Consider the following 1,153,433-nt stretch of genomic DNA (forward strand, 5'->3'; position numbering starts at 1 on the left):
GTGGGAGGGAATGAGGAGGATGGTGGTAGCAGTGACAAGAAAAATTCCTCAGAATTAGATCAGTGATTAACTTCCTTAATCAGCCAGCCTCCTCCACTTCCCTTTCTTCTGACCACAGCAATTCAAAAACCACTAATGCGTTTAGATGTCCCAGTAATGCACGCTAAATTTTATATCCTGTATTCCTCCACCCATTGCTTCCTTGCTTCCATCAAAGCATTCACATATAGGTGCAAGCCACCTGCGTTTGGTGATCATTCTCTCTGCATAGAATCCGTATCTGCACTTAACTGCCTCAATGCTCTGCATTTGAATTTCTGTGACAGTTCGCGATCAATCCACAATTTAACCAGCAAGTACAAAATCATTTAAGATCGTCAGCTGCAGTTATTGCTCAGAACCCTAAGTTAGATTATAAGATAAAAACTGTTTCTACTGCTAATTTAAAAAGTAATTTTGCACCTACTTTGTAGATGGTAGGAGCAATTCACTTTATAGTTTCTTTGCCTCAGTGATGGACATTAATAGCAAAGGCGTAACTCCTGCAGCAAAATCTTACATTTTTAATTTATTTAATAGTCATAGTCATACTTTATTGATCCCGGGGGAAACTGGTTTTTGTTACAGTTGCACCATAAATAATAAATAGTAATAAAACCATAAATTGTTAAATAGTAATATGTAAATTATGCCAGGAAATAAGACGAGGACCGGCCTATTGGCTCAGGGTGTCTGACCCTCCAAGGGAGGAGTTGTAAAGTTTGATGGCCACAGGCAGGAATGACTTCCTATGACGCTCTGTGCTGTATCTCGGTGGAATGAGTCCCTGGCTGAATGTACTCCTGTGCCCAACCAGTACGTTATGTAGTGGATGGGAGACATTGTCCAAGATGGCATGCAATTTGGACAGCATCATCTTTTCAGACACCACCGTCAGAGAGTCCAGTTCCATCCCCACAACATCACTGGCCTTACGAATGAGTTTGTTGATTCTGTTGGTGTCTGCTGCCCTCCATGGTCTCCAGCCCCCAGCTGGTTTAGAAACATAGAAAATAGGTGCAGAAGTAGGCCATTCGGCCCTTTGAGCCTGCACCGCCATTTATTATGATCATGGCTGATCATCCAACTCAGAACACCGCCCCAGCCTTCCCTCCATTCCCCCTGATCCCCGTAGCCACAAGGGCCATATCTAACTCCCTCTTAAATATAGCCAATGAACTGGCCTCAACTGTTTCCTGTGGCAGAGAATTCCACAGATTCACCACTCTCTGTGTGAAGAAGTTTTTCCTAATCTCGGTGCTAAAAGGCTTCCCCTTTATCCTCAAACTGTGACCCCTTGTTCTGGACTTGCCCAACCTCGGGAACAATCTTCCTGCATCTAGCCTGTCCAATCCCTTTAGGATTTTATACGTTTCAATCAGATCCCCCCTCAATCTTCTAAATTCCAACGAGTACAAGCCCAGTTCATCCAGTCTTTCTTCATATGAAAGTCCTGCCATCCCAGGAATCAATCTGGTGAACCTTCTTTGTACTCCCTCTATGGCAAGGATGTCTTTCCTCAGATTAGGGGACCAAAACTGCACACAATACTCCAGGTATGGTCTCACCAAAGCCTTATACAACTGCAGTAGTACCTCCCTGCTCCTGTACTCGAATCCTCTCGCTATAAATGCCAGCATACCATTCGCCTTTTTCACCGCCTGCTGTACCTGCATGCCCACTTTCAATGACTGGTGTATAATGACACCCAGGTCTCGTTGCACCTCCCCTTTTCCTAATCGGCCAACATTCAGATAACAATCTGTTTTCCTATTTTTGCCACCAAAGTGGATAACTTCACATTTATCCACATTAAATTGCATCTGCCATGAATTTGCCCACTCACCCAACCTATCCAAGTCACTCTGCATCCTCTTAGCATCCTCCTCACAGCTAACACTGCCACCCAGCTTCGTGTCATCCGCAAACTTGGAGATGCTGCATTTAATTCCCTCATCCAAGTCATTAATATATATTGTAAACAACTGGGGTCCCAGCACTGAGCCTTGCGGTACCCCACTAGTCACCGCCTGCCATTCTGAAAAGGTCCCGTTTATTCCCACTCTTTGCTTCCTGTCTGCTAACCAATTCTCCATCCGTATCAATACCTTACCCCCAATACCATGTGCTTTAAGTTTGCACACTAATCTCCTGTGTGGGACCTTGTCAAAAGCCTTTTGAAAATCCAAATATACCACATCCACTGGTTCCCCCCTATCCACTCTACTAGTTACATCCTCAAAAAATTCTATGAGATTCGTCAGACATGATTTTCCTTTCACAAATCCATGCTGACTTTGTCCGATGATTTCACCGCTTTCCAAATGTGCTGTTATCACACCTTTGATAACTGACTCTAGCAGTTTCCCCACCACCGACGTTAGGCTAACTGGTCTATAATTCCCCGGTTTCTCTCTCCCTCCTTTTTTAAAAAGTGGAGTTACATTAGCCACCCTCCAATGCTCAGGAACTAGTCCAGAATCTAACGAGTTTTGAAAAATTATCACTAATGCATCCACTATTTCTTGGGCTACTTCCTTAAGCACTCTAGGATGCAGACCATCTGGCCCTGGGGATTTATCTGCCTTCAATCCCTTCAATTTACCTAACACCACTTCCCTACTAACATGTATTTCGCTCAGTTCCTCCATCTCACTGGACCCTCTGTCCCCTACTATTTCTGGAAGATTATTTATGTCCTCCTTAGTGAAGACAGAACCAAAGTAATTATTCAATTGGTTTGCCATGTTTGGGCACCATTTGCAAGGGGGAGGCCCATGGGTTGTCGGACCGCCGTACAATCCCCAATTCCTCCATCCTCTTGAACTCCTCCTTCGCCAAGCAAAGCTTGTCCGGGGGGAGCCTTCGTGCGCGGGCATGGAGGGGTGGTCCCTGGATCGGAATGTGGTGCTGTACTCCGTGTCTGGGCATGGCTGCCGTGAACTGCGGTGCCAGAACCGATGGAAAGTCCGCCAGGATTCTGGTGAATTCATTGTCAGACAGCGTGATGGAGTCCAGGTGTGGGGCTGGCAACTTGGTTTCACCCAGGGAGAATGTGTGGAAAGTCTTGGCATGGACCAGTCTTTTCCCTTGCAAGTCGACCAGCAGGCTGTGAGCTGGCAAGAAGTCGGCCCCAGGAGTGGTTGGGCCATGGCGGCCAGCGTGAAGTCCCACGTGAACCAACTGGCGCTGAACTGTAGCTGCACTGTGCGGGTGCCGTAGGTCCGAATCGTGCTGCTGTTTGCGGCCCTCAGGGTGGGTCCCGTCGCCCTGTTGCGGGTGTCATACCCCATCGGGGGTAAGACGCTGATCTCTGCTCCAGTGTCGACCAAGAAGCGGCGTCCTGACTGTTTGTCCCAGACGTACAAGAGGCTGGCCCTGGCATTTCCTGGGAACTTGCAGGGCGGGCGACAATGGCGGGCTTCTGTGCCCCACCGCTGGTGGTAGAAACACCACTGTTCATTGGCCTCCTCACTCCTGCCTCTGGGTTGTGTGCGCTCTGTTGCCGGGCCTGATCTGGCCTGCTGTTGGGTGCGTGGCTTGGTAATCTGTCCGATGGATGCCCCGCTCTCCCTCTTGGCTTTCCACAGCACATCTGCCCGGGCCACCACCTTCCAGGGGTCACTGAAATCTGCATCAGCCAGCAGCAGATGTATGTCCTCGGGCAGTTGTTCTCGGAACACCTGCTCAAACATGAGGCAGGGTTTGTGTCCTTCAGCCAGGGCCAGCATCTCGTTCATCAATGCTGATGGCGGCCTGTCTCCCAGACCGTCCAGGTGCAGCAAGCGGGCACCTCGCTCACGCCGTGAGAGGCCAAAGGTCCCTAAGAGCAGCGCTTTGAATGCTACATATTTGCCTTCTTCAGGGGGTGACTGTATGAAATCCCCAACCCGTGTGGCTGTCTCCTGGTCAAGGGAGCTCACCACGTAATAGTAATGTGTGGAATCCGAAGATATCTGCCAAATCTGGAACCGGGCTTCTGCTTGGTCAAACCACACGCGTGGTAACAGCGTCCAGAAAGTTGGCAGTTTTAGCGAAACTGCGTGAACAGATGAAGAGTCGATCATCTCTGGTCCAAATCCCGTTTGGACCATCAGGATCACCAATGTAACGATGTGCTACACACAGAGCTAGAAATAACGACACGCAGTCTGTAAGTCGCAGTAGAGACTCATTTATTCAAACTTCACGGCACTGACTTTTAAGCAGCCCTTCTAGCCCTCTCTGGGTGGAAATGACTTCAGGGGTGCATTACCAAAGTCTCTCCCTGTGCGTGGGCTATTTTGTGAGCCGGTTCGCTTGTGTAGAAAGTGGGTTGCCACAAACCCATGAATTTCATTCATTTTCTACTTTTTTTTAAACTTGACCATATTTCTTTCCCTTTACCAAAGAAAATAACCCACTGCACTTTTATTTTACTCAAACGCCTATTTCTCTCTTTCAGGAAAAAGAAAAAATCTATGTTGTTTTTTTTAACTTCAATATCTCACTGTGTGTCAGCAGGTAGGTTGGATTTTGTTGTGTGAAGGTGAAGCTGCAGTGACAGGTCTCTGGCACTGAGCCTGGCTCTGTAGCTCAGAAGGGAATGGAGGAGAAGAGGTGTTCAGTCATGATAGGGGACACCATAATTAGAGGAGCACAAAGCAGATTCTGTGGATGTGAAAAAGACACCCGGATGGTATGTTGCTTCCCAGATGTTAGAGATGTCTCCGAGTTGGTCCACAGCATTCTGAAAGGGGAGGGTGAACAGCTAGATGTCGTGGTGCATATTGGTACAAATAGCATAGGTAGGAAAAGGGAGAATGTCTTGAAAAGAAAATATAGGGAGTTAGGCAGAAAGCTGAAAAGGAGAACCTCCAGCATTATAATCCCTGGATTTCTGCCTGTGCCACACACCTGTGAGTATAAGAATAGGATGATTTGGCAGATAAAGGAGTGGTTGAATAATTGGTGCAGGGGACAGGGTTTTAAATTTCTGGATCATTGGGATCTCTTCTGAGGAAGATATGGTGCATACAAAAGGGTGGGTGACACCTAAACCTGAGGGGAACCAATATCCCTGCAAGCAGGTTTCTAGAGCAACTGCGGAGGATTTAAACTAATTTGGTAGAGGGATGGGAACCAAAGTGATGGAGCTGACGATGGGGCAGTTGGTGCACAGGTAGATGCAATGTGTAGTGAGACTATGAGGAAGGACAGCAAATGATAGGGCAAAATTGCAGTCAGTGGAATGCATTAAAGTGAAACAAGGGGCCAAAATCAACAGGGTGATGAATAGAGGACTGAAAGTATTATATTTGAATGCACACAGGATACAGAATAAGATAGATGATCTTGTGCACAGTTAGAGATTGGCAGGTATAATGCTCTGCACATCTCCAAGTTGTGGTTGAAAGATGATCATACTTGGGAGCTTAACATCCAAGGATACATATTGAGTTGAAAGGACAAGGTAGGCAGTGGAGGTGGGGTGGCTCTGTTGGTAAAAATGAAATCAATACCTTAGAAAGAGGTGACATCGGATTAGATGATATAGAATCCTTGTGGGTAGAATGAAATAACGCAAGGGTAAAAAGCCTCTGAACAGTCGCCAGGATGTGGGCTGCAAATTACAATGGGAGATAGAAAAGGCATGTAAAAAGGGCAATGTTGCAATAATCATGAGGGATTTCAATATACAGGTAGATTGAGAAAAACCAGTTTGTGCTGAATCCCAAGAGAGGGAATTAGTAGAAAGCCTGCGAGATGTTTTTTTTTCAATAGCAGCTTGTGGTTGATCTCACTGGGGGAATGGAAATTCTGGAATGGGTATTAAGTAATCCCCCAGATTTGATTAGGGGGCTTAAGGTAATGGAACCCTTAGGAGACAGCAATCATAATATGATAGAATTCATCCTGCAGTTTGGGAAAGAGAAGCTAAAATCAGATGTTTCAGAATTACGGCGGAGTAAAGGTAATTACACAGGCATGAGAGAGGAGCTGGCCGAAGTTGATTGGAAGGGGACACTAGAAGGGATGGCGAGGGAAATTCGGAAAGCACAGGAAAAATACATCTCAAAGATGAAGAAGAAGGTAAAGGGAGATTGAGACAACCGTGACTGACAGGAGAAGTCAAAGACAGCATAAAAGCAAAAGGGAGGTCAAATAATATAGCAAAACTTAGTAATGATCTTTCAAGAATCAGTAGATTCGGGTATGGTTCTTGAGGACTGGAAACTTACACATATCAGTCCACTCTTTCAGAAGAGATTGAGGCAGAAGGAAGGAAGTTATAGGACAGTTAGGATGAATTCAGTGGTCGGAAGGATGTTGGAGTCTATTATTAAGGATGAGGTTTCAGTGTACCTGGAGGCATATGATAAAATAGTCCAACATCAGTATGTTTTCCTAAAAGGGAAATCTTGCCTGACAAATCTGTTGGAGTTCTTTGAGGAAATAACAATTAGGGTAGACAAAGGAGAGTCGATGGATGTTGTTTATTTGGATTTTCAGAAGGTTTTTGATAAGGTGCCATACATGAGGCTGCTTAACAAGATAAGAGCCCATGGTTTTACAGGAGAGGTAGTAGCATAGATAGAAGATTGACTGACTAGCAGGAGGCAAAGAGTGCGAATAAAGAGGACCTTATCTGGTTGGCTGATGATGACTAGCGGTGTGTCGCAGAGGTCAGTGTTGGCACTGTTTCTTTTCATGTTGTATGTCAATGATTTGGATGAAGGAATTGATGGCTTTATGGCCAATTTTTCAGGCAATACAAAGATAGGCAGAGAGACTGGTGGTGTTGAGGAGGCAGGGTATCCGCAGAAGGACTAAGGCAGACTGGAAAATGAGCAGAGAAGTGGCAGATGAAATGTAATGTAGGGACTTTGGTAGGAGGAATAATGGCATGGACTATTTTCTAAATGGGGAGAAAATTCTAAATTCTGAGGTGCAGAGGGAAATTGGGAGTCCCTTGGGCAGGATTTTATAAAAGTTAACTTGCAGGTTGAGTTGGTGGTAGGGAAAGCAAATTCAATGTCATCGTTCATTTTGAGAGAACTAGAATATAAAAGCAAGGATGTGATATTGAGGCTTTATAAGGCATTGGTCAGATCGCACTTGGAGTATAGTAAACTGTTTTGGCCCCTTGTCCAAGAAAAGATGTGCTGGAATTGGAAAGTGTCCTGAAGAGATTCATGAGAATAATCCCAGGAATGAAAGGGTTAACATATGAGGAATGTTTGATTGCCCTGGGCCTGTATACTCACTGGAATTTAGAAGAATGAGGGAGGTCTCATTGCATCCTTTCAAATGTTGAAATGTCTTGATAAAGTGAATGTAGAGAGGATGTTTCCCATAGTGGGGAATCTAGGACCCAAGGGTTTAGCTGCAGAATTGAGGGATATCCATTTAGAACAGAGATGGGGAAAATAATTCTTTAGCCAATGAGTGGTGAACCTGTGGAATTCATTGCCACAGACAGTTGTGCGAGCCAAGTCATTGGGTATATTTAAGGCCAAGGTTGATAGGTTCTTGATTAATCAGGGTGTCAAAGGTTACAGGGAGAAGACAGGAGAATGGGATTGAGAGGGATAATGAATCAGACATGATGGAATGGCGGGGCAGACTTGTTAGACCAGATGGCCTAATTCTTCTTCGATTTCTATGTCTTGTGGTCTAAAAAGTTGAGGATATGATATAAATGTCTTTGTTTTCCAAGGTGTGCTATGGAGAGGTAATATTTTTGGTGGAACCAGCATGAAGATATGAAAGTGGTAAGCCACAATTTGCTTTGATTTCTTTCAAGCTGGGTCCTGAAATCTTACCTCTGCCCACTTCTACAGATGAAGGTGAATGTTATGCATCCAGTACGCCGCCTTCCTTCAGCATCCGCTGTTCTACACCAGGATCGTCCATTAAACACATCTGGGTGTCAGTCTCCTTAGAAATGCAGTTCTATTAAATGCTGCTACTAAGAATGAGAAAAGGATTTAGAGGGACGGGGAGCAAGCACAGGTAAATGGGACTGGCTGAAGTAGCCAGCTTTGGTCAGCATGGATAGGTTGAGTCAAAGGGCCTGTTTCCTTGCTATATACTGTAACTCTGAAATGGTGATATAGGATTAAAGAACTGGGACAACACCACAGATCTACTGCTTTTTTTCCTCAGTCTTGTTTATTTTTTGTTAATTTCTCTTTGAATTTAATTTTTTAAATTTAATTAACTGCAGTTTAATCTGTGTTCTTAACAATTTTTTTTTCATTTTTAGTTGCAATTTGGTTGTTCCAATGTAACTGTTTTTAAAATCTCTCATTGTCAGCACGGACTGTCAAAGGTTATCCAGGTAGTGCTGGGGATGGATTGGGGTGGAGGCCTGATCACCACTTGCAGTCCATTCCACTCTGCTCTGTTGGGAGCCCGCCAGCAACTAAAGGTCAGTGAAGCTGTGAGTCTAGGGTGGGAGGGAATGAGGAGGATGGTGGTAGCAGTGACAAGAAAAATTCCTCAGAATTAGATCAGTGATTAACTTCCTTAATCAGCCAGCCTCCTCCACTTCCCTTTCTTCTGACCACAGCAATTCAAAAACCACTAATGCGTTTAGATGTCCCAGTAATGCACGCTGAATTTTATATCCTGTATTCTTCCACCCATTGCTTCCTTGCTTCCATCAAAGCATTCACATATAGGTGCAAGCCACCTGCGTTTAGTGATCATTCTCTCTGCGTAGAATCTGTATCTGCACTTAACTGCCTTAATGCTCTGCATTTGGGCTCCCATATTTCCCCTTCTATAAACCTAACTCATCTAAATCTTTGCTGGCTGAAGCCTAACGCAGAGTAAGCTTCACTTACACCTGGCTAGCCATCATCTAACAATTCTCACACCATGAATATTCCAGCTGAAACTGTTTCTGCCATCCATTCATCCAGACCATTCCAGAGCATACAACATTTTATGTAGGAGGAAAGGCTGCCAAGTTTCTCTTTGGACCTTGCCCACAAAAATAACTGTACTTCAGACTAATATGTTGTATGTTAAGTATTTGGAGACATTTCTGAAGGATATGATATAATGCTCTATAAATGCATGTTTCCTCAGCCAGCATCATGGTAGTGGTTCCAAACTGGCCTTGGTTTAGGAAGTGGAAATTAGTCAAAATTCAACAATTAGCAGTGTCTCCTACTCAAAAATGTGCACTTGCAAAAGTCACAATGTTTTGTCTAGACTAAGCCGATCAGGTGATCAAATCCAAGAAAATGGATTATTATTTAGTATGTTTTATTAAGTAGGAGTTTAGGATGATGGTGCCGAACACCAACTCCTTTGCTTGCATTCTTCGGAAACAGCTCTATTTCTATCTTTAATATCTCTTATTTTCCTGTTCAGGGTTCTTTTGAAGATCTTGACCTGGAGTTACATGTTGACTTTGGTTCTTTGCAGGAATGGGACCCACTCTCAGGGCCTAACAACTGGCCACTTTTTGATATAGCAAACACACGGCCTGAAAGACTAGCGCGCCTTCAAGGTGCAGGATTTTCATGGCTCTGGAGGCAGGTGGATTCGAGGTCGGTGCTGCCGCAGAAAGTTGGTGTGAAGTGGGAGTACAAGGAAGATCAAAAGCAGTGATCTGGCTGCTGGCTGTGTGCCCAGAGACCCGAGATCTTTGGGCACAGAGCTCGGAAAAAGCGACGCAATAGACTTTTAACAACATAAATCGGCGAGTTGTTTTTGTTATGTCTCCCATCTTGCTGTGAAACAGAGACACCACTTTTTCCCTTATTAGGGAGAGAGAGCCTGTGGTATGTTGAATTACTGGGTGAACGAGTAGTCTTTGGGGTACTGCAAGTCTGTGTCTTTATTGGTGCTTTGCTGCACACTTCAGTGCTCGGTGGAGGGTGCAGATGCTTTTTTTGCTGTTGGGAGAGAGGGTTGTCGCTTTGCTATTGCTTATGCGTGGGAGGGGGAGCTGGTGGGGGCTTTGGGGTTCTAACATTTAACTGTCATTCATTCTTGGGGGCACTCCTCTGTTTTTGTGGATGTTTGCGAAGATAAAGAATTTCACGGTGTATATTGCATATATTTTTCTGACATTAAATGTACCTATTGAAACCTATTAAAATGCACAAGGATGCTTTATGGTTTATTAATTGGTTTATTATTATTGTTGCATGTACCAAGGTGCCATTAAAAGCTTTGCTTTTGCATGATGTATCAATACATATCATTTCATCAACGCACACAAAATGCTGGAGGAACTCACTCTTTTCCATAGATGCTGCCTGGCCTGCTGAGTTCCTCCAGCATTTTGTGTCTGTTGCTCGGATTTCCAGCATCTGCAGATATTTCTTGTTTGAGATTATCTTATCACATCAGCACATTGAAGTAATACAAAGGAAAGACAATAACATAATGCAGAATTTAATGTTACAGTTACAGAGAAAGTACAGTGCAGGCAAAAGTTAAGGTGCAAGGCCATGAAGAGGTAGATTATGAAGTCAGGTGCAAGAGCTTCATTCAATAGTCTTATAACACTGGGAAAAAAGCAGTCCTTGAGCCTGGTGCTGCATGCTTTTAAGCTTTTGTATCTTCTATCCTAAGGGAAGGGGGAGAGGAGAGAATGCCCAGGGTGGGCAGGGTCTTTGATTACACTAAATACTTTACCAAGGCAGCAAGAATTATTGCTGACCTGCATAAGGAGCTACCCTGAAATAAGGAAAGGAAGTTAGAGAGGGGGAGAGAGTTAAAGAAGGAAGGCGGAGTTTAGGCTGGGGTAGCTAAGGATATGGGCACCAGTGGTGGAGTGGTTGAATCCAGGACTGTTCACAAGACCACAACCAAGAGAGGGCAAATAACTTGCAGGAAAGAAAAGAGATAGGGAAGGACAAAGTCATTGAGATATTTGAAAAAAAAAGAACTAAGAATGTTAAATTAAAGTATTGTTTGACTGAGAGTTTGTAAGACGAATGTGTTGGATGACTCTGACTTGGTAGGTTTATGGCGTTGATGAGTGGCAAAGTCTAGAATGATCACATCTCAAGTTCAAGGAGTCGAATGGAGTGGAGGTAGTCTAGAATGCAAGGGGTGAAGTTCATAAGGAACAATATTCACAATTTTAATGTGAGTACTGTTTACTAATTTCACCCTCTTGTGCACACACCACTCACTTCACTCCACCACTGCTGACTTGCTTGACCTTCCCCAGATCCTTCCATCTTTTCTATCTCGCCTTTTTGAATTTATGGTATTCCTTAAAATTTGCCTCGATTCAAATATTGGCAATTCTTCCCAATATCTGCTTCCTTCATAGCTTCCAAATTTTCTATGAAGCATTTTTTTTACATATCTATGAAGCATCTGGGATGTCTCTCAAGATTAAAATTTCCTCATAAATTAAAGCTAATGCTTTCAAATACAAAGTGTCGACATCAAATAAGTCACTTTGTTCCTTGTAAAGAGTGTGTGCAAACATCCAATACTACTTCCAGGGAATTCGTTCGTTCAGGGGTAGACTAGAGATGGAGGGTAAATACTGGCCTTGCTGCAGATATATTTTGTCTGTGAATGGACAACAACCAGTTTGTGGTCAACTCATAGAAGACTCAAGGCACTGATATGAACGTCAGTCTTCCATTAGCTCTGATAAAGCCATTCGAAGTGTAACCCTCTCACCAAGACTCGTATACAAACTCGGCTCATTAGCTAACTCCTCTTACAGCCACATGGCTCAATGGTGATGCCACCTTTCATAAAAATATACTTCTAGTGTCAGTATGATTTGGGTTTCAAACAAACAGGAATGTTGTGATGTTCCAATTAAAGGAACCTCAAATTGAGCGAATACTGCATAAATACTGCCCATGCATAATTGTCGGTTGGTAAGAAATAAAAAAGCATACACCACATAAAATTATAAAGGAAGTGTATTTACCAGTTTCAGCTTTATCAAACAGTTAATAAGAAAAAGAAAAGAAAATGGCCCATTACAGTTAAAAAATTCCAGTGTGCACATGACTGTTGGAGCCCATACTGGAGTATTTGGGGATGTGTCTCCTACTCATGCACCGGACCCCGTGTCTGTGGGAAAGCACCCGCCACATTCCAAACTTCCCTCAAAGTCCATCTCAAACAAACTGCCTCCCTCTCAGGAGTATTGGCCCTTCCTCCTTGGAGCCATTCATCTGCACAAAGCACCTTTTGCAACGGGACTCTCCTTCCAATGGCATTCTGTGGCATTTTCCCTTGTGCAGCTCCCGCCAAAATAAGACCGCAAAAACCAGACCCTTGTCCATCACATATCTCTTTCTGCCCACTTTCTCTAGAACCTTCTCCCAATCTCACCACCCTGATTGGCTGACACAACATTCCTAAATTGAATAACGTGGCTTTTTTATCTTTAGCCAAAACCGAAATATTCTACCAGCAGGACACACTGCTTTTGCAGAAAACTGCTAAATGAAATACCTACAGCATAGCAGCAGAAATCTTAACCAGGGCATTACAAAAGGATGATTAGTTGAATCATTAAAACTTTCTCTTGCATGGTTAATTAACTCACAACAAATTTGTATTTAAGTTTACTATCACTGCTGCTGCCTTTCACAAAGATGAAAGGAAGTAAATGCCTGACAACCAAGAGAAACTGCCGATGCTTGAATGTAGAACCTCAAACAGGATCATGTAAAACCTCGGTATCTGTGGAGGCAAAAAGGTAAAATTCAACTTCTTAGTCCTGCATCCGTCTTTTTGTTCCAGGTGCCTTATAGATCAGCAGTATTAACTCTGATGAAGGCTTGTGGATCTGAAACATTAACTTTTTAAAAGTTGTTCTAACCACTATGCTACCATTGGGCTGTATGGTAGTATATTGGTTAGCACAACACTTTGCAGTGTCAGTTATAAGATCAGAGTTTGCTCCATATCACTGTCTGTAAGGAGTTTAGTCTCCCGACGACTGCAAGTTTTCTTGGGTGATCTGGTCTCCTCCCACGTTCCAAACATGTACAGTTAGGGATAGTGAGTTCTGGGCATGCTATGTTCGTGACACACGCAAGCTGCCCAGCGCAATCCTCCTTGATTTGACTTGATCTCTCACTGTATAGTTCAGTGTACATGTGACAAATAAAGCTAATCTTTTTTAAATCTGAACTCTGTTTCTCTTTCCACAGATGCTGCCTGGTCTGCCTAATGTTTCCAGCATTTTTTGTTTTTATTTCAGATTTCCATCATTGCAGATTTTTTTTTTTGATTGTCACTGGATGTCTTTCTTCCTGGTCCATCTGCTGCCTTCTCCAGATTTGTCAGGTTGAACCTATTGTTTTTCTTTTAATTATGGAGCCCACCCTAAAGCACGAAGCAGAAACCGCAGCTGTAAAATGCAACATGTGCTCAGTGAGGTGGGCAAGGGGGAAAATTATGTCCAAAATATTGGTGTTGGTTTATTATTATCACGTGCACAACGAAAGGCTTGCCTTAAAACTGGTTATTCAGATCAAATCACTATACACATTACTTTGTACTAGAATAAGGAAAACAATAACAATGCAGAATAAACTGTAAATGGTACCAAAAAAGTGCAGTGCAACTAAACAACAAAGTGGAAGATCATAACAAGGTAGATTGCGAGGCCTTAGAGAAGCTCTAGCCAAAACGATATCCAGGTCGCCATTAACTTCAACTTCCAGTCAAATCAGACACATAATGTGATACCTTGTAGAATTTAGGCTTGTCAAGCCTCCCACCCAAAAGTCCTTCAGCATAAGACTTAAGTGATAGCAGGGCTTGTCAGCTCATTCGACTAATTTTCTGGAATTTGCTGCCACAAACGTTGATTTTGTTTCATAGTTGTTCTCAAACCATTGAGCCATACTGCAGTGGTATTTAATTTCAGACTTCTGTTCCACTGAGGTCACTGTAAGCAAATTCTGGAAGCAGAGTAAAAAGCCCAGTTTCCATAACTTGTGCATCCAGCACAAACACCAAGCATGAATCTATAGGTCAGGCAAATGAATTCCAGATAAAAATGAAGTTAAAGCGAAAGAAGACATTTAGAGAGGAACTTAGAAAGTCACTACAGAAAAGGATAAGGTTCTGCTGAGAGCAAATGGGACTAGAATCAATGGTCAAAAACACGATGGCTGATAGGCCAGTTTCAGAGCTGTACAACACTACAAGTCTCTCAAACAATCTGATAGCTGTGCTACCAATGAAAGTAAAGTCCACTTTTTGCTAAATTTCTTTTAAGAGCAAATAAACTATTTTTACTGCCATAATATAATGCCTTCTTTAAAAAATTCTGAAGAACACCCTTCAAATATATCACAGGTGTGGTTTGGCTCACAATGGCCTAGATAGTGTAAGGTCTGGAATGAATTGGTCCAGTTCAGCTGGCCTAAGAGGAGGGTCAACAAATTTGGCTTTCAGTGATGTGCAGCTGGAGAGGATAAATTCAATTGGCCACTGTTCCTGTTTCTGGCTGGTTGTCATTGTCTAGACTCTCACATGAAGAATGATCACTTGAACTAGTTATGGGTGGGCTGCAATTGCCCGTGGCATTGCATCCCAGGAGGAGCCAACACTTCAGGAAAGTGAGGTAGACTGAATTAAGCAGCTTGAATGTTCCTGCTGTTTAATATCAGTTCTAACATGAAATGAGCCTAAACTAGAGAAAAGGTGCAAGTTATGATTGGTTAACTCAGTAGTTTTTATCTCTAGCTCTTTTGGAGAATTAACCTACAACATTCTGTAAATCTTTCCACACTGTCACTTTTCTATTAGCATTATATCTGTGCTCTGGCAGGGTAAACTGCATTGCCTGTTGTGTTCTGATGTCGTGCAGTCGCAGAGTACACTGCAGAGATCTGGCAAGACTTTTAAAGGTATATTCTAGCCTGCAGACTGGCCCAGACACCTGAAATCTATCTTGGCTTGCCAAAAATCTACATGATCACACCCCATATGGGTTGCTATGGCTCATTTGAACTTGGATTTATTACTGGTGTCGCAAACTGGAACCATTCCCATCTGGAGAAATGGAGTGTAGGCTGCAGTAATGTCACCAAAACATTGTAAAAACTTTTGTCTATATAAGCTAAAGAGCAAAACAAAACTCGACTTAATTCACAGGCATAGACGGCTGAGAAAAACATGTCTGCATTGTCTGACATAAAATAACACTGAATAATTTCAAAGTTGTGTCATGCTGCTCACAGACATATGGCACAAATGCCAAATTCTTTCTTTTTACATTTGAACACGAGTGTTCAATACTGATGGACTGAGTCCATCATAGGTTTACAGAACCAAGGCTGCTGCAACAAGTTATGATACAAGATCTAACGAAAGGGTAAAGCAGGTTTAAAAGAGTGAATTGCTTGCACCCCATCTTATTTACCAAATGACCCACCCCCGCCCTGTGTTAACTAGCAATGCCTTAACTAGGATAGCAGTTGTGAAAGATCTCTTAAGGAAAAAAAATGTCCACAGCAGCCTTCTCACTTTTTCACAGTATCATCATTGGATTATAGCAGACAAATTGGAGAATTCCAGAGAAATTAAACCCCCACTACTCCCTAATTTCCTTGTTTTATAAATCCCAGACCAGTTCCGACGGGTAGGCTTGCCTGAACGACTGGATGTTGAGTGTGAACAGAGAAATTGTTGTCCCCAAGATTCTCCAGAAAGAATTAAAACGCTCAGTAGAATCAGCCATGAAACGTGATGAGATACTAGCGCCTCTCAATCCCTCTGCTCCAACAAAAAGTGAGTTTTGTTGAAGGGAGATCAATTTATGTTACTGCAGAGCAAAAGGTAACACAAAGCAAAAGAAAACAACCTCTGTACTTAAAATCCGCTTTAACTGAGAAGTGTGTTTAATATTGGAGATACCACACAAAATAGCTCAATTTTCCCACTACAAAGAAATCAAAAACATGCCATCATTTCACCATCCTTCGTTTCTACCATACCAATGTTAATTTATTCTAAAACTTCCCAACATTTTTATATATGAAGTATATTGTAATAGAAAGCATGAGGAATCAGAAAGGGGAAAGTTAATAGCAATATACAAGAAGAGAGTTCTAATGAAAGGTATTCAACCAGAAGCTGTAACTCTGTTTCTCTTTCACTTATGTACCCAACTTGCTAATTTTTTCAGAATTTTATAATTTTATTAGTTATTTTACAGACTTGGACTACTCACTCATTGCTAAGAAAATCCCTGAATATCTGTATAGGAACCTTTGGACTTGGCTCAGTTTAATTGCTCTCTTGCCTTTCGGAGCTTTTGCAGCAATTTAAAGGCGAATCCTAAGTTGCAATGTCTTGAGCATTATATGCTTTCCCAAATGCAATCCATAACACAAGAAAATCTGCAGAAACTGGAAGTTCAAGCAACACACGCAAAATGCTGGTGGAACGCAGGAGGCCAGGCAGCATCTAGAGGAAGAGGTACAGTCGACGTTTCGGGCCGAGACCCTTCATCAGGACTAACGGAAAATAGAGGTAGTAAGAGATTTGAAAGTGGGGGGGGGGAGGGATGAAGCCTGGAAAGTTAATTGGCAAAAGGAATACACGGCTGGAGAAGGGGGAGTATCATGGGATGGAAGGCCTTGGAAGAAAGAAAGGGGGGGAAGCACCAGAGGAAGATGGAGAACAGGGAAGGAGTTATTGTGAGAGGGAAAGAGAGAGAGAGAGAATAAATAAATAAATACATACATACATATAAAAGTGGATAAGTCTCTGGGTCCTGACAGGATATTCCCTATGACCTTGAGGGAAGTTAGTGTGGAAATAGCAGGGGCTCTGACAGAAATATTTCAAATGTCATTAGAAACAGGGATGGTGCCAGAGGATTGGCATATTGCTCATGTTGTTCCATTGTTTAAAAAGGGTTCTAAGAGTAAGCCTAGCAATTATCGGCCCGTGAGTTTGATGTCAGTGCTGGGTAAATTGAGGGAAAGTATTCTTAGAGATGGTATATATAATTATTTGGATAGACAGGGTCTGATTAGGAACAATCAACATGGATTTGTGCATGGAAGGTCATGTTTGACAAATCTTATTGAATTTTTTAAAGAGGTTACTAGGAAAGTTGACGGGGTTAAGGGGGTGGATGCTGTCCATATGGACTTCAGTAAGGCCTTTGACAAGGTTCCACACAGAAGGTTAGTTAGGAAGGTTCAATCGTTAGGTATTAATATTGAAGTAGTAAAATGGATTCAGCAGTGGCTGGTTGGGAGACACCAGAGAGTAGTGGTGGATAACTGCTTGTCAGATTGGAGGCTGGTGTCTAGTAGTGTGCCTCAAGGATCTGTACTGGGTGCAATGTTGTTTGTCATATATATTAATGATCTGGATGATGGGGTGGTAAATTGGATTAATAAGTATGCAGATGATACTAAGATAGGTGGAGTTGTGGATAATGAAGTAGGTTTTCAAAGCTTGCAGAGAGATTTAGGCCAGTTAGAAGAGTGGGCTGAAAGATGGCAGATGGAGTTTAGTGCTGATAAATGTGAGGTGCTACATTTTGGTAGGACTAATCAAAATAGGACATACACGGTAAATGGTAGGACATTGAAGAATGCAGTAGAACAGAGGGATCTAGGAATAATGGTGCATAGTTCCCTGAAGGTAGAATCTCATGTGGATAGGGTGGTGAAGAAAGCTTTTGGTATGCTGGCCTTTATAAATCAGAGCATTGAGTATATGAGTTGGGATGTAATGTTGAAATTGTACAAGGCATTGGTGAGGCCAAATTTGGAGTATTGTGTATAGTTCTGGTCACCGAATTATAGAAAAGTGGTCAACAAAATGGAGAGAGTAGAGAGAAGATTTACTCCAATGTTACCTAGGTTTCATCTCCTAAGTTACAGAGAAAGGTTGAACAAGTTGGGTCCTTATTCTTTGGAGCGTAGAAGGTTGAGGGGGGACTCAATAGAGGTATTTAAAATTATGAGGGGCATAGATAGAGTTGACACAGATAGGCTTTTTCCATTGAGTGTGGGGGAGATTCAAACAAGAGGACATGAGTTGAGAGTTAAAGGGCAAAAGTTTAGGGGTAACATGAGGAGGAACTTCTTTACTCAGAGAGTGGTAGCTGTGTGGAACGAGCTTCCAGCAGACGTGGTGGAGATAGGTTCGATGTCATTTAAAGTTAAATTGGATAGCTATATGGACAGGAAAGAAATGGAGGGTTATTGGCTGAGTGCAGGTCGGAGGGACTAGATGAGAGTAAGAGTGCGCCATGGACTAGAAGGGCCGAGATGGCCTGTTTCCGTGCTGTAATTGTAATATGGTTACATGGTTATATAATAAATTAGGGATGGGGTAAGAAGGGGAGGGGGGGCATTCACAGAATTTAGAGAAATCGATGTTCATGCTATCAGGTTGGAGGCTACACAGATGGAATATAAGGTGCTGTTCCTCCAAACTGAGTGAGGATTCATCGCGACAGTAGAGGAGACTGTGGATAGACATATCAGAATGGGAATGGGACTTGGAATTAAAATGTGTGGCCACTGTGAGATCCTGCTTTCTCTGGCAGACAGAGCGTAGGTGTTCAGCAAAGCGGTCTCCCAAACTGCGTTGGGTCTCACCAATACGTAGAAGGCCACATCGGGAGCACCGGACGCAGTATATCACCCCAGCAGACTCACAGGTGAAGTGTCGCCTCACCTGGAAGGACTGTCTGGGGCCCTGAATAGTGGTGAGGGTGGAAGTGTAAGGGCATGTGTAGCACTTGTTCCGCTTACAAGAATAAGTGCCAGGAGGGGGATCGGTGGGAAGGGATGGGGGGGACAAATGGACAAAGGAGTCGCGTAGGGAGCGATCCCTTTGGAAAGCAGAAAGTAGGGGGGGAGGGAAAAATGTGCTTGGTGGTGGGAGTTACAGAGAATTATATGTTGGACCCGGAAGCTGGTGGGGTGTTAGTGAGGACAAGAGGAACCCTATCCCTAGTGGGGTGGCAGGAGGATGGGGTGAGAGCAGATGTGCATGAAATGGGAGAGATGCAGTTGAGGGCAGAGTTGATGGTGGAGGAAGGGAAGCCCCTTTCTTTAAAAAAGGAAGACATCTCCTTTGTCCTGGAATGAAAAGCCTCATTCTGAGAGCAGATGCGGTGGAGAAGAAGGAATTGAGAAAAGGGGTTGGCATTTTTACAAGTAACAGGATGGGAAGAGGAATAGTCCAGGTAGTTGTGAGAGTCCGTGGGCTTCATTAAGTAACCATAGACTCTTTGTTACATAAAGATTGTTGACATTTTTGATAACCCGAGAAAACAAAGTTTAGATTTTGCAATAGTGCCAAGAATCATGGATGGTTTGAAGGGAGGAAATACAGAGAAACTAAAAGGCCAAAAATTGAATATGACTGGTCAAAGAACTGGAGGTAAAATAAGGGCAAGCCTTTTAAGCAGTGAGTATTTAGGGTGTGAATATCTAGCTTGATAAGGTACAGTTTCAAATGCCACTTCAAATGGAGCTTGGACAACTGGTTGAAGGAAATAAAAGATGGAGGGATGTGTGGAAAGAGGAGTTCAATAAGACCAATTGCATTGTACAGCTTCTACACTCTATTATCTACAACTCCATTCAGTTGATATAATTGATTTTTTTAAAGCAAGTTAGTCAGGTGAGTGTTTTCTTCTTTCTTAGATTTATGAGTATAGTGGGCTAAAGGATCTTAAAACAAATGTATGCTGACTCTCGTGTACCCAACTATACTCTTCTTGTTTGCCAGCATTTGGCCCAAAGCCTTCAAAACCCTTACAATTTGACTACTCACTGGATACTTCTTGAATGTTATGAGAAACTTTGCCTCCAATTCCCACTCGCAGATGGCACGTTTTAGCGCAATATGGCTGCAAATTGGTGCCAGCTGGGGGAAAAAAAAGTCTGTCCCGAGCCTTGTGGCCCATCAGACCGGTGCTTATGCCAGCTTCTGTGGCATGAAACAACTGAGAATACGAGACTACCTCCTCCCCGCGCCCCCCCCGGATAGGACGCCAGTCTATCGCGAGGTTAACCCCCAGCATTTGCCGGTACCCATTTTCAGCTGGGTGGGCTGGAGCAGTGTGTGGTTAAGTGCCTTGCTCAAAGACACAACACGCTGCCTTGGTCGAGACTTGAACCCACGACCTTCAGATCGTGAGCCCAATGCCCTAACCACTTGGCCACGCGCCAGCTGGGGAAGTAGGGGGATAACTCATGTCTCCGAGCAGCTATCTCCCTTTTTTTGCAATGTAAGTGGGATAATTTGAAAAGAGTTTAGATTTCTTTCATTCATTTGCTACTTGCCTCCTCCAAGCTTGCTGGCAAATGACTATGGACTATAAATTCTAAGAAGTCAAATTTCTAAAATGCAAAACTTCTAAATGTACATTTTAATGGTTTGCTGTAGTTCAGTGCCAGACATGTCCAGACGGTGAGCCAAACATGCTCCATAATTTGTTCTCATTTCCATTAGATTACTTCAACATTCAGCAATCACTGACAAATAACCTGCCCCTTGCTAAAATAATTGGGCTGTATTATCCAAGTTTTCACCAGAAGTTAGTGTTAAAATGGGAGGCCTGAATCAGTGACCTCGCAGCCACCTGTTCACTAGTGAAGGTGATTCCCTGCTGCCTCCTTGGAAACAGGTGATTCCTCGTCCTTGCATCAGCTGACAACCAGCAACCTAGGCTAAACACTGAGCACAACTGAACCACCAAATGGAAGGAGGTCTCGGACTGAGAGGAATCACAGGCAAGAGAGGAATTTCTGGCTTCATTTGGGATTTTCAGGGAAGGAGTAATAGGGGTGTAAGTTGAACTGTACTTCAAACAATAACTGTCATATCTTGAAAGATTAAGTTGTAAAACAAAAAGAAAGAAATCAGGTGTTGATGCATCCTTCTGACTTTCATAACACAGTCTCTTCCCAGGGCACAGAAAATACTAATTTTATGCTGGCTGTGATATGGAGGTAAAATAAGATTACAAAGATCTTCAGTGTGTACTTGGTTGTAGCATCCAAAAGTTTGGTAGTTTGAAGAATTTCTTTCACTCTCAATACAAGAAAATGGGTGCAGAATATTAAAGGTTGAGGATCTTGGTCCACTTGAAGCTCTGGCCACTTCAAACTCATCTTTGTTCTGTAATAAGTTAGACCTCAATCAGTTAATAAAGAAAATTAGACAGGGAGTATCCTATGCCATGAGGATAGTTTGCACAGGTTCTTTTTAAGGTGGTGATGGAATTTTAAAATTTGATTAAGTATTTCTGTTCTCCATTTCAATGTGCCATATTCTAGAATAATAAAAATTATCACATGGACTCAACGTGATATGAGGAATATCCCAGTATCTGCATTCCTCATAAGGAGAAGTATATTCTGTTTACAATGGAGTGGAGAGAACGGGTAGCAAGAAGATTGCAGATGGGCAGCTATTTCAGAAATAAGGTTGTGAGACTTGGTCGGGCAGATAATCAAGGAGAAGTGCAGGGGCAAGCCACCTGCCATAACTGAGGAGATGGTGGAGAAGATAGTGGAAAATTGGAGGCTGGAGGTCTGGTCTCTGTGGGAGAGGACAGTCAGTAGGAGGGAAGAGCTCCACGGACATGTAGAAGCATCTACAATTGGAGAGATCTATTTAGTTACAAACTAGTTGCAGAAGTGAAAGAACTTCTTCAATCTAATAAAAGTCAACTAAGTTGCACTTCCCAGAGTACAAGCTGGTGTCTGTGAATGAATTGATGGTCGAGAGGGGACCAGCCTTTTTCTCCAGGACTCTCCAAACTCTCTCCACTTAAGAACAATCACCTTTCACACGATATAGAGACATAGTTCACCATAATTTTCTATGTTGCCAATCAACAACTAACCCCCTACCCTACTCCCTATATAATTGCATGGGCAGTTTCTACTCTAACTCCAACTACAAGTTTGCAAATTATATAATCAAAGTGGGTCATATCTCAAATGATGATGAGTTGGAGTACAGGAAGGCGATAGTGTGTTTAGTTACATGGTGTCATTGTCACAATACACACCCAACTGTACTCAGTCATCAGCTCTACTTAGATTATCGTCCAGCATCTAGTTTAGTATTCTGTACCCGTCTCCGTCTCGCACGGTGTCTTGATTCCAGCCTTGGATACTCCAGCACTCAGGTCTAACCATCTTTGCCTAGGTCTCTCGTCACAATCATGACAACACCTTTCCCTCAATGTCAGCAAAACAAAAGAGCTGGTCATTGCCTTCAGGAAAGTGGGAAGTGTGCATGCTCCTGTCCATATCAATGGCGAAATGGTGAGTTTTAAGTTCCAAAGAATGAACATCACCAGTAGACCATCCTGGTCCAGCCACGTAGACAGTATAGCCACGGTTCACTAACTCCTCTACTTCTCAAAAGATAATTGGCATGTCCCAGTCTACCATTACCAATTTTTACTGATGTACCACAGAAAGCATTCTAAAGCAACACACACAAAATGCTGGAGGAAATCAGCAGGTAAGGCTGCATCTAGCAGGGAGGAGAAGATGGCAGCACGACGCAGCGTGCTCGGCTGCTCCGAAATGATATTGTATTTGTTAAATAGGGGCCGTGCACAATCCTGATTTGATGGAGACGGATGTGAGAAGCACGGAGGAACATCTGGAGAAACTTCTGAAATGCCTGCTTCGCTGCCGCTGCTACTGTGCGGTCGAGAATCTCCGGAGGGGAAGGTCCCAAACCCTCGGCTTTGCCTATTGCCGGGCCAGGGTTGAAGCTCTCGGCAGAGATGGTGCTCAGTGCTCGGTGTCGGAGGGCTGGTTGGAGGCTCGAAGTTTTCGGACGGACCCAGAGTTGGACTGTGGTTGGGGTGCTTCCAGGATGCTGCATCGGTAAGTTTGCAGTGCTGGAAGCTCATGGCAGGGAGAGTTTCTCCCTTCAGCTGTCTGCGTAAGATGATGGGACTTTCGAGAGACTTTGAGACTTTTTTTTACCGTGCCCATGGTCTGTTCTTCATCAAATTATGGCATTGCTTTGCACTGTTGTAACTATATGTTATAATTATGTGGTTTTTGTCAGTTTCTTTTAGTCTTGGTTTGTCTTGTGTTTCTGTGATACCATTCTGGAGGAACAAATTGTATCATTTCTTAATGCATGCATTACTAAATAACAATAAAAGAGGACTGCGTGTCCTCATAATCTAATGTAATCTAATCTACCGAAATGAGTAAACAGTCAACATTTTGGCCCATGGCCCTTCGTCAGGACTGGAAAGGAAGGGGAGAAGTCAGATTAAGAAGGTGGGGGGAGGACGGGAGGAAGAAATTCAAGGTGGTAGGTGATGGGTGAAACTGGGAGAGGGTGAGGGGCTGAAGTAAACAGCTGGGAAGCTGTTTGGAGAAAGAGATAAAGGGCTGAAACTGGGGAATCTGGTAGGAGAAAAAAGAAGACCATGGAAGAAAGGAATAGGAGAGAACAGGAGACCATGGAAGATCTCTAGATGCATAATAGTTTGGTATGGCAACTGCTTTCAATGTGACTGCAAGAAACTACAGAAACTATGGTTTCCAAGTACAATAAGATGGACTCTTGATCTCACAGTCTACCTTCTTATGATCTTGTACTTTATTGCTTACCTGCTCTGTACTTTCTCTGCAGCTGTTACACTTTATTCTGTATTGTTATTCTTTTTATCTTGTTCTTCCTCAATGCATTGTATTATAATTTGGTCTGTATGAACAGCATGCAAGGCAAACTTTTCACTGTATCTTGATATACGTGACAATTAAAAATAAATTCCAATTCCAACAATACCGAAGGGATTAAATGCACTTCTGCTGTCCCGTGGGGACACTGGGTTATTTTCTTCTTCTCCTTGTTCTTCCTCTGTTAGACAAATTGCACGATAGTGCCCACAGATTTGGTAGCATTGTACACAGAATTATATTTTCAGTGTATTCTATAATTTTGAAGGAGGCAAAAAAAAAATCTGAATTCCTCATCTATTTTTTGCTGTCATTTAATATTGTTCAGTTTCCAAGACCCTAATCGGTTAAATTAAATCATGTCTTGTTTGACCGTGGTGTATTTTTATTCCCACATTACTAAGTAATAAAAAGAATTCAGATGTCAGGCATTGTTTGTGAACCAAATAAAAGCTGGAGTGGGTAAATTAATGCTGGCATCATCAGAATGCTGGATTTGGCTGGGATTGTCAAGCTCCATTGAGAATTTGACGGGGTGCAGGAACTCTGCTACTCTCTGTTGGCAAACAGCAGCTAGGACAACACAACCTATACAGTCCAAATTCTCATCCTTTCCAAATATATAAACTTCACACAGATTTCGTTTGTTCACATTTGAGTATATTACAAGCATTTTCTTGAGTCATTAGTCACCTAACTCAATTTTGCAGTCTGGTAGCAGTAAGAAAATTCAAAAGGAGCATTTATGGTAATGAAGGTTTACACCTGGGAAATGAGCTTTTATTGTATTCAGTGGGAATAGCAACAGAACAGTATTAATATAGAACTAGTGTAATTAATGTTAAAAGTCAGTTTCAACAGAACATTTCGGGCGTATCATTTTAGCTGATTCTGGCTCTCTGGCAGACTTTCAAACCCTAGTCAAACCACCATAAGATCGGCAATTCAAACTTTCTTCTTTTACAGACAGCAGTGGAGAAGGAAGGTTTCTACAGTTGAAAACTGTCAGCGATATTTACATAAAGTGTCACTTTCGATTATATAGCCTTGGTAATGAATTTTACTTCAAAAGACAGCTGGCCTAATAGTAGGACAAAGAAAGCCAACCAAAACGGAGCAAAATGCTTGGATTAACTAGGAGAAACTCTTTTTTTACTATAAAACATACATTATGAAGAAACCATATTTCTGCAGAATTGCTTTCATTTTAAAAGGTGGTAAACATTGTCATCTATAATATTGAGAGGCTTGGGTGTGGTTGGAAATGCATATCAGGTCTCTCCTCAGCATCATCCCTGAATTAGTAAGGAAAAGCAGGAGCCAAGGACACTGAAAAGCATAGAAGGCCAATTAGCTGGAAGAGGTAAAAGCTTTGGGTGTACACCTTCCTAAGAACTACTTTGAAACTATACTGAACGCTATCTCTTATTCTCAAACCATTGATTGTTTTTTCAATGCTTTCTATATATATATAGACTTCTGAATATATATTGCTTTTCTCCTTAATAAAGAAATGAAACAAGGTTAAATTGCCTATCCCTTTCTCCCCATCCAATCCCCCCACCAAAAAAAACAAAGTTCTTGAACCATAAACTAAAAAAAAATTACCATCTATCTGAGAGCTAGAGATTTCCTCCATGTTGTTCTCTTAATACAGACTTTTGTGTTCCTAACCTTGTTTTTTGAAATTGTGCTGTGTTCTGCATTAAACAGAAACTGTCAAAGCAGCTGCAGATGGTGTTTGGTAATTTTTTTGGCAGAAAGCTGGTAATATAGTATTACTGAAATATGGTAGGCCTTTGTTACCTTCTGCTGTTAGTGTGAGGTTTATTGAATATATTTGTTTTGGAAGAGCTATGGGAAATCACCAGAGCCCTAGAACTGCAGAAGAAATAACCCAGTATATTTAAAATAACTGGCATTCTATTACATTAAACACATGGGATATAATTCATAATCCCTTAGGATTCTAAACTATTTTCACTGCCGCTTCTGCAACATAGCTTTCCTTTAACCTCCGCAAACAAATTTCTGTAAGCAGAATCCAGCCTCTGCAGATCAACCTATGTTCCACACTGTAAAGTAATGAATGCAGGGGAATTCAATTAAACTAACATTGCAGGAAGAAGTTCCACCACACTGATGGTTCCAAAAAAAATTGATACAACAAAATCCGCCACAAGATCATATTAATCCACTAACTGCATAATTAGTGGCAATAAGAAGTCAGAGACTTAATAATACCTTGGAGATAGGAATGGAGTGTGGGCAAGAGTGAAGCAAAGAGTTTGCGAAGTTGCAGCTATGGTAACTGTAGCTGACCTTCATTTGGAATTAGACCTCCGCAGAAATAACATCCACTTGAATGTCCCGGTGTCTCAGATGTTATCCAGCTTCATTTTCCATGGACGTGACAGTACCCTTGCTTTGTGCAGAGTTGAGAAGTGTTACAATATTGAACACGGCCGGATTGCTTTGCCTCTCTTCCAAAGCTGGCAGTGTCCAGCAAGACTGCCACCAGTTGTGACCACCACAAGGAGGAGAACCTCAGGTGCATAAGCGTTTGCTCGTGTAGCCCCCCGGCCAACCTCAGGGTCGCTCGGCTTGCTGTCATCTAGGGAAACAGCCCTCAGCCCCGCCAAACTGGGTAATTAGTTTGTGTGGATGCTGTGTGATGTACCCCACCCCGCCCAGATAACAGACAATACACCAGATGCAATTAAATGATTTACAGTTTATAGATATTACTGGAACTATATAATTAATAGAGAATAAAATATAAAAGGAAAATAAAAGGCACCACACTTATCAAAGTTCAATCTCTTCATGCTCAAACAGTTGGAGCTCAGGACCCTTCTTCTTCACCCTGCGACCCCTCAGACCACCTCGACCGGCCACCTGGGACCAACAACAGTGGTCGACTGGATGCTCCACATGACTCCGTCTCCGCCTCCTCTCCTTGCCGAATGCCCTCCTCGGGGTCCAACCCCGTTAGCGGACTCACAGCACCTGGTCCATCCTCTGTCTCTCTCTCCCACCTTCTGCCCCAAAACTCCGCGCATACAGTATCTTCAAATACACCAAAAACATAACAACTATCCCAATTGGTTCGTAACATATTCTTATCACACTCCCAACCCAAAACAAGCTGCTAGCGCCAAAACTTTTGCAGCATTTAACATAACAAAGAAGCATTCCCAAGTAGAACATAACAAAGAAGCCATTTCAATAAGCCTACACAGTAACATAAGAGACGAAACCTCCTTACACTCGGAATTTCTTTCTTTTGTGGATAGGGGAAATGAGGTTTCCAATATGTTGTAATTCACCCCTAATCTGCTGTTCTGCAGAACCAGAAAGTGGTTGTGCTTTTGTTCCTCGAAGAGAGGCTGGCAGAATAGGCTTGACTCTGAAGGATGTCTGCATATCTCACCCATTGTCATACCCTTATCTTCAATAGTTGGCACATCCCATCCCAGGAAGGGCAATCAGGAAAAAGCCGGAGTCTACAGCCATGAACAGGTGAGAGCTTTGAGGAAACTGCACAGGTGCCTACCATCTCCATATCATCTACATGTCTTTGGGGAGGAGGGCTTGAGAGCTGGTACTGAATGACATAAGTTTTATAATATTTTTTAGTTCATCTGATCTAGATTAGTTCTGCATCATATCTGGTAAAGCTTGTGTGATATAAGTGCCAAAGTTAGGAAGAGAAAGACTAGATAGATTGTTGCAGAATATAAGACCAATCATTCAAGAACTCACTCTGTTGTTTTGGTTATTGGAGCTCATTAAATATTTGGTTAATTCAACCATTTCTGTTTACCCCATTAGTTGAAGGCAATTTGAGTATGTTACTTGTGGATGGGCAGGTTGAGCCAAGATCATGAAAACTCATGAACTAAGCCGACTGATATGAAAATGCCTCTGAGGAGGAATGGGGTCTGAAAGAGGATGTGAGCTTTATTATTATCTTTCAGTAGTTCTAATCAAGATTCATAAAGTTTTCATTCGATTTAAACTTAGTTTTAAATTTAGTACCAGCGTCAAATCAGTTGTTCTTGTCTACAATTGTAAGCAAACTGGCAAATGGTTTTGAAAGCACAGAACCAGTTCAGCACAACTTCCTCTCATTTGTGCCCACATCCCCACATATTGGTCTCACTTTCAAACTGGTGTCAACAGTATAATTCACACAGTTGTCCGCTTAGCTCCAACCACAATGTTATCAGTTTTAGAATCTTCTACCACTGTCTGATCCTGGAGTTGATTTGCTTCGTTTAGCTCCCTAGATTTGGCTGCCATTAGGCATAGTTACAGTAGTCACTGAAAGCTTCAGAGAAATTTCTGCCAAAAATGGTTGACTTTCATATTTTCAACTGACATAAAGCATATATGGTACTTTGTGGTCCTTTTGTTATGAGTGTCCATCAGTGCCATGTTGGCCGTTGGATACCTTTGCTCAAAGGAGGGGCTTGTGACAATGTTATTTGCTGTTTTTTAGAGAGGACTGAAGATGAGCAATGGTGATCGTGACCACAATGGAGTGAGAAATACGGAGACAACTCAAAAGATGGTGGCAATGATAGAGAGAGGTACATCAACAATGATAATGATGATAGAGAAAGGTACAAACTCCCAGCCTCCTTCCCTACTGTGCAGTGCTTCCTCTGCAGCCTACTCTACCAAATCAGGGGTTCTGGGACCTCCTCTTGAATAGGTTGGGACTTTATTCTTAGAAGCACAGGTGTATGAGGGGAGATCTTATACGGGTATATAAACTTATGAGGGATATAGAAAGGGTGAATGCTTGCAGGCTTTTTTTCCCTCGGGTTGGGTGAGAATTCAACTGGAAGTAACACACATAAAAGTTGCTGGTGAACGCAGCAGGCCAGGCAGCATCTCTACGAAGAGGTGCAGTCGACGTTTCAGGCCGAGACCCTTCGTCAGGACTAACTGAAGGAAGAGTGAGTAAGGGATATGAAAGTTGGATGGGGAGGGGGAGATCTAAAATGATAGGAGAAGACAGGAGGGGGAGGGATGGAGCCAAGAGCTGGACAGGTGATAGGCAAAAGGGATACTAGAGGATCATGGGACAGGAGGTCCGGGAAGAAAGACAAGGAGGCGGGGGGGGGGACCCAGAGGATGGGCAAGGGGTATATTAAGAGGGACGGAGGGAGAAAAAGGAGAGTGAGAGAAAGACTGTGTGTATAAAAATAAGTAACAGATGGGGTACGAGGGGGAGGTGGGGCATTAGCAGAAGTTAGAGAAGTCGATGTTCATGCCATCAGGTTGGAGGCTACCCAGACGGAATATAAGGTGTTGTTCCTCCAACCTGAGTGTGGCTTCATCTTTACAGTAGAGGAGGCCGTGGATAGACATGTCAGAATGGGAATGGGATGTGGAATTAAAATGTGTGGCCACTGGGAGATCCTGCTTTCTCCGGCGGACAGAGCGTAGGTGTTCAGCAAAGCGGTCTCCCAGTCTGCGTCGGGTCTCGCCAATATATAAAAGGCCACATCGGGAGCACCGGACACAGTATATCACCCCAGCCGACTCACAGGTGAAGTGTTGCCTCATCTTAGTGTTGCCTCAACTGGAAGTCATGGGTTTAGGGTAAAAGAGGAAATACTTAAGGAGAATCTGAGGAGGAACTTCTTTACTCGAAGGTGTAGGATGAGCTGCCCGGAGAAGTGATAGATGAGGGTTCAATTGTAAAATTTAAAAATAGTTTGGTTAGTTACATGGATAGGAGAAGTATGAAGGGCTACAGTGCAGATTCAGATAGATGGGACTAGGCAGAAGACCAGGCTGGCGTGGACTAGATCTGCCAAAATGCCTACTTCTGTGCCTTAATGTTCCGCAAGTATTTCATACTTTGCCCGTTACACTTGTTTAAAGACTTCATCCCAGTCCTCTGTCTATGGCCCAGCAGGGCAATTTCTATCAATAGCCATTAAAATAAGTTTCAGGGGGATAGGGAGCTGGAGGGGGGATGAGAGAGAAAGAGAGAGAGAGAGAGAGAGAGAGAGAGAGAGAGAGAGAAAGAGAGAGAGAAAGAGAAAGAGAGAGACAGAGAGAGAGAGATGTTATGTTCAGCATGGAAACAGGACCTTTGGCCCAACAAGTTCGTGCCAATATTAAGAAGCAATGTGCACTTATTTCTTTTTAAATTTCCCCCACATTCTCAACATGTACCCCAGACTATAGCACTCATCTACATATTGGGGACAATTTACAGTGGCCACTTATCCTGTCATCCCTAGGTTTTTGGAATATGGGAGGAAACCCCTGCAGTGTGAGGGAGAATCTGCAAGCTGTACTCTGACATCTGCCATGTCTTTGGCACTGTGAGGCAGCAGTCTGAACAGTTATGCTGCCAAATAGATCTCAGGATGGGAAATTGATGAAATGGGGAAAGTCAATCATGAAGAAAGGGTGGCTCACAGGTATTCCATGAACATAAATTAATCTGACATCTTCAAAAGGGAGCTGGAAGGAGAGGTGAGGAAGGAAAGGTTTGGTGATACATGAGACATTCAGAGAAATCTGAGTGACTGTTGGGTTCTTGCAGAGGACAGAAAGAAATAGGCCAGCTGGATCCTTCCCTGCAGTAATAAGTCGAGGATCCTGTGGTAAGCATGATTATACCAGTGTCACAAGATTTTTCTTCTAAACTTGTCTTTTCAATTTACTCAACAGTCTTCAGCTGATAGTAAGAAAAGTGTCAAGGGGGGTGGGTGTGTATTTGTTACATCCTGAATTTCTTTAACTTATTCAAGTTGCAGGACAAGGACATGGTTAGCATGACCAGCATTCAAAGATTATCCCCTAATTGTCCTCGAGAAGGAAATGGTGAGCCTGTTTTTGAACAAGTGGTCATCTGCAAACTGAATAACAAATCCAGGTTTGTTCTTCTTTTAGCAGTTATGTACAACTAAATAGCTCTCTGTGTCATTTCAGAAGGCCCGTAAGAGGCAACTATTATGGATGGGGTTTGTAGTCACACAGACCAGACGGGACTACCAGATTAAGTGTTGTTACTTTGTGATAATTTGGCAGCTTTTATGACTGAGATTTTTTTTCCATAATTCAATTACAACTACCATGGTGGTACTTTATTTGAACTTGCTTTCCCTAAATCTTGGGCCCAGGCCTCTGGATTACTAATCTAGTAACATAACTACTAGAATAACAGTTGGCATTTAAAGCTATATCTATATTTTTCTTTTCCCTCAGCAAAAATGGCTATGTACCATTTCTTTTCACTGTGAAAATCTCTCTCTTAAAAATATGTTTCATCTTTTACCTGCTAATAGTTTCTTAAATCAGTCATAAAGTACCTTTCCTTGTTCCCCTATTAGCTATCAATGGAAGGTGTGGAATTTAAATTTAAAAAACACGTTTTTTTCAGTAGAATGGGTTCAAATCCAAGGTAGAAACATTAGTTTGACATGGGATTTGCTATGTACTAATCTAGTAACATAACTACTAGAATAACAGTTGGTATTTAAAGCTATATCTATATTTTTCTTTTCCCTCAGCAAAAATGGCTATGTACCATTTCTTTTCACTGTGAAAATCTCTCTCTTAAAAATGTTTCATCTTTTACCTGCTAATGGTTTCTTAAATCAGTCATAAAGTACCTTTCCTTGTTCCTCTATTAGCTATCAATGGAAGGTGTGGAATTTAAATTAAAAAAACACGTTTTTTTCAGAAGAATGGGTTCAAATCCAAGGTAGAAACATTAGTTTGACATGGGATTTGCTATGTACACAAAATCCTTGATCTTCAAGAACAGAAACAGGGAATGTGTGAAAGCAAATAATTCTGTCAGTCAGAATTCTATTTACTGAATGACCCTGTACCCAATGAAGCTCACAATGCAGCAATCCCCTGAGATACACATTAATAGAGTTGTTAACTTTTGCCCCTTGCCTTCCTAATTGGAAACAGGACAACTATGATATACATTCAGAAACTTGTGAAATATGTATGCAACATTTTCCCATGCATTTCAGTAGATAACAGGGAAAAGAAAGGTGCTGAATCCTTAAGAACTAAATTAACATTCAGAAAATTTTGTAAATAATTCACTCAATGGTGTTCTTTAGTTACTTGTTTTGGCTTTGCAATCTGGCAGTGTTTTAATTTTAGAGAAGATATTTGTGCTTTTTTAACATCTAGTCTGTCACAAGCCTTGAGTTTTTGGGAAATCGGCCACAAATTTAATGCAAGATTCCAAAATTTGGAAGCAACAGTGCATGGAATTGTATCACTTTTTAATGTTTTAGTGTCTTAAAAGAAGAAATCTATAGGACATGATACTTAGCAACTGAAGGAATGTCGCAAGGGGTCAGGTAAGCTCCTTGCATTGTCTTTAACTCACAAGCTGCCTGGATGGATGATGTGTACACCAATGAAAAACTCTCTATACTTTTGGAAACTCATTTGAGAACTGAGAACAATGAGGTACTTTAGTGTGTGTTGTTGACAGTCCCATAAATAATGGTTGCTGTTACCCATAAGAGGTCACGATTACCTGTGAAGGGGCGGGGCAATGTTTATATGTTAGAAATCTTCTGAGTTGCAGTAAGAGCTTTGTGTGCCAAAGGTTTCTCTGCAAAAGAAAAAAACTGATTTCTTTCTATTCTTACATGATAATTAGTTAACTGAAATGAGAGGGAATTCAGAAATAAAGCTGACAATTTTTTAAATACTCTTATAAATTAATAAAGCAACAGCAGAGGACAGTCCTTTTCATTGAGAAAGTCTGCTTTCCTACCCCAGAAAATGAATTGCCAGGAATCACTGGATAAAGAACCTCGTAATTCCACCATTTCTCTAGCAGTCTGTCAGTTAAGAAGACAATTTTTCCCATTATTAATAAAGAAAAAACTCTAGCTCATCTGTATCATCTTTACACTTTGTAAATCACAACTCTGATAATGAAAACATCAGTAATTCTATTTAAAAGGAGATATTTGCAATATGTTTTCTCCCTGCTTCCAGAACTTATTGATTAGAATGGTTTTTAGTTTATCATTATTGCCGATAATGATAAATTTTAGAAGCTAAATATACATTCAGCAAAGGAAATACATTATTTGACCTGTTACTGAACTACCTCAGCTGGAGCAGTCTGAGTGGTGGGACAGCGTTTGTGACATAGTTTACAATTGTCCCCAGTACAGGATTGCAGGAAATTTCAACCTGACATTTCATTGATAAATCTTTGCCGAATAAACCTAATAAGCATTGAAGTGTGAAAAGGATCGGAGTTGTTTTTTTCTGAGAAAACTTTAGCTTGCTGATACTTTGAGGCACTGGGTACCAGATTATGACCACAGTTTTCAGTTTAGTTCATGAAAACTGTGGGTTTCATGAACTGAAGAATTAAAATTGAGGAAAATGGAAAATATGTTAGTCATTTATCACTATTTCCTGCTATCATTTTTCTTACTCTTATTCTCTCCTTTTCTTTAGTCGATTTGTCGGTATGCCAAATAATTTTTCTTCTCATATTTTTCTGCAGCAAGTACCAGCATCAAGTATTGTTTCATCAACAAGTTCATCATGAAGGAACTTGCAGCCACTATGGAAATGTACATCAGTTACTGCAAAATCAAATATAAATGGAACTAACTCTATCCATTTTATGGAAATGTACATCAGTTACTGCAAAATCAAATATAAATGGAACTAACTCTATCCATTTTAATCTCTGTCAAAGGAAAAATGGAAGTAATGTGTTTGGAAGTAATATAGAGGGACACGGCTGCAGATTGGAGAGCCTCTTTCTTAGGTTTCTCTGCAAAGTGGTATGTTCCCTGGAGTGATTACTGGAGCTAATAACTTTCTTCAGAACTTAAGAAAAACATATTTTACAGAGAAATTTGCAGTGCCTAACTTTTTCTTCAGATCCATAGTTCTTTGATCCCACTGAAGCACTTGGCTCCTGTGTGGCATGGCACTTGTTTTTTTAAAGGTCCTCACAGTTCTGAACGTGCCATACTGTTTCACCCTGTGTGAAGCCTTCAGTTATGTCTTCCTGTTTCAGACCACATGATAGATGATTGTGCTTCTCCTATCTGTAATGGTGGTAGTGAAACCCCTTTTCCCTCTGACTAAGAAAAATAGATGAAGCTGCCAGGACAAATAACTGAAGAACAGAAAAAACATTAATGGTTCACAATAATTGTGGTGTTTATACATTCCCATGAAGTCCAGACATCAGTTCTGCAGCCCAGGATATCTGGGATGTGTAGCATTCTTTTTAAATGACACAGGCTCTACAACAACAGTGTGGCAGACAGTGAGCAATGGAATGCAATTTTCCAGAGATATGTTGAATTGTATTTTAGTTCCTGTACTCCAAAGAAGACCTGGAATGTCGGTCTCAGAAGTATTGATGCAGACACCTGTCTTTTCACCTCTGCTTCCTCCCAAGAGCAGCTACTTATGATATTGAAAACTATATACATCTCAGCTATTATTGTACCGATCCCTGTGATTGTGGAGCTTCCACTATTCCACACCAAAATATTTCACAGAAAGTGCTAATTTTAATGTAAATAATTCCTACAAACATTGCCAGATATACTCAAAGATTGCATTTTCTATTTTTTAAATACAAAAATTTAACCCTTAAAGCATTATTAACTGCAGGGTAACATGTTCTTTCTTAGAATCTCAGACATGCAGAACTGGAGAATCCCAGAGATACTTCGATGCCACACTGATGTCTAGGGTAACTTTATGATTGGAATAAGCTGGATCATAATAATACAAACAAATAGTTAACATATAACTTTTAATAACTCCTTGCTAGTTATATGCAAACAACAAATGGGCAGCACAATAGCATAGAGGTTTGGGTAACACTATTACATGCCAGTGACCCAGGTTCACTGCTGCTGTCTGCATGGAGGTTGTATATTCTCCCTGAGACCATTTGGGTTTCCTCCTGGTGCTCTGGTTTCCTCCCACAGTCCAAAAACATATCGATTAGTGTCATGGTCCGGATCGGGGTCCCTTTAAATTTTCTTTGTTTTTGTTATGATCTGGACCGTTGACTCCCTGTTTCCCTTTGGTTCCCTGTTTTCCCGTGTCCCTCGGCCTTGGTGATTGAAGGCAATTTACTCCCGGCTGAACCGGTAGTTTATAGTCTCTGGCTTTCAGCCGTTCGGCGCGAGAGCGTCTACAAAGTCACTGAAGGTACGGCATGCCAATGTCATCTGGCCGGAGCCAGCCTAGTCTCTGCCCGAAGCGAGTGCTGGTAATTCGCCTTTCCTCACCAGAGCACTCCTGTCAAGTTACCTCGCCAAAGCGAACCTGCAAAGTTTCCTCACTGAGGTGGGTCCGTCAGTTAACCCACCGGAGGGAATCAAGAACCGCTGTCTACTGTTCCCGGGCCGAGTCGAGAGCTCGCCACTACTCAGAGGCTCCAAGTCAAGTCCTGGTTCCGGGGGCATTCAAGTACCAAGTCAAGTCCTGGCCCTGGCGGCATCCAAGTTCCGAGACAAGTCCTGGCCCTGGCGGCATCCAAGTTCCGAGTCAAGTCCTGGCCCTGGCGGCATCCAAGTTCCGAGACAAGTCCTGGCCCTGGCGGCATCCAAGTTCCGAGTCAAGTCCTGGCCCTGGCGGCATCCAAGTTCCGAGACAAGTCCTGGCCCTGGCGGCATCCAAGTTCCGAGTCAAGTCCTGGCCCTGGCGGCATCCAAGTTCCGAGTCAAGTCCTGGCCCTGGCGGCATCCAAGTTCCGAGACAAGTCCTGGCCCTGGCGGCATCCAAGTTCCAAGTCAAGTCCTGGCCCTGGCAGCATCCAAGTTCCGAGACAAGTCCTGGCCCTGGCGGTCTGTGATTCCTGTCCTACCCCCCTGTCTGAATCCCTTCTCTGCCCCTCTCACCTCTAGCCCTCATCTGCAGCCCTCACCTGCACGTCGGTCTAGTTCTATCGCCGGAGCTAGATAGGTACTGTCTGGTGTTCTTTCGTGTTTGTCTTGGCTTGTCCTCGCCTCCGTGGGGTAAGTCAGGCCGTCTTGCTGTTGCCCCATGGCGGGTCATGTCTTGTCTTGTCTTGTCCTCGCCTCCGTAGGGTAAGTCAGGCCGTCTTGCCGTTGCCCCGCAGGGGGTCATGAGTCCCGGCCCAATGTCCTGTACCCAAGGAGGGGTCCCGGCTCTCTGTTCTGTGTGTCAGTCCTGGCCCTATGTCCTGTACCAATGGAGGGGTCTCAACTCTGTGTTCTGTGTACGTGTCCATGGTTCCATGTACCTGCTCTCTCGAGACCAAGGCTCTGTTTTTCTATGTTCCTCCTCTCCCTAGCCCATATCATCTCCTTGCCTGGTTCTGGGGTCCGAGCCCGAGGCAAGACCCAGGTGCTGGGTCCTTGCCCAGTCCCTGGCTCGGAGTCCATACCGTAGCCTCTTCATGTCGCCTCTAGTTCTGGGATCCTATTCCAAGTCCAAGGTCAGACCCCTAGCCCCAGCCTAGTCGTAGTCCTGAGTCCTTGTCCAGTTCGCTATTCCTGCTTCTGCTTTGCTCTCCTGGTATCAAACAATAAACTCAATTTACTCAACCTCACAAGATGTGTCTTGCATTTGGGTCCACCCTTGCTCCCAATGCCCCACCATTGTGACAGGTTAGTAGGTTATTTGGTCACGTGGTTGTAATTGGCTGGTGCAGGCTCATTGGGCTGGCAGGGCCTGATACTGTGCTGTATCTCTAAGTAAAAAGTTAAAATAAATAAAAAACAAAACTCTGCAGATTGGGATGCTTCCACGAGAGCAAAGATCTTGCTCTTGAACACTATACACTGACTTCTGTCATTGTTCAACGGTTAATAGTTATATTGTAAGGAGCTTAAATCCAGTGGTCTCCACAGTTGATGTATGATATGTGGAAGAGCAACCTGTCCACCAAAGATTCAACATTGTTCGATGTCATTTCCAGTACATAAGTGTAAAGGAGACCGAAATAATTGTTAGTCCTAATCCGATGCAGCACATAAAGGATCACAACAAGATAAAGAGCACAATAATTTTTAGAAAACACTAAATATAAATACATAAGATAGCTGATAAACTTAGATTGATTGTTATGTCCATAGAGTGATGCTAGGCACAGGAGTGTCTGTTATGATAAAGTAGTGGTGACGGGGGATGTGGAGGAGTGGGTTAATGGATGGAGGTGTTGATCAGCCTTGCCGCTCGGGAAATGTAACTGTTTTTGAGTCTGGTGGTCCCGCCATTGAGGCTACGTAGCTTCCTCCCTGATTGGAGTGGAACAAACAGTCCATGAGCAGGGTAGGTCTTTAACATCCTTCGTGATGTTACTGGCCTTCCAGAACACTTCTGTAAAGACAAGTTTGAATTATGGCGAGGAGAAAGATTTTTTTTCATTTTAGATGTTAAAACTAGTGATGCTGCAAACATGAAAATAAAGAATACACTGGGAACCTCCTGTTATATGTACCTGCCTCCCCCAGCACAACCTCAATCCTAATTTTACCAGGTTAAATATTCAGTTAGCTAGTGTCAATAATGCATATCACTTAGGCTTCCATTTTAATCAAATGTTTATTTAAAAAACTGTGACAGCTCTTTCCAGATCTATTACCTCCCACCCAGAAGAGCAAGGACACTGAAGCGTTGCCAGCAGCAGATTTTCCACCAAGTCGCACATTATTCTGACATGGAATTATTTTGGCCAGTCCTTCATAAAGGCTGAGTCAAAATATGGTCAAAATGTTTTAAAACTCTTAGCAAGCAGTACTGTGACAATCTGTTTCTCACAAGAACTATAGCAGTTCATGTCAGTAGGTTGGTGCACCTTCAGCAGGCTGATTACTTTGTCCAATGATTCCTGCCCTTACCAACGACGCACATCAATTTAGCGAATAAAATTAATTTACATCAAATTTTAAGCCAAACAGACTAAAAACAAGACAGGAAAAAAGCAAGAGGTGTTATAAGTTCTCAGCAGGACATGAAACATCTTTTACAACCTGAAACTTTAACTCTGTTTTTTCTCTCAGCAGATACTGCCTAAAATGTTGAGTACTGTATTTTCCACACTTTCTGTTTATACTTCAGTTATGCCTTTTTTTTTGGAACAACAACAGGGTTCATTTTGACCCTGAGTATAAATTATTAAATGCTAAACTGTCAGTCCATTTTAGATTAAATTAAAGACTTGAAAAAATGTTAAGCAGGCTGGCTAATTTACCATCACATGCTTTACATTCAAAGTAAAATTATTGCCATGTTGGAACAAGATTTCTAAAACTACCAAAGCAAACTAGCTGAATGTATAAGTCAACAGTTAACAATGGCCAAAATGAATGAGATTTTTTTTCCTTTAATGTCCAGGTTTAAAACCATACCATACTAATACATTGAACTCTGGTGATTATAATGCTCCTTATCTGAAGTGAATTTTGTGTGTTTTCACATACCACCAAGTTTATCACTAATTAAGAATCACTTGGAGGCCACACAGTGGCTGTTCTGGGAAATGAAAAATTTATCATCCTTACGCAAGTTAGCACAGCTAGTCTAAGGAGGGGATGGCAAGATTTTGTTAGGAAGGTCTCTACTGTACTTCGAGGCTTCATCTTCATTTGGAAGTGCCTGATTATATTCATCAGTGCAGCTATTAAAGTCCCTTACTTTGATGAATATAAATACTTAATTACAAAGGTAGAACAAAATAACATATAAAAAGCTTGAGATTTTCGGATTCTGGATAAGTAACAATCTATGAATTCTTTGACAGGTTTATTTGTAATGCACTGATTAATACAGAAGACTTCAAAGTATGGAAAATCTTTGAACTAGTGAGAAACTGACAACAGTGCACCAATGAACCCAGCAAATATTTCTGGATGATTTAAAAAATTATTTTCAGTTATTTAAATCACAGTGAGTTGCACCTATTAAATGTGGTTCATTTTTTAATGACAGATTCAACTTCCACTGTACTGATAAACCCACATTAGGTAATCAGCAAAATGTTTATAAGTCTAAGGGATTAATTGCTTTGGTTCATAGGCAACATTAATTTTGTAATTTTGTAAATGAACTTGAGTAACAAATCATGCAATAAAATTAATTCCGAAAACTAGCACTGTTTTGAGTGTCATTTTCATTATATTTTTTAATTGTATTTAACTCACCCTCTTTTTGTACAAAATGGACAGGTTGCACCTGAACTTGAGGAGGACCAACATTCTCACGGGTAGGTGTACTCTGCACAAGGACTCCCAAGTCCTTTGTATTTCAGATTTTTGGATTTTGAGGTTGAGACAGTGGTGAGGAAGGCAAATGCAATGTTAGCATTCATTTCGAGAGGTCTAGAATACAACAGCAGGGATGTGATGCTGAGGTTTTGTAAAGCACTGGTGAGGCCTCACCTTGAGTATTGTGAACAGTTTTGGGCTCTTAATCTGAGAAAAGATGTGCTAGCATTGGAAAGGGTTAAAAGGTGATTCACAAGGATGATTCCGGGAATGAAAGGGTTATCATATGAGGAACGTTTGATGGCTTTGGGCCTCTACTCGTTGGAATTTAGAAGGATGAGGGGGGGGATCTCTTTGAAACTTTTCAAATGTTGGAAGGCATAGATAGAGTAGATGTGGAAAGGATGTTTCCCATGGTAGGGGAGCCAAGACAAGAGGGCACAGCCTCAGGATAGAGGGGTGTCCATTTAAGTCAGAGATGTGGTGACATTTCTTTAGCCAGAGGGTGGTGAATTTGTGGAATTTGATACCAGGCAACTGTGGAGGACAGGTTGTTGGGTGTATTTAAGTTGGAAGTTGATAGATTCTTGATTGGCCATGGCATCAAAGGTTATGGGGAGAAGGCCAAGGAGTGGGGCTGAGGATGGAAAATAAAAGATCAGCCATGATTGAATAGTGAAGCAGTCTTGATGGGCCAAATGGCCTAATTATGCTCCTATGCCTTAAGGTCTTTTTTGCATTATTACTAAAGAAAGTGCTTAATTATGAATAGTCAGAAGTTTCAATACTTTACTGTTACAAATCAGCATACTTTTTCACTAACTCTATACCATTTCCTGGAAATGCTACTTTAAGCTAATTCCTTCCACAGGATACTTGACCCACGACGGACCATAACATTGTTGCCTCTATTTGCCTCCTCATAGACTTTCCTAATTTTACACAGTCCTCTCCTCGTTCTCTCACATATGTTTCACCGACTGAATAAAAACAAAAGACCACTTCATCAGTAGCTGAAAGTTTACCCTGGCATGGAGTACAGGGGATAAAACAGATTACAGGTCGTCCCCTGCTTATGAATGGCTAAGTTATGTACACCAGGTACATATACCCAAGTGTTTGACGAGGCTGCAGGATGGATTGCCAGCTGCTGCTGTTTGACAATTCGATTCACTATCGCACTTCCAAATTACGCACCGTTTGCGAAACCTTGTCGTAGCCAGAGGAAGACCTGTAGTAAGATTAGATATAAATTAGAGAAGCGATGGACATGAAACTGGGTGGTGCCAATGAACTTGTGGACTTTGAAGAATAAAGAGGGGTTTAAAAATGTGACAGTAGTTGGAAAGACCAATGAATTCATGGTTGATATTTAACCTTAAGACTGGCATTCAAAACTAATTCGCTGATTAAAACCTGAGTGTCTCACAAAGATTCTTGCATGCCATTTGGTCTTTCCTAAATCTCTGGCTAAAAATACAGTTGCAGATCCAGGTTTTCTGGAATGGACTGACTGCATAACTATGTTTGAGGAGCTGAAGAATGAGACTAGGTAATGAGAGAGGTCAGAGAAGAATGGCCGGGCTAGTTCAAGCTGACAGGAAGGTGGCAGTAACTCAAATAAACATGTGTTACAACAGTGGTGTGCAGAAGAGCATCTCTGAACACCCAACATGTCGAACCTTGAAGCGGAAGGGCTATAGCAGTAGATGACCAAATCAGACAGGAAACTCTGGCTAAAAATATAGTTGCAAATCCAGGTTTTCTGAAATCCACTGACTGCACAATTATGTGCAAGGAGCTGAACAATGAAACTTAGTGATTGCTGTAGAAAAAGGCAGCAGCCAACATAGACTTGATGGGCTGAACACATACCTTCAGTGTCATAACAATCTATACAAATCTTTTAAGGTCTTTTCAAATTTAATTGAACAAAACTAACACAATATAACACCTTTTTAAAAATAAAGCTTTCTGTTTCAACTTTAATGTGGAACAAGCTGTAATGGGCCACCAGTACTCACTATTACCCAATTCCCTCTGACTCAGACAAATTAACTGACGAAAAATTGGAAACAATATCATTCATCCTTCATACCAGAGTTATTTTATTTTGCCAAAGTTCAAACTGAAGGTTGCACATTGAATTTAGGATGTGCCGTACTTACTTTCAAGCCAATCAATATTAATTTAAATTGTGTTAATTTCTACCATAAAAAAACAGAAATTTAATCATTTGCCCTGATTGGGAAAAAAAACAGTATGTGTTCAGGTTAATCCGAGGCCAAAGTTTAGAAATTAGCGTAGTTTAAGTACTCCTTATCTGAAATTCCAAAATATGAAAACATCTGAATTTTTTGAGTGCTGATATGATGCCAATAATGGAAAATTATGCTAGGCACTGGGAAGATTCCTAGGTAATGCACAGGCCTCTGTACACCACAGACAGTTCTGAGAAACAGCCACATATATATATATATATATATATAATGAACAGGAATTAATGAAAAACGGAAAAGCACCACATAAGGTGAAAAATGAAGATCTCGATGGGTATTGAAAGAGTGGATTCGTCAGCATCATAGTGAACATATGCTGCTTAACAGTATGCTGATAATGATAAAGATCTAGCATGACGAACTGAAAATTGTAGGTGAGGCCCTCTATCGGTCAGGGTTGACCAGGGTGTTGTGTCCCAGCTGTCCACATGATACACATGCCAGTTCGCAGGCCAGGGCACCGCGCCATGCTGTTGCCCATACAGCAGGCTCCTCCTCTCCATACAGCTGATGAATCCAAAAGAACGGCAAGACAGATACAGTTTGGCACCCGCAGCATCAGGGGAGTTTCCAGTCAATGTTGAACTCAATGTAGGACTATCCTAGGGACTCCAGCTCCAGAATTTTCCTCAGGGTTTACTCCCAAAGCCTTCCTCATGAGCGGATATAACCACAAGGCAGCAGAGGTTTGAAATCAGAGTTTTCCTTCTCCTAGTTGAGTTGCCAACCACAGTTAATGAACCCCATCTGCCCAAAGTGACTGGTTTTAAGGTACCACTATCTCATCTTTGCCCCTTCTCCTGTCAGTGGAAATGGTACTGCTGGGTTTAGTAGCTAAGTCACGAATGAAGGCCAGGAGCTGGACTTGGTTGGGAGAGGCTATTGAGACACATGCCATTGAGAGTATTTAATAGGTAATGGGAGGTTATCCAGACTAACGCCCCCGGCTATGACAAACTTAAGGAACTGAAAATTGAAGGCATTTGTAAATATTCAGCAGGCTGGTTGCAAAAATTTAAGAAAAGGCACGGCATTAAATTTTCAAAAATTTGTGGTGACTACGCATCTGCTGATCACAAAGTAGCAGAGAAATTCATTGATGAGCTTTCCAAGATCATCACTGATAAAAATTTAACAGACTGAACAGCTACATCAGTACATACAGTATATGTGATGAACAAGTATAAGACAAAGACTGCTCACCAGTTGTGCATAAATCCAGCGTCAGAAATATTGGTGATCACAAACAACTCATTATATATTTCAAAAATCCAAAAGAAAATGAAATCCAAAACACTTCCAGCCTCAAGCATTTTGGATGAGGGGTACTCATCCTGTATTACATTTATCAGAGGAATCCTCGTACAATTTTTGTAATTCACTTTCCAGATTTTTTAAAGAATACTGCTGAATCTTTAAATGTAACCTACATAGTTGTGCTGCATAACAGAGATACAATGAAAATGTGAAATGAAACTGGAATAATCTTAAAAAAAGAAGTGTGATTAAAGACTGAATAGGTAGTAACGTGCCTTTCAAGATTAAAAACAGAATTTGTCTAGAAAAGAGACAATAGCACCATTAAAATTCCCTTCTGTCAAGCAAGTTCAGAATTTCAGGTATGCAATCTGAATTTTTTTCTCCTATTGTGTGAAGCAGTTTCACAGAGTATCAGGTCAGTTGAGAAGGCACTCCTCCAAGAGATCATTAGAATTGCCAGGGTGCCATCCTGGGGGAAATGTTAGTGGTTCCAAGGAAGATGAATCTTCATTCTTTCGTTCTCCAACTTCTATCTTACCATTCCCTGTTAAGCAACCAGGCCAAGGTGCGGTCACTTGAGCCTTTTAGGAGCAAACTATTCAAAGTCATTCTCCAAGACTACCTACAATTTTAACCACAGTGGACAGCCTTACACTTGTCATGCTACGATCATTGCGATCTCATTGGGCCATAGGTAAGATGACTCGGACAGAAAGGAGCAAAGGGAAGATCGTTATCAAGTGGCTTCACAAGGCTGATTTTTTTTTGTATTTGTTTTTTTGTAGCAGCTTTTATACTTGTAGAATCATTGAGTCATAAAGAGATACAGCATAGAAACAGGCCCTTCAAGTCCATGTCAACCTTTAGCTATTCGTTTATACTATTTCTACATTAATCCCTTGGAGAAATTTTGGAGAGATATCCTTTTAATTTTATCCCATATCCTTAATTGCCATTTAGAACCCAACCCTTTGATTGCTCTTTTTGGCATTTTGGGTGAAGTTGGCATGCGTTTGAGTCTGACTAAACGGTGAACATTGTCTTTTCCCTTTTGGCTAGATGTTTAGTTTTTCTTAGGTGGAGAGATGTTGCCCCACCCACTCATGCTCAGTGGCTTAGAGACATTATGTCCTGCTTAGACCTTGAAAAGAATCATTATTCACTTCTTAATTCGGACATAAAGTTCCATAAGGTGTGGGGACCTTTTCTTGATTATTTTCATAACTCCTCTTTAGATTAAAGGTTTATCTTCCTTTTTCTTTCGGTGATTTAGTCCCTTACATCCAGCTTTCTTTTCTGGTTAACTTTTATGGTTTATTTTATGATGTGAAATATATTATAGTTTAGGTAGTAGGCAATACACTTTTTATATATTCACAGCTCTGAGGTGACAAAAGCTCTGATTTAACATTTTTTATATCATAATGGTTGGCTTGGAGTGCGCAATGGGAGGGTGGGGTAATTACTAACTTTATATGATTTTATTTTGGGTGCTTTTTCTTCACTGTTATCAATTGTACATCAGACACGTTGGTTTTGCACTGTATAAGTCTCTTTTTTGTTGGTGTTTTTTTTTGTTCTGTAGAAACTCATAAAAGAAATTTTAAAATAATCCCTTTATTGGATATTTCACACATTTCCATTAACTCCCTCCAGATGCAACCCTCACCTCTCCATGTACACAGTCAGGACAATTTACAGTGGGCAATTCATCTACCAGCCTGCATGTCTTTGAGATGTGAGAATAAATTAGAACAACCTGCAGAAACCACACACAGTCACTGGAGAACGTGCAAACTCCATGTAGACAGCACCCGAGTTCAGGATTGAACACTGGTGTCTGGCACTGTGAGACAGTGATTCTAGTAGCCGTGACACTATGCTGCCCCTCCAGATGTGTGTGTCAGAAACTATAGCAAACCTTCCAGGTCCAGATTGAAGCCCATCCACCTCTCACTCCATCATTAGCCTTATAACTGAGTCATGGTTTGTGCTGAAACCCACTGAGATGAGAGGCTGGGTGCACTTTGTATCTGGCCCCTCAGCTAAATGCTAGCCACAGTAGCTGCATCTAGTGCATTTCCATTTTGGTTAATGAATACCATGGCAACCGGTAACAGAAAGAAATATCATGAAAAAGATCATGAGTGAGGAATTCAATGTGATTGCTAACATCATTGATAAGTTCACCAGAAATGGACCAGGGGGAAGGTTCAAATTCCCTTCTCCTCCTTCTCCTTCCTGCCAGTTGTCCCACAGCTTTGTGCCTTACCATGGCAAAGTTTTACAGTCTACAGCAGAAGACCAAAGATCTTGACATATGAATTGCTGAATATTGCAGAGCTACCCTGGACTGTCCCAAGCAGCAGGGGCAAGAGGCTAGTACCCACTTACTACACTGACCCTGAATGCTACCTAGGATTTGATACACATGGGTGTGGCTACTTCATTTACTTAAGAGCTGCAAAAGAAATTGAACATTGTACAATGATCAAATTCAATCTTAAAATGGAAGTATTGATGAAGCAGGTATGGCTCCAACCACTGGATTGTTTACCTCCTCATCACTATTTTAAATGTTTTATTCTGAAACCATGCCCCTAGATGTAGGTTGCCCATTAGGGAAAAATAACCTCCCTATATCTATCCTATCGTGTCCTGTCAGAATCTTTATTATATATTTGGGGTGTCCTACTGCAATCTCCTTTAATCCAAGACTGATCTTCCAGTTAAAAGACAAATTGGAGTTATGTCAAACTATGACATCACAAATTGTGATCAAAAGAGTATTCCTGCTGTGATTAGCCCATTATATCTGATGAATATAGGTCTTGGATTATACAATTCACCCTTCTTCATTCTCACTTGGCATAATATTAAAGCTGCATTTGAAAAAAACTGAAGAAGATTGAGTATTGAGAGCTCTAGTTTTGGCATGTTAATTCCTTTAAAAATATCTTTCTCCATGCCAAACACCTTTTGACAATTTTCCAGTGAAATGATCTTGGAGAACCTTCCCACCCAAACAAGTTGCATAACAATAATTATTATGGTTTCCTGCAATGACCCATTGTGAACCTTATCTGTTTGCCAAATATGTGCTCATTGGGTTGAAAATAATCAGGGCAAGAGTGTGTGCCTACCGATCACCCTGAGAACCAACAATACCTCACAGGCAGGAAGATATTCGGGAAGGTGGAAGGTCACGCAGGAGTGCAGTACTGCAAGAATATTTTGCTGTCAGTCACTTCCTGTGCTTTGAAGCTGCAAGTTCTGAGCATATAAGGGTATATTTTGTGAAACTTATTTAGAGTTTGAGGAGAACACTACATAATGAAATCATAGATTCCCCTCTGGGGATTTCACTGTCCCTGTGCCTTTGAACAAGTGGATGAACAGGATGTAGAGTATGAAACTAATGTACATAGGAACTTCTTTCTGCAGGTGGTTGTGGACCCCAGCCCACTGGAAGTAATTAAAGAGGAAGCAGGTAAATCTTTGAAAGATTGGGGGATAGAGGACAATCTGCAATGTGTATAGAAAAGGAATTCAAGCGTGGGACAGAATTCGCTGTAATTATGTTGAATAGCAGGACAGGCTTGAGTGACCAAGTGGTCCACTTCCACTCCTACTGTCTTTTGATCTGTGTCCCTATGAGTTAGTAAGCAAATGAATAGTAAGTGAGATGTTAGCAACAAGTCTAGTGTTAATATTTCTATTTGTGGCTTGCAGCTTCATCAAACACTTAGATTTAACCACTATTCCAATGGTTTGTCCTGGTAGTTTTATATTATCTCCTTCAGTTTGGAAATCACTGTATTATCTAACTTTTCCTCATCCATTCAAATTCCTTACGTTTCAGAACAAATTCAAATTTATTGCAGTGCAGTTACAGTATACTTCACTAGGAGTTTGGGGAGACTTGGTATATCACCAAAGACTAACAAATTTCCACAGATGAACCATGGAGAACATTCTGACTGGTTGCATCTCTGTCTGGTATGGAGGCTTCCAATGTAAAGGATTGAAAAAAGCTGCAAAGGGCTACAAATTCAGCCAGCTCCATCATGGGCAATGGGCTTCCCATCATAGAGGACATCTTCAAAAGGCAATGCCTCAAGAAGGCAATATCCATCATTAAAGACTCTCGCAATCCAAGACATGTCCTCTTCTCATTACTACCAGCAAGGAGGAGGTTCTTGAGCCTGAAGGCACACACAGTGTTTTAGTAACGGCATCTTCCTCTCCACCATCAGACAGGGCACCATGGTAGCATAGCGGTCAGTGCAATCACTTTACAATTCCAGCAATCAGAAGATCGGGGTTCAATTCCCTCAGCTCTCTGTAAGGAGTTTATACGTTCTCCCTGTGACCGCGTGAGGGGCTTCGGTTTCCTCCCACATTCCAAATATGTATAGATTAGGGTTACAGAGTTGTGGGCATACTCTGTTGTCACTGGAAGCGTGAGAATGCTTGCAAGCTGCTGCAGCACGATCCTCAGATGATGTTGGTCGTTCATGCAAAACGACACATATCCTGTGTGTTCCAATGTACATGTGACAAATAAAGCTAAACTTTAAAGATCTGTAAGATTTCTGGACAGTCTATGAACACGTTTTGCATTATTTATTTTTTATTATTGTAACCCATAATACTGTTACGGTATTGCACTGTACTGCTAGTACAAAACAACAAATTTCACAACATACTGTATATCAGTAATAATAAATTTTATTCAGCACATTCTGTCATTGCAATCTCATCCCTCAGCACTCTTGCATTATCAGACTTTGATTATTCAAATCACTTGGCGTGAATCAGCCTGCAGCAACAACCAGGAGAATTATTGAGGAATGCTGTTTGTTCCAGCAGGGGGCTATCTTACAAAAGACTTCCATGAAGCAAGAGCTATTTAATATTTAGTATATGAAGGAAAGCATTGACCAAAGGATTTAATAAGTACTTATGCAAACATTAACCAATTTCCCCCGGGATCAATAAAGTATGACTATGACTATGACTCTGACTATTTTACACTTGAGCGCAGGAACCAGGTGCATGTGTTGAAGTCATTTTGTATATACACCCTAAAAATTAAACTGCAAAAATGTATTTTTTTCTGCTACAATTAAGCAAATTTCTATTAAATTAAAATATAAATAATAATTGTGGACTTACAGCATCAAAAAATATGCTAATTATTTCTACCATATTGCTGTGCATTATATTGTGTGATGTTTGACAGCGTATCAGGTTAATTGAGAAAATCATTAGAATTGCAAGGGTGCCATCCTTGGGGAAATGTCAGATGGATCTTCATTCCATTTTCCCACTTCCTATCAACCTACCTGGCCAAGACACTTCAGATTCCAAAGCTAATTTCTTTTCATTAACTTCCTTCTGTTTTGTTTAATTTTTAGTAGCACATAACTCTTCCTTCAGAATTAATATTGAGAAAGAATGAAGGTGAGAATATTTCCTTTCTATCTGTATTTAAGCTGGAAATTACGTTTTTTTTGTTCAGCGGAGATGGGGTGGGGCTTTGAGTATTGCTTTGTGGCAGGAGGACTACGAAGAAGTAACAAGATTGCGAGGGCTTTTCACTTACTGAGACATAAGAGCCATGCTTTGACTATCAATATCATCTCTATTTCTATTGTATCTGTGGCAATAAAGAGTGCACAAACAAAAGCAGTCTAGTTCCTCTGTAAAGATGGCTCCAATTGGTTTATTGCTTGATAAACCTGTGTGAACGTTGTCGTATTTGTATGACAGCTAATGTCCTGGTTGCTGGATGTCTTTCTCCTTATAGTTCAGGTAAAGAAGTCTTATTTTGGTGAACTTTCCCAACCGTCCGATCCCAGGAACATCTCCATTTGTCTTTAATGAGGATTAGGTTGCTTGTCATCTTTCTCTGGGTATAGTGTTTTCCATGCCTCATTTTTGTTAATCTGGCCAATTTCCCAGAACAATTAGTGATTCACTTAGACTCTTTCAAAGGGAAATGTTACACAAACATTTCAAAGTGAACTTCCAGTGATCTATTGGTACTGGAAATACATCAATGTTCGTCACTGTCTAGCAGGGATATTGATCTTGCATAGAATCAAGAAGCTGACGCTAATTGGGCATTGCAGTTAATGTTGCTTTCCATTTCAAAGGGTATAAGCCCAACAAAGTCTGAATGTAAGAAAACATTTACCCCGGTATCCAGTAACATTGTTGAAACCAGCCCAAGACCCCTTTTGATCAACAGTAAAGTTCAAGGAACTTCGATGATGGATTCAACCTGATGACCTTGTGATTATGAAATTCATTGCTTTACTGTTACTGGACGGCATCCAAGTTAACTTTTTATAAAGTAGTTTAAGAAATCACAAAAGAAAGTGGTACTGATGAGAGAGTGGCAATAAATCAGATTTACTGTATAATTCTCTTTAGTTGCTGCCAAAGCCCCTTTAATACTTTGCGCAGTTCCCATTTAGTCATCTATTTGTTAATGCACTTCCAAACTTGTCACTGATTGTATCCACAATCCTCAAGTGGATATTCAATGGACGTCATGTAACTGACTGCTCAGTTCTGAAGATCAGTGCTCAGTATGTTGCTGCCAAAATCACTGGCTGTTGTTGTTCGAAGTGTGCCAGTGCCTAGAGGGCTTGAACAAGGTGAGTCACAGCTCTCAAGTATAAATGGCTATTTAATGATTCCTTGACCAATTATGGAAAATCTGAGTTCAGCTTTGATTTATCACAAAAATTTTCCCATAGGCATGAAGGAAAAAAGACCATCTCTTTAATCTATAGCGCATGCTCAGTGGTAGAATGCAGCGTGGGAATATGCAAGCTCCTTTCATGGCAGCAAATGGTTGGCTGACTAGAACTGAATTACATGAAGCATTGAAACATCCTGGATGTTATAACTTAACTAAAGTAATTCCTATATAAAAACAAACATTTCCAGCATCTGCACACTCATGGTGTTGTTCAGATATGGCTGAGAGTATGTGTACCAACCACCCATTAGTGTCTGTGTGTCTGGATAGTAAACTCCTTAAAAAGTTTTCGCAACCTAGATGCACTTTTTATAGTGATCCAATTTTTTCATATTCACTATTACAGCTGTTTGCTTTTAATTCCACAGGTTATCTAGTTGTGTGATTTGAAATCATATCATCAGATTCTCTGTCCAGGCTTTAGATTGCAAGAACATGACTTAACAACGTTGTTTTTACAGGTTTGCTAATGATAGTAAACTAGCCAGCTGTTACATGATAGTATTTTCATATGTTTTGAATTATAGAGTTGAGCAGGTCCCATTGTTTTTTGCTTGTGATGTTTCAGTTTGCTGTTTAGTTTAACATCAACCTCCTCTCCAGAGTGAAATCACTAGTTTCTTTTTGTAAATGCCACTCTTTACTACAAAATAAATCAGAAATAGGAAGCGGAAAAGAGAAGGGAACGGTAGGTTAAATGATGAGAGGACCGGCTAACCAAATATTTGGATAGGTCTCCTATTTTTTCATACCATTCCAAAACTCTCCATTCGTCTGAGTTACAAAATTCTTAATGACCAGCTCTCTGGGGTTGATAATTCCAAAGATTCACAAATATCTGAGAAAAATAAAATTCCTTTCCTTCTCACTTAAGTAGCTGACTCCTTAATATGAGTCTCTGTCCTTAACTTTGGACTCCCCTATTAGGACAAACATCTGTCCTATTAAATCCTCATTGAGAATTTCATGCTTCAATCTCCACCTTTTCACTAGTCTGTAACATCATAATTACTTAAATGAAAATAAAAAGTTTGCTATGCAACAGGCTTGAAAAATGTTCTGCATTCATAGGCAGATCATTGGTTAAGAATTAAAAGCTCGTAATTCATTGTCCCACTCAGGTTAAAAGATTTCAGATAATAACTTTATTGTCGTGTATACATTGAAACATCAAAACATAAGTGAAATGTACCGTTTGCATCAGATGTGCTGGGAGCAGCTCGTCAGTGTCGCCATGCTCCCAGTGCCAACACAGAATGCCCAAAACTTATTAACCCATACCCAAATCGGATCACCTGGAAGAAACCCAGTTGGTCATGGGGAGAATGCATAAACTCCTTATGGGAAAGTAAGAACTGAACCCTCATTTTACTGCTGGCGATCCAAAGTATTACACGAACCATTATACTATCGTGCTATTAAAGTTGCTGATTTAAAGTACTGCTAAACTTTGACACCAGTTTTCCGTAGGACCTTATAAAGATTTAACTGTGCACTCCTATTAAACTCAGTAAGCCTATGACCAGTAGTTCTGCCTTAGTATACAAGTCATGCAAGTGAAGCATGTTATACTGTGAGAAAATATTGACCTCAAACCTCGGTGATGCAAGGTTTAATTCATGCCAGAGATCAGGTACAGATTGGAGTCACCTTTGGGGATGGATTGTTTTTATTCCCGTAAAACAGATTAAGCTGAATGCTTTGCAGTGCTAGTCTGATGACCCTGATACAAAAAGGGCAGAATCTTCTGGCTGACTAGGAGTCTGCATAACCAAGCGGTTGTGTAAGAAACTTCTGGCTGTGTCGCAAACTCCAGAGTGATTGGAATGAAAGACGTTTAGATGTCTAAAATAGTAAAAATAGTTCAGAAAAAATGCTGAGAAAATTTTGATTCACTGCCTAATTTGTGTTTCTTCTAAGTAAGTTAAATCCTGCAACTCATTGGGATATTGGAACTCTGAGAGCAACCACAAACATTTTGCATCCAATTTAGAAACATAATACACTTGTTGAAGAAGACAAAGTTGTTCATTGCTATGGGTTTCTTCCCAAAATTACTGACATAATTGTGGTTCTTTATAGCTTATTATACAATAGAAATAGTGCATTTCACATCTCTCAGCATGTAACAATTCACTTGTTATAGCGATCCTGCAGATAATATTTCAAATAAATGAGTCAAATGTAATTTAACAAATTTAACGAAGACAATGTACATGAAAATCAACTGGAAACATCTGTAAAGGTCTGAATAAAAATGGCATATAATTATATAAAGAGTTTCCATATGGCAAATACATAGGATTAAAGCAAAATTCTCAAGAAATATGACAAAAATAAACATTTAGCTTTATTTGAATGGTAAATTCACAGCAAGATAAAGACAAGGAAATTACATTTAAACTAATTGAATCCAGACGACCATATGACACAGGAGTAGAATCAGGCCATTCTGCCCGACAAAACTTCTCTGCCAATTGATCATGGCTGATACCTTATCCCTCCCAACTCTATTTTCCTGCCTTCTCAACATAACCTTTGACGTCCTTACAAATCAAGAACATATCAACCTCTGCTTTAAATATACCCAATGACTTGGCCATCACAGCCATCTGTGGCCATGATTTCCAGTTTCACCATCCTCTGGCTAAAGAAATTCCTTGTCCTCTGTCTCAAAGGGAAGTCATTCAATTCTGAGGCTATGTCTTTTGGTCCCAGACTCTCCCACTAGTAGAAACATCCTCTCCACATGTCGGCCTTTCAATATTTCATACGTTTCGATGATATCCCCCTTTATGCTTCTTAACTCCAGTAAGTATAGGCCTACAGCCATTAAATGGTATTCATGGGTTAACCCTTTCATTACTGGGATCATTCTCATAAACCTCCTCTGAACACTTTCCAACGGCAGCACAACCTTTCTTAGATATGGGTCCAAAACTGCTCACAGTACACCAGTCGTGGTTTGGCCACTGCCTTATAAAGCCACAGCATTACATCCTTGCTTTTATGTTCTAGTCCTCTCAAAATGAATGCCAACAGTGGATTTGCCTCTTTACTATCAACTCAACCTGCATGTTAATCCTTAGGGAATCCTGCACTAGGACTCCAAGTCTCTGATTTCTGAATTAAATCCCTGTTAAGAAAAGAGGCTATGCTGTTATTTCTTCTACCAAAGAGCATAAACATACATTTCCATATACTGTATTCCATCTGCACCTACTTTGCACAGTCTCCTAACTTGTCCAAGTCCTTCTGCAGACTCTTTGCTTCCTCAACACTACCAGTCTCTCCACCTGTCATTATATCATTCAAAACCTAGCCACAGGGCCATCAATTTCCTCATCCAGATAATTAACATACAATGCTAAAAGTAGCTGATCCAACGCCAACTCACACAGGTTGCGATTAGTCACCGGCAGCCAAAATGAAAAGGCTCCGTTTATCAGACCGGACAAAGGGTCTCGGCCCGAAACGTCAAGTGTACTTCTTCCTATAGATGCTGCCTGGCCTGCTGCGTTCCACCAGCAGTTTGTGTGTGAGGCTCCATTTATTCCCACATTTTGTCTTCTGCCAGTCAACCAATCTACTTTAAATTCTGTTTATAATGTCTATTTTACAATGATTGAGAAATAGAGTCATAGAATCAAAGCAAACTAAAGCACAGAAACAGGCCTCATGGCCTATTCAGTCTGCATTGAACTGTTTAAGCTGCCTAGTCCCATCAACCTGCACCCAGACAATAGCCCTCCATACCCCTCCTACCCATGTACCTATCCAAACTTCTCCCGAATGTTGAAGTTGAAATCTCATCCACCACTTGTGCTGGCAGCTGGATCCGCACTCTCACCACCCTCAGTGAAGAACTTTCCCTTCATGTTCCCCTTAAACATTTCACCTTTCACCCTTAACCCATGACCGCTAGCTGTAGTCTCATCCACCCTCAGAGGAAAAAGCCTGCTTGAACTTACCCTACCTCTACCCCTCATAATTTTGCATACCTCTATCAAATTGCCCCTCAATTTTCTATGTACGTTCTTAAAAAATAAAGTTTCAACCAATTCAATCTTTTCTCAGAACTCATGGCTTCCAGTCCCAGCAACATCCTTGTAAATTTTCTCTCTATTGTTTCAATTTACAAACGTTTGTATTTACATCTTTCCTGTTGGTAGTTGACCGAAACTGCACACAATGCTCCAAATTAAGGCTGATTTATACTTGTGCGTCAAATTGACTTCTTGTGTGCACCTCTCCCAAAATGTAACTATGCGTCACGACAATGCAGACGACAACAACTGTGATTGGTCCGCTTGGTAGCATCGCATTTCCTCCTACGCTGCAATAGCTTCCCATTGGGCAACTGAAGGGCAGGGAAGGAACTCTGGCTGCAATGCTTTCCATAAAGCTTTACAGACCTCCGAAATTATGGAGGACACATTTTGCTTTTACGAGAAGAGACGTTCGCTTTAAACTTGTTTACCCCAAGAAAGACTACCATGACCATGAAGCCTTGCACGGGCAGGTGTGTGCGCATGTGCGACGTGCCCGAATTGCAGAGCGACACAGATACACCAACGCACAAGTGTAAATGCTCACAATATGCATACGCCACTTGCGTAGGTCACCGCGTCCATTTGAGGCAGAAGTATAAATCAGCCTTTAGAATTCACCACAGTCTTATACAACTTCAACATAACATCACAACTCTTCTACTCTTGTACACCTCACGTGCTCTTGATCTTTTCAAAGATTTCAAGTTCCCTGGTCCTCATAACCTCATTTTTACTATGGATGGTGTCCAGTCCCTATACATCTCCATCCTCTACCAGGAGGGGGTCAAACCTAAACTTTTTTTCTGGACACCAGACCTAACCAGTTCCCCTCCACCACCACTCTCCTCTGCCTAGCAGAACTTGTTCTCATTCTCAATAATTTTTCCTTTAGCTCCTCCCACTTACTTCAAACAAAAGGCGTAGCCATGGCACTCGCATGGGCCCCAGCTATGCCTGCCTGTTCGTAGGCTACATGGAACAGTCTGTGTTCCAAGCCTAGGCCGGTGACTGTTCTGCACTTTTCCTATGCTACATCAATGACTACATTGGTGCTGCTTCCTGCACCCATGCTGAACTTGTTGACTTCGTCCACCTTGCCTCCAACTTCCACTCTCCTCTCAAGTTCACCTGGTCCATTTCCAACACCTCCCTTCCCTTTCTCGATCTCACTGTTTCAATCTCCAGAAACAGCTTATCCACCAGTGTTTATAACAAACCCACAGGCTCTCACGGCTACCTAAACTACACTTCGTCCCACCCTACTACTTGTAAAAACGCCATCCCCCTTTATCAATTCCTCTGTCTCTGGATGAGGCTTTTCATTCTAGAATGAAGGAAATGTCCTCCTTTTTCAAATAAAAGGACTTTCCTTCCTCCACCATCAACACGGCCCTCAACTATATCTATTCCATTTCACTCACATCTGCTCTTACCCCATACCACGGATAGGGTTCCTCTTGTCCTCACCTACCATCCCACCAGCCTCCACGTCCAGCATATAATTCTCCGAAACTTCCGCCACCTCCAACGGAATCCCACCATTGCACTTCTTGCAGGTGAAATAATCAGGGACACTGGAGCTCTCCCTGCCTTCCCAGATCCTGCAAGAGGAGCATTCAACTATCCTGCCCAGCTTCCCTACTGCTCTATCCAAAGCCTCTCCTCGCTGAGGCCCCAAAATCCCTACTCTAACACAGTGCACTCCAAGAACGGCCACTTCGCTTGGGCCTGCCTTTTTAAAACATTTACCCTTGCTTATGAATCCTGATCTCTGATTCACTGCTTTTCAAAAGTTGAAGCTCCCCCCAACGCGCTGCACTTTAATGCTCACTTGCCGACCTGAGTGAGTTTAATGCTCACTTCTCTCTCTCCCGAGCTCTGATTCACTGCAGTTCAAACGCCGAAGCTCCCACAAAGTGCTGCTTTTTATTGCTCACTCACCAACCTTAGTGAGTTACCCCTCTCTCCCGAACTCTGATTCGCTGCTGTTGAATTAAAATTAAAATAAACTTTAGCAGTGTGGATGTCACTGTTATGTGTACATTGAAAGAGAGAGTGATCACGGACAGACTGAAGGTCTAGGTCTGTGAGTCTGCAAGTCCACTGGAGACTTGAAGATTGGAGGCTCAGTGTGTGTGAGCGGGTGGGTGAGAGGGAGGAAAGGGGCTTGTTTTGCTGTTGTTGTGTTATTCTGCTGATATTGTGGGTATGCTATGTTTGCACAAAATGTGTAGCAACACTTGCACGTTGCCCCCAGCACATCATTAGATTATGCTGGCAACAGGAAAATGCTGGAGGAACTCAGCAGGCTGGGCAGCATCTATGGAAAAAAATGAACAGTGACGTTTCGGGCTGAGACCCTTATGTTGGTTGTTAATGCAAATAATGCATTTCACGGTATGCTTCGATATATTGGTATTTGTGATAAATCAATGAATCTGAATCTGAAATACTGTTATACGCTGACAATTGACATCAGAACAGTCTACCATAGGTTTTCATCTGAATGCCAACAGAAACGGCTTGGATTCTTAATGTCTTTCAATATTTTCATCGGAAATCTTATTTCAAAAGCCATAAATTAAAACAAAGAGAAATGAAAACGTATTGTTGGTACAAGCTGATTGAGAAACACCAATTTTACTTCATCTAATGCCAGTGAGTGGCTATGTCTAGAAATCCAAGGAGGAGAAACTGAAGAGCAGACACGATTGGTTGAATAGCCTCCTTTTAAATTTCTCTGATTTCCCACCTTTTCAGGTTTAGTCACATAACTAAAATCCTCGAACCTGGAATCATTTTAGAAAATTCCTTCTGCACCCTCTGTGAGCCAACTTTATATCTGAACTAAAATCCCAGTTTCCAATACTCCAAGTGTGAATGAGCCAATGAGTTAGATCAATTCATCATGACTGTCCTACTCTCATGCTCAATGCAGTCTGTTCTGCTTATGCAAGCAGGCCTGTGTATGCTAAAAATAGAAAATGATGGAAATACTCAGCAGGTCAGATGTTTATCTCTGTTTCCGGTCAGAGATGCTTCATCGTAACTGTTCTGGTGAAGGGTTTTCAACCTGAGTTCCCAGGAAGGATCTTTAACCTGACACGTCAGCTATGTTTCACTTCCCACAGGTATGGGTCTGATGTGCTGAGTATCTCCAGCATTTTCTGTTTTTGTTAATATTTTTCCAGCATATGTATTTTTTTGTGTTTTATTTTCATTAGCCTGTGTCTGTTCCTATTTAGTAACTGTATAGTAAGCTCAATTTAAGAACCAGTAAATTATGCCCTTAATATCAATATCCACATCACATGAACAAAGTTTAAAAAAAGAATAACAATCCAGTAAACAGCATGTCATTGTAAATTCAGATTAATAAATAAAATTAACATTTGTTTAAAAAGCTACTACCACTATTTATTCTGACTATGAGACAACTCATGAGCAGAGTGAAGACCAGATTACTAGTGATCTTCTAAGCTAGAGCTGGAAGCATATGCAACACCACATAATTTGTCACCAATTATAACAATGACTAGTGGCAAAATACATCTCCTGTTTGAGAGATACACATTAGCTTTACGTTGCATAAGCCAGCTTTAAGTTGTGCCGATCGTAATCATGAGAAAGTCTGCAGAGGTTGGAAATCCAAAGCAACACACACACACACACACACACACACACACACACACACACACAAAATGCTGGAGGAGCTCAGCAAGTCGGGCAGCATCTATGGAAATGAATAAACAGTTGGTATTTCGAGGTAACTCTGACCTCTGAAGAGCAGAACTCTTCAGGACCACCCAGTTATAATAATTGCCCCCCCCCCCCGTTGAACCCAGCAGCCCAGGAGCATCAAAGTTAGCGAAAATCAGAACAAAGATGTCAATGCTAGAAATGTAAAATATAAACGGAAAATGCTGGAAATGCTTAGCATGTTGCAGCTTCTGTGGGGAGAACTATTTCAGGTCAAAAATCTTTCATCAGAAATGGGAAAGTGAGAAAGTAAGCTATGTTTTGAGTCACATAGAAGTTTGTGGAGGGGGTTGGGAATTGATAAGGGAAACCAAGTGCAGCATTTGCCATTTGAAATCCTCCAACCCCGACTAACAAAGCAAAGCAAAACCATGAAGTAATCTCCATTGTGGCAACTCATACTTTAACTCATACTTCTCATTTGAAGTGTCTAGTAACTGATGTAAATAGAATAAACTGTACATATATATATATATAAATAAATCTTGCAGATCTAGACCATCCGCACGTCATGAACACCGGCTCCAGTGTGATTGTTGCCTACCCAACTTCCTGCTGCAATCCGGTCTGAGCATTAGGCTATCAGTTTCAATTTCACTCCACATGTTACGACAACGTCAGGGTCATAATTCCACTTCTCTTCTTGCATCAGCTTTGGCTCAGTAGTAGAGCTCTTACCCCTAAGCCATTAAACTGTAGGTCCAAATCCTGCTCCAGGGATTTGAATACGCATTCATATGTTGTGGGAATCCTGAAAACCTAGAAGTGCTCTCTTCATGAGAGCAAAGAATCATTTCCAATTGAAGTTAGAGACGGAATCGGATACACATCAACTCTGGCAGGGTTTGCAGGCCATTACGTCCTGCAAAGCAAAACCTAACATCATGTCTGGCTGTGATACTTCGCTCCCAGATGAGCTCAACAGCTTTTATGCAGACTTTGAAATGGAGAATAAACCACACCTGTGCGAATCCCTGCAGCATCTGGTGACTGTGTGATCTCTATCCTGGGAGTCGACGTCAGAACCCTTGCAAGGCATCAGGCACTGACGGTGTTTGTGATAGGGGACTGAAAACCTGTGCCAACCAACTGGCGGGGGTGTTCAAGGGCATCTCTAATCTCTCACTGCCACAGTCAGGGGTTCCCTCCAGCTTCAGAAGGCCAGCAATCATACCAGTGCCCCAGAAGAGGATGGTGAGTTACCTCAACAGCTAATGGCCAGTTGCGCCAGTTGTAATCCAGGATAGATTCTCAGAGACGATGACATCCAGGAAGTTGAATCTGTTCAGCCTTTCCACTGCTGATCCCTCAATAAGGACTGGTATGTATTCCCTCGACATCACCCTCTTGAAGTCCACGATCAATTCCTTGGTCTTACTGGCGTTGAGTGCAAGGTTGTTGTTGCAATCCCACTCAACTAGCTGATCTATCTTGCTCCTGTACACCCCACTGGCACCATCTGAAATTCTGCCAAGAATAGGTTTCAAAGGTACATTTAATGTCAGAGAAATGTATACAATATACATCCTGAAATGCTTTTTCTTTGCAACCATCCATGGAAACAGAGGAGTGCCACAAAGAATGAACGACAGTTAAATGCGAGAACCCCAAAGTCCCTCCAGCTCCCCTCCCTCCCGCATGTAAGCAGCAGCAAGCAACAACCCCCCTCCCCCGCCCACTGGCAAAAGAAAAGAATCGGCACCCGTCACTGAGCACTCAAGCGCGAGCAAAGCAACAATAAAGACACAGACTTGCAGTTATCCCAAAGACTACATTGTTCACCCGGTATTCAACATACTTGCGTCATCCAGAAATTTATAGATGTATTTTGAACTGTGCCTATCCATGCAGTCATGGATGTAGGGAGTGTGGAGCAATGGGCTAAGCACACATCCCTGAGGTCTGCCAGTGTGATTGTCAACAAGGAGGAGATGTTATTTCCAATCTGCACTGATTTCTGGTGAAGGAGTCAAGAACCCAGTTGCAGAGGGAGGGACAGAAGCCCAGGGTTTGGAACCTGTAGATTAGGACTGAGCATTGAACACTGAGCTAAAATCAATGCACAGCATCCTGACATAGGCGTTGCTATTTTCCAGGTGATCCGAGGCGGAGTGGAGAGCCAGTGAGATTGCATCCGCTGTAGACCTATTGTCTATTGAAATTGTAGCGGGTCCAGGTCAATGCTTAGGCAGGAGTTGATTCTGGCCATGACCAACTTCTCAAAGTACTTCATCACTGTGGAAAGGCTGAACAGATCCAACTTCCTGGATGTCATCATCTCTGAGAATCTATCCTGGTTTACAGAGAAGGTATGACAGTGGCTATATGTCATTTGGAGTTTGAAGACCCTTGGTATGTCACTAGAGACTCACAAATTTCTACAGACGTACCGTGGAAAGCATTCTAACTGGTTTACATTACTGTCTGTTATGTAGAGGCCATTACACAGGATCAGAAAATGCTGCAGGAAGTTGTAAACTTAGCCAGCTCCATCGTGGGCGATAGCCTCTGCAGCATCGAGGACACCTTGAAAAGACAATGCCTCAAAAAGGCGGCATACATCATAATGGACTCCCATCACCGAGCACATGTTCTCTTCTAAGTTTTGCCATCAAGGGAGAGGTACGGCAGCCTGAAGACATACACTTAAAGTTTCAGGAACAGCTCCTTTCCCTCCTCCAACAAATTTCTGAATGGACAATCAACCCATGAACACTACCTCACTTTGTTTTGCTTTCTTTTTGTGCTACTCATTTTATTTATTTTTTATATATACTTCTTATCGTAATTTATAGTTGTTTTGTTATAAGGTATTGCAATGTACTACTCCTGCAAAACAACAAATTTCACGTCATATGCTGGTGATATTAAAACTGATTCTATCTTCAGGATGAGGTGTTAAACTAAGGTCCATATTAGCTCTCTCAGGCATATATAAAATATTCAACGTGATTATTCCAAAATCAAATGGGGAACCATTTTCAGGTAACCTGGAAAATCTTTATTCCTTAACCAACAGAATAATCAACAGATGATTTAATCATGATCTCTTTACTATTTGTGGGAGTTTACTGTGCTTATACACTAAGTGGCCACTTTATTAGGTACTCCCCCCCCCCCGTATCTAATAAAGTGGCCACTGGGTGTACTTTCTTGATCTTCTGCTGCTGTAGCTGATCCACTTCAAAGTTCAACGTGTTGTGCATTCTGAGATGCCCTTCTGCACACCACTGTTGTGATGCATGGCTATTTGAGTTACTGTCAACTTCCTGTCAGCTTGAACCATTCTGTCCATTCTCCTCTGACCTTTCTTATTAACAAGCCATTTTCACACACGGAACTGCCATTTGCTGGATGATTTTTTTTTTGTTTTTCACACCATTCTTTGTAAACTCTAGAGACTGTTCTGTGGGAAAATCCCAGGGGATCAGCAGATTCTGAGAAACTCAGACCAGCTCAACTGACACCAGCAATCATTCCACGGTCAAAGTCACTTTGATCACATTTCTTCCCTATTTTGATGTTTGGTCTGAACCTCTAGACCATGTCCGCATGCTTTTAAGCATTGATTTGCTGCCTCATGATTGGCTGATTGGATACTTGTATTAATAAGCAGGTGTAAAGGTGTATCTAATAAATTGGTCACTAAGTGTATTATTTGCTATGTCCCCTGCATTACAACAGTGACGACACTGCAAAATTACTTGGGGTCGGAGTCCACAGGATACTCAAAGCTGCTACGCAGGTTGACTCTGTGGTTAAAAAGGCATACAGTGCATTGGCCTTCATCAACCATGGGATTGAGTTTAAGAGCCAAGAGGTAATGTTGCAGCTATATAGAACCTTGGTCAGACCCCAGTTGGAGTACTGTGCTCAATTCTGGTCGCCTCACTACGGGAAGGATGTGGAAACCATAGAAAGGGTGCAGAGGAGGTTTCCAAGGATATTGCCTGGACTGGGGGGGCATCCCTTATGAGAGAAGGGATGCCCAATCTCTTAGGTCGCTAGTTCGAGCCTCAGCTGTGGCAGCGTGTTTGTGCCCTTGAGCAAGGCACTTAATCGCTCATTGCTCCAGTCTGTGCGAGGAGTGGCACCCCACATAGACTTCCAATATGCGCCTTGTAAGGCAAAAAATGCCCAATGCAGGCCTCTCATAGTCTGAGTCGACGTTCCCTCCCTCCCTCCCTTATGAGAGTAGGTTCAGTGAACTTGGCCTTTTCTCCTTGGAGCGATGGAGGATGAGAGGTGACCTGATAGAGATGTACAAGATAATGAGAGGCATTGATTGTGTGGATAATCAGAGGCTTTTTCCCAGGGCTGAAATGGCTAGCACGAGAGGGGGTAGTTTTAAGGTGCTTGGAAGTAGGTATAGAGGAGATGTCAGGGGTAAGTTTTTTACGCGGAGAGTGCTGAGTGCGTGGAATGGGCTGCAGGCAACGGTGGTGGAGGCGGAAACGATAAGGTCCTTTAAGAGACTCCTGGATAGGTACATGGAGCTTAGTAAAGTAGAGGGTTATGGGTAAGCCTAGGTATTTCTAAGGTAGGGACATGTTCGGCATAGCTTTGTGGGTCGAAGGGCCTGTATTGTGCTGTAGCTTTTCTATGTTTCTAATATGCTTTAGGGTTATCTGAGATTATAAATGCAAGCCTTTTTTTCCTGTCATAACACTGTCTTGCTAAAAATTGGTTGCTGCTTTGGTCCATATTCTGGTTGCTAAGTTAGAGAGACTCAAACACAGAAAATGAAATTGTGATACAGAAGTTAAGTGCAGATCAGGCGGTGCCTAAGCTTCATTCTCTCTGGTATCTTTCATAATTGTTCTGTATAACAACTTGTCTGCCTTATCAGTCTCAGGAACCTGTTTGTTATTGCCAAATGTAGAAAATTGAATAAAATAACAGTAATTTGGGTTACTCATTTTTAATTTGAAGGGAAAGGGTTCAAGAAGGAAGTGAACTGTGAAAAGTGAAAGTCCATAGGAATCCAGACATAGGGCATCAATCCAAAAATCATAGAATGTTTACTTCACAGACAGTCCATTCAACCCATTGTATCTGTGCTAGCAATAAAGAGCTACCAGTCTAATTCCTCCTTTCAGCCTTTGGTCCTTAGTGTTGTAAGCCATGGATCTTATATATCCAAGTTATTGTTTAAACATGATGTAGGTTTCTGTCTCAATCATTCTTTCAGTCAGTGATTCAAGTCCTTTTCACTTTTCAGTAAATAAAGTTTTCCTTATCTTTTTTCTAATTCTTCTATCAATTAACTTAAATTTCTTCTGCCAAGGGAAACAGGGATTTAATATTCATTTTGCCTAGGCCTGTCTTAATTTCTTAGTTTCTCCTCAGGCATTTTTGTTTCAGCACAACTAATCCTTCATCAGAACTGCAATTTTCCAGTCCTGGCAATATTCTGGCAAATCTCCTCAGAATTCCTTTTGGTCCAGTCGCGTCTCTGCCTGACAGACCAGAACCATCTGCACTTAGTGGTCGCTTTATTAGGTACACCTATACACCTGCTTATTAATGCAAATATTTATCCTGCAATCATGTGGCAGCAGCTCAAGGCATAAAAAAAATGCAAACTTAGTCAAGAGGTTCAGTTGTTGTTCAGACCAAACATCAGAATGGGGAAGAAATGTGATGTCATGACCTCAATCGTGGAATGACAGTTGGTGCCAGACAGGATAGTTTGGGTACAGGACATACCTAATGAAATGTCCATGGAGTGTATTATGTTCATCTGAGTGATTAAGTCTGTTACCAAAATCAAGCAAGTACTAGAATCACATTTTTTCCAACTGAGTAATGAGTTAGTGCCACATAGATTAGTAAAATAAGGAGATGTTTGATAGATGGCAACAGCGAGAGCCCAGGAAAGCTTGTAAAAATATCCAGAGACGAGGAAATTTTTCTAAGGGTTGTCACTTTGCACAGTGGAACTTGCTGATATCAAGTTAGATGCCTTGAGGATCACATTGAGCAACACACTTGCACAGAACATCAGTGACCTCATGGTCAATATACATCATTGAGCACTTCTGGTTAGGATGGCGCCTGTGTATAACACTCATTCGGTCGCTGTCTCCTGGATAAATCATTAAACCATGTATTTCACTTCTTTTGTTGTGCCTCTTACGTTTGTTTTTCATCGCGGATGTGATTCTGGAACTGTTGGAGCCTGTGATTTGCTGTTTGGAGATTGTTTGGGTGTTCCAGCACTCTGTAGTCTCAGAGGGGATTCTGAGAGGCAGAGGTAGCATGCGAGAAGCTCATGGTGGGCAGGCTACCAACTGATGTTCGACTCTATTTCGCCGATTAAATCTTCCATTGTTTGCCGATTGAAGCAACAAGGGAGATCGACATATTGAGGCAAATGCAGAAGATTGGAGATTGTTTGGGTTCTTCAGTGCTCTGCAGTCGCCGAAAGGATATCCATGAGACAGAGACAGAGCGCGGGAACCTCCTGTTGAGAAGGCTGCGGGACGGGGCGCGGGTCATTGGTTGACTCCATTTCACCGATTAAAGCGACGAGGGAGATTGAAGCATCAGGGCGAGTGCAGAGAGCGAGTACCGGCTGCCTGTCTTTTGATCGCTGCAGATTGCTCTGCTACGCTACTGGAGAGGGGAGAGCCTGCCGCTGGGCCCAGAGAGTGTTCCCCAGGTTTTATACATTTTGGACATGGACTTTGACTATAAACTTTTTTTTTCAATCTTAAATGTTTTTATATTTGGTGTTTTTCACTTGATCTTTCTTGTTTTTTGTGCGGAGCCGGGGATTTGGGGGTCGATGTGTCTGTTCTGTTTTTGTTTGTTTTTTTGTGTGGGAGGAGGGATTTGAGGGTCGATGAGCCTGTTCCACTTTGGTTATTTTTTCTTTGTGTGGGGAAGGGGGATTTTTGGGGGTTGATGATTGTGTTGCCTTTTTTTTCTTTCTTGTTTTCATGTCTACCCGGAGAAGAATTCCAAGTTGTATACTTTGGTAATAAATGAACCTTTGAACCTAATTGTTGCAGCAGGTACTTCCATCTACAAGGTGGATTTAATGTAGCAATACATACCACGGGTCAACGCACACAAAATGCTGGAGGAACTCAGCAGGCCAGACAGCATCTATGGAAAAGAGCAAACAGTCAACGTTTTAGCCGAGACCTTCATCAGGATGTGTCGGCCCGAAACATTGACTGTTTACTCTTTTCCAAAGATTCTGCCTGGCCTGCTGAGTTCCTCCAGCGTTTTGTGTGTGTTCCTTGGATTTCCAGATTCTGCAGATTTTCTCATGTTTGTGACATACAAAGAGTATTTACAGGACAAAATATCTCAAACTTGGAAAGGAAGTAGCCAGACTAAGAAGGTGAGGGAAGGAAACACCGTACAAGCTGGCAGATGATAGGTGAGATCAGGTAGGGGGAATGGGGGTGAAGTAAGAAGTGGGAGAGGATTGATTTTATTTTGATTTCTGCCCCCTTCCTTTCCAGTCCTGATTATAGGTCTCAGCTTAAACACTGATTATTTATTCCCCTCCACTGATGCTGCCTGACTTGCTGAGTTCCACCAGCACTTTGTGGATGTTGTTCAAGACTTCCAGTACCTGCAGAAGCTTTCATTTTTAAGTATGGTAATTGACTTTATTTTTAGTGTTTGTAGTATAGCTTTAATTACTCAAAATTGTTTAAAATGATTTGAGGGATTTCTTTTTAAGAAGAAATCTGACAACATTCATTTATAGATTACTTATTTCATTTTAATGGATTTTTAAATGCTTCTGAATATCAAACACACTTGGTTTTGGTTGGGCTCCAAAACAAATGACGAATTAGCTGTTTGTTGCAAACTGTACCTAAATGTCCTTCAATTCATTGATCAATCAATTATCTATTGTTGTCCCTTGTGGCCTGCAAATTGAGTTTCGTAATAAAAGAAAATTCATTAAAAAAGCTCTGGTTGCTGGAAATCTGAAACAAAAACAGAAAATGCTAGAAATTGGTAACGCGTTCAAAATGCTGGAGGAACTCAGCAGGTCACAGGTCAGGCAGCATCTATGGAAAGGAATAAATCATCGACATTTCAGCCAAGACCTTTCATCAGGACTGGAAAGGAAGAAACCAGAATAAAAAGACAGGAGGAGGGGAGGAAGTACAAGCTAGGAGGTGATAGGTGAAGGCTGGTGAGGGGGAAGCCTCTCTCAATGCCAGAAGTGAACAGCAGGTCAGACAGCATCTATGACAGAAGAAATAGTTAACACTTCAGGCCTGGGACCTTTGATCGATAGTATTAAAAGCATAGAACATGGAACATAGAAAATAGAACAGTACAACACAGAACAAACCTTTCAGCCCACAATGTTGTGCCAACATTTTAACCCACTTTACGAACAAACTAACCTTTCCTTCCTACGTAGCCTTCTATTTTCTATCATCTGTGTATCCAACTGAAGAATTTCTTAAATCTCCTTAACGTATCTGCCTCTACCACCAAACCTGGCAGGGTGTTCCAAGCACCTACCTCTTTCTAAGTAAAGAACTTAACTCTGACATCTCCCCTATACTTTTCTCCCATCACATCAAAATCAATCCCCCTCATGTTAGCCACTTCCAACCTGGGGTAAACTCTCTGGTAATCCACTTGATCTGTGCATCATCATCTTGTACACCTCTATCAAGTTGCCTCTCATCCTTCTTCGATTCAAAGAGAAAAGCCCCATCTCATGCAACCTTTTCATGTAAGACATGCTCTCTAATCCAGGCAGCATCCTGGTAAATCTCCTCTGCACCACCTCTAAAGCTTGCACATCTTTCCTGTAATGAGGTAACCAGAACTCAATACAATATTCCAAGTAAACACAGAAATTCCAAACAAGAGAGAATTTGCTGATGCTGGAATTCCAAGCAACACACACAAAACGCTGGAGGAACTCAGCAGGACAGGCAGCATCTATGGAAAAAAGTACAGTCGACGTTTCAGGCCAAGACCCTCCAAATTCTGACAGAAGATCCCAGACCTGAAGCATTGTTTCTCAGTCTGATTTGCCTAATCAGTTTGCAGCAGTTTATTAATTTTGTTTCAAATTGAATTTCACCTCCAGTGTCTCTCTAGAAAGGGGCAATATTTCTATTATCTTATCACTTCACTGAATGTCTTCAGATGAAGTGTTCTCGGCAGGTGATACACTTTATCTCCATAAGTATGAAATATTCAGCATGTGTTCTCTCTCCAACGACAGTGGTTCTGAAATGAGAATGAAACAAAAGCAGAAAATAGTGAGAGACCTCAGCAATGTAAGCAGCATCGGTGGAAAGAGAAGCAGTCAACACTTCAGGTCTGTGACTTCTCATCAGGACAGGGAAAGAGAGAGTTACACATAGTTCTTCAGTAAGAGGTGGGGGAAGATTGCGAATGCCTTGGAGAGTGACCAAATAATTAATATCAGTGAATAGTCACCCTGCTATTCTTTGAAACAGAGCCCTGGGAACCAACCCAGCCAACACAGCTCAAATCATTTAGCTATTTTAGTAAGATCAAGGGTTGTAGCTGGAGTAGTTAAAATATAATAAAGGATAGATAAGGTGTTAAGGAGTTGTAATAAGGCAGACTGAACTTGTTGACGTTTTGTGAATGCTGCCATTTAGGACACCTTTATCACGTAAAGGCCAGGGCTCATTTCTGTAAACAGATTCAGTTTTGGCAGTTAATAAAGTTAACAATTCTGCCTTATGTCAAATCTTTAGTCATGGGGAATGAGGAAAGATACGACAAGAATCCATGAGCTTCTCCCTTTCACAGCATCGAAAGAGATCTTGGCATGGAGGCAAGTGAAACCATTTGTGACTCTGACCATGCTTGTAGTGCCTGGGTTCTCTGCTGTACTTAGAGATGTGGTGCTGAACAAATTCACACAGACTGCTAAAGGCACTTCTGATTATTTCAATAGCTCCTCAGGGACTGACTTTGGAAGCCTTTGCAAAGAATTTAACAGATCAGACAACACTACTCGGAAGAGTACTTGCAGAGGCAGCACCCTTAAAGTGACAGTGCCTTTGCAACTGAACCAAAATAATGGTGAATAATCTGCCTTACCTTTCATAACAAATCTACAGCTGCTGGCACCATCCTTATCCAACATCTTTCTCTCTTGCCTGGGTTGCCGGTTGCATTCCCAACAACAATGGAGCTCAGTACTTGCCATTTAAAATGAAGAGTCACTCTAACACCAATCATCAACCCTCCTCATTTTATTTTTGTTTGCTATACATATCAGTCACTCTGTTTTGAGCACAAGCCAAGCAGGTATTTACAAAGTTTTAAGAATTCAGCTGTTGATCAATAAAGCAACATTTGTAATACATATAATATGCAAATTCACAGTGTCAAATATGAAAGAAAAATGACAAATTTCAACCAGTGCATTATCTGAAATCAGCATCATTAACTTCATGTGTTCATTAACTTCACAGAAGCAGAATATATGTCAAGGAGACCCCCCCCCCCCACACCCACCAAACTCCGTTCCAGTCCAAACATTAGCTCCTCCTACATGGAGGACATCTATCGGCACTTTCAGGATAGTGTTTGTTCCGAATGCTTTCCTGGAAGATGACAGTATTTGTCCAACCAGATGGGGGCATCTGATCACCATTACATCAGGCTTCAGACAGTGCATTATGTCATCATCAAAAGAAAGCTTCAACACTGATAAAACGAAAGATTGGTGATTTGTCACAGAAGATGTATGCCAAAATCATGAGTCAACAAGGAAAGCATTATTACTGTAGGAAAAGGTAATTTCTGCTGTACCATATTCTTACAGCAGAAAATTAGTATGATGGCATATTACTTAAACCATCAGTGTTTTTACTTCATTATTGTTGTATCAAACTTTAGTAGCCTATATTGACAATTAAGTTGTAGAAATCACTTGAGTACTGCTTCAAAAGGGAAGAGAGGGAATTGAGAACAACTCACCTCACTTAACAGTTCAAAGCGGCACAATAGATTTCTGAAGATTTTCATAAACAATTTCTGGAGAAGGGATGAGGTCCAATATTTGTCTGCTGGATTTAGCCAGGATCCTTCAAGAAAATATTTCATCTTTTCATAATTTCAAAGAGATGGTAACTCAGAGGAGAATTCAAACATTTAACTTGTTTCATAGTCTGTTCAATCTTCAACAGCTCAGGTGTTCCCTTGTATATTAGAATGTGCTGTAACTCCTCCCATTGAGCAAGTTTCTTTTTTAAACCTACGATGCCTGGAATTCAAATACCAACTTGCAATGTAGGAAAGCTCAAATAAAGATGATTTTCCATTTGTCTTTGCATTCATCAATCAAGGAACTTTACTGTTCAAGTAACAAGAAGGCCACAAGTGGAAAGATTTTGTTCGCATATAGGTGATGATAGAAACATAGGCCATGCAATAATGACTGATGAATTACAAACAGCCCATATTTGCTGATGCCCTTCAGAAATGGGGAAATGACTGACTGTTATTAAATTGAACATCTTACTTTAGCTTATAGGAAAGCAAAATTTACAAACAGCATCAGGCACAGAATATTGCTTCTACATGGCTTTTCTTGTATTCGGAAATAAATCCCACAATTCTCAGTTAATTCGAGGTAACTTGATTTCTTCTGCTAGTGTTTGCTTCTGTTTTCTAGCTTTAAAATTAATCCTGGCTTAATGAATTGAAGAACAACTAGAAAGAAATTCACAAAACAAATAGTTTAATTTAAACAGATGAAACTTCACAAATACACTGTTCGCAAAGATGCATTGTTTTGTTCAGCAGACTTTATCAACAGTATGACTGAATGATCAGTTAACAGTGGAAACAAGAGACAAGATATAATTACGAGTGATTAGTTAAGAAGCATTCATCTTCCATCAGCTAAAATGCTAATCTGGAAAGGACGGTTAAAAGCAGGACACTTTAGAGCCTCTATCAATTTAAGCCAAAAAAATTCTTTTGAAGTTGTATTGCAGATCAAGAGGAAGCCAATTTACACACAGGATTCATCGTAAACATCCCTGAGCCCAGCATCCATCAGTTTCAAACTTAGAGACATCAAAACATCTTCTGACTAAATCTCCTCTGCAATGATCTTCTGGTTGAATTTTTAACTCACATTAAGTTGCACTCAACCATTATTACTTGCAATCCTCTGATACAGAACTGAGAACATAGAACAGTACAACACAGTACAGGCCCTATGACCCACAATGTCACGACTTTTTAAATCTACTCCAAGATCAATCCATCCCATCCCTCCCACATAGTCCTCCACTTGTCTTTCATCTGATTTTTTTTTTAACTAGGAGTCTCTCAAATGTCCTTAACGATCCTGCCTCTACCGCCACACCCGGCAGTTTGTTCCATGCATTTACCACTCTCTGTGCAAGACCTCTACCTCTGATATACTCCCATACTTCCCTCCAATCACCTAAAAAAGTGCATCTTCTCATATTAGCCATTGCCACTTTGGGAAAAAGGTGTTGGGTATCCACTCTATCTGTACCTCTTATTATCTCATACACCTCTAACAAGTCTCCTCTTATCCTTGTTCACTTCAAAGAGAAAAGCCATAGCTCATTCAACCTTCCCTCATAAGACATGCTCTCAATTCCAGGCAGCATCCAGGCAAATTTCATCTGCATTCTCTCTAATGTTTCTCTATCCTTCCTATAATGAGGTGACCAGAACTAAACAGAGTACTCCATGTGGTCTAACCAGAGTTTTATAGAGCCGCCACATTATCTCATGTCTCTTGAACTCAATCCCCTGATTAAGGAAGTCCAGAACACCATAAGCACCCTCTCAACTTGTGAGGCAACTTTGTGCAATTCATGAACTTGGAATCCAAGATCCCTCTGTTCCTCCACATGGCTAAGAATCCTGCCATTAACCTTGTACTCTGCCTTCAAGTTCAGCTTTCCAAAGTGTATCATTTCACACTTTTCCAGATTGAAAACCACCCGCCACCTTCAGCCCAGCTCTGCATCCTGCCCATATGCCATTGAATCCTATGACAACTTTCTACACTGTACACTACTCCATCATTTGTAAACTTATTAACTGACTCTTCCACTTCCTTATCTAAGTCATTTATAAAAATCACAAACAGCAGCAGTCCTGGAGCAGATCCTTGCAGAACATGACTTGTCATGGACCTCCAGGCAGAATAAGCTCCATCTACTACCACCCTCAGCTTTCTGTCAGCAAGCCAATTGCAAATTTGCAGAGCCAGGTTTTGCTGGATTCCATGCCTCCTGACTTTCTGAAAGAGCTTACTATGGGGAACCTTGTCAAATGCCTTAATAAAATCCATATACACCACGTCCACTGCTATACTTTCATCAATTCACTTTGCCACATCCTTAATGAATTCTATCAGGTTTGTGAGGCATGACCTGCCCCTCACAAAGACATGCTGATGATTCCTAATTAGATATGCTTCTCCAAATGCTCATAAATGCAGTCTCTAAGAATTCTCTCCTATAGTTTATCCAGCACTGCTGTAGGACTCGAATTCCCAGGATTATCCCTATCTATACCTTTCTTGAGCATACTGTGTGTCCAATATAAATTCCCATTACTGTGTTCAAACTCTGTTCCTTTCCCTTGGAATGGAGCTTCCTGCAACCCTTCAAAATCTCTGTATCTAACTACTTCTTCATCCATGCTACCATTGTGCTAACATTGGCAATGGACTTTATAGTATTTTGATCTTAATGTTTAACTTCTCCTTCTCTTACTCATCTTTTGGTATTTATCCATTTATTCACTTTATTTATGTATACATTCATAAATGTATGAATGGAACTTATTCTTCTTCAAGTATACCTGAGGCAAATGATTGTAATTATTGGAATCAATTCTGAGGAACAGTATAAACGTTTATTTAATCAAGGATGGTCATCATGAATTTGTAAGGAAAGATCATGTTTAAATGATTGAAATTTTTGAGGAATGAACAAGAAACATTAATGATGGTAGTGTGTTGATGAAGTCAGTATAAGTTATACCAATCACAAACAAGAGAAAATCTGCAGATGCTGGAAATCCAAGCAGTACACACAAAATTCTGGAGAAACTCAGCAGGCCAGGCAGCATCCATGGAAAAGAATACAGTTGACGTTTCGGGCTGAGACCCTTCAGCAGGACTCTCTGTACTCTTTTCCATAGATGAGTTCTTCCAGCAGTTTGTGTGTGTTGCAAAGGTTATACCAAACCTTTTAATAGGATTCTACATTGCATGCTGGTCAAAAAGGTAAAGCCTCATGGGATTCAAGGAATTGGCAAACTGGGACCAAAATTAACTCACTAGCAACAAAGAACGTGAAATTATTGACAGACTATACAGTGGTGCTCCACAGGATTCATTGTTCAGTCCGATGATTTATGTAAAATACATTCATGGTGAAGATTTAAATGGAAGGTGAATTTCTAGATGATACAAGAGTTTTCCTGGTGGTTGACAGTAAGGAGCAGAGGTGTAGAAGGTCTGGTCAGATGGGCCAAAATGTAAAAAATGAAAATCATTCTATCTGATGTATTGTATTTGGAAAAATTCAAAAGGGAACACACCATACAAGGGAGGATACCATGAAGAAACAGAGGGGCCTTGGGGTTCATGCCCGAAGATCACTGAAGGTAGCAGAAGCAGCAATGAAATTAGTATAATGGAATATGGAATGACTTTCATTTATAAGGCCAGAATACAAGCACAGACAGATCATACTGGAACAGTGCATAACTGTGAGACCACAGCTTGAGTACCGCACAGAATTTTTGTCATGACGTTCTGGGAAAAATATGATTAAACAGAAGATTTTGCCAACTCTGGAAAATTATCACAATGATAAAGTATTGGACTGACTTGGGTTTTCCTTGGAACAGAGGAGGCTGACAGGAGATTTAATTGAGATGATATGATTCTGAGTAGCAGAGATAAAGAAATCGGAAAAACCTGTTTCCTTTAGCAGAGGGGTCAAAAAACAAGGAGCACGGATTGAATGTAATAGGTTGAAGGATTAGAGGGGAGATGAGGAGGAGATTTTCACTCAGAAGAGAGTAAGAGGCAAAACTACTCAACACACTGAAGCAGTACTCTGACATGTACTTGAAGAAATTGGACCTGCAAAGCTATGGCCTTTCTGTTAGATGATGGATAACTGATTCTTGACTGGCACAAGTACAATGGACCAAATGGCCTCTTCCTGAATTGAATATTTGTGATTCTAATAAACATATAAGCGTAGCTAGAACCAGAAGATATATTGCAAACTTCTGCATTGTTCCTGCTTTATATTTACGGCAATATTATACATTTGGCTGTGTCCAATGATTTCCCTCCTATTTCAGTTCTGAGAATGCCAGTACATCTCTGATATCTAATCCTGGATATGTTTATTATTCATTGGTTACCACTAAATGACAACTTTCACAAATAATTTCCTTTGCTATTCCACCTTCGTCATCCAAATTTGTATTTGAATATGCAAGTAAAATCACTGAAGACTGCAGTTGCTGGAAAGTGAAGCAATAAACAAACTGTTGGGGGAATGCTGTTTCTTTTGGCTGTATTCGCTGACTTTCATGTTCGGTCGTTGACAATTTAACTTGAACTTTGAACCTTGAGGGACTCAGAGGGTCAAGATGCGGTCCTGTTACTGGTTCTTGATCCTTAATATTGGCCATGCATTGGCCTCCACAGCTGAAATTTAACCTGCTAAGTTCTTCCAGTGGTTGGTCTTTTGCTTCTGATTCCAACACCTGCAATTGTCTCATGTCTCTTATTCCAACACCTGCAATTGTCTCCATTCCACAACTCTACTTTGAATTCTCTTCAAAGTGTGCCCATTTTGAAGAAGTTCTCCTCTTCTCTTCAATGAGAAGAGTTGCTCTTCTCTTCTGAGTTCTGTGAGCCATTCCCTATGCATCCTCAGTGCCCAAATTGGAGTGTTAACCTGAAATGTTGACTGTCCCTTCAACTCCACAGATTTTGTTTGACTTTGCATTCTCCTAGCAGGTTTGCTTTTAGCTTTGAGTATGCCAAATCTTCCTACCAGTAAATGCAGTTAATACTGAAAATATTGGTGCTTTTTAAATCAGTGTTGGGATATGGAAGTCATTTTATAACACTCTTTGAGAGGGTGGCAGTGATCATTCTCTTGAATTACTGAAATCAATGCTCACGTAATGCTATTGTGTGTGGGATGTTTCAGGTTTTCGACCCAGAGATGATGAAACAAATCTAACTGCATCCCAGTGTCTGATCTGCAGGAGTTGGTGCTCCCATTCATCCATGTTCACTTACACTTTCCTGCAACAATCAGGTTTGACTCAAAGGCATAAAATTCAAGAGTTATCCTTGTCTTTAGACAAATCTTCTGCCCATATCCAAATTGCTAGATTTATTTTCTCTCATCTGTGAATACTTGCTAGTTATTGCTCTTCACTGCTGAAGTCACAAACTCTTATAGCACTCTTGTAGCCATCTCCATCCCCTTAAGTGCATAGAATATAGAACAGTATGGCTCTGTACAGGTCCTTCAGCTCATGAAGTTGTGCCTACCTTTTAGACTCCAAGATCATTTTAACACATTCCTCCCGCATAATCTATTTTTCTTTCATCCATGTTTCTACCTAAGATTCTCTTAAATGTCCCTAATGTATCTGCTTCCACCACCTCCCCTGGCAGAGCACCCCATGCACCTACTACTCTCTGTGTAAAAAACCTACCTCTGACATGCTACCAATTCTTTCCTCCAATCACCTTAAAATTATTCCCACTCATATTAGCCATTACCTGCCCTGCGAAAAGGGTGTTGGCTGTCCATTCTATCAATGTTTCTTATCATCTTATACAACTCTATCAAGTCACCTTTCATCCCCCTATGCTTGATAAAGAGAAGGTCTAGCTCACATAACCTTTCATCATAAGACATGCTCTCTAAACCAGGCAACAACCTGGTAAATCTCCTCTGCACCCTCTCTAAAGCTTCCACATTTTTGCTCCAATGAGGTGACTAGAACTGAACACAACATTCAGGTGGTTTATAGAACTGCAACATTTCCTTGTGGCTCTTGAACTCAATCCCTGACTAATGAAGGCCAACACACCGTACGTATTCTTAACCATCCCATCAACTTGCAGGGATAGATATAGGTGAATTCCCAGATCCTTCTGTTCCTGCATACTGCTGAGAATCTTGCCATTTATCCTGTATTCCGCCTTCAAGTTTGACCTACCAAAGCGTATCACTTCACACTTTTCCAAATTGAACTCCATCTGACACTTCTCAGACTTGCTCTGCATCCTATCAATGTCCTGTTGTAACTCATGACAACTTTCTACACTATCGATAACACCACCAATCTTCGTGTCGTCTACAAAATTACTAACCGATGCCTCCACTTTCTCATCTAAGTAATTTATAAAAATTGCAAAGAACAGAGGTCCCAGAACAGATCCCTGCAGAACATCATTCATCACTGACTGCCAGGCAGAACGCAATCCATCTTTTACCACCCTCTGCCTTCTGTGGGCAAGCCAACTCTGAATTCATGCGACCAAGTTTCCCTGACTTTCTGAATGAGCCTACCATGGGGAACCTTATCAAATGACTTACCAAAATCAATATACGTTACATCCACAGCTGTATCTTTATCAATTTGTTTTGTCACTTGCTCAAATAATCCACTTGGGCTTGTAACACACATGCTGCCTCTCACAAAGCCATGCTGATTAACCCTAATCAGATTATGCTTGTAAATGCTTATAAATTCTGTTTCCAAAAATCCTCTCCAATAGTTTGCACACCACTAACATAAGGCTCATTAGTCTATAATTCCAAGAATTATCCATATTACTCACCTTTCTTGAACAAAGGAATAACATTTGCCAACCTCCACTCTTCTGCGACTGCTCCTGTGGCCAAAAGCATAGCAATTCTTTCCCTCACTCCCCATAGTAACCTGAGGTCTATCTATTCTAATGTTTTACAAACATTCCAGCACTTTAATCATCCATCAAAGTCATTAATCAAAGTATTAATCATTCAGAAGGCATGGCTCATACTAGCAAAAGCACATTTAGAAGAATCCTTAAAAATCAACAATCTTGGGCTACAATTACAACTACTTAAACATCAGTGTTCATTACTGCGGATCAGAAAATCTGAAAGAACGCTATGTATTTCTGTTAATTCAGTGTGGGTCAGATAGTCTCTGTGGAAAGAGTAAAACATAGTCAACAGCTTAGGTCGAGGACTCATCAGAACAGTGGGTGTTTTAGGCAAATGGCTTTTACGTGTGGAAAGAGAAGAGGGAGTAGGAAATAAGGATCAGAGGGTGAGCTGGGTGATAGGATGGAGGAATTGAGCGAAAATGTGACAAGAAAAGGTGAGTGCACAGCAAAATACCAGAGGTAGAGAAAAGAACATCATGTCATTCTCTCCGACTCTATGCCGAATCCCCTAACAGTTCTTGCGTACACATCCTCCCTTCGGTCTGACTCTGCCAAAGGGCATCACCGTCGGCACAGACAGCCCAGATCAGCCAGCATTAAGCCAATGACCTTTCTGTGGAGAAGCATCTGTAGCACACTGGAATTGTTCAGACAATGCATAATTTGAGTTCAGCCTCTGACTTCCCACTCTTTTGTATGCTTCTGGCATCCTAGTTCTTTCCTTCTGGAAACAGGCCCAAATTAAAATTGATCATCATACAGTTTTGTCTGGATTTCAGAAAAGGGTTACATGCTGTTAGATCACATTGTAGTAAACTAAGACAGAATTATGTGGGCTTAGTTTTAATTATCTCATGTAACCTGAGAAAGTTGTTCCCTAGTGTTTGACAAGTAGACAAGCTTGTGGCAGGGAGAAAAATAATAGTTATATACTCTTCAGTAAGGAATTTGAAATAAGATATGCAGTGTAAGTGATAACATTTAATTTATCTCATTAAGGACATTAATATGATGTTTCTCTTGGTTGCCAGTTGCCAGAAAAGTAAAACAGACAAATTATTTTGCTCACTTCAGTTCTGGCTGCTCCTGATTTTCTCTCCATTCTAAAACATGGGAGTTTCCTACTGTTAACAGCAGGGTCTGACTCAGTTGATGAACGGTCAGTTATTGTAGTGGAGATGGTCAGTTATTGATGACAGTTATTCATCAATGACTTTGTTACACAACATTGTAGCAGTTGCCAGCTTTCTTTTCATGTAGGCCTTTGGTTAATTCAAGAGGACCTAAAATAATATTCTGTTGTCTCCCATCTGTGTGCTTTGAGACACTGGCTCTACTACAACAGGCTCCCACGTGAGGGACCAGGTTTTCCCACCTCCTGGACATAAATACAGGAGAAGGGGGAATTAGAGGAGGTAATATGGAGTTGAGGAAGAGTAAATAGACATATTTTTTCCTTCAGCTGCTGTAGCTCTGAGAAAACAACTTATCCAAGACAACTTTGCATGAAGAAGTCCTCCCATTTCAAGTCCAAGAATAAATGCCAAACATAAAAACCTATTAAGTGAATGTTGTTTGGGATTTACTCATTAAAAACCAGAAGTGTCACTGTGGATCTATAAACTAACTCTCAGGTCCATCCTGTATTCTCGTCCCAGACCATATTCTCCATTGTATTCCCAACAGCCTCCTTCTGTAGTCTGGCTCAACTAAACCAGAGTAATATCCTCTGGCCAGCTAGCAACTGTTGTATCCTCTTGTGAAAACATCTGTAGTTTGAACAGCACAATGTAAACATTTTTTACCTCTGGGAGCAAAGGAGATTCCTGACCTAAAGTAGCGTGCTCTGCGTTTTGCAACTCAAAAGAACATTCTTTTGTCCATACTCTCACTCTCTAACTGCTCAAATTCTCTCATTGACCTTGTGAACAATGTAACCACATGGTCAACCAGATTTTCTCCTGTCAGGGACATCCCTCCTTTCCCATCCTCCCCACACCTTGCTCAATTCATTTGCCTCTTTCAACCTGGAGCATTAGCTCTGTTTCTCGTCTAACAAATGTGGCCCAAGCAGCTTGAGTATTTACAGTATTTACTGATTTTACTTCAGCTTAGGCAGCCCTACTAGCTGTTACGATCATCAAGGGCTGACTAGTTTACTGCAAGGCAAGTTAAGCATTGAGTTGTACTGATTTTGGGGGTGGGACTTGGGTGCTTCCTGCATCAAGCATCGAGACCTTTTTGAAATACTATTGTGACTTACAGGATTTGAATTGCTTTGGAGTCTGATGAAGGCCTGATACACTCGCCTAACTCAGGCATGTGATACATCCCTAGTGTAGGCTGGCTGCATGCTCAACACCCATCATACTGGTCATTTAGAGACCCATTTCTATTTCTGTAAAATGAGTGCAACAGCAGCAAGTGGCTAGGCCAATGGGTCTTACTGTGCCCCCGTCACTATAGCAAATTATTTTACAATGTTTTTTTTTCCAGACATTAGAATGCCACACACTAAGCCACGTGAACTGTTGTGCGATGGAGTGATTTATTGTGTCATGGTAACAAAGAAAGTGATCATTGTAGTTTGGGACATTTCTTATCCACAGATCTTATTTTCTGCAGAATGAAGGGGTGATAATAATATCACAGCTCTCCCTGGTGCTTTCTGGAAAGTTATGAACTTTGGCAATGTGCGGCTGTGTTGTGCTTTTATAATCTTTACTTTAATGATTTTGAACATACTCAAATGACACATTAGCTTTCTTATTAAACTTTCTGTCACAAAAACAGCTTAATTCACATTTTAATTCCGCAGACTAAAAGAAGGTAAAGTGAGTGTAGAATGACTTTGAAACTGCTGGAGGTAGTTTGAATTTCTAGCACTGCAGCGAAGTTGATCTTCAAAATCAAACTTGCCTGGGGCATGTAATGGAACCTATTATTTTCCAATCTGACTCATCTATGCTGTCAGGCATGACTGTGAGATTGCATTTATCAATGAACTTTAAATATCTTAACTTTAGAAACAAGTTTGCACAAAATTCAGCAATATAAAAATTGACCTTGAAACTGTCTTCGTGAATATTGAGCACTTTGTATTTACAATAAAGTGAATAAAAGTACTCATTTATGATACTGTAACCACAATTGGTTCTAATCTATTTTATTTGGACCTAAACCAAACTTCAGCTTTAAAACTCTTTTCCTTTGACACAAGCAAAATCTGCATTCAGTGCAAGACGCAATACACTTCATTGTGGTGGATGTGGATGCAACTGTGCTATAAGTGTCACATCACAGCATTACAGTTCAGAACGCGTGACACAATTATGCCTCATTGGCATAAGTACCAACAAGTCTGCAGGAAGACTATTTACCAATTATTGACAGCCAAGAAGCTACCTAATGTAGCAGAGAGGTTGTTAGAATGCTTCCACGTGTATCTGTAAAGTATGCGTATATATTTTTTAAAAATTAGGTTGTAGATTGAATTCATCTTTACTTAGTCAATTTTCAATTTGTAATGTTTTGTTGTTCGATTCAATCGTTCACATGATTTGCTTTGTCCTTTCTCTTGCGCATCCAGTGTTGGTCTTTTATTTTTATTTTTATTCCTTTTTTCTTTAATGGGGTTCTTTTGGATTTCTTGCCTAGTGGCTACCTGTGATCAAGCAAGTCTCAAGATTGTATCATTTATACATTCTCTGATAATAACTGTACTTGAACCTTGAATCTTCTATTCAGGTTTGAACCGCCGAACTGTGTCTTGAAATAATTATTCATTTCTTGATGACTGATTTAGTAGAGTTAGAGGAACATTACGGACTGAAGGGCCTGTACTGTTTTGGTATGTTCTACATTCTATGCTAAAGCTCCATTTCTTCAGACACTTTCCACTGTTTGGTGCAGTTTTTGAAAGCACTTTGATTGTGAAAAAATAATACTGGAATCATCACTTAACTACAAGTGCTGCTATTCACAAATGGCTATCACACAGAGAGAAAAGGTTTATCGTAGGTTACTGGACATCAAAGTACTTACTCTGATCATAGTTGTGCAATTGAGTGTTATGATCTGCTCGTGTTCACATGTGAACTTCCATCTGGGAGCTTAGAGCAAAAGTTTGGAGCTGGAGGCATGGCTCAAGGATTCAAACTAAATCATTTCATTCAGGTTAGCCTGGGTAGTACTGGGTTGGCAACAGGAGACTAGGAATAATGAGACAGGAACCCCACAACACCAGCAAGAGAATTTAAATCCCATTAATTAATTAATCTGAGACAAAATGTATTTGTAACACAGAACTACTAGATTGTCATTAAAACCCATCTAATTCACTGATGTCATTTAGGAAAGGGAATCTGTCACCTTCACTCAAATAGGCCTGCACATGACACCAGACCTGGAGCAACAGGTTCACTCTTAAATGTTCTAGAATCACGGAAGCAGACTCTTCTGCCCATTGAGTCCACACTAACAACAAATGTGCATTTTTACACAAATCCTATCCTAACCCACATTCTCATCGGTGTCGGCGCTGGCCATGATACTGATGTAATTTATCCCATCTACCTGCACATTTTCTGTATCCTTCTGTTCCCTGCCTGCTCATGAGAAACAGGCAGGGGTGGTAGAACATGAGTGAGGGGCTGGATTGTCCTTCTATCTTTCTACCTGCAAAATTATTATTTCAATTTAATTTGAAAAAATAATTGCAGTGATAGAACAATCTGTTAATCAACGTTCAAGTTTAAGTTTAAGTTTATTGTCATTCAACCGTACGCATGAATACAGCTAAATGAAACTTGTTCCTCTGGGGCCAAAGTGTAAAATACAGTACATATGGTCACACAGAGAATCAGAATCAGGTTTATTATCACCAGCATGTGACATGAAATTTGTTAACTTAGCAGCAGCAGTTCAATACAACACATAATCTAGCAGTGAGGGAGAAAAGAAGAATAATAATAATTAATAAAAAATAAAATAAAACATAATTAATAAACATGTAAATCGATTATGTGTATTGAATAGATTTTTAAAAATGTGCAAAAACAGAAATACTGTATATTAAAAAAAGTCAGGTAATGTCCAAAGCTTCAATGTCCATTTAGGAATCGGATGGCAGAGGGGAAGAAGCTGTTCCTGAATTGCTGAGTGTGTGCTTTCAGGCTTCTGTACCTCCTACCTGATGGTAACAGTGAGAAAAGGGCAGGCCTGGGTGCTGGGGGTCCTTAATAATGGACGCTGCCTTTCTGAAACGCTGGTCCCTGAAAATGTCCTGGGTACTTTGTAGGTTAGTACCCAAGATGGAGCTGACTAGATTCACAGCTTTCTGCAGCTTCCTTCGGTCCTGTGCAGTAGCCCCTCCATAGCAGACAGTGACGCAGCCTGTCAAAATGCTCTCCACGGTACAACTATAGAAGTTTTTGAGTGTATTTGTTGACATGCCAAATCTCTTCAAACTCATAATAAAGTATAGCCGCTGTCTTGCCTTCTTTATAACTACATCTATATGTATCCTCAGAGATCTTGACACCCAGGAACTTGAAGCTGCTCACTCTCTCCACTTCTGATCCCTCTTTGAGGATTGGTATCTGTTCCTTCGTCTTACCCTTCCTTAAGTCCACAATCAGCTCTTTCGTCTTCCTGGCATTGAGTGCCAGGTTGTTGCTGCAGCACCATTCCACTAGTTGGCATATCTCACTCATGTACGCCCTCTCGTCACCACCTGAGATTCTACCAACAATGGTAGTATCGTCAGCAAATTTATAGATGGTATTTGAGCTATGCCTAGCCACACAGTCATGCGTATTAAGAGAGTAGAGCAGTGGACTAAGCACACACCCCTGAGGTGCGCCAGTGTTGATCATCAGCGAGGAGGATATGTTATCACCAATCCGCACAGACTGTGGTCTTCCGGTTAGGAAGTCGAGGATCTGATTGCAGAGGGAGGTACAGAGGCCCAGGTTCTGCAACTTCTCAGTCAGGATCACAAAATAATCTGCAGATGCTGGGGTCAAAGCAACACTCACAACACGCTGGAGGAACTCACCAGGTCAAGCAGCATCCGTGGAAAAGATCGGTCGACGTTTCAGGCCAGAACCCTTCGTCAGGACTGAAGAGGGAAGGGGCAGAGGCCCTATAAAGAAGGTGGGGGGAGGGTGGGAAGGAGAAGGCTGGTAAGTTCCAGGTGAAAAACCAGTAAGGGGAAAGATAAATGGGTGGGGGAGGGGAAGCAGGGAGGTGATAGGCAGGAAAGGTGAAGAAGGAATAGTGGAAAACACAATGGGTAGTAGAAGGAGGCGGAACCATGAGGGAGGTGATAGGCAGCTAGGGGAGGGGGCAGAGTGACATAGGGATAGAGGAAGAGAGGGGGAGGGAATTACCGTAAGTTGGAGAATTCTATGTTCATACCAAGGAGCTGGAGACTACCTAGACGGTATATGATGTGTTGCTTCTCCAACCTGAGTTTAGCCTCATCATGGCAGTATCGACATATCTGAATGGGAGTGGGAAGCAGAGTTGAAGTGGGTGGCTACCGGGAGATCCTGTCTGTTGTGGTGGACGGAGTGGAGGCGCTCGACGAAGCGGTCCCCCAATCTGCATCGGGTTTCACTGATGTAGAGGAGGCCGCATCCGGTGCTCGAATCCGACCAGCCCCCCTGCACACTTTCCATCCGTGCTGGATTACGAGCTGGTGATCTCTTTGGAAACTGACCCGGCAGAAGGCAATGGCAAACCACTGCTGTAACTTGCGTCGTATGCATCAGAGAGGTGTAGAGGGAGAATGCCCGCTAACTGGAGAAACTCCGGATGTGACGTACCTTTCCTTTTATCTGTGCACGTTCCTTTGTTTCTCAAGCTGAGTCAAATATGTTTTGATTCCAATTCTACACTAGCGTAAAATTAAAATCAAAACTTCTATCATTGTAGACTTTCCTTTCTTTATCACCTATTTAAATTTGTTTTTATATTCTTGCTCATTCCTTTTCTATTTCAAGCTATATATACCTCTATTATCTGTCTCTTTATTTAAAGGAAGAATTCTGAAATGTTTGCAGCATTTTTTTCCTTTGGTGTATATTTATGTATTCTGTATCTTTGTCACATTTTATTCAAAATTTCTATGGCTTAATTGATGACAAATGAAATGTTGGGATGGGGGAGTTCTGAAAATCACTCCAAAGAATAGATTTGGATTCTACTCATAACATTATTTCTCATATGAAAATACCTCTTTCTTTTTTTCCCTGAATGTCATATCATTTTCTTGGGAATATTTACTGACATGATTTTTGGACTTGGCAGCTCTCACTATGTTGGATCCTTGGCTTAATTCATGCTTTAATCAGTCTGGGACATCCCTTTTTTGTTAATCCTTTGAGAACTATTACAAAGTGATGCATTCTTGAGTATATTACCATCAAATGGGACTGATTTCCTTATTTGGGGTTAAGATGGGTATAAAGGGTTTGGTGTGTGTGTCTATACTGACCAGATGATTGACTGTAAGAATGAGCTCTGTTATTGCTAAAAGCAAGCAGCCATCTTCGTGGATCATATGATAGATCAGATTTACTGCTCTTCAATAAAGTTCACCAGCTGTGCTAAAATAAACACGCCCAAGGGATTAAGATATACCTCAAAATTGTCATAAGAATTTTATGTCCTGAACATGATTTTCTGTTCTCAGAGCAGAGAATGGATCTCTGCCTACAATTTCTCCAGAGACTTCCTTTAAAAATTTCTATTACCACAATCAATTTTTGAGCAGTAGGGGTGAGCATTCATTTTAATGGGGTCAAAAGAAGGAAACTGGTTTGAAATTCTGAATCTGCTTTTTAATTCACTCAGTAAATATAAATGTTGCTGACAAGGCCAGCAATACTGTACTTAACAAAACGCAATGGCTAAAAGTCAAACACCCCACCTTGTTGACCCTGAAATCACTCATTGGCTTGACGTGGTACAGATTAGATTAGATTCAACTTTATTGTCATTGTGCCGAGTACAGATACAAAGCCAATGAAATACATTTAGCATCTGACCAGAAATGCAAAGAATAGTGTTATTTACAAAATAACTGCGAATAAAAAAAGTGCTACAGCACACAAATATAAAAGTACTGAGACAGTACAATACGGATGCAATACTGCTTAGCGCTGTGATGAGAGGTTCAGCAGTGTCACAGCCTCAGGGAAGAAGCTCTTCCTGTGCCTGCTGGTGCGGGAGCGGAGGCTCCTGTAGCACCTACCGGATGGGAGGAGAGTAAAAAGTCCATGGTTAGGGTGAGACGCATCCCTGATAACGCTTTTCGCCTTTATGGTAGATGTTCTCAATGGTGGGCATTTGGGTGCCGATAATCCGCTGGGCAGTTTTCGCCACACGCTGGAGTGCTTTGCGGTCCGATACGGGACAATTGCCATACCACACTGAGATGCAGTTACTGCATCTCAGAGATGCAGATTTTAAAGAAAATCCTGTTTCATGTAAGTCCAGTAACTTCACAATGCCAGTTCTGCATCTTAGGTACAGTTAATTATCTGAACAAGTCTTCTCTACTGCCTCTGTAGGATTTGAACTCATGTCTCTTGAACACTGGACAAAGCTTTTGAATGTCTAATTTTCTTTCTGCAAAAATGTTGTTTGTGGCATTATATATTTATGTTTTTTCAGATTTCCTGCATCTCAGAATATGGGCTTGCTAACTTGCAACTATATCCTTCTGTTGATTTCTCAATTTAATGATACCAGAAAATACAGGGAACAGAGTGATACATATAACATGCTGGCAGAAGATATTTAGTTCAATTTGGCATCATGCTTGGCACATCATGTTCCTGTGCTGTACTGTTCTATGTTCTATGCAAGGCATTTCACTGTGCTTGTTTCAGTGTGTGAAATGGCTGATGTTTGGAACCAACAAATATTCTGGTTGAGGGTCTCTTGACATTCGGCCATGCAGAGCAGCTGAGCAGCTTTGTGCAAAGGGGAGACAGAAGAGATACTGCAGATGCTGGAAATTTTGAGTAACACTCACAAAATGCTGGAATCTGCTGATCAGGCAACATCTGTGGAGGGAAATAAACAGTCATTGATTCGCACTGAGACTCCGCATCAGATCTTGGCCTGCTGAGTCCCTCCAGCATTGTCATGTTCAAGTTCAATTATCATTCAACCATACATGAATGAAAGGCATCCATTAGTCTTGTGAGACCATGAATCTTCACTCTCCAGGGCGCAAGCCTGGGCAAGGTTTTGTGGAAGGCAGGCAGTTGCCCATGCTGCAAGTCTCCCCTCTCCATGACATCGATGTTGTCCAAGTGAAGGGCAAAGGCCGATACAGCTTGGCACTGGTGTCGTTGCAGAGCAATGTGTAATTAAGTGCCTTGCTCAAGGACACAACACGCTGCCTCGGCTGGGGCTCGAACTCACGACCTTCAGGTTGCTAGTCGAATGCCTTAACCACTTGAATGTAGACAGACCAAACAGCATTCCAAGGTGCAAAACATATTACTAACAGCACAGAGCACACTGCACATAACACATATATAGTACATTCAATTTCAAAAAAAAACATACAGTCACAAAGACAAAAAAGTCATCTCACCCAAGTTCCTGAGTGGCATGACTGGAGATTGATTGTAAGTTGTCCTGGTCCAGCTGTATCTTTCACCGAGCGAACACTGGAGGCAGCACCAACAGGAGTTTCCAGCCCCTAACCCGGTACGAACTCCAGCATGCTTGCAGAGGCCCCTGCTCTCTCCCACGCCACCTCTGAACCTCCTCCCCTGGGTGGCTGCAGCAGCAGGAGGTTCTAGTCCTTGCCACAACCAAAGTAACGCAGCTCCCCTGCTGTCAATATCCCCAATGAACTAGTTAACTGGACTTGTAGTATTCTACTGTACATTGCCAGTGTCCAACAGGGTCTTACAATCACAGAAAAAAACATCCAAGACAATCATTTGCACTATGCACTGTCCAACAATACACAAGTTCAGGCAACAACACAAAAACGGTGCACAATAAGTCCAGTTCCATCACAATCAGCAACTCGTTCATGGGATAGTCCTGCAGTATTTGATATTCTTATTGTCCAGCAGTGAGTTGTAAAAGAGACCTACAAGTTGACCAAGTACACTTTTGGTTGGACCTGGAGTGGATGCTGCATCTGAGCTCTCTGGCATGTTCCCTTTTGTTTGTACAAAGATCTTTCCTTTCAGTTCTTGTACCTAATGTGATGTAGTCTTGAATGATAGACAAATCCATACCTCTGCATGAGGCAACTGGATAAAAGCAGCATGATCAGGGAAATAAAGTTGTCATCATACCACCCTGCTGTATGTGTGCAATATTTAGATCGCTAATGGAACATCAGGAAACTCAAGTTCTTCCTGTCTAGGTCATCTCATAGTCCTGAAACATGGAATCTTCAGAGGAACAATAAAAACAGATATCAAGGTTTTGGTCCTTTAATGCAAATGCTAAATTTAAACTATTAGAGCTAATAAAGTTCATTTTCATTGTTTCACTAAAGTGAATTCGGCCTTAAAACAACTTAAAATATTGTGGCATCTTAATATGGGAATGTGACAATTACACCAGGAATACAGTGGCTATAATAAGTATTCACACCCTCCCCCCACCTTGGAAGTTTTCATGTTGTATTGCTTTACAACAATGAATCACAGTGGATTTAATTTGGCTTTCTTGACACTGATCAATAGAAAAAGACTCTTCTGTGACAACATGAAAACAGATCTCTACAAAGGGATCTAAATTAATTACAAATATAAAACACAAAGTAATTAATTGCATAAGTATTCAACTCCTTTAATATGACACACCAAATCATCACCGGTGCAGCCAATTGGTTTTAGAAGTTACATAATTAGTTAAATGGAGATCCCCTGTGTACAGTCAATGTTTTTCAATTGATTGTCGTAAAAATTGTAACTATATGTTATAATTATGTGGTTTTGTTAGTTTTCCAGTCTTGGTCTGTCCTGTGTTTTTGTGATATCACACCTGAGGAATATTGTATCATTTCTTAATGCATGCATTACTAAATGACAATAAAAGAGGACTACGTGTCCTCATAATCTATATTTTAAAAAATGCACCTGCATCTGGAAGGGCCATCTGCTGTTTCAGCTTCACTAGTTGAAATGGAATAATTACCCTTACAGTTGCAGAGGATGAAGTTGTTGTTAACATACTGGGTTAACTTGAGGGGGCAGAGTAATGATCACCCTATTAAAAGTGTGTTGGAAGACTGTTGAGAACATCAGAAGAAAAGTGTTTTTAGATTTGGGTGGCTGGGTTCTCATCAAACTAGGGATATGGGTTTGCTGGATTATGTAATTTGTCCCACTGTAACTTTCTTGGTAACCCCGTCGTGGTTTTTTCTCCCATGGCTTTAGTTGATTTTTGGTTGCATTATTTCTTTTTCCTTTGCTTTTTACATTCAAAACTCTCAGCCACTCATAGATGAAAATCATACTTTTCTTGGTGAAACATGCCCAAAAGGAGTGGAAAGTAAGGCGGGTTTGGTTGGATAAGAAGTGCAGAGTATACACTGCCACTTTGGTGAGGAAGAATGGATGCTTTGCTGTTAGTGCTCTCTACAGCTAAGCAACCATGACTGCATAGGTTTTCTCCAGGTGCTGTGATATCCTCCCACATTCCAAAAAGTTGTACAGGTTAGTAGGTTAGTCACGTGGATGTAATTTGGCAGCACAGGCTCGTTGGACAGAAGGGCCTGCATCTCTATATATAATATATATATATATATATAGAGAGAGAGAGAGAGAGAGAGAGAGAGATAATAATAATAATATAGAGATATATATAATAACAAATTTTCTCCAGTATTTTCTTTTCTGACCTTAAATTCAGAAGGCAATATTAAAACTTGCATGAATACAATTGTCTAAACATCTCTTTTAAGCACTTCCACCTTATCCCTGTTAGCTCATTTCTTTCCATTACTCCTTTAAATTATACCCATGTGGTTTCCCCCTTTTGGTCTCTTGCAACAGCCTAAGAAAAACATAAATTAAAAAATGCTATGGCTATGGTTACATTATACCAATGTAAAATCTTCATATGATATCACTGCATTCATATGATAAACCCTTTATCATGCATCCCAACAATATGCTTGCCTTTTATGTTTTAGAGAGCTTTGTACTGACTGTTTTAGTGATTTAACTAAAACTACAAAATCGTGTTATCATTCCGATATCCCAAGTATTTTCACATTAACACACAATCTGTATTTGGCCAACAATATTTAGATCTGATAAGTTTACATTTCTTAGTGTTAAACTGCGTCCGCCATTTCTCTGCCAAATGTCAGAACTTGTCAAATTTCTTGGTATTTGCGAACATTGTCATCTGCGATTTTTTTTTGCCAATGTGACATTATCTGAAAGTTTGGACTCTTTGAACACAATGCCTTCTTTGAACAATTCATATCTTTGGCTGGGTTATGGTAATATCTAGTGACATGCAGCCAGCTTAATTTCAGGCTAAAGCTCCTTGGTTCCATCCAGTCCTGCACCTCCTCCACCTCATCATTCTAGAAAGTAGTATGCTTGAATTAGGACTTGGAAATTGCAGGACCTCTTCCTGAAGCATTCTTCCTGTGGACACTAGAGAGTGAGGGGCCAGAATAGGGGTGAGAAGATGATGGTTAGTAGGGAGCCCTGTAGTAGAATGAGGGATCAAAATGCCTCAGTCAACTCTTATTCTCAAAACCAGTTTGAAAACAAACCAGAAACAGAAAACCCCAAGACTGGTGCAGAAAAAAAATTGCTCTTAGCTGCAGTTAATGCAGGAGAAGTGCTTGTGCTCTTCCAGTACACCAGCTTCAAGCTTCTGCCCCCTTCAGCTGATCCTGGTAACAGTTGGAAATATAATCCACTTTCTAGCATTCACTGTACAGCAGCTCCACAGCCCCTTGTGATATAACATATGCCAATGAGTTCACTCAGAAGCCACAACAGAACGATCACAGAAAGGCTAAGGCGTGCAAGGAAAATCAAGGGCTTTAAGTTTAAGCAGTGAAACAGCTGTCACCTGACAATGCCCTAGTTATACATGGCATCATGTCAAAAATGACCAGGAATTCTGGGGGTTTCACTTAACTCATTGCTTTAAAATAGTGTTAAGTAAATACTTCATATAATTTGGTTCTGTATTGGCTTGAGAAGAGAAGTTACTATGCAATGTAAAAGGATAGGTAGGATAATGCCACATAGGTCTGGTAGTTCTCTGATTGTAGTCCCAAACCAACGCCCCCAGAAGATTCAAATGGCAAGTCACGAAATTGAACTCGTATAAACACGATCTCGTTTGCCACTACAATAATGGAAAATAGTAGTAGTTACAAAGATGAGATTGTGTTTATAGTATTGTCTCCATGACACTTTTCTTGCCATGAACAGCCTAATGAATAGTTATAATTACAGAATTTCAGCTTCACCCATACCTGAAGTTGAAAGATAAGGCACTTGTTTCATGTCTTTTGATGCCTACTGTATTCAGTGAACCAAACTATATAACAAATTGTGGATTCAGTAGTGCCGATTCAACCCAAACTGCATTCATTTCTAAAATAGCTATGAATTCCAACTAAATCATTAGGATGTTTCTGTATGATCAACATCCATTTGACTAAGAATTCTATTAATGAACCCCAATATGTAAAATAATCACAGCTGATCAAAGTGTAATTTTAATCACTGCCATAAAATAGGGTGAGAAGAGTTCCAATTTCACAAAATATACCTGTTGACTTCAGTCAGTATTATTGTTTATTATTAATTTTTTCATACTTGCATTTAGTTGGGACTGAGGTATGAGGCCCATAAAGAGATCAGCCTTCTTAACTTTCAGTCTGTGCATATTCATGCATTTAAAATGCTTCAGGAGGAAAGCTTATCTCTACTCTTTCTAGAATCTTCCTGATTTTAAATACCGCTATATGATACCTTCTCAGTCCCATTCTGTTCTAATGACAATGACCTCAGCTTCTTCTGTCAATTGTAGCTAAAATCGTTCTGGAATTATTCTGGTAAATCCCTTTAGAATTATGTCTAAGGCTTCATATCTCACCTAAATATGGAGCTTAAGACTGGATATTGTTTATTATTTGTGCTGATTAAACAAAAAGCCTCCTCAAGAAAGAAGATAGTAATATACATCAGGTACATTTTGAAAAAGCTGGGTGGATTAGGCAGGCATTGATTATTTATCTTAAAGCAGAACTACCTGAGTTTTCTTGGTTGCAGAATCACAGTGAAACAGCACAGAAACAGGCCTTAAGACCAACTCATCGACACTGACCAAAGTGCCCATCTAAGCTAATCACACTTGTCCATTTTGGGTGAATATTCCTCTAAACCCCTCCTATCCAATGTACTTATCCTAAATTCTTTTAAATGTTGTTATTTTAAAATGATGTAACATGACTCCTGATTCCTGTATTCAATGATAAAAGCACCAATGCAAAATGTTGCCTTTACTCTGAGTTTTTACTTTCAGGGAGTTGTGTGCTTGTATTCATTTGTCTCAGTCCTACAGCAATCTCCAGGACCCTACCATTTAATGCGCATTTCCTGACCTGGTTTAACCTACTAACCACTTTGCACTTTAAAATTTTGAATTCTATCTGCCTTTCTTTGCCCCACTTTCCATGCTTATCTAAATCCTGTTGTAACCTTAGATATGGAAAATTTTGCATTGTATGGAAGTAGGATAGAATTTCCTGGATTCCATCCAAAGTGATACTTATTGCCTGCCCCCTGGTCCATATCATAAACACAAAATAATCTGCAGATGCTGGGGTCAAAGCAACTATCCCTATGTCACTCTGCCCCCTCCCCCAGCTGCCTATCACCTCCCTCATGGTTCCGCCTCCTTCTACTACCCATTGTGTTTTCCCCTATTCTTTCTTCACCTTTCCTGCCTATCACCTCCCTGCCTCCCCTCCCCCACCCCTTTATCTTTCACCTTACTGGTTTTTCACCTGGAACCTACCAGCCTTCTCCTTCCTACCCTCCCCCCACCTTCTTTATAGGGCCTCTGACCCTTCCCTCTTCAGTCCTGACGAAGGGTTCCAGCCCGAAACTTCGACCGATCTTTTCCACAGATGCTGCCCAACCTGCTGAGTTCCTCCAGCATGTTGTGAGTGTAGCTCTGGTCCATATGATGTCTTCTTCCCAGTGGTTGAAGATTTCTGTGAAGGTTTCTTGTCTAGAGTACACAAATTTGGCAGCTCATGATTTAACCCGGCTTTGACATTCTCCATTGTTGAGCAGCCTCAATCTAGCTCTCACCTAGGTCGGGGAGAATATGCTTAAAGTACCTTTTTCTGGATTGCCAAAAATCTGAGCGGAGACCTGATAGCACTTTATGAGATTATGAGAAGCCTAGACAGAGTACATCACTGGTATCGCGTTCCGAGGTTTGAAATGTCTAGTAATAGAGGGCAAACACAGGGAAATCTGCAGATGCTGGAATTTCAAGCAACACACATAAAAGTTGCTGGTGAACACCAGGCAGCATCTCTAGGAAGAGGTACAGTCCACGTTTCGGGCCGAGACCCTTCGTCAGGACTCAATAATGGCAATAGAGGGCATGCATTTTAGATATGGGAAGTAAGTTCAAAGGAGGGAGTGGTAGTGAGGGCAAATCTGATAGGGGCATTTAAGATGTTCTTAGGTACACAGTTATGCAGAGAATGGAGCGATACGGCCATTGTGTAAGCAGAAGAGATTAATTCCATTAGCCATTTATTTACTAGTTTATTTTCTTCAGGACAATATAATGGGCTGAAAGACCTGATCCTTGTTCTATTTTCCTCCTTTACCACTTTTATATGAATTTCACTGGAAATAAAATTAAAGGTATTGTTGGTTGTTTTAAATGTGGCTGTGATTGTGCTCATTGGAACCATTCTCTGTTGGTTCTGTTCTCTACTGGGGCCCAGAACATGATTGCCAAAAAGCTCTTGCAATCAAACTGAAGTGCCAAGAAGCTGATTCATCTTGGTTTTCTTCTCAGATTCTCACAGCAAAAGCAGTTCGCCTTCAACCTATTCAATCTGTTCCATGTAATATTGGAGTGAAACTTGGTGAGCACTGGATTGAGTAGACAGATTAGATGCTGTGACATGAGACGGTGTCCAAGCTGTAGAACTGATGACATCTGCTCTGGAGCTAGCCTTGCCTTGTGTCACACTGTTCCAATGAACTAACAACTGTGGCATGTACCTAACACATTGGAGAGTTGCTGAGGTGTGTCATGTCAACAAAATGCTGGGCAATCCCAACCTGGCTAATTGCCAGCAAATTGGTCTGCTCCCAATTATCAATGAAAAGACTAAAGATGTTGTCAACAGAGCATTCAAGTAGCACTTATTCATCAATAATTTGCTCATCAGTGCCCAAGTTTAATTTTCTCCAGTGGCTGCATTATGCCCTATATACAAAATACACTGCAGTTACTTACCTAAGCTACTCCAACAGCACCTCTCAAATGTATGATCTTTACAACCAAGAGAAATAGTAGTCCTTCTTGTTCCACTCGAAGCTGCACACCCCTTTGATTTGGAAATATTCACCATTCCTTCATCATTTCTGTGTCTAACTTGGAACTGCCCATCAGCAATGCTGCAGGAATATCTTCACTAGAAGACTATTGGGGGTCAAGAAAGTAGCTCATTGCCATCTTCTCAAGAGCAATAATGGATGGGCAATAAATGCTAGGCTTGCCAATGAGACCACGGTCCGGAATGTTGAATAAAAGGCAGCAAAAGCAGCTATCCATACTATGGGGGGAGAAAACCTTGGGTGTCAGTATTTGTAGAGAATTTTTTTGGATATAAATATGGGTGTAAACCAGAATCTTTTACTATAATTTGGTGTTTCAATATTTTAACTGGCTACTTACAAAACCTTAGACGTGAGCTTTTCCCTTGATAGCATCAAGTACTTTTGGAAAAGAAGTAAGGATAAAACATTGAAATTTCTTCCAAGTCAGTGGCTTTAATGATCTATATAATCACAATTGGATGTTCTATGCTTCGACTGAGTTTAGGCTTGATTGTTAACTGCATTCCCAAAAGACTAATGCATGAAACATCCAGCTCTACTGGTCTGTGTGGATTTCTAAGCCCTGGGATTCAAACTAGTATCAATTCAAATTATGAGAATAATTTAAATAATGCACAATTTCAAAGGTTTTTTCAAATCTACAAACTGTAGTTTAACACTGGATTAGAAAAGTTCAGTAGCAAAATAGACACTGGGGAGCAATTTGAAATAAATTATAAACATTGACTTGGCTATCTGCCTGTGCAATTGTCTAAAGTTACGATGTAGGGAAATATTTTCATGACCACATTATCAGAGTGTAAAAGGAATCTTTTTCAAAAGAGTTATCATGGAAGAAAGATTTGAGCTTAGATTGCAGTTTGTCACTATTTTTAAGAATTTGATAAAACATAATTTAATGAGGTTTATTCCAGATTTCCCATCCAACCATGAAAATTACTATCTACAAAGAAAATGCATTGAGAGACATAAGCAAGAAATGGGCAATACTGTGAGAAAATACAAGAAGGAAAAGGAAGGAAGGAACTTTTCTAGAAACTGAATAACATAATACTTTTCTCAGCATTTTGTGATTGAAAATAATTTTTTTTCTAGAGTAAGTTTCATCATTGTGCCTTGATACAACTTCATAGATACAAAGGACAGCATCCACTAAGAACTCAACATGAGAATCTGTGAGCATTATTTTGAAAACAACTATCATTTAGCACTCTTGAGGCAATCGAGTCTTCCCAATGCAACACTAGGCTGGGGCCTTGATCTTAATTTGCATGGACAACCACTTCCTGTCTACCACCCAATCCCACAACCACTCCTCAATCACTATCCTGTGGTATACTCCCAATACCATAATTTGCCAATGCCCGTTGTTCTATATCCTGCATGCTCCCTTTGTACCAGATCTTTCAGTCACTCAATGTCCCCACTGTTGGTGACAGTCTGCAAATTCACCCAATACACCTCATTCTCAGTGTGACTTTTTTCTCTCACCATTGATGTAACTATTGCTCATAAATTACATTTCCCTCCCCCGCCCAACTAAATAGTCCAACAAAAGCCCACAAAGCTTTCAAAAGGGCTTTAATGCCAACCCTCTATCAGAATTGGAGACTCAGAGCAGACAAATGTGAACACATTTTTGACATTAAAATATGCAATGCCAATTAGGTTATATTCAAGGACCTTTGGGCGCATGAGAAAATTTAAGCTCTGGTATTTGCATAATACATTTCATGAGCTCTGAAACATCCTAAAGTGCTCCACAGCCATTGAAGTATTTTAAAGTATGGTCTTTGATATCAATATATTTAAGGGGCCATGATTCCCAGATGATTTATTTTCAATCACTTCAATTCAGGCATAAATATTGGCCACCGTTGAACCATCACTCTTTCTTTAAAAAAGTGCATTAGATTATTTTTGTTCCTCTTTGGAGAGCTAATGGAATTTTGATTTCACATCTAATTCAATGAACTGTATCAGCCAAATGTCATGTATCCAAGCATCTGGAGTGGAGTTTAAGTTCCTGACCTTTTGGCTGAAAAGGTGAGAATACTCCCACTGAGCCAAGACCAATATACAGTTAGCCTTCATTAATTCCATATTCAATAGACTCACTGACTGCGAGTGCTCTGACAAAATACAGCTATGTTTCTCCCAGTTTATTATTACATTTAACAGGAGCAGCTCTGAATTCATAATCAGATTCTGGATTACTTTTCGTCCTTGGTGATATGCCTATATTGCAATGTTCCTTATTTTATCAGAAGAAATAGCCATTTTTCATTCATTAGGTCACTATAGAAGCAGCCTTGGTCTACTTGCTGAGTTAAAACATAATATAAGTAAAGAGTGAATATATAAATAGGCAAAACTGTCATTTATCTTCATTTCACTCAGTCAATACCATGGCAATAGTACTGGGGCCAAAAGATTAGTCGTCGTGACTATCCCTCGAGGTCGAGGATGATGGTCTTCATTCTGAAGAAGTGGCCCACAGAGCGAAGACACCTGTGCGTGTATTTGTTTAACGTGTACTTGATGTTGCACTCCAAGAAGGACACATACTTCACAAATCAACCAACTGATTCCAATGGCATGGAAACCACGACAATTGGAGCTGATGGATTTGTTGCAGCCTTCATCCGCCTTCACAGCCGTTGAGTTCAAAGTAACTTCGTCCGTCTGTTCCATCATTGATTGTTCTTTGTCAGGGACCTCACCCTCGACCTTACCGCCATGGGTGACCCTCCCAGGAGCATAGCTCCAGATGGCATTGCTCTTGGGATCACAGGGCCACACAAGCTTCTCCACCACGACAAGGTGACAATCCACGGCGAAGTTAAAAAAAGATTAGTACCAGCCTGAAGAACAAACTATGTGGAATTCTTTGCCATAGGCAGCTGTGGAGGCCAGGTCTTTGCGTATATTTAAAGCCAAGGTTGATAGATTATTGATTGGTCAGTGCATGAAGGGATATGGGGGAGAAGGCAGGGGATTGGGGCTGAGAGGAAAATCCGGTCAGCCATGATGAAATGGCAAAGCAGACTCAATAGGCCAAATGGCCTAATTTTGCTCCTATATCTTGTGGTCTTTTGGGTTATTTATATGAAACTGAAGAATGAATTTTAAGACTTCCAAATTGTAGTCTTAAATGCAGTATAAGGGCAGGGTGTTTCCCTGCTCTTATACTCACTGGAATAAGGGCTTCCCCAGAAATCCAGTGGCCACTGCTTTTATAGGCCTATAGGCATGTTTCAGCCAGTTTCTGAGCCATTCCGGTAATGGGACCAAAGTTCAAAATAAATTTATTATCGAAGTACATACAGCATATGTCACTATATACAACCCAAGATTCATTTTCTGGTGGGCGCACACAGTAAATCCAAGCAACATAATAGAATCATAGAAAGAGCACACTCACAGGACAAACAAACAACCAATGTGCAAAAGACAACAAACAATGCAAACACAAATGAGAAAAAAGAAGAAATAGTAAGAAATAAATATTGAGAACATGAAATGAAGAGTCCTTGAAAGTGAATCCGTAGGCTGTGGGAACATTTCACTGATGGGTCGAGTGTAGTTCAGTAACGTTAGCCCCTCCAGTTCAAGAGCCTGATCGCTGATGAGGTGATAACTGTTTCTGAACCTGGTGGGGTGGATCCTGAGGCTCCTGTACCACCTTCCTGATGGCACCAGCGAGAATAGAACATAGCCTGGGTGGTGGAGGTCTTTGATGATGGGTGCTGCTTTCCTGCGATAGTGCTCCATGTAGATTTGCTCACAGAGGGGAGAGGAGATGGACTGGGCCGTATCCACTACTTCTGTAGTTTGTACTTTTTGTTGTAAATTGTGAACGGTCACATTGCACCATTCTCTCTGCCAATAGAAATTAGGACATATTGTTCTGAAATGCACGTGACTTTATATGTTGAATGAGCTGCCAGAGGAAGTGATTGAGGAGGCACAATAACAACTTTTAAAAGACAGCTGGACAGGTTCATAGATTGGAAAGGTTTCATAGTTTGTAGGTCAAACACTGGCAAATGGAAGTAGCTTGGATGGGACATGTCAGACTGCATGGATAAGTTGGGCTGAAGGATTTGTTTCCATGCTGCATAACTCTATGATCATTGACATACAGTGCAGCCATTAATAGATGTACCTCCTTAGGCAATGAAAGTTTCCTATGCTGAGTAGCTTCCACAGGAAGGAATGAAAAATACTACTTTCACAAAATCCAGAGCTAACTTTTCTGTTCCTTGGAGATCATTATATCTATGAAACTTAAAAAATTTCTCACCAAGACAGCTGGCTGAACAATGGCATGGTGACCCTTCCAAGCTTGAGTGCTCAAATATAATCAAGCCCTTTGTAATTGGAGGTGTTCTTCTATCAGCCCTGATGTCATTGACAGCTGTTGTACAGGTCAATAGAACTAACAGCAAGTTGTTTTGCTTGTGTTATTACATGTCATACTTCGCTAACGTAATGCAAAGGTGCTGAGCACAGATATCAAGTACATGTAGCACATGACCTCTCAGCTTTGAGGAGGACATACCTGGAACAGCTGGAGAAGTCCCTTAGTCCCTTTCCTCTGAGTGGAATCGCTAAATTCCATCAAAAGGGTAAGGGAAGATGACTGGGTCTTTATTTTAATTAATATTAGTACTATAATAAATTTGAGTAAAATTAATGCATTTTTAAATGTATACATGACTAATGATTTTATTTATTGATTTTTAAAATTAAAACATATTTAAACATTTTTCAACTATTTAAATGTCCCATATCATCAGGTATATTTATAATTACTGGAAATGGCTCTCTGAATATGTGAGCTGCCCAAAGGCTACAAAGCAGTCTGTGGCCTTTCATTTTAGGTTGCTGCAGTCTAATTGTTGCTGCACTCTGATCAATGTGGAGGAGGCTATCAATGCATTGGGAACTATGTGACAACAAAAGGCTTTTGACAAATGTCACTGGAAACCACCACTGTCTTTTGAAACTCTTCTTGGTACCTCTGAGGTGAATGCAAGGCAAGAGCTGGGTCAACTGCAGTCCATGTCATTAGTTACATAACTTTATTGCACATTAATCATTTCTCAGATTGGCAGCTTCATTGTTTCAGGGTGCAAATAAAACAATCACATTATGAGGCAGGTTCGATATTGTCATTTAAAGTAGAATTGGATAGCTATATGGACAGGAAAGGAATGGAAGGTCATGGGCTAAGCGCAGGTCGGTGGGACTAGGTGAGAGTAAGGGACTAGAAGGGCCGAGATGGCCTGTTACCGTGCTGTAATTGTTATATGGTTATATGGTTTTGTGGAGGGGAACACTATTGTGAGGTTGGTGACAATGAGTTTCATTTTGCACCTGGCTTCATGTTGCCTTGACCTTCGAACAATTAATACTGATGTCTGACAGAAAGAAGAAAAAGCTCATTTCATTGTCATCCATCACTGGTATGGAAAAGTTTTTGAATTCCTAATTCTTCTGGCAACACTGAATTCAGCAACACAATCTTTGTTCAAGTTAATAGAATGGACCATATTTTCCAGCCTATCTCTACTTCCATTCGGATCTAAAGAATAACTTTCACATGCCTATGAAAGTGCAAGTGCTTCATAAATTATATCTCATGCTGAAAGGCTATGATTGTTACCATTAATACAATCCAATATGATGGGTGGAAAGTTTTGTTTGGAAAATCCTTGTTGTTACGGACAAAAGAAACTGCAAAAGGCTTTTCTCTGACTCTTAGAAGGGTGTCCTTCTGTACTTACTTCCTGTCCAGTTTTTACGGCCTGTTGTGATTCATTCCCCAGTGATGGTGCTGTCCCCAGAGCGTCAGCCTCTGAGAAGTATTCTGTTACAGCAATAAGGAATGCCCACTAATGTGCATATTTGAAGGATGCCTTGGGGTGCTTGTTTCTGGAATAGCAGGAATTGGGATTTGAATTTGGTTGTACCTTTCCTCACCATTCCAACGTCAAGAAGTAATTATTAACTAGAGTCACGCATTTACACTCTTACAGGTTCTGGGAATGTTGGCAAGAAATAAGTGCATGTTGCAATTATAGGTGTTACATGTCCCCAGTTTCATTTTCCTGGGAGTCCATAGTTTTGTTTCTGTGAGCGTTACCTTATGACCTATGCTGACGGTATGAAAGAAGTGTGGATGGCGCTGAGAAGGAGTCGAAGGAAAGAGAGAGAGAGAGAGTGAAGACTGCAGACTTCGAGCTATCCGGGAACAGCTCACGATCGAGAAGGGTAAAGTCTAATGCTTACCCATACCCAAAGGATTGGGTTAATTAGCAGCACACTGCGTATTGCAGAGACGTGTCTGAACTTCGTATGATCCATGGGTGTGGATTTCGTGAGAGTCACTTTGTGAAATCCCTCTTCATGGACTTTGGAACAGTACTCCTCAGCTGGGATCTTTGGTTCTTCTGTTTCTTCGTTCGCTAGCCGTGGAATCTTTGGAATTCCTCGTGATCACCTCGTCGCTGCACTGTGAATCCACAAGTCTCTCCTCTCACCTGTTTCGTAAATTACTGGGACTCTCTGAATTGCCACTTTAAGACTGTGCTTGAGTAAGATTTGTTAAGAACAGGTTCTAAGTTTGACTGCAAGGGAGCTATAGACGTACAACACTGTTAACTTCTGTTTAAGAAAATAGTTTATTTAATTTTCTATATTTTTGAGTAGATGTAAATAAATATAGTGGTTTTAATATTAAAACCCGACTCAATTTGTCATCTCTTGCTGCTGGTATGTTATGAAATCGTAACATAGGAAAGGGGCTTCTGGAAGCTTATTTCAGGGTCAGAACATCTTTCAAGAGGGTAAACCCTATTGAGGGATCAGGTTCCAATGGTGTACTGGCAGGGCACTGAAAACCTGTCTCAAACAACTGGCTGGAGTGTTCACGGTCATCTTCAACGTCTCGCTGCTACAGTTATAGGTACCCACCTGCTTTAAAAGGGCATCAATCATACCAGTGCCCAAAAAGAGCAACATGAGCTACTTTAATGGCTATTATCCTGAAGTACTCACATCTACTGTGAGGAAGAGCTTTGAGAGGTTAATCGTGGCTAGAATTAACTGCTGTGTAAGCGAGAACATGGACCTGTTGCAATTTGCCCACCAGCAGAACAGGTATGTAGTGGATACAATTTCACTGCTTCTCCATCCAGCCTTGGACCACGTGGATAACAGCAATACCAACAACAGGCTGCTTATTAATTACATTTCTGCATTCAACACCATCATCCCCTCAGTATTGATTAATGAGCTCTAAAACCTGGGCCTCTGTACCTCCCTCGTCAATTGTATCCTTGACTTTCTCACCAGGAGACCGCAGTCAATGCAAATCAGAAATAACGTCTCCTCTTTGCTGACAATCAACATCGGCACTCCACAGGAATGCATGCTGAGCCCTCTGCTCTGCTCCCTCTACACTCATGACTGTGTGGTTAGCTCAAATGGCACCTATAAATTCACTGATGACACAACTGTTGTTAGTAGAATCTCGGATGCAGACAAAGAGGTGTGCAGGAGTTAGAGGGATTGACTGGTTTAAAGAAATCTTGCCTGAGGATCATTGCCACATATGATACTTCACTGTTTACTGCTGCATTGTAGAAGGCATAGAAAGCTCAAATAGTGATTATAATGTGAGGAATCCTCTGCTTTTTATAACTGTAATCTTTGATTTTACATGTGGAAATGGAATTTTGCTCCATTGCAGGACTGTCATAATATAAGCATTCATCTATGACATTCAGACTCTGACCGACTCCCAGCAACTTCCTGCTGTAGGTGCCATCTCTTTATAGACATTTTTCTTTTGATGTTGTTCTCATTTCTTAATTGCTGATGGACTTTTGTTCAATAGATCTTATGAATAACAGTGTTCTGGTTCTAAAATATGGTTACCAGGCAACCTAATAACTTACTAACTCAGGAACATAAGTAAAGTTCACCAACATCATATTCATATGATTTACAGCTGCACAAAATCCTTTTTTTAAGATATTGCACAGATAAATTTCTAGACCACCCATTTGAATTGTACACCCAGAGGCCACTTTATTGAGTACACCTTATTTGTTACACCTGCTTGTTAATGCAAATATCTAATTTGCCAATCATGTGGCAGCAACTCAATGCATAAGAGCATGCAGATATGATGAAGAGGTTGGGTTGTTGTTCGGAGTGAACATCAGAATGGGGAAGAAATGTGGTCTAAGCGAGTTTGACCATGGAATGATTGCTGGTGCCAAACACTATAGTTTGAATATCTCAGACGCTACTGATCTCCTGGGATTTTCATGCACAATAGTCTCTAGAGTTTACAGAGAATGGTGTGACAAACAAAAACAAAGAAAAAAATTGAGTGGCAGTTCTGTGGGCAAAAATACCCTGTTGATGAATGAGACCAGACTGGGTCAAGCCAACAAGTAGGTGGCAGTAACTCAAGTAACCATGCATAACAGCAGTGGTGTGCAGAAGAGCAGCTCTGAATGCACAACATGTCCAACCTTGAAGTGGATGGCTACTCAGTGTTACATAATGTGGGTATTCAAAAGCCCTTAGTATTTCGTTGTTCTTCCCCATATATATTTCAAGCCTACCATTAATCAAAATTATGCAATGTCCTTTCTCTCAGACATCTTAAAAGCTGCTTAAAACATTCCACAGAATTCTTTCAAAACAGTAATTACTGAGAAATTTGTGGAATAATTATTCACTGTCCCAAAGGAGGAGAGATGCCAGACAAGCATTTGCAGTAAATTCCTGAATGTTATAATAATTTTTTTGGAAGATGGGACGTAGTAACAAGCGAAGTGAAAAGGGCAGCTAAAGTTCATTAAAGGTGGCATTGCATTAATTTTATTAAAGTATTGAGGTAGTGTTCATGGCTTCAGTGTCCATTTAGAATCTGATGGCAGAGGGGAAGAAGCTGTTCTTGAATTACTGAGTGTGTGCCTTCAGGATCCTCTACCTCCTCCCTGATGGTAACAATAAGAAGAGGACATGTCCAGGGTGGTGGGGGTCCTTAATGATGGACGCCGCCTTCCTGAGGCACCTTTTCTTGAAGATATTACTATTGAGGCTATTATCCATGATAGTGCTGATTAATATCACAGCTTTCTGCAAATTACTCCAAATCTCTGCAATAGTCCCATACCAAACGGTGATGCAGCCAGTCATATATACTCTCCATGGTACATCTGTTTTAGTTTTTAAGTGTTTTAGGTGGCAGAGAAAATTTCCTCTAATTCTGAATGAAATATAGCCACTGCCTTGCCTTCTTTATCGTTGAATCAATACGTTGTGATCAAATTAGGTGCTCAGAGAAATTAACACCCAGAACTTGAAATGGCTTATTCTCTCCACTTCTGATCCCTCTATGAGGATTGCTTTGTGTTCCCTCGTCTTATCCTTCCTGGTCCACAATCAGCTCTTTGGTCTTACTGATGTTGAGTGCAAGGTTGTTGCTGTAACACCACTCAACCAGCTGGTATATCTCACTCCTGTACACCCTCTCGTCACCATATGAGACTCTGCCAACAATGGTTGTATCATCAGCAATTTACAAATAGTTTTGAGCTATGCCTAGCCACACAGTCATGGGGTCCAGATCCTTGCTCAGACAGGAGTTGATTCTAGCCATGAACAGCCTCTCAAGATATTTCATCACCAATGATGTGAGTGCTATTGGGCAACAGTCATTATGGGAGCTCACACTGCTCTTCTTGGGCATTGGTATAATTGTTGCCCTTTTGTAGCAAGTGGGTACTTCCAACCGTAGCAATGAGAGATTGAAAATGTCTTTGAATACCCCTTCCAGACGGTTAGCACAAGTTTTCAAAGCCTTACCAGGTACTCCATCAGGGCCTTCTGCCTTGCGAGGGTTCACCCTCCTGAAGGACAGCCTGATGTCAGCCTCTGAAACAGAGGTCACAGGGTCACAGGATGCTATATGGATCCCTGTAGCTGTAGTTTTATTCTCCCTTTCAAAGCAAGCATAGAAGGTGTTTAACTCATCTGGTAGTGAGGCATCACTGCCATTCATGATGTTGGGTTGTGCTTTGTAGGAAGTAATGGCCTGCAAACTCTGCCAGAGTTAACCTGCATCCTACGTCACCTTCAACCTCACTCAGAATTGCTTCTTGGCTCCACAAGTCATACCTGGATTTCTTGTACAGACCTGGGTTGCCGGACTTAGATGTCACAGATCTAGCCCTCAGCAGATTATGAACCTCCTGGTTCATCCATGGCTTTTGATTTGGGTAGGTACAGTATGTTCTCATCGGCACACACTCATCTACACAAGTTTTAATGAAGGCAGTGACAACTGCAGTGTATTCAGTCAGATTCGAAGATGAATCCCTCAATACAGTCCAGTCCATTGATTCAAAGCAGTCCTGTAAGTGCTCCTGTGCCTCGCTTGTCCATACCTTCTTGGTCCTCACTGCTGGTGTTGCAGTCTTTGGTCTCTGCCTATACTCAAGGAGTAAAAGTACAGCCAGGTGATCAGACTTTCTATAGTGTGGGCATGGAATAGCATGGCAGGCACTCTCAATCTTAGTGTGACAGTGGTCCAGTGTATTGTTTCCTCTAGTACTACAAGTGATATGTTGATAATAATTATTTAGTGACTTTTTCAAGCTGGTCTGATTAAAATTTCCCAAACTGATGGGAAGGGCATAAGGATGTGCTGTTTCGTACCTTCTAATCAGCTTGTAATTAGTATTGAAATGATTTTAAAAATTATTATTAATATATCTTTGTTAATTTAATCTTACTGATTGTTTCATTTCAGAATCAGGTTTAATATCATGAAATTTATAAATATAAATATATATAAAATAAGTAGTGTAAAAATAGTGAGTTAGTGCTCATAAGTTGATTCATTGCCCATTGGTGGAGGGGAAGAAGGTGTTCCTAAAATATTCCTAATTTAATATCTTTTATTTTGGCTGACAATTTCTGCTTCAGGTGTTGCAGTGTTTATGTCTCCTTGAACTGACTAGTTAAGGAAAATGGTGGTCAAGGAGTTCAGTTACCAAAGAACCAGAATTATGGACCATTAATAATGTTAAATCCCACTATGGCAATTTATTTCAAGCAAACATATAAAGCAGATTGCTTCTGTTAAAATAGTGTCAGTAACAATATTCATGAACTAACGATTATTGTTAAAACCAACTTGATTTACCATTGCACTTCAGAGAGTAACTGGCACCCATGCATAAATAAGCCTCAAGTCACCCCAATTCTCCTTGGTTCGCAGAGTAATTGAAGATGAGCAATAAATTTTGGCATTAAAACTCCCCACATCCCATAACTGAATACACGGAAAAACATATAAGTAATTAGCTCTCCTCACGCAAATGCTAAGGTAAACATTTTATAAAGAGCATCATGCTGTTTGGGTCTTTAACTTGCAACTCATAAAGCCCATGCTAGTAGAAAACATTGCAGAAAAGTACAATGCTTTTTGCTTACCGATGCAGTAAGTTGTCATTAATGATAAATCTCTGCATAAAACATACACTTTCAGGAAGTTTTTTAAAATTTTGTTTTCAAGTTAAAGACTTTAATGTTATTTTATTCTTCCTGTTTTATTCAGGTATAATATGGGGACAGGAATGAATCATAAGGCTCTAAGCTGCTGAAAAATCAAACGTTTTTGTTTCTCGAAGTGCTGAAACTTAACTTTATTCAATTTTTATCTCCTTCATACATATCTTCAAGCAGCTATTAGTGTTTAAAACATGATGATTTCAACAATGCAATTTAAATAATGTGACTACAGCCTTAACAATTTTTGGGACCTGGATATAGCTCTTTAGAGGATAAATTGGTTGTACTTTTTTTTAAGAAATGCAAGATTGTAATATGTATATCTTTAAATCTTTTGAGTGAAACTTAGAAAATTAAATAGTTGCCAGGAAAGGTGATGAGTAAGTAACCTTTAAGCCAAAATAGAAATTTTGTAACATGTTTTAATTTACTTTTGTTAAACAATGTCAAAATAAAGGACATACAGAAGAAATTTGTATGAACGTTTTATATACTTGCAATGGTCCAAAAATGCCACAACCTTCATTTCTCAAATGTTATGACATATCTTGTCTTATTTATGGTCATGCTTTTATTCCAGATCTGTCACACAGATAACATCTGAGGGTCAATTGGAAGAAACTCATGGACTTCATCATGAGAGCTTCCACTGCTGGCATTTCCTGTCCCATTTATGCAGAGTTGAAGCTATTACAGAAACACCAGCCCAAGGGAAAAAAAAGACACGCCAGTTCACAATGTGTAAATATCTTAGGTAGAGTGCCTCCCAAGAGTGTAATGTCAGACTTTAGACGGAGGAAACAGAACATATTCTTATCACACATGTCCACTGACATTTATGCCTGGGGACAGCGATAAAAGGATTGTTTGGCTGTCTATGAGTGGAAGGTTTTCTTGTGTCTGTGCTGGGGAAAAAGTAAGTGGCAGAAATCTCTGAAAGCTATTCACATTCAGCATTTGATGAATGAAGTGCTGGAAACAGAAATTAATGTGAACGGAAGAATTCAGCCACATAAACTAAAAACTGTCCCTGATAGTTTTAGCCATTTTGCTCTCCAATGTTTAGGTGTTTCAACATTTTCTGAAAAGGTATCAATGTAATTTAATATAATAATAAATTAAATGCACACACTAGTGAAATTTAATACTTACATATACTAAGCATACCTAAGATGTGATATTAACAGTTAATATAGCAAACATGGGTCACGTGATAGCATACTAGTTAGCACAACACTTTACAATACAGGCCACCTGAGTCCCTCTGGTGCATGTAAGGAGATTGTACATTCTCTGGGTGAATTCTATTCAGTGCCATCCATTTTACCTACCACAAGAGATTTCCGTGATCATTTTGATAGCAGTATACATTTCACGTCAGGCCAATGTCAATCAGATTTTAGATGAACTGAGCAATGGGACCAACATGCACGGAACAGTGCACCCTAACACCTTCAGCATCGTTTTGGGAGAATTTAACCAGGCCAGTCTAAAAAAACACACTAAACAATTACCATCAACAGATCATCGGCAGTACCAGAGGAAACAACACACTGGACCACTTTTACACCAACATCAAGAACGCCTGCCATGCTATTCCACACCGTCACTTTGGGAAGTCTGATCACCTGGCTGTACTTCTACTTCCTGAGTATAGGCAGAGACTGAAGACTGCAGCACCAGCAATGAGGACCAAGAAGGTTTGGACAAGGGAAGCACAGGAGCGCCTACAGGACTGCTTTGAATCGGTGGTCTGGAATGTATTCAGGGATTCATCTTTGAATTTGCATGACTATGCTGCAGTTGTTACCAATTTCATTAAAACCTGTGTGGATAGGTGCGTGCCTACAAAGCCTTGCCAAACCAAAAGCCGTGGATGAACCAGGAGGTCGTTGTCTGCTGAAGGCTAGATCTGTGGCATTCAAGTCTGGCAACCCAGTCCTGTACTGAAAACCAGGTATGACTTGCAGAGGGCTATTTCAAGGGCAAAGAGACAACTTCGCATGAGGTTGGAGGTGACATTGGATGCATGACAACTCTGGCAGGGTTTGCAAGACATTATTGCCTACAAAGCGAAACCCAATAGTATGAATGGCAACGATGCTTCACTACCAGATGAACTCAATGCCTTCTATGACCACTTTGAAAGGGAGAACATAACCGCAGCTGTGAAGATCCCTGCTGCACCCAGTGACCCTGTGATCTCTGTCTCAGAGGCCAATGTTAGGTTGTCTTTAAAGAGGGAGAACCTTTGCAAGGCAGAAGGCCTTGACAGAGTACCTGATAAGGCTCTGAAAACTTGTGCCAACCAATGGGCAGGAGTATTCAAGGACATTACCAACCTCTCACTGCTATGGGCAGAAGTTCTACTTGTTTCAAAAAGGCAACAATTATACCAGTGCCTAAGAAGAATAATGTGAGCTGCCTTAATGACTATCACTCAGTAGCACTCACATCTACAGTGATGAAATGCTTTGAGAGGTTGGTCATGACTACACTGAACTCCTGCCTCAGCAAGCACCTGGACTCACTGCAATTTGCCTTTTGCCACAATAGGTCAATGGCAGATGCAATCTCGATGGCTCTGCACACGGCCTTAGATCACCTGGACAGTACAAACACCCTTGTCAGGATGCTGTTCATTGACTATAGCTCAGCATTTAACACCATCATTCCCACAATCCTGATTGATAAGTTACACAATCTGGGCCTCTGTATCTCCCTCTGCAATTGGATCCTCGACTTCCTAACTGGTAGACCACAATCTGTGTGGATTGGTGATAACATATCCTCCTTGCTGATGATCAACACTGGTGCACCTCAAGGGTGTGTGCTTAGCCCACTGCTCTACTCTCTATATACACATGACTGTGTGGCTAGGCATAGCTCAAATACCATCTATAAATTTGCTGCTGATACAGCCATTTTTGGTAGAACCTCAGATGGAGATGAGAGGGTGTACAGGAGTGAGATATACCAACTAGTGCTGCGGTCCCCAACCACCGGGCCGCAAAGCATGTGCTACTGGGCCGTGAGAAAACGACATGGGTCAGCTGCATCTTTCCTCATTTCCTGTCATGCACTGTTGAACTTGAACATAGGGTTGCCAACTGTCCCGTATTTGCCAGGACATCCCATATATTAGGCTAAATTGGTTGGTCCTGTTTTTCCCCCACTAAGGTAGAGTGTTCCTATGAAACCTTTCGTGCTGAAATGGCGTGAAGCGAAGAAGCAATTACCATTAATTTATATGGGAAAAATTTTTGAGTGTTCCCAGACCCAAAAAATAACCTAACAAATCATACCATATAATGCATAAAACCTAAAATAAATAACACTGACATATAGTAAAATCAGGAATGATATGATAAATACACAGCCTATATAAAGTAGAAATAATGTATGTAAATTATAGCCGGGAAATGAAGGCAAAACCGATTTGAGGTGAAAAAAATCGGCACGTATGTGCATGCGCACGTCATGCATGTGTAAACAGGTGCCCGCACAAGGCTTCATGGTCATGGTAGTCTTTCCTGGGGTAAAGTGTCCCGGGATTTGACTGCGACTTTTGTCCCTTATTTGGGGGTGAGAAATTTGGCAACCCTAACTGTAAAAGACATGTTGAGGTGAGCTTAACCCTACTTGAACACCCCCCCCCCCCACCCCTGGTCCGCCAGTCCGCAAGAATATTGTCAATATTAAACCGGTCCACGGTGCAAAAAAGGTTGGGGACCCCTGAACTAGTGGAGTGGTGTCACAGCAACAACCTGGCACTCAATGTCAGTAAGACAAAAGACCTAATTGTGGACTTCAGGAGGAGTAAGACATAGGAACACATACCAATTCTCATAGAGGGATCAGAAGTGGAGAGAGTGAGAGGCTTCAAGTTCCTGGGTGTCAAGTTCTCTGAGGATCTAACCTGGTGCCAACATATTGATGTAGTTATAAAGAAGGCAAGACAACATGAATACTTTATTAGGAGTTTGAAGAGATTTGGCATGTCAACAAAAGTTGAGGGAGAAGAAGATGGTGGCGGAACACAGCTCGGAGCAGCCACTGCAGTGGTGATGTCTGTTATTTGTCAAGTAGGGCGCCGTGCACAATCCTGATTTGATAGAGACAGATGTGAGAGCATGGAGGAACATCTGGTGAAATTTCGGAAATGCCTGCTTCGCTGCTGCTGCTACTGTGTGGTCCAGAATCTCCAGAGGAGAAGGCCCCGAGTCCTCAGCTTTGCTTGTTGTTCGGCGGCCGAGGCGGGGTCGAAGCGCTTGGCAGAGGATGGCGCTCGGAGAGGCCGTGTCGGAGGGGCTGGTTGGAGGCTCGAAGTTTTCAGACGGACTCAGAGTCTGCTGCGGTCGGGTGCTTCCAATGGTGCTGCATCGGCGAGTTGGCAGCGCTTGGAGGTTCATGGCAGGGAGAGTTTCTCCCTTCTGCTGCCTGCGTGAGATGATGAGCCTATCGGGAATTTGAGACTTTTTTTTACCATTCCCATGGTCTGCTCTTTATCAAGTTATGGTATTGCTTTGCACTGTTGTAACTATATGTTATAATTATGTGGTTTTGTCAGTTTTAGTCTTGGTTTGTCCTGTGTTTCTCTTGTGATATCATTCTGGAGGAACGTTGTATCATTTTTTTAATGCATGCATTTCTAAATGACAATAAACGAGGACTGAGTGTCCTCATAATCTAAAAAAAAACAACACTCAAAAACTTCTATAGTTGTACCGTGGAGAGCATTCTGACAGGCTGCATCACTGTCTGGTATGGAGGGGCTACTGCACAGGACCGAAAGAAGCTGCAGAAGGTTGTAAATCTAGTCAGCTCCATCTTGGGTACTAGCCTACAAAGTACCCAGGACATCTTTAGGGAGCGGTGTCTCAGAAAGGCAGCGTCCATCATTAAGGACTCCCAGCACCCAGGGCATGCCCTTTTCTCATTTTTACCATCAGGTAAGAGGTATAGAAGCCTGAAACCACACACTCAGCGATTCAGGAACAGCTTCTTCATCTCTGCCATCTAAATGCTAAATGGACATTGAACCCCTGAACACTACCTCACTTTTTTAATATTATTTCCGTTTTTGCACAATTTTTAATCTATTCAATATACATATACTGTAGTTGATTTACTTTTATTTATTTTATTTTTCTTCTATATTATGTACTGTATTGAACTGCTGCTGCTTAGTTAACAAATTTCACTACACATGTCAGTGATAGTAAACCTGATTGTGACTCTGCTCCGGTTTCCTCCCTCAGTGCAAAGATGTACAGGTTGGAAGGTTAATTGGTTACGGTAAATTGTCCAATAATTGTCCCATAATTAGGCTCAGATTAAATCGGGGGTTGCAGGGAAATGTGGCTTGAAATATGATTCCAACAATACTTGTTGACAACACAGCAAAACAGAGGCCCAAGAATGAAACGTGCGTTCCAGGCCCTCTTCATTAAACTTCAGATGAGGTGAAGAGGCCAATCATGTCTTGACACAACCTGTTGACTACTCCTAATCAATTTTGTACAGTGCCTAATTCTGGGAAGTGATGATCATAGGCGAGCACATGGGCAGGCAGGCAGTTTGTGTCTGGGGCCGAGATACTCTCCTGTTTCCTCTACTTCACAAAAAGGAGAAACATTTGACAAATAGAACCAGGCAGCTATTTAGTCAGATGCATAAATGCATCACACTATTTACAGATCATGCTCAATAATTTTCAGCTGCCGTATTCAGGAATCAGGCTTTGAATTGTGTGCAAGAAGAAAAAGTCTAATCCAGGCCTCTGAGCTCTCCTGTTGGGCATTGCTGCTCCGCTTTTTCTTCTGTAAAATTCTCCTGAATGCAATAATGCTGAATTACAGCTGCGTCCTGCTGTGAGCAGTTCCGTACCAGAGTCAGCAGTTTCCACATTTAAGATACACTCCAGAGGCTGGAGTACGAAGTTCTCAACTGACACTTTTTGGTGTGGTTTCAGATCAGATATGAGGCGCTGTTTGTGTTCCCAGGTGAGAGGTCACAACTCTGACATTATTGTAACAAAGAACAGGGAAACAGAGTCCTTTTCCCCAGAACAGATTGGCAGGTCTTATCACATTGCCATGTTTGCATGTAGAAAATATTTGTGATACTTCCAGCATTCCAGAGAATTTCAACATTCAAGTACATTTATTATCAAAGAATGTATATATTATACAACTCGATTTGTTTGCTCAAAGGTAGCCACAAAGCAAGAAACCCCAAAGAACTCAATTTTAAAAAGTTACAGTAATAAAAACATAAGACCAAGACTTGATCCGCAAGAGACGGGAAAAAAAATACAAGTCATCAAACAACTGAAGTGAACAACAGAATTCCAAACCAATTCCAAAACCTGGAACAGGCTGGAGTAGGTTCAAAGCCTTGCTTTTAAATTCATCACATTAGCAGCAAAATATTCAACTCAACCTGAGGCTGTGAAAAATGCTACATTAATCCATATCCTTATCAACTTCTAGGATCCTGTTTAAAAACCAACAGAGCCTGTAGGTGGTGCCTGGGGCATTCTCAATTTGACAACTTCTATTGTATGCAGTGTGGCATCTTCTGTATCAGTGAAACCTGACATAGATTGGGTGACTGCTTCTTCACACACTTTCTCTCTGTCCACTACAAAAGGCGGAATTTTACAGTGGCCATCCATTTCAATTCGACTTTCAATTCCCATTCCGACATGTCAGTTTATAGTCTCCTCTACTTCAAGGAGGAGGCCTCGCTCAGATTGGAGGAGCAACCTGATGGCACGAACATCGATTTCTCTAACTTCTGGTGATTTCTCTCCCCTCTCTCTACTCTTTTTCCGCCCTGGTTCCCCTTCCACCCCTTCTCCTCATTTGCCCAAAACTTTTCTTTGGTGGCCCTCCTTCTTCCCTTCCTTTCATTGTCCTCTTCTACCAGATTCCTTCCTCTTCAGCCCTTTACCTTTTCCACCAATCCCCTTCCAGCTTCTTACCTCATCACATATCCCCAACCTCCCACCTTCCTCCTCACCTGGCCTCACCTATTACCTATCGGCTCGTACTTCCTCACCCCTCTCCACTCCACCTTCTTATTTTGGTTTCTTCCCCCCTCCTTTCCAGTACTGGTGGAGGGTCTTGGCCAGAAATATTGACTATTTATTCCCTCCATAGATGCTGTCTGATTGGCTCTGTTCCTCCAGCATTTTGTGTGTGTTTCTCAGCTGCTTCTAGTTTATTTAATACATGTTGCATGTTCCAGTCCTCATGAAGAAGCATGTTGTATTCAACCAAATAAAAATTAAGAGGTGCTAGGGGCCTCCAAATAAGCATGTTTCATGCAGCGTTGTCACAAAAACTGTCTAAGAAAAACAATAAGATGGCTTGAGTCACAAAAATAGATTGAGGTGCTTTTATTTACAAAAATAGTGGGAAAACAAAAACTTGGACATCCACATCAAAACAAGAAAAAAACTGAAAAAAATACAATATATATACAGTTTGCAACTATCACCTGTCTGGTTAACAGCCACCCTCAGACTAAACACCCCCCCCCCGCCAAGCCTCGGTAACTCGAGGCTTATAACTGCTAAGCCCCTCCCCCTAGACCAACCAAAAGCTAATTAACTCAATTATCTTCCATTTCACACAATCTGAAACTCTACTGCCAGTTCTCACAATAAACACATATACCTCATTATAGGATTCACCATTTCTAAATTAAATAACTTAAATAAACCCCAAAACGTTACCACAATATGAGTAATTAGGTAACATAACCCTTGACCCAATTAAAGATGGTATCCTCCACCATCAGCACACCTGTGCAGGTTGCTGCTGCCTTTATATAAGACAGCTCAATGCAGCAGCTCTGCTTCAGACCCAGTGACTGTTACTGCTGGGGATGAGTGTTTTATTGAGCGTGTCATGTGCTGTCCGTAATTAGTGACGGGCCTTCGTCACAAGCATGCTATTCCACTTTCCTTAAGTGGCCATTGGTAACTAAGTCTGCCTCAACAGCAGACCAGACAGATTGTATACTTGCTGCACCAGGCTTCTACCGGGAATTGTGGAGGGTATGGGGTCTGGCCTCATCAGGGCCGGGCACTCCTGCACCGTTAGGGGAACGGCACTCTGGCTGCTGGGGGTACTGGTCCCAATCCTAGTATGGTGGGTGCCGGGGAGCACAGGGTACTGGAGGGGTTCTGGCAGAATCGCCACCTGATGTGCGCGTGGATCCAGGCCTTGGGAGACCACGCGGGAGAGGGTCCCGCGTGACGTGAGCTGTCTCACGGGGTTTCCCACCGTGCCATTCCGCGACACTCCGAAGTGCTTCTTGTGCAGGCTACCCCTGCATACTTTCCACTTTCTTGCCTTTGTCTGCCAATTGGACACGCTTTGGTGGTCCGTGTTACCATCTGGTAGCAGAGGAGGTCCCCAGTGGGAGTCTCTTTACGCAGGGGTGTTTGCCCTTTACATTGGGGACCTGGGGTGAAAGGTGTTGTATCAAGCAGTCCCATATAACGGATTCCTGAGCAGATTCATTGACTCCTTGTCCAACTGTCCATTCTGCGGGCGGGAGGAGCCACTGTACCACGCGCACATGGAGTGCGAGAGGTTGCAGCCACTCTTTGAGTTTCTCAGGGGGCTGCTGCGAGGTTCTGGCTGCACTTTAGTCCCACGCTCCTCTACGGACACCCCGTTTGGCAGGGGGCGGGGCGTGAGGAGGATCTCCGGCTGGGCTTGGTCCTGGGCCTGGCCAAGATGGCCATTCACGGGCCTAGGTGGAGGGTGCGGCCCGGGCCGTCTGCCTGCCCCTTTTCCGAGGATATGTCCATACCTGGCTGTCCTTGGAGAGGGAGCACACGGTCGCAGTGGGCACAATGGGGGATCTCCATGAGCAGTGGTCCCCCCCATGGTATAGGCTATTTTATAGATGGTAGTAACCGTATTGTAATTTGAGTGTAGCTACTATCTTGCAAATATTGATTATCTTCTATCTATGCATTGTAAATAAACTTTTACAGTTTTGATAGATTAAAAAAAAGCTTAGAGTGGAATATGACTCCGGCTAGATCTCAGCCCATTTCTAGGAACTAGTCATTTGCTGAGCATTACAAATGGAACTTCCATTACTTCCCCAGACTCGGGTACATTACTCCCCATTTCCTTGGGGAGGGACAGTACTGTAGCGGCTTCACAGTGCCAGCTGTAAAATCAGGGTTCAATACCCGCCAATGCCTGGGAGGAGTTTACGCATTTGCCCCATGACTGCTGGGTTCCTCCAGCTACTGCAGTTCCCTCACACATTTCAAAGACTTACGAGTTGAGGTTAGTAAGTTGTGGGCATGCTACGTTGGCGCTGGAAGCATAGTGACCCTTGTGGGCTGCTCCCTTGCCCCCCAGCGCATCTCAGACTATGTCGGGTGTTGATACAAACAACACATTCTACTGAATGTTTCAACGTTCTAATACACATGTGACAAAATAAGTTTTTCTTTGACCTTTACTGGGAGAGTCCCCGCATTTCTCTAGGAATTCTATCCAGCGTGGTGTAGTATGCAGAATTCTCAACAAGCTCAGAGCCAATCTGAGAACAAAAGTCTTTTGAAAAGACAATCCTTTCCCAAGCAAGGCTCATATTCTGGATCAACTCACTCAATAAATGAGCATTCACATTTCTCTTGGCAAACTGCAGGTGGAAGGAAAAAATGTTTTGCTTGTCAGCCAGGGCTTTCTAGACTTCCTCCTCTAATCTCAGAACACTGTAGCCTCAGTTTTCCAGCCAGTATCAAGATAAATGATATTGATGAGCCCTTCCAGGTAATTCCATTGCATCTCTAGTATTTTTACACAAGAGGGGATTTGTTGACGGCTCTTCTCCAGCCCTTTACCTTTTCCACCTATCATCTCACAGCTTCTCACTTCATTCCCCCCTTGCCCAGTGACCTGGCTTGACCTATCACCTTCTAACTGTGCTCCTTCCGCTCCCCACCCTGTTACTTTGACTTCTCCTCTTCCTTTCCAGTCCTGATGAAGGGTCTCATCCCGAAACAGTGACTGTCTATTCATCTCCGTAGATGCTGCCTGACCTGCTGAGTTCAGCCAACATTTTATGTGTGTTGCTCCTGATTTACAGCATCTGCAGAATCCCTTGCCTTTATGGTGTGTTGATATCCTTCTCTGCATTGGTGGAAATGAAACCTTCTCGACAAAACATAAATTAAGATGTATTTTTTGCTCTACAACTGCTTTCTGCAAATTTCTTTGGCATTTTTTTTTCCTCAGATGTCTTCCTGGGGAGAAAACATTTGATGCAGCTGAATTCTGAAAGCCCGTTACCAGAAGCACGGGTGGGACGAGGGTTATAGGAGTCCGAAGCAGACTCTTGCATTTCTTCTTGTGCCAGGTCCTACAATAATTTTGCAAGTGATATTACTGGGCTGCTTGTTCCCACTGCTTACCCACTACATGATGGTATTTGGGTTTGGGGTTTATAAATTTAAGAACAAGGGGCGAAGCAAAGATTGACGGTAAATGGCCTGTTGCAGTGTTGCTCAGGCTCACTATGGCTGACCTGACAACGGTCACATCACTGAACACTCTGTAAAATTATACAGCACAAAAACAAGCCCATCGGTCTACCACATCCATGGAAACTATTTTGCCTATCTATACCAATCCCATTTTCTACTGTTAGGTTTACCCCCTAAACATAGGGATTGTATCTGCCTCCATCTCCTCCTTAGGCTGCTCCCTGTGTGAAAATCTATCCTCACAAATCCTGTTTAAAACTCCACAATATAACATCAAAAGATATAAGCATTCTGCAGGTTGCTCGGGATTGGAAAATGGACGTGGACTTGGAAAAGAAGCTTGTGTTTCCCCCAGACATTGCGGCTACAACACTCCGGCCAGACATGGTCCTGTGGTCCACAACAGCCAAGCTGGCATATGCTGTGGAATTAACAGTACCATGGGAAGGTGGTGTCGAAGAAGCTTATGAGAGGAAAAAGACCAAGTACTCTGAACTGGCAACTGAAGCTGCCCAGAATGGCTGGAAGACCAAGATTTTCCCTGTAGAAGTGGGATGCAGGGGATTCGTTGCTACATCTATGACCAGTCTATTAAAGAAGATGGAGGTGAGGGGTCACTCCCTCCAACAAGCAATCAAGTTCTTGTCAAACGCAGCAGAAGAAAGCAGCAATTGGATTTGGATTAAAAGGAAAGACAACAACTGGGCTGCAAGATGAAGACAGGAGGGTATGGAACTGAGAAGGTGTATCTGGGATGCCAGGTAGCACCGTTGAGCCCTCTAGAGACATCGTGGGCTTATCAATGAAACGTCAAAGAAGGAGGGTGCCCAGCTGATGACCCCGATGATGTACCTACCCTCCCTCCTTGTCACCACTCCAAACCCACTGCCAACATCAAGAGTGCCGACTTACCACAGGGATTGAAACATCAAGTCCTAGTAGCTTTACTGCCTCTCAACTTGAATGTGACCACTTACAGTATATGTACGACTTGGTTGTATACATAGGTTGTGACCTTGTGTTTTTGACACCGTTCCCTTGGGAAAAAGGACTCTGGCTATCTGTGGCTCTCCTTTTATATACTGTATCTCTGTTGGGCCACCCCTCAGCCACCTTTGATGGGAAACAAGCCCAACCTATTCAAACTCTTCCATAACCTAAAGTGCTGTAGTCCAGGCAACATCCTAGTGAATGTCCTCTGAACACCCTCCAGTGAACTCCTTGGATTAATTACTGATCCAAGTTAGGGCAGACAGCTTTGTTGCCTTCGACACGCTGTACCATTGATCTTTCTGCCCCATATAAGATCAAACAAGAGTCTATTTTGTAGATTGGAGCCAAAAATCTTAAATGAAGGGAACAGAAATTCAATTGTGAAATGCATATCTATAATTTACAAAGTGATTAGAAATTTAAAAACCATGATTCAAACATGTACAACACACAATGGAAATTGAATCTTATCTCTCTGTTCATGTGTTGAGCTGATATGTGAAAATTGCCGGACAAACGTGAAATAATTGTCCAGACTGCACTATGAAAAAATGGAGATCCAGATGTAACTAACTGATAGCAGGGCTCACTTCGAGTCTTGGGAAAAGAGATGGATAGAAAATTAAATAGTTTCATCATTGCTACTGTTTAGATTTATTTCATCACGTTTTGGTTTTTCTGAGGAATGGTCATTGATTGCCTGAATAAATTACTTTAGTTTGTGCCCTATTTTCCATAGTTGCATTAGATCTGGGTGATCGATTGTTGAAGTAAGATAAAAGGAGCAGGGAAAATAGGATTTTCAAGATTGCTTGCTGTCATTTTTCAGTACACAATTGTAAAGGAGAACAAAATGATTGTTACTCGGGATCCAATGCAGTATATAAAAACAGTAAGCATTAAAAACATAATAAATATAAAGCAATCCTATAAAACACAATGTACAAGTAACTGTTGAATGTGACCACATACAGTATATGTAAACATGAGGAAATCTGCAGATGCTGGAATTTCAAGCAACACACATAAAAGTTGCTGGTGAATGCAGCAGGCCAGGCAGCATCTCTAGGAAGTGGTACAGTCGACGTTTCAGGCCGAGACCCTTCGTCAGGACTAACTGAAAGAAGAGCTAGTAAGAGATTTGAAAGTGGGAGGGGGAGGGGGAGATCTGAAATGATAGGAGAAGACAGGAAGGGGAGGGATGGAGCCAAGAGCTGGACAGTTGATTGGCAAAAGGGATATGAGAGGATCATGGGACAGGAGGCCCAGGGAGAAAGAAAGGCGGAGGGGGGGAAAAGCCCAGAGGATGGGCAAGGCGTATAGTCAGAGGGACAGAGGGGGAAAAAGGAGAGAGAGAAAAAGAATGTGTGTATATAAATAAATAATGGATGGGGTATAAGGGGGTGGTGGGGCATTAGCGGAAGTTTGAGAAGTCAATGCTCATGCCATCAGGTTGGAGGCTACCCAGACGGAATATAAGGTGTTGTTCTTTCTCTGTAGGCCTCCTGTCCCATGATCCTTTCATATCCCTTTTGCCAATCAACTGTCCAGCTCTTGGCTCCATCTCCTATCATTTTGGATCTCCCCCTCCCCCTTCCACTTTCAAATCTCTTACTAACTCTTCTTTCAGTTAGTCCTGACGAAGGGTCTCAGCCCGAAACGTCGACTGTACCTCTTCCTAGAGATGCTGCCTGGCCTGCTGTGTTCAGCAGCAACTTTTACAGTATATGTAAGATCCTTCATGATATTAGCCTTTTCCCAGCTAGCAATATCATGATGGTATTATGTTTATTTATTATATTATAAAGGAGGGCGTTTCCTGGTTATATAGATACTACTTCCATAGGCACATCTCGGTACATATTAAACTATTAAACCTTTATTCCAGGCTAGGTCATGCAAACCTGTTGAACAGGATATTGTAACATTTAATGCTCAAGGTATGCAAAATGTGATACTTAATACGTAGAAAGAGCAGAACAAATTGAAAATCTGTTTTGAATGTTAGTCATTTTGATTCCAGTCTTAAACGTTTCAAGTATAACACCAAAGCTTCTTGTCATGAATGACATTCATAAGAAATCAGCAATTCTGAAAATACATTGACTTGAAATGTTAAATTGCACATGGTCTACAGATTTGATAATCACAGTTGATGTAATGATAGTTAACATAAAAGTTTAATGTCAATGAGGGAGAAACGATTAGGATTGACTTGAGATATTACAAATCTGTCAACATTTTTCCTGCAGAGCCATGATTTCATTCATCAGTACAGCTTCACAACACAGTGTGTGTGACTTGGTGCAATTCAAAACAGATGCCGGCTATTCAACAGTAAAGCTAAAGCTTCTCAGGGAAAGATTTCAGTCAGACAGAAAACTGTGGTTAGATCCACAGATCCACCAAGCCACAGACAGCAACTCTACTTAGCGCTTTGAATTTAAAAACGCAAACACGAGGAAATCTGCTGATGCTGGAAATTCAAGCAACACACACAAAATGCTGGCGGAACGTAGTCGGCCAGGCAGCATCTATAGGAAGAGGTACAGTTGACGCTTTGGGCCGAGACCCTTTGTCAGGACTAACTGAAAGAAGAGATTGTAAGAGATTTGAGAGTGGGAGGGGAAGGGGGAGAACCAAAAGGATAGGAGAAGACAGGAGGGGGAGGGATGGAGCTAAGAGCTGGAAAGTTGATTGGCGAAAGGGATACAAGGCTGGAGAAGGGAGAGGATCATGGGACGGGAGGCCTGGGGGAAAGAAAGGGGAAGGCGAGTATCAGAGGAAGATATAGTGAGAGGGGCAGAGGGAGAAAAAAGAGAGAGAAAAAAAGGGGGAAAATAATAATAAATGGATAAATAAGGGATGGTGTAAGAACACCTACGCTCTGTCCGCCAGAGCAAGCATGATCTCCCAGCGGCCACATATTTTAATTGCACGTCCCATTCCCATTCTGGTATGTCCATCCATGGCCTCCTCTACTGTCAAGATGAAGCCACACTCAGGTCGGAGGAACAACATCTTATATTCCGTCTGGGTAGCATCCAACCTGATGGCATGAACATTGACTTCTCTAATTTCTGTTAGGCCCCTCCTCCCCTTCTTACTCCTCCCTTATTTATTTATTTATCATTTTTCCCCCTTTCTCTCTTTTCTCCCAAGTACCAAGCAGAAAAGGCAGAAGGTTACTTAGGGATGATTACACAAGAATGCTGAAGAACAAGTTATATTAATTGACTAACCAGCCTCTGGCAATGTGACAAAGATATATGATTTGTTGAAACTCAGACTTGAGTTTTCTAGTTTTTTTGTCAAACATGACAGACTGATAGAATTCTAAGTTACATTGATATGTAGTGGGCTGCCTCCATAGCCTCAACCTCTTCCCTTAGGTCACTGACATTGGCAGGCCTGTACATTCAGCAGATGATATCACATCAGCCTTGAGTCCATAGATGATCACTGTGGTCATGGTCCCAAAGACATCAAGAAAGAATAATTCTTGCGTTGGCTGTGGAAAAATAAGTGCGTTGAAGAGGGGCTGACAAAAGACTGAGTGGTTGGCCCTTTAGATTATAAGTGCTTAGTATAAGCACTCTGAACATGGTCTTTGGATCAAACATCTTGCCTGTATCGTTACAGCATCAAGGCAACGCCAGTAAAACCAATGACTGAAAAATCGAGCAACTTGAATCAATCAACACACATGAAAAAACTGATATTTGAAAGGTTGTATTTAAATACATGGGCAGAAAATGAGAAAAGATGGAGAAAATTGCTCTATGCAATGTCTTAATTAAAAATCAAGTACTGCATGCTGGATAAATCACATCCATTTTGGGAAATCCAGATGTACCTTAGTTTCAAAGTTTCTTCAGAACTACCAGGACTTTTTGACTCCGAATAACCTGGACAAGAAACAGAGCAAATAGTTCAAAGTTCAAAGTAAATTTATTATCAAAGTACATATACATCTCCAGATACAACCTTGAGATTTGTTTTCTTGTGGGCATACTCAGAAAATTGAAAAAAAAAACAGTAGAATCCATGAAAGGCTGTAACCAACACGATGGACAACAACCAAGGTGCAAAAGACAACAAGCTATAAATACAAATTAAAAGGGAAATATTATATATTCATTTATTTTAAGTTTTATTGAGATACAGCACAGAATAGGTCCTTCAAGTCACACTGCCCAGCAATCCCCAGGTTTTGAACTGAGCCTAATCATGGCACAATTTTCAATCACCAATTAACCTACCAACCAGTACATCTTTGGACTGTGGGAGGAAATCTGAGCACCCGAAGGAAACCCACGCAGTCATGAGGAGAACATACAAACTCCTTATAGGCAGTGGTGGGAATATCGAGGACATGAATTGAAGAGGCCTTGAAAGCCAGTCCCTAGGTTGTGGGAACAGTTCAATGGTGAAGCGAGTGAAGTTATCCCTCTGGTCCAAGAGCCTGATTGGCTGAGGGGTAAATACTGTTCCAGAATCTGGTGGTTTGGGTCCAGAGGCTCCAGTACCTTTTTCCCGATGGCAGCAGTGAGAAAGAAGCATAGCCTGGGTGGTAAGGGTCCTTGATGGATGCTACTTTTCTGTGACACTGCTCTGTGTAAATATGCTCAATCATGGGGAGGGCTTTACCCGTAACGGACTGGGCCATATCCAATACTTTTTATAGGATTTTCTGTTCAAGGGTGTTAGTGTTTCCATACCAGTCCATGATGCAACCAGTTACGCAACCAGAGTACTGTAAGGGATCATTCTGGAGTTATGAAAATATGTATACCGTAACTACGGATTAACTACAATGAGAACCAGTCTTCAGGCAATAAAACCTGTTTTTAATTTAACTTTCAACTAATACTTTGTAGCTAGTGAAACCAATGTGTTGGACATTCAATTTCTGTCCCACTGAAACTCCATTGGGGAAGACCAAAAAAGGAATTTTTCTGCTATTAGCACATTGTTGAGGTACATCCTGCCACTTAATGCACATTTCAGGACAGGTCTTTTTTGCTACCTGACCTTCTGGTTAGTTGCATATATTCATGGTTCGTCTCTCAACACTGTAACAAAAATGAAAGGGATATATTTTGGGTGCCTGATGTTTGCACACAGAAGCTTTTGGAACAGACTCCAATATTGAATATTCCAAGGGTTCTACTAGAACAGAGCATAACATCGAAGCAGGCTCTTTGGGCAATAATGTCAGTACTGGCAATTGTGAGTTTACACCTAAGCTTGAGGGCAGATTTGCTAAAGCTTTTGGGAAGGTTTCAAACTGCTTAGGCAGGGAAACGGAAAGCAGAATGATTAGTCAGAGGATGTTTGTTGGTATATAGCTAGATGCAGCATGTAGAAAGACTGTGAGGAAGGATAGACAGTAGATAAAGGTAAAGGTGCCATCTGTGGGATGGGTTAAAGTGTGTTTATTTTAATGCAAGGTCCATCAGGTACAAGTGCGCTGAACTTAGAGCGTGGGTCAGTACCTGCAACATGACGTTGTGGCCATTGCCGACACTCGGCTGTCACCAGGACAGGAATGGCTGCTGGATGTTTCCAGGTTTAGATGTTTCAAAAGGGACAGGGAGGGAAGCAAAAGAGGTGGGGCAGTGGCATTATTAATCAGGGATATTATCACAGCTGCAAAAAGGGATTGTCTACTGCATCAGTGTGAATGGAAGTCAGAAAGAGAAAGGGAGCATCACTCTGTTGGGAGTATTCTATGGGACCATCCGCCCCCTCCACCCACCGCCATCACCACCACCGAATAGCAACAGGCAATGAGGAACAGATGGAATGGCAAATTTTGAAAGGTGCAAAAATAATAGGGTTGTTGTCATGGGTGACTTTCATTTCTCTAATATTTATTTGCATCTCCTTAGTGCAAAAATTTTAGATTGGGTGGAATTTGTTAAGTATGTCCAGGAAAGATTCCTGACACATACAAAGACAGGCTGACTAGAGGAGAGGTCAAACTAGATCTGGTTCTAGGCAATGAACCAGGTCAGGTGACAGATCTCTTTTTGGGTGAGCATTTCAGAGGCAGTGACCATAACTCCATGACCTTTATCACAGCCTTGGGGAGAGATAGGAGCAGACATTATGGGAAAGTATTTAATTGGGGGCCGTGAAGTTATATTACTAGGAAGGAACTTGGGAGCGTAAATTGGAAATGGGTGTACTTGGGGAAATGCACAACTGAAATGTGGAAGTTGTTTAGGAAGCATTTGCAGGATGTTCTGGATAGATTTCTCCAATTGAGGCAGGGAAAAGATGGCAGGCTGAAGGAACCATGGCTGACAAAGAGATGTGGAACATCTAGTCAAAAAGAAGAAAGAAGTATACTTATGGTTTAGGAAGCAAGGATCAGACATGTGTCTCGAGAGTCACAAGGCAGCCAGGAAGGTTTAGGAGAGATAGAAGGGAGCATGAGAAGCCCTTGGTGAGGAAGATTAAGGAAAACCCCCGAGGCATTCTAGACATATATGAAGAACTAACGTGAGGGTAGGAGCGATTGGAGATAGAAGAAGAAATGTGCGTGGAGTCAGAGGAAATATTGAAGATTCTTACTGAATACTTAGCTTCAGCATTCACCAGTGAGAGGGAACTTGATGTTTGTGAGGACTGCGCAGAACAGGCTGATATGCTGGAACATGTCGATATTAAGAAAGTGGCTGTGCTGAAAGTTTTAAAAAACTAGGATAGGTAAGTCCCTGGACCAGAAGGAATATACCCCAAATTAATACAGGCAATGAAGGAAGAGATTGCTGCGCCTTTAGTGATTATCTTTGCATCCTCTCTGGCCACAGGAGCAGTACCAGGTAATTGGAGGGTAGCTAATGTTATTCCTTTATTCAAGAAAGGGAGTAGAGTTAATCTTGGGAATTATAGACCAGTGAGCCTTACTTCAGTGGTGGACAAACTATTAAAGAAAATCCTTATTGACTGGAGAAGCATAGTTTGATTGTGGATTGTCAGACTGGCTTTGAGGAGGGCAGTTCACACCACACGAGCCTTGATTCAATTCCTTAAGGATATGGCAAAGCAAATTGACGAAGGTGGAGTGTGGATGTGGTATATATGGATTTTAGTAAAGTGTTAAGGTTCCCCATGATAGGCTCATTCAGAAATTCAGGACGCATTGAGTTCAGAGAAAACTGGTTGTGTGGATACAGAGCTGTCTTTCCTATAGTAGGTCGAGGAGGTTGTAGAGGGAGCATATTCTGCCTGCAGATTGGTGACAAGCGGTGTTCTGCAGGGTTCCGTTCTGAGACCGGTCCTCTTCGTGACTTTTATAAATTACTTGGATAAGGAAGTGAAAGAGTGGGTTAGTATGTTTGCAGATGACATGAAGGGTGCGGAGTTGTGGATGGCGTACAAGGTTGTTGCAGGTTTCAACAGGATGCAACCTGAGCGGAAAAGCGGCAGATGGAGTACAACCTGGAAAAGTGTAACCTGATTCACTTTGGAAAGTTGAATTTGAAGGCAGAATACAGGTGAAACAGCAGGATTTTTAGCAGTGTGGAGGAATAGAGGGATCTTGGGGTCCATGTCCATGGACTTCTCACAGTTGTCACTGCTATGTTTAGTAACTCCATAACGTAAAATTAATTGAAAGAAAAACACGAGAGCCCTGGAGAACATGTAACCATATAACCATATAACAATTACAGCACAGAAACAGGCCATCTCGGCCCTTCTAGTCTGTGCTGAACTCTTACCCTATCCTAGTCCCACCGACCTGCACTTAGCCCATAACCCTCCATTCCTTTCCTGTCCATATATCTATCCAATTTAACTCTAAACAACAACATAGAACCTGCCTCAACCACTTCTGCTGGAAGCTCATTCCACACAGCTACCACTCTCTGAGTAAAGAAGTTCCCCCTTATGTTACCCCTAAACTTTTGTCCTCTAATTCTCAACCAATGCCCTCTTGTTTCCATCTTCCCCACTCTCAATGGAAAAAGTCTAACCACATCAACTCCATCAATCCCCCTCATAATTTTAAACACCTCTATCAAGTCTCCCCTCAACCTTCTACACTCCAACGAATAAAGACCTAACTTGTTCAACCTTTCTCTGTAACTTGGGAGATGAAATCCAGGCAACATTTTAGTAAACCTCCTCTGTACTCTCTCAATTTTATTGACATCTTTCCTATAATTCGGTGACCAGAACTGTACACAATACTCCAGATTTGCTCTTACCAATGCCTTATAAAAATTCAACATTACATCCCAACTCCTATACTCAATGCTCTGATTAATAAAGGCCAGCAAACCAAAAGCTTTCTTCACCACCCTATCCACATGAGATTCCATCTTCAGGGAACTATGCACCATTATTCTTAGATCCCTCTGTTCTAAAGCATTCTTTAATTGTACGTGTAGTGAGGTGTGCCAAAATGATGTGGTGGCATAATTATGTACTGTACACCATTCACGTATTTTCACATATAACCCATTAATGAATTATATAAACAACAAAGAATGCTCAATCAAACAAGATGTGGAAATATTAAATACATAACAGTCAAATGGGTTGACCAGATTGCCTGACATATCTGTTAGGATTCTTTGAAGAAATAGCATGCAGGATAGACAAAGGAGAATCTGTTGATGTTGTGTACTTGGATTTTCAGAAGGCCTTTGACAAGGTGCCAGACATGAGGCTGCTTAACAATATACAAGCCCACAGTATTACAGAAAAGATTCTGGCATGGATAAAGCAGTGGCTGATTGGCAGGAGGCAAAGAGTGAGAATAAACAGGATCCTTTTCTGGTTGGCTGCTGGTGACTAGTGGTGTTCCACAGGGATCTGTGTTGGGACTGATACTTTTTACATTATACGCCAATGATTTGGATGATGGAATTTATGGCTTTGTTGCAAAGTTTGCAGACGGTATGATGATAGGTGGAGGGGCAGATAGTTTTAAGGAAGTACAGAGGCTACAGAAGGACTTAGATTAAAAGAATGGGCAAAGAAGTGGCAGATGTAATACAGTGTTGGGAAGTGTATGGTCATGAACTTTGGTCGAAGAAATAAAAGTGTTGACTACTTTCTAATGGAAAGAAAATACAAAAATATGAGGTGCAAAGTGATTTGAGAGTCTTTGGGCAGGATTCCCTAAAGGTTAATTTGCAAGTTACGTCTGTGGTGAGGAAAGCAAATGTGATGTTAGCATTCATTTCAAGAGGACTAGGATATAAAAGCAAGGATGTAATGTTGAGACTTTATAAGGCACCTTTATACTTCCCAGTTACAACTTCCGTGTGGCTCAGTTTTAGTCAGTCGCAACAGCAACTTTCACAGGAAAGATTGCTTCTTGGAATGAAGACCCATGAATATTGGGGTGTCATGGGATTCAGTGCTGGGACCTTTGTAAGTCATTATTTATATAAATTATTTGGATGTGAATGCACAAGGTTTGAACAGCAAGTTTGATGAGAAGATGATATGAAATTAGGATGTGTTGTTGATAGTGAAGAAGGCTGTCATAGGTTACAGGGGGAGCTTGATCAGGTAAGGAAGTGGGCTGAGGAGTGGCAAATGGATTTCACTACAGATAAGCCTCAGGTGATACATTTTGAAAAGTCAATATAGAGTAGAACATATATTATGAATGAGGGCGGTAAGAAACACTGTAGAACAGATCAATTTGTACATCTCTATTATCTCTCATCCTTCTTTGCTCCAAGGAAAAAGAGACCTCAGTCACACACTTGCTATAAAACATGCTTTCTAATCCAGGCAGCAACCTAGTTAATCTTGTCTGCAGCCTTTCTAAACCTTTCACATCCTTCCTATAATGAGGCAACCAGAACTGGACATAATATTCCAAGTATGCTCTAATCAGGGTTTTATATCCCCCAACTAATAAAGGCCAACTTAACCACTTTCTTAACCGCCCTATCAACTTATGCGGGAGCTTTGACATGGAACCCAAGATTCCTCTGTTCCTCCGTACTGCCAAGAATCCTGCCATGAACTTTGTACTCTATTATCAACGCTGAACTTCCACTGGTAGTGTACAGTTAGCATAATGCTTTACAGCACCAGCTGTAAGATCAGGGTTCAATTCCCGCCATTGTTGGTAAACAGTTTGCACATTCTTCCCATGACCGTGTGGGCTTCCTCCTTGTGCTTCTCCCACATTCCAAACAAGACATACAGGTTCAGGTTAGTGAAATGTGAGCATGATATGTTGGTGCTGTAAATATGGCGACATTGCAGACTGGCCCCAGCACATCCTCAGACTGTGTTGGTGACTGTGACTACGCTGATTAGATATTTTTCATTCATGACTCATTTCACTGTATGTTTTGATTTTCCAAGGTACACGTGACAAATAAAGCTAACCTTTTATCTACACACTGAGGGGCAATCTTTCAAAGGTTTCAAAGGTACACTTAATGTCAGAGACATGTATACAATATGAATGGTAGGACAATATGAGTGGTAGGGATTTCTTATAGAAATCCCCAAAATTATGAGAGGCATAGATAAAGTAACAGTCTTTTCCACAGGGTAGGGGAGCTCAAAATGGGGATGCATAGATTTAGGGTGAGAGTTGAAAGATTTAAAAAGAAACACAAGGGGCAACTTCTTCACACAGAGGGTGATGAGTAGGTTGAATAAGACTCTAGAGGAAACAGTTGGGGCAAGTACAATAGCACTTGCATAGATACATGGAGGGAAGGACCTGGAGTGATATGGGCCAAACACAGGAAATTGGGACTAGCTAATGGGCCAAAGGGCCAGTATCCAAGCTATGTTGCATTATGACTCTATCTGGGAATCAGGAGTTCCAGATGAATTTCAGAAACTTATTTTACCTTAACATACACTCAGTGACCACATTAATTAGATAACAAAGTGGCCGCTGAGTGTATATTCATGCTGCTTCTGCTGCTGTAGCCTATCCACTCCAAAGTTCGATATGTTGTGCATTCGCAGACGTGCTTCTGAGCACCACTGTTGTAATGTGTGTTTATTTGAGTCACTGTTGCCTTTCTGTCAGTTCGAAGTAGTCTGGCCATTCTCCTCTGACCTCTCTCATTAACAAGGCATTTTTGCCCACAGAACTGCCACTCACTGGATGTTTTCTGTTTTTCTCACCACTCTCTATAAACTCCAGAGCAGCCTTTCTCAACCTTTTTGCCCTGGAGGAAACCATGAAATAATTTGCGGGTCTCAGGGAACCCCTGCATCAAAAAATATTGTATCTACAGCTCACGGTACATTAGCAAGATTAGTAAGTTGTAGATATAATAATCAAAAAATAATTGTCAATGCTCTTCTGAGTAGAGTAGAGAATAAATTTTTTGCCAACCTCTCTTGGAAAAAAGAACAGGTAGTTAAGCTGAGCTTACTTTCTTGAAATTATTCCCTTTCTTTCACTTTCATAAATTTTAAAAACTCAGAAGGCAAAACAAAATAAAATTCTGTTAAATAACTGGCTTAAGCCAAAGTGGGACTTAACTTTTCTAAAGGTAAGCTCGGTAGATTTAATGTAAATAAAGGTTGTAAGTTGATTTTAATTAATGCTATTTACAACATTAAAAATTATGACAATGTTGAATAGTAAAGTTACAAAAAACCATAAGCCAAGCAACGCAGTCCCTCCAAAAGAGATATGAAGACAAAACATTAAATATATTTTAGCCTTTGCTTGCCCACTTATTTGGGTTCCACAGACAGCCTGATGCAACCTCACTCAAAGGCGGTTATCAGGGTGAGCGTGACATTAGGTTCGTTTTGCCCTCGTTGTCCAGGGACTTGTGCATCATGTCCTATCCGAACCACTCCATATTGGATCCTCAAATGAAGCTGAAGAGTGTTCAGGTGATTTCTAAGCTGGAAGAGCAGGAGATTGGCCACACTGTGTCAGGTACAGCAGCCCTGAGATCACCTCACTCCTGATGACCAGGTTCTTCTCAGTTATCAAGAGGGAGCACTCTTCCCACAGTCCCAATTCCTGTCTTACCTTCCCAATTCAGCCAATTCTCATTACATGTCTCGGACTCTCCGAACCAGATCCCCAGCACCTTCAGTTAATCAGACCTGATGGTAACAAGGACACTGCCTGTTGCCTTGCTTTTTGTGAGATTAACGCTAGACTCTGATGCCAACTCAAACTGGTTGCTCAATCTGCGAACCGATCTCAGATTTGAGTTAACAGTAAGGGATCATGGTGCAATTATATCAGCAATAACTTATCAAGTGAATTCTGAGTTGCTGCTTCACTTACCAATTATATTTGCTAATCAAGATGACTCACCCTCTGTACACTTTGGCTCTCTCTTCGGCAAATACCACACAATGCTTCAAACTGAAGGTGCGATTCAGATATCATCATTATCATTATGTGCCGTGTTGCATGTTGTGGGCAATCGTGGTCTTCCAGCTGTCATGAGCATGATGGTTCTTGGCAAATTCTTCTACAGATGTCGTTTGCCATTGCTTTCATCTGGGCAGTGCCTTTATAAGACAGGCGACCCCAGCCACTATTGAACCCCTTCGGTGATTGCCTGTCTGGCATCAATGGTCACAAAACCAAGACTTGTGATACACACCAGCTGCTCACCTAATCATTCACCTGCTCCCATGGCTTCACATGACCCTGATTTTTGGGGGGAGGGGGCTAAGCTGGTGCTACACTTTGACCACGGGGGACCTGCAGGTTAGCGGAGGGAAGAAGCACTGTACACCTCCTTTGGTAGAGACGCATCTCCACCCCACCACCCATAATTGAGATAAGGAATCTTTAAAACAAATATGCTTCTTAAGGAACTATACACAATATTCATTCTCAATGCATAAAGCAACGATGTTTTCTTTCCAAATTGCATCATACAGTGTATCTTATGTACAAGATAATTCAGTGTGACAGCCAGAATATAGACTTTATTTCACAGGCAAAGGCATCTAGTAATTCATCGGTTCTTTGGGATCTATAGGGGTTACTGGGCTTTGACTAATGTGAAATAAAGTTTGCATCTCCCTTGTCACAGTGAATTATCTTTGCTTCTCCTTTGGCTTTGTTAAAAATATAAGTCCTCAATCTTGACACGATAAACTAACCTTTAATTGGAATTGTTAAAAAAACTTTATTTTTTCTAACTGGCTTGCTTTAAAATGTTATAAAAGTTGCAACACCGATCTGGTGGAATTGGATGCTTGATATGGTTTAGCACTTCTGAAATTCAAGTCATCAGTTGCACAAAGTATACTTATGCACACGTCATGTATCTGCGAACAACGTAGTGACTCAGAGCATTCATTTTATAAAAGTAAACTGACAGCTGTGTTGGTTTTAATTTACTGGGAACAATTACAGTCACACCTCAGATCAAAAAAGGAGTGGCAGCAATTCAATGTAATTAGAGCCACCTGCTAGAGATGAGAGGACTTGAGCTAAACCATTTCCTACTAATTCCCCTGTAAAATATACTACATCCCAGTTATACATTTAAGGAATTGTCTTCATTGATCACACTTTTCACTATTTCATCCAAGTACCAGAACTTGCTTGTAAAAGAAAATTGAAAATAATTTAACTTATATCATTTTCGTTTAAAATAATAAAGGCCAAGAAACCATTGTATCTCTCAGATTATGGCCAATAATTCTTTTAGTGCAGAAAATGTTGCTTGATTTTGTAGGGTTAGAGTATTGGTAGCTCTTTAGTTTGAGTCAGGTGGGGGTATTTCCGGCCATAATATCCCTCTGTTATCAGAAGTTTCCAGTGCCAGCACAGTTGTGGTGAGTTATTTCTCAAAAAATTGGAGATCCTATCAAGATTTTGAGTGAGAGGAGACAATCTGTGTACTTTTTTAATTGCAAGCTATTTTCTTTTTAAAGCCAGACGTCAGAGGGCTGATCAGAAAACCATGGCTTTGAGGAATCAAGTATCATGAGGTTAGGACCTCAGGGATTTGGACATCAGAGAGATAGACGTAATCAGTGGTTAGTCAGAGATCAGGAGGTCAGGGGTGAAATAGGCAGTTGGGAAATTTGGTACCATCCCTGTTCCACAATGAATATTGAAAACATTAGTGCCAGCAGTGACCATTAGTGGTTGCCCCAAGGATAACATAGACAAATGTTTCCAGCAATACTGTCCAAAGAGAAATATCTGGATGAATTTCCAGAGTGAGACAACGTTATCTTTATTTACTTTACTTTATCACTTTATTGTCACCAAACATTTAATACTAGAGCGTACAATCATCACAGCGAAATTTGATTCTGCGCTTTGCACTCCCTGGAGTACAAGTCGATAGTAAGTATAATAAAAATTTAAATTATAAATCATAAATAGAAAATAGAAAAGGGAAAGTAAAGTAGTGCAAAAAAACCGAGAGGCAGAACAGGATATTTGGAGGGTATGGCCCAGATCTGGGTCAGGATCCGTTCAGCAGTCTTATCACAGTTGGAAAGAAGCTGTTCCCAAATCTGGCCATACAAGTCTTCAAGCTCCTGAGCCTTCTCCTGGAGGGAAGAGGGACGAAAAGTCTGTTGGCTGGGTGGGTCGTGTCCCTGATCATCCTGGCAGCACTGCTCCGACAGCGTGTGGTGTAAAGTGAGTCCAAGGACAGAAGATTGGTTTGTGTGATGTGCTGGGCTGTGTTCACAATCTTCTGCAGCTTCTTCCAGTCTTGGACAGGACAACTTCCATAGCAGGTTGTGATGCACCCTAGAAGAATGCTTTCTACGGTGCATCTATAAAAACTAGTGAGGGTTTTAGGGGACAGGCCAAATTTCTTTAGCTTTTTGAGGAAGTAAAGGCGCTGGTAGGCCTTCTTGGGAATGGACTCTGCTTGGTTGGACCACGTCAGGTCACTTATGATATTGACCCTGAGGAACTTAAAGCTTCTGACCTGTTCCACCTGCGCACCACCGATGTAGATGGGGTCATGCAGTCTGCTACTCCTTCTGAAGTCAACAACCAATTCCTTCGTCTTGCTGACGTTGAGAGATAGGTTATTGTCTTCGCACCATGCCATCAGGTTCTTAATTTCCTCTCTGAACTCAAACTCATCATTCCCCAAGATACGGCCTACAATTGTGGTGTCATCAGTAAACTTATATATTGAGTTCGATGGAAACTTGGCTACACAATCATGGGTGTACAGTGAGTACAGCAGGGGGCTGAGTACACAGCCCTGTGGGGCACCGGTGCTCAAAACAGCAGAGCTTGTCCCCTATTTTTACAGCCTGGGTCCTGTCTGTGAAGAAGTTGAAGATCCAGCTGCAGATCTGAGTGCTAAGGCCCAGGTTCCAGAGCTTAGGAATCAGTTTATATGGAATGATGATATAAAGGCAGAGCTGTAGTCAATGCAAAGGAGCCTTACATATGCATCTTTATTCTCCAGGTGTTCTAAGGAGGAATGCAGGGCCAGAGAGATGGCATCTGCCGTTGACCTGTTGCTCTGGTAGGCGAATTGTGAAGTGTCGAGGTTGACTTGTAAGCTGTAGTTGATGTGTGCCATAACCAATCGCTCGGAGCACTTCATAGCGATTGATGTCACAGCCACAGGTCCATAGTCATTCAGGCATACCACCTTGCTCTTCTTCGGCACCGGGATTATCGTTGCCTTGTTAAAACACGAGGGGATCTTAGACTGAAACAGGGAGCAGTTGAAGATGTCAGCAACCACTCCTGCTAGCTCGCTTGCACAGGCCCAGAGAACCCATACTGGGACGCCATCTAGACCCGTCGCCTTCCTTGGATTTATCTTCAGGAAGGCCCTTCTAACGTCCTCCTCGGTGATGATGAATCTCGATGCCACCAGGTCCGGTTCATCCTATCTGGAAATTTTCCTTAGTCTCTCAGTCAAGTCAAAGTGTATTTTCAAATTTCTTGACTATTACATCAAATGACTTGGTCATTAAGTCAAACTTTGTATGGTACCCACAATGTAAGTGATGTGGTAGTACTGAGCAAAATAACAAGCACTCAACACAAATTACTCTTTAATACTTTCATGTGGGTTCTGTGAGTAGCTATAATAAATCCCATGCAAGTTCAAGGCTAAATTCACATACCCTGCTAATCCAAAATTTTCTAAGATATTTCCATGTTTGGATCCATGCTCAATTGAATGATTTGCTCATTTTAAAAATAGCTTCTCCAGTCAGTCCTTTATCAATGGCCTATTTGTTCCAGACCATTAACGGAATGACACATATGCAGTACCATTCCACCACATCCCCAGCCCCAGCTTAACTGCTCCCAGTGCCTCACTGACCTTTCCCCTATTCCTTTTCCCAGTCTTAACTCAAGGAAGTAGGATGTGCTTTATTTATGCAAATAACTGCCCTGCTCCATTACAGATCACAGATGTCTACTGCAAAATGTTATAAAATCAGCCATGCATATTTACTAGATGTGGTTTATTTATTTATTTAGAGACACAGAGCAGAACAGCCCTTCTGGCTCAACAGGCTACACCATCCAGCAACCCACTTATTTAACACTAGCCTAATCACACGATAATTTGCAATGACCAATTAAGTTACTAACCCATACGCCTTTGGACTGTGGGAGGAAAATGGAGCACCTGGAGGAATTCCATGTGGTCACAGGGAGATTGAACAAACTCCTTACGGATGGCATCAGAATTGAACTCTGAGCTCCAACGTCCTGAGCTGTAATAGCATCGCGCTAACCACTATGCTACAGAATGGAATACTGGATACCCATGATATACTAAAATTATTTATATTCTCCATATCTAAATATTTCCAGCTTAAATTTCATCAGCAGTGAATATGAAATTCCAATCTACTTAAACCTCTTTTCCTTCAGTGGGTTCTTTTGATTATTGAGCTTACAATAGACAATAGACAATAGGTGCAGGAGTTAGCCATTTGGCCCTTCGAGCCAGCACCGCATTCACTGTGATCATGGCTGATCATCCACATTCAGTATCCAGCTCCTGCCTTATCCCTATAACCTTTGATTCTGCTATCTTTAAGAGCTCTATCCATCTCTTTCTTGAAAGCATCCAGAGACTTGGCCTCCACAGACTTCTGGGGCAGAGCATTTCATATATCCACCACTCTCTGGGTGAAAAAGTTTTTCCTCAACTCCGTTCTAAATGGCCTACCCCTTATTCTTAAACTGTGGCCTCTGGTTCTGGACTCACCCATCAGCGGGAACATGCTTCCTGCCTCCAGCGTGTCCAATCCCTTAATAATCTTATATGTTTCAATAAGATCCCCTCTAAGCCTTCTAAATTCCAGAGTATACAAGCCCAGTTGCTCCAATCTTTCGACATATGACAGTTCCGCCATCCCGGGAATTAACCTTGTGAACCTACTCTGCACTCCCTCAATAGCAAGAATGTCCTTCCTCAAATTTGGAGACCAAAACTGCACACAGTACTCCAGGTGTGGTCTCACCAGGGCCCTGTACAGCTGCAGAAGGACCTCTTTGCTCTTACACTCATTTCCCCTTCTCATGAAGGCCAGCATGCCATTAGCTTTCTTCACTGCCTGCTGTGCTTGCATGCTTGCTTTCAGTGACTGATGTACAAGAACACCTAGATCTCGTTGTGCTTCCCCTTTTCCTAACTTGACTCCATTTAGATAATAATCTGCCTTCCCGTTCTTACCACCAAAGTGGATAACCTCATATTTATCCACATTAAACTGCATCTGCCATGCATCTGCCCACTCACCCAGCCTGTCCAAGTCACCCTGCATTCTCATAACATCCTCCTCACATTTCACACTGCCACCCAGGCAAATTTGCAAATTTGCTAATGTTACTTTTAATTCCCTCATCTAAATCATTAATATATATTGTAAACAGCTGCGGTTCCAGCACTGAACCCTGTGGTACCCCACTGGTCACCACCTGCCATTCCGAAAGGGACCCGTTAGTCGCTACTCGTTGTTTTCTGTCAGCCAGCCAATTTTCAATCCATGTCAGTACTCTGCCCCCAATACTATGTGCCCTAATTTTGCCCATGAATCTCCTATGTGGGACTTTATCAAAAGCTTTCTGAAAGTCCAGGTACACTACATCCACTGGCTCTCCCTTGTCCATTTTCATAGTTACATCCTCAAAAAATTCCAGAAGATTAGTCAAGCATGATTTCCCCTTCGTAAGTCCATGTTGACTCGGACCAATCCTGTTACTGCTATCCAGATGTGTCGTAATTTTATCTTTTATAATAGACTCCAGCATCTTTCCCACCACGGACGTCAGGTTAACTGGTCTATAATTCCCTGTTTTCTTTCTTCCTCCCTTTTTGAAGAGAGGGACAACATTAGCCACCCTCCAATCCACAGGAACTGATCCTGAATCTATAGAACACTGGAAAATGATTACCAATGCGTCCACGATTTCTAAAGCCACCTCCTTAAATACCCTGGGATGCAGACCATCAGGTCCCGGAGACTTTTCAGCTTTCAGACCCAACAGCCTATCCAACACCATTTCTTGCCTAATATAAATTTCCTTCAATTCATCCATTACACTAGGTCCTTTGGCCACTATTACATCTGGGAGATTGTTTGTGTCTTCCCTAGTGAAGACAGATCCATTGCATACACTAACTTATAAATTACTTTCCAGTAAAAATTGAATAAAATCAAAAATAGTAAGCTGCTGCTAAAGACACTGTATTTCAAAGGTATATTTTGTATGCAACATACTGTATATTTACGCCAGTCACCTGCATGGACCTCAGTTGTATCATTTCAATCTCACTTTCAGGCTGAGTGCCAAGAATTTTGAACAGGAAATGATTTACTTAAAATAAAACAATAATTTATTCATCTTTTAAAAAATCTTTTGCTTCATTAGGTAGATGTAATGCTGAGAGAGACAACTTAATCTTTGAAGATCTTTATTTTCACAGCATGTGTCTAAAACACAAAATCATTTAGTCATGTCATGAACTCCATCTAGGCATTTTACTGGTTGAAAAAAGTTCTTTTACAATTGCAATTCATCTCAATGTGGTTTATAGTCAAAACAAGTTCACTGGTTGCAACCTTAAAAAAATACCAGAACATCAGATCTACAATGAGTTGCAAAGTTGGACATAAAACTGGCTAGATCATATGTGACAGAGGGTAGTGGTGGAGGCACATTTTTCTGACTGGAGATCAGGAAGAATTAGCACTGCTGTTGTGGTATATATAAATTATTTGGATGTAAATGTAGCTGGCTTTATTAGTAAGACTAAAGATGATGTGGAGGTGTGGACAGCGAGGAAGTTTGTTAGTGGTTATAGCTGAATACAGCCCAGTTGAAAATATGGGTGGAGAAATGGCAGATGGAGGCTAGTCCAGACAACTGTGAGGAGATACATTTAGAGAGGTCTTGTGCAAGAGAAAAATACACAATAATTGGCAGGGCTCTGAGGAGCATTGATGTGGAGAGTTTTTTTTTAGGAAACAACTTCCTGAAAGCTGCAACACAAATGGACAATGGGTAAAGAAACCTTGCCTTCATCATCTAGGGCATTGAATATAAAGGTTGTCAGCTCATATTCCAGTTGTGTAAAACTTTGGTTAGGCTGCACTTGGAATTATTGAGTCCATTTCTGGTGCTACACCATAGGAAGGATGTGAAGGCTTTGGAGAGAGTGCAGAAAAGGTTCATCAGAATATTGCTGGATTATAATATATTAACTTTAAGGAAAGGATGAACAAACTTGGATTATTGTCTCTGAGGCATCATTGACTGAGAAGCAAGCTGATTGAAGTATATAAAATAATTAAGCACGGAGAGGGTAGACAGAGTCTTTCTCTCAGGTTGGAAATATCATAGAATAGTGAGCATTGGTTTAAGGGGAGAAGGGCAAGTTTGAAAAGAAATGTGTAAGAAAAGATTTTTAGATGGAATGTGGTAGGTGTCTGGGACATACTGCCAGGGATTTAGTAGAATCAGGTAGGCAATTACCGTAATGTTTAAGAGGCATTTAGACAGGTATATGGAAAGGCAGGGAGTAGAGAGATATGGACTATGTGCAAGAAGATAGGATTAGTTAGTTTAGCATCAGGCTCAGTGCAGACATAGTGGGATGATGGACCTGTTTCTGAGCTGTATTCTGTATGTTCTACGTCACAGATCAAAGCTAAGCCCATGAGTAACAAAAAGACAACATGAATTACATTAAACAGCTGCCTAAGAGAAATGATTTCAACTTTGGGCTACCTGCAACCTAGAATAATTCTTGGTATGCCATAACATTTGTAATGTCCATTGATCTGAAGTTTCAGTAAATGTTTAGAACCAGTTTAAGCCAACCTGTCCCTGTTAAAGGACAAGTACATTGTGTTGACAAGTTTCTATAATTGAAGCTGACATTGTAGGCTTTCATAAGTAAAATGGCAGAGGTGTCGTAAGTTTAAGGGAAAGCGCAACACCTCCTTTATTGATGACCAAACTCAGAACACAAAGCACAGTAAAAACTTCACATCATTACATCATCAGGTCAGAACAGCTCCTTAAAGTGAACCCCAACTCAATGTTGGTGCTTGTGAATTATGCCCATGTTTCCACTGATTACATTACCCAACACAGGCCCCCTCCTCCAAGAATTCACCAAAAGCAGTATTGTGAGACCATCTGGAGCTCAGATGAGCTGCCTGACTCGGGTCCTATATTCCATGGGTGGGGTGACAGTAGGTGCTTCCAGCTCAGCCAGAGCTGTGTTGACAAGCTCTTGGTCACGTTATGATGCCAGAGGCCTGGTAGCAGAATCCTCCATATCTTGGTGGGCTGGTAAGGCGATCTACCAAAATACGTTCAGGTCTACCTTTCTTATCTACAATAGAAGTCTTACCTCTCTATTCAAAAAATGAGGTACAGGTTATCATAAGAGGGCCTGAGGGGAGCATGGTGAGCAGTCGAAAACAAACAAAATGGGATGTAGATCAACAGGAAACCACGAGTGCTGTGTGCCATATGGGAGTTAGGAATAGGTGAAAAGGAATTGAATTTACTGAGGAGAGCAGAACACTGTAGAGGCCGACCAGGTGGTTGTGGTGCAGGAATAAAATCACCTGCCGCTCGTAATGGTCGCCCATATACCAACTCAGCTGCAAACAACTGCAGCTACTCTTTGTGCCATTCTGAGCCCCAGCAGGACCCACGGGAGATGATCATGTAAACATTCATCAGCCAGGAAAGCCCCTACAGCAGCCTTTTAGGAGCGATGAAGCCACATGCAGAGGCCATCGGACTGCAGTTGATACACCGTGGTGGGATGTAGCCTAACTCCAAGGTTCTGGGCCATCACAGCCCAGAGGACTGATGTAAATTGGGGACCGCGGTCAGATGAACTATTGGATGGGATGCCAAAGTGAGCAACCCAGGTGCCGATGAATGCCTGAGCCATGGCTGTGGCCATTGTTGATGCTAGTGGGACAACCTCTGGCCACCTGGTATGGGTCACCATAGTAAGGAGGTGCATGAAACCACGGAAAGGGATAAGAGGACCATCCAGGTCAAACCATTACTCAGGGATCTCAAAAGGTGCCAATGGTGCCCGAACATGACAGCTAATTTTCACCTGCTGGCTTTCAACACAGGCCTGCACTTCAATCACTAAGTCGTTTCTAAGGCCGTACAACACAAACTTTAGCACAACCAGTTTCCGAGAGGCTTTCTGGCATGGATGTGCGAGGCCATGAATGGAGTTAAAAACAGTATGCCTGCAGTTTGCAGGCACTATGAGAAGAGAGCGACCGGTTGAGACATTGCACAGGAGAGAAACCCCAGCTTCCCTGAACTTAATGTCAGCCAGCTGCAGGCCTCGGTAAGCCTGGACCCTTGGATCAGCAGCTTGGTCGGCAATAACCATCTTTAAGAGGCATTTAGACAGGCACTTAAATATGCAAGGTATGGAAGAATACAGACTGCATGGGGATTAGTGTAAGTGGGCAAAAAGAGTCAAACACAAAGTACTTAGATAAAGCCTCTTTAGAAATTTAGAACAAGTGGGATCTCCTAGTGCCCACCCATTTTAATTCCACTTCCCATTCCCATTCTGATATGTCCATCCATGGCTTCCTCCGCTATCAGGATAAGGCCACACTTAGGTTGGAGGAACAACACCTTATATTCCATTTGGGTAGCCTCCAACTTGATGGCATGAACATGTAAATTGGGATTCTCAAACTTCCAGTAATGCCTCCCCCTGCCCCACCTTCACCCTTTCCAATTCCCTTGTCCCTCTCTCATTGTATCTCCTTGCCCACCCATCACCTCCCGCTGGTGCTACTCCCCACCCCCGCCCCACTTCTTTCTTCCATGGCCTTCTGCCTCTTTCACCAATCAACTTCCTAGCTCTTTGCTTCATCCTTCCCCCTCCAAGTTTCACCTATTTCCTGCCATTTTTCCATCCCCTCCCCCCACCTTTCAAATCTACTCCTCAGCTTTTTTTCTCTAGTCCTGCCGAAGGTTTTCGGCCCGAAACTTTGACTGTACTTTTTCCCATAGATGCTGCCTGGCCTGCTGAGTTCCTCCAGCATTTTGTGTGTGTTGCTTGGATTTCCAGCATCGGTAGGCTTTCTCTTGTTTTGAAATTTATTGTTCGCTTGTGTGATTAAGATCAATGAACGTTCAAATGCTACATCCTACTAAATGAATCATTAACCCTGTCACCAGTTATTGCTCAATGCATGATACCCACTTTCTCTTCTTCCAACAACATCGATCCAACAGTACTGACACAGAACAGAACAAAACACCTTGTACATTCAGATGGCTGCAAGGCTAACACTCCCATATCACATATCACATACTCTACCAGCTATTCAGTCACAACAGCCACATTATTCAGATATATTGCACAACACCCACCCACTTCCTTCTCACTTGCTGCAGAGATACACATATCAAATCACGTCAAGTTTATTGTCAAGATAGTATATCTCACCACATTTGTCAAGCTATTGACAGCTACGGTGGGATACAGTGTCACGTACCCCGTGACGGGTTAAAGAACCAGCAGAAATGGAAAACACTTTGGAGTCCAGTATTGCTATTAACTAATGGTATTGATTAGTAACTATGCAATACAGTAATATGAAATCAGATATATAAAACAGGTTAGCAATGATTATATATAAGTAAGTGTGGAAATATATATGAAAACCAAGCTTCTTCAAGTCTAGAGGTAAATAGATAGTCTTACGATGATGCGTAAAGTTCAGTTCAGTTTGTGGTATTGAGTTGAGTAGTGATGGAGAGAGAGAGGGAGAGATTTGAGTCTTCCGGTGAGCTGATGCCATCGATCTTCCAGTTGTCCTCCGAAATCTTTTAGAAGTCACCGACTGTGACCACAACAAAGGAGACCATTCTTCTGTGGTGGAATTGTCAATCTAGGTGAGGGTTGGACACATGAATAACTCCCCACCGGTCACAACCTTTTCACACTGCGAGTGCCACTGATCTTTCAAAACCCACCTTTTCTGTGGGCACAATAAAGCTCATTCAGTGTCCAAAACTATGTGTCTCCAGGTCTAACAGCTGATCTATTTATCTCACCGTGCTGAATACTAGCTGCCCATCAAGCAGCTCCTCCCTTCTCTCTCTGTAAGAACTTGGAAGCTGCTAGTGTTCTTGTAGAAAGTATAAACAAACTGTGAGCAGTCTTTGCCTCTCTCTCTTTTTAACAAGGTGTCTGATGTTGAACAACTCTCTCTCTCTCTCTTTTCAAAAGCACAGTTCATCGGGGTAATTCAGGACCCTGTCACAACAGGTACAGTGAAAATTTTGCATGCAGCATCATCAGACGCACATAGATTCAGAAAACACACAGATCACACCGTGACAGAAATTATATAAACAGTGAAGAACAACGATTGCAAAGCAAGATACTAGTACAAACAATAAAACAGCCAGAGGCAAACTTGAATACAGTATAAGTGATGATCCCTGGTGTTCTGTTGCCAAGGTAGGATTAGGGTTGTGCAGGATAGTTTAGCAACCTAATGGATGTAACAAAGTAACTGTTTCTAAACATCGTAGTGTGGGACTTCAGGGTTTTGTACCTTCTGCCCAATGGTAATAATGAAAAAAGGGTATGACCTGGATGGTGGAGATATTTGACGATGAATGCTACTTTCTTCAGGCAGTATCTCAACTAGATGCATTCAATGATGGGAGAGCTGTGTCCATGATGGATTGAGCTGTGTCTGCTGGTCCCGTAACAGGTCCATCTGAGATGTAAAGGACCAGGAATTGAAGCTGGTAACTCTCTCCTCTGATCCACTGATGAGAACTGGCAAAAGTTCTTCTACATTCTACATTCCTTTTTCTTCAGAGAATGATTAGTTCCTTGGTTTGGCTGACATTGCAGCTCTGCTCAACCATATGTTCTATCTCACTCCTGTATACTTACTCATCCCAACTATGAGTTGACCAACAACAAAGTGAGGGAAATTCCCAAGGGCTTCTACAGACAGATTCAGAGCAAAATGAACATTACAGTGGTCCTCCATGCAGAGATCCAAAAGAGATGGGGGAGATCTTAAGTGGATGTTTTGCATCTGTATTTACTTGAGAGACAGACAAGTGAGGCAAAACAGCAGGGAGGTCATGGACTGTATACAGAGGAGGAAGTGTTTGCTGTCTTGAGGCAAAATGAGAAATCCCCAGGGTCTGTCAAGGTGTTCCCCTGGACCCTCTGGGAGGTTAGTTTAGAAATTGGAGGGGCCCTAGCTGAGATATTTTAAATGCCCTTAGCACCAGGTAAGGTGCAGGAGGATTAGAGTATAGCTAATGTTGCTCTGTTGTTTTAAAAAGGTTCTAAGAATAAACTGGGAAATTATAGGCTGGTGAGCCTAATATCTGTAGTGGGCAAGTTATTGGAAGATATTCTAAGGGACAGAGAGACAGGGACTAATTAGGGATAGTGAACATGGCTTTGTGCATGGTAGTTCATGTCTGACCAACGTTATAGAACTTTTCAAGGAAGTTACCAGGGAAGTTCATGAAGGTAAGGCAGTGCATGTTGCCGATATGGACTTCAGGCATTTGACAAGGTCCTGCATGGGAGGTAGGTCTAGACTGCTCAGTTGCTTGGCATTCACGATGAGGTAGTAAATTGGATTAGACATTGGCTTCGCGGGACTAGCCAGAGAATGAAAGTAGATGGTTAGTCTGCCTGAAAGCCTGTGACTAGTGGTGTGCAGCAGGGATCTGTGCTGGGTCTATTGTTGTTTGCCATGTATATCAGCGATCTGGATGATAATGTAGTAAACTAAATCAGCAAATTTGCGGATGACACCAAGATTGAGGACCCAGTGGACAGTGAGGAAGGCTATCAAAGCTTGCAGCGGGATCTAAACCAGCTGGAAAAATGGGTTGAAAAGTGGCAGATGGAATTTAATGCAGAAAAGTGGGAGGTGTTCCTCTTTGGGAGGACAAACTGGGGTCGGACTTGCACAGTGGGCACTAGGGCACTGAGGATTGTGGTAGAACAGAGGGATCTGGGAACACAGATCCATAATTCATTGGAAGTGGTGTCACAGGTAGATAAAGAGAGCTTTTGGCAGACTGGCTTTCATAAATCAAAGTACTGTGGGCAGGAATTGGGATATTATGTTGAAGTTGTATAAGACATTAGTGAGGCCCAGTATGGAGTATTGCGTGCAGTTCTAGTCACCTCTTACAGGAAAGATATCAGTAAGATGGAAAGTGTGCAGAGAAAGTTTATAAGGATGTTGCTGGGACTTGTGGACCTGAGTTATAGGGAGTGATTGAATAGGCCAGGACTTTACACCTATGACTGTGTGGCTAAGCACAGCTCCAATGCTGTATTCAAGTTTGCTGATGACACCAATGTTGTGTCCTGACCGAATGGTGCCACAGCAACAACTTCTTATTCAATATCAGTGAGGCCAAGGAGCTGATTATTGACTTCAGGAGGGGAAAACCAGAGGTCCACGAGCCAGTCCTTACTGGATGATCAGAGGTGGAGAGGGTTAGCAGCTTTAAATTCCTGGGTGTTAATATTTTAGAGGACCTGTTCAGGACCCAGCACGTAAGTGTGATTGCAAAGAAAGCACGACAGTGCCTGTACTTCCTCAGAAGTAGGAAATTTGATATGACAACTAAAATTTTGACAGTGGAGAGAATACTTACTGGCTGCCTAGTGTAGAAACACCAATGGCTTTGAACAGAAAATCCAACAAAAGGTAGTGCATAAGGCCTAGTATATTCTCCCAACCATTGAGCATATCTACATGAAATATTGTCGTAGGAAAGCAGCATCCATCATCAGAGATCCCCACCACCCAGGTCATGCTCTCTTCTCACTGCTACTATCAGGTAGAAGGCAAAAGAGCTTCTAGACTCGCACCACCAATTTCAAGAACAGTTACTACCTCTTAACCATCAGGCTCTTGAATAAAAGGGGATAACTATGCTCACTTCTCTCACCATTGAAATGTTCCTGCAAGCAATGATCTCACTTTAAGAACTTTTTATCTCACGTTCTTGTTATTTAATGCTATTTATCTGTATTTGTATTTGCATAGTTTGTTGTCTTCTACACTCTAGTTGATTTTTCATTGAACCTGTTATAGTTACTATTCTATAGATATGCTGAGTATGCCACAACAAGAAAATGAATTTCAGGGCTGTACATGGTGACGTGTATGTACTTTGATAACAGACTTTACTTTGACCTTTGAGCTTTATTCCCTAGAGCTCAAGAGAATGAGAGGAAATTTGGTAGAGGTATAAAAACTTATGGAGTACAGATAAGGTAAATGTGAGCAGGCTTTTGCCATTGAGTTTGGGTAAGACTAGAACTAGAGGTTATAGATTGGGAGTGAAAGGTGAAACCTTTAAAGTGAACATGAGGGGGATCTTCACTCAGTGGACGGTGAGAATGTGCTACATGTTGCCAGTGGAGATGGCGAATGCAGGTTCAATTTCAACATTTAGGAGAAATTTGGATAGGTACATAGAAGAGCATGGAGGGCTATGGTCCAAGTGCAGGTTAATGGGACTAGGCAGGGTAATAGTGCAGCACAAACTAGATGGGCTGAAGGGGCTGTTTCTGTGCTGTAGTATTCTATGACTCTATAACAATGGTGTCTTCAGTACAGTAGTGTTTACCACATAGTATAGACAGTAGAGCAGGGGATTAAGCATGTGTCTTGGGGTGCACCCATGCTGATGGTCATTGAGGTGATATGTTGTTACTGATCTATACTGATTATAGCCTGCTCATGAGGAAGTTTAAGGATCCAGTTGCAAAGGTAGGTACAGAGGCCCAAAGTTTAGAGCTTAGTGATGAATTTTGTGGGGGGGGGGGGGGGATGATTGTACTGAAGACCGAAGTGTAGTTGATGAACAGCAGCCTGATGTATGAACTACTGTGGTTCAGATGATCCTGGAGAGAGGACAGCCGCTAAAACAGCATCTGCTGCTAACCTTTTGTGATATTAGGTAAGTTGAAAGGGATACAGGTCACTTGTGAGGTGAGAGTTGATCTGTGCCATAACCAGCCTCACAAAGCACCTCACTTTGGTGCAGGAACGGCTACTGAAAGGTAGTCATTGAGGTAAGGCTTCCTCCTTAATGAGAACATCAGCATGAATCTCCTCTTTTGTGAAAAAAGCTGCAAAGCAGCCATTCAGAATTTATCCATCTCCTTCACCATCACACCTAGATTACTCTTTTGGTTCCTTGCTGGTCCTAGTTATCCCCCTATATATTATGTTCTTATGAAAGACCTTAAGATTTTCATTTACTCTACTGTTAGTGTTTTCTCTTGTCCTCAATTTGATTTCCTAATCCCCATTTAAATTTCACTCCTACACTCTTCTATGCGCACTACAATAATTAGTTTGCTGTGTTTAACTTAATGTTCCCCTTTGTATAAGCTCATGAACCAGAGAGAAAGTTACTTTATGTATTGAAGTAAAAGTCTGTCAGATGGGTACTTGATTTTTTAAAATATTCTGTCAGAAGTTGGAATTGCAAAATAGTGAAATAATTTATGCAAAGATGATGTCCATTTGCACCCTGTACTTAATTTTTTAATTGTAGTATTCAAGAGCTACTAAATACAACATCTGTCTGCTTAGAAGGCATTCTCAAAAATCCAGGCATGACTCCTCTAATGTTGGTGGGTTAAGTGCACATCTTCCATAAAGCATGAACTTCAGTTCATTGAAAAATACCCCAATTTGTATCAAGCCTTTTTCACTGTGCGGATTGCAATAGATTCAAGTGAATAATATACCAATTTAAAACTCATCAGCCTTGCTCTCAAATTTTTGAATATTCTCATAGCTCTCTATCTCCACAACTTGATCCATTTTTTAAATACTCCAAGAGTTCACTGCTTCTCTGTTATGACCCCTTCCACTGGAAGCAGTACATTTTTCTCTTTCGACTCTAGATTAGAAACACATCACTTACACTTTGGTCTCCCTACCTTCATCATCTCATTACTACAACTTTTACAGCTATTACTATTACTACTATTACTACTACTATTACGACTACAACAACTACTACTACTTTACTAAAACCTACATCTTTGCACAAGAGCTTAAACTCACATGTTCTAATATTTCCTTAAGAAGTTTAGTGTTGTTTCAGCCAGAAACGTTGACCGTACTTTTTTCTACAGACGTTGCCTGGCCTGCTGAGTTCCTCCGGTGTTTTGTGTCTGTTGCTTAGTGTCAAATTTGTCTTATTTGCTTCTGTGAAACATTTGGAACGTTTTATTATGTTAATAGTGCTATATAACCTCAATGTTTTGAGGTTGAGCATTAGCACTTTCACATGAACAGGATATTCAACAATACTGTTTAATTAACAATATCTCTTGCAAGTAATGTTGACTTAAAAGCACCAAGACCATAAAAAAAATCATTGTATGCAGATGCCTTTGGATTAGTGTAACTCATAACACCACACATACAGAGAAATCATATCCAAATCTTGGGAGTTAGAGAAGCAAAACATCTGGAGGGTTGAATTTGCCCAACTGTAATGTGCATATCTTCTACAGCAAAGCTTCCTTTATAGCCTCACATGTTGTTCCTGAGTACGTTCAGGTTCATTTAGCCTTTAATAAATCTTCAAATATTTGGCTGCATGTTGAACTCCTCCTTGAAATATACACAGCACTGTAGTCTTTATTCTGTGTTACTACAAATGCAGATAATGTTATGTAAAGATAGATAACTCAAAGTCAGGTTGATAGTTATTGCTACAAGTTTCAAATTATAACATAAGTGAAATTGGATTTAATTGTATGTTTTTCAGATCTTGTAATTTTTTTCTCATTTGAATTGTACCAAGGTCATCCGAACTGGAGAGAAATGCTGGCTAATGGCTTGTTGAAATACAGTTACAGACAGGCTAGAACATAAGCAAATGCTGCAAGAAGTTGCACGGGAGAATAAGAAAAGAGTGGAGAAAAGGAGACTGGCACAGGGAGAGGTCTATTTCTTAGTATATTTTGCCACCAAAGTATTTATAAATGTCAGTCTGCTTAGGAAAAATCCACAAAGGCTGTAGTATTCCCAAAAGGTTCAAGACATTTTCCTCTACTGCACAGTTATGAGCTATTTATTTATTTTGCATTCTGTTCTTTATCAAGTAAATTCTTACATAAGATTCCTACAATATAATTCGCCCTAGTTTTAAAATCTACCTGTAAGCCTGCACTGAGGCAAGTTAACCCAAAATGCTAGACATTCACAACTGTATTTGTTTATTTCTCTGCATTAAATGTTCTGCTTCAATGCTTCTGATCTAGAGAAAGAAACCAAGAAAAAGTACACTAATCTATTAATATTTAACACACTGGTAAATCTCAAGGGAAGCAACAGTTTTGAATGTCTCTAGTCTTGACTGAAAAACATCCAGCTGTTACTTGAAAATAAAGTGAAGCATTTTTGCTACAATCAAGGTGCCAAGGCTCTCTGAATTCAAGTCTTTACAGAGACTTTTGCAAGACAGTCCTGAAAGGGCCCAGAAATCTTGAGGTGCAGAATTTTCTTACGATGGGGAGGAGCTGGTTAGGGTCACAAGTTAATATGGATGACGTTTAAGGTCCTACTGTAAACTTCAAAGCCAAATAAACAGCTCCAAGTCTCCTCTGCATTATTAGGCATACTTCTTTGAACACTACAGGAAATGATCAGCATGGGGCATCTCTGGAAATGAATAAATAGTTGTTCTTTCCATAGATGCTGCCAGACTTGTTACATTCCTTCAGCATCTTGTATGTATTACTCTGGATTTCCAGCATCTACAGAATCTCTTGTGTTTATGATCAGCAGGGTAAACTTCCAGAACAAGCTTTCCCCACAATGGGCAATATCTGCCTAGGGTGTCCTCCAGCCCAACTAGCAGCAAGGAACGCAAACACGAGGAAATCTGCAGATGCTGGAATTTCAAGCAACACACATAAAAATTGCTGGTGAACGCAGCAGGCCAGGCAGCATCTATAGGAGGAGGTACAGTCGAAGTTTCGGGCCGAGTCCTGACGAAGGGGCTCAGCTCGAAACGCCGACTGTACCTCTTCTTATAGATGCTGCCTGGCCTGCTGCGTTCACCAGCAATTTTTATGTGTGCAGCAGCAAGGATTAAAGTTTGTGACAGCTGTGCTTCAATCAGAATGCACAATTTGCCAACTGTTGTAACCACCACTCCACAACTGGCAATATTTTTCTAGGCAAGTGGCACTTTCGTTGCTTATTTCAAATGTGTCACTATTTATCAAAACCTGCAAGTGTAAGAAAGTATCTCACTACCACTCTCTCACCAGAATATTTGGAAGTCCTGGAGTAGATAATTCAATCTAAGAACAAAGATTCTTTATTAAACAAAAGCTGTCTGCTTCAAGGAACACTTCCTGCCTGTGGCTTTCTCAGTTCCACACCAAAGAATATCACAACGATATAGAGCACGTATATTTCTTAAAGTGGTAGCAATCGTTATTTCAATTTCCACATAAGTGCCTTCCTGTCTTTAGTAGTAAAAAGTGTTATTCAGTTTGCTAGAGGTCATAGTTTTATTATCACCATTGGAAGGCATTTTGTTTTGTTCATTTGTTTTAAAAGAATCATGGTCCAGCAGTACGCATCCCACTCTGGTCACAACATCAATGATGTTATGTGAAAACTGATGTACCTTTAATGATAATGCTCACTATGGGCTGGAATTAAAACCAGAATCACGTTTATTATCACTGACATATGTCACGAATTTGTTGTTTTGTGGCAACAGTACAATGCAAGACATTTAAAGTTACTATAATTTATCATAAAAGGATACAATAAATAAATACAACAAAAGAGGAAGTGTTCATGAACCATTTAGACATTCAATGGTGGAGGGGAAGAACTACCACTACTACTACGTCAACTCAGGCCTAGGGGACCGGCGTCGGGCACGATGACGGACTCTCCACTTCTCCCTCTCTCTCATCAGTGTGTTCAGTTCATCTACATTAGCCGCACTGCTGTCTTCTAGAAGCGTGTTGACCATAGTCTTGGGAGGGCGCCCAGGGTTCATCCTCCCGTGCTTGGGCTCTAAATTGTATCAGATTCCAGGATCTGCAGCTCTTTGATGTCTCCAATTATTACCTATTTCTGACTCCACCATCCCCTTCCTTCACCTGGTTCCATTTTCCCATCAACCACTTCCTCACTACCTGGTTCTACCTGTCACCTACCAGCTCCTGTTTTACTTTTGCCCCTCACCTCGTTCTACTAGCTATCTTCTTTCTGCATTCTTAGGCCTGATTCAGGGTCTCAAACTAAAATGTTGATTATCCTTCTGCCTCCACAGATACTATTTGACCTGCTGACGTTCTCTTACAGGTTGTTCTTGCAAGGTGGCACTCATGTGATGTTGAGTCCTCTACACTTCACATCCTTACTTTGACTGTTATGTACCTTAGTTAATAGCGTCTTATAGACTTCCGTCTACTGCGCCAGTGGAAAGTTCACAAGTTGCTTTGTCTCACTAGGTCCTTACTCCTTATTTCTCATACAAGGAATTCCAGTCTCATTATCCTGTCAGTTTGGGTATCACCGTAACATTATCGCACTTTGTTGGAATCCACAATACACTGTAGTTGCAATTTTTTCTATTTTCCATCCTTCCTTGCTATCTTGATCTGCAACATCCTTTCAGAAATACCTAATTGTACTTTTGCAGCAAAATGCAAGATTCTTTGTCACAGAGATATGGCACGTGTCATTTTGGTCCCCATTTTGCATTCAGTGACCTGTTGCTACTAGTGAAATTAACTTTATTGGACCAACCACTAACCTTGATTTTCCACATTTGTTTTAATAGTACTAATGTATATACAAGCTATGAAATGCCCTTACTTACCAAACTAGAACAGGATACGGGAATTCTGATGTAAGAGCAAGTTCAAATTTTCTTCAAACTTAACTTGTGTGAAAAGTCCTTAACAAAGGTTCACAATTTCTTTGTCTTTTTTTTACACACTAGACGTGTCTCTTATTGTATGCTTTGTCAAGTTTGTTTGCTTGTTTTACCTTCTTGATCAGTAAACCTTCTAATTGCTCTTCAATTCCAATGTTTACTGAACCAAATTTCCTGTGAGGCCTTACTTGTACTTGTCATCCCCTACCTCATCTGGTTCCATTTATCACCAACCAGTCCCTGTCTAACAAATCTCTCTCGCTTCTTTATGCTAACCATCTTCTCTTTGTACTGTTTTTCTAATGCAGGGTCTCAAGCCAAAACAATGACCATTCCTTTGCTTTCAAAGATTCTGTTGACCTGCTGAGCTCCTCCAGCAATCTGTTTTTTTGATCAAATATCAGAAGTTCTTTTTCAGTGACAGTCTCGCTCAATGCCTTCTTTCATTTCACGAACTCCTTTTATGAGGTCATTTTTCCAATAGTGCAAAGACAAGATTTCCTGGAATTTGGCTTTTGCTACTTATCACTGTGTTTATGCAATGCATCTTTATGGTAGCATTCCCTCTCCTTCCAGGCACTTACTATTCTACATTGGCCCATTTATTTCTTCAGGTTTGTGCCCTCTTTTTCCATTCCACTGTGCAAATGATTCAAGACAACAATGAGATCTATCTCTTAGTTTCATCTTTATCTGTATATTCAAATGTTGAGGTCACATTGAGTATGTTAACACTTAGTGATTTAATCCAGTACTGACCCAATAATGTTGGTTTTTAGGTATGATCTTCCACAATTATCGAAAATTTGATTTCCCTGTTCTTTTGACCAACATTGTACTCCAACACTCATAATACTCTCACATATTTTCTGGAGAATATGGACAAGGAAACCTCATTCTTGGTTTTACAGGATAACACCCTGCACGTAGAAAAGTCCTGTCTCAACAGTCAGTTGCTATTGCAGGGTCAGTTTTCATTACAACTGCTCTGAAAGTGTAGTTTAAAATTTATTATTGTCTTCATTTTGGCAGCATAGTAACATAGCAGTTAGCGTAACGCTTTACTGCACCAGCAACCCAGCTTCATTTCCCGCTGATCTCCATAGTTTGTACCTTCCTCCCGTGACCATGTGGGTTGCTTCAGGGTGCTCTGGTTTCCTTTCACATTCCAAAGATATGCAGGTTTGGGTTAGTAAGTTGTGGGCAAGCTATATTGGTGCCGGACGCATGGTGACACATATGGGCTGCTCCCAGCACACATTCGGAGTGTATGGGTCATTGATGCGAACAACACATTTCACTGTATGTTTGAAGTTTTGATGTACATGTAACAAATTAAAGCTAATTTTAAAAAAAACTTTATACTAGTGGCATAAATACCACTTAACGTGTAGCCCTCGATTTTGTAATTTATCTCTGGTATTTACAGTACTTCTCCAATGTCTTTGGTATGCATAACTCTTATTTCTTTTAGAAAGATATGGGTCACAGTTCTCAATGTCTGCCATACATTCAGTTTACCTTCAGTAATCTTTGCAGAGTTTTCTATTCTATTGCAAATAGAGCAGCGGGCTATAGTAAATGTGGCGTCCTTAGCATTGACAGCAAAGGACCCCCTGCTTTTATTTCAATCAGTCTCCTGTAGTTAGCTTATTTCCTGGCAAAAATGACTTGAACCTACATTTCCTAATGAAGAAGACACAGCTGACACTGCCATTAATTTCTTCAGTGCATAATCATACCTTGAGCTGGCTGAAACTATTCCACTTTACATTGCCATCATAGTTGCAATGACAATCCTACTTGTCTTTTCAAAAGTGAGTATTAATCAAGGACTCTCCCACCCCCACCAATGACCCCTTCTCCCATCTTCAACCCTCCTCTTCTTCATGGACACCTCGCTCTGGTCTTCTGCCTGCTCTGGATCTCTTTATTGCTAACTGCCAATGGGACATCAACCGTCTCGACTTCACCACACCTTGTTCCCATTCCAACCTCACTCCTTCTGAACGCTCTGCTCTCCACTTCCTCCGCACTAATCCTAACCTTACTATAAAACCTGCCGATAAAGGAGGTGCTGTTGTAATCTGGTGTACCGACCGCTACTTTGCTGAGGCATAGCGACAACTCGCGGATACCTCCTCTTATTTACCCCCCGATCATGACCCCACTAAGGAGCACCAGGCCATTGTCTCCCACACCATCACTAAATTTATCAGCTCAGGGGACTTCCCATCCACTGCTACCAACCTTATAGCTCCCACAACCTGTACTTCCCGTTTCTACCTCCTACCCAAGATCCACAAACCTGCCTGTCCAGGTTGACCCATTGTCTCAGCTTGCTCCTGCCCCACTGAACTCATTTCTGCATACCTCAACACTGTTTTATCCCTCCTTGTCCAATCCCTTCCCACCTATGTTCGTGATACTTCTCACGCTCTGAATTTTTTCAATGACTTTAAGTTCCCTGGTCCCCACCGCTTTATTTTCATCAGGATGTCCAGTCCCTATATACCTCCATCCCCCACCAGGAAGGTCTCAAAGCTCTCTGCTTCTTTTTGGATTCCAGACCTAACCAGTTCCCCTCTATCACCACTCTCCTCCGTCTAGCGGAATTAGTCCTTACACTTAATAATTTCTCCTTTGGCTCCTCCCACTTCCTCCAAACTAAAGGTGTAGCCATGGGCACCCGTATGGGTCCCAGCTATGCCTGTCTTTTTGTTGGCTTTGTGGAACAATCCATGTTCCAAACCTATACTGGTATCTGTCCCCCACTCTTCCTTCGCTACATCGATGACTGCATTGGCGCTGCTTCCTACATGCACGCTGAGCTCGTTGACTTCATTAACTTTGCCTCCAACTTTCACCCTGCCCTTAAGTTTACCTGGTCCATTTCCGACACCTCCCTCCCCTTACTTGATCTTTCTGTCTCTATCTCTGGAGACAGCTTATCTACCGATGTCTACTATAAACCTACGGACTCTCACAGCTACCTGGACTATTCCTCTTCCCACCCTGTCTCTTGCAAAAATGCATCCCCTTCTCGCAATTCCTTCATCTCCGCCGCATCTGCTCTCAGGATGAGGCTTTTCATTCCAGGACGAAGGAGATGTCTTCCTTTTTTAAAGAAAGGGGCTTCCCTTCCTCCACCATCAACTCTGCTCTCAAATGCATCTCTCCCAATTTATGCACATCTGCTCTCACCCCATCCTCCCACCACTAGGAATAGGGTTCCCCTTATCCTCACCTACCACCTCACCAGCGTCCGGGTCCAACATATAATTCTCCGTAACTTCAGCCACCTCCAAAGGGATCCCACCACCAAGCACATCTTTCCCTCCCCACCTCCTTTTGCTTTCCGCAGGTATTGCTCCCTACGTGACTCCCTTGTCCATTCATCACCCCCATCCCTTCCCACCGATCTCCCTCCCAGCACTTATCCTTGTAAGCAGAACAAGTGCTACACATGCCCTTACACTTCTTCCGTCACCACCATTCAGGGCCCCAGACAGTCCTTCCAAGTGAGGCGACACTTCACCTGTGAGTCAACTAGGGTGATATACTGTGTCTGGTGCTCACGATGTGGCCTTCTATATATTGGTGAGACCCGACGCAGGCTGGGAGACCGTTTCGCTGAACACCTACGCTCTGTCCGACAGAGAAAGCAGAATCTCCCAGTGGCCACACATTTTAATTCCATGTCCCATTCCCATTCTGATATGTCTATCCACGGCCTCCTCTACTGTCAAGATGAAGCCACACTCAGGTTGGAGGAACACCTTATACTCCACCTGGGTAGCCTCCAACCTGATGGCATGAACCTTGACTTCTCTAACTTCCGTTAATGCCCCACCTCCCCTTCGTACCCCATCTCTTATTTATTTATTTCTCCCGTTTTTTTTCCTCTCTTTTTTCTCCCTCTGTCCCTCTCACTATAACTCCTTGCCCATCCTCTGGGCTTCCCCCCCTCTTTATTTCTCCCTAGGCCTCCCGTCCCATGATCCTCTCATATCCCTTTTGCCAATCAACTTTTCAGCTCTTAGGTCCATCCCTCCCCCTCTTGTCTTCTCCTATCATTTCGGATCTCCCCCTCCCCCTCCCACTTTCAAATCTCTTACTAGCTCTTCTTTCAGTTAGTCCTGACGAAGGGTCTCAGTCTGATACGTCGACTGTACCTCTTCCTATAGACGCTGCCTGGCCTGCTGCATTCACCAACATTTTTTGTGCTTTTTGCATTAATCAATTTGCCCTGTTTATCAGCCAGTCCATAAACTAATGATCCTTTTACGCTTGAATTAGGAGTATTGCAAAATTCCAATGTTTTATTAAATCTCTCAGATGTGGAATATAATCACCAATCTGGTATCAGATTACATGAATTGAACGAAGCTTTCAAGTACTTCTGACATGCTGGGTTGAAGTGTTGCTTTATTTTTTCCATCAGTTTGCCAGATAAGACACCAACTCCATGGTGCATGGTGTCAACATATTACCACAAGTCATAGTAAACTTATTCCCACAAACTATATGGTCTTCTTTTGCTCATGGATTACTGTATTTTGCCCTTCAGAATTTTCACCTGTAATTTCAATGCCATTGAGACACAAGATCTTCTTCAGATGCTGGAAATCTTGAGCAACACTCACAAAATTCTGGTAGAACTCAACAGGTCAGGCAGCATCTATAGAAAAGATCAAGCAGTCAATGTTTCAAGCTGAGACCCTTCTTCAGGACTGAGAAGGAAGATGCTAAAATGAAAAGGTCGGGGGAGTGGAAAGAGGAGAACTGAAACTTGATAGGCAAAGCCAGGTGGGTGGGAAAGGTTAAAGGCTGGGGAAGAATCTGATAAGAGGAAACAGAGGAGGAGGCGACCCAGGTGGAAATAATATGCAGGTGAGAAGTAAAAGGTCAGAGTGGGGAATAGAGGAAGGGTGAGGGTGAAATTTGTTTACCGGAAGGAGAAATCAATATTCATGACATCAGATTGGAGGTTACAGGATATAAGGTGTTGCTCCTCCACCCTAAGGGTGGCCTCATCTTGGAATAAGAGGAGATACCATGGATGGGCATTGGAACAGGAATGGGGATGTGAAGAGTTTCCCTTGTCCTTATCTACCACACCACCAGCCTCCGGATCCAGCACATTATCCTCTGCAACTTCCACCACCTTCAACAGGACCCCACCACTAAGCACATCTTTCCCTCTCCACCCCTCTCCGCTTTCCACAGGGATCATTCCCTCTGCGACTCTCTGGTCCACATGTCCCTCCCCACGGATCTCCCACCCGGCACTTATCCTTGTAAGCGTAAGTGCTACACCTGTCCATTAACCTCCTCTCTTGCCACCATTCAGGGCCCCAAACAGTCCTTCCAGATGAGGCAACACTTCACTTGCGAGTCTGTTGGGGTCATGTATTGCATTCGGTGCTCCCAGTGCAGCCTCCTCTACATTGGTGAAACCTGACGCAGACTGGGGGACCGCTTTGTTGAGTACCTCCGCTCCGTCCGTCACAACAGACAGGATCTCCCGGTTGCCACCCACTTTAGCTCTGTTTCACATTCCCATTCGGTTATGTCCATACATGGCCTCCTCTACTGCCATGATGAGGCTACACTCAAGTTGGAGAAGCAAAACCTCATATACTGTCTGGGTAGTCTCCAGCCCCTTGGTATTAACGTTGAATTCTCCAACTTCTGGTAATTCCCTCCCCCTCCCTTCCCCCATCCCAGTTTCACTCTGCCCCCTCCCCCAGCTACCTATCACCTCCCTCATGGTTCTGCCTCCTTCTACTACCCATTGTGTTTCCCCCTTTTTCTTCTTCACCATTCCTGCCTATCACCTCCCTGCTTCCCCTCCCCCACCTTTACCTTCCCCCTTACTGGTTTTTCACCTGGAACCTACCAGCCTTCTCCTTGCCACCCTCCCCCCACCTTCTTTATAGGGCCTCTGCCCCTTCCCTCTTCAGTCCCGACGAAGGGTTCCGGCCCAAAACGTTGATTGATCGTTTCCACGGATGCTGCCTGACCTACTGAGTTCCTCCAGCGTGTTGTGAGTGTTGGGAAGTTCTAAAATTAGTTAAATTAGTTAATCCCAAAGCATTTTAGTCCATAGACTCCAACCAGCCACAGGTGCAGTCCTGATGTTGCTGCATTCACAATGGCATCAATGTCAGGTGTGCATTTTTTTTCCAAAATATATGGAGGCCCTGTAAAATTTCCAAATTTTTCATTTTTCAAGGAACAAAAATGCCTTCTTTGAAGATGCAACACACATAAAAGTTGCTGGTGAACGCAGCAGGCCAGGCAGCATCTATAGGAAGAGGTACAGTCGACATTTCGGGCTGAGACCCTTCGTCAGGACTAACTGAAAGAAGAGCTAGCAAGAGATTTGGAAGTGGGACGGGGGAGGGGGAGATCCAAAATGATAGGAGAAGATAGGAGGGGGAGGGATGGAGCCAAAAGCTGGACAGTTGATTGTCACCAAGTTCGCCAGCAACTTTTATGTGTGTTGCTTGAAATTCCAGCATCTGCAGATTTCCTCGTGTTTGCGTTCTTTGAAGATTAATCTATTGGACAAGATCTGAAATTTCTACTTACTCCTGAAATGTCAACTCTGTTTCTCTTTCCACAAATGCTACCTGATCTGCGAAATACTTACAGGATTTTCTGTCTTCATTTCAGTTTTCCGGCAGTTCTGTTTTGATTGACATTCGAGTGCAAGGGGCGCAGTAGAAACACCTCGGTTCCTCTTGATGTCGCTGCAGCTGGAGGACCAGGACTGGCTGCGCAGGCGGTCGGTTGCTAGGGGCGCGGCTGAGTTCAGCCCGTTGCCACCGGGCCGCTTCCTTCACTACGCGGAAGTGCAACTCGTATTATTTCAGAGAGCGAGGGGGAGAGAGAGAGGAAGAAGAGACAGGAATCTGCAGTCAGTGGCAGGTAGTGTTGGGTACACGTTGGCAGCGATGGATGGTCTGAAGTGTGCAGCAGCAGGGAGTGGTGACGATGCGGTAGCATCACCTGGAAGTGCCAATGGAGGGACGAAAGTGGCGATCATCACCGGCATCACTGGGCAGGTACCGAATCAGCACATGCCTGCATCCTACCTAGAATAAACTGCATTGGCGCCAATGCAGTATTTGCATAAAAATCTTATTAAGATCAATTTTAAAAAGTCCCTACTGTGAATTTTGTTTTCATTTGGTCTCTGATCGGAACCTATTTGAAGTATCATGTTTTCTCAGCACTGATAATTAATTTGATTTAAAAAATAATCAGGACATTTGAGGTGATTCTACTCGCCACTCATTGCCCCTCTGTCCAATTAGACAAGTAAACTTTGTGAATAAAACTTAAAGTTTTAGGCCATCTACTTACGGGACAGTCGTTTTATTTCTGTTGTGAAAACGGTCAAAAAGCCGTTTGTAATCTGTATGCATAAAAATCTGAATTGGACAAGTTTATTTCTCTCCACCCCACTTCTTTGGGATGATGTGTGGTGATGGCTCAGTGTTGATATTTTATGTTACACAACAAGTCGACCTGATCTGATATGTGAGTATATTATTATGAACATCGTGTCTCATGTGTTTAACTAACTTTAAAACAATATGAGTCAGGAATTAAGTATGTAAATTGGGCTGTGTGATAAGTAGACCACAGCATTGTCTTTTCTTAATCCAGTTAGCATCTACATGAGCTACAAATTTACATTAATGTGGTGATATTGTTAAAATTTGATCTCTTGTTAGTTTTTGGAGTTCTACATTTATATTTGGCTCAATTAATGTGTTCAAAGGGCAATATGAATTGCAATGTGGTATGTTATTTGCATTTGTAGACTAATACATTTTTCTAATAATATTCTTACATTGGACACATTCATTTTGTCTAGTAGTTTTCATTCACACTTCCAACTATCATTGAAAGCACAAATGCAACATAGAAAGTTGTTTGATTGTGATATTTCTAACTACTCATTAAATTTTCAATAATTATCATACTTCCTTGACTTGCATTATGCAGAGAACAATAGCTCATCATGGTGAATGAAAAATACCAGGTAATGTTGGTGGCCAGTAATGCAGCTGCCTCACAACTTCAGGGATATCTGTTCAATCCTGATCTCCAGTGCTGTCAGTGATGTTTACATGTTCTCCTGGTGTCTGCATGGATTTCCTCCCACATTCCATAGAGGTACTGGTTAAGAGGTTAATTGCCACAACAAATTGTCTTTAGTAAAGGTGGATGGAGAATTTGGAGAAAGAGGTACAGTCGACGTTTCAGGCCGAGACCCTTCATCAGTTAGGGTCTCGGCCTGAGACGTCGATTGTACCTCTTCCTAGAGATGCTGCTTGGCCTGCTGCGTTCACCAGCAACTTTGATGTGTGTTGCTTGAATTTCCAGCATCTGCAGAATTCCTCATGTTGGAGAATTTGGGACAAATTAATGGAAATATGGGGAAATAAAATTGGGATTATCAGAGCGTTGGTGCATGATTATTGGTGTAGAGATTGGGCTAAAGGGCACATTTCTCTGCTACACATCGCCTACAAACTGGACCCCCTACAATTCACCTACCGCCACAACCGATTGACAGATGACGCAATAGCCACTGCTCTACATACCGTCCTTACACATCTGGAGAAGAGGGATGCTTATGTGAAAATGCTGTTCTTGAACTACAGTGCAGCATTCAATACGTCATTCCATCCAGGCTCAAAAGAAAGCTCAGAGACCTCGGCCTTGACTCTGCCTTGTGCATCTAGATCCTGGACTTCCTGACAGATCAGTGGCAGGTGGTAAGCGTGGGCTCCCTCACCTCCACCCCTTTGACTCTCAACACAGGAGCCCCTCAGGGCTGTGTACTAAGTCCCCTCCTATGACTGTGTCGCCACCCACTGCTCTAATCTGCTAATTACATTTGCCAATGACACTACATTGATTGGCCTAATCTCAAACAATAGCGAGGTGGCCTACAGGGAAGAAGTCATCTCTCTGACACAGCGGTGTCAAGAAAACAATCTCTCCCTCAGTGTCACAATAACAAAGGAATTGGCTGTGGATTACAGGGGGAATGGAGACAGGCTAACCCCTATTGACATCAATGGATCTGGGGTTGTGAGGGTAAACAGCCCCAGGACCTCACGTGGTCTGTACACATCAGCTGTGTGGTGAAAAAGGCACAACAGCGCCTCTTTCACCTGACGGTTGAGGACGTTTGCTATGGGCCCCCAAGCCCTGAGAACTTTCTACAAGGGCACAATTGGGAGCATCCTGACTGGCTGCATCACTGCCTGGTATGGGAACTGTACCTCCCTTAATCGCAGGATTCTGTAGAGAGTGGTGTGGACAGTCCAGCGCATCTGTAGTTGTGAACTTCCCATCATTCAGGACATTTACAAAGACAGGTGTGGGGAAAAAAAGGGCCCGAAAGATCACTGGGGACCTGAGTCACCCCAACCACATTCTATTCCACCTGCTACCATCCAGGAAACTGTTCCACAGCATGGAAGTCAGGACCAACAGATTCCAAAACAGCTTCTTCCACCAGACCATCAGACTGATTAACTCACGTTGATTTAAGTGTATTTCTATGTTACATTGACCATTCGATTTATTATAAATTACTATGATTGCACATTTTGACGGAGATGTAACGTAAAGCTTTTTACTCCTTGTGTGTGAAGGATGTAAGAAATGAAGTTAATTCAATTCAGTTCTGTAATTGTACAGATTTCTACTCAATCCCTGAGGATTATTTTCAATTCAATATATCTATAACTTTATACTGATATATATTATCAGTGTTCAAAGATGTCCTGCCTCGTCCCTGTGCCGAAGATGCCGCGCCCCAGTGGCCTCAATGACTACAAACTGGTGGCATTGACCTCCCACATCATGAAGACCCTGGAGAGACTTGTTCTGGAGCTGCTCCGGCCTATGGTCAGGCCACACTTTGATCCCCTCCAGTTCACCACCAGCTCCGACTAGGAATTGAGGATGCCATTGGCTACCTGCTGAACTGTGTCTACGCCCACCTGGACAAGCCAGCGAGCACTGTGAGGGTCATGTTTTTTGACTTCTCCAGTGCGTTCAACAACATCCGCCCTGCTCTGCTGGGGGAGAAGCTGACAGCGATGCAGGTGGATGCTTCCCTGGTATCATGGATTCTTGATTACCTGACTGGCAGACCACAGTACATGTGCTTGCAACACTGTGTGTCCGACAGAGTGATCAGCAGCACTGGGGCTCCACAGGGGACTGTCTTGTCTCCCTTTCTCTTCACCATTTACACCTCGGACTTCAACTACTGCACAGAATCTTGTCATCTTCAGAAGTTTTCTGATGACTCTGCCATAGTTGGATGCATCAGCAAGGGAGATGAGGCTGAGTACAGGGCTACAGTAGGAAACTTTGTCACATGGTGTGAGCAGAATTATCTGCAGCTTAATGTGAAAAAGACTAAGGAGCTGGTGGTAGACCTGAGGAGAGCTAAGCTACCAGTGACCCCTGTTTCCATCCAGGGGGTCAATGTGGACATGGTGGAGGATTACAAATACCTGGGGATACGAATTGACAATAAACTGGACTGGTCAAAGAACACTGAGGCTGTCTACAAGAAGGGTCAGAGCCGTCTCTATTTCCTGAGGAGACTGAGGTCCTTTAACATCTGCAGGACAATGCTGAGGATGTTTTATGAGTCTGTGGTGGCCAGTGCTATAATGTTTGTTGTTGTGTGCGGGGGCAGCAGGCTGAGGGTGGCAGACACGAACAGAGTCAACAAACTAATTTGTAAGGCCAGTGATGTTGTGGGAATGGAACTGGACTCTCTGACGGTGGTGTCTGAAAAGAGGATGCTGTCCAAGTTGCATACCATCTTGGTCAATGTCTCCCATCCACTACATAATGTACTGGGTGGGCACAGGAGTACATTCAGCCAGAGACTCATTCCTCCGAGATGCAGCACAGAGCGTCATAGGAAGTCATTCCTGCCTGTGGCCATCAAACTTTACAACTCCTCCCTTGGAGGGTCAGACACCCTGAGCCAATAGGCGGGTCCTGGACTTATTTCCTGGCATAATTTACATATTACTATTTAACTATTTATGGTTTTATTGCTATTTATTTTTTATGGTGCAACTGTAACGAAAACCAGTTCCCCCCGGGATCAATAAAGTATGACTATGACTATTAAATAAATAAAAAATGTAAGATTTTGCTGCAGGAGTTACATCTTTGCTATTAATGTCCATCACTGAGACAAAGAAACTATAAAGTGAATTGCTCCTACCATCTACAAAGTAGGTGCAAAATTACTTTTTAAATTAGCAGTAGAAACAGTTTTTATCTTATAATCTAACATAGGGATCTGAGCAATAACTGCAGCTGACGATCTTAAATGATTTTGTACTTGCTGGTTAAATTGTGGATTGATCGCGAACTGTCACACAAATTCAAATGCAATTACTTGAAGTTGGTAATAGAATGAAAATAGTTTTCAAAAATTATGATGGCAGCAGCGAGAAGAGAGCATGTCCAGGACGGTGGGAGTCTGATGACGGATGTTATTTTCTCATGACAGCATTTCATGTAGATGTGACCAATGGTTGGGAGGATTTTACCCGTGATCGACAGTGCCATATCCACTACTTTTTGTAGAATTTTCCACTCCAGCACATTGATGTTCTCATACTAGGCTCTGATGCAGCCAGTCAATATACAGGTGGCCCCCGTTTTCCGAACGCTCGCTTTATGACACCTCGCTGTTACGAAAGACCTACATTAGTTACCTGTTTTCACTAACGGAAGGTGTTTTCACTGTTACGAAAAAAGGCAGCGCGCGGCCGAACAGCCAAGCTCCTCCGCCGGAACTGCATTCTAGCCGCCATAGCTTAAACGCGTGCTTTATCTTGATTTATTTTGAGCATCCGTTAGCAAGATGACTTCTAAGGTATCGGAAAAGCCTAAAAGAGCTCGTAAGGGTGTTACATTTAGTGTAAAACTAGACATAATTAAGCGTTTCGATCATGGTGAATGAAGTAAGGATATTGTCCCCACGTTGAACTTGCCTGCGTCCACCATTCGCACTACTTATACGTAGAGCGAAAGAATTTTGAAAGCTGCCGATGTTACTGTTGGTTCTGCTCGTAGCAAAGTGGTCTCTCTTAGTTGGCATCCAATAATGGATAAAATGGAAAGTCTATTGCTTGAGTGGATTGATGGGTGTACAAAGTGTGGTGTTCTGTTAAGTTTTCTTATACTTAAGGAGAAATCAGTCTGTCTTTTTAATAAGCTGAAACAGAAAGCACTGGACCATGGTGATGAAAGTGTTGCGAGAATGGAATTTAAAGGTAGTCATGGGTGGTTTGATCGGTTTCTGAGGCGAGGGCGGCTTCATAGTTTAACGTTTACTGGAGGGAGTGCTTCGGCTGATACTGAAGCTGCCGAAAAGTTCCCAGCAGAACTGAAGAAAATAATTACGGAACGTGGTTATTCGTATAAGCAAGTGTTTAACTGTGATGAAACTGCAATTTATTGGAGTTGTCCGGATTCCGATCAGTGAAACTACACTGTACATACATTATTTCTACTTTATATAGGCTGTGTATTTTTACGTGTTATTTCGTATGATTTGACAGCTTCATAGCTTAAAGCTTACTGGAGAGAGTGTTTCTGCCGAGAGCGCTTCCGCTAAGAGTGCTGCCGTGAGATTTTCACTGTGTTAGACAGCGCTGCAGAAAAGTATTTCTACTTTATATAGGCTGTGTATTTATCATATCATTTCTGCTTTTACTATACGTTACTGTTATTTTAGGTTTTATATGTTATTTGGCATGATTTTATAGGCTTTTTTTGGGTATGGGAACGCTCAAAAATTTTTCCCATATTAATAAATGGTAATTGCTTATTCACTTTACGACATTCCGGCTTACGAACCGTTTCATAGGAACACTCTACCTTCGGATAGCGGGGGAAACCTGTACTCTTAACTACATATCTATAAAAGTTTGTCAACGTTTTAAATGTCATGTCGAATTTCTGCAAACTCTTAAGGATGAAGAGCTGCTGCTGTGTTTCCTTCATAATTGCACTTGCTTGCTGGTCAGGACAGGGTCCTCTGAAATAATAACACCTAGAAACGTAAGGTTGCTAACCCTCTCCACCTTTGATTTTCCAAGGAGGACTAACTCATGGACCTCGGGTTTCCTTCTTATGAAATCTATAATCAGTCCCTTAGTCTTGCTGACATTGAGTGAGAAATTGTTATGACACCACTCAGCCAGATTTTCATTCTCACTCCTGTATACTGATTCATCATCATCTTTGATCCGGCCTACAATAGTGGAGTCATCAAAAAATCTTGAATATGGCATTGGAGTGTGCATAGCCACACAGTCATAAGTGTAAAGTAAGTGGAGCAGAGGGCTAAGCACACTTGTGTTGCACATGTGCTGATGGAGATCGTGGAGGAGGTGTTGTTACTAATCCGATCTGACTGTGATCCACAAGTGAGGAAATTGAGGATCTAATTGCCCATGGAGATATTGAGGCTGAGGTCTTGGAACTTATTGATTTGTTTTGAGGGGATGATGGTATTGAGTGCTGAGCTGTAGTCAATAAAGAGCATCTTGATGTCTGCATCTTTGCTGTCTAGATGTCCAGGGTTGAGTGAAGAGTCATTGAGATGGTATCTGCTGTGGACTTGTAGCTCCTGTAGATAAATTGGGACAGATCTAAGTCGCTTCTCAGGCAGAAGTTAATCTTTTTCTTCTCCAACCGATCAAAGTGCTTAATCACTGTGGATGTCGTCGTTGAAGCAGGTCACCACGCTCTTCACAGGCACCGGTATAATTGAAGCCTGCTTGAAGTAGGTGGGTACCACACACTGCTGAAGCATGAGGTTGAAGATCTCAGTGAACACATCAGTCAGTTGATCAGCAAGTGTCTACAGTATGTGGCCAGTTGCTGAGGGAGTTCCGGAGGCCCAAGTTTTGGAACTTGTTGAACTCGGGCCCCAAGATCCCTCTGAACATCAACACAGTTAAGGATTGTGCTATTAACAGTGTACTGTCTTTTGACATTGGATCTTCCAAGGTGTAGCACTTCACATTTGGCCAGATAAAATTCTATCTACCATATCCTGCCCATATCTGCAACTGATCCATTAGACACTGTACCCTTTGCTGCCTTCTACACTTTCTACAGCATCATTCATCTTGGTACCATCTGCATACTTTCTAACCCATCATCAATGTTTTTATCCACATCTTTTAAATATATTAGAAACAGTAGATGTCCTGGTACAGAACACCACTCATCACAGACCTCCAGCCAAGTTACAAAATACACATGGACTGAGATGTTAACTGTCCTGTGCTATCACCAGTGGGATCATCAGTTGATCTGCCACCTGTCTTCAGGAGTTTCAGCCCGCTTATGATCAAGACTCCCTCGAGGTGGTGGGCCAGCAGTGCTAAAGCACCAGCTCCCACTGGTGAGCTTAAAAACTTGGCATCTGCCTCTATCAGAGTTGTTGGTCACTTCCATCCAACAGATAGTCTACTCTTCAGGTGTCTATGCAAGTACTGAAGGGTTTGCCGGATACGTATACACTGTCTGACTATCTGCCCCTCTGGACATACTTGGTCCACACCCATGCTGATCCTTTCTCTGCTGCCTCAGCTACAGCCCTGCTGGTTGACTTGATCTCTCTTCTAGTGAAGCCAAGGTCACGCAGCCACTTCTGGAGAGTGAACGCAATAAACCCACGGCAGCCTACTTCAAATGGATAGCATGAGACCTTCCACCCTCTGTCTCTGCACACTGATCTTAATTCTGCATACTTGGTTAACTTGCGCTCATGGGCTTCATCGGTGTTGTCTTCCCAGGGGACTGTGAGTTCACCAATAACCACTTCTCTACTGGTGTCAGACCATACGATTATATCTGGACGCAATGTTGTGAAAGCTATTTGCTCCGGGAAACTGCCTTTCCCGTCCAGGTCAGCCTTGACACACCAATCATTGGCTGAAGAAAGTATGCTTGATCGTGAGCTTATGCTGTACACCCTTGACTTGGAGCCTTCTTTCACAAATGATATGCGATTTTCTATGCAGCATGGGGCATGAGTTAAGTTGTGCTGCAGTACTCTCTGCTCAACCGCTTCTGTTACAACTTTGAGAACGTTGTTATGTCTCCAAGTGTACATGCCGCTGGAAAGATTGACTCTGCATGCACTCAAGGTATGTTGAAGTGTTCCCTTCTCGCCACAAGCAGTACACCTGTCTGTCTTACCTTCATACCAGGTGCTGAGGTTGGCAGGTATTGGGAGCAGATCGTACGCTGCTCTGCATAGAAAAGAAATGCGGAGCGGTTCCATCTGCCACAGAACATTCCAAGATAGGTGCCGTTGTTCAACACTTTCCCACCGTGTCTAAGCCCCTTGTTTGGCCAGGCCAGCTGTTTTAGCTAACCTCTTCTCCTCTTCTACCTCTCGTATTTCTTGTGTTACAAGCTCACGGCGCTCGTTACCTGTAGAAGATGACCTCCACTTGTGGGTTGTCTATCCAAGTCCCTGGCGGCCTAGCTGGATAGCCTCAACCGTCTCCTTGTGCTTCAATCTAGACTCTGCCTCATCAACTGCTACACGGGCTGACCACTTCCTGCCTGATCTCACATCCGGCTGGGTGTTCTTGATGACAGGATCTTTTGAGTCTTGAAGCATCAAGAATGATCTTACCTTGGCTACCTTGACCTCCTCAACAATGGATTGCACTGGGATGGTGAGCTTTGTCTGGCTACTGTGGATTGCAACATTGGTGAGGCTGCTCGGTACTCCAAGCCACTTCTTCACATACTTGTTGATCTTCCGTTCCACTGCCTCAACATGGGACATTGCCACTTCATAGACAGTTAATGGCCACATTATCTGTGGCATCAGTCTGTACTGCAAGCACCACAACTTCAACTTGCCAGGCAAGCCACACTTGTCAACAGACATCAGACCTCCGCTGATCTGTTATCCTGTCTCTTGAACCCTCTTGGTGTCTCTCAGCTACTCTGTGTACCATCGCCCGAGGCTCTTAACTGGTTGGTCCTGAATGGATGGAATCTCCTCTCCACAAAGGGTGAAATGAAAGTCAACCAGCTTTCCTCTCCTAAGAACAAGGCTCCTTGACTTCTTGGTCTTGAACTTCATTCTTCCCCAATCCATTAGCTCCTCGAGTCTAGATAGTACATTTTCCACTGCCTCCGTGCTGGGACCCAAAAGGGTAAGATCATCCATGAACACTCGTATTGGTGGTAACTCCTCTCCGCCATAAAGTGCGACACCTGGTCCCACTGATTCTGCAGCCCTCACAATAACCTCCATGGCTAACACAAAAAGGATGGGTGAAATTGCACATCCCATTGGGATTCCAACATTCAAGCTCTGCCACCTAGTTGTAAACTGCTGAGTGGAAAACCTCATCCGGAAATCATTGTAGTACTGCATAACAAAGTTCCTCACCTTAGCAGGAATCCATAGGAATTCCATCGCAAACTCAATCAGGACATGGGGAACAGAACCATATGCATTTGCCAGGTCAAGCCAAACTACAGCCAGATTTCTTCTCAACCTTTTTGACTCCTGGATGGTATGCCATATCATACTAGAATGTTCAAGGCATCCTGGGAAGTCTGGTATTCCTGCCTTCTACACAGATCTATTTACTAATCCATTCTCAATCACAAATGAAGATATTCTTTCTGCCAGAATGCCAAACATAATCTTCCCCTCTACATTCAGGAGTGAAATTGGTCGGAACTGATTCAATGTAGAAGAATTCTCTTCCTTTGGGATGTATACCCCTTCAGCCTTAATCCATGACAAAGGAACAACACCTTGTCTCCACACCACCTTTAACAATCTCCACAAGTATTTCCTCAGCTGTTCACACTTCTTGAATACCTTATACGGCACTCCATTAGGTCCTGGCACTGAACCTGACCTTGCCTCTCTGATGAACCGTTCGACTTCTGCCAGTTTGGGTTCTGACAGATCGAACTTCACTCCTGGCTTGGTACGCTTCACAAGCCCTGAAATGTCAAGCAAAGGAGCCTCCTGCTGTTCGCTAGAGTAAGTGTTTGCTAGGTGATCCTCAAGTTCTTGTTGAGAGATGTTAAGCTGCCTGCTCTTACTTTGTTCAAACAGTTTCTTTGTGAACTCGTGAAGGTCCTCAAAGAATGACTTTCTTGCCTTCTCTCTCTTCTTTCTCTTTTTACGTTGTGACTCTGCACGACGGAGTGATGCTAACTTTATTCGAAAATGCTCTCAGAGATCAGCAAGCCCTGGCTTGTCACCCTCACTTGCTACCTTCCACCTCTGTCTCAACAACCTAAGCTCTCTCCTCAACCTGCTAATCTCCTTCTGGCGCCTGCTTGGTTGCTGTGTAGGCTTTGTTTTCTTCAACTCAACCAAACCAAACCTGTACTTTCCAACATCGTAAATCATATCGCCCATCACTTCCAACTTTCTCTTTGATGTTCCCCTGAGAGTGTTCTCCAACATCATACTGATATCCTCATCAAATACACGCCAAGCCTTCTCATTTGCCATTTCTGGCCACTTGACCTTCCTCTTCTTCTCTACCTCCTCACCACCGCCATCATGCGAAGAATCTACCTGGGTACTGTGGTCTGAAACCTGACCTGGCTTATCTCTCGTCTGACCTGGAGTATGATGACGCTCTCCAGAGCGAATTGCTGTGGCTTGTGAATCAGTGGTTGAAAAGACCACATCATCTGTGCTTGGTGAAGAAATCTCATCTTCATCCACTGGAATGGAATAGCACTTCAACTTTGCTTGGTGGACTCGTAAACCTTTAATGCTGGAAAACGCTCTCCCACACCAACACACTGGACACTCAGAGCCTCTTATCCTAGCTCTTGGTCGTAGTCGTTCCCTGTAATTAATTGTATCCGTCCGATTGGGTCCATCATTCTCCCTCCCTCTCGGAGGACCCCGAGGGTGTGTTTCTCCCTGTAAACTAGAAACTTCAAGAGGTGGGTGCTCTTCTGAGCTGGTGCCCGGACTGCCAATCCTGACGGCCCAGGTGCCAGTCTTTCCTGGCTGTCCGCTCTCCCTCCACGCTGTCACCGGACTATTCCTGGTTGCCAACCAGACTATTCCTGGTAGTCACTGGTGTCCAGAACAAAAGAGTTACAAAATACACATGGACTGAGATGTTAACTGTCCTGTGCTATCACCAGTGGGATCATCAGTTGATCTGCCACCTGTCTTCAGGAGTTTCGACCCGCTTATGATCAAGACTCCCTCGAAGTGGTGGGCCAGCAGTGCTAAAGCACCACCTCCCACTGGTGAGCTTAAAAACTTGGCAATAAATCCTCTTGAATACTAGTTTCTGTCTTCTATGGGCAAGCTAATTCTGCATCTAAATGGCTAACTTACCATTGAACCCATACATCTTAATCTTGTGGATAAACCTCCCATAAGAGACGTTGTCTCTATGGGTTTTAGTAAGGCGTTTAACAACATCTGCAGCTCTACCTTCATCACTCATGTTTCTCACTTCCTTGAAAAACTCATCAAATTAGTAAGACATGTTAGTTAGCATGACATGTCCTGAACACAGCCATGCTGACTGTCTCTAAGAAGGCTATGATTTTCCAGTTGCTTATGAATTCTACCTCTAAGAATCCTCTTCAGTTACTTCCCTAGTATTGATGTGAGACTTATCAGTCTATAGTTTCCAGGATTATCTGTGTTTCCCTTCTTGAATAATGGAACAACATTGATTACTCGCCAATTCTCCAAAACCTTGACTGTGGTTAGAGAGGCCGCAAAGATACTGAGGAACACCCCGGCATTTCATCTCCTGCCTCCCTCAATAACTTGGGGGTATATCCCATCAGGTCTTGTCTTCATGTTATTAAAGAGACCCAACACTACCTTCTTAATCTTGAAATGTCCTAGTAAACTAGCACACACCATATTGATCTCCCTATTGTCGGATAGGGGTGTACAATTATTTTTTTACCTTGTAGTTTAACTTTCTTATGCTTGCTTGTATTTTTATATAATCACCTATATACATGTAATTGTTCAGTAAATTTTCCAGTAAATATGGTACAGTTGCCGCTGTATTTTTCTAGAAACTTCTAAAAAGAAATTAATCAATATGCTTCAAGTCCTTGGCCTCAATACTTCCTTGTGCAATTGGATCCTCGATTTCCTCACTTGCAGACTCCAGTCAGTTGAAATTGGCAACAGCATCTCCTCCACAATGTCCATGAGCACAGGTGGCCCACAAGCTGTGTGCTTAGCCCCCTGCTCTACTCACTTTATACTTAATGTCTGTGAGGACTGCTACAGTTTGCTTGAGTGTTGTTGGAGCTGCATGTACTTAGACAATTCCATCATGCCTTTAAGGTTCAAGATTTTTTATTGTCATTTCCAGTACACAAGTGTTTTAAAATCTTAATTGAGATACAGCGTGGAGTATGCTCTTCCAGCCCTTTGAGCCGCATTGCCCAGCGACTCTCTATTTAACCCTGGCCTAATCATGGGACAATTTATAATGACCAATTAATTGACCAACCTGTATATGTTTACACTGTGGCAAGGAACTGGAAGAAACCCAAGCGGTTACGAGGAGAATGTAAAAACACCTTACAGCAGCGGTCGGAATAGGACATGGATCACTACAATAATTGTGACTGGTTGAGGTAAAGAACACAATAATTAAGAAAAGCACAACACATGTAAATGCATAAGGTAGCTTTTACATTGATTGTATATACATAAAGTGATGCTAGATACAGCAAGTTACTGTCAAATCTGATAAAGTAGTGGTTGTGTGGGGTGTTGTAGGGTGGGTTAGTGGGTGGAGGTGTTGGTTAACCTTACTACTTGGAGAAAGTAACTGTTATTGAGTTTGGTGGTCCTGGAATGGATGCTACATAGCCTCTTCCTCGATGGGAGTGAGGCAAATAGTCCATGAACAGGGTGGGTGGTATCATTCATGATGTTACTGGCCTTTTTCCGGTACCTTATTGTAGATATGACCTTGATGGTGGGAAGGTTGGTGCTAGTGATAGGTTGCACTTTGATAATTGGAAGCCATAATATTTATGTCCCTAGTCAATAGAGGCTTAGGAGAATGTTTATAATGTTGTTGTTCAAAGTCCAAAGTAAATTTATTATCAAATTACATATATGTCACCATTTACAACCCTGAGATTCATTTCCTTTAAGGCATACTCAATAAATTCATAATAGAATGAAAACCACAATAGAATCAATTAAATGCCAACTTTGGCATTCAACCAGTGTGTAAAAGACAACAGACTTGGAAATACAGAAAGAAAGAAATCATAATAAATATCAAGAACATGAGATGAAGAGTCCTTGCTTAGGTTGTGGGAACATTTCAATGAGGGGACAAGTGAAGTTGTCGACTTTGGTTCAAGAGCCTGATGACACTTCCTGAACCTAGTGGTGTGAGTTCTGAAGCTCCTGTACCACCTTCCTGATGGCAGCAGTGAGAAGTGAGCATAAGCTGGGTGGTAGGGGGTTCCTTAGGATGGATACTGCTTTCCTGCGACAACACTTCGTGTAGGTGTGCTCAATGGCGGAGATGGCTACCCATGATAGACTGGGCTGAATCCACTACATTTTGTAGGATTTTCCATCCAAGGGTATTGGTGTTTCCAGTCCAAGCTGTGATGCAGCCAGTCAATATACTGTCCACCACACATATATAAAAGTTGGTTAAAGTTTTAGATGTCATGCGGAATCTTTGCAAACTCCTAAAGAAGTATGATTTCTTTATAATTGCACTTGTGCGCTGGGCCCAGGACAGTTCCCCTGAAATGATAACAGCAAGGAATTTAACATTGCTGACCCCTCACCACCTCTGAACCCCTTTTGAGGACAGGCTCATGGACCTCTGGTTTTCTCTTCCTGAAGTCAATAATCAGCTTCTTGGTCTTGTTGACATTGAGTAAGAGGTTGTTGCTGAGGCACCATTTTCAGTCTCCCTCCTATATGCTAATACCTTTCATTTGGCGTGCGACAGTAGTATCAGCAAACTTAAATATGGTATTGGAGCTGTTCTTAGTCACACAGTTATAAGTATAAAGCAAATAGACCGGAGGGCTAGGCACACAGCCCTGTGGTGCACCTGTTCGTCTAGGGATCGTGGAGGAGGTGTTGTTGCCAATCCAAACTGACTGTGGTCTGCAAGTGAGGAAATCGTCTCACTTGAAAGTGAGAAAAGTAAAAGTGCAGGGATTAGTCTCTCATGCTGCTAATAGTCAATGCCTGTCATTTTTATGGCACCAAAAAAATTGCAATTAATCAGCCCATTTCTAATATTACCTATGTCTTGCTACATGCAGCATAGGTTGGTTCACTGTTGGATTGATAATGGAGTTGAATATGGTGCAATTATCTTTATCACTACTGGCCTTATGAAAGTAAGGTCATTCTTGAAACAGCTGAAGACCTGCAACAGTTCAGGCAATTTGTGACTTGTCAGTTTAGCTGATATGTGACATTTTGCAATCCCTTTGCACATCCACAGCAATCATGGTAGCATGCTGATGGTATGTTACAGAATTCTGTGCTTCTATTCAGCTCATCATATACTGCAATGGGAGTTCAAGTTGCAACAGCAGGTACTTCAGGATGACTGTGTTCACAAGCGGAATTACTGGCACCATATCTACACTTATAGTACACATAAAGTACACTTATTATCAATGTATATATACTATACTGCACCAAAGAGGACAAAGACAACTGCGTTGGTCCAAAGAGCGCTATATGAGGTCATTCTTACCCTTGGCCATTAGGCTCTATAATGAGTCAGGAAGTGCTGACCTCCTGCTGTTAGACTGCGGTAATTTATTTTTTATTTTTTCTTCCTTCTAATATTTGTATATCTGTGCACTTGTAATGCTACTGTGACACTGTAATTTCCTTTGGGATCAATAAAGTATCTATCTGTCTATGTTCATGGCCTTATAGGTAACCAAAAGATAAACAAACCCAATAGAACCCATTCAAAAACACTGTCAAAGACTTAATGTGCAAAAATAAACAAATTGTACAAACAATAGAAAATAAGCAGATAACATGCGGTAGTAAAGTTCATGAAAGTGAGTTCACAGCCATGCAGCTGGTCAACACTGCAGCTGGTCCAGGCACCCATCAGTTGCAAGCCACAGCCTCAGTTCACAGCACAGAGACAGTAACAGTAACAGTAACTCTCACCGAGCACCGAGCTGAACACCGGCCTGTCTCTCATTCCAGTCCCGACATCCTGACCTTTCTCAATCTGGCCCAGAGCTTAAATGGGCCAAACCTCAGGCTGTTCTTCACTTCCAGACCCGGTGCTGCCACTTCAATATGCTCTCTGGCCCGGGCACCACAGTCCTAATGGCCCATACTTGACCTTTCCAATATGGGCTGGCGATTAAATTGGTCAAGTATCGGCTAGTTCCTTGCTCTGGAGTCCGGGCCCCGCCACCTTCGACTCCGCCACACCTTGGATCTGCTGCTTTGAATTGGCTCCAAGCCAGCTCCAGCAATGACCAAACATTGGCTTGTTCTTTGCTCTTGCGCCCAGGCCCCGCTGCTCGCTTCAGCCCGTACGCGCCACCCTGCAACTGTCCTGCACCTTTGAGACTTCAGTTTATACCGCAAGGATGCTAGGTCGCGTAGTTGGTTCAAAAGTTCAGCTCTGAAAGGCTATTGATTACAGTGATCTTTCTCTATGGTTAATACAGTGGTTAGTAGTTTTGTTTCCTGCCAGCAAGGCTTTGTGTGCTCATCAGTGCCATCTTAAACTGGAAGGTAGCGCAGCTGGACTACAAACTCTGCCAAGTTGTTACTGGTTTCTGCCAAGTATGCAGTCTTTCTATCCTGTCTGCTAATGTATTAACATTTCATGGTGTTTGTTTATTGTCATGTTCTGATGTCTGCTCTAGTAAAATGATCACCAAATCCTGTGTAATAAAACTTATATTTGCATTTCCCTCTCAAGTTTGCATCTATGCTTTCACTCTCACCCCTGAGCCTACAGCCATACATGACTGGCGACTTGCCATATACAAATCTTCCTTTTACACGATCCCATAAATTACAGTGAATCAGAATCAAAGATTCAAAGTACATTTATTATCAAAGTATGTATATAGAATACAACTCTGAAATTCATCATCCCGCAGGCATGCACGAAACAAAGAAACACTATGGAACCCGTTCAAAGAAAACTTCAAACACCCAGTATGCGGGGTGGGGGGGGGAGAACAAATTGCACAAATGGCAAAAAGCGAGCGAACAACACATAGAATATCAAACATCAACCAGGAATCCAGGAGTATTCAGTTTAGTTCAGTTCAGTGCAGTATGCCACAGAACCAGTCTTCGCCAAATCACCTGAGTCCTCACTGATCGGCCTATCAAACCACTCAAAACAGCTAAAAGAGAGTAACCAGAATCTAAAATCACATGCAACGTGAACCTCAAAATCCCGAAAACGAGCCCACAGTAGTCTATCAATAATTACAAAGTGGAACCTAAGACACCCGTGCTTTCCTTTGACAGCAGCCAGCAAGAGGAAGAAGACCAGTCAAACGCAGATAGACGGTGCTGAACACTCACCCGCTCTCTGCTCTTATCTTTGTCAGCTTCAGCCTTGCTTGACGCCTCAGCTGGAGAGAAGCAATGGAGTCGATCACGGGATTACACCCCGCTTCCAGGCCACACACTCTGCTCCCAAACTCACCGAAATCCCTCGGGGACGGCACAGCAGCATATTGCTCAATCGGCCCAAAATCACCATCAAAATTTAAATTACATGTTCCAATTGCATGCAACTTAGTAGCTGAAGCATATTGAAAGTAAGAACAAATAAAAGAAGTAGCTTCAAAATCAGAATCAAGTTTAGTATTTCTGGCATATGTTGTGAAATACATTGTTTTGTGGCAGCAGTGGATCGCACTACATTAAAAACTATAAATTACAATAAGAAAATATATATTTTTAAAATAAGTAGTGCTAAAAGGGAGCTTAAAAAGTAAAAAAAATATTGAGGTAGTTTACATGGGTTTATTGTCCATTCAGAAAGTTGACGGCAGAGGGGAAGAAGCTGTTCCTAAAATGTTGAATGTGTGTCTTAATGTTCCTGCACCTCTTCCTTGATGGTAGCAATGAAAAGAGGGCCTGCTCTGGGTGAAAAGGGTCCTTGATGATGGATGCCACCTTTTTGAGGGATCTCCTTTTGAAAATGTCCTCGATGCTGGCTGAGTTTGCAACTTTCTACAGATTTTTTCCATTTCTATGCAGTGGCCCCTTCATACCAGATAGCGATGCAACCAGTTAGAATGCCCTCCACGGTATGTCTTTAGACATTTGAGAGAGTCTTTGGTGACATATCAGTTCTCCTTAGATTCCCAGTGTAATATAGCTGCTGTCATGCCTTCTATGTAATTGCATCACCATGTTGGGCCCAAGATAGGTCTTCAGAGGTGTTGATACCCACGAACTTGAAACTGCTTACTGTTTCCACTTCTGATCCCTTGATGAGGACTGGTGTGTGTTCCTTGACTTCCCCTGCCCGAAATCTGCAATCAGTTCCTTGGTCTTACTGCTATAGAGTGCAAGTGTTGTTTCAACACCCTCAACCAGCTGATCTATCTCGCTCTTGTGCACCACCTTGTCACCATCTAAACTCTGCCAACAATAGTTGTGTTACTGGCAAGTTTATAGATCATGTGTGACCTGTGCTTAACCACACAGTCGTGGGTGTGGAGGGAGTAGAGTAGTGGGCTAAGCATGTGTCCTGAGGTGCGCCAGTACTGATTATCAGTGAGAAGCGATGTTATTTCCAATTTGTACTGACTGTGGTCTCCCAAAGAAGAAGTCAAGGATCCAATTGCAGAGGAAGGTACAGAGGCTCAAGTTTTGGAGCTTGCTGTCTAGTACTGAGGGGATGATGGTGTAGAATGCTGAGCTGTGATCAATAAACAGCAGCCTGATGTAGGTATTGCTATTGTCCAGGTGATCCAAGGCCAAGTAGAGAGCCAGTGAGATTGTATCCACTCTAGGCCTATTGTGACAAAAGGTAAGTTGCAGTGGGTCCAGGTACCTGCTTAGGCAGGAAGAGTTCTGGCTGTGACCAACCTTTCAATGCACTTCATCACAGTAGATGTGAGTGCCACTGGGCAGTTGCTGCTGAGGCAGCTCAATCTGCTCTTCTTGGGCACTGTTATAAGTGCCATCCTTTTGAAGCAGGTGGAATCCTCCAACTGCAGCAATGAGAGATTGAAGATGTCCTTGAACACTTCTACCACTTGGTTGGCACAGGTTTACAGTGCCCTACAATATACTATCCAGGCCTGATGCCTTCCAAGCTTCACTCTCATGAAAGATGTTCTGATGTCGACTTCCAAGACTGATTAGAGGGTCACCAGATGCTGTAGGGATTCACTCAGGTGTAGTTTTATTCTCATTTTTAAAGCATGCATAAAAGGCTTTTAGCTTATCTGGAAGTGAAGTGTCATAGCTATTCACGATGTTAGGTTTCGCTTTGTAGGAAGTAACGGCCTACAAATCCTGTCAGAGTTGACAAGCGTCTGATTGAAGTCTCTAACTTCAATGCCACAGATTTAGCCCTCAGCAGACTTTGAATCTCCTGGTGCATTCATGCTTTTTGATTTGGGTATGCCCGGTATGTTCTTGCAGGCACACATTCATCCACACAGGTCTTGATGAAGTTGCTGATAACTATGGGAAGATGAATCCCTGAATATGGTCCAGTACACCACTCAAAGCAGTCCTGTAAGCACTCCTCCTCCTCTCTTGACCATAGCTTCTTGGTCCTTACCACTGGTGCTGTGGTCTTCAGTCTCTGCCTGTATGCCCGGAGTGAGAGCACAGCCAGGTGAGTGGATTTGGTCTTGGTTGAAACTGCAACTGATATCACCTTTGTTTTTTTTGGTTCATCCTTTATTGATTGGAGTGTTTATTATCTGAATAGAAGGAAATGAAAAAGGAAGAGGAAGGGGTTGTGATGAAGAGAATCATAATTGATTTCTTACATACTCTTTATTTCTTACATCCTTTCACATACATGAGGGGTAAAAATCTTTAGGTTATGTCTCTGTCTAAATGTACAATATACAATCATAGTAATTTATAATAATTTATAATAAATAGAACAGTCAATGTAATATAGAGTACACTCAAATCAGCGTGAGTTAATCAGACTGATTACCCGGTGGAAGAAGCTGTCCCGGAGCCTGTTGGTCCTGGCTTTTATGCTATGGTACCGTTTCTCGGATGGTAGCAGCTGGAATAGATTGTGGTTGGGGTGATTTGAGTCCCCAATGATCCTACAAGCCCTTTTTACACACCTGTTCTTGTAAATGTCCTGAATCATGGGAAATTCACAACTGCAGATGCGCTGAGCTGTCCGCACCACTCTCTGCAGAGTCCTGCAATTAAGGGAGGTATAGTTCTCATACCAGGAAGTGATGCAGCCAGTCAGGATGCTCTCAATTGTACCCCTGCAGAAACTTTTTAGGATATGGGGCCAATACCAAACTTCTTAAACCATCAGAGATGAAAGAGGCACTGTTGTGCCTTTTTCACCACACAGCTAGTGTGTACAGACCATGTGAGGTCCTTGTACACATGTATCAAAAGTGGCACCAGGTACAGTGGCTATGTTGTGAGCTCCATTCCAAGAAATGGATAGATTGAACAATTGAAGAGATAGATTTGGGAATAGCTTCTTTCCAACTGTGGTAAGACTGCTGAACAGATCCTGACCCAGGTCTGGGCCGTACCCTCCAAATATCCGGACCTGCATCTCGGTTTTTTTGCACTACCTTACTTTCCATTGTTTTATTTTCTATTTATGATTTATAATTTAAATTTTTAATACTTACTATCGATTTGTAATCCAGGGAGCGGGAAGCGCAGAATCAAATATTGCTATGATGATTGTACATTCTAGTATCAATTGTTTGACGACAATAAAGTATAAAGTATAAGTATAGATTTGGCATCCCCATAATTATCTTCACCATTATGTTGCATGGAGACAGCAGCCAGGGAACTGGAAATGAATACCGATGAATTGATCCACTTGACCCGAAACAGGAGTGTGTGGGCCATGGCAGTCAAAGCTCAAACTGGGCGTGGCACCTGATGATGATGATGCAAACAACAGGAATTCTGCAGATGCTGGAAATTCAAGGAACACACATCAAAGTTGCTGGTGAACGAAGGGTCTCGGCCCGAAACGTCGACTGTACCTCTTCCTAGAGATGTTGCGTTCACTAGCAACTTTGATGTGTGTTGTTTGATGATGATGATGATGATGATGATGATGATTATGTTGCAAACTAAATCACAGAGGTAGTGGAAAATGTACAGCAAAAAAACTTAATGATGGTGTCAGTACTGTCAGGTAGCTGCAACCTTCAGAAAAAACATGTACAGGCTCTGGCTTTTTCTCTAAAAAAACAGGGAATTCAAGGTGGATACTTGCGTTTCTGATGGTCATAAAAATTATGAGCAATGTAGATGTAGAGTGTAATCAAACATTAATTCAATAGAATTCAATGTAGAACTGGCTAGAGCATGAAGTATCATAGTGAAGTCGCTTAAACATGTTGTAGGGGAAGCTATATAAGTACATGGGGAAAAGAGAATAGTAGGATCTGTGGATAAGGTTAAAGGAAGTAGGATGGGAGGAGCATCCTGTTAAGCATAAACATTGCTATGCACTGTATCAGGTCAAATACTCCTTCTGTGCTGTGTTTTCCAAATAATAAAGGCTCTTTTCCTTCACATTCTTCTATGTGATCCCTTTATCATAAATTGGAAAAATATTATAACTATAACCAAAATTTAGTATTTAATTTTGGATTAAAATTGCTTGAGAGTATGTACAACAAACTGAAAGGCAGCACTTATTTTACCATTTGTTTTTACCATCGGTGTTAAACCTGAAGCTGCTTACTTATAAACAAAGATAAGTACAGAACTCTGGAGTGAAATAGCTTTTAATAATTCTTCTGTTGGTTGGTATTTTACATTTTTATTTATTGATCTGTTCCTATTTTAAAATTATGATCAACTAGCTCTCTTTGGATGCACTTTTCCCCCTTTAGAAGGATCTAGACAGGCTGGTAACTATTTTACCCTTGACAAGCTTAAATAATTAGTTATTAAATTTGAATTCTGACATTAATCCTTACAGAGCATGCAGTATGTTTGTATTTGAATTCATCTGGCTTGGTTCCTTCCTTAAACTGCTTGGAGACATATTAAGTTCAGATACAAGTTTCGTGAGTGAAGCTTTTAAACTCCTGAATGAAAGAACTGCAACACTATCATAATTTCCCTTCCAATAGTTTGGAAATCCTGATCATTAGAGTTATGAAGAAAGTAGTTTGACTCACTGCGACTTGTTTCTAACGTTCTTTCGAAACTCACTGAAAAACCCATTGTACTACTCTGCATAAATATTTATTTTTAATATTGCTTCTATTAAGGTAGCAATACATGAATGGGAGAATACATCCAAAGTCTAGTTTGGCACTATTACATTATAAATGTAACAGATTACTGGGGTTTTGCTGTAATTAATATGAAAGAAAGCCTGGACAAAGATTCTCCTCTTGTCTCAATTTTGTTATATGTTGGATTAAGATGTCTTCCTGACATTGAGAATCCATTTAAAAGCTTTTAAAGTATCACTTTGCCTTGGCATTCATTGCAAATTCTGGGAGGTACAAACAGAAAATGTGAAAACAGAATCTGACTTGTAATGTTGTAAATATATTAAAATTAACAATGTAAAATTGCGGCAAACATTTTCAAAATGTATTGTTTGCACATTTATATGACATTTAGGTTGCTATATTGTCTTTCCAGGGGTAACATATTGCATTTATTAAACCAAATTATTTGAATTTAGGTTGCTATATTGTCTTTCCAGGGGTAACATATTGCATTTATTAAACCAAATTATTTGGATTTGCTATGTTGGTAATATAGCTCATTGAATGTAACATACTGTATTTAATGTTTAATTTGGAATTTAATATCATCAATATACTGACATGATGTCTGTGCAATGCATACAAAACTGTGAATTAACAGTAAACAATGAACCACTGGCAGCTTTTTGGACATTTTAAAAGGAAAGCACAGCTAAAAATTTACACAAATGGTCCATGTACAGTAATTTATTATGAAGATATCATTACTTCAGTTCTGGTGGTTGCAGTTGCCAAATGTCAATTTTATTCTACAACCTCACCTTGTCAGACTGGTGTACAAAAATTGCTAGCCGGAAACCAGGGCATTTATGAGGGAGTTCCTGTTATTGACTAGGACTGGATGCCAAGTCTGGTATGGGTTTGTTCTGAACTGCTGTACAGAAAAACTGCTCTTCAAACTTGTTTCTTTGTTCAAGAATCAGTGTTTTAAATTAGTTGAATTGAGCATTGTAACTTTTTTATATTTTGGACTAGTAAGCATTATTATTATGTCTGCTTAATTCTACCTGGTGTTTTATTTTTTGATCTTTAATGTGATTCTGTTTTAAAATAGTGGCACACATTACTATGTTTTCTGACCAAACTGCAAACTCCTTGACATTATTGTGTTAATGATTCTACTAATGAATAATCCAAGCTACATAAAGATCCTGAAGCTCTCAAATTTGAGCTTTGATGTCTTGTTGTGTGCTTTGAGAATAAGATCAATGCAATGCTTTGGGCTCTGCGAAGAGGAAAGATAAATTGCTAGGGTGCATGCTTTGAAGTTCAAAGCATACATGGGGTGGGGTGTAGGAGACATTGGTCAGGGTGGAGAGGGAAGGAGGGAAATGGGGACATAAGTCTTCAGCTGGGGAGAATTTGTGACAGGTGAGATGAAAATTGGAAACTAATTATGTGGCTTCTCCGGCAAAATCTCGGCATAATTTCTAAATAAAAGCTTCAGCTACAATGTTAGGGATTTCAGCAGGTATGTGTCTGTGGGGTAAATGTTTGGAAGAAAGTTAGACTATGTTGTTATCCCTTCCATTGCTGAATGGCTTCATTCAGAATTGTGTAGGTTTTATTTTTTGGTGGCTTTTGTTAGTTCAATATCATTTTGAATGTTTTATGAACTAACCCTTGCTTTGATTTGCTCAAACTGTTTCAGCCTCTGTTTTAATTTTTTTTGTGCCATAATACCAATTCTATGCAAATATAAATAGATTTAATGATGTGTTTAAAATGCATGCAATCTTGTAACCAGGTAGTCTTTCATTTCATGTTTATTAATATGAAAAATCCTCGGCTTTTAATCCTGTCATAGTTTAGCTTCAAATTGTAGGACTTTGGAACAATACGTTGAGTGTAAATCCGATTTAGAAATAGAGGGTAGATTTGCAAAATCTCTTTATTTGCTATGAAACTCTCCGCATGAGTACCTATTGAGAATTTAGGCGTTACCTCCCATCATTTTATGTCCTTTAATTTTAGTGAGCTCTTGGGAGTGTTTGTCAAAATTCCCCACGTGCATTTCTGCTGGATGATTCAAAGCTGGGAGAGTGATATTTTTTTAATTACAAAATGACTGTATAAATGCAAGTTGGCCACTTGGGCTTTTTTGGCCGGAACGTAGGGATACCAGGGCTCTTGTGGAACTCATGGCCATGTGTGATTTCCTTTTCCTTAATTATACTACACAAAGATTGAAGGAAATAGAATCTTGTTGCCATTTTCGACTTAATGGCACCTTGCATTTCAATGCCAGAGATGCTCTTGCAAGGTTGTTTCATTGAATTTTTAAAAGCCTTTGTTTCAAGATATTTGAGCATATATAATTACTGTCGATTTTAATCAAGAGTCCTGAAGAAGGGTCCCTGCCTGAAACATCGACTGTTTCTTCATTCCAGTAGGTGTTGCCTGACCTGCTGGGTTCCTCCAGTATTTTATTTGTGTTGATTGTAATCTGCTTCCTTTTACCCCTGCATTAAGGATGGATGTGCAATAGGAGCAGCAGTGTTGAAAGCAAAAATGTGCTGTAGTAATTGTAATAGAGTCATAAATGATATTAAATATTGATAATACTGGTGTGCAGCTTAGTATAAGGTGGGGGGGGGTAATTAGATTTCAGTCCACAATTATAAGGTGAACTGCATTTGCTGTTAAAGCTGATGTGGAAATATAAGTGAAGGGTTCCGAAGAGAGAAACTTGCAAATATTAATTTTCAAATCCCTTCCCACTCTTTACTCTGAATAAGTTGTTGTGGAGTTCTGAATGATCTAGGTCAAAAATATCAGTATTCTGACCCCCGAAGTGTGCTGCGCTAGCAAAAAAAATCAGCAGAGGTGGGAATGGAAGAATTTGGTGAGGCTCTAGCATTTGTGAGAATGCCAGCTGCACTGTAATTTTGGAGGACCTCATCATGTTATGTTGTGACTTTATGTAGTTAAAGTTGCTCAGGAACTTTGCTGTTTTTGAAACAGTGAAACTTTCATTTATTGGAATTCATGGGTTATGTTGCAGCTAGTTTTACAGATTTTCAATGGCAATGGATTTGATCTAATTTTAGGCCCACCAGCATTACATGATACTTGCAGGAACCTTAAAGTAAGTGAATATAATTTTTCAGTTTTGTTAAATGCTAGTTCATTAGCTAAAAAGGATCTGACCCTAGTGTACTAAGAGCAACACACACAAAATGCTGGAACAACTCAGTAGGCCAGGCTGCATTTTGTGCGTGTTGCTTGGATTTTCAGTATCTGCAGATTTTCTCTTGTTTCCTCTAAGAGTATTTTACTTCTTTGGTTAAATTTGTGCCAAATATTTTCAGCACTTTTTGTATTTGTATGATTTATTGTTTCTCTTCCTTCGATGTTCACTTATTATGTCACCAAAGATGGTACTTGCACAGATCAGAGTCTGATTTGCCAGCTTCTTGGCAAATTAAAGGACAGCTTCTAGGTATGAAAGGCAATCTTCTAGTACTGTTGGTGAAAACTCAGCTCAGTCACTCAGTGCAGTATCTCTGTTTCCCGGTAAAATATGAGAGAAGGTCATGATATGCCAAAACAGTTTCCACTACCTGACGATTCTGGGTGAATGCTGCACCATACCGTCATCATTAATAGATAGCATTTGCCTCCATCTACACATAAAAGCAGACGAGCAAAAACAGTGGAAAGTAAGTAAGAACAATGATGAAAAATTGGAAGTGAGATGGCTACTGAATACAATTAAGCAATCTTATCCCGGCAGAAGGTTGGTGACTTTTCAAGTTATTAGATTGTAGATAATGTGCAAGGCAAATGATATGTTGCTGTTACGTCTTATGTAGTTATGAAGGGCCTTTTTGAACTGGTATTCTACCTAAAGATAGGAAATATTGTGACAGGATTGAAGCAAAGGTTCAACTAGATTCCTGGGATTGGGGTTTGTTCTCCAAGGAGGCATTCAACACACTGAATATGTACTGTCTTAAGTATAGAACAATAATTTCAGTGAAGCATCCAAAATTTTGAAGGCGTTTGATTGGGTAGTTGCAGAGAAGATGTTTCCTCTGACTGGGTGGTCTAGGACCAGTTTCCAAATAAAGAGTCAACCATTCAGAACTGAGCTGAAGAAATGTCATCACGTAGAGGATGGTGAATCTATGGAATTCTGTATCCATGAGTGCCTGTAGATGAACACGTTCAAGACAGAGATCATTTAATTGTCTCTTATCATTTCTGACAAAGGGTATCTGACCTGAAACACTCACACTTTTCTCATCCAACAGATGTGGCCTGACATCCCAAATATTTTCATCATTTTATTTGTGTTGGTAATTTTTGCATTTTAAGTGAGACTAGGGATACCCTATTAAACAGTGCTCAGGTACGAGATTAGCCACGTTTTTGTTGGAATGAGAAGCAGAAGTCTGAATAGCTTTCTGTTGCTTTTTTTCATGTTTTAGGATGAAGCTTACAGACTGAATAAAAACAGAAACCAAACAGACTGTTTAGTTATCTACAGTGTGGAGGAGATGGGGTTGTAGTGAGATAAAGCTGAAGATCATAGGATAGGCAGCCCCTTGAGTCTCTGCCTTGCCCCAGACCAATCTGGTCTTTGTCATTACAAGAGTTCCCCCCCACCCCCACTTTGCCTTTACAACTTTTTTTGCCTAACGTGTTCCCCAACTCCCTCTTAAAAATCTTAGTTGATTCTGCATCCATTGCACCTCGAGTTCCAGTCTACAACTATAAAGATTTTCTTTGCATGTATTACCCAGAATTTAAGATCTGTCTTCCCAATCTAAGATCAATCTTTGTATATAAGCTATCGTATGCATTTATATTAATTATGTTTTTTATTATTGTGTTTTTTTTCTTATTGTACTGTTTTGTGCTGCATTGGATCTGGAGTAGCAATTACTTTGTTCTCTTTTACATTTGTGTACTAGAAATTACACTAAGCAATCTTGAATCTTGAATCTGCACTTGAACCATCAGCTAAAAGGTTACTCTGTCTAAATCTGTCGCAGCCTTAAAGAAAATCAGTATGAAAAATTGGTAACTTCTCTGCTCTGCCCTGCTTGGAAAAACAAGCTTACAGTATAAAATATATTCAGAAAGAAAATCACTATGGCTTGATGTAAAAATATTATTGCCCTTAATACTTGTCTGATGTTATTAATGTTTTATAATTATTGTGTGTCGGCCAATCAGTAAATATTAGGATGTCTGTTTTTCCTGTATTTGGGTTGATTTCAAATGGAGTGGATTTCAAATCCATCTGGAAATGTATTATTTGTTCAGATGGTTATGCTGGTTTTGAAAACGTCTCACCTGTGCTTTGAGTGGAAAAATAAAAATGCTAGGACAAAAGAAGTGTAATTTAAATCAACAAATAAAAATGTTTCTGGTTTAAGGATACTGTTACATGATTTTGCAGAAATTTCTATTTGAAGTGTTCTTTGGTGTGCGTGGTTTATTTGAAGATTTATGCTTTGGACAACACGAATGTTTTGAGTTGTGAGGTAATTAATGAAATGACAGGGTTCTGACCAAATAGTCTGATCTGTTGACAGAATTCATCTAATTAATGTTTTTGCATTCAGATTGGGGAATGTTAAGGAATAAACTCTTTCTCACAGCAGGTTTCTGATATTGGCTTCAAAAAGTGAATTACATTAGTACCTTGCTTTGTGTTTATGATGCATTCATTATCCTGGAATAAGGGATATTAGTGTTGAAAGGGGTTACTTGCAGAATTTTGCAGGGAGATGTGTTATTCACAGCTGTGGTGTGCTAAGGACCTGGCATGCACTCCTAGATGGATGAGGAAATCTTATATGGACCCTTGCCTTCTCTGCTTACGGCTATGAACCTCTATTGTTCAATGCGATTTGACTTTCTGTGAGGGCTGAAGTTGGGCTCGCTAGGTTAAGTGGTGCGACTGCTCAACGTAGAGAGTGGGCCATTGAAACTGGCATCATCTGCTACATGTGCTGACGGATTTCCCAGATCTTAGTTTCTTTTTCAAAACCTAATTTTAGGTGTGATGGATCTGTCTCCTGCCTTTGTATGGCTGAACAGTACTACCAACCTAGAGGCTTCCATGTGGTATCTAGCTGAATGACCATCAACTACCAGCTTGCATCACATCCAGTACTATTGGATCCAGGCGATTGCTTAACACATGGATCTGGTGCACGCCTTTGCCAACAGTAGCTTGTGCTGCTGAATGGCTGTAGGCTTGCCCTGTCCCACTCCACTTCAACTCTCACAAGAAATCTCTCCATGCTGAGCATGTATGATTTTTTGTTGTGTGAATGCAAGCATATTGGAAATTTGTCACCAGTCCTTTCTCGGCACAGCAACGTGCAGAAATGGGGAGGGCAGGATTTATGCCAGGTTCTAGGCACAGCTTGCGGGAAGGCTAGTAGTTTAGCCTGTTCCTTTATTTAGTATGTAGCACATAGACTGAATGGATATCGTTTGTTTTTAAAAATGCAATGAAGTACATTCCTGGGAAGTATTCAGGCTCTAGGACACGAAGACCAAGAGTGCTATAGCAAATCAGCCCTCTGTGGAGTAACCCTTATGCTAACAAACAATTCAAGGCTATATAAATTATCTTACAAAGTTTATATCTCAACAACATAAAATGGGCTTGGAATGAAAGGACAGCAGGCAATCTCAAAAAAATTAGATTGGATTAGATTATGAGGACACTCAGTCCTCGTTTATTGTCATTTAGAACTGCATGCATTAAAAAATGATACAACATTCCTCCAGAATGATATCACAAGAAAAACACAGGACAAACCAAGACTAAAACTTACAAAACCACGTAATTATAACATATAGTTACAACAGTGCAAAGCAATACCATAATTTGATAAAGAGCAGACCATGGGCATGGTAAAAAAAAAAAGTCTCAAAGTCCTGATAGCCTCATCATCTCCTACAGGGGCAGAAGGAAGAAACTCTCCCTGCCATGAACCTCCAAGCACCGCAAACTTGCCGATGCAGCACCATTGGAAACACTCGACCGCAGCAGACTCTGAGTCCGTCCGAAAACTTCAAGCCTCCGACCAGCCCCTCTGACACAGCCCCTCCAAGCACCATCCTCTGCCAAGCGCTTCGACCCTGCTCTGGCCGCCGAGCAACAAGCAAAGCCAAGGACTCGGGGCCTTCCCCTCCGGAGATTCTGGACCACACAGTAGCAGCAGCAGGGAAGCAGGCATTTCAGAAGTTTCACCAGATGTTCCTCCGTGCTGTCACGTCCGTCTCCATCAAATCAGGATTGTGCATGGCACCCTACTTGACAAATAACAGACATCACCACCGCAGTGGCCGTTGCGAGCTGTCGCGCACTGCCATCTTTTCCTCCAAATTTTCGCCTCCTCAAAATTGACCATTTTGCAAAAAAAATGAGATTGAGCAAACAATTCTTACAAAAGCTCTGGTGTCATAAGGCAGTTGTATGCTGCTCCTTTAGAGTAATGTGTTTGATGAGTTGGAGAGTGATAAACTGGGATCTCTAGTTCTAAAGAACCAGAGTTTGATTGATGTTATTATAGATTCCATGGGACAAACATAATGAAAGCTGGTGGCAATCTCAGTGTTGTTCCCTTTTGAGGATGCCTAAATAATCTATATTCCTCCACATTTCCTAGTCATCTGCCCTTAAGAAAACATTAAGATTGGTCATTATTTTCTCCATATTGAATGACTTTATGTTTAGTTGCACTAAACTTCATTTGCAGTAGCCATTTACTTAACCGATCTATGCCACGGGAATGGTACCGGAGGATTAGAGGGAGGCGAATTTTGTCCCCTTGTTCAAAAAAGTAGTAGGGATAGTCCGGGTAATTATAGACCAGTGAGCCTTACGTCTGTGGTGGGAAAGCTGTTGGAAAAGATTCTTAGAGATAGGATCTATGGGCATTTAGAGAATCATGGTCTGATCAGGGACAGTCAGCATGGCTTTGTGAAGGGCAGATCGTGTCTAACAAGCCTGATAGAGTTCTTAGAGGAGGTGACCAGGCATATAGATGAGGGTAGTGCAGTGGATGTGATCTATATGACAAGGCATTTGACAAGGTTCCACATGGTAGGCTTATTCAGAAAGTCAGAGGGCATGGGATCCAGGGAAGTTTGGCCAGGTGGATTCAGAATTGGCTTGCCTACAGAAGGCAGAGGGTGGTGGTGGAGGGAGTACATTCAGATTGGAGGATTGTGACTAGTGGTGTCCCACAAGGATCTGTTCTGGGACCTCTGCTTTTCGTGATTTTTATTAACAACCTGGATGTGGGGGTAGAAGGGTAGGTTGGTAAGTTTGCAGACAACACAAATGTTGGTGGTGTTGTAGGTAGTGAGAGGATTGTCGAAGATTGCAGAGAGACATTTATAGGATGCAGAACTGGGCTGAGAAGTGGCAGATGGAGTTCAACCTGGAGAAGTGTGAGGTGGTACACTTGGGAAGGACAAACTCCAAGGCAGAGTACAAAGTAAATGGCAGGATACTTGGAAGTGTGGAGGAGCAGAGGGATCTGGGGGTACATGTCCACAGATCCCTGAAAGTTGCCTCACAGGTGGATAGGGTAGTTAAGAAAGCTTATGGGGTGTTAGCTTTCAGAAGTCGAGGGATAGAGTTTAAGAGTCGCGATGTAATGATGCAGCTCTATAAAACTCTGGTTAGGCCACACTTGGAGTACTGTGTCCAGTTCTGGTCGCCTCACTATAGGAAGGATGTGGAAGCATTGGAAAGGATCCAGATTTACCAGGATGCTGCCTGGTTTAGAGAGTATGCATTATGATCAGAGATTAAGGGAGCTAGGGCTTTACTCTCTGGAGAGAAGGAGGATGAGAGCAGACATGATAGAGGTGTACAAGATAATGAGAGGAATAGATAGAGTGGATAGCCAGCGTCTCTTCCCCAGGGCACCACTGCTCAATACAAGAGGACATGGCTTTAATGTAAGGGGTGGGGAGTTCAAGGGGGATATTAGAGGAAGGTTTTTTACTAAGGTTGGTGCGTGGAATGCACTGCCTGAGTCAGTGGTGGAGGCAGATACACTAGTGAAGTTTAAGAGCCTACTGGACAGGTATATGGAGGAATTTAAGTTGGGGGCTTATATGGGAGGCAGGGTTTGAGGGTTGGCACGACATTGTGGGCCGAAGGGCCTGTACTGTGCTGTACTATCCTATGTTCTGTGCCTTTTTGTAACTACGTGCTCTTATTTGCACAACTTGTTTTGCCTTCCAGCAATTTAATATGCAAACTTGAATGTACAACTAAAGATATTTTTTTCCCAGTCACACCACAAACTGACATTTGTGGTGTTATCTTTTTGGCTAATATTTGTCTTGCCTACCTTCCAGTTGAATATTCTACTTGTGATGGATGGGAACTGAAATTAATCGATAAAGATCTTTCCAGACATATTAAAGATCTGCTGTTCAACACTATCATTTTAAGGTGATTCTTTTTCAGAATCAGAATCAGATTTATTATTACTTTCTTATAAGATGTGAAATTTTGTAGTTTTGCAGCAGAAATATAGTGCAAAGACATAAAATTACTATAATTTACAAAACAAATACTGCAAGAAATGGAATAACAAAGTAGTGTTCTGAGCAGGTGAGCTGTTCAGAAAACTGATGGTGGATGGGAAGGAGCTGTTTGTAAATCACTGAGTGTGGATCTTCAGGCTCATGTACCTCCTACCGGATAATACTAATGAGAAAGGGGCATTCCTGCGTGGTGAGGATCCCTAGTGATGGACGCTGACTTCTTGAGGCATCCTGAAGATGTCCTCACTGGTGGAGGTGTTGTGCCTGTGATGGAGCTGGCTGAATCTGCAACTCTCTCTATTCTCTTTAGATTCTGTGCATTGGAGCCTCTGTACCAGGCAGAGGTACAATCAGTTGGAATGCTCTGCACCGAATGGACATGCAAATTTACATAAGTCTTTGGTAACTTACCAAATCTCCTCAAACTCTTAATGAAGTAGAGCTGCTGTTGAGCCCTCTTTGTGATTGCATTATTAAAGGATAAAAGATTAGGAGATGTTCTTATCATCACCTACTTTCTATTGCCTACCCTTCAGTGAATGGAATTGAGCTCTTATTGCAGAACAACATACTGCATTATACTAGCTATCTGGCACACATTTTGAAAGCTATCCTGTAGAATATCCTTGAATTTCTAAAGCTCTTCTTGTCTGCTTGAGGTCTTTTATTCTGCCAGCCCTCAACTATGTCCGGTTAATTATTTTCTGTTTACTAAGTCGTCCTTATTTTCACTATGTGTAACTCTGTCTTGTAAGAAGCTTTGTTCTGCATGTCCTAGGTGATGGGAGTCCCGAATGATGGATGCGGCCTTTTTGATGCATCTCCTTTTGAAGATGCCCCTGATGTTGGGGAGGTTTGTGCTCATGATGGAGCTGGTTGAGTTTGCAAGCTTCTGCAGCTTTTTCTGATCCTGTACTAGTGGTTCCTCCATACCAGACAGTGATGCAACCAATAAGAATGCTTTTCATGGTACATCTGTAGAAATTTTCTATGGCCTTTAATGACATTTTCTCAAACTCCTAATGAAATATAGTCGCTGTCATGCCTTCTTTGTAATTGCATCAATGTATTAAACCCAGGATAGGTCTTCAGAGATGTTGACACTCAGGAACTTGAAATTGCTCACCCATATCAATGCTAATCCTTCAACGAGGACTGGTGTATGTTCTCTTGACTTCCACTTTTTGAAGTCCACAATCAACTGCTTAGTTTTAATGACATTCAGTGCAAGGTAGTTGTTGCGACACTACTCAACCAGATGATCTATTTCATTATTGTACACATTGTCGTCACCATCTTGAGGTTCTGCCAACAACAGTTGTGTCATCGGCACATTTATGGATGGCATTTGTATTGTGCCCAGCCATGCAGTCATGGGTATAGAGAGAGTAGATCAATAGGCTGAACACATATACTTGAGGTGTACCAGTGTTGATTGTCAGTGAGGAGATGTTCTTTCTGGTCTGCACTGACTGTGGTCTCCCGCTGAGGAAGTCAAGGATCCAATTGCTGAGGGAGGTTCAGAGGTGCAGGTTTTGGAGCTTTTTTTGTTTGCCATTGTCCAGGTGATCCAAGGCCGAGTGCAGAGCCAGTGAGATTACATCTGCTGTGCACCTGTTGTGGTGTTTGGCAAATAGCAGTGGATTCCAGGTCCTAACTCAGACAGGAGTTGATTCTGGCATGATCAACCTCTCAAAGCACTTCATGATATTAGATGTGAGTGGAACTGGATAATTGTTGTTGAGGCAGCTCACCCAGCTCTTCATGGGCACTGGTATGATGCCCTTTTGAAACAAGTCGGGAAACTCTGCCTACAGCAGTGAGAGTTTGAAGATGTCCTTGAATGCTATCACTTATTGGAAAGATATGAAAAGCATTAAACGTTGTAGATATTTAAGGAAATATGTTTGAGAAGTATGCATAGTAGATTGTAGATTCTAGTTGACAAATGCTCTTCAGTTGGTTAAGCATATTGCAACTCATTTTTGTATTACCTTATTATCCTCCTTGAGATGAAATTGTCCCATATACTAAATATTTTTAGGATGCTATTACCTGTAACAATGCCAAACTTGTGCCCAAACTCCAACCACTGCTTCTCTTTCCTCAGCACCTAGTCTCTCACTACAACTAGGTGTAAAACTTGCACTGGTTAGTGCATAATACAGATTTTCAAAGGTTCAAAGGTACAATTTAATGTCAGAGAAATGTATACAATATACATCCTGAAATGTTTTTTCTTCACAACCAACCATGAAAACAGAGGAGTGCCCCAAAGACAGTTAAATGTTACAACCCTGAAGTCCCCCCCCAGCTCGCCCTCCTGTGCGTAAGCGAGCAACAATACCCCCTCTCCCCACCAGCAAAAAAAGCATCAAGCGCTCAAGCGTGAGCGAAGCCGTAGCAAAGACACAGACTTGCAGTAACCCCAAAGACCTTGCATTTCACCTGGTATTCAGCTTACCGCAGGTTCTCTCTCTCCTTAATAAGGGAGAAAGAAAGAGGTGTTTCCATTTGCACAAGTGACTTAAAATCTTAATTGCACACATGATGTATTCATGATTTAAATCTAAATTTAACAGAAATATGCTACAGGCACATTAATTGCTCAGTCGTGCTTAGCTTAAATGTTGTGCTATATAGTAGTTTTGGCATCCTGAATTTGCCTGCTAGCTCATGGCTTTTAACCTTTAATAGTATGTGTAGAAGTCTGAGACTAGCTGCTGTTTAAATGTGCAGGCACTAATCCTTTTCTGAATCACTGGTAGAAGAAGTGGCCCTTTGTTTTTTTTATAAATATTTGTCCAACACCCACTGTGTTTTAACTTGACTAACATTTTCCCTGCAATGCTGTCAAAAACCACCTGCTTTTTGAGAGTATTTGCAGGTGTTTCTCTTTGTTGTTCTAAAATGTAGCAGGTTTATGAGATCAGAATCTCTATTGCCATCTGCAGGTAAATAGGAAACACCAAGAATGTCACAAAAGTTCGGGTATTTCCAAAGAGCTTCTGCAGGGGACGCTGACAGACTGTTAACCTTTGGTACTGGAAAACAATTATTATTTTCCAATTTCCAATTACTAATTCTTTAAAAGAGCTCTAATGTTTTTCTTGGGCATATCTTTGTATATAATGTAACTGCAAATGACTAGCCATCGCAGAACATTCATCTGGACTTTGCTCAAACATTAAGCTGCTTGAGATTTAATGGATGGAGCATATCCATTTCTACTTGTCTGTCAGAATGATTTGATAATTTGTTCACCTGTTCATTGGTGGAAATGCCTAATTCTGAAAGAGGAATTTTGTGTGTGTGTGTGTGTGTGTTGGTTTAAGGGATTTTGTGAAATATATATTAAAAGTGACCATATATATTAAAAGTGACCTCTTAAGACTTCACCTTTCATGCATTTTACAAGATATAGTCTGATTTTAGTTTGCACTTTCCAGTTGGGAGTTGCCCAGTAATATCTGATGCTTAAAAATCTCATGATTTTCAGTTATACTTAATAGTTAAGGGAAGATTTGCAGTAAATTTATATTATTACATGTATATGAAGAATTCTGATGCTTATTTATGTTACTGTATCAATATAACCCTAACTAATCATCCTGAAGACATTTTAGCCATCCACTTTTAAATACTGTAACTTGTTTATTTTCTGGGAATGCCAACTTGTTTTTGAAGATTCTGCTGTCAAATATTGACTGAGCTAACTGAAGAAATTCATTCTGTTGCTTGCAGACAAAACTGAAGGGCAAATATCATTTTCAGCTATCTGTTTCTGGCATCAGGTCAACAGTAAATGGCATTAGACTGGTTTAGCATTGAATCGCAGAATTGTATGACAAGGCATTTTGGGGTAAAAGCGAATAGTAATTGCATGCAAAGGACCTTAGTTTCACCCCAATTTAGCTGGTTTATTCAGGTGGTGTGATTAATTTTCACTATTTACTGTTGGGCAAATCTGGACCAAATGATAGTTGCTGCTCGTAGGTCGGAGCTACATTAATCAAAAAGCAAAGAAGCAATTATGGCATACTCATTTCTGCTCAGCAGTTCATAAAGATCTGCTTTTCATAACGATCTGCTTTTCAAAGACTGTGTTGTGTTTTATGTAAGATCCAAGTGCTCCAGCCCACAAGTTGATGTGATTTTGATTTAGTTCACAAATGTGTGACATAACCAGTGTTGACAAGTTAATTTTTGCAATAGGACTGTATTTCTGCTTGGATATTTAACTAACTTGTTCCAAGCAATATAATTCATATAAAATTTTCACTTTGAATGCTGGTGAATGGTACTTTAGAAATTTGCAGTTATTTTGAAATTAATATGCTTTATAACATCCTGCAAAATTAATGTTATTATTCAATTATTTTGACAATTGCTTTATGAGAATGTGTGCACTCTAAACATGATAACAATGTGCACTGTTTTTTACTGAAAATGCTCAGAAGTGTTGATGTACATTTTGATACATGTCTCTGTGCCTTGGTACTTAATCCCAGTGCCACATTGAGTACTTTGAACTGTACCAAATATCAGTTCAAGCTTCTTTGCTCCAAATATCTGTTCAAGTTTGCAAATGTTTGAATTAATGAAAATTCTTTAGCATATGTGTTGATGAATGAAAGTGAACTTTGTGGAACTTTAAGTGATATATCTAAAAACCTCATATCCAGAAAAGTTGGGATATTTTCCAAAATGCAATAAAAACAAAAATCTGTGATATGTTAATTCACGTGAACCTTTATTTAACTGACAAAAGTACAAAGAAAAGATTTTCAATAGTTTTACTGACCAACTTAATTGTATTTTGTAAATATACACAAATTTAGAACTTGATGGCTGCAACACACATTCACAAAAGTTGGGACAGAGTTAAAATAAGATTGAAAAGTGCACAGAATATTCAAGTAACACCGGTTTGGAAGACTCCACATTAAGCAGGCTAATTGGTAGCAGGTGAGGTATCATGACTGGGTATAAAAGTAGCGTCCATCAAAGGCTCAGTCTTTGTAAGCAAGGACGGGTCATGGCTCACCCCTTTGTGCCAAAATTCATGAGAGAATTGTTAGTCAGTTCAAAAGGCACTGCCTAAGAAACGGTCATGCTACTGTGACAATTATAGCCGCCTGGGCTCGGGAGTACTTCGGAAAACCATTGTCACTCAACACAGTCCGTCGCTGCATCCAGAAACGCAACTTGAAACTGTATTACGCAAAGAGGAAGCCATACATCAACTCTATGCAGAAACGCCGGCGAGTTCTCTGGGCCCGAGCTCATCTCAGATTGACCGAAAGACTGTGGAACCGTGTGCTGTGGTCAGATGAGTCCACATTTCAGCTAGTTTTTGGAAAAAACGGGCTTCGAGTTCTCCGTGCCAAAGATGAAAACAACCATCCAGATTGTTATCAGCGAAAGGTGCAAAAGCCAGTATCTGTGATGGTATGGGGGTGCATCAGTGCCCATGACATGGGTGAGTTGCATGTATGTGAAGGTACCATTGACTCTGAGGCGTATATTAGGATTTTAGAGAGATGTATGTTGCCATCAAGGCGAAGTCTCTTCGTGGGACGTCCATGCTTATTTCAGCAGGACAATGCCAGACCACATTCTGCATGGGCTACAGCAGCGTGGCTTTGTAGACACAGAGTGCGTGTGCTTGACTGGCCTGCTGCCAGTCCAGATCTATCTCTGATTGAAAATGTATGGCGCATCATGAAGAGGAGAATCAGACAACGAAGACCACGGACTGTTGAGCAGCTGAAGTCCTATATCAAGCAAGAATGGACAAAATTTTCAATTGCAAATCTACTACAATTAGTATCCTCAGTTCCAAAACGATTAAAAAGTGTTGTCAAAAGGAAAGGTGATGTAACACAATGGTAAACATGCCTCTGTCCCAACTTTTGTTGAGTGTGTTGCAGCCATCAAATTCTAAATTTGTATATGTTTACAAAGTACAATTAAGTTGGTCAGTAAAACTATTGAAAATCTTTTCTTTGTACTTTTGTCAGTTAAATAAAGGTTCACGTGAATTAACATATCACAGATTTTTGTTTTTATTGCGTTTTGGAAAATATCCCAACTTTTCCAGAAATGGGGTTTGTACATATATGCCCTCTGATATGAATAAACACACAGTGGATGCAAGCAAAACAAAACTTGGAGAACTGAAAAAGATGAATCCCACAAAGGCAATTCAGATTACATTCAAGACTGGTTTGTTTAATGCCATTTTCAGTACACAAGTGTAAAGGAGAACATAATAATTGGATCCGATGCAGACCAGGAAACAAAGCATAGTAAGATAAAGAACACAATAATTAAAAAAAACAATAAATATAAATACATAAGATAGCCTATATACATAGATTGATTGACACAAGGCACAGGAGTGTTTGTACATAAGGTGCCTGACAGGTAATGATCAAGTAGTGATGCTGGAGGATGGGAGTTAGCCCATGGGTAGAGCTGTTGATCACCCTTACTACTTGATAACCATCAGTCACTTTGAGTCTGATGGTTTGTCGTGGATGCCTCTTCCCTGGTGGAACTGGGACAAACAGACCATGAGCAGGGTGGGTGAGATCCTTCATGATGTTACTGGGCCCTTTATGGCACCTTCCTGTAGATATGTCCTTGATGGTGGGTAGGCTGGTGCCAGTGAAACACTGGGCAGTTTTGACTACGCTTTGTAGAACCTTACTGTTTGCTGCAGTTCAATTTCCATATCGGGCAGTGATGCTTTTCAAGATGCTCTCTACTGCGCATCGGTAGAATGACATGAGTAAATGTGCATAGTCCAGCTCTCTACAGCCTCCTCAGAAAATAGAGTTGTTGGTGAGCTTTCCTGATTGTGAAGAATGTGTTCTGGGACCATAACATGTTGTATACTCCCAGGAGTTTGAAACTGCTCACAGTTTACACTGCTGTGACACTGATGTAAAGAAGAGTGGGAGTGGGAGTGCTATGAGTTCTCCTAAAGTCGATAACCATCTCCTTTGTCCTGTTGACATTGAGGAAGAGGTTATTCTCCTGGCACCAGGCTTTAAGCTCTTCCACCTTCTCTCTGTAGGCCATATCATTGTTGTAGGTAATGAACCCCACCACTGTCATGTCATCAGTGAACTTAATGTGATTATTCCAGTGTTTGGCGGTGCAGTCATTTAAAGTGATGCAGTGTAATTTTCCTAAAGTGTTTTTGCAAAACGCTGTTTGTTTTAATTTGCAGTGATTCTTTTCAATTGCAAAAGATATTACAAAAAATATTAAAGTAATATCACTTTTTATGGAAATATATGTAAAAACTTCCTGTGAAATGAGCATTTTTTTTGCTTTATTATCATGACCCAAGGAAAGAATTAACTAGCTGCACTGATTAGTTCTTTTAAGAGCAACTAATAGGATTCACTTTAAGAATTCTAATCAGAATATTGTGCCTACAAATCTTGAGTAAAGTATATATTATGGAATGTTTTTAAGTTAACTATCTGCTTCAAGCAGCCTACGGGAGTCTGAGAAAAGCATACAGTATATTTGCAGTTGAAATGTTTTATTAACTAAAGTATTTTAGGTTTGTATAAAAGTTGTTAGATACTATTTAGTGTCCACAAATGATCTTTGAGAAAAATAGGAATCTGTATGGCCCATTATTCTTGTTATAGGGAGAGGAGAACTAATCCTGTGCTCGATTTTCTCCTCATTTTGCAAAACTCACGTTATTACACACTTATGACAAATGCTTCAGTATCTGCTTCAGCTATATCCTGGAATGAAGCATTCTGTATTCCATACAACCACCACAATTTAAAAAAATCCTAATCTCCTGGCAACAGATTTTAATCCACAACTCTTTGTACCTGATGTTCTTAAGCTAAGGAACTGCAAGAGTCAAAAGACCCTGATGGGAGTTATATACAGACCCCCCAAACAGTAGTAAGGATGTGGTCTACAAATTACAAGGGGAGGTAGAATATGCATGCCAAGAGCAATGTTTCAATAGTCAAGGGGGATTTCAATATGCAGGTAGATTGGAAGAATCAGTGCTGGATCCCAAGAGGGGGATTTTCTAGAATGCCTGTGAGATGGCTTTTTAGAGCAGCTCATGGTTGAGCTCAATAGAGGATCAGCTATTCGATGAACCAGACTTGATTAGAGAGCTTAAGGTAAACGAACCCTTCGGGAGAAGTGGTCATAATATGATAAAATTCATCCTGAAATATGAGAAGGAGAAACTAAAGTCAGAGGTATCAGTATTACAGTGTAGTAGAGGGAATTATAGAGGCGTGAGAGAGAAGCTGGCCAAAATTGATTGGAAAAGAACACTGTCAGAGATGATGGCAGAGCACAATGGCTGGAATATCTGGAAGCAATTTGGAAGGTGCAGGATATATACATATCAATGAGGAAGAAGTATTCTAAAGGCAAGATGTTACAACTGTGGCTAACAAAGCGAAATATAAAAGCCAAAGAGAGGGCATATAATCGAGCAAAAATTAGTGGGATGTTAAAAGGATTGCGAAGCTATTAAAACAAACAGAAGACAACTAAAAAAAATCATTAAGAAGGAAAAGATGAAATACAAAAGTAAGCTAGCCAATAATATTAAATAGGAAACGAAAAGTTTCTTCAGGTGCATAAAATGTAAAAGAGAGGCGAGAGCCGATATAAGACGATTGGAAAACAATGCTAGAGAAGTTGTAGTAGGGCACAAGGAAATGGTGGACAAACTGAATAAGTAATTTGCATCCATCTTCACTGTGGAATGCAGTAGCAGGATACCAGAAGTTGGAGTGTGTCAGGTGGCAGAAGTGTGTCAAATTGCCTTTACTCGAGAAAAGGTTCTGGCAAAACTGAAAGGTCTGAAGGTAGATAAGTCACCTAGACCAAATGGTCTACACCCCAGGGTTATGAAAGAGATTGTGGAGGCATTAATAATGATCTTTCAAGAATTATTTGATTCTGACATAGTTCCAGAGGAATGGAAAATGGCAAATGTCAATCCACTCTTCAAGAAGGGAGAGAGGCAGAAGAAAGGAAATTATAGGCCAGTTAGTTTGACTTCAGTGGTTGGGGAGATGTTGGAGTTGATTGTCAAGGATGTGGTTTTGGGATTCTTGGAAGCACATGATAAAATAGGCTGTAGTCAGCATGGTTTCCTCAAGGGAAAATCTTGTCTGACAAATCTGTTGGAATTCTTTGAAGAAATAGCAAGCAAGATAGACAAAGGAGAATCAGTGGATGTTGTGTGCTTGGATTTTCAGAAGGCCTTTGACAAGGTGCAATACATGAGGCTGCTTAAGAAGTTAAGAGTCCATGGTATTACAGGAAAGATACTGGGATGGATAAAGCAGTGGCTGATTGACAGGAGGCAAAGAGTGGGAATAAAGGGAGCTTTTTCTGTTTGACTGCTTGTGACTAGTGGTGTTCCACAGGGATCTGTATTAGGACTGCTTCATTTTATGTTATATGTCAATGATTTGGATGATGGAATTGAGGGCTTTGTGGCCAAGGTTGTGGATGATATGAAGATAGGTGGACGGGCAGGCAGTTTTGAAGAAGTAGAGAGGCTATAGAGGGCTTAGACAGATTAGGAGAATGTATCAACAGGTGGCAGATGGAACACAGTGTCGGGAAGGTATGATCATGCACTTCAGTAGAAGTAGTAAAAGGGCAGACTCTTTTCTAAATGAAGAGAAAATTCCAAAATCTGAGGTGCAAATGGACCTGGGAGTTTTTGTGCAGGATTCCCTAATGGCTAATTTGCAGGTTGAGTCGGTGGTGAGGAAGGCAAATGAGATGTTAACATTCATTTCAAGAGGACTAGAATATAAAAGCAAGGATGTAATATTGAGCCTTTATAAAGCACTGGTGAGGTCTCACTTGGAGTATTGTGAGCAGTTTTGTGCCCCTTAGAAAGGATGTGCTGAAACTGGAGAGGGGTCAAAGGAATTTCACGAAAATGATTCTAGGATTGAAAAGCTTGTCATATGAAGAGTGTTTGATGGCTCTGGGCCTCTACTTAATGGAATTCAGAAGAATGAGGGATAATCTGACTGAAACCTATCAAATAATGAAAGGCCTTGATAGAGCGGATATGGAGAGGATGTTTCCTATCTATCCACTGGTGTCTTAGACCAGAGGACACTGAGTCAGGATGGAGAGGCATTCCTTTAGAATGGAGATGAGGAGGAATTTCTTTAGCCAGAGTGTGGTGAATCTATGGAATTCATTGCCACAGGCAGCTGTGGAGGGCAAGTTATTGGGTAGATTTAGGACAGAGGTTGATAGATTCTTGATTAGTCAGGGCATGAAGGGATCTGGAGAGAAGGCAGGAGATCGGGGCTGAACAGCCATGATGAAAGGGGCCAAATGGCCTAATTCTGCTCCTATATCTTGTGATCTTATGAATGAAGGATATTTGCTGTTTTTCTCAGAATCCTTAAATGATATCCTGAAAATTATTGGGCATTGAAACTATGCACCTCCTGTAACTGTAGCAGAACCATTGCCTTGTACAAAGTTATATTCGTAGTTTATCCTATGCCTGGACCTCTTTCAACAAAAAAATGCCCCTTTTATACTGTATAAAAATATTGCACAACCTGATGGAATGTTCAGATCTATTTTCTTTAACCTAATCAACAGATGCCTTCTTTTTGCATGTTGATATTTTCATGATACACCAGAAAATTTGTGATATCTTGTATAATTACATAATGTGCCATTTGTATCATAAGAAAATGTGCTACTTATAGTTCCATTTACTTTAGATTCATTTTTTGTATGAAAATAGTTTTATTTTCTGTAGTAGATGCTCCTAAAAATGATTTGCTAATACTATCAGTGAATTTGCATTTTCTACCTTTATCAATTTTTTTTCCAGTTTAATTTTTCAGTAAGGGTTGTTGGATGGTGCTCCTAAATACACTTAAAAGAAAGCTGATGCATAGCATGAAAAGAGCAAAGTGCATTCAACATTCTGTTGTAAACTAAGTTGCCTTACTGGTTATTTTTATACAATCAGTATACTATTTTGTTATAAAATAAATAAAAATAAACCCATAGCTTTGTTTCAATTTTGAAACAATAATCATTTCTCTTTGACTATTTTGGGGTGTACAAAATACATCCTTTAAATAAATGTGTCATCATTTTGAAGAATATCCTTTTCTCCTTGACAAAATTTGGATGTAAGAAAAGCGTTCTTTAGTGTTTTATGTTTGGTGGTTATGAGGGAGCCTGCAGATGCTGCAAATCTGTATCAATACACAAAATGCTGAAGGATCTCAGCAGGTTAGCAGCATCTTTGGAGAAAGATGAACAATCGGCGTTTCGGGCTTTATCAGCTCAAAATGTCGGCTGTTCACTTTTCTTCATAAATGCTGCCTACCCTATTGAGTCCATCCAGCATTTTGTATTTGCTGATTTAATTATCACTTATCTCTACGGGTATAGTTTTTAAAATAAGTATTGAGTGCATATGTTTCTGAAGAGAGCTTTCTGGGGAATATTTTAAGTACAAATACAGAGATCTGTTAGTTGGATTGACTGTCTAGACAAGATATGTGTTTTACTCTTGTTACATAAGAAGCTAATGTGACAGATCTCCCATGATTTCTCAGTTGGGCTGAAGGCAAATCAAATGGTATTAAACATGTGAGGGCACTTTCTGATGATAAATGGCTTTGCTGCTTTAATAGCATGACCATGTCAGCCTGACATTTGTTTCCTGTGTTGCATTTTGCCCCCCTTCCCCATAGCCAGAAAGAAAAGTAAATTGAGGAATTTTTGGGAGATCAGACATACAGCTTAAATATTGAGTAATGCTTTTTGAATTGTTGTACTGATGGAAAGATAACTGTAATTCAACCTAAGTGGTTATGGAGATGAGCATTTGATGTTCAAGGATCAGAATGTATGGGTTGAAGTGAATCAAGGTAAGTTTATTGTCACTTAACTACGTACATGTATATAACATATATAACCATATAATGTATATAGAAACGTGACAATGTGTTTTCAAACCAGGGTGTAAAGCACAATAACTACGAAGGTAAGGATAAAATCTACAGATGAATCACACACAAATAACAAACTAAAGTGCATTAAATATTGCAAGGTAAGGAGTAGATTAACCAGTGACACATCTAATACGATGCGGCTGGGAATTCAAGAGCGTAGTGGCCTGGGGGAAGAAACTGTTTCCCATCCTGACTATTCTTGTTTTTATGCATCATAGTCTCCTGCCTGATGGTAGAAAGTCAAAGAGAATGTTAGATGGGTGGGTGGGATCCTTAAGCATACTAAGGGCATACATATGCAGCACTCCTGATAAATATCCCTGCTAGATGGTAGGGAAACCCTTATGATCCTCTCAACTATTCTCATAGTCCTTTGTAGGGGCTTCTGGTCTGATGCTTGACTGCTCCCATACCAGCTGGAGATGAAACTTGTCAGGATGCTCTCAATGGTGCTCCTGTAAAACAGAGTTAAGATGGGAGGTGAGATTCTTGCTTGCCTCAATATTTTTAGGAAGTGGAGGTACTGCTGTGCTACCTTGTTCGGGGAGGTGATATTAAGAAACCAGGTGAGGTTATCCGTGATGTGAACTCCCAGGAACTTGGTGCACTTAACTCTTTCTATGGAGGAGCCATGTATTTACAGAGGGGGGTGGTTTATATACACCTCTCTGAAGTCCACAAAGTTTAGTATTTAGAATGATAATTCCAATGTAAACACGGACTGTTGTTGAAATATAATAAGTGATATGTAGCTGTAGTAGTGAAATGCAAATCTGTTTCTGCAGGAAATGAGTGGGACAAATATTAAGGCAGTATCCCATGGGTTTGATTAGTCTTTGTGAAGTTCAGTGCCATTTGAGATTTACAGTCAAATTACATTTAAAATTGAACAATATTAAATTAAGTAATCAAAGAATAGCGATAGATGTTGTGGAATGAATTGTATGCAAAAAATGCCTGTTCCAGAGGAAGTATTTCAGAGGTATGCTAATCAGACCCTGACTGCGTTCTGGCGTAAGATGCTGATCTGGTAAGTTTTTCCTGTGACACTAAAGAAGTTGCAAAGGAGTCATAGAAAAGTATGGCATAGATACAAGCCCTTCAGCCCATCTAGTCCGTTCTGAACCATTTAACCTGCCGAGTCCCATCGACCTGCACATGGACCTCAACTGTACATGTACCTATCCAAATCATTCTCTTAATCATTGAAATCAAGCTCGCATGCACCACTTGTGCTGGCAGCTCGTTCCACACTCTCATGACTCTTTGAGTGAAGAAATTTCCCTTCATATTCCTCTTAAACATTTGACCTTTCATCCTTAACCCATGACCTCTGGTTGTAGTCCTACCCAACCTCACTTGCATTCACAGATCTGTAACTCTCATAATTTTGTATACCTCTATCAAATCTCCCCTCAATCGTCTACTTTCCAAGGAGTAAAGTCCTAACCTATTCAATTTTTCCTTGTAACTCAGGTCCTGCTGCCCTGGTAAAATCCTTGCAACACACATCAAAGTTGCTGGTGAACGCAGAAGGCCAGGCAGCATCTGTAGGAAGAGGTGCAGTCGACGTTTCAGGCCGAGACCCTTCGTCAGGACTAACTGAAGGAAGAGTGAGTAAGGGATTTGAAAGTTGGAGGGGGAGGGGGAGATCCAAAATGATAGGAGAAGACAGGAGGGGGAGGGATGGAGCCAAGAGCTGGACAGGTGATTGGCAAAAGGGGATACAGGAGGATCAGGGGATACGAGAGGATCATGGGACAGGAGGTCCGGGAAGAAAGACAAGGGGGGGGGACCCAGAGGATGGGCAAGAGGTATATTCAGAGGGACGGAGGGAGAAAAAGGAGAGTGAGAGAAAGAATGTGTGCATAAAAATAAGTAACAGATGGGGTACGAGCGGGAGGTGGGGCCTAGCGGAAGTTAGAGAAGTCGATGTTCATGCCATCAGGTTGGAGGCTACCCAGACGGAATATAAGTTGTTGTTCCTCCAACCTGAGTGTGGCTTCATCTTTACAGTAGAGGAGACCGTGGATAGACATGTCAGAACGGGAATGGGATGTGGAATTAAAATGTGTGGCCACTGGGAGATCCTGCTTCTCTGGCGGACAGAGCGTAGATGTTCAGCAAAGCGGTCTCCCAGTCTGCGTCGGGTCTCGCCAATATATAAAAGGCCACATCGGGAGCACCGGACGCAGTATATCACCCCAGTCGACTCACAGGTGAAGTGTTGCCTCACCTGGAAGGACTGTTTGGGGCCCTGAATGGTGGTAAGGGACGAAGTGTAAGGGCATGTGTAGCACTTGTTCCGCTTACACGGATAAGTGCCAGGAGGGAGATCAGTGGGGAGGGATGGGGGGGACAAATGGACAAGGGAGTTGTGTAGGGAGCGATCCCTGCGGAATGCAGGGGGGGGGGGAGGGAAAGATGTGCTTAGTGGTGGGATGCAGTTGGAGGTGGCGGAAGTTACGGAGAATAATATGTTGGACCCGGAGGCTGGTGGGGTGGTAGGTGAGGACCAGGGGAACCCTATTCCTAGTGGGGTGGCGGGAGGATGGAGTGAGAGCAGATGTACGTGAAATGGGGGAGATGCGTTTAAGAGCAGAGTTGATAGTGGAGGAAGGGAAGCCCCTTTCTTTAAAAAAGGAAGACATCTCCCTCGTCCTAGAATGAAAGGCCTCATCCTGAGAGCAGATGCGGCGGAGACGGAGGAATTGCGAGAAAGGGATGGCGTTTTTGCAAGAGACAGGGTGAGAAGAGGAATAGTCCAGATAGCTGTGAGAGTCAGTAGGCTTATAGTAGACATCAGTGGATAAGCTGTCTCCAGAGACAGAGACAGAAAGATCTAGAAAGGGGAGGGAGGTGTCGGAAATGGACCAGGTAAACTTGAGGGCGGGGTGAAAGTTGGAGGCAAAGTTAATAAAGTCAACGAGTTCTGCATGCGTGCAGGAAGCAGCGCCAATGCAGTCGTCGATGTAGCGAAGGAAAAGTGGGGAACAGATACCAGAATAGGCACGGAACATAGATTGTTCCACAAACCCCACAAAAAGGCAGGCATAGCTAGGACTCATATGGGTGCCCATAGCTACACCTTTAGTTTGGAGTAAGTGGGAGGAGCCAAAGGAGAAATTATTAAGAGTAAGGACTAATTCCGCTAGACGGAGCAGAGTGGTGGTAGAGGGGAACTGATTAGGTCTGGAATCCAAAAAGAAGCGTAGAGCTTTGAGACCTTCCTGATGGGGGATGGAAGTATATAAGGACTGGACATCCATGGTGAAAATAAAGCGGTGGGGGCCAGGGAACTTAAAATCATCGAAAAGTTTAAGAGCGTGAGAAGTGTCACGAACATAGGTTGGAAGGGATTGAACAAGGGGTGATAAAACAGTGTTGAGGTATGCAGAAATGAGTTTGGTGGGGCAGGAGCAAGCTGAGACAATAGGTCGGCCAGGACAGGCAGGTTTGTGGATCTTGGGTAGGAAGTAGAAACGGGAAGTGCGGGGTGTGGGAACTATAAGGTTGGTAGCAGTGGATGTTTTATATATTTTATATCTTTTATATATTGGCTCCGGTGCTCCCGATGTGGCCTTTTATATATTGGCTCCGGTGCTCCCGATGTGGCCTTTTATATATTGGCGAGACCCAACGCAGACTGGGAGACCGCTTTGCTGAACATCTACGCTCTGTCCGCCAGAGAAAGCAGGATCTCCCAGTGACCACACATTTTAATTCCACATCCCATTCCCATTCTGTCATGTCTATCCACGGCCTCCTCTACTGTAAAGATGAAGCCACACTCAGGTTGGAGGAACAACACCTTATATTCCGTCTGGGTAGCCTCCAACCTGATGGCATGAACATCGACTTCTCTAACTTCCGCTAGGCCCCACCTCCCCCTCGTACCCCATCTGTTACTTATTTTTATGCACACATTCTTTCTCTCACTCTCCTTTTTCTCCCTCTGTCCCTCTGAATATACCTCTTGCCCATCCTCTGGGTTCCCCCCCCCCCCCGTCTTTCTTCCCGGACCTCCTGTCCCATGATCCTCTCGTATCCCCTTTTGCCAATCACCTGTCCAGCTCTTGGCTCCATCCCTCCCCCTCCTGTCTTCTCCTATCATTTTGGATCTCCCCCTCCCCCTCCAACTTTCAAATCCCTTACTCACTCTTCCTTCAGTTAGTCCTGACGAAGGGTCTCGGCCTGAAACGTCGACTGCATCTCTTCCTAGAGATGCTGCCTGGCTTGCTGCGTTCACCAGCAACCTTAATGTGTGTTGCTTGAATTTCCAGCATCTGCAGAATTCCTGTTGTTTGCTGGTAAAATCCTTGTTAGTTTTATTCAGTTTTATTTACATCTTTCCTGTAGGATGGTAACCAAAACTACACACAGTTTTCCAAATTAGGCATCACCAACGTCTTGTACAACTTCAACATAACATCCCAGCTCCTGTACTCAGAACTTTTATTTATAAAGGCCAGTGGGCCAAAAGCTTTATCCATAAATATCAACCAATCTCCTATTATTTATAAAAACATTTTTGTGTATGCACCAAAGTCGTTAACATTATATCTTTCCATAAACATGAGATTCTGCAGGTGCTGAAATCTTGAGCAACACGTACCAAATGTGGAGGAACTCAGCATAGGCAGTATCTATGGAGGGGAATAAACAGTTGACATTTGGGAGAGAAAATTCATTAGGACTGGAAAGAAAGGGGAGGGGAAGGAGTACAAGCTGGCAGGTGATAGATGCGAGGGGATGATGAGTGGCTGGTTGGTGGAGGGGGAAGTGAAGGAACAGACTTGGAGATGATATCTGCAAGAAGTAAAGAGCTGAAAAAGAAGGTATTTAACAGGAGCAGAAAATGGACCGTGTGAGAATAAAAAGGAGGAAGGGAACCAGAGGGCAGGTGAGGGGAAGAGAAGGGAGAGCAGGTAACTGGAATGGGGAATGGATGGTGTGGGGAAGGGTGTGTTTACTGGAAGAGAAATTGATGTTCGTGCCATCAGGTTGGAATCTACTCAGATGGAATATGAGGTATTGCTCCTCTGCGCTGAGTTTGGCCTCATTGTAGAAGTAGCATAGACATGTCAGACTGTGAATGGGAAGTTGAATTAAAATGGGTAACAACTGAAAGATTCTGCCTTTTGCAGCAAAAAGGACAAAGGTGCTTGATGAAGCAGTCTTTGTATCTATATCGGGTCTCACTGTTGTAGAAGAGGCTGCTGCAGGGGCACCAGACACAATCGATGACACTGACAGACTCTCAGTGAAATCTGTCTTCATCTGGAAGGGCTGTTTAGGACTCCAGATGGTGGTGAGGGAGGATGTTTACAGTGATAAGTGCCAGGAGGGAGAACAGTGGAGCGGGATGAGTTGAAAAGAGATTTAAGTAGAGACTGTGCCCTATAGAAAGATGAAGGGGGGAGGGCGAGAGAAAGATATATGGTGTTAGGATCCTGTTGGAGATGGCAAAGGTTATAGAGAATGATATTTTGGATATGGAGGCTCATGTGGTGGTAGGTTAAGACAAAGGGAACCCTATTGCTTTTATGACAGCAAGAGTGTGGGGTGAGAACAGATATGTGGGAAACGGAGTAGATATGGATGAGGGCAGCATCCATGGTGGAAGGGAAAGCTGTTTTGTGAAAAAAGAGGACAGTGCAGATGTTCTAGAATGGAAAGTGTAATCCTGAGAACGCAAACACGAGGAAATTTGCAGATGCTGGAAATTCAAGCAACACACATAAAAAAAGTGCTGGTGAATGTAGCAGGCCGGGCAGCATCTCTAGGAAGAGGTACAGTCGACGTTTCAGGCCAAGACCCTTTGTCAGGACGAAGGGTCTTGGCCTGAAACGTCGGCTGTACCTCTTCCTAGAGATGCTGCCTGGCCTGCTGCATTCACCAGCAACTTTGATGTGTGTTGATAATAAGGCTTTGTTTCCAGCTGATCTCAATGCCTTCTATGTTCGATTTGACCATCAAAACATGGAGGAAGCTTCATGAGCTCCCACATCCAGTAATGACCCTGTGATTTCAGGCTCTGAGGCCAACATGAGAGGATCCTTCAGGAGTGTCTGGCACAGATGGGGTACTTGGCCGAGTATGAAAGACATGCTGAACAATTGGCTGGAATGTTCAGTGATATCTTTAAACTTTTGCTTCGACAGTCTGAGGTACCTACCTTGCTTCAAGCTGGCTTCAATCATATCAGTGCCTAAGAAGAACATGGTAATGCGCCTCAATGACTCTCGTCAACCAGCAATTACATCCACTGTGACGAGGTGTTTTGAGAGGTTGGTGATAAAACGTATCACCTCCTGCCTGAGAAGTGACTTGGATCTGTTCCGCTTTCCCTACAGGCACAACAGATCCACAGCAGATGCCATTTCATTGGTTCTTCTCTCAGCCCTGGAACATCAAGACAGTAAAGATGCATACATTAGGATGTTCTTTATCGACCACAGCTCAGCATTCAATACGATCATCCCCTCAGAACTACTCAACAGGCTTCAAGACCTGGGCCACAATATACCCTTGTCCAATTGAATCCTTGATTTTCTCACTTGCAGAGCCCAGTCAGTTCAGATTGGCAGCACCTTCACGATCTCAATCAACACAGTTGCACCACAAAGCTATGTCCTTAGTCCCCTGCTCTACTTGCTTTACACTTATGACTGTGAGACTAAGGACAGCTCCAATGCCATACTTAAGTTCGCTGACAACATCACTGTTGTTGGCTGAATTAAATGTAGTGACAAATCACTCAATGCCTACGAAACCAAGCAGTTGATTATTGACTTCAGGAGGAGAAAACCAAAGGCCCATGAACCAGTCCTCATTGGGCGATCAGAAGTGAAGAGGGTCAGCAAGTTTAAATTTCCCTGTGTTAGTATTTCGGAAGATCTATTCTGGATTCAGCAGTTAAGTGCAATTACCGAGAAAGCACAGTAGCACCTCTACTTCTGTAGAAGTTTGTGAAGATTTGGCATGACATCTAAAACTTTGTCAAACTACTTTAGATATGTGTTGGGGAGTATATTGACAGGTTGTATCGTAGACTAGTATGGAAGCACCAATGCCCTTGAACAGAATATCCTACGAGATAGTGTATAAGGCCTAATCCATCATAGGCAAAACTCACCCCACCATTTAGCATGTCTGTACAGATGTACACCATTGAGCACATCTGCAGGAAAGCAGCCACCATCTTCAAAGACTCCCACCATCCATGCCATGCTCTTTTTTCACTGCTGCCATCAGGAAGAAGGTACAGGAGTCTCAGTAATCACATTATCAGGTTCAGGAACAGTTATTATCCCTCAAAGGTAAACAATTATAATGCTAAAGAAGATATTTCAACAGGTACATGGATAGAAGAGTTTATAGGAATATGGGTGAACACAGGTATATGGGAGTAGCTCAGATAGACAACTTGGTTGGCATGGATAAGTTAGGTCCAATTACCTGTTTTAGCGTTATGTTAACTCTTCTCAAATATTATTTTTCCAACAAGAATCACCTCCCATTCTTTTTTGTCATATCCTCTCATGCTGTTGAACCCACCTTCCCTCAACTTATGATCTTAACATGAGTACATACTTTGTCCCTTTCTGTAGCTACCTTGAAACTAGTAGAATTCTGGTTGCTTTTTCCAAAGAGTTGCCCAACTAACACTTCAACCACCTACCCAGTTTAATTTCCTAAAATGCCGTCAAGTACAACCCTATTTCTCATAGGACTGCTGACATATTGACTCAGAAAACTAACTTGGATGCTCTTATATGCCACAGCATCTAAAGTCTTTGAACTAAGGCAATTCCAGTCAATGTGGGAAAGTTTAAAATCTTCATATTGCTTTTACACCTTTTTGAAATATTGCTTACATATTGGTTCCTCTCATTACTGCTGCCTTTTGGGAGGCCGACAAGTTAATTTACAGGGAAGTGATCATCCCTCTCCTGTTCCGAAGTTCTACATGCATAGCCTTACTGATTGATCTTTCATTACTCTTTATTCTTAAGGCTATGGTGCTTTCCCCAATCAAAATTACAGTTTTTCACAAGGAGGAGCTAAGAATGATGTTATGGACGAAATGGGAGGTGAGGACCTCGATAAAATCACTGTCACTAAAGAGATAGTGATGAGCAAACTAGAGGGCCAGTCCCCTGGTCCTGATAGGATGCATCCCAGGGTGCTGAGGGAATTGGCGGAGGTTATAATAGACGCGTTGGTAATCATTTACCAAAATTTTCTAGACTCTGGGCAGTTCCTGGCAGATTGGAAGATAGCAAATGTCATGCCACTTTTTAAAAAAGAATGTAGGCAAAAGACAGGCAAATATAAGCCAGTTAGCTTAACATCTGTAGTCGGGAAAATGCATGACATTGTGATTAAGGAAGAAATAGTGAAACATTTAGAAAGGAGTAGTTCCATTAGACAGACGCAGCATGGATTCAGAAAGGGCAGGTCCTGTTTGACAAACTTACTAGAGTTCTTTGAGGACATAGTGAGTGCAGTGGATAGAGGGGAACAGGTGGATGCCGTATACTTGGATTTCCAGAAGGCGTTCGATAAGGTGCCGCACAAGAGACTTATAAATAAAATATGGATGCTTGGAATCGGAGGAAGTGTATTGACATGGATAGTGGATTGGTTAACTAATACAAGGCAGAGAGTTGGTATAAATGGGTGTTTCTCCGGTTGGCAGTTAGTGGTGAGTGGGGTGCCGCGGGGCTCAGTGTTGGGCCCGCAGCTGTTTACCATCTACATTGATGATTTGGAAGAGGGGACTGAGTGTAGCGTAGCAAAATTTGCTGATGACACTGAACTGACTAGAAAAGCAAATTGTACGGAGGATGTGGAGCGTCTGCAGAGGGATATAGATAGGTTAAGTGAGTGGGCTAGCAGATGGAATACAGCGTTGGTAAATGCGAGATCATCCACTTTGGAAGGAATAATAGAAGAGCAGATTGTTATTTAAATGGTGAAAGATTGCAGCATGCTGTTGTGCAGAGGGACTTGGGAGTGCTTGTGCATGAATCACAAAAAGTTGGCTTGCAGGTGCAACAGGTTATTAAAAAGGCAAACGGAATGTTGGCCTTCAATGCTAAAGGGATTGAATTCAAGAACAGAGAGGTTATGCTGCAACTATCCAGGGTACTGGTGAGGCTGCACCTGGAGTACTGTGTGCAGTTCTGGTCTCTATACTTGAGGAAGGATATACTGGCTTTGGAAGCAGTGCAGAGGAGGTTCACCAGGTTGATTTCAGAGATGGAGGGTTAATTTATGAGGAGAGATTGAGTCACCTGGGACTATACTCTCTGGAATTCAGAAGAATGAGAGTGGATCTTATAGAAACATACAAAATTTTGAAAGAGATAGATAAAATAGAAATAGGAAAGTTGTTTCCATTGGTAGGTGAGACTAGAACTAGGGGACATTGCGTCAAGATTCAGGGGAGAAGATTTAGGACAGAGATGAGGAGAAACTGATTTTCCCAGAGAGTGGTGAATCTGTGGAATTCTCTGCCCAGGGAAGCAGTTGAGGCTTCTTCAGTAAATATATTTAAGATACAGTTAGATAGATTTTTACATAATGGGGGAATTAAGGGTTATGGGGAAAAGGCAGGCAGATGGAGCTGAGTTTACAGACAGATCAGCCATGATCTTATTGAATGGCAGGGCAGGCTTGATGGGCCAAATGGCCTATTCCTGCTCCTATTTCTTGTGTTCTTATGCTCTTATAAGATGGGACAAATGGTCTAGGTGGGGCAAGGTGTCAAGATGGCGCGGATAAGTGGTGACTGATAAGTGGCCCTGATAAGTGTGTGCAGCTCTGATGGGAATCATTGGATATTCCCATTTAGGATTACAATACCTGAAATCCACAGCCATAGCAATTCTGCTGTGGGGGATGACCTATGTGAGCAAGGCAGCAGCAGCCAGACCAATAGCACTGCAGTTGGCTCTGAGCCGCAGAAGAGGAGGGTGAAGTCAGACAGAGCAATAGTCATGGGAGACTCCATAGTTAGGGGGGCAGATAGGAGATGCTGTTGCAGCAAAAGAAACACCAGGATAGTGTGTTGCCTCCTGGGTGCTAGGATCCAGGATCTCTGTGCGGTTGTAGAATATTCTTGAAAAGGAGAGAGAGCAGCCGGAGGTCGTGGTACACATTGGTACCAATGACATAGGCAAGAGAGGGGTAGAGTTCCTGTGCAGTAAGTTTAGGGAGTTAGGAAGAAGTCTGAAGAGCAGGAACTCTAAGGTGGTAATCTCAAGATTACTCCCCGTGCCCTGAGCTAGTGAAGTCAGAACAGGAAGATAGTGCAAATGAATGAGTGGCTGAAGAGATGGTGCAGTGGGCAGGGTTTCAAGTTCTTGGATCATTGGAACCTTTTCTGGGGAAGTGGTGACCTATACAAGTAGGAAGGGTTGCACCTGAACTGGATGGGAACCAATATCCTGGAGGGTTGCTAACACTATTGGTGAGGGTTTAAAGTAGATTTGCAGGGGGTTGGGAACTGAAGTGAAGAGGTAGAGAATGGGGTGGTTGGCGCACAAGCAGTGACAGCTTGTAGGGAGACTATCAGGAAGGATAGGCAGATGATAGAGCAAAGAAGCACTCAGCCAGTTGGTTTGAGATATGTCTATTTTAATGCACAGTGTATCATGAGCAAGGTGGATGAGCTTAGGGCGTGGACCAATATGTGGAACTATGATGTTGTGGCCATTACAGAGGCTTGGATGACTCAGAGGCAGGAATGGCTGCTGAGTGTGCCAGGCTTTATATGTTTCTAAAAGGACTGGGAGGGAGGCAAAAGAGGTGGGGAAGTGGCATTGCTAATCAGGGACAGTACCACGGCTGCAGAAATGGAGGAGATCACGGAAGGATTGTCTACTGAGTCATTGAGGGTGGAAGTCAGAAACAGGAAGGGGGAAATAACTCTAATGGGTGTTTTTATAGACCCCCCCCCCCCAATAGTAACAAAAACATCGAGGACCATATGGGAAAGCAGATTCTGGAATGGTGCAATAATAATACGGTTGTTGTGATGGGTGATTTTAACTTTCCTAATATTGACTGGCATCTCCTTAGATAAAGGAGTTTAGATGGGGTAGAGTTTGTTAGGTGTGTTCAGGAAGGTTTCCTGATGTAATATATAGATAAATCAACTAGAGTAGAGGCAGTACTTGATCTGGTATTGGGAAATGAACCTGGTCAGGTGTCAGATCTCTAAGTGGAAGAGCATTTTGGAGGTAGTGGCCACAACTCTATCTCATTTACCATAGCGCTGGAGAGGGATTGGAGCAGAAAATTTGGGAAAACATTTAATTGGGGTAGGGGGAAATATGATGCTATTAGGCGGGAATTTGGGAGCATAAATTGGGAGCAGATTTCTCAGGGAAATGAGCCAGCATTGGAGAGCATGTCTTATGAGAATAGGTCGAGTGAACTGGGCCTTTTTTCCTTGGAGCAACGGAGGATGAGCAGATGCAATCATCCAATCTCACTGGCTCTCTATTTGGCTGTGTATCACCTGGACAATAATAATACCTACATCAGCCTGCTATTTATTGATTGATTACAGCTCAGTTTTTACTGCAATCATACCTGCAGTTTTAATCAACAAGCTGCTAAACCTGGGCCTTTGTACCTCCCTTCATAACTGGATTCTTGACTTCCTCACTGGGAAACCAGTCTGTGTGGATCAGAAACAACATTACCTTGCTGACAATCACACTGCTGTACCTAAAGGATGTGTGCTTCATTCACTGTCCTCCTCTCTCTACACTTAAGACTGTGTGGCTGGCCACGGCTTGAACACCATGGTTAAGTTTGCTGATAACACAACTCTTATTGGCAGAATTTCAAATGGCCACACTGCTACAGAGATTCCACCCTTCCTTCCACCCCCCCCCCACCTCCAAGAAGGATGAGCAAACTTTCCTTCAAGGTTATTGGTCCCCTTCCAGGTTTGGTGTAGCCTGTCATTCTTCCATAGTTCTCATCTGCTCCAAGAGTGATCCTGGTGATCCGAGTACCCAAAACTCTTCCTTCTGCTCCAACTCTTGACAATGCATTTATTATTGTCCTATATTTACCCCCACTAGCACGTGTGTTAGCAATCTGCAGAACATGAACTGCCCCCTCCAGGCTGTAGTTAAAAGAAAACATCGAACAGTGGTAATTCCGCAATTCTAACCAATTTCGTAAAATTAAAATTAATTTTGTTTGCATATCATTTGCTATATTTGTGCTCGTCAGTATACAGATTCAATTTGGATCAATAGTTTATTTCATTCCATTTAAATGAAGATTGTTAATACATGTCAGTAAGGCTTAACTGCCAATCACAATACAAACAATTTTGCATGCAAATAAAATCAGGATTGTTGTTTAATTCTCAACATACAGTATTGTGAATTTTATATTGTTCCTTACCTCCTGATCTTTGTCAAGATAAATTAAATCTGTGAAAGACCTGTCTGTTTTGAAAGGGGGAAAGGATTTCAAGGTTTGAAAGCTTAAAATTATATGTGAATCAATATGGACTCCTGTGAATTTACTTCAAAATGCTACACGGCTGCAGGAACTACAAAAACTGAAGGTCACCCACTGATCCTGTGGCTTTTGGCTACCAAGATTTTGTTTGATCTGTAACTGTGCTTCTGTATAGAACTAAATCCTCACTGGACCATTATTTTCATACAGAGCTTCAGTTGTCTTAACAGACATAAAATTCCTATGGAATTCATTACGAAGTAGTTCTAAAATTTTTTAAAAAATGAACTTTTAGAAGCCTTAGAGCTTATTTTTCTTTCATCTTTGAATTCCTGAACAGTATGTTCTATGAGTAGTCACTCTTTCTGTTGAATGCATTTTTAAAAGATAATCGAATGTTGGCATTGATGCACCTTTTTTATATGTTTCAAAGAAAGCTTTAGGAAGATGTGATGGAGGTTCTTAAATAAAGTAACTTTGCAGTGGGGAAGAGCTGATGAGCAGTGAGTACAAATTTAAAACTGGCAAAAGATCTAGAAGTGAAAAGCACTTTATAGTATGAAGTAATCAGCATTTGGAATGTGCTGTCTGCTAAGGTGGTAGTAAATCTTCAGTAGCTTTCAAAGTGAATTGGATAAGTCCTGGCTCAAACTAAGTTGTTCTTTGAGAGGGAACAGATGTGATGGACTGAATTTCTTTCTGTTCTCTTCAGTGATTCTGGTGCACTTGGACATGGTTTGTTTTTATTCGTATGTATCATTGAACAGTACTAAATATTAGCTTTTTAATAAGTGCAGTCATTCAAATAGTATAATTGCTCATTTCTTAACTGACTTCCTCTTCTCCACCAATACATTTATGTGGAAATAAATGATTAGTTACTCATTTGAACTTGTTTTGGAAAGGGGAGTATACGGTACCACACTTAAGGACAAAAACCAAATTATCGTAAGTTAATTTGGATGCATTAAAATATAAGGCTGAGTTATGGTATTTCATAGTGAGCAGTAGGGCTTGGAAGTGCTGTACAACAGAGGGACCTTGGCGTTCAAGTGTATGGTTCCCTGATAATGGGATCAGAGGTAGAGTGGGTGGTGAAGAAGACCTTTTGGAATGCTGGCTTTCATCAGTCAGGGCATTGAGTGTAAAAGTTAGGAAGTCATGATGCAGTTGTACTGCTGAGGCACAAGTGTTCAGTTCTGGTCACTCAGCTGTATGAAGGATATTTTTAAACTTGAAAGGGCATGGAAAGATATACAAAGATGTTGCCTTTGCTGAGGTACGGTGTTGGAGGAGGAGGTTAGACAGGTTAAGCCTTTTTCCTTGGAGCCTAGGAGATGATGAGGGGCATAGATAGGGTTGCGGAATCAGGAACAAGGGGGCATAGATTTAAGGTGAGAGGGGAAAGATTTAATCGGAACTTGAGGGACAGTCTTTTTTGACACAGCGAATGGTATGTATGTGGAATGTAGTGCCAGAGGAAATAGTTGAGGCAGGTGCAATGATAACTTTTAAAAGACAGTTGAACAGGTACATGAAAAGGAGAGGTTTATGAGCTTATGGGCTAAATGCTAACACGTGGGATCAGCTTCAATGGTTATCTTGATCAGAATGGACTAGTTATGCTGAAGGGTCTGTTTCTGTACCATATGACTATATGACTCTATAATTTGAAAAACTGGTGAAGTCGTATCTGATATTTAAAAATCACAAATGTTAGAGAGCTTGTGGTCTAACCAGGGACTAGGAAAGTATAGCTAAAATTGACCACATTTGTCATATTGTTTATTCATTTGAGGATAGGAAGCAAAGTATGTCATTCCCATGTTAATTTTGTTGGAAGATAGTGTATACAGTTGGTTTGTTTGACTTAGTGATAGTTCAATCCTGCATTTTTTTATTGCTTGAGAATGGATTATTATGTCCCTGGTAACACAGATTGTCAGAATGTGCTACATGAGGAAGGTAGGAATTGTAATTTGGTACAGAATATCAGTGAATACGGCATCCCTGGTTCCAGGATTTCTCTTAATTTTAGATTGTTGTGTTGGTTACTTTTACTTAAACTAATACACTTTTAAAATATTTGTTTCACCATTAGCATTGGTTATTCATGAAACCCAAGCTATTTAAATTAGTTCATAATAAATTGCAAATTCTGATCAGTGAGTGATTTTGTATAGCATAGATGTTTTCCACTCCTCATCAATTTATTGCATTAAACAGTTGATAAATCTGTGGGACAGATTTTTTTGGCTTCTGTTATCCTGGCTTATTTGTTAACAAACGTTGACATTTTTTGGTAAATGGAATAATTTCCAATGAAAATTTTAAAAAAAACTGCAAATACTAGAAATCCGAAAGATAAATGAAAATTACTGCAAACACTCCACTGGTCAGACAGCATCTATGGAAATAGAAATATCATTAATATTTCAGATGAAAGACTCTTAATCAGAACTGTGAAAGAGATAAAATAAATTAGTTTTAATACCGATAGAATGGGAGAGTGAGGAATGTGGCAACTACAATATCTTTGAAAAGCTGTAGCCAAGGTTGCTGTGGAGATAGCAGTTTGTTGAAACTATCTGCCTGATTGTCTCATGGGGACTGATGGAGAGGAACTAAAAAGAAATATATATTAGCTGCAAAATGCAGGTCATAACTGTCACAAATACCCAGCAGAGCAAGTAGTGACCATGGCTGGAGAAAGGCTCACTTAACATTAGTAATATACCATATAATCTTAGAGTAAAACTGGCTAATTCTGATACAAAGCACAGAAAGCATGTTACTTGAAATATTTTAAGTTGATGTTTGAAGGCTGTGTCATGCTCTTGCCAAAGATGAGATTCTGTTCCCGGATTTCATTGTAACAATCCAGGAAGCTACAGTTAGATATGTCAGTGTGAGAATGGATGGAGGATTAAAGTGACAGAGCTATTTCTAAGTAGTGCTACATTTTCACTTGAGTTTGTCGGTGTAAACAAGTGTTCTACCCAAAAGTGGAAAGATAGCTGAAGATTTAATATTGGCAGCTTCTGGCTAGTACTTCAATGAAATCATTCTCAGTTTATGGAAGTATTAATTAAAGATAACAAAAATTGAGCCTAGGCTATAAAAGGACATTATTGGAAACTTTTAAGTAATTTTCCCTACTGCGCATATCCAAAACATTTTCGGGTTTTGTACTTTTCCAGCCGTTGAAGCTCTTACTTTTACAGAGCCAGCACAAACTCAAAATCTCAAATGGCTTCCTCTTGTAATTATGATTCCACTCAGTCATATTATTTTGATTTTCTGTGCCCATTACATTATCTGAGGAATCTGAGCCAGTGATTTCCTTGGAGTCAACTGCTGTAACTTGGTTGAAAGTGTGTAAATATCTCTGTTTAAATATATAAATAGTATTTCCATTGATTTTTGACAGAAAAGGAGCTCAGAAACCACGTAGTCAAGAGTGTGTAGGGAGCGTACAGCAGTGGGCTAAGCACACATCCTTGAGGTACGCCTTTGTTGATAGTCAGTGAGGGGGAGGTGTTATTTCTGATCTGCACTGACTATGGTCTCTTGATGAGGAAGTCAAGGATCCAGTTCTAGAGAGAGGCACAGAAGCCCAGGATTTGAAGCTTGTTGATTCGTACTAAGGGGTTGATTGTGTTGAACACTGAGCTGTAATCAATAAACAACAGCATGATATAGGTATTGCTGATGTCCAGGTGTCCAAAGCTGAGTGGAAATCCAGTAAGATTGCATCTATTGTAGACTTTTTGTGGCGGAAGGTAAATTGCAGTAGGTCCAGGTCTTTGCTTAGGCAGTAGTTAATACTAGCCATGACCAAACCTCTCAAAGCATTTCATCACAGTAGATGTGAGTTCTCCTGAGCGATAGTTATTGAGACAGCTCACCTTGCTCTTCTTTGGCATCGGTATGATTTGATTTCCTTTTGAAGCAGGTGGAAGCTCCAGCTCCAATATATTTCTGGTATAATTGTATTAGCATTAAAGGTAATTCAGCTGATTGGGGAGTGAAGCGTCACAGTCAATTATGATGGCAGGTTTTAATTCGTAGGAAGTAATGGATGCAAAACACTGCCAGAGCTGATGTGCATCGACATATTTCACTCAGATAGACTTAAGATAGGCTTCCATAGTTTGTACCTGGACTGCTGGTAGAGTCCTGGATCACCAGTCTTGAATACCAGAGACCTAGACTTCAGCAGACTGCAAATCTCCTGGCTTATCCATGGCTTCTGGTTTGGGTAAGTCAATACCTTCTCAAAAGCACACATCCATTCACAGAGATCCTGATGATATTGGTGACCATTGTGACATATTCAGTCCGATCAAAGATTAATCACTGAATATGGTCCAGTCCACTGATTCAGAGCATTCTAAGTGCTGTTCGGCTTCCTTTGACCATACCTTCATCCTCACCACTGATGCTGTGGTAGTCAGAATCTCCCAAATAGTAAAATAGAAATCGAGGGCAAGCATCCAAATGGCTGGTAGGCAGGCAGTACCTCTCCTGGCTACACACACAATGCGATTTGTTCTCTGTGGAAGTAAATACAGGACACTGAAATAATTCAATGGACCATGCAGCATTTGTGGAGGCAAAAGATGTAAGTCAACATTTCTGGTCAAGACCTTGCAAAGGACTGAAACTTTAGAGGGATATGGCCAAACACAGGCAAGTGGGACTACCTTGATGGGTATGCTTGTCGGCATGTACGATTTGAGCTAAAGGCCCTGTTTCTGTGCTGTCATACTCCTTGATTCTATGCATATAACTCATCCTTACAAAAAAAAAACACCATAAAGTGTAATATACTAACCTGCGTGTTGTTGAGTATTCTGGAGTTAGGTGAATATAGGAGCCATGCACCTATTTGCTATCTGCATTATATTCTGTGCTGCAGATATTAATTCAAACAAGAATCTGTCTTTAGATCTTAATGTAAATTGTATTTTGCAGGTAGTATATTGAAGTTAAAAAAGCAGATCTTTACAAAATGGTAGCCATGATACATTTGGGCATGGATTAACCAAACATTAAGACAATGTTGTGTTAATTGGCCTGCATCAAACTGGGCAAAATGGGCTTAGTTATTGCACCATTGTGACTTGAGTTCAAGCTGGCATACCAGACTAATGTTGTCACTTAGCATATCAAACGTCACAGGTATAGGCAATCAATAGCTTTTTGTGTATTCAGGATTGGGGTCGAGAGGGATAATAAATCAGTCATGATGGAATGGTGAAGTGGACTTGATTGGCTGAATGGCCTAATTCCACTCCAATGTCTTATTGTCTTATAATATACATCGGAACAAATTGTTTAGCAATGGATAGAATGCCTCTTATTTGTATACCATGCCAAATTAAGCCATTCCCACTTAAATCTTCAGATAAATTTTATTGAATTTTCTCAGTCTCAACATCTTAAGTTGCTAAAGGTCAAGATGTATTCAACCCACAGTGGCGAATATCAAACAATATCATATTGGCTGAACGTAGTAGCAGTTGCCACTAATCTCAGTGGACTTTGTGACTAATGCATTGATGCAGCATGGGAACAGACTTAATTAAGTCTGGGCAGTTGGATCATAGAACCTTATTAAAGAATGTAATTTGAAAATAGTATAAGCTTGTACCAATTTAAATGTCTTTTAATCACTTTGTGAATCCATCACAGTTGAATTCTGGAGGCTTTTACACCAAATTATTGAATTTTAGATGCCCTTTTGGATGTAATCTTTGGCCTCTCATGTGATAGTGCTATTGAGAAAAAACAGTCAGTTGCACACATCTTCCAAGTGCAGTGAATGAAGCGGAGAACATTCCTCATAGTCCACATGATGGACCATCAATTCATTATCCAATGTATGTAGCTTTAAACAATTGGGGTACCTGAGAATACATCTCATGGTTAAGTTTAGGAAATTGAGGCTACTTGAGTTATCTTCAGAATATCCAATCTGTAGGGAAGTGGCATTTTTCACTTTTCAATCTATCAATTCATTACTAATAGCATTTATTGTTTGCTGTAGCATAAATTATTCATTACATTTGGGAAAAGATAATCTGTTTTTCATATCTCTTGACTTTCTGAACTTTCTATTCCACAGAGTTGATTTTTGTTTTCCTAATTCAGTACCAAGGATTCCTTTTGCTACAGTGATGAAAATGTTGATTCTTGGGGTGAAGGTTTTCAATGGTGAACATATTTTTGCTTTCACATTGAGGGTTTTCATCCATGTCTCTGGTACCTGTGCTCTAATCCCAAGTTTTTCGGCAAAACTTGTGGTAATGTCATGCAAGAGTCCTCAAGTGTGATTTATTCACTGTGTTTTGGATGTTCTAATGACAATTTATCAGGTTCAAAAGTCGAAGTCAAAGGCGGAAAAGATTTAAAACTTTTAATGAAATTGCTAAATATTCTTTGAAATTTGTGCTAGTTGTTTGAGAGATTCAGATGCATATATACCGGTTACTAAGTTGTACTTTTAAAAAAAAGAATTTTGTGATCGCATTTTGAGTTTTACAGGTTAAGGTGATCCACTGTCTGAACAATGTGATATCAATTTTTAAGTACTTAATTTGATGTTAGTTTTATCTCATAAGTAGGTGATTTGATTTTCTACTTTAAGATATGCCGGCTTTAACTGTAAGATCTGTAGGACTGGAGTTGGGTGGATTTATGTTTTCAGTTTTGTTTTCTTTTCCTTGCTCGTATTCTGAGGAAGAAAATTCCTTTCATGGATTTTGTAACCTCCAAGAAGTCTAAGTGAGACTGAGAACCAGCTGTGTGGAAAATCATGATTGTAACCCTTATCTGACTAGTAGCAGTATGGAGACTCACCAAGCTATTTCTACAGTTTTTCAAGTCAGTGTATTGGTGCAGCAACCTTTTCGTGTCAACTGTAAATGGAGATTTGTAAACTACATTATTTGTAGTTGGAAGATGTAGGTACTTTTTATGTTCACATTATTCTCCTTCATAAACCAAAATGGATGTGCACAAGTGTCTTCTGGAACAGTGTAATGATGTTAGCAACAATTTGTGCTATTTGGAGTGAATTTCTAGAAATTAGTTTGTGTTATGACTTTAAACCACCTTAAAGACTGTTGTTCATATGAAATGCACATTCTTAATCAAAGATTTTGGAATTCTTCAGTATGGATGGTTTGTAATCATGACCATTGCTATTATTCATGTAGGTGCCTCTGTTATTTCCTTAGACTGGTCAATAATATTACTACAATGTGACCCATTATGGAACGAGAGTAAGGAATTTGTATGTTCTCCTTTTGACTACATGGGCTTCCTCTGAGTGCGCCAGTTTCCTCCCTCATAATAAAGGCATATGGGTTAGCAGGCAAATTGATGAGTAGGTAGTGATGAAGTGCTTTGAGAGGTTGGTTATAACTAGACTGAACTTCTGTCTCAGCAAGGACCTGGACCCATTGCAATTTGCCTATTGCCACAATAGGTCAATGGCAGACGCAATCTCAGTGGCTCTCCACACTGCTTTAGACCACCTGGACAACACAAACACAAACAATGCTGTTCATCGACTATAGCTCAGCATTTAATACCGTCATTCCTACAATCCTAATTGACAAGTTGCAGAACCTGGGCCTCTGTACCTCCCTCTTCAATTGGATCCTCAACTTCCTAACCAGAAGACCACAGTCTGTGCAGATTGGTGATAACATATCCTCCTTGCTGATGATCAACACTGGTGCACCTCAGGGGTGTGTGCTTAGCCCACTGCTCTATTCTCTGTATGCACATGACTGTGTGGCTAGGCATAGCTCAAATACCTTCCACAAATTCGCTGACGATATAACCATTGTTGGTAGAATCTCAGGTGGTTTCAAGAGGGTGTACAGGAGTGAGATATGCCAAGTAGTGGAATGGTGCCAAAGCAACAACCTGGCACTCAACATCAGTAAGACAAAAGAGCTGATTGTGGACTTCAGGAAGGGTAAGACGAAGGAACACATACCAATCCTCATAGAGGGATCAGAAGTGGAGAGAGTGAGCAGCTTCAAGTTCCTGGGCGTCAAGATCTCTGAGAATCTAACCTGGTCCCAACATATTGATGTAGTCATAAAGAAGGCAAGACAGCGGCTATACTTTATTAGGAGTTTGAAGCGATTTGGCATGTCAACAAATACACTCAAAAACTTCTATAGTTGTACTGTGGAGAGCATTCTGACAGGCTGCATCACTGTCTGATCTGGAGGGGCTAATGCACAGGACCAAAAGAAGCTGCAGAAGGTTGTAAATCTAATCTGCTCCATCTTGGGCACTAGCCTACTAAGTACTCAGGACATCTTTAGGGAGTGGTGTCTTAGAAAGGCAGTGTCCATTATTAAGGACCTCCAGCACCCAGGGCATGCCCTTTTCTCACTGTTACCATCAGGTAGGAGATACAGAAGCCTGAAGGCATACATTCGGCGATTCAAGAACAGCTTCTTCCCCTCTGCCATCTGTTTCTTAAATGGACATTGAAGCTTTGGACACTACCTCACTTTTTTTAATATACAGTATCTCTGTTTTTGCATGTTTAAAAAAAATTGTTCAATATACGTAACTGATTTACTTATTATGTTTTATTTTATTTTTTTTCTCTGTTTGCTGGATTATGTATTGCATTGAACTACTGCTGCTAAGTTAACAAATTTCACGTCACATGCCGGTGATAATAAACCTGATTCTGATTCTGAATTTTGTCACATGAATGTAATTGGGCCATGCAGGATCATTGGACCAGAAGGGTGGGTTACTGTTCTGTATCTGAAACAAATGAAGCTCCCTGTTTGTATGCTGATAATTTATATTTAAATCCTCCCATTAGAATGACCATTTGCAATTTGTCATTATTTTACTAATTTTCGGCTTACATTTTTATGTTTCTGCAATTAGTTCCATTTTCATTTAAAATTGTACTATAAATACAGTTCAGTTCAAAGTATTTTACAGCAGGCTTGAGAATATATAAAATTCTAGAGCACATACTGCCTGATTGAGGAAGAAGGTAGTTCTGAATCCCACAAATTTAAAAGTTATGCCCTGAGTCAGAAGTATTGGAAATAATGATTCATTCCAAGCTAAATGTTATGAAGTAGTAATGATTTTTCCAGCAATTACTTGTTATATCAGTTTTTGTTGGCAAAATATATACTTCTGGGTGAGACCTAATTAACTAATATTGAAAGAAAATCACTGTAAGGCAGAGCAGTTAAATATATTTGCATAGAAGAATATTTTTGGAATCTGAAATCTCAATATTGAAATCTTTCTTTAGAAAATGTCAGTATATCTTATGAGATATGAAATTGGAAAGTAATCTTGAAATCTAGGGTAAAAAGCAAATAAAGGCTACTTAAAAGATTAGAAATAATAATGTTTCTGTATGTCTAGTTTGCTAAATGAAATACTTTGTAACAAAAGAGATCAATTAAGAGGCTTGTGAGTTTCAAAATAACAGGTTGTGACCTGTGATTATAAGGCAAATTAAAATATTATTAATGCATGTTCAAATGGGTTATTGCTATTGTTTCACTGCATGTTGAATTTTGAAATTTTGAGGTTACAGTTAATTATCAGTGATCTATTAAGTGAATTTTTTTATATTCCACAATTACGTAGAGGATAGTATTTGGAAATTGAGAAATTACTTTTATTTTAGATTTGGTTTGGACATTGTATTTTCCAAAAAAGAATCCCAGGAAAATACACCCAGCTTCGGGTCACATTGCAGCATTGCATAACTGCTTGTATCTTTTATTCCATCTTGCTGAGTACAGTATCTTTTCAACTCAGGATATTTGACTCCTGGATCCAAAAATTTAATAGGGGTTGTTGAACAACTTGGTCAGCCTTAGCTGCCAAGGTGATCTTGTTTATTGTATAATCATTCTTTTATCTCCATGACCATGTTGTCATATTTAACTGATATCCCTGCTCAGAAGATAGTGAGGAGAGTGATAAGCAAAAGATAAGAAAATATTAAATTAAAATGTTGTTTTGTGGTCAAAGGGATGAATTGAAAAAATCAAAAAATGATATTAAGAACATCAGTGACTATTATTTTAATTTCCCCATGACTTACAAAAATTGAGGAAGCCAAATGACCTTAAAATGGTTTATTATCTCTATGCCAATGTATACTCCCAGAGCTTCCCAGCTTCAACATCTGTTTTGTTCTAATTTGTTTGATCACAGGCAAGGTTGGGTTACTGTAATTTTCTTGTAGGTGTCAGGGTGGGGGAAGAGAAAAATAGATATATTAGTTTCTCCACTGATGTTGCCTGACCTGTTGATATTTCTGCCATTTTCTATTCTTGGTGTTTATTTTTATTACTGTTAATTCCACATAAATGAAGACTGAAATATATTCCTAATTTACTGCATTTATAAGCTGTACCTTTTGAGACTAATACTATTATTGGTGAAAAGCTTGTGGTTTTGTAACCATCGCTGAAGTTCAGTAGATGTTCAAGGAGTCAAGCAAGGTAGCTAACATCAATTTTTCTGTAATTGATTTGAGCAATTTACTATAAATTTGGCAGGTACATTGTCAAAATACTTCCTCAAAACTGGATGATAATTTCTTGCTGACTTGCTTACATTGTATAATTAAGAGTCAAGTAGTTCACAACCTCTTGAGGTGACTCAATTAATTATTTACATATCAGATTCACTCTAGCATTGAGATTCATGCCAACACATAGGTTATACAATTCTGGATACTGCATTAAACCCCAACTAGGCTTCTTGTATTTCAGTTATCCACTTTTAACATATAAAATGAAATACTAGAAATAATTTTTAAAAATATCTGTAGCTTAGCATGTAATAGCATTTTAATGAAGGAGCTGATGAAAGGAAATTATTTAATTATTACCTGGTACTTCCCTTTTCAACATTGATATTATGGCTTCTGATAATTTGTATTCATATAATCTAGAAATAAGAAAGCATTTGTGCGTTGCCTAATGAATTGCCTTTTGCTAATAAAATGGTTGATTTCTGTTTAACTATTGGAGTTCTGTGAGGAGAAAGCATTTCAAAAGGTGTAGGTCCATGATTCATTGAAATTGGCAGCAGGGATAGATAGGGTCAGAAAGAAAGCTTATGGTATGTTGGCCTTCATAAATCAAAGTATTGAGAAGAGGAGATGGGATATTATCTTGAAGTTGTATAAGGTTTGGTGAGGCCTAATTTGGAGTATTGTGTGTACTTTTGGTTACCTATCTGCAGGAAAGATATAAATAAGATTGAAAGAGTACAGAGGAAATTTACAAGGATGTTGCTGGGCTGGAGGATCTGAATTATAAACAAAGATTGAGTAGCTTTGGACTTTATTCCTTAGAATGTAGAAGATTGAGTGAGATTTGATAGAGGTACACAAAATTATGAAGGGTATACAGTAGATAGGGTAAATGCAAGCAGGTTTTTCTACCACAATTGGGTGGGACTACATCTAGAAGTTGTGGGTTAAGGGTGAAAGTTGAAAAGTTTAAGGGGAACAGGAGGGAAAACTTCTTCACTCAGAGGGTCCTGAGAATGTGGAATGAGCTACCAGTGCGAGTGGTGCATACACTTTTAATGTTTAAAAGAAGTTTGGACATGTACATGGATAGTAGGGGTATGGAGGGCTATGGTCCAGGTGGGGATCAATGGGACTAGGTAGTTTAAATGGTTTGGCACAAATTAGATGGGCCAACTGGCTTGTTTCTGTGCTGCAGTTTTCTATGACTCTATTTTCTTAAAAATTATGTTGTATACATTTATGTATTAAATGTCAGCTAAAGGACAATTATGAAGTTATCCAATGAGAGGTAATGGAAAGAATGACTTTTATTGGATTATGACAAGGAAGTTTCAATACTGTTCCTTTTAAGTCACACATATTAGATCCAATGCATTATAATCTTTATCTGTGTACTAATAATGCAGGTGCAGATCTTGACTTTCTCATTCAATTACTAATGTTGGTCTGATCCATGGTTTCAATTCTTTCTCTTCCACAGATGCTGCTCAACCTGCTGAGTTCTTCCTGCAGTTTCTTACTAATGAGTAGTATTAATTGGACCTCAAAGATAGGACCTCTCCTTCCCCAGTTAGTTCCTTTTTTCTATTAAACCTGCTGTGCTCCTCTTTCAGAACATTCAACCTCTTTGGCCTTCCTTTCTTTCTGAATTTTGTATTTCCACTGATGATTTCTGCAGTGCATGTTCTGCAGTTTAAGTTGTTGTTATTTCAGTAAGAAACTCAATGCCATTGAGAAGAAAAGTGCAGGGTATTTATCTAATATCGTAACTAGCTGTAAGTAATATTGTGTGTGTGTAAAAATGTATACAGTGAATTACGGTTAATTGTACCTTGGTTTAATCAGGGCAGCCACTTATTTAGGACAACTCTTAAAGAACAAAAACAAAGCTTGAAAATAGCTGGGATTTCCTTTGCTTATTGGGACACTACATCGCTTAATTGGGGCAGGAGACAATCAGTCAGGTACACTTGAGTGTCTGTTAAGACACTACACTATGCTTAGGCCAAACAGCAGTGTCAGTTCTATGTCTTTGTGTTGTGTTATCCATTTGGCTGATGGATAGCGATTCAAGAGAAAGTGATTTTTGATAATTTTGATAATGGAGATTATGAAGATGAGGAAAGTGAGGATGACACAACTGAACCTGAGCTAGTGACTACAGAGGATGTCAGGAAATTTGTTGTTGGACTATGACATGACTTCATGCAGGAAGGTAATAAAGGTAGTCCGTTATCTGTTCTAGGTGTCTGCAATCATTTACAGTCAATCAAAACAATACACCATTGGTGCTTTCAATGAATTCCTCTGTCGGTAACTATTATGAACAAATACATAGTTTTATAGTACTGTAGTAATATTAGTAGCATTAGTAGTAGCCTCCTGAAGGGTCTTGGCCTGAAATGTCAATTGTACTCTTTTCCATAGGTACTGCCTGTCTTGCTGAGTTCTTCCAGCATTTTGTTTATGTTGCTTGGATTTCCAGCATCTGCAGATTTTCCCTTGTTTGTTGTTAGTAGTGTTCTAATTTGTTGTGTATTTTATTTAAATACATAATTTGTTACTCAGTTAAATGATAGTTTGTCTTTTTTATACCTTTTTAATTATTTCTGTGAAACTTTGGATAATTAGGGCAGCCGCTTAATTTGGCCAAAATGTGCTGGTCTCAATATGTCCCAATTAACCAGAATCCACTGTATATCATTGTATTGGCCAAAGTACATTGCCAGTTGAGTGACACTTCGTGAGAATATTCAAACATTCTTGTAAGTGGTATATTTAAATGATGCAGTTAACAGATTTATTCCTGACAAAAGGGGTTGAATACCATTGCTTTGAATAGAAATGTCGTTGATTCTATCCAATCTAGGCACAGGTAGGCTAATGCAATCAAATTACAGTGCAGTAGACTGGAATTGAGGAAGTAAGATGCTTCCTTTCAAACACTGTGGGAGTCATTTAGGTGGAGTGCTGGAGAGTAAGTGGTAGACTTTGTGTCATAAGGTTTTGCAACACAGGACATCCACCCAGCTTTTAATTACTCTCAAGTACAAATTGTGGAAGTTCAGTCCTTGGTTGGATTTGATTCAATTTTGGGCTTCTTTATCAGATGCCAAATTAGTGGAAGGTCTGCCTGAAGTAGAGTTCCTCAGCTCCTCTAGTCCCTTCCTGTCCCTTAATGTAATCTAGGGGAAACAGAGTAGAGGTTGCAGTTCAAATCACATTAGATAAGCCACAATGTTTTAGTGCAAGTTCCATTCACAGTCTATAATTTTAGTCCTGGCTGTAGCCACTGTGCCTGATAATGCTGTGCTAAGTAAGAATACAAAAATTGTAGTTATTGCATTGGTTTGTAGTCTCCTTGCGGTGTTGTACTTTTCTCTCATTCTTTATGAGAGGGATCAGCTATAAGCTACATATTTCAACCATCACACATCAAAGTTACTGGTGAACGCAGCAGGCCAAGCAGCATCTGTAGGAAGAGGTGCAGTTGACGTTTCAGGCCGAGACTTTTCGTCAGGACTAACTGAAGGAAGAGCTAGTAAGAAATTTGAAAGTGGGAGCTCTTCCTTCAGTTAGTCCTGAGGAAGGGTCTCGGCCTGAAACGTCGACTGTACCTCTTCCTACAGATGCTGCTTGGCCTGCTGCGTTCACCAGCAACTTTGATGTGTGTTGCTTGAATTTCCAGCATCTGCAGAATTCCTGTTGTTTGATATTTCAACCATGGCTGTTTTGCTAATTATGTTGGTCCTGGAGCTGTGTTTCATAACAGGTGCTCTCTTTTTAATCTTGGTGCAAGGTTTCCCAGAGTGACACCGGAAAATCCGAAATAAAGTTGCGAGTCTTGGGAAAGGCAGTTAGTAGCCTGCCTGGCTTTGACAGCATAGATTTTATGACATGTAGTATGTGATAATTGACAATTGTAATCCGAGTAAAAACAATTTTACTCCCAGATTGGTAAACACAATTTTAGTTCAGTGGTTCAGTCACAGCACAGGGGAATATCAGTTTTAATTTATGACTTTTTATGGAAGCTGTGTTGGTAAGGATTCATTAAGTTTTATTTGCATCTCTACTGTTACTTTAGTTCCAGTGTGATATTTTAGTACAGTATACTGGATGCTTGGAAATATTGACTTTTCTACGAGATGTTAAAAAAGATCCTTTCTGTTCTTAAGGGGGCACCAAAGATCTCAAAGCACTGATTCAAGGAAGAACAGGAGAAGTATTACCAGTGAAAAGTGATTATTTGTCAACATTAGTAAAATCAGTATCATTAAAGCAGGTCAGAGACTGGATATCTTGTGATGAGTGACTGTTGATACCTTCAAAGACTGTCCACCTTTTAAGGGCCCCAAATCCAGAGTGTCATAGAATACTCTCCAACAGCTTTCAAGAAGTTTGACAACATCCAAGAAATTTGATTGGTACTTTATCAATTACCCTAATGTAGTATGCATCATCTACAAAATGCATTGTAGTGATTTGCCTTTGCTGCTCTGGCAGCTCTTCCCAAACCCACTACTTTTGCCTTCAGAAAAGACAAGGACAACATGTGCACTGGAAATTCATATCACACACCTTCCTGATTATGAAATACATTTTGTTCCTACAGCAATCTAAATCCTGGAGCTCTTTATTCAGGAATACCTCCTTCAGAAAGCATGCAGCAGTTTGAGAAGTCAAAACACCAAATGTATTTTTCATTCGAATATAGCGATGGGCAATGATTGATGGTTTTGTCACTGAGTCTTCATTCTATAAAAAAATGAATATTAAAAGTAAGGTCAGATTGCCTGGTTATTATCAAACTGCTGTTTTGTGGATCCATGCACAGGTAAAGTGACATAGTGGTTAAATTATGGGATTGGTGTCTTGAGGCCTGATTATTTGATATGAACACCTGAGTTTGAATCTCACCTTGGCAGCAGTGATTATCAGAAATATGACCATGAAGTAACAAGACCAACTACCAAAACCAACTGGTTTACCAGTGTCCCTAAGGAAATCTGCCGTCCATACCTGGTCAGGTCTGTATGCAACTCCACACCATCCCAGTGGTTGATTCTTAACCACCTTCTAAGTGGGCCACTGCATTTAAAGGGCAGTTGACTGGGCACTAAGTAATGGCCTTGCTAATAATGCCCTTGTCCTGTGAAATATAAACAAAATAAGCAAATTAATAACTACATTTCCTACATTGCAATGATATTAAAAAAAATGTACATCTGGGCATCGGAATATCTACCCCAGACTTAAGAATAACAAGTTGGACACTGGAAAAACTGAGCTGGACAGAGGAGTAAATTTGGACAAAGCAGAAGCAGCATTTTGGGGATTGTTTAGTTAAATTCCATTCACTAATTTGTATTCAAAATGCTTGAGGGTTATTGCAGAATTCTTATATTTTATGTAACACCCTGGGCACGGTTTCACTGCTAACATAATGGTCTTTCTGTAGAAGCAGTATTTAGGTTTTGGTTAGAGATAATGGGTGCTTTGGGGATGTGAGCCATCCAATCAGGGGAGTGGGTTTTTTTGCGAGCTGGGTCCTTTGTTCAGCGGGAGAGGAAGAGAAGATGCTGCAGAAAACCAGTCGCAGGATTCGACTTGGTACGGGACCGTGATTCGATGGAGCAAGGTGCCAGGGTCTACTGAGGATTGGTGAATATGTATGACTTTTGGAAGAGTTGAGCTCCAACTTGTGCACATTTGACTGTTTAATTATAATGGGCCTTTTTGTTTTTTTTTTCTTTACTAACCCTTTAGTTAAGATTCATAAATATAATTCATTTAATCGTATGCAGTGTGCTTGCTGTCTGTTATTTCTTGGCACTGAGTTGTAACAGGGTAGCAAATTACACAGCAGCTACACCAACCGGGGTTTGGGATGGGAGAGCCGTTTCAATATCACTCCAGTTTGGCGAGACGGAGTGTGTCTTCCCTAGACTTACGTAGCCAAGGAAACCAGCAGGGTTTCATTTACATTGCACATTGAAACATTTTACTTTACAACAAAACATGTGAAACATATTTTAAAATAATTTTGTATCTCAGCAGAGATCTGGAGTCACCAGGTAAAATAATTTGGAAAAATCTTGCATCAAATTATTAGTCTGTCTTGAAGTAGTAGTTTATTTCTCAGTGGTGCTAGAGGTATACCATTAGGCCTTTGTGACTATGGATTTGGATTGAAAAAGACATCTTAAATTCTGGGTTCTATTTAATGAGTATTTAATGAATCGTGGGTATTGGATTTGGATCAAACTGCATTCAGTTACAGAGACTATTCACATGCTAACAAACTCCTCATAAAATTAGCAGAGAAGTTCAAACAACTCAGTTAGTCTGGAATATATAATTTGACAACTAGAGCACATGAAAACATTGAGGAAAAATATCTTTTATTCTGGTCATAATCGCAGCAATGAAAGACTCCCTTAAGACTATGAAGTCTACTTCAAAAGCCAGCCATCCTTTTACACTAACTCTGCATTAATTTATCTATTTTTTATTTTCTCCAATTTATCATCAGCCCCCTTCTCCCTCCACCAGTACTTCACAGATTCTACCATTCAGTAGAATGGAGGCAATTTACACCGCTCAATTAACCTATCAATCCACAGGTCTTTTGAGAAGTTGGAGGAAACCCAAGTAGCTGGAGAAAACCCAAGTGCAAGTTCCACATAGGCAGCACCCAGTGTTAGGATTGAACTTGGGTCTCAGTTGCAGTTAGGTAGTGACTCCATTGGCAGTGCTGCTGTGTTTGTCTGACACACAGAATATACTGATTTTATTTTATGAGGTTTTATGCCTAGAATGTTCTTGTTACATTGAATTGGTTACTTAGGAGTGCACCAATTATTATTTTGGTCGATAGTTTCCTATTTACAAGTTCAATGGAACCACAGTTTTGCTTTAAGATGAAGGAAGGCCTTTTTGTTTGCATGTAGCAACTTTCCAATGGATACTTAAGTAAATTTGGAGCAAAGCAAATATTCAACTATCAAAGGCACACACAAAATGCTGATGAACTCAGCAGGCCAGGCAACATCTATGAAAAAGAGTAAACAGTTAACATTTTGGGCCGAGACCTTTCATCTGAGCTGGGAAAAAAAGATCTTTTTCCCCAGCTTTGATGAAGGGTCTCGGCCTGAAACATTGACTGTTTACTCTTTTTCATAGAAGCTGCCTGGCCTGCTAAGTTCCCCTGGCATTTTAGGTGTGTTGCTTGGATTTTCAGCCTCTGCAGATTTTCTCATGCTTGTAGAAGTATCAGGGGGTCTGGTTGAGAGTTGGACAAGGATTAATTGCTGGCAGTCAGTGGTTATGGAGCCAGCAAATGTTCCTAGATTGAGGGTCTGTGATCAGGATTCATCGTAAGTGGCCTTCCCAGACTGGTCACATGGCAGCTGTAGGTGGGGAATTGATTTAAGTGAGTAGTGAACAGTGGAGTGGATGTGTCAACTGTCAATACTGCCCATAAATAGGAGAAGGTTGTGCTTAAATTTTTTTGGGGGAATGATACAATGGCATGGAAGTAATACATTGACAATCAACACTGGCGCACCTCAAGGATCTGTGCTTGACCACTGCTCTACTCGCTCTATACCTATGACTGTGCAGCCAGGCATAGCTGAAATGCCATCTATAAATTTGTTGAAGATACCACCATTGTTGGCTGAATCTCAGGTGGTGACAAGAGGGCATACAGGATCAAGATATACCAGCTAGTTGAGTGGTGTCGCAGCAACAACCTTGCACTCAATGTCAATAAGGCCAAAGAGCTGATTGTGGACTTCAGAAAGGGTAAGATGAAGGAACACAAACTAATCCTCATAGAGGGTTCAGAAGCAGAGAGGGAGTGAGCAATTTCAGGGTCCTGGGTGTCACTATCTCTGAGGATCTAACCTGGTCCCAACATATTGATGCAGCTATAAAGAAGGCAAGGCAGTAGCTGTATTTTCATTAGGAGTTTGGGGAGATTTAGTTTGTCACCTAAAGTAGTCAAAGCTTCTGTAGATCTACTGTGGAGAGCATTTTGACTGGCTCCATCTCTGTCTGCTATGGCGTGGGGGGAGCTACTGCACAGAATTGAAGTAAACTTCAGAGAATTGTAAAATTAGTCAGCTCCAGGGTACAAGCCTATGTAGTATCCATGACATCTTCAAGGAGTGATGCCTCAGAAAGGCGGTATCCATCATTAAAGACTCCCACCACCAAGGACATGCCATCAGGAAGAAGGGCCAGAAGCCTGAGCGCACATACTCGGCGATTCAGGACCAGCTTCTTCCCCTCTGCCATCCAGTTTCTAAATGGACATTGAACCCATGAACACTACCTCACTACTTCTGTATTTGGGTTACTTATTTTAATTTAACGATTGGACATACATATATACTTACTGTAATGCATTTTTTCTAGATTATGTATTGTATGGTACTGCTGCTGTAAAGTTAACGAATTTCACGACGAATGTTGGTAATATTAATTCTGATTCTGGGATTGCTGGGGTTGTGGTAGGGTATGAGTGGAAAGGTCTGTAGAAGACTCAGAAAATAAAGAATTTTAAGAGGACTTGCCTGACACAAATTATCAGCACTAATTCATGAAGCTGCATAACAAAGGCTTATGAAAGCTGGTGAACACACTTGAATCATCTTCGGATTTCCCTAGCTCAACAGCAAATGTGTATCTGGAAATCATATAATTCTGGTTGATTAAGAGCTTGATACTGATTATCATGCTTCCTTGGATGCCTTTAAGAGTTAATTTTAATAAATCAAAACCACTTACACTGTAACATTTAACATATCTGATAGCGAGAACAAAAAAGCAGCAGCAATTTTCCAATTGTTCTTTGATGTTTAAATATTTTTTCAGTTTCAAGTGGATAAAGTCAAATTATTTTGTAATGATGAACATATTTATTGTGAATGAAGCCAATCATTTAAATATTTCATAATAAACTTAAGTGGTTTACATTTAATGTGCTTTTTTAGTTTGAGTCTCTGGATAATTTGTAATAGTGCTTAAAAATGTAAATAGAGTTTTCTTCTGACAAACAAAATTGTGAAAAATTAGGTAGTATTGTGGTTAGTGCAACAGTTTTTCAATTTGAGGCATCTGGGTTCAAATTCAATGTTGAAGTAATCTGTTAGGAGCTTGTACGTCCAGCTCATGTAATGTGTGGGTTTTCCCTGGGTGCTCTGGTTTCCTCACACTGTCCAAAGACACCGCATTACTGTACCAGCAACCCGAGTCTAATTCCTGTGGCTACCTGCAAGGAATCTGTATGCTTTTCCCGTGACTGCATGGGTTTCCTCTGGGTGCTATGGTTTCCTCCCATATTTTAAACACGTACGGTTGGTAGGTTAATTGGCTATTGTAAATTGTCCTGTGATTAGGCTAGGGTTAAATCATGGGATTGCTGGGTGGCGTGGCTCGTGGGCCGGAAGTCCTATTCTGCGCTGTATCTCAATAAATAAATAAATAATATAATCTTTTGCAGATTCTCTGTGAACTTTTAAAATCTTTTTGGTAATTTTTTAACTTTCATTTGAGAAAGTAGGTTATATCCCCAATCCATAAAAAAAAATCCCAGTAATTTGCTTGTGAAGTAAATGTTATCTGCTTAATGTTGTGCAGCGTTAGATTTTGAATAAGTACATCTTTCTTACTTTTTGTCTATGATTGACACAATCATTGTGCACATGTATATTTAAAAAATACAACTATGAGAATTAATATTAGTGACTTAAGTGAATTAATTTAGTTCTGTATTACACTGTTCACAAAGTACTTGACTTTAACAATAATTTATAGCTTTCATTTGTGTATTTATTAGGTTTTCAAACAATGCCTCTTTGAATAATGTAAAGGATGTAGCAGTATAATTATAGGCCTGAAATTATCATCTTGGTTGTGTTTGGAGAATGTCATGAACCCTTTTGCTCTCATTCAGCATCACCATTCAGTCTCTCACCAGCCATATTCTGAAAATTCACCTACTGGACCTCACTGCCTTTAAGCTTTTGATTACTTGTGCATTCAGGAAGAAGGTAGAGGAGCCTCAGGACCCACAGGAACAATTATTACCCCTCAACCATCTGGCACTTGAACCAGAGGGGATAACTTCACTCACCCCATCACTGAGCTGCTTCTACAACCTATGGACTCACTTTCAAGGACACTTCAAATCATGTTCTCAACATTTTCTTTTGTTTTTGCACAGTTAGTTGACTTTTGCACATTGGTTGTCCATTCTATTGGGTGCAGTCTTTCATTGATTCAATAGTTCCATTTAATGTCAGAGAAATGTATGCCATATATATCTTGAAATTCTTGCTCTTCGCGCTCATCCATGAAAACAGAAGAGTGCTTCAAAGAATGAGTGACAATTAAAACGTTATAACCCCAAAAAGCCCCCCACTCCCCCTCCACCCACCAAGCATGCAATAGCAAATCCCCCAAAAAGACCATGATCTGCAGTACAACAAAAGCCAATCGTTCACCCAGCAATTTGATGTACCACAGGCTTTCTCTCCCTAATAAAGGGAAAAAGAGATGTCCCCCTTTCACAGTGAGAGGGGAACATAAAGAAAAACAACACACTAATTTGTGGTGTTAACAGTCTGTCACACCACTTTTTTTTCCCTGAGTTCTCCACCTGGAGAATCAGCAATAAACTCTTCCCACCAACGACAGTGAGAGAGTGAGGGAGGGAGGGAGAGAGTGAGAGAAAGAAAAGTCCACTGAGTACAGAGCCCTCGACAGCTGATCCGCTGCTCCTGATGTTCTGTTTCTTCCGCAGCACTTCAGCCAGCAGCACCAGCTTAGAATCAGCCCATCTACAGGGCTGCAAAGCCTCAGAACCCCGAAGGCATGCTCATCGTCTAGGCTGCGTCCTTGGGATTTTGAAAAGCAGCTGGTCTTGAGCCTCCAGCAGTGGGTCACGCCACCGCAAAGAACCAAAGTCTGAGTGTAACTCCAGGTCAGATTCTTCAACAGAACCCCATCCATCATGAAAAGGAAAAAGTGTTTCTTGGATTTGCAGTGTAAACCCACAAGAAAATGAATCTCAGGAAGTATATGGTGTCATATATGTGAAGAAAGAAGAAGAAAGCCCTTAACTCCGGGTAGAGTCATCGGAACACCGTCATGACGACTTTTTTTTTAGCAGGCTTTCTTATTTTTACGAGGCCGAGTTGCTAGCTCGACGCTCAGCCCAGCATGGATGGAAAGCGTGCAAGGGAGCCGGCTGGATTCGAACTCGGGAGCCTTCGCTCCAAAGTCCAGCGCCGATGCCACTACGCCACCAGCCGGCCGTCATATATGTAGTTTGATAATAAATTTATGTTGAAATTTTTAGTTCTACTCCAAAGCTTTAAGTATAAGAACCCAGACTGATATCCAGGCCAATGCTGAGTGTATTGCTAAATTTCAGAAGAGCAGTTAAGTCAAAGCCTTGTCTGCTCTCAGACGTGCACAAATATTGCCAGATACTCCATTGAAAAATACAGTTATCCACAATACCACAGTCAATAGCTCTCCCTTAGACAATTTGAAAAGAAATCAGGGCATTATCGTATTGCTGTTTAGAGGACCTTTCTGTGACCAAATTGATTGCTGCAGTTCTTACAACAACATTAGCGCAGTGAAATCGACTCACTGGCCACTTTACTAGATACTCCAGAAACACCTGCTCAATAATGCAAATATCTAATCAGCCAATCATGTGGTAACTTAATGCACAAAAGCATGCAGACATAGTCAAGAGTTTCAGTTGTTGTTTAGACAAATATCAGAATGGGGAAGAAATGTAATCTAAGTGATTTTGTCTATGGAATGATTGTTGGTACCAGATGAAGTGGTTTTGTGTATCTCAGAAACAGCTGATCTCCTGCGGTTTGCATGTATAAACTCTAGAGTTTACAGAGAACGGTGTGGGAAAACAAAAAAAAAGATCCAGCGAGTGCTAGTTCTGTGGTTGAAAATGCCTTGAAAATAATGGAGGTTAGAGGAAAATGGCCAGATTGTTTCCATCTGACAGGAATGTGGCAGTAACTCAAATAACCAAGCCTTACTCCAGTGGTGTACAGAAGAGCATCTTTGAATGTACAGCATTCAAAGGCCAATAGTGTTACCACCAAGTGCAGTAAGAGGGAAATCTAGAAGCAGGAATCATTGAAGGTATGTCATTTGTTCCTCTGAGCCTTTTCTGTTATTCAACACAACAGTGCTTATCATCCATTCAATACCATGTTCCTGCTTTCTCCCCATACTCTTTAATGACTTTTCCATCTCTAAATTTATCCATCTACTTAAAAATATTCAGTAACTTTTCCTCTACATTTCTTGATGGAAGCGACTTACATAGATTTTACTTCTGAATGAAGAAATTTATCCTCTTCTCAGTGCTAACTTTCTTGACCTGCATCGTGAAATGTGGTCCCTCATTCCAGATACCTCAACTAATGGAAACACCCTCCATCAATAGCCCTTCTTAGCTATGTAAGAATTGTAAATTCCAATTAGTTCTTGCTCTTTTTTGGCTGTAAAGACAAAAATCTAGTTAACTTCCTCTCTCCTTATGATGTAATCCCATCATCCCAGGAATCATTTTGTGATCTTTTGCTGTACTGTCTTTATGGCAAGAAGCATGGAGGAACATCTGAAGAAACTTCTGAAATGCCTGCTTCGCTGCCGCTGCTACTGTGCGATGGAGAACCTCCGGAGGGGAAGACCCCAAATCCTTGGCTTTGCCTATTGCCTGTTGCCGGGGCCGGGGTCGAAGCGCTTTGCAGAGATGGTGCTTGGTGTCAGAGGGCTGGTCAGAGGCTCGAAGTTTTCGGACGGACTAAGAGTTGGACTGTGGTCGGGTGCTTCCAGGATGCTGCATCGGCAAGTTTGCGGCGCTGGAAGCTCATGGCAGGGAAAGTTTCTCCCTTCAACCATCTGCGTGAGGTGATGGGACTTTTGAGAGACTTTGAGACTTTTTTTTTACCGTGCCCATGGTCTGTTCTTCATCAAATTATGGTATTGCTTTGCACTGTTGTAACTATATGTTATAATTATGTGGGTGTTGTCAGTTCTTTTTAGTCTTGGTTTTTCTTGTGTTTCTGTGATATCACTCTGGAGGAACAAATTGCATCATTTCTTAATGCATGCATTACTAAATGACAATAAAAGAGGACTGCGTGTCCTCATAATCTAATCTAATCTAATATATCCTTTCTGAGGTGACAAGACCAGTACAACACACTGTACTTCCAAGTGTGCTCAAATCATGGCTCTGTATAATTGTAAGCAAGATACAGAAGCCTGAAGGCACACACTCAGCGATTCAGGAACAGCTTCTTCCACTCTGCCATCCGATTCCTGAATGGACATTGAAGCTTTGGACACTACCTCACTTTTTTTAATATACAGTATTTCTGTTTTTGCACATTTTAAAAATTCTATTCAATATATGTAATTAATTTGTTAAGTTTTATTTTATTCATTATTATTTTTTTCTCTCTCTCTGCTAGATTATGTATTGCATTGAACTGCTGCTGCTAACAAATTTCATGTCACATGCTGGTGATAATAAAGCTGATTCTGATTCTGATTCTGATATCCTTGGTCCTGTACTGATATTCAAGTGTATTTGTACATTAACACTTCTCAGTCTAATGTTACATTCTTCGCTTGAGGTCCCCCAGAAGCATCTTCACAGTTCCAGAGCTTTTGAGATGACCTTTGGTTTACTCAATTCAGTTTATCTAATTGATTGTCATAACATGCCTTTTTTCCTTTAAAACCTTCTTGCGTGCTTTTTGTCCATGAGCTCTGCTTCCTCAAACAATTTAGCAGTTTGTGGCAAATTTTCCTCCTGTATTGGCATGGATATCAGTACCTCAAATTCAAATCCATGATCCCAATTCAGCCTGCTTGATTTATCTAACATCTTGTTTATAATTATCAATGTCCAGGGCGACTTATGGTCGACCTGACTACCTCAACTTCCTGCTGTTCTGTTACCAGGCCACACCAGTACCCTCCTCCTTTCTCCTCCTCAAGTTTTGACTTTTCAAACCCTTGAGTCCTTTTTATCACAACTTCTGACTGTAATGTTGTATTTGGCATAATCCTTGTTCACATCACCAGCTGTTCCATTTTGGCACAGATCTACTCTTCCTTCTGAAGAGATTTTCCAGAACTTGCATTCCACTTCTGACTTTCCTCTGTGTTTAATACTTGAAACAACATCTGTGCACATTTCTCCCAAAAAAAAATTCTTGTAGAGTGTTTTTCAGTCTGATTTCTATTCATTTCATGGCAGGTTAATTCAAACCTGGGTAATCTGGGTGCCACTGTATTGTAGCGGTTAGTACAACACTATGACAGCTTAGGGTTTGGAATTCAATTCTAATGCCATTTCTAAGGCATTTGCACCTCCTCCTTGTGAATGTCTAGGCTTCCTCTGGGTACTCCAGTTTGCTCCCACATTCCAAAGACGTACCAGTTGGTAAATTAACTGGTCATTATAAATCGTCCTGTGATTAGGCTAGCTTTAAGTAGGTGGATTACTGGGCAGTACGGCCTGTTAGGCTAGAAGGGCCTGTTCCTCACTGTATCTCCAAATAAAAATAAAACAAAATAAAATAAAGTCAAACACAAAGTGCTGAAGATACAGGCCCGAAACATCAACTGTACTTTTTTCCATAGATGTTGCTTGGCCTGCTGAGTTCCTCCAGCATTTTGTTTGTGTTGCTTGGATTTCCAGCATCTGCAGATTTTCTCTTGTTTGTAAAATAGAATCAGAACCCTTTTAGATTACTCACAAAACACAAGTATCACATTGAAAGGGGTTGTTAACATTTTTTAACTGGATTAACTGATAATCAGCATTCTATCAGAGCCTCAAATTTCAAAGTACATTAAATATCAAAGTAACATGTGCAGTATACAACCCTGAAGTTCGTCTTCCCCCACAGACAATCATGAAAGAAAGAACCATGGAACCAACCCATTTAAAGGAAAACACCAAATGTTAAACCCCCCCCATGTGCAAAAAGCAATGCAAATGGCAACCAAAAAAAGGATTGAAATCACAGAATATAAAACACAAAAAGCATATTTCAATACAGTTCAGTTCTGAAATATGCTTTTTTTATATTATGTTTTTGATTGTTTTGATCAAACTTTGGATAGTAGTTAATGAGTTGCTTGCAGTAAGCACACAAAACAGTTGTGGGTACACATGCTTTCAAAATTCAGTTAAATTATCTTTAGTAACTGAAGTGATAAAGTTGGAGTAAATGCTTATGCACAAGTCAAATAGTTGATTCTAGCATCTCATGAACTCTAATAAAATTGAAGTCAAATGGATTTGTTGTACAATTCTTAGCATAAAGCAAGAGTTGTGTGGTTCTTGGAGGCCAAATGTCTCAGCTTTGGGACATTGGCATATGAAATGTATGAATTCCTACAACAATATTTTAGGCTCAAATATCTTTTTCTGCCTCCTTTCAGTGATGTCTCTCCAGCATTAGGTCAGAAGTGGGATTGTGTTTGATGATTTCAGTACTTCATTTCTTTCACAGTTTTGTATTTGCATAAGGTCAGAGTTTGAACTGATAATTTGTGCTACCCAAATGACAGGTGTACATCCTGGGACTCTTCATTGACTGAAGTCCAAATTAGGCCACCTGCATAAATGCTCTTACCACATTCCAGCTAAAAACTTGATATTCTACAAAGTGTAGCTTACTTCTTGATTCTTCTCTGTTGGATACAAGGAAAGTCAGGCAGGATGGAATATTTTTCACTTTCTTATGTGGGCACATCTACTGCAATATCCAAAACCTGTCAAACCAATAAAAGGCAATCTAGTTGTAAATTACTATATCCACCTGAAGAATTACTTGCTAGTATAATGTTATTGTAATGTGTACGTTTTATGAAATGAGCTGCAGAAATCACCATGACACATCAACATGGCAGAAGTTTCTCTTCTTTGTTAAAACCTTGGATCCAAATGAACTGCAGATGTTCCAAGAGAAGATTCCCCAGCAGCACCTTGAGCAACAAAAAACTCCTTTGTTGACCATGTTGTAAGAAATAATCTAAAATTTGTGTCTTTCCAATTAGGATTATGGAAGTGTGTATTATTGTGATACAGTGCGTTCTTAATATTTTTTTTCTTTTGACTTTTTGCTTGTTTCAATAGAAAGTAGTAATCTTGGGATGTATTTTATCACATTTATGTATTGACTGTTTGGCGTAATAGTGAGAGCATCTTTGGAGGTTCTATTCCTCTGAATCTGCGCACCAAAGTTCTCTTAGTTTAATTTAATGTTGACTTGCATAACTGTTAATCCTCATTACAGTGGATTGTTACATTGGGAGGCTCTGACAGGTTTGTCTTAGAATAGACTGCGATATATAAAGCGTGTGTCAGATTTCAAACTGGAGGAAATTGGGTTGGGATTTCTACCACCTGTTCAGAGAAATGGTAATAGTCTGATCTCATTCACCTACAGTAGTTGCAGTTTCTTGAAGTTTGTATGTCAATATTCTGTCATTAATGAGTCATCACCTCTAAAGTATTCCAGCTACTTTGGTGTACATGTTTGGTTTTCCCCTTTCATTCGCAATAGTCTTTGATTTGAAGAAAGGTAAATATCTCTACTGACATGAAATTTTTCGACTCATTTTGGCCAAGGTTAATTTTGTATTCCGTATTGAGTAAACCCAGTAATGAAACAGCTCAAGGTTTTATGTTACATTGTTCACAATAGCTTTGCAGCAAAAAAAAGTTTTGGTTTTCTATACAATATTTGATGGAAATACTTCTATTAAGGGAACTAGGTTGGAGTGGAAATTTTTAATTTATGAAGAAAAATATTATGGGCCCTTGGGTGTACTTAAAAAAAATTACTTCAAGAATTTTCAGATGAAAATGAATGCAAAATCTACAGTTTTAACTCATTGGTAACTTTGAGATATGATTATGTAATATTATATCTATTATTATAGTAATATAATATCTATTATAGTAATATAGGAATTGTGTTCGATTATCAATTGAGGGGCCCTGGACTTGAGGCATTAGCTCTTTTTCCATAGATGCTGCCTAGCATGCTGAGTGATTCTAGCATTTTCTATTTTTATTTAAGATCTTTTCTTAGTTACCTTACTTGTCTGTTTCTGTCCTTCCGTCTCACTCGCTGCTCCTATTTTAGTTGTCCTTTCAGTCACATTCTTTACTAAGAAATTGTCTACTCCACCATAAGCAGTAAGTATTTCTTTACACCTTCTAGTTTCTTTAACAATTTAAAGCAGTTTTAAGCAGTTTAAAGCTGTTTTAGGCATACAGGGTAGACTGATAGTGAAATTAAAATACTTATTATTTTGTGATAAGCTAATTTTCATCAAGATTTATTAAATTTCATGGAGCTATGCTTTGGGATTGTGATTACTCATCACGGATTTTTCTGTGTGAGGATGCACATATGCACTTGGCCAGAACGTTGGGGTGCGGGGAATAAGATATGTTGCTTATCAAATGGGCTATTTTGTTTTTAATTTGCACTGGTTTTGTCCATTTTACCCTTAATAGCAATCAATCCTGAACTTCTGGAATATTAAAGTGGATTTAATATTGCAGCTTGGCATTAGTGATTAAAAAAAAAACAAATTAACCAAGAAAGTACTTGTGATCGTATTTTTCAAGAATAGAGTAGCAAAGTTACTGAAAAGTAATTTTATTTTATTTGAAGAAGAATGTTTTTATTATCCAGACACTTAGAAATGATGCCGGTGCCTCCGTAAGTACTGGTCCAACACTTTAGAATGTACATGCGTTTCCTGTTCAGTTGGGAAGAGAATTTTATTCTTTGCTGCTCTCTTACATTATCTGCAAAACAGTGATCCTTTCAGAAATCAGGAAATGGAATGAACAGGAAGTAGATGCCAGCAGTCAATCTATGTTCCAGTATGAATGGAAAATCTGAGAAATGGCCAGATTGGAGGCAGGGTGAGGGAAAGAAACATTGCTGACTATGTTTTTTTATGATTTATATTAGCTGTAAACATGACATTGTTTATAATTTAATTAAATTATTTAAGAAATGTGAAATTCCTACCTATTATAGACATTGTGATAGTGTAGGCAAATTTCAGAAAATCTTACATTTCACATTTTTTACCATTTGGTGATGTTTCTTATTTTGTACAATGCTTTATTTGTGGACATTTCACAATTTATTTTTATGTTTCCTTTAGCAGGATTAATAGGTCAGTAATGTTTGCTTAAAATAAGAGCATTGATATTATAGACCTTTTAAATCTGAGAAAAATAAAATATATAGTTTAAGCAATCTATGTACATGTAATGAATATTGCCATTTTGCTCAAATCATGACTATTTTGTATCACAGTATTTCAAGATCTGCTGTGCCACATTGTATTAACAATGATACAGGGCAGAATGAAGCCTTTTAATCCCCTGCAGTTTACTAGTTCCATCCCAGAGCCTTGCATATTCTTTCCTCCTGGATACTCATTCAGTTTCTTTTCAAAGAAAGCAATCAAATGTGTCTGCTACTATCTCTGGAATCACCAGATGTTGTGTTGAAAAGTTATTCCATGTATTCTTTGTGTTTGTTTTTGCGAGTCACTATCATTAGCTGTCCTGATCCTTGACACTTCTGCCAAAGGGGACAAAATCTCTCAATCTACTCTCTTTGTATCCTTCATGAATTTAAGTTTCTCTATCAAATACTTTTAGGGGGTTTTAAGGACATTTCTGAAGAGTAAAATGGAATTAGTGTAGGATTAGTGGACTTGGGAATTGGCATTCTCTCTCCAACATGGTGCTGATAAGTGGTGACTCTTTGCGTGCAGCTCTGATGGGAATCATTAAATATTCCCACTTAGGGGTACTTCAGCTGAAATTCGCAGTCCCAACCATGGAGACTTCAATAAGCAACAGTGTTTTAAGACGCTTAAAAAATGTATGGATGCTCAAAGTCGTCGTATCCTGGACGGCAAACTCAGGTCATGAGTGCAGTTCCCCTTTACGAAAATGGATGTGGGGGCGGTGTGCTGGGCTACAGGTACCATTGAAATGCAGAGGCCTTAGACCTCCCCTTCCCCTCCCCACCACTACTCCTGACTGTCCTGGTAGTGAATGCAGAGTCGTTCATAAATAAAGTTGACCTCAGAACAAGATTGCAGTACCAGAGGAACATCAGGCACTGCTGTGCACTTTGCTTTATGGAAACATGACTCACACCCACCATTTTGGACACAGCACTGCATCCAACTGACGTTACCATTCTTAGTAAAGACAGGTCAGCTCAGTCTTTTAAAGGTAGCAGAGGGGAAGTACGTTTCATGATTAATTCATTGTCGTACGCAAACATAGCGGTTCTGTCTCAATCCTGCCCACCTGGCCTAGAAAATCTAGAGGTCAAGCATTGTCCATTTTATCTGCTGAGGGAGTTTTCTGCCATTATCCTGGTAGCAGTGTACACTGTACCTGAGGCCAACATCTGGCAGCCTCTTGAGGAGCTGAGTACTGTGATAGATAGTCATGAAATAGTGCACCCAGATGCCTTTCCTATCATTGTGGGGGCTCTCAACCAGGCCAGTTTGAGGAAGTCTGAACAACAACCACCAACATATCACCTGTGAAACCAGAGGAGCCAACACACTTGACCACTGTTATACCATCAAGAATGCTTACAGTGCTATCCACGCCATACTTTGGGATGTCCGATCACTTGGCTATACTTCTACTCACAGGCTAAAGATCCCAGCACCAGTTGTGAGGACCAAGAAGGTATGGTCAAGAGAGGCAGAAGAGCACTTTCAAGACTGCTTTGAGTTGATGGACTAGACAATGTTCATGGATTCATCTTTGAAACTGAGCATACACAACACATTGTCACTGACCTCATAAGGACCCTCAAGAACATACTGGTCATACCCAAAACAAAAGCCACAGTTGAGCCAGAAGAATCATAGTCTACTGAGAGCTACATCTGTGTTATTCAAGACCAGTGATCCAGAACTATAAAAGAAGTACAGCTACTACCTATGGAAGGCTATTTTAAGAATGTAAATTCAATTCCGATTCAGGTTAGAGATGGAATTGGATGTATATCAGGTCCGACAGAGTTAGCAGGCCATTACTTCCTACAGAACGAAAGCTAATATCACGAGTGGCTGTGATGCTTAATTCCCAGCTGAACTCAATTCCTTTTATGCATATGTTGAAAGGGAGAATTAAACAACACCTGTGCAAATCCCTGCTGCATCTAGTGGCCTTGTGAGCTCTGTCTTGGAGGCCAATGTCAGAACAGCATTCAAGAAGGTGAACCCTAATGGTGTACCTGGTAGGGGTCTAAGAACCTCTGCCAACCATCTGCTGGGAGTATTGGAGGACATCTTCAATCTGTCACTGCTGTTGTCAGAGTTTCTCACCTGCTTCAAAAGGGTGATAATCATGCTAGTGCCCAAGAAGAGCAAGATGAGTTGCCTCAATTACTATCGACCAGTGGCACTCACAGCTACTGTGATGAAGTGCTTGAAGTGTTTTGAGTGGTGGGCCATAGCTAGAATCCCTGCCTAAGCAAGGACCTGGACCCACTGCAATTTGCATATTGTCACATTCGGTCTACAGTAAATCCAGTCCACTGTTAGTCCGACTAATTGGCCTCCATGCTGCAGGACTGCTTCGATGACGTCGATAGGAATGTCTTCCATGATGAGGTTGTTTCCAAGTTCACAGATGGAGTCACGTGCTTCATCCGGAAGTGCATTGACAATATTGTCTCCCAGAAGTCGGTCAGGGTCTTTCCGAACCAGAAACCTTGGATCAATAGTTCCGTGTGAACAGCACTAGCAGCGCAACATCAAGCTTACCTCACTTACCATCATACAACCTCCTCCAGGTGACCCAGCCGGGGCTGATCAGACCCCAGCTTGTGTCCAGATGGCTAGCTACTTATGACTCCATGGCTCCCCTCTTTTGAGCCACAGCCATCTTGAGGCCCTCTCTGCCGCATGGGTGGTACTGTGGATGGCTCTCCCTCTCTCCCTCGATGCCCAAAATGCTGAAGGCTCTAACTAAGGAACGGGCTACGAATCCCCTACAACCAACCTCCACTGGGAGACACCTCGCTCTCCATCCAGCCTGCTGACAGTTGCTGACCAGTCCTGCATACTTGGAGAGCTTCCTTTCAAAGGCCTCCTCCAAGCTATCTTCCCATGGGACTGTCAGCTCCAGCAGCACCACTTGCTTAGTAGACTCAGACACTAGGACAATGTCTGGTCTCAGGGTGGTGGCTGCGATATGGTTGGGGAACTTCAGCTGCCCTTTGAGGTCCACCAACAGCTGCCAGTCCCTTGCAGAGGTCAGAATGCCTGCAGATGTTCTTTTGGCAGGTATTGGCTGCTCCCCAGCTCTGACAAAGGCAATGGTCTGCTTGGAGGGTCAGGCCGCTTTGCCCACTCAACTCCTGCACTGATGGCTTCAGCGATGGTCTTCAGGACCTGATCATGCCTCCACCTGTACCGTCCCTCACCAAGTACCCTTGCGCAGCCGCTGAGGATGTGCTCCAGGGTTCCTCACTTAGAGCACAGTGGGCACGCAGATGACTCTGCCTTACCCCGTGTGTGCAGGTTTGATGGGCTTGGAAGCACATCGTACACTGCCTGGATGAGAAATTGGATGCGGTGTGGTTTGGCTTTCCAAAGATCAGCCCAGGTCACTTTCCTCTCAACCGCATTCTCCCATCTTGTCCAAGCTCCCTGTTGCTTCATTCCCACCGCCTTGCAGGCTCTCATCTCCTCCACTACTGCTCCCACCTCCTCCTGAACTAGACGACGCCTTTCCTTCCCTCTGGTGTCCATTTGGGGAGTTGGAAAGGATCCTAGCCCAGCTCGGCCTCGTGTGACGACTCCCACCAGCCTCCTGTGACGCAGCCTCGCCTCTGACTCCTGAACAGCTTCCTCTGCCCTCCACTTCCTGCCAGTACTTACTTGGATCCCTGCTCTAGCCACCTTCGGGTCACTTGAGTCCCTATACTGTAGCAATTCTCTGGCTGAATTCTTCCTCCAAGGATTTGAAGGACAGTTGCAGTTTGTTGTGGTGTCCATAGAGTGCGATGCTGCTCAGGCTCTTTGGCAGCCCCAGCCATCTCCTGAGGTGGTTGCTAACCCTCCTCTCTATAAGTTTCGACTGTCGAGATCGGAACTGCATAGACGAGGAGGGGCCACAGGATTCTGGGAAGAATGCCATGCTGATACACCCAGGCTTTAAACTTCCCAGGTATGCCAGACTTGTCCACAGATTTCAGCCAGCCATCCAACTCGGTGCAGGTTGCCTGAATGGATGTTGTGTCCCTTAAAGAGCTGTCAAAAACTTTGCCTAAGCTCTTGACTGGCTTTTCTGTGATGGTTGGGATGGCTGTGCCTGCGCTGCTGAACCGGAACTTGTTCTCCACCTTCCCTTTCCTCAGCACCATCGATCTTGATTTGACAGGTTTGAAATGCATCCAGGCTCACTCCACCAGCTTCTCGAGCCCTTGCAGAATCCCCCGGCAGCCTGGGACTGATTCTGTGTTGAGGTCATCCATGAATGCCCTGATAGGTGGTTGCCATTGAGCGGAATTCATTCTGGGCCCTCTGCACTCTGGTTCAGCAGACTTAATGAGCATGTTCATGGCTAGGGAGAACAGTGTCACTGAGATAGTGCACCCTGTGATGATGCTGATCTCCACCTTGTGCCAGGTTGCTGTAATTGCTCCTGAAGAGACCCTCATCCTGAAGTTGCTGTAATAATCAGCGATAAGGTCTCTGATTCTGCTGGGGACGTGATACTTGGTCAGTGTGAGCTGCACCAGCTTGTGCGGAATAGAGCCATGTGCATTTGCCAGGTCGAGCCACAACACTGACAGGTTGCCCTTGTTCTCTCTGGCCTCCCTGATGAGGTGTGTCACTACACCGATGTGCTTCAGACAGCCCAGCATCCCTGAAATGCCACCCTTCTGGACTGATGTATCAATATAGGTGTTCTTTGCTAGGTAGGTGCACAGCTGGTTAGAAACGGCACTGAAGAAGATCTTCGCCTCGACTCACAGCAGGGAGATGATGCGAAACTGATCTATCTGGGTGGCATTTTCCTCCTTCGGGATCCACACCCCTTCAGCCACTCTCTGTTCTGGGATCTTCCCCCTTCTCCAGAAGATTCTCAGGATCTTCCACAGACGCAGCAGGAGTTTGGGGCAGTTCTTGTACACTTTGTATGAGGTGTTGCTTGGTCCTGGAGCCGAGCTTGCCCTTGCTTTGCAGACGACCTCTCTGACTTTCTTTAGTTGCAGCTCTGACATGTCGAACTGCACATCCGGTTCAGGTGGGTCTATTAGGATGTCGCACTCTCCCAACTCCTGCTCTCTTTCAGGATCATTATCTATCTTCTTCAGATGTTGGTCTATGTCTTCCTGCGAACAGGCCAGTTTCCCACTGCGCTTCTCCCCCAGCAACTCCTTGGTGAACTTGAATGAGTTGGCGATAAAGGCAGCACGTTTTCAGGCCCTTTCACGATGCCGCCTCCAATGCCACTCTGCCCGGCGGAGGACCCTGATCTTCTTTCGTAGTGTGCACATCAGCTGGGCCAAGCCAATGCGCTTCTCTTCTCCTGCCTCCTTGTATTGGGACTTCAACGCTTTCATCTCCTGCCTGATGTTGTGGATCCTCAATGCTCTTTGGTTCTTCGAGTAAGATGTTTTGGAGCCTTCCTTCTCCTCTTCTCCAAACCGTTCAGCTGCGATACTGACAATAATTGTTGTCATGGCTTGTAGCTTCCTATCAACCCCTCCCTTTGCCGTTGCCTCCAGAATTTGGTTAACATCTTCATCAAACTGCTTCCACAGTGAAGTCATGTTTTCTGCAGGCCATTTGATCCGCCTCCTGTTAGACTTCATGTTAGAGGGATTAGTTTGCAACACTTGGAGGTTCCGGGCACTATGGGGTGACTCCGGGCCTGGCCCCTCCTTCGTCTCACCAGGTTGGACACCTGCACGTTATGCTGCTCCTGCTCCCGCCAAACACTTCATCCTCACTTGGTGGATCTTCAAGCTGCGATCGTTCTTGCAGATTTTGCCACATGCACACTGCTTCCTCATCATCGTTTGCTCATTGCCTGGGTCTGATGTTGTGTCCATCCGACTGGGGTGCTCATCCGGCACCCCTGGGGGTATCTTTCCCTTAGATTCATCGTAGCTTTTGTAGGGGTCCTCCTCTCAGAGGACACAGATTGGGTTGCCAGCCCATTCTGCCCCGGTTGCCGTCTCTCCGGGCTGTCACTGACTCTCCGGTCGTCACCACTCTTTTCGTGGTTGTCACCCAGTCTTTCCTGGTTGTCACTGATGAACTCAGGGTGTAAGCTGTGTACATACATCTACTGATGCTTCTGGACACATCTTCAGTGATGTTCCTGGAATCATCGGGTGTTTCGGGTCTTTCAACATCATACAACCTCTTCCAGGTGACCCAGCCGGGGCTGATCAGACCCCAGCTTGTGTCCAGATGGCTAATTGGAAAAAGCTGCAGAAAGTTGTGAACTCAGCCAGCTGCATCATGTGCACTAGCTTTCCCAGCATCGAGGACCCCTTCAAAAGGTGATGATTCAAGAAGGTGGCATCCGTCATTCGGGAACTCGTCATCCAGGACATGCCCTCTTCTCCTTGCTGCCGTCAAGGAGGAGGCGCAGGAGCCTGAACAGAGAACAGATACGCATTTCAGGAACAGCTGCTTCCCCCTGCCATCAGGTTTCTGAATGGATCATGAATGCTCTTAAACTACCTTACTATTTCCCTCCCGTTTTTTGTACTACTTATTTATTTTTATATATACACTACGATTATAATTTATATATTTTTATTATTATGTATTGCTATATAATTCTGACGCAAGATAATAAATTTCACGACATACAGCAGTGATACTAAACCTGATCTGATTCTGAATTTGTTTCTGATTCTGATTGGGTGCTTGATGGTTGGCACAGTCTTGTTTCTATTCAGCATGATTCTAAGACTTTTGATGCAACTATGTTGGGTAGGAAGTTCCATTGATTTGTACTTGGCAACAGTGAAAGAATGCCAATGTACTTCTGTGTCAGGCTGGTGCATGATTTAATCAGGCTTCTGTTGGTGATACTGTTCCATTGTTCCTTCTTTATATAAGAACATAAGACAAGGAATCAGTAGTGGCAGTATTAGGCACCAAACCTACTGAGCCTGCACCTGCAATGCCTGGCAGTCAATTTTCAATTTACAACTGTTATTTTAAAAATTAAATGCTCTTTTTACTGTACATGGATTTTTAATTCCAGTATCTGTTAATTATTTTTCCCTTAATATTAACTGAGTATTTAAATTAACAGGAAAATAGAGTGATTTGTAAAGCATTCTGAGGTCTCTATGGATGTAATCTGAGTAAAATGATGCTGAGATGATAGAAGTGGTGCTTTGGCTGGGAAAGTTTTGGGCCCAGTTCCTGCTAGCCCAAGTAAATTCAAGGCTGATCAAAATTGAAGGAGATATTGATTGGGTAATATAGAATGTGTACATTTGCTTTGTAGAGGCAGATCTTATTTTATTAAATACAATGAATTAAAGTAAATATTAACAAGATACAGCGATTTTATTAGGCTGTTGATTTTGCCAATCACATGGTGCTTTTGATATTACCCCTTCTCTCCATATGACATAATCTCTCAGTGGCAACCTTGAATTCAGATCTGAATTATTTCAGATTGTTGATTGAAGATCTGTATATGCTTGTGGTCATGTTTTCTCTGCTGCCACACTGCCCAAGGCTGCCAAGGGGGGCGGTGGGAGGGGAAGCGGTCCACTGGTGGTGTCTTTACCTTCAGCACCAACAGTTGCAGACCCAATCCTATTACCGTCAAAGTCGATTTATTTTCAGACTACCGTATGTCACCATCTATTACCTTGTGATTAATTTTCTTGCTGGCATCTGCAGGAAAATAAAGAAATGTAATAGAATTTAGGAAAAACTATACACCAGCAAATACTGCCAAAGAATCAATGTGCAAAAGAAGACAAATTGTGCATTTATTATTAAATGAATAATACTGAGAACATGGGTTGTAGAGTCTTTGAAAGTGAGTTTGTAGGCTGTGGAATCAGTTTAGAGTTGCAGTTAATGAAGTTATAATGCTGGTTGAGGAGCCTGATGGTTGTAGGGTAATAACTGTTCCTGAACCTGATGGTATGGGACTTAAAAACTCTTGTACCTCTTGCCTAACATTCCATGAGTGAAGAAAATATTTTTCAAAAAATGTTAATGCTGAAAATCTTCAGCCTGAAACATGAACTTTGTTTTACTTTCCATAGATGTTGCTTGACTGCTGAGTTTTTCTAGCATTTTGATTTTGTTTCAGATTTCCAGTATTCTGCAGTTGCTATTTGATTTTCATTTATGGTTGAATGTGCTGTCTCTTCTGTTCCAGGAATGCCAAACTTTGAGTTCTCCTCTATGTTTTAGTCAGATTTCTACTGTCTCTTTTGTTTCAAAGAAGGTTGTTCAACCTGAAATGTTAAATCTGAATTTCTTATCATGGATGTTAAGTGACCTGCTGAGTGCTTTTGGTATTTGTTGTTGTTTTTGATCCATAAGCAATGTTGTGACCTTGGCTTTCTGAATTACATTAGTTAAAATAAGTAATGATTAACTAAATACTTTATTAATAACACTTTTTGTGGTAAATTTTATGGTAAGCAATCACTGCAAACAATGGAGAAGTGAGCAAAGGCAAGTCTGAGTCAAGGATCAAAGTGTGCAGGTGTGAGGCAAAGTCAAGGCGAGGCCGAGGCATATTTGAGACAAAGTCGGGGCGAGCGGAATAAAAGCAAAATCGAAGCGGAATAAAAACGGATTCAGAGCCCATCCACCTAAATCGAGAGCAAGGTTTGACCAATCTAAGTGCCAGGTTGATTTGGAAAGGCCAGGTATAGGGTTGAGACATGGTGGCAGAGCCTAGGTCCAAAGCATATTGATACAACAGGGCCTGGGTCCCAGAACAAGGAAAGACCCATTGTTTGGACGATTTAAACACTGGGCCAGGTGGATTGAAAAGGCAAGGTATTGAGACCAGAGGCGAGGGTGAAGCCAGTTCTACTTGAAGCTCCATGAAGTTTACTCAGCTCTGCACTGAACTGCGGCTGAGGCTGTGGCCTGCTCTAGCTGCTCGGGGCTTTGAGACTGTGGACTCACTTTCATTCTGAATGCTATTTGCTTACTTTTATTGTTGGCATGATTTGTTTTTTGCTCTCTGCACATTGGGGTGTTTGATGATCTCTTTTATGGGTTCTTTTGGGCTCCTTTGTTTTGTAGCTGCCTATAAGGAGACGCGTCTCAAGGTTGCATAAAGTATCGATACATATAAGGTACTTTGAACTTTGATTAAGTACTGGTTTCTTGATAGAACCCTTGTTTGTATATATTTATGAGTTTTCTGTGCTTTCAGACGAAGAAGCTTATTGGAAATCATGAGTAATTAATATTGAGGGATACTCAGCTCATTGTCTCATTGTCCCTGAAGAGCGAACCCTTAGTTAAATGGAGGGAGCTTTGGTGCACTCCATAAGAGAGCATTGCTGGACGTGAAAGATGTCGTATGTTAATGTAGTTAACTGGTAATTCGTTTCCTGCTTATTCACTAGAGATCTAGACCACTGTATCTTTGACTTGCTGGGTTATTTAGAGCTGTAGTGATAGGAAATATTCTATTGTTAGCCCTGGCCCTTCATGTGACGTACTTAAGACTGTTTTGCTAGTAATTAACATTGTAGCAGTGCAAACAGTACTGTATTACTTTATCTATTTTAACCAATTCAACAATAAAAGTTGTCATTTTTTTGTATGTATGTACAGTATGTAAATTTCAAAGTTCTTACATTCTTTTTGTTTCCTTTGTAGGATGGCTCATATTTAGCAGAGTTTCTCCTGGAAAAAGGCTATAAGGTGAGGCAATGCACATGTTTTTGGTTCATTTTGACTGCATTTACTCTGTTTCCTTAAATTTACTTACATTCTAATGAAAATTTAAGTGAAATTAAACATTAGCCACTTGCATCCACAGTTTTTGTTCCCTAATTATAGTCATCTGAATTTCTAATAAATTTTGGTTATCTACAGTCTATTATTTTAAATTGTGAATGCCCTGTTCTCTTGCCTATCATTTATACTTTGTGCGATCTGCATTTTAACTTCATAAATCTGACCTTGCTTCATATGACTTGATACCTTTGCATAATTGGGAAATAATTTTGTCTAGCAATCTTCAATTACTTTATTAATATTATTTATATGGACCTACAGAAGACTTGGAGAATGGCAGTGTATGAAATTAAAGAATAAAAAGGAAATTTCTTAAAAGGAATTTGAAGAATAGTGCATAATGTAAGGACAAAGGGAACATGGGGACCTGTACTGGAATTGCAGATTTTCACTGGATAAAGGAGGAGCTTTCTGCAGGTGAAGGGATATTTGTGAAGAGAAACATGACTTTCCACATACTGACTGGGAATCTCATACTGTCAAGTGTGTTTAGGAAAGTTTCCTTCCTCAGTACATAGAAGTCCCAATGAGAGAGTGTCTGACACTGGATCTGCTATTAGGGAATGAGATAGGGCAGGTGACAGAAGTTTGTGCAGGAGAACAATTTCCGTCCAGTGACCACAATTAGTTTCAAAGTAAATATGCAAAGAGATAGACCTAGTCTGTGGGTTGAGATTCAAAATTAGAGAAAGGTCATTTTTAATGGTATCAGAAATGATCTGGCAAGTGTGGATCAAAACAGGCTTTTTTCTGGCAAAAGTGTACTTGGAAAGTGGAGGGCTTCAAAAATGAAATTTTGGGAATATAAAGCTTGTATGTGCCTGTCAGGAAAAAAAAACTAAAGATAACAAGTGCAAGAAACCTTGGTCTTCAAGAGATATTGAGGCCCTGGTTAAGAGAAAAAAGGAGGTGCGTAGCAGGTATAGGCAAGTAGGAATAAATGAAGTGCTTATGGAGTACAAAAAATGCAAGAGAACACTTAAGAAAGAAATCAGGAAGGGTAAAGGAAGGCATGAAGTTGCTCTAGCAGACAAGGTGAAGGAGAATCCTAAGGGATTTTACAGATATGTTAAGAGCAAAAGGATAGCAATGGACAAAATTGGTCCTCTGGAAGACCAGAATGGTAATCCATTCGTGGAACCAAAACAGATGGAGGAGATTTTAAATGCATTCTTTGCTTCTGTATTTACCTGGGAGATGGATAGAGTCTACAGAAGTGAGGCAAAGTGGCATCGACTTCATGGATACTATACAGATCACAAAGGAGGAGGTGTTTGCTACCCTGAGGCAAATCAGGCTGGATAAATCCCCAGGGCATGATGAAATGTTCCCTCAGACCTTACGGGAGGCAAGTGCAGAAATTGCCAGGGCCCAGGCAGAGGCATTTAAAATGTCCTTAGCGACGGGATAGGTACCAGAGGATTGGAGGATAGTTAATTTTGTTCTGCTGTCTCTAAGTAGTCTCTAAATAGAAACCAGAAATTATAGGCCAGTGAGTCTGACACTAGCTGTGGGAAAACTATTGGAAGGTATTCTAAGGGACTGGGTGTAAAAGTGTTTGGATGAATGTGTACTGATTAATGATAGTTAGCATGGCTTTATGCATGGTAGGTCATGTCTAACCAATCAGGACTGATGAAGGGTCTTGGCCTGAAACGTTAACTATACTCTTTTTCATAGATGCTGCCTGGCCTGCTGAGTTCCTCTAGCATTTTGTGTGTGTTCCTTGGATTTCCAGCATCTGCAGGTTTTCTCTTGTTAGGGATCAGTACTGGTTCCTTTGTTGTCTGTCATCTATATCAATGATCTTGATGCTAATGTGGTTAACTTGATCAGCAAATTTGCAGATGACACCAAGATTGGGGGTGTAGCGGACAGTGAGGAAGGCTATCATAGCTTAGCGTGAGATCTACTTCAGCTGGAAAACTGGGCTGAAAATGGCAGATGGAATTTAATTTATTGTGAAGTTTTACACTTTGGTAGGACCAACTAGGGTAGATCTGACGCAGTGAACAGTAGGACACTGAAGAGTGTGGTAGGCTGTTTCCACTGAGGCTGGGTAGGACTACAGCCAGTGGTCATTGCATAAGGGTGAAAGTTCTGAAGTTTATGGGGAACATGAGGGGATACTTCTTTTCTCAGAGGTTCATGAGAGTGTGGATTCAGCTGCCAGCACAAGTGGTCCATCTGAGCTCAATTTCAACGTTTAAGAGAAGTTTGGATGGATACTTGGATAGTAGGAATATGGATGCCTGTGGTCCCAGTGCAACTTGTTAGGAGTGGATTGTTTAAATGGTTTCAGCATGGACTAGGTGGGACGAAGAACCTATTTCTGTGCTGTTTTTCTCTATGACTCTGTGTCTATGAACGTTTCAAGTTGATGACCTAAATGTTCACTGCATTTTTCTGTTTCTGTTGTAACACTGATATAGGTGCAAGCAAAAAGTTACAAAGTGAAATAATAGATGTCAGTAAGTCAGAAATTTGAGAGTCGGGGGGCAGAATTGAGTGTAGGAGAAGGTATTTGGGAAGTTGAAAGATCTGAAGGTAGCTAAATCACCTGGACCACCTGGGGATGGACTGCACCCCAGGGTTCTGAAAGAGGTAGGTGAAGAGATTATGGAGACATTAGTAGTGATCTTTTGAGGATCACTAGATTCTGCAAAATTGCAAATGTCACTTCACTCTTTAAGAAGGGAGGGAGCAGATAAAAAGAAATTATAGGTCAGTTATCCTGACTTCAGTACTTGGGAAGATGTTGAAGTCTAATATTAAGGATGAGATTTAGGATACTTGAAGACACATGATTAAATAGACCAAAGTCAGCATGGTTTTCTTAAGGAGGAATCTTGCCTGATAAATTATCCATCAGGCTCTTGAACCAGTGGGAATAACTTCAGTCAACTTCACTTACCCACCCAATCACTGAACTGAACTGTTCCAACAACCTATGGAGTCACTTTCAAGGATTCTACATCTCATGTTCTTGATATTTAGTGTTTATTTATTTATTTATTATTTTTTCTGTCTTTTTCTTTTGTATTGGCACAGTTTGTTCTCTTTTGGTTATTGGTTGTTTGTCCATCCTGTTGGATGGGATCTTTCATTAATTCTATCATGTGTCTTGGATTTTCTGAATATGCCTACAAGAAAATAAATCTCAGGGTTGTATATGGTGACATATATGTACTTTGATAATAATTTTACTTTGGAATTTGAACTTTTGAACTTTGATAATTGTGTTGGAATTTTTCAAGCAAGTAACAGTCGGAAAGACAAAAAGAGGCTCTTATGTAAGAAAAGATGTGTTGGCAATGAAGAGGGTCCAGAGCATGTTCACAAGAATTATTCCGGGAATGAAAGGATTAACATATGAGGACCATTTGATGGCTGTGGGCCTGCACTTGCTGTAGTTCAGAGGAATTAGAGGGAATCTCATTGAAACATATAGAACTTTGAAAGGCCTAGATAGCGTTAATGTAGAGATGATACTTCCTATAATGGTTGAGTCTAGGTTCAGAGAGCACAGCCTCAAAATACAGGGATTTAGAAATCATATAGGAGGAATTACTTTAGCCAGTGGTAGTGAATTTGTGGAGTTCATTGCCACATATGTCTGTGGAGGCCAAGTCATTGACTATGTTCAAAATGGAGATTGATGGCTTCCTGCTTAGTTGGGACATCAAAGGTTATGGGGAGAAGGCGGGAGATTGGGGTCAAGAGGGATAATAAATCAACCATGATGGAATGGTAGAGCAGACGTGATGGCACAAATGGCCTAATTCTGCTCCTATGTCTTATGCTGTTATTAAGTTAATAATAAAAAACTACAGCTGTATAGTTCACTGGAGCTCCATTTGAAATGTTAGATCAGAGTATTTCCTAAATGGTGAAAACTAGAAACTGACAATTTTAGGGTTCTAAGAACAGAAATCAGAACAGGTTAATGATATGTTACAAGAACTAATTTAAAAGATTAATAAAATGCTGCTAGTTATATCAAGACTTGAAATTTAATTTACAGCTTTATATATCTGCTAAGTTAGCATTTTGACTACTGTATTCAGTTCAGCACACCCCACCTCTGGAACGATAGACATTAGTTTATAGCTGATTCAAAATAACACACTTATTTTGGAGTCTGGAAACTCACAGATATTTCCCTATACTTCAAAAAAGACATCCAATTGGGCTGCACAATACTGCGCTAGAAACCTGGTGTTCCTAGATCATAAGACCATAAGACATGGAAGCAGTATTAGGCTTCTTGGCCCATTGAGTCTGCGCTGCGATAAATCATGGCTGATTTACTGTCTCTCTCAACTCCATTCTCCTGCCTTCACCCCATAACCTTTGGTGCCCAATGTAATCAAGAACCTATCAATCTCCGCTTTAAATATACTCAATGACCTGGCCTCCATAGCCGCCTGTGGTAATGAATCCCATAGATTTACTGCCCACTGGCTAAAGAAATTCCTCCTCAACTCTGTTCTAAATGGATGTCTCTCTGTTCTGAGGCTGTGCCCTCAGGTTCTAGACACACCCACAATAGGAAACATCCTCTTCACTCTATCTGGGTATTTCAATATTCGATAGGTTTCAATGAGATCCCCCTTCATTCATCTAAACTACAGTGAGTACAAGTCTAGAGCCATCAAATGGTCCTCATATGTTAATCCTTTTATTTTTGGAATCATCCTCATGAACCTCTTCCGGTCCCTCTCCAATGCCAGCACATCTCTTCTTAGATAAGGGCCCAAAACGACTTACAATACTCCAAGTGCGTTCTGACTATTATATCCTTGCTTTTATATTCTAGACCTTTCAAAACAAATGCTAGCATTGCATTTGCCTTCCTTACCACTGGCTCAACTTGCCCCTCTTTGCACCTCTGATGCTTGAATTTTCTCCCCATTTTAGCAAATAGTCTATGTTTTTATTCCTTTTACCAAAGTGTATGACCATATACTGTTTTACAGTATATTCCATCTGCCACTTCTTTGCTCATTTTCCTTATCTGTCTGAGTCCTCTGCAGATGCCCTGCTTGCTTAATATATATTCACAGGGGTAATATCTATGCCCCTCCACTTATCTTTGTATTGTCCGCAAACTGTTGTCATCCAAATCATTGGCATTTAACATGAAAAGAAGCAGTCTCAACATTGACCCTTGCAGAACATCACTAGTCAATGGCAGCCAACCAGAAAAAGCTATCTTTACTCCTGCTGTTTGCCTCCTGCAAGTTAGCCAATCTTTTACCCATGTGGGTATCATTCCTGTAATACCATAGGCTTTTATTTAGCAGCGTCGTGTGTGGCATTTGTGAAAGGCCTCCTGAAAATTCAAGTAAACAACATCCATGAACTCTTCTCTGTCTATCCTGTTCGTTATTTCCCAAAAGAATTCTAACGGTTTTGTCAGGCAAGATTTCCCCTTAATGAAACCATGCTGACTTAGTATACACATGCTTTATCATGTGCCTCCAAGTACCCTGAATTCTCATCCTTCAAGTTCAAGAGTAATTGTCATTCAACCATAATCATGAATACAGCCAAACGAAGCAGCGTCCCTCTGAGATCAAGGTGTTAAACACAGAACCAACATTCACACACAACACACAGAACATATGGCACATAAAATTGCAGAAAAACATAGTTACAAAAAAATAATAATATAGCCCAAGTCCCTGAGTGTCATGGCTTGAAGTTTGATGGCGAATGGACATTGTCCTCGATCCACGTATCTGTAAAACAAGCCTGCAGCAGTTCCTCATACCGTGCAATACTGCTGCAGATGGATAAAGTCCTCCTTCTCTTCCGTTGAGTGAACACTGGAGGAGATTACTGACAGGAGGGATGAGCTGCAAACCCAGTATGGAATCCAGCAGCACAAAGCCATCTCTGGCTTCTCTTTTCTTGGTAGCTGCAGCAGGCAACTCTGAGGCATGCGGGCCTGAACCCACACCGCAAACAAGGCCAAGCAACTCCTCTGCTGTCAGTCTCATCAATGAACCAGTGAATCAGACTCATCAGACTTGCAGTATTCTACATTACCAATGTCCAACAGGGTCTTATGATTACAACAAAGACATCCAAGGCAATCACCCACACCATCTGTTGGACTGCACTCTGCCTCCATGCAGTGTTTCAGATGCCTTCTTGCCTGGTGGCTGAATGCATCCAGTGCACCACCAATGTGCAACCTGCAGTACTTGATGTTCTTGATAACAACCATTCAACAGACGACACCATTGCCATCACCCTCCACCTGACCCTAATCCACCTGGACAAAAAGGACACGTATGTTCGAATGCTGTTCATAGACTTCAGTTCAGCATTCAACACAATCATTCCTCAGAAACTGATTGGAAGGCTGAGCCTACTGGGCCTGAACACCTCCCTCTGCAACTGGATCCTAGACTTCCTGACTGGGAGACCTCAGTCAGTCTGAATTGGTAGCAGCATCTCCAACACCATCACACTGAGCACGGGGTCCCCCAGGTCTGTGTGCTCAGTCCACTGCTGTTCACTCTGCTGACCCACAACTGTGCTGCAATACACAGCTCGAACCACATCATCGTTTGCCAATGACACGACCGTAGTGGGTCTCATCAGCAAGAATGATGAGTCAGCATACAGAGAGGAGGTGCTGCAACTAACGGATTGGTGCAGAGCCAACAACCTGTTTCTGAATGTGAACAAAACAAAAGAGATGGTTGTTGACTTCAGGAGGACACGGAACGGCCACTCTCAGCTGAACATCGATGACTCCTCCGTAGAGATCGTTAAGAGCACCAAATTCCTTGGTGTTCACCTGGTGGAGAATCTCACCTGGTCCCTCAACACCAGCTCCATAGCGAAGAAAGCCCAGCAGCATCTCTACTTTCTGCGAAGGCTGAGAAAAGTCCATCTCCCATCTCCCATCCTCACCACATTCTACAGATGTTGTTTTGAGAGCATCCTGAGCAGCTGCATCACTGCCTGGTTCGGAAATTGCACCATCTCAGATCGCAAGACCCTGCAGCGGATAGTGGTGTCAGCTGAGAAGATTATTGGGGTCTCTCTTCCCGCAAACAACATTATGAAGGACCCCACACACCGCTCATACGAACTGTTTTCCTTCCTGCCATCTGGCAAAAGGTACCAAAGTATTTGGGTTCTCACAACCAGACTATGTAACAGTTTCTTCCCCTAAGCCATCAGACTCCTCAATGCCCAGAGCCTGGACTGACACCAACCTACTGCCCTCTACTGTGTATATTGTCTTGTTTATTATTTATTGTAATGCCTGCACTGTTTTGTGCACTTTATGCAGTCCTGGGTAGGTCTGTAGTCTAGTGCAGTTTTGTGTTGTTTTTTACGTAGTTCAGTGTAGTTTTTGTATTGTTGATGTAGCACCATGGTCCTGAAAAACATTGTCTCATTTTTACTGTGTACTGTACCAGCAATTATGGTCGAAATCTCAGTAAAAAGTGACCTGATTTGACTTGACTTGAAAACAAGCAGTGTCTTTCCATCAGAAAAAGATATAAAGGACAACAATTACGCTTTTGATTGCACCCAGAGACCACTGCATCTGAGCACACTGCAATCTTACTGGACGTAAATGGCTTACCACCACCTATCCTTAATAATGGACTCCAACATCTTCCCACCCGCTGAAATCAGGCTAACTGGCCTGTCATTTCCTTTTTTATTGCTCCTTCCTTCTTAAAGAGTGGAGTGACATTTGCAGTTTTGCAGTCCTCTAAAACCATTTCAGAATTTAGTGATTTTTGAAAGATCATTACTAATGGCTGTACAATCTCTTCAGCTACCTCTTTCAGAACCCTGAGGTATAGTGCATCTGATGCAAGTGACTGATCTACCTTAAGACCATTCAGCATCCCAAGTGTCCTCTTTTGAGTAATAGCAGCTACACTTACTGCTGCCCTCGGCACCCTCGAATTTCTGGCATACTGCTAGAGTCTTGCACAGTGACGACTAGTGCAAAATACTTATTAAGTTCATCCACCATTTCCTTTTCCCCCATTGCTACTTTTCCAGCGTCACTTTCCAGCAGTCCGATAGCGGCTTTCAGCTCTCCTTTACTCTTTATATATTTGAAAAAACTTTTTGTATCCTCTTTTATATTATTGGCTAGCACACCTTCATCTTTCATCTTTTTTCTCCTGTTGGCTTTTAGTTGCCTTTTGTTGGTTTTTAAAAGTTCCACAATCTTCTAATTTCCTACTCTTTTTTGCTATATTATGTGCTCTCTCTTTTGCTTTTATGCTGTCTTTAATTTCCCTCGTCAGCCATGGTTGTGTATTCGTCCTTTTAGAATACTTCCTCATTTTTGAGATATATCACTCCTTCTAAGTGTTCCTTTACCTTAATCAAATCTGGTACAACACTCAATTCAGAATTACCTTCTCCCTAGTGTGTTCAACCACAAGCTGCTCTAAAAAGATATCTCATAGGCATTCTACAAATTCCCTCTCTTGAGATCCAGTATCAACCTAATTATCCCAATCTACCTGCATATTGAAATCCCCCATGACTATCATAACATTGCCCTTTTGATATGCCATTTCTATCTCCTGGTTATCCAAACTCCCATCAGGGTTTTTTTTTTAACCTTTGCAATTTCTTAACTCTACCCGCAAGGATTCTACATCTTTCTATGTCACCTCTTTCTAAAGACTTCATTTCATTTTTAATCAAAAGAGCTACCCCACCCCCTCTGCCTACTTGCCTGTCCTTTCAATAAAATGAGTGTCCTTGGATGTTAGATTCCCAACTATGATCTTCTCCAGCCATGACTCATTGATGCCCAGATTGTCATGCCTGCACCTGAAGATAATCTACTTTAATCAGTATACTGTAAATAACAATAAATAATGAGAGCATGAAATAATAAGATAAAGAGTCCTTAAAGTGTGACCATTGGTTGTGGGAGCATCTCTTTTGAGATGGCACCAGTGAGAAAGGAGGATGCCCTGGCTGGTGAAGATTTTTGATGATGGATGCTGCCTTCCTACGACCGCGTTTCATGTAGATGTGCTCAATGTGGAAGGCTTTACCCGTGATGGACTGAGCTGAATCCATGACCTTTTGTAGGATTTTCTGCTCAAAGGCATTGGTGCTCCCATAGCAGGCGATAATGTAGCCAAGTCAATACACTTTTCACTACACATCTATAGAAGTATGCCAACATTTATGATGCTATGACAGATCACCACAGATTCCTGAGGAAGTAGAGTGGATGTTGTGTTTTCTTTGCATCTACATTTATATGATGGGTCCAGGACAGGTCCTGTGAGATAGTGACACTCAGGAATTTAAAGTCACTGACCCACTACACCTTGCATCTACTTGTATACCAACAGTCTCATCCTCAATCCCATTACTCTGGTTTCCATCCCTCTATATCAAATTAATTTGAAACCTTCCCAACAGTTCTAGTAAACCTGCCCAAACAGATAATGATTGCCCCTTTGACTCAGGTAGATCCCGTCCTTTTTGTACAGGTCACACCTTCCCTAGAAGAGATCCCAATGATCCAGTTTTCTGAAACCCTGCCCCTATACCAATTCTTTAGCCATAGATTCACCTGCCAAATCGTCCTATTTTTACCCTCACTGGCACATATACTGGCAGTATTGCAGAGATTACGACACTGAGGGCCTGTGTTTCAGCTTTCTACCTTAACTTAATATATTCTCTTTTCAGGACCTCTTTCCTTTTCCTACCTATGTTGTTGGTACCAATATGTACCACAACTTTCAGCTGCTCACTCTCCCCTTCAGAATACTTTGGATCCTACCTACATACAGGCAGAGCCTAAAAAGCAAGGCTCCCCTTAATCCTTTGTTCTCAGTATTTGAAGCTGACATGTGGGCTACCTTCAGGAGGATGAATCCAACAAAAGCACTTGATCCAGTTGGGTACCTAGCCATACACTAAAGACCTGTGCTGACCAACTGGCAGGTGTGTTCACTGAGATCTTTAACCTCTCACTTCGGCAGTGTGTGGTACCCACCTGCTTTAAGCAGGCATCAATTATATTGGTGCCCAAGATGAACGCGGTGACCTACCTGAATGACTATTGCCCAGTTGTACTTACATCCGCAGTGATGAAATGTTTTGAGAGGCTGGTAATGAAACATACCTGTTCATGGATCCTGTCAGGGATAGATCCACAGCAGATGCCATCTCATTGGCTCATCAGTCAGTCCTGAATATCTGGACAGCAAAGATGCATAACATCAGGATGCTCTTTATCGATTACAGCTCAGCGCTTAATAGCACCATCCCCTCAAAAATAATTAATAAGCTCCAAGACCTTGACCTCAATGCCACCTTGTGTTATTGAATCCTGGATTTCGTCACTTGTAGACCCCAGTCAGTTTGGATTGGTAACAACATCTTCTCCACCATCTCCATCAGCACAGTTGCATTACAGGACTATGTGCTTAGCCTCCTGCCCTACTTGCTGTACTCCTATGACTGTGCAGCCAAGCACAGCTCTAATACCATATTCAAGTTTGCTGCTGACTCCACTGTTGTGGGCTGAATCAACGGTGGTGTTGAATACAGGAAGGAAACTGAAAATTTGGCTGAGCAGTGTCATAACAACACCCTCTCACTCAGTGTCAGCAAGACCAAGGAGCTGATTGTAGACTTCAGGAGAGGGAAACCAGAGGTCTATGAACCTGTACACATTGGACCATCCAAGGTAGAGAGTGTTAGCAACTTTAAATTCCTGGGTGTTACTCCTTCAGATGATCTGACCTGGATCTAGCACATAAGTGCAATTGTGACGAAAGCAAGCCAGCACCTCTACTTCCTTAGGAATCTGAGGGGATTCAGCATGACATCTAAAACTTCGACAAACTTCTATAGGAGTGTAGTGGAGAGTATATTCACTAACTGCATCACGACCTGGTATAGAAACATCAATGCCTTTGAATGGAAAATCCTTCAAAAGGACGAGGATTCAACACTGTACATCATGGGGAAAGCCCTTACAGCAATTGAACACATCTACATGGAATACTGTTGTAGGAAAGCACCGTCCATCATCAGAGGTCCACACCACCCAAGCCATGCTCTTTTCTCACTGCTGCCATCAGGTTGAAGGTACAAGAGCTTCAGGACTCACACCACCAGGTTCAGAAACAGTTAGTGCCCCTCAACCATCAAGCTGTTGAACAAAAGGAATAATTACACTCACTTGTCCATCCATTGAGATGTTTCCACAACCAATGATCTCTCTTTAAGGATTCCTTATAAGACCATAAGACATAAGAACAGAATTAGGCTATTTGGCCCATCGAGTCTGCTCTGCCATTCAATTACGGTTGATCCTTTTTTCCCCTTCTCAACCCCATTCCCCAGCCTTCTCCCCGTAACCTTTGATGCTGTGTCCAATCATAAATCTATTAATCTCTGTCTTAAATACACTCAATGACCTGGCATCCACCACTGCATGTGGTAATAAATTCCAAAAATTCACCAACCTCTGGCTAAAGAAATTTCTCCGCATCTGTTTTAAGTGGACACCCCTCTATCCTGTGGCTGTACCCTCTTCCCCTAGACTCCCCCACCATGGGAAGCATTGAGATACATCTGCTGCAGACCTGTTGCAGCATTAGGCAAATTGCAGCAGGTCCAGGTGCTTGCTGAGGCAGGAGCAAATTCTAGCCAGAATCAACCTCCAACCACAGCAGTGAGAGTTTGAAGACGTCATTGAACACTCCAGCCAGTTTGTTGGCAGAAGTTTTCAGTACCCTGTCAGGTACATCATCAAGGGCTGATGCCCTGTGAGGGTTCATCCTCTAATTGGATATTCTGACTTCAGGGTCCAAAACACAAATCACAGGGTTGCCAGATGCTGTGGAGATCCCCACAGGTGTAGTATTAATCCTTCTTTTAAAGCATGGATAAAACACATTGAGCTCATTAGGAAGTATAGCATCACTGCCATTTATACTGTTAGATTCTGCCTAATAGGAAGTAATGCCATGTGAACCCTGCCACAACTGTTGTGTATCTGTTTGTTTCCATTTCACATAGAACTGCCTCTCACTCTCACAATGGCATTTTGTAGATCATCCCTGGATTTCTTATAAGGTTCTGGATTGCCAGTCGTGTATGCTGCGGACTCAGCGGATGGCAAATCTCTTGATTCATTGAGAGTTTCTATTTTGGGAAGACTCAGTATGTTCTCAAAGACACACACTCATCCACGTGAGTCTTGATGAAGTTGACAACAGCTGTGGCCTATTTATTCAGATCTGAGATGAATCTCAGAATATCATTGAATCCACTGATTTAAATCGTACAGTAGACACTCCTCCGCCTCCTTGAGCCTACTGCGACCGTCCTCACCACTGGTACTGCGGTACTTAGTCTCTGCCTATCTGCTAGGAGAAGAAATACTGTCTAAATGGATGATCAAACTTGCTAAAGTACAGATGTAGGATGGCACAGTAAATGTTCTTAACTATGGTGTAACAGTAATCAAATGTATTGGTTCTGCAGGTGATGTTGGTGGTAATTTGTCAGAGACTTCAAGCTGGCCTGGTTGAACTCCTCCCCAGTGATCGGGAGTTCATCAGGGTGTGGTATCCCGTACTGTTACAGTGCTTAACTCCTCCAGTGCCAGTTTGATGTTTGCCAGGGGTGGAATGAAGACTGTTAACACAATAATGATGGAGAGCTCCTTTAGTGGATAGAACAGATGACACTTGATTGTCAGATGTTCCAGGTTGGGGTAACAGGATTGAGACTGAACTAGCATGACTATGCGTCATGATAAGTTAATCAAGAAACAAATACTGTCACCTCTGCCTTTATTTGATACCACAGTCTGGTCTATGCAGTGGATGGTGAAACCCATGGGGGTTGTTATGAGTGTGTGTGTGTGTGTGTGTGTGTGTGCGCGCGCACATGGGGGTGTAGGTTAACAGCTTTGAATGGAGAAGATTATAGGGTTATCTCATGGATTAGAAAAAGGGAAATTATTTCCTTGGCTAAACGTGTCCTGAAAAAGAAGGACACCCTTAAAATGTAACAACTTTGTTATTTGCTTAGAGACAAGAGAATCTGCATATGCTGGAAATCCATGAAGGAATGAAGGGTCGTGGCCCAAACTGTCGAGTGTTTACTCTTTTACATAGATGCTGTCCGGTCTGCCGAGTTCCTTCAGTTTTTTGTTTGTGTTGCTTGTAATTTGTTTATTTTATTTCATTTAATTATCACTAAATCCTGGATTTTTGTCTACCATCAGTCCCAGTATTTTCTCCATTGCATATATATTAAATTGTTAAGTTCATTGCCATTTATTTTGCATCTTTCTTCGATCATGCAATTGTGCTGTCTTCTGCTACCATGAAAGCAAATAAATTGGCCTGGGTAATGCTGATAGTTTTGTTGCTGTAAGTTGCTGAGTAAGCCTTTGACCTTCCTGGAAACATGTTGAGATGTGGAAACCGCAGTTTGCCCTGTGCCAGAGGTGAGGCTCCATTATTTTTCAGTGGACATAACTAGACAAAAGTTTCAGAGGCAAAGGAGAAGAGAAGTCACTTTTACAATTTTTCAAGTCATTTTAGATGGTTTATGTGTTTAAGTTGATTTTATTTGTTAATTATTAATTTCAGTTCTCGAAGTTTCTTTTGGGCATTTTGGGAGTGGAGCTCCTTCTTTCCATTTCTCCATACAACATAACCCATTTCAACGTATCAAGCTTAAGATTAGCTTTATTTTTCACATGTACATTGATGCATAGAGTGAAATTTGTCACTTCAATTACTGACACAGTCTGAGGAGGTACTGGGGGCAGCCTGCCAGTGTCACTGTGCTTTTTGTGCTCACAACATACTCACCCTAACCTGTACATCTTTTGGAATATGGCAGGAAACTGGTGCACCCGGAGCAAACCCACGCGGTCGTGGCGAGAACATACAGACTCCTTACAGACAATGTTGGGAATTGAGCTCCAATCTTCTGACCACTGGCACTATAAAGCATCTTGATAGCTACTATATATTACTTTGTCACCCTATGCCAGTGAGTTTATGTCAGTTTACAGAGAAATCCCATTCCTTCATTAATTTTCACAAATTGGCACCAATGCTAGTGTTCCATGAAATGACATGGGTAAAAATCTGAGGTTAATCCCTTCCTTAAAAGAGTAAAATATGGTTGTGCATTAACATTTGCCCTGTTCTGTTCTTTTACTGGTGGCATGTTGACTGGTATTTTTAAAGATTGGCAGGAAATGTCAATTATAAACATAAAAGAAATGTATTTCTTTTCCCAAGTGATTTGTTTTTGTTGATAGGCATCAGCTGTTTTCAACATTAGGCAAACCTTCTGTTATAATCTTTGATCTGAAGGCACTGATTGCAAGAGTGATATTGCGATAATAACTTTAGAGTTTAGATAGATATTTCAGATAATCATGAGGAGAAACAGCTTCTTGTCAGAATCGGAATGGGGTTAAATATCTGTTACGTACCCCGTAACTGGGTTGCCAAACCAGCAGAAATGGATCACTCAGTTGGAGTCTGGATTACTAGAACTAAGAAAGTTTTATTAAAGAAACAAGCAACACAGTACTCTAATCAAAAGGATAATAAATGCAACAGTTCAGCAATGATAAACACACATGTGCACAGAATTAAGATAACAGGATCAATCAAGCTCTATCGTTGTCTAGGGGCAAATGACCAGTTTCAAAGTGACACAAAGTTCAGTTCAATTTAGTTCAGTTCGCAGTAATCGTTGCCATGGCGATGGACAGTGGGGGGTAGGAAGGAGAGAGAGCAAAACGAATGAATATTCAAAACAGCTTCCACACACAGACCTTAGCAGTCAGCTTTCCGGCGAGCCCTGTGTGATGTCATCTGAGGTCACCGACCGTGACCCCTCCATTTCCAGATACGACCGTTTCTCTGCGCTGAACCTGGCACCCAGGCAAGGGTGGACACACACCAGGTTCCCGCCAATCGTGCCTTTCCACCCTGAGTGTCTAAGGCTTGATCCCGCGATCAGCCGTCCAAAAGCTTCCCACCAACTTGTGAGAGGCGCACCGCTTCCAGGGTCTCGTTACCTCGGGTGTCATGTGTGTCTTGCCTTAGCGAACCAGTCCCTTTTTATTCCCCTGCTGGGGTATTGCCTGTCCATCACTTCAAACAGTTCAGGGTTCAAAGGGGGAGCCGTTCTTGACAGCTCTCCTTCCCCTTCATTACACATCTCCAAATGCTGCTCCATTGTTTTCTTTATCTCTCTCTCTCTCCTGAAGACAGGTGGCAGACCAACTGCTGATCACACAGGACAGCTAACATCTTAATCTATGTGTATTCCTGTCACAATCACTGCCTTGTATGATGTGAAATTTGCTGTTTTGCAGCAGCTTTGTGTATTTTAGACTATAAGACATAGCAGAATTCATCTTTTTAGCACATCGAGTCTGCTCCACCATTCCATCATGCCTGATTTATTATCCCTCTCAACCCCATTCTCTTGCCTGCTCCCCGTAGCCTCTGATGCCCAGACTAATCAAGATCCTTTCAGCTTCTGCTTTAAATATACCCAAGGAATTGGCCTTCACAACCATCTGTGGCAATGAATTCCACAGATTCACCACGTCTGGCTAAAGATATTCCTTCTGACCTCTGTTCTAAATGGACGTCCCTCTATTGTGAGGCTGTGCCCTCTAATCCTATAAGAAACAACCTCTCTACATCCACTTTTGGCCTTTTAATATTTAATAGGATTCAATGAACTCCCAGTTTATTGTTCTAAACTCCAGTGAGTACAGACCATCAAATGCTCCTCATACATTAACCCTTTCCTTCCCCAAATTATTCTCGTGAATCTTCTTTGGACCCTCTCCAATGCCAGCACATCTTTTCTGAGATAAAGGTGCAAAGCTGCTAACAATACTCCAAATGCTGCCTGACCAATGCCTTATAAAGCCTCAGCATCACATCCTTGCTCTTATATTCTAGTCCTCTCTAAGTGAATGACCAAAAAATTCAAAAAATCAGAATTACAAAGGAACTTGGGAGTCCTTATGCAGTGTTCCCTACAGGTTAACTTGCAGGTTGAGTCATTGTTAAGGAAGGTAAAGCATTCACTTTGACAAGCTTCAACACCTAATTTTTTGTTGTTATATGTTTATTTATAGGTGCATGGGATTGTACGTCGATCTAGTTCTTTTAACACTGGTCGTATTGAGCATTTGTACAAGAATCCTCAGACACATGTAGAAGGGAGTAAGTTTGCATTTTGATATCATTGACACTTTTAAAATTAAATTATTCCTTTGCTAGATTAACTCTTCATTTTGTACTGTTTCTTGCACAACTCCACTATTACATGTTTTCCCCTTTGTCAGTTGATAATTAACTGCAGCATCTGCGATTTACTGAAGTTTTAATGATGAAATTGCCATCTTCATCTAGGTTTTCTCATTTGAAAAAAAATCATATAAAGGATATGCTTTTAAATTTAAATTATGATGGTACAGAATCGAAAAAAATAACAGGTTTATTTTTGGCACAAGTCCACATGGACATAATACTTGAAGTTTGAAATTGTGGCAGTACTAGTTATAATATGCTGTTAGTAGAATCCATTGAACTTTTGCAGATATATCTAGTATGGAGAAAGAATTTTGTTATGGTTTAACTTTGGCCAAGAGAACAGCAGTTCAAGGACATGAATTCTTACATGTAAGAAAGTGAAAATATTAAGCTTTAGAACAATGGGAATAGAGAATGTTATAAATTATAAACGGGAAGTGTAGAAACAAACCAAGTTGTGAACTGGCTTTACTCCAGTCACCTTTCTTTGGATTGTTCTCAATAATGAATAGATTACTGGCTGATACTTTCTGATGTTTGCTGAGGAATTAAGTTTATTTTTTCTTGATAGTGGAAACATATATTAATATGATCTTGATATATTTAACCTTAGTTTTGCTGATCCTATTTCCACTTGGTGCAAATACTCAGTTTTGAGTGGTATAACAGTGATCTTTTCATTGAAAACCTTCATTCCTTCTTTTGAGTTGTAGTATTTTTACAATAACAGATTTTTTTCAGATTTTCTTATAGATATTCAGCTAGTTTTCAGCACTAGTATACTTGCTCTTTCTAAGATGCATTGATAAACTACTATTGTTCTGTTCATTGTCATCCATTATTGTTATTTCTTTGTTTGAAGGCTTTTGCAAAGTTACTTATTAATAACCCAGGTCAAACTGACTAAAGTTTAACTTCAAAGTTGATATTAATGATTTGGTAAAAAAACAGCACACTGCAAATATTAACTTGACTTTTCAATGACAGGTATGATACTGCACTATGGGGACCTCACTGACAGTACGTGCCTTGTAAAGATCATCAATGAAGTGAAGCCCAGTGAAATCTATAACTTAGGTGCACAGAGTCACGTTAAGGTACGCAATTTTTAACAGAATATTGTATTCTAAGTGATGCCTAGCTTTTTAGGAAAATTAGGCAATAATTTATCATTCAGGAGAGGGACGGGGGAAAGAGTGGTGATGGTGGGTCAGGAAATGCAGTGGATCATAGGAAAGTGAATGGTGGTATGGGCTATATTTGGTTGAACATTTCTTGGTGTAAGCAACTTTTTAGGTGAATGGAGGATGGTAATTGAGGTGTGAAAGCATGGGTGAATTGTAGGGTGGTATTGTGAGGGCCCAAAAGAAAGCTGTTAAATAAAAACATCAAGGGAACCTACCAACTTTAGGTTCCCAGATCTAGGCTGGGATAATCTCAGATAAACCCTAATTCACATCGTGGAACTATGGAATATGTGAAAAATGAAGAGCTAAACAAATTTTATTGGGTTGTGGATCAGCTTGACCTAATGGCTTCTGGCAATATTTCAAATGAGCTTTGCACTAGCAATAATGTCCTGGATGAATGTGTGAAGCAGGAAACAGCTCATCAAGACAACTATGATTTGTGATGCTACCTGGTTGAATTTCCGAAAATCAACATTCTATGTAAAACAAATCAGCCTTGAAGCTTATTCATGAGCATAACTGGGGAATCTTTTACTACCAACCTTCAACATTCAACTTCTCTTATACTGCTGAAGAAGCACAATACTTGGTGACCAAATTATTTGACGATGTAAACCGTGGATAATTTACTATACATATAAATCTGCCTGAATTTGTTGTCTGAGAAATGTTTGTGATGTTACTTCATAACTTTTCATCTCTTTGAATGTTCTTTTAACTCTGTGATATTGAGCCCTAAGGGATAGATCTATGTATATTTTTGAATACCTTTCTGAGTGCAGAAGGAAGATACACAACATTACATGAAACAGCTAACATGAAATGGACATGTTCTTACCATCATTCTGTTGGCTTTACCATGAAGCGCTGATGCACCACAATGTCACAGCAATGCATTAAATTAGTTTTTATAAATTCAGCTACTCACTTTGACTACAACTCATTCATATGCTACTTTAGTTTTATTTTTTTATTTTACTAAGATACAGCCTGGAATAGGCCTTTCCAGCCCTTCGAGCCACATTGCTTTGGAATCTCCTGATTTAATCTTAGTCTAATCACAGGACAATTTACATTGACCGATTAACCTACCAACTGGTACATCTTTGGACTGTGGGAGGAAATCCCACACAGTGATGGGGAGAGGGTACAGGCAGGTCCTTACAGGCAGTGGTGGGAAATGAACCCAATATCGCTTGTACTGTAAAGCATTGTGCTAATCACTACACTACCGTGCTTTTGTAACAAAGAGCAATTGCAATGCCTGTGTATTTTGAAAAAGAAATGTATTTAGATGTTGAAGTGCATATGTAATGGGACTCTCAAGGATAATAAACAATAATTAAGGCGATAAAAGGCTGAGGCAACAATTAGAGCCTTTGTGAGGAATGCACTTGGAATACTTTTAGCATCTTACCTATTCTTGTTGTTTATATATATATATATAAACTTCGTTTTTAATCAAATCATTTGTAATGGAAACCTGAAGCAAAGTGACTACCTATCCTTTAGTGTTGTGTTTTCTTTTCCCATTAATGTTTGTTTATTAAGTGATGTTTGACTTCTGATGAGTCTCCTGTTTCAAAAAAATGGAACATTTGTCTGCAATATTTTTACATGTGTATATATTTGTGTTGGCTATGTCTCCAGAATCTACAGTCCTCTATGAATGTCTCATTTCCAGTTAATTAAATTAGAAAGTAAGAAAGAAAAATAATAGGAAATTAGCCTAGTTTCCCATAGGAAGCATAAAAAGATAGAAGTGAATTTTATTATATGATGGGAGATGATTACAACAGTCAAAATTTCACAGAAGTATAAGCATTTGTCATTTTGAAGTGTTAATATTGTCTCATAAGTTACTTTTGACTAAAGCTTTATTGAGAAGAATACTTTATAACTCATAAGAGATCCATTTTTGTACATTTACTATTTATCATATTAAATTAATTTGATAAGATTTATGTTGTCTCATTTGCAAAATTATAGAATTAACCTTTTAGTGTCATGTTCTTGGAAAATGGAATGACTGGTGATGTTTTGAAATGATTAGTTATAGAGGAAACTTCACAAAGGCCCCTGTGCTAGAGTGGGCAGGGACTGGGTATGGTCTGAAAAATAATAACATAAGGAACTTAACGATGGCTGATCATTGTGGAATGACTACTGGTAATCTTGCAAAAGACCTAATGGCAATGGCAGGTCTTCAGAAAAGATGCAAACTCTTGAAAATGGGGGAAAAATATATTAAGAATGCTAATTTTGTCTGTTGTAATGCAAGGCATCAAGCACTAGAGAACTAAGTGCAGTAATTCAAATTAAATTGTTCTTGAGGATCCTTAATAAATGTACACATTTGTACATGCATACCATACACACATATGTGTATGTCTTTAATGATATTATTTGGATGAATTGGGATTTCCTACTGGTTTTCTCCTCCCCAGCAGACGTTTCTGTGACTCACTATCAAATTTATATTTGCATACAATATTTATGCAGGCAGCATTTCTGACCTTGCTATTATATTTGGGGACAAAAGTAATTACAAACCCCAATTTTCCATTAATTGCTTTGACGTGAGAAACACTAGGGAAGATGATAATAAAGGTGTATTAGTAAACTCAACAAGGAAGTAGTAAGGAGAAAAAATGTGGGGAAAAGAGCTGAAATGCACTATTAGAAAGAGTAAACCTAGCAAATGTGATTCTTAAAGAAAGAGAGTAATGGAGTATCAGTTCAACTGAAAGGATGTGAAAATAAAAAAAAAAGATAGGTTTGATCCAGCCATAAAGCAGGAAGACTATCAGGGTAAAATGCATGGAAAAGACAAAAGCACATTTATACAGGGGGTCGGTTCAACTGCTTGGAAAAGTATAAATAAAGTAAAATGGGAGGAGAGAGCAAGCAGAGGTTACTGAAAAGATTACAGAATAAATAAGTTCAAGTTTATCATCATCTGACTGTATATCTATCAACCAATTGAAACAACATTCCTCTGAATCACAGTGCACCCATAAGACATACAGCACATAAAGCAAAATATTACCACAAATCTGTTAATAACATATATTTCAAAATGCATGTGAAGTGTGGATTACAAGTAAACAGTACAGTAAACAGCATGCTGCCCTAATGACAAAACCTTGGTGGTGACAGAGTATCTATTATATAATCTCACAGCCTGTGGGAAGAAGCTGTTACCCCGTCTAGCAGTTCCAGTCCTGATGCTCTGGTACCTCCTTCCTGATGGTAGTGGGTGAAAAAGGTTATGAGAAGGGTGGTAGTGATCCTCAGCAATGTTTCGGGCCCTTCGTATACAATGCCCCTCGATAAATATCATAAATGGGGGGAGAGAGGCACTGATGAACCTCCTGGCAGTTTTTTCTATCTTCTGTAGGGTCTTGCAATCTGATGCTTTGCAGCTTCCATACCACATAATGATGCAGCCAGGCAGGACACTCTAGATGGTGCAGCTGTAGTAAGTTGTTGGAATGGGGCTGGAGAGTCTTGGGTGCCTCAGTTTCCTCAGAAATTATAGTCACTGATTAACTTCCTTGACTAATGAGGAGTGCTTGTAGGTCCAGGTTAGAGAATCCATTATGTGCACTCCAAGGAACTTTGTGTTCTTCACTCCCTCCACGGCGATGTACGATGGAGAGTGGTCAACCTCTGATTTCCTGAAGTCCATAATCATCTCTTTTTGTTTTGTCCATATTGAGATGCAGGTTGTTGTTCTCACATGATTTGACAAACCTCTCTGCCTCCTCTCTGTATGCCAACTCATTTCTGCGAATCAGGTCAACCACTGCTGTATCAGCAGTGAACCTGTTGCATTTTGAACTGGATCTGGCAGTACAGTTGTGAGTCAGTTGTGGTTCCAGAGAGGGATATTGAGTCTCAAAGAGGATAGTCTACCCACAGCCTCTGAGGGATGATCATGTTAAACACCAAGCTCAAGTTGATGAACAACATCCTGGCATATGAGACATCGTTTTCTAGATGGGATAGGACAGAGTGGAGGGCCAAGGCTATAGCATCATCAGTTGACTGGTTTGAGCAGGAGGCGAACAGGAAAGGATCCAATGTAGTTGGAAGATGGTGAAAGATGGGATTTTATACAATCCATTACCAGCTGTTCTAAGCACTTCAAGATTATTGAGGTCGCTGCCACTGGCCTATAATCATTTAAGCCAGTTAAGTTTGCTCACTTGGGTATTGGAGTAATGGTGGCCGCCTTGAGGCCTGTAGGAACAGTGGACTATTGCAAAGAGATGTAAAAATGCCCATTAAGACTCCATTAGCTGGCCACACAATCCCTCAGCACCTGACCAGGTATATTGTCCAACCCCATAGCTTTGTATGGGCTTACCCTAGCTAAGTCCTTCTCACCTCAGCTGTGACCAGACAGCATGCCGTTCCTTAGGATGAGAGGGGGCTTTCCTCAATGTCACATCATTCATTGCATCAAATTGTGCAGAGAAGGTATTCAGCCTAAGGAAGGGAGATATCACAGTCATTGACATGAAGCGTGTGTAATCTGTTACGGTTTATATGTCTTGCCACCACGTCTCCCAGGTATCTGTGAATCTTCTGTGTTGTAACTGTCACTTTGCCTTCCTGATGGCACAGAGAGCATGGTTCTCGCTGACCTTAGAGTTGTCTTATCCCCCTATCTGAAGGCAACATCTCAAACTCTAAACAGTCAGCAATGGCTTCTGATTTGCCCTGGCTGTGTGCTGTTTAATCATGATAACATGCTCAGTGCATTTTCCTATGTAGCCAGTCACTAATCCTGCATATGTATCAATGTTGACGTGATGGTCATTGGTAACTGCTTCCCTGAACATGCTGCAGTCTGTGGTTTTGCAACAGTACTGCTGTGTTCAGGTGGTACCTTCTGGCAAGGTCCTGATCTCCCCCTGTAAACTAGTTTGACATGATTAACCAGTGGTTGGTATGGAGGGATTGGCAAAATGGATGTGGTCTGAGTATCCGACGTGAGGGTAGTGGGCAGCCTTGTGGTCTCCACAAGCAGTTGTATAGACCAGGTATAATTTACGTATTCTCTTCTCTGGTTGTGACATTGACATACTGGTAGAAATTTGGTAGAACTGTTTCAAAGTTGGCATGATTGAAGTTACCAGCAACAATGAAGAAATCATCCAGGTGAGTTGCTTGAACGTCGCAGATGGCACTGTAGAGCTTCGACAGTGTTTCCCCAGCGTTGTTACGATGGGGGTGGGGTGGGGAGGTGTATAAACCGCAACAATCACAATGGTAGTGGAATCCTTTGGTAAGTAGAAGAGCCTGCATTTTACCATTAAAAAGTCTATCTGTAGTGAGCAGTGGGCCATTACAAACCGAAACGTTTACACACAATTTCAGTAAGATAGAAAGTTTAGAAAGGTATATGTATGTAAATTCATGCAACATAGAGAAAAAGACTGGACTGAAGGTGTTATATATGAATGCGCACAATGTACAAGATAAGGTGGTTAAGCTTATAACACAGGTAGATATTGGCAGGTATAACATATCGATGTAGTAATAAAGAAGGCAGGACAACGGCTATACTTTATTAGGAGCTTGAAGAGATTTGGCATGTCAACAGATACACTCAAAACTTCTATAGTTGTACGATGGAGAGCATTCTGACAGGCTACATCACTGTCTGGTATGGTGGGGCTACTGCACAGGACCGAAAGAAGCTGCAGAAGTTTGTAAATCTAGTCAGCTCCATCTTGAACACTACCCTACAGAGTACCCAGGACATCTTTAGGGAGCGGTGTCTCAGAAAGGCAGGTCCATTATTAAGGACCTCCAGCACCCAGGGCATGCCCTTTTCTCACTGTTACTATCAGGTAGCAGCTACAGAAGCTTGAAGGCACACACTCAGTGATTCAGGAACAGCTTCTTCCCCTCTGCCATCCGATTCCTAAATGGACATCGAAGCTTTAGACACTACCTCACATTTTTTTTAATATACAGTATTTCTGTTTTTGCACGTTTTAAAAATTCTATTCAATATACATAATTGATTTACTTATTTATTATTATTATTTTTTATTTTATTTATCATTTTTTTCTCTCTGCTAGATTATGTATTGCATTGAACTGTTGCTGCTAAGTTAACAAATTTCATGTCACATGCAGGTGATAATAAACCTGATTCTGATTCTGATGGTGTGGACGTCACAAAGTTGTGGTTGAAAGATCACAGCTGGGAGCTAGAAATCCAAGAACACACTTCTGATCGAAAAGACAGACTGGTAGGCAGAGGGAATTGATTGGCTCTGTTGGTTTAAAAAAATTGTATCCTTAGAAAGAAGTGACATAGGATCAGAAGATATAGAATTCTTATGGGAAGAGTTAAGAAACTGCAAGTGTAAAAAGACTCTAATCGAAGTCACATGTAGGTCACCGAATAGTAGGCCTAATTCTGCTCCTATGTTATATGATTTTTATCTTTCCATATATTTCTATTAATTTGGATACTTCAACTATAAAACATCTGAAATATTTTCAATACGTTCATTGCTTGGATTTATTATGGAATAGAAACTTCCTGTATGTTTTGCAATATTTGATAGATTATTGGCTGGAACTTCAACTTCTGTTGTGACAAAGCAACAATCTTACAAATTTTGAAGTTGCTGTATGTCATTGGCCAACAATTAAGGCTGTTTTGATTTAGCTCTTTGAAGTGGCCTTTTCATGTTCTTGTTCAGGTTTCTATGTGCTTCATCTTTAAGTTTATTATTTCAAATAAGGGAAGGGTGTTTTAATACTTCCCTTGATGTGTTGTAATCCATTTAATCTCTCTGAAACAGATGGTTTGGCTGCCTAGAAAGTTAGTTAGTTTAGGGAGGGAGCTTACACAGCAGTCACTTGTATAATATTATATTTAAATTAAATTCTTTGGCAAAGGGTTTTGGTTTGAGTGTACATCAGATTTTTTGTTTCAGTGTTTTGAATTTAACCTGACTGTATCTGTCTGATGCATTATATTTATTTCTGGTGTCTTTTGTACTTCCCATTTTCCTCTTGATTGCAGTCACAGATTACTTCATCAGTACTTTGAGAAAACAAATGTTGCTTCCATGCAGTCTTTTTCCTCATCTCCTGTCCCTTTGCACTTATCTGTCCTTTGGGAATAAAAGATCTATTCATTAATGTATTTCTTGAAGAAGTGTTTAATTTAAAATTGTAAAATACTTGAAAATACACTGCCTATAAAAAGTATTCACCCCCCCCCCCCTTGGAAGTTTTCATGCTTTATTGGTTTACAACATTGAATCACAGAAAAAGACTTTTGTGTCAAAGTGAAAACAGATTTCTACAAAGTAATCTAAATTTATCACAAATATAAAAAACAAAATAATTGATGGTATAAGTATACACCCCTCCTGCCCTTAATATAACACACCATATCATCACTGGTGCAGCTAATTGGTTTTAGAGTCGCATAATTAGATAAATGGAAATATGTTTTTGGAGGCCTGTGTGCAGTCAAGGTGTTTCAATTGATTGTAGTAAAAATACACCTGAATGTGGAAAGTCCACTGCTAGTGAGTCAGTACCTGGCAAAAGCTGCACCATGAAGACAAAAGACTCTGCGGAAAGGTTATTGAAAAGCACAACTCAGGAGATAGATGCAAGAACATTTCCAAGTCACTGATATTCCTCGGAGTACAGTGAAGTCAGTCATCAAGAAACGGAAAGAATATGGCACAGCTGTAAATCTGCCTAGAGCAGGCTATCCTCAAACAGAGTACGCAGGCAGTGGGAGAATCATCCCTCTTGTACTTGATCTCGTCACTCAAGATTCAGTGTCACGCAACCCTGCCACTGTGATCTGGCCCACGCCTTTATTAACCAGGTCCAACACTTGCCTTTATTGGAACTTACTCCTCCTTACACAAGTCATCGGGTTTGTGGCGGTGTGGCCTGGGATAATCGGGGTGCGCCTAGGGTTAGTGGGAGTGTGTGCCCCCTTGGACCTTTGGATTAGGTTTGAGGGTAGGGCTAGGTGATGAATATATGGGGACCTTAACCCTAACCCTTATCAACATTTTTGAAAAGACCATCAGTTAGTCTAAGGATTATTTCAAAATATATAAACAGGAACCTTGAAGAATATTATCACTGATTTTCCTTGGAATGTAGAGCAGAATGGAGCATGAGCCATCATTTAAAATAAAATTTGCGTGAGGGAATATAAAATGAGAAAAGAGCATTAACTTGGAATGAGAAAAGGTGAACAGCATTGCAATGTCAGCAGAGGTAATACTGGTCAAATGCCCTTTTACAGGAATATACTATATATGCATGCCCACCAAGGTTTAGAGTTTGGAATACTGGAGTGAAGGAATTTCCACTGCTTTTATTCATGACATCAAACATTTGATGTGACAAAAACCAGCTACTATTGGAGTTGGTGATTCCCAGCTGCACATTTTCATCCTTTATTCACAGAAAAGTGAATTAATTCCACTTGTAATGGGTTTAATAGGCATTTTAGTCTAGGGCTATGTTTGGTAAATATTTGAACATTGTACAGAAAGATTAATTTGAATTGATAGTGATCGTAATTGAGAACTTTATAAACTGCTTGTCAATGCTTCACTGAAATGCACTTATAAAACTATCTTTTAATCTTTATTGAGTTATTAAAATAAATATTAAGGTATAATGATATAATTAAAAAAGTGTAGAGGTTCTCCAGTGAAATTGGAAGTTTGGATGCAAATAGTGCTCAAAATTACAGGAAATTACATAATTTCACAGTGTGAAATTATGGTTCAAATTTTCACTTGGACCTGTCTATTCATCACCAACAAATTCTTCCAGGAAGCACTTCAGAATGCAATTATTTACTTATTCCATGAATCACAAACTATTCCTTGATGTATTTAAGGATGGCAACCTAGTATATGTTGACTGATAGATTTAAAAATGATTTCCACACAAAAAATTACTAAGTAGCTGACCTGCCACTTGTGCATAGCTCACAATCAATTCAGATTGATTTGATAATCATCCAGAGCAATTTGTTGCTTTTGTTTATGTAGTAGTTAGTTTTCTGCTGAATTAATGAATTGAAAAACTTTCAGATTGTGCCTATTTATATTCTTGCACCATAATTCCTTAACTTAATGTACCTCTTTGAAGAGTTACAAAGAGAACAGTGTGTGAAAAGTCATAGTAATGATTAATTTCTTGTGAGGTATGGTCAGTGTAAAATGATGTGGGCACACTCCATGTGGGTGTAGCCAGAAATTCTAATCTTTTTTTGTACATATTCTTTGAGTATGGGATGAAAGCGTTGTTGAAGATGGGTTAATCAGGTTGGCTTTATACTCATTAGAGTTCAGAAGTATAAGCTATGATTCCATTGGAAAACTAACTGTTCTAAAGGAGATAACATAAAATGTTTCCCCGCTTGGTTATCTATAACTAGTGAACAAAAGATTCTGCAGGTGCTGGAAATCTTGAGCAACACATAAAAAGTACTGGAAGTAGGAAGCAAAGGCCTAATGAATGGTCTCTGCCCAAAATTTGGCCTGTTTATTCACGTCCTGGCTTGCTGAGTTCCTCCAGCATTTTTTTAGTCTGTCTATAACTCGTGGTGAGGATGGGGAGAGAATAAAGAGTTGATATTTCAGGTCTGGTGAAGGGTTTTGGTCTGAAACATCAGCTGTTTATTCAGCTCCGTAGATGCTGCTTGGCTAGCTGAGCTCCTCCAGCATTTCTTGTGTATCTGTAACTAGTAGTGAAGATGGGGAGAGAATAGAGTCTTCATAGAGACACTAGAGAGTGCAGATGCTGGAATCTGGAGCAAAAGATGAGGTGCCATAGGAACTGGGTGAGTCAGGCAGCATCTGTGAAGGGAAATTGGCATTTGACATTTTGGGTTCAGACCCTTGATCTGAAATAATAATTTATCCATTTAGAGAGTAATGAGGAATTTCTTCCCTCTCAGAGGGTATAAACTTTGATCTGTGGAGGTGGGTCATTATATTCAAAGCAGAAATGTGCAAGCATTTAAAATACAAGAGAGTCAAGGGATATGTGGTGGGAGCAAGAAAGTGATGTTACAGCCAGGATTGAATCAGCCATGACCTTACAGAATGGAAGAATAGGCTCAAGGGGCCAATTAGGTAACTCCTGCTTTTAATAGATTATATTTTATATTGTGCCCTCAATATTTCATATTGAGGGACAAGTTTGCTCGCAAAGTAAGTTGGTGCGAGGAGTCATGAGCTGAAATAAGTCCAAGAGGGCATTGGGTAAGGATGTTTGAATGACATCATACTGTGGCCCAATATGCCACTGCACTTCTCAGACTTGCCCATTTAGTCATTCAACTCTCTTCTGCATTGAAACATGTGATTTTTGCTTTCATTGGCAACCTCCATATTAGTTTCATTGGCAGTTTTCTTTCTCCTGTCAGAGGGGTAAAATATTTACTGTGGGCTCCCACAGACCTCAGCATCGCAGCTAGAAAGGTGTTGCTAAGTGAGGAAGGTGTTTGCTTGTTTTAGTTCCTTCTACCCTTTCATAGTTCTCCCAATTTTGAAGCCAATAAAACGGAATGTTTAGCATGCAATTTAGGAGTTCAAGTTACTCTTTGCAGTTGTTTTCATGACAGCTCAAGCTGACTGTTTAGTAAAATTGGAAATTAGAGTGTAGTGTCTCTGTTAAATGCCATGCCATATGTACTACAATAATTTCCATATTTCACACTTGCCATTAGACTCCAATCCAATCCACTTCATCCCACAGTCCAACCACCAACCAAGCCTCTCTGCATGTTAGGAAATTAAAATTCAGGGATATGTTGGTAATTTCACAGGAGCCAGATGTTATTGGTTCACATAAACTTATTTGGAATGCTGTGTAAATTAACCTTTTTATTTTGAAAGAAATATTTCTGTTTTTACAACAAAGTACATTTCTGTGAAAATATAAATACTGGATGCAGTTACTCACTCTTTTCATAGACAGATGGCAGCAGACTACTGTGCATTGTTCAGAAGCTGGCTGTTATGTGCGTTCTTGTTTTGCAGAAACATCACAGGCACTGTAAGTTTATTTTCAATTGTACTCCAGATTCAGGAATAGAATACATTCTATTATACTATTCAGCTGGATTGATAATTAGCACTGAAAATGAAGTGGACTAAAGAATGCAGATGGGCTTCTGTGGCAGAGTTGTGATTTTCCTTTCAATCAGCTCTCTCTGCATCCCAGGGTGAAGTACAGATGCAAGTTTAAAATTAAGATTAACTAGAAAAAATGTGTTGGTTTATACTGGTTGAATTGGCAAGATAAAATGTTTATAGAAACTAGTTGTGGAACGTTCTGTTACTGAAAACATAACGCTGCCTCAGGTTACGGTATGGTTTGGCCAGTGTGCATAGCTTTCAGTCAAACAAGTTTAAAAAGGAAATGTCAGTCCATGAATCAGGCAGGCATGTCTTGGGAATGTTCGTTTGTCTCTTGCAAACCTTTGCCAACATTTCAGAAAGCCTGCACTGCTGCCCTTTGTGTTGTGATGATAAAAATGAACAGAAACTATTTTAGTTTTTTCTGTCCTGCATTTCCTAAGGAATCTAATTATCTTGTTAAGAGTAAGAGCTCTCAGCAGAGATTGATGATATAGTAGTTATATATTATGGTTTTATATATATATATATATATATATATATATATATATATATATAGAATTAAAACTGTAACCATGGTTTTCCATAAGTGGTTTTAGTGGCCTTTTCCAGGCATAGACCTGAGAACATTTTTCTTGTTTTCTTGTGCAGGGTTTTAACTACATAGAGTTACCTTTCTGATGTTTTTTATCTATCAAAAAGCTCTGTGTGGGGTCATGGTTTCCACCTGGTAAATAGTTCGTGATTTTTAGGACAAGATAAATATTTGATAGATTGTCCACTGTTGAAAATAAAGGTGCCTTCAGTCACAGCAATGTCGATTATGTTTGGGTAACGACAGTTAACCAAAAGGTAATAGCTACAATATTTTTAACCAGTGGTGGATAGTGATGTGCTTGTAGAATTAAAAGGTATTTTGAATTCAGAAATAAAATGTGATTTGATTTTTTGAAGATAAAAGATGTTTTTGGAGATTTTGAATATAGAAGTGAATGTGCAATGCATAATTTGGAAGGGTTAGATAAAAAAAAATACAGATCAATTTCCTAAGTTAACATTTAGGAAAAGGTATTGGCTTTATTCATATCTTTCAAACCTGTACCACATGAGTTAAAATTATTAACTAGTAATGCGCAATGTTATAAAAATATTATGCCCATTTTGGGGGAAATTAAGTTCCAGCAAACGTGATCGACATTCATCATACATAATGTACATTTCTGTTATGGAATTTAATTACCTCCAGTGCGCCATTTATAATGTAGAAACTTTCCGGGCAGTGAAAAGTTTTCTTTTCACGGTGTAAATTCTGTGACCTTTTTGACAAACAAAATAGATGATTTAAATACACAAAGATAATATATATTTTATGAAGGCTTAATGTACTCTTTTGCATGTCTCTTGGAAAAGAGCCTATTATATTTTGAAAAATTTTGGTTTCATGTTGTTTTGAGTTAAGCCTGGCAAAAGGTAGTTGGTTCAGTCAGAAAGAACATTAATAGCAGTAAATATATAAAATAGCTTTATTGTAACCAGTAGTTTGGATTTTCTTTCCTTTGACTTGTCCTTTAGGTGTGTATTTTATAGGGTAATGTGTTTTTTTCCCTAAATAATTTTATTTTTTATCAAATTAAAACAAAATATTCAGTTTCTGATTAATTTTATAAAATAATATTTAGTATCAAATTTTTTTTGAAAGTTCATTTTATCGTCCAGTTAAACTTAATGTTGTTGAGTTTCAAAAGCTGAGATTCGTCCTACTATTTTTTAAAAAAAAGGGTTTACACAGTTTTAATAGTTTCAAAAAAACTTCATTCTTTTTGATACCTTTGATATGCAATTAATTGTTTTAAATGAATGTACAGACTCACAGCCTCATTATATGAAGCTTCTATTTTAAAAAAATATAACATTTCTTTGTAAGTTCGTTTATATTTCAGTACAGTGCCTGGTATTAAGAAAACCCTATTCTAAACCTGCAGTAGAGAGAGACTCACAATTAAATGAATATAGACAAAGCTTTTCCTCCTGCAGATTCTTAATAAATATGACAGTGTTTATAATGTGATCTAAAAAAAACTAAGCTATGAAGACAGGTTTTAATGTTTGACATATTTAAGAACATCAGCAAGTTTGATAGGGAGGTGATGTGAACAAAGTCAAATATGTAGATAGAAACAATTTTCTTTGGTAAGGGAAATTTTAAAAAAAGATGAATAAATCTAAAATTGCAACTGGAACATTCAGGAATGAAGTCAGGAGAAACTGCCTTTGCACAAAGTATCATGAATATTTGTGTCTCCCTTCCTTAAAAATACTTGTTGAAAAATTAAAAATCTAATTGATGAATTGTTTTGAGAAAAGTATGTTGAGGATTTATATATCTGGATGGATAGTTGGAGGTTGCGGTCTAGTTAAGCCAAAGTATCTGAATGGATTATAATTTATGAATGGATATAACAATAAGTATCCAATGCAATCATGTCACAAACATTATAGCAGCATGATCAGTGAAAGCTCATTTATCCCTAAAGCAGGAACCACTTGATATATCACTTCAAACTTGTCCTTATTCACATCTACTCTCTGTTCAATTTTGTTTTTAATATGACCTTTTAATGGCTTGGAACTACTGACAGATGTGAGTGAAATGACAGCCACCATAATCAGTTTCTGGAGCAATTTGTGACATGTTTGCGATATTAGTGTTGATTTCAGTTTTTTTCCTTTTTTTTAAAAAAAAGAACGCCTATCTGTGGAGTATCTTAACTCCGTTCAGATATTCAGGTGGATTTTGACCAATTTATACCTCAACCTCCATCTACCTTCTTACATATGAAAATGCTTCACAAACTTGTCTAAACAAATTTATCAATTAAAATATTGAAATTTTCAACTTGCTTTGCCTCATCATTTCAAGGGAGATGTTCATGATGCTTTGTGTGAAGAAGGGATCTCCCAACATCATTTCTGAATGTTCTTAATTTATTTTAATTTTCCCTACTAAAAATAAATGATTTATCTCAATCAATAAATTTATTTGTTCACATCTCCTCAAAATTGAACAGTTGCAGAAACATTTCATATTTAGTAATTATTTTGCCATTTAATTATCATAAATAATCTCTCAATGTGGGTAGATTGTAACATAATGCTGAAGCAACAAAATAAAAATTATATTCCTTCCCATGTCACTAATATTTCATGACATCATTACCAATTAATGTATATTTCTTCCGAGGTATTCCTACAGGACCAATGTCTAATTCAGTAGTTTCATTTTTAATGAGAAAGCCACATCAAAAACTTCTAATGTAAGTACGATTATTTAAAGATATTGCAAAATGAGTTTGCAAAAAACTGTTCTTATAATGACAACTATTTGGTGAATTACAAAAGGTATTTATCTTGTGGCGTTTTTTAAGTGGATACGTGGGTTGACCTGTTAATGCATAAAGAAGTCTAACATTGAGACGGACTCAGTATGTTCTCGCCACCTGATATTTAAGTAATGACTGGTATCACTTCAAAGTAAATCGAGCACCCAGGTGAGTCGGTTGTTGGCAATGACTTTATATTGCTGTAGCTATAAAATTATGCTTTATACTGTGGAATGCGAAAAATCAACTCAAGAAGAAGTTGTTAATCACTTTTTTTTTGCTCAAACGCAAGAATCAGTATTTCTTGAGTGGCACCTGCATTGCTTAAAGACAATCTCTTTTCATTTCATTAAGTATTAGAAGGATAAATCATTTGGACTTAATGATTTCTGAACTACTTCTATGAAAATATTTTTTTATTTTCCAGGAAAAATTAGTTTGTGTCATAATCTGATGTTTTGGGGGAAATAGCTTAAGTATTGAAACTTTAGAAGACTGTATCAGTATGGAAATATTTTCCCAGGAAATGGTGCACTGTAAGAGTAATAAACACAGAATGTGGATCAAATCAACAGTTTATTCCAGTTTGGGAATGGTGTTTAAATTTTCTACATATGTTTTTTAACTGATGGTCTCTATGGTGTAAAATGTTTACAGGGCTATAGTTTGTTTACTTTAGTAAATTGAACTTCATTTTTCACAATTAGAAAAATAATTTCTATAACTTCAGAAAGTTCAGAAGTGTGTTTTTTATCAAAACATTTTTAGATTCTAAAGCTAAATTCGATCAGGTTAATTTTGTTGGAATAAATTTATTTGCATGATATGCATACTTGTGTGTTCATATTTTACTAGTGGTTTGCATATCAATAATCATATGTTTTTTTTGTTGGAAATCTTTTATCCTGATGCATTGTTCACCTTAAAATACAGGTTTTGTAACATGCTGGAATGATCTATATTATTCACTACTTTTTATACTAGCAATAGTTACAAAAGATTTGTTGTTCTAATTGCATTTTCAGGATTCACTTTATTTACATTGTTATTTTCATGGTCATCAAATAGTGCCTTCCACACTTTGCAATTGAATCTAAACTTTCATAGCCAAGTTCTACTGTTTCAGTGCAAGAATTTTAAGACTGTTTCATCTTATATTCATTATGCTAAATTTATAAATAAGTACTTCGTTTTAATTATGTTTCTTACTTCAGGGAAAAAAATCTGTAATTGAATATGATGTCTGCACTTGAATGCTGCAGTTCTTAGTATGCCTTTCTTAACATCATTTTTCTTCAGTCTGTTTAGCTCCTAGATTCTTCGATTAATTCAGTTTTATTTCATATGTACCACTGTTTTACAAATCCCAAGCAAAAGGACTTATACAACTTCTTTTCAGTATTCAGACTACTACAGTTTACTACTTACCAACTATTAACATTTCTTTTCCAGAAGAGCAAGAAAAGGTATTAGTTGAACAAAATTATTATATATAATTATTTGTTGTGAGCTAGCTTCAAGTTAGTTTTTAACTGTTTGTTATGTTCTTTGAAGAATATTACAATAAAAACAGAAAAGAGAAGTGGATGCAAGCCTAGGACAAGAGTTAAATGTTAATTCTTGTAACCCTGCCTTTAAAGAGTACTATTAAAATTGGGTGAATGAAAAATCACAAAATATAGTAGAAACTGTAGTACTTTCCTGAATTAATTTAAAATTCACTTTCTTGTCATTTCATTGAGCAATTAAAATCTGTCAGGCCAGGTGAACAAATATGTGTAAGTAAAATTCCTAAAAATATACATATTTTTAAATATTAAAACAAATTGACATAAAGAAGCATTGTTCAGTATTTACACTGGGTAAATAATTGGGTACAGTAGGTACACTGTATCTGCTACTTTACATTTCACACTAATAAAAAAATGTATTCATTGCATCTGTAAATATGAAATCTTTTGGTCAGTGTTAGTTCCAGCATCTGTGTTGAACTTAACACATTACAGTAAAGGACTGGTTGCAAAAAATGGTATTAATTCACTTAAGTAGATTTTTAAAAGGGGGGATAGAATTCATTTATTCAGTCATAAAATAGGTTGATAGGATTGCACAAGTCAGGTGCATTGTATGGCATTATAAATCCCTTAACTTTTTCTGATACTACTTAACAAACTGATCCAGAACTCTGTAGGCGATTGAAACTCTGTAGTAGTTCTATAAGCTATTTGTGTAAAATAATGTTTAATTATATTTGATATGTAAGTTTTAACATGCAAGCTAATGATATTCTTAGTAGTAAGTGGAAAATAAATACCTTAAAGTTTGAACTTTAACTGATTCTGTTTTAATGGTTATAAATATAAGCAGTTTCTCAGTTCTGTACCAAATGTGTACATACAATACTAACTATGCTATGTGCTGTACCTTTGCTTTGTTGATTTCAATAGTACCGATTTCAGAAGTAGAGTGCACTATAATATAAATGTGTAATTAACACAGGTGACTACGGAAAAGTTCTGATCCCTTGAAATTCATTTATGTTGGATATGAAGAGAATTAAGTTGTTATGTAGTATGTAAGTAGTCAGATTTTCTGAAGAAAGCAAGTGCTATTACTGGGGATAATTTATGACTTTCAGTTGTTTTCTCAGACCTCATTTAAGCAATTAGTGATGGATTTGTTCAGAATTTGAATTCTTAGTATCTCAAGACAGAATTTTTGAGATCCTGTGATTTTCTTTTTGTGAAGTATTGTTAAGTTGTGGCAGTTATGAATGTTAAATTATCTATTATCTAAAAATCAAGCCACTAACAAAGAGAATTGCTATATTTTAAATTGTTTTTAAAATTGTGGTACATTTAGTTAAAAAATATATATTGATATAATTTGGATACTGACAATTCCTAAGCTTGATGGAGCTTAAGTAGCTAATTGCCATTAATTAATGTTATTCCTTCAACTGGATCTAACTTCAATATGAATGAATTCTGGAGGCAAAATATAATAAGCTTTCATTTGTATTAATATAGTTTTAAGATATCTCATATTTAATGCTTATAATTGGGAATGAATTGCAGAAAGAGAGATTGATTTAGTAACTTAAGTTTCAGGAAGTCACTCACAGAATGCTGGTATTTGAACAGAAACAATATCAAGATGCAAGCAATTTTAAGCTTTTTTCCAGTGAAAATGGTTCCACCCAACCCTGAACTATGGCAAATCCTGGCCGCTTACTTTGAATGTTAACGAGTTGTGCAAAATGCATGCATCAGCCTCTTGCTTCATTCCTATATTTAGTATTGTTTGCACAGTATCACATAGTGTTGTTTGTACTAAATAGATCAAACCACTACTATTTAATATTTCCCCCCTAAGTTTTTAGCTCCTTATTTTATGTTTTTTCCTTGCATACATGTCTTTTTTACTCTATTTCCTACACTGCACTTATATTGTGGACTTCATTGGGTCTAATGTATCTGGGATGTCCGGAGAACATGAAGGATACTATATCAGTACAAAATCTTTCCTTATATTCAAATATGCAACTTACAAAATATGGTTTGCAATTCTTGTCAAACGTTAGCAGATATTACAACACTTACACAATTCTTGGAAGACAATTGATGTCAATGAGAGTTCCCTTCTGAAGTATTTTCTTTCTTTATTGCAAAATTAAGTATTTGTTTTTTCAGTGGAAATCAAACAGATAGACTTTTGAAGTGATCTGCTATTGAAATGATAATTAACTTTCTTGCATAATATTTATCTGGGCATTGTCTATTTTTTTGCAAGGGATATTTGAAGTTAAAGATTATTGCATTAGACCTAGTGAAGCTGTATAATATATTTTGTCTGTGCCATATATAGATACTATCATTAGCTACAGTCTGTTTTGAATTAGATGTGTTCTAGATTATACAAGTCTAAATTGGGAATGTACTCAGGATGTTGTTTAGAGGTATCAAGAAGCTGATGTAAGGCTGCTGTCCTTCAGTGAATTCACAGTATGCATTCGTTTCATTCATTTACATTTTTTTGTTGTAGATATTTGTTTCTTTTAGCTCCTTTGGGATAGGTTCAGACAGTGATATGGGAACAGTCTGAAGATTATGAGGTGGGAACATATGGTTCTGGTAAAATCTTTTTAAAAATGTTTAAAAATATAACACTTTTGAGAGCAGAAAGTGCTCCCCTGTTCAGCTCCCATCAAAAATTCCGAATTGAGAGTGAGGTTGTAAAGCAAATGCTTTCTTAGATGTGTTCTTTTTTGCTGCCACCTCTTTTTGATATGGAACTTTAAATGTTCACTTTTCTATGTTGTGATTTGTAGTTGAAATATTACACAGGACTTTGTAATAAAGGGCTTCGCTCTTTGTTAACTGTACTTCTTAGCACTGATGGATCAGTTTATTCTGGATGTAGCCTACTTCTCACTGTCACCCTCCAGCATCAGCTCTGTGGTCACTCTGAAATTTATAAAGAGATGGCGACCATGCCCCAGTTCAAAGTAAATTTGTTATGTAATTATGTATATGTTACCATATACTACCTTGAGATTCAATTTCTTGCAGGCAATTACAGGAAAAAAGAAATAGAATAGAATTTTATTTAAAAAACTATATAAACAGAAAAGACTGACAAACAGCCCAATGTGCCAGGAAGACAAACTCCACAAATAAAAATTATAGTAAGAAAATGAGCTGTAAAGTGTCCTTGAAAGTGAGTCTACAGGTTATAGAATCAGTTCAGAGTAGTGGTGAATAAAGTTATCCATGCTGGTTCAGGAACCTGGGTAATAACTGTCCCTGAACCCGATGGTGTGGCTTTTGTCCCTCCTGCCTGATAGCAGAAGCTGCGCTGTGGTGCTCCACATAAGTGTACTCAGTGGTGGGGAGAGCTTCATCTGTGATGAACTGGGCTGTATCCATCACTTACTGTAGCCTTTCATATTTCTGGGCACTGGTGTTTCCCTACTGGGGCATGGTGCAGCCAGTTAGGAGCTCCTCCCCTGTGTATCTAAAAAGTTTTCAGTTTTTGGTGACATGCAGAATATACCCAAACTTCTAAGAAAGAGGCACTGTCATGCCTTCTTTGTAATGGCAATAATGCATTGGTTCCAGAACCCATCAGCTGATATGTTAATGCCAAGAAATTTAAAGCGACTGAACCTGACCTTCTCTACCTGCATTCTCTAAAGAGGCACTATAAAGTAAAGTTTTGCTGATTGACTGCCCTAGTACCTGTTGGACAACTTCTACTGTCCAAGTACCTTAATCACTGTTTCCAAATATCTTTGATGACCAAAGTCATTTAAAAGCAGTTGAAAATCATGTAGATTGTTCAAATTAAAACATATTTGTAAAATATTAGAAGTAATAAATTATGTAACAACGAATTGATTAAAACATGAATGTTAATTAAAATGATGTTTTAAAAAGACAATCCACTCAACTTTCCTTTTTAACAGAAGTCAGTGACCTCATTCCAATAAATGGTGATGAATTAGAAGTATATTCAGCCTCTTTAAAAATTTATCCTATAAAGCTCACGGACTTGATGGTCAGTCCATGGGCAGCAGTCTGTATTTCCATTGTTTTTCACTGGTGGGACTGTTTCTAACAAGAGTATATATAGTTATGAGGTAAGGGACAGTTATTTGAGGGTTGAGCATTATTGGCAATTCTTCTTACAGTGCATGGTGAATCTCTAGAATTCTCTACTCTTGAGTTACGTGGAGATTAGATCATTGGAGGTATTTCAAGAGAAGGCAGATAAATAGTTGGAATTATGAAGAATTGGGAACAATTGTCAACTGGCAAACTCCTAGACCAGTTCATCCATCTTAATGTTGAATGGAAGGGCAGACTTGAAGGCCTAATGACCTAATCTTGCACCTGTTTTCTTGTGATCTTGTATTATGGGGTTCAGTTGTAAAGGCATTAACAAATTTGCTACAGCTGGGCATTATTTCTCAGTTGAACTGCCAGATACCAGTATTCTGTACTTATTATCTTTCACAAGTTTCTCTGAAATTTTTTTGCATCAAAACATAATTTTGAATTTGGGAAATATAAAATTTTTCTGTTAAGTCCATTTTAATTGTGGTTTCTAAGTTTTCCCAGTGCGTATTTTGATAAATCATCTGCTTGTGACGAGTTCCTACAAATCTTGCATAAAAATCAATTATTAATTATGCTTTTTAGAAGGCGCAATTGTATATGAAAAGAATAAAAAAATCCCTTTTAGAGCTATATGCTACAAATTTAAATTAAATTCCAGTGTACACAATGTTCAGCAAATATGAACGTTTAACAGAAATGTAAATCTTCAAAAATAGCCTTGTCAGTTCCATCTAAATTCTATAACTTCAGCTCAGAGTACATTTTTGATTATGAAAAGAATTACAGGAAAGTATGGCAATAAAATAGTACAGTTCACAGACATTGTAATACATGTTGCATTAATGCAACCATGTACACAAACCCTTCCACTCTATGGTCTCTACTTAATTCACATCATTGTTTAGTCTGTTGTGTAAATGGGTCATGTTTGCAAGGTCATGTTTTTTTTACCTTGAAGTAATATATTCTTGTTTATTTCTCACTACCGTGCACTAATGTTCTTTTAAATTTTAATTTTGTTCCCTTTGCAGATACTGAGATAAGTAAAAGGCAAATAAATGACTGTTTTAGCTGTTGATCTCAAACATTTTTTAAAATTTTACTTAGGATGTAAACAACATTAGCAACTCTGATACCAACTGCTCTACCAACTGCTATTATTTTGAGGAGGAAGTGGTGGGCCAACTTGACCTTGTACAATCATTGTTTTGTTTACTTCCCACATTTGTAATTAAGAATTTGAGAGCTTTAAGCAATGATTATGAAGTAACAATGTTTAGTTTGACCTGGAGGCTATTAGTTTTGCCCAACTCTAGATATAATGAAGGAAGCATATAAACATTTATTGGCAAAACTTTCTTCCATGAAGAATTACATCCTAGCCAATTTTTTATGATTGATTGCAGAAGCCAATCTCCAGGTAATGTGATTGGTTTTATGTGATATCAAGGGCACTGGATACAGCAAAAGCTATGGAAATAGACAACATCCTAGCTACTGTACTGAAGGCATGCTCCAGTACAACCTGGACCTCTACTCAAGCTATTTTAGTACAATTATTATGCAATCATCTACACAACAATGTGGAAAATTGCCCAGGTATGTATGTCCTAGTCACAAAAAGCATGATAAATCTATTCCAGCTAGTGAACAACCAATATTCATTCAGTCATAAGTCAAATTATGTAACTTGCCATTCACAAGCTATCAAGTGCCATTTATTCACAAATGTTGTGCATTTTGTGTCTGAATGACATAAAGTCAGCAATTGCCTATGAGACACTCCAGTAAAACTAAAGCTAGAGTTAGAGTTGACAAGCATCTAGGGAAAAACACTCCCTTACCTTACAAGTCTTACCTTACAAAAACTTTTGTGTTTAGGGGTTAAACATTCCAGTCTCAGGATATTATAGCTCTGTCATCAATTACTTTCCTTACATCGAAAGGTCAGAAATGGTGGAGTTTGCAAATAATTTCAAATTTTCAAACCTGTTTGCAATTTCTCAGTAAATGAAGCAGATCTAGGTAACATTCAGACATGGGCTGCTAAGTGATGAATAACAACAGTACACCAAAGTGCCAAACAATAACTGCAACAAGAGCATAACCACTTGCCCTTGCATTCAATTGCATCTCATTACCAAGTCCTCCACCAACAAAATAGACCAGAAACTCATCTGGACTTACCACACAAATATCATAGCTATATAATGAGGGCAGTGGCTGGCTATACTGTGGTGAATGACTTGCCTCCTGACACCCCATGATCTTTCTACCATCTTCAACATAAAGGTCTGGAGCTTTCAGGAATATTTTGCCCTGACTTGGATGGGTGTATCTCCAATAGCCCATCAGAAATTCAACACCTCTTAGGATAAGTACAGTAATGGTCTTGCTTGGCATTCCGTTGGCCAGTCTGAACATTCATTCCCTCTACCACTGATACAAAATGGCTGCAGAGTGAACCAACCACAAAATGCAATTTAGTTATTCAAAATTCAAAGTAAATTTATTATCAAAATACATATATATCCATATACAGCCTGAGAGTCATTTGCTTATGGGCATACTCAATAAATCGATAATAGAATAATAACCATATTAGAATCAATGAAAGAATGCATCAACTTGGGTGTTCAACCAATGTGCAAAAGGCAACAAACTCTGCAAATAATAATAATAATAATAATAGATAAATAAGCAATAAATATCGACACCATGAGATGAAGAGTCCTTGAAAGTGAGTTCATAGGTTGTGGGAACATTTCAGTGATGGGGCAAGCGAAGTTGAGTGAAGTTACCCCTTTGGTTTAAGAGCCTGATGGATGAGGGTTAATAACTGTTCCTGAACCTGGTGGTGCGAGTCCTGGGCTCCTGTACCTCTTTCCTCATGGCAGCAGCAAAAAGAGAGCATGCCCTGGGTGGTGGGGTCCCTGATGATGGATGCTGCTTTCCTGCAACAGCACTCAGTGTAGATGGACTGGGCCATATCCACTACTTTTTGTCAGATTTTCCATATAGTCTGTGCGAGGAGTGGTGCCCCACACAGACTTCCAATCTGTGCCTTGTAAGGCATGAAAATGCCCGACGCAGGCCTCTCATGGTCTGAGTCAATGTTCCCCCCCTCCCCTCCCTTTCCATTCAAGAGCTTTGGTGTTGCCAGACCAGGCTCTGATGGTGCCCATCAATATACTCAACACTCCTAAGGTAATAGAAATGCTGCAGTGCTTTCTTTGTAATTGCACTTGCATGCTTGGCTGAGGACAGGTCCTTTGAAATAATAACACTGAGAAATTTTAAGTTGCTGACCCTCTCCACCTCTGATCCTCTGATGAGAACTGGCTCATGGACCTCTGGTTTCCTCCTCCTGAAGTCAATAATCTACTTCTTGGTCTTGCTGACATATTGTTGTTATGGCACCACTCCCAATCTTTCAGTCTCTCTCCAATTTTCAATGTTCAAAGCTCAAATTAAATTTCATTATCAAAGTACATACATGTCAGCATTTACAACCCTGAGATTCATTTTCTTGTGGGCATACTCAGCAAATCTATAGAATAGTAACTATAACAGGATGAATGAAAGATCAACGAGAGTGCAGAACACAAAAAATTGCAAATGCAAATATAAATAAATCGCAATAAATAACGAGAACGTGACATAACAAGATAAAGAGTCCTTAAAGTGAGATCATTGGTTGTAGGAACATTTCAATGATGGGACAAATTGTGCTTATGTGCTGGGTCCAGGACAGGTGCTGATTCGTCACCACCTTTGATTTAGCCTAGGACAGTGGTGTTGTCAGCAAACTTAAATATGGTATTGGAGCTGTGCTGAACTCACAGTCATAAGTGTAAAACAAGTAGAGCAGCGGACTAAGCACAACCTTGTGGTGCACCTGTGCTGATGGAAAACATAGGAGGAGATGTTATTACCAATCCAAACTGACTGGGGTCTGCAAGTGAGGAAACTGAGGATCTAATTGCGGTAGAAGGTATTGAGACCAAGGTCTTGAAGCTTATTGATTAGTTTTGATGGGATGATAGAATTGAATGCCAAGCTGTAGTCAATAAAGAGCATCCTGATGTATGCATCTTTGTATACTACTCCCATTACTCCTACAACCTATACAGGAACTAGTCTGAGATCAGCTTCAAAGTCTGTGACCTCTATAACCAAGAAGGGTGCGAGCATCAAGTACATGGAAACATCACTGCACCAGGTCCTGTCCTGGAAGTAATTGCCAATCTTCCATTGTTGCATGGTGTGAATTATGAAGTTCCAAACTCAGCAGGAATGATGTTTCCCTATTCTCGGTGTCTAGAAATAAGTCATCAATGTTCGCAACAGAGGAGAAATGTCTTAACACAAGGAATAGTGACTATTTGGAGTTCAGTATCAAGAAGTTTTTGGAGGTACAGATGATGATCCAATAAATAGATGGAGCACGTTCCAGGAGATGAGTGGCCTGCATGTACTTCTATTTCTTATGTGTTTTTGACAAAGAACATGCTGTAGGAACTCGGTGGGCCAGGCATCCTCTGTTCCTTTCTCTCTTGTTCTGAATCACCTGGAGTTCCCGGCTGTTAGCCATTTCAACTCCCCTCCCCATTTCCTCACCGACTTGCCTGTCCTTGGCCTTTTCCACTGCCATGGCTTTTTTGCTATAGATTTCGGTATCTGCTGTGTCTTGTACTTCCTATCTTGACAATTGCTTGGTAATTTTAATTATGTTTTATAGATGCGCAACTAATCTGTTTGTGTCTTTCCAATGGCAGTTGGGAGTAGAAGTGTCTTGATGGTGCACCAAAGTACTATACCCGAGCTACTTAGAGGGCATAGGATGTGTCATCACCCATAAAATGAGTGTTGTGAAGGTCTTAATTCTTTGTGGAGATGGAGGTCAAGAATATGGTCAAATTGTGGGCAGCTACAGACTTGTTAATGGATGGGTGTGTTGGTAGATGGTTTGGAGAAGGCCATTTTCCCATGCATACTCTGGTCTGGATTGATGATATGTCTGCTTAAATTTTATCCACAGGAATTTGATAACTGCATAAATGTGCCTTTGATTTTTAGATATTACAAGGAATATGCAAATTTAAAGAAAAGAGATATTTCAGTTTAAATGTTGTTGGCAAGCTTTCTGTGGGAGCCAGTTAAGTAGTTGTCAGTAGTTTTGTTATGCAGCAAGATTCTATTATAGAGTCATAGAAATATATTGCACAAAAGAGGCCATGCAGCCCATCTAGTCCATGCCAACCCATTTAAACTGCCTAGTGCCATCAACCTGCACCCGGACCATAGCCCTCCGTACCCTTCCCATCCATGTACCGTTCCAAACTTCTCTTAACCGTTGAAATCAAAATTCCATCCACCACTTGCATTGGCTGTTTGCCCCATTCTCTAATGAGCATCTGAGTAAAGAAAGTTCCCCTCAAGTTCTGCTTAAACATTTCAGCTTTCACCCTTAATCCATTATCTCTAGTTGTTTGCATTTATCTTATTTACATCTTTCCTGTAGGTAGTTGACCAATACTGCACACAGTACTCCAAATTAAGCCTCACCAATGTCTTAAATAACTTCAACATAACATCCCAACTCTTGTACATAATGCTTTGATCTATAAAGGCCAGTGTGCCAAAAGCTTTCTTTATGACCCTATCTACTTGTGACGCCACTTTCAATGATTTACGAACCTGTACTCCCAGATCCCTTTGTCCTACCACCCTTCTCAGTGCCCAGTGTCCTTCCAAGGTGCAACACCTCACACTTGTCTGCATTAAATTCCGTCTGCCATTTTTCAGCCCATTTTTCTGTCCGGTTCAGATCCCACTGCAAGCTTTGATAGTCTTCCTCGCTGTCCACTGCACCCTAATCGTGGTGTCCTCTGCAAGTTTGCTGATCCAGTTAACTACCTTATCTTCCAGGTCATTGATATAGATGACAAACAACGACAGACTCATCACTGATTCTTGCAGCACTCCACTAGTCACAGGTCTCCAGTCAGAGAGGCAACCTGCTTTTCCCACAAAGCCAATGGCTAATTGAATTTATTACTTCATCTTGAATGCCAAGCAACTGTACCTTCTTGATCAGCCTCCCATGTGTGACCTTGTCAAATTCCTTACTGTAGTCCATGTAGACAGCATCCACTGCTTTCATCAGCTTATCTTCATCATCTTTCCTGGTAACTTCCTGGAAAAACTCTTAAGATTGGTTGGACATGCTGGCTATCCCTAATCAGTCCCTGTCTATCCAAATACTCATATATCCAGTCCCTTAGAATACCTCCTAATAACTTCCCCAATTTCCTGGTTTTTCCTTGGAGCCTTTCTTAAACAACGGGACAACATTAACTTTCCTCCAATCCTCTGGTACCTCACCTGTCACTAAATATGATCTAAATATCTCTGCTAGGGGCCCTACAATTTCTGCACTTGCCTTCCACGGGGTTTAAGTAAACTGCTTGTCAGGCCCTGGGGATTTGTACATCCTTATTTGCCTTAAGGCAGCAAACACCTCTCCCTCTGTTATCTGTGTATGCTCCACCACTTTACTGTGACTTTGCCCTACTTCTATAGACTGAGTGTCCATTTCCTGAGCAAATACAGACTCAAAAAATCAATTTAAGGTCTCCCTCATCTCTTTGGGCTCCATGCATAGATTACCGGAGGACCAATTTTTGACGCTTGCAATCCTTTTGTTCTTAACATATTTGTGGAAGCCCTTAGAATTCTTCTTTACCTTGTCTGCTAGAGCAACTTCATGACTTATTTTAGCTCTCCTGACTTCTTCCTTAAGTGCTTCCTTGCTTTTTTATACTCCTCAAGTACCTTATTTGTGTCTGTCTGCCTATATCTGCCATGCACCTCCTGTTTTTTTCTTAAGCAGGGTCTCAATGCCTCTCAGACCAAGTTTCCCTAAATCTGTTTTCCTTGCCTTTTATTGTGACTGGCACTTACAAGTTTTGTACTCTCAAAATTTCACATATGAAGGCCGAGTACACCTTTGACAGATAACAGCTTGTCCTAATCCATACTTGCCAGATCCTTTCTGATACCATCAAAATAGGCTTTTTTCCAATTTAGAATTTCAACCTGAGGACCAGACCTATCCTTTTCCATAATTACCTTGAAACTAATGGCATTATGATTATGAGATGCAAATATAACCCAGGTTAACTAAACCCAAAGATGTAATGTTAGAAAGCGCCACCTGCAGAGGGATGAAAACGAGGTTTACTGATTTAAAAAAAATAATTTGGGGAAAAAAGCACTATGTGAGAGGAGGCATGGCTGACACAAGGCAGACAAGGAGAGAAATGCAGCAATGATTAGAAGCTGAAGTCATGAACTTTTAAGTGGAATTAGTAGTGAGTATCTTTACCCAACTAACTTGAAAACCTCAGGGTGAAACCTCTCATGCCTCTGTAATACCCTTTATTCCACTGTAATATAATACATCTGACTTCAGCCTCTTCTCAAATTTCAGGGTGGAATTCAATCATGTTATGTTCGCTTTCCCTTAAGGGTTCTTTTACCTTAAGGTCTCTCATCAATTCTGGTTCATTGCACAATACCCAATCCAGAATAGCTGATTATCTAGTTGGCTTAATCAAGAGCTGCTTTAAAAAATCATCTTGTTGGCACTGTGAAATTCTCCCTTCTGGAATCCAGAGTCAACCTGATTTTCCCAATCTACCTGCAGACTGAAGTCTCCCATGACTATTGTAATATTGCCTCTTTGGCATGAATTTTCTATCTCCCATTGTAATTTGTAACCACATCCTTACTACTGTTTGAGGATCTGTATACAACTCCCATCAGGATCTTTTTACCCTTGCAGTTCCTTAGCTCTATCCACAATGTTTCAAACCTTCTGACCCCGTGTGACCTCTTTCTAATGATTTGACTTCATTTTTTACCATCAGAGCAACACTGCCTCCTCTGACTTCCTGCCTGTCCTTTCAATACAATGTATATCCTTGGACATTAAGCTCCCAGCTACAATCTTCTTTCAGGCATGATTTAGTGACCTGACATTTCTGCAACTGTGCTGCAAGTTCATCTACCTTATTCCATATACTGCTCGCATACAAGTACAACACATTGGTCCTGTATTGCACATTCTCTAGCTGGGAATTCTATGCACTGATTAAGGAAACTTTCCTGAACAAATTCTATTTTGACAAATACTATTCCATCTAGTTATTTTATAGTATGAGAGTCCCAGTCTGCATGTGGAAAGTTAAAATCACCCACTATAACAACTTTATGTTTCTGTTGGTTGACCTGTAATATAGCCACCATTGATATGGACATACCTTTCTTATTGCTCAGTTCCACCCATAAAGCCTCACTACACAAGTTCTCCACTGTCCTGACTGAGCATATCCGTGACAATTTCCCTGATGGGTATCGCCACCCCTCCCCCTCTTGCTCTATCATGTCTAAAACAACAGAACCCTGACTACTGAGCTGCCAGTCCTGCCCCTCCTGCAACCAAGTATCACTAATGGCTACAATATCATAATTCCATGTGTTGATCCATGCCCTGAGCTAATCTGCATTTCCTGCAATACTTCTTGCATTGAATTATATGCAACTCAGAACATTAGTCTCACTATGCTCAAGCTTCTGATTCCTGACTTTGTCTGAGGTCTTAACAATATCTACCCACACAAGCACTCCACTATCTGTTCTGGCACTCTGGTTCCCATCTCCCTGCAACTCTGATTTAAACATCCCTCAAGAGAAAAATTCAGCTATCCTGCGTGGCATTCCTACTGCTCTAACTGTACAATTATAAAGAAGGAAACAATAAATAAACTTTAAAAAAAAATCTAACTATAGTTTTTTGCCTTTTTCCATTGAAGTCTCAAAGAGCTAAAGCCTCAAATCTCCACTCTAATACTGTCCACTGCAATAAAGTCTGCTCCGGTTGCTCCTGCCTTTTTTAAATTTGCCCTTGCTAATGACTCCATATCCTTGGTTTGCTACTGTTCAAAACTCCCCTGAAGCACTGCTTTTTAATACATACTAGCAGACTTCTCGCACTCCCGATCTCTGATTGCCCAGTATAATATTGATGTTTCTTCACCTTTTAATTATTGCTGCAGTTACCATTGTTGATATAGGCTAAATTGATGTAAACTGGTTTGGCACAGAAAAAACATAGATGTGGAAGTATTTTCTGCTTTGAGTGGATTCTACTGCCGAAATTTAATTATGTATGTTATTTTGGAGTTTGACTGCCAGGATAATGCCATAACTGGTTTTATCTGTACTGAAGACTGGAGCATAAGGTATGGATAGTTTGTTTTGTTGATGCATGATAATCGATTACAGAAAATTAGAGTGTTGGTTTTAAACACATACACAAAAAAGTTTTCTGAAGGACATCATAAGTTGCATGACCACAGACTTTTTTCCAGGGTAGGAGAGTCTAAGCGTAGAGGATGTACACTTAGTGGCCACTTCATCGGGTACCTCCTATACCTAATAAAGTGGCCACTGAATGTATGCTTGTGGTCTTCTGCTTCTGTAGCGTCCATTCACTTCATGGTTTGACATGTTGTGCGTTCAGAGGTCTTCTGCACACCACTGTTGTCATGCATGGTTACTTGAGCTACTGTCACCTTCCTGTCAGCTTGAACTAGCCTGGCAAGTTTCCGCTGACATCCCTTGTTAACAAGGCATTTTTTCCCACAGGACTGCCTCTCACTGGATGTTTTGTTTTTGTTCTTCTCACCATACTCTGTAAATTCTAGAAACTGTTGCACATGAAAATCCCAAGAGATCAGCAGTTTCTGAAATACTCGAACAACCCTGTCTGGCACCAACAATCATTCCACAATCAAAGTCACTTAGATCCCATTTCTTCTCTGTTCTGATGCTTTTGTGCATTTAGTTGCTGCCACATGATTGGCTGATTAGAGAGTTGCATTAACGAGCAGGTAAAGTGGCAACTGAGTGTAAATTTAAGTTGAGAGGGAAAAGATTGAAAAGGGATCTGAAGGTAAACATTTTCACACAGAAGCTGGTAGCATATGGGACAACCTTCTGAAGGAAGCCAAAGAGATGGGTACGTTTACTATTTAAAACAATTTTAAAGGGCATATGGATAGACACCTCAGTCGACATAGATGGGTTGAGCCAAAAGGTCTGTTTCTGTGCTATGTAATCCGATGAGTCACTATAACATCTGTCTAATGCAGTTTCTTAAGATAGAAGTTTACGGCAGTAAGTTAAAAATGTTTTTTCAACCAAATTAGGCTCAATGAGCTGTGTGAAGCCCTTCTTCATTGTGAATTTATTCCATTTCTGAATCTTTTTCTTGCTGCTTTGCTTGGGAATTTAATGTAAAATCTTCTCAGGGTCCTTCACCATTCTTAAGGTATATTTTGTTTACATCCTCTTCCTGCATGTAATACAATTCAGTGAACTTCACCACCAACAACCTACATGATTTTGTCCAGCTCATGTAAAGTCTGACCTCCCTACTTCAAATCAATGCACTTTCTAATGTGGAACCTGAGTTCACATGGTGTATTTTGATACTTGGTAGGACGATAACAACACATGTGCAAACTGGTGCAGAGCAAAGCAGGGACTGGAGTGAGCAAATTTCTTACTTTACTGAAACAAAATTCCTGAAACCATCGAAAATCTAGGTACTGTGATGAGCAGACTCCAGATTCATTGCTTCCAAATAAGTTTTTACTCATTTGTTGTCTTATTAATCTAATTCCAAAATAAAAATATATGTATTCCATAAAGATGTTGATTGTGGAATTCAGCAATACATTGCCAAATATTTGCTTTAGATAAAAAAAAAATTGAAATCTGAGGATCTGATAGATGACTTGATTTTGAAAAAACAAGTTGCTACCCTTGGGAGCTTTTCCAGAATTATAGTAGGATTTTGTTAAACCATTTTGTTGTTTTACTTTCATCATTTTAATGAGAATGGGCAGATAGAACAGGCAGTTGAATTAGTAATTAACTATTTCTCAGAGGTTTAAATCAAAACAGAAAATGAATGTGACTGTTACTACAAGAAAATCTATCCTTACAGACAGTGCCTCCCTTCAATCATTCCAACTATAATCTGTGCCGCTCTACTATATCTCCCCAATTTCAGTCCCCAAGTTTGAGCCATGTAAGTCAAGGGTAAGACTTATCCATTTTAATCCCAATTTCCAGCACTAGTTCTGTGTCCCTGCAGGTTATGGTTCATGAATGCTTCCAAATAATTCTTCAATTTCTTCCTCTGTTTCCTTTTCAGGCAATGAGTTTCAGATGCCTACCAGTGGCCAGGTTGTTTTTATACCTACCTCCTTCCGAACCCTTCTACTAAATAATTTAAATCTGTAGCCTTGGATGTTTAACCCCTTCCAATTTATTCCACCTTGGCCCCTCATAATTTTAATTACCTAAATGATCCTTTAGTGTTCGATTCAGACATCTACGTTCATCAACTAAAACAAGAAACTCAAATTGCCATTTTTTTTTTACTTTTTATTCCCTTTATACACAATTTTGCTTGTTTTACCAAAGACAGTAATAATTGATTTGATTTTCTTAAAAGGCAGGGGAATGTCAAAAGTTTTTTGGAGTTAATTAAAAATAATCATGCCTGTTGATGGATTTTTGTTCAGCTGCTTTGATAATATGTTACTTGTGTTGTGAAACTTTTTGAATGTATAATTACCCAACATTGATCTCTGAAAGAGCGTGCAAATTATGCAATAAATCAACCATTGTGCACTGGTATTGTCAAATATGTATTATTTAGGAAATGCAATTTTGCTGAAGGGTTTGTAGGTATATTATACAGCACAGCAGATAAAAGCTATTTAACCAGTTTATCCATAAAGTTGAATATGTATGTTTAAATAATTCCTTGTTTTGTTTTGTAACCTCTTAGAATAACAGAGAAATACAGTGAGGAAACAGCCTTCGGCCCACTGATCAGTGCCAGACATCAACCACTAACATATATTAATCCCATTTTATTTTCTATGCATATTCTCATCAACTCCTGCAAGATTCTACCACCACCCAACGGGGGGACTTTACAGTGGGCAATTAACCTATGATCCTGCACCTTTGTGTTGTGAGAAAAATCCAAAATATCCTTGGGAAACTTACAAACTCCAGATAGACAGCACCCGAGGCCTGGATCGAACCTGAGTAAGGTTGTGTGGTTCTACGGTCTGTACCACTGATAAAAAAAATATTGATCCAAACTTTGCTGAAACAGTAAGAATCTGGACCATGCTTGCCATCATTCGTTGGTGCAGGGAAGAACATTCTTATGAGATTTGAATTGGGACAAACCTGAAGACAGTTTGTACCTTTCCACATTGGGCTTTCTAAAATCTTATCCTTAACTCATACAGTGCTTTTCATGATGTTACTGCATTTGTGTATTAACCATATATTAAACTCATATAAAAATTGTCTTTTAATGGGGTTGCCTTCTCTTAATATCATGGTCATTTTTGCAGACTCTCAGTCATCCTACTTTGCACAAAAAGCTATTAGTTCTGAGTTTAGCATTGTGATTGTGTTATTGGTTATCAAAATTCAAATTTTAGTTTATTTCTCTGTTGTTTTATGCTTTCCTTTTTATCTCTTTGCCTCTTAATTCAATCATATCATTCTGTTACTCTTTTTGCTCCTGATCAAACCTGATTAAATTTACCTTACTTTATATTATTTTCTTATTTAGTCCTTCCCCTGTTTATTTCTTCTAATTACTATGAACAAGTAGAGATGTCATTTGTCCTGTTGTCCACCAAGGTCCAAGATGCTCTATAATGTTCACTGCATTGGTATTAGCTTGTAAATCTAGGGACAATGAGGCAGAAGTTTCTTAAAACAATCGTTGTTCTTGCAAGTCAAGTATGTTTTAGTTCCATTTGCTTCCTTTCCAGTGATGCGCTATTTTGGTGGATGTTACAGAAATATCATCCAAGGCTAAACCTGTGGTGATGTGAGGAAGTCTTATTTATTCTAAAAAAAATATATAGCACCTGTTGGATTGTGTGACAATGGTGAGGATATTTATGTACTGTACTGGTTAACAGTTCAATGAGATGATGTTTAAATCAAATGAAGGAGTCTTGATAATAAAGGGTAAGGTACACAAATATATTACACAAATAACAGTTTTGCAAGAAGTCTCCAAAATAATGGCCAAAATCGGATAAATTTATTTTGAAAGGGAAAATTCTTCAGGCTCAGGGCTTGACGGGGTAGATGCAGGTTTGATTTTTCTCAGCTTTGATGCCATTCATCACCAAGATGAGTAGAACATCCTTCCCAAAAGGACAGGAAATCTATGGAATTCAGAACATGAGAAAGCTGTGGAAACAGTATATATTAAAAATAGAAATCCATAGATTCTTTTGGGAATATTAAGGGAATCAGGGGATGTGGTGTTAGTGTAGGAAAATGGTGCTATGATAAAAGATTAGGCACTATCTAATTGAAACGTATCCTTGTAATAAGAGGCTGAATATGTCATACTGCTGCTTCTATTTTTTTAACTTTCATTTGTAAAGATACCACAGTCAGCACAATGCTATTACAGCTTGGGGCACCAGAGTTTAGAGTTCAATTCCGGCACCATCTGTAAAGAGTTTGTATGGTATCCCTGTGATCATGTGAGTTTCCTCCGGGTGCTCCGGTTTCTTCCCACAGTCAAAAGATGTAATTGATCATTGTAAATTGCCTTGTGATTAGACTAGCAGTCTAGTGTTAATAGGTGATTGCTGAGTGGTGCAGCTCATTGGGCTGGGGTGACCATGCCAGAGTTCAATGATTCTTGCAAGATCGTTACTAATGCCTCCACAATCTCTACTGTTACCTCCTTCAGTGCCCTAGGGTGCAGTTCATCTGGTCCAGGTGACTTATGTACCTTTAGGGCTTTCAGCTTTTTGAGCACCTTCTCCCTTGTAATAGTAACTACACTCACTTCTCTTCCCTCACACCCTTCAACACCTGGCACACTGCTAGTTTCTTCCACAGTGAAGATCAATGTAAAATACTCATTTAGTTGATCTGTCATCTCCTTGTTCCCGTTATTATTTCTCCGGCCTCATTTTCTAGCAGTCCCATATCCACACTTATCTCTCTTATATTTTATATATACTTCAAAAGGCTTTATCTATTCACCACGATATTGTTTGCTAGCTTGCTTTCACATTTCATTTTTCCCCTCCTAATAATTCTTTCAGTTGCTTTCTGTATGTTTTTAAAAGCTTCCCAATATCTTATCTTCTTGCTAATTTTTGCTTTATTGTATTAGATTAGACTATGAGGACACTCAGTCCTCATTTATTGTCATATAGAAATGCATGCATTAAGAAATGATACAATGTTCCTTCAGAGTGATATCACAAAAAAAACCAGGACAAACCAAAGACTAACACTTACAAGACCACATAGTTATAACATATAGTTACAGCAGTGCAAAGCAATACCATAATTTGATAAAGAGCAGACCATGGGCATGGTAAAAAAAAGTCTCAAAGTTCCGATTGACTCCCAATAGATCCGATAGCAGGTGGCAAAAGGGAGAAACTCTCCCTGCCATAAACCTCCAGGCGCCAACAACTGCCGATGCATTGGAAGCACCCGACCACGGCTGACTCTTGAGTCCGTCCGAAAACTTCGACCCTCCGACACCGAGCGCCGAGCACCATCTCTGCCGAGCGCTTCGACCCTGCCCCGGCCACCAAGCAACACGCAAAGCTGAAGACTTGGGGCCTTCCTCTCCAGAGATTCTGGATCACACAGTAGCAGTGGCAAGGAAGAAGGCATTTCAGAAGTTTCTCCAGAGGTTCCTCCGTACTCTCACATCTGTCTCCATCAAATCAGGATTGAGCATGGCACCCTACTCGACAGATTACAGATATCATTCACCAATGTGGCCGCTGCATCGTGTCGCCATCTTCTCCTGCTCTTTTGCCCTCCCTTTTGCTTTTACATGAGCTTTGACTTCCCTTGTCAGCCATGGTTGTACTATTTTGCTATTTGAATATTTCATTGTATTTGAAATACATCTTTCCTGCACCTTCCTCATCTTTCCCAGAAACTCAAGCCATTGCCGTCCTACTGTCATCCCTGCCAGCATCTCCTTCCGTTTTACTTTGGCCAGCTCCTCTCTCATACCACTGTAATTACATTTACTCCACTGAAGTACTGCTACGTCAGACTTTTCATCCTCCCTATCAAATTTCAAGTTGAACTCAATCATATTGTGATCTTTGTCTCCTCAGGTTTCCTATACCTTAAGCTCCCTAATCACTTCCGGCTCATTACATAACACCCAATCTGATATGAGGGTTGGCACAACATTGTGGGCCGAAGGGCCTGTACTGTGCTGTACTATTCTATATCCGATCCCCTAGCAAGCTCAACGACATGCTGCTCTATAAAGCCATCTTGTAGGCATTCAACAAATTCACTCTCTTGAGATTCATTACCAATCTGATTTCCCCAATTGACCTGCATGTTAAAATCTTGCATGACTATCATAACATTGCCCTTTTGACACACCCTTTCTATTTTCAGTTGTAATCTGCAGTCCACACACCAGCTATTCTTTGGTGGCCTGTATATAACTGCCATCAGGGTCCTTTTATCCTTGCAGGTTCTTAACTCAACACCAAGGGTTCAACATCTTTTGATCTTATGTTACATGTTTCTGATAGTTTGATACCACCCTTTACCAGCAGAAGCTTGACACTACCTCTGCCTACCTTTTATCGCTCTGATACTGTGTGTAAACTTGGACATTCAGCCCCCAAATACAGCCATCCTTCAGCCACAATTCAGTGATGGCCACAACAGCATACCCAACAATCTGTAAGATCATCCACCATATTTCTTATACTGTGTGCATTCACATAGAACACTTTCAGTACTGTATTTGCAACCCTTTTTGATTCCGCATTCCTAATGCACTGATACTCACCCTGCTGGCTGCAATTTTGTCCTAGCATCTGCCTGCCCTTCCTGACAGTCTGACTGCATGCAATCTTTGTTTTTTTTACCATCCATCCTATCTTGAGTCCCTTCACACCGGTTCCCATCCCCCTGCAAAATTAGTTCAAACCCTCCCCAAATGCTCTAACAAACCTCCCCACAAGAATATTGGTCCCGTTCGGATTCAGGTGCAACCCATCCCTTTTGTACGGGTCATATCCCAGAAGATTTCCCAGTGATTCAAGAACCTGAAGCCCTGTCCCCTATACCAATTTCTCAGCCACGCATTAATCTACCAAATTAGCCTGTTTAGTACCAATGACATAGGAAGGAAGAGCAAAGAGGTCCTGAAAACAGAATTTAGAGCTAGACAGAAAACTGAGAAGCAGAACCTGCAGGGTAGTCATTTCTGGATTGCTGCCTGTGCCACATGCGTACAAACAGGATACAATAATAAGTATAATATCTAGGATACTGTTGTGAGGGATGACCTCCCAGGGGAATGCCACAGAGACCAGGTTCCTGACACTGAGCATAGGTCTGTGATGCAGAAGGGAAAGAGGGAGAAGTGGGGAGCTGTAGTGATAAGGGATTCAATAGTCAGAGGAACAGTGAGAAGATTCTGTGGGTGTGAACAGGACACCCAGATGGTATGTTGCCTCCCAGCTGCCAGGGTCAGGGACATCTTAGATCGAGTCCACAGCATTTTGGAGGGGGAGGAAGAGCAGCCAGATGTCTTGGTACATATTAGTACCAGTGACATAGGAAGGAAGAGCAAAGAGGTCCTGAAAAGAGAATTTAGAGCTAAGCAGAAAACTGAGATATGTACTGATGATTTGATCTTGCAATTTAAGGCACAATTTTGAAACTTGCAGACTCATGCTAGATTTCAAAGTGCTGCAAACAATAAACACCAACAGATTAGTGCCAGACAGAGGAAATTCATCTCAGAAAGGTACTTTCATAGCAAGAATGATGGAGTTAAAATTTTATGAAAGGAAGACACATGTAAAAATCTTTGAAGTTGGTGAAACAGGTTAACAAGCAATTAATAAAAGGTGGAAAAAAGGGCTTTGTAGATATAAAATACAGTACAAACACTGGAAAATTTTGTTAATCCTTCCATAGCAATAGTGGCCTGGCTCTATAACTGGGGCATCGTGCTCAGTTCTGAATGCTATGCCTAATAAAAGACGTGAGCGTTTGGAGTGGATGCAGTATTTTCTAGAGTTGTTTATGTTAAAAAGGTGGACCAGAAAAACCAAGGCTACTTCTAGAAAAGAAAAGACTAAATGATTTTTTATATATAGCCCTGCTTAAAATGAAGAATAAAATGTACTAGAAACTTTTGCGAGTTGTTTAAAGTTGTCAAACAATGAACACAGATTTAAAGAGTTTGACAAAAGAACAAGCACCATTGTGAGGAAAAAATTGTCTTGGAGAAACAAGAGCCAATATTTGATGGAAAGTTAGAAACATGTCAAGATGCACTTTTATACATGCAATTGAATACATACTTGAAGAAGAAAATGGTTGTAGGGAGGAAGAGTTGAACAAGGAAGTGGGACTAAGTGGATTGTTTTGGAATGTTGAGCCAAGTCGAGGAGGTTGAATGGTGATGGGAAAGAGAAGTGAGCATGATTTTGATGGTGTTAGATGATCATATTTTTTAAAGGCTAAAGACTTAAAAAAAGGACTTGGATCTTTCAGTTAGATATACCAAGAACTAATGGAGTCTTTTATATAGGTGTTAGTCAGGGATGAATTCCATTTCATAATCGAGCTAGTGTTTTTTGAAAACCAGACTGGAACCTAGGGGATTTGTTTACAGCCTGTAAAGACATGTCTGGTTAAATTAATAGGTCAATGGCGTTTTGTTCCCTTTAACACAACACAATTACAATTTTTCCTTTTTAAGGAATATGAAAATAATCTTATGAGTTACATTCTATCCCTCTACCTTGATAACTGTAGGCCTCGAGGTCTCCTTATCATCCATCTGTTTTTGAAAGAAGTGATTTAATGATCGCTTGCATGATTCAACATGTGAATATTGCAAAGCAGGATGTGGTGATGGAAGATAGTCCGACTTTTAATAGAGCACTTAAATTTGGTGGTTGTGTCTTGAATCTTAAAGTACTGGATGTGCTGATAGGAAACATGTTGATTTATGAGGAATTGACTCATGTTGGAACATTTGTGATTTATGGCGATTAGCTTACTCTTTATGTTCTTTGGCTTTTCATGTGTAAAATTTGCCCTTGTTTGTCTTCTAACCACCTGTACTTCTGAAGATGTGAATAAATGCAGAAGCAAATTAATAAATATTCAACCATATTTACATGTCAATGGTTTAAACATTTATTTTGAGATTATAAAATTAATGTCAAAACATGATGAAGAATGTAGTTTATGAAAATTATGAAGTATTTTTCTTTTTGTGCTTAAGCTACTTAGTTGGTTTCAAGAGACTTCAAGAGCTGGAATACAAACCACAAAGTTCTAATTTTAAGTTTCTTTTTTTGAAGTTGGAAGATATTTTCTTTAAGAAATCTTATTTTTTGGTATGTCATATAAAGATGATTCTGATCTATATTTTTGATATGGAAATGAGCCAAGCTACTTGACAAGATGACAGGTGTGATTTTATTTATAGCTGGTGAATTTCAGGTTGTGAGGATACATTGTTTTTCAATGATTTTGTTTTAATCCATACTTTTAACTGCCAATATGGTATTAATAAATTACCTGTAAGACCTAGTCAAGAATTTATTGGCAATCTTTTTTCTCTGCACGTTAATCCTATTGGAAGACAATAGATGTATAATTCCGGTTATCTGGGACACATCAGGACCAGTATATTTTGGCCCAATTAGGTAGATGACCAAATTAGTCAAAGTTCAATGGAAATAGTTAAAAAAGTTTTAAAAAAAAGACAAACTGAGTAACAACTTATATATTTAAATGTATTACAGAACAAATTAAGACACTACCAATACTACTGCAGTACCATAAAACTGTGTATTAGTTTATAGTACTTATTAACGGAGGAATTCATTCATATCACCTTCTTTTGACTATAAATGAACAGATCAGCACAGATACCTATGTAGATAATGCTGTTGATGATTGCATGCTACAAATCTTCATTTTCATTGTAACATTTGAAATGATTGTGGATACCTTCAAATTTTTCATCGTTTTAAGGAAACAAAATCCCAGCTATTTTTGCATTTAGTTTTTGTTCTCTAAAAGTTGTCCCAAATAAGTGGCTGCTCTGATTAACTGATGGCCCAATTAACCCAAATTCACTGTACTTTTGAAAAGAGTCATTAAAACAACTATAAGTTTTTATCATTTTATCTTGCCAGGGTATTGCTTTAAATTGTTATGAAAGAATAGAAATTCTGAAAATTTTAGATTTCCCTTGCCTCCAAAAGGTTGGGTAAGAAGCATACATTCTGTTTGTTCTTTTACTTAAATATACAGGATGATAACAGCCCATTTTGACCCAATGAACTCTGCCACGCAGCTATCTTAATCTAATCTCTATTAAAACCATACAACCAATCAACTTACTAACCTGTACACCTTTGGAATGTGGAAGGAAACCAGAGCACCTGGAAGAAACCCATGCGGTTACAGTACAAACTTCTTACAGACAGTGGCAGATTTGAACCCAGATCGGTGGCACTGTAATAGCATTCTGTTAACTGCTACGCTTCTGTGTCACCCCAAATTCATTGTGAGCTGAAGTATGCTACATGTATAGTGGTGATGATTAGCAGACCAATAATTTAGGGTCATTGCTTTACATATGGCTGCTTGAGGCAATTCCATTTGGGGCTTGACCCATGAAACTCAACTGTGGAGCCATCTGCGCCCAGGACAAATGTCTAAAAGTTGTCTTACAGGTTATCCTTAAAGCTACTCCATTTTAAGCATGAAACTTGAAATATATTTGCATAAATGTGAAAGAAGACTGCTTCCTCTGAATTTGCTCTGCACATTGGCAACATCTCCTCCACAATTTCCGTCAGCACAGGTACACCACAAGGCTGTGTGCTGAGCCCCCTGTTCTACTCGCTTTACACTTATGACTGTCACTAAGCACAGTTCCAATGCCTTATTCAAGTTTGCTGATGACATCATTGCCATAGGTCAACTCAAAGGTGGTGACAAACCAGCATATAGGAAGGATATTGAAAATCTGGCTGAGCGGTGCCACAACAACAACCTCTTACTCAATGTCAGTAAGGCCAAAGAGCTGATTATTGACAGAGTTCCATGAGCCAGTCCTCATCTGAGGATTAGCAACTTTAATGTTATCATTTCGGAGGACCTGTAAGTATAATGTAAGTATAGTTATGAAGAAAGCACAGCAAACATCTCTGCTTCCTTGGGAGTTTACGAAGATTTGGAAAGAGATCTAAAACCTTGACAAACTTCTATAGATGAGTGGTGGAGTGTATATTGACAGGCTGTATCACAGCCTGGTATGGAAACACAATGCTCTTGAACGAAAAATCTGACAAAAAATAATGGATACGGCCCAGTCCGTCACAGGTAAAGCCCTCCCCACCATTAAGCACATCTACATGGAGCATTGTTGCAGGAAAGCAGCATCTATCATCGTGGAACCACATCACCTTGGACATGTTCTCTTTTTGCTGCTGCCATCAGGGAGACTGCACAGGGGCCTCGGGACTCGCACAAGCAGGTTCCGCAACCTATGGGCTCACTTTCAAGGACTCTTCATCTAATGTTCTCGATAGTTATTGTTTAATTATTTATTATTATTATTTCTTTTTGTTTTGTATTTGAATAGTTTGTTATCTTTTGCACATTGGTTGAATGTCCAAGTTGGTACGGCCCTTCATTGATTCTATTGCGGTTATTGGATTTATTGAGTATGCCCGCAAGAAAATAAACCCCAGGGTTGTATATGGTGGCACATATGTACTTTGATAATAAATTTATTTTGAACTTTCCTAGCACCTTTCCTTCTTTAACTTCCCAGCCTTGGCTTCTCCAGTGCAAAAATTATCCCAGTTTTTATACCACTCGAGGAATACAATGAAGCCAAGGACAGCTCAGTTGTCCATCACGCTTCATTAATGTGGTGCTTCTCACTTTCTTGAATAGAACTGAGGCCAGTGGTTTAATACTGGGAAAACCTGAGTGCTTATGCCAAATTGTACATTGCAGTTACGGGCCATTTGACAAACCATTCCATACAGCTGTTTATTCCCAAATATTTTTTTGCTATATCCTTGCATTCTTTTCTCCTCATGTATTTTGTGAGTTGCCTCCACTGAAACAATCAACATAGGAATATAATGTAGTTTAATTTCATGTTCTATGATACTGCTTATTTTTGAATCTAATGTGTACATTAGATCCAAAAGAGGTAATGTTACCTTAAATATATTTGACAGTTATTCATGGCATTCTGCTTGTTTTGCTGTGATACTGTATAAGCTTGACTGACTCTGACAGGGAGAAGAGAAGCTTTCAGTGAGGTGGTAAGAGATAGATCCATTAATCAGCTAATATTTCAAAAGTGCTGGTTTAAATATGAATCTTGAAAAGTGATACATTCCTGAAGTGTAGACAAGCGGGTGCTGACTAGCAGTCTGTTAATAGAGCTTGTCATATGCTTTTTGGAAAAGGACAAGTCTGGGGTATAATCACAAACTAATATGACAAAGCTTCTTTTCACGTTTGGCAATTTAATAGATTTTAGCTGATGGTGCACTGATTCAGACAGTCTTAGAAATACCATTGGTCATTTCAAGTATCAGACAATCTGTCAAAATTCCCACTATCTTGCCTGGATCACCGAACAAATGTTCCGAGATCTATTTTGAACTTTCCAATAGGCTTCATTCAAAATAATATTCTTGCCTGTTTTATCCTAGCATACATACTTTTCTTCCACCGAGTGTGTCTGCACGATTTGTTCTCAGGCCAATGCTTACCTGCTGCAAGCCACCAGGAGGTGTAGCAGATTAAAATGCTGCATAGAATTCTGATACCTTGTACACTGCAACTACCCATGATGGAATTCTTGAAACCAAGTATTAAAAATTTGACTATAATCATAATTAGACACTGATGCCAAAATCTTTCCAGCATTGCTTTGAGTGTTTTTAAACAGCTTATTTCCATGGAAGATTTGTGTGGTATTACATTACTGAATTGATAAATTCTCGAGTTAATTCAGATATTCTCTAGAAAATGACGTTGTGGAACTGCTGAAGAAATTGTCCACTAATCTTTAGATCTTTCTAATGCTATTAATATTTGTAAAGACAACTACAGCTCTGTCATCAGATGGGGTTGGGAATTTTGGAGACTATAATCCATCTTAAATTTAAATGTCACTTGGAACAACTAGGTTTAGTAAATACAATCCCCATTGTAGATTTGTAGAAGGTGGATTATGTCAGACTAAATTGAGTTCAAGAAGATATTATTAGTGCTCTGATGATAACCCTAGTATTCCGGCAATAGTTATCCTGCATTCGGCATTACCAAAACAGGTTATCTGCTTACTATCACAAGCAAGAGAAAATTTGCAGATGCTGGAAATCCGTGCAACACACACAAAATGCTGGAGGAACTCAGCAGGCCAGGCAGCATCTATGGAAAAAGTACAGTTGACGTTTTGGGCCAGAACCCCAGAAACGTCGACTGTACTTTTTTTCCATGGTGATCTGCTTACTGTCACTTTGCTTTATTTAAAAAAAATACATTAGTTAACAGTGAGGATAGTGGCATACTTCAAAATTGATTTCATTACTTATTTCAATGTAATTTTTCATTGGTTTTATAGTATTTCTTTGTTTTACTGTGAACGTTTGCAAGATACTGAATCTCAGGGTTGTATATGGTGACATGTACTGTACATACTTTGAACTTTGAAATGGGAAAAGATAATTCAGGTAAAGTTAAATGCAGTATTGCAAAGTAATGTATTGTACATTGAGAAGAAATATAAGCAAAATGGAATAATTTTAGAGGAGGTGGTAGGAACACCCAGAGATATTGTTCTGTCATCTTTGAAGGTGGCAAGACAATTAATAATGCTGATGAATAAGCTTTTAGCTGTCTTGGTTTTATAATTAGAGTCATGGAAACAAAATGGTTATGATAAACGTGTATATTGTTAAATTAGTTAAACCTGATGTGGGATATTGCCTTCACCTTTGAATGGCAAGAAAGGTATGTGTACCATCTTGGAGACGACTCACAAGATCTAACAGGATAGCAGCAATGATGAGATACTTCACTTATAAGGAGAAAATAGTGAAACTGGAGTTACTTTGCTCGACTTGGAAAAAATTAAAAGGGAGTTTAAGAGAGACGCCCGAAATCACTGTTCAGGTGGAATGTGGTGAATCTGGCCAATGGGCCAATTGTAGCAGAAGATGGATTTAAAATACTGCATTTGCTTATGAGTGCTTAGTAGATATGAGTATTTTATACAGGAAGATAATTATGATTAGAAATGAATGCCTGAAAGAATGAAGGAAGCAAATGCAAACAAAAGTCTTACAGGAATATAAAGAAGGAGCAGAGGAATGAGGCTAATGCTGTCTCTTTTAAAGGGCTAACGCAGCCGCAATGGGTTATCTGACTGACTTCCTCATCATACTATGCTCTAATTTTACAGGTAATATGATTGTGACATAAGGAGATGAGGAGGGCATGGTCAAAATCAAGATCTTACTGCTTCATGTTTAAGAAAAATTTCCTTTTAAGTTTAAAACTGGCTTCTTTATTTCCCTACCCCACTTCAAAATCTGCCCTCAAATCAAATATAATAATTTAAGTTGAAGAAACAGCACAGGAAATGAATATTCAATTTCTCAACTTTTATCATAAAGTAAAACTGTAAATAGTGTTTGTTTTTTGGAAATTATTAACAGGATTTTTCATGCATCTGCATGAATGTGGCTTGTAACAAATTTTATGTTTAGATGTTACTACTTTAATTCTGTGAAATCACATTTCACATAAAATGCTGAAGACTAGTTAAAGGAATTATAAATAGGTGATGTTTGTAAATGAGGGGAACATGAGGTAACATGAGGGGGAACTTTACTCAGAGAGTGGTAGCTGTGTGGAACGAGCTTCCAACAGAAGTGGTTGAGGCAGGTTCGGTGTTGTCGTTTAAAGTTAAGTTGGACAGCTATATGGACAGGAAAGGAATGGAGGGTTATAGGCTGAGTGCAGGTTGGTGGGACTAGGTGAGAGTAAGAGTTCAGCACGGACTAGAAGGGCTGAGATGGCTTGTTTCCGTGCTGTAATTGTTATATGGTTAAATATTTAATGAATATGTGATATGCTGCAGCTCTTTCTGATATATGGAAAACTTACTACTGGATGAATATGTTCTTGAGTTGTGTACAGTAGAATTCTTTAGAGTCTTCATGTGAATGTTTTTCTCCTTGACTTGAAGATGAGATTTGTGGCACTGTGCCTACATTGATGCTTCTATCAATGTCAATAAGCCATAAACATTTTAACCAATATTGAAACAAACAAAAACATTTTAATATTCAATTCTGGGTAGATGACTTCCTTCAAGTTTAATTGCAAAGAGGGATAGGGATGGTAGACAAAGCCTACTTGCATCTACCCTGCGGTTAGGTGAGGTTAGACCGAGAGGTCATAGGTTAAGGGTGAAAGGTGAACTATTTAAGGGAAAACTGAGAAGGAACTTCTTCACTTGTGGTGCAAGTGTGGAATGAGCTGCCAGCAGAAGTGGTGGATGCGGTTTCTATTGCAACATTTAAGAGAAGTTTGGATAAATACATGGATGGTAGGGGTATGATGGGCTATGATTCAGGTGCGGGTTGATGGAACGAAGCAATATAGCAGTACGGCATGAACTAGATGTGCTGAAGGGACTGCTACTGTGCTATAGCGCTCTATGGCTTTATATATATTTTGTTGTGGTTATTTTTGTACCAATTAAGCTAAAGCATTTAATCCACAACTTCATTTCAATGCAGTGTTGTATTAGTATTCACTTTTGGAGATATAGTATGCAGGTGAGGCATTCATTGAATCATAACCCCGTTGTCATCCAGTGATCTGTAAATTACCCTTCAGTCCTACTTCTAGTCCAAGTCAATATTTTGCTGTTAAATGATAGCAAAGTACAGAGTTAGGGATATGGCATCTGGCTACAAATTTAATTTATATTTATGAGATCTTCCTATGTCCAAATTAGCAACCAAGTTAAACTTCAAATTTATAGCCATCTGATGTACATACTGTATGTACAACCAAATGAAACAACATTCCTCCACAAAACTGTGCTGTACCCACAAAACTTAAAAACAAAATATTTCCATATATGTTAATAAAATATAATTCAAAATGCATGAAGTGCACAGCACAGGTCAACAGTACAGTAAAGAGCTCGCTGTCTTTTCTGTAATAGTGTCAGATTATCAAGTATTTGTTTGCTAAAATGTTATAACAACCTAAGTTTGTAATGCTAATTTATGTAAGTGCAAGCTTACATTAAAGTAGTCATGGAATCATTTGCTTACTTACAACTTAATTATACCCTCAGTTCTGTTAATTAATAATGTATGTTGTGGATTCCATTTAAAGAATTTGCTGAGTACACTGTATCCATGATACACTGCTGAAAATTGGGTGGTATTTTTAAGGTTTAGTTTTTAAATATATCTGTATTAGAATTTTTGATTTCTATTATATGAATCCAATCGTGATTCCCATGTGATTGAACAACTCACCTTGATTCTATGTTTTATATATTTGACAGAATTTCTGCCATTACAGCATCAAAGATTGTTTTCATTATTATTAGATAATATGGTAACTGAAGCTTTTGGTTAGCAATATATCTCTTGATGCTTATTTTGCTTGTAAATGCAAATAAGAATTTGTTACGATATTGTTAAGAATGATGTAGTCACAAAGTGGGTGAAATTTCCGTTCTTTTGTATGAAATTACATGGTATAAAATTATATAACAGACATTCCTATATGTTAGTAATTAATCTGAATCCTGAAGGAAATGTTTCCTTATAAAATACTCTAAAATATAATGATGAATGTATAGCTTAAATGCCTCCATAGATTTTCTTATACATTGTGATGTACTGAACAAGTGTCAAGCAAAGTATTCCTGCAAATATTTGAAAGGTAAGTGTGTAATTAAAAAGTGCAGCATGACAATGATTTCTTAAGGGGTTAAAGAAAAATAGGTGTTTTGTTCTATTTTTGGGAGCAAGATTCCCAGTTGAATGATGAATTTCTTTCAATAGGACCTCTCTTGGTACGTTTTTCAGAGACTTTGATTAGTGTGTTGAGTCTAGCCTCACATCTTAAATCCACACACCATAACACCTGTGAAGAATTAGTGATAGCTTTCAGTAACTCACACCAGCACTGCAATATCGCATCGCTGAGAAAGTACTTTATTTCTGATGACATGATGTCATGGCATTTGCATGAAATCGCATAGATTTAAAAAAAACACTGTTTGGTTTAAAAACCTGTCATCCTTGAAGTAGGATTTTGAACAGTGTAAATACCAGAGCCATTTTGTCCAGACATGACAGCATGCTGCAGGATTCTTCGGTGAAATCAGACATATAATACACAGCGTGCTGAAATGACAATAACATTATTGTTACACAGTGAGCCACTAGAAATTGACTTGTCAGCTTAATACCTTGGGAGAAATGCAATTTAAGTTTGAATTTAGTAGGCTTAGTAGTATTATACTTGTGCTGTAAATTATTTCTATGCAAACATGTCAAAACAAATATTATGGACTGCTTTTGTGCAATTATAACAAAAGAGGATTGTCTGCAAAATCAAACACACCAAGCAACAGATCCTAAATTATAATTTGTGGCTAATAGGTCAATTATATTTAAAGCAAGGTGTAGTTTTGCTCAAGTTTCAGAAATTCTTGTGGACCACAGGTTGCTTTATTTGAAGATTAGGGTGTTGCTGCTTTGACTTTCTGTAAAAGGTTGGGAAGAAGTTTTAAACATGAAATTAAAATTATGGATGTTTTGAATTCAGTGGTTTGATTTTAGCTTAAAGAATGTAACTCCTGTTGTCTATACATCAACTTTCAGCATCATCGATAAAGCTTTTCATTTAACGTTTAAATTGATATTCAGACAGGCATGTAAACATAACCTCTACTATGTTGAATGTATTGTTCAGTACAGAATAATCACCTCTGAAGGATTCCATGAGGCTCTCATGAGTCTGCATGAACAGGTAGTTGTGAATAAAGATTCAGATTTATTTATCACATGCACATTGAAACATACATTGAAATGTGTCATTTGCATTTACAATCAGCACACCCTAGGATGTGTTGGGGGGAAGCCCATAGCTGTCCCCACACGTTCCAAAACCAAACAGCATGCCCACAATGCTTGGCAAAAGAACACAAAACACAGCAGTGGAATAAACAAAGCAGCAACAACAAAACAAGCACCATTCCTCCCTCCCTTCCACCCATGCGTATACACAGTGTCCTAACTCAAGGTCAGCCTATCTTTGGCCACCAGCGGACTCCTGGATTCACAGACACTGTGCCCTGACTTCCTCATGGGACTCACAGAGATTCGCAGAATCAGGCTTTCTTTTTGCAGTGTCTGTATTCTTTACCTGATTACATTATTTGTTAATTAAATTGTGAGCAAAATGCTAACATTTGAAGATCTCTCATGACATCTCAGCAACTTCGTGGGCGTTCCTATGAACCAAATTACTGTCACATCTCATCAAGTCAAGACAGTGGGATAAGTCTCTAGCCCACTGCAGCTTAGTCAGTGAGGTATAATAATAGATGGAGAATAAGCATTCAGGAAAATGAGAATAGTTGCTGGGATAAATTCGTAATTAAGTTTATGCATTTAACATTGAAATCTCCTTTCCCCTTAAATAGGATCAGGAGCATTCTGTCATCCCAGTTGGCAAGGATGTTAGTTCACATTTTGTACACGTTCTTTTCTGCTAGATCACATTGTTAGCCCTTTTCGACATTTGTAAATCATATGCCAGTAGAAAATGGATGGGGCCATTCCTACTATGAGCAATTCCATCCATCATTCAGTTATATTTTTGCCAGTAGTAAGGCTTCATACTGAGGATAGGAATTGAAGCAGTAATAAGACTTAAAGAAGTGCTTGTGAGTTAGGTGGGGAAGCAAAAAAAAATCCAAATAAAAATATACATGTCACATTCTTGTAGTGTGTGGCACAGTGGTATGGTGTGTTGGAACTTCGGTAAATTATGCCCAGAAATGGTTGGTTGCTGATTCAGGCTCATATTGATGAAAACTGAAATCAGTTTCCTTTTCATTTTTTTGCAGAGATGTTGCATTTGGGAAGACAGAAGGTAAAAGAAATAATTTTTGAGAAAGGCTGGTGCCAAAAGTTGAATGTCTTCCCATGGCAATGTTGTCAGGAAAGGGGTATGATTGACTTGGAAGACGGGGAATGAAGTTAGTGCAATTTCTTTTTCTCAATTTAAAAGGATCCTTATAGATCAACATTCATATAATGTCAAGTTTTATTTTTATCGATGGTAGCATCAGCACTGGAATTATTTTTAAAATCACCAGGTAGCCCCTGTTTTCTATATTGTATAGCATCAACTGCATTGTATGTAGGTTGAATCACTCCTGAATTCATCATGGAAAACGCTTCTGCCTAGTAACACCATTTCCCAAACTAGGGAAAAACAATCCAAATGCATAAAATGTAGGAAGTTCAAAGACAAACAAAAATAACAATTGAACAAAATTGTTGATGACATAAAAGTACAGTGTAAAAGATTATCTTCAGACTGCAACATTAAAGAGTCCAAACTGATCTGTGTCTTATTTCCAAAATAATTGTGTTAATTGTCTGCAAAATAATTGTTGATAAAAGAAACAGAAAGGGAAAATGCTGGAAAGACCTGGCACATCAGGCAGCTTGTGTGGAGAGAGAAGAATACTTATCATTTCAAATCAAATACCTTTGATCAGAGCTAGGAAACATAAAAGAAATACATTTTAAGTGGCAGAAAAGGGGAACACCAGTGTAAATAATAACCTTGTTTTCTAATATTTCCAACATTTTCTGCTTTTGATTCACATTTCCAGCATGTTGCTTTTCTGACAAAAAAAGTACTCAAAAACTTCACTGTCTCAAATGTAATTATATTTACTGTAATTAGTGAACTTTCCCATTCTTTCAGAATATTGCTGTCTATACCTGTTCTGAGTACAACTGCAAAATGTACTGTTAAGCTGCTGTAACATTCAATTTAGTCTATGCTTCACTAAAATATTCTCTGAGGCAGGTGTAGTCAGGTCAACATGAGTGTATATAATTTACAGTAGTTTTTTCTCTTCATAGTTTATGGCCTGACTTGGGAACAAGCTTGCTAGTCTACTATGTTGGTGGAAGAGTTTGGAATTTGAATGGGCTACATACTCTGTGTCATTTGAGCAATGATTGATTTTATGACATCCCAAGAGTTCAGTTTCAGCAGCAACAACACTCAGAAAATATTAAATCCCACAGTTACTTTATTTTACGCCAGATAGATTAGGCTAATAATTATATACCTTCATCTTCAGGTTTGTAGTTGCTGGGATATAGAATGCATTTATTCTTTTAAAGGCAGCGTTAAAATAGTTCAGACTTTGGTCACACATAACGTGGTGTTCGATTTCCTTTTCTGAGCACTTCATGTAACGGTTGCCATTGCAACGGCGTAAAAGAATTAGATCAAATGTCATACTTTTCTATAAGTGACATTTGTGAAGATGTGGAATGGTTCATTCTTGATCATATCTTATGGTTTGGAACCAGCCAAAAGCTATTAGCAATTTTTTTTTAAACAAAAATAATGGTGGGGGTAGGGCTGGGTTGTGGAGGGAAGTGTGAACTTTGCACTTGTGTGAGAGAAGCTGCATTGCCTTAAGTGACAGCCAAGAAAGGATAGTCAATTTACTGCTACAACACCAGCATTCTTTCAAAATTGCACAATCACTAAAAAGTAATTTTCGTAGGTTAGCTTGCTTTCCAAAAAACTAATGGGCAGTGCATAACTCATTAGAATTCAGTTTAAAGAGAAGAGTTTCAGAGTGTAAACTTTTTGATAATAAGTGAAACTTTGAAGTTACAATCTCTTATAAGTTCCATTATCTTTATAATGCTTGTCCTCCCAGGACTTAACTCAAATAAAAAAAAACATGTCTTTTCCTGCCGTCACATGCTCTCTTTCTGCCCTTTTCTCTTGTTCTATGCCTCTCGTATGAACATAATTTATTATCATCTCTCCATGTTTTTGTTTTATCTTTCATCTTTTCTCCCTCTGTCTCATTCAATGGTTTCAAAGGTACATTTAATGTCAGAGAAATGTATACAACATACATCCTGAAATGCTTTTTCTTTGCAACCATCCACGAAAAACAAAGGTGCCCCCAAAGAGTGAATGACAGCAAAATGTTAGAACCTCAAAGTCCCCCCCAGCTTCCCTCCATCCCACATGTAAGCAGCAGCAAGCAACAATCCCCCCTCCCCCACCAACAAAAAAAAGCATCGGCACCCACCATCGAGCACTCAAGCGTGCAGCCAAACAACAGCAAAAACACAAACTTGCAGTACCCCAAAGACTACTCGTTCACTCGAGATTCGACATATCACAGGCGCTCTCTCTCCCTATTTGGGGAGAAAGAGGTGTCTCTGTTTCACAGTTAGAGGGGTGACATAACAAACAACTCACTGGTTTACGCTGTTAAAAGTCCATTGCGTCGCTTTTTCCAAGCTCTGTTCCCAAAGATCTCAGGTCTCTGGGCACACAGCCAAGGATTTTCGGACTCCCACGACACGCCGATCTCCTGCCGGGATACCGGCCTTCAATCCGCCCATCTCCAGAGCCATGAGATCTCGGCCCTCCGAAAGCGAGCTGAGCTCTTAGGCTGCGCCCTTGGCATGTTGAGTAATGGCCAGTCACGAAACCCCGAGAGCGGGTCCCATTCCCACAAAGAACCGAAGTCAGTGTGTAACTCCACGTCAGGGTCTTCAAAAGAACTTTGAAAGGAATAATAGAGATATTAAAGATGGAAATAGAGCTGTTTTTGAAGAGTCGCCGTTTAGCACAATCATGACTAAACTCCGCCCTCCGGATCTATGTATATTCCTCAGGGCTCTTCTTCCCTTGTGTTTAACTGAATGTGCATCTGTTAGCATTATAAATACTGGCTCACACAGAAAAGTTGCAACAAATGCAAAGATGTCAGTTCTTGGAAATGTATACAACATACCACCATGCACAGGTGGTAGATAAAGTGGATGGTTGTGGTTTGAGCTGAAGAGGTCAGTCCTTATCAGCCAACCTTAATTAGTCTTGAAAAGGTCTTGGTAAGGCATCACTTGAACTGCTGCAGACTGTGTGGTGACAATATACTCGTAGTGTTGTGAGGGAGGGAGTTGCAGCAACTCTACTCAGCATTGATGAAGGAATAGTGATATAATTCCAAGTCAGATGAAGTGCACCTTTGAAGTTAATTGGAGGAGGTAAATCTGTGTTGCCCTTCTACAGTTTGTAGGTACTTTTGAAGAAGTCTTTGTATGTCATTGCACTAAATTTTGTAAGTAGTACATATCAGTTCATTAGTCCTTTGGAGCCAAGAATTACCTACTTCCTTTTTTGTTTTCTGACCTCCCAGCCAATATGGTAACTGCAGACTCTTCTACAGATGGGGCATCACATGCCTAACAGTTGTAGGCACCTTGTGAGATGGTGCCCTTTTCTGCTTTTTGCACTGAACTTTTGGGTGCTCTCTATACATGACCTTGAAGTTCTCAATGTCATCCTGGGTGCTCCTTCTCCTCTTTGATTGTTGAAGAGCGAAGGATCCCCAAGAGTTAGTTTGGATGTTATATTTTGTTTCTCAAGGCATCACCAGCAAGTGGTATTCAGTGTGGCATTGGTGGACAAAGTGAATGCTTAAAGGGGAGGGTGTTTGTGAGGTCTGTTTTATCCCATTTGGTATCAAACTTCCTTGCGGTGTTAAGAGCTTCAGTCATATGGTTAAGCTGAAATGCATGCAAAGTCATTTATCATAAAGGACCTACCCTATCACCACCTCTTGTAGCCAAAACTTCAGGTAGTTCCTGGTCATTGCTGATGATCGTAGGAGGACATTGAATAAAACTAATAACAGTGAATGCCAAGAAGTGGTTAGACTTTCTCTTTTATTTTCATATTGTAATTGTATTCAAGAGGATAGTATCATTTTTGCCTGGTTAAGCCTCTGAAAGCAACTTAAGGTACATATGCATCCATGACAAAAAAGAAATAATCTGGCACCTTTCATTCCATTGTGGGGTATGGCATATTGAGACATGCTAAGAATTACAAATAATGTAATACTTAAAAAAAAAAATCTATTATGAAAAGGTAGGTGAGTGGTTAATCAGCTTCATGTTTCCTTGTTATGTATGAATGAAAAATATGGATATATGAATTTGACATGATGATGTAATAATGTTTTTCTTTGTCTGCAAACTTACAAAATCTTACAGTAATACATATTAACAAAGCATCCACAGCTCATTAATCAGTTTTCATAACTGCTGACCTTGACGTGTCAGTGGCTTTACCGTATTAATTGACTAGATTTAGTATATGTATTGAGATGGTTCCTACATCGCTGGCATGTAGTGTAAGACTTCTACCTTTTTCAGGAAATGTTTTAAGAGCATTGTGGGGTGCTTGGCAGTTGACTACGACTCATGAATACAGTGTTATATTACCTAATTTCAGAAGATAGGCAGCCAAACATCTGTTTTAGGAAACTTCAAGAAAAATCTGAAACAAAATGTTCTTGTCAATTTGAAAAATATAGGGTAATTTTGCCAACCAGCTCAGATATGCTAATAGAAAAGCATACTTGAATAACTTGAACACGAGGAAATCTGCAGATGCTCGAATTTCAAGCAGCACACATAAAAGTTGCTGGTGAACACAGCAGGCCAGGCAGCATCTCTAGGAAGCGGTACAGTTGACGTTTCAGGCCGAGACCCTTTGTCAAGACTAACTGAAAGAAGAGCTAGTAAGAGATTTGAAAGTGGGAGGGGGAGGGGAAGATCTGAAATGATAGGAGAAGACAGGAGGGGGAGGGATAGAGCCAAAATCTGGACAGTTGATTCGCAAAAGGGATATGAGAGGATCATGGGACAGGAGGCTGACGGAGAAAGAAAAGGGGAAGGGAGAAGCTCAGAGGATGGGCAAGGGGTATAGTCAGAGGGACAGAGGAAGAAAAAGGAGAGAGAGAAAAAGAATGTGTGTATATAAATAAATAACGGATGGGGTACGAGGGGGAGTTGGGGTATTAGCGGAATTTTGAGAAGAGAGTGTTCATGCCATCAGGTTGGAGGCTACCCAGACGGAATATAAGGTGTTGCTCCTCCAACCAGAGTGTGGCTTCATCTTGAAAATAGAGGAGGCCGTGGATAGACATATCAGAACGGGAATGGGACGTGGAATTAAAATGTGTGGCCTCTGGGAGATCCTGCTTTCTCTGGCGGACAGAGCGTAGGTGCTCAGCGAAACGGTCTCCCAGCCTGCGTCGGGTCTCGCCAATATATAGAAGGCCGCATCGGGAGCACCGTACGCAGCATATCACCCCAGCCGACTCACAGGTGAAGTGTCGCCTCACCTGGAAGGACTGTCTGGGGCCCCGAATGGTGGTGAGGGAGGAAGTGTAAGGGTATGTGTAGCACTTATCCTTGTAAGCAGAACAAGTGCTACACATGCCCTTACACTTCCTCCCTCACCACCATTCGGGGCCCCAGACAGTCCTTCCAGGTGAGGCGACACTTCACCTGTGAGTCGGCTGGGGTGATATGCTGCGTACGGTGCTCCCGATGCGGCCTTCTATATATTGGCGAGACCCGACGCAGGCTGGGAGACCGTTTCGCTGAGCACCTACGCTCTGTCCGCCAGAGAAAGCAGGATCTCCCAGTGGCCACACATTTTAATTCCACGTCCCATTCCCGTTCTGATATGTCTATCCACGGCCCCCTCTGCTGTCAAGATGAAGCCACACTCAGGTTGGAGGAACAACACCTTATATTCCGTCTGGGTAGCCTCCAACCTGATGGCATGAACATTGACTTCTCAAACTTCCGCTAATGCCCCACCTCTCCCTCATACTCCATCCATTATTTATTTACAAACCCCATTTGCAGAAAAGTTGGAGTATTTTCCAAAATGCAATAAAAACAAAAATCTGTGATATGTTAATTCACGTGAACCTTTATTTAACTGACAAAAGTACAAAGAAAAGATTTTCAATAGTTTTACTGACCAACTTAATTGTATTTTGTAAACAAACACAAATTTAGAATTTGATGGCTGCAACACACTCAACAAAAATTGGGACAGAGGCATATTTACCATTGTGTTACATCACCTTTCCTTTTAATAACACTTTTTAATCGTTTTGGAACTGAGGATACTAATTGTAGTAGATTTGCAATTGGAAATTTTGTCCATTCTTGCTTGATATAAGACTTCAGCTGCTCAACAGTCCGTGGTCTCCGTTGTCTGATTCTCCTCTTCATGATGCGCCATATATTTTCAATAGGAGATAGATCTGGACTGGCAACAGGCCAGTCAAACACATGCACTCTTTGTCTACAAAGCCACGCTGTTGTAGCCCGTGCAGAATGTGGTCTGGCATTGTCCTGCTGAAATAAGCATGGACGTCCCGGGAAGAGACGTTGCCTTGATGGCAACATATGTCTCTCTAAAATCCGAATATATGCCTCAGGGTCAATGGTACCTTCCCATACATGCAACTCACCCATGCCGTGGGCACTGATGCACCCCCATACCATCACAAATGCTGGCTTTTGCACCTTTCGCTGATAACAATCTGGATGGTCGTTTTCATCTTTGGCACGGAGAACTCGACACCCGTTTTTTCCAAAAACTAGCCGAAATGTGGACTCAACTGACCACAGCGCACGGTTCCACAGTCTTTTGGTCCATCTGAGATGAGCTCGGGCCCAGAGAACTTGCCGGCGTTTCTGCATAGAGTTGACGTATGGCTTCCTCCTTGCGTAATAGTCATAGTCATAGTCATACTTTATTGATCCCGGGGGCAATTGGTTTTCGTTACAGTTGCACCATAAATAATAAATAGTGATAGAACCATAAATAGTTAAATAGTGATATGTAAATTATGCCAGTAAATTATGAAATAAGTCCAGGACCAACCTGTTTGCTCAGGGTGTCTGACCCTCCAGGGGAGGAGTTGTAAAGTTTGATGGCCACAGGCAGGAATGACTTCCTATGACGCTCTGTGTTGCATCTCAGTGGAATGAGTCTCTGGCTGAATGTACTCCTGTGCCCACCCAGTTCATTGTGTAGTGGATGGGAGACATTGACCAAGATGGCATGCAACTTAGACAGCATCCTCTTTCCACCGTGAGAGAGTCCAATTCCATCCCCACAACATCACTGGCCTTACGAATGAGTTTGTTGATTCTGTTGGTGTCTGCTACCCTCAGCCTGCTGCCCCAGCACACAACAGCAAACATGATAGCGCTGGCCACCACAGACTCGTAGAACATCCTCAGCATCGTCTGGCAGATGTTAAAGGACCTCAGTCTCCTCAGGAAATAGAGGTGGCTCTGTCCCTTCTTGTAGACAGCCTCAGTGTTCTTTGACCAGTCCAGTTTATTGTCAATTCGTATCCCCAGGTATTTGTAATCATCCACCATGTCCACACTGACCCCCTGGGTGGAAACAGGGGTCACCAGTACCTTAGCTCTCCTCAGGTCTACCACCAGCTCCTTAGTCTTTTTCACATTAAGCTGCAGATAATGCTGCTCACACCATGTGACAAAGTTTCCTACCGTAGTCCTGTACTCAGCCTCATCTCCCTTGCTGATGCATCCAGCTAAGGCAGAGTCATCGGAAAACTTCTGAAGATGACAAGACTCTGTGCAGTAGTTGAAGTCCGAGGTGTAAATGGTGAAGAGAAAGGGGGACAAGACAGTCCCCTGTGGAGCCCCAGTGCTGCTGATCACTCTGTCGGACACACAGTGTTGCAAGCACACGTACTGTGGTCTGCCAGTCAGGTAATCAAGAATCCATGACACCAGGGAAGCATCCACCTGCATCGCTGTCAGCTTCTCCCCCAGCAGAGCAGGGCGGATGATGTTGAATGCACTGGAGAAGTCAAAAATCATGGCCCTCACAGTGCTTGCTAGCTTGTCCAGGTGGGCGTAGACACAGTTCAGCAGGTAGACGATGGCATCCTCAACTCCTGATACAGTTTCAAGTTGCATTTCTGGATGCAGCGACGGACTGTGTTGTGTGACAATGGTTTTTCGAAGTACTCCCAGGCCCAGGTGGCTATAATTGTCACAGTAGCATGACGGTTTCTTAGGCAGTGCTGCCTGAGGGCTCAAAGATCACGCGCATTCAACAGTGGTTTCCGACCTTGCCCTTTACGCACTGAGATGTCTCTGAATTCTCTGAATCTTTTCACAATATTATGTAATGTAGATGTTGAAAGACCTAAATTCTCTGCAATCTTGCGTCGAGAAATGTTCCTTTTGAACTGACTAACAATTCTCTCACGAATTTTGGCACAAAGGGGTGAGCCACGACCCATCCTTGCTTGCAAAGACTGAGCCTTTGATGGACACTACTTTTATACCCAGTCATGATACCTCACCTACTACCAATTAGCCTGCTTAATGTGGAGTCTTCCAAACCGGTGTTACTTGAATATTCTGTGCACCTTTCAATCTAATTTTAACTCTGTCCTATGTTGAGTGTGTTGCAGCCATCAAATTCTAAATTTGTGTAAATTTACAAAATACAATTAAGTTAATCAGTAAAACTATTGAAAATCTTTTCTTTATACTTTTGTCAGTTAAATAAAGGTTCATGTGAATTAACATACCACAGATTTTTGTTTTTATTGGATTTTGGAAAATCTCCCAACTTTTCTGGAAATGGAGTTTGTATATACACACATTCTTCTTCTCTCTCTCCTCTTTTTCTCCCTCTGTCCCTCTCACTATACCCCTTGCCCATCCTCTGGGCTTCCCCCCTCCCCCTTTTCTTTCTCCCTAAGCCTCCTGTCCCATGATCCTCTCAATCCCTTTTGCCAATCAACTGTCCAGCTCTTGGCTCCAGCCCTCCCCCTCCTGTCTTCTCCTATTTCAGATCTCCCCTACCCCTCCCACTTTCTAATCTCTTACTAGCTCTTCTTTCAGTTAGTCCTGACGAAGGGTCTCGGCCCGAAACATTGACTGTACCTCTTCCTAGAGATGCTTCCTGGCCTGCCTGCGTTCACCAGCAACTTTTATGTGTGTTGCTTGAATAACTTGAAAGAGTTCTTTGACAAAGTAAGGATGGTTGGGATTGTGGAGTGGAGTGGGGTGGGATGGGGCAGGGTTGGGGAAGAGGTTTGAACATGTAAGCTTGTAAATATTACCTCATAAAATATTACAGGACTGAAATTCATATGATAAAAGGGATAGAACATACAGTATATGGCAATAAAACTTATGAAGAAAGCGTAAGCAGGGAGTATTTTGAATGGCTGTATTTTATGCTAAAGACAAGTATATATTTGACAGGGCTCATTTTAATATATATCTTTTATTGTATATGATCTACCTTTGGGTATACAGGGCATAATTTCAAAGTTTGACATGTAATTTTGAATGGTGTTAAAAGGCGAGGAGCATAACACTAGCATTGAGTGATGTAGACAGACAGCAACTTCTGAAATGACCAGCCACGTGAAATGAATTATGAAGTAATATAAAAATGAGGAGAGATTTATTTCATATAATTTTATTGACATGAAACTGGAGAGACCAGTGGGCATACATAAACAAAAAGCTGAATTTAGCATGACAAATTGACGAGGCTTTTAAAAAGACTTATGGGATCATCGACTTTACAATCAGTGGTATATAGTACAAAAGCAAGGAAGTTCTGCTGAACATTTTTTAATCACTGTGATCGCTAGTTTGGATCTAACAATAGTACTTTGTTCCACTCTGGGTGTTAAATTCAAGAATATCAAGGTCTTAAAGAGGAGATATTTGAGATGCCAATGGCAAAACAGGGATGTGCACAGACAATATCCAGCAGGAATCACTAATCATAAAATATGTGATTTGCGCTCTAAATACATAATGTGTGTATTTAATATGCCCCTTCAAAAATGATCAATTTTAATTTCCTGCTTATGCCCTGACAGGAAGCCAAGATCACAGTTATGGGGAATGACTGAAGAAATGGTGTTGTCCTTCTTAGTAACTATTTTGGAAATTTTAGTGGAGATTTCAATATCATGGAAGGTTCTGATAGCATAAAAAGACAAAATGTTTGCATTGGCAGAAAGGTTGGTAAGTGGACCACCCAGATTTAAGATAATTGACAAAGGTGAGAGCAGAATACGTTGCCGTTACTTGAAATCCCACCCTAAATGGATGGGCAAGGCAGTTTCATTAATAACCTTCAAGATAGAATTGAATAATTATTTGAAAGGGAAAATTTGACAGTTATGTTTCAGTCTGCAGGATGGACCCGGACCTTATAGATGACTGTCATTTTATACCTCCTATCACATATTTCCTGTGATAGAGGAAGCCCATGCTAGTTGTGAAAGGAAACCTGTGAATTCCTTCCCCTCATTTATTTCTCCATAACCATTCATTATCCCTTACATGCCCATTAACTCCCCCCAATTCTCCTCCGAAACACCTGTTCTAGGGTAATTTACAGTTGCCAATTAATTTACCTGTTAGGGTGTTTTTGGAATTAGGACATTTAGCAAATAACTTCAGCAGCTAATTTCAGCCACCAATCTTCAAATCTGAATATGGCATATAGATTAAATTTAAAAGGCACCTCTGAACAATGGGTTCCTAAGAGCCGTGAATCACAGTTAACGGGAAGAACAGACAATACTGATTAAAATTCACTTCGATGTCTGTGGTGTGGGTGTGAAGCGGGAGATGTGAAGGTTGTGTGTAGTTCAAAGGAAGCATTGTGGATACATTGTAAATATTGTAAATAAAGTCCTTTGAACTTTAGCGCATAAAATGTCTTGTAGCATTGGGTCAAGCAGACCTCTTCCTCCAAAAGGGGTCTCAATACACACCCGTTTTCTAGGGTAATTTACAGTTGCCAATTAGCCTACTGATCATTGGGGAAATAGGAGGAGACTAAAGCACCTGGGGAAATCTTTGTGTTCACAGACAGAACATGTAAATTTCCTATAGACACTGCCTGAGTTCAGGACTGAACTGGGATTGCTGGATGTGTGTGCCTCATACAGTCATTGAGGATATAGCAGGGAAATGGGCCCTTTAAATAGAAGAATGAAAAGTGATCTTACTAAACCATAGGTCTTGAGGTAGATATTGACGTGTTTTTACTGTTGAGAGAGCATCAAACAATGAGACATTGTTTCATGATAAGGAGTTGATCATTTAAAACAAATTCTTAGACATCACTTCTCATAGAGAAGTCATTTTACTATGTCATTGTAATTCTCTATCTTAGAATGTTGTGGAGGCATATTCAGTGGAAGTATTTTAAAATGTGCTTCATTCATTTTTTGAAAGATGGGAGAATTGAAGGCTATTGGAATCTACGTTTGTAGTACAGAGGAGCTGAGACCGGAGGTACTGCAGATCATATTAAATGGCAGGGTAGGCTTGAGGGGCCAGGTGAAGTGGTTCAAGAACTTGGCTTACAACCACCTTGCCAAGGGCAATTGGGATGGCAATTAATGGAAGTCAACTTCTAAAACAGAGTTGGAAACAACATCAAATGGAATGAAGAGATCCCATCAGAGCTATTGTTTGTACAGAATACAGTTAGTCGCGAGGTAATTGCGCGGGGCCTATCAGCAGATGAAACTAAGCTCGACGAAGGAATGCTTCTCGCAGGTCAGAGGTGGTTATTTAATATGAGAGGTTCGCGGGAGTTAGTCCGTTATGCGGGGCCTATCAGTGGAGGAGACTGAGCTCGACAAAGGAGTACTTCTTGCAGGTCAGAAGCGGTTATTTAAAACGAGAGCTTAGTGGAAGTTAGTCCATTGTGCAGGGCCTATCAGCAGCGGCAACTGAGCTCAACAAACTGAATAAGGGTACAGAAGGGATAAGCAGAGTGGCCATTGTTGGGACTGAGCCAGTGCCAAGAATGGAAGTGACAGGCTTTGGCTCATTTAGGCTTCGGCAAAGTCGGGCTTCAGCAAGGTAAGTTGGTAGGTAGACTTCGTTTTTGCTTTTTCTTTGCACTTTTTGAAGAATAGAGAGCATGTTTTGCTCTGGGTGTCAGATGTGGGAATCCTGGGAACCTTCCAGTCTCCCAGATGGCCACATCTGCACCAGGTACACTGAGATGCGGCTCCTGAGAAACCGTATTAGGGATCTGGAGCTGTGGCATGAAGCCCAACAGCTTATTAGGGAGAGTGAACAGGAGATAGAGAGGAACTACAGAGAGTTAGTCACCCTGAGGCTGCAGGAGTTAGATAAGTGGGTGACAGTCAAGGAAGTGAAGGGAGGAGCTCAGATAGTAGAGAGCAGGTTATCTGGCATGGGTCTGGGGGCAATTTCTTGTACCTCAGCTTCAACAAGGATCAGTACCAAATTGATCATTGTTTCTCAAAACAGCTTATGATAAAACTCTACCAAGTATGTAGCTGTTTTTGCAATGAAATTTGGACTTAAGAGTATTAGATGTACCAGTTGAATAGCTACCGATTTGTGCAAGGTGTGTACTGTATATATGGCTCTTGCAACTGTAATAATTGTGTCAGAATTAAGAAATGTAGATGAATTGAAGGCTTGAACACTGATTGATAAAAGTTGTTAGTAGGTGAGTGATGTAAAGGAAACGTATTTACCTAGTTGGTGGTACACTTGGTGGAATGTGTCATCTAAGCATGAGCATCTGGATCATTGCCTTAATAATAACCATATTCTTGGAGCAAATTTGCTACTGCTTCTTTCTGCTGTCTTCTAAAAAGGAGGACATGTTACAATCCTAAATAACTTTGCCTTCCAAAGCATACACCATTACTTTTACTGCTGTGTCTGAAGATCTGCGTACACTTTGTCTTGCATATTCCACTCTTTCTTAAGATACCGTCGCCCATGTTCACTTGTGTTAAAGAGTCTTTTGCATCTTGCTGCAAGATAGCCTGTTCTTATTGTTAACATAGGTTGCTTTTGAATAGAGTCAAGCAGTTGCAATTTTGGATCTCAAGCAGCCAATAACCATCGTGGATGAAGCTTACTGAAATTATATAAAATATCAGAGTGCACCAATTTAAATTTTTACCTGCAGTTTTACAGAGAAGAACACTTAGATGGGAAGGCAAATGGAAGAGGGCAAAAAAAAAGCAAAAGAATTTATGATAAATGGTAGGAAATTAAAACATGCAGAGGAACATACAGAGGTTGGTGTGTATCCACAAATCCATGAAGGTGATGAGGTAGGGATGACATGGTGAAGAAGGTAGATGGAATACATGGCTTTTTTTGCCAAACTCTATAATGCAAAAGCAGAAAAGCCATGGTAAAACTGCATAAAATATTAATTAGGACACAGCTGGAGCGCAGTGTATAGTTCTGATCATTGTATTACAGAGGTGGAAATGAGATTTACGAGACTGTTGCCAAGGATAGGGAATTATAGTTGTATGGATAGACTGTCTAGACTGGGGTTGTTTTCTTTGGAACAAGAGACACTAAGGGGATATTTAGTTGAGGTGTATAATATTGTGAGACCTGGACAGGTTAAATAGGAGGACTTATTTTCTTGGCAGAGTTGTTAGTAGTTATCAGGATATAGAATGAAGTTAATTGATGAAAGTATTGAGAAGAGGCGAGATAAAAATAATTGTTGGGGTCTAGTACTCTGTACCTGAAAAGGTGATGGAGGTAGAATTCTCAGCACATTTTAAATATACCAGGAAAAACATTTTAACAGTCACAATCTTCAAGGTGCTGAGCTAAGTGCTGGGAATTGGGATTAACCCAAAGCCCACTTCTGGCTGCCATGAATGGCTGGACAAATTGCCTCAATTTGTACCATAGATTCTATGATTCTATGTATTCTGCAGTGATTTATAGGGTTACCCAATTTGAAGCACCATATCTTGTCTTCATTGATTCATTAAAAAAAGCCCACAAAGATAATTGCTTATTTTTCAAACTAATAAATTAAGAATATTGGAGAAATATGAGCTTTTTAGGAGAAATCAGCTTTTTAGGATATTTCTAAAGAATAACAGGAAACATAAAGTGTAGGTGTAAGTATGATTTTTTTGAGCTCTCTAAACTAATTGAAACCACCTCACACAATGTGCAAATGGCATATAGAATCATTATGAATTTTTGAGATATGACTAACACTGCAAGACAATGATCTTTACCTGCAACAAGTTGCTTTTAAGTTATTAAATGGCAGCTATATAAAATGGGACTCCACTTGTGTATAGGCCAAAACCATTGGGGTTTGTACCTCTTCCTGAAAAACGTTAGTGAACCAGCAGCTTTTATGATCTTTACTTTTGCTGCCAACTAACAGATTACACATTTGTGGACTCATGACCTCTGGTTTTTACAATAGTTGATAGATAGTTGATGGGAGATTAGCAAATTAAGGCACAGGTCAAAGAAAGTACCACAGAATGGTGAGATGTGATGATTGATGTTCCAGGGGGATATAAAGACTACCGGCATGTAGGAGTTGCAATAGTAACCTGGAAAATTATTTCCAATGCCATGTTGAAAGGGTATGACAAAAAATGAAAGATTGCAGGAGCATTCAGCATGCATTGAAGGATGGCAATTGGATTTCAATGTTGAACTGCGCAAACTATGCAGTTTTTGTGAGAGTAAAAACGGGAAAGACTGCCTTAAATGGAAACATTTTAAGTGGTTAGAAGGTTATGGACTATGTTGTAAAGATACACAAGTGGCAAAAGATCATAAAGCAAGCAGTAGAATGCATGTTTTTGTATCTCACGGGACAGAATGGGGAAAAACAATGAAGTAATGGGAAACATATATAAGAGATTAGTTGCAATTGCTACATAGTGCTCAGTATTGAACACCCTTATTTAGAAAGGTGTAGAAGCAGTGGAAATGAGTTTTTAGTGATGAGGCAAGATGTAAGATTTTCCCATGGGAGCCAAGAAAGTTATATGATGACTTAGAAAAAGGTCTTCAAGGTCCAGAAAATTAATTAAAAATCAAAATGTATAAATAGTTACGATTTGCTTTTGAGAAAGTCATGAAAAAGTACTTTCTTTAGATTTAGAAAATTGTTTAGGATATTTGTGCAATAGGACAAATGGCAGAGTGTATAATTCTCTACCATAAGCTAAAACAGTTTTTATGCATTAAAGGGCAAGCGAAGTCTGAGAATTTTTGAGAGAGCATCTTTTCCAATTAGATTTAGAACTTAGAACATATCTGCAATTGATCTATATCCCAGTGTATTCTTTACTAGTCTTCAATGCTATCCTCAACACCACCAATTTTTGTATCATCCACAAACCCACCCATCTGCTTTTTCACCCAGGTCGTTTATATGCATCACAAACAGCTGAGGTCCCAGTACAGATCCCTACGGAACTCCACTAACAACAGAATAAGTCCTTTTGATCATAAATGAAGACACAGATGTACACTTGTAGGACTGGAATGCTCCTTTTCTTTAGTAGGCTGTTATTATTTAATCAGTTCAATATTTGCATGCATCATATCACAAGGAGGCTGGATGAGTTGACAATTTTTTACGGTACAGGCAGTGTCTTGTTATAGTGAGTAGTTTAGAATAAGAGGACACAAACATAACATTTAACAAATTTGAATTAGATAGAAAGCAAATTGAAATAAAGAACAATAGAGGTGATTGTACAGTGTCTATAAGAAAGTACAGAGGAGACATAGAGTAAGAAACAGCAGATGTCATCTGGAGCAAGACACAAGGCACCTGAGGAACTCAGCAGGTCAGGCAGCATCTAGGTGGAGAAATGGCAATGGCAGAAACTATCCAGTTCCCTCCATAGATACTCCTTGACATGTTGGTTCTCCATTGTTTAGTATGATGCAATATATGCATAGGTTAAATGGACAAAGTTAATAAAACTACTTTACTGAAAAGAAATTTATGTTATTTCACACCTGGTCAGATGAACCCTAGATTTAGGGATCTTGTCAGCAATTGAAGATTAGAAGGCGAGATGACTGAATGAAAAATTCTGAGGGCACTGGAAAAGGTGAGCATAGGTATCAGAATCCCTGTTCCTGGAGAAGATTAACGCTCTAAAAATGATCAACAGGCGCATACAAATGAATTATGTGTCCTTTGTGAAGACTGGACTATATTCTTTCAACCAGCATGTAGTCAAATTAATATCTAGATTGCAATTTAAAAAGTACTGTTGTTAACATACTTTTTTTAAACTCTTGAACTTGTTTGGGATGCACTCTTCTATAAGTGTAGCAGTTTCCCCATGGGTGAGGAAGGAGTTTACATTTATATTGTATTCTGTTTTTAACTAAATTCCAAAGCCCCTAACAGACAATGAAATGCTTTTGGAGTGGTTTATCAAATATAATTAATTTTGGAAATGCAAAGTAAAATTCTTGCATGAAAAACAAGAATAACACCATAGTATTTCAGGAATTCTGTACAAAAGCACTGAGCTGCTAACAGTGAAGCAAAATCTTGTTTTGTCCTTGTTCTCATATCAGTTTTTAATGATGTGGCTTCTTTATCAAAGCACTTTATCGGAAAGGAATGGATGTGGGTTAACCACCTCACACAACTTTATGCTCCAACAAAGCATTTGAGATTGGTTGTCAATAGAGTGTTGGATGCCAACACTATACACAGACTTTCTGGTATTCCTCAATTGCACAGCACGCATGTATGCATGAGAAAACCTTTTCAGTGTGTGCATCTTAAAGGGAAAGCATTCTTCCTGCATGTGATGTTTAAAGTTCCATATTTTAAAAGAAAATCAGCACTTCTGGAAACTCCTTTGCATGTAATTCTCCTGGTTTAATGCAGATGAAAGATAAAGATCAAAATTGCATGGCAGTTTGACCAAGTTGCTTGCTTATGTGGATTAGATGGTTGTAGGTGTAAATCCCACACAGTGTTAAACATATAATCCTTTCTGACTTTTCATAGGTAGTGTCAAGAGGTTTTAACTTTTATATCACTTATAATAAACTATAAAAGATGCTTTAGCAACATCAGGCCAGTTTGTCTATCATCAGGAATGGAGAGACTTGCACACAATAATCCAAATCTAAACTAGTGGTTACTGGGGAGGGGGTGAAAACCTGCAGATCAGTTATGTGTCACATGAATAGATTTAACATAAAACCCCTTGAGTTATTGTGCTTAGTCACTTATTAAATTCAGTTTAGGTCCTCTGGGTATGTCATGTGCATTCATGCAGACCTACTTGGCGTGATAAGTGATGCAAAGTGCTGTAAAACTGAAGTGTTTAGGCCTGCTTTGGATTGGTTAAACAGGGGCTCGATCACTCCAGTTGTGCTGCTGTGAACTCTAAGGCATATACTGTCTTGCACTGTTTTTAAATAGTATTCTTTGCATTCACTTCCATCCCCATATCTCTTCCCATCGCTGCCATTTTTCTTGGTGTCCCATTGATCACATCTCTGATCTTTTGGTTCCCTCACTGCCCGTACATTACCTGGTCTGCCTCAGGCTAATAGTTTACAAAAGCAGAGCAAAGACTGAATATTCTTTGACAGGTGACTCACCTGATGTCCTCTACAGCAGACTAAGACAAAAACATGAAAATTCTGCGCAGACAGTTTTGGGTGTAGTGGTTGAGCCTAGGTTACTGGAGCAGTGAGCCATGTGCTGGTGCAGTCAAAAAGTTTTGGAATTCCTTTTTCCTGAAAGCTCTTGAGGCTGAAACCTTAAATATATTTAAACTGGAAATTGATTGGTTTTTAATCAGTAATGGAATCAGCAGTTTTGTGCTCATGGTGGGAAGTTGGACTAGTGAATTTCTCATTGTTACCATCAGGACGGAGGTACAGGCACAAACTCAATGACTCAGGAACAGTTTCATCCCCTCTGCCATCCAATTTCTAAATGGACATTGAACACATGAACACTACGTGACTAGTTTATTTCTGTTTTTGCACTACTTTAACAAGCCTTATAGAATGGTGGAGTAGGTACAAGTGGCCTACTCTGGTTTTAATATTTTATGGTCAGTACTTTCGTGATATGACAAATTATGCTCCAAAATAGTTAAGCTCTGAAAAATGTGGAATGTTTAAATACAATGTCAACATTCTGTCCAGCATGCACCAGGGAAGGGCAGCATTTATTAAGCTTATTGAAGTAGTGTCTCTTTGAATTCTTTAACTGTATTTGTGTTAGCTCCTGTTTCTACACATATTGGTTGTGAAGGATAAAAAGAAAACTTGCACGGCAGAATTGGCTCTTCCTTTGCAATCTCCTGCCATGCAGGCAGTGGAATTTGGAACAAGTAGCTCAGGGAAAAGCTTTATCATCAAGATGGGGAGATGCCTGTGATTTTTGTATATGCATAGATTTACACTGAAATAATCATAATAACTATCATAAATGCTCCACAGAATCATAAGTTCAGAGGATAAGTGCTTAATGTACTCCAATATCCAGGGGGTAAATTTTTCCCTATTTAATCATTCTTATTTGTTTTATTTATACCTTATGCCGTATAACCTAGAATTTTATGTTAAAGAGTATAAAGTAATCGATCTTTTCCATGCAAAACTCATTAATCCAAAACAAATGTCTTTGCTGGGAATGCTTTGTGTTGAGTGAAATGTACATGCAGTATCATTCTACCTTAGTGTTCGAGTATAAGCTCGACCTTATGATGCTGAAACTGGGAGATGATAGCAACATAGTTGAGAGCATAGGTTCAGAAGGTTTGTGGGGCCCAGAAGGTGATGAAAATGTGAGAATAGGTTATATTCTTCATCTAAGCAAACTGATGAAGTGCTTTGAGATGAAACAACAGGAATTCTGCAGATGCTGGAAATTCAAGCAACACACATAAAAGTTGCTGGTGAACGCAGCAGGCCAGGCAGCATCTGTAGGAAGAGGTGCAGTCGACGTTTCAGGCCGAGACCCTTCGTCAGGACTAACTGAAGGAAGAGTGAGTAAGGGATTTGAAAGTTGGGGGGGGTGGGGGGGAGAGATCCAAAATGATAGGAGAAGACAGGAGGGGGAGGGATGGAGCCAAGAGCTGGACAGGTGATAGGCAAAAGGGATACGAGAGGATCATGGGACAGGAGGTCCGGGAAGAAAGACAAGGAGTGGGGGGGGGACCCAGAGGATGGGCAAGGGGTATATTCAGAGGGACAGAGGGAGAAAAGGGAGAGTGAGAGAAAGAATGTGTGTATAAAAATAAGTAACAGATGGGGTACGAGGGGGAGGTGGGGCATTAGCGGAAGTTAGAGAAGTCGATGTTCATGCCATCAGGTTGGAGGCTACCCAGACGGAATATAAGGTGTTGTTCCTCCAACCTGAGTATGGCTTCATCTTTGAGAGGCTGGTGATGAAACTTATCAACTCTTGCCTGAGAAGTGGCTTGGATGCACTCCAATTTGCCTATTAGCACAACAGGTCCACAGCAGATGCCATCTCATAGGCCCTTCACTCAACCCTGGAACATCTGGATGGCAAAGGTAAGTACAGTACAGCAGCGGTCCCCAACCACCGGGCCGCGGACCGGTACGGGGCCGCAAAGCATGCGCTGCCGGGCCGCAAGGAAACGATATGATTTGGCGATAGGAGTCAGCTGCACCTTTCCTCATTCCCTGTCATGGCCACTGTTGAGCCATTACACACGCGAAGTCATTACCCGCGCGGCCTTCATGTCAGCGTGGGAAGGAGATCAACTCCTCGAGCTTGCAAATGACGGCGGGCTGAAAAGTATGTTTGACATAGCATCTCTGCCGGCATTCCGGATCAAAGTCAAGGCTAAATATCCTGAGATAGCCACAAAAGCACTGAAAACGTTGCTTCCATTTCCAACATATCTCTGCAATGAATGCAATGAAAACTAAATTGCGGAATAGACTGGACATAAGGAACCCCCTTCGAGTATCGCTGTCTCCCATCACCCCTCGATAGGACCGTCTTGTTGCAGGGAAATAAGCCCAGGGCTCCCACTGATTCAGCGAAATTGGTGTGTTGCAATGATTTTATATGTTCATATGGGGAAAATATGTGTGGTGTGTTTAATATCCAAATGTCACTTGAAATGTTATGATGCTATTGACTTACTTATATAACCGTATAACAATTACAGCACGGAAACAGGTCATCTCGGCCCTTCTAGTCCATGCCGAACGCTACTCTCACCTAGTCCCACCGACCTGCACTCAGCCCACAACCCTCCATTCCTTTCCTGTCCATATACCGATCAAATTTTTCTTTAAATGATAATATTGAACCTGCCTCTACCACTTCTACTGGAAGTTCGTTCAACACTTACTTCAAGCTCCCCTGTCCTCCCCTGATAATTGACTTATAGCTATATTCATGCGAGGAAAATATGCTCTGTGTGTTTAATATTAAATTCGTTAGATAAGCCCCCTTAGAAACGAAATTGAGTGTATTAACCACTTATCACCTACATTCCGGTCATGATTAACACCGCCCTCCCCCGAACAGAATCGCCAAAAACGATTTGTAGAAAAACTCGGCATGTACACGCATGCACACTGGTGCCCACGCAAGGCTTTATGGTCATTGTAGTCTCTAAGGGTAAACAACGTATTTGACTGCTACTCTTGTCCGTTGGCAACCCTACCCGCCCCCCCTCGCCCGGGTCGGCCGGTCTGCAAGAATATTGTCAATATGAAACCGGTCTGCAGTGCAAAAAAGGTTGGGGACCCCTGCAGTACAGGATGCTCTTTATCAACTACAGTTTGCTATTCAATACCATTAACCCTTCAAAACTAATCAATAAGCTTCAAGACATTGACCTCAATACCTCCCTGTGCAATTGGATCCTTGATTTCCTCACATGGAGACCCCAGTCAGTTCGCATTGGCAAAAACATCTCCTCCATGATCTCAATCAGCACAGGTGTACCATAAGGCTGTGTGCTTATCCTTTGCTCTTCTCACTCCATGCTTATGAATGTGTGGGGCTAAGCACAGCTCCAATGCCATATTCAAGTTTGCTGATGACACCATTGTCATAGGCCGAATCAAAGGTGGTGATGAATCAGTATATAGAAGGGAGATTGAAAATCTGGCTGAGCGGTGCCACAACAGTAACCTGTTATTCGATGTCTGTAAGACCAAGGAGTTGATTATTGATGTCAGGCGCAGGAAACTAGGAATCCATAAGCCAGTGTTCATCAGAGGACCAGAGTTGTAGAGGGTCAACAAATTTAAATTCCTTGGTGTTATAATTTTGGAGGATTTTTACTGGATACAGCACATAAGTGCAAAGAAAGCACAGCAGCCCCAGGAGTTCCTCTGAAGTTTGCAAAGATTTGGCTTAACATCTAAACCTTTGATAAACTTCTATAGATGTGGTATGGTGGAGAGTATGTTGACTGGCTGCATCATAGCATGGAATGGAAACACAAATGCCCTTGAACAAAAATTTCTACAAAAAGCAATCCATTATGAGTAAAGCCCGCCTCACCATTGAACTGGTCTGTGTTTAGAGTTGTTGCAAGAAAGCAGCATCCATCATCAGGGACCCTCACCAGCTAGGTCCTGCTCTCTTCTTACTGCTGCCATCAGAAAAAAGGTACAGGAGCCTCAAGACTCACATCACCAGATTCAGGAACAGTTATTACCCTTCAATCATCAGGTCTTGAATGAATAGTCATAGTCATACTTTATTGATCCTGTGGGAAATTGCAACTTTAACAGGCTGAATGAAAGGGATAACTTCACTCAACTTCACTTGCCCAATCACTGAAATGTTCCCACAGCCTATGGACTCACTTTCAAGGACTTCTTATTTCATGTTCTTGATATTTATTGCTTATTTATTTATTATTATTATTTCTTCCATTTTGTTGTTCCACACAGTTTATTGTCTTTTGCACACTGATTGAATGCTCAAGGGGCAATCTCATTGATTCTCTTCTGATTATTATTACATTATGAAGTTATTGAGTATGCCCACAAGAAAATACGTCTCAGATTGTGTACTTTGACAGTAAATTTAATTTGAACTTTTGAACTTTGAGCTATTAAGCCACAGGGAAACTTAAAAGTAAAGTGTTCCTAGACTGTACATCTGCCGTGATTGTTCCTGCAGCTGGCTTTGTGTTGTGTGATTGCCTTCTCTCAGGGTGGGATCATTGATTTAAATCAGGCTCACATAAAATATTTGCGTGACAATTTTCCTTGGGCTTCAAATACTCAGCTGCTAAAAGGAGGTGAAAGCCAGTGCATGCTGGAGGTTTGTGCACTCCCAGAAGTCCTTGTAAGCTAGGCGGAGGAGGAGAAAAAAAGGGGGGGGAGAGCACATCTTTGATCACCTTTTTACCTATCGTGAATTTCTCCACCTCACTATGACTTCATCAGTCTAACCCCAGCCCCAGTGTTTCTTCAGAAACTCCTATGCAACCTCTATTTTCTCACCACATCTCAAATCCTGTGTGCATGCCATTATTTTGTTGAATCTCTTGACTGTTGATTTCTGACAAGTAGACATTAATGTTAGTCTTGGTTCAATATGGCTGGGTATTCGTTTTCTGTATTTTATAAATACACTCACTGATCGCAAATTTTGTTAGCAGGGGTGTGGTTTGGGTAGTACAGCTTCGTACCTTCAATGTATGACTTACTGAGTGTTCAATAGTACTTAGATTACAAACTAGTTATTTTTATGATTTTGAAAAGAAAGGATGGCATTAGCAGAATGGAATTTTGGAGAGAAGAGCATAGACAACACTCAAAACCATATCAACTAGCCGGTAATGAATTGCTTTCAGGAGCTCTCACTTCAAAGGTGACTCATCTGCACATTCATAAATAACTTAAGAGTCTCTTTTGATGTTCTATTTTTAAAGAATAATGTCTGGCAGCAACACAAAAAGAATGTGATAGTCTCTTTCAACCTCTTATTCTTTCAGTTCGTGCTTGCATGCACCTTGCTGGTTCAGTTCAAAGTTCTAATAGGTAAACCAATTCCAATATTATCATGTTCACTATTCTCAACTTTTGCGTCAAGTTCACTGATATTGATGGATGGACATAATCAGATGCTTCAAATCAACTGTTTATGGCTTGAAATTGATTGAATAAAAGGATCTTATGTAGTTATAGATTCCATAGTACCCAGTAAACAGAATTCTAAATACATTTTATTTAGAGCTTTTTCTGCCATATTAGTCTTTCATCAGTTGGTTAAGAATTGTAAACAAAATCAGATGTAAGTTTAGAGTTTTTGGGCCAAAAATTGTTTCAGGTACAGTTATGTGCAATTGGGTATGCTAAAAGCTTGCTGGGCAATGGACATTGTGGTTTCTTCCAGGATAACGGGGGAATAGTTGTTGTACACACATGACAGACAGTGAATTGTGTGTGCAAGTTCTGCAGCTCCCCAGCTCCCCATCTTGGCTTGATCAGCAAATGACACCTTGCATAATCAGAAGTGACAAGAGAATCACATACTAACCTCCCACATGATGATTGGCAATTTCCATGCATTTGATACACCTTCACGTAGAGGCCGCTTTGTGCACTGCAGTGATTCAATCAGTGTTTTTGTTTGGACTTTGCAGGTCACAGGATCTGATCAATACAAATAAAACACACCTAATTATCATAAGCATAACTGAAATGCCAAGATGTGTTGGACACCTGCAGTGATCTTTGATTTGTTTTTGCAGCTTTTTGCATTGTCAGTTTGAATAACTCCTTATATTCATTCACCCAATAAAATTGCCAGAATTCACCTTCCATACAACATAGTTTTTATGAAGAAGAGTAAAAATGAGAACTAATTACAACAGTCTTGATAATTTTATTTCTAATACTCTAAGTAACGACCATAATCTGTGCAGACCGAGACCACGTAAGAATGCAAACACGAGGAAATCTGCAGATTCTGGAAATTCAAGCAACACACATAAAATGCTGTTAGAATGCAGCAGGCCAGACAGCATCTATAGGAAGAAGCACAGTCGACGTTTCGGGCTGAGACCCTTCATCATGACTAACTGAAAGAAGAGATAGTAAGAGATTTGAAAGTGGGAAGGGGAGGGGGAGATACGAAATGATAGGAGAAGACAGGAGGGGGAGAGATGGAGCTAAGAGCTGGAAAGTTGATTGGCAAAAAGGATACGAGGCTGGAGAAGGGAGAGGATCATGGGACGGGAGGCCTCGGGAGAAAGAAAGGGGGAGCACCAGAGGAAGATGGAGAGAAGGCAAGGAGTTATTGTGAGAGGGACAGAAAGAGAGAGAAAAAAAGGAAAAAATAATGAATGAATGAATGAATAAATAAATGAATGAATAATGGGGTAAGAACGTGAGCAGGGGCATTAACGGAAGTTAGAGAAGTCAATGTTCATGCCATCAGGTTGGAGGCTACCCAGACGGAACATAAGGTGCTATTCCTCCAACCTGAGTGTGGCTTCATCTTTACAGTAGAGGAGGCCGTGGATAGACATATCAGAATGGGAATGGGACGTGGAATTAAAATGTGTGGCCACTGGGAGATCCTGCTTTCTCTGGCGGACAGAGCGTAGGTGTTCAGCGAAACGATCTCCCAGTCTGCATTGGGTCTCACCAATATATAGAAGGCCTCCCACTTCCAAATCTCTTACTATCTCTTCTTTCAGTGAGTCCTGACGAAGAGTCTCAGCCCGAAACATCGACTGTGCTTCTTCCTATGGATGCTGTCTGGCCTGCTGCATTCCACTAGCATTTTGTGTGTGTTACCACATAAGAATGGTTCCTTTTTAAAAAAAAACACAGAAACAGGCCTTAACTTGTCAATTAAGAGCTGTTTCTATGTGAGTTTCAGCATATCCTCCAGATTGTAATATAATTTTAGGTTAAATTTTCAATGAAGTCTAAAGTCCATATTTCATTATGAATGAGAAGGAGACATTCAGCTCATCAAGTCTATGCTACCTCTCAGAGCATTCTCATCAGTCTCATTTTCACACCAATTTTCCAGTAATTTATTCTCTGTTAAGCACCCATCAGATTTTCCCAATTCTGCTAACTGCCACTTACATTATGGTCAATTTTCAATAACCAATTGAAGGAGGGAGGAGAAGATGGCGGCGCGACGCAGCGCGCGCGGTCGTTCCGGATTGATATCGTATCTGTGAAGTAGGATGCCGTGCACAATCCTGACTTGATAGAGACAGACGTGAAGAAGCACGGAGGAACATCTGGAGAAACTTCTGAAATGCCTGCTTCGCTGCCGCTGCTACTGTGCGATCGAGAATCTCCAGAGAGAGTGCCCCAAATCCTCGGCCTTGCCTATTGCCTGTTACCGGGGCTGGGGTCGAAGCACTCGGCAGATCTGGGTGCTCGGTGCATCGGTGTCGGAGAGCTGGTCGGAGGCTCAGAGTTTTCGGACGGACTCGGAGTTGGACTGTGGTTGGATGCTTCCGGGATGCTGCATCGGCAAGTTTGCGGCGCTGCAGGTTTACCGTCTGCGTGAGATGATGGGACTTTAGAGAAACTTTGAGACCGTACCGAGGCCAAGGTCTGTTCTTAACAAATTACGATATTGCTTTGCACTGTTGTAACTATATGTTATAATTATGTGTTTTTTGTCAGTTTTTCAGTCTTGGTTTGTCATGTGTTTCTGTGATATCATTCTGGAAAAACATTGTATCATTTCTTAATGCATGCGTTACTAAATGACAATAAAAGAGGACTGCGTGTCGTCATAATCTAATCTAATCTAATTGTTATTAGAATATCTTTGGGATTTAGAAGGAATTTGGAGCATTCTGAGGTAACTCGCACAATCAAAGTGGGAATATGTCAACTTTACACACAGGGCACTCAAGGACAGGAATGAACTATTGTTAATGAAATGAGGCAGCAGCACTACCTGCTACATCACTAAACTGCTGTAATTGGCATATAGATTTATAAGTTGCTGCAACCCTGGATTTTTTCAGTTTCGTTTTGGATTGCATGTTTTGCTTGCAAGGTCAGGTTTAATTGCCCAGCTCTTTTGAAAGGATGATGTGGAACTGCCTTCATGAGCCACTGTAGCCCTACTAATGTAGGTGCTTCCACAGAACTGTTGTGTAGGAAGTTCTAGGATTTATACTCAGCAACAGTGAAGGACCAATGATATCCATCATAGGGAAATTGAAGATGATTTAGAGGGGAAGCTGTAGGTTGTTACCATATTGTCCCATGTGGTAGAGATTGTGTTTTGGACTAATCTGCGCAAATAAATGCCGTGCATTTTCAGATGATACACAAGGTAGCCATTGATGACATGTAGTAGAGGCATTGATTTATAAGGATGGTTAATGTGTACCATTCAAGTGAATTGTCTTGGATGCTGTCAGGCTTCTTGGTTAGATTTGGATTAGATTAGATTAAATTCAACTTTATTGTCATTGTGCTGAATACAGATACAAAGCCAATGAAATGCAGTTAGCATCTAACCAGAAATGCAAAGAATAGTATTATTTACAAAATAACTGCGAATAAAAAGTAAGTGCTACAGCCACAAATATAAAAGTACTGAGACAGTATAATATTGGTGCAATACTGCTTAGTGCTGTGATGTGAGGTTCAGCAGGGTCACAGCCTCAGGGAAGAAGTTCTTCCTGTGCCTGCTGGTGCGGGAGTGGAGGCTCCCGTAGCGCCTACCGGATGGGAGGAGAGTAAAAAGTCCATGCTTAGCATGAGATGCATCCTTGATAATGCTTTTTGCCCTGCCCAGGCAGCGTTTATGGTAGATGTTCTCAATGGTGGGCAATTGGGTGCCGATAATCCACTGGGCAGTTTTCACCACGCGCTGGAGTGCTTTGCGGTCTGATACAGGACAATTGCCATACCACACTGAGATGCAGTTGGTGAGTATGCTCTCAAGGGTACAGCGGTAAAAGTCCGTCAGTATCCTGGGACAGAGGTGAGCTTTCTTGATGCTCCGCAGGAAATAAAGGCGCTGTTGCGCCTTTTTGATCAAGATGGAGGAGTTCAGGGACCAGGTGAGATCCTCGGAAATGTGGAGACCAAGGAGTTTGAAGCTTGATAGACACTCCACTACAGCTCCGTTGATGTAGGTGGGGATGTGAGTGTGGCTCCTGGCATGCCTGAAGTCCACAATGATCTCCTTGGTCTTCTGGGTGTTAAGGCCAGGTTGTTATCAGCACACCACGCAGCCAGGTGCTGGACTTCATCCCTGTAGGCCATCTCGTCATCCCCTCTGATCAGTCCAACCACTGTGGTGTCATCTGCGAACTTGATTATGGAGTTAGAACCATGTAGAGGAACGCAGGCATAGGTGAAAAGGGAGTACAGAAGAGGGCTCAGCACACAGCCTTGAGGCACACCGGTGTTCAGGGTGAGAGTGGAGGAGGAGAGGTTGTCTAACTTAACTGATTGGGGTCTGTTAGTCAGAAAGTCCAAGGTCCATTTGCAGAAGGATGAGCTGATACCAAGCTGGCGAAGTTTCTTGAATGGTGTTACATCGATGCACTTGTTCAGGCAAGTGGAAAGCATTCTATCACACGTGGTTATTAAAAGGTAGAAAGGATATTGTCTGGCAAGAGGGGAATAATACAATGCCGGATACCCAACGTGCTCTTGTGTGACAGGAATAATTCTAGTTGAATTGTTGATCAATGGTGTTTCTAACATCTACCGTCCCCCCCCCCCCCCCCACCCTTCACTTGGGGCAGAATGAGGAGTTTTGCAGTGTCCCAAGCTCACATTTTACTTGGCCCATTGATGTTTCATACTACCAGAAGATATCATTTTCCAATATTTGGGAAAAAAAATCTGAAAATTTCTTGCCAGATTTAACAAATAAACTATCTCAGAAACCCCTGTGCTGTTCCAGTGATGACCTTCTGGAGGCCAAGAGTTTAAACAGTTTTTAAGGATGTTATTGAGAGTGAATTCTGGCAAAGAATAGGAGAGTGTGAAGTATTTGCACTTTATTGAATCCAGGAAATGAGAGATTGGTTTTCCTTGCAGCTTGCCAACCAGACCTAATGTTTCACCTCATTTTTTTTAGAGCTGCTCAATATCCCTATGATAAATTAAAATACTCTCTTAAAAGTTATATTTTCCTTATTTTTGTTTTAAACCCTTATCCTAGCAGTGTCTGTCATTGTAACTTTTAGAGGATATTTGGCCCTAATCACAATTTTGTCTTCAACTGAATAGCATATGCTCTAATCTCCATTTTTATCTGTTCAGAAAGTAGGTCACTATTAAGCCGAATAATAGAATTTTTTTCTAGAATGCTGCATATTATGTACACCATAAATCCCAAATCATTTCACTTCCAAATAATTTACTTCTCGAAATTTAAGCTCAGGTATATTGAAAAGCTAAAGACGATTAGCCCATTGTCTCTGCACACAAGCAACAAATAAGATGTGCGACTAAGTGAGCTCCAATTCAGATTTGTACACTGAAAATTATTATTGACAACAGATAATTCCAATTCTTTCTCCAGGCAGGCAGTAGCTTCTATATTTGCCTTCTACAAAATGCACTTATTCGTTTAGGGCAGGTTAGCATTACCTTCTAAATAACTCCTCCCACCAAGGGTCAGAACAGAATGTGATTGGAACACTTATAAGTTTTCATCCAAGTGGTCCATCTTGCCTTGGGAATGTAGAACCATTATTTCACGGTTGGTTGTCTAAATCCTGGAATTACTTATTCATAAGTATATTGTTACAGTGATTCAAGAAGGAGGATCACCATCACTTTATAAAGGGTATTTCAGAAGAACAATAAAAGTTGGCCTTTTTACTGATGACCACATCTTGAAAACATAATCAAGGAAAATATAATTTATTCTTAATTCAGAATTTTAGGTCCAGTGATATGGTAGATCTCTCTTATTACCACTAAATTCTTAGTTTCCTTTGTTATATACTTTATTTAATTTAAATTATTGATACATAGTTTAAGATGAGCACAAGTTACTAAATTGTAGGTAGTAAATTGCTTTGCCCTACACTGAACAGAGAACAGTACAGTACAGTTTAGGCTCCTTGGCCCACAATGTTGTGCCAACATTTAACCTGCTCCAAGATCAATATAATGCTTCCCTCTCACATAGCCCTTCATTTTTCTTTCATCCTTGTGCCCATCTGAGAATCTCTTAAGTATCCCTAACATATCTGCCTCTACCAGCACCCCTGGCAGCGCATTCCATACACTCACCTCAGTGTGTAAAAACCCACCTCTGACCCCCACTCGCATATTTTCCTCCAATTACAAACGTAATGTAAACGTAATTATGCCCTCTTGTATTAACCATTTCCACCATAGGAGAAAGGTGCTGGCTGTCCACTCTATCTATGCCTCTTATCTTCGAGTGAAAGTGAAGCAATCCTGATTGAATAATTAATGAATGCTTACTTACTTGTTATTCTTTCATTTTCTGTCTTAATGTGATGCCACTTTACACTGACGTTTATTCAAATGCGGGCCCAAAATGTAAGTAACTTAATGCAGCAAGTATTATTTTGTGATTGCATAAATCTGCACAAGATTGTCCCAATTATTATATTTCATTGGCACCATAGTGCCTCCTCTTGGCAATTATTTTTCACATATACATTGAATGCTATCAGAACATAACCATTTTGTTTCATTGCCAGAAGTCCAAGTTTGTAACGTAGTATGTTAGTTCCATGCAGGTTATAATTTGCGTCCTTGAATTAATCCATTTGGATAATTATTATAATTAACTATTCTGGTTCTCTGTGAGAGCTATGCATTCAGTTCCATTTCCTGCCCCTTTTAGATTTCCCTTTTGAAGATGTTTACCGACTTCTCTTATGAAAGAACTGTAGATTTTGCTTTCATCGTTCTCTTATTTGTAGTTCTGTTAAGCAAATTAATTGAGAAGAAGCAGAATCTTCTATACTATTGTTTTGTTATCATTTGAATCCATGTCCTTAAATTACCACCTCACAGGTAGGTGCAACTAGTCTCTCCCAATCTTCTTTAATACAACCTTTGTGTTAATCTTGTCTAGCACATAGCCTTCAGTCCAATGCATTACAATGAGAATGACACTTTACACAGTATCTTTTCAGTCTAGTGCCATTAATAATGAGACAAGTTTTACCAGAAAATTGTAACATACTGCATGCTCTCTACATTGACGTTTCTCTAACAGTGTTCAGGTATTTGACATTTGACTTTTCACACGGTTCAATATGGAGTGTAAACTTACTGCAGTAATTAAGCCACAAAATTTTGTCTGGTGAATCAAGTTAGACATGTCTCAGAGATTGCGAGCACACTTGTTTCAATGGGGAGAAAATCTTATGAAGAAGAAGGGCAGATGTGAATTAATGGAAGTTTAGTTGATCACCAAGCATGGCAAAATGTTTGCAGACCCTTTGGCTCAAACTAATTCTGCCAAGCTCAGCAAGCAACTAAACTTACAAATAGCCAGCCCGAGCTACCGATATTCTGCAATGTAAATTAATTTAACAGCAATATTGTGTAAAATGGGTGACAGAGTGGAAATACGCCTTTAACAACATGTATTGATAATCCGTCTTATAAAGACACTGTCCAGAAGAAGGCAATGGCAAACCACTTGTATATAAAAACAATTGCTAAGAACAATCATGGTTCTGGAAGGACTCTGATTGCCCATGTCATGCAACACGGCAAATAACAAACAAACAAAATATACTGTAAAAGAAAATGCTAGAAGTCTTCAGCATCTGCAGAAAGAAAATAGTTTTAGTGAATTGTTCATTATTTTCCATTAAAAGTCATCTACTGGTTAATTAACCTGTTTTTTGAATTGATTTTGTTTGAAGCTTATTTGTGTGTTCAACCATTTTCATTTCTAATTTGTTTTTATTTATTATATTTGATTGACTTTGTGATGGTCTATGATTTTTTTCTTGAAGTCAGTGTCATTCAAAAACATTCAAGGTCATTGTGGTGTTTTGGAGCTGGAAAGTTTGGCGTGATGGGGCAGAGTTTACTTAATTGCTATGTGAACCCAACTTTTAAGATGGAATACTTGGGCAGGAAATGAGGAACCTGGAAATGGAATTTTGCTGTTACTCTACACTAGCACCTCATTGCTGGCAGCACCTTATGGCCCGATTTCTGGGACTATTGCATATCGTTTAAATAGCTTTATTATTTATTGACGCAAACAACAGGAATTCTGCAGATGCTGGAAATTCAAGCAACACACATAAAAGTTGCTGGTGAACGCAGAAGGCCAGGCAGCATCTGTAGGAAGAGGTGCAGTCGACATTTCAGGCTGAGACCCTTCGTCAGGACTAACTGAAGGAAGAGTTAGTAAGGGATTTGAAAGTTGGAGGGGGAGGGGGAGATCCAAAATGATAGGAGAAGGCAGGAGGGGGAGGGATAGAGCCAAGAGCTGGACAGGTGATTGGCAAAAGGGATATGAGAGGATCATGGGACAGGAGGTCCGGGAAGAAAGACAAAGGGGGGGGGGGACCCAGAGGATGGGCAAGAGGTATATTCAGAGGGACAGAGTGAGAGAAAGAATGTGTGCATAAAAATAAGTAACAGATGGGGTACGAGGGGGAGGTGGGGCATTAGCGGAAGTTAGAGAAGTCGATGTTCATGCCATCAGGTTGGAGGCTACCCAGACGGAATATAAGGTGTTGTTCCTGCAACCTGAGTGTGGCTTCATCTTTACAGTAGAGGAGGCCATGGATAGACATGTCAGAATGGGAATGGGATGTGGAATTAAAATGTGTGGCCACTGGGAGATCCTGCTTTCTCTGGCGGACAGAGCGTAGATGTTCAGCAAAGCGGTCTCCCAGTCTGCGTTGGGTCTCGCCAATATATAAAAGGCCACAACCTGATGGCATGAACATCGACTTCTCTAACTTCCGCTAAGGCCCCACCTCCCCCTCGTACCCCATCTGTTACTTATTTTTATGCACACATTCTTTCTCTCACTCTCCTTTTTCTCCCTCTGTCCCTCTGAATATACCCCTTGCCCATCCTCTGGGTCCTCCCCCCACCTGGTCTTTCTTCCCGGACCTCCTGTCCCATGATCCTCTCATATCCTTTTTGCCAATCACCTGTCCAGCTCTTGGCTCTATCCATCCCTCCCCCTCCTGTCTTCTCCTATCATTTTGGATCTCCCCCTCCCCCTTCACCTTTCAAATCCCTTACTAACTCTTCCTTCAGTTAGTCGTGACGAAGAGTCTGGGCCTGAAACGTCGACTGCACCTCTTCCTACAGATGCTGCCTGGCCTGCTGCGTTCACCAGCAACTTTTATGTGTGTTGCTTATTATTTATTGATCTAGTTTTTTTAAAACGGATATTAACAAACAGTAACATTGTGTATGTTGGTGCAAGATGCTTTCATAACCATTCATAGAAAGTCTCATGTTACATCATTTAATTATTCAAAAGCACGCTTAAGTATAAAACAATGAAGGGAATATATGGTATTCATTGAAATTCTTATTTCTATTTAATGTATAGCATAATCTTATAACTTCTATGTGGAGCACTGGGGACTATTACAGACAACAGTAGATTAGAGAGTTTGGATTGGTAAGAGAGGAGGATAAAATATAACAAATTAAAATTGCAGCCTTCTTTATAATATCCCTTTAACTATATTATTGCCAGGATAAGAATGAGTACTAGTTGTATTACTGCAATTGACACTTTTTTTTTACAAGTCATTAAGTAGCTAGATATGACAAGAAAATGTAACTTTGTTTTTTTCATTTTTACAATGAGGAATTGACAACATTTTTTCAGTTGGATTAATTATGGATGTTTATTCTTTGGTTGATTACATCCTCATTATAACTTTAATTACTTAAGGTTAGTGCATAATGAAACTGAAGTCAACTGATTTTTTTATGCTGAATGATTTTCTGTACTAATGGCTTAAATCTATAAATTACAAGTAGGCATATCATTCATCTTGCTTTCCCAAGAACCAATGATTTTATTAAATTTGTTTGGAAATATTATCCTTTGATCACAAATTTTGCATTGATTTGACAGCGAGCATTATCCTTTCCAATTACTGAATTATGAAAGTGTTGGTAGCTTAAGATTTTTGCCTATTAAACAGTTCTGTAATTCATTGCAGAACTCTGAAATTTTCTTTCAGTCTTCACCATGGGTCTTTTCCAACACCATCAAGGGAAATCAGAGAATTAACAAACAATTAAGGAATTTATGAGACTGTGCCTTGTAATTTGAAAATATCACATTTTATTTCAGTAGGTTGAATTGAGCTTTAATGGCATATGAAACCAAAGCCATAATTACTACAGAGCAAACTCTTTGGATATAAAATTGTATTTTATTTTTATTGGGGATTTGCAAATAGAAAAATATACTTTTCGAAGTTTATTTGATATTTCATTTCCTACCTTAATTGTATATGCATATTCCAAATTTTATTTTGTGCTCTGTAAACAGTATAAAATATAGCCCCACACACTAAATGCTGGCTGAACTCAGCAGCTAAGGCAGTGTCTATGGAAATGAATAAACAGTCGACGTTTCGGTCTGAGATAGCCATCCCTGTCTGAAACACGAGGAAGTCCAGATGCTGGAGATCCAAAGCAGCACACATAAAATACCGGAGGAACTCAGCAGCTGAGCCAGTGTCTATGGAAATGAATAAACAGTCGACGTTTCAGGCCAAGATAGCCATCCCTGTCTCAAACATGAGAAAGTCCAGATGCTGGAGATCCAAAGCAGCGCACATAAAACTCTGGAGGAACTCAGCAGGCCAGGCAGCATCTGTGGAAAAGAGCAAGCGGCGATGATTTGGGCAGAGATTGGTGAAGGGTCCTGATGAAGAGTCTCAGCCCAAAATAGCAAGTGTTCACTCTTTTCCACAGATGCTGCCTGGTCTGCTGAGTTCCTCCAGCATTTTGTGTGGGTAGCCATCTGTGTCTTTTTCTTCCTGGTTTTCGTTCAAGGAAAATTCTTCACTGTGACTAATCAGTAAGCTTGATAACATCAGGGTTACTAAATGCCATGGTTCTCTTTGAATTGTCACCAGGCATCAACTGATGTCAGGGCTGAGGTCCACTGATCCCAAATCAATCTCTTTCATTAATAACAACGACGTATTAGGCAAAACACATACAGAATAGAATTTTAGTGCCTCCCAACTTTGATCAGCTTGTGAATAATCAGATTTGTATCCAGCATATCCAATTTTATCCTCAACAGATAGAGAGTGATAGAACACCAAAATAGAATAACTCCTGCTTAACCGTATTGATGAAGAATCAATAAACTTTTTGTTGAGCAGATGAATTCCATAGGAATGGGAGATAGGTAGAAAATTTACTTACCTGAAGTTAGATACAGAGACTTTAAGGAGTTCGATCTGGCTTACAAGGACCACAGAGTTAAGTAATTCAACACGGTCATACAATTATAATGGCAGATTTTAACTTGCACATTACTAGAGCGATGCAAAAATTTGTAAATGAATGTAGGATGCATCCAGAGCAGAATTTTTTCAAGTAATTCCAATATTAATAGTGAAGACAGGGAAATATAGTAAGCTTGGAAAATCCAGTCTGAATGGAATTTAGTGACTATCTTAATGCTTGACCTCAAGTCAGTCAGGAAGTGGTCTGCATAGAATGTCTGAAATATTCTGCAGGACTTGATGGACCCAGCCTGCTGGTTGCGGCTCAGACTCTGCTTTATTCTGGATCATTTGGACAACTGAAATTCGTACATCAAGCTGCTGTTTGTTGACTAAAACTCAGCATTCAACACAATCATCCCATTCAAACTCATCATCAAGCTTCAAGACCTGGACCTCTGACCTCCCCCTGCAATTGGATACTTCCTAATAGGCAGACCTCAATCAGTGGTGATTGCTAACAACGTCTCCTCCTTGCTGGTGCACCTCAAGGCTGTGTGCTTAGCTCCCTGCTCCCCCCTCTATAAGTATGTGACTGTGTGGTTAAGTATAGCTCCAATGCAATTTTTAAATTCGCCGACAACACTACTTTTGCTGAAAGCTTTACAGGTAGCAATGAGTTTGCTAACCAGAGCAAGGTATGACATCTGGTTGAGTGCTGCCATGATAATAGCCTTGCACTCAATATCAGCAAAACTAAAGAGTTGATTGGACAAACATGTATCATTTCAAAGTTCACAGTAAATTTATTATCAAAGTACATACATGTCACCATATACAACTTTTCTTGCGGGCATTCACGGGAAAATAGAAAGAAACACAATAGAATCAATGAAAGTTCGCACAATAAGGCAGACAAGCAATCAATGTTTAAAAGACAACGATCTACAAATACAAAAGGAAGACATATATAATAATAAATAAATAAGCAATAAATATCAAGAAACTGAGATGTAGAATCCTTGAAAGTGAGTCCATTGGTTGTGAGAACAATTTAGTGTTGGGGTGAGTGAAGCTGAGTTACATGGAGAAATCAAAGGTGGAGAAAATCAGTTGCTTTAAGTTCCTGGATATTGACAATAGACAACAGACAATAGGTGCAGGAGTAGGCCATTTGGCCCTTCGAGCCAGCACCGCTGTTCACTGCGATCATGGCTGATTATCCACAGTCAATATCCAGTTCCTGCCTTATCCCCATAACCTTTGATTCCTCTATCCTTAAGAGCTCTATCCATCTCTTTCTTGAAAGCATCCAGAGACTTGGTCTCCACAGCCTTCTGGGGCAGAGCATTCCATATATCCACCACTCTCTGGGTGAAAAAGTTTTTCCTCAACTGCGTTCTAAATGGCCTACCCCTTATTCTTAAACTGTGGCCTCTGGTTCCGGACTCACCCATCAGCGGGAACATGCTTCCTGCCTGCAGCGTGTCCAATCCCTTAATAATCTTATATGTTTCTATAAGATCCCCTCTCAGCCTTCTAAATTCCAGAGTATACAAGCCCAGTCGCTCCAATCTTTCGACATATGACAGTCCCGCCATCCCGGGAATTAACCTTGTGAACCTACGCTGCACTCCCTCAACAGCAAGAATGTCCTTCCTCAAATTTGGAGACCAAAACTGCACACAGTACTCCAGGTGTGGTCTCACCATTACCCTATACAGCTGCAGAAGGACCTCTTTGCTCTTATACTCAATTCCTCTTGTTATGAAGGCCAGCATGCCATTAGCTTTCTTCGCTGCCTGCTGTACTTGCATGCTTGCTTTCAGTGACTGATGTACAAGAACACCTAGATCTCATTGTGATATATTGGATGACTTTTCATGGGCCCAACACGTACTGGAGTCATAAGGGAAGTATGCCAGCATCTTTACTTTCTTAGATTAAGGAGGTTTGGTTTGTGACTGAACATTCTGACAAACTTCTACTAATGTATTGCTGAAAGTATGCTGACTGGTTGTATCATGCTGTGGTACTGCAATTGGAATGCACAGGAATGTACTAAGCTGTAGAGAGTAGCAAGCTCTTGCTAATACATCACTGCACATCCCTCCCCATCATTTGTAGTATCTATATAGGGTGCTCCCTTAGGAAGGCAACATCCATCATCAAAGATCCCCACCATGCCAGCCATGCCACGTTTTTGCAGTTACTATCAGGTAGGAAGTACAGAATTCTGAAGACCCACAGCAGCATGTTCAAGAATTAAAATATCTTTATTGTCATTGCATAGTACAATTTGTCATGCACCAATACAGTGAAAATGAGCTTGCGACTCTCATACTCAATGCTATAAAACAACAAGTAAAATCAAGTAACCAGCCAGTACAAGCAATGTCCAGCAGTACAAAAGCGCCACTCAGGTGCATGACAGCCATAAAACCAGTATTAAAGTAGCAATATAAGAAATTTAAGGATGATGCTTAATTGATTGGTTCAGAGCAATTATAGCTCTGGGGAAAAAGCTATTTTTCAGTCTGGAAGTGCGGGCATAGAAAATCTTATAACGTCTGCCAGATGGAGGAAGTTCAAACAGAATACATTTACCCTTCAACCATTTGGTTCTTGAACCAGCCAGCAAAACTCTAATCACCGGAGTTTAGTAACACTAACTACTTTGATCACTTTGCACTAAAATTGGACTTTTTATTTGTTCTAATTGTCTTCTTTCTTGTGAAAATTGTGTATGCTTTTTGTTTGTTTTTCTTGTGAATGCTACTTATCCAGTATGATACCATGTTGCTGTGATACTGTGCTGTAATGATCTATGTTCTATTAGAAAAATGTCAAGAAGATCCTGTTTAAGGAGATGCCCATTACTGAGTGTTGCAGACTGATACATTCCAAGATTCAGGTGCTGAGGAACTAAAGCTTGTTATAACCATTGCAGAGGCTATGTGGTGCAATGCCTTAGCTTGAAGTTCCACCATTATTGCACAAACAATTTCTAGAGCTGTGTCTAAATCTCTCACAATGGAAATTATATAAAGAAAAATGTTTACATTTATGTAAGAGCGAATGCTTACATAACTGCTGACATATTGTTGATTTTATAAGTTGAGTGACCTCTCTTGTTCTGTGAGAGGTGACATTTGAACATCCTGCATTATATATGTGCAAATTTTTGAATAAAGTAAATGCTTCAAAATAAAGTGTTGCTGCCTCCTGTCCCATGACGAACCAAACTAATAGTCTAGTTGATGGAGGAAAAGCAAGTGGCAGGAAGGTGCAGCTGATGTCAATTATTGCTGTGGAACAGAATGATGTCTTTCATATTTCAGACCTGAGACTTACAATGATGATAATAACTTATAGAATGCTATCATACTGACAATGTAGTACAAAGTGCTTTACAATGGGATTTAGAATGGGAGGAGAAAGGGGCACATTTCAAAGGTGAAATTTGGGGTCATATTTCAGAAATTATGAGGCTTTGAGAAGGTGTTTCTGAATCAGGGTGGGTAGTATTGGGGAGTGAGAAGTTGAGTTGGGTTCACTTTTCAATCTGGGGAGTACAATTCAGAAGTTTGGCTGTGATTGGGAAGGAGGAGGAGGTTTAGAGGTTAGGAAAACAATGTTGACTAGATTGAGTTGACAAACTGAGTTCAGCTGAACTGAGGAATGTAGGCTGTTTTAAGGAAGGTACGATACTTCCATGTGAATCCAGTCATAAAGAGCACACTTGCCCTTTCTGGTCTCCAAGAAATAGCTGAGGTATTTTTCCCCCATCTTCAGCACTTTGGGATCAGCAGCTCTTTCTAACAGATATTCCTTCACAATTGCACACTCCTTAAACAATGCATAGTTTTGTTTAGGTTCCGCTAACTTAGGTTTCACACTGAAACCTCAGAGATGAGTGGTAGAGACCAAGTAGAAATTTTTCCTCTATTTTAATAAGTAAATGGAAGTGAATTTCAGAAGCAAAGTCATCATTGTATTTTGGAGGTTGAGGGGATTTGGAGGGCTATAATCTCAAAAGGGGAAGTGGCAATTATTTCAATGTTCACTTTGGTGAGTAAAGAAGTACAAATCATAGATTGGTTGTATCCAGGAAGGAAGAGAAAATTGAGATGTTTGGAATGTTATTAAGGATCTTGAGATTGATTGCCAGAATAAATGCTGAGGACCAGTTTCCTTTAGAACAAATAGACAAATCTTAGGTTGAGTCATTGGCTATTTAAATCAGTGAAGAGCAGAAATTCTTGATTCTTACAACAATGGGTCTTTGGAATTCTCTATCCAGTGTTGCAAATAAACATATGATGAATTTTAGAAGAACTTTGGACAAAAGAGGTGATGTGAGGATCAAGGAAGTGGATGAGCTGATCAGCCATGATCATTAAAGTAGAGCAGTCGGCTTTAGGGGGCAAATGCGTTACTCTGGCTCTTCCTCATCAAAGGTTGTCAAAAATTCTAAGTATGCAATATCATGAGGCTTTCCAATATCCACTTAGGATGTCACTTCCTCAAACCTTTAAGTATTTTGTTTCTTTGGAAACTATGTGAAGTACTGTTTATTTATTAACTTACTTGTAAGACTAATATATATGTAGTTAACTGATCTTGTTTCATCAAATCGATTGAACCAAGATTCCAGTTACTTTATTTTCAAACCAGCACCCAATTCACTTTGTTCATCAATTCCTTTGTGTTGACTTAGAGTATCAGTTATCCTTAGTTTTGCCAGAAAATAACTAAACTCAGCCAAATAACTGAAAAGATCACAAATTTTGTAGACATTTTTTAAAATTAGGAATATATAATTTATTTGAAATTTGTTAACTAAGCAGTGTAAAAAAAACCTGCTGTATATTTTTGATCGATGATAAAGAAGTTTCATATCCACTTCACTTCACACCAACTAGCTTCCCTCTCCACTCAGTCCTGATCCAAGGTCTTAACTTGAAACACCAATAATTTCTTTCTCACTGCAGGTGCTGCTTGACGTACTGATATTCCCCCCTGCAGTTTGTTTTCAGAATCAGAATCAGGTTTATTGTCACTGGCATGACTTGTGAAATTTGTGAACTTAGCAGCAGCAGTTCTATGCAATACATAATATAGAAGAAAATAAATAAATAAATGACAGTATATGTATATTGAATAGATTAAAAATCATGCAAAAACAAAAATAATATATATTTAAAAAGCAAGGTAGTGTTCATGGGTTCAATGTCCATTTAGGAATCTGATGGCAGCGGGGAAGAAGCTGTTCCTGGATCACTAAGTGTGTGCCTTCAGGCTTCTGTACCTCCTACCTGTTGCTAACAATGAGAAAAGGGCATGCCCTGGGTGCTGGGGGTCCTTTATAATGGACACCGCCTTTCTGAGACACCACTCCTTGAAGATGTCCTGGGTACTTTGTAGGCTAGTACCCAAGATTGAGCCGACTAAACTTACAATCCTCTGCAGCTTCTTCTGGTCCTGTGCAGTAGAACCACCCCCCGACTCCCCATAACAGACAGTGATGCAGCCTGTCAGAATTCTCTCCATGGTACATCTTTAGAAGTTTTTGAGTGTTTTTGTTGACATGCCAAATCTCTTCAAACTTCTAATGAAGTGTAGTCGCTGTCTTGCCTCCTTTATAACTACATCAATATGTTGGGACCAGGTTGGATCCTCAGAGATCTTGACACACAGGAACTTAAAACTGCTCACGCTCTCCATTTCTAATCCCTCTGTGAGGATTAGTATGTGTTCCTTCATTTTGCCCTTCCTGTAGTCCACAATCAGCTCTCTCATTTTACTGATGTTGAGTGCCAGGTTGTTGCTGCAACACCGGTCCACTAAATGGCATATCTCGCTCCTGTATGACCTCTCGTCTCCATCTGAGATTCTACCAACAATGGTTGTATCATCAGCAAACTTATAGATGGTACTTGAGCTTTGAGTGGCCACACAGTCCTGGGTATAGAGAGAGTAGAACAGTAGGCTAAGCACACACCCCTGAGGTGCACTATTGTTGATCATCAGCGAGGAGGAGATATTATCACCAATCTGCAGGGACTGTGGATGCTGCTTGACCTACAAATATCCCCCCAGCACTTTGCTTTCTGCTCCAGATTACATTATTTGTAGTTTCTTACGTCTTAAATTACAGTTCAGATTCACTCCTGCTTTAAATGAACACTGTCTTATTGCCTGTTCGAATGCTTTGGAAAACTGATGTGATTTGGCATTTAAATGTGTAGTTGTATTCTTCATCTTCCAGTTCATTAAGCTTATAATATCCCCATAATAAAAATGCCTTATACTACTGTTCTGAAGTTGTTTCGTTTAAGCCTGGGAAAGTTAACACTTGGTTGTATGAGTATCCAAACCATAAGGTATAGAGTGTTTGGCCTAACTGTGTGTGAAAACACAAATTGATGGGATCCTTTGGGATTAATTTGTGCTCTCCTAGCCTAGAAGAGAGTTTAAGAGGTGTTCTCTGTAGGAGGCCATGAGAAAGACCAGATAGGAGAATTGCAATCTGCCTTAGTGTTAGTTAGCACATCTATTGTACACAGATGCAGTAATCATTATCAATAGATGTGAATTGATTTGAATAGTTGCTGCATGTTTAATGAAAACTCATTTGTTGCAAATTGTAACATTTTCAAGCACATGTCATAGTGCCCCAGTTTAATTGCCAAAATAGTCTTTCATAATAGACACTATTAAAGATCAAACTATTTTCACAAAATTGATAAAATTGGTTAAAACAAAGGTAAAACTAATGAATGCTTTCCTCTAAAAGTAATTATATTGTCTCAAGTGTGCATAAAAGAATAATTTTGCTGGTTCTAAAATTAGATTTATAAAATTTCTGCTTAAGCTGTAGGTAACTGGCCTAAAAATGAATCTCTGAGGAATTTAGCATTATGATGTTTTGACTTTGACCTACTTCTCATATCATTTGAAGTGCAAATAATTGTAAGGTATTGTAGTATACATAAACCTCAGTATGATCAGAAACAGAACAGTGCTTTTGGGGAATATTGTTTTGAAAGAAATATTTTTTGTATATCTCCAGACAAAATAGGTGCTATATTTGAGAACCAAGATTATTTTCTTGTATTTTAGCCCAATTTGTTTAGAACCAAATGATTCATCAAATGGTGAAGAATTAAGCAGTGGAATCTGCCAGTTTGTAAAAATTGACTCCTCTTAATTAAAGCAAAGCAGCAGGATACAAAGATCCTGCCCTACACCTGATTAAAGCCAAATGCACCAAGGACAGCTGGATTTGGGAGGAAGCAGTAATCTGTACTCAGCTGGGGGTGTAAGAACACAAGAAAAAGGCTGAAGTAAACTCAAGCAAACTGCTTTATTGTCACCCTCTTTCGAATTTTCAGATAACCCCATAGGAGTTCTCTGCTGCTGGGATGTATGTACCAAAGGGACATGCTGTTAATGGAAGTAGATTGTTCACTAAAAAAAATTAGTATAATTATATTTAATATCTTAATATTTCCATGGATATGCACATATCAAAGTAGTTTTTGTACACTAGCTAAACATATGTTTTTATTATGAGTAATTTAAAATAACAGATTTCTGTGGATAAAAATCTTGTATTTGCAGTGCTACTGCAAAGCTATTTTATCACAGAATTACACATGCTGTATTAGAGTCTATATACGTTTTGTTTATTAAAAATGAAAGTTATCAGAATTCCTGTTCAGGAAGAATTTATTTTTATTTGTTATTAGTCTTGTTTTAGTGATTACAGATAAATAAAACTTTCAATGTTTCATTTGTTAAAATAAATGGTGTGCACCTCTGGCAAGAACATAGAAAGTTTAGCCAGCAGCCATAAGGAGTTGAACAGGACTTGTAATGCCAAAGCCCTGTATGACTGTTTTGTCTATACCTCTGATTTCTGCTTGAACACTCCAGATGGCGCTGTTGTTGAAGAGCAAAGTTTCATGAAAAACTGATAAAATAAATAATTAAACCTCTAATACTTGCTAAGCAGGGTGAAACTCTACATTTTGTCAGTTTCAACCATGCTCATTCACTATAAGCTACTTTGAATGAGTTGAATGTAGCTCAATCTGACTTGCCACGACTGGAACACCCCATTCCTACATGCGCGCGCATATACACACATACATACACACACACACACACACACACACACACACACCACACACCACACACACCCCCCCCCACACACACACACACACCACACACCACACACACCCCCCCACACACACACACATACACACACACACCACACACACACACCACACACACACACACACACACCACACACACCTCCCACACACACACACACACACCACACACACACACACACACACCTCCCACACACACATGCACACACACACACACCACACACACACACACACACACACACTCTCTCTCTCTCTCTCTCCTTTTAAAATACCTGGACTAGATGTAAGAAGGTCGACCCTCTACCCAAATCTCAGGTGAGGCCCTCTACAGACTCAAGCTGTTCTCAGTCAGCCTACCACTAAAGCGCTGTACCTAGAGCACTCTGATATCGCTTGACAGAACATATGGTCTCACTCCCTGTCAGAACAGGGATTCACTTAATATTATATTTAGTTGTTGTAAATTATCTTAAAAGTAACAATACAATTAACAAATTAAAAATAAGATGTATTAATGCACTGAGAAATAATTGTTAGCATAGAAGGAAAATAAGTAAAAAATAGTAGCTTATTTGTCTTTTCCTCTTATCTACTGGAATTTCTTTAAAGTAAATGAGGTTGCTACTCTTGTGTCTGCAGTGAGGATTGAAGAGTAGGAATGAATAAACCGGAGTGTAAGGCTGAGAAATGCCAACACAGTTGCCTTCACAGGTTGCCTCCACATAGGCCCAGAAAGAATTCATATGATGCATACTCCAGTTTCTGCAACTCAGCACTTCCTGCTCTAACAACAGACTCACATAAGTTTGGTATTTTTTTTATTTGACAGGGGCTGAATGGTGCAATTTTTGAGGTTTTATGTACAGGATATACTGATAAACAGTTTGTCCCAGTTATTTTAGATCATGACTCCATTTTTGTTGCAGTGAATGCATTCTGCATCAATGATAAGAGAGAAATTACTCTTAGTATTGAACAAGATGTGTTAAATAGGATAGCTGAATCATATGTGATCAGATATTGAATAAATATTGTTCATTGAGGGTCACATTATATCCCCCATCTTAACTATTAAATCACAAGTTGGTTAAACGTGCCTGCATTTATGAGTTTGCACTTTGAGACATTGTATGTAATTGGATCTTCTTTCCACTGTTCCATGCAGTTTTTGTAAAGTAACAAGTGAAAATTTTCTTTAGGATATTCACTTTTATATTTCCTCAATATTTGGAATGTGCTGTTCAATATTTCATCAATTAACATTTTACATTTCTGAAAAATGAAAACAGATGCAGAATATTTCAAATATTTTCTTTTTATATCAGAAATATAGTTGAGTTTTGTTTTTTATTTGCAGTGCAATTATGAAAAAAAGTTGAACTTTTTATATTCCATTTGTTTTCAAGATACAGTGGACTCCAATTAGTTGGTACACATTGGAACTAGTACATTTTGGCCCAATTAAAGGGCTGTTCTAATTAGCTGAACTTCAACTGAGTAACAAGTTATGTACGTAAGTGAAATATAGAATAAATTAAAATACTATCAATGCACTACAGTAATATAAAACTGTAGTAGTTCGGAGTCAGAATCAATATCACTGGCATAGGTCATGATAAGTGCTGTTTTGCAACAGCAAACATTGCAATGCATAATTTAAAATAACTAAGTTATAATAGGAAATATATATTAAAAATTAAATTAAATAACTAGTGCAAAAAGAGACGAAAATAGTGAGGTAGTTTTCATGGAGTGATTGTCCAATCAGAAAACTGAGGGCAGAGGAGAAGCTGTTCCTGAAATGTTGAGAGTATGTCTTCAGGCTTTGGTATTTCCTCTGTGATGGTAGTAATGAGAAGAAGGTATGTCTTGGGTGATGGGCAACCTTAATGATGGATGCCACCTTTTTGAGCATCACCTTTTGAAGATGTCCTCAGTGCTGGATAGGCTAGTGCCCATGATGGAGCTGGCTGAGTTTACAACTTCCTGCAGCTGTTACTGATCCTGTGCAGTGCCCCCACCCTCCATACCATAGAAACATAGAAAATAGGTGCAGGAGTAGGCCATTCGGCCCTTCGAGCCTGCACCGCCATTCAGTATGACCATGGCTGATCATCCAACTCAGAACCCTGTATCAGCCTTCCCTCCATACCCCCTGATCCCTTTAGCCACAAGGGCCATATCTAACTCCCTCTTAAATATAGCCAATGAACTGGCCTCAACTGTTTCCTGTGACAGAGAATTCCACAGATTCACCACTCTCTGTGTGAAGAAGTTTTTCCTAATCTCGGTCCTAAAAGGCTTCCCCTTAATCCTCAAACTGTGACCCCTCGTTCTGGACTTCCCCAACATCGGGAACAATCTTCCTGCATCTAGCCTGTCCAATCCCTTTAGGATTTTATATGTTTCAATCAGATCTCCCCTCAATCTTCTAAATTCCAATGAGTATAAGCCTAGTTCATCCAGTCTTTCATCATATGAAAGTCCTGCCATCCCAGGAATCAATCTGGTGAACCTTCTTTGTACTCCCTCTATGGCAAGGATGTCTTTCCTCAGATTAGGGGACCAAAACTGCACACAATACTCCAGGTGTGGTCTCACCAAGGCCTTGTACAACTGCAGTAGTACCTCCCTGCTCCTGTACTCGAATCCTCTTGCTATAAATGCCAGCATACCATTCGCCTTTTTCACCGCCTGCTGTACCTGCATGCCCACTTTCAATATGTGGTGTATAATGACACCCAGGTCTCATTGCACCTCCCCTTTTCCTAATCGGCCACCGTTCAGATAATAATCTGTTTTCCTGTTTTTGCCACCAAAGTGGATAATTTCACATTTATCCACATTAAATTTCATCTGCCATGAATTTGCCCACTCACCTAACCTATCCAACTCACCCTGCATCCTCCTCACAGCTAACACTGCCGCCCAGCTTCGTGTCATCCGCAAACTTGGAGATGCTGCATTTGATTCCCTCATCCAAGTCATTAATATATATTGTAAACAACTGGGGTCCCAGCACTGAGCCTTGAGGTACCCCACTAGTCACTGCCTGCCATTCTGAAAAGGTCCCGTTTATCCCCACTCTTTGCTTCCTGTCTGCCAACCAATTCTCTATCCACATCAATACCTTACTCCCAATACCGTGTGCTTTGCACACTAATCTCCTGTGTGGGACCTTGTCAAAAGCCTTTTGAAAATCCAAATATACCACATCCACTGGTTCTTCTCTATCCACTCTACTAGTTACATCCTCAAAAAATTCTATGAGATTCGTCAGACATGATTTTCCTTTCACAAATCCATGCTGACTTTGTCCGATGATTTCACCGCTTTCCAAATGTGCTGTTATCACATCTTTGATAACTGACTCTAGCAGTTTCCCCACCACTGATGTTAGGCTAACCGGTCTATAATTCCCTGGTTTCTCTCTCCCTCCTTTTTTAAAAAGTGGGGTTACATTAGCCACCCTCCAATCCTCAGGAACTAGTCCAGAATCTAAAGAGTTTTGAAAAATTATCACTAATGCATCCACTATTTCTTGCGCTACTTCCTAAAGCACTCTGGGATGCAGACCATCTGGCCCTGGGGATTTATCTGCCTTTAATCCCTTCAATTTACCTAACACCATTTCCCTACTAACATGTATTTCCCTCAGTTCCTCCATCTCACTGGACCCTCTGTCCCCTACTATTTCTGGAAGATTATTTATGTCCTCCTTAGTGAAGACAGAACCAAAGTAATTATTCAATTGGTCTGCCATGTCCTTGCTCCCCATAATCAATTCACCTGTTTCTGTCTGTAGGGGACCTACATTTGCCTTAACCAATCTTTTTCTTTTCACATATCTATAAAAGCTTTTACAGTCAGTTTTTATGTTCCCTGCCAGTTTTCTCTCATAATCTTTTTTCCCCTTCCTAATTAAGCCCTTTGTCCTCCTCTGCTGAACTCTGAATTTCTCCCAGTCCTCAGGTGAGCCACTTTTTCTGGCTAATTTGTATGCTTCTTCTTTGAAATTGATACTATCCCTAATTTCCCTTGTCAGCCACGGGTGCACTACCTTCCTTGATTTATTCTTTTGCCAAACTGGGATGAACAATTGTTGTAGTTCATCGATGCGATCTTTAAATGCTTGCCATTGCATATCCACCGTCAACCCTTTAAGTGTCATTTGCCAGTCTATCTTAGCTAATTCACGTCTCATACCTTCAAAGTTACCCTTCTTCAAGTTCAGAACCTTTGTTTCTGAATTAATTATGTCACTCTCCATCTTAATGAAGAATTCCACCATATTATGGTCACTCTTACCCAAGGGGCCTCTCACGACAAGATTGCTAATTAACCCTTCCTCATTGCTCAGACAGTGATGCAGCCAGTTAGAATGCGAGAATGGTGGCAGAGCGAGCAGAGATGGCTGAAGTGTCTGGGAATAGTTCACAAAGCTCAGGATAGATGTGTCCCACAGAGGAAGACAAAGGAAGTTAAGGGCTGCATAAAAGCCAAGGGATGGGCGTATAAAATAGCAAAAGTTAGTGGGAAGTTGGATGATTGGCAAGCTTTTAAAATAAAATAACATAAAGTAGGATACTAAATGTTTTTCAGTTATATAAAGAGTAAAAGGGAGGTGAGAGTTTATGTTGAACTACAGGAAAATTATGCTGGTGAGGTAGTAATGAGGGACAAAGAAATGGCACATGTACTTTGCTTAAGTCTTTGCTGTGGAAGACACTAGCTGTATGCCAGAAGTCCGTGGGTGCCATTACTATAACAAAGGAAAAAGTGCTAGACAAACTCAAAGGTCTTAAGGTGGATAAGTCACTTTGACCAGATGGACTACATCTCAGCGTTCTGAAAGAGGTTGCTGAAGAGATATTGGATGCATTGGTCATGATCTTTCAAGAATTATTTGATTCTGACATGGTCTTAGAAGACTGGAAAATTGCAAATGTCACTCCACTCTTTAAGAAAGGAGGAAGACAAAAGAAGAAATTATAGGCCAGTTAGCCTAACTTCAGTGGTTGTGAAAGTGTTGGGAGTCCATTATTAAGAATGAGGTTTCAGGGTACTTGAAAAGTAATGATAAAGTATGTCAAAGTCAGCATGATTTCTGGGAAGGGAAATCTTGCCTGCCAAATCTGTTAGAATTCTTCATGGTTGAGTCTGTGGTGAAGAAGGCAAATGCAATGTTGGCATTTATTTCAAAGGGGATAGAATATAAAAGCAAGGAGATAATGCTGACCCTAGTCAGGCTGCACTTCAAGTATTGTCAACAGTTTTGAGTTTGTGGATGTAACTAGCAGGGTGGACAAAGGAGACACAGTGGATATGATTACCTTGTATTTTCAGAAGGCACTTTATAAGGTGCACGCACATGTTTACCAAGATTAAAATCTATGGCATTACAGGAAATGTACTGGTATGGATAGCAGAATGGCTGACAGGCAGGAGGCAGCAAGTGGGAATAAAAGGGGCCTTTTCTGCTTAGCTGCTGGAGACTAGTGGTGTTCCTCAGGGTTCAGTATTGGGACCACTACTTTTAACATTGTTTGTCAATGATTTAGATAATGGAATTGATGACCTTGTGGCAAAGTTTGCGGATTATACGAAGATAGGTGTAAGATTAGGTCGTGCTGAGGATGCAATGCAATTGCAGCAGCACTTGGACAAATTGGAAGAACGGACAAAAAAGTGGCAGATGGAATACAGTGTTGGGAAATATATGATAATGCATGTTGGTACATGGAACAATAGTGCGGACTATTATCTAAATGGGAAGAAAATTCAAACATCAGAGGTTCAAAGGGACTTAGGAGTCCTCGTGTAAGATTCTCAGAAGTTTAATTTACAGGTTGAGTCTGTGATAAAGAAGGCAAATGCAATGTTGGTATTTATTTCAAGGGGAATAGAATGGAAAAACAATGAGATAATGCTGAAGCTTTATAAGGCACTAGTCAGGCCGCACTTGGAGTATTATCAACAGTTTTTGGCCCCATATCTCAGAAAGGATGTATTTTCATTGGAAAGAGTCCAGAGGAGGTTCATGAGGATATTTCTGGGAATGAAGGGGTTAACATATGAGGAGTTTTTGGCAGCTTTGGGGCTGTACTCATTGAAATTTAGAAGAATCTGTGGAGATCTCATTGAAACCTACCAAATGCTGAAAGGACTAGATAAGGTGGATGTGGAGAGGATGTTTCCCCTGATGGGGGTATCCAGAACTAGAGTGCACAGCCTCAAAATTGATGGGCGACCCTTTAGAACAGAAGTAAGAAGAAATATTTTTAGCGAAAGAGTAGCAGATCTGTGGAATACTCTGCAACAGACTATGGTGGAGTCAGAAGTTGATAGATTCCTGATTTGTCATCAAGGATATGGTGAGAAGGCGGGTGTATGGGGTTGAATGGGATCCTGGATCAGCCATGATGATATAATGGAGCAGACTCGGTAGACTGGCCCAATTCTGCTCCTATGTCTAATGGTCTTATAAAATCGAAAAACTATTCTATCAGTATCACATTATAATTGTTCATGATGAAGAGGTATCAGTCTGGGAAAAGAGAAGTAACTGGGAAAGAAATAGTTTTGAGAATTTGAACACACATATGTGGAGATCCAGTATGGTTTGTTTCCGGTAGGCTGATACTAGTTGGCTATGTTACACTACTAGCAAAGGAGGGAAGAACACCTCACGCAAAGATATGTACTATACACATTTAACACACCAACAGTGATCTTTGGATTAGTCTGATTACTTAAGATCGAAGAAATTCCTTGCATTTTTTCTCTGAAAATACTGAATATTTTTATCTGTTATCTGAATAGAGAGGTATTTCTTTCCACCGTTGTTCACATTGATATTTCTGTAAAGCAGCGTCACTTTATGCATTCATATAAACAATTATCAAAATAAAACTAATGCATAGCATAAACTCAAAGGGGATGAGGAAAATACAACAACACAGTTGAAAAGTGTTATGAAAATCAAAAATCTGGAGGTTTTACTGATTCCCTACCTCTACTGAAGGACGGGGCTATCGACTTGAATATCTTAATCATTTTAACAAGCAGACAATATAGATATGAAGTAGACTCGGATAGTTTATCTTAGCATCCATTTAACTCTTCTGAATTTAGATTTCCCATTTTAAGTGCATTAATGTGTCAACTTTATCCCTTAGCATTCATTTTTGTTGAGGGCTAAAATTACTGCCACAGTCTAGGTCCTCCATTAAGCCTGTAATGACAGACATTTACAATCCAGTATCTGTTTGGCTAACCATTTGTCCTCACATTAGATAACATTTTTTGGCTTGCAACATGGTCTTCAATCTTAATTCTTTTTTAGGAAGTGACTTCAGCACCCATGAGTTTTATTGCCACATATAGACATCAACAGTCAAGCAATTGGCTTGCAAGGGTTTGCACCTATTCTCTCTCCCAAACTTTTATTATGCTTCGGTGCTGGAATGCAGAGATCATCAGATAAGGGCATGAAATGGAAGACTGTGAGAGATAAACTGCACATGGGAATCAGATTGTCCATAAAACTATGTCAGAAAAGTATACCCTCCCCATCATTTTCCCTTATCTCTCAACCATTCATTATTAATTTGATGGAGTGGGGGAGCTGTCAGACTCTACAGCACAAGTTGTTTATCTTTCATTATAATCTTCAACCTACTGTTCACAATTTCTACAATTTTGAAATGGAGTTACCAGTCAGTTTCTTACAGCCTTGCACTAAAGATTACAAGGTGGTTTGATACATTCTGACCAAAGGAATTGGTTACAGAAGAACAAATGACCTTTAAATGGAAATGTTATGATTTTTATGATCAGTGACACTATTGTAACTTAAAAGTTTGGCTCGGAGGTAAATTTCAAGCTGTGTCCAAAGCTTTTAACTAAAATCAAAGGAACACAGTCACTTAAGAGCTGCAGTGCTGAGATATACAGTAAATTGATATCCAATTCATTTTTCTTTATATGCATCATGGGAGTTGAAGACTCCGTGTAAAATGTGGGAGGTGAGCAACTTTGGCTCTTTAACAATTTTTTCAACTTTATCCCATCGAAAACAGAACTAATACACAAAAGCTGATTGTCCGTCCATTTAACTATTTCAGTGCTTAACTGCAGAGCACTCCCTTTCACAGCATACTAAACTGTGCCATCCATAATAAATACAATAATACAATTCTATTAATTAATACAATTAATTAAATCATCTGCATGGATATACACCTTCCAAGTTATGAACATTGAAATATCTGGCATCTGGACACATTCCAAACCTAAAGCAGCCTTTGCAATTGGAAAATAACTCCACTGATCAATCAAGGCAAGATTCATATTATTGAAAGCAATGATGTAGAATATTAGTCCAAAACTCTTTTTGAAAGAGCAATACAAGCAGGGTTAATTTAAATAACCTAGTTGGCAAGGCACAAATAGGTCATGGAGATTCTCCCATTTCATGCATGGAAACATCTTTAATTCTATTGAAGTCAGCAGAAAGAAAAAGCAAAAGTGCAGTGCAAAAAGAGTTGTAGATCCCTCATTTCTCACAAGGTAAAATTACATAATTTTCTTGAAAGCGTTGTTTTCCTTGGTAATTTCAGAGTTAAAAAACAAGGAGTAGTTGATGGGGTTAGCCCTCTCTGCACCCTTTCTAGCACTTAAACTGACAAGCACTGCGCTTTCTTATGGGCTTTCAACAAAGGGTCCAAGCGTAGCTTCAACTGCAAATGTAACTAAGCTTCCCTACCTTCTCCTGGCAACTAATAACATATCAAAAGGAGGAATATGTTTAGTTTTCATCAGGGCACTGGTGTTTTTGATTTGTTTTTGGTACAATGCCCAAGGACTTACCTTGAATGCTGTGAACAGAAATACCCAAAAATAATTAACTGGGACAGGGAAAGAAAACGCATTCATATTTTAAGTGATTTCCATAAATATTTAAAATTAATTTCTTATAATTTACAAAATAAGGGTAACACATCAGAAAATGTTTTTGGCCATCAGTTTACCCTTTCAACAATATATCACATCACTCCTCCCTTTCTTCAAATGCCTTCATTAAGTTGGTTATACAATAAAATTGTCAATGTTGAGTTCAGCATCTCCCCATCATGTATTTGCAGGCAAAACATTTGTAACCCATAGTTTTAACAGTTATGAGATTCACTGATGACCCAAGAAGGTTTAATTTCCTCTGTTGGTTCAGGATTAACTTGATCATGTAAAATTCCATTGCTTGCTATTTTAAGCATAATTATTAACCCTTTTTTGTGAGTTAGGTGTGCATTAATATAGCAGACAATGGAATTTCACATAAGAATGCTAATCTGTGAGCATTAGAGAACATTAAACTAAGTTGTTAATGCCAGACATTCAGAAACAAAACTACAATTAAATACACAAATACAAGATCCTTATGCCAATGAAAGCTTTTAAAAGAAAATGATGAATGCTTACATCGTAATTTATTGTTGCTGGTCACAAACTCTTTATTTACTAGAATTGCAGCCTGTAGAATTTCTAGCAAAACAATAGTTTAGGAAAATTGGGGTTAGGAAAGTCAAGTATGCTGGTATTCCCTGATTTTGCTGCCAATATTTCTTCTTTCATTCTGCTTTGACTGCAAAGGATTTTTAGCTGCATTTATTGTTTAATCAGGTAAAGTGGGCCAGGAGGTGCATTGCAGAATACCAAATTAATTTGTGCTAATTAATTTTTTTCCTGCACCTTTAAAGAGGACATCTGTTATTCCATCTTGAGATTCACATGTTCTCCAAAACACAACCACCACAGTCAGGATTGCAGTGCCTTTAAATGCAGATTGAGTTTGTAATTTACACCAAACATTACTAGTTAAAGGCAAGGGTGAAACACCAAGTTACATTGTGACCTCATCTTCACTTCCTTTTAGTGTTCACAACTACCTAGCCAGACTCTAGGTTCTATGTTATTTAATTTAGAGGGGGTGGGCAGGCAGCGGGTGGGGGGGGGGTGCTGGGTGGTGAAATTAGGGGCAGTAGGTAGCATAGCAGTTAGCATTATGCTGTTACCGCTCCAGTGAGCTGGGTTCAATTCCGTCGCTTTCTGTAAAATGTTTGTACGTTCTCCGCTTGACTACAGGGGTTTCCTCCATGGACTCCAGGTTCCTCCCATATTAAAAGATGACTAAATGGTTAGTAGGTTATTTGGCCATGAGTGCAATTGGGCTGCACCAGCTTGTTGGGCCAGAAGGACCTGTTACCATGCTGTGTCTCTAAATAAAATTTAAACTTGTAATGAACTAAGAACATTAATGGAAAGAGATGGTTGCTTATATCATCTGCTGTATATAAATCTAATTATAATTTTGGATGAGACAGAAGGAGAGTATCAGAAGGAGGATTTTAGTGACAGCCTCATAGCCTCTCCTGTTTTGAATTGTACTGTCCACAACAGCAGGTGATGCAGCTCCTGTGCCCCAATGGCTACTGTAACCAATGACTGACTGCTACCTCAATCTCTAGAGAGTAGGTTTGTAAATATCTTTAGATGAAGTGATTTTCATGGATAGCTACACTGTATTTTCGATGCGCTGGAGTTTACGGTAGTGTCAAGTGCAGTACACAGAGCACAGTGTGAGTAAGTGTACTGACAAATATTGTTTTTGGTAGAATATAGCACCTGAAGAGGCATTCACTGAACTTGACCACATATGTAAGTTGCTTAAGCTTATCCACTACATACAGGTCTTCAGTTTTTCATTCCAGGAAATAATCTTATGAGTTACTTCCTTTCACTTCACTTGCAAAATTAATCTGGTGCTTTATAGTCTCTGGCAGATTCTGTCCACCCTCCTCAAACACTCAAAAAGAGTACAGCCTGTTCTGTCAGGTTTTATACGAGTACATGTCAAATCACATTTACTACTGCACTCATTCCAACCAGGTCTTAAAGCCACAAAGTGCAGACCATTAAGAGATACAGCCTGGCTTTAAGTAACTTTTTTTTGGATGTTGCTAATCATGTTAACATGTTCATTATTTGCTTTGCTGCAATTAATCATGATTCGAATAATCCCATCATCTATAATTTACAGTGAAACTAAACCTGTTGACATTTGAGTCGTTAGTTGACAGTGGAATTGTTGTAAACATATCTCATTGATTCAGAACACACCAAATTGCTATCTTATTCAAATTTCATTCACCAAAGTGGGAATTCTAACAGATTGAAGTTATTTAAGTTTTTCAGTATATATACAAATCCTATTAACAATGTAATGATATTGAAAGATACATGGACTTTCACTTATATTAATAAAATTATGGTCATTATCTGGAATCAGTAAGTCTAATTCACAGATCAGTCATGTATCCAAAAATGCATACTTTTCTATATATTGCTAGAGATGAAAAGCAATGCAGGGATAATGTAAATTTGTCAAGGCTAAGGTTTTGAATTACAATGTAGTTCTCCACAGCCTTGGCAAATAATTCAGATTGCATCTTCAACTCTTTCAACAGTCCTAAAGTTGAAAAATTTATGTCATGCAAAAGACATTAGAGTCCATGCTCTGTGTCTCACCTTTCACTGTGCAATCAATACAACATTATGATGGAGTGGTTGTCAACAAGTAAAGTGCACATGAAGCACCCACTCCCACTTTGCAGTGTATGTACTAAGGTTCTGAACAACACTATATAGTTATTGCACCTGTCCACCACCACCATCCTGCCTAATTGGTTGCTCTGACAGGTTATTAGAGTATCGTTGGGATTTTTACAACAAGCAGGCAATTCAAGTGATCATTTAATGATTCCAGACTAAGATTTGTTAAATTTTGTGAAAGAAATTACTTAGTTTAACTGTGTGAGATTTGAATTCATAATATCTACGTTGCTTCATTATAAGTTTTTTAAAAAAGTATACAAGTTAAATAATTAACATCATGATGACCCATTTTCTACAAGGCATCATTATATCGTTAATACCATGGAAAAATTACATACTGTAATTACTTTATGGTAGACTGAATTATTTTTGCTGTTTGGGCTTTATACTGGAAAATATTGTTTCCTGTTTAGTTTCAGACAATTGATTGCATTAAATGATACACCAAGAGAACAGATGAGGAAAGTAAATTAGAAAAAGAAGCAGTATTTCCATTGTACCTTTATACAGAACATACTCAAGGCTTTGATGAGAGGTTTGCTGTGTGGTTAAGTGACTAAATGCAGGCTGCACATATTAAGCAAAGGAAGGCAAAGAGATACACAACAAGACAGAGAAAGGGAAGAACACGGAGGGTTTAAAACCTGACATGGCGACAGACCAGAAATTTCATTGGGTCTGCAAGGTGGGACAAGCAGGTTAACACCTTATGCAAGGTACAATTAACTTTCTTTACTAAAATTATTAATTACATTCAAATTAATAATAAATTAAGCTGGAAACCACATATAAATTATGCCAAAGCAAAAATGTCAAAATCTAATACAATACTGTACAAAGTGCAAGATTTCTTAAATCAGGAATCTTTGTATATATTATACTGTTCACTTATAGTCCCATACATGACCTACTGTGTAGAGTTATGGGGAAATACATACAAAACAAATACAAACTCAATTTTTCTACTCCAAAAGAAAGTCATACGAATTGTAAATAAGACAAGTTATTATGAGCCAACCAATCTACTATTTATTCAACTAAACACTTTAAAATTCAGAGATTTCATAGATTTTTAAATAATTCAAATTATGTATAGTAAAAAATGGACAGCTACCACAAAGTATCCAAAGGTTGTTTAAAATGAGAGAAAGTCAACATGATTTGAGAGGAACATGTATATTTAAAAAACAAAGGATAAGAACAAATGTAAAAAATCATTGTATTTCAGTCGGGGGGGTGAATCTATGGAACAGTTGTAGTGAGAATTTAAAAACGCAGGTTTAAAAAATTATTTAAAAATAATTTAATGAACGAATATAAAATACATGATTTAAACTGAATGGGAGTAATGTAAATAAATGATACTTGGAATTGGATTTTGGGTTAAAAGATTATGAAACTTTTTGTTTTGATGTGATGATTGACGCCAAATATGTTGTTGTATAAGTAAGTGGGGTGTGTGGCGCATGGCCAAGTGGTTAGGGCGTTGGACTAGCGATCTGAAGGTCGTGGGTTCAAACCTCGGCCGGGGCAGCATGTGTGTCCTTGAGCAAGGCACTTAACACACAATGCTCCAGTCTACCCAGCTGAGAATGGGTACCGGCAAAAATGCCTCGCAATAGACTGGCGTTCTATCCGGGGGAGAGTCGCGTACTCTCAGTCGCTTCACGCCTCGGAAACCAGCATAAGCACCGGCCTGATGGGCCACAAAGGCTCGTGACAGACTTAGTAATTAAGAGGGGTAGGCGTAATAAGCTGTAGCTTCAGCCTACACTCTTTCGGTCTGTTTTAAAGAATATCTTTTTTTTGTTGTAATTTTGTCCTATAAAATCATCATTGAAAATGATGCTTTTGTTATGTTTGTACTGACCGAAATAAATTTCATTCATTCATTCATTCATTCAAATTCCTAATATTTATCAGCCCTTCAGTTCCACCTCCATCCCCATCCCAAACCATGGTTATGTATCCTACTGTGACAAGTAATTTTGTTTCTTTATCTACCTTTGAGGGATCCATAGCTGTCTTTACTCTATTACTATTCAGGTAGGTAAAGGAGGATGAATCAGGAAAGAGATGAATAAAGAACAATATTGGAAACTCAAGATGTAGTATAGCACATCTGCTAGAATTCTGATGCAAAAGGAATCTAACTATACTACAGGACAGGGAGGAAAGCTGAATTAACATTGCTTAGTTTTGATGCAAGGACACCATCCTGTATTGTTGAATCTGTTGGCTACCCTCTGTCAAAGATCATGAACACCATATCTCTTAGTCACCATCCACTTTGTTCTCTCCACTCTTCTCTCTTTGTGGCAACTTATCTTGTATATGCTTTGTCATTTTTTAAGTTATAATTGAAGACTGTTGACCTGAAATGTTAACTCTATCTCTTCGTCCACTGACACTGATTGTTCCAGTATTTTCTAGTTTTATTTCAGATTACCTGATTTTCAGTTTTTTAAATAATTCTATACCAGAGATAAGATGTCTGCTTTTATACAGTTATTCCAATACTTACTGGTTTTAAGGTGTTGTACTTAAATGCATGCAGCATAAGGAATAAGGAGGATGATCTTGTTGTACAGCTACAGATTGGCAGGTATGATATTGTGGCCATCACTGAGACCTGGCTAAAGGATGCATGTCTCTGGGAGCTGAACGTCCAAGGATATATGGTGTATCGGAAGGATAGGAAGGTAGTCAGAGGGGGAGGCGTGGCTCTATTGATAAGAAATGATATTAAATCGTTAGAAAGAGGTGATATAGGATCGGAAGGTGCAGATCTTTATGGGTTGAGTTAAGGAATAGCAGGAGTAAAAAGACCTTGATGGCAGTTATTTATAGGCCTCCAAACAGCTGCAGGGATGTGGACTACAAATTACAACTGGAAATAGAAAAGGCTTGTCAGAAGGGCAGTGTTATGATAATTGTGGGGGATTTTAACATGCGAGTAGATTGGAAAAATCAGGTCAGCACTGGATCTCAAGAGAGAGAATTTGTAGAATGTCTGCGAGATGGCTTTTTAGAACAGCTTGTTGTTGAGCCCACTAGGGGATCGGCTGTACTGGATTGGGTATTGTGTAATGAACCGGAGGTGATTGGAGAGATTGAGGTGAAGGAACCCTTAGGAGACAGTGATCATAACATGATTGAGTTCACTGTGAAATTAGAAAAAGAGAAGCCGAAATCTGATGTGTCGGTGTTTCAGTGGAGTAAAGGAAATTACAGTGGCATGAGAGAGGAACTGGCCAAAGTTGACTGGAAAGAGACACTGGTGGGAAAGACGGCAGAGCAGCAGTGGCTGGAGTTTATGCGAAAAATGAGGAATGTGCAAGACAGGTATATTCCAAAAAAGAAGAAATTTTCGAGTGGAAAAAGGATGCAACCGTGGTGGACAAGAGAAGTCAAAGCCAAAGTTAAAGCAAAGGAGAGGGCATACAAGGAAGCAAAAATTAGTGGGAAGACAGAGGATTGGGAAGTTTTTAAAACCTTACAAAAGGAAACCAAGAAGGTCATTAAGAGAGAAAAGATTAACTATGAAAGGAAACTAGCAAATAATATCAAAGAGGATACTAAAAGCTTTTTCAAGTATATAAAGAGTAAAAGACAGGTGAGAGTAGATATAGGACCGATAGAAAATGATACTGGAGAAATTGTAATGGGAGATGAGGAGATGGCAGAGGAACTGAACAAGTATTTTGCATCAGTCTTCACTGAGGAAGACAGCAGGATACCGGACACTCAAGGGTGGCAGGGAAGAGAAGTGTGCGCAGTCACAGTTACGACAGAGAAAGTACTCAGGAAGCTGAATAGGCTAAAGGTCGATAAATCTCCTGGACCAGATGGAATGCACCCTCGTGTTCTGAAGGAAGTAGCTGTGGAGATTGCGGAGGCATTAGCTATGATCTTTCAAAAGTCGATAGATTCTGGCATGGTTCCGGAAGACTGGAAGATTGCAAATGTCACTCCACTATTTAAGAAGGAGGCAAGGAAGCAAAAAGGAAATTATAGACCTGTTAGCTTGAGGTCGGTGGTTGGGAAGTTATTGGAGTTGATTGTCAAGGATGAGGTTACAGAGTACCTGGAGGCATATGACAAGATAGGCAGAACTCAGCATGGATTCCTTAAAGGAAAATCCTGCCTGACAAACCGATTACAATTTTTTGAGGAAATTACCAGTAGGCTAGACAAGGGAGATGCAGTGGATGTTGTATATTTGGATTTTCAGAAGGCCTTTGACAAGGTGCCACACATGAGGCTACTTAACAAGATAAGAGCCCATGGAATTACGGGAAAGTTACATACGTGGATAGAGCGTTGGCTGATTGGCAGGAAACAGAGAGTGGGAATAAAGGGATCCTATTCTGGTTGGCTGCCGGTTACCAGTGGTGTTCCACAGGGATCAGTGTTGGGGCCACTTCTTTTTACATTGTACAACAACGATCTGGATTATGGAATAGATGGCTTTGTGGCTAAGTTTGCTGACGATATGAAGATAGGTGGAGGGGCCGGTAGTGCTGAGGAAACGGAGAGTCTGCAGAGAGACTTGGATAGATTGGAAGAATGGGCAGAGAAGTGGCAAATGAAGTACAATGTTGGAAAGTGTATGGTTATGCACTTTGGCAGAAAAAATAAACGGGCAGACTATTATTCAAATGAGGAAAGAATTCGAAGTTCTGAGATGCAACGGGACTTGGGAGTCCTCGTACAGGATTCCCTTAAAGTTAACCTCCAGGTTGAGTCAGTAGTGAAGAAGGCGAATGCAATGTTGGCATTCATTTCTAGAGGAATAGAGTATAGGAGCAGGGATGTGATGTTGAGGCTCTATAAGGCGCTGGTGAGACCTCACTTGGAGTACTGTGGGCAGTTTTGGTCTCCTTATTTAAGAAAGGATGTGCTGACGTTGGAGAGGGTATAGAGAAGATTCACGAGAATGATTCCGGGAGTGAGAGGGTTAACATATGAGGAACGTTTGTCCGCTCTTGGACTGTATTCCTTGGAGTTTAGAAGAATGAGGGGAGACCTCATAAAAACATTTCAAATGTTAAAAGGCATGGACAGATTGGATGTGGCAAAGTTGTTTCCCATGATGGGGGAGTCTAGTATGAGAGGGCATGACTTCAGGATTGAAGGGCGCCCTTTCAGAACAGAAATGCGAAGAAATTTTTTTAGTCAGAGGGTGGTGAATCTATGGAATTTGTTGCCACAGGCAGCAGTGGAGGCCAAGTCATTGGGCGTATTTAAGGCAGAGATTGATAGGTATCTGAGTAGCCAGGGCATCAAAGGTTATGGTGAGAAGGCGGGAAAGTGGGACTAAATGGGATAAAATGGATCAGCTCATGATAAAATGGCGGAGCAGACTCGATGGGCCGAATGGCCTACTTCTGCTCTTTTGTCTTATGGTCTTATGGTCTTATGCTCTTATTCATTTGAAATTTCACTTTTACTACCAGTTTCCTTTTATTTGATCATTCTCTATATACCAATAGGGAATGCTTAAAAAATAAAATTCCACCTATTAAATTTAAAAGCTGATTGCCTTGAGCAATTATCTTCTTCAGTAAGACAAAAACTTTGTCACATTCAGAAACATCAACTGATTAGGATAAACAAACAGCTGAATTAAACATTGGTAAGAGGGAATGGATTAAATTGTGAAGTAAAATCGTATCATATTAGGGAGCAGCTTTAGTACCCAGATGTTATATTTTTTATGAAATTGGGGTAAACTCACTACCATAAGGTGGGTTATCATAATAATGTCGACAAATAACCAGTAGTCTTGAAACAATCTGTTTGCTAGTTTTACTCTGGCTGACCAGTTTTCCCAGGACTAAAGAAGCACAGCAGCTGAAACAAGGTGATGACTGCTTCAGGGACATGGTAAATGTCTTTATAACCAAGAGATTTACAACTTTGCATTGCCAGGAGGAGCAAGGGTATTACCTCCTGACCATCTCATCTGATTGGGATTCTGGGCTGAACTTACCTGCTCCAGGGTGCTCCCCTCTTGACTGGAAGTCAAGTCTATCATGACACAGGCTGTGAATTTAAAACTTGACAGCATACAGGCAGAGAGTAGTCCAGAATCTCAGCCTTCACTGAAGTAACCTTGTCTGATAAATACCCAGACCAAAAGGTCAGCATGCTAAGACTGCAGAAGTCAGCCAGCAATAGATTCAGTAGAGCCTTCACTTGTGAGAAACTATGCAAGGCCTTAAACTTTCAAGTATGTGAGAGTGAAGTGTCCTTAAGTAGCAATGAATTAAGCAGTAAGTGTTCTTTTCAAACCATGTCAGTAAGACCCCAAAGAGTTTGCCCAGCAGGGTGTCCCTGTTCAATATTTCCTTACAGTTTTAGCTTTATGGAACTGTTTTTCATTGGAAGGGATCTCATGTTTCGTCTGGGTCCTGCAGCTCATTTGGCATGCACACTGCACCATCTTGCATACTCTACTGATTTACATGTCTTATTCAAATTATTGACTTTGTAACACTTTATAATTAGAAGTAAACTCTTCCATCACAAATAGTACAGGAACCCAATAAGATTGCATCTCACTCAGATATGGAAATATGAATTTGAAATTAATAGAGCCTACATATAGGCTTAATTACACTTTCTAAAAAAATCTCATTAAAAATTTGGGGGAGAAAAACATTAGTTCCCTTCTATAAAAACCCATATCTTGTAATAATTAGGCATATTTATATTTGCATATCATGCTCGGAAGTGTTTAATTTCAGGTTAACACTGACATTACTTTTCTCTATAATTTTTAGAATAGCTACAGTACTAGAATGAAATTGTGGCAATTTTACCAAAGAAACTCAGGTGGCACTGATTTCACACTGAAAAAAATGTTTGGGTGAATTTCCTTAAAGTACTTCTTCAATACCTTCACCAAAGCTCATCATTTCTCCTGAATCAGTTTTGTCAAGTGCAAAAACAAAAGCTTCCTGCATTCACATCTTTAATGCCTGACATCAGTGCATTTGGGTGCAGCAAGTTACCTAAAAGTTACACTAAATCCATTTCTGGAGTTTGAAAGTGATCATTTCCATCTTTATTGGGCTAAATTAAAGCATTGCCCACTATTAATACATCTGATATATTGTAAATGCCCTCCTAACTCTCACAAAACTATGAAAATGCAAGTTAAAAAGGAGAATAATGTGAGTTGCCTTAATGACTTGCCTGGTAGCATAAACATCTACAGTGAATTATACCAGTGCCTAAGACGAATAATGTGGGCTGCCCTAATGACTATCATCCGACAGCACTCACATCTACAGTGATGAAATGCTTTGAGAGGTTGGTCATGACTACATTGAACTCCTGCCTCAGCAAGGACTTGGACCCATTGCAATTTGCCTATTGCGACAATAAGTCAACGGCAGACGCAATCTCAATGGCTCTTCACATGTCTTGAGACTACCTGGACAACATGAACACCTGTGTCAGGATGCTGTTCATCAACTATAGCTCAGCATTTAATACCATCATTCCCACAATCCTGCGTGAGAAGTTGCAGAACCTGGGCCTCTGTACCCCCCTCTGCAATTGGATCCTCGACTTACTAACCGGAAGACCACAATCTGTGCAGATTGGTGATAACATCTCCTCCTTGCTGACGATCAACACTGGTGCATCTCAGGGGTGTGTGCTTAGCCCACTGCTCTACTCTCTCTATACCCATGACTGTGTGGCTAGGCATAGTTCAAGTACCATCTATAAATTTGCTGATTATACAACCATTGTTGGTAGAATCTCAGATGGTGACGAGAGGGCGTACAGGAGTGAGATAAGCCAACTAGTGGAGTGGTGTTGCAGCACTCAACGTCAGTAAGATGAAAGAGCTGATTGTGGGCTTCAGGAAGGGTAAGATGAAGGAATACATACCAATCCTCATAGAGGGATCAGAAGTGGAGAGAGAGAGAGAGCAGTTTCAAATTCCTGGGTGTCCAGATCTTTGAGTAACTAACCTGGTCCCAGCATATTGAGCGGTTATAAAGAAGGCATGACAGTGACTACATGAGGAGTTCGAAGAGATTAGGTATGTCAGCAAATACACTCAAAAACTTCTATTGATATACTGTGGAGCTGGGGTGGGGGTGGGGATTGCTACTGCACAGGACTGAAAGAAGCTGCAGAGGGTTGTAAATTTAGTTGGCTCCATCTTGGGTACTAGCCTACAAAATACCCAGTACCCAGGATAGCTTCAAGGAGCGGTGACTCAGAAAGGCAGCATCCATTACTAATGACCCTCAGTACCAAGGGCACGCCCTTTTCTCATTTTCCCATCAGGTAGGAAGTACAAAAGCCTGAAGGCACACACTCAGTGATTCAGGAACAGCTTCTTCCCCTCTGCCATCTGATTCCTAAATGGACAGTGAACCCTTGAACACTGCCTCATTTTTTAATATATAATTTCTGGGGTTTTTTTGCACTATTTTTAATCTATTCAATATACCTATACTGTGATTTATTTATTTATTATTTTTCTTCTATGTTATGTAAAGCGGTGTGGGTTTCATTTCCTAAGTTACAGAGAAAGGTTGAACAAGTTAGGTCTTTATTCTTTGAGCGTAGAAGGTTGAGGGGGGACTTGATAGAGGTGTTTAAAATTATGAGGGGGATTGATAGAGTTGACGTGGTTAGACTTTTTCCATTGAGAGTGGGGAAGATTCAAACAAGAGGACATGGGTTGAGAATTAGAGGACAAAAGTTTAGGGGTATCATGAGGGGGAAACTTCTTTACTCAGAGAGTGGTAGCTGTGTGGAATAAGCTTCCAGCAGAAGTGGTTGAGACAGGTTCTATGTTGTCATTTAAAGTAAAATTGGATAGATATATGGACAAGAAAGGAATGGAGGGTTATGGGCTGAGTGCAGGTCGGTGGGACTAGGTGAGAGTAAGAGTTCGGCACGGACTAGAAGAGCCGAGATGGCCTGTTTCCATGCTGTAATTGTTATATGGTTATATGTATTGCATTAAACTGCTGCTTCTAAGTTAACAAATTCCACGACATACACCGGTGATAATAAACCGGATTCTGATTCTGATTCTAAAAAAGGAACAGCAGATGAATGAGAAGCTAAAGTGAGTCAGCAAGGAAAATGAAACCAAGCCATTCACTATCTGTTCCCTCCATAAAGAGTTTGCCCATCTCTTGTATTGCAAGCAACACACAAAATTCTGGTAGAACACAGCAGGCCAGGCAGCATCAACAGGAAGAGGTGTAGTCGACGTTTTGGCCCTACACCCTTCGTCAGAACTAACTGAAAGAAGAGATAGTAAGAGATTTGAAAGGGGGAGGAGGAGGGGGAGATCCGAAATGATAGGAGAAGACTGGTGGGGGAGGGATGAAGCTAAAAGCTGGGAAGTTGATTGGCTAAAGGGAAACAAAGCTGGAGAAAGAAAGAAAGGGGGAGGGGAACACCAGAGAAAGATGTAGAGCAGGCAAGGAGTGATCATGAGAGGGAAAGAGAGAGAGAGAGAGAAAAAAAGGGGAAAGAATAATAAATAAATAAATAAATAACGGATGGGGTAAGAAGGGGAGGTGGGGCATTAGCGGAAGTTAGAGAAATCAATATTCATGCCATCAGGTTGGAGGCTACCCAGGCGGAATATAAGGTATTGTTCCTTCAACCTGAGTGTGGCTTCATCTCGACAATAGAGGAGGCCGTGAATTGACATATCAGAATGGGAATGGGACGTGAGATTAAAATGTGTGGCCACTAGGAGATCCTGCTTCCTCTGGCGGACAGCGTAGGTGTTCAGCGAAGGTCATCAGGCAAGTCGTGGATAGACCCGAAGAGTGCTTGACATCTATTCAGGTGCTTGCATGGAAATTGTCACTTTAACAGGAACCAGTATAGGACACCATGCAGATGCAGTTTCCCAATGGCATTTTACACCTTCTCGCAACCTAAGGAATTCTGCGGAGTTACTTTTCGCAGCATACGTACAGAAACAAAAAGTGCCACGATTGTGATTCGAGACTCTTGAGAAGATACAATGAAAGAACAAGGTGAGGCTGGCCCAAGTTCAAACTTCAAATTGAATTTTAAACTCTTTCCATTGTTACAATCAATTTCTAAATTTGTTTCCTGTCACTGAAAACTCTGGTAAAGAAGCCATTCTATTAAAAGAAAACATAATGTAATAGCTTACCACACTTTATATGTAGCTGATGTTCTGAAAATAATGAAAATTCCTTTCTATTGAGGATTAAAAGAATTTATCAATTGTAATAGAAGTTATTCATTGTTGTGTAAGAATTTAGTAAATTTGAGAAAAAAAATGTTGGACTGAACAATAGTGGACATGAATTGAAAGAACACATTGATGATCAAAGGATGTACTAGCAAACCTTCTAAAATAATCAAACTTGTCCCCCACCCTACATCCCACCTACTAATAAGGAAGTCTCTTTGGGAAGGAAGTTGAAAAAAGCAGCTTTTCACGTAAGCAGTGCAATTTCCTTGTTCACAAATGCACTCAGAACATAGGAAATCTTAACAACAGGAAAAGGCTGGCTAGACCAACAAATTCATCCCCTTGTAACTTATCCTAACACTAACTTCTCAAAATAATTCTCAATTTTTTTTTCACCAAAATTTATTTTGCGTCCTAAATCCATTTGTTTGCCTGATAAGTTTTTAATGATTTTATAATTTTGCACTGGAAATAATATAATGGAAATGATCAGAAACCTTTTATCAGTTAGTAAAAACTTTTTCTTTTAAATAAAATAGTTTACTAATGTATTAAAACACTGTGATAAACAGCAGCACTGGAATCGAACATTTAATCTAAAGAGTCATTCATGTTAGCTAATGAGCATATTTTGAAAACATAAGAGAGTCTAATATAAAATACAATCTCCTTTTCTTGTATGTATACTTCATTAGTCATTGGGAGCTCATTTTAACTGCCTCAAACATGAGCGAATAGTCACCTTCTGTGTCACAATTTTTTTCTGATTTTATGATCTTTTAAGTAATATCACAGTTAACAGTGAGATGAGTTTTCATATGTACTACTGTGGATCAATTGTAAACAGCCCTGCTTCGCTACTCACTAACAGGAAAAAATATTGTCAATAGATTTTAAAAATGTAATTTAACTACTATTTTTCTAATTTCTCAGTACTCTTATATCTTTGTCATATGCAATACAATGTATTTTAGTCATTCACCTGGAGCATGTGATACCCGTGAGTGCATAGGGTGTGTCAATAGAGAATCCTCGATGCTTTCATAATAGGCAGTTAATTTAGTAAGTTCACAAAAAGATAAATAAAATAGTTATCTTTTCCCAGACAATAATTACACGTTTATTAAAATATGCATTGGTCATTCCATGGAAACTTATAACAGCCCAACTCCTTTAAAAAGTGCCACACGAGAGCATAATGTATTTATAGTGGGAGAGGGGTAAGAAACACGTATTTTACTAAGTGTGAATAAGATGGGTCAAAATGGAGGGAGCAGTTGTACTGAAATCAGTTATTATTTTAAATTTAGTTGGAATATTTCAGATTAAGGTTAACATAATAGAAGCGCTTACTTTTGTACAGACATCAATCGCAGTTTCCATCCTTCTAAATAAAGTGGATTACAGTTAATTGGGCCATCAGTTAATCAGGCCAGCTGTTTATTTGGGACAACTCTTAAAGAACAAAAACTAACTGAGAATATAGCCAGGATCTCCTTCATTTATTTGGGACAATATACCGCTTAACTGGGACAGGAGACTGTTGCTGATCAGTTTCTAACGACGTCAGTTGCGTGTGCCTGTGGGGCCATTAGACACTACAGTGTGCTTAGAGCAAAGTTCTTTAATAGCATTAGTTGCGTGTGTTTGTGTTCAAAAATCAGTGATTTTTGTCACTGATAGTTGGCATGAAATAAACAGTAAGGCAGTTCAGAACTGTTCTCTCTGTGGTTTCAAGCATTCAGGCTTGGAGATGCCAGAAACTTCTGGGGGAAAAAAAATGAAATGATTTCACTACTTTAGCAAGTAAGGGACAACGAAGAATTTGAGGGTATCGACAATAACCTTGAAAGAAAATGAAAATCTGGAGGATGCAATCATCGAAAGAATTGTATGAAAGCAGTACTAGGTGTCTGCACTGATTTTATTCATTTATAGTCATCTAGAAGAATACAGCAGTATACACTGGATGAATTCCTTCGTTGATAACTACTAGGAACTTGAAGAAGTCTCTGAACCAGTACATCATCTGTGGAAGCACAGCAGTCAACACACTTGGCCACTGGTATACCAACATTAAGAATGCATACCATAGCATCCCACACTCACACTTTAAAAAGTCCGTTCACCTGGCTGTACCTTTACTCCCAGCATATAGGTGGAGACTAAATACTGCAACACCAGTAGTGAGGATCAAGTAGGTATGGTCAAGGGCCGCAGAGGAGTGCTTACAGGACTGCTTTGAGTTGGTGCACTGGACAATATTCAGGGATTCATGTTCGAATCTGAATAAATACACCACTGATTTCATTAAGACCTGTGTGGATAAGTCACGAATCCACCAAAAACTGTGGATGAACCAGGAGATTTGTAGCCTACTTAGGGCTAGATCTGTGGCATTCAAGCCCACTGATCCAGAACTATACAAGAAGTTCAGGTACAACATATGGAAGGCAATTTTAAGAGCAAAATATCAACTCCAACTGAGGTTAGAGACAGAGTTGAATGCATATGAACTCATGCAGGGGTTGCAGACAATTTATTCCTACATTGTGAAACCTAACATCATGAATGGCTGTTATGCTTCACTCCTAGATGAGCTCAAAGCTTTTTATGCATGCTTTAAAAGGGGGACTAAAATTACATCTCTGCGAATCCTTACAGCATCTGGTGACTCTGTGATCTCTGTCTTGAAGGCTGATGTTAGAAAATCTTCAAGAAGGTCGACCCTCGCAAAGCCTCAGGGTCTGATACAGTGCATGGTAGTGCTCTGAAAACCTGTGACAACCAACTGGCAGGAGTGTTCAAGAACATCTCCAATCTCCCACTGCTGCAGTCGGAGGTTCCCACCTGCTTCAAAACTGCTATAATCATACCAGTGCCCAAGAAGAGCAGGGTGAGCTGTCTCAGTGACTATCGTTCAGTGGTGCTCACATCTACTGTGATGAAGTGCTTTGACTGCTTGCTCATGGCTAGAATCAGCTCCTGCCTAAGTAAGGACCTGGACCCACTGCAATATGCAATGTGCTTCGCTGCCGTTGCTACTGCGCGATCGAGAATCTCCGAAGGGGAAGGCCCCAAATCCTCGGCTTTGCCTATTGCCTGTTGCCAGGGCCGGAGTCGAAGCGCTCGGCAGAGATGGTGCTGGGTGCTGGGTGCTCGGTGTCGGAGGGCTGGTCGGAGGCTCGAAGTTTTCGGACAGACTGAAGAGTCGGCTATGGTCGGGTGCTTCCAGGGTGCTGCATTGGCAAGTTTGCAGCGCTGGAAGCTCATGGCAGGAAGAGAGTTTCTCTTCCTTCTACCGTCTGCGTGAGATGATGAGACTTTTGAGAGACTTTGAGACTTTTTTTTACCATGCCCATGGTCTGTTTTTTATCAAATTATGGTATTGTTTTGCACTGTTGTAACTATATGTTATAATTACGTGGTTTTTGTCAGTTTTTTTAGTCTTGGTTTGTCTTGTATTCCTGTGATATCATTCTGGAGGGACATTGTATCATTTCTTAATGCATGCATAACTAAACGGCAATAAAAGAGGACTGTATGTCCTCATAATCTAATCTAATCTCCACAATAGGTTTACCACAGATGTAATCTCACTGACTTTCCACTTGGCCTTCGATCTCCTGGACAATAGTAACACCTACACCAGGCTGCAGTTTACTAATTACAGCTCAGTGTTCAACACAATCATACTCTCATTTCTAATCAACAAGCTCCAAAACCTGAGCCTTTATAGCTCCCTCCGCAACTGGATCCTTGACTTCCCCATCTGGCAACCACAGTCTGTGCAGACTGTAAGAGACATCCTCCTCGCTGACAATCAGACCATAAGACTTAGGAACATAATTAGACCATTCTGCCCATCAAGTCTGCTCCACCAATCCACCATGGCTGATCCCAAATTCCACTCAATCCCATACACCTGACTTCTCGCCATATCTTTTGATGCCCTGATTGATCAAGGAATGATCAACTTCCGCCTTAAGTATATTCACAGACTTGGGCTCCACCGGAGTCTATGGCAGAGCACTCCACAGGTTTACTACTCTCTGGCTAAAAATATTCCTCCTCACCTCTGTTTTAAAAGGTCACTCCTCAATGTTGAGGCCATGCCCTCTAGTTCTGGATACCCCCACCATAGGAACTATCCTCTCCATATCCACACTATCTAGTCCTTTCAGCATTCGGTAGGTTTCAGTGAGATCCCCACCCCCACATTCTTCTAAATTCCAGTGAGTTCAAGCTCAGCTGCCAAATGCTCCTCATATGTTAATCCCTTCAATCCTGGAATCATCCTCGTGAACCTCATTTTGACTCCCTCCAATGACAACTCATGCTTTCTGAGATATGGGGCTCAAAACTGTTGACAATACTTGAAGTGCAGCCTAACTAGTGTCAGCATTATCTACTTGCTTTTATATTCTGTCTCCTTTGAAATAAATGACAACATTGCATTTGCCTTCTTTACCACAGACTCAACCTGTAAGTTAACCTTCTGGGAGTCTTGCACGAGGACTCCTAAGTCCCTCTGCACCTCTGATGTTGGAACCTTCTTCCCGTTTATATAATAGTCCGCACTGTTGTTCCTTTTACCAACATGCTTTATGATACATTTCCCAACACTATATTCCATCTGCCACTTTTTTTGTCCATTCTTCCAATTGCATTGCATCCTTAACACAACCTAACCTTCCACCTATCTTTGTATAATCCGCAAACTTTGCCACAAAGTCATCAATTCCATTATCTAAGTCATTGACAAACAATGTTAAAAGTAGTGGTCCCAGTACTGACCCCTGAGGAACACCACTAGTCACCAGCAGCTAAGCAGAAAAGGCCCCTTTTGTTCCCACTTGCTGCCTCCTGCCTGTCAGCCATTCCGCTATCCATACCAGTATATTTCCTGTAATGTCATTGGATTTCATCTTGTTAAGCAGCCTCATGTGTGGCACCATATCAAATGTCTTCTGAAAATGCAAGTAAATCATATCTACTGTGTCTCCTTTGTCCACCCTGCTAGTTACATCCACAAACTCAAAACTGTTGACAATACTTGAAGTGCAGCCTGACTAGTGTCAGCATTATCTCCTTGCTTTTATATTCTATCCCCTTTGAAATAAATGCCAACATTACATTTGCCTTCTTTACCACAGACTCAACCATGAAGAATTCTAACAGATTTGTCAGGCAAGATTTCCCTTCACAGAAATCATGCTGATTTTGACTTATTTTATCATTACTTTTCAAGTATCCTGAAACCTCATTCTTAATAATGGACTCCAACACTTTCACAACCACTGAAGTTAGGCTAACTGGCCTATAATTTCTTCTTTTGTCTTCCTCTCTTCTTGAAGAGTGGAGTGACATTTGCAATTTTCCAGTCCCCCAAGACCATGTCAGAATCACGTAATTCTTGAAAGATCATGACCAAATGCATCCAATACCTCTTCGCAACCCCTCTCAGGACTCTGAGATGTAGTCCATCTGGTCTAGGTGACATATCCACCTTAAGACCTTTGAGTTTGCCTAGCACTTTTTCCTTTGTAATAGTGATGGCACTCACTCCTGCTCACTTGCACTCACGGACCTCTACAGCTAGTATCTTCCACAGTAAAGACTGAAGCAAAGTACTTAAGTTCATGTGCCTTTTCATTGCCCCCATTACTACCTCACCAGCATAATTTTCCAGTGGTTCAATATAAACTCTCACCTCTCTTCTATTCTTTAAATAATTGAAAAAAAATTGGTATCCTGCTTTATATTATTGGCTAATTTACCTTCATATTTCATCTTTTCTCTTCTTATAGCTTTTTTATTTGCCTTTTGTTAGACTTTAAAAGCTTCCCAATCATCCAACTTCCTACTCACTTTTGCTACCTTATATGCCCCTTCCTTGGCTTTAATGCAGTTCTTAAGTTCCGTTGTCAGCCACGGTTGCCTCGCCCTGCCTTTTAAGAACAACAACTTCTATGGGACATATCTATCCTGCAGTTTGTGAACCATTCCCAGAAACTTCAGCCACCTCTTTTCTGCCATTATCCCCACCATTATCTCCTTTCAATCCTCTGGGCAAGTTCCTCTCTCTTTGCCTCTGTAATTACTGATGCATGTAACTTACGCTTTACCCTCTTAAGCTACAGTACGAGTTCAATTATATTATGATCACTGCCTCCTAAGGGTTTCTTTATGTTAAGCTGACTAATAAAATCTGGGTTATTTTACAACACCTAAGATAGCCTTTCCCCTAGTAGGCTCGAGCACAAGCTGCTCTAAAAAGCTATCTTGTAGGCATTCAGCAATTTCCCTGTCTTGCGATCCGACACCAACCTGATTTTCCCAGTCCCCTTGCATATTGAAGTCCCCCATTGCAACTGTGACATTAGCCTTATTGCAAGCCCTTTCCAGCTCCCTTTGCAATCTCAACCTCACATCTTGGCTACTATTTGGACACCTGTATATGATTCCCATTGTGTTTTTTTTTCACTCTTGCATTCTTAACTCCACCCACAAAGATTTGACATTCTCTGACCCCATGTCAGCTCTTTCCAGAGATATAATGAAGGCTATTATTTTGTCTAAAAAATTCACATCATCAGGTTTTAAAAATGTAGTTGTCTGAAATAAAAGCAAAATACTGGACACATATATAGATAGGAAAATAGAGTTAACAGTTCAGGTTTAGGAACTTTCATCAGAATTATGACTTATTGAGTATTTCCAGTATTTTCTGCTTCTAATTAAAGTTTCAGAATTGTTCATTACGTGCTCCCTGTTATGGAATTTCATAACTAGATTTTAAAATAATGTTTAATTTTATTTCAAACTATTAGCCATGCTAATATGCTATAGTAGCAGGGTTGATGTTTGTTATCACATGGAAGGTGCTTTATTAATGCAAAAAGTGCCAGTTTAAGAATTAAAAGAATCTATAAACAACAATAAAATAAATAAACAATTATTTTATTTTTGATGCTAAATATTGAAGGATAAATACTAGCAAGTCACAGGGAAAACTTCTGTGCACTTTTCCAGTCTGGGTCTGGGTTTAACATCTGATCTGAAAGGTACTAGCTCAGCATTACAAAAAGACCACAAAAATAGTGAAAATGGCACAGTCCATCACAGGTAAAGCCCTCCCCAGCTTTGAGCACGTTTTCATGGAGCACTGTCACGGGAAAGCAGCATCCATCATCAAGGACCCCCACCATCCAGGCCATGCTCTCTTCTCACTGCTGCCATCAGGAAGAAGGTACAGAAGCCTTAGGTCCACACCACCAGGTTCAGGAACAGTTATTACCCCTCAACCATCAGGGTCTTCAATCGGATAACTTCAATCACCCCATCACTGAACAGTTTCCCAGAACCTATAGACTCAATTTCAAGTTGACTTCATCTCATGTTCTTGACATTAATTGCTTATTTATTTATTATTATTATTAATTTACTTTTTTTTGTATTTGCACAGTGTTGTCTTTTACACATTGGTTGGGGTGGTCTTTCATTGATTCTGTTGTGTTTCTTGTAGTTACTGTGAATGTCCACAAGAAAATGAATCTCAGCATTTTATATATTGACATATATATAATTTTAAATAAATTTACTTTGAACATTTTATGTTTAATGCTTAAAATAAGACTGATGTCTCAATATTCTGGCAAATTAAACAAAAGGGATTACAATTATATTGTTTCTTATATCTGAACTAAAATCCCTTGAAACAATGAATGAATTTTAAAACATTGCCAAAATTTTGATAATTTGCTTGAGTTAACCTATACAAGTTTGGTTTAATGCTAATTAACTGGATAATAGATTTTGTCTAATGTTGTACACTCTCTAGTTTGTAATTAATTTCCATTTTACTTGTAACCAATACATTTTTTGCAGAATATATTTAAAGTGATTGTCAATGTGCATTTATTTTTACATTTCATTTAGATCTCCTTTGACCTCGCAGAATATACTGCTGATGTTGATGGTGTCGGCACTCTGAGGCTACTGGATGCCATTAAAACCTGTGGCCTTATTAATTCAGTGAAGTTCTACCAAGCCTCCACTAGTGAGCTCTTTGGCAAAGTACAGGAAATTCCTCAGAAGGAGACTACCCCTTTCTATCCTCGGTCACCGTATGGCAAGTATCCTAATGTATTTGTGTGTGTTGAATGTATGTCATTGTTCAGAGTATTTGATTGAAATGTAGTGTCATGCCCAAGATTTTTGTTTGGTTATGGGGTTTACCTATAACTTGGCAATTAAAAATTGTTTTCAAGTTAATGTAAGGGGTTGGTATTATAAATCGAAGGCTCATAAATAACTCAGTGGGTGCTGCACATTTTCAATGTCAAAAGTATGCCATCCAGTACTCTTCCAAGACTGGATTCACGATGTTGGCAAATGAGGCCTGATCAAGTCTGTGTTGTGATTGGAAATGAGAAGTGCAGGAAAGGCTATTACAACTCAGCAGTGGGTGATAGGGAGGGGCAGGGTTTGGATGTTGGAGATTGCACAGAGTGATGGATGAGTGTGAAGTTTTGTTGGCTGGGAGATCAAGAAGTTGATTTGGGGCCTTTGATTTAGAAGGTCACAGGCTGACAGGTTGGGGTGTTGGGTATCCTGAATTCAGATGGATAATGAGGTGGTGATGGGATTCAGCATAGTATGGGAGGTATGAATCCAAAGGTTGAAAGGTAAGTAATTGATTTATCTGAGAGCAATCTTAATCCATGACTTTACTGGAAAGACCAAGTTGTCATGGGGTTGTCCAACAATGATTGTTGGTTATTGAACATGTTGTCATAGAAAGCACCAAGCTGAAAAGATCTATGCATTTAAAGATAGCGGGAAGTAGCAGGTTCCGGTAGTGGGAGAGATCATAGGAGCCAGACAGTCTGTCAACACATTGGGTAACTACTACATCCCAGCATTGGCCCAAACTAACCATGCTAAGCCAGGGAATAGCAAAGAACTTCAGATCTCCGCGGTAACTGGCTGCCTGCCCGCACAGACTGGCCAGCAGTAGTCCACACAGGCAGATACTGCTCACTCCACAATGAGACACATGGTGATGAGATCACTTTGACCATTTCATTGCTGCATGTGAACTAGTGAAGCTTTGAATTTTCAACTAGATTTCTGGTGTAGTGGCACGAATGATTCCTTTTATTTATCTATCGCACTTGTGCTGTTGTTCTTGAGTGCTAAGAGAGTTGGTAATGTAATAGGTTTAACTACTTAACAAAGGGTTGCAATTCTTCTGTTTAATTAAGTTCTGTTCTCATGGATCCGCTCGTTCTGTTTGAAGCTTCACCAAAGTGGCTGATTTTAGTGAACTTGTACAAATGAGGCAGGCTAATCTGTTGTGTGGACTATCACAAATCATTACATTCTACTAAGAGCACAGTTGCACAGCTAGCACAGGTGCAATGACAGAGATTCAATTCTGAACAATGGTGCTCTTTGAGTTTCCAAATTGTCTCTGTATCCATGTGAATTTCCTCTGGATTCTCTCAAAGGCAAGTATATTAACTTGGCACTGTAAATTACCCCTAGAGTGTAGGTGAGTCATAAAGCCTGGGGGGTGGGTGGGATAGTGGGAGTGTGGGTGTGTGGGTTTAATGAAAGAGATTCATAAGAGTGTAAATGGGTGCTTGATAGTTACTGCTGACTCGGTGGGCAGAATGTTCTGTTTCCAATTTATATCACCTACATTGCATCATTGTGCAAAATTAATGTCTATCTAATCTATCCCTCAGAGGGACCGAGCATTTTATTGATCTTTTCAGGCAAAAAATAATAATCTAACACAGCACAGATGATAACTAAATTTAAAAGGGAGAACTCAATTTGTTTCAAATCAGAGGTAAAGAGGTTCTTTACTTATTCTGTGAATATTAAATCACCCCATTTTACTTATATTTCCCTTGCGCCCCTAACTCCTGGTGGAGTCGTCGGCGCGTCATCATGACAAGCTTGGCACCAGTCTGTTCCATCTGTCGTGGTTATGTGCCAGAGCCTGGGTCACCGCAAATGTTTTCCCTGTCCATTCTTTAATGTTGTCCATCCATCTTTTCCTCTGTCTACCTCTTCTTCTTTTCCCCTCCACAGTTCCTTGTAGAACGGTCTTTGCAAGGCCACTGGATCTTTTACGTGGCCGTACCATCTCAGCTTTCTTTTCTTCACCGTTGTGAAAAGGTCTTCATGGGGGCCAATGTGGTGCTGGATGGTCTTGCGGACCTGCTCGTTTGTGTTGTGGTCCAAGTATGAGATGCCCAAGATGTTGTGATAGCATCTCATTTGCAATGCCTGTATCTTCCTCTGTAGCTCTGCTGTGAGGGTCCATGTCTCACATGCGTACACGAAGATGGAGAATACCAATGCATGCAGGAATCTGATCTTGTACTTCATGGTGATGTTGCTGTCCCTCCATATTGTCTTGAGTTTGGATAGTGCAGTCACTGTCTGTGTGGTTCTTGCCAGGACTTCTGGTCTTGATCCTTCATCACTGATGATTGCCCCCAGGTATTTGAACTGCTGCACTGTCTCAAGTTTCTGACCATGGACTGAGATGTCCGTTATGATGGCACCGTTGGCATTTGCCATGAGCTTGGTTGTCTCAGCACTTATTTCCATTCCAAACTTTGTGGAGGCTCTGTCAAGATGGCTGACCAGGTTGGCCAGTTCATCCTCTTTTCCTGCAAGTCCATCAATGTCATCAGCAAATCTTAGGTTTGTGATGTTCCTCCCTCCGATGCTGGCTGTGCCCACATGATCTTCAAGGGCAACACTCATGATTCGTTCCAGGAAGACGTTGAAGAGAGTGGGGGAGAGGAGGCAGCCCTGACAGACTCCTACAGAGGTATGGAACCATTCCCCGATGGTGCCCTGAGCAAGTACTGCACTGGTTGCCTTGGCGTAAAGCTGATGGATTGTATGAATCAGCTTCTAACTATGTTGAATTTCTTCATGGTGGCCCATAAGGCATCATGCCAGGCTCTGTCAAACGCCTTCTTGAAGTCTATGAAGATGAGGTAGAACTCTCTCTGGTGCTGAAGGTGTTTCTCGCAGAGGGTGCGGAGGTTGAAAATCTGCTCAGTGGTGCTTCTGCCCTTACAGAAGCCTGCTTGCTTCTTGGCAATGATGTCTTCTGCCTGAGGTCTCAGTCTGTTCAAAATGATTCTGAGCATTACTTTGCTTACATGGCTGATCAAACTGATGGTATGGTAATTCTGGCAAAGTCGGAGATTGCCTTTCTTGGGAAGCACAATGATCAGCGACTGAGTCCAAGGTTTCGGCCATTTACCTGTCTGCCAGATCTTATTGCAGATGGTGGTAAGCATGTTTACCGTGGCCTCTCCTCCATGCTTCAGCAGTTTAGCAGGGATGTTGTCAACTCCTGCTGACTTCCCGCACTTCAGTGATCGTATTGCCACTTCAACTTCTTCACGCATGATTGGATAGTCTTCCTCATTGGAAGATTCCTGCACATTCAGCATGCTTGGATCCCATTTGCTCTGATAGTTGTACAGTTCTGAACAGTACTCTGTCCCCCTTTCCATTATTTCCTTTTCTTCTGTGAGACTTTTGCCATTTTTGTCTTGGATGGTGTTCACTTTGGCTTGTTTTTCTTTGGTAAGATCTTTCACCAGTTGGAATGCTTTCTTTGTGTTGTTGTTGGAGAGGCTGTCTTCAATGTCCACTCATTGTTTAGCTATCCATCTTTGCTTTGCTTCCTTCATTTCCCTCCTGATTTCCTTGTTGATTTTCCTGTATTCTGTTGATCCCTCTGCTGTGTTTTTATCTTTCCTTAATTTCCTTCTTATGTCACACATATCCATAGAACCCGCCTGTCCCTCACCTCCAGTCCCGACACTTTGACCTTTTCAATCTGTCCCGCGCTTGAATGGTCCAAATGTCATGTCATTCCTTGCTTTTGGAGCCAGGCCCTGTCACTTCAATTCACACACAAAATGCTGGAGGACCTCTGCAGGTCAGGCAGCGTCTATGGAAGAGAATAAAAAGCCGACATTTTGGGCCGAGACCCCTCATCAGATCTGAAAGAAAGGAGAAAGAAACCAGAAAAAGGTGGAGGGGAGGGTAAGCAGTACAAGCTGGCAAGTGCACCTCATATTGTGTGTGAGCAGCCTCCAACGTGACGAATATACACATATCACATATTGCCTTGTTTACTGTGGTTAAATGTTAATCCTCCAAATTAAAGTTGCTTGGAAGTAATTAGTAGGAGATTTTCAAGAGCAATCTTGAGACATCTGCCTGAATTTTCTGTCCCTTTTGGCAATGCACATGAAACCAGAAACTGTGGAGTAATGAAGTAAGATGTTTTGCCATGTAGCCATGCTTTTCAAATGTCACAGCAATAAATTTAATCTGGATCTAATACTGAGGTTCTAGATATTGAAATTAAAAACAAGCTCTTTCAATGACCCAAAATACTTCATTCAGTGAGTAGCTTACTTATATGGGTAAGTTAGTTAGCTACCCATGCTGGAAGCAGCCATGTGACCTTCAGACAACAATCATTTTGGCTTCAGCTGGGATGCTGCTTGTAGTTGGATCGCCTGCTAACATTAGCATTGAGGCAAATATGACTAAAGCAATTTGGATAAAGTGTCAGCAAATATTTGGTACTTCAAAGTTCAAAGTAAATTTATTATCAAAGTACGAAGGTGTCACCATATACTACTCTGAGATTGATTTTCTTGTGGGCATTCACAGTACAGCAAAGAAATAAATTAGAATATATGAATAACTACACACAAAGACTGACAAACAACGATGTACAAAAGACGAGAAACTGCAAATACAAAATAAAACGAGCAATAATAAAACATAAATAAATAAATAAATAATACTGAGAACATGAGTTGCAGGCTCCTTGTAAGTTAGTCCATTGTTTGTGGAATCAGTTCTGAGTTGAGATGACCGAAGTCATCCATGCTAGTTCAGTAGCCTGATGGTTGAAGGGTAATAACTGTTTCTGAGCCTGGTGGTGCGGGACCTCAGGCTCCTGTACCTCCTTCCAGATGGTAGCAGTGAGAAGAGAGCATGGTGGTTGTCGCTGGTGATTGAAGGTGCTTTCTTGTGGTAGCATTTCTTGTCGATGTACTCCATAGTGGGGACGGCTTTTCCTGTGACGGACTGGGCTGCATGCATGATTTTTTTGTCAGCTCCTTCACTCTTGGGCATTGATATTTGATGATATTGTACTCTGGCCTGTTAGTAATCTTTCAAAGAGTATGATACAAAGTGGAAGTGGGAAAAGGCAAGAAAATACTAAATGCAGATTGCCTGCATGTAGGCTTTTCTCATTTCGACTTAAACAGTTCATTTGATGTTACCAGAACACCTGTTATTAGCAAATCATTATTTGCAAATTTTTACTGTGTTTACATCTACTTTAGAATGATCAGTGCTGACTTGTAGGGTATTTTTTATTTTACAGGGGCGGCCAAGCTTTACGCATACTGGATTGTGGTGAACTTCAGGGAGGCTTACAACCTTTTTGCTGTCAATGGCATTCTTTTCAATCATGAAAGTCCAAGACGAGGTTAGAAATACTGACACATTTAATCTGCTTTAAACTATTTCTAGTTTTATTTCCTTTGAGTTTTATTTTAAATTTGGAATGTAAGGTATTTAGGTGGTTGTGAAAATATTTGCATTGTATACTGGGGTGCCCTCTTCATTTACCTGATGAGGTAACCCTAGCCTTTGGCCAGGAGTAGATATCTCCAGGTGGTGCCCAACCTTCCGAGAGTGTTTCTTCATCAAATCAGCAGAAGTTTAGACTAACAATATTTCCTCATGAGCAATATTCAAAAGAAAATGTTATCAATTTTAATCTTTATTGTGTTGATTCTTCTGAGTAAACAAATTGTATTCTGCCTAGAATTTTTGGGGCATCCGAATGAGTGCGCACAAATGTCATTAATATAGTGGGGAAAAATCCCTATTGATTGCATGAACTCGTATTTTGAGAATAATGCCTCACAATTACACCATTGGGAGCGTTAATGGGGGAGCTTTGTGTCAATGTTTTACCATTGTCGACAGTGTTCCTCCTACTGGGGTGGAAGTCACCGAGGATGGAGTGATGGAGTTCTAGCAAGTGAGATACAGATGAGTTGGAGAAATTGCTGTCATTAGCTCGTTAATTAGTAGAGTGGGAACTGAACAAAGGGTGAAAGACACAGCTGGTGTTGGGGTGGGCAGTAAGGATCCTAAACACCACTGGTGTTGGAGAGGAGGAGATATGGATTGGAGACACAACTGGAGTTAAGGGGTGGGGTTAAGCATCAGGGACATTGTCTGTGTTGGGACTTGGGATAAGGATTGGAGACACTGTTGGTGTTGGTGGTTGGGGGGGTAGGTATCTGTGACAATGCTGGTGTTGAGACTGGGTGTAAGGATCAGAGACTGTTGATGTTGGGACTGGGATTAAGGATCGGAGACACAGTTGGTGTTGGGACTGGAGTTAAGGATTGGAGACACTGTTGGTGTTGGTTGTGGGGTGGGTGGTAAAGATTGGAGACACGGTGTTTGTGGAGGGGTAGGGATCAGAGACAGTGCTGGTGTTGTGACTAGGTGTAAGGATCAGAGACAGTATTGGTATTGGCTGAGAGGGAGGATTGGAGACACTGCTGGTCTTGGGTTGAGGTTAAGGAGCAGAGACATTGTTGGAATTGGAGAGGGAGGATTGGAGACACTGTTGGTGTTGGCATTGGGGTTAAGGACTGGAATGTACTGGTGTTGGGACTGGGGGTAAGGATTGGAGACTCTGTTGGTTTTGGGATGGGGTAAGGATTGGAATCTGCTGGTTTTGGGACTGAGTTAAGGATCAGAGATACTGCTGATGTCATGTTTGGGGTAAAGGATTGGACTCACTCCTGGCATTGGTTGGGTGGGTAACGATTGGAGGTACTGCTGGTATTGGGACTCCGGGGAAGGATCGGACACACTGTTGGTATTGGGACTCCGGGGAAGGATCGGAGACACTATTGGTATTGGGACTCCGGAGAAGTATCAGAGACAGTATTGGTGTTGGGACTAGGTGTAAGGATCAGAGACACTACTGGTGTTGGTTGAGGGGTATGATTGGAGACACTGCTGGTCTTGGGTTGAGGCTAAGGAGCAGAGACAATGTTGGAATTGGAGGGGGAGGATTGGAGACACTGTTGGAATTGGGACTCCAGGGAAGGATCGGAGACACTGTTGGTATTGGGACTCCGGGGAAGGATCGGAGACACTGTTGGTGTTGTGACTCGGAGTAAGGATTGGAGACACTTTGGTGTTTGTAGTGGGGGTTTCTGAATTGGAGACACGTTTGGTGTTTGTGGTGGGGGTTTCTGAATTGGAGACACTTTTGGTGTATGTGGTGGGGGTTTCTGAATTGGAGACACTGCCAGTGTTGGGTCTGAGGTTAAGGAGCCGAGGCATTGTTGGTGTTGGGACTGGGAATAAGTATCGGAGACACCGCTGGTTTTGGGACTCGGGGTAATGATTGGAGACATTGTTGGGGCTGCTGTTGGGGTGTAAGAATTGGAGACACTGCTGGTTTGGGACAAGGGGATAAGGGTTGGAGACACTGCTGATGTTGGGATTGGGGTTAAGGGTCGGAGACACTGTTGGTGTTGGAACTCAGGTTAAGGATCAGAGACGCTTGGTATTGGTGGGAGGGTGGAGTAAGAATTGAAGACACTGTTGGTGTCGGGTCTGTGCTTAAGGATCGGAGTCTACTGGTGTTGTGACTGGGGTTAAGGATCGGAGTCTGCTGGTGTTGTGACTGGGGTTAAGGATTGGCAACACTGTTGGTGTTGGGACTTTTGGTCAGGATTGGAGACACTGTTGGATTTGGTGTTGGGATGTAAGAATTGGAGACACTGTTAGTGTTGGGACTGGAGTTAAGGATCGTTGACACTGTTGGTATTGAGGCTGGGGTTAATTTCATTGACACTGTTGGTATTGAGGCTGGGGTTAAGATCGGAGACACTGTTGGTATTGAGGCTGGGGTTAAGATTAGAGACACTGCTGGTGTAATGATTAGGGTTAATGATCAGAGAAACTTGCAGTTGGAGGTATAAGGATCAGAGACACTGTTGGTGTAGGGACTGGGTGTAAGGATCAGGGACCTTTGGTGTTGAGACAGGGGTTAATGATAAGAGAGCCTGCTGGTGTTGGGACTGGGTGTAAGTATCAGAGACACTTTTGGTGTTTGCTCTGGGATTAATGTCTCCGATCCAATGTCTCCAATGGACAATGGACAATGTCTCCAATCCACTACATAATGTACTGGGTGGGCACAGGGGTACATTCAGCCAGAGACTCATTCCACCGAGATGCAACACAGAGCGTCATAAGAAGTCATTCCTGCCTGTGGCCATCAAACTTTACAACTCCTCCCTTGGAGGGTCAGACACCCTGAGCCAATAGGCTGGTCCTGGACTTATTTCCTGGCATAATTTACATATTACTATTTAACTATTTATGGTTTTATTACTATTTAATTATTTATGGTGCAACTGTAATGAAAACCAATTTCCCTCAGGATCAATAAAGTATGGCTATGACTATGACTAAGCAACGGACACTGTTGGTATTGGGACTCAGGGTAAGGATAGTAGACTCTGCTGGTGTTGATGCTAATGGTAAGGATCGGAGACTTTGCTGCTTTTGGGTTGTTGATAACAATTGGATACACTGTTTCTTTCTGAGTTTGATACCCCTGCTGCTAATGTATGGATCCTTTCATATTGGTGCAGAAACCTGTCCAAATGTGGTTTTGTTTTTTTTCCAATCCATCTTCAGCTTCTTGAACCAGCCTCTTACTATCATGAAAGGTCATGCGCTTGAAATGTTAAATCTATTTCTTTCTTAGCAGATGGTGTCTGGGATCTGCTAAGTATTCCCAGCATTTTATGTGCTAGTTTACCCTTCCTGGTAAGGCTCATCTGTGAACGTAGGAACAGTTCATTTTTCCTAATTTCAGGGTCCAGCTAGAGATGCTTACCAATGGCTAAACGTGTTGTTATATTTGACCTTTCCACTTGGGAATAATCTACATCTATAAAAAATATCCAGATCAATTTCATGAATATTGACCCCACTTTAATTTTGAAAGTTATTTTTGCATCAACAATGCCACATACATTTTTAGCCCATGGTTTGATATGACATTGACATTGCTCATTCATTTCAGTATCATTAAATACTTTTATAGTTTTCTACTCTAATTGTTTCCCTTCCTTTAATATTTTGCTTGATTATCGCAATTTTGGTTCACTGTGCACTCTTGTACACAGAGCTGGTGTCCTGTGCTTGTAATAATTAAAGCAAATCTGAACTGATAAACTTGAACCGTGGGTTACTGTGGCAAAGGTTGCAGTATTTCTAACCTTACTTTCTGGAGACACCATTTGTTGTCCTGTGACTTGGACTCAGTGTTGGAGCTCCCATCATTTCTCATGCCATGAGTCTGCATACAGCATTCTCATTAATGTGCTTCCCAAGCTTAAACTTATTTACATTTTTAAAGGACTAGCATAAATCCCCAGGGACTGACAAGGTGTCCCTCGGACCCTGTGGGAAGCAAGTGCAGAAATTGCAGCATCCCTAGCAGAGATATTTAAAGCATATTTTAGGGCTTTGACAAAGTTTCGCATGGGAGGTTGGCCAAAACGTTTCCGTCTCTTGGCATTCAAAATTAGGTAGTAAATTGGATTAGACATGGGTTTTGAGGAAGAAGTCAGAGAATGGCAGTAGATGGTTGAATCTCTGTCTGGAGGCCTGTGACTAGTGGTTCTTCACAGGGATTGGTGCTGGCTCTGTTGTTATTTGTCATCTATATCAAAGATCTGAACGATAATGTGGATAACTGGACCAGCAAATTTGTGGATGACGCCAAGATTGGGAGTGCAGTGGACAGCAGAGAAATTATCAAAGTTTGCAGCAGGATCTTGACAAGTTGGAAAAATAAGCTGAAAATGGCAGAAGAATTTATTAACAGAGACAGGTGTAAGGTGTTGCACTTTGGGAGGACCAACCAGAGTAGTTCTTACACAGTGAGTGGTAGGGCACTGAGTAGTGTGGTAGAACAGTGGGATCTGGGAATACAGATCCATATTTCCTTGAAAGTGGCATCACAAGTAGATATGGTTGTAAAGAAAGCTTTCGGCACATTGGCCTTCATAAATCGATGTATTGAGTCCAGGAGTTGGTATGTTGTGCTGTAATTGCATAAGATGTTGGTGAGACCTAATGTGGAGTATTGTGTCCAGTTTTGGTCACCTATCTACAGGAAAGATATAAATTAGATTTACAAAATGCAGAGAAGATTTACAAGGAGATTGAGTGGAGGTTTAAGAGAGGAATACAAAATTTTGAGCGTATAGATAGGGTAAACACACGTAGGCTTTTTCCTCTGAGGTTGGTTGAGGGTACAAATAGAAGTCGTAGGTTAAGGGTCTAAGTGAAATGTTTAAGGGGAACATGTGGGAGAACCTCTTCACTCAAAGGGTAGGTGAGAGTATGGAATGAGATACCAGCACAAGTGGTGGATGTGGGGTTGATTTCAACATTTAAGAGAAATTTGTAGAGGTATATCGATGTGAGGCATTTGGAGGGCTATAGTCCATGTGCAGCTCTATGGGACTAGACAGATCAATGGTTTGGTATGGACTAAATGAGCCAAAGGGTCTGTTTCTGTGCTGTAGACCTCTATTACTCTATAACTCTATATAGGCATCCATTAGTCTCATGAAACCATGGATTTGCGCTTTGGAAAGTTTCCAGGGCGCAGGCCTGGGCAAGGTTGTACGGAAGACCAGCAGTTGCCCATGCTGCAAGTCTCCCCTCTCCACGCCATTGATGTTGTCCAAGGGAAGGACAGTAGGACCCATACAGCTTGGCACCGGTGTCATCGCTAAGCAGTGTGTGGTTAAGTGCCTTACTCAAGGACACACATGCTGCCTCAGCTGAGGCTCAAACTAGCGACCTTCAAATCACTAGACGAACGCCTTAACCACTTTGCGCCAACACTCTATAACTCTATGGTTATAGGTATTCAATATCATTAGTTCAATAGTTCCATTTAATATCAGATAAATGTATACAAAATACATCCTGGAATTCTTTTACTTCACAGACATCCATGAAAACAAAAGAGTGCCCCAAAGAATGAGTGACAGTTAAAACATTAGAACTCCAAAGCCTCACAGCTCCCCCACCCCATTCACTTCTGCAAAAAAAAGCATCGGCACCCTCCATCTATGAAGCATGCAATGACAAAGCCCACAATAAAGACCATGATCTGCAGTACAACGTAAACTAATTGTTCACCTGGCAATTCAACGTGCCACAGGCTCTCTCCCTAATAAAGGGAAAAAGAGGTGTAGAGCTTGAATACATAATAACATTAATTTAGTCATCTGTAATTCCAATGCAGAGCTGTCTTTCAGCATTCCTAATTATCTCAGCCTTGGTTGTAAATTCTGAAACTCTACCTTTTACTTCTGATGATGCTGGAATGAAATGGTTTAGAAACATCTCTTATATCACTAAATGGGATATTGAATTTAATTTCTTGTATGATCTAAGCAGTGGTGCTGTGCTAGCCGGAGAGTGTCCAGCACATCTTTATGAAAAAAGCCAAAATAAACAAGCTCATTAATTAGGTGTCACCCAGGGTGATTTGAGTATCTCAGAAGCTGCTGATCTCCTGGCATTTTTGCGCACAACAGACTCTGGAATTTACAAAGAATGGTGCCAAAAACAAAAAAATCCAGCGAGTGGCTGTTCTCTGAGCGAAAACGTCTTGTTAAATCCACTCGCCGAATTTTTTTTTGTTTTTGGCACCATTCTTTGTAAGCTCCAGAGTCTGTTGTGCGTAAAAATCCCAGGAGATCAGCAGTTTCTGAGATACTCAAATCACCCTGGGCGGCACCTAATTAATTAGCTTGTTTAGTTCGTTTTTTTTCTTAAAGATGTGCTAGACGTGCTCTGGTGCGCTCCGGCTAGCACTGCACCCCTGGATCCAAGTAGATTTGCCAACATTTTAAAAAAATCTAGTCTCATTTCTCCAGTAAATCATTGTTCAATCATAAGTACTTTTCACTTCAAACTTTGGATGTATGAAATGAAAGGCTCCCATACTTTGTCATAGTCTCTTTCTGTTTGGGACTTGACCATCATCTCAGATTATCTAGTATTCCAATGCTTACATAGCTCATTTTACAATCAATTTTGCATGAACTCCCTTTTCTTCTTGTGCTTGAGTTCATACTTCAAATCCCCTCAATTGATATAAGTTATCATATTCACCTTACCAATGCAAAAGTACCTTATGACTTTTGATTGCAGTTGTCCTTTACCATTCTGCCATTGTCACTTGTGTGGGGTTTGTGGTTTCCATAGATTCTCAACATTAAATAAAGTCCATTTTCAGAGTGTCCAGATAAGTACACATCAGAATCAATTTATTATCACTCATCTATGATGTGAATTTTGTTGTTGTGTGACAGCAGAGCAGTGTAGCAGAGCAGCATAAAAACATAAAAAGACATTAAAACAAAGCCTAGAAGTTACAAAATTAAATAGATTGTGCAGTAAAAAAGGAATAATGAGGTTGTGTTTATGGATTCATGGACCGTTTAGAGGCCTGATAATGGAGGGGAAGAAGCTGCTCCTAAATCATTGATAGTGGATCTTCAAGCACCTATACCTCTTCCTTGATGGTGGTAATGAGAAGAGGCCAAGTCCTAGATGTTCCATTGAGCTCAAGCTCCTCAAAATAGGGCAAATCGTCTTTATTCAAGGGCTTCTCATAGACTGCCAGTCCAGAACTTTCTGTAAACATTTGCAGTGCAGAGAACAGTCCCTTGATACAATCCTTCAAGAAGTAACAGCATTATCTTGTGTTCACAATCACCATTGCCTGTGCTGCCTTTATTATAAGAATTGGACAGCAGAGAAAATTCAGAAGGACTCAAGTTTTCATATTGGATGTGCAAGGAGTGGTAAGGTAAGCTTACAGGACAATTCAAGTCACCTTTTTCACACTTCAAATTGTTGGTCATTCAGAATTATTCTGGCATTGCATTCCAATATATTCGAGATGCAACACTGAGCGTCATAGGAAGTCTGAGTTGCAACACTGAGTGTCATAGGAAGTCATTCCTGCCTGTGGCCATCAAACTTTACAACTCCTCCCTTGGAGGGTCAGACACCCTGAGCCAATAGGCTGGTCCTGGACTTATTTCCTGGCATAATTTACATATTACTATTTAATTATTTATGGTGCAACTGTAACAAATAACAATTTCCCTCGAGATCAATAAAGTATGACTATGACTAATATGTACTCTTTGGCAGTTGTCCATCTTGGTGTGCTAAATGAAATGGAGTTGCAGAGTAGTAGTTAGACACAGGACAGATAAACCCATGGTCTTTGACAAAGAGGGTAACAAGGGCTCAGATGCACTAATCACATGTTTTGAGAGTGTTCAGAGTCCTGCCCTCCTATGTCAACCACTCCAAAGAAAGTATCCCCCGAGGCTAGGGTTTTCAAAGTCAGTGGTGATAGTGACCTGTGACTACTTGAGGTTCAGTTGGGAACCCATGCTTTGTTCACTGATTATTGTCAGCGGAACCTGGTGGAAACTGTGTTCTTCCAAGTAGCTGGTTATCCTTTCCAAATATCAGTTGTTTGCTCCAGTTTGATATTGAAGAAGTCAGTGATGCTCTCTACACAAGGAAAAAGGACTATGTCTGCTTTTACTTCAGCTAAGAACATGAAGCTGAATGCATGTACATACATTTGCAAGCAGTACCAGCTCTCTGAAGACTCAGTGGGTTGATAGTGTTCAGGCATCTCTGAATACTAAACGTGAAAAGTGGATCGTGCTCATGATTTACAGATTCATGTGTGGCGAGCTTGCCCTCTCCTACAGTACGTGAACAATATCAGATTTGGATGATGATGTCACCTTAGCCATAATTAACAGCAAAGTCCAGCATATCCACTGTACCCTACCCCTACCTTACTGCTTCTCACAGCACATTTGCTTCACAAAAATGGCTTGTTTGTCTCTGCATATTTACAAGCAATAATTAAACCAGAAAAGGCATTCATTTGGATTTCCATTTAGTTTTGGAAGTCTTGCTACTGTTGGAGAAGTAGAAATCTGTTTGACAGGATGTAGAGTGTTGAGGGAGAGCAGGCAGTATTAAGAAATTACATCAATGGAAAAGAGGTTGGTGGTGGTTAACAGAGAATGGGAGGGTAGGTTTTTGAGGAGAGACTGATAGCAGTTTTTGAAATGAGATGCGGTAGTTGATGAATGATAACCATTTAAAACACCATCTACTTTGGAGGTCTTTTAGTGGATTTGAATGAATATCGGATGTTCCTGGAACTATGAATACTAAGTATTATTTGTAAATGCATTTTGTCAAGAGTAATTTCTTAAATATGGCAAATAAAGCAGCAATGCTTATGAATTAAAATTATTAAATCGTTTCAAAACATCTTAGAAGTTAGCATTAATTTGGGCCAAAAATGTCCTTTGGCCCTGCTAATGCTGATTCCATGATCTTTTGTTGCACTTCTGTTTCCAGTGCTTAATCTTCCACAGATGTGCAGATATATCCATTTTTGGTGAAAATGTAAATCAATGCCCATGTATGTATGATATCAAAGGACATGCTCTTTCCAAAGTAAGGCATTGATTTACAGTGGCAGAATAAACTGGACCTTATTTTGTTGATTAGTTCCTCAATTTTACTAGTATCTTTGGAACTTGCTCACAAAACATTTGTGACTGACTAAAATTAGAAATTAAATGCAAATCTTAATTGAATATTAAATTAACATGCAATTGTAAATGAATTGCTCATGTGCTTTCTTTTGTTTGCTCACTTCATTTACTGAATCGCGAGAGCAGGTAAGTCTTAATGTAAAAGGTATTTACGATTTTGCGGAAATGTCTTTATTCCATTGACATTGCTGGATTTTTCTCCCCTCTTTGTGGGAAATCCAATCAACATCAAACCGTGACTACAAAAATAAGTTGCCAAGTAGAGGTAATTTAGAGTGAAGAATGAAACATAGTAGAATATACCACATTGCTTTTGTTTCTTTCAATTGCCAGTTATTGGGGATGAGAGTGTGGAAACTTTATAAGACAAGCTTGCAGATCCTTTATTGTTACTATTTGCCACGTTCTGAATTGGACAACAAATCTACAGCAAAATTGTGTCATCAAGGCAAAATAAGATGTTTAAGCAGTAGGAAATCCACTTGGCTTGCTATAGTATCATCTGTCTTGCATACATTTGCTGTCAAACTGGGCCTTAGATCAAAAGCCTTTGGATTTTTTTTGAGTTTATAATAAAATTGCACAAAGGACACATTTATGTTGTAAAATGTCTGCCTGCCAGTATTTTTTTTCAAACTCAATTGTAGTATGGCTAATTGCCAATCTTTGAAAAAGAAACCCTATTTTGATTCTTAGCATTACTTCATCAAATAATTTTTAAGTAATTATTATAAATTTAAGCAAAGAGAACAAATACCCAAAATTCGTAGAGCCAAGTATTTTTTTCTCTGAGAAATTAATACTTTTCAGAAAATTTACCTATGAATTGTGAGTACCTGCTGTTAAATAGTGTTGATTTTGGCAGCCCTTAGTAAGCAAATTAGGTTTAATCTCTCTGATCTCAGTAGTCTGTTCAGTCAGCCATGACATTCTCAGTGTCCATCCTTTTCTGCTTCCCAGCTGTTCAGAGCCATGGCTGAGGCAATTCTCTGTGGGAGTGTTGAAGATCACCCAGTTTAACAGCAGATGGCGGCTAGAGAAAAATGCAGTCACCAAGACAGAGTTCAAATTGGGTTCAAGGGAAATAAAGTACTTTTCTTCTGTTGCTGGACCCTGTTTAAAATATTTATTTATTCCAATTTAGGTTGCAATTAAATCCAAAATTGCACTTATTTTATTTCAAAGGAAATACATTTGTTTCTTCACATTTTTATAGTATAGGAATCTATAGCTTAGGATGCAGTTTAATAATAGGAATCCAATGAGTAATTTAATAACTGATTTGCTATCTGAAGGAAATAAGTTTAACTAACATCAGTATATTGTGTTAAACTCGATTTAATTTGGGCAAGTTGGATGCTTAGTCCAGTTACAGTGCAGTTACCTTGGCTACTTAAAATTCTGCCGTTACAGTTTTATTACAGTTTGCACAACACCAAATATGGCTAGAAATCTGGAAAAAAAAACAAGCAGCAGCAAGAAAATTAATCTGAACAAAAATGATGACCTGCTGAAGTTATGGCATTGAGACTCAGAACAGCACCCTGTTCTGTCTAAATCTACTATTTTAACTCAGAGATGGCATAAAAGGCTGTTCACTGGCATGTTCTTTTTTTGGCTTAGCAGGCAGTTTGTGTTAAAATGAACAGAGCAAAGTAAGTGATGGGAAACTGTGCATAAAGAATCAGTAAATTTGATTTGATGCTTAATTTTGCCAGAAATTATTGCTAATTCACTTGCACTGTTGCTGTATTACTGGTTTAGATTTTGCCACATGAAATAATTTCAGTTTTGATGACATAAATTTTATTTTACATGTTTCACTATCACATATAGTTAGTTCATCCCACAACCCTTTTACTCATTAGTTCTGATCATTCATCTTATTGTCCCGCTGTGTCACCTAAAAGAAGATTTTGATTTTTAGGCTAGTTTGATGTGAGATATTTTTAGAAAAATTAATGACTGCAGTGTTGTAATTTTTTTTCCTCTTCAAACTTTAATATTTTAAAAAAATTATGGTAGCCTGGAATATTTGGTGTCAGTCTGTCAACTAAATGTTGTATTCATTTTAATTAGCCTGGCTCATGAATTGAAGCTCTAGTTAATAAATTAAAACTATTAAGTAGTTCATAAACAGGTTTTAGAAAGTTGTTTGCTGTGTAAATTGAGCTCCTGGCTGTTTGGTTTGAAGCTCCTAGGTTTACTTAACTGACAGATGATCTCTTAATGCTAAAAAAAACTAGTAATTCTTAAAATGCTAAATTCATTTTTGTTTCTATTTTAGTACAGTTAAACAGCCGGAATAACTATACTGATGTTATCTGTTATCTTTGTTTCAGGGGCTAATTTCGTAACTCGGAAAATTAGTCGGTCAGTGGCTAAGATTCACCTCAGACAGCTGGATTGTTTTAGTTTGGGCAATCTGGATGCCAAGAGAGATTGGGGTCATGCCAAGGACTACATTGAGGTAGGCCATTGGCCTAAGGCTGTTCAGAAGTATTTCCCTGCCTGGATGATGCGTTTCACGCATCATCTCAAAAAATTGCTTGATCTGTTATGAGTATCTTGTGAACTTGTGCCAGAGGAGAGTTGCTAACACAATGTACAGTCAATTGCAGCCTAGGGAATTCAGTTCCATGGTGGGCTACCCCAGTTCTAACCTGACTAAAAAACAGTCTTTCTCTTCATTCAGAACAGTTATAAGTATACTTTTCATTGATAACATACTCTAGAAGGTCATTCTGAACTGCATAGCAACATTCATAATTTTTTCACCCTTTGGTTTTATTTTCTTGTCTATTTATTGATGGTTAAAGATGCTACCATGTGGTCTTTTAAAATACTTTTGGTTTTGTTTTCTATTGTGTGGTATGGAGCAATATGAGACTGTGTTAAACTCCACTAGACAGCAGCAAAAATAGTGTCTGGACTAGGCTAACCTGTTTCCCTCAGTTGGGTCCTGATAGGTTTCCTGTGCTTACAATGCTATTTCTGTCTTTTTGAATCATACATCCCTGGGACACAGACACTGGTTTTCCCGAGCTATTTACGTAATTTGAACAGAAGCTAGAAAAACCTACAAAGCAAGAAAATCTGACAGTTTAACAAGGGTTCAGCAACAAGTTTATGGTAAATGCCTCTATGTGGGTATACTTTTGATGTGAAAGAGCACAGCAAATCCATATGTTTGATACTGGTTGTACAAACTCCACAGAACTTTATACTTGTGATGTGTTTGGTTCCTATTTAAATTTTAATGATAGACTTCAACTGTGTTTTTAAAAATGGTGTGCGTATATATAATGTATTAGAAAGATCAGTCTGTGATTAGAGATGGAGAGAGAAAATTATAATTTCCATATATTGTGCTGCTTTGTTACAATTTTTCTGTGTTAAACCTTGCCTAGTACATCCAGTCTTTGGCATTGGTATGATTCTAAGGTAATTTCGGCAATTTGTTTTCTGCCTCACAAGTTGAGGAAGATTAAACAATATGAACAAATATTTATTTGATTAAATTCTATTATTTTGAGCAAAGGTCTGTTTCATTAACTTTGATTAAAATTCAGATTTTTTTTATTATAGCTGCTGTTTCATAATCCTTATAAAAATCTAGCACTTATAAAGATTGAATGAGTCTAGTTTAAGATAAATGCTGTGGTTGCTAACAAATGGCAGTGCAGGAAGCCAACAAAAATATAAGAGCAACCTTTTTGTTTATTAAATTTGGCTAAGTCTACATGTTTAAAAAAAAGCTGAAGTCCGATCTGATCTTATCTGTAGTTGGTGCATGAGTCAAAGCTGCCAATGCCAGACTCATTTTACCAAAGTGTATCTAAAATATCTTTCTTTTCCTGCTTTTTGAACTTTCTGAATGATTAGAATGAATAGAAAAGTTTCTGTACTGTTTCACTTAATGTTTTTGGGACAAGTTTAAATTACACCATCATTATTACTGCTTAATCATCTTAGCATTTGTAGTGGGAACTAATTGTGAAATTATCTGCACTGACTATTATAATGGAGGGAATCTCACAGCAATATTGGCATGCACTTACGTACGATTAAAAGTGGAAATCCAGATTTTGCCGTAAGTGATTCCCTGCTCCTCCACAGGGAATGCTGTATAATCCTCTGCGTAATTTTTAGAAATCAGTGAACTGATGAGAACTTGAGGTACTTATGAACATTTTTCTTCTGTTAAAAGCGTGATAATGTTACATTATGTTTAAGAATTTTTAATGGTGTTCTAAAACAGAATTGCTTCTCATCAAGCTCCCTAATTCTGAAAAAAGAGTAGTGGATTATCATTTCCTCAAGTAAATATATTTGTTATAATGATCGCTCATGGATACTCCAACACATATTTGGACTGCAGTTGTAGTTTATATTTTAGATAGTATTGTAACTTCCCTTGCATTCAATATCTTCTGTATTTTTGTTTTACACCTTTGGTTTCCAATAACTTGCCTTTTTTGTTAAAAAAAAGTGGTCAACTAAAATAAGAACAGGAAATTCTGAGAATAATGGAAAAGGGGATAAAATGACTAACATCTAAGTAGCACTTTTCCATCTTCAGCACATCCCAATGTACTTTACAACTAATGAAGTACGTTAGCAAGTCCAGGCAGTATAACAATGCAAGAAACAAATAATCAGCTTAGACACGATGGATTTCCACAATAAGAAGGAGAAATAAATTGATGAAGAAAACTCTGTTACTTCTTTATTGAAGGGCATTGTGGAATTCTTTACATGGAGGAGGTAGGCAGAACTTCAAATTAACAACTGTACCAGTGATTCTAGTTTATATTGATGAAGATTTTCATTATACTATGAGTTACTTATCTTGGCATGAATTTTCATTCTTCCTTGCTTTCAGTTTCACACATTTTTAAGGATTGTTGATGGTATTTTGGAAAAGGAATCCTTTGCAAATTTCTCTCCTGAATGAATGATGGCATTTGAGCTGTACTTTTACTGGATATACAGTGCCTTGAAGTGTTCTGCCCCCACAGCTACTTTCACATTTTACACTGTCCCATTTTCTCAATTTAAAACATATTGAAATAGGATTTTTGAGCTGATCTGCAAAACATTGTGCATCATGTCAAATCATTTACTAAAAATTAAAAAAACAAAATTTGAGGCTGAAAGTGTATATATCCCCTTTGTAATCTTGCTAACTGACCTCAGTAGCAATATATTACCTTATCAACTCACCCAATTTGTTGTATAAAATTGGAGGATGACCTGTTTTCAATGAATTCATAGGAATAAATATCCCCTCTCTCTGTAAGGTCCAACAGCATGGTAGATTTTCAACAGACCAAGCCAAAATGAAGATGAGCATTCAAGACAACTCAGGGAAATGATAAAGGAGAAGCACAAATTTCAGGTAGTGTACAATACCACCCCAAAGGCAGTGAACTTACCTCATAGCTCAATGCAATCCATAGTGAAAAAGTGAAAAAATATGAAACCACAGCCACACTGCCTAGATCAGGACACCCTCTAAACAGGATCAGCGGAGAAGAATGGCATTTGTAAGAGAGGTCTCTGTGACAGCAGCAGTTGCTCTGAGTGAGTTGGAAGGACTGTTTGGGGCTCTGAAACGTAGTGAGGGAGGAGGTGTGGGAGCAGATGTAGCACTTGTTCCACTTGCCAGGGGGAGATCAGTGGGGAAGTACGAATGGACAAGGGAGTCACATAGGGACTGATCCCTGCAGAAAGTGGGGGGAGGGAAAGATGTGCTTGGTGGTGGGATCCCATTGGAGATGGCAGAAGTTGCAGAGAATTATGTGCTGGATGCAGAGGCTGGTGAGGTGGTAGGTGAGGACAAGAGGAACTATATCCCTGGTAGGATGGCGGGAGGATGGGTAGGAGCAGTTGTGTGTGAAATGGAAGAGATACAGTTGAGGGCAGCGTTGATGGTGGAGAAAGGGAAGCCCCTTTCTTTGAAGAAGGAGGATATCTCCTTAGTTCTGGAATGAAAAGCCTCATCCTGAGAGCAGATGCAGCGGAAACGGAGGAATTGAGAGGGGGGGTGGTGGATGGAGGAACAACACCTTATATTCCTTCTGGGTAACCTCCAACCTGATGGCATGAACATAGATTTCTCGAACTTCCAGTATTCCCCATCTCCTTTTCCTCTTTCACCTTACCTCTTTGCCTGTCCATTGCTTTTCTCTGATGTTCCTCCTGCCTTTTCTTTCCTCCATGGCCTTCTGTCCATCTCTTTCACCAAGCAACTTCCCGGCTCTCTACTTCACCCCTCCCCCTCCTGGATTCACCTTGTATTTCTCCCTTCCCTTCTCCCACCTTTTAACTCTACTCCTCCTCTTTTTTTTCCTCCAGTCCTTCTGAAGGGTCTCGGCCTGAAACATCGACTGTACTCTTTTCCATAGATGCTGCCTGGCCTGCTGAGTTCCTCCAGCATTTTGTGTGTCTTGCTTGGACTTCCAGCATCTGCTGATTTTCTCTTGTTTGTGAATATTTTGCATCAATGCACTTGCATGGGAACCAAATAACATTGTGATTTGGGCTAAAGCTGTAGCATCTGGTAAGTCAAATCTTGCGTTCCATGCCCAATCCTAACTATGCCTATATTGTTTCCAGTTCCTATGTTGATGCAATTTGTATTGATCGTGGTAACCTTATTAAATGCTACATATACGCTGTACAATTTTACTCAACCCAAAATAGTCTGAACTTTGTCTGTTCTGTTGATATATGGCCTGCTTCATGAATTATTACACAATTCTCAAAAGAATCATTTTATTACTTTGCCATCTTGGTTCTTACTAGGCTTACTTTTCCCAATGGCTTATGAACTCAGTGTTGCATCTGTGAGGGGTACAAAGTTTCTTCTGTTTTGCCAATGTACTGTGGTGGTAATAGATTGCCAAGTATAACATTTTAATTTAGCTTTTGTAGTTGCACTGATTCTCTTTGTGATTACCAATGCAGATTATAACAAGATGAGCTTTGTTACCTTCATAAGCAGCCATTTTTTTTTAAATCCTTTGAGAATGCAAACTATTGGCTAGCTTGCGTTAATTGCAGTAACTATATAATATCAAACAGGAAAATAATTCTATTAAACTTATTGCTAAGAAAAAAGTATTATATATAATGATTGAAACGTAACTTGATAGTAGCTAAATCACTCTACAAGAATATCAATTCAGATAACAATTTTTTTTACTTTCAGGCCTTTGGTTCATGGCTAACCAGTTGTGTGATTTTTGCTTTGTTATTATTATTGCTAGTGTCAGTTTATTAGTGTTATCTATACTGAGATACAATAAGAAGCTTTTAATTGCACACCATCCAGGCAAAGCGTGCCATACGAAAGTACATCAAGGTACTGAAAAGAAATCAGAATGCAGCATATAGTGTTGCAGCAATATAGACAGAGTAGTGCAGGTCAAGAAAAAAAAGTGCAGGTAGTTGGGACATTTTTAGCTTTATTTGGCAATCAAAGGATTTTGTTCAAAAATTGAATATCATTTATCTTAACAGACAATCCAGAAGAAAGATAACTAGTATTTAAATCAACACCTCTTATCCTTATTTTTTCAAAATGTTATAAAGGCCATTGACTTAATTTCTTGTGATATTCTTACCCATGGACTAGCATTTTCGATCAATGACGAGCAATTTGGGTTAGTGTTGGCAAGTGAAATTAGACATTGAGGTCTAACATTGAAAATTCACCCTAGAACATAACATATATTTCTATAATCCTCAGTTATGCATCCTTGTACTCAAAGCTGAAGGGACTATGAGATAGCCCCTGACATGATTTCACTTTCATTGAATACCCAGAGAGGCTGACGGTGCTCTGATCTTGACAGCTTTTGCACAGAATGATCTCAAAGAAGTTGAGGGGAAAGAGAAAAAAATTAAATGCCGTTGTCCATACAGCACTGCTATACTGCTGAAAGGAACTTGCAGGATTTGAAAAGTAATTCAGAGATCTCTGAAATTGAAATTGAAACTTTTTTCAGATATAATACTTGTCAAATTATGCTAGCAATTTCACAGAGGTTATTTGAGCAAGGTAATGAATTTGTCCTTTGGTATCAATATTGTGTCTTAAAAACATGTTTATTCTCCACCTTAGTGGAGGAGAAGATCGTGGTTTTTGGGAATGCACCAACAAAGACACGGACTGACCATTACGGAATATAATCTAAAGGGAAAAAATTATCTGTATTTTGCTTGTAAACAGTTTATAAAAAAGCCATCTTTTCCATCTTAAATTACAATATTATTTTACCTTGCCACCTTAATGCTGTAATGTGATGACCATGACATTTTTGATGCAACATAATATTTCTAAATGACTACTAGTGATATTGCTTGTGTCTGTTAATTGGGAGTTCAGTTATCCATTGTACAGGTAATGTTTCCTCAATGTAGGCATGTATCAACAGACGATGCCATAACCACAGCACTACATCATCCTCACTCACCTGGAGAAGGGGGATGCTTGTTAGAATACTGTTAGGCAATAGACAATAGGTGCAGGAGTAGGCCATTTGGCCGTTCGAGCCAGCACCGCCATTCACTGTGATCATGGCTGACCATCCACAATCAGTATCCAGTTCCTGCCTTATCCCCATAACCTTTGATTCTGCTATCTTTGAGAGCTGTATCCATCTCTTTCTTGAAAACATCCAGAGGCCTGGCCTCCACTGCCTTCTGGGGCAGAGCATTTCACATATCCACCACTCTCTGGGTGAACACGAGGAATTCTGCAGATGCTGGAAATTCAAGCAACACACATCAAAGTTGCTGGGGAACGCAGCAGGCTAGGCAGCATCTCTAGGAAGAGGTACAGTCGACGTTTCAGGCCGAGACCCTTCGTCAGGGCTAACTGAAGGAAGAGCTAGTAAGGGATTTGAAAGTAGGAGGGGGAGGGGGAGGGGGAGATCCGAAATGATAGGAGAAGACAGGAGGGGGAGGGAAGGAGCCAAGAGCTGGACAGTTGATTGGCAAAAGGGATATGAGAGGATCATGGGACAGGAGGCCAATGCCCCACCTCCCACTCATACCCCATCCGTTATTTATTAATATACACACATTCTTTCTCTCTCTCTCCTTTTTCTCCCTCTGTCCTTTTAACTATACCCCTTGCCCATCCTCTGGATTTCCCCTCCCTCCCCCTTTTCCTTCTCCCTGGGCCTCCACACCTTGGCTTGTGGATTATGAGTCCAATAACTTAACTACTGCGCCACCACACAGCCCCTCTCCCCTCCTTATCTAATATTACACTGGATTTAAAGCTCAGTATTCTAATAACATGATTTGCTTTCTCACAAATGCAGAAAGTATCACTTTGGTAATGATGAGTTCAGGCACTTCTTCATTCCATAAATGATTTTTATAACACATAAGTTACTGGTCCTTTGTGTCTGCTTTTCCAAGATACAAACGTTTGTATATTAGTTGATCTTATGCTTTGCAAGCCATCTGTACTGTATAATAATTGGCTGAAATTTCTACAATTTGTCTAAATGTCATTCACAGCAGCAGCCAATTATTATAGTAGCACAGCCATTTCTTGTACTCTTGGTTTCACTGCTATGTTCTGCATAGAGTATATTGCTTAATAATGACTCTGGATTACTGCTTTCTCCTTTGCAAATGTGTCAGGTGAACTTGACTTGATTCTCTTTACCTAACTTCTCTGTCCTGATTTGGTGATCATAACTGATTTTTACTTGTAAACTAAAGATTTAAAAAAATGCTAGTCACTTTTCTACCCATTCCATTCAGTTTTCTCTATCCTCTTCAATGGTGTAGTTCAGCTGAATCCAGTCATCCTATCCAGCTGACCTTGATCCAGTTTTGTAGCCATGAACTGTATTGTTTTGCAAGTATGCTTCATTTCTGATCTTGAACTGTAATTAAACTAGTAAAGTCTTTCATACTTACTCTAAGTAACACTCATGATGAATCTGGCCTTTAAACTATGCAAATAAACTTGTTTCGCTGATTGACATTTGCATAAATTGTATTGATGTTGGTCACAGATAAGGAAGGTGCATCTGTGAAAGGATATAGACTTTATGTTTATTTTTATACCTTTAATAATATAGGTAATTATTAAATTTATTTAAACCATTATTTTTACATTTTTGGCAAATAATCATGTGAATATATCCTGCACATGTTGTATTATTTTGCATTTTTTTCCTCACATGTGTTTTTCACAATTAGTGCACAGTTCTGAAAGGGCCTTGTCTCAGTGCCTTTACTGCAGGAAATAATTTACTTCAAGTTGAACATTTTGGCCTGCCAAATTGTTGGCTCTAAATACTTCTGGTTCCGCTTCATAGCTTTCTCAGAATTTTTTAATGCATAGTGTGTCTTCTAGGCTGCTGTGCTTTGTGTCTTGGTATGTTTCTACCACATCCTTTTATGGATGAAAAGGAAAATAATACCACAAAGCTTTTTTTACCCCCTTAAAAAAAAAATCAGGACAATGTAAAATTTGTTTTGCTTGTAAAGAAAATGAGATGCAAGTTCCATGTTTTTTTTAATCCAATGGTAACTTTATTAGTTCTAAAGTTTTATCAGAATTATTATTTTAAGATTAGAAATTGCTCATGTGAATATTATAAAACCGAGGAGATCCCAGAGAGACTTAAGCAAGCAATGTTAAATATCCAACCTACCTCAATATGGGAAATGTTTTCCTGAAGCTCTGTTGAAAAGGGATAGAATTTGGCTTTCTTGCATAAAGAAATAGTAAAGGTACAGGTGGTAAAAATTTAGTGTCCCATTGGGTAGGTAGTGGGGCCCACAATCAGTTTTCAGTTATATGTTGGTTAATCCCTGCAATGTGTAGAATATAGGTGCTGTATTTTTAGATTGCTGTAATATCCTGCAAACTTGAATTTTAATTTAGATTCTGCACAGTGCTTGCATTGACAATGAAATTCTGTTATGACTGCAATCTGGGTCTGATAATTCCCATATCTAAGAATTTTTTGTACAAGAAGTTCTTTAATTAGTTGATTTCACAAGTAACAGTTCGGCTTAAAACGAGCAAGTAGATTATCAAAAAAATTAATTTTAACCCTTGTTGAGGTAAGTGTTCTAAAATTATTTATATAGGTGATTAAATTCCAAAACTTTACTAAGTGCTTGAAGCTGATTGCTGTGTAGAAGCTGAGGCTACAGAGAGTGGCTCTGCAGGTGCTAGTTTGGGATCAATCACTTCAGAACAACATGAGGACTCAACACTAAGTTTTATTTCTAGTTCTGCATTATTCTCCTTGGGTAGGTAACTACAGTGACTTACATATTTGCCCCTTGAATTTTTGCTGATCAAATGTTAGCCTCACCAAAAAACATGAAAGATTTTTTGATGCTTATGGAACTTTACAGCAAAAGAGGTTGATTTATCGAATTTTGAGGAAGGATTTTTGAGCTTGGAATATACTGTTATTAACCAGTTCCCAATCCAAATTATCTTCACTTGCTTTCAATTTTGTACACTCTCATTTTCAGATTCTTTATTATGCTTTATATAAAATTATTTCAAAAGCTTTCAGGAAGCTCAGTGTAGACTCTGTCATATTACTGATCTGGAAAAAAATAGATTTACAACATTGGACCAATTTTCATTCCATATAAATTCACATTGGTTCTCAATCAGTTCATAATTGTTAAATTGTTCTGTTAATTGCCCCCTAATTAACAATTGTATTGATTTCATTACACTAGACTTTGGATCAATAAGTCAATATTTTCCTTGTTTGCTTCTCCTAAACTTTGTAAATGATTAAAGTTTTCCCAGATTTAGTATAATTGGCCTGCTTTGTTCATGTTTATTGTTCATTGGAGTCCAGCAATGGTAGAGCTTTCTGCTTTCTGCTCCTGTTATCTCCCTCTAGCAATTATCTCCAACCTTCATTCCCTCCTTCTCAGTCTTGTTCCACTGAGATTGACAATTTCTTTCCTCCCACAAATGCTGCACAACCCACTGTGTTCCTCCAATAGATTGTTACTTGCTCCTGATTACAGCATATGCAGTCTCTTGGATCTCCATAAACTAGCATCATCTGTGATTTTGTTCATTCAGTCTCTCAAATAAGTTCCAGGTGCAATTTCCAGTGTTCAAAGTGCTCTGTAATTGTGAATGACTTCTACATGTCAGAAAGGATTACCCAAATGACAGGTCTTGATTGATACTCCTTCCTCTGGACTTCAGATGAGCACTGGTCCAGACTTTTGTGGTTGAATATTATAAATGAGAAATAGCCGCTTAGACGTGATTTACTGAAATAACGCAACTGAGGATAAAGCTAAGGTAAATAGTGTATTTAAATAATAACATTCATACAGCTTAAGAAGTGTCATTCTATTTGCTGATTTTTGAGGCAATAACCCTTAATTTGTTATTATATAAAATAAATTTATACTTGTAAATTAATTAACTGAATATCCTGTTTCTGTACTGTACATTTCAAGTAATTCTAAGGAAATGATTAATGTGGTTGTTCATGGTCATCATTCATACCTTTCTATTTAAAATATAACATGGGGGTTTGCTGTGATTATTGATATATTGACTCAAGATCAAAAGTCCTATTATGAAGTACAAGAGGTCCGGTGGTTATGGAAGACCTGACTTATGAAAATACAACGTTATACAAATACCCCCAGACTCTGCTTTTAAATTCAATACTCCTATCTCTTCACCAAGAAACAATGCAGAGATCATCTATAAAAAGAGCCAATGCCTTCTCCAAACCCTCCTTCAAATAAGATCATAAATTATGAATTGTGAGAGGTGATCAGAACCACACTTTCTTTTATTAACCTGCCAATGATTTTCTCACTGATTAGCTAATCAGCTGTTGCCTATCACTCCAGCTGACATGCAATAAGACAAACATGTGTCAGAGTTAACTTACTGGTAATAACACCTATCACCTATGCTGATTTAACCCTTACAAATCAGTCCCTTAGAGCTATTGTGCCTAAAGTTTTCATATTACGATTTTGGGGGAAATTGTTTTCAATTTACAAGAGATTCAGTTTATTGATGGTTCTCAGGATATCAACCTCTGAACACTGTACTGTGACTTAATGATGAACAGAACAGTTTTACATGAGCAAGAGTAGTGAGCTGCTACTTGTATTTACACGCATTGAAATTTCAGCTGATTAGTTTGGAATAAAACTCATTTTCTTGCTGATTTATTATTTTAAATTGATTTAGGTCTTTCACAGTGTGCTGCTATTGTTTACAGTACAGATTGCATAAGGACACTTCATGCATAGACATACATTCAGAAGAGTATTTTGTTTGCATTTGATTGTATGGTTTTGTGGAAATAAGCCAATAAACTTGTATATAGGGGTATTACGGAAGTAGTAGAGATTAGTTTTATAGTGTGATGCTAACATGGCCGAATAATAGATGCCAATGGTGAACTCTTATAGTCTAGTTATTGATTTTGCATCTAATCCAAATGGCAGTAACTTCTCTATTGCCATGTTAAAAAAATATATAGATTTTATGCGGAATTTTCTACAATGAGTCTTTTGAATCCACAAACACCTTTTTAAAAGGCCAGAGAGTTTAATTTAAGATTGCATTCAATTTTGGACATAATTTTAATATTTGATTAAGATTTAATTAGAAAGCTATGAGGGAATGATGTCTGCGATTAGGGCACAGATTTTGCATCCAGTGTTTGAACACTGCACTATATGGTTTTAAAAAGAGGCAAGTCTCGTGTATGGGAGGGGAGGAAATTAACCTTAAGGATGTTGATGAGATTCTAACAGCAGTTCACATCCCCTGTATTGAATGAGAAGAAAAGGGAATTCATTATCAAATTCGGCACAATTGAGAAACCTTTATTGCATCAATGCTGTAATATCAGTGATTTCAGAAGAATCTCTTCAGCTTTCCAAAGTACAATGGTTTTACAATTTGTACTTAGCAGCTGGATCTGACTGAAGTCATCTTGTTTTGAGGAGCAAATTTTTACAGTTTAACATATGTGCCTTGCATGCTGTCTATATTGAGAAGGGAGGAGTATCTAGTATGCCTTGCGTTGGTGACCAAGTAGTAATGTAAACTTTTTAAAGTCATTTTATTCTTTCTGATCACCTCCTGAAATTTCTTGGAGACTACTTGTTGGGAGAAAATCGAATTTGTTTCCTCGCAGAATGGAGATATTCTCAGTTTTTCACTGGTTCTGGTCTCATGTTAATTATAATTCATGTGCATCTCTAATCTTTCTCTTTCCCTGTCCTTTTTCTCTTAGTTTCTGCTCAACACCCCCATTATGCATTTTTAAATTGTGGAATACCCATTTAAAGACTTTTAAATATTCAACCAGTTGGAGAATGTTTTAAATCAATTACCATGTTGACTAAAGGAATGAAAGTACAGCTAAATATTTTACACAGAGAAGAATGGTGTTATGTAAGGTTAATAGGCAAAACATCTGAAACAGTAACCCAATCTGCTTTAATCCTGATTATCATGTTTTAAAAAGGGCCTCAAAATATATTGATAAAAGAAGGCAAAACACCATGAGGTGGCTTTACTTGAGTACATATGGGCCAAAAACAAAAGTACTGTTTCTTCTCACACCCATCTTTATTAGATTCAACTCCATCTCCCCACTTCTTCTTCTCCCATACCCTGGAATTGGATCTTCACCACAATTTATTTCCTGGACTATCATCTGTTTCACAGTCTACCAACTGCTTCCCTTCCCTTTGCTGCCTCCATAGTTGGATCCACGGCCAAGCAACATCTTCTACTACCCTGTGATTAATTCCCATTATCAACAAGTCACATCACCTAACAGCAAGGTTTACTGTCCTCAGTTCATCTGGAGGCTGGTCCACAAAACATACTGTTTAAGGGCAATTTACAAACAAAACAAATTATAAAATATCTTGTAGTTAGTGATCTCTCCCACACCCAGCATTGACTGGGTCTTGGTGATAAGATTAAGACTAAAGTGCCATTTAAGTAGTACAAGTTGATTTTTAAAATCAATTTTTTTTACAGTGATTTTCGTATGGAACCTGTGGTACTCAGCGTAATTTGACTGTATCAAAGGTATCATTTAGAATCCCCACAATTCCATCCGGTACAAAGAAAGGCTGATATGCAGATTATAGTTTGAATATATAATATTTTGATACGATATGGTAGTTACGAAGAAAAGAATTGTCAGTTAGTGGAAGAACGATGTAGGAGATTTAAGTTGAAAGTAAGAGAAATTTGTTTATGCTAAATTCTGAATTTTTGGAATTTGTTGATTCACTGATGGAGGTCACTGAGGTAGGATTCAAAATTGGGTTGAAAGTGATTTAAAGAGATTGAAAGGGATTCATGGACAAATATTCAGAAAGAAAGACAACTCTGATGTTAGATTAGTCTGTTTGAGGCTGATGGATGGTTGAAGTCCTGATTGATTATGAGAGTGTAATAAAAGTTTTAGAGTAGTAGAAAATTATAATTTTGCTTGGCAAAGCAATCCCGGATACTAATTTCATTTGATCTAAAATCTGAATTCCTTACCAGCAATTACAAAAGACAGAATAAGAATCAGGTTTAATTTCACTGACATATATAGTGACATCTGTCATTTTGTGGCAGCAGTATATTGCAATATGTAATAAAACTACAAATTACAATAAATATATGTGTGTGTGTGTGTGTATGTGTATATTACACACACACACTCACTGAGGCAATGTTCGTGGGTTCACTGTCCATTCAGAAATCTGTTTGGGGAGGGGAAGAAGCTGTCCCTGAAACGTTGAGTGTGTGTCTTCAAGCTTCTATACCTTCTTGATAGTAAGAATGAGAGAAGAGCATGTCCTGCGTGATGTAGGTCCTTAATGATTGATGTGGCCTTTTTGAGGAATCCCCTGTTGAAGGTGTATTGGATGCTGGGGAGGCTAGTGCACATGATGGAGACAGACAAGGAAAGACTGTTATTTCATAGACACAAGAGACCACAGATCCTAGAATCTAGAGCAAAAAGAAACTGCTGGAAAAAATTAGCAGGTTCAGCAGCATCTGCAGAGGCAAATCTGTACAGTTGATGTTTTGGGTCAAGACTGTATCGGGACACTGTTGAAATTCATCTAGCCAGCCCCATTGATTTAAAATTGCAATGCATTGATTTAGATGTTAGTAGTTTACTTAATCAACTTAAAATTGTTGCTTGTGTGGATTTGAAAATGGGAATCTTCTGGAATTTGACCTCGTCTCATTATGCAATAGATTTGGCAATATTCGTAATTGCACTTGAACATGGGTAATTAGCTAAGCACGGCTATTTAAAAATCACAAAAATCTCTACAATTAGATATTTGCTATTGTTGCATAAAAGATCCTAGTAGGATAAAGTGAAGGCTGCAGTAGCTCTTGCTTTTGTATGGTGTTAGCATAGAAAAACATTTCAAGGAATTTTGAAACATTATCAAGGAAAATAACGACAATGAATGAAAGGAGACTTGAGGAGTGGTGTCTTAAGCTTTTGTTTTAGTGTTAGGCTAGAAGAGTAGGAGGCGATAAGATGGAAAGATGAGCAGGGAAATCTAAGATTTAAGTTCCTTGACAGCAAAAGGCATATTTGTTTATAGTGGGGGAAGGGGCCTGGAAGAAGAACAGGGGATAGAGTTTGGAAATGTGAAGGTCCTGGGAAAGGTTATTGAAGGAGGCAGGGGTGAAGAGCTGGAGAGTTTGAATACAAAGGTAAGAATTTTGAAGTGCAGTTGTATTTTCTGCAAATTCTAGATTGGAACAGATTGAAGCTTGGACAGGTTGAAATTTGGATTGTATTTTTTTTGTGGCATCAGTGGATGGGGGGGCAACCTGATATTATACAAGGGGTGATTGATAAGTTCCTGGCCTAAGGAAAAAGTAGTCAATTTTAGGAAACCTAGCACTTTTATTTTTCAACGTAGTCCCCTCCTACATGTACACACTTAGTCCAGTGGTCGTGGAGCATATGGATCCCTTCTTTGTAGAAATGGCCCACAGCAGGGGTGATTGATAGACAGAGATCAGTTATATAACTCTCGTTACATGCACATGCAGTTCAATTCTTCGAGTGAAAATGCAGAAAGTTTGAAGTTTCTCCTCATCTACTTCTACCTTAGGCCATGAACTTATCAATCACCCCCGCTGTGGACCACTTACTGAGGTCCAAGATGCCGACTTCTACAAAGGAAAGTATGCTCCACGACGGCTGGACTAAGTGTGTAAATGTAGGAAAAATAAATGTGCTAGGTTTTCTAAAATTGACTCCTTCTATCAATCACCCCTCATATAATGAGAGGCATAGATTTCCTTAGGGTGGTAATGTAAAATACTCGAGGGCATAGGTTTAAGGTGAGAAAGAGAAAGATTAAGGGAGACGTGTGAGGTAAGTTTTTTCATAACAGAGTAGAAGGTGCCTAGAACACAGTACATGGGAAGTGGTGGAAGAAGATACAATAACAGTGTCTAAGAGGCCAGATACATGAATAGGCAGGGAATACAGGTACTGGTGAGATTTGTTAGATTGGCATGCTATTTGGCACACATGTGATGTACTGTTCTGTGCCCTTTGGTTCTTTGGTCACACATCACCCCATTTTGCAGCAGAGCTGTTATACTTAGGGGGTGTTTCTTTTTCAAGCTGGAGTTCCCAGATGATGAGGTAGTACAAAAGATATAAGGATGGTATATCAGAAAAACAAATGACAATAAATTGTGAATAAAACCTTAGCAGAGAGAAAGGAAAATGATTGGAATGATCATCTTCGAGGGTCCAATTCTTGCAGCCCCCTAACAAGATGTAGATGTTCTCCGTCCTTCAAACATCCAATAAGTACCACAGCCAATTACCACATATAAAAGAACGTTTAACATGGTCATATTGAGCAATTAAGCCTGGTGAAAGAAGACAGTGAAAGTGACTCAAAAAGTAAAGAAACATGCATGTCATTGCAGGAAAAGAGATATAAGTTTATGAAAAGCAGAGCTACATGAGAACAGCTGCATGTAGTATATTGCATTACATAATGTAATGTTGCTTTTATGAAAAAGTAGTTTAAAGATGGCTACAAATAATGCAATTGGACATCAGTGTGTATTTTTTCAAGGATTATGATTAGATTAGTTAGATTAGTTGAGAGAATTCATTTAAAAAACTTTTTGTCAGTTCTTCATTCCCATTTTATACGTGTTTAAAATTGACTCATGGTGTATTGTTAATCAAAAAATAGAAGTCATCTTCTTTGAAATTGCCTTGCAAGCCTGCGTGTAAGTTGATAAATGTGTAGTTTTGTGTATGTTAGATGTGTGAAACTTGTAACTGTGCAATTATGGACACTTTGAAAGCAGCTCCTCTGGGATATTCCTCAGTTAGATTTGATTTTATAGCATTTTTCACTTTTTGAGAAAGATGTGTTTTATGCCATCTTTGAAGTAGATAAAAAAACATTTGGCAGCTGTGAGTCCAATTCCTTATTCTTCTCCCCCCTTGTCACAGGCAGTTATGGCTTAGCAATTAATTGCAAGTGAAACCTTAGACTGAACACATAGTACAAGTGCAATAAAGTTAAAGGTTAAATAGCCTTACTATGCTGAGTGTCATTAAAAGTTTTCTAAGCCTCAACTCCCAGCTCAGTGTGGTCCCAATCACTGTTGGCTTCTGAAAGTTTCCCCTGTTGTTTTATTTTGAAGCAAAATTTGTGGTTATTTACACAATTTCATGGTGAGCTGTTGAAATAAACCAAAATAACTACCACACAGACACTGAGCATAATACTGAAGAGCTAATAATTTGTCTCCTATTTTTACTCTTATTATGAACTCATTCTGTGAGAGTTATTGTTTGAAGAATATCTTCATAAAGGTTTCTTCTTACTCATTATTTTACTGAGGAAGACGGATAGCCATAATTGTGGTTCCTTTGGGAGTTCTGTACAGAACATGCCCCCTCATTTCCCCCCCCAACCCCCCCCTCTCTCTCTCTCTCTCTCTCTCTCTCTCTCTCTCTGTCTCTCTCTCTCACACACACACACACACACACACACACACACCCCTTCTAAACCTTTGCGACATACCACAGACTGAATGTGAAATAAGACGTTCACCACATATTTACTCATGTGGCACACCCTGAGGGTTTTTTTTCTAAATGACGTACACCCTTTATAAATATAAAAGTTCATGCTACTGAGGATGGGAAGTGTTAACCAAATGACACTTGGGACAGATGGACTGCTCATAGATGACATTTAAATAAATAATGTGACGTACTAATATGTAGCCACCTGACAGGGTGATTTCAAGGATGAGGTTTAAAACAAACTTCTCTCCCATGCAGTTAACGTTCATTATACCTTTCTTGTTCCAAACATTACATTGAATGGAATGTATTGGTTCTCCTGAAATTTTTATCATTAAATGTAGGATCTCCTACAGCGGTAACCAGTGTTTTCCTGCAATTCAGCAGCTAAAGTATGTGCATTGTGTTACTCAGACCACCCTCGGTGCAGTTGCAAATGATGCAGATGGTCCTTAAAATCAAGCTGATAAACAGCAGGGTGGGGTGGGAAATTGTGCATAGAGGTAAGTTTGAATTCTAACAATTCTAAAGCAGTTTTCTCAGTGGTTTATAACAAATCTGTATCTGCACCTTCACTTTACTGAAACTGTTGTCCAGCATTTGCTCATTTTCTTTAATTGGCAAATCCAATATGTTAGCCAATATTTATCTTAATAGTTCACCATTTTTTAAAATTACAGAATAATAAATCTACTAGCCTAAAAATTACTGCATGCAATGAGATATAAAATTCTGTAGTTTCTCCAAATGGAATACAATTGTGATAATTTTGGCAGATTTGTTGTTTCTGCATCAGATATATAACTGCTTAATGTAATTTCCCTCAAGTGATGCTCCTATAAGATATTGCCTGAGAAATTGGCTTACATTGTCCTGAGATGTGCACTACTTCCTGTGCAACTCTCAAACTTGAGAAGAGGAACCACATTCAGATAGGTTTCTACAGTTATCTCATCCCCCTCTGCAATCAACAAATCTGGCTAGCATTCCCCACTCTGACTACATTCAAGACCTCAACTCAACCCTTAATTGCCGGCACTATTTGCATACCCATCTCCTTCATTTTGCTAAACAATGGAGCAATGTGTGAATGAAAGTAAGGCTTGTCCAAATGTGACAATTGGACTTTGGACTTTGAGAGTGATTGAATTTGATTGTGATGAGCTCAGAACAAAATAGTTGTGAGTGCACCATTTAGCAACACTTTAGCAGAACTCCCCCAGTTCAAATGCAATTCTTGGTAAATGTACTTGTCTAGTATGTCAGTTATTTATAAGATTATTTATAATCTACATATTACTGTAGGTAACTGCAATTACTGGTAATCCACAAATTCCTGATTGTTTGCATAGGAAATCAGTTTAATTTTTTCATTTGGGAAAATTCCCAAAACCCACAGAGTGCACTTAAAATGTCACTTTTGGTCTTAGACAGAGTATTTGAATTTTCAGTTGTAGGTGTTTGGGGATCTAGATTGACCTAACAACTAGCTTTTAATAATCCACAGGTAGGCTTGCAGAACTTTGAAATTGAGTTTATTTGGCAGACATTAAACAAAATCTCTGAGGACATTATTGGCACCAGACTGAATTTATTGTGCAGACATCCATTCTGTTGTCCGGGCCTTTTCAATGTATCAACTGCATAGTGGACAAACTTAATTTTGTTAACCTTGGTGTATTATTATATATAATTTTAAATCTCTCTCTGCAATCCAACACTATTATATGTTGGAACCTTTCAAAAATTCTAGTGAATATTTCAGCACTGTCCTTGTAGTTGAGGTCCATATGTTGATATCTATATCATGCTGCCTGAAGAATGTTACTTTGTTGAGAACTGTGATAGTTCAACTAATTGGAAGTTACTTACTTCATTCCATATTTTTGATCTTTGATACATATTTGAAAGCAATGATATATTTAGCTTCTTTGATTAGTCCAAGTAAAATTCAAAAAGGAGGAAATAATGCTTTTGTCGTGTTTCTTAGTTTTTATCTATGCTCTGGTTACTGATTTATTTTTTTAAAAAGGAGACAATTGAGGTAATGTACATAGTCAAGTATTTTAAATTATACAATTCCAACTTTTATAACACTCATCTGTGATTGGCGTTTGAAAGATATAGAAAGTTAATCTGAAAATGGCATGGCAATTGTTCTGATAGTGGACTAGTAATCCACAATTCTGTTTTAATGATCTAGAAATATGAGTGTATGAAATGAGTACTGTACCAGTTATATTGCTATCATTGTTTCTTGATGTGGTGTAACAAGATTGATTTACTGGCGAGAACATTTAAGAAGAAATCAGAGTAATAAGATCACAGAAGGAGAGCATACAACTGATTTTTTTCTTACCAGGCAAAATTGCTCTTTGGGATAAAACCGATAAAATAACTTCCAGCTCTTTGACTAGATCTACAGATATTCATGTACTCATTCAATCTGTCTACAAATGGAGAGCTTTCCACGAAATTGTGTGGCAGCATCAATCTGCTAAAAGAGATGAAATCATATCGTATCTAATTAGACCTGGGTATCCATTTGATCCTTTGGCCCACCATCAACAACAGAATTGTAGTGCAGCAGGCCATATAACCTGATCTTGCTCAAAGCATAGAAACAATCCTTGTTAAACAAAGTGTTTTGAAGACTATTGCTAGGAACAACACCACACATACCTACAAATAAATTGGATACATGATGAAACTAACACACAAACCACTATGAATGTTAAACAGCAGGAGTGACCTATTGTAGGCACCGCTAAATAACCAAAGAACCAACAGATTAGTGTGTAATTCTTCAGCTGTAGCTCATCCATGTGTCAGTTGCTGGACAATTAGACAAGTGTTGCTCTTCTTTGAAGTCCTTTGGGCCACAGATAACTTGGATCTACTCCAGTTCTCCTGGGTTCTGAGGTGGCTGATCAGCTTATGAGAAGTCTTCAGACTTTTCCACAACTGGAGCTATACCTTTGACATGGAGTGGGTCAACCAGTTCTGTGAGAATTCTGTACTCCTTTCTTTTAATGTGCTGCTGTCAAATGCACTTGAGATACTCTGTTTCTACCTAGATATTTATTTTCCCTTCTGATTTACCCCAAGACAAGGATCCCCAAATATCAGTGAATTCAATAGGCATTTTTCAGGTGATTTGGGGAATATCCTTGAAGCATTTTCTTTGTCCTCACAGAAATCTGATGCTGTGATGGAGCTCAGGGAACAGTGCTTGATTCTGGAATTAAGAGTCAGGCATGCAACCAATGTGATCTGACCATAGAAACTCAATGAACATTCTTGGGGCATTAGTGCATGTGCCATTCAGTAAAGGAACTTGATGTTGCTTCACTTATCCAACAAATGGATATGGATGATTTTATGGAACTGTTTGTTCTTTTCCAGTAGTTCAAAGTGCATCAATGCTAGTCCATGCCTCAGAAGAATTCCGAACATTGGAGATTATCGCTGTTTGATCATGAGTTTGGTTCTATAAATTGAAACTCATTTTTTCAGACAGCCATGGGTTGTGCAGGTTCTCTGGAAGTAATTGTGAATTTCATTATTAATGCCTTCTTTCTCTGGGAGGTGCCTACTGAGATATAGAAGCTAATCCACAATTTTCAGGATCTCAAAATATGCCTTGTAATAAAAGAAGAAAGCTTCATGAACAGGCCCATCCTCAATGATGGAAGAATCCCATCCCCTATGATGTCAGAGTGAATGCCAAATATAAGGTTAAGGAGTCTGCAGTCTTCTTCAATCAGAAGCAACAAGTGGAGATCTCTCCTCGTTTTGTGGGCATCATTAGCACAGTATTCATATTTTTGTTTAGCAATTTATAGACTCACTTTGATATCAAAAATTGGTTAACTTTACTAGTTTGGCTTGAGCCCAGCTTTTCTGAAGCACCAATCTAGAGCTACTGCCTGATTAAGAGGAAGTCTTCCGAAGGATATCCTATCCACTAAATGTAACATAAGTAACATCAATAAGTTTGGATGGTGATGTTAACAGTATTCTTAATTAGCAATACTCACCAATGTCCTGTTCACCATTGCCAAGCACAGGTTTTGCCAGGATTATTGAGCTCCATATTACATTACAGGACTTGACATCAACTATCCTTGATACCAAGGAAGCATTGAATTGAGAGTGAAATCAAGGAGCCTGAGTAAAAGTTAAGTCATTAAGGTTTAGAGTGAAGCACTTCTTTTTCTTGAAAAGTACCTACCACTAATGTGGAAACATTTTTGGCTCTGGGAGACAAGTTAGCTTAGTCTCAGTAGATTACTGCAGAAATTTCTCAGGCCAATGTCCTGACTTCAGCTGTTTCATTAATACCCTTTCTTTTAACATAAGTTTGGTCATTAGTAGTTTTGCTGAAGATTTAGTTCATGTAATAGATGTCCAAATAATATTGCAAATTCTGAATTCTGCAGCATCAACATCCTGTGATTCATTCTTAACTAGACACTAAACTAGGCCAACAACATAAATGCAGTAGCTGTAACAGCAGTTTAGTGGCTGAGTACACTGTGGCAAATGATTTATCTCCTGACTGTCCAGATCCTTTCCAGCATCCACAAATCTGGTCTGATTGAATATTTCAACCTGAATGCAAATAAAGCAAAAAGATTTATTTTCTTTTTCAAATCAACATATTCAAATATGATTTTGTTCCATTATGTTGTGGAAGCAATTCAAATAAAGCTGGAAATAGTACTTCTGTAAAATAGATTCTTGATTTTTCATTGATCTTTCCTTCACAGAATGCTCATCAGTTTGTCAAAAGTCTGAAGAACCACACAAAAGAGGACTATATTCTGCTCATATTTTGAGATCCCACTAGATTGTGGTTTTGTAAAGGTAGATACTGAGCTGGAATATTTAACTCAGTAATCTGAGCAGCATCCTCTATGGGAGTATCCTGTATGACAGAACTCACAAGAGTATCTGCAGCACATCCAAATTAGATTGAGCATAGATCTCACAGCCACAAAAGTAACTTACATTAACTTCTTCAATTTTTTTTTGCATCAGCCTCATGCTAATAACCTCTCTATGGAAAAATTGCACCCTTTCTTCTAATGCCACCTTTGTTTCTAGGTAATTCACTTTACTGCATGTTATCAACGTGTCCTATACCTCTTTTTCTCCTCTAAATTAAGTTTGGTCTTTTAATTTAACTTATTAAATATCTGCTGATGGTCTTGTGCCCTTTCTTCTAATGCTACCTTTGTTTCTATGCAATTCACTTTACTGCATGTAATCTATGTGTCCTATACCTCTTTTTCTCCTCTAAATTAAGTTTGGTCTTTTAATTTAACTTCTTAAATATCTGCTGATAGTCTAGTGTCCCTCTGCATCTCATGGATTTTTGAAGTCCAGGAAACCACTTTTCCAGAGCTCATCTTTTGCATGAAATGTCAGATACTCTGTTTTGTTTTTCACATGGAACTTGAAAATCCCAATAGCTCAATTCGAAGTAAAGAAAGGAAACCCTCTCTTGTCTAGCCAGATATTCCTTGACCTATGAGTATCTCCTTGTGTCAACTAATTTATCTTTTACTTCAGTGTTGGTGGTGTAGACTGGCGAGTTTGCTTACATATGTTACTGCATTCAGTATAGAATATGTTTTGGTTTATTACATGGGATGAACATATAAAATAGGATCATTGAACCTAACTGAATAACATTTGACACTTAAATATCATTCTTTCAGAGAAACCATACTTTTTTAATTGTATATTTTTCTAAGATTTAATGCTAAAATGTTTAGCATTCAAAGAAAACCATATGACCGGATTGTAGATTTTTAATACATTGTATTAATATTCAGAATCCAAGGTATTAATACAATGTGAATAAAATTTATCAAATCATTTCCAATCCTCACAGGCAGCAATGGGGCAATTTATGCCAGTATCCTTGTATAACAGTGCCACCAGTAACACATCTACCTGTATGAAATGCTACTATGGCCCCTTTTAGTACAGTTTTTATTAGTGATTTTGCTTCAGAGAATGCTTGCTGAGTGCAAACTGATGTACGTACCAGTGTATTGTTGTAAAGGTGTGCCAATTGGTAAACAGTTGCAGTCTTTTTACTATTTCACTTTGCTAATTGGACTTTGTGCATCTCTTGCAAATAGCAGACATATGGTAATGAACTGCTTGTAAGGTGATTGATTACAATGGCCAGAGATAACGTTTTATCTCTACTAGCGGAAGCAGGAAAAACATTAGCTATGAAGCACGGTTATAGTAAAAATCTGAAAGCCTTTAATTAAATTAGAGCTCAACTTAATAGCATGAAAATTAACCAGAGAAATCTCACAATCAGATGCAGATCTTTATCACAAGCTCTGAACTGATTTCCAGACAATGAGATTGGAATTAATTGCAGTCAAATTATATATTAAATGTCTTAAACATGTAGAGTGCTATCCAGACATTTAATCCAGTCCTTAGGGTCCTGCTCTTTAGGAGGCCATTGATCATGTAGTGAAGTAAAGCCAAGGCATATTGAAATTTGAGTTCACTGGCAAGGCAGTTGTCGGCAAATGCATTATGCATCCACACTTCCCTTATCTGTTTTTTTTTGGATTGGAATGCATATTTTGCCAGTAGTATCCCTGTTCACAATCAAATAAAACTGAAACCGAATTAAAGACACAATTTCTATTATGTCACCTCATTGTACTGCAAGAGCATGCAAATAAACATAGTTTTGTTCCATGATAATTCGTCCTTAGGTTCAATTTTCAGAAAGCTGGTGTACAATCATAATCACATTATTACTTAAAATGAGTGAAAGTTACTGAAACAAGCAAGTGGGCATCATGGTATTTCTTTTAAATTTATTCTGTAAACATGTATATTTGGCAAGATTGTTTCAAGTGAATATAAGTATGGACATAGTAAAATCCATCTATTTGAATGAAAGCTTGTGTTCTAGCTTTCTCACGATACGGCCAATCAGCAAAAGGGATAAATAGTTATTAAAGTCAAGGTATTATATTTGAATACATGCAAATCATATTGTAGTGCAGTTAGAAATTGGTAGATATGATGTGTGGTTGAAAGGAGATCACAGCTAGGAGCATCCAAGGACAAACATTGTATCAAAAGGGCAGGCTGTTGGGAAGAAGGAGTGGGGTAGCTCTGTTAAAATACTGAAATCAATTCCTTCAAGAGAAATGACATACTGCAGGATCAGAAGATGTAGAATCTTTATGGGTGCAAATGAGAAACTGAATGGGTAAAAAGACCTTGCAGGGAGTTATATACAGTACAGGCTTCCAAACAGTAACCAGGATGTGGGTTACAAATTACAACAGGAGGTAGAAAAAGGATGTAAAAAGCACAATGTTACAATGGTTATGGAGGCTTTCAATATGCAGGAAAAAATCAAATTGCTGCTGGATCCCAAGAGAAGGAATTTGTAGAATGCCTACAAGATGGCTTTTTAGAGTAGCTTGCAGTCGAGCCAACAAGGAAAAAGGCATATCTGGATTGGATGTTGTGTAATGAACCAGATTTTGTTAGGGAACTTAATGTAAAGGAACCGTTAGGAGAGAGTGATTATAACAGAATTCACCCTGCAATCTGAGAGGGAGAAATTAAAATCAGATCTATTGATATTACAGTGGAGTAAAGGGAACTACAGAGGCATGAGAGAGGAGCTGGCCAAAGTTCATTCAAAGGGGACACCAACAGGGATGACAGTAGAGCAGCAGCAGCTGGGGTTTCTGGAACCAATTCTGAAGGCGCAGGATTGATCCATTCTAAAGAAGAAGAAGCATTATTAAGGGAATAAGAAATAATTGTGGCTTGCAAGGGAAGTCAAAAACAGCATGAAAGCAAAAGAGAGGGCATAAAATGTAGATAAAAATTAGTAGGAAGCTAGAGGATTATTGGGAAGCTTTTAAAAGCCAACAGAAGGCAACTTAAAAAAATGCAGTAAGGAGAGAAAAAATTAACTATGAAGGTAAGCTAGCTAGTAATTTAAAAGAGCGTACCAGAAGTTTTTTTTCAGGTATATAAGGAATAAATTAGAGGGAAGGTTGGACATTAGATCACTGGAAAATGATGCTTTTGAGGTAGTAATGGAGAACAACAAAATGACAGACAAGCCAAATAATTATTTTACACCAGACTTCACTGCGGAAGAAGGACGCAGCGTGCCAGAAATTTGAGAGTGCCGGGACAAGGTAACAACTCAGATGAACTACACCCCAGGGTTCTGAAAAAAGATAGCTGAAGAGGCTGTGGAGGAATTAGTAGTAATCTTTCAAGAATCAATAGATTCTGAAATGGTCATTCCACTCTTCAAAAAGGGAGGGAATTACAGGAAGAGGCATGAGAGGGGAGCTGGCCAAAGTTCAGGAAATTATAGTTCAGTTAGTCTGACACAAATGTCAAGGTGTTAGAGTCCATGATTAAGGATGAGGTTTCAGGTAAAATAGACAGATATCAGCATAGTTTCCTTCAAGGGAAGTCTTGCCTGATAAATATGTAAGAATTCTTTGAGGAAATAATAGGCAGGATAGACAAAGGAGTGTCAGTGGATGTTACGTACTTGGATTTGCAGAAGGCCTTATTGACATGTGCCTCACATGCAGCTGCTAAACACAATATGAGCCCATTGTATTACAGGAAAGATACCAGCATGGATAGAAGAATGGTTGATTGGCAGAAGGCAACGACTGGGATTAAAGGCGACCTTTTTTGGTTGGCTGCCAGTGACTAGTTGTGTTTCGCAGATGTCAGTGTTGTGTCTGTTACTTTTCCCATTTTTATGTTAGTGATCTGAATGGTGGAATTAATGGCTTTTTGGCCAGGTTTGCAGATGATACGAATATAGATGGAATGATGGAGTCTGCAGAAGGACTTAGACAGATTAGGAGAATGGGCAAAGGCAAAGAAGTGGCAAATGGAATACAGTGTAGGGAAGTATATGATCATGCACTGTGGCAGAAGGAATAAAGGTGTAGACCTTGCAGATTGAGTGTGTAGTAAGGAAGGCAATGCAATGCATTGTTAACGTTCATTTTGAGACAACTAGAATATAAAACCTTAAGACATAGGACCAGAATTAGGCCATTAGGCCCATTGAGTCTGCTCTGCTATTCCAACAAGGCTGATTTATTATTCTCAGCCCTATCCTCCTGCTTTCTCCCCATAAAGTTTGACGCTCTTACTAATCAAGAACCTATCAGTCTCCACTTTAAATGTGTTGATCAGACCACATTTGGAACATTGTGAGAAATTTAAAACCCATATCTAAGAAAGGATGTGCAGGCATTGGAAAGACTTCGGAGGTGATTTACAAGAATGATCCAGGATATGTGAGGAGTGTTTATGGCTCCGTGCCTGTACCTACTGGAGTTTAGAAAAATGAGAAGGGATCTTAGTGAAACCTACTGAATGTTGAAAGGTCTAGTCAAAGTGGACATGGAATAGACGTTTCTTAAACTGGGTGAGTACAGGACCAGAGGGCACAGCATTAGAGTAGAAGCACATCCCTGTAAAACTGAGTTGAGGAGGAATTTCTTTTGCCAGAGGGTGGTGAATCTGTGGAATTCATTGCTGCAGCAGGCTGTGAAGGCCAAGACAGCGATAATCAAATGACAGAGCAGACCTGATGGGCTAAATGTCCTTACTCTGCTCCAATGTCCATGTCCTTTGGTCTTCTTTTCTGTATCACCTCTCTACAGAAGGGATGTGCATACTTTAGAAAGAGTGCAGAGGAGATTTACAAGGATATTGCCTGGATTGGAGAGCGTGCCTTATGAGAGTAGGTTGAGCGAGCTTGGTCTTTTCTCCATGGAGAGACGGAGTATGAGAGGTGACCTGATAGAGGGGTTTAAGATGATAAGAGGCATTGATAGTATGAATACCCAGAGGCTTTTTCCCGGGGCTGAAATGGCTAACGCAAGGGGGCATAGTTTTAAGGTACTTGAAAGTAGGTACAGAGGGGATGTCAAGAGTAAGTTTTTCACACAGACAGTGGTGGGTGCATGGAATGCACTGCCGGCAACAGTGGTGGAGCCGTAAACAATCGGGCCTTTTGGAGCTTAGAAAGACAGAGGGCTAAGCAGTAGGGAAATTTTAAACAGTTTCTAGTGTAGGTTATATGGTCGGCACAACATCATAGGCCAAAAGGCCTTTCATGTGCTGTAGATTTTTATGTTCTATGTAATTTACCTCAAATGATATAAAATACATGTTTACTTATTAAGTGATGTGATAAGTTATCAAGCAGATGTTCTCCAAGCAAAGAAAACTGAATCGAGCCAGATGCAATTCCTGTATATGCTGCTTAGTAGTCATATGTTAGAAAATGCATGGTCATGCACATTGGTAGTAGAAATAAATTTGCAGACTATTTCCTAAACAGGGAGAAAATCAAAAAATCTGAGATGCAAAGGGACTTGGGAGTCTTTGTGCAGAACACATAAAGGTTATCTTGCAGGTTAAGTCGGTGGTGAGGAAGGCAAATACAATGTTGGCATTCACTTCAAGAGGTCTGGGATACAAGAGCAGGTATGTGATGGTGAGGGCTCTATAAGGCACTGGTGAGACCTCACCTTGAGTATTGTGAGCAGTTTTGGGCTTCTCATTTAAGAAAGGATGTGCTAGCATTGGAGAGGCTTCAGAGGAGATTCACAAGGATAATTCAGGGAATGAAAGGGTTGTTATATGAGGAACATTTGATGACTCTGGGTCTGTACTCGCTGGAATTTAGAAGGATTGGGGGGGGGCCATCTCATTGAAACCTTTCGAATGTTGAAAGGCCTAGACAAAGTAGATGTAGAAAAGATGTTTCCCATGGTGGGGGCGCGTAAGACAAGAGGGCACAGCCTCAGGATAGAGGGGCATCCATTTAAAACAGAGATACAGAGAAATTTCTTCAGCCAGAAGGTGGAGAATTTACCATAGGCAACTGTGGAGGCCAGGTCGTTGAGTGTATTTAAGGTAGAGAGTGATAGGCTCTTGATTGGACAGGGCATCAAAGATTACGGACAGAAGGCCGAGGAGTGCGGCTGAAGAGGGGAAAGAAGGATCAGTCATGATTGCATAGTGAAGCAGACTTGATGGGCCAAATGGCCTAATTCTGCTCCTATATCTTATGGTCATGTTAGATAACGTCTACTTGTTTGTCTCTCTTCTCCACCACTGCCTAACCCTCCCATGATATCCTCTATGTATGATTCCAGTCATTGTGAGGAATATTGGGCAATCACTGGCTGTGCTTTTAACTGTCTCTATTTGCATAGAATAATAACTAAAGTAATCACTGCAGATTACTTGAATTTGAATTATTAATTTGAGCTGAAATTATGTGGTTCTGTATAGCAGTAGGATGCTGCAAAATGGAATGTCATCCTGAGAGCATGTTACAACAAGTCTCAGTCTCACCCATGAAGTGCCTGACAAAACTTTACACCTTTCAAAGCCTTACTTCAGGCATTGCCAGCTAGAAAATCTGTTGAAGATCTTATATACTTATGTATGACACTAGCACTAAAAAAAGCTTAACATTGAAAATTATTTCTACAGTCCAGAGATATTTAAAGTATTAAAAGCTTTAATGCATCTTCAAAGGGGGTACCTCAAGAAGGTGGCATCCATTATTAAGGATTCTCAATATCCTGGACCCATCTACCATCAGAGTTCTGAATGGTCCATGAATACTACCTCGCTATTCCTTTTTTGTACTATTTCTTTATTTTTTTATTGCCTCTTAGAGTAATTTTCTATGTCTTGCATGTTACTGCTGCCACAAAGCAAAAAAAAAATCCCGACATATATTAGAAATAAGAAATCTGATTCCGAATTCACTTGTAAGGGCAGGAGCAGCTCTTTTTTTGGGGAGGGCTGATTACTTTTGAAAACCAGTCAATGTTTTGAATTAGTGCTAAGTTTAACATTGTTTTATACTTTTCAGTGTTGGTGAATGTCCAATACAGTTTCAGTGACCAGCTTTTCTGATCCTGAGGATACATGTTTTGAACTCCATGTGGACTCATCACAAGAGCTATAGACGGCCATACAGCAATTTTATCCTGCTTTGTGTTTTAATAAAGCTGCACTATTTGTTGTCATTAACTCCATTCTTGCCTAATCATCATCACCTTGAATATTTCAACATCTGTCTATCTTGACCTTGGATATATTTAATGATTCACCAACCACAGCTTCTTGATATACAGAAATCCAAAGATTCGCAGTCCTTTATGAGATGAAATTCCTCCTTGTCTCAGACTTTTTCCAATGATTATGCCCCCATTTCAAAATTCTCCCAGTGGGGAAACATTGTCAAGGCATCCATGATGTCAATTACACTCAAAATCTTATATTTCAGTAGGTCAACCTTATTATTCAAACTCCCATAATTATACATAGAAACATCGAAATCATAGGCCTAATTGACTTTACCTTTTTTTAATTAGACAACCCTTTTATCCCAGGAATCTATCTAATGAAATTTATCTGTACTGCCTTCAAAGCAGGTATATTGCTCCATAAGTAAGGAGGTAAAAATAGTACAAGGTACTCCAGACATCGCATCACTGGAGTCTGGTACATCTGTAGGAAAACTTTCTCACCTTTCATCTGAGTCCTCCTGCAATAAAATTAATTTTTGGAGTGAAATAGGTGAATGACCTGAAAAGCTTGATCAGTAAATTTGGGACTTCCATGTTCACACAGAAGTTCCGGTATTGTAGATGTTTTTAACAGTGTGGAATTTGCTATTTTTGAGCGAGTTCCAAACCATAACCCAGTAGTTACTTTCTAAAGTGGTTCGTATTTTATATGTTTTTGCAGTTATTCAGAATAATCATGTGTTTTCCAAAAATCAAACAATTTCCATGTTAATCACAATTATGTGATACAGAAAGATAGAGACCTTGTATTTAACCTAACATTTAATTTACTGTGTTGATATTCAGCCTGACAGTTGATTGGTGATGGCTACCTTGGTAGATCCACAGATTGAGGTGTTTTTCCTTATTGCTGTGATCAGAAATTAGAGTACAGCAGGAGAATGGAAAGCACCTCAGATTCTGATGTGATTTATGAGTCTTTTAACTGAGAAGTACTGTGCTGAATTCAAATGCTTATTTAAAGGAGCTGTATCATCTTGCAAGGCAGTGTCTCTGTGAGGCCAAATCGGGGATTTCTTTGTGACAGTTCATAGAAGTAAAACATAATTTTACTAATCTTTTGGAACATGAATCATAGTTTATGTACTGTTGCACGATGATATACTCCTGGTAAACCTTTTTAAATCTGATAATAAAATACCATAGAAGAATTTGTATGTAAAGGCATGACAGAATTATTAGCAATCATGCTCTGCATCAGTAAACAGACTTTGAGATAAGCTCTAGGAAGACCTGCTTAGTCTGTATAGAAATATAGCTTCCTCAGACCCAGACAGCACTTTACGTGCTTATGATGATCAGTGAATTTCTTGCAGGTTTTATCAGAGGAAGGCAGATAAGTAAATTTACCAGTAATTCACCCCCTCTAACCAATATTTCTTCCCTCCATCTCCCTCTCCCTCCTATGTGCACATAATTCTATCTGTTTAATGTCAAGACTGGCTTTTGCAAATTTTGAAATTGATGTTGTGCAAATCATTGCCCCTCTCAATGTAAAGTGTGTTTAGATTTTCTCAAGATTTATGAATTCGATGATCTGACATTTAAAGACCAGTATAGAGTGTTCTGGGGCATCTTAAAGTGGTTAAGCATTTAAATGTTTCCCCACCTATAATTACTTTATTATGTTGCTTAAAATCCTTATCAGAATCAGATCAGTAAGGGTACACTGGCAGAGTCTTGTCTTCATACAACATCAGTCATTATTATTGGCTTTGATTTGTGACATAGTGATATATTCCACAAACCCTGGAAGAACCTGATAACAATCAAACTCAGTATACACCTTAGGCTACAGTGGCAATATATGCCTTCTTAAAGTACTGGCAATCTATCGCTAAGAATGTACATTACTTTGTACCCTATAATCAAGAGCCATATTGTTCTTCCTTAGTGTTCCCCGTTTTCAGATAGCTTGAGCAAATTATCTTAAAAAGGTCAGCAATGGGACTTTTATGCATTTGACTTTTATGATAAATTAATCTATCTTTTTCAGTGGAATGTACCTGCATATCACAAGTTAATTACTCAAAGAGGTTTATCACTGGTGGTTTGTTAGTGGTGATCCACCCTTGATGAAATAACAGATAATGAGGAACATTCTTTTCAAATGCAGTGGTTTTACAGAACACCTCAATCTGGGTTTCCTGTGGCTAACACACCGCAGACGACTGTCATGATTAGTCCTAATGAGTGACCAGGGATTTATTGTTTTGCAGGCGATAGGCGATGATGAGCTTCCTTGAATGACATATAGGGCTAAAATCTGAAATCCTTTCGAACCATTCTATATAGATTCTATCAGCTTCCTTTCAGTGCTTAAGCCTGAAAACCTGCTTAAAGATTAGTTATCTAGAGTGTTTATTGTTTGGCAATTTACTTGAACAGTGGAATCTGGGGGTGCTTCCTATGCTGACATCCACTGCATCCAATGGTGCCTTTCTGTTTACTGCTGAACCTCCCTCCCCAAAGATGAAATAAATCAAAGTTAGTTGAAACTCAGCCACAATAAATCAAGACCTGTCCGAAATTGGAGCCTACCCAGTCAAACTGTCACGGCTTGGCTTTCACTGAGGATTAATTAAAGGACTGATATAAAGCCCAGATGTGCTTAGGCAGAATAGTAAACTGCCTGGTAGTGGCTGGAATAGAAGCGAGTCTCCCTGCTAATCTGCCCACCCAAGGAGGACGATAAGAGCACCGAGTCAAACATGTTCTTACTGATTTTATGGAATTTGACTTAAGATGAAAAAAAAGTGACCGGTAATAAATTTTCAATAACAATAAATCCAATAAACTGCTCCTAGAAAGTTTGCCGATTTCTCATAAATCTGTGTAGAAAAATTGATCTTTGTGTCATAGTAACAGGGAAGTTTTATTATCAGGTTAATAAATGGAAGATTTTAAAACATGACTTTGTGTATATAGATGCCTCTGCAAAGAATCCATTCTATTAATGACAAATACATCTTAGTGCATATTGTGTGTGAAGAGGAGAAAGAAGAAATCAAGCAAATAAAGCAAAAGAAGTTGACATGATGTTTGGATATAACTGGAAGAACTACCAGCTTTTCTTGCCAAGGCTGTACTTCCTGAAACCATGAGATTTAATTTCCGGACAGCGTTTTGTGCTGTGCCCTCCACCTCATTCTCCTCTTCCCCTTCCTTACCTCCTCCCCAAAACTTGTAATTTATGCCTTCCTATTCAGATATCTTCTTGTAAGTGTTCAATTTTTTTTCCTTCCATGTTAATTTACTGCCTTCCAATGCATGGTAACTACTGCAATTAGTTTCTATTGAACTAATTTCTTTCCTTGCATTTTCTGTTAAGTATAATATATGGAACATTCAACATGGTAAAAAGTCAAACTGCACAATTAGTTTATTTTGTATCACTTCAATGCATTTACCAATGCTTTGGATAAACCCTTTTCTTTCTTCTCAGTTGTCCTCGCAATAAATATTTGTGGCTAAATTGATTTTGCTCATGGTTTGGATATTTAGCCAACTGATTGGCTTCATGGTAAGTACAAGTCTATGATCTAAAATTGCAATGAACCATATTATAGATTCTGTACCATGGACTTTTACAACACAGAAGGAGGATATTCCGCCCCTTCTTTGTGCTGATGGATTTCACATGCAGTTGAAACCATACCCACTAGCTTTACCTCCATTGCTTTAATTACTCCAAATATTTACTCATTCCTGGTAAAAATGTATGGGATTCTATTTCAACAGTTCTTTGCATCACTGACTGGAAATTGGATCACATAGCACCATCTTGAACAATACACAGTCTGATATTTGTGAAAAATGAATCACAGTTGAAAATTGCGATCTTACTACCTGGACTGTGAAGTCCGCAGGTCTTATTTTCATTCCTCTGATTACCTGATATACTATCCCTCTAGGACCCCAACCATAAACAGTGCATTATGTAACTTTTTGGGTATTTCTCAGATGTTCAAAGATGACTGTCTGCAGGCTTTCATCTGCCTTCTGATACTTTATTCTGCCTGATTTAAAGAGAACTTCCCCAACAGATCCCAGAACTGTACTGGGAATCTGACTCAGGTACATCTATTCAGAATAATTTATTTATCCTGTCCTCCCTCACTTTCTTCTGCCACCCACAATATTAACCTACTCCGTTCATCAGTCTGGTGCCCTACCTGAACCCAACCATGGATCACAACTTTTATTTCCTCTACCTCCACAACCCTAATCACTACCACAGAATAGCAACACTGTCACCACTTTGCACTACAATGAACTATATTTTTTGTTCTAATTGTGTCCCTCCTTGTATAATTTATGTTTAATTTATTTTTCTTATAAATGTTGCCTCTTATGCTATGTGCCTGTGATGCTGCTGCAAGTTATTTTTTCATTATACCTGTGCATACATGTAAACTCAGCTTCAACTTCAATGTCTAAACTGTCACTTACGCTTACTTACTTTGATTCTCTCCTGCTCACTTTTCAAGTACTGACTCCCTCACAAGACTATAATCCCTGACAGTTTACCAGAATATTAATTATTACTCTGATCCGTCCACTGTTAGAACAGCACCATCTTGATCAGTAACCTGCACCCCCAAGCCCTTCACTCTGACATACCACCTGTCACACATTGGGCAAAGCTCTGGGCTATAAGATTTTGTATGCTCATTCCACACTGGCCCTTCCTCATGTTTGGCTTCTTCAATAGCCTGGATCCTTGTGTACTATTGAAAACCACAACTATTGCACCATGACAGGCCCAGACACGTTTTCTAGGTACTTGTGTTTTTATGATCCTTTCCAAAGGAGTGTCTCTCTTAATCTTTTCCTTCACTTATGTTGACAACTTTAGTGTTTTTGTCCATCTCATTGACTTCCCCAATTGAAGGAGATATTTGTTTTCCTTAATAAAGTTTTACATATAGGAGGGAGATTTAAAATGTAGCTGAGTGATGCCATGGCAATGTCCTCTTACTCAATGTCAGCAAGACCAAGCAGCTGATTATTCACTTCAGGAGGAGGAAACTAGAGGTCCATGAGCCAGTCCTTATCAGATGATCAGAGGTGGAGAGGGTCAGCAACGTTAAATTCCTCGGTGTTATCAATTCGACAGGCATGTCCTGGGCCCAGCACGTAAGTGTAATTATGAAGAAAGCACGACAGCACCTCTACTTCTTTAGGAGTTTGTGAAGATTTGGCATGACATCTAAAACTTTGACAAAACTTTTTCTGTAGATGTGTGGTGGAGAATAATTTGACAGGCCGCATCACAGTCTGGTCTGGAAACACCATTGCCCTTGAATGGAAAATCCTACAAAAATTATTGGATATGGCCTAATCCATTGTAGGTAAAGCCCTCCCCACCATTGAGCATGTCTGTCTATTGAGGTGCTGTTGTAGAAAAGCAGCATCGATCATCAGGGACTCCCATCACTCAGGACATGCTCTCTTTTTGCTGCTACCATCATGAAGAAAGTACAGGAGGCTCAGGACTCATACCACCAGGTTCAGGGACAACTATAACCCTTCAACCATCAGCTCTTAAACCAAAGGGGATAACCATTTGCCCCATTATTGAAATATTCCCACAACCTGTAGATTCACTTTCAAGGAATCTTCATTTTATGTTCTCGATACTTAATGCCTATTTATTTATCATTTTTTACTTCTTTCTTTTTGCACAGTTTGTTGTCTTTTGCACACTGGTTGAATGCCCAAATTAATGTGGTCTTTCTATTATGGTTATTATTCTATTATGGATTTATTAGGTATGCCCACAAGAAAATGATTCTCAGGGTTGTATACGGTGACATACCATATGTGTACTTTGATAATAAATTTACTTTGGACTTCGAACTTTTATTTGAAACTCTAAATTTCCCTTCATTAAATTTCTCAAGACTTTTCTCCTAACTTGTTTATTATCATTGATAATCACATTTATTGAAAGCAGCATCACAGAATCATAGAATGGTAGAAAAGGCATTTAGCACTCTGGCCTTCGTCAATCAGGGCATTAAGTATGAGAGTTGGTTCATTAAGTTGCACTTGTATGTCATTGGTGAGGCCACACTTTATACGATTTTGGTCACCTTGCACAGGAAAGATGTGGTTCAACTGGAAAGAGTACAGTTTACAAGAGTGTTGCCAGGATCAAAGGGCTTGAATTATAGGGAGGTCGGCTAGTCTAGGTCATTATTTCGTGGAACATAGAAGAATGAGGGTGTGACCTTATGGAAGTGTTTAAAATTATGAGAGACGCAGATAAGGTAGATGGTAGCAGTCATTTTCCCAGGGTAGGGGAGTCCAAAACTAAGAGCCATAGATTCAGGACAAGAAGGAACTTCCATTTCTTTGTGTTTTGTTCAGTATAGGTAAGTTAAGTTCCAGCTACTGTTTGTCCTCATTGGGAATTGTCTAACTTCTTTTCTTTCAACCTTACATTTGCTGATTTTGTTTCTTTGGTTCCTGTCTTGTAGCCCAAAACCAGAGCAAAAGTTGATTCAGAACAGGTGTTAATATGCATTACTTACAAATCTTTTTTAAAAAAAGCAATGATCATTGACTCTTGAAGCATGTTTCCAGACCATCAGTCAAACTTTCATCCACGTGACTGAAGTCAAAAAACTCATTACTCTTCAAGTTACCATATGCACTGCCTGTAAGGTTACTGATACTATGTCACGTAGCAGCAGGTCGAACTCTTGCCCATATGTATATATAAATTAAACGCAAGTTTAAAAATATATATATATATATTTATATTTAACCTGTGTTTAATTAATGGCTTTCTAACATTCCAGACTGATAGGATCAAGTGTTACTGAAATTACCCTGTGGCTACCAGCAGATTGCAAAGTGCAAAAAAATGTTGCTTTATCACATCAGCTTTGGAATTCAGAGCAACAAGTACCAAGTCATACAACCAGGCTATTCTCCAGTTTTTTTTCAGGAAGGCACAATTGACTGCTTTAGTTTCAAATGTCCCATCCCTTTGTTACCACAAATAGTCACTGCCACCTCTTCAATTCAAGATCCATGGTGGAAGTGAGACAGAGTAAAGATGATGCAGGGGTTTGAGAAATACTTGAAAGCAAAGACTCAAATATCACATTGAGTAAAATATAAGAGATTTGCAAAAGGCAAACAAGTTTCAAAGATTAACAGACACATGAAGCAATCACAAATTGGTAGGAAGAAAAGAAATAAAGAAGCCATTAAGAAAGAGGCAGTGTTTGACCATGAGAAATGTCACATGATATTAAATTTATTATAAAAAACATTTATTATAGACCTTTAATCTGTCATATTATGCTCATAGTAAGGCAGCATAATTTCTTCATTGAAAGATATGCAAATTGATCAGTTGGTATCTTTTACAAACACCCATATTGATCATCCCAATTGGCAACTCTGTAGTAATCCGAGAACCACGACAAGGATCATTATTACAGTCACATTGGGAATGGGTGATATTTTTCATTAAAATGAATAGAAATTGCTTTCCTGAAAATTGCTGGCTAAATTAATTAGATTCTTTTTTTCATCGGGTGTCCACGAAAGCTCACGTATTTCACAATAAAACAAAATAAATTTCAGTCTTCAGTGGCTAGATATTGGTCCTGTAAGTGGGGTTAGTTTTTCTTGAGAATTCTCCAAGCCCAGGGCTATCAAATCCACTCCTAATGTCTAGCAGCTTCTGTGACTGATGCCATATAATTCAGACTGATAAATGAGCAACTGAATCTTCTCATCGGATGGGCTCAGTAACCACAGCGTGGTAATTGACTGAATCATTGAACCTTTCAGAGCTTTCTTAAAAGATGTTGAAACTTAAAATGTTGAAACTTAATTGAAAAGTGCAAATTGTCCTTGTCATGATGTCATTTGTCCTAAGTAATAGAAAAAAGAATTACTGTACTCAGCTAGTCAATCTAAATCTGGGACAATGAAACAGAGGCAACATTTCAGGTGGAAAATCCATCATCTTTGTGTTTGTTTTAGAAATACTATTTGCAGACTACTTTTTGATCATGTCATTTTTTTTTTGAAGTTGTTTATAGTATTTTTTTTCGATTAAGGTGGATAACACTTTGGCAAAAGCAATTATCTAAATATGCTATCGCTGCCTTACTATAAACTTGTTTTTGTTCTTTGTTTTTGCAACCAGTAGTGAAAATATATTCTGATGCGTGATGTGGTAGGTGATGCAATCCATTTTCTGTCCGTGTACATGTTGTACAAAGCCTCAAGTTAAAACTTCTGGTAAAGAAGCAGTTAGTGCTCCAGGAATCCTTATCCCTGAAACCTGAAACATAAACTTGCAATTATCTATCTGCACTTGAACACTCCATTTGTGATGTTATTTGTCTTTTCAGATTTAGGATATAACAACTGTAAAGCTGGAATATGAATGAGATATTCATGTTCAGACTGGAATGTGGACTACTGTAGGTTTAAACATTGCACAAGGAATGTACAGTATTTCAGTAAGAAAACGTTGCAGTAGTTAGATGTACAATTGAATGTCAACAATTGTACAAGGAAACTAATACTACTGACATGAAATCCAGTAGTTCAGAAGCAAAGTTCAACTTGCATTTTGCAAAGTTAATGTTTAGCAGTTAAAGACTTTCTTAAATAAAACTATTTGTTGTCACATGTACAATGGTTTAAATAATAAATGGCCACTTTGTCATCTCAAATTATTCCATAAGGCAAACCATTGTGTTGAAGATTCCCTTCTATACTGACAAAATTGATGTTGCAATTTGAATCAGAATCATGTTCAATATCGCTGGCATATGTTGTGAAATTTGTTGTGCAAATATGTCATGCCTTGTTTTCTTGAACATGACAATTGTACAGTATGTATTTCTGTATGATTTATAGACCAAATTGTGAATAGAACTATAGTGCTATCCAGAAAATCCTTGTTATGATCTGGCATTTGTATTTACATGGAACATTGAACAGTATAGCAGAGATATAGGTTGTTCAGCCCATGATGGTGTTCTGAACTAATTAAACTGATAATTAATCACCTAACTAAACTAGTCCCTTCTACCTACACAATGGCCAGAGCCATCCATTCTCTGCATGCCGATCTAAGAGCCTCTTAAATGCACCTACCATATTTGTAATGCTTATTGATAACACCAAATGTTCAGCAACAAGCAGGGCCTCAAAAAGTCCTTCCAGGTGAGGCAACACTTCACCTGTGAATTTGTTGGGGTTGTCTATTGTATCTAGCAGTCCTGATGTGGCCTCCTTGACATTGATGTGACTCAACATAAATTGGAGGACGGCTTTGTTGAGCACCTCTATCCATCTGTCAAAAGCGGATTTTCCCAGTGGCCAACCATTTTAATTCCAATCGCCATTAGCATTCTGACATGTTAGTCCATGGCCTCTTCTCTCTTCTCACCTGTCTATTATCTCCCAGGGATGCCCGTCCTTCCCTTTCTCCGTGGTCCATTCTCCTTTCCTATCAGATTCCTTCTTCTCTAGCCCTTTACCTTTCCCACCCACCTGGCTTCACCAATCACTTTCTAGATTGTTCTCCTTCCCCTCCTTCACCTTTTTATTCTGGTATCTTTCCCCTTCCTTTCCAGTCCTGATGAAGGGTCTGGGTCCAAAACGTTGACTGTTTATTCATTTTTATAGATGTTGCCTGACCTGCTGAGTTCCTCCAGCATTTTATGTGTGTTATTCTGGATTTCCAGCATCTGCAGAATTACTTTTGTCCAACAAACTTGTATACTTTTATTTTGAAAATCAATTTAAAGCATTTGTAGATTTTTTACGGACGTAAAAATTGTGAAGTGTTTTCTCACACTACACACAACTTACTGAAATTTAAAAAAGTATAATTGTAAGAGATTAACAAAATAACCAAAGATTGTGATTTGTATTGCTGTTAAAGGAATTACAATTATGGTTGGACCATTTCCAGAGTTCATGTTTGTAATTTTAAAAGTTCTTCCACAGAAATCTAACAGTGGTTCATATTAACAGTGAATAAGATGAGTAGGTCATGATAGCAAATAATATTCATACAAAATTATATCTTACTTATAATTGAAGTGATTCTGAGCATAGCTGTCATGTAATAAATGATTATGAAACATTACAAGTAGAATCAGTCAAAGCTCAAACTCATATCAAAGTACGCAGTACTTCAAATCATTCACAATATTTTATACATAATAGTGGAATATGAGCCACAGACCTCATAGTATCTTCCCATTACTGTCTATTTTCTTGCTTTATTGCAGCTCCCTGGATACATTTGCTTGTACTTGTAGATGTACAAACCCATATCTTCTTCAGTTCTCAACCTGCCCTCCACACCAGCATCTAATTTTTGCCTCCCTTGCAAATCATGTCCTTTGTGTTTGTCTATACTTTGCTTTTTCCTGAGTAGTTTCTAATTCATCATTCCTGATATGTAAAAGCTCTCTATTTCTGAAACAAAATGAAAGACATGACTATACAAATATTATAATTATTATAATAACTGGCTTTTAAAATTGAAAGAACAGCTCCGAACAGTCCTTACAGGTGAGGCAACACATCACCTGTGAGTCTGTTGGGCTCATCTACTGTATCCGGCACTCCTAATGCGGCCTCCTGTATATCATAAGACCAAATGTAGATTAGGAGATCGCTTCACTGAGCACCTACACTCTGTCCACCAGAAAAAGTGGGATCTCCTGGTGGCTACCCATTTCAATTCTACTTCCCATTCCCATTCCAACATGTCAGTCCATGACCTCCTCTACTGCCACAATGGGGCTGCTCACAGATTGGAGGAGCACACCATATATTTCATCTGGGTTGCCTCCCACCCTTCTTCTTCACCATTCCTCATTCCTATCTCCCTTTCACAACTTATCACCTTACCTGTCCATCACCTCTCTCTGGTGTTCCTCCCCCTTCCCTTTCTCCCATGGCCTTCTGTCCTTTCCTATCAAAATCCCCCTTCTCCAGTCCTTTATCTCTTTCACCAATCGACTTTCCAGCTCTTTACTTCGCCCTTCCCCCTCTCCTGGTTTCACCTATCACCTACTACCTTGTATCTATTTCTATCCTCCCCCCATTTTGTTACTCAGACTTCTCATCTTTTTTTTCCAGTCCTGATGAAGGGCCTCGGCCCAAAACGTCAGCTGTTTACTCTTTTCCACAGATGCTGCCTAGCTTGCTGAGTCCCTCCAGCGTTTCGCGTGTGTATTACTTTGATTTACAGCATCTGCAGGTTTGCGCTTGTTTGTCATCGAAATAATGCTGTATTTCCTGTAACCAGAATCAGAATCAGGTTTATTATCACCGGCATGTGATGTGAAATTTGTTAACTTAGCAGCAGTAGTTCAATGCAATACATAATCTAGCAGAGAGAGGAAAAAAATAATAAATAAAATAAAACATAATAAACAAACAAGTAAATTAATTACAAATATTGAATAGATTTTTAAAAACGTGCAACAACAGGAGTACTGTATGTTAAAAAAAAGTGAGGTTGTGTCCAAAGCTTCAATGTCCATTTAGGAATTGGATGGCAGAGGGGAAGAAGCTGTTCCTGAATCACTGAGAGTGTGTCTTCAGGCTTCTGTATCTCCTACCTGGTGGTAACAGTGAGCAAGTGGCATGCTCTGGGTGCTGGAGGTCCTTAATATGGACGCTGTGTTTCTGAGACACCGGTCCCGAAATGTGTCCTGGGTACTTTGTAGGCTAGTGCCCAAGATGGAGCTGACTAGAATTACAACCTTCTGCAGCTTCTTTCAGTCCTGTACAGTAGCCCCTCCACACCAGACAGTGATGCAGCCTGTCAGAATGCTCTCAAAGGTGCAACTATAGAAGTTTTGGAATGTATTTATTGACATGCCAAATCGCTTCAAACTCCTAATAAAGTACAGCTGCTGACTTGCCTTCTTATGACTATGTCGATATAGGACCAGGTTAGATCCTCAGAGATCTTGGCACCCAAGAACTTGAAGCTGCTCACTCTCTCCACTTCTGATCCCTCTATGAGGATTGGTATGTGTTCCTTCATCTTACCCTTCCTGAAGTCTACAATCAGCTCTTTCATCTTACTGACGTTGAGTGCCACATTGTTGCTGCGGCACCATTCCACTAGTTGGCATACCTCACTCCTGTACGCCCTTTCGTCACCACCTGAGATTCTACCAGCAATGGTATTTGTAGATGGTATTTGAGCTATGCCTAGCCATACAGTCATGTGTATACAGAGAGTAGAGCAGTGGACTAAGCACACACCCATGAGGTGTGCCAATGTTGATTGTCAGCGAGAGGGATATGTTATCACCAATCCGCACAGACTGAGGTCTTCCGGTTAGGAAGTTGAGGATCTAATTGCAGAATGAGGTACAGACCCCAGGTTCTGCATCTTCTCAATCAGGATTGTGGGAATGATGGTATTAAATGCTGAGCTATAGTCGATGAACAGCATCCTGACGTTGGTGTTTTGTGTTGTCCAGGTGGTCTCAAACCATGTGAGAGTCATTGAGATTGCGTCTGCTGTTGACCTTTGACCTATTGTGCCGATAGGAAAATTGCAATGGGTCCAGGTCCAGCTGAGTCAGGAGTTCAGTCTCGTCGTAACCAGCCTCTCAAGCCAACTGTGCAGAATTACACTTATCCATTGTTGTTAACTAATTATTCCAGGTTACAATGATTACCAGATTTCTTAAAATTAATAAGGAAGAACCAGTTGTTCACTCATTGCCTTATTTCACTCTTACAGTTTTGGAAAGTGTGGGAGCTTATGAGATACAATACCAAATAATTAATACTCATCAGAGTGAGATGTTTACTCTGTATCTTTCCCCACCGACCAGTTTAAGCATATTCCCAGCATTTTCCGTTTTGTTAAAAAGTATTAGAATAATGTTTTATGAAATTGTTTGAGTGACCCTATGGCAGCTAGCTTAACTTTGGGAGAAAATGAGCCATGAGATTTATCTAATGTATTAACAGATTGGATTTGAGGAATACTCTAAATTTCTTCATTGCTCCATTTTATGTGCTGAACCTTATTAACAAGCGTCCAAGTAATATATCTCCTGATTAGTGTGTGTGTGTGTGTGTGTGTGTGTGTGTGTGTGTGTGTCTATCTCTCTCTCTCCCTCTCTCTCTCCCTCTCTCTCTCTCGATATATATATATATAGTAGTCCCTACTCTTTGTACTTCCATGTAATGTATATTCTGTTTTTGAGGTAGAGAAGTGATCTTGTCCCATGAATTCAGAAAAATATAAAACTATGAAATCAATGGAAATTATAGACACAAGGACAGACAGGGAATAGAGGGATGTGGGCTTTGTACAGTCTGATGAGGTTAGTTTAGATTGATTTATTTGCCAAATGATCCGTTCTTGTATTGTACTGGTTTATATACACTCAGCAGGTCAGGCAGCATTTGTGGAAAGAGAACCACCATTATACAGTACTGTGCAAAAGTCCTAGGCACATATATGACTAGAATGCCTAAGACCTTTACACAGTGCTGTATTTGTCATTGTGGAGCAGAGATCAAGTTTGTAAATCAGGCAGCAATAAAGGATGTTTGTAATATGAAGATGGAGTGTTGCAGGAGGGGTGTGGAACAGGTGGCAGAGAAGGAGTGCCAGGGGTGGGGGGGGGGGCGACACGGGTGCAGGCACACCCAGCCCTGAGTCACCAGGCAAGATCATTTGATTCCAAACAATTGGTTCATTGATCATTACAGAATGTCTCTCTGGTGCTTCCCACTCCCCGCCCCTTTCTCTTCCTCTTTTCCCAACAATGATTCCCCTCTCCCTGCCCCTTTCCCACTCACAGTCCAAAACAGAGACCCATGTCAGAATCAGGATTATCATCACTCACATTATGTCAGAAAAAATTTTTTTTTAGTGTAGCAGTACAATGCAATACTTATAAATTACTACAGTACTGTGCAAAGGTCTTAGCCACCTTATCTATGTATATCTACCGAAGGATTTTAAACTGTGCTGTAGTTTCATATTGAAATCTTTGATATGAAACATTAGCTTTACTTCTCTTTCCACAGATGATGTCTGACTGCTGAGAGCTTCCTATATTTTCCATTTTTATTTCATAATTTCAACAGCAACTGTTTTGTTCTTTCGGGGGATGTTCTAATACTAAATTTGCTGGTGTCTGACTTCACCTCCTTCTCTTTCACTAGTTCACTCTAGCACCATAAGAAACATTAGTTATCTCTGTACGTATGCTTAGGGTATGACACTCACAGTATTAATTCATTCTATTAGAACTTTGAAACAATTTAGTTACATGATAGAAGCAAATATTTTTCTTTCTACGCCTATCCTGTAACCTTCAATTTCATTCAGATCAAATATTTATCCAATTCCTTTTTGACACAGCTAATTGACAGCGTCCCAACCATTTTCACTTGGCATCTGTTCAACATGTACATTTATATGTGAAAGGGCAAAGTAATCTACTCATCTCTTCTCAGAAATATGTATTCTTTATCTCCATGACAGTAACTGAATTTCAAAATGTACTTTGAGAAATGCTTTGAGATATTTTCAGAAATCTGATCTGGTGCTGTATAATAATACATCTGTCATCGATCCCTTTCGTTTCCTTATGATTTGATCGTTGAGAACTCATGTACATGAGCTTTGTTACATTCTGAGTCAGGTGAGCTGAATACATCGAACGTTGTCCATGTTAAAATATGAAATTGAAATACAATTTGTTTTTGACATCAGGTTTATAAACCAAATCAATCCTGTTAACGCTTAGGTGTTGGAATCAGTCTTGTTTTCTCTGTCCTTTCTTATGCAACAATGAATGACTGTTGCAAAATGTTGAGTAAGCTGTGATACATGGAGAGTTTATTTCACTGACTCATTGACATTATAGACTCACCATAATCCTGTATGGCTATACATTAGAAAACTTGTCAATGATATAAAAACAGATGATCACATTTGTATTAAAAATTGAATAAGCGATTTATGTTTGTGTGAACTTCAATAGTTTTGAAGTAAGTAAACAAGGAGAGCATGGAGCTTTGCTTTAATGAGAAGCCACTGAGTTGGATTTAACCATACAAAGTTTTAGAAAGCAGTGCCAGCAAAAAACTGGAACCCAGGCAAGGCTGTGTTTCTCATTCGTACAGACATGTTTTCAATATATATCTGTAGACAGTGGTGCCTGGTATCTGGCATTCTTATTATAAGCTATTTGGTCTACTCTTTATATCTCATTGTCATAAAACTGTGTGCTTTTGAGACTTAAGCGAATTTGCTTCCTTTTAAGGATCTGGCTGAACAATTCTTATGATTGGTTCTGGATAATATTTGCTATATCAGTCACAGCAGCAGCTAATACTTGTTGCTTGGTTTGTTACAAGGATGGAAATTCCAGCTTTCAGTGTAGCGAGTCCACCCTTGGAATGAATCATCAACGGCTGAAGCTGGCAATGGATTGTAGAAGCCTCAGTGAAGTATTTAGGGAATAGGCAAGAAGAGACTCCATTTGTGGAAAGTGTATCTAGAAAGAGGAGTGTGACCAAGCAACTGGGTTTTGTGGTAAAACTGGTTAGTTTATTAAAAATGGATACACGTATTTTATCATCTTAATTATAATTGTCTCACTTGCATGTTTTTAAATGTGTTTTAAAAATTCTTCAAAATACATAAGTTTACTGCACAACTTAACATTTTATTTGGGAGACTGACCTTAAACCTACCCCATTAAATCATTAGTGAGAGGGAGAAACAGGATTTGGAAGGATTATACTTAGTTCTATATTTGGTCTATAATGCCGTGACTTCACTTGATAATCCAAAAGTAGCTTTATCACTGATCTGTTTAGGGTTAGATTAATTTAATCACCAGATTCTCTTGAGATTAAGGCTGTTGCCTGTTTAATCGTGCTGATGTTAGCTTTACATGGACTGAAATTATTTTTGGCTCAATTATATGCTTTAATCTCAATTAGTTGCGTTAATCTATTGTTGTACTGCAAGCCAATGAACATTTTAATCAGCGTTGACCGCTGCAATATGTGGTAACACCTGAAACAGCTCTGGAACAAACCTGGAACCATCCCCCTTTATCTTTATGGGGAAGTGCTGGACCGAACTAGTGGAATTGTGGGGGAGTAATTTCAGGGGGTTGGGGAGAGGTTTTAGTGGCAGTGGGAAACTTAGGAAGCAGCAAAACTGGAAGGTGGGCTAGCATATGAAGGATGGACTTGGCAGAATTTGATGACGAGTTCAGAGCTGCAGGGTAGAGGGGTGAGTGAATAAGTTTGAAAACGGTGCAGACTGGGCTGGCAGGTTGGTGGTCATGAGCTAAGTGTGGGTGGGCACTGATAGGGGGATGCTGGGAGCTGGTTGCTGCAGGAGAGTTAGTTAAGGCTGTTACAACAATTGCCACCTTATGCAGTGATGACAATCAGAGCTGGAAAGGACATCATTCTAAGACCTTTCTGAGGCAGGTTCTCATTATAGATTGGTACTTGCTCAGATGTTCCTCCCCCTTTAAATAGCACTGAACCAGATCTCATCAACGTTATGAAGTCCTGCACGTGTATGAGAAGTGCACTGATGGAGTGTATATTGTATGCGTAGAGGAATAGTCTGGAAGTGGTACCTTTATGTGTGCATCACATACCACTGCTCTTCTTCAGGTTCTGTATATTAATCCATCCGGCACTCAGTCTGGAAAGCATATTGTACACTTGAACAACTCATAACATGTCCAGGATTTTACACTTTCTTTGCATTTTCAGCAGAATTGAATCGCATGACAAGTAAAAAAGAATGACCAAGCACATCATGATCCAAGAATCTAGGTTTTTAAATATTGTAGCACTGTAAAACATGTAGTAGAATTCCCATGCTGATTTCAAGTCATGGCCTTCAAATTGTAGAGGATTTTCACAAAATTATTGGTTATTATCATAATTTCAGCGGCCAGCCCACATTAATTGCTCTGACAGTTGCCGAATTGCTTCACAACATAGCCTAAAAGCCCAAATATATGCACTTAATATCTCACTACCTCTACTAAAACCCCAGGATTCAAGGGAATGATTTAGTTTTCAGTCACATTAGTTGCATATGAACTATGCCATTATTATTATTAATGTAAAACTCCTCTTGCTCACAAGGTTTTGTTTAACATTTCTTCTCTTACAGGAAATGAACTTCACTGGTGAAGCCAGCAATTGCTACCTATTCTCATTTGCCCTTAATATTACCTTTTCAACGCTGATAATGAAGTTCTGTTAGATTTTCGATCCTGCAGTGCTAAAAACACAACGATATATTTCCAATTTCTGGTAACACATGACTTGGAGGGGAACATGCTGGTCATGGTGGTCGCTTTTGGTTGCTGCCTTTATCCATTGCTGGACAGGTCAAAGATTTGGGAGATGCTGTGGGAATTGGCTAGGCAATGAACTGCATTACATTTTGTCAACTGTATACACAGCTGTTATGGTCTACTGATGGAGAAGGAAGTGTTACGGTGGTAGATGGAGTGCCAAACGAGTAGTCTGCTTTGACCTGGATGGTGTGAAGACTCTTGAACGTTGAAGTTCCACTCATCAAGGCAACTTAAGAAAATTTTATCTTATTGCTGAAAATCAATGAGACTGAACACTCTGCATTCATTAGTGAATGTCCTGAATTCTAAGCAAATGATGAAAGGCCATTGATGGAACAATTTATGTTTAGAAATGTCCCTTGAGGAACTCAAGGTACTTCTGAGCACATTGTATCCTGCAAGATACATTGTCTAATGCTCCAGCTTCGGATAACTCACTCTTTCTTTCTATTTGTAACAGAACTGATTTATTTCACCTGTCATTATTTTGGCTCATTTTTGTCTTTATTTTTATTTCCTTTGTATATTCTGCCTTGCGGAGTACTGTTCACTGCCTTACTAGTAACAATACACTGCATTGACAAATAAGGTTAAGCTATCCCTATCTGCTCATAACTGCCCTAACTCTCTGTCTCACCCTTTCAGAGATGGTCCCTGGGTTCTGGGTTCCACCTCTGCGATTCCTCTCCCCACTTTCTCTGTGTCACTTTACGTACATACAATCAATTTGTATATTTTTTTCTGTGTATGTGTGTGTGTGTGTGTGTATATTATATATATGCTATGTATATAAGTATTTATTTCGGATAGATGGAGCTTGTCAGCCTGGGAAGGCAGTTACTCTAAGAGAGGAAAAACTCTGATTTCAAACCTCCGCTGCCTTGCGGCCATACCCACTTATGAAAAAGGCTTCGGGAGTAAACCCTGAAGACAAATCCAGAGCTGGAGTTCCTAAGGCAGTCCAACGTTGCTTTCAACCTCGCTCTTGGCAACTCCTGCGACATCACCAGTGCCGAGCTGTATCAGCCCTTGCCCTGCCCTTGGACAACATCAGTGGCATGGAGAGGGGAGTTGCTGAATTCACAACTGCCGGTCTTCCATACAACCTTGCCTAGGCCTGCGCCCTGGAGAGACTGAAGAAAGACTTTCCAGGCACAGATCCATAGTCTCGCGAGACTAACAGATGCCTTATATAAGTATTTATATTTTTTGTTTGTGTTTTTTATTATTGTGTTCTTTATCTTTTGTGTCCTTTAGTGTTGCATCAGATTCGGAGTAAGGATTATTTTGTTCTCCTTACATTAAGCAGTCTTAAATCTTGAATCTAAAGCTGACTTGTTTTATTTTCTTTTCCTAGCTGTGATGAAGGGCCCCCTGATGTTTTCCACAGGTGCTGCTTGATCAACTAATTACTTCCAGTATTTTCTTTTTGGTTCAAACCTGATATTTAGATGATTGGCCTCAAACACCAATTAACATTTCACTTTCTTGTTGGTATAAATCCATACCATGGATACTGGTGTGCTTTCCACTTGATCCCTACTGACTTCAATTTTATCAAGATTTCTTAAGATTATGTCTGCCGTTAACAAGCTTGTAGGATATTTCTCCCAATTTCAACACCTTCCCCAAATATTCATGAGGAGGACTATGGAAAGCCACCTGAATTGGTGTGACTTTGCCTTACCTATATCTGGTGTATCTGTGGATGTCAGATGGTCAGCCCAGTTTTATTCTTATTATGTCCCAACTGTTTTGGTTTTGTGATGTGAATGGTTGGCAAGGCTACTACAGACAGCAGTTAAAATCACCATGTTGGTGTGGGTCTAATGGCACACATAATCAAGACCAGGTAAGAATGGTAGATTATTTTAATTCCAGAAAGACAATTATGAGCCAAAGGCATTTTATAATAATTTCTTGGTTTCATGATTACATTTACCAAAACTAGCTATTACCAAAAAACATACAATTAGATCATCTGAATTTAAATCATTGTGGCTGTTGTGGCTTTTATACTGTGTTTCTTTGGATTGTTAGTGCAGACTGCTGTATTGTACCACCATAAACTCAAGAGATTCTGAAGATGCTGGAAATCTTGAGCAATACACAGAAAATAATGAAGAACTCAACAAATCAGGTAACATCTATGGAGGGGAAGAAACAGTTAACATTTCAGGTCGAGACCCTTCATCAGGATCGGAGTAGAAGGGGAAGAAGGCAGAATTAGAAAGTGAGAGGAGGAGAAACAGAAATACAAACTGCCATGTGAAACGCCGACCGTGCTCTTTTCCATAGATGCTGCCTGGGCTGCTGAGTTCCTCCAGCATTTTGTGTGTGTTGAGGTGATAGGTGAGGTGGCTGAGGTAGAAGGTCGGTAGGAGGGAGAGGGTAGTTGAGGTAAGAAGCTGTGAGCTGATGGGTGGAAGATGTAAAGGGCTGAAGAAGAAGGAATATTATAGGAGAGGACAGTGGACCAAGGAAGAAAAGGAAGAACGAGGAGAACCAAAGGGAGGTATTGGGCAGGTGAAAAGAAGAGAAGAGGGTAGCTAGAATAGGGAATGGAAAGAGAGAGAAGGAGACTGACATCATTCATTGCTGAGATATTTAACTGCAGCAATTGTGTTGGCGATCTTTAATTATAAACAAACATTAGTGCCGTATTGCCAAGAGATGCAATCAGACCCAAATAAACTGTGATACAAGTAGTAAGCAATATGATTGGTCTCTTTAAAAGATGTCATTGTAAATAGCAGCTAATAATTGTACATATATTTTTGGAGTAAATGCTAAGCAGTACTTGTTAGAACAAATGCCGTAAGTATTAGGTGTCGAGAAAGAATATCTTGTTACTATAAATATCAAACTATTTCTTTTTTAAAATCAATTTGAAAAAGGTTTCATTGCTTTAAATTCACAAGTGTAGTTAGAATATTTCCAATAAAAGGCTGTATAGTCAGCTGATCAGGTTTCTAAGAGGTTTACCACACTTTTGTATCTGTAATGATCTGTCTCACTGACTTTGCTTAATTTATTCAGTCACCTATTTTGTTATGAAGTAACAAAGAAGTTATATGCCAGTCCTAGAATCTAATTTCTAACAATGGCAATTACTTCAGTCAAGAGAACCTTTGGGGTTCCTCATTTAGAAAAGTGATTCATCTTTCTGAGATGTCCTGAAATGGCTACTGAAAAAAAGGGTCTGAAATTCATTTCACTGCCATGCACTTTTGCCACCCTCTTTGGGACTTCTCTCTTCAGCCTCAGCTTAATTGCAGGACTGATATAAACAAGAGGCTTAGTGTGAAACAGTCTACAAGCAGCTGGAGGTGAACTGGCAGCACAGACAGAGATCAGGTTTAGAGCCACAGTAAAACTGCATGGTTTTATCTGTGTGATATGGAACAAGAGTTGCAGCTGTGTAAGGTCCATGTATATCTAGTCATAATATTCAAAAGAATTAGTCTCTGTATTAAGGTTGTTAAGGGAAGAAAGTGGATATCCTTCTTTCTTCATTTTGTTATTTAACTTTATGCTGAGGGGAAGAAATTGCAAAAGTCTTGCATTCACTGCAATTATTTGCATATTCCTATGGCAGACTAATTGTAAATAAAAGTATTTTTCATGTGCATTTATACATTTATAGACCTTCTAAACATGTCCTGAAGTTTATAGTGAAGATAGTTGTATTTTTTTTTACATTTTACTGTGCCTGTGTATTGAGAAAGTACCTGAACTCAAAACTCTGGCCCCAATGAACTAATTGTTACCATGGCACACACTAGATCACTTTAACAAAAGAGTATTACATTTCTTGACCGGGCTGGGTTGAACAGTTAAAAGATATTACAGATTTTTCATCACCACCACCCCCACCGTCACTCCAATAAGTTATTCAGCATTGTTTAAGAAAAGGCAAAGCTCCTTTAGTCTTTAAGACATCTGTATGGCTATGTAATATATAGATTTTATCCTCATAATTTTAATCTCAGTTTAAAAAAATTCAAAAGCTACCGTTATTAATGGCAGAATGTGAAATGTTTCTTTCAAATATTTAGCAAACTTACATGAGTTATATATTGAAGGTACAAATACATGCATCTAATAACTATAAAATTATATTGTGTTTCCAGACTGATAGTTTCTGTCGAACCACAGGGCCACTCTTATTACACAAGCAGTACATACTTCTTTTCTATGATATGATTCCAGTTTATGGCTGTCATCACATGGTAACTCTAGAAATTCAGCTCCTATGCTTATTAAAGAGAAAATTATGTAGTATAAGCTTCATTTGTACATAATGTAACATTAGTGGATTAAATATTGTATATGGAAAATATGGCTTGAAAAGAATGCTTCATTTTTCATTTACTTGCCCTTAAATCATCAGTGCAAGGCTGCAATGACAAGAATCAAAAACAAATGTCTAGTAAGTAATATTTGCAGAGTGCACCATCTAAGTATGTAAACAATTGCTTTAAATCCTATCCTGTTACCACTTTTTCTTGGTTTGTGCCCTTAGTTGATCTCAATGAAGGTAGCTTGTGTTCTAATGTGGGTTCAAGAGAAATCATTCCAGGAGTTCCTTCTTCTTCACTATTTGTCATCCCAATGAGTGAGCATGGCCATTTGAATATCTAGCTGAGATTAAGAAATGATTGGTCAACTCCTGGGGACGCCTCCACCGCATGCCTGCATCTCAGGACCACGCATGTCAAATGTTCCATTGAAACCTGTTTTCATGTTAATAATAACTATTTGGATAATGTAATGGGTGACAGTTAATATTTACAAAATGGCAGCTTTTAAGTTACTTCACGGCAGGGTGTACTGGGACTGGAGGTGGTGGGAAGACAAGCAACATAGCTCTAGGACTTCCTTTTCAGCCACATTTGAACAAATACCAGGGATAATTGTTGAAGATATTTCATCCAAAGCTTTACAAAAGTCTTTTTGACTTCAACAGCACAAAACTACTGTGCCATGCCAATGGCTTTTGGGACAGCCTGGTGAAGGAAGCCATTGAAATAAAACTAGAGAGAAAAAAAAATTAACGAAGATGAAGGTCTTGCTCTAAGTAAGGACTAGAATTTGATTATAAATAAGGTGAGGCAGTGGAAACATGATTGGGTGAGGTCTAACCAAACAGGAGGGTTGGATTACAGGGTATATATACCACTGGTCTAGACATGCCTAGGCACTACCCCTGATGAAGATGGCAGAGTTTGTCATCAAAACATTGGATAAAATCGATACCTGTACCTGGCTGGAAATCAGAGAAAAGTTTATTCATCATATACGCAGGGAAAACACTAGATCCTTTTTCTTCTTTCCCAATCCTCCTCCTCTTATTCAGATTCATATTTATTTTTCACATGTACATCGAAACGTACAATGAAATGTGTTGTTTGTACTAACAACCAACGCACCCAAGGATATGCTGAGGGCAGTCTGCTAGTGGTCGCATTCCAGCGAAAACATAGCATGCCCACCATGTCTGGCAGAACAACAGCGAACACAACAAAACAACAAAAAACAACAACAGCAAAACAAACCCCATTCCCCCCTCACACCCAGCCACCCACACACATACTGTACACATTCATCTAACCCCAAGACAGGCTGTCTACAGCCTCCAGCGGGCTCATGAATTTGCAGACATTGGGTCTTCAACTTCCACAGCAGATTCATAGAGATTTGCAGATCCAGGACACCAGCCATCGTGCCTTGAATTCTGGACTTCCGATTGACCTGTGGGCTTCCAGTCGATCTTTGTTTTCCACAAGGGGCTTCAACCTTGGGGATGTCGATGATTAAGGAACTGGATGAGAACCCAAACTCCAGGCCTCGAACTCCAGTCTATTGATGATGACAGGATCCAGACACTAGGCCTCAAACTCCAGTCTTGCTAATTCGTGTACCTAGGGGGTCACCATTGCTCGTGCCTCCTGCCTGCACGGAACTCTGATCCAAGAACATACTGATGAATCGGTGGCAATACCGGAGGGGGCACCTGCTCTTGGCCTACTGGTCTACCAGCCCAACCTCTGACCAAGTCCACGTTGATGGCCTTTGAATGTGGAGCGGAGGCTTAGACTCCTGCCGGTACTCTGATCTCCCCCACAACCCTGACCCTAAACCCTAACCTGGCCCCTAACTCCCCTCTCTGTCCCCAAAAACCTTTAAAAAAATGGCTAAGTCTGAGCTGTGTATTTAGAAACATAGAGATCCTACAGCACAATACGGGCCCTTCAGCCCACAAAGCTGTGCCGAACATATCCTTACTTTAGAAATTGCAGCGATTTGACAGAGATTGCAGCTCAGCACCATCTTAACTAGAAGGTTTCCTGCCTCTAATAGCATAGTCAAATCATACTTGAGTGGTGTATATACTACATACTTTTTTGTCAGTAATGTTATATACAATGCATGTGATTCATCAAAGTGCAGATGCTTTTAAAGCCTTTTTCATTTTTCCTCTGTGGACAAAATCTTTGAAGATATCTTTTTAATGTAACTTTTACTCTAGTGTTTTAACCCCTTGTTTGGATAGAGAAAACGAGCTCCCAGTAAATGTGTTTGCAATACTGTTTTTACCAACAACAATCCTCCAGGTTATCCACTTTCAAAAGAAAATTGCATAGCATTCTAAAATGGCCTTGTAAGTAATATCTATTAAAATTTGGCACATGTCCTTAGAGTTGTTATTATTATGGTACACTAGATTCAAAATAAAACCTTGTGTTGAATATTCAAGCATGCAGACAATTTATGCAAGAATACGTCTGTTATTCTCTTTGAAAAATACTAAAGATGGTGTGCTCATTTCATTAAAACCAGGCCTTAAATTTTCCGATCTGCAGTCAAAGGTACATCTTACAAACCAGAAATATTAAGGTTTGAACAGGATTTGTTCTTGGTACCTTAGAGATACGATTGTCTTTGGCTGTATCACCATCTGGTATGAAGGGGCCACAGCACAGGATTGGAAACAGCTACAGAAAGATGTGATCTCAGCCGGCTCCATCAGAATCACCATCATCCCCAGCATCGAGGATACCTTCAAAAGGCAATGCCTCAAAAAGGCGGCGTCGATTATTAAGGACCCCCATCACTAAGGACATGCCCCTTCTCATTGCTACATTCAAGGAGGATGTTCAGGAGCCTGAAGATACACACTCAGCACTTCAGGAACAGCTTCTTCCTCTCTGCCAACGGATTTCTAAATGGACAATGAATCCATGAACACTACCTCATTATTTTTTTCTCCTCTCTTTTTGCACTACTTATTTAATTTAGTTTTTATATATACTTACTATAATTTAAAGTTTAAAAAATTATTTTATAATGCAATGTGCAGTTGCTGCAAAGCAACAAATTTCATGACATATGCCAGTGATGTTAAACCTGATTTTGAACACCTCCAGGTTGAGAGTGCAAATAAAGACCAGGGTTTCCAGTTCCTTATTAATGTTGTGAAATGTCAGATGCAGTGACATACTTTGGTCATCAGTGTCCAATAGGTGACATGAAGTGTGTGAAGGAGAAAGCACACAATAGACACCTTCTTCTCCAAATACTCGAAAAAGAAAATGTAATTTAAATGCTATAATGAAAAGTGTGCCATACAGCTTCACGTGTATTGATATACATGTTTACTGTAGATCATTTCAAATGGGTTGGAATAAGCATTATAACATTGTTCATAAGCAGACTTTGGACATTTCATGTGGCTTCTAAATATGAAGTAGTTTATGTCTCATTTGTCTCTCTATCCATGCGTGGAGGAACATCTGCAGTCTGATATAGCACTGGGCTTGAGAGTACCTCCTATTGCTCATTGCCTTAACCCAACTGGAAGAGCTAAAGGCTAGTGAATGGCCTGTGTATTACCTTTGAAGGTTTCCCTATAATTTTGTGAGTGAAGGGTTGAATGTTAGTGGTAGGTTGGGTACAAAAGCTAATATAGGAACGGTAGTGGTTACGTATGTGAGTGGAGAAAATGATGTGTAATTTTTTTATATGTATGTCCTTGGTTGGATAACTGTGTCTTTATGAGGGACTACTTTTCTGGTTCTATGGAGATCATCTTAACATGTCTTATAAGGCAATGAAGTTCCTTGCAGCATGACTCCATTAACCAGGGATCATCTCCTCTGGTTGGTCTGAAATCCACTCTGGTAGGTTTTCATATCTATCTATCTCTCCCTCTCCCTCTCTCTCTCCCTCTCTCTCCCTTGCTTTCTTTCTCTCTCTCTCCCCCTCTCCCCCCTCTCTCCCCCCTCTCTCCCCCCTCTCTCCCCCCTCTCTCCCCCCTCTCTCCCCCCTCTCTCCCCCCTCTCTCCCCCCTCTCTCCCCCCTCTCTCCCCCCTCTCTCTCCCCTCTCTCCCCTCTCTCCCCTCTCTCCCCCTCTCTCCCCCTCTCTCCCCTCTCTCCCCCTCTCTCCCCCCTCTCCCCCCTCTCCCCTCTCTCCCCCTCTCTCCCCCTCCCTCCCCCTCTCTCTCTTCCTCTCTCTTCTCCCTCCCTCTCTCTTCTCCCCACCTCTCTTCCTCTCCCTCTCCCCCCCACCCCCCGGGAAGCCATAACATGCATTTCTGTTGTCTGCCACCATGGGGAATATGCCTTTAAGAGCCAACTTCTTTCTGTTTTTACGTGTACAGCAAAGTCCTGATGTCTGCAATAAACAGAGAGTTGTACTGTTGGGAAGCAAGCAGCTTATGTTTTAACACTTCTTCTGCGAGTAAACCACCCTCACACTGCAACAAACTTGTTTGATCAACTTCACAATGTTTTGAGTGGGGCTGATGTAATATCAGTGCTAATCACAAAAAATGTCTTGGAATACTGAGAATAAATGAAATGCATATACAAGGCCAATGCAAATTATAGTTTGTCAGTTCATAATTTTATACTATCTATATATTCCTAGTCATTTGCAAACTGCCTGTCTTTGTAGATGCTGCTGTTCATCCTACGTTGCCTCAGAATCATGTTGTCAATAGTGCTGCATTGGTATGAAGTGAGAAGTTCAAAGTAAATTTACTATCAAAGTGTGTGTATGTTACCATATACTAACTTGAGATTCATTTTCCTACAGGCGTTTACAGGAAAAGTAGAGAAATACAATAGAATTTACAAAAAAAACTATACATAAACAAAGACGGACAAACATCCAATGTGCAAAAGAAGACACACTGTGCAAATAATGAAAAATACCAGAGAACATGAGTTGTAATGAATACTTGAAAATGAATTGTAGAACCAGTTCATATTTGTGGTGAGTGAAGTTATCCATGCTGGTTCAGGAGCCTGGTGGTCGTAGGGTAATAACTGTTCCTGAACCTGGTGGTGTGGGACCAAAGGCTTCTGTACTTCTGGGAGAATGTGAAGGTGCCTTCACATTCTTTATTCAAAATGAGCTTGAAAAGCATTGAACAGGCAAACAACAGGAATTCTGCAGATGCTGGAAATTCAAGCAACACACATCAAAGTTGCTGGTGAATGCAGCAGGGCAGGCAGCATCTCTAGGAAGAGGTGCAGTCGACGTTTCAGGCCGAGACCCTTCGTCAGGAATAACTGAAGGAAGAGTGAGTAAGGGATTTGAAAGTTGGAGGGGGAGGGGGAGATCCAAAATGATAGGAGAAGACAGGAGGGGGAGGGATGGAGCCAAGAGCTGGACAGGTGATTGGCAAAAGGGGATATGAGAGGATCATGGGACAGGAGGTCCAGGAAGAAAGACAAGGGGCGGGGGACCCAGAGGATGAGCAAGAGGTATATTCAGAGGGACAGAAGGAGAAAAAGGAGAGTGAAAGAAAGAATATGTGCATAAAAATAAGTAACAGATGGGGTACGAGGGGGAGGTGAGGCCTTAGCGGAAGTTAGAGAAGTCGATGTTCATGCCATCAGGTTGGAGGCTACCCAGACGGAATATAAGGTGTTGTTCCTCCAACCTGAGTGTGGCTTCATCTTTACAGTAGAGGAGGCCGTGGATAGACATGTCAGAATGGGAATGGGATGTGGAATTAAAATGTGTGGCCACTGGGAGATCCTGCTTTCTCTGGCGGACAGAGCGTTGATGTTCAGCAAAGCGGTCTCCCAGTCTGCGTCGGGTCTCGCCAATATATAAAAGGCCACATCGGGAGCACCGGACGCAGTATATCAACCCAGTCGACTCACAGGTGAAGTGTTGCCTCACCTGGAAGGACTGTTTGGGGCTCTGAGTGGTGGTGGAGGAAGTGTAAGGGCATGTGTAGCACTTGTTCCGCTTACACGGATAAGTGCCAGGAGGGAGATCAGTGGGGAGGGATGGGGGGGACGAATGGACAAGGGAGTTGTGTAGGGGGCGATCCCTGCGGAATGCAGAGGGGGGGGGGAGGGAAAGATGTGCTTAGTGGTGGGATCCCGTTGGAGGTGGCGGAAGTTACGCCGCATCTGCTCTCAGGATGAGGCTTTTCATTCTAGGACGAGGGAGATGTCTTCATTTTTTAAAGAAAGGGGCTTCCCTTCCTCCACTATCAACTCTGCTCTTAAACGCATCTCCCCCATTTCACGTACATCTGCTCTCACTCCATTCTCCCGCCACCCCACTAGGAATAGGGTTCCCCTGGTCCTCACCTACCACCCCACCAGCCTCCGGGTCCAACATATTATTCTCCATACCTTCCGCCACCTCCAACAGGATCCCACCACTAAGCACATCTTTCCCTCCCCCCCCCCCCCTGCATTCTGCAGGGATCGCTCCCTACAGAACTCCCTTGTCCATTCGTCCCCCCCATCCCTCCCCACTGATCTCCCTCCTGGTACTTATCCGTGTAAGCCGAACAAGTGCTACACATGCCCTTACACTTCCTCCCTTACCACCATTCAGGGCCCCAAACAGTCCTTTCAGGTGAGGCAACACTTCACCTGTGAGTCGACTGGGGTGATATACTGCGTTCGGTGCTCCCGATGTGGCCTTTTATATATTGGCGAGACCCAACGCAGACTGGGAGACCGCTTTGCTGAACATCTACGCTCTGTCCACCAGAGAAAGCAGGATCTCCCAGTGGCCACACATTTTAATTCCACATCCCATTCCCATTCTGACATGTCTATCCACGGCCTCCTCTACTGTAAAGATGAAGCCACACTCAGGTTGGAGGAACAACACCTTATATTCCGTCTGGGTAGCCTCCAACCTGATGGCATGAACATCGACTTCTCTAACTTCCGCTAGGCCCCACCTCCCCCTCGTACCCCATCTGTTACTTATTTTTATGCACACATTCTTTCTTCACTCTCCTTTTTCTCCCTCTGTCCCTCTGAATATGCCTCTTGCCCATCCTCTGGGTCCCCCCCCCCCCCTTGTCTTTCTTCCCGGACCTCCTGTCCCATGATCCTCTCGTATCCCCTTTTGCCAATCACCTGTCCAGCTCTTGGCTCCATCCCTCCCCCTCCTGTCTTCTCCTATCATTTTGGATCTCCCCCTCCCCCTCCAACTTTCAAATCCCTTACTCATTCTTCCTTCAGTTAGTCCTGACGAAGAGTCTCGGCCTGAAACGTCGACTGCACCTCTTCCTAGAGATGCTGCCTGGCCTGCTGTGTTCACCAGCAACTTTGATGTGTGTTGCTTGAAAAGCATTGAGCTCATCTAGCCTTGTGATCATTTATATTACGCAAACATGAGGAAAACTGCAGATGCTGGAATTTCAAGCAACACACATAAAAGTTACTGGTGAATGCAGCAGGCCAGGCAGCATCTCTAGGAAGAGGTATAATCGACGTTTCGGGCTGAGGCCCTTCGTCAGGACTAACTGAAAGAAGAGCTAGTAAGAGATTTGAAAGAAGAGTTAGTAAGAGATTTCAAATCTCTTACTAGCTCTTCTTTCAGTTAGTCCTGATGAAGGGTCTCAGCTCAAAACGTCGACTGTACCTCTTCCTAGAGATGCTGCCTGGCCTGCTGTGTTCTTCAACAACTTTTATGTGTGTTGCTGATCATTTATATTATTTTGTTTTGGTTGTAGGAGGAGATGGCATTCAAAAATACTAAATTATGTTTAGATTTCATTTTGAATATCTAACAAGAAAGTAATCAAAATTTGACACTGACCTCACTTTAAGATGAGTGGTCATCACTGTTCTTTATCAAGTGAGGTGGCTTTGAATGATTGCCTTCAAGGAATGGAGAAAAGTAGAGTGGAAAGATTGAAGGAGAGAATACTAAAAATGAGGTTCTCACTCTCTGGAAGCTTTCTTTTCACTGGTGGAATGAATGAGATCAGGAAGCAATTAAGATTAGGATTGTGCACAAGGCCAATGTGAGTGGTATGGAGATTTCAGAGAGTGATAGGTTTGGAGAAGTTCATAATATACGCAGGTAGTGCTATATGGCTTCAATGTTGGTAATAAAGTGAAGGCAGCAAGTACTTTGCATTTCTTCCTCCCCTACCCCCACCTTCTTACTCTTCACTTCTCATTTTATTCCTCCAGTTCTGATAAAAGGTCTCAGCCCAAAACATTGACTGTATACTCTTTTCCATCGATGCTACCTGGCCTGCTGAATTCCTCCAGCACTTGTTGTGTGTTTCCCACATTATATAGATTAACAAAACTTCGAAAGGAAAAGAGAAACGCTTCACATTCAATTGAATAAACTAGTGTAGCAATTAGAATCTGTGTAATTGCTGGGACTCTGGTTGTTAATTTTGAGATTGAAGTTAATATTTTTGCAAATAAGTACAATATGTGGCTAGTGCTTTTTTGTAAATTCCATGTTCTCCCAGCACTTCAACTCTCCAAACTACTTGTCATCTTCGAGCTTCTCAGTATTTTCATTTCTATTTTCACAGAACATGAAGAATATTAATACAGCCATTTTATGCAGGAAGTACTGCAAAAGTCAGCTTTTATTCAATGCTGATAAAGCTCCCAGTTTACCCCAATCTCAGAAGAGCATCTTGTCTTTATGTCAGTTTGTCAGTTGCTGATTAGTGTGTATGTGTGAGCCTCCAATATGAACCTCACCATGAACTTCTGAGACCACCCAGATTTGTTTTTATAAGACTCTCACAGTCATCAGAGGAAAGAGACTTCCCAATGGTCATTCTCAGTGGATTTGAAAACTCTATTGAAAGGTTAACATCTAAGATATTATATTCAAACCCTGGTTTGGTGTCCTGGCTGAAAAGGCTGTGCGAGGTTCCACATAATGCTTGTTTACTATGCCATTATGCCTTTGTTGCTTTTCAAATAAAACACCAAATCATAGAATTTTTGTTGGAGTAGAAGGTTATTTGGATAATTCTCCCTTTTGGGAGAAAAATGTCAGAAGAACAACAGATTGGTAGGAAGACAAAGGTGCTGTGAGTTAGCCCTTCAGATGAGAATGAAATTGTTTTTTTTAAATTTTAATCTTTATTAGAAATAAATTTTTCTTCAATTTTAACCTCAAAAATTGTTAAATGCGCGTAATAGAATGAATGGAACATGTCTAAAAATATGTATGTAGCTTCATGAACAATCAAGTAAATGCTTTTCTAAAATGTCATCACGGGAAGTCATTCTGTTCATGAAACATAGTAAAGAAACAGACTCTATAGTACTTGAAGTACATGCCAAGCATCAGACAGCCATTTACATTAATCTTACATTAATCCCATTTTCAATTCTCTCCACACTTTCCTCATCTCCCCCCAGGCTCTACCACTTTACAGTGGCCAATTAATTTACCATCTTGCATCTCTTTGGGAGAAGGAAGAACACCAGAGCACCAAGAGGAAACCCATGTAGTCACAAGGAAATGGTGCATACTCCATAGAAACACTGCATTGAGTTCAGGATAAAATCCACATCGCTGCACTGTGGAGTAGTGGCTCTACGTGTTGTACTAACTTTATTACAGATTATTTCATTTCCTATTGATTTCATGAGCTACAAATTACTTCCAGGTTTTTTGGTTGATGAATCTAATTGTACTCTTGCATTGTTTTGACTTTTGGGAGAGTATTTTAATTTTGAAATGGGAATGATGCCAGTTTATTTAAACATCATGCAAAATATATCTTGATAAGTATTGGATTAGACAATGGTTCCTTTTATTATTGCTTCCACTAGTTCTGCAGTGTAGCTCAAATTGAAAAGGTTAACCTTTTATTGGGGACGCTGAGCTATTTTACATTTAAAGAACGAGCATATGATTTGTCAGATGAATGAAAATTAGTAATTAATGGATCAACAGATATTGTCGGACTGCTACAAGCCAGCAAGTAAATGGCTAACTTCCATTTACACATCTAAATACAATCAGCCTCTTGGTCAGGTTACCCCAGACAGTCTTGTTTAATCTGTCATTATTCAAATTGTAAATCAGTGCTGACTGCAGTTCTCATAATTTAACTTATTTGGATATATTTGTAATTGATTTGTAATCTGCTTGTGTGTAACAGTAGTTGACTGGAGCTATCGAAGTCACTGGAGCTTGGGAAGATTAACTGATAGACATGACATAAAATGTTGGACTTGTTCAGATTATTTGCAATTTTTGCTTAACTTATCACATAAAAGTTGGAGCACTGCGATGGCAAGACTTGGCAATATATTATGATATGGACACAAATGAATGTTAATATCTCCTGTTTTTAAATTCCCAGCCTTATTTGGCCACTTCAGCTATTTTCAGTCCCCTAAAGGTTGCCAAGAATCTCACTGGGTAAAATGCCACATTGGTGAAGACATCAGTAGATTAGCAGCCATAGTAAGCCTTCCAGTTATTTTTTTCTCTCTTTGTTATCAGTTCTTTAAAAACCTTTTTGGTGGATACAGAGATTTAACATGCAAAGTTAAAACGTCACTTTTACCAAACTTACATTACTACTTACTGTTTGATCAACCAGAGCACAAGTTGATAAGTGAAACTATATTTATTGTATTCATAGAGAATACCAAGTAGATTATTGAGCTGATAAGTGAAACTATATTTATTGTATTCATAGAGAATAGTGAGCAACACACACAAAATGCTGGAGGAACTCAGCAGGTCAGACAGCATCTATGGAAATGGATAAACAGTCGACGTTTCAGCCAAGGCCCTTCACCAAGACTAGACATTATAAATAGAGGCCTCGTTTGTATAGTTGTATCTAAACTGTAGTCTAAACTTTACTCTGTGGCACCTTGCTGTTTGGTGTTCAAGGTGGTGAAAATTTTGAATGGCAATATTTGTTTGTTCACACATGTACTATAGTGCGGTAGTGTTAGTATGTGCAGTGTTATCACATAACAGACGTATACTGGGCAGATCACAAGTTTAAGATAAATGAATTAGCAGTACTGAATTGGAGTGTGTTATTTCATCTAAAGCTGTGCGTTAAACTTCAGGTAGGATCAAGGGTTTAATGGCAGATAGGAAGCAAACCATTGCTATCATATTAAATAATTGCAAGATTTTGATGATTAAGTTCTCCCCATTGTTATGTTGATTAGATAATGGTATAGTTATTCTAGATTGTTTAAAGTTGTTAAAGCCTTCAGACAATTGCCAGAGGAATTTGTCTTGATTTCAGCACGTCTACAGCAGTTAATTATTGTAGGCATATGAGTACAGTATAACAGGGAGAATGAGCAGAGGGCACTAAATAGAAGAGGTACCACTAGAAGAGGCGGAAGGAAGGATGGGAGAAAGAAAAGTTCTCACCAATATGAACAAGAGAAGAATTCTCCTACATGGACCTCAAATTCGCTAAGATATATATGACTAAAGTCTAATCTCAGAGGAGGAGGGCTGCATTTCTAGTGGAGACAGGTCGGCGGAACTGTGAATTTTATATACTGATTGGAACTTTTTGTGTCAGTGAGGTTATTAATGCACTCTGGTCAAAGAAGACTGAATAATTACATTTCATTCACTCTAGCCAGAGAGTGGCAGGTAACTCAAGCAAAATTTTGCAAGGATTCCAGGCATTCCAAAGATGCTGGTGCCATGACTGCGATCACGCCACTTTATGAATTCTACATGTCAGCTCTGAGATGTATCATTACCAGAAGGGATTGCAGTCTTTGAAGCTTAAACTGGTGTAGGGCCACACTTTGCATATCAGTGGTTGAAAATGTGACAGCAGTCATGATGCAACTGATTTTTTAAAAAAACTGCAAATGATGGAACTCCAAAACAAAAAACACCGGAGATATTCACTACATTAGGCGGCATCTGTGGAAAGAGATACAGATTTAAAGTTTATTTTACTAGTTTGAGTTTTTGAAATGAAAAGCCATGACTCAGTTGATCCTCTAAGACTTGTGTTGTGGTCAAAGTTTATTCCAGTTCTCCCATGTAATCCCAATATGGCAGGGATTGTCAGTTTGCTCTCTAGGGTCTTGTGATCACCACCACGAATTTCTCGCTTTCTCGCTTTCTATTTTACTTACAACAGTCATAATGCCTTCATTCTGTATTGGTCTGCTGCCCAATGCGTAATTAAGTCAGCAGAACAAACCAATGGTGATCTCTGGATGATAAGAGGTATCAGTTAACCACATGCCTCCTGATTCTAGTGCACAAACCACATCTGCAGAAAATGTGCAAGTACAAATGTCACTCCACCAAATAAATACACTAACAAAATAGAACAGAATCATGCTTACATATTGACTGCATGGACTCCTTTGAAGAGCCACTGGGATGCCTGGCAGGGCAGCTCTCAAAATTCCTGGTCGTTTGCTGTATGCTCCACGGATGTAATGACCCTGGCTGCAGCTACATGGCAGTCAACTGCAGAACAGAAATAGGAAGAGGAGGAAAATGGAGGAGAAACAAAGATCATAGTTTTATAGCCAGTAATTTCATAACTTAAATCAGAAAACTTAACTGTGCTGCTAATAGACAACCATAGTACCCTACTTAAAAGTATACTCCATCTTTCGCTAACCCTTAGTGTCCAAAATTAGGATGGCTATGCTTGTGCAGCAATGTATCCTGAGACTTTGGCCATCAAAATAGTGGAAGCACACAGCAGATTAGGTGGCATCTAGAGAAAGAGAAACAATTAACGTTTTAAGTTTGAGTTCCTTCATAAAGGGATAGTTAGAAATCTTGCCAGAGAGTAGAGGAGAACTTCATGTTGGCATTCCTGGAAGAGAAGTGACAGTAAACACAACAATAAATAAAAATAAAGAACAGATATCTCAAATAAAAACAAAAATACTGGAAATAATCATCAGCTCAGGCAACATCTGTGGTCTTGATAAACTTAGTGGGTTAGGCAGGATCAGTGAAGGAAAATGAACAGTTAACATTTCAGGATGAAACTATTTGCCCGGACTAGGTATCCAGAAGAATTTGTGTGCGACAGAAGTAGGCAGCTGAGATACATTTTCTTGCCCTTTTCATTGCAGGCTGTTAACTTGTCATATCTGGATCCACCTTATTTAAATGTTTTGTTCCTTTTTGAAAATTTAATTTGGTTACTCTAAGTAAAATTCGTCTTTCGCAACAGCTGCTCTGTTGAGTTATTATTCTCAGTCTAACGCCCATTGATCCTTTGAAGGTGTTGAGTTTTGCAAGACTATGTTGCCATTTACTCCTGTTTTCCTATTAGATCTCAGCAATTTTTCTTAGTAAACAAAAAGTACAGTACTTTTAGCAGACTCTTGGAGTATGAAGGGACTTAGAAATTTCCTTGAATAATATCTACACGTGCGTTGTTCTTGTACTTCAGAAATTAAATTGCAAGAGCAGCAATTTCTTTTTATGATACTGGAACTGCTAATTCATTCTTTTAACTTCTGTCAGTCCTGATGAAAGTCTCACTCTGTTTCTCCAGAGATGCCAACTGTCAGCCTGGGTATTTCCTGCATTTGCTCTTTCAGTTCATTCTTTGAAACTTGTTTGCATCCTTACCGCCATCATCACATCTTATTTCTCACATCACATTTGCTGAGCTCATGCTATATGTGAGTCATTTAGTTTCAGTTTTAACTAACAAATTTCCTTTTGACCAAACACTAATTCGTGATATAAAAATATGAACAATTTGGTTCATGTGGTAGATGTAGTCCAGAGCAGTAAGTTTATTTGGGTACAAGGCACAATCTGTGCATCAACTGATAGAAAATAATGATGATGCTTATTACAGTCTGATAATAGCACCGGGGATCTCCCGTGACCAGTGCAAAATCTTTCATATATGCCAATGATTTTATTCTTGAAATCTAAATATGTAATCCATACACATGAAAATTTAATGTAGGGCTTCAGATTTAACGTCTGTAGGGAATTATAGTACAAAAATGTTTAACTTAAAGATATACCCCTGAGAATTATCTGATGTAGTGCCCAGTATAATGCACAAAAGAATTTCTGTAGATTGATCCCATTTATTGTTTTGACCAAATAAACTTGACTCTTGTGTTAATTTTATTAGCAGGAAATCACAATTATTACTTACAGTTCCTGTGTCTTTGTAGTGCAGTGTTAAAGTAGGTTCCAATTTACCAATACATGTTTAAAAAAATTATAACCTATTTCAAATTATCTTTATGTAGTTAAAATTATTATGCGCATGCCTTCATAAAGTAGGTGCAAAAGATTTTGACCTGTTTGAAGCTGTTAACTGTATCTCTTCTGTCACTAATCTTACAATATTAATCAGTGTTTGGCATGGAATGTGCTGAAAATTGTATGCACTGCATAGAATTTGAATTGCTGCATCTTACAACAAGAGAATTGCTTAGTAGTTGCAAAACAAATGATATGACTGACTTAAGTAAGGAGACTGGACAAAAGGGGTGAGTTTCAACAGGTTGTCCACAGAACCATTGGCAAAAAATGGACAGAACCTCTAAACTAAACTTACAAATGCTGTTTGCATAGATTTCTATGTGAATGGACCAAGTGTGGAATCCAGAAAAAAAAACTGCTGGAACTCAGTATTCGAGCAGCATTTTAGGGATGGAGGGGAATGTGAGGTGGCAGGGAAGGAATTGTTGACATTTGAGGCTGAGATCCTGCATTGGGATTGAACTAGAACCAAAAGATAGTATGAAGAGGAAACTGCTGGAATCTACTAAGGACATGATAGTGGGAACCACAAAAGGAGAGATGAAAAACAGATGGAACCAGATGGGAGAGGGTGTCTGGGGGAAGTCTGAGAATAGTAGTAAATGGAACCATAAGGGAGGGGGACGAAGATGGGTGATGAGTGACGTATCAGTAAATAACAAAAATGGAGGACCAAAGGTTAGATCAGGAGAGAGGGGAACACATGATATAAGGATATCTAAAATTGGAAAATTGAATGCTTTTTGAGCTTACGTGAGTGGAATCTGATTGGCAAGGAAGGCATTAGATATTAGTTAGACATAGCAGAACTTCATAAATAGTAAGTATTTTCAATTGAATACATGTAACTAAGTACCCCAGGTACTTGTTGGTCCTCACCACATCCACGTCCTTACTATCAATAGTAATAGAGAGCAGTGCAGGCTTGGTCTTCCTGAAGTCCATCACCATCTCCTTTGTATTACTGATGTTGAGCTGCAGATGATTCAGCTTGCACCATTTGACAAAGTCCTCCACCAGAACCCTGAAATCATCCTCCCATCCTCCCTCATACACCCAATTATTGCTGAGTTATCAGAGAATTTCTTCAGGTGACATGACTCAGTGCAGTATCTAAAGTCTAAGGTGTACAGGGTAAACAGGAAGGGAGCCAATATAGTCCCCTGTGGGGCCCCAGTGCTGCTTATAGCCATGTCTGACACACAGCTCTGAAGCCACACAAACTGTGGTCTGCCAATCAGGTAGTCCATTATCTAGAATACAATGAAAGTTCCAACTTGCATCGAACAGAACTTTTCCCTCGGCAATGAGGGCTGTATGGTATTGAAGGCACTTGAGAAATCAAAAAACATGACTGTACTGCCCTGGTTATCCAAAGGGAGTAGGCACTGTTTAGCAGGCAGATGACAGCATCATCGACTCCAGTGTACTCCTGGTTTGTAAGCTGCAGGGGGGACCGAGAGATGATTTGACCAGAGGTTGGAGCTGAGCCAGGTCCAGCCTCTGTAGCCTCTTCATGATGTGTGAGGTCAGGACTACTACACGGTAATCATACAAGACTTTCCATTGGCCCTTCTTGGGTATTGGGACCACACATGGGACCCTTTCTAGGCTGAGACAGGTTGAAAATGTGCTGGAGAACTCCACACAGCTGTTCAGTACACTCCTTCATGACCTTGGGGACATTGATTTGCCATGTCTGAGTTTCCCCAGTGTCTTTCTCACCTGCTCAGTAGTGATGGTGAGTCCATGATGACTGGGGACTTGCTGGAAGGTGGGGGCTGGGGGAGGTGAAGATCAGACCGCTAGCAGTTGGTGTGTGGAGGTGTGGATAGTAGGTGCAGGGCAAAGAGGGGATGTAGGAAGTGGTAGTCTGTGTTGAACTGGAGGGTGGAAGAGGTAGGAGAGGAGGCGTTGAAGTTGAGGGAGCATTGAGTGCCTTGGCTGGTGTGCTAAGGCGGGTGTACACAGGAGGGTAATTGGCAAACCTATGAAGAATTGATTTAACTCATTTGCCCATTCATGACTGCATTCCAAGACTCTACAGCTAGGCTAATTGAAGACAGTGATGTTCTTCTTGCCTCCCTACTCCTCCCATGTGCTACTCTGCCCAAACTTGTTCTCTAGCTCTCTCCTGTGTTCCTCTTTAGCCACTTTGATCTGCTCCTTTAGCTCCCTCTACACGTTTCAATTCCTCCCTGTCTCCCGATCTAAAGGCTCTCTTTTGTGTTTGAGAAGAGTGTTTAGGTCACTGGCGACTCATGGTTTGTTGTTAGGGAATCAGCAAACAGTCTTTCATGGTAGTACAGTGTCTGCACAGAAGTTAATGTAGCCAGAGATACAATTAGTAAGTCTATTAATGTCCTCCCTCCCCATATGGTTCACAAAGCACATTCCAGTCAGCAACAACAAAGCAACCTTTCAAGGCCTTAATCACGTCTGGAAACCATTCCTTTACTATCTTGGTGGTAGCTAAGATAGCTGCTGTACTTTGGGCATATACAGGGGCATGAGGTGAATCAGGTTGTGATCTGATATTCCAAGTGGGGGGAGAGCTGGAGAGCTGTATGCATCTTTAACATTTGCTACAAGACACCCAGCGTTTTATTTCCTCTTGTATGACACTTGACGAACTGATTGAAGGTGGATATGGTTGTTGAGAGAGAAACATGGTTGAAGTCTCCGAAAACTGCAATGAATCCATTGGGTGTTGAGCCTGGGGTCTTGCAATGGTAGTGTGTTTGATGTCACCTGCAGTATCGGGACTGAGTTGGGAAGGTGAAATGTAGACAATGAGCAATATGGTGTGGCTGAACTCACGCTGTAGATAATACGGACGCAAACTCACAGCAAGCATTTCAATGCAGATACTGGAAATCAAAGCCACTCCCACACAAAAAGCTGGAGGACATCAACAGGCCAGGCAGAATCTATGAAAAAGAGTAAACATTCGATGTTTCGGCCCAACTCCCTGCATCAGAAGAAGAAGAAGAAAGCTTTTAACTCTAAGTGGAGTCATTGGGACGCTGTCATGTCGGCGCTTTTTTTTTAGCAGGCTTTCTTATTTTTATGAGGCCGAGTTTCTAGGGGCCTGCTGGATTCGAACTCGGGAGCCTTCACTCTGAAGTCCAGCACTGATGCCACTACGCCACCAGCCGGCCCTTCATCAGGATTTGAAAAACGAAGATGGGAAGTCAGAGTAAGAAGGTGGGTGGAGGGGAGGAAGAAGTACAAGCTAGTAGTTGATAGGTGAATCCGGGAGATGGGGAGGGGTGAAGTAAAGAGCTGGGAGGTTGATTGGTAGAAGAGGTAAAGGGCTGGAGAAGGGGGAATCTTAATCTTTTCAAGTTCCTTGGCCCTGATCATCTCATTTTCACTATGGATGTCCAGTCCCTCTTCACCTCCATCCCTATCAGGAAGGCCTCAAAGCTCTCTGCTTCTTTCTGGACACCTACCAAACTTCCACAACCACTCGCCTCTGTCTGGCAGAACTGGTCCTCACTCTCAATGATTTCTCATTTGGGGAATGGTGAAGGGCAGGGAGCAATTTCCAGAAGTTCGAGAAATCGATGTTCATGCCATCAGGTTGGAGATTACCCAGACGGAATATAAGTTGTTGCTTCTCCATCCTGAGTGTGGTCTCATCTCAATAATAGAGGAGGCCATGGATTGACGTGTCAGATTAGGAATAAGAAGCAGAATTGAAATGAGCGGCCACCGGAAGATCCCGCTTTATCAGGCAGATGGAGCATAGGTGGTCGGCAAAGCAGTCTCCAAATTTACGTCGGGTCTCACTAACATGTCTCAGTGGACCAGTGTTTAAACAAACAAATCAGAGGAGCTAAGGAGCTAATCACAAATATTTTAAAGCAATTGGTGGATGGTTGGCTTGATGGAAATGTTGAAACCACATTAAATTCAAGAAAGCACACAGTGAGAAAGATAATGCTGGTGCTGTAACTCCAGAAACATGGAAATCTACAAAACTCCCTGACTTCCTTCAAAACTTTGGTGCAGATGTTTCCTACAATGGCGATGAAGTAGGCTTTTTTTTTAATTGTACCATGTCGAACGGTTCCCTTGGCCTTAAACATACTTTATACTTTATTGTCACCAAACAATGGATGTTCACAGAAAGCAATGGATTAATTATCTGCATTAGGTGTCAGTGGTGATTGTGTTCATTTACAGTCGATCAAAAGATTGTAGCAGCGTATACTATACGAATACCTCCATTGATAAATTTTAGGAACTAATACACAGTTTTATGCCAATGTAGTAGTATTGCTAGTATTCTTCTTCTCTTTCTTTCCAGTCCTGACAAAGGGGTTCGGCTTGAAACATCTACTGTTTACTCTTTTCCATAGATGCTGCGTGGCCTGCTGAGTTCCTCCAGCATTTGTGTATCTTGCTAGTATTCTGTTTCTTTTCATATTTTATTGCAATACATAATTTGTTACTCAGGTAAAGGTAGTTTTTAAATACCTTTTTAACTATTTCCATGAAATTTCGGCTAATTGGGGCAGCTTTTTAATTGGCCAAGATATACTGATCCTGATGGGTCCTAATTAAACAGAATCCACTATGTATATAAAAAAAAGTAAATTAAATAAGTAATGCAAAAAAAAGGGAAAAATCTGTGGTAGCTCAGGCTGCTGTTACCTCCTTGATGGTAGCAATGAGAAGAGGGGATGCTGTGGGTGATGGGTGTCCTTAATAACAGATGCTGCATTTTTGAGGCATTGCCTTTTGAAGGTGTCCCCGATGTGGAGGAGGCTAGTCCCTATGAGAATGTTGGCTGACTTTATAACTTTCTGCAGCTTCTTCTGATGCTCTGTGGTAGCCTTTCCAGACCAGACTGTGATGCAGCCAGTTAGAATGCTCTCCACAGTACATCTGTAGAAATTTGCCAGTGTCTTTGGTGATATACCAAGTTTCCTCAGACTCCTTATGAAATATAGCCACTGTTGTACTTCCTTTGTATTTGCATCAATATGTTGAGCCCAGGATAGATTCTCGGAGATGTTGACATCCAAGAACTTGAAACTGCTGAGGACTGGTGTGCGCCCCTCGACTTCTCCTCCTGAAGTTCACAATCAATTCTTTGGCTGTACTGATATTGAGTGCAAGGTTGTTGTTGGGGGCACCACTTCGCAGCTGATCCATCTCACTCCAGTACATCTCATCACCATCTGAAATTCTGCCAACAATAGTTGTGTTGTCGGCAAATTTATAGATGGCGATTAAGCTGTGCCTAGTAACACAATTGTAGGTTTACAGAGAGTAGAGCAGTGGGCAAAGCACACATCCTTGAGGTGGCCAGTGCTAATTATCAGCAAAGAGGATGTTTTATTTTGGATCCACACAGACTGTGGTCTCCTGGTGAAGAAGTCAAGATTCCAGTTGCAGAGGGAGAAACAGAGGGCCAGGTTTTGCAGCTTGTTGAGAGTATGATTGCGTTGAATGCTACCATCAATGAAAAGGTACAGGTGGCTGAAGACAGACACTCAAACTTTCAGGAAAAGGAAGGGAACTTCTTCTCCGCCATCAGATTCCTGAAAGGACAATGAACTCATGATCACTGCCTCAGTACTTTTACCCTCTGTTTTGAACTACTTAATTTAATTTATTTTTAATATATACTCATTGTGTAGTTTTTATTGCTACGTAATGCAAATGTACTACTGCCGCAAAAAAGCAAATTTCATGACATGCTAGAGATATTAAACCTGATTCTGAGCTGTAGTCAAAAACAGCAGCCTGATGTATGTATTACTGTTGTCCAGGTGATCCAAGGCCAAGTGGAGGGCCAGTGAGATTGCATTCGCTGTAGACCTATTGTGGTGTTAGCAAATTCCAGTGGGTCCAGGTCCTTGCTTAGAGTTGATTCTAGCTATGACCAACCTTTCAAAGCACCTCATCACCATAGATGTGAGCGCCACTGGGTGATAGATGTTGAGGCAGCTCACCCTGCTCTTCTTGGGCACTGGTATGATTGTTACTTTTTGGAGGTTGAAACCTCCAACTACAGCAGTGAAAGATTGAAAATGTCCTCGAGCACACTGGCCAGTTGGTTGGCACATGTTTTCAGAGCCCTACAAAAAACACCATCAGGACCTGATCATAGGGTGACCAAATGTTGCAAGCATTCCCACAGGTGTAGTTTTATTCTCCCTTTCAAAGCATGCATAAAAGCTATTGAACTCATCTGAAGGTGAAACACCACAAAAATTCATGATGTTAGGTTGCGCTTTCTAGGAAGTTGTGCTTTGCAAACCCTGCCAGAGTTGATATACATGTGATTCTGTCTCTACCATCAGTCGGAATTGGGTTTTCTTTTGCCCTTAAAATAGCCTTTCATAGGTCCTACCTCAACTTCTTTTATAGTTATGGATCACTAGTCTTGAAGGCCACAAGTCTACCCCTCAGTAAACTATGAATCGCCTAGTTCATCCATGTCTTTTGGTTTGGGTATGCCCAGTATGTTCTCAAAGGCACACACTCATCCACACCGGTCTTGATGAAGTTGGTGATGACTGTAGTGTATTCATGCAGATTGGAAGATGACACCCTAAATATTGTCCAGTCCACCAACTCAAAGCAGTCCAGTAAGCTCTTCTCCACCTCTCTTGATTGTACCATCTTGATGCTCACCACTGGTGCTATGGTCTTTAATCTGTGCCTACAAGTTGGGAGTTGAAGTACAGCCAATGTCATCAGGCTTTCCAAAGTTTAGAGTAGGAAGGCAGGGTAAGTGATCTTTATTTATTTTTGCAGTGAGGAATACACCCTTCCGGCCCTTCGAGGTGTGCCGCCCAGGAACCCCCAACAACCCCCAATTTAACACTGATCTAATCACAGGACAATTTGTAATGACTAATCAACTTATTAACCAATAGGTCTTTAGATTGTGGGAGGAAACCAGAGCACCCAGAGAAAACCTTCACATTCCATGGGGAAGATGGACAGATTCCTTACAGAGGATGCAGGGATTGAACTCTAAATTCCATCAACCCAAGCTGTAATAGCATCGCACTAATCACTATGCCTCCGTGGTCCCCCATCTTATTGGTGGTATGCCAGTGGCCAAGTGTGTTGGTATATTTGTGATAGTTGTACTTCTTCAAGCTATCCTGGTTGAGATCTCCCACAGTGATGGGGAAAGCATCAGGATGCGCTGCATCGTCTGCTGATTATGATGTTCAGCTCCTCCAGTGTGTGCTGTTGGCCTGAGGTAGAATGTACACCACTAGATGAAACTCCCTCAGCAGATAAAAAGGACAACATTTGACTGCTAGATGTTCCAGGCTGGGTTAGGAGAACTGAGACCAAACCGGCATGTCAGTGCACTATGATGAGTTAACATAAGGCATACTTCATTTCCTCAACCTGTAACAGATTGAGCTGACCTGTATTTGCGGTGAATGATGAAGCCATCAGGCTGAAATGGTGGAGGATAGCCATATTTCCGTGAAGCAAGGTAAACAGCAGGCCCTGATGTCTCTTTGTTACAACAATCTTGCTCTGAGATTTTCAATTTGACTTTCCAGAGGCTGCATTCATCAACAGGATAGTCAGGAGTGGGGGCCTAATGTCTCGGCATTTCAATCGTTCCTGTAGCCCAGCACACTGTCCCCACTTCCGTGTTCTTAAAGGGGAAATGCACTTGCGACCCAAGTCTGATGTCCGAGGTTTGTTGATTTTGAGTTGTGATAGAATTTTTAAAATGTCTTAAAACAATTATGTTTTCTGAAATACCCATGGGTGTGACTGTGGGTTTCAACTATACTAGTCATTATGGGAATATTTGCTAATTCATATTGGAGCTGCATGCAAAGAGTTGCCATTTATGGGTGCCATCTTACTGAAAGATTGTGCACTTTAATCTTGTGTACTGGAAATTACATTAAACAATCTTGAATCTGGAATTTAGTGTGACAGAAATATGTCTCTTTCGTATTCTTCAATACCCTCTTCCTTTTGACTCTAAGCATTTTCGCTTGTCTTATTTTCTATTAATAGTCCTTCTAAAACAAGCTTCTTTTACTTAAGACCATTCCTGCTTCCCAACCATTTGCACCTTGAATGAGGAATTCAAATTAATTGAATATATATAGTAACCAGTCAAGTGTGGGGGGTTTTATTTATCCAGCTAATTGAAACATCGTGTCAACATGAAATACCGAGAACCTTTAAGTTCTGTAGTCAAACAAAATGGCATATCCCCTGATGGCTTAGTGAGTTAACTCAGTTAATAGCTGAAACAAAATAACAAGAATCTCCAATGTTCACGGACCGGTCTATACTGAATTAACTTTTCTAAGCCAGGTGACAGAGAAAACTCTTGAAATTAACTTCAATTTCACGGGGTGAAGAAACAAGTCCTGTAATTGCTCCCTAGAATTGCAAATTTGTGCTTGAGCTTGTTATACTTTTGTAAAGGCTTTTAAGCAGCATTCAAGATGAATATGGCCAATTGGAGAAGTACAGAATTGCATCTGGCACTTGTGGAATATTGCCCTAGTGTCAGGACTTCATAGAAAAGGGAAAGAAACAAGGCTGCTGTACCTAAAGAAAAAAATAAAGTGGTGATCCACATAGAATGTATTCAAAATAAGCAAAATTTATATTTATTGCCTAAATAATTACATTAAAATAACAGATGAATTTTGGAATGGACGCTGATATATTTGAATTTCCACTGCAGCCATTTTGCATTGAAAGATATTTTTATTTGCATTGAAGCACTTCTAAGGGAAGAAAAATTATTGTTGCATCTGCCAGCACAACACTGAAGAAAGTCATTCAACTAAAATTTCATCTGCCAACTAATCTGAATTCTGGATGCAATGTATGCTGGGATGGTGTGTTTTATTGCTGTCACCAGTTCGTTATTATCGATTAATGTTGTCTTTCAACAGGCCATGCTTGAGTATCCCCCCTCAGCTTCACTATGTTGCTAACCTCTTAATACACATGCCTATCTACCTATCCACCAATTTCTCATTCTTTCGCTCTTTCCCATGCACAAACATTAAAACACATCAGTAAATGGCATACTTTCTCCTTAATTTTGTTTCTTCTGTTTATCCAATAACTTATTCCATGCAGGAGCAAACTAGCATCTGCTTAATATCACTCTTTAACACTACTTGTCATTATACTTCCATTAATTTCTTTCTGCTCTGCAATCCATCCATCCCATAAACATTTTTTCATTAAAAATATACTTTTTTTTAAAATGGAGCTATGCATATGTCAACTTAGATTGTAAATTCATAGCTGCTGCTAGTACTCCACATTACTTGTGTCAAGTTAAATGAGTCCTAGTACAGTTTCCAGCTGATACTTTGAAGTCAGATGACAGTTTAAGAGCATCAATAAATTCCAACGTAAAGCTTTACATTGCCCTCATACTATGCAAGCTAATTGTCTGATCTTTGACTTAATAAGAGTCACTGGACTAAATAATTTGTCAAATTTGTAGTCCACAGTAAATATTCTGACTGCCCAGTTTATGAGTCCTTTTATTATAAAGTTGTATTAGTCCCATTTGGATACTGTCATTTGCAGTTTACAGCAACTTTGTCAAGTACTAGCATTATTCTTCAGGGTAAGTTTATGTACGTAGACAGAGTCTTATTGTGCACAAATATGTACCACGTGCTCATTAAGACTATATATAGATGAAAACAAAGCAAGTCTTTTATTTATAGTAAGTGTTTCAAAGTATGACCAATTGAAAGCATATGTTTAAATTTGCAGAGTATAACCCAGCACATTCTGTAGAAGTGTATTTCTTGAAGTTTTAATTCTTTCAGAAATCCTAGTTTCCTTATAAAATTGTATTACAACAACAAAATTATCAATATGCATTTAAAACTGCCTGCAAGCTTTCTCAATGTAATGGGATAATTATAAAATAGATGAAATTTATCTTGTAATTGTTTTCCATTGCATAAGAACTTCAGAGCTGACAATAGTATCAAATCAGATACCTGTTATAATACCCCTTACTGACAATAAGGAGCCATTGGGCCTCCGAAACCTAACTGATCATCAAATACTCATGAAAGTATGCTTCATGCCAAAACTCTCTTTCTGTTATCTTTTTGGACAGTGTTATGAAATTTTATGTATTTGTTTCTGTTGCTCATTCTTTGGGATGCATTTCTTGCAGGAGTTCATCTACCTGCTGAACCTAGGGTATTCCCATTTGGATTAGCAAGGCAATACTGTGAGGATTTTTTTTTTTTGATTTCTCAAGTGCCTTCAATACCCTACAGCCCTCATTTCTGGGGGAGAAGCTCTGTTCAATGCAGGTTGGCACTTCCATTGTATCCTGGATAATGTACTACCTGACTGGCAAACCGCAGTTTGTGTGTCAGGCATGGCTATAGACAGCAATGGGGCCCCACAGAGAACTGTACTGGCTCCCTTCCTGTTTACCCTGTAGAGGAGGAGAAGGTGGCGGCGCAACGCAGCTTGCGCGGTCTCTCTGGTGAATGATATCTGTAATCTGTCAAGTAGGGTGCTGTGCACAATCCTGATTTGATGGAGAAAGACGTGAGAGAAAGGAGGAACACCTGGAGAAACTTCTGAAATGCCTTTTTCACTGCCGCTGTTACTGTGTGATCCAGAGTCTCCGGAGGGGAATGCCCAGAATCCTCGGCTTTGCTTGTTGCTCGGCGGCCGGGATGGGGTTGAAGCGCTCGGCAGAGATGGTGCTCGGTGCTCGGTGTCAAGGGGCTGGTTGGAGGCTCGAAGTTTTCGGACGGACTCAGAGTCAGCTGTGGTCGGGTGCTTCCAATGCATTGACAGTTGTCGGTGCCTGGAGGTTTATGGCAGAGAGAGTTTCTCCTTTCTGCCACCTGCTATCGGGGACAATCGGGAGTCGATCGGAACTTTGAGACTTTTTTTTTACCGTTCCCATGGTCTGCTCTTTATCAAATTATGGTATTGCTTTGCACTGCTGTAACTTTATGTTATAATTATGTGGTCTTGTCAGTGTTGGACTTTGGTTTGTCTTGTTTTTTTTTGTGATATCACTCTGGAGGAGCATTGTATCATTTCTTAATGCATGCATGCATTTCTAAATGACAATAAACGAGGACTGAGTGTCCTCATAATCTAATCTAATCTAATATCCTGGACTTTAGATACTGCACTGGGTCATGTCATCTACAGAAATTCTCTGATAACTCGGCAATAGTTGGGTGTATGAAGAGAGGATGGGACGATGAATTCAGGGTTCTGGTGGAGGACTTTGTCAAATGGTGCAAGCTGAATCATCTGCAGCTCAACATCAGTAAGACAAAAGAGATGGTGATGGAAAAAACCTGCACTGCTCCCTGTTACTACTGATGGTGAGGACATGGATATGGTGAGGACCTACAAGTACCTGGGGGTGCACTTGGGTGACAGACTAGAGTGGAGCACCAACACAGAGGTTGTGTACAAGAAGGGCTGGAGTCACCTCTACTTTCTGAGGAGATTGAAGTCCTTTGGAGTATACAGGTCTCTCCTTCACATGCTCTACCAGTCTGTTGTTGCCAGTGCAATCTTCTATGCGGTGGTGTGTGGGAGCAGTAGCATCCACACAGCTGATGCCAACAGGCTCAGTAAACTGATTAGAAATACTGGTTCTGTTATACAAATCAGACTGGACACACTGGAGGCTGCGGTAGAACACAGAACCCTGCATTAAAACCCCTGCAATTCTGGACAATGTTTCTCACCCTCTGCATACCACCTCGGCTGAACAAAGGAGTACGTTTAGCAATATACTAGGATGATTGTGCTGTTCCAAAGGGCGCTTTATGAGGTCATTCTTACACTCGGCCATTAGGCTCTATAATGAGTCAACCTGTAGCTGGGGAAGTGATAACACCCTCCCGTTAGTCTGTTTGAGGTAACTTTTTTTAAAAATTTTTTCTTACTTCTCTTCTAATATTTGTATATCTCTGCACTTGTAATGCTACTGTGACACTGTAATTTCCTTTGGGATCAATAAAGTATCTATCTGTCTATAAGACCATAAGACATCGGAGCAGAATTAGGCCACTCAGCCCATTGAGTCTGGTCCACATATCATCATAGCTGATCCATTTTCCTCTCAGCCTGAATCTCCTGCCTTCTCCCCATAACCTTCCTTGCCCCAACTAATCAAGAATCTATCAACCTCTGCTTTAAGTACACCCAATGACCTGGCCTCCATAGGTACCTGAGGCAACAAACTACACAGATTTGCCACCCTCTCACTAAAGAAATTACTCTTCATTTCCATTCTAAATGGATGGTCATCTATTCTGAGGCTGGGCCATCTGGACCGAGACTCCACCTTTATAGGAAACAACCTCTCCACATCCACTCTGTCTAGGCCTTTCAACATTCAGTAGGTTTCAATGAGGTCCCCCCCTCATTCTTCTAAATTTCAGTGAGTACAGGGGCCAGAGCCATCAAACACTCCTCATATGATACATTCCTGGAATCAATGTCATGAACCTCCTCTAAACCCTCTCAAATATCAACACATTCTTTCTTAGATAATGAGCCCAAAACTGCTCACAGCACTCTATGTTAATCCTTACCAGTGCTTTATAAAGCCTCAGCATTACATACCTCTCGAGATGAATGCTATCATTGCTTTTGCCTTCTCACCACTGCCTCATCTACAAGTTAACCTTTAGGGAAACCTGCATGAGAACTCCAAGTCCCTTTGCACCTGAGATTTTTGAATTTTCTCCTCATTTAGAAAATGGACTTCGCTTTTATTCCTTCTACCAAATTGTGTGAGCATACACTTCCCGACACTGTATTCTATCTGCTACTTCTTTGCCCATTTTCCTATTCTGTCTAAATCCTTCTTCAGCTTCCCTTCTTCCTCAACATTATCTGCCCCTCCACCTATCTCAGTTTTGACAATAAACTTGGCCAAAAAGTCATCAGTTCCACCACCCTATCATTGACAATCAATGTAAAAAGAAGCAGTCCCAACACCAACCTTTGTGGAACGCCAGCGGTCACTGGCATCCAATCAGAAATGGCTCCCTTTATTCCCACTCTTTGTCTCCCGCCAGTCAGTCAGTCCTCTATCCATGCGGTATCTTTCCTGTAATACCACAAACTCTTATCTTATTAGGAAGTCTCATGATAGCACCTTCTCTCAAAGGCCCTCTGAAAATCCAAGTACGCAACATCCACTGATTCTCATTTGTCTATCATCCCTGCTAGTGTCCCCTTCCAATCAACATTGGCCAGTTGCTCTCTCATGCCTTTGTAATTCCCTTTACTCCACTGTAACACTGGAGCACCTGACTTTATCTTCTCCCTTTTAAATTGCAGGGTGAACTCTATCATATCATGATCACTGGCTCCGAAGGGTTCCTTTACCTTAGCTCCAATATCAAGTCTGGTTTATTACACAGTACCCAATCCAGAATAAATGATCCCTGAATAGACTCAAACACAAGCTGCTCTAACAAGCCATCTTATAAGTATTCTATAAATTCTGTCTCTTGGGATCCAGCACCAACCTGATTTTTCCCAATCTACCTGCATATTCAAATTCCCCATGATGATCCTAATATTGCCCTTTTGTCATGCCTTTTCTATCTCCCATTGTAACTTGTAGTCCACATCCTAGCTACTTTTCAGAGGTGTGTGTATATAATGCCCAGCAGGGTCTTTTAACCCTTGTGATTTCTTAACCCTACCCACAAAGATTCTACATCCTCCAATCCTTTGTCACTCTTTCCAAAAGGACCATGCCGCCGCCTCTGCCTGCCTGTCCTTTTGATACAATGTGTATCCTTGCATGTTAAGCTCCCAACTATAATCTTCTTTCAGTTACGACTCTTTAATGCCATAATGGCATACTTGCCAAATCTCTAACTGCGCTATAAGATCACCTATCTTATTCCGTATCCTGCATGCCTTCAAGTATAACACCTTCAGTCTGGTATTTGCCACCCTTTTTGATTTTATCTCCCTGCTACATTGCAACTCATCCCTCTGACTGCAATTTTGACCCTTCATCAGCTTGTCCTTCCTGACAACTAGCCATTGAACTACATACATGTATAACAGTCAAATAAGATGTTTCTCCGAACATAGTATTACACATAACACACAATAACTTATGAAAATTAGCATAAAATCCACAGATGAATTATGAATAAATAAACAAAATAAAATGTCTAAATTAAATATTGTAAGGTATAGAACAGATTAACCGGTGACATTTCAAGTCCAATGTGGCAGGCAGTTCAGAAGCCTCTATGATTTGAGGAAGAAACTATTTCCCATCCTGACCATTCTTGTTGATTTGCATTGTAGTCTTCAGCCTGATGGTAGAAAGTTAAAGAAGATAGCTGGGTGGGTGGGTAGGCTTTTGCATACGCAGTGCTCTGATACATGTCCCTGATGGATGTTAGGGAGATCCCTATGATCATCTCAGCCATTCTCAGATACTTTGTAGGGACTTCTGGTCCAATACATAGCTGCTTCCAGACCAGATAGAGATGCGACTTGTCCGGACGCTCTCAATGGTGCTCCTATAAAATTCAGTTAAGATGGGTTGAAGAAAATTGGTGCTGGGAGCCTTGCTTTCCTCAATTGCCTTAGGGAGTGTGCCTTTTTGTACAGGGAGGTAATATTAAGGGACCAGTCGAGGTCATCATCTCACTGCGCACTGCCTCTGCTTGTTTACAAACTGTCTCATCCTCAGCCCTATCACTTCGGTTCCCGTCCCCCTGTCTCATCCCCAATTTCCCTGAAAAGCTGGTGGTCAAATACTACCTTGAACCACAGTTCTCTTGGTGAACGTTTTCCACAACCTTTGGAAGTTCCAAGAATTAGACACATTGACATGAAGAATTGGCAATATATTTCCAAGTCAAGTTGTAACACGAAATGTAATGGAATTTGGCAGGTGTTGGAGTTTCTAGGCATCTGCTGTCCTTACCCTTTTTGGTTTAGAGGTTAAGGATATCCAGTACTGTCTGAATATTCGAGGCAAGTGTATGTAAGTCTTTGTAAGTAACACTTACTGCAGTCCCAGTGAGCCACTAAGAGAGGAAATGAATGTTTAGGATAGTGGGTGGGATGCCAATCAAATGGGTCTTTTGCCTGGATGGTACTGAACATTTTGAGATCTGTTGGTTGTGCATTGATTCAGGTAAGTGGAGGGATCCTATCATACTCTTGGCATGTGCTTTGTATATAATGTGTTTAGGGTGTCAGAATGTGCTTCATTTGCCTTTGGATACTTGGCTTCTGATTTGCTCTTGCAGCCACAGTATTTTTGTAGCATGTCTCGTTGTATTTTTGATGAATGATCGTCACCAGGACATTGAAGGTGGGTGACTGAGTATTTGCATTGCTGTTGAAATCAAGGTTAGTTTACTAAGTCATCTTTTATTGGACTAACATTTTTGTGACACAAATGTTACTTAATACTTAACAGCCCATGCTTGAATGTCTACTGTCGTTCTTACTGCGGCAGGCATGGATTGCGTCAAATGGAATTGAACACTCATTGGCATCAGCTTCGCCTGGGCTTCCTAAGATAGTGCACTAAACTCAGGAAAGTATTTAGACCAATGCTGTGATGAAGTTCAGAGCTAAATCATTAGAGTAAGCAGGCTATTGGAGAGGAATAATACTCTTGGCAAACCCTTCCATCATTAATGATTGAGAGTAAACTTAATGGGCAGGATTAGATGTTATGGTTTTGTGTCGTTTTTGTTAACAAGATATATATGGATAATATTCCACATTGTCAATAGGTAGTGAGGTAGTGTCAACTCTGTTCTGTTCAGCCAACTTGGTAAGTGGCATGGCGAAGCACACCCAAAACTCTCTGATCCTTTCCCATCATCTCCCTGAACTTCTTCATCTTCGAAAGTCCCTCAATTGACTTTTGAAGCCCCCCCCCCACCTTTTGGGGGCCACTGATAACCTCAGGCCTCTTCCTTGAAATTTCCATCACCCTCATCTTTCTGCCACACTCAGTCTTTTACTAACTGATTCAATCCTTTCCACACCTCACTTGGTTTTCATCTAATTCCATTTGTCATTCACTGGGTAGCTGAGTACAAATCTGGGAATTCCAAGATCCACTTAGAGCCCTAAGATTTCTAGATCACCATTGCTTGATACAAACCATTTTCCTTCCAAGATTTTCATTCTTGTAACACAGTAATTAATCATTTCAATACTTTCCTCTCTAATGCTGAAGATCATCATTATACTCTCACTTTCCTGTCAGAAACTAGAAAAGTACTTCCCTTTTATAATAATTGTTACCAAGGGATTCTTTAACCTGGCATATTTGGCAATCTGCTTTTTCCCTCTTAAAATCAAATTATTTACAAATCATTGGTTCTGTGAGTATCTGTGTCGTTCATGTTTTTTAAAATTTTTGACCATATTTTCCTTCTTCCCAAATCAACAATGTTCACCCCTACCTTCCTTTTCGTTGAAATCTTCCCCTATTTCTTCAAATCCTTTGTTGTAAATCATCAGGGACCAAAACCCTCCAGTTGTACATTATACTACTCACAAATTGAAATATTAATCTATGTTTCAATGGCTTAGCTGGTCTTTTGCATTGGGAGGCATTTAGATGCAATAGCCTTTGAAATTTTGTATTTTAATCTAAATTATCTTCTCAAACACATCCTTTCTAATTTCAAGGAGTCATAATTTGATAAAACATAGAAGGAGACATTTATTTGATCCTTCTTGACTAAGTTCCCATGTGGGAGCTTGTCAAAGGCCTTGAAAATGTCACAGGTAGATAGAATTATAAGTAGAGATCTTGGCACATTGGCCTCTATAAACCTAAGTATTGAGTACAGGAATTCGTCATAGTCATAGGCATACTTTATTGATCCCGGGGGAAATTGGTTTTCGTTACAGTTGCACCATAAATAATAAATAGTAATAGAACCATAAATAGTTAAATAGTAATACATAAATTATGCCAGTAAATTATGAAATAAGTCCAGGACCAGCCTATTGGCTCAGAATGTCTGACCCTCCAAGGGAAGATTTGTAAAGTTTGATGGCCACAGGCAGGAATGTCTTCCTATGACGCTCTGTGCTGCATCTCGATAGAACGAGTCTCTGGCTGAATGTACTCCTGTGCCCACCCAGTACATTATGTAGTGGATGGGAAACATTGGCCAAGATGGCATGCAACTTAGACAGCATCCTCTTTTCAGACACCACCGTGAGAGAGTCCAGTTCCATCCCCACAACATCACTGGCCTTACGGATGAGTTTGTTGATTCTGTTGGTGTCTGTTACCCTCAGCCTGCTGCCCCAGCACACAACAGCAAACATGATCGCACTGGCCACCACAGACTCGTAGAACATCCTCAGCATCGTCCAGCAGATGTTAAAGAACCTCAGTCTCCTCAGGAAAGAGAGACGGCTCTGACCCTTCTTGTAGACAGCCTCAGTGTTCTGTAACCTCAGTGTTAATTGAGATGTTATGTTGAAGTTGTACATATAGGACATTGGTGACGCCTAATTTGGAGTATTGTGTGCAGTTCTAGTCACCTACCTACTGGAAAGATACCAATAAGATTGAAAGATTGCAGAAAAATCGAGAAGGATTTTGCCAAGATTTGAGAACCTGAGTAAAGGAAAAAGTTGAGTAGGTTAGGACTTTACTCCCTGGAGTATAGAAGAATGACGGAAGATTTGATAGAGGTATGAGTGGTATAGATAGGGTAAGTGTAAGCCAGCTTTTTCCACTGAGGTTAGGTGAAACTGGAATTAGAGGTCATAGGTTAAAGATGAAAGGTGAAATGCTTAAGAGAAACATGAGAGGAAACTTCTTCATTCAAAGGCTGCTGAGTGTGTAGGACAAACTGCCAGCAGAAGTGGTTGATGTGGGTTTGATTTCAATATTTGAGAGAAATTTATATTGGTACATAGATGGGAAGGGTATGGAGGGCTATGGCCTGGGTGCATGTTGATGGGACTAAGCAGATTAATAGTTTGGCTTAGACTAGATACACCAAAGATCTGTTTCTGTGCTGTTGTAAGACTCTTTTTCCTTTCACTACCCTTCCAAGTATTGCATTCTGATCATAACAACATGTAACATAAAACTGTGTCCATTCCTCTCCCCTCAGTTTCCTTTGCACTGTTCATAAAACCTGTTAGAACCACCCCTCTCCAAAGAACAACTGTGGATCTTGTCTCTGAATAAGATAAATTATTCACTTTAACACAATTTCATTTCATTTGGATCCAACAGTCAAATATGTAATGATCAGAGATAAGGAAGCAAGTGGCTTCAATTGTATTTTGCAATGAGATAACTTGGTATTGCAGACATAACCAGTGGGAAGAAACCCAACTTTAAATTTGTTGCTGTTTTCATATCAGAGGATCTGTCCTGGGACCAGCATATAAGTGCCATTTCAAAGAAGGTGTGGCTGCACCTCTATTCTTTTTAGGAACTTGCACGGATTCAGCATGTCATCTAAAACTTTGACAAACTTCTGTAGATGCACAGTGGAGAGTATCTTGACCGGTTTCAAGCCCTGTTTTGGAAGCACCAATGCCCAAGAAAGGAAAAGATGGAAAAAAATTGAGAAGATGGAAAACTACTTTTGGAAATGGTCTCTGAAGTGTATCACACTCAGAGAAGCTTAGTAGCTCCAAAAAAAGCTATAGGTATCTTGTTTGCAGAATTAATTTAGAGAATGGAGAGCTATTTCAACCTGATTGTATGAGATAGCAGAGCCCTATAATTTCGACAAGTAGCTGCAGAAGCTGTGGGTGAGGACATGGTTGTACTCAGAGACTTAACAAGACATTGTAACTTTAAGGAGTTTATAAATCATGCACTGCTCATGCAGCAGCTCTTTTGAAAAGTTTAAGTACTATCGGACACTTAGCAGAAGTTTATAAAATAAAACACTGGTCAACTGAGAGAAGTTCAGAATAAAATATTTTTCTATGTGTTAATTTTTTATCATCAGAAGCAAGTGGTTTAAGGTTACTGTGGCTTCAAATGAATTAGAAATTGTTTAACTTCTTGATTAAGTACTACAGGACTACACAAGCTACTGGTTTTACTTTAATGGAACTGCTAATGCATCACCACATACACATAACATTGATTTCATTTCAGACCAATAAAGAGAGAACAGAATGGCAACAATTGAAGTAAATGGTAATATTTCAATGAAAAGAAGAGCACTTTTGCCTGACGGCACATTTAAAGTCAAAATATCAGTGTGCAATCGACAACTCAGCAATGGAACCTCGGTCTGAGGTCCAGGTTTGTGGTCTGTAAAAGTACCTAGTTTATATCAGGAATCACGTCAATCATTTGTATCAAATGATTGCAGCCAGAGACACATTTGTTGGCACTGAATTAATCTGTGATAATGAATCTATTTCTGATGTTGTCACAAAATCGCTATCAGGATTCATAGAAAAACAATGACGCAAGAGATTGCAAGTTCCTCAGTGGTAGTAATGAGTGTAACATCAGAGACAGGCATCTGGTTGAGAAGGCCAAAACCACAATGGAAGCCAGTCAGCAGACTGAATCTGCAAAGAATATGCTTAACTGAAAATGTTTACACACATTTTCTTCAAAGTGCCATGTATTTGTGGTCAGAAGGTTTAGAGATGGCATCATTTGTGTATATTATAAATATAAATGCAGGCACCATGTGTAGATAATTTTAATAAACACTCGTTCTCAAAGGTCCTGTGTCCTGTAACTGTTACTGTTCAGGGTCCAATTAAACCCAAATCTTACCTCAGAATATATTATAGTGACAACGAGATTAAATCTAAACACTACTGCATACCTCTCCTCTGTTAATGACAACTTTGTGAAATCCTGATGCATGCAATTCTCATTGATAATAATTGAGCCCACATTGCTCTAAATTTCTGAATGAAGTGCAAACCAGTGAGGAAGCAATGGGGATAGACACTGCTGTTTTGGTATCAGCAGAAGAATGGAGCATTGTCTTACCCAGAATGAAGGAAGAATTTTGGAAAGCTTTTTGAGTAGCACAATTATTAGAGTGGCTGCCTTTTTAAGAAGAACATCTCTGTTATTTAATTGCTTCCTCTCTAATTTGCCAGTATTTGAATCAATAAAGGACTAACAAAAATAGTTGAAGAGCGATTAAGCCTTGAAGTGAGACTTCACCTACTGAAATGTAAGTGATTGAAAAATTTGATAGACGTCAAATGAATAGTCCTGAAAATTGCTCTGCAAACCAAAAACTTTAAGAACCTCTGATAAATAGTGAAATCTGTGGGTGTTCAGTAAGATCTATAGCTCCATCATACTGTTAATGACAGGTACTGGGAGAGATATCTATCATCTCTACCATTTATATTCAGGAACAAAAATCAAAAAACTAAAATGCTTTGGCTGTGATATGATATTGCCACAAAGCTAAATCAGTTGAAGTTTGGAAACTTGTCCAGCCTAGTCTTGGCTGAGAAATATGGAAAGGCCTGATGTTTTAATATAGGGTCTTTTTATCAGTTACCAATGTGTCAGAGATATCTACTGAAGCTACTCAGAAAAGGAGCAAAGCGTTGCAGGGTTTGGGTAAGAAACAGACCTGTTCCACGCTGTAGTGCAAAAGTGCTATAAAGAGATCCCTTAATCCTGCCTTACTCTGTATGATCCATGAACTGATTGTACAAAGAGCTCCGGATAAGGGCTTGTAACACACATCGTTTACACAGTGAATAATTTATTGGTTGTTTGGTGAAACTAATAGTTTCCACTTAGGGTAAGTGCTTGAGTTCTATGTGCTTAGCCCTATTCTGCAATTCCATTTGTGTTTGTCATCGTGATCTGACGGGTTAGGATACTAAAGAGAAATCTCAATGCTATGTGTCATGACCTTGAAATAAACCTGAACGACATAGATAAGTGCACCTGTGAAAAGTGTACCAGCTTTATCCATGGTCAAGGGAATGATTATTGTGTGCCCTTCTTTTGCAAGACATGATACATTTAAGCCTTCAGCCCAGTAGCGCACAGTAATTATGTATAATATTGAGAGTTACTTACTAAATTGCCAGTATGTTCTCCTGCCTTGGGTAAAGGTTGTAAACTGGTTCTTCTCAAAATTATGGATGAAAGAAGTGAGTAATGATTAAATCTTGAAAGTGCCAGGACACACCCAGAAATGGTCTCTGCTTCTCCAGCCTTTAACAAATATTGAAAGGATGGACCGGACCATTTGTTTCAGCTATTCACTCCATTGTGGCAGCTGTGGCATAAAGCATGCATTTTAGATAAACTGGTAAAATCTCTGCAGATTGAGCAGTTTTCAAATAGGGAAACTCACGATTCAAATTCCTAGTACAGGTTTCCCCCGCCATCCAAAGGTTGAGCGTTCCTATGAAACGGTTCGTAAGCCGATATGTCGTAAAGCGAAGAAGCAGTTACCATTTATTTATATGGGAAAATTTTGTGAGCGTTCGCAGACCCAAAAATAACCTACCAAATCATGCCAAATAACACATAAAACCTAAAATAACAGTAACATATAGTAAAAGCAGGAATGATATGATAAATACACAGCCTATATAAAGTAGAAATACTTCTCTACAAAGATTGCCTGCACAGATCTCCGTAGCGAAAATCTCACGCAAGCACGGTTGGCGTAAGTGTGCTCTCTAGTAACCCTTAAACTATGAAGCTGCCAAATCTACCAAATAACACGTAAAAATACACAGCCTATATAAAGTAGAAATAATGTATGTACAGTGTAGCATCACTTACGGCAATTGGGAAGACATCGAGCACACTGATGATGGTGTGTTAGGCTGAGTCGTCGCAGGTTGGGGTGGTGCAGTGGCCCCCTCCCTCCAGGCCGCCGACTGATACATTGCTGCGAAGCACACAGAGGTAGCCGGGAGGCACACAGCACATCGCTAAGAAAAAAGCTGAAATAAACATGTTAATTAATTAGGTGCTCCCCAGCACGTATATGTCGGTGCAGATCAGAGGCGATTGCCGATTGCATCGACACTGATCTGGGCCGACAATTACATGCCAGACGGCACCTAATTAAATAGCATATTTATTTCGGCTTTTTTCTTAAAGATGTGCTGTGTGCCTCCCGGCTACCGCAGCATTATCCACGAATCGGTACAGTATCTGTCTGGGGGCCAGGGGTTGGGGTGGTGGGTCACGGGGGGTGGATCATTTCATCGTCGATCAGGGCAGGCAGCTCATCTTCTCCCATAACTGCCCGCCTCAATGTCGAAGGTCGAGGTTCGTTGTCTGCTGTGGCTGATGTTGCTTGACTGCTGAACCTCGAGCATTTTTCTATCACACAGTTCTTTGTAAGGACTCAAAACATCCTGCAAATATCCCCTAAACCTACGTACCCTTTCAAAATTAAAGTCGTACTTTATTATTGCAGCGAAAATCTCACGCAGTTGCTTCATGCTCAGTTCCTGGACGACTCCACTTTCGCTACTGCATTCGGTTTCGATTGTTATCCTTTCCTCTTCCAATTGCATCAGCTCTTCATCTATCAGTTCTTGGTCATGGGATGCCAAAACCTCTTCAGCATCGTCTTCGTCAGCTTCCACAAGCCAAACTCACTTTGTCCTTGCTTCGTTCACCACGATCGAAACGCTTAATTATGTCTAGTTTTACGCTAAGTGTAACACCCTTACGAGCTCTTTCAGGCTTTTCCGACACCTTAGAACTCATCTTGCTAACGGCTGCTCAATGCAACGTGTTTAAGCAATGCCGTTCCGAATCCAGGGGAGAGCAGCTGCTCCGGGTGCACGCTGCCTTTCTTCGTAACAGTGAAAACACCTTCTGAAAGCAAAAACAGGGTACTAATGTAGGTCTTTTGTAACAATGAGGTTTCGTAAAGTGAACATTCGAAAAGCGGGGGACACCTGTATTTGCCTTGTACGTTTGTATGTTGGAAAGTGCCAGGTGCACTTCAGGACTGACCTTGCAAAATTTTTGAGGGGAAAGAAACCAGAAACTAGAGTGCACAAGTTTAAGGTAAAAGGGACCTGAGGGGCAATGTCCTCACACAAAGGGTGGTACATACTTGGAATGAACTGCCAGGGACGGTACTGGAAGTGAGTACAATAAGCCATTTAAAAGACACTTAGATAAACTTATGAATAGGAAAGGTTTAGCGGGATATGGGCTAGTGGACTTAGTTTAGGTGGGCACCTTGGTTGGAATGGATGAGTTTAACGAAAGGGCATGTTTTTGTGGTGTATTACTCTCTTCAATTTAAATGTTAAAAATATTATGTATTTAATTTATAGATCACTTATTAGTGCATTTTGGTATAGTTATAACTAGCAAGTGTTTCAACTTAATTATCAATTAAATTGATATAAACAGGTGTGTTACATAGACACTGATCCACAGAAAGAGCTGATGGATGAGAGATTTTGTGCTGTGATTCAACTTTTTAGGAGGACAGGAGTAAAGATTGTTTCCAAGAGGAATAGTAGATGAAGTATCTTGTCATGACCATCACTCCAGTCAAAACACCGATCAATGTTCAGAAGCAAGTCACCTGTTCGTCTACTTTGATGATATGCTGATACCAGGAGAGAGGGGAAAAGAGTAATCTGCAAAAAAAAAATGAAGTAAAAGAAAGAAATAAAGACTTGAACTTTTATAGTGCCTTTCATAATCTCAAGGCATCTTAAACATTTAACACCCATTTCTTCTTAACATATAGTTTTGATGTTATGTGGAAAACTGCAGCCTGTTTTTACACACAAGGCTCCTACAAATAACAATATAGTCATGACTGGATACTCTGTTTTAGTGCAGTTGATTAGGGGGATAAGTTTACCAAGGATAACATCCCTCTTATTTGAAATTCTGAAATAAGTGTTTAATGTACTCATGAGAGGAGCAGAAAGGCATTATGACATTCCTCTGTAAGCCAACATCTCTCATACAGCCCTTTATTCATACTACTTTAGAAACAGTCTAGGTTTTTGGTTCCGTCTCAGGTGAGCGCCAGTGCTCTAAATTAGAAGAAATCTAATTTTAAAAATGGCAGCTCATTTATTCAATGATATATTAACAAGTACTGTAAGTCTTTATGCCTTTATAATACCTTTCACAACCTGAGAGTGTCCCAATGCACAGTCAGGAACATTTGAAGTGCAGCTGCTCACGTGTTGCAGGAAATCGGGTAGCTAGGTTATGTTCAGCAAGGTCCCCTGTCAACAAGGTAATTTGTCTTTCTTCGTAACATTGGCTGAGAGATGAACATTAAATGGTATACCAGGAGGAACCCTCTTTAAAGTAGTGCTACACAATGTCATATTTGAAAAGAAAGAGGGGCCTTGGTTTAAACTGTCATCTTTGAACCTTCAACTCTGCTGCACTCAAGTGCAGTGTCAGCCTAGATTTTATGCTCAAGTCTCTGGAGTGAGATGTGAACCCACAACCTTCTGACTCAAATCAGAGTGCTACCACTGAGTCACAGCTGACAATTATGAGTATTTGCAAAGCTGCAGGGTCTATTTTTGTCCATTGGGACTGTATAGTCTAATATAATAGTCTTTTTGAAGATGGTGGTAATTTTATACCTCATGGCAAGAGGGTATTATAATAAAATCATGATGAAAGTCCTGGGCACAGGATGGATCATTGATACAGGAAGAACTGTCACCATATGAAAGTGAAAAATGAGCTGCTCTATATATATTGCATATTGGTACTTGGAGCAATGTGCTGCAGCAAAGTATACATTAATCTAGAATAAATCAAAGTTATTTATAAATTATGCACCAGCACAGCAGTCCTTATTGAAAACGAGTTTGTGTGCAAAAGGTGTGGTAGTGTCTGATTTATTGCAACAAAGGAGGTTTTGAGCAGATTAGGCTCCCTCGGCCCACTTATGGTAACTCTAAGTGCCGAGTTTGTGGTGTGAGAAGATATGAAACAGCATGTTCTGACTTCCATACCAAACAATGTAGCCTCTGTTGCCCAGACCTCCACTTCCTGTCTTATTGGGTTGGAATGGTTTAGTGAAGCCAGGGTTCAAAGCTCTTGGCATCTACATATATCAGTTCTGAAGTTTTGCACATTGACTTTTTTAAAACATCTGTGTTTTTTATTTCACCTCCTGGGCTATCATCGTCATTCCAGCTGACAGAATATGCAGTTTAATAGTTATGTTTCTGGTGACCAAGCATATACTCGAGTATTTTGTAATTTAAAATGAAAATTTCATTCAGCCACTGTGGTATGCTCACTATGTTTTTATATTGCAGTGGATTAGGGCTCATGTAGGGTCTTGGCCCGAAACATTGACTGTTTACTCTTTTCCATAGATGCTGCTTGGCCTGCTGAGTTTCTCCAGCATTTTGTGTGTGCTGCTGGGTTCAACTTTGGATTTTGTTTCTTAAAATGTTTATCTATTTACCATGTGTTCTCTAAGATAATCTCTGTTCTTCTGTTTTGATTCATTAAAAGTTACCTTAATGGCACCAAGAGATCTAGACAAATCTATTTGAAGAGAAACTGAAATAAAAACACAAACCTGTGATACCAGGTGTTCTATCTGTGATACCAGATAGGCTTAAATATTTTGATGCAAAGGTCAGCCAGGTGCTGTTAGCATGGTGTTCATGAGTTACATTGGAACTACACTTTTTCTAATAAGTCTGCCAAATTCTGTTAACATTAGCTATTAGCAGAGGGTAACCCTGTTATATATTTAAGGAAGTAGCCCAAGAAATAGTGAATGCATTAGTGATAATTTTTCAAAACTCGTTAGATTCTGGACTAGTTCCTGAGGATTGGAGGGTGGCTAATGTAACTCCACTTTTTAAAAAAGGAGGGAGAGAGAAACCGGGGAATTATAGACCGGTTAGCCTAACGTCGGTGGTGGGGAAACTGCTGGAGTCAGTTATCAAGGATGTGATAACAGCACATTTGGAAAGCGGTGAAATGATCGGACAAAGTCAGCATGGATTTGTGAAAGGAAAATCATGTCTGACGAATCTTATAGAATTTTTTGAGGATGTAACTAGTAGAGTGGATAGGGGAGAACCAGTGGATGTGGTATATTTGGATTTTCAGAAGGCTTTTGACAAGGTCCCACACAGGAGATTAGTGTGCAAACTTAAAGCACACGGTATTGGGGGTAAGGTATTGGTGTGGGTGGAGAGTTGGTTAGCAGACAGGAAGCAAAGAGTGGGAATAAACGGGACCTTTTCAGAATGGCAGGCGGTGACTAGTGGGGTACCGCAAGGCTCAGTGCTGGGACCCCAGTTGTTTACAATATATATTAATGACTTGGATGAGGGAATTAAATGCAGCATCTCCAAGTTTGCGGATGACACGAAGCTGGGTGGCAGTGTTAGCTGTGAAGAGGATGCAGAGTGACTTGGATAGGTTGGGTGAGTGGGCAAATTCATGGCAGATGCAATTTAATGTGGATAAATGTGAAGTTATCCACTTTGGTGGCAAAAATAGGAAAACAGATTATTATCTGAATGGTGGCCGATTAGGAAAAGGGGAGGTGCAACGAGACCTGGGTGTCATTATACACCAGTCATTGAAAGTGGGCATGCAGGTACAGCAGGCGGTGAAAAAGGCGAATGGTATGCTGGCATTTATAGCGAGAGGATTTGAGTACATGAGCAGGGAGGTACTACTGCAGTTGTACAAGGCCTTGGTGAGACCACACCTGGAGTATTGTGTGCAGTTTTGGTCCCCTAATCTGAGGAAAGACATCCTTGCCATAGAGGGAGTACAGAGAAGGTTCACCAGATTGATTCCTGGGATGGCAGGACTTTCATATGAAGAAAGACTCGATGAACTGGGCTTGTACTCGTTGGAATTTAGAAGACTGAGGGGGGATCTGATTGAAACGTATAAGATCCTAAAGGGATTGGACAGGCTAGATGCAGGAAGATTGTTCCCGATGTTGGGGAAGTCCAGAACGAGGGGTCACAGTTTGAGGATAGAGGGGAAGCCTTTTAGGACCGAGATTAGGAAAAACTTCTTCACACAGAGAGTGGTGAATCTGTGGAATTCTCTGCCACAGGAAACAGTTGAGGCCAGTTCATTGGCTATATTTAAGAGGGAGTTAGATATGGCCCTTGTGGCTACGGGGGTCAGTGGGTATGGAGGGAAGGCTGGGGCGGTGTTCTGAGTTGGATGATCAGCCATGATCATAATAAATGGCGGTGCAGGCTCGAAGGGCCAAATGGCCTACTCCTGCACCTATTTTCTATGTTTCTATAACATTAATAGACCAAATTAACCATTCTTGAAATCTTACCATTTTTTCTGGAGCTAAGAAAAATTTTGCTGTTGAAAAGTTTGAAAGCTTTCTACAAGACTTGTGAATTAATGCTTGAGATTACTAATTCTATGATTTGTTTTATTTAGAGCAGTGGTTGTCAACCCTTACCTGCTCGTGGCCCACTTATGACTTTCATTTACCTCTCACCTTCCTTAGTCCCTGTTACAAACGTTTGTAGTTGCTAAAGTTTATTTTGGTCAGCTTTACTAATTATTCTAATATATAGTCAATATTTATGTTTTAACAGGTTATCAGTAAAATTATATGTTGAATATAACGTTACAAGTGTATATGAAAAATAAAACTATTTCAAAGCTCTGAATAGGATACTTTATTTATAATATATTCTTTATTTATAATATATTTAAGGTTTCAAAGGGACATTTAATATCAGCGAAATGTATACAATATGCATCCTGAAATGCTTTTCCTTCGCAATCATCCATGAAGATCAGAGGAGTGCCCCCAAAGAATGAATGACAGTTATATGCCAGGACCCCAGATTCCGCACCCCCCCCCAGCTCCCCTCCTTCCCATGGGTAAGCAGTAGCAAGCAACGATCCCCCCTCCCCCCCCCACTGGCAAAAAAAAGCATCAGCACCCGCCACTGAGCACTCAAGTGTGAGCAAAGCAACAGCAAAGACACAGACTTGCAGCACTTCAAAGACTACTTGTTCACCCAGTATTCGACATACCACAGGCTCTCTCTCTCCCTAATAAGAGAGAAAGAGATGTCTCCATTTCACAGCAAAAGGGGAGACATAACAAACAACTCGCTTGCTTACGATGTTAAACATCTGTTGCGACGCTTTTTCCAATCTTGGTGCCCAAAGATCTCAGGTCTCTGGAAACACAGCCTTAGATCTTCCATCTCCATGACACACCAGTCTCCTGCCCCGATACCGACCTCCAATCCTCCCATCTCCAGAGCTCCGAAATCTCGGTCTTCTGAAGGCGAGCGAAGTTCTTAGGCCATTCGTGAAACTCCAAGAGAGGGTCCCATTCCCACAAAGAACTTAGTCAGCATGTAAATCCAGGTCAGAGTCTTCAAAAGAACCCTGAAAGGGGAAAAATAGGGATATTAAAGATGGTAATAGAGCTGTTTCCGAGCAAAGGATTCGCCATTAGGCAGTTAATATTCTTCCAACCAACAATATTGTTACCTTCATTGTTTAGTGAGATCCTTGGACTGTTGCAAACTAGCAAGCTTTTGAATATCTAGTTGCAATTTGCTTAAAGGTAATCAAAGATTACCACTTTTCACAACATCAAAACAGTTACAAGCTTTTGATGCTAGTAAAGAGCTTAACTAAAACCACATTCAGCTAAATAAGAGGTGGGAAATTCAATTAAAAACAAATTTGCTTTCTACTAGAGCTGTGGAAATTTATTTTGAATATCACTAGTAGAAATTTTGCTTGCTGTGTATGAATTTATATCACTCTGCAGCTCAATAAGACATTCTTGCAACATGGTGTCAATATCATTCACATTCAAATGGATCCACCACACAATCTGGAATATGCATCTTCAGCAGGTCTTTGAACCGAAATTCTATATCAGAGCTGTTTCAAATGATCATGATATACTATCATATCATCATCTTGCAATTCTATTTTATGAGTGGCCAGTGAAGGAAATTGCATAAAACTGTGATGTCAAATCTTGCTGTTGAAAAGTTTGAGTTTTCGAAGGAAAGCAATAATAGCCTCTTTGCATGATATAGGATTGCAGTTTTTTCCTTGTAACTGTTTAATAAATTCAGTTGTCCAACTATATCTGGCAGTTAGAATATATCAGACTTAGCAGCGACAATTTGTTCTCCAAACTGCTTATCACTTAGAAATGCTACAATAATACTATCAAGAAAACTAAATTGAATTTCCTTTCAAAATATGATAAGTATCAGAGTTTTAATGGAAGTATTAGTAGCAGATAGTGATGTAGTGGTAGACTACATTCTTGCCTCTCTGCAGTTTAGTCGTTTCTGGCAAATGATCTCACTGAAATTACTGCAGCCTTTATGTTCCATTATAAGTATTATAACATGCATGGGTCAGTGGAAGTCCACTGAAATAGTCTCCCGCTGCATACCCACTAATGAGCTTTGCTGTGGGCAGCCCTGCCCAATCTGCAGCTTGTGATTTGGAGGTGTATGTGGAGCAGGGCTCACCGGGCCACCTGCAGGGCGTGAAGAGTGAGTTTTGAATGGCAAGCAGAAGCAGGTAGAACCACTTGTGCGTCTCATCCCCCTACAAACACAGGCTGAGCCATTTTGCTGTCTAATGTGCATCATCTAGCATATTTTCATTTCATTCACGGTTCTGATTAAATTACATATATTCATTTCATTTTTATTTATGTAGTTTATAATATTTTATTTAAAAGATATGCCTATTGTGGCCCATTCAGAAACACCTGTGGCCCCCAGTTTCTTGTTTTTTACTTGGGGCCCAACAAGTTCTAGCATGGCCCATTGATTTAGAGGTACAACACAGTACAGGCCTTTCCAGCCCAATGAGCTACACCCCCCAGCAACCCACCTGTTTAACTTAATATCTGAATTATCAGATGCAACACAAAAATTTGATTTTATTTTCAGAAAACCAGAACACAGTAGATGCTGGAAGTCTGAAGTTAAAATGGAAAATGCTGAAACACACTAAGTCAGGCAGCATCTGTGCAAATAGAAACAGAGTTAAAGCTTTACGTCAAACAGCTTTTGTCTGACTTGCTGGGAGTTTTCAGGGAATTTTTTTTACCTGAAAAATAGTCTTTTCATCAGCTTTAGGCAGGGAAATTTATCCATTTCATTGTTCTGTTATAGAGCATACTGTGAGCCTTCCATGGATAATTTGTATCTATCTCCTTTTGGGAAAGCAGACATAGAGAAAGTGAGGTGGGACTAATCCAGACCAAGAAAAAAATATCCGACAAGGAGGCACCCTTTCACCTAAATCTACAGAGTATGGCATTTGTCAATATTGCCTCAAGTCTACACAATGATTCAATAAGGTAGCTTAGAGCAAGCTCTAATTTCAATTACGGAATGAACATGAATTATATATTCTGACACCTCAAAATCACAACTTCATATCACTAGTAGTCTAGACATTCAGCACATGAATAACAGTGGAGTTGTCAGCACTTAGTTATTACAAAGCACATAGACAGCCTTTCCAGTGTAGGCATATGCTTAGCTTAAGTGAAAATCTGAAAATTACTGTTCAATGTTAATGTTCACCAAAAATGCAAGGTCTATTGCACAGTGCACAAACAGCACCTTGGTTCTGGTAAATATTAAAAGAGGACGTCTTCCAAAGTTATTGCTGAGCTCCACACGAAGTTCCTTCTAATAATGTTTTAACACCTTAATGAATTTTCATATCTCAGCTTTCATATTTATGTGACAGTTCTTCAGTCTAATTGTAAGGAAGATTTATGCTGTTCCTTTTTTCTGCTTATACAGCATAGATTTTCTATAAGAAGTGCTGAATCTGTAATTGCAATAAGCTGGCACATGGAAGCCGTCAAAAGTTAATGTTCATTCTTAAATGAATGGAAAGCATCGTCTTTCATTCACTATAAGCCCGATGATGCCCTATAAGTTCTATAAACCTGTGCCAACCAACTAGCGGGAGTATTCAAGGACATTTTCAACCTCTCATTGCTAGGGGCGGAAGTTCCCACTTGTTTCAAAAAGCCAACGATTGTACCTGTGCCTGAGAAGAATAATGTGGGTTGCCTCAATGACTATTGCCTGGTAGCACTCACATCAACAGTGATGAAATGCTTTGAGAGGTTGGTCATGACTAGACAGAACTCCTGCCTCAGCAAAGACCTGGACCCATGGCAATTTGCCGATCGCCACAATAGGTCAACGGCAGATGCAATCTCAATGGCTCTCCACACAGCTTTAGACCGCCTGGACAACACAAACACCTACGTCAGGATGCTGTTCTTTGACTATAGCTCAGCATTTAATACCATCATTTCCACAATCCTGATTGAAAAGTTGCAGAACCTGGGCCTTTGTACCTCGCTCTTCAATTGGATCCTCGACTTCCCAAGTGAAAGACCACAATCTGTGCGGATTGGTGATAAAATATACTCCTCGCTGACGATCAACACTAGTGCATCTCAGGGGTGTGTGCTCACCCACTGCTCTACTCTCTATGTACACATGACTGTGTGGTTAGGCATAGCTCAAATACCATATATAAATTTGCTGACAATACAATCATCGTTGGTAGAATCTCAGGTGGTGACAGGAGGGCATACAGGAGTGAGATATGCCAACTAGTGGAGTGGTGCTGCAGCAACAACCTGGCACTCAGCATCAGTAATATGAAGGAGCTGATTGTGGACTTTAGGAAGGGTAAGAGGAAGGAACACATACCATTCCTGAGATTGGATCAGAAGTGGAGAGAGTGAGCAGCTTCAAGTTCCTGGGTGTCAAGATCTCTGAGGACCTTCCCTGCTCCCAACATATCGATGTAGTTATAAAGAAGGCAAGACAGCTACTACACTTTATTAGGAGTTTGAAGAGATTTCGCATGTCAACATATACACTCAAAACTTCTATAGTTGTACCGTGGAGAGTATTCTGACAGGCTGGATCCCTGTCTGGTATGGAGGGACTAGTGCACAGGACCGAAAGATGCTGCAGAAGTTTGTAAATCTAGTCAGCTCCATCTTGGGTATTAGCCTACAAAGTACCTAGGGCATCTTTAGGGAGTGGTGTCTCAGAAAGGCAGCATCCATTATTAAGGACCTCCAGCACCCAGGGCATGCCCTTTTCTCACTGTTACCATCAGGTAGGAGATACAGAAGCCTGAAGGCACACCCTCAGTGATTCAGGAACAGCTTCTTCCCCTCTGCCATCTGATTCCTAAATGGACATTGAATCTTTGGACACTACCTCACTTTTTTAAAAACATACAGTATTGAACTGCTGCTGATAAGTTAACAAATTTCATGTCACATGCCGGTGATAATAAACCTGATACTGATTCTGATGGCGCTGTGCTTATTTGTCCCCTAAAGTGAGGTTGCTGTTTTGAATGTAAATTTCATATCTTCCAGATCAAAATGTTCAATCATCAGTAGGAAGACGTATGTTAGATTTTGCTGACCGTGAAAATATTGAAAGTCACATCAAGCTGTTGAAAATTCCTCTCCAACATCAGCCTGAAATCTTCTGGAATGCTGTGTTGTAAATATATTACTTTCATGATGATAATGTGGTGAATAATGGCATACCAAGTATGGTATGATCTCTTCTGATTCTGGGACATCACCGCTTCTCAACTGAGACACTCACCAAAAATATAGGTTTATTGTCACAGAGCCTGTCACCACAATTGTATGTACTATCACACATGCCTGCTAATTGCAATTTTTCTGCTTGCTTGATGGAAAAAGTAACGGCATAGGTGATAAGAAATTGGCACATTTCTCCTTACTTTCTCCAATAACAATCAGGGAGCAGATAGACCAGAAATGTTGTAACGGCTCATACCTTTAGTTTTCAAATTGCTCAGTGACTTTCATTAGTGAATGTTTGAAGGAAATATTTCCACAAAGCCCATCACTTGGTTTATCAAAAGAAACATGAAATTGCAATGCATACTAGAAAACATAGAAACATAGAAAACCTACAGCACAATACAGGCCCTTCGACCCACAAAGTTGTGCTGAACATGTCCCTACCTTAGAAATTACTAGGCTTCCCCATAGCCCTCTCTTTTTGTAAGCTCCATGTACCTATCCAAAAGTCTCTTAAAAGGCCCTATCGTATCCTCCTCCACCACCATTGCCGGCAGCCCATTCCACGCACTCACCGCTTTCTGAGTAAAAAACTTACCCCTGACATCACCTCTGTACCCACTCCCCAGCACCTTAAACCTGTGTCCTCTTGTGGCAACCATTTCAGCCCTGGGAAAAATCCTCTGACTGTCCAGATGATAAATACCTCTCATCATCTTATACACCTCTATCAGGTCACCTCTCATCCTCTGATGCTCCAAGGAGAAAAGGCTGAGTTCACTCAACCTGTTTTCATAAGGTATGCTCTCCAATCCAGGCAACATCCTTGTAAATCTCCTGTGCACCCTTTCTATGGTTTCCACATCCTTCCTGTAGTGAGGCGACCAGAACTGAGCACAGTACTCCAAGTGGGGTCTAACCAGGGTTAATATAGCTGCAACATTACCTCTCGGCTCCCAAATTCAATTCCATGATCAATCAAGGCCAATACACCATATAAAAACAAACAACAGGAATTCTGCAGATGCTGGAAATTCAAGTAACACACATAAAAGTTGCTGGTGAATGCAGCAGGCCAGGCAGCATCTCTAGGAAGAGGTGCAGTCGACGCTTCAGGCCGAGACCCTTCGTCAGGACTCAATACACCATATGCCTTCTTAACCACAGTGTCAAACTGCGCAGCTGCTTTGAGCATTCCATGGACCTGGACCCCAAGATCCCTCTGATCCTCCACACTGCCAAGAGTCTTACCATTAATACTATATACTGAATGATTTGTAAGTGTAGAAGTAGGCACTGATTGCTGCTCCTGGTTACTTGTGTTCAGAAAGATGACACATGATACATGGAACACAATGCCTATGGATAGCAACAATTTCAGAAGGAAAAACTGTGAAGTTAATTTGAATTGTGCCCCTTCTCACCAACAAGAATCAGTAAGTGCTCCCTGCAGAATGTAGCAGGAAGCTGTCTACCTAATGCAAGTCCTTGTTAGTAAGATTGCTTATTTTCCTACATGGTGAAATGTACACTCTTCTAAAGTTATTCAAAGGTTGATCTTAGGATACTAAAACTTGTGGAATGTTTTACATAAACCCAAATATTTCCTTTTCTCATATGCAAGACCATAAATGACATATAATTTCTGTGATTCACTCATTTCTGAAGATGCTTAAATAAAACTCTACTGACACGTAAGTATGAGAATAGCGCTTGGAGTCCAACCACAAGTAAACTTAACCGTGATGCTGACATAGTTATTGTATAATAATATACGTTATAACGGTTGTAATTTACAGCCATAATCATTGTACTTCAATATCACATTTATGTGGGTGCTGAGGAAACAAAGCAAGTAGTCAAGATGGTACCAAGTTGTTATGCCGTGACTCAGACAGTTGTTTTTTCAGAATTGCAGGGATAACAATGGGGACAACACAGGGACCTAGGGGTCAAGTTAGGGCTTAGGAACAGAAATAAGGTTGAGTTAGAGGTCAGGGGCAGGAACTGATGTTCAGATTCTGGACCAGAGAACTCTGCAGTCAAAGTTCAGAGATCCTGGAGGCCAGATTGGTAGGTATTGATCTGTTCTGATGAAGGGGCTCAGCCCAAAGCGTCAACTGTTTACTCTTTTCCGTAGATGCTGCCTAGCCTGCTGAATTCCTGCAGCATTTTATGTGTGTTGTTAAAAAGTAGTGAGGTAGTGTTCGTGAGTTCTATGTCCACTTACAAATCGGATGGCAGAGGGGAAGAAGAGGTTGAAGCTGCAGATTGGTGCTGAGATGAAGTGTAGTTTTTACTTCAGTATCTAAGATATGTTTATACAGTTTCAGCGGCAGCCAAGGACAGAAAGAACACCATCATACGTGGTGAGCTTTTTCTCTTTGCGTGGGGGTGTTTCCTTAAAAACAGCCAGTGCACAGGTGTGGGAAGCGTCAGAGGCATCGGCGGCAGTGGAAGGCAGCCGGAACATCACCAAACGCAGTGTTTTTAATTCTTGCGTAGGTTTTTTCCTTACTTTTTAAACCATAAAAGAGAGATAGAATGTAGCAGAGTGGCCATCATCGGAGTGGGGGATAGTCAGAATGGAACTAAGAGGCTTTGACGAGAAGAGGCTGATGCCAAAGATACAGGTAAGAAGGGTAGGTTTTTCTGTAGTGCAGTGCAGTCAGGATGGCAGATATGGCAGTGGATTGCTTCTCCTGTAGGATATGCGATTTCTTGGAACCTGATAGTCTCCCTGATGACTACACCTGTGGGAAGTACAGCCAACTTCAGCTCCTGAAAGACCGCATTAAGGAGGTGGAGCTGGAGTTGGATGAACTAAGGATCATCCGGGAGGCAGAGCAGTTGATAGATAAAACTTTTGAGCAAGTGGTTGTACCCAGAGTGCGGAGTTCAGGGAGTAGATGGGTGAACACCAAGAGTGCTAAAGGGAGAAAGAAGTGAGTGCAGTGTCCCCCGTGACCATTTCCCTCAGCAACAGGTATACCCCTTTGGATACTGATGAGGGGGATGACCTACCTGGGCAAGGCAGCAGCAGCCAGACCTATAGCATATTGGTCAGCTCTGAGCCTCAGAAAGGAAGGGTATAGTCAGGCAGAGCAATTGTCATAGGGACTCAATAGTTAGGGGGACAGATAAGAGATTCTGTGGCAGCAAAAAAGACACTAGGATAGTGTGCTGCCTCCTGGCTACTAGGGTCTAGGATGTCTCTGAGAGGTTGCAGAATATTCTTGAAGGGGAGGGTGAGCAGCCAGAGGTCATGGTACATATTGGTACCAATGACTTAGGCAGGAGAGGGGTAAAGATTCTGCAGAGTAAGTTTAGGGAGTTAGGAAGGAGGCTGAAGAGCAGGACCTCAAAGTGGTAACCTCTGGATTACTCCTGGTGTAACGAGCTAGGGAAGGTCAGAACAGGAAAATAGCACAGACAAATGAGTTGCTGGGGAGATGGTGCTGGGGGCAGGGTTTCAACTTCTTGGATCATTGGAACCTTTTCTGGGGGACAGGTTGCACCTGAACTGGAGGGGAACCAATGTCCTGAGAGGGAGGTTTGCTAATGCTAATGGGGAGGGTTAAAGCTAGATTTGCCAGGGAGGGGGGGGGTGTTGGGAAATGAAGTGTACAGGCAGAGGATGGGACGGTTGCCAGTAAAGTAGAGACAGCTTGTAGGGAACTTGTGAGGAACAATAGGCAGATGATAGAGCAAAGATGCACCCAGCCAGATGGTTTGAGATGTGTCTATTTTAATGTAAGAGGTATCATAAACAAGGTGGATGAACTTAGAGTATGGGTCAATATGTGGAACTATGATGTTGTTGCCATTATAGAGACTTGGATGTCTCAGGGGCAGGAATGGCTGCTGAGTTTGCCAGGCTTTAGATGTTGCAAAAAGGACAGGGAGGGAGACAAAGAGATGGGGGTGTGGCATTGCTAATCAAGGGTAGTCTCACAGCTGCAGAAAAGGAGGACATTATGGAAGGATTGTCTACTGAGTCAGTGTGGGTGGAAATCAGAAACAGGAAGGGGGCAAAAACTCTACTGGTTGTTCTTTATAGATCCCCCAATAGTAACAGAGACATCAAGGAGTAGATAGGGAGGCAGATTCTGTAACGGTGCAATAATAAAAGGGTTGTTGTGATGGGTGATTTTAACTTTCCCAATATTGACTGACATCTCCTTAGACCAAGGGGATTGGATGGGGTGGCATTTGTCAGCTAAGTTCAAGAAGGTTTCCTGATGCAATATGTAGATAAACCAACTAAAAGAGAGGTTGTACTTAATCTGGTATAGGGAAATGAACTTGGTCAGGTGTCAGATCTCTTGCTGGAAGAACATTTTGAAGGTAGTGATCACAACTATATCTCCTTTACCATAGTGCTGGAGAGGGGTAGGAGTAGACAATTTGGGAAAACACCAGAAGCGCATTTGATGGCATTACTTCTATCTGTGGCACCAAGATGACATTCTTGAACTATATAAATATTTTTTAACATTAAACAGCTGGCATGAAAAGCACATGCCTCTGAAAATGAGGACCTATTTCCTCCAATGTAGCTATCTGAGTTAGGAAAATGAAAGTCTTCATGTAAATAATTCTGTATTGGTGGCTGTTTGAAGGGGCTGCAGAAAAGAGGAAATATTGCTATCAGCATGTATTATACTTTATACTTTATTGTCGCCAAACAATTGGTACTAGAACGTACAATCATCACAGCGATATTTGATTCTGTGCTTCACACTCCCTGGATTACAAATATTAAATATTAAAGATATTTAAAATAGTTAAAATTAGTAAATATTAAAATTTTAAATTACAAATCATAAATAGAAAATAGAAAAATGGGAAGTAAGGTGGTGCAAAAAAACCGGGAGGCAGGTCGGGATATTTGGAAGGTACGGCCCAGATCTGGGTCAGGATCCGTTCAGCAGTCTTATCACAGTTGGAAAGAAGCTGTTCCCAAATCTGGCCGTACGATTCGTGTTAAGAAGGACAACAAAAACAAATTTACATCTTTCTAATTCACGTGTTTATCAGATTTTCAAAGCATTACTTTTACTTTGAAAATAAAATAAGCTTAGTTAGGTACTGTGGAGATCTTTATGTATTCTGTAAGTATTAGTCTGATGATTTGATGCAGAAATGTGGAATTAGTGTGGTGGAAATGCATCTTGCCCAACCAAATCAGTGACCCAGATGAGAAACCTAAAATATCTTTCCATCCTTCTCTTGCAACTGTCACTTAAAACAGAATCACAATTCTAACCATATCATAAACATAATTCTCAGTTGCAAGTGACATGAAAGGGGAGCTTCCGAAAAATAATGTTGTTTCATGATGAAGTTTCATTTTCTGGGTTTAGAATTAAGCCTAAATGCTGGAATGAGTTTTGAATGTCTGCAAGAAATCCCTGAGAGAGAAATAGGGTAAAAATGGAAAACAGAAAAATCGTCAAGGATATGTGGGGGGTGGAGAACAAAATTTAATTGTAAAACCAAGGTTATAGCAAAGTAGAAGAGATTGATGTATGGAAATAACGAGAAGCAGAATAGGATAAGAGGGATAAATAGTGCAGAAGTGAAAAAGAAGAAAGGGAAAGCAATTAGATTCGGCTTTCTCAGGTTTTCCCTGAATGTAAGCAGAAACATTATCTTTAACCCATAAATTATGCTTCGGGCAAAGTTTGAATAGTACAGTGAATGTCATGAGGAATTCATCCACCTTACGTATATGTCAAAATGAGGTGCAGCTGACATTATGAATTCACATCTATATAAACCTTCCTATAATTTAATGTAATGTTGCATTTGCAAGTTAAATGGAGGCTCCCCAGAAGTATTAAACATTACAACTAAAATGCCTATTTTTCTTCCAAAAATAGGAAGCTTGCAAGAAATCAAGGAATTTGGGAGATTATGAAATATTATTTAAAGAAATCATTCTGATATATTATATAATGGTACAGTGAAGGAAGATGATCATTTATTGATTTATTTAGAGATACAGTGCCGCATGGGCCCTTTGAGCCGTGCCACCCAGCAACCCCAGGTTTAACCCTAGCCTAATTTAACCCCGACTATTTCACACTGACACAATTGTATTTCTGAGCTATATTGACTGTTCTATTCTTACTGTACATGCTATTTAATACAAATTACTATAATGTGCACATTGCACATTCAGACGGAGATGTAACGTTAAGATTTTTACTTCTCACATTTGTGAGGGATGTAAGAAATAAAGTCAATTCAATTCAAATTCACCAGACAACTTTACAAAGACCACGAAACCTACTAACTGTTACAAATTTGGACTGTTGGAGAAAACCAGAGCACCCAAAGAAAAGAAAACCCACATATTCCACAGGGAAGGTGTACAAACATCTTACAGATGGCACCAGGATTTGGCTCCAAACTCCGGAATTAAATTACATTTTAATTATATTCAATGATAGTCATTCAAGTACACCCAAATTTAATTCTGTAATATTCACACTTAAATGTTGCAGTTCAGGCAGCAGTGTGGCATTCTCCATTGATACTAGCATACAGAAGATACAGCACAGCCTCTCCCCTAGTTGTCTTATCTACATATTAGTGGTTGAAAGTAAATTGATTATCCAAGTACATATATGTCACCACATACAGTACTACAATATTGCGGGTATTCACAGTAAATACAGATAAACACAATAGAATCTATGAAAAACTGTACACAAAGGCGGACAAGCAACCAATATGCAAAAGACAACAAATTGTGCAACTAGAGATAAAACAAAAAAAATTGTAACTATTGAAAACATGTTGAGGAGTCCTTGAAAGTCAGTCCATAGGTTGTGGAATCAGGTCAGTGTGGGGTGAGTGAAGTTATCCACTGTGGTTCAGGAGCCTGATGTTTGAGGGGTAGTAACTGTTCCTGAACCTGGTGGTGTGGGACTTCCTGTAGCTCCATCCTGATAGCAGCAGTGAGAAGAGAGCATGGCCTGTATTCTGAATCAGAATCAGGTTTAACTTCACTGGCTTACGCTGTAAGATGTGTTGTTTTGTGGCAGCAGTACATCACAATATATATTAAAGAACTATAAATTACATTAAGAAATATATATACAGTACCTAAATCTATAATTCAGAAAGAGAGCCAAAAAAAAAGAGGTAGTGTACATGGGTTCATTGTCCATTCAGAAATCTGATGGCGATGGGGAAGAAGCTGTTTCTGAAGCACTGAGTGTGTGTCTTCACGCTCCTGAACCTCCTTTTTGATGGTAGCATGAGAAGAGGGGATAACCTGGGTGATGGAGGTCTTTTATGACAGATGCCACGTTTTTGAGGCATTGCCTTTTGAAGATTTCCTTGATGCTGGGGGGGCTGGTGCCCATGGTGAAAATGGCTGAGTTCCCAACTTCCTGCAAGTTTTCCCAGTCCTGTCCAATAGCCCTTGTATACTAGATGGTGATGCAAGCAGTCCGAATGCTCTGCACAAACAAGAGAAAATCTGCTGGTACTGGAAATCCAAGCAATGCACACAAACTGCTGGAGGAACTCAGCAAGCCAGGCAGCATCAATGGAAAATAACACAGTCGATGTTTCAGGCTGAGACCCTTCAAAAGGACTGTAGAGAAAAGATGAGGAATAGATTTAAAAGGTGGGGGAAAGGGGAAGGAGAAACACGAGGTGATAGGTGAAACCAGAGGGGGTGAGGTGAAGTAAAGTGCTGGGAATTTGATTGGTGAAAGTGATGCAGGGCTGGAGAAGGGGGAATCTAATAGGTGAGGACAGAAGGGCATGGAGGGAGAAGCACCGGAGGGAGGTGATGAGCAGGCAAGGAGATAAGGTGAGAGAGGAAAAAGGGGATGGGGAATGGTGAAGAAGGTGGGGATAGTGGCCGTCAGCGCAAGGTCGAGAAATCGATATTCCTACCAACAGATTGAAGGCTACCCAGATGGAATGTAAGCTGTTGTTCCTCCAACCTGAGTGTGGCCTCATCGTGACATTAGAAGAGGCCATGGATAGACATATCGGAATAGGAATGGGAAGTGGAATTAAAATGGGTGGTTGCTGGGAGATCCCGCTTCTTCTGGTAGATAGAACGTAGGTGCTCAGCGAAGCACGCTCCCAATCTATGTCGGGTCTCACCGATATACAGCAGGCCATATCAGGAGCACTGGACAATTATCTGGTGCTCCTCCGCCCTTTTCTTTTTCCCATGATCTTCTGCCCCCTTCTCCAGTCCTGTATCTCTTCCACTAATCAACTTCCCAGCTCTTTACTTCACCCCTCCCCCTCCCAGTTTCACCTATCACTTTGTGCTTCTCCTTCCCCTCACCTCACTTTTTAAATCTACTCCTCATCATTTTTTTCTCCAGTCCTTCTGAAGGGTCTTGGCCTGAAACATCAACTGTACTTTTTTCCATAGATGCTGCCTGGCTGCTGAGTTGCTCCAGCAGTTTGAGAATGCTCTCCACGGTACATCTGTAGAAATTTGCAACTATCTTTGGTGACATACCAATTCTCCTCAAGCTCCTAATGAAATATAGCCACTGCTGTGCCTTCTTTGTAATTCATCAATATTTTGGGCCTAAGATAGATGCTCAGAGATGTTGTCAGCCAGAAACTTGAAACTGCTCACCCTATCCATTGGTGATCACTCGATGAGGACTTGTGCGTGTTGCTTTGACTTCCCCTTCATGAAGTCCACAATCAATTCCTTAGTCTTACTGACATTGAGTGCAAGGTTAGTGCTGTGAAACCACTCCTTAGCTGATCTGTCTCACTCCTGTACATCTCCTTGTTACCATCTGAAATCCTGCCAACAATAGTTGTGTTATATGTACATTTATAGATGCCGTTTGAGCTGTGCCAAGCCACGGAACCGTGATAGTAGAGGAAGTCGAGTTTCCTGCACCTTGTAGCTACGTTCAATGTTGGGGAATGCTTTATCTGTGATGGACTGGACTTTGTGTGACTTTTTGTAGGCTTTTCTGTTCAAGGGCATTGGTGATGCAACTAGTAAATATATATTGGGGTCCGTGTCCATAGGACACTCAAAGCAGCTGTGCAGGATGACTCTGTGGTTAAGAAGGCATATGGTGTATTGGCCTTCATCAATCGTGGAATTGAATTTAGGAGCCGAGAGGTAATGTTGCAGCTATATAGGACCCTGGTTAGACCCCACGTGGAGTACTGTGCTCAGTTCTGGTCACCTCACTACAGGAAGGATGTGGAAACCATAGAATGGGTGTACAGGAGATTTACAAGGATGTTGCCCGGATTGGGGAGCATGCCTGATGAAAACAGGATGAGTGAACTCGGCCTTTTCTCCTTGGAGTGACGGAGGATGAGAGGTGACCTGATAGAGGTGTACAAGATAATGAGAGGCGTTGAGTGTGTGGACAGTCAGAGGCTTTTTCCCAGGGCTGAAATGGCTGCCGCAAGAGGGCATGGGTTTAAGGTGCTTGGGAGTAGGTACAGAGGAGATGTCAGGGGTAAGTTTTTTACGTAGAGAGTGGTGAATACATGGAATGGGCTGCTGGCAACAGTGGTGGGTGCGGATACAATGGGATCTTTTAAGAGACTTTTGGATAGGTACATGGAGCTTAGAAAAAGAGAGGGCTATGGGGATGTCTAGTAATTTCTAAGGTAGGGACATGTTCAGCACAACTTTGTGGACTGAAGGGCCTGTATTGTGCTGTAGGTTTTCTATGTTTCTATATTCCACCATGCATTTGTAGAAGTTTGTCAGAGTTTTAGATGATGTACCAAATCTCTGCAAACTTTTAAGAAATTGGAGGCACTGCTAAACCTTCCTTGTAATGGCAGTTAAGTGCTGGACTCCAAATGGTTGTTTCATTTGGAGTTTCTCAGTTACCTCCAAATACCCTGAATTGAATTTAATCATGCATTTCTAAGCTACTCAGTATGTAGAATGGAAGAAACTCCTAAAATATCACCCTTGTAAAAATTCTTCACACTGAATTGACTTTTTCCAATTAGATACCATGTTCTTGTGAAGAAATACATAACCTTCATTCTGTATCTCCCACAATTGTGCAGTCAAATTCAACTATTTGCTTTGGGGAGCATGTGAATACCTGCAAGTTGTTAAAAGGATCATGAGGAGCATTTTGAGAAGGCTCTTCAGATGGAAATAAAAGTCTTAACTCGACGTTTGCTCAGGTCCTCATCATTCTGTTTTCAATGCACCCAAGAATCTGCAGTGCTTAGACTTATCGAATCATATAACAAAGAAACAAGTCCTTTGGCGCATCATGACCTGACCATCAAAAAACTAACTATACTAATAACATTTCCAGATTGAAATCACTCAATAGGTGAAAACAAAGCTCTTCTAAACCTATTACACTGCTCCTTAAATCTATACCTTCTAGTCTTAGATAGCTCTGCCTCATTGATGATTCTGAATTTATAGATAGAAAATAAATTTTAAAGTCCTTTAAAAGCCATTTTCTGTAAGTAATTAAGGTAGACTTAAAATGTGTTAAAGGAAGTCTGTAATGACTGATACTTATTTCAAAGAGGTTTTTTTTTACATTTTAGAAGTATTAAAGTACAGAAGCAGGTTATGCTAGCTCTTTACTGAAGTAATTTAAAAGTAGTAACATTGCTTGGTCCTTACCTCATCAATCAATACTTTTCTTAGTTTCAAATATTTAATCTTAATTTTAGGATGTACACCTTTGTCTGCTCAACCATTTCTGTTCCTGAAGCATTTCATGCTCTATTAATGATGTACGTAATGCAATAAATCCAATCTCGCTTCTCCATTACCAGGAAGGATCATTGTTTCTCGCTCCACAGATGCTGCCTAGCTTTCTATGTATTTACAGCACTGTTTTGTATCTCTTAATAATATTTTGGTATCAATTTAAATTGATTCTTTAACTGGGAAAATCTGAGTTTGAGAGCCTTAAAATATTTGACAGGTTTTTTTTCTACCTTCTTTCACCTGTTAATAGTTTGATCATTTTCATAATATTTTAATGTCTGAAACAGTCAGAAACATCCAGTCTTTGATAGTTCTGGCTAAATCAAACACTATGATGCAGTTGACTCTCAAAGTCTATATTGTGGCTAAGCTTATTTTAGTTCCCCTATGTGATCCCATTATAGGATGTCTACAGAATAAGAATTTTCTGTTTATGGATACCCTTACATATGAGAGAACTTCCATAACAATATGAAATACAGAAGTTTGATTATACATGCTTTGTACCTGTAGTCAGCACAATGACAATATAGTTGAATCTAATCTAATCTAATCTAATCTAATCTGTTTGTTCCATTGCATAGCAGAACTAATTCTCTCTCTCCTGTTTTTGTAATAGTACTTTCTTATTAGTCATATGTATGTTTGATGCCATTCATTACACTGTTATGGGAGTACAGTTCACATATCAAGTGATTTTTATGTATTTTCTTATTTATCAACAAACTCAATTAATGGACGCCTGTAAAAATAGTTGATTGGGTGTTCTTGGGTTTTTGTTACCCAGGGTAGGCCAGTATGGTGTGAATACCACTGTTGTTGTTCAGGGTCTTGCCATGAAAGTATGGCCGGCTTTCCCCTTCAAATCCACTGTCCCCATCGCCTGGCAGTAATTTGCAAGTTCTTTTTGTAAGTTGACAGCAAGCATAGGTGGCTCGCCACTACTGTGAATTTTGGCACATTTACTCACTTCTTCCCATTGTTTCTTCTACATTTATAGACTTTATGCTATGCTACATATTTCTTCTATTTATTTTTCTATAATCTGTTACTGTTTCTCACATTGCATGTTTTCATCAGCAAATGTGAAAATAGTGTTCCCTGACACTAATGTACTGAGCATACCACTTCCAGTCTAAGTAGCTCTATTTACATTAAATCTGTGTTTCCTGTATGCCAATTAACTTTATCCACCTTGCAGCACTTCCTCATGCCATATCCCCAAACTTTTTCTGAGCAGTTGTTTTTGAAAGGTTATTGAACAGTGAGTTCATTCTCTTTATATAGTTGGCCGTGTGTTCATAAAGCTCTTTTTATATTTGCCAAGCATGGCTTTTATCAAATCCATTCTGGGTAAATCTTCAGTAACTTAGTATTTTACAATGCTCTCCTGCTAGAGCTACTTTTTTAAAGTGTGCTGTCCTTGCATAGTGACAGTCTCAAGAAAGAGTGCAATCTGACACCCATTCCCTCCTGCAACACGTTGTGTAGTTTACATCCGAATTAATATTTTCCGCAAATGTTAGCTTTGTATAATGTCATTGAAACTTTCCAGTGTAATAAACTTGACACATCAAGAATGTACTCTGAAGTGAATTTTTCACAGATGTTTTCTATAAAGCATATCCGTAGTTCAATGTAACCCATTACATATTGACAGTGGGACACTGTTGCCCTTTATCCATCCAAATAGTGCAGCTTAACAGACCTGGGATTTCGAGGCTTTCTTTGTGGTTTTGTGGGTGTCCCTGTCAAAACTTCCCATCCCGACGATATTTCAACTATCATGTCTTGTATAACCAAGCAGTTTAAGTATAATCATATTACAATCAATTGTTTTATTGTATTTCTTGGTTATTGTTAATATAATTTTATATATTGTGGAATATATTGTTTGAGGATGGCCAAATAAACTTTGTTACATTAGAACCTCTTGAATAGCATATCATCTGTCATTGTATATAACACAGTCTGCAGTTAGACATTCACGGAGGCAGCTTCACAATAGTTGCATGAATGCATAGGTCTGCTGTTACACTGGTGCATCTCAAGGAAGCTCACTGCTCTATTCACTCTACACCCCGACTTTGTGGCTAGGCACAGTTCAAACGCCATCAGTAAGTTTGTCAATGACATAATTATTGTTGTCAGACTTTCAGATGGTGATGAGGAGGCATACAGGAGCGAGTTAAATCAGCTGACTGAGTGGTGTTGAAGCAACAACCTTGCTCTCAACATCAATAAGACCAAGAGAATTAATTGTGGACTTCAGGAAGGGGAAGTTGAGGGAACACACACCAGTCCTCATCAAGGGATCATGTAGGAAGGGTGAGCAGTTTCATGTTCTTGGGTGTCAACATATCTGAGGATCTATCCAAGGCCAGCATATTGATGCAATTACAAAGAAGGAAGGACAGCAGCTATATTTCATCAGGAGTTTGAGGAGAATGGATGTATCACCAAAGACAGTTGCAAATTTCTACAGATGTACCCTGCAGTGCATTCCAACTGGTTTCAACACCATCTGGTATGGAGGAGCCACTGCACAGGATCAGAAAAAGACTGCAGGAAATTGTAAACTCAGCCAGCACCATCATGGTCACAAGCCTCCTCTGGACTGAAGACTTGTTCAAAATGCAATGCTTCAAAAAGACGACGTCCATCGTTAAACCCTCACCACCCCGGGCATGCCCTCTTCTCATTGCTACCATCAAGCAGGAAGTACAGGATCCTGATTACACACACTCTAGCAACAAACTCTTCCCCTCAGTTCAGATTTCTGAATGGACAATGAATTTATAAGCACATTCTCATCATTTCCCCCTTCATTTTACATTATCTATTTAATTTATTTTTCTATATACTTATTGTATTTTCTAGTTTTATTGCTTGGTATTGTAATATACTGCTGCCTCAAAACAACAAATTTCACAACATATGCCAGTGATATTAAACTGACGATTAGGAAAATTGCATAAGACATTGTGAAGGCTTGATTTTTTCCATTTTTTTCACATGGAGGCAGTAGTCTTCCAACATCATCGTTTTGCTCTGGCTATTAATTTTTTTCAGTTTAAGCTTTCAGATTTTAGATTTAAAGTCTTCAAAGTTCCATTGCACTGGGCAACTGGGGTAATGATTTTTTTGCATGAAAGCTTTAGAGAAAGTGCTATAACTTATTGAAGCAACTGCACACGCTTTGTCAATTGTTTATCAGTTTGTCTGCCTTTGTGTGTACTTTTTCATTGATTCTACTGTATTTATTGGTAGTACTGTGGATACCTGCAAGAAAATGAATCTCAGGATATTATGGTGACATATAGATGCTTTAATAATAAATTTACTTTGAACTTTCGACCTTCAAATTGCATACAATGAGTAAATTTTGGATAGAACTTTATTACACACCACAATAGAATTTCTAGATCACCGTGTCAGTTTTCTAATGTTACCATAGATCTTTGATATTAAAAAATGAAACAGTAATTTCTGATATTTTCTATAATAAAGAAATTCAAAATAGAATGATTAGTACTGAAGAAAAGAAATACTATGTACTCAGGCTCTTTCATTAAAAAATCCTTGGTAATATCAGTGCATGTCAATTCATGATGAGAAGTTTTGCTTTTTTAATCGGATTCAGAATTAGTTTTATTGTCACTAACATATGTCATAAATTTCTTGTTTTTGTGGAAGCAGCACAATGCAATACATACAAATTTCTATAAGTTGCAATAAGAAATATAAAATAAATAAACAAATAGTGCCAAAAAGAGAACAAAATAGTGAGGTAATATTTACAGGATCATGGACTGCACAGAAACCTGATGGAAGATGGGAAACAGCTGTAAGCAGCTGTTTTTAAAATGTTAGTATGTGTTTTCAAGCTCCTGTACATTCTCCCTCATAGTAAGAATGAGAAGAGGGCATGTCATAGATGGTGAGGGTCCTTAGTGATGGATGTTGCCTTCAAGTCAAGACAAGATTATAGGCAAATGAGCCTCCTTTCAGGTACGGTAAGAGGGTCAGGTAAATTCTTGTTCATGGAATTCCTCTGGAAGGTTTTGGTGGATGGTAAAGGAATGACCCCATCTTTGCCAGCTATCAAAGCTTTTCCACTTATAGAACATTCTCAATATCTAGAAACAAAATAAAATGATAAAAAATGAAATGAATTTCAGAAGTTACTTCTTCGATAAAAACAAAATCACTAAAAATATTTCAAAATAATCATGTGGGAAAATGCAGGCAAGTTCATATCAAACTACCAGCAATATCTAGGCCAATGTATAATTTGTGACCAATAATTTCTTTTGGTCATTTACATACTTAAATTCATCGTGAAAAAAGCAAGTAATTTGTTGATCAGGTTCATAAATTTGGTATTAGGAATAAAACACTTTTAGTGCCCAAGTAGAATCCAAACAAGCATGAGCATTGACTAAGCCGAAATGTTCCTTCTGATACTGGATAATTTCTCTGTTCCTACAGGAGCTAAAGAAAAAACCAAATCTTTTTCTTTCTAAAAGTCCGCTTATTTAAGTTGCTTTTGCATTCGTTTACCTCTCCTGGTTTGCAATTAAGGGATTGAACAGTAGATTGCTTCAATGAAACCTGATATAAAACATGAAATGAATTAGTTTGGAACCTGGGACCAGAATTTAATGAAGTTGCATATTTTTGTTGATTTTAACATAAACAGAAAGTGTCCCAGAATAAAAAGAGACTCCACAGTTTAATATTTTCCAGTCCTTCAGCTTATTTTATAAAAAACAAATACTGCAGCAGTTATTCGACTTGTATATTTGTAGAGTCAGATGAGAGGTCATTTGATGCAATGAAGAATATAATGAAAATTTAATTCAAGTACTTTCTTTTGAAAACCAAAAATTCATTTTTTTCAGAGGGTATTTTTGGCTCTCATTTTGTAATTATTGGTAGCTGGTCTTAAGCTCTACAGCTGTGTATAATCTTTGTCAGTTAGAACTATGCTGGATGAGTTTCAAACCTTCCTCAAGGCACTTGCAGCATGGTGTTTGCTGACTTGGTCGTGTGAAGTTAAGTTCTGTTACTGGTTGGAGAGAAAAGTCCTTGTTTACATACTGATATTCAAACCAAAGTTCCATTTGTTTTGCTGGCACCAATGTGATTGTATTGAAATGATAATTTTTGGAAATGATCATTTTTGAAAATAATGATTTCCTGAAGCATTGTGAGGTATGGGAGCAGTCGAGCATTGGACCAGAACAGCTGAGAGAAAGATAGGGGTCTCCCTACCATCCATCAGGCACGTTTATTAGGAGCGCAGTGTACGCAGGGCCCTTAGTATTATTAAAGATCCCACCCATCAGGCAGGAGACAACAATGCACAAAAACAAGATCGGTCAGGATGAAAAACAGTTTCTTCCTCCAGGCCACTGAACTCCCTGCGCATTGTGTTTGAAGTTCTGTTCTGTGTCTTACAGTATTTAATATTAATGCACTTTAGTTTGTTACTTTCTGTGATTCGTCTGTAGATTTTATCCTTACCTTCATAAGTTATTGTGTGTTAGGTGTACTACTGTGCCTTATAAACTGGTTTGAAGAAACTTCTTGATTCTATATACATTATATGGTTATATAAGTTGTATACATGTATATAGTTAAATGATAATAAACATGCCTTGATTTGACATTGTCTGGCAAAAACTCCTCATACCCTTGTTCCTTCTGCTGCAGATTATGTTCGCACAACTTGCATACATGAACCTATGGAGTTGTACAGTAGATATTTCATGGATGCAAGTGATGAGAAATAGGAACTTCTAAGATAGGTTTTTCTGGAGTTAAGCATTTTTCAGTAGGCTCAGTAAGATGAATTTTCGTGTTTTTACTAAACATTATTAATAAGTTACTGGGATTCCTTAGCACAGAGTCTGACCCTGTGGCTCAGAAGGGTAGGGAAAGGAAGAAGGCAGCAGTGATAGGGGGCTCTATAGTTAGGGGGTCAGGCAAGTGATTCTGTGGAAAGAAACGCAGATGGCAGTTTGCCTTTCAGGTGCTAGGGTCTGGGATATTTCTGAATGAGTCCATGATATCCTGAAGTGGGAAGGCGAACAGCCAGAGGTCATGGTACATATTGGTACCAACGACATTGATAGGAAAAGGGAGGAGGTCCTGAAAACAGACTACAGGGAGTTAGGAAGGAAGTTGAGAAGCAAGACATCAAAGGTAGTAATCTCGGGATTACTGCCTGTGCCACGCGACTCTGCATATAGGAATAGAGTGAGGTGGAGGATAAATGCATGGCTGAGGGATTGGAGCAAGGGGCAGGGATTCAGAATTCTGGATCATTGGGACCACTTTTGGGGCAGGCGTGACCTGTACAAAAAGGACAGATTGCACTTGAATCTGAGGAGGACCAACATCCTGGCAGGGTGGTTTGTTAAGGCTATTGGGAGAGTTTGAACTAGAATTACTGGGAGGTGGGAACCAAACTGCAGAGACGGAGGAATGGGCATTTGGCTCACATATAGAGAAAGCTTGGAGACAGTGCAGGAGGGAGGATAGGCAGGTGATTGAGAAGGGAGGATAGGCAGGTGATTGAGAAGGGATACGCTCAGAGCAATGGTTTGAGATGTGTCTATTTTAATGCAAGAAGCATCATGGACAATGCAGATGGGCTTAGAGCGTGGATCAGTACTTGGAGCTATGATGTTGTGGCCATTACAAAGACTTAGATGGCTCAGGGGAAGGAATGGTTACTTCAAGTGCCAAGCTTTAGATGTTTCAGAAAGGACAGGGAGGGAGACAAAAGAGGTGGGGGTGTGGCACTGCTGATCAGAGATAGCATCAAGGCTGCAGAAAAGGAGGACGTCATGGAGGGATTGTCTTCTGAGTCCCTGTGGGTGGAAGTTAGACACAGGAAGGGGTCAATAACTACTGGGTGCTTTTTATAGTCCACCCAATAGTAGCAAGGACATCGAGGAGCAGATAGGGAGACAGATTCTGGAAAGGTATAATAATAACAGGGTTAGCGTGCTGGGAAATTTTAATTTCCCAAATATTGATTGGCATCTCCCAAGAGCAAGGAGTTTAGTTGGGGTGGAGTTTGTTAGGTGTGTTCAGGAAGGTTTCTTGACACAATATATAGATAAGCCTACAAGCAGAGAGGCTGTATTTGATCTGGTACTGGAAAATGAACTTGGTCAGATGTCAGGTCTCTCAGTGGGAGAGCATTTTGGAGATAGTGATCACAATTCTATCTCCTTTACCATAGAATTGGAGAGAGATAGGAACAGACAAGTTAGGAAAGCGTTTAACTGGAGTAAGGGGAAATATGAAGCTATCAGGCAGGAATTTGGAAGCTTAAATTGGGAACAGATGTTCTCAGGGAAATGTCCGGCAGAAATGTGGTAAATGTTCAGGGGATATTTGTGTGGCGTACTGCGTAGGTACGTTCCAATGAGACAGGGAAAGGATGGTAAGGTATAGGAACCATGGTGTACAAAGGCTGTTGAAAATCTAGTGAAGAAGAAAAGAAAAGCTTATGAAATGTTCAAAAAGCTGGGTAATGATAGAGATCTAGAAGAATATAAGGCTAGCAGGAAGGAGCTTAAAAATTAAATTAAGAGACCCAGAAAGGGCCAAGAGAAGGCCTTGGTGAGCAGGATTTAAAGAAAACCCCAAGAGGATAAGATGTGAAAGAATAGGACCAATCAAGTGTGACAGGGGAAAAGTGTGTATGGAACTGGAGGAGAGAGCTGAGGTACTTAATGAATACTTTGCTTCAGTATTCACTACAGAAAAGGATCTTGGCGATTGTAGGGATGACTTACAGAAGATTGAAAAGCTTGAGCATATAGACATTAAGAAAGAGGATATACTGGAGCTTTTGGAAAGCATCAACTTGAATAAGTCTCCAGGATCGAATGAGATGTAACCTAGGCTACTGTGGGAAGCAAGGGAGGAGATTGCTGAGCCTCTGGCGATGATCTTTGCATCATCAATGTGGACGGGGGAGGTTCTGGAGGATTGGAGGGTTGCAGATGTTGTTCCCTTATTCAAGAAAGGGAGTAGAGATAGCCCAGGAAATTATAGACCAGAGTCTTACTTCAGTGGTTAGTAAGTTGATGGAAAAGATCCTGAGAGGCAGGATTTATGAGCATTTGGAAAGGCATAATATAATTAGGAATAGTCAGCATGGCTTTGTCGAAGGCAGGTCGTGCCTTACGAGCCTGATTGAATTTTTTGAAGATGTGACTAAGCACATTGATGAGGGAAGATCAGTAGATGTAGCGTATATGGATTTCAGCAAGGCATTTGATAAGGTACCCAATGCAAGGCTTATTGAGAATGTAAGGAGGCATGGGATCCAAAGGGACCTTGCTTTGTAGATCCAGAATTGGCTTGCCCACAGAAGGCAAAGAGTGGTTGTAGACGGGTCAAATTCTGCATGGGGGTCGGAGACCATTGGTGTGTCTCAGGGATCTGTTCTGGGACCCTTACTCTTCATGGTTTTTATAAATGACGTGGATGAGGAAGTGGAGGGATGGGCTAGTAAATTTGCTGATGATACAAAGGTTGGGGGTGTTGTGGATAGTATGGAGGGCTGTCAGAGGTTACAGCAGGACATTGATAGAACACAAAACTGGGCTGAGAAGTGGCAGATGGAGGTCAACCCAGATGAGTGTGAGGTGGTTTATTTTGGTAGGTCAAATATGATGGCAGAATATAGTATTAATGATAAGACTCTTGACAGTGTGGAGGATCAGAGGGAACTTGGGGTCCAAGTCCATAGGACACTCAAAGCTGCTTCGTGGGTTGACTCTGTGGTTTAGAAGGCATATGGTGCATTGGCCCTCATCAACCGTGGGATTGAGTTTAAGAGCTGAGAGGTAATGTTGCAGCTATATAGGACTCTGGTCAGATCCCACTTGGAGTACTGTGCTCAGTTCTGGTCACCTCACTTCAGGAAGGATGTGGAAACTACAGAAATGGTGCAGAGGAGATTTACAAGGATGTTGCCTGGATTGGGGAGCATGTCCTATGAGAATAGGTTGAGTGAACTTGGCCTTTTCTTCTTGGAGCGACAGAGGATGAGAGGTGACCTGATAAAGGTGAAAAGATGATGAGAGGCATTGTTAGTCAGAGGCTCTTCCCAGGGCTGAAATGGCTATCGTGAGAGGGCACAGTTTTAAAGTGCTTGGAAGTAGGTACAGAGGAGATGTCAGGGGTAGGTTTTCTATGCAGAGACTGGTGAATGCGTGGAATAGGCTGCTAGCGATGGTGGTGGAGGCGGATACAATAAGGTCTTTTAAGAGACTTCTGGATAGGTACATGGTGCTTAGAAAAATAGAGAGCTATGGGTAACCCTAGGTAATTTCTAAAGTAAGTACATGTTCAGCACAGCATTGTGGGCTAAAGGGCCTGTATTGTGTTGTAGCTTTTCTATATTTCTGTGTATACTGGCCTGGCATCAACTGCTCTTTGTGGTAAAGAGTTTTGAACTGGTGGTATTCTTTGATTGTCAAGTTACGTGCTAGCTTCATTCATGAAAAGCTGTCTTTAATGTTTTTGAATTATGTCCCAGTTAGATTCCCCTAATTTCATTTCTTCTCCCCATCAGTTTTATTAATGTCTTGAGAACTGATTAAATTGCCCCTTAATCTTTTAAATACCAGTGAATGCAATTCATTTGGTCATGAGGTGGTTAAAAGGAATTAACTTCCAAATCCTTTAGTATTTTCATTTTCTGGATATTGCTTTGGTGGTTATGTACAGTACTTTATAAAATTGAGCCAGGCAGTATGAAATCTAAGAGTTATTTTATTGAAGAATGCTAGGTGAAAGTAGCCAACTAAGTTTAGTTTTGCTTCTTCACCACAGGGGGCTCCATTATCTCTCTAATACTCCCTGGTGATAAAAAAAATCGGCGTTCTTCCTCTTCATAAAGCCTTAATAGAAAGAAAATATTGCAATTAATCTTAATTATTTATATCTTATTTATGAGAATACTTTCAAATTAAATATGATTTTAAGTAGAGCTAAGTCAATGGAAATGTTACAAAATTATAAATTATGTTATCAAATATAGTCTTTAACTTTTTACATTCTTCAGAAAGCAGAGATTCTTTCTGCAGTACATGTTCATTGACATGAATGGCTCTTTAGATATTCATTTAACTCCTAATTTTCTAATTGTGAGCCTATGCATTGAGCAGCAGCATCAGGCTTTTCTGAATATTAGAATCAACAAAGTTGCCTACAGCAATAAATTGAGCAAATCGAATATCGGTCAAGTATTTAAATAGAGATGTTCTGATCTGTACGTTTAGTGCATTAGAAGTATATCATATACTGTATGTCTGAACTATCAGATACACTGTATATGTATATTTTTGAGTATTTATAAGATTCATTTTATTTGTTTCCCTCCCTGTTTTGAAAATTAGATCAACATTATTCTAGTCACTGCTTCAATTTAAAAGCAATAAAGTCAGTAATTTTCATGAACTTCACAATGGTGTGCGCTTTAACTACTATTAAGAGATAGGTGACAATTGTAAATGAGTTGGATCTCAATACAAGTAGAATCTAAATTCTTTTTTAAAAAGATTACCCTGGACCATTTCAATCTTTAGCAAAGGCAAAACAAAATGGGATGGGTGTTGAGGGGTGTGACAGTAATTCACCATCAAGAAGCAGGCCTGTCTGGTTATAGCCTTTAGGTTGAGTCCATTCCACCACTGTTGTACCCTTTACATTTTTTGTTAGTGTTGACTGAGTTGCTGAGTCTCTGTGAAGGTATAAAGACACTGGACAAAAAAAAAACTGTTTATACCACTGCTTCTGGACCAGAAGGAGCATTACAGTTCACCTTAGGTCTAACAGGGTTACCGACTTACTACTAATGTTTGCCATCTGCTCCTCTGCCCAGATCCTCACACATTGATATCATATCACCGCCCTGACAATAATTTTGCTAACCTGACCATTACTAGATCCTTTTTATCTATCCTTTTCCTTCCATATTTCCTACTTGTAATTCATTCCCTCTCCTGTTCTACTCCCAGCCCCAAGCACGGAGCAATTTAAAGATTAGTTGCAATGATCTTTTGTACTGGGGACTCAAGCTTTTTGTACCAAAGAAAAACAAAACTTACCAATAAGAATCAAGTTTAAAATCTCTTTTGATAACATAAATTTAGCCCAAAGCTGTACAGGTTTGGCAACTATTATTTTCCCTTAAGCAATTATCATAATAAGATATCTGGTACAAAATCTAAAGCAAATAATGTCAAATTTAGTGACCGTGCTTTGATGAGTTGACACGCAGTGCAAATTGCAACACTTTTGGTTTCCCCCATTTCTCTTGGGCATAATCAGAATGTAGCAGGTCATTTTGTTTCAGATCTGTAAACTCAAATGTTACTTAAATGATAATTAAATAAAGGCTCAAATGTATGGATTTTAGTTTCACTGTACATTTTAATTGATCCATTACTGAATTTTTACTGCATTGGATCTACTCTTGTACACTGAGCCAAGATGCCCTTTTTGCAAATGAATCATTTCACAGCTATTTTTGATGGTTAACTCCATTAAGTTGATAGCAGCTTTTCCCACCAATTCTGCCTTTGACTCTCATGACCCAGGCTCCTTATCCAAGCTTCCATTTCCCTACTGTAGCTTATTTTAAAAGACATCCATTAGTGCTGAAAATTGTATTTTGGTCACATGGTATGTAAAATAATTAGGATATCCTGAATTTGTGAAAGGTTGTATAGAATTATGCATTAATTAAAATATACAGTATTAACACTGACATTGTAAACTGGCCAAAATGCTTCAGTGACTTTTGGAAGCCTCCCCCATTGTTATGGCAATTTTCTATCCGTACTCATATGTTAAAACTTGTATATGTAATTACTTAGGTTCAATATGCTTACACACAAATTAGCCTTGCAACTCTTGATTTAGGAAGGTGGTAAATGATTTTTCAACACCACATGACCTTTGAAGTTGGTCTCAAATTTGTATCTTTGTACAGTTTCCTCACATTGTTAGGTTATAGAGGTTCTGGAATCTGATTCTCACTAATGGAGCCACTAACTCACAGAGCCAGAGACCTTGGTTGTTGTCTATGTGGAGTTTACCCTTACTCCCTGTGACTGCCCGGGCTTCCTACAGATGTTACAGTATCCCCACACGTTCATACACATTCTAGATTTATAGGTTAATTGCCATTATATAGGTATATTGCCACTAGTATGTGGGTAAATGTTACATTCAGGAAAGTTGATGAGAATATTGGAAAAAGAAATGGGATTAATATGGAGTTAGTGTAAATGGATAAATAATGTTTGGCCTAGACTCGGTGGGCATAATGGCTGGTTTCCATGATGATTTGCAAGATGGTGCCAGCGACCAATGACAACATCCTGCTGACAGCTGACAAAACTAGTAGATATTCTTCTTCTTTTAAATATCTATCTTTTTCTGAACTGTGATTGATTGCAGCCTGTAATTTCTATTTTAAGGTTGTGTTTTTGGGCCAACTAAACGATCTGGTGCTTTTGCGATCTCCCGGAGAATTCAGCAAGGTTGAAAGTGGTGTGTGCAAGGGTGACAATCAATTCCTAATAGTGAAATGTGAACCTTGGGTTGGCTGCATTACTCCGCGCTGATTAAAGTGTCGAGCAAAATTAAAATTGATGAGGACAAGAATGGAAAATGAATGGGTGTTCGGCACTATCTGCGTTTGACCGGTCTCCTTGCCGCTGCCAGCGGAAGGTGCAGGAGATTTGGGTCCCACACTTCAAGGTTTGATTGCCTCAGTGACTCATGACTGTGGATTCATTTTACTGGGGACACTGCATTTTGATGTTTAATGTCCTCAGCGCTGTACGTGGCTGTGGACTCGCTTTTGGGGACTCTACAATTCATATTCCATGTGTTTTTGTTTAATTTTTTTTACGCAATTTGATCGAGGCACCGGCACGGACCTGGCTGTGTGACTGCGGCCTGCAGCCACCTTTGGGAACTCCGTGGGACTCTGCGGTTTGATGATGCTCATTGTTCTCTGTGTTAGTTGCTCACTTTTTGTTATTTGCATGGTTTATTCTTTTTTGTGTGTTGGGTGTTTGATGGTCTGTGTTGTGTGGAGTTTTTCCTCAGATGAGTTCTATGGTGTTTGTTTTGTGGCAGCCTGTGGGAAGAGGAATCTCAGGGTTGTATATGGTATGGATACTTTTATAATTAATGTACTTTGAACTTTTTGAAACTGATTGCCTCCATGACCCTGTATGCAATTTTTACAACAGTGCAGCCATAAAGAATGATCTCTGGGACATCGGTTCATCTACAATTCGGTCTTTTCAGAGACTCTGAGTGAGATAGATGGAGCTTAGAAAAATAGAGAGCTATGTGGTAGGGAAATTCTAGGCAGTTTCTGGGGTAGGTTATATGGCCAGCACAACATTGTGGCCTGTAATATGCTGTAGATTTCTATGTTCTATGTTCAAGGTTCTATCTCCATTTAGCCTGGGATTATCAGTTTTACTGCATGTGGTAACTTTGAGGACACCTTATGAAAGAGTCCTCACATATCTGTTCTTTTCATTGATAATCTTATCTAATTGTTTTAGCACAGTGACAGAATTAAGAATGGTGTCACCACACAAGATGCACAACTAGTATTGTGTAAAGCTGCATGTCGATGAGACCATGGTGAGATGGGTATGATAGACTAGACTCAGGTCTGGATCCATGCAGCTCTTGCTTAATAACTGGAGCAATTAAATATGTTGAACTACATTTCTTTTCAAATTGGGATGACAATAATTAATTTAAACAAACTTTGGAGACATCAGAAAAGGTAGAAAAGGGGAGGGTTGTCTTAAAAAATTAATATCTATGATGACTAGATCTGCAGCTTTTCTCAGGAACTCAGGAAATAAATGAGTTTATCCAGGTATTTTTTTTCCTTTATTTGCCTCATTGTTTTTTTTTAAATTCAGGAACACAGGAAATAATTATATTTACCCATCTAGTTTCTTCCTTTATTTAGGACCTTAAGACATAGGAGCAGAATTAGGCCATTTGGCCCATCAAGTCTGCACTGCCATCCAATCACGGCTGATCTTTTTTTCCTCTTCTCAGCCCCACTCCACGCCCTTCTCCCGGTAACCTTTGATGCCGTGTCCAATCAAGAACATATCAACCTCTGCCCTAAATATACCCAACGACCTGGCCTCCACAGCTGCCTGTGGTAATAAATTCCACAAGTTCACCATCTTCTGGCTAAAGAAATTTCTCCGCATCTCTGTTTTAAATGGATGCCCTCTATCCCAAGGCTGTGTCCTCTTGTCCTAGACTCCCCCACCACGGGAAACATTCTTTCCACATCTACACTGTCTAGGCCTTTCAGTATTCAGTATTCAATAAGATCCCTGCTCATCCTTCTAAATTCCAGTGAATATAGACCCAGAGCCATCAAACGTTCCTCGTATGATAACCCTTTGATTCCCAGAATCATCCTTGTGAACCTTCTCTGAAACCCCTCCAATGCCAGCACATCTTTTCTTATATGAGAAGCCCAAAACTGTTCACAATACTCAAGGTGAGTCTTCACCAGTGCCTTATAAAACCTCAGCATCACATCTCTGCTCCTGTATTCTGGACCTCTTGAAATGAATGCGAACAATGCATTTGCTTTCCTCACCACCGACTCTACCTGCAAGTTAATCTTTAAGGTGTTCTGCACAAGGACTCCCAAGTCTTTTTGCATCTCATATTTTTGGGTTTTCCCCTCATTTAGAAAAAGGTCTGTACATTTATTTCAACTGCCAAAGTGCATGACCATGCATTTTCCAACATTGTATTTCATTCGCCACTCTCTTATCCAATCTCCAAATCTGCCTAAGTCCTTCTGCAGCCTGCCTGTTTCCTTAACACTACCTACCCCTCCAATCTTCATATCATCTGCAAACTTGGCAACAAAGCCATCTACTTCATCATCTAAATCATTGATATACAGCATAAAAAGAAGTGGTCCCAACACTGACCCCCGCGGAACACCACTAGTCATTGGTAGCCAACCAGAAAGGGATCTTTTATTCCCACTCGCCTCCTACCAATCAGCCAATACTCTAACCATGCCAGTAACTTTCCTGTAATACCATGGACTCTTAACTTGGTTAGCAGCCTCAAGCGTGGCACCTTGTCAAAGGCCTACTGAATGTCCGTATGTACAACATCCACTGCATCCTCTTTATTTATTCTACTTGTAAGCTCCTCAAAGAATTCCAACAGGTTCATTAGACAAGATTTTCTCTTATGGAAACCATGCTGACTTGGTCCTATCTTGTCCTGTGTTACCAAGTACTCCATAACCTCATCTTTAACAATTGACTCCCACATCTTCCCAACCACTGAGGTCAAGCTAACTGGTCTATAATTTCCTTTCTGCTGCCTTCCTTTTTTCTTAAAGAGTGGAGCGACATTTGCAATTTTCCAGTTCTCTGGTACCATGCCAGAGTCCAATAGTTTTTGAAAGATCATTGCTAATGCCTCCACAGTCTCGAACACTACCTCTTTCAGAACCCTAGGGTGTAGTTCATCTGGTCTAGGTGAATTATGTACCCTTAGGTTTTTCGGCTTTTTGAGCACCTTCTCCCTTGTACTAGTGACTGCACTCACTTCTCTTCTCTCACACACTACAACGTCAGTCACACTGCTGTTGTCTACCACAGTGAAAACTCATACAAAATACTCATTTGTTCATCTGCCATCTCCTTGTTCCCTGTTATTATTTCTCCACCCTCATTTTCTAGTGGTCCTATATCTACTCTCATCCCTCTTTTTACATACTGGAAAAAGCTTTTACTATCCACTTTCATATTGTTTGCTAGCTTGCATTCATAGTTCATCTTTTCCCTCCTAATGATTCTTTTAGTTGCTCTCTTTTTAGGGTTTTAAAAGCTTCCCAATCCTCTGTCTTCCCACTAATCTGTGCTTTGTTGTATGCTCTCTCTTCTGCTTTTACGTTAGCTTTGACTTCCCTTGTCAGCCACGGTTGTACTATTTGCCATTTGTAAGGGTAAAGAATATTTTTGGAATACATCTACCCTGCACCTTTTTTCCCAGAAGCTCACGCCTTTGCTGCTCTGCTATCATCCCTGCCAGCATCTCCTTCCAATTTACTTTGGCCAACTCTTCTCTCATACCACTGTAATTTCCTTTACTGCACTAAAATACTACTATGTTAGACTTTACTGTTTCGCTGTCATATTACAAGTTGAACTCAAGCATATTAAGATCATTGGCTCCTAAGAGTTCCTTTATCTTAAGCTCCCTAATCGCCTCCAGTTCATTACATAACACCCAATCCAGTGTAGCTGATCCCCTAGTAGTCTCAACGACAAACTGCTCTAAAAAGCCATCTCATAGGCATTCACCCAACTCACTCTCCTGAGAACCATTTTCAACCTGATTTCCCAATCAACCTGCATTTTGAAATATTCCATGACTATCACAACATTGCCCTTTTGACACACCTTTTCTAATTCCCATTATACTCTGTGGTCCATATACCAGCTACTGTTGAGAGGCCTGTATGTAACTGCCATAAGGGTTTCTTTACCCTTGCAGTTTCTTAACTCAACACACATGGACTCAACATCTTCCAATCCTATGTCACATCTTTCTACTGATTCGATGCCATTCTTGACCAGCAAAGCCATGTCACCCTCTCACCCTCTCCGATACAACATGTAACCTTGGACATTCAGCTCCCAACTATAACCATACTTCTGCCACGTTTCAGTGATGGCCACAACATCACACCTGACAATCTGTAATAATGCAACAAGATCATCCACCTTATTTCTTATACTCCATGCATTGAGATAGAACATTTCAATTACTGTGTTTGTTACCCTTTTTGATTCTGCATTCCCTATGCACTAATACTCACCCTGCTGGCTGCATTTTTGTCCTATAATCTGCCTGCCCTTCCTGACAGTCTGACTGCACACTATCTTTGTGTTTTTTACCATCAGTCCTATCCTAAGTCCCTTCACTCTGGTTCCCACCCCCCCCCCGGCCAAATTAGTTTAAACCCTCCCCGGCAGCTCTTACAAACCTGCCTGCAAGAATATTGGTCCTCTCGGGTTCAGGTGCAACCGGTCACTTTTGTACAGGTCATACCTCCCCCAGAAGAAACCCAGTGATCCAAGAACCTGAAGTCCTGCCCTCTGCACCAGCTTCTCAGCCACACATTAATCTACTAAATCATCCTGTCTGTACCTTCACTGACATGTGGCACAGAGAGCAATCCAGAAATTACTACCCTGGAGATCCTGCTTCTCAGCTTTCTGCCTAGCTCTCTAGATTCTCTTTTCAGGACATCTTTGATTTTCCTTCCTATGTCATTGGTTACCATATGTGCCAAGACATCTGGCTGATCTCCCTTCCTCTCCAAAATGTTGTGGACGCAATCCTAGACGTCCCTGGCCCTGGCACCTGGGAATCAACATACCATCTGTGTGTCCCATTCATGTCCACAGAATCTCCTGGCTGTTCCCCTGACTATTGAATCCCCTATCACCACTGCTCCCCTCTTCTTCCTCTTGTTTAGTGCCAGTAATCTGGTCTCCATGGCATTTCACTACAAGGTCATCCCCCACATCAGTATCCAAAGTGGTATGATTATTAAAGGGAATGGCCACAGGGGTGCTCTGCACTAACTGCCTATTCATATTTTCATTTCTCCTGACAGTCACCCAGCTACTCATCTCCTGCAACTTCAAGGTAACTACTTCCTTGCAACTTTGATCAATTATCTCCTCACTCTCCCATACAAGCTGAAGGTCATCCAGCTGCTGCTCCAGATCCCTGCATCGGGATGCACTTCACGCAGGTATAGTTCCTTGGGAGACTCTGGGTCTCCCAGGACTCCAACATTCAGCATGAAGAACACACTTCAGTCATTTACTGCACTAGCTACAGTAAGATAAAAATAAAGGAACCTTAACAGAAGTTTACGCAGAGCCAATGCCCATTTTGAGCCAAAGCCTGACACTTCTACTCTCACCACTGGCCTGATCCTAACAATGGCAGCCCTGACAATGGCCACACTGCTTATCCGTTCTGTACTTTTAAACAAGTGTCGCTGACCTACAAGAAACCTCATCACTGTGGCCTGCTCCTGCCTCTGATTAGACCGTCAGAATAAGCCTGAACACCCACAAAACTCTCCTTTAAAACAAGCTTCACTGACCTATGAGAAACCTCATCACTGTGGCCTGCTCCTGCGGCTGCTTTACCTTATTGCCTTGGTTAAATTCACGCCAATGAGTAAACTGGGGGAGAGGGAATCAGCAAGAGCAAATTCCATCAATCTTTAGTAAATTGATGATTACAGTAGCTAGTGTCATTTATGAAAGCTGTATTGTCTTCATTGAAGTATTCTTTATGTGTTATCTGTAAAAGCTCCCTTTATATGCAATAGCTTCCTCTTCCTCAGATAGAGAATTTGATTAATGACGAGCTAATAACACTTGTTAGCATTTGGCAGTCATGACTGCTTATTGTATATTTAACTCATTGCTTATCACTGATTACTTTTGCGTAATCTGTTGGATTGTACAATGCTTTTCTGAAAACCCATTGCACACCATCAACTTGGGTGTTCTACCGTCGATGGTTATGCTTGATAATTTTGCTGTTGAATGGGCATTTGGAATGGAAAAGAGTGAAACAATGCATTGCCAGTTCAGTTAAAGCACTCTCAGCAAACAGGCTTGAGCAATAACAGTATTTCTGCACTTTGGCTAATGACACTTAAGTGGGCTTGGTCCTGATAATGTAATATATACAAAGCAGTTGCAGATCTGGATCCAATAATGTATCATTTACCACGTCTGGAATAGATCGTCTGGGCGAATTAACTGAACTCTTGCCCTGCTGTGCATTTTTGGTCTCTGCTCATTTGTTTGTTAGCCTTCTACCCTGTAACTTGACCTCTTTCCCCTCTTGCACGAATGCATCTTGACCTTGGAACTTTGAGATTCTGCTATCTCACGTGTTTCTCTATTTGCATATGATGGTAGTTAGGAAATAGCTTGAAATATTTGAAGGCTTGCCCCAGGCAAAATTGACAGGTGCATTGGGGAGCTAAGGGTAAAAGTACACTGCTTGCAGAGTACAAACTCAACCAGGTGAGCAGAGTTATCTAGTTGAAATTCTAAAGGATCGTCAAATACATGCTCATTCAGCTGGAGGTGGAAGGAACAGGCGCTGACAGTTTAGTATTGTTAACTACATAGGTCATAAGATCCTGTCTTCAGCTTGTTTCTTTTCTTTCTACATCACTCAAGGATGTTGAAGCACGAAAAATGGAGATTTGCAATAAATCAAACAAGAACTTTCTGGGTCATCTGACTGCTGGGCATAATTGAATGAGCATTTAGTAAATGAATTGTGTTAAAAAAATTAGCTTATACAGGTTGAGCACACCTTATCCAGAAATCCAAAATCTGAAACCCTCAGAATCCGATTTTTTTCAGTGCTGACCTGACTCCACAAATAGGAAATTCTACAAGGCGCGAGGACATTCCCAAGTGATGTACGGGTTTCTGCACACTACTGGCAGTTCTGAGAAGTGACTCCACATACCTTGAGTGGGGCCCTATTGGCACCAGTTTGTTTTCAGCAGTCATCATAGCCAGACCGTCATGCATTACTCACAGTGATTATCATGTATTTTGCGCTTATTCTCTGCTCTGTGCTGTGAAGGTATTGTTGAAAATGTCAAATAAGCCTGCAGTTACACCTGTAGGTAATAGTGAAGGGAAAAAGGGGAAGCATTTATGTCTATCTATAACACAGAAAGTCAAGTTGTAGGAAAAACATGTCAACAGTGAAAGTTTAAAGCATCTAACAGAGGTGTATGACCTGAAGAAATGGGACAAACTTTTGAAGTTCTATGCTGAATGTAATAAAAAAAAGCTTAACAAAAAAATAGAAAAGTACTGCATAAAGCAAAAAATGAAGATCTCATATGTGTATTGAAAGAGTGGATTCATCAGCACTGGAATGAGCATATGCTGCTTAACGGTATACAGATCATGAAACAAGCAAAGATCTATCACAATGAATGGAAATTTGAAGATAACTGTAAATATTCAGCAGACTGGTTGCAGAAATGTAGGAAAAGGCAGCAGCATTACATTTTTAAAGATTTGTGATGATAAAGCACCTGCTGATCACAAAGCAGCTGAGAAGTTCATTGATGAGTTTACCAAGATCGCCGCTGATGAAAATCTTACACCACAATATCAGTTTATAAAATCAAAGAAAGATTGCTATGACAAAAACCCTTGTTAATCAGGTAGACAACACTGGAAGAAATACTTTAAAAAGCCATCCGGCACAGTGCCTCCCCATCCCGAGAGCATCATCTTCCAGTTCCCTGAACTGCTTCTGATGTCTCTCATCACAGTGAAGTCAACAACGATGTACTCTCTCCCTCCAGTTTCTCAGACCTGATATAGTTGTAGTGTTTGCTGCTGCCTTTATCTTCTTCTGTCAATGAAGATCATCCTGCTTTTTTTATTGGTAATTACAAAGCATTTTATTTTTGCATGAGATCTGAATTTCATCTGCACCTAAAATCCCATGTTTATGTCTAACATAAACGGGTCAGAGAAGAATGGGCAGATTGGTTCAAGCTGATAAGAAGGCAACACTACCCTAAAGAACCACATTTTACAACAATGGTGTGCAGAAGAACCACTAAGGAGAGGTTGTAGAGGAGGTTTAGCCTATATGTTGTCTGGATTAGAAAGGGTGAACTATAACGGAAGGTTTGACAAGCTTGGGTTGTTCTCTCTGAAGCAACAAAGGCTGAAGGGAGATCTGATGGAGATTATTTTAAGTTATGACAGGGGGCAGAATTGAGTGTAGTTGCTATTACTAACGAGAAGGTACTTGGGGAGTTGAAAGGTCTGAAGGTAGATTAGCATCCTGGAGCAGATTGACTACACGCCAGTGTCCCGAAAGAGATAGCTGAAGAGATTGTGGAGGCATTAGTTCACAGCATCTTGGAGAGCTTGTCACAGTTCATCTGCAGTCTTTGGCTGTCTCATTTGCTTCTCTCTTTCCAGGTAATCCCAGACAGCCTTGATGATGCTGAGATCTGGGTTCTGTAGAGGCCATACCATCTGAAACTATAAAAATCTAGGGTGCCTAAGACTCTTGCACATTTCTGTATGTTATCACGTAACACATCATATGTGCATACTTCACTGAAAGTAAAAGCAAACTAAGAGTCCTGGTTCTGTGTTTTTATTTCAATTAGTTTTATGTTTTGGAATTACAAAACATAAATAGTAATGATTTTTCAAGAATCACTAGATTCTGGAATGGTTCCGGAAGACTGGAAGATTGCAAATGTCACTGCACTCTTTAAGAAGGGAGGGAGACAGAAGAAAGGAAATTATAAGCTACGCTGACCTCAGCGATTGGGAAGATGTTGTAATCCATCATCAAGGATGAGGTTTCAGGGTGCTTGGAGGCACATGATAAAATAGGCCAAAGTCAGAATGGTTTCCTTAAGAGAACATTTTCCCTGACAAATACTGTATGTTGGAATTCTTTGAGGAAATAACAAACAGCAGAGTCAAAGGAGTGTCAGTGGATATTGTATGCTTGTATTTTCAGGAGGGCTTTGACAAGGTGTTGCACATGAGGCTGCTTAACAAGTTAAGCGCTCATGGTATTATAGGAAAAATGCTTGCATAGATAGAAGATTGGCTAATTGTCAGGAGGCAATGAGTGGGAATAAAAGGGGCCTTTTCTAGTTGCCTGCCAGTGACCAGTGGTGTTCCACAGGAGTCAGTGTTGGGAACTGCTTCTTTTCACGTCATGTGTCTATCAATGGCTTGAATGATGGAATTGATGACTTTGCGGCCAAGTTTGCAGCTAGTATGAAGATAGATGGAGAGGCAGATAGTGTTGAAGAACCAGCGAGTCTGCAGAAGGACTTAGACTCACTAGGAGAGTGGGAAAAGAAGTGGCAGGTGGAATATAGTGTAGAGAAGTGTAAGGTCATGCACTTTAGTAGAGGAATAAAGGTGTAGACTATTTTCTAAATGAGGAGAAATCAGATTTGCAAAGGGACTAGGGAGTCCTTGTGCAGGATTCCCTAAAGGTTAATTTGCAGGTTGAGTCAGTGGTAAGCAAGGCAAATGGAATGTTAGCATTCATTTTGAGAGGACTAGAACAGTGGTCCCCAACCACCGGGCCGCGGACCGGTACCGGGCTGCAGAGCATGCGCTACCGGGCCACGAGGAAACGATATGATTTGGCGATACGAGTCAGCTGCACCTTTCCTCATTCCCTGTCACGCACTGTTGAGCCATTACGCGTGCGTCATCCATGTCAGCGCGGGAAGATCAACTCCTTGATCTTGCAATTGACGGCGGGCTGAAAAGTCTGTTTGACATAACATCTCTGCCAGCATTCTGGATCAAAGTCAAGGCTCAGTATCCTGAGATAGCCACGGAAGCACCGAAAACGTTGCTTCTATTTCCAACATATCTCTGCGATGAATGTAACAAAAACTAAATTGCGGATTAGGCTGGACATAAGGAACCCCGTTCAAGTATCGCTGTCCCCCATCACCCCTCGATGGGGCCGTCTTGTTGCAGGAAAGCAAGCCCAGAACTCCCACTGATTCAGCGATATTGGTGCGTTGCAATGATTTTATAAGTTCATACAGGGAAAATTTGCGCTATGTTTAATATCCAAACGTTACTCAAAATGTTATGATGCTATTGACTTATATAACCATATAACAATTACAGCACGGAAACGGGCCATCTCTGCCCTTCTAGTCCGTGCCGAACGCTACTCTCACCTCGTCCCACCAACCTGCACTCAGCCCATAACCCTCCATTACTTTCCTGTCCATATATCTGTTCAATTTTTCTTTAAATGATAATATCGAACTTGCTTCTGACACTTCTACTGGAAGTTTGTTCAACACTTACTTCAAGCTCCCCTGTCCTCCTCTGATAATTGACTTATCGCTAAATTCATGCGAGGAAAATGCGCTGTGTGTTTAATACTAAATTCGTTAGATAAAGCCTTTTAGAAACGAAATTGAGTGTATTAGCCACTTATCACCGATATTCCGGTCGTGATTAACACCCCCCTCCGAACAGAATCGCCAAAAACGATTTGTAGAAAAATAATTGGCAGGTGCGCATGCAAAAAACGCATGCGTGCTGGTGTCCATGCAAGGCTTCATGGTCATTGTAGTCTTTCTCTGGGTAAACGCAACGTATTTGACTGCTACTCTTATCCGTTGGCAACCATCCCGCACTCGCCCCCCCACCCCCACCCCTGGTCGGCCAGTCGGCAAGAATATTGTCAACATGAAACTGGTCTGCACTGCAAAAAAGGTTGGGGACCCCTGGACTAGAATATGAAAGCAAGAATGTAATGCTACGGCTCTATAAAGCATTGGTCAGACCACACCTGTGAGCAGTTTTGGGCCCCTTATCTAAGAAAAAATGTACTGAGGAGGTTTATGAGAATTATTCGAGGAATGAATGTGTTAACATATGAGGAGTGTTTGAGAGATCTGGGCCTGTACTCGCTGGAATTTAGAAGAATCAGGTGGAATCTCATTGAGACCTATTGAATATTAAAAGGCCCAGAGAAGATGTGGAGAGAGTGTTTCCTATACTGGGACAGTCAAGGACTAGAGCCTCAGAAAAGAAGGACATTCATTTAGAATAGAGATGAGAAATTTCTCTAGCTAGAGGGTAGTGAATCTGTGGAATTCATTGTCACAGATGGCTGTGAACACCAAGTCATTGGGTATACTTATAGGTGAGGTAGATAAATTCTTGATTAGTCAGGCTGTCAGCGGTTATGGGGAGAAAGCAGGAGAATCTAGTTGAGAGGGATAATAAATCAGCGATGATCGAATGACAGGGCAGACTCAATGGCCTAAATGGCCTAACTGTGCTCCTATGTCTTATGGTCCATGTACATCTTTAAACAGTTATATAAAATGCAGAATGACTAAGGCAAAGTTGTCAACATTGAAAAATTGGTTGGTGTTGACTAGGAGTGAGAATAAAGCAGATTTGTTGAGAAAAGGAATTTGATGAAATTGAGAAAGTGTAAACTGAGAGGTGATCCATATTAGATTAGATTAGATTATGAGGACACGCAGTCCTCTTTTATTGTCAGTTAGTAATGCATGCATTAAGAAGTGATACAATGTTCCTCCAGAATGATATCACAGAAACACAAGACAAATCAAGACTGAAAAGCTGACAAAAACCACATAATTAGAACATATAGTTACAATAGTGCAAAGCAATACCGTAATTTGATAAGGAACAGACCATGGGCACGGTAAAAAAAAGTCACAATGTCTCTCGAAAGTCCCATCATCTCACGCAGATGGTAGAAGGAAGAAAAAAAACTCTCCCTGCCATGAACCTCCAGTGCCGCAAACTTGCCGATGCAGCACCCTGGAAGCACCCGACCACAGCCGACTCTTGAGTCTGTCTGAAAACTTCGAGCCTCCGATCAGCCCTCCAACACCGAGCACCGAGCACCATCTCTACAGAGTGCCACGACCCTGGCCCCGGCAACAGGTAATAGGCAAAGCCGAGGATTTGGGGCCTTCCCCTCTGGAGATTCTCAATTGCACAGTAGCAGCGGCAGCAAATTGGGCATTTCAGAAGTTTCTCCAGATGTTCCTCCATGCTTCTCACGTCTGCTCCATCGAATCAGGATTGTGCACGGCCCCTACTTAACAAATACGATATCATTTCGGAGCGGCCATGCGCGCTGCGTTGTGTTGCCATCTTCTCCTCCCCTCCCAACTGACCAGTTCATCTCTGCAATTAAGAGCACAACTATTCTAGATGAAAAAAACTAATTTAGTTTGGATAGAGCACCTTTGACCCACACTATCTGTGCAGCCCATTGAGTCTGCTCTGCTATTCCATCATCGTTGATTTATTATCCCTCTCAACTAGATTCACCTAAAAATATACCCAAATGAAATTAAACCTCTTCTGTCTACACATGATCCATATCCCTCTATTCCCTGTATATTTATGTGTCTTCCTAAAAGCTTCTTAAATAACACTATTGTATCTTCTTCCTCCACTAATTCCAGTAGTCCTTTCCAGGCATCTATCATTTTCTATGTTAAAAAAACTTGCCCCGCACATTTTTCTTAAACCTTCCCTTCACACTCCTTCAAATGTGTGAACCCTAGAATTTAATCTTTCTCCCTGAGAAAAAGATTTTGACTGGATGCCCTTTCTTTCTCTCATAATTTTAAGGGATTCCCCTTAACCTTTGATGCTCCAGAGAAACCAACATAGGTTTGTCCAACCTCCCCTGAATAACTCATTTCCTCCAATACAGGGGAGTATTCGAGTGAATCTCTTCTATACCGTTTCCAAAGCTTCCCTGTCCTTCCTGTAAAAGGGTGAGCAGAATTGCACTCAGTACTCCATGTGCAGCCTAACCAAAATCCATATAGCTGCAACATGACTTTGTTACTGCTTGGTCAGGCGATACTAAATACCCTGACCAATTAAAGCAAGCATACCATATACCTTTACCACCCTGTCTACCTTCAGACAACAATGGACTTGCACCACAAGATCCCATTGTATATCAATGCTGTTAATAGTCCTGCCATTAACTGGTTACTTCCTCCTTACATTTGACCCCCCATTTGCTCAGGTTAAACTCCATCTGCCATTTCTCCGCACATACAGGTGTCCCCTGCTTTTCGAATGTTTGCTTTATAAAACCTCACTGTTACGAAAGACCTACATTAGTACCCTATTTTCGCTTTCAGAAGGTGTTTTCACTGTTACGAAAAAAAAATTCAGCGCGCCCCGAGCAGCCACTCTCCCCCGGATTCCCGCCGGCATTGCTTTAACACGTGCCTGTGAGCAGCTGTTTGCAAGATGAGTTCTATGGTATCGGAAAGGCCTGAAAGAGCTCGTAAGGGTGTTACACTTATGGTAAAACTAGACATAATTAAGCGTTTTGATCGTGGTGATCAAGTAAGGACAACGTGAGTTTGGCTTGTGGAAGCTGACGAACATGATGTTGAAGAGGTTTTGGCATCCCATCACCAAGAACTGGCAGATGAAGAGCTGATGCAATTGGAAGAAAAAAGGATAACAATCGAAACCGAATGAGTAATGATAAAGTACGACTTTAATTTTGAAAGGGTACGTTGGTTTAGGGGATATTTGCGGGATGGTTTGAGTCCTTGTTAAAGAACTGTGTGATAGAAAAATGCGCGAGGCTGAGCAGTCAAGCAAGCCTTCCACATCAGCCACAGCAGACGACAAACCTCGACCTTCAACATGGAGGCGGGCAGAGATAGAAGAAGATGAGCTGCCTGCTCTAATGGAAACAGGCGACGAGATGACACCCCAGTGTCCCACCACCCCAACACCCAGGCCACGGACAGATACTGTACCGATTCACAGAGAATGCAAAGGTAGCCGGGAGGCACACAGCACATCTTTAAGAAAAAAAATGAAATAAACATGCTAATTAGTTAGGTGCTGCCGACAATTATGGGTGGCACCTAATTAATTAGCATGTTTGTTTCAGCTTTTTTCTTAAAGATGTGCTGTGTACCTCCCGGCTACCGCTGGACTCCTGCGTTCTTTGCGGCAATGTATCGCTCAGCGGCCTGGAGGGTGGGGGCCACTGCACCACCTAACCTGTGACGACTCAGTCTAACACACCATCATCAGTGTGTTCTGCGCTGTCTTCCCAATTCCAGTAAGTGATACTACACTGTACATACATTATTTCTACTTTATATCGGCTGTGTATTTTTACGTGTTATTTGGTATGATTTGGCAACTTCATAGCTTAAAGGTTACTGGAGAGCGCTTACGCCGTGTTTTTGCCAGCAGTGCTTGCGTGAGATTTTCTGCCGATGGCGCTTGCGTGCAATTTTCGCTACTGAGAACAGTGCAGTAATGATTGTGGAAAAGTATTTCTTCTTTATATAGGCTGTGTATTTATCATATCATTCCTGCTTTTACTATGTGTTACTGCTATTTTAGGTTTTATGTGTTGTTTGGCATGATTTGGTAGGTTATTTTTGGGTCTGTGAACGCTCACAAAATTTTCCCATATAAATAAATGGTAATTGCTTCTTCGCTTTACGACATTTCGGCTTACGAACCATTTCATAGGAATGCTCTACCTTCGGATGGCAGGGGAAACTGGTATCTTTAACTGATGTATAATCCTGCTGTAAGTACTCAACAATGTGTCTACCTGGCCATTGCCTTCCAAACTGGCTTATTGCGATATGGTGTCTCATGCATCTGTAGTTAATTGCAAAAGGGTACACTATTTTCCAAGGATGATTTTACATATTATTTGAATAGGTGAACTTTCACACTATTTATGCTGTATTTCACCATGGATGGCATGGTCCATCATAAAACAATGGATAAAATCATAAAATCAGATAGGAAACTTTAAATCTTCATTCTCGATGGGTTTTGTTTTTTTTTTCCTTTTTTTGTTTAAAAGAAAAAAAACACTATACTATAGAAAAAAAAAATTAAAAATGGGACTGGGCAGTCCATTTTGAGGAAATGACCAAAAAAAAAGAAAGACTTTCTGATTAAATCTAAAACTCCAAAAAAAAGATTGAAAGAGTAATAAATCAAATTAAATGAAAATATTGGATAAAAGGTCGCCAGATTTGCTCAAATTTAAAGGATGTATCAAATGTCCGACTTCTTGTTTTCTCTAAACTTAAACAGGACATAATGGAGGAAAGCCAATAAAAGACCGTAGGTGGATTAGAATCCTTCCACTTCAGTAAAATGGCTGTCCTAACCAGTAAGGTCGAAAAGGCTATCATACGTTGAGGGGAAACAGGAATATTTCCTGCTTCCGATGGGATAATCCCAGAAATTGCCGTAAGCAAATTAGGTTGTAGATCCAGATCCAAAACTTTTGATAGTATTTTAAAAACATCTCTCCAAAAGTTATCTAGCTTTATACAAGACCAATACATATGAGTTAAAATGGCCAGCTCAGTATTACATCTGCCACAAATAGGATTGATATTGGAGAAAATACGCGCTAGTTTATCCTTTGACATATGGGCCCGATGCACTACCCTGAACTGTATCAAGGAATGACGGGCACAAATAGATGAGTTGTTAACCGAATGACAAATTTTACTCCATTGATTATCTGCAAATGACTCTTGAAGTTCCGATTCCCAAGCGTGTTTAATTTTATCATTAGATATCATTCGTGAGTTCAATAACCGTTTATAGATTATAGCTATCAACCCTTTGTTCATTTTAAATCTATGCCCTTTATAGGTTATCTTGTCTATGAGTTACTTGGAACAAGTTAACTTGCAGTTTGCCTTTTAATTGGACTGTCTCCTGCACCAAAGTCAAAGTCAATTTTATTGTCATATGCACATGTACATGTTTACACAGGTGCAATAAAAAAATCTGGCTTGTATTAGCATTACAGGTACATAGCACCATATAAGTAATGTTCACAAGAAAAACATAAAGTAGACATAAATCATACACAGTTTTTTACAGAAAAACACCATTAGAACTACTAAAACATCGATCTTAGTGCAAAGTGGTCATAGTTTTGCCCATAACATTGACTGTTTACTCTTTTTCATAGATGCTGCCTGGCCTGCTGAGTTCCTCCAGCATTTTGTGTGTGTTGTTTGGATTTTCAGCATCTGCAGATTTTTGCTTGATGGTGTTGCTAAACTATGGTGATAGGTGTTTTGCCAATAGGTTCCAGAACCCAATGATTAAAGAGAAGTAGCTACTCTTGAATCTGGTGATGTAGAAATCAGAATCAGAATCAGGTTTAACTTACTTCACTGGCACATGTCATGAAATTTGTTGTTATGCGGCAGCAGTACATTGCAATACATAATAAAAACTAAGTTACAGTAAGAAAGGTACTGTATATGTTAAAAATTTAAATTAAATAAGTAGTTCAAAAAGAGAAAAAAAGTAATGAAGTAATGTTCCTGGTTTCAATTTTCATTCAGAAATCATTTGTCAGAGGGAAGAAGCTATTCTTAAATCATTGAGTGTGTGCCTTCAGGCTCCTGTACTACTCCCTGATGGTAGCACTGAGAAGGAGTGTGTCCTGGGTGATGGTGCTCCTTAATGATGGATGCTGCCTTTTAGAGCCATCGCTCCTTGAAGATGTCCTGGGTGCTGGGGAGGCAAGTGCCCATGATGAAGATGACTGAGTTTACAACTTTCTGCAGCTTATTTTAATACTGTGCAGTGACCCCCCCCCCCCCACCACCACCACCAGATTGGACAGTGATGCAGCGAGTTAGAATGCTGTACACAGTACATCTATAGAAATTTGCGAGTGTCTTTGGTGACATACCAAATCTCCTAAACTCCTAATGAAATATAGCCGCTTTTGTGCCTTCTTTAGAACTGCATCGAAAGGTTGGGCCGAGGATAGATCCTCAGAGATGTTGACACCCAGGAACTTGAAATTGCTCAGACTTTCCACTTCTGATTCCTCGATGGGGACTAGTGTGTGTTCCTTTTCTTACCCTTTCTGAACTCTACGATCAATTCTTATTTATGTTGAGTGCACGGGTGCTGCTGCAACACGACTCAACCAGCTGATCTTCCTCACTCCTGTATGCCCTCTCGTCACTATCAGGCTTTAGTACTTCCTGCTTGATAGTAGCTATGAAAAGGTGACATGACCCAGATAGTGGGACTCTTTGATAATAGAGGTTGCCTTCCTGAGGCAGCACCTCCTGGAGATACTACCAATTATGGGAACGGATATGCCTGTAACATATCAGCAGAGTCCAATACTCTTTGCAGCTCTTACATTCCTGCACATTCGAATTGACGTACCAGACCACAGCACAACCAGCCAGAATGCATTCAACAGTGAATTGTTAGAAGTTTCTTAGAGTATTTAAATGACAAGTGGAAACTCTTTAACCTCTAAAGAAAGTAAAGTCACTAGCACAATTTCCATACAATGCGACCATAAACAAATGGGAAGTACAAACTCAGGGGTTCCGGGATGGAGTGGTGCAACAGTACATGGACTATGTTGATATTGAATGGAGAAACACTTTAGCTTGCTATCCATTAAGAATTGAAAAAAAATGGAAACCTGTCAAAGTTGAAGTTTAAAAAAAAGTAAAACAAAAAGGAAAACAGCTCGTACTAAGACAGAGTTTGGTGGGAGGGGCGGTGGAAGCAAGGGAAAATAAGATAACATCTGAACTGCTAAAATTTGAGAGGCTAGAATATCCATTTTTGGTATAAACTGTAAGTCCATTATTAGTAATTACAGTGAATGATCAGTGCCATCCAGTGGAAACGCTGAACCAAAATGTTTTAAATTTTTAGTAAAAAATAACTGCAGGAATGAATCTCAACTACTTCAAGTGTTATTTTACCAGGTCAGAGCAATTAGTTGGTGTGTCATTAATTATTTGGCATTAACTGTTTTCATACTATGAAAGGAGTATGTGTACTGTATTCTCTTCCTGCAAGGTACTTAATTGTAGTTAACAATTAGCAAGTTCTTAAAAATGATGGAAGTGCTAAAGGCAAGACGATGACTATATGAAACAGATCACAAAGTTGAAAAACATGTACCTGAAGGCTCTTAAGATGTGTGTCTCACAGCATTTTCTTCAATCTCTCCTTGTGTTAGTTACTAGGTGAAGCGTGAGCTTGCAGTTGTTTTGAACCAGTTTACCCATTATATTTCTAGAGAACCATTACTCAACAGAATTTAATTTTTTGAAGGAGTGTTTAATAAGAAGTTTAGCTATTGAACAGCCCATAAAGCAGGCTAGCAGGACACTTGGGATCAAATCTGGACCTTTATAGTTACTTGAGAAAATGGGAGAACACTTTTGGGGCTAGAAGAAGATTGCAGGGGGAATTTGTTGACTGTAAAAATAATGTGTATAAGTTATAAGAGAAATGAAACAGCAATAGTAGACTGCAGTGTTATCCAGAGTGAGATTTTATGATCTGGCAGCTAATAAAAATAAGTCTGCAAGCAGTGAGTGTGTTTTGCAAATCATATACAACATTGACAATAGTAAGGTTCAGCATCTAGACTATGAAGTGTTTTGACCTGAAATGTTATCCTTAGATTTATGATAATGAAGTGTTGTTACTTGAATGCTGCTTTTAAAGTAGCTTGACCTCAATTTCTGTTGATAAAAACATCGTAAATAATTGGTCACCACAGAAATAAAAAGCGGTCGAATTGCCGTTCAGCACATTTCTTCAGATAATTTTTAATGGCTTATTTAGTGTTAACTTTCCATAATCAGTAATCAATATACAGCAGTAATATCCTTATTCTATTTAACTAGTTTTCACAGTAACTTTCCACCAAATTACCATTTAATATCTTTTCTTCCTTCCATTTATGTAACCTTTTCAACTGAATATATTAACCTCTCCGAGGATAAAGTAGAATGATAATAGATAATATTTAATAACAAACAAGATAAAATCTGCAGAAATTCTGCAGTGTTGCTAATATTTAATCAAGTACTTTGATCCTTCTTGGATGTTTCAAATTTGAAGTCTCAATAGAATGGGTTGGTAATGAAAATAAATTGCTGGTAGACTACAGTTTATTGTTGCCAGGTCAGCCAGAGTACATAGACCCTATAAGTTGTTTCCTAATGAATGGAAGTTATTGAGCTGAAACTTGCTAATGATAGAGGTACAGCTCAGTTGAGCGTGTGGGGTGGATTGGTTTGACAGGGTTGTGCTGTTTAGTTCCTGATGAGACAGCAATGCTCTCTGATTAATTTTCAAAAACAGGATGGAATGCAACTGAGCCACACTTGTGGGATACAACCAAACTCCATTCTCGATGGGATGTTTGTCCACTTGAAATAAGTTGGTAGGTGTGAGGTATATTTAAATGTTCGTCTTTTTTTTAAAGGAAAAGATAACATGTTCATAATCAAAAAATATAGTTACATTTTTTTGCTGGTCATGATACATGATGGCAATTGAGGTTATAATACATGATGGCAATTTGAGTTACCAAAATTATAAAGACCAAGGGCGAGGGTGTGTTCAGTGTTTAGCCTATTAATGCTCTGAATTTGTTTTAACTTGTATACGAGGTGGAAAGAAGATATTTTTCTAAACTGTGTATAGAGTCATAGACTCACAAATAGGTTGTGGATGTAAATACAGGTTGAGTGCCTTTATCCAAAATTTCAAAATCCAAAAACCTCCGAAATCCAAAATGTTTTTGAGTGCTGACACGTCATCACAAATAGAAATTTCCACAAAGTGCTGGGAAGGTTCCAGGTAATACACGGGTCCCTGCGGACCACAGACAGTTCTGAGCAGCGACAGCAAATATGTAATGAACAGAAGGTAATGAAAAATAGAAAAAAGTGCGTAAACTGAAAAATGAACATCTCAATCATGTATTGAAAGAGTGGATTCATCAGTATCAGAGTGAACATATGCCGCTTAATGGTATGTCGATCATGAAACCAACAAAAATCTATCATGACGAACTGAAAATTCAAGGTAATGTATACATCCAGCAGGTTGGTTGCAGGCATGGCATTAAATGTTTAAAGATTTGTGGTGATAAAGTGTCAATAGGCAATAGACAATTGGTGCAGGAGTAGGCTATTCAGCCCTTCAAGCCAGCACCACCATTCACTGTGATCATGGCTGATCATCCACAATCAGTACCCCGTTCCTGCCTTCTCCTCATATCCCTGGACTCCACAATCATTAAGAGCTCTATCTAACTCTTTCTTGAAAGCATCCAGAGAATTGGCCTCCACTGCCTTCTGAGGCAGAGTATTCCACAGATCCACAACTCTCTGGGTGAAAATGTTTTTCCTCAACTCCGTTCTAAATGGCCTACCCCTTATTCTCAAATTGTGTCCTCTGGTTCTGGACTCCTCCAACATTGGGAACATGTTTCCTGCCTCTAGCGTGTCCCTTAATAATCTTACATATTTCAATCGGATCCCCTCTCATCCTTCTAAATTCCAGTGCATACAAGCCCAGTCGCTCCAATCTTTCAACATATGACAGTCCCGCCATCCCGGGAATTAACCTTGTGAACCTCCGCTGCACTCCCTCAGTAGCAAGAATGTCCTTCGTCAAATTTGGAGACCAATACTGTACACAATACTCCAGGTGTGGTCTCACCAGGGCCCTGTACAACTGCAGAAGGACTTCTTTGCTCCAATACTCAACTCCCCTTGTTATGAAGGCCAACATGCCATTAGCTTTCTTCACTGCCTGCTGTACCTGCATGCTTACTTCCAGTGACAGATGAACAAGGACACCTAGATCTCATTGTACTATCCCTTTTCCTAACTTGACACCATTCATATAGTAATCTTCCTTCCTGTTCTTGCCACCAAAGTGGTAACCTCACATTTATCCACATTAAACTGCACCTGCCATGCATCTGCCCACTCACCCAACCTGTCCAAGTCATCCTGCATTATCTCAACATCCTCTGCACATTTCATACTGCTACCCAGCTTCGTGTCATCTGCAAATTTGCTAATGTTACTTTTAATCCCTTCATTTAAATCATTAATGTATATTGTAAATAGCTGCGGTCCCAGCACCAAGCCTTGTGTCACCGCCTGCCATTCTGAAAGGGACCCGTTAATCCCTACTCTTTGCTTCCTGTCTGCCAACCAATTTTCTATCCATGTCAGTACCCTACCCCAATACCACTTGCTCTAATTTTGTCTACTAATCTCCTATGTGGGACCTTATCAAAGGCTTTCTGAAAGTCCAGGTACACTACATCCGCTGGTTCTCCCTTTCCTGTTTTCATAGTTACAGCCTCAAAAAATTCCAGAAGGTTAGTCAAGCATGATTTCCCCTTCGTAAATCCATGCTGACTCAGACCGATCCTGTTACTGCTATCCAAATGTGCCGCTATTTCATCCTTTATATTTGACTCCAGCATCTTCCCCACCACTGATGTCGGGCTAACTGGTCTATAACTCCCTGTTTTCTCTCTCCCTCCTTTCTTAAAAAGTGGGATAACATAATCTACCCTCCAGTCCTCAGGAACTGATCCTGGATCTTTCAAACATTGGAAAATAATTACCAATGTGTCCACGATTTCTAGAGCCACCTCCTTAAGTACCCTGAGGTGCAGACCACCAGGCCCTGGGGATTTATCAGCCTTCAGTCCCATCAGTCTATCCAACACCAGTGTCTGCTGATCATGAAGCAGCAGAGGAATTCATTGATAAGTTTGCCAAGATCATCACTGATGAAGATCTAACAGTCTGACAGCTGTTTCAGTACGTATGTGTGAAGAACAAGTGTAAGAAAAGGCTGCTTATCAGTAGCACATAAAATCTGAATCACGAATGGCGGTGATCCCAAATATCCACTGACTGTCCAGCGGGGCTGCTGTGATAGTGATAGCTTACCTTTCTAATGGTTCAATGTACACATTGTTGTTTTATGCACAAAATTATTAAAAATATCATATAAAACTACCTTCAGGTTATGTGTATAAGTTGTACATGTAACATCAATGGATTTCATGTTTAGGCTTGGGTCCCAACCCCAAGGTATTTCATTATATATATAAAAATATGTTTGTGTGTGTGCGTGTGTGTGTGTGTATAGATATATACACACACACATACATACACGCGCGAGGGGTGATTGATAAGTTTGTGGCCTAAGGTAGGAGGAGTCAATTTTAGAAAACCTAGCACATTTATTTTTCAACATAGTCCCCTCCTACATTTACATACTTAGTCCAGCGGTCGATGAGCATACGGATCATTCGAGAAAGAGTTGAACTGCATGTGCATGTAACGAGAGCTGTATAACTCATCTCCTTCTACCTTAGGCCACGAACGTATCAATCACACCTGCTGTGGACACTTTCTGGAGGTCCAAGATCCGTATGCTTCACGACCGCTGGACTAAGTGTGTAAATGTAGGAGGGGATTATGTTGAAAAATAAATGTGCTCGGTTTTCTAAAATTGATTCCCTCTACCTTAGGCTATGAACTTATCAATCACCCCGTGTGTGTGTGTGTGTGTGTGTGTGTGTTTATATATATATATATATATATATATATACATACACACACACACGCAAACATACATACATATACACACATCAAATATTCTAAAATCTGAAATCCGAAACACTTGCAGCCTTAAGTATTTTGGACAAGAGTGTTCAACCTATATAAGGTTATTTTGATATATTTTTAAGTGTAAAGTTAATATGAGTAAAATATATAGTCCACTTCTTTCATACCTGGAACTAATCATAAAATTGTGAATGATCTATCTACAGAATCTTTGGGTCCTTTGAGAAATTCTTCTATCTTTGTGTCATAAAGCTTTATGAAACAAATGTAATGTAGCACAAATTTTGCTTTAGCAGTCTTTCATTTAAAAACCTATATTTTTTCTCTGTGAAGCCATGTGGTACAGTTGTCCATAACAACATTTACACAATCATATGAGACTCAGCTTGATTTATTTCCAGTTTGTGTGATTGGGACAACCATATTTACCTTGTGTTCCTGTTCGGTAGAAGCTGCCACGTGTTCTCCTTCACCATACAACTATTATCTTTTAATGTTTCCTTTTACACAATGGAATATCTTACAGATACGTCTGTGATTTCATATACTGCTCATATGACTCATATACTGCTTATCAATAGAACAAAAAATGGCATTGTCAACTTGGAGCCATCGGCAAAAATCACCTCTTTACTTAATATGCCCTCTTATATGGTGCTAAGAATTGATGACAGGCAGCATTCTGAAAAACTGTCCCAGTGTAATTGTTGCATTTGCCCATCAGTTCAATCTTGAATACAAAAAGAGCAAAGAGAAAATTGGAGAGGCAAAGAAAGCACTTAATCATTCTCTGGACTATCTGGGAAGCTTGATGAACAGCAAGTTGTTATTTCTCTCAGTTATCACAAAACAAATTGTGACAGCTCCACAACTAACTATTAATAGCATTCAGCTTTAGAAAGTGTTTCATAAGTTACAGCCAAAGATCGGGATCCAAAACTTCTACTACCAAGAAAGACAAGACAACTGAAGCATGTGTATTGGTCCATTCTCATAACACCCTGACTTAGAAATGTATTACCAGATCTTCAGTGTTACTGGGGTTAAATTCTAGAGAACCAACCTTACTTACCCCCCACTTCAGTGGTGGACTATGGTGAGTGGAGTGGTTGTTAATTTATATTTTTTTCATTTATTGACTCTTGTTTTAATTTGATCCGTAATAACACTAAAAGTATCACAACATTAGGTTTGCGGTGGCTGTGTCAAAGCACAAAGTAAATTTATTATCAAAGTACATATACAGCCCTGAGATTCATTTTCTTGCAGGCATACATAATAAATCCAATAGCCACACCAACTGGGTGTACAACCAACATGCAAAAAGACAATAAACTGTGCAAATACAAAAAGAAAATAGTATTGTTAAATTAGCAATAAATATTGAAAACATCAGTTGAAGAGTCCTTGAAAGTGAGTGCATAGGTTGTGTGAACATTTGTGATTGGGACAAGTGTAATTGAGTGGAATTATTCCCTTGATTCAAGAGCTTACTGGTTGAGGGGTATTAACTGTTCCTGAATCTACTGGTGTGAGTCCTGATGCTTCTCTACCTTCTTCCTGATGGTAGCAGAGAGCAAAGAACATGACCTGGGTGGTGAGGGTCTTTGATGATGGATGCTGCTTTCCTGCAACAACGCTTTGTGTAGATGTGCTTAATGATGGGGAGTGCTTTACCCATGATGGACTGGGTGGTATTCACTACTTTTTGTAGGATTTTTCATTCAAGAGTATTGGTGCTTCCATACCAGTCTTTAATTTAGCCAGTCAGTATACTCTCCACCACATATCTATAGAAGTTTGTAAAAGTTTTAACTGACATGCCAAATCTTCACAAACTCCTGATGAAGTAGAGGCACTGCTGTGCTTTCGATATAATTGCATTAATGTACTGGACCCTGGACAGGTTCTCTGAAATGATAACACCGAGGTATTTAAAGTTGCTGACCCTTTCCACAATTAACCCCCTGATGAGAGTGGCTCATGGACTTCTGGTTTCCTCCTCCTGAAGTCAATAATCAGCTCCTTGGTTTTGTCGTCATTGGGTAAGAAGTTGTTGTTATGGCACCACTCATCCAGATTTTCAATCTCTTCTGTAGTCTGATTGGCCGCCACCTTAGATTTGGCCTATGACAATGCTGTTGTCAGCAAACTTAAATATGGCATTGGAATTGTGCTTAGCCACACAGTCATAAGTGCAAAGCAAGTAGAGCAGCCTCATAGTGCACCTGTGCTGATAGAGATCGTGCAGGAGATGTCGTGGCCAATTTGAACTGACTGGGGTCTGCAAGTGAGGAAATCAAGGATCCAATTGCATCGGGAGGTATTGAGGCCAAGGTCTTGAAGTTTATTGATCAGTTTTGAGGGGGTGATAATGGACAATGCCAAGCTGTAATCAATAAAGAGCATTCTCCATTTGACCGCTCATCCACTCAATGCTACTCCACAGTAGCTCTGCATCAAAAATACAGAGATCTTAAAATAAATGCATTACCAAATGGGAAGCTAAGATGGTTCTACATGCATGGACATTGGGATATGATGGCAATGTCGATGGCATCACATTACACAGTTTTTCTTTGAAACCCATTTGCCTGAATTAGAGTTATAATCTAATGTACTTGGGAAAGCTACTGAGTGTGTAAGAGTGCTTGATTTCCTCACAGGCCCTCAACAGTTGTGATGCAGAACCTCACGTCTTAAATCCCAATGAGCAAATTTTTTTAATAAGGTCTTTATTTTTCTATTTGTGTCAGATTAGGTTTGATTGTAAAGGCCAGCATGTTACCTGCTAATAAATTGTCTACAGGACAAGATACCATGTTTCTGTTCTACTATTCCTGTGGTAACAGATTTGTTTTATTTCAGTTTGGCATTAGATATTTTTAGAGTTCTATGTGGGGAATTGTGACTGCAGCTTTATGTCATGGCTTTTCAGTAGTCTTCTGCGCTTAGCTGCAGCTTTTCTTTCTTGTGTAGTTGCAAATAGACAAATTGTACTTATAAAGTGAATACAGCTTCCTGGAAAACTGAATCAACAAAATCCTGCCAATGCTCTTTCCCTCACCATAATATCAAACTATTCAGGCCGATGCAGACATTTACGCAATTCCAAGAATTTTCATTCCTTTCCCAATCATTGATAAGTTATTACTTGAAGAGTTTCCAAAAACTGAATTGCTATTAATAGACAGTTGTGATGTTGCCACACTCAGAAATGAGTGTTTCAGTCTCTTAATGATGAAAAGAAGGTCAAAAGATGGATGTTACATCTCTTGAAGTTGCTTGGGAATGAACCGTGAGAAAGGAGAGTGGGCATTGATAGAGATGGAAGAGTGAAACCCCATTAGAATCTTAAAAAAGTGGGGGGGGGGAGATTTATCTGGTAACTGTACCGTCTTGAAGGTGTTGCAAACTCCTCTTCAAAGAAGGTGTTGAAGAGGAATGTGAGAACAAGTAGAACCCTAACCTTGTTCTAAATGGGATAAAAGTGCAGGAAATAACAAGAAAGTTGTCGGCTTAATGAGGGTGACCCTCTGTTGGGCAAGCAAAGAGACGTGCTGGAAGCATTAGGGTAGAAGATGTGGTCTCAAGAACAAATGTGCTATAGGTGAAGAAACAGGGAAAATGGAATGGATTTCTTATACGAAGTAGGACGAGAGGAAATGGAGTTAGTGTAGCTTTGGGAGGGTGAGGGATCATAATGAAAAACTTTGACCTATGATTAGGCTTGGGACATAGTTTTGCAATGTTGATAGTTTTCATAGGAAATCCAAGGCTAGTGCTTGTTTTAGCCAAGTCTCAGTTACCTTGCAGAGAGCTTGCCATTCTCCAGGATGGTCTGAGCCCATAAAGTGGACTTTCTGGTCACAAGACAATGTGCTTCACTCAATGAAATCCAGGCCATCAGGACAGAAAGCCCAGTCATTGAAGATGATTTTAAAAAGCATTTTAAGGACAATTAGGAAGGAAATTCCATTGCTCTGAACCAGGCAGTCTGAAAGCACCATTGGCAAAAGGATTAGAATCAGTGATACAGGATGCATCAGAAGTGGAGAAGTCAGAAATCTCTAAGGGTATTAGGGACGGGGGAAGCTATAGATAAAGACCTTGGAATGATTTGAAACAATGTATGGAAAATTTAATATTTTGGTTTGCTGAACGGAATGCCAAGTTTGAGACTCCATTTGCTAAAAGCATGATGGGATTAGAATAGAGTGAACGAATGGGAAGTGCATATTGGAGATAGAGGGCCAGGGCACACAGATTGAGAACAATGAACAAAGATGGGGATATTAGGGAAAAGCTACTTTAATACAGACGCTGGTTCATAATGTGAAACTCCTTAGTTAGAGCTTTATTGTCATTGCTCAGGACAGCAAAATTGCAGTGTTATCACATTCAGTGCAAAACAGCATACTGGCAATTCAAAGTGCAAAGTAAATTAATTATCAAAGCTCATATATGTCACCATATACAACCCTAAGGTTCATTTTTCTGTAGACATACTCAATAATTCCATAATAGAATAATAACAATAACAGAATCAATGAAAGACCGCACCAACTTGGACATCGAACCTGTGTGCAAAAAACAACAAACTGAAAATACGAAATAAAGAAATAATAATAATAAATAAACAAGCAATAAATATCGATAATATGAGATGGAGACTCCTTGAAAGTGAGTCCATAGATTGTGGGAACATTTCAATGATAGGGCAACTGAATTTGAGTGAAGTTATCCCTTTTGGTTTAAGAGCCTGATGGTTGAGGGATAATAACTTCCCGAATCTGGTGGCACGAGTCCTGAAGCTCCTGTACCTTCTTCCTGATGGCAGTAATGAGAAGAGAACACGGCCTGGGTGGTGGGGGACCTTGATGATGGATATTGCTTTCGTGCAACAGCATTTCGGGTGGATGTGCTCAATGATAGGGAGGGCTTTACCACTACTTTTGTGGGATTTTCCATTCAAGTAATTCAATTACTCAAAACACAATGGCTAAATTTAAAATAACATCTGAGTTATTTAGAATTATATCTAGTTACAAATAAATTAATCACAAACAACTCTAAAATAAAATGAGTGGCCGCCCCATTCAAGTATTGCACATGCCAATGTTATAAAATAATATGATTAAATATAAAATAGCATCAAGAATTAAAGATGAAATTTAAAAGACAAAGAGCTCTGAAATCAAAGGAAGATAGCGGCCCCATTTAAAACCAAATATTTTACATGCCCATGTATTGAACTTGGAGTTCGTCCATAGTGCCTGTGGACTATGGGTGGGTGGGGATATTGTTCAGTTGCATGACAACCCTGAGGATAAAGCTGTCTTTCAGTCTGGATGTTTGTGCAGAGATGTTTCTGTATCTCCTGCCAAATGGTAGGAGATTTAGCAGGTGATTACTGGGCTGGGATGAGTCCATCACGATGTTGCAAGCTCACCATAGATCATGTGAGTTGCAGATAGTTTCCATATCTTGTAGTTGTGTCCCAGTGATGTTCTGTGCAGTCCTGATAACTCGTCGCAGTGCTTTCTGGTCGATCTTGTTGCAGCTAGTGTACCATTCTGTCATGTAGTAGGTCAGTATACTTTCAATGGCACATTGGTAGAAGCTTACTGACAGCTTTTGGGGCAGATTTGCTCTCTTTATACTTTTAAAGTAGTATAGGTGCTACTGAGCCTCCCCTACCATCAAGGAGGTATTGCTGGTCCAAGAGAACTCCTCTATGAACTTAAAGCTGGAGACCCTTTCCAGTGCTTCACTGTTTATGAGTAGTGGAGCTTATTCATACCTCTTTGATTTCTTGAAGTTGATAATCATTTCTTTTTTTTCATGTTGAGTGAAAGGTTATAGTATTTGCACCATTCAGACAGTTTCTGCACCTCCTCTCTGTATGCTGTTTTGTTGTTATTTGTAATGAATCCAGTCACTGTGGTGTCTTCTGTAAATTTGATGATGGAGTAGGTAACATAGGCAGGGGCACAGTCATGGGTGAATAGAGGGTACAGGAGTGGGTTCAGTACACATCCCTGCGGTGCACTGGTGGTCAGGGTGGTTGAGCCTAGTCTGACTGTCTGGGTGTGATTGGTAAGAAAGTCCAGAATCCAGTTGCAAATTGATATATAAAGTCCCAGGTTGTGTAGTTTAATGGTCAACTTGTTGAAGGCAGAACTGCAGTCAATAAAAAGCATTCTGGTGTAGATGACCTTGTGTTCCAGGTATTCCAGTATGATGTGGAGAGCGATGGAGATGGCATCGTTGGTTGAGCTGTTTGCCTTATATGCAACCTTCTGCTGGTCTGGTGTAGCAGGGATGGTGTCTTAATGTGGAACATAACGAGTCTCTCCAGGCACTTGGCAGCAATGGGAGATTAGTGCAACCAGTCAGTAGTTGTTGAGGCATATTACTCCTGACTTCTCTGGGATTGGTGTGATGATTGATGCTTTGAAGCATGTAAGGATCACAGCAAGGAATAAAGAGAGGGTACATATTTCAGTAAAATCCCCTGCCTGCTGGTCAGCGTAGCCCCTGAGGACCCATCTGGGTATGCTGTCTGGTCCAACTACTCTGCGTGTGTTGATGCTGTGGAAAGTACGTCTCACCTCGTGTGCTCAATGTCAGCACTGTGTCCTCGGGTGTCAAGACCTTCACCACTGGTTTGTTGTCCCTGTCAGACTGAGCTAGGAAGTTGTTTAGCTCCTCAGCTAATGTGGTGTTGCTGTTTGCAGACAGGAGATGTTTCTTTTATAGTCAGTGATGGACCTAATGCCTTCCCACACGTGTCAGGGGTTGGTGGCATTATTGAAGTATGTCTCTATTTGTTATTGGTATCTGTATTTGGTGTTTTAATGCCTCTTTTAAGGTTGGACCTGGCTTTGCTATATGCTGCAGCATCACTGGATCTATAGCAGCATCCTGAGCCACGAGCAGGCTGTGGACTTTGTTGTTCATCCATGGCTTTTGATTTGGGAATACGCAGACATTTTTACTGTTTACACAGTATTTGATATAGTGCATGACTGTACAGGTGTATGCCTCCAAGTCAGTTCCCGAATCATGCATTGCTTGGCATCCAAACAGGTTCCAGTCTGTGCACTCGAAGCCGTCCTGAAGCCATGAGACAGCTCCCTCAGCCCATACTGTCACTGACTTGGTAATTGGTTTTGCCTTCCCTATCACTGGTCTGTAGGCTGGGATTAGAAATAAAGACAGGTGGTCAAACAGATCCAGATGAGGGCATGGATAAGCCCTGTATGCGCCCACAAAATTGGTGTAAACCTGTTCTAGTGTATTGTTGCCCCTTGTGGGACATTTCATATTCTGGCAAAATTTAGGTTGGCTTGATTGACATCATCAGCAACAATGAAGGTGCTTATTAATAGTATCATAGAGTTGTACTTATGCTAACGTAGTATTGGCTTGTGGTGGAATGTGGATTGCTGTGATGCAAACAACTGTGAATTCTCTTAGCAGACGGAAAGGCCTACACTTCAGCATGAGATATTCCAGGCTGGAACATCAGTGATTATCAATGTGGAAACAGTTCATGCACCAGGCATTGTTAAGATGAGTGTATTAGCTGTCACCTGATTTCTTACTGGAATCTTGTTTTCTGTCAGCCCGGTAGACCGTGCGGCCTGCTAGCTCAATAACTGTGTTGGGTACATTATAATCTAGCCAGGTTTCAATGAAGATCATTACGTAGCGGTCGAGTAAATTCCTTTGCGTGATAAGTCTCAGTCTGATTTCATCCATTTTATTAGTGATCGATCGGGTGTTTACAAGGAAGGCACTTGGAAGTGGGGGCTTGAAAGATGTAGCTTTTAGCCTAGTGCGGACCTCTATTGGCTTCTGCTCCTTTTCAGTGCGTCACCTGCAGTGTCTCCCAGCTGGGACTAATGACGGGCTTGCCCCAGAATTACAGCGATCGCTGACGGTATTTGTTCTGTGAGAGTGAGCTGAGAGCTCTTTATACACTTGATATTGATATTCAGAAGTTCCTGTCTGCTCTATCGTAGTATGTTTGTCTGATTCAGAAAGCTTGGAGCCACTGTGAACCATGCACACCGCCACCTAGATTATTCTCACTGCTTGTATAGGTGGTAGAAACAGAATCGTTTAAAACTTTGGCAAGGGAATTGGATAGGGCAATAGGGAAAAGCAAGTGGAACAGGACTGCAAATTTGCTGAACAAGGAGCTGGCATGAACTCAGTGAGTTAAATGGCTTTTATTATGTTTTTTTTGTGTCGATCGCTGAGCATAAATGTAATGAGCAAGTGAAACTTGGTTCATGTCAAGAAATAGGCAGCTGAGTTTTAGTTGGACAAGTTTTCATAAGATTTAATATTTAATGAAAGCACAGGAATTACAGGTCAAGAGGCCTCAGCAGTAGCTCTGCATGCACCAAGTATGTGGGGATTAGAATGGATTTCATTTTGCCTGTCTTGAAATATTCATCTGATGAATCCCACTGATACATTCTAAAAACAATAACTTTCTTAAAGCATTGTACATGTTTCGAAATGTCCTGCTTTTCTCCTTGGTAAATGGAGATTCATACTTTTCCATAATCCAAGGACAATGAAAGCCCCTGAAACAATCAGACTTCAATTTCAAGCATAGGCAAAAAATCTCAAAATCTACTGTTTGTATAAGAGTTGAGCCATGTTATGCTCTTGACAGAAATTACAGGTGCATTTTTTTCACAGGATACTGATCACAAGCAGGAAGTGAGCTGGCTTTTCCCTCCTACCCTAGCCTGGGGACATTGATGCCAAATGCAGTAACATCTCCGCTGTTATCCACACAAAGATCACTTAATTCAATCCAGACCACAAATCAAACCTGGATCTTTCCTTGTATTTTAAATATCTTTACCCTGCCGTACAGTTTTCTCACAGGATCATTTTATTTTCAAATGTGGCATATATATCATTACTGCTTAGACTATCAAGATGCATGACGGAACTCAGTAAATCAGTTTTACATATCTGCATTGAATATCACTCTGTGACTCATTTAAAAAGAGTATTCACTCATGTCTTTTATCATTTACTGTATATGCCATATATTGTGCATTTCTTGCAGCAAAACTGAAAGGCATTCAGTTGAGGACGAATATGACCTACGTGATCAGGCCTTCCTATAAATATTAAGGAGTTGACTACTTTGTAATTTTCTCTTACATGGGGGACCACACTTACTTGCAATTGACTTGACCTTTGATGTTTGAACCCATCGTGTTAATGCTGCCTCTGTCATATGGAAGGCCTATCCGTTATAACATAAGCAATGGAAGTCTTATTGTCTTATAGGTCAGATTTCTTATTGCGTATTTATTTGCACTGCCATCACTGTATTTATTTGTTCAATAACCAAAGCATTCTGTCAAATGACAAATATTTCAATATTTTTCACTTCAGTCATTCACCCAAAAATAATATCCTCTGTCCAGTTTTCCAAACTGCATGCAGCTGTATTATATGAAACACTGTTGCAATCAAGTACTTCAAATTGTGTGTCCCACCTGGGACCATGTTTTTAACTGGAAAGCCTGTCCACAATTAAGTCAATGAATGAGCAGTCAGAAGGCAAAAAGTCACCACCCATGTGGTGATAAAAATGCACCATTAGGAACTGGCTTGCTCCTCAGCACAGCTGCGTGCAGCACATCATCAGGCAAAGAGAATAAATGGCTGTAACTTATTTTGTATGTCTTGGTCAGATTTATACCATATGTGAGGTTTGCAGAGGTGGTTTATGGAAGTGCTTCCCAATGTTAAAGAACATCTCTGCCCATAATTCCTTCCCGAGCTGGCAAGTTGCAATTACAGTGTTTCTTTCTTTCTACAACGCTTGCTTGCTCCTACATAATTGTGATTTAATTTCATGATCCATTTTTATACTGATGATTTTCAGTATATCTGTTCAAATAACATTGAAAGATGTGCTTGGTGGTGGGATCCCGGTGGAGGTGACGGAAGTTACTGGACACAGAGTCTAGTGGGGTCTGGTAGGAGGTGAGGACAGGGGAAACCTTACCCCTGGTGTGGCGGCAGGAAGATGGGAAGAGAGCAGACATGCATGCGGGTGAGAGCAGCGTTGATGGTGAAGGAAGGGAAGCCCCTTTCCTTTATGAAGGAGGACATCTCAGTAGGTCTGAAATGAAAAGCCTCATCCTGAGAACAGATGTGGCAGAGATGGAGGAACTGAGAGAAGGGGATGGCATTCTTACAAGTAACCGGGTAGGAAGAGGTAAGCCCAGGTACATGTGAGAATCAGTGGGTTTATAAAAGATATCAGTAGATAGACTGTCTCCAGACAAATAAACTCTTCTTGGGCTTCCCTCCAAGTACAGGTGTCAATTATAACTGATGTTTCGATGACAAACTCTGCCATCTTCTTCAGGGATGATACCTGGTCATGTCTAATCCTGTGGTATTTATAACCCCGTAATGCAACCCTCCTGATTGGTTAGTCCTCTTCCAATTAAGTTTCTACTCTCCAACCTTGTTTACAGACAAATTCCAGTCTTACTTAGAGTGAGAACTTTCTCTTTGTTAAACTTCTTTTTCTCAAGTTTTATTTCAATGGCTTCCTTTGCCAGGTGGTCCCAAAAGCCACTGGCCATCAAAGTCAATCCCATGGCCATTGCAAATGCAGTGTTCTGCATTTCTACCACTGATTTCTCTGGATAACCCAAACGGATGCAGCTCCTGTGCTCCTTTATGTGAGATTCCACCATGTGTCTCATGTGGCCAATATACGCTGCTCCGCATTCACAGGGAATCTTGTAAATGTCAGCCGACCTGAGTCCCAGGATATCTTTGACCCGCATAAGCTGTGACCTGATCTTCCTTATGGGTTTGTGGATAGTATTAATCTGGTATTTCTTCAGATTCCTGACAACCCTTCCAGAAATCGTGGAAATATGGGGATGACAGGTGATAGCAACGTGTTCCTCCTCATTGTTAGTTTTCCTGGTTTTTCTGTCAGCCCTTTTAAGGGCCCAATTGATTTACTTCACCTTGCAGCCATTCTATATGAACATCTACAGAAATAGGGATAGAGAGTTTGAGAAAGGGGAGGGAGGTCTCAGAAATGGACCAAGTAAATTTGAGGGGAAGGTGGAAGTTGGAGGCAAAGTTTATGATGTCAATGAGCTCAGCTTGGATGCAGGAAGCAGCACCAGTGCAGTCCTCAGTGTAGCATAGGAAGAGTTGGGGAGCAATGCTGGTGTAGGCTTGGAACATGGACTGTTCCACATAGCTGACAAAAAGGCAGGCATATCTGGGACCCATGCAAGTGTCTATGGTTTGAAAGTTTGACACTTATGTTGAAACCTTTGGTTTGAAGGAAGTGGAAGGAGCTGAAGAAGAAGTTATTGAGGGTGAGGACTAGTTCAGTTCACATTTATATTTGGTGTGTATGCGTGTATGTATGCCTATATGAGCTTAAAGGCTCTCCTGATGGGGAATGGAGGTGTATAGGGACTAGACATCCACAATGAAAAATGTAATACCTGTTACTTTCTGTTTAACTTTATTAATAAATATAGAGGTGTACACATACAAAACAAACAAAATCAAATAAATAACAGTTCAGAATGGACTAGATGGACCAAAGGGCATGTTTCTGTGTTGTGTTCTGTGTCTCCATATCTTAGTCTTGATCATGTATGTGGTTTAGTGGAGTGGCAACATTCATTGTTGTGGCTGGTAAATTTAATGCCTATTTAGCTTGACACACAGGGATCGAACCTTCGGGTGCCCTCACAACATTCCTTTTACAGTTAGCAATTTAGACATGACAAAGGCTGAAGAAAACAATAGTGGAACATAAGAAAGGGGTTCAGTTCACATTTATATTTGGTGTGTGTGCGTGTATGTATGCCTATATGAGCACCTAATCTTAGGCAGTTATAGCCTGAAACCTACATCTATGTCCTCAATTTGTATCTGTGAGAAAGTGGACTGTTATGCTTATATCCTGCGTTACAAAAATGGGAGAGCACCGGAAGCCCCCTGTGTGTATATGTGGGGGAGGGGTTCAGCCAGCAATCACCATTACTCCCACTGTTCAATGAACATTTATTTGAAGTATTATACTCTCCCAACAACTCACCAAACTACCACATTCCAATTTGATTTCAAAGTCACATTGCCAAATGCATTCTCTTCCACAAGCCCATATAATCACACAACATATATATTAAAAATGTTTTAAACAAAACCTTTGTGCATTTAGAATGTTGATTAAATGCTGTTTAATTAATATAGCTGAAAGTAGCAAAAGAGAGGCAATTGTAGGCACAGAAAATAATCCACCTAAAATGCACAAAATGTTTTTTTTTCATTTGGGTTGGAGAAAGTTAGTTCCTTCGTAAGTTCTTAAAAAAAATGCCTCAAACTTTTCAAAATATACCTTACTGTGTCATTGAACGTAGAAGAGCCATCTTGCATTTTAAAGCTTGTTTGAAAGCCTAGAAATGAGTGCAATTAGCAGTAACTTTGAATGCGCGTGGGTTCACTCTAGCAGATTTGTGAAAGAGACCTACTTTTAGTGCCAAGTTGTAAAAATTCTATAAACTCAGGTTTAAATGAGCGTAGACTTTAAGCCTGTGTGATGCTGATAGCGGTAGAATTGAATCAAGTATATCATCAAAATTAAAGGAATTTCCTGGTCATCACTATTTTGAAGAAATGGCTGACTATCCTAAAGGTTTAAAGGCATTTCCTTTTTCATTTTCACTATTTTTTTGTGTGGGGCAGGGCCACAACTAGCTTGTTCATTCAGGGCCCATTTTGGGAAAGAAAACTCGTCTGAAAGAAGTTATCACAACAGTACAAATTCAAAACTGCATCGTTTAGAGTATATCTCTAGTCATGCATTATCTAAGTTTTATGTAGAATAAAGTGCAAATTCTCTTCTTTCAGACCAGCTGAGGGGAATTAATAGCTCCCATATCTGTAGTTAAGCTTTTATTTGTGTTCAGTTACCGCTTAAGATAATATTCACTAAAATTAGCTGATCTTTTTAATTTTACCTAGTGTTTTAGACTATGAGAATTGGTTGAATGAATTTTAGCGGTTGTGTTTATACAACCAGGCAAGAACATTTTAAACAGGGCATTGTTTGTATGGTATTTTTACACAGCAAAACATCTTGAATTATATCATCAGTATTGATTTTAAGCACCCTGGAATAATTTTCAGTATCTGCAAAATCTCTTTGAGATAGCTATCTTTGATCAGATTTGCAAATTAAAGAAAAGCAGATGCTTTGTATTCCTTAATCATATTTTTTAATTTATTAATTCAATCAATATGTAAATTTTAACACTTATGCTGGGGTGTTTACTGAGTCAAAACTAAAGTTTTTCTTTTGTAATTTATCAGTAATCTTCAGTCACCCTGAAGCAAAATAGTTAAAATAATGGAAACATTTCTTTTTTTGGTTGCAATAAGGTTTTAGTTGGTGGGCTTGTACTACCGGCCAAAGGAGCAAAAAATACTAGGGGCAGTAATAGTCTGTATCCGATTATGTATATTACTGTCAAGTTATAGGGAATGCTCCTAAAATTAGTTTAAATCAGCATGCAATGAAGTTTGTCAGCTGAGTAGCTGGACATAGTACAGTATATTTTATGATGAAAGTGAGGATCAGAACAAGTCTGCACCTTACTAGACCTATTTCTAAGTACATTGCTCTTCCCCTGCATGAGGGCCTGCATTATTTCCGCTGTGCTCTTCAATTCAGGTCATCTTTTCATAGGCAGAGCTGATCTGGAGATCCTGTCCTGGCCTGTGGGAAAATATAAGGCAGCGGCTATTAATACTGTTCCTTTCCCAGTCTTTCTCAAAGGAACTCTCAACAGGAAGATCTGAACACAACCCCTTAATAACAGCCTCTTGTTTTAACCCTTAGGTGGCTCAATTTGTTGTTAAATTTCACAGTGGATTTCTTTAGATTAGAGTTCCCAATGTACTGTAAGTCTAGTTAGTTTACTGTTACTGTTAGATGTGCTTTATTTTGACATAATTACCTCACATATTAATGTGAATCAGACTCAAGAGAATAATTTCATCATTAACCAGTTATCATGAAAACAACAAAATGATATATAATAGCAGGAATCTATTCGGATCGAACAATTAGGCAAAAATTTTCTTTTATGAGGACAGTAACAACTAAGGCAAAGCAAAAAGCATCTGAGATCAATTAACTCATCATGGTAGGAACACAATGCAGGAATGCCTTTGTTTGTTTGACTCAATTGCATTTATTCAAAGCATTTATAAGTTAAGTTCTGCTTTATGTAAGAAGTGGAAAGTAAATTAATATAGTTTCTCTTCTAGACAAAATAGATCATCGTTAGTAATTGTCTCAACAAATACTTCAGAAATGCTGACATTGCTCACAATATGCAAATCAAGCAAGTGTGCTGCTTCACCTTCCTGAACTATGGCTGATGCCTTCATGGTGTGGAATAAGTATTTACCTAATTAACAGATCACATTTGGCACTGCTCATCAATGGTCTGAAGCACCTTAGAAGAATTAGCTGCTAACTGTCTCTTCTGGGAATTAGCTGCTAACTGTCTTTTCAGTGAACCCTTTGGAAAATGAAGTAATTCAGCTGCTTTACATTTCTACAATTAGCTAGCAAGTATTAATTTTCTTGCAAACACAAAAGGTCCAAAAGGCAGATGCTGGAAATCCAGAGCAACACACACAAAATGCTGGCGGAATGCAGCAGGTCAGGCAGCATTTATGAAAATGAATGAACAGTCAACATTTCAGGTTGAGACTCTTCATCAGGACTGGAAAGGAAGGGGGAAGAAGCCAGAAAAAGAAGGTGCAGGGAAGATGGCAAGCTGGAGATGATAGTTGAAGTCAGATGGGTGGCTTCAATTTCCTTGTAAATTCTAGATTTCAAGGTGAAATCGAAATATTTCACTAAAAACTGTTTTGCACCTGAATGGCTGTTAATCTGGCCTCAATGGAGCTGTTGATTTTGGTGCTACAAGTGGGATTAGAGATCCAAAATGACATTTGCACCATGTAAATTGTGCTGAATGCCATGTTGTTGGAGGTTTTGCTGTATTTGTTGTGATTGTCAGCCACAAATATGCCAGGAAAATGGCCACAACACAATGATTTTGGAGCTTGGAGCTGTAGCTAGCATTCACTGTTAACTTCGCAGCTGAACTCGTCTTCTGGAGCAAGAAGAATTTTACACTGGTGTTTACAGGTATCAACAACCTTTTAAAAGTTTATTGCTATTTCATTTCTTTCTGCTGTTACTATGACCTGGGAAGTGAATCATTATTGGCCCTGGAATCAAGACATCTGTCATCGTGCTTTCATTCCTCTGGAATCCATTGGGCTAGTTCAATTTGATCTTAGAGAAGTCCACTATACATCTTTTTTTCCATCTTGTACCTATCTTGCACAAGCCTGCCCTGCTATTCCTACCACGAATGATTAGAGCAACATGTACCTACCACTTATATGTTCATAAGGCAGGGTCCATGTGTCCGCTTCTGAACTAGAAACTGACTGGTTTCCTATGGTATCTTGATATTTCCTCTTCCCACCTGTCTCCTGTAAAAATGCTATTCCCTTTATTCAGTTCCTTCCTCTCCGCCACATCTATTCCCAGGATGCAACTTTCCTTTTCAGAACATCAGAGATGTCCTCCTTCTTCAAAGAACGGAGTTTGCCTTCCTCCATCACTGATGCTGCCCTCACCTGAATCTCCTTCATTTCCAGAACATCCATGCTCACCCCATCTTCTCGCCGCCTTAACAGTGATAGAGTACCTCTTGTTCTTACCTGCGCATAATCCTACCACCAAACATATCACCCTACCTCTCTCCACTTTATTCAGGGATCACTCTCTCCGCGATTCCTTGTCCATTCATCCCTCCCCACTAATTTCCCTCCTGGCACTTATCCCTGCAAGCCGCCGAAGTGCTACACCTGCCCATTCACCTCCTCCCTCAGCTGCATTCAGGGCCCCAAACAGTCCTTCCAGGTGAGCAACACCTCACTTGTGAACGTGCTGGAATTGTCTATGTGTCTGGTGCTCCCGATGTAGCCTCCTCTACTTGGGTGAGACCTGTCATAAATTTGGGAACCATTTCATGGAGCACCTCTGCTCAATCCTCCAAAGCAGAAATACCCTGTGGCCAAACATTTTAATTCTGATGCCCATTTCTGTTTTGATATGTCAGTCTATGGCTTCTTCTGGTGCCAAAATAGGCCACCGTCAGGATGGAGAAGCAACACTTCTATTCCATCTGGGTAGCCTCTAACCTGATGGCATGAATGTCAATCTCTCCTTTCAGTAAAAAAAAACCCTCCTCCCTCCCTTTTCTTCTATTCCCCACTCTGGGCTTTTACCTCTTCTCACCTGCTTATCACCTCCCCCTGGGTCCTCTCCACTTTTCCTTTCTCTTATGGCCCTTTCTTTTCACCTATAAGATTCCTTTCTCTCCAGCCCTTTAGTTTTCCTACCCACCTGATTTTACCTTTCATCTTCCAGCCAGCCTTCTTCCCCTCCCCTGAACTTTTTAATTCCGGCATCTTTCCAGTCCTGATCAAGGGTCACAGCCTGATACACTGAATGTTTATTCATTTCCATGATGCTGCCTGCCCTGCTGATTTCCTTCAGCATTTTGTGTGTTCCTTTGGATTTCCAGCATCTGCAGAATTTCTCATATTTATGACTTGCTTGTGTTCTTTGAATCAGAATTAGGTTTATGATCACTGTCTTATTTGACATGAAGTTTGTTGTTTTACACTGCAGAGACATAAAATTACTATAAGTTACAAAATAAAAGGGGAACTATGAAGCAGTGTTCATAGACCATTCAGGAATCTGATTGTGGAGGGAAAGAAGCTATTTCTGAATCACTGAATATGGATCTTCAGGCTCCTTTACCTCCTCCCTGATGGAAGTAACGAGAAGAGGTCATGTCCCAGATGGCGAGGGTTTTTGGTAATGGATTTCATCTTCTGAGGAACTGCCTCTTCAAGATGCCTTTTGCAATCCTGTGCATTGAACTCTCCATACCAGTGTGATTCAACCAGTCAGAATGCTCTGCATCATGCATAGACAGAAATTTGAAAGAGTCATTGGTGACACACAAAATTTCACCAGATTCCTAATGAAGTAGAGCCAACGACGTGCCTTCTTCATGATTGCATCAGTGTGTTGGCCCCAGGACAGAAACTCCAAGATACTGACGCCAGGATCTCTGACTTCTTGGCAGTCTTCTCAGTTCTGCGTACTTACCAGACCAGTTCCATAGCTTGTTCTGTTAAAGTCCTCAAAAACGTCTAGTGTGACGGAGAGCACTTGATAAACACACACCTTACACACGCACATTCACACACACCCAAACATTGCTGCCATTGTGGTGAGTGTACGCACTTCAATGTCTTCCCCATTATATTCTCATAATTAACCCACTGTTTTCCTCCTGCATTGCTACAGACATTCAAAGTCAGACACCAAGGTTTATTTTAATTTCATTCTTTATTTTTACTTATTTGTAAGTGTGCAATTATGTTGAGCATTCTGCTGTACCATGCTGTTGTCTCCTGGCAGTTCCATGATGTATGCTGGGTTAACAAATTCCACTTCACATGCCAGTGATAATAAACCTGATTCTGATTCTGAAACCAACCTGATGCACTCGGGATGGCTTTATGGTGCCTTTCCCACCATACATGACGGAATATTTTATTTCTTTAGTAATGGGGATATATAAACGTGTGTATGTTGTTTGTATACTTTATTTAATGTAGATACTGCTGTTTATTTTGTCGTATGATTGTAACTATATTGTGGGGTGCATCATGTTCTAATTCATGTGTAGTCTTAAGTAAACTTTGTTGGTAATTAAAGATGCTATGTCCTGGTACTTATAAAAGGAGCTCATCACCCTCAGTAAGGGACAGAGGAGTTCACACCGGACAAGAATAAGTACGGAGATATCATTGTGCTTTCTTGTAGATATATTTTCATAAATATTGGCAACTTTTTCACTACTTTCACAAATTTTCTCTAGTTCTTGTAAGATTGATTTTTGACCCACCAAATACACACCCTTGCACTAAAGTGCTAAGCGACTCCAGCCATGTTTTCCTTTGGTCAAATTAAAGGTCATAAGCCATATTTTTTAACATTTGGCCAGTCACAAAGGGGTGAGTTCAATTCAGGGGAAGTGGGATTGTGGTCCCATTTCAGGAAACTCCTTAAGGCTAAAAATGAAGCAGATGTTTGAGAAACAGCGGGGAATTCAGAGGAGGAAAAACTTCAGCCTAGGGCCAAACTCAGGCCAGAAGCAGAAGGGCCTTCAAGTGGCAACACCTCCGAATCCTCCATGCTAATCTATTCAGAAGCTTTTTGTCTGCCAAGAAGAGGAGAAATGATGCTTTTACAAAGGAATTCCAATGCCTGCAGATGTCTGTTGAGACCATCACCCAGCCTGAGTCATTTGTCCAGCACTTCAACCTTACTGCTCTGCAGAAAGGTCTCAAGATGCCTTCTTATCAACATGATAATGATATTAAGAACTATCTCCTCAGGGTTGAAAGGATGGCCTGGTATGGCAATGGCCAGAGGAGTGGGCTTGCCAGTTTGTGGAACTGCTGATAGATAGAGCTCTCAAAGGCTACATTGCAATGGATGAAGAGAGTTCTAACAACTATCATACTCTAAGGAGGCACTGCTGGCTAAGTTCAACATCAAGGCAGAAACCTATCGCTAATGCTTCCGTTCCAGTACTATACCACCAAGGGAGTCATCATCGCCTGAGGGATCTCTGCCACCAATTAATTCAACCAGAGCAGAACTCCAAGGAGGATGTTGGTGAGGCCATTGCTCTGGAGCAGCTGCAGCGGTTTCTTCCTCTAGACACCAGGACATTTGGCCTAGAGCATAAGCCAGTGGATGGACTCACTGTGACCCATTTATAGTGCCTCAATGCCCACAGTGGGGGGGGGGGGGGGCACCATCACTGCCATCATTCCAAAGCAAGGAGACTCTAACCCTCCAAGGGACTCTCAGGGTAACTGTAGAATTAGGGGTGGGTGAATAGAGGGCAAGTAGTTGGTAGTTTCATCTAAGATTTTTATCATTAGATCTCTGTGTGACCTTTCAAGAAGCACAAATTGTTAGGTATGTGCCATATACCAAGAGAGGGAGAATGTGAGGATGATGATAATGACTGTAATGATTATGTGTATGGTAATGAAAGCAATCAGAATGTGATGAGAAAGAGCCGATGTTTATAATAGTTAAAGTTAATGGAAAACCTGTTAAAGCTCTTTTAGATACTGGTAGCTTACTATCATTAATTAAGATGAGTCTTGCCCTGACTTGGTGTTGACTACAGTCACCAAACACCTGTCCAATGTCTCCATGGTGACTGAAAGTCTGAACCTTCGGCAGATCTCACTATTGAGCTAGATGACAAGTATTTGATGAAAGTGGGGGTGCTGTAGAAAGTACCAGTTGGCAGTGAGGGAGGAACCAAAAGACCTAGAAAGTCACACTGGCAGCGGTGCCTTGAGAGATATGTTGGTTCTCCTGCCTCTGTTGATATAGCTATTGATGATGATATTGTAGGGGAGGGGGGTGCTATATGGGTTGTGCCACAGGGCATTGTCACATTTCAAAGATCAGATCTTTTTTTAAAAGCTCTGTATGAAAAATATTTAGCTGAGAATAACCACAGTGCATACTCAGGAGACTGTTTTTAGCATTCACAACCAAATTCTCTACCTGGGTAAAGATCCAGGCAGTAGAAAGTTGGTGGTGCCAAATAGTTGCTGGCCATTGGTACTCCATCTGGCACACACATCACCATGCGCAAGGCATCTTGAGCAACAGAAAACTTACCTAAGATTAGGTAGCCAATTTATCTGGCTTTCAGTGAACACTGACATGTAAACATATTGCAACACGTACAGAGTGCCAAAAAAACAGTGCTCTCTGTAAATATGACTGAGCACCCCTGCAGTCCATGCTAATAATTAACACACCATTCAGGTGCATTGCAATGGGCATTGTTGTCCCAATGGAGAAGAGCAGCTCAAAGTCCCAATACATACTAGTGATGTGTGACTATGCTATCTGGTTTCCTGAGGTATTCCCTCTTCACTCTGTTACTACACCAGAGCTACTCAGTGCCCTTGTCTAGCTCTTTTCTCATGTGGGTATTCCTGAAGAGATCCTTACTGACAAAGGAACAAACTTCACCTCATGACTCATGGCTTATCTGCATAAGGAGCTGGGAATCATGGCCTTGAAGACCACTTCATAGCAAGTGGAGAATGAAAGGCCTGATTGAGAGATTCAGTCAAATATTGAAGTACATGTTAAGGAAATTTGTATCTGACACAGGGAAAGATTGGGACAAGAGGTTACCATTTCTGCTTTTTGCATATTGAGTAGTTCCTCAAGCATCCACTGGGTTATCACCTTTAAACTTTTGTCCATTGCAGAACCCATGTGACCTCACCCTCCATGATGCTCACATTTCACTTACCTTTATTGAAGTCTACTTGTGCCCAGTACCTGAACACATTCAAATCCTGCCTCGTTGATTTTCTCTAAATAACTGGTGGTAGAAATATCTAAGCTCAGCCTTGGACATGTAAATAGGCAGATTTTATATCTTCATTTTAATTCTTTTTTCCTATACTCTATTGTCTGACAGGCTGCAGTACTTGCACATCTGAAATGATGAAGTAGCAAAGGGCTTTAGTGGGAGATGAGGGAAAAGTAGGAAATCCATAGCTATCTGTAACTTGAGAGTCAGGAGGTAGAAGGACTGCAATTCACTGCTTCCACATAATTTAAAGGGCAAGTAAATTTTGCATCCTTGGTGTAATATCTGGAACACAATACTTAAAGATCTTTTGATATGAAAGTTACATCACTTAGCAGAGTTTTATGCGTCTAGAGCATCACAAAAACCCTGAAAGGCTCATTATTCTTCACACACAAAGCTTTTATGTGCTTTTTATCATAGCGTCTACACCGTATTTTAAACAGTGATTGAAATAAATAAACTAATTCAGGCATAAGTTATGCTTTTTATGTGAACTGTAATTAGTTTTAACAGTATTAGAAGAAACAGAAGTTTCAGAAATTTTGATGTACTTAAACTGGGAGTTATCTGCCTATGATATCACGTATTTCAGCTTTAGTCTTAGGTTTTTCATATTGTCTAACTGTTAAATGTAGGAGACATTCTACAGTTACTATGGAAATGTCAAGAAGTTGGGGGCAAATCTGAATGTAAACCATTGTTACTGTTAAATATTGATGCTATTTCAATGAGTTACTTCAGGTTAATGATGAAATTTCCCAATATTTGATTCTTCTTTTCCACGCTTTTGACTCTCCCTTTTCCCTGATCACTTTTGGATTCCTACTTCTCAGAATCTCACATACTCTAAAACACACATTACAGTTGTTACTTGGCTAGATATAAGGTGATCTCTTTGTCACTTGAACTGCCAAAATTCTGCTAACTCTCTATAAGGTGAATTTATAGTTGAGTTGTTATTTCTACTTCATTTTTATGTACTGTACTACTAAATAGCAAGAGTTTCTTCATAATATGGAAATATGGCCAGGGTTGAATGCTGAATCCAGCAGCAGAACAGATGATGTGGAAGCTCAAGCCATGCTGAGCAGCGGTTGGTAGCTGATGGTTCCCCGTTTAACTGCTGGCTTCAGAGAAGTCTAGTAAACTGAATGACTGCTGTCAAGACACTGCTTATATTCAGTTTCATGCTGCAGAATGAAGAATATTTGATTTTCAATTGTAACTAACAGAAGTTTGGAAAACACTTACTGATTTTGCTTATCCTCCTTGATGTAGTTGTACACGAGGTGTTTAATGAAAATAAATGTTTTCTGTGTAATAAAGTTCCTAAGAACATATTTTGTCAGCTGCGTTTGTGATATGATTTTGTTTAATTGTTTCAAGGTACTAGAAACTTAATTGCTTCAAAAAAACTTCATTCATTTTGTGAATCGCTCGCACATTTCTTGCTAACCTTCACTAAACAGTAAACATTTAAGTTAGCTTAAATATTTACCAATGGCCAAACTTTTCTAAAGTGAAGACATTGAACATTATTTGCTTTCCATCTTCCACTTGGTCTGCACAGGCCAATTCAAGAAGATTGCGTACATTGGACAAGTTGCTATTGGAAAGGGAAAAAAGAGTAAAAACTATCATTAAAATTTGTTTTCATATCTATATTTTGATAGAGTTATCTGTAGTAATGAAAACGGAGTTTTGTTATTAACAATGGCTCCACACTGTACACTGTAAATGTTGATACTGTTCGGTCCACAATTTTTATTCTATCACTTTTATAATTTTTAAATGGGGATTGTTTCATTTGTCTCAAGCAGTTTATTATTAACTGTTAGTAAGAACGACATGAAAATTATTCAAATCCTCAGTTAATTAATTTGGATATATATTCAGAGCACTCATATAAAAGTAGAATTGAATAGGAGATATCAATGAATAAAAATCTATCTTGATGAAATTCAAAGTTTTTTGTTTACATTTTCTCTGGTGTTTCAACAATAATTCCCTTAAACTTCCTGCATATGTGCATTTTTCTGTGCTTTATTCTGTGTAATCAACATGAGGTTATGCTATAATTTCATTCTAGGCTTGGTCAAAGAAATTTTTGCCACCCACAGATTTTCATTTCTCCTCAGTGTGCACACAAGATCCTTCAATCCCTCAAATTCAAAAATGAAATTGATTTTTTTTTAACAGAAGCTGTGGACACTATATTTTCAACTGCTCCATAAATTAAGATGGAAGAAGAAAATTTATCTTCAAGCAATCCTTTCCTTATAATCGAATGCACAGTGCTGTTGTGCCCTCACTCTTAATGTATTTTGCCTTTGTTTTCTAATCATAGTTTTTTCTGGTGTGGATATAGCACCATGAATTTAAGTTTGTTCATGCAGTTGTGTACATGATTAAGGAGGAGTCAATTTAAATAAAAAACCCATTTATATAACATTTTACTATATCTCTATATTTTGAGTACTCGCAGATAGCAAATAATTTTATTGGGAGCAGGGGTCCAAGACCAAAGAGACTTTAAGGCATTCTTGATTGTTCTATTGTAGTTGAACTCCATATCAAATCTGCTCAAAATTAGAGCAGCTTTTTCGAACTGTTTGTGATACTCTCAGCTCCAGCAGCATTGATTCGCTCCTGATCTCAGATGCTAGTTTGTGAGTAGTTTGCATGTTCTTTCTTTGTTCTTAGTGCTCCAGTTTCTTCCTATATGGAACAAATTGAACTTCAGCTAGGCAATTGACAGAAGCTAGTTAATGACCAGATGTATTGTCATTTTGCCTACCTTCAGTTTGGGTTAATGGTAAAGAGAAATCCCCGCAAGTGGGATTTTATAATGGTGATAGCCACCGACTTCCTGATCCAAGGAAAGAGTAAAGATTAGCTTTGTTTGTCACATGTGTATCAAAATGTGCAGTGAAAAACATAAAGCACAGTCCAAGATGTGCTGGCGCTCCCCACAAGGCAGGAGAATGGAGTTGAGAGGGATAGTAAATCAGCTGTGATGGAACGGCAGAGCTGACTTAGGCCAAATGGCCAAATAGTACTGTTATGTATTATGGTCTTATGGAAATCAAAGGGGAGTGAATATGCATGCCTGATTGGGAATAAGTTACAAGAATATAGGGAAGTGATAGGAGAGGGAATGAACTTTCTCTACTTGGAGCTGGCAGGGACCCAATGAAGGGAGTGGCTTTCTTCTGTGTCGTTAGAAGCTATAAAGTAATAGAATAGAATATCTCCCAATACTATCAGGGCAGTCAGGGTAGAATCATCTTGTCGAGCATAAACAGTCATGGACAATTAAATGAGAAGACTGGTGACCAGATATGCTAAAATCTTATTTTCCGTAATCTTTGCATTCAATTTTGGGAGTGTACCATTTGCAGTGGCTTTGAAAACCTTCATTTTTTCTTAAGCAGACATTTAAAATGTTTCTGCATATCCAAAATATTTCATTATTTACGACTTAACCACCTTTTAGATATGAATAAAACAATTCAATAACATGTCCAATTTTTTTACTGTTCAAAGATTTTAATAAAATTGCTCACAAGTGGAAATATGTAGTAAAGCTTGTTATTTTTGATGATACCCCATTTTTGGCTTTTTTTTAAAACTGCATAGGAGTTACCACTATTAAATACAGAAATAAGCATTTTAGAATAAAACAGAAGTATTCAGAATCTATCCTGCTGCCAACTGTATTCGGTGTTTGAGAGTTTTACATGTGTTAATCTCAAATTGAATTCAAAGAGAAATCTGCAATATCTTTGCAATTTCAAGAGTAGTTTGGGCACAGCTCACTGAACACTGAAATTTAATTCCAAGACTAACGTTCTTCTGTAAGCTTTCTTTTTGGATCACGTTGTATATTGAACAGACACTGACTATCTGATGAAAGATGCATCTTTACAAAGACTAGTTAATCGAATACACCCTTTCACCCACCAAGAATCCGGCCCAACTTTGAACCTGCCAGCTGCAGTGTCTGCCCGCCCACAGCATCCTGTTATCGATACAGAGGACCAGTTGAGCATCCCATGGAGCAGAGTGGACTGTGAGCTGCAAATAGTTCTCAGGCCGCAAAACCTGAACTCCTGCCCTTAGAACATCCTGACAGCCTACATAAATCACAGATGTTGAAGGCCTTTGAAAATCAGAGGTCTTTGAAAATATTCACATTTAATTTTCAGTTTAATTAAATAGTTTTAAAATGTTGATAAAAATTTTGAAGTATCTTAAAGCAAGGGACATTGTTTGAGATGAAGTAAAGTACCTACGTCAGGCTGCTGTTTATTGATTACAGCTCAGCATTCAACACATTCATACCCTCAGTTCTAGCCAACAAGCTGCACAGTTGGGGCTGTTGTACCTCCCTTTGCAACTGGAGACAACAGCCCGCATGGATTGGAACTAACATTCCACCTCGCTGACAATCAACACTGGCACATCTCAAAATTACGTGCTTAGCCAACTGCTGTACTCTCTACACCCGTGACTAGGCACAGCTCAAACTCCCTCTATAAATTTGCTGATGACACAACTATTGTCAGCAAATTTCAGTTGGTGATGAGGGAGCATACAGGATAGAATAGAATAGAATTTTATTGTCCAATCACAAACAAGAGAAAATCTGCAGATGCTGGAAATCCAAGCAACACACACTGGAGGAACTCAGCAGGACAGGCAGCATCTATGGAAGAGAGTATAGTACAGTCGACATTTCGGGCTGAGACCCTTCTTCAGGACTGGAGAAAAAAAAGATGAGGAGTCAGAATTAGAAGATGAGGTCAGGAGAGGAAGTAACAGAAGGTGACAGGAAAACCAGGGTGGCAGGGTTAAGTAAAGAGCTGGGATGTTGATTGGTGAAAGAGATACAGGGCTGGAGGAGGGGGAATCTGATAGGAGAGGAGGCGAGGACAGAAGGCCCTGGAAGAAAGAAAAGAGGGAAGAGCACCAGAAGGGGGTGATGGACAGGTAAGGTGATAAGGTGAGAGGGAAAAAGGGAATGGGAGTGGTGAAGGAGGGGAGAGGGTATTACTGGAAGTTCAAAGATCGACTTTCATGTCGTCAGGTTGGAGGCTACTCCAGACAGAATATAAGGTGTTGCTCCTGTAATCTGAGTGTGGCCTCATCGTGACAGTAGAGGAGGCCATGGATGACTTTATTGTCATTGCTCAAGACAGTGAGATTGCAGTGCCACTCTAGTCTGTGCAAAGCAGATATTTACAATGTATGCATTACAACTTAATTTTTAAAAATTAGCAATATTTACATGCAACATGCAACTTTGATAGTCCATAACACTCAAAGGACATTGGCAAGCCAGGATGTAGCATTATTCAGTTGCACAATGGAAGATAGATATCTGTCTAAGTGTATCTATCTCTCTGCCCTTGGGAAGATAGATATAGATCAGAAGCAAGATAAATCAGCTGGTTGAGTGGTGTAGCAATATCCTTGTACTCAACATCAGTAAGACCAGGGAATTGATTGTGGATGTCAGTTTGGCTAAGTTGAGGGAACACACACCAGTCTTCATCCAGGAATCAGGAGTGGAAAAGGATGATCAGTTTCACGTTCCTGGGTGTAAGACATCTCTGAGGATCTATCCTGGGCCTGACATATATATATTGATGCAAATACAAAGGCACAACAGTGGCAATATTTCATAGGAGTTTGAGGGAAATCGTTATGCCACCAAAGACACTCTTAAATTTCTACAGATGTACCATGGAGGGCATTGCAGCTGGTTGCATTGCCGTCTGGTATGGAGAGTCCATTGCACTGAAGTGGAAAAAGTTGCACTAAGTTGTAACCTCTGCCACCTCCGTCACGGGCACTAGCCTCCCCAGCATTCAAGAAACCTTCAAAAAGCGATGCTCAAAAAGGCAGCATCCATCATCCAGGACATGCCCTCTTCTCATTGTTACCATCAAGGTGGAGGTACAGGAGTCTGACGACACATACTCAACATTTCAGGAACAGATTCTTCTCTTCCGCTGTCAGATTTCTGAATGGACAATGAACCCAAAAGAACAATACCTCTATTTTTTCCTCTCTATTTGTACCACTTATTTAATTTAATTTTCAATTTTTTAGTACATACTTATTGTAATTTATAGTTTTTATTATGTATCATACTGCTACTGCAAACAAGCAAATTTCATGACTTATGTCAGTGATATTAAATCAGATTCTGTGTAACTAAAATATTAACTTATGCCACCCTTTTCATTCAAAATTATGCTGTTACCACCAGCCATCTCAGACAAAAGCAGCTATGAACTGTATCTTGGATCCTCTGTACAGTACATCTACACACTTCACAGGACTGGTTGGTGTATCCACCTGTGAAGCAGGAGCTCACATGCAGCATCAAATGTCCAGCTCTTCTCCAGCTTCAGCAGTTGAAAATGCTACCACTGAAGTTGGATATTAGCTAAAGAGCAAGTGGTAAATGAGTCTGAGCATGTGGTAAATAAATCTGGCCCAATCATTTTAATTCTCATTCTGTTAAATGCAGTGCAATATTCTAACAGATTGCACTGATTTGCAAAAGTAGAGCTGTAAAAGTTTATATTATATTACTGTACCTCTATTACCACTTTCCCCAATTGATAATGGGAACTTACGTAAGTTCCCTAAATCTGATGCTTAGTTTTTAAAAAATAAAGTGCCACTTTAGCATGATCAGAAAAATAAAAATCATTTATTTGAAACTTGACTATCACTTTGACAAATGCACTGCTGACTGTTGTTTAAAGCTTTTGAAACTATTTTCAATTGACAGTTCTCGTTGCTTTCTCCCAGAAGTCTGCACTCAGGCTAAGATCAGCAATGAAATGTGGTGTTCTCTCTCAAACCGCAGCACTTTTGGTCTATGCAAGATCAACCTTGAAGCGCCATTGTTGAATCAGTGCAGATTTCTTCAGCTGGCTCAGTTCCAGGAACTGACTGATCTGGAAAATCTGTTGCTCTGTCACCCTTTTGGCCTCTAGAGGAAAGTTGTGCTATGACAGATACTAAATCTACTGCAGTGTGTGCTTTCACAATAGAGCTTTTGTGTTTTTATTTTTTTTAACTCACATCTTATAGTGGCAGAGTTGAGTGATTATGCCATGCCACATGTAACTGATCAAATCTTCACATTTTCTGCCTACTTGTTTTCATTATAGATCTCAATGTGTGACTGCCTTTTTCTCCGGACTGGGATGATTTGATTAATAATCATCTGTGTTGGTTGCATGTGTATTGTATTATTTGTTCCAATACTTTTGGAGGGCCAGATTACGTTGAATTTATATGGCGACCTTACTGTAGTAAAACATCCCTGGCTCTTTGCAAGTTGTTGTCAAGTAAAATTTGACAGGAGATCACTTAGATGCTAAGACAGCAAACAAAAACTTTTACAAGGAGATAGGTTTTAAGGAGGAGAGAACAGTGCTGAAACTTTCTGAAAACCATCTTCATGGATGACTTTTTTGGAGAAATTAAAATTAGTGTTTTGAAAGATACCAGAAATGGAGGGAGCTTGAGTGATCTCAGTGGATGTAGTGCTCGAGTAGGTTATGGCAATTAGGGTGAACTCAGTAAATGATGAGAATTTTTTAAAAATTGAATGCTGTCGCAGAACAAGAACTAATATAATTTAGTGAGCATCGGGGTGATGAATAAGCAAGACTTGGGGCAAGGTAAATCTGTATATGAAAAATCTTCCATGTCATTGACAGGCCAAGATTACTTTACTGTTGATACAAAACTAGGTGGCAGTATAAGCTCTGAGAAAGATGCAGGGAAGCTACAGGGGGATATTGAGTGAATAAACAAGGGCTTAGTAATTGGAACATAATGTGGAAAATGTAAGGTGATTCACTTCTGCAGAAGAAAGGGTGAAATATTATTACTAAAGGAAAGAGATTGAAAGATTGGTGTTCAGAGGGTCTTATACTCTGAAAGTCAACATGCAAGAAGATTTAACTGTAAGAGAAGGGCTAGATTGCTCCAATTCAATAGAGCCCTCATGAGTCTGCATCTGGATTATTGTGTACAAGACTAATCTCCCTACCTATAGAATGATATGCTTTGAAAGGGTGAATATTGCAAAGGTTCACCAGATTGATTCCTGAAATGATGAATTTGTTTTCTGAGAAAGTTAAGCAGACTGAAACTATGACCTCTGGAGTTTGGAAGAATGAGATGTGATCTCATTAAATGTATGATATTCTTAAGGGACATAACAGAGCAGATGCAGTGTTGAAGTTTTCCCTGACTGGGATTTCTAGGACTAGGACTCACAGTCTGAAAATAAAGAGCAGTCTTTCAAGATGGATTTGAAGAAATGTCTTCACCAAGCATGTAGGGCTTTGTAATTCCTTAACCAGAACGACTCTGGAGGCTCAGTTGCTGAGTATATTACAGATAGAGATTGACTTATTTTAAAATATTACGGTTAATTAAAGGATTAAAGTTACGCAGGGAAAATGGCTGAGGTAAACAATCAGGCATGATCTTATTAAATGAAGGAGCAGTCATGTCAGATTGCTCCTGGTTCTTTTCCTATGTAATAGATAAAGCATGCTTTATGTAGCAATGGTCAATAGCCTAGCAGCTATTCCTTTCAGTAGGAAGGAATAGAGAAGCTGTCCTGTGGCCATTCTAGCAATGCACATTCAATAAGTCCAGAGACAGAGCACAGACAGGGTAGCAGGCACCCTTAGGAAGCACTGGACTTCCACCTATATACAGGCTTCTGCAGTCGTCCTGGATTTTCGTACATGGAGAGGAGTATATGCTGGCAGTTCTGTATTAATTTGCCAGCATTTCTTAGTTGGGCCCAATGTCTTAGGTGTTCTGTACCTCTAATGGGCATTGTAAACCATTTCATAAAAGCTCATTTGTGGTCCAGTTGCAAATTCACATTGAAACAGCAGCAAAATGAACCAAATACTGTATACTGATTAGTTAGTAAGTAACTTACTTAAATTATTAAAATCAAATCTGACTTACTAACTTTTTAAGTCAAAATGTACAAGGAAACACCCAAATTTTTGGCAAAATAGGAATGTGTTATAAGAGGAGGAAATGATTATCCAGCCTCTGCTTAATAAAATAAAAATGGGTATGAGTAAAAACGTATTAAAGTTAATTAACTCCAATCACTGAATCCATAAATCCCTGTAGGCTTCACCAATGAGTTTGGTTTGGGTCATTTCAATCTAACTTTGTTTCATTTCTATTTTTTTATGTTAAAATTATGGATGGGAAGAAATTTGGTCGCTGAATATTTCTGCAGCAGAAGGCTATAATTTGTAATCTAAAGGAACTTCTCCCCTTCCCCATCCCACCATCAAACTGCTGTCAGCCTCTGCAAACGATGGATCCCAACTGGAGCAGGCTGACAGACTTACATAGAAGTCATAACCTGCTGCCTCTGACATTAAGTTAACCCCTCCATCCCAAGGGAGTTGGCAGTTAAATTACCAAGAGTTACAAAAATGCAACACAGTGGGTCTGTGAATGTGCTAGGGCTAGCTTGGGGGAAGGAAGGTAGGAGGAGGACAAAAATAAATCACAGACTAGAGCGCTGTCCCAATGCCTACACTCCCATTAATCTAACTGGTTGAGAACTACATAGATTAAAAAATCCGATGTTCAAAACAAAGTAAATGTTCATAAAGCTGAAATGTTCAAAGCTCCAGGATTTAGGAGCAGCCCACCTCTCACTCTATCTTAAGCTGTCAGAGCAGAAATGAAAGTTAATTCAATTGCACGGACAGTTATGATTTATTGTTAGAGTCAAACCAAGAATATCAGATAAATTTGAGTGTACAAGGAAATGTACTTGTAACGGAATTAAATTTTGACTAAGGATTTTCAGTCTGATGGTAATATTTATTTACACTTATAAATACAGGCCTTGCTAATAAAATATACAGCAAGTCCATTTGCTTCTAAAAAGGCTAGGAAATCCTAGAGGCCTGGATATTTATTGGGCTAGTTTTCAGGCCCAAAATCAGTGCAACCTATATTGAATCATCTGTCTCATTACCAATATATTGGCAGGCTCTCAGCACTACCCGTGCTCTTCATTAACTCATTGCTTCATGGAGAGCTTTCATTACTAGTGGGTACCTCTTACTTGAGAGGTGGATTTTAGCTTTTCAATAAAGCGGGGCAAGAAGAAATTTGAACTATCACCTGCACTGCAAGTATCCTTGAGGTTGGAGGGTATTCAAAGACTAGATGACTGGAATGTGCCCCATATTACATTGGATTAGAGTCAGACAGCACAAAAATGGCTCTTCAGCCCAAATGATCTGTGCCAACAAAGTTACCCATTTAAGCTAGTTACAATTTGCTCATGTTTTGGCCCATATCCATCTAAACCCTTCTTACCCTTGTACTCGTCCAAGTGTTTTTTGAACATTGTTAATGCACCTGTCTCAAGTACTTCTTCTGGCAGCTCTTTCCATATACTGACCACCCCGCGGCCCCCTCGGGTTGAAAAATTTGATGTTCAGTTCCTACTAAATCTTTCCTCAGTCATCTTAAACATATGCCCTCTAGTTCTTGCTTCTCCAACCCCTAGGAAAGGGACTGTATGCACCCACCGTATTTATGCCCCTCCGGGGTTTTATATTCTTCCATATGATCACCCCGTCCTCTCACACTCCAATGGAAAAAAATCCCAATTTGCTCACCTACTCTCCACAACTCAGTTGCTCCAGTCCCAAATCTCCTCTGTATTCTTTCTGGCTTAATGTCATGTTTACTATTGCAGGGTTCTCAAAACTGAACACCACACATTCCAAATGCACACTCACCGACATCTTGTGCTACTGCAACACAGCATGTCAACTTCTACACTCAGTGCCCTGCCTGATGGAAGCTAGTGTGTCAAAATCTGCCTTCACCAACCTGTCTACCACTTTTGGGAAACCACCTACTTCTGCTTCTAGGTCCTTCTGTTCTGCTGTACTTCCTATGGTCCTAGGGATTGTTGGGGCATTGTTGAGAAGCATTGGTTAGGAGAGTATTTCATTATTGGGTTACAGCTATAGTGGTAGGCAGCCTGAGTGTTTTGGGTCTTTGTCATTCCATAGACTCCTGTTTCTTGTTATTCTCCTACTTCTCCCCTCTGTCACAAATTAAAATGTTTGGCCACTCTGAATTGTACAGCACTGTGTTGTGATGTTGTAACCAGTTGTGAGATTCTCAGCGGCAACTACACCAGTGTTGTACCAGTGAAGTGACAGGACCGCTACAGCTAACATCAGTTCTCCAGCATCTATTCAGGGCTAAAGTTTCTCAAATACAAGTCAAATAATGTCAATACAACTCCCAAGCAGCTAGACGTCATTATCCAGAGACTTACCTTAATGTGGACTGGGAAACTGCAAAGTATTGCTGATTTCTTAGTGTCATGACACACTTTTCTGGATGAATGATCGAATCAAACACTCCCCAACATCACTTTTCCAAAACAGCCTTTTAAAAAAAACTTAAGACCCCTTTTTTTAGTATTTGGATGAGCTCTAAATTTTCCAGTTTGAGTAGTTACCGTGAATTCGCAGCAGTTACATCAATGGAGCCGAACATCATACCATTTGAAAAACAAATACATTTCTGTTTCCTATATTTTTTTAATTAGTCCTGTGGAAGCAAAGAGTTAACACAACTTTTGATATTTTCTAACAAATGAAATTACTGCCAGTCTCTTCAGAATATTTCCACTGCCATTTAATTTTCATTGCTACTCCTACCTTTTTTGGCTCATTCAGTTGTGAATGGCTCTTCGTTGTCTCTAAGTGCTTCTGCAGGTTTCACATTTCATCCTGTCACCTTCTAGATGAGCTTTCCATACTGCGTCAGGGAGGATATTTGATGCTTCTAATGTTATTCTGGTGCCTCCCCTTGACAAAGAAGGCAATCTTTCCAGTCGCTTATGCTGTGAAACTAGAGTTGTCAGCATAAGCCTGCCAGAAGCCTTTTGCCCTGGGTGATTAATGCACGCAGGGACTCATACCATCTCTCACCTTCCTTCAGTGCATTCATTATCATGATATAGCATAGTATTTCGTATTTTCAGCTGTATGGTGACCCGAATTGAGGCCCAGTGGCGCCAGCAATTTTCCGTCCTTTGTAAAAGCATACAGAGATTGGTGCAGTGTAGCTGCCAATGATTTTACTCAGTACTGTTAGGTCACCTTCACTTGCTAAAGACTTCCTTCCTTCAGTGAGCTTAACAACAACCATCAATGCAATTTAATTGATAGTAGCAAAGCAAGATGGGGAAAGATTTCCCCAAATGTGTCATATTCTTCCAGTAAACATTTCCTCTGTAACTCAGCTGATGTGCATTAACTATCAAGCTTAAACAGGCATTCAATTAATAATATCATTTGAAATCTGCTTTGACTTTTTAGTTACTGAGGTAAAATTAAAATCTTTTTAGTTTGTCTTTTGAAATGAGTTGGGACACTTAAATTATCCTTTCTTAGCCTAATACAATAGCAAAGCAATATGTAAGTGTCCAACTTAAACAGAACCTTTAACGCAATCAACTTTCTTTGTGAGAGACAGTGTCAAAATAGAAGTAGGGGTATTTTAATGTTCCGCTGTTGAGGGGTACTATATTTTCGTTTTACAAATTCAGGGTTTTTGGGAACAGTGTTTTGTTTGAAAATGTTTACAAATGTTCTGCCATTCTCTTGGTTTTAAATCTATCTAAAAGCAAAAATTGTTTTAAAATGGTGCATCAACCAGTCTATATTCCAGGCACACTTCAGACTCTTATTGAAAAAACTGTGAACCTATTTTGTATTTTGCCTTTTGCTGGGTTTAACAATATTTGTGAAGTGGCTGAAATAATATGATAATGAACAGCTTTTAAGCACCTCAGTCATCATGAACACAAATTGACAGTTTAAGAGAGTAACTAGCAGCATTATATTACCTCAGAATTCATTACTGACGGTACAACTAGTGGAGTCACGTTGTACTCATCTGAAATCTCATTGGCAGACATGAAAATACTGTTGCTTTGGTTTTCATTTGGGATGAATTTCTAAGCAAATATATCTTTAGTTGGAACAGTGTTATGATATGGCAGGGATATACTTTGATATGTTACGCTGCAGATCAGCCAGCATATCTTTATGGCTAACGTTATCCACACAATCCAAAACCTCCCTGAATAAAAACATTTCTTGTGATTTTTTGGTAACTGCCTTCATAAGATCCTAGAATATTTATTTAATAGAAGAGGCCATTTGTTCCACCATGGCTGTTGCCACATTCGAGCACCAGTCTGTAGTACATTAGGCTGTATTATCTTACGTTCTGATGATTAGCTCCCATAATGCTATACTCTACGGAAAATAAATTGTGGAACAAATTCAGTGAAGGCCTGTGATTTTGTAGATTTGTGCCCATTATACACATTAGCATGCAATACCCAGCTTGAAAACTCATGAAAACAACCATCATGAGGCACTAAGAACGTACCTGAGCAAATTCCTGCTCATGGAGTTAGATAATGCAAACCTGCTTCAAGATGGTCCATTTAATTATATTTTTTATATTTTATTGAGATACAGTGCGGAGTAGGTCCTTCGAGCCATGCCACACAACAATCCCCTGATTTAATCCTGGCCCACACAAAACGCCTACTTGATGCCATCCTGTAGAAATCCCTATCCTTCCCCTTCCTTATCTGTCCAAGGAATATTGACCTCCACTGTCCTCCATACTGCCCCATCTATAACTCTTCAACCCAGCTTTGGGCTTGCTTGGTTTCCTGAATGTCTTGGATCATGTGCACTTCTCTCAGGCCACTAATGATACACTTATTGGTCTACTATCACCAATTGCTTAATGTGGCCAAACTTCCACCATTCCATTTCTAGTCATAATCTCTAGTGTTGCTCTTCCCTGCACAGTATCTGTGGCTTTCCTATAATTTTGAAGAACTCTATTAGCTCACCATTTTTCCCTGTTGAAAAGAAAAAGATCAAAACAATCGATCTTTTTTTGTTCGTGCCATGGTAGCACAACAGTTAGTTTAATGCTACTGCATTGCCAGTGACTCAGGTTGAACTCCACTGCTGTCTGTGAGGAATTAGTGTTTCCTCAGGGTGCTCCTGTTTCCTGCCACTTTCCAAAGATGTACAGGTTTAGTAGGTTCATTCTCACATGAGTGTAATTGAGGTGCATGGGCTCGTTGAACATGAAAAACCTCTTACTGCGCTGTCTCTCTAAATAAATAAATAAATCTGCTTTTCCTCACCCACTTCACCTTGTAGTTCTGTATTAATAACTTAGACATAAATATCAGCCATTTAGGAGAGAGTTTGGAAGTGCATTTTCTAATATAAGGTGTGAATGTTTATCCCACTAAAAGCAGTGAATTTTAACTTAATTAATATGTCTAAATCTGGGTTTGATAGATCTCTGCTCGTCAAGGATTTTAGAGGAAATACAGTCCAGAAGGTTGGACAGAGCATGGAATCAGAAGGACAATCAACTCCAAATGGCAGAATGGGCTCAAGGACTGGACCAGCCTACTCCAATATTTCTAAGGCTGTCCATACTACCAGGAGGAAATGGAGAATTAAACTGATACACTTTACCAAAGAAATTAAAGAGCATTCTCCCGGGCCATTCTGAATCATCCTTCAAACCAGCAGCTACTGTGAAGTAACAGTAGAAGCTTGAAAGCAGAGCATTTACCAGCAGTGATAAGTAGATTGTCGGGGAGTAAGTGCGCAGGAGGAACACTGGCATTTTATCAAAGCTTTATATTCCATGTCTCCTCCAAGAAATGTGTTTGCTCTTATACACCAGGAATATAATCGCAAACTGAATTACTCTTAAAGTTCTTAGACATTTTTTTTGATAGATGATGAAGACAGCCCAGTAATCAAGCTTCTTTTGAGTTTTCTGGAGAGCGAAAGTACAGAAGAGCTGAAAGCAGGCTCTTCCATTTCTCAGTAGGTAGATAGCTATTGATAACATTATTGCTAAGATGCCAAGTTACCACTGAAGTGAGAGTAAGAAACTTTAACCTTCCAATCATTTTCACACTATTGCACTGTTGGAAATTCTGGCTTCTGATACTGTCTTTTAAATTCTGAGATTTTTTTAAACAGCAGGTGATTTATGAAAGTTTATAATTTGTGATTTTTATAAACAGAGAAAATACAAAGAAATTCTTCACTGTTCTTAGATATTAAGACCATAAGATCATAAGATATAGGAGCAGAATTAGACCATTTAACCCATCAAGTCTGTTCTGCTATTTCATCATAGCTGATCCAATTCTCCTCTCAGCCCCAATCTCCTACCTTCTCCCCATATCCCTTCATGCCCTGACCAATCAAGAATCTATCAACCTCTGCCTTCAATATACAAAAAGTTTGCCTCCACAGTTGCCTTTGGCAATGAATTCCAGATTCACCACTCTGTCTAGAGAAATTTTTCCTCACCTCCATTCCAAGAAGATGCCCCTCTATTCTGAGGCTGTGCCCTCTTAGTCTTAGCCGCTCCCATCATAGGAAACATCCTCTTCACATCCAATCTATCAAGGCCATTCACCATTCAATAGGTTTCAATTAGGTCACCCCTCATTCTTCTGAATTCCAGTCAGTACACGCCCAGAGCCATCAAGCAGCCTTCAAATGACAAGCTGCTTAATCCTATAATCATGTTTGTGAATCTCCTTTGAACCCTCTCCAGTTTCAACACATCCTTTCTAAGATAAGGGGCCCAAAACTGCTTACAATACTCCAAGTGAGGCATCATTAGTGCTTTATAAAGTCTCAACATTACATCCTTGCTCTTATATTGTAATTTTCCTCAGATGAATGCTAACATTGCATTTGCCTTCCTCACCACAGACTCAATCTGCAAATTAACCTTGAAAGAATCCTACACAAGGACTCCAAATTCCCTTTGCACCTCAGTTTTTTGTTCTTTCTCTCCATTTAGAAAATAGTTAACCTTTTAATTTCTTCTGCCAAAGTTCATGACCATACCCTTCCTGATGCTGTATTCCATTTGCCACCATCTGGTCCAGATGACTGATCTACCTTCAGACCTTACAGTTTCGCAAGAACCTTCTCTCTAGTAATGGTAGCTTCACACACTTCCTGCTCCCTGACACCTGGAACTTCCGCCATACTACAAGAGTCTTCCACAGTGAAGACTGATGCAAAATACTTATTCAGTGTACCTGCAATTTCATTATTCCCCCCCCCCCCACTACCTCTTCAGCATTGTTTTCCAGTGGTCCAATATCCACCCCTGCCTCTCTTTTACACTTTACGTATTTGAAGAAATTTTTGGTATCCTCTTTAATATTATTGGCCAGCTTACTTTCATATTCAATCTTTACCTTATTAATTACTTTTTATGTTGCCTTCTGTTGATATTTAAAAGCTTCCTAATCCTCTAACTTCCCTCTAATTTTTGCTGTATTATATGCCCTGTCTCTGGCTTTTATATTGGCTTTGGCTTCCCTTGTTAGCCATGGTTATGTCATCTTGCCTTTAGAGTGCTTCTTCCTCTTTGGGATGTATATATCCTGTGCCTTCCAAATTGCTTCCAGAAATTCCATCCATTGTTGCTTGATCATCATCCCTGCCAGTGTTCTTTTCCAATCAATTTTGGCCAACTCCTCCTCTTATGCCTCTGTAATTTCCATTACTTCACTGTAATACTGATACATCTGACTTTAGCTTCTCCTTTTCAAATTTCAAGGTGAATTTATTCATATTATGATCACTTTCTCCTAAGGGTTCTTTGAACTTAAGCTATCTAATCAAGTCCAGTTCATTGCACAACACCCAATCCAGAACAGCTAATCCCCTAGTTGGTAGAAGCACGAGCTGCTCTAAAAAGCCACCTCGTAGGTATTCTAGACATTCCCCCTCTTGGAACCCCACACCAACTTGATTTTCCCAATCTACGTGCATATTGAAATCCCCTGTGACTACTGTAACATTGCCCTTTTGACATGCATTTTCTATCTCCCATTGTAACTTGTAGACAACGTCCTTACTACTGTTTGGGCGTGTCCCTATATAACTCCCATCAGGATATCTTTACCCTTGCAGTTCGTTAGCTCTATCAGAAGATTCAACTCCTTCTGACCCTATGTCACCTCTTTCTAATGATTTAATTTCAATATTTACCAACAGAGCCACGTCACCTCCTCTGCCTTCCTGCCTATCTTTTTGATACAATGTGTATCCTTGAACATTAAGCTCCCATTTATAATCTTCTTTCAGCCATGATTTACTGATGCCTACAACATTATACTTGCCAATCTGTAACTGTTCTACAAGTTCATTGACCTTATTCTGTGTACTATGCACATTCAGGTATAAAACCTTTCGTCCTGTATTCACCCTTTTTGATTTTATCCGCCTTTTACATTGCAACTCCTCCTGTTGACTGTAATTTTGCCCTATCATCAGCATCTCCTTGCTAGGACTCTCAATACACATTGCCTCTGTTTGTAAACCAACTAGCTCATCTTCAGCACTATCTCACCGGTTCCCATCCCACTGCCAAATTAGTTTAAACCCACCCAGTTAACTCTAGCCAACCTGCCCGCAAGGATACTGGACCCTCTCGGATTCAGGTGTAACCAGTCCCTATTGTATAGGTTATACCTTCTCCAGAAGAGATTCCAATGATCCATAAATCTGAACTGCTGCCCCCTGCACCAGTTCCTCAGCCACACATTCACCTGCCAAATCATCCAGTTCCTACCCTCACTAGCACATAGCACAGGCAGCAATCCAGAGATTACTACCCTGCAGGTCCTGTTTCTTAATTTTCTACCTAGGTCCCTAAAATCTCTCTTCAGGACCTCCTCACCTTTTCTAACTTGGTGCCAATATGTACCAAGATTTCTGGATGCTCACCTCGCTTTTGAGAATGACATGGACATCTTCTGAGCCATCTCTGATCCTGGCACCACGGAGGCAACATACCATCCAGGTGTCTCTATTGCACCTGCAGAACCTCGTCTCTGTTCCTCTGATTAAGGGATCTCCTGTGAACACTGCAGTCCACTTCACTTCTCTGCTCTTCTGAGCCACAGCACCAGACTCAGTGCCAGAGACGCGGTCACTGTGGCTCCCCCTGGTAGGTTGTCTCCCTCAATAGTATCTAAAGTTATATCCTTATTATTGAGGGGTATGACCTCAGGTGTACTCTTCAATGGCTGTGCATTTCCCCTCCTTCTCCTGACATGCGCCCAGTTACCTGTCTCCTACAACCTAGGGGTGACTACCGCCCTGTACTTTCAGTCTGTCACCACCTTATTCTCCTGTAGGAGTTGAAGGTCATCGAGCTGCAGCTCCAGTTCCTTAATACATTCTCTCAGGACCTGTAGTTTGGTACATTTGGTGCAGATGTGTTTATCTGGGAGACTGGAGGTCTCCCAGACTTCCCACATCCCAAATGTAGTACAAAATACTGCCCCTGAAGCCATTCTCACTATATTGTGCACTAATAAATGGGGAATAAATAAATAATAACTCAGAGAGAGTAACTTACAAGACAATGTACCTCACCTAAGCCTGAAAGCTGAAGCCAGTGTAAGGATTGGTACACTCCAGTAGAATGGCCACTCCACTTGAACTTGAATTATCCTTATTGGCCTTTTCCAATAAGTTCCTCTTGCTGATGGTCGCTCCTCAAATCAGGAAAACTGCTGCGAAACTCTGCTTTTAAGATCTTGATTGCCGTCCTGATTAAAAAATTAAGAAAGAAAATTTGAAATTGGATATTGCTCTGAGGGAAAGTTGAATTACAGCGTGAGCATTTTATTGTCTGGGAAAAAGAAGCTGTTTTGCTGTACCACCCAATGGGAACTCCATTTCAATCATCAGAACAGATTAATTCCAAGTGCAAAACTGTACAGTTGCCGAGCGAAGAGTAAGAAAGTGTGACAAAAAAGCCCTGTTTTCAAAAGGCTTGGAATGTCTTTCATAGAAGGAATGCTCTGTACAAGTTGTGCTTATGGAAGATTTTTTCTTAAATATTTGCATACACTGCTTATTAACTCTTGTGTCCTCAACATATTTTCGAGATGCAAGTTGGAGGAGAAATGCTATAGCTTTTTTTTTACTTCAAGTTTCAGAATCTTCCATGCCAATTCAATACAGCTTGGAAACCTAAAACATTATTTTTTTATTATAAGCTTCTAATAAACAATGAAATTTATATGCTTCTAAGTCTAAGTCAAAGAACAAATGTATTCAAATTATTTCTTTTTATATTGGAGTATTGAAAGATAATATTTATCCATACCAAAATAATAGATTTTCACAAAAAGTGTACCTGTTCAATAGCAAGCCTGGTCACTTGAAGAGGGAACCACAGATTCAGATTTTTTTTACTGCTTTATTGTTTGTTTAGTTTATTGTCAAGTAAAATATAAGTTGAGTTTGATTGGTTCTGAATCAGCATTCAGAGAGCTCTTATTTCATCACCATTAGGTGACATAACAAGATGCAGGTAGAGACAACTGTAGGTGCCACAACAAGAACAGATATTTCAAGTTTAATGCTGGTAGTTGTTGGGAGCACAGAAAGCGTGAGGCTATTCCGGGAGTTCCAAAAGACACATCACAAATCTTCTTTGGCCTCGTGCCTATTTCGGGAAACATTGTGTGGCAGTGAAAGCTAATGTATTTGACTGACTAATATACATTTATATACAACAAATAACAACTATCATTTTAACCAAGTTGTGGATATTCCAGAAATAACATGTAATCATTTATATTTCTACTTCCAATAGCAACATCAGCAAAGCACAGCTTCAAGCATTCTTTTAAAATTAAAAATATCTTCGCTTCAAAAAAATATCATTTTAGCTACATGGTGCAATATTGAAACATTAACAATAACAAAATTTCTGGTTGTGATCCCTGGCTTTTGTGGAGTTAATCAGTCTCAGCTACTGGGACAGTAATGGCAGTGCAATTGCCTGTGTTCCTGGGATAGGGAGAAGAAAGGTCAGGGTTTACACTCGATCATAATGATCCTTTCTAGATGTGCACATAAGTAGACATAAAGGAAAGATGTGATTGGCTATGTAATAAGGGGCTCTGTAGTTGTGGAGCTGAATGACGTTCATGAGAAATTGTCACTTGGATACAGCAGTATGGGGCTTATAAAGTTGTAACAAAATTAGCTACCTTCATGTCAAAGTAAGAAGAAAGACAACGGTTTAAAAATGAAGAAAACAGCAATAATGACGTTGTACAAATTCTACTTATGATTTGTAAGCAATAGAAAAATCATCTTTAAGAGATGTGAATTAGCATTTTTAATTCCTGCAATAATGTGAACAGTAAGTACAATTTATCATCAGAGTATGCATATGTTACCATATGCTACCTTGAGGTTCATTTTCCTGCAGGAATTTACAGGAATAAAAATGCAATAGAATTTATGAAAAAAATATACATAAACAAAGATGGACAAACAAACAATGTGCAAAAGGAGGCAAGTGTGCAAATAGAAGAATTAATACTGAGAACATAGCCTTGAGAGTGATTCTGTAGGTTGTAGAATCAATTCAGAGTTGTGATGAGTAAAGTTATCCATGTCAGTTCAGGAGCCTGATGGTTATAGAGTAATAACTGTTCCTGAACTTGGTGGTGTGGGACCTAAGGTTTCTGTTCCTCCCGCCTGGTGGTAGTAGTTAGAAGAGAGCATAGTCTAGATGTGGGGGTCCTAGATGATGGATGATGCTTTCTTGTAGCAGTGCTCCATGTAAACGTTCTCCATGGTGTGGAAAACTTTGCCTGTGTGTCCATCAGTTTCTGTAGCTTTTTCCACTCCTGGGCATTGGTGTTTCTATACAGGCTGTGATGCAACCAGTTAGGATTCTCTCCACTGTGCATCCAGAGAAGTTTGTCACAGTTTTTGATGAGACGCCAAATTTATGCAATCTTCTAGGAAAGAAGAGTGATAGTATCACAGTCGCAAAAAGGAAGGATGTTGTACAGGGATGATCTGCTGAGTCAGTGTGGATGGAATTCAGAAAGAGGAAGGGAGCAGTCACTCCACAGGGAACATTTGATAGACCCCCCAATAGTAACAGGGGCACTAAGGAGCAGATCAATAGGCACATTTTAGAAAGGTGCAGAAATAACTGTTGGTTAACTTTCCTAACTTTCCTAATATTGACTGTTATCTCCTTAGTGCAAACTTTTTAGACGGGGCAAAATTTATTAGGTGTGTCCATGAAGGATTCTTGACACCATAGTGGACAAGCTGACTAGAGCCATACTGGTTAGTTGATAGATTATTTGGTGGGTGAGCATTTCAGAGACAGAACCACAACTCCCTGACCTTTAGAAAAGATGGGACCTTGGACAGGGATAGGAGCAGATGGTGTAGCAAAGTACTTAATTGGAGGAGGACTAATTATGATGCTATTAGGCAGGGACTTGGGAGCCTAAATTGGTTACAGATGTTCTCAGAAAAGTGTTCAATAGAAATGTGGAGGTTGTTTAGAGTGTAATTGCATATGGTTCTGAATAGGTTTGTTGCATTGAGTTAAAAACAAAAAACAAAGGTGAAGGAACCATGGTTGACAAGAGAAGTGGAACATTTAGTCAAGGAAGAAGGAGGCATACTGTACTTAAGATTTAGCAAGCAAAGATCAGATAGAGCTCTCAAGAGTGAGAAGATACCCAGGAAGGAACTTAAGAAGGGGACTTAGGAGCTAGAAGGGGACATGAGAAGGTCTTGACAAGTAAAATTAAGGAAAACACTAAGGTATTCTATGTTTATGTGAAGAACAGGAGGATGACGAGAGGAAACAAATGCCTGGAGTCAGTGGAAGTAGGAGAGTTCCTTAATAAATACTTTACTTCAGAATTCATCAGTGAAAGGGACTTTGACAAATGTGAGGACAGTGTAGAGCAGGCTAAAGTGCTGGAACATGACGAGGTTAAGAAAGAAGCATTGACAAAATTAATTGATGAAGGTGGAGTAGTCTACATGGAATTTAGTAAGGTGTTGAACAAGTTCAAGAGCCCCATGCTGCAGTTCCATATATCTCTGGTTTGAAAACACTTGTGTATTGTGTTCAGTTCTGGTTGCTTCATTATAGGAATGATAAAGGTGTATAAAATGATAAAAGCCATACAGTGGACAGTGAATGCCTTTTTCCCAGGGTGGCAATAGCAAATACAAGAGGATATCTGTTTAAGGTAATTGGAGGAAAGTATAGGGGCATGTCCAAGATAGGTTTTTTACATAAGTGGATGGAACACACTGCCAGGGGTGGTGGTATACCAGGGATATTTAGCATACTGTTAGATAGGCACATGAGTGAAAGCAAAGTGGAAGCTGTATGGGAGAGAAGGGTTAGAATGATCTTGGAGTGGGTTATAACATCTGTATAACATCCTGTGCTGAACGGTCTGTACTGTGTTGTACTCCTCTATGGATCAGCAAATTTGCGGATGACACCAAGATTGTGGGTGTGGAGGACAGCGAAGAAGACTAGCATGGCTTGCAGAGGGATCTGCATCAGCTGGAAAAATGAGCTGGAAAATGGCAAATGAAATTTAATGCAGACAAGTGCGAGGTTTTGAACTTTGGTAGGACCAACCAGGGTAGGCCTTACACAATGAACGGCAGGGCACTGAGGAGTGTGGTAGAACAAAGGGATCTGGGAACACAGGTCCATAATTCATTGAAAATAGTGAAAACAGGTAGATAGGGTCATAAAGTTTTTGGCACATTAGCCTTAATAAATCAACGTATTGAATACAGGAGATGGAATGTTATGTTGAAGTTGTAAGAGACATTCATGGGGCCTAATTTGGAGTATTATGTGCAGTTTTGGTCACCTATCTACAGGAAACATGTAAACAAAGTTGAAAGAGTACAGAAAAAATTTGCAAGAATGTTGCCAGATTTGAGTTATAAGGAAAAATTGAATAGGTTAGGACTGTGCTCCTTAGAACATAGAAGACTGAGAGGAGATTTGATAGTTATTCAAAATTATGAAGGGTATAGATAGGGTAAATGCAAGCAGGCTTTTTCCACTGAGGTTGGGTGAGACTACAACAAGTGGTCGTGGGTTAAGGGTGAAAAGTGAAAATTTTAAGGGAACTATGAGGGGAAATTTCTTCACTCAGAGGGTTGTGAGAGTGTGGAAGGAGCTACCAGCATAAGTGATCAAGTGGTCCACACGATCTCAATTTCAGCATTTAAGAGGAGCAGCTTGGGTAGGTACATGTATGCTGGGGATATGGAGAGCTATGGTCCCAGTGCGGGCCGATGGGAGTATGCAGTTTAAATGGTTTTCACATGGATTGGATGGGCCAAAGAGCCTGTTTCTGTGCTGTTCTTCTTTTTGACTCCATGTTCTAAAATGTTTCATGGTATTTATTAATGACGGATGCAATAAATATTATATTTGTTTAATAATGTCGAAATTAGAGTGAACTTAAAGTAAAATTTATTATCAAAGAACATATCTTTAAATTATTCTTAAGGTACATCTTCATGCAGAAATTTACAGGAAAATAAAGAAACGCCATAGAACTTATGAAAAACTACATAAAGACTGGCCAGGGTGCAAAAGACAAATAAATGGTGCAAGTAAAAGAAAATAATCATGGGAACATGAGTTCAAAACAATCCTTGAAAGTGGATCTCTAGGTTGTAGAATCAGTTCACAGTTGCAGAGAGTGAAGTCACCCATGTCAGTTCAGGAGCCTGATAATTTTATGCTAATAACTGTTCCTGAACCTTTTAATGTGGAACCTAAGAATTCTGCACCTCCTGTGCCGATGGTACTAGCAAAAAGAGCACTTGGCAAGGTCACTTGACCTTGATGATGGATGCTGCTTTCTTGTGACAGTGCTCCATGTAAATGTGCTTAGTGGTGGGGAGGGATTTGGCTGCGTTGGCCTGGACTGTACTACCACTTGCAGATTTTCTCTGTACTCTTTCAACCTTGTTTATATCCTCCCTGTAGATAGGTGACCAAAACTGCACACAATACTTCAAATTAGGCCTCATGAATGTCTTTTACAACTTCAACATAACATCCCATTTCCTGTATTCAATACGTTGATTTATGAAGACCAATGTTCCAAGAACTTTTTTTATGACCCTATCTACCTGTTTTCACCATTTTCAATGAATTATGGACCTGTATTTCCCACCTATATGCCAATTCAAAACCACCTTTGATTCGGTCAAGACAGTGGTGCCATGGGTAAGTGTACGTATGGCATTGGAGCTGTACTTAGCCACACAGTCATAGTTATAATGTGAGTAAAGCAGTATGGTGGTGATAAGATGACTATTCAGTTAAAGAAATATAGCAAATGTGCTGAGCAATATGATGTGGTTTGCTGTAGAAAAAAACTGATCAGAAAACCTCCACTGCCTTGAGGCTATACCCACTCAAGGGGAACACTTAGGAAGTTAAAGCCCAAGGAAAACTCCAAAGCTGGAGTCCCTAAGGCAGTCCTACGTTGAGTTCAACACTGACTGGCAGCGCCTGCGACTCGGCTGGTGCCAAACTTTACCAGTCTCTGTCGTTGCTTTGGATTCATCGGATGTAAGGAGAAGAGGTGCTTGCTATGTGGGCAACAGCTTGCTCACCATATCATACTGCCCTGGCTTGCATATACAGCGAGGATACAATGTCCATGGTCAAGCCTGACCAACAGTGGACCTCAGAAAACTGTTATTACTGACTTGTGGATAAATCAGTTTAGGACATTTCTCAGAAACGGAATGATTGTAAACAACCCGGCCACTATGTGCGTATGTTGAAATGGAAGAATGAGGAGTAAATGGTGATCATGTTACTTTCAAATTTAATTTTACTGCTTATTTATAGAGAAGAATATAAACTAATTGTTGAATATTTGAAATATTTTTGTGCTCTTGTTCTCAGTTTACTCTCCAACAGCTTTGACAAAGCAGAAAAGTTTAAATATGTGTTATTTATTAGTTTAAATTGAAATCATTGAACAAAACTGAAGCAGCGCACAGCCCTACATCAGATTAGAGTTAAAAACAAGCAAGAAAAGATAGAAAATGGCAATGTGGATTTTTCTTCTGCTGTAATCCCTATTGTGTCTTTAAATATGTTTCAAGAAACTTGATAACATCTACTAAGTCTACCTGCACCAAATCTCGAAGGTGCTATTAAGACACACAGATGGTTGTTGTATTGTGTTGAGTATTATGAGGTACATAGATTCTTTAAGCTTGTGTTGGATAAATACAGTCGCAGTTCATTCATTCCTCAAATGTTTTCAGGCTGCAATTTCCTGCTCCTCCAGTAATTGAAGTACCATTTCTGACAATTTTTTGCCTTATTGATTCTGTACCTCCTTCAATTCATTCCTTAATTAGAGCTAGCAGTAATGAATGGCAGGACTGTAGTAATTACTTATACAATAATATATAGAGAATATATTTAGCATGCACCAGCAATGCTCAAGCAGGACAACATTGTTAAGATATTAACAATGCAATGCTATTCAGTTTATTCCATGCACACTGTTTTCGAAGGTCACTTTTTTAATGTGTTCACAAAATCAGTTTTTTGCTTTACTTCTCCAATTGATCTTATCACACTAGGTTTGGAAGAAATTGTGAGGTAATTACGTAAATTACCAGCTATGTTGCTGTAATATTTCTGTAGTATTTACTTCAGTTTAACACCATCATACCCCAGAAACTGGTAGGGAAACTGTCCTCGCTGGGCCTCGCTCTGTAACTGGTTCCTGGAATTGTTAACAGAAAGACCACAGTCAATCCGTGTGGGCAGCAGCATCTCTAGTCCCAATACACTAAGCACTGGCGCTCCCCAGGGCTGTGTGCTCAGCCTGCTGCTGCTCACGTGGCTGTGTGGCAGGATTCAGCTCAAAGCGTTTCATCAAATTTGAAGATGTCGCAACAGTGGTTGGCCTCATCAGCAACGATGATGAGTCGGAGTACAGAGAGGAAACGGAGGAAATGGTGGATTCGTGTGAGAACAACAACCTAACTCTAAATGTGGAGAAGACCAAGGAAGTGATTGTGGATTTTAGGAAGGTGCAGATGAACCATCTCCCTCTGCACATACATGGCTCCTCTGTAGAGAGAGTTAAGTGCACCAAGTTCCTGGGAGTTCACATCATAGATGATTTCACCTGGTCCTTCAATATCACATTCCTGAATAAGAAGGCACAGCAGTGCCTTCACCTCCTGAGAAGATTGAGGCAAGCGATGCTCTCCCCACCACCTCCATCTTCACTGATGTTCACAGGAGCACCGTTGGAGATATCCTGACAAGCTACATCTTCATCTGGTATGGGAGCAGCAGAGCATCGGACTGGAAGTCTCTACAAAGGACAGTGAGGACGGCTGAGAGGATCATAGGGATCTCCCTACCATTCATCAGGGACACTTCATACATAGAGCCCTTAGTATTATCAAGGATCCCACCCATCCATCCAGCATCCTCTTTGACATCCTGCCATCAGACAGGAGATTCCGATGCATAAAAACTAGAATAGTCAGGATGGGAAACATCTTCTTCCCTCAGGCCTTGAGGCTTGTGAACACCCTGCCACATTGCATTTAAAATGTCACCAGATAAGTTGTATTGTACCCTACAATATTTTACGTTGTTTATCCATGCATAATCCATTTTTAGATTTAATTCTTACTTTCCTAAGTTATTCTGTGTTGTGTGTGTGTTATGTGTATTACTGTGCTTTGCATCCTGGTCCGGAGAAACATTGTCTCCTTTGGCAGTATACATGCATATAGTTAAATGACAATAAACTCGAGTTATTTATTTATTTATTTATTTGCTGCTGCTTATAGCAATTTTTGTCTCCTATTATGATCCTGCTACAAAGCAACAAAAATCACGACATAATGAACTTGATCTTATTCTGAAGTGTATAATGCTCTTCTTTGTTCCTGGGCACTGAGCAGCCAAAGCAATACACCTTAAAGGGACAGAGTGGCTAATTTCTCAGAAAATAGCTGCAAATATCTTCTCCACATCTTTTTATGGAATGGAAAGAAGCAGAAGTCCTCTTCCACGCTGTGCAAATATGTTGCTCCCATCCAACTGACAATTCCTCTGGTCCAAAGCCAGTAAGCTGTTGTGGGATACCCTCTCTGTCATTTGCTTTTCAGTCTGATTTAAATGAGGCCTTGGCCTCAAAATCAGACACCCAAATGTTTTATTTATCATTGTAAAATATCCACTTATACTTAAATTGTACAATTCTCACAACTGGAGATCAATCATGTAGCCTTCCACTTTTCTATCATCCTTCTCTTAACTCTGCAGTCCCCTGGAGACATCAGATTCATCCTGATTGATGTGATAGCACTATTCAGCTATGAAGAAGTGAGGAAGAGCACTTTAATGAGATGGTAATTCTGTTACTAGTAGGATGGTGACATCATTAGTTGTTGATACATGAACCAAACCTTGTCTGGAATTAACTACATAGATGTAAAATGTTATAAATGTGTGTTCAGTGAACGAAATACACACCTGGAACTGTAGGTTGGGTTCTCTACCACAGGCTATTTCCCACTACTCAATTCTCTGCTAAAATCAGTCAAGATACCAGCAGAAACTTAGGGAAAGTGAGAATTATCTTGCAGTACAACTGATCTTGCTCTGTTTGGGAGCTTCTGTCCCTTTGTCTCATTGTTCATGACTCTGGCTCTGGAATGGTTCCTCTGAGAGTTGAAAGTCTAGCTGAGAGTTTCATGGCCAATTAATCTACCCAGGAAAACAAATTGAATCTGCCAACTGAGGCAGAAGCAGAAAGTTCCATTCTGCACTGGAACAAAAATACAGCTTTGTAACAGTGCCTGACAAGCTTTGAATATCAGTGCTTGCATTTGATCAAAAAACCCATCCATCTAAAGGAGCAACAGCAGTTCTTAATCTTGTAATATCTACCCTTTGATATGATAACAATCAAACAGTTACTTAGATTGTTTTCAGGGTAGGTCTAGCTTTGATTCATAATGTCATAATCCTTCAGGAGTCTGGAATTTGCTAGCCATAATTAACTTTCCATAAGCTGTCTCAATGATAAACAGAATATGCATCTTGAGTACCAACACAGACCATTAAGTGAATCTACTAATTCAAATTGTCCCAAAATTATTTTTACTATCTAGCTGCAATGGTTACACTATCTGAGAAATATTAATGTCTCTCAAGATTAATTCAATTTCCATTTTTGCTTATTACTTAAAGGTAGGCATTTATGAAATCAACTTCAACACAAGAGATTCTGCTAGATGCGAGAAATCCACAGTAACACACAAAATGCTGAGTTCCTCCAGCATTCTGTGTTTATTACTATTAAATCAACATGTCAGTTTAACCATGATAATGTTTCAGTTTCTATATTAACAAAACAGTTTATATCCACAGATTTGAAAATAGCTGATATTGAAAATTGTGATCTAGAATGAAGGAGATGGATTGTATTGAATTCTTCTGCTATAAGTCTTATCCTTCATCCTACACCTCCAACAACCATTGGTAAATGGTTATACCGTAACGTGGAAGCATGTTCACAGGATTGGTGAGTGAGACAGAAAGCACTGATTAATAAGCATATTAAACATTTTCTTACAAACAGCAAAGAAATTTGACCAAACATTTAAGTTCACCCAAGTTACACAATCTACAGAACTAAATATTCAAAAAAAACAGATACTTAGTTAAAAGTGCACATGGAGCATACCTTCCCAAGGCTTCTGTACAGCATGCCTTAGACAAAGGAGAGAGCGAACCTTTCACACGTGCCATGCTTTATACCCCCAAAGTGTTTGAAACTGGACACCACATAAGCCAAACAATGGGAAAAGAGCATTATAAACTTTAAATGAACCAATCACTGACCAACAACGACCACACCCCCCACACAACAAATGCCCAAAGTTTTGTGTGCTTTGATGACACGTTAGGGACAATTCAATGTTCATTTTGAGGCAAAAGTGCCTGTATTAAATTATGTCCTTTTATGAATGTATAAAAGGAAATCATAGATATATATCAGTTTCTTTCAGACTCTGCTGGTAGTTTACTGTACATATATATATATATATATATATATGTGTGTGTGTGTGTGTGTGTGAATATGTAGTATTCTTTGATAAGAAGCCACAAAATAGTTTTAAAAAATTGTACAGATGAAACAATTGAAAGCAGAGATTACCAGTGAATGATTTGTTTTCAGACTGGGGAAAATATATTCAGTGATGTTTCCAAGGGGACAGTAGGAAGATATATTGACATGGCATAGAATACAGTATATATTGATATGTAACTTAATGCCATTCACCTGGTATAAAAACCACATGTTCAAAGTCAACAGATGCTACAAAAATTTGGAAATATAACATAACAGGTTAGAAACCTAAGAATATAAATAGTGAAATATGATTTAATGCATAAAATATGAGCTGCTGTATTTTAAAAGAAAGAACATACCCCCAAAGACCAACCCCTGCTCCTGTATACCTCTGCACTCAAATGTGTGCAGGTTAATTGGCCACAGTAAATTGCCAACAGTATGTTGATGAGTGGTAGAATCTAAAAGAAATTGATGGGTATGTGGGATGGGTATATCATGGGAGTAAATGGATGGTTGACATTTGGCACAAACTCAGTAGGCCAAAGGACCTTTATCCAGGTGGTATTCTTCTGTAATTCTGTGACGCAATTTACGTACACTTTGAAATTGACAGAAGAACCAGATAAAGCCGTTTAAAAAGTCATAAAGGTTTCTTAGTTTATAACGAGAGGCACTTGCTATAAAATCAAGGACGTTACTGAATGTGTTACCTTTTTTAATCATAGTTTAGGCCTGCAGCTGAGGCACAAAATGGCTTTGGATGTTCAGGCATTTAGTCTGGGTGTGATGAAGTAAGTTTGATGATATCTATAATTAATGATTGCGGTTATGAGATGGAAACAGAAAATGCCACTTACTTTTGCTGGAGCAGAAAATGAGAAATAGGTTTTTAATGTAGATTTTTGATATTATGGAAGGGGAAGATTTGAAAAAGAGGTTAAAAGGGAATAGACAAGTTGAGTGAGTAGATAAGGTTATGGCAGATGGAATATAGTGTGGAAATTAAGTGGTGCACCTTGTTGCACAGGAAGAAAAAGCAGAATATTGGTTTTAATTACTATGAATTAAACTTTTAATTATATTTATTTAGAAATACAGCATAGTAATAGGCCCTTCCAGCCCAATGAGCCCTTGCCGCCCAATTACACCCAAGTGATCTACTAACCTGTACATCTTTGGAATGTGGAAGGAAACTGGAGCACCCAGAGGAAACACACGCTTTCACGGGGAGTGCAGACAAACTCCTTACAGGCAGTGGCAGGAATGAACCCATTCCTGCCGCTGTAATAGTGTTATGCTACTGTGTCACCCTCATTATACAGAGGCCTGAGCAGAGAATGAAGCATTCATATAATTGATTTAGGAACTGAGAAATCATAATTGTGTGATTTTAAAAAAGTTGAAACACTTAAGTAAGAAAATTATGTGTATTATCTACTTCTTAGAGACAAGCAGATAACTAAGCTGGAATATTTGTGAGGTGAACCACTCTAAACTGCCTGCTCAGGCCAAAGGCTGTTATGAATGAGCAGATAGTGCCAGCATTGTTAATGATATTCATATCCCAACAAGACATTTTTTAAAAATTATGAGCTAACCTTGTTGAGGTTAGCATATCCTAAGGATATGATAAATTGTATTTTGACCATTAAACTGTCCTTTGATGACTGACGTTATATCTGCTCTATGGCATTACATAATATTGATATAACATTGTAAAATTTCAAAGTATAGGAAAGGGCAAAACAAAATATTTTATCTAAGTTCATATATAGTAAATTTAATGGATTAACGTCAGTAAGATATTCTTGAATAGAACATTCCATTACTTAAATAACAAATAATTCCCATTGCATTAGAAATACTGTCCTAATTCTCTTCCATTAGAAATACTTTGCCAGAGTTGGTTGTCCCCCGAGGCTCAGTCATAGTTCAGTCATTCCACACAGACATGAAGGGCGTCGTTGATTTCAACGGCTCTTCTTCGGAGGCCTTCAACATCCGCAGCAGTGTGAAGCAGGGCTGTGTACTTGCCCCCACCCTGTTTGGCATCTTCTTCACAGTCATGCTGAAGCACGCCTTTGGAACATCAACTGATGGTCTCTACCTCCACACCAGATTGGACGGGAGGCTGTGCAGTCTGTCCTGGCTGAGGGCAAACACCAAGGTTCGTGAAGTACTCGTCAGGGACATGTTGTTTGCAGACGATGCGGCACTGGCAACACACTCTGAAGAGCAACTGAAACGCCTTATGGACAGCTTCTCAAGAGCTTGCCAGGACTTCAGCTTGACCATCAGCCTGAAGAAAACCAACGTGTTGGGCCAAGGCGTTGAGCACCCACCTGCCGCTACCATCAACAACTACGAGCTGGAGGTAGTTCACGAGTTTACATACCTGGCTCCACCATCACGGACAGCATCTCCCTAGACCCCAAGATCAACAGACGGATCGGACGAGCAGCCTCAACATTTGCCAGGCTGACAAAGAGAGTCTGGGAGAACAGAAAGCTGATGACACGCACCAAAGTTGCAGTCTACAGGGCCTGCGTCCTCAGCACACTGCTTTACAGCAATGAGACCTGGAGCCTCTACTACAGACAAGAGCGGCGTCTCAACGCCTTCCACCTTCGCAGCCTAAGACGCATCCTGGACATCACGTGGACTGACCGAGTCACCAACAATGAGGTCCTGGCCCGCACCCAGATACCCAGCCTCTTCACCCTGCTCCAACAATGCCATCTCCGCTGGCTGGGCCACGTACACCGCATGTCAGACGGAAAGATCCCGAAAGACCTGCTGTATGGGGAACTGGCCTCCGGCAAGAGAGCACAAGGGCGGCCCCATCTTCGTTTCAAAGATGTCTGCAAGAGAGACATGAAGTCACTGAAAATGAACGTCGAGAGGTGGGAGGGCATTGCAAGCGATCGCTCTCACTGGAGGCTGGAACTACGCAGAGGTCTAAAAAGGGGAGAAGAGAAGCTGAGGCTTGCTACTGAAGAAAAGCGCATTCGTCGGAAAAACAGCACCAAGACAACACTGGAGGATAGTGCCTTCAAGTGCAGTCACTGCAGCCAAGACTGTCACTCCCGTGTGGGCCTCTACAGCCACAACAGACACTGCTCTAACACAGACTGAAGCAAGACTTTCCAGGCGTAGATCCATGGTCTCGCGAGACTAATGAATGCCACCGCCAGAAATACTTCTGCTTTGTTGTTAGATAAAATCTTACAGGATTTTCCAATGAAGGTAGGTTAATATATGCCCTTAAATGTGGGGACTGTTACAAATGTCCTCCTTAGTGGAGAGACTAAGGGTTTTGCAAGATGTAGTCAAAAAAGCTTTACTTCGTTTTTGAAGCACATCTTTTTGGCAGTAACATCTATAGTCACTGATGGTAGATGGAGTGGATATCTGTCATGGATAAGCTGGCAATCAAGCATAATACTACTTGCTCTTCAGTTGCTTGAATCCACAGGCCGAATCCATACATGTTTCATTACTTTTGGACCTAATTATTTGAACGTACTCCTTGCTGCTATCTCTAATTTTAAACTTCAGGAACTTACCATCCAAAACTCAACGTACTAACTCGGACTACTGAGTGAAGATCAGTGTGCTCATTGTTTAAGGAGTTGAAAATGAAATCAAATATTTTTCAATCATATATGAATAACAACCCTATTTCCAACCTTTTGAAAGGAAAGTCACTGATGAATTTTGTTTAATATCTCCTGAAAAGCTCCTTTCTTACTAATTTAAATGTTCTTTTGTACCAGTTGTTGTTACTTACTTTTCATTTCATATCCTCTGTTTGCTTAGGTATAGTGTGGCTTTTTCCCACTTGACCTGCACTCATGTTGTTGCAACAGCATTTTTCAACAAGTGACAATCTAACATTCACTGTTCTGACAGCATGGCAGGAACTGCTGTGTTCTGAATGAAAACTGAATTACTTATAAAAACTCCCAGTGTCAGGCTCGGACTTGCTCGGGGATATTGTTTTCTATTAAGGCAGTCCCTCTGAGTCAGTGGTATTTTGCTTCCACTTCAGTTCTATAGACTTGAAGGTGATTGATAAGGTCATGGTGAGACCTGCACAGATAGGTCAGACGATGCTTGATGGGCTGGTGTGGTGTGTAGTTGGTGGAGTGGGAGCTCCTCCCATGGTTTACATTAGGCTTCTAATGAATTGGATCCAAGTTTTCAATGCCATTGTGAATCCTTTTTTCCCTTTTGAATAGTTAGAAGCCACGGATTCTCATCCATGGAGATGTTACACATTTTCACAGAGGCTTTGTGAACATCTTTCAGTCATTTCCTGTTTCTGCCTAGTAGTTTTTTTGCTGTGATGGACCTCAGATTAGGAGAGACTAGTGTAAGATGTGCAAGTGATTTTGGCTGCCTGTTGGAACCAATTGACTGTTGTTAGTGCCTTAGTGCTGGAGGCATTGGCTGGGAGAATATCCTGCAATTGCCAGGTAATGCTTATACACAAATAAAGTATTACACTGTGTAATATATATGCAAACATTTCTTGTTTAGCATTGAAATAAGCTATCAAACATCCCACCATTTGGAGATCCTTTTAAATGGAGCAACAGTTCAATTTGACGACTTCGAAATGAGTGCAACTTCATTCAGTACTCATAATATGATCTCCTTGAAAAACCAATTGCAGGTTAGGGGATAACTTTATGCAATACCTATATTCAGGCTGGATGGGAGATAATTCTCCATCCCACTGTCACCTTGATCTCTCTGTGTTTGGGCTCTTGCTTTCTTCCTTAGGCTGACCCTTGAGATATTGGTGGACTTGCTTTTAATCTTGTTTTGTTCTTCCTTGGGTGACTGTTGAGACCAGAGTGGGGAATTGCAGACTGTTCCACAGATGGGACAAGAAGTACCTGATTGACAGTGTATGTAAGTGTAGGTGGGTGGTGGTGGTTTCTGAAGTGATGCATGCCTTCTGTTATTAATTCCTGGCCCCTGTGCATCCTCAATGCCATCTAAAATAATCTTTTTCCACTTAGAACAGTCATAGACTGGGATTCCCGAGAAGCGGTGGGGATGTTGCATCTTTCAAGGAGGTTCTTACAACGTATTCATGAGTTCTATCTTCTACATGTCTGATAATTGCTTCCCATGATAGAGTTTGGAATAGTGTCCACTTCGTCAGTCTATGACCAGGCATGTGGTGAGATGCAAATAGAAGGAGATGAATTAGGACAAAGGAGTGAGAGGGGAAAAAATCTAAGCCGGAACTGTGAGAATCAAACTTCCACAGTTGCAGGAAATCTAAAAGAAAGCAGAATGTTGGAAATACCTATCTGGCCAGGTAACAATTGTAGAGATAGAAAAAGTGTATACAAATTTCTAGAGTGAACAATTACAACAGAACTGACTGATATTGTTCCAGTGAAGCCCAATGTAAGCTTAAGAAGCAGCATCAGCTGCTAGGACTCAACATTGTATTCAACAACTTCAGATAACCAACCGCTCCAGTTTGAATCAGAAACAACTAGTTCTGATTAATGGTAATCAGCGATAATGTTGCCTTATCTTCCAGTTAACTTTCTCTTAAATCTATATCTTTCTCAAATGCATTGTAAAAGCAGCTGGTAATCCATGTTAAATACATGACAAAATTTATTTAGCTATACAGCCCTTCAAGCCAGCCGCTCCAGCAACCGCTGACAAACCCAATTAACCCCAACCTAATCATGGAACAATTTACAATGACCAATTAACCTACCCAGCATGTCTTTACACTGTGGGAGGAAATCGTAGGACCAGGAGTAAACCTGCACATTCCACGGGGAGAACGTACAGAGACATCTTACAGAACAGCATGGAATTGAACTCCAAACTCCGGAATGACCTGAGCTATAATCTGACCTTGCACAAACATAATAGGACAGATTAGGAATTTTGAAATACACCAGAAATTTGTAATCTAAGAAATTGCAGTAGTATGTGCATAAATTAGTATTCAATACAAAAGAAGTCTACATTTGATTGGAACAGAATTTTAAATGCTGACACATTTTTCCTTGCTTGCTGATTGTGTTTTTTGTGGGCAATTGTGAAATGGCAACTTTGTGGCAGGATAATCTGAATGATTCCAATGTTCTAACTCTTTGACAAATCTGAATTGTCGTAACAAAGCAAAATGTAACTTGTCGGTAGAGCAGACCCAGGTCCACTTCCATTTTAATTGTAAAAGGAGGCAAAAAAAATAATTGGAAAAGAGTAAACAGTCGACTTTTCGGGCTGAGACCCTTGATCAGGACCAGCAGAAAATAATTGACTATTTGGGAAATACCAGAAATGCAGACTCCTGTGAGCCAAATCAGTTACACCCTCATTTGCATCTAATAGTTCCACTCCTAACCAGCAGTTGATTAAATGGATGCCCAGCTTGTACCTGGGAATGAGGGAGCGGCAATACCAAAAGCTACAGGTTGAAAAACTTCTACAGATGTGTTGTGGAGAGTATATTGACTGGCTGCATCACAGCCTGGTATGGAAGCACCAATGCCATTGAATGGAAAATCCTGTCAAAAGTTGTGGCTATGGCCCAGTCCATCACAGGCAAAGCCCTCCCCACCATTGAGTTCATCTACACGAAATGCTGTCACAGGAAAGTACCATCTATCATCAAGGACTCCCGTCACCCAGTATATGCTCTCTTCTTGCTACTGCCATCGGGGAGAAGGTACAAGAGCCTCAGCTGTCGCACCAGCAGATTCAGGAACAGTTATTACCCTTCAACCCTCAGGCTATTAAACCAAAAGGGATAACTTCACTCAACTTCACTTCATTGAGATGTTCCCTCACTTTCAAGGAGGCTTCATCTCATGTTCTCAATATTTATTGCCTATTTATTTATTTTTATTACTTCTTTCTTTTTGTATTTGCACAGTTTGTTGTCTTTTACACACCAGTTGAACATCCAAGTCGGTGTGGTCTTTTCAAGTCAAGTCAAGTCACTTTTATTGTCATTTCAACCATAACTGTTGGTACAGAACATGGTAAAAATGAGACAACATTTTCCAGGACCATGGTGCTACATGAAACAATACAAAAACTGCACTGAACTACGTAAGAAAAAACACAAAAACTACACTAGACTACAGACCTATCCAGGACTACATAAAGTGCATAAAACAGTGCAGGCTCTACAATAAATAATAATAAATAATAAACAAGACAGTAGGCACAGTAGAGGGTATAGTAGGTTGGTGTCAAGCCAGGCTCTGGGTATTGAGGAATCTGATGGCTTAGGGGAAGAAACTGTTACATAGTCTGGTCGTGAGAGTCCGACTGCTTCGGTGCCTTTTTCCAGATGGCAGGAGGGAGAAAAGTTTATTTGAGGGGTGCATGGGGTCCTTCATAATGCTGTTTGCTTTGTGGGTGCAGCGTGTGGTGTAAATGTCTGTGATGGCGGGAAGAGACACCTTGATGATCTTCTCAGCTGACCTCACTATCCGCTGCAGGGTCTTGCGATCCGAGATGGTGCAATTTCCGAACCAGGCCATGATGCAGCTGCTCAGGATTCTCTCTTGTTATGGCTATTACTCTATTATGGATTTATTGAGTATGCCCACAAGAAAATGAATCTCAGGGTTATCTCTGGTGATATACATGTACTTTGATAATAAATTTACTTTGTACTTTGAACTTTGCCTTTAGGAGAAAGATGGATATGGCAGGATAGCTTGTTTCATTAACTGGACAGAGGCAGAATCCGGTGAGTTGGATGACTTGGTTTGAGAGGTGTTTCACTGCTGGCAACTGAGGAACAGGGAGTTTGAGGCTTTCGTGAGAGGTTTCAGAATACTATTGTGCTTCTTCAAAGTTCTCACTCAACAAATGCTGAAGGGACTACTTATTTGTGGAACTGACACCATGTACCTCCGCTTTAATTGTAAATGTTCAAGTGCCTACAGGAACTGACAAAATACATTAATATTAAATTGGGCATTCCAGGATCTGTCTTAAATAAGTTGACAAACATCTCATCTCTCTATTGTAGTACATTTGGACTGCAATGAAAGACAAGGCATGAAGTGGGCTGTCTTGAGTGACTTAGGCAAAAATTGGCAAATCAAATGGGAGTTAGTTAAAATAAACATGTAATTTTAAGAAATCTTAAAAATAGTTTAGGTGCCCAGAAAATATGGTTATTGGCATTCTGTTGCCCAAAAACAAGTATTGGGTAAAATTAGTCTTGCAATATGTTGAATCAACATCTTATTTTAACTATGATTTCCATTTAATTCTTATTTAGCTTCTTTTATTCACATCAGCTTCCAAAACTGACTCCACGAACAATATTTATTATTGTGCATGGATTGCTATTGATAAACTTCTGTTCTCAACAGTTTGTATACAATGAGGACTGATGAATTCCAATCCCATACAGTATGGTATTCCCCATTCAACAGAAACTTTGTGTGTGTGATATTTTAGCTTCTTATTCTATCAGTACTCATATATATTGGACCAGTAAAAGATAAAACAGACGGAAATGCTGAGGCTGTTAAACTTGCAGTATCCTTTTCCTGAGCTTTCTTTCTGGACTGCATTGAAATCTGAAAACAATAGAGGCAGTTTGTCTACAATTGAATTCATAACGTGTCATCTGTTATTTGTCTTTTGAAGGTTTTAACTTTGTTTGTCTTTGTGTGTTTCTACTTGACCCAATGATCTTAAATATATGTAATGATTCCTTGCATCTTCTGCCTCTTACTATTTCCATTTCATTTGTTACCCCTACATCGTCATTCCCAACCACTTATCCAAATACGCAAAAATGAGTGTCTCTCTCGAAGGCACTGCAGTTTTGAAGTAGATAACAGAGTTCCAACAAAGCTGTTCTTAAAATAACAAAGTGAAAATCAGCGAATTGTATGCGTAATTCCACTTTCTGTGCTAGTTTACTGTAAGCATGTATTGTAGACTTCTGGTTTGGTTTTCTAAGATTTTTTCTTAACATTAACAATAAGTAAATATTAGGAGTACACAGAAGTTGACTTTGGATAGATAAAACACTGTTTCGTAGTCAATGGAACAGAGGCAAATGTTTCCCGTGGCTAAATTTTCTGGAGTTCTATGCTTCAAAGTCTGCAGTTTGACTGGTTTAAAATTAAAAGGATGATCACAAATGTAAATCAAATAAATCAAAATAATTTGATGTTGATCACTTGCCAGTTCAATAAATGATGGAATAGATGATGCTTCAAATTCAGAGCTTTAGACCATAAATTTAATTTGCTTGCTTTTGTATGCAATTTTATCTTGCATATTCAATAACTGATATAAAGAAAAGACATGCAAGTATTTGCCTGTGGAACATTAACAAGTAAGCCAAAACAAATTTATTCAATAGGTTGTGCAACATTACTTGGGGTGACATTGCAAAAGTAGGATTTGTTTACAATATTTGCGGGCAACAAATCAAAAACCTAAACTATGCAGCTGGCTAGAAATCACACACTGATTGTACTTGTGATAGCAATGACACTGTGGAACTCCCTTTTAATTCAAGAACCATATCGTGATGTACAAAAAGTGATACAAAATCTCATATGATAAACATCATACATAATTTTTTTGTTGTGTCTTTCTTTTCAGTTCAAGCAGCAGATTTCCTTGGTAAATATCTTTATACTATACAATTTGTTGCCATGATTAGCTCATTAAGTGAACAAATTCATCTCCGAGGCTCTTCACATATGTAACCTTTTTAGGTAATTCAAAGATGTAAGTTTATTAAATATTTCTAAACATTGGCAAATTCTATTTTTTCTATTGATGGAAATATTATTTTGGAGATGTAACTTTATTAATACAGTATTACAATTTGCTATTTCCCCTAGATGTTCAAGGGCAGTATTGGATAGCTGGGAAAAGATGTGATGAATATCAGCAATTAGTTCAGAGGCCTGCTGAATTGATATGGAAATGCTGTTTGGAATTTAAAGTTTTGGAAAATAGAATATCAGCCCCATGAAGCATAGAGTAGAATGGAAAATGTATTAATATTTTACTAGGTTAAGGTGAAATTGATGCCTCTGCAACACGGGTGTGTTTAAACTAAGTAGTGGGGGGGGGGAGGGGATGAACTGGAAATATAAGGATGGAGATAAAGGGAAAGTGAGAATAAGAAAAACAGCAGAATCAACAGAGCAGAAAGCTCAAGAAGGGATCGTACAGTATGGCCAAGTGAAATAGGAATTGATATGGGAGGTGAGGGGAGTAATGAATTAAAAGTATTATATATGAATGCATGGAGTATAAAAAATAAAATAGATGAGCTTGAGGCACAGTTGGAAATTGGTAAGTATGATGTTGTGGGAATTACAGAGACATGGCTTCAAGTGGACAGGGCCTGGGAAATGAATATTCAAGGGTATACGTCCTATCGAAAGGACAGACTGATGGGCAGAGGGAGTGGGGTGGCTCTGTTGGTGAGGAATGATGGGGGGGACATAGAATCAGGAGACGTAGAGTCAGTATGGATAGAACTGAGAAATTCTAAGGGTATAAAGACCCTAATGGGAGTTACCTACAGGCCCCCAAACAGTAGTCTGGATTTAGGGTGTAAGTTAAAATTGGCATGTCGCAAAGGTAATGCTACAGTTGTTATGGGGGACTTCAACATGCAGGTAGACTGGAAGAATCAGGTTGGTACTGGACCCCAAGAAAGGGAGTTTGTGGAGTCTCTCCGAGATGGATTCTTAGAACAGCTTGTACTGGAGCCTACCAGAGAGAACGCAATTCTCGATTTAGTGTTGTGCAGTGAACCGGACTTGATCAGGGACCTCGAGGTAAAGGGGCCATTAGGAGGTAGTGACCATAATATAATAAGTTTTAACCTACAATTTGAGAGGGAGAAGGGAAACTCAGAAGTGTCAGTATTACAGTTGAACAGAGGGAACTATGGTGCTATGAGGGAGGAGCTGGTCAAAGTTCAATGGAACAATACCCTAGCAGGGATGACAGTGGAACAGCAATGGCAAGTGTTTCTGGGAATAACTGTGGAAGGTGCAGGATCAGTTCATTCCAAAGAGGAAGAAAGATCCTAAGGGGAATAAGGGGAGGCCGTGGCTGACAAGGGAAGTAATGGACAGTATAAAAATAAAAGAGAATAAGTATAACATAGCAAAGACGAGTGGGAAGCCGGAGGATTGGGAAACTTTTAAAGAGCAACAGAAGGTAACTAAAAAGGCAATACGCAGAGAAAAAATTAGGTATGAAGGTAAACTAGCCAAGAATATAAAGGATAGGAAAAGCTTCTTTAGGTATGTGAAAAGGAAAAAAATAGCTAAGACCAAAATTGGGCCCTTGAAGACAGAAGCAGGTGAATTTATTATGGGGAACAAGGAAATGGCAGACGAGTTGAACAGGTACTTTGGATCTGTCTGGACTAGGGAAGACACAAACAATCTCCCAGATATAATAGTGTCCAAAGGACCTAGGGTAATGGATGATCTGAAGGAAATTTATATTAGGCAGGAAATGGTGTTGGATAGACTGTTGGGTCTGAAGGCTGATAAGTCCCCGGGACCTGATGGTCTGCATCCCAGGGTACTTAAGGAGGTGGTTTTAGAAATCGTGGACGCATTGGTAATCATTTTCCAATGTTCTATAGATTCAGGATCAGTTCCTGTGGATTGGAGGGTGGCTAATGTTGTCCCTCTTTTCAAGAAGGGAGGAAGAGAGAAAACAGGGAATTATAGACCGGTTAGCCTGACGTCGGTGGTGGGAAAGATGCTGGAGTTAATTATAAAAGATGAAATTACGACACATCTGGATAGCAGTAACAGGATCGGTTCGAGTCAGTATGGATTTATGAAGGGGAAATCGTGCTTGACTAATCTTCTGGAACTTTTTGAGGATGTAACTATGAAAATGGACAAGGGAGAGCCAGTGGATGTAGTGTACCTGGACTTTCAGAAAGCCTTTGATAAAGTCCCACATAGGAGATTAGTGGGCAAAATTAGGGCACATGGTATTGGGGGCAGAGTACTGACATAGATTGAAAATTGGCTGGCTGACAGAAAACAAAGAGTAGTGATTAACGGGTCCCTTTCAGAATGGCAGGCGGTGACCAGTGGGGTACCACAGGGTTCAGTGCTGGGACCGCAGCTGTTTACAATATATATTAATGATTTAGATGAGGGAATTAAAAGTAACATTAGCAAATTTGTCGATGACACAAAGCTGGGTAGCAGTGTGAAATATGAGGAGGGTGTTATGAGAATGCAGGGTGACTTGGACAGGCTGGGTGAGTGGGCAGATGCAGTTTAATGTGGACAAATGTGAGGTTATCCACTTTGGTCGTAAGAACAGGAAGGCAGATTATTATCTAAATGGAGTCAAGTTAAGAAAAGGGGAAGCACAACGAGATCTAGGTGTTCTTGTACATCAGTCACTGAAAGCAAGCATGCAAGTACAGCAGGCAGTGAAGAAAGCTAATGGCATGCTGGCCTTCATAACAAGGGGAATTGAATATAAGAGCAAAGAGGTCCTTCTGCAGTTGTACAGGGCTCTGGTGAGACCACACCTGGAGTACTGTGTGTAGTTTTGGTCTCCAAATTTGAGGAAGGGCATTCTTGCTATTGAGGGAGTGCAGCGTAGGTTCACAAAGTTAATTCCCGGGCTGGCGGGACTGTCATACGTTGAAAGATTGGAACGACTGGGCTTGTATACTCTGGAATTTAGAAGGCTGAGAGGGGATCTTATTGAAACATAGAAGATTATTAAGGGATTGGACACGCTGGAGGCAGGAAGCATGTTCCCGCTGATGGGTGAGTACAGAACCAGAGGCCACAGTTTAAGAATAAGGGGTAGGCCATTTAGAATGGAGTTGAGGAAAAACTTTTTCACCCAGAGAGTGGTGGATATATGGAATGCTCTGCCCCAGAAGGCTGCGGAGGCCAAGTCTCTGGATGCTTTCAAGAAAGAGATAGATAGAGCTCTTAAAGATAGCGGAATCAAAGATTATGGGGATAAGGCAGGAACTGGATACTGATTGTGGATGATCAGCCATGATCACAGTGAATGGCGGTGCTGGCTCAAAGGGTTGAATGGCCTACTCCTGCACCTATTGCCTATTGTCCATAAATGTAAAGTACACTACATTTTTAAGCACCAAGGTGAGTGAGCATTATATTCTGACCTTCAAATACAAGGCACCGTTCTGTGAGATTAATAACTATCAAGGTGTAATGCTTCTTTACTCATTGAGACAATGTTGTTTCTGCTGTCACAACTTAATTTCATTCCTTTCCCTTTCAAGAGCAAGACAACATTATGTAAAAATCAAACTTAATGTGAAGCACTGGAAAGGATGTGGGGATGGAGAGGGGAAAATAACATTTCATATTGCTAACCATTGGCAAAACCTGCCTTACCCAAGATAATTGCCAAGAAAAGAGACACATTTAGAGGACAAATAAGAATCTTCTAGAACAGAAGGGACAAACTCCTTGCATTCTTGGAAGAGAAGCAACAGTGAATGCAGATGATGAGAATTAGAAATAAATATAAAACTGAGCAGTATGCGCAGCATTGTGGAGTTCCCATTATAACAAGAAGTTCACAGACGTGATGATGTCAATAGTAACTGGAGACAAAAACACCCAAAGCTGAGCAGTTTCCAAGCCTTAGTGTCAGATAAGCTATTGTACAGATTTGTGTTGTAGTGGTCAGATAGTGGCATTGGGATAAGGTGCCACATTTTTGGAATGAAGAAACCCAGCATTCCTGCGCCTTGGCTTTCAGTCAAGAATTAGAAAAACTTCTTGAAATTGCCTGTGGGTGCAAGTTGAAAAGGTGGGAACATATTTTTTTGTTCATCTAAGTAACAAACCACTGTTTGGGTCACTTTGCTCGAGCTACCTTGGTTTCTGTCTGTTCACCAAACAGATGATATTTGAATGATTGACAGATGCAGCAGCATAATTTATCCTGCCCTTACTGCAATGAAAGCCTTCCTCACACTACTAGATGCTCATCAGATGCCTTCCTCCCCCCCCCACCCCGCCCTGCCAGGGCTGTGTGCTGAGCCCACTGCTGTACACTCTGCTCACATATGACACGACAGTGGTGGGGTTCGTCACCAACAACAATGAGACTGCTTACGGAGAGGAGGTGGAAGAGCTCAAGGCCAGTGCCAGGCAAATAACCTCTTCCTCAGTGTCAACGAGACAGAAGAGCGGGTAGGCCAGTGCCAGGCAAATAACCTCTTCCTCAGTGTCAACGAGACAGAAGAGCGGGTAGGCCAGTGCCAGGCAAATAACCTCTTCCTCAGTGTCAACGAGACAGAAGAGCGGGTTATTAACTTCAGGAGAACCTGCACCACTCATCCCTTCCTTTATATCAGTGCCACAGCAGTGGAGACTGCGAGCAGTTTCAAACTCCTGGGAGTGCACACCTTGCACTCTCATGGTCCCAGCACACATCATCCATAGTCAGGAAAGCTCATCAATGCTTCTACTTTCTGTGGAGGCTGAAGAGAGCTGAGCTATGCACATCTGTACTCGCGCCCTTGTACAGATATGCTATAGAGAGCATCCTAAGTATGCTGCATCACGTTGTAGTATGGAAATTGGATTGCAGCAGACGGGATTCTCCAATTGGTAGTTAAAATCGTCCGGTGTATCTCCAACATCAGCCTACCCACCATCAAGACCATAATACCAAAAGGTGCCGGAAAAGGGTCAGCAATGTCATGAAGGTTCCTACCCACCCTGCTTATGGACTGTTTGCCCCACTCCCATCAGCGAAGTCACTACATGGCATCCATGCCAGGACTGCTAGACTCAAAAAGTTACTTCCCCCAAGCCATAAGTATGATCAATACCTGCACCCATTAACCCACCCCACAGCCCCCACCATTCACATCAGCCACTCCTCTCACAGCCCCTCAACACCGTTCTTCCCCCATTCACTGCCACTTTACTGTTACACTCCACACCCCATATCCACAGTGACACCGTCACTGTCCTACTGTGTTTCATGTGCCCTGTTGCAGCCTAGGATTTTCTCTTGCCAAGAGTCACTTTGTCATTTTATCATTTCCTTTCAGTCACCTTGTGTTCAGATACTCCTGCACCTAGCCTCACTTTATGTGCATGCAATCAGTCTATCTATTTAAGCTAATCTTATATACTATACATACAACCACATGCAACAGTTACTTATACATTGTGTTTTAAAAGATTACTTTTATATAGTATTTATTTTATTGTGTTTTTTATACTGCATCAGATCCTGAGTAACAATCATTTTATTCTCTTTTACACTCATGTGCTAAAGCAGGGGTCCCCAACTTATTTTGCACTGCGGACCGGTTGATTATTGACAATATTCTTGCGGACCGGCTGACCAGGGGGGAGGGGGTTAGGGTTGCCACCGGACAAGAATAGTAGTCAAATACATTGTGTTTACCCAGAGAAAGACTACCACGACCATGAACCCTTGCGTGGGCACCAGTGCCATGCGTGTATGTGCTGATTTTTTTCTACAAATCGTTTTTGGCGATTCTGTTCGGTGGGGGGAGGGGGTTAATCACAACCAAAATATAGGTAATATAGGTGATGAGTGGCTAATACACTCAATTTTGTTTCTAAAAGGGTTTATCTAATGAACTTAATATTAAACACACACAGCACATATTTTCCTCATAAGAATATAGTGATGTCAATTATCAGGGGAGGACAGGGGAGCTTGAAATAAGTGTTGAACAAACTTCCAGTAGAAGTGGTAGAGGCAGATTCGATATTATCATTTAAAGAAAAATTGGATAGGTATGTGGACAGGAAAGGAATGAAAGGTTATGGGCTGAATGCAGATCGGTGGGACTTGGTGAGAGTAGCATTCGGCATGGACTAGAAGGGCAGAGATGGCCTGTTTCCATGCTGTAATTGTTATATGGTTATATAAGTCAATAGCATCATAATATTTTAAGTAATGTTTGGATATTAAACACGCAGCACATATTTTCCCTGTATGAACATATAAATTCTTTGCAACACACCAATATCGCTGAATCAGTGGGAGCCCTAGGCTGAATACTTGTTTCTCTGCAACAAGACAGTCCCATCAAAGAGTGATGGGAGACAGCGATACTCGAAGGGGGTTCCTTATGTCCAGTCTATTCCGCGATTTAGTTTTCGTTGCATTCACTGCAGAGATACGTTGGAAATGGAAGCAATGTTTTCAGTGCTTTCGTGGCTGTCTCAGGATATTTAGCCTTGACTTTGATCCAGAATGCCGGCAGAGATGTTAAGTCAAATATACTTTTCAGCCCGCCGTCATTTGCAAGCTCGAGGAGTTGATCTCCTTCCTGACATGGATGACACACGGGTAATGACCTCGCGCGCGTTCAAGCTCAACAGTGGGCGTGACAGGGAATGAGGAAAGGTGCAGCTGACTTATATCGCCGAATCATGTCGTTTCCTCGAGGCCCGGTAGCACATGCTCTGCGGCCTGGCACCGGTCCACGGCCTGGTGGTTGGGGACCGCTGTGCTAAAGAATAACTATAAACAATCTTGAATCTAAGTTTATGTGATAATCAACAAAACTGTCTATCAAAAATAAACTAATCAATTATTTTTACATTTCCCTGGAAAATATTGGTCATGTAGTTTATTTCAATCTAATACATAGACAATTTCATTCCACACATGTATCCCTACTTCCCCAACATTCTGATTTTTTTTTGATGCAACATCTTTTAGTAGCAGCTAAGGGCACATATTTTTAAGCTAAAGATTGCATGGAATTATAGAATAAGGCCAAAAGAGGTCCTTAAAGACATACTTTATTGAAAGCAACTTGCATCTCTACCCTAGTGAACAGTGAATTTTAGCATCAGTTGTAAAAAAACATGATCTACTCTATTTTTTAAATGTATGTACATTTCCAGTGATTATTAGCTATGACAGATCTGATAGTATGAGAAAAATTAGAACAATTTGTGGGATCGAACTAATGCAGAACTAATCCGAGACAGAAGGGGCAATGACCTTGCCAAAGGTGAATCATGTCTACCTGTAATGCTAGCTATGAATCACTGAGGTCATATCAGTAAAGCTGCACACAAGATATGCCAAGGTAGTCTGCAGTCACTGCACAAGCACCAGCAAGTCGCAATCCAATTTTGCAAAAACATACATTTTACTGACAGTGACCAGAGGAATCTGCTTTCTCTGGGGCTATTTAATAGGAGTGTAAGATATAAGAACAGTAAAAGAATCCAAGCTTATACATTTAGAGTAGAAATAAGAAAAAAACATGCAAGGGCAAGGATTTCCTGGCATGTGCAATATTTTTTCTTGTGATATTTATTGGTATGAATAAGGTGTTATTGAGAAATTTCTTCACTATATTTTAATAGCTTAAAATAGTATTATATTCTACCAGGGAGAGCTGCAGTGACTGGGTCTCTGGCACTGAGTATGGCACTGTGGCTCAGAAGCAAGGGTGGGAGAAGAGGTCTGCAGTAGTGATAGGGCATTCCACAGTTAGAGGAGTAGACATGAGATTCTGTGGATGTGCCCAGATGGTATGTTGCCTCCCAGGTGCCAGGGTCAGGGAGATCTTGGGTCCACAGCATTCTAAAGATGGAGGGTGAGCAGCCAAAACTCTTGGTACATATTGGTACCAATTACATAGGTGGGAAATAGGAGGAGGCCCTGAAGAAAGAATTTTGGGAGTTAGGTAGAAAGCTTAAAAGCAGGACCTCCAGTGTAGTAAACTCCCGTATTGCTGTCTGTGTCACGCATCAGTGAGGATGATTTGGCTGTTGAATGTGCGGCTGAGGAAATGGTGCAGGGGGCAGGGCTTCAGATTTCTGGATCATTGGGATTTCTTCTGGGGGAGGTATGCATAGTACAAAAGATATGGGTTACACCTCAACCAGAGGGAGACTAATATCCTTGCAGGCAGGTTTGCTAAAGTGTTCAGAGGGTTTAAACTAAATTGGTAGGGTAATTGGAACAAGAGTGATAGGTCTGAGGATAGTGCAGTTGGTATACAATTAGATGCAGTGTGCAGTGAGACTGACAGGAAGGGCAGGTAAGTGATGGGGCAAAATTGCAGTCAGTACGATGAGTTGTAGTGTAATGTGGGGACAACCTCAAAAAGGATGTTGAATATAGGACTGAAGCCGTATTTGAATGCATGCAGTACATGGAATAAGGTAGATGATCTTGCAGCACAGGTAGAGATTGGTAGATATGACATTGTGGGCATCACTGAGTCATGGCTGAAAGAAGCTCATAGTTGGGAGCTTAACATCCAAGGATACACATTGTATCAAAGGGATAGGCAGGTAGGTAAAGGGGGTGGGGTAGCTCCATTGGTAAAGAAATTAAATCAAATTCTGAAAAAGAGGTGACATAGGATTGGAAGATGTAGAATCCTTGTGGGCCGAGTTAAGAAACTGCAAGGGTAAAAAGACCCTGATGGGAGTTATATACAGGCCTCCAACAGTAGGGAAGATATGGGCTACAAACTACAACGGGAGATAGAAAATGCATGTCAAAAGGGCAAGGTTACAGTAGCCATGGGGAATTTCAATATGTAGATAGATCGGGAAAATCAGGTTGGTGCTGGATCCCAAGAAAGAGAATTTGTAAAATGCCTACAAGATAGCTTTTTAGAGCAGCTTGTAGTTGAGCCCACTAGGGGAAAAGCAATCCTGGATTGGATGTTTTGTAATAAACCAGATTTAATTAGGAAGCTTAAGGTAAAGGAATCCTTAGGAAGCAGTGATCATAATATGATAGAATTCACCCTGCAATTTGACAGGGAGAAACTAAAGTTAGAGGTATCAGTATTACAGTGTAGTAAAGGGAATTATAGATGTATGAAATAGGAGCTGGCCAAACTTGATTGGAAAGGGGCACTAGCAGGGATAATGGCAGAGCAGCAATGACTGAAGTTTCTGGGAGAAATTTGGAAGGCACAGGAAAGATACATCCCAAACAAGAAATATTCTAAAGGCAGGATGATGCAACCATGGCTGACAAGAGAAGTTTAAAGCAACATAAAAGCAACTGAAAGGGCATATAATACAACAAAAATTGGTGGGAAGGTAGAGCATTGGGAATCTTTTAAAAACCAACAGGACATAACTAAAAATGCCATAAGGAGGGAAAAGCTGAAATATGAAGGTAGGTTAGCCAATAATATCAAAGAGGATACCAAAAGTTTTTTCAGATACATAAAGAGTAAAAAGGTGGCGGGAGTAGATAATTGGACTGCTGGAAAGTGACACTGGAGAGGTAGTAATGGGGGGGGGGCGAGGAAATGTTGGACTAACTGAGTAAGTTCAGTATTTACATCCGTCTTCACTGTGGCAGACATTAACAGTATGATGGATGTTCCACTGTGTCAGGGGGTAGAAGAGAGTGCAATTGCTATTACTAGGGAGCAGTTTGAGAAGTTGAAACGTCTGAAAGTAGGTAAGTCACCTGGACCAGATGCACTACTGTTCTGAAAGAGGTAGCTGAAGAGATGTGGAGGCATTAGTAATGATCTTTCAAGAATCACTAGATTCTGGCATGGCGCCGGAGGACTGGAAAATCATTATACTCTTCAACAAGGGACGGAGGCAGGAGAAAGGAAATTATAGACAAGTTAACCTGACTTCAATGGCTGGGCAGATGTTAGAGTCAATTGTCAGGGAACTTGGAGGCACATGATTAAATAGGCCAAACTCAGCATGATTTCCTTAAGGGAAAGTTTTGCCTGACAAATCTGTTAGAATTCTTTGAAAAAATAACAAGCAAGATAGACAAAGATAGAGAATCAGTAGATGTTGTGTACTTGGATTTTCAGAAGGCTTTTGACAAGGTGCCACACTTGAGGCTACTTAACAAGATAAGAGCCCTTAGTATTACAGGAAAATATTAGCTTGGATAGAGGATTGGCTGATTGGTAAGTGCAAAGAGTGGGAATAAAGAGAGCCTTTTCTGGATGGCTGCAATGACTGGTGGTGTTCCACAGTGGTCAGCGTTGGGACCGCTTCTTTTTAGGTTATATGTCAGTAACTTAGATGTCAAAATTGATGGATTTGTGACCAAGTTTACAGACAATACAAAGGTATGTGGACGGGCAAGTTGTGCTGAGGAAGCAGAGGGTGTAGAATGACTTGGCTTACGAGAATTGGGCAAAGAAGTGGCAGATGGAATACATTGTTGGAAAGTGGAAGGAACAAAAGCGTAGCCTACTTTCTAAATGGTCAGAAAATTCAAAAATCCAAGGTGCAAAGGGATTTGGGAGTGCTTGAGCTAGATTCCCTTAAAGTTGACTTGCAGCTTGAGTCTGTGGTGAGGAAGGCAAATCTAATGTTAGCGTTCATTTCATGAAGACTGGAATATAAAAGCAAGGATGTAATGCTGAGGCTTTTAAGACACTGGTGAGGCCTCACTTGGAGTTTTGTGAGAAATTTTGGGCCTCTTCTCTAACGAAAAATGTGCTGACATTGGAGAGGGTTCAGAGGAGGTTCACAAGAATGATACAGGAATTTAAAGGATAGTGTATGAAGAGCGTTTTATGGCTCTGGTCTTGTACTCACTGGAATTTGGTAGAATGAGAGTGACCTCATTGAAACCTGTTGAATATTGAAAGGCCTTGATAGAGTGGATGTGGAGTGTTTCCTATGGTGTGGGAGTCCAAGACCAGAGGGCACAGCCTCAGAAGAGAAGGACACCCACTTAGAATGGTAATGAGGAGGAAATTCTTTAGCCAGAGTCTGATGAATCTGTGGAATTCTTTGCCACGGGCAGCTGTAGAGGCCAAGTCCTTATATTTAAGGCAGAGGTTGATAGATCCTTGATATGTCGGAATATGAAAGTTTAAGGGGAGAAGGCAGGAGGATGGGGTTGAGAGGAAAATGAATCAGCCATGATGAACTGAAGAGGCAGACTTGATGGGCCGAATTGCTTAATCCTGCTCCTATGGAGAAAAAAATGTTAGCTCTTAAGAAATCTTTATGGAAAGTCCCTAATGATAACAACTTTCAATTGTTATATTCACAGAATAGTGTTGTCAATTTTTTCCATGTAATAATATTGAAGATCTTGCAGCTGCCAACACTTGGATTTCTTGCTAAGGCCTCAGGAAACAGCTCTTGAAGAGAGAAATTACAAGCAACAGTCTTCCAGCAGCTAGAGAGTGCTGCTACTTCAGTAATGAATGCCACAAATAGGAGAGAAGGAAGTCTTTCCTATGAGATCAGAAGAACTTGGACAGTCTGGTGGAAAATAGTATGCACATATGTGCACATACACATATTCTTTGTGTAAGAAGATAAGACAAACATTCCAGGGCTACAACCAAGTGTTTGTAGTTGTGAAGTCTCTATAAGGAGGGGGGTCTACTTTCGTTCATGTTTTATTCTTGAACATGAAGTTGGGGTGACTTCCCGAATGCAGCAATGGACTGAAATGATGAGGTGTGGCAGAGGTCATATCTCTTGACTCAAGAAAACTGAGAATGATCAGGACCTTCAGCATCACGAGCAAAAGCATGTTGTTCAGGTGGTAGGAAGTCACCTATTTAACTGAGGGCTGTCTTTTTAAATTTCAGTCTTTAGTGACGTTACTCTACAGAGAAGTAGAGTTTTGAACATGGTTCCCGTATGTATGGGATGGATCAGGTTTTGGATGGTGAACGCTTCTATACAGCCTTCCATATCATTCCTAAGACTGTCTGTACTTTCTCTGATCCCTAGGGTCAATCCATTTTGCTATTGCACAACATAAAGTCTAGAAGTGAACAACTACCCATTGGAAATAACTTTTGCAGAAAAGTTCTTTTAGGTGCCAAGGAAGTTCAGACTTAATTGTGAGCGATGTGTAGAGGGAATAGTGAAGTTATAGAGTACTGTTGAGGAACCCAGCAAAAAATTGCAAATTGAGTGTTAGCCCTTTATAGCACAGTAGCAGTGGAAACACATTTGGTTAGTTAGTTGGATAAGCTAATCACCCCTACTGTTGCGTAAGCTGCCGGTAGCAGGTCGCCAGAGTCCTTTGCCTTGGCCGGTCTTTGAAAACACAGTTAGTGACTGCTAATTATTCTGTGGGTAGACAAGGACTGATGTTTTTCTAGACCAATGAGTTTACAAACCACCTTGAAAACAATTTTTGGGCATTTCACTATTGCTAGAATCATTACAGAGAGTTTTATAAAATTAGGGTGGCATAGTGGTTAGCACAATGCTTTACAGTACAGGGACCTGGGTTCAATTTCCGCTGTCTTGTAAGGAGTTTGTACATTCTCCTTGTGACCGCGTGGGTTTCCTCCCACAGTCTGAAGATGTAATGGTTGGTGGGCTAATTGGTCATTGTAAATTGTCCTGTGATTAGGCTGGGGTTAAATCGGGGGTTGCTGGGCAACGTGGCTTGAAGGGATGGAAGGGCATATTCACCGCTGTATCACAATCAACCAATGATAGAATAGTTTTTCTGACATAAACAGAATAACTGCCAGAAAGTCAGGGGTCAAATTTCCCCCAAATACAAATTTCCTGTTGATTTAAATCAATTGAATTTATTAACTTGTAACTTAATGTGTTTAAGTGTGTAGAACTTGATTCACAATCAAAATCTCTTTTTTTTTCAGTCACTCTCTGTGCTGTTGAGTTTGATATGATCAGTACTTCTATGTTCGTATTTAACTGCCAGGGGCAGAATTTACACAGATATTGTACTGTGAATAGATAATTTCACTTGTATTGTAGCCATATTAATCTGTAGGAGTAAGCAGTATCACAAAGCCCAATGAGTAAAAGTGACATTGAGAGAATGAAGTAACTCGAATGCATAGATATTAATTTGATAGGAATGATCACTTGGAGATGGATTAAGTTTGCTACTGAAATGAAATGCTCATTTGTTTGAGATAGGAGAGACTCTATTACTGGGTTTGATCGTCCAGATTACTATTTTCATTCAGCAGCCAATTAATTCATGTCATTGTTAGCAAAGAAAAATACATCATGTGCCTTTGCCATAAAATAATTACTGAAGCCTTGTGAAAGGAGAAGTGCCATTACCCCAGTGGACCAATTGCTAAGACAACCATTGAACTTCAGGAGCAGATTGCTTATTTGTGTATATATCGTTACTTGAAAACAAAGATGTACATGGTGACATTCAGTTTTACAAGTAAATTGCTGTAATTATAACAACAAGCTTGTTAGCACTCACTGTTCATATAGACTACATCTCCGTGCATGAGCAATTAAACCAGGAAATCCAAAGGCTGTATTGCTGTAGTCCATGCAGATGGCCTCAGTGATGCATATTCACAAGTGAAGCATTAAATATAAATAGGAAACTTTGAGCATTTGTAATTAGAAGTGAATCACATTGACTCGCAAGAAAATCAATGTTGTGGTAATTTGAAAAAAAAGTTTTAATTTTTGTTTTACTATGTTTCACTTACCATATCCCTTATTCTTGTTCTTGTTGGTATGCCTCAATCTTCATTTAATTTCAGGTACAATAAATCAAATACTGTCTATATTTCCTGTTTTTATTTTCTTGGTTTACACTCAATGAAAAAAAAACTATTGAATGAGCATTGTTTCTTGCACTACCTGTAATTGGCAAAATTTTGCTGAAGTGTGTGCCACACTGGATCATCCACCAGATTAGCAAAACTATTTTCAGTCAAGCCCACAAAATGTCTCTGGGCCATACTGAACAACAAAACTTGTTTCCTTGCTGCTGAAAACAAAAACATCGGCCCATATCTGGCAAGGATGATGATGAATATTAATTTGGAAATACCATTATGAATACCATTGGATAAAATTGCAAATAACAAGTCAAGAAGTATTAAAATGCATCTAAAGCTGGTGGTTACTTCAATCTCCATGTGCAATTGTAAAGCCTGTTGGGTCTCTGGTAAGGTGTGATTGTTCATTAGCTGCACAACACAGCAATGCAAATTTAGCAACTTGATAACTTTTTAAAGGAGCTGTTATATTTTTGATACTGGTTTTCTTTTATTGCTTGTCAAAGAGATGCATTGTTAAAAATAGCATTACTGGTGCTTCATGTCACACTCCGTCAAGAAAAAGTGGAATTCTTGCTGATAATCGTGCATTGTTTTGCACAATAGAATTCAAATGCCAGTGGAACTATGAACTTCAGTTTTAAAAAAAAGCTGTTGTGACAGTCCAATTTCACCTTCTGTCTGGGAACTTCATTCTGGTCACCATTCTCTCTAATGGCTCATACAAACCAACACAGCCAGTCAATTCTCGATGCTATTTACTTAGCTAACATCCGTCTTGAGCTGTGTGAACAGTGGGCATTATTGCCGAGATGGAACCAGTTTCAATTAGCACATGCTCTGCAGTGCAACTTTCCTGTGAATCTCATTAGTTTAATTGCCTCCCTCTTGCTTTGTGTATATTTAATCTTACCTAAATTCATTGTAGTGTCAATATAAGAGACAGATGTCTTTGAGTATACCCCCTTTGTAAGTTATAGAAAGCCGTAACAATAATCTTGCATAAAATCATCTTAGAGGAAAATTTGTCCTGTTGTGTTGAAAGTAAGAATATTCATCTTAATTTCAGTGTGGTTTTCAAACAGAAGAAGAATAATTAACAATTTTGGGCTCTAATCCACTATTTTGAGTCTTTTTTGTAATTCATTTTTGGTCTGTAACAGGGAATTTACAAAGCAGGTTTGATCCCAAGATGTATTTCAGAGTTTTATATTGCATGGTAATTGACTAAGCAGCAAAAAAATTGGAGGCTAAAGTTCAGACAAAAACAAGGGTTTACGGTAGACTTAGGAAAACATACAGGAGCTAATTTTAACTTTTCAATCAAATTGACCCAGTCTTTAACCCTGGCAAACATAACTGCAATGTACATCCAAGAGACAATAGTTTGCATACCAGCAGTACACTGGAAACAGATGTCAAAGACAAGTTTATGACAGCAGAATTCCAGTAGAGTTTGGCTATGTTAGATCCATGTTTTTTTTCTTTGCATGTGTGCATATAACTTGTTCTTGGAAGTGAACAACAATTGTTTAATTCCAAGATAACATGTGATATTGCCAAGCTGTAAGGTGAGAGATTTGAAGGCAATTAATAACTATCCGTGCCAACAATTGTTTTCTGAGAAGGGAGAAGTCTTAGAAACAAAATTACATGTTGATGAATCATCTGATATCAGTCACTAGTCTTGGTAAAACATTACTTCCACTGATCATGAAGTAACAAAACTGAACATTTGTTAAATAGTCAGAAAAAATGATACAAATATTAAAAATGTTGTACTGAAATACTTGATCTGAACATTAATTCAATTAAGTGTGCTATTACACAGGGGATAATTACAGCAAACCAGTTCATGAAATGTTAAGGTACTTTTGTACTTTAGGACTTTTGATTTTAAGCAAATATTTAGTATAAAATGAGAGTAATCTACCATACATTGTGAAAACAGATAGCTGCGTGGAAAAAGTGACTTGCACACAGATCGCAAAAAAACAGGAAATTATAATCAATGGAGAGGCAGTAATCATCTGGTTCTGTAGGTGCCAAGGGAGACAGTGGAATGCTAAGCTAAATGAATATGAGGATAATTGGCTGAGATAATGAAAATAATGCAGTGAGTTTGTCATTTTCTAATGAGATTATTGGATATACAAGGGATAAGAGTCAGAATAAATGTTGAGTTAAACTCTTCATATTCAAAGTTCAAAGTAAATTTATTATCAAAGTACATATGTGTTACCATATGTGACCCTGTGATTCATTCTCTAACGGGCAATCACAGTAAATACAAGTAATAAAATAGTATCAATGAAAAACTGCACTTAACAGAACAGGCAAACAACCAATGTGCAAAGGGCACAAACTGTGCAAATACAAAAAGAAATAATACTAATGATGATAATAATAATAATAAATAATAATCAATAAATATTGACAACATGAGTTGAGCAGTCCTTGAAAGTGAGTTCATAGTTTGTGGGAACAGTTCAGTGATGGGCGAGTGAAGTTATCCGCTCTGGTTCAAGAGCCTGATAGTAAAGAGATAACGACTGTTCCAGAACATGGTGGTGTGCATTCTGAGGCTTCTGTACTTTCTTCCCGATGACAGCAATGAGAAGAGTGCATGGCCTGGATGTTGGGCATCCTTAAAAGTGGATGCTGCTTTCGTGTGACAGTGCTCCGTGTAGATGTGCTCAGTGGTGGGTAGGGCTTTAACTGTGATGGACTGAGCCATATCCACTACCTTTTGTAGGATTTTTCATTCAAGGGCATTCGTATTTCCGTACCAGGCCGTGATGCAACCCGTCAATATACTCTGCCCACACATCTGTACAAGTTTGTCAAAGTTTTAGATGACATGTCGAAACTTTGCAAACCTCTAGAAAGTAGAGCTACTGCTGTGCTTTCTTTGTAATGGTACTTACGTGTTGGACACAGGACACATCCTCTGAAATGATAACACCAAGGAATTTAAAATTGCTGATCCTCTCTACCTCTGATTCCCCCAATGAAGACTGGTTCATGGACCTCTGGTTTCCTCCTCCTGAAGTCAATAATCAGCTTCTTGTTCTTGCTGACATTGAGTGAGAGATTATTGTTGTGGCACCACTCACCCAGATTTTCAATCTCCCTCCTATATGCTGATTCGTCACCACCTTTGATTCAGTCAGCGACAGTGCTGTCATCAGCAAACTTAAATATTCCAGATAATTATATTAATTTGGCTTTGTTTTAATTGGAAAAGAAGTTGACAGGTGATATGTTTGTGGTGTTTAAAATTTTTAAGGAAATAAGATTGCGTGGACTGACTATTTTATCCTGCCTAGACAGTAAAACCAGAAACCTTGGTCTGACCCTGCAGAAGGAAACCTACAGAAACAAAGACCCAGGTCTTCCTGTTAACCTTTCAGTGAAAAGCAGAAACTCCACTCAGAACCAGCATCTCTTTACCAATAGAAATTCACGATCCTTGAGTGAAGGTGAAGCCCTCAAGCCTACACCCATCCATCAATCAATCTCAGAACAACTGTTTTCTGCCATGCAACTCTTTATGGGCTTCAGTAGGGGACCACAAGCTGTTGTAAACTTCCCAGCACTTGGCCTGCGACAAGTGAACCTGCCTGCAGTTAATATGGACAGAAGCAGGCAATGATTTCTTTCCATATTTACGTAACTGAGTGGAGTTAATTGTTTTTAATTGTTTTATTCCTTTTGCAAGCCTTTTTTTAACTTTAGGCTTCTTAACTTTTAAAATAAATCTGTAGTTTTTTTTAATAGGTCTTGAGCATTTGGAATGCTTGTAAATGTTGGGGACATTAGCAAAACATCAATTTCAATGACAACATTGACAGCCAGTGAGCTATCCCAAGTCTATCTTGTGGGTGAGCCATGTCACTTGCAATATGCTGAACGTCCTTGATCAGTTTGGACTGAGTTTTCCAGAGGAAATTGGAAGCACAAATCCCATTCATGGCTAGAATCAACACCTGTCTAAGCAAGGGCCAGGAACTGTAGTGTGCCTATTGCCACAATAGATCTCTAATGGAAGCAATTGCACTGGCTGTCTACTTGGCGTTGGATCACATGGGGGGTAGTAATATTTATGTCATGCTGCTCTTTATTGAATACAACTCAGTGTTGAACACATTCATACCATTAGTTCCAATCAAAAGGCTCCAAAACCTGGGCCTCTGTACCTCCCTCTGCAACTGGATCCCTGACTTCCTCACTGGGAGACCGCAGTCTGTGCAGATCAGTGAAAACATCTCATCCAGCTGACAATCAATACTGGCACACCTCAAGAATGCATGCTTAGCCCACTGCTCTACGTTCTCTACACCCACAACTATGTAGCTAAGCACAATTCAAACACTATCTTTAAATTTGCTGATGACACAACTATTGTTGGCAGAATTTCAGATGGTGATGAGATAGATCAGCTGGCTGAGTGGTGTCGCAGCAACAACCTTGTACTCAACATCAGTAAGACCAAGGAATTGATCATGGATTTCTGAAAGGGGGCATTGAGGGAACACACACCAGTCCTCATAAAGGGATCAGAAGTTGAAAGGATGAACAGTTTCAAATTCCTGGTTGTCAACATCTCTGAAGATCTTTCCTGGGTCTTACATATTGACGCAATTTCAAAGAAGGCATGGCAGCAGCTATATTTCATTAGGAGTTTAAGGAAAATTGGTATGTCACCAAAGACACTCACTAATTTCTACAGATATACCATGGAGAGCATTCTAACTGGTGGCATCCACCATCTGGTATGGAAAGGTTATTGCGCAGGATCTGAAAAGATGCAGAATGTTGTATACTCAGCCAGCTCCATTATGGGCACTGGCCTCCCTCTCATACAGGAAACCTTCAAAAGGCAATGCCTCAAAAAGGCAGCATCCATCATTAAGGACCCCTGTCACCCAGGACATGCCCTCTTCTGATTGGTACCATCAAGGTGGCGGTACAGGAGACTGAAGACACACACTCAATGTGTCAGGAACAGCTTCTTCCCCTCCACCATCAGATTTCTGAATGGACAGTGAATCCAGGAACACTGCTTCAGTATTTCTTCCCAACCCTTATGCACTATTTATTTAATTTATTTTTATGTATCGTTTCATTATAATTTATAGTTTTTATTGCAAAGTACTGCTTCTGCAAAACAACAAATTTCACATCATATGCTGGGATATTAAACCTGATTCTGATTCTGATTGTGATTACAAGTTTTAAGGGCGGAAAATAGACCGCTCAGCAGAAGATGCTGATAATATTTCATTCAGCAATCACTGTTCAGTTTTTCAACAGATTTTCTAGAGAGCTAGAAGAAGTGGTTTGTATTCATAAATTCAAGTGCAAATTTAATATATTTCAGAAAATATTTTGGGGAACAGTAATATTCTTGATTGGTCAGGGCATGCAGGGATACGGGGAGAAGACAGGAGACTAGGGCTGAGAGGAAAATTGGATCAGCCATGATGAAATGGTGGAGCAGACTTAATGAGCCATATGGCCTAATTCTGCTCCTATATGTTATGGTCTTATGGTCTTATAAGTATTTTGAGACATGACATGTTCACTTACACATTTAAATCGAACAGTTAATTTTGAAGCTGTTATTCCCAGGTTTCCATCACTTTTTTAACTCTTTTTTTCCCCCTAAAGTAGCATGCTATTCTATCATCTTTGTAGCACTATCAAAATTAATGTTTTAAATAAGACTATCAATCGTAATAATACTTTGCTTGCCTATTCAAGTATGACATGCAGGGCACTGAAGGCACATTCCTAAGCATGTGTTTCCTGCTTACCATACTAGAGGCTTAGGAAATTGTGGAAAAAACACTAAGAATGAAAGATCAATATGCTGTGGTTGTCTGTTTAGTAATGTTAAATCACTCAATCTCAGCATTTATAATGACTAACTCATTTTATTTTGTATTGATGCTGTAACAATTATCATGACATGGATTCTGATTACAACCCTTAGAGTAAATATCAAATTATTTAATGTCATCGCACTATCCCTTTCCAGAGTAAATCTGGTGTCATCACATGATAACTGCATTCCTTGACTCAAGCCATCTGTGTTAGTCTACATCAATACTTATGTCTGCAGATTTTTCTCTATCTTCTGGCCAACTCTAACCAGCCTTTCCTGAAAGCTTATGTTGGCTCCATCTGTGACCTTTCACCCTTATTTCTACTCCAGCTGTGATCTTTCCCACGCATTTGACCCCACTCGAGCCTCAACCTTTCCCATTCATTTATTTGTGGTCTCTTTGTATAAATCTACAGTTCTATTTGACTTTGCTTATCCCTTTTTCATGATTTTTCAGCATGGTCTTCTTCGCTGCAATGTTTCTTTTCTCTGACAGCCTAGCTATCTAAGCAGAACTTTGAGATCAACTTAAGACTGATGTTATGAACACCAGTGATAAAAGTGCATGTATACCCCCGAGCTGGAATTAACACATATGTTAGAGCAGGCTATTCAACTCTATAGTATATCTGTAGTGCCTCTTGCTTTAACTGCAATGATACAATCTTGCCTGGAGGTTTCCTATACTGATTTCTTGGCCTGTTTAACAATTTCCTCCCATCCAAAGTACAGGATATGCTTCCAATGGGAAGTTCCTACCTACAGAAGAACTTTTAACAGGAAACTCAACCTCAGATTGTCTAGGACAAAGTAATTTAGCATTTGTTGTTTAATCATGTGTAACACTAGTGATGTACTCTTAATTATATATGCACAGATTCAGAGAATCGATTGAGACTTGATGCAAGATATCAGATAGAAATTTTCTCACAAAGGCATCACTGAATTAATGCTGTGATTTCTTTTTTTTCATTTGTAACATTTACATTTATGCTGTAAAGCTATCTCTTCAATATTTACTTTCCAAAAATGGTAAGTTCCATCATAGTTCTAATGTAGTGAATGTGAAATGATGTGCTCACGGCCATTTCAGATGGCAGTCTCCATTACCAAACTATTCTATGTGGGCATTGATAATCAGTATCAATGTGAATGATCTCCACACAACTTCTTTGCTTTACTTAATGAGTGAAAAACTGAAGAAATACTCACTTTCTCAAATATTTAGAAAACACAGTGTTAGTATGTTCAGAATTGCTCATACGGTATATAGTTAAAATCTTTTGACCCCCCCCCCCTTTGGCATTTACTGCTAGAGCACAGCCTAAAATGCAGAATTATGGAACAAGAAGGCTCATATCTTTTCCAGTTAACTTTCTTGGAATAGTATTCATATCATTTTAAGACTCATTCAAGAGGACAAGAATATTTAATCAAGGATGTACTGCTGAGATTTTCTATAGTATTGCTCAGATTGCATTTGGAATATTGTGAGAAATTTTGGACCCTGTATCTAAGTGAAGAAATACTGGTCCTGAGGATGTTCACAGGAATGATCCTTGGAATGAAGATTTTAGCATTTGAAAAATGCTTGATGGCACTGAGCCTATACTCAATGGAGTTCGGAAGAATGAGGGAGGATATCATTGTACCCTACTAAGTATTGGAATGCCTGGATCAAGTGGAATTGGAGAGGATGTTTCTGTTAGTAGAGTAGTCTAGAATCCCAGAGTCTAAGACCTCCATAAGGTGATATCTCAAAAAGCTGGTCTCTATCATTAAGACCCCCTCAAAAATAAGAAGAGAGTATCACCTAGGACATGCCCTCTTCTCATTGCTACCATCAAGGAGGAGGTACACGAGCCTGAAGACGCACACTCAATGTTTTAAGATCAACTTCTTCACCTCTGCCATCACATTTCTGAATGAACAATGAACCCATGTACACTGCATCAATATTTTTTTCCTCTCTTTTTGCACAACTTATTAAATTAAATTTTTTTAAAATATATTTCTTATTGTAATTTTTATTCTTGTTATGTATTGTAATGTACTGCTGCCACAAAACAACAAACTTCACGACATATACCAGTGATATTAAACCTGATTCTGATTCTGGTTCTGAAGTGAGACAGAGAGGAATTTCTTCACCCAGAGCGTTGGGAATCTGTGGATTTCCTTACCTCAGAAGGCTATGGAGGCCAAGTCATTGTGCGTATTTAAGGCAGAGATTGACAGGTTCCTTGCTCGTAAAGAGGTTAAGAGTTATTCAAAGAAGATGGGACAATGTGGCTGAAAAAAATCAGCCATGATTGACTCGTGGAGCAGACCCAATGGACCAAATAGCTTAATTTTGTTTGTACATTTTATGGTCTTCCATATAATTAGATCATTCTTCTTTCTTTTACCTCACCACCTCTTTACAGCTGTATTTTCTGTACTCCCCTTAATGGTCAAAATTGAGTTGACCTTTGAGTTTTTCCTTCAATTTCCCTCTAATTCTTCTATTCACTAACTTAAATCTAAGTTCTTTAACTGCAGATTTATTTGTTAATGGAAATAGTTCTTTTCTGTAAATCAAACACTTAATATAAGTCTCTCCTTGGAATCATACAAATATAAGAAATAGAAGCAGGAGTCAGTCTTGAGGCCCCTCAAACTAGCTCTGAGACTTAATAAAATGCAGATCTCTTCTTGGCCTCAGCTCCCTTTTTCTGCCTATTCCTCATAACCCAAAACACTTTAGTACAAAACTCTTTCTCTCCTGACATTTTGTGTAGTCAATGAATTAGCCGCCAAAACTCTGTGAAGGGGATTTCACTGAGAGAAAAACTCTTCTCTGATATCTTTTATTCCAAATCCATCCCATATCAATTGTTTCTATCTCGTATCTTCTGGATTCTCCCATACCAGAAAACTTCATCTCGACATTTATTCTGTCTAGCTCCCTCAGAACCTTGTATATGTCATATAAAATACATCTGATTCTTCTAACTTTTAACACCAATTGTTCAACTTGCTCAGCCTCTTCTCATAAAACGAAACAATACCATCATTCCAGAAACCAGCCCAACAAATTGCCTCTGAACTGCCTTCAATGTAACTATGCCCTTTTTAGGAAGGAACTAAAACTCTATACAGTACTCCAAGTGTGATCTCATCCAAGCTTAAAACAGATGCAGCCCAACTTCTATACTCTATCCATTATGCCTTTCTAAGTAATTCTGGAATTTACATGCTAATTTTCTTTATTACCTGTGCATAAAAACAAAATCACTCTGTACAGCAGCATTCTATAGTCTCTTTCAATCCTGTTTTTCCCATCTTTCTACTATCAGCATATTTGGTTACAACACACTCCTTTCCTTAACCAAGTCATTGATATAAACTGCAGTTAGTTGAGAACCCAGCCCTGACTTTTACAGCACTCCAATTATTACAGTCTGCAATCTAGAAATAACCCATTTACACATTTTAGCCAATTGCAGTCCCTCATCCACATTACCCATGTACCATGAACTCTTACACTGTAAGTGACTTTTTATGTGACATTGTAGTGAATACCTTTTGAAAATTCAAATCCATTACATAAGCTTGTTCCCTTTTATCCAGTCTGCTGTATAGGTCCTCCAAGAATTCTAACAATTTTGTCATGCACAATGTCCTTTTCATTAAGTGAAAACAAGAAAAAAACTACCGATTCAAGACATCTAAAATAAAAACAAAGACAAAAATGCTGGAAGCGCTCAGCTGGGTCAGGTTGTATTTGTGGGAAGAGAAGCAGAGTTAATGATTCCAGTTGAAGACAATGCAGCCTGGCAGGCAGAGGTTTTCCAGCATTTTCTGATTTTATTCTCAAAACGATATTGTCTCTTCTTGACTGTATTATGATTTCCAAATGACCTTCAAATGGTTCTTTTATAACAGATTCCACTTTTCCAAAGAAAATTCCAGCTTATCGGTCTTTCCCATTGACAATACTTATTCAGCTGTGGCAACATCTTTAATCACCCTCTCTGATGCAATTACGTCCTCTTTGCAGTGTGGTGACCAGAATTATACACAACTTACTTATCTATATCCTAACAAATTTTATGCAGTTCTACCATGCCCTCTCTATTCTTGTATACTGTGCCTCAATCAACAAAAGCAAGTATCTGTGGGCCCTCTTGGCTATCTTTGCAAATTTGTGTACTTTCACTCTATGATCCCCCAGTTCTCTTCAATTCGTAATGTCTAAGTACCTATGTGCTGTGATGAAGGTACTCCAAGAAAAAAATATTAACTTTATTTCTCTTAGCAGAGATGCTACCTATGCTCCCTATTATTATTTATCTTGTATTCCTTTGTCTGGTTTTCCTTTACATTCCACATATCTGAATTGGACTGTACTTGTTATTTTTTGTTCATCCAACCCAAATAAAATCTTGGTGTATTATCACATTAAAGTTCAAAGTTCAAAATAAATTTATTATCAACGTACATATATTTCACCATATACAACACTGAAATTCATTTTCTTGCAAGCATACACAGTAAATCCCAGAAACACAATAGAATCTGTGAAAGACTGCACCCAACAGGAAGGGCAAACAACCAACGTGCAAAAGACAAACTGTGCAAATACAAAAGAAATAATAATAATATGTGTAGATTCTTTGAAAGTGGGTCCATAGGTTGTTGGAACAGTTCAGTGATGGGGTGAATGAAGTTATCCCCTCTGCTTCAAGAGACTGATGGTTGAGGAGTAATGACTGTTCCTGAACTTGGTGGTGTAGGTCCTGATGGCAGCAATAAGAAGAGAGCGTGGCCTAGATGTTGGAGGTCCTTAAAAATGGATGCTGCTTTCCTGCAACAGTGCTCCATGTAGATGTGTTCAATGGTGGGTAGGGCTTTAACCGTGATGCACTGGGCGGTACCCACTACTTTTTGTTGGATTTTCCATCCAAGGGCATTAGTGTTTCCATAAGAGGCTGTGATGCAACCAGTCAATATTCTCTCCACCACACATCTATAGAAGTTTCTCAACATTTTAGATGCCATGCCGAATCTTTGCAAACCTTTAAGGAAGTAGAGGCACAGCTATGCTTTCTTTGTAATGACATTTACGTGCTGGACCCAGGACAGATTTTCTGAAATGATAACACCAAGGAATTTAAAGTTGCTGACCCATTCCACCTCTGGTCCCCTGATGACAACTGGTTCATGGACCTCCGGTTTCCTACTCCTGAAATCAATAATCAGTTCCTTGGTTTTGCTGGCCAAGCACAATCTTGAATTTTGCACTGGAAAACTGATACAATATAATTCATGCCAAGTTTTCAGATTGCTGTGGTCCATGTATTATTTTACTGTAAAATTTACCAGACAGGACTGAATAAAAGTAAAGGGGAATCAAATGTATTTTATATTTCTGTAAGTAAGTTGCTATTGAATTTGCCAAGTACTTACTAGGAAAATAATTGGTTAATGTTGCAGTTTTTTTTATTTGGAAGAAGTACAAAACCTGTATTGGGCTTTTTCAAGCTGTCACGGAGAAAAAAAAATCATGAGGTTCTTTATTACTTATAAATGTTTTAAATATTTTATTTTCCTCTTACCTGTTTTCTCCCTTTCTCAGCTACCTTGAAGGCAGTGATTCCTTCCTGAGGTCCTGTTTCACGTCTCCTGTCAATGATGAGTACAAGGCTTACAATATGCAATTCAGAAAATCATCAAAGACTGATGCAGTCTCTCAAAACATGACAACTAAAAGCAGTTCTGAATATAGAGTGAAAAATTGCTATTACAGTGTGGTTGCTCTGGGAACCAAGCTTGTCACAACTTAAGCTGCAAGTAAATGCAGTTCTGCTGCTGAGTAGCATGTGTCTTGCTTGCAGAACTTGAAGCCAACATCAACATTTAGAAACTGAGGGGGCGTGGTATGGATCAGGTTGGGGGAGGTTTGGAGAAAAGAAAAATTGGAAGATTGTCTCCAGCTCTCTTTTTAAAGAACGTGGACCATTATAGACATTGCTATTTTCCTGTCAGTAGCATAATGTAATGTGTACTGTTACACTGAAGCTTTTTTCTCACCCTTCCAAAAGTGGCAGGACATGAATTTTCATCTGTGATTTCTCACACTGTTACCAGTTCAGTGGAGGCCAGACTCCCAAAGGGAGGAAGGAAAAAATCAGTTACGCTGTGGCATTATCGCATGTCCCTGGAGCTAGCTGTTGAGAATCATTGATTGTGGCATGGGAACTGATCTCTGTTCCATTCTCTTTGCCTGTGAAGGTGCCTTTAAAGTAGTAACACACAAAAAGAATTCATAGTTCTGAAAGAAGCTTAAATAGAAACTCAAAGCTTAATGTCATCTCGCCATACCTTGTATTGGTGAAAAGATGCAGTTTATTTTTTTGGTAAAATATTAAATACTGAATTCTGAATGTTTGCATCCTGGCTATGTACGGTATGAGGCTTTTTTTTTGTTCAACACAATGAGATAAAACTTTATACAATAGTAAAGCTGAGTGCCCCTTTTTCAGTGTGAGCAGGAAAAGGAAATGAGAAGCTGATCAAGTCCACATCCCCTTTGCAGAAGGGCATTTTGATTAACCAACTGTACAAAAGACAAAATACTCTGACTAACTAGGGATACAGAGATGATAAAAAATTGGATATACCAGCCATTTGCTTATGATAAGGGTTGTTGTGTGCTGAAGTGCTGGCACTATATTTCAGTGGCATAATGTCACCTTCGTGTGAACATTGTTTCGCTTATTAGTTTGTAAATCTGGTGATAAGTGACTTGTCAGCAACTATTGTTACCAATAGCAGAAAGCTTGAAATGTTTAAGCTAAGCCAACAGGAAGTTCAAAAACACTTTAAAACAGTTATGATTATCAACACAACATTGTGCTGCTTGCTTCCCATTGCCTCCACCCCTATAAAATCACCACCCAAAACAAGAAATGCCGTTAGTTAAAAAAGTCTGTGATTTGATTTGACCCAGAATAACTTATAATCAAGAGAAAGTATTTAGCATAAAATAAAATTTTCCTTGAGTTTTCTCATTTGTTGTACTGATTGATAAAGTAGATTGTGCATGGATTGAATCCCAGCAGCATACTGTGTGAGAACTATAGGTGTTTGTTGCTTTGCTACACACTGCTATCCAGCAAAAGTTTCTACAAACGAGGCAACAGAAAATTGGTTTCAATTAGGATTAATATTCTGCTATAAGTGCACGGCTACAAATTTTCCCATTTGGGAAAAATGTGGCTCTCTTTTCTTATCAGTTCAGCTCAACCATTAATTGTTGCAGCTTTCAAGGGTTCTATCAGTCTCTGATCAAAACAGTTGGTGCATTTTACCTTCCAAGGAAGTGTGTACTGAGCCAGATGGAGCAACAAGAATGTAGGAGCTGGCGAAACTCATAATTGAAACAGGCGACTGCTGTGCTACAGACAGGAAATAAAAGGAAGACTGGCTCTTCTATGGATTAAATTAGATGTTTCAGATTCAGACAGTATCAGGAAAAGAAGACTTATATTATAAAAGGTAACAGTAAGTTCATTCCATTGAACCCCCACTGACATATGTTCTGTTGAACTCTCACCGCAATATACTGGTTCGCTTAAAATTGACTCCGTAATCTGTTTTACAGACAAACAAACCAGTTCAGTTAAATTACTGTTTTGGGGACATGAATTTCAATGAGAGACGTCTTGAACGTTAATCCTGCTGAAAGCATTTCAAATGAAAAGCATAGGCCTAAATACGAAGCTGCTGTACATGTTATGCGCCTCCATATTCAGCAAGCACACCTCTGTTTCAAAAAATAGTTAAACTGCATTTATGTTGATATTGTTCTCTCTCTTTCCCTCTCTCTCTCTCTCTCTTTCTCTCTCTCTCACACACACACACAAATAAAGATACATAAAGCTTAAAAAAATAATACCACACAAGGGTGGAATCTGAGCCAGCCCTTCATGGTCACAGTTTTGTTTTACTACTAAGAAAATATTTTGGGTTTCAGTTGTTGCAATTTTGTAATTTGGAACTTAACAACATGTGCAGCATCCTAAATGTACAAAATTGTAATTCACCAGGGAAAAGGACCTTGGCAATTGTGGATTTACTTACAGCGGACTGAAATGCTAGAGCATATAGACATTAAAAAAGAGGATGTACTGGAGCTTTTGAAAAACATTCAGTTAGTTAAGTCTCTGGACGAGACGTACCCCAGGCTACTGTGGGAAGTGAGGGAGGAGATTGCTGAGCCTCTGGCAATGATCTTTGCGTCATCAATAGGGATGGGAAAAGTACTGGAGGATAGGAGGGTTGCAAACATTGCTCCCTTTTTCAAGAAAGGGAGCAAAGATAACTCAGGAAATTATAGACCAGTGAATTCACTTCAGTAGTGGGCAAGTAGTTAGAGAAGATCCTGAGAGGCAGGATTTATGAGCATTTGGAGAGACATAATCTGATTAGGGATAGCCAGCATGACTTTGTCAAGGGCAGGTTGTGCCTTACGAGACGAAGGGTCTGGGCCCGAAACGTCGACTGTACTTCTTCCTATAGATGCTGCCTGGCCTGCTGCAATTGCACCAGCATTTTGTGTGTGGAGCCTGATTGAATTCTTTGAGGATGTAACAAAGCGCATTGATGAAGGTAGAACAGTGGATGTGGTGTATATCAGGGGTCCCCAACCTTTTTTGCACTGCGGACCGGTTTAATATTGACAATATTCTTGCAGGGGTGGGGGGTGTTCAAGTAGGGTTAAACTCACCTCAACATGTCTTTTACAGTTAGGGTTGCCAACTTTCTCACTCCCAAATAAGGGACAAAAGTAGCAGTCAATTCCTGATGAAGGGTCCCCCTGAAACGTCAACTGTACCTGTTCCTATAGATGCTGCCTGGCCTGCTGCGTTCACTAGCATTTTTTGTGTGTGTTGACGGGACACTTGTGTTTACCCCGAGAAAGTAAGTCAGAGGTAAGATTTTCACACAGAGTGGCGGGCGCTTGGAATGCACTGCCAGCAACGGTGGTAGAGGCGGATACAATAGGGTCTTTTAAGAGACTCTTAGATAGGTACATGGAGCTTAGAAAAATAGAGCGCTATGTGGTAGGGAAATTCTAGGCAGTTTCCAGAATAGATTACATGTTCGGCACAATATTGTGGGCCGAAGGGCCTGTAATGTGTTGTAGATTTCTACGTTCTATCATTTGATTTTGTTCTGCAAATTTCTTAATTCATCGCAGTATTCAATTTGTATTTGGAAAGTTTTAATCAAATAAATTTGCTGAAGTTGGTATTCGCTATAGTGTTTAATATGAAGCTTGAAACTAAAATTTTGCAGAACTTAGTTCTACAAATTAAATTATTGAGGTCTTCCATGTGTTTGATAAACCACACATTCCAGTAGGGCAGTAGTTGAGACAAATGCCATTCTGATTTTGTGGTACTGTAGCACATTTTGTGAAATGATTTCTAAAGAGGTTGCAAAGTTAGCTTGCCTTAATAAAATGCTACTGACCACAATTATTTCCTCATTTTTTGCAGTAGAAGCAAATGCTTGTCTATGAATATTTTCGGTATTTGTGCATTGAGCCAATTCTCTTCTCCCTCATCACTCCCTACTTGTAAAACGTGTTAGATTGCAATCTTCGATGGATATTTACTTTAACACCTAGCTTAAATAATAATATATTGTGATCAATTATGCCTTATTCAGTTATTTTGAAATTGCATAACCCATGAATGACAAAATGTTATAATGAAGTATGTTTTTTTCCTAGAGAGGACCCACCTTAAATGGCTTTTATCCTCACAGAAGTCTGCAAAAGCAAGCCATTAAATACAGTCTACTTAAAAGAATTAAGACAATGAAAGGAAAGACTTGCAATTTTTCGTGCCTTTTGCGACCTCAGGGCTTCCCAACATACTTCGCAGCCAATTAACTATTTTTGATGAAATGTAGTCACTGTTAGTAATATAGGAAAACAAAAGCCAATCTGCAGACAGGGAAGTCCTACAGACAGCAATAAGATTAATAACCCAGATAATCTCTTTGTTTATGTCGATGCAATTTGAATGATAAGTATGCTCCAAGCACTGGGAAGAACTGATCTACTATTCTTCAAGTATTACACTGGGATTGTTATGACACCTACAGATGGCACACAAAGTCTCTGTATAATGTCTCAAATGAAAAATTCAGAGTACAATGGGAAGTTAATATGCCACAATGCAGATTGAGCTGTCTGATTGGTTATAAAGAATTACTCTGATATATTTACACAGTCACAATAGACAAATGGAAGGAGGTTATTTGGCCATTTAACCTGTGCTAGTGAAAGGCAATCCATTTGGCCCTGATCTCCTGCCCTTTCCCTATAGCTGTACAATCTTTTTTTTGTTGTTGTACTTATTCACTTCCATCTTGAATGCCACAGTTGGATCTCCATATCCTCATTGTATTTAGGGAATAATTTTGAAAAATTTCCAGGACATTGTTAGAGCAATCTGTATATAACAACATGTAGCTTTGACACACTTCCTGATATGTTATTGTGTTGGCTGTGCAGTGCATGGTATATTAAAATATAATGCCTGCAAAGGGACTGGTAATAGAATCAATACTCTTTATCATGAAAATTAAAGTGGCAAAGATAATTTTACTTTTAAAAGCAAAATAAAGTGAAACTGCATTAACAATTTTACTCTGTTTATAGGTTTTACTATATATTCAGTGAATAATGTGCTTCTCTCTACCAGATAGCTGTATGAGTTCTCGAATTGACTTTTTTCATTTGGATTTGAAGTATATATAGATTGTTTTATGTACTTCATCCAAGCTTGCATTGCTTATGCCAAAAAGACTTTTTTAAACCATTCCTTTCCTTTTCAATCTTGCCATGATACACATCTTTCCCTGGCCAAAAAGGTGGGTGAGGAATCTGGTCCCAAGCCGCTCCCTTTCCCATTCTATAACTAGCTGGCCACTATGACGTGTGTCCACGGGATGTTTTCTCTGGCAAGTTTCCCTCCTAACTATTCTCGTAGGTATACAAAAGTATAATTTTAGATTAAAGATGTTATTGCTGGTATACTCTGTACCTACCATGCAGCATCATTTTGTGCCATTAATCATAGATTATCAGAACTCCAATTGCATTTCAACATTTCTCCCAAGTATCTACTATTACTATGCTGAATTACAACAGGCATCTATCGGAAGTGGGGAGAAGGCCTTATTTTCCAGAAAGATTACTTTGGGACTATTCTGGATGAATGACTGGCTTCTTCACTGCCAGACTCTTCAGAAATGCCCTAAGTAAAAGTGTGTCCTGAAAGTAATGAGATGATAGGCTTTGACCATCCAGGCTTGGCCTGTTTCTGTAGCTGAGATACACAATCTTTCTAAATTACACATTGAGATTAGCACCAAAATGATGTCATGTGGCCTAGCGAGTCATGCAATTTCCAGAATCTCTCAGTACACACACAGAATAATTAGATGTTAGGTGAAGCTTTATTGCACAGCTCATATAAATGATCTGTTATGTGAGATTAACTCTAAACTGTTACAACCAGTTGGTTCAGCATGGAACTGAAGTGTTAGCCACATTTTGTACTTGCAGTATATCTTGAACCTAAAACCTTCTAATTCAGGCAAGATCAATATATGTAAAAGAAAAAAAGTTTTCTATTTTCATTAGATATACTTATGTCATCAAATTTTTGGGTCATGTCTGCCATGAAGACAAACCTATTAAAGAAGTGTTAGAAGAAGGGGTTTGTACGATGCGTACAACTGAAAAGATATTTCACCTTTTTCAACATTTTTCTTATATTTTCAGTCTAAGCATCCTCCTTCCCTTTCTTGCTGGAAAATCCTTAGTTTCAATTGCTATTACAATCAAATTGTGTTTTCACAGAGGCTTTTTTGTTTCTTTCTGTGGCTTGAACAGCAGTAGATTCAGCCCATATAAATGGCATATACTATTGTGGTTATAAATGAACATAGATAAAGTGCTCAATTGTGTCCTTCAGCCAGAAGCCACAGATTTTCTGCATGAGAGGCCGCTTCTGTTGAAGTTAGATTCTAAGTTTACTCCTAGTTCAAGCAGGAAGTTTTATGTCTTGTGCATTACCTGACAGATCTTTGGTAATGTGTTATTTGTATATTTTAAGTAAATTGACAGACAGTTGTTCCTTGCTTGAGTAATAATCAATGCACAGTGTAATAAGAAAATGTAAAACTAATTTAGCAGAGGGAATGGAAAAGGTGAAAAAAAAGACCAAACAAATTTTTGCAAAAATATGATTAGAATGGTAAAACAGATCAATAAAACTTTAAAAATATGAAAGACTAATATGAAAGAGATTGGCACAGCTGTTTTAGAAGCACAAATATCTGAGAGGCGCACAGTAAGTGCAAAAAATGTTATCTTGCTTGACGGCAAAGACCTAAATAACAAGATGCCATATGTAATTCCTTACATCCATCAAACTGTCATGACCACATGTAAATGTACGGTTTCTTTCCTCAATAGTACTAATTAGAGTGTCTAAACATTCCTTTGTTTCTTCTAGGCTCCTTCTAGGTCATATCTATGAATCAGTATTATGAGACTGATTGGCTGCTCCTGTAGTACAAAGAATTAATGGGATTGTAATTTATCTCTTATAATGGCTTGCTCCTCAGATAAAACCACAACAAGCAGCATTTTACAGTGTGTGCATGGCAGACTGTTTATTACTTTCATAGTTCTTTCAAGGGAAAGCCTGAAATACAGTATACCCCTTGACCGCTGAAACTACAAACTTTTTAAAATTGCCATCACTTAATCCTTTCTATACAATTCTGAACTGTCATCTTATTGCTGATATCATGGAAGCCATCAGATCCTACACTTAACATTAATTATTTGGAATGGCAGTATGTATTGCTCATTTTTTTTATAGTCACAAAGGGGACAGTGAGCCGCCACCTTGTACCGATTCAGTCCTTCTAGATACTCCCAAGATGCTGTTGGTGAGACATTCCAGGAATTGGACACAGTCACAATGAAGAACCTCCTGTACTTAATAAATTAGCTACTGAGTGTACGTTTGTGCCTTCTTCTATCGTAGCCCATCCACTTCCAAGTTCAAAATGTGCATTCAGAAATGCTCTTCCGCACACTGCTATTGTAACATGTGGTTGAGTTACTGTTGCCTTCCTGTCAGCTTGAACCAGTCTGACTATTCTCCTCTGATCTCTCTAATTAACAAGGCATTTTGACCCACAGAACTGCTGATCACTGGACGTTTGTTTTTTTTTACGCCATTCCCTGAAACTCCTGAGACTGTTCTGTGTGAAAATCCCAAGAGATCAGCAGTTTCTGAGATACTCAAACCATCCCAAATGGCACCAACAATCTTTCCATAGTCAAGTCTCTTAGATCTCATTTCTTCCCCATTCTGATGCTTGATCTGAACAACAACTGAACCTCTTAACCTTGTCTGCATGCTTTTTACAGTGAGTTACTGTCATATAATTGGCTGATTAGATATTTGCAATAACAAGTAGGTGTACCTAATAAAGTGTATTTCAAAATCAGGACGGTATGCTTCTTGGAGGAAAGTGTGGTGGTGTTCCATCCACCTAAAACACTTATAAGTCTTGGTTTCAGATTGTTGAATGATCCCATGTACACTATTGTTGTTTTGTTGGTTGTTGGATTTCACTATTACAAATGTCATTCCCACAGGAATGATCTTTTCTCCAGTATAGGTTCTTAGTTAGATATCTGCAGGCTTCATTTCAGTACCTATGAAATTCCTTTCAAACTGATTTTGTGGAATGATCGAAACAACCAAGCCAGTGTCCAATTCCGTTATAATTAATTTGCTGTTCACTTGTGGTATAAGCCATATTGCTTGTCTATTGTTAGTTTTCACATTGTAAATCTCAAGGTCAGCCGGTGGCACAGTGAGATCAGCGCCGGGCTCGAGAATGGAGGTTCCCGAATTCGATCCAGTGACAGACCGCACCCCCCCCCCCCCCCCCCCCGTCCACGCCGGGTTGACGACAAGCTCACAACTCGGCCTCGTAAAATAATACTGCGAAATGTCTGTGCGAGAAGTGGCGTCCCGCACAGCCTTTCGAACTGCGCCTTGTAAGGCATGAAAATGCCCAACGCTGGCCTGTCAGGTCTGAGTAAACGTCATCATCATCATCATCAAATCTCAAGGCTACCTAGTCTTGTGTCACACATTATTGTCAGATTTTTCATCAGTACCATGCAGATTAGTGCTCTTTTTAAAAAGCAATTTGACGTTTTATCTTTATCTCTTCCCTGTGTAGTCCACTTATTTTTGTCTGCTGAACACGCTATTAGTACGTGTCCTACTCTGTTGCATTTTCTACAAGTTTCATCTTTAAACCTGCAATGTTCTGATGTATGTTTGCCCCTGCCACAACCCTAACACAATTTGTTCAACCAGTTCCATTTCTGTTCAGACATTGCAATTTTGTTCAGGCTCACTTTCATTCCTGACTGCAACTCCATTGCATCTCTGTCTGTTGTTACCATTGACATAGCAATTTCAACTGCTCTTTTAAATGTGAGTTGTGCTTCAGTTAGGAGCCATTTTTGGATGCTTTTTTGTAAGATTCCACAAACAAAACAATCTCTCAGTGCACCATTAAACCCATCACTGAACTGACAATGCTCAGACAATCTCTTTAATTCAGCCACGTACACTGAAATGGACTCCCCTTCCTTTTGATTCTACTTATGAAACCTAAAGTGTCCTGCAATCAGTAATAGTTTTGGTTCTAAATGTTCCTGCATTACTTTCATGATATCAGCAAAGCTCATTATGGCTGGTTTGATTGGAGCAGTTAAACTTATAAGCAAACTGCATGCCTTTAAACAGTATGCACTCAGCAAAGATGGCACTCACTTATCACTGGCTATTTTATTTGCTTCAAAATACAGATCAATTCACTTAGTATACAAATCCAGTTATCTTTTGTGCAATTGAATCTTTACAATGTAGTTGACCATTTCTGCTCTTTTTTATTTATGATTATTATCACTTGGTACTCACCATTTATGAATCTGTGAATTCTTCTGTTTTCTTCCATTTTTTAACTTGAACATCTCGTTGCACGTCAAAAAATAAGTAGTCATCTCAGGTTCGCTTAAAACTTCCTCATTGCCTCATGATGTTTTGTAGCTCCAAAACATAAAACTAGTTGAAATAAAAACAGGATGCCAGGGGATGTGTGTGCTTAGTTTTGTTTTGCTTTTAGTGAGGCGGGCATTTATGACATGGTGGCATAATGTCATATGCCATTCATATACATCTACATATAACCCGTAATGAATTATTTAAACAAAGGAAGAATGCTTGATCAAACAATATATTTACAACATTTCTGAAATATTAAATGCACAACTAGCTTTTTCTTTTTTGATCTTTTTGCACTACTTATATGTACAGTACTGTGCAAAAGTTTTAGGCACATATTAGCTAGAGTGCCTAAGGCTTTTGCGCACTGTTGTGATTTTATCTATTGCACAGTACTGCAGCCACAAAAAAAATTCTTGACTTATGTGGGTGATGATAAACATGATTCTGAATGGGTCTGTACTGCGGACTCACTGTGGGAAGGGGTCAGGGAGAGAGGCGTCATGGTTGGGAAAAGGGGAAGGGAGAGGGGAGGGAGCAGGAAGCACCAGAGAGACATGCTATAATGATCAATAAGCCTGTTGTTTGAAATCAAATGACCTTGCCTGGTGTCTCAGGGCTGGGTGTGTCTGCACTTGCGCTAAACCCTGCCATGGCATTCCTTCTTTGCTACCTGCACTGCAGCCCGTCCACCATCACCATTCTCAACATCCTTTGTTCCTGCCAGATTTACAAACTCACTCTCCGCTCCACTTTGACAAATACATATGTAGGTACTGTGTAAAAGTCTTAGGTACCCTACCTATATATGTGTGCCTAAAACTTTTGCACGGTACTGTATATATGTATTTTTTTCTTCTTGTAATTTAAAGTTTTTTTTTAATTTATGTATTACAATGTAGTGCAAAAGCAGAAGAAATCACAACATATGCCAGTAATATTAAACTTGATTCTGATTCTGAAAATATTATATCACAGTCATGCTTTGTGCTTTGTAGTTGGTGGAAACTTTCAGATTATCAGGAGGTGGGTCTGTCACAGCAGGATAACCACCCTATGACATGCACTTGTTGCCACAGTATTTGAATTTCTAGTCAAAGGTGAAGTCTAGGATGTTGATCTTGGGATCTTTCTTATGGTAATGCTGTTAAGTTATAGATAGATGGTTTATTCTTGACTTTATGTTGGAAGCAAAACCTTTAAAGACACGGTTGAGCAAAGGTGGGCCTAGGACATCACCCTGAGAAATGTTCTAGGCTGGAAATGATTGACATCCAACAATTATAATCATCTTCCTTTATGTGAGTCATGACTGTAACCATTGGAGTTTTTCCACACAATATGCTCATTGACACCAGTTTTAATTTGTAGGTATTAGTTTTAAGCAGTGTTAAGGGTCATCATGCCCAAAACAAGAATGCGGATTTACAACTTTGTTACCTTGTCTGTCATTATCAAGTCACTGAACATCCTCCAGCATCTGTACAGAGTAACAGAGGTGGCAGGTTCAGTTTATATCAGCTTCCTACACTTGATTCAGAACTTTTTTAACTTCCTCCCATGGAGACCCTGCATTAGTTCTTTTTTTATTTTGTTGTAACTATTCCAAGGATAATTCAAAGTTGGCAGCAAAGAATTGTGTGCTCGTTTTCTGTGCTTCCTCCCAACACTGTCTTCTTCCTTTGGTGCCTCTACTAAATTCTTTTTATAAAAATTAGACTAAATTACACATAAACCACCTAGCATAACTCCTAATTAACAGCCAAGTCAGTTCACCAAGGCTTTTCATACTGAGGTTCTATTGCAATTCTGAACCTGGTACAAAAGAACAAAAAGCAAAGTCCTAGGGGTACTGAGGTAGTGATGACAGTTGTGCAGGTTGGCTCAAGAACCAAATGGTTGAAGGAAATAGCTGTTTTTGAACTTGGTAGTGTGGGACTTCGAGATTGCTGAATGTTCTACCCAATGGTTCTGCAATGAAATGCCATGACCTTGATGGTGAGGATCTTTGTTGATAGATGTTGCCTTCCTGAAGTAGCACTTCATGTTGGTACTTTTGATGGTGGGGAGGGATGTGCCTGTGATATATTGGATTTAGTGTACTATTTTCTTCAGGACTTTATGTTTCTGCAAATTTGAATTGCTCTACTAGACCACGATGCAACCAGTCAGGATTCTTTCTACAGTGCATCTGTAGACATCTGTTGGAGTGTCTGGTGACATGCCAAATCGACTTAACCTTCTAAGAAAGTGAAGTGGAAAAGGGAGGCATTAGGAGAATTGCAGAGAAACAACAGTAATTAACTATTGTTACTCAGAAAATTATTTAAATTTACAAATATAAACTTTTTTGTCTTGAAAAGTATCTCTTATTCCCTTTGATTGGTATAATTAATGCTGAGTTATAAATTTATAAGCATTCTCTTTGTTATCACATCAAATCAAGAAGTTTACAGAGCACTGAGGATCAACAATGTTACAAGCTATACCAACAAGGTTACCATCATAGATTATTCACAACTGGTACCATTTTCCTCCATCCATGTGGACAACTGAGGTCACCAAATAATGGTTAGGAACAGGCAATGATTTAGTTTTATTCTGGTTCCTACGCAACTCACAGAAACAATCAATAATGTCCTTGCAGCATTCTACTATTAAGCTCATCATAGACTGGACATTTAATCTAAGATGCTGTAATATCTTGTTGCTTTCCACAATTTGCAAAGGAACTATGAACTTAGGTAAGTTCTCTGTGTACAAAGACATATACCAAACTGTCTTTTTGCTCAGACTGTAATTAAACTACTTTCGTATTTCTAAAATAGTTTTTTTAAAAATGTCTTGCACTTACTTATATTTTATCCTTATTGTTATAATATTTTATCCTTTCAGGAAATGCTTGATCTAGTGTTGCCAGTTTACTGTTAAGAGACCAGATGGAGAAATGAGATCAAATTAAATTAGAATAAACCATCCCTTGGAATTGTTTATGCAATTTTGGTTTAGCATGATAACCGTTAAGTAAATTAAATATTTGATTCTGAAAGGCTGTTTTCCACAGATAAACTGGGCCTAATACATTTGGAAAATAAAGGGAAAATGTAGAAATTAAATATGACATGGGTCGAGGTTCAGGTTTCCACAAAAATTGTAAGATGTATTACATTGATGTTTACAATCTAAGCATTGGCGGTTTGCTGTTAATTTTCATCATAAAGTAACTCCTTAATTACTGCAGGAAAAGTACTGATCTGTTCAGTCAGATGTAGGTTCTCTGTGCCAAGGAGTCTGAACTATTTATTAGGTGATTCTAGAATATTACTTATCATTGGAGAGGTTGATCCAAATGTGCATTATTTCTTCAGTGTGATGTTAAACTTATCAGTTATTTTAGTTCATATCTAAATATCAGGAAAAGATATACACTTGTGATGTAGAAATGAGTAGAAATATATTAGTAAATGTACATCTTTTTCCAAAGTTGAAGCTGAAGTTTGATTCAGCTTCAGAATTAAGTGCAGAAGCAGCAGGACTTCAACTTCTTTTCTGCTTCTCCAGTTTTCTCTAATTGTGTAGAAAAAAAAGACATTCCAACAAACAAATGTAACCTGCTCTCTCAGCAAATTCTAATGCAGTCAATGCACTTCACACTACATGAAAGTAGCATCCACAATGAGCAGCACATTTTAAGCTAATTAAATGCAGCTAATGATCATCACAAATGTGCTACGCCAATCCACTTGGAAAGATTACAGCTAATGAAACAACTAGAAATTGTTTTCAAAGTCCAATAGACCAGATGTCCGAATAAAATGGGTAGTCCCCTGAAGTACCTGGTTGATAAAGCAAAAATAGTTTCTTTCCACTTTGTTACTTTGTACTTCTGTACAAAGGCTTTTTTTGAGGTATACTAAGTGGTAATCCCCCTTGCATTTGTTTGTCACATTTTTGGACTTGCTCAAGATACTGTGCAAGTCTATAAATTACTGACTGGCACAGATTTTACAAGCCTTATTTTCTGCATTAAGGGATTTAATATCTTCGACAGCAATTTAATCTGTGTACTTACTCCCTGTATAATAGTTCAGATCTGTTTCAAAATTATCAGCATCACAGCATTCTATATATATTTCAACCAATGGGTTAAATTTTTATAGGTATTGTGGGAATTGAATATCCACACACACTGAGCCACACAGATAGTTGCTGAGATTAAATGCAGATCCCTGTGAGAATTCTGCTGTGCAGACATTCAAAACAAAACATCATGAAAACTCATAATACTGTACTTCAGTTTTTCTAAGTTCACATATGCTGCACAGTCAATTCCTGTGAAGAGGAAATTCACTTAGTCAGGAGTGGAAAAAAAACATTTTTCAGGATTGACTCTTAACAGAATTCTTGTCAGTTTTGCTAACTAATTTCAGAATCAATGAATGTAGATAAATTACTTCAGGTACATGTTCTACTGTATAATGTGAAAAGTAACATGGTAATCTTGTTGAAACCCTCAGATCACTCTGCTAATCTTCTTTCAATTCTCTGACTTATGTAGCAATTTTGTATTAGCTCTGACACTCCTCTGGTACATTATCCCAATGGCAAATTATTTTTATTGTTTGAACAAGTATATTTAGTGTAGCTTAACTCAGGAATGCTGTGCATTTGAAATAAGTTGGTTCATTATTCTAACTGAATCACATATCTATGCTGATAAAAAGGTAATTATATACACACACACACACACAGTGTGCAAGAAACCAAACTGATCTGACTTAATTGCAAACTTGTCTGTATCATAGTTTTGGAATCACTTAATGAAGTTTGAATGTTAACCAGGATATTCAGATAGCTTATTCCTTTTCATTGAGTGGTTCAAATAAAATATTTTACATCTGTTTGAATGTTTATTATCATCTCTGATCATGCATGGTCTCTCAAAGATGCACCAAGTTATATGAATGTAGTAGGAATCAAGCTTTATAATCCTCAAATTAGATGCATGAGTGTTATTCCTGAGCAGAATGACCCAAAGATCATTATGATTTACAAAAAAAGGGGTATCTGATATAAAGTTCATTCTTCTCAAACTTTATAATGTAAGCAAAGTTCTTTTTATTGATTCATGTAATAGAGATGGGCTAATAGTGTAAAATGTACAGTGAAATCAATTGCATCTGACTTACATTTTCAGTGAAATCTTCATATAGGACCAGAGCAGTTGTTTTGGAGCATAGAATAGATAGTATGAAAAATAGTTTATTGATAGATATTGCTTATTTACAAATGCATTGTAATGTTGTCATGGCCTATGAAAAGTGCTTTTAAAACCAAATAGCCAGTTATGAAGACTTGGCCTTCCAATGAGAACCTCTAGTATAATTGTGATTTATTTAAAAATAATGAAAACATAGAAAATAAAATGTATATGTAATTAGAAACATTTAAACAGAAAAAAAATTTCTGAGTATAAATTAACTTATCTTCACCTTTTGCTTCCTACTCCTCAACCCTACATTCCCCATTGATATAAGTGTAGTATGGATCCAGTACAACATATAGCCTGGCACAGAATCCAAAAGACAATTCCTCAATGTAATGCTGGGAGATCTCAATATGACTGGGGTCCAGCAGGGCAGACTGACAAGATCAGGTGCTCCAAATCTGTCACTGTCCAGGATTTCCAATTTCGACAGTACATAAGTCCCAGATTTGCTGTAGTTTCAAAAGTTAAATGCTGTTAGTTTCCTTTAATTTGTTTTGTTTAGAGACCCTGTCGATACTAACTTGTTCCACTGTCTTTCTTACAGTGTGAAATATACCTGGCCCAAAATAGACATTTGATGGCCGTGCTGCAACCCCTTGGGATTTTCAAATGTTCCACGGTTTAAAAAGTTTTGCCTTATTTCAGCCAGTACATGATTCCATTTTGCCTCCAGGTCAAATATGATGATAGATAAGCCTATTGACACAGTTACAGTTTCCCAAGCCCACCCACGTTGAAAGAAATAGCCTTGGCTGGGTAGCAAGAGTGCAACTCTGCTCAAAATGAAAAAAAAATATATTAGCTTACTTTTAATAATATAATGTTTTAAATTATTTGTTGGGTTTCTCTTTTGGCAGTTTATCTGCCAAACTAGGAAATATGACTCCTTTAATTTCCTCTATAGATTTGTTACAGGATGACATTTGGTCTTGAGCAATGTAGAAAATCAGCTAAAGCTGCTGAACTGCAGATGCATTCAGTTTTGTCAACTGTACTTCTCAATGAATCACAGTATATCTGACCGCTGATATACACCACTTGCCTGACGCTGATGCTTTCCTGCTTATGGCCCTTTTTCCATGTGCCATCATATGCACCTGTCCTACTTTAGATGTTATTTCCTTCTCTAGCTTCTTTTTTACTTCCCCACATGCATGCATCATTCAAGGCTATGTTGTTCATGGAAGCACCAGCTTCTCATCTTTTCCATAAAATTTGATTACCAAATTTAATTTTCTAATCCTCATACTAACTGATATTTTAGTTGATTCCCTCTATTCAGACTTTTCCTTTCAAAATTACTGTCTTCACTGCTCCTCAGAAAAGTACAGCTTAAGATTTCTGCCTTTCCAAATTTCAGCCCATTACAAACTTATATTTCTTTTCTAGAATCCTTGGATATGCCATGTTCCCTCAAATCAACGGTGATCTTTCCTGTCACTCTGCATTTAATTTTTTTTTAGTGAGGTTTCTGTCCATGCTACGTCACAAAAATGATTCTAACTGGTCAGACATGTTAGTCTCCAGCAACAAATTTCATCCTCCTTTATTCCACATCTCTGCCTTTCTCACAATCGATTGCACCATCTGTCATGAAAATCTATCCAACGCTGTTAATCGTTGTTTGACTCACTCTTGCTATTTAATCATAGCCACAGTATCTACAAGACATGCTTCCCTTCCACACTTCACATCATTATCTCTGGAACTGACTCCTTCACCTCTTCTCTCTTTATTCACTTACACCTGTTTGATGTCTCCTCTCACTACCTATTTTGCCTCATATTTCAAGTTCATATTCTGATGTTGATATTTATTGGAGTTAACCAACTTCCTGATCCTCCAGATACCAACAGACACCACTTGCAAATATTTCATTACTCAAATACTCTGCCCATTATTCCAGAACCAGCTTTTGTTCTGGAATTCCTATACGAAGTCTTAAATACGGAAGTATTAAGGCAATTCTATTAACCAGGATTTAAGTCATTACTTCTATTTTGTCCTTCCTTGGCATGGTGTCCATCTTGTTATCATTGCTTTTCTTAAGAAATACTTGACATTTCTTCTTTGCAAAAGATGATAAATAAACATATTTCTTGTCACTATAGATATTAAAAAAAGACCAAAAGATTTCTCTTAACTGGGTGATCTAAAGCACTATTTTTGGAGGGGGGGGGGGCTGGGGGGAGGTTGTGGTTGCAAAGATGATAGGTTTTTATGTTTGTTGTGGACGAGCAGATACCAAACTGTATCGGTCTTTGCCATTCCTTTGGGTTCATTAGAGGAGAGGGAGAGCTTGCTACATTAACAACAGTTTGCTCTCCATATCGTACTGCCCAGGCTTGCGTACCTAGACAGCTAGGATGCGACATCCATCGTCAACTCTGACTACCGGAGGCCTCAAAGTCAGACTCAGACGAGGGCTGTAAGTTTTAGTGAAAGATGACAGTGTTCATCGGTGGAAATCAATTTAGGTTATAGTGTGGGGCTTCTTGGATGATTGAGGCTGTTCATCACTGAAAACTGATTCAATGCAAAGCATGCATTGAGTTTACAAGTGTTGTACCGCATGTTTTCCAGCCTACTGTAAAGATCCAAGTTGGCTTCCTCCTTTGTGACCTGTAGGAATGCTCGTATTGCATATTGTTCAGAATACACTTCTGCAGGGCATGTGTTCAATTATTTATGCTCTGTATTGGATCTTTTAACCAGTAGAAGTTGGAAGATAATGAAGTGATTAACCTCAATAAGTAGCTAATTATCTTGAACAGCTAGTTAGTCCCATTGTCACTTTTTTGTCAATCTTTTAGTCAATCTTTTGACGCCCCGGGTTATGCAGGTCTTGAATAAGCATGTCCCATGACACTGCCCCTTACCTGTCATATACATAATTGCTTGACCACAACAAGACCCCAGGGGGTTGTTGCTGGGGTGTTGAGATGTACAGTACAGACTAATGCAGAAGCAGTATTTGAGCCTAGCTGTTTTTCATTACTCATGCAACTTTTCACTCGTCACTTTCAATATCACACAGTAAGCATACAGCCATGAAAAATGCAGTAACTAATTTATTTCAGGCTCCATACCCTGCGCACTATCACTTCAAGACTGTGAATAGATTTTATGAATTCCCCACTCACAGCTTTTAACGGGCCAGTGTGTTATTGTTACAGAAGCTCTGAAAATACTGTGGTAAATAAGTAACATGAAGATCTGTCTCGTAGGATGGAGCAAGTTATTTGCTGAGCATAAATTCAGTCCCTATATTAAACTTCACTTGTGCATGCTTCTAAAAGTTTGAAACCGACAAAAGAATAGAGCAGAATCAGGTTTATTATGACAGGCATGTTTATTTATTTACTGAGAGATACAGAGTGGAACAGGCCCTTACCAGCCCAATGGGCTGCAACGCCCAGCAACCCTGTTTAATCCGAGCCTAATCACAAGACAATTTACAATGACCAGTTAACCTACTTACCAGTACACCTTTGGATTGTGGCAGCACTCAGAGGAAACCCACGGGGAGAATGTACAAACTCCTTACGGATGGCGCCGGAACTCCAGAACACCCCAAGCTGTAGCAGCATCACGCTCACCACTATACCATCATGTGTTGTGAAATTTGCTGTGTTGTGGCACCAGTACCGTACAAAACATCAAAAATTACCGTAAGTGTACATAACTTAAAAATAAACAAATAGATAGATAAATAAATAGTGCGAAAAAGGGAGAACCAGGTTGATGTTCCCGTCATTTCAACTTGGACTTGTTAATCCTTCTGAATCTGAATCTGAATCTGAATCAGAATCAGGTTTATTACTTACCAGCAACTTAGCAGCAACAGCAGTTCAATGCAATACATAATCTAGCAGAGAGAAAAAATAATAATAAATAAAATAAAACCCAATAATAATAAATAAACAAATCAATTACATATGTCGAATAGATTTTTTTAATGTGAAAAAACAGAAATACGATATATTAAAAAAAAGTGAGGTAGTGTCCAAAGACACAATGTCCATTTAGGAATTGGATGGCAGAGGGGAAGAAGCTGTTCCTGAATTGCTGAGTGTGTGCCTTCAGGTAACAGTGAGAAAAGGGCAGGCCCTGGGTGCTGGGGGTCCTTAATAATGGACGCTGCCTTTCTGAAACACTGCTCCCTGAAAATGTCCTGGGTACTTTGTAGGTTAGTACCCAAGATGGAGCTGACTAGATTTACAGCTTTCTGCAGCTTCCTTCGGTCCTGTGCAGTAGCCCCTCCATACCAGACAGTGATACAGCCTGTCAGAATGCTCTCCACGGTACAACTATAGAAGCTTCTGAGTATTTGTTGACATGCCAAATCTCTTCAAACTCCTAATAAGGTATCGCCACTGTCTTGCCTTCCTTATAACTACATCAATATGTTGGGACCAAATTAGATCCTCAGAGATCTTGAAATGTTTCCAGTGAAAAATATTATGTTTTTGAAGTTATTTGAAACATATTCTCCAACTAGCTGCCTTTCATTTGGATACCCTCTAACTCACCTTACTGCTCAAACCCACCTGCAACTTCTTGTGAAGAGGCTGACCTGCTTTTGGACATTATTCCAAATGAGTTGCTTGTATTGGTCAAATAGCTGCCAAGACTACTTACATCAGGGAACTTGAGACTCTTGAAAATAACAGCGCAAAATCCTAGGTTCAATGGCAGGAAAGCAAACCAATGTCGATGTCCTTACTCAGGCCAAAATCCTATCACTTCAGTCCTAGTTACTTCCAGTTGGCTATACTATTTGCATGCCCAATATCCAATTCCCAAATCAGGCACAATTAATTTGACATCTGTTGTGGGAAAAGGTTATGAGGCAGGTAAAGATCAATATTAAAGCAAGTTCTCAAATCTTCCATGAAAAAGTGTAACATTGCAATTGACTCCTGACAATCTCTGGCCCATGACCGGTCAAGAGTTTAGGAGGAGCATTTGGGATGGTGTTGAGGATGTAAAGACCTATCATCAGAATCCAGAGGCCTTACGTAAGCAGCAGAAGGTGCATGTCATCTCAAAAGCTATCTATATGCCCTTCAGCCACCTCTTGGCCCATCTGTGGGGGAGTTTGCAGTTTTAGTGTTGGTTTTATTAGCCACACCATTAGTCTCAGAATTGAAACAAATCATCCTCTCTCCTGAGAGACTTTTGAAGCAGTTGTTGTTTCATTGTTGTTTTGGGATAAATTCAAACAGTGAGTATAATTACCCAATGCAACCTCAGAATCCACTTCCCTGAATGTGATCATTACATTCACACGCAACATCCACATGCACATTGTCTCTTGGCTAAATATTAGATTCAATGACCATGACTTGTGTGAAGACAACACACAGAACAGGAATTATCAAGTTCAAGTTCATGTTGTTGTCATTCATCTGTACACAGTATACTACCAAATGAAACAATGTTCCTCTGGACCAAGGTGCACTTCTCAGTACATATAACTTACACACACAACAAATAAAGTAACATTATCACAAATAATAAGGTATATTTACAACAGAAGTTAAAAAGTAAACTGTATAAAGCTACTGGCACTTAATGTGTCATGGGACCTGGGTGGTGGCAGAGAGTTCAGTAGTCTTATGGCCTGCGGGAAGAAGCTGTATACCATCTTAACAGTTCTTGTCCTAATTCTAGGTACCTCTGCCTGAGGGTGAGGGGGTGGTCAAAGAGATGTTGGTCAGATGGGAAGGGTGATTGACAATGCTAAGTGCCCTCCATACACAGCACTCCAGATAAATATCCCTTGATGGTGGAGAAGGGACCCCAATATCCTCTCAGTAGTCCTCGCAATCCTTTGTAGGGATTTGCAGTCAGATGTCTTGCAATTCCCATACCGGATGGCGATGCAGCTGGTCAGCACACACTCAATGTGCTCCTATAAAAATTGATTAGAACCGGGGGTGGGAAAAGCCTCACTCGCTTCAATCTACTCAGGAATTGGAGATGTTGCTGTGCTTTCTTCACCATAGAGGTGGTGTTGAGGGACCAGGTGAGATCATCCATTATGTGCAATCCCAGAAAATTAGCGCTCCTAACTCTCTCCATGGAGGAGCTATGTGTGTGTGTAATGAGGAATGGTCATCTATTTGGTCTCATCTACACTGAGACTCAAATTGTAGTGCTCGCACAATATATTCTAATTCCATAGCATTGAATAATCAGGGTAACCAAAAGATCACCTTTCATCTCAGTTAAATTAGGACTGACTAATCCCATAAGATTCGGCAACAATTTGTCCTGAGATGTGATGTTTCATTTATTGGAGTTTATTTCATCTATTGGAGTTTTTCGAGGAGGTTACCAGGAAAGTGGATGAAGGGAAGGCAGTTGCCTACATGGACTTCAGTAAGGCCTTTGACAAGGTCCCGCATGGGAGGTTAGTTAGGAAAATTCAGTCAATAGGTATACATGGAAAGGTGGTAAATTGGATTAGACATTGGCTCAATGGAAGAAGCCAAAGAGTGGTAGTAGAGAATTGCTTCCCAGAGTGGAGGCCTGTGACTAGTGGTGTGCCACAGGGATCAGTGCTGGGTCCATTGTTATTTGTCATCTATATCAATGATCTGGATGATAATGTGGTAAATTGGATCAGCAAATTTGCTGATGATACAAAGCTTGGAGGTGTAGTGGACAGTGAGGAAGGTTTTCAGAGCCTGCAGAGGGACTTGGACCAACTGGAAAAATGGGCTGAAAAATGGCAGATGAAGTTTAATAGGGACAAGTGTGAGGTATTGCACTTTGGAAGGACAAACCAAGGTAGAACATACAGGGTAAATGGTAAGGCACTGAGGAGTGCAGTAGAACAGAGGGATCACAGATCTGGGAACACAGATTAATCAAAGTATTGAGTATAAGAGCTGGAATGTTATGATGAGGTTGTATAAGGCATTGGTGAGGCCGAATCTGGAGTATTGTGTTCAGTTTTGGTCACCAAATTACAGGAAGGATATAAATAAGGTTGAAAGAGTGCAGAGACGGTTTACAAGGATGTTGCCAGGACTTGAGAAGCTCAATTACAGAGAAAGGTTGAATAGGTTAGGACTTTATTCCCTGGAGCGTAGAAGAATGAGGGGAGATTTGATAGAGGTATATAAAATTATGATGGGTATGGGTAGAGTGAATGGAAGCAGGCTTTTTCCACTGAGGCAAGGGGAGAAAAAAAACAGAGGACATGAGTTAAGGGTGAGGAGGGGAAAGTTTAAAGGGAACATTGGGGGGAGCTTCTTCACACAGAGAGTGGTGGGAGTATGGAATGAGCTGCCAGACGAGGTGGTAAATGCGGGTTCTTTTTTTTAACATTTAAGAATAAATTGGACAGATACATGGATGGGAGGTGTATGGAGGGATATGGTCCGTGTGCAGGTCAGTGGGACTAGGCAGAAAATAGTTTGGTACAGCCAAGAAGGGCCAAAAGGCCTGTTTCTGTGCTGTAGTTTTTTCTATGGTTTCTATTTACTTAAAGTGCACATAATAGTTAGTAAATATAGATGCATCCTGCAGTCTCACTAATACTGTAATAGAAATGGAGATTTGTAAAAGAATATTTTCAGATTTTATTATGCTAATTTAATCTGCGTTGTATACCTAAATAAATTATTGCAGATTGAGTCAGTTGTAATTTGATATTGAGGTTAAAACAACTGCATATATACTTGAAAGATAATATGGACGCCACAAGACAGTCCCAATTGTATATTTGCAAAATATATTTAGTAGCTTGTGTAGATGTAATTGTTCTTGCAGTTGTGTCTATAGTCTGGTGATGCAATCCAAATAGGCATCATGGGATAATAAGTAACTCAACTTTCAGGTCCACCAGACTTCCCCTGACCCACAGAAACATTAGGAGAGGCATAATGATCACATAAATTCAAAGTTTTTTTTTAGAACTATGGTGTCTGTGAAGCATTGCTACAGTTCATCACCCAACTGATTTAAAATGAACATTCTAATTAAATTTAGGAGAATGCTGACTTAACTTGTGGGATTTTGTTTGCAGGCAGAATCAGTTTTCGTACTAGTAGATGGTTTACTGTTTTTTGTTCAGCATGTAGTAACCTCAACAGTGCACTAGTTAAGCCTGAGCTCATTAACAGTTATGAATTGTTATTTCATTTGCTTGCTATAATTTTGTCTACTTTTAGAGATAGGAGATAAAATTATTTATTTAGGCTGGAGGTCTGATTAATTTCTGTGAGTTTGTATTTTTCATCATTCTCTTTTTCTATTTTACACAAAATTCTACTGTCACTTTTCACTTTTAACTTCTTTCAAGTATAATGGTCCAATTAATCAGTCCGGTCCAGTGCCTTACTGAGAAAGAATTGTTCTGTAGCAATTGTCTTTTCAATAGTATGATATTGGTTTATTATTGTCACATGCACCAAGATACAGTGAGAAACTTGACTTGCATTCTGTTGATACAAATCAAATCACTGCAGGGTGCATTAAACTATAAGAAGTAAAACAACAGCAGTGCAGAAAATGTGTAAATGCTACCCAAAAAGTGCAGTGCAGCTAAACAATGAAGTGCAAGATCATAGCCAGGTAAATTGTAAGGCTTAAGAGTCCATCTTATCATACAGGAGGTCCATTCAAGAGTCTGATAACAATGGAATAGAAGCTGTCCTTGAGTCTGGTGCTGTGTGCTTTCAGGGGTTGGAATCCTCTGCCCGATGCACGAGGGGAGTAGAGAGAAAGTCCAGGGTGGGTGAGGTCTGTGATTATGCTGGTCACTTTACTGAAACGGTGAGAGATATAGAGGGAATCCACTGAGGGGAGACAGGTTCCTGTGATGTGCTGAGCTGTATTAACAACTCTCTGCCATTTCTTATGGTCATGTACAGAGCAGTTGCCATACTAAGACATTATGAATCCAGCCAAAATGCCTTCAATGGTTTGAAGATAAATATTGGTAAGAGTCGATGAGGACATGCAGCCTCCTGAGGAAGTAGGGGCCTTGGTGAACTTCCATGGCTGTGACATCAACATGGTTGGATCAGTACAGGCGATTGGTGATAATGACACCTACGAATTTGAAGATCTCAATGCTCTCAACTTCAACACTCTTGATGTAGACAGGAGCATGTGCACCACCCTCCTTTCTGAAGTCAATGGCCAGCTCTTTTGTTGACATTGAGGGCAAGGTTATTGTCATGACATCATGTTAGAAAGCTCTCTATCTCCTTTAAGTTCTCTTTAAGTTCCTCGGGGTCAATATCACAAATGACCTGACTTGGTCCAACCAAGCAGAGTCCACTGCCTAGAAGGCCCACCAGCACCTTTACTTCCTGAGAAAACTAAAGAAATTTGGCCTGTCCCCTAAAACCCTCACTAATTTTTATAGATGCACCGTAGAAAGCATTCTTCTAGGGTGCACCACAACCTGGTACGGAAATTGTCCTGTCCAAGACCGGAAGAAGCTGCAGAAGATCATGAACACGGCGCAGCACATTACACAAACCAATCTTCCGTCCGTGGACTCACTTCAGACCGCACGCTGTTGGAGCACAGTTTTCGTCCCTCTTCCCTCCGGGAGAAGGCTCAGGACTTGAAGACTTGTATGGCTAGATTTGGGAACAGCTTCTTTCCAACTGTGATAAGACTGCTGAACGGATCCTGACCCAGATCTGGGCCGTACCCTCCAAATATCTGGACCTGTCTCTCGGTTTTTTTGCACTACCTTACTTTCCATTTTTCTATTTTCTATTTATGATTTATAATTTAAATTTTTAATATTTACTATCGATTTGTAATCCAGGGAGCAGGAAGCACAGAATCAAATATCGCTGTGATGATTGTACATTCTAGTATCAATTGTTTGGTGACAATAAAGTATAAAGTATACTCCGACTCACCATTATTTGAGATGCAGCCAACTACAGAGGTGTCATCTGTAAACTTGTAGGTGGATTTGGAGAAGAACCTGGCCACACAATCATGAGTGTTCAGGGAGTAGAGTAGGGGGGCTGAGGACAACCTTATAGAGTGCTGTTGCTGCCTATCCCTACTGATTATTATCTGTTGGTCAGAAAGTCAAGGATCCAGTTGCAATAGGAGACATGAGCTCCCAGGGTCTGGAGTTCGGTGATATATAATGGGATTATAGAATATTATTGAATGTACTGTATTATTATTCACAAAATAGTGAATAACAGTAATTGAAGGCAGCACTATAGTCAATAAATAATAAACTGACATAGGTGGCTTTACTATCCAGATGCTCCAGAGATGAGTATAGGATCCGGGAGATGGTGTCTGCCAGAGACTTGTTTTGATGGTATGCAAATTGCAGTGGGTTGAGGTTGCCTGGAAGGCTGGAGATGATGCATGCCATGATCATCCTCTTGAAGCACTTCATGACAATAGATGTTAGAGCCACTGGGTGGTAGTCATTAAGGCGCATTCTCTTATGTTTCTTGGTTACCAGGATGATTGTGGTCTTCTAAGCTGGAGAGAAATGCAGACTGAAGCAAGGAGAGGTTAAAATTGTCTGCAAATACCCCTGCCAGCTGATTTGCATTGGATTTAAAGACACGGCCAAGGACACCATGCAGGCCTTATGGTTTCTGCGGGTTAACTCTCCAAAAGACTGATCTTATGTCCGTGACATTGAATGTAGGCTCAAGTGTACTAGAGGTTGTCAGGGTAGGTGATAACATACCCGTTTCCTTCTGTTCAAAATGTGCAGAGAATATGTTAAGCTCATTGTGAAAGCGTGTGCTGTTGTTGGTGATGTTGCACAACTTTGTTTTTTAACCCATTATTGTATTTAAACCCTGCCATAGCTGGTGGCTTGACTGAGACTTAAGTTTGCATTGTTACTGTCTCTTAGCATCTCTGATAACTTTATGGATGTCATATCATGATTTCTTATAAAAGACAGGCCAACTGCTGCAGACTTGCCTGGGCTTCAGAAGAGAGTAGATCTCCTGGTTCATCCATAGTTTCCAGTTTGGAAACACCTCGATTGTCCTCTTTGGTCGATGGTCCTCAACTCACTTGCTGATAATGTCTGTGATAGTAGTTATATAATCATCTAAACTGGCAGCTTAGTTTTAAACATGAACCAGTCTAGCAACTCAAAGCAATCATATAAAATCTCAAACACGAGGAAATCTGCAGATGCTGGAAATTCAAGCAACACACACAAAATGCTGGTGGAACGCAGCAGGCCAGGCAGCATCTATAGGAAGAAGTACAGTCGACGTTTCGGGCCGAGACCTTTCGTCAGGACTAACTGAAAGAAGAGATAGAGATTTGAAAGTGGGAGGGGGAGGGGGAAATCCAAAATGATAGGAGAAGACAGGAGGGGGAGGGATGAAGCTAAGAGCTGGAAAGTTGATTGGCAAAAGAGATACAAGACTGGAGAAGGGAGAGGATCATGGGACAGGAGGCCTAGGGAGAAAGAAAGGGGGAGGGGAGCACCAGAGGAAGATGAATATTCCGTCTGGGTAGCCTCCAACCTGATGGCATGAACGTTGACTTCTCTAACTTCCATTAATGCCCCTCCTCCCCTTCTTAACCCATTCCTTATTTATTTATTTATTATTATTTTCCTTTTTCTCTCTCTCTCTTTTTTCTCTCTCTGTCCCTCTCACAATAACTCCTTGCCTGTTCTCCATCTTCCTCTGGTGTTCCTCTCCCCTTTTCTTTCACCCTAGGCCTGCCGTCCCATGATCCTCTCCCTTCTCCAGCCTTGTATCCCTTTTGCCAATCAACTTCCCAGCTCTTAGCTTCATCCCTCCCACTCCTGTCTTCTCCTATCATTTCGGATCTCCACCTCCCCCTCCCATTTTAACATCTCTTACTATCTCTTCTTTCAGTTAGTCCCAACGAAGGGTCTCGGCCCGAAACGTCTTCCTATATAAAATCTCCTCAGTTTCTTCAATCCTGACCATATTTCCAATCTCTGCTGCTGAAAAGCATTGCATGGCATAACACTACTTCCATCATACTTTATATAGTGCTGGCATTACCTGGCTGGTGCATAGTATTAGATTTATGCCACACATACCGCTAAAGACGCATACCTTTGCCCATAAAGACTTTGCAAAGTGTCACTTAGAAGATGTGCTAAAGATGTGGAACATGGTCTTATAGTCAGATGAGACTCAAGTGGAACCTTTTGGTCTCAACACTAAGCAGTACATGTAAATCTAATCTTGCACATCAGCCAAGTAACACCGTCCCTACTGTAAAGTATGGTGGAGGTATCATCACACTATGGGGATGCTTTTCTGCAACAGAGACTGGAAATCTGATCAGGATTGATGGGAAGATGAATGCTGCTAAATACAGAAAGATTCTGGATAAAAACCTGTTAGCCTCTTCCAGAAAGTTTAAAATGGGGAGGAAGTTCATCGTTCAGCAGGAGCACAAATACCCCAAGCCAGAGCAAGCATGAAGTGAAGAAAATTGATGTCCTTGAGTGGCCCAATCAAAGACCTGACCTTAACTTGATAGAACATTTCTGGCAAGACCTAAGATTGGTGTCCTCCACCACCACCTCCTAACTAACCTGGCACAGCTTGAGCAATTTTGCAAGGAGGAATGGGCAAATCTTGCTCCATCCCTTTCTGCAAAGCTCATAGAGACTTATCCAAAAAGACTAATAGCTGCAAGGAAAGAGGTGGTTCAACTAAGTACTGAGCAACGGGGGATGAATACTTTTGAACTACCGACATTCCAGGTTTTGACTTTTTAGTTTTTCATGCTTTATAATTTTTCCCTGTTTTCTTGGGGCTCTGCTGAGAAAAAAAAAGGAGCATGTGATTCACAAATAAACTTTCTCAATTAAATTGATCAAAATCTCTGGTTGTTTTACACATTATGTGAACAGAGGGCTAGGGCTACCAAGCACTGTAGCACCTGTATCTGAGGATGTATCTCTACTCCATTTGTTACATTCTCATTGCTATATAGAAAAATATTATATACAATTAGTTCTCATTGTAAATTGGAAGAGAATAAGAATCTTATTCCTTCGGTAATTTTGTACTTATAGTGTACTTTGTTTGAATAATTACTCCTACACCTACCTTTGTGCCTGGGAGGCAAAGTAACCTGCCCCTTCACCAAGCAATTTTGTGCTTTCTGTGACATCACCAGTTGCCTTGCTCATTGTTTTACATGGAGCAGGCCACTATCCTTATTCTCTAATTCCCCCATGATAAATATCTCTGAGCTGTTGCCTGAGGGGGTGAAAATGAATGAATGTGCATTCTTGTGTTATCATGTGATGGTGGATCTGCCTGTTGGTCATACACTGTATCTTGTTGAGAGAAGTGTTTGGGATAGTTTCATGTAGAGTTGAGCTCATCTATCACTTCGTATAAAGTGACTTGAAGGGCATGTGATATGGATCAGTGGCTATTAATGAAGGGGAGAAGGGTAAATGAAACAGATGCCATAACAAACCTCCAACTGTGATGAAGCTTTAATCATGCTTAGATCCTTTTACCTTCCTTTTTTTAATTTTAAGATTGAAGTGCGAGTACGCCTTACCTGCCTGCATTCTTGAAAGTATTATTCACCAGGATATCTAAGTAAAATATCAGCTTTCAGGATAACGAGTAAGAACTCTGACTGAGATTACTTTAACTGTTGGTTCTATTTCTTGCCCTTTGACTTTGAAAGACAGTAGAATGACACTATAACAGATCTAAAGAGACATCTTGCCATAGTTACAATTCGTTAATGTCATATATGGTAGGAAATTACAGAATTGCAACCATGCTAATCTACGCTATCGTTTCTTTTTATGTATCAGCTTATTAGTATTTCTGGATGGAGCACAACATTTCAGGGGGACTGTATCAGAGTTGTATTTAAACAAGCACAAAACAAGGAGCAAGTCTATGTAAAATTAAATAATTATTCATTTCCACAGAAGCTACTAACTGGACAGAATTCAATGCATTGCACAGCACCTTTGTATCTCAATTTATTGAGATAAGAATTTTTCTATCTCTCTCTCTCACACACACACACACACACACACACACACACACCAAGTAAACAGACAATAAAAAAAACAAACTGAGATGCAGAGTATATATGAGAGTATGGCGATTAAATTTATTACATATTAGGCTAATTAAAGAAAAATTGATCATTAAAATTAGACAAAAATATTTAACTTGACTCTATTTTTCCCAGTTCCTCTGATCCCAACACATAGATATTTTCGCCCAGAGCACATAGCATTATGTTTGCACAAGGAATTTTAGGTTTGGCCAGAAGATGTTGTTACAGATTTGTCCCAGTATTTATGAATTTAAGTATCAACCAGAAGAAAAAAAATGAATTAAAAATTAATGGAAAAATCCAATTCACACTATGCAACCTTTACAGGATAATATAACTTGAGATGCTGCACAAGAGTACATTTAGATATAATTTTCATGATTCACATGGAGAAATAAATGGATAGCTGACCAAAACTATGATTAATTAGTTAAGATTTAGGAAGAGACTTGGAGGCATAGAGTCAGGAAAATCTTTTGGATATATATAGCCATCACATACAGTATAGGCCCAAAGAAATTAGATATATAGAATGGCGACAAATTGGAAGAATTCTCTGGGAAGGGCTGAAAGTGATCTTGACACCAAGAGGGTAGAATATAATGAGTGTGATAATAGTACTTACCACAAATGGTTATATGTTTTTTGAGATTTCCCGTAAGATAATTGTGCATTAAAATGTAAAAGAAGAAACTCGCCGTATGCGTTCTGGGAGTGTGAAATGTACGTTAACTTGGATCTTCTGAATAGGCTGTGCAGTCATTTTAAATTAGCCTATTTTGCAAATAAACATTTTGAATCTCCATATGAAGTGTTCCTAATGAACTGTTCCTAATTCCAGCACTGATTACACGTAAGAACGTACTTTGTATATTGTAATCTATTTAGAGATATCTGGAGGTTTAGAAAGCAGCTATATAAATGCAAGTCTTTCTTTTAGGTGTATACTTAGAAAATAAACATTACACATTTCCACTACGAAACCTTTTGAAGCACATCAGTTGAATAGCCAGTCTGTTATCTTCTTGGGAGGATATCCCTCTGTCATTTCCATAGTGGTCTCCCTTAAGTGTTTTTAGGCAAATAGATAACTTGCAGCCAAAATAAAGTTTGAAGTTGAGACCCCCTGCCCCCCCCCACCACACTTTAAACTATGGTTTTATATTTTACAACAACATATATGTTGCTAGATCTAACTGGATGAGGACCCAATTGCAGAAATTAAGGTCAGCATTTACAGTGTCTGGCAAGTAGAAGTTTCTCACTGAACCAGGGCTTGCCAAGAATTGATCCTTTTTGTTCGTAAGCATACTTGGGGCACATTCTATTTAAGATTTTTCTGTGGGCCAAATAATATGAATCTTAACAGGGCAGGAGTCACTAACCTACCTTACACAACAGCAATTCATGTAACTGGTTCACTTCTAAAGTGATACCTTGGATGCCAAAAATATTGACTTATGGTAATTCTCATATCCATTCACTTTCCACTAAATGGGTAATGTAGGAACAAACTGAAAGGCATACAGAGTTAGGGGTTGAAATAATGGGTGCTTGATTAAAAAACTGGAGTGCACCAGAAGACCAATGAAAGCTGATCCGCCTGAGCATGAGTTTTGAACAGCTTTTACATTCTCAGTTGATGACATTCCCAGTAAAACCTCATTTTGATAACAGAATGGTGGTTACGCAAGGAATTAAGTAACTGACTAGGTCTCGATTACAGAATAAAATGATTATCCACAGGTCTAACAGTTAAATCCAATTTTCTATTACAAAATGCTATAACATAATGAAAATCCTGAAGCATGGTTATCGTCACTGCTGTATTCCATGTCTCTACTTCTACGCATTGCCTGTGGTTCCCTGTTACCACATTAGCACAATCCACATTCCTATTTACTAGTTATTAGCCCTTACTATTCTGTTCCCTATAACAGGTATGCATTGCACAGATATTCCTTCCAAAAACAAAAATCAAAGAAAATTTTACTAGTTTTCATTCCATTGTCATTGTTTCTCTGACCAACCTGGACCTTCCTGCTAATTTGTGACCCTAGCATAAATCCTCATTGTTCACGATTCAAGATTATTTAATGTCATTTCCAGTACACAAGTGTAAAGAAGAGCAAAATAATTGTTACTCTTTCTGTTAGTTACTTTAACAAATTGAAAAGCTCACAATTGCCCCAGCATGGAGTTGCTCAACCAGATTAAAAGCAAGTTCTGGGCATCTACAGTACTCGCTTAGATCTTCCATGCATTTTTAACACTTTATCTCTCATACATGGTCTTTGTTAATACTTACTTGAATTTCTTATTCAATTCCATGTTCTAACCTGATTTTCCCACACTTCTGTTTGATTGGGACTACTCTCATCTGGGCCTGTTTGAAGACTGCGTAAAAGTTCAAATAAACAACATCATTAGAGAATTCTATCATACGTAATATAAATCAAGAAAATTTGTCAAGCTTCTCCTTCTAAGTATATTCTCGGTGCTTCTTATTAAGTTGGATATATTTATCAATTTATTCTTCAGTAAGCTTTCGTTACATTGTCTAATGTTGCTTCAAAAATCATTTCTCTGTGCAGATTTCTCTTTTTTTTAAACAGTGAAATTACTACAGTCTTTGAATTCTTACAGTGTTGAATTCAGTCTTAAGAAATCTTTCCAGCTTCCAGTGATTTTTTTTATATATATCTAAAGTGAATTCCATACGGATTTATCTTTTAATTACTTCTCGGATAAAGTTCCTAGAAATTCTCTGCCATTTTCTTGTCATTGAAACAGTATTGTTGGCCATCCAAAATGCTATTTATGAAGATGAGGGAGAAATTCAAATACTAGATTCATGGAACACCATCACCATATTTCTGTTTGTAACATCTTGCTGAAATTGATATGGGTTAAGCATGGTATTTTCTATTGATGTGTTAAGACTTCTAGTAGTTCTTAGTACAAATCTCACTCGGTGCAACCTTTGAAGCCAGCTCTTAGAGACATATCGCATTACAAGCAATAGTTTTCCAAATATAGTGAAGTGTCACTACTGAATGAATGCTGGCTGGCATGGAAGAGTGTACCCAACAGGATAAAGGAACCTAATAATGACATTACTTTAAGTGTGTTCCTTGTACATAGGGCCACAGATTACCCTAAGGTTTGTGAATGGTTGCTTCAGGAGGTTGTCTACGAAAATATGCAGTTTGGGAAAGTGTGCAATCCTTTCTACTGGGTCCTCAGATCCACTCTAGATCATCCAACTGCCTCTGCGCTTCTCCATGCTGGCCACTGATTTTTTTGCCCTACATGTGGTTTGCTCATGGTTCGTTCTGTCACTGAACCTATGGCTTTCTGTGTTCTTTTCAAATCCACTTGTGCTGCACACTATCTTCTCCCTTTCAAGTCTGCTTTGTTAATAGAACTAACTCAATATCTGCCACACTGAGTACATTGTGGCAGTGAGAGTAACAAATGTCAGGGCCAGCAAGTAAAGCCAGTAGCTGCTGATAAAATGATGTTCCTCTTTCTCATGTCTTGGTCAAGAGTCCAAACTGAAGAATTACCCTTGGTCCATTGAAAATAAAGCAGGGCCTCTACCTTGGAGCAAACAGTCAAGGTTAGGATTTAAAACTTAAGTCACACAATGGAAAAGCCTTCATATCCAAGTGATTGCTGAACTTTAAGAGCCTCACATTATGGATTACAGCAATAGGAGGACAGAAAAGAAAATGGTGGCAAGCCTACAGGCCTTCTGTGCTGTTGCGATCTCCCAATCTCTTATCAATATCTGTTGTCAATACAATTTTATTGTATTAAATATGTGTTTAAAAAGTGATACACAGCCTGTTGTAATACTTTGCTGGAAAGTGTATTAAATACTCTTCAACATTTGACCTATCAGTTCAATAGAAAATAAAAGCTGAAATTGGCTGGAGTAACACATGTGTGCTACTCCGAGAGACAGTAACAGAAGTGATGGTTCCTGTGGAAGTATACTCTGTGTTATTAAGGAAATGGCCTCTTTTCACAAGTCAAGGATGCAATTGACTTTCTAAAAACTCTAAAGTCCATTTCATGAAGGTCTTTGATTTGTGGCCAGTTTTATATTGTCATCCTGGATTATGGAAATGCATTTAAAGAAATAATTAAGGCAGTTCTTATTTTCAAAGAGAAATTGTTTACATGACTAATCTTTTAATGTTAGTGGAGACGATAATACACCAGAATAATTTCATGCTGTCACAGAAAAAGAAATTGTGTGGCCTAGAAATTAATAAAATAAAATAAGTTAAATTGTGTCACCAGAAGTGCAAATGTTCAAAGGACTTTTCCTTACAAGGGCCAGGATGTTCTGCAGTTCTGAAGAGGATTTATAATGCATGAAGCCTTTTCAGAGCACACAAAGGCCATGATCTTCAGGAGTGGGCCCAAGGAAGATTGGTCACAAAGGACATTCCGAGGCTGTTCCCCAGCCCATACTGCAGTGGCTGAGGCCTTTGTGCACTAAAGCAGACTTCACATTTACTGCATCAGTGGCCTGCATAATCTTAATTTGAAAACTGTAGTATGATTGCATATCACTGCACATGTAAGATTGTCAGGTACACGGGAATGAGATTTGCTAACAATTATTTTGTAGGAAGTCCCTAATTTTACTTACCTGTTAATCTTTTCTGGCTGAGGTTCAATATTCATGTGCACTAAGTGATCTATTTTCTAGCCCTATTTAAACTGAGGCATTGGAAGATCAAAATTCCAGGATATTGAAGGTAGTAATAATGCCCAGGTCTATTTAAGTATAGAAGGTGAAGACATCTTCAAAGAGATAAACAGTATTTTTATAGTATTGTGTTTGGTTCAAGAGGAACAAATTTGATTCCCACACCCTCCCTATGATTAATCACCTCATAAATTCCACTCCCACCAATGTAAATTCTACAACAACCAACCCAATGGAAATCTTTGCAATTAAATCGAGTTGAGAAGAGTGTTAACAGAGGTAAGCTACAATATTAAAATATTCAAGGCAATTAACAGTCTAAAGCAGGGGATGCCAACATATTTTATGCCATGGACCCTTACCAGTAACTGAGGTGTCCATGGTCCCCAGGTTGGGAAGCACTTGCCTAGTGAAAAGATAACAAACCAGCAGAGAAACTAGGATAAATCATTTATGATTACTAATACATTTTTTGAAATTTATACACAAAGTATCAAATTACTTGCCATTTGATTAGCAAGGTGTATTTCATTGATAAAGAAATACAGGCATAAAGTGGTTACTTCATAGTCCATTTTCTCTCAGCAAAAGATTTCCAGAGAGGCTGAAATGGAACTGGACAGTATGAAAGAACAAGAGGTGTATTTATAAAAATAGCAGTTTCCCTTAAAGTGGGCAAAATACTTACTGCAACATAGAGTATCTGAATGGTGTGCAAACAGAAATTCAGAGTTACCAAAAACTTAAACATAATTACTAGGAAATACTTAAACACCGCTCCATAATTTAAACATGGCTGTAAAAGACATGCTTAGAAACTTTAATTTAACATAATTAAATATTTTGGGATGTTAAAGGACCAGATATTTTGATAATGAGTGAGCTGCTTGAAATCACTAGTCACATGCCTAGCTGCTGTTTCTATCTCTATATGTCTGCCCATATTCTTTTGACAGAAGGTTGGATCCCAGCAAGAATCAAAATGGCTTTATGTTGCAAAACGCTGTTAATGTTCAGTCCCACTTCTAAATTTCAGATTGTTTTCACAGAGGCAGAAGCTGTGAATCAAGAGGCTAGTAGAAGTCCAGGAAATAAAGTGGGTATCAAAAGGGTTTGGGCAGGCTACAGATGAGAAAGCTGAAGAGGTTTTAAATCCATCCAAGGGATAGGGCCAGCACTGGGTCCTTGTGAGCAATCTGTGCCATCGGTCTGTGCTGTAGCTTCTACAGCTGTCAGTTCGCAGTGACAATGCCCAGTTTGATGAGTGATAAGACTAGGTCTCACTGTTTTGTCTTGGGAATGCAGGACATTGGATCTGCCAAATGGTGTAGAAAGCTAACAAATTGAGAATATCTATTACATAGCATAAACATTTATTTACCCAAGATATGTCTCCTACCATTCTCACATACCAGGTACCTATTTTGACTGTCAAATGACACAAGAGACTGATTCCACTAGAAGGTTGGACTCTCCCACTGTCACAGCAGAGTGACTGTTGAATTGATGAGAGCTAAGTCAGTTTACTGACCTTCCTAAAAGAAAAGCTTGTTGTGGGAGTAAAAATTGGTGAAGCACACATCTCATGAAACAGGATCAGGATTGGTTTATTCATCACCTTAACCCCACTCTGCTATAAACACTGTAAGCCTCGTGTCCACTTTCTCACCTTCTCCCGATATATTTTAGAGCCCGGAACATCTACACAGCCTTTAATATTGTCAGTGGCTCAGTTCCCGTGGCACGCTAATGTGAATTCCAAAGATTTACAGCTCTCTGAATGAAGACCCTCAATTCATCTCAAAGTTAAACAAACACCCCTTATCCTGAGACAATAGGCTCTTCTAGCCATGGGAACCAGTCTCCATCTCTTACTTGGGCTGGGACCACTACAGAGTAGGACATGGCCGTTCTGAGATATATAATGATGGGATTGCCTCAAATAAACCGAAGCTGCTTTTAAGGGCAATACTTTGCTCTGCATGGGGGATACTGTCGTTCCATGCTGTCATCAGTACAAGTATGATTTGTGACTGCAACTGCCTGGTTAAATTTCTGAAGAGGTGTGATTTATTCATTCTAGAAATTATTGCCCTTGTATTCCTCTCCTGGAATTACTGGCATGAAAGTGAAAGCTACTTACACATTTCTAGGCCAGCATTTCCTACACAATGAAATATGATAATATGTAACACACAACTAAACTTCTTTTCAACAAAATATATTTTAACCATTTCTATATTATATATTGCTACAAAATAGAATCAAAACAATGAATGGAATATTGGCTTTTATCCCAAGGGGTCAAATTCAAAAAAGAAGGAAATTGTGCTTTGGTTGTTATAGAGCCATGGATGGACCCCATCTGGAGTACAGTTTTTGGCACCGCACCTCAGGAAGGATATATTAGCCTTAGAGTAGGTTAGCCTTGCAGCACAGATTCATGAAATGTTAACCATTCCTTTGCTTCTGCAGCTGCTGCTTGGTTCACTCGTTTCCTACAGCAGCTTCTGTTGTGCTTCAGACTCTTGTGTCTTTTTCATGAATATACATATCCCCAAAGTGAAGACATGCCTTAGTTATATCCGAGTTTCAGTTTTCAGGTGCTGCATTTAAAAGTAGTGGGTGCCATGGGCCCACAGGCAACCTCAGAACCGGAGTGGGTCATTCAGCCCTTCAAGTCCATTGCACTATTCAATTGAATAGTTAATTTGTTGACTTTGCTTACATAGCTATGATCTATACCTATTAATGCCTTTACTAAAAGGTACATCTGTCCATTTCAGTCCTTAAATTTCAGTAGGCTCAGCATCTAATGCTCTCCAGTTGAGATACTTCAATATTTATGTATTTTGTGTAATGGTTGGTTTCCTGATTTCAATTCTCACTAACCAGCTCTCATTTCAATCCTGTGCTTTGTTTTGGATATTCTCAGCAAAGCAACTCTTATCTCTGTTCACTCATTCAGTGCCACTATCATTGTAAATATCTCAGCTGTAGCTTGCTAAACTCAAAGAAGAACAATCCAAGTACATGCAACTAGTGTTTGGAATTCATTCTGGCATCATGCTGATGGATCTCTGCTGCATCTGCACCAAGGCCAAAGTATCCTTCCTCTAATGTGCTGCCAAACCTGACTGTAGAACTCCAGATGAGGCACTAAGGATGGCTGTGTACATCTGAAGCATAATTTCCTTCCCCTTTTTCCCTTTCCTCTTGATATTAAGACAAAATTTCCAATTGTCTTTTTGATTATTTTTTGTAGCAGCCAAACCCATGTGGATTGTAACAGTCTTAACCCATATTGCAATGTCATTATTGGCACAAGTTATTGTAACACTCCACCAATAAGCTGCTCTAATTAACAATGCACCTGATCAGAGGTACTTGCAGATCATTTCTGCAGCTGTCAAATAGGCATTATATTTGTGCGTATTCATATGACTTGCTTTCCTGATGACAAGATCAACAATTTATATAACTATGTGGTGTTGACATTGTGCCCAAAAATCACAAATGAAATCTCCTTCACATAAGAGTGATCGTTAAACCAGATTTTGTTCACTGCCACTGAAGGTCTGTAGTGCATTAGCTATAAATTGTTGAATGGAAATAATTTTCAAAAACTGGTACTGCCTGTTTTAGAATGTAAATTAACAATACAGAACAATACTAACATTTTACACCAAACAGCGTGAATACAATTTTGTGTGACATTTTTAAATGTATTAAATCTTAGGAAGTTCATTTTGTTACCATTAATGCAGAATAATATGATTTTATTGAAGAAAGCGAACATATGCCAAATTTTCCTCTTATCTTTATCCTTTAAAATCCCAGTATAATGAGCTTCCAACATCAGCTCAGATTTCACTTGACACTATTAAATTTGGACAAAATAATTACACTGAGCAAACTTACAGATCCTAGAGATTGAGCTGCATAGCGGGCATATTTGGGTGCAGCTAGTCCAGCAAGTTGCCATTGTTGGAATCAGAGTGTGTACACATTTCTGTCATATTGCAAAGAAGGTGCACCGATGAGAACCAGTCAGTGACAATGAACAATATCTGATTTAACGATAACTGGTCTGAAGGAAATTGCATCTGTGACCTTTTGGGGAAAGTGTCGAGATCACAGAATAAAAAGAATTACTTAAATTATGGTCTTATGCTTTTTGAAGGAATATGGCCACTTTTCAGCTGAATCTTTGCCGTGGAGTCAAGCATTGCATTCACTGCATGTTGGGATCACTCAGTACAAATGTAGCAATGCACAGGAAGGCCCCTTTGCTGACACTGAGTGGATAAATGGATGGTTTAATATTCTTGGTTATTGCTCATATTCTGGAAATTGTTGCTTTGTTATATCACTCTGTAGGGCTCAACAATAATCCACCAGTATGATGGGTGTCATTGGGCAAAGAAGCACAGCCAAGTAGAATTTGTCAAAAGAGGGCACTGAATGCGATATTGTATTCATATAGGATTTCCCCCAACAAGTTTATTTAGGAACAATACATGAAATGTCTTCAAATCACAAGGAACACTAACTATCCCCAAGCTGTGCCTGAGCCACAAGTCAGTTTATGGGCAGTATAATTTATGTCTATGTCTATGTCTGTGTCTGTCTCTATCCCTCACAAATGTAGTGCTCCTTCATGTTAAGGTAAGTGACATGAACAGTACCTTACAGTTCTCAATACACAAATATATCAAATAGATCACTGTGGCTCACTATTCCTGGAGGAACACCTACAGTACGTCTTCATTTTCAGCAGAACAAAGTAGGATAAGAGAGCTACCTTTTATCTCTGAGTTCATAGTTTCCACATTGTCTCTATCACCTGCCTGGTATTTTTTGTTGACTGAAGGAGTTTCCAATCCTCTGTGTATAACGAATTTTTGATCATAGGTAAACTTCTGTCAGCTACCCAAGTAGCAGCAAAACATATGACAGCCTTCCTCTTAAGAAGTTTAGTTAAATAGTTGATTTCTTTCTCCTTTGTGGGTGCTACATTCTTGTTGAAATGCGACTGATATTAATGCATTCAGTTATATCCCCTCACTGGAAAATCAGATGTTCCTCCACCTCTTCACTCCCTGTATTGGTTTATTATTGTCACAAGTACCAAAATACAGTGAAAAGTTTTCCTTACTTACACAGTGCATTGCGGTTGAATATGGCAAAATAATAATAATGCACAATAAAGTGTAAAAGCTACAGAAAGCGTGCAGTATAGCTAAGTGATAAAGTGATGAGGTAGATTGTGAGGCCAAGAGCCCATCTTATTGTACAAGAGATCCCCATTCAAGAGTCTGATAGTGGGATAGAAGCAGTCCTTCAGCGGGATGGTACGTGCTTCCAGGTTTTTCTATCTTCTGTCCCTTGGGAGAGGGGAAAAGAGAATGTCCGAGATGGTGAGGACTTTGATTGACAGCATTACTGAGCCAATGAGAATAATAGAGCCTTACAGCACAGAGACAGGGCTCCTTCAGCACACCAAGCTGAGGTATCAGGAGGCAAAATGTGCTTCCTTTTTAAGGTCTGCTGGATTCTCTCAGGTCATTGTGCAGATGACCACATGTATGGCACTTTGTAATCAGTTTGTCTTGCTGTCATTGATTGTATGTGTTGGGTACCCTCTGCCCTCTTTTGGGCATGATCTAATTTCTAACCACAATTTGTGTGATTTAAAATTTTGTGCATAAGAATAACATCGGGGTGGCCATAGAAAATATCCAATATGCCCTGATCTATATAGACTTCAAAGAATTGGGATGAAAACAACAGCACAAGAAAAGTACATAAACAAAAAAAATCTTCTGTCCAGATTGTCTTCTATTGTTGAAATCAATGTGTGATTCTCTCAGAGCTAGGAATTACTAACTGAGGTAGAGTGAGGTCAAATTATATGTTTTGCATATTTTTGTTTAAGTATATTTATTGAACTGGACAATATTGCCTGGAGGCTTTTCACACAAAAGTGAATGTCTCTGCTGCAGTTCACTGATGGGATTATCTTGGATCACTCACTTCTCTGAGTTTAATGAAATTTTCTCCTGTATTTTTATGTTTGGATGAGAATCTAAACTTATCTCATACTAATTTCGTTATCCATTGCCCTCTAGGGAAGTGAGATAGGCCAAAGTCCTCCTTGAGGGAAACATGCAGGGATGTAGTGAATTAAACATTCCTGAGAAATTGCAAAGCCACAGCCCCCAGAGAATTTAGACGTAAACTGGCTCCAGACTTGCTGCCTGAGACCTTAGTCACCTTTTCAGCACTTCTCTGACATAGTCACCAATCAAGGCTGGGCCTCCTTGGTCAACAGGGAAGGTAGCAACAAGGGGAAAGGGGGTGGAATACTGGGAGGTCTGTGAGTTTCTCAATAATTCAGCCAACTTTATATGTTGTAAAGGCCAAGCCCTTGTCAAGCGTTATGGGGCATGGGAGACATTTCTGTCACAAATTATGGCAAAATGTAATAAATTAATTTTATGGTGCTAATAATAGCAATGTGAGATCAAAGTTCCAATACTAACACGAAATTGTCAAAGTAATAAGAAAATTAGAATAAGAGTAAAGAATAGAAATTGCAATTTATATAACTCTGAAAACAAAAAAAAACTGCATAAAAAGTCTATCAATTTTGTTTTTAAAATCCAGAAATGTAGATAATTAGTGAACTACAGAGGAACATTTCTAAGCTGTTTCTATGCTGTGTATGCATCTACCCATTTAAATTGAATTTTAAATTTAACTTACATTAGATATTGTGAAAATAAGCATATTTGAAATGCTTTAAAATACCACCTGGCTACATTAGACCAGATCTAAATACTTAATTTGAGAAAGCTTGGATAGATATATATTTCAAACTACTTATATTTGCAGAAACAAAATGCAGTTTTCTCACAGTGCTCTTGATGTTATTATTGATTTTTATTCAATTTTTATCTTGCATTTTGATTGATCAACTACATTATACAAAATTTCCAAGTGTTTCTTTTTAAGTTAACTTATTATTTAATCTCTTGTAGATATCCCAATAACAGCTGTTAACAATTGTTATATCCTTTTGGTAAATTCCAGTGTGACCGAGACCTGCCTGAGTAGGATGCTGGTTTGAACAATAGAAGTTTTGCTTATATGCGGGCAGAATACAAATATGTTGGACGAGAGTGCTATAAAAATTATTCACCCCCTCCCCTTGGAAGCTTTCATCTTTTATTGTTTTACAATATTGAATCACAGTGGATTTAATTGGGCTTTTTTGACACTGTTCAACAGAAAAGACTTGTTCGTGTCAAAGTGAAAACAAATTTCTAAAAATTGGTCTAATTTATTACAATTATTAAACAACAAGATAATTGATTACACAATTACTTCACCCCCTTCAAATCAGTATTTAGTAGATGCACCTTTGGCAGCAATTACAGCCTTGAGTCTGTGTGGATAGGTTTCTTATCAGGTTTGTGCATTTGGACACTGCAATTTTTCCCCATTCTTCTCAACAAAACTGCTTAAGCTCTGTCAGATTGCATGGGAATCATGAGTGAACAGCCCTTTTCAAGTCCAGTCACACATTCCCTATTGGATTGAAGACTAGACTCTGACTTAGCCACTCCCTGTCTTATTTTAAGCTGTTTGAGTGTAGCTTTGGCTTGTTTTGCTGGAAAACAAATCTCCCAAGTTGCAGTTCTCTTGTAGACTGCATCAGGTTTTCCTCCAGCACTTCCCTGTACTTTGTTGCATTTATTTTACCCTTTACCTTCACAAGCCGTCCAGGGCCTACTGCAGTGAAGCATCCCCATAGTGAGATGCAGCCACCACCATGCTTCACAACAGGGATGGTGTGTTTTTTTTTGATGATGTGCAGTTTAGTCTGATGGACAAAAGGCTCAATTTTGGTTTCATCAGACCATAGAACCTTCTTCCAACTGACTTCAGAGTCTTCCACATGCCTTCTGGCAACTCTAACTGAGATTTCATGTGAGTTTTTTTTCAACAGTGGCTTTTGGGCAGCAGTGCACCCGGGCAACAGTTGTTGTATGCACAGTCTCTCCCATCTCAGCCACTGAAGCTTGTAACTCCTCCAGTGTTGTCATAGGTTTCTAGGTGACCTCCCTCACTAATCCACTTCTTGCATAGTCCCTCAGTTTTTGAGGACAGCCTGCTCTAGACAGATTTACAGCTGTGCCATATTCTTTCTATTTCTTGATGATTGTCTTAACTGTGTTCCAAGGGATATTCAGTAACTTGGAAATTTTCTTGTATCTATCTCTCCGTTTGTGCTTTTCAATAACCTTTTCACAGAGTTGCTTGGAGTGTTCTTTTGTCTTCATGGTGTAGTTTTTGCCAGGATACTGACTCACCAGCAGCTGAACTTTCCAGATACAGTGTATGTTTACTACAACCAATTGAAACACCTTGACTGCACACGTCTCCAAAACCAGATCTCCATTTAACTAATTATGTGACTTCTGAAACCATTTAGCTGCACCAGTGATGATTTGGTGTGTCATATTAAAGAAGGTGAATACTTATGCAATCAATTATTGTGGTGTCATATTAAAGAAGGTGAATACTTATGCAATCAATTATTGTGTTTTATATTTGTAATTACTTTCGATCACTTTGTAGAGATCTGTTTTCACTTTGACACAAAAGACTTTTCTGTTGATCAGTGTTAAATAAAAGCAAAATTAAATCTACTGTGATTCAATGTTGTAAAACAATACAACATGAAAACTTCTGGTGGGGTGTGGGGTGGTGGTGACTACTTTTTTTATGGGCACTGTATTTCAATTTAAGCTATATTATATTGCAGTTTTATACAATATGTAGTTGGAAACAAGCAGTATTTGGACCCGTGTAATATTGTTTGTAAGAACAGGTTAAAAATATTTCCAGATTAAATTGGAATATTTTGTTGTAAGTGTTTAAAAGGTACCATGTATGTTTTAATTTCCTTGTCCTATTCCCCTTTAGGCTTCAACTGAAGTGGTAAAATTGTAATTAGATTAGATTATGAGGACATAATCTGTTCTCCCAAGCATATGTTGTTTCTCACTGTTACTGCCTACTCCTGGGGCTCTGTCATTTACTCTAGGAGTTACTAAAATTTACAGGTGATGCACCTGCAATTGCAAAGGTACCAACTGAGGATCCCAGATGATTTTAGTGTTGTCTAATGGTAGCCTAACAATCTATTACCAGTTCCCTCCCGTTCATTATTTACCAAACATTATAGAGATTGAGAATGCCTAATAGTGATTTTAAAATTAAACTAATAAAGCAGAAATGTTGCATAACACAATGGTTGAAATGAAATGTGAGGTTAGAAGAGTACCAATAACATACTAAGCAATTAAATTGCTCAAGGGCTACTCTCACAAACTCACCAAAAGACTATGCACTTCTTTCCTGGTTCTGACTCAACCTATTCATTTGTAACTTTTTAAGCTAACTTTCCCAGGTCTCTTTTTTCAAGCAGCAAATATCATCAATGGTGCCAGCTTTATAAGAATTGATTAATCCTTATTACTGCTGAGCTCCTCTAATAGTCAGACACTAGCTGAATTTGATTTTAGAAATAAATGCAAGAAACAGTACACTTATCTCAATGCTTTGATCACAGAATCCTCTGGCAGCACCACTTCATTCTTAGTGAAATAAGTAGTTGGCTAAACAAAGGAGGTTTACACTCCAAGTCCAAAGTGGCCTCTGCTATCAAACCTGCAAATTAACTTGAATGCATTTCTCACTGGTGTTCAAAATGGGCTAATTAACAGGCTAACTGGTTGAAAAACAGTGTGAGTGACGGCAGCAGGAGGCAGTGATCAGTAGAGCTAGTCTGGATTCTGAAGGAGGGAAGCTGGCGATTTATAAGGATTAGAGTTAACCATCTGGCTGTGCAATGAGTGTCTCAGCCTTGTGTTTGAGTCTGGGAATCCAAGTATGTACTTTCTTTTTGGACATCAGTGATTCCTTTTTTAGTGTGACGTCTTTTGGAAAAGGATCAATTCAAACTGCAGGGTTTTTAAGTTCATACTGTACACTGTCCAAAATCTTCCTGCAACGTTCTTTCACTGAAGTTAATTTTTAAAGCATTCTGAAATCTAGCATGAACTTCTGTTTAAAACAAATTAAAAGTTTTTGATGAAACAAGCTAAAAATACTCTTCTAACCGTCCAGAGTTTAACTCTTTAGACATGGGCCTTAAAAAGTTTTTTCACTTGTTAATGAGACCTCTTCCAGGATAAAATGAATACACTTTAATGAAGTTCTTGTGACTCGACTTGTTATGCAATCAAGTCCGGAACCTCCATAAATGCAAACTTAAAGCAACGCATCCAAAATGCCGGGAGAACTCAGTAGGTCGGGCAGAATTTATGGAAAAGAATACAGTCAACGTTTTGGGCTGAGACCCTTAACGTGTAATGCAGAACATATTCATATACGCTGCTTCTATGTCTGCTCTGAGCAAGGAAAGAATCAGTTCTGATGCAGGGTCTCAGCCCAAAACAGCAACGGTTCCTTACCCCAGCCAATCCTCCCTCCCCCAGTAGTAAAAACATAGAACAGTGCAGCACTGGACTGGCCATTCAACCCATAGTTTTGTGCTGAACTTGATGCTAATTTATACTAAGTGTCCTCCTCCTGTGCGTCATCCATCTCTCTCCATTCCCTTCATATTGCTTAAGAGATTCTAAGTATCTCGTAAAATCGACCAAACTGCCTGATTCCACTACTACCCTGGTAACCTGGTCCAGGCACTTATCACTTCTGTGTAAAAAAAAACTTGCACATTATGCCACCTTTAAACTTCCCCCTCTAACCTCAAAAGCACATTCTCTGGTGTCTGACAGTTACACCACGAGGAAGCGTTTCTGACCGTCTGCCTCTACCCCACTCATAATTTTAAAAACCTCACTCTTAGCTTCTGATCCTCTCGGGAGGACAACTCCAAGTTAGCCCAAACTTTCCTTGTAGTTCGTGCCCTCTGGTAAACCTGTTCTGCACCCTTTCTACAGTCTCCACCTCCTTCCTAAAATGGGGCACCCAGAAATGCACCAAGTACTCCATGTGATAATTGTGCTACACTTTCAATGAACTGTGAACCCAGACCCGAAGATTCTTTTACACCTCAATGTTAAAAAGGGGCTTACCATTAAATGTATGCATTTTCCTTTCATTTAACCTCCCAAAGTCCAGTACCTCACACTTGAGCATATGAAACTTTATCTGCCACATCTCTGCCCATATTTGTAAATGGTCTATTCAGTTCTTTGATAGTCCTCTATACTGTCAACACATCCACCAATCTGAGTGTCATCCACAATTTCGGTAATCCACCTATCTACGTTTTCATTCAAACTATTGATATACACCCACTTTTTAGGTACTGTACACCTAGTTAATGTAAATATCTAATCAGCCAATCATGTAGCAACAACTCCATGCATAAAGGCATGCAGGCATGGTCAAGAGATTCATTTTTGTTCAGACCAAACATCAGAATGAGGAAGAAGTATAACCTAAGTGACTTTTATCATGAAATGATTGTTGGTGCCAGATGGGGTGGCTTGAGTATCTCAGAAACTGCTGATCTTCTGGGATTTTCACACACAATAGTCTCAAGAGTTTACAAAGGATGGTGCGAAAAACAAAAAAAAATCTAGTGAGTGGCACTTCTGTGGGCAAAAATGCCTTGTCAATGAGAGAAGTCAGAGGAGAGTGGCCAGATTGGTTCAAGCTGACAGGAAAGTAACAGCATCTCAAATATCCACATATTAAAATAATGGTATGCAGAAGAGCATCTGTGAATGCACACCACATCGGATCTTGAAGTGGATGGGCTACAGCAGCTGAAGACCACAAACATACACTCTGTGGTCATTTCATTAGTTAGAGAAGGTATCTAAGAAAGTGGCCACTGAGTGTATGTCACAAACAACAGAGGTCCCAGCACTAATCCTTGCAGAACACTACAGGTCACCAGACCTACAGCCAGAAGAACAGCCTTCCACCCTATTCTCTCTCTTCTATGGCCAAGCCAATTCCAAATTTGCAATTTACCCTGGATCTCATTCTTTTTCTAAATCAATCTACCAGGTGGGACCTTATCAAATACCTTACTAAAATCCATATGGACAACATTCACTGCCTGACATTCATCAAACTTCTTTGTTACCTCCTCAAAGAATTCTGTCAAGTTTATAAGGCATGACCTGCCATGTCTTTCCAAATGCACATAAATTTTGTCTCTCGGTATCCTCTCCAATAGCTTCTTTATCACTGATGTAAGGCTCACTGGCTTATAATTACCTGGATGATCCCTATTTCCATTCCCTTACAAAGATGTAATATTCGCAACAATCCAGTCCTCTGGGATCTTGAATGTTGCTTGTGTGGACACAAAGATCATTGTCAAATATCTAGCAAACTCCCTGCTTACTTCTTTCAATACACCATGATATATGTCATCAGGTCCTGGGGATTTATCTACCTTAATCCTTTTCAGGAGACCCAGACCCTCCTTAATTGCAAAATGTCCCAGCACATTAACATGCACCACTCTGCCTTCACTATCCCCCAAATCCTTATCCTCAGTAAATACCATTACAAAGTACTAATTTACTACCTCAGCCGCTTGACCTAACACCAAGCGCAAATTACCTCCTTTATTCCTGAGTGGACCTACCCACTTCTTAGTTATACTCTTTTTCTTAATAGAAGTATAAAATGCCTTGGGATTCTCCTTGATCATCTCCTTTTGGCCTTCTTAATAGCCTGAACATAAAACATAGAACTCTACAGGACAATACAAGCCCTTTGGCCCACAATGTTGTACCAACCTTTTAACCTACTTGAGAATCAATCTAACTCTTTCCTCTTACATAGTCCTCCATTTTTTTTCTATCATCCACATACCTATCTAAGAGTTTTTTGAATGTCCCTAAAATATCTACCTCTACCATCACCCTTGCAGGGCCTTCCAAGCACTTATCTCTTCCCTCCAATCACCTTAAAATTATGCTCCCTAGCATTAGCCATTTCTGCCCTGGGAAAAAGTCTATGGCTGTCCAATCAATCTATGCCTTTGATCATCTTGTGCACTTCCTTGAGCACTTACATGCTCTCTTTATATTTCGCCTGGGCTCAGTGTGATTTTAGCTGACTAATCCTTATATAAGCTTCCACTTTATTCCTGACCAAACTGAGAAGCTCACTGGTCATCCAAGGTTTCCTTACCTATCATCTTTGTCATATGCCTTTACAGAACATACTGATCCTAGGCTCTGCTCAGCTGGTCTTTACCCTGCCACTCTACTTTAAACCCACCCAAGTAGCACTAGCAAACTTCCCGGTGAGGAGATTGGTTTCCCTCCAGTTAAGATGCAAACCATTCTCTTTGTACAGGTTCCACCCATCCTGGAAGAGACCCAGTGATCCATAAAATCTGAAGCCTCCCTCCTGAGATTACAACCCTGGAAATTCTGCTTTTTAACTTTCTCCCTAGCTCCTTAAAATCCCTTTGCAGGACCTTATCCCAGCTCCTGCCTGTGTCATCGGTACCAATATGGACCATTACTTTTGGCTGCTCACCCTCCCTCTCAGCATGTCCTGTACCCACTGTGAGACATCCTAGACCCTGGCACCTGGGAAGCAATACACTACCCTGGAATCTCAACTGCCACCTCAAAAAGAAGTCTATCTGCACCCCTTATTATCAAGTAACCTTTCGCTCTTGTTCAAAATGATTTCATCCTTCCTTCTTTGCCTCAGAGCAAGGCACAATCCCACTAACCTGGCAGGTAGTGCTGGCCTCTAAATGTGTATACCTGGTATAACATCTCCTCTTACTTCTGGTGATCACCCATATCTATATCTTACAACTATGATGTAACCATCCCTCTAAAACTCATCTATGATCTCCTCACAGATGATACTGAGTACATCCAGCTGTATCTTCAACTCCTTGACCTGGTCTGTCAGGAGCTGCAGCTGGATGCACTTCCACAGATGTAGTCATCAGGGAGAACACAAGGTTACCTAATTTCCCACATCCTGCTGGTGAAGCATTCCACTGCCCTGACTGCCATTTTGCCTATGATACATCAAAGATCACAGATCAACAGGATGCTGCTCGACCCACTGAGTTCCCCCAGTAGATTGTTTGTTGCTATAGATTCCAGCATTTGCAGTCTCTTGTGCCTTCATTCAAACAGTTTTGCAAGTTTATTGTCATCAGAATAAATTACAGTCATATTTTTCATTTTACGTTAAGGAAACCGGAATGTAACTATCTTAAGGCCTACTGCAGTCCCAGCAAGGCTTGAGTGCACAGAAAATAGTTAGCACATCAAAAGGTGCATTAGTCAGCCATTTTGGAACAGGTCAGAGAGTGTTTTGCTGGCCTGACTGTGGGAAATTCAATAGCCTATGAGGACCACACAACGGAAACCGACTAAACTCAGGAAGAACATATTTCATGACGGTGAACACTCGCAAGGTGTCAGGCCCTGATGGTGTCCCTGTAGGGCTTTGAAAACCTACGCAAACCAACTGACGGAGTGTTCAAGGATATCTTCCATTTCTCACTGCTGCAGTTGGAGGTTCCCACCTGCTTCTAAAGGGCGACAATCATACCAGTGACCAAGAAGAGCAGGGTGAACTGCCTCAACAACTATCACCCAGTTGCATTCACAACTAAGGTGATGAAGTGCTTTGAGTAGTTGGTCATGGCCAGAATCAAATCCTGCCTAAGCAAGGACATCGACCTGCAGCAATATGCCTATCAGCACAATAGGTCTAGAGCAGATAAATCTCATTGGCTCTGTACTCAGCCTTGAATCACCTGGACAATAGCAATGCCTAACAGGCTGCTGTTTATTGGTTACAGCTCAGTGTTCATCACGTTCATACTGTCAGTATTAATCATCAAGCTCCATAACCTGGGCCTCTGTACCTCCCTCTGCAACTGTATTCTTCACTTACTAATCAGCAGTCCACTGCAAAAAGTTGTAAACTCGGCTGGCTCCATCATGGGCACCAGCTTCCCCAGCATCAAGGACACTTTTAAAAGGCTATGCCTGAAAAAGCATTATTATCATCAGACGGGACATGCCCTCTTCTCATTACTATCATCAAGGAGGAGGTACAGGAGCCAAAAGACACACACTCAATGTTTTTGGAACAGCTTCTTCACCTCCACCATCAGGTTTCTGATTGGACAATGAACTCATGTACACTTTCTTACCTTTGCTCTTTTTTGCACTATTGTAATTTATAGTTTTTGTCCCGGGTTCAAATCTAGCCAGCCGTCTTCTCTACACGCTTTCCATCCGTGCTGGGTTACGAGCTGGTGATCTCTTTGGAAACTCACCCAGCAGAAGGCATTGGCAAACCACTGCTGTAACTTGCCTCGTACGTCATTCCCCACTACGTCAGACAGGCGTGGAGGGAAATCGTCTGCTAACCGGAGAAACTCTGGATGCGACGTACCATTCCTATTATTATGTATTGCAATGTACTGCTGCCACAAAACTACAAATTTCACAACACATGCCAGTGATATTAAACCTGATTCTAATCTTGATTCTCACTCGGGGAGTTAGAAAAGAGATAGACCCAGAAGTTTTGGAGAGAGGGGAATTAGAATGATAGGAGTTGGAGCCAATTGATGGGTTGAGGAGTGATGATAGTCTCCTAGGGATTTGTGGACGGTGTGCTATGTAGATGATGGTCAGGGAGGGAGTGGACTTGGTAGCTATGCACTGCTGTTGGTGGTCAGATAGGGGTCAGTCTATGGGAGCATGCTGGGTGAGGATATAAAGCTCCACACAGCCAGCACCCAAGATCTGGATTAAGGCCAGAATGCTGCAACTTTGAGGCAGCAGCAGCAACTCTGCATTTTTCCTTTTCTAACTCCTCTGATATAAAGTGGCCACTGAGTGTACATTTGTAGTCCTATACTGTTGAAGCTCATTCACTCTAAGATTTGACGTGGTGTGCATTCAGAGATGTTCTTCTGTCATCGTCCTGTCAGCCTCAGCTAATCTGGGCATTTTCCTTTGACCATCATGCATTTTCAGCCACAGAATCCATTTTCAGCGCAGTAGATGTATTTTGCTTGTGCACTATTCTCCATAACCTCAAGAGATTATTGTGTGTGAAAATTCTAGGAGTTCACCAGTTTCTGAAATACTCAAGCCACCCTGTCTGGCACCAACTATCATTCCATGGTCAAAGTCACTTATATTATATTTCTTCCCCATTCTGATGTTTAGTCTGAACAACAAATGAACCTCTTGACCCTGTCTGCATGCCTTTATGCATTGTGTTGCTCCACGTGATTGGCTGAATAAATATTTGTGTTAATGAGCAGATGTACAGGTGTACCTAGTAAAGTAGCCAGCGTGTATTTGCCCTTCACTATTTTTGTCCTACTGCTTAACATGGCTTTGATTGCTTCATTACTGGTGGGTGTACTTTACAACTCTGCCTTCTTGATGAATCCTTTTTCAGTCCCAAACCTTACGTTTAATGGTTGAAGCCAAATTTTGTTTGTCAACATTTACGTAAAGCACTATGGAACTTTTTCTGTTGAATTAAAGGTAGCATATAAATAGAAGTTATTCTTCCAGATCAGCTTGCACCATCATTAATTTGATGAAAAGCCAGTTAATCTGCTTTGATATGTTGGTGGAAGGAAGAATTTTGGCTGAGCACACTTGGAAACCTTCCTTTTCATTAACACTTGCCAGCAAACAGAAATCTGAGAATTAATTTAACATTTCAAATGAAATTCCAGCTGTACAAGACATTTTGGAGAGGGCAATGCAATGAACTTGACTCCCTTCTATCTGGAGCACTGAAAAGAAAAGCAGCCTAGTTAGCAGAGGAGTGAATGGAGTGAACTGCTGAGTTGCAATCTGCATAAAAAGACTGTTATGAAGCCAAATATCTTTGGTTTTCCTTGATCAAGCTTGCAGGAACTTGCCTTCATACAAAGGAAACATTACGGTGATATTTTTTGTGATAAATGTAACTGATAAAAGAGCCGATGTGATAAATGAAAGATATTTTGAAACTACTTTGATCTTTATGTTTGAATTAATGGCCTTGGAAAAGATTTGGAAAACCACAAGAAACATTGGTTCAGGTAGGAAGCACGACAGAGCTGTAGGCTCCTTCACTGTTGAGCAGAGAGTTATCTAGACAGGTTGGCTGAAAAAGTGCATCACATCAGTGCATGTTGCTGCTGTGACATGTATCAGAATCGGGTTTAATATCGCTGGCAGATGTCATGAAATTTGGCAGTAGTACAACAAAATACGTGATAAATAAATACACAGAGTGAAAAAAGAACTGAATTACATTAAATATATATATATGTATATTAAATAGTAAAGTTAAAATAAGTAGTGCAAAAAAACAGAAATAAAAAAGTTGTGAAGTAGTGTTTATGAGCTCAATGTCCAATTAGAAATCGGATGGCAGAGGGGAAGACGTTGTTCCAGAATCGCTGAGTGTGCGCCGTCAGCCTTCAGAAACTCCTTCCTAATGGTATCAATGAGAAGAGAGCATGTCCTGGGTGGTGGGGATGCCACTTTCCTAAGGCACTGCTCCCTGAAGATGTCTAGGATACTATGGAGGCAAGTACCCATGATAGAGCTGACTTATGTTAGACGTTTGTGCAACTTACAGTATTTCGATCTACACTACAGAAGCAAATAATGGCATAGATCTGACGGACTTTGGGCTCATGTGCTCAGTTCATTTATAGGACCATAAGCTTTCTGTTTTTATAATGTTCGCTCCATTTGTCACATACAGAGTCACTGTCAGTGTTAAAGTGTTACCTATTTTCATACACTTCTGATGGAACAATCCATTATGACAATTTTGAGCAGTGTACAGAAGTACTGAATGAAGACCACTACAAAGAAAAATAACCATAAATCATTTTTAATTATGAACAATTGCTTTTTAATACATAGAAAGCAAGGAAAGTCAACAAGTCTATCAACTGCTGAAGACATTTTCAGATTTCATGCACTCTCTAACTGCATTCAGATGCCCTAAGTAACTCATGCAATGTACCAAGTAAAGGTATTGATGGGAATTTTGGATATTTTTCTATAGTTCATGTTCAAGGAAGGAATAGCTACCTAATCATTGAGTTTATTTGAAAGGAATCATCGTTAATTACATTTAAAAATCTGTAGTAATATTCTGTGACTATTTATAGAAGTATAATTTGTATTTCTGTTTCCAACTACTTCCCTCTCCCTGCTTCAGTATTATAGATAATACTGGAGGCAAGAATCTGTGAAATAAGGCAGGCAGTTATGACTCTCGTCAACAGGGAGAATAGAAAGGTGAAATCTATAAGTATTCTCATTTTGACAAGTGACAAATTTAAAAAATTGAAACTTCTCATTTCTTTTGTTTTCTTATTGATATGTGTTCACATAATCCAATATGATATGTGTTGCTGTGATTCAGTTAAAAAGAAAATTACAGAGGAATGAGCTTCAAGCTTGATTCCAGGTTGCTACAAATAGTGCATAAAATAATTTAAGTTTTTTAACAGAAATTAATTTGGGAAATATTTTCCAAATCCATCAACATACCTTGTCTCAATATAAGTGTGCAAAAAATGTGTAGGTTTAGGAATTAGCCAGAGGTATCTTGAACCACTGTTCTCGCCTCATCTGAGGTAAGTCCATGTCAGGTTTGGAAGGGTTGGGACCATTAAGCAGTCAGATTGGGGCAAAGATAGGAAGGGGAGAAAGGGAAAATTCAGCAGTCTGGTACTGGTAGGGTTATATCGCTTTGGCACAGTTCATGGGGGTGAATGTGTGGACATGTGGTCAGCATGTATAGGGGTAATGGTGGAGTTCTGGGTTCTAAATTAATGAGTGTAGAGTCAGATCAGGTAAAAGTCATGATGGAAACTGATGAAAATATTGGAAGGTGCTGGGTATCAGAGGAAGAGCTTGATTTTTTTCCCAAAATTATCCTTTGTTGATATGGGTTTTTTATGTCAAAATAAACTTTATTCATAAGAGCATATGGAAGAAGTACAAATAAACAATGCATGGCTTTCTTTACATTCATAATTTATTCAGTCTATACATTCATAATGTTAGCATTTCTATATGTTCATTGTGTGAGTATGTTTATATACAGAATACCATTGCCATTCATGTGCAAACAAGACTTCTGTCTGAGAAACTTTTACAGAGGATTCATATCCCCACCACTACATTGCAAAAGGGCCTTAGACTTCAGTCCTTCCCCATAAAGCAAAGGAAGGCTTGAGTAAATGAGTTACTTCAAGTAGACCTACCTGAAATGCATTCTCAATTCTGCACTGAGACTTTCTCAAGCTGGTCCCATTTTAATGTGCACATTTGGGTTTCCCCATGCATAATGAAGCTGGGAAGTGAATCACAAACTTCATTATCCGCAAGGTGAATCCTCTGTTTTTCAATTGCGTCTTCTGGTTAATGAAAATTAAATTGAATTGCACTACTCAAACCAGGAAACTTTGTTATTTAATGCACTCGTTTGCAGGGTAATAGCAAAAACAACAATAGGTATCAATATAAAACTATATTTAATTGACAGCCTGGATTTTGTGCAGAGTCTTCTGACTCAGGGACAATAACACTGCCACTGAATTAGAGCTCGCATTTAGTGGTTCCCTGCCAACTATCATGCCTCAGACAAGTAATAGGTATACAAAAAGTGCTGGGTGGCAAGCAGCGCCCAAGAAACCATGTCCCAATGCAAATTAAATAAAAGGTCAGTAATCATGTGGGCAAAACTGTAAAAGAAAATAATGTGTGAACAAGACTGTTAGAAACTTAGAACTATTTGAAAGAAATAGATTTCCTAATTTTTGAATGCTTCTATTTTAAATATCTGAATTTGAAAGTATTCTCTACATTTGCAACAAACAGATTCTGTATGGTGTCAGATCCACAAGCTACTGCATAAATGCATTAAGAATTCTGAATTTGCTTCTGCTGCGGCTTAGAATGTGACCTCATCAAACCCTTGACCTTGCAATTTCTAGCTATTTCCTTTTGTAGTTTCCATCACATAGGACTTTAGGCAGTAAATGCTGCTAGTGGTAGGGAGGGATTGCCACAGCTCTCAGTTTATTTATCATTACTGAATGGTTTACTGGTTTTAACAGGAGGGACACTTTGTTTAAACTTCTACAGAGGATAATTAATGGTTATTGACTGGTAAATGAAGAACAGGTGACAGCCCAAATCAGAAGAAAAACGATCTTGTGTTGTAGCGTGATAATGGCTTAGTAATTGCTGCAAAGCTGAAGTCTATTGCATCCCATCATAATGCCAGATCATGCCCAGAACACAAAGGCCTCTGTGTGAAAGGTATTCAACCCTCCACATCCTTACACATCTGCTCAGTTGATTTGGTCCATTTATTCTCTGATGGGCTACACTACCAAGGCAAAAGTTCACTTCCCCTGCCCCCCCCACCTTCCTGCTCATTCTCAGTGTCATATGACATTTGGCATTGCTATTTTAAGTGCATCTTTGTCTGTTCACAGACTTTGTATTTGTGATACATTCTAGAGGTACATTATGCCTTAGTACTGTTGGCTGGTTTTAAACTTCTAGACCACAAGCCTTTTGGAAAGTTCAACTCAAAGGAGAGTCATTTTATGTTAATTAAGTGTAGCCATTAAAATTTTTTTTAAAATCAGCTGATTGAATTTGTAGGCTATTTGGGCTAACAAACCTGATGGTTCTTTGGAGTAGCTTTGAATGTGCCCTGTATGTTACCTGTAGACTTGTAAATTCCTCCTTTGCAAGTGTGTTGAAAATAATATTTGCTATTGAAAATTGGTACAGAATCTATTTATACCTATCTTTCAGTGCATTTCAGAACCTCAGCAATTAACTGCAAATTGTGAATTATTGGGTTTGGGTATTTTTATATGGCGGTGGATCAGATGCCTGTCATTCTTACAGAGGACAGTTACGGTACACTTGACAGTGGTGAAGATGAATGTATAAAACTTCCTCTCAAATTTTCTCATGGTTTAAAAACTCTTTCCCCCAAACTCTATGTTTCTGTTGTACAGAGTTACATGGTAAGGGTCATTAGGCTAAAAATCTCTAAATGTACATTTGGTAGAATGGGAGTTTTTTACTTGTGGGCCTGTTACTAAAAGATCACTAGCACACAAAGCCCCAAGTATAGTGTGCTAATTAATGATCAGGCCTTGCAGACACATAGCATTTGACTCTGCTCTGCATTACTCGGAAGGAAATTTTTACTCATCGTGCACTGCAAGCTGCTAATTTAAAGACACGAGACAGAGAGGTAGGAGTGAGGTGGTGTGGAATTAAGGTGCCATGTTATTGATGCTATTGCCAAAGGGCATGATATAGATAGGAACAGGAAGATGGTTGAGATTGGTGATAAAATGTTAATCATGATTACTTTAGAAAATCATGTGTCTTTGCTGATAGTAATACAAATATTATAATAATTGCAAATTACTGCCTGCAGTTTCCTCAAGTTTATGCTCACTGACATAGATGTACTAGCTATATTAGTGATCTGAAGGTTTCTGGATTCCAAAAAAAAAATTCCTTCAGCAGTGGCAGGTTCTTTAGTAGCACACCAGGGAAACCCATCCCTTTAAAGCACCCCTAATTGCTTTGAAAAATTGTTAGTTGAATTAAATATTCACCATTTTGAATCAAATATTCAAAAGTTCACCAAACTTTTCATTGAATAATGTCCAATCATCAAAAGAAAAGAAAATTTAGAAAAAAATAACACTATCTTCTTCATATTATTTCAAATTAAAAGCTGAAGTATTTTTAGCCAGAATCATAAAACTCGAATATAGCTTTTATACAGAAATCAAGAAAGAACACAAAATGTGCAATTCTTGGCATCTGACTATTTATTGGTTACTCAATTCGGTTTTGGGGTAATGTCTGCTTGTTGGTCATTATGAAGAATAGTTATACTTTATCCTTCTCGCCAGAAAGAATGTATTTTCAATTGCAAGATGAGGATGCAAGTTTTAAGTCCTACCAATCTATTTTGTAGGATGATACAACTCAAATTGCTATGTTGTTCACTGGAAGACAAGTTATGAAAGGTTTTGCACACCTGTGATCTGGATACGTACAGTATCAGCTATGAAAAATCCCCTCAGTTTCTGTTAAGTCAAATCATAGTACACCAAGTACCTGTCCTGAGATGTCAGATTAATACTGTAAGCTTAGTGTCAACAAAATGAAAATGAGAATTGTATAAACTTGTCAGAGCTGGCAAGTTAGAAGCAATGTATATTTAAGTTGACAAAACACAGAAGATTTGCTGGTGATCTCTGACATATTGTACATCTCTGTGCACATGCATCACCGACGTAAAATGAAGACTATTTTAAAATAATCGGAAAGTATATGTCTTAAGGTCTATTTGCAAGTGAAACAGTGGCCTTGAGTAGTAACATGTTGATTTATCCCATGCTTAACGCACCATCTATGATTCACTCCAGTCTTCATTTTCATTTCTCAGGCAATGTGGTTGATGCTACAACAGGATGAACCAGAGGATTATATTATAGCTACTGGTGAAGTGCACAGTGTTCGTGAATTTGTGGAAAAAGCCTTCAAACACATTGGCAAGACTATTATGTGAGTACCAAACTGGACCACAGATGCCTTGATTCATTGATATTACTTTATTTTGTCGTAATAATTTGGGCCTTTTCTAATCTCACTAAGTTTTTATATTTGCATCAAGTAATAAATATAAAGTTAATAAGAGGTTTTTAAAAATAGTTATTGTCATTTATTGTTTAGTTGCCAAAGATCTATAATTACTGCAGTCTGGCTTGCAAATGGGGAAATTGTGTTCAAAAATTTCTGATTCAACTAAAATTATCCAGAAACAGGATGAATGAGTTTGGAACATTCAGTTGTTCAAATGATGTACCATCACATTGCTGAGCAACCCAGTGACAATTATTCAATTAATTAGGACACATTTATAATTATTTGCTCCTTATTTGATGTTTTACCCTTTGAACCTTAAATAGGAATATAATGTGATTTATATATCTCAATATGTAGCCATTTGCATTAGTGCAGGTGGTTTTAACATGTCACCTTGTCATTGCAATGTACAGTGGATTGGGACACATAGGATCGAGTACATTCTGGCCCAATTATGCAGTTGCCCCAATTAGCCAAAGTTTTATGGAAATAGTTAAAAAGGAGAAACTACCATTTAACTGAGCAACAAATTATGTATTTAAATGAAATACCAAACAAATTAGAACGCTACTAATACAGTACTATATACTGTGTATTAGTTCTTATTGGTTACTGATAGAGGAGTTCATTTAATATTCACTACTGTATTCTTTTGATTCACTGTAAATAAGCAAAATCAATGCAGATAATAGACAGCCTTCATACAATGCTTTCAATGGTTGCATCCTCCAAATCTTCATTTTCACTGTAACATTCAAGATGATTGTCAGTTCCTTCAAATTCTTTGTAGTGTCTAACTTGTAGTAGTGAAATTGTTTCATTTTTACTATTGGCCATTTCTAGCATTTCCAAACCTGAAAGCTTGAAACTTCAATGAGCAGAACAGTTCTGGATTGTAGTATTACTTACCTCTCACCAATGACCAGTGACACAAATCACATATTTTTTTACACAAACACACGCAACTGACGCATTTTAAAAACTGTTCACTCTAAGCACAGTGTAGCGTCTAACAGCCTTACAAGTGCGTAAGGCTGACACTAGTTAGAAACTGTTCAGCAGTGGTCTCCTGTCCCAATTAAATGGCATAGCATCCCAAATAAATGAAGGGAATCCTGACTATTTTCTCATTTAGTGTTTGTTGTTTAAGATTTCTCCCAAATAAGTGGCTGACCCAATTAACTGGAATCCACTATATATTCTTTTAACTTTGATTATCAGCCTGCTCCAAGTATCTGTTTTTTATTGCAAATAGTTTATATTGCAGTAACAATGGATCAAGAGTGAGAATTAGAGCTCATGGTTATTTTTACAGACATGGACACAAACTCTTCCTTAGGTTTATTTTGTTCAAGAAGGACAGTCTTCAGACCCAAAGTATCACCATTACAGCATACGGTGTCATTTTTATATGTACAGGTCAGCTTTGAAAGAAAACTACCTTGTTATACACAAGGTAATTGAGTACAGTTAATTAAACTGAAAGATGAGATCAATAAATCAAGTCCTTAATTTAAACTCTCCGCACTTGATTGCCCAAACAATGCATACCACGGACCTTTATTGCTGTTAATTCACTTTGGGGAAAGTTGCTTAAATTTTAAAAGGCAGATTTATGTGAGTTTTTCAAGTGTTGATTGGTAGGATTAAGAAGTGATAGGCCAAAAAAATAGTATTTTGTTGTGTACAGGAATGTCTTGTGGAGTCTTAGACACAGATTGCTGTTTTCCCTTCATATATTTACACTTGTGTCTAATGATTTCTTAACATGCCAAGGCATTCCCTGGATTCCCCTGGGTATCAACTAAAAATGTAAACCTTGGCATTACAGTTGATTAAAATGTCTTAACTACTAATATTTTGATTTTATTGAAGCAGTAATAAATGATACTTCTACCTATGTACCTAATTGTAACTAATGTATAATTGCATATGTCATTAGCTTATAAAAGAAAATACATTGCTATAACCAAGTTTTAGTATGTCAAATGTCACTGACAAATATCTGCTGCCAGAAATTGCTGCCCCCATTTTCCACGTGCCCATGCTCATTTGATCTAATTTGATCTGAATGTATAGAGATTTATCTTACTGGTCTTAAGCTTCCTATATTTTAGTAACATGGCCTCAATAGAGGCAACAGGGCTTCTAACAAAAAGCACTGTATAGATTATACAGTGGGCAAAGCTCTGTCTCCCAGTGTTGACAGCAGTCATAATTTTTAAGTGGCTCTAAGATTCTGTATATCATTAGTTTGTTATAAAAGTAAACAAAAACAGATGAAAGTGGAAAATAATGAAAACATTAAATTAAACCAATCTAATTTTTAAAAAGTGCTTTCTCCCTTTTTTTTATCTGTAACATTGCCGTACCTAAGAATGTAAGTGGGTGCTTAGATTCTGCTGTAAGTTTCTGCAGGATCTGAGAGGTAACTTCAGAGCTTAATTCTTAGGGAAGCTTAGCAAGACGAAACTCTGCCAGTGCATGCCATATGGAGTCCACCAGCAGAGTGAGCCATCAAATTCAGCATTCTAAAATTGGAAGTGTTCTTTGCGACTTAAATTTGAACAGTGGTCCATTTAAAGAGATAAATGCTGACAGCTCCATTTAGAAACATTGGCACATACAGTACAGGAAGATCTATGTCATTGACCTTCCTCAAAAACTTCTCCATTTTATCTGCTTTACCTCAGATACCTGGTTCAGATTTTATCATTGACAGGTGGTTTTTGAATACTATCCCATCACTTTTGCAATTCAGCAATAGTTTTACAGCCCTGATGTCACTGTTTCACCCTAGATTTTTATTTGTCTTTGAATCTGCCGCTAAGAGCCTATTTTAGCAGACTAAAAGGTGTAAGGTAATGCAAAGATTGTTTTAATGTGATTCAGAAACACCTATGTATTGGTTTTAAGGTCTATTTTAGAATGCCATAGACTTCTTTAAGCCAATGAACCTTTTCAAGTCACCATATGTAAGGCAGGGAGTGCTCAAATATTACTCACCTAAAACTATTGTGATTTTTCGTGATAGATCAGAAACACATGGCCAAGTGCACTGCCATTAACACAATGGGTGTGTGTGAGAATTGCTCCTTGCCCAGGGTGAAGTAACTTGCTTGTGTACGCACACACTTGTTTGTTCTCCATGGAACAGCAAGAACCTTTTGCCATCACTTTGACTAATGGCCAGAATTACTCTGCTGGTTTGTGCATAGTGCACATCAATTCTGTACATAAAAACTATTTCATATTTAAATAATTATGCTGGCTTACTTATAAACTGATGATTAATGATCACACGCACATTTTAATGTTATATTTTTGTGCCATAAGAAATCAACAGAGTTTATGTGATAAGCATGGTCCAGCACATAAAATATTTACCAAATTTTTTTCTCTGTGTAACTGTGGTTTAATCAAACCTGCAACAGGGGAAGACAGGTCTGCACAGCATGTTTCTTTGATGAGCTCATGGCACATGCAAGTACTCGGTTGAACTCCTAATGCCCTCAATTCCCTGTTGATGTTAAAATGCAGTAAATTAGCCTAAGGACAGAATGGTATTGTTTCTACTTGTTTCATATTTGCTTTTCTCTTAACCTGCGACCCACTGTGGTTCATGACAGCAGCCAGTTATGTTTTACCAGCAATAGTGGATGATTGCATGTGGTTTTCTTACCTACAGTTCTGTGCCTACCCAATTCTTTTAAAGCTTACTTTAGTTGGCACGGTTCCAAAGAGTGGTAGAGTTCACATTTAGATTTCCCAATTTAACAACTCCAAGGGTTTTGTTGAAATTATCTTAGAGAGTGGATTTGGCTGACGGAGTGGATACTTTTAATTTTATCAAACGTAAGAGAATAGGATATCTCTTCTATCCTAATCTATCTCTCCTGCAGATGGATTTGTTAATTGTGTGATTTAAGCCTGAATGTAATTTGGTAAATATTTAGGGTCTCAATTAATCACAGTTGTTGATAGCTTGCCAATATGTTTGTATAGAACTGCCAGCTGGGTGCACTGTATAGTCCATTTGTTCTGCTCTTCCATGCTTACACACTGCAGCGTGAAATTATAAAACATATTGGACTGCAGATGCCAGCTCTGATCTTTTGTTCCATCATGGACCAACCACTAAGTCCAGGAGTAATTTATTGAGTGGAAGGAACATCAGAATGACAGCCATGGTCGGCACATCAAGCATGACCCCATTCATTGGAATAGGATTGCCCAATATCACTAAAATGGTAAATTTAACTCAGTTTTGGTTCACATTTCTTTATTTTTCTGTACATTAATGGTTTAACCAAATGTAAACAAGTATTTCAAAACTAGAATTTTTCCAAATGATTTACTATCTTTAAGCCAGCCATCACTGTTTTCAAATTATTCTATCAGTGAAACAGACATTTTACTGCGCATTGTCCACGTGGCAGGATGTTAGGCAAGATTGACAGATCAGACATCAGGCCGAATTCCTTATGAGGACCACACATAGCCTCACATATTGCTTCAGGTGGCAGCATTTCATCCCTTCTCCCTCTGCACAGACTCCTGCCAGAATCCCAAATCCCCGTGCCAAACTCCTGTTGATGGATCTGAATCTTCGCTGCTGAACTGATGCCTTCTGCCGCTTTCCTTACCTCACACATCCCCATGCATTCTGCCAGTTCCTTACCTCACAGGTTCCTGCTCTCAACTACTAGAAGCCCGATTTCTGCTACCAGGACAGCAGCTTCTGTCATAAACCTCCTTGACCACCCTTCCAACCCTAAATTTGTCTATCTCAGCAACCCTACTGTGCTGGGGTGGGGGAGTGTGAAGGAAGAGAGAGGCAAGGGAGAGAGAAAGAGAGGGAGAATGGTCAGTGAGGGAGAGTTGGAGAAAGAGGAGGGAGATATAACAAGGAGGATAGACAAGAAGGGATCAGAGGGGAAGAGAAAAGGATAAAAGTGAATGTGATCTGTCCTTTGTCGTTTAACACTGCGATTAAAATTGAAATTTTACCCATTTTTAAATATTCATTTATCACCGAAAATTTTTATAACCAAGTTTAAGAATTTCATGGAAGAAAGCAACTACTTTTAACTTGGGCAAGCTACATGTTGAGACTAATCCATTTTTGGCTTGTTAGACTGCTATACAGTCATAAATCTCTATACTTTTTATTGAGTTGCTTACATTCAGTTTAAGTTAGCTAACATGTCTGTGAGGCTTTTATGGAATTGAGATCATCATAAGAAGAAGCCATGTCATGATTGTTTTCAATGAGCCAGGAGATATTCAATAATATTCATGAGTGAAATTTTATCCTGTGAGGTACATGGACATTTATTACAAAATATAAAGGTTCAACAGCAATACTGGTGAGAGAATTTTGTTGGCTACTCTGAACAGTAAAATAAAATATATTAACAATATCCCCTAATATTTTAAATAACATTGCAAATAATTTCAGATCAAGTTGAACACATGTAACATTCACAGACTTATTTATGAAACACAAAGCAACAAAAGCAATCCAAATCCTGTATACTTCCCACCCTTAGTTGCACAACATTACCAATTGGTCGTTGGTCTCATGGACAAAGAGAAGTATCCATGTATTGTATGTCATTTGGGAAATTCAGATCTGTTGAATTTTGTAAGCAGAGCCAAATGCACATCTGCCAACATTGTACATTTAGTCCATGTGATCAAAGTCTATTTTGCTCTCAATATTTATAAATAATCAACTCAAAATTAGCACCTCTTTAGTGCAACAGGTTCAGATGGAGTGTTCATAGGTGTGTCCTGAAAGGATTCTTTGCACAGTATATGGACAGACTTACTAGTGAAGAGGCTACACATGATCTAGTGTTCTATCCATTCAGTGTGTATCTACACAGCTTTGCAAAGAATTAAACAACTTCTCAAAAATCATCCGACACAGAAGCTTTCTTTAGGGTTTTTGATGAGAATTCTCACTTGACAAAAATATGTGTTAAATTCGATACAGATTTGTTGCGTGCCCGAATATACTGTCAATTATTCTTGCAATTGGCGTTAACCAAGGTAATATACATGCGTATACTCCATGACTATGCCATGAAAACAAGAGCAAGCTCATGGCGCAATGATATCTTAATCACAATAAATGATAAACATAATACTTCCTTCAAAATAAATCCATTAAATATTTACCGATATTAAAAAAAAGACTTAAGACTCACAGATGTTGTTGTTTCAAGGGCAAGTAAAGAGTGGATGAATGTCTTTCCACAATGTGCTTCAGATCGAATCAACTAACCATGAAGACTAATCTGAGCAGGAAATATATAAAAACAGCTTGTGCAGAAAGTGATGTCCATTCAAAACAAATTGCGACTCTAAAGGCTAAAAAAGTGTTGCTAAGTTACTGTTTTTTTTTGAAAACCATAAAACATAAGATATTAGAGCAGAATAAGGCCAATCAGACCATCAAATCTGCTCCTCTGTGGCTGATTTATTATCCCTCTTAACCCCCATTCTCCTGCCTTCTTCCCATAACTTTTGATGTCCTTACTAATTAAGTAGCTATCAAGCTCTACTTTTAAATATATAAGACCGTAAGACATAGGAACAGATTTAGGCCATTTGGCCCACTGAGTGTTCTCCATTCCATTATGGCTGATTTATTAACCCTCCTAATCTCATTGTCCTGCCTCTCCCCATAACCTTTGACACCCTTGTTATGCTTTGTAACTTCAAAACATTAAACTAATTCAAAGGAAGATATGGGAGCCAGGAATGTCAGTGTAACTTCCAGTTTACTTTACACAAGGTGCACACATATCATATGGTAGTATGATGACATGTGCAATTCATGTACTTTTACATATAACCCGTATTTAATTATTCAAATGAACAAGATTACTCAAATATTATTGAAACATTAAATACACAATAACCTTGATTAATCAAAGTCCTATCAACCTTGGTCTTAAATATACTGAATGACTTGGCCTGCACACCTGTCTGTGGCAATGAATTCTACAGATTCACCCTCTGGCTAAAGAGATGTTTCCTCATTTTTGGTCCAAATGGACATCTGTCAATTCTGAAGCTGTATCCTCTGGTCCTAGACTCCCCCACTATGGGAAGCATCCTCTCCACATCCACTTTATCTGTATTGACAGAGTTTCAGAAAAGGATGCATTTGATGTACTGAATGGACTAAGTATTGATAAAAATGAGTTATGAGAAAGGGTAGCTAAATGTAAAGTTGGCCAATATGGTAGACATCCTGTTTTTTTGCCAGGAGAAATGACAGAGGTCCTCACAATAATCATCAAGTCTACAATATTCAACAATTCAGGATATATTCAGGAGTGTTACCTGAGGACAAGAAATGCAAATGTTACACCTTGTTTAAAAATGTGTGGAAGAGATAACCCCAATTATTAGTCAGTCTAAACTCTTGAGGGGGAATTTCTGGAAGCAGTAATCAGGGTCAGACTTTTCAGTCACTTGTTTTGATTACAGAAAGCCAATGTGATCTTGTTCAACGCAAATCACGTCGAAGTAACAATTGAATATTTTTCACAAACAGGAGAAAATCTGTGGATGCTGGAGATCACATAAAACGCAAAGCAACGCACAAAATATGCAGTCATAGTTTCAGGCTGAGACCCTTCTTCAGGACTTCTCCCTTTGCTTTTGAGTCCTGAGGAAGGGTCTCAGCCTGCAATGTCGACTGCTTACTCTTTTCCATAGATGCTGCTTGGCCTGCTGATTTCCTCCAGCATTTTGTGTGTGTTGCTTTGGATCTGCAGATTTCTCTTCCTTCTAATTGAATATTTTTGTTGAAGTAATAGAGATATCCTTTTGCTGGTTAGTAAAGTATGGTTGTTGTGATTTATGTGGACTTCCAAAAGATATCTGATGAAGTGACACATTTTGGGCATGTCATCATGAGTAAAGTCCATCAGACAAAGGAGTAGAATTAGGCCATTGGGCCCATCATAACTGTTCTGCCAGTTCACCATGGCTGATCCGTTTCCCTCTCAGCCCCATTCTCTTGCCTTCTCCCTGTAACCTTTCATGCCCTGACTAATCAAGAACTTATCAACCGCCACTTTAAATATACCCAGCGACCTGGCCTCCACAACCACCTGAGAAACAAATTTTACAGATTCACCACACTCTGGCTAAAGAAATTCCTCCTCATCTCTGTTCTAAATGGACATCCCTCTATTTTGTTTGAGCTGTGCCCTCTGGTCCTAGACTCCTGCGCCAAAGGAAACATCCCCTCTACATCCACTCTATCTAGGCCTTTCAACATTCAAAAGGTTTCAATGAGATTCTCTCCTCCCATTCTTCTAAATTCCAGTGAGTACAGGCCTAGAGCCTTTAATCGCTGCTCATATGATAACACTTCCATTCCTCAACTCATTCTTGTGGAACTCCTCTGAATCCTCTCCAAGGTCAGCACATCCTTTCTTAAATAAGGGTCCCAAAACTGCTCACATTACACCCAAGTGAGTCCTCAACATTGCCTTATACAGCCTCAGTATTACTTCCTTGCTTTTATATTCTCGTCCTCTTGAAATGAATGCTTGCATTGCATTTGCTGTTCTCACTACTGACTCAACCTGCAAATTAGCCTTCAGGGAATCCTGCACAAAGACTCCCAAGCCCATTTACACCTCAGATTTTTGAATTTTCCAGGCAATGTCTGTAGCGGCACAAAGAGAAACTAAAATTGAAACAAAACTACAGACGCTAGAAATCTGAGATAAAGACAGAAAATGCAGTGAGTGCTCAGCGAGTCAGGTACATCTATGGAAAGAGAAGCAAAGGTAAAGATTCAGGTCGAAGCCCGTTTGAATAAGGGAGAAGACAAGTTACTTCAGTTATCAATAAGTTGGGAGGCATGGGTAAAATAAAGAGAAGGGCCCAAGAGGGGTGCAGCTAGTACAGCCAGAGACCTGGGTTCAGTCCTAACCCCAGGTGCTGTGTTCATGGAGCCTGCACGTGCTCCCTGTGACTGTATGGGTTTCCCTAGGGTGCTCCAGTTTCCTCCCACATACTACAATGATATGTACATTTTTAGATTAATTGTTCATAGTAAATTGCACCTAATGTGCAAGTGAATAGTAGAATCAGGCAGGAATAATCATTTTTTTAAATTATTTTTCTGTGGCTGTCTTCATTCGTCGTACTAAAGTGCAGCAGCTCATATTTCTCCACGTTAATCTAATTGATGTGCTCCTCTGCCATGAGCCTATCCATTTTTAAATTCTGCAACACACTATCGTTATCCTGTTTGCATTTCATAATCCTGCTGTTTTGTGTCACCCACAAATTTAGAAATTATGATCGCACTCCCAAATCCAGGTCATTACTATCAATCAAAAAAAGTAATGGCCCCACCATCAATCCTTTAACAGCCACTTTAATCTCTGTCTTCAGTCTGCAAAGACAGCAATCACCAAGACCCTCTGTCATCTGTTACCGAGCCAGCTTCATATATGTGTCTCCCTTAGGCCTTTGAAATGCCTCCTCTCCCCCCCCCCCCACCAATTGCCGACTCTAATGAAGCACCATCCACTCATGAACCCACACCCTGGTCACATTGGATTGGTGCAGCTGACAACACTCCCACAGAATCCACCGCAACCCATCCCCTCACTCCCCTCTCAGCTATTTAGCTGTTCACTGTCACTGTCCTAAAACTTAAGGCCTAGTTAGGCCTAAGACCTCTGATGCCCTCTTTCACCTGTTATCTGAAACTTAACACTTAGAATGCCAAACACCAGGTTCTGATTGGACATTCCAAGAACATGAATATTCTGTGTTTAATTTTTAAATGACGGAAGGTGTAGAAACAAAAATTCAGATTAGTCTCTAAAGAATACAAAAATTTAGGTCTTCATTTTGCAGTCTGAACAATCACCTTCAGTTTGAAGTGTTCATTCGGGTTATACTAGGCAACTTTTGGTGTAGTTTTGAAGAGATCCAAAATGCTTTAATTTTCACAGAACGTAAGAGAGCCTGGACATCTCATCTCTGACCTCAGTGTATCACCATATTTTAAAACAACACACACAAAATTCTGGAGAAACTCATAAAATCAGAAAAATTCTGTAGAAGGGAGTAAAGTAAGAGGAGCTGAGGGCAGTGTGGACAGGGCCAACGAACTTAACCTGTTCTTTAACAGATTTGACATTGTGACCCCTGCCCATCCCCCACATTAGCCACCTGTTGTCGGCCCTCAATCAACACATATTCCACTCTCCCCTCCTACCCCTCCTCACAGTCCCCCACCCTGCTCTCATGACTATACCCCTCCCCCACACAAAACCACCACGGTGGGCTTCACGGCTGAACAGGTAAGAAGACAGCTGAAACGTCTCAACCCAAGCAAGGCTGCAGGACCGAATGGTGTCAGTACCAGGGTGCTCAAAGCCAGTGCCCCTCAGCTATGTGGAGTATTTTGCCATGTATTCAATCTGAGCCTGAGGCTCCGGAGGGTTCCGGTGCTGTGGAAGACGTCCTGCCTCATCCCTGTGCCAAAGACAACGCGCCCCGGCGGCCTCAATGACTACAGACCGGTGGCATTGACCTCCCACATCATGAAGACCATGGAAAGACTTGTTCTGGAGCTGCTCCGGCCTATGATCAGGCCACACTTAGATCCCCTCCAGTTCGCCTACCAGCCCAGACTAGGAGTTGAGGATGCCATCGTCTACCTGCTGAACCGTGTCTACGCCCACCTGGACAAGCCAGCGAGCACTGTGAGGGTCATGTTTTTTGCCTTCTCCAGTGCGTTCAACACCATCCGCCCTGCTCTGTTGGGGAGAAGCTGACAGTGATGCAGGTGGATGCTTCCCTGGTATCATGGATTCTTGATTCCCTGACTGGCAGACCACAGTACGTGTGCTTGCAACACTGTGTGTCCTACAGAGTGATCAGCAGCACTGGGGCTCCACAGGGGACTGTCTTGTCTCCCTTTCTCTTCACCATTTACACCTCGGACTTCAACTACTGCACAGAGTCTTGTCATCTTCAGAAGTTTTCGGATGACTCTGCTATAAGTTGGATGCATCAGCAGGGGAGATGAGGTTGAGTACAGGGCTACTGTAGGAAACTTTGTCACATGGTGTGAGCAGAATTATCTGCAGACTAAGGAGCTGGTGGTAGACCTGAGGAGAGCTAAGGTACCGGTGACCCCTGTTTCCATCCAGGGGGTCAGTGTGGACATGGTGGAGGATTACAAATACCTGGGGATATGAATTGACAATGAACTGGACTGGTCAAAGAACACTGAGGCTGTCTACAAGAAGGGTCAGAGCTGTCTCTACTTCCTGAGGAGACTGAGGTCCTTTAACATCTGCCGGACCATGCTGAGGATGTTCTATGAGTCTGTGGTGGCCAGTGCTATCATGTTTGCTGTTGTGTGCTGGGGCAGCAGGCTGAGGGTAGCAGACACCAACAGAATCAACAAACTTATTCGTAAGGCCAGCGATGTTGTGGGGATGGAACTGGACTCTCTGACGGTGGTGTCTGAAAAGAGGATGCTGTCTAAGTTGCATGCCATCTTGGTCAATGTCTCCCATCCACTACATAATGTACTGGGTGGGCACAGGAGTACATTCAGCCAGAGACTCATTCCTCTGAGATGCAGCACTGAGAGTCATAGGAAGTCATTCCTGCCTGTGGCCATCAAACTTTACAACTCCTCCCTTGGAGGGTCAGACACCCTGTGCCGATAGGCTGGTCCTGGACTTATTCCATAATTTACTGGAATAATTTACATATTACTATTTAACTATTTATGGTTCTATGACTATTATTTATGGTGCAACTGTAATGAAAAGCAATATCCCCCTGGGATCAATAAAGTATGACTATGACTAAATAGTCGATGTTTTGGGCAGATGCTCTTCATCAGCATCTGTAGAATCTTGTGCCTACCATATTTTAGAGATTGCCTATTTTGGACAAATACTACTGTATGTTCTGTGTTTAACAGTTTGTTTTTGTTTTATTTTCACTTAAACTTAATGATGTGGTGGAGAGCATTAAATATTAAATAAATTTTGTCTGAAAAGAACCCATAAAATTTTGAAACACCTCTGTTCAAGAAACCAGCAAAGCCTAGAAAAAGAAAAATAGTATATAAACTTTGGATGTAGCTTATGCAGTTGGGAAGCAGGAAAGCAAGGATGAACATTTTCTGGTTGAATATAATTAGTGCTGCTCATCTAGCTACATCTGTGCTTCAGTCTTCCACTGCTAAATCAACGACTAGCAATGACTAAATCAATGATGAGGTGCAGAGGGATGTTCAACTAATTTTAAAGATTAGACTACATTATGGATAAATATAGTTGAAAGCAGGAAGTTATAAAGTATTCTGGATTGGTTAACCAAGTGGCTGAGAATGACAGATGGAGTTTATTGTGATGAATTTTGTAATCAACTACTTGGATAAAAAGAAAAACAAGCAGTCAGACCCTTCTGCTAAGTACTGGGAGTTTTGAAGAAGCAGCAAAGATATGCCTATAAAAATTACATGAATTTTGCACCCACAAAACCAAAAACTACAAATATTAAGCTAAAAGACCAATAGAACATTGCCCTTTATGCAGAAGTGGTAGAATCCAAAGAGTGCAGAGTTATGTCTCAGTTGTGTAGAATCTTAACCAGATCTTATTTGGAGTTCATTTTGCTTCATTATGTCCCATCCCTCTTTAAGATCTGGTTGAAGTCAACAGCAGTACAAAATCATTAAAATGATGATTATGTCAAAAAAAAACAATAAATTATAGGGTCAGATTGCATTATTTTGGCATGTTTTCCAGTGAGTTTATGGTGTTGTTAAAATGATGTAATTATGGTTGTTATTTTTTTTTACAGAATTTGGCAGGATTGATTCAAACATACTATTTTTTACTGCTGGGATTGCAGTACAAGGGACCCAACCTTACAATTATGACCAAAACATTTATGAATGAAATTAGGGAAGAACTCCCTAATTAAAACAAATTTTAACTATATTGCAAGAAGGTCAGTACACTGCAATCAGTCTGACAGTTTCAAGATTCAGACTGCAGGCCCATTGAACCCCAATCACTGGTGCCATAAAGCGTTACTGAACGAAGATGTTGCCGGGACTTGTGTGTCTGAGTTATGGAGAGAGGATGAGCACGTTGGGAGATTCTTCACTGGATGGTGGGAGAACGAGGGTGATCTTATGGACATATATAAAGTCATTAAGGGCATAAAGAGGCTGTATGCATCTTGTTCCCCAGGGTTGGGGAATCAAGAGCATAGGTTTAGGATGAGATGAGAGAGATTTAATAAAAACCAAAGGGCCAACTTTTTACTCCAGAGGGGGCTCAGTATATATCGAACGAGCTGCAAGAAGAAGTAATTGAGGCAGCAACATTAAAAAAATTTAAAAAGGTACTTGGATCGGAAAGATTTAGAGCAGTAGTCCCAACTTTTTTTTATGCTGTAGGCCCCTACCATTAACCGAATGGTTTGTGGACCGCAGGTTGCCAATCCCTGATTTAGAGGGATGGGGACAAAATCAGGCAGATGGGACGAATGTAGAGGGGCATCATGGTTGGCAAGGACCAGTTGTGCTGAAAAACCTGTTTCTGTGTTGCATAACTCTATGATCTGAGATCAACAGATATTTATTTATTAGACATAGTAACTTTATGGATCAGAACTAATAAAATGAATTGAGATACAGACCACACGTGATCTAATTCAATGTTTGATTGACCTCCTACCACTCTTCGGAATACCTACAGTATGATATTGGTAATTCCTCATTCAAGGTCAATGTTCAAAGTAAATTTATTGTCAAAGTACAAATATGTCACCGTATACAATCCTTGAGGTCCAATTTCTTCTGGGTATTTACAGTAAATACAAAGAAACAACAGAATGATGAAAAACTCACGCAACATAACAGACAAACAACCAATGTGCAAAAAACTGTACAAATATAAAAAGTAAAAAACAAACATTAATAATAAATAAATAGGCAATCAGGAATATGAGATGAAGACTCCTTGCAAGTGAGTCCCCATCCCTCTAAATCAAATTATGGAAACATTTCAGTGTGTTGGTTGAGTGAAGTTTAGTGAGGTTATCCTCTCTGGTTCAAGAACCTGATGGTTGAAGGATAATAACTGTTCCTGAACCTGGTAGTGTGGGTCCTGAGGCTCCTATACCTTCTTCCTGATGACAGCAGTGAGAAGAGACCATGGCTTGTATGGTGAGGGTCCTTGATAATGTGTGCTGCTTTCTTGCAATAGCACTCCATGTAGATGTGCTCTATAGTGGGGAGGACTTTACCCATGGAAGTCTATACTATTTTTTGTAGTTTTTCCTATTGTTTGGTTATTGGTGTTTCTATGCCTGGCAACCAGTCAATATACTGTCCACTGGACATCTCTAGAAGTTTGTCAAAGTTTTAGATGACATGCCAGATCTTCGCACACTTCTTGGAAAGCTGTCATGCTTTCTTTGTAATGACACTTACTTGCTGGTCCCAGGGCAGATGCTCTGAAATGAGAAGACGGAGGAACTTAAAATTGCTCACACTCTCCATCTCTGATCCCTAGTGAAGACTTTCTCATGGATATCGAGTTTCCTCCTCCTGTAGTCAATAATCAGCTCCTTGGTCTTGCTGACATAGCATGAGAAGTTTCTTCTTGTGGCACCATTCAGCCATATTTTCAGTCTCCCTCCAAATGCTGATTTGTCACCATCTTTGATCTGGCCAACTTAGGTAGTGACATCAGCAAACGTAAATACAGCACTGGAGCTGTGCTTAGCTTCGCAGTCATAAGTATCAAGCAAGTAGAGCAGGGGGCTATGGATACAGCCTTTTGGTGCACATGTCCTGATGATGATTGTGGAGGAGATGCAGTTGCTAATTCGTCATGACTGGGGTCTGAAGTGAGGAAATCAAGGATTCAGTTGTACAAGGAAGTATTTAGGCCTAAGTATTGGAGCTTATTGATTGGTTTTGAAGGGATGATAGTATTGAATGCTGAGCTGTAGTCAGTGAAGAGCATCCTGATGAATGTACCTTCACTATCCAAATGTTCCAGAGTCGGGTGAAGAGCCAAAGAAATAGCATCTGCTGTTGGTCTGTTGTGATGATAGGCAAATTGGAACAGATCTAAACACAAGGAATTCTGCAGATGCTGGAAATTCAAGCCACATACATCAAAGTTGCTGGTGAACGCAGCAGGCCAGGCAGCATCTCCAGGAAGAGGTGCAGTCGACGTTTCAGGCCGAGACCCTTTGTCAGGACTAACTGAAGGAGGAGTTAGTAAGAGATTTAAAAGTGGGAGGGGGAGATCCAAAATGATAGGAGAATACAGGAGGGGGAGGGATGGAGCCAAGAGCCAGAGAGGTGATTGGCAAAAGGGATATGAGAGGATCATGGGACAGGAGGCCCAGGGAGAAGGAAAAGGGAGGGGGGGGGAAACCCAGAGGATGGGCAAGAGGTATAGTCAGAGGGACAGAGGGAGAAAAAGGAGAGTGAGAGAAAGAATGTGTGTATATAAATAAATAGCGAATGGGGTACTAGGGGGAGGTGGGGCATTAGTGGAAGTCAGAGAAGTCAATGTTCATGCCATCAGGTTGGAGGCTACCCAGACGGAATATAAGGTGTTGTTCCTCCAACCCGAGTGTGGCTTCATCTTTACAGTAGAGGAGGCTGTGGATAGACATGTCAGAATGGGAATGGGATGTGGAATTAAAATGTGTGGCCACTGGGAGATCCTGCTTTCTCTGGCGGACAGAGCATAGGTGTTCAGCAAAACGATCTAGTCTGCGTCGGGTCTCGCCAATATATAGAAGAATCTCTTACTAGCTCTTTCTTCAGTTAGTCCTGATGAAGGGTCTCGGCCTGAAACATTGACTGTACCTCTTCCTAGAGATGCTGCCTGGCCTGCTGCGTTCACCAGCAACTTTGATGTGTGTTGTTGGAACAAATCTAAGTTGCTCCTCAGGTAGGAGTTAATATGTTTCATCACTAAACACAAAAAGCACTTCATCACAGTAGATTCTTCCTTGTGCAACTGAATCCTTGAGTGATTTCACGATTTTCTGATGCACTTGGCAGACTTGCCTCTCAAGCATGCAGGCGTGGCACCTTTAAGCAGATGAAGGTACATAGTGATCTTGTCACACTCCTGCTCTCCTGACGTGGAACATCTGATGATTAAATGCTGACCATTCAACTTACCAAGAGAGATCTCCTCCATGATCCTGACCACAGTTTATAGTCTGCCAAAAGCCAAAGTCAACCAGCTACTCAAGGTATTGAATTCTGCTATTAGCCAACAAGAAACAGCCCTCCCTGACACATTTCAAATTATAGTTTGAGACTTAAATGGGCTTAGAAACATTGAAACATAGAAAACCCACAGCACAATACAGGCCCTTCAGCCCACAAAGTTGTGCCAAGCATGTCCCTACCTTAGAAATTACTAGGCTTATCCATAGTCCTCTATTTTTCTAAGCTCTATGTACCTATTCAAAAGTCTCTTAAAAGACCCACCTCCATCACCATTGCCGGCAGCCCATTCCACGCACTCACCACTCTCTGCGTTTAAAAAAAAAAGTACTCCTCACACCTCCTCTGTACCTACTCACCAGCACCTTAAACCTGTGTCCTCTTGTAGCAACTATTTCAACCCTGGGGAAAAGCCTCTGACTATCCACATGATCAATGCCTCTCATCATCTTATTTGAAGAAATCTCTGCCCACTTATCATCAGCACATAACCTGCAACACCAGGGATCCCAACACATTTGACCACTACTGTACTACGATTAGGAGTGCCTACCATTCCATGCCTAGACCACATTTCAGGAAATCTGATCACTGGCTTCCTACCTGCATACAGGCAGAGGCTAAAGGGCAAGGCTCCAGAAGTAAGACAACAAAGAGGTGATCGCAGGAGACAGAGGATGGGATTGCTTCAAGTTGATGGACTAGGCCATATTCAGGAAGATCTGAATAAATACACTACAGTTGTCACAGACTTTATAAAACAGTTGTGGACAAGTTTGTCCCCACAAAATCATTCAGAGTCTTCCTCAACCAGAAGCTCTGGATGAATTTTGAGATCCTCAATCTGCTGAGGGCCAGATCAGTGGCATTAAAAGTTTCCCAAACTAGATGCAGTTCTGTGTCAGTGAGATTTATCCAAACATAGCCAGCAGAGTAGATACTCGCTTACAAGGTTGTAACCATTCTTGCCAAGGCAGCTTATTCACAGGGTGTTACTGCTCTTTGTCTCCAAAAGTGAGATTACATGTTATGTTTGGATGAAGGATTTGAGAAAGGAAATTTAGCAATTCTGTGCCCTAATCTTTTAACTAGATGACTTTTAAGTTTTGGCCTTTGTACAATGTTTCTTAATCATAGTTAAGATCACTGCTACATTTAAGAGCCTGTGCTGACCATGTGCTGAAAGATTTGGCTGGCAAATTGCAACTTTGATTCCTCTTGCATATGCCATGTTCATTTTATGTGCAGTGAAAACTCTGGGTCCTTTCTTTCAACTTAATGGAATTGCATTGTAATGACTATTTAGACCACAGTCTGAAATTAATGCGTACTGCTATAATAATATTAGGGATAATCACTGTTAATACTGTTAAGCTGGAAGATTTTTTTATTAATTTTATTCTTGCTCAAAAGAAGGATCCAAGTGATAATTTAACACCAGACCTAATATCCTTTTCCATTTGAAGGCAGGATTACTGGAAGGAATGCTGAAAGATTGGAGCTTCTGAAAGGAGTTTGATAAAGTTGAGTCTTGATAAAACTAAATAGTTGAGAATGAACGGTGATGTGACAGAGCTAAACAAGGCAATGTTACTCATGTGGAATAATTGATGAATATGATCTGGGAACTGAAGCTTGGCTACAGGTCAAGTAAAATCAGTGAGAACTTACATTATCTGCTTCCTTCTTGGAAAATGTCATAGATCAACGCTCAGAAGTTCAAAGTAAATTTATTACCAAAGTACATATTTGTCACGTATACAACTCTGAGATTCATTTTCTTGCAGGCATACTCAATAAATCCATAACAGAACAATAACCATAGCAGAATTTTAAAAAGACCGCACCAACTTGGGCGTACAATCTGAGTGCAAAAGACAACAAGCTGTACAAATATAAAAAGACAGAAATAATAATAATAAATAAGTAAGCAATAAATGTCAAGATCATGAGGTGAAGTGTGCTTGAAAATGAATCCGTATGTTGTGAGAACATTTCAGTGATGGGGCAAGTGAAGTTATCCCCTTTGGTTCAAGAACCTGATTGCTGAGGTGTAATAACTGTTCCTGAACCTGGTGGTGTGAGTGCTGAAGCTCCTGTGCCTTATTCTTGATGGTAGAAATGAGAAGAGGGCATGTCCTGGTTGATAGGGATCCCTGATGATGAATTCTGCTTTCCTGTAGATGTGCTCAATAGTGGGGAGTGTTTTACCTGTGATGGACTGGGCCATATCCACTACTTTTTGTACAATTTTCCATTCAAGGGCAGTGGTGTCTCCATAGCAGGTCGTGACACAAGCAGTCAACATACTCTGCAGTACTCATCTAAGAAGTTAGTCAGAGTTTTAGATGTCATGCTGAATCCTTGCAAACTCTGTGCTTTCTTTGCAATTGCACTTACATGCAGGGCCCAGGTCAGGTTCTTTGAAATAATAATACTGAGGAATTTAAAGTTACTGACCCTCACCACCTCTGATCCTCCGATGAGGACTGTCTTATGGATCTTAGGTTGATCATGGATATGGGTTTTATGGTGAAAGAGAGCTCTGCAACCTGATATTAGATTGGATCTCATAAAACTGAGTTAATTGTAAACTTAAAGAAAATTGTGAACAGGTGAAGGTGCATAATAAGCAATTGCTGCAGAGGGTTAGTATGGAAATTAAGAAAAGAAAAGGGTTAAACATAACATGCAGTCTGCTGGAGTGACCATGTACAGAGGCATGCAGTATTCTCTTTACTGCAGTCATGCTTGCTGTTTGCAATGCATAATTGGAGCCATTATAACTTATTCCTCAGAAGTGAAGCACAAAGTTCAAAGTAAATTTATTATTAAAGTATGTATATGTCATCATATACATCTCTGAGATTCATTTTCTTGTAGGTGTTCACAGTAAATAGAAAGAAAAATAAAATGAAAAGCTGCACACAACAGGATGGGTAAACAACCAATGTGCAAAAGATAACAAACTGTGCAAATATAAAAAAAAAGGAAAAATAAATAAATAAGCAATGAAAATTGAGAACATGAGTTGTAGGGTCCTTAAAAGTGAGTTCATAGGTTGTGGAATCACTTCCCTGTTGGGGTGAGTGAATTTATGCTCTCTGGTTAAGAGGCCAGTGGTTAAGGAAAAATAACTGCTCCCAAACCTGGTGATGTAGGACCTCCTTCGTGTTGGCAGTATCAAGAAGAGAACATAGCCTGGATGGTGGGGGTCCTTGATGATGGATGCTGCTTTCCTGCAACAGTGTTCCTTGTAGATGTGTTCAATGGTGAGGCGGGGGTGCTTGACCTGTGATGGACTGGGCTGTATCCACGACCTTTTGTAGTTTTTTGCTGTTCAAGTGCATTGTTGTCTCCATACCGGGCCATGATACAACCAGTCAGTATACTCTCCATTGCTCATGTATAGAAGTTTGGCAAAGTCTTAGATGACAGGCTGAATTTGTGCAAACTTCGAAGAAAGTGGATGCGCTGCTGTGCCTTCTTTGTAATGGCAGTTACATGTTGGATCCAGGAGAGATCCTCTGAAATGATAACACTGAGCAATTTAATGTTACTGACTCTCTCCACCTCTTGGTCCCTGATGAGAACGGGCTCAAGGATCTCTGGTTCCCTCCACCTGTATTCAATAGTCAACTCTTTGGTTTTGCTGACATTGAGTGAGAGCTTATTGTTCTGGCACAATTCTGCCATATTCTCAATCTCCCTGCTATATGCTGACTCGTCGCCACATCGATTTTGGCCTACAGTAGTGGTCTCATCAGCAAACTTAAATATGGCAATGGAGTTGTGCTTAGCCTCACAGTCAGAAGTATAAAGCAAGTAGAGCAGGAGGTTGAGCACACAGCCTTGTAGTGCACTTACAGGGCATGCTAATGGTAATTGTGGATGAAATGTTATTACCAATTGCAACTGACTGGGGTCTGCAAGTGAGGAAATCAAAGATCCAGTATCGAGGTCTAGATCTTGGAACTTACTGATTTTTTTGGGGGGGGGGCATAATAGTATTGAATGCAGAGCTGTTGTCAATGAGGAGCATCCTGACGTATGTATCTTTCCTAACCGGATGTTCCAGAGCAGACTGGAGAGCCAATGAAATGGCATCTGATGTTGACACATTGTGACAGTGGGCAAATTAGAATGGATCTAAGTCCGCTCCTCAGGCAGGAGTTGTTATGCTTCATCACCAGTCACTTACAACACTTCACCACAGCTGGTGTAAGTACTACTGGACAATATTAATTGAGGCAGGTTACCATGTTCTTCGTGGGCACCAGGATAATTGAAGCCTGCTTGAAACGGGTGTGTACCTCAGAGTGCCAAAGCGAAAGGTTAAAGATATAAGAGAACACACCAGCCGGTTGAATAGCACAAGTCTTCAGTACTCAGCCATGGAACCTGACTAGGGCAAGGTGCTTTCCATGGGTACACTCTCCTGAAGAATGCTCTCACAGTGGCCTCAGAAACTGAAGTCACAGGGTTATCAAGGGCGATGGGAGTTTGTGAAGGTGCCTCCATGTTTTGACAGTCAAAGGAAGCATAAAAGGCATTGAGATCATCCGGGAACGAAACCTTGTTGTCACATATATCACTTGGTTTCATTTTGCAGGACGTGATGGCATTCAACACCTACCACAATCGTTGAGCATCCTTTTGTGATTCCAGTTTAGTCCAGAATTGCCACTTCGCACGAGAGATGTTTTTCCGGAGGTCATACCTAGGCCTCTTATATTTTACTTGGTTGCCAGACCTGAATGCCACTGATCTACCCTCAGCAGATTGCAGATCTCTTGGTTTATGCAGTGCCTCTGGTTGGGAAGGACTGACTGACTTTGTGGGGACACACTCATCCATGACTAGCTTTATAATGTATGTGACAACCATGGCGTTTCATTCAGATCCTCTGATAAGTCCTTGAACCTGGCTCATTCCTTTGACTTGATGCAGTCCTGTAGCCATTCCTTTGCCTCCCACGACCACCTCTTCATTGTCCTTGCTTCTGGAGCCTTGCTCTTCAGCATCCATCTATACGCAAGTAGGAGGAGGTCAGCCAGATAATCAGATTTCCAGAAAAGCCGTCTAGGGATAGAACACTAGGTATGCCTTATGGTAGTATAGCAGTGATTGTGTGTGTTGGGACCCCTGATGCCGCAGGTAATATGTTGATGATAATTGGGCAGAGATTTATTCAAATAAACCTGACTGATATCCCGGAAAATGATTTGAAAGGTGTCAGGGTAGACTGTTCCTTGTTTGTTAATTGCGGCACTCATTACATTGAATGCTTCTTTAACTTCAGACTTTGGCTGTACTTAAACTGCAGTCAGGACTATGGAGGAGAACTATGTTGGTAAGTAGAACAGATGGCACTTTATCATTTGATATTCCATGTCAGGAGAAAAAGAATGTGACAAAACATAACTCATTGTTTATCATGAAACACAGGCTCCCACCACTTACCTTCCCTGAATGTTCTGCATATTGATTGACCTGATAGATCAAGAACCCCCCTCAGGCTGGACTCTTTATTTACATCTTTCCTGTAGGTTAGCGACCAAAACTGTACACAATACTCCAACATCAACATCTTACACAACTTCAACATAACATCCCATCTGCTCTACTCAGTTCTTTGATTTATGAAGACTAATGTGCCAAAAGCTTTCTTTATGGCCCTACCAACCTGTGACATTACTTTCAATGAACTATTGACCTGTATTTCCAGATCTCTCTGTTCTACTGCACTACCGCTCAATGTGTTAGACCTGTTGGTCCTCACAAAGTGTAACACCTCACACTTGTCTGCATTAAATTCCATCTGCCATTTTTCAACCATTTTTCCAACTAGTCCAGATCCCGTTGTAAGCTTTGATAGTCTTCTTCGTTGTCCACTACACCCCCAATCTTGGTGTCATCTGCAAATTGGGTGATCCAGTTAACCACAGTATCATCCACGTCATTGATATAGATGAAAAATGATAATGACCCAGCACAGATCCCTGCGGCACTCCACTAGTCAAGTCCTCCAGTCAGGGAGGCAACCATTTACTATCACCCTCTGGCTTCTCCCACAAAGCCAATGTCTAATCCGATTTATTACCTTGTCTTGAATGCCAAGTGACTGAACCTTCTTGACCGGCCTCCCATGCCGGACCTTGTGAAATACCAGGTATATGAGACAAAGAGGAACAAAGACCAAACTCCTTGTCGATGAGGCTATAAAATTTAGATGCGATCTTGCAAAGTGAACTGTAGGTATGTTTCCTCTTAATACAGACTAAGCATAGATGCGTGTTGAAATATAATGAGATAGTGCATTATGGAATTAATAATGACAGCCAATTGTTAGGTTCCAATTATCAATTGGTATCAGTTGAATACAATGCACCTGGTGCCAAAAAAGTGTCAGTTTTATGGAAGAAATGCTGACTAAGACCTTAAGACCATAAGATCGGGGAGCAGAATTAGGCCATTTGGTCACTGAGTCTTGTCCACCATTCCATCATGGCTGATTTATTATCCCTCTCAGCCCCATTCTTCTGTCTTCTCCACGTAACCTTTGACGCCCTTACTAATCAGGAACCTTTCAACCTCTGCCTTACATGCACCCAATGACGTGGCCTCCACAGCCATCAATGGCAATGAATTCCACAGATTCACCATTCTCTGACTAAAGGAATTCCTTCTCATCCCCTTTGTAAAGAGCTGTTCTTGTATTCTGAGTCTCTGTCTCTGGTCCTAGACTCCCCCACTATAGGAAACATCAATAGGCCTCAAAGTGGCAGTAAAGGAGGCTGTGAACAGACATGTCAATGTGGGAATGGGAAGTGGAATTAAAATGTCTGGCCACCGGGATATCCTGGCTGTTACAATAAACATAGCTCAACAGTGGAGGAGTAATACATCATTTTCTGTCTTGGGAGTCTCCTACCTGACAGCATTAACAGCAATTTCTTTAACGTCCAGTCATTATTCCCCTCTGTTCCATCCCCCCCCACCACCTTTGTTTTCTCTTATTTTCTGTCCCCTTACCCCTCCCCTGCCCTCACTTTCACCTTCCTCCTTCCCTTTATTGAATGGTCTACTGTCCTCTTTTATAGATTCATTCTTCTTCCGCCTATCACATCGCTCCCTCCCCCAGCCCACCATCTTTCAACCTTACCCACGTTACTTGTCACACCCCAACTTGTGCGCCTCCTCCTCCCTAACCACCTTTTTATGTCTTCTGCTGTCTTTCCAGTCCTGTTGAAGGGTCTCAGTCTGAAATATTGACTCTTCATTTCTGTTGCCTGATCTGCTAATTTCATCCGGTGTTTTATGGGTGTCATTCCAGATTTCCAGCATCTGCAGTCTTTCTTGTATCTACCTGCATAGGTGGAAGCATACAGTAGAAATTAGCAGCTCTTCACCAGTTAATATAGTAAGTGAATGAAAAAAAACGTTGAGACCGGTAGCACATTTCCCTTATTTTTGGATTGTGGATGTCATCAATAAGGGTAGGATTTATTAGAGATTTTGCACAGTACTAGTAAAGGATTGACAATATTTTAGATTAAATCACCACATTTTGTAGCGGCTGAGAACTTGGGCTATTGGTGTTTTCCTGCATCTTCCATTATTCTTGGTATTAGAGATCATTTGTTTTGGATATTTGATGGTAATTTGCATGTACATCTCCACAACTAATGTGTCTATAGCTGCTTGATTTTTTGCCTTCTACCCTCCTTAAATAATGAATATCATGGTTAACTTTCGAATCCAAGGCCAATTCTCTAGAGCATCACAAATAACTGAAAATATTTTAACCTGATTATGGTGATATTTAGTGGAACTATCAAGCACCAAAAGTACGATTATCTTAAGGCTCATATTTTTATCTTTTCTATTTTGGAATTTATAACATAATCACCAAGTTGCTCCACTTGTTCCCTTTACTATTGGCATTTTGTCCTCTATCTACATTGTGAAAGAGTTATGAAACGTTTATTGAACAAATTTGCAATTTCATTATTATTCAGGTGCATACGCCTTTAATCATGTCAAATTATTCTTTATCACTTTTTTGATAAATATAATAACTTGAACTGATAGCTTTGATATTCTTTTTGGTACCTGTTCTTTGTATACCAAATGTGTTTTTATTACTGTCCCAGTCCACTGGAATTCAGTTTTTTTTTGCAGTTGTGTAAGTTTATTTCCCTTAACTTGATAAAATCACTTACATCTTTTATTAACCTGAATATGGCAAGTGTTCAAATTTTGGAATTATGTGCAGATTTTTTATTATACTCGATGGCACTTTGAGTACTTAGCAGTTTGTACATTTGCCAGATAGTAGTTCAGCTCAGTTTATTGTAGTCAAAGTTTCCTCAATTTCAACTTCATATTGCTTAAATTTAAAATATTGTTTTGTGAATTTCCTTTTTCCTCAAATCTAAAATTAGAATTCATCATATTATGGCCATAATCAGAAGATATTCCCTGACTCTCAGATGTTTCTTAAATGGTCAATAAAACTATAGACTAGTATATTGTATTCTAACATATATTCTTGGTTAAAAACAATATCCCTGGTCAGATGTGCAAAATTGAGTATATAGTCACAACTACACATTGTGCTCTGTTTCCAAAGTTCATTCTTTTGGCTTGTATTATACATTTAAAAGGAAAGTGCAACTAGTCTTGTGAAAATTAAAATACACGTAACACCTTAGCACAGTGGTTCTAAAACTAGGGATGACTAAGTTATTATATTAAACTTGCAAATGTAAGAGATTTGCAAGAGTATGCTAGCACCTTTGATTCAAAGAAGTTGCAGATTTCATGCTGGCCACTATGATGACTGCAGAAAAAAATATATCTGTATTGCCAAACCATAAATGTGATCTTCAGAGTGACCTTCAACCCCTTGATGACATAAAATGCTGATGTCATGCTAGAGCCCTAGCTTCTGAGGCAATAGCCTCAGGGCATTGCAAATTCAAGATCTTAGCACTTTAAACAAAAGATGGCAGCTGTAAATTGTTAGGTTTTGTAACTCCAGAAACTAATCGAAAGAGAAATACAGGAGACCAGGATAAACGTATACTGTACGCTTCATTTTTTTATTTTGTTAAACGCTTAAATATGACGTAATGATATATGCCATTCACGTTCTTCATACATATAACGTATAATGAATTATGTAAACACCAAAGAATGCTTAATCAAACAGTATATTTACAATATTACTCAAATATTCCTGAAGCATTAAGTACACAACACTGTCCCCTGCTTAGCTATAAACTCAATATAGAATGCATCTCAACATATATCTGCACACAATATATATTGAGGGTTGCTTTACCATCCAAGCTGATACAGCATAGTAAATTTTAAATTGTCCCACTGTCCCATTCAGACCTAAAGATTTAATCACTGTGAAGGATTTCTTACTCTTGTGGGATAACATCTTCCCTGACAAGGCAGGTCACTCTGCTTCGCAGGAGAGGCTTGCAGCTGTGAAACAATCTCATATTCATATTCTGGGGTGGTTGTAGGAATTGACTCTGGGACTGCAGAAGGTGGTTCTGACAGCTCTAGATGCCTTTCTTCTGAATCTTGGCATCCTGAGCAGTGCATGTCGAGCTGCTTGATCTGCTAATCTATCCCGGAACACCAGACAAATCGTCGAGCCACCTGTTTCATTTGGACCATACTTAGATGACCAGCTTGTAGCTTTTCCTAAAATTTAGCTCTCAGTTTGGACGGTGCAACAACTCCCAACCCCTTCATCAAGGGCAAGTTCATTCCAGCTCTGGTAAAAATGGAGGAACTGGGATTTCTCCTGCACCTTCCAGCCATGTATACCTGAGACAGTGTGGTGTCTTTTCTGATTTCCCTTTGGATCATCTCTGCCGTAGTAGGGAGACTTCTAATTTACATTCAGGAGAATATGTCAAGTGGAGTGTCCACTTTCGTAAATTTTTCAGGTATTCCCTTTTCGAAGAGTAAACAGAACAATCCATCGGTATTTTCATGATTGGTTGTCCGCCTGAATTTGATCTTGTAATTGTGTCTTCAACAGACCCCATCGCTGCATTCATGCTCAGGTTGTTAGTGGAACACCCTTCTGTGGATTGAAAAAGACATTAGTGGTTGGTGATCAGTAGTGAGGCTAAACTTCAAGTAGTGGTTGAAATGTCTTACAGCCCAAACTAGACTTAAGGATTCTCTGTCAATCTGTGCATAACTTTTCTCTGCAGCGGTAAGCGAACGTGATGCAAACACTATGGGTCTTTCACTTCCATCATTCTTAATATGTGACGTGACTACAGCTATACCTTGCAGCACCCGGTCCCGGGCAAGCTTCGCTGGGCGATGTGGATCATAATGTGTGAGTACAGAGTCTGCTCTGTGGAGTCTCTGGAACTGTGGCATGCTCTTTGGCTTTGGGGCATCCACTACTGCTTAAATTTTCTCAGCTTGTGTGTCAATGGTGTGACCACAGTAAATGATGCTTGGTTTAAAGAATTCACACTTGTGTGTGCTCTGAGCCCATAATCTTCTAATCTTTTCAATACTGTCTTGAGATTTTGGAGATGTTCCTTGTTATCCTTACTAGTAACAATGATGTCATCCAGGTAACACAGAGTGCCTGTGCAGCCTTGCACCACCTGGTCCATAGCTTTTGCCAGATTGCAGGCGCAGATGCAACTCCAAAAATAAGCCCATTATAGCAATAAAGTATTTATGATGAAAAGCACTTTGAGCTCATCTTCCATCTCCAGGATAAAGGATATCTTTGCAAACCAAACATTTCCAAATATATCCTCTATCCAGGGGAGAGGGTATTGATCTTCTTTCAGTACTGTGTTGATGGTGACATTAAAATCACCATGGATCCTGACAGATCCATTTTTCTAACATTGCTGTGGCATCATCCAGTACCTTTCTTAATTCACTCTCAGTTGACTCTGCTGCAGGGGATGTGGCATTCAAATGGTGGATGGATTTCCAGTCAAGTTGTAGTTGTCTCAACCAATCACAGCCTGACAATTCTGGCCCTCTTGTTTTTACCACATACAAGCTCAAGGTGGCTTGTTGGTGGTTGTATTTTATTGTCCGGAATGTCATTCCCAGTATAAGTTCTAAGTTAGATGTCTGCAGGCTTCAGTTTAGTATCTTTGAAATGCCATTCAAACTGATTTTGTGGAATGACCGAAACAGCTGAGCCAGTGTCCAATTCCATTTTGATTAATTTGCCAATCACTTCTGATGTAAGCCATATTGCTTGTTTATTGTTAATTTTCATATTGTAAATCTGAAGGCTACTCAGTCCTGCAACACCCTCATCATTATCAGATTTCACATCGACAGCATGCAGATTAGTGCGCTTTTTGAAACTGCAACTTGGCGTTTTATCTTTTTCTCTTCCCTGTGCAGTCCATTTATTTTTGTCTGCCCAACATGCTCTTTGTATGTGTCCTACTTTGTCGCATTTTCTGCAAATTTTGTCTTTAAACTTGTGTTAGTCTGGTTTATGTGAATCCCTGTGACCTGTTAACTTGCTCTATCTTGTGCTCCCAGATGAACTTGAAGATGGCCCAAGTAATTACTGAGACAGAGGAGTGGGGAACAGGCCACACTGCAATAAAGTACAACAGCCCCGAGCACATCATATCTGATGACCAAGTTCTTCCCAGTTATTGACAGAGATCACCACTTTCACAAACGCGACTTTTGTTTGACCTTTCCATTCTGCTCCACTCAATTCTTGTTAAATGCCTCAGCCTCCCCTGAAGCAGATTCCCAGCATCTTAAGGTAGTCAGACCTGATGATGAAGGGGCTTTGGATCAGCTCGGCCAGTTACTAAAGGGCATTGCCTCAATCTTAACATGATTGATCCTGACCCCCCCCAGTGCCTACTCAGACTGGTCACGTGTGCTGATCGGTCTGCGAACTGACCATGAATCCATGCAGAAAATGGCAACACAGTGGGGTTTACAGGGGTATTCTGACCTAAATGCCTCCACAGCCTGATTATGTCACCCCTCTCATCCCCTGCGGCACACAAACAAGGTAGGACAGAATGGACAACACTGCCTGAGTCCAGATGGGGAAACTATCTATCTCCCACCATTGAACATTCAGTTTGGTAAATAGCAGAGTCAGTGAGGTATGACATGTTTCATTTAATCTCTAGCCACTCATATGCAAAGGAAAATTTGATTCTCCTTTTAGAGCTGAAAAGCAAAACCAACATTGTAAATGTGTCAGCCCGGTATCCAATCCAAAATAATGCTCCACAATATATTGAGAATATTTTGCTTCTCAATTGTTTCATTTAACTAGTATCTTAGGAATATGAAATAGATTTTGGTGAAGAGCACTTTAAGAAAAAAATCTACTACAAATTCAGTGCAGAGTTCATTCTTATAGAAGGAATGGCTCATTTATCATGCTATTAGGTATGAAAGAAAAACGAGAGTGAGACCCGACTAGCAGTAGTAGGTGAATGGGATGAGCCAGCATAGGAGCTATAAACTCAGTTAGATAAAATACATGTCAGTCAATCAATTGCACATGAAATGTAACTGCAAATTACATTGCAAAGGAGACAAAAATTGTATTGAAATAGCTTAGATGAAGTTGAATAGAGCTGTTAGTAGATTAGCAATGTATGCACTGTATGACTTTAATGTTGGAGGAAATGAAAGGCGACAATGACAAATGGAAAACAAATCTGGGTCAAAGAGGATACTTCTACAAAACGTCATAGGAGAGAGAAAGAGAAAGTCAGAGAAATAGATGGACAAAATGAAGTAGCTTGAGCTACTGCAAAAAGCAAGGGCAAATGTACAAGAGGCTAAGGTCAGATGAAAAGAAACATTGTAGAGAAGAAAAGGGTCTTACGGCTGGATGAAGATTTAGAAATGTGGCTGAGCACGGTGTAGGGAGTAGACTAAATCCACGGAGTTTTTTAAGAATAATGTTGGGAAGTTAGAATATGTGGCATGAAGAGACCTTGAGCTGATACAGATCATAAAGGATGAGTTTATTAGGTGATCAAAGTACAACAGAATAAAACAGATCAGCAATGTACTAAACAAGCCAGTGTTCGTACAGAGCTTGAAATACCAAGGAGAAAATAAGAATATTCAGTTCTGAATATGCGGTTTGTTTGATGTGGGGTCAGAAATTCAATACAACTTGGAACTGTGCGTCAAATGTATGAACAGCTGGTTCAGTTTTAGACAGGGAGTAGGAAGAGAAATTGAAGTCTACAGCAGAAACTGAAGACAGTGGGTTCAATTGTTTCAATACCTAGCTGGAGGAAGTTAATGTTCAACCAAAACAGAATGGAAATATGCAGAAGGTCAGGCAGCATCTGTGGCGAGAAAAAGAGCAGACATTTCAACATGTGTTGTTCAAAGGTCACTGATCTGAAGTATTAACTATGTTACTCTGCCTATTGATGCACCTGTTCACATAAGAATTTACAGTATCTCCTTTTCCTATGGTATTTTACTGCTGTACAATTCAACCAACTCTACATGCAATTAGTCTTTCGGCTTAGGGTCAGTGTAAGAGTTCAGAAAAAATCTGAACGTGATATATCTTGCATCTCCATTGGTAGAATTTTATTACTAAAAAGCAACATAAAGTCAGGCTATGATGTGACCATGAGACAAATACCTCACTGCATTTCAAACCCTGATGTCCAATTGGTCTATTACTGGAGTGGAGCTCATTCCCATTACCACCTGATTTGCAGATCAAACTGATAGCAATGAGTAAGGTTCATTCCATTCGAGTATGATATTATCAGTGGACATTATCAGTTTTCATTGGACTGCTAAAAGTACATCATAATACAAATACAAAGCAATAGCAGCCCCAATTTGAGCTCTGCTTAATATGGTTATTCATTTATCTCTTATTTTTTAATTTATTTTTGTGTTTGCACAGTTCATTGTCTGTTACACATCAGTTGTATGCCTGTTCTGTTGGGTGCAACCTTTCATCGATTCTATTTTTTTTTCTTGTATTTACTGTGAATGCCTGCAAGAAAATGAATCTCAAGGTGATATATTGTGATATATACAGTATGTACTTTGATAATAAATTTACTTTGAGCTTTAAACTTTGAATATTGATAGATTGGCTCACTTTGATGGTCCTGCGTGAGTCATTACTTCTGAGTTACTTTATCCATACTGGTACCCTCTTTATCATTGGTAAGTGTAATGTGAAAATGTTTCCAGCAAACTCTTTGAAAATACATAGGCTATATTTTAATATTTCTTGTAAATTTCAAATGCACTGTAATTGACATGAGGGGAAGATGTAACAAATTATAGTTAAATACCAAAAGAGAAATGGAAGGATAAAGAGTTAGAATAAAAGAAGTCTGAAAGAAAAAGTAAGAAGAATGTTTTAAAAGACTTTATGAATAATTCTGAAGGAGTGAGGGTTGTAGATCTAACTGTTCCTTTTCTAGGCCTCTACAGCTGTGTTTTATCTCAAGATCATAAATAATCTCATCAATGTTGCCCTTACTTCTGGTTCTGTTTCTTGTATTTCTGTTGTAAATCCCAGTCACAGAGCAGTTACCAACAAGACCCAATTTTTGTGAAGTTTATGGTAATGCTGCACAAATCATCCAGCCATTTCATTACCAGTTTTGAACACATGTCATATCTCTGTATCTTGCCTAAAATAAATTATCTTATCAGCATTAATAATGGCTGGTAAAGTTAATGTATCATGATTTTTCAACTTCTTGGTCATTTCTCCCACTTTGTTCAGGCCAAACTAATTTTTCTGCCACCCCCTATCTGTACATAAAATATTTCATTGTCTTTAGAAGTGCATTTCTTAATTTTACACCCGATTGCCAACCAATTAATTGCATCTGTGCCTCACATGTGATCTTTTCACTTTTGTACAGAGTCTTGCCAAGATCGCTCATGTATCAGCGCTCTTCCCCTCCACCTCAAACTCTCCTCAATGTGAGGTCCTCCACCACCTGTTTTAAGTAAACTTTCCACCATTTAAATACTAAGCGTAAAGCCATGTGCATCTACCATCCTGAGCAGTTTCCAACAATTATAGTTTCCTTGTGTCGTTCATTCTCAAATTTTGCTTCTGCTGACAGCTTGTCCTTGTCCTGAATTCATACTTGTTTCTCAGTTTACTCACACATTACATTGTAAAAGTGTTTCTTTTTTTTAAGAAGAATTGTAGATTGCCTGGCTTGTGTGTAACAGACAAATCTGAAAACCAATAGAGATAACTAAGGAGTTTTCTAATAATATGGGGGAAAAAATCTTCACTTAATGTCTTGATGAAGAGTCTTGGCCCGAAATGTTGACTCCTTATTCTTCTTCATAGATGCTGCCTGGTCTGCTGAGTTCCTCCAACATTTTGTCGTGTTACAATGGGTTTCCAGTATCTGCAGAATTGCTTGTGTTTTCACCTAAGGTTCACCACTTTATCATAGAGTTGCAGGTTCATGCTGAAGTACCTGGTACTTTAAGACTTATCAAACTGCCTTAGAACCATGAGTATCCTTAATTACTTGCATATTTCATAACTCCTCCTCTGATCTTAAACATTTGATCCCTAGCTTGGACTTGCTTTTCTCCTCTTCCTGAATAAAAGACCAGTGGTTAAAATGGAATTTCCTAGGAACTAATCATCATCCTAACCAATGTAATTTTAGATCTTGGTGCTGTGAGAGCTGCTCTATTTATATTTCAGGGCAGTTTCCACGGCAGCTGGAATAACAAAAGAATGTGCACATGCAGTATAGTTTTGTGATTGACCACTGTAACTTCCTGAGTGCCTGAGAACAACGCATTTTAGGAGAGAAAGGGGAAAAGCACTTTATCTTACCAGCAAAGGTAGTCTGGTGTGTGCTGTGAGACTCTCACACCATTTTTGCTGGTAATTCTGAAACAGGTTTTCCAAATGCATGACAGTTTCAGGAATGGAAGATTAATCTCATGGACATTGATAGGACCAAGCCAAGAGGTGAATTAAATTGTTTCAGTTTATGACCTTTTGATTTTTGTTTTTTGGTCCCAGAAATTCTAAGAATATTTTTCAACAAATGTTGGGATCCTTGCAATGAAACCAGTTTTGTTTCTTGAACTTAACCTTACTAATAAATTGGTTTTAGCATTATGTTATTGTATGCATAGGACAATAGTTATAGATGCATTATTTATCTTTGGAGGGAATGATGTTCATTTTCATTTACAATTCCTGAGCAAGTGAAGCAGACAGTGCTTGCACAAAATGAACCTAGGTTTATCAACACCAGGCTGCTTTTTATTGAGCTCAGCATTCGACACCATCATCCCCTCAGTACTAATCAATAAGCTTCAAAACCGGGGCCCCTGTACTGCCCTCTGTGAGTGGATCCTTGACTTTCTCATTGGGAGAGGCACAAAGCAAACACCATCTCTAAATTTGCCAATAGCACAACTGTAGTCTGCAAAATCTCAGATGGTGATGAGAAGGCATTCAGGAGTGTGACAGATCGTCTGGTTGAGTACTATTGCAATTACAACCTTGCACTCAATGTCAGTAAGACCAAGGAATTCACTCCAGACTTTAGGAAGGGTGTTAAGGAACACAAACTAGTCCTTATTAAGGGGTTGTCAGTGGAAAGGGTGAGCAGCTTCAAGCTCCAGGGTGTCAACATCCCTGTAGACCTATTCTGGGCCCAATATGTTGATGCAGTAATGAGGTGGACATGTCCATAGCTATATTTCATTAGGTGTTTGAGAAGAATTAGGGTTCTCCAGCAAATTAGTTAGTCCTGACGAAGGGTCTCGGCCAGAAACGTGGACTGTACCTCTTCCTAGAGATGCTGCCTGGCCTGCTACGTAGCTATTCAAGCAACTTTGATGTGTGTTGCTTGAATTTCCAGCATCTGCAGAATTCCTTGTGTTTTTGTCATGAAATTAGGTTTTTTTTGCAGCAACACAGATAATAAGTGTTAAGCACCCTAGCTATATACATGTACCTAAGACTTTTTCAAATACCCTGAAACCTCATCCTTAATAATGGACTCTAACAGCTTTCCAACCGCTGAAGTCAGGCTAACTGGTCTATAACTTCCTTCCTTCTGCCTCTCTCCTTTCTTCAAGAGTGGAGTGACATTATCAGTTTTCCAGTCCTCCAGAAACATTCCAGAATCCAGTGATTCTTGAAAGACCATAACTGATGTTTTCACAATCTCTTCAGCCTCCTCTTTGAGAAACCTGGGATGTAATCCATCTTGTCCAGGTGACTTATCTACCTTCAGACCTTTCAGCTTTCAAAGCACCTTCTCCTTAGTAATAGTAACTGCACTCCCTTCTGCCTCCTGACACTCTCAAAATTCTGATGTACTGCGAGTGTCTTCCACAGTGAAGACTGATACAAAATACTTATCAGCTTCGTTTGCCATTTCTTTGTCCCCCATTGCTACTTCTCGAGCATTATTTTCCATTCTCGCCTCTCTTTTATTCTTGAAATATCTGAAAATCTTACCAGTTTAAGATGGCGCTACCAAAGATCTGTGACAGCTTACTCGTAAATCATAAGGCAAGATAATCGACTGAAAACATTGCTTATAACATCTTTGCTGAAGCAAATTTTGGTGAACTATCGCCGCAGGCAGTGAGGAGGCGGCGGAGGCGAGGCAGATTCGGGGGATGAGCTGTGCTGGGCATGGTGAGGCACAACATTTTTGAGCCGAGGTTGCAGACGGAGTTTGTATTGCCACTAGAGATGGAGTGAGCAATTGGAGAGGAGTTGATGAGGAAGAGTTTCGACGCCTGTCCACCTGACCCGGGTGCGAGGCTAGATCACTCCAAGAATACCCCGTAAAACCCCCTGTGTTGCCATTTTCTGCATGGATTCATGGTCAGTTCGCAGACCGATCAGCATATGTGACCAGTCTGAGTAGGCATTGGGGGGGTCAGGATCAATCATGTTAAGATTAAGGCAATGCCCTTTAGTAACTGGCCCATGCTGGTTTAGTGAGATTGAGAAAGACTTTGGGCTGGGTGGCCTGGATGTGTCACCGTGTCTGGATTCAGGTCCTGGAGCGTGGCACAACTCAGTGCCTGGACAATTTCAACATCAGCCCAGATAGAGTGGAAGCCCGAGTATCGGGTATGGAGGTGAGGGTCAGGCTGATTTTTTTTCATCCTCCTGTGAATGTTTCTCCACGGCGCCGAAGCAGTGGAATGATCTGGCTAATCTGGGAGTGGATCTGGGAGTCATTCTGGTTTGGGATGCTGATGGCTTGCTTCTATTGTTTGTGTGATGTGTATTTTCCTTTTCACTTTCTCTGCGCAGTGGTTTTTGGTCTTTTTTTAATTGGGTTATCTGAGTTGCTTGCTTTGTGGCTGCCTGTAAGCAGACAAATTTCAAGGTGTACAAGTTATACATTTTTTGATAATAAATATGCTTTGAATCTTTGAAATCTTTTGGTATCCTCATTGATATTGTCTAGCTTACCTTCATATATCATATTTTCTCTCCTTGTGGTTTTTTCACTTGCCTTCTGTTGGTTTTAAAAGCTTCCCAATCCTCTAACTTCCCACTAATTTTTGCTCTATTATATGCCTTCTCTTTTGCTTTTATGCTGTCTTTCATTTCCCTTGTCAGCCACAGTTGCCTCATCCTCCCTTTAGAGTACCTCTTCATCTTTGGGATGTATCCATGCCGCGCTTTACAGATTTTTTCCCTTGGGATGAAGCACCAACCTGATTATTCGTAATCTACCTGCGTATTGAAATCTCCCATGACTATCATAACATTGCCCTTTAGTCATTCCTTTTGTATTTCCTGTTGAAATTTATACCCCAGATGCTGGCTACTGTTCATGAATTAGGAAACAATCACACACTACGTGCTGCCCTGCTCCAGTTTTGCTATCTTTCTTTCCTCAATCACTAGAAAAGTAACTCAAATTTTGCTAGGTGAAGTTTTAAGTATTTTCAGTGAAAGCTACAAAGTTTTATTTCTTTTACATCCTCCCTTGTTTAGGATAACTACAATTATGAACTAATAAATAAAAGCCCTGCCAAGATGTAAAAGTTTCATTAAATAAATAAATAAATAGAATAGAATAGTAAAGCACAGTACAGGCCCTTCGGCCCACAATGTTGTGCCGACCCTCAAACCCTGCCTCCCATATAACCCCCCACCTTAAATTCCTCCATATACCTGTCTAGTAATCTCTTAAACTTCACTAGTGTATCTGCCTCCACCACTGACTCAGGCAGTGCATTCCACACACCAAACACTCTCTGAGTAAAAAACCTTCCTCTAGTATCCCCCTTGAACTTCCCACCTCTTACCTTAAAGCCATGCCCTCTTGTATAGAGCAGTGGTGCCCTGGGGAAGAGGCGCTGGCTATCCACTCTATCTATTCCTCTTATTATCTTGTACACCTCTATCATGTCTTCTCTCATCCTCCTTCTCTCCAAAGAGTACAGCCCTAGCTCCCTTAATCTCTGATCATAATGCATACTCTCTAAACCAGGCAGCATCCTGGTAAATCTCCTCTGTACCCTTTCCAATGCTTCCACATCCTTCCTATAGTGAGGTGACCAGAACTGGACACAGTACTCCAAGTGTGGCCTAACCAGAGTTTTATAGAGCTGCATCATTACATCGCGACTCTTAAACTCTATCCCTTGACTTATGAAAGCTAACACCCCATAAGTTTTCTTAACTACCCTATCCACCTGTGAGGCTACTTTCAGGGATCTGTGGACATGTACCCCCAGATCCTTCTGCTCCTCCACACTTCCAAGTATCCTGCCATTTACTTTGTACTCTGCCTTGGAGTTTGTCCTTCCAAAGTGTACCACCTCACACTTCTCCGGGTTGAACTCCATCTGCCACTTCTCGGCCCACTTCTGCATCCTATCAATGTCTCTCTGCAATCTTCGACAATCCTCTAAACTATCTACAACACCACCAACCTTTGTGTCGTCTGCAAACTATATGCCTGGTCACCTCCTCAAAGATCTCTATCAGGTTTGTTAGACACGATCTGCCCTTCACAAAGCCATGCTGACTGTCCCTGATCAGACCATGATTCTCTAAATGCCCATAGATCCTGTCTCTAAGAATCTTTTCCAACAGCTTTCCCACCACAGACGTAAGGCTCACTGGTCTATAATTACCCGGACTATCCCTACTACCTTTTTTGAACAAGGGGACAACATTCGCCTCTCTCCAGTCCTCCGGTACCATGCCCGTGGACAATGAGGACATAAAGATCCTAGCCAGAGGCTCAGCAATCTCTTCCCTCGCCTCATGGAGCAGCCTGGGGAATATTCCGGCAGGCCTCGGGGACTTATCTGTCCTAATGTATTTTAACAACTCCAACACCTCCCCTCCCTTAATATCAACATGCTCCAGAACATCAACCTCACTCATATTGTCCTCACCATCATCAAGTTCCCTCTCATTGGTGAATACAGAAGAGAAGTATTCATTGAGGACCTTGCTCACTTCCACAGCCTCCAGGCACATCTTCCCACCTTTATCTCTAATCAGTCCTACCTTCACTCCTGTCATCCTTTTTTTCTTCACATAATTGAAGAATGCCTTGGAGTTTTCCTTTACCCTACTCACCAAGGCCTTCTCATGCCCCCTTCTTGCTCTCCTCAGCCCCTTCTTAAGCTCCTTTCTTGTTTCCTTATATTCCTCAATAGACCCATCTGATCGTTGCTTCCTAAACCTCACGTATGCTGCCTTCTTCCGCCTGACTAGATTTTCCACCTCACTTCTCACCCATGGTTCCTTCACCCTACCATTCTTTATCTTCCTCACTGGGACAAATTTATCCCTAACATCCTGCAAGAGATCTCTAAACATCGACCACATGTCCATAGTACATTTCCCTGCAAAAACATATCCCAATTCACGCCCGCAAGTTCTAGCCGTATAGCCTCATAATTTGCCCTTCCCCAATTTAAACTTTTCCTGTCCTCTCTGATTCTATCCTTTTCCATGATAATGCTAAAGGCCAGATGCTCACCCACCGAGAGATCTGTGACCTGACCCGGTTCATTACCTAGTACTAGATCTACTATGGCATTCCCCCTAGTCGGCCTGTCCACTTACTGTGACAGGAATCCGTCCTGGACACACTTAACAAACTCTGCCCCATCTAAATCCTTGGAACTAATCAGGTGCCAATCAATTTTAGGGAAGTTAAAGTCACCCATGATAACAACCCTTTTTGCATCTTTCCAAAATCTGCCTCCCAATCTGCTCCTCTGTATCTCTGCTGCCACCAGGGGGCCTATAGAATTCCCCCAATAGAGAAACTGCTCCCTTCCTGTTCCTGACTTCCACCCATACTGACTCAAAAGAGGATCCTGCTACATTACCCACCCTTTCTGTAGCTGTAATAGTATCCCTGACCAGTAATGCCACCCCTCTTCCCCTCCCCCCCCCATCCCTTTTAAAGCACTGAAATCCAGGAATATTCAGAATCTATTCCTGCCCTGGTGCCAGCCAAGTCTCTGTAATGGCCACTACATCATAATTCCATGTATGTATCCAAGCTCTCAGTTCATCACCTTTGTCCCTGATGCTTCTTGCATTGAGGTACACACACTTCAGCCCTTCTACCTTACTACCTTCACACCCTTTATTCTGCTTCTCTTTCCTCAAAGCCTCTCTATATGTTAGATCCAGCTTTACTCCGTGCACTTCTTTCACTGCTCTATCGCTCCGGGTCCCATCCCCCTTGCAAATTAGTTTAAACCCTCCCGAACCATGCTAGCAAACCTACCTGCAAGGATATTGCTCCCCCTCGAGTTCAGGTGCAACCCATCCGATCTGTACAGGTCCCACCTTCCCCAGAAGAGATCCCACTGGTCCAAAAATCTAAAACCCTGCTCCCTGCACCAACTCCTCAGCCACGCATTCAACTGCCATCTCCTCCAATTCTTACAATCACTGTCACATAGCACTGGCAGCAATCCTGAGAACGCCACCCTTGAGGTCCTGTTCTTCTGCCTAGTTCCCGAAACTCACGCTTCAGGATCTCATCCCTCTTCCTGCCTATGTCGTTGGTACCAACATGTATCACGACTTCTGGTTACCTTCCCCCTCGTACCAGGATGTCGTGCACCCGGTTAGAGACATCCCGGACCCTGGCACCCGGGAGGCAACAAACCATGCAGGTGTCCTTCTCACGTCCACAGAATCTCCTGTCTGCTCCCCTGACTATAGAGTCTCCAATGACGACAGCTCTACTCTTCTCCGTCCCACCCTTCTGTATCACCGGGTCAGACTCAGTGCTGGGGGCCCTGCCACCGTGGCTCACAACTGGTCGGTTGTCCCCGCCAACAGTATCCAGGACGGTAAACTTATTATTCAGGGGAATGGCTATAGGGGTGCTCTGCACTACCTGTCTGCTCACCTTCACCTTCCCTCCTCTGACTGTCACCCAATGACCTGCTTCTGACAACCTAGGTGTGACCACCTCCCCGTAGCTCTCATCTATGACTGCCTCATTCTCCCTTATGAGTCGAAGGTCATCGAGCTGCTGCTCCAGATTCCTTACACGGTCTTCCAGATTGCCCAGCTGTTTGAACTTCTGGCAGATGTGACTCTGCGGGAGAGGGTCGTTCCCCCAAGACTGCCACATCTCACATGAGAGGCACATCACCATCTCAGGAGGCATTGTAAAGACTAACTGCGAGCAAGCTTGTCCTCTGCCTCTTCTTGTCGAAGACTCTCGAGTCAAAGCCTCAAAGTTCCACTCCTTCACTGGCCCATTCACTCACTGGCCACTTTCCACTCAGATGCAGTATGGTCTACCTGTAAATAAGAAGGGTGTAGAAGCTTTGGAGAGAGTGCAGAAGAGACTTACCAGGATGCTGGCTAGATTCGAGTGCATGTCGGATGAGGAAAGGTTGAGTGAGCTAGGCATTTTCTGTTGGCAAGAAGATGATTTGATAGAGTTGTACAAGATGATAAGAGGCATAGGTTGAGCGGATAGTCAGAGACTTTTTTTCCAGGGTGGAAATGGCTAATATAAGGGGGCATATTTGAAGGAACGTATAGGGAGGGTGTCAGAGTTAAAGTTTTTTACACAGAGAGTGGTGAGTTTTTGGAACTCCTTGTTGGGGTGGTGGTAGAGGTAGATACATTAGAGGCATTTAAGAAACTCCTAGATAGGCACATGGATGACAGAAAATGGAGGGCTACGTAGGAGAGAAAGGTTGGATTGATCTTAGAGTTGGTTAAAAGGTCGGCATAGCATTATGGGCCAAAGGGCCTGCACTGTACTATAGTGATCTACATTCTATATTCTATGAAAAATGTTGTTTACTTATCAGTAAGCAACTGCTTAGAGGTGTTTATGTACTGATTCTATCATGCACGGGAACTTATCAGAAGACTTATGCCACGAAGCTTGGTAAATGGGGATGATGTTCATGCTCTGAGCTATCTCTTGTATTTTCCAGTGCTCGTTCTCATTCTATTCTTTTATGCCTTCTATATCTGCTGTCAGTCTCCTCTTTGCTTCTCTCTCTCTCCCTCTCTCAAAAATTTAAAATAGGTATTAAAATGTGCAGTTTATTTTTCTAAGCAGCAACTGTTTTACATAATGACTTGGCTTTTACAACAAGAAATAACAGTGAAGCTATCAGCATTCATCATCACAAAGGAAGAAATTTGCCAACAGTATCTCGTAGATTCTTATGTTAAGTTTAATGCAGACATCCAGAAGTTTTGAAATTGTGTGTTTCTAGACAGGTTTCTGCTGTGTTGTGTCAGATGCAATGCATTCTTATGCTGTTTTTGAGAATTCTTCAGTAGTGTAGCTGTGTTACTTGAGAAGGAATTCACTGCTACTGAGTACCAAAAATTTCCTAAGTGTTGAGAAAGATAAAATCCGCAACTGCTAATTTTTTAATGGCTTCTTTCCTTGGGCAGTAAGCAGCATCACTTTGTCTTATCAAAGCCATTGTTTAGAAGTGTCTAAATGCCTAAAATTTCCATAACCTAGTCTGTACCTAGCCGAGCTGTTGTCAGTCAGGTATTATTTACATTGCTGTGTACTTCCTGTGACAAAGTAAAAAGAACTCTGGCAAACTTCTTTTTCTATCCTAAGCAAAATTAGAGATGATGTAAAGAACTTTGTATGCAACCAAAGTTATATTTAAAATGGTCAATGTTCTTAATGTTCTTAAGAAGATGTTCTTAATTTTCAAAGACTGGTATAGAAATTACATGTTTATATACGAGGGGTGATTGATAATTTTGTGGCCTAAGGTAGAAGGAGTCAATTTTAGAAAACCTAGCACATTTATTTTTCAACATCGTCCCCTCCTACATGTACACACTTAGTCCAGTGGTCGTGGAGCATACGGATCCCTTCTTTGTAAAAGTGGTCCACAGCAGGGGTGATTGATAAGTTCGAGGCCTAATGTAGAAGGACATGAGTTATTAACTTCAAACTTGTTGCATAATCACGCAAACAGTTGAACTGCATGTGCATGTAACGAGAGCTGTATAACTCATCGCCTTCTACCTTAGGCCACGAACTTATTAATCACCCTTGCTGTGGACCACTTTCTGGAGGTCCAAGATGCCGACTTCTACAAAGAAGGATCCGTATGCTCCACGACCGCTGGACGAAATGTGTAAATGTAGGAAGGTACTGTTTCGAGAAATAAATGTGTAGACCACGAACTTATCAATCACCCCATGTATCAGTGTAATGTCAATTAGTTGAGATTGCATTGCTGCATCTGTAGTACTCTAAGAAAATAATACCTAGAAATTGGAACACACAGTGCCATGTTAAATGCACGATGCATAGCTTGCTCTATCCATGGCCACAAACTAAGATTCTTTATGCCTGCCTGCCTTTCCCATCCCAATTTCTTTGCATCCTGTCTAATATAAATATGACTAACACCTGGGACAAGCTCACAAACCAGTCCTGAACCAATCTCTTTTTCATAGAACATAGAATAGTACAGCACAGTACAGGCCCTTCAGCCCACAATTTGACCCTCAATCATGACCCTCCTCCAGCTTCGTGATTTTGTCCTGATCCTCCCCATACAGTCCTTCCAACAATCATTCCTTGACAACCAGCATTATTTTTCCTCTTCACCACATTCCCCAACCATTTTTCACTGTGGAACCTTTTCCCTGTGATATTCTTTTTCTCAATCTGGCATCAAGATACACTGAAATGATGGGATCTTAAGTTTCATTTCTTCATGAATTTCCCAGAGGCCATTTCTCAAATAAAATGTTTGTTGGTCCTTTGCACGCCAATCATTTGATGACCACAAGTTCATTGCATTTCATTTCTTGGCATAAACTTTGTTAAGGGTCTAAAACAAAAAAAACTTACAATGGCTATTTAACGAGGGGTGATTGATAAGTTTGTGGCCTAAGGTAGGAGTCAATTTTAGAAAACCTAGCACATCTATCTTTCAACATAGGCCCCTCCTACATGTACACACTTAGTCCAGCGGTCGTTCAGCATACGGATCCCTTCTTTGTAGAAGTGGTCCACAGCAGGGGTGATTGATAAGTTCATGGCCTAAGGTAGAAAGAAGTGAGTTATACAGCTCTCGTTACATGCATGTGCAATTCAACTCTTTGAGTGAAACTGCGGAAAGTTTGAAGTTTCTCCTCATCTCCTTCTAAGTGTAGGAGGGGACTATGTTGAAAAAATCAATGTGCTAGGTTTTCTAAAATTGACTCCTTCTACCTTAGGCCATGAACTTAATAATCACCCCTTGTATTTGGAAGGGCTGTATCCTAGAATTAGCACAAAGTCTACATTTGCTTTTGATATATATATACAAATTACAGTTGAGATTTAAGAAGTGTAATCTTAGGCAGAAACTTGTAGCAGATTTCTAGGTGGACATCGTACCTTAGGGAAGAGAAGCGTTCACAGCAACACGCAGGTTTATTTATTTATTTAGAGATCTAGCCCAGCGAGCTACACTGCCCAGCAACCCACCTATTTATCCCTAGCCTAACCACAGAACAATTTACAATGACCAGTTAATCTACTGACTAGTACATCTTTGGACTGTGGGAGGAAACCGAAGCACCCGGAGGAAACCCACACAGTTCACGGGGAGAATGTACAAACTCCTTACAGACAGCGCTGGAATTGAACTCCAAGCTCTGGAACATTCCAAACTGTAATAGTGTCGTGCTAACCACTATGCTACCATCGGGTTAGGAAGGAAGACTGGTTAGCCAGCAATATAATAGTGCTGAGGGAGCAGGAGCTGCACTACACTACAGCATTACCCAGTAGCCGAAAAGATACACCTGCTGCATGACATGTAACAATATTCATATAAAGTTTTATTACTTCATCATTTTAATATGTTGTATGTTCTTCTTCACCGTAAATATCATAAGAAGTGACAATAAGGAAGTGTTCTGGAAAGAAACATAAACTGAGTACCTATATGTGAGCCAAGTGGCTCAGCAGTAACTTCTGCATGTCACAGATGGAAATTTATGAGTTTAAACCCCATTGCAGAGAGTTTTAAGGATGAGTTTTGTTTGTCACATGTACATCAAAAATATACAGTGAAATGTGTTGTTTGCATCAAATTAACTAAATGAGAATTGTGTTGGGCAGCCATGTCAGCAAACCTCTGGTGTCATAGCATGTCCATAACTCGCTGACCCTAACCGTATGTCTTTTGGAACACGGAAAGGAGCTGGACCACCCAGAGGAAACCTACATGGTCATGGGGAGAAGGTGCAAACTCTTTAGGGACAGTGGCAGGAATCATACCCCGATCTTACAGCCGGCCCTGAAAAGCATTGCGCTAACCACCACATTACTGTGCCACCCTGAATATTACAGAAATAACCATTACCATGTGGGTTGTTAGTGCAGTGGAGAGTTCTCTTGTCAGAGGTCAGATGAAGCATGACACCAAGGTTCTAATTACCCTTTACAGTGTCTTGGGCCACTCTTTATCAAGTAAGAATCTGGACTTAATGCGCACAAATTGGTTATCACCTATGCTCATGCTCTTTTAAAGAGGCACTGCATTTGCTGTAATGTGCTTTGAGGCATGCTTATGAAACATGGTTTCCTCGGGTGCGTAGATCTAGGGAAGACAATCTCCAGCCCCACCAAATATGTGAGATTGAGGCGTGATTCCCTCTCCCCCCAAACCCTGTTTGTGTGGACACTGTGTAGCTTGCTACCCTGTTACAAATTAGTGCCACGAAATAACAGACGATACACTGCATACGATTAAAGGATTTATTTTTATCATTCTTAATTTGACTAAAGGGTTAGTAAAAAAAAGTACAAAATAAAAGGCCTGTTTTATTGAAACAGTCTAATGTGCACAAGTTGGAGCTCACAGTTTCCCCAAGTTACTGATCCTCAATCGATCTCACCCTAGGTTTCGTTGAATCATGGTCCCACTCCGAGTCGAATCCTACGACCTCTTCTCTCTTCCCTCTTCATCTACTCTCGAACAAAAGCCCTGAGCCCAACCTTAGTGTCCCTCACAAGAGAAACTTCCCCTTCAATTCGATCATCCTAATTGGATGTTCTCCTCATCTCTTGTCTTCAACAATAACACACACATAAGCTGAAAACAAGCAGCTGTCACAGAACTGCCAAAATGAAATACATACAACATAACAGTAAAAATATGAACCAGGACATTACACTTAGACTGTAAAAGTCACTATATCAGTACAATTTCTTTCAGTTTCTTCTGTTAGATTATGTTCAGATAACAATGTTTCATATGCATATAGAAATTAAACTCATGTATTTGTGCAAAATATAAGCAAAAGATTTTGAAAATTATTTTCTGTTCTAGGAGCATAGTAATTTCATAAGTTATGGCTGGGAATGTTCAATCCTATAAAATGTTTGTGGTGAGACTTTTAAATATACAAACATATGATGTTTTTTAATACTAACATAATAGCATAGCAACAATTTCTGTTAGGCAATCTATCAATTTGATTTGATTTATCACTCTCGCCAGCAATTGTATTCTTTTGATGCATTTCTAATAATCATGTCATGTACACATGAAATTTTTGCAGGTTTCCTTTTCCACAACCTTCTCAGTTATCTCCTTTGAACGCAGAGTAGAACATAGAGTAGTACAGCACAGTACAGGCCCTTCAGTCCACTAATGTTATGCCTACTTATATAAACCTACTCCACAATCAAACTAACCCTTCCCTCCTGCACAGCTCATAACTTCCTACTTCTCTTACATTCACATGCCTATCTAAGAGCCTCATAAACAGCCCTATTTCATCAGCCTACACCACCACACCTGGAGGTATATTCCAGGCATCTACCACTCCCTGTGTAAAGAACCTACCTTTGACATCTCCCTAAAGTTAATTCCATTCATCTTAAATACACACACCTTGGTATCGGTCATTGTCACCCTGGGGAAAAAAATGCTGGCTGTAAAGTCAGTCTATGTGTCTCATAATCTTATACATATCTCTATCAAGACCCCTCTCATCCTTTTTCACTCCAAAGAGAAAAGCCATAGCTTGCTCAACTTAACCTCATAAAACATATTCTCTAATCCAGGTAGCGTCCTGGCAAATTTCCTCTGCACCCTTTCTAAAGCTTCCACATCCTGCCTCTTAAGAGGCAAGGAGGAATAAACACAATACTTTTAAGTGTTGTTTAACCAGAATTTTATAGAGCTACAACATTACCTTGAAGTTTTTGAATTCAATCCTTTGACTTATGAAGGCCAGCACACCGTACAACTTCTTATCCACCTTATTAACTTGCGCAGCAACTTTGAGGGATCAAAGATCCCTCTGTTCTTCTGCGGTGCTAAGAATCCTGCCATTAACCTTATATTCTGCCTTCAAGTTTGATCTTCCAAAGTGTATCACTTTACACTTTTCCAGATTGAATTCCATCTGCCACTTCACCGGCCAGCTCTGCATCCTATCTATATCCTGTTATAACTCACAACAACCTTCTACACTCTACAGCACCACAAACCTTCATGTCATCTGCAAATTTACTAATCCACTCTTCCACTTCTTTATTCAAGTCATTTATAAACATCACTAAGAGTAGGGGCTCCAGAACAGATCCTTTCAGAGCACCATTAGTCACCAAACTCGAGGCAGAATGCGCTCCATCTACTTCTGCCTTCTGTGAGCAAACCAGTTCCAAATCCATACAGCCATGATTCCATGGATTCTATCAATATAGTGATAAATTATATCTGTTTGTCCATGTATACATAAAGAATTTCATAATATGCAAAAAAGTAAAATGATTCATCATTAAAATGTTTAACTATAGTGTCCTTTTTCCTTTTTCTAGATGGGAAGGTCATGGTAAAGATGAAGTGGGCAAGTGTAAGGAAACAAACCAAATCCATATAAGGGTGGATACCAAGTACTACCGACCTACAGAAGTGGTAAGAATATTCAAAAACAAAGAATAAAGCATGATTCTGTTAGAGTGAATTGCATCAATTTACTGTTTCTAATGTTGCTTTTTGAATCGTCTGAAATTGCAACTTGGTTCCAAAAATACTGTAGGTCAGTAGGTGGTGTTAGATGCACTTATAATAATTACACTCTCACTATTGCTGTCAATTCTGAAGTATATCATTTGATGGTTTACACTTGTCTCTGATTTTATTATATTGTGCTCAGTTCTGTTTTAATTGTTCAACATAATTTCCTTTATATTTGTCTGTTTTCTTCATTTTGCATTTATGAATTTCCTTTTCAAAAATGAAATGAACAAGAATTTGCTAATTATTTAATAATTCTTTTTTATACTTTCTGACAATACACTAAAAAGTAGCAAAAATCAACATTGCCAATTAATGACAATATGCCTACTCCCAGTCATCAGCAACTTGATAGGAAATGTCATCAACATTACCACCAGACTTTACTTAGTGACAATTCACCACTCATCCATGCCCAATTGCTCAGATTATAGTTGCCAGTGAAGCACTGTCCAAAATGATTGGAATTTGTTCATATTTTCTACCAATCAGATTGAACCCCTGCAAATATCTGGTGTTGATTGCCTTAATTTAGAGCCACAAATGCAATCTATTGTAAAGTATACTATATTATGTATACGAGTGAGTGTTTCGGTGTTCTTGACAACCTGGTGCACACTACATTTCGCGTGGTTGCATCTGTTTTACAACTATTTGCTGGTGTCGGTCTACTAGCTTGAAGGTTTGAAGCAGTAGTGATGAGTAGGATATTTAAAAACATTGCTATTTGAGAATCAAAAGTTCTTTTTCAAATTCATAAAATCGATAAATTGGTTTGTTATTGTCACATGTACCATGGTACAGTGAAAAACTTGTCTTGCATACCATCCATACAGATCAATTCATTACACCGGTGCATCAAGGTGGTACAAAACAATAACAGAATAAAGCACAGAATTACGTGTTGCGGTACAGAAAAATTGCAGTACAGTTGGAAGAAAGGTACAAGGACTCAGTGAGGTAGATCATGAGTCAGATCCATCTTATCATACTAGTCTTATAACAGTGAGACAGAAGTTATTCTTGAGCCTGCTGGTACGTGCGTTCAAGACTTTGATGCAAGACAGGGTGGGAAGAAATGAGAGTCTCCAGGGTGGAAGAAAGAAGAGTAGACAGGGTCCACGGAGGAGAGGATGACTTCTTTCAAGCACTGAGCTGTGTCCGCAGCTCTCTGTAATTTCTTACAGTGACAGCAAAGCAGTTACCATAACAAGCCATGATGGGCAGAATGCTTTCTATGGTGCATTGATAAAAATTGATGAAGGTCAAAGGGCATATGCCAAATTTATACTTTATACTTTATTGTCACCAAACAATTCATACTAGAACGTACAATCATCACAGCAATATTTGATTCTGTGCTTCCCGCTTCCTGGATTACAAATATTAAATATTAAAAATAGTAAAATTTTATAAATATTAAGATTTTAAATTATAAATCATAAATAGAAAATAGAAAAATGGAAAGTAAGGTAGTGCAAAAAAACCGAGAGGCAGGTCCGGATATTTGGAGGGTACGGCCCAGATCCGGGTCAGGATCCGTTCAGCAGTCTTATCACAGTTGGAAAGAAGCTGTTCCCAAATCTGGCCGAACGAGTCTTCAAGCTCCTGAGCCTTCTCCCGGAGGGAAGAGGGACGAAAAGTCTGTTGGCTGGGTGGGTCGTGTCCTTGATTATCCTGGCAGCACTGCTCCGACAGCGTGTGGTGTAAAGTGAGTCCATGGACGGAAGATTGGTTTGTGTGATGTGCTGCGCCGTGTTCACAATCTACTGCAGCTTCTTTCGGTCTTTAATTTCTTTAAAAATTTAAAATTTCTTTAATTTCTTTAACCTCCTGAGGAAGTAGAGGTTCTTTGCCATGACGTCACTATGGTTGGCCCAGAACAGCCTATTGGTGATGTTCACTCTTAGAAACCTGAAGCTTCTCAACTCTTTGACCTCTACACTATTGATGTAAATAGGAGCATGTACACCACCCCCTCCTTCCTAAAGTCAGGGACAAGCACTTTTGTTTTACTGACATTGAGGGAATTGGTTCTTGTCATGAACCACGTCATGAGACTATCTCCTTCTAGTATTCCAACTCATCATTATTTGAGATGTGGCCCACTACGGTGTCGTCACCCGCAACTATTAGAACAGAATCTGGTCTATCCTTGCCAATTGCAGTCTGTGGTCAGGTAAATCAGTAGATCTGATTTGTCACACTTATTAAAGAGACCCCTGCTAGCTTTAGACTAAATATCAGCACATTTTATGTCAAATGATATTTTACTCAATACCAAGCTACTAATTAATGAAAAGTATTTATTTTGTTAATTATCAAATAATCTTTCATTTGTGTAGAAGTCCCACCAATTGCTTTATGTCTGAGGGAGAATAAGTATATATTGAAGAGCCAAAGACTGCAAATTCATTGCAAAAAAATGGAAATGATGGAAAAAACAGCAGAGCAGATAGCATCTGTAGGTAGATGACTTTTCCTCAGAACTGCAGAAGTAAAAAAAAAATCACAAAATGTTCTGGAAACATTGTGTTTTAGGACATTGTCGGTTGTGGTTAAGCTGGTGTGCTTCACAATTTGAAAACAAGATATTCTGGAGATGCTGGAAATCTGGCGTAATGCACATAAAATGCTGGAGGAACTCAGCAAGTCAGTCAGCATCTATGCAGGGGAATAGTCGCTATTTTGGGCTGATCAGAACTCTAATGATGAAGGGTCTCAGGGCAAATCATTGACTGTTTATTTCATAGTCAAACTTTATTGATCCCGGGGAAATTGGTTTTCGTTACAGTTGCACCATAAATAATTAAATAGTAATAAAACCATAAATAGTTAAATAGTAATATGTAAATTATGCCAGGAAATAAGTTCAGGACCAGCCTATTGGCTCAGGGTGTCTGACACTCCAAGGGAGGAGTTGTAAAGTTTGATGGCCACAGGCAGAAATGACTTCCTATGACGCTCTGTGTTACATCTCGGTGGAATGAGTCTCTGGCTGAATGTACTCCTGTGCCCACCCAGTACGTTATGTAGTGGATGGGAGACATTGTCCAAGATGGCATGCAATTTGGACAGCATCTTCTTTTCAGACACCACCGTCAGAGAGTCCAGTTCCATCCCCACAACATCACTGGCCTTAGGAATGAAATTATTACAGACTGATTAGAAATGAAACACACCTTAAGTTTCAGAGAAGGAATCTGATTCAGATAGGGATGTGAGACAGGGTATGTCATAAGGTATGAGTCAGGATGGTGACTCATAAAAGTCAAATGACCCAGAAGATGAGGGTAACTGAGAGAGATGGTGAAGACTTGCTATTCACAGCTGACTGTCTAGAGCAGATGTAAATAAGAGGTTGCTAAAGGCAGTAGAGTAAATTAAACAATGATAGTATGAAAACAAAGAAGGATGGAAATACCCAAAGATTAGACAGCATCAAAGCACAAAGCACAGAACCAGCTAGTTCGTGCACAAAATGGAAGGGATGGTTTTCTGACCATGAGCTTCTGGTGCGCTGTCACATCAATTCTCCATCCCACCCCACTCTGACATCTATCACTGTCTATGGCTGTTTAGACACCCCAGTGAAGTCCATTGTCAGGACAAGGAATAACATTTCATTTTCCAAGTTGGTATATTACTGCTCCCAAAAACTGAATTCAACAATTTAAAAAAAAATTGCTGTCCAGACATCATTGCATAGCAGTGTTACTAGGTAATTTCAAAGCCTACCTATCAATCACTTACTACTTTCAATCCAGTTAGTACTCACCTAAGCATTGCAATGGTTTAACTTGTTTTCATACTTGCGAAAGTCATAATATCGCTTTATAGCCACCACATATATCTCTGGCCAATGATGCATTTTCATAATGCAGTGAGTAATTACTATAATAAATCTGACCCATGTCGTAATTTAAGCAACCTCACGGAAAGCTTAGTTAATGCTCGATAAGAAAGTCCTTCTGCTGTTTTCAAGGCACACCATCATTATTTTAATTACTGGAGTACATTTATCATTTCCACTTAGATTCAGCTAAACTTAAAGCACATTAATGGGATAGCTAATAAAGTCACTTTGCCATCGCCATGATAGCAAATGTAAGATAAATACTTATTATTTTATATTTGTGCTCATTCATGAACCCATGACTATTACCTCGTTATTCCTTTTTATTTACTTAAGAATTTATAGTAATTGTATGTCTATACACTGTACTTTTTAAGTAGTGTAAGCAGTTTTATATTTATTGTAGTTTTTTTTTCCCAACTCTCAGAAAGCTTGATTGATGCCCCATTCACCACGATTGCAACCATTCAAGATGGCAGCTCACCGGCAACTTTTCAGGGTAGTTAGCAATAGACTATAAAGGCCTTAACTGCAAAACCCTGATTCAGAAGTAAATAAGTAATAATAATAACCTTTTCAACAATTTTCAATTGAAGTTGCTTTGATTTGTATCCTTCTCTGAGCTATATTTTCATCTCTTTCTCAAGAATAGACATTTTCTTTAGTTTGCCTCATATAGTAGCTTTTTGTGATGAAACACTATTATCTCATTCACAATGTACTAGAGTAGAGTATGAAGTCAGCACAGCCTTTTCTTCAATGTAGTTAGCAATTGTTAGCAGCATTCTGCCAGAAATATCCTGTAATTCCTGAGTACTATGTAGTATCAGGATTCCTTTTTTTCAGACCATTTATGACTTCAATTATGTCATTGGGCTTTCAAATCTGTGAAGCCACTTTTCCCAGAAGATAGAATTGCTGATGGCTTGAAAAGCACACTGATAACATGAGACCAGTTAAGCAAAGTTATTGCTATATTAATAATACACAAATGCACTAAACATACTGAAAACTGTTAATACAAATCTATATTTTCAACATTGGTTGGCTTGCACAGACTCCTATTAGGTTAAGCATTAAAACTTGCCATCACCTCAGCATTTGCAAGTAGACCGACTCATTACAACACAAGATAAAAGGGATCCTACTTAACAAAGTAAAAATTAGCAGTAAAAGTACCTTCTCAGTGTTCAAGATATTAGTACCTGCACTTAAAAATGCATTCATCCATATTGCCATGTTAATTGTGACTGGGAAGTCATTGATACGTGATCAATAGTGTCTGGAAGTTCAACAGATTTATTAAAGAAGGGTTAGTGCATCATGGCACTGTTCATTTGCATTGTTTTGGGCTGCAGCATTAGGATTGTTATTTAAAATTACCATTTTAGTCCAACAGAGCAAACATGTTTTCATGAGGCACACAATCAGGCGTTTGTTCTCCTGCAAAACATGAACTAATGGAATTGTGAACAGGTAGCTGTAAATGTCGGGAAGTACCCAGGTTCATATACTTCTTCCTTGGGGAAATCCTATGTGTCAGGGTGGCTAGGAAATTTTCAAAGGCCCTCTGCAGGCAAAGTTGAGAGATGGTGTTAGGTCTAGTCTCTGCTCTGTGTGGGCTCCTCAAAATAATTGACCATCACTTTAAGTATTGTGCTCTGTAAAACTGGTTACTTTTATGGGCTGTTCAAGGTGACAGAAAAAAAGGAACTGACATTTACAAGGAAAGTGGCGTCATGCCATGCAACAATTTATTTTAAAGGAACGACTAGACATGTCTACACCAAAGAAGTATGAAACAAACTGGGATTTTGAAAATTATCATTGGGAGAAAAATAATGACCTAATTGTGCTCTCTTATCATTCATGCATCAAAGGGCATTTCTGAAAAATACCTAAACATGTATAATTTGCTACAATCAGAAGCGATGAAAATTTTGTTTTAGAGTACTACCCGAACTTGTTTGACAAGGATTTGTTGATTGTAAAAAAATTCTCAGATTGACTTTGTTAACAAGCTTTGCCACATCTTGAAAACTGAAGCGTAATCTCTACCTAAAGTTACTCTTTATCCTGTGTTCAGTTTTGCTTTATTTGGGGATTAGCCATGTTTCAGCAGTTTTCGATGTAAACAATAGGAATCTGTCAAGCAACAGGAGAGGCTCAGGTAGTCAAAACAGAGTTCAGATTATGGAATGTGACAGTGTCAATAGTGTGGTAATCCCTCAGTAATCCACCAAAGTAGCAGTTTGGATTATGAGCTTGCATACTATACCTGCTCAATATCTCATTGCAAGAGTTTTCCTCTATTATTTGTAATAGAATCATGAATGTTATTTCAGGATCAAAATCAAGTTTATTTTCACCGGCATGTGTCGTGAAATTTGTTAAATTAGCAGCAGCAGTACAGTGCAATACATGATAATGTAGAAAGAATAAATAAACAAATTACAGTAAGTGAATATATGCATATTAAATAGATTTTAAAAGGTAAATAGTGCAAAAACTAAATAATATATGTTTTTAAAAGAGTGAGGTAGTGTTCAGGAGTTCTATGTCCATTTAGGAATCATAAGGCAGAGGGGAAGAAGCTGTTCCTGAATCGCTGAGTGTGTGCCTTCAAGCTTCTGTACCTCCTTCCTGACGGTAACAATGTGAAGAGAGCATGCCCTCGGTAATAGGGCTCTTTAATAATGGACATCACCTTTCTGAGGCACCGCTCCTTGAAGCTGTCAGATATCATGGAGGCTGGTACCCAAGATGGAGCTGATTAATTTTAGAACTTTCTGTAGCTTCTTTGGTCTTGTGCAGTAGAAACCTCCCCCCCCCCCCCATACTAGACAGTGATGCAGCCTGTCAGAATGCTCTCCACGGTACATCTATGGAAGTTTTCAATTGTTTTAGGTGACAAACCAAATCTCTTCAAACTCCCAATAAAATATAGCCTTTTTCTTGCCTTCTTTATAGCTGTATTGATATATTGAGACCAGATTAGATCCTCAGGGATCTTGACACCCAGGAACTTGATCTTGTTCACTCTCTCCATTTCTGATCCCTCTGCGAGAATTGGTTTGTGTTCTCTTGTCTCACCCTTCCTGAAGTCCACAATCAGCTCTTTGGTCTTACTGATGTTGAGTGCCAGGTTGTTGCTGCAATGCCACTGAACTAGTGGGTATATCTCACTCCTGTACACCCTCTGATCTCCATCTGAGATTCTACCAGCAATGTTTATGTCATCAGCAAATTTATAGATGGTATTTGAGCTATACCTAGCCACACAGTCATGGGTCTCGAGTGAGTAGAGGAGAGGTCTAAGCACACACCCCTGAGGAGCGCCAGTGTTGATTGTCAGCGAGGAGAAGATATTATCACCAATCTGCACAGATTGTGGTCTTCCAGTTAGGAAGTCGAGGATCCAATTGCAGAGGGAGGTACTGAGGCTCAGATTCTGTAGCTAATCAATTAGGACTGTGGGAATGATGGTGTTAGATGCCAAGCTATAGTCAACGAACAGCATCCTGACATAGGTGTTTGTATTGTCCGGGTGATCTAGGGTCATATGAAGAGCCATTGAGATTGTGTCTGCTGTAGACCTATTATGGCAATAGGCAAATTGCAGTGGATCCAGCCCTTGCTGAGGCAGGAGTTCATTGTAGCCATGACCAGCCTCTCAAAGCATTTCATCACTGTATATGTGAGTGCTACTGGGCAGTAGTCATTAAGGCGACTCTTCTTAAGCACTGGTATAATTGTTGCCTTTTTGAAGCAGTTGGGAATTTCCAACCATAATAGTGAAAGGTTGAAAACATTGCAAGCATTAGTGAATTCTGAATTAAAATGTTTTTGTAGGAGGGAAAGTTTACTTAAGACAGGGGTCCCCAACCTTTTCTGCAACGCAGACCGCTTTATTATTGACAATATTCTTGCCGACTGGCGGGGAGTGGGGGGGGGGGTTGAGGTGGTAGGGTTGCCAACGGACAAGAGTAGCAGTCAAATACGTTGTTTACCCCGAGAAAGAGTACAATGACCGTGAAGCCTTGCGCAGGCACCAGTGCGCATGCGTGTACGTGCCGATTTTTTTCCTACAAATCGTTTTTGGCGATTCTGTTCGGGGGGGGTGCGGGGGTTGTTAATCACAACCGGAGTATAGGTGATAAGTGGCTAATACACTCAATTTTGTTTCTAAAAGGGTTTATCTGACGAATTTAATATTAAACACACAGCGCATATTTTCCTTGCATGAATATAGTGATAAGTCAATTATCAGGGGAGGACAGGGGAGTTTGAAGTAAGTGTTGAACGAACTTCCAGTAGAAGTGGTAGAGGCAGATTCGATATTATCATTTAAAGAAAAATTGGATAGGTATGTGGACAGGAAAAGAATGGAGGGTTATAGGCTGAGTGCAGGTCGGTGGGACTAGGTTAGAGTAGCGTTCGGCACGGACTAGAAGGGGAGAGATGGCCTGTTCCTGTGCTGTAATTGTTTTATGGTTATATAAGTCACTTATAAGTCAATAGCATTATAACATTTTAAGTAATGTTTGGATATTAAACACACAGCACATATTTTCCCCGTATGAACACATAAAATCATTGCAATACACCAATATCACTGAATCAGTGGGAGCCCTGGGCTTGTTTTCCTGCAACAAGGCGCTGATGGGAGACAGCGATACTCGAAGGGGGTTCATTATGTCCAGTCTATTTCGCAATTTAGTTTTCGTTGCATTCATTGCAGAGATATGTTGGAAATGGAAGCAACGTTTTCAGTGCTTTCGTGGCTGTCTCAGGATATTTAGCCTTGACTTTGATCCAGAATGCCGGCAGAGATGTCATGTCAAACATAATTTTCAACCCACCGTCATTTGCAAGCTCGAGGAGTTGACCTTCTTCCTGCACTGACATGGATAACGCGCGGGTAATGACCTCGCGTGTGTTCAAGCTCAACAGTGGGTGTGACAGGGAATGAAGAAAGGTGCAGCTGACTCATATCGCCAAAGCATATCGTTTCCTCGCAGTCCGGTAGCACAAGCTTTGCAGCCCGGCACCGGTCCACGGCCCAGTGGTTGGGGACCGCTGACTTAAGATATCACCCTTGACTCAGTTGTTGTATTTGTATACTGCACGTCAGATGGCTTTTGGTCCCCATTCCAAAGACTGGTGCACAAAGTCTAAGCTGATACAGGAGTGTAGCATTATACTGTAGGATTTGCCTACTTTAGAACATTTGAAATATCCTATAACACTATTCAATGCACAGCTCAGCTGTACTGTGGGTAATCTGGTTTGTCAGTCATGCATGTTCTTGTTCTAGGGACTGGTATGATATTTTTCTCTATACCACTGTAATGTTTAAACATCAAAGGTACTTAACTACCCATGAAAAATCATGATCATCATGTGGCCATTGATGGCATTCTGCTGCTAAGTCTGAAGTAGTATTTTACAAAGTTTAAACTGCTCTATTGGTTTTGTAACCTGTGTCTCTGCAAATACTCCATATTTTCATATCAACAGGTTTTTCAAACTGACCAAATCAGATCGGCCAAATTAGCTTACTGCACTAGTTACAGAGCCTTGAGAAGCAGAGCTGTGCATGTTTGTCACTAACCAGTGGGTGTTTAACAGTGCAATAATTAATTCAATAGCATCTAAATTCAACTTCTGGGTTCATTAATACAAAGTCACTACTCTGAATCCATGAAACTGCAGGCTGTTTTGTACTAATTCATTATAAAAGATTAGAAATCTAAGTATTAATCTGTTTCTCTGTTTAAAAATAAGTTAGATACATAGTTCTGCTTGAAAGCTATGCATGATGGTTAAACATCCTTCAATAAAGATCTTAGTTGTTTGAGTCAGCAATACTCTGTGGTGCATTGTTCCATTAACTCCCTTTTATAGCTCTCAACCTATCATTATTATGAGTAACACCCAGCTCGTTCAAAATATAACAAGCTGTCAAATTAATAACTGCGCAAATCTCGGAGAATGCATATTTTTGAAAGTAGTGCATCAGAGACCCTCTTTAGCCTGTTATAAAGCAAGCCATTGCAATAAGTGTTACTGAAACTTGTAATGAAAATACTACAGATGGCTTTCTAATACAGATGGAGACTTCTACTGATCCAAAATAAGACAGAACTGGTTTATAGTTCTCAAAGCCCCCAAGAGAGAATTTATCATTTAAATTCAGTAAATGTTGGAACTCTTGTGAATAATACTGGAAAATGCTGCGAGATCAGAACTGGCAAATTGAAAACCTAGATGTGCATTTCCACACTCACAGCAGTTTTGCTGTCCTATATCTTACAGTTTGGCTTTTGGTTTTGTCTTTTTTTTTCTTTCTTCCTTGTTGATCTACATTTTCTTACATCTCCAGACATCTGAGGATCTGTGCATAACAAGCCTTCTCCACCCTCTTTTAGTTGTCAGCACCTCTAGTTGTAACACTCAGTCTCTCTTGGTCTCCACCCTATCAAACAAAAACCTTTGTTCTCTCCTCACCTCACCTTTCTGTTCAACTCTGAACATATCTGGTTTCTAACGTTTCCTGTTATGATGAAATATCTTCAACCTAAGCTCTGGCTTTATCCGCACAGATACTGCCTGACATGCTGGGTATTTCCAACTGTTTCTGCTTTTATTTCAGATTTTTACTAACCACAGTTTTTATTTTTGCTTTTATGATTCCAAGTATGTATATTTGTAAACACCTGCATTCAGCATAGTTTCTGTTGAATTCCTAATCTATATCTTTGCAATTTCAAGACAGCTGCCTCAAAGTCACATGCGTTCTCTTCTCCCTACACCTGAGATCACAGAAAACTCAGTTCATGTCCTAACTTGCACTGTCCCTCCACCCTTTGTCCCTATGCTCTCTGCCTTGTAGTTCCAATAGTCCTTGTTATACAAACCATTGATTTTAAAATTCTAGTATTTGTTACTAAGATTCTCTGTGGCCTTCCATTCCCCTTCCTTAATAATGTCCTACCAGAGACTATCTTGTCTTTCTTTACAAAATTGAAAGTGTCTATTTGATCCATCAAGTCTGTTTAGCTCTCAAATTATTCCCATTCATTCCGTCAGGTCAGTCATCATCTATGGAGAGAGAACCAGTTAAATTTCCAGGTCCAATACTGTTTATCAGAACAGAAAGATAGACTGAAGCCATGCCTGTCCCTTTGTGGAATATGTGGAGCAGTATTTACTTCAATCTTACTTGGGTTCACTCATTCAATTCTATTTCTGGTGCATCAACAACTGAATGCTTTCTGCATTACACAAAATTCAAATATTTCATAACTTTTTTCTTACAATTACTTAGCCACTGAAGCTATGTTAACTATACTCCATTCCTCTCCACCTTTTGTGGGAATCCATTCCATTCTCCCAGCTCCGCCATCTCTGTCGTATTTGCCAGTGATGGGATGTGTTGTACAGGTGCCACTGAAATGGATGGTAACCTTCCTTCTTGTTGAACATGTTCACTGTCGACTGGTGAACACATTCATGAGGAACAGATCCCTTGACCAGGTCCCGTCTCTTTCCCGCTGTTCTCACTTTCCCTGCTCTGGAACAGAGCAGGATCTTTACGGCTACCTGCCTCTGCAGTCAAAGGACCAACTTTCATAGTTTCCAGTGGCTCCTAAAGGATTCCTCTCTTCCCCGTTCAGCATTTTGAGGGGATAGATTCACAGAGACATACAGAGTAGAATCCAGGCCCTGTCTTTGGTTGGTCATTCCCCATCTTACATCACTTTTACATGCAACCACAGGAGGTGCAACTGTCTTTTTGCCATTGAGGCACTCAAGCTGACTTTCCAGTGAAGCAGTGATTTACTTGTACTCTGACTTGTCTACCTTACGGCACTTGGTGTAAACATTGGGGTCTCCTGAACACTGGAGAAACCTAACACTGATTGAGTGATCGCTTTGCAGAACACCTGTGTTCAGTCTGCAGGAGTGACCTTGAGTTTCCTGCTGCCTTGCTTCCTTACCCCACTCTGATTTTCACACTAATCTGTCTGTGGTTTTCCCTACTTTTACAACTAGAATCAAACTAAGTATGAGGAGTAACAATCCATCTTCCATCTGGGCATACTGCAGCCTTTTGGACCAGATAACAAATTTTCCAACTTTGGGTATCTTGCTCTTTCTCTCCGTATCAGAACTAGCCACTTCTGCCTGTCATCGTCATTTTGACTCATTTTTCTGCAAGTGTAGTCTAGTCTGCAGAGCATGTGAGAGCCTTGCTATGAGCAATGCAGCATGCAGACAAAGAAGCATTGCTATTTGAATTGATACATTGTCATTCCTTTTCATCTTCAAAGTCCAAAGTAAATTTATTGCTAAAGTACTTCATTTTCTTGCACGAATTTACAGGGAAAGAGCTGTTACAATAGAATTTTATGAAAATTCCCATCAGAACCATTGCCTTCCTTCTTCTTATCCCTCACCCACCACTACAGCTATTGAAAACTACCTTGTTTTCTCTCTTTCTCTCTTCTGACGGAGGCTCTTGGACGAACTATCCACAACAGTGGATTCTGGTTAATTGGGCCATCAGTTAATTGGGTAACTGCTTATTTGGAACAAGTTCTAAACTTTGTTTATTTATTGAAATACAGAGCAGGTTAGGCCCTTCTAGCCCTTCAACCATGCTGCCCAGCAATTCCTCAATTTAAACCTAGCCTAATCACGGGGCAGTTTACAATGACCAATTAACCTACCGACTGGTACATTTAAAGGCTTTGGAAGGAAACCAGAGTACCCAGAAGAAACCAGTGCAGTCACAGAGGGAACGTACAAACTCCTTACAGGCAGCAGTGGGCCAAAAGAAGAAAAGCTAATTGAGAAAATAGCAGGGATTCCCTTCGCATATCTCGGACACTGTGCTGCATAATTGGGACAGGAGACTGTTGACGAACAGTTCCTAACTACTGTCAAATTCCTGCACTTGTGTGGCAAATACTGTTGTGGAAACTATAGATCTGCAAGGATGTTGCCTGGATTGGGGAGCATGCCTTGTGAGAATAGGCTGAGTGATCTCGGCCTTTTCTCCTTGGAGTGATGGAGGATGAGAGGTGACCTGATAGAGGTGTACAAGATGATGAGAGGCATTGATCGTATGGATAGTCAGAGGCTTTTTCCCAGAGCTGAAGTGGCTAACACGAGAGGGCACAGTTTTAAGGTGCTTGGAAGTAGGTACAAAGGAGATGTCACGAGTAAATTTTTTATGGAGAGAGTGGTAAGTGCATGGAATAGGCTGCCAGCGACGGTGGTGGAGGCGGATATGATAGGGTCTTTTAAGAGACTCCTGGATAGGTACATGGAGCTTAGAAATATAGAAGGCTATGGGTATCCTAGGTAATTTCTAAAGTAAGTACATGTTCGGCATAGCATTGTGGGCCGAAGGGCCTGTATTGTGCTGTAGGTTTTCTATGTTTCTTTGTTTCTACACCATGCTTAGAGTAAACAGTTGCGTGTGTTTGTGTTCAAAAAGCAGTGAATCTTGTCACTGATAGTTGGCAAGTAATAAGCAGTAAAACAATTCAGAACTGTTTTGCTCACCACCATTTCAAGCTACTTCAGTGAGTAAGGAATTGTGAAGAATTTAAAGTATTGACAATCATCTTGAATGTTACAATGATAATGAAGATTTGGAGGATGCAATCATCAATATCATTGTATGAAGGCATTCCATTATCTACACTATGTGTCTGCGCAGATTTTGTTGATTTACAGTCAATCAAAATAATGCAAATCAACACACAAAATGCTGGAGGACCTCACAAGTCAGGCAGCATCTATGAACATGAATAGCTGGTCGATGTTTCAGACTAAGAACATTCTTCAGGACTCCGAAGAACATGGAAGATTTATAGTACTGTAGTAGTGTTGATAGTGTTCTGATTTTTTCTTTTTTTCATTTAAATACACAATTTATTATTCAGTTAAATAATAGTTTGTCTTTTTTTAATATCTTTTTAACTATTTCCATGAAACTTCAGCTCATTGGGACAGCCACTTAAATGGGCCAAAATGTACTTGTCCTGATACGCCCAGTTAACCTGAATCCAGTATGTTCCTCTTTTTGCAAATACTGCCTGACCCGCTGAATGTTTCCAATATGTTGTTTTCATTTCTCTGTGTCCTTTTCTTTCTCACATGCTCTTCAGCTCCCTCTGACTCTTCTGTTACTCACTAACATTAGTGGTAATTAATAGTTAGCTGTTTAGCATGCACAGTAGTTCCCTGAGCATTAGGTTTGTCTTCCTATATTTCCAATGGTGGTATTCCTTGGGTCAACATGTCAGCTGTTTGCTTCCTCCCCATTGATGCTGCCTGACATGCTGAGCACTTTTAGCATTGTCGATTTTTGTTTAGCGTTATAATTTGATTGGGCTGATGTTGCCCAACAGTGGCCACTTTAAATGAGAAATGTTTTATGTGAAATAATTATATGCCCTTTAAGGAAACTGACTGCTCTGTATATGCCACAGAAAGTGCTGTAATGTATTTCAGAATGTGGTGGAATAACTCAGAAACCATTGTAAATGTGTTCCATTCCAGGAAACATCAATCTTTATACGTCTGTCACTGTAAAAACAAGAGTTAAGCGATCAAGTTAGCAGTCATTATATCTGGTCCCAATCCAGCTTGTTCCATTGGCATTACTGTTGGGGCCAGTGATCTCTGTACCATATCATTGCTTCTACAGTTACACCCAATTTTGGTGGAAGAGTGAAATGTTTTTTTTTAAATTAATGCATCAAGAAAATGCATTGGTTAATGTGGTCTTTGAATTAAAACTTACCCAATATTTAAAAACTACAAGTCATCTGTTAGCACTAAGAATTCACTTAATTTTATTGAGCAATCTACATGTGTCCACATAATGTGTGAGGTTTTGGCATTCCACTACATAACACTAACAAATTGATTAATTATATTCATTTATCAAACAGTCTTGACAAAAAGCACTTAACCAATAACAGACAAAATTATCTCTAACTTCTAATATTGAATGCTTCAGTCATCATGAGGAAACCATGCCTGGTAAAGTGACACGTCTAAATGAATCTTATACTTATCCCCTGTCTCAAATTTTTGTGAGATAATGTTTGCAGTAACAATGATATTTTGTCCAGTACAATGAGTATATGTGTTAGAGAAAGGAAACAGAATATGTGGTGCATTTATACATATATTTAGTCTTTCATAGCGGTAAGAAAATTATATATATCTGACAAACTGTCAAGCGTTTTATTCTTCCATTGTGACAAATGAAATGATGTTGGTTTACATCGGTAAAATGTCACAGAACAAACAATTTGGCTGAACCAATCCATGCTGAAATATATGCTCTGCCTGAGGCTCCTTAAGCCATAAGACCATAAGATGTAGGAGCAGAAGCAAGCCATTCGGCCCATCGAGTCTGCTCCGCCATTCACTCATGGGCTGATCCAATTCATCTTTAGTTGAAGCCTTTCTTCATCTAAATCTATTAGCATAGCCTCTACTCATCTTCCTCTTGTCTTCAGTATTCTCTTTACATGTGCCTTTGCTGTTCATATTAATCAGTCCTTCTGTTACAGAGTTCCACATTTTCACCACTCTTTGAATTAAGGTGTTTCTTCTGAATTTCCTGTTGGACTGCTTGGTAGCTGTCCTGTCACATGGTCTCCAATTATGCTCATCGTCACATGTGGAATCATTCACTGTGCATCTATTCTGTTAAAACATATAACAATTTTAAAAAGGACTCCACTAAATTTGGCTTCCCAACTCCTTCCTTGCACTCCTTCCACCCTGGCACTGAAGTATTCCATGGGAGTCAGTTCATCTCCCTTTGGAAAATGAACCAAGATGTTTTCATTGTAAAAATAAAGGTCTTCAAACCTTTCAAGTAATAAGTGGTCTCTCTATCTTTCTCTCCAAAAGTTACTACATGTTTATTCTATCCTGAACCTCATTCAGCAAATCATTACCTGTTTTACAGGTTTATTTATGTCCTCCATTAACTTAAAAACAGAAATGTTGAAAGAACTCATCTGGTTGGACAGCGTCTGTGGAAAATGAAACACTCTGATGAAGGGTTGAAGACCTGAAATGTTATCTGTTACTGCTGCCACAGTTACTGTCTGACCAATTGAATTTTTCCAATATTTTATATTTCCCAGCATTTGCATTTTTAAAACTTTTGTTCTTACAATATTTTGCAGATCTCCATGCTGTTGACCATTACAACAGGCTTGTATCAACTTCAAATGTAGAAACGATCTTTTTGATCTCACAGTCTAAATCATTAACTTCACCTGACAGATCCAAGCATTGATCCTTGTTGGTGGAACACTATTCAACTTCTTCCAATGCGTTATGTACACTTTACACCCACACTTTGCCTTCCATCCTCGAGCAATCCATTCAGTTACAACTACCTGACCCCACATTTTCTGATGTTAATCACTCATCTGTTGTAGGATGCCCTTTGAAAACTTTTTTTTAAATCTTCTACATTGCCATTGTTTTCTCTCTCTTAACATTATAGAAAACTGAAATATGATGTTATCTCAATATATCTTTTTACCCGTATCTCACCCCAGCTTCCCTTTCCCTGTTGTGTATATCTGTAAATATATATATATATATAATCCCACATCTTGCTCTGTGTGTGTGTGTGTGTGTGTTTAAACATAGTAGGAATTGGTGTTCTACACACTACCTTAAACCCCTGATTTAAGGCCCTGTACCTCATTAATATACTACCTTAAGCCCCTGATTTAAGGCCCTATACCTCATTACTTCAGCTATCTGGATGTGGAACCTTATGAAAGTGACTTTGAGAGGCATAAAGTGCTAAGCTTTCTGTGAACATTTTTGTTTTCCTCCTTCTGACCAGTAATGCCAAAGGAATTCTCAGGTTATGCTTTAATTATCCTGGCTTTCTTTCCAGTAATTATTCTCCTTCAAGCCGATAATAATCATTTTGACAGTCAACTGTGCCCGTTGCCAGACAGGCATCGGTGTGGTGAGACCACCAGAATCTCAGGTCTAGTCCACATTAGATGTAAACTCTGAAATATGAACTCCAGACCATATTTTTTATTCTGCTTCCTTTTTGCATTCAGTCCTGCTTTTATGCCATTATGTCCTGTTTCTTCCATTTCCCGTGTTCCAATCTTACCATCTTTTATTTGTCTTGCCAAGAATATTGCGCCCCATTTCTGTTCATTCTTACCATTAAACAACCATTGCTGTACAAAATTCTTGCTGTCATTAAATATCTAAACATTCTATGGATAAATCCAGAGCATCTAAAGTGCCTATCTGTGTACTTGTTGCTGGTTAATTGTAGGTACCAACTACAGTGATACTAGTCTCACAACTCTTTAATTCCCAACTGAGGGATGATCTTATCAACATCTTTCTCATCCAGTCTTCCAATCCCCAGTGCTTTAATGGAGCTCTAATTGTGCCACACTTCCAGCTACTCACATAAAGTATCCTAAAATATTTCATTCTGAATGCCCCTCTTCTTGCCCTAAAATATGTTTAAGATGAGACCTCTCCAAAAATATTTGGACTGGAATTAGCATGCCATAAAAACACTTAACCCCTTTTTCTCTTAAAGTCTGTAGATGTGCCTAGTATTACCGGATGCACTGTTCTAACCCTACACTGGGTCTCTCTGAGAGCTAGGAATGTGGAACTTCCCAACGTGGGCAGTCCCAGCCCACAAAGGAAAGCAGTGTCTGGCTCTGGCAAGACTAAACAGAAATTCCAGTGCAAGGTTGGGACCCTCTGTGGCTTAATCCCAGTCTGAATTCCCACCCTTCTGGTGCACTCCTATCTAAATTATGGTGCAAGAATGTCAGAAAGGCTGCAGATTTTCTGTGCCATAAAGCTTAAGTGAATGTTCTATTCACTTGCACAAACCACCAGTAGGTGATGAAAACATTTCATGATATTCTGAATTTGTATTTTGCCATCAATAAAACAATAGTGCTAGGAATGAATCTTTCAACCCCTTACGTCCACAAATATCAGCAAGGAAACACCCTCGAATCTGAAGCAAGTACAAATACAGCTGATGTTCTTCAGCTGAGTTTTTTGGAGACGTATGTTCAGAACACCCGAGTTGTATAAAAATGCTCTCTGGAGACTGGAACAAATTTTTGAGGCAGAATGATAAGAGCTCCATCCTGCATCTTGAACTTTTGATGTCTAAAATGTGAAGGTATTATATCAATTCCTAATAAAAACCAGTTTGATGTGATTACATCAATAAAAATGCTTTTATTAACATTACTTTTAAATCTTTGAAAATATAACACAAATAATATAATCACATAGAATAGTCCAATATTTTTAAGAATCTTCATAATGTACCTTAAAGAAGATTCCTTTGATGTCACGTGCTTAAATTTCCAAAGTGATAGCATACGTTTTCCACATGATGAGTACTATATCTCAACCATTTAATCAGGAAGGGGCTCTGACTGGCTGCCTAATAAAAAGAAGGGGAACTGAAGGAGGGGTTTATGAAGTGAAATAGTAGTTTTCCTTTACTTTTTGTGTGGACTTTTAATCCAAGAGATAGCTGCTTGGGAATCAGTTTGCCTTTTTGAGTATGAAAACAATATTTAAAAATTAGGAAAGGCTGAAAAATATGGACCAAGTTAGACCAACTTCCAATACAGATAGTCTTAGTTCAGCAATTAGTATAGCCACTGTCCTTTTAAGGAAAAATACAAATCGTAAGGAAGATGTGGGTTTTCATTTTAACAGTACAATCAGCTATATTGGTGCCATAGCAAAGCCATATGAAACTGGTAACACATGCTTATTTAAACAATACTTTTAATATTATTATCAGATTACATCTCAATGGATAACGTTTTGCAAAAAAATAATGCAAATAATTGTCATTTAATATCTCAGCAGTTGTTAATATTCCAACGGATTTTCTACTTTTTTGTACCATTTGAAGCAATGCAGTTTCAATAGGTTTGAGTGATATTATGAATGTTGGGGATTTCATGAGTTTTTTTTTGTCATCAACTTCTGAAAACTAGTCTTATGAAGTTTCACATTTCACTATATTTGTCACATGAGCTATGAGGGAGGAAGAGAACAGAGCCATGAGAAAATAAGGTGTGTTATCTACTTAAACTACAATGCAATTTTATTCATTACAGTATTTTTTTTTGTAAAATGACTGCAAACCAGCTTTATTATTAAGTTTCTAAACTCTGATACAACCTATAGAATCTAATCATTGGGAAAATGGGGGAAAAAATCATTTAAAACAAAGCACTTAGTAAAATTGTGTGTAAAGGGAAGTATTAAATATAAATAAATTTATTTAACTCCATTTGTCCATCAAAATGAACTTTAAAAAAAATCTTTCAGTGAAGTTTTCTATGTTTTGTAGCCTTGTCTCTTACTATTGTATTAAATCTTCTCAATGCACTTATATAGAAATCCAGATGACACGCCCAGATCAAAATTAAGTCAAAATAAAATATTTTTCAAAAAAAAATTATATTGAGACTGGGATTTTCAGATGACTGCTTTTATGGTTCAATTGATAGATAATCTGAAATTAATTAAAACGATCTTTCATGCTTAAACAATTTTTAAACTGTCCTCTCAACAAGTGCCATGTAGTCATCCATATGTTTCCCTGATAGAGATTAGTGTACATTTGGTCTAAGTATTCCTAAATATTTAGTTTCGTTCCTTTACTTTAGATATTTATTCCAAGGCAGTTTTGAAAGACTGCATTGGTAAGATTTTTTATTGCAAGATCTGTAAATAATTTGAACTTTTGCTCTCGTAAACTTTCTGCTTTAGATTAACAAAACAGTTTTTTTTTAATTGTGTAATTGAAATGGATGAAGTTGTCAACAAATTAAAGAAGATTGACACGCTTGCCTGGTTATCTATTGCTTCAGGGATTGCTTTGGCTCTTTAATTGACACAACAGTGGTTTTGCCGAACCTTGAGGCTCTTCATAACGTTGTCAATTACAGGGAAATGTTATCAATATGTAAAGTAATGAAGTGAGGGGAAGGAGCTAAAAGCCACAGTGTTTGTTGTGAAGTGTGTTATAAGGAAACAGAATTTCTAGTGTAGAATTTCAGTGAGCCCTGCAGCTGTGCTCTGACTATCAACCTCCACACATACTCATCCCTGTCAACAAACCCCCTCTCTCATCACTAAAGGCTGTTGTGAGGTCATGTCAGTCGAAATCAGCTTCACAGCAAGACATTTTTCAAATAGACACTGTAAAGGCAGGAGAGAAGATAAGTTTTTTTTGAAGACAGAGTGAATTCATGCTCATAAATAACATGATTGGCACTTTTATAAAACCTCTGTGTATGGAATTACATTATACAAAACATTTCTGATCGTCTGTAATGTGAAACACTTCATAGCTGCTTATTTCAAATCTAAGGATCTGTGAACGTTGACATTCCTTGTGCTTTTCTTTCCTTTCCTGATCAAACAGTTATATACTATAATATATATTTTATATATCTATATACATACACAGTGGCATGAAAAAGTTTGGGCACCCTCGGTCAAAACATTCTTTTCAACATTTTAAGCAAGATTAGTGTACTATTTTTGTTTTGTACAATTTTAGAGTGGGGTAAAAAAGGAAAGGAGCACCATGCAAAAGTTTGGGCACCCCAAGAGATTTGAGCTGTCAGATAACTTTTACCAAGGTCTCACACCTTAATTAGCTTGTTAGGGCTATGGCTTGTTCACAGTCATCGTTAGGAAAGGCCAGGTGATGCAAATTTCAAAGCTTTATGAATACCCTGACTCCTCAAATCTTGTCCCAACAATCAGCAGCCATGGGCTCCTCTAAGCAGCTACCTAGCACTCTGAAAATTAAAATAAATGATGCCCACAAAGCAGGAGAAGGCTATAAGAAGATAGCAAAGCGTTTTCAGGTAGCTGTTTCCTCAGTTCGTAATGTAATTAAGAAATGGCAGTTAACAGGAACGGTGGAGATCAAGTTGAGGTCTGGAAGACCAAGAAAACTTTCCGAGAGAACTGCTCGTAGGATTGCTAGAAAGGCAAATCAAAACCCCCCGTTTGATTGCAAAAGACCTTCAGGAAGATTTAGCAGACTCTGGAGTGGTGGTGCACTGTTCTACTGTGCAGCGACACCTGCACAAATATGACCTTCATGGAAGAGTCATCAGAAGAAAACCTTTCCTGCGTCCTCACCACAAACTTCAGCATCAGAAGTTTGCAAAGGAACATCTAAACAAGCCTGATGCGTTTTGGAAACAAGTCCTGTGGACTGATGAAGTTAAAATAGAATTTTTTGGCCGCAATGAGCAAAGGTATGGTTGGAGAAAAAAGGGTACGGAATTTCATGAAAAGAGCACCTCTCCAACTGTTAAGCTTGGGGGTGGATCGATCATGCTTTGGCCTTGTGTTGCAGCCAGTGGCACAGGGAACATTTCACTGGTAGAGGGAAGAATGAATTCAATTAAATACCAGCAAATTCTGGAAGCAAACATCACACCATCTGTTAAAAAGCTGAAGATGCAAAGAGGGGTCTTCTACAACAGGATAATGACTACCTCAATGGACTACCTCAAGGGGTGCAAGCTGAAGGTTTTGCCATGGCCCTCACAGTCCCCCAACCTAAACATCATCGAAAATCTGTGGATGGATCTCGAAAGAGCAGTGCATGCAAGACGGCCCAAGAATCTCACAGAACTAGAAGCCTTTTACAAGGAAGAATGGGTGAAAATCCCCCAAACAAGAATTGAAAGAGTCTTAGCTGGCTACAGAAAGCATTTACAAGCTGTGATACTTGCCAAAGGGGGTGTTATTAAGTACTGACCATGCAGGGTGCCCAAACTTTTGCTCCAGGCCTTTTTCCGTTTTTGTTATTTTGAAACTGTAAAAGATGGAAATTAAAAAAGTAATCTGCTTAAAATATTAAAGAAATGTGTCATCTTTAGCTTTATGCCTTTTGGAAATCAGGTCATCTTTTACTCGCTTAGCTATTCACAGTAACAGAAATTTTGACCAGGGTGCCCAAACTTTTGCATGCCACTGCATAACTGTTTGTGGATTTATTTTGTAAAATAACTTGAAGTGCCTGTTTCGGAAAGTGTTTTTGAAAGTCACTTTTGAAAGCAAAGCGTTTGAGGCAGTATAGTTTATTTTCAATAGAGGGAGCTGGGACAGTGTACCAGGTAATGTTGAATATTTTTACTAATATGTTGTATAAAGAGTGTATTCATTGACCCTGCCCTTTGGAGAAACTGCCTCCTTAGCTGCGGTTTGTAATAAAATGTTTTCCTGACTGCCAAGCTGGTCTCCTTCTGCGTACATACCAGCACTGTTCATGTGAAGTACCAAAAAAAATTGTTCCATTGATTTAGAAGTATAATAATACATATATGGAACATAGAATTTGCCCGGTGTATTTGTAACAAACCAAATACCAGTGCTTTTATTGGCCTCTTTGCTGTCAGTAATTAAGACATATATTGATATATTATGGGACACAATAAATATTTTTAGAGGCAAAATTATTTCTGACATTGCTACTAAACCCTATCTTCCCACTTTGTATTAAGAGATCTAAGACCCTGCAACAGCTTAAAGCCATTTTGTTTATAGTGACTAGCTCTTCTTGATGAAAAATTGGTTTTCCACTTCTGTGTATAAAGACAAGCTAAATTACAAAGAAAGTATAATAATACTTTAAAGTTTTAATAAGTTTTACTTAGTTACAGAATATTAATGAGTTTTACTTATTTATAGAGTGTTTTAGTAAGTTCCTAATCAGTGTGTTACTCATATTTATTTTTCCTTTTCTTCATTATAATTGAAAAAACACTGTGAATTTATTTTATAAAATATAGTGGAAGCTGCTGTGCAAATATGGCTGTTGTCATACAGACTGAATGTAACTTGAGCTCAAATTAATTACTTTTTCAAGTTTTTAATTATTGAAAAAGCAATTCTTTTCCTACCTTTTCTCTGGCTGTTCAGAAGACTTCTTAATATTTCTACTTTTTGATATTAACTGTCTTTTTGAATAAATTTTATTGCCAAACTGAATGAAATGTATCCTTAAAATTTTATGGAAATGAAATGTGAAAGGACGGCAGTGACTTTAGTGCTCATATTATACTCATGAAGCCAGCGTTTAACCTAATTATATTTAATTGTTTTAAATAAATCTGTTTCATCAGGGTCTCACTGCTGCTTATAAATACGATAGATTAAAGCTTCAGTTTGCCCCTTCTCACCCTCAGCCTAGAGAGAGCCTGCGAAATAATGTTTATACTGAGCTTAAATTGATTAGGCAAGTTTAATGTAATCAGGTCAAAGGTAAAACTGCTTAGCTAAGCTCATCAGCAACTCGGATTTCAGCAGCAATGTATTAAAAAGCAGAAAGAAACGTAAAAGGCCCGTGATGATAACATCTGGCTGTGAGCACATGAACTTTTTGTGCTATGATTGAATGGAAGTTAATGGTAGGGAGGGGTGATCTGCAGCATTTTCATTCCTGAATTATGATTGAGTACTGATAAGGTGGAATGCCAGACTTTGATCAATTGTGGCCCCATTGTAAGGCCATCTATTGGGTAGTAGGTAGCTTTAGGACCTGACAGAGTGTTTCCTGTGCTGGCCTGAGGTCTTGCATGCATGAGACTCTTCCTGGGTGTTAAACAGCAGTCAGTCAGCCAGTGCTTTGTGTGTGGGCAATACCGTGAACAAGTCAAGCCCAGAGCCAAGATTGCACACACTGCACCATGATACTGTGAGCAATCTGAATTGCACATGTCTGAGGATTTGCCAGCAAAAAAAAATAATGACTGATGAGTACATTTAAAGGTGCAGTGTGCTGTTTACAATCTGAAACAAAGGTTGCTGGACATCTTTAAATCACATTTTTAAACAATTAGACATGAGCAAAAGTTAGCTTTTTTAAAATAAATGATTATTGCAATGCAAAGAAAAACATAATTTTATACATTTTTTGGCAGGTAAGGTTATAAATATATTGCCTACTGTGCTGCAGACATAACACTAATAATCTCCTTTGTAAATCATATTTAACCTGACAAAATGTTCCAAGGTGCAAGTTGTAATGTGATCATGTTGGTAGTAAGCCTAATTGATCTTGAGGTTTACACCTGGTTTTCATGCTGCCAGAAAGTTTTCACAACAAAACTGCAGATCTCATAATGTACAGCATTAAAGCTATCAGGCGCATAAAGCAGAGGCAGTGTTATCAATAACTGTACGTGCAACTTCCAGTCACATTATTATTGTATAGTATTGCCACTTGACCTTCCCCACCCCCATGCCATGCAAACCATCATTGTCTAGCAAAACTGGAGTGATTTAATCCTGTCAGGTACCCAGGCTACTTCATAGAAAAATATTAGAAAGATACAGCAGAAAATTAGTTTGTTCTGCCTGTTGCATCTCTTTCCCAGAGAATTAATTCAGCACCACTGATCATTTTCCTAGAACATTATCAATGTTTCCCCTTCAGGAATTTATTTGGTTTTCATTCAAGCTGTAATTTTCACCACCCAACTATGGAATACATTTCAGATCCCAATTCACTCTAAAACAAAAGTATTCCAATGTTACCCACAGAACTTCCACCCAAACCCACCATCTCCACCTGCTGCTCTTCATATACTGTACCTCCTCTGCCACTGAATTGACTTCTTATTTATTCCTTTAAAATGTATCATGATTTTAAGTTCTTTGATCTCAGCTCTAGAATAAGAATCAGGTGGAATTTGTTAATCTGTGACGGTAAACTCTTTTACCTGCTCCTTGGTGGTAGCAACAAAGAGAGGCGTGTCCTGGATAATGGATGCACCCTTTTCAGGCGTCACCTTTAGAAGGCATCCTGTTCCCTCGGCTTCCTTTTCCCCTTCTTGTAGTCCACAATCAATTCCTTGGTCTTACTGATGTTGATTGCAAGATTGTTGCTGCGACACCACCCAACCAACTGATCTATCTCGAACCTGCACACCTCCTCATCATCAACTGAAATTTTGCCAGCACTGGTTGTATCATCGGCAAATTTATAGATGGCATTTGAGCTATGCCTAGCCACACAGTCATGGGTATAGAGAGAGTAGAGTAGTAGGCTAAGCACACATCCTTGAGATGCACCAGTATTGATTGTCAGCGAGGAGGAGGTGTTATTTCCAATCCACACAGACGGTGATCTCCCAGTAAGGAAATCAAGTCAAGTTGCAGAGGGAGATATTAGAAACCCAGGTTTTGGAGCTTGTTGATTAGAATCGATGGTATGATTCTGTTGAGTGCTGAGCTGTAATCAATAAACAGCAGTCTGATGTAGATATTGCCATTTTTCAGGGGACCCAAGACCAAGTGGAGTGTCAGTGAGATTGTGTCCACTTAACTGTTGCAGTGGATTGACACAACTATATTACTGCTAGCCCATTTCAGTTCAGCATTCAGAATTCAGTTCAGCTCTGTAGAAGCCAGTAATATCTTTGGAGACTGCTGTGTTAACATATCCTAGCTGGAGAGAAAATGGGTGCAGTGCAAATTACTTCAGTAGGATGAGAACAGCGGGAGGTGTCAGCTAATGTTTGTTGTTCTGGGGGTTCTCCCTCCATAACCAATAATTTACTGTTCTTATAAAGACAGGATAAAGCCAAGCTGTGATATGATATCATACAGCTAAAACTCCTTATCAGGACTTACCCAGTTGGCCTATCAGCTAGTCTTCTGAATCTGTACTGTAAATTAAATCAATGCAGTCAAGAGCGACAAATATCGTGGCAACTCAGATATTTGCAAGAATATTCTATTCGAGAATTTTTTCACCAGAACATTAATATCACTTATAAAATGCAATAACTGAAATGGAATGACTTTAAGACATGAAGTTGAAAAATAAATGGTTCATTTTTTTTATTTCAAAGAAGGATCAATAAATAAATATTTTTCAAAATTTACTTTTGATATGATAGTTTGGTTTGAGGGGTAAAAGTCTGTTTACCACACAGCCTTTGGTTATAACTGCCCCTTTTAAAAAAAAAGCATGGTGTCGTTCAAAAAAAAATATTTATTAATTGAACAGGGTTATAATAAAATGCAAAATTATTCAGATAGTCAGAGTTGCAAAGAGTGATCACTTTGCCAAAATGGGCTGAGGCTTAAACTATCCATATGAGATTCTGCCGCTATTAATAATGCCGCTGAATTTGAAGGGCCATAACAATATAACCCCATCAATTTCCAGAGGACCTGCAATATTTTCATGCAAAGCAATTCCTCATTATTTTCCTTATTCTTTTGTGGACTTTGACAGCTGGCCACCTAATGGAACCTTAAACAGCTCCTAATTCGCGTAAGGCATGTGGCATTTCAGAGAAAAGCCCGAGAACTCAATCATGCATATCCTCTAAAAATAGAAAACTGATGGGAGTTGTACCCATGACTCCTTCTGCCAAAATTCTTGGTCTCCTTTCCATGTTGCGGAATGTGAAGATTCTGGATGTTGAGATTCACTAGAATGTTGCCAGAAATTCTTCAGTTTTATGTGACAGTTGAAATGCCTGGCCTGTCCTCCTTGGGAAAAGATGGTTTTATTACCAGAGTAAATGTAACACTGATGAAGTATATAAGTTCAACTGTTTCCCCCAGAAAAATAGCTGGTAATCAGAAAATCCAAAGAAATGAAAATTGGTAAAAGACTCGAGAGTTGAAACTATCTTATAAATGGTGAAATATTGCAATCTGGAGAGCATTGCAGAGAACATGGTGGAAGACAATTAAACTAATCTTTAAAAGAAAATTAGATAAATACTTGAGAACTTAGGACAAAAATAATGAACTTACTAGCCTTGAAATCTACAAGACTGAGGAGTGATCTTATTAAAATATATAAGATTCTAAAGGGCTTAACTGGACAGATTTTGAAATGTTTTTCCTAATGGGAGAATCACAAACGTGGAGACACAGCAACAGAAAGAGGTGACGGTCACTTAAAACTGACATGCATAAAAAATTTCTCTCAGAGGGGAGTGAATTTCTGGAATTCTCTTCCCCCAGGAGTTGCGGAGGCTCAAGCATTAGATATATTTAAGATGGAGGGAGATAAATGTTTGAAAGATTGAGGGTTATGGAAAACTGATTCAGAGGAGTTGAGACGAGCATAGATCAGTCATGATCATATGAAATGGTAGGGCAGGCTTGAGAAACCTTGTGACCTATATCTGCTCCTGTGTTCTTGTACTCTTGTATTTATGCTTTGATAGTGCACTGTTCCTTGATCATATTTTAAAGCAAAATTTATAGAGCAACAACATGAAATTTTATTTTTTTGTAATATGCAGGAATTGCAAAATGTTAACAAATTTATAACTTTATTCAAAAGTTATAACTTGCCAACAATGCAAGGTTAAGTAGAATACATTTCCACTTCCTCTCTTCTTATTTTCTCCCCATAGCAATTTAATTAAAAATTAATTTTGCAAAATTTGCATAAAAGCCTGATGATTTGGATGGCTATTGGCTGTGTTTTCATGTGAACTAAAATAGAAAGTAAACATTCTAATTAATTGCATCAGTGCCAGGTAAACACTAGTTTCCACGTATAACAGGATTAATGCCTGACAGACTGCTTGGGTGTGGCTGTAGCAAAAGGCGACCACAGAAAGTCAAGCATGAGCAGTGTGCCACAGTAATCCTTAAAGCTAGGAAGGGACAGGAAATGAAACAAGTAAAGATTGGGATAATTTCGCAATTCCTGGAAGGATCATTGATAATACTGTTTTCACAGTGTTTGAGGAGGTTTTCATAATTCTCTTTTTACATAGAAATAAGCCAGTCAGACTATCAATACTATACCAGCTCATAGAGCAATATCATCAGTCTTATTCCCTCACTTATTTCCCTGTAACCTATTCTCTCTTGTATCAAATCTCCCCAGTTCTCCTTCCACCTAGCTACACTAATATCAACCTACAGTGGCCAACTTGCTTGCCAACCAGATCATTTTTGGAAATGGAGAACCCAGGGGAAGTTGTCCTGTAAACAATACTGGAGATCAGGGTGGAACCTGGGTCGCTTGGAGATGTGAAGCAGCAGCACTACCCACTGGCATTCTTGCTGTGGTTTCGAATACAGCTGTATAGGCAAAGCTCGGCTTTGGCAGAATCTGAATATCGATTTGTGTTACTGACAAATTCCTAAAAGCAGTATGGGAAGGGATGTGGTGGCAACATGGTCTGGTGTAACAACGGGCTAGATAGGCTGTGAATATAAGGAGGGGCTAGAGGGTGCATTGGTCACAATGTCCTTGGGGCTGGGAGCAGAGCAAAGAGGAAATAAGTGTCAGCAATAGGGATATAGAGTCTTGACAAACTTCTGCACAGGGAAATTGAAGTGTGTCTGAAATTAATATGTGTCCCTGACTGCAGCGACTGGGAACCCCTGTCCTGTAATAGTGATCAGGGTGGTAGTTGCTACATTATAGCAAAGGGGTTGTAGCAGTGAGAAGGGTTAATGAAAAGCCTAGTATCACTACTGTGAACTAAGCTTGGAGAAATGAAAGGGAATTCCTGGGAAGGAGCAACAAAGGAGATGTGATGGGTCATCAAGCCAGTTTCACCATTCGGTAAGATTATGTCTATGTTTGAATTTTGTTTGGGCGTCTTGGACCCATCATGCTTTGTGTAGCAGAAATCTCCCAATTTTAGTTGCAAGATTATTAAATAAGCCAGTATTAAAATGTTGTAAGCAATGTTCCCTGGAATTTGTAATGACCAGTGTGCACAAAAATCTTCTGCTGTGCAATTTTTTTTCCCAGTGATAACAATGTGTGCACACTGAATAATTTCTTCACTAAAAACAGTATAAATAAGCCAGTTCTGAAATCTGCAGACAAATCATCACCGACTCCACGTTGTCAACTCCGTCCGCATCAGAAACCAGAAAAGGAAATGTGATTGTATATGATTGTGAAATATACTTAACATGCCAACGAGGTAGAGGTCGACAACCTTTTGTGCACTAATAGCAAAAGATGTGCACACACACACATGCGCACACCTTAAAGGGAACATTGGTAGTAAGAGAGTTTTACATATTGCTCCTGATGTTTATGTAGCCTCCAGATGCAATGGAAAAATACACCCTCACGACCTTATCAATTCCTTTCAAAATTCTAAAAACCAAAACAATGAATTTCTCTATTCAAAGAATATGTTTTATTTATGAAATTTCTTCATAATTTATCTCTTGATTGTTCTTAGGCACTGCATCCCTTCCAAAGCAAATATCATTTCATGGTTCAGAATCCCGAGCATGAACAATAATCCTGATGTGCCCTAACTAGGATCTACGCTTAATAGTCTGTTGGAGGAAGCTGCAAAGGGCAAAACTTAATTCCTATCATTTTGCTGTTTAGAAAAATTGCTAAACTATATGATGGCAGAAGATAGTATTAATGGTAAGACTCTTGGCAGTGTGGAGGATCAGAGGTACCTTGGGGTCCGAGTCCATAGGACACTCAAAACAGCTGCACAGGTTGACTCTGTGGTTAAGAAGGCATATGGTATATTGGCCTTCATCAGTCGTGGAATTGAATTTAGGAGCCGAGAGGTAATGTTACAGCTATATAGGACCCTGGTCAGACCACACTTGGAGTACTGTGCTCAGTTCTGGTCACCTCACTACAGGAAGGATGTGGAAGCCATAGAAAGGGTGTAGAGGAGATTTACAAGGATGTTGCCTGGATTGGGGAGCATGCCTTATGAGAATGGGTTGAGTGAACTCGGCTTTTTCTCCTTGGAGTGACAGAGGATGAGAGGTGATCTGACAGAGGTGTACAAGATGATGAGAGGCATTGATCATGTGGATAGTCAGAGGCTTTTTCCCAGGGCTGAAATGGTTGCCACAAGAGCACACAGGTTTAAGGTGCTGGGGAGTAAGTACAGAAGAGATGTCACAGTTAAGTTTTTTTACTCAGAGAGTGGTGAGTGCATGGAACGGGCTGCCGGCAACGGTGGTGGAGGCGGATATGACAGAGTCTTTTAAGAGACATTTAGATAGGTACATGGAGCTTAGTAAAATAGGGGGCTGTAGGTAAGCCTAGTAATTTCTAAGGTAGGGTCATGTTTAGCAGAACTCTGTGGGCCGAAGGGCCTGTATTATGCTGAAGGTTTTCTATGTTTCTATGTTCATCATTTTCAATTCTTGTCTGACTCACAATAACATATGTTGCTCCATCTATGCTGAACTCTCACAATAACCTATCATTGTCTTAATAATTTTAAGCTCCTGTTTACACTGTTTAGAAAACCATTTATCCTTGTGTCCATGGCAACTCTTAATATATAGCTATTATGTTGTCTAAGGTTTAAGTAAATATAGTGAGGAGTTCAGGTCCCACACATATCCTTAGGGAACATCACTCATCACCTTCTTCCAAGTTGATTACATAACAATAGTTGTTATTTCACTTTCTACTCTACAGCCAACCATGCAGTTTGATCAATAACTTGCCTTTAATAAATTTCCCTTTAGTTACATGAGCCTCATGTGGAATGTGCTTGAAATCCAGTGAACTGCGTTTATAGGCATTCCACTGACCACCACCACAGTAGTTCATTTAGCATTCTCTGGAATTTACCTGAGATCACCAGTAATTTATTACTTAATCAGTTGAGTGCTTTTGGAGGAGATTGGTAACAAGAGGACAACTCATGTGGAAAGATTTCAGGAGCAGAGCCCAGTCTGTCATAGGAAAATCAGAAGTAAAACTAGGCCATTTGGAGGACAAGAAAGTAAAAGCGAACATTGTAGGGCTGAGTGGGGTAGTGATTAGGCTCTTATAAGGATGCATCAGAAACAAAGACCGGACTTTTTGTCAGGGGTCTTCAGAGGCAAAGATTGACCTATTGTAGGAGGTGATCAGGAGCAGTGGACGCCTTTTTATGATGGGTCATTAGGAGCAAAGCTTACTCTGTTGTAGGGTGTCATCAGGAGCAAAGGTCCCTCTGTAGGGTGTCATCAGGTGCAGAGGTCACTGTTGTAGGGTGTCATCAGGAGCAAAGCTCACTCTGTTGTAGGGTGTCATCAGGAGCAAAGGTCCCTCTGTAGGGTGTCATCAGGTGCAGAGGTCACTGTTGTAGGGTGTCATCAGGAGCAAAGGTCACTCTGTTGTAGGGTGTCATCATGAGCAGAGGTTGGTCTATTGTAGTGGGTCATTCAGAGCAGAAGACACCCTGCTGTAGGAGAACATTGGGAGTCAGAACCTGTAGACTGTGGGGTTGAAACAGGCATCCTGCAGTCAATCAGCCACTGTGGAGCTGTAGTGTATTGCAAGGACATTGAAAACCATCTGCATGCCTGTCAAACAGGAATTGCATCAGAATTTTTAACCAGCTGACAAATATTGTGATCTTCTCTTAAAGTAATATGTTGTTTCACTTCATTAAATTTAATTTTGATTACAGTAGCAATGTTTATGTACATTTTTATCGAGGGACATAAGCTCCTCTCATATGCAGAGATAAATCAGCAGTTGTGATCACTGCTGTATGCCCTACCTCAACTGGTTTGTTAGCACAATACATTTTACATCTACATGCTTGAGCAAAACCTTGATTGCTTGAGGACACTGGGAATATTTTTCCTTTAAAAGTCTTAACCTTACTGCATCAGAGCACATGATTGTGAAATAATTTGACCAAAGCCATGCTTGCCAAGGTATTGTGGGAACAATCAATGTGACCTCCAGTGTGAGGTTGATGCTTCTCTCCTGCTTAGTCGGCTTTTACAAGATTTATTCTGGTAACCTCTGTGAGAAAAGCTTCTATGCAAGGTTGTGAAATCTGAGCAATGTCACATACTGAAAGGAAATGTCTGCTCTAGTTTGCCAATTTTCTAAGTCAATCACCCCTTCCCAATTTATACATAGTATTGGAAGCAACTGGAAAAATTGAGAAAACATTCACCTAAAGCGAGGGATTACAATTGCATGACTGACTACAATTACTTCCAATTGTTGTGAGCTAAATGAAACCTGTTGCTTCTGCTGCCAATCCTTCACCAGCTCTTCTGCACTTGAAATGGTCAGTTGGTGCAATGAGGTTACCATTATTCACTAAGTGTGTGAATTTCATTGACTTGAAATTTTAGCGGCAATTTGCATCTCCAGCCCACTGTACGTCAAACTTCAATACGCTGGGATGCTCATTATTCCCCTGCACGGGCTGCAATAGTGACTAGTTACCAACAATATTAAACAGCAGCCCAAATTCTCAAACACTTTCTACACCTCTGAGGAGAGTGTGGAGGGCAGAGTTCTTAAAGTAAGGTGTCACTCATCAGGAAGCGCGGAGCTAAGTGCTCAGAAAGTCGTTTCTAGCTGGTTACACCACACTCTGCATCCTTTGAAAGGAGTATGAGTAGGAAACCAACCAGCTCTGAAGCTGGTCTGTTGGCTTTCCCAACATCCGCAATGCCCAAGTAGCAAGAAAAGCAAGAATGCAGGAAGTGCCTCATAGTCAATGAGACTGTTCCATGGCACTGTCATGTGGAGCTTTGTGGCCCAGCTTATGCTGATGTAGAAGAAACTAGCATTACAGGTTGACTGGCATCTTTAACTCTGTTATTGAAGATCAAAAAACTTGAACTGCACACAAAGCATGTGATAGGATTTTCCAGTTGCCATGATATCAGCTGGAGATTATTATAAAATAATTTATTCTGTGTTAGATTAATTGCCTAACAACATAAAATGAAAGTACTATGAGATCTAGTTTTGAGTATAATAATGTCCACAGGTACACGATGACATTGTTTTCACAAACTTTGAAGCCGAATTATTAGGGATTTTTGATGACCCCGTTGTTATAAATAGTGCACTATTTTTAACAATTAGGTCATCAAAAATCCCTAATAATTCACTGGGAGTCACCAATTTTGTGTATGAGGTAAGCACACAGATAGACAGAACTCTAATGCCAACCACGGCAAGCACAGCAGTAGGACATCTTCTCATGGTGGCTCAGGTACCTGGGCTAGCAAACAACCAAATAACATTTCTTATCCTGGAATCCAGATGAAGAGTCTTGGCCTGAAATATCAACTGTCCACCACCCTCTACAGATATTGTTTAATTCGTTAGGTTCCTCTGGCAGTTTGATTTGTGCTCCAGATTCCAGCATCTGCAATCTTCAGTGTTTTTAAAATTTCTTATCACTGACAGCAAAGCTTGCTCTAAAATTAATATCAGAAATAAACGCAAATGATAGGATAGTTCCACTTACACATTCTGTGAAATTTGAGTTCATGCTTGCTTTTATCACATTCCGATTTTGAGGTTGAACCCTATTAGGGAACCAGAGCTGTGACTGGAAATAAATAATGTCTGATGAGCCTTACAACGTCATTACAGTTTGACCTGCCAAATAATTCAGCCTTCAACTCTTCAGACACAACATTTGTCATTTAAAGAAGAGTTCCTATAGGAGTCCCAACATGGTTGACACCTTTTTAAAATGATTTTCAATGGATTCTCCCTGTTGTCTCAACTCACTACCTGATTGTCTGTATTTCAACCAACCATCAAAAGTTGCAGTCATTTCAATTATCATCCTAAAAAAACACAGGCAGCACATTTTCATTTTATGTAGGAACAGTTTATGAACAATAAATGCTCTAAAAAAAAACTGGATTTAGTGCTTTCCCAGTATATATGTCAAGCAAGCTCTTCTTGGGCTTCTATCTGGGTACAGGTATCGATTTTAACCGACAATTCAATGCCAAACTCTTCCATCTTCCTCAGGGATGATATCTAGTCCAGTGATATAAATACCACTCCCATCATCTGTCTCTCCTGATTGGTTAGTCCTCATCCAAACAGTATCCGCTGTTCCACTTTGTTTACAATCGAATTCCAGTTCTTACTTAGACCAAGACCTTCTTTGTTAAAATTCTTTTCCTCCAGTTTTATTTCGATGGCTTCCTTCGCCAGGCGGTCCCAAAAGCCATTTCCATGGCACAGTAGTTTCATGCGGTCGAAGTCAATCCTATGGCCATTGTTCTGCTACTGGTAATTTCTCCGAGTAACCTAAATGGATACACCTCCTGTGCTCCTTGATTCAGGTTTCCACTGTGTGCCCCGTCTGGCCAATATAGGGTGCTCTGCACTCACAGGGAATCCTGTAAACACCAGCTGTCATGAGTGCCAGGTCATCTTTGAAATGCATAAGCTGTGACAAATGCTCTGCCAGGAGAAGAAACATTTGAATAGTTATGTTGTTGCTAGTGCTTATTTCAATTTGCCATGTTAGGCTAATGGTCAGACGAACTAAGATGGTTTGACTGTGTTTTACATAGAAATGGTTTTTGAATTTAACAATTTTTTTCAGGAATGTAATTTAAACCATTTGTTCTTTTTTTCTATACCAAGGCTTTAGCAATGTTTTAGCAAAGAATTCTTGGGATCAGCTGCTGGAGAAATGAAGATATATTAGAACAAGGCACCAGAAAGGTGCAACTATTAGAGCTGCTGCCTCATAGCTTTTGCAACCGGCTTCATTCCTAACCTTCACTGCTGACTGTGTGGTGTTTACACATTCTTACTGTAATTGCATAGGTTTCCTCTAGGACCTTCAGTTTCCTCCCACATCCTAAAAATGTGTGGGTTGTGTGTGCAAATTGGCCCTTCCATGCAAGTGAATGATAGAATCTAGGGGAGTTAATGGAAATGTGTGGAGAATAAAATGAATCAATGTAGGTCTAATCTAATTGGGTGTTTGATCATATAGTAAGGTGTAAGGCTGGTTCCTGTGCTGTATGATTCTGATTTTAAGCTGGTGCTGTTATCTTGGGAACAGAAAAAATTTTAAGGCCACATGAGAGACTTATTTAAAATTGTGAAGGATAAAGCCAGATTAGGTTAAGGTAAACTGTTCCTGTTGGTAGCAGAGTCAAGAATCAAAGGGTAGAAAATGAGGTGATTGGCAAAAAAAAGGAAAAGAGTATGAGGAAAACATATTTATACAGTAAGTGCTTTGGGTCTGGAATGCACTTCCAAGGAAAATAATGGAGCCAGATTCTATTGTAGAGCTCTAGGGAAGTATATGAAAGAAAAGAATGTTTAGTGGTAGAGCACAGGAACAGGCTATTCAGCCCACCATGATGCTAGTCTAAACTAATCCCATCTGTTTGCATATGCTCTGCATACCTCTGTTCCCTTCCTGTTCTAGCATCTGTTTAAATGCTTCTTAAATATTGCTGTCATTTCTGCTTCTGCCAAATCCCTTCACAGCACTTTTCAGACACCTACCACTGTGTAAAACACAAATTCACTCTCAAATCTCCTTTAAACTTTCTCCTCTCACCGTAAAACTGTGATTTCTAGTATTTGACATTAGTACTTTGAGAATAATACTCTATCTTTTCTGTCTATGTATCTCATAATTTTATTTTCTTCTGCCAGTTGGCCCCTCAGCCTCCAACACTTAAAGTTTGTTCAACCCCTCCTTGTAGATCTTACACTCCAATATAGGCAACATCCTGGTGAACCCGCTGACACATTCTCCAAAACTTCCACATCCTTTCCCTGGTATGGCAACCAGAACTGTGCATGATATTCCAAATGTGACTTAACCGAAGTTTTATATAGCTGTATGCGACTTGCCAACTTTTATACTCAATGAGTATACTCATACTTGAACAATGAGGACAAGCATGTCTTATCCCTTATTTACCATCCCAATCACTTTCAAGAGCCTTGTATTTGCAGCACAAGCTCCTTCTGAACATCAATGCTCCTAAAGGTCCTGCAATTTACTGTAGATTTTACTCTTGCATTTGGTCTTTCAAAATTCACTCACACTTGTATGGATTAAACTCCATCTGCATTTTCTCCACCCAAATTTGCAGCTGACCTGCCTCCTGCTAAATCCTTTGACAACCTTCCTCACTATCCACTGCTCCAACAATTGCCGTGTCATCAAAATTGCAGAGTTTTGAGAGAGGCCAGAGAAGTGGGACCAGCCGGAGTACTCTTTCAGATAGCCAGTACTGTCTTGACATCTTTATATGTTATAATCATTCTCTGAAACTACGAATATACATATACTGTATAGATTATTTTGTGCTTGTGCGCCACAAGCAGCAAATCTCAATTACGGACATCACCTATTAGAACTAACGAAGGTAATTCAAGAGCAGTGCATTTGCAGTTTTATCAATCTATCTATCTATTTATTGCGCTGCGACGTGGAATGGAAACTCCTTAAAGGCAGCGACAGGAATTGAACCTGGGTTGCCTGTACTGTAAAGCGTTGTGCTAACCACCACACTACCAGGCTGGGAAGGAGACAAAAGAAGTTTGCTAAGCTGAAGAGAATGTGCAGAGAGTGGGGATGTCTCTGATGGGGTAAAACTGGGGTGACCATCGGAATAAGTTTAAAAAAAGAGTATTTGGTAAATGAGTGAACGGAGGAAGTTAAGAGTTTAAGGAGTATAGGCTAAAGAATGTAGGAGAAGCAAAATACAGAACAGGAAAACTTATCTGCATTCAGAGAAAAAAAAAGAGAACAAGGGAAGCAAAACCAGCTGAGCTAATACCATGGGTGGACAACTGATGCAAATAGTGAAATCAAGTTATCTCGTATTGAGGAGTTCAATATTGAGACCAAATAATGCCCCAGAACCAGAGTTGTGGTGAAGCTCCCCTATACTAAATCTGTCACAGTTTGAGAATCAGCAAAGAGGGAGCAATGCACTGGCTACACCTGCTTCCCATCTGCATCTGTTGAAAATTCCAGTGTCTACCTCTTCATACATGTTAGGTGGATGCTCAGACTCATCACCCCCAATCACACTCTATTAGTCAACAAAGTAGTTCTGCATTCCCCAGGCTGTTTGAGGTTCTGTGCACCAATCAAGTCTAAACCTCATGGCTGAGACCCATGTCCAACTTTGTAGAGGCTGATATGTCTGCACTCACTCACTAGCCCTGCTAGCTGCCATTGGACCAGGCTGAAGTTCAGGAGTGAGAATTCCTGACCTAGACAGTCTCTCGATGAAAAATAGAAATTTAAGTTTTGTGATTACAAAAATAGATTATGTCTTTCTCATTTTCCTTTTAAGGATTTTAAAGGATGGAAAGCACTCTGTTTTATGAGATGTTAAGCATGTGGTGCACGCTATTTTGTACTGCTCAATGTTGACAACTGCAAAAAATAGATAAGTCATCTGTTCCCTACTGACAACCCTTTCCATTTCTGAATAGGTACATTAAACAGTATGGCCTATAGATGAATAATCATTGTAAATGGGTCACTAAGCAACGTGCCATTGGTGGTTCTACTTGTAAACTCATTTGTGCCTGAGGTCCATGGCACTGACAACAACTGAGCCAGCCTTTTTAAGGATAAGTCCTTTCCTGCACATGATGCACCAGTGCAGAACGTTTAGAAAAATAGTTCTGTGCAGATTTGGGCTTAAGACAGACAGTAGTGGACTCATAGAATCGTACAGCAGAGAAATAGGCCCTTCATCCCACCATGCTTGTGTATATGTGCTAATCCCATTTTCCAACACTTGGTTTGTAGCCTTCCCTTCCTTGATGATTAAAGTGTTCATCTAGATAACTTCTTACATTTTGTCAGTGATTCTGTCTTCACCACGCTGTCTGACAACATGTTCCCAATTCCAACCACCCACTGAGCGAAAATGTTCTTCCTCAAATTCCCTCTAAACCTCCTATCCTTACCTTAAACCTCCTATCCTTACCTTAAACCTATGCCCTCTTGTTTTCGGTACCTCTGCCATGGGAGAAAAGTTCATTACTATCCACCCTATTCACCCTATTAAAATACATGAATGATGTGAGAACCTAGTTGGAATGAGATAGAATCACATAAATTAACTTCTGTAAGCACACAGGGACTATGCCTTTACACATTTGCAGCCAGTGTAGAAATTGGTTGATTTGTGTGACAGGAAAGGGTAGCTAGAATGGTATGAGCTAACCCAGATACTGTTTTGTTTCTTCTTAATAAAGACAAACTTGGCGTGGATTTATGTTAAAACATTTTATTGCTGAACTGCTTAACACTGAGCGCCGCGACCCACTCACCAACAAAGCTTCCGGTTCCGTGTGAACTGTTCATGTTGCCCACTGGGAACTGAAGTTCTTTATTATGCACACATAATAACACAGATACCATGCTATTTACAATCCTGTCCTAGAAAACTGTTGTTTTTCATGTATATGGTGCTCAATAGCCAAACTACTATTTGATAAAGTTTCTAAGCCTTGGTGAGCTAAGTGCTTCAGTCTAACTTGATTGGGATCATTTTCCCTGTACTTCATCACACAGCTTTAATATAAGATGAAAAAGTTGTTTTTTTATGATTCGGTAGATTTTATAAATCTCAATTTTCCTTCAGTAATGTTCTGGAAAATCTTACAGCACTTCAAAGAATGAGCAGATATTCCCCTTGGGCATAAGGCTTGGACACATGAATGCTCTCAGGTCTGACACCAAATTAGCAATCTTCTTCTGACAGACCACCTGAGAAGAAATATAGACAAAGCTAATGACTAATTGGTGTGATGTTGGACTTTCTGAGAAGTATATTTAATGATACTTTAAAGGAACCTTGAATAACAACCACTTTTTAAATCTGTCAACTCAATGAAAGGAAAAATGAAAGACTAAACTACAGTTTGCTGTTTCATTGACTACAAGTATGTATGTAAAATGAAAGCCACATGGGTAGACAAATGTATTACGGCAGAGGGAAAGCAGAGACTTAATTATATTTAGGTTCCCCTACAATGTACAGGGACCTCTACAGAGTCTACATGAACGTACCCAGTTTCAGTGTCAAATATTCGCACTGTATTGCAAGCAATACTGCACTTGTAAATGTTGGCCCTAAAGATCTTAAGTCATATTCTTTAAAATAACAATGAAGTTGCATTGCCTTTTTGATTTGTTGCTATGCAAAATCAAAGGTTGGAGGAGATTAAATGTTTTGTTTTAGCCTCCCTGTAGCTGGTGCAGTCTGTGAACTCTACGCCTGTGTAGTCATCCTCATCTGGGCTTTCGCGGCAAATGGAATGCTTTCCTACCAATGCTGAGAGGTTGAATAGTGCATTTCGTGGTCACAGAGTCAGCAGTTTCAGCCATCTTCATGCAATCCTGAGGTTTCAGAAGCTGGAACGTTTGAAAAAAAAGTTTGCAATCGACTTTTGGTCTGCATTTAGTGCTCGACAAATCTCCACATTACAGTATACAGATAATTTAATTACTTTGACTGCAGTAAAATCTCAGCCACCCAAGCAGCCCTGCTGAAAAAAACTGAACAGACATGCTTGAATATGCTACTAGGTTATTCTGTGGAGCTTAACTCCTGCTTTGACAGCTTCTTTTGCCAAGTCTGTTAGCAGAAGAATCAGATGCATTTTTTTCCCGTATAAGAAAGGAAAATTTTTTTCCTGAGCGCTCTTCTGGAGGAATAAGTATTTCTTTCCAAGATCAAAGTAGTAGAATGGTGCAACAGAGAGTGATGTTATTCAGGCCATTGTGCCAAGTGATGCTGTCAAATTAGACCTATTTTTTCCCATACATATTTCAAACACATTTTAAAGAACTAAAATTTGAAGTAGTCTATCTAATGGCAAATCCAATGTAGAATACCGGCTCGGGGTGAATAAGATAAAATGCAGTTTCTCAAATATTCCACTGAAGTTGAAAAGAAGGATGTGCTAAAACCGGAATATACAAGTTCAATTTTCCCTTTTATCCTCTCCTATACCAGTTGCTACTACTCTCCATTTCTGCTGGTGACTCCCTCTATGGTCTCCAGTTCATTGGTCACTTCACTTTTTTTTGCATAGTGATGCCTTGAACTAAACTATCCTTTCAGCTTAGTGCCCCATCTTAGTCGCTTCAGGGAGAGGTGGTACCCCAAGCATCAGAGGAAAGTTGCTGTCTTCGTTTTTTAAAAAATGTAACATTTTTGAATTTATAATTCTATTTTAATAAAGGAGCATACTTGTTACTGAAAAATGACAACAACGGTGAGCTCATTGGCCTCAGTCATCAATATTGGTATAATATGTGAGGTGAAAGTAGGTATAACAAGACCAACACAATTCTTCTAGATAAGGGTATCTCTCTGCTTAACTGAAGAAGGACAATGAATGTGTCAGTATTCAGAGAACCAAACTAAACCAAACTAACAAATCTATTTGAAATTTACTGAATATAAGAAATTTTCAGAGAATAAATGTAAGTTCTCTAACTGCAAAAAGAATAGCATATATATTGGCTAATTGTAGACCAGCCAGCTTTATATTGGGCTGCATAAGCTTACATGGTTAGTATTTATTGTTATTGCTATAGAAATATGATTAATTTCTGCCTACATTAAATGGCTTAACATGGGGAGAGGAAGGCTTTGACTTAGCCTGCTAAAGAAGACTGCATTCATTTATGTAAACTGTGGGTGCAAATACGAATTCATAGAAACAGAGAAAAACATAGAGGAAACCTACAGCACAATACAGGCCCTTCAGCCCACAAAGTTGTGCCGAACATGTCCCTACCTTAGAAATTACTAGGCTTACCCATAGCCCTCTATTTTTCTAAGCTCCATGTACCTATCCAAAAGTCTCTAAAAGGACTCGATTGTATCCGTCTCCACCACCGTTGCCGGCAGCCCATTCCACACACTCACCACTCTCTGTGTAAAAAAAAACTTTCTCCTGACATCTCCTCTATACCTACTCCCAAGCACCTTAAACCTCTGCCCTCTTGTGGCAGCCATTTCAGCCCTGGGAAAAAGCCTCTGACTGTCCACACGATCAATGCCTCTCATCATCTTATGCACCTCTGTAAGGTCTCCTCTCATCCTCCGTCGCTCCAAGAGAAAAGGCCACCTCTCATCCTCCGTCGCTCCAAGAGAAAAGGCCAAGTTCACTCAAGCTGTTTTCATAAGGCATGCTCCCCAACCCAGGCAACATCCTTGTAAATCTCCTCTGCACCCTTTCTATGGTTTCCACATCCTTCCTGTAGTGAGGTGACCAGAATTGAGCAAGGTACTCCAAGTGATGTCTGACCAGGGTCCTATATAGCTGCAACATTACCTCTTGGCTCTTAAACTCAATCCCACGATTGATGAAGGCCAATACACCGTATGCCTTCTTAACCACAGAGTCAACCTGCGCAGCTAATTTGAGCGTCCTATGGACTCGGACCCCAAGATCCCTCTGATCCACCACACTGCCAAGAGTCATACCATTAATACTATATTCTGCCATCATATTTGACCTACCAAAATGAACCACTTCACACTTATCTGGGTTGAACTCCATCTGCCACTTCTCAGCCCAGTTTTGCATCCTATCAATGTCCTGCTGTAACCTCTGACAGCCCTCCACACTATCCATAACACCCCCAACCTTTGTGTCATCAGCAAACTTACTAACCCATCCCTCCACTTCCTCATCCAGGTCATTTATAAAAATCACGATGAGTAAGGGTCCCAGAACAGATCCCTGGCACACCACTGGTCACCGACCTCCGTGCAGAATATGACCCGTCTACAACCACTCTTTGCTTTCTATGGGCAAGCAGTTCTGGACCCACAAAGCAATGTACCCTCAGATCCCATGCCTCCCTACTTTCTCAATAAGCCTTGCATGGGGTACCTTATCAAATGCCTTGCTGAAATCCATATACACTACATCTACTGCTCTTCCTTCATCAATGTGTTTAGTCACATCCTCAAAAAATTCAATCAGGCTCATAAGGCACGACCTGCCCTTGACAAAACGTTCATAAATCCTGCCTCTCAGGATCTTCTCCATCAACTTACCAACCACTGAAGTAAGACTCACTGGTCTATAATTTCCTGGGCTATCACTACTCCCTTTCTTGATTAAGGGAACAACATCTGCAACCCTCCAATCCTCTGGAACCTCTCCCATCCCCATTGATGATGCAAAGATCATCACCAGAGGCTCAGCAATCTCCTCCCTTGCCTCCCACTGTAGCCTGGGGTACATCTCATCCAGTCCCGGCAACTTATCCAACTTGATGCTTTCCAAAAGCTCCAGCACATCATCTTTCTTCATATCTACATGCTCAAGCTTTTCAGTCCGCTGCAAGTCATCACTACAATCACCGAGATCCTTTTCCATAGTGAATACTGAAGTAAAATATTCATTAAGTACCTCTGCTATTTCCTCCAGTTCCATACACACCTTCCCACTGTCACACTTGATAGGTCCTATTCTTTCACTTCTTATCCTCTTGCTCTTCACATACTTGTAGAATACCTTGGGGTTTTCCTTGATCCTGCCCACCAAGGCCTACTCATGGCCCCTTCTGGCTCTCCTAATTTCCTTCTTAAGCTCCTTCCTGTTAGCCTTATAATCTTCTTGATCTCTAACATTACCGAGCTCTCTGAACCCTTCGTAAGCTTTTCTTTTCTTCTTGACTAGATTTACTACAGCCTTTGTACACCACGGTTCCTGTACCCTACCATAACTTCCCTGTCTCATTCGAACGTACCTATACAGAACTCCACACAAATATCCCCTGAACGTTTGCCACACTTCTTCTGTACCTTTCCCTGAGAACACCTGTTCCCAATTTAAGCTTCCAAGTTCCTGCCTGATAGCCTCATAATTCCCCTTACTCCAATTAAATGCTGTTCTAACTTGTCTGTTCCTATCTTTCTCCAATGCTGTTGTATAGGAGATAGAATTATGATCACTATCTCCAAAATACTCTCCCACTGAGAGATCTGACACCTGACCAGGTTCATTTCCCAATACCAGATCAAGTACAGCCTCTCCTCTTGTAGGCTTATCAGCGTATTGTGTCAAGAAACCTTCCTGAACACAGCTAACAAACTCCACCCCATCTAAACCCCTTGCTCTAGGGAGATGCCAATCGATATTTGGGAAATTAAAATCTCCCACCACAACATCTCTGTTATTATTACACCTTTCCAGGATCTGTTTCCCTATCTGCTCCTCGATTTCCCTGTTACTATTGGGCGGCCTATAAAAAACACCCAGTAGAGTTATTGACCCCTTCCTGTTCCTAACCTTCACCCACAGAGACTCTGTAGACAATTCCTCCATGATGTCTACCTTTTCTACAGCCATGACACTATCTCTGATCAACAGTGCCACGCCCCCACCTCCTTTGCTTCCCTCCCTGTCCTGCCTGAAACATCTAAAACCCATTGAAGTAACCATTCTTGTCCCTGAGCCATCCAAGTCTCTGTAATGGCCACCACATCATAGCTCCAAGTACTGATGCACACTCTAAGCTCATCCGCTTTGTTCACAATACTCCTTGCATTAAAATAGACACATCTCAAACCGTTGGTCTGAGTGCGTCTGTTCTCTATCACCTGCCTATCCTCCCTCGCACTGTCTCCAAGCTTTCTCTATTTGTGAGCCAACCGCCTCTTCCCCAGTCTCTTCAGTTCGGTTCCCACCTCCCAACAATTCTAGTTTAAACTCTCCCCAGTAGCCTTAGCAAACCTTCCCGCCAGAATATTGGTCCCCCTGGAATTCAGCATTAAGGTTTCTCACATTTTATTGTTAATTAATTTAATTCAATATTGCATGGGAGTTTTTGCAATACTTCTATCATCTTGGCTAAATTGAACCTAAACTTGATTGAGATGAAAATGACCTTCCACTATGCGGTAAAGGTCCCAGCGGGAAACGAGTCATTCTTTTGTCAAAAACCACAGCGTAAAACTGCCTATAATTTGCCATTTAATGGAAAATGGAAAAAATCACACTGATGCAGTGCTGGGTAATTTCCTAGTTGGACATCCAAACTACATGGCTATGCCAGAATTTTGCCCTTTAATTGTAGATAACCTACAGATAAAGAAGTCCTAATGGAACTCAAAGTGGAAAAACCCTGATGGCTTTCATCCTACAATCCTGAAGGAAGTCAGAGAACAAATAGAATATAAACAGGTGGAAGTCGTATCTGAGAACTGGAAGCCGTCAATGCAGGATCTCTGTTGTAAAAGGAAAAGCATGTTAAATCTGTTAACTCTAAACTAGTCAAATTTATACAAATTTCTAAGACCCATGAATTGTAGGAATATGAGATGATAGGTTTTGAACAGAAATATCATGGGAGGAAGAATTGTGCGGAGGAACTTTTAAGCAAGATTTTGTGATGAAAATCTTGAAAAGTGGCGAAGTTGATGAGTATCTAAAATTTCTTTGTTGGATCAGATGTTTTATAATTGAGGCATGTAAGCAAAGAGTTTAAGTTAAGTGAACACGAACCATTGGTTAGGTCACAGATAGAGAATTATATCCTTTTCTGCCTGCCGTGATTTAGAAAGCAAGTCATGGCCAGAGAGAAGGTACAGAAGATGTTCAATAAGATGATACTCAATTAAAAGGTTGTAGTTATGAAAAGAAATTAAATTAAACATGAATATTTGCACTAACAGAATGGCTATTGTTATTACAAAATATAATGGAAATGAAATTAATTTATGAAGAGCAGAAGGGGAAAACTATTCCCACTAGCTGATGAGTCTGCACCTGGAAATAATAAATTCATATCATTGCTAGAAATATACAGAGATTTATTTCGCATTCTTTCGGCATTTATTTAGATTAAAGCTGACCTCATGTAAGGTCAATTCCATTGACACACCCTTGCATCAAATCGCTTGATACTCTTATCAAATAAAAATATTTTAATCACAGTCTAAAACATTCTTCAGTTGATCCATTTTTTTAGCTTTCCAGTAATGTGTAAGAGTGCCTCTTGATTTCACCCCTGAATGTCTGAGTTGCATTTTTTAAACTGTGACTTTTCACTCGGGGAGTGTGCACATTAGCTTACTGACGCCTTCACAAACATCTTCAGCACTTCACTCAACAAGACTGCTGTCTCTACATGCTTCAAATCAGCCACCATCATCCCTGTATCTGTACGTTCAGAACTGAATGATACCAGCCAGTGGCACCAACGCTATCACTATGAAGTCCTTTGCATGGCTGGTAATGGCATATATCAAAAGCTCCATTCTTGCCACATTGGACACTCACCAATATGCTTACTGACAGAACTGTTCTATAACAGATGCCGTAGCATCTTTTCTTAATGGGTTCTTTTGAGGTTTCTTTGTGACTGCCTGTAAGGAGACGAATCTCAAGGTTGTATAATATATACATACTTCGATAATAAATGTACTTTGAACTGTTAGTCCAACATTATTGACTCCTCCTATTTACTTGATTTCTCTTCCTTTCAAATCTGTCCAAATTTGTCACTTTCTCTGGGGTGTTTTACAGTTTCCTTAATCTTGGCTTTTTGTTATTCATACATGCTTTGCTTTCCTATCCATCTATAATCTAGTACCTAGATGTTGGTATTTTATGGCTACAAAATGTTGTGGTACAAAAGAATCTGGAAATGTTTGTACATGAAGCAGAAAATATTTGCATGCAGCTCCAACAAGTAATTAGCAAGGCTAATTGAATGTTGGTCTCCATTGTGAGGTGTATGGAGTGTAAAGGAAGAAATAGTTTGATGCCACATTACAAGGTGCTGGTGAGACTACAGCTAAATTACAGCATAAAGTCATGGTCTCCATATTTAAGGACCAATGTGCTTGCTTTGAAAGAAGTGCAGAGAATTTTCACCAAGTGTACTATTTGCATGAAGTGGCTGATATATGATGAAAGGTTGTCCCTAAACTAATTGGAGAACAGAAGAATGAGAGGTGACCTTTGGTGAAGCATATAAATCCTGAGCAAGAATGGCAGTGTGGATGCTAAGAGGATAATACATAAGACCATAAGACAAAGGAACAGAAGTCGGCCATTTGGCCCATCGAGTCTGCTCCGCCATTTTATCATGAGCTGATCTATTCTCCCATTTAGTCCCACTCCCCGCCTTCTCACCATAACCTTTGATGCCCTGGCTACTCAGATACCTATCAAACTCTGCCTTAAATACACCCAATGACTTGGCCTCCACTGCTGCCCGTGGCAACCAAACTTCATAGATTCACCACCCTCTGACTAAAAAAATTTCTTCGCATCTCTGTTCTGAATGGGTGCCCTTCAATCCTTAAGTCATGCCCTCTCGTACTAGACTCCCCCATCATGGGAAACAACTTTGCCACATCCAATCTGTCCATGCCTTCCAACATTTGAAATGTTTCTATGAGGTCTCCCCTCATTCTTCTAAACTCCAAGGAATACAGTCCAAGAGCGGACAAACGTTCCTCAAATGTTAACCCTCTCATTCCCGGAATGATTCTAGTGAATCTTCTCTGTACCCTCTCCAACGTCAGCACATCCTTTCTTAAATAAGGAGACCAAAACTGCCCACAGTACTCCAAGTGAGGTCTCACCAGCGCCTTATAGAGCCTCAACATCACATCCCTGCTCCTATACTCTATTCCTCTAGAAATGAATGCCAACATTGCATTCGCCTTCTTCACTACCGACTCAACCTGGAGGTTAACCTTAAGGGTATCCTGTATGAGGACTTCCAAGTCCTGTTGCATCTCAGAACTTTGAATTCTTTCCCCATTTAAATAATAGACTGCCCGTTTATTTCTTCTGCCAAAGTGCATAACCATACACTTTTCCAACATTGTATTTCATTTGCCACTTCTCTGCCCATTCTTCCAATCTATCCAAGTCTCTCTGCAGACTCTCCGTTTCCTCAGCACTACCGGCCCTCCACCTATCTTCGTATTGTCAGCAAACTTAGCCACAAAGCCATCTATTCCATAATCCAAATCGTTGATGTACAATGTAAAAAGAAGCGGCCCCAACACAGACCCCTGTGGAACACCACTGGTAACCGACAGCCAACCAGAATAGGATCCCTTTATTCCCACTCTCTGTTTCCTGCCAGTCAGCCAACGCTCTATCTACGTATGTAACTTTCCCGTAATTCCATGGGCTCTTATCTTGTTAAGTAGCCTCATGTGTGGCACCTTGTCAAAGGCCTTCTGAAAATCCAAATACACAACATCCACTGCATCTCCCTTGTCTAGCCTACTGGTAATTTCCTCAAAAAATTGTAATCGGTTTGTCAGGCAGGATTTTCCTTTAAGGAATCCATGCTGAGTTCTGCCTATCTTGTCATATGCCTCCAGGTACTCTGTAACCTCACCCTTGACAATCGACTCCAACAACTTCCCAACCACCGATGTCAAGCTAACAGGTCCACACTTTCCTTTTTGCTTCCTTGCCCCCTTCTTAAATAGCGGAGTGACATTTGCAATCTTCCAGTCCTCCCGGACCATGCCAGAATCTATCGACTTTTGAAAGATCATCGCTAATGCCTCCGCAATCTCCACAGCTACTTCCTTCAGAACACGAGGGTGCATTCCATCTGGGCCGGGAGATTTATCTACCTTTGGACTATTCAGCTTCCTGAGTACTTTCTCTGTCGTAATTGTGACTGCGCACACTTCTCTTCCCTGCCACCCTTGAGTGTCCGGTATACTGCTGATGTCTTCCTCAGTGAAGACTGATGCAAAATACTCATTCAGTTCCTCCGCCATCTCCTTATCTCCCATTACAATTTCTCCAACATCATTTTCCATCAGTCCTATATCTACTCTCACCTGTCTTTTACTCTTTATATACTTGAAAAAGCTTTTAGTATCCTCTTTGATATTATTTGCTAGCTTCCTTTCATAGTTAATCTTTTCTCTCTTAATGACCTTCTTAGTTTCCTTTTGTAAGGTTTTAAAAACTTCCCAATCCTCTGTCTTCCCACTAATTTTTGCTTCCTTGTATGCCCTCTTCTTTGCTTTAACTTTGGCTTTGACTTCTCTTGTCAACCACGGTTGCATCCATTTTCCATTCGAAAATTTCTTCATTTTTGGAATATACTTGTCTTGCACCTTCCTCACTTCTCGCATAAACTCCAGCCACTGCTGCTCTGCCGTCTTTCCCGCCAGTGTCCCTTTCCAATCAACTTTGGCCAGTTCCTCTCTCATGCCACTGTAATTTCCTTTACACTGAAATACCGACACATCAGATTTCGGCTTCTCTTTTTCAAATTTCACAGTGAATTCAATCATGTTATGATCACTGCCTCTTAAGGGTTCCTTCACCTCAATCTCTCTAATCACCTCCAGTTCATTACACAATACCCAATCCAGTACAGCCAATCCCCTATTGGGCTCAACAACATGCTGTTCTAAAAAGCCATCTCGCAGACATTCTACAAATTCTCTCTCTTGAGATCCAGTGCCGACCTGATTTTCCCAATCCACTCGCATGTTAAAATCCCCCACAATTATCATAACACTGCCCTTCTGACAAGCTTTTTCTATTTCCTGTTGTAATTTGTAGTCCACATCACTGCAGCTGTTTGGAGGCCTATAAATAACTGCCATCAGGGTCCTTTTACCCCTGCGATTTCTTAGCTCAACCCAATACACTGAGGGAGGTATCTAGAACAAGGAACGTACGCTCATCAGCCACTTTATTAGGTACCTCCTTTATCTAATAAGGTGGCCACTAAGTCTATGTTTGTGGTCTTCTTTTGCTCTAGCGCATTCACTTCAAGGTTCAACATGTTGTGCATTCAGAGATGCTCTTCTGCACACCACTGTTGTAGCACATGGTTATTTGAGTCTCTGTTACCTTGAATGAGTCTGGCCATTCTCCTCTGACCTCTCTCATTAACAAGGCATTTTCACCCACAGAATTGCCACTTGCTGGATGTTCTTTTGTTTTCCGCTCCGTTCTCTGTAAACACGGGAGACTATTGTGCGTGAAAATCCCAAGAGGTCAGCAGTTTCTGAGACACTCCAAACACCCTGCCTGGCACCAACAATCATTCCATGGTCAAAGTCACTTAGAACTCATTTCTTCCCCATGCTGATGTTTGACCTGGAAATGAGTGAACCTCTTGACCATGTCTGCGTGCTTTAATGGATTGAGTTGCTGCCACATGATTGGCTGATTAGATATTTCTATTAATAAGCAGGTGTACCAAAATACCTAATAAATTTCCAACTGACTGTAGTTTTGGAATACAGGGTTGTCCATTTCGGATTGAAATCAGTATGAATTTCTTCTCTTCAGGTTTTGTAAATCTTTGGAATTCACTTTACCAGTTAGCTGTGGAGGCAGAGTCATTGGTACTGGAGGGATATGGGCAGAGGAAAAATGTGAAAGCTGGATTTTAATTAATAATATTGCAATAATAGCAAAATGAAATATGTAAAGACAGAGAGATAATATAAAAGCAAAAGGAAGAATAAAAATTTCAGTTTAAGAGGGAATGGAGAAATAACTAGTGGAAGAGCTTTTTTACTCTTGAGCAACTCAGAAAAAAGCAAAGCATCTCTTTAACACTTCTTTCTGAACCACACCACAGGAAATTAGCAAGTCTTTATAATAACATTTCTTTTGTTCATCGTGTATGTTGAAGTTGTCAACTGTTGGTCTTTGCCAAGACCACTGAGCTGCGATGCTGTCATTGGATAATTGTTTAAATATTTCTAGGGGTGAAATTCCACTCTACAAATCTTTGTAATAGTGTTTATTTATTCAGCTAAATTCTGTATTTTCCAATTTTAATGTATTGATTTTAACCCAATATTTTTCTCTCCTTCCTGCTTGCCATTTTGTTTGAAATTGCAGAACAAAATCTCTTCATAATACAACCACAATCAATGTATTTTACTCACCTTAACAAATTGTGAAATATATAATCATATTAATGAAAAATAATTTGGAAGAAAGGATTATAATTCACTTTGAAGCATAGCCAAATAACCTTTCTACAATTCAAGTGCCAACAGCCTTCAGGCAGCTTCTTCAAAATACATATCATCTGAAACCTCTGTAGTAGAATGTGTGAAAACTAGTCCTCCGATGAGGTGGCATCAGTGCTAATCTATGACTGCCTTGGCTGAAGGCCATTCATGCTCAATGTATTAACTACGGATCTTCCACAGTACTATTCACTAAGTGTGATAATGAGTTGTGATCCAGCTTTGTCACCCAATATCATTTTGCTGTACCTCATTCTCTGGTCGTGGGTGGGGCGGGGGGGAAGGTGGTGGGGCATGGTTGTGGTTATTTAAGGAGAAAGTCATATAGAACAGTTGTTGAGAGGGGATAGGAATGAGAGGTGCATGCTTAACCCATCTGCTTAAGTTCTGATGAAGGGTCTCAGACCAAAACATAGACTGTTTATTCCTCTCCATGGATGCTGCCTGACCTGCTGAGTTCCAGCCGCAATTTAGTGTGTGACTCCGGATTGCCAGAATCTGGAGATCTGGAATCTGTGTTTATGCTTAAGCTATCTGCAGCTTGTAATTCAGAACAGATTTTGATATGCAAGAAGGATCAGCTATGAAAATACATCATCTTTGATCAATCATTTCATTTATAGAACTGGTTGCAGCCTTGGCAATGGTTGGTTTAGTATATAGCATGTAATAATCTCCTTCAGGAGGGTTAGTTTGTGCAGATGCTAATTGGAACCTCCGCTCTCACTGGATTTGGTTCATCTTGTGCAGAGAGTTAAAAGGAAACTTATCAGAAGTTGGGTGATATATTTTAGGTGAATTGTCTATTATGTTTGTTCGGCTAGCAATGAGCCCAAGTAGATCTGTGTACGTGACCTGTAGCGGTGACGAAGGTGATGTATAGCATATGAATAGCAGGTTTGAGTGTATTAGTTTTTTTTTGCTGACACGGTTGTGATGAAATATACTGTGAGTGACATTAGTCATACAGTGCAGCTAATAAAATGGTATATGCACTAATCTTCACTATTTATCTGAGTTCATTGAATTTCTTGCATCACTGCGGGTACTCGGAGTTGGCTTCCTGGCATTGGATTACACAGTTATCTATTCAAAGAGTGTCTCCTACTACTCACATTGCAGGATACAAGAGACACCTGAGAGACTGCACATTATGGAATCTGGAGTAACAAGTATTCAGGACTAGCACAGGGTATCAACCCAAAACATTAACAATAAATTGTCAACTACAGACACAGCTTAACCCAGTGAGTCCCTCCAGCAGGTTGTTTTGTGCTGCAAGATGCAGCCCTATATTTGGCCTGCTCCACCTAGTTCTGGAATACATTGGAGCCTGTTCTGTCCTCTTCCCAAATCAAATTCACTTGATAGCATCTACTTTGTGGCACCATCCCTTAGAATAATCCAGATTAGCTTTAATTGGTGTTTATCTGTTTACAATAACTTCTATCCGATGCATGGAGAATGTATTGCACTGAACAGTGGTGAGTTAATTGCTGATGCATTAACACATTGTTTAAAATCAGGAGCTAAATAGCTTCTTCCCATACTATATGATTCTATGATCCTATGAATCAAGGAACTAAATAGTTTTCTTGTTCTTCTGGAGAACAGCATTATGATAATGAGGTATCCCAAATGTCTTGCCAATTACTTTGAGGTTTGAGGTTTTTCTCCTCTGTAAAAACTTCATAAAAATCTTAACTTCTACTGGTTCAATTCTGTTTACATTTTTATGTGCGCATCTCTAATAAATTCCAGATATTCCTGTGCAAGTACGCCTTTAAAGCTAGTTTCAATCGTTTCCTGTTAATATGTCAGTTCTGAAGAAAAGTCATTATCTTGGAACATAAATTAGTATTGACACTTACAATAGTGTTTGAGAAGAAAAGATGCCTTGGGTGGAAAAGTTTTGCAGCTAGTAGTTGAAATAACAAAATTGTTTACCTGTAAAAGTGTAGATTTGTTAGTACTTGTATGCCTATTTTCCTTTGGGCTTCTGAGATCTGGTCTACTTACAGCAAGCACATCGGAGCACCAATGCTGTCTCTGCAAAACCCTGAAAGTTCACTGGAAGGGTAAGCAAACCAAACCTGTGTCCTCTGCCAGACCAGTATCTCCAGCACTGAGGCCTTAGTTAACTCAATCAACTTCGTAGAAGAGGCTATGTTATTATTATGCCCAATACCAGAAATTGATATTCATTGCCAGTCTTTGTTGCAACAGATTACCAACTGCATAGACAAAAAGGATCCAAGGATGTATTCAAAGTCTCCTTTTAAAAAATGCGGCACCGTTACCTATTCTCAGGAACCCCTGGTCCATGTCCACTCAAGGCAGGAGACGAGCATTCAGGACAGCACTGGGTACCTCAATTTCATGTATTGGGAGGACACAGAGGGCTTATGTGAAGAGCAGAATGCACAATCTCACTAACTACCCACATCTCCATCAAGGTAGTTTTGACCCGTATATGTGGAAGAGTCTGTGGTTTCTACATAGTCTCATCCTAACCCTCAAAACTAAGATTGAATTCAAGTCACCCTCAATCCTAAGGGGCTGCTTCAGAAGAAGATTCTTTTCACTAGCATCAACTGCTTTCCTTTGTAATGGTCAAAAACAATGTTGCAATTCATCACAAATTTGAGAGCAAGATGGGAAAGATTATGTTCATTTTTATGACATCTATAGACATTAACATAAAGTCAATTGACTTTATGGTGTTAGGTTAATTTTGGTACCTAAATGTCAGTGAATTTTCTCCTACCAATATGCAAAAGATGTTGACTGTTCCGGTGGAGGAGCTAAGATGAACAAACGCTTTCTGCTGTTTCAAATGCTTCCCTTCTCCCACCCTCTCAATCTGCTCATCATCCACACATTCTTCCGCATAGCTCATTCACCAATCTCCTTCCTTTGCCAGCCTCCTTCCTTTTAGTTCATGCTCTTCTGTCCTCTCCTGTCAGATTCCATCTTCTTCAGACCTTTGTCACTTCCACTTATCACTTTGCAGCTTCTTGCATCATTCCCATTCTCCCCCTCCCTCATTTGCCTATCACACCCATCACCCACCCTTCTTGCTCCACCCCTTCCCCCTATATTTTTATATTGGCTATCCTCCTTTTTCCTTTCCAACCCTGATGAAAGATCTTGACCTGTCCATTTACCTCTTATAGATGCTGCCTGACCTGCTAAGTTCCTCCATCTCCTTTGTTGCTTGCTTTTGGATTTCTTGTTCAAGTTGACCTTCATAATTATGGAAGAACTGTAACTGTGGAGGACACCATAACCAAAATTCACTCCTGTCTGCTTGGTCTCCTTACATAAGCACTCCTAGTGAGGGCCATTCTGTAATAACCTCAGTTAAGGTGAAATATCTTAACCCAACTCATTGACAGATTTGGGACCTTGGATGCTTAGTGCTCAAAAGACCCTGAACACAAGAGATTCTGGATATGCTGGAAATCCAGATCAACACATACAAAATGCTGGAGGAACCTAGAAGGTCAGGCAGCATCTATGGAGGGAGTAAACAATCAACATTTCTTGCTGATATCCTTCATCGGGACCTACTCTGCCTGGTTCGGGAGCAGTTGTTGCCCAGTTGCCTTTGGACTCTTTTCAGGCTTCACTCATCTCAGCTATGAATGCGCTTTGCAGCTGTGGATTCACTTTTGGGAACTCTGCAGTTCATGTTCCATGTGTTTACTCTTTCTCACCATTTGTGCAATTTGATCAAGGCATCAAGACCGAGGGCGAAGGACAAACCAGTATTCAGCTCACTACACTGCGAGGTTAACTCACTTCAGCACTGAACTGGCTCTGTAGCCGTGGACTCACTCACTTTCAGGAACTCGGTGGTTAATGTTCTGTGTGTAACTTGTTGCTTGCATGATTTGTTCTTTTTTCGTACATTGGGTGTTTGACGATCTTTGTTGTGTGGGTTTATAATGAGCTCTGTTGTGCTTATTGTGTGGCTGTCTGCAAGAAGACGAAGCTCAAAGATGTAGCCAGTATACATACTTTGATAATAAATGTACTTTGATGAAGGGTGTTGTCCCAAAACATCGTCTCTTTATTCCCTCCATAGATACTGTATGACCTACTCAAAAGGCCCTGAAGCAACATTTCCTTTGTCGTGTGACATACGTAAAGGACACATGACCTTTCTTTATTTTCCGATTTATTTTCAGTTTAGACGGTTTTATAGCTATCAAATGAGATAGCTTGCCAATCACTGGCAGTCATGTTTAACTGCAAGCTCTTTCTCTTGAATAGTTGTTGAAATACACTTGAGCAAGTTTACAGTAACAGTGTCAGAAGCTGGACTTTGATACGGAAACCTTTCGCTGAAGTAAATCTGATTATTTTCCACATGATTTTCCTGAAAGGATGTTATGATTTTCTAGATGTATGTTGGCTGGTGATAAATGAGGCTTTTATATGATGTAATGTGAAAGGTTGGTGCCTTGACTTCCTCCTCCTTCGAGCTTAGTAAAGAGAGCTGTCTGAGCAGACCCTTAAGTCTTAATTTTCGCAATACCTACCCATTGTCAGTCTGCTAACAAACTGCTTCCAAATGCGAGATACAACCTATATTTTATGGGATTCCTCCAGCTGCTGTATTTGGTGAAGCAAAGGCCACATTGCCTAACATAACAGGCTGCTGTGTAATTGGCATTCTTTTCCAGTCCAAATCCCAGCATCCCCTGTTTTGTCCTGTTTGTGGTTTATCTCTTTTGTCAGTGTGCTTGTCAAAGCCAGCGCTGACTGACTTCATTTCCCCAAAGTGGAGTACAAGCATTGTTTGGGCATTGACAGCATTCTGTCAACCCCCCTGATAGACAATACCACTGATTCACAATTTCCTGAGTAGACTAGACATCTAGCTGTGTACTTCCCCTAATTCCAAACACTCATCTCTTATCACAGTGGTCGTTTTAGCAAGCTCTGTTTTCAGGCTCATTCCATACTTGTATACAGCCATAGAAAGAGAGTGAAATCGTTTTTATTATGTGGTGATATCCCTGTTTAGACTTGGCAAAATGTGAGATTATTATGCTGATAAGTTAAGTATGCAGCCATAAAGTTCCCTATGAAACTGGTGGGAAGGAAATTGCTGCCCAGATCTAAATCAGGTTATGTTGATTTGTGACAGGTTTGAAGTAAATACAGATGTGTACTTTTATGAGCTTGTTTTATGGATAAGTACTAAAAAAATTAAATACTAGATGTGAAATTTAAGTACTATCATGCTGTAGGAGCATGCCTACTCATGACATGCTCTTAGAAGATTTTGTCATGCACCAATTAAAAAAGCATACCAGCATTCCTTTATTTTCTTGGTGCCTGGGGTGTTCTGCACTCATATGAAAGGAAGAAAATTAAAAGTGAATGCCACTTGTCATGCTTATCACAGAATTCTCAACTTGCTACTATTTAGACTTTTATTTTCAATTAATGGCTTTATTTTACAGGTGACTTCTGTGTCCAGATCCTATTGGTTGCATATATTTGATATTTTTTTGGCTCCCATATTAACCCTCAGTTGATCATTTGTGCGAGCCTTGTTTAAATAATCAGTGAAACATGGTATACACTTCTGACAGCTTGGTCATTTACACCCAGTGGCCACTTTATGAAGTATGTTTGTCCACCTGCTCATCGACGCAAATATCTAATCAGCCAATCATGGCAGGACTTCAACACATAAAAGCATGCAGATATGTTCAAGAGGTTCAGTTGTTGTTTAGACCAAGCATCACTGTGGAGAAGATATGTGATCTAAGTGACCGACCGTGGATTGATTGTTGGTGCCAGATGGGGTGGTTTGAGTATTTCAGAAACTGCTGATCTCCTGGGTTTTTCCACACACAGATGTCTCTAGAGAATGGTGCCAGGAAAAAAACATCCAACGAGCAGCTGTTTTGTGGGTGAAAATGCCTTATTAATGAGGAGAATGGCCAGACTAGGTCAAGCTGACAGGAAGGCAGCAGTAACTGAAATAACCATGAATAACTCGATAACCAAACAACCAACAGTTTTGTACAAAATAACATCACTGAATGCACAACACATCAAACCTTGAAGTGGATAGACTACAGCAGCAGAAGACCATTGTGGATTCCACTCCTGTACCTAATAAAATGGCCACTGAGTGTATATTTAATTTTTTTTCTGAAATTTCAGCTTTCAAGGAAAAGTGCTTCTCAATTGTTAATCAATGATTGTACTGTTGTTATGATTTCTGTTTGACTTTTTCACATGGAGGAGTCGTATAATACAAAGCAAAGACTGGAAGGTCAAGTGAATAAGATTAAGAGACTTGCAAAATCTGTAAGCTTGTGAAATCACAGCATAACGTAAATATCTAAACTGATTTATGCTGATTGTAATCTACATAGCTCAGTGACAAGTATCTACAGTATTTTATACTTTGAATGTTGAACTGGAAGTGTAGATTCTTGAGAAATTCAAATTGAATGTTTAGAATTAGCGGAAAATAACTGTCCAAAGTCCTTTTGACTACAGCTGATGGGTTAAATATTGAAATTATGCATGCTGTAACTAATGAAGAAGCATATATAATGTTTAATCTCACAATTTAAACTGCATTATAACACTAAACAAAAAGTTTCAATCTTAAAATGCTGTTGTCAAGAACCATCTGGGGATTCTTTAATATAAATCTCCAACTATGACAACTTTTAATTGGAATACAGAATAATATTAACCATTGAATTTTTTTTTTACTTACTTTTTTGCCTTCATTTTTTCTTCACTTGTCTGTCTTTCTTTGCACTCTGCTCCATTTTCTGTCAAATACAGTCCAATCTGAAAAGGTAGGCAAGTGAACTTTCATAAGCCTTGAAACGTCTGCAAAAAGTTGCTATTTCTTGTGGTGGTTGGCATTCTCCCATCCCAATACATATTTGTCTTCTGCTGTGCAAACAGTTTGTGTAATTCAACTTTGCAATATTGCCTGCTGATAAGTTTGCAATATTAAACATTTCCTTAAAGTCAGTGCAGTAACGTTATTGCTCCCCTTAAAGGGTTTGAAACAGTAAATTTTATTCAAGCTACTTTTTATTTAAAATAGCTAAAATTTAAATGCTGTTTTATTAATTTAAGGAAATTTTGTTTATGCTACTTTATAAGTATTTGCAATATATTTGATGACATTTACATCATATGCATTATAGCTTCCTATACAGATAATTGCATCTTAATCTAGTGTACCTTCTAAAGGCTTATGAGATTTCCATAACAAGATCATGTACAGCTGGAAGTAGTGTATTTACTTACTGCAATATGCATTAGGTGTATTCTGGTATACACAATGACAGAACTATGCCTGTTCACTATTTTTGTTGAGTAGGAGCGGTTTTAGTAGGATTGGGTAAAATTGTCGCAGATCATGATTTATCAGAATTCTTTGCCTGTGCCTATGAAATGTGGGTTTAGGAATAACTGTGCAAATGTGCTGACTTCAACATGTGAATGAATGAAATAGTGAGGTACATTAGAAAGAGAATTAGCATTATTATAAGATGATTTTTTAAAAATATATAAAGTATTTGCAAAATTATGATTGATAATCTGAGATGTACAGGAGAATGTTATTTATAACAGTAGGAACAAAGAGGAAGCTGTTTATGCAGAGACTTGTATACAGAAGGGTTATTTAACTTTGGACCTTCCAATACAGCATTTACTTTTCATGACTTGCCTTAGTGCAATGCAGTTTTTTAACACACCACTGTAATGCAGATAGGCCTAGAAATTAGGTCACATTGTACTGTGTACTTGTGCACAAATTGACTTGATTTCAAAGAGAAGTCAATCATAATCAACAATCAGGGAGTTACTGCAAGTGACATGATATTTGCAGTTTCTCTTTTATGTCCTCTACAAGTCTGACATTCTGATACAAAGAGGACACCAGACATGACTACAACATTTAACAGTATGCAACACATGCCTGGCTACCATTTCCGTAATTTCTAACTGTGCTTGTGTGGCCCAGGAACACCATATGGATGAAATAACCTCCTTTTCTGCTATAACAATCCAATCATTCATTGAGTAATTGTCATATAATCTGGCAGAACTCAAACCAGTCTGGCAATTTTTTTAGTATTTCTCTGGAAAATGAAAAAAAAAACAACTTGACCACACTGAAGACATGACTGAAGTCAAGAATAGTAGTGGAAAGCTCATATAGTCAATTAGAAACACATTTTACACTTTTCATCAAAGGAAAATAAAATCAAATGAAGTTTAAAGCAGCAAATAGAATGTTGGGAAGACTTGGCAGGTCAAGCAGCATTTGTGGAAGCAAAAGGTGTCAACATTTCAGGTGAGACCTTGTATCAGGACTGAACTGAGAGAGAGGAGGAAAGATTATTGAAATATAGCAATGGAGAGTGGTGGTGGGAAAGAGATTTTCAAAGTAATAGTTGGAAGTAGCTAAGATGGGAATGAATAGACAGTGTTAGTCAGTATTAATTATCAACCTTCTAAACTTGGCCATCTATACCTCCCTCTTCAACTAGATCTTCAACATCCTCATTGGGAGACCACAATTATTATGGATCAGTCATAACAATTAAAATAGGCATATCTCAAGATGCATGTTTAGCCCACAGCTCTATTCTCTCTACACTTGTGACTGTGTAGCTAAGCATAGCTCAAATGCCAACTATAAATTCACTAACGTTACAATGTTGTTGGTAATATCTCAAAAGGTGACAAGGAGACATACAGAATTGAGATAGATAAGCTGTTTGGCTGGTGTCACAACAATGGCCTCACACTGTCGGCAAAACGAAAAAATTGATTATTGACTTCAAGAAGTGGAATTTGGAAGAACAACCTGCAGTCCTTATTGAGGGGTCCACGGTGGAAAGGGTGAATGGTTTCAAGTTCCTAAGTCTCAACATCTCAGAGGATCTTTCCTGATTGCATCATATTGATGCAATCACAAAGAAGGCAGGCCACAGGCTCTCCTTCATTAGATATTAGAGAAGATTCAGTATGTCACCAAGGACACTTAAACAATTTCTGTAGATGTTTAGTGGACAGCATTTCTACCTGTGCATCTGGTATGGAGCCTCCAGTGCACAGGATCATAACAGACTGCAGAGGATTGAAGACTCAACCAGCTCCATCATGTGCATAAGCATCCTCACCATTGAGGACATCTTCATGAGGCAGTGCTTCATGAAGGAGGTGTCCATCGCTAAGGATCCTCATCATCTGCGATTTCCCCTCGTTTCATTACTACCATCAGGGGAGAGGTACAAGAGCCTGAAGACTGACACTCATCAATTGAGAACCAGCTTCTTCCACTCTTCTATCAGATTTCTGAATGGTTCGTTACTCATGAATACCATCTTATTGCTTTTTTTTTTGCACTATTTATTTATTTTGTAATTTCTGGTAATTCTATGTGCTTTGTACTGTACAGTACCGCTACTGCAAAACAACAGATTTCACAGCAAGTAAGACAATGACAATTCTGATTCAGATTACACTAGTTTTGGGGAGGGGAAAGGGAGAGGTGAAATAAACAAAAACAAAACCAGGTGGGCAGGTAAGTGTGTGTGGGAGGGCAGCACCAGAAATTGGAAAACTCAATGTGCATACAAAGGGCTTGTAAAATACTCAAGAAGAAAATTGGATCCAGTTCTTCCAATATGCATTTGGCTTCTTGGTAGCAATGTTGAAGGTTGAGCATAGAAGGGTGGAAGGAGAGTTGAACTGAGATGCTCAGAAGCTCAATCTCATTGCAGATGGAATGTACGTACTCTACAAAAGGTTGCTCAGTCTATGCTTGGTTTCAAAATTTAGAGGAGGCCATGGTGAGGAGACAAATCATGAGCACGTAATACAACATACCAGGTTGAAGGAGGTGCAGGTGAACCTTTGCCTCTCCGGAAGGGATGTTTAGCTTTTCTGGGTGGTGGTGAGAGAGGGCATGAGGGGACAGGTGTTACACCTCACACTGTTGCTGGGGAATGTGCTAGGAGATGGCTAGAGGTGGGTATAAAAGGATGTGCTAATCAGCGAGTGATGAAGTAAGGAAAAGGCAATGGATACAGCGGGCACAAATTTACTGGTGCTGGGTTTGTATTGCTGCTGGCAGAAATGGTGGAGGATGATGTCTTGGGTACGAAGGCTGGTGCCATAAAATGTGAGGGCTGAGGTTCTGTCTGGAGAGGGAGATTGGTGAAGAGCAGACATGGGAAATAGAGGAAATATGTTTGAAGACTTCAATAATGGCTGAGGGGGAGACACCCTTTTGGAGTAAGGAGGACTTGTCAGATGCTCCAGAACAAAATGCTTCTTCTTGAGAAATTGAGACAAAGAGATGGCATAATTACAGGAAGCAGGGTGCAAGTTGGTGGGCTTACAGAAGTTGTTAGTATCAAGTCTGTTCTCCTGGGCTAGAGACAAGGGAATTTAGAAAATGACACAATGTCCAGGTCAATTTGAGGTTAGAGGAAGTTGGTGGAAGAAGTGATGAAATATATGAGTTCTGCCTGACTGCTGGAGGCAGCATGAATGCAGTCATCAATGTGATGAAGCAAGAGCTGAGTGTCTGTGTCCCAGAACAGACTTGAAAGAGCAATTGTTTCACATAGCCAACAAATAGACAAGCATATCTAGGATCCATTCAACTGTCCATGACTACCCCTTTGATTTGCAGAAAGTGGTGGGAATCAGAATAAAGTTGTTAGAGTAAGAGTGAATTCTGCCATGGATGAAACTGCTAGTGGAGAGGAGCTGGTTGGGTCTTTGTTCAACAAAGAAATGGACGGCCCTAGGCCTTCCTGACAGAGTATATACATGTATACAGACTGAGTATGTTTGGTCAAGATGGGGCAGTTCAGGCCAGGAAATTGGAATCATCAAAAAGATTGTGGGCATGAGAGATGTTCCAACATAAGTCTGGACAAGAGAAATCCAGATAGAGTCCAGGTATGAAGAAATGAGTTCAGTGGGCTAACGTAGGCAGAAATAATGGGCCTACCATGGCAGTTCTATCTACGAATGTTAGGTAAGAAATGGAACCAGGTGGTTTGGGCTTGGGGCGCTCTTAGGTTGGAGGCTCTGGAGAGAAAATCTCATGATTTGATGAGATCTGTGAAAGAAATTGCACAACATGCTGACTGTTGATTGTTTTGTGTTTTTGGGCATGACACATTTCTATTCCACGTTTAAGAATACTTATGTCATTTTCAGTCAGTATAAAGACCCTGTATTTAATTTTAAAAAGGAAGTGGCTAGTATACTCTGATAAATCATTTTTAGTTTCATGCTTCATCGCCTTGAAACTGTGATGCAGTTCCACTGGGACTAGTCAAATTCTGGTACCTTTCCCAGGTGTCTTTTATTTATGCATGAATACCACTGTGGTGATCATCCACAACCAGTACCACAGCAGAGAAAGTCCTGCCTTTACTTGCAGTTCGCAAATGCTCACTGCCACGGGGTCAATAGCTAGCAATCAGTAATTGCTGCATTGCAGATATTTGGAGTACTACATTTAATTAAAAGCAGCTTTATAACCATGAAACTGAGAACAACATAGATTGAGTAATAAATTTGGACCTCCCTGGACTGTTTTGTGAATAAACTGAGCCAGCACAGTAATTTCTATAATGGTAAAAATGGCTCCACTACCCTATTTGCACCATCTAAATTTACAAATTCGGAAGTTTTGCAAATTACAGGAGAGGTACATGTATACATTTAATTACAAAGCTGCTTTCCTCCATCCAAATCAATGACTCATATAACTTTAGCTTATCACTCACAGCAAACTAGACATGGCAGTACAACTGAATCTGTAGCAGCTCTATTTATGAGGCATAAGTTGGGAAGAAAATTGCAATGTAATTAAGATTGGGAGTAAAAATAACGCATCAAAGTAAATATGTGGGCTATGTACTCATTATTATTTCCACTTATTTATTTAGTTTTATTAATACCAAACAAAGCATAACTGAAGTATGTCAGCCTCTGAAGGGACTCTTGAGTTAAAGCTTACTATTACTTGACTTAGAAGAATTAGTAAATATGAAAGCATGAGGTAACCAAAACCTAAAGTTGATGTGTTCCAAAATTACCATCTTTGGAATTAATATTGCCTGCAAGCAGTATTAATTCCATCCAATTTGTAATATTCTTTACTGGGCACCACACTGTAAATTTGTATGTCACTCATTTTAAATGGTTGATGAATGAAGCCTTAAAAAATTATGAAGCAAACTCCAGTGTTTTGTCCTAATGAATACAAACAGCCTTTTACAGCAGCACGTTCCTTAATTATCCCAGCTAATACACAATTTGCAACCGTATTTCTCTGATTATCACTCATGTTCTGTCCTAAATAAATGTGAAATATCAGGAGACAAGGCAGTGAGTTGTTTGTGGAATTTTTATCACTGACCATTCCTGGATTGAATATCTGCTTTCCCGTGTACACTGGCTGTGAAATACATTTAAGTTACTGAAAGTCTTGAATAAAATAAAACTACATTACTATGCAAAAGTCTTAGTGTCACAGTGGGGTGCTGGGAGTGGACCCAAATGCAAGACACAAAAACACCATGTGAGATAAACTAAATTGAGTTTATTGCTCGTTGCAAGGAGAGCAAAGCAGAAGCTGGAAATAGCGTAATGGACAAGGAACAGGCCCTGGACTAAGGCTGGGACTGTACCAAGGCTAAGACTAGGAAAGTGGGACCAGGTCAAGGAACAAGGAACTAGGAACTAGGAACCTGGACAAGGACTCCGAGCCAGAGACTGGAAAGGGACCCGGAACCTGGGTCTTGACTCGGGCTCGGACCCCAGATCCAGGCGAAGATAAGACGTGGCTAGGCTACAGGACAAGGCACATGGACAGGACACACACTAGGAGCAGGGATTGGAACACACACTTGGGCTTAGGAATGGGACATGGAACTTGGGACCCAGACATAGGCTTGATACTTGGCACCTCCAGGGCCAGGACTTGATACTTGATACTTGGAACCTCCAGGCCCAGGACTTGATAATTGGAACCTCCAGGGCCAGGACTTGATAATTGGAACCTCCAGGGCCAGGACTTGATACTTGGAACCACCAGGGCCAGGACTTGATACTTGATAATTGGAACCTCCAGGGCCAGGACCTGATACTTGATACTTGGAACCTCCAAGGCCAGGACTTGAAACTTGATACTTGGAACCTCCAGTGCCAGGACTTGATAATTGGAACCTCCAGAGCCAGGACTTGATACTTGCAACCTCTAGGGCCAGGACTTGATACTTGATAATTCGAACCTCCAGAGCCAGTAAATTATACTTGGAACCTCCAGAGCCAGGACTTGATACTTGGAACCTCCAGAGCCAGGACTTGACACTTGGAACCTCCAGAGCCAGGACTTGACCTCCAGGGCCAGCCAGGGACTTCTCTTATTCATTGGACAGACTCAGACACAGGACATAAAACACTGAGCCGGGAATCCTCCTTAGACACAGTAGGGAGTCAGGACTCTACTTGACACAGGGTCAGGCCCCTTCCAGGGTACTGGGCCGGGACCCCTTTTAGATGCACGACATGGATACTGAGACCACACAATGATGGACAGTACTGTAACTTGGTCCCAAGTACGATCCAAGCAGTGGCAAGCTCTTGACTAACCCTGGCGGGTTAACTTTGACTGACCTGCTCTGGCAAGGGAAGGCAGCATGCTGGCACTTGCTTCAGGAGGAGACCAGGCTTGCTCCGGCAAGAACCTAGTTGGCTCCGGCCAGATGACATTGGCTCACAACTACCTTCAGTGACTTCGTTAACGCTCTCACGCTGAATGGCTGAAAGCTGGAGACTTATAAACTTCCAGATCAGCTGAAAGTAAATTGCCTCCAATCACCAAGCCCGAGGGACACGGGAAAACAGGGAACCAAAGGGAAACAGGGAGTCAATGGTCTGGATCGTAACACAAACAAAGTAAGTTTAAAGGGAACCCAATATGGACCATGACATTTAGGCATATATATACAGCTCGGGTGTCTGAGACTTTTGCACAGTACTGTGGTAATTTTACATATTGCACTGTACTGCTGCCACAAAAAAAAAACAAATCTCATGACATATATGAGTGATGATAAACCTGATTCGATATGGGCCTCTGTTGTGGACTGAGTGTTGGAAGGGAGTATGGAGAGAGGAATCATGGTTGGGAAAAGGGGAAGGAAGAGGGGAGGGAGTGGGAAGTAGTAGAGAGACATCCTGTAATGATCACTAAACTAATTGTTTGGAATCAAATGACCTTGCCTGGTGTCTCAGGGCTGGGTGTGTCTGCACCCACACCACCCTCACACACCTCTGGCACTCCTTCTCTGCCACCTGCACCACACCCCTCCCGTAACACACTGCCCCCACCGTTCCCATATTTGTTCCCACCAGCTTTGCAAGCTCACTCTCCACTTCACATTGACAAATACAGTACTGTGCAAAAGTCTTAGGCACCCTAGCTATATATTGTATGTGTCTAAGACTCTTGCACAGTACTATATATCAAATTCAGATATCATGACTTGAATGTCTCAGAGCAAACCCAAAGTGTTATACACAAAAATGTATCGAGTACAGTGATTATTGAATACAATACTATTTGAAGAGAAAGTAATGAAGCCAACAATAAGTTTCATCTTATGAAATATCATCATTGTGAAATTTCGTCACTTCTTTAATTAATTTAGAAATCCTACTCTTATCAGTATAGATAACTGCTTCTATCAGCTTCCCTAATTATGTCATAAAGTGCCGTTAAACAACGTAAGGGAACTATCCTGACATTAAATTTGGCTTAGCTTGAAATCACGTAATTGAATTGTTAGCACTGACTTCTAATACTGTGCTGTCTGTAATGAATCAGAACCAGGTTTATTAGCACTGACTTATATGGCGTGATGTTGGTTGTTTCACTGAAGCAGTAGAATGCAAAGACATAAAAATTACGATAAATTACAAAATAAATAAATAGTATAAAAAAGAGAATAACAAAGTGGTATTCATGGTTTCATAGGTCATTCAGACACCTGATGGCAGAGGGAAAGAAGCTGTTGCTAAATCACTGAGAGCAGCTTTTGGAGTGCTGTGACTCCTCTCCAGTGGTGGTAGTGAACAGAGGGTAAGTCCCAGATGTTGGAGGTCCTTAGTAATGGGTGCTACCTTCTTGACGCTTTGGCTCTTGAAGGTGTCCTGAAGAGTGTGGAGGCTTGGCTTGTGATGGAGCTGGCAGAGTTCACAACCTTCTACGCTCTCTTGTGATATTGTGGTTTGGAGCCTCAACACCAGGCTATGATGCAACCAATCAGAATACATCTATAAAAACTTTCAGTGGTCTTTGGTGATGAAGCAAACTCCGAGCAAAGCAGGACCACTTGCATACCTTCTTTGTGATTGCACCAATGTGATCATCCAACATATTGAGACGCAAACACTTGAAGTTGCTCACCCTATCCACTGTTGACCTCACAATGAGGATTGGCAAGTGTTCCCTTGACTTCGCCTTCCTGAAGTCCACAATCAATTCCTTGGCCTTGCTGATGCTGAATACAAGATTGTTGATGTGATATTACTCAAACAATCACACTCCTATACACCCCTTCGCTGCCATCAGAGATTTTACTAACAACAGTCAGTCATATTATTTGAAAATATACTGTACAGATGGCATTATGTTACTTAATTTGATTTACTGGAAATTTTTTTTAAACCCTGCAAAAATTTGGTTGTCAATTTGCTCCCAACATTTAAAATGTACATAAAATTAAAAGATACTGAATTATACTTATCTATTTTTCCTTTATAAAGAATAAATTAATAGTGGAACTTGGTTTTGTTATACTTTCTGCAAGCTTTATCAACCTTCCCATACTTTATCAGCCATTTAGATTCATTTTCAGTAGTTCAATAAACATACCTCATTCACCAGAGCTAATCACAAGCTTCTTCATTAGTCCTGGTGCTTTAATGTGTACATGGAGACATTACATTAGCACATTATGAAATGGAACCAGGAGAAAGTCAGTCATCTCTTCCTGCTTTCTCCACTGTTCAACTGGATTGTGGCTGATCCTTTAACTCAGTGCCACTTTCTCGAACTAACCCCATGTCCCATGATTTACGTAATATCTAAAAACCTATCAATCTCTGTCTTGAAAGAACTCAGCAACTAATGCTCCACCATTCTCTTGGGCAAAGGATTCCAGAAATACACCATCCTCTTGGTGAAGAAATTTCTTCTCATCTCCTTCCAAAATGCCTGACTCCTTTTTCTATAATTGTAACCTCTCATGCCGGACACTCCAGCCAACGAAGGCATCAACCCTACATTGACCCTGTCAAGCCCATAAGAATTTTGAGTACTTCGATGTGATCACCTCTCCATTCTTCCAAACTCAGGAAGATATAAACCTTGTCCACTTAGTATTTCCTCATTGGAAAGCATAGGAAAAGAAACTAAAAAATCAATTAGAAGTATTAGCAGGCAGGAAATAATAACTGCAATTTTTTATTCATTCATGGGGTATGCTCATTACAACCAGCCCAGTTAATCCAAGTTGCCCTTGAGAAGGTGTTTCAAAGTTCAAAGTTCATTTATTATCAAAGTATGTATACTATATACAACCTTGAGCTTCATCACCTTACAGACAGCCACAAAACTAAGAAACCCAATAGAAACCATTAAAAAGAAGACCATCGAAACAGAAAAAGTGTGATTAAAAAGAAAAGGTGTATGCAACCAGTAAATCCTTAAGATAAAAGGAGTGTAATAATGCTGTTAGTAAGGAGGATAAGGCAAAACACGCCGAAGTCAGGAGTTGAAGCAGTCCCTGCTGATGGTGGTATTACCATGTGCTTGCTACTCTTGCTGTTCCAGTTGGTGAAAGTCATGGGCTTGGGAGGTACTTCTGAAGAAGCATTAGCAACTTGTAGCTGCGCATTGTGGAAATGGTATGTACCCCATTGAGGCTATGCTGCTGATGAGCATGTCAATCAAATAGATCGTTTTGACTCAAAAGTAAAGTGACTCATAGGTATTGTGTGCTTTAAGTCAATCAGGATCTCTACCCGGGTCGAACTATGATTTACCTGTACCTTTTTACAGCTTGGTATACTACATTCAATGCCCGTGATATAGTCTCCTCTGCATTGTGGCAACCAAACGTAGATAGGTGACAGTTTAGCAGGATAAATCAGGATGTCTCCATCCCACTCCCACTGTGACCTCTCTGTGGCACGACTACTATTTCTATCATTTAGTCTCTCCAGTTGTTCAGCCTGTCTATGACCTTCCCGTTTGTTCCCTACAGCCTTTCCACCATTCCCCACAGTTTAAAACATACTTCATTTTTAAGTCTTCCCAGTGCTGATGAGGGAATATTGACCTAAAACGTTAACTCATTTCTCTCCACAGGTGTTGTCTGAGTTTTTACTGGGTTTTTTTCCAGATTTTTCCTTTGAAAGATCAAAATCTAATCTATGCCCACACTTTGTAAATATGAGTGACTGTATATTTAAAAAAATAAAAATATTTCCAACAGAAGTGCCACTCCATTATCAAATCCTATATTGAAAAAAACATAGGCAGCATAAAATCCCTGTGTGTGGGAAAAAAACTTACATTCTCTAGGACAGATATGCATAACCAGAATAAAAAGTATAGTACAGTACTGGGTTCTGCATAAACTAATTTGTTCAGGAAAAAAAATCCAATCATATTTTACAACAGGAGAAGATCAGCATAAAATACTTCAGCTGCTAATTATTTTAAAACTGTTGAATAATGTTTTGAAAGATAGTTGCTGTAACGTAATGGCCAAAGCATTACCCTGTATTAAACGGCTCCCACAGCTGGAAACTCCACAAGACTGACTGCAAAACATTCTCTATAATGCTGAATTAGTTAAAGGCCATTTAACCATTCCATGAGTATGTTTTTTAAGTATAAGCTTCACATTATTTTAAATCACGCTGTGATGTCATAGTTGTCTAATTTACACATCCAAGTGAACCATAAATGAGGATGATAGGAACAGTAATAATTTATTCTGTCACTATGGATAATGGCTAACTTGTACCTCAACTGCTTTTGTTCTACATCCTTTGAAATCCTGACTTAATAAAAATACATGGATTTCAGTATGCAAAATGCGAATTGATCCAGCATGCTAGTCACAATTTTAGAAAAGCAAGTTCCAGATTTTCCCTGCCATTTGAAGAAATGCGTTCTAATTTCATTGTTGGGTGACGTGCTATAATTTTAAAATTGTACTTTTGCTCTGTTTTACTGCAGCAGAGGCAAGTTTCACTGTATTGATAATATAATTTATAATATACATATTTACAGATAAGGAAGTGATACTATAAGAGTGTAAACATTTAACGTCTGTAAATATCCCACCAAGTGGTCTGAATGTTCTGTCAATTCTTTTCATTTTTATTAGATCACTCCTCATATGTTATAAACTCAAAGGGAAATAAAAATTCAAGGTCCTCCATCATAAGGGGGGTGCTGATGACAAACCCAAATGCAAGACACAGACACTGAAGTTCTAGGAACAGGACTCAGTGTGTCAAGAAAGCAAGGGAAGTGGGGAAGAAAGGACGCTGGACATTGACACAGGCCCTGGACAAGACTAGGATGCAGGACCTGGGCTAGGACATGGACAAGAAACACGGAACCCGGACAAGGAACTAGGAACAAGGAGCCTGGACTAGGGACACGGGACTCCGGAACTAGAGCCTGGACAAGGACCTGGAACCTGGATCTTGGTTGGGACTAGGGACCTGGGTCTTGACTCGGAACCGGAATCCGGGTTTATGCTAGGAAAGGACATGGCTGCAGGACAGGACGAGGGAACTCCAGCACAGGGCTGGGCGAGGAACATGACAGGACGAGACACATAGACAGAGCGAGAACACGAAACCTTGACTTGGTCTTGGGAGACGGGAACCTCAGAGCCTCGGACTTGGGAGACGGGAGCCTCGGAACCTCGGACTTGGAACTCGAGAACCTCAGAGCCTTGGACTTGGGACTCGGGAACCTCGGAGCCTTGGTCTTGAGCACGGGAAACACGGAGTCTTGGACTTGAGAACAGGAACATGGAATACAGAGCCAGGACCCCTCCTTGGGAGCAGGACATAAGGACGGACTCGTACACAGCACACTGAGCAAGGACCCCCTCCTTGGGAACAGGACCAACGGCCAGGGCTCTCTATATACACAGTACACTGAACACAAAGAGACAGTTCTCCACTCAGGGTAGCGGCAAACGGCTGTACCTACCCAGCGTAGGCGAGGACACAAAGAGACGGTTCCCAACACAAGGTAGCGGCAATCGGACCTACCCAGAGGAGGTGAGGACACAAAGAGATGGTTCCCAACAAAGGTAGCGGCAAATAGTCGGACCTACCTAGCGAAGGCGAGGACACAAAGACAATTCCAAACAACGACAGACTGTTCCTTATCTTGACACAGCAAGGCCCCAGACTTGCTCCGAGGTGAACTTGACAGCGTTACAGGCAAAGGTTGCAGGCGAGGCTTCAGAAGAAAGGGGAAGGGAAGGGAACAGAATGAAGCTATGAAGCTGAACCCATGAGCTATTTATGTAGCCAGCCCAAAATGAGAATCAGGCGCCTCAATAGAGGCACCCCAACAGAACAAGGGAAAACCAGAAAACCGGGACTAAGGATTGATGGGCCGAACCATGAACCAGAATGCTGACTTCACGGACCGGACCATGACATTCACAGTATATTTATTATTATCAATGTATATATATCTTACCATACACTACCTAGAGATTCATTTTCTTGGGGGCATTTGCTGTAAATACAAAAAAACATAATAGAAACAATGAAAAACTGTACACAACAATGACGCCCAAATGATCAATGTGCAAATGACAACAAACTGTGCAAATGCTCTATCCATGCTAGTATCTTTCCTGTAATGCCGTGGGCTCTCAATAGATTCTTGATTAGTCAAGGCATGAAAGGATACAGAGAGTGGGAATAAAGGGAACCTTTTCTGGTCTGGTTGGTAATTAATGGTGTTCCACAGGGGTCAATGTTGGGACCACTTCTTTTTGCATTATATGTCAATGACTTGGATGACAGAATTGATAGCTTTGTGGCCGAATCTGCAGACAATACGAAGAAAGGAGGGACAGGTAGTTCTGAGGAAGTGGAGAGGCTACAGAAGGACTTAGACAGATTAGGAGTATAGGCAAAGAAGTGGAAGATGGAATACAGTGTCCGGAGGTGTATGGTTCTGCACTTTGGTAGAAGAAATAAAAGCGTAAAATATTTTCTAAATGGAGAAAATTCAAAAGTCCAAGGTGTAAAGGGTCTTGGGAATCCTAGTGCAGAATTCCCTAAAGGTTACCTTGCAGGCTGAGTTGGTAGTAAGGAAGGCAAATGCAATGTTAGCACTCATTTTGAGAGGACTAGAATATAAAACAAAAGATGTAATGTTGAAGCTTTATAAAGCACTGGTAAGGCCTCACATAGAAACATAGAAAATAGGTGCAGGAGTAAGCCATTCGGCCCTTCGAGCCTGCACCGCCATTCAGTACAATCATGGCTGATCATCCAACTCAGAACCCTGTACCTGCCTTCTCTCCATACCCCTCGATCCCCTTAGCCACAAGGGCCATATCTAACTCCCTCTTAAATATGGCCAATGAACTGGCCTCAACTGTTTCCTGTGGCAGAGAATTCCACAGATTTACCACTCTCTGTGTGAAGAAGATTTTCCTCATCTCGGTCCCAAAAGGCTTCCCCTTTATTCTCAAGCTGTGACCCCTCGTTCTGGACTTCCCCAACATCGGGAACAATCTTCCTGCATCTAGCCTGTCCAATCCCTTTAGAATTTTATACGTTTCAATCAGATCCCCCCTCAATCTTCTAAATTCCAGAGACTCTAAGCCTAGTTGATCCAGTCTTTCACCATATGAAAGTCCTGCCATCCCAGGAATCAATCTGGTGAACCTTCTTTGAACTCCCTCTATGGCAAGAATGTCTTTCCTCAGATTAGGGGACCAAAACTGCACACAATACTCCAGGTGTGGTCTCACCAAGGCCTTGTACAACTGCAGTAGTACCTCCCTGCTCCTGTACTCGAATCCTCTTGCTATGAATGCCAGCATACCATTCGCCTTTTTCACCGCCTGCTGTACCTGCATGCCCACTTTCAATGATTGGTGTACAATGACACCCAGGTCTCATTGCACCTCCCCTTTTCCTAATCGGTCACCATTCAGATAATAATCTGTTTTCCTGTTTTTGCCACCAAAGTGGATAACCTCACATTTATCCACATTAAATTGCTTCTGCCATGAATTTGCCCACTTACCTAACCTATCCAGGTCACCCTGCATCCTCTTAGCATCCTCCTCACAGTTAACACTGCTGCCCAGCTTCGTGTCATCTGCAAACTTGGAGATGCTGCATTTAATTCCCTCGTCTAAGTCATTAATATATATTGTAAACAACTGGGGTCCCAGCACTGAGCTTTGCGGTACCCCAGTAATCACTGCCTGCCATTCTGAAAAGGTCCCGTTTATTCCCACTGTTTGCTTCCTGTCTGCCAACCAATTCTCTATCCACATCAATACCATACCCCCAATACCATGTGCTTTAAGTTTGCACACTAATCTCCTGTGTGGGACCTTGTCAAAAGTCTTTTGAAAATCCAAATATACCACATCCACTGGTTCTCCCCTATCCACTCTACTAGTTACATCCTCAAAAATTTCTATGAGATTCGTCAGACATGATTTTCCTTTCACAAATCCATGCTGACTTTGTCCGATGATTTCACTGCTTTTCAAATGTGCTGTTATCACATCCTTGATAACTGACTCTAGCAGTTTCCCCACCACCGATGTCAGGCTTACTGGTCTATAATTCCCTGGTTTCTCTCTCCCTCCCTTTTTAAAAAGCGGGATTATAGTAGCCACCCTCCAATCCTCAGGAACTAATCCAGAATCTAAAGAGTTTTGAAAAATTATCACTAATGCATCCACTATTTCTTGGGCTACTTCCTTAGGCACTCTGGGATGCAGACCATCTGGCCCTAGGGATTTATCTGCCTTTAATCCCTTCAATTTCCCTAACACCACTTCCCTACTAACATGTATTTCCCTCAGTTCCTCTATCTCACTAGACCCTCGGTCCCCTACTATTTCCGGAAGATTATTTATGTCCTCAGTGAAGACAGAACCAAAGTAGTTATTCAATTGGTCTGCCATGTCCTTGTTTCCCATGATCAATTCATCTGTTTCTGACTGTAAGGGACCTACATTTGTCTTAACCAATCTTTTTCTTTTCACATATCTGTAAAAGCTTTTACAGTCAGTTTTTATGTTCCCTGCCAGCTTTCTCTCATAATCTTTTTTCCCTTTCCTAATTAATCCCTTTATCCTCCTCTGCTGGACTCTGAATGTCTCCCAGTCTCAGGTGCTCACATGAAGTATTGTGAGCAGTTTTGGGCCCCTTATCTAAGAAAGGGTGTGCTGACATTGGCGAGGGTTCAAACGAGATTTACAAAAATGGATTCCGGGTTTTTAAGGTTTGTCATATGAGGAGTGTTTGATGGCTCTGGGCCTCTACTGACTGGAACTCAGAAGAATGAGAGGTGACTTCATTGAAACCTATCAAATGTTGAAAGGCCTCGATAGAGTGTATGCGGAGAGGATGTTTACTATGCGGGGGGGGGGTCTAAGCCCAGAGGACACAGCTTAGAATAGAGGGGCATCCTTTTAAAATTGAGATGAGAAGGAATTTCTTTAGCCAGAGATTGGTGAATCTGTGGAATTCATTGCCATAAGCGGCTGTGGAGGCCAAGTCATTGTGTATATTTGAGGCAGAGGTCGATAGATTCTTGATTAGTCAAGGCATGAAAGAATACAGGGAGAAGGCAGGAAATTGGGACTGATCGGCTATGATAAAGTGGCAGATGAGACTCAATGGGCCAAATGGCTTAATTCTGCTGCTATAGCTTATGGTCCAATAATAAATAAATAAATAAATAAATATTATTAAGCACATGAGTTGAAGAGACCCTGAAACTGAGTTCAAAGATTGTAGGATCAGTTCAGCGAGTGAAGTTATCCCCTCTGGTTCGAGCAGATATCTGCAAATGAACTTCATAATTTAACACTATAAACGTAGTTGAATCTGTAGCCAATGTTGTTTATCAATCTGTAATGTGGTTTAATCAATGATTCCTACAACTGAAGTATCATTGTAACCTCCACCCTGCCCACTGTACAGAACTGTGGAAAAGTCTTAGGCACCCTGAAGTTTTCATATGGTTTCAAATGGTATGGTTCCACAGAGCCCTAAACTCAACATCAGCAAGGCTTTCTGGGATTACCTGGAGAGACAAGCTGGGCAGCCAAACTCTGCCAAAGCACTGTGGCAAGTTTTCCAAGATGCTTGGAACCACCTACCAGTTGATTTTCTTATAAAACAGCACAACTGTGTACCGAAGAGAATTAATGCAGTTTTAAAGGCATAGAGGTGGTCACACCAAAAATTGGATTAGTTTTAGCTTTTTTTTACTGTTTACTACTTTTATAGTAATTATTTGATAATTAGAGACTTTTAATTTCATTATTTTTAAAAACATTTTTGCTTTACAGAATTATTTTTACATGTGCCTAAGACATATTAATGTACTTCAGAATCCTGGCAATTGGAGTTTATATTCCATTACATTTTTGTAGGTCTGCATTGGCTTGATGCATAGATTATTATCCTGAAGTTATCATTTTGTAAACCAGCCATAAGAATCAAATGACATGAAAATCCAACCCAGCATTCTGTTATTCTGAGAAGAAGAGTTTGCAAGATCCAGGTGTAGGGTCTAGTAAGATGTATTTGTTCTTATCTTATGGTGCCGGTTGCAAAAACAATGTTCATCTCTACTGAACACTCACCATTCATACAGCCAGTTCAGACCCCAATGAGATGGCATGAGGAATCATTAAAGAAGTTGGTTCAAAAGTAAATAACTACAAAACCACTAAACTGCTGCACATTCAGTCCACTTGACAGGAAATTTCCTAAGTTAAAAGTTCAAAGTAAATTTATTATCTTAGTAAGTATGTCACTGTATACTACCTTGAGATTATTTTGTTGTAGGTATTCCCAGAAGAGTGGTGAAATAAATACAATCAATGAAAAACTACACAAAAACAAATCTGTTGTGGAAGCCATAAGCCAATGGGTTAAATGTGGGCATCTTGGTAGCAGCACATTTGAGTATGCAAATATTATATAAGTATATAAATAAACCAACACATCACTCATTGTGAGCAAAGCTAGAGTTAAAGTGATGAACATCAGTTGAAAATTCTGATGAGCCCTTTAAACTTCCTGTATTATTTTGCCCTAAAGTTGGAATGCATTACTTGTTGCAGAAACATCAAATACAGGCCGCAAAGGAAAATAGAGACGTTATGTTAATTAAACGCTTTCAGTGTTCTGTCCGGGAACTGTTTGTTGGTATAAATGCAACAGACCCGTTGGTTGATTCAAGGCATTCAATGTGAATGCAGAATAAATGTGGGGCTTGGAATTCTGTCAGTAAAATGGACGAGTGCGTTCCCAGTTTCAGTCCTTCTCCTGCCGATTGTGCGGCTGTTGACTTCAAAAGTGAATTACTGGTCTGCAAGACGAGAAGTGCGTTGTGGAAATACGTTCATTTCACTTGCTCTTCTATTGAAATGCTATGTGGTCTCTATTCTATCACAATCTTTTAAGCAACTAAGATAGTTTTTAAATCACAAGCAAAATATCAAATTTTGATTAAAGGACCGTATTAACATACTTGGGGAGTGAGAACGGATCTAATTTTGTAACAGCTTTTTTGATAGTGTTTGTTGTTTGCTTTAACTCTTGAGCGAAATACAAGTAAAGTCAAATGTTATGGTATCGTCTCTGCTTGTCGGAGGGCCAGCGGGAATTCGTTCAGGGTGGTACCTGTCAGCAAATCGACCCCAAGTTTACCTCTGACCTTAAACCTGCAACATCCCAGAGAGACTATGCTGCCGCAGGGCTCGATTACCACTGTGCTTTGTGCGGACTTTGGTGAAAGAAGCAGCAATAAAGCCATTAAAAGACAGCACCGTAAAAGTCATTAGACAGCGACGTTGACTTGGCTTTCTTCTCTTTAAAGGATTTTCTACAAGGAGACAGCACCAAAGCTCTACAGATGCTGGGATGGAAACCAAAAGTATCTTTTGACGTAAGTTTTGCTTTGTGTTTACAAATTTGCACAAAACGGGCTTGCATTTCTGTGAACTCACGTAGGAAATGGGGTGGCCGAGTGGCAACATCGGACTCACACGCGCAGTTTCATGTTCCTGTGCAATTGATTTTATTTCTCAATTTGATATTTCCGTACATTTATCTCCGTCGCAATTGATTATACAGCACCTTTTCAATGTTTACTTATGTCTAATGTTCACCTCTCCCGATTTTCTTCCTCCTCCGGTCGCTGGTCCCAATGAACACCTCTTGATGTGCTTGTGTGCAGGAACTGGTGAAGGAGATGGTGGATGCTGATATCGAGCTCATGAAGGCCAACCCAAACGCTTGAGGCCAAATTCTATTCCGCATAGCAGAGCAATGAGATGTTTTCATGGAACATGGGATGAAATTTAATGATCGGAAAAAATGATTTAGGTTTCAAATGTGCAAGGGAAAAGAGAATCACGCTCCTAATGTGATTGTTTATTAAACGGTGTGCTAAATGTACTGTAGCTTCAAAACAATACAAATTAATCATAGTATGCCGTTGAGAACTGTCTTTTAACGATTGATGATTTTACTTCTGCCTTTAATATTGAAATTTATTTGTAAACTGAATGAAGCTTTGAATGAGGTTCAGGAATAATCATGATTTTGTAACTTACTGTATTAAATAGGATGTTGTTTAAAATTGTTCAGTTACTTAAAGTAACTCCTGCCTCGTTAAAATATGATGGTGCCGATTTCGAACAATTCATTGGGCGTTTTATTAATTCTAACTCCCACGATGTTATTTCATTCCTGTAGAATTGGAAAGGCGATATTTTATAACAAAATACCATTTTTACTGTTATAAAGATCATGACATGGACATCTTTACTGACTGGCTTTAAAGAACATATTTCATTCACACAGTGTGAATGTCTAACTTCCAATGAAGAAAGTGGGCTTCGTTTTCCTAGGCACAGCAAAGAGAAATTCCTTGGAAAACTTAATGAGGGTTTGTGGACGTAAGAGGAACAATTTCAGGGAAACGATGGCAATCTGTTTGTAAAAGATCCTTCTGTATTTCGCACATTCAACCTGCAGCTCTGTGCCCTTTGGGTTCCGCTCCCTGCTTTCTATAATTAGACCCCAGTCCGTCTCCGTGGTGGTGGTGCTGAGATGCTGGCGATTTTTAATATACTCAGTACACATACTTTAACGTAAGAATAATTAGCATCTTTGTTTTAAAACGTACTCTTTCACCAGAAGCTTTATTTTCCCCCTAAGGTTTAAGAGGCGGTTCTGTTGAACGCTGGGTTTCACCCTCACTGTAAGCTTTCAATGTTGAATCTTATCCATCAAATCTCGCAGTTTATCCTGAATCCGGAACTCCCACCCCCATTCCCAGAAAAAGTCTCCTTCCTCCACAGAAACCGCCACAGTTCTTCGGTTCTCATACTGTTAGTCTTAACGTTTAAAGTGAAGTATTTTCAAATTGTTTTAAAGTCAGACGGACCACCTTTAAGACATTAATCGAGCTAATCATATTTTCAGACTTGATTACAGTAAATCGGGGAAAGAGGCTGCCGCAAATAAACAAATGTCGAACCAGGATTAAGTTTACAGCCATACATTTGTTCATTGTGAAGTTGCTGAGTTTTTTTAAAAGTGCCCATTATTTGATTTCCCCGATGCTGGCACAGGCAAGAAAACAAAAAAAATAGTCACTTTAATCATTGGTCGGTTGAAGTGTAGCTGGGTTGGAGTTGTAATCATTTGAAAGGAAGAAGCTATAGCGCTCCAGGTGGGGGATAGAAACGTGGTGTTTGCCTGGGTTGGGTTTAAGAAGTTAATCTGTATGATCTGGTTGTAATAAAGCAAGTGGTTTACTCAAATGCGCATTTTCTTGGTGACCTTTCTTTTGTCCAATTCCAATTCCGTTTACCGTTCGGTAAAATAAATGGTCGGCGCATTTTCCCGCGATCACATCGTTGATCTTGTCACGGGGGCAACATTAGACATGCGGAGCTATTCTGGCAAATAATGAGTTATATTCGATACATTTAACGTAAACTGGGCTTTTATTTCTCTTCGTTGCGCAGATTTGGCTAATTTGATTTATTAACAGAACACCTCATAACAAGCTAAATTTCCCAGCAGTCAGACAGTGGGACTTGTTGAGTATAATCGAGAACATATGTGAGTAGACATCGCTAAAGAACTCTGGCGAAAAAGACACCGGCTTACAGCAGGCTGATCACAGGTGCAAGAAACATCGTTACAAAGCATCGAACAGTTGATCATAGCCTCAAAATAGATTAACCAGACACTCCATAATATAATAAAACCCTCGCAGTTATTTCCTAATCTTCAAACAAAAAAAAAATAAGCAAACGTCCGAACTTGGGGATTGTTGGCGGGAGAGAGGTCTTAGATGTCGGATCCGTTCGTGGCCTGTCTACAGTCTGCGAAAAATACCTATTTGTTCTTCAAGTTCTGACTGACCACAGTTGCCCTCAGCTGGTGAAAGAAAGCCTTATCCGAAGTGAACACGTTTATATCGTACTCTTCAAATGAAGGCATTGCCTCAGATGTATTTAAATCTGCATGCCTTTTTTCTTTAAAGTACCGCGCTGCAAACCTTTGAACCCGAAGTACGTTTTCTTTATTTCCATTGAGTCTAATTGTTTCCAAGAAATGCTGCTAAGCAGTCAGATAAACGATCATTTGATTATAAATGTCCAGCGTGGACTGTTTTGGAAATCTCATCCATATTCGGACACCTCGGTCATTAGTTTTAAAAAGTTGTTTATATAATTAATTATTTAGTACTTCACAGAATATATACAGGGGAGAAAAGCCGGTATTGGGAAAACGTCGCGGTGTATTTCCAAAATCACCTTCAACTAAAAATTCGTCGGATGTTATCTTATTGAACAGGATAGAATATTTCATTCGCACGCATCAAGTCAAGGCTGCCTTCTTGGCAAATTCCAATTCAATATTTGTTGCTGTAGTTTTAACTCTGTAAGATTTTTTACCATGAACATTTGTTGTAAAAATTAACTTTTGAGAACGCAACGATTTAATTTTAAAATATTTTCAGGAGAATTGGTGAATGATATTGTAATGTATATACTTCACATTATGACAGTGAAACACGACAGCGCGACTTGTCTCGTGTTTTAACTGTGTCGAGAGACAGGGATGAATCCCAGATTGGTGTATAAAGACATTTTCCTAGTGTTAGTTCTGAATAGAGCGGGGAAACAATGCGTTGAGTTCATTCTTAAATTGGCATGACGGAAAAATCTTGTTGCCTTCAGTTTTCAATAGAGAAAAATAAATGAACATTAATGTCTTTGGTAATTTATGCCACACAGTCGATTGTTCTTCAAGTATAAATTCTCGAAATATGGAGAGGGAAATGTTACATTTTCAGTTTTCCTCACAAAGATCAAAAATAGCCAAATCTCTGTTCTGTGTAAGCTTGTAAATTAAACTGACTGTAAACTATATGGCGAAAAGGGCGCGCGCAAATCAGCGAACCTATTATGTAGTTTAAGATTCTAAAAATGTACCCTAATAGAGTGATTGATGAGGATAAACGCCCAGTGTCCCTGTGACACGAAGGAGAGATGTCCAGACAGGTTCCAAGTTGACCCAAGTGCTTCGGTATTTGAACTCCTTAGTCCACATGACATCAGATTGTCAATCACTCCTGGTCTCTAGACCTTTCCCGTTGATGATCACGCGCTGCATTCTGTCGATTCCACTTACATATCCCTGACCACGACCTACCAAAGTTGCAGAGTACCTGAAACCCCCGGCCCTGAATGTGTTATTTGAAGAGGGAAAACTCCGCCTTAAGCTTCTATGTATAAAGCGCCCGATTCAAAATGCCATATTTTAAACATTTAAATGAAAAATATGTTGATTTATTCACAATTATATGCTCAGAATTAATCTTAGTTTTAGATAATCGTTAATAAGTATATGTTTTAATGGTAAATTACGATTGAAACTGGAGTGCGTAATATAAAATCCTGCAGTTGACAATAATTTGAACATTAATCGATGTATTTTTATGTTGAACACTTTAAAAGATCATTTACTGGTCAAGATTTATCAACGGGATTACATGATAATATACATAAACAGAAAGTACTGGAAATACTCAGATCAAGCAGCACAACAATATCCAGTCATCTATTTTAGTGTCCTATTTTCACATTCAGCACAATCTGCGGTATTGCGGACTGTGTTTTACTCAAAATAAAAACACTAAACGGTACTTAAAGGTTCTGTTTTGTTCGATTGTGGTATGCAAATTGCGTCAATGAATTTCCACAAAAATTGTGCTAATAATTTTCTGTATGGTTGCAGTAAAGAGATGCTTACACGCAGCACTTTACTAATCTAGACCATTTAGCCTGAGTCTTAAAATGTAAATTAACTACCTTTCAGATTGCATTTACAATGATACAGTAATATTGTATTAATAAACATTGTTCTTTGGGTAAAGACGTAACCTCTAAAGCTTAGACTTATATAAGATTTTACTACGTGCATTGGTTGAATAGTCATTCAGTTCCACAGTTACTCCACAGCAAACTTCGTCGCAATTTTGTTCATAAACTATTATATAAATGTAGACACGAGTGATATTTTAATTAAACGTGATTTTAAAATTCCGGGCACTTCTTGGAGAAAGTAACAAATATAAATCAAAATTCAGTGTAAATGCAAAGGTTGCTTTAAAACGAAAGACTATTCTCTTGAAGAAATATTTTTACAAACTCAATCAAATGTTAGAGGATTACGCAATACTAAGTTTCAAATCTCGAGTTATTAAGAGCCAGTGGCGTTGATATTTGAAAGGATTTAGCGTCCCTTTAATGTGCACAATCTGCCCAGGTGCTGCAATTCTCCAACTTGTAGTTGCAGTTCTGTCATCCTGTCCACAACGTGTAGCTGCCTTGTAGTCTGCCTGTTGGCATTGGCAGAGCTTCGCGCTTGTATCGAAAGGAAATGAGTACTGCAATGACACTGAACTGTAGCTCTGGTGTTTCGTTGTCAATATTAGAGCGGAGTGAATCAAGCTGTATAATCCAGCCTTGCCTTGTAATTTTGCAGAAAATGAAAATGGGACTCACACACCCAAATTCTTTTATATTTTGACATTTTGTGAATGCCGTGCAGAATAGTAAACACATCCAAATTATATCAGAATGATGCCTTACAACGTGAGCAGACACCTGGACGCGGAGAATTTAGAGGCCTCGTTCATCTGATGACTACGCCGATATTTCTGATCACCATTCAGGTTACTTTTTAAAAGCTTCAGAATTATATTCAATAAACGGGTATTGCCTGATAGAAACATTTGATTAAATCGGGTCTTATTCGCGACATGTTGCCGAGGAATGAGAAAGCTCCAATATTCCATTTGCTGATACTCTGCAGATCTGCTACTGCATTCCCCACAGGATTAAAGACAATTCCCAGAAGCGGCTGCAGATTTTCAAGTCTGATTTTCTACTGATTTTACTCTGCAATTAGACAAAATACTTCAATGATTGGGAGAGAAAATATACTTTGTATTTTACCCATAGTTCGATCTCATCAAACATCACAGTTGTCCTGTGCCTAGCGTCACTTTATGGACATACAATCAAGCTACTTTATGTATTTATCATGCCTATTATTATTATTATTATTATTATTGTGTTGTTTATCGTTTGTGGATTTTTTTTGTGTTCGGATCCGGAGTATCATTTGTTCTTTTTTGCACTTGTCTACAGGAAATGACATTAAACAATCTTGAATCTTGAAACAATCTTGAATCTTGATAATCCGCAACATGCGCAATCATTATTTGTTCTTTCATCTGTTTACAAAGAGCGGTTATTACTCTTCTATCTAACTTAAATGCAAGATACCGCCCTGTGTTCAGCATTGTATGTGAAATATACCATGAACTAAAACCGCTGGTTAACATCAGAGCAACCACTCCAGATAAAATGGACGGATTTCTGGATAGAAGATTCTATGATGAACTGTGGTACCAGCTAAATAAAATATCCATGCCTTCTATGTTTGTATTGGTGGAAATGTGAGTAATGGTCTGTTTGTGTACCACTCCAAAGACTGGGAAAATTGTGTGAAGTCTTTACAACTTCAGACTAATCGGGAGTTAAGCTGATGTCTCTCCGGAGTTCCAACCTCAAGGAAAATCAGCACAGTAATAATTATTTACCTTTAATATTAGAGAAATAATTCACTCTATATCAAAGTCTCCGCCTAAGTCAAGAAAATGCTTTAAACCCTCCTGGATTCCAGTTTGGCGTCGGTTTTCTAGTGGGATCACAAAGGCAGCGAGTTGGGAGAATAAGTAGCCGACACGTCGTGATCCTTATCTCTGGTGAACCGTGACTTTTCGCTGTTTTCAATTCTTAAGTATTTTCCCCGATATACAGAATAAAGGAGAAAAACTATCAGGTCCAATATTGTGCCTGGACTAACTATATGATCAAATACGGGGTTTACTTTAGAAATCCGCTAACTCTCACTGAAGGACGTGAAGGGGTGAGACTAAGCTAACTCAGTGTTATTAAAGTATAAACACGAGAAGGTCTGCAGATACTGGAAATCTAAAGCAGCGCACACATAATGCTGGAGGAACTCGGCGGGTCAGGCAATGAATAAATATTCGCCGTTTCTGGCCGAGACACTTCTTTTGCCCGAAACGTCGGCTATTTATTCATTACTATAGATGCTGCCCGACCTGCCGAGTTCCTCCAGCACTCTGTACGTGTTACTAAAAGTATAGGCTTCTTTGCACAAGGACTCTAAGCCTTTATACAAGGACTCTAAACCAAGAATAATAGCGTACCAAAGCTCTTAATAGATCTCCCTGTTGTATAAATTAATTTAGAATTTGGGCTACTATATAGTCGTTATCTTTGCCGGGAGCAATTTGGAATCTATACCCTGTGGCATTTACAACAAAAGTCTGAGGATAAGAGAAGATGTAACCTCCCCATGATGTTCGAGTGAAGGAAACGTTTTTGGGCTGAGGATGAAATATAGTCTGAGCCCAGAATATCAGCGGGGGGGGGGGGGGCCTAATAAAAAAGGAGAAACACTGTCTTAAGTACTTCTCGATCCATCTGGTTACTAGCTGTATCTGTGTTGAAACATACAGTGACCCCAGTAGCGTGAATAAAAGTCAGCTATAACTTTGTAACCCACAATCTGTATCTTGGTCAGAAGTGAGGCCACAAAATGCATTTATAGCTCAATTTGTAGTTACGTAAATCCGGTGTTTGATGCCCTATTTTTATATGAGTTACAAGTTCATACTATTAAGTTTTGAAACTGCTTTCTTCCAACACTTGCCCTCTCCATCTTTCCCTGTTACCCCTTTACCCCTTTCTACAACACACACACACACACACACACACACACACACACACACACACACACACACACAGAATAGAATTTGCTATTGAAATAAGTCACATTATCATGGTTTCATTGCTAATTCCCCAGGGGCACTAGGACGTGCCCTGAACTTTCCTGCTTGAAAGTCCCTGAGCTGCCGTTTGCTAGTGTTTTCCTGCGAGAATTCCCACTTCATCTCCATTTGAACGGATCTAAAGTGTCGGGGCTGCTTATCTGTTTGTGCAGCGCAGGTAACTTCAGTCCCCTGTTGTTCTTTCTCGCTATGACACCCACAAAAGCAACCACCAACCCTACCCCCACACGAAACCCTTTCCCAAAGTGTTTGTGAAAATTGGTCCGTTTACCACCCATGTTGAATCAAGCTGTGTTTATTTAGGGAAAAAATTGTCGGCCACCCAACCCTATAATCAGCTCTGACCTGGAGCTTTGCAACTTGAGTTTATTCTGACGCTTGAGTTACAGCGCGATTGAAAATAATAGTAGGGGAGCCAACCAGTGGCTTTGCATCAACTAAAATCGAAAGTAAAATCTTGACCCTTTCACCCAAACTAGACTGAAATCAGTTGCATGCGAATGGCATCAGTTCAAGACAATGTGGAACACATCACTGACTATAGAACAAAAATATACGGGACAATCTGTTCTGACCAAGCACAGCAGATCGTCAGTGAACCCAGGGAGCAGCCAAAGAACATAACAATTCCTATCATTTACTAAAACAAACGGGCAGGGACGTCTGAAACTTGAAACCACTGTAAAACAAAGACATCATTATTATTATCATAATCACTAATTTAAGCATATATTCAGAACATATTCATTTAAGCGTCAAACTGCTATAAACACGTTAGCATTAATTGGGGTAAGTTATAAAATAAAATGCTTTTAAGTTATATCTGGTAAAATAGCTTTTCAAAGCAATGAACCGAAGAACAAAATGAGTTTTAATGTAACCCAGCCAAATACTTTTTGTTGGTCTCATTTTTGCCGTGGAGTTGTTTAGCTGACATCGCCTGCACTGACCTCTGGCTGCATTACGCCCTGTGCTTTTCCGTCTAATGAAAAATGATTCCGCACACTGATTGAATTTTATTTCTTCCTGGACTCGTCAGATTTAGTTGCATGTATTCAATCAATCTTCTTCCTAACGCGACGTTTGTTTATTAGACTGGAGACAATTAATGGTTTTTAAATTAATGTTAGGCACCGAATATCTAAGAATGCGCATGCATATTGGCATATATATATTTATGCAACTCTATTCATACAAAGGTACTGGAAACCATGGAAATACACTGCCGTCTCTTCCGTATCTTAACATCATGCCTAAACTGCACGAAGCGCGGCAGTCAGTGTACGGGATGAAATGGAACAAATACGGCGCACCAAACCCCCACCTGTATCCGACAAGAACATTTATACTTAGCCTGATTTTTTTAATGAAATGTGTTTAAATGGAAGATTTATGTATAAGTTTGTGTAACTTGCAGTTTAATTAAATCCCCCTTAAACATTTTAAACATATCAATATAGCGTAAAAAAATAACAGACACGTGCGCATTCTATGTATCGATATTTGCTTGCAGCAATACTGTCTTTATACCCATCTTTTTTTCTTAAATGTTTTCTTCACCTCGCATGCTACACGTCTCCTTGTGCCTTTGTAGGTATGTATTATAGGTCACCCACTGATAATATGAGATGTCTTGACTATGGGTTGAACAGTCGAAGCGCTGAAGTAATGATTTGCAGACACGTAGCTGTCATTCCCATATTGTTTAAATGATTTCCCAATGCATTCATTTTTGTAATATTTTCCAAATAAGGCTCAGTGCGGCCAGAATATACAACTGTAGTATTTATTTTTCGTAATCGCGAGGACGGAATCTCGAGGAGACCCGGCAACTTGAGAGAGAGAGTTTCTCATGTGCTGTTTGAATGTTGAAAACGACTGCAAAGCCAAAATAACAAATAAGATACCACGGTGCAGTTTGTCTGTGAAGTTCCTGACACTTAATCCACTGGTTTAATGGGTAGATGCATAGCCAATTTAAACAAGAAAAATCTCAATTATTAAAACAAGGTTGTCTTATATTTAAATATTACTCCAAATGCGAGACTAAGTAGGGAGTTGTTACCTTCCATTCATTCAACTGAAGTAATTCCGAAATTATGTATTTTAAATCCAATAAATGAATTAACGTGCTACTAGGCAGGAGCGCTGGTTGCACTCCCATCATACCCCCGAAGTACATTCTTAGCCCCACTCTGAGAAATATTTATCAGAAGTCACATTGGGTGTTGACCCCATTTACCTCGCTATCTAACTCCATGTTTGTCAATAATTCGCCCATTATAAAGTAAGTATTAGCATTTACGGGGGTGAAAATAGCAGTTACATACTACACGAATATACATAATATATTATGTATAATAATTAAATCACTTGTATTTCTATATGACATATATCCTATATACGAAATGCAACAATTCGTTTTCAATTAGCTGGGATCAGAACATGTAATTGAAACTAGACTGGACCAGCTCATTTGTTTCAATGAAAAGACATAGCTGACATTTGGGGGTAATTTGCAAATCACTTTTACACGTTGCATTAGATTAGAATAATTTTCCTACGTATTTTTTCTCCCCGGGTGTTCACGCGGTTTTGCCATAATGCAGTCTATCCGTTTGTACTTAAACCTAACTTTCTAATAACCATTTTAATCCTATGTCGTTTTGTAATGTTTTTGAATAGTTAAATACACGATTATTATTTCAGTTTTAAGGGTTTATATACTAGGATAAAATACATGCAAATTTTTGCACTTCACAGTCATAAAACATAATTCTATTATAGTATTAAATATAATCAGTAATTCATTTTATATCACCTTAACTCGGCATATAATACTACATAGTATCATGTTGTACAAACAACCTAGACTTCAATCTTTTTGTTCCTGCCAAATAAATCATTCTCTAGGGAGCAGAGGTTCCCAACTTTTTATTTTGCAATGGAGCCGTACCATTAACTGAGGGGCCCGTGGATCCCATGTTGGGAATAATATTACTTTTTTTTATTTTTATTTACATATTTAATTCAACAGTTCATGCACTACTAGCCATTGTTTTAAACTTTAACTTGATCAGACATCAAGCTATCATTATTTAAAAAGACCTTATAGTAATTTAGTGATGAATCTGTCATTGCGTATTTAGTTTATCAACGATTACTCGAAATTGTCACCCCCATCATGTCCGAGTATACTTCAAATTTAGCTTCTTTAAAACAAAATTAACAGCTATTCCAAACATTACAATTTGGGTTTTGATTAAAATGTATTAACAATATTCTCAGTTTGCTTTATAGAATTAAGTACAAATTTACAGGACATAGAATTTATTGGAATATTACTAAGATTATTGCTCCCTTTCTTCGCCCACACACATTTTGAAGTCGGTAGTGGATTATATATTCTGATTACTATATACCTGGTGTGTTCTCCCCACCCACACCCCATCAAGGAAACAACCTTTACTCACGAGATCTATTCATTACACTTAACACTGTCCATTAAATGAGTTGAATAATGCTTACAAGGTGAGATTTAACTTGGTTTGGCGGTTAACTTGGAATATAAGGATTCATTTGAAATATAAATTGGCATATATTAAGAACTGCTTTCCTCTGTTCAAACTGCTGCTAATAGTTACTATCAATCCCTGGGGACTATTCATTACGGAGAATATGGTATAAGCGTGTTTCCGTATATATCCACAAGCAAACATACTTGAACTAACGTTAGTGTTCATCATTTTTAAAATTTTATCAGCATGAACGAAAATTCAAACATCGTCGAATTTTAATAAGGAATAGGGCGGCCATCGTAATTAAAATAACGCATCCAGACGTGTTTACTACCTATGAAATGTCAGAAGCGAAATCTATTTCAACTCTACAATTATGTTTTCGATTCTTAACACACGCGGGTGTATTTTAAACAAACTATAGGAACGGTGTGTAAACAGTTAATCACAGTGCGGCTCCGTGTCTAATAGAACTCGATTAGACTAAAGTGATCACATTACACAGGCCTATCTCAGTGACCTCAATCACGTTAGTTCAAGCAAATTAATTGACCTGCAAAAGAGGCAGTTGGATTTTGTGGCCAATTTTAATTTAACAGACCAATTATCTCCAAAGTAGATCATGCTTCAACTATCACTGAGCTTTTTTTTTCCCGATGATCTATAATAACATTAAAATATTTGTTTAATGGTGTAGGAATTGCGGGGCAAAGGAACTGTCTCCCAGGGTTACTTCTTTTAGAAGGTACATTCAGTAAATCGTACTGCTGCTAATACTCGTGTGTTGTCTGGGAGGCCTGTTGGCTAATGTAATGTTCTCTTTTAGCTGTTGCACTGTAAAGTGGATATCCCCACAAACAAGAACATGGTTTGCAGTTGTGGGCTTTGGAAAATACGCTTCAACACAAAAGGCCAGATACATTGAAATCCAAACGATCAGTATTTCGTACACTTGACGGATACATATGTATGGCTTGAACAAGGTGGCACTGGTGATGCCAGCCACTGTAGGCTGCTAATTCAAAATCTTGTCTCTCTCTAGAGCGGTAGGTTTCCAGGCTGGGCCTTGTTTAAATCCTTATGTGCGCAGGTTTCTAACACTACAGAGGGCCAGGGCCTACCTGGCTGCAGTCTCACAGAGGATAGTAAAAAATAATGCTGATTGGATTGTCCATCCTTGTCAGCCTTACGACAAAACTGCAAGCCAAGAAGATTTGGCGCTTAAATCACTGTTGAAACTGACTTGGATATCAAAAGTTAAATCAATCTTCCTTTGATCTTCACCTAAATATAAAACAAATTCTGATTAATCCATCCTGTGTAGGCCGGCAAAGCGCTAGCAGCTTAATTCGATTATATTTTACTTGGGAGGGGGCTGAGAGGGGAAAATGACGTGACTGGTCAACCGGCTTCCGGTAATCAGAGTTTCAGCGTGAGAGTTAACCGAAGATTCCGAATAGTGTAACTTTAAAAATAGACATTCCCATAAACCCGAAAGTGCTTTTGCATTCGCCCATCTTAAGGCAAGAGCGGGTTGTCAACTTCATATTAAAAATAGTATTTGGTAATTAAAACATTTTTCCAATTTTCCATCGTATTATTTGTTTAATATATACATACAGCAGGACGAGAAATCGCCTTTGTAAGAAACTTGTTTTTTTACGCAATCTTTGTGTTCTTTTAGCAAACAGTGTATATCAGATTGGTGGTGTAATTAGAAAGAGAATGTCAAAAAGAAACGGCTGCCCCCTGCAACGACTTCACAGCAAGTTAGCTGGGCAATCACCTTAAGTATTCCAATGCCGCTTTCAAGAAGCGATGGATTAATCGGAACGCAACAAACTATCGTATAAGTTTGATGTCAGTTTTTATAAAAGACTCCACATGTGATTATTATATCTTTAAATCGTTGTCTGATTGCTCTAATTTGGCAGCAATCAAGCAAGAAAACAATTGCAATCATTGGCTAATTGCTGTCGTTAGATAGCAGGGTTGATAAGGGACAGTACCCCCCCCCACCCCAAATGTCAACTATGGCTGACGATACATGCACACATTGGCATTGGGCACCTTCCTCTCTCTTTGCTTCAATGCAACGTTTCGCACACCACACGTATATGCCCCCTCCCTCCCACCCAAAGCGACACGATTTGATGTAGGAAAGTTTGGGAGGCTCTATGTAGCTATTTCAGTCCTTGTCTAGTAAACTACTATGTTGCTTTCCTACATTCGCAATGTACGGATGCAAACTCCCTGTCAATGGTCGAACCTACAGTTGTAAAGCAAAAGTCGATACACCGATGACTCTAGTTTACAATAGACATGTTAGCACTCGAATCGAATTGTAATTTATTTATAAACAAACAATGCAATGCCTTCTCAATACTTTCAATAAAAGGAGAAAGAAGTAAAACGTGTAATACAGTTTCCCTTTTATAATGGAAAGTGTAACATCGAGAAATCAAAACACTTGAGGGAGCCTTTCGAGTTATCACGAGAACACTTTGGGGAGTTTGGTCCACGTTTCAAAAAGGAATATTCTACTACACATTAAAATAAATTACTATAAGACGATTTATAACAAGTTCAAGTAAGCTGCTATGAACTTTTAATAAATTTGACACACATTTTTAATATTTTAAACAACATTTATCCCCCAAAATAAAAGCAACTTACGTTTCATTTGGAGTAACACTTTCCTTTTACTCAAATTTCAAATGGAAATTGTTTTCTGTTTATATACAGATATGAAATAGATATATAAACCCAGACTGTTGTTGCTTGCGTATTAAAGAAACAAAAGATAAAATAGTTTGTAAACGTTTCTGTCAGTACTTGCTGCAGTCATGGATAAACGAACCCGAAGTGCGGTAAAGTGTCTGGGCGGCGGGAAAGGACATCTGGCAGCTGTTATTCCCATTGACATGTGCGGAACTGACGGCGGAGTTGCTCAGGCCGATCCGCTGCGACTCAAACATTTCTCGGACCGCATGGAAGTTCTGCTGTTGGCCCGCGTACGCGCTGCCGGCCAGATGACTCAGATCACTGGCCTGATTGAGGTACCAAGTGGCCAGGCGCCCAGCTCCGGGTCCCTCCTGCCCGTTGCTCAGCCCGTGAGTTAAGGAGGAAGGGACGGTGGTGGTGGGAATGGAATAGTCTGGTAAAGTCTCGTCCACGGCGCTGACGCTGGCTGGCATGTGAGCGGCTCTGTCCCCGGAATAGAGGCTCATAGCCTGCATGTTACAATGGTAGGTGGCGGCGCAACCGCCGCCGCTTGTCCCGGAACTCATGTTCTGGCTACACGAAGAGCTGTAGATGGACGGCTGGCTAGACGAGTAACTGAGGGATATGGAAGGGCTTATACCTGTCCTGGAAGAAGCGACCAGACTTGTACTGAGCTCATTGGCGTTGTGCGGCGAGCGCCTGAGAGAAGTGACCATGTTCTCCACGCTGAAGGCCTGTGGATGGTGCTCGGGGTTGTCCAGGTTCATGGACCTGTTGGACGGGATGCTGTGGGGGCTGCTGCTCGACAGGCTGCTGCTGTCGGGGCTCTCGATCTTCGGCACCATGTTGAGGGTGGGGGAGGCGGCGAGGGGAGGGGACGGGGCGCCATTCTCCGTCTTAATCTCCTGCACCCTCATGGGCTGAGAGTTGGCGGCTTTCTCCGATTCCTGAGCCTGCTGTCTGGGCTGCGGCTCCTTGGTCTGCTGCCGATCTTTCTCTTCCTTCTCCCGGATGGCGTCCTTTTTCTTAAAGCGCCTCCTCCTCCTCAAGAAACTACCGTTTTCGAACATGTTGTAAGAGTCCGGATCCAGGGTCCAGTAGCTGCCTTTACCCGGCTTCTTGTCATCGCGGGGCACTTTGACGAAGCATTCGTTGAGCGAGAGGTTGTGGCGGATACTGTTCTGCCAGCCTTGCTTGTTCTCCCGGTAGAAGGGGAACCGTTCCATAATAAATTGATAAATCCCGTTCAGAGTGATCTTCTTGTCCGGCGCGTTCTGAATGGCCATGGTAATGAGGGCGATGTAACTGTACGGAGGTTTCACCATGTCCTTCGGCTGCGGCTGCGGAGTATAGTGTCCATAAGGTCTAGGCATACCAGCAGCATACTGTTCGTGGGCTGGATGTGAATACATACTCATCGGGGCCGGCATTCCCGTGTAGCCCGGACCTGCTCGGTAGTAATTCTGTTCGCTGATATAGGGTACAACTCCCAGAGAGTTGGGACTCGATACCGAGTAGCGAGCTTGCATCGCTGCCTTCCGCCTTGCGAAGCAAAACTTCTGGTCCTCCCCCGCTGAAATACCTTCACACACACACACACACACACACACACACACACACACACACACACACACACACACAGAGACACACACACACACACACACACACACACACACACACACACACACACAGACACACACACAAACACAGACACACAAACACACACACACACACACACACACACACACACACACACACACACACACACACACAGCGATGGAAGAGGAGAGAGAAATCCAAACTTTTCCAAGTTGTACTCGAGTTTAACTCTTCGCTCCAAACTTTTTCATATATATATATATATATATATATTTTCTTCTTCTTTCCGCGGGGTGGCAGACTGAATTGGAAAACTTCTAAACTTTGAGCATCCGTCACTTGACAAGACTTTTACGCAGTTAGTTTTTTTTACCCAGCTGCAGCCCCTCCCCGAGGCATCAATATCCAATTGAAGGCGCTACCGTCTCTCCATGGAATTGCTGCTGTTTCTGGCCACACACACGCACACACACATCCTAGAACCTAGGTGGCGTCTCGATGCCCCATCCCACTTCTAACGCCAGCCAGCTCCCCGTTCAGTACCACAAGCACGGCGCTTAAAAAGACAATGTCTCCTTTCTGAGCATTTCACCCCTATTCTCCACATTTATCGTTTCGCCCCCCCCCTTTTTGAGCTACTTGCGCAAGACTTTTAAGGATGAGGGAATCTCCGTTACTAACCTAGATTTATAAAGTAACGCCAGAAAAAAAATACAGATAGGAATATCTTTAAAAGTTATTGACATAAATACTTTTAGTCCGGTCAGGAATAAACCGATAATAATGAGGCAGGACAGGGCAGCACAGATAATATAAACACGCTAGGCACAGCGCAAACAAACTCCCAGATCTCATTTAAAATATTATTCATAAATAATGGCCGTATTCGCTTCGTTTAAAGGAACTGCTGTTTGAATATTTCGTAGATGAACGATCTACTAGTGATAAACCTTTTTAAAAACAACTTAATTAAGCAAAGCCTTTGTTTGCAAAACTATCTCAGTGGCAGGATGGCGGGTTTTAGTTGGAAGAATGGAATTTGACTGTGCATTGAGATGTGATGTATGTCTGCACGACTGGTTCTTAAAGAACCTTTCACACCGCAACTCGGTAATGAGCACAAAACGGCAACAGCTCTCAAAACTCGTGTTAAAGTCTTAAACACTTACTTTTGAAGGAGATGAAATGCTAAGATACTGCTCAAACAGCGGGATGTAGCAGTGAACGGGCTGGATGGCTACAGTAGTTAAAACTATTTGTAAAACTCCTGAGGTGTGATACCATTTGCAGATGTGTAAAACGGATTTGCTCTCCTCTCTCTGGGACAAACGGGATTGCGGCAGAATGTGAGCGGCAAGTGTGATTCCCAGAGTGTCTGAGTCCAACGCTGGATTCTCAAATCGCACCTAGAATGTGTACGCAACTCCTTACATCCCTGGGCAATTTCGTTCGGTATCAGCCACCAGGTTCCGGAAGATGAATTATTTAATCTTATTTGTTATTATTTAAATCTTGGAAAATTCCGGGTGTATTAAACTCTTACATTTTTAACTTGTCTGACAACGATGGGCTCTTTCGCTTATTGCTCTGTAAAATGGCACCGTGTAATGGAAGTATATTTATTAATGATTGATATCAATGTTATTGAGTCTGACTACTCCTTCCGTCATTAAACCATTTACAGAATTCTGCAAAATCCAATAAGAGATTGTTTAAGAAACACAACAATTCCATTCCACTACACTATAAAGTCGCTTCATATTAGATCTATCGAATTTACAAGAAATTAATTTAAATTCTACACCTGGAACCTGAATTTACGTTCACTTCTGTGCGGCGTAATTGATATCGATTAGTTACTGAGTTCCGAGCTACCCCACACCTGTAATCGAATTATTACCAAAAGGGGTGAACCTGTCAGCGTTGGAATCCATCCATCGCAACTCCAGCTCATACGCAATTCATCGCAACAGGTAGCTATATCCCAAACAGGGAGAGAGAAAAAAATCGCAAAAACATGACAGCATGAATGTCACCATCCGTTTCTAATCGTAAAGGCAACTTGAGGCATCCAGCTATTATAATTGCAAAGATCATCGAATCTCTAAAAAGATAAATAAACAAATGCACGGTATATTATGGACGGATTGAGTCCAGTGTGCCCTTCAGTTCTTATGGATGCATCTGTCTATGTTTTATAATACGTACCTTGCCGGGAATGGTTTTAATTCCGCTGTTCATTGAGCGTGGTTTTGCTTTCCTTGCGAATCTACTGCGTGGGTACAATGCACCTCATTGTATTCTTGCTGGGAATCTGCAGGTGGACCTGACATGTTCTGTGGGCTATTTTCCACACATGAAGACCCCTAAATGAACTTGATTCCACCTTAGGCTATTTGTACGGTTAAAAATTGGCTTCACAATCCTGTCTCTATCACATTCTCTCTGCAATCAGAAATATATTTGGAATGGAATCTCGCCTGATTGTCCCTTCTGTTATTTATGTGGTCTGATTATATCCCGTGCAACTGACATTTTTAAAACTGCCGACCTTATGACATTGCATATAGTCGAAGTTTAAAATATTCTATTGACAAGTTTCATTTACTGAAGAAAATTTTCAGCATAGAAGTTATTCGGAAATGTTTGCAATTCATTCGTTCTATTATAACTTTAAAATTTATGCAATTGGATACATATTTAAAATTATTTAGTTTTATTTTACATCATTCCTTACTGTGATTATAAGGACGCGTTGAATTTGAGTTTAGCCAGGCAACCAACCATATGTTGCGTGGCCTGGCAAGGCACAGGTGAAAGTAAGGATTTATATTCCTCCCACGTTTTGGTATCCCTAACACTTTAATTATATTTAATACGGTCTGCCGGGGAAATTTACACATGCCATCAACTCAACACCCTGTGTCAATTTAAGTTTAATGGAGCAAGTAGTTTAATTGCAAGTAATTAACATATTTTTGTTAAACTGAAAATTTACGAAATGTAAATTGTTTCATTTCTGTTATTCAATTTTCTTTACTAAATGTAAACGACGAATATTTCTGAATTTTCATCACAGAAGCCTAAAATTGTGTGGGGGGGGGGAAGAACGCAAAATTGTCAGGAAAATAATCGCAATAGACCAAAGAGTGAGTCGAAGGCAGCTCCATCCTTCCTGTGTCGGTGTCTGGGTCACCATTCCGTAGCACGTAATTCTAGTTCAGAACGTTTACTGTAAAAGTTCTATACAAATACACAAAAAATTATTGAAACTCTCCTACTGTTCGAATGAGGGCAGCTGGCAATGATTTGCTGCTGCTTTGGATGGGAAAATTCCTAACTCCAACATTTTTAATGATTGTTTATTCACAGGGTCACAGACCGGGGACTGGAGACCCACACCGCTGCTTGTATTGATGATTGTAGAAACACTATATTTTCCCGCTTTAAAAAGGTATATAGCAAATAATAGCAATTAAATTACTGTTCTCAGATTACTCGCTGGCTTGTCCTGTGCTACCCTTGCCTGTATACAGTACACTATAGTTTGCGTCTCTGCACTTTACATCATTTCACGTATTTATCCTGCATTTATTAAACATTGAATTAACCACTTTTAAGTCGCAAGACTACGTCGAAGCAGAAATAATATTTCAAAGTACGTCATAAATTCATAATTGCACAAGTTTGTGCAGGATTTTCGTTGTGTAAAATACAATATGCTGGCCGGATAGATTTATTTGCTTATTTTTCGTCAGCCTCTTTGTTCCCATAGCTCGGCATCTGATAAAATCTCAGTCTGCTCTGGTTGGTTGTGTGAACTACATTTCGATATGCGTTGGGCATACAAATATGAGTTGATCCAATACTACAAAAATAAACTTCGGTCTCAACTGGAGAAAAGACTGACCTGTAAAAGATCAAGTTAATTGGAATTGCGACGGGCATTGAGATGTAGTATTGAAAGGTAGTGAATATGTGCAGAATTTACACAATTATTTTTGGGACGACAAATAGAACAGTCTTGAACTGAAAATCAATATCTACGTTCTCTGATAATTGTTATGCAATACAAGACTTTGTTTGCTGCCCACAAACTTGATACATATTTTTGTAGCCATTTAGGTTCATAGAGATATAATAAGCGTTCTTTGATATTACCCCCCTCCCCAATTAAAGTCGCCCACGGGTCTGAAATTGCATTTTTTTACTTTATGCGTGAAACATGATTAAAGAGACTGCAGCTAACTAATCCACAGAAACAAGCAATACTCCTCGAATTGATATAGAAAATATTTTTTTCTACGAAATTCATATGAAGACAGAATGTATACCTGGGCACGTGTGTGTGTGTGTGTGTGTGTGTGTGTGTGTGTGTGTGTGTGTGTGTGTGTGTGTGTGTGTGTGTGTGTGTGTGTGGAATTGCCCCAGAATTACTGCATCGCGGACTCCCGGCGCCCCCTACTGGACTTGGCGGTTTCTGTATGACACAGAAACACACATCCGAATGAAACCTCCCAGTTTGTTATGTAGGCTGCGCTGCGTCGAGCAGCCGGGGAATTCTCTCATCCATACCACACACACACACACACACACACACACACACACACAAAGAGTATTACAATATTAATCATTTACACCATAATTACAATTAAAATGCAATGCTGCAACACATACTGAAAACATGTAACATCAAATGCAAAAAATATATTTACCAATGTTCAACTCACCGGAGGCAGTACGCTTTTACAATTACAAGAGGAATTTAATTTAATTTGGATTTGTTGCATTTTGATTAATTAAACTGCGTCGAACCTATTATTGCCCACCCAATTCTAGGGATTAAGAGCTAAAATTTATTTACATGTACGCAGGTTGCCAAAAAAAAATTAAATTGCAAAGGCTAATCTTCCATATACGTCCTTTTTAGGATATATAGCCCTATCAAGGATAAAACGATTATCTTGGTTATACTTGGCTCCTATGTTAAGTTTACGTTCGAAACTATTCAAAGGAGTTTATGGAAAGTGTTATAAATATTAAATAAGAGTCTCAATTTTGCGCTAACTCTCTCTGTAAAAATGTTTATTATCTACTGAATTTCGAGAAAATTACCTCTGAATACATTTCCCTCACCGGAAACGGTAAATAAATGCCAAATAGTTTTAAGTATTTAGTTAACAAAAACATTTGCTTTAAGAACACCAATATTTAACATACTAGATCGCAAATGTGTATTTTAAAGGATCAAACAGTTTATCAGTAACTCAAAGCCAAACCCTGAAATTCTGTTATTTTTAGGGACCGATAAGACCCGGAACTTTTGATGGAAATCCCCGCATTTCGCGCGCACTGAAAGACAGTGCTGCGTTTGTTTAACAAAGTGCTCTTCAAAATCACTTTTCAAAAAAAAACCTAAAGGGAGGTTGGAAGTGGCGATAGGAACTAACAAATTCCACTGCCGGGCACCTAGGCGTTTTGTTAATTGGATTAACTGCTGAAAGAGTAATGATTTCTGCCGAGTGTCTTCTAGAAGCAATTCTGCATAAAAATAGATCAATATACGAAGGCAATGAAATAGTTATCATAAAAGATTAATCAGAATTAGAGTCAGGTTCATCATCACTGGCATATGTCGTGAAATTTGTTGTTTTGCGGCAGCAGTGCAGTGCAATACATTAAAAAATTGTAAGTTACAATAAGAACTATTTCAAAATATATAAATAGTGCAAGATAGCGAGGGCAGTGTGCATGAGTTCATGCACTGCTCAGAAATCCGAAAGCGGAGGGGAAGAAACTTTTCTAAAACGTTGACTGTGTCTTTTTAGACTCCTGTTCCTCCTTCCTGAAGATAATAATAAGAAGAGGACATGTCCCAGATGGTGAAGGTCATTAATATGAATTTGTGACATTACGGGTTGTAAATCTAATAGTGGATGGATGTTAACTTTTGTTTAAAACAAAGCTAGAATTCGATTATTTGTAGAAACCCCCTCCCTTTCAAATATTTATTTCCCTAAAGATACAATTAAAGTAGTCAGTAGGTCGTAAACCAAATACTGGCATCGGCAGTTTTTCCTTGGGGGAAGCTCAAAGGGGAAAATCACGTATCGGCCGGTGTTCAGAGATCATACCGTTTCACGTCTGGGTGCATGTTCAGATATTTCTCTCTGTGCATTAATAAAAGTTATAAAGTTGAGTTGGTCCTGTACATGAATCCTGCGAATGGTTTTACAGAGGCCGATTTAGGTGATGCACTCTTGCACCACAGTATCGCAGCTCTACAAAATTAAAATCATCATATCTGTCAGTTTCGTCTGTGTTCGCTATTAAATGTGACTGAACGCGCAGGAATAATATGATACGCGATGGAGTGGAATGCAAAAACAAGTTCCTGCAATATTTAACGCCGATTTTTGATCTATTTTAAATTAAGTTTCAAACTTTCGGAATCCCACTATCTCACAAGAAAGTAGCATCCCATAATTAACCTTAAGCCCAGCCTTCGTGAGCATTATCTGCCTGTTTGAGAGGTTTCGGAGACGCAGTTTTAGCTGAAATTCTGATTGGAACTGCAACTTTCCTCAAGTTTGCCAACAAGACAGAAGTTAAAAATAAATAGAAACCTGGCTTAATTGCAGGGTCCTGAACTGTCATAATTCTGAAATAAAACGCCCAATGACGGATGGATGCGATCATACGATGAAGGCGTGCACAACAATTCTATTGCACAAGAGGCCACGGCAGAGCCACTCATGGTGAATGAATGTTGTCTTTTGTTACTATGGCTTCAACTCTTGGAACCGTTGAATGCCGCCACCTAGTGGAAGCCAGTGTGAACACACGCTCTGCGGGACGGAAGTGTGGACCAATATATTCTCCACACTGCATTTTGTAGAGTTTGGGACAGTTTATTTAAAGGTCTTTAATCTGTTGAGCGGCTGAACACACGTCTCACGGCTTTATGTTCATTGCCGTTTTTTCCCCTAAGATGCCAATTTAAATATACTGTCTGATCGCATTTTGATTTTTTAAAACAGTCAAATGCAGGGATATGTTTGATCGCTTGAACAGCGATCGGGGAAGAAGCCAACATATCATTTATTTCTATATTTTCAAGCCCCACATGACTGGAAGAAGATCGGCGGATAACGACTGAAATAGCAGCGAAGATGCCCGCCTATATTCTCCAGTGATTAACTGCGTAAAAGGTGATATTTTGATTCAGGAAAGGCCGAAAATTGGACCAATACTGCCCGGATATTCAAACTAGAACGTCCTTCCAATATCGAGCATCAGATCTAGTTGTACTTGGGATAATTTGAATTGAAAGGCGGATATGCATGGATTCCAGTTGTGCGTAGATCAAGAGTTCGAGAAAGAGGGGTTAAGAAGAAATTACGCGTTGGAATCGTGCGCGTTCTCTCTGATTTATAGTCTGTGTTTGCACAGAAGAGAGTAGAATGGCCTTCTAACTTTCCAAATGATTAGAGACTGTTGCTTTCATCCTCCTTTCGTTAACTCTGCGCGTCTATTGTGCAGAACTCGAGGAAAGGCAGAATTGTTTAATTTGTTTGCTTGTTCCGGTTCAATACTTCTGACGGCAAGAAGTAGGCTGGGTTATTTACACAGAAGAAAGCAGTACTGGCTTCCCACCCCTTCTCGCAGCGGAGTGAGACCCATCAACAATTCTCCAAATAAATAACAAAAACGGATATTAAAACAAAACTTATCCTCAGTCAGACATAAATCCTGACTTCTAAACATAGGTGCCGAGATTGGGGAGAGACATGAAATAACAGGCATTCTCGTCATTCGACAGAGTTTCGAGGGATGAATCAGAAGTTACTATGTAAGTCAAGATGCATCTCTCAGACCCGACCCTTATTGGTCCTCAGGCTCAGATAAGACGCACCGCAATTCCGATTTCTGATGACTAACTCGCCGCGCAAGGAAAGCACTCTCAAAGTTGTATTACTTAAGCATCTTCACGCGCCCTACGCTTTACAGCTAATGGTGCAATTTTTTTAAGGTGTAGAGGATCTGGCAGATGCAATGCGATGATGCAAAATATTGCAGATGCTGGAACTCTGAAACAAAAATATGCTGGGCAAAGTCAGCACCCTGTGTGCACAATGACAATGCTCTTGACAGAGCGCGATGAGACTCGCGAATCGCCCACCTCACTGATCAGCACCCCCACCCCTGCTCTTCTTTGGCACAATTCCACGAGATTTCTCCATCCACTTGAATGCACGGAAGTTCCAAAACCTCAACCTGAAATAAAGCATTGCCTTCTGTGAAGCACATCCCAAGAAATCGGTTGGAATATCAGCCCTTGGTTACCATGCTTAAGATTCTGTCATGGTCACCGTTAACTGTCCTTTAGGCATGACAGGAAGGTGGCTGCCGCTGCCAAACGACTGTAAGACGTCCAGCATTAGAACAAAAATAGGACATTTAAATCATGGCTGAGACTGGTCTCCCTTTACCCATTTTTCCCCTCCATATCTTCAATGTACTTAATCTGGATCTTGACAATGGCAATCCAATTCAGCTTCATTTATTTTAATGTTGTTCAGGATTCCCATCTGGACAAAATATATTCTCTGAGTCTACACTTTCACATTGCTTTATTTAATCGATCCACAGTCTTCAAACTCAAGGAACTGCACCGGAACACAAGAACATTGGCCCCATTCCACTTGTTCCAAGAAATCATGGCTGATCTGTGTTCTAACTCCACACAAGTTCACTCCTTATCACAACAGAATTATGGCAAGCAAAAATCGAAGGAAGTCGCATTTAAAGTTATGAATGCTTAAATTAGTTCTGCCTAAAGTGCCCTTGAGGAGTAACTAAAGCCCTGTGTTCAGCTACGTGGCCTTATGGGTAACACTTCTTGGAAAACCTCCAGAATTCCGGAAGTTCATGTTGCAATATTGAGTTTCCATTACATTCAGGTCTTGAGAGGAAACAGGAATGATTGGTAGGTGGATAAATGAAGACAGCATGAAAGATGTCCCTACCTATTTCTGATCCCTTTTTCCGTCATATAACCCCCAGAGATCTGTGCATTCCTCCAAGATTGGATACTCTGCCAAGTCTGATTTTTTTCATTCCTCCAATGGGACTCTTGCTTTCAGGGGCCTAGGTTGTATTCTCTTGAATTCCTTTTCTAATCTTCCTCATCTCTTTCCACTTTCTTTTCCTACGCTTAAGGCTGCTAAATAATAAAATGTCATTTTTTGTGACTTAATGACTTTTTTTTTAACCGCAAAGCACGGATGGGGCATTATTCAGTTGAGTTTATTGTCACATACACCAGGGTGCAAGGAAATTCCTTGCTTGAAATTCAATTTCTGCCTTCAATTCTGCAGCTCTGATCCACTTTCCTCGAAGACAGGAGCATAGTCTTGAAATCAGATTGAAGCCTTTCAGGACTGAAAATAGAAAGGAGTTTGGGGGAAAGAAATGTGGAATTGTTTCTTCCAATAACCTTTAGTGGAATGATCTTCAGCAGCAAAGCACAGCTCACTGCTCTAATGGTCCTTTATCATATTCTGACTCACAGTAGATCTTTAGGCACAGATCTGATGCACAGCAACACCCAATGGTAAGAACTGGAAACTACATCTGGACTAAACTAACTTACTTTTGCTATAAAATATGAGAATTCTGCAGCACTTGTACATAGAGGGCCTCTATTCCCAGACAGATTGAGAATGACTGCGTAATTCCAACACCACTCATGCCTGGAGACCACACTGCTGTAAGTTATCCTGATTGAATGTATGGATATAATTTGCGAGTCTAGTTTTAAATTGACTGCTGTAAATCGCTTTTCAAATGGGTTTGGTTTGTTGAGTGAACAGACATTATTTGTATAACATTGACCATAGCACTGAGTCCTATGCTAATTACTGCCCCTCCTCCAACTTATTATGTCAACAGATATCTGTACTTCCATTGTTTCAGCAGCTAATTATACAAGCTTTAACATTTAGAACCTTTACCATCGATATTGATTCAGGCACAACAGATAAAGCAGGTGATTGTTGATACTCCCAAACAGGTTTCCCACTGACAGAGTCTAACATTAGCTTTTGGTATAATTTGATCGGGGCTGCAGTGGCCCCTCTTCAGCAATAGACATTTTATTTTATACATACACATGGGCACACAGACAGAAATTCTATTGGAATTCTCTCAGGAACTTAGCTGAGACTGTGGCTAGCAATTAGTAATTGTAACTAAGGTTTGAAACACTATTTTATTGTCTTTGAGTTTTGTTTCACAAACTCCATGACTTTCAGTTATTCTAACTGCAAAGTACAAATGAACAGCACAAATAATCAATCTTCAACTCTATAAAAATATTTTTCTAAAAATTTCCTGTCATTTATCTGCCTGCCATTGAACTTGAAGCAATGACATCTTTCTGGGGAGCACCAGTGTCTTTGGGATTTGCCATTCATCTCACCTCTTGCCCGTTGAATTCAGCACTAGGGCAGAATCAGCTCCAATGCTGTTTTTTCATTAATTTTACATTCCACTTACATCTTTTCATCATTAATATAATGAACACGATAATGTGAAAAAAAGCCTTGGCAATTTGATTTCAGGGTTCCATCAATTCTTGAAAAGATTTGCCCTGCCAAATTTTCTTCTCAGAATTTTTGGTGCCCTATATATTGAATGTGAGTTACTTGGAAAGTTGAGATTCTCATTTCAAAGTATCATATATTATAATTCACTAATGCCACACTATTTAACTTGGTATACTAACAAAAGTAAATCTAGTCTAAACTTCTGCATTGTAATTTTACTCATGAGACTGGTATTAAATGCCCATTGGCCAATTGTCAGCTGGTAAAACTGAATGGTTTGCTAGGCTACTTTACTGGTTCATTAAGACCCAATTATGCTGGTGCAGAATCAAACTAATGCATATGAAAAATGATCAGAAGGAGTCCAGCATTCTCTAAGAGTCTGATCTACCGTCAATCAAGATCATGACCATTTTCTATCTTGGTACCATTTCCCAGCTGTAGTTGTCTTGACTTACATAATATCCAGAAATTCAACAAAGTGTGTTTTGAATTAATTCAGTGATTGAGATAACTGAGCCTTCCAGAATACACCGGCATAAAGGACATAAATAATTTTCTCCTTATTTTAATCTTAAATGGTCTGACCTTTATTCTACCAATGAGTTCCAGTTCTAAAATTCTTAGCTCGGGGAAGTATTTTCCCTGCACCTAGCTCTTCAAGGCCGATAAGAATTTTGAAAATTCAATGAGATCTCCTGTCATTCTAGTCCATCAAGTAGAAGTTGCCTACTAAAGCTTTTATAGAAAAAAAAAGCCAATCCAGGGACCAAACTGGCCAAACTCTTCTACACTCCATCTCTGATTAGTCTAACCTTATTTTGCTGGTGACTAAGATGTCACACAATATTGCAGGTACATTTCGCCAAAACCCAATGTAATATAGAACCATTGGAGTTTTGTAACAAAGCAATAACTTTGTCAATCCTAAGTTCATAAGAATATAGAACATAGAATAGTACAACACAGGAAGAGCTCCTTCAACCCACAATGTCATGCTGAACAATTAAAATATTAATTAAATGCATAACTAAACTACTCCTTCTGCCTACACAAGTTCCATATCTCTCCATTCCCTCCATATTCCTGTGCCTATCCATGAACCTTTTAAACACCTCTATCATATTTACTGTCATCCCCAGCAGTTCATTCAAGACACCCGGCACTCTGTGTACAATATCTTGCCCTGCACTTATCCCCCTCATCTTAAATGCATACCTTTATCATATATTTTTAAAAAATAATCCATATAGTCAAATTGGGATTTGAGTTGACTTTTCCTGGACTATTATCTCGGACATTTAGTTTTCTAGTCAATAAACATACACTGTATGTTAGCATATTCCTGAAGTATGAATACACAGAATGACTATGAATTTGGCAGTTCTCATTACATAGCCAGCCCGACATTTAAAATTAACTTGTAAAGTGTATCAGTGCTGTGTATGTAACCAAAATATATAACTTCAGTGAGAATATAGCTGATTAAATTTACATCCTTTACCAAATTTTATCTGAAAATTTGACTTTCTTCTGATATAAAACAATGGATGTTACGAAACAAACAAGGGGAGATTGACCCAATTTCAGTGATCTGGAAACTGTTGCAAATACAGTGGAAGTTCATTTGTACTGTCATTATTAGTGCTTTAACTTAAAGGCAAAAGAGAAATTGTCATGAGTTGTTATTTGCCAGAAATTGCTAGTGATAAACAAAATATAGGAAGAAATTGAGAGCTCATTGGCAATTTCCCAGTTGAGCCTTGCTCCATGTGAACAAATTGCTGATTCACATTGTAAATGCAAATTAATCTTATCCCAGCCATTTGGGGCCAGCTAGTTATGTCACAGTGACCTTGTCAAGAATATGATTTATGGTCCTCATATGACTAAAACCCACAGGTCCAGAAAAAGACCATTTCAGCACAGGAAATCTCAACAGATCTGTAAGGATGTTGAAATCTAAATTTGTATCAAAAACATTTTTTGTCATATTTATTGCCCATTAACTCTCCTGCAAGACAGTGGTTGAGCAATGAATGTAAGGGAGAAAAAATGCAGCTCATTCCCAGCAAGATGCCTTTCCCATAATATCAGAGGAGTTTGTGTGGGAAGGCTGCACTTCAGCAAGGAGGTAATTTGCATCCTTTGTGATGCTTTAATGGAAGGAATAAAGGCATAGACTATTTCCCAAATCACGGAGCAAATTCAGAAATCAGAGTTGCAAAGGGCCTTGGGAGCCCTCATGCAGGATTCCCGAAAGGTTAACTTGCAGGTTGAGTCAATGGTAAGAAAGGCAAATGCAATGTTACCATTCATTTCCAGAGGACTAGAATACAAAAGCAAGGATGTGATGCTGAGGCTTTATAAGGCACTGATCAAACTGCGCTTGGAGTATTGTGAGTAGTTTTGGGCCCCTTATCTAAGAAAGGATGCGCTGGGACTGGAGAGGGTCCAGAGGAGCTTCATGAGAATGATCCTCAGAATGAAAATGTTAATGTATGAGGAGTGTTTGATGGTTCTGGGCCTGTACTGGCTGCAGTTTAGAAGACTGGGATCTCACTGAAAGCAATCAAATATTGAAAGACCTAGAGAGAGTGGATGTGGAGAAGATATTTTCTTTAGCGGGGGAGTCTAGGACCACAGTCTCAGGATAGAGGGACATCCATTTAGAACAGAGATGAAGAGGAATTCTTTTAGCCAGAGAGTGTTGCTGTGGAATACATTGCCACAGATGGCTGTGGAGGCCAAGTCATTGGGTATATTGATAAGTTCTTGATCAGTAAGTGCATCAAAGGTTGCAGGGTGATGGGGGTAGGGGGGTGGAATGTTGAGAAGGGTAATGAATCAACCATGATCGAATGGTGGAGCAGACTCGATGGGCCGAATGGCTTAATTCTGCTCAGATGTACGGTCCTAAAAGAAGATCAATAGCTGTGGTCCACCTCCTGTGAGATCCCCTCACCCCAAGGGCAGATAATGGTCTCATTCAGCACGCTTTGGAAGTCACACAACTGAATCCATCAAGCTTTGACATATCCCTCGCGAGGCAACCTGTGAAAACATCACATTCCAAAGGATCACTGGCATCTGTGGAGCTCAGTGTGCACTGAAAATAGTAGGTGGTGGTGAACTGTAACACTTATCAACAGGAACATGTACCTCCCATACATGAATGCAATCAGAGTTCGTGAATCAGGATTGTTAAAAGTACTGGGGAAGTGCTCACCTTGTCTTTGTTTTTCTCAAGCTTCAAGACTGTTTAATGTCATTTCCTGTACATAATTGTAAGGAGAATGAAATAATTTTTACTCCGGAACCAATGCAGCACAAAAAACCCACAATAAGATAAAGAACACAATGATAATAAAAAACAATAAATATAAATACATAAGATAGCTTATATACAAAGATTGATTGTATATCCATAAACTAACACTAGGCACAGGAACATCTGTACAGTATATAAGGTGACTGACAGGAAATGATGAAGTAGTGGTTTTTGGGGGTGTGGAGGAGTGGGTTAGTGGGTGGAGGCATTGATCAGCCTCACTGCCTGGGGAAAGTAACTGTTTCTGAGTCGGGTGGACCTGTCATGGATGCTACATAACCTCCTCCATGACGGGAGTGGGACAAACAGCCTGTGAGCAGAGTGGGTGTTATCCTTCATGATGTTACTGGACCCTTTCCAGTGCCTTTCTCTATTTATGTCCTTGGTGGAGGGTCCGCTGGTGCAGGTGATGCATTAGGCAGTTTTGTCTACCGATTGTAAACTCTTCCTGTCCGTTGCGGTGTTGTTTCCATACCATGAGGTGATGCAGCTTATAAGCATGCTCCCTACTGCACATCTTTCGAATGACACGAGCATAGATGTGTATAGTCCAGCTCTCTTCGGTTTCCTCAGAATGTAGAGGCATTGGTGAGCTTTCCTGATTGTGTAGAATGTGCTCTGGGATGTTCAATCCCAGGGGTTTGGAACTACTCGCCATTTCCACTATTTGCCATCTATGTAAAGAAGCGTGTAAGTGGTGTGAGCTCTCCTGAGGTTGATAACCATCTCCTTTGTCCTGTTGACATTGATATTGAGGAAGAGGCTGCTTGCCTGACACCAGTCCTCAAGCTCTTCCACCTCCTCTTTGTTGGCCCTTCCATCATTGTTGGTGATGAGACCCACTACTGTTGTGTGATTGGCGAACTTGACAATGTGATTATTTGGGTGTTTAGCTGTGCAATCATGTGTGATCAGAGAGTAAAGCAATGGGCTCAGGACACAGCCCTAGGGGACACCCATATTGAGGATAATGGGCAGCGAGGAGCGGTTGTGCATCTTGACTTTCTGAGGTCTGTTGGTTAGGAAGTCCGACACCCAGTTGCACAGAAGTGCACTTAGACCGAGGAGTAGGAGTTAGTTCACCACGGTCAGTGGGACAATAATGGTCAATGCCAAACTGAAATCCAGAGGCCGCATTCTGACAGAAGTATCCTTGTTTTCTTGGTGTGCTTTGGCCAGGTGAATAACAGATGTTATGGCATCTGTCGTATAATGGTTCTGTTGGCTCCAACATAGAATACTGATTAACTGGGATCAGATAAGGAGGTGAACAGATTGCAGCTGGTAATGCCTATATGCTGGAGGCATGGTTGAAGAAATTCTACTACAGCACAGAGTTGGTGCCACCATATACACTTGTGGGCACAGCCTCTGATGAGGAAGATAACAAGCTTTCTGAAATATTGCTTCTACTGGAAAGTGTTTTGGTTGGTCAAAGGGGCAAGGATTCTATTGGTATATCACAGCTTTGCTTTGTGCGAAGGTCTGAACAGCCGTGATGCCAGTGGAAGTGCACAATGTGAAAGAGCCGATGACTGGGATAGCATCAATGGCAGTTAGGAGGCAATTAATGGTCAGTCATCTGCACACCGCGAAGTAGAATATACCTCTCATCCTTTCCTCCATCTCACAGGACAGCTCACAAAGGGCTAAGATTTAAAGTCCTGTAGTGGAACTTCTAATCATTGCAGATATTGACATTGGAGTTAGTAGTTCATAATGAAAACAGAAAGTTGGAAATGCTCCAGAGGTCATGATGAAACTATATAAAGTTAACTTGTCAGGTCATAAATCTTCTCTCTACGACTTTCTTCAATGTTTCCTAGTCTTATCTTACAAGGAGCACTCCACCCTATATAAAGTGTTTATAAAACAGTGTTTCCTCATTGTAAAACATTGCCACAAAGATATGAGATCTGTTCATCTCCTTTTGACACATATTATACATTATGTTGTAGTGTGGATGAAATTACCGGAGAGACAGAGTCACTGGTAGATACAAAGCAGCTTCTTTATTCGACACAACAAGGTACAGCAGGCATCTTACGCACGGAGACGCTTTCCGCAGAAAGGTCTGCTAGCTAAATGTGGGCTCGATATTTATATGCTAAACACAAAGGCAATCGCTACTTAAAAAGTTACAGACAATGCATAGACAATGCTTCCTATTGAAGCTACATACAAAATCTCACACCATCCTTTCCTCCTGACGTCAACATGCCTGGGTTGGTATCTACAGACTTTAGGAATGTTAGTTAAGTCTACAATACATTATTTGGCATTTCCCGTGCTAACATAGAAGACAATTCATACAATTAATATTTATAATGTATAGGTAATACTGTCTTCGAAACTACAGCATCAGGCACCAGAAGCATCCGGTATTTACACCTTTTAGGAAGCCCATTGTGGTGGACTCAATCCACAGTCCTTTGTCAAACAGTTAAAATAGATGTCTGGTGGCCAAAGTGATTAAGTGTTAACAAATCATCTACCCAAAAAGAAATCCACTCTAACACATTATTCTACAGTAATGAGTATTCTATGAAAAAGTTCACATACAAAACAATTGTAACCAATTTCTACTATCTTCTTTCAAAACAGTTAAATTAAAAATTCTTCTACTAACTTTTAAAGTTAATTCAAGATCATTTCAGAAGTTATAACCTATTCATTTCTCAATCCAAATTTACCTCCCCTCCATGAGAGACTCCACTCACAGAGTAACAGAAAAGATTTTAGTTTCACCTGTAATTCTAGCAGCTAGATTGCAAATGCAATATTACACTAATTTCCCACTAATTAGTAAAAAAGAATATAGTGCCCTGACCTCTTTGTAAGGCTTATAAGTATGAACTAACTTCAATTACAATATTACCATTGAACGAGACAAGAGTAAATACAGTTTTATAACAACAAACATGGATCTTTAAATTTGAACCATACAGCAATGAGTTGTTTTCAGATCTGAATCAGAATCAGTTTTATTATCACTGACTTAGATGATGCTAAATTTGTTTTATTGCAGCAGTGGTAGGGTGTAAAGACATAAATTCCTATATATAACGGAAGTAAATAGGTAGTGCAAAACAAAAGGAATAATGAGGTGGTGTTCATGAACTGTTCAGAAATCTGATGGTGGAGGGAAAGGAACTGTTTCTGAATTGCTGAATGTGCACCTTCAGCCTACCTGATGGGCATGACCCAGATGTTAAGGGTTCTTAGTGATGGGTAAGGGTTAGTCGTAAGGGTGAAGGCTCTTGAAGATGCCCTTGATGGTGGGGAGAGCTGTGCTGATGACAGAGCTGGCTGCATCTACAACCCTCTTCAGCCTCTTGTGATCCTGTGCATTAGATCCTCCGTATCAGGCTGTGACGCAAATAGTCAGAATGCTCTACATTGTGCATCTATGGAAATCGTAAAGGAGTCTTTGGTGACCTACCAAAATCCTTAAACTCCTCATGAAGTAGAACTGCTGGCCGACCTTTTTCACGATTGCATCAATGTGTTGGGCTCGGGATGGATCCTCTGAGATGTTGACACCCAGCAACTTGAAACTGTTCACCCTTTCCACTACTGAACTCCCAGTGAGGACTGGCATGTGTTCTCCCAACTTTCCCTCCATAAGTTCCTTGGTCTTGCTGACACTGAGTGTGAAGTTGTTGTTGCGACACCTCTCAATATGCTGAACTATCTCTTCTCCTATATGCCTCCTTGTTGTCATCTGAGATTTTACCAATAATGTGTCGTCATACACTGGAACTTCCAAGCATAGTTTTTATGTAAATTTTGTTTAAATTGAAGGAAGTAAAATTAAGGAAATACAATTTAAATCAACTGCACCACTTTAGTCTGGATTAAAAATAGAGAATGTTGTATTCGCCCAACTGGTCAGACAGCATCAGTGGAAAGAAAAACAAAACTGATGCTTCAGGTCAAATACTCTGATGTGGTGTGAATATTACAGTAAGACATGTCAAAGTGAAACACAACAGTAGGATCATGCTGGACCCACCCAATGCCTGGAGTCACCACTCAAGGTTTTGCTTATCCTTGGTCACCAGAGCGGGGGATGAGAACAAACATGAGTTGGATTTCAAAGTCCACCAGGGTCTAGGCCTTGGGCAGCATAGTATAGAGGTTAATCTCCTGGAGTACCCACTTCCCACCCTCCTACTTGCCACCAAGCACCAGCCAACCTGCCATCAAGGACTTATATACAGAAAGGTGTCAGAAAAAGACCTGCAATATCACAAAAGATCCCACCCACTCTGCCTCTGGACTGTTTGTCCACTTCCATCAGGGAAGAGGTTATGCAGCATCCACGCCAGGACCACCAGAATAAAAAATGGTTACTTCCCCAAGCAGTCTGGCTATGGAACACCTCCACCCATTAATGCATCCCACCCTGCTGCTACCTAAAAGAGCTACTCTTGCCAAGAGTGCTTTGGTGACACAAGATTCTGGATGAACTCAGAAGACCAGGCAGCAACTGTGGAAAAGAGTACAGTCGAAGTTTCAGGCCAGCACCCTTCATCAGGACTGGAGAAAAAAAAGATGAGGAGTTGGGGGCAGGGAAGGAAAAAACGGAAGGTGATAGGTGAAACTGGGAGGGGGAGGGGTGAAGTAAAGAGCTGGGAAGTTGATTGCTGAAAGAGATAAGGGGCTGGAGAAAGGGGAATCTGATAGGAGAGGACAGAAGCCCATGAAAGAAAGAAAAGGGGGAGGAGCACCAGAGGGAGGTGACAGGCAGCTAAGGAGATAATGTAAGAGAGGGAAATGGGAATGCGGAATGAAGAAGGAGAGGGGTGGGGGGCAATTACCACAAGTTCAAGAAGTCAATGTTCATGCCATCAGGCTGGAGGCTACCCAGATGGACTATAAGTTGTTGCTCCTCCAGCCTGAGTGAGGCCTCTTGCAGCAGTAGAGGAGGCCATGGACTGACATGTCAGAATGGGAATGGGAAGTGGAATTAAAATGGTTTGCCACTGGGAGATCCTGCTTTTACTGGCTTTTTCTAGTAGGTGCTCGGTGAAGTGGTCTCCCAGTCTATGTCAGGTCTCACTGATACACGAGGGGCCACACCAGGAGCACTGGATATGGTAGATGTCCCAACAGACTCACAGGTGATGTGTTGCCTCACCTGGAAGGGCTGTTATGCAGCCCTGAATGGTAGTGAGGGAGGTGAGGGAGGGGCAGGTGTAGCAGTTGGTCCGCGTGCAAGGGTAAATGCCAGCAGGGTTGAATGGACAAGGGAGTCACGTAGGTAGTGATCCCTGCGGAGAGCAGAAAGTGGGGTGGAGGGAAAAGTGTGCTAGGTGGAGGAATCCCGTTGGAGGTGGCCCCTCTCCTTGCTTCACCTATCACCTTGTGTTGCTTCCTCTGCTCCCCCCCCCCCCACACCCACATTCTTACTCTGACTCCTCATCTATTTTTTCTCCAGTTCTCATTAAGGGTCTCAGCCCAAAACACAACTATACTCTCTTGTTGGCCTGCTGAGTTCCTCCAGCATTTTGTGTGTTTTGCTTGGACTTTCAGCATCTGCAGAATCTCTCTTGTTTGTGATTTCCTGTAAGAGTCACCTTATGCTCAGGTACTCTTGCACCTAGCATCACTTTAAATACATGCAACCCAGTCTCCATGTATAAGCTAATCTTATGTATATATGGCCACTATAACAATTAATTGTACATTGTGTTTTATAGGATTGATCTTATACTGATTGTGTTCTTTTTAGGCCTCCAACTTTTGTTTTTGCTGTATCAGATCTGGAGTAACAATCATTTTGTTCTCCTTTACACTTGTATACTGAAGAATGACAATAAACAGTCTTGAATCTTGAATCTACCCTCAGCTAATCCAAAGGTTCCACCCACTGAAAGGCAAAGCAGAGTATTGGGCAAACAACAGGAATTCTGCTGATGCCTCGCCAATATATAGAAGGCCACATTGTTTTGCTGAACACCTACGCTCTGTCCACCAGGGAAAGCAGGATCTCCCAGTGGCCACACATTTTAATTCCACAACCCATTCCCATTCTGACATGTCTATCCATGGCCTCCTCTTCTGTAAAGATGAAGCCACAGTCAGGTTGGAGGAACAACACCTTATATTCCGTCTGGGTAGCCTCCAACCTGATGACATGAACATCGACTTCTCTAACTTCCGCTAATGCCCCTCCTTCCCTTCATACCCCATCCGTTATTTATTTTTATACACACATTCTTTCTCTCAATCTCCTTTTTCTCCCTCTGTCCCTCTGACTATACCCCTTGCCCATCCTCTGGTTCTTTCTCCCTGGGCCTCCTGTCCCATGATCCTCTCATATTCCTTTTGCCAATCACCTGTCCAGCTCTTGGCTCCATCCCTCCCCCTCCTGTCTTCTCCTATCATTTTGGAGCTCCCCCTCCCCTCCAACTTTCAAATCTCTCACTAACTCTTCCTTCAGTTAGTCCTGACGAAGGGTCTCGGCCTGAAACGTCGACTGTACCTCTTCCTAGAGATGCTGCCTGGCTGGCTGCATTCGCCAGCAACTTTGATGTGTGCTGCTGAGTATTGGGTATGGTCTTCTACTAAATTTATGACTGTATAATTGATTTTAACGGCCATTATGAGAAATTTAGAAACTAAATAAATAATTGAAAAACATTAAAACCACCTTGAAATAATTAGATATATTAAACTAATACATGCTAAGTTACCTTGGCATTTTCTACTAAACAGCAGGCCCAAAGTTGTTTAAACCAAAGTTGAGTCTATTGTCATATGTACTAGTATGTGTATGCACAGTTGCAATAGACAACTTACAGTTGTATCACAGGTGTGTAGTATTAGAGACATAACATTAACAAGAAAAAAGATAAATTAAACATAATTTATCCAAAATTATAGGTTACAGTTAGGGCAAAAATAGCAAATGTAAAATAAACAAAGTTCATAATTTGCTTCAACAGAGGTCAATGAATCACAGATGCAATGCCAAGCCTCACCCAGAGTAAGATCTGAATGGAATCTCAGCAAAACTGTGTCCATTGCAGGTGGAATCTGGCAACACAGAGATGGGACAATGCAATGGATGTTTATATTAAGCATTGCTTTGCCCTTTGGCTTATAAAATAACGTATTACCCTTTCCCCATTTCTTTTACTTTTGCAGAGCAGACTCAATGGGCCAAATGGCCTAATTCTGCTCCTTTATCTTATGGTCTTTTCAAAGGTTCATGTTGCCTCTTAAGTTTTCACTCCTGGCCTTCTGCTTTTACGTTTAGCTCTACTCGGTGAGTGTTTCCAATCTAAAGATGTAGAAATTTATAGTAGATTAGCCTCTATTTCACTCTCAGGAGCATTGTAACACGAAGGAGGATATATTGGCCTTCATAGGTATGTAGTGCTCATTCACCAGAATGATGTAGGAACACAAGGGGTTAAACTCTGAAGAAACGTTACATAGAGCTTGAATTACTTTCAGTGTAGAAGATTAAGAGTGATGTAATTAAGGCATTTAAAATGCTTTAAGTAATTGATACGGTTGATAACTTTTACAAAATAATAATGCATGGAGAGAAGAAGGAAGTAGACAAAAGTTACGGTTTTCTGACATCGTTCCCCAGCTTTGGCTACAGGAAGTGCTTATTGGAAAGTCAGGCACTCTGCATAATTTTTCAACCATTGATATGAATGGCTGGAAAATTGTATGCAGCATGTATCCAAGTTTCCGTTAAGTGCTCCAAATGGGCAGCATTCCCTGCTAAAAGCACAGATTCTGAAAATTAGTCTGCAGGGCGACTCACAGAACTGAACTTGATCTAGATCTTCATAGTGTTGGAAGATATGAGTAATGTCAAATGTTTGGAGAGAGGAAGATTTTTTTTACTTTATCAAATAGACATGTTTTAGTTCTATCATGTACTGATTTTAGTTGCCAGTGACAAACACCAAGTACCCCTAGGTAATGCACATTACCAGGCTGGCAGTGGAAGGAGATATGATAGTGGTGTTCAAGGGGCTTTTAGAAAGGCACATGAAATGCAGGGACTGGTGGGATATGGATCATGTGCAGGCAGAAGGGATTGGATTGCTTTGGCTTCGTGCCTAGCACAGACAACATGGGACAAAGTGCCTGTTCCTGTGCTGAACTGCCCTATATTTTGTGTTCTACGTCCTCAAAAACTGACTCAGTATCAGCAGCTTTAATGCCCAGTAAGTGGGCGTTTGGAAGGAATGATGCCACTTTACATTTTGACGTTGCCTTCTTCTATTTGTGAAGTGATATTGAGAAACAACTTTCTCTCTCTTGGCAGACAAATCTCAGATTTATTCTTTTTAATGAGATTTCCTCCCTCAGATTTCAGATGTCTTCCAAATTTCACTCTGGCAGCCTAGAAATGGGCTTCATAAAAACTGCCGGTCAAAGTAAGACCAAGAAAGCTCGACGTAAAATAGAATGTTTCTGCTCCTAAATTCTCCCAAACTAGCCTGTTACTCAGCCCTTGGGACTAGACAACATTTCCCAAGGCCAGTTAGACTATAACTCCTGTGATCATTGATATTTCTATGATAGTTAACATCTGTGACAACAGATACCCACCCATTTATTTTAAACCATTCCTCGAGATCTAAGCCATCCCAAGTGAGTGCACTCATTCTTGCAATCAATAATCCTCTTGCATCGATGAGGACTGACCCCATAACCCTATCATCCTGGGATCACTGCTAGTCACCACTCATCACCACCCACCACCAACACCCCCAGCAAACATTGACCTTTACAGTCTTCCTCCCAATGCTCATCCTCAGTTATTCCAAGTCACACTGTATCTTCCTAGCCCAACAACAAGATTTCTCACCTGAGTAGCAACTCTCTTTCCTACAAATGTGCCTGACTGCCAGACAACATTTTTTTAGATTTTGAGAACACTCAGTCCTCTTCTATTGTCATTTAGAAATGCATACATGCATTAAGAAATGATACAATGTTTCTCCAGAGTGATATCACAGAAAACAGGACAAACCAAAGACTAACACTGACAGAACCACATAATTATAACATATAGTTACAGCAGCGCAAAACAATACCATAATTTGATAAAGAACAGACCATGGGCACGGTAAAAATAGTCTCAAAGTCGCAAGTCGATCAATTCCCGAGTCCCCGATAGCGGCGGGAAAAGGGAGGAACTCCCTGCCATAAACCTCCAGGCACCGTCAACTTGCCGATGCCTTGGAAGCAGCCGACCACAGCCGACACTGAGTCCATCCGTCCGAAAACTTCAAGCTTCCGACCAGCCCCTCCGATACAGCCTCCCAAGCGTCATCCTCTGCGGAGCACCTTCGACCTAGCCCCGGCCACTGAAACATGCAAATCCGAGGATTTTGGGGCCTTCTGCTCCGGAGATTCCGGTTACCACACAGTAGCAGCGGCAGCAAAACGGGCATTTCTGAAGTTTTCCAGATGTTCCTCCGTACTCTCACGTCTGTCTCCATCAAATCAGAATTGTGCACGGTCCCCTACTTGACAGATAACGGATATTCATCACCGGAGAGGCCGCGCGCGCTGCCATCGCGCCGCCATCTTCTCCTCCTGAACTGAGATAAAATTAACAAACTGAGCTTGTTAACCAGCTTGCATACCCACCTGGCTTCCAAACAGGGGACTCTGTAACGAAAACATGAAGGCTTTGGCTAAAAACCCAATGTATATGACACCCAGGATCTCCTCTTCACATGAAATATTGTTGCCAATAGATATTATTCCTGATTTCACTGATGCAACACCATAATTCCATAATGACACTTGAGCAGTAATTATGATCCAGAACATTGAGATGAACCAAATTCAAGTGAAACTGGGAACAGAGGAGAAGGATCAACTCACTTAATGCCTGGTAATGCAAACAAACAGATAGTTTATTTTTGATTCTGAGCGAAAATCCAGCTTGTTCTTTTGCAACTAATAGGCTTTGCTTAAAATTTTGCAATCATTGAATCCTCCAGAATAATTGCATCCTTGGAAAAATAGATAGGATGAGAATTACTGGCTTTGAAGCCAGCATAATCTTGAACTAGCTTTTGATTAGCATTAAGAAAACTAAAATCATAGAGGATCACAGGAAAGTACTCTCAAGGCTGGTATTGTAGCTCCTATGTAGGAAGTGAGTGTGCTTCCTGGAATTCAATCACCTCAGCCCCGGACATCGTTACGGAAACTTCCCAGTGCCATGTTGAATCAATTATGAGTACTCCTTTGTCCTGTGAATACTCTCTCCAATGTGATAAATCTTAATTCTGTGATATTTAATGGCCTTAGAGTCCCTGAATGCCTTAGCATCAATGACCCCAGCATCACCACCTAATTGGACTAATTCTCATAGAAACATAGAAATCTACAGCACACTACAGGCTCTTCAGCCCACAATGTTGTGCTGACCATGTAACCTACTCTAGAAACTGCCTAGAATTTCCCTACTGCATAGCCTTCGGTTTTTCTAAGCTCTATGTAACTATCCAAGAATCTCTTAGAAGACCCTATTGTACCCATTTCTACCACTGTTGCTGACAGTGCATTCCATGCACCCACCACTCTGTGTGTAAAACTTACATCTGACATCCCCCTGTACCTACTTCCAAGCACCTTAAAACTAGGCCCCCTTGTGTTAGCCAATTCAGCCCTGGGAAATAGCCTCTGGCTATCCACACGATCAATGCCACAAATAACAATTTACAGAAAGCAAATCCCTTAGAGTAGGTAAGAGGCTGGATATTCTGTCATGAGTGGTTCAATTCCTGACTCTCCAAATCTCTTTCACTGCCTCTCAGCTGAAGCCTATAGTGCAATGAAACAATTGCCATCCATGTGAGTGTCAGTTCATCAAATAGTTTAAACAATAATTCCCCCCTCAATCAGCACAAAGTAACTGAACATGTCATTTATTGGATGGACTGCTACCACATGCCAAGGGTTTCAAAATGTAGTTCCATTCTGACCTCTATCACCAGGAAATTAGCATATGCAATGAAAGCGGGTTTCCCTCCAATTCACCCATAATCCTGCTTGAGAGACAAGGTGTAAATCCTATGCTCCTAGTTGTATTTTAGGAGGATTTCTCCACAAGGTCTGCAGTATTTCAAGAGGAAAGTCCAACTCAGTCCTCTAAAAGCACGTAGGGTTGGGTGATTGGTATCAGCTTTACAAAAATTTCTAACACGTCAAGAATACAAATTAAAAAAGAGAGATCACAATTTTTTCCAGCAAAACTAGAATTTACACATTTATTCTCCTTTTAGATTCTGCTTGTTTGAATAGGATAATTAATGTGCTAGTTATCTTTTGGCAGAAAGTATAGTGAAACATTTGCAGAAGGATTGAAGTCTTTATTGAGGGATATGGGTACTAAGGGTTAAACATTTTATGTAGCATGATGCCTCTAGTTTCATAGAGATCATAGAGATGCTTTTAGTGGAACGCGACAAGTCAGGATTATAATATAGATAGTCACATTAGACTGGTGTCCTGGTGTTTTACTGGGCTTCAGGAAGGAAGTTTCATGGAGTTTTGCTTTCTTGGAAGTTTGCTGTTACAGCTAGAGTGAGATGCAAGAATTCAAGACCTGATCCCACCACTATTACAGATAAGTCTGTTAATATTTATACTCAGTACACTTTGCTTGCTTAGATATTTATCGTTTGCTGGGTTGTACTGATAACTTCAGTGATCCAGTGCTCACAACTGGGTTCTCACATGAAGGACTACTACTACTATGTCGACTCAGGCCTAGGGGGCCAGCGTCGGGCATGATGACGGACTCTCCACTTCTCCCTCTCCCTCATCAGTGTGTTCAGTTCATCTACATTAGCTGCGCCTCTCTCTTCTAGGAGCATGTTGACCATAGTCTTGGGAGGGCGCCCAAGGTTCGTCCTCTCATGCTTGGGCTCCCATATGATGACTAAGCTGGCAGGTAGCTTGGGGTGGTGTAGACAGTGCCCCGCTAGTTGTAGTCTTCTCACCTTGATTTTAGTGGTGAGCATCAGTATGTCATCATAGAGCTCGACATTCATCATGTGTTTTTGCCAACTCATGTCAAGAGCCATCCGGAGCATTCGTGTATAGCAACCGTCTAGAGACTTTGGCATCGTCTTGGTGAGTGTCCACGTCTCACATCCGTACGTGAGAATGGATTCTATAACTGCTATGAAGATCCTCTTTTTAAGCCCTCTGGTCAGGTTCAACTTCCAGATTTCCTTCATGTCGTTCATCGCCCTCCACGCCAGCACCTTTTGTATTTTTATGTCCTTCTCCAAACTCAGCATTCTTGACCCAAGGTACTCGTAGTCAAAGACTTTCTTAATAGTATCATTCTTTATGGTCTTGAGAGTACCTTCATCGCAGTTAAACACCATGTACTCTATCTTTTTAGCGTTTAGGTGAAGTCCAACTTTATTGCACTCAATTTCCACTTTTGTCAGTAGCTGCTGTGCTTCCTCCATCTGGTCAGAGAGCAGGACTCTGTGATCTGCAAAATCGAGATCTGTGAGCGTAACTGGTCTGACCGTTTTGGTTCGTCCTGGTTTTATGGTAAAATCAAGCTTGTCATGATCTTTGGTAGCCTGTCGCAGAGCATAATCAAGGACGATTATAAAGATGTAGGGTGCCAGAGTGCCTCCTTGCAGCACTCCAGCTAGGAGCTCGAACACTGCTGTTTCTCCGTCTGGTGATACAATGGTTTTGGTATAGCTGGACTCTATTGCTCTCAGTAGACAGTCTGACACTCCGTAAGCTTTCAGGATCTTCAGCATTTTACCTCAGTGAATGGAGTCAATAGCTTTGCAAATATCGATGAAAGTAAGCACAGCTGGTAGTTTGTCCTTCTTGACTTCCTTGATGATTCTACGGAGAGCACTTGAAGGAGGCATGTGCTGAAGAAAGATAGGTCAATTTAAACCTAATTTTTCAATCATGAAATTTCTGAGATTGAGCACATAACTGGTTTTATATTCTGATTATTCCAATTTTTTGCTCTGCTAGAGTGAAATATGGAGTAGCATATGAAACTAACTTTCCAACAGGCTTTGTGCTCTTCATTAGGTTAAAATTACTACCAAGTCAGACAGCAAGCTTTCTCTGATACAACACATGGATAGTAAAATCAATTAGCGTGTCCTAAAATCTGTTAAAAAGATAAAAATTAAGAAAAAACTGTAAAATAACAAAATAAACATAATTCATTATCACCTGATTCTGCAAATTGCAATCTTCTTTTCCTATAAACTAAATTTAACTCTATAAATCCTTAAGGCCAGAAACACTTCTCATTTTTGTGATGGCTTAAAATAATTTTTTTCTGGATGTTCCTTGTAAATGTTACATCCTAAAAGGCACAGGCACAAATTGTGTCACATTGTGCCGATGAACAGGAATTGAAGCGTTATGCAGTATAACCATAATGTATAAAATGTTCATGCCTAACATTAATAATCCTTTAGTCAGGTTTACAGTAAAGGTTCACAAAGCCTCTTTATGGTCATTAAAAACAAGCATGAGGGACATTAATCATAAATAGGATTCACAAAGTTAATGTGCATATCAAACACACTCCATTAACAGATCGTACCATCCACTCTGCCACAACTCCGTTCTGACACTATTTTATCTGCTAAAGGTAAGTCTGATTACTACAGATAATTAAATAAGACTCTGGAGTATTTACCTTTTCTTGCCCACTAATGAATTCAGCGCTCAGGAACTTTCATGTCCTATCGCAACTAACTTCCACTTTATAGCTAGAAAATATGTACCCAGTCAAAAATTGTTAAAGTTCTGTTATGAAGGAAATAAGCTTACTAATTCCAATAGTTTCTGTTCAAGATGGTGCTCCACATTTCACCATTCTCAGAGGGAATTGGGGGTGTTAGTGATAGGGGTAGTGGGGTAGAAATAATTTGGGAAGACAATTGGTAGATTAATTAGCCACAATTATTTTTAGTGTGTATATGAGTGGTAGAATCGAGGGGCAATTTAATGATAAATAGGGGGAGAACTAAATGGAATCAGTATAGGATGAATGTCAAAGGGTGATTCATGGTCAGCACAGGCTCAGTGGGCTGACAAGATTGTAATTGTTGACTATGCTCATAATTAGCAACCAGACAGAAGAGATTTACCACATAAATTCCTGCACTTTTCCCACAAGCAGCTAGAGTACATTTCCCCAGCATATTGGGGTCCTGGATAAAGTGCCCTTTTGAATCCAAATCTGAAGCGGCCCATGAGGGGTCTTTTCATTTTTCTTTGCAAAACCCTCGACTGTAATTGACATATTGCACCAAAATGTCTTGATTTATACTTACACTACCCTGTTACCTGGTATGCAATTATTGGGTATATCATCTAACAATCTCCATTTTACTGCCTTAGAACCAACCTAATATGTAATTTATCTGAAATGCCTTTGCTACTGATTGAGAAAAATCTTTGTGTCACTCAATTATTGATACCTGGTTCCAATAGCTCTACCCTGACAAATCCCATTTTCCTCCTAATATAGTGAAGACATGTCAGTGTCCATCAGCTGTTCCATCAGCATCACTTTCAAAATGATTGCATTTAGATTAAGGATTCTTTCAAATTTTAGTCATCTGACACACAACAAACTCAAATGGAATGTTGAATTGCCTTTTAAGATTTTGTAAAGACTATTGGAACTTAGAATTGTTCACTTTGCAGATTTCAAGTATTTGGAGACTGAGTTTCCACAGTAGTGTGGCAGGAAGTGTAACACCATTACAGTGCCAGAGATCCAGGTTCGGTTTCTGCCGCTGTCTGTAAGTATGTTTGTATTTTGTCCATTCTCCCCTGACTGCATGGGATTCCTCTGAGTGCTTCAGTTTCCTCCCAAAGTCCAAAGATGTACAGTTTCACAGGTTAATTTGTTACATAGGTGTAATTGGGTGGCATAGGCTCATTGGACCAGAGGGGCCTGTTACCATGCTGTATCTCGAAATAAAAATAAATAAATAGATAATCAGATCCTGATTACCCACTTTAAGTTCAGTGAAACTCCTGGAAATATCTTCATTTTCTTCAGTCTCCTGACCTAGATTCAGCAACATTAATTCAGACTTACTTCTTGTAAACTGCAATATTGGCTCCCTTGATCAAGTAAACAGATTCATAAATTATCTGGAAATATTTCCAGTAATCTGTCTCTTAAAATGAGGTGCCAAAGATTTACATAGCCCTGGATGTTTTTGCTCTCAAACTAACATCGAAAAATTTTCTAAAATTTAGTAACCAGTTTTTTTGCAAGCACTAGATGAATTTCATCTTATTCTCAGTTTCAGATATTTAATTATATTCATTGTAGAACATGTAACTTACAGGACCATAGTTCTTACTCTCCACAGAAAAAGGCAATAAGTATTTTAACTTGCAAAGCCTTAAAACTGACCTTGATTCTCTGAGGACTTTGAATTTGCTGTTTAAACTACCAATAAAGCCTCCCACATTAAATAAAAACACTTCCCTCATTGCTCAGAATCTCTGGAAACAATCATTGTCTCTTTCAGCAGACACCTTTAATGGTGACATTTAAATGAATCTGAGACAGAAGATGCATACATCTCATGGGTGTTCAGGAAAACTTCCGAATGCATCAAACTTATACAGTATTAGAGCATGCATACCCTGTTATGGAATGACTAGTTCTATTACTGCCTAATGACAATATCCAAAAACACATATCTGAAAAGTTAATAAAGAATATTCTCACACTGTAGACAGGTTGCACGTATTTCCTCAATGTGCAAATTGTGTCAACACTGCTAAGGGTAATAAGAGTCAACCAAATTGTGTAGAACTGGTATCAGTTATGGCTAATTCTAAATAAGGGCTTCTTCTGAGATCAACTTGGAAATGGAATCAGATCATGCATACAAGAGAAATTGTGCAGATGCTGGAAATCCAAGCAACACACACACAATGCTAGAAGAACTCAGTGGGCCAGGCAGCATCTATGGAAAAAAAGGACAGTCGACGTTTTGGGCCGAGACCCTTCTGCAGGACTGCCAAAGGGTCTTGGCCCAAAACATTGACCTAACTTTTTTCCGTAGATGCCTCCTGGGCTGCTGAGTTACTCCAGAATTTTGTGTGTGTTACTTAGATCTTGTATACAAGGCTTTCCTATCTGTTTTCTGCAGCCAACTTAAAAATATTTAAACTTAATTATCTTAATTTCACAACTAAACTTTGGCCAATGACAAATATTGTGATGCCTCCAGTGAAATGAGGTGAAATTCATAGCAACATGAATAAAATCAAAATATTGCAGACATTCATTTCAAATATCAAATGATCAAATCTGTCTATTCATTCCAATTCTCTAATGCTAGGCACATCAGATTAGAAACATCTCAAATTTAAAGAGGTCACTTTCTCCCTAAAAATTAGCCAACAAGTAAGCAACAAGTATAGTTAAACTTGCCAGAGAGAAATCTGAGTCCATGTCATTGATCTTCCAAATGTATATAAACTATATCCCATCAGTTGATGGGTCTATCATGTAGAGAAGTAGAGTTTCATTACTAACTTTGGTATATATGCAACCAACCATATTTGGTGCCAAATCCCAGACACAGTATATGAGCACAGGTCCTCCTTCCCAGCTTCCAGATAAAACGTAGGGTTGCTATGTGGACTGAAACAGTTGAGCCGCTCCCACCTGGCTCCAAGCTGAATTTCTGCCACCTCTATCTGCTGCCATAATGCTGCTTTTAAGACAGCCTAGTTAAGGTAGAGTTGAATGAAAGGCAAGACTTAAAAATGTTTTAGCAATCAAAGACAAATTTCTAACATCAAAATATTAATACATTTCATGCTTTATAAGAACTCCCAGGACTTTGTATAAATGTTCCGTTATTGCTAACACATTAATTCTCTGTTATTACTAATGTACACTTGAATTATGCATTATTATCAACAGAAAGTCATTTCACCTTCAAACTGAATTATGAGCAATTTCCCACAGCTAGGTTTCACATAATTGTCGATAGGAGGTTCTAGAAATATCAGGGCTCAACATATAAACATACCACTATTTTAATTCAAAATTTGCAGAGTGAGAATTGTGTTTTGGTTACAAGAGTCTGGAAATGGTGGTGAACCATAAAAGACGTTATGTGGTTGTTTCAGGATGTGCTAATGGAGAGTATGTTTGTGGGGCCACAGACCAACCTCATCTGAACCAACAATATAACTGCTGCAAAGGCAGATGTGGTGTACAGGGACAAAGCCAGATACCTGGAAGTCAAGAGGAATTGGAACTGCCATTGGTTCATTATTGTCACATGTACCGATTTACAGAAAAAAAACTTTGTTTTGTATGCTAACCATTTAGATCAGTGGTCCCCAACCACCGGGCCATGGACCAGTACCGGGCTGCAAAGTATGTGCTACCGGGCAGCGAGGAAACGGTATGATTGGGCGATATGAGTCAGCTGCACCTTTCCTCATTCCCTGTCAGACCCTCTGTTGAGCTTGAACGCACGCGAGGTCATTACTTGCGAGTCATCCATGTCAGCACAGGAAGAAGATCAACTCTTCAAGCTTGCAAATGGCGGTGGGCTGAAAAGTATGTCTGACATAATATCTCTGCCGGCATTCTGGATCAAAGTCAAAGCCAAATATTCTGAGATGCCACAAAAGCACTGAAAACGTTGCTTCCATTTCCAACATCATATCGCCGTCAAGTGGAGTTATGTGGAAACTAAATTGCGGAATAGACAGCACATAAGGAGTATTGCTGTCTCCCATTACCCCTCGATGGCAGCATCTTGTTGCAGGGAAACAAGCCCAGGGCTCCCACTGATTCAGCGATATTGGTGCATTGCAATGATTTTATATGTTCATACGGGGAAATTATGTGCTGTGTGTTTAATATCCAAACGTTACTTAAAATGTTATGATGCTATTGACTTATGTGACTTATAATTGACTTATCACTATATTCATGCGCCGTGTTACATAAAACCTAAAATAACACTAACATATAGTAAAAGCAGGAATAATATGATAAATACACAGCCTATTCAAAGTAGAAATAATGTATGTAGAGTGTGGTTTCAGTGAACAGAATCACCAAAACGATTTGTGGAAATAATCGGCACGTACACGCATGTGCAAGTTACGCATCCCCTGCGCAAGGCTTCATGGTCATGGTAGTCTTTCTCGGGGTAAGCACAACGTATTTGACTGCTACTCTTGTCCGTTGGCAACCCTACTCCCCCTCCCCCCCCCCCCCCCACAGTCGGCCGGTCCACAAGAATATTGTCAATATTAAACCGTACCGCAGTGCAAAAAAGGTTGGGGGCTCCTGATTTAGATTATTTCATTACAACAGTGGATTGGGATAATAAGTATTTAATTGTGTGAGCTGAGTCTGTTGGATGGAATGACTTTGATATATTGACCTATTGGAACAGTGCACATATGTTGAAGTCAGAGGATGGTGGAATGCAATTCAAGGTATGTATTGCACAGCATAAATGAGTGGTAAAGATAACACGGGTATAATTATGTGCAACACATGAAAAATGCAGGAGGAACTCAACAATTCAGGCAGCATCTCTGGAGGAAATAAAGAGTCGATGTTTTGGACCAAGATCCTTCAAGAAGGATCCTTCCTCATATAATTGTCCTTTTTGATTAAGCAACAAGACAGGTGTTAACACAGTAGCTACCATGGAAAGTCATTCTCTGTTCATCGAAAATATTATGAAATCACAGAAATTTTATGATACAGAAGGGGACAATTCAGCCTATCATGTCGGTTCTGGTTGAAGAAGAACTATCTCCTTAGACCACCTAGACAACACAAACACCTACGTCAGGATGCTGCTCATCGACTATAGCTCAGCATTTAATACCATAATTCCCACAATCCTGATTGAGAAGTTGCAGAACCTGGGCCTCTGTACCTCCCTCTGCAATTGGATCCTCATCTTCCTAACCAGAAGACGACAGTCTGTGCGGATTGGTGATAACATGTCCTGTTCGCTGATGATTAACACTGGTGCAGCGCAGGGGCGTGTGCTTAGCCACTGCTCTACTCTCTATATACCCATGACTGTGTGGCTAGGCATAGCTCAAATACCATCTGCAAATTTGCTGACAATGCAGCCTTTGTTGATAGGATCTCAGGTGGTGATGAGAGGGCGTACAGGAGTGAGATATGCCAACTAGTGGAATGGTGCTGCAGCAACAACCTGGCACTCAATGTCAGTAAGACGAAAGAGCTGATTGTGGACTTCAGGAAGGGTAAGACGAAGGAACACATGCCAATCCTCACAGAGGGATCAGAAGTGGAGAGAGTGAGCAGCTTCAAGTTCCTCAGTGTCAAGATCTCTGAGGATCTAACCAAGTCCCAACATATCGATGTAATTATAAAGAAAGCAAGACAGTGGCTATACTTTATTAGGAGTTTGAAGCGATTTGGCATGTCAACAAATACACTCAAAAACTTCTATAGTTGTACTGTGGACAGCATTCTGACAGGCTGCATCACTGTCTGGTATGGGGGGGCTACTGCACAGAACTGAAAGAAGCTGCAGAACATTGTAAATCTATTCAGCTCCATCTTGGGTACTAGCCTACAAAGTACCCAGGACATCTTTAGGGAGCGGTGTCTCAGAAAGGCAGCATCCATTATTAAGGACCTCCAGCACCCAGGGCATGCCTTTTCTTCATTGTTACCATCAGGTAGGAGATACAGAAGCCTGAAGGCACACACCCTGTGATTCAGGAACAGCTTCTTCCCCTCTGCCATCCGATTCCTAAATGGACATTGAAGCTTTGGACACTACCTCACTTTTTAAATATACAGTATTTCTGTTTTTTGCACATTAAAAAAATCTATTCAATATACATAATTGATTTACTTGTTTATTTATTATTATGTTTTATTTTATTTTATTTTATTTATTATTATTATTTTTTTCTCTCTCTGCTAGATTATGTATTACATTGAACTGCTGCTGCTAAATTAACAAATTTCACGTTACATGTCAGTGATAATAAACCTGTTTCTAAACCTGATTCTGATCTTCCTCTATAAGGTTTCATAGTAGGGAACTGAAGGCCAACTTACGGATACAATTGGTAATCCTGAACCAGGGAACTAATGATACCAAAGTATAAGGAATTACCTGATTGTGATGTTATGATGCTACCTATTAATTGGCATGCAAAATTATATGCTACCTGTCGCTTAGAAATGAGCTTCTTGCTCAAAATGATTACGCAGTTCATTTTCCTACCAACCAATAAAACAGCCTTCCAGGGTCACATCGTCATCCTCCTGAAGGAATGTGCAGTAAAGCTGTTATCAAGAACGTACTTAAAGGTAACAGAAGTGTTTTCCCTCAGCAGGAGTTGGGTGACTGGGGTCTGGAAGCTGTCAATTGAAAACTCATTGCTCCTGAAGAACTCTGCACCATTCAACTTAACTAGCTACTTGTTGATACTGTTGGCTCTTGCACAATGTGCTATTAGCTGGGGTAAAAAGAATGTCCACAAATATCTGCATAACCTTTGTTGTTTAGCCATTGGTCTTCAGACTTTTCACACAGTTTTGAATCCGCCTATCTGAAAAAAAGCCTCTCACGGTTTCCCGATTTTGGAATTGACTTTGACGCACCCGTTCAGATGATTTAAGGGAATTGGATGAAGCTTAACAAAAGTCTATGAGATAGATCACTTTATTTTAAAGCAGTGTGAGTGTGTCAGAGGTAGGTTTTTTTTATATACGGAGAGTGGTGAGTGCCAGGAATGCACTGCTGGGCGCATTTAGAGACATTTAAGACAATCTTAGATCGGGACATGGATGAAAGAAAACTGGAGGGTTGTAGGCTATGCAGATGGGAAATGTTAGGTTGATCGTGGAGTAGGTTAGAAGGTCAACACAACATCATGGGCCAAGGGGTTTATACTGTGCTGTACAGTTCTATGTTCTATTCAGTACATCGGTGGGCCTAGAAACAGGCCATGCCTCTGGATCATCAGATGAGCAACTCACAAAAGATTGGTTACGAGAAGAGCATAGAAATGTAGGAATGAAGCTAAAAGAGACATTAAAAAGCAAAAGAAGAGTGAATGAAAAGGTACTGATATAAAAAGTCAAAGTATACACAAAAACTGAAGAGAGACTAGGGACCAGCAGACACCAAAATTGTGACCCATACATGAAGATTACGTAATGTGGTAAGGTACACAATGAATATTTTCCTACTGACTTTTGTATTTTGGATGGATGGGCAGAGTGAAGGACAAAGTACGAAGGGATTTAGTGTTTTTGGTACACAAGAGACTGCAGGTGCTGGAATACAGAGCTAAAACCAAACTGCTGGACAAACTCAATGCGTCGACCAGCATCTGTGAAGAAGTCTGCATGCCTTGAAGAGATTTCACGGTAGAGTTGTAAAATGGAAGTGCAAGTGACTGTAGCTGTTGGAATTTGAAAAAAGAAACAAGTGGCTGGCGGATCTAATAGCATCTGTGCTGATGCAATCCACAGATGCTGCTTAACCTTGTATTTGTACAACAGCTTGTACTTTGTATTATCGAAAAGGGATTAATTGTCACATCCAGATGAAATACATGGAAGGTTGTAAAAAAGACTACAAAGAAGAAATTACAGAGTGTACGATTAGAACTTTTCAATCATCTCTAGTCACAGAATTCCACAGTGGATGGTCCTAAGCCTGGCTGTTAAAGGAGGAGAGTTGGCATGGGACTAGCAACCCTATCCTGTAAGAACCCAGAGCTACAGAAAAGGCAACAGAAACTCCAAAGACCTCATCTCTGCAAGAGTAAGGATCTTCAAAAATGGGCTACTTGAAAGACTGGCCTAGGACAAAGGACTGGCGCACTGGTGCCAGTGGTCAGTTGGGGTGATGGGCTTAAGTAATTAAGTCTCTGGTCACAGAGTTGGTGCCAGAGATTTGGAGGATAACAAGTATTGCATTGTTATTTAAAACGGAGGGAGAGATAAATTGTAATCATCAGGGGTGCTGTGCTAGCCGGAGCACACCCAGCACATCTTTAAGCAAAAAGCGGAAATAAACAAGCTAATTGATTAGGTGCGGCCCAGGGTGATTTGAATATCTCAGAAACTGCTGATCTCCTGGGATTTTTACTCACAACAGACTCTGGAGTTTACAAAAAATGGTGTCAAAAACAAAAGAAACATCCAGCGAGTGGATTTAACAAGATGTTTTTGCTCACAGAACAGCCACTCGCAGGATTTTTTTTTGTTTTTGGCACCATTCTTTGTAAACTCCAGAGCCTGTTGTGCGTAAAAATCCCAGGAGATCAGCAGTTTCTGAGATACTCAAATCACCCTGGGCGGCTCCTAATTAATGAGCTTGTTTAGTTCGGCTTTTTTCTTAAAGATGTGCCGGGTGTGCTTTGGCTAGCACGGCACCCCTGTAATTATAAGTTAATTAGTTCAACTTTGGTGATAGAGAAATCATTAGAATCAATTCCAATGGCTAATAGTGGAAGTTTCTGTTTGGTTAACTTGACTGTCTTGAAGAGAAGACAATGTGCTTAATGTGGTCTATATGGATGTTAGGAAGGGTTTTGACAAGGACCCACAAAGTAGGCCAATCGAAAATGTAAAAGGCTACAGAATTCAAGATATGGTGGAAAATTGAATCCAAAACTGACCACAGGCAGGAAGCAGATAGTAATGGTCAGTGGTTCTTTTTGTGACTGGAAGGCTATTAAGGATAGGGTTCCCAGGGCTCAATAATCTGCTCCTTCTTTCTGGAATGTATATTAATAGTTCAGATTGCATATAAGGGCCATGATAAAGAAGTCTGCAGACAGTACAAAACTTGGCTTGACTGTGAGGTAGAAAGCTCTGGGCTGCAGGAAAATATAAGTGGGATGGTCAGTTTGGGCAGAAAATTGGGAATGGTGATAAAGAATTTGACAATATATAAAATGGGACAAAATTATCAGGCAGACAAAATTTAGTCAAAGTCTTTTTGAAACATTTTCACTGGCTTCGAGGAAACATTGCCCTGTGACTGCTCAAAATGGAGAAGAAGCATCTGGGCTGGTCTTAACAACCTCAAGGCCAGGCATCGGAAGCAAACAGAAGCCCTGAGCAAGTAGCAGAACGGATGTATTATCTAACAAATTAGGCTCCACCTGTTCCATTAGCCAAGTCCTATCCCCCTTGAGAAAGAGTTGAAGTTCCTTCATTGGCCTCATTTGCCACCTAAGAGGTCGTAAGACTGGTGTGGAAGTCATTTGTGATCCTGAGGGAAAGATTAAGAGGAAGAAATATTTCCAGAGGCGTCTTCTAGGATAGGCATTTAATTTTGCATTCACTAATTGGACAAAACATTTTAAGGAGGAGTTATAACAACATAGATTTGAACTATCAAAAATACTTGAAGCAGACTTAAAAAATCTAAGGTATTCTTGGACTGCTGTGTAAAAATGATTTATATTTATGGAAATAGATCATTCTATTTTCACTTGAAGAACTGTGGTCCTTTGTCTTAAATGTGGTTGGCACAAACTTCCCAAACTCTACTAACTCACTTCACTAACTCACTGTGCATTTGGGATATCTGAAACAGTCAAATAAGTCATTTGATCTGTTTTGACTGGATGATTGCCTATGACCACTCTAATAGTGAGACGTAATATTTGCAAGCACATTTTAATCAGCTTAAATGCAAAGATATGCACCCGTGTATTTTTCCCTTTCCTGAAGAGAGATTTGGACCACCCTGCAGGCCAGTGAATTTTGATCCCTTCTCCTCTTGAGAGGAACAATTAGCTCAGTGTTCAGTGAGCTATGCTGTTAAAGTGCAGAAGGGAGTGTCAGAAGTGGAGTTAGCTCCTTCTAGGATACCGAAAACACCAAAGTATCAATTTAATAAGCCCACATGCTGTACTTGCTGACCATGCCCCTTTCAACTTTGTTTTGTAGAAGTGCCTTTCTCAATGCAAAAAGGACTCTATGGTTGATACCAAATAAATGCATGTCCAGCGACTGAAAGGGGCCTCACCACGAATATCAAATATATTAGAGTATTTTGATTTATTAGGCTTGTTAAATCAGCGTTGGCTAAAGTATAAATTATATTCCACCACAAAAATTTGATCTATGCTGCCACTGAATCTAAGTTTCGTGCAGAATTCCTGAATATACCAACCTTAAATACACAAATGATCTACACCTTTCCCAGTGCGGATCTCATGTTCCAGAGTGCAAAATAAAACCTGATCAATCTTCGATAAGATGTAAACGTTATATTTTTCTCCTAATATATCATCAGCTTTTTTTTTGACAGTTCTAAGAGGTCACAAATCTATGCTGAGTCTTAACATTTTCAATTGCTTCCAGGATCCAGTACAGTGTTTGGGTGAAACTCCACAAACATTTAAAATTAGGAATATAAATTAACATTCGTGCAAAAAAAAGCTCAAAAGATATTTTGAAAGATGAAAGAGCTTGCTTTGATATATTTCAGGCAGTTATTATCTCCCAAAGTGCTTCACAGATGAAGAGACATGCTTTTACTGGTATTTTAGTCACTCTGCAGTAAATATAGCAACAAGTTTTCATATAGCTGAGATTCCACCAAAGCAAGAAAGATGAAAGAGCAGTTAAGTATTTTTGGTAGAGCTGTTGGAGGAATGAAACTGGCACAAACCAAGAAGCAGGCATTGCCCTTCTTTGCATGATTTGCTTTCCATGCCTTCAAATTCTTTCCTTGGAGCATACTATGAAGCTGAGGAAGAATTCTGAAGCTCACTGACAGGGTTACAGAATGTAACATAAGTGCTCCCCCCACCGGCCTCATCCTTTGATATTGTCATGTTATTCTGAGGGTTGGATTATTTCAGAAGAGAAGGCCACCCATACTTGTATTCATGCATTCCATTGGATGTCAAACCAGAATTTAGAATCCGAGATCCTCTTCACAGGGGTCAAGTTTTACTGCAGTTTGTCACATTATTTCTGTGCCAGAGTTCATAAAGAAACTCTTGCAACAAACAAAATAATTAGAATATTGAATTAGGTTGAACAACTCACTCAGTAGAATTGGCAATACTCTCATCATACTTTCCATTATCCACTGCATGGTGTTCCATTCAGGGATTCTGAGATACATTCCATTGATGGCTTTTATCCAGTCTGTAAATCTTCTGAGAGTGCCAGTCTTCATATGGTGCGTACATTTGATCTTTATAATCTCCTTTCCATACATCTTATTACTGTATATAAACTACTGCATTTATTTTGGTTCAACAGTGTTAATTATTATGGCGTCCTAACTGAAATACCAATTTCTTCCTTTCAAATGCTATTCAAAAACAGATCCCGTTTTTGCTGATACACAAGTGCTTACATTCCTGCCTAAGCAGCAAATAGAGCTCATGGATGATACGTATTAGATTGTTGTGACCCTGAACAGAGTCAGTGGGGAGCTCTGAAGCCTGTGATATAAAGGTCTTTATTTATCATGAAATCAGGCATTCTCCTGGAGACTTTCAGGTCACCTCCCAAACTCAAAGTACATCAAGTTTTTATGCTCTTTAGAACAAAGGTAAAAGCAGGTGATTTTATAACTATAATGACATGGTTTACATCAATATTCTAAGACTGACAAGGCTTCCATTGAGTTACATATCTACAATGGGGAACACCTCTGATTGTTCAAACATCTCTGTTAAGACAAACAGTCATAAATATGGTCTTTAAAAACGCAAACAACAGGAATTCTGCAGATGCTGGAAATTCAAGCAACATACATAAAAGTTGCTGGTGAACGCAGCAGGCCAGGCAGCATCTCTAGGAAGAGGTGCAGTCGACGTTTCAGGCTGAGACCCTTCGTCAGGACTAACTGAAGGAAGAGTCATATAAATATAAATATGGCCTAAAAGCTTTTGAGAACAAAGACCCAGACATTCAAAATGAATCAGACCATAAGACCCTAAGACATCGGAGCAGAATTAGGCCATTCAGCTCATTGAGTTTGCTCCGCCATTCCATCATGGCTGATTTATTATCCTTCTCAATCCCATTTTCCTGCTTTCTCCCTGTAATCTTTGATGCCTTGACTGATGAAGAAACTATCAACCTCCACTTTAAATATACCCAGAAACTTGGCATCCACAGCCGTCTATGGCAATTAACTCCACAGACACTGGTTAAAGAAATTCCTCTTCATCTCTGTGCTAAATGGACGTCCCTCTATTCTCAGGCTGTGCCCTCTAGTCCTAGATTTCCCTACTATAGGAAATATGCTCTCTATCTACTCTACATCGACTCTATCTAGGCTTTTCAATATTCAATAGGCTTCAATAGGTTTCAATGAGATCCCACCTCATTCTTCTAAACTTCTGTGAGTACAAGCCCAGGGACATTAAATGTTCCTCATATGTTAACCCCTTCATTCCTGGAATCATTCTTGAGAACCTCCTCCAGACCCTCTCTAATGCAAGCAGATCTTTTCTTAGATAAGGGGGCTATTACTGCTCACAGTACCACAAGTGCAATCTGACCAATGCCTCATAAAACCTCAGCATTATATCCTTGCTTTTATATTCTCGTCCTCCTGAAATGGATACTAACATTGCATTTGCCTTCCTTGCCACTGACTGAACCTACCTGTAAGGATATTGGTCTCCCTTGGGTTCAAGTGTAACCTGTCCTTTTTTTACATGTCATACATTCACCAGAAGAGATCCCAATGATCTAGAACAGGAGTGGCCAACCTTTTACATTCCATGCGTCAATTTTTTCAAGCACAGGTTCTATATTAACATACCTTTACAAGAATTGTGGGGGTACAAGAGTTGTATGATGCATCCAAACTCGTGCGTGAAAAAATTGACGCATGGAATGTAAAAGGTTGGCCACCCCTGATCTAGAACTTCAAAACCCTGCCCCCTGTACCAATTCCTCCGCAATGCATTTATCTGTCAAATGACCCTATTGTTACCCTTACTGGCATGTGGTACAGGCAGCAGTCCAGAGATTACTACCCTGGAGCCCCTACTTTTTAGCTTTCTACCTATCTCCCTATATTCTCTCTTCAGGTCTTCCTCCCTTTTCCTACCTATGTGGTTGGTAGCAATATGTACCATGACTTCCAGCTGCTCACTCTCTCCCTTTAGAATGCAGTGGACCCAATCCAAGACATCCCTGACCCTGGCTTCCGGTGTCTCTTGCACATCCACAGAATCACCTGTCTGCTCTAACTATGGAATCCCCGATTACCACTGCACTCCCCTTCTCTCTCCATCCCCCTTACACCCAAGCCACAGAGCCAGATTCAGTACCAGAGACCTGACCACTGCGGCTTTCCTCTACTAGGCCATCAACACCCTCCCCAAGAGTATTTACAGCAGTATACCTGTTGTTGAGGGAAATGGTCACAGGGGTACTCTGTACTGGCTGCCTATTCCCTTCCCCATTCCTGATGGTCACCCAGTTACCTGTGTCCTGCACTTTGGGCGTAACTACCTCCCTGGATATCCTGTTGATCAACCATTCAGACCCGCGAATTATCCAGAGTTCATCTAGTTCCAGCTCCAATTCCTTAGCACAGCCTGAAAGAAGCTGCAGTTGGATGCACATCTTGCAGATGAAGTCGTCTGGGACAATGGAGGTCTCCCTACCTTCCCACATCCTACAAGAGGAGCATTCCACTATCCTGTCTGACATCTCAATTGCTCTAATAAGAAAGAAAGAAAGAATAAAATATTAAATGAAAGATCTCCTTACAGCCTTTGCCTCTCCCCATCAAAGCCTCAATGAGGCAAATCCTGAACTCTCCACAGTAACACTGCCCAATCCCATAATGACCACTCCCACAATGGCCACTCTTCTTAAATCTGATTTCTTTTGTAGTGTCTAATTAAGCACAATCCAACATCTCCTAGGGAAATGTTGGAGGGCTGACTTTGAGTACATTTTGTAAATATCTCAAATGATAGGACGAATATGCCTGTGACAATGTTGATGTGCTATGTGACAATATAAGACTGGTCTGCAAGTTTACTTGATCACAATGGTACAAAATAACTTTACTGTGTGTTCCTGGTTTGACGTAGGCCATTTAACATTGTTTAGCTGATGCATGCGAGAACGTCTCATAGCCATATCACTTTGCAAACCTTACCTCGTGAGTAGCCGCCCATGTGCTGTGGGCCAGCAGTCCGTGCTCTGTAGACAGTACTGTTTGTTTATGAAGCTATCCTTTTATATTCAAACTGATCACTGTTTGCAATTTGCATTGAGGCACTGAAGACTGGTTCTCATTTGAATTGATATTTGCTATATTCACGTAATTCTATAACTCCTCAATCCCCAATGCACAGAATGACCACAAAATCAGGCTCAGCTGTACACGTTGTTTGCATGCAAAGGGTTTAGCATGCATGTGCACACTTATGGCAGACATTGCACACTATTAATAAGAATGGGTTGAGTGCAATCCTTGTGATCACTGGGTGCATACAATATAACCATAGCAATTCATATTCACTGTTGACTTGATGCTAGTGTTGCAAAAACTAAACCAGCCTCAGTGCATTCTATGCTATTTAAACCAACCTGCCTGGTAAAAACAGTGATAAACACTGGAAAGAGCCTCTAGTTCTGCACTTCAAAATAAATGGAACCGGGTGACCGTCGTATCTTATTTAGTATCGTTAAAAGTGTACTGAGGCATCCATCCGGGTAAAGCTAGAATAGTTGTCTGTGCCTTTAAGGGAGATGGTGATGTCATTACGCACACGCGGGATAGTGGGGAGACCATTTTGTTTCTGCTGAAGACGCTGGTGAGGTGTTGGAATCGGGTTCCCCCCAGAGTGTGTTGGGCATGGTGAGGAAAGGTGAGCGTTAATTGACAATATCCATGTGAATTCGTTTATGCTTGTTGACGGATTGAGAATATCAGTAATTTGACATGTGTTACATGTGGATGCTTTAGATTTTCTCGGGTAACTGACTCAACGCCAGGTTGCGTGGCTTATACCAAGTTCCTCACCATCCAAGTAGGTCAGTCTTCCTGTAATTTAACTACCAGGTAATACCTTGTAAAAGTTGTGCCAAAGTGTACCTTCTGTCTAACTTTATTGTATCAGGACTGATTGTGCATGTAACCGCCTAACGTGAATGTTTAGTCTCTGTTCGGAAGTTCAGCACGTGTGTACGTCTTAGCTGAGATGTATTCGCTTACATTTTTCACTGTTATGTATAAGATGCAGGGTGGGTGGGATTCTAATGTTGTTTGTATTTTGTTCCTTCAGGATTGCCACTACTGTATTAGTACCGTATTAGTTCTGGTATTTTTATACTGCATACACAATTCTGTCCATACACAAGGGTGTGGATCGAAAGTTAAACTGAGATTGTAACGGCAAGAACTGGTTGTAAGTTCATTTGTTTTGTATCGGGACCCTCTTCTGGCACTTAAACATCGAAAACACATAAAGGAATTAAAACCTGAAAAAGTCTTTGTTGTCCTGAGTGTGTGCTTTTCCCCAGGCTACAAAATAAATGAGTTTTATTTTTATTTGCTGTGGAAAAGTTCTGGCTCAGTTCTGCAGTACTCACCCACAGGATGGTCAGAGGCACAATTAAGATTTGCACCTTGATATTCACCATTTCTCAGAAAGGGAGAATGAAGAGAGGGCCTGCAGAGTAGGACTGAAATGAGGAGGATGAGGAAGAGGAGAAAGACCCTCAGCAAAGGTTCTACTATCAGTGTGTTTTTTTTCTGGATGCAATTATTTTAGTGAATCAATGGGGCAGGTCCTGATGTTATGACCTAGAATTGTTACATCAATTTGATTACAAGCAATAAAGTTGAGAATCAATTGCAGTCTTATTGAAAATTAAGACAAGCAATCTAAACATCAATCAAACAAGGCTAATAGCTGTGACAATACTTCGACGATTGGCATTGGTCAATCGTCCGGCTTGCAAATCTTCAACTGTCAAACTTCTGACTGAAGAGGGTGTTAACAAGCATAAATACTACTGTCTGAAATAGTTATTGCCAGGTTTCCTGGCTGAAACAACTTAGATACCGCTGGTTAGACCATATTTTTCTGAACCTACTCAGGCTGGCAGTGATTATATTCAAACAGGCTTTCAGCCTTCATTTCCATGATTAGTATATGGAAAAGATCTAAGCAGGATATTGGACAGCTCCTTCCTACCATTACTTATATGCAGAAGGCATGTAATCAGTGAGCATACATTTAGTACCTGAAAAAATGTGTGCAACTCCATCATGTGGCTAGGTCAATGCTTCTTTGCTTCATGAAACAAGTTATAGTGAAACCCATAAATAAAAGAGATTCTGCAGATGCTGGAAAGCCAGAGTAACACACAAAAAAATGCTGGAGGAACTCAGCAGGTCAGGCAGCATACATGGAAATGAATAAACAGTTGATGTGCTGGGCTGACACCCTTCATCAGGACCGGAAGTAAAAGGGGAAGAAGCCTTTGCTCCATCCCCAAAAAGCAGGATCTCCTGGTGGCCGACCGTTTTATTTTTAATTCACATTCTGCCATGTCAGTTCATGCCCTCCTCTACTGCCATGATGAGGACAGTCTCAGGTTGGAGGAACAACACCCTATATTCTTTCTGGGTAGCCTCCAATGACATCAATTTTTCTAACTTCTGGCAATTCTACCCCTCCCCCACCCCACTTTCCTCTTCTTCCTCACTCTGACTCTTACCCCTCCTCTTCTCTCCACCTACCTATCACCTCCCCTGGTGCCCCTCCTCCTCCTTCCCTTTCCCCCATGGTCCACTCTCCTCTCCTATGAGATTCCTTCTTCGCCAGTCCTTTATGTTTTCCACCTATCATCTCCTAGCTTCTTACTTCGTCTCATCTCCCCCACCCATCTGGTTTCTTCTATCACCTTTGAGTTTGTACCCCTTCCCTTCCCCCAACCACCTTCATACTTCAGATCCTTTCCCTTTCCTTTCCGGTCCTGATGAAGGGTCTTGGTCTGAAACATCGACTGTTCATTCATTTCTATTGATGCTGCTTGGCCTGCTGAGTTCCTCCAGCATTTTGTAACCATTTGTTTAACAATATGGTAGTTTTGTGTCCGATACTTCAGAGAAGTGATACTATTACTTTGCCCGTGTCTGATGGCTCTGTAGGAATGAATGAGAAAACAACACAGAGCTGATGGCCTAACAATGGGCCATTTATTGAAATTGGTGTACATCAGGAGACGAGACAAAACTGATCTACTTGAATATGATTTCTGAAATTCAGATTCAGAATTATTCATCACATGTACATCGATCCATACAGTGAAATGCATTGCTTGCATTAACAATAAACGTACCCTAGGATGTGCATGTGTCGCCACATGTTCCAGCGCCAACATAGCAATCCCATCATGCTCAGCAGAACAACACAGAACACAACACGTGACAAAGCAATAACTGCAAATCAAGCTCCAATCCCCTCACACATACACAGCGCTCTAACCCCAGGACAGACAGTCTTCTTAGGCCTCAGCCTCCACTAGAATTGCAGAATCGCAGACATTGGGCCTTTGACTTCCCCAGCAGACATGCAAAGATTCACAGGCTCTTAGGCCTTGAGTTCTAGACATCTGAAGACCTTCATTTGATCTTCAACGTTGATCCCAGAGCTCGCCAATGATAATGTTTGAAGACAATGAACTCTAAGCCTCAAAATCCTGTCTTGCTGCTGCGCCTACCTGGGGCTCACTGGCCCTAGTCCCTCCCGCTGTCGTGGTTTTACAAATGACAAGGAAGTGCCAAAGATTCTCCAAGAAATTTTAAACTTTAATTTGCAAATCAAAGCTGAGACAGACAGTGGACTAGCCTTTGAATGCCCACCACTGAATGTCTGCCTATTTTTTCACACCGCATTCTTTATAGCACCCCTTCTGGGTTAACAGCATTAGCATATCTCTGTAAGTTTCACTCTAGCTAATAAATCAATTACTCTTATCTCTCTTACTTGCCTACATTCATTTTTCTTGAGGGGTTAAAAGTACACAGGTTTCATTCTAACTAATGAATCAATGGTTACATAGCAAGATACCATAAGAATCCCCTACACACTCAGTAACAGACACTTAATGCATAGTAAAAACCTGAATAAACACTTGATGAGCAATAAAAGCACACTAAAATAAACACTTAGAAAACAGAGTTAAAATGTTTTCCAATATAATCCCTCCTTTGAGACTTACAAGGTCTGACATAGAGAGAGGAAACTACAAGTCCACACACAAAAGCTCAAAAAAACTCCAGAATTTACTCCCAAATCTGGGTCAAACTATAATTTCTTGTGCTTAGAACTCAGAAAGTGTTCTCTCCCTACCTTCCTAGGCCACTAAACAAAAACCTGTCCCTTTGTGTCTGAGACAGGAAAAAAGACTCAGGAGCCTTTACAGTCTACTGCCACATTATCATATCCCTCCTGTACATCTTGCATGTCGTGTAAGCTGTAACAGAACATCATCGGTGTTTCTCTTTCCACTGGGCTTGATTCAGCAATCTCCAGGAGCATCGGAAAGTGTTTTGTTGTGGCCCGCACTATAAGAGACTTGAGACATGGAAGAAAACAGCACAAAACCATTGCACAGCTTACCAATACAATACCTGTAGTTATCGCTATCTTGATTAACCATGCTCTCTGTCCCCCTAGTTTACTATCTAACCAGTCAAATAACTGATGTCCGAACCCTGCATTCTGTCTAACTTCTCTTCTCAGACTTTTCAATTTGTTCATTGCTCTGGTAAATGATCCCTCTGGCCTAGTATTATTTGGTATAAAAGTACAGCACTGTTCTCCAAACATTACACAGACCCCTCCTTTTTCTGCCAACAGCCAGTCTAACACCTGTCTATTCTGCCACGCCACTCTATTAGTTGCATCCAGCTGTTGTCCTAGTGCCTCCAGCGCATCATCAGTGTAGTTAATGAATCTCTGTTGATTATAGTATATATACTTTATCCATTCAACATTTTTGCTAACCCCTATTATAGGTATAATCGCTTCCCAGCCAGCAGCAATCTCCTTTCTTGCCTTAAACTCGTTAGGTATACCTCTTGGCTGTCCTATACTATCGATTCGGATCGTTGGGTCAGGTTCCTATTTTCGCCTCTTCTGCCACAGTGTCTGCTGCTTCGGCGTCAAATTGTACTTCAGGGGATACTACAACTTGAATCAGCATAACCCATGTACGTGTACCTGCCCAACTAAGGGGAAGCGTGGATCTCAGGCCTTCCTCCATTCCGCACAACCACCAAGTGTCCGCTAATGGAATGTTCTGGACATCCAATGCACCTTCGGGTGGAGGGGTACCTACTATATATCTTCGGCCTGGGGTTACATCCCAAGTCTGGACGCAGTTACCCCTAAAATGGCCAACCGAAAAAGCACCTGTCCGTGTAAAGCATTCATAATTCAAATGATCCCGCATTATCAATTTTCCCACTGCGGGAGTCTGACTTATTTTACTAATGGCCCAAGGTCTGCTGTAATTACATTTATGGGCGAGCACATTTCGATCGAATTGCGAGGAAGCTTGGGATAGCATACACCAGTAAGGGCAATATGGTGTGTTATCAATACATTTCTGATAAAAAGGATCTGCCCCACTACAAATTCCCATGCTGCAAGTCTTGACTACACTTGGACACTGCTGCACACACTGCCCCCTCCGCTCCTTTTGCCACTGCGTGCAGGTGGAGGAGTTATAAGGCATGGGGGCTACGGGTTGCACGGGCTTCACCCTGGAGCACAAATAACAATTCTGTCTCTCCATCATTGCTGCTGTGTATTGTGCCCATTGGTACCACTGGCTAGTACATGTCTGTTGCCACTGCAAAGAGGTAACTGTTGCGCTCCGCTTATTCCTTTCTTTTAAGGTTTGCGGAGACCTAACATTCCTATGCCATATCGGCCAAATTAATGGTTTCCAAGTCCGTACAGGGGTTTGTGGGTGTATCATCCCAAGGGGCAAGAATTCAGAGATTAAGGGAGCTAGGGCTTTACTCTTTGGAGAGAAGGAGGATGAGAGGAGACATGATAGAGGTGTACAAGATAATAAGAGGAATAGATAGAGTGGATAGCCAGCGCCTCTTCCCCAGGGCACCACTGCTCAATATAAGAGGACATGGCTTTAAGGTAAGGGGTGGGAAGTTCAAGGGGGATATTAGAGGAAGGTTTTTTACTCAGAGAGTGGTTGGTGCGTGGAATGCACTGCCTGAGTCAGTGGTGGAGGCAGATACACTAGTGAAGTTTAAGAGACTACTAGACTGGTATATGGAGGAATCTAAGGTGGGGGCTTATATGGGAGGCAGGGTTTGAGGGTTGGCACAACATTGTGGGCCGAAGGGCCTGTACTGTGCTGTACTATTCTATGTTCTATGTTCTATGCTCTATGGTCACTCCCAAGTCATCCTCACTGTCTGAAGGAGTACTACTATCCACAACCCCACCCTTAGGGTCATCAGACCTGTTCTCAAAACCAAAAACTTCCCTTATCGTCTGATCAAACACCTGTGGTACAGTGACAACTTCTTGTTCTTCTTGTCTATCCCCTGCTATCCGTTCCTCTGCACCACTTACCTTGGGCTCCATACCTGACTGTACCTGCGGGACTGCTCTGGTGCAGTGATTGAGATGGTACTAGGTGGAACGTCTCTCTACTTGAACTGCGATGGGTGACGCCTTGGTTACTGTAAAAGGCCCTTCCCTTCTTGGTTTGTTCCACTTTCATCAAAAAGCTTGCACATAGACCTGATCTCCTGGCTTGATTGGTCCTTCCCTTCGCACGATCTCCGGTTCTTTCCGTATTTCCTGTGCATAGATAGACTTACGTATCATGGTTAGTTGCTGCACGTATTGTTTTAGTTCTACTTCCAATTGTTCCAAGCTAGGCCCTTTGTATGGTCCTCTCCACTGGGGCACTGGCATGGACCTTCCAGTTAGCATTTCATGCGGTGTTAGACACGCCACTCAATTAGTTTGCATGCGGTAACTCATTAAAGCTAACGGCAGCACGTCGATCCTGTTGAGTTTAGTACCCACACAATTTTATTCAGTTTGGTTTTTAGAGTCCCGTTAATTCTTTCCACCATGCCCTGCGACTGAGGGTGATACACGCATCCAAACTTCTGCTTTATTCTTAGTGCTTGCTATACTAATTTGACCACCTTTTGGATAAACGCTGAACCGTTGTCTGAGCTGACTTTTTTAGGTATTCCGAATCTTGGGATCACCTCGTTTGTCAGGAATTTTACCACTGTTCCTGCCCGTTGATCTTTCGAGGGTACCGCTTCTACCCATCTACTGAATCTATCAATTACTACTAACATCTATCTTCACCCTCTTACTGTCCTTATCATATCTACGTAATCAATCACTAAATGTTTAAATGGCCCTTCGGGCATGGGTATATGACATATTGGGTTTGTAATTCTTTTCCGAATGTTATTCTGTGCACATACCTCGCACTGCGACAGCACATGGTCTACTGAAGCCTGTAAATAAAGTGACTAAAAACCGTCCTTTTTTATTTTCCTTTTCACTTCCCCCCTTGCACAATGATCCATCCCATACTCATATGCTAAATCAGTATAAATGTCTAATCTCTCACCTTCCATCATTTCACAGGCTGCTGTCAGTGCTTTGATTTCCGTTAATTGGGCTGAACACGGTTGGGGCCAAGCTTCCATTCTAATTGCCTTAAAACTTGTCTGATTCTGCTGCACTACTGAGAAACCTGCATGATTTCCATCATAATCCCTATAACAGGAGCCATCTACAAACAAAACCTTTTTATCTTCCTCTTCTAGTGGTTCAGATCATAAATCTGCTCTTAATTTGGCAAATGCCATTGTTTCCCTTACACAGTCATGGGATTCTCCTTCATGACCCAAGGGGACGTAATCAGCTATATTACTGGTAGTACATCTCTGTATAGTTATATCTGGAAATGTCAATAGAAACATAGAAACATAGAAAATAGGTGCAGGAGTAGGCCATTCGGCCCTTCGAGCCTGCACCGCCATTCAGTATGATCATGGCTGATCATCCAACTCAGAACCCTGTACCAGCCTTCCCTACATACCCCCAATCCTTTTAGCCACAAGGGCCATATCTAACTCCCTCTTAAATATAGCCAATGAACTGGTCTCAACTGTTTCCTGTGGCAGAGAATTCCACAGATTCACCACTCTCTGTGTGAAGAAGTTTTTCCTAATCTCGGTCCCAAAAGGCTTCCCCTTTATCCTCAAACTGTGACGCCTCGTTCTGGATTTCCCCAACATCGGGAACAATCTTCCTGCATCTAGCCTGTCCAATCCGTTTAGGATTTTATACGTTTCAATAAGATGCCCCCCCTCAATCTTCTAAATTCCAATGAGTATAAGCCTAGTCGATCCAGTCTTTCATCATATGAAAGTCCTGCCATCCCAGGAATCAATCTGGTGAACCTTCTTTGTACTCCCTTTATGGCAAGGATGTCTTTCCTCAGATTAGGGGACCAAAACTGCACACAATACTCCAGGTGTGGTCTCACCAAGGCCTTGTACAACTGCAGTAGAACCTCCCTGCTCCTGTACTCGAATCCTCTTGCTATGAATGCCAGCATACCATTCGCCTTTTTCACCGCCTGCTGTACCTGCATGCCCACTTTCAATGACTGGTGTATAATGACACCCAGGTCTCGTTGTACCTTCCCTTTTTCTAATCAGCCACCATTCAGATAATAATCTGTTTTCCTGTTTTTGCCACCAAAGTGGATAACCTCACATTTATCCACATTAAATTGCATCTGCCATGAATTTGCCCACTCACCTAACCTATCCAAGTCACCCTGCATCCTCTTAGCATCCTCCTCACAGCTAACACTGCCACCCAGCTTCATGTCATCTGCAAACTTGGAGATGCTGCATTTAATTCCCTCATCTAAGTCATTAATATATATTGTAAACAACTGGGGTCCCAGCACTGAGCCTTGCAGTACCCCACTAGTCACTGCCTGCCATTCTGAAAAGTTTCCGTTTATTCCCACTGTTTGCTTCCTGTCTGCCAACCAATTCTCTATCCACATCAATACCTTACCCCCAATACCGTGTGCTTTAAGTTTGCACACTAATCTCCTGTGTGGGACCTTGTCAAAAGTCTTTTGAAAATCCAAATATACCACATCCACTGGTTCTCCCCTATCCACTCTACTAGTTACATCCTCAAAAAATTCTATCTGATATGCTGTTATTCTGGCTGGTGTCAACACGAATTTACCTCTTTCCAGTAATTCTGTTACTGTACTTTGTAATGTGTGTACAGGATCACAGGATAACCCATGGTCATGGATGATGCCTTTTCATAGGCATGGTACAATGCTGCTAGTCCCTGATAACAAGGTGGGTACCCCTGAGCCACTTCATCCAATTTCGCATTATAGTATGCTATTGGTTGTTTTGCTTTTCCTGTGCCTGTTTCTTGTGTTAGAACTGCTGCAACATAGCCCTCCTGCCGGTTGGATACATACAAATGGAAGTCCTTTTCATAGTCAGACAAAGCTAACACTGGGGCTGACTGCAATTCCTGTTTAATAGTATTAAACGCTATTTCCGCCTCCCTTGTTATCACTGGGTAATGTCCCTTCCCACCTGGGTTCTCTGAGCATCCCTAGCGTCAGTGCCTGTGGGAGCTGATCCTTAGCTAACCTGCGGTTCCCTTCTCATCGGCTCCTGCTGGTATGTGACGGGCCATGACCTGAGTGAACAGTCTCTTCTCATGTGTCCTGGTTGTTTACACCCCCAGCACAGTCTCTCTATCGCTCTCTCTCTCCCTTGTCTCCTCACTGGCCCTCTTTGTCCATAACCTCTCTGTCCCCCTCCTTGGGATTTCCAGTCCTGTCTGGGCTGCTGTTTAAATTTACTCTGTTCCTGATAGGGCATTCGTGGGACTGCTCCTCCAAGGACCTTTATTATTGGCATGGGGTTTTCTGGCCCCTGTCTGACAGCGCGACCGGTTCCTCCATACAGTGGTATTTCATTCATTTCAACGGTTGCACTCAAATCGGGTGCTACTAGCAGCATCTTTTTTCCCTTCTCTTTTTCCTTCTTTTTGAGTTCTTCAAGCTGCATTTGCATGAGCTTTCTTTGCACCTCTTCCTGCTGCTCAATCAGCTTCTGTTTGTCTTTCTGATATTTCTCAACTGCATGAACTACATGGTCTCTAAATTCTTGTGAGTTCATTGACATCAGTCCGACCACTTCCTCCAGTTTAGATTTAACTTGCGGAGGCATGGTGTCCAAAACGGTGGTTCAGAACAGTATGGTCATAAACGAGTTGCCTTCCACTTCTTGCTCAGTCTCCAGTCTCCACCTTTTTAACTGATTCTCTACATAGTCTGCTGGATTCTCAGTGTCCCCCAGCGGATCCCTTTCAAAGCTTTGGGGTCCACTTTAGGTGGGTAAAACTTCCTGAGGGCCTGCCGTACCCTCTGCCTCACTTGGTCAAAGCTGGTCCCGTCAGTCATTGGGCTGAACGCATTTAGTAGTCCAGCCGTTTCCATCAACTCTTTTAATTTGGAGGTTCCCATCAACCTTATCAGCAGTGCCTTCAAATCTCTCATAGCCAATAACCGTCCCGTAGTTTCTTCTTCAAAGGCTCTAATCCACTTCCCTGCTCCTTCATGTAAGCGAGGCAGGGTATTTTTCAGCCCTTCCAGGTCCTGGGAGCCCCAAGGAACATACTCTACTTGTCCTGACCCTTTTACTAACAACGGCATCACTTTTTTCCTTCTCTCCCTGTATTCTGATTTTCCTCCTCACCCGACTCCTCATATTTTCTTCTTTCCTCCTCGGTATCCCAGACTTAAAACTTTCCCTCCTGTTCTAGTTCTCCTGATAATACAGGACACTGTTTAAGAGTTTCCTTCTCGTAATAAGGGGGAGGGGTTTCTACATTTCTCAGGTCTGGTTCTTTTTTCCCATTTTTCTGAAATTTCCGCGATCTTATCTTGACACACCGGGAATATTTTACTCTATTTCTACTGCTGTTCCTTTCCCTGTCATATTGTTCTTCCCTTTTTTAAGGTATTCTTAACGTCTCACACCTCGGTAATACTATTTTCTGTAACCTGTTTTCTATCTAGCCTTATAGTTTCTTCTCACCCGCATCTAAATTATCTACTTAAGCTATCCCTATCTTCTATTCTGTTCTGCCCGTGCAGACCCCTTTCTCAGGCGGTATCCGAAGAACTTACGTTTTTGCACCTCGTCTATTCAGACCCCTAACTTTCCTTAAGGCGGTATTCACGAGGGTTTTCTCTTTTTCACCTCGCCTGTTCAGACCCTTACTTTTCTTAAGGCGGTATTCACAAGGAATTTCTCTTTTTCTTTCTTTCCCTGCCCGTTCAGACCTCCGTCTCGTACGAAGCAGTACCTACAGGGACTTACCAACACCACGTGGAATTTTTCTTACTTAACTTCTTATTACTTTATTCATACTCACCCCCCTCACTGCAGTGTTCTTGATTAATCCTCCGAGCCTCCTTTTAACCCTCAATTCTGCCAGATTCTTTGAGTCGGAGAGACCCTTCGGCAGTTGTTTCACACTTCTGAGTCCCCGAGGTCTCCCCAAAAACCAACAGAATTCTTAGTCCAAATTGTGGCTAAAAAGCGCTTACCTTTGCTTGGGTGCAGCCTGAATTCTGTTAGCTCTGTGGAGGTCCCCCAGGGACCGGGAAGCGCCCTCAACCTGCCGTTTCTCTTCTTCCATGGGTCCCTTCCCGATCCTGCCCAACTACGCCAGTTTTGTCGTGGTTTTACAAATGACAAGGAAGTGCCGAAGATTCTCCAAGAAATTTTAAACTTTAATTTGCAAATCAAAGCTGAGACAGTCAGTGGACTAGCCTTTGAATGCCCACCACTGAATGCCTGCCTATTTTTTCACACCGCATTTTTTATGGCACCCCTTCTGGGTTAACAGTATTAGCATATCTCTGTAAATTTCATTCTAGCTAATACATCAATTACTCTTATCTCTCTTACTTGGCTACATTTGTTTTTCTCGAGAGGTTAAAAGTACACAGGTTTCATTCTAACTAATGAATCAGTGGTTACATAGCAAGATATAGGGAGCTAGGAAAGGAGTTGAGAAAAAGGACCGCAAAGGTAGTAATCTCGGGATTACTGCCTGTGCCACGCGACAGTGAGAGTAGGAATGCGATGAGGTGGAGGATAAATGAGTGGCTGAGGGATTGGAGCAGGGGGCAAGGATTCAAGTTTTTGGATCATTGGGACCTCTTTTGGCGCAGGCGTGACCTGTACAAAAAGGACGGGTTGCACTTGAATCCCAGGGGGACCAATATCCTGGCAGGGAGATTAGCGGGGACTACCGAGGTGACTTTAAACTAGAATGGTTGGGGGGTGGGAATCAAATTAAAGAGGCTAGGCATGAGGAGGTTAGTTCACAACAGGGGGATGGGAACCAGTGCAGAGAGACAGAGGGGTGTAAAGTGAGGGTAGAAGCAAAAAGTACTATGGAGAAAAGTAAAAGTGGCAGGCCGACAAATCCAGGGCAAGCATTAAAAAGGGCCACTTTTCAGCATAATTGTATAAGGGCTAAGAGAGTTGTAAAAGAGCGCCTGAAGGCTTTGTGTGTCAATGCAAGGAGCATTCGTAATAAGGTGGATGAATTGAAAGTGCAGATTGTTATTAATGATTATGATATAGTTGGGATCACAGAGACATGGCTCCAGGGTGACCAGGGATGGGAGCTCAACGTTCAGGGGTATTCAATATTCAGGAGGAATAGACATGAAGGAAGGGGAGGTGGGGTGGTGTTGCTGGTTAAAGAAGAGATTAACGCAATAGAAAGGAAGGACATGAGCCAGGAAGATGTGGAATCGATATGGGTAGAGCTGCGTAACACTAAGGGGCAGAAGACGCTGGTGGGAGTTGTGTTCAGGCCACCTAACAGTAGTAGTGAGGTCGGAGATGGTATTAAACAGGAAATTAGAAATGTGTGCAATAAAGGAACAGCAGTTATAATGGGTGACTTCAATCTACATGTAGATTGGGTGAACCAAATTGGTAAAGGTGCTGAGGAAGAAGATTTCTTGGAATGTATGCGGGATGGTTTTTTGAACCAACATGTCGAGGAACCAACTAGAGAGCAGGCTATTCTGGACTGGGTTTTGAGCAATAAGGAAGGGTTAATTAGCAATCTTGTCGTGAGAGGCCCCTTGGGTAAGAGTGACCATAATATGGTGGAATTCTTCATTAAGATGGAGAGTGACATAGTTAATTCAGAAACAAAGGTTCTAAACTTAAAGAGGGGTAACTTTGAAGGTATGAGACGTGAATTAGCTAAGATAGACTGGCAAATGACACTTAAAGGATTGACGGTGGATATGCAATGGCAAGCATTTAAAGGTTGCATGGATGAACTACAACAATTGTTCATCCCAGTTTGGCAAAAGAATAAATCAAGGAAGGTAGTGCACCCGTGGCTGACAAGAGAAATTAGGGATAGTATCAATTCCAAAGAAGAAGCATACAAATTAGCCAGAGAAAGTGGTTCACCTGAGGACTGGGAGAAATTCAGAGTTCAGCAGAGGAGGACAAAGGGCTTAATTAGGAAGGGGAAAAAAGATTATGAGAGAAAACTGGCAGGGAACATAAAAACGGACTGTAAAAGCTTTTATAGATATGTAAAAAGGAAAAGACTGGTAAAGACAAATGTAGGTCCCCTGCAGACAGAAACAGGTGAATTGATTATGGGGAGCAAGGACATGGCAGACCAATTGAATAATTACTTTGGTTCTGTCTTCACTAAGGAGGACATAAATAATCTTCCAGATATAGTAGGGGACAGAGGGTCCAGTGAGATGGAGGAACTGAGCGAAATACATGTTAGTAGGGAAGTGGTGTTAGGTAAATTGAAGGGATTGAAGGCAGATAAATCCCCAGGGCCAGATAGTCTGCATCCTAGAGTGCTTAAGGAAGTAGCCCAAGAAATAGTGGATGCATTAGTGATAATTTTTCAAAACTCGTTAGATTCTGGACTAGTTCCTGAGGATTGGAGGGTGGCTAAGGTAACTCCACTTTTTAAAAAAGGAGGGAGAGAGAAACCGGGGAATTATAGACCGGTTAGCCTAACGTCGGTGGTGGGGAAACTGCTGGAGTCAGTTATCAAGGATGTGATAACGGCACATTTGGAAAGCGGTGAAATGATCGGACAAAGTCAGCATGGATTTGTGAAAGGAAAATCATGTCTGACGAACCTCATAGAATTTTTTGAGGATGTAACTAGTAGAGTGGATAGGGGAGAACCAGTGGATGTGGTATATTTGGATTTTCAGAAGGCTTTTGACAAGGTCCCACACAGGAGATTAGTGTGCAAACTTAAAGCACACGGTATTGGGGGTAAGGTATTGGTGTGGGTGGAGAGTTGGTTAGCAGACAGGAAGCAAAGAGTGGGAATAAACGGGACCTTTTCAGAATGGCAGGCGGTGACTAGTGGGGTACCGCAAGGCTCAGTGCTGGGACCCCAGTTGTTTACAATATATATTAATGACTTGGATGAGAGAATTAAATGCAGCATCTCCAAGTTTGCGGATGACACGAAGCTGGGTGGCAGTGTTAGCTGTGAGGAGGATGCTAAGAGGATGCAGGGTGACTTGGATAGGTTGGGTGAGTGGGCAAATTCATGGCAGATGCAATTTAATGTGGATAAATGTGAAGTTATCCACTTTGGTGGCAAAAATAGGAAAACAGATTATTATCTGAATGGTGGTCGATTAGGAAAAGGGGAGGTGCAACGAGACCTGGGTGTCATTATACACCAGTCATTGAAAGTGGGCATGCAGGTACAGCAGGCGGTGAAAAAGGCAAATGGTATGCTGGCATTTATAGCGAGAGGATTCGAGTACAGAAGCAGGGAGGTACTACTGCAGTTGTACAAGGCCTTGGTGAGACCACACCTGGAGTATTGTGTGCAGTTTTGGTCCCCTAATCTGAGGAAAGACATCCTTGCCATAGAGGGAGTACAAAGAAGGTTCACCAGATTGATTCCTGGGATGGCAGGACTTTCATATGAAGAAAGACTGGATGAACTGGGCTTGTACTTGTTGGAATTTAGAAGATTGAGGGGGGATCTGATTGAAACGTATAAGATCCTAAAGGGATTGGACAGGCTAGATGCAGGAAGATTGTTCCCGATGTTGGGGAAGTCCAGAACGAGGGGCCACAGTTTGAGGATAGAGGGGAAGCCTTTTAGGACCGAGATTAGGAAAAACTTCTTCACACAGAGAGTGGTGAATCTGTGGAATTCTCTGCCACAGGAAACAGTTGAGGCCAGTTCATTGGCTATATTTAAGAGGGAGTTAGATATGGCCCTTGTGGCTACGGGGGTCAGGGGGTATGGAGGGAAGGCTGGGGCGGTGTTCTGAGTTGGATGATCAGCCATGATCATAATAAATGGCGGTGCAGGCTCGAAGGGCCGAATGGCCTACTCTTGCACCTATTTTCTATGTTTCTATGTTTCTATATACCATAAGAATCCCCTACACACTCAGTAACAGACACTTAATGCATAGTAAAAACCTGAATAAACACTTGATGCACAATAAAATCAACACTTAAAATAAACACTTGGAAAACAGGGTTAAAATGTTTTCCAATACGGCCTGCGCAGAACTCCTATGCTGGAATCTGTCAATGACTTGCTGACCTGGAGGGGTGGTGGGGGGACACTTGCCCTCGTCCTTGCTGGTCTGCTGGCCCAACTTCCGAACATGGATCACAGATATCCTTAACCCACATCCACATTGCTGGCCTTTGAACGTGGAGCACAGAGCAGAGGCCTGACTTCCAACTCCCCAATATCTATAAATCCCCTATGTCCCCATAGCCATCCCTTTGAACATAAATAAACCTAAAAAACATCTGACTGAGCTGCAGGCATTCCTTATAGTAATATAGCAGTGGTTGAGTGTGTTGGGACCTCTGGAGCTGCAGGTTGATAATTGGGCAGATTTGTTCAAGTAAGCTTGATTGAAGTCTCTGGCAATGATTTGAAAAGTGCTGAGGCAGACTATTTCATGTTTGCTTTCACTCAATACCATGAGTGCATGCTTAACATCTGCTTTTGGTGTTATGTAAACTGTGATCAGGATCACAGAGGAGAACTCTCCTGGCACTTGGAGGGGGGAAAGACCCAGAGGATGGGCAAGGGGTATAGTGAGAGGGACAGAGGGAGAAAAAGGAGAAAGTGAAATAGAATGTGTGTATATAAATAAATAACGGATGGTGTCTATCCACGGCCTCCTCTACTGTAAAGATGAAGCCACACTCAGGTTGGAGGAACAACACCTTATATTTTGTCTGGGTAGCCTCCAACCTGATGGCATGAACATTGACTTCTCTAACTTCTGCTAATGCCCCACCTCCCCCTCGAACCCCATCTGTTATTTATTTATATACACACATTCTTTTTCTCTCTCTCCTTTTTCTCCCTCTGACCCTCTTACTATACCCCTTGCCCATCCTCTGGGCTTCCTCCCTCCCCCTTTTCTTTCTCCATAGGCCTCCTGTCCCATGATCCTCTCATATCCCCTTGCCAATCAACTGTCCAGCTCTTGGCTCCATCCCTCCCCCTCCTGTCTTCTCCTATCATTTTGGATCTCCCCCTCCCCCTCCCACTTTCAAATCTCTTACTAGCTCTTCTTTCAGTTAGTCCTGACGAAGGGTCTCGGCCCGAAACATCGACTGCACCTCTTCCTAGAGATGCTGTCTGGCCTGCTGCATTCACCAGCAACTTTTATGACATTGGCCTGAGGTGGGATGTACGCCCCTACCAAAACGATCGCTGAAATTTCCCACAGCAGGTAAAATGGCCGACTCTTCATTGCGAGATATTCCAGGTCTGGTGAGCGGAATTGGGACATCACTGATACATTCGTGCACCTGGAAGAGTTGATCATGAGGCACAGACTTCCACCACTGCTTTTGAGACTCGACAGTGCTATCCTGACAGTATACGGTGAACCAGTCAATCTGAATCAAAATTTGAATCAATTCGGTTAACCAGGATTCCATGAAGCAGAGGACAAGCTGTCCTAATGTCCCTCTGATACAGCACCCTAGCTCTGAGATTATCAGTTTTATTGACTGTGGGTTTGCCAGCAATATAGTCGGTATTGGGAGTCGAAAACCTTGTTTGCTTAAATGCACTTGCAGCCCCAAGCGACAGCCATGTTTCCCACAAGAAGTCCGAAGAGAGGTACGGCCACAATCAGCATTATTTCTGTTGGTTTTAAGCACTGATACATTGTTCAATTTCATTAAAACATCTTTATTAACAGTACAAACCTTGGATGTAGTTGTGATTCTCAGCTGTAGCAGGGTGAAATGGGAATATTTCATTGTATCCATCGAGTTGTTCCGCAATGAGTTTGCCCTGAAGGCGCCCTGGAATAAAACTTCATCTATTGCTTCCTCAGCGTGAATTCAGTGGGACAAAACCAGAAAGTCCCATGCTCTATGACTGGTTTTATCATCTATAAAATATCATTGGAAGTTAAATTGTGAACGGGTTTTATATCCTGAAAACTGGTTCTCATTTTAATTAATATCTACTATTTTCACAGATTTCCATGAGCTACTGAATGCATAGCATCAACAAGGATAATTGCAAGATTTGGAATATAAACTCTAGTGTGGCAATTGCACACTGCTCAGGTGGAGTAAATGATGCAAATGCACCACATTGCTAGAAGGAAACAATTTAAAAAAACATTCTGCAAACAAGTATTGTTAGAGAATGTGACAACACATCCATATTAGCATCCTCCTTAGGTATTGTAGGATGTCAGAGTTAAATGGTAGCGTTATTAGCTTTGAGCCTGAAGCTTGAATATTGTGTGCCCTTTCCATGCAGCTGGTCTCTCATTTTCTACCCACTGATTCTACCCAGCCTTGGTAGCCTAACTACTAAATTACCAAATTTTTTTCTTCCACGTTGATGCATCAAGTACAATCCCAGGTTCTAACCTACCCACAATCAAATCTCACAAAAATGCATGAAGTAGCATCTTCTTTTTTCATCCCAGTGATTAAGTTCATCTCAACACTTTTGAAGTTGTGTGCATGGATCATTTACTACTCCTCCCAATCTGCAGTCACCTGCAAATTTGAATGCTTTGATTGGAATTATTTGAATCATATGTTAAAGAATTTGGATTTCACTGAAGTTCATCATGTTAAGTCGTCATATGTTGTTAATTGAAAGATCTATTTGTACTTCCTTGATAAATTGGATGTCTGAACGGATTCTTTTTAAAACAGCTGGAATAGTTTATTACTCAGTGTGCAGCAGTATAATTGCTTATTCTTCATAATGTACTATTAAAGGCAATAGATTTTTGCAGATATGTAATGATACATGTCCAATATCAACATGGTAGGATACATTTGTAACATGACAGTCCTGCTGAAAATTATAATTTAAAACTTCTAGAATAGAATTACATATCTAAAAAAAATCTGAGGTTTCCTTAACCCAAATCTAGTTGGCTGATGAACTAAAATTAAAAAAAAACAGAATTATGTTGTACCTGTTCAGCCTGAACAGCAACTGAATTTAGTGTAAGAACAGCCCAGTAACTCAGCCCAGTTCTACACCAGTGCCAGATTTTTCTAGGTAGGTCCTCAGTAAAAATAAGGTTCTAATGTCCGTATCTGATAAATTACTGGAAAAATCACAGTCTGAAGATCCTCAGATCTCAAAATCAGCCAGAGCCTGTTTTTATTGGTTCACCCATTCAAACTCTAACCTGAGGCACTTGAAGCCACTAGTGGGTACTGTAATTTAGTACTGATGTTATTAGTGCTGTTACCCAGATTCATAATTTAGGAAATAAATTATGAGTGGTAGAAAACTTAAGTTCAGTTTGCTATTTCAATAATTCTGAAATTTCAAAAAGCTACCACCAGAAATGGTGACCACTGAAACATTGTAAACACCTCTGTGGCTCAGTTATAGAGAAGAAAGGAAATCAGCTCATCTTCGCAGTCCTCACATGCCAGTGATTCAGGTTCTTGTTGTCACCTTCTCCAAATATCTACCCTGTGCCCAACATTTTGATGCAATAATGAAAAGGGCATAACAAGGGTAATATTCCATTGGAGTCTGGGGAGGCTTGGTATGGAGCCAAAGACCAAGCGAATTTCTACCGACGTAATTTGGAGAACACTCTGACTAGTTGCATCAACAAAAGATATGGAGTTCACAGGATCAGAAAAGCTGCAGAGGGTTGTAACCACAGCCAGCTTCATCCTGGGCACAAGCCTCTCTACCATTGATGACACCTTCAAAAGCTGATGCCTCAGGCAGAGGGCATCAATCGTTTGGGACCCTCACAATCCAGGGCATGGCCTCCTCTCATTACGACCATCAGGGAGGAGGTGAAGCAGGCTGGAGTCACACACTCACGGTCTTAGAAACAGCTTGTTCCCCTCCACCATCATATTTCTGAACAGTCCATAAACCCACGAACACTACGTCACTATTTTGCTCTCTTCTCACACTATTGAAATAATTATTTTTCATGTTTTATATTCTGTACTGTAACATAGAGAATTTTAATGTATTGCACGGCAAAACAACACACTTCATGACATATGTCAGTGATAGTAAACCTAATTCTGATTCTCTCTTTTCAATGCCCAGCAAAGCATAGGAAAGGAGCTCACCATCACATTCTGCATCCTCCATAACTGCTGACTTTCCCAGCAGCAGAATAAGGCAAGTCCCTATAACTGACCTGAACAGCAATAAAGAAAATGAGGCAAACGAACCAAATTTGCCATAACTTGATGAGTATTTTGTATCTGTACCTGTATTCTTAACTAAATTTCTGTTGAAAAATCATTCCCCTTAAAACGTTATGCTCAAGTTATGAATCTGAATTGATAGCTTTGATCCAAAAATGAAAGTAAGGTTAAAAATCATGTCTAATGAGTGCTCAGAGATAAAGTGACAGGGCTTCATTGCTGACATTATGCTTTTAGAAGGAGTCCTTTCCTGTGGCTGTACCTATAGTACAGAATGTTGGATAGCCACTCTTCATAAATCTTAGAATAATAAAGCAAACTTGAAAATCAACTGCTTATATTTCTGATTTGTGGGCTCCAATAAGAAAATAAAAAAATAAGAAATAGGAGCTTAAGTAGGGCAATTCCTCACCATCTGAAAATAATCTATCTGAAAACAATCTTCTGTTTCATTCACCAAAGTGGATAACTTTTTTTTTACGTAATATTACATCTGCTATGTTCTTGTTCACTCATTCCGGAAATTTAAACCTTCCTGAAACCTCATTGCATCCTACTCACAACTCACAATCCCATCTAGTTTTGTAACATCATCAGAATTGGAAATAGAATATTTTGTCTCCGAAGCTACGTCATTGATATTGATTGTAAATGGCTGGTGCCCAAGCATTAATCCTCATGGCACCCCTGCCTTGTTGAAGCTCAGTTCCAGCAGCAAGCCAGAAAATCTGACATTGACTAATTATAAGATGATTTTTTTTACATGGCACACAATGACTTAAAACAATGCTTTGATGCAAATCCAAGGATTGATAGAATTTCTGCTGGAGTGATAAAAATAGCTTCCTTGTAGAATCTTTAGGAAAGACTGACATTTTATTCCAGATTGTAGGGATGTATTTTCCTTTAGGGGACAGCAGAACATCAAATCCAAGAACATCTGACATGTAAGGTTAAGTAGCTCCTCAATCTCTTGGCTCATCTCATTAAAGCAGTCATGTTCTTCTTGGTTGAGAAGCCAAGACAGCCTTCACTGATGCTGATTGTGACATACTTCAAGGCAGCTCATAAAATGTGAAAGGTTTTGTGGCTCCTGTGAGTGGGAAGTTGATGTGTCTTGAAACGCTGTCTGAGAAGCGTGAGCCACGTCAATCCTTAAAAACTTCAAGTGATCTTCAGTCAGCAACATGTCTATTGTTGTTCTGGTGTTGGGTCTTCGACCTGAAACATTAACTGGTTCTCCTTTCGTTTCAGGCCAAGTCCCTTCATCAGGACTGGAAAGGAAAAGAGAAGAAGCCAGAATATGAAAGTGGGAAGGAAGGGAATGTGTACAAGTTCAAAGGTGAAAGGTTAAGCCAAATGAGTGGAAGAGTGGGGATGAAGTAAGAAGCTGGGAGGTGATTGGTGGAAAAGGTAAAGGGTTGGAGAAGAAGGAATCTGATAGGAGAGTAGAGTGGACAACGGTAGAAATGGAAGGAGGAGGAACACCAGGGGGTGGTGATAGGCAGGTGAGGAGAAGAGGAGAGTTAAGAGGGGAGCCAGAGCATGGAAAGGAGGCAGAGGGATGTGGGAGGGATGAGCAAAGGAAATTACTAGAAGTTAGAGAAATTGATATTCATGCCATCAATTTAGCAGCTACACTGATGGAATACGAAGTGTTGCTCCTCCAACCTGAGAGTGTCCATATCATGGCAGGAGAGGAGGGCATGGACTGACATGTCGGAACTGAAAAGGGAATTGTAATTAAAGTGGTTAGCCACCAGAAAATCCTGCTTTTTGTGGATGGAGTGAATGCTTCTCCTCCTTTCCTTTCCAATGCTGATGAAGGGCCTCGGCCTGACATGTTGACTGTTTATTCATTTTTATGGATACTGCTTGGCCCGCCAAGTTCCTCCAGCATTTTATATGCGTTACTCTTAAAGGAAAACACAACCATTTGTTTAACAATATGGTAATTTTGTGCCCAATACCTCAGAGAAGTGATACTATTACTTTGCCAGTGAATGATGGTTCTGTAGGAATAAATGAGACAGGCAGCACGGAGTTGGTGGCCAAACAATAGGTCACTTACTGAAATTGATACACATCAGGAGACCAGCCAAAGCTGATCTACTCCAATATGATTTCTGGATAGTCTTATAGACTTCAGATTCAGAATTATTTATCACATGTACATCAAAACATATAGTAAAATCGTTGTTGTCATAAACATCAACACACCCAAAGATGTGCAAGTTTTGACATACATTTCAGTGCCAACATAGCATGCCTGCTATGCAGCTGAAAACACAGCACAAAGAAAATGACAAAATAATAACAGTAAAACAAGCCTTTTTCCTCCCACCCCTCACACATACACAGTCTTTTAACCCCAGGACAGGCAGTCTCAGCCTGCACTGGACTCACAGATTCATGGATATAGTGCCTTCAACTTCCCTAGCAGACATGCATAGATTCACAGACTCCGGGCTCCAGCCCGTAGGGCTTGGTTTTTGGACATCAGATTGACCTTTGGACTTTGACCTTCAAAATTGACCCCAGGATGACCTGAACGCCAGGCCTTGAACTCTGGTCTTGCCGACTTGCATATCTGGGGCTCACTGGCCCTGGCGCCTGCTGCCTGCACAGAACTCCCATCCTGCAACTTGTCAATGACTCGCTGACCTGGGGAGTGGTGGGGGCCACCAGCCCAGCATCCGCCCACGGACCACAGATGTCCTTCATCCCACATCCACGTCACTGGCCTCTGAACATGGAGTGCAGAGCAGAGCCCTGACCTCTAACTCCCCAACATTCCTAACTCTAACCTGATCTGTAACTCCCCCGTATCCCTAAAACCATCCATATGAACTTAAAACATTTAAAAATTAACTAAGTGAACTGTGACCTTGACGGAGACTGCAGCTTGGTGCTATCTGTGACAGGATAGAGATTGTGTAGAAAAATTCATTAACTAAGTTTTTATTGTTACATTTCCCTGATTACATCATTACATAGAAGGCTTAATTAACAGTAAAATTAGGTTTTGATTATAGAATAAAACACCTGATTATCATAAGTCTAATTTAGTTAGCAGCAAATCTAAGCTTCAGCCACAATAATAGTGGTGTGCTATCACATAACCATTCAGCTTCTATACCTTGGTGCAGTTACAGTTGCATCCCATTCATTATTAAGACCATAAAATATAGAAAGAGAATTAGGCCATTTGGCCCATCGAGTCTGTTCTGTCATTTCATCACAGCTGATTCATTTTTCCTCTCAGACCCAGTCTCCTGCCTTCTCCTTGTATCCCTTCATGCCCTGACCAATCAAGAAAATATCAACCTCTGCCTTAAGACTTGGCCTCCACAGCTATCTAAGGCAAAGAATTCCATAGATTCATCACTCTCTGGCCAAAGAAATTCTTCCTCATCTCCGTTCTAAAAAGACACCCCTCTCTTTTGAGGCTGTGTCCTCTGGTCTTAAATACTCCCATCCCGTGGTGAATCTTATCAGTTGTTCCCTGTCACCACACTAGCAGAACTCCATCTTATTCTACCAGTTATTAATCCTCTCTAGTTCTGCTCTTGCAAATGTACTGGCCTCTCTGCTCATATTTCTATGGTCCACTTACATTAGCTTACTAAGCAATCCAAAGGTTCAGTACTTTTAAACTGTGTTTTAGAATATATATCACCAATTGCAACAACTTTGAGATTTTTACAGTATTTTCTCTCAAAATCTCTTTTGCAGGAAGCTGGCCTATTAGTTTATAATGTGTAAGCAATGGATCTTCAGAGCTGTGCCCTCACAAAGGAGCAATGGTGTGTGGGTAAAATGAACTACATTGAAGGTAATTTACTTATTATCTTAGTACAGATTCACCGTGATCTCTCCAAATTTGGTAGAACAGTGGCATATGGATTAATCCTAAATTAAATACCCCTATTAAGTTGACACATAAAAATTGCCAAATACTGAAAGAATAACTTTATGATATTAAACTTTATAAAAGGAAGTTTTTAAAGAGGAATACATTGAGCAATGAGCAATGCTTTACTAATTTGGCCTCTGATGTCAATAAATAATTAAACAGGAAAGTCCGAGTTATGACATAGCAAGGACACATCCCTTCAGTTCCTGCTGCTCTGCTTTTCTTTGGCCTCAACCTGGCCTTGCCTTTGTTGGAAATCTAAATTTTTCAAAAAAATAGCAGTTCTATTGAAAGAATTCTTGTATAATTTTGACCTTGCTTTTAAACTCCTGTGTTTTTAATGTACATTAAAATAGTTGATGAAGTAGTTCCCAGAATAATTCAACAAAATTTTGTGTACAGAAATCCTCAGATCTGTTCCAGTTGTTTAGAAGTTGTTGCTACCAGCTTTCATGTAAGGAAATGGAGTTTTCTGGCACTGTCCAGTATGTTGGTAAATCTAAGACTATTTCTCAGCTATTTTATTCTCTTCATGTCATGATGATCATTTCCAAAAACAAGTTTTGTTGATGAAGATTAGGTTTATATTTGTCAAATTTCATTTTTGCTTCATGATAACCACCCTGTGTTAGCTTTTATGAATAATTCTAGAAACACTGTGTTATTCCACAGGCCTGTGTAAAAAATAATGTTGTCAGGCTTCCTTATTTAATGCCATAATAATTCAGATATAGCAAGAGTTACAGTAAAGGTCTAAGTGCATTTCTTGTAGCTGCCACCATCTGGCCACGTTGTTGAGCGCGTACACACACGTACATACATACAATATATATACACACAACAACATTAGTACTATACCAATTTACAGAAAGTGCTGCTTACTTCAACCTGGCTGCATCAATTCTTCCTTAAAGCAAGAGTCATGCCCCTATGTTTATAAGAAAGGCCTTGAGAATTTAGTCAAACATGTTATCCACAGGAGGGTTTTGAAGAACTCCACGATAACTTGGAGTAGTCGTGGAGACGTTGAGCTGGTGTCTGTCAAGCAATATTCACAACACTGCAAGGCAGAGTCATATTAACTACCATGAACTCACAAGTTTTGTCAAAACTTTTATATTGCTTCTACATCTTACCCCTATTCTCTCCTAACATCTTTCATTACATAACCCCTCACTTACATAATCCACTTCTGTCTCCTTTATACCCTTCTTTGCTTTTCTCTCCATTACTCTCCACCACATTTTTTATTCTGTTCTGCCTCCTCCTCTCCAAAGGAGACATGGCTGGCAGGAGAAGAAGAGTTCAAAGAATAATTACCTATCCCCACCATCAAAACTGTCCTCACCCGCATCTCTTCCATTTCACACATGTCTGCCCTCACCCCATCCTCCCACACAAAACAATCTGCAGATGCTGGGGTCAAAGCAACACTCACAACACACTGGAGGAACTCAGCAGGTTGGGCAGCATCCATGGAAACGTTTCGTTTCAACGTCCTGATGAAGGGTTCCAGCCCGAAACATTGGCGGGCCCCATCCTCCCACCTCCCCACCAGGGATAGGGTTCCTGTTGATCACCTACCACTCCACTAGCCTTTGTGCCCAGCACATAATTCTCCATAACTTCCACTGTCTCCAATGGGATCCCACCACCAAGCACAACTTTTCCTTTCCCCCGCTTACCACTTTCCACAGGGATCACTCTCTATGTGACTTCCTTGTCAATTCATCCCTCATCACTGATCTCCCGTCTGGGCACTTATCCTTGCAAGTGGAATAAGCGCCATACCTGCCCCTACACCTCCTCACGCACTACTATTTATGGCCCCAAACAGTCCTTCCAGGTGAGGAGACACTTCACCTGTGAGTCTGTAGGGCTTGTCGACTGTATCCGGTACACCCAGTGTGGCCTCCTGTTTATTGGTGAGACCCAATGTAGATTGGGAGTCCACTTTATCGAACACTTGTGCTCCATCCACAAAAAAAGCAGGAACTCCCAATGGCCACCATTTTAATTCTATTTCCTATTCCCATTCCGACATGTCAGTCCATGACCTCCTCTACTGTCATGATGAGGCCACACTCAGGTTGGAGAAGGAACACCTTATTTTCCATCTGTGTAGCCTACAACCTGATGGCATGAACATCGATTTCTCAATATTCCAGTAATTGCTTCCCCCTTCACCATTCCCATTCCCATTCCCATTCCCCTCTCTCACCTTATCTCCTTCCCTGCTCATCACCTCCCTCTGATGCTCCTTCCTCTTCCCTTTCTTCCATGGTCTTCTACACTCTCCTATCAGATTCCCCCTTCTCCGGCCCACCAATCAACTTCCCAGCTCTTTACTTCCCCACTACTGGTCTAACCTATCACCTACCATATTTCTTTCTCGCTTCTTGGTGGGGTCCTTCCTGCTCTAGCTTCTTATCTTTTTTTCCAGTCCTGATGAAGGGTCTCAGCCCAAGACATTCACTGGTTACTCCTTTCCATGGAGGCTGCCCGGCTTGTTGAGTTCCTCCAACATGGTGTGTGTGTGTTGTCTCATATTTCCAGCATCTGCTGAATCTCTTGTCAAAGAGTAAGGGAGTAACGACTATTTTGTTTGTGGAGGAGCAAACCAGAAAAGAATCACTAACTTCATGGTGTGGGCAATTCTATCAAGAATGAGATAGTTTAGATTTGACTTTATAGAATTAGTGAACTCCTTCTGATGACTGTGCTGTGCATGATCCATATGATGCCTTACGAACATGCAGTCACTGTCAATCTCAGGGGTCCCCAAACTTTTTTGCACCGCGGACTGGTTTAATATTGACAATATCTTTGCAGGCAGGCCGATTGAGGGGGGGGGGGGCGCGGGGTGGGGGATGGTGGTTGGTGTTCAAGTAGGGTTGCCGACTTTCTCACTCCCAAATAAGGGACAAAAGTAGCAGTCAAATACGGGACACTTGTGTTTACCCCGAGAAAGACTACCATGACCATGAAGCCTTGCGCGGGCACCTGTGTGCGCATGCGTGATGTGCGCATACATGACGTGTGCATGCGTGTACTTGCCGTTTTTATTTTCTGCAAATCGGTTTTGGCTCAATCTTCCCGATTCCGTTAAGTGAAACTACACTGTACATACATTATTTCTACTTTATATAGGCTGTGTATTTATCATATCGTTCCTGCTTTTACTATATGTTAGTGTTATTTTAGGTTTTATGTGTATGATTTGGTAGGCTATTTCAAGTTCAACTGTGCGTGACAGGGAATGAGGAAAGGTGCAGCTGGCTCACATCACCAAATCATATTGTTTCCTTGTGGTCCGGTAGCACATGCTTTGCAGCCCAGTACCGGTCCGCGGCCCGGTGGTTGGGGACCACTGGTCAATCTCAACCTTGAAAACTTCAGGTGAGCCTAAGGAGGATTTCTACTCAGACCTTGACAACATTCCTGTAAGCATCTCAAAGGGAGACAAACTGACTTCAAAACCAGAGCAAGAAGGGGCAGAATCCTCGAGCAAGGGATGATTGGCAAGAAAGAAGCAGGGAAGGCTAAATCCAACAGGGTTCATAACTTGACAAAATGCTGAAGCTTGGCTTTTCCACAATAAAGGCCCTGTTTTACCAGAGTGGCGAGCTCAAAAATCAAGCCACACTACCACTAACACCTCCACCTTTCCCCCAGCCCTCACCTTGTCCAAGTACTGGCACCTGTTAGATTATACAATTCCCAAGAATGAGACTACAGGTATATCTAGATCACTCATATCATGACAGGAGCTAAAGACTATTGAGCAGATCATTACCTAATTCATTCATTGTCTCCATCAGTCTGGGCCCCAACCATTAGCAGAACAGCATAACATTAAAATACTAAAATAATCTTCAAAGGCAAAAATCTGAAATAAAGACTGAAAATACAGAAATGCTCACCAGATCTGGCAGCATCTGTGGAAGGAGAAATAGTTAATGCAGGTTTTCTCAACTGGAGTTCCGTGGAACCCTAGGGTTCCACAAGAGATCATGATTTAAAAGATAAACATTGTTTATTGAACTTTGCACCATGCGCAATGCTAGCACACACAGTGGTTGGCAGTGACTGAGCAGCCCCCCTTAGCAATCTCGTTATATTGCTGAGTATGGCAGTGCACAGTAGGACTGTGTTTATTTGGTTGAGTCCATTTTCAGTTTTTGATGTCAGATAGGAGAGGCCGTTGATAATTAGTGTTGCACAGAGGGGAGGTTGGTAGGCTGATAATTTGCCAGCACTGTATTGCATGAACAGGAGGATGATAAGGAAACGTTAAGTGGACATTTTCCAAGCATTGAATGGACTCGCTCAATTTGGGCTGTGATGTCAGCCTCTCCCTTCTGAATTACCTCCCCAACTTTCTCTTGCGTGCCGCTGACTGACTTATGGGAGTGAACAAGCTCTACTGGTATAGTAGAAAATAGGAGGGAAATTTTCATTCTAAAGATAGTCCAATGTGGTGATTTTTAAAGAGGAGGTGTGAGATGAAAGAGGAGGATTCTAATCCTTGGCCTCCAGACAGTTCTGATATGGTTTATGATGAAGAATTACAACCCTCTGAGTCATTTCACTGCACCAGTGCAACAATGGACACAAAAAAGCATATCTTTACAATGAAAGCTACTTATTAATGGGTTTTACACAGACTGGTGATCCAAGTTGTCCTATTCCATTGTGCCTAGTCTATGGCAAACAGCTTACAAATGATGTTGCTTAATAAGAAAATGATTTGTCAAAGTCTTGTATAAAATTGTCTTAGGCTATATTTTTATTCATACCGTTTCATAAAGTTTTGAGTAACTTTATCATCCAACATTGTCAATAAATTTTCATGTTGGAAATAGCATTAATTAAAATCAATTTACAACCATTATTTAAGTTAAATCTATTGAGCCTACCTTTAGAAAAATTAAATCCCATTTTGGCTTAAGCCAGTTATTTAACAGAAATTTATTATGTTTGCTTTTATGGGTTTTTTAAATTTATGAAAAGGAAAGAAAGATTAATTTCAAGAAATGTAAGCTAAGCTTAACTGATTGTTTTTTTTTGGAAAATGTTGGCTAAAAATTCATTCCCTACTCAAAAGAGCATTGACAATTATTTTTGGATAATTATATCTACAGCTTCCTGATCATGCTAACTTATTGTGAACTGTAGACATAATAATTTTTAGGCACACGCTCCCTGAGACCTGAAAGTTATTTCAAGGGTTCCTCCAGGGAAAAGAGGTTGAGAAAGGCTGAGATAATGTTTCAGTTCGAAGACTCAACAGCAGAACAACATTAGACATGCTATTGCCTGAAGATCACTTGAGGTCTATAAGAATCGACGTGGCTTGATCTTCTCAGGTGTCATTTCCAGACACTTATCAACTCCCTGTCTACAGGTGCCAAAAACCTTTCACACTTTATGGATTGCCTTGAAGCATACCACATTCAGTAGGAGTGAAGGCTGTCTTGGCTTCTCAACCAAGAAGAACATGGCTGCTTTGATGAGATGAGCCAAGAGATTGAGGAGTTAATTAACCTTAAATGTAAGATGTTCTTGGATTTGATGTTCTGCCGCCCCTTAAAGGAAAATACATCCCTACAATCTGGAATAAAATGTCAGTCTTTCCTAAAGATCCTACAAGGAAGCTATTTTGAACACTCCAGCAGAAATTCTATCAATCCTTGGATTTGCATCAAAGCATTGTTTTGAGTCATTGTGTGCCATCTGTAAAAAAAATCATATTCAATGTCAGATTTTCTGGTTTGCTGCTGGAACTGAGCTTCACTAAAGCAGGGTGCTGTAAGGCTTAATGCTTGGGCACCAGCCATTCATAATTAATATCAATGATTTGGCTTAGAAGGCAAAATATTCTATTTCCAAGCTTGACTATGTTACAAAATTAGGTGAGGTTGTGAGTTGGGAATAGGAGGTAATGAGGTTTCAGGAGGGTTAAGTTTCCTGAATGAGTGAACAAGAACATAGCAGATGTGATATTCTGTAAAAAAAAAGTGAAGTTATCCACTTTGGTGAATGAAAGATTTTTTTTCAGATGTTGAGAGATTTCCCTACTGTTGCTTTCTTATTGGAAGCCACAAATCAGAAATTTGAGCAACATTATGACTATGACTATGCTGGAGCAACTCTGCAGACCAGGCAGCATTGATGGAAAAGTCAAAACAGTTGACATTACGGGCCAAGACGCTTCATCGGGTCTGGAAAGAAAGAGAAGTCAGGGTAGTAAGGTGGGCTGGGGGGGTGGGTTGGGAGGAAGAAGTCCAAGGTAGTAGGTGATAGGTGAAACTGAGAGAGGGGGACTGGCTGAAGTAAAGAGCTGTGAAGTTGATTGGTGAAAGAGCTAAATGGCTGGAGAAGGAGGAATCTGATAGGAGAGGACAGAAGACCATGGAAGAAAGGGAAGGGGAAGGAGGGAGATGATAGGCAAGTAAGGAGATAACGTGAGAGAGGGAAACAAGAATGGAGAATGGGGATGGAGAGGGGGTGGGCAGTTACTGAAAGTTCAAGAAATTGGTGTTTGTGCCACCAGGAATGTCAGCAGTTGCTTTTCAAACTTTCCTTATTATTCTAAGATTTATGAAGAGTGGGCATCCAAAGTTCTGTACTGTAAGTATTGGCACAGGACAGGACTCCTTCTAAAAGTATAATCTCAGCAATTAAGCTCTATCAATTTATCTCTGAAAACCCCTCCCTTGTATTATACATAATTTATAACTTTACTTTCATTTTGGATCAAAGCTATCAGTTCAGGTTTATCACTTGAGCACGTTATAAAGGGAATGATTTTTCTGCGAGAAATTTTAGAAAAATGGTAAGGAACAACATACTCATCAAATTCTGGCAAGTTTGCTTCTTTTGTCTCGGTTTCTTTATTGCTGTTCAGGTCAGTTATAGGGACTTGTCTTATTCTGCTGCTGGGAAGGTCAGCAGTTATGAAGGATGCAGAATATGATAGTGATGCTGCCTGGCCTGCTGCGTTCACCAGCAACTTTTATGTGTGTTACGTGAGCTCCTTTCCTATGCTTTGCTGGACGTTGAAAAGAGCGAATCAGAATTAGGTTTATTATCACTGACGTATGTCATAAAATTTGTTGTTTTGCCATGTACTACATTAAAAATCTCTAAGTTACAGCACAGAATATAAAAAATGAAAAATAATTATTTAAGTAGTGCAAGAAGAGAGCAAAATAGTGACGTAGTGTTCGTGGGTTTATGGACTGTTCAGAAATATGATGGTGGAGGGGAACAAGCTGTTTCTAAGACCGTGAGTGTGTGACTCCAGCCTGCTTCACCTCCTCCCTGATGGTCGTAATGAGAGGAGGCCATGCCCTGGATTGTGAGGGTCCCAAACGATTGATGCCCTCTGCCTGAGGCATCAGCTTTTGAAGGTGTCCTCAACGCTGGAGAGGCTTGTGCCCAGGGTGGAGCTGGCTGTGGTTACAACCCTCTGCAGCCTTTTCTGATCCTGTGCACTCCATACCTTTTGTTGATGCAACTAGTCAGAGTGCTCTCAAAATTATGTTGGTAGAAATTCGCTTGGTCTTTGGCTACAAACCAAGCCTCCTCAGACTCCAATGGAATATTACCTTGGTTACGCCCTTTTCATTATTGCATCAAAATGTTGGGCACAGGGTAGATCTTTGGAGAAGGTGACAACAAGAACCTGAATCACTGGCATGTGAGGACTGTGAAGATGAGCTGATTTCCTTTCTTCTCTATGACTGAGCCACAGAGGTGTTTACAATGTCTCAGTGGTCACCATTTCTGGTGGTAGCTTTTTGAAATTTCAGAATTATTGAAATAGCAAATTGAACTTAAGTTTTCTACCACTCATAATTTATTTCCTAAATTATGAATCTGGGTAACAGCATGAATAGCATCAGTATAAATTACAGTATTCTCTAGTGACTTCAAGTGCCTCAGGTCAGAGTTTGAATGAATCAAGTGTAAAAACGTTTGGATATGTCCCAAGTATAGGGGGGGAGAGAGAGAGTGAGAGAGGGAGAGAGAGAGAGGGAGAGGGGGAGAAAGAAGGAGAGAGAGGGACAGTGGGTGGAAGAGAGAGAGGGAGAGAGAGAGGGGTAGAGAGAGGGGAGAGAGAGAGGGGTAGAGAGAGGGGAGAGAGAGAGGGGTAGAAAGAGGGGAGAGAGAGAGAGACCGACCCTGTAGAAGGTCAACAGTTTATTGACTTTAATCAGAACCATTGTGGAATTTAAAAGAAAAAGAAACAATAAATCCTCGGCTAACAGGGCCGCTAACTAAAACTCTCAAACTGAAAATTAAATGCCAACACCACAGCTGAAAGTGATAACTAAATACTAAACGAATATCACTCCTTTCCAACATCGGTTGAAATGGTAGTCCTCTTTCCTGGACAAAGATAACCAGGGAGCATAACACTGCTGTGCTTTGTGTCAAATCTTGACAAGACAACAACAAAAAGAAGGAAGTTAAATACTGCCATAATGGAACAGTAATTAGCTGGAACATGCATGCCCACGAGCGCAATTGCTGAACAACTTTCGCAGCTCACCTCTGGAGGCCTGCAACAGAGTTCGTGGTTGTGACAGGACCCACTCCCTAGGCACAGCTCCAAAGACACACAGATCTGTGCTCACTGAAAGTCACAGCTGAAAGATTTGCTCTGGATGTCATCTGCCAGGATCCAAGAATGTTCCTTGGGACCATACCCTTCCCAATCCATAAGGCACTGGACCTTGCCCCATACCTCGCAAGATGCCAAGAAGCACTGCAGAGTAAAGACCAGGGAACCATCCACCAAGTGGGGCGGAGGAGGAGGTGGAGTCAGGGGGAAGGTAGAAACTGGCTTGAGCTGGGAAGTATGGAACACTCGGTTGATCCACCATCTTGATGATGGAAGGTGCAATCTATAATGAGACCTTGTTGATAGCCTTTTCCACTACAAATGGTCCCACACAGTGTGGGGCTAACTTGTGCCCTTAACTTTCAGGAGAAGATCCCTTTATGCCAGCCAATGCTTCTCTCCTGGCGTGAGAGGCCTGAGCTATTGGCAGAGCCGATCAGCCTGCCAGGCGTGTTGTTTCTGAGTACATGGCAGAGATACCCTGGCTCACGTCCACGTGCACTTGTTGCCTTGGATCGGCTGCTCAGCGGCAGGAACTCCCACATCAATCTCCCGGTTGGGGAAGAGTGGTGTCTGGGATGCCTCCTGGCACTCAAAGGGAGGGATGCCAGTGGAGGACGACTTCTGCCCAAGCCAATAGGGAGCTTCAGAGTGTGTGGTTGGAAGAGGCAAGGGTCATCTCCAACTCCTGGTTCACTCTCAGTCTTGCCATTAGATTGGGGTGGAAACCCGACGAGAGGCTCCTATAAGAGAACAGAAACTCTTCCAACAACGAACTATGAACTGTGGTCCTCGAGCAGACGTACAGCGTGACGGAACCTGTGAGAATGGCAGTCAGACTTGGTCTGGACGCCACAGTCGGGGCAGCAGGGAAGGAGGATCTGTGAGGAGCTGGGATTGGGACTGATGAGTTCAAGACGTGCTGAATTGCATTTGCAAGAACGCTAAAGGCGGTCAGCTGACACTGGCTATCCACTGTAGGTTCATAGACTGTGGCTGTGAGAGCAGAAGTGGCAGTCTGAGGCTGACACATCAAACAATAAAACCAAGTGACATAGATTCTGGATGATTTTGTGATCTGAGAATCTTTAAGCTGTGATTTTTCCAGTACTGCTTCAAGTGCAGGCATCGGAACATTATTTTTACTGAGAAACTGCCAAGAAATCAGACTGCACTGGTGTAGAACTGGGCTGAGTTAATAGGCTGCTCGTTACACTAAATGCTGTTGCTGTTCAGGCTGAACAAGTACAACATAATTCTATTTTGCAATTTTAGTTCATCAGTCAGATAGATTTGTGTTAAAGAAACCTCAGGTTACTTTTTAGATATGTGTCTATTCTAGAAGATAAAATTATAATTTACAGCAGAACTGTCATGTTACAAATACATTCTACTGTGTTGATATTGGACATGTATCAATACATATCTGCAAAAATCTATTGCCTTTAATAGTACGTTATGAAGAATAAGCAATTATACTGCTGCACACTGAGTAGTAAACTATTCCAGCTGCTTTAAAAAAAATCCGTTCAGACATCCAATTTATCAAGGAAGTACAAATAGATCTTTCAATTAACAACATATGACGACTTAACATGATGAACTTCAGTGAAATCCAAATTCTTTAACATATGATTCAAATAATTCCAATCAAAGCATACAAATTTGCAGGTGACTGCAGACTGGGAGGAGTAGTAAATGATCCATGCACACAACTTCAAAAGTGTTGAGACAAACTTAATCACTGGGATGAAAAAAGAAGACGCTACTTCATGCAATTTTATGAGATTTGATTGTGGGTAGGTTAGAACCTGGGATTGCTCTTGATGCATCAGCGTGGAAGAAAAAATTTGGTAATTTAGTAGTCAGGCTACCAATGTTGGCAGGATTATCACACAGAAATGACCATATCCATAAATCAATGGGTAGAAGGTGAGAGACCAGCTGCATGGAAAGAGCACACAATATTCAATCTTCAGGCTCAAAGCTAATAACTCTACCACTCAACATCCCGCAATATTTAAGGAGGATGCTAATTTGTAAATGTTGTCACAATCCCTAACAACATATATTTTTTAAAAAATCTTTCCTTTTTGCGAGGTGATGGATTTGCATAATTTTCTCATCATTTATGAATGATAAAACCAATCATAGGATGTGGACATTCTGATTTTATCCTATTGAAATCATACAGGGGAAAACAATAGATATATGTTCACATTACAACCCAGACAAACATCTGGAGCAACTGTGTTGACAGCTACGGAGAGAAGTGAACAATTGACGTTTCGGGTCGAGACATTTTGTCAAGGTAGGGGGCAGAAGCCAATACAAAAAAATGTGCGAGGAGCTGAAGATGACCTCCTATATTCTGCTAGCATTTTGTGTGCGTTGCTCAAGATTTCCAGCATCACCAAATCTTTTGTGTCAATCTTCATGTTAATTAGTGATCATTGAAACATCAGAGCGAGATCGAGCAAGGCATTAAGTGGCCAACTCATGTATAAATACATATCCCTGCTACTTACTTATTTATTCAGAGATACAGCACGGTATAGGCCCTTCCAACCTAACGACCCCATGCCACCAAATTACACACACCCATTTGACCAATTAACCAATGAACACATACGCCTTTGGAATGTGGGAGGAAACCGGAGAATCCACAGGAATTCCATACGGTCATGGGGAGAATGAACAGTACAAATGCCTTATAGATAGCAATGGAACTGAACCTGGGTCGTTGGCACAGTGATAGCTTTATGCTAACCGCTACACAATCCAAGAAGGGTGCTGGTGACACATGCTACCGTTTTGCCGGCTGCACTCAGATATTCTAGATATACCTCTTCTGAATTACCATCGCTGAAAGCTGCAGCCTGTATTTTCCCTTTCAGTAATGTACTTTTAAACTGGCTTCATGAACTAGCAATTGTGCAATCTTCCTCGGTGGACATGACTCTGAGGAGTGGAGTTACGGCACCTTCAGTGAATGAGGGTATAACGCCATGGCTATTAAAGAGGGAGAAGGGGAGGTCTGCAAATCAGTATCTTATTAGTGAATGTACAGTCTCTGGAGAACAAGGCTGAGGACCTAAGGGCAAGATTGATGTATCAGAGGGAAATGAGGGATTGCTGCATTCTGTGTCTCACTGAAACAAGGCTCACTCCAGACAAGCCAGTCCACTGGATCGACTGTACTGCTGATTCGAAGAGGGAGAAGGGTGGGGAGAGGGATCTCTGTTTCCTGATAAACTCTTTCTGGTCTCAAATGTAGTGGTTTTAGTGAACTCTTGTTTCCCCAACCTGGAACATCTAATGATTAAATGCCAACTGTTCTACTTACCGAGACAGTTCTCTTCCATGATTCTGACTACAGTTTGCATACCATCAAAGGCAAATGTTAAGCATGTGCTTGATGTATTGAGTACGAGAAGCAAATAAGAAGCAGCCTGCCCCAATGCCTTTCAACTCATTGTTGGTGACTTCAATCAAGTTTGCTTGAAGAAATCTTTATCACCTGTATAAAACTATATCACCGGTAGCACCAGGTGTCCCAACACTCTTGCCCAGAGCTATACTACCATAAGGAATGCCTATCTTTCAATCCTTAGACTGGATTTTGGGAATTCTGACTATTTGACTGTCTTCGTCCTACCTGCATACAGCCAGAGGTTAAAGAACAAGGCTCCAGAGTAAGGGCAAGTAAGAAGTAAGGGTGGTCGTGGGAGGCAGAGGAGCAGGTATGGGACTACATTTAGTCAGTGGACCAGGCCATCTTCAAGGACTTATCAGAGGATCTGAATGAATATGCCACAGTTGTTAAGGACTTTTTAAAGTCCGTCACAGTTGGGTGTGTTCCCACAAAATCATTCAGAGTCTTTCCCACCACAAGGCTGCGTGCTTAGCTCCCTGCTCTACTCGCTTTATACTTATGATTGTGAGGCTAAGCACAGCTCCAATTGCATATTTAAGTTTGCTGATGATGCCACGGTCACTGGCCGAATCAAGCTGGTGACACATCAGCATATCAGAGGGAGACTGAAAATCTGGGTGAGTGGTGCCACAGCAACAACCTCACAATCAGTGTCAGCAAGACCAAGGAGCTCTTTATTCTCTACTGGAGGAGGAAACCAGGGTTCCAGGAGCCAATCCTCATCAGGGGATTAGAGGTGAAAAGGATCAGCAACTTTAAATTCCTCAGCATTATCATTTCAGAGGATTTGTCCTCGGTCTGGTATGTAAGAGCCATTACAAAGAAAGCAAGGCAGGGCTTGTACTTTCTTAGAAGTTTTTGAAGATTTAGCATGTCATCTAAAACTTTGACCAACCTCTATAGATATACAGTGCAGAGTATACTAACTGGTTGCACTATGGTCTCCACCAATGTCCTCGAACAGAAAAGCCTAGTCCAACATGGGTAAAGCCCCCTACACCATTGAACACATCTACAAGGAGTTGTGTCACAGGAACGCAGCAGTCATCATCAAGGACCCCCACCATCCAGGCCATGCTGTCTTCTCACTGCTGTATCAGAAAACAGGGACAGGGGCCTCAGGATGCACAGCACCAGGTTCAGGAACAGTTAATATCCTTCAACTGTCAGGCTCTTGAACCAGATGGGATAACTTCACTTTACCTTCGCTTATCCTAACACTGAACTGTTCCCACAACCTATGGACTCATTTTCAATACTCTTCATCTCAAGCTTCCATTATTTATTGTTTATTTATTATCGTATTTGTACAGTTTATTGTTGTTTGCACATTAGTTGTTTGTTTATTCTGCTGTTTACAGTTTTTAATTGATTCTATTGTGTTTCTTTGTATTTACTGTGAATGCCCACAAGTATCCCTGATACTCCTGTTCCCTCATAATGAAAAGCAAAAACATACCCAAGGAAATATCATATTTAATTCTTGACATGCTCTGGGGTGGTGACAGCAGTCTCCTGAGATTCTGCGTATGCAGTCATATCCAAGTCTAACATGTTGAAGTGCTCCAAAAGGTCATTCTTGACTGGTGTAATTACTTCATAGGCTTCCAGCAATCTTTATATTTACTCATTTCAATTGACTCTGCCAGATCTGCTTTATGTTTCTGTTTCTAAACAGCTTGCAAATGTAGGCTGAGGAAATTTAAGGCAGCTCTGCCACTCGCCCTTTCCGTAATTCATCTAATTATGTGCTAGATATCAATGGGTGGAACACAGGAAAACCATGGGAAAAGTTGGAAGGATCAATTAATACGGTGAAGTATCGGAGAAGCATTTCTGACAAAATTTCCTAACCAAGAAATGTCCTGATTTTGTTTTTACTAAGAGAATGCTAAAATAATTGCAAATTCCTTTGTTTTTTTTCCATATTCAATGACTAGGAAAAACTGTTTTATCAATTAGGCTCCTCATATTTGTGTATCTATTTCAGTGTGCAATTTGTTCTAAAGTCTTTTCATGAGATATTGCCCTGCTAAAGAGATTACATGTTAAAGGTTTGCAGGTTTGGGTTGTTATTGAGAAAGGAGTTTGGATTCTATTCAGAAGATATTTCCAATTTCACGAAGGTTCCGTTCAGCTTTCGCTTGGCGAGCGCATATGGAAACATTCTCCAAGCTCAAGAAAATAAAACAAAAATTGCATTACTACAACACCCTTCATAAGTTTAGTACATAGCCCATTGCCTCATGGCCAATGAAGCATTTTACAAGTACATATATGATTGTATTTAATGAGCCATGTTGAAGAATTTCTGTACAGCAATGTCCGATAAATACAAATGGTATAAATAGCCAAATAATCTCGCTATTAAGTGATGTTTGTTGCAAGGTCAATACTGTCTGGGATATGAAGAGAACTCCTCTTTTCTTCTGAAACTGGTATCATTGCTTCTCTTAACTACAACCAAAAGAAGAACAGAAAGAGCTTCATTTTCACATCCTCTCTGAAAGACACCTCCCCTCACCCAGAATTCTGTCATGTTGCACTGATGTGTCAAGTTGGGTTATGTCCCTGATGAGGACCTTTATTGTAGACTCTGAGGAGTCTCTGCATTAAATCACTGCCATTGAATTTCCGGGGCTTACATGTTTACTAAACCTCAACCATTATCCCCCAGATCCGAAGATAGTTTGAAATCACTGTAATTTGATTGAGAATGAATATTTCCATGGGTCCTTGGCTGTAGCTTCTGAGTAGCACATAGCCAGACCCATCAGTACAACAAGCTATTGACTTGGCCATGTATCTATTATGACACAGAAAGAAGTCATTTGTTCCATTGTGTCCGTAGCAGTAAAGAATGTCATTGAAGTCAATGTAACTTACCAGTTCCCAGTTAGCAGTTGGGTTTTGGTCCATCGATTGCTCATCCAGTAACTTTTCAAACATGAGGGTATTTGTCTCAACCATCCCCTTAAACAGTGAGTTCTAGCACCTTGCTACTTGAAATTCAATTGCATAGTAGGTTTCATTTTCAGTGATATGCAGTTGAAAATTGATTATATCTGGATCACATCACATATAAATTTCATCTGGGAACATCCTGATTCCTGCTTGCAAGCCTGATGTAATTTTTGCATCAACTGCATATAAGGTGATGTCACTCCTCATATAATTTTCTTTGGAGCATTGAGGGAGAACTTAGGCCAAGCAGCTCTGGACACAACCTTTGTGGGGGTTCTGGAAGAACCAGATTTCAGCACTGCAGAGCTAGAGTGGGATCCCTATTAACTAAGTTCTGTACTTACCTTTGATCCTTTGGACTTCAACTCCACTGAACACAGAGCTCCTCACCTCATTGCAATCAGCATCTTTCAGTCTTGGCCGTAATCCAACACTCTGATCTCTGAGACCCTGATTTCGTGATTCCCCCATTACATCCAGCTTCCATCCTTGTGCATTGGTTCTAATCTAACAAAACCACAATCCCCCCCTCCCCCACAACTTCCTTGATCTTACAACCTAACCTCCAGTCACTCAAACCCATGATGGTCCCAACTCCTCAAACATTTAATCGACCTAACATGTGATCCCTGAACCCCTGACAGGACTGACTCCAACCACTTACTTCACTATTCCGAACACCAGGTCTGAATCCTTTTGCTCTTCTGGTTACCCTTCTCACACACATACATTCTAGGCGTTGGATGCACTGGACTATTTGGCAAATCCATGCTATCTAGGAAATACCTCTAAGTCTCCTAATTATTGGTTTGTTGGGTAGGAATCAGCTTGAAATTCTTAAAATGGACTACTACTACTACGTTGACTCAGGCCTAGGGGGCCGGCATCGGGCACAATGACGGACTCTCCACTTCTCCCTCTCCCTCATCAATCTGTTCAGTTCATCTACATTAGCCGCGCCGCTGTCTTCTAGGAGCGTGTTGACCATAGTCTTAGGAGGGCGCCCATGCTTGGGCTCCCATATGATGACTAGGCTGGCAGGTAGCTTGGGTGGCATAGACAGTGCCCCGCTAGTTGCAGTCTTCTCGCCTCAATTTTAGTGGTGAGAATCGGTAGGTTGTTATAGAGCTCAACGTTCATCATGTGCTGTTGCCAACTCACGTCAAGAGCCATCCGGAGCATTCATGTATAGCAACCATCCAGAGGCTTTCGCACCATCTTGGTGAGTGTCCACGTCTCGCATCCGTACATGAGAATGGATTCTATAACTGCTATGAAAATCCTCTTTTTAAGCCCTCTGGTCAGATTCGACTTCCAGATTTCCTTCATGTCATTCATATGGAGCTTTTCCAATAAGATCAGCACGTATCACAGATCATTGATCTTTCAAGATCCTTTGCCTAGTATGCACCCCTTAATGATTTTTCATTTCCTCCAACACTCCTTCACTCCAGCTACATTAATGCTCATTAATGTGGCAGCAAAGCAATTCATAAGAGCATACAGCCATGGTCAAGAGGTTTAGTTGTTGTTCAGACCAAACATCAGAAAAGGGAACAAGTGTGATCTAAGTGACTTGGAAAATGGAATGATTGTTGGTGCCAGATGAGGTGGTTTTAGTACTTCAGAAACTGCCGATCACCTGGGATTTTCATGCACAACATTCCCTGGAGTTTACAGAAAACAGAAGATGTCCATTGAGCAGCAGTTCTGTGGGAGGAAATGCCTTGTTAATGAGAGAGGTCGGGGAAAATGGCCAGACTGATTCAAGCTGACAAGATAGCGACAGTAACTCAAATAACAATGCATTACAAAAGTGGTGTGCAGAAAAGCATCGCTGAATGCACAACTTCAAAACTTGAAGCGGATGGGCTACAGCTGCAAAGGAGCACACTGAGTTCCTCTCCTGTGGCCACCTTATTAGGCACACTCTTGTATCTAATAACATGGCCGCTGTGGTAAACCATGTATATATGTTGTAACTCGGTTACCTGTCTGGACACACCCCTCTGCTGACTGCCCCTGTGGCTCCTCCCACAGAGTCCTGTATAAAGGTGTTTGCCTTGCCCCTCCCCCTCAGTCCGGGGGCAGACACTCACTGTGGAAGTCGTATTGTACAGCGAATAAAAGCCTTTCAGTATTTTACCAAACCTCAGTCTTTTGGAGTAATTGAAGGTGCTTCAATTTTATTCGCTATACGTTTTAAAACATGGAACAGGTCCTGAGACCAGAAAAATTAGACCTCGATCCGCAAATGCCTGACGCTGGAAATGCTTTTGAACTCTAGCTGGCCTGCTTCGAAGCGTATCTAGAGGAGATTAAAGCGACCGACCCCGTAGCAAAGCGCAGAGTTCTACTCTCCAGGGTCAGTCCACGGGTTTATTCGCTGATCAGAGACCAGCCAAACTACGATGGCACGATGAACGCACTCAAAAGACAATACCTGCAGCCGATAAACAGCGTCTATGCTCGGCACCGTTTAGCGACACAGCAACAACGGTCCGGGGAATCGAGTGCTGAGTTTGTCCGGGCCCTACAGACACTCGTGCGGGCCTGCAATTGCCAGGAGCTGACGGCGGCACAGCATGCAGAACTCCTAGTGAGAGACGCCTTCGTCACGGGGACCAGATCAGTGTACGTGCGCCAGTGGCTGCTGGAAAAAGCCGATCTTACCCTAAGTTCGGCGATCGAGCTGGCTGATACGTTGGAGGCCGCTCTGCATAACTCCGAGGCTCTCCAGGCACGCAATCCCCCGATGGCCTCGTGGGCGCCGCAGACCCCGCAACCTGCCGGCGAATCGACCTCGGCTGCCGCCAGTCGTGAGTCCGCAAAGTACTACTTCTGCGGACTGGAGAAGCACCCCCGGAAACGCTGCCTGGCCCGACAAGCTACCTGCTCCAGCTGTGGAAAGAAGGGCCACTTCGCCAAGGTCTGTAAGTCGAAACCGTGAGCGGGATCGAGCAGCGCCGCGTGCGAGACGTGGGGGGTTGCCATCTTCCCTGCACACTGCCACCACGTGCGAGACATGGGGGCCGCCATCTTCCCTGCCGCCATCTTCCCTGCACACTGCCACCACGTGCGAGACGTGGGGGTCGCCATCTTCCCTGCACGCCACCACCACGTGCGAGACATGGGGGCGGCCATCTTGATCGGCGCCACCTCCCACCACCTACGACCAACGGGTGCTCACGGGGCACCCCACCACGCCGGACCAAGACAGCGACCCCACCCTGGCATCCGTGACCCTCGACCAAAGCACTCCCCACCAGCTCGCAAGGTCAATGATGGTATCCTGGTGGAGGGGCACAGGACAAGCTGCCTGTTTGACACAGGCAGCACGGAGAGTTTTATCCACCCGGCCACGGTGAAGCATTGTGGACTCATGATACGGCCGGTAAGTCGGAGGGTCACCATGGCCTCCAGGTCGCATACAACAGACATCCAGGGGGGTTGTGTAGTGACACTAGTGGTGCAGGGCACAGAATATCAGGACTTTACGTTACTGGTCTTGCCTCAACTGTGTGCCCCTGTGCTGTTGGGGTTGGACTTCCAGAGCCACCTGAAAAGCGTGACAATGAAGTATGATGGGCCCCTCCCGCCAATTACTGTCATAAATCCCCTGTTTTGTAGAGATATGTCACGTACCCCGCTACTGACCACACACACACACCGACCCGCGCATCCCACCCAACATCATGCCAACTGCCACACTACCAACACCACTTGCAGCCTCTCCACCCTCAGGATCCCTCCCCCACTGCTGTTCGCCAACCTGACCCACGACTGTAAACCTGTGGCAACTAAAAGCAGGAGGTACTATCCTTGGGTGTGTCGTGGAGAATGGAGTCATTGGCCCTGACCCCGACCGTATGCGCCCCTTGTTGGAACTCCCTCTTCCCAATACCCTCAGAGCCCTCAAAAGGTGCCTGGGCTTCTTTTCATATTTCGCCCAATGGGTCTCTAACTATGCAGACAAGGCCCGCCCCCTGGTCAAGTCCACCACATTCCCCCTCTCTGCCGAGGCCCACGCGGCCTTCAGTCACATAAAAGGGGACATTGCCAAAGCAGCAATGCATGCAGTGGATGAGGCCATTCCCTTCCAAGTAGAGAGTGACGCCTCTGACTTCGCGCTGGCTGCTACCCTCAACCAGGCAGTAAGTCCAGTGGCGTTCTTCTCCTGTACCCTTCAAGGCCCTGAAATTCGGCACTCTGCGGTAGAGAAAGAGGCCCAGGCCATAGTGGAAGCTATAAGGCACTGGAGGCACTATCTCACTGGCAAAAGGTTCACCCTGCTAACTGACCAGCGCTCAGTCGCATTCATGTTTAATAATCAGCAGCAGAGCAAAATCAAAAATGATAAAATTCTGAGGTGGAGAATTGAACTCTCCACCTACAACTATGACATCATGTACAGGCCTGGGAAGCTCAACGAGCCCTCCGATGCCCTATCCCGGGGAACATGCGCCAGCGCGCAGATCGACCGGCTATACGCCCTACATGTAGACCTTTGCCACCCGGGAGTCACCCAGCTTTTCCACTTCGTGAAAGCCCGGAACCTGCCTTACTCCCTTGAGGAGATCAGGATGATGACCAGGGACTGCCAAGTCTGCGCAGAGTGCAAACCGCACTTCTACCGACCCGAAAAGGCACAACTCATCAAGGCCACCCGCCCCTTTGAGCGACTGAGTGTTGACTTTAAGGGCCCCCTTCCCTCCACCGACCGCAATGTGTACTTTCTTAACGTTACCGACGAGTACTCGCGGTTCCCCTTCGCCATCCCCTGCCCCGACACCACTACCACGTCAGTTATAAAAGCCCTGCGCAAGCTCTTCACTCTGTTCGGATACCCATGCTATATCCACAGTGACAGAGGGTCCTCGTTTATGAGTGACGAGCTGCGCCAATATCTACTGGCTAGGGGAATTGCAACCAGTAGGACCACGAGCTATAATCCCCGGGGGAATGGACAGGTAGAGAAGGAGAATGGCACAGTGTGGAAAGCCACACTCTTAGCCCTCAGGTCAAAGGGACTGCCGGTCTCCCGCTGTCAGGAGGTCCTTCCCGAGGCACTCCACTCCATCCGCTCCCTGTTATGCACAGCCACCAATGCCACCCTCATGAGCGGCTCTTTTCTTTTCCCAGAAAATCGACCACTGGAACCACCCTACCATCTTGGCTGACGTCCCCGGGGCCAGTGCTGCTCCAGAAACATGCGAGGAGCAATAAATACTCCCCGATAGTGGAGAGGGTTCACTTACTTCATGCGAACCCCCAGTATGCCTACGTGGTTTTACCTGATGGGCGGGAGGACACGGTCTCCATCCGCGACCTGGCGCCCGCAGGAGCTCCAGGCCCCTACCCTGAACACTCCGTGGTGACTATTGACCCCGTACCCACCAATGTATGTACCTATGAGACACCGTGCACCCCACACCCTATACAGACACCATACGACACTCCCATACCGGGCGCGACGCACACGCACGAGAGATTACCGACGCCTAACGTGCTGGCACCTGAAGTCAGGCCGGAGCCAGCACAACCGCCATCGCCGGTGCAATCACTGCCGGTGCTACATAGATCACAGCGACGGACTCGACCGCCTGATAGACTTAACCTGTAAATATACTTCTTGTAAATATTGTCAGTCACTTCACCCCACGGGACTCTTTTTAAAAAAGGAGGGGTGAATGTGGTAAACCATGTATATATGTTGTAACTCGGTTACCTGTCTGGACACACCCCTCTGCTGACTGCCCCTGTGGCTCCTCCCACAGAGTCCTGTATAAAGGTGTTTGCCTTGCCCCTCCCCCTCAGTTCGGGGGCAGACACTCACTGTGGAGGTCGTATTGTACAGCGAATAAAAGCCTTTCAGTATTTTACCAAACCTCAGTCTTTTGGAGTAATTGAAGGTGCTTCAGCGGCCGAGTGCATATCCAGACCTTGAGACAGGATGAAATTCATACTTAACTCCTGGTATTTGAAGTTGAGCTTAGATTGAAGGGTATGTAATTGTGCACTCTTTGAGAGAGAAAGCTGTGGACAGAACTTAGCCAAGTACTTTAGTGGCTGATGAATTGTATTTAAATTACGTGTTGCAGAACCCAACAAACTCAACAAGTTAGTAGCTTAGAAAAGAAAGGTGTTTAAATGGATTTGATTTAACTTCTGTGCACAGACTATGAATAATTGGTTGTCCAGATGAGGCCACCACTATGTTAAATTAAATAGATAGCTGAATGAGTGAACAATTGAGGCAATTTAATTTTTGGGAAATATCCAAGTTGGCTGTGGCCTTTTTCAGCATGCCCTTTCGTGTGTTCCTAATGATGATTAGCTTAGAGCTGTGAGCATAATTAACTTAGACTTACAGAGCCTGATAATAAATCAGTGTTCCTGTTTAGTTAGTGCGTGCTAAAGCAATCTCGTGCCACAGAAATTTAGAACAGTGCTTGCTTTTAGAGGATAGTGAACCAGCGGCAATGAGTTCATTTGCTACCACTACCGCAGGCACCTGACAGCTGGAGGGATGCCTAACATTAGTAAAGAGCTAGCTATCCTGTCAGCTCCTTGCTGCCATTAAAAATGTAAAGGTGGTCCATAAACTTCACTGACATATAACAGATGACAACTATTTGTAGAAAGGAAATAACCAGTGGAAACTTCATCATTAAACATGGTATAAATGGAATATCCCTGGGGCCACATTGAATAAATAAGAGTCTCCTTGTAAGAATTGACTTACACAGCTCAAGAGTGGTTCTGCCCTATAACTATTAGGAAATCACATTTTCATATTCAGTAGGGTCTATGAACCTCTATAAAGGTTTCCTTTATATTCACTGAGGACTGGTATTCAGGACAAATTAAAGTACTCCAGTGAAAGACACAGGATTGTGTGAATTATATTCACCAGGGCAGGGCATATTTTGATTGACTCCTTGTCCTGGTCTGTCATCTGTTTGTTTGACAGCTTTGAATTTTGAATAGACCTTGCAAATCATTTTTTCAGATTTCATATTTCACTAAATCTATGCAGACTTATTGGTGTGGAATTAGCATAAGAACATAGTTAATGTGGAAAGACTATTGAGAAAGGGTATGAAATATGCAAATTCATTTCTAGCAATAGCTTTTTAGACAAAACAATTTTAAATAAACAGACCACACATCCAGAACCAAATATATTAGAAAGAAAATAAAACACACCAGTCTGTTTGCTTGGGATAATAGAACAGATTTTTTTTTGTGCATGCACATGAGCGAGTTTGATCTACCTGTCGAAATCAAGCACATTGCGAGCCTAATTTACAGTGTATCAGAGCTAATCCTTCTGTTTTGGATGGCAGAGCCTATTTGCAAATACAGCATATTTCGTAATATGTTATAAACCTTTGTTCCAAAGTAAATTTCATCAGCAAGGAGTGGCTTAGCGAATTTTTAGAAACTGATGGATTTCCCATATTGAACAAATTTTGACTCAGTGCTAAAAGTCAGAGTGGTGTTTAATAATATAAATTCCCCTTACAGAAAAAAGGACAATTTAAACTATAAATTCTGTCTCCTGAGCTAAAAAGGCATATTTTCTTTTTGTCTTTATTTTGTCTCTTTCTTTCCCACTATTTCCTGCCTTTAATTTGAGTTTAATTCATCCCATTTCCTACACGCTAATTTGTCTCTTTCTCTATCCTTACATTCCGTTGGTAAGTAGCCCTGATTTGCACCAAGGACCCAGATGTTTCATTACCTTTTTAACCACCACTACGATAACCCTTTGCTGGAGAATGCTGAAGGGACTGGGAAAATAATCAAGAGGGAAGTTGGTATGCTCTACTCACAGTAAATTTCACCTCTCTTCTGTTATATTTTATGGTTCTATCTCGACAGATAGATGCCAAGGAACCTCTTTTTCAAAAAGATAATTCGGTTAAAACAGGTTTCATCATTATAGCTTCAGATATTTACATCTGTGCTATGAAAAGTTTTGGATCTGCAATACCCTAATCTTCTGTGAGTACAGGCCCAAAGCCATCAAATACTCCTCATATGTTAACCCTTTCATCCCTGGAATCATTCTCATGAACCTCTTCTGGGCCCTCTCTAATGCCAGTATATGTTTTCTTAGATAAAGGGCCAAAATCGCTCGCCTGACTAATGCCTTATAAAGCCTCAGCATTCGAGTCCTCTCATAATAAATGTTAACATTGTGTTTGCCCTCCTTACCACAAACTCAACCTGCAAGTTAACTATTTGGAAATCCTACATGAGGACTTCGAATTCCCTTTGCACTGTGATTTTTGAATTTTGTCAACACCTTTATTCCTTCTACCAAAGTGCATGACCATACACTTTCCTGCATTGTATTCCACCTGCCACTTCTTTGCCCATTCTCCCAATCTGCCTGAGCCCTTCTACAGCCTCCCTGCTTCCTCAACACAATCTGCCCCTCCACCTGTCTTTGTATCGTCTGCAAACTTGGCCACAAAGCCAATTCTGTCATCAAAATCATTGACATATAACATGAACAGAAGTGGTCCCAACACCATCCCCTGTGGGAATACCACTAGTCGCCAGCAGATGACGGACAAATAATGGCAAATACAGTATAATGTGGATAAATGTGAAATTATCCACTTTGGTATGAAATAAGAAAGGCAGATTGATATTTAAATGGCGATAGGTAGAGAAACCTTGATGAACAAAGGGACCAGGTGCTGTCAGTGGGTAAATGATATGTGGCCTTCTATTACGATATGTACCTGACCATGCCAGCCTCTGGGGTTTAGATGCTCTGATTCCCCAGATTATGGATAGTCGGCATGGTCCCTTTAAAGATTCTGAGCCGCTCCGCTAATTGGCGGTCATGTTTTGCTGCCAAGATTTGGACACCTGAAGAGCACCTGAACTCAGTTTCAGTGCTCAACTGTCAGCTCAACTTCGGTTCAGTCTGTGATTGCGTTTAGCATTTGGATTCTCGTCTAGGTTCCTCAAGTTCTCAACTAGCATCTAGTCAAGAACCCTTGTTCTCATCTCGGTCTCAAAACCATGTCTCGATTCTCGTCTCGGGTGCTCAAGCACCTGGATCCTTACCATCCTTGCCTAGGCCTCTCTCACAGCCTTCATTGCAAGAGACTTTGAGTACAGAAGCAGAAATGTGTTTCTAGAATGCTACAGGATATTGGTAAGACCACAAATAGAGTACTCTGTGCAGCTTTGGTCACCCTGCTTAAGAAAGGATATACTTGTTACAGAGGGAATACAATAAAATTGAACTTCATTTGATTGATTCCAGGAATGTGAAGAGAGATTGGTAGACTAGGCCTAGATTCACCAGATATTAGAAGAATGAGTGGAAGTCACACTGAATTGCATAACACTCTAATAGGGCTTTGTAAGCTGAATGCAGCAAGAAGGCTTCCCTACCTGGGGGAAAGTAAGGGGTGGGTGGTGTTTGTAGTCTGGGGAGCGTGGTGCCTCGGTTGATCATATCGTTGGTCAGAGGCACCACGCTCCCCAGACTACAAACACCTCCATAACTCCCTTCCTAACACTAACTTGGATTTTGTGGGCTCTTCATCAAATTGAATCTGGCAGTGAAAAACTGTGGAAATTGTCCACAACTGATGGTTGGTATGTGCACAGCAAAAAGCTGAATTAGATTACATCTGGTGCAGTGAGCTTCTTTCCATTAACTTCAATAGAAGAGAATAGTTAAGAGAAATTTAAGTAATTGTTAGCATTTGAAACTTTTAACTGTTTGAGTTTATCTAAATGTTTTTTTTTCTTTGCTCCATGACCTTATCCATTCACTTAATGTGTCCCTGTTTCTTCCACACAGCCCACACTGCTATCTTCTTCTGTATCATCAGAAGGCTTCAAAAATACTACATTTGATTCCCTCATCCAGATCATTGATACGCTTTGTGAAGAGCTGGAGTCCCAACACTAATCCCATATGTACCTCACCAGTTGCAGCTTTTCAACCTGAAAATTACCTGTTTCTTCTACTTTGATTTCTGTTCATTAACCAGAGCTGGGCTGAGAAGCGACAGATGGAATTCAATCCGGAGAAGTGTGAAGTGATGCACTTTGGAAAGTTGAATTTGAAGGGGGTGTACAAGGTAAATGGCAGGATTCTTAGCAGTGTGGAGGAACAGAGGAATCTTGGAATCCACATTTAAAAGAGGATGGCGCCAGCAAACAATGCTGCTGAAGGTGACATACACAAGATAGCACCCGAAGCAACTCCTTTCATTCTTTTACATTTTCTTTTTATTTCGCCACCTGTTATCTACATTCTGGCGGTGTGATTTTGGGCCAATTTGGCTTTGCTTTCTCCAAGAGTGTTCAATGAGGCTGCGACCAAAGCTTGTGTCATGGAGGCCATGAAGCTAGGAGATGGGGCTCAAGTCCATGATCGACTCCACCTCTTGCTGATGTCGCTGATTAAAGCACCAACTAAGATTAAAATTACCAAGGTGGGTTTGGAGGGTGAGCAAGTGTTCAGTGCCAGCTACTGTCGGAAAAGGTGTCTGCATGTGGCAGTCTCTTGCTCTCTCACACTCGCTGCTCCTGAAGGAAGGTCCCTGTGTTTGAGTGATCTCTCTCTCTCCTTCAATGCTGCTGGTGGATGGTGCCAGAGCAAGGTTTAATTGAGGTGGACTGTAGATTTGAACTCTAATTTAGGTTTATGATGTGTTCTATTCCTAGTCCTAGTTCTGGTTGCTCTTATTTTGTTACTATTTCTGAATCGAGATGGTCGGAAGATAATGAACGCTGAGGTGAAATGAACTGAAATATGCCTTTTGATTTAGTGTTTTATATTTTCTGTTTTTTGCTCTTTTTGCCACTTGCATGATTGTTTTTGCACGGGAGGGGGAGGGGATTTGATGTTTGATGCTTTTCTTTGAACGGTACGGGTTGGTTCTATGGTTCTTCTTTGTTTCATGACTGTCTTTGGGGGAAAACAAATTTCTGAGTTGTATACTGCATACATACTTTGATAATAAATGTAATTTGAATTTTTGAATCTTAGAATGTTTATAAGTCCCTCAAAATTGCCGTGCAAATTGACAAGGTAATTAACAAGATGTATATTGTGTTGGCCTTCACTAGTTGGGAGAATGAGTTCAAGAGCCACGAGGTAATGTTGCAGCTCTATAAAACCCTGGTTAGACCAGACTTGGAATATTGCATTCAGTTGTGTTCACTTCATTATAGGAAGGATGTGGAAGTTTTAGAGAGAGGGCAGAGGAGATTTACCAGGATGCTACCTGGACTAGAGAGCATTTCTTAACTCTTTGGGCTTTTCTCTTTGGACAACCAGAGACTTTTTTCCCAGGGTGGCAATGGCTAATACAAGAAGACATTGGGCTGAGGCCACGAAGGCACAATCACTGGGGTGATTGAATGAAAGTCTACGGGTATGCCAGGTAGATTTTTTTTACATGGAGAGTGGCAAGTAAATAAAACCTGCTGCAGTGGGTGGGGAATTGGTGGTAGAGGCAAATACATTAAGGACATTTATGAGACTCTTAGGTAGGCACATGGATGAAAGAAAAATGGAAGGCTATTTGGGAGGGAAGGGTTAGATTGATCTTGGAGTAGGCTAAGTCAGTAGTAAAGAAGGCAAATGCAATACTAGCATTCATTTCCAGAGGACTAGAATATAAAAGCAAGAATATAATGCCAAGGCTTTATAAGGCATTGGTCTGACTACATTTACAGTATTGTGACCATTCATGGGCCCCCATATCTAAAAAAGATATAGCACCCATAAAAACTCACAATGCTCCATAACTACTGCCATTGGATAGGGTTCAGTGGAGGTTCACAATGATCCTGAAAATGAAAGGATTAACATATGAGGACCATTCGATAGCTCTTGATCTGCACTTGCCGGAGTTTAGAAGAATGAGGGGGGAAACCTATTGAATACAAAAGGCCTTGGCAGAGTGGATATAGAGAGCATGTTTCCCTTAGTGGGGAAGTCTAGGGCCAGAGGGCACTGCCTCAGAATACAAAAACATCCCTTCGGAAAAGAGATGAGGAGTAATTTCTTTAGCCAGTGGGTGGTGAAGCTGTGAAATTCATTGCCATAGATGGCTGTGGATGTCAAGCCATTGGGTATATTTAAAGTGGAGGTTGATGGGTTCAAAGGTTATGAGGAAATGGTAGGAGAATGGGGTTGAAAGGGAAAATAAATCAGCCATGATGGAATGGCAGAGCAGACTTGATGAACCAAATGGTTTAATTCTGTTCCTGTTTTATGCTCAATCAAACAACACAGGAGTTCATGGCAATGCCTCTCAATTCTTGATAAACAAAACCATAATAAGAACAAAAGTGGGGATTGGCATAGTACCTTTCATAACCTCAGAACATCCCAAAACAGTTTACAACCAATGAAGTACTTTTGGAATGTGATCATTGTTGTCATGCAACACTGCCATAATTAGCATAAATCCTCACAGCAGCACCTTCAATCCAGGGACTAGCACTAGCAAGATAGTGCCATAATTCAAGTGAGAAACTGCAGAAGTCTCCATCTCTCCTGCATCATGAGAGGTGCCATTGATTTTTCACCATGCTTCAACATGAGTGTTCCCAGAGCAGCAACATTTCCCTCAATTTTCTCTGTCTCTTATTCTCCTCACATTCCTATTAACTGCCCCCAGATTTTGCCTACCAGCCTGTAGGCCTTTTGGGCCGTGGAAGGAAACCAGGGCATCCAGAGAAAGGTATGCAGTCACAGAGAGAACGTGCAAATGCACACGGACAGCAGTGGAGGTCAGGACTGAACTCAAGTCACTGGGGCTGCAAGACATCTACAAGTCTGCCTATCGCTTGATACACTCTTATCTCTTACAGTCTGGACCAACCTTCGGTCGAGGCTGATGGAGATAAACAGAGTGCATCGAAAGAAATGCCATCCTAAGAAAAATCTCTGCTGCGCGTCGCAAACACTATGCAAGGTAGATACTTTCATAGAGCATGTCACGGACAGCACAACTCGAACCAGCAAGTGCTGCAGTGGTACCACTACCAAGCTATTGACTCTACCATCTCAGATTTCAGGATAGAAATGAAGAATATAAATAGGGATAAAATGAGCTTGAAGAACTAGAATCAAGTCAGTGTTTTTGTTCTGAGATAACCACAAGGCCATAGGACATAGGAGCAGAATTAGGCCATTCAGACCATCAAGTCTGCTCCACCATTCCATCATGGCTGATCCTGGATCCCACTCAACCCCATACCCCACACCCCCATACCTTCTTGCTATATCCTTTGATGCCCTGAACGATCAGGAAGCTATCAACTTCCGCCTTACATATACCCACCAACTTGGCTTCCACCACATGGCAAAGCATTCCATAGACTCACCGCTCTCTGACTAAACAAAATCCTCCTTACCTCTGTTCTGTAAGGCCGCCCCTCAATTTTGAGGCTGTGCCCCTTAGCTCTTGATACTCCCAACATAGGAAACATCCTCTCCACATTCTCATTATTTAGTCCTTTCAACCTTCGGTAAGTTTCAATGAGATCCCTATGCATTCTTCTAAATTCCAGTGAGTACAGGCCAAAAGCTTCCAAATGCAACTCATATGTTAACCCCTTCATTCCTGGCATCTTCCTCTTGAAGCTCCTCTGGACTCTCTCCAATGAAAACACATTCATTCTGAGATATGGGGCCCAAAACTGTTAACAATACGTGAAGTTCGGCCTGAGTGGTGTCTTATAAAGCTTCAGCATTATCTCGTTGCTTTTATATTATATTCCCTGTGAAATAAATGCCAACATTCCATTTGCCTTCTTTACCACAGATTCAACCTGTAAATTAACCCTCTGTGAGTCTTGTGTAAGGACTCCTAAGTCCCCCTGCACCTCTGATGTTTGAACCTTTCCCCATTTAGATAATAGTCTACACTATTATGCCTTTTACCAAATGCATTATCATACATTTCCCAACACTGTATTTCATCTGTCACTTTTTGCCCATTCTTCTAATTTGACTAAGTCCTGCGGTAATCACATTGCTTCCTACCCCTCCACCTAACTTCATATCATTGCATACTTTGCCACAAAGCCAACAATTCCATTATCCAAATCATTGACAAAAAATACGAAAAGTAGCAGTCCCAATACTGACCCTTCGGTAACACCACTACTCACAAGCAGCCAATCAGAAAAAGCCCCCTTTATTCCCATTCACTGCCTCCTGCCTGTCAGCCATTCCTCTAACCAAGCCAGTATCTTTCCTGCACCACCAAAGGATTTTATCTTGTTAAGTAGCTTCATGTGCGGCACCTTATTAAATGCCTTCTGAAAATCCAAGTAAATGACATCCACTGTCTCTCCTTTGTTGACCCTGCTTGTTACTTCCTCAAAGAACTCTAACAGATTACAGAAACCATGCTGACTTTGACTTATTTTATCATTAGTTTGCAAATACAGTACCCCAAAACCTTATCCATAATAATAGAATCCGACATTTCCCAACCACTGAGGTTAGGCTAACTGGCCTATAATTTCCTTTCTTTTGCCTTCCACCCTTCTTAAAGAGAGGAATGACATTTGCAATCTTCAGGTCCTCTGGGACCATGCCAGAATCAAGTGATCCTTGAAAGATCACGACCAAAGCATCTGTTACCTCTTTAGCAACCTCTCTCAGGACTCAAGGATGTAGTCCATCCGGACCAGGTGACTTATCCACCTTAAGACACCTGAATTTGCCCAGCATTTTTTCCTTTGTAATAGCAATGGCACTCACTCCTGCTCCCTGACACTCACGGACTCCCTGACACTCCGCTCTCATACTATCCCTAATTTCTCTTGTCAGCCATGGGTGCACTACCTTCCTTGATTTATTCTTTTGACAAACTGGGATGAACAATTGTTGTAGTTCATCCATGCAACCTTTAAATGCTTGCCATTGCATATCCACCGTCAATCCTTTAAGTGTCATTTGCCAGTCTATCTTAGCTAATTCACGTCTCATACCTTCAAAGTTACCCCTCTTTAAGTTCAGAACCTTTGTTTCTGAATTAACTATGTCACTCTCCATCTTAATGAAGAATTCCACCATATTATGGTCACTCTTACCCAAGGGGCCTCTCACGACAAGATTGCTAATTAATCCTTCCTCATTGCTCAAAACCCAGTCCAGAATAGCCTGCTCTCTAGTCGGTTCCTCAACATGTTGGTTCAAAAAACCATCCCGCATACATTCCAAGAAATCCTCTTCCTCAGCACCTTTACCAATTTGGTTCACCCAATCTACATGTAGATTGAAGTCACCCATTATAACTGCTGTTCCTTTATTGCACACATTTCTAATTTCCTGTTTAATACCATCTCCGACCTCACTACTACTGTTAGGTGGCCTGTACACAACTCCCACGAGCGTTTTCTGCCCCTTAGTGTTTCGCAGCTCTACCCATATCGATTCCACATCTTCCCGGCTTATGTCCTTCCTTTCTATTGCGTTAATCTCTTCTTTAACCAGCAATGCCGCCCCACCTCCTCTTCCTTCATGTCTATCCCTCCTGAATATTGAATATCCCTGAACGTTGAGCTCCCATCCCTGGTCACCCTGGAGCCATGTCTCTGTGATCCCAACTATATCATAATCATTAATAACAATCTGCACTTTCAATTCATCCACCTTATTACGAATGCTCCTTGCATTGACACACAAAGCCTTCAGGTGCTCTTTTACAACTCTCTTAGCCCTTATACAATTATGCTGAAAAGTGGCCCTTTTTAATGCTTGCCCTGGATTTGTCGGCCTGCCACTTTTACTTTTCACCATAGTACTTTTTGCTTCTACCCTCACTTTACACCCCTCTGTCTCTCTGCACTGGTTCCCATCCCCCTGTTGTGAACTAACCTCCTCACGCCTAGCCTCTTTAATTTGATTCCCACCCCCCAACCATTCTGAATGGGTACCGCAAGGCTCAGTGCTGGGACCCCAGTTGTTTACAATATATATTAATGACTTGGATGAGGGAATTAAATGCAGCATCTCCAAGTTTACGGATGACACGAAGCTGGGTGGCAGTGTTAGCTGTGAGGAGGATGCTAAAAGGATGCAGGGTGACTTGGATAGGTTGGGTGAGTGGGCAAATTCATGGCAGATGCAATTTAATGTGGATAAATGTGAAGTTGTCCACTTTGGTGGCAAAAATAGGAAAACAGATTATTATCTGAATGGTGGTCGATTAGGAAAAGGGGAGGTGCAACGAGACCTGGGTGTCATTATACACCAGTCATTGAAAGTGGGCATGCAGGTACAGCAGGCGGTGAAAAAGGCAAATGGTATGCTGGCATTCATAGCAAGAGGATTCGAGTACAGGAGCAGGGAGGTACTACTGCAGTTGTACAAGGCCTTGGTGAGACCACACCTGGAGTATTGTGTGCAGTTTTGGTCCCCTAATCTGAGGAAAGACATCCTTGCCATAGAGGGAGTACAAAGAAGGTTCACCAGATTGATTCCTGGGATGGCAGGACTTTCATATGAAGAAAGACTGGATGAACTGGGCTTGTACTTGTTGGAATTTAGAAGATTGAGGGGGGATCTGATTGAAACGTATAAGATCCTAAAGGGATTGGACAGGCTAGATGCAGGAAGATTGTTCCCGATGTTGGGGAAGTCCAGAACGAGGGGCCACAGTTTGAGGATAGAGGGGAAGCCTTTTAGGACCGAGATTAGGAAAAACTTCTTCACACAGAGGGTGGTGAATCTGTGGAATTCTCTGCCACAGGAAACAGTTGAGGCCAGTTCATTGGCTATATTTAAGAGGGAGTTAGATATGGCCCTTGTGGCTACAGGGGTCAGGGGGTATGGAGGGAAGGCTGGGGCGGGGTTCTGAGTTGGATGATCAGCCATGATCATAATAAATGGTGGTGCAGGCTCGAAGGGCCGAATGGCCTACTCCTGCACCTATTTTCTATGTTTCTATGTTTCTATACCTCTGTAATTCCCTTGTGATACTGATACATCTGACTTATGCTTCTCCCTCTCAAATTGCAGTATGAATTCAATCATATTCCAATCACTGCCTCCTAAAGGTTCCATTACATTAATCTCCACAATAAGGTCTGGGTTACTACACAACACCCAGTCTAAGGTAGCCTTTACCAAACTAGACTCAAGCACAAGTTGCTCTAAAAAGCCTTTTCATAGGCATTCAACAAATTCACTCTCTGGCGATCCCACACCAATCTGATTTTCCCAATCCCCTTGTACATTGAAGTCCCCCATTACAACCGTGACTTTAACCTTATTACATGCCTTTTCCAGCTCCCTTTGCAATCTCAACCCACATCTTGGCTACTATTTAGAGGACTATATATGACGCCCATAATGTTTTTGTTTACCCGTGCAGTTTCTTAACTCCACGCACAAAGATTCACCATTCTTTAACTCTATGTTACTTCTTTCTAAAGATGCAATTCCATCTCTTGCCAACAGAGCTACACCTCCGCCTGTGCATTCCTGTCATACAGTCTATGAAATTGTACACTGCCATTGCCGGATCAAGGTGATCGTGAATATCGTAGTATTAAGCCACAACATTGGCAAGGGTTTCTGGGCCGCATTGTCATACTGAGCAAAAATTTGCTGTTAATGGTTTTTAAATATATGAAATTTCTAAGCTTCTGACAAAAATGTTTATATTGTTATTAAACTAATTAATGTGGAAATTATTACTGAGCCAAATTTCCTCTTGGCTGTAGTGATCTTTTTATCTCTTGAAAATTTAAATTTTATTTTAAATACATACTTATTTATAGAATAATATAATTGATGTTATATTTTGCATGAAAGAATGTTAATCTCTCTTATTTACATGTATATATGAAATATCCATGACCAAAAATTGGTCTACAAGTTGCATACAGAAACCTGCACCAAAATGATGCTTTACAGAGATATCATAATTGATTCAGCCAGTGCTTCAGGAAATCATTTACATGTGTGGAGGAACTCAGCAGGTCAGACAGCATCTATGGAAATGAATAAACAGTCGATGTTTCAGACCAAGCCCCTTCTTCAAGACTTCGCGTCCTGAAGAAGAATCTTGGCCTGAAACAAACACTTTCAACATTTTAAGAACTGCTTCTTTTTCTCTGCCTCAAATTTTTGAATAATTCATGAATCCCATTCTCATTTCCCTCTCTCATACTATCTCTTTACCTGCCCATCACCTCCCTCTGGTGCTCCTCCCCCTTCCCTTTCTTCCACGGCCTCCTGTCCCGTCCTATCAGATTTCACCCTTCTCCAGCCCTTTATCTCTTTTATCAATCGACTTCTCAGCTCTTTACTTCACTCCTCTCCCAGTTTCACATATCACCTTGTATTTCTTCCTCCCCTCCTCCTACCTTTTTACACAGACTTCTCACCGTTTTTCTCCAGTACTGAAGAAGAGTCTCAGCCCAAAACGTCGACTGTTAACTCTTTTCCATAGATACTGCCTGGCCTGGTGAGTTCCTCCAGCGTTTTGTGTGTTTTCCTATCTCATTACACATTATTCCTCTTTTGCAATATTGATTTATGTTTGCAACTTATAGTATTTTTATGTCTTGTGCTGTACTGTTGCAGCAAAAGAACAAATTTCACGACAAACATCAGTGGTAATGAACCTGATTCTGATTCTATTCCTGAATCATTTCAAGTGGATCTTCAGGCTGCTATACCTCCTCACCAATGGTGGTAATGAGAAGCGGCAGGTCCTGGCTGGCAAAGGTCCTAAGTGATAAATCCTTCTTGAGACACCTCCTTTAGACGTCCTCAATGGTGGAGAAAGTTGTGCCTGTAATAGAGCTAACTGAATCTACAACACTCTGCAGCTTCTTAGAAATCTTTTACATTGAAGCCTGCGTACCAGGCTAGGATGCGATCAGCCTGAATGCTCTCCACCCCACCATATATCTATAGAAATTCGTAAGACATGCCAAATCTTCTTAACGCCAAACAAAGAAGAGCTGCTGGTGTTACATCAATGTGTTGGGCCCAGGAAAGATCCTCTGAGATGTTGAAGTCCGCTAAATTATTTGCTGAAGCAGCAGTGTCAAGCATCCAATGCATGATGGTTAATGGCATGGCCACTTGCCCGGTGACATTCCTGCAGGGCACATGTGGAAGTGTTCAAATCATTCAAAAATATATCATGTACTATCAATGCTAGAAAGTGCCCGTTATGGATAAGAACTAATTTTACATTTCATTCCGATCAGCTAGCAAATTTTAAAACATGTATAATGCAGTTGAATTTCTTGACTTTTGCCTCTCACTCAATTATATCAATTTGTTTTTTACCAGCATGTACATTGATGGAAAATCCCTTCCTATTCTGAGCCTATTTTCCATAAATACACATGATGCAGCATGTACTGCATTTTCCTGGAATGATGCAGAGCAAACATTTTATAGAATTTCCCCAGGGGCTTGTTTATGAGTTTATCCTATATTCAACTTCATTCAATATTCCATTGTTTTTATTATTACCATGGTAACTGTTTACTCAGAACTTCATGCAAACAAGGAATTTCACTTCAAGCTAGAGTATATGGAAATAAACTAACTAACCAACTAATAAAAATTGATATTGCATTTCTGCAAATTTTCCTTCAACATTCCTCAACTAATATCTAGTGGACCGTGATGATATCCTTGCTAAAGCTGCCAATTTGATCCACCAAATCTGTGTGCTCATTCTTTCTCACCTCCTTAAAGATGATTGTCTGCCCTGTCCAGTATTATTCTTGTCAGACCTTGGAATCCAGGATGATGGGTGACTGGATTTTTTGTGAACCTTGACAGAAGTAGAAGATTTCTGCAATTGCTTCAATGTATGGAGAGTGGAAGTTAAGTATATGATTGGACATTAAGAATTCCACATAAATGCAAATAATTGCTCTTTTTGCCTGATTTTTAATATAAATTCTGATAGATCCAATGACGTACACATGCTTTCCAATTGCACACGCAAATACCAGTTGCCTTTCAAATGATTATGTTCACTTAATTGTCCTTCATCATAAAAGAGGGTAAAGGATACCCATGAACCCTATTTAAACTGATAAAATACTGCAAATCTTCAAAAATTGACCATTACAGGAATGTATGAAACTTTATCTGAGCTGGAATGTTCAGACTGCATGATCACTGCTCTAGGACTAATGGAATAAATCAGGAAGGATTAAAATATTTGCTCTTGTCTGACCCATAACAGTTTTTTTTCTCTGGAGATTATACTGATTCATGTGAAATATTACACCTTAACTAATAACTAATATTTTGGATTCCATTAATATTTTAACTAGTCATTTTACTTAAATAGACAAAACTTTTAATAATTAGAATATTTTGCAATTTAAGCAGCAAATTTATCCAGAACCACCACTAGTCACTTAGTTCAGCGAGTTGATTTGCTACACACAGTAATTCAATCTTCTTTAATGTTTCCAGTGCTATCTTTTCTGTTTGTTTTCCCTATTGTACATCAGTTAGAAAATGTGCAGAGAAGCTGTTCCCAAACCCCTACTAACTGCTCAGAATGTATAATAATAGTTTGGGGTTCTAACCTTTTGATTTATTTAGAGAAAGGCTTGACCCTTGATTTCAACAACACTGTGACTGGAAGCCAGTTTAGATCTATGGATGAAATCACAGCTACAACTGTAGGGCTCTGCATCCGCTTAGAGAAATATGCTTTTTAAGAACTTTATAATAATTGTTTATCTAAGATGGTTTACTTATTTTCAGCCAATCAGCTCTGATGCAGATTTAGATGCCCTAAAAAAGCTCAAATCATTAAAGTCTTCTCCATTTTTGAGAACTGTCTCAGTAGTCCCCACAGGTCCTTATAATTCTGCTAATTCTCATAGAGTCATAGTCATAGATCACAGAAACAGGTCCTTCAGCTCATTTAGTCCGTGCTGAACTGATATTCTGTCTAGCCCCATAGGCCAGCACCTAAACCATAGCACCTATCCATACCCCTCTCATCCATGTACTTTCTTTTAAATTTTAAAATTGAGTTTTAAATATTGAAATTTCCCTTAAATATTGTGATTGAACTTGTGTCCACATTCTCACTATCTTAATTTGCTTCAAAGTAGCAACCACCTCCTGCTCTGTAACCCTTCCTTGAAAGAAGTATCCTTATTCTTCCTTTTTCTGTCAATGCCTTGGCATTTGCGCTCCAGATCTTCAGCATTGTTGATCCTCACTTCAAAAACCCTACAAACAATAACGTCATCTGCAGCCTCCTGAATATCCCTCGTAGAAATAATTATATCTGTTCAGGACTGAGTTAAACTAGACTTCTAATCTGTCAATGTTAAAGAGCAATAATCTTAATTAATCTATAATAGTTTTCCTATATCCCTTTACTCCCTTGTGTTTTAGCTATTTCATATAATCCATTTCACATATTCCAGTGTGATCCCCTTGACTAGTGTGAACCTTAAAATAATTAGAGATAAATTTTCCATTCCTTCCCTTAGTTCGCCTGTAGGTTTTCTTTGCAAAATGTGCTTTGGTGTCTCATCCAGGAGAGTATCGAGGTTGTGTTGGGCAGCAAAAGGAGTGATAAGTCTTCTCCATCAATAAGACATTACCTATTGACAGGATCTCTGCTTTGATTTTTGAGTTAGGCTGCATCTTTGGGAATAGCTTCTCCTCTGTTGTCATATTTCTGATGGTCCATGAGCCTATGAATACTTCCTCATTATTTTGATATTTATATATATTTCTTATTCTACATAATAATAATATTTTATGAATTGCATGGTGTTACAATGGTTTTTTTAATTTTCTCATTTATAGGCTGTGTTTTCATTGGCAAGGCCAGAACTGTTATCCATCTCTAGCTGAACTAAATGGTTTGCTGGAACATTTCTGAGTACAATTAAATGTAAGCCATATTTAGGCTAAGACAGGTGAGAACAACAGTTGTCCTTCCATGGAGGTCATGAGTAAACCAAGTAAATTGTTATGAAAAAACAAACTTTGGGGTCACAGATAGATAATTATTTAATAGAATTTGTTAATTAACTGAGCTTAAAATCTTTTAGCTGCCTTGGGGGGGGGGGGTTCTTGAAGTCATGTTTCTGGATTTCTGGGCTCATAAGGCTGTATGTGTGACCATGAAAGTACACTGTTGTTAATAAGGTGATTATAAGATAAGGTGTTCGACATTTAGTGCAGCAAATCATCATTCAGCTGTGCTGTAGCATGCAAGAATGGTGCAAGTGCTCTGATATATAAAGATGCATTTTAAAGGCAATACACAAATGGTGTTTGCATTTATGGACAGCAGAGAGTAAGGTATTGCAATACAAAAGGTACAAGTAAAGCTCAGCCTATACGAAGGGTGGAGCCTAGGATGATGGCGCCTAATGGTGAATCCTTTACTTGTATCTTCGCAAACAGCTCTATTTCAATCTTTAATATCCCTTTTTTTCCCTTTTCAGGGTTCTTTTGAAGACTGACCTGGAGTTACACGCTGACTTCGGTTCTTTGCGGAAATGGGACCCTCTCTTAGGGCCTCACAACCAGCCACTTTTCAATATGCCAAGGACGCGGCCTGGAAGAGTAGCACGCCTTCAGGGTGCTGGATTTTCGTGGCTTTGGAGGCGGGCGGATTCAAGGTCGGTGCCACCAGCTGGTGTGTCATGGGGGTACATGGAAGATCGAAAGCAGAGAACTGGCTGCTGGCTGAGTGCCCAGAGAGCTGAGTTCTTTGGGTACAGAGCTCAGAAAAAGCGACGTAACAGACAATAAACACCATAAATCAGCGAGTTGTATTGTTATGTCTCCCCTTTCGCTGTGAAACAGAGACATCTCTTTTTCCCTTATTAGGGAGAGACAGAGCCTGTGGTATGTCAAATACCAGGTGAACGAGTAGTCTTTGGGGTACTGCAAGTCTGCGTCTTTCTTTCTTTTCAAATCTTTTTATTATTTTTATCCAAAATAAACACGAGTACATCGAAGTAAACAACACTTACAATGTCTCAAGAAAAAAAAAATTATATAAAGATTGAAAAAATTTTGTGATGAAAAAAACCCCTACTAAGCAAGAAAAGTGGGAAAAAGGAAAAACCTCATTAGATGTTCAACCCCAGAGCCATGCATCATACATAAAGCTTCTAAAGATAAACATCAAACTTCCGGCAAAAAAAAGTACCAAAAAATTTACAATTAGATCGTGGAGAATCCATCAATTAACTCAAATGATAATAATGAGCAAATGAACCCCATCTTTTCTCAAAATCAAACATAGGTTCAAAGGTTCGACTTCTAACTTTCTCCAAACTAAGACATAGCATCACTTGTGAGAACCATTGTGACAAAGTGGGAGCCGTTGTATCCTTCCACTTCAACGAAATGGCCCTCCTATCTATCAATGTAACAAATGCTGGTCAGACACACAGATACCATGGATATTTTGAGGAATTATTTCAAAAAGCACAGTCAATTTGTTAGGTTGTAAATTAATTTTAAATGCTTTAGAAATTGTCAAAAAAACTGACTTCCAGGACTGTTCCAGTACCAAAACATGTGTGTCAGTATAGCTGTCTCAGTTTTTCATCTATCACAATAACTATCAACATTAGGGAATATTTTAGACAATCTCTTCTTCATCAAATGGTAACGATGTACAATTTTAAATTGAATCAGTGAATGACTAGCACAGATCGAAGAAGAGTTAACCAACTTCAGAATCCGCATCCAATCTTCCGTCGAAAAAGTCAAATTGAGTTCCTTTTCCCAATCTTGTTTAATCTTAAATAAAGGACGCTTATCCCATTGTAATAGTGAATTATAAATTCTTCCAATGGAACCCTTCATCGAAGGGTTCAGACTCATAATAGTATCTAACAGGTCAGCATCCAATATGTAAGGAAAACTACTTAAATATTTTTGTAAGAAATGTCTAAGTTGGAGATATTGTAAAAAGTGTGAGTATGAAAGAGAATATTTATCAACTAATTGTTCAAAGGACATCAGTCTACCTTCTTTAAATAAATCCAAAAAAGAATTAATACCTTTATTTTTCCAAAGTAAAAAAATTGGATCACTCAAAGAAGGCTTGAAAAAGTAGTTTTGATAAATTAAACTACAAAGCTTAAATTTTTTAAGATTAAAAAAATTGCAGAACTGAAGCCAAGTTTGTAAAGAATGCTTAATCACAGGGTATAAGTTTAAATTAGCAACTTTAGCTAATTGTATAGGCAAAGCAGCTCCCGATAATGAGGTTAAATAAAAAGTCTGTGTCTTTATTGACTCTTTGCTGCACGCTCGGTGGAGGGTGCAGATGCAGGGTTAATATTCATATGAGGGTCTTGCAACTCTCTTCGCTGTACACCCACAAGGATGATTACAGAGTGGAGAATTCTGCAAAATAAAATTACCTCAATGGTCTAAAAAGCTTAAATATTAATAGGACTGTGTTAGTTTGTTCTGAACTTGATTACATAGCTCTGATGAATTCCTTCACCTGAAATATGGTGTTTTTCTTTTAGTCATGAACAACTTGTAAAATTTCTATTACATGTCGATGGATCATAATTGTTGATAGTTAAATGCATTTGTTTGTTTACTGGGAACCTCAGGCTTAGCTGCCCAGAGATTAGCCATTCGAGCACCTCTGCACCATCTGCCACAAGTGGGACTTCCTGGTGGCCAAGCATTTTAATTTCTATTCCCATCTTCTTTCCAACACGGCGATCCATGGCCTCCTCTTGTGCCAAGATGAGGCCACCGTATATATTCCATCTGGGTATCCTCCAACCTGATGACATGAATATCGATTTCTTCTTTCGGTAACCAAACTCTAACCCACATTCCCCACTCTGATATTTAACTTCTTCTCATCTGCCTATCACTTCCCCCTGGGCCCCCCCTTCCCTTTCTCCAATGGTCAACCCTCCTCTTATCTTCTCCAGCCCTTGACCTTTCCCACCCACCTGGCTTCACCTATCACTTTCCAGCTAGCCTCTTTCCCCTCCATTTATCCTGGCATCTTCCCCATTCCTTCTCAGTCCTGAAGGAGGTCTCAGCCTGAAACATTGACTATTTATATTTTTCCCCATTGGTGCTGGCTGACCTGCTGAGCTCCTCCAGCGTTTTGTGAGTGTTGCTTTGGATTTCCAGCATCAGCAGACTTTCTCAAGTTTGTGATAGCTACTACAAAACCCTTTGGAAATGGAAGCCACCCATATCTCAGGGAAACACGAGGAAATCTGCAGATGCTGGATTTCAAGCAACACACACAAAATGCTGGTGAATTCAGCAGGCCAGACAGCATCCACAGGAAGAGGTACAGTCGACGTCTTGGGCCAAGACCCTTCGTCAGGACTAACTGAAAGAAGAGATAGTAAGAGATTTGAAAGTGGGAGGGGGAGGGGGAGATCCGAAATGATAGGAGAAGACAGGAGGGGGAGGGATGGAGCTAAGAGCTGGAAAGATGATTGGCAAAAGGGATACAGAGCTGGAGAAGGTGGAGGATCATGGGATGGGAGGTGCAAGGAGAAAGGAAGGGGGAGGGGAGCCCAGAGGAAGATGCAGAGCAGGCAAAGAGTGATAGTGAGAGGGACAGAAAGAGAAGCGGGGGATAATAATAAATAAATAACCCTCTTCCTCTTCTTACCCCATCCCTTATTTATTTATTTATTACCCCCCCCCCCCATTTCTCTCTCTCTCTTTGTTGGCATTGCAGTACGCTTGAACTGAAGTAAACATGGCAATATTAATATGTTAATGACTGAAATATTTGTTTCAGTGATATTGATAAATGGTTACATATTTGACTGGATACTTGGGATAATCCCTGTGTCCTAGCTGAAATTAGTTCCAAGAGATCAGTTGCAACCGCCAGGAAGGAGTGATGGGTCTCCAGATTAACTGCTCCCCAGAGTGATGGGATTGGTTTGGAAGTTCAGTTCAAGATGTACGTTACATAAGTCATTAGGAAGTCTCATTATTTTCTAAATGCTGAAAGATTAGAACATAAGCAGAGAATTTTATGAGTTCAATTCGAGCAACTCATGATCTTAGGTATGAATATATTATTTGAAAGTTAGCATTTATTTCAAGTTGATTAGAATTCACAGGGTGGAAATCATGCTATATAATAATGACATAATCCTTTGGTCAGCCCATGTCAAGAGTATGGGGAATTGTACCAGTAGAAATTTGTTATAAATACTTAACATAGTTATGCCCCTGATAAAAAAGGTTCTAATATAAAAAAGGCTGCATCGCCTGGGCTTGCACTTTCTCATATGCAGAAGACTACTGAGTGATATTATTAAATGTGCAATATGACTGATGTATTTGAAGGACTAGATACAGCAAAATTACTTAATCCAATGAAGAATCCAATTTGCGAGATATAATGATAAAATTCGAACCAAACTGTGTCTTGACTGAAGCAAGGAAACTGTCCTTCCTACAACCAGAACTGTCACTCTCAACAAGAAATAAGGCAAAATTTCATTTGTTTAAGGAAGTAGGGACAACCCTGGGAATTATAGACCAGTGAGATGTACTTCAATGATAGACAAGTTATTGAAGAGGGTTGTTTGAGACAGGATTTCTGAGTATTTGGAGAAGCATAGTCTGACTGGGAATAGTCAGCATGGCTTTGCGAAGGCTGTTCATGTCTCCAGAGCCTGATTGAATTATTTGAGGATGTGATAACACTCAATGCATAAAAGCATGCACACATGGTCAAAAAGTTCAGTTGTTCTTCAACCCAAACATCAGAATGGGGAAGAAACGTGATCCAAGTGCCTTTGACTGTGGATGTTAGTGGTTGGTGTTAGACGGGGTGCTTTGTGTGTCTCAGGAGCTGTTCGCCTCCTGGGATTTTCACGCATGATAGTTTTTAGAGTTTACAGAAAATGGTGCAAAGAACAAAAAAGAAATGCAATGAATCAGAATCAGGTTTATTATCACTGGCACGTGTTGTGAAATTTGTTAACTTAGCAGCAGCAGTTAAACGTAATACATAATATAGAAGAAAATAAATAAATAAATTGATACATTCATTACAGTATATGTATATTGAACAGATTAAAAAGCATGCAAAAACAGAAATAATATATATTTAAAAAGTGAGATAGTGTTCATGGGTTCAAAGTTCATTTAGGAATTGGATGGCAGAGGGGAAGAAGCTATTCCTGAATCACTGAGTGTGTGCCTCCTATCTCCTACCTGATTGTAACAGTGAGAAAAAGGTATGCCCTGGGTGCTGGGTGTCCTTAATAATGGATGCAGCCTTTCTGAGACACCGTTCTTGAAGACGTTCTGGGTACTTTGTAGGCTAGCAACCAAGATGGAGCCGACTAAATTTACAACCTCCTGCAGCTTCTTTTGGTCTCCACCCTTCTTCTAAACCAATGGAGACTTACCATCTAGTCCAGACAGCATCCTGGTAAAACTCCTCTGCACCCTCTCTAAAGCTTCCACATCCTTCCTATAATGAGGCCACTAGAATTGAACAGAATCTTGCAAGTGTGGTCTAACTAGGGTTTTATGGAGCTACAACATTACACTGAGGCTCATTCCCCTGACTAATGAAGAGCAACTTACTATACTCCTTCTGATCAATTCCTTATAAAGCCTCAACACTACATTCTTACTTTTATATTCTAGTCCTCTTAAAATGAATGCATTTGCCTTCTTTAACACCGACTCCACTGCAGGTTAACCTTTATAGAATCCTGCATTAGGAATCCCTTGCCCTATTTCATCACAGATTTTTGAATTTTCTCCCTACTTAAAAAATAATCTATGTCTTTATTCCTTTTACCAACGGGCATAAACATATACTTCCCTATACTCTATTCCATCTGCCACTTACAGTGCCTTGAAAATGTATTCAACCCCCAAAACTATTTCCACATTCCACTCTTTCATTTTTGAAATCTAAAATACATTGAGGTCGGATTTTTTGAGCTAACCTACAAACATTGTGTATCATGTCAAATCAAAAGAAAAGTTCTGAAATCTGTCAACAATTTGCTAAAACTTAAAAACCATATTTGTGAGGCTGGAAATATATTAATTTCCTTTGTAATTACTACATTAACTTCCCTCAGGTGCAATATATAGAATTACCTTACCAACTCATCCCATCTGTTGATGTAGAAAACTGGAGGATCACCTGTTTTCAATGAATTCATAAGAATAAATACCCCCTCTCTCTGTAAGGTCCAATGGTATGATAGATTTTCAACAGACCAAACCTCTGGTACCATTCCAGAATCTAATGATTCTTGAAATATCACCATGAATGCCTCCACAATCTCTTCAGTTACCTCTTTTAGGACCCTGGTGTGTAATCCATTTAGTCCAGGTGGCTTATCTACCTTCAGGCCTTTCAGCTTGCCAAGCATCTTCTCCTTAGTAATAGCAACTACACACACTTCTGCCCCCTGATATTCTCAAATTTCTGGCATACTGCTAGTATCTTTTACCATGAAGGCTGGCGCAAAATAATTATTAAGTTTATTTCCATTTCTTTGTCCTCCATTACAACCTCTCCAGCATCATTTTCCAATGGTCGATATCCATTCTCCTCTCTTTTGCTCATTATATATCTGAAAATATTTTTGGTATCCTCTTTGATATTATTGGCTACCTTACCTTCATATTTCAAATTTTTCTTTCCTATGGATTTTTAGTTGCCTTCTGTGCAATTTAAGATCTTCCTAATCCTCTAATTTCTCACTAATTTTTGCTATATTTTATGCCCACTCTTTTGCTTTTATGCTGTCTTTGACCTCTTTTGTAATCCACGGTTGTGTCATCCTCCCTTTAGAATGCTACTTCATCTTTGGGATGTATCTATCCCACACCTTCTGAATTGCTCTCAGAAACTCCATCCATTGCTGTTCTGCCATCATTCCAGTGAGCATCCCCTACCTATCAACTTTGGCCAGATCCCTTTAATTCCCTTTACTCTATTGTAATGACAATACCTCTGATTTTAGCTTCTTCCTCTCAAACTGCATGGTGAATTCTATCACATTATGATCACTGCCTTCTAAGGGCTGCATTACCTTACGTTCACTAATTACACCCAATCCAGAATTGCCTTTTCCCTAGTAGGTTCAACCACATGCTGCTCTAAAAAGCCATCTCATAGGCATTCTACAAATTCCTTCTCTTGGAATCCAGCACCAACTGGATTTTCCTAATCTATCTGGATATTGAAATCTCTCATGACTATTGTAACATTGCCCTTTTTACATGTATTTTCTATCTTTTGTTATAATTTGTATCCCACATCCTGGCTACTGTTTGGAGATCTGTACTGTATATAACTTTCATCAGGTCCTTTTACTCTTGCAGTTTCTTAACTCTTGATCTTCTGACTCTTTGTCATCTTTCTCTAAAGATATCCCTCTCCCTCTGCCTGCTTGTCAATCCTTTTGATACAATGTGTATCCTTGAATGTTAAGCTCCCAGCTATGATCTTCTTTCTGCCATGGCTCATTGATTCCCACAATGTCATCGCTGCTAATCTCTAACTGCGTTGAAAGATAATCTACCTTACTCTATACACTGCATGCATTCAAACATAACACTTCAATCCTGTATTCATCACCCTTTTCAATTTTTGATCCCGTGTTACACTTGTAATCCTCGGGTTCTCTCGGCTGTGCAAGTCAAGTGAAGATGATCTCTGACCCCACCAAACATGTGACGATTGAGGTGCAAAACCTGTTTCCCTGTTACAAATCAGTACCGCAAAATAACAGACAGTACACCATATGCAATTAAACAATTTAACTTTATAATTCTTAATTTGACTAAAGGGTAAGTGAAAAAAAAAACAAAAAGAAAAGGGCCCATTTTAATGAAACAATCTAATGTGCACAGATTGGAGTTCACAGTTTCCCCTTCGCTGATCCTCCTTCGATCTCCCAGCCTTCCTCGGTCATGGCTCCACTCCGCCGTCTTCTCTCTTCATCTCCCACTGAACAAAATTCCCAGATCACCTCAGTGGCAGACCACAGCACGAAAACACACTCCACTCATTGGATGGCTCACATTCCAAAGCGCCCATTATCTGTAACCATAACCCAAACACTGCTTCTACAGAAAGACTATTACATTAGCAGTGATTTTGGAGAAAGACCATTACATTAGCAGTGAAACCTTTCCCAGGGTGTCACACACTTCAACTCATCCCACTGACTTAAATTTTGCTGAAACATCTGCCAGTCCTTCCTCACAATCTCACTGTACACTGCATCTACTTGTATACTAGCTTCTGCATCCTTAGCCCTATCACTCTGGTCCCACCCCCCTCCCAAATTAGTTTAAACCCTCCCCAACAGCTCTAGCAAAACTGATATTGGTCCCCCTTGAGTTCAGGTGTAACCTGTCCTTTTTGTACAGGTCATACAGGTCATATCCCAGTGATCCAGAAATCTGAAACCCTGCCCTCCTGCACCAGTTCCTCAGCCATGCATTCATCTGCCAGATCATCCTATTCTTACCCTCACTGGGGTGTGGCAAAGGGAGCAATCCAGAGGTCTTGCTTTTCAGCTTTCTGCCTAACTTCCTATATTCTTTCTTCAGGCCCTCTTCCCTTTTCCTACCTGTACCCCAGTATTATCTAACTAACACCTTACTGAGGCTATCAATGCTAATTTTTGCAGAAACAGGTTTGTCAGGGAAATTTAAATAGGTAAAATCAGATATAAATATTATGCCTTCTAGAAACCAATATATTTGTTCTAACAGTGGTAATACAGCAAATCCAAGAACAGAACAAACTATCAAATAACATGTGATCCTGATGTTAAACATTTAGACAATAGACAATAGACAATAGGTGCAGGAGTAGGCCATTCGGCCCTTCGAGCCAGCACTGCCATTCACTGTGATCATGGCTGATCATCCACTATCAGTATCCAGTTCCTGCCTTATCCCCATAACCTTTGATTCTGCTATCGTTAAGAGCTCTATCTATCTCTTTTTTGAAAGCATCCAGAGACTTGGCCTCCACAGCCTTCTGGGGCAGAGCATTCCATATATCCACTCTCTGGGTGAAAAAGTTTTTCCTCAACTCCATTCTAAATGGCCTACCCCCAATTCTTAAACTGTGGCCTTTGGTTCTGGACTCACCTATCAGTGGGAACATGTTTCCTGCCTGCAGCATGTCCAATCCCTTAATAATCTTATGTTTCAATAAGATCCCCTTTCAGCCTTCTAAATTCCAGAGTATACAAGCCCAGTTGCTCCTATCATTCGACATATGACAGTCCTGCCATCTCGGGAATTAACCCTGTAAACCTACGCTGCACTTCCTCAATAGCAAGAATGTCCTTCCTCAAATTTGGAGACCAAAACTGCACACAGTACTCCAGGTGTGGTCTCACCAGGGCCCTGTACAGCTGCAGAAGGATCTCTTTGCTCTTATACTCAATTCCCCTTGTTATGAAGGCCAGCATGCCATTAGCTTTCTTCACTGCCTGCTGTACTTGCATGCTTGCTTTCAGTGACTGATGTACAAGAACACCTAGATCTCGTTGTACTTCCCCTTTTCCTAACTTGACTCCATTTAGATAATAATCTGCCTTCCCGTTCTTACCACCAAAGTGACCTTTATTTAATCATTTACACTTACTGATGACTGCATTGAATTAGGCTTTACTTATTTTGGCTATTGCAATGTACAGCATATAATATCATGTATTGTATATCTAATTCACTATAATCATTTGTATTACCTTTTTATTCATATACACTGCTTCACAAAATATTTGTTGTCACTAGAGCAATGCATTTTTGTGTTTAATTACAATATATAAGTTTTTTTTACACAATTTTGCTGGGTATGTGCAATAATTTTTAAATATTTTTGAAGATGGAAGTTGAGAGATCGTCTTTCAGCTATGACTCATTGATGCCCAAAATGTCATAACTGTCAATCTCAAACTGCATCACAAGATCATCTGCCTTATTCCATATACTGCATGCTTTCAAATATAACATCTTCAGTCCTGTGTTCATCACCTTTTTCGATGTTACACTTCAACTCATCCCAGGATTCTGTCCACCAGAAAACGAGGGCTCTCCCAGTGGTCACCCATTTTATTTCCACTTCCCTTTCCCATTCCGACATGTCAGTCCATGGCCTCCTCTACTGCAGCAATGAGGCCACACTCCCACTTATATTCCAACTGGGTAGCCTCCAACCTGATGGCATGAACATCGATTTCTCGAACTTCCTGTAATGCCCCCGTTTCACCATTCCCCATTCCCATTTTTCTCTCACCTTATCTCCTTACCTGTCCATCACCTCCCTTTGGTGCTCCTCCCCCCTTTCTTTCTTCCATGGCCTTCTGTCCTCTCCTATCAGATTCCCCCTTCTTCAGCCCTTTACCTCTTTCACCAAGCAACTTCCCAGCCCTTTACTTCACCCCTCCCCCTTCCTGGTTTCACCTATCACCTCCTATCTTGTATTTCTTCCTCCACTCCCCCACCTTCTTCCTCAGACAGTTGGACTTCTCATCTTTTCTTCTCCAGTCCTGATGAAGGGTCTCGGCCTGAAGTGTTGACTGTACTCATTTCCACAGATGCTACCTGGCCTGCCTAGTTCCTCCAGCATTTTGTGCATGTTACTTGGATTTCCAGCATCTGCAGATTTTCTCATGTTTGTGAGTTGAGAAAGGTCATTAGGTGCAATTTCCTATTTCCACAGTAGGTGGCAGACTTGCCTTAAAACTGAAGGGAGGTTGTGATGCGAAGCGACAGGGTTGCTGATTTGGCTAGCACTGCAAATTAGATTCCCTTGATCCCTTGTAAAGAGCAGTTTTAAGGATAACAGGAAACACCTAATTTTTTATGTGTCTTCAGATATTATACAGGATTATAGCAGGTATGTGGCAATACAAGTATCTTAAATAGGAAACTGAACAGATTGGAAGGGAAATGAAGAATCTGCTACCAAAGGGAACCAAACACCTTGTTAACCAAAGCAAATGATTGTAAACTCCACAGCACAGGAACAAAGGAGGAGAGGAAAACAAACATTTAGGGAGGGGGTGGGGAGAAAAAGAATTAATTGATACTTTATATTTTAGTGTCTCCAACAAGTGAGATGTGAGTTAATGAAATTTCATTTTTATTTATAATGATTAATTTCTGGTAACATAGGAGTTGTTTGTTGCTTATTAACATTGATTTAATCTTTATTTAGATTGGAATGGCCCGGATCTGGTGAGTTTAGTTCTAGATTACTGGACAAGTCAAGAATCTTCAGTTTGAGTTCATTGCATTTCAATATTATAATGAGGAGGTAGGTAAAGAAAAGAAGATAACAATTGATGAGTTCAATGTGGTCAGCCATTCTTGGAAATTTCAGTTTAATTATGCATTTTTCCCTTGCCCTGAAATTGCCTTAATATTTATGCATAACAAATAAAAGCACAGTTTTCCCCATGTTCTAAAAACAGGAAATGCTAGTTAAATAAACAAGCAGCACAATGAAGTTTAATATGAGTGGTTTGTGTTCTTCTGACTCAGTCTAGAGGAATGCAAATCCTAATTAAATATCTTAGATGAAGTATTAAAAATTTAAGGCAATTTGAATTTATTTTCCACAATAAGCATCTTGCTGTGTTTTGAAGGTTTTGATTCATTTCTGAGATAAAGGAATAGCACTCTATTTGATTCATCTTTCTTTATTTGCTACAGTGACAATTGGCATGGATTTTGCTGATTTTTCTTGCTAATTGGCAGTATTTATCTTTGAAAATCAGCTTAAGATTCCATAGAACTCCACAGCAGATTTATTGGGGGAAGAACACTTTCACACTTAGACATTGATAACCTTAATCTATGAAATATCACTGATGGAAAGTAATGAGTGAAAAATTGATGTTAAGTTTACTTAACATAAATATTGCGAGTGATGTAAGGATATGCTCAGTACAGTAAAATCAGAATCAAAATCAGAATCATTATCACTGGTATGTGACAGTTAACTTGTTAACTTAGCAGCAGCGGTTCAATGCAGAGAAAAAAGTAATAATAATAAATAAAATTTAAAAAATAATAAATAAACAAATAAATCAATTACGTATATTGAATAGATTTTAAAAAGTACAAAAACAGAAATACTGTATATTAACAAAAAGTGAGGTAGTGTCCAAAGATTCAATGTCCATTTAGGAATCAGATGGCAGAGGGGAAGAAGCTGTTCCTGAATCACTGAGTGTGTGCCTTCAGCCTTCTGTACCTCCTACCTGATGGTAACAGTGAGAAAAAGGCGTGCCCTGTGTGCTGGAGGTTCTTAATAATGGACGTTGCCTTTCTGTGACACCGCTCGCTAAAGATATCCTGGGTACTTTGTAGGCTAGTATCCAAGATAGAGCTGACTAGATTTGCAGCCTTCTGCAGCTTCTTTCTGTCCTGTGCAGTAGCCCCTCCAAATCAAAAATGATGCAGCCTGTCAGATTGCTCTCCACAGTACAACTATATAAGTTTTTGAGCATACTTGTTGACATGCCACATCTCTTCAAACTCCTAATAACGTATGCTGCCGTCTTGCCTTCTTTATGACTACATCAATATGATAGGACCAGGTTAGATCCTCAGAGATCTTGACACTAAGGAACTTGAAGCTGCTCACTCTCTCCACTTCTGATCCCTCTATGAGGATTGGTATGTTTTCCTTCGTCTTACCCTTCCTGAAGTCCACAACCAGCTCTTTCGTCTTACTGACGTTGATTCCCAGGTTGTTGCTGCGGCACCACTCCACTAGTTGGCATATCTCACTCCTGTATGCCCTCTCGTCACCACCTGAGATTCTACCAACAATGGTAGTATCGTCAGCAAATTTGTAGATGGTGTTTGAGCTATGCCTAGCCACATAGTCATGTGTATACAGAGAGAAGAACAGTGTACTAAGCACACATCCCTGAACTGTGCCAGTGTTGATCGTCAGCGAGGAGGAGATGTTATCATCAATCTGCACAGATTGTGGTCTTCTGGTTAGGAAGCTGGGAATCCAATTGCAGAGGGAGGTACAGAAGCCCAGGTTCTGCAACATCTCAACCAGGATTGTGGGAATGATCATATTAAGTGCTGAGCTGTAGTCGATGAACAGCATCATGATGTGGGTGTTTGTGTTGTCTAGGTGATCTAAAGCCATGTGGAGAGCCATTGAGATTGTTTCTGCCATTGACCTTTTGTGACGATAGGCAAATTGCAATGGGCCCAGGTCCTTGCTGAGGCAAGAGTTCAGACTAGTCATGACCAACCTCTCAAAGCATTTAATCACTGTCGATGTGAGTGCTACCAGGCAATAGTCATCAAGGCAGCCCACATTATTCTTCTTAGGCTTCTTAAAAGAAGACTATACTGTGATCTGTGTTATAGAACAGAATATTTTATATTTATGAATAATGTATAATTTGGAAAAATGTATATCCAAGCTTGAAAACCCTGAGATGGTTGGTATATTTGTACTAGCAAATTTGTCACCACGGTCTGCATGGAATCCCATAATCAGATTCAAATTCAAAAGCGAGTTTATTGTCAAGTGCATATACAATGAAAAACTTACTTGCCGCAGCAGCATCTCTGGCATATAGCAACAGATGCACAACATTCACAAGAAAAACATAAATTATACAAAATTATAGAAGAAGGAACACAATTAGAAGAAACAAAAATGAAATCTATTGTAGTGAAAAGTAGTTAATAGTACAGGTCGACCTTCACTAATCTGGCACCATTGGGACCTGGGGAGAGCCGGATTAGTGAAAATGCCAAATTACAGAAGGATCACATTAAGCATATTCAGTGCCGGATTGTTGAAGGAACTGGATTACAGGTAGTCGGATTAGTGAAGATTGACCTGTATTGCTAGTAGGTAATAGTTAGGGTTGTACAGGTTGATTTAAGAACTGAATGGCTGAAGGGAACTAGGTGTTTTAGGTGTTGTAGGTCTTCAGGCTTCTGTACTTCCTGCTTGATCATAACTGCTGGAAGATGGGATGACCTGGATAGTAGGGATCTGTGATGATAAATGCTGTCTTCCTGAGGCAGTTCCTCATGTAGGTACTGCCAGTGGTAGAAACGGATGTCCTGTGATATATTGGGCTGAGTCCTCCACATTCTGCAGTTTCTTATGTTCCTGTGCATCCAAACTGCTTTACTAAACCATGATGCAACCAGGCGGGATAAGTTTAACATTACATTGGAGTGATCAGTGACAACTAAACTTCTTTAATTTCCAGGAAAGTAAAGGTGCCGGTGCACTTTTCTTGTGATTACATCTAAGTGCTGTGCCTAGGATAGCTTGTCCGGTATGTTAATATCCAGAAATTTGAAGTGCTGACCCACTCTACCGTTGCCCCACCAATGCAGACCGGCACCGGTTCACATTCCTTTCCTTTGCAATAGTCAACAATCAGTATTTTAGTTTCATTGCACTGGGTGAGAAGTTGTTGTGGCACCACTCAGCCAGGTGTCCCACCTACATCCAGTAAGCTGAATCATCACCGCCTGTGGTTTGTCCAACAATCGTGGTGACATTGGCAAATTTATTTATGGCATTGGAGCTGTGCTTACCCATGAACTTTTTGGAGAACTGCAGCAATCAAACTAAAGAATCTCCTCCTGGATCATTTTGCAGGCTAGACAATCTGTAGTATCTGTACTCCCACTTAAGAGAATGGAGAGCGGACTGGAGTGCAGAGAAGAAAGACAAAATGGTCTTTAAAAAATCACTTTTTGCTCTAAAGGCTTAAATTATTTCAATTAATTCAGTTGACTTCCATTTCTTCTGTATGAGACTTAATACCTTTTGAATGCTTCTGAATGCCAGAGAAATTCACCATTTTAACCTCTTGATCATTTTTAGAGACAGCAAAGTAAGAGCTGGTGGACTTTCCAACCACCAGATTTTCAGCCAGTAGCACACAGCGTCCTAGGGTAGGCAGCTGCTCCGTTTGAAGCGCCTGAAAAAGAATACACCTCAAACCCTCTCGCTATGTGCCGTTCGCACTCCACAAGCCCCCGACACCGCGCAGTAACACGTCTTGCAGAGGGAGGAGGTTGTCACCAAGAAACAACTTCATCCTGGCAAAGCGTTAAGGCAAATTCGGGATAACTGGACAATTTAGCGACAAGCACACGTGACACATTCCACTTAAACCCCGTGTCATCCACGTATATATGATGACAACATTGCTGCTCCAGCGTACCTGCAGTGTGCACAGTGAATCAACTTTACTGAATATTCACACGGTGGCGCTCCTGTTCTTCAGACTAAACTGAACATTTGCAGATTAATACAGGCAAATCGTGTGTGTGCTGTGCGCGATGTGGGTGGCATTTTTTTCCGAACGCTCTAGTCCAAATGTTGCTTTACTTTTCTAACGCTTGACGTAAGAACAATTATCACTTCGGAGCATGGAACATTTCAGCTGTCCAATATACGGCAAATTCCTTTAGAAATGAGTGCATGAACATTTGTAATTGCACTATAAATTACACGCACACAAACACTATCATAATAATGCTGCTGTTTTCGGAAAGAGTTTGAAATCCTTATAATTTATAATCCCTATCTTATGCCTTCGGCTCCTATTATTGGCTAATGTCTCTGCTGTTTGGCCTGTTCATATATACAATGACAGGTAGTATATGAGTTTTATACACACAGTTTGAGACGGGATCTTTCACGTTTCTATTTCTGTACAACGGCCGACGATTGAGGTGGACTGAATTTACAGTCAGGAAGACAAATTATCTAAATAACTGCGAGCGACATTGAAAGTAACTGGAACTATTCAAAAAGAGGCTCCGAGTGCATTCTTTAGCAATTATTTGGCAGAAAAAATTCGCAAAGATACGAAGTTATATATTTATAACTTTAAACATAAAAAGCACAGTTGAAAGTCTGACATTGACCCCAAATTCGGAATAAATATTATGCCGCGTTGCCTTTTAGATGGGGGGGGGGGAAGGATCGAGTTTCACGGATCATAGTTATTTACATGTTGATCTTCTAAAAGTGATTACACAATATGAACAGAATTCCAAAAGGCCGCGAAGACGCAGCCGTTCAATAAATATGCGCTAAGTATCGATACCCAAAACTTATTAGTGACCAATCTCACAGGGGCCATGAACGGCAGTTGCTGAAAGACAGGACTATGAACATATACCGAAACAACTGCGTGTACCGTGTAGATTTTCTGAATTGATAATGCCGGTGCTTAACCAAGAAGGTTAAATGTTCTTGGAAGCGCCTTGAAACGAGAGGAGTGAAAAGAAGCAAAAACGGCCGGCAGTAGCATCATTTCTTCAGTGGAACGGTGGCTGTGTATTACGATGAGCGAGGTTGAGAATTAATTTAGATTCAAGTTCAGGTTTAAACCTTGATCTAGTGGAGTTAGATTCTAACCTTAGTGAGGTAAGGGTGAAAGATATGTTCGGACTGATCGACCCCATTGCATCATGTCAATGGTTGAGTGAACAAGGCGCTGTCCTGAAACACTTACTAATATACAAACTCTCCCGAGTATCAGCGGCCAATTGCTTTATCAGCCGTTAATGTGCTAACTTTTTAACGAATCCCTATTTTAAACGAGTATGTTTTGTGCTAAAATTCGTTAAACGTTGTAATCATCCCCTGAGACACCGAAGTGCAATTTTAGGCCGACCATGAGAAGCTTTAAATGGTATTTTTTTTAATATTTGAATAACTAGATTAATAGAGCGAGGAAAGAGCCAGATCTCTCTAATTTTAGAAATATTTCCAATGTAAAATGCGCAATACAAATTACGTAATTTAATCGTACTGGCCAGTCTGCGGGCCTGAAGAACTGACCATTCAAACAACCTTTCAAATAACCGTATCCAGCCCCCGAGAAGCAAAACACGCTTGGCACTTCGGACGCACTCCCATAGATTGATTAAGAAGAACAATGAAAACTTCTTGCGTTTAACTTCTTTAATATTTCGTGCACCTGAAGGAGCCGACGCTGACTAAAAATAACCGCCGTGACTATTTATGTATTTTATGAATGCAGTGTACCAGCAAATCGAATCACCTTGTCGTGTGCCGTGTCCTAGAGTGGACGGGAAATTATTCTGTGAATCTATAACCGAGAGGCTAGTGGTATCGTTTCAATGTCAATGTCAAATGTCAAACCCCTTTGTTTACGTCTGTATCGTTTTATATGCCGGAATGGCACAATCAGACTTACTACTTAGATTCGTTATATTTCGCTTTTATAAATTCTCATAGTGTATTTGTAAACTGTTATTAAATGTATTAGTTGCTGCTTCGAAATTTTGAATGCTATTTTTTAAATAAACCCTCACCAGCGCAGGGAATAAGAGATATCAGTAACCTTCCTCGAAAATTCCATGTAATAATTGAAGCTATCTTTTACTTCTGTGTTTTTTTTATTGTGGTTTGAGAATTATTGTTGTCATCGTAAAAAATAGATTGGACTAAGCATTTAGTCTACAAAAATACTCAAAAATTTGTTTTCGCTTCCTTCTCAATGGCCAGAGGGCCAGATTGGTTCTGTGTTAGCTGCGTCGTAGAAACGTTAAAGATGCTATGGAATAAAATGATGGTTTGACAAACTGAGTTTTAAGAAATGTTTTTTTCGTAATGTAATGAGGTCGAGATATGTTGCCTATTCCCTGCTCATCCTCACCTCTTTCTTTCAAAGAAAAACGCTGAAGTGATTTGCTGGTCCATTTCAGAACGTAGTTCAAAGCCGGACACAACAGCATTGACTGGCTGGGAAGGGAGCTGGTTTCCTTCTCTAAGAGACATTGAGAGAACGAGTTGAAGTACACAGTGAGAAGTTCATAGTTGCTTTCACTGATAACCTAGTTCCCTGAATTTATTGTAAGGCCCCTGATCGCTGGATCACCTTTTTTTGGGGTCATGCGTTAATCGCGCTGAAAACTGACGCTGTAGCTTTTATAACGTTAATTGTGAGTATGACTTAGAAGTAATTTTCGCCCCCTGATATAAGTTTAGGCTTTCCCTAGTTACCTTTTCAACACGCGATGTAAAATATTAAAAGGCCCTGTTATTTTCGGGTGGGAAGTGAAGAGCTAGCGGTACGATTTTCGTTACAGTACCAACCGTGGTCTTAAGCAAATAACGAATGGAGGTGGGAAGAGAGGATAAGGGCGCCGGCAGGCCAAAATAAGCAGAAGATACAAGCGACAATATTAATGAGTAACGATAAGAGAAAAAAAAGTTCACTTGCGAACCCAGAGCAAATTGAAAAGCAATGACGTGCGAAAAAGTGATAAAAGAAGAGAGATAGAAGTTTTCTGTATAGAGACACGCGAAATAAATTTAAGGAACAGTGATTAAATATTTTAATATAATTAGGAGAAATCCAAGCAATCTTATTTTGTCTGGAAATAAATTCAAAGCCTTGCTTCGAGTCCTAAACGGTGGCAGGTGCTGCGATTATGAGACGCACTGACCGGGAGAGGGCGCTCCAGCAGGGTCCTGCAGCCCTCCCAGCCAGTTGTTAGGAATCTGAGCCTGTGCCTCTTGACGGGGGAGCGATCGATTACAGTTCTTTGACCGCGCAAGTACACAGCCATAATCTAAAGCAACTGCTTATAAATGCTGCAGATATAAATTGTATGAAGCGATCATAGAATGTAAACGGAATGGCGAAATTTTGCCAAACGAAAACAAAAGAAAAATGCCTTTGCCGCTTCACGATTGCAAGAAAGTTGGTAAACCTGATTCTTACCAAATTCTCATTTCGTGGTGGAGCGCGCCAATTTTACCATTAGCCCACATTGATGTGAGTGTAAAATGGGATTCAAATCGTTTATAAAATAAATAATCAAATTTGGGAATTAAAACCCAAGTCACGCGAATGAATATATTTAAGTTTGGTCATTTTGTGTATAATCATGTATAATCTCAAAGCAGACGAATCGCCCCCGTATTAATTAGAGTAAAAAGAATTATTTTAACCATCTGAGAAGTATGCATGCTTTTGGAATGTAATGGAACCTGAGAGTCCCAGTGAATTGTGTAGCCCACCTTGTTGGTATTCTTCCAAGGTGATGAATTACTTCGAGACAGGATTATAGGTACCGCATATCTGCGGCAGCTAGCACTACAGACGCGGTGCTGGTTAAATGTTTCATTCTAGTCAATCAAAAATCTTTTTCTGTTATGCAAAATCAACTAGAATCTACATTTGTTCCTTAATCATAGAATAAAAATTGTAGAACCTCGACCATTACATATTACATCAGGGCCCGTCGGCCTACGATGTCTGCGCCGACCACATTGCTGATTTAAACTAATCCCATTTGCCTGCACACGATCCATATCACTCCATCCCTTGCTTGTTCCCGTGCCTGTCTAAATGCCTCTTAAATATTGCTATCGTATCTCCTTCCGCCACCTCCCCTGGCAGCTCGTTCCCGGCATTTACCGCCCTCCGTGAAAAAACAAAACATGCCTCGCAAATCTCTTTTAAACATCTCCACCCTCTTCTCACCCTGGGGGGAGAAAAGACTGATTGTCTACCTATCTAATGCCCTTCATAGGTTTATACGCTTCTAGTCTCCGGCACTCCGGAGAGACCATTCCAAATTTATCCGATCTCCCCTAATACTCTCTAATCCCGGCAACATCCTGGCGAAACAGTTTCATGTATTTCTCCCGATTTGCGTTTGTGCAAGACTTTGAAATGCTAAATTACCGCAATGTGAGGTATGGTCTCACTAATCGAACCATGTTTCGACCAGCTTTATGAATAGGTCGGACTTCTTTTCGCATTCTTTCAGCGGGCTGCTAGAATGCAGGGAAATACAGACATGACGTTGAAGATCTGATGCGCAATCTGCGCCGTTTAAACCCCTCAAACGTGAATGACCCCTCTCTTGCACTTGGCTGCACATTGAAGAGCCTTTATCTTGAAACCGGTTCATTGTGAATGTTTATGGGGGTGGGGAGGTACTAAAGTACATGACAGAAGAGTGAACTGGCACGAGTAACACTTGTAAATGACACACGTATTATCTTGGTGACGATGGAGAGGAAGGGAGGTGAGACTGAAGGATTCTCGACCTCCTATTGAAGAGTACATGTGTCTAAATTTATCTAGGCTCGCGCCCTTTCTGCCTGCAGGGTGGTGGCGAGTGGTCGCTGTCAAGATACTCATCCCAGCTTTGGGCACCGTATATCCCTTCTTTATTTTCAGAACTATCAATGGAGTTGTCGAGTTTACAAAATTTTTGAACTCAATCCCGCAACCTATCATTTACAATAGCATAGATTCAGCACTTCCGAAAGTCAAAATCTGATTTTGCCGTTTCGTTGTATAGTAGCCGCGCGCGTTGGCTCGGGTGCTGTAATCCTATCTGGACCAAAAATAATTCGGCCTAAACTGTGCAGCTATTGTCAATTGTTTCCACTTGGGATGAATTCCAGGTGCCAATGGTGGCAAAACATTCATCTTCATGAGTAGAATTAAATCAGGTCCCTTCAGACTGGCAGGCTCATCACTAGTGATTTGAAAGGACGTACATTTTTACAAGTGAGTGTTTACACTAAAAAGTTAATACTTAACGCTATCTGACCGAGCAGTTTTGCTGCTCTGCACAAAATATTGCCTTAAAATCTGACAGTTTGCCTCCCGCGTTCTTTAATCAAATCATCTATAATAGAGTATTTTACTCTGTGTTGCTTTAGGAGTCACGGAAACTTAAATCAGACATTTACAGCAATTTACATTTGTTGCTCACATTAAGGGAGCCTAGAGAATGCCGGCGGAACAGGCAACGCGATTGGTAAACAACTGTCGCTATGAAAATTCCATTACTGCTTTATACTATCGGAGCATGGATGAATGACACAAGTTTCAAATTATGTTAATTTCAAGACAAACATGTTTCCCATTTTTTATTGAAATTAGTTTTTAACATCAAAATCTTTTGACAATGATCCATAAGTGTACATTTTCAAGTGCAATTATATTCAAATGTATTTTACTTATAAAAGCATAATGTGCGTGCATACATGTGCCTTAGTATAGTTTATGGCAAAAAAAAACATCGCATATTCTTCGCAAAATCTTTCGAATCAGTATCTTAATACTGTCATGGTATCAAGTTTGATGTTCCGATTTCAACATATATATTTAAATATAACAGACTACTGATCATCACTAAACACCCTGCCCATTAATATTGATATAGGGTTCGAATGCTGCTATAAAACAATTAGATGCTTGACATACGCACCACTTCTTCATTTTAACTAAGAGGAAGACTCAACCAGGCAGTTCGACTTGTCCTATTTTTTCCTCTTGTTTTGATCGAAGGAATTCAAGCAATTCAAAGAGACGACTCGCTTTCTTTAAAAAAAATCGGCTGCTGCGTCGCAAACCAGTTCCCAGCGGCTTATTTACGTAGAAGAACAATAGTCAATGTGAAACTTCCAACTCAGCCTTGCCGAGTCCTGGCTTGGATTTAATATTAATAAAAATAATGCTAAAGAAAAATTAAATATGCACTAGATTGAAGCTGATTTAAAGAGGGTTTTCACATCACACAGGGTTTGATGTCCTGGCACACACTTTGATGGTGATGATGATAGTACGATCCACTGGCAGAAGGATGGAAAGACGAAATCCCATTGAAATTGAGCACAAAATCCTTTCTGTCGCACACGGGCGACGAGTGAGTCTGATAACGAGGTATGCCCACTGAAAGGATAAAGAAAAAATAAATTATCTGCTATTGGAAATGATAGTTTATTTCAACAATCTTGATTATCTTATATATTTCAATCATTTTCAGCTATTTATTTATGGTTACCCCCACAATTCTATGCACGTTAATTGATTGTGCGCGTTTTTTTTAACACTGGGGTAACATCGGATTCTCGGGAACAATGAATTCTTTTGTGCGACCCTACCACTCGTTCAAGGAGTTGACAGTTGTTTCCCAGATGTTCAATCCGCATGTGCGTTTGCGCTGAAATCTGCTCCACTGTAAAAATATAATATTTGATCTCATTCTTCTGCTTTGAGACCTCTTAAATTTGGAATACAACTCTCGGGTTCTTAATCTAACCAAACACTACCCTCCCCCCGAATATCTCAAGATGTATTCATTAAAATGCTGATTGATTCGGTGTCCTACTCTAATTATTTAAACACCAAAAAGACTTTTTCATTTAAAAAAAATAATTTCAAGAGCCAATTTCACTGGGAGACGTGATTGGTGAATGTTATGGTTTGTTTCTAATGAAATTGGGTGGAACCTGTTCTCAATATGCAGCTGCTTTTAACAAGTTAAATTTCAAAGATAACCCCCAATGAGACATTGTTCTACAGCAAGGAGGAAGGATTCCTCACTAACCAGCATTATAAATTTTGTCTGAAATCGTCTTATTGTTGCAAATAATATACAGCCGAATTAAACTTTTCTCCCAAAGTTCTGAAATGCAGATCAAGCATCTATCGTCTTCAATCCAGATTTGTATATTTTCTCAGTCAGTACGTATATAATCAACGAGAACTGAAACGGAAACCCAACCGTTTTCTGTTTGAATTAGATTCTATATTTCAAGATAATACCCAGTTTCCATGACATCTTAAAATAATAATTCAGATTGTCATTAATTAATTAGCCGATGGTATCGCATATTGTATTACAGTCTTTATGGGTTCCATTTGTGTTAATATTCCATGCAAACTTCGAATAAATCTGTCAGTATTAATTGTAACTATTTGGTAGTCATTATTTTAAAATTATACACACGAATGGTGTAATAAGTGTGATTATAATAGGCATTATTTAAGTTCAAGGTTGTACTGTTGACCCTAAGTGATAGAAAAATATTAACACACTGGACAACCTGTATGGCTTCTCTACATAACTCCGGACAGACGGCTAGTTTCCTTCTGTGCCGATTACCAATTTTAGCTACTGTTTATTTTCCAGGTCTGTCGTTTCACGTTTTGTCTGTCTTTTTAATAGTCCAAGTCTTTGCGAAATCAAAGACACAAAACACACACACAGACACACACACACACACACACACACACACACACACACACACACACACTCGCACACACTCGCACACAGTACAATTTTTGCTCGGACCGAGAATGACTGGAGCCGATACAGATGTCTTTTTGTTGGCAGTTGCCGACCAGCAGTTCCCAGAACATTTTTAACAGCATCAGCTCTCATCTGGGTTAAGTCAAGCTAAAATCCTCTTCAGTGTGGTCCGGCCGCGACTGTCTTTGTTTAGTTAACCTCCCCGACCCACATTTTCAGCGACTGTTTGGAGAGTTCTGCCTCAAGTCTCCACGATTCCTATACATCTTGTGGACGTTGCTATTTTTCTATTTCGCTATTTCAGCAGAAATTTAAAAGGGGCAGGAGGGCGGTGTGATAAAATGACACGCGATAACTCTAGATAAGATGAGCTTTTTACCGCGTGCTCTGCATAGAAATTAAACAAAGCTGTTGAAGTCGACATGGGGCAATGCACGGTTTTGTCGCGAGCTTTCAATTTAGGTTTAAATCTATGAAAGTTTGCATTTTGTGCACTATTGATTGGTGCATTATCAAAAAAAACCGCACAGTACTTTCATTCCAAATATATATTTATAATGTAATTTTAAAATATTTTAATCTCTTCAATACTAAATTGCAAAGTGCTCTACAAGAACTGTTATTTTAAATAATAAAACTTATGTCAGATCACGCCATGATATTAATCCACCCTTTGGTGTACTTAGAAATATACTGTTATTATTTTCAATTCTGTAATTGTGGGTCGCATTTGCATAGTGCCTCTTTAATGTTGCTTGACTGTTATAAATTGTTAAGTCTCTCTCTTTCAGCCTAAACTGCCTATTTCCGTTCATTGCCCTCGCATTTTAATAAAACATTTTTATTAATTTCACTTTGACTGTTTGCTTCTCAGAGACTACACAGTAATGATTTGTAAAGCTGTTTCTGATATATATGGAAAAAACCCAGAAAAATATAAACAAAAAACTCGCATCCGTTTTAGCTTGACCTGCATTCGTGCACAACACTGCAGCGTTTTAATCTTTGGTACTCTATCAGCAAATTTAGAATATTTTAGTGCTTCACAATAGAAAATAGCAATTATATTTCAAAACAATAACTAATATTTTGTCTTACGCGTTAGTCTAATGCGGGGAATCGAGGATGTAATATTTGTCTCAATAGGAAACACACATGAATACCATACCTGTGATTTCTGCAGGATCCCTTGTGTTCTGGTGCAGGTAACTTTGTTCCAGCGAGTAGGAAGACATGGTGGAGTGGAGACTGGAAGGGACTGAGTTAATGGGGCCCAGGCTCTGCTGCTTAATGTACGGAGATCCTCCTGAGGATGACCATGGGGCAGCTGAGGCAGAGTATGGCGAATGGCATTCCAAGGCGCTGGCCACGGCGGGTGAGGATGGCACGGGGCTACTGCTGCCATCAGGACCGTATTCTCCACCGGAAGACGCCGGGCAGCTGGCCATGTAAGTCGAGCCGGGGTTGGGGGACATATGGGGGATATGGTGCCCGCTGCTGAGTCCATCATAGTTCCCTGATAAGGAGTTGCTCATCATACTGAGGCTACTCTCCAGGTTGTAACCGTTGGCATGGCATGAGAGTGAAGCCGCGGGACTCTGGAAGTCGAAGGTTTGGGGGATAATAGAGGGACCAAACCCCAAGCCATTCATCATCCTATACATGGGTTTGAGGGTCTGACATTTCCTACGGAACCCTCTGGGTCTACGCCGAAAGGAGCCTTCCTCAAACATGAATTCACTGGCAGGGTCAATGGTCCAGTAATGTCCCTTCCCTGGCCTGCCAAGTCCTTTTGGCAATTTGATGAAGCACTCGTTCAGTGACAGATTGTGGCGTACCGAGTTCTTCCACCCCTGGTAAGACCCCCGGAAGAAAGGGAATCTGGTCTGAAGGAACTGATAGATCTCGCTCAGAGTCAGCCTCTTGGTCGGGGAGCTCTGAATAGCCATTACGATCAAAGCGATGTAAGAATAAGGAGGCTTCTCCGGCCGCCGCAGACCGCCGTTGGTCTTTTTGACTTTCGCTAATGAGGAGGTTTCCATGGCCGGGGACTGTTGGCTGATCAAGGCCGATTTCAACACTCCGGGAACCGGGCTGGACCTTATTGACGCCGGCGGATCCAGATGCTGCTGCGGGCTCTCAGTCGTCATCCCTTTCTTTTAAGGGAAAAGTATGTAATCCGGAGAGTGCTGTAGGGTGGGTGGGGGTAAAGAAATAAAGTCTATTTTTCCTCTAATAATGATTGCTGTAGATGCTACGCCCTATTTAATTTAACTGGACCGCAGGACATTTATTCCACTGGAAATACGTCAAAACACAAGACTCCTATTTAATCGGCTGCACAGAATTGCTTCATTTCTGGAAGCCTCGCTCCTCACGCTTGGTCGGCTGCAGATATGGACGATTCGGTTTCAGATTCGCCTTATTCTCGAGGTATGCTTGCATGCTCCACACAGGCCTTTCCTTTGAGGCGGCGACTGGTTCATGTGCCGACGTTCGCTTATGTTCCCTTCTAGGAAACTTTAAAAAAATACACTCTGATTCCTGGCAGCAGTTCAGTGGCCCCGAGATCACTGCTCCGTCCTCCACCTGGTGGCCATCCCAATACCAAACTCTTTAAGAAGAGGAAGCGCAGAGAGGTCCCACTATTCTCCCCCCACCCCTTCTGCCCGCAGTGGCTGCTGCAGCCAAAGAAAACCTGGCCACCTATCACTGGGTAAATCTCTGTTAAGCCTCCTCCTCCCGAATGAAATCAGATTCCAGACGTCCATTGAGCGCACTCCAACCATCATCAGCCGCGAATACATTGTTTCAATGTCATGTGCCGCATGATCCCCACCAAATCCATCCGCGTAATCAATCTCATTTAAACAGTTCAATCACGACTGACACATGTCAGGGAAAGAGAGCATTCCAATTTATTGGCTATATATCCGGGCTATCAAAATGTATCCAGAAACTTCTTTTGAGGCATTCCAATTTTTTAAAGGAACAAAGTACACTATAAAATAAGGCTGCAAAATATTTTTGTCCAAAATGATCTTTCGGAGTTGAAATGACGAACAAAATACGATTATGCTGTTTTCTATCATTCTCGATCGTTGTAAAATTTCCTCTTATTTCACTTATTGCTGCATGTTCCCTTCGAATTTAATTTTGCATTTTGCTATCCTGATCTCTCTCTCTCTCTCTCTCTGTCTGTCTGTCTGTCTGTCTCTCTGTCTGTCACTCTCTCTCTCTTTCTCTCTCTGTCTGTCTCTCTCTCTCTCTCTCTTTCTCTCTCTCTCTCTCTCTCTCTCTCTCTCTCTCTCTCTCTCTCTCTCTGCTAACTACCAAGTATGCGTAATAGGTTCGAAATTCACCCTGTATGGAAATGGCAGAGAAAAGATTCAGAGTTAACTTTAATAAATCATTTTACAGCCTTGTTAAAATAATAGTGATTTCATGGCGCCGCCGTCACATCATATGAACTTAAATCTTTTAACGAAGGGAAGTACGACCAAAATTATGAAAATTACAAGTAGTTTGGTCTCTATTTCTGTTACCCACCTTCGATCAATTATCACAAAGCGCTCTTTCCTCTGCAATCATTAAATGAAAAAATTCAGTTGTTTGCCCCAACAAGTATGCAAATAATGACAAAGATATATATGATAATGGAGCAATATGTTATGTTTTTCAGTGATCCCCCAAATATTTCTCATACTCATATATATTGCCAAAGCACAGGCACAGAAGCATATCACTACCACATTTACACTTGCATTCACAAAACAAACTTGCTGACGTGCTGGCATGTTCGCATGCACACAGATTCCCCTTGCTCCCAAGTTCACACAACCCATATTCTGTTCGAGCGCCTATAAGCCTTCTCATGAACTTGATTATCAACATTTTATTTCCGAACTGATTTTCATTGCAAATTACATTCAGCATTACAATTTGCTCAAAGTACTCGTTTTGTCAAATGATCTGATTTATCAATGCCAATTTATGTTCTATTAAAGGAAGAACGGCAAAGATAAAATAAGATTTTAAAACGGCGAGTACAGATAGGTACAAATGATTATCTATATTCTATGGAAGGTGCAAGCATATTAGACCATTTCATCGTATCCTTCTTGGGATTAAAATGCCACCTCTGAATCAATATATTTAAAAACTATATAATTAAACTATGAGAATGAAACTGATTAATTCACAAAATGTGTTTGCTTTTAACTTAACACTCTACTTCCATTGTCTTAATAGCGACAAAAAAAACAGTGAAAATAATGCAAAAAACGGAATTTAAAATTTCTGATTTCACTGAACAGCAACACTGGACAGCGAAAGATCTAAGCCAAATCAGAGAGCAGCCAAATTAAAAGGAGCGAACAGACAAAAACGAGGGGATATTAGTGAGAAAAGGGAGAGAAAAGCATAGCTTCACAGATTGTGAATATTGGGGAGGGGGGGAGGTTGTGGGAAGGGAGGTGTGGTTGGTGGGACTTAGCACTGTTGTAGTCGATTGTATTGGATGAGACCTGTGTGTATGGGGTATTGTTCTGGATAACTAACTTTGACATGAGTGGAAGCAGGCGTTTTCCATCAACCTTTGCCTGTACCACACACAGAGAGTCGGTGTCAGTTTACTGCGCCAGTCCTGCAGGCAACTTTCCCCCCTGAACGCTACAATAATTAGACAAAGAAAAGCAAAATTAACTTAGCAGGCGTCGACAGCTTCCTCTCGAGCGCAGCCAGCATTTACGGGGGTTTACGCAAAATGGCTCGATTGTACCTGAACTCACAGCAACAAAACTTGCATTAGTAGAAACAATACACCTTCTAGTCACTATATTCTGTAAAACGAAACTGCAAATTTTAGAACAGAACCGACAGTTAGCTGTTTTGTTTTGATTAATACTTGTATTTTAATACCAATGCGCACGGTAATGTATTGGTCGCAATGTGTATATATAAATTTAACCGTATATTAAATCCTCTGTTGACTTTTTATTGACAGAATTAGGCAGATTCGACGCATGGATAACTTAGAGTGGATTAATATTTCCTTTATGATCATTTACAGCATCGGACCACATTTTTTACATCTCTAGCAATACCTCAGACCATTCAACCTTTTTTCAGATTTCACATTGTAACTATTATGGACTTGCACTCAAGTCCAAGTGGATAATCTTTTGTTCACTCTGTATTGCTTTCTGAAGATTGATTTAAAGGAAAATAATCGATGACTAAAGTATGGAATTTGCCCTTTAACGACTGGACTATTCGCATATGAATACGTTAAAGCTCACGTCCAGTGCCGGGTTTCACAGCACCGCACAGACAAGCCTCGATAACTTTGTTTTGCTTACCTGGAGATTAATGATGTACAATTCTATGCACACTTTGTTGGTTTGCTATGAATGTTTTATTGAAAGTCTGGTGGTCCCTCAGCTCACTTGCTTTGCAAAGAAAGAAATTTCCATAAACCATACTTCATCTATCTCCAGCAACGTGTCAGAAAATTAACCTATCTTCCCTATCCAGTTGTGCTTCTTAGTACTTTTATAACGCATTATATATGTGTATCTTATATTGATATGGAATGCATGTTTTAAAGTCAAAGTCTGTCCAAATTAAACGAAGTTTCAAATAAATTGGTTGTAACTGTTAAGTTCATTTCTCGTTTTTCCTTTCGCGAGTGTTGTTCATTTCAACTTGCGTAGGACCCTAAACTCTTCGGATCAGATTCTGACCCACACCAGTTAGACAAAACATAAACACGGACGTTTGCAAGCCGTATTGTCTGGGAAGAACTACACTGAAATTATTTTGAATGGAAACAATAACGTCAATCCTTTTGGAGATTACATAAAGCTACGATTAAAGAACGCACAACTTTACACACATGGGCTTGCGTTTTATTCAAATATCAAATTAGTTGCCGATTAACGTTAATTTCAAATTGTCTGAGCTATCAAGTTTGACTTTAGAAGGAAACACTATTTGGACTGGTTCAATAGTAAGAAATCATTACAAAAGTCCTGGAAAGGCTCACTTACTGAAGAGAAAGTTATCTGCACATGTTATTACACCCAATATCTTAAAATTGACTGGACAGTATTATAATTCGGAGATGCAAAATTTCATGTTTCAGACACAAGAAATTCTGCATTTTGTGCATATGATTTCCAGCATCGGCAGAAACTTTTGTGTTTAAAATTCTATTTCCCTCGTTTTCTAACACATGATTTTTACGATGCATGAAGTTTTACTGCTTTGATTAAATTCGGTGTGTTTCAAAAAATGGAAATGATCAAGTAAAGGAAAAATAAAATCACAAAATTTCCGTCAAGTTTCTGGGTGTCCAATGGGCCATTGCCTTTTTATTGAGTAAACGGTCGCCGATGACTTGTGTTTTGTCAAAGGTGTACCAACTAGTTACTTCACTATCGAATTATCCCCCTATTAGACGTTGAGAGATTTCTTTATGCGAAGTACAATTCAGATAAGTTATCTCATTATGAATCGAGCGACAGCCGGCAGCAAGTCTTGTCACGAACTTTCAAATAACTTCGGTCGGCCCCTCGTTCATATTTGCTGCATCTATCAATGAAAAGGCCGACCTGTCACTGACTCTTATCTGGTCACCATTGTCCTTTTGTACTGGAAAGTACTTGACAGCGCAAACATCCTTCTCGCTGTTTTAATTTCCCAGTATCATCATTTATTTATTCATGGATTGCCTGGTTCAAGACGTAAGACATAAAGCAGAATTAGATCATTTGGCCCATCGCGTCTGCTCCGCCATTCCATCATGGCTGATTTATTATCCTTTTCAACCCTATTCTCTTGCCTTCTCTCCGTAACCTTTGACTCCCTTCCTATTCAAAAATTTATCAATCTCCGCTTTAAATATCCCAGTGATGTGACCTCCACAACTTTCTGTGGCAATGAAGTCCATCGATTCACCACCCTCTGGCTGAAGGAATTCCCCCTTATCTCTGTCCAAAAGGGACGCCTTTCTATTCCGAGGCTGTGCCCTTTGGTCCTAGATTTCCCCACTATAGGACACATCCTCTTCACGTCCATCCTATCTCGGCCATTCAATGCTCGATAGGTTTCAGTGAGACCCCCGCCCTCCACCTTCCATTCTTCTAAACCCCAGCGAGTGCCGGCCTAGAGCCATATTCCTGTTATCAGCACATTGTTAAAGCTGATCTGAAATCTCCGCTGCCTTGTGGCTATACCCACTCATTGGGATGGCTTCGGCAGTAAACCCTGAGGGGAAGTCTGGAGCTGGAGTCTGAGTTCAGCGTTGATTGGCAAGTCTTGCGACGCTACTGGTGTCAAGCTAGATTGGTCTCTGTCATTCCTTTGGATTCGTCAGCGGCGTGAAGGGGGGCGGCGGTGCTGCTACTTGGGCTGAGCTTGCTCTCCATATCGTTCTGCCCTGACTGCTGGGTCGCAGCCTCCATGGTCGACGACGACCACCAGAGGGTGTATCCCTACCTCAGTGTAGGACAGTGCTGTTGTGTCACTTAACCCTCCTTCAACACTATATCAAACGGGGCATATTTGGGTGTATGGAATTTGTACTCTGAGTCTTTTGGAACATACTCACTCAGGAGGGTTCTGCCAGTTGGGATGGATCACTATTGTAAATATGTGATTCTGTACATTTAAAATGGCAAAGTAGGTGAATGTAGCAACTGTGACTGTAGTGACTCGTTTGTTGTTACCTTGGTGTTGGAGAAGTACCAAATATTGTTTCCTAGAGGTTCACTGTGTGAATAACAGACTTTATATTTCCCATTTACAGATTCCTCGTGGCTCAGTTTTAGTCAGGGTAAAGCCCGAGTGAACATAACGGACACGAGCAGGTGTAATAGTAACAGGGTTTGCATTTTTGGATATTCTGAATATACTTATATTTATTTGGAAAAGAGTATAGAGAAATCTATATGAAATGGTCTCGTATATATATTCATATTCAAGAAATGCATTGCGTTTTTTTGTCAAAAGCAAACTCGGTAGTTATGGTATAGCACCGACCAATCTGTTTCTTCTACATTCTCAGCTAAATTAACTTCCTTGGTTGGCGATGGTGTGCATGTTGACAGACTCCAGAGATATCCGTGCACTGTCTCACCACAAGGCTTTTATGCACTTCCAGTTAAAATGTAACCCTGTCACGGATCGCTGTCAAGACAAAATGGAAAAACAAAATTAGTGCAAAAAACCTTTCAGCATACTCGCTGCTCCTGTACACTCCCCTAACGATTCACAAGCATTACACAAAAATAGCAGATTCATTCCCACCTCCCTCCGCGAAAATCGCAAATCAATTTCTTCACCTGTCGTGCAGTGTAGCCTGTCTTGTAAGAACTTACATTCATACGAAGAAGGGTATATAGCAATCCAAGATGTGAATTCGTTAGTATAGTTCTTAACTCATAGTTGATACTTCATACAGGTCATTTTGAATGGGGGAATCAATGCAAATTCTCTCCGATCTCTCTGACCTTCTCACCTATGCCGATCACCAATGGCGGATAGAGACCCGTATTGTATCCGAGCAGAATTTATCACTTTGATCTACACCATGCAGGGATTCTTGTCCTTGACAAAACAAGAGGAATGCAGAGCGGAAAAGTCGTGTTGCAAATGGAAGTTAAAAAGGCAATTTCTACATAGTTTAATAATACAAGAATGGCCAATAAGGACCCGCAAGGAAAGAAATGTTTGAAATGGAAGGTTGTTATCTGCGTTAAGTGCCACCCGGTGGTGCCGATTTGGGAATTAATTTTGATTTTAATTCTTTGGTGCTGAAATGCTGATGTTAAAGCACAATGAAGGCAAAGACTTTCTCCCTAGCATATGAGCTCTCGATCACATTACTGCTAGAATACTGACATTTTCAGCACCATAGCGGTAAATACTATTCCCAGGTATATAAGCTCCTGATCACATTGGCACCGGGATATTGGTATAATGACGTTCCCAAGTATTGCGGTCTTGATCGACCCAGTGAAGACAACGGGTCCATGTCTTTTTGCTTGAGAAGTTGAAATAAATCAGTCACACTGAAGCCGATTATATTTGTGATATTTGAACGTTAATGGAGTGTAAATAAGGCACGTGTCATTTTCTCAGTAAATTTGACTTCTTCTTACTAAACTCGCCGGAGTCCTCTGTCGTGCGCCAGTCTTTCGAGTCATCCCCAGGTGTAGCCCAAGGTAGAAGCTTCCTCTCGCAGGGGTGAAGTCTTTGGAGCTTCTGCCGGCGTTTCTGTAGCTCTAAGTTTAAAAAATTTACGGAATGGGGTTGTCAGCCCCATGTCCAACCCTTCACCTTTTGCAGCCGGGCATGGAACCGTCCATATAAACTTGACGCCCAGAGACAAACAGGCACGTGTTACTCTCGTGAAAAGCTAAGGCGCAATTCAGCGGTCAAACATGAGTGAACATGGAATGCCAAATACATCTGTGCTGAATATCCCTTTTTGATCTGACAAGCGTTCCATGGTTTGTTGTCAAGTGCTCTTTTAGGGTATCATCTAAGCATTGCAATTACTTGCTTCTTTTGTCACTTGCTCTTATGTAGTATAAAGGCAACCCTAGTGTTTATGATTAAATGAACTCTATGTAACATATTATACAAGTGTCGCGGCAGTTCTCTTCATTGCAGTTAGTGTTACCCCCTGTCTACTATAACTACGTCAAATTCGTACTAATCGCCCGTCAGTTATTTGTTTTTCTGTTGCCCTTCTGCTGTCAAAATGAACAATAGTGCAATAAATTCGAACTGCGTTTTACGGGACCTTCAGATCATTGGGAATTTAAAGTGTTTGATGACTTCGTATATACAAGAGTCGGGTGTGGAGCAAATGGGCTCACGTGATGTCGATTTCAATATTATGTTAATAATAATTGACCACAATCGATTACAAACTGCTCTTGTTGTCCTTACCTAATAATATATATTTACATTTTACGTTATAGCCTGTTGATTAATTTGTTTCCTGGAACTAGAATGTCAATTGTAGCAATCACCATACTGTGGGAGCTAATGGAATAATCGCTTTTTTGGCATAGCTGGAAAGAAAACGGCGTGTTTATTCTCACCAACAATATTTTTTAATAAATTGTCCCCGCCGGTACTTATATTTCTGCATCTTTTAGCTTCACATTCGTTGCAAATATTTGCATCCTTTGGTTTGCAGCAACTTGGTATGAGACTGGATCATGCTTAGTATTGCAGTAAAATGTTCTGGGCACTCTCTTTAGTCGCTCGCCACATAGCCATTAAAACAGTTTTCTGACTCCAACATCTGCAGATTTTCTCGGGGGTAGCGATTCTAACACTCTCCCCTTTTTCCTTAATTTTTTTTCTGGGAGGGGAGGGTATTTTTAATCTGATCTGGCGAGCATGCCGTCCTGCTCTACATTTTGCAACTCTAACATTCTTTTGTCTTTTTTTGGTCTATGCTCTCGTTCTCTGATTGCTCCCAGTCACACATTGACCAGGTAACCAGGTTTACAGCTTACATACCTCCTCCCCTCTGCTCCACCTCAAACCACATCATTTTCCCCCTCCCCACCCCTCCATTCCATGTCAAACTGGTCCCCCCCCCAGAGTCATACCCCTCTCCTGTAACCTCTAACAAGATTTTGCTTTGACCCATTTCTCACGAAGGGCCATCGACTCGAACGCTGACTCCGTTTTCCTTCTTACAGATGCTGCCTGCTCTGCTGAATATCGCCGGCATTTTTTTTATTGTTAATCTTAGAAATCGTGCATTTCTTAGAAACGTTCGTTTCTTATTGGGCACGTAGCTTCAGTTTACAGAAGGGAATTAAATAGATGTTAACGGGTTTTATTTCGATTGTTGAAGAGTGTCGGCTCGAACAGCCGACTCTTTATTCCTCTCTATAGATGCTGCCTGACCTGCTGAATTCCTCCAGCATTTTGTGTTTGTTACTCTGGTTTCCAGCATCTGCCGAACCTCTTGTGTTTCTGATGTGATAGGCCCCTCGAACACATTGAAACCCGGCCTCCTTTTTGCAGTACATTAAGGAAATTTTATTCTCAAAAATAAGCAATGCCGTTTAACAAGTGAAACTACTTAATTTATCTGATACTCGTTCCACATTGAAACGTTGATGAGTTAAAATCTTTATGTGAACCTTTTTCATAGGTTGCAGTTTTTTAAGCGTATGTATAGAAATATCCAGAAAATTGCTTAAAAAGGACGAAAGGAGACATTTACAACGGGTATGAGCAGCTTACCCACCCCAAATCGTTTCACATTCTGTTGACAAAATACTGATCATTTTAATTTTTCCTGAAATCTGTACCCTGGATATCTATTTTGGCAGACTTTATCAGTTATCTTTGCAGTAGATGAATTATTTCTAAGATCTGTTTGTAAACTCGTTCCCAGTGTACTTAAACAAACTGGTCCCACATTACTGATTTAATTTTCAACAACAGCCATACTCATCCGAACTCTGCGACTTAATGTTTTTAAACGCCCGCACAATCTCTCTTAAATGCCTTTCTGCATTTTCAGTCATTTCCTGAATGCCGTTCCTTTTAATTTGAAATTGTTGTGTCTTCTCGCTCTGCGCGCACAGCTCCATATATATTTCGTGATATGCTGTCCAACACTTCGCACGATCAGACAGCAACAATTCAATGCTCAGATTCCACCTCGGGTATCTTTCACTTTATCGGTCAAAATGCCTTAATTTACAGGAGTCTTTCACAACTCGGGCACAATTTAAAAATCAAATATCATAATAGAACACTGCGAGAATGCCTAAACGGCAACCAGTCAGAAAAATCAGGAGGCGCTAAATTCACGTATTGTGTAGTGGAAGTAAACTCACATATCATATTTACATATTAGGTAATACGTTTGCATGCGAAGTTACTAGGATTCCCAAAATAGCTAAAATAATTCCTATTAATGTTATGACTGTGGGTACCACAACTTTACCGGACAATTTCTGTGCGTCCGCCATGACTATAACCCTGCGCTCTTCTCCATAAATAAAAACCGCTCCTACAATATGCACGCCCTTTCCTCACAGCTATCAGGCACGTTTGTTGCAAGCACTAAACTCCTCACTTGGCGGCGCACCTATTGCTTGTTGATCTTGAACTTGCATGCGATTCACTGCGGGGTATCTAGTGACTTTTGCATGTTCACGTGCGGATGCACAATTCTGTTTCTATAAATCTATTTTTGTTTGACGGTTTCCAGCTGTGCGAAAATAGACTTACATCCTCTGAGAACTGGACTGATTGTTTATAAGACCATTTAACACCTGGAGTCTAATGCATGCTGTCTTACCATAATGAGCATATCCGTTACACTAAAATCAATTGGTACTAGGATAAGAAGATGCTGCTATATGTATCCAGGCATATGGCGCTTCACTAAACAGGAGCCTAAATTGCAACTATATGCTGGAAGAACTCAGCAGATGAGGCAGCATCTATGGAAATGAATAGATACATAGTCGCAGTTACTGGTCGAGACCCTTCTTCACGACGGACAAGGGATGGGGAGGATGCCAGTATGAAAAGGTGGGGGGAGGGGAAGAGGCTAACTGGAAGGTGATAGGTGAAGCCACGTCGGGTGGTTAGAACAGAGGCAATGGTAAAGGCTGGAAAGAAGAATCCCCTGGCATTTTGCGTGTTGCTTTGGATTTCCAGTATCTGCAGATTTTCTTGTGTTTATGATTTGCAACTATACTAGTCCTGAGTCAGGACCCCACATTTGGGCCACTGGTACCATCTGGGGGGAATAATTCTTATAGTGATTTTTGGCAAGGTATACACCCCTAGTGCTAGAAAATATGTGATAGCATTGTAGTGGTGATAACTTTCTGTGTGAAAACACTCAGTGATATGTGTAAGAAGAGAGAAGTGAAATCAAAAGGGAGGGTGGTAATCTTGAAAGCAGGCAGGTCTTTGTTTGGACGCATCATAGTGATGGCACAAGGGTGCAGTCTACGCATGGAGGATATCCCTTCTCATCCCTTTGGACCATTGCCCTGGGCCCGGTCCACACCAGAATGATTGCTGAGAAAGATAAATAAAGCTACTTTAGCCACAACTTCACAGAAAAATTTAGCAGTAGAAGAGCAACTCCCAGGAAACTCTAGCAACACACATCAAAGTTGCTGGTGAACGCAGCAGGCCAGGCAGCATCTGTAGGAAGAGGTGCAGTCGCCGTTTCAGGCCGAGACCCTTCGTCAGGACTAACTGAAGGAAGAGTGAGTAAGGGATTTGAAAGTTGGAGGGGGAGGGGGAGATCCAAAATGATAGGAGAACACAGGAGGGGGAGGGATAGAGCCAAGAGCTGGACAGGTGATAGGCAAAAGGGGATACGAGAGGATCATGGGACAGGAGGTCCGGGAAGAAAGACAAGGGGGGGGGGGACCCAGAGGATGGGCAAGAGGTATATTCAGAGGGACAGAGGGAGAAAAAGGAGAGTGAGAGAAAGAATGTGTGCATAAAAATAAGTAACAGATAGGGTACGAGGGGGAGGTGGGGCCTTAGCGGAAGTTAGAGAAGTCGATGTTCATGCCATCAGGTTGGAGGCTACCCAGACGGAATATAAGGTGTTGTTCCTCCAACCTGAGTGTGGCTTCATCTTTACAGTAGAGGAGGCCGTGGATAGACATGTCAGAATGGGAATGGGATGTGGAATTAAAATGTGTGGCCACTGGGAGATCCTGCTTTCTCTGGCGGACAGAGCGTAGATGTACAGCAAAGCGGTCTCCCAGTCTGCGTCGGGTCTTGCCAATATATAAAAGGCCACATTGGGAGCATCGGACGCGGTATATCAGCCCAGTCGACTCACAGGTGAAGTGTTGCCTCACCTGGAAGGACTGTTTGGGGCCCTGAATGGTGGTAAGGGAGGAAGTGTAAGGGCATGTGTAGCACTTGTTCCGCTTACACGGATAAGTGTCAGGAGGGAGATCAGTGGGGAGGGATGGGGAGGACAAATGGACAAGGGAGTTGCGTAGGGAGCGATCCCTGTAGAATGCAGAGAGAGGGGGGGAGGGAAAGATGTGCTTAGTGGTGGGATCCCATTGGAGGTGGCGGAAGTTACGGAGAATAATATGTTGGACCCGGAGGCTGGTGGGGTGGTAGGTGAGGATGAGGGGAACCCTATTCCTAGTGGGGTGGCGAGAGGATGGAGTGAGAGCAGATGTACGTGAAATGGGGGAGATGCGTTTAAGAGCAGAGTTGATAGTGGAGGAAGGGAAGCCCCTTTCTTTAAAAAAGGAAGACATCTCCCTCGTCCTAGAATGAAAAGCCTCATCCTGAGAGCAGATGCGGTGGAGACAGAGGAATTGCGAGAAGGGGATGGCGTTTTTGCAAGAGACAGGGTGAGAAGAGGAATAGTCCAGATAGCTGTGAGAGTCAGTAGGCTTATAGTAGACATCAGTAGATAAGCTGTCTCCAGAGACAGAGACAGAAAGATCTAGAAAGGGGAGGGAGGTGTAGGAAATGGACCAGATAAACTTGAGGGCAGGGTGAAAGTTGGAGGTAAAGTTAATAAAGTCAACGAGTTCTGCATGCGTGCAGGAAGCAGCGCCAATGCAGTCGTCGATGTAGTGAAGGAAAAGTGGGGGACAGATACCAGAATAGGCACGGAACATAGATTGTTCCACAAACCCAACAAAAAGGCAGGCATAGCTAGGACCCATATGGGTGCCCATAGCTACACCTTTAGTTTGGAGGAAGTGGGAGGAGCCAAAGGAGAAATTATTAAGAGTAAGGACTAATTCCGCTAGACGGAGCAGAGTGGTGGTAGAGGAGAACTGATTAGGTCTGGAATCCAAAAAGAAGCGTAGAGCTTTGAGACCTTCCTGATGGGGGATGGAGGTATATAGGGACTGGACATCCATGGTGAAAATAAAGTGGTGGGGGCCAGGGAACTTAAAATCATCGAAAAGTTTAAGAGGGTAAGAAGTGTCACGAACATAGGTCGGAAAGGATAGGTCCCAGGAAACTCTGCTACAGTAGTTGATGGAATGAACTTGGTCCAAAGAGGGAAAGGTGATCAAGTTAATTTCAGAGATGTTTCACAAAAATTCTGGGTATTCTGAGAGAAGGCAGTCTGAGTAGCAGAATAGATGTTGTGTTCGACACATACAAGGAGAACTCTATCAAGAATAGGGAAAGATCTCTACGGGGTGAAGAAACTGGTCATGAGTTGCAAGGTATCACAGGCTCACAGATGGTGAGGCAGTGCAGGAGCTTCCTGACCAAAGTCAGTAACAAAAATAGTCTCATTAGCTTCATAGTCCATGAATGGAGGAAGGTGGAGTACAGAGCAAAGCTACAGGAGAAGATTCTGTATGCAACTGTGAATGACAAATGTTACAGGATCACATTTCAAGACAGTGAGGAGGTGTCTCCTCTTCAGTGTCAACAAGAAGAAGCAGATGGCTGCCTACTTCTCCATGCTGCCCATGCCACAAGAGAGGGATACCAATCTGTAGTGATCTGCTCGGAAGACACAGATGTCTTTATCATGTCTTTAGCATTTTTTGACAAGATTGAGGCCTCATTGATCAAGAAGTGTGGCACTAGAACCCGTACAAGGCTTGTAGACATCAGGAAGGTTGTTGCCACTGTTGGCATAGAGGTTTGTAGGGCTCTCATCAGGTTGCACACATATACAGGATGTGACACTGTAAGCACTTTTGCAGGCAAGGGGAAGACAAGTGCCCTAAAACTTCTGACCAGCAACAGGGAAACTGAGGACACATTCTTAGAGTTGGGCCAGGAATGGGACCTCTCCCCAGAACTGATGGACAAACTGGAGGCATTTACATGTCTCCTGTATGCCCCAAAAGCATCAATCACCAAGGTCATTGAGCTCAGGTATCACCTTTTCTGTGCCAAAAAAGGTGAAAACGAAAGTCATCAAATCCCACCATGCAAGGACTGCTTAACAAAACATGCACAGTGAGCCAAGTACCAGGCTGGCATATGGAGAAGATGTTTGGAGAAGGACCCACAAGTGCCAAGCCCTGTTGGCAGAGGATGGAAGATGGAGAGAGAAGAGGAAGCTGAACAGTTAGTGGTGCATTGGATGGAAGACCAACCAGTGCTCGATGCCATCCTCTATCTACTGGCCTGTAACTGTCCAAAAAATGTTCACTCCCAAGATGTATGTGTGTTGCAAATGGCCTCAGGTGTACTGACATGTGTAGACTGGCAGACTGTGAGAACCAGGCATCCACCTCAGAGAGTGTGGAAAGTTCAGATGAAGATGTGGAAGACGTGGAAGACTTGGAAAATCATTATGATTATTACTAGGTTATGAAAATATGGAAAAACAAAGTATGGAAAGCAGTCTTTGATTAAATATATTCATTTTACAGCCAAATAGGGCATAGGTTATGGCCGTGCGGAACCCCACATTTGAATTATTGTACTGTAATTCTATATGCTATGACAAAAGCTTAAGATTGTTTTGATTTGATACATCAATATGGAAAATATCATGACATTGATGAAACTCCAGAAATCTCTGCAAATGAGGTTTTTTACCTTTTGGGGGGGTGGGTTAACATTTTCTGCTGTACTGATGTTAATATGGAATATATACAAAAAGTGATTACTTATTTGAAATACTAAAGTTATCACTGGTGCAATACTATCACATATTTTCTAACTCTAGAGATGTATACCTTGCCAAAAATCACTATGAGCATTATTGCCCTCAGATGGTACCGACCAACCTTACTAGCTCACGGACTGTATTTAACTGATTCAATTTTGCCGTGTTGTGATATTTTCACTTATTATGCTGATAAGATCAGCCTTTCTGCCCACCTTTAATCGCCTCGGTGGCGGAAAAGGTGTGCCTTGTCCTGCTCAGGTTGTTGCGGCGAAGGTACTGTACTCCCTTGCAGTTGTCAAGATTCGGCTTTTTGCCCAGGGAACAGGAAGCCAAAAAAAATCTTAAACTTTGTGCAGCTGCGATATTTTTCTTTTTACTAAATTGGAATTGGCCATGCAAGACTCCTGAGAAGACGCTTCTTCGCGCAGAGAAGAGTGAATATTATGAATCTTCTATCCATAGCTGGTTCTGTCACAAGCTATGATGAAGACAGAGGTCGGTTGTTTTGGGGATATTAAGCAAATCAAAAAATATAGCGTTGGCGCAGAAATGTTAAGATATAAGATGTCAGCTGGGATCTTATTAAATGGCAGGCGAGGGACCAGAGGCCAAATAGAGGACCCCTGCAGGCTCTATGTTCGTATATATTTCCTTTTTCCCCCTGTGGACGTACAGCATTATTCTATGGGTTGTTGGCAGTGGAGGGAATGCGTGCTACGTCGGTTGCCCGTCAGACAGACTACATCCCCTGGGCAGTTTTAATATTGTTAGAAATGCCCTTATTCTGGGAATTGGACGATATTTCATCAAATTCTAGTTAATCCCTGTAAATAGTGAAAAGACTTTGGGCGTCAGCTGGTCAGTCCTTTGGACCAAGTCCCGGGCCAGTTAGATATCTCGTCAATGATTACCTCTAGGATCCTGAGTACCAAACTGAGAGATGGGAAGCCTGTATTCTTCTACTTTTCACATACATATTGATACAAGGAGTGTAGGTGTCATCATTGTGAAGAATCCTTCGACTCAATTATTTAAGCAATGTCGTATTGAATTAACCGCTTAATAAGTAGGTAATATTTATAAATTCTAGTGGAGTTAAAGTTTATTCCCTTTACGCATGGTGTTTATTTGTTAGTAGCTTCTATGTCAATTTGCAATAATTTGCCTGCGTTTCCATTCATTATTTTTGAACGAACTGACCGCCGCGTTTCCTGCAATACTACGCTTTCAGTGTAAATATTTAATTGGATGTAAGGCACCCGAAATTGCGGGGCTTCTCGACATAACGTTCATTGCATAACAACACAGAAAACAACAGTGTAGGGTATTGGGCGCTGATGTAAATTATCGGCTCCTTAAGGCACAGCCTGAGTTACAACGCAAGAAGCGCGGAATCTGTAATATGAAGACCTCGCTGCAAAGGGTCGATCTGCGCTGTTTCCACGGTCTCTGACCTCAGGTCCCGGGGCTTGCCATCTGCCTTCCAAAAGCCAGGCCCCAGACTCACCTGGGTTCGCGGCAGACCCTTCAAACCAAAACACGAACCCGATTACACAAGCAACTGGAATGTACTTGGAGATTAACACCGCAGAATTACTGAATACTTAAAAGCAACATGGTAAATCGTAAAGTCGAAAAGTGCAGTTTAATACCACGATCTAAACGTTTCTATTATATACTTAAGTAGTCTAAGCTGCCCCCCTTCTTTCCGAAACGAATATGCTTACTGTATTTTTGCAAACCACCGCTAATAGTAAAAATAAAAACTGTTTTCCCCACAACTTTGACTATGTTGTCCACAACTTGGCAAGTTTCTGAAATGCATCTCGTAACCTAGGCAGACTCACACCGACCATTCATCCCAGAAGCACCGTGAAAAAATGCAACAAAATGTTTTCAACTTGTTGAGAATTTCCTTTAGTTCTTTTGAATTAATTACAGGTGTATTGTTACTGCTAAAATGTGGTTAAAATCCTGTCTTTGTTTTTGTCGTGAATGTCTGTTGCAATCGTGAAAGGTGATTCGATCACCCACGGTTGATTAAATCTACTGCGGGACCTCATGCTATTCCAAAATAAATATCGGCGCAGCTTTTATTGCAGATGGCCATTCTTCCACCGGAATATTGAAGGCCCTTGAGATACTTTACGCACTTTAACTCAGACTCTAAGAAAGTGCATCAACAAACCTTTTGCAGAACAAAGACAATCAAATTAGATTCCTAAAATACAGCGACCAGAACAAAGAGGTAGTTCTCCCGGGTTCGTTTCCCGTCCCGTTCACTTGAAAATAAAACATAACAATCTGAAAGGCCCTTTGAAGTTTGCCTTTGGCTCTGGTCCTGGAGAGTGACAGAGTCTCGATTCTTAACCCTGTCATTGTTGTTTCGGGGTGAACGACGGGTCAGGGCGCGGAGAAGGTAACTTTTTTTGCTCTGGAAATTTGAAGCTCACTTTTTCCACAACGTGCTGCCATGATAGATTTGGAAACCGCTCACCATTCTCGTAGCGAGCCCTGCCTGTTCTCTGTCTAATGACTGGGCGCATTGCCCGCAAAGCTGGACTCGGCGCAAGCGGCTCAGCTTTGAGTGTACTTGAGCATCAACGGTTAAAGCTGAGCTCCCTTAAATTTGGAGAATGAAGAGGTATTCACGTCTCCTGGTATTTATAACTTCGTTTAGACGAAAATTTTGAAGCGCCAGTTACTGTTGTGCCTTGCTAGGTTAAACTACGTCCACTGCAGAAATGTTCAGTCCACTAGACAGTAAGGAGAAAACAATTATGTTTCGATTTTGCTCCGATTAATTATATATCATGTGCACAGCTTTCTTTTAACCCAGACCAATGGCAAATGGTCGGATTTCACAATGATAGTTTAGAACGTGTTGGTTTATTCATAGAAAATCAATTAGAATCAGGTTTATCGTGACCTATATCGTGAAATGTGTCGTTTTGTGGCAGCAGTACAGTGCAAATAAAAATAACTAAGTTACAAAAAGAGGAAAAGAGAAATGTAACAAACAGATATAGTTTGGACTAATCTTACTTAACCATCATTTAATCATGTAATCGATTGAATAGTGTGAACTGTGCAACAACACGTAAAACTGCTAGGTCGGGCAGCGTCAATGGAGGGAAATGGACAGCGGACATTTCCGGTGAGACCCGCTGTAGATTGGGAGACCACTTACGCTCCGTCCGCCAGAAAAAGCGGGATCTCCCAGTGGCCACCCAATTTTAATTCCACTTCCCATTCCCATTCCGATATGTCAATCCATGGCCTTCTCTACTGTCGCCATCAGGCCACACTCAGGTTGGAGGAACAATACCTTATATTCCGTTTGGGTAGCGTCCAAACCGATGGCATGAACATCGATTTCTCAAACTTCCAGCAATGCCCCCCAAATCTTCACCATTTCCTATCCCCTTTTCCCTCTCTCACCTTACGTCCTTACCTGTCCATCGCCTCCCTCTGGTGTTCCCCCCACCCCGTTTCCACGGCCTCTGTCCTCTCCTATTAGATTCCCCCTCTCCAGCCCTGTATCTCTTCAACCAATCAACTTCCTATTTCTTTACTTCACCCCTCCCCGTCCCGGTTTCACCTATCACCTTGCGATTCCCCCTCCCTTGCCCCCACCTTTTAACTCTACTCCGCATGTTTTTTTTCTCCAGTCCCGCTGAAGGATCTTGGCTGAAACGTGGACTGTACTCTTTTCCATAGACGCTGCCTCATCCGCTGAGTTCCTCCACCATGTTGTGTGTCAAATCACAAACAAGAGAAAATCTGAGCACATACACAAAATACACACATTTTGTGCGTGTTGCTTGGATTTCCAGAACCTGCAGATTTTATCTTGTTTGTTTCCAGTGGAGACCCCTGCCCAGATGTCGACTGCACATTTCTCTCCATAGATGTTGCCTGATCTGCGTAAGTTTCTCCAGCGGCTTGTGTGTTGCTTCTGATTCCAGCACCTGTAGTTTCTTGTGTCTCAGATGAGCTGTGTACTACTTCTGTACAATGACCCAGTGCAGCATTCCATGGTAGCTGTGCACACGTGATCACCTGTGTAAAGGAGCCTCATGCTATCAAATTAATCCATATTAAGATTATGCAGAGTCTCACCAATATCCTCTATATCCCTGAAGTTTACCTTTAAATAACCATGCATCATAAACACAGATGCCGCAGATGATGGAAATATTGAGTAACGCACACAAAATTCCTTTAGTATTCTGCAACTATATATCATGTACCATATTTTGATGGTGGAAGTGTGGTCACAGAGTACCTTTACAGCTTTTTGATGTTGTTAACAAAGCTAGATAATGGAGCAGTTAAAACATACGTTTTCAATAATAGATATCAAGATTTTGCTTCCAAAGTTAGTATTTTATCAGTATTTGATTTGTGGGCAAGGAAGATATATGTTTAACCATAAACCAACCATTCTTAGAGGAAGAAAAAATAAACCCAAACAGCAGTCTGGTGATTTAAAAAAACTCTGTTTTAAAATAAATGCTCACTGGCAAAACTGATCTTAGTCTATCACCCTGCTGTGGATTTGATTATCAATGTGCACATATTTATGAACCTCCTGGTCTTCAATGGGTTGTTTTATATTTCAATCTTCATCTATGACAACATTGGAAATTAAATAGTTGATTATGTGTAAATTTTATGCAAGATAGGTGAAATGAAAAGCAGATAAGAGTGGGGAGGGATGTGGGGATTAATCCTGATGGGGATAAAGCAATATAAAGAAGCTGTCTTGGTTCATAAATCAAGCAATGAAATTGATTTGGGCAGAGCTAAGAAACAGCAGGAGAGAAATATTGCTGGGCATTCTCCATAAGTCTCCATTCTATTGTGGTGGTAACTCATAGTGTAAATGACTGTGTGGCTAGTGAAATGCTATCTATAAGTTTGCTGATGACACAACTATTGTTGTCAGAACTTCAGATGGTGATGAGAGGGCATACAGGAGTAAGATAGATCAGCTGGTTGTGTGTTCTCACAGCAACAACTTTGCACTCAAAGTTAGTAAGACCAAAGAACTGATTGTGGACCTCAGAGAGGGTAAGATGAGGGAACCTGCGCTAGTCCTCATAGAGGGATCATTAGTGGATAGGTTGAGCAATTTCAAGTGCCTGGGTGTCAATATCTCTGAGGATCTATCCTGGGCCCAACAAATCAATGCAGCTACAAAGAAGGCATGACAGCAGCTATATTTCATTAGGAGTTTGGGGGGATTTGGTATGTTACCCAAAGGCACTTGCTAATTTCTACTATACTGTGGAGAGCATTCTAACTGGCTGCATCACCATCTGGTATGGAGGAGCACTGCACAGGATAGAAATAAGCTGCAGAGAATTGCAAACTTAGTCAGCTCCATCATGAGCACTGGCCTCCGTAGTACCCAGGATGTCTTCAAGGAGCGATGCCTCAGAAAGGCGGCATCCATCATTAAGGATGCCCATCACTCAGAAAATGCCCTGTTCTCATCACTACCATCAGGATGGAGGTACAGGAGCCTAAAGACACACACCCAATGATTCAGGAACAGTGTCTTCCCCTATGCAATCCAATTCTGAATGGATATTGAACCCATGAAAACTACCACACTACTTCTTTATTTTTATTTTTGCAGTACTTATTTAACTACTTAATATATATTTATTGACTGTAATTCACATTTTTTTCCAATTATTATGTAGTGCATTGTACTCCTGCTTCCAGACAACACATTTCACAAAATATGCTGGTGATATTAAACCTGATTAAATTAGGAAATTAGAAACATAACACAATAATAGTTGGCAATTAAACTGGAGTAGCCATGGATACCCACATGGGCCCTAGCTATGCCTGCTTCTTTGTTGGCTACACAGAATAGTCTATATTCTAAGCTCTTCCCAGTAATGCTCCCCAACTCTTCCTCTGCTGTTTCCTGCACCCATGCTGAGCTTGTCTATTTCATAAACTTTATTTCCAGCTTCCACCCTGCCCTTAAATTCACTAGGTTCATTCCTGACACCTCCCTCCCCTTTCTCAATCTCTCTGTCTCCATCTCTGGGGACAAACTGTAGACTGACATATTTTACAAACATATTGATTCCCATGGTTATTTTGACTATAACTCTTCCCATCCTGTCTCCTGTAAAAGTTCTATTTCCTTTTCTCAGTTCCTTCATCTCCACTACATCTGTTCCCAGGATGCAGTTTTCCTTTCTAGGACATCAGAGATGTCCTTCTTCTTCAAAGAACAGATTTCCCTTCCTCCACCATTGATGCTGCCCTCACCTGCATCTCCTCCATTTCCTGAACATCCGTGCTCAACCCATCTTCCCACCACCTGAACAGGGATAGAGTTCCTCTTGTCCTCACCTACCACTCGATGACCTCCGCATCCAACACATCATTCTCCACAACTTCTGCCATCTCCGAAAGAATCCCACCACCAAACATATCTTTACCTCCCATCTTCCCTTTGCTTTCTGCAGGGTTTGCTCCTTCTGTGAATTCCTTGTCCGTTTGTCCTTCCCCATGAAGCTCCCTCGCAGCACTTATCCCTGCAAGCAGCCAAAGTGATACTTGCCCATTTGCCTCCTCCCTCACTTCCGTTCAGCTTCCTAAACAGTCCTTTCAATGAGGCAACACTTCACCTGAAAATCTGCTGGTGTCCTCTATTGTGTCTGGTGCCCCACTGTGGCTTTCTCTACATTGGTGAGACCTGTTGTAAATCGGGTGACCACTTTACCAAATACCTGTGCTTAATCCAGCAAAGCTGAACTTTCCATTGGCAAAACATTTTAATTCTGATTCCCATTCCTGTTTCATCATGTTGGTCCATGGCTTCCTCTTGCTTGATGAGGCCACCCTCAGGGTGGAGGAGTAACACTTTAGGTTCCAACTAGGTAGCCTCCAACCTGATGGCAAGAATATCAATATCTCCTTCTGGTAAAAAAAATTCCCTCTTCCTCCCCTCTTCTTCTATTCCCCACTCTGGGCCCTTACCTCTACTCACCTCCCTATCACTTTCTCCGGGTGCTCTTTTCCTTCCGCTTCTCTGATGGTCCATTCTGTTCTCCTATCAAATTACTTCTTCTCCAGCCCTTTACCTTTCCTGCCCACCTGGCTTCACTTTCTAGCTATCCTCCTTCCCCTTCCCCCACCTTCTTATTCTGTCATCTTCACCCATCCTTTCCAGTCCTGAAGAAGGGTCTTGGCCTGAAACATTGACTATACATTCATTTCCATAGTGCTGCCTGATCTTCTGAGTTCCTTTAGCATTTTGTATGTGTTGCTTTGGATTTCTAGCATCTACGGAATTTCCCATGTTTATAGAATTGTGAGGTATTCATAATTAGATTGGGTAAATCAAGTCAGCCTCAATTCGTATGGAAGACAACTTCATACAATGGTCACTCAGAGGCCATGTTATTAGGTATACCTGTACATCTACTTGTTAATGCAGATATCTAATCAGCCAATCATGTGGCAGCAACTCAACGCAGACATGGTCAAGAGCTTCAGTTATCGTTCACACTAAACTTCAGAATGGGAAGGAGTGTAATCTTGATGACTTTGACTGTGATATAATTGTTGGTGCCAAGTGGGGTCATTTGATTATCTCAGAAACTGCTGATTTCCTGGGACTTTCATGCACAAGTCTCTAGATTTTACAGAGAAGGGTGCAAAAAAACAAACATAAATAAAACAGTGAGTGGCAGTTCTGTGAAAACACTTTGACTACACAACACTTTGAAGTGATGGGCTACGGCAGCAGAAGATCCTGAACATACACTCAGTGGCCACTTTACTTGGTACAGGAGGTATTTAATAAAGTTGCCATTGGGTATAGAAATTTTGCATGCAAGAAACAGTTAAGAAGACAAATGATAGGTTGCCTTCTATGTAAAAAATGTTGAGTACAAGAGATAAGGTATCATGTTGACATTATACTTTATATACGTAGCAAGTGTACACACAGAATATGATGTACAGATTTGGTATTCTTAATTAAGAAGGATATTTTCAGGAGCACAATGATGGGTCATCGAGTTGATTTCTCGGATGGCAGAGAGAGTTGTCCTGTGAGGAGATGTCAAGCAGATTACTTCTATACTCCTGAGTTTAGAAGAATGAGAGGCGCCTGCATTGCAGCATGCAAAATTGTTAATTTTGGAAAACACATACAAAGTGCTGGAGGAAGTCAGCATGTCAGGCAGGATTGATGGAGGGGAATAAATAGTCGGCATTTTGGGATGAGACCCTTCCTCAGGACTGGAAAGGAAGGGGTAAGAGTACAAGCTAACAAGTGATAGGTGATTTCAGGTGCGGGGGAAGGTTTAGGTGGGAGGGAGGGATGAAGTAAGAAGCAGAGAGGTGATAGGCTGATAAGGAAAAAGGCTGAAGAAGTAGATGAACATCTTTCTGATAGGAGAAGACAGTGGACCATGGAAGAAAGTGACTGAGGAGGGGCACCAGAGGGAGGTGATGGAGAGGTGAGAAGAAGAGAAGGGGTGAAATAGGAGCCAGAATGGGGAATGGAGAAAGAAAGAATGGTGAAGGGAGAAAGTCAGAAAAATCAAAGTTCATGCCCTCAAGTTGGAGGCTACCCAGATGTTGTGTGAGGTGTTGTTCCTTCAACTTGATTGTGGCCGCATTGTGGCAAATTCCACGTCTTGCCAAACTCGGAGTGAAATTAATTGGTGCCCATCTCAATCCTAAATATCTTAACTTGTATCTTGAAACTATTACACCTCATCCTAGAATTGTGAGTTGCAGTTACTGCAGATTAACTGTTAACTGTTTTCTGTTTGTTTTTGTGTGTTCAATGAGTGGTGGGGGTTCTTCTTGAAAGGATCCAACATCATACAATTCCAGGTCAGGTATAGCATATCTAGACGCAGAGTAAAGGTTTCTTGCTGTGCCTCTGTAGTAGTAGCTTCAAGTGCATGGAAGTCTTCATAGTCCATTTATTTCCACCTGTGGAAGTCTCCAGCCATTATGTTGCCTATTTGAAGAAGAGCAGAACAGTCTTGTGCTGTAATTACATCCAGTTGGAATCCTACAAGAGTTAATTAATCTGAAGTCTCTTGCATCCCACATGTTTGACTGATGAGAAGAAATTTTGATTCTGTCATGCATAGCAGACACAATCGTTTACTAATGCCAAAGTTAATATGCTGAAGTCAGAGCCCTGATGGTCTCCCTGGCCGTGTCCTTAGATCCAGTGTGGATCAGCTGGTGGGAGTATTTACTGACATCTTTAACCTCTCCCTGCTTCAAACTGTGGTTCCCTCCTGTTTTAAGAAGACCACTATCATTCCACCATCTAAGAAAAACAAGATAACACGCCTAATGACTACGACCTAGTGGCTCTGACATCTATCATCGTAAAGAGCTTCGAGAGGCTGGTCACGGCATAGATCAACTCCAGCCTCTCAAACAATTTTAGCCCACTGCAGTTCAACTACAATCCAAACAGTCTACATCAGATGCCATTTCTCTGATCCTTCACTTCTGGAAGGGGAGGGGATGCACATTGTTTTATCTTTTTCCACCTCATAGTACTGTGTAATAATCTGATCTGTATGAATGGTATGCAAGAACAGCTCAGTACATGTGACAATAATAAAACAATTCCAATTCTAATATTGCCAATTATTGATGCCAGCTGCTGATGGCAAAATGTATTCACATTCAAACAATATCCATGTGAACTTCCTGTATATGTTAACATGGAGTAAGCTTGAGGCCAGGGCTTGCATCTGGACTTCAGATACCGTTTTGAATCACCTGAGGTTTGCTTTCATAGTTTAAGGCTACATCTCAACTTGCTCAGCAAACTTATTAGTCACAAATTATTTAGTCAGCAATGAGTTTAGTGGGCACAGGATATTCGAACATATGCATATTTAAATGTTTGAAAGAAAGTTTGTACTGTTGGCAAATTTTAAATGCTTTATTTTCGTTGGCTGGGGAAAGAGAGTTTAGTGCTTTCTGAAAGATATTTAAATTGGCTCCAGGTCAGTTTGAATAACTGGGAGAGCTACTTCCACTAGTTAAACATAGGTTAGGATTATGCTGCTTGTGGTGTCAAACTCAAGGAATTGCAGTTAGTTTTCCTGAAGGAGTTTTCAAGTGCTGTATTGCAGACTTCTGCTGGGTTTTCAGTTTTGACCAATGATGTTCAAATTATATTGCTGCAACTAGAAACAGAACATTGAGTATACACAACAAAAAGTGTCAGTGGAACTGCAAAGTTAATGCTTAGAGTTTGAGTCAAGATTATAAAGTTTATTTCCATTGTGTAGCTATTTACCAAAAAGTCCATGTTTGTTGAGAACTTTGCAGGTGCCTGGGTACATGCAAGGACAGAACATTCTTCCAAAGATTATGTTTTAAGATGCAGAGGCAAATGGAGAGTGGAACTCCAGTGCATTAATGAAGGAAGATTCCAATGCAGGTGGTGGATGAGGCAATAAACTGAGATGTGAACTATTCAATGTGAACTTTGAAAAGAAGGGGAGTTAACAGCAAACATGATTTCTCTGGCTCTTCACTCTGCTCCAGACCATCTGGACAACAGGAACTCATACATCAGGTGACTGTTCATCAGCTACAGCTCTGCATAAAACAAAATCATCCCATCAAACTCATCATCTAGCATCGAGAACTGGGCCTCTGTACCTCCCTCTGCAACTGCATACTCGATTTCCTCACTGGCAGACCTCAAACAGTGAGGGTTGGTAACAGTATCTCCTCCTTGCTGATTATCAATACAGGTGCATCTCAAGGCTGTATGATTAGCCCCCTGCTCCACGCTCTTTACACAGATGTGTTGTTGGACGAATCATGTACAGCAATGTGTCTGTTTACGTTGTTGTTTGTGTTTTTCTATGTCATGCATTGTGTTGAGCATTGTGGGCATGCTACTTTGGCACTGGAATGTGTGCTGTCACTTGCGAGTTGCCCCCAGCACATTCTTGGATGTGCTGGTTGTTGACACAGATGATGCATTTGGTGTCTCAATATACATGTGATAAATAAATCTGAGTCTGGGATAGGATAGCTAGCTGATTGGTTCTACAACAACAGCCTATAGTGGGGGTGTCTAGGACCAGAGGGCACAGACTCAGAGTAGAAGGATGTCCCTTTAGGGTGAACATTATCAAAGCTAAAGAATTGATTGTTGACCAGGAACAAGAAGGAGGGTGAACATGCAGCAGTCTACATTTGAGGACTAATGAGAGAGAGAGAGACAGACAGACAGAGAGACAGAGAGAGAGACAGAGAGAGACAGAGAGAGAGAGTGAGAGAGAGAGAGAGAGTGAGAGAGAGAGAGAGAAGCTTCAAATTTCTAGGCATTAAAATATTGCGTGACCTGTCCTCGGCTCAACACCTAGATGCATAAGGAAGCGTGTCAGCATCTTTACTGTCTTATGCGTTTAAGAAGGTCCAACTTGACACCTAACATCAATGAAGTTCTACCAATGTACTGTTGAAAGCAGCCTGACTAGTTGCATCATAGTCTGGTACAGCAATTCAAATGCACAGGAATGTAGAAACTTGCAGAATAGTAGGCTTTGCTCAATATATCATAAGTACATCTCTCCCTGCTATTGGTAACATCTACATGAGGCACGGTCGGCTGGTGGCATATTGGCATCAGCACCGGACTTCGGAGAGAAGGCTCCTGAGTTCCAGCTGGCTCCCTTGCACGCTTTCCATCCGTGCTGAGTTGAACGTCGAGCTAGCAACTTGGCCTCGTAAAAATAAGAAAGCCTGCGAAAAAAAAACGCTGTCGTGATGGCGTCCTGATGACTGCACTAGGAATTAAGGGCTTTCTTCTTCAAACACGAGGCATTACCTCAAGAGTGCAATGTCCATCACCTATTATCTCCGCCATCTGAGCCATGCCATCTTTTTGTTGCTACCATTGGGCAGGAAGTACAGAAATCTGAAGTCCCAAACCACCAAATTCAAAACAGCTATGTTCAATCAGCTGGCACAGCCCTAACCAACACTGGAGTTGATCTACATTGTGACCACTAACACAACTTGGTACTGTAATAAAATTGACATTTTTTTGTTCTAATTGTGTTTTGTCTCTTGTAAAAATTGTGCATCATTTATGTTTAATTTCTGTTTCTTCTAAGCACGATGCTAATAGACCATAAGGTATAGGAGCAGAATTAGAGCATTCAGCCCATCGAGTTTGCACTGCCATTTCATCATGGCTGATTAATTATCCCTCTCAATCTCATTTTCCTGCCTTGTCTCCCTAACCTTTGACACCCTTATTAATCAAGAAACGATCAATTTCCTTTTTTCAATGCACCCAACGACTTGGCCTCCATAGTTGTCCACAGATTCACCACCATTTGTCTAAAGGAATTCCTCCTCTTTATTCTGACCAATATCTAATTTTCGATCAATGTTAGTAAAACTGATCACCATTACGTTATGATGAAGCTTGTGCAAACATTTTTGATATTGTATTTGCGATTGCATATCAAATTGTATTTTATTGGTTAGAAAGCGTTTTTGACACACAAGCCCAGAATAGGCACTATATTATGTACTAATCTTGCTTTTGTGATTATGTACTATTATTACTTTTCTTAAGGCTTAACATTTATTAAGATCTCAACATCTAGCAAACTGATCTATTTTGAGGTAATAGGGTTAGGTGACTAACATGGGATTGAATATGTAATTTCTAATTGCAGAGGTTATGATAGTTGTGGACTCTATTGGTGAGAAATGTTGTCAGACAGGTGGATAAGGTGTGGCAAGCCTCTACCTGTAGGTCGCAGTGTTGCTTTACCTAACTGGAACAGGTTTCACATTTAAAGTCACAGTGCCATTTTGTTTTGTCAAAAACTTAATTTTTTTTTCTGATCTGGCCAAATCTCTACACATCAAAAGAAATTAATCAGAGTCAATGTATTCTCATTTTCAAAAATGTGTATGTATTTAAGGGGAATTGTGCAAATCAAGACAAGTTGCTTTTTTTGTAACTTAGATTTTAAATTTTCCATTGAGGACATGAAAAATAACTTAACAAACTTTAGCGTTATACTGCTGATTGAATTTCCTTGTGATTTGTCCTGATTGCACACGACTTCAGAGGAAGATCTTCAGAAATACCAGAGAAGTTACAAAAATGCAGATAGCTCCAGGGACTCAGGGAGTTCCATGACTGTGCATTTTGTACAATAATACCTCATTTCAAATTTATACTCATAGTATTTATGTTTTATTTTGTAATATCCCTTTGGACCATAGTCATCCACTGGTGACATGCAATTCAAATGTAAATCAAGATTTAGATCTAAGATTCCATATTGAATGATCAATGAAGAACATAGTCCACTTATCTGCAGTGGCATCATAAATATTTAACCGTAAACTGAACATAACCAAAGCTTATTGTTCAGTAAACACACATCTCATTTTCTTAAACAATCACAGCACCAAGATATGATCATGTTTGATTTGCTTTCAGTACAGCTCTAGTACATCTGCACTCACTGATGATGTCAACTTGGATCTGCAGAAACAGAAACGCATGGAACACATTCTTCTGCCTTCTTCCCATAACCTTTCATGCCCTAACTAATCAAGAACTTATCAATCTCCGCCTTAAATACACCCAATGACCTGGCCTCCGCAACTGCCTGTGGCAATGAATTCCATTGATTCACCATCCTCTGGTTAAAGAAATTCCTCCTCATCTTCATTCTCAGTGGATGTCCCTTATTCTGAGATTGTGCCGTCTGGTCCAAGACTCCCCCACTAAAAGAAACACCTCTCCACATCAATATTATCTAGGCCTTTCGATGTTCAATAGGTTTCAATGAGATCCCCCATCACTCTTCTAATTTCCACTGGGTACAGGCCCAGTGCCATCAAACACACTCCTGATACGATAACTTTTCCATTGCCTGAATCATTCTCGTGAAGCTCCTCTAAACTCTCTGCAATGTCACCACATTCTTTCTTACATAAGTGAATAAAAACTGCACACAATACACCAAGTGATGCCTTGCCAGTGAGGTCTGACCAGTGCATTGCATCCTTGCTTTTATAATCTAGTCCTCTCAAAATGAATGTTAACATTGCATTTGCCTTCCTCACCACTGACTTAATCTGCAAGTTAACCTTTAAGGAATCCTGCACGAGGACTTCCTAGTCCCTCTGCATCTCAGATTTTTGAATTTTCTCCATTTTTACAAATAGCCCACAATTTTACTCTTTCTGCCATATACTTCCCTACACATAATTGAAATCCATTTTCATTGGGCGGTGGCTCCTGAAATATGGAAATTGTATATATTCCAGGGCCTCGTTGTTGATTTTTACTATTGGAGTGTGGTGCTATGCAGTGGGGAAAGTTGTGAGAGAACTGTCATTTGGCAATCTTTCAGTTTAAGGTCTGTTTTCTGGAGTGTTCCAATGAAAGAGGCAATAATGACTCTAGGTGTGTGCATATGCACACGTCATCTGAAATTGCAGTGACCATAATTCAGATGTAATATAGACTGAGGAGTGTCCTGTGTGCCCTGAGGATTACCTCCACACAGGTGGGAAATCTGTTGGAGTGAGGTGCAATATTAATGTGAGAAAAATGAAGGGGTTGCTCAGGTAGTGACACAGCCTTTGTTGGCACTTATCACAAATGAGATTTGATCTGTTGCAACCCGACTGGTTAAAATCACACCTCAGTCATTTCTGCATAATTTCATATGGACAGATTACGGAGTGAAAAATAACTTTGTAACATAATTGTTGATCATCTGAATTTGATCCTTATTTTTCTTGTAATGATGAAGAATTGTAATTACTGCTAATCCAGCCATTGGGGAATAAATTGATAAATGGAGCAAGATTGCTTCAAGAGAAATATGCATTCAAAATTTATTACAATCGCACCAAAAGTTTGACTGGTATTGGAAGGAAAATAGAGTTCGCTGTTCGTCCCAAATATCCCGGTGTTGTTGAAAGGTCATTGAACTGAAATGTTAACTCACATTTTCTATTCATAGCTGCTGCCTCAATTGTAGAGTATTCCAATCAAATTCTGTTCTTGTTTCAGATCCCCAGGATCCAGTGTTTTGCTTTTGATTATATAATACGACTACTCATGGAACATGTACAATTTTCACAGCCAACTCTTAACCATTTATTTTAGTGATGCAGAATTGATATTTCACTAATATGGTTTTTATTGGCATCTTAATAATTTGAACTGTTGGAATTAAAAATTAAGGCAGCCTCAGGGAGTCTGGAGTTACCTGCAGCTGCCAAAAATGTAGGTTAACAGTTACTTAAGATTTATTTTCAGCCCACGGAATGTGTTGAAATGTTAACTATGACTACATGTTATTATTGCACAAAAAATATTATTGTATAACTAATGTTGTGCAACAAAACTATTTATGCATAAACCCAAACTGGCTTTATGTAATGTGATGCACAGTACACATCACTTTCATGCGATTTATGTTCAATATCGCAGGACTAGTTTAGGTATTTGAGTACAAAAACAACTTACATTTATCTGTTGTTCTTACTGTAGCACAACAAGCCAAGGAGCTTCAGAAGAGAGATATCAAACGAATCTTGAAGGAAAGTATAGGAGGGATTTTGGAGGAAAGTATAAGGGGAGTGCCAAATGGAAGTTTTTTACACAGAGAGTGGTGGGTACAGGAAATGCCCTACACAGGGTTGGTGGTAGAAGCAGATACATTAGGAACATTTAAGAAACTCTTAGATAGGCCACATGGATGATAGATAAATGGAGGGTTCTGTAGGAAGGAAGGGTTAAATTGAGCTTGGAGTAGGTTATAAAGTTGGCACAACATTGTGGGCCGAAGGGCCTGTACTGTGCTGGGGTGTTCTATGTTCTCTGTTCTAAAATCCGACACCAAGTCACAAAATGAGGCAAGAAGCAAGAAGCCCAACCAAAGATAATTTTTATGGACATTATTAAAACACATAAAATTATTAACTTTATGTCTATATAATGATTTTATCAAACCAATTCCTCAATCTAAATAATTGAAATATTTGGTTTACTTATTAAATAAAACTTCAAAGCTATGTTTTTTTAAATACAAAAGATCTGTGTGATATAGTTATGACATTAAAATATACTACAATGTCACATTTTTTTTACTGGAACAGAATTGCAATGAAATTGCATATCCTCAATATTAAATCTCAATAGTAAGATGCAAGGTCATAAGGGTAGTGCTCAAAGTAAGGGACTTAATAAACAGATAAATCACGATCGTGATCTGCAGGAACACAAGAGGATAAATCAACAGGAATAATAGACCTGATCAGAATTCACGAGCAGGGGTTCAGAAGGAGGAAATGCAAAGAATGGAGCAGACAGGTAAATAGGGAGACAAATAACCAAAGGATGAGTATAGAGGAAGTAGCTTTTGTGACAGTGAGCAGAAAGACAAACAGACAAATACGTGAGACAGTATGCACAAGGAATGTGATACTCAGATCACCAGGCCTATGAGAGGGTGAAATTATAACAAACAGGAAAATGGTCAACAGAGGGGAAAATGTGGTGAAATAGCTACTAGTCCCCTTCAAAAGAACACTGCATATGAATAGATAAAAACAGACTAGGAAGGTTTGTTCTCAAAAGAGTTGAGGGTAATTCTGTGGTAAAATAAAATTCTCTCAAAGTTTATCCTCAAAGAAGATTATGTCCATAATCTGAGATAGCCAAAGTCAAAATAGAATCAGAATCCAGCACCCAGGGCATGCCCTTTTCTCACTGTTACCATCAGGTAGGAGGTACAAAAGCCGGAAAGCACACACTCAGCGATTCAGGAACAGCTTCTTCCCCTTTGCCATCTGATTCCTAAATGGACATTGAAGCTTTGGACACTACTTCACTTTTTAAAAAATATACAGTATTTCTGTTTTTGCATTTAAAAAAAATTATTCAATATATGTAATTGATTTACTTGTTTATTTATTATTATGTTTTATTTTATTTATTATTATTATTTTTCCTCTCTGCTAGATAATTTATTGCATTGAACTGCTGCTGCTAAGTTAACAAACTTCATGTCACATGTCGGTGATAATAAACCTGATTCTGATTCTGATTCTGATCAGAGATTGGCTGAGATGGTGGTGGAGAAATGGCACTCTGAAATTAACCTGCAATTAAAAGAGAGGATAATGTTTTAGAATCAGTTCTGATGAAGCCATACTGCCCTAGCTTGTTCAGATACTGTTTTGTTTAAACTTTCACTAATTGTATTTGTAACTCATTAGAATACAGATATATTCATCACACAGTTTATTTTCTAACCTGGTCCTATGTGGTCAGGATTTTAATATTTATCCACACTGCTTTACAAAGTCTGTGCACTTCCACCTTTGTAAAGCCAGCTATTCTGTGTTTAGGAGACAAAAGAGAATGCAGATGCTGGAACCTGGAGTGAAAAAAAAACCAAAATACTGGAGGTACTTAGTAGGCCAGATAGTACGCGTGGAGCCTGATTAGCCTACAAGCTGTTGCCAAGAACATTGAATCCCCCAATTTCAGGTAATTTGCTCCCCTTCTGTCCCTTCATCCCCCCTCCTGAGCTGCCTGACTGCCCCGTTCCCCCTAACCCAGCCCGCTATCACCCAGTTCCTTTTCCCTCCTCCACCTATTCCATCTGCCCATGACCCACTTCCCTCACTAGGTCCTCTCCTCCTGTTCCCATCTGCCAACCCTACCGCTCTTATTTGGTTCCATGCTACCTTCCCTGTCAATTCCATCATCGGCAGCTCTCTTTTGCCTCAGCCTATTACTTGCCAGCCTCTACCACTATTTCAACAATTCCCTCCTCCCTCTGCCTATCGCTCCTCCTCATCTGGATTTACCTGTCACTTGTCAGCTCTTGCTCCATCCCTTCCCCTCACCTCTGTATACTGGCTATCTTCTCCTTGTCTCATAGTACTGTTGAAGGGTCTCACTGATTATTCATTTCCTCCACTGATGCTGCCTGACACATGGAGTACATCCAGCACTTTGTTTTATCACTCCGCCTCAAATTTACATCTTTACATCAACTCATTAGCCACTGGAGCTTTCATACATCACCTCTGGAGCCATAATACTTGCACCCTTCTCTTTCAGTCAAAGAGCCAGTGGATCAAGCCACACTTCATATTCTCTTGAACATGTAATCTTGGCTGGTACTTTAGTACAGTACTGAGGGAAGCCCTTCTTTTGAAGACTGAAGCAAATATCTAATTTATTCCCAGGCTGAGAATTAGAATCCTTCTGATGAAGTGGATGGGAGGGGAATTCTCCAGCCATTCTTACAATGTTTATTCTTCACCAGCAACAGCAAAGATCAGATAATCTTATCATTAATCTCTCTCCTGATTGTGAACATTGGTTACAATGTTTTTCCACATTACTTCAATAACCACACTTCAAAAATACTCAACAGTGCTTTAAGAAATCTTGAGGAATTGAAATGTGATCTGTAATTGGAAGTTCTTTCATTCACTGTTTTGTTATATAAAATACTTCATTCCTGAGTAATTTCTGGGTTTAGTTATTTTTATTGCTGTACAGTGCAGAATAGGCCCTTCTGGCCCTCCGAGCCATGCTGTCCAGCAACCCCTGATTTAACCCTAGCCCAATCAGGGGACAACTTACAATGGTCAATTACCCTATCAACTGGTGCATCTTTGGACTCTGGGAGAAAATCCACGCGGTCATGGGGAGAACGCACAAAACCTTTAGAGGCAGCTGCAGGAATACTGAAACTCATCCAAAATCATTTTGCTTATTCTATTTTACACAAAGTCCTGTTGCAATGTTCAAAAACCCATCAAAATGAAAATGTTATATTTTTTACCATGTATGTATGTTTCTCATTACCTCACCACTCTTTGTCTTGTAGCCTGCGATATCCTCCACTCTGTTCTCTTGCATCTCTCTCCACCTTTTCTTCCACCTCCTACATTCAGCAGTTAAAGTCTCAATATTTGAAATTTCAATTCCAAAAGCCAATACATATTCTTCCCCAACTGTTTCACTTCTAAGAATATCTTCCATTTAATATTCCCGTCATTATTGTAGATCTCCCCACGGTGCCAGCACTCCCCATTTCTACAATTTTCCCCAGTTTCTTCAGAGTTGTGTGCTCACCCATTTGTGCCTCTCTTCTCAACTCTGATTTTAATCACTTTATTAAATGGTGATTGTGCCTTCGGTTGACTGTGACCTAAGCTCTGAAATTCCCTTCCTAATCTGTGTTGACTTGCTCATCTAAGATGCTCGGTAAGACCTATACCTTTGGCTACAGTATTGGCATATAATTTCCCCCAATACTTCTGTGAAGGATTTTGTTTTTTTACTGTCTTAAATGTGATGAATGTTGGTAGTTCTTGTTGTCAACTGCTTGAAATTCATTGCTTTTATCATGCTTTTGGTCGCCTTTCCTTATCTTCCCTCAGAAACAAAATCAGAATCAGAATCAGATTTAATATCACAGGCATATATTGTGAAATTTATTGTTTTGCGGCAATGTACAATGTACAGTACATTGTTATACATAATATTTTTAAAAAACTAGAAATTACAACAAGAAATATATATATATATTATTAAATTAGGTAACTAGTTCAAAAATAGAGCAACAAAAATATGGTGAGGCTGTGTCCATGGGTTTATTGTCCAGTCTGAAATCTGATGGCAGTGGGGAAGAAGCTGCTCCTAAAATGGTGAGTGTATGTCTTTAGTCTCCTGCACCTCATTTTTGACGGTAGCAATGAGAAGAGGGCATTTCCTGGTGATGGGGGTCCTTAATGATGGATGCTGCCTTCTTGCGGCATCTCCTTTTGACGATGTTCTTGATGCTGGAGAGGCTAGTGCCTATGAAGGAGCTGGCTAAGTTTTCAACTTACTGCAGTTTTTCTGATCCTGTGCAGTGGCCCCTTGTGATGCAGTCAGTCAGAATGCTCTCCATGGTACATTGGTAGAAATTTGCAAGAGTCTTTGGTGACAATGACACTGGAGAAGCACTAATGGGGGACAAAGAAATGGCGGATGAATTGAACAAGAATTTTGCATCATTCTTCACTGTGGAAATATGCCAGAAGTTTGACAGTGTCAAAGGACAGAAGTGTGTGCAATTGTTATTACTAGGGAGAAGGTGTTTGGGAAGCTGAAAGGTCTGAAAGTAGATAGTTCAGGTGAATTACACTCGAAGGTTCTGAAAGAGGGAGCTGAAGAGATTGTGGAGGCACCCTTTCAAGGATCACTAGATTCTGGCATGGTTCTGAAGGACTGGAAAATTACAGATGTCACTCTGTAAGGATGAGGTTTCAGGATACTTGGAGGCACATGATAAAATGGGTCAAAGTCAGCATGGTTTCCTTAAGGGAAATCTTGCCTGACAAATCTGTTGGAATTCTTTGAGGAAATAACGAACAGGATAGATAAAGGAGAATCAGTGGATATTGTGTACTTGGAGTTTCAAAAGGCCTTTAACAAGGTGCCATACATGAGGCTACTTAACAAGCTAAGAGCCTGTGGTATTATAAGAAAGATACTAGCATGGATAGAGCAGTGGCTGATTGACTGGTGGCAACCAGTGAATTGAATTGGATTGACTTTATTTCTTATATCTTTCACATACATGAGGAATAAAAATCTTTACGTTCCATCTCCATCTAAATGTGCAATGTGCAATTATAGTAATTTATAATAATTTATAATAAATAGAACAGTCAATGTAATATTGAGTACACTCAAATCAGCGTGAGTTCATCAGTCTGATGTCCTGGTAGAAGAAGCTGTCCCAGAGCCTGTTGGTCCTGTCTTTTACGCTGCGGTACTGCTTCCCAGATGGTAGCAGTTGGAATAGATTGTGGTTGGGATGGCTTTGATCCCTAATGATCATACGGGCCCTTTTTACACACCTATCCTTGTAAATGCCCTGAATAGTGGGAAGTTCACATCTACAGATGTGCTGGGCTGCCCGCACTACTCCCTGCAGAATCCTGCTGTTAAGCGAGGTACAGTTCCCATACCAGGCAGTGATGCATCCAGTCAGGATGCTCTCAGTTGTGCCCCTATAGAAAGTTCTTAGGATTTGGGGGCCCACACCAAACTTCCTCAACTGTCTGAGGTGAAAGAAGCGCTATTGTCCCTTTTCCACTACACAGCTGGTGTTTACAGACCACATGAGGTCCTCGGTGATGTGGATGCCAAGGAACTTGAAGCTGTTCACCCTCTCAACCCCAGATCCATTGCTGTCAATAGGGGTTAGCCCATCTCCATTCCTCCTGTAATCCACAATCAGCTCCTTTGTTTTTGCAACATTGAGGGAGAGGTTGTTTTCTTGACACCACTGTGTCAGAGAGATGAATTCTTTGCTGTAGGCCACCTCGATATTGTTTGAGATAAGGCCAATCAATGTAGTGTTGTCAGCAAATTTACTTAGCAGATTGGAGCTGTGGGTGGTGATACAGTCATGGGTATACAGGGCATGAAGGAGGGGACTCAGTACGCAGCCCTGAGTAGCTCCTGTATTGAGAGTCAGAGGGTTGGAGGTGAGGGAGCCCGCTCTTACAACCTGCTGGTGATCTGACAGGAAGTCCAGGATCCAGCTGCACATGGCAGGGTCAAGGCTGAGATTTCCGAGGTTCTTGTCGATACTGGATAGAACTATGGTGTTGAATGCTGAACTGTAGTCCAGAACAGCATTCCCACATAGGCATCTTTCTTCTGCAGATGTGTAAGGATGGTATGTGGAGCAGTGGCTATTGCGTCATCTGTTGATCAGTGGTGTCGGTAGACAAATTGTACGGGGTTCATTTTGGGTGGTAGCATGCTGAAGATGTAATCCTTGACCTTGAGGTGAGGGTGACAGGACGCCAGTCATTCAGGCATGTTACCTTGGTCTTTTTTGGTACAGGGACAATGGTGGATAATCTGAAGCAGGAAGGAGTCTTTCCTGATTGGCTGGTGGTACCTAGTGGTGTTCCACAGGGCTTGGTGTTGGGACTGCTTCTTTTTACATTGTACGCCAATAATTTGGATGATGGAATTGATGGCTTTGTAGCCAAGCTTGTGATCGATACAAAGATAGTCAGAGGAGCAGGTTGTGTTAAGGAAGCAGGGAGACTGCAGAGGGACTTAAACAGATTAGAAGAATGGGCAAAGAAGTGGCTGATGAAATACAGTGTCAGGAATTGTATATCTATTTTCTAAAAGAGGAGAAAGTTTAAAAAACTCTGAGGTGCAAAGGGACTTGGGAGTACTCATGCAGGATTCCCGAAAGGTTAATGTGCAGGCTGAGTCAGCGGTAAGGAAAGAAAATGAAATGGTATTATGCATTTTCAGAGAACCAGAATATAGAAACAAGGATGCAATGCTCATATTGTGAGCAGTTTTGGGCTCCTCATCAAGAAAGGATGTGCTGACTTTTGAGAGGTTCAAAGAAGTTTCACAAAAATTATTCTGGGATTGAAAGGCTTATTATATGAGGGGTGTTTGATGGCTATGTGCTTGTACTCACTGGAATTTATAAGAATCTCATTGAAATCTATAGAATGTTGAAAAGTCGAGATAGAGTGGATGTGGAAAAGATATTTCCACAGTGTGGGGGTCCAGGAGCAGAGGATACAACCTCAGAATAGAGGGATGTCCATTTAGAATGAAGATGAGGAGGAATTTCTTTAGCCAGAGGGTGATGAACCTATGGAATTTGTTGCCACAGGCAGCTATGGAGGCCAGGTCACTGAGTATACTTAAGGTGGAGGTTGATAGTTGATAGTCTTGGCAAGTCAGGGCATGAAATGGTATGGGAAGAAGGCAGGAGAATGGGTTTAAGAGGGAAATGGATCAACCATGACCAAATGGCAGAGCACACTTGATGGGCCAAATGGCCTAATTCTGTTTATGTCTGTTGGTCTTATTCCAAGTCTCCTCAAACTCCTAATGAAATATAGCCACCGCTGTGCCTTGTTTGCAACAATATGCGGGACTCAGGATAGATCTTTAGAGATGGTGACACGCAGGAACTTAAAACTTCTCACACTTTCCACTACCGATCCCTTGATGAGAACAGTTATGTGTTCCCTCAAGCTCCCCTTCTTGAAGTCTGCAGTTAATTCCTTGGTCTTCCTGATGATGAGTGCAAGGTTATTGTTGTGACACCACTCAACCAGTTGATCTCTCTCACTCCTGTGTGCTTCCTCATCACCATCTGAAATTCCGCCGACAATAGATGTGTCAACAGCAAATTTATAGATAGTGGGTGTAGGGAAAGTGGAGCAGTGGGCTAAGCACATATCCCTGAGGTGTGCCAGTGTTGAGTGTCAACGAGGAGGAGATGTTATTTCCAATCAGTACTGATTGTGGTCTGTCACTATGAAAGTCAAGAACCCAATTGTAGAGGGAGATACAGAGGCCCAGTTTTTGGAGCTTGTTGATTAGAACGGAAGATATGATTGTGCTGAATACTGAGCTGTAACCAATAAACAGCAGCCTGATGTAGGTATTATTGTTGTGCAGGTGATCCAAAGCTGAGTTGAGAGCCAGTGAGATTGTATCTGCTGTAGACCTATTGCAGCAGTAGTCAAATTGCAGTGGCTCCAGGTCCAGGCAGCAATTGATTCTGGCCATGACCATCCTTTCAAAGCACTTCATCACTGTAGACCTGAGTGCGACTCTGCAATAATCATTGAAACAGCTTACTCTGCTCTTCTTGGGCACTGCTATGATTGTCACCCTTTTGAAGCAGGTGGGCACCTCAAACTGCAGCAGTGAGAGACTGAAGTTATCCTAGAACACTCCTGCCAGTTGGTTGGAACATGTTTTCAATGTCCTACCAGGTACATCATCAGGGTCTGATGTCTTGCAAGGGTTCACCTCTTGAAAGATGTTCTGACATCAGCCCCCAAGACATAGGGTCACCAGATGCTGCAGGGGTTCTCACTGGTGTGGTTTTAGTCTCCCTTTCAAAGTGAGCGTAAAAGGCATTGAGCTCATCAGGGAGTGAAGCATCACAGACATTCATGATGCCAGGTTTCACCTTGTAGGAAGTAATGGATTTCAAACCCTCCCAGAGCTGATGTGCATCTGATTCCGTTTTTAAATTCAATTGTTTTTTCTCCCGCCTTTAAAATAGCCTTCCATAGGTCATATCTGGACTTCTTGTATAGTTCTGGATTACCAGTCTAGGATGCAACAGATCTAGCCCTCAGCAAACTACAAACCACTTAGTTCACCCACAGCCTTTGGTTTGGGAATGAGAGGTGACCTATTTGGAACCTATTGAATAGTGAAAGGCCTTGACAGAATGGATGTGGAGAGGATGTTTCCTATGATGGGAGAATCTAAGACCAGAGGATGTAGCCCCAGAATAGAGGGGCGTCCTTTTAGAATGGAGGTGAGGATGAATTTTTTTTAGCCAGAGAGGCTAAAGAACTTGTGTGGAATTTGTTGCCAAAGGCAGCCATGGAGGTCAAGCCTTTATGTATGTTTAAGGCAAAGGTTGATTGATTCTTAATTGGTCAGGGCATGCAGGAATACAGAGGAAAAGCAGGAGATTGGGGCTGAGAGGAAAAATGGATCAGCCATGATGAAATGGTGGAGCATACTCAATGGGCCAAATTCCACTCCTATATCTTATGGCCTCATGTCTGGTAAGTTCTTGAAGGCATACATTCATCCATACAGGCCTTGATGAAGTTAGTCACACTGTGGCATATTCATGAAGATACGAAGATGTGTTCCCGAATATTATCCAGTCCATCAAATCAAAGCAGTCCTGCAAGCACTCCTCTGCCTCCTTTGACCATACCCTTTTGGTCGCCACCACTGGTGCTGCGGTCTTTAATCTCTCCCCATATGCCGGGATTAGAAATACAGCCAGGTGATCAGACTTTCCACAGAATGGCTGTGAGATGGCATGGTGAGCATTTTTGATGGTGGAAAATATATTTTGATGGTGGTCAAGTGTGTTGGCTGCTCTGGTTCCATAGGTGAAATGTTAGTGGTAGCTGTTTAAAAACTTCAAGCTGGCCTGGTTTAAAACTCCTGCAGTGATAGGGAAGGTATCTGAGTGCCCTGTATCGTGACCGCTAATTACAGTGCTCAGCTCCCCCAGAGCCTGTCTGACGTTGGCCTGAGATGGAATGTACACTGCTACCAGGATAATGGCAGAAAACTCTCTCGGCAGATAAAATGGACGACATCAAGCACCAAAATGGCTGACGGTACATAAAGTGCACAAACAGCCTGACGGTATTCATCACAGTTACTGAGGAAAGTACGTGAGAAAATTGTAGAGACCCTGCCCATCATTAGAATCTGGTCTGTTGATTAAGGACTGGAAAACTGTAATTGTTCCAGCCTTTTACAATAAAGGATGCAGGGATAAAACCAATTTCATTACTAAGACCAATCATTATTCTTCTTTCCCCCTTGAACTGAACCTAGGTATCTCTTGCTCAAGGCATCTCGATTAATACTCTGTAAATTTAACTGCTGTATTGCCCTACCCACCTCAGAATTCAAAACGCAGCTGGCTAAATATCTGATAACTGCACTACACACAAAATGCTCTAGAACTCCGCTGGTCAGGCAGCATTTATGGAAAGGAATAAACAGTTGACATCTTGGGCTGAGACCCTTCACCAGGAGGTCTTGGCCCAAAACATCAACTGTTCATTCCTTTCTATAGCAGACATCCCACCTCTCCCAGAAGTTCCGGGAGTCTCCCGCATATTGACAGAGGCTCCCTGGTGCCCGGAAATTATATACAATATCCCAGAAATCCATTTTTTTGAGAGTGAGAGGGAGAGCGAGAGCGAGAGGGAGAGGGAGAGCGAGAGTGAGCGCGAGTATCCTGATTGGTCTCTCTTCGTGCTAAGTAAACCTGTCATTTTTCTCTGTGGGTGTGGCCGGGCTTTACAGTTGACCTCAAAAATAATGACATTGTTGCTCGCTGCACTGTTTGCAATAGTGACTTTACTATTGCCCATGGTGGGTTAAAATGTAAAAGGTGAGTTTAACAGGCGTCATTCGTTCATTAGCGTAGTTAATGTTATTTAAACTAGCTGGCTAGCTGCTAAGGAGCTACTCCATTGATGTCCTACATGATGACCCAAACTCCCTGTAGACTTGCTTAAAGTTGTAATAGAATAAACATGATAATATAAGTACATATTTTAATGTCATATTTTCTGTATATACCCAACTTGATTTACAGATTAGACAAAATCACTAAACAAAGTATTACATACACCCTTGGAGGTTGACCGGTGGGGGGAGGGAATATGGGGTTGTGGGGGGTGGGGGTGCTACCTCCCTGAAATGAGTTTTTGCAGGGTGGGATGTCTGCTATAGATGCTGCCTGACCTGCCGTGTTCCTCCAGTGTGTTGTGTGTGTTATCTTGGATTTCCAGCATCTGCAGATTTTCTGGTGTTTGTGTATCTGAAAAGTGCATTGGGGAGCAAACAATGGAATGTGACAAGCTGGATTGTTCTTACAAGGACAGGTATGTATTTGACAGGACAATAGATCCCTTCCATGCTACGGCCACTCAATAATTCTCTGAAGCTGTCATAATTACTATTTCAATGAACTATTTCCAGATTATTGAGAGTTATGTACCTTTGGCAGATGGACTGAAATTCTTCCATGTTTAAATTCCTGAGGCAAGAGTGTTTCCATTCTAAAGATGGAAAAATTGGGTTTAATTTCAAAAAAAAGTTTCTCATCATCACCATTACTGATTTTAAGGTCACATATACATCAGGTGTATAAAGGAAATAACACATCATTAATTCCATGGGGTAAACTCTTATCTTCTCAATGCTCTGTGCAAGATTTTTTTCCATGCTCTGATCATGATATATTATATAGCCTTACTCTGGCCTCTTCCATAAGATTCCTAAAATGTTTCTTAAAAGTTTTTCTGTTTGCAAAAAATTAGCTGAAGTTGGTGTTGCCTTTCCTAATCATCTCCTTTGCTCTAGTAACATACAAAAGTATTAACTATAAAGGGAGGTTAGACAAACCTGGATTGTTTTTTTTGGAGCATCAGAGTCTGAGGAGGGTGGTGGTTGGATGACCTGATAGAAGGAGAGAAAATGATGAGGGGTGTAGATAGGGCAGATCGGCTGCATCTTTTTCCCAGGGTGGAAATGATAAATACTCGTGAGCATTGTGCTTTAAGGTTAGAGGAAGAGAATTGGAAGGGTGTTTTTTTTTTATGCAATCGATGATAGGTGCCTGGAACACACTGGCAGATCTGGTAGTAGCAGCAGATATGATTGCAGCATTTAAGAGGCATTTAGACAGACAAATGAACGGGCAGGAAATAGAGAGATACAGACTATCTGCATGCTGATGGGATTACTGTAGACTGGCATCATGATTGGTGCCAAAATCAAGAACCGAAGGGCCTGTTACTGAGCGGTTCTGTTCTATGTTCTATGTTCTGTTTTCTTAATCCCTTCTTTAATAAACAATGAAAATGTGGTTTATGATATAGTCTGAAATTTATATTTTTAGAGGCTAGTTGTGTTGTAATGATTCAAAATTTGGTAGCTTGTGGAATGTAATGCAGAGCAAAATCTAATAAACAGATGGAGGATTGGTAGAGCTAATAAGTATTTTCTTGCTCTTTAAATAATTTTAAATATGATATAAAATTTCCAAAAGCTGCAATTTATATCTTAACTATTCTCACATTTGTTCTAGTGTTATTACCTCTACATTGAGTACTCTTTCTGCTTTTGTGTTTGTATTATTTGAAAAGTAGGAGCAAAATTAAAATATGAATTTCCACTTGGATTTATAGTTTCTTCCTAATAACCTACTAAAAAGTCCCTTTAGTGTACATTGTTGATTAACAAATTTACTTCTTAAGTCTTTATGGCCTCAAAGTGTTAACCATTATGAGATTTGAACTCTATTTTGAAGTAATTGCCTGAATAGGCCTGAAGAATTGTGTTGTTTATTGTTTCATAAAGAGACATCAGTAGAGTAATTATTGCAATACTGTATCATGCAAGATAAACCAAGTGGCCTTCCAACCCAAAATTAATTTCGGCCATGATGGTTAATCAAACAAATTGCAGCATTCTTGTATGATTCTGTTTTATAAGCAAGTAATAGTACAGAGAACAGCAGGATCTTCTGTTTGGTCATCTTCTTGAACTGATCACAGTATTAATCTGACACAGACAAGACTCACATTGGTTTGATGTCTGCTGTCCTTCTCAGTAATACTCCAACTGAGATACCCTTTGTTAACCTAAAATGACATATCGGCATTTTTCCTCAGGCTGATTTTATTCGGTGCATCATAATTTCAGTTCATAAATAATCAGTACAGAAGGACCATTGCTTGACTGCATAAATATGTCGTCAATTCCTGGTATGATTACAAACTATGCTACTAATTCTACCACTATGTCATCAAGTGAGTTATCCTAGAATAAGATTTGAAGATGTTTCTCAGATACAGAAAGGAGAGCTCAGGTACTTAGGTGAAGACAGGATTAAGTGATTTATATCTATTATCAGTGTCCTGTGACCTCAACACAGATGCCCCACAGGGCTGTGTACTAAGACTCCTCCTTTACTCTCTGTATACCCATGACTGTGTCGCCACCCACAGCTCCAATCTGCTAATTAAATTTGCTAACGACACTACACTGATTGGCCTAGCCTCAAATAATAATGAGGCAGCCTACAGAGAGGAAGTCATCACCCTAACACAGTGGTGTCAAGAAAACAACTTCTCCCTCAACGTCACAAAAACAAAGGAGCTGGTTGTGGACTACAGGAGGAATGGAAACATCAGTGGATCTGGGATTGAACAGCTTTATGTTCCTTGGCATAAGCATCACCGAGGATTTCACGTGGTCTGTACATACTGGCTGTGTGGTGAAAAAGGCACAACAGCACCTCTTTCACCACACACTGTTGAAGAAGTTTGGTATGGCCCCCCAAATTCTAAGAACTTTCTATAGGGGCACAATTGAGAGCATCCTGACTGGCTGCATCACTGCCTGGTATGGGATCTGTACTTCCCTCAATCGCAGGACTCTGCCCAGCACATCTGTAGATGAGAACTTCCCAGTATTCAGGACATTTACACAGACAGGTGTGTAAAAGGGGCCTGCAATATCATTGGGGACCTGAGTCACCCCAACCACAAACTGTTCCAGCTGCTACCATCTGGAAAACGGTATTGCAGCATAAAAGCCAGGACCAACAGGCTCCGGGACAGCTTCTTCCACCAGGCCATCAGACTGCTTAATTCATACTGATGCAGTATTTCTATGTTATATTGACTATACTGTTGTACATAATATTGATTATAAATTATTATAATTTCACATTGCACATTTGAATGGAGATGTAACGTAAACATTTTTACTCCTCATGTATTTGAAGGATGTAACTAATAAAGTCAATTCAAATTCAAATTCAAATGATGAAATTTCAGACCCTAATCAACTCAATGCCACATATTGACATTGTTTGCTGTGCAGTAAGTTCATATATTTTGTTGGCTGTGACCTGAATATTGACTGTACTCATGAATTAAAGGCTGTGATAAAACAACAGCAGGTTAGTAGGTCTAATTGAGTTACTGAGAGAAAGATGTTGCATTGCTTAGGTTAAATTGTAAAGGAGCAAAGTGAAAATAGTTTATGCGGTAATTTGAAACTTGAAATTGAACCACAATTTCATAACCCATTTCAATTATGTTTTTCACCTCTTCCCTTGAAGGCATTGACTCATGTGGGAGTACAATTCCACAGATGACAACTGCTCCCTGGTTCCCTGCCAGAGTTACCATTTTTTCTACATAAACTGCCATTTTTTTTTGTTCTGGAGATAGCAGGAATCCAATTTTGTCCTCCTACTCTATATATGCCCAGTGCAACCACATAACAATCAGTTGTTGATTCCACTTCCAAACTATGGAAGCCCCAAAGACTATAACCTCAGAGTCCAACACAATCTGACCATCAAAATTAGGATCTTTCTAAATTATATTATTTAAACCAAGTAGTATACTGTAGCTAAATTCTCTACTCTGTGTGTTAAATCCAAAATCTACAAATCATTTCTGTTGCACAAGTTTCATTCTTCAGCAATTGTTAACAATTTTAGAAGTTGATGTAAGCAATTAATTGCAGTGATTACTTGGAGAATACTTTGACTACATTTTTATGACATTTGTATTACATGCACTAGTAATTTTCATGGTGACTCTGAGTTAGTTATTGGCAGAAGTTGTGTTTATGTGGTATGAACATGGTTTCTGGCAAATGGCATTTTACCGAAGTTTTGTTGACAAATTAGATTGAGCCACAAAGAAATTATTAGCAAAGATGGCTAAACCTATGATTGAGAAATGGATATACTTGGCACGAAAGAAAAAAAATGCAAATGTTTATCGTAGAATAATAAAAATCGGAAACACACAACAGATTAGCTAGCATTTGAAGAGAGAGCGGAGAAGTTAAAGTTTTGGATAGATTTCCTCCCTAATAGTTGTCAAATTAAAATCAATAATATTTAAATAAATTCAGAGTGCAGGGAATGTTAGGAAACAATGATGGGAGGAAATCTATAGTAGTTGATCCATTGTGTGCCTAAGGTAACATTGAGATTTTAGAATGACATAGAGAGAGAAGAAAGGAAACACCAAGAACAGATTTAAGGACATTAGATGACCAAAGAGTTATTGAGGCAATATGGAGTGTTAAAGCTATATCTGACAAAAATGGGAATAGGATTCTGGTATAGTTACCTATTTGTGAAACACACTCTTGTTAGGTCTTAAATTTCGAATACCTTTAAATTTGTTAGGATAGGAAATACCACTGCAAGTCTTCCTTAAAGGTTCAATAAACCAAATAATATTTTTGAAGCTGACCAAACGCTCAAATGCAATAATCCTGGCTGCAAATGAACAAAAGCAAGATCTGGAAGTTCACAAATCAAAAAAATGCCATCAATTATTTTTGTGCGTGTTATTATTGGAAGTAGGCATTGGAATTGTTTGTTCTTAAATATTCCTGCCAATTAAAGAATACCTGTTTTTTGGTGGAATTCTTGAGGGATCAGATCATCTCATATGTACGGTTATCTTCTGCAAGGCAATTTTGTTCACTAAATATTATTCCGAATTCCATACTTCCATGTAACTTCGAAGAAGGGCATTCAGTCCATTAATTAAATCTGTGCCAGTAGTCAAAGCATTCCCCACTAATGTGTCCTGTAACCGATTTGCTCCACAGTTGCATCAATGCTCCTGGTTTTGTTCAGCAATGACACACCAGGGACAATTTATAATGGCCAACAGCATTGGGATGTGGGAGGAAATTGGGATACCTTGGAGAAAGCCAACACTGTTATAGCAGAATGTGCAAACTCCCCTTAGTCAGCACTAGAGCTCAGAGTTAAAACTCAGATTCTTGACACTAAGGGGCTGCAGCTCGATCAGCTGCTCCACTGTGTCCTCCCTCAAAAAATGATTTGGGAAGTTACATAAAGTAACAATTTGGATTCTTAGTCAGATATTTGTGGTTTAATTCCAATTCCACAAGAAAGCACATTATTTCCATAGATAGCTAGCACAATACTGAGGGACTGCTTATAATTTCTAATTATAACTTTTATTTTACTGCTGAGTATGCTGCTGTCTATTTTTTTTAAAAGAGCAAATATGAAATAACCTATACCAAAACCTATAAACTTGCTCTAGGCTAAAGTCACTGTTTAAAGGGTATTTGATGCAGTGGTAAAATTCATAGCACTAGTTGTAATCACATCAGGTATAGATTATGTATCCACACTGTCAAAGACTGGTAAATTTGTTCGGCATTTTATTGTTAGACAAATCAATTTTATTTCCCTATATGGAAAATTAATTTTCCAAATTAAATATTGATGAATTAAAATTATTGAATTATTAAGTCCAAACTTGTAAAATTATTGATGAATTAATTAATTTAATGGTCAAGCAAGAACAGCATCAGATAAAGCTATCGAGAGCAGGGGAAGGTAGCTAATGGATGCTAAAGAGGCAGATGGTTCTCACTTGCTCCTAAGGGAGCAGCATATCTGATAGTTATAGGGACTACAGAGACCAGTGCCTTTTCAGTTTTTTATTAAGGCACATGGGAAGGAGAGTTAATTTCAGTAGGAGAAAAGGTGAAGGACAGATGCAAGGTACATTCAGCCAGAGACTCATTCCACCGAGATGCAACTCAGAGCGTCATAGGAAGTCATTCCTGCCTGTGGCCATCAAACTTTACAACTCCTCCCTTTAACGGTCAGACACCCTGGGCCAATAGGCTGGTCCTGGACTTATTTCCTGGCATAATTTACATATTACTATTTAATTATTTAAGGTTTTATTACTATTTAATTATTTATGGTGCAACTGTAGCGAAAACCAATTTCCCCCAGGATCAATAAAGTATGACTATGACTATGACTATGACAATGAAACAAAGGAAATGTCTGTGATAGACTGACTGGAATTGGCTTGATGGTTCAGTTAATAACACTTTAAGCTTGTTGGCCGGTGTAATATATTTTATTTTTCTTTGGAGATACAGTGCAGTAACAGGCCCTTCTGCCCAACAAGCCTGCACCAAATACACCCATGTGACCAATGAACTTGCTAACTAGTACGTCTTTGGAATAAAGGAGGAAACTGGAGTGCCTGAAGAAAACCCACATGGGCACGGGGAGAATGTACAAAACTCCTTACAGATAGCAGTGGTATTGAACCAAGGTCGCCAGTGTAGTAATAGTATTATGCTAACTGCTACACCTTCGCGCCGCTGCAAATGCCATTAATTCTAAGGCTGTGGGAACAGCCTGGCAAGGTAGACTTATACAAACAGGATTAAAAAAAACTGAGCCAACATCACCTAAGACAGATCCTCTCCCAGTTCTGACAAAGGAACAAAAACTTGAAATGTTGACTGTTTCTCTTTTCACATTTGCCTGACTAGCTGAGTGTTTCAATGTTTACTAATAAGCTGGATATCCTTCCTCTTGTTTGTAAAAGAAGATTTGTATTTATACTATACCTTTTATAATTTTGCACACCTTTAGTGTGAGGTGTAGCCAATATTTGAAATGTTTTCTGTGTTGTAATATGGAAAGTGCATCGGAAGGTTTGTGCATTTTGCTCCACCTAAATACAATGCAAAAATGCAAATATCGTTCATCAGAAAGCTGTATTTGGCATGACACCTGAATAATATCCTCTTCTTTAAAATAGCTTAACAAATATTTAGGTGAGAAAGCAAATGGGACACAAATTTATTGGCATGTTAACCCAAAAGACACTTTTTACAGTACAACTTTCCTGAACAAGTCACTGAATTCAGTCCAGATTCCTTCGTTTCAAGCCTCTGTTGTGAGTTTAGGATTCACCAATGCACACAGGTCTCAAGTCCTGCCCATTGTCAGATCAGTTCTTTTTGTGCAAGCCTCATTAACCCAAATTTCTACACTCAGTGTAAAAACTCAGTACCAGATCACTGAAGGAAAGTATTTGTGTAAGATTTCACGAATTCCAGTCCCCTTCTATTAATCTGTAGATGGGCATTCCTTGGAATTAGTTCTAATGCGGGCTGATCGTTTTAGTTACATTTTTACAGCTGCAGTGACATCTTTGCTGATCCGTGGAATTTCACAGAGCTCCTCAAATAGGTCAGAAAGTTCACGAACTAAAATCTGTTAAAATATTTTTGTAATCTTCAGAAGGTCAATGTAAGAAGAGGAAGAATTGAATGCTGATTCAACGGTTACTTTGGGGCATTTTGGTTTGGTTATATTAGACGCTTTAATCAAATTTCCATCAGATTCGACCGCATTTTGCATGGAACAATTTCGTATTTATTGGTGTTTTGGTTTCTTGACGGAAGTGGAAGGGAACAACAACTAACTTCAAAGCAAGGTGTCAACCATCTGGGCGAGGCAAGTAAAATAGTTGGAACAAGACAATGGGAATTGTCAAGGATGACCTTTAAAACGAGCAAGGTCAAATAAATGGTCCAGCCCTGGTTGAGTTGTGACGAATGCCGTTTGGCTCAGCAGCAGAATTACTTGATGTCTGTCTTCGTGCCAGCACTGACATCACTAGACCTCCCCGTGACTGATTAAACATTCCTTTGGCGCCGAAAGCCTCCTTTGCGTGTGCGCAAGGCACCACAAGTATAAAAAACAATTTATTTAAAAGAATTCCAGCTTCTCTCTCATAGGTACGTGCTTTAAGCTGTGGTCAGGTGCACAGAATCACGGCAACTTTATTTTCAACAATTGCTCTTTTGATTAAACTACTTCAATTCTTTCAAAATCGCATGTAACTAAATTTGTAGGCTAGATGTTACATTTATTAAAGCATCCACCGCGTCAATACCCTAACTATTAATAAAACAGGTTTCTCGAGAAAACATCCTGACTAACCGTTGTGGCTCTCGGTAAGACTTCCCCTAGACCAGGAGAGTTACAGAATCCAACGTCCAAATGTCAAAGTTCCCCGCGCAACCCCTGCTGTCTAACCGCACACCTGCACAGTGCAATACATCGCTCTCGGCTGTACTTCAGTAGTTAGGTTCCGTTCCTTTCACGCTTGTGTATTGCACTCAGTCGTACCTAAACGAAACGTATTTTATTATTCGACGAATAGATTTATTTGTCAACGTAAGATAAATAGTGGGATTTTAGCAATGAATTATTTTACATTCAGTTGCAGTGATCCAACGCTAATACTCTTGCTGTGTCTCAGTGTTTGTAAGGGGAGTGTCTTAGAAGTGGTTAAACGAGATAGACCAGTAACCGAATTGGAGAATACCTAAATGGTTATGAACTGGAAGGCAGTATGCAACTTGAGGCGCTTTTCCAAATAGATACTTCTGCACACTAGACTTAATGTTTGTCTGAGAAACGGTTTGCATGCATTTCCAGCACTCATTTTATGTTTTCTATTCAGAAAATACATTTATGTTCGTGTGCTTTTCAATCTTATGCTAGCTGTACACTACCAACACAGCTTTCCACCGATAGCCATACATGTAATAATAAATGTTTTGTGAAAAATATACGTTAGCACCTATGTCAACATAGGATCTCGATGCTAATAGATTTCAGCTTGCCGAGCGACTTAGTCAAATAAAAGAAAAAGCATTAAAATCTGGCAGATACCAGAAACCTAAAATAAAATTAGAAAATATTGTGCAAATCAAAGAGCACCCGGAGAGAAGCAGGGCTGATGATTATCTTACATCAGATTTTTTTGTTTATATCTTAGCCATTGTTAAAGGAATGTTTGCCTTTTTGTCCACTGTGTGAATATCCGTGCAGTATTCTTTGATGCAACACACCACCCGAAGGACCCAAACGTGCCGCGGTGAGACAAATGCAGCCGCCCAAGATAAGGATTGGTCTATGGAAGACGTTCTTACATTGAAATAGTATATGTGGATCATCTGCACTAGAGACTTCGAAGTTGCGAAACATTTTCTAAACTCATTAACTCGGAGTTCTGAGCGCAAATGATTAAGAATGTATTATTTGATATAAGGAAAATAAAATTTATCGGAATCCTGTAACTGCCCGCATGCCCTCGATTTGTGTGTACACCGTGAAGTGAGCTTAACATGTCCATGATACAGTCTCAGCAAAACTCACTGATCAGCAAAAATCGCCTCCACTATTTGGGAAAAATACATCAGTATTAAGCTCTGATACAATCAAATTTACCTAAAATATCTCCAGAATTACTATTACCGCGTGAGCGAGTTCTTTTCTGAATGCTGTAAGAATTCTCCCTGTACTTTGTAAGAAGTTCAATGTTCCATGCGTCTCTTGGCGATTTTTCACACTTGAGATTAATTAAATACGACCAGTAAACAGGGCACCATGTATTTTTGTCGTACTGATCGTGATCATTTAAAGTAATTTAATCAAACATAATGGAAACTTCTAAGAGGGTATACTTTAAGTGGCAACTAAGTTTGTGAAAATGATTGAAAATATGCATGATATCACACGAAACTATTCAGTAAAAGGCAAAACAAAATTTGCCTAAATTAATTACAGATTTGATGTACAGTAGTCTAAATACAGAATGCCTTTGAAAAAAAACCCTCAGTTGTTTTAAGATGTAACCAACCTGCTTTGACTTTCCCAAGTGCTTGACCCCGCCCCAAATCTTTCTAGACAAGCCTGTTTCATAATCTGATCTCTCTTTTAAACACGCACAGGCGTTTATAAATGATTTCTCACGCGAATCCGATTCCTGTTATTAACTTTAATAAGATTGCCCTTTTACAAACCGCAGCTACGAAATCGATCGACTGTCAAATCATTATACGTCACAAACATAGTATTTATTATCAAAGTTTTTTATTCGAAAATATAACGCTAATTGCGTCACTTCATAAAACAGGATAACACAGAAAATCACCTGCTTACATTGGCAGTGGTCCCGTCTTTAGTAACAGTTCTGAGATTTATCAAACTTATTCGCCCGATTCGAGCGTTGTCAGTAATATTCTGCACAAGATTTATTTAAAACCACAAAATAAAATTTCTATAGCCCATCTGTTACTTCTTGTTTGGAAAACAAAGTTATAAATAGTTCCGTATTAAAAAACATCATAGCTACTTATTTGGCACGCCGCGATGCCATCGTTAGCGGCAGAAATGATGATACCCAGTTGATCTCACATTTTCACTAACTGTTTAAAAATGTTTGATAACTTACTATAATCCCCGTAATATATATATATATAGTGGTCCTTTTGATAACGACCAGAATAACTGGTTTCGTCGATATACAAAACAACAGGCAAATACTTCGGCAAGCAATATTCGAACCGAAGCGTTTCTCGGGTTCTTAATGATGCTACGATTAAACGTTCTTTCTATGGGAGGCTAAACAAACAAAAGTGCACAATAAAGGCTCCATATCTCTTTCACCTGGAGTGTATTAAAATTTCTAAACGAGGATTTTGTAGGGATGGTAGGGGGTTGGATGCACCGCCGCTGGCACCCCGATGCAAGAAAAAGTCTCCGAGCTGGGAATCTTGTTCTGAAAGCACTTTGTGGAGAAAGGGCTGGCCTGGTGCTCCAGCAAGCTTGGATCTGACACTGGGAAGCTGTAGGGGTGCAGCACGGACGTGGCGCCGGGGCTGATGGGGAACAGCGGTGGCGCTGGGGCAGCGGGAGGGTAGGAAAGGATCGGATATGTAATCAGTGGTCTGCTGGACCAGAACAGTCTTCCAGCATTGGACGGCACTTTGGCCTCTAACATCTTGTCTTCTTGCCTTTGAAAAGGTGTGCTCAAGATGCTGTCAATTGCAAACGAACTGGAAAACTTGGCAGGGGATCCTTCTTCCTTGGTGGTTGTTGAAAGAACTCCGGGCATGACCTCCACGTGCTTGTCGCCCGCTCCCGGTTCCTTGAGGGGTTTGCGGCCAATGCGCTTTCTTCTGCGGCGGAAGACTCCGTCTGCGAACGTGTACTCGCTGTTTGGATTCAGCATCCAGTAGTTGTCCTTGCCCCAGGGTCTGGATGGATCACGGAGCACTTTGACGAAGCAATCGTTCAAAGAAAGGTTGTGGCGGACTGAGTTCCTCCAGCCGGTGTAGGTGCCTCGAAAGAAGGGGAATTTCTTCATCAGGTAATCGTTGATCTCGGCCAAGGTGAGGCGGCCAGTAGCCGAGTCCCTGATAGCCATGGCGATCAGAGCGATGTAGGAGTACGGGGGCTTGGGACGCCTGGTATAGGTCTTGGATTTGCCCTCGGAGCACGAGTTAGTCGGTACCGGACTGTTCGCAACGCAGTCTCCATCAGACCCCAGTTCCTCTTCCACAGAGAGGGGAGAGGGCACACTCCCCTCTGAGTCGCTGCAGACCTCACCGGGCTTATTCCCAAATCCCCTCTCCTCGAAATCTTCCAAACTCATAGTCGGCTTGTGCTTTATTTACCCTCACAGTGATTTCCGTAAGCCGGCTGAGTACCACAGGTATCAATGACACTACGAGACTGAGAGTCCTTTTATGTTAATAAAACAATTAGCACGAATGGCTTCTCTTCTGTTTCAGACAAGCTGCCGTTCACCACGATGTTGGTAACGTTGTCTTCGCAGAGCAATGGAAAGCGGAGATCGCCTTCAGTTGAGATTGTTTTTTTTTGTCAGGTTCCAGGCGCCCAGGTAGTCCTCCACTGCCAGGGACAAGTCCCTTAAATCTCCTGAGACTCGCTCAGACCTGTGTAATATCAGTATCCGAGCCGTCCAACTCACACATCGGGGGGAGGTTTGAATCACCAAGAAAATCATCAATTCACTCGCCGCATCCCGCCGCTCACCGGATAGCTCTTGATTAATATTGCTATGAATATACGTTCGGAATACTTTTAGGGAGAGGGTCTTCAATAAGTATATATTTTGAAATTGTGCTTTATATTACCTATCCCCCCCCCCCGCACTTGTTGTGTGGATTCGCCCAGGGCGGCTGTATGATTTGAATAGTGTGAAATTGACTCAGGTTGTTTCATGTTATTTTACAGTAAATAAACCAGGAGGCGTGGAAAGGGAGTGCGGAACAAGATACTACAGCACTCCAGTAGCCCCAGTTAAACTGTAAACATAACAAGTAGAATATAGCGTCTTATCTCACACAGTATTAGCAGTGAACGCGAAGTTCCGAATTCGTGATTTTTTTTCTACCTTTGGACATATTTCTCTTGCGTGACTTGTATTTAGACATTGCTAGACAAACGCCTTTGGGCGAGGAACAAGAAGACAATCAACAAACCACATGTCCGTTTAATCATGCATTCTGATCAATTCTTTTCAAATGCCGGAGAAGTATAATAAGAGCAACATCGATCAGGTATCCTGGGATAAATGCGTTTGGGCTACCCACCCTCCCAGCCTATGGCTAACGCAGAGTGATATTATGTTTTATATTTTCTAGTAACAAGACTCGAAACAAGACAAATTTTGAATGCTGTTACAAATAATTTATCAGAAGGTTTACGTGCCCGGGTCACATTGATGTGTTTATTGAGCTGACAGAGTCAAACTGAGAGCGCGTCTGTATGGTTTACAGACAGGTTAAATCATCTAATTTAACAAAACATTATATGCTTACCACTTAATTTTCTTGTATATGATTGTCAGTGGTTGCTAACTGAACGGCAACACTTCGCCTATTTTTCAAACGTGTTTTCAGCAATTTAGACAGCACGGAATTGAGTAATGTATTTCTTTACATAAAACACATCAGGTAATTTAATTATTAAGTGGTTGACCTTATTTTAGCTGCATTTATTATGCGGGGATTGCCACACAAATAAGTGCATTATACGCCTCATTAAGTCAATGAAGCGCGTGGGTAGATTATTTATCCCCCGAAAGTAACGCATTCAAGGGCTCGAAATATTGATCGTTGTGATATTCGTCAGTCCCAGGTGTGTTCTTCAATCGTAAGAAATCAAGGCCGCCTAGGAATACAGATTCCCGACAGGTTCTGGGCATGCGTGCGGAGGCGACAGATGCAGAAGTGGGACCGAGGAATTCAAAGCATTGAAAACAACATCGGACCTATAGATTCTTGGAGAGGATAGTCATTTAAAAATCACTCAAGCACTGACACATCGACAAACATGTACCGGTATGCGTGACACCTAGTCGACACAAGAAACATACACACTTATATAAACATCTCACGCAGATAACAACATGTATTTATTTAGTACAACAATTGTCTCCGGTTGTTTTTTTTTGTTTTATCTGCATCGTGTATATTTTAAAGTGGAGGCGTCGCATGTTACTTCCCTGAACATGGTATGGCGGCGCTTTCAATCACTCTGGCCACCTAGCAGTTTAAAGGTTTGCCGGAACTTTGGAGCCAAGAATTATATTAATGTTGTTCTTTGTAACAGAGCTGTGGGCATACCGTGCTTCGGTTGTGAACCTGTTGAGTTGCTCTGGTAAAACAAAGATGCCACTCCCCACGCACTCTTGCGAAAACAAAACTATTTTACTCCCGCGTAAGCTATTAAATTGATCAATGATAATAATAGTCTGTCCTGTATTAGATTTAGTTGGAGAGGCACCAAGTGAAATAGATTCCCGATTTAGTTTCCGGTTATTTTAAGTTTATACTGAACGTTTGGATAAGGCGAACTGGATGTTTGGTTAAAATGCCAGATCATGTTAACAATATGATAACTCTAATTCCACCGGCAGATCACAGTGGTTTAAACCAGCACACTTCCCAAATGACAACATGCTTGCTAAATTTTGAGATTAGCCTGATGCATACAGTTAGGTGAGAAATAACTTCAGAGGCGCTTATATGCCAGGTATTGCGAGCTGACAGTTGCTTTCATTGAATTTGAAGTTGTCGACATCTAGTTATCCTGAGCCACAAGACACTCGCACAAATGGCACATTTAGCTCTGCATACTTTCCGACTGCAGCCTAAACTTTTCACCTTGGTGAAGAGCAAACTGTCTCGTGGAACGTCTGTTGGCATTAAAAATGTAAAACCAGTTGAACACCTTTGTGAACAGGCGCATTCCACTTTTACTGTCTTGATTCACTCAGATAGGGTAAGGGTTCCCATTAAAGTAGGAAAGTGTTGGCTCAGAACCACACTGCAAAAGTTGTGTGCGTAATCCGGTTTAAATACTAAATCATGAACCATGATGTGTTGATGATCGGTGAAACATTGAGGTAAACTATCAAGCATCACGTGGAATCTGGTGTGAAGGTGTGTTTCTTTTGTTATAAACTATGTTTTGAGACGCTATCTTCAGTTTAATGGACGTGAATATTGACAGCACAGATTTGCTCGCAACAGGATCCTAGTGAAAGTGCCACAAAAATGACAGGATAATTTGCTGTAGTGGTAGCAGCTGAGAGATAAATGAAGAACAATACCTGGACGAGCATCCATGTTTTCTTATAGATGGTGTCACAACATGTTTTTATGTCAAAGACCTTTGTTTAACTTCAAATCTAAAAGGCAGAGGTTTTGATTATTGTCAGGACTGCATCCAAGTGTCAGCCTGGATAATGTGGCCAGGTCCTTGGAATGGGAACTCAATCTCCAACCATTTGGCTCCATGTCAAAGTGAAAGCTGAGTCGAGTTTATCATCATATGCACAGGTATATGTATGCGCAGGTGTAATGAAGTACTTACTTAGACCATAAGACCATAAGACATAGGAGCAGAATCAGGCCATTCAGCCCATCAAGTCTGCTCTGCCATTCCATCATGGCTGATCCCGGATCCCACTCAACACCATACACTTGCTGTCTCGCCGTATCCTTTGATGCCCTGACCAATCAGGAAACAATCAACTTCCGCCTTAAATATACACACAGACTTAGCCTCCATCTGTGGCAGAGCATTCCACAGATTTACTACTCGATGGCTAAAAATAAAATCCTCCTTACCTCTGTTCTCAAGAGTCACCCCTCAGTTTTGAGGCTGTGGCCTCTAGTTCTTGATATATCCTCTCCACATCCACCCTATCTAGTCCTTCCAACCTTCAGTAGGTTTCGATGAAATCCCACACATTCTTCTAAATTCCAGTGAGTACAGGCCCAAAGCTGCCAAATGGTGCTCATATGTTAACCCCTTCATTCCTGGAATTATCCTTGTGAACCTCCTTCTTCATTGCCAACACATCCTTTCTGAGATATGGGGCCCAAAACGGTTGACAATACTCTAAGAGTGGCCTGACTAGCATCTTATAAAGGCTCAGCGTTATCTCCTTGCTTTTATGTTCTGTTCCCCTTGAAATGCCAACATTGCATTTGCCTTGTTTCCCACAGACTCAACCTGTAAATTAACCTTCTGGGAGTCTTGCAGCAACATTGCTGACACATAACATCATATAAGCAGCATTCAAAAGAAAAAGATAAATTAAACATACACTCAGGTGTCACTTTATTAAGTACAGGAGTGGCCCATCCACTTCAAGACTTGATGTGTTGGTGTTCAGGGATACTCTTCTGCACACCACTGTTGAAAATCATGGTTATTGGAGTTACTGTCGCCTTCCTGTCAGTTTGAACACAGTTGGCTGTTCTCTTCTGACCTCACTAACAAGGCATTTTTGCCCACAGAACTGCCACTCATTGGATGAAATTTTGTCTGTATACACCATTCTCTGTAAATTCCAGGACTGCAGTGCATGAAAGTATCAGGAGATCAACATTTTTCTGAGAAACTCAAATGATCTCATTTGGCACAAGCAATCAATCCATGGTCAAAGTCACTTAGATCACACTTTTCCCCTCATTCTGATGTTTGGTCTAAACTACAGCAGAACCTGTAGACCACACCTTGCATGTTTTTATGCATTAAGTTGCTGCTGCATGATTGGTTGATTAGATATATGCAATATATGCATTAACAAGCAGGCATCCAGGTGTACCTAATATAATGGTCACTGATTGATATCATCACACAAATGTAAGCTTCCTGTGAAAGGCATGGGAAAGGCCTATAACAAAGACTGACGTTGCATTGCATCTCTCATGGAAAGGAGGAATCTCCTTGGCAGAGTCAGGATGCTTCCTGATTCTCGAGTAACCAAATGTATATATCCTGCTTAGAGCCATTGTATCATGACACAGAAGCATGCACTTCTGTTTTCAGGGATGGATGTGCACTCATACCCATCTAAAATGAAAGAACATTCACTCTGTTAACCATCAAAGAAACGTACGTATTGCAACAGCTCTCCAGTTCCCTGCAGTGCCTTCTTCCTACCTCCACATTAGGTTGTGTTGCTGCTGTGCTTGGCCGTCTCCCATTGTATATCTCATTTAGCATCATTTACCATCCACTAATCCCCATTGTAGTCCTGTCAATCTTTGTCAAATAAATTAATTAAAAATTTCATATCAACAGAGAAATTAATGTAGATCATAAAGTATAGAACATTACAGCACAGTACAGCTGACATTTTAACCTACTCTAAAATCAATCTAACCATTCCCTTTTACATCACCCTCCTTTTTTTTATTTAGATACAGTGCGGAATATGTCCTTCCAGCCCTTTGTGCCACGCCGCCCAGCAATCCCCTGATTTAATCCTAGCCAAATTACTGAACAATTTTCAATAACCAGTTAACCTACCAACTGGTATGTCTGTGGACTGTGGGAAAAAATCTGAGCAGAAGGAGGAAACCCACATGGTCACGGGGAGAATGAACAAGCTCTTTACAGAGAGGCGGGAATTGAATCTACTGTAAAGCATTGTGTTAACCACTATACTACTGTGCCACCCTTTATATCATCCATTTTTATTTCATCCATGTGTCTATCTAAGTGTTTCTTAAATGCCCCTCGTGTATTTGCCTCCTCTACCGTCCCTGGCATGGTGTTCCACAAACCAACCACTCTGTGTGAGGAATCTACCCCTGACATCCCCCCTATACTTCCCTCCAATCACCTTAATATTTTGCCCCCTTGCAAATCGATTGACTGTAATTTAATATTGGGGGCATGTATCCCGAAAGTTATTAATTACTGGTTAATTTTTGTACTTAGAAAAGTAATTAGTAGAACTGGACTATCACTGATGGGAAATTATATCATTAATCAAATGTGTTATGTCTTCAAAATGAAGCACAGTTGCAATAGGCAATGATTATAGATTGTCATTCCTGGTACTGTTTCTCTTACAAATTTGCGAACGTTGTATATTGGTGAAAATGATGAGCTTGGAAATGTGTACAGCTAGACTTTTTTAATAAGTAAATGAGTTAAGTACTTTTCAAATAGAGTCAATTAAATTTCAGTTCAAAGGTACATGTGGAGTGTACATCAAGCATAGGGTCTAAATGTTCATACAATTAAAGCAATAAAGATTCAGATATTTCTTAAAGCAAAGAAATTGTGATAATGCATGAACTGGTGATAGAACTTAGGAGTATGAAGTTTTGAAGTGTTTGACCTAATACTCCAACATATGAAAACAGTCATATGCAACGCCATTGAACGAAAGTATTGTAACACACCTGAAGCATCCATTTAGTGACTTGACATAGAAAAATCAAAGATCTCCTTCGCCAGGCTGTGGAGTAAAGTTAATATAACACATACCAGTGAACCAGCCAGCTTGTACTCACACCCCTATACTCACCTTCTTATTCTGGCTTCTGTCTCCTTCCTTTCCAGTCCTGACGAAGGGTCTCAGCCTCAAACACTGATTCCCTTCCATAGCAACACTCACAACACGCTGGAGGAACTCAGCAGGTTGGGCAGCATCAGTGGAAATGATGAGTCGACATTTTGGGCCGGAACCTTTCATCAGGACTGCAGAGGGAAGGGGCAGACACCCTATAAAGAAGGTGGGGGGAGGGTGGGAAGGAGAAGGCTGGTAGGTTCCAGGTGAAAAACCAGTAAGGGGAAAGACAAAGGGGTGGGGGAGAGGAAGCAGGGAGGTGATAGGCAGGAAAGGTGAAGAAGGAATAGGGGAAAACACAATGGACCTGCTGAGTTCCTCCAGCATGTTGTGAGTGTTGCTTTGATCCCAGCATCTGCAGATTATTTTGTGTTTACGATTCCCTTCCACAGCTGTCACCTGACCTCTGAGGACCAGCCATTCACTCCAATCAGTCTAGCTTTCATGAGATTTCTCCCATGTTTCTTTAACATTGTCCTTAAAAACATATACATAACTTAATTCAATCACTCCCATTTTCTTACCATTTTTTGCAGATAAACATTTCTTCTGAATTTCTTGCTATATTTCTTCAAGACTGACTGACATTATTGTTTATGCTCATCCACATTAATGGAAGCAATCCCCCTGCTTCTATTCTAACAAAACATTTCATAGTTTTAAAAACCCTGTCAATTGTCTTCTCGGTCTTCTTTTCACATAGAAAAGAGACCTACTTTGGGCATTCCTCCCTAATATGTTCATCTTTGTGTTTCCGGTATAATCCCAGCACATCTTCTCTGTACCCTATTCAATGATTCAATTCCTTTTAGTCCATTTCATCATTCCTGAGAGGCAAAAACTAATGGGGAAATATTGCATGAAAGAAATTGTGCAAATTTATTAAAAAATCATTTAAAATCTGATTTTGTTTCACTCTTTCGAATGAAATGGAATATTGAATGAGATTAAAATTTGCACCTTTCACTTTAACAAATCATCCCAAATTGAAGGTCTTGAAATCAGATGATATTCTAATTGACAAACCATAATTCATCATCATTTTATGGTGTGCCATGATGTAGGCGATCATGGTCTCATGACCATTATTATCCTTGGCAATTTTTTCTGCAGAAGTGGTTTGCCATTGCCTTCTTCTGGGCAGCCTCTTTACAAGCCAGGTGACCCCAGCCATTATCAATACTCTTCAGAGATTGTCTGCCCGACGTTGGTGGTCACATAACCAGGACTGGTGATATGCACCAGCTGCTCATACAACTATACATCACCTGCTCCCATGGCTTCACATGACCCTGACTGGGGGAGCTAAGCAGATGCTACACCTTGTCCAAGGGTGATCTGAAGGCTATCAGAGGGAAAGAGTGCCTTACACATCCTTTGGTAGAGACGTATCTCACCCTGCCACCTAATCCATAATAATGCCTCATATTTGGGTGACAAGTGACTTCCCTGAAGGACATTCGTCACTCAATTAGATATGCCAGCTGGAGAACAAAACCTGCCACCCAGAACATAACACAACGGAGTGTGGCTCAATTTCTCACTAGGTGGCTGAGCCTTAGAGCTTGGGAGGCAAATGGGGCTTGTCAACTACATGCGCAAACAATTTGCTCATAGAACAAATGCAAACATGTTCACAAATAAGATGCCACCCGATTTAGGATTCCACAGTGGTGCAGCCAGTATAACTGCTGCTTTACAGATCCAGCGACGTTGGTTCAATCCTGACCTTTGGTGATGTGGGTGTGTGGAGTCTGCATGTTCTCCCTATGACAGTGTGTGTTTCTCTGGTTGCTCCAATTTCCCCCCATATCTTCAAGAAATGTATGTTGGTAGGTTAAATGGCTATTGTAAGATCACCAATACTGTGTAGATGAGTGCTGGAATCCTGGGGCAGTTCATGGGAAAGTGATGGAGATAAAATAGCTTCGGGTAGGATTAATGTCAAGAGGTGCTTGATGGTTGACATGAATTTGGTGGGCTGATGGGACAACTTCTGTGTTGTATCTCTGGTTATAATTTTCAAATCTTATAACATTTTTAAGGTACGAAGATACTTAGAATATTTTTACTCTTTAAAAATTCAGTGCCTCTTTTAAAGTTTCAAGTCTAGTAATAAAGTTGTCATATTAACTATTCACTGATCAAAAAGTCTTCAATCACTGAAAGTTCAAAGGCTGTTATGTTTTGGATAAATAAAGGTGGTTTTCCACTACCCCACCCTCATATTATAGACCATAAAACATAGGAGCAGAATTAGGCCATTCAGCCCATTAAGTCTGCACTATCATTCCACCATATTGTTAATGAGGTAATTATTTAATTCTCCACCCCAGTGAGATTCCCTTCTTTCATCCACTAACAAGGTCTTCCCTATGATATATTCACTTGTCTCCTGTCTCTTCCTACAATTTTTCTTCTAAAGTTTCTTCTCTGTTCATGATTCTTAGTGATTCCTTTTCCGGTTTTGCTTTCCCAAATCTTTGTCCTATTATTTCCTTATATCTTTGATAGGCCAAGTGAATTGCCTTGGGTGAGAAACTAGTGTGATTGGTTGTTGGTGGCATCTGATAGTCTCGTGAGACCATGGATCTGCGCCTGGAAAGTCTTGCTTCTGTGCCATCGCGGTGAGGCGGCACTGGGGTGTCCTCTCCAGGGCGCAGGCCTGGGCAAGGTTGTATGGAAGACCAGCAGTTGCCCATGCAGAAAGCCTCCCCTCTCCACGACACCGATGTTGTCCAAGGAAAGGGCAAGGGCCGATGCAGCTTGGTACCAGTGTCGTCGCAGGAGATGCCAATGAGGTTGAAGGCAACGTTGGACTGCCTTAGGGACTCCAGCTCCGGGTTTGTCCTCAGGGTTTACTCCCGAAGCCTTTCCCATGAGTGGGTATGGCTGCAAGGCAGCGGAGGTTTGAAATCAGAGTTTTCCCTCTCTTAGATGGACTGCCTTCCCAGGCTGACGAGCTCCATCTACCCAAAGCATTGGTTTTAAGGTGCCAGGACCTGCCTTCACACCTTCTCCTGTCAGTAGAGACAGTTCCGCTGGGCTTAGAGGCTAAGCCACACGAGAAGGCCAGGAGTTGGACTTGGTTGACAGAGGCTATTTGAGGCACATGCCATGAGGAGCACCTCTAGGTAGTGGGAACTTGTCCCCACTACCACTCCTCGGCTTGACAACCTTGGAACCAATTAGTGGTTGGTTTCTGTTGTTAACTTATGACAATTGAATAACTTCATTCTTATTTCTTTGCAATATATTTTGGATTCTGATATCCTATTCACTCTGGTGCGATAATTTTTTTTTGTTCACAGGAGACTCCTAGAGTAAACCACATACATAACAAGAGCAACAGTAGCCACAGTGATGAGCACTTAAACATTAGGATCATGCAAGGATAGCAGTGCGTTTTGTAGAATGATAGAAAACTTGTATAGGACTGTGATGTGATGATTGCTGAAGATATGGGAGGAGAAGAACACAGTTGTAGGCTTAATACCAAATCAGCAAAAAGATACACATTTTGCAGTACTGGAAATGGATATCATCAATACCCTGGGGTGCATTTTCCAGGGTTCAGAGAATTGTACTGTCTTGTAAGGTTGGATAATCAAGTACAGCGAGTAAAGTCTAAGTTTGGTGTTTTAGGCCAAGAAAATATAGACCTATAGAAAAACAGAAGACCCATGGGAGACCGAGGGTAGTTATGGAGGATTGTTTTGTAATTGGATGCCTATGACTAATGCTGGGACCCTGGCTCTTTGTCATGTACATGAAAAATTTGAATATGGATGTGAGAGACCTTACATTTGCAGATGAGAGGGAGATTGAGAGAGTTATTGAAAGAGTGGGTGCTAATCTCAAACTCCAGAGAGAAAGCAATGTTTTGATGAAGTGTGCTGAAAAATAATAAAATAACTTTAATCTGGACGAATATAAAGTGATGAATTTTGGGAGCACTACTGAGGCTAAGATATACACAATGAATGGTAAGGACTTCTGAGGAACAGAAGGGACTTGGAGTAGAAGTCCATAGGTTCTAGGAGATGGAAATGTAGGTAGACAATGTGTTTTGGAAGGACCCTCAATACAGAAGTAGAGAGATTATAGTTCAACTTTATTAAATATTGCTCAGACCTCAGCTGGAGTGAAGTTCTGGTCAGCAAGATATAGAGAGGATATATTAGTACCAAAGAGGGTGCAGAGGTGATTCTCTCGAATGTTGTCTGTGATGGAACAGTTCACTTATCAGGAGAGACTGAAGAAATTAGGTCTTTTCTCCCTGGAGCAGAGGACATTACAGAGAGGTCATGTTTCAGCTATATAAAATTATTCAGGGTATAGATCTGGTAGACTTCAAGAAATGTTTCCCCATTACAGAGGTAGATAAAACTAATGTTTTGTGTCGGGTGGAAGAGGTATGAGGGGAAAATCTTCTTCACCCAGAAAGAGTTAAGTAACTGGAATGCACTGCCTTGGAGACTAGTTGAAGCTGGGTTGCTGATTGCATTAAAGATGTAGCCAGATCTTGAACTTGAACTTGATGAACACTTGAAATGTTTAGGAGGAGAGGGCTATGGACCGAGTGCTGGGCAATGGGGTTAATATGGAAAGGTGCCGACTGGTTAGCGTGGATGAATTGGTCAGAATGGCATGCTTCCAATATTTATAATCCTATGATTCACGATTCTGTGAACAATAGTAAAGGAGATCTGCTGCAGGGCATTTTCCTACAAGAGCACAAACAAAACATGAAAAAAAAACAGCATAGAATGTGGTAAATACAAAATAATGTTGTTGATATCCAGTCTGATGAACTGGAGATCAGTGAAGTAAAAGTTATATTTTTAGCTCTGTTTGGTTAGAATGTGTCCAACAAGGCATGAGGTTGATAATCGTTGGTGACAGATTAGTGACTCTCTCTCTCTGTTGGTGTTGTTTTCTGTTATTATGCTGGGAACCTCTACAAACATGATGCTGTCAGGTACCCACCCATACTTGCACAGATCACAAACAGGTATGTTGATATTTTCCAGGGGAAAACCACACTCATAAACAAAGTAGAGGCTCATAGAGATCACATGCCGCAGCTCTTCATGCAAGTTCCATATCCGGAAGTACATTGTACAACTTAAGTAGCAGTACAAAGTTGAGATAGGAATATTAAAATTCAAACTATATGGACACAGATAACCGCTACATGATGTAAATGGTATTCTCTTCATGTCATTGCTCTTACTTTAGGGATTCACTATAAAATGATACGTTTTTAGTTCCTTCCAAAGATAAAGTGAATGGAATCTGGCAAGTTCCAATAATTTACTATTCCATCCACCTACAACATCATAACAAATCTTGGACCTTGCACACCCGAGAATTTGCAGAGCATGAAGCAAGTACTTCAAGAGCAGCAGAAGGGACAGCTCAACTCATTGTTCTGTAGTGATGTGAAGACGGTAAATTGTGTATGAACACTGGTACGAATGTGTATGCAGCCACAGGACAACAAATTTCATGGCATATGCCAATGGTAATAGACCTGATTCTGATACTGGTCTTTGAATGGAGAACAGAGTTGAAGTGTTGTTGTATTGGAATGTTTTGCACCATTGTTAGCTGCTACCATTTAGTTCGTCATGTGTAAATTTCACTAAGACCACAACTGAGTACGTTTCACAAAAGTATGGTTTAGCAAACTGAAAACATCTGCAAACCAAGGAAGTAATTAAAAGGACCATAAACAATTAATGCAGTATTATTACATACTCAAGCCAGTACTTCCAATCTGTGTCTTGTAAGGCATGAAAATGCCCCACGCAGGCCTCTCATGGTCTGAGTCGACGTTCCCTCCCCTCCCAAGACAGTATGTACCTGCCATGGTGGATGACTATTGTACACATGGTACAAATTCCAAAAAAATCAACATGCCTGTACAGATGGGCAGGATCAGAATCAGAATCAGGTTTATTATCACCGGCATGTGACGTGAAATTTGTTAACTTAGTAGCAGCAGTTCAAAGAAATACATAATCTAGCAGAGAGAGAGAAAATAATAAATAAAATAAGGCATAATAATAAGTTAAGAAGTAAACCAATTATGTATATTGAATAGATTAAAAATAAACCTGCAAAAATAGAAATACTGTATCTTAAAAAAAGGTGAGTTAGTGTCTAAAGCTTCAATGCCCATTCAGGAATCGGATGGCAGAGGGGAAGAAGCTGTTCCTGAGTTGCTGAGAGTGTGCCTTCAGGCTTTTGTACCTCCTACCTGATGGTAACAGTGAGAAAAGGGCATGCCCTGGGTGCTGGAGGTCCTTAATAATGGACGTTGCCTTTCTGATGCATTTCTCCTTGAAGATATCCTGGGTACTTTGTAGGCTGGTACCAAAGATGGAGCTGACTAGATTTACAGCCCTCTTCAGCTTTTTTCGGTCCTGTGCAGTAGCCGCTCCATACCAGAGAGTGATACAGCCTGTCAGAATGCTCTCCATGGTACAACTATAGAAGTTTTTAAGTGTATTTGTTGACATGCCAAATCTCTTCAAACTCCTAATGAAGTATAGCCACTGTCTTGCCTCTTTTATAACTACATCGATATGTTGGAACCACATTAGATCCTCAGAGATCTTGACATCCTAGAACTTAAAACTGCTCACCCTTTCTACTTCTGATCACTCTATGAGGATTGGTATCTGTTCCTTCATCTTACCCTACCTGAAGTCCACAATCAGCTCTTTCGTCTTACTGACATTGAGTGCCAGGTTGTTGCTCACTCCTGTACGCCCTCTTGTCACCACCTGAGATTCTACCAACAATAGTTGTATCATCAGCAAATTTATAGATGGTATTTGAGTCCACAACAGATTCACCTCAGTAGGTGTAAATATTTTCTTCGGCGGTTTGAATGGGGCACGACTGCGCAAGCGCGAAGAGGTCGGCCAGTGAGAATCTTGGGAAGAGTTTAAAAAGAAGACAGCTTTACAGAGTGGGTGTCAGAGGAGCAGGCGACAGAGTAGGAAGGCTTTGGCTCAATGGGGCTTTGGTGATAACAGGTCAAGGTGAGGTAGGTTATCTGTTTAGAATACAGACAGGAAGTATGTGTGTGAGGCCGGTTTTTTGTGCTCGGAATCAGACGTGGGAGGTCCTGGAGACTCCCAGCTGCTAGAACGGCCACATCTGCACCAGATGTGTCGAGCTGCAGCTCCTAAGGGACCGTGTTAGGGAACTGGAGATGCAGCTTGATGACCTTCATCTGGTCAGGGAGAGTGAGGAGGTGATAGAGAGGAGCTATAGGCAGGTAGTCACTCCGGGGCCTGGGGAGACAAATAAGTGACAGTCAGGAGAGGGAAGGGCAAGAAGCAGATGCTAGAGAGTACCCCAGTGGCTATCCCCCTTAACAATAAGTACTCCTGTTTGAGTACTTTTGGGGGAGACGGCCTACCTGGGGGAAGCAACAGTGGTCACGCCTCTGGCGCAAAGTCTGGCCCTGTGGCTCAGAAGGGTAGGGAAAGGAAGAGAATGGCAGCAGTGATAGGGGACTCTATAGTTAAGGGGTCAGACAGGAGATTCTGTGGACACAGGAAAGAAATATGGATGGTAGTTTGCCTCCCAGGTGCCAGGATCCGGGATGTTTCTGATTGTGTCCATGATATCTTGAAGTGAGAAAGAGAACTGCCAGAGGTCGTGGTACATATTGGGACCAACGACATAGGTAGGAAAAGGGAGGAGGTCCTGAAAGCAGACTACAGGGATCTAGGCAGGAGGTTGAGAAGCAGGACCTCAAAGGTAGTATTCTCGGGATTACTGCCTGTGCCACGTGACAGTGAGTATAGGAATAGATTGAGGTGGAGGATAAATGTGTGGTTGAGGGATTGGAGCAGGGGGCAGGGATTCAGATTTCTGGATCTTTCGGACCTCTTCTGGAGCATGTGTGACCTGTACAAAAAGGACAGGTTGCACTTGAATCCCAGGGGGACCAATATCTTGGCAGGGAGGTTTGCAAAGGCTATTGGGGAGAGTTTAAACTAGAATTGCAGGGGTGTGGGAACTGAACTGAAGTGACAGAGGAAAGGGAGGTTGGCTCACAAATAGAGAAAGCTTGGAGACAGTGCAAAAGGGAGAATAGGCAGGTGATAGAGAAGGGATGCACTCAGACTGATGGTTTGAGATGTGTCTATATTAATGCAATGAGTATTTTGAATAAAGCGGATGAGTTTAGAGCATGGATCAGCACTTGGAGCTATGATGTTGTGGCCATTACAGAGACTTAGATGATGCAGGGGCAGGAATGGCTGCTTCAAGTACCAGGCTTTAGATGTTTCAGAAAGGACAGGAGGGAGGCAAAAGAGGTGGGATGTGGCACTGTTGGTCAAAGATAGTGTCATGGCTGCAGAAAAGGAGGAAGTCATGGATGGGTTGTCTACGGAGTCTCTGTGGGTGGAAGTTAGGAATAGGAATGGGTCAATAACTCTACTGGGTGTTTTTTATAGGCCACCCAATAGTAAAAGGGACATCGAGGAGCAGATAGAGAGACAGATTCTGGAAAGGAGTGGTAATAACAGGGTTGTCGTGGTGGGAGATTTTAATTTCCCAAATATTGATTGGCATCTCCCTGGAGTGAAAGGTTCTGATGGGGTAAAGTTTGTTAGGTGTTTTCAGGAAAGTTTCTTGATACAATATATAGATAAGCCTGCAAGAGGAGAGGCTGTACTTGATCTGGTATTGGGAAATGAACCTGGTCAGGTGTCAGGTCTCTCAGTGGGAGAGCATTTTGGAGACAGTGATCATAATTCTATCTCCTTTTCCATAGCATTGGAGAAGGATAGGAACAGACAAGTTTAGGTAATTTTTAATTGGAAATATGAGGCTATCAGGTAGGAACTTGGAAGCATAAATTGGAAACAGATATTCTCAGGGAAACATATGGAAGAAATGTGGCAAATATTCAGGGGATATTTATGTGGATTTCTGCATAGATACATTCCAATGACACAGGGAAAGGATGGTAGGGTACAGGAACTATGGTGTACAAAGGCTGTTGTAAATATAGTCAAGAAGAAAAGAAGAGCTTACGAAAGGTTTAAAAAACTAGGTAATGATAGAGATCTAGAAGATTGTAAGGCTGGCAAGAAGGAGTTTAAGAATGAAACTAGGAGAGCCAGAAGGGACCATGAGAAGGCCTTGGCGGACAGGATTAAGGAAAACCCCAAAGCATTCTACAAGTATGTGAAGAGCAAGAGGATAAGATGTGAGAGAACAGGACCAATCAAGTGTGACAGTGGAAAAGTGTCCGGAGGAGATGACAAAGGTACTTAATGAATACTTTGCTTTAGTATTCACTATGGAAAAGGATCTTGGCAATTGTAGGGATGACTTGCAGCAGACTGTAAAGCTTAAGCATGTAAATATTAAGGAAGATGATGTGCTGGAGTTTTTGGAAAGCATTAAGTTGGATAAGTCACCGGGACCGGACGGGATGTACCCCAGGGCACTGTGGGAAGCGAGGGAGGAGATTGTTGAGCCTCTGGCGATGATCTTTGCATCATCATTGAAGATGGGAGAAGTTCCGGAGGGTTGGAGGGTTGCGGATGTTGTTCCCTTATTCAAGAAAGGGAGTAGGGATAGCCCAGGAAATTATAGACCAGTGAGTCTTACTCCGGTGGTTGGTAAGTTGATGGAGAAGATCTTGAGAGGCAGGATTTATAACATTTGAAGAAGCATAATATGATTAGGAATAGTCAGCATGGCTTTGTCAAAGGCAGGTCGTACCTTACAAGCCTGATTAAATTTTTTGAGGATGTGACTAAACACATTGATGAAGGTAGAGCCACAGATGTAGTGTATATGGATTTCAGCAAGGCATTTGATAAGGTATTTCATACAAGGCTTATTGAGAAGGGAAGGAGGCATGGGATCCAAGGGGACATTGCTTTGTGGATCCAAAACAGGCTTGCCCACAGAAGGAAAAGAGTGGTCATATTCTGCATGGAGGCCGGTGACCAGTGGTGTGCCTCAGGAATCTGTTCTGGGACCCCCTACTCTTTGTGATTTTTATAAGTGACCTGGATGAGGAAGTGGAGGGATGTGTTAGTAAATTTGCTGATGACACAAAGGTTGGTGGTGTTGTGGATAGTGTGGAGGGCTGTCAGAGGTTACAACGGGACATTGATAAGATGCGAAACTGGGCTGAGAAGTGGCAAATGGAGTTCAACCCAGATAAGTGTGAGGTGGTTCATTTTGGTAGGTTAAATATGATGGCAGAATATAGCATTAATGGCAAGACTCTTGGTAGCGTGGAGGATCAGAGAGATCTTGGGGTCCGAATCCATAGGACACACAAAGCTGCTACACAGGTTGACTCTATGGTTAAGAAGGCATACGGTGCATTGGCCTTCATCAATCGTGGGACTGAATTTAGGAGCCAAGAGGTAATGTTGCAGCTATATAGGACCCTGGTGAGATCACACTTGGAGTATTGTGCTCAGTTCTGGTTGCCTCACTACAGGAAGGACGTGGAAACCATAGAAAGGGTGCAGAGGAGATTTACAAGGATGTTGCTTGGATTGGGGAGCATGCCTTATGAGAATAGGTTGAGTGAACTCGGCCATCGTTTTAAGTAACCAAATGTTCATCGCTCTCATCTCAAGGGTAATAATGGATAGAGAATAAATGTTGAAAATGCCCAGGATGGATCGAGAGTTAAAAAACTAATGCTACCCAGGATGGATTCCTCAGACAGATATGTTTTCTGCAATTTGTACTGGAGGAGTTGGTCTGCCAAACTGATCTGATCTCTTCATTAACAAAAAAAAAACACAGGGCTGCTTTATAGATCAAGACCATTTTTGCTATGGGGTAGCTTTAAACAGCTTGTTTCAAATTCTGATACTGGTCAAGGTCTCTTTCCTGTACTCTGTGCAGTTGATCTTTAAACACCGTCTTTCAGAAAAAAGGTGTTCCCAAATAACTCCTTTTAGTTCCTGCCTAATGCCTTTGTAATTTGTCCTACTCCAATTTAAAACTCTCCCACCAGGACCATACCTATTGTTATCTAGAGCTACCTGGAAAGTTAAAGAATTGTGGTCACTGTTTCCTAACTGCTCACACACTGAAAGGTCAGTCACCTGGCCAGGCTCATTACCCAACACTAGGTCCAATACAGCCCCTTCTCTCATTGGACCGTCCATGTATTGATCTTATAAATGCTCCTGGTTGCACTTAGCAAGTTCAGCCCCACCTAAACCCCTTGCACTAAGTATGTCCCAGTTTATATTAGGGAAGTTGAAGTCCCTCATGACAACAACCCTATTATTTCTACACATTTCCTCAATCAGTTTACATATCTGCTCTTCGATGTCCCAGTGTCTATTGGGGGGAGGGTCTGTGGTACAATCCCATCAGTGTGTTTGCACTGTTTCCTATTTTTGAGTTCTACCCAAATGAACTCAGTGTCTGAACCCTCTGTTATGTCTCCACTGAGTGCAGTTGTGATATTGTCCCTGATTAGTAGTGCAACCCCCACACCCCCAACCCCTCTTCTCTACCTTTTCTAAAACTTCAAGAATCTGGTACATTAATCACCCATTCCTGTCCCTCTGTTAACCAAGTTTCGGTAATGGCAACAACATCGTACTGATCCATGCTCCGAGTTCATCGCCTTTACCCATAATACCCCTAGCATTAAAACACGCGCACTTCAAACTATCCGGCCCATCATACCTGTCATTTTGATTTTGCCTTTCAATACCAGCATCTACCTTCCTGTCTGATCTTTCATTTACTGATCTGGTACTCTGGTTCCCAGCCTTCTGCAAAACTAGTTAAAACCCTTCTGAGAAGTATTTGCAAACCTCCCGGGCAGGATATTGGTTCCCCTCCGGTTCAAGTGCAACCCGTCCTTTTTGTACGGGTCACCCCTTCCCCAGGAAAGATTCCAATGATCCAAGAACTTGAAACCCTGCCCCCGCACCATCTCCCCAGCCACTGATTCATCCATGCTATCTACCCATTCCTACCTGAACTAGCCTGTAGTACCAGCAGTAATCCAGTGATTACTACCTTGGAGGTCCATTTCTTCAGCTTCTTTCCTACTCTGTAGGACCTCTTCCCCTTTTCTGCCTACATCACTGGTGGCAATATGCACCACAACTTAGAGAAGTTCACCCTCTTCCTTAACAATATTCTGCTCCCTTGACAATATTCTGCAACAAAGTTGTTGATGGGAATTTCCTGGACTTAACCCTCCTAAGGGACTTGTGATAAATCACATCTGGCTGCATGAAGCCCAGTAGCTGTCAGCATCAGCTGGCAACGCAGTTCCTGTCTGAGCTAATCTGGTAATTGTTTAATACAAGTTTCTGGAGGTTCTTTTTTATTTTGAAAAAGTTATTGTTTTTGCAGTTTACACCAGACACCCGCATTTGCTTCTGTCGACTCCTTAGAGGGTCAGAGCAGCATCACATTTTCAACCCCAGAGAGTGCTCAGAAGGTGGTATGGTATTCCCACTGGACGCCTATTCTATGTTTCCTCTAGGTGCCACCTGATATCCAAAGTTGAAGATGGCATAGTCTCCTTATCCTGGACAGAAGTTGAGGGATGGCTGGTTCAGACTGTAGTTCCACGACTTGGCTCTGCGTTGAACTATGGTGAACTATGGGAGTCTGTTTGCAGACTTCAGTTCAGAATGCTATTTGCATGCGGTTATTGTCTGCATGATGTGTTTTTTTTTCTCTCTGCACATTGGGTGTTTGATGGTCTTTTTATGGGCTCTTTTTGTGGGCACGAAGTGTTTTTCTTTTCTCCTTACACATTGGGTGGCTGATGGTCTTGTTTTTATATATGGATTCCTTTGGGTTTCTTTGTTCTGTGGCTGTCTGTAAGGAGATGGATCTCAAAGTTGTATAATATTTAATACTTTGATGATAAATGTACTTGGAAGTTTGAACTTTGAATAAAATAGCCCTTAGTTTATGGCAATGGACTCCTGTTGTACCTGGCTAATCCCATCTCATTTCCCATGCTTCACTAGCATAATACTCTGAGCCATGAGAAATGGCAGTGGCTTGTAACTTTCATGCCTTATTGCTGTGGATCCCTTCAGTCTTGTTATCAACATTATTATCTTCCTCCTCCCGTGCTATCCAAAGTGGGATTGGATGAAGGCAGCAGAGATGCCAATTCCTCTTTAAAATTAAACAGACTGAAAGGGGCTGGGTGGTTATATATGTCTGGTTCTTCAAAGGGGATGGCATGGTGATGAGTCAGTAATATGGTGACAGCAAGATGCCAAAAACCTCATTATTTCTCAAGCGACACACGCAAAATGCTGGTGGAACGCAGCAGGCTAGGCAGCGTCTATTGGAAGAAGTACTGTCGATGTTTCTGGCCGAGACCCTTCATCAGGACTAACTGTAGCCTGCTGACTCATTATTTCTCAAGGCACGTTCTTACTCAGAAATGGGTTTACCCCTCAAAGTGAGCAAGGGTTTGAAAATTTTAAAGATTTCTTAGAAGCCTGATTTGACAGATGTTTTGTGTTATCTGTTTTGATGAAGTAAACAAGGTCAGGATTTGCAATTAAGGAAAATATGGTGCATTAAAGGAGACAGTTGGTAACATGGCTATGGGGTGTGAGGGTGAGGGTGGAGCAAGAGATTTGGGGGTTGTGCAAAACAGTTTTGGTGTAGCTCCAGCAGAAGGTACGACATTGAGGTACTAAAGTTTACTTGTGAGAGGTGAAGAAATTGTCAGCCTGTTATTCTGTATGATTTAAAGGGACTGCTGACTGGTAATCCTGCATTCTGTCGTGGGAGCAAGCCCTTTTCATCACAGAACACAGATGCACAAATTTTTGTTCATTTGATAAGGGATAGAGCTAAATAGTCCAAGAAAGAAATGAAAGGGGTTGTGCTGCTCCCTTAGCATCACCTGACAGATTATTGAAGAGTGGAGAGTGAAGATAATTTTCAAAGTTTGTGCAGGACGTTCCTGCTAGTTGCCTGAATTTTCCATGAGATTTGCACCTATACTTGCACCGCCAGAAATGCAACAGGGCTGTGAAATTCTCATCCACAGCCCTGGTATTACTTCAAAGATGCAATGATGAGAATCACAGTGGTGATTCTAGTTTAGCATTAATGTGCAGCAGACAGATAACTGGAGACATTAACATTTTGTTAAGTCTAAAAGCTACAATTTCCAGAATCAGGGAAAGTATGTTTCCCCTTATTGTATACTCAGAGCACTGCCAGAAATTTTCAGTTCATGGCTGCTTGCTTTTATCCTGTTTTTATATCAATATCAATACCACTATGAAGACTCAATTGTTTTTCAGGGTGGTCAATTTGTGACTACCCAGTAAAATGCTTAGCTACAATGAGATATTATTGTTTAAAACAGAGAATCAGGGAAAGATTTAGGAAGAAGTTTCATCATGGACAAAAGTGATATACTGAATTATGTGATAATGGACCATAGAATTTCTTACATGTGGCATGTAAATGTAAATTTATGCTCTTTATTTGCCAAAACTACTTGTGCAGAAAACAGAGCAACAGACACTAAATGCTAGAGGAACTCAGCAAGTCAGGCATCCTCTGTGGAGGAGAATGAACTGTCAACATTTTCGGCCAAGACCTTTTATCAGGACCCCTGCACCCATACCCCAGTGAGTTCTGCGCCCTCCATGATGCCAAGCTCTTCTTCCATCACCTCTATCCCCAAGCCTTTGGCAAAGATTTCCCACTAATGTTTATGATTTGCAGAAAATAGTGTCTTTCTCCTTATTGAGATCTTAGAAATGGAAGTGATTTGTAACTGTGATGCCAAAGTGCCATGGTCCTCTTCAGCCTCTTTACCAGCCTCATTATCTTCCTCTTTCCCATCCGATCTCATCAAATATATAAAATCGTGAGAGGCATTGATATGGTGAACACTTTTTTTCCAGGGTCTGGTAATGGAAAATCAGAGAGCATAATTTTGAGGTTAGAAGTGAAAGATGTAATAAGAACCTGAGGGGCAACTTTTTTGTAGACAAATGAAAACGGAGGCCAGAGGAATTGGTTGAGGTAGATACAATAGACACATTTAGTAAGTATGTGGACAGGTATGTAGATGATAAGAGTTTAGAGGGATATAGGCTAAGTGCTGTGAAATGCTATATGTGTGAACATACACGTTGGTTGGCATGGACATGTATGGGCTGAAATATCTTTTTCTGTGCTGTATGACTCTATGCCTCCATTGATTCTACCAAGGTTGTTTGCAATTTTGAATTGCTCCATTAAAACTCCCCTTAACTTCTTGGTTTGTAAGGAGAATAGCTCAGCTTTTTCAGTCTTTGCCTTTATTATAAGTATTGTTTTGGCATATCTTTTCTACACTCTTCTTGCCACCTTTCTGATCATTATTGGCCAGATTACTCACCTGCAGATTAAAAATAGTTGTTAATAAAGTTTAAAACAGATTCCTTGTTTTTTTATTCAATGCCTTTATTTATAAATCTAAGGATATTTTAAGCAGTTTGTAAATTTTATCTTTTCACTTTCAAAGTAATGCACAAAATTGCCACATAATCACTTTAATATTGACCATTATGTTTACATTCTCCTAATCAGATGAAATCTCTGTACAAATCTATGACCTCCATTAATATATTCTACTTATTAGTCTATTGATTTTATTAGTCTGCATCTTCTCGAAGTCTGCAACTCTTGGCCACGTTTCTGACTGTCATGCTTGATGTGGTCTTTGAAATTATGACCCCCTCCTATTCAAGTCCAGCTCATTTCCAAAAGGCAGTGCTCCTAATGCAAACCCCTGTATGATGGTGGCGTGGATGGGGAATGGAAAGTGAGAGCATCACTGTAGATCTTCCATCAACTTGGAAACAACCTTTCATCAGGTTCTAGAGTGACTTGCTTTCCTTTTCCAATTTGGTGGGCCTGAAGCGGTGATTAAGCCTTAGTGAGGTCTGTATGTCAGCCGTTGGTGGGGATGGTTGTGCTGGCAAAGTGCGTCAGTGGCTTACTTAAAAGGTTCTTCATTTTACTTGACATCTGTTATGCCCTTCATAAAGATGCCTGAGCTGCTCACTACTGAATGGTCATGGACCAGGGATTCACATGAGTCTTTGGGAAGGGTATGTTTTCTTAGGAAGGGTTTGAAAACATCCCTGAAGGTTTTCCTCTACCCTAAAATCTGTTGCCATTTTAGAGCACAGAGTAAAATGAGTAATTTGGGAGTGTGGTGTTTGTCATTCAATATGACGGCATCCATCGCTACAGACACTCACCATCTGGCACATGCCCACTTCTGGTTACTATCATTGGGAAGGAGGTACAGGAAACTGAAGACCCACATTCAGTGCCTTGAGAATAGCTTCTTTCCCTCTGCCATCAGATTTCTGAACAGTCCATGAACCTGAGTATACCTTATTAATCCTTCAATTTGCACTATAGATTTGTTTTGTAATTTATAGTATTTTTATGTCTTTCCACTAACGTGTTGCCAAAAAAGCAGCAAGTTTCAGGGTATATAAGTCAGTGATAATAAACCTGATTCTGATTCTGAACATGGCTTTCCCTTTAGAGCTGACCCACTGTAACTGGAGCTGTGATGTTGGAGCTAGTGAAACTATTTACTGCAATGACAGGTAATATGTCATCACACGGCAGATATGGAATGAGGTCAAATTTCTGACCGCAGCCAAGTCTGAGAATGATTCTCCTCAATTGTTCTCCAATTTCTGATGTGTATTCTTCTTCCCAGATAATGTAACTGAGGCTGTGAATTACCATCAGAATATGCTGAATTTTAGAAATCAGGCAGAGATATTGTGTGCCAAAGAGTCTGTTCCTGTGCAATATTGTTCTGTGTTCTAATGAGTCCTTGAGGTCATATTATTCCTTAGCTTTTTAAAGTATGGCCTTTTAAATCATTTGTCACTCTGAGGTGGTGGTAACTCCGGACTGAGAAATTTGTTGTGCAAAGGAGACAGGGTGAGGACTTGGTTGAGGAGTAGTGTTTCAATTGGGTGCTGAGTGAATTCTTGATAACTCTTCCTCCATTCTTCGTCCTTGGTGGGATGGGCCCTTCAATGCTCCTGCCATTGATGGTCTTGAAGCCAATGATTTCCCACAAAGAATCCACACGCTTTGTATTTATCCATTCTTTTAAACCAGATGCACCCAAGTTCAGAGGTCAGATTACCTCATGAATCTCCTGGCCATTCTCATCAAACCAGTCCCTGCGTTTTCTGGAAGGAATGTCAAGAGGTAATTCTGAAGTTTCATCCTTCAGATAATCCCAGTACCTTGTCACGGTAACAGACCTAAATGCTATGCACGGTTCTGGACTGGGAATTTAGGCTCTGTGATATTTGCATTTGCAGCTCTGAATGAGACACTAGCAGCAGGAGACAGCAAGCTCAAAGAATGAGGCAGTGGGAACATATTTTTGAAATGGAACACTGTATTCACAGGGAGGATTTCACCATCAAGAATGAGGTGGCCCAGCGTCTCAACAACTTTCAGATAAGTGAAATTCTCAGAGTTCTCCAGCTCATTCTAAATTGGAACTATCGTGCTTTGATTATTAGTGCATACACTCCAACACTGGAAACTTTGAGTGAAATCAAAGAAGAATTCTATTCAAGCTTGATTGCATATCTTATATTGTCCAGTGGGAGACAAACTAATCCTCCTGGGCAATTTTATTTCCAGGGTCAGAAAAAGTTTAATCTTCTGGAAGCTTGATATTGGCAAGGAAGGAGGTGGGACACTCATTGGAATGATAAGGTGCTTGAAACAGCCTTATCATAATCAGCACTTTGTTGCATCAAAGAGTCAAGTGCATGACCTTATGCCAGCATCATCAAAGAAGGTACAGTACCTATTGGGTTATGCCATGATCCAAGTGATGCATCATAGTATCTATGTGTCACCCAATCTATGACAGGTCCTAATAATTTCAAACAACTGTCTAATCTGCTTTAGTACTTCCATTAGTCTGGCCCCAAAGCACTGGTGACAACAAAAACAATACCACATCAAAACCAGTGCTGAATTTCTCAAGGTCACTGAAAAGGCAATTTATTTCATCCAATGCCTCAGACAGTCTGACGACTTCCAAACATCAAGAGCTTCACTATATTCACAGTGTCTTTCATTACACTGCTGCCTACAACTTTGCCTTTAAAATTCCACACTGGCTTTCAACTATTAACTCCTAAGTGCCAATTAATTTTGTCAGGACTATTGTCTCTAATTAGTTTCCCATCACTAATGCTGAGCTGCTAATTTCTAAGTTTAGTCTCTGTTTTCGAATATCAGTGTTGTGTATGTGGCCTGTTTACACAACTATGTTATTAATAAAAACACGGAAGATGGGAGCCAAGTTTCATGGTTCTTTACTTGTAGAGTCCGAACTTTTGCTCACACACATACAGATCCATACGTGCCTAATAGTGCATGCAACCTCGTGTTACTACAACATAAAGTAGTCCCTTATTATAATGCAGGCTATATGGTACAATCAGAAAGAACATTTGCACACCCTTAGTGCAAAGTACTCATTTTATACTTCATACATTTCTTTTGCATCTGCTAGATGTCTTAGTGCTTTGATACGGTATCTTGCTACTTATAAGTGTATAAAGCCCTTAAGACTCATTTTATGTATCTCTTTTCTTATTTTCTCTTTGTCCGTCTCATTGCCCTTTTCTAGTTTTCCTCCTGGTTGACATTATTTTCACTTGTGAATCATCATAAGCATCTTTTTCCTTTTTCAGGAAATTGGGTAAGGTTTTAAGATTATTATGGCAAAGGCATATTTGTGCAGGGTGTTGAGAAAATAAAACTCCTTATATGGTGGGAATATTTATATGTTAAAGCATCTTGTATAAGATCTCTTCTAAGGCTCACTAGATCTTTTAATGCTGCTGCTATTTTAATTTTTATATTTTTGTGTTTTAAATTTAAAATTTTCTATTTTTAAGTCTAATGCTGCTGCTATTTGGAAAAATAAAAAATGACAAGGCAGGAACATTGCCAAACTTAAATGAAATCCCCAGATTACATTTAAAATCACGTTAATATCCTTGGTTGACAATGGTGTATTGAGTCATTCTCAAAGCATTACATTGCAACTTCAGTACAAATGTATCAATTGATCTCTTTCAGTAATTTGAACCATGTTTACTTTTGAAGCATTGATTGTTGCTACGAATTGTTTTGAAAGATGGGAGGAAGCACTTGAAGAAATAAACTGGGCTGGAAGATACAGTACAATCCCTTACAGGAACTAAAGGCAAAAAGCAAAGGTTAACATTGATGACAGGCTGTCTATCCCTCAATCTTTCATGAACAGATTATGAATGTGCATGAGATGCCTATTTTATAGATTTATTAATCAGGTTAAATATTCTTATAATCAGTTCAAAAATGTCTGGAATTAGTTGCCACTTTTTTTCCTTTGTTGTGATGCTGTTGTTGTGATGCTGTTTGATTGTAAATGGACCTCAGCTGATGCACCATCAAGAGCCAGCTTCTTGTCCCCTGCAGTACCTTTGACTAGTTAGTGTTATCACGCAGAATGACACTCTGGCTAAATGTAGAAGTAACTTAGGTAATAAAGCTATCAAGGGGAGCTCTGTGCAGTTACTCCCAAATACAAATGGTATACAAACTGATTGATAGATGCAACTGACTATTAAACACGTGAGGAGAACTACGAATCGCACCTCTGGGTTTATTAATACAAATGTTAGAATCATGGCCAATGCAGTATTTGTGGAGACATTACAAAGGAGAAGACTGGAAAGATGAAGATGCTTTGGAGCATTTGTGCCAGCTCCTTTAGATGATAGCAATGTTGCAGGAAAATTTAGGCCTTTGAAATGGCTACATCTAAAATTTCTGCAGTGTTGACTTGATTGCTTGAGTGTTTTTAACAGTAATATTATTATTTGCAGTACAAGTTCAAGCAGTAGACATCAATGTACCTGGATTTAGTGCACTCAGTTGTCAGGCTAGGTGCTCACTATTGTGTTCAAGAGTTATGTCTGTGTTGCTATATATCAGGAATGTCTCAGCTGAAAGGAAGAGTGGCAATCCTACAGAAAATGTCCAAGGACATTCAATAGACCAAGTCTTTAATAGCACCAAAGAAAAGAATTGGCAACGGGATGATTATTATGCTTACCATACCTTTGTGCACGTACAATTATTACAGTTGTTCAGTACAATACATGCCATTCTTTATTGTTGCTTCAGGTTTTCAATACAAGGAATGAGGAAGTAATAAGGAACAAAATGGAAAGAGTATGCGTCAATTGAAAAATTTAGTTTTTTTGGCCATTGATCATATAAGTGAAATGCAAAATCTTGGCTGTTTGACTCTGAAAATCCAGCAATTCAGTAACCTGAGATAATTACACCTTAACTGATAGTTTCAAGTCGGAAAGAAGTGTGGGAAAGTTAATTAGAGATTAGACCCTATAGATTTGTTTGGATTGATGTGCTGGAAAATAGTAATTATAATTGTTCAGAGGCTTTGAAAGCACATATTCAGTCTGCATTCATTTCATATTTTTTAGAGTTGATGTTTCACCATTAAAGTGAACAAACAGAATAGGGCATTAATAAGTGTACCATACTTCTCACAAATTATAATAATGCATAGATTTGTCAACTACTTTGTATCGTAGCATTTTCTAGTCTGATCACTCTTCTCTTCTCACTGCTGCCATTGGGAAGGAGGTACAGGATCCTTGGGTCCCACATCACCAGGTTTGGGAACAGTTGTCATTCTTCAGCCCTCAGACTTCTGAACCATCGTGCATAACTTCATTCTCCTCAACACTAAACTAATCATTGAACACAACCTATGGACTCAATTTCAAGGATTCTACTACTCATGTTCTCAGTACTGTATTATTTACTTATATCCAGTCCTGCTGAAGGATTTCGGCTCAAAATGTTGATTGTACTCTTTTCTATAGATGCTGCCTGACCTGCTGAGTTCCCCCAGCATTTTGTGTGTGTTGCTTGGAATTCCAGCAACTGCATATTTTCTCTTGTTTGCTTATTTATTTATTTTGTATTTGGACAGTTTTCACATTGGTTGCTTATCCGGCTTTGTTTTTGTGTTGTTTTTCATTGATTCTATTGCATGTCTTTGTTCTACTGTGAATGCCTGCAAGAAAATGAATCTCATGGTAAGTTCTGGTGACATACGGTATTCATACTTTGATAATAAATTCACGTTGAACTTTGCACTTATTGGAAAGAAATCTTGCAGGAGGTTCAGTGTAGAAAACTGACAAAGTCAGGTGTGAAGTAAGCATTGGAATTTGGATACACATAATAGCATCTTCAGACAAATTAGAAAACTATTGTAAATCATGGTCTTTACACTCATACAGTGCCAAGCATCAATCTGCATCATATTTTGCATTAATTATGTCACCAAGCTTGTGTGTTGCACAATGTTCTGCTGTTATGGTCATGATATCAAAGATTAGAATAGTATTGCAATGGCACAGAAAGTACATCACATCCATATTGATTTCTTGCAGGACAAACCAATCAGTCCCATCCCCTATTGCCTTGCAATGTACCTGTTTTCCTATTGCCTTGAAACGTATTTCCCTTGAGCATCTTTTCAATTATATTTTAAACGTTGTGATTTATTCTGGTTCCACGACCCTCACCGATAACTCCAGATCATAGTTATTCTCCATGGGGAAAAGATTTCCCATCCACTTCCAGAACCTTTTGACCAAGACTTTAAGTTTGTATTCCCTGTACCTTGAACTATTTTTATAATTGTATGGTGCACGGGAAAACAACTCCACAATCTAATATTGCATCTGAAATCCTTCATCTGCCAGTAATTTTTTTCTGCAGCCTCTGAAGCATGGGTACATATTTCCTTTCCAAAGATGTATGCAGAGACACACCATTCTTTTGCTTTCCACTAGCTTTAGTACACATGTGCCATTTAGTCTGTGATAGAGCAGGTTATGCTGATCCCAGCCTATGCATTGTGGTCATAGCCCAGGATAGCTCAGCAATTGCATTATATTTTATGGCCTTGTGTTTCCCAATGCACTGTCAGCATCGCTGCTGTGGTCCTTTGATGAGGCACAGAAGCCAAGAGCTGTGACTTGGTTAGAGGTAGACAAAACTCTGACTCTTACATCAGCCTCCCCATTGACCCTCTGACAGTGAAGAGGCTTATTTACTGTTTAACTGCTTAAATAATGACATAAAACAAAAGTATTTAAAAGATTATATAAGTTCTAATAATTAAAAAACTTAAATATATGGTGAAGTCAAGAAAAGCAAATAAAAGTCTTACCAAAGTGTACCATCCAAATTTTCCCTAATGTATATATTCAAAAGGACAGATTGGATCCTAGCTATGCCTGGTATAAAGCTCAGAGCACAGGCACAAAGAGTATTTGCTCCTTTCAACCATGAATTACAGAATATTCCTGGGCTCAATGGTGGGTCCAAAAGCAGAGCGAGGGATCAGATTGTACAAACACCTAAGTTTCAATGCAACCCCAAACTCTGTGCTGTGGTGGGCAGGTCCAGGCACTTCTCAGTGGGCCCACCTACAGTATTGGCTATAGTCTTATAAGCATGATCTGGCCTCTTGTCTCCTCTTGTCTCCTCTTGTCCTATCTACCAGACTTTAGTTCTATAGCTTATTCTGCCAAGATGGAGTATATAAAAAGGCTAAGGAATTCTGTTGACCCAATTATTTTGAATTTACCTTTGTTCCTGGTGCAGTATTACTTCAATGAAACACAATATTTCAAGCAATCTTTGTCTAAAATTGGATTCCAGATATTACATGAGAAAGGTGTACTCCTGAATTAAGATGTTAAATCTGATTTATTTTTATTTTATTACTGCTCTCCTTTAAAAAAAAGAGACTGGTTATTTTTATGACCCTAATGGCTACCATTCACCATAGCAATGTGTTTGAAAATGACAAGGAATGATGTGACTTATTCCAAATATTTGCATGTGTCTATTAGTGTCTATTTGGGAATGTAATTGGAATGGACTTTGTGGAAGTTAGTTACAGGAAAAGCTATGTTTCTAAGGTATTGACGTATTCATCCTGATGCTGATGATTGACACAACCATGATTGTCTGATAGTGAGCTGGCAATTAGATTGAGAAAATATAGCTTAATTTGAAAGGAAATGACTTGGAAGTTAACTTTTTTTCCCATTTAAGAGAAGGTTTTAGTAATGGTATGTGCAGACAAATTCCTTGCAATGAACACTGCCTTTTTTTCTTTATTCCTTTCTGCGCTTGGCTTCTTCTGCCATGGTGACACATAAAACTATAGGCATACTGTACATCTGACATCTGAGAAACTGGTTTCTGTATGTAAAGAAAGCACATTATCATCAATACTCAAAAGATTTGTTTTATTCAGATACATAAATCTGTATTCAAATTCTTTAACTTCTTCAGGAAATGATGTCTTCAGTTTCCTCCACACCACTTGATCCCGTTAGGTGCCAAGCCTCAAAAACATCAATCTAGATTAGCCCCAGTGCATCAGCAGTATAAACTCAGAAAACCCACTGCTGTCAAGAAATGGGCTCTCATGTGACAGATGACACAATGTGGCACCTACTACAAGAGGACTCAGCAGATGAACTGTATATGGACAGTCTCACCTGCATTATCTAGTCCAGTGCACATGAACGGAGGAACATTGACAGAATTTTCTAAGGTACTTGCCTATTGAGTAACATTTTAAGTATAGGGACCATTTCATAATGTTAGACTGAAGAGAAAGGCCCAAACTAGAGAGTGAGGGATGGCAACTTTGGCAGATTAGAAATTAAATTTAAAAATTCATTTGGAAAACAGCGTTAACTCACTTCTTGGATTAACATTTCATCTGGTAAAATATTTGCAACACTGTAATTTTTATGTTACTATATTTATCAATACTTGACAAAGAATGATGTTGTTGTCCTCTAGAGGTCCAGAAAATGATTACCCTGCGTAAGTTTATAAAATAGGAGAAAAATATAGAGTATTATTGATTTGTGACTCAGATGAAAAGTTCAAAGTTAATCATTCCTTATACTTGGGAATTCCCATCAAACCAGTGATAATGTAACAGAGTTATTATTCATGTTCTTAGTCACCATTTACAAATAAATATTCGGCAAACAACAGAGCAAGACGATTCATTAAGACATTTTTCAATTAAGTGCAACAAATGTTTATCTTGGTAATTTTGATGTACACTGCTGAAATCTCCTCCTGTGGTAGATTAGATTAGTATTTATGTGTGGTCATAGACCACTTCTGTGAATCTGCTGCAAGCCTGGTACCAATAAAAGTTAAGCCTGAAGAAAATTCGGCAATCAACCTTTCTCTGAATCATTGAAAATTACCCCCACCAAATCCTCAGCTAAACAATGTTTTATTATTTGATATGTTAGATGTATATCTGGAGAAAGGCCGAGAAGGTGGACATGGTGAGCTGTTTCAAAAGAGTACTAGTATATTCATGATGAATCAAATGACCTCTGGCAGTCCTGTAACCATTCTATGATTGTATCATTCCAGAGGAATAGCAACTTTTGTCTGCTATCCATAGCAACTATAAGTCATGCAGTTATGCAGCCAAAAAATATCAAAGTTGACAGGCGCATTTTGTATTTATTTGGATCTGATTGATAATTCCTCAGTACAATGCTGTTTTTGAAGGAATATCTGAAGAAAAACTTGTGTCATTGTTGTTCAGATTTTTTGACTTGCTTCCTTCTGAATTCAGCTTCCTGTCATAAATGTGGATTCCATAGAATTAATGCTCAAATTCTATGTTATGTAATTTGGATTAGTAGACTAAAGATTGCAGTGCTGAAGGAATATCCCAGAGGTTATGCATTCTGAATTTATTAATTATGTCCTTCAAAGAAGGGAACATATAACTTCCAACATTACATATGACAAACTCAGTGAAACTTGCTTGAGTACTAATGCCCTTGGAGACAAGCAGTGGATAATTCCTTGCCAATATTGTTCACACTAAGAAGGCAGGTGTTTTCAGCCAGTCATTTTCTTACACTCTTCCTCTCAGGTAAAATCTGTGCCATGACTTGCTGGAAGTATGAAGGGACAATGAAACAACTTTGAACAACATGACTGTTGGTGCACTTTCTCCAATGGCTGAAAAATAAATGAGAGCAGTGGAGGAGGAGGATGGGTTAAAGTCAAAATCAGACATGGGGAGACAACTGAGAGCTAGAATGGCGGGAGATAGGAGCTACAGCAGTGGAGAAATAGTTGAGGGCAAGAAAGATGGCATGATAAGTAGGACTGAAAGGAAGGACAGCAAGAGACAGGCTAATGTCTGTGGTATGACTGATGGACTGGAATAAATTTATTTCAACACTAGGACTATTGAGGGTAAGGAGGATGGTCTTAGAGTCTGGATAAATAAATGAGATTACAGCATTGTTGCCATTACATAGGTCAAGTTGTGTGAGGGACAGCTCAACTTTCATGAACTTCTGAAATGCCTGCTTCGCTGCTGCTGCTACTGTGTGGTCTGAAATCTCCAGAGGGGAAGGTCCCAAGTCCTCGGCTTTGCTTGTTGCTCGGTGGCCGGGGCAGGGTCGAAGCGCTCGGCAAAGGATGGTGCTCGGTGCTCGGTGTCGAAGGGCTGGTCAGAGGCTTGAAGTTTTCGGACGGACTCAGAGTCCACTGCAGTCAGGTGTTTCCAATGGTGCTGCATCAACAAGTTTGCGGCGCTTGGAGGTTCATGGCAGGGAGAGTTTCTCCCTTCTACCATCTGCGTGAGATGATGAGGCTATCGGGACTCTGAGACTTTTTTTTACTGTGCCCATGGTCTGGTCTTTATCAAATTATGGTATTCCTTTGACTGTTGTAACTATATGTTATAATTATGTGGTTTTGTCAGCTTTAGTCTTGGTTTGTCCTGTGTTTCTTCTGATATCATTCTGGAGGAACATTGTATCGTTTTTTAATGCATGCATTTCTAAATGACAATAAAAGAGGACTGAGTGTCCTCATAATCTAATCTAATCTAATGAGTTCTGCTGTTTTATATGTGACAAACAGGTGTTGCACTGTCGGCAAGGGAGAATGTCTCAGCAGTACTCAGAGGGCACACTGGAGGGCTCACCCCCGGAGACAATATGGGTGGAGCTCAGAAATGAGGAATGTGCAAACACACAGTTGGGATTATACTATAGCATCCCCTCCACACCCCCCCCCCACCCCAGTAGCCCCCAGGAGGAGGAAGAACAAATATATAAATAAATTATAGAAAGATGCAGAAACAACTTCTGGTTAGTGGTAGAATTTTAACTTCCTCAGTGTTGATTGGAACTTCCCTTAATACAAGGGGATTAGATGGGGTGGGGTTCCTTCAGTGCATCCAAGAGGGATTCTTGAAATAGTATATGGAAAGTCCAACTGGAGAAAAGAACCTACTGGCCTTACGTTTTATGAAATGAACTAGGCCAGATGACAGACCTGAGAGCAAGTGAACATTTGGGAAGAGTGACAACAACTCATTATCTTTTTAGATAGTTATGAGTAAGGATTGAAACATAGAAACATAGAAAATAGGTGCAGGAGTAGGCCATTCGGCTCTTCGAGCCTGCACCACCATTCAGTATGATCATGGCTGATCATCCAGCTCAGAACCCTGTACCAGCCTTCCCCCCATACCCCCGATCCCTTTAGCCACAAGGGCCATATCTAACTCCCTCTTAAATATAGCCAATGAACTGGCCTCAACTGTTTCCTGTGGCAGAGAATTCCACAGATTCACCACTCTCTGTGTGAAGAAGGTTTTCCTAATCTCAGTCCTAAAAGGCTTCCCCTTTATCCTCAAACTGTGACCCCTCGTTCTGGACTTCCCCAACATCGGGAACAATTTTCCTGCATCTAGCCTGTCCAATCCCTTTAGGATTTTATATGTTTCAATAAGATCCCCCCTCAATCTTCTAAATTCCAACGAGTATAAGCCTAGTCGATCCAGTCTTTCATCATATGAAAGCCGTGCCATCCCAGGAATCAATCTGGTGAACCTTCTTTGTACTACCTCTATGGCAAGGATGTCTTTCCTCAGATTAGGGGACCAAAACTGCACACAATACTCCAGATGTGGTCTCACCAAGGCCTTGTACAACTGCAGTAGTACCTCCCTGCTCCTGTACTCGAATCCTCTTGCTATGAATGCCAGCATACCATTTGCCTTTTTCACAGCCTGCTGTACCTGCATGCCCACTTTCAATGACTGGTGTATAATGACACCCAGGTCTCGTTGCACCTCCCTTTTTCCTAATTGGCCATCATTCAGATAATAATCTGTTTTCCTGTTTTTGCCACCAAAGTGGATAACCTCACATTTATTCACATTAAGTTGCTTCTACCATGAATTTGCCCACTCACCTAACCTATCCAAGTCACCCTGCATCCTCTTAGCATCCTCCTCACAGCTAACACTGCCGCCCAGCTACCTGTCATTCGCAAACTTGGAGATGCTGCATTTAATTCCCTCATCTAAGTCATTAATATATATTGTAAACAACTGGGGTCCCAACACTGAGCCTTGCGGTACCCCACTAGTCACTGCCTGCCATTCTGAAAAGGTCCCATTTATTCCCACTCTTTGCTTCCTGTCTGCCAACCAATTCTCTATCCACATCAATACCTTACCCCCAATACCGTGTGCTTTAAGTTTGCACACTAATCTCCTGTGTGGGACCTTGTCAAAAGCCTTTTGAAAATCCAAATATACCACATCCACTGGTTCTCCCCTATCCACTCTACTAGTTACATCCTCAAAAAATTCTATGAGATTCGTCAGACATGATTTTCCTTTCACAAGTCCATGCTGACTTTGTCCGATGATTTCACCGCTTTCCAAATGTGCTGTTATCGCATCTTTGATAACTGACTCTAGCATGTTCCCCACCACCGATGTCAGGCTAACCGGTCTATAATTCCCTGGTTTCTCTCTCCCTCCTTTTTTAAAAAGTGGGGTTACATTAGCCACCCTCCAATCCTCAGGAAGATATAATTGGATCTCGCAGGAAGCTACTAAATTGGGCAGGAGAAATTATGTCAGGGTTGCTCAGGAACTAAGGGGCGTTGGCTGGTCAAGTCCACATTTGCCAGGTGGGAGTTGTTTAGAGACTGGCTGATCAGGATCAGCATGATCCAGGAAGGAGGAAGGACAAGGATGGTAAGGCAAGAGAACCTTGGATTCTGTCTCCATCCACACACTTCACATACAAGCTCCACTCACAGTCCCATCCCCCATTTGGTCCAAATGGTCATTCGCCTCTCCACCAATTGCTCCCGTTCTCACCTCCTCTTCTTACCCAAATTCAGCTCTGGAAATGCTTTGTGTTCCACTTTATTTCCCTTCAGCAGCTGTATCCTATCATCACACTCCCCTCACCTCATATTTGTCTGTCTGCGCTTTTTCCCCCTATTTCCCCACTCTCTTTGTTTGTCTCCAATTATCATTCCACCTGCTGCTGCCTACTAATGCCAAACACCCTCAGCTGCCTTGCCTGACATTAAATGCCTGTCACCTCACACTGCTCCCCAGTGCATCAATCCCCTCACGATCCTCTCTCACCTTTCCCCCTTCTCCTCTTTACGTTGGCCATCTCGTCTCTCCTCTCTTAATCGTGATGCAGGATCTCAACCCCAAACAGTGGCAATTCCGTTGCTCTCACAGATTCTGCATGAGTTTCTCCCGCACATGCTTTGTGTGCTTTATATTGGTATTTAATTTGTAACAATACTAAATACCTATTCTAATTTCTCACAGAGTGGGAGAAAACGTGATCATGTAAAACAGATCCCATACATTATTGATAATGGGGATAAGGACCACAGATTGTGTTATTTTTCTAGTCTCTTTGTTCTGGAATGGCGCTGGAAAAATAATAGGAATGTAGGAATGTTGTCCAGTTGGCCATTTTCCCCTATATTAGCATATTTTCCTCTTCATCATATGCCAACTCTTTCCCTCAGTAGAAATACCTCCCTCGGACTCTATCCGACAAAGATCACATTTGAGAAAAGGTGCAATATACACTTTCAAAAGTAAACGAGAATTATTCATTTGTTGTCATGAAAGCTTGTATACCTTCTCATGTATGGAGGTACTGAGTCCCCTTATAAAGAGAAATAAATATGCGTGCACTGTTAACTTTTCATTTCAGCTGAACTTAAATAAAGAGACAAATAAAGAAACTCTTCTAATAATTCTTACGGTCATTTGAATACCTTGTGTATGAAATTTCATCACCTGCTTCTATGTTTAAGCCATAACAAAAGAATTAAGAGGATCCTTTTTAAGCCTGCAGCTATTTACAGAAATTATTCTTCCTGTTAGTCAACTTCTGATTATAGTTTAAATGTGCGGTGAGTTGTTCTTTATATGTAGATTTACCATTCACCAGCAGAGATGATCACAATCGTGAACTAGTCAAGAAATATGCATGACATTAAAATTCATGGAGGTGAAGGGTGAATTCATGGAGGTGAAAGGTTTGTAACTAAACTTCTTGATTTATATTTCTTGAGTATATAGGAGCACCTAAAGGAATAATACAAATTTTGAACCATTCTACAGGTGGAAATGCACTCACTGCTTATGCATTGTATAAGCTTGCCACACCGGCTAGGTACACGGTGATCCTGGGAGGAACCTCTCTCGCAGTTAAATATCTTTGCTCTCATGGTTACTTGTCGACACCACCTCCGATGAGGGTTTATATACAGGACAGAATGGAGGAAACCAGAGAGCGATTCTCTGAAAAAATGGAAGAAGCAAAGGAACTGCTATCCGAGAAAATCCAGGAAACCAAAGACATGGTCTCTTTCAGGAAGAAAAAAGAATAAAAATGTGGAGGACACACTAAAAACTTTTAATTGTATTAAATAATCTAAGAACTTCCATCGTCTCCTGTAAAGTAAAAATGCTCTATATTTTGTGACAAACTCTGAAAACTGCTGCTATTGAAGAATGCCAATGGTATTTCTGAAACCATTTCCAAATAGTTGAGTAATTTTCGGCAGTGCGATTCTTGTTTTTTTTAAATAACTTATGTGGAAAAGTTGCCAAATGGTTCAACAAATAGTCTGACATTCAGTGGTGTAAACAAAACTCCTGAGCTTTGTAGTGGTTATAAAAAGAATGGTTTACAGTAACTATTTCAAGACTTGAGTTTTAGTCACTGAATATCGTATGTGTCAGCTGAAACTTTGTGTATTGTGACACCTTCAAGCTAAATAAAATGCAAACACTTGTAAAAAAAAAGTCAGGGGGTATGGAGGGAAGGCTGGTACAGGGTTCTGAGTTGGATGATCAGCCATGATCATAATAAATGGCGGTGCAGGCTCGAAGGGCCGAATGGCCTACTCCTGCACCTATTTTCTATGTTTTCTATAAAATGCCCTGAGGTGTTGGTGCATTTCTGTCCTGTTGAGAGGGCATGGGAAGGAAAGGACTGGGTGGCCATAAGGAGATGCAGCCAGCTTTGCAATTCATCTTGATGGAGGAACTCAGAAGGTCAGGCAGCACTCTGGAGAGGAATACAGTCAACTTCATTAGAAACGCACACAAAATGATGGAGGAACTCAGCAGGTCAGGCTGCATCTATGGAGAAGAACAAAACGTCAAAGAAAAGAAGAAAGGCTGAAACCCTTCATCAGGACTGGAAAGGAAGTGGGGGAAGAAGCCAGAATAAGAAGGTGGTGGGATGGGAAGGGGTACAAACTAGAAGTTAATAGGTGAAGTCAGGTGAGTGGGAAGGTATCAGTATTTCTGTGTCTTGGTTCATAAGATCTTCGGTTTATTTCTACCCTTATTCCATTTGTGACCAGTGAAAGAAAGGAATGCAAGACCCTACACCTCCTCCTTCACCACGACTCAAGGTCCCAAATAGGCAGGACTTCATGTGTGTATTTGATGCTCCAGATGCAACCTCCTCTATATCGGTGAGACCCAACCCAGATCGGGGGACTGTTTTGTCAAGCACCTTAGCTCTATCCACCATAAAAGGCAGAATCTCCCTGTGGCCAACTATTTCAGTTTGACTTCCCATTCTCATTCTAAGATCATTCTACTACCACAATGAGGCCAAACTCAGGTTTGATGAGCAACACCTCATATACCGCCTGGGAAGATTCCAACCTGATGTGATGAACATAGATTTCTCTAACTTCCAGTAATTTATCCTCTCCTTCCTCTTTTCTTCTCTTTTTCCATTCCTCATTCTGGATACCTCTTTCTTATCTTCACCTGCCCATCACCTCCCTTTAGTTCCCCCCATCCAACCCTCTGTTCCCTAGTCCATTGTCCTCTGATATTAGATTCCATATTCTTCAGCACTTTGCCTCTTTCACCTACCCCCTCCCATCATCTTACTTCATTCCCCCCAACACGCCCAGCTTCACCCTCACCTGGTCTCACCTATGACCAACCAACTTGTACTCGTTCCCCTGCCCCATCTTCTTATTCTAGCTTTTCTCCTCCTTCCTTTCCAGTTCTGATGAAGCGGCTCAGCCCAAAACCCTGAATTTTTATTCATCTCCACAGACGCCGCCTGACTTGCTGAATTGCCCTATCATACTATGTGTGTTACTCAAGCCATATGTTCCCGATGTTTCCTACATAGCCTCCCGTGGCAGCCCAGGCTAAACTTGCTGACAACTACCCTGAGGCTGAGGGCGGGGAAGTTGGGGAAGAAAACATCAACAAATAAACCCCACGCAGGCGCTGGGGGATTTGTGTTACATTTCCAGTGCCAGTACTGGGCGAATTTATGAAAAAAAAAGCTCCTTTTGGGGTGGCAGAAACAGAATCAGTTTCTTCGAAAGTGGCACCGCAGAGGCACAAGAAGAGGGATAATCTGCAGGGCGATGGAAAGAAGGGGGAACAAGATTGATGGGATCAGTCTGATAAACCTGGCCCAGATTTGTTGGATCAAATGGCCATATTCTGTGCCTACGATTCTTTGAATTGAGCCGAGAGAGTCCAGGACAAATGGTGAATAAATATGTAAGGCCAGTTATGTTAGGAATCTCACAGAAATATACACTCAGTGGCCACTTTATTAGGTACAACTGTAACAAATTGTATTTGTTAATGCAAATAGCTAATCAGCCAATCATGTGGCAGCAGCTCAATGCATAAAAGCATGCAGACATGGTCAAGAGATTCTTCTCTTCTCTTTTCTTCTTTGGCTGTCCATTGATTTCAATGTTGACTGAGGCCTGGACAAGGTTGTATGGAAGACTGGCAGTTGCCCATGCTGCAAGTCTCCCCTCTCCACGCCACCGATGTTGTCCAAGGGAAGGGCACTAGGACCCATACAACTTAGCACCGGTGTCGTCGCAGAGCAATGTGTGGTTAAGGGCCTTACTGAAGGACACAACACGCTGCCTCAGCTGAGGCTCGAATTAGATCACTAGACCAATGCCTTAACTACTTGGCCACATGCCAACACAAGAGATTCAGTTGTTGCTCAGACCAAACATCAGAATAGAGAAGAAATGTGATCTAAGTGACCTTGACAGTGGAAGGATTGTTGGTATCAGATGGTGTGGTTTGTGTATCTCAGAAACTGCTGATATCATGGGATCTTCATGCACAATAATCTTCAGAGTTGCAGAGAATGGTGCAAAAACTGTATGACAATAACTCAAGAAACCATGTGTTGCGAGAGAGGTGTGCAGAAGAGCATGTCTGAACACACAGAATGTCAAACCTTGAAGTGGATGGGCAACAGCAGCAGAAGACACAAACATACATTCAGTGGCCATTTTATTTGGTATCGGAGCCATTTTGTTGGCTCTTCACACAACCCTGGAACATCTGGTCCTTGAAGGTACATATATCAGGACACTCTTTATTTAGTACAGTTCTGCATTCAACTCTCTGATCCCTTCACAACTAATCAATAGTTTTAAAACTTAGGCTTCAATACCTCCTTGTGTAACTGGATACTAGATTTCCTCACTTGCAGGCTGCAGTCAGTTCAGATTGGCAACAAAATCTCTTCCACCATCACCGTCAGCACAAGTGCACCACAAGGCTGTGTGCTTAGCCCCCTGCTCTACTTGCTTTTTGACGGTGTGGCTAAGGCAGTATTTAAGTTTGCTGATGACACTACTGTTTTTGGCTGCATCAAAAGTGGCGATGAATCAGCATATAGGAGGGAGTTTGGAAACCTGAGTGCTGCCACAATAACAACCTCTTACTCAATGTCATCAAGACCAGGGAGCTGATTATTGACTGCAGGTGGAGGAAACCAGAGGCCCATGAGAGAGTCCTCCTCAGGGTATCAGAGATGGAGAGGGTCAGCAACTTTAAAGTCCTCAGTGTTAGCATTTCAGAGCATCCAACCTGGGTCCGGCACACACCTGCCACTACAAAGAAGGCATAGTAACAGCTCTACTTTCTTAGAAGTTTGAAAAGATTTGACATATCATCTAAAACTATGACAATCTTCTATAGATGTGCGGTGGAGAGCATACTGACTGATTGCATCAAGGCCCGGTGTGGAAACACCAATACAATTGAACGGAAAGTCTACAAAAAGTAGTGGATACAGCTTAGTCCATCATGGTTAAAGCCCTCCTCACCTTTGAGCACATCTGCAAGGAAAGCTGTTGCAGGAAATCAGCACCCATCATCAAGGACCTGCACCATCTAGGCCATGTACTCTTCTCTCTGCTGCTATCAGGAAAGAAGTACAGGAGCCTCCACCACCAGTTATTTCCCCTCAACCATCAGGCTCTTGAACCAAAGGGGATAACTTCACACAATTTCATTGAACGGATTGATTCCACAACCACTTTCAAGGACTATACAAATCATGTTCTCAATAATTGTTGCTTATTTATTTATTATTATTATTTTGATTTTTTTTTCTCTTTGCAGTTTGTTGTTTTTTGCACAATGGTCATTAGACCATCTATGATGCATGTGTTTTTCCAATTCTATTGTGTTTCATTGTATTTACTCTGAATGCCCTCAAGAAAATGGGTCTCAGGGTAGTATATAATGACATATATGTACTTCGATAATAAACTTACTTTGAGCTTTGAAGAGCTCTGCAGGCAATCCACTATAACTCATATCATTCTACCAGCTGACGTAAAACAACCAGTAATACTGGATGGGCAAGAGAGACCTAAAAAACTATGACTAGTGTGGGTTTGGTGTTTTCCATCATTTTAAGATTTCTTTGATGGAAAGGTCATATAAATTCTAAAGAAGAGAATCACACCTTTAAGATATCTCTATGTGTACCCCAAGGACAATAATAACTTTTAACATGTATGAAAACAAAATCTAGCTGGCTTATAAATATATGGCCATAGATGGGAATGATAGCAACCTCTGAGCAAAATGTGAAAACTGTTTATTTTTATAATATGCATCATTACATCTAATTTATTTATTGCCGCTTAACCCGTTTAAAAGCTGTCACTACAATTAACTAGTTAATTAACAATTAAAGTGCAAAACCCAGAGGCAATTGGAAGTGAGGCTATCGCCAATTTCATTTTGTGAACTAAAGAAGTAATAGCTGACATTTCAGTAATACTGTTGATAAATAATTTGTGAAGTTCTGCTGCAGGTGGCTTGAGAATGAGAGCTATAGATCACGTATGGCAAGGCTGCACCTGCCTGGAGATATATACTGATCCTGTTTTTCTACACATCACATTAGTTGGAACTCCTCTGAGTTAATGTTCGTGGTCTTCTACTTCTGTAGCCCAACCAGCATTCAAGATTCGACATGCTGTGCATTCAGAGATGCTCTTCTGCACACCTCTGCTGTGATGCATGATTTTTTTCAGTTACTGCCACCTTCCTGTCAGCTTGAATCAGTCTGGACGTTTGTCCTTGACCTCTTTCATTAGCAAGGCATTTTCGCCCAGAGAACTGCCACTCACTGGATGTTTTTTTTTGTTTCTTTGCACCATGCTCTGTAAACTCTAGAGACTGTTGTGCATAAAAATCCCAGGAAATCAGCAGTTTTGGAGATACTCAGACTACCCCATCTGGCACCAACAAACATTCGCGCCAGGCTCTTTTTTCCATAGATGCTGCCTGGCCTGCTGAGTTCATTTAACATTTTGTGTGCGCTCCACAGTCAAAGTCACTTAGATCACATTTCTTCCCCATTTTGATGTTCGTTCTAAACAACTGAACCTGTCGTAAATTGGGGGATTGCTTCTTCCATCCGTCAAAAGTGGAACTTCCCAGTGACCAACAATTTCAGTTCTGATTCCCATTCCCTTTCTAATATGTCAGTCCATCTTGTGCGAAGATGAGGCCTCCCTCAGGGTGGAGGAGCAACACCTTATATTTCGTCTGAGTAAGTGGGCAGCCTCTAAACTGACAGCATGAATATTGATTTCTCCTTCTGGTAAAATATTTCCCCCCTCCCTTCCTTTATTCCCCACTCTGAACCTTTATCACTTCTCACCTGCCTATCAGTTCTCCCTGTGTCCCCTCCTCCTTCCCTTTCTCCTATGGTCCACTTTCCTCTCCTATCAAATTCCTTTTTCTCCAGACCTTTCCCTTTCTCTCCCACCTGGCTTCACCTATCACCTTCCAGCTACTTTTCTTCCCCTCTGCCCACCTTTTTATTGTGGCATCTTTCCCCTTCCTTCTCGATCCTGAAGAAGGGTCTCGGCCTGAAACATTGATTGACTTGCTGAGTTCCTCCAGCCTTTTGTTTGTGTTGCTTTGGATTTCCAGTGTCTCGCAGATTTTCTTGTGTTTAGGATTAACTAAAACTCCTGACTATGTCTGCATGCTTTTATGCATAGAGTTGCTGTCACAAGATTGGCTTTTAAAACTATCCACACTTTTCAAGCACAGAAACTCTTAACTTTCTGCCTATTTTAATGGAATTTATCAATTTAACTCCTATTCTATTTTACAAAGCAGTTATCCTCTGTCAGCAAAATGGTGTGATGGAACGTAATTATGTTGGAAATTTTGTCATTTACATCTGAATTGCATGTGAGTTCTGTTAACTTTGTGTAAAAGAGGGCATTTTAACTGCATGGTTTATCAAATGAGGAACTGGTTGAAATTGCAATGCTTTAATGTCCAAAAACGTTGACTGACTTTCCAGATATGACTGAAGGGCGTAGAAATTATTTTTTTTCTTATGTTGATAATGGATGACTTTGCAAGCTATCATTCAGCAGATTTATGTGTCCTTTATCTTTCTACCTACAGCCCTCATAAGTGGATTCAATTTGGGCATTCCCATATATTTGTCATAAAGAAAGAAAAGCAGGATTCTGAATAAGATGAAATGAACAATGCTAAATATCACAATCAAAGAAACTGGTGAGATGCTTCCATTGGAGTACACAGATCATGCAGTAGCATTGATGATATGTCAGAAATTGGAGGTACAAGAGACTACAGATGCTGGAATCTGGAGCAAAAAAAATGCTGGAGGGTCTTTTAAAGAGACTCTTCTGTAGGCACATGGAGCTTAGAAAAACAGAGGGCTATGCAGTAGGGAAATTCTAGGCAGTTTCTAGAGTAGGTTGCATGGTTGGCACAATATTGTGGGCCGAAGAGCTTGTGTATGTTCTATGTTCTACGTTATATGAACTCAGAGTGAAGGGCAGCATCAGTGGAAGGGAATGGACAGTAGATATTTTGGGTTAAGATCCTGCATAATGGGTGACTGTCTATTTATCTTCATATTGCTGCCTGGCCCAGTGAGTTTCCCCAGCATCTTTTTTCATTCATATCTCAAAAAATGTCTGTTTTAAGAGATGATGGCTCAATCAAATCAGGCAATACGGTGACGTTGTTAAGAGAGCTGCTGATTCGCAGCTCTGAAAACCTAGGTTTAATCTTGAGTGCCAGTCCTATCTGTGTGGCGTTTACATATTCGCACTATGGTTGTGTAGGATTCCATCCAATTTCCAAAGATGTGTGTGTGTGTTAGTTGGCAAATTGGCCACTGTCATGCGTTGGGGTGTGGAGATGGCTGGGAGAATCTGGAGGAAGTTGATGGCCATGTGAGAGAATAAAATGGGATTTGTGCATGATTAGTGTAGTTGGATGATTAATGGTCAGTCAGTTAGTGGAAGGGGCGACTTCTGTGCTATATGACTCCTACGGCCTACCACTAATGCGCTTCCAAATCCTGCCTCATGTGCAAAGGAAACCAAAGAAGGTATATTAATGAATGCTAGCCTTGATATTACTGTGTTATTTTATTCGTATGTTGATACTTAGCACATAGAACATAGAACATAGAAATCTGCAGCACATTACAGGCCCTTCAGCCCACACTGTTGTGCTGACCTACTCTAGAAACTGCTTAGAATTTCCCCAGCACATCATCCTCTATCTTTCTAAGCTCCATGTACCTATGAGGCTCTTAAAAGACCCTATTGTATCCAATAAAATATATTCTCCTTAATATCAAAGGTTTGAACTAGCATGGTGTGCAAGCTTCCTGTCCAAGTGTCTGCAAGCTCACACTAATCTGACACGTTTGTTGCGGGCTGACTGAGCAAACTACAGAAATCCCAGAGTCTTCCCACAAAGCAACACAGGCTGTGACCTGTCATCTGTAATCTGAAACGAGGCTTCACCCTATAGATCCTGAGGCTTCCGCCCCACCAGAACATCCTGATAGCCTTTTGACAGCTCACTATTGTCAAAAGCCTTTAAAGTGTTGTTAAACATTTGTGAAAACTGGAAACATTAAAAATGGTTCAAATAATTTTAGATCATAAAAATAATATACAATAATAAATTTAATTAAAACATCAAGAGAAATAAACAAATTAACTGCTTTTTGTTTAGATTGGTAGTCCCATTGGAAAAAATGGTTAAACTTCCTAAGTCTGTTCAGTTCAGCACTTAACTTCAGTCAAAGTATTGCAGTTATTATTGTACATAACTTGCAAGAAGAATTTCATGATCAGCAATTCAGAGATACTTGTACAGGTCTCAGTATGGCATTGGGGAATTTAAATTCAATTAATGAAATAAATTAGAACATTAAGAACGAAACAGGGCTCAGAAATGATAACCATCAAATCACTGTAATGTACAAATCAACCTGATTAATTAAGGGCTTTTAGGGAAGGAAATCTCACACCTTTACCAGTTTGGCCTACGTGCAGTGAGTCTTAAGTGCCTCACCAAATCAGGAGCAAGGATGGATTGCCATTAAGTGTTGGCACTGCCATTGAGTCCAGCTTCTGCAAACGAATAACAAAAATTGAATATAAACAGGCTTAGTGTGACTAATTTTGATAACTAATCATCTTGTGCTTGAACCTGTTCCAGAAATACAATATAGATTTACATCAGCTAGTTGTTCTCGACTGCTTGATGGCATCATGATCACGTAGTTCTCATGTCAGGGCTTTACTGTTTGAGGAATCGCCTCTGGCAGTCTGTGTCATTAATATTGTGTATAGATAGGTAGTTTCTGTATTCTGACGTCAATGTGACCAGATATGTCAAGTTCAAAATTATTGTCATAGTCATACATACCTCAGGGCACAAATGCCATGAAAATTAGCTTTTTATAACAGCAGCACAGTGTGTTACAAAGATAACAAACATAAGTTAACATAAACTTAAATTAACACGAATTACATATAATTTACTTGACAAAAATGAACAACGTAAATATAATCTGGGTGCAGGCTGAAGAGAGAAAAAAGAAATATAGTCTGAAGGATCGTCAAGTTGGTTCAAGAACTGGATGTCAGTGGGAAATAAACTGTGGCTGAACACTGAGATGTAGGTCTTCAGGTTCCTGTACCTCCGACTTGATGGCAACATTGAGAAAAGAGCATGGGCCAGATGGTCGGGGTCCTTAATGATGGATGTCGCTTCCTTTCCTGGCACATCGCTTCTAGTAGATGTCCTCGGTGGTCGGGCATGCTCTACCTGTGGTGAAGATGGTTGAGTCCACTACTTTCTGTGGCCCTGTCCCTTCCCGTCCAGTGAAGTTTGCATACCAGGCTGTGATTCCACTCTATATCTGCAAGCTTGTCAGCAGTTTGTTGGGAAAGGTAACAGGAGCTATTATTAGCAGCGAAGGTGGTATCATACATTCAGATCCTGATGGACATGGCCCTGACTCTTTTGATATGAAGTGGATATTCAGGTATTTCCTTATGATTCCTATTCAATTCTTTCATTTAATAACTATTTTTGCTATCCATGCTGTTAGCTTTACTTGATGCTTTTGTCATCCTTTTAAACAGTAGCAGATATTGTATAACTCTGCTTCACCAGACCTCTACTTCCTCTTCAGATGATTTCCTACCAAATGTCTACCTCCATCCTGTCCTCTTCATTCTCACAACCCCAATCCCCCATTTCTATCATCCCTATTTTCAAAACTTGTAGGGAGACAAAATTGCAGATTGCATTGTTTCATTTCATTTTCTATAACAGACCAATTCATACTGCCTCTGTGAATTAACTGACCCTGCTATATGTGGTGACTTCAGCATCTGGCTGAGGGTCACCCCAAGTCCTAAAGCAAGGAGGAACAATTGGATTTCTGTTCCTAATCAAAATCAGGTTTCCCGAAAAACAATAAAGGTTCTGTACCTTCATCTTTAGAGCACCTTGAAAGTTAAAACACCTTAATAAATTAGTGCTGTCATCAGCTAACGTTTTGAAATAGGTTATCACTAATAGAGGTCTCTGATAACTAAATATACAATTGTTTGTTTCCCATAACCAAACATACATTCTTAACTCGTTTATTAGCATTTAACCTTGTGGTTGGTAAATCAGACAAGTCTCACTCACTCAGAATGATAATTATTTTATTCATAAATGTCTGGCTTATTTTGATGTTTACCATTCCAAAACACTGAGGTAAGGGTTCAAGCTGGGACATAATCCTGAACTAGCTTAATGATTGTTAAGGATGTCTGTGGAGGAATGGTAACCTGGAGCTCTAGTCTTGCTTGGGTGGTGCGAATAAGCTGTGGGCATCACCTGGAAGATGACCAGTGGCAGAGGGCAGGAGGGTAGTGTTTGAATCTTTGACAATTGCCTAGGCTAGTAAGGGAAGCTGGAGCAGTGTGGTTAGTACACTTGGGAAGGGGGCACCAGGGTGATGAACTCAGAAGCGTGTCAGCAGTGTGTTTCGTTTTTAATTTTTTTTTGTTGGCAGCTCCCATTTTAGCCAGAAATTTCAAACAAAATAATTATACTTGGAATGGGTGAGAGTTAACAGGTGCACAAGCTGCAGGAATATCCACTCAGTGGCCACTTTATTACATACACCTTTATTGTGCTCGTTAATGCAAATATCTAATCAGCCAATCAAGTGGCAGCAATGCATAAATGCATGTAGGCATGGTCAAAACGTTCTGTTGTTGTTCAGACCAAACATCGGAATGGGGAAGAAATGCAGTCTAAGTGATTTTAACCGTGGAATGATTATTTGAGCATATGGGGTAGTTTGAGTATCTCTGAAACTGCTGATCTGAGATTTCCACGTAGAACATTCTCTAAAGTTTACAGAGAATGGTGTGAAATCAGCCCCAGTGTAATCTGCGCAGATACTCGTAATGTAGGCTTCATATCATAAACTGGATCATATGCCGGTGTCTGACATTTGGAAACTATTGTAAATTAATCATGCAATTAACCATTTTCAGCATTAATAAGCAATCTTAAAATTGCAAAACGAAAGTCAAATTAATTTAAGTTAGAACAATCTATTCAAAGAAAATGTCAAATACTTAAAACTCATGTCCCTTATTAGCAGGCTTTTTTTGTTTGAAGTCGTATAGCTCCCAAGTAATTGTGAGGAGATGGCGGTTCACCACTGAAGTTAATAAAAAGGCTCAGACCAGAACACAGAAATGTTACCTCCCTTTGAATGTGGTGGACTGAATGTTGTGATATTTCATGTTGTCACTTGCTGCCGCATGAAGGAGTTTGCTGTATGGAAGGGCCAGTGGGAACTTGACAGCCACACACACACACATGTGTGTGTGTGTGTGTGTGAGAGAGAGGGAGAGGGATCTGGATTGGAATCTGCCATCTCATTGACACCCTTCTTTGAACAATGACATTTCCTGGGATATTGTTCCTCAGTAAATTTTAGCCGGGGAATGCCTATTGCAGGTATTTCTTTCCTTTTCACCATGCCGTTGCAGGGAGTGCATGCAAACTTCACACAGAGCTGAACCCAGTTTGCCAAAACTATGAGGCAGCAATACTATTGCTTATTCACCACTTTGCCGTTCTGCCATCAGAGACAAAAGGCCTTTCAGCAAAAAATGCAGTGCTTGCAAAACTAGATATTTTGAAATTCTCGGATCTCTCTCTCCCCCTCCCACTTCCAAGTCTCTTACTATCTCTTCTTTCAGTTAGTCCTGACGAATGGTCTCGGCTTGAAACGTCGACTGTACTTCTTCCTATAGATGCTGCCTGGCCTGCTGCGTTCCACCAGCAGTATGTGTGTGTTATTTCAAAATTAAGTGAGGAAAAAGGCCAGAAAGCAACCAAATGAAAACAATAATCTGAAATGGCAAATTTGAAACCAATTTATATTGTGTTGACTTCTCTTTTTGATGATGTTTGGTATTCTAGCTTGGGTCATCACAAGGCATGTATCATGAGTTAGACATTCCCCCTTCAACCCATCTGAGTTATTATGTGTACATAATAAAGAGCTTCAGTTCCCCGTGGGCAATGCCGGTGGTACACCCAGAACCAGAAGGGATGTTGGTGAATAGCTTGCACCTGCTCATATTAGGCTGAAGCTATTGCTGGAGTATCCCGAATAAATGTGTGTTGGTTTATACCCTCGCCAAGTTTGTCTTCATTAAAAACAAACACCATCAGCTTTAACAATTCTTGAGCTGAAACTTACTAAAGAGCAGTGAGGGACATTCTGCAGGGGGCTTCTGGGATTGAATAATGGGACCAGCACCACAACCATCTAATACAATTTAAGAATTGACTGAATAACAGGGGAGTGGATTAAAGTCAAATCAACAGGTATGAGAATAAAAGAAAAGGGGCCGGGCACAATCAAAAGATAATGATGTAAAAGAGATAGGAGAACTGTGATAAGGCTTTTAGCCTGCTCTGGCTGGTTCATTTTCCTCTGATTCTGACTTGTTGGTCACCATTGACAACCTGCCCTGTAACCATCTGTAGCTCCTTTCTTGACCTGAATGATAAAGTAGGTAGGAAAGAAATGCAAGAAAAATACTGAAATATTACATTCAATATTTTTCAAATTCTCCAATAATGATTCACCAGTTGACAATATTGAGCTCCATCTAAATCTAACAGACAAATGATGTGCAAGTTTGAAATATACTGAAACTCATTTTTAAGAATAACATGCAAACCAAATAACAAATTGCAAATGCCAGATACGAAAATATCCAGGTCCTGGTGTTCGTTGTGATTCCAATAACTTGTTGACCATTTTTTCTATTAATAACATTGGCGTTTGCTATCATGCTGTTATATCTCCAAAAACATTCAGTTCAATATTTCTAATAGTAATATTGTCACAGAAGTTTAGTTGATAACTTCAATTATGTGGATAGAAATTTTCATAATGATTCCATAAAAGTAATGCCAGATTGCATTTCTTTAGGCCTTCCAACTATAATTCTATTCTTCTTAGCTTTGGTTGTTGTTTTCCATCATGAGAGGTAATAAAAATATTGCAGAAGCTTTATGAGTATTGACAGAGGAGGAATATGCATATTTGTGTAATCATATGTAATGAATAGCTGCACAGAAATGCATTCAGTGGATATTTATGTAGGCTGAATCTGAATTGATCTTAAACTGTCATACTGTGCATGCTTTAGATTCTCCTTCACGTTCATCAGATAACATTTTTCTGCAGACTATGATTATGCAACTTGTCGTGACGTTCAACTGTCGTAGTTACAGACCCGCCATGCAACATCTGATGCAAGTATAGAGAACTAACATGTTTCTCACTATCACATAGCAGTTAGTGTAAATATTTGGAATAACGTGGATGATTTTTTGTTTGTTCTCACTTGGAATATTCTGCTCAGTTTTAGACCATGTGCTTTGACCTTTGGTTAGAAGTTCACTATTGTTTACAATTCATAATGATGAACTCTTCACCCATAGATTTTCCTGATAGCTCCTCCATGTTTTCTTAGTAAGTTTAGCTCAATTTCTGCCAATGCCAAATAAATTAAAAAATACTTCTCCAAAGTCTAATTGTAATAAATAATAGAACTTTACATTCTATGAATTAATGCAAAGTTATCATCACAATAATCTAAATGAAAATAGGCATTTATAATTTCAGAACAAACATGATAATTGGAAAATATGCTCATTATAACAAGATAAGTATTACCAGCTATTTCAAATGGTTGAGATTTAAGGAATTCTAAATAAGTTTAATTGAGAGGCTTCAGCAAAGTCTGGCATCTGTGAACTATTAAAGAACCCAGATTTTGTGCTCAGTAGGGAGCATGTAGCATTGGTCTGTTATTAAATCTAACTCTTTGTGGGTGGGTTTGTACTTCGCAGCTTGTGGTTTCTTGACTGATGGGGCATCTCAGTCAGCATCATCTTAAATGAAGATGTACAGTGATGCCAGTGGGACTGAAGGGCTTGAGTTATAAAGTGAGATTGGGTAGACTGGGGCCTTTTTCTCTGGAGTGTAAGAGGTTCAGGAGTGACCTTACAAAGATTTATAAAATTATGAGGGGCATAGATAGGGTATTCTCTCCCTCCAGAGCAGTGGTGTCTAAAACTAAAGGACATAGGTTTAAGATGAGAGTTGAAGGATTTAAAGAGGACATGATGAGCAAGTTTTTCACACAGGGGGTGATGGATTATACAGAACATACTAATTCAGAATCAGAATCAGGTTTGTTATCACAACTTCAGACATCCCACCCTGCAAAAACTCATTTCAGGGAGGTAGCACCGTCAATTTGCTGGAGACTAATGTTAGCTATGCTAATGAATGAATGACACCTGTTAAACTCACCTCAACATGTCTTTTACAGTCTTAACCCACCATGGCAATAGAGAAGTCACTGTTGTAAACAATGCAGCGAGCAACACTGTCATTATTTTTGACCCCTATTAGGCAGGGGTACACTTTAGGGTAGTCTGGGGTGACGTACGTTTTATATTTTCTCTTTTTGGAACACTCTGCCATGGCACGCATTCTCTCTCTCTCTCTCGCTCACTCCCTCACACTATCGCTCGCTTGCTCTCTCATGGTCCCTCTCTCTCTCATGCTCTCTCTCGCTTGCTCTCAAAAAAATTGATTTCTGGGACATTGTATGTAATTTGCGGGCATCAGGGAGCCACTATTAATATGTAGGAGACTCCTGGAACTTCCGGGAGAGATGGGATGTCTGCTGCTTTATAGGACATGACATTTGTCATTTTGTGGCAGCAGTATAGCACAAATACTTAAAGTTAACGTAAATTAGAGAATAAGTAAATAGTGTAAAATAAAAAGATTAATCAGGTCATGTTTATGGATCATTAGAGATATTTTGGCAGAAGGGAAGAAGCTGTTCCGTGTGGGTCTTAGGGCACCTGAATCTCCTGCCTGATGGCAGTAATTAGATGACAGCATGTCTTTGATGGTTGGGGACCTTAATAATGGATACTGCCTTCTTGAGGCACTCCCTCTTGAATGTGCCTGATGAAGGGGAGGGTTGTGCCTGTGATGGAACTGGCATGCATGTACTTTCAGATGCATAAACATCATAATCTATTAAGCCTTAAATAAACAACATCCCAAATTTTTTGGAAAGTATTTCCTGTCTTCAAATAGACTGAATTCTTGTAGTTATCTTCCTGAACCCAATCCTGGCATGACCTCACTACCAAATTCTAATTAGTTACACTAGAAAGTGAATTTCTTTGTCCCAGTAAGCCTCAGAATTAGAATCAGGAATATTATTACTGAATTATATGGCATGAGATTTGTAGTCATAAAAATTACTATAATTTACAAGAATAGATAAATAGTGCAAATAAAGGTAATGACATGGTAGATTTTTCATTTTGATTTTCATTCCAGACATGATGGGAGAGAGGCAGAATTTTGATCTTCCACTGGCGTCTCTGTTCCATGTACATCAGGTGTGTTTTTGAGAAAGCCTGAGGGGATTCTTAGGTACTTGAAGCTGGGCCAGGCATAATCAAGAGATAATAACGTAAAAGATAGGATAGTTTGACAAACTCTTGCCTAATTTGACTAGTCTCATTTTCACCTGATTCTGGTTTCTTATGCACGCTTTCAATCACTTTTGCCATTAAGGGCAACCCACATTTCACCCACAGCTCTGCGGTTCCTTTCCAGTTTCTTGGGCTGAGCCTTTGCATTCTCTTTTTCTTCTTAAATGTCGACCCTTTGACCGACTTCTAGATTTCTCTCCTGTAGAGGCTTAGACTACATCCCAGGAGCCAGATTTTGAATTTTCAGCAGCACTCAAGTTGTTACTTAGGGTCATCAGCAAATTTGTGAATATTACATTTAATCCCCTCAGTCAAAGTACGGATTGTTGGACATCTTTTCACTAGTTACAGTCTCCAACCTGAGCCGGTCCAATTTATATCTATTCTTTTCAAAGGTTTCAAAGGTACGTTTAATGTCAGGGAAATATATACAATATAGATCCTGAAATGCTTTTATTCTTCTTCCTAAGCGCTCCTTCTGTATTGAAGAACTTTGTGGGCTTTAAATTGACTAATGAGACTAAATCCTTTCACAAATAAGGCAGGTTATGGGGCCAGTGTGTGAGTAGTTTGTGGGTATTCTATTCTTTCTGCCAACTTTGTAAGGCCTTTTGCATTCTCAATGCATGATTTAAAGATTTTTAAAAATACTAGCCCTATACCAACTTTATATTATTACAGAACATCTACTTCAGGATTGTAGTGCTGGGCATGTGAACACTGTCTCTCCCATGACAGTGTTTAATAATGACATTAGCAATGGGGAGATAGGCCTGGCAGAGGGCATGGATGTTGGTTTATTTGCCCTTCTAGTGAACCTGCTGGAGGTTTGTGGAGGTGGGATTGGTGATATTTTTCCATTAACCTAAGTAGTATGAGATCCAGGTCCCAGAACATATGGAAGAGCTGGAATGTGGTGAATGTGGAATATAAGTTCTGTGCCAGGTCTGAAGTCTAAATCTTTAAATAATCTTTCCTTTAATTGACCAAAGGCCATGCTGGCACATTGAAAATGTTGGTGAAATTCATCATTGTATATCTATCTTTTACATATGGTAACCCAGACACATACTGGACTTTATTCCTTGTGCCTGCTTCCTTGGTATGTGTAACCACCCTAATCACTGGCCCTGGACTGGCATCTAACCTAACCATGTTCCTGATCTCTGGCTCTGGCAGTACACCTAACTCAATCCTGACCCCTGACTGCTGCTCTCTACTTTACACTTCCTTGCTAGCACTCATCGTCTGATGGTCAGTTCTGTCACATGCTGGGCTATGCAGCTTTGTTACTCTGAGGGCCTGGTGTTCAAATGTATCACGGAGGGTGGTCCTTACAACAGGCTCACAGATTTGTAGCTCATAAAATCTCTGTAACTCCATACATACATTGAAACTGATGGGTTGAAACATTTCTTTCAGTAGCTGAAATGCTTCTCCACAAATTCTGGCTGCATGTCAACCCTATTCTTCTGAAGAAGGAAGGGAAGGGCCAGACAGGAGGCCTTCTTTTTTGTCTCCACCTGACCCTGGACAAGATGACAATTCACAGTTTCAGACAATGTACTGATGGCTGTTAATCTCAACTGACTGTTTCTCTTTGGAGTTGACGTGCCCACGGTCACCAAAAGGGAAGCATTGTCACTAGCGCTTTTGAGTTCTTTCCACATCTGAGATAGAGTCACGAAGGGAAGAATGTTGCTTGAAGTCCTATTCCCTTTCAATTGTCATAATTCAAGACCTCGAGGAAGGAGAGTAAAATGGATGAGAGGGCCGTGAGGATGAACGACGAAACAAAAAAAAGGGGATGGGGAATAAGGGGGTAGTTAATGAAAATTAGAGAAATTGATGTTCATGCTATCGGGCTGGGGACTAGTCAGAATCACAATCAGATTTATTATCACCGACGTGTGGCATGAAATTTGTTAACTTAGCAGCAGCAGTTCAATGCAATACATGATATAAAAGAAAAAAAATAAGTAAATCAATTACATGTACAATCTGCATTTGGCTTCATCATTGCAGTAGTGGAATCCATAGACGTGGTACACACGAAGATCTGGGCATTCAGTAACTACCAGCTATTTTCATTCAGAGTTTGTAACTTTCCTCAGTGCTGTATTGCCATCCACTGTTCCTTGAACTTTGGACAGCCCCAGAGCAGTGTTATTTGCCTATCTTGTCAAACTGCAGGAATTACCTGCCTTCTTAAAATTTAGTTTTACAGACACACGACAACACTGGCTGATACTAAATCTTTATCCATGGCTGCTTGACAAGAAGCCCATGAAATAGTCTGTTTCACAAATGCAGGGGTATGTGGGTCTGTGATCTTGGGAGCATGTTGTCAAAAATATCTGACGCAGCTGTAAATCAATGTTCCAGAACAGGATCCCTCACAAAGGCATGCAGTAACATGGACACTTCCTAAATATATTAGCTTGACCTTGATATTTATCCACCCATTTGGATAAAATTCAATGCAACAAGTCTAATCCTTTGCAATCTGTTGATTAATTCCTACTACTGTTTGAAAACATATACTTTGAAAGTGCCGCCTGGTTTTGGATGTAACATACTTTCACATCCTGCCTCCTGGGCTTTCAACAAGAAAGACTGGAAGTATATTTGTGTGACAGTGCACAAAGGAAATGGAGACCACCTCTGAGTTTAGATCAGTTCATTCTTCTGCTACTGGCTATTTTCCATCCAGTTCCTTTGAAATGTGGGTGCCACAATGCTATCTGATGGTACTAGCGCTTAAATGAAAGAGATTGCACATCCCATTCAAAATCAAAAGGCCTGTTTACACCGCAGCTGTAAGTTTGCATTTAAATTGATAATGTAAACAATGTTTAGTTTATATGATCTGTGTTCATTCTTCGAAGCAAGAACGCTCAAGTCACGAATGAAAATTCAGTATTTTCCAGGGAAGTTTCACACGCTTAAGATCCCAAAATTGTTATTCAGTTCACAGTGTAATGAAGGCAAACACTGACAGTTTTTCCATTATTGCTACCTAATATTTGGTCCATTGTCTGCAGCAGCCAACATTCATTGTGGAAGTAGTTGATATATCTTAAATTACCCTCGGTCTCTTTGTAAACTGGGCTCAGGCACCTGAAATTTCCGGGTGGCTTTTCCCCAATATTTTTCTATAAAATCGGTAAAATCTTGGAAAATCAATGTAAGGAGTCATTCCTACTAATCTCTGTTGAATCTGCAGTGGGAAGTTGGAAGAAACCCACAGAAATATTATCCTCATAAATGTGATTCATCCTACAATCAAATCAACAGCAAGTCATTTAAAATAATAAGTTTGGCAGACTTTAAATAATAAATACAGTTGTTGTATTACATTATAAAATTAATTATAACTAAAATCTTCATAAATCTAGTGGCTGTGAGAAATTCCTGCAGGTATGGTGAATAGAAATTGAAATTAAAAATGTGCCCTTGAACTGGAACCTTAACATATTGACATATGATCTGCATCTTCAGCACATGATACATGTTGCTCATTGTCTGTTGCACATTATTTTGGTATTTGCAATGAAATTGTTTCAAAAATAGGACTATCTTAATGCTTTATATTCTTACTTAACTTCTCTCCATTTCTTTAAGTCTTATATCAATTTAGTTGACAATTCAGTAGCACTCATGGAATGATATAATGTGCAGGTGTCAAATCAAAAATATATCTTTCATAATTTCATTAGTACCTTTATAGTTGCAGACTTTTTCAGGAATTAATATTTATAGAAATTTCTTTATCGCAGTGCTGAGAGTTAATAGGGTTGAATGTTCTCACTGCACTTTACCTTTTAATGAAACATCTTAAGATTATCTAAATTTAATATACAACAAATAAGTGGGAACATAACACTGTTATATTTCCTGTTGTATAACACTGTTTTATATATATATTCTGTAATTCTGTAAAAAGCAATTTGTTATTTTAGGACATGCTTTGCATTATTCTCTGTATGTTAGCTACCAAAGATGGAAAACACATGTAGAATGTAAACTGACATATAATTATTTTAAATCGCTATTTAGCTAATTAGATCCCCTTTACTAATTCATCTTCAGAACAGCAGGCTTGGTGACCTGAGATAATATTCTTGTTTATGTCATCAGCTCTTAAAGTTTCAGAAGGATTTAATGCTAATTATCATTCCCTCTTAAACATATAAATTAATTAAAGCCGATTGATAAAGACTCGCAGTAGAGCAGCAGGTATCAACTGACACAGGATTCTCATTGCAATATGTTCAAGAAACTAATGTAAACACTGTTAGGTTCAAGGCCGTCAGGATGATGACAACGTGAAGCAGGATTTTATAAATCTCGGTTAACTTACAGGAAATTATATTTGTGGCAGTGATGCTAAATCCAAGCATTATACTGTTCGATAACTTAAAAACTTAATCACAAAAGGTCAAAGGGTTTGATTATCAGTACACAGTGCTGCATGTAGGGTTTCTGAGCACTTTGACCAACATCCTCTCTTTCCCCAGTACTTTATACTTATGAGGCAAATGAAAGGACGCAGATCAGATCCTTGGTGTGTCTACAAAATAGTTTTATTTACGCACGCGAGCACACACACACACACACACACACACACACACACACACACACACACACACACACACCACACACACAAAATATTCCCCACACCATCTTCCTTAGCCTCTATCTCTTGGCCTTCCTCCACTCCAATTCCTCCTTTCTGTCCCTGTGCACTCTCTTCCATGCCTAGAACCTGTCTCAACTTACTTCTCCCTTTGATACTCCTCTCTAAGCTCCTCCTCCAAATGTACACATTTTTGTTTTAGTTTCTCTCCCCTTCTCTCTTCAGAGATCCAACCATTTTCTCTTATATACTAGCTGCTCGCTCTTTCTCAGAAGGAGGCTACATCCCTCCACCAACAACCACGACTGCTCAGCCTCTTCATGGTTGCCCAATATAGCTGATCATTCTTCACACATCACTCCCAAAAGCTATGCTGTCTGAAGCCTGTGGCCTAGTAGAGATCTTCCTGAATTGCTCCCAGTAAACCTCAAGTAATTCATGCAATACTTAACTAAGGCTTTGACTATCGGTCCAAGTCAAAAGTACTATCTATCATGCTTGGAACGGGTCACAGCCATTTTTGTGGGCTCCTGAAAGCTAATCTTTGATCTTCTCTCACTTTGCCTTCACTAATCAGGTACTTGTTTGATCCTGGTGCCATTCAGAGATCATCTTCTGAGGCTCCACCCTGAAGAAGTGTGGATTTGGAGCTAAGTCACAGATCAGACATGATTTCAGTTAATGAAACTTAAAATATCTGTAGATTCGGGAAATCTGAAACAAAAACAGAAAATATCAGAAACACTCAGCAGATCAGGCAATATATGGGAAAGAGAAACATAGTTAATTGTTTGGGTCCGAAACGCTTCTTCATACAGTTCTGATGAAAAAATGTTGAATATTTCAATAATTTTCTGTCTTTAATTCATCATCTCATTAACTTAATGAAACCAGCTGAAATAACTATATTGTCCATTGCTATTATTTTGCTCTCAGATGACCTTGTACCAATACCAAGTTAGTTAGCTTTCCTTTGCCAGCAAAGTCTTTAAAAAATGGCTCCCTACTTACATTACTTCATCCAAATTCCTGGTATTCCCTTGGAGATTTTTAGATCAGATTTCAGGGAGTGGTGGTCAGATACTGGCTCTCCACAATTACTTACGTTTTTGTGTCATGTGGTGGAATCTTGGAATCACATAGGACTGGAGACTGCTTTATCCATCACTGTCTAATACATTGTGTAAAGGAGAAGGAAGTTCAAGTTCAAGTTTATTTTCATAGGTATACATATAGAGGAGATAAGCACAAACGAAAAGGAGCTTTTGCAGCAGCAGCATAGTACATGGCAAACTTAAGTTCATATAAATTGAAATTAGTATAACTTGCATACAACAAGAAAATATACATAATGACACCACTGCAAGCTGAAAGAGAGTAGAAGGAATATAGCCTAAGATCCAAGGATGAATACATTGTCATTGTATTCCCGCATTGGCACGTTTGAACTTATTTCTCACTAATATGATTCCCCTTAGGATATTAAAGCTTTACCTCTTCATATCAGGGAGCTTGAACACTGGCCTTTGGTGATGGGAAAGGAAAAAAATCTAAGAATATTTGCATTGGAATACCATAGATCCTAGAAGGGTAGGGTTGAGATATCAGGCAAGGTGAAATAAGTAAGTAAGTAAGTAAATAAATAAATAAATAAGGGATGGGGTATTATTTTTTTTTCTGTTCTTTTCTCTCTCTTTTTTCTCCCTCTGTCCCTCTCACTATAACTCCTTGCCTGCTTTCCATCCTCTATGCTCTCCTCCCCCTTTCTTTCTCCCTAGGCTTCCCATCCCATGATCCTCTCCCTTCTCCAGCCTCGTATCCCTTTTGCTAATCAACTTTCGAGCTCTTAGCTCCATCCCTCCCCCTCCTGTCTTCTCCCATCATTTGGGATCTCCCCCTCCCCCTCCCACTTTCCAATCTCTTACTATCTCTTCTTCCAGTTAGTCCTGACAAAGGGTCTCGGCCCGAAACGTCGACTATACCTCTTCCTATAGATGCTGCCTGGCCTGCTGCGTTCACCAGCATTTTTTGTGTGTTGCGTGAATTTTTAGCATCTGCAGATTTCCTCGTGTTTGCGTTATCAAATACATTATACTGAATCGCACATGCAAACTCCTTACTCTATATTCATACCAATTGATTAGTGCATGATATTGAAATATAGTAAATTTATTATATGGAAAAAAATCTAACCCCTACCAAGACTGAAGCTGATTAGTAAAGAAGAAAAAAGAAAAAAAAGTATATTATTAGCCATCATCTGTGCTTTAACGGCAAATCAAAGGTTTTGAAAATAGTTCAGAAAAGGTCTCCACAATGCTTGATAGTCTTGATTAGATTCAGGAATTGAACACTGAATCTTCTCTAAATTTAAACATGATATCACATCACGCAGCCATTGAATGTGAGTGGGCAGAACAGCATCTTTCCATTTAAGCAAGAGCGCCCCCCTAGCCATAAGAGAAATAAAAACCAAAATGTGCAGATCAGATTTCTCCAAAATAATATCCTTTCCTCCAACAATACCAAATAAAGTGGTCAAAGGATTAGGCTTAAAATTTACTTTGAAAAGTACCGAGAAGGTTTGAAATACTTCTTTCCAATATTTTTCAAGACTTGGGCATGTCCAAAACATATATTTCTTTTTAAAATAGGTATTTCTTTTTTCTTGAACTATGCAGAAAATTAATTGTAACTATTGAAAAAGAAAGACACATAGTACTGTAAGTGAAAAAATGGATGTGCCTTAAGGATAGTTAAGCCCAATTTATGTCATGAAATTCTTAGAAGCAAGTGGTGGTATAGTTTGAAATGGGAGAAAGTTAAGGATGATTTATAAAAATTAGTCACTAATAATAATTAACTTTTTTAATGTTTTACCTGCAAGAATGTTAAATATTGCTTACAAAATAGAATCTGCATGTTTTATGTCTTCAGTTCTCTCTTCTAGAAGTGTTGTGGAAGTAATTTCCAATAATTGTATGGTATTTGTTGGTTCTGTATTGAAGCCAGAAAGTCCTAAACTGAAGGCAGTAAACTCTTAACTTCTCCATAGTACAGTAACTGATCAAATAGCATATCAAACATAATATGTGGGTTGATTAATTTTTGAAGGTACCCTCACACTATGCACACTAAAAAAAAGTGCATTATTGCTACAAGGCAAGGACACAAGTTGCCCACAAACAAAGCCAATTTTTCAACTTGTTTATCGAACTATCCAAGCTGAGAGCCCCTCATCTAAAGCTAACACACACTGAATGTGCCCAGGCCTGATACTTATCAATTCTGAGCACAATAAGAAAACTTAGCCCCATTCCTTCGGTTATAAATGTTACCAGCAGATTGCCAATGATTCTTTCGATGCGGGTCTGTTTGTAAACCTGTCAGAGTCAATTCCTTCTCACACGCTAGCATTCTCAGTTTGCATGCTATGTTCTTGTATAGAAAAAAAATTCACCTTCTGACGTATATCAGATCATGGTCATGCATTTTCTGCAGTCTCACATTCTTTTGCTTTCTTTTGATTGAATTCTTCTCGAAATATTCACACAATGAATCATTATTGCCATTCACAATTGTGGCTTTGGATTCTTTTTTAATCACGATTAACATTGTAATCCAACAATTTATAGGTAGCTAGGCAATTAAAAGTCTGTTTTGCCCCAAGTAACTGAATTGAATTCGCTCAAATTTTCAAAGATAATGGGCCTTGAAAACCTATTTGTTTATTCATTTTTTGTTTTGTAGCTTTTAACAATGTAATTGATGAATTAGAAAAAATAAGCCAAAATTAGAAAAATAACAGAAAATGATGGGCGCAAGTTCCTTTGGTGACACTGTCTAGTATGAAATGAGTCCCTGACCTGAAATCAATGGTGAAGAATACACATGGAGCAGAAAATGGGTGGCCAATTTCACTTGCTTTGGACCAACAAATATTGTATCAACCCCATTGTAAGAGGCCTGCAGAATTTCTATCCTGTGATGAACTGGTTTTGGTGTTTTCACCCATTGTGAATTAGTTTGCGCTAATATCAACGGGCTTTTTATTGAGATGGATGACCAATGATCAGATGCCTCAGTGGGAATAAAAAAGAGGCTCTGCAAATTTGCCAATCAGAGACAGGGTAGCTGAAGAAATATTTGACTCAGATTGGTAACAGTATATGAAAATTTGGCCTTTGCTGAGAGAAGACTTTTGGATATATTTGAATCTCCTACTTTTCTTAATTACTATTTCTGATATATATCAGAGGACAGAAACTCAAAGTGTGAGATGTCCTTCACATACATTGTGTCCAAAGAAATCACTGAGGAACAGATGAGCACTTTACAAGACTAGCATTTCCAGATTCATGATGAAATCTCATTTATTCTAGTACCATCCAAGATGCACCTATACAGGAGACCGCATTAGCTAATGGACAGTTGGCAGGAACTGCGGAGTGAACAACTGTCTTTCCTGGAGAGTGCACAATCAAGATCTTGGCAGTGGAAACTGATTTCTTCCAGCTAACTTCAGAGGGGCCCTCTCAGTCTGAATCTCACAGGCATGTTACAATAGAAGCAGTTCATTGGCTTATCTGGTATAAATGAAAACTAAATGCTCAGGGGCCCAATTTAGATAAAGGCACAGACAATTTGTCAATTGATTCCATGTTGGAGAGAAAGGTTAGTGGCCTAAATGACAAGAAGCCTCCAGTTATTACTATTATAGGGTCTGGTTTATTATCACTGGCATATGTCATTAAATTTTTGGTGTTTTGTAGCAGCAATACAGTGCAAGACATAAACATTACAATGAAAAAACTGCAAAAGAGGAATAGCGAGGTAGTGTTCATGGGTTCCTAGACCACTCATAAATCTGATGGCAGAGGGTGAAGATCAGTTCCGAAATCTTTGAGTGAAAGTCTTCATGCTCCTCTACCTCCTCCTTGATAAGTAGAGAGCACAACTTGTGTGGCGAACGTCCTTTAAGATGGATGCTGCCTTCCTAAGACTTCGTCCTCTGAAGATGTCCTTGATGGTGAGAAGGCTTGTGCCCATGATAGAGCTGGCTGAGTCTACAACCTGCTGAACCTCTTTCAATCCTGTGCATTGGAGACTCCATACCAAGCAGTGACACAACCGGTGACTAATGTCTGCTATTGTGGATATTAGCAGCACTTTTGATTTACAGACCTTCTATAGGAAGGATAAGGAAAAACATTATAAATTGACCTTTCACCTTCTTCTTTACCTTCTGGCCTTGGAAGTCACAATTCCTTTAATAGAAACATAGAAACATAGAAAACCTACAGCACAATACAGGCCCTTCAGCCCACAAAGCTGTACCGAACGTGTCCTCACCTTAGAACTACCTAGGCTTACCCATAGCCCTCTATTTTTCTAAGCTCCATGTATCCATCCAGGAGTCTTTTAAAAGACTCTATCGTTTCCGCCTCCATTACCACCACCGGCAGCCCATTCGATGCACTCACCACTCTCTGTGTAAAAAACTTACCCCTGACATCTCCTCTGTACCTTCTTCCAAGCACCTTAAAACTATGCCCTCTCTTGCTAGCCATTTCAGCCCTGGGAAAAAGCCTCTGACTATCCACACGATCAATGCCTCGCATTATCTTGTACACCTCTATCAGGTCACCTCTCATTCTCCGTCGCTCCAAGGAAAAATGGCTGAGTTCACTCAACCTATTCTCATAAGGCATGCTCCCCAATCCAGGCAACATCCGTGTAAATCTCCTCTGCATCCTTTCTATTGTTTCCATGTCCTTCCTATAGTGAGGCAACCAGAACTGAGCACAGTACTCCAAGTGGGGTCTGACCAGGGTCCTATATAGCTGCAACATTACCTTTTGGCTCTTAAACTCAATCCCATGGATGATGAATTCCATGAATAAATGAATGATGTAGGGTTCAGCTAGCCGCTGCAAGTCTAGCTATCCTATCCTTGCTGCAATATAGTCCCAGAGACTTGAAAAGGAGTGCGTGAATTCTAGTTCTTCAGTAATCCTGACAAGTCCAAAGGTTTTATTGAACTTGTTTTTGGAGTCCAAAAAGGTGTTTTCCATCAGCATTGAAACAATGGTCTCATATCAGCCACCCTTTCTGATTGCCCTGAATCAATGCATAGGTGCCCTTTGCTACCTTCATTGTCTTCAGTCATCAATAAATAAATATTTATTTTTACTTATTGTGCCGTTAAGTGATGAACTTCTATGACTTACTTCAGAATTACAGTTACTGTAGACAATTTTGGTCAGTTTTACAGCAGGAGTTAAAAAGCCTTTGCACTGACACAATCAAATGTGAGCACCAGTAATTTTAAGGCACATGAAAACTGGATTAGCGACCTATCAGTTTCTTTGAAATAATTTTTCTTCAACAGGTTTCTAAAAATGAAAGCACAAGTAAATAATTGCCAGAAATAATTATGTAATAGACAGCTCACATGTATCATCTGTTTGGCTTCTGTATTTTTGTGACAGTTGTAAATGACAGGATTGTTGTCCCGAGGATTAAGTCATAGAGTCATGGGAGCAGGTCTTTTAGCTCACCTTGCCCCTGCCCTTTCAGGTGCCTTGAATGCAGCTTTGAAAATCAGAAGCCGGAAATTTGTCAGCACCGAAGAAGATGTTCAAAACACTGAATGGCCAGGCTACATTTGTGGAAAGGAAGAAGCAGTTAGTGGGCAGGACTTTGCAGAATAACAATGACAAAACGATCTGCTCTTGTCATCATTATGCTGTGAATATTGCAGTAAATTTGTGGCTTCCATATGTGCAAATACATGACAGGAAAGTCAAAGTTTACTATCAGAAATTCAGCAGAAGCAGTATACTGCACTCTTATCAGATCCAAAATGGAGTTCAAAGAAGAAATGGATGCTCAGATTAAATGTCTAGCACCTATGATACAAACTTGCATGAAAATTCTGTCCTTATATGTTTAAATATTTTTCAAAATCATTCCAAAATATATTTTTAAGAGATTCCAATGGAATCCTCCAAATACTTTACACAAGTTTGCACTGGAAGGATTGCTACAGGAAGGGTCATTTTTATAGCCAAGGTCAGTGGCAGATTATACTGGCTTGTTGCTGACTGTTAAATTTACCCCAATATTCACATTTGGGCCTGTTAGGAAAATTACTGCCTGGCCTGCTTATTCTGCTCTTGAATGTGCAAATATCATTCAATTTATCAAGGTTTTATGTTAATTTTAATTTTCTTAAATAGTTAAATTACAATGAACATGATTGAGCACAGACTGTATGTTAGCATAGTCTAATAATTTAATATACAGAACCTATAAAAAGTGTTCACCACTCTTGGAAGCTTTCATGTTTTCTTGTTTTACAACATTGAATCACAGTAGATTAATTTTGCCTTTTTTGATGCCGATCAACAGAAAAAGACTCTTGTGTCAAAGTGAAAATAGGTCTCTACAAAGTGATCTAAATTAATTACAAATATAAAACACAAAATAATTGATTGCATAAGTATTCACTCGCTTTAGTGACACACCAAATCATCACTGGTGCAGCTAATTGGTTTTAGAAATCACATACTTAGTTAAATGGAGATCACCATGTGCTGTCAAGGTGTTTCAATTGATTGTAGTAAAAATACACCTGTATCTGGAAGGTCCAACCATTGGTGAGTCAGTATCCTGGCAAAAAGTACACTATGAAGACAAAAGAACACTCCAAAAACTCTACAAAAAAGTTACTGTCGAGCAGGAGTCAGGAGATGAATACAAGTAAATTTCCAAGTCAATGGATATCCCTTGGAGTACAGTTAAGTCGATTATCGAGAGATGGGAAGAATATGGCACAGCTGTAAATCTGCCTGAAGCAGGCTGTCCTCAAAAACTGAGTGACCGCACAAGAAGGAGACTAGTGAGGGAGGCCACCAAGAGACAGCTCTGGAGGAGTTACAAGCTTCAATGGCTGAGATGGGAGAGACTGCACAGACAATTGTTGCCTGGGCACTTTATCTGTTGCAGCTTTTTGGGAGAGTGGCAAAGCCACTGTTGAAAAAAAACCTCACATAAAATCTCATCTGGAGTTTGCTTGAAGGCATGTAGGAGATTCTGAAGTCAGCTGGAAGGAGGTTCTATAGTCTGATGAAACTAAAATTGAGCTTTTTGTCCATCAGACTAAATACTATGTTTGGTGTAAGCCAAACACCACACATCATCAAAAACACACCATCCCTACAGTGAAGCATGGTGGTGGCTGCATCATGCTGTGGGAATGCTTCACAGCAGCAGGCTCTTGAAGGGTTGTGAAGGTAGAGGGTAAAATGAATGCAGCAAAATACAGGGAAATCCTGGAGGAAAACCTGATGTAGTTCACAAGAGAACTGTGACTTGATAGAAGATATGTCTTCCAGCAAGATACTGACCCCAAGCATAAAGCCAAAGCTACACAGGAATGGCTTGAAAACAACAAAGTTAATGTCCTGGAGTGGCCAAGTCAGAGTCCAGACATCAATCTAATTGAGAATTTGTGGCTGGACTTGAAAAGGGCTGTTCACTCATGATCCCCACGCAACCTGACAGAGATTGAGCAGTTTTGTGAAGAAGAATGGGGAAAAATTGCATTGTTCAGATGTTCAAAGCTGAAAGAGACCTATCCACACAGACTCAAAGCTGTAATTGCTGCCAAAGATTTATCTATTAAATACTGACTTGAAGGGGTGAATACTTATGCAATCAACTATTTTGTGTTATATATATGTAATTAATTAAGATCACTTTGTAGAGATTTATTTTCACTTTGACATGAATGAGTCTTTTTCTGTTGATCAGTGTAAAAGAAAAGCAAAATTAAATCCACGGCGATTCAATGTTGTAAAACTTCCGGGGGGTGGGGGGAGAGGAGGTAAATACCTTTAATAGGCACTGTATGCTGTATTATTTTAAGAGTTTCCCAATGGAATTCAGAACAGTGTAATAGTGAGCCAAGTGATGCTCTTGGTGATTGCAGAAAATGGATTTATGAAAAATTAGTGCCACTTCAACTGTGGAGTAAAGTTTATTGCAGAAGAATCCTCACTTGATCCTTTCTGAATAGATTTTCAATTTTCTTCATCTGAAAAATACGAAAGAATAAGAGGAATTCAGGGTTGTTGGCTAGAAAGGTAAGAACTAATTTTCCACTAATGGAATATGTGAACAGAACATTATTAAGACCACTGTGCTAATCCATGCACTTTCATCCATCTCTCTCTTCTGAAAGAAGAGTAGATCAAGAAATTAAAGAAAATTATATTTGGTTATTTCTTCTCAGCAGAAGCAGGATGATAAGAACATTAAACCAACAGCTCTGTTTTGCCCTTCCTGCTCCCACTCTAACCTTTCTCTGAGGCCTCCAATATCCATTACAAGGCTCTGCCTTAATCAAATGGTCTATAATATCTAAGGGACCCTAGTAGCCTTGCTCCTCTCCCCATCTCCATAATCTCATTTAATCCTACAATTATCCTCATTTTTCTATTCTGACCTCCTTTCATTCCTAGTTTATTTCTTCCTAATATGACTGTGAATGTCTTCATTTATACAGGACTTAAAATCTGGAAGTCCCTCCTTTTCTTAGAACTTGACCTCGGTTCATCAAGAATCTCTTCATAAATCGACATTTTTGTCCAAGTTTTTGTTTTCCTCGTGTGGCTCTGTGAAGAATTTTCTCTGTTGTTTCTTCTGAGAAACATCTTATTTTTATTTTTTACATAAAGTGTTCTACATGAATGTAATTTGTTGTTCCATAGCCTGTTTATGTCCTTTCCTACAATATATTTGTCCGTGGCACTCAGTGCAGCCTATTAGGAAGGGGTAACCTAATGATAGGTATTAAATCAGGTTGGATTGAGCAGGCAATGGATATAACACTAGTAAGTTCTTGTTTGACGCACCTTGTTCCAATGCCATCTGTGCACTGCCTACCATAGAAAAGATGTTGATGATCTCAGCCAGTGCAACACCGGGCAATTCAGATGCTGGTTCAGTTAAAATTTCCCAGTCATCAGTTTCAACTTTGAGAACTAAATTCAGCACTCTGTATATCCGTCACTACCTTTGCAATACTCAGGGCTAAAATAGGAAGGGGTTGAGGAACTTTTTAGATTATGAGAACACTCAGTCCTCTTTTATTGTCATTTAGAAATGCATACATGCATTAAGAAATGATACAATGTTTCTCCAGAGTGATATCACAGAAAACAGGACAAACCAAAGACTAATGCTGACAGAACCACATAATTATAACATATAGTTACAGCAGTGCAAAGCAATACCATAATTTGATGAAGAATAAACCATGGGCACGGTAAATAAAGTCTCAAAAGTCCCCGAGTCGATCGACTCCCGAGTCCCTGATAGCTGTGGAAAAAGGGAGAAACCTCCAGGCACCATCAACTTGCCGATCCCTTGGAAGCAGCTGACCACAGCCGACATTGAGTCTATCCATCCGAAAACTTCGAGCTTCCGACAAACCTCTCCGATACAGCCTCCTGAGCGCCATCCTCTGCCGAGCGCCTTCGACCTCGCCTCAACTGCTGAAACATGCAAAGCCGAGGATTTCGGGGCCTTCTGCTCCGGAGATTCCAATTACCACACAGTAGCAGCGGCAGCGAACCGGGCATTTCAGAAGTTTTCCAGGTGTTCCTCCGTACTCTCACGTCTGTGTCCATCAAATCAGGATTGTGCACGGTCCCCTACTTGACAGATAACAGACATCACCACTGAAGTGGCCGCGCGCTCTGCCGTCGTGTCGCCAGCTTCTCTTCCTCCTCATTAGGATTTGGTTTTGTAAAGCTCATTTCCGTGAAGTTGGGTCCAGTCTCCCTTAGGGTATGGTGTGAAACTTAATGCCTTCAGATAAGAGGTTTGGGTTGAATGATGAGGGGTGGGTGGATGTGTGTGTGTGTGTGTGTGTGTGTGTGTGTGTGTGTGTGTGTGGGGGGGGGGGTGGTGGTACAGTGTTGTGAGACTGCATTGACAAACTGCAGAGCCGTATGCTACTGTATAACCCTCTAGATCTTTGGAAGTGAAAAAATAAAAGGAAACAGAAAGAAATCCAAAGTCTGATTTGAGAAACTCTTTAACGTTTTTATAAACTGTTGGACAAACAACACATGAAATTTCAGATAAACAAACTGATACTCAGCACGCAAGGGTTTCACTATCAAGGGGCAGGTGTTTGCCATGGCAGCTATTGAAAAGATTTGGCCAATTTACAAACCCATTTCCTTTTGAAAAGATCTTGTTTGAGTTTTGTTTTTAACTAACAAAGTTTTCAAATTTCATCTGAAAGGTAAGTGACTTCCAACTCAAGTAAAAAGAAAGTATCAGATAATTGATCTTTCATCTGAGAAATGACTTTCAGTACATGTATATAATCTTGCTTACAACTGTTTGATTTCTATGCATGTTATATTTTAATACAATATGGTAATCTTTATCAAAAGCTGAGATATCATTTGGAATATAACAATGAGAGTGTAAAATACACATATTAACCATAGTCTTAGGCACAATAAATATATTAGTACTATAGGCTCTTCAAGGAAATAAAATATGGAAGAAATTTCAAAGTTCTCCTGCTCACTGGGTTGTTGCGTGGATAAATTCATTGCTCAGTATGGCCACGAGATATAGAAATGGGAAAGATTAAGGCTTCATACATGATCTTTTGCTGAGTTACTGAATCTCAATTAGAATTCCGATTTACAAAAGGTTTCTGTAGTTAGCTTCAGACTCACAGCAGGAATTTGGAAATTAGCCATCTCTTCACACATCCCGATGAATCCTATTTCAAGGAGCATGGGTAAAATAATGGTACCACGTAACTAATTGTAGTTGAATACTCTTGGCAATTCTCATGTATATATGGAGGAAAAAACACAGTGTGAAATCCTGGGATCAGGAATAAAGCGTTCAGTCCCATGAGGCACAAGTACAGTTCAGTTGTGCATTGCTGAATGATCATACGGACACAGAGCTGCAGAAAGAGGCCCTCTAATCCACTTTATTATGCCTTGTAGCTCCAAAACATTAAAATGAATTGAATGCAAAACAAGGAGCCAGGAGATAAATGTGTGTACTTTGTTTTTACTTTAGCGAGATGCATACGTATGATGTGGTGGCGTGATGATATATACCATGCACGTACTTTTACATATAAACCATAATGAATTATTTAGATGAGAATGCTTATGTGGGACAAAGGTGACCTGGGACTCAGGTCGGCTGGCGTCTTCAGGATTCCCTGTGAATGCAGAGCAGTGTACGTTGGCCAAACAGGACTCACAGTGAAAACTCGCATTAAGGTGTATTCATGTGGGTTACCCGGAGAAATTGGCTGTAGCAGAACACTGCATTCGCAATGGCCAAAGGATTGACTTCGACAGCACAAAACTACTATGCCGTGCCAATGGCTTTTGGAACAGCCTGGTAAAGGAAGCCATTGAAGTAAAACTAGAGGAAAAGAGTTTTAACAAAGATGTAAGAACTGGAATTTAGTTGTAAACAAGGTGGGAGAGTGAAAACCTGATTGGATAAGGACTAACCACTCAGGAGGGATAGACTATGGGGGTATAAATATCACCAGACAAGACATGTCCAGGCATCATTCCTGATGAAGATGGCAGAGTTTGTCATTGAAACATTGGTTAAAATTGATACCTGTACCCAACTAGAATCCTGAGAAGAGTTTATTCGTCATATACGCAGGGAAAGCACCTGATCCTTAACCAAACAATATATTTACAATACTACTCAAATATTGCTGAAGTACTAAACACAAATACTCTTCCCTGCTTATCTATAAATTACAACTCAACATAGAATGCATCTCAGAGTATATACATTTTGGGGAGGGGGAGGAGAAGATGGCGATGCGATGTAGTGCGCGCGGCCGCTCCGAATGGTATCTTATTTGTGAACTAGGATGCCGTGCACAATCCTGATTTGATGGAGACAGCCGTGAGAAGCACGGAGGAACATCTGGAGAAACTTCTGAAATGCCTGCTTCGCTGCTGCTGCTACTGTGCGATCGAGAATCTCCGGAGGGGAAGGCCCCAAATCCTCGGCTTTGCCCATTGCCTGTTGCCGAGGCCGGGGTCGAAGTGCTCGGCAGAGATGGTGCTCGTTGCTCAGTGTCAGAGAGCTGGTCGAAGGCTCGAAGTTTTCGGATGGAATCGGAGTTGGACTGTGGTCAGGTGCTTCCAGGATGCTGCATCGGCAAGTGTGTGGTGCTGGAAGCTCATGGCAGGGAGAGTTTTCTTCCTTCAACCGTCTGCGTGAGATGATGGGACTTTCGAGAAACTTTGAGACTTTTCACCGTGCCCATGGTCTGTTCTTCTATCAAATTACGGTATTGCTTGCACTGTTGTAACTATATGTTATAATTGTGTGGTTTTTGTCAGTATTTTTAGTCTTGGTTTGTCTTGTGTTTCTGTGATATCATTCTGGAGGAACAAATTGTATCATTTCTTAATGCATGCATTACTAAATGACAATAAAAGAGGACTGTGTGTCCTCATAATTTAATCTACTATATAATACAACTTCTATATAGATGTCCACAGCATAGTAAATTTGAAATCGCCCCACTCAGACCTAAAGAGTTAATCACTATGGAGAATTTCTTATTCTTGTGGGATAACATCTTTTCTGACAGGGGGAGGGTGATGTTATTCCGCTTGGAAGGAGAAACTTGTGGATGTAAAGCGGTCTTAGGTTCTGGAGCCCCTCCATGGTGGTTGTAGGAGATGACTCTAAGACTGGAGAAAGTGGTTTTGACAGCTATGGACATCTTTCTTTTGAATGTGTTGGCATCCTGAACAGTGCACGGTAAGCTTCACCGGAGGATGTGGTTCATAATATGTGAGTACAGTATCTGACGTCAACATTTCCTTTACCTTTTGGAAAGTCACCTCACACTGCTTTATCCATTGCCATTTCTTCCTGAACTGTAGTAATGAGTTCAAGGGGTTGAGCACAGTCACCAGGTTTGGCAGGAATCTGTTATAGTAATTGACAAATCCTAAACTTAACCATAACTGTGACAAATCCTTTTGCTTTGGGGCATCCACCTCTACTTGAGTTTCCTCAGCACACTTGTGTATCAATGGTGTGACCACAGTAAGTGATGCTTGGTTTAAAGAATTCACCCTTGTTGTCTCATTCTCTGAGCACATAATCTTCTAATCTTTTCAACTCTCTCTTGACACTTTTGAAATGTTCCTTGTCATCCTTACCTATAAAAAATAATGTCATCCAGGTAACAATGAGTGCCTGGACAGTGTTGCAGCACCTGGTTCATCGCTTTCTGCCAGATGCTACTCCAAAAATAAGCCTATTATAGCAATAAAGTCCTTTGTGCGTGTTGATGGTGAGAAAAACTTCAGACTCCTCTTCCATCTCCAACTGCAGTTGGGTCTCAGCTAATTCCACTTTACTGAAGTGTTTTCATCCAGAAAGGTTTGCAAAAATGTCCTACACAGGGGCTATTGGTCTTCTTTTAGTACTGGGTTGATGACCTTATAATCCCTACAGATCTTGATACACCCATTCTTCTTGAATACTGGGACCACTGGTGTTGCCTACGGGCTCCACTCAACCTTGTAAAGAACTCTTTCAGCCTCGATGTGATTTGGTTCACTGGCTACTTTATAATGGATGGTATAAAGAATCAAATGGCTTTTGCAAAACTTTGGTGTGGAATTCTCATTTAACACTATTTTACCCTTGAAATATTTGACTTTTCCCATGCCATCCTTGAACACTAAATGGCATCATCCAGTACTTCTATTAATTCATTTTCAGTTGACTACTGCAGAGGAAATGGCATGCAAGTGGTGGATGCATCTCTAATTAAGCTGCAGTTGTTTCAGCCAATCATGATCGCATAGTGCTGGCACTTTTGTTTTTTTCTACATACAAGCCCAATGTGGCTTATTGGTTGTTGTATTTTACTGTGACGAATGTCATTCCCACAGGAGTGAAATTTTCTCCAGTATAAGTTCTTAGTTGGATATCGGCAGGCTTCAGTTTGAAATGTCATTCAAACTCATTTTGTTGAATGACGGAAGCTGTTGAGCCAGTATTCAATTCCATTTTAATTAATTTGGGGTTCACTTCTGGTGTAAGCCATATTGCTTGTCTGTTGTTAGTTTTAATATGGTAAACCTTAAGGCTACTCAGTCCTGTGTTACTCACATCATCATCAGTTTTTTCAACAACAGCATGTAGATTAGTGTTCTTTTTGAAACTGTAGCTTGACTTTTTAGCTTTTTCTTTTCCATGTGCAGTCCATTTATTTTTGTCTACCTTACATGCTCTTTGTATGTGTCCTACTTTGTTGAATTATCTGCAAGTTTCATCTTTAAATATGCATTCATTTGGTGTATGTGAGCCCCTGCAACAATGGTATCACAATTTGTTTGGCTGAGCTGGTTTCTGTTTAGACATTGCAATTTTGTTCATGCTTACTTTCATTCCTGACTGCAACTCAGTTGCGTCTATTGATACAGATATTTCAACTGCTCTTTTAAATTTAAGTTGTCTTTCTGTTAGAAGTCATTTTTGAATGCTTTCCTATCAGATTCACAAACTAAGTGCATCATTAAACCCATCATCGAACTGCCAATATTCAGACAATCTCTTCAATTCAGTCATGTAGACTGAAGAGGACTTACCTCATTTCATTTCACCTATGAAACCTAAAGTGTTCTGCCTAGAGGGGAGGAGAAGATGGCAGCGAAATGCAGCGCGTGCGGCCGCTCCGAAATGATATTGTATTTGTAAGTAGGTACTGTGCACAATCCTGATTTGATGGAGACAGACATGAGACGCATGGAGGAACATCTGGAGAAACTTCTGAAATGCCTGCTTCGCTGCCGCTGCTACTGTGTGATTGAGAATCTCTGGAGGGGAAGGCCCCAAATCCTCAGCTTTGCCTATTGCATGTTGCCGGGGCTGGAGTCGTAGTGCTTGGCAGAGATGGTGCTCGGTGCTCAGTTTCGGAGGGCTGGTCGGAGGCTCGAAGTTTTCGGACGGACTCAAGAGTCGGCTGTGGTTGGGTGCTTCCAGGGTGCTGCATCGGCAAGTTTGCGGCACTGGAGGTTCATGGCAGGGAGAGTTTTTTTTTCTTCCTTCTACCGTCTGCGTGAGATGATGGGGCTTTCAAGAGACTTTGAGACTTTTTTTTACCATGCCCATGGTCTGTTCTTTATCAAATTACGGTATTGCTTTGCACTGTTGTAACTATATGTTATAATTATGTGGTTTTTGTCACTTTTTCAGTCTTGATTTGTCTTGTGTTTCTGTGATATCATTCTGGAGGAACATTGTATCATTTCCTAATGCATGCATTACTAAATGACAATAAAAGAGGCCTGCATGTCCTCATAATCTAATCTAATCAACAATGGTTTTGGTTCTAATGTTCCTGCATTACTTTTGCAATATCAGCAAAACTAATTTGGAATTGTTTGGTTGATGCAGTCAAACTTCTAAGCAAACTGTATGCCTTTAAATCCAATGCACTCAGCAAAATTGGTACTAATTTCTCATTGGCTAGTTCATTTGTTTTAAAACACTGCTCAGTTCGTTCAGAAAACAAAATCTAGTTATTTGTCATGGAATCAAACACATCTTTCTTTCCAATGTAGCTAGCAATTTTTGCTCTTTTTAATTTATGATTAATATCACCTGGTACCCACTGTTTATGAAACTGTGCGTTTATCCACTTTCTGCCCTTTTTTCATACTCAAAAGTCTCGCGTCAACAGGTAGGTAGGCATCTCAGGTCCATAGTAAAAATACTTTGTCACCACTGTTATGGTTGGTAACTCCAAAACATTAAAACTAATTTAAAACAAAACAAGGATCCAGGAGATAAACTTCAGTTGGGAGAACAACTTTGTTTCTACTTTAGTGAGACGCGTACATATGACGCAGTGGCGTGCTGATGTGTGCCATGCACATACTTTTACATATATCCCTTAGTGAATTATTTATGCAACAAAGAATGCTTAATCAAACAATATATTTACAATGTTATCCAAATATTACTGAAATATTAAACACACAACACACTGAGTCTACACAGATCATCAAGCATCCATTTACACTAATCCCAGACTATTCCCATTTTATTCTCCCCAGATTCCCATCAAATCAAATCCCTCCCCAGATTCTACCACCCACTGACAGACTACAAGCAATTATAATTGCCAATTATCCCACCAACCTGTATATCCTTGGAATGTGGGAGGAACGAGGAGGACATGGATGGAGGGGGGTGGGTAACTCTATGTGGTCACTGGGAAAACATGCAAGTCTGTACACCCATACAACAAGTCAGAATTTTGGAAAAGTATCATTCTGCAAATTTATGCAGTGCTTGTACTAGAAAACTGGCAGGTTTTGGGCATACAAGTGCACCTATTATTGAACTGATATTCCAGCCGAGTCAATGCTTCTTACAATCTGTATCCCTGGGGATGGCATAGAAAGCGTAGAGTCCTGAAGCATAAAGCTGTTAGGATGAACTTTCATGAAGACCACTGAAACTCTTTTAAGATCTTCTTGGAAAATTTACTTTATAGGAGGAAATGGAAGACCATTTTATCGCACATTTCCTATTGGGATTGAGATTCTAGCTATGTTTAGAAGTTCTGACAATGTGGTATTCTGGCAAATGAAATGATGGTCTCTTCAGGAAAATTGCAATAATATTTTCCATCTCCTTTTCCTGCTGGGCCTTGAGGACGTTCTTTGCGGATCACTGCTGCATTCAGATAATATTTGTAGATTCTTCTTATGAGTCATACTCTGCCAGAATTGCCAAATGGATGACCCATTTCAGATTCCTCCTGAGAGCCTCGCTATCATAGACATCAACTTGCAGCCAAGTCAATTTATTCCTAGAGACATCAGTAAATCGCTGAAAGCACTGAGCCCACAAAAGGCCACGGAGCTAGCAATTTCCTATCTGTTGTACTGAAGACCTGCACTTCAGAACCAGCTCTGTCTCCAGGAAAACTATTGCAGCACAATCACAATTTTTCCTAACAAGACAAAAAATTGCCCAGGTATGTGCCTTCGCAAAAAGTGGGACAATTCCATTTCAGTTAAACATCATGCAATCAGTCTACTCTCAATCATCAGCAAAGTGACAAAGCAGATGGGGACATTATCTGTAAGATATGAGTCTATATCAGGCATTATTTGTTTGGTCTTTGAGCCACCTCTCCCAATTTAGACATCAATCTTCAGATGTTCGTAAGAAACACCAGGCTGGGAATGATGTTGCAACATCTAATTTCAAACTGCTCTTCTATTCCCATTGTCCTGCTGAAGGGTGTTGGCCCGAAATGTCAACTGTACTCTTTTCCTAGATGCAGCCTAGCCTGCTGAGTTCCTCCAGCATTTTGTGTGTGTTGCTTGGATTTCCAGCATCTGCAGATTTTCTTGTGTTTGTGATTCCATTTCCATTTCTATTTCCAATAGGTTTGTGCACTGAGAGTACAGTTGCAACGAGTATCATGCCAATATATTGAAAGGGATTCATCCAGGATTAGTTAAGATTGTTTTTTGCAGATCAGGTGGTGAGTGTGATGTAAAGTCAACAGAATTTTTTGCTTTATTGTTATGAATGACAAAATATGTGACAACATTTGATTTGGAAATTAGCATTCACAGGATGCCACAGGCACATTAACTTGGCTACGAAATTGTCTTGGCAATCAGCCATGGCTAATTTTGGCACAGCTAGGCTTTGACAACAATAAAAAATGATTATGTTTTAATTAACACAGAGAAACTCTTACAAATTGCATTCCCTTATTTCAGTGAAGAACCTAAACATGTGATCCACCAAGAATCTGCTGGTTACAGACTTTTGTGAAAATTATTCACCCTTTTACATGAAACTATAACACACTGTCTTGTTTCCCTTTCTCTTCACCATTTACACCTCGGACTTCGACTACTGCACAGAGTCTTGTCATCTTCAGAAGTTTTCAGATGACTCTGCCATAGTTGGATGCATCAGCAAGGGAGATGAGGCTGAGTACAGGGCTATGGTAGGAAACTTTGTCACATGGTGTGAGCAGAATTATCTGCAGCTTAATGTGAAAAACACCAAGGAGCTGGTGGTAGACCTGAGGAGAGCTAAGGTACCGGTGACCCCTGTTTCCATCCAGGGGGTCAGTGTGGACATGGTGGAGGATTACAAATACCTAGGGATACGAATTGACAATAAACTGGACTGGTCAAAGAACACTGAGGCTGTCTACAAGAAGGGTCAGAGCCGTCTCTATTTCCTGAGGAGACTGAGGTATTTTAACATCTGCCGGACGATGCTGAGGATGTTCTACGAGTCTGTGGCGACCAGTGCTATCATGTTTGCTGTTGTGTGCTGGGGCAGCAGGCTGAGGGTAGCAGACACCAACAGAATCAACAAACTCATTCGTAAGGCCAGTGATGTTGTGGGGATGGAACTGGACTCTCTCATGGTGGTATCTGAAAAGAGGATGCTGTCTAAGTTGCATGCCATCTTGGTCAATGTCTCCCATCCACTACATAATGTACTGGGTGGGCACAGGGGTACATTCAGCCAGAGACTCATTCCACCGAGATGCAGCACGGAGCGTCACAGGAAGTCATTCCTGCTTGTGGCCATCAAACTTTACAACTCCTCCCTTGGAGGGTCTGACACCCTGAGCCAATAGTCTGGTCCTGGACTTATTTCATAATTTACTGGCATAATTTACATATTACTATTCAACTATTTATGGTTCTATTACTATTTATTATTTATGGTGCAACTGTAACAAAAACCAATTTCCCCCGGGATCAATAAAGTATGAATATGACTATGACTATGAATTAGGCCATTTGGACCATTGAGTCTTCTCCGCAATTTCATCATGGCTGAGCAATTACTCTTTCATCCCCATTCTACTGTTTTCTCCCCCAAACCTTCAGTGCTCTGACTAATCAAGAACCTATCAACGTTTGCCTTAAATACAGCTAATGATCTGGCCTCCCCAGCCACCTGTGGCAATAACTTTGACAGATTCATCAGCCTCTGGTTAAAGAAATACCTCCTCATCTCTAAATGAACATCCCTCTATTCTGAGGCTATGCCCTCTATCCTAGACTCCCCCACTATAGGAAACATCCTCCCCACATCAATTCTATCTAGGCACTTCATCATTCAATTGGTTTCAATGAGATCCTCCCTTATTCTTCTAAATTCCAGCAAGTGCAGGCCAAGAGCCATCGAAATTTCTTCATACACTAACCTTTTCATTCCTGGAGTCATTCTCTTGATCCTCCTCTGAATTTTCTCCAATGTCAGCACATCCTTTCTTAAATAAGGGGCCTAAAATTGCTCACAGTGAGGCCTTATTAAAATCTCAGCATTGCACCCTTGTTTTTATATTCTAGCCCTCTCGAAATGAATGCTAACATTGCATTTGCCTTCATCTCCACTGACTCAACCCGGAAGTTAACCTTTAGGGAATTCTCAATGAGGACTCCCAAGTCCCTTTGCACCTCGGATTTTTGAAAGTCTTCCTCATTTAGAAAATAGTCTAGGCTTTCATTCTTTCTACCAAAAGGTATGACCATCCACTTCCCAACGCTGTATTATGTCTGCCAATTCTTTGCCCATTTTCCTAAACTGTCTAAGTCCTTCTGCAGCCTCCCTGCTTCCTCAACACTACCTGCCCCTCCAAGTATCTTCATATCTTCTGAAAACTGGGCCACAAAACCATCAATTCCGTCATCATTGACATACGACGTAAAAAGAAGCAGTTCCAACTTTGACCCCTGTGGAACACCACCAGCCAACCAGAAAAGACCCCTTTATTCTCACACTTTGCCTCTTGCCAGTCAGCCAATCTTCTATCCATGCTAATATCTTTCTTGTAATATCATGGCTCTTAACTTGCTAAACAGCCTCATGTGTGGCACTTTGTCAATGGCCTTCTGAAAATACAAGTACACAACATTCACCAATACTCTTTTGTCAATTCCGCTTGTTATTTTCTCAAACGATTCCAACAGATTAATCAGGCAAGATTTTCCATGCTGACTTTTGTCTATTTTATCATGTGCCTCCATGTACCCCGAAGCCTCAACCCTAAAAATTGAATCCAACATCTTCCCAAATACTGAAGTCAGGTTAACTTGCCTATAATTTCCTTTATTCTGCTTCTCTCCCTTCCTGAAGAGTGGTGTGACATGTGCAATTTTCATTCCTCCAGAACCATTCCAGAATCCAGTGATTCTTGAAAAATCATTAATAATACTTCCGCAATCTCTTTAGCTGCCTTTTTCAGAACCCTGAGGTGTAGTCAATCTGGTCCAGGTGACGTACCTACCTTCAGACCTTTCAGCTTCCCAAGCTCCTTCTCCCTAGTAATAGCAATTGCACTCACTTCTGGCCCCAAACTTCCATCATACTGCTGGTGTCTTCCACAGTGAAGACTAATATAAAATACTTATTCATTTCTCCACCATTTCCTTATCCCCCATGACGACCTCTCCAACATCATTTTTCACGTTCCACATTTATTCTTGCCTCTCTTTTTCTCTTTATATATCTGAAAAAAACATTTGATATCCTCTTTGATATTATAGGTTAGCTTACCTTCATATGTCATCCTTTCACTTTTTATAGCTTTCTTAGTTGCCCTCTGTTGGTTTTTAAAAGCTTCCGAATCCTCTAACTTCCCACTAAGTTTCCCTCTATTGTATGCCCATTCTTTTGCTTTTAAGTTGGATTGTCTTCTCTTGTCAGCCACAGTTGCATTAACTTGTCTTTAGAATACTACTTCTTCTTTAGGATGCGCCTTCCTACGTCTTCCAAATTGGTCCCAAAGACTCTAGCCATTGTTGTTCTGCCATGATCCCTGTTAGTGTCCCCTTCCAATCAACTTTGGCCAGCTACTCTCTTCTATCCCTTTACTCCACTGTAATATTGATACATCTGACTTTAGCTTCTCCCTCTCAAAGTGCAGTGAATTCAATCATATTATGATCACTACCTCCTAAGGTTTCCTTTATCTTAAGTTCCCTAATTAAATCTGGTTCATTACACAACAGCCAGTCCAGTATATCTGATCCCCTAGTGGGCTCAACAACCAGCTGCTCTAAGAAGCAATCTCTTAGGCATTCTACAAATTCTCTCTCTTGAGATCCAACACCAAACTGATTTTCCCAATCTACCCACATATTGAAATCCCCCATGACCATTGTAACATTGACCATTTGATATGCCTTTCTAGTTCCCATTGTAATTTGTAGCCTGCATGCTGGCTACTGTTCAGAGGCCTGTATATAATTCCAGTCAGGGTGATTTTACCCTTTCAGTTTCTTAACTCTACCCACAAAGATTCTACATTTTTTGATCCTATGTCACATCTTTCTAAGGAATGGACTTCATTTTTCACCATTCGAGCCATGCCACGCCTCTTGCCTACCTGCTTGTTCTTTTGATACAATGTCAATCCTTGGATGTTAAGCTCCCAACTATAATATTCTAACAGCCATGACTCAGTGATGCCCACAACATCATACCTGCCAATCTTTAACAGCACTACAAGATCACCTACCTTATTCTGTATATTGCATCCATTCAAACATAACGCCTTCAGTCCTGTATTTGTCACCCTTGTCAATTTTATCCCATTGTTATACTGAAACTCATCCCATTGACTGCAATTTTGCCCTATTATCAAGCTGTACTTGCTAGCAGTCTCACTACACACTGCCTCTGTTTGTAAACCAACTGTCCCATCCTCAGCCCTATCACTCCAGTTCCCATCCCCCTGACAAATTAGTTGAAACCCTCCCCATCAACTCTAGCAAGCTTCTCACAAGGACTTTGGTTCCCCTCACCCGAGTTCAGGTGTAACCTGTCCTCTTTGTACAGGTAATACCCTTCCCAGAAAAGATCCCAATGATACAGAAATCTGAAGCCCTGTGCCCTGTACCAGATCCTCAGCCACACATTCATCTGCCAAATCACCCTATTCTTACCCTCACTGGCACATGGCAGAGGCATCAATGCACAGATTGCTACCCTGGATGTCCTGCTTTTCAGCTTTCTACCTAGCCCCCTAAATTTTCTCCTCAGGACCTCCTTCCTTTTCCTACATATCTCATTGGTGCCAATATGTAGCAAGAATTTCCAGCTGCTCACCCTCCCCTTTTAGAATGTCGAAGATGTGATCCGAGATGTCCCTGACCACAGTTCTTGGGAAGCAACGTATTATCCCGGCGTCTCTTTCACATCCACAGAATCTCCTGTCTGCTCCTTTAACTATGGAATTCCATTTTACTACTGCACTTCTCTTCTTCCCCACTTCTCTTCTGAGCCACAGTGTCAGACTCAGTGCCAGAGACCCAGCCACTGCTGCTCCTGCTGGTAGGTCATTCCCCCTCAACAGTCTCTGAAGTGGTAGACTTATTATTGAGGGGAACTGCCACAGAGGTACTCAGTACTGCCTGCCCATTTCATTTCCCTCTCCTGAAAGTCACCCAGGTATCTGCCTCTGGCAAGTTAGGGGTGACTACCTCCCTATAGTTCCCTCAGTTTCCCATATGAGCCTAAGGTGATCAAGCTGCAGCTCCAGTTCCTTGACATGTTCTCAGGGAAGCTGCATCTCAGCACACTTGGTACAGATGTGGTTATCTGTGAGGCAGTATGTCTCCCAGAATTCTCACATTTTACACAAAGAACACAACCCAGTGCCTGGATCTATTCTCACTACATTAATTATGCACTAACATATGAAGAATTTAGAATGAAGAAGAAACTTACCAGATTTCACCCAAGTCTGTTCTTGCTGAAGCTTGATGAGACAGAGGGTCCCCACTCTAATACTAGTCCACTCACACAATGGCTGCTTCCTTTGTCCCTTCTATCTTAGGAATTGCAATTTGATTGGGCTGTCAGAAAATAAGAATTTTAATAAGCCATTTTCCCATGGCCTTAAAGAAGATTCAGATGAGGATGACTATTGGTCAACTCACCTCATCTGTAAATATTCTACTGGTCCCCACCCTGCAGTCTTCATATATAAGTGTTGTAAAAATGGTGCTAGAGCTTTCATTTCTGTCAGTTCTTTCCAGGTACTGATCACACTTTCTGAACACATGACAGTGCTGAACAGTGGAAGACTAGTTTTTCCACTAAGCTTCACTCCTTTGTCACAAAGTTAAAGTAGTGAAAATGTTGTAACACTGTTTTCTATTTTAAATCTTCTCATTTCCCTACATAAATTTTTATTTCATTGCATAGAACATTTAAGAAATTTGACAAAGAACTTTTCTATAGAACAGTAATAAGTTTAAAGCTTCACTCACAAAGTAATTGGTGTTCCAGAAGACAACTTAAAACAGGAATGGATGATGTTAAAACCTCTGCCACAAGAACCCATAAAATAAAAAGGGGCATAAGCCACAAATTCTCTTGGAACTGTTCTGCTATTCAGTCAGATCAAAGGTTGAAAAGTTACCTCAGCTGATTTGCTCTCTGGTGCTCATTATCCCATGATTCCCTCAGAGATCAAAAAATCTATCAGTCTCAAGCAGTGACTATATTTAATGACTGAACATTTATTTGGGGTAGGCCACTAGGGTGGAGAATTCCAAATTATTAAACAATACTGAATAAACACAGACCTCAACACATACAATGGAGATGAAAGTTATATGATTACTCAGGATGAATAACATGCTTAAACAAAAGAGATGCTGCAGATGCTAGACATCTTGAGCAACACCCACACACAGAAAATGCTGGAGGAACTCAGCAAGTCAAGCAGTCAAACAACCCGGGCCAAGGGCCTTCATCAAGACTGGAGTGGAAGGGGTGTGGAAGCTAGAATAAAAAGTTGAGGAAGGGGAAGCAGCACAAGCTGGAAGGTGATAGGTGAAACCAGGTGAGGGGGAGGTGGGTGGGTGGGGTCGGGGTTATGAAGTAAAAAGCTGCAAGGTGACAGGTGGAAGGGGTAAAGGGCTGAAGCAGAAGGAATCTATAGGAGAGGACTTGGGACCATGGTAAAAAGGGAAGAAGGAGGGGACCCAGAGGGAGATGAGCCTTCTTATAAGAACCTTGTCCTTATTCTTCAATAATAATCTTCTTATTATGGTTTCAGTCTCCTTCCTATTCAGTCCTGATGAAGGGTCTCAGCCTGAAATATTGACTGTGCATTCCCCTTCATAGATGCTGCCAAATTTACTGAATTCTCCAGCATTTTTTGTGTGTTGCTGTTGAATAACATGCTCATAAGAACTTAAATCAGAGGACCATGCCTGCCGACCAAAAAGTGTCTTCTAGCTCTGAAGTTGCCAAAGGAGAAAGGAAGAGACACTTTGAAAATATTTTAATGACAAAGATTAGGAAGGTGACTTATCTCCTCTCAAATCAAGTAACTTTCTCTAATGCAGTACTGGGTAAGACTCAAATGATGGTTGGAATACCCTGGATAGGTTGGGATTTGAACTAGACATATCCTAGATGGATAGAAAAAGTTGGGATACCAGGACTCTGGCCTGTGTCTTTGAGTCCAAATCTTCATTTATCCTTGACAATAGAATTTTGTCCTCAGAGAATTTAGTACATAATTTTATCCATGGATAAACAACACTACAGGAATCTGCTTCAGACACTGACTAATTATTCAGCAACAGATTTTTGGCAAGAGCACGAACATTTGAAGAATATTCAAAACAAAACAATTGTGCTCGATATCAATTCAAGAAAAGAAATAATCGACATTTTTCTAAATGCTTTAAAGGCTTATGCCTTAAATTTAACAGGATCTATTTTAAACCAGGGAGGGAGTCAGGCAAGGGTTGACCTTAAGGTAGCCCTGAAATCAAAGCCAAGTAGAAAATAAAGTCATATTCTGGGTGTCAACGGTAAATGGACAGGGCCAGGAATTTCTGGGAAGCAGTTTAAGGCTTAAAGGCCTGAATTTTACTTATTTGGCTTAGAGATGTCCAGTTAAACAAAAGTGTAGGTACAGTTACAATTCAATAAATAAAAATCTTCAATATAACTGGTGGGATGCCAGGCCATGCTGAGGTTATTTTCCTCTTGAGTATAATGCATAGGACATCACTACCCAGACTCTGCATGCACTGCCAATCCTTGTAGCCTGTTGTAAAACCACAAAGACCCACAAGTGCTAAATCTTATACTTCAAGGCCACTGGGATCCAATTTCAATCATGAAGTTGAAGCAAGTTCACTTTTGTGTATCAAGGCACATGATTAGTTTGTGAAGACATAATATATATGCATAAAATTAAAGAAACTGACACATTTAGCCTTTCAAACTGCCCTCTTTCTGTAATCCCTTCCCTCTTCTCAGGGCAAGGCTGTCATCTGTGGCACCTTTCTTAAAGTATCTGGATGTGCATTATAATGAGGTTCTTCTATTTCCCAGTATTCTACTCCACCAATCAATCAAAATATGAGCTATAAAAATGGCTCAGATAAATGGCATAATTTAACTAGTATCCATGCTAAGCAATTGACAAAGGAATTTGCTGATGTAGTATTTTCAATTTACCAGTTCAGGCAGTCAATTCAACACATTTGCCACCTTTGCTTTGTTATCTATCTCAATCACACCTGAAGGTACTGGAGAATGACCAGAAAATTAGGCCACCAAAGAACATAATTCATAAAGGGATTTACAGATCTCCAACACTGTGTTTCGAAAGCCCTTAGTCAATAGAAACAGGCAGACTCCTAGAAGCTTGTACATTATGCATTTGCCTAATCATCCAACTTGTTTAAGTAATGTTGGGGCCCCTTTAAATCCCTCTCACAACTCATATTCCTCCCCAGCTTTGTATTGTCTGCAAACTTAGAAATGTTACACAGTTCCATTAACCAGATCGGTGATATGAAAAGCCACAGCCCAAATTATGATCCTTCTAACATTTCATTAGTTATTGACTGCAGTCTGGAAAAAGGCTTTCTGTTACCTGCCTGTTCTCAATCCAATCCAATTCTCAATTCTCACTCCATACCCCACTCAATGTGTTTTCCTTTTGCTTAGTAACCTTTTACATGGCATATTATCAAAGGTCTGAAAATCTAAATAGATCACATCCACGGGTTCTTCCTTATCGTTCCTTTCATGATATTTCATATAGCTCTGTACATTTGTTGAAAAGGATTTCCTTTCATAAACCCATGTTGGCTTTGTTCTTTCTTTCTTATATTACCTAAATATCCTGTTACCACATGTTTTATGTGACACAGGAGACCATTCCAGCAACTTTTCTACTCCTGCTATTAGACTGATCAGTCTTCCCCCATCTTCTGTCTATTTTCTTACTGAAATAGTAAGATTATATTTGCTGTCCTTCAACCAATACTAAAAATGCCACATATGATACAAGTGGCTAGTTACAGCAGCTTTATATTTTAGAATCAGAATCAGGTTTATTTTCATTGACATACTGTGTGTCATGGAATTTGTTGTTTTATAGTACCAGTGCAGTGTAAGACAGAAAAATTATTGTGAGTTATAAAAATACATAAATAGTGCAAAAGAAGAATAACAAGATAATGCTCATGGGCTCTGAGACACTTCAGAAATCTATGGCAGAGGAGAAGAAGCTTTCTTAAAATGTTGAATGTGGGTCTTCAATCTCCTGTAGCTCCATTCTGACATTCGTAATGAATATATCCCAAATGATGAAGGTCCTTAATGATCGATGCTGCCTTTGAGATGCTTCATCAATTCCCAATAATTTTAGCAATGAATCCATTAAGTCCTTATGTAGAATCACAAAATAATAGAAATATAGAAACATAGAAAACCTACAGAAAAATACAGGCCCTGTGGCCTACAAAGCTGTGCCAAACATGTCCTTACCTGAGAAATTACCTAGGTTTACCCATAGCCCTCTATTTTTCTGAGCTCCATATACCTGTCCAGGAGTCTCCTAAAAGACTTTATCATACCTGCCTCCACCACCGTCGCCGGTAGCCCATTCCACACATTCACCACTCTCTGCATAAAAAAACTTACCCCTGATAGCTCCTCTGTACCTACTTCCAAGCACATTAAAACTGAGTCCTCTCGTGCTAGCCATTTCAGCCCTGGGAAAAAGCCTTTGACTATCCACACGATCTTGCACATCTCTATCAGGTCACCTCTCATCCTCCAAGGAGAAAAGGCCAAGTTCGCTCAACCTATTCTCATAAGGCATGCTCCCCAGTCCAGCCAACATCCTTGTAAATCTCCTTTGCGCCTTTTCTATGGTTTCCACATTCTTCCTATAGTGAGGCGACTAGAACTGAACACAGTACTTCATGGGGTCTGCCAGGGTCCTATATAGCTACAAAATTACCTTTTTTGAAAACAAGGGAATTTTCTGTTGATAGTTCACAATGTTGTAAGTTCATCATTATTTTTTAAAAAGTTGGTCAATATTTCTTTGCTCTATTATTAAAGGCATTGCCACATAGGTTTCAAATGTATACTGAAAAGTGTACAGTATGATAAATGCATAACTGTTCATAACCTTTCAAATCCTTTATGTTCAGAATTTCAATTTATGAGAACAACCCCTCAAAATTAATTATAGTTTATAAAAAAAAAGGAATGCATCAGTAGCTGGTGGAACTTTGCCAAGTCAATTGTGAGGCCTTTGACATGAGGTTTAGTCTGTATGCTTTGGGAAGGACTTAAGCATGCAGAATGAAGTCATTAAGTTTCCATTTAATATATGCTTTTATGGCATCCTTGGCTACCTTTACTGAATCAGTGTTATCCAATAAAAACCCCTTTGCACTGGTAATGAGAATCCCTTGTGCAGCTGCCAATGTTGAGACAACCAATGGTGTTAAACCTTTGGCTGCAAAATGATTTTGGGGTATCTTGAGGCCATGAAAAGCTCTAAGTGCATACATCTTAATTCCTCCACGAGCATATGTGTACTATTATCAACACAAATGTAGTACAAAGAGCAACCATTATATTTCAAATTTATTAAGGAAATATTACAAAAATTTTGATTTCAATTTACAGGGTTTCAAGCACTGTTTCAAGCATTGTGTCAAATAAATGAGCAAATCCTTCACTGTCCCATCAGGAGTGTAGTATAAGTGCTGTTTGTATCAATCTTTGTTTGGAGCTGTTTGGATATCTTATAGAAACCTATAAAATTATGTAAGGAATAAATAAGATAGAGGCAGGAAAATTGTTTCCACTGATAGGTGAGACTAGAACTAGGGAACATGGCCACCTATGGGGGGAGTAGGCTTAGGACAGAGTTGATGAGGAACTGCATTTCCCAGAGAGCAGTGAATCTGTGGAATTCTCTGCCCAATGAAGCAGTAGAGGCTACCTCAGTAAATATGTTTAACACAAGGTTAGATAGATTTTTGTATAGTGGGGGAATTAAGGGTTATGGGGAAAAGACAGGTAGGTGGAGATGAGTCTATGGCCAGATCAGCCATGATCTTATTGAATGGTGGAGCAGACTCGATGGGCTATATGTTCCTCTCTTTGTGTATAAATGGAATATGTTTAACCCTATTCTTAAGAACATCACACATTTGAGATTTTAAATTAGAGAAAGGCCAGTTTAAATGGTATCAGAAATGATCTGGCAAGTGTGGAGAGGGACAGGCTGCTTTCTGGCAAAACTGTACTTGGTAAGTGGGAGGTCTTCAAAAATGAAATTTTGAGAGTAAAAGCTTGAATGTGCATATCAGAAGAAAAAGTAAAGATAACAAGTGTAGGGGACCTTGGTCTCCAAGAGATCTTGGGGCCCTGGTTAAGAGGAGGAAGGAGGTATATAGCAGGTATAGGCAAAAAGGAACAAATGAGGTGCTTATGGAGTATGGGAAATGCAAGAGAACACTTTAGATATAAATCAGGAAGGCTAAAAGAAGGCACAAAGTTTCTCTAGCAAACAAGGTGAAGGTGAATCCTTAGGGATTTTAGATATTTTTAGAGCAAAAGGATTGAAAGGGACAAAATTGGTCCCCTGGAAGACCAGGATGGTAATCCATGTGTGCAGCCAAAACAGATGGGGGAGATATTAAATGAATTCTTTGTATCTGTGTTTACTCAGGAGATGGACACAGAGTCTACAGAAATGAGGCAAAACAGCACACATTCATGGACCCTGTACAGATTACAGAGGAGGAAGTGTTTGCCACCCTGAGGCAAATCAGGGTGGATAATTCTCCAAGGTGTTCCCTCAGAGCCTATGGGAGGCAAATGCACTAATTGCCAGGGCCCTAGTTGAGATATTTAAATCATACTTAGTGACAGGAAAGGTATCAGAGGACTAGAGTATAGTCAATGTTGGTCCACTGTTTAAAGAAGGCTCTAAACAGAAACCAGGAAATTATAGGCCGGTGAGTCTGACATCAGTTGTGGGAAAGTTATTGGGAGGTATGCTAAGGGTCCAGATATCTAAATATTTAGGCAGACATGAACTGATTAAGGATAGTCAGCATGGCTTAGTGTGTAGTAGGTCATGTCTAACTAATCTTATAGAGTTTGTTGAGGAAATTCCCAGGAAAGTGGATGAAGGAAAGGCAGTTGTAGTTGTCTGCATGGAGTTTAGTAAGGTATTTGATAAGGTCCCACATAGAAGGCTGGTCAAGAAAGTTCAGTCGCTCGGCATTCAAGATGTGGTAAATTGGATCAGACATTGGCTTCGTCAGAGAAGTTAGAGAATGGTAGTAGGCAGTCGCCTCTCTGACTGGAGGCCTGTGACTAGCGGTGTGCCACAGGGACTGGTGCTGGGTCCTTTGTTGTTTGTCATCTGTATCAATGATCTGGATGATAATGTGGTCAACTGGATCAGTAAATTTGCGGATGACACCAGGATTGGCAAGATTGTGGGTGTGGTGGACAGTGAGGGAGGCTATTATGGCTTGCAGAGAGATCTGCATCGGCTGGAAAATGGGGAGAAAAATGGCAGGTGGAATTCAATGCAGATAAGTGTGAGGTGTTACACTTCTGTAGGACCAACCAGGGTAGATCTTACACAATGAACGGTAGGGCACTGATGAGTGTGGTAGAACAAAGGGATCTGAGAATACAGGTCCATAATTTGTTGAAAGTGGCATCACACGTTGATAGGGTCATAAAAGAAGCTTTTGGCATATTGCCCTTCATAAGTCAATGTATTGAGTACAGAAGACGGGATGTTATGTTGAAGTTGTAAAAGACATTGGTGAGGCCTAATTCAGAATCTTGTGTGCAGTTTTGGTCACCTACGTACAGGAAAGATGTGAACAAGGTTGGAGGAGTACAGAGAAAATTTACAAGGAGGTTGCCGGGTCTGGAGGACCTGAGTTATAAGGAAAGATTGAATAAGTTAGGACTGTATTCTTTAGAACATAGAAGATTGAGGGGAGATTTGATAGAGGTACACAAAATTATGAGGAATATGATAGCAGGCTTTTTCCACTGTGTGTGAGGAATGAGTTAAAGGTGAAAAGTGGAAGGTTAAGGGGAACACGAGGATAAACTTCTTCATTCAGACGGTCATGAGAGTATAGATTGAACTGCCAGCACAAATGGTGCATGTGAGCTTGATTTCAATATTTAAGAGAAGTTTGGACAGGTACGTGGATAGTGGGGATATAAAGGGCTATGTCCCTGGTGCAGGTTGATAGGAGTAGGCAGTCTAAATGTTGTTGGCATAGATTAGATAGGCCGAAGGGCCTATTTCCTGTGCTGTACGTCTCTGTGACTCTATGATTCTATTTAACTGCAAAAGTTGAAACAAGCCTAGTGTGTACGTTAATATTAATCGATTAAGTACTTATCTGCCAATGTTATTCACTATTACCAAGGGTGAAGAAATTTATGCTTTACAGCACCTTTTAAAAAATCATATTCCCCTACAAAATTTAACGACACACTATCAACTTTAAATGGATGGTCAATAGCAATTACATTTGAACTCGAAGAGAGCATGAAACTTTCAAAGAGTTATTGTCACCATAAAATCTAGTTTCAATATATCCCTGGGTTGAATGAAGGATTAAGTATAGTTAAATTTAAATAGCTAACTTTAACACTGTGGCATCACCTGCTGCTGTGATATCCAGGTTGTTTGCTTGTAAAAACTGCCTGAGGCTATATTCGTGCAGACAGTGAGAAACATTTTGGCTATGATGGAATCCCCTCAGGTAAACTTCACCCAGATAATATCACAGTTACTACATAACCTGTTTGGGTTATTTTCAAACACATCATAGCAGAACCAACAAAGAGTATGCGTGATAATGCCAGCAACAACTCCCTACAAATTAACTGCTGAAACCTCTGCCTTTGCACGAATCGCCCACACACCACATTACTCTGTGGGTTTTCATGCATGAAGTTCATCCATTTAACCTAACAGATTTTTTTGAAGGCCTTTTCAATATTGGCTCTTCTGAACAAAGGCAAGATGAAGGAAGATTCAAGCAAAACAAAATGAAAATTGTGTGATAGATAACCATACATTTTGGTGGAGCAATGCATGTGAAGTGCTTTTAATTTAATTTCGGTAGAGTCAGCAAATTAAAAATGTAAACAATTGCTAAATAAAAACACCTGATACTGAAAATTTGAAATTTAAACAAAATTGGCTCAGAATACTCAATAGGTTAGGCAGTATCTGTGCAGAGCAAACAGAGCTAACATTTCGAATGATGACTTTTCATCAGAGAGGTCCTAATGAATACTGATTTCAAACATTAATTTGGTTTCTCTTTCTACTGGTGCCATGTGATTTTCTGGGTGCTTCTAACAGCTTCTGGTTCTATCTAAAATAATTGAGTTATTTCATTAACAAAGTTATTTTCAACCACAAAATATTGCAGAAATATTTTCCATTTGCTTGAAAGGCATGGATTATGGAAGCAGACCTTCAATTTGTAGAGATTGTATTTCTGTGGTACACTGGAGAATACAAAAGTCCCTTCTGGATTGGCTGTGACTCAATTCTACCACCATTAGCAATTTTGAATTGTGAATGATGCAGCTCTTACAAATCCACAAATGTCCAGCAGGAAATAACATAAACTGAATCAAAATAATCAAGTGAGATCAAAAAATGCAAGTGATTTACTGTCCATTTGTACAGTTCTGATAGTATCATCCCCTGTGAACTCTTGTAAATATGAAAGTGTGAAATATGACAATTAGATAAATACCATTTGTTCTATCAAGCCTTTCCAATCTACTTGTAATACTTTGAATATTTATTCTCTAACTATTCAGAACCAGATAACCTACTTGGAGAGGCAACATATAAAATGAAAACCAAACCAATTAGTGACAAATATCAAGAGCAAATCTTTTCCTACCCATTGAGTGATGGAAATTAGTTAATAATAATACTTTGGCTTGAATTGTATACACTGCCTCTACAAAATCTATAGACATGTGGTGCTGTTACCTGAAATAGCTCTTAAAGTTATAGTCGAGACCTCCAAGAGGACCACAACCTTTTGGTGGTTTGGAGGCTTATGTGCTTCAATGATCTAGAAAGCTAGCTGGAGTCAGGGCTTTATGCTTTGTGTTTTGGTAGGGTCACCCATGTCAAACAGGTCAAAGGGTAGAGGCCAGACTATGAGGGGTCCACTGGTCCTCCAGGTTTAGTGGTTCAGCTTAGTGCTAACAACCCTGACCGGTCAAACAAAACTTTTACGGAAACAGCCATGAAAAATCCCTCTAAATCTGTGTGCAATGGTATTCCTCAGACTCTACTCGAGACTTGCATGAGAGGAATCCAAGAAAACTGAGAAGAAGCTACTACCATGATGAAGGAAGCCCTGAACACTGCCAAGACCAAAACCAAACTTGGCCAAGGACGGACGGAGATGGAGGAGCTTCACTGCTACCCTAAATGCCAGCTAAATGTACTAAATGAACAGTAAGTTTATTATAGTCTAGAAGCCTATTGTTTGTGGAAGAAAGATTCACCTCCTGACATCTAAGTTAGATCTGACCCAACACACATCTTGAGACTGGCTTTCCTCAGTATTTATTAGTGTAAGAAACTGTGAACTGAAATGCCATCTCTCTTTTATCTCAAGTAACTCAACCACGACTTCTCTCAGCCTACATTTTTCTAAGGCGTTGATTCCCAACTCTTTCAGAATATCTTAAAAATGAAGATACTTTATTCAGGGAATTAGTCTAATGAATACATCTCACATCATGTGAAGAGACCAAAGCATGTACATTTGTGGGTGCTGATTGTACCACAGAGGAGTATACGTGTATGTAATCTGACTCTGAAATTCTACTGAATTTCAGAAGCAGAGTACAACATTTAATTCTGACTATTTCACGTTTTTTTTTTGGCGTGTGCGTGTGCGATGCAGGTGGGACGATGTCTTTTTCATGCAGAGCGAGAGAGAGACTGTGTGGCACGCCACTCCTCACACAGACATTTCGCAGTATTTTTCCCTTTATTTTACGAGGTTGAGTTGTGATCTCGACACTCAACCCGACATGGATGGAAAGCGTACTCGGGAGCGGACCTGGCTGGGTTCGAACCCGGGAACCTCCGTTCTGGAGTCCGGCGCTGATGTCATTGAGCCACCAGCCGGCCCACTATTTCACATGTTTAACCCATCGAAGTTTCATCTCTGGTATTCCAGTCAAAAGTTGACCAAAGCAGGTACAACACCATACCAAATGTAGAATCAATGTATGATTTTTTAACTGAAATTAATGTAGAAGAAAACATTTGCTCAGGAATGTTTACAATTGCCTACTTTTCTGCTTGAGCTAATAACCTCAGAGAAATTTTACTTCACATCACTTAAGGTTTCAAAACATATTTCCTTCTTGTGTGATGTTGTTGAATCTCAATCAGATTTTTATCTTTCAGTCACAGCAGGTTTAGGTATTTTATTTTCATTGAAATGCAGCTCAATTTTAAGTCTTTCGTCAGTAACAATCTCAGGAATTTGCTGGAGACAGAAATGTCTTTCATTCAACTTTTAAAATTAAAGATAAAAGTCCTGAAATTCTTCAATTCTGAAGATGAAAAATGAAGACACAATAAATGGCAGAATTTGGCATGATGCCTCCACATCTTTCCTTTAGGATTCTGAATCATTCCAAGCAATGGTATTTGTAGGTGTCAGGCATGAGTGAGCTTTCTTCCATTCAGACGTAATAAAATACGGCAGGATAAGTTGATATCTATCATCCATAGAAGATTCCAGCACTCACTCCTGCTGATCAGTATTATATACACCTTCCCTATTATCCTCTGCTTTCTTGCAGGAGAAATATCCTCCAGGAAATGTGGCAGCAGTATAGTTGAAGGAGTATCTATTTCAGAAATTGGTATAGTGATGATGTGAGAGCGACCAGTTCAAAATCTTAAAGACATTTTTAAAATTTTTAATAATCATGGTTAGCTAATTTGCCTCATTACTTACTGGGTCAGGTCCCTAATACAGAGTGAAGGATATATTTGTCATGCTCCTGACCACAGGCTTTGTGACATAATCAGCATGTTCATCAGTTCTCAGTTCTGTCATAGATCTGCCATAAGAGGCCAACAATGGAACTTCACTGCAAAACCTTTCTCAATTGTCATCAAAGGCTTGATGAAATGATTCTTTTATGTCAATTTGCAAAGTTCACTGACCTCTTTTTAAGGCCATGCCAGGTTTTGCTGCTAGTAACTGAGCCTGTGAGATGTCATGAAATTGATTTTTATGCTTTCCTCTAAATCATCTTGGTGGTCAACAACTTAGTCATAGACTTATAGAGAAGTAGAGCACAGAAACAGGCCATTCAGCCCATCTAATCCAGGCCAATTCTGGGACCATAGCTCTCCATACCCCTACTATCCTATACAAACTTCTCTTATCGTTGTAATCGAACTTGTGCTGGCAGCTCATTCCACACTTTCATGACCCTCTGAGGGAAGAAGTTCCCTTAAACTTCTCACTCTTAACCCATGTCCTCTGGTTGTAGTCCCACACAACCTCAGTGGAAAAAGTATGCTTGCATTTACCCTCTCAAAACCCCTCATTATTTTGTGTACCTCTATCATATCTCCTCTCAATCCTCTACGTTCTAAGGAATAAAGTCCTAACTTAATTAATCTTTCCTCGTAACTCAGATCCTCCATTCTCGTAAATTTTCTTTGTACCCTTTCATATTACATTTTCATTTTACATCTTTCCTATAGGTAGGTGACCAAAACTGTACACAACACTCCAAATTAGGGTTCCCCAATGTCTTATACAACTTCCACATAACATCCCATCTGCTGTACTCAATACATTGATTATGAAGGCCAATGTGCCAAAAGATTTCTTTATGAACCTACAGTTGAAGTCAGAAGTTTACATACACCTTAGCCAAATACATTTAAACTCAGTTTTTCACAATTCCTGACATTTAATCCTAGAAAACATTCCCTGTCTTAGGTCAGTTAGGATCACTATTTTATTTTAAGAATGTGAACTGTCAGAATAATAGCAGAGAGAATGATTTATTTCAGCTTTTATTTCTTTCATCACTTTCCCAGTGGGTCAGAAGTTTACATACACTTTGTTAGTATTTGGTAGCATTGCTTAACTTGTTTAACTTGGGTCAAACGTTTTGGGTAGCCTTCCACAAGCTTCTCACAGTAAGTTGCTGGAATTTTGTTCTATTCCTCCAGACAGAACTGGTGTAATGGAGTCAGGTTTGTAGGCCTCCTTGCTTGCACATGCTTTTTCAGTTCTGCCCACAAATTTTGGGACTTCTACGTACTGATTAAGGAAACTTTCCTGAACACATTTGACAACTCTATTCCATCTAATCCTTTGACAGAAAGGGAGTCCCAGTAAATACGTGGTAAGTTAAAATCACCTACTGTAACAACCTTATGTTTCCTGCACCAGCCCGTGATCTTTCTACAAATTTGTTCCTCTAAGTCTGTAACATAGTCGCATTAACCTGGTCATACCTTTCTTATTTCTCAGTCCCACCCATAACACCTCACTAGGTGAGTTCTCCAGTTGCTCCTGAAGGAGCACTACTGTGACATTTTCTCTCACTAGTAACACCACCTTTCCTCCTCAAATCCTTCCCACTTTGTCATGTCTAAAACAACTTAACCCTGGAATACTGAGCTGGTAGTCCTGTTCCTCCTGCAACCAAGTCTCACTAATGGCTATAATATCATGATTCCAGGTGTTGATCCATGCCCTGAGCTCATCTGTCTTTCCTATGATACTCCTTGCATTGAAATATATGCAGCTCAGGACATTAGTTGCACCATCTTCAACCTTTTGATTCCTGACTTTGTCTAATGTCTTATCAACATCTGTCTCCGCAAACTCTCCACTAACTATTCAGGCACTCTGGTTCCCATCCTCCTGCAACTCTAGTTTAAATCCCACCATGCAGCATTAGCAAACCTTTCTGCTAGGATGTTAGCCCCCTTCCAGTTCAGATGCAAACTGTCCCTTCTGTACAGTTCCCACCTTCCCTGGAAGGGAGCCCAATGATCCAAGAAATCTTATTCTTTTCCTCCTACACCAACTCCTTAGCCTCATGTTAAACTTCTTATTTCTGGCCTCAGTAGCATGTGGCACTGGTAACGTTCTTGAGATCACAACCCTGGAGATCCTGACATTTAACTTAATACCTGACTTTCTGAACTCCCTATGCAAAACCTCACCAGTTGTCCTACCCATATCATTGGAACCTACGTGGACCATGAGCTCTGGCTGTTCACCCTCCTGCTTGAGTATACCGAGGACTCAATCCAAGATGTCCCGTACGCTGGCAGCTGGGAGGCAACATATCATTCAGAAATCTCATTCTCATCCACACAACCTCCTTTCTGTTCCCCTTACTAACAAATGCCCTATCACCACAGCTTGCCTTTTCTCACCTCTTCCCTTCTGAATCACAGTGTCAGACTCCATGCCAGAGACCCATCCGCTGTGACTTTCCTCTATTCGATCATTCCCCCCAACATTATCCGAAGTGATATATCTGTTGTTGAGGCAGGTTGCCGCACCACAGGGGTACTCTGAACTGTGTCCTAAATCCCTTTTCCCTTCCTGACTGCCACCCAGTTACTCGTGTTCTGCACCTTAATTTCTTTACGATGTCTTAAGTTCAGTGCTGCAATATCTTGAACTGCAACTTTTGCATGAATTGAATCCTTATTGTGTATTGTAGGCAAGAACTGAGGAAATAATGTGCACATTCCAAGACTGAATCATTACATTTCAGTGGCCTTACGTTTTGAATTATAAGGAAGCAATAGAAATATAACCCTAAAATATTATCACACTGCATGATATTTTTGGATGATCTGTGATTAGGGACTGTTCTCTGTGCTTAATGCTGTTTATGTATTTTAACATCTAAGTGTCCAGTGTTTGCTCTACTGTAGATGGCATGGTGCAGGCGTCCAACATTAAAGTAGGTCTTAACTGGAATGGTGAAGCCTACTACAGCATTATTTAGGAACTGCTAAAGTAGTGGCCTAAGTAACAATGTCTCCTCATTCCTGACAGTCAACACAAGCATACCTCAAGGTTGAGTGCTTAGCTGACTGCTCTATTCTCTCTATACTCATGCCTGTGTGGCTAGGCACAGCTTAAGTACCATCTATAAATTTGTTGATGCCACCACTGTTATAGTCGGAATCACAGATGGCGATGTGGACATGTACAGGAGTGAAATAGATTGGCTGGTTGACTGGTGTCACAGCAACAATCTTACACTCAGTGTCAGCAAAATGAAGGAATTGATTGTAGACTTCAGGAGGGGAATGTCAGGAGAACACATTCCAGTCCTCGTTGAGGGATCAGTGGTGGAAAGTGTGAGTGGCTTCAAGTTCCTGTGCACCAACATCTTGGAGGATCTATCCTGGGCTGAACATATTGATGAAGAAGGCATGCCAGTGGATATAGTTCGTTAGGAGTTTGAGGAGATTTGATATGTCATCAATGATTACAACAAATTTCTACGCACGCATTCTGACAGACTGCATCACCGCTTGGTATGGAGGCTCCAATGCATAAGATTGAATGAGGCTGCTCTCCCCATCAAGGACAACTTCAAAACCTAGTGCCTCAGGTAGGCATCATCCATCATTAATGACTCTTGTGATATGGGACATGCTCTTTTCTCATTACCACCATTGGGGAAGAGGGATAAAGACCCACAATGTTTTAGTAATATATTTTGCTCTCTGCTATCAGATTTCTGAACAGTCCATGAACCCATGAACACTACCTCACTATTCTTCTTTTGCACTGTTTATTAATTCAGCTTTGTAATGCACAGTAATTTTTATGTCTTTTCACTCTACTGCTACTACGAAACAACAGATTTCATGACATATGCCAGTCATATTAAACCTGATTCTGATTCTGATCCACCTTCTTCTGGGTAGGATCTTTAAATTTTCTTCAGAATCAGAATCAGAATCAGGTTTATTATCACCGGCATGTGATGTGAAATTTGTTAACTTAGCAGCAGCAGTTCAATGCAATACATAATCTAGCAGAGAAAAAAAGAAAAAAAGAAAATAATAAATGAAATAAAAATAATAATAAATAAACAAGTATATCGATTATGTAATTTAAATAGATTTTTAAAAAAACGTGCAAAAACAGAAGTACTGTATATTTAAAAAAAGTGAGGTAGTGTCCAAAGATTCAATGTCCATTTAGGAATTGGATGGCAGAGAAGAAGAAGCTGTTCCTGAATCGCTGAGTGTGTACCTTCAGGCCTCTGTACCTCCTACCTGATGGTAACAGTGAGAAAAGGTGCTGGAGGTCCTTAATAATGGCCTTTCTGAGACACCGCTCCTTGAAGATGTCCTGGGTACTTTGTAGGCTAGTGCCCAAGATGGAAATGACTAGATTTACAACCTTCTGATTTCTCTCCCCCCCAAAAAAAATCCAACCCTTCCATTCCTCCATCTTTACTGTCAGTACTGTTAGTCCTCTCTTTTCTTCAATCATCACTTTTGTGACTATAAATGCCCCCAACTCTGATTTTTTTTCTGCAAATGAATCCCTGCTAATTTCCATGCCAAACTTTTACCCATTCAACTTCCCTTACTTCTTTACCAAACTCTCCCCGCTTCCTTCTTTATCTCCTCAATCTCCTAATCCAATCATCTATGCCCCTAACCCTCCCACCGATCATCTGCCCAATAGAACCACCACAAACTTAGCAGAAAATATTCCCAACCAGTGACCTCCAAATGATATCTCTCAGATTATCATCCACCACTCTATCCCTGTCTGTTCTATTTACATCACATCTCCATTGTGATTTTATCCCAGCTGTGCTCTCTACGCCTCCATGAACCCCTTGGCCACTCACAAGATTCCTTTTCTCTTTTCAACTTTCACAACCATAACTTGTTACGAACTCACTTCTTCCCTCAGCTCCGCTCACTGCAAAAACAGGATATCAATGAAGGAAGAACAGTGTTCTACTGTGAATAATATCTTGAGCCCCATGCAAAACAGAGCATTAATGGAAGGTGCCATAGCAGTCTATCTTAGCCCCTCACGCTGTTGCTTCAATGTGCATTTTCTGACACTTTACAATTGCTGGGCTATAATTAGGGACTCACAGATGGTTGCTTATTCAGTCATTTTGCCTCATAATAGTACTGAGGCACAGAAAAAAGTTGGGTGGGAGTTTTTGTCTAATTTCCAATTTCTGCTGAATTTGATGCTAAGGTTGTGTTAGAAATAGCTTCTGATGCTGCATGGTTAGAGATTTAAAAACATCCAGGACTTTCGCTCATCCTAATGACATGTGTGCATGGAATTTGGGAAAGGCAAGTTCAGGCTCTTACACCTTCATTGCCGTATAAACTTCCAATCAGAGAAGTGACCACTGAGCAAAATACTGTAAGGGGCACATGGATCAGAGCTGACAAAACTTCAGCAAGTACAAGAAGGGTAGGGAGAAAATTAAAGAAACCACAAAGCATTTCTTTAATTATAAGTTCAGAGAATAAGCAAGGAAAATTATAAGTTACTTTTGTTAGACTACTGGATCAAACAAACAGAAGAATTTTCAATTTTTTACCCTCAAAAAAAGGATTTTCTTAAAAACAGGTGTACATCTTTGCTGTTTGTGCTTGGTTTATGACTCATGAATGGATATAATTTTGTTTTTTATCCTTAAGGTGCTTTCAAGTCCTCATGATGAACAGTTGTTTATGTTTTCTTGCTTTTAAGTATGACATCTTGTCTAAGAATCCAGTGGTTGACATTTTTGCTGATGTTTGTTAGGAATCTGCTTTTACACACAATGAAGGATATTGTGAATCTATATTAATAGGTAAATGTTATTTAGTGGAAAGCAAGCTGGTTAAAAAAACTTATATTTTTCTTCAGTGACATTCATGTAATTTAATTCACTTTAAGATTATAGTTGTTGCAATTATTTACCAAGTGATATTGACATCGGTCGATTTCCAGAGTTGTGTGGTAAAAATCAAACTTTTATAGGGTAACATGAAGGACACTAATTCTATCACTGCCATTCCAAACGTTTACCCCTTCCTTACCTTCCAGAACACACCAATGCCACTGGAGCTGTCAGTGCAAACTTTAAACACATACTGCTTATTCAAACAGATACAGAGATGTAGGCTGAGTTATCCAGAAACTCCAGGACAGTTTGACAAATTAGGGAATTATAAAAAATTTCCATTATTACATTATCTGTACATTAAAATGTCAGTTTTTTTAGATTAGTTGTTCTGAAGTTAAACTAATTCTTTTCACCCTGTGAGGCCTATCTATGGATTGTTTATCTCACTAATCTTACCCAATTGCAACCTGTAGTGGCTAGCAAGCTCTATATTTGCCAACAAGTGCCAGCAACACCCATATTATAAGAAGGTATTTTTTATCACTGTCAGTCAAGTTTAGACTTGATTTTGTATGCCTCTAGCTGTGAGACCACAAACTTACTGCTGGAGTTCCTGACTTGTTTGATAAAGTAATTGAATAGCAGATGCACAGTGGATCTGCGTTCTTGTTATGCTGTCTATGAATACCCTCTCAGCTGACTCAGTAATGGTTAGTAATTATAAGGTTGACCACTTTGAAGTTTCAGATATTACTGCTTGTAGAAACAGGTGATTCAGCTGGAAGATGAATTTTAGCCACACATTCCGAATTATGGAATGGTTAGCACACTAAGCCTGCCAGATCCCAGTCAGCATTACGATGGAACAATCCAACTAGACTCAGTTTCTTGCCCTTGCCCTTGCCCTATTGTTAATCCTTATTTGCAGATAGCTCTCTCTACAAGACGTGACATGATGTTCATTAAAAGGGTGAAAGATATGGCTAACTCTCCCAATCACTTTTTCTTCTTCACTGCTTCTTCCTTGGGATCAAAGATGACCTGCCTCCACTCTATTTTTATGTGTCCTGAGGTGTTTCAAGAGGCTGATGTAGACACTTGTAGAGATAGAGTAGAAGCTAACACTGGGGTGAGGAGGTGTGTAGTTTAGGATCTGGTGAGCCTTTTAAACTGTTTACACTGAGGTTTAGCATCCTTCCAATGCATGAACATCTGATATTCATTGTTATTCCAAGTGCGCTTTCTCAACATTGAATGCAGATATCCCAGAGAATGTTGTAATTTTTCAAATGGGCCATGTGAGCATCTTTGAGTGCTTTCCTTTGACCATGAGGAGGCAAGGATTGGAATATGTTCAAGGCCCTGGGCAGATCTGAGGACAGAATAATGTGGAAAAGGGGCAGATATGGAGATAGGAAAATAACCAGAAAAGTTTGGGAACATGAGCTTGGAGACCAGTGTAGCCAGGAACGTGTCCAGGTGAATCCAAGGAAAACAGTAGTGGTAAAGTTTCGAGGGCAGAGGCCAGTGAGAGGGCAAAAGAAGGTCAGAGGTAAAGGTGGGATAGGAAGGTTTCAGGGAAATGAAGGACTGAAGATGTGAGGTATCAGTAGGAGGGTGAGTGAGGAAGTAACGTGTGTGTGTGTTTGTCTCCTGTCAGTGGATTGAGGACTCGTTCCTTATGTTTGTGTGATGATTGGAGTACAGTAGTTAAGGGAACGTTGACTCAGACCATGACAGGACTGTGTCGGGCATTTTCTCATGCCTTACCAGGCGCAGATTGGAAGTCTGTGTGGGGCGCCACTCCTCGCATGTTAAAATAATCCACACAGAGCCAACTTTTGCTCCACAAATTGAAACATATGACCTGGAATGTCAGGATGGCTATGGACAATCACAACAAGGATAGACCTAAATGATGCTCTGCTATATATCTCAGGATTCTGGGTACTTTGAGGTCAACACTGCCATCCTATTTGAGACTCAATGAGCAGGAACTAGTCAGTTTAAAGAACAGAGTCATGTTTTCACCTTTCTCAAGAGAGGCAAACTGGAAGAGAAATGTTTTAATGGAATGAACTTTGCCATCAACAATGAGCTGGTTTGGTTAATCATTGAACTTATTGCCTTCATAACTTCACCCGAATCTGAAATAACCAATACCGTGATACAAGCTGGATGGGTCAAATGCTCCAATATTTTATGGTGTTACGTGAGGTTGAGAGGGATAATAAAACAGGCTGGATGGAATGGTGAGCAGACTCGGTGGGCTGAATAGCCTAATTCTGCTCCTATGTCTTATGGTCTAAGCCATAACAGATTAAGGATGTTTTAAAGTATCAGCTGATTCTCCTTCTTTGAATAGTGTTTCGCTGAGGAGTTTGGTTGAGCAAACCAAATGCATATCAATCAGGTCAGGCTAAAAATACGTATATACATCGAATCCTCTGTATATTTTGGAGTGTCTAAACCCTTGCATCCCTAATTGTAATCTTAGGTCCATGAATACTGTTTTGCTGAGTGATCCTGGAGCCAAGGATATAAGAACTGGTGATGCGGCCTTTTGCTCTTTTCAACTAAAATCAGGAATACTCTACCGGCTGAGATACGCCAGGCTATTACTATGGAACATTTCAGAATACTTCTAAAAACTTACTTTTTGAATTTGGCCTACTTATAAGATTACGTAATACCTGTTGATATAATTTGGTATATTGGATTACATTTTATTCTATGTATATAATGTTTGTTTTTACTTATGATTTTAATTTTTGTCTCATATTTTATGGCAATATTTACTTATCTTTATATCTAAGCATCCGTTAGTCTCATGAGACCATGGATTTGGCCTTAGAAGGTTTCCAGGGCGCAGGCCTGGGCAAGGTTGTATGGAAGACCGACAGTTGCCCATGCTGCAAGTCTCCCTTCTCCACGCCACTGATGTTGTCCAAGGGAAGGGCACTAGGGCCGATACAGCTTAGCACCGGTGTCGTCGCAGAGCAATATATTTATCTTTACAATCTATGTAAAGCACTTTGAGCCTGCATTTTAATATAAGAAAGATGCTATATAAATAGATATTATTAAATCAGAAAAGAGCAAATACAAGGGTATCCAGCAATGGGGTTAGTGGAAAGACCAGTAACTGATTTAGAGGAACAAGGAATGAATTTAAAAGGGAGAACTGGAAATTAGATGCTGAGAATTGAGCTAGGGAACAGCAAACTCTCTACTTCTGATCACATTGTGCCAAAAGTCAGCCAGCAGTCATATTCAGGAAGATGCTAGAGGCCATCCATGTAAAAAAACTTATTAATATCATAACAGATAATTAGCATGTAAGGAACAAATTTCAGGTGGAGTTCCACCGTAATTTTAGCAGAAACCCAGAAATATGGAGATAGTTCATACTTGAATCAGGCCACCAGGTGAACTTGTTACTCTTTTTTTTCCCCACACCCCTCCTAACTTGGTGCTGGGTGCAACCTTGCTGGGATTTTCTTCCTAATGAGACCCTAGACATGCCCCATAAGCAGATGCCACGTTCTGGTAGTACCCATTAATGATCTCTAAAAATGGCAGGGCTGGAGATGAAGCTATTTCTCATGTTAAAATGTGAAAGGATTCACATGTGTCTCACATTCAGAATATTTGAAATGTAGTATAGAAGGTTGTTATTGGTTTCATTGAGATATAGGCTGGATGCAAAGTTGGGTGGAGAGGTGGCAGATGGAGTTCAATCTGGAAAGGTGTGAAGAGATTCACTTTGGAAGATCAAATTTGAAGGTGGACTACACTGTTAATGGCAGGATTTTTAGTAGTGTGGAGGAACAGAGGGATCTCGGGCTCCAAGTAAATGGATCCCTCAAAGGTGCTGTGCAAGTTGATAGCGTGATTAATAGGATATACTAGACAACGGGGTGACCCGTTGGGGCTCCCTTTGACAGAAGGGTAGTGCAGTCTGATGTGACCAGAATGAACATTAAATTTTCCTGAATGCTATTGCTATCTCTTAGATTTGGAAATTAAAGAAGAAAAACTCAGCTTATTGAAGAAGAAAGACGCACAGCAAGACAAATATGTGACCAGAATGAACATTAAGTATCCATGAAGTAAATTTGAAGGAATCGGGCTTGCTGGGTCAGGTGTGGAATTAAATGTCCGATGTAATGATGGATTTGGCCTTGAATAATCACAGATTAGTCTGCTTCCCGATGACGTTTGGCATCATCTCTTGACCATAATGTCCCCTTTCTCTTTCCATTTGGCATAATTAGGCTATCCATATATTTTTACCCTAATGCTTGATAGAAGATAGGAAGCAGTAACACCAAAGCCTCCATGATGCTATTGTTTCTTGATGATGTGGTTGGTGCTCTCCTAAATGGACGTGATAGCCCTACCCTTTTGCTGCGGTTGGTGTGGCTGTTGTGAGCATTGTGAGGTGATGTTGAGGCCGGCCGTGTGCATGTGTCGGGCTGTGGCGTCCTGATTTCCATGATGGTCGATCAGGTCTCGGGTGAAAGGCAGCCTGTTGATTTTTGGCGAATGAGCAATTTTATATGAATATATAACGCTGAACTTTGCCTGCAATCTGTAAGTTAGCGCATTTTAATTTGATTTAGGCAAAAAAAGTGCCGTAATGCACGGTTTGCGCTAATTGAAGGTCATAGACAGACAGAGCATGAGAGTTTTAGTAGTTTATAGATGGTGCGTTGGCCTTCATTAGGCAGGAGACTGAGTTCAAGAGTAGCGAGCTAATGTTGCAGATTTATAAAATTCTAGTTAGACCACACTTGGAAAATTGTGTTCAGTTCTGGTCTCCACGTTATAAAAAAGATGTGGAAGCTTGAGGGGGGTTGCAGAGGATTCGGTCTGGATTGAAGAAAATGTCTTGTAAGGATTGGTTGAGTAAGTTAAGGGTTTTCTCTTTGGAGTGACAAAAGATGAGAAGTAACTTGACAAGTGTGTAAGATTATGAGAAGCATAGATAGAGACTACAACCAGTACATTCTCCCTAGGGCTGTATTGGCCAATACCAGATGACATCCATTTAAGGTGAGTCATCATCATCATTATGAGCCGTGTCATATGACATGGGCGATCATGGTCTCATGACTATTATTGTTCTTGGCAAATTTTTCTACAGAAGTGGTTTGCCATTGCCTTCTTCTGGGTCAGTGTCTTTACAAGACGGGTGACCCCGGCCATTATCAATACTCTTCAGAGATTGTCTGCCTGGCGTCAATGGTCGCATAACCAGGACTTGTGATATGCACCAGCTGCTTATACAACCATCCACCACCTGCTTCCATGGCTTCACATGACTATGATTGGAGTGCTAACAGGTGCTACACTTTGCCCAAAGGTAATCTGCAGGCTAGTGGAGGGAACGATCATCTTACACCTGCTTTGGTAGACACTTATCTCCATCCTGCTACCTAAGGTTTTTCATACAGAGAGTGTTGGGTGCCTGAAATGCACTGCTGGAGATGGAGTTAGAGGCTGATTTGATAGGGACGTTTAAGAACTTTTGGATAGGCAAATGGGTGTAAGAGAAATGGAGGATTAAGGCTGTGTATGAGGGAAGGGTTAGATTGGCTCTGGATGTAGAGAATCTGTAGCTGTTGGAAGTCTTGAACAACACACACAAAAAGCTGGAGGAACTCAGCAGGTCAGGTGACAACTATGAAGGGAAATAAACAATTGACTGATTATTTCCCTCCTTAGATTGAGATTGATTGTGGAGTAGGTTATATAGGGTGGCAAAACATCATGAGCCAAGGGCCTGTATTGTGCAGTGCTGTTCTCTGTTCTATGCATGGAAATTAATTAAACCAATTTTACAAAATTAATAATTAAGAAATAAAGATATGGACTTCATTAAAAACACATTCAATCTTTTGAAAATCATCACAGACATTACGCTCAAGTAATATTCCTTTCTTTGTAGGTTGAAAATCCCCACTCAGTTGAATGTGGCCCCAGTTCATCAGGTCTGACCTGCCGGAGGTTGAAGTGCTGATTCCAAAAAGCAGTATCTGCCATTAGACTCTGGCATAGTGACAAAAGTGGCTGCATCTAGAACTTGGTGGACACAGATTTCCAGTGGATCAGTCTGAATGGCTGAATGTTGGCAGGTTTCTGTGATCTTCTACTCATGGTTTGATAGGATTTTGGGAGAGCCCTCATGGAAATCAGTAGCAAGAGTTTATAAAATTTCTCTGGACACATGCTGCAGTTTTCTTACCCACGGTTTCCCCTGCAACCCGTTCAACTGCAACCTTAGTTATTCAGTTTCTTCTAACCTTGCTGAGTTAGTTTTCTTTTCCCCATTTCTGTTGAAGAGCCCCAAATATGAAACATTAACATTTCTCTTCCTGCAAATACTGATTGACCTGCTGAGTGTTTCCAGCATTTGCTGTATTTTATGGGATATTTAGATTTGTACAACCACACACTTTGAGAGAATCCCTGCACTGGGAGTAAGAATCTTAGAAATGTATCTGTTTATTTTTTAAAATACAACATGTTTAACTATGATTAGAGGCTTATACAGTAGTGAATCATTTGGAACAATCTATAATCATGCAATAAATGATTATCGCTTTACAAATCTAACAAAACATATTAATGTTATAGTTTATGTAAGTAACAGAAATACTGGAATTTGTCCATTAGTTTATTAGATTATTCTGATCTGTACTTCTATTCCACTTTTCCTCATTTGCTTCTTAACTTTTTAAACCAAATACATGCGACAGCTCACTGGTAGTTCCAAAGACAAGAAATTTTACTAAAAGCATTACCAATAACACCTTTTCTGAAGTAGATTGTGGTAAATCATCACCAGAAACAATGAAAAGAGGAGTGAAGCCGAAGTGAATTCAAAGGATGAACCGTGCTGGAATATTGCAGATGGAGTGTGCGATTTGGAGACAAGAAGTCAAGGCAGATGGCTGTACAATTAGCCCGGGTACAAGACTGGATTGCTCTGGGAGCCAAGCTGATTTGGGGAAACTGAGAGTGGCTTCGGGCTGGGTGGTGAAATCTGGGTCTGGAGAGTGTCGCTGAGTGGCATGGTCTAGACCTTTCACTGCAGCAGTGCCCAGGTCCCAGTGTGAGGTGCAATACACTGGACAAATTAAACATTGGCTCAGATAGACTAGAATGACAGAGTGTTCACGATCGGAGGCGAGAACCAATTTCTCTTGCTCTTCCGCGATGTTTACTCCTTTCTCCATGGCACTGAAGCTATGAAGACTGTCCTGGGAGCTGTGCTCCACACCTGCTAATATGATGAACTTATACCGAGGCTTTGGGCCTACTCCGGGCTGCTCCAGGGTTTGGAAAAATGGGACATGGTTCTTAGTCTTTGTAAGTTTACCTACAAATTTAGCTGTGCTTGAAATCTGCCATCTGGCAATCCAAGCATAGCTACAGATTTTCAGAACAAAAATAACATAACTATCTTGGAGTTTTGTTAATTATTTGATTAACATTAACATTTAGCCATCATTTGGAAGCCAATGAGAAAATTACTGTTCAAATTAAAGTACAAATTACTGTTTTACTTGAGAGGACAGAGATGTGAAAGCAAAATAAAGATCTTTATCAGCAGCCACTAGTCTTGTGGAAATGCATGGAGAACAAAATCAGTTTTTTTTTCATTTTGTTCCTGGGGAAATTAATGGCAGAATAATAATTGATTCAGTGAGAACTTAATCAGTAAGAACCCATTGCATGGCATTTTGATACAGCTTTCAAAGTTTATTACTCAGAAAGAGCCACAGAGCAACTTTCACAACATTCATTTCCAGCTCAATTGAATGGCAATATTTGGATGTTTGATTTAACTATACAAATTGCTCTTGCAATTACTACTTGCTTACCTTTTGTGCAATTACTGTGACTGTTCATATAGCAGAAATACATAATTCCTAATAATCAAAATGGTCATTTGGTATCTTGTGACTCCATTTGACTTAGGTGACTCCTAAAATGCAAATGACCTTGTTAACGAAGTTCAGGTTAGAGACAAACAACTGACTGACTAATCAGCAGCCCACACGTTACATTAGGACAAACTTCAAATGATCTTAACCCTCTGAAATAAAAGCAGAAATACTGGAAGAATTCAACCAGTTAAGCAGCTTGTGGAAAAGGAAATAAGTCAGATCACGGACAAAAGACCTTATGGATGTATCATTATGTGAGTACGTACAGTAATGCCATTTCCCAGTGTGCAATGCGGGCAGGTCACCCGGAACCGGAAGCGACATTGGGGAACCTGTGACATGCGCTTGTGTTGAGCTGAAACCACTACTGGAGTGTCCCGTAAATAATATGTGAAAGCATTTTTACCCATTGTCTTTGCCGTTATTAAGAACAAACATAATAAAGGACATAGATAAAGACAGATCAGGTGAGAAGGAACATAGAGGCTGACCATTAGCAAGGCACATAAAATATATATGGTCAGATATTTGAAGTATAGTTTGTTATGGAAATTTAACCAGGCATTTTAAGATTACTATTACAGTATAATGAATACTTGGATTAATATATTTCACAATGTCACAAAAAACATTACTGTAGTCACAGAGAAATGATAAGAATGAGTATCACCTGCTAAATGTCTCATTTAAAAGATGATGTGGCTAGAAGAGCATCATCAGTCATATTTACTGTACCTAGGACTATCATGCAGTACCAAGATTTTGTACTGACAGGCAAGGTGGGACAACACATTCAAAAATTGGCCACTGTTTGCCATTGAAATGAATGAAAATGCTAGACTCAGCAGGTAGATTCCCCTGTGTAATTGTTGGGATATTGCAGGACTTTGGCATCTGAATGTGGTTGGAATGACAAAACCCAGTGACGTCAGCATTCTCGTTCACTCACAGAGGAGTCAGAAACTTCATGTGAACTGTCACTGTTTCTGAGGAAGATTAGGATCAAAATAAGAATCAGGTTTATTATCACAGTCATATATGATCTGAAATGTATTGCTTTGCAGCAGCAGTGCAATGCAAAGACGTAATATTACTAGAAATGACAAAATATTAAATAGTACAGAAAAAGACAGTGATGGGTGTCCATGGGTTCATGGACTATTAAGAAAACTGATGATGGAAGATACGAAATTGCTTCTGAATCATTGCCAGTGGGTCTTCAGGCTCCTGTACCTCCTACAAGATGATATTAATGAGGAGAGAGCATGTTCCAGACTGTGTGGATCCTTAGTGATGGAAGTCATGTTCTTGAGACACCCTTGAAGATGTCCTCGGTGGTGGGAATAGTTGTAGCTATGAAGGAGCTGGTTGAGTCTACAACCTTCTGAAGTCTCTTATGATCCTGTGCATTGAAGGTTCCACACCAGCAGTGATGTAACCAGTCACACTTCCTAGAAATTTGCAAGAGTATTTAGTAACATACCAAATCTCCCCAAACTTTTAATGAAGTAGAGCTACCGCTGTGCTTTCTTTGTGATTATATTAATATGTTGGACCCAGGATAGATTCTCTGAGATGTTGATACTCAGAAACCTAAAGTTGCTCATCCATTCCACTAATGACCCCTCAATGAGGAACGTGTGTGTTCTTTCAACTCAACAAGCCAATCTACCTCACACTTGCGTGCCTCTTCCTTGCCAGCTGAGATTTGACCAACAACAGTGGTGACTTTGGTGAATTTATAGATGGCATTTGAGTTGTGCCTAGCCACATAGTAAAGAATGTAGAGAGAGTAGATCAGTGGGGTAAACACACTGCCTTGAGGTGAGCATGTGTTGATTGTCAGTGAGTTGGAGGTGTTGCCACACTGGCTGCAGTATCCCATGAATAAGTAAAATATCCACTTGCAGAGGAAGGTACAGAGGCTTATTATCACTAGCATTATTTATCATGATTGTGTAAACTGAAAATTAAGTAAAACAAATGCCCCAGATTAAAGTGATTTCTTTGAAATTGATAGTAATCAGAACAATTTCTTCACATGAAGTGGTATTTCATTTCATTGAGGAAGAAAATGGCAAATTGTCAAAGAAGTTCTGTGAATCTGAAAGCAATGCAATGATGTAAAAGATGTTATTTATTTACCAAAGATGAATATTGCAACCATAACTATAACATACAGTGTAAAATCAAAGGCTGAGTAGTCAAAATTAAAAACTTAGCTTAATTTTAATGCTATTAATCTTATTCTGTGTTTAATTATCAATTTTACTGTTACTTTCAAAGCCCTTTTCATACAAACTATTATCCTGTTCCAATGATTAAATGGTATCATTATATTGACAAAAAGCGAAAAAAATTAAACCAAAACATAAAATATAAAAAGCCGTTCCACTTCACATCTGAGGCCATTATTTCCTTGTCTTGCATTCACACGCACACAAAGCTGGAGAGCTGGAGTCCTAGGGGAGTTGCTTTACCATTTTTATGAGGCTGCCTGAGTTGGCAACAAGCAGGGTACAATAGGTGGCACTCATGTAACATTGCAATGTCTTGCAACAACCGGTTGTTCCCCCTCCACCCCACCCTGCCATACACACAAGCTTCTGAGTAGGAAGGGCTTCCACTTGCTGAATATCCAGATTGTGTGTGACCAGATGTAAAGATTTTGCATGCCAATCCCACACTTGCAGGAAGTTGCCATGTCGCTTTTGTCCTGAGGAAGTCTGCCCTCCTTGATCTTTTTAAGAAAAAAATCTGAGGTAACCAGATGGCCTGTGATGACAAAGCAATACCCCCTGTTGCACTGGATCATGACCCATCTCTGAGCTGCAAGGACAGCAGCTGGAGAATGCTGCCGTCAGGCACATACTCTCCAAGCATTGTAATTGATGCTAGCTACAAGTCTCATAAAGTGGGAGCTTTCATAATCCGCATAGCCTCTAAACGGGACTAAATTGTGTGTATCCAAATTTCTGGGTTAATTTTGCAGTTGAATATTTTCAAATAGGAAGTATCACTTACTCAGTGTTGAAGTCTGTCTGTGGCAGAAACAATTTTCATCTGTGTAACAAATCTAATGTTGATTAAATACAGCAAGGCACTTCATGTGAGCATCATAAGATTTATCAAAAATTCTAAATGCTTGTCCACGCAGGTCAATTTTAAGCTGTGCCTTGAAGAAAGGAAGAGAGGTGGAGAGACTGAGAGGTATTGAAGGGAGTTCCAGAGGTTAGGGCAGTGAAACATAGAGTTGTGAGTAAAGGGAAGTTGCAACAATTCTAAATTCTGTAGATCTGGTGTCTCAGAAGGTGACAGAGTACAACAATATTCTGAGAGCAGCTGGATAAGCAGGAAGGCTTGTTGGCGACCAAAGTGGCAATCTCTACATGGGGGAGGATGATGCAATATTCTTAATTCAATAACCCTTAACTATATTCATTGTGGAGAATGATATTGAAATCAGAGAATTCAAGAAGATGGCTGATGAAATTTTAAAGAAAACTGTAATTGAAAAGATAGCAATGTTTGATGTTTCAGCAGATTTAAAGGTGGTTGTGCCCCTAGGACCTGGTGAGATGGACAATGGTTTCAATTGGAGGAAGAGGAGGAAATTGTTGGGGCTGTGACGGACATTTTCAAATCTCTTATCACAGAAGAGGTCCCAGAGAATGCAGCACCTTTATTTCGAAGAACACTAGTGAGAATAAGAAATGAGATTAATGTAGGATTAGCATAAACAGATGGTCTTTGTTCATTGTGGACTTGATGGGCCAAAGGGAAATCTTTTATGCTGTATCTCTCTCTCTAAAATCGGCCTGGTAATTACAGGTCAGTGAATCTTATGTCAGTGCTCAGGACAATGTTGAGGAGATTTTAAAGGAAAGGGTTCATTTGTACTTGGGAGGCAAGAATTAATCAATCATGGTAGGCGTCAGAGTCTGACTAATTTTATTGAACTTTCAAACTAGGAGACTAAGTAAGTCAGCAAAGGTAGGGCAGCTGTTATAGTCTTGGGGATGTCAGACCCAAACCAACAGCATTTACTACCCAAAAAGGAATCGCCATCTGTCAATTCTACTAACTGCAACACTACTGGCAGACCCCACGTGCTGAATGTTCCCTATCAAGTCCACACACCATTCTTGAATTATATTACCCCTGGATCTAAATTTTGAAACTTCCTCCTCAAAAATATTGAGGGAGTTCTATTGCCAGAAAGACTGTAGGAATTTTTAAAAATCACATTATTTCTCTTGGGCAAAAGAGCTTGGCAAAGAATGCTGGCCTTGGCTGCCATGCCCATGCCCTACAAAAAAGATTTTACAAACAATCTATTGTACTTGCCAAGAAAGAGTTGAACTACAGGGAGGAAATCATATCTTAGAGTGTGTTAACATATGTAACAGTAATGAGGCTCCAGATAACTTGTTGAGAATAATTTAAATGTGTTTGTCATCTGAAGTTAATTTCTGGATAGACAGAATAAAATATCCCATGTTCCAAATGTTTTTGGCATTGGAAAGGCTCATTAATTTTATATGATGTTGTGACCTCAGGTTGCTTTGTACGTAAGATCAATGTAACTAGCTATACAATGACAAAGGAAATGTACTGGGTTGAGATCAACCAAAAAGTAATGAACTGAAAATTCTCATTATTTTATCCTTTTTATTAGTTGAGCATGAAACAAATCTGGGCTGATTATTACACTTTTGGAAATCAGATTAAGTTTTTCTGTTGTTAAATTGCTGATTTTCCCTCTCTATAAGCTCAAACTTCGAAGGCAAAAATCAAAATCCCAGGCTCTCACCTCCCCAGGTCAGATAGTTATAAACCTATAACAGTGTTTAGTCATGTAATGACTGCGTTCCCATTGAAGATCAAAACAAGCAACAATTTGCCTTTAATAATACTGGAAGTATCAACTCTCTCACCTTTTATTTAAGTGCTTTTCACAAAAATTATATGCAGATTTGCTACAATTCTTTGTTCTCGTATAAATGAGAGGACACTTTATTCATCATCTTTCCACCCTGTATTTAAACATGCCATTATGGAATGTTTTACCTTGAAGGTCACTTTAAAACATAGCAGGACATTCTTAGAATGCTTCTAGGTACATGTACGTAAGTCTATTGTAAATTGAAAGGGCAAAAATGAGAGGTATGTTATTTGAATTGTTTAAATCTACTGGGTGAAATTTTGAATTAATAGAGATTTTATTCAGAGCAAATAACAACCATTTAGCCAAACGGTACTGCCCTTTAAGGCTAATCATGACTGCCTGTCATTTCAGCATTTCTTATTCTCATCTCTCTTGTGAAATGATAATTTAATCTAATTTAATTCTAACTTAGTCATCTAGTTTAAAAATCTTTTAAATGAAGAAAATCTGACTGGATTTATTTCTTTTATTCCAAATTAATTTAAAAAATATTTTTGTACCATATTAAATTTGTATTTCAATAGTTTGCTCTTAACAAATGGTGTTAGGTTAATGTAATCTAATTAATACATTTTAAAAACTCCTCATATTCATCTAATCATTAAAAATGTTCAATTCGGAGCTGAAAAGTTCCTGAAAAACTGTTGTTTTATACTTAAAGACTGTCTGTACAAACCTCATTATGATCTGATTATAGTTTTCCATGAGGCTTATATCCACCCTCCACCAAATCATAGTTTTGATTTAGAAGCTTTAGACATTGAACCAAATTGTGCAAAGTCTTATAAAACCTCTGTCTTAGTTTATTTCCCACTAAAGCCGTTGTTCTAGATTATGCTGCCTTCTGGCATAACATATTCAGCAATACCTCTGGCTGTCCTCCATTAGTTTCTCTAAATAAACACAAATTTATTCAAACATGCTGCTTGTGTCCTAATCAGCAGAGTTCCCCTGTATTTCCTGACCTTAAATGGGTGGTCTCAGGCTAGCAATGCCTTGATTTCAAAATTCTTATTCCTTAATTTCAGACCCCTCCATGATTTTGTTTCACTCTGTGTAATCCTTAATTTTTTCTGCCTACATCTGATAGTTGCTTGAAATCACTCCTCCCGCCCTAGATATTTCCATTTTTCCACACCCTTTTCTTCGGTCTCAGTCAACGTTTCCTCCCCCCTCCCCTCCCTTTTCTTTAAGGATACAAATTCTTCTGACTAAGGTTTTTGACACTTCAGAAGCTGCCATTGCAAGAGCAAGCTAGTGAAGGTGTGGGAGGCTTTGGCTCGAGAGACTTTAGTGTGAAGAGTTTGAAAACATGGCCCAGGTGCTCAGAGTGTGAATGGAGCTTTGAAATGTCATTGACTGGCTAATTGGAGGGCACATTATCCAATAAGAGGGGAGTATGATTAAATGCATGGCCTTTTGCATCAGAAATTGTGAGGCTGGGGATTTGAGGCCTTGGCTCAAGAGACTTCAGTGAAGGGCCATGGGTAAGAATCTATTTTTGTTGTTCATCCTCATTGTTTCATAAAGGCATCCCCTTATTCTCCTACATACCAAAGCAAAAAAGAATTCAGCAGAACAACATCTCCCTATAACTCAAACCCTCTAGTCCTGGAAATATCCTCAAATTTGAGGAAGAACTCCTCAAACATCCTCTCTGCACTCTTTCCAATTCAACCACATCTTTCCTATATCAGAGTTAACAAAGCTGTACACAGTATTCCAAGTACCACCCCATCAATAACTTGGAATTGTTTATTATCACTGACATTTATCATGAAATATGTTGTTTTATAGCAGCAGGTGAGCGCAAAGACAAAAAAATCACTAGTTACGAGATAAATACTGCAAAAGATAAATAACAGAAGTGTATTGGCAGAAGGGAAGAAGCTTACCTTAAAACATTGAGTGTACGTCTTCATACTCCTGTACCACATCCCTGTTGATAGTAATGAAGAGAGGGCATCTCCTATGTGGTAAGAGGACATCATGCCACCTTCTTGCAGCACTGCCCCTTGAAGATGCCCTTGACGGTAGGATGGTTTGAGCCCGTCATGGAGCTGGCTGATACTACAACCCACTGAAGCCTCTTGCCATTGTGTGCACTGGAGGCTCCATACAACCAGTTGGAATGCTCTCCACTGTACATCTATAGAAATTTGCAAAACTCTTGTGACATACCCAATCACAGAATCAGTTTAGTATCACTGGCAAACTGTGTGTCATGAAATGTGAGGTTCTGCAGTAGCAATACATAGCAATGCATAATAAAGACCTATAAATTACAATAAGAAATATACATAAAGATAAAAAACTAAGCAGTGCTGAAAGAGCCAAAAAAAAAGAAAAAAATGAGGTAGTGTACATTGTCCATTCAAAAATCTGAAAGAAGCTGTTCCTAAAATGTTGAACATGTCTGCAGGCTCCTGTACCTCCTCCTTAATGGTAGGAATGAAATGAGTGCATGCCCTGGGTGATGGGAGTCCTAATAATGGATGCCACTTGTTTGAAGCATTACCTTTTGAAGATGGCCTCAGTGTTGGGGAGGCTAGTGCCCATGATGGAGCTGGCTGGGCTTGTAACTTTCCACCGCTTCTTCCAATCCTGTGCAGTGGCTCCTCCATACCAGATGCTGATTCAACCAGTTAGCCTTTAGTGACATAGCAAGTCTCCTGAAACCCCAAAGGAAATACAGGTGCTCTAGTGCTGCCTTTGTAATTGCATCAGTACATTGGGCCCAGGATCGATCTTCTGAGATGATGACACCCAGGAACTTGAAACTGTTCACCCTTTCCACTGTTGATCCCTTCATGAGAACTGGCATACGTTCTCTCAACTTCCACATCTCCAATCAATTCCTTCATCTTACTGACGTTGAGTGCAAGGTTGGTGTGCAACACCACTCAACCAGCTGATATGTCTCACATCACAATCTCCTCGTCACCATCCGAAATTCTGCCAACAACACTTGTGTCATCGGCAAGTTTATCGATGGTGTTTGAGCTGCACCTAGCCATACAGTTGTGTGTGTAGAGAGAGTAGTAGGGCAGCAGACTAAGCACACATCCTTGCGCCAGTGTTGATTGTCAGCGGGGAGATATTATTTCTGATCCACACTGACTGAGCTCTCCCGATTAGGAAGTCGAGGATCTAGTTGCAGAGGGAGATACAGAGGTTCAGATTTCAGAGCTTGTTGATTAGTACTGATTGTATAATGGTATTGAACACTGAGTTGTAATCAATAAACAGCAGCCTGACGTAGGTATTGCTATTGTCCAGGTGATCCAAGGTCGATGGGAGAGCCAGTGAGATTGAATCTGGTGTAGACTTATTGTGGTGATAAGCAAATGTCTCCTCAAACACCTAATGAATTAAAGCCACTGGCATGCCTTTTTCATGGTTGCATCAAAGTGTTGGGCACAGGGTAGATCCTCTTAGATGTTGACACCCAAGAACTTCAAGGATAATGAAGAACATAGATTCCAACACCAACATTACAGCATACCACTAGTTGACTCTTTCCATTCAAATGTTGGCGAATCCTGTCCCTTAGTGTTCCTCACCACTGATAAGTATCAGGTTTATTGCTCCAGTTTAGGAGAGTAGCCAACGTGGACCCAACCTATCTTTTCCATCACTATCTTACAGCACTAGAGCCGAAATGCTCACTGATTGTCTCTTCAGTTACTTCCCTGCCTTGTTCCAAGGAGTAGGTTCCAGTATTGCACCCTCTTGAGTAGGGCCTTCTATATGTTGATTCTGGAAACTTTTCTGGACACAGTTTACAAATTCTACCCTGACCAGGCACTCTGGGTGTCCCCGTCAATATTGGTGAAACTAGAACTTCTCACTAATACAACCCTACTATTCTTACAACAATGACAGTTTCTCTACACATCTGCTTCTAAAGTCCACATTGCCTATTGGGAGATTGGTCCTCCCATTCTTTATTCTTAGTTCTACCCATATGGTCTCACTGGACAATCCTCCAAGAACACCCATCTGTAATTGTTGCTATTAACGGATATCATATCCGTTAAGTAGGGGCCGTGGACAATTCTGATTTGATGGAGACAGACATGAAAGCACAGAGGAACATCTGGAGAAATTTTTGAAATGCCAGTTCGCTGCTGCTGTTACTGGGCGATCGAGAATCTTCCGGATGGAAGGCCCCAAAATCCCCGGCTTTTCCTGCTGCTGGCGACCAAGGCTGAGGTCGAATCGTTCGGATAGAGATGGTGCTCGGTACTCGGTGTCAGAGGGCTGATCGGAGGCTCGACGTTTTCGGGCGACTCAGAGTCGGACTGTGGTCGGGCATGGCAGGGAGAGTTTTCTTCCTTCTCCCGTCTGCGTGAGATGTGGGACATTCGAGAGGCTTTGAACTTCTTTACCGTGCCAAGGCCTGTTCTTCATCAAGTTATGGTATTGTTGCACTGTTGTAACTATATGTTATAATTATGTGGTTTTTATTAGTTTTTCAATCTTGGTCTCTCCTGTGTTTTTGTGATATCACACTGGAGGAATATTGCATCATTTCTTAATGCATGCATTACTAAATGACAATAAAAGAGGACTGCGTGTCCACATAATCTAATCTAACTCCCCCTTAACAAAAAAAAAAAGCTGCAGCCCTTGCCCTCTTGTACCTCTGTCACACCTGTTGCATCTGTATCCAGGAATATTGAGCTGACCTTCTCTCAGCCATGTTTCTGTTATAGCTGTAACATCCCAGTCTTCAGAACTAATCCACAATCTGAGTTCATCTGCCTCACTTATTACGCATTGAGCATTGCAGTAAATGCTGTTTAACTGAGTATTCCTTACCCTACTTATACCATATTACTAGCTATCCTTTTTACTAGACTTACTCTAGAAAGAACATCCCCCTCAACCTATGTGTAAGGGCCATACCTGTTAGAGAGGAGAATGGGCACAGGTGAACATTGCATGGACTGCCTACTCCCTTTACTTTTTTGTTGGTCACCATCTATCTGAAGCCTGTACCTCTGGTGTGAATATCTCAGTAGAGGTCTCATCTATGAGGTTCTCAGTTTCCTGGATGGTTTAGAGTATACCCAGTCCAACTCCAGTTGCTTGACTTGGTTTGTCAGAAGCTGAGCTGGTTGAACTTGCCACAGATTTGGTCATCAGAGTGACTGCAGGTTTCCTTGACTTCCCACATCCTACAAGAGGAGCATTGCCCTAACTGCCATCTTGTCAACACTGAGGAACATCAATGTATCAATTATGCTAGCTCTCTCCATATCCCATGTGAGCTAACCTGTCAGACTATCCTTCCAAGTGTTACTTGTCAAAATTCTTGCTAAAGTCCATATAGACAATCTCTACTGTCCTACCCTCATCAATCTTCTTGGTTACCTCTTCAAAAAACTCTAACAGATATTGTGACACAAAATATAATGGAATTTTGCAAATGTTGTGTACCCAAGTAACTACCTAAAAATTTTGAGAAAACAATTGAAGTGAGATAAAATGAAGATAAAAATTCTCTTTTTTAAATTTTAAAAATACTTTTCAAATTTATAGAATATAGAACATAGAATAGTACAGCAGAGTACAGGCTCTTCAGCCCACAATGTTGTGCCGACCCTCAAACCCTGCCTCCCATATAAGCCCCCACCTTAAATTCCTCCATATACCTGTCTAGTAGCCTCTTAAACTTCACTAGTGTATCTGCTTCCACCACTGACTCAGGCAGTGCATTCCACGCACCAACCACTCTCTGAGTAAAAAACCTTCCTCTAATATCCCCCTTGAACTTCCCACCCCTTGCCTTAAAGCCATATCCTCTTGTATTGAGCAGTGGTGCCCTGGGGAAGAGGCGCTGGCTATCCACTCTATCTATTCCTCTTATTGTCTTGTACACCTCTATCATGTCTCCTCTCATCCTCCTTCTCTCCAAAGAGTAAAGCCCTAGCTCCCTTAACCGCTGATCATAAGGCATACTTTCTAAACCAGGCAGCATCCTGGTAAATCTCCTCTGTACCCTTTCCAATGCTTCCACATGCTTGATCCCAAATAGTTTTAATTGAACCTCAAGTGACATTCCTCAGTCATTGCCTTTAAAGTGATAAGGAAGAGCAAGGAGCAGTATTGGAGTGGATGATCTGGCCTAATATTCCACAAGATTACACAGTGTTAAACATGTACATTGATGCAGCATTTTGTCAACCTGTAGATGTCGTAAAGTGCTCTTCAATCAATAAAGTACTTTAGGTGCATCATTGCAATGTGTTAACACTCACATTAATACAATTCGCTTTTTTTTGTTTCTACAGTTCTACAGTTTTTCACAATCCTGATCCTATGGCTTATTCCAAATGAAATAAGAACTGAAACACACTCCTTAAAACAGGCACCTTATTTTGTTTTTAGTTTTAGTGCTGACACTCCCATTTTTGATTCACAAATTAACCCTCCTACGCATTTAGCTGTCTCATACATTCTTTGCTTTTATGTTCTACGTAAAAACCTTGTAGCTAAAATGATCATCAAATTCCACAGGTAAATTAATACTTTGGTTATTACATTGCTTACAATAAATTAAGTGACCTAGTTTTTGCGATTTAATGGCAACCTGCTTTATGATGGATTTGGGGTGGGTGGGGGGGGGGGGGAGTTGGGTGCGTAATAAGAAATTTGGTAATGTTGGAATCAGTTAAGGAGGGGGTGGGTAACAATATGTAAAAGGGAGGTGCTTTTCAGACTAATTTAGTTTTATTCCCTGAAATGCCTGAATGGCAGGCAGTATAGCTACAAGGAGGCTGAAGAGTTAGCTATGGACATGATGGTTTAACAGCCTGCCTGAAGGAAGGAGCCTGTTTATCAGCAAAGGCAAAAAGGTAACTTAGTTGGCTTTGCAATGACAGTAGTCAGCTGCAGCATGAAAACAGATCTTTCAACCCACCAAGTCCACTACAATGGCCCAGCACCCATTCAAACTAAACCTGCATGAATCCCATCAATACATTCCCACGTTATTGTCTTCACAGAGCTGCTACCCTCAACTTTACAACTCACCTACCCATTATGGGCAATATAGCCAATCAATCTACCAAGCTATACACCATCAGGATGTGGGAGGCAACCGGAGCACCAGCAGGAAATGTATGCTGTCAGAGAGAACGTGAAAACCGTGCATGGACAATACCAGAGGTCAAGGTTGAGCCTAGCTCATTGGAGCTGTGAAGTAGCAGCTCTATCAACTGTGGCACTGTGCTGTGAAGCTGCATCTTTCCAGACACTTGACTGTGGTGCCAAAAGACACTTAGTGACCTGACTTTAATATGAAACACCAAACACATTACTCTGTTTAGCTCTGCATTTCTTATAGCCCCTAGACTTACAACTGTCAACCATAATTTCCCATGGTCATCTGATTACCAGCACTCCGGAGTACAATTCATTTGCTTCTCACCTTAAATTCCCTTTACCTTCTCTCACCTCTGGTCTTTCATTCACAAGCTTGTCTGTCTGAACGTACATATTTCTCTCTCTGCAAGTTAACACTATCACACTTTTTTAAATTCCTGCTGGCAGTATTTGAAGCAGGTACCACAGTACAGGAATCTATACATGTCCTGTCCCTCTAGACACTTGAGGATGCTGTTGTCAGAAGTTTGAGTCCTGAATATGCTGGACATTGCAAATTCACTCAGTCTTCCTTCTCCCAAAATTTCATTCTCACATGCTTTTTTAAGATGTCAGTTATCTATTTACTCTTGACGCAATCTTCCTTTTCCTTTCACATCCTGAAATCTCACAGGGCACAGGAGAAAGGCAACAATATACTGCAGTAAATACCACCTCAGTGATCTACTACCAAACCAAATGTATTTTGTGTAGTTTATAGGCTGCTGCAGAAAGGTCTATGGGGATGCCGTGCTGGAATCTGGAACAAAGAACAATCTGTTGGAAGAATTCAGTGGATCAAGTGGCATCTGTGGGAAGAAAAGAACTGTTGATGTTTCAGGTTGAAATCCTGCATCAGGCTTTGCTTCAGAAAAGTCCCAACTGGAAAATTTACTGAGTACAAATGCACAGGGCAGATGGGTAAGACATTTTAAGAAGCGAGATATCCTCGGACAAATTTACATTGTAGATCTCCTGCAGAACGTCTACTGAACAGATGAAGACTGTACTGTTTATACAGCAGAAACATTTAGCTCCCTGCAATGCTTGCCAATAAGCTTCTGCACAATAGCTTAGAGCATGGAGGAGACAAGTTCCAATTTGTGCAGAGTTTTCAGTTGGATAGCATCCAGAAAATGCTGTCAATAGTGGAGACAGTTGACTGTAGGTTTATAATAGTCCTCACAATAATGAAGTCTTTGATAGTAGTCCTGATAACCTGGCCAGAAGCTCAGACTAATATCACCAGGCCTGGACTCTCATTTAGTTTGCATTTCATAATGCAAAATGTGCAGTATTGTTTTTGAGCGTGTTTCATTAGAAGCATAAGAAATAGAAATAGGGCCATACATTCACTAAAGTTTGCCTTGCCATTCAAGAAGCACATGGATAATTCTATGTCTCAAGTCCACTTCCCTGATTACCACACCCTCTGATTCTTTTCTCAATGCCCCAAAATGTATTGTTCTCCTTATTCAATATGCACAGTGACTGAGCATTCACATACACCTGAGACTGACTCTTCTAAAGACTTACAAATCTGCTGCAGTAAGTAGTATCTCATCTCAGTCCCAGATGGCAGTCACCTAGCTCTTAGGCTATCCTCCCACCTGCCAACATTTCAATCACTTCAGCCTGTGGAAATATATCACCAACACTATCATTTTTAACATCTCAGTAAGATCACCTTTCATTCTTTTAAATTTAGTGAGTCTAGGTTAACGTTACATTATACTGCTTCATAAAAGAGCCTCGTCATAGTGAGACAACACTGCATTAACTCTGAAGCAAGAGAATACTTTGTGCGGAGACCAAACTCACCACTGTTCTTGTAAATTGCTCTGAGAACACCAAGGTGTACCCTACATAAATGGGAGTGTTACTGTGGTGAAACAGGTAGAATGAATGAATATAATTCCTGCTTCTTTCACCATAATTCTAAGCTAGAGACATTTCAGGAAGTTTTGAAAGAAGCTGAGCTGCCTGTCTCTTTAATTACTATAGCCCCGGGACAAAACCTTACAGAAGCATTAGATTTGGTACAAGAGCACTTTAGACTGCTTCCATGTAAGTTAATCAGTGTAATTGGACATGCATTTTGTATACAGTTTCTTGATTCTACTTTCATATGAATTACTGATCTGGGAAATTTTAGGAACAAAAACTAATAGTCTAATATCTCCAACCTTTCTCACTAACCTTTATACTATTTTCTCACTTCTTCCTTTCATCCACCCTTCTTCCTTTAAGTTATTGAGCATTGGTTTATTGTACTGTTTGAGTCTTTCATCTTTTTTACTCTTCAGTTTGAACATTTCTTCACCAATGATATGCACTTGACTCTTCATCACCATCCTTTTCAGTATGACCACGCACTTCCCTTCATTCATAATCATCCTTTAACCAGCTGACTGCCTCTGAGCTGGCAATGTTCAAACTACATTGATAAACCAATATAGATAATTTGTCAAAGCTAAAGATATCGATATTTATTTTCATGCATAATTTTTTATAAGCTAGAAAATACTGTGATAGTTACATCATAAAAATGCCTGACTGCAGTTGGACACAGTATCTCTGGATTGGTTTTGATAAAATAATTTTCATGGTTTTCCACCTAGATCATGATGCCGTTAACCACCAACTGGACATCTACCTGAGAGGCTAGGTGTTGAGGCATAATGTAGCCTTTTTACCAAGATTAATGAAAGACTGGAGATAAAACTACTTGATCACCTTACAAAAGCAGCACTGAATGTCAAGACTGTCTCCTTAACAATCATGTAATCTCCTTCTTCTTCATGTGCCTTGGGCGATCATGGCTTTCCACATCGAACGATGCCTTGTAGCGTCAATGATATCTCACACACTTAGATCTGTTAGTTCTTTCACAGTGTCCGTATATTTTCTTCTCTGCCTTCCTCTTCTGCGTTTCCCAGGCATACAGCCATGTAATGTAAGGCATTCTATTTCTCCCTTCTGTTGACATGGCCCAGAAATGTCATCATGTAATAGGTGAACCTTAACCCTTATAATGTCAGCTATCAATTTGAAAGACTGGTAATCAGCCTCCATAGATCTATGCAGCTATTGATCTTGATAATTCTCCAAATGACTCCTGAGCTGCAACTCCCAGTCCTGTGCAACATTGTTTCCTATCCTCCATAATGTAATCCAACCATGCCACTGAAGAACAGTATCTAATATTCATAATTAGGGTGTGAAGATTCAGCATGTAAAACCTTGAAAAACTTCTACCGATGTGTGATGGAGAGCATATTGACTAGCTGCCTCATGGCCTGGGATGAAAACACCAAAGCCCTTGAATGGAAAATCCTACAAAAAATACTGGACACTACCCAGTCTATTATAGGTAAAGCCCGCCCAACCATTGAGCACATCTACAGGAAGTGTTGTCACAGGAAAGCAGCATCTATCATCAGGGACACCGGGTCATGCCCTGTTCTCGCTGCTGCCATCAGGCAGAAGGTACAGGAGCCTCAGGACTTACACCACCAGGTTCAGGAACAGTTATTACTCCTCAACCATCAGGCTCTTGAACCAAAGGGGATAACTTCACTCAACTTCACTTGCCCTGTCATTGAAATGCTCCTACAATCTATGGACTCAGTTTCAAGGGCTCTCGACTCACGTTCTTGAGATTTATTGCTTATTTATTTATTATTATTATTTCTTTCTTTTTGTACTTGCACAGTTTATTGTCTTTTGCACGCTGATTGTACACCCGGTTGGTGTAGCCTTTCATTTATTTTATAACGGTAATTGAATTTGTTGAGTGTGACCACAAGAAAATGAACCTCAAGGTTGTATATGATGTCATATATAACCATATAACCATATATCAATTACAGCATGGAAACAGGCCATCTTGGCCCTTCTAGTCCGTGCTGAGCGCATTACTCTCATCTAGTCCCACCGATCTGCACTCAGCCCACAACCCTCCATTCCTCTTCTGTCCATATACCTATCCAATTTTTCTTTAAATAACAATATCTAACCTGCCTCCACCACTTCTACCGGAAGCTTGTGCCACACAGCCACCACTCTCTGAGTAAAGATGTTCCCCCTCGTGTTACCCCTAAACTTTTGCCCCCTAACTCTCAACTCATGTCCTCTTGTTTGAATCTCCCCTCCTCTCAATCCATCCCCCTCATAATTTTAAATACCTCTATCAAATCCCCCCTCAACCTTCTACCCTCCAAAGAATAAAGACCTAACTTGTTCAATCTTTCTCTGTAACTTAGGTGCTGAAACCCAGGTAACATTCTAGTTAATCTTTTCTATACTCTCTCTATTTTGTTGTCATCTTTAATATATATGCACTTTGATAATAAATTAACTTTGACCTTTGAACTTTAAAATGATGGCACCCATTGTGGTAGAAGCAGCTACTCCAGCATTGGACAGCCAACATATTTTGATGGAATGAATAGTCCCTGGCATTCATACAAGGCAGATTTCTTGTCATCGATCCCATAGCCTTCCCAAAGTGCTGTAACAAATCATTCTTCAATAGACCTTGGAATAGAGGCTTTGGCTGCACAAACTGCACATTCCGCTGATGATACAATTGGGTGGCTTGGATATTATGCACAAGTGACCTCTTACATTACAGGCATTCATGGGCTGATAGGAAGCACCAGTTTAGAAATTGCCTCTCTGAAGTGTGGAGACCATTCTGCAGAAGAAGGCCTTCACTGGTAGAGTTATGAAACACATGTATGTAAAGTTTCAGGCAGGTAGATAGCACTGTACAAAACATATTCACGGGGGGACAAGATTATATCTTGATGCACCTGTGGAGAAACTGAAATGCTGACAGAGGGCTCAAGCTATGAAAGAAATTTATTGGCCTCATACCAATGAGTAATAGCTGCACTGGGAAGCTTGCCAAGTGGTTTGCGTGCAACAATTCAGAGTTTGCAAAAGTTTAGCTCCAACTTGAATCATGGCTTTCTGCAAAGCATTCCATCATTCATGGGGTGAGGGGTGCTCCAACCTTGCTGGAGCCTCCACTAACAACACTGGCAGCTTCCATAGAAACCATACAGTTTGTCATGCAAGCTCGGACTGCTGCACTTATGACTCTAGGAACCAACGTTAGTAACGATTTTGACTATTATGTTATCTGTGCATTTGCCCTCCCAAAGTGCTGTGGGACGGATGAACGGGACTCCATGGATGAAAATGCAAGGTGACAGCATTCACACTCACCTGTTACCCAGTTTACAATCGTCCCTGCCTCTGCTCCACCTCCAGTTGATTATCGATTGCCCATGACATTCAAAATGCAGTGGTCAGATGCAGAGCACTCAAAGTGGCTTGCTGATAGCCCTTACATTAATGTTCAGCTTCCCAAGTTGTAAACCCTTAGGATGCACATTGTTGGAACACCAGGATAAGTAAATAACAACACAAGCAACTTACAGGAGGTTGTTCGTCATTCTGCAAGGTGGCAGGTATCAGAAGGGAGCACAATATTGCGTTTTTTTCCCCAACTGCAGCTAATGACTCTGGTGACTCTGGACCTCAGGACTGAAATTAAATGGTGCTTGGAAGTTATGATGGGTTTAAGTTTTTTGGTGGTTCAGATAAGGTGTTCTTTTTTAATTTGATCTCCAACCACCTTATGGGTAGGATGAGTGTTCTCTTTGCCTCAATTATTTCTCATGGCTTTCACGCTGTCTGATGCCAGGGAAGACTCCTGGAACATCCGTTGTTGTGAAATAGTGTTTCATTGGGCTGCCTGGCATTCAAGTGCGAAAGAGGGTTGTTGCAGAATGAAATTGTGATGGCATCACCCTAGAAAGTGTTGCACTGAGCTGCTCAATGCATGAGGAAGAGGAGTGTCATTGTACTGAGAAATGCATCCTGTTGAAAATGGGGTGCATACTTACCAGTGTAAATTCCCTTGGACCTTGAAACCTGCAGTGTTGACAATGCCTGGTCCTGTTCTATTTGACATATTAGAAAGGTGAGTATTTGAATAGAAGAGATGCAAGTTGAAACAAGAATGACCTGACTGCATTTTCATTATATTAAACATGTTCTCTCTCTCTCTTTCTCTTTAATATTAGGCTTAAGAATCCCATAAGTAACCTAATCTTCAATTGCAAAGCTAATAAATTTTCTGTGTGTAATACTGATTGAGTCAGATTAAGAAAGGCACACTGGCGATGTCCTATTACAAGTTCTCACAAGTGCTAATACTCAATCCAGCAGCTGTGCTGACCATGTTTACCTCTTCAAAGTTCAAAGTAATTGTATTGTCACAGTACATATACGTATGTCACAATATACAATCGTGAGATTCATTTTCTTGCAGGAATTCTCTATAAATCTATAGAATAACTAGACAACGGGGTGACCTGTTGGGGCACCCTTTGAGAGAAGGGTAGTGCAGGCTGATGTGACCAGAATGAACATTAAATTTTCCTGAATGCTATTGGTATCGCTTTGCTTTGGAAACTGAAGTAGGAAACCTCAGTTTACTAAAGAAAAACGACACATAGCAAAGTAAATATATCTCCTCCTCGTTTAATGAAGGACACTATTGATGGCATCATTTCTGGCTTAGCTGCCACCCTTGTGCCTCTCGTTGTCATTCTGGAGACGTGTAGTCCTTTCATCCCCCGTCTTCATCTCTTTTGCTGTTTGTTGTTTGTCTCTGATCCTGGAGACATGCATGTGTCCCCTCCTCTGTCTCTTCTTCTCTCATCTTTTTTTGTCCTGACTCTTTGATCCTGGAGTCATGCGGCCCTGGCCTCATCCAATTCTTGTTCTCTCCCTCTCCTTGCCGCTTCCCGATGACGTTCAGCGTCATCTCTTGACCATAATGTCCCCCTTCCCTTTCCACCTGGTATAATTAGGCTAATCATTTCTTTTTTACCCAAATGCTGGATAGAAGGTATGAAGCAGTAACACCAAAGGATGTTGACTATTCTTGATGATGTGGTTGGCGCTCTCCTAAATGGATGTGATATAGTGATCGCTGTCCTTTGACTGCAGAAAAGGTTTTTATGGGTGTCTCAAAATACGTCATTACAATAAGATTTAATTATCTCTTATTGATGGGTGGCAGTTAGATCTGTCCCAATCCGGCACATGCTGATGGTGATTAGCAGAATGTGACCCCTGGAAGTAGAGCTGCCCTGCCCTTTTGCTCCGGTTGATGTCGCTGCTGAGGCTGGCCGTGCGCATGGATTGGGCTGTCACGTCCCAATTTCCATGATGGCGGATCAGCTCTCGGGTGAAGGCAAGCCTGTTGATTTTGGTGAATGAGCAATTTTATACAAATATATAACCTTGAACTTTGCCTGCATTCTGTAAGTTAGCACATTTTAGTTTGATTTAGCCAAAAAAAATGCTGCTGTAATGCACCGTTTGCACTAATTGGAGGTCACAAACAGACAAACAGACAGACAGAGCATGAGAGTTTTAATAATATATAGATGACCATAAATAACCATAACGAGGAATAAAAAAAATGCATCAACTAGGAGTTCAACCAGTGTGTAAATACAACAAACTGTGCACATACAAAAAGAAAGAAGAAACTATATTAAATAAATAGGCAATAAATATCGAGAACATGAGATGAAGTGTCCTTGAAAATGAGACCATAGGATGTGGGAACATTTTAATCATGGGACAAGTAAAGTTGAGTGAAGTTACCCCTTTTGGTTCGAGAACCTGATGACTGGCGGATAATAACTGTTTCTAAACTTGGTGGTGTTAGTCCTGAGCTTATACTTTATTAGGATTTTGAAGAGATTTGGCATGTCAACAAATACGCTTAAAAACTTCTATAATTGTACTGTGGAGAGCATTCTGACAGGCTGCATCACTGTCTGGTATGGAGGGCTACTGCACAGGACTGACAGAAGATGCAGAAGGTTGTAAATCTAGTCAGCTCCATCTTGGGTGCTAGCCTACAGAGCACCCAGGACATCTTTAGGAAGCACAGTCTCAGAAAAGCAGCATACATTATTAAAGACCTCCAGCACCCAGGGCGTGCACTTTTCTCACTGTTACCATCAGGTTGGAGATACAGAAGCCTGAAGACATACACTCAGCGATTCAGGAACAGCTTCTACCCCTTTGCTATCCGATTCCTAAATGGACTTTGAAGCTTTGGACACTACCTCACTTTTTTAATATACAGTATTTCTGTTTTTGCACATTTTTTAATAATCTACTCAATATATGTAATTGATTTACTCATTTATTTATGATGTTTTATTTTATTTATTATTATTATTTTCTCTCTCTCTCTGCTAGATTATGTATTACAATGAACTGCTGCTGCTAAATTAACAAATTTCACATCACATGCCGGTGATAATAAACCTGATTCTGATTCACTACCCCCTTCCTGATGGCAGCAGTGAGAAGAGACCATGTCCTGGATGGTGGGGGTCCCTGATGATGGATGCTGCTTTCCTGCTGAAGTGTTTCATATAGATGTGCTTAATAGTGGGAAGGATTTTACCCACAGCGGACTGGGCTGTATCCATTAATTTTAATTGGACTTTCTGTTCAAGGGCATTGTGTTTTTATACGAGGCTGTAATGCAACCAGTCGGTATACTCTCCACTACACATCTATAGAAATTTGTCAAAGTTATAGATGTCATGGTGAATCTCCACAAACTCCTAAGGAAGTAGAGGCACCACTGTGCTTTCTTTGTAATTATACTTATCTGCTGGGCCCAGGACAGGTTCTTCAAAATACTAATACTGAGGAATTTAAACTTGCTAACCCTCTCCAGCTCTGATTCTCGGATGAGGACTGGTTCATGGACCTCTGGTTTCCTTCTCCTGAAGTCAATAATCAGCTCCTTGGTCATGCTGACAGGTTGTTGTTATGGCACCACTCAGCCAGATTTTCAATCTTGCTCCTGTATTCTAATTGGTCACCGCCTATGACAGTGGTGCTGTCAGCAAACTTAAATATGGCATTGGAGCTGTGCTTAGCCACACAGTCATAAGTGTAAATTGAGTAGAGCAGGGGGCTAAGCACGCAACCTTTTGGTGCACCTGAGATCGTGGAGGAGATGAAGGAAATTACCATGAATTACCTCTCAGGTCGCTTCTAAATCTTTCCCCACTCAGCCGAAACTCCCCTACTCTGGGAAAAGATTATTATAATCTTCTTGTGATTTTTAAGCACTTCAGTAAAATTACCACTCATTCTCCTACACGCCAAAGAATAAAGATCTAGCATGGCCAACCTCTACCTGTAGCACAGGCTCTCTAGTCCTAGTAATATCCTCATAAGCGCTCATCACAGTTTAACCTCATCTTTTATATAATAGAGTAACTAAAACTTTAACTGTGGCCCCACCAACAACTTATAAAACTGCAGCATAATGACCTAATTCCCATACTCAATGACTTGACTGATGAATACCAGCATTCTAAGTGCCTTTTTTCACCACTCTATCCACCTGTAAAACTGCTTTCCAAACTGCACTTCTAGTCCTAGATCCCTCTGTTCCATTACACTCCAAAGTATAAGTCCTACATTGGTTTCACTTTCTAATAGTAATGAAAGGCCAGGCTATACTCATAAATGGAGAAAACTTGTGCAAAATGATGACAGGGAGTAATTGATAACCCTAGCACAGATAGAAAGACATAGTGAGCTTTTGTGTGCAGAAAACTTCAGCATGCCCCTGTGAAAGATGAGGTGCATTGACCTTGCTGTAACAGTTCTGGAAGCCACAGTCAGATGGGTTTGTATTGGGAGTGGGATAATGAATTCAAGTGGAATCACAAGCCCAGGCTTATACCCATGGACTGAACGCAGGGGTTCCACAAAGTGGTCGTCCAATCTGCATTTAGCTTCCTCAGTTTAGAGGAGGCCATACTGTGAACACAAAATGTAGTACATTAAAATTGGGAAAAGCACAAGTGAATCTCTGATTCACCGGGACAGACTGTTTGAGTTCCTGGATGATGGGAATGGTGATAGGTCAGGTGTCTGCATGGGAAAGTTCCATTCGAGAGCGAGTAGTTGGAGGGAGCAGGAGTGCAGGAACAGAGTATCATAAAGGAGCAGAGAGGGGTTTATATGTCTGGTGGTGGGATCTTGTTGGAGTTGATAGAAGTCATGGAATGTAGAGGCTGGGTGCTATAAGGATCAGGGATTCTGATAGACCATAAGACATTGGAGCAGAATAAGGCCATTTGGCCCATCGAGTCTACTCCACTATTGCATCATGGCTGATCCAATTTTCCTCTCAGCCCCAGTCTCCCACCTTCTCCCCCTATCCCTTCATGCCCTGACCAATCAAGAATCCATCAACCTCTGCCTTAAAGATATATAAAGACTTGGCCTCCACAGCTGTTTGCGGCAAAGAATACCACAGATTCACTGCTCTCTGGCTAAAGAAATTCTTCCTCATCTCCCTTCTATAAGGATGTCCCTCTGTTCTGAGACTGTGTCCTCTGGTCTTAGACTCTCTCACCATAGGAAACATCCTCTCCACATCCACTCCATCAAAGCTTTTCACTATTCACCATTCACATTTCAATAAGGTCCCTCCTCATTCTCCCGAATTTAGTGCATACAGGTTCAAAGCCATCAAACGCTCTTTGCATGACAAGCCATTCAATTCTGGAATAATTTTCGCGAGCCTTGTTTGAACCCTCTCTAGCTTCAGCACATTCTTTTTAAGATAAGGAGACCAAAACTGCTCACAATACTCCAAGTGAGGCCTCACCAGTCCTTCATAAAGTCTCAACATTACATTCTTGCTTTTATATTCTAATCCTCTTGCAATGAATGCTAACATTGCATTTGCCTTCCTCACCGCAGATTCAGCCTGTAAATTAACCTTCAGGGAATCCTGCACAAGGAATCCCAAATCACTTTGCACCTTGTTTTTTTTTTGTATTTTCTCTCTATTTAGAAAATAGTCAACACTTTCATTTCTTCTGCTAGTGCATGACCATATACTTCCTCATACTGTATTCCATCTGGTATTACTTTGCCCATTCTCCTAATCTGTCAGAGTCCTTCTGTAGCCTGTCTATTACCTCAAAACCTGCCCCTCCACCTATCTTCATATTGTCTGCAAACTTTGCAACAAAGCCATCAATTCCATCATCCAAATCACTCACATATAACGCAAAAAGAATCGGTCCCAATACAGACACCTGTGGAACACTATTAGTCACCAGCAGCCAATCAGAAAAGGCTTCCTTTATTCCCACTCTTTGCCTCCTGCCAATCAGCCACTGCTTTATCCATGCCAGAGTGTTTCCTGTAATATCATAGGCTCATAGCTTGTTAAGCAGCCTCATGTGTGGCACCTTGTTAAAGGCCTCCTGAAAACCCAAGTACACAACTTCAATCTATTCTTCTTTGTCTATCCTGCTTGTTATTTCTTCAAAGGGTCCAACTGATTTGTCAGGCAAGATTTTCCTTTGAGGAAACCATGCTGATTGTGGCTTATTTTATCTTGTGCTTCCAAATACCCTGAGACTTCATCCTTAATAACCAACTTCAACATCTTCCCAACCATGGAGGTCAAACAAACTGGCCTATAGTTTCCTTTTTTCAGCCTCTCTCCCTTCTTGAAGAGTGGAGTGACATTTGTAATCTTCCAGTCTTCCAGAATCATTCCAGAATCTAGTGATTTTTGAAAGATTATTACTAATGCCTCCATGATCGCTTCAGCCACCTTTCAGAACTCTGGGGTCTACACCATCTGGTCCAGGCGACTTATCTACTTTCAGACCCTTTGGTTTCCAAAAAACCTTCTCTCTAATTATGGTAACTTCACACACTTCATGACCCCTGATACATGGAACTTCCACCATACTGCTAGTGTCTTTCTCAGTGAAGACTGACACAAAATATTAATTTCATTTTTCCTCATTTCTACCTCTCCAGCATCATTTTCCAGCGGTCCGATATCCTCTATTGCTCTCTTTTACACTTTATGTATCTGAAGAATTCTTTGGTATCCTCTTTAATATAAAATACTTTTGTATTCCATCTTTACCTTCTTAATGACTTCTTTAGTTGCCTTTGTTGGTTTTTAAAAGCTTTCCAATATCTTCACTTCCCACTAATGTTTGCTCTACCTTATGCCCTCTCTTTGGATTTTATGTTGGTTTTGACTTCCCTTGTTAGCCACAACTGTGTGATCTTTCATTTGGAATACTTCTTCCTCTTTAGGATGTATATATTCTGTGCCTTTTGAATTGCTTCCAGAAGTTCCAGTCATTGTTGGTCTGCCATCATCCCTGTCAGTGTCCTTTTGCAGTCAATGCTGGCCAATTCCTCTCTCATGACTCTAATTCCATTTACTCCACTTCATTACTGATACATCTGACTTTAGCTTCTCCTTCTTAAATTTCAGGGTGAATTCAGTCATATTATGATCACTTACCCCTATGGGCTATTTTACCTTAGCTCTAATCAGTTCTGGTTCATTGCGCAACACCCTATCCAGAATATTGATCCTCCCGTGGGCTCAACCACGAGCTGCTCTAAAAGGCCATCTTGATGGCACTTTAGAAACTCCCCCTCCTGGAATCCAGCACTAACTTGATTTTCCCAAATTACCTGCATATTGAAGTCCCCCAAAACGATTGTAAAATTGCCCTTTTGCCATGCATTTTCCATCTCCCATTGCAATTTGTAGGCCACATCCTACAAATTGGAGGTCTGTATACAACTCCCATCAGGACCTTTTTACCCTTGCAAATCCTTAGCTGTATCCGCAATGATTCAACACCTTCCGACCCTTATAAATTGACTTCATTTTTACCGACAGAGCATTTGTCCTCAGTCTGGTCCTTTCGATATAATGTGTATCCTTAGGCGTTAAGCTCCCAACTATAATCTCCTTTCAGCCATGATTCAGTGATGCCACAATATCATACCTGCCAATCTGCAACTGTGATGCAAGTTCATCTACCTTATTCCATATACTGCACATTCAAATATAACACCTTCAGTCCTGTATTCACCCATTTTCAATTTTGTCCTCCTTTTATGTTGCAACTCATCCTGTTGACTGCAGTTTTGCCCTGTCACAGCCTCGCCTCACATTGCCTCTGTTTGTAAACCAGCTACCTCATTTTTAGCAGTATTATCTGCCTTTCCTACGATATATCTTGCATTGAAATATATGCAGCTCAGGGTACTAGTTGGACCATGCTCAACCTTTTGATTCCTAACTTTGTCTGAGGTCATACCAACACCTGCTTCCACAAAATCTCTACTAACTGTTCTGGCACTCTGGTTCGCATACCCTGAAGCTCTAGTTTAAACCCCACTGTGCAGCATTAGCAAACCTTCCCACAAGGATATTAGTCCTCCTTCAGTTCAGATGCAAACCATCCCTTCTGTACAGGTCTTACCTTCCTTGGAAGAGAGCCCAATGATTCAAAAATCTGATGCTCTCCCTTCTGCGCCAATGCCTCAGCCACATATTAAACTATATAGTTTTCCTAGTTCTGACCTCACTAGTACGTGGTATGGGGACCAATCCTGAGATCACAAGCCTGGACATCCTGTCCTTTAAATTAGCACCTAACTCCCTGAACTCCCTATGCAGAACCTCGTCACTCATCCTACCCATGCCATTGGTACCTACGTGGACCAGGACTTCTGACTGTCCACCCTCCCACAAGAATGCTGAGGACTTGATCCAAGATATCCCAGACCCTGACACCCAGAAGGCAACACACCATCCGGGAATCTTGTTCTCACCCACAGAACCTCCTGTCCGTTGTCCCGTCACACAGCGTGCCTCTTCTTCGCCCCCCCCTTCTCTTCTGAGTCACAGAGGCAGACTCAGTGCCAGAGACCTGACCACTGTGACTTTCCTCTGTTAGCTCATCCCAGCGACCCCCCCCGCCCACCAATAGTATCCGAATTGATACAACTGTGTTGAGGAGGAGGGCCACAGGGGTGGTCTGCAGTGGCTCCTTAACCCCCTTTCCCCTTCCTGAATGTCATCCAGTTTCCCGTGTCCTGCACCTTGGGTGTAACTACCTCTCTATGCGTCCTATCTATCACTCCTTCCACCTCTTGAATGATCCAGAGTTCATCCAGTTCCAGCAACAACTCCTTAACGTGGATTGTTAGAAGCTGCAGCTGGATGCACTTCTCGCGGTTGTAGTCATCAGGGAGACTGGAGATCTCGCTGACTTCGCACATCCAGCATTCAACTGTTTGCCTGCCATCTCTACTCTCCTAGCTGACCAGATATAAAGAGGGGAAGGGAAAAAAACTTAACCGAGAGGTTTTCTTTATTTTAGCTTTCTCTGATTGAAGCCTGTCTTCGTGGAAGGCTCAAAGAGCACCCCTCTCGTTTTCCTTTAATTTTCCCTCTCATTCCCATTCTCCAGCCTTTTCCCCATAACCTTTGACACCCTTATTAATCAAGAATCTTCCAGCTTTGTTTTAAACATGTCCAATGACTTGGCCTACAACAACCATTTGTGGCAATGAATTCCACAAATTCACCACCTCTGGCTAAAGTAATTTCTCCTCATCTCTATTCTTAGGAACATCCTGTCCTTGCTCTGTCCAGGAGGAGAACGGTGAGATCAGAGTGCAGGAAATTGATCGACAAACCATCTGCCCATTTACCATTTCTCTTCTCACAGACAAAATGGGAAAGCGCTTAACTGGGGAAGGGCTAATATGAAGAGATGAGGCAGGAACTAGCGAGAGTAAATTGGAAACAGATATTCAAGGGTGAAAGCACAGAAGTAATATGAAGGAAGTTTAGGGACCACTTGTGTTGGGTTCAGGATAGATTTGTCCTACTGGGACAAGGAAAAAATGGTAGGAAAAGGGAACCGTGGCTGACGAAATATTTGAGGCAACTTGTCAAGAGGACGAAGGAAGCATATGTAAGATATAAGAAGCAGGAAGCAGGAGGGGCTCATGAGAAATATAGGGTAGCCAGGAAGGAGCTTAAGAAAGGACTTAGGAAAGCTCGAAGGGGGCATGAGAAGGCCTTGGCATGTAGGATTAAGGAGAACCCTAAGGTGTTCTATGCGTGTATGAAGAACAGAAGGATGACAAGAATGAAGGTGGGGCTGCTAAAGGATAAAGAAGGCAACATGTGCCTGGAGGTTGGAGAGGTCCTAAATGAATACTTTGCTTCAGTATTCACAAGAGAAAAGGAACTTGATCAGGGTGAGGTCGAAATAGAACAGGCCTGTGTGCTGGACAATATGAAGATTAAGGAAGAAGAAGTGTTGGGATCTTCTTAAAAACATCAAGATTGATAAGTCCCCAGGGCCGGACATGATATACCCCAGGTTGCTGTGGGAAGTAAGAGAAGAGATCGCTGGAACAGTAGCTATGATCTTTGAATCCTCTTTAGCTGCAGGGGAGGTGCCGGAGGATTGGAGAATGGTAAATGTAGTTCCCTTGTTTAAAAAAGGTAATAGGGAGAATCCTGGGAACTACAGACCGGTGAGTCTTACGTCAAACTATTGGAAAGGATTCTTAAGAATAGGATCTACGAGCACTTGGAGAAGTCCAGTCTACTCAAGGATAGTCAACATGGCTTTGTGAAGGGAAGGTCGTGCCTCACGAGTCTAATTGAGATTTTTGAAGAAGTAACAAAAGAAATTGATGAGGGTAGGGCAGTAGATGTGGCCTACATGGATTTTAGCAAGGCATTTGACAAGGTCCCCCATGAGAGACTCATCCATAAAGTCATGAGGCATGGGATCAGTGGAACCTTGGCTGTTTGGATAAAAAGTTGACTACAAGGAAAAAAGCAGAGGGTAGTAGTGGAAGGAAAGTATTCTGCCTGGAGGTCGGTGACTAGTGGAGTGCTGCAAGGATCTGTCCTGGGACACCTGCTCTTTGTGATTTTTATAAATGACCTGGATAAAGAGGCAGAAGGATGGGTGAGTAAGTTTGCGGATAACATGAAAACTGGAGGAGTTGTGAATGGAGCTGTAGGTTGTCGAAGGTTACAAGAGGATATAGACAGGATGCAGAGTTGGGCAGAAAAGTGGCAGATGGAGTTCCATCCGGATACGTGTGAGGTAATGCATTTTGGAAGGACAAACCAGAACGCTGAGTAAGGGTTAGTGGTTGGTTACTTAAGAGTGTGGGTGACCAGAGGGACCTTGGGGTTCAAATCCATACATCCCTCAAGGTCGCTGAACAGGTTGATAGGATAGTTAAGAAGGCCTATGGGATGCTTGGCTTCATTAATAACGGGATTGAGTTCAAGAGTAGAGAGGTCATGTTGCAACTACAAATCTCTGGTGAGACCACACTTTATGTTCAGTATTATGTTCAGTTCTGGTCACCTCATTATAGGAAGGATGTGGAAGCTATGGAGAGGGTGCAGAGGAGATTTACCAGGATGTTGCCTGGATTGAAAAACAAGTCTTATGGGGCAAGGTTAGCAGAGCTGGGACTTTTCTCTTTGGAGCGTAGAAGGATGAGAGGGGACTTGACAGATGTCTACAAGATTATGAGAGGCATAGATAGGGTGGATAGCCAGTACCTGTTTCCCAGGGCATGAATAGCAAACACCAGAGGGCATATGTACAAAGTTAAGGGAGGGAAGTTTAGAGGAGACATCAGGGGTAAGTTTTTTACACAGAGGGTTGTGGATGCCTGGAATTACTTGCCAGGGATGGTGGTGGAGGCTAAAACATTAGGGGTATTTAAGAGCCTCTTGGACAGGCACATGGATGAAAGAAAAATAGAGGGTTTAGTAGGTTTTTTTTAAAGGAATATATGGGTCGGCACAACATCAAGGGCCGAAGGGCCTGTACTGTGCTGTAGTATTCTAGTGTCTAGAGTCTAGTCACCCTAGCACACAGTCTATCCAGGTGAAGTAGCGATTCACTTGTACTTCCAATCTAGTATTCTACAATCAGTGTGAACGATGTGGTTTCCCTACACTGGGGGCATCAAATGCAGATTGCATGATCATTTTGCAGAGTACCTCTGTCCATTGTTGGCAGAATCCTGAAAGCGATAGTGGTCCTACCATCTAAAAAGAAGGCATGACCCCCACAGCTATTAGACACTTACTGCAGGTTCTGGCCTTGTCAATAGCAGGACATCAGGAGAAACAGAGTTAGGAGAAACTGGTCATTGAGTGAATAAATAAGAACTGTCTCTTCAGACCAGTGGGGTCAAAATCATGGTAGAGAAAAGAATTGGCATCATCTTGGGTAGTATTAGTTTCAAAAAAAGGTACTTTCTAAATAAAAATTCCGCTAAAAAGATTTCCCAAAGGATTTACAGTACCCAGAAACGGGCAGAATATTTCTATACTCTACCTTAAACCAATTTTCCAGAGGCAGCACTAATTTAGTTGTGAGAAGAAAGTTCTAGGCACAGGTCATAAACTCCTTGCCTTACAGATCAAGACATTGTTTTAATTGAACATTTTCAATGTCAATGTGAACATGTTACAGTGAATTTTAGATTGCAATGTCAATGTTCAGTGGAGTCGGATTTGGACACAGAAGTCATTAGCTTTGATTTGCAGACCATTCCCTTGACCCTGTTTTCTTGCTCTGAGTGATTTTGATTAACTTTGCAATACAATTGATAGTCACCATCAGGATCCAGAATGATTATGCCCTGCAGCACATTTCAGTGTTTCCTTGATGAGAGTGTCCAACGATGTAAAACTATGACTGAATGAGGGATCTGCATCTGTGCAGGTCTGGACCCTTTGAGCTGCTAGTGCTATTACTTCAGTTTAGTTCTTTTTAACAGGTAGTTAAAAACTACAGTTCCAAATTATCATGTCCTTCAAATGTCTTCAAATATTTATCTCATGCGCCTGTTGAACTGTAACCATGACAAATAAATACTCAACACAATGATCAAATCAAATGACATGCTATCAACTGTTTTTCTTTAAAGAATATGAAATGTTGGCTTTGTGCTCCCCCTCGATATTTATGTACTTGAGTTGGGTTTCACATGTGATACCTAATCTGCCACTCCTAAATGATTCAGTCCTGGAAGGAGTAAATATACTAGATGACTGCATACTTTCTCACAGCCTGAAAGCACCCGGATGTCCATGCTCTGAGCATTGCCAGAAGCTTGTCTCCAAATCAATTGTTTCAAATCAGTGGATTATCAGAGGCCATTCAGTCTGTTGAATCCATTGTAGCTGCTCTGGAGGTTTTTGTTCATTCCCATTCCTTACTCTTTCCCTTAGTTCTGTAAGTTAAGGATCCTCAAGTACCCATTTGGTTCCCTTTTGAAAGAAGGTGGCGTGGTAGAGTAGCGGTTAGCACAATGTTTTATAGTACCAGCAACCTGGGTTCAATTTCCGCCATTGTCTGTACGTTCCCCCCACGACTGCATGGGTTTCCTCTAGGTGCTCTGGTTTCCTCTCACAGTGCAAAGGCCTACCAGTTAGTAGGTTAATTGGTCATTGTAAATTGTCCTGTGACAATTAGGAGTGTCGTGGAATCAGGAGAACTTTACTTCTTATCTAGGCTGAATGCTTTGTCAGGGAGTTAGATATGGCCCTTGTGGCTAAAGGGATCAGGGGGTATGGAGGGAAGGCTGGTACAGGGTTCTGAGTTGGATGATCAGCCATGATCATACTGAATGGTGGTGCAGGCTCAAAGGGCCGAATGGCCTACTCCTGCACCTATTTTCTATGTTTCTATGTTTCTATGTAACTCTGAAAGAGGTGCCTTAAAAAAGAACTTGTACAACACATCCAACACCTATTGTAGGCAGTCACCATGAAGAAAAGCCAAACACAATATAGGTTAGCTGCCTTTCAGAAGGATGGGCCTCACTTTGAAAGAAAACTAAACTGCTGCAGATTTGTCTAATTTTGTATGCAATGACAGCCGATCCAGGGATGGAGTATTTATAAACAAAATGCAAATAATTATTTTTTATTTATTCATTTACAGGATGTGGGCATCGCCAGCTAAGCCAGCATCTATTGCCCATCCCCGGTTGCCCTTGAGAAGGTGCTGATGAGAATACAGTAATCCTGTGGTATAGTCCACAATGACATCACTTTTATGACACAAGCAACCCTGGTCCAGAATGAAGTACCCACTCTTGTGTTGATGCACCCAAAGTCATGTAGCTTTCATTTAGTTTACTTGCATTTCCAAAATAATCTAAGATCCACCTCAAAATACAGTAGAATTGACAATGAGAATAGCCATCAGTGTTGATGTAGAATGGGACAGGAATAAAATATCATCAAGAGAAAGAATCATCATTGCATTTCCAAAGGGTTGTCCTACATCTTACTTCTCCCGGAATGTCAGGAAAACGTGGTAGTTCTAATACGGATAAAAGCAACAGAAACAGCAGAAAATGTCCCAGGATATCAAAACTGCAGATCAGATGCTAGTACCAGCAGATCAGTTCATACTGAGAGAAATGTAGGCAGCTGCTATCACTCTCAAAGCTACTCCAACTGAGCTTAAAGCAAATTAAAGCAAGATGGAATGTGTTATTCGGCAAAATAATGAGGCTTAGTGGCTGCAAAATGCAAACACAGAGTCTTGAGAAAGTGGAGCAATTCTGGTAAAGACAGGAAATAGTGTCTCGAAGAAAAGTAGAATTCATAGGCAGCCTGTGGATGGATGATTCAATAGTTCAATCATTTAATTTAATATCATAGAATGTCTACAGTATACAATCTGAAATTCTTACTCTTCACAGACATTCTCAAAACTCGGGGTGGGGAACAAAGTATGATGACAGAAAATGTTAGAACCACAAAGCACCCCTCCCCTCCCCACACAAGCAGCAGCAAAAGCATCAACCCTCCCATCTCCCCTCCCCCACTTGCTCCAGCAAAAGCCCCTCTATCCACCATGTCAGCATTAGCAAAGCCCCCAAAGAGATCATGATCTAGATCCATCAAAAACTACTGTCCATCCCAATACTTAGACATCTCAGATAGGCTCTTTTTCTCTCACTAGTGAGGGGGAGAGAGATATTGCTGCCTTGTTTGCCAGTCCGTCATGGTGAGGTTGCAAATACTTTTCTTTGCCAATACTATTCTTAAATTGGAAAGGCTGCATTGAAAGCTGCTTGGACAGAATAAAAGTGATTTTACATACCCAAGCTGTTTCCACTTTCTAACATACATCAGCTCGACAGGCAGCTAAATCCATCCCATTAGGAGGAGAAATACAGAAACTAGTGAAGTATTACAACAGACACCTGTTTGATATAGTAGGGAGCTATAGGTTTAGGAAAGGAATCAGAAATTGGGGATTACATCACCACACTAAAAGATCTATTAACTTTTGCAGTTTTTGGGCCATACATGGGGAAACAGTTGTGAAGTCAGGAGAGAATCCAGTCTAAGCTCTCAGGCACAAAAGGCCTTATGTTACATTTAATTTATAGGACTGCATCTTTCATGAAATGACTGTGTAAATATGTGACGAGAATTTCTACGCTTGTTTCCAAAGACGGAAAGCAGTGTGGTCTAATGAATAATGAAATGTATAATGTATAATGAAATAATCTTATGTATATATCATGTGATACAGAATGGAATTATGTCATTACTTGTATAACAATGTAATCATTCCTTGTGTTCAACTGGATAGAGTTGCAGAGCCACACAGTACCTAAACAGTCCTTAGACTCAAGTCCATCCTGATCATTAAGCAGCTATGTACACCGACCTACATATTTACATCTGTAGCCCCCACCAGCCGCCCTCAGGGTCGCTCGGCTCGCTGTCGTCTAGGGAAACAGCCTCGGCCCCACCAAACTGGATAATTCGTTTGTGTGGATGCTGTGTGATGTACCCCACCCCGCCCAAATAACAGACAATACACCAGATGCAATTAAATGATTTACAGTTTATAGATATTACTGGAACTATATAATTAAAAGAGAATAAAATATAAAAGGAAAATAAAAGGCGCCACGCTTATCAAAGTTCAATCTCTTCGTGCACAAAAACCGTTGGAGCTCAAGGACCTTCTTCTTCACCCTGCGACCCCTCGGACCACCTCGACCGGCCGCCTGGGACCAACAATGGTGGTCAACCAGACGCTCCACACGAGTCCGTCTCCATCTCCCCGCTGAACGCCCTCCTCGGGGTCCGACCCCGTTAGCGGACATCACAGCACCTCGTCCATCCTCTGTCTTGCTCTCCCGCCTTCTGCCCCAAAACCCCGCGCATACAGTATCTTCAAATAAACCAAAAACCTAACAACTATCCCAATTGGTTAATAACATATTTCTTATCACACTCTAAACCAAAACAAGCTGCTAGCGCAAACTTTCTCAGCGTTTAACACAACAAAGCCACATTCCCCAGATTAACATAACAAAGAGGCCATTTTAATTAGCCTCCGCAGTAACATAAAAGTCGAAACCCCCTTACCCATCAATCCCCAGATTCTACCACTCATCTACACGTTTCAATGGGTACATTTAATATCAGAGTAATGTATACAATATACATCCTGAAATTCTTTTTCTTCGCAAACATCCATGAAAACAGGAGTGCCCCAAAGAATAAGTGACTGTTAAATGTTAGAACCCCAAAGACCCCTCCAGCTCTCCCTCCCACGCATAAGCAGCAGTAAAGCAATGACCCCGATCCCCCACAAGCAAAAAAGCATTGGCACCCCCCACCGAGCACTCACGCATCAATAAAGACACAGACTTGCAGTACCCCAAAGACTAACAATTTACCTGGTAATTCGACATACCACAGGATCTCTCTCTCCCTAATAAGGGAAAAAAGATGTCTCCATTTCACAGCAAGAAGGGAGACATTACAAAGCAACACGCTGATTTATAGTGTTAAAAGTCTGTTGCATCACTTTTTCTGAGCTCTGTGCCCAAAGAACTCAGGAAGCTTGTTGCTTATGATCTTCTGTCTCTCACAATGTTTCAGGCGGTGGCACTGGCCTTGAATCCCCCCACCTCCAGAGCCACGAAAACTCAGCATCCTGAATGTGCTCTAGTCTTCCAGGCTGCATCCTTGTCATATCGAAAAGTGGCCAGTTGTGAGGCCCCGAGAGCGGGTTCCATTTCCTCAAAGAACTGAAGTCACCGTGTAACTCCAGGTCAGGGTCTTCAAAAACCCTTGAAAAGGAAATAAAAGAGATATCAAAGTTAGAAATAGAGCTGTTTCTGAAGATGCAATCAAAGGAGTTGCCATGAGGCACCATTGTCCTCCATCGTCCTTCACATGATGGGCAATTTGCAGTACAGTTCCACAATTCCTTATCTGAAATCCTTGGGGCCGGTTGCATTTCAGAATTCAGAATTTTTCGGATTTCGGACCCTTCCCCCCCATACCAAAAAACACATATGCTCAAGTCCCTTATTTAACCTGTCTCAGTGCAGTGGACTTTAGGACCCGGCAGCGCACCAACCCTACGCACATCCTCCCGTATACTTTAAATCATCTCTAGATTACTTATAATACTTAATACAATGTAAATGCTATGCAAATAGTTGTTATACTATATTGTTTAGGGAAGAATGACCAGTAAAAAATTTATTTCCAACAAAAACATTCAATAAAACATAAAAATATTCAGTTTCAAAAGAACCGAATCAAATACATGGTAAATGACTTATTGGAATAAATGTGGAATGTCACTGTCACTGTCACTATAAAACTTCAGTAACTTGTCTTTCTGTTTATTTAAATCATATACCGTGGTAGTTCTGACACTACTTTCTTCAGTAAGACACCGCACAGACACACCACGATCAAGCTTCTGCAATAACTCCATTTTCTGCATTATTGACAGAGAAGATTCCTTCTCTTTTTCTCATTGTTACCCATTGGGGTATCTGCAGCTCTTTTTGACCTTTTCACAGTGAAATTAAACATAAAGTCAACAGTGAACACAAAATATCAGCGAACAATAAATGCACATGTAACCAGTACATGCGCTGAGCCTCAACTTACGTCTGGCGGCTTCTGCTAGTGCTGCCACGTCACACCTGAGTGACGTCAGCTGTTGACAAAAAAAACCCTTCGGTTTTCAGAGATTTTTGGATTTCAGAATTTCGGATAAAGGAATGTGTACCTGTAATCTAACTAACCTACTAATTTGTAGATTATTTGGATGCAGGAGGAGACTGGAACATCAAGGGCAAACATGCACTGTATCAGGAAAAACTCCAAATTCCACATAGACAGGTTTTAGCCAGGTCACGTCTTGAAGCTCTAGTTGTGCTATATACACTCTGTGGACACTTTATAAGGTACAGGAGAGGAACCCGCTGTGGTCTTCTGCTGTAGCCCATGCACTTCAAGGTTTGACATGTGTGCACTTTGAGGTACTCTTCTGCACACCACTTTTGTAATGCACAATTACTCGAGTTACTATCACCTTCCTGTCAGCTTGAAGTCTGGCCATTCTCCTCTGATCTCTCTCATTAACAAAGCATTTTTCTCCCACAGAGCTGCCGCTCACTGGATGGTTTTTGTTTTTCACACCCATTCCCTGTAAACACTAGAGACTACTGTGTGTGAAAATCCCAGGAGATCACCAGTTGCTGGGATGCTCAAATCTCCCCGTCTGGCATCAATTATCATTCTATGGTCAAAGCCACTTAGATCACATTTCTTAACCCATTCTGATATTTGGTCTGAAAAACAACTGAATCTCTTGACAATGCCTGCATGCTTTTATGCATTGAGTTGCTGCCACATAATTAGCTGATTACATATTTGCATCAAGAAACAAGTGTACCTAATAAGTGGCCACTGGATGTATATTATTGTGCTTAGAACCCGCCAGCACACCCTGCATAATTAAGGGTCCATCTAGGGATGTATTATTCTCCCTCTCTCTTACACGGTGAGCAATAACTTAATTTAATCTTCATTTTTCTTGAAATATGGTCAAATTCTGCCACTCTCCTCCAGCAGCTTTAGGTGGGAGGTGATGTTATAGTTTCGAATTTGAGGTCCGAGCATTAAAATGCCCTAGGTCTTATGCTGAATGTTGCACTATTTTTTTCCTCCCAAAACAAAATCCACACTTCATGCTGTTCAAAGGGAGTCTAATGACATCTTGAGGAACGGATCTCATCTTCTGACTAGGCATGTTACACCTTGTAATGAAAGGTCATCAACCAGCATTATTAACTGAATTTACCTTCTGCAGAGCAAGTATCTAACTAAGCATAAAACACCTTTGACTTGTAACATTTTGTACTTCTGACGAAAAGTCATTGAACTGAAATGGTTATTTTGTTTCACCCTTCACAGCTGCCGCCTGGTCTGCTGAACACACCTAGCAAGTTCTGCTTTTATTTCAGATTTTGAGTAGCCTATCTGAATTTCTTTTTTACTTTTCAGTGACCAAACATTTTTGTCAATGAGGTACATTTTATGCAACTCATTATGAATGAGAAGAGGAGTTTAAAGAAGGGATGGTGGAATTTGGGATCCAGACAGCTGATGGTACAGCTGCCAATGTTGAGCATTTAAATATCAGCAAGGTGCCAAACCTGGAGGCAACATGTGCAATGATGTCATTACATGATTCATGAGCAGACAGAGGCCAGTCTCTGGAAAATATTGCTCATGTAAGAGCAGGGAGGAGAAGTATTGCTTTTCCATTCCCAAACAACCTAAAACATACCTGATATCTCAGAAATGTCCAAGTGGAAACGCTTTTCCAAGTGGGTAACCCAAGTTTTGTTGGCCATGGAATTAAAACAGTCTGCAGCTGTGATCAATTTTCTTCTCAATGAACATGGAATAAAATTGTTCAGTGCATGGGAACTTACATTACCGAATGAAAGGGAGACTTACAAGTGGTGGGATTTGAACTGGATCACTGGCTTCATGAAATTCAACTTTACATGCTCCAGATCCTGAGTAAATATAAAGGCTGGGGTTTATCCTTTCATCTCCTTCCTATTAATGACCCATTTAGCTTAATTATGTGTTGTTACTCTTGTTTACCTCAACAAGTTTACAAGTTTAATGATAGTAGAAAGATGATATTTTAACCAGTCTCTCTATTTTATAATCCCTGATTTCCCATCGTTTACTGCTTAAAAATAAAAACTGAAAAGTACTTGAGAAAAAGAAAGTTTTTTTTTAGATTTTGATTAAATTAATATTTTAAAAGAGATTCTTGTCATGTCTTCAGTCATTGTGTAAGCCGTGCAAATCTGCTTAATGTTACAATGTAAAGAAAATGTGTTTTGACACTAGAGAGTGAATAGAAGTCTCTAATTTCATCAAGGCACTTGGATAGGATCACTAACAATGTAACTGGAGCTGGGGTAGCTTAAAACTTTGACTGGATCACGGCATAGATCCTATTTATTATTCAATCCAGTAGCAGATGTTGAGGATGTTGATGCTTAACGTAGTTGATGTGGAATATCTATAATGATAGATTAAAGAATGAAATAATCCATTTCAGATCATCTATAGTTAATTACTGGAAAATAGCTGTCATTGCACAGCACATAGAGCCAATAGTTTATGGTAAGTAAATGGCAATGAGAACCAACTTTTGCCAGCCATGATGTTCAGGGTTTATTGTTTGAAGAAAACTTACCTAATCATTAGAGTCAGCTCTGTTTATGCATCATGGACACTTAGTATACCAAAATTGAGTTTAACTCTGAGCCTGTCGTAGGGTCAATGGATATGGTCTATTTCTCTGTCAATCCGTTTTAAAGTTTTCCACTCATATATTTCTGACCAGCTTATGTAGTAATACACCAGCACATCCAAAATTTGAGTGATGATAACCAAAATTTCTCGAAATGCCAGCCAGGCATCATACATGTTCTGAGTGATGTAGTTTACCCTGGTCCACTGACGCATCAAACTTAATCCTTTTAACATGCCCCCATGATATAACCATCCACAAATCCTACATTCTTCTGACTCTAATATCTTGTATATTTGTTCCTGTACACTCTATACAAAACATTTCTATGCCCTGTCAACACCTCCACCTCTCCCTGCTTTTTAACAACCTCCTGGAAACTATTCTTAATGTTTGTTTTCTTTTGTTCCAGCCACCTCCTTCTGTGTCTCCATTTTCTTTGTGCTTTAATGTTAAAGTCACAATGCACATGGATGTTGTTGTATGCAGCAGCCTGCATGTCAAAAACTAGGAATGAAGCTGAACATATGCTAACATCAGTAATAATAAAATGAACAGCGGTTCTGCAAGTGTTTTCATTGTCGTAACCAAGTTCATGTGCTGTTTGAATCTTTGCATACTTGTTCTACTAAATCTAATGGAACCAGATGTCAGAAAGTGAGTATAACTGGCTGACAATAATCTGCTTCCCGTTTAGTAACAGCAAACAAAACAAAATCGCTACCATTTTGCTTCACCTTTCTGTTTTTACTTCTGCTGCATTGGAAGTGGAATTTCAAAACATCAAATAACTGAAATCCAATTATTTAGTTGCCAATTTTCTTCACAGCACAGCAAATGGCCCAGAAATAGAAAGGAAAAGTGCATTTTAAATATTTTTTTCAAAATTTTCAGCCTTTATTTTTTGCTCTGCTTATATAATTTTCATTTATTGCAGGATTTTGGTTCCTGTTGATATAATGCCTTATTAACATAGTCTTTATTCAGTACAGAATCATGGTATGTCAGAAGGTTGCTACAAAGTCCATTGCTCTCCCCAGCATTATGAACATCAAGCAAGGTAGGCTGCACCAAGGTAAGTTTGCTTAACGCACGATAATCGATAATACATTTCTCAATGATGGTAAAGAATGTGAATAACTGACAAGCATAGACCATTAACTAAAACTGGGGTTCTCCTGGGTTAAGTTTAATACCTTATGGCATACAGGAATTGAGCAACTGGAAAGAGAGACTTTCATAGATCTAGATAAAAATATATTAAAAAATAGAAAACATTTGAATAGGTGCATTTTTAAAGGATAAACTACCCTAGCACCAGCAGTAAATACAAAATCTGATAATTGTCATTCCTTTCTGTGTCTTGTGATGCATCGGGCAGCAATCTTGCTATTTCTTTCTCTCTTTTTTTTTGTGGGGCCAAATTGCTAGCTCAACACTCAACTCAGCAAGGATGGAAAGCATGTAAGGAGCCGGCTAGATTTGAACCCTGGACTACTTGCCTTGAAGTCCAGTATGGATGTTACTGCAGCACCGGCTGGCTTAAAAAAAACCTGATAGTGGGTCAGTTTAAATTCAATTCATCAACCATCATATTTTAATGGATATGAAAATCGGGATGTATGCAGGTGAATTAAATAGCCCTGATTCTAGGATAAGGTAACAGGAAATAAAAAATGAAGATCTGGAAATCTGCAATAACAGTAGAAACTGCTGGAAACACTTAGCAAGTCAGGCAGCATCCATGGAAAGACAAGCAGAGTTAATACTTCAGTCGAGAGACACTCCTTTGATCTCATGATGTGTTTGATGTTCCGAGGAAGAGTCTTCGATCTGATACACTAATTCTGATTCTCTTTCCATGGATATTGTCAACCTGATGTGGCTCTCCAGCAATTCTGCTTTAATTACAAATAACTAAGATTACTGAGAATTAATTACCAATAAATAAGATAACAGGGGTGGCACTGCATAGGATCGAAAAAGGCTGCAGAAAGTTGTAAGCTCAGCAGCTCCATCATGGCACTGGCCTCCTTGGAACATCTTTAAGGAGCAATACCTCAGAAAGGCAGCATCCATCATTGAAGACCCATTCCCCACCCCCCCACATCACCCGGGCTGTGCCCTCTTCTCATTGTTATCATCAGGAGGACGTACAGGAGCCTGAAGACACACACTCGATTATTCAGGAACAGCCTTGTTCTCTCTGCCATCAGATTTCTAAATGGACATTGAACCCACGAACACTACCTCACTACTTTTTTTCTCTCTTTTTACACTAGTAATTCAATTTTTATATATTTACAGTAATTCCCAGTTTTTATTATTATGTATTGCAGCATACTGCCTCCACATAGCAACAAATTTAATGAAATATGCCCATGATATTAAAAGAGGTACGGTCGACGTTTCAGGCCGAGTCCTGACGAAGGGTCTCGGCCCGAAACGTCGACTGTACCTCTTCCTGTAGATGCTGCCTGGACTGCAGTATTCACCAGCAACTTTTAGATGTGTTGCTTGAAATCCCAGCGTCTGCAGATTTCCTCGTGTTTCCGTGATATTAAACCTGATTCTGATTTTCACGTCTGGGAAGGTGTGAGTCAGTTGAACTAAAGGAACATAGGGATCCGAGAGTACAAATATACCAATCATTGGACATTCTGCCGTGCATTAGCAAGCCCATAAATTACACAAACCAAGTGCAAGGGAAGGGTTATTTTTAAATTGAAAAGTAGATAAAAGATGCCAAACCTACATCAAAGATCTGTTATACAACATCAAGCAGCACTGCAAGAAATTTGAGTTTCTCTGTTGGAGAGCGGAGATGGAGCACATATGGAGGATGCAAGGGAGATTTACAAGAATAATTCCAGAAATGAAAGGGAAGGTATAGTTGTCTGACTGGTGACTTAATAGAAAATTGAGAGTGGATGCAGAGAGGATATTTTCAGCTGTGGGGAAACTAGAGACAATCAATATAAAATAGTTACCAAGAAATCTATAATGGAATTCAGAAGAAAAAGATTGGTAAGAATGTGGAACTTACCGTAACAAGGCAAATTTGAAGTGCACGGTGTAGACTCACTTAAGAGGATGCCGAACAAGATTCTGAGAACAAAGGATTACAGAGTTATGCTGATAGATTTAGATAAGGAAAAGGAAGAAGAAACTTAAGTGAATGTAACACTGACATGGACTGGTTGAATGCATAGGACTACATCCTTCATAATCCTTTTGATTTAGGATACTTACTTGTCTTGGCTGAGCCATTGACACAAGAAACTTACATTCTAAAAACTCACATCACATAAAAAAAATTCTGAATAAGCACTTAAGGGCAATAACATACAAATATCTGGATCAAGAACAGGCCGTAACCCGAAAGGTTAATTTTGCCATCGTGGAAACAATGGGCCAAATGGCCTCCCTGCCTGTTGCAAATGTTGATGATTCTGTTACTCAGAAGTCTTAGATGTAGCCATGAAATCAGAATGCAGCCTCATCAGCATATTTTAATTACAAGGCTACCTCTCAATATAATTTACTCAAACCCTATTCAACCCTACCAAGTTCAACAATAGTTGGCAAGAATCAGGTTTCTCAACTATAGGATGTAATACCTCCCAACTCCACTCCTCTCCACCTTAATGGAGTTCAAACTCCACCTTCCATCATGTTCAAAATCTTGCTCTTTATGTAGTGTTACACAAGATATAGCCCAAAGGCCTTGGCAATAAAATTGAAAATAAATTGACAGTGAAAGAAAAGGCAATGTTGAACATCCACACAAATATCACATTCTGAAGTTAGTAAAGAAGTGTGAAGTATTGTAAACAGAAGAAAAACTGATATGCTAAAGTATTTGAGGAAGCATTCATTTCAAATAAACATATAGAGTTGCCGGAGAGATCTATGGAATTTTGAGGATTCTTTATAGTGTTCCCATGCTTTATAAGGCATGAACACGTTCATTCAACCCGTTCACTTCCCCCTGATTAAAATGCTTTGTTAATTCATTAAACAAAGTAATTCAATAAGTTCTGCCATAATGAACAGAGCACTTAAGAGTTTCTCTCTTGGCTAAAGATCCTGATTTACAATTGAGTCTGATTCCATGAGTCCTGGCTGTTTGCCAAGACCTCACCCATCCTTCACATGCAGTGAACATCAGCAGAGAGCAGAGGAATTAAAACCTGAGTCCACACATATGCCCTTGTCAACAAGGATCACCTGATGGTGGCAAGACCAGCAATCCTGACAGATTTTAGTTGCTTGCTGACACAAATTGTCCCAGTCCAGTCAAACCCAGCAACTTTCTCA

General features: G+C 40.3%; 4 protein-coding genes and 1 long non-coding RNA gene across 6 annotated transcripts; 1 reads left to right on the plus strand and 4 right to left on the minus strand.

Annotated features, from left to right (window-relative positions):
• The first annotated feature begins 154,054 nt into the window (after positions 1-154,054).
• Positions 154,055-811,743, plus strand: gmds (GDP-mannose 4,6-dehydratase). Its single transcript, XM_072283399.1, has 11 exons — positions 154,055-154,282; positions 248,439-248,483; positions 264,760-264,847; positions 265,925-266,034; positions 386,981-387,173; positions 392,502-392,606; positions 404,211-404,338; positions 688,770-688,888; positions 734,636-734,732; positions 809,804-809,872; positions 810,164-811,743. The coding sequence occupies exons 1-11, from the start codon at positions 154,172-154,174 to the stop codon at positions 810,224-810,226; spliced, it is 1,128 nt and encodes a 375-aa protein (XP_072139500.1). The 5' UTR covers positions 154,055-154,171; the 3' UTR covers positions 810,227-811,743.
• LOC140212514 (uncharacterized) lies at positions 632,009-632,796 on the minus strand. Its single transcript, XR_011889737.1, has 3 exons — positions 632,722-632,796; positions 632,533-632,599; positions 632,009-632,064 (listed from the first exon to the last, which is right to left on the minus strand). It is a non-coding gene; the product is annotated as an uncharacterized lncRNA (long non-coding RNA).
• Positions 811,744-813,908: 2,165 nt separating the features above from the next.
• On the minus strand, positions 813,909-825,769 carry LOC140212512 (forkhead box C1-A-like). 2 transcript variants are annotated; one of them, XR_011889736.1, is made up of 2 exons: positions 823,597-825,769; positions 813,909-815,414 (listed from the first exon to the last, which is right to left on the minus strand). XR_011889736.1 is itself a non-coding variant. In XM_072283398.1 (1 exon), exon 1 carries the CDS (start codon positions 825,171-825,173, stop codon positions 823,749-823,751), a length of 1,425 nt encoding a protein of 474 aa, XP_072139499.1. In that variant the 5' UTR covers positions 825,174-825,769; the 3' UTR covers positions 823,253-823,748. The 2 variants fall into 2 exon arrangements, 1 of the variants encoding a protein (XP_072139499.1); XM_072283398.1 differs by lacking the exon at positions 813,909-815,414 and having other exon boundaries at positions 823,253-825,769.
• Positions 825,770-949,632: 123,863 nt separating this feature from the next.
• On the minus strand, positions 949,633-953,309 carry LOC140212340 (forkhead box protein F2-like). Its single transcript, XM_072283043.1, has 2 exons — positions 952,328-953,309; positions 949,633-949,796 (listed from the first exon to the last, which is right to left on the minus strand). The coding sequence occupies exons 1-2, from the start codon at positions 953,307-953,309 to the stop codon at positions 949,633-949,635; spliced, it is 1,146 nt and encodes a 381-aa protein (XP_072139144.1).
• A 51,557-nt stretch (positions 953,310-1,004,866) lies between these two features.
• Positions 1,004,867-1,005,835, minus strand: LOC140212341 (forkhead box protein Q1-like). Its single transcript, XM_072283044.1, has one exon. The coding sequence runs from the start codon at positions 1,005,833-1,005,835 to the stop codon at positions 1,004,867-1,004,869; it is 969 nt and encodes a 322-aa protein (XP_072139145.1).
• Between the last annotated feature and the right edge of the window lie 147,598 nt (positions 1,005,836-1,153,433).

Source organism: Mobula birostris, chromosome 19 (genome assembly GCF_030028105.1).
Source record: "Mobula birostris isolate sMobBir1 chromosome 19, sMobBir1.hap1, whole genome shotgun sequence".
In the NCBI taxonomy this organism is placed as follows: domain Eukaryota; kingdom Metazoa; phylum Chordata; class Chondrichthyes; order Myliobatiformes; family Myliobatidae; genus Mobula; species Mobula birostris.

Bases quoted from the DNA above. Each gene is read 5' to 3' on its own strand.
- gmds (XM_072283399.1), top strand. From the start codon at position 154,172: ATGGATGGTCTGAAGTGTGCAGCAGCAGGGAGTGGTGACGATGCGGTA. The intron at 266,035-386,980 runs GTACGCAATTTT...CATTTCATTTAG, and splicing joins GTGCACAGAGTCACGTTAAG to ATCTCCTTTGACCTCGCAGA. The intron at 387,174-392,501 runs GCAAGTATCCTA...TTTATTTTACAG, and splicing joins CTATCCTCGGTCACCGTATG to GGGCGGCCAAGCTTTACGCA.
- LOC140212512 (XM_072283398.1), bottom strand. From the start codon at position 825,173: ATGCAAGCTCGCTACTCGGTATCGAGTCCCAACTCTCTGGGAGTTGTA.
- LOC140212340 (XM_072283043.1), bottom strand. From the start codon at position 953,309: ATGACGACTGAGAGCCCGCAGCAGCATCTGGATCCGCCGGCGTCAATA. The intron at 949,797-952,327 runs GTATGGTATTCA...TTATCCTTTCAG, and splicing joins GGATCCTGCAGAAATCACAG to TGGGCATACCTCGTTATCAG.
- LOC140212341 (XM_072283044.1), bottom strand. From the start codon at position 1,005,835: ATGAGTTTGGAAGATTTCGAGGAGAGGGGATTTGGGAATAAGCCCGGT.